Source organism: Drosophila albomicans, chromosome 2L, assembly GCF_009650485.2.
Source record: "Drosophila albomicans strain 15112-1751.03 chromosome 2L, ASM965048v2, whole genome shotgun sequence".
In the NCBI taxonomy this organism is placed as follows: Eukaryota; Metazoa; Arthropoda; class Insecta; order Diptera; family Drosophilidae; genus Drosophila; species Drosophila albomicans.
The window spans coordinates 25,822,698-26,961,996 of record NC_047628.2 but is presented as its reverse complement, the minus strand read 5'-3'; the positions used below and the strand labels follow the sequence as shown (position 1 = coordinate 26,961,996).

General features: G+C 35.8%; 57 protein-coding genes, 3 long non-coding RNA genes and 13 other non-coding genes across 120 annotated transcripts; 28 read left to right on the top strand and 45 right to left on the bottom strand.

The window, feature by feature from the left end:
• Positions 1-14,625: 14,625 nt before the first annotated feature.
• LOC127565046 (coiled-coil domain-containing protein 96) lies at positions 14,626-18,283 on the bottom strand. 2 transcript variants are annotated; one of them, XM_052002038.1, is made up of 3 exons: positions 16,199-18,283; positions 15,216-15,312; positions 14,626-15,161 (listed from the first exon to the last, which is right to left on the bottom strand). In XM_052002038.1, the coding sequence occupies exons 1-3, from the start codon at positions 18,194-18,196 to the stop codon at positions 14,680-14,682; spliced, it is 2,577 nt and encodes an 858-aa protein (XP_051857998.1). In that variant the 5' UTR covers positions 18,197-18,283; the 3' UTR covers positions 14,626-14,679. The 2 variants fall into 2 exon arrangements, with proteins under 2 accessions (XP_051857998.1, XP_051857999.1); XM_052002039.1 differs by having other exon boundaries at positions 17,933-18,283.
• LOC117565290 (uncharacterized) lies at positions 15,905-79,888 on the top strand. 5 transcript variants are annotated; one of them, XM_034244321.2, is made up of 7 exons: positions 26,779-26,954; positions 30,075-30,450; positions 62,470-62,678; positions 66,214-66,349; positions 78,064-78,326; positions 78,382-78,505; positions 78,578-79,888. In XM_034244321.2, the coding sequence occupies exons 2-7, from the start codon at positions 30,198-30,200 to the stop codon at positions 78,691-78,693; spliced, it is 1,101 nt and encodes a 366-aa protein (XP_034100212.2). In that variant the 5' UTR covers positions 26,779-26,954; positions 30,075-30,197; the 3' UTR covers positions 78,694-79,888. The 5 variants fall into 5 exon arrangements, with proteins under 5 accessions (XP_034100213.2, XP_034100212.2, XP_034100211.2 ...); XM_034244320.2 differs by having other exon boundaries at positions 26,779-26,963; XM_034244322.2 differs by lacking the exons at positions 26,779-26,954; positions 30,075-30,450 and adding an exon at positions 15,905-15,926.
• Positions 79,889-94,251: 14,363 nt separating this feature from the next.
• Positions 94,252-201,274, bottom strand: LOC117563956 (uncharacterized). Of its 3 annotated transcripts, XM_034242532.2 has the most exons (7): positions 201,058-201,271; positions 182,879-182,974; positions 108,556-108,764; positions 103,679-103,814; positions 95,964-96,229; positions 95,751-95,892; positions 94,252-95,684 (listed from the first exon to the last, which is right to left on the bottom strand). In XM_034242532.2, the coding sequence occupies exons 2-7, from the start codon at positions 182,946-182,948 to the stop codon at positions 95,311-95,313; spliced, it is 1,197 nt and encodes a 398-aa protein (XP_034098423.1). In that variant the 5' UTR covers positions 182,949-182,974; positions 201,058-201,271; the 3' UTR covers positions 94,252-95,310. The 3 variants fall into 3 exon arrangements, with proteins under 3 accessions (XP_034098423.1, XP_034098420.1, XP_034098421.1); XM_034242529.2 differs by having other exon boundaries at positions 94,252-95,892; positions 201,058-201,274; XM_034242530.2 differs by lacking the exon at positions 201,058-201,271 and adding an exon at positions 197,190-197,945 and having other exon boundaries at positions 94,252-95,892.
• Positions 201,275-237,548: 36,274 nt separating this feature from the next.
• On the bottom strand, positions 237,549-238,614 carry LOC117563957 (protein phosphatase inhibitor 2). Its single transcript, XM_034242534.2, has one exon. The coding sequence runs from the start codon at positions 238,475-238,477 to the stop codon at positions 237,707-237,709; it is 771 nt and encodes a 256-aa protein (XP_034098425.1). The 5' UTR covers positions 238,478-238,614; the 3' UTR covers positions 237,549-237,706.
• Positions 238,615-242,771: 4,157 nt separating this feature from the next.
• On the bottom strand, positions 242,772-243,315 carry LOC117563958 (uncharacterized). Its single transcript, XR_004571720.2, has 2 exons — positions 243,164-243,315; positions 242,772-243,109 (listed from the first exon to the last, which is right to left on the bottom strand). It is a non-coding gene; the product is annotated as an uncharacterized LOC117563958 (long non-coding RNA).
• Positions 243,316-265,446: 22,131 nt separating this feature from the next.
• LOC127565024 (uncharacterized) lies at positions 265,447-266,095 on the bottom strand. 2 transcript variants are annotated; one of them, XR_007954414.1, is made up of 2 exons: positions 265,758-266,095; positions 265,447-265,705 (listed from the first exon to the last, which is right to left on the bottom strand). It is a non-coding gene; the product is annotated as an uncharacterized LOC127565024 (long non-coding RNA). The 2 variants fall into 2 exon arrangements; XR_007954415.1 differs by having other exon boundaries at positions 265,447-265,662.
• Positions 266,096-283,881: 17,786 nt separating this feature from the next.
• LOC117564654 (uncharacterized) lies at positions 283,882-284,857 on the bottom strand. Of its 4 annotated transcripts, none has more exons than XR_007954417.1 (3): positions 284,772-284,857; positions 284,527-284,687; positions 283,882-284,466 (listed from the first exon to the last, which is right to left on the bottom strand). It is a non-coding gene; the product is annotated as an uncharacterized LOC117564654 (long non-coding RNA). The 4 variants fall into 4 exon arrangements; XR_007954418.1 differs by having other exon boundaries at positions 283,882-284,474; positions 284,527-284,654; positions 284,772-284,844; XR_007954416.1 differs by having other exon boundaries at positions 284,527-284,654; positions 284,772-284,844.
• A 49,589-nt stretch (positions 284,858-334,446) lies between these two features.
• Positions 334,447-334,936, bottom strand: LOC117565105 (uncharacterized). Its single transcript, XM_034244063.2, has 2 exons — positions 334,592-334,936; positions 334,447-334,491 (listed from the first exon to the last, which is right to left on the bottom strand). The coding sequence occupies exons 1-2, from the start codon at positions 334,934-334,936 to the stop codon at positions 334,447-334,449; spliced, it is 390 nt and encodes a 129-aa protein (XP_034099954.1).
• A 28,219-nt stretch (positions 334,937-363,155) lies between these two features.
• LOC117563904 (leucine-rich repeat and calponin homology domain-containing protein) lies at positions 363,156-398,072 on the bottom strand. Of its 3 annotated transcripts, XM_034242467.2 has the most exons (8): positions 397,418-398,072; positions 371,272-371,789; positions 369,273-369,919; positions 368,560-369,199; positions 368,363-368,500; positions 367,313-367,390; positions 365,951-367,024; positions 363,156-364,201 (listed from the first exon to the last, which is right to left on the bottom strand). In XM_034242467.2, exons 1-8 carry the CDS (start codon positions 397,683-397,685, stop codon positions 363,983-363,985), a joined length of 3,582 nt encoding a protein of 1,193 aa, XP_034098358.1. In that variant the 5' UTR covers positions 397,686-398,072; the 3' UTR covers positions 363,156-363,982. The 3 variants fall into 3 exon arrangements, with proteins under 3 accessions (XP_034098358.1, XP_034098357.1, XP_034098356.1); XM_034242466.2 differs by lacking the exon at positions 365,951-367,024 and having other exon boundaries at positions 363,159-364,201; positions 397,418-398,068; XM_034242465.2 differs by lacking the exon at positions 363,156-364,201 and having other exon boundaries at positions 364,354-367,024.
• Positions 398,073-399,463: 1,391 nt separating this feature from the next.
• LOC117566023 (restin homolog) lies at positions 399,464-434,062 on the top strand. 9 transcript variants are annotated; one of them, XM_034245451.2, is made up of 16 exons: positions 399,464-399,856; positions 413,936-413,998; positions 419,242-419,382; positions 419,500-419,541; positions 421,925-422,080; positions 422,149-422,361; positions 422,418-422,583; positions 424,243-424,420; positions 424,723-424,785; positions 425,465-425,575; positions 427,898-428,008; positions 429,588-429,654; positions 429,715-433,235; positions 433,294-433,424; positions 433,495-433,709; positions 433,767-434,062. In XM_034245451.2, exons 1-16 carry the CDS (start codon positions 399,568-399,570, stop codon positions 433,811-433,813), a joined length of 5,514 nt encoding a protein of 1,837 aa, XP_034101342.1. In that variant the 5' UTR covers positions 399,464-399,567; the 3' UTR covers positions 433,814-434,062. The 9 variants fall into 9 exon arrangements, with proteins under 9 accessions (XP_034101342.1, XP_034101343.1, XP_034101346.1 ...); XM_034245456.2 differs by lacking the exon at positions 399,464-399,856 and adding an exon at positions 404,847-405,043; XM_034245452.2 differs by lacking the exon at positions 424,723-424,785 and having other exon boundaries at positions 399,471-399,856.
• LOC117566031 (DNA-directed RNA polymerase II subunit RPB11) lies at positions 433,962-434,703 on the bottom strand. Its single transcript, XM_034245475.2, has 4 exons — positions 434,543-434,703; positions 434,388-434,477; positions 434,156-434,330; positions 433,962-434,094 (listed from the first exon to the last, which is right to left on the bottom strand). The coding sequence occupies exons 1-4, from the start codon at positions 434,593-434,595 to the stop codon at positions 434,059-434,061; spliced, it is 354 nt and encodes a 117-aa protein (XP_034101366.1). The 5' UTR covers positions 434,596-434,703; the 3' UTR covers positions 433,962-434,058.
• A 306-nt stretch (positions 434,704-435,009) lies between these two features.
• On the top strand, positions 435,010-437,947 carry LOC117566029 (putative E3 ubiquitin-protein ligase UBR7). The gene is made up of 2 exons (XM_034245473.2): positions 435,010-436,044; positions 437,415-437,947. Exons 1-2 carry the CDS (start codon positions 435,258-435,260, stop codon positions 437,801-437,803), a joined length of 1,176 nt encoding a protein of 391 aa, XP_034101364.1. The 5' UTR covers positions 435,010-435,257; the 3' UTR covers positions 437,804-437,947.
• LOC117566030 (radial spoke head protein 9 homolog) lies at positions 436,297-437,321 on the bottom strand. The gene is made up of 2 exons (XM_034245474.2): positions 436,877-437,321; positions 436,297-436,822 (listed from the first exon to the last, which is right to left on the bottom strand). Exons 1-2 carry the CDS (start codon positions 437,222-437,224, stop codon positions 436,325-436,327), a joined length of 846 nt encoding a protein of 281 aa, XP_034101365.1. The 5' UTR covers positions 437,225-437,321; the 3' UTR covers positions 436,297-436,324.
• On the bottom strand, positions 437,800-441,287 carry LOC117566027 (GATA zinc finger domain-containing protein 10-like). Of its 2 annotated transcripts, none has more exons than XM_034245470.2 (2): positions 439,980-440,120; positions 437,800-439,745 (listed from the first exon to the last, which is right to left on the bottom strand). In XM_034245470.2, exon 2 carries the CDS (start codon positions 439,723-439,725, stop codon positions 438,664-438,666), a length of 1,062 nt encoding a protein of 353 aa, XP_034101361.1. In that variant the 5' UTR covers positions 439,726-439,745; positions 439,980-440,120; the 3' UTR covers positions 437,800-438,663. The 2 variants fall into 2 exon arrangements, with proteins under 2 accessions (XP_034101361.1, XP_051857899.1); XM_052001939.1 differs by lacking the exon at positions 439,980-440,120 and adding an exon at positions 441,175-441,287 and having other exon boundaries at positions 437,922-439,745.
• Positions 441,288-441,521: 234 nt separating this feature from the next.
• LOC117566025 (embryonic polarity protein dorsal) lies at positions 441,522-463,823 on the bottom strand. 2 transcript variants are annotated; one of them, XM_034245463.2, is made up of 6 exons: positions 463,505-463,823; positions 455,052-455,281; positions 445,859-445,909; positions 444,641-445,114; positions 444,189-444,577; positions 441,522-443,528 (listed from the first exon to the last, which is right to left on the bottom strand). In XM_034245463.2, exons 2-6 carry the CDS (start codon positions 455,074-455,076, stop codon positions 441,522-441,524), a joined length of 2,946 nt encoding a protein of 981 aa, XP_034101354.1. In that variant the 5' UTR covers positions 455,077-455,281; positions 463,505-463,823. The 2 variants fall into 2 exon arrangements, with proteins under 2 accessions (XP_034101354.1, XP_034101352.1); XM_034245461.2 differs by lacking the exon at positions 463,505-463,823 and adding an exon at positions 457,091-457,134.
• A 3,233-nt stretch (positions 463,824-467,056) lies between these two features.
• Positions 467,057-469,029, top strand: LOC117565004 (uncharacterized). The gene is made up of 4 exons (XM_034243949.2): positions 467,057-467,333; positions 467,387-467,972; positions 468,025-468,524; positions 468,580-469,029. The coding sequence occupies exons 1-4, from the start codon at positions 467,179-467,181 to the stop codon at positions 468,902-468,904; spliced, it is 1,566 nt and encodes a 521-aa protein (XP_034099840.1). The 5' UTR covers positions 467,057-467,178; the 3' UTR covers positions 468,905-469,029.
• Positions 469,030-469,381: 352 nt separating this feature from the next.
• LOC117566026 (embryonic polarity protein dorsal) lies at positions 469,382-488,359 on the bottom strand. Of its 3 annotated transcripts, XM_034245466.2 has the most exons (10): positions 488,009-488,359; positions 486,801-486,923; positions 476,309-476,716; positions 476,066-476,244; positions 474,778-475,172; positions 474,637-474,715; positions 471,953-472,078; positions 470,454-470,516; positions 469,833-470,392; positions 469,382-469,771 (listed from the first exon to the last, which is right to left on the bottom strand). In XM_034245466.2, exons 3-10 carry the CDS (start codon positions 476,695-476,697, stop codon positions 469,502-469,504), a joined length of 2,061 nt encoding a protein of 686 aa, XP_034101357.1. In that variant the 5' UTR covers positions 476,698-476,716; positions 486,801-486,923; positions 488,009-488,359; the 3' UTR covers positions 469,382-469,501. The 3 variants fall into 3 exon arrangements, with proteins under 3 accessions (XP_034101357.1, XP_034101359.1, XP_034101358.1); XM_034245468.2 differs by lacking the exons at positions 486,801-486,923; positions 488,009-488,359 and adding an exon at positions 485,410-485,535; XM_034245467.2 differs by lacking the exons at positions 486,801-486,923; positions 488,009-488,359 and adding an exon at positions 479,705-480,027.
• A 3,679-nt stretch (positions 488,360-492,038) lies between these two features.
• On the top strand, positions 492,039-494,435 carry LOC127565023 (nuclear mitotic apparatus protein 1). Of its 2 annotated transcripts, XM_052001940.1 has the most exons (4): positions 492,039-492,539; positions 493,513-493,722; positions 493,778-494,058; positions 494,119-494,435. In XM_052001940.1, exons 1-4 carry the CDS (start codon positions 492,249-492,251, stop codon positions 494,366-494,368), a joined length of 1,032 nt encoding a protein of 343 aa, XP_051857900.1. In that variant the 5' UTR covers positions 492,039-492,248; the 3' UTR covers positions 494,369-494,435. The 2 variants fall into 2 exon arrangements, with proteins under 2 accessions (XP_051857900.1, XP_051857901.1); XM_052001941.1 differs by lacking the exon at positions 494,119-494,435 and having other exon boundaries at positions 493,769-493,847.
• A 2,594-nt stretch (positions 494,436-497,029) lies between these two features.
• On the top strand, positions 497,030-505,558 carry LOC117564847 (short-chain dehydrogenase/reductase family 16C member 6). Of its 3 annotated transcripts, none has more exons than XM_034243781.2 (4): positions 497,030-497,606; positions 503,761-503,878; positions 504,081-504,681; positions 505,369-505,558. In XM_034243781.2, the coding sequence occupies exons 1-4, from the start codon at positions 497,439-497,441 to the stop codon at positions 505,469-505,471; spliced, it is 990 nt and encodes a 329-aa protein (XP_034099672.1). In that variant the 5' UTR covers positions 497,030-497,438; the 3' UTR covers positions 505,472-505,558. The 3 variants fall into 3 exon arrangements, 2 of the variants coding, with proteins under 2 accessions (XP_034099672.1, XP_051857902.1); XM_052001942.1 differs by lacking the exon at positions 497,030-497,606 and adding an exon at positions 499,217-499,525; XR_007954413.1 differs by lacking the exons at positions 497,030-497,606; positions 503,761-503,878; positions 504,081-504,681 and adding an exon at positions 504,982-505,172.
• LOC117564846 (probable ATP-dependent RNA helicase DHX35) lies at positions 505,384-507,698 on the bottom strand. The gene is made up of 2 exons (XM_034243780.2): positions 505,576-507,698; positions 505,384-505,514 (listed from the first exon to the last, which is right to left on the bottom strand). The coding sequence occupies exon 1, from the start codon at positions 507,617-507,619 to the stop codon at positions 505,580-505,582; it is 2,040 nt and encodes a 679-aa protein (XP_034099671.1). The 5' UTR covers positions 507,620-507,698; the 3' UTR covers positions 505,384-505,514; positions 505,576-505,579.
• A 2,139-nt stretch (positions 507,699-509,837) lies between these two features.
• Positions 509,838-561,823, bottom strand: LOC117565565 (slowpoke-binding protein). 7 transcript variants are annotated; one of them, XM_034244733.2, is made up of 12 exons: positions 541,261-541,278; positions 539,941-540,017; positions 529,238-529,812; positions 527,887-528,006; positions 527,233-527,400; positions 522,034-522,244; positions 520,695-520,931; positions 520,450-520,631; positions 519,096-519,306; positions 518,905-519,030; positions 517,435-517,577; positions 509,838-512,808 (listed from the first exon to the last, which is right to left on the bottom strand). In XM_034244733.2, the coding sequence occupies exons 2-12, from the start codon at positions 539,944-539,946 to the stop codon at positions 510,201-510,203; spliced, it is 4,587 nt and encodes a 1,528-aa protein (XP_034100624.1). In that variant the 5' UTR covers positions 539,947-540,017; positions 541,261-541,278; the 3' UTR covers positions 509,838-510,200. The 7 variants fall into 7 exon arrangements, with proteins under 7 accessions (XP_034100624.1, XP_034100627.1, XP_051857897.1 ...); XM_034244739.2 differs by lacking the exon at positions 509,838-512,808 and adding an exon at positions 514,896-515,053 and having other exon boundaries at positions 541,261-541,275; XM_034244736.2 differs by lacking the exons at positions 527,233-527,400; positions 527,887-528,006; positions 529,238-529,812 and adding exons at positions 560,889-561,348; positions 561,718-561,823 and having other exon boundaries at positions 541,261-541,344.
• Positions 546,616-582,029, top strand: LOC117565567 (unconventional myosin-VIIa). Of its 2 annotated transcripts, XM_034244743.2 has the most exons (10): positions 566,908-567,149; positions 570,040-570,303; positions 571,125-572,246; positions 572,312-572,827; positions 573,899-574,927; positions 577,298-577,507; positions 577,561-577,847; positions 578,394-579,935; positions 580,605-580,728; positions 580,791-582,029. In XM_034244743.2, the coding sequence occupies exons 1-10, from the start codon at positions 567,126-567,128 to the stop codon at positions 582,027-582,029; spliced, it is 6,357 nt and encodes a 2,118-aa protein (XP_034100634.1). In that variant the 5' UTR covers positions 566,908-567,125. The 2 variants fall into 2 exon arrangements, with proteins under 2 accessions (XP_034100632.1, XP_034100634.1); XM_034244741.1 differs by lacking the exons at positions 566,908-567,149; positions 577,298-577,507; positions 577,561-577,847; ... (1 more) ...; positions 580,605-580,728; positions 580,791-582,029 and adding an exon at positions 546,616-546,672 and having other exon boundaries at positions 573,899-575,467.
• LOC117565003 (zinc carboxypeptidase-like) lies at positions 581,988-584,530 on the bottom strand. Its single transcript, XM_034243948.2, has 5 exons — positions 584,343-584,530; positions 584,145-584,281; positions 582,784-583,168; positions 582,327-582,714; positions 581,988-582,266 (listed from the first exon to the last, which is right to left on the bottom strand). The coding sequence occupies exons 1-5, from the start codon at positions 584,505-584,507 to the stop codon at positions 582,070-582,072; spliced, it is 1,272 nt and encodes a 423-aa protein (XP_034099839.1). The 5' UTR covers positions 584,508-584,530; the 3' UTR covers positions 581,988-582,069.
• A 45-nt stretch (positions 584,531-584,575) lies between these two features.
• LOC117565568 (zinc carboxypeptidase-like) lies at positions 584,576-588,068 on the bottom strand. The gene is made up of 5 exons (XM_034244744.2): positions 587,888-588,068; positions 587,690-587,826; positions 585,327-585,711; positions 584,888-585,272; positions 584,576-584,830 (listed from the first exon to the last, which is right to left on the bottom strand). The coding sequence occupies exons 1-5, from the start codon at positions 588,050-588,052 to the stop codon at positions 584,619-584,621; spliced, it is 1,284 nt and encodes a 427-aa protein (XP_034100635.1). The 5' UTR covers positions 588,053-588,068; the 3' UTR covers positions 584,576-584,618.
• Positions 588,069-588,116: 48 nt separating this feature from the next.
• Positions 588,117-589,821, bottom strand: LOC117565569 (zinc carboxypeptidase-like). Its single transcript, XM_034244745.2, has 4 exons — positions 589,724-589,821; positions 588,892-589,276; positions 588,446-588,833; positions 588,117-588,372 (listed from the first exon to the last, which is right to left on the bottom strand). The coding sequence occupies exons 1-4, from the start codon at positions 589,819-589,821 to the stop codon at positions 588,173-588,175; spliced, it is 1,071 nt and encodes a 356-aa protein (XP_034100636.2). The 3' UTR covers positions 588,117-588,172.
• Positions 589,822-590,129: 308 nt separating this feature from the next.
• LOC117565570 (zinc carboxypeptidase-like) lies at positions 590,130-591,799 on the bottom strand. The gene is made up of 5 exons (XM_034244746.2): positions 591,573-591,799; positions 591,384-591,511; positions 590,884-591,268; positions 590,443-590,830; positions 590,130-590,382 (listed from the first exon to the last, which is right to left on the bottom strand). Exons 1-5 carry the CDS (start codon positions 591,741-591,743, stop codon positions 590,183-590,185), a joined length of 1,272 nt encoding a protein of 423 aa, XP_034100637.1. The 5' UTR covers positions 591,744-591,799; the 3' UTR covers positions 590,130-590,182.
• A 3,568-nt stretch (positions 591,800-595,367) lies between these two features.
• LOC117564674 (zinc carboxypeptidase-like) lies at positions 595,368-596,921 on the bottom strand. The gene is made up of 5 exons (XM_034243541.2): positions 596,748-596,921; positions 596,558-596,685; positions 596,066-596,450; positions 595,625-596,012; positions 595,368-595,570 (listed from the first exon to the last, which is right to left on the bottom strand). The coding sequence occupies exons 1-5, from the start codon at positions 596,919-596,921 to the stop codon at positions 595,371-595,373; spliced, it is 1,275 nt and encodes a 424-aa protein (XP_034099432.1). The 3' UTR covers positions 595,368-595,370.
• A 967-nt stretch (positions 596,922-597,888) lies between these two features.
• On the bottom strand, positions 597,889-603,946 carry LOC117564675 (abhydrolase domain-containing protein 2). The gene is made up of 5 exons (XM_034243542.2): positions 603,258-603,946; positions 599,558-599,727; positions 599,144-599,498; positions 598,717-599,066; positions 597,889-598,248 (listed from the first exon to the last, which is right to left on the bottom strand). The coding sequence occupies exons 1-5, from the start codon at positions 603,410-603,412 to the stop codon at positions 598,079-598,081; spliced, it is 1,200 nt and encodes a 399-aa protein (XP_034099433.1). The 5' UTR covers positions 603,413-603,946; the 3' UTR covers positions 597,889-598,078.
• On the bottom strand, positions 598,362-598,443 carry Trnas-aga (transfer RNA serine (anticodon AGA)). Its single transcript has one exon. It is a non-coding gene; the product is annotated as a tRNA-Ser (tRNA).
• Positions 599,943-600,013, top strand: Trnag-gcc (transfer RNA glycine (anticodon GCC)). The gene has a single exon. It is a non-coding gene; the product is annotated as a tRNA-Gly (tRNA).
• A 390-nt stretch (positions 603,947-604,336) lies between the features above and the next one.
• Positions 604,337-607,533, top strand: LOC117564347 (dehydrodolichyl diphosphate synthase complex subunit nus1). 2 transcript variants are annotated; one of them, XM_034243062.2, is made up of 3 exons: positions 604,337-604,474; positions 604,527-605,173; positions 607,027-607,533. In XM_034243062.2, exons 2-3 carry the CDS (start codon positions 604,694-604,696, stop codon positions 607,369-607,371), a joined length of 825 nt encoding a protein of 274 aa, XP_034098953.2. In that variant the 5' UTR covers positions 604,337-604,474; positions 604,527-604,693; the 3' UTR covers positions 607,372-607,533. The 2 variants fall into 2 exon arrangements, with proteins under 2 accessions (XP_034098953.2, XP_034098954.1); XM_034243063.2 differs by having other exon boundaries at positions 604,346-604,474; positions 604,547-605,173.
• A 1-nt stretch (position 607,534) lies between these two features.
• LOC117564346 (uncharacterized) lies at positions 607,535-613,558 on the bottom strand. 2 transcript variants are annotated; one of them, XM_034243060.2, is made up of 5 exons: positions 613,385-613,558; positions 612,585-612,756; positions 609,185-609,404; positions 608,554-609,124; positions 607,535-608,494 (listed from the first exon to the last, which is right to left on the bottom strand). In XM_034243060.2, the coding sequence occupies exons 2-5, from the start codon at positions 612,668-612,670 to the stop codon at positions 607,734-607,736; spliced, it is 1,638 nt and encodes a 545-aa protein (XP_034098951.1). In that variant the 5' UTR covers positions 612,671-612,756; positions 613,385-613,558; the 3' UTR covers positions 607,535-607,733. The 2 variants fall into 2 exon arrangements, with proteins under 2 accessions (XP_034098951.1, XP_034098952.1); XM_034243061.2 differs by having other exon boundaries at positions 613,389-613,558.
• A 946-nt stretch (positions 613,559-614,504) lies between these two features.
• LOC117565033 (protein panoramix) lies at positions 614,505-616,204 on the bottom strand. The gene has a single exon (XM_034243982.2). The coding sequence runs from the start codon at positions 616,075-616,077 to the stop codon at positions 614,509-614,511; it is 1,569 nt and encodes a 522-aa protein (XP_034099873.1). The 5' UTR covers positions 616,078-616,204; the 3' UTR covers positions 614,505-614,508.
• Positions 616,205-616,289: 85 nt separating this feature from the next.
• Positions 616,290-618,265, top strand: LOC117565002 (integrator complex subunit 14). The gene has a single exon (XM_034243947.2). The coding sequence runs from the start codon at positions 616,410-616,412 to the stop codon at positions 618,204-618,206; it is 1,797 nt and encodes a 598-aa protein (XP_034099838.1). The 5' UTR covers positions 616,290-616,409; the 3' UTR covers positions 618,207-618,265.
• Positions 618,266-618,587: 322 nt separating this feature from the next.
• LOC117564100 (uncharacterized) lies at positions 618,588-619,356 on the top strand. Its single transcript, XM_034242746.2, has 2 exons — positions 618,588-619,027; positions 619,083-619,356. Exons 1-2 carry the CDS (start codon positions 618,671-618,673, stop codon positions 619,257-619,259), a joined length of 534 nt encoding a protein of 177 aa, XP_034098637.1. The 5' UTR covers positions 618,588-618,670; the 3' UTR covers positions 619,260-619,356.
• LOC117564098 (phospholipase A-2-activating protein) lies at positions 619,257-623,087 on the bottom strand. Its single transcript, XM_034242744.2, has 5 exons — positions 622,839-623,087; positions 621,758-622,624; positions 620,768-621,157; positions 620,143-620,382; positions 619,257-620,078 (listed from the first exon to the last, which is right to left on the bottom strand). Exons 1-5 carry the CDS (start codon positions 622,991-622,993, stop codon positions 619,367-619,369), a joined length of 2,364 nt encoding a protein of 787 aa, XP_034098635.1. The 5' UTR covers positions 622,994-623,087; the 3' UTR covers positions 619,257-619,366.
• Positions 623,088-623,372: 285 nt separating this feature from the next.
• LOC117564099 (reticulon-4-interacting protein 1 homolog, mitochondrial) lies at positions 623,373-624,928 on the top strand. Its single transcript, XM_034242745.2, has 3 exons — positions 623,373-623,987; positions 624,105-624,710; positions 624,772-624,928. The coding sequence occupies exons 1-3, from the start codon at positions 623,475-623,477 to the stop codon at positions 624,880-624,882; spliced, it is 1,230 nt and encodes a 409-aa protein (XP_034098636.1). The 5' UTR covers positions 623,373-623,474; the 3' UTR covers positions 624,883-624,928.
• A 1,100-nt stretch (positions 624,929-626,028) lies between these two features.
• Positions 626,029-843,567, top strand: LOC117563887 (semaphorin-1A). The gene is given in 23 exon segments (XM_034242445.2): positions 626,029-626,252; positions 627,274-628,072; positions 657,373-657,996; positions 762,111-762,207; positions 781,982-782,090; positions 793,521-793,716; positions 815,745-815,849; positions 816,858-816,946; positions 817,358-817,499; positions 817,574-817,695; positions 817,807-817,887; positions 820,277-820,422; positions 828,153-828,235; positions 829,127-829,270; positions 829,388-829,499; positions 829,749-829,891; positions 829,980-830,108; positions 831,066-831,273; positions 831,335-831,605; positions 831,682-831,735; positions 834,872-834,944; positions 835,592-836,564; positions 840,159-843,567. Coding segments are annotated over 20 exon segments (3,519 nt in total). The 5' UTR covers positions 626,029-626,252; positions 627,274-628,072; positions 657,373-657,749; the 3' UTR covers positions 836,560-836,564; positions 840,159-843,567.
• Positions 700,243-700,720, bottom strand: LOC117563893 (bomanin Short 3). The gene is made up of 2 exons (XM_034242453.2): positions 700,554-700,720; positions 700,243-700,473 (listed from the first exon to the last, which is right to left on the bottom strand). Exons 1-2 carry the CDS (start codon positions 700,603-700,605, stop codon positions 700,400-700,402), a joined length of 126 nt encoding a protein of 41 aa, XP_034098344.1. The 5' UTR covers positions 700,606-700,720; the 3' UTR covers positions 700,243-700,399.
• LOC117563889 (larval serum protein 1 gamma chain) lies at positions 735,798-738,425 on the bottom strand. The gene is made up of 2 exons (XM_034242450.2): positions 738,129-738,425; positions 735,798-738,053 (listed from the first exon to the last, which is right to left on the bottom strand). Exons 1-2 carry the CDS (start codon positions 738,336-738,338, stop codon positions 735,942-735,944), a joined length of 2,322 nt encoding a protein of 773 aa, XP_034098341.1. The 5' UTR covers positions 738,339-738,425; the 3' UTR covers positions 735,798-735,941.
• On the top strand, positions 743,712-743,794 carry Trnal-cag (transfer RNA leucine (anticodon CAG)). The gene has a single exon. It is a non-coding gene; the product is annotated as a tRNA-Leu (tRNA).
• Positions 768,321-768,392, bottom strand: Trnad-guc (transfer RNA aspartic acid (anticodon GUC)). Its single transcript has one exon. It is a non-coding gene; the product is annotated as a tRNA-Asp (tRNA).
• Positions 779,221-779,856, top strand: LOC117563890 (glutathione S-transferase 1-1-like). Its single transcript, XM_034242451.2, has one exon. It carries the CDS (start codon positions 779,221-779,223, stop codon positions 779,854-779,856), a length of 636 nt encoding a protein of 211 aa, XP_034098342.1.
• On the top strand, positions 800,510-800,581 carry Trnad-guc (transfer RNA aspartic acid (anticodon GUC)). Its single transcript has one exon. It is a non-coding gene; the product is annotated as a tRNA-Asp (tRNA).
• Positions 800,856-800,927, top strand: Trnad-guc (transfer RNA aspartic acid (anticodon GUC)). The gene has a single exon. It is a non-coding gene; the product is annotated as a tRNA-Asp (tRNA).
• On the bottom strand, positions 801,124-801,195 carry Trnad-guc (transfer RNA aspartic acid (anticodon GUC)). The gene has a single exon. It is a non-coding gene; the product is annotated as a tRNA-Asp (tRNA).
• Positions 812,826-812,897, top strand: Trnad-guc (transfer RNA aspartic acid (anticodon GUC)). Its single transcript has one exon. It is a non-coding gene; the product is annotated as a tRNA-Asp (tRNA).
• Trnad-guc (transfer RNA aspartic acid (anticodon GUC)) lies at positions 813,181-813,252 on the bottom strand. The gene has a single exon. It is a non-coding gene; the product is annotated as a tRNA-Asp (tRNA).
• A 705-nt stretch (positions 843,568-844,272) lies between the features above and the next one.
• On the top strand, positions 844,273-847,595 carry LOC117563888 (glutactin). The gene is made up of 2 exons (XM_034242446.2): positions 844,273-845,457; positions 845,519-847,595. Exons 1-2 carry the CDS (start codon positions 844,311-844,313, stop codon positions 847,483-847,485), a joined length of 3,114 nt encoding a protein of 1,037 aa, XP_034098337.1. The 5' UTR covers positions 844,273-844,310; the 3' UTR covers positions 847,486-847,595.
• A 4,146-nt stretch (positions 847,596-851,741) lies between these two features.
• LOC117564594 (glutactin) lies at positions 851,742-865,718 on the bottom strand. 8 transcript variants are annotated; one of them, XM_034243447.2, is made up of 6 exons: positions 856,918-857,029; positions 855,581-856,858; positions 854,219-854,549; positions 852,946-853,617; positions 852,504-852,869; positions 851,745-852,446 (listed from the first exon to the last, which is right to left on the bottom strand). In XM_034243447.2, the coding sequence occupies exons 3-6, from the start codon at positions 854,450-854,452 to the stop codon at positions 851,847-851,849; spliced, it is 1,872 nt and encodes a 623-aa protein (XP_034099338.1). In that variant the 5' UTR covers positions 854,453-854,549; positions 855,581-856,858; positions 856,918-857,029; the 3' UTR covers positions 851,745-851,846. The 8 variants fall into 8 exon arrangements, with proteins under 8 accessions (XP_051857963.1, XP_034099338.1, XP_051857964.1 ...); XM_052002003.1 differs by lacking the exons at positions 855,581-856,858; positions 856,918-857,029 and adding an exon at positions 865,600-865,718 and having other exon boundaries at positions 851,742-852,446; XM_052002004.1 differs by lacking the exon at positions 856,918-857,029 and adding an exon at positions 861,652-861,761 and having other exon boundaries at positions 854,219-856,858.
• LOC117564596 (accessory gland protein Acp29AB-like) lies at positions 859,629-860,505 on the bottom strand. Its single transcript, XM_034243450.2, has 2 exons — positions 860,367-860,505; positions 859,629-860,306 (listed from the first exon to the last, which is right to left on the bottom strand). The coding sequence occupies exons 1-2, from the start codon at positions 860,424-860,426 to the stop codon at positions 859,662-859,664; spliced, it is 705 nt and encodes a 234-aa protein (XP_034099341.2). The 5' UTR covers positions 860,427-860,505; the 3' UTR covers positions 859,629-859,661.
• Positions 862,157-863,052, bottom strand: LOC117564343 (C-type lectin 37Db-like). Its single transcript, XM_034243053.2, has 2 exons — positions 862,926-863,052; positions 862,157-862,864 (listed from the first exon to the last, which is right to left on the bottom strand). The coding sequence occupies exons 1-2, from the start codon at positions 862,974-862,976 to the stop codon at positions 862,214-862,216; spliced, it is 702 nt and encodes a 233-aa protein (XP_034098944.1). The 5' UTR covers positions 862,977-863,052; the 3' UTR covers positions 862,157-862,213.
• LOC117564332 (accessory gland protein Acp29AB-like) lies at positions 864,284-865,196 on the bottom strand. Its single transcript, XM_034243037.2, has 2 exons — positions 865,078-865,196; positions 864,284-865,018 (listed from the first exon to the last, which is right to left on the bottom strand). Exons 1-2 carry the CDS (start codon positions 865,135-865,137, stop codon positions 864,356-864,358), a joined length of 723 nt encoding a protein of 240 aa, XP_034098928.1. The 5' UTR covers positions 865,138-865,196; the 3' UTR covers positions 864,284-864,355.
• Position 865,719: 1 nt separating the features above from the next.
• LOC117564527 (glutactin) lies at positions 865,720-869,203 on the bottom strand. The gene is made up of 5 exons (XM_034243348.2): positions 868,339-869,203; positions 868,133-868,288; positions 867,380-868,073; positions 866,451-866,647; positions 865,720-866,382 (listed from the first exon to the last, which is right to left on the bottom strand). The coding sequence occupies exons 1-5, from the start codon at positions 868,711-868,713 to the stop codon at positions 865,720-865,722; spliced, it is 2,085 nt and encodes a 694-aa protein (XP_034099239.1). The 5' UTR covers positions 868,714-869,203.
• A 382-nt stretch (positions 869,204-869,585) lies between these two features.
• On the bottom strand, positions 869,586-870,768 carry LOC117565917 (probable cGMP 3',5'-cyclic phosphodiesterase subunit delta). Its single transcript, XM_034245285.2, has one exon. It carries the CDS (start codon positions 870,562-870,564, stop codon positions 870,109-870,111), a length of 456 nt encoding a protein of 151 aa, XP_034101176.1. The 5' UTR covers positions 870,565-870,768; the 3' UTR covers positions 869,586-870,108.
• Positions 870,769-870,869: 101 nt separating this feature from the next.
• On the top strand, positions 870,870-871,673 carry LOC117565915 (trafficking protein particle complex subunit 4). Its single transcript, XM_034245283.2, has 2 exons — positions 870,870-871,099; positions 871,166-871,673. Exons 1-2 carry the CDS (start codon positions 870,925-870,927, stop codon positions 871,648-871,650), a joined length of 660 nt encoding a protein of 219 aa, XP_034101174.1. The 5' UTR covers positions 870,870-870,924; the 3' UTR covers positions 871,651-871,673.
• A 3,096-nt stretch (positions 871,674-874,769) lies between these two features.
• Positions 874,770-876,445, bottom strand: LOC117565916 (C-type lectin 37Db-like). The gene is made up of 3 exons (XM_034245284.2): positions 876,323-876,445; positions 875,065-876,266; positions 874,770-875,013 (listed from the first exon to the last, which is right to left on the bottom strand). Exons 1-2 carry the CDS (start codon positions 876,390-876,392, stop codon positions 875,821-875,823), a joined length of 516 nt encoding a protein of 171 aa, XP_034101175.1. The 5' UTR covers positions 876,393-876,445; the 3' UTR covers positions 874,770-875,013; positions 875,065-875,820.
• Positions 876,446-877,295: 850 nt separating this feature from the next.
• On the bottom strand, positions 877,296-920,362 carry LOC117565913 (cytohesin-1). Of its 3 annotated transcripts, none has more exons than XM_034245281.2 (9): positions 920,112-920,362; positions 919,410-919,483; positions 885,817-885,946; positions 881,605-881,703; positions 881,395-881,494; positions 881,143-881,317; positions 879,506-879,711; positions 879,227-879,440; positions 877,296-879,159 (listed from the first exon to the last, which is right to left on the bottom strand). In XM_034245281.2, exons 1-9 carry the CDS (start codon positions 920,188-920,190, stop codon positions 879,007-879,009), a joined length of 1,230 nt encoding a protein of 409 aa, XP_034101172.1. In that variant the 5' UTR covers positions 920,191-920,362; the 3' UTR covers positions 877,296-879,006. The 3 variants fall into 3 exon arrangements, with proteins under 3 accessions (XP_034101172.1, XP_034101171.1, XP_034101173.1); XM_034245280.2 differs by lacking the exons at positions 919,410-919,483; positions 920,112-920,362 and adding exons at positions 889,687-891,023; positions 915,003-915,578; XM_034245282.2 differs by lacking the exons at positions 919,410-919,483; positions 920,112-920,362 and adding an exon at positions 918,083-918,374.
• LOC117565231 (protein teashirt) lies at positions 894,901-1,094,503 on the top strand. 2 transcript variants are annotated; one of them, XM_052002843.1, is made up of 4 exons: positions 894,901-894,910; positions 1,083,371-1,083,477; positions 1,090,162-1,093,445; positions 1,094,275-1,094,503. In XM_052002843.1, exons 2-3 carry the CDS (start codon positions 1,083,425-1,083,427, stop codon positions 1,093,043-1,093,045), a joined length of 2,937 nt encoding a protein of 978 aa, XP_051858803.1. In that variant the 5' UTR covers positions 894,901-894,910; positions 1,083,371-1,083,424; the 3' UTR covers positions 1,093,046-1,093,445; positions 1,094,275-1,094,503. The 2 variants fall into 2 exon arrangements, with proteins under 2 accessions (XP_051858803.1, XP_034100129.1); XM_034244238.2 differs by lacking the exon at positions 894,901-894,910 and having other exon boundaries at positions 1,081,376-1,083,477.
• On the top strand, positions 921,005-924,128 carry LOC117565075 (activator of 90 kDa heat shock protein ATPase homolog 1). The gene is made up of 4 exons (XM_034244023.2): positions 921,005-921,339; positions 921,418-922,063; positions 922,135-922,270; positions 923,566-924,128. The coding sequence occupies exons 1-4, from the start codon at positions 921,192-921,194 to the stop codon at positions 923,707-923,709; spliced, it is 1,074 nt and encodes a 357-aa protein (XP_034099914.1). The 5' UTR covers positions 921,005-921,191; the 3' UTR covers positions 923,710-924,128.
• Positions 929,505-932,654, bottom strand: LOC127565216 (uncharacterized). The gene is made up of 3 exons (XM_052002744.1): positions 932,595-932,654; positions 929,636-930,024; positions 929,505-929,574 (listed from the first exon to the last, which is right to left on the bottom strand). The coding sequence occupies exons 1-3, from the start codon at positions 932,652-932,654 to the stop codon at positions 929,505-929,507; spliced, it is 519 nt and encodes a 172-aa protein (XP_051858704.1).
• Positions 934,373-935,170, bottom strand: LOC117565200 (C-type lectin 37Da-like). Its single transcript, XM_034244204.2, has 2 exons — positions 935,098-935,170; positions 934,373-935,038 (listed from the first exon to the last, which is right to left on the bottom strand). The coding sequence occupies exons 1-2, from the start codon at positions 935,155-935,157 to the stop codon at positions 934,373-934,375; spliced, it is 726 nt and encodes a 241-aa protein (XP_034100095.1). The 5' UTR covers positions 935,158-935,170.
• Positions 935,858-946,411, bottom strand: LOC117565001 (uncharacterized). The gene is made up of 3 exons (XM_052002743.1): positions 946,314-946,411; positions 945,834-946,254; positions 935,858-935,862 (listed from the first exon to the last, which is right to left on the bottom strand). The coding sequence occupies exons 1-3, from the start codon at positions 946,371-946,373 to the stop codon at positions 935,858-935,860; spliced, it is 486 nt and encodes a 161-aa protein (XP_051858703.1). The 5' UTR covers positions 946,374-946,411.
• Positions 950,215-951,099, bottom strand: LOC117565199 (tetranectin-like protein). The gene is made up of 2 exons (XM_034244203.2): positions 950,987-951,099; positions 950,215-950,927 (listed from the first exon to the last, which is right to left on the bottom strand). Exons 1-2 carry the CDS (start codon positions 951,044-951,046, stop codon positions 950,250-950,252), a joined length of 738 nt encoding a protein of 245 aa, XP_034100094.1. The 5' UTR covers positions 951,047-951,099; the 3' UTR covers positions 950,215-950,249.
• Positions 952,795-952,865, top strand: Trnag-gcc (transfer RNA glycine (anticodon GCC)). The gene has a single exon. It is a non-coding gene; the product is annotated as a tRNA-Gly (tRNA).
• Trnag-gcc (transfer RNA glycine (anticodon GCC)) lies at positions 953,138-953,208 on the top strand. The gene has a single exon. It is a non-coding gene; the product is annotated as a tRNA-Gly (tRNA).
• Positions 953,464-953,534, top strand: Trnag-gcc (transfer RNA glycine (anticodon GCC)). The gene has a single exon. It is a non-coding gene; the product is annotated as a tRNA-Gly (tRNA).
• Positions 953,790-953,860, top strand: Trnag-gcc (transfer RNA glycine (anticodon GCC)). The gene has a single exon. It is a non-coding gene; the product is annotated as a tRNA-Gly (tRNA).
• LOC117564015 (zinc finger protein 423) lies at positions 953,914-1,133,007 on the bottom strand. Its single transcript, XM_052002842.1, has 5 exons — positions 1,132,595-1,133,007; positions 985,402-986,721; positions 974,927-976,134; positions 960,876-961,070; positions 953,914-954,289 (listed from the first exon to the last, which is right to left on the bottom strand). The coding sequence occupies exons 1-5, from the start codon at positions 1,132,640-1,132,642 to the stop codon at positions 953,971-953,973; spliced, it is 3,090 nt and encodes a 1,029-aa protein (XP_051858802.1). The 5' UTR covers positions 1,132,643-1,133,007; the 3' UTR covers positions 953,914-953,970.
• On the top strand, positions 958,064-959,023 carry LOC117564021 (accessory gland protein Acp29AB-like). The gene is made up of 2 exons (XM_034242621.2): positions 958,064-958,176; positions 958,238-959,023. Exons 1-2 carry the CDS (start codon positions 958,117-958,119, stop codon positions 958,898-958,900), a joined length of 723 nt encoding a protein of 240 aa, XP_034098512.2. The 5' UTR covers positions 958,064-958,116; the 3' UTR covers positions 958,901-959,023.
• LOC117564020 (C-type lectin 37Db-like) lies at positions 959,412-960,360 on the top strand. Its single transcript, XM_034242620.2, has 2 exons — positions 959,412-959,581; positions 959,649-960,360. Exons 1-2 carry the CDS (start codon positions 959,522-959,524, stop codon positions 960,228-960,230), a joined length of 642 nt encoding a protein of 213 aa, XP_034098511.1. The 5' UTR covers positions 959,412-959,521; the 3' UTR covers positions 960,231-960,360.
• On the bottom strand, positions 967,178-968,072 carry LOC117564019 (C-type lectin domain family 6 member A-like). Its single transcript, XM_034242619.2, has 2 exons — positions 967,958-968,072; positions 967,178-967,884 (listed from the first exon to the last, which is right to left on the bottom strand). The coding sequence occupies exons 1-2, from the start codon at positions 968,015-968,017 to the stop codon at positions 967,276-967,278; spliced, it is 669 nt and encodes a 222-aa protein (XP_034098510.1). The 5' UTR covers positions 968,018-968,072; the 3' UTR covers positions 967,178-967,275.
• Positions 991,792-995,084, bottom strand: LOC117564016 (nuclear cap-binding protein subunit 1-like). The gene is made up of 3 exons (XM_034242614.2): positions 993,570-995,084; positions 992,451-992,754; positions 991,792-992,399 (listed from the first exon to the last, which is right to left on the bottom strand). The coding sequence occupies exons 1-3, from the start codon at positions 994,979-994,981 to the stop codon at positions 991,884-991,886; spliced, it is 2,232 nt and encodes a 743-aa protein (XP_034098505.1). The 5' UTR covers positions 994,982-995,084; the 3' UTR covers positions 991,792-991,883.
• Positions 1,133,008-1,139,299: the final 6,292 nt, after the last annotated feature.

The following is a 1,139,299-nucleotide window of genomic DNA, read 5'->3' as shown; positions in this document are numbered from 1 at the left end:
AAATGTTCTTTTATGATGCACTCTCTTTTAATTCTTCGGTTTCTTAGCAAATATTATGCATGGTTTATGGTTTATTCTATGGTTTAATTTTGTAACTTACAAACTTATTGGTGCTTCTCCATCTAGTTTATCATGGTATGTATATTCTATCTCACTTGCAACGCTCGGTAGATTTTATGCACTTATTACTCGACTTAGTTGTAACTCGAAAAGGTCGATTTATTGTGGTCTGTATTCATAAACTAATTTCAGCTGTTCACTCGTTTTCGTCCATTAAAATATTTTACTCTCTTACAGTTTGTTCTTGACACTCGTGTCTTTTCCGCTACTCGTTCTATTCACATATTTGTCGTTGTTTACGATTATATTTATAATATTATCTATCTATTTTTATTAAGTTGTTAAATCCGTAAAGTCTTAGATTTTTTACATTCTTCCACTCCTTGCCTCTCGTTCCACTCGCTACTTTTCCTACTCTCTTTTTTTGTCGATTTTGTTTACTTTATCTCGCTCCCATTAATGTTGTTTAATATTTTAATCCACAAACTCATTGTAGTTGTTTTTTCTTCTCCTCGTTCGCTTTCATTGCTCTTGACCCTTTCCTCACACTCGTTACATTTCCTACACTCGTTCTTTAGTATGTTATTGCTCGCTTATGCGTTATCGTATTCTTCAACGAGTATTGCCCTGAAATGGCTTGCCAACGACAACATTGTCATCTTGGTTGTATTACGAGTATATTGTGTTCTAATTACATGACGAGCGTTTTCAAGCTACTTCTATGAGCATGACTCCATTACGAGGCTCGTGGATGGGGAGTTCTGCAGTGCATTATGCTTATTAAGGCTTGTCCCTCTGCCACGCAAAGAGGGGACTGTGGATGCTAGGATGCAAGGATGCAGTGCGCCTCCTTGGTAAGCCCTGCTGTGAACTAAGTTCCCCCCCTGACTCACTTCTTCCTCTCGCTCCCTCGTTGCGAGTTGAATTTTTCTGCTCTGCGTTCGCCTTTGCTCGCCAAATGTTTTGCTATGACGCTTGAGTCAACATTAATTTAAATGAGTTGCCACTTAACTTTTAATTAAAAATTCACTTTTTATTTATTTAGTTGGAAATGGAATGGACTGCACCATGAACCATTTCTCTTTCCCTTCTCCTCCTCCGCCTCCAAGTCCTCTGCATTTTCGCTCTATGCTATGCACTTATGGCTGCCATCCCAGGCTCGCACTTTGATTTAAAAGCAGCGCCAAACTAAAATACAAATAGGCAAAAAACAAGCGAAAGAAACTAAGAAAAATTCTACTGCCGACTGACGACGGCGCGTTCATACAAATTAAAGTTTTTGTGTTATTTTATTCTGCTTGAAATGAAGCCAAACGGTTTTATATTTAATTTTGTATGCTTTAATTGCCATCCAAATGAATAAATAAGTGCAAATAAGTGAGCTCGTGTGCTTATGCAGCGAGCTTTCCCTCTCTCTTTCTCTCTCTCTCTTACACTCTCTCGCTCTGGTTTATTTATCGAAGTGATTACCTTGCACCTTCCTCTAGAGACTTCTAGACGCAACGCGACGCGTTTCGGTTGCTTCAGCGATTTGCATAATTAATTTGCACTAATTAAAACGTTACGCGTTATTTTTCTAGCCATTTATTTATATTATTTTTAATTTAAACTTGCATACGCGTTTAGCTCTGCAGCTGCTATTTGAGTTCGCTTAGTGTGTGAAGGTTTGCTTGGCATGTGAACTAACATTTCTATGTAGAGTTTTGTCTTTAAAATGTATTGGTTCTACTATTTCAATAAAATGTTTGGAAATGTTCAAGAATTAGTCATCATAATATAGTATATTTTTCATAAAATAGTATATTTTTTCAACAAATATTATTTTTCATAGTTTAGTATATTTTTCAGAAAATTTAATATTTTTTATTGAACAGTATATTTTTTATCAAATGGTATATTTTTCACTAAATTGTATATTTTTCATCATATAGTATATTTTTTATTTAGTATTTGATGATCACAACATATATTTTTCATCAAACAGTATTTTTTTCAACAAATATTATTTTTTCATCTAAAAGTATTTTTTTCATTGAATAGTTTATTTTTTGAACAGTATATTTTTTATCAAATGGTATATTTTTCACAAATAGTATTTTTCATTGATTAGTATATTTTTCATAAAATTTAATATTTTTTATTGAACAGTATATTTTTCATCAAATGGTATATTTTTCATCAATTCTAAAAAAATATACGACGCTTTAAATCATTTCAATCGAAATACAATTTTAATATAAATGTCTTTGGCACTTTAAAATATTCCTTAAGTATAAATTATTAAATTATTAAATTACTCAAATATTTCTAATATAAATTTCGTTTTCCATTTATTATTTGATGCACTTTGTTTTTAGTTGCTTCTTTGCATATGCTTTATACTAATATCAATGAATATTCACATACATTTTATTTTATTTTATTCTTGCAAATCAATAACAGTTTTTCTTAAAGAAAAATATTCTTTAATTTGAGTTGCTCAATATGTTTAGTTATCAATAAGACAAAATCTTTAACATTTCCTTCAAATCAAACTTTGACTCAGCAATTATCATATATTTTTTTGTGGGAATTGTAAAATCTTTTCTCATATTTGATTTTAATTATATTTCATTTAAATCGTCATGTGGTTTTCATATGTTTAGCAATATTTAACTCAAACTAATGCGAAAAATGTCTCAAGCTTTAAATCAATTGAAAATTTGTTCTTGGGCAAATGCAGCATTACGCTTCGATTGATCTTCGACGGTCTCTCAGTTGGCTTTTACTTCTGTCGAACTTTCGTTTAGTCAATAAATTCATAATTCTTGCAGGCAACACAAGAAAAAAAGCAAAAAGAAGACCTTTTCAAATAGCCTTCGAGCATTTCTGGCAAGTTCTTGAGAGAAGCACTTGGCATGCAAATTGCCGGCACTTGGATTTCAGAGTTTTGCCAGAGTTGTCGAATTGCCAAGCTGGGCAGATAGAGTTGCCAAGTCGTAGTAAGTGGCGATTGGTTTCAATTTGTTTTACAACCTGCAATATCAAATAGCCAATTGAAGGTGAATGTGTTAATTTTGTCTGGCAGACATTTGCAATCAATTGCAATCGATGCTTGTCAGCATCATTTCACACAAGTAACAACTTTGATGTTAAATGTTCAAGGTTTGTCCACGCATATTAAATTGTTTGCCTGGGTTTATTGAACTATTTGATTTGGTTGCAAGTTTGTCATGCATTCAGCGCCCTCTGAATTGAGTGCCACGCCCACGTCGCACACGTCTCCCATCTCGCCCTTTTGATACTATTGAATGCACATGCTCTTCATTTGGAATTGATGTATTTACATCCGTTTGTAATTTCCTACGTGTGCCTGAATATATTTTGCCAAAATTTGCCAAATTCTGCAGTCAGTCAACCAGCCAATACACCACACACACACACACGCCTTTAGAAACACACACACATATAATACACACACTCCTGGGGCCAATGAAGCGTTTACCTTTGGCCCAATGTGCCGTCTCTCTCTCTGTATATGTATCTACAGCTATTTCGTATCTGTATCTGTATCTGTATCTGTATTTATATCTATGACTACACGTTGTATTGCTTTAATTTCGTCATCATTCTACCTGTCGCAGCTCAGCTGCATGCAAATTCTGTTTCCCTTTCTCTCTCTATCTCACCTCTTCCTCTTTGTTCGACATCTTCCTGCTGCTTCTGGTGTGGAGGGGGGGAACAAACTGTTTCTAGCAGCTCAGCCAATATTATTGATCAGGCGTCAAATTTTGGCAGCGTCGCTACCTGTATAAATTGTGGCACATTTCCATCGTCAGTTTTCCTGCTAAGCATTATCAAATGTGTGCGGCTGTGTGTTCGCTTCAGACATGCACAGGTTATCAATGAGCAGGAGCTAAAGGGGGAGAGGAAGAGGGAGAAAACTAGGCACGTGTTGAGGACTAAAATCGTTGTCGTTGTCTGTCTTTATGGCAATTAACATAAGCTAGTGTGAAGAAGCAAGCAACAACGTCAAATCAATAGCAGATTATACAGCAGACAAGATAACTAGCATTTACTAAAGATACGTATATACGAGAATAGTATTTTATTATATTTGATCCTTTTAGGGTTCTAGCTAAAGCTTATCTCTTTAGCTAGCAACTCCTGTTAATACTATTTGGGTAGATATCAAACACAAATATAGGTATATAGAAATCTTATTAATTGGAAAAAAAAAAATGACAACTCAAGTATTTACCAAAAAGAAAGAAATTCAGTATTTAATTATACTTTAATTTAAATTTAGCCTAGATGACAATCCATCCAACTTCAGATATCATTAACAATGGAGACAACAAAATACAAATTCAAACATTTAAGAACAAAATACTAAACGTTTTAAAATACTTACGAAAATTAAGCAAACACAGTATTTTAATATACTAAAAGTATAATCCAAATGACAATATCAAAAATCTGTTATTGCCAGAGACTTACAAAAAAGAAGCAAGCAAAGTATTTTAATATACTAAAAGTATAATCAAAATGACAACATTACAAATTATTCACAATTATTAATATTATTATTATTAACAGCAATCGCACTTACAAAAAATAACGAAAACAGTATTTAATTATACTAAATATCTCTTAAAATATTAATATCATGAACAAGAAATACAAAAAATGTAATATAATAGTAAATATGAATCTGTTATTCCCAGAGTCTTATAAAAAAGAAGCAAGCGCAGTATGTTAATAGACTAAAACTGTGATTTACCCTTGATTGCCCTTTATAATGTTTGAGTTAATATAAAATAGAAATGTTCAAATCATTATCAAAAGCTTCTCAAAATAATCACATTAAATTTGAGTGGAATAACAACGTCACAAAATGCTTTCAGTCCCTACTCATAGTTCACAATAAAATATCAAACATCAATCTGTAATTACAAATGACTTACAAAAAAATAAAAGAAACAAGTGGTCATCATAGTAAATAACAGCTGTAGAATAAAGTTCTAAAACTCTACGCACTCTGCAACAGTAATAGTTTTTTTTTTTAAAGCAAGAAAAAAAGGCAAACTCATTATCAATGGCTGGGTAGTAAAGTGAGTTTGCATTTTTTTGCTCTATTAATTTTTTGTTGTCCATTGTTTTGGGGCACAAGTTGCTTGGTATGGAGCACAAAGACTCCGGCGTCGCCTATAAAATTTAATTGAGAGTCAAGCGAAGCAAAAAACTGAATAGAAATAGAAATGGAAATAGAAATAAACTGCCACATACCAAACAACTTCCGCACGCACAACATAAAGAAAAAGAGAAAGAAGGAGCATAAAGAAAGAGAGACAGACATTTAAATAGATCGAGAGACAGTTTATTGTACAACGACGCAGCACTTGCTTGGCGCTTTTGCGCCTTATTAATAAAACAAATACAAAATAAGAAGAAAAAAAAAAGAAAACAGGAAAACAAGAAAAATGAAATAGAAAATGGCAAAGTGAAGCGCATGAAAGCAAAAAAGAACAGAACGCATTGGAACAGCAAAGAAACGAAAAGAAAAGAAAAGCGAAGCGAAGCAAAGCAGAGTGAAAGGAAAATATTTAGCCACGGCATTTCCATATAAGCCGCATTTTCAATAACAAACGCCGCCAGCGGCAACTTGTGCAAAGTTGTTGCTTTCCGCAAGTCTTTGGCTCTGCCACAAGTTTGTTTCAGCTGCCGCTTCTGCTTTCTACTTGCCACACACACAACTACACACAAAGTCAGGCCGCACCCCAATCTATCGTTCGCCACTTATTTCTTGCGCGTTTTATTTTCATTGAACATTTCATTGACACTTTGACAGCAACATTGACATTTGCGTGACTCGAGTGATTAGAATATGCGCCGCAAAGTAGGCAACACCGACAAAGTTCCCACTTGCCACCCGCCTAAGCTTCTCTGGCTTTTCATGCAACTGGCTTTGTTCTCAATATCTGCGCTGATAACAAATCGTTTTCGCCGCAAATTCGCCAAGTCGCAAACAAATTGCGACTATCTTTTGTATGAAAGAGCAACTAACCTTTATTTTATTTGTATTTAATATAATATTTTAATGTAATAATTGTAATTTTTACACCTTCGCTTGTATTTAATATGTCCACTGATCATAAAATCCCTTTCACAAGTTTGCCAAATTGTGAAAGAATTGCGACTACCTTTTTTATAACTGTAGAATTGTTATGCTATATTAAAATTATATATGCCTGTGTATTAAGGAGAAACAATTCGTTTAGTTTATAATTTCATTTTCGAAGATTTTAAATTTTAAATCGCTTGCTTAACAAATTCGCTAACAAAATTTCTCAATATTTGTTCAGATAACAAATCATTTTTATCCCAAATTCACCAAATAAATTTCGACAACTTTTATATGGAAGTAAAAACTATTTATTATATTTATTTATAATTGTATTTGAAATCTACTCTAATAGCAAATCACTTTCACCACAAATTCACTAAATATAGTTTACTATATTTGCTCTGATAACGAATTGTTTTGGAAAATTCGCCAAACGAATTTCTCAACATTTTCTTAGATCTCAAATCGCTTTCACCCCGAATTCGCTCTTAAATTTCCATTGTCTATATATAGAAGTAAAAACTTTCTCTTATATTTATTTATAATAACATTTTAAATTTGCTCTGATAGCATTTCATTTTCACAACAAATTCGCCAAAAAACGTCTACTATATTTGCTCGGATAACGAATCGCTTTCGTTGCAATTTCGCCAAACGAATTTGTACTGCCTTTAAATCAAAGTAAAAGTTTTTCTTATATTATAATTTCCTTGGCTAAATCATCGCTTTCACCACAAATTCGTTAAGTTGAGGAACTAGTAGAAACTATTTCTTCTATTATAATTATATTTTTGTAGAATTTCCGGCAAATAATTCTTATTGAAATGTCTCGCAAAACGCTGGCAAATTGTATACCTCTCAATTGATTTGAAATTGAACTCAAACTATTTGTTACCCAGCGGCACAAGGAGACAAACAAACTGAGGAAAGCCCCAAGAATGTCTCATTGTTTGTACAAGTATAGGAAAATTTATTTGCTATATATCTAACCGTAGCTGTGAGCTGTGAGCAGAAGATGAAGCTGAGGCGAAGCTCAAGCTATAGCTATTGGGGGAAGCTGTTGCTGAAGCTGAAGCTGATGGTGATGGTGATGGCGAAGCAGCTGCTCGTGAGGTTGCCGTGAAATTTATTTGGCTTGTAATGCGATTCAATTGCTTGTCGCTTGGATAATGCAGGCGTATCGTTTACCCCGTCCAAGATAAACGAGTTGCGCTTAAAACGCTTGATGTGCCAATTTTCATAGTTGACTCTTTCTCTCTTTCTCTATCTCTCTGTCTGTGGCAGACACAAATACTATATATATATAGAGAATACGCTTGATTTAGTGTTTTATTGTTTATTGCTTCAAGTTGGGGGGGAGTCCAATACTCAACTTAAGCTCAAGTAGCAATGACAGTTGTTAGTTCCCGTTGCTGCTGCTGCTGTTTGTCCAGCGAGTGGCAGAAGTTTTTGCATTTGCTGCACTTTATGCGACTGCTGCTCATTTTTATTATTTGGCTGCAGCCATGACAAAGTTTTGTTAAGCCAACTTTTGCACTTTACTCGGTTGAAGCTCCCAGCTCTGACGTCTGCCATTCCCCCCTCCCCTCTCTAAAGTTTCTCCCAGTAATTCCGCAACAATAAAAAAAAATAAATAAAAGTACAAAAAAAAAGTAAGGAAAACTGAATACAAGAAGCGGAACAGCGCAAATAATAAAGCAGATTTACCTTAAATGATTCAATTTGCCACACAACAAAGCCGAATTCAATTAGCGATAATTGAGTTCTACGTTGTGTCGCAAGCGATAAACATCACAAACATCGTCCGCAAGCCTCAAACAGAGCCGACATCACAAAACACTCAGTAGCCAACTCGAAATAATTCAATAAAATGCAATAAATTAAATAATCTGTTATAGGTAACCATCCGCAGGTGCATGAATGTGGCCAACAAACTTGTGTTCTGCACATTTTACAAAAAGTCGCCATAAATTATTTAATTTCATTAAAGAATTGTTTGTGTTTGAAATTCCCTTGCAATAATTGCTTTACAATCTTTTTTGTCTGTCTTCAAATATAGTAAAAGTTTTATCTATTTATTTAAACCATAAAATACTCAAGCTGTCTCTTATTTTTAATTGCTATTGATAAGTTTAATTGCGAAAATATAATAATTTAAATGTCACTCATTTCATTTTGCATAGCGATAAATAATTTCAATTATAAATACTTAAAGTATTAAAGATAAATTAATTACCATAAAGATGAAGACAATTTAGCTCAAAGTCAAACAATTTGATTTGTTTTTTTAATACAATTCAGTCAATTTGATTTTTGTTTGTTTAATTTAGAGAAATTCAATCCTAACTTTTATAATTTATAGATATGCAAAGAAAGCCAAATAGAGGAAGTAAGACCACAAATGTGTGTTTAATTAACTTTTTCATTGCATACTAAATTTAAGGAAGTGCAATTCATCTATAATTTATGTTATATAAAAGAAAAAAGACCACCAATGATTATTTAATTAAGTCTTGTATTCGATTTGAAAAATGGATTCGTTATCCAATAGTTATTTTAATATAATGTTTCAAGTGAGATTTACTTTGATGAAAAATGGAAAAAGGACCACAAGTGTTTATTTATGCAAGTAAGAACTTACATATATAAAGCTATGAATAAAAACACAAGAGTGCCGTATTATTAATAAACTACAAAATTAATATACCGCAAAAATACCAAAGTATACCAACAGCTATATTTGGTATATTGATATCCTACCCGAAATATACCAAATCATATAAAATGAATCTAAATTAATACACGGCAAAAATACTAAAATCTATATATGGTACACTATTATAGTATTATATTTCAAATATACAATAGATATATTAGGTATATTGCTATACTACTAGATTAGAAATATACCAAAGGATATAAAATGTATCCAAATCATTATACCACAAAAAATACTAAAATCTGTATTTGGTATATTAATATAGTACAACATTTAAAATATACCAGAGAGGGTGAAATATACAAGATTGACAACCAATACAACTAATACAGAAGAATTTCTTGAATGCCTTGATCAATTGTTATGTTTTCGCAATCAAATTTTTAGAAAATAATAATACTGTTGTTAATATTGTATATTCAAGAAATCTCGGGTATAAGAACTTTATTCGTAATGTTCAATAAGCTTAACGAAATTACTTTCAATGATAGTTTAAACATGGGAACAAAACTTCTGTTAAATTTTTCATTACATTTCATGAAATTTTTAAACAATAAATACTTATATAAAAACTTTTGTATAACTGAATTAATTTAAAGAATTCATCTGCAATGCTTTTTTCTATATTAAATATACTTTATTTGTAAAACATCAAAAACTTAAAGAAATTCAATTGAATGGTAATTTAAAAATATAGACACAAAAATTTACAACAAATTTAAAGAAATACAACTCCTATGCTAATTCATGAAAATATGCAAATAAAACTGCAGCTTAATTTGAAGACCCATAGAAGCTTATTTAACATATATGTAAGTTTGTCAAATTCTAAGCGCTCGACATCAAGTGATACTTTATTACATGCATCGTCTTTGTAGAGCTCTTGGCAACTGTCAATCGTTGAATGGCGAATAACATTCAAATGACGAAGAAGGGGGAAGATGTTTTTCCAGACAGACACAAAATAACTAACTAACTGAATGAATGAATGACTGACTGACTGACTGACTGGCTGAGTGAATGACTGACTAAATAACTAACTAGCTGAGCGACCGACTCACCGACTGACTGAATGACTGACTTACTGTCTGAATACTCGTATGTGTGTCTATTTTGCATTTTTATAAGGCAGCAGGCAATGCAGCTGGAGGGCATTTAATTGAACGAGTGAGCACTTTATTAAGATGTCACTCAACGTGTTTAGTTTAGTTGTCGGGGACAGGTGAAGAGAGTAAAGAGTAAAGAGGGGCGACGACGTGGCCTGTGCAAATTTCATTATCGTTGTGTCAGCCATTTTGACAGCTGGTTTCACCTACATTTAACGCTGCAAACATACAAATGTGCTCCGAATGCAACAACAACTCGGCATGCATACATATTTAATAATTCGTTGCTGTTGTTGCTGTTGGAATGAAAACCCGCAAGCCGGCCGGCAGAGAAACAAAACATAATACATAGAGTATGATACACCAAAAAAAAAGGGTTAACTAGAAACTACACTAGTGAGAGAAGAGAGAGAGAGAGCTGAACTCGTATATCATTTGGGGCCATTTCCCTGACTCGGGCTTCGGCTAACAAGAAGCACAACACAGCACAACACAGCCAAACACTGGCACAACACAAAAAGTTTGAAATGAAAAAGCAGTCAGCATATGAAATGAGTTTATTACTCAAAATGTGTGTATGTGTGTGTGTGTGTGTGTGAGTGAGGAAACTGCGACTCGCTTTAAGTGGCGTGCAGCGTCGCTAACGGGAACGGATGACGTCCTATTTGGTTGGTTGGCTTGCTTGGTTGCTGCTTGCTGCTTCGTTGGTTGGTTTGTCGGTTGGATGACTAGTTGGATGTTTGGTTACAGTTGGGTTAGTGAAGTGGGTAGTGGAATCGGAGGGAATGGGGAAAGGGGGGAATGCGTGCCTGTTGACGCCGCATGCAGCAGCAGTCAAAATAGTTGCATTTATTTATAAATATTTAAAACATAGACGAAATTGTGTGCTGTGCTTAATCAAATTGCATGTAAATCTGCGCTTGATATTTGCAAAATGGCGGAAACACTTATGCAACATCATCATCATCGTCATCGTCAAAATGGCGCATGAAAAGGAAATGCGCCAAAATGCCACTGTGTTAATTGAGCGCGACGAGACAACAACAACAACAACAACAACAAGAGCATAACAACGAATCGGATATGTTTTTGCTTTAGCTACGGAAATTGGTTTATAGATAGATCGCATAGATACGTATTTAGTCGCATCCAAATTGTAAATTGAAGATGCGAACTGAACAGAACGGAATTGTACGAAATGAAACGAACGTGCATTGCATATGCAAATTGTTTGTCGTCCTGAGTACCTGAAATTGCTTTTACTTGCGAATGACGCCCCAAGCCCAAATACCCGCTAGCTGGACGAGGGGCAAATCAACAGTTTGTCATGTTCCTTCAGTTTAATAAGTTTAGTAATTGAAATGAAAATGAATGAAATGAAGGAATATCGTCAAAAATTTAATCAGAGCTGCAACTTTGGAATCTGTCTAAAATAATTGTCTCAAATTAAAGTAATCAATGTGACAAAGAATTCTAATAAACTGTGTCGGGGAATATTCAATGCAGTAGAAGGTTTGGTATGCAAGTTCAAGGTGTGACCATGGAGACCATTTGGAGATTCTAGTTTTGGTAGAATGTGGCCTCAGTTTGAAAACTGAGGCTTTGTGTGCTTTGCTTGGTCTGGCCACACTTCTTTTCTCGCTCTCTCTCTTTCCTGATTTAAGTGTGAAGTGAGAAAAACAGGGATAATTATTAGAAGAAAGGCTGCACCAGAACCAAGAGCAAGCGACTGAAGGATTCGGCTTGCTTGAGGTTTTTCCCTGATTCTTTGTCATATGATTTATTGATTATTTGATATATATATTTGATTATATATACATAATATGTATTACATATATTTGATTCAAATCTTTACTTGTCTTTCTGTTTAATGAATTCTTTTTTATAATCTCTTATGTCCTAGTTGTTAATTCTATTTCATTTTTTCAATATCTAAATATATTTGATTATAATCTTGACTTGTTTTTCTGTTTAATAAATTCTTTTTTATATTCTCTTATGTCCAAGTTGTCAATTGTATTCCAACTTTTCAATCTTGCGGAAGAAATTGTCTGAATTTTCTGAGTGTGAATATGAATATGAAGAATTTTAAGAAAGTCTATAATCTCTTTGGTTATATAATAAAGTTTACTTTTCTTTTTCTTCTTTGTATTCTGAGATTATAATCAAAGGGAGACTTTTCTTTTGGGTCTGTCTTAAGTAATAGCTTGATCTTTGTTTGGTCAGCGTATATATTTAGTAAACATTTTAATAAACTCTTTTAGCACTCCTTTTCATCACTTTTTTTTTTTTTTTTTTTGTTAGTAATTTCTTTTTAAATTCTTTGATTAACTGAAATGTGTTTTAAATTTCTCTTTTAATGCGATTATTAAGATTTTTATGATCAATTGAATAACTTAAATAACGATTAATTGGATTTTATGTTCATTTGAATAATTTAAATATCGAAGTATAAGATACGATTTTCTATGATCATTTGAATATCTGGAATAATGAATTATAAATTTTGGCATTTTCCTGTCCCAACTTTAAAGCCTTTGACAACTCTTCTGGCTGCCCTCACTGTGGTGTGCAGAGCACATTAGCTTTAGCCTTTAGTTTTAGTTTTAGCTTAAGCATTTTTTGCAGCAAACCTCTTCCACTTGGCCAGCTAGCACATAGCACATACATGAAAATGTGCTGTCAGCTTGAGGGGTGAGGCAAGGCGAGGAGGAAGAGCTAAAGGGTATGAAGAGGCAGTGTGTTGCCTTTGGGGCGTGGTCGTGGCCATTTGGCTGATGTGGCAGGTCGTTGGCTGCATTAGCTGCTGCTTCTGCTTCTTCTTCTGCTGCTTCAGCTGCAAGCGGCTCAAGTGCAAAATCGAATTTACTCGTAGCTAACGGCATTTCGTCTTAGCAGCCAAACTGAAGTAAAACCAAAAACGTCTCTTCCCACTCCTTTTCCGCCTTCACCTGCAAGGTGAGTGGTTGCCCCATGCTGACGAAGGCGATAAGCGCTTGCAACATGCGTGCCAAACACACGTGAAAAACAACGAAAAAAAAAAATAAACGAGCTGAGCAAAAGGTAAAAAAAATGAAAAAGAAAGGAGTGCAGACGACGCTGGGTCAACGGCATGGTGAGGGGGGGTCAAAGGGGCAGCGGCAGCAGCAGCAGCATCAGCACCTTTGCCATTAACCCTGCTGTGGCTGCCACACACTGGCTGCCTGGCTGGTTGCATGCCACCGTTGGCGGCACAGCTTCTTTGCTATTAGTATTCGCCACTTCTTGTTCCAGCAGCTAAACTCACTTTTTGTTGTTGTTCTCATTGTTGTTGTTGTTGTTGCTGTTACTTCTCCTCTCTACGTTGTTGTTGCTCCCCTTCTCCTCGTTGTTGTTGCTGCTTAAGTGCAACATGAATTGTGCATACCAAGGAGACGTCCACGTCGTTGGTTTGCCTTCTTCCTGCCTGCCTCTCTCTCTCTCTCTCTCTCTCCTTCTCTTCCTCTTCCTCTGACTGCTGCTCATCTGCATGCAGCTGCCACTGAGGTGGCACCCAGCCTACCTCATGCCCCTCTCCTCTTTGTCCTCTTCAACTACTCCTTGTGCTCTTAACTCTGTTGTTTTTGTAGCTGTCGTTAGTGCTGGCCACAGACCTAATACACTGACAGTGTGCTGCCACCTGTGTAGGCTTGTGTGTGTGTGTGCGTGCAGTTGACTATGTATCCTATGTTTGTTAGTCTTGTTTGGGTTACCCTACCAAGATATATGGCAGCTGCCAAAAGATGCAAAACATGACTTTTCTATATGCGAGCAGGCAGAACATGTCCCGCTGTGCGGTTGCCAGAGCGAGAAAGGTAGAGAGGGAGTTAAAGAGAAAGAGATAGGTAGAGAACAAAAGAGAGAGAGAGAGAGAGAGAGAAGGAAGTGTACGAGCAATGGCCATGACAGCTTTTGCTATCGTTGTTATTATGTATTTAGTAGAGTGGCACTTATTATGATATTGGGCCAAGAATGGGCAGGAAATTGCAGTTCTCTTCAGCGACATTACAACCAAAGACGTTAAGGTAGATGGAACGGATTAAGGAAAAAGCGAAATCAAATAGAAAACGGGGGATAGAATTCGAATAGTATTGTTTTGCAAGAGAAAGCACAAAATTTAGGATGTATGATATAACAAGTTTATGAAGTAAGGCAGCAAAGAATAGAATATAACAAAACTATAAAAGATTGTTAAAGTGTTCTTATAAATTTGTGTATGTTAAAGGTTAGCACCAAAAAATTGTCCACAAAATAGCTTTCTCTGTATATAAGACTGAATAATATAATAGTACATTACAAAATAGAAGTAAACTTAAAAAAATTAACTTCCTGAGGTTCTTTATGGCAGCATTTAAAAAAATATTGACAATGGAAAGATATGAATAGGGATTTAATAGATTTTTAAATATAATATATGACTATGTCACAAAAGAATAGGAATGGAAAGAACGTTTTAAATGAAAATCCATAAAATTTCCTAATTTTTTTATTCTATTCAAACTAAAAATTTTGGCCTGAACCGTAGAAGAGAAGAAAATTATAATAGAATTAGATTTCGAATTGTCTACTTAAAATATATGTAATAATTACTTATCTTTACAAAAGAAAACGCGTAATTATAAAAAAGTGAATAAATAATAATATAATTAATATAACATTTATAATAATTATTATTTTGATAATGCGCTGATTCGCAATTGTTTGGCTAAATCGGCGGCTTCTAATAATGTTGATTTTCGGATACTCCCCGTTGATTTGATGCTCTTTCGCCTGGACACCGCGTCAGCAAGCTGCTCGGCCAAACGAATGCGATTAAGCAGACTCTTGTGCGTGTTTCGCAGCTTCTCGACCGATTTGCGTTTTGCATACAAATCGCTGACAGTCTGATCAAAGTCTTCAAGCAACGCCGGATACTGCATGAGACCGCCGTCGAATCTCAATTTGCTAATTTCTCGACTGATGGCATTATGCTCGAGTTTCCCCCGATAAATCTGCTCGCGAAATTTCGTATTCCTATCGATGCAGTCCTGCAGATGCCTCACATTTCGCTCATGTGTATGGCGCCACATGTGCTCCTTGTTCTTCAAATGGGCCAGAGCATGAACATCATCGTTGCATTTCGTATGCAGGCGATTGAGATCACTGTTGCGCTCTTTAAGCAAATATTATTAGTAATCTTTCATGAATTCATTTCCAAGAGACTAACCTTCAATTTTCAAAGTAAGCACTTGTGTGTCCGCTTGGCGAATGAGAAACTCTCGCATTTTCAGACCATCGCCCAGATCTTCCAGCTCCTCGGATTTCTAAAAAAAAAAAAAATATGAAAGCTACAGTCAAGTTCTGACTGTATTAGACCCTTTCATTCATAACTCCTAGAACTTAATCCCAATTTGTATGTGATGGTTTATATCATACTACATTAAATACCAAATGCTAAGCCTTGTGGACAATAACGAATAAGGACGTTGAAGTTTTGATAGTATTCGACCATTCACTTTTTAAGTTTATATATTAAATACTGCAAAGGTAATAAAACCGAAAAGGGAAAGATAAAGCCAAGTTTTAACTGTAATAGACCCTTTACTTTCCAGCTATATTCTTATTTTTTTTTTGCTATCATTAATACTAAACTGTTCTAGCAAAGACAAGTAAGAAAGCTAATATCAAGTTGTGACAGTAGAAGACCCTTCTTTTAATCATATTAAATATGAAGCTTTACTCTTTGTATGCCAAGTAAGAAAGCTACAGTTAAGTTTTGGTTGCTATAGACCCTTCACTATCGTCACTATTTAGTAAATCAATATGTATTACAAGTTTTTTTTTTAATAATTTTTGTTCCCTTACATTTATTATAGGTGTGCTGCAATCGAAATGAAATTTGAAGCATGAATATAAGACGTCACACTTTCAATGTCTGGTAAGTTTCAAGCTTTTATTTTTAATAGGAGAAGCTAAATTCTGAAAACAATCTGAAAATATGAAAAAATATTTCGTGTCTCGCATCGAGATCTTAATGTTAATGCAGATGGACGGGAAGATTGAAGGATAGGTCTAAATGGACTTGACACTTATTCAGAATATACTCTATACTTTATACATCGATAGACCCTTTTCCACATTTTCAAAAGTATAGAGTCTCTACTATACACATCAAATGAATCTTAAGTATTCAACTATTTAGACACTTACAATTATCATATCTGCAAATCGATGTTGAGCATAAAGCAGTTCCAGTCGCAGATCGGAGACTTCGTTGCGTACTTTGCTCATTGTCGTCAGCAGATTATCCACGGAGCTCGTCAGATGCGCAAAACTATCGTTGTGCAGCAAAGTTTCTCGCACGATGCTCTCAAATTCGCGCAGCCGACGATTGCAATACTCTTCCCTTTCTATGTGCTGTTGCTTCAATTTCGATATTTGAAATTCAGTCTTTTCACTCGTCTGCTGTTCGATTTCCAGCTGTCTATCCAACTCAACGAGGGCGCTGTGAAAACGCTGATAATTGATCTCATCGAATTTCTTTTTCGATTTGCGTATAAAGACGTAACGTTTTTTCCTCAGAAAATGCTCCGTAGTCCATTTCAAGAGTTTCTCTCGTACTGCGCTCTCATCGGTGATGTGAATGAAGAGTTTACGCAACTTTTTCCACATTTTGAGCTTATCAAGTCGTTGCAGCAATTTCCTGGAGGGGGCCTCGCACATGGCGACAGTGCGTGTGATGGCCTCCTCCATAAATTGCAGGCAAATACTTTTGATGAGATTGCGACTCTCCAGTTCGGAGGCTTCCACGAAATCCACCTGACTGCCTCGAACCTTAACTGCGTTCAGTTGTTGTGTAATAGTCGAGAACATCGATTCATTATCCTGCGGAGATGGCACCATGAAGAGCGTATGTTCAGATGAGCTCAGACTGGAAAGATTTAGGAAACTCAGCGAGTGATGACTGACTGGAGCAAAGCTGATCGACTCTTTGTCAGATTCCTCCTCTTCATCAGCTTCCTCAGCATCTTCAGTTTCTAAAGATTCTTCAATTTCTAGTTGTGGTTGAATTTGCTTCTCTTTCACTTCTTTTATTTGTTGTACTTCTTCTTCTTTGGGCGTTATCGGCAAACTCGTCTCGGACAACTCGTTGATATCGGGCATTGTTAGCATCTCCATCATTAGTCTGCGTATAGCAATATCCTCGGTTTCTTCAACGTACTCTATGGTATCGACTTGCGACGTTTCCGACGTATCATCAAAGTGCAAAATATCTTCCTCTTCTTCCTCGACAGGTTTTGGCTTTGCTTCTTCCACCACTTTTTCAGATTTCTTAGCTTTTCTCAGCGGTGTAACTTCAACGAGTGTCAATGATCGCGGACTCATCGGTGACATGCGACGATTGGTTTTCCTTGGTGTCGACATTTGACTGCTGTCTGTGGTAGCTCGGCTCTTTATTGCGTGTGCACTTGCGTAGGCTTTGATCTGTCTGGATACGGTCGAGGATCGACGAAACTGACTGCTTCTACTCTGTAATGTTGCGTAACTCTCTCTGCTCGATATACTTATTAAACTCGATCGACTTCCTCGGCTTTGCAATCGCTCCAAACTCGCTCTCGTCATTCGTGTGGCATGACTCGCCTGGCTGCCTAAACTCAACCTGCTCTCTCGGCTACTTTTATTTTTACTCTCCACGCTAACTCTGCTCTCCTTGCTTTCTTTACTCTCTTTACTTTTCTTACTTTCTTTGCTCTCTTTGCTGTTCTCACTCATTTTGCTCTTGGTGCTCGCTTTACTCGCTTTGCTATCCACTCTGCTCTCACGGCTATTTCGACTTCCTTCGCTCTGTCTACTCGCTGTACTTATTCTACTCGTTCGAGTCTCACTACTTGATTTATTTTCTTGACTCGCTGCATTCGCTTTGGGTTTCTTTTTCTTACTCACTTTATTCGTTTTATTTACTTTGATCTCTATCTCTGTCGTAGTTGGCACTCGCGCCTTTTGTTTTTTCTTGCCATCCTTTGGTACATCCCCAACTTTTTGCATCGATTTTGAGGATCGAAGCTGACTTAATGACTTCGCAGTGGTAAAATCCTCCAACTTCATCTCTGTAAAGTCGGTGTCTAAAGCAAGACTTGTGACTCTCAATGAGGATGAAGTACTAAGCTTTTGCTTCTTTTTTGTTCGTCTATGCTTCTGGGAACTCATGTTTAAGATGTCGTATTAATTCAGAAAATAAACGAAAGACAATTGAAATAAATGAATGTTTAATCAAACAAAAAGTGTAATGAATTAATCAAAGCATAGACTTTTTCTTTACTTAATGTCAACTAACAAAAAGATTGCTAAGATAAGATCGTTAATTTGAAATCATTGAAATTCAGTTGCAGTATTTTGTATTTAAATATCATCTTTTTATCTTTAAATTCTTTTTACTGTATTACCTTTTTCTTTTTGTGGTTATGAAAAAAGAGTAAAAGGTATTACTTTTGTATGGGAAAAAATCGCTTTCTTTCTAGGGGTCTTAGAAGCTGACAATTTGGTATATTTTGCACTCAATGGTATTTTTAATGTAGTACTATATCAATATATCAAATACAGGATTTTGCACTCAATGGTATTTTTAATGAAGTATAATATCAATATACCAATAGCATTGGTTATATTTCAGTATTTTTGCGGTATATTAATTCAGTATATTTTAAAATAAATACCGCACTGTTTTGTTTTTATTCAAGGGTAACTCTTTTACCTTTTTTGAAACTCTATAGCTTAAGCAAACTATTAATTCACATTAAAGAAATAAGTTTAAATATGTATATCGACTGAACTTAAAATATATGTTTCCACATATCCAACAATAATGAGAAGACAAATAAACCTTGCACTTAGGGTATTCTTTGGTATATCACTCTCTTGAACTAGTCTCGCTTTAGTTGCCCAACTTGGCTGTCTGACTTGTTCTGTCGGCAATACCTGCTCGGTTGGCAGCCAGTTGCGCCCTGTTTGCTTCATTGCTCTGGCCTGTTGTGTTGGTTAATATCATCACTCATGTATGCCGCATACTAAAGAGAATTTATCATGTCTGCTGCGGCAGCCAGCAGAAGGATAATAAAAGCGAAGCACAAGACGAGGGAAAAGAATGTGCGCTCAAAACGAGTTTCGGGGCTGCTATTGTCGCTCAAGTGTTTCGTTCTTCTTCCGCCCAGAGAAATCTATCTATGTGTGCACAATTTTCTTTTTTCTTCTTTTTTTTGGGACTCGTCTCACCTGGCGACGTTGTCGATGTCGATGTCGATGCTGCTGCTGTTGCTGCATATTCGCAAATTCGTTTAAGTTCAGTTTGTGTGTTTCCCAATGCAGTCAAGAGCTCGTTACAAGCTGCAGCAAATGCTTGGGGAATATTTTGCTCTCGTTTTCGTTTTTATTATATGTATATATTATGCTTGTGTGTGGATTTCTGTTCTGGCAAATTGCCTAAAACTTTCTTCGTTATATATTTTGTTTGTGTGCAGTTGATGTAATGAATTCGCTGAGAAATGTTTTCTCACTAATGCAGACAACGATTGATGCAACACCTGCAAAACGAAAGAAAAAAAAAAGAAAACAACTCAAAAGCAACAGCCACACATTGCGTATGCGTAATGTGTAACAGATATGCTTGCACTCTTCCTCTCTCTGTTTGTACATTCATGTGTGTGTGTGTGTGTGCTTGTGGGTGTGCGTGTGTGAGTTCCGTTTCCGCAATTAAAATGTTGATTACATGAAGTACGACTGCCGCTTGTTTGTTTGCCGCCGCTGTGGGCGCTACAAAGGAAAACGGAAATTATGTGTATGCGGGCGTTAGCGCTTAGCTCAACCAACACCAACAATACCGACGACAACTGGAACTGTAACTGGGACAGGAACAATCGCAACTGTAGCTGCCGCATAAATTTCGAAACAAGATAAGATTTGCAAGCGTTTGCTTTTGCGTTTGCATTCCCGGATCTCTTTGCTTTGCTCACAATTAACCGAGACAAATGCGATAAACAATTTTCTGGGAAAAACTCATGCTGATAATTTGCCAACAAACAAAGCACAATTTGCAGAACAACACAAATGCTATTAAATAGCATTATGATGCGTTTCAAATTTGCTTTATAAAAAGCTCATCACAACACACTCAATGACAAACAACTAAAGAGCTGAGCTGCTGCACTCAAATTAGGCAAACACTCGTTGATTGCAGAAGAAAGCTTAATCAATTTTTGTATTTATGCTGCAAGTTGCAATTTCAAATATGTCAATAATGCTATTTTAATGAAGCACACAATTCTGCATAGCAAAGTGCAATCTAAAAATAAACTAAAATGCAACTTGAATTTAGAACATTATTGAAGTTCGTATTAAGATCGGAAATTTCTCTAAAAAAAAGTTAACTTTTTAATGCAGACGTTTTTAATTCAGACAAATCGATTGCAAATTAATTGCAGTCATATTTAAATTGGTATTTTCACAGAACAAATTTCTAATTTATTAGTTCAAATATTATAGTTAACTTTGTTAGAGTAAAAGTTGGTTTAAATATATATTTTTCTCTTTTATATACCCGCTACCAATAGGGTAGAATGCTATTAATTTGTGCCGACCCCATAAAGTATATATATTTTTGATGAACACATAGAGTCTGGGAAAATTGTAGAAGTTATTTTAAAAATACTTTTGAGTGGTAAATTAATCCAAATGCAATCGTGTCTTAGCTGCATTGACTGACAATCTGGTATATTTTGTCCTCTATGGTATATTCTAAAAATAGTTTTTCGAAGATATACCAAATACGATATTTGGTATATTTTGTGGTATAATATTTGGTATGCTCCAATATTTTTGATTATTATAAATGTAGTATTTAGTCGATATACCAAATATGGTCTTTGGTATATTTTAGTAATTTGTAGTATATTATTTGGTACATTCATGTATTTTTTTAGTATATTTTATCCCATATATTTTATTTTTTTTTTGTGGTATAATATTTGGTATGTTCTGATGTTTTTGACCTCCTATATTATGTATATTATATATTACCTATATTATGAATGTAGTATTTTATCGATATACCAAATATGGTATTTGGTATATTTTTAGCAATTTGCAGTATATTATTTGGTATATTAAGGTATATTGCAGTATATTATGCTGTATATTTTATTATTTTTGTAATATTATTCAGTATATTTACAGACTATGTTTTGCTCTTACTCGAAATGGGTATCTCTCAGTCAAACACACTCGACTGCAGCTTTCTTACTTGGTTTACTTTTTTTTATGAAAATGAGAACTGAATATTAATGCATACATACAGAACCTTTTTTTTTATTTAATGAATTTAATTTATTGCTGTATGAAATCATTTAAATTTGGGTGTTTTAAATCTGTTTACGTTAAGAAATTGAAGCAGGTTTCAACACTTTATTTACTTCGAGAGAACTGCACTTCAAAATAAATAAATATAGATGAGAATAATAATATTTTTGTAGAGAGCAATGGTTACAAAAACTCTGATGGAAATAAAAATCACTTTAAGTTTAAGCATTGCATTTACTAGGAAAAATCAAATTTATTGGTCAAATTTGCTAGCCAACTTTGATAGACTTGAAGTTCACTGCGGTGTTATTTTTTCGCTATTTTCTCGGTGGAAAAATGACAGCTGAATATTAATACATGCGAAATGTGCGCAGTTCGTTTGCTTGACAGCAAACATTTCAATAATTTTCATCGCCAGACTATTTATATGCGCTGCTCAGCTGGCAAAAGCAAAAGGTTGCGTGGGCGACAAACAAAATGAAAAAAAGAAAAGAGAAAAGAGAAATAAATAATACAAAAAATTGTATATGAAAATTCGCTGTAAATTCAATGGCTGCCTTTGGGGGTCTGAGGTTGTTTGACAACTGGCACTGCGCGGTAATTAAATCAATCATACGCCCTGTGGTGGCAGCGCAAAGCGCACAACACGCAGCAAGAAACGGCAGCAGAAGAAACGCAACCTGAGATGGAGACAAGTTGAAGGAGAGGAGGCGGGGCGGGGTCCGACGCCCACACAGACACCTGCAAATGCTCACGCGTCGGCGCTTAGCATAAATGAATATTTATAATTCAGTGTCTTGGCACAGAGCACTTGTCCCTCTCTTTCTCTTCGCCTCCTCCCCCTTTGCTGCGGCGTGCAAAGATCCGCCCGCAAAGTGCTTTTGAGAGTGCAAAAATATATTTTTATGAATATTTATTTGCTGTTGAAATCGAAGTTATGCATTTGTTGCCCCTTTTTCTCTGCAGCAAAAAGTTTCTTACTCACCCGCTGCTCGGCTGCTGTCTGAAAGGTGCGTAAGACAATTTAATTTATTTGACGCATTAAAGCAAAAATATTAACGCTATAAATCAATAAAAATCAAGACGAAAACGCACTCCGAAGCACAACTTTTCTGCGCGAGAGAAATGTATTTTATTTTGATTTAAGTATGCGCCACAAAAACAAAAAAAGGAACAAAGTTTGCACCAAGCAACAGCTTCTATTAATTTATGTGCCATTTGGAGAGGCTGTGCCACGCCCCCAAACTGTCTGAATCCCAACAGACCGTGGCGCATTTTTATGACAGCTGCAAAGTTGCGACAAGTCAAAGTTGCTTTATGTTATGGGCCTTTTGGGCATTTGCCGAGTCTCACCTGATTGAGATGCCGCAACTGAAACTCAATTCGAAATTCTGTTCAACTTGTTGTGATCTATTGAGGGCAGACTTTAGAGTAAGTTCAAATAGGATCTGTTGTCTAATTAAATGCGATGCAAAGTTAAGCAAAGATGACTCTTATACTTTATTTTGGATATCCAATTATAATTCTTGTTGTTCTGCTAATATACAAAGTAGATGATATTGATCCTTAAATAGTGAGGTTCACTTGGTCGCTATTCCATATTTTCAATCTTGCAGTATATCAATATACTAAGCATAGCTTTCAGTATTCATTCAGTATTTTAACAAATTTGTCTATTTTGTATTCGCTAGTATTTTTAAGTGTATATTTATACAAAATTCAGCTTTTGGTATATTTTAGTATTTTTCGGTATATTCAAATATTTTGAATGTATTCTCTTCATTACTTTCTTTAACAATCTGCTTTATTTTGTACGCTATATATTTAGTATTATGTTAGTATATTTTAGTATTTTCGGTATATAAAAATATTTTTAATGTATTCTCTTCATTACTTTCTTTAACAATCTGCTTTATTTTGTACGATATATGTTTAGTATTATTTTAGTATTTTTGGTATATTCAAATATTTTGAATGTATTCTCTTCATTACTTTCTTTAACAATCTGCTTTATTTTGTACGCTATATATTTAGTATTATGTTAGTATATTTTAGTATTTTCGGTATATAAAAATATTTTTAATGTACTCTCTTCATTACTTTCTTTAACAATCTGCTTTATTTTGTACGCTATATATTTAGTACTATTTTAGTATTTTTCGGTATATTAAAATATTTTTAATGTATTTTCTTCATTACGTTCTTTAACAATCTGCTTTATTTTGTACGCTATATATTTAGTATTATTTTAGTATATGTTTGTATTTTTTCGGTATATTAAAATATTTTTAATGTATTCTCTTCATTATTTTCGTTAACAATCTGCTTTATTTTAAGTATATATTTAGTATTATTTTAGTATTGTAAGTATATATTGAATCTCGCAATATATTAGGTTGTTTGGTAATGGCATACCGGTTTTTACATTCAAATTTCGCGCTTCGCTTGTGAAGTCAAATATAATCATATCTGGCAATGCAGTATATCGTTTGAAAGGTATTGGCATCACCTTTAAAATGACATGTAGTTCGTTTAAATGAGCTTCCACGTTAAAAAAATACAATCGATTGAAATGGAGTTCAAAATCGCAGAAATTTGGGCAATTTTAAAATTTTATTTCGCACAGGGAAAAACTGCTGCGGAATCTCGCAGACAGATTATTGCTGTCTTAGGAGATACCAAACTTTCGATTAAAACCGCCGAACAGTGGTTTAGGCGATTCCAAAGTGGCAATTTTGATACCGAAACCCCCACGCCTTTCGGACGACCAGTGACCGTTGATACGGATAAAATCATGGAAATAGTGGATCGAGATCGTCATGTGACTATTAGAACCATCGCAGAGGAGCTGTAACTAAGCACGGAAACCGTCCATAGGCATTTAAAGTCAAAAAATTTAACAAAAAAGCTCGGTGTATGGGTGCCTCATGAGTTATCCCAAAAAAATCTTTTCGACCGTGTATCAATCTGTGAATCTTTGTTGCACCGTAATAAACTCGACTCATTTCTGGATCGGTTAGTCACTGGTGATGAAAAATGGATCACATATGACAACATAAAGCGTAAAAGATCCTGGTCGAAGCACGGTGAGTCGTCTCAAACGGTGGCAAAGCCAGCAACAGGTGTTGCTGAGTGTATGGTGGGATATCAGAGGAATTATCCATTATGAAGTGTTGCCCTATGGCCAAACCCTCAATTCTGACCTCTACTGTGAACAACTGGAGCGATTGAAGATTGCACTTGAACAGAAGCGGGCAGCCATGGTGAATCGTAAGGGCGTTGTGTTCCATCATCACAACGCCAGGCCCCATACATCTTTGGTGACGCATCACAAGCTACGGGAGCTTGGTTGGGAAGTTTTAATGCATCCACCTTATAGACCGGACATTGCTCCAAGCGATTACCATCTGTTTTTGGCCATGCAAAATTTTTTCGATGGACAAAAATTGAGTTCAAGGGAGGATTGTGAAAATCGAATCGCCGAGTTTTGTGCCAGTAGGGACAAGGACTTCTTTAGGAGAGGCATATACAAGTTACCATCAAAATGGCAGAAAATCATCGAAGAGAACGGTACATAAAGCACTTAAATCGGACAATGCTAACTATTTTAAAATTGTCGTCAAAAATCAATAAAAAACCGGTATGTCATTACCAAACAACCTAATATTAATATACAAAAAATATGGTGTAGTATTTTTTCTGAATATTCGAAGGTTTTCTATGCTGTATTCTCTAGTATTTTTGTATATATTACGTGTTGTAGCTTTTTGGTATATTTAAGTATATTTTTAGAATGTTAACTGGTATATTTGATGATATATTAAAAATCTAGTTGTATAGTTATGTACGAAATTCAGCTCTTGGTATATTTTAGTATTTTTCGGTATATTAATTTATTATGATATATTAACAAAAATACCGCACTGTTTTGGTTTCTTTAAGTAAAGATTTGTAGCGGATATTTCTCCCCTTTCTTTCTTTCTTATTTCTCTCAATATTCTAGCTAATATTTTATTCCAATTCGCTTTTGATGTGGCGCAAGTTAGCTTTATCCTCGTCTGTCTATTATACGAGCACACACAACTATTAGCCAAGTGTGCAGTGCAAGCACAAAATGAAGTTAAATGCCATTGACCCACAACTGTTGTTTGCCCAGGATGCTTTTCGGTCAGCGCAGGGTTTTCATTTTTTTTTCTGCATTCCCTTTTTTCTACACACAATTTGCATATGTATGGCTCGAAGTGGATTTTGCAGCATTGAATGGCGAGTTGAGACGACACTTTTCAGTTGGAGTGTTGTTGCATGCACCAATGTTGCATGCTTCAGTTGAACCGGCAATAAATTTATACTTATATATAAAATGGTTGGACTCTTAATTAAAGCCCACTATATTTATATTTTCAGTTCTTCAGTTTTTTATTGCATTTGGTATAATTCCACTTCATTTCGGCTTCTTGCTTTCAATTTAAAAAATATTAATTGCGTGCTGTAGAAAATTTAATTATGGCATTTTTAACCAGTTTTTGAACTTTTCACACTCTCTGACTGACATTTTTCCCTATGCAATTTTTCGCCGCCGTGTGCATTCAATAGATAAAGTCATATATCATGCATTATATTTAATGCGGGTTCCAGTTGCAGTCGCCATTGTTGTTGTTTTTATTGCTGTTACAGTTGGCTTTTCGGTTTGTTGGTTCATTAAATATTGTGATAATTTCTCATATGTATTTATTTTCAAGTGGTTTTCCCATTGACAGTAAAATTTACATATATTTAATTTCTTTTTTTTTTTATTCTGCGTTGTGTGCATTTGTGCAATGTGAGCTTAAAAGCAATTAATTGTGCGCTTAATAAGTAAGCACAAAGATCAACAAATGTGTGCATAGAAATTATGTGTCTGCTGTGTGACGAGGCGTATGATTAATTTGAAAACTTAGACAGTCGTTTAGACTAGTAATTGACATGCAAAAGAACCTTAATAAATATAAATTTCAGCAGTGTATTTCGCAGTTTTATTTAGTAAATTAGTAAACAAATTTATATTAATTTCGTATGCACTAAATAATTTAAAGATTTGCCTTAAGCTGCTTCGCTTCATGCAAATTGAGCGCCAACAAAATTCCCAGTATTTTAACAGCAGCAAAGAAAAGCTTTCTTGCCTGCACTGTTAACTAACAGCGCGGAACGCTGCAAACGAAACAACTGCAGCCCGAGTGGGCGGCTCTGAGAGCGAGAGCGAAAAGAGGCAGAGAGAGAGAGCGCGTTTGCTCGCTCTCAGCAGCCGAAGTGCGTAGTGCAGTTCTTTTTCGCTTGCTTGTGCAATTCTCACGCCTGCGCTTTGATGTCCACTGCAAGCGTAGTTCCATCTTTGGCCACTGGATGGCGTGCTAGGAAATCGCACAAGAAGTGGAAATTTTTTTTAGTTATGATTTGCACTCCGAAACGAACGCACGTCGTTTTTGTCGCGCGCGCGGTCCAAACTGAAACCCAGAACCAAAACCGAGAAACCGAAACCAAAAAACCAACGACTGACAGTCGCTCACACACATACACGCACACACACACACATACTTATGGCTGGACAAGTGTCGTGTGCGGGCACTAAAAGTTATTTCGTGTTAGTTTTGTACGTTCCTTAACAAAAGAAAGCAACAAAACAACAAAAAAGAGAGAGAGAGAAAAGAAAACGAAGCAAACGTAAAAAAAAACCAAGTGCAAGAGTTTTTAGTGCTTGAATAAATTGTAAAAAAAAAAAAATAAACCAAAAATGTAAAAATAAAATATGTGTTTTAGGCATAAAAATAGAAGCGCTTTGCGTGCTTCAAACATTTGTCAAGCATTTTGTATTATTGCTGTTGTTATTCTCGTCAATGTTGTTGTTTGTGTTTTGAGCTAGGAACTTCAGAGCTTTAGACGCGCTGCGGTTGCGGTTAATTAAAATAGAACCTTAAAAACAAAAAAATATGCCGAAAAATGTCAACAGCATCAGAAAGAGAAAGAGAAAGAGAAGAGAATGAATTGAAAGCGGGAGGCATAATTGTATTTTATATTCACATTTTACTTTCTTCTTCATTTTTGTATTTAGTTCATTTGGGCTTATTATAATTTTAATTATTTTTATGTCGCCGCCGCATAATTGCCGCGCATTTTTTCCATATTTTTTTTGTCTGCTCGCCTACTTTGTTTGGCTGTGTGTCTAATTTAACCTAATTAAGTTGCCTACTGTCCTCCTGTCGATTCTTGCTCTCTGTCTCTCTCTCACACTCCAGCCCCGCATTCAATCCCATTATTAAAGTTGGTTGTGGTTTGAGTCTTCGCTCGCTTGGTCGATCGTTCTGCTCTGTTCTGTCCACTTGCCTGGCTCGCGTACATAAATATTGTGCTGCATAATTTTAGGCGCGCTATGGAAACAATGATGCCGCGTTTTTTGTTGTTTTGCTTTTTTCCATTCCTCGTTGTTGTTGTTATTATGGTTTGTTATTATTGCGCCTGGTCTTGTTGTTGTTGTTTCTGCTGTTACTTTATTATCTCTGCTCGACTTGTTAGCTGGCATTGCCTTTTCCCATTGTTGTGCAAACAAATCGACAACAACAACCACAAAAAATCGCTTAAATTGCTTTTTTGTGTGTGCGCAAAATAGCGCGTAAAAAATTTGTCAAGATTTACATTTATTTATGTTTATGTCGCTTTCAATTGTTGTTTTGTGTGCTGTGTGTGCTGTCATTGTTGTTCAACAACATTCAACAATGGCAATTGACTAACATAAATATTTGAACAACCAACTAGATGCCAAAGAGCCCTGACCTAGCCTAATGTGAAAATCATAATTTGCACTCGCACGTCGAAAGTTGCAAAAACAAACACCGAACTGATTTCATTATTTACCAAACTGTTTTGCCAGCTGCTATTTAGTTAAGTTCTTGCCATAAATTAAGACAAACAACGAGTAGGCAACTGAAAATTGCAATGAAGAATTGTTGCGTAAAATATTGTTTATGATGTAATGTGACATTAATTACTAAATAGTTGCTTGTCAAGATGTTTGAAAATATTTCTTGAATAAATCAAATAAACCAGTATTTTGTTAGTGAATATTTAGTAAGTAGTTGCTCCTAAAAGCATGCTACAATTACTTTAATTGAAATTAATCTTTTTAATCTTTGCTTGAAAGTAATTATTAAATAGTTCCTTAGTAGAATGTATTTATACACTTTGGACACTTTGTTTATAGATGAATTTTATTTAAATTAACCATTATTTGTTTAGGTAATATTTATTTTATAGTTGCGCTCAAAAGTAGGCTCTGTTTTTTTATACTTCTATTTAGAGCCATGAATTGTAGTTTATTTTTGAGTAGTTCAATTCATTTGATATATTCAATATTTAAAAGTTTTTAAAATATATTTATATTTATTTATAACATAACTTATTTTATTTATTATTTCGAAATTAGTATTTAGTGGAATGAGTTGTAATATTTAAGATTTTTTAACAAATAATTATTTTGCAGTTGCGCTCGAAAGTAGGCTACACTTTTATACTGCTATTTAGAGCCATGAATTGTAGTTAAATTTTGAATAGTTCAATTAATTTGGTGAACTTAATATTTAACAGTTTTTAAAAATATATTTATTTTATTTAATTTTTTTATTTTAGTAATTACAAAATAATTTGTAAATATTAGTTAACTTCATGCTGATACATTTAAGTATTTTTAGCGAATATACATTTTGCAGCTGCGCTCGAAAGTATGCTACACTTTTTATACTGCTATTTGGAGCAATGAATTTTTGTTGAAGTTTGAGTAATTCAATTAATTTGTTAAATTAAATATTGAACCGCTTCTTGTTCGAATATATTCTAGTATTTTTAACAAATATTTATTATTTTGTCACCACCCCTAAAAGTATGCTACACTATTTTATACTGATATTTATTGGCATTTAATTGTGGTTTAATTTGAGCTATTTAAATGAAATACTCTTTAGCTAGTAGCATTAAAGCTAAACTATGCAGCAACACTTTATGTAGCGTTTGTGCGAATTTGTAAATGGGAATTGGCAGCTGTTTTGGCGCTGGCTCTAACGGCGTGCGGCGGGCCCCAAACCTAAAACTCAAACCCAAAATACATAGACAGATGGGGCTGTTGCCGCTAATCAAGTTTGATGGGCACTTGGGCAATGATGTTAGTGCTGCATTGTGGCTCATGTGGGTCAACAGAGCGTGTGGCATTATTATTCCAACGAAGCATTGACTGCGACAACGACAATGGCGACTGGCGACCGACGACCGGCGACGATGACGACGACAACAGCCTCAATTGCCTTGTTGTAAGCGTTGCCAGCGCGTGGCCGTAAATCAAATGCCTGGGACCAACACCAAGAAGTTTGAATTTATGTTGCATGCGCCTCAATAGACGCAGTCGGAGTCGCAGTCGCAGTCTGCGCTGCGTCGCTGTAATTAATCTTTGCCCAAAATGCTGCAAAATTTATGTCTTTAACTTTGGCTCGTGTCGGCGCTTTGGGACCGTTTAATAGTTTTCCTTTGCTTCCCCCAAAATTTTCCTTTTCTTTTCCTCGCTCTCTTTTTTTTTTTTGTTGCATTTCGCGAGCGGCGCGATTAAAAGTGATTAATTGCCAGCGCAGTAAAAGCGGCAACAAATAGAGGAGAAGGAGAACAACAACAGCAGCAACTTAATGTCTAAATTAAATAAGTGAATTTTCTCTTTAACACAAAGACAAAGAAATTAATAAAGACATCAGTGTATGAGGAGAGGAAGAAAAAGTCTCGTGGGCGAGTTGGACGCATAAATAAACAGGAAAATTGTACTACGAGTGAAAGTGTTTTAACTGCCAGCAGAATGTGTGCGCTGGAACCTTACACACACACAGACACTCACACACACACAGAGAGAAGAGGCACACAACAACAACACAATCAAAGCGAGCACCACCGACATTATCAGCAACAGCAGCGACTTCACTGCCACCAACAGCAGCAACCAAAGCAACAGGCAGCTCAATGTGTTGGCCTGGCCAAAAGGACAACAACAACAACAACAGCAACACATCTGCAGCTTTGGTATATTCTACATGTGATATTAGTGCTAATCGGTGAGTGGACCCGAAAAAAACTTGCTTTTTATAATCATTTTAAATGGCCCGCAATTAATTTCTTAACTGAACCCTCAAATTACACAAAACTTTGCCAAATATTTGCTGCAAATTCACATGAAAATGTTACCTCATTTAACTAAATTGAGAGTGTATGAGTGTGTGTATACATATGTATGTGTGTGTGCCTTGAAATATATAATTAATTCCAATTGCCAGCGGGAGCTGCAAATGAAGAGGATAAGCTGATAGCAAATGTCTGAAGCAGGCAACAAGATTTCAGCTTTGATTTAAGCAAATTCAAACCCAGGGGAAATTGCATTTTACGCTTGATAGGCACACAGTGCGTATACGTAATATGGCATCATCATTAATAAAATTCAAGAATTTTTAAATCTCATTTCAATTTTTTTTTATTTCATTCACTTTAGTTTTTTTCACACCTCTTGAAAATATCAACAGCTATTATTTGTGCAACAAAAGAGATAATCAATCAATCGGATTAAGTTGGGAGATTATAAAATAATGCAAGTTGCTTTTGACTAATGCGATAATGACACTTAATGCCAGCCAGCATTTAAAATGCACTTTGGAAGTATTTGAGACAATCGAAAGCGTAGTTTAAATGATATTTTGATGAAGTGAAGAGAATGCAAATAAAAAAAGGTATTTAGTAAAGAAAATAATAAACACTTAAGATCGAGAGAGCTTGATTGTTAGATACCTGGTACACATTTTTATTAAAAGCAAAATAGTGAGATATTAATTTAAAAATATACTGAATTAATATACTGCAAAATACTAACAATATACCAAATGGTATATTTGTTATATTGATAAATAACTACAAACCATAAATAAATATACCAAAATAATATACCGAAAAAACAGTAGCAATATACTAAAGGCTACATTTGGTATATTGATAAGCAAAATTTCACATTTTTATACCAAATTCATTGCATCTTCTTAAGAAGATTTTCCGTGGAAAACAAAATAGTGCGATATTAATTTAAAAATATACCGAATGAATATACCGTAAAATACTTTACTAACTACAAACCATAAATAAATATATCAAAATAATATACCCCAAAAACACTAGCAATATACTGAAGGCTACATTTAGTAAACTTTCACATTTTTATACCAAATTCATTGCATCGTCTTAAGAAGATTTTTTCTTGAAAATATTCACAAAATATTGAGAATGAATTTATGAAAATAAATAGTTCAAAACATATACAACTTTTTAATAAAATTTTACTTTAAGATACAAAATGCATTACTTTGGCAAAGGTAGATTTTTCCTGGAAAATAATTGCAAAATTAATAAAATAAATCAATGGAAATAAATAAGCAAATCTACTCATTTAAATAGCTTCGACTAAAGTAGATTTTTCCTGGAAAATATATAGAATGAATGCATGAAAATAAATAGTTCAAAACATATATTTCTTTTTAAACAAATCTTCACTTTTATAAACATAATTCATTCCCACGACTAAAGCAGATTTTTCCACGCAAATATTTACGAAAAATAAAAGAATGAAATATGCTTAAAAAAAAAAAAACATAAGATGCCAAGTTGCCGCTTAAACAAATACGCCTAATGAAAGCTCTGCCTCTGACGATACTTCAAAGCACTCTTCAGATAATTAAGGGCCATTTGAAATTTCTTTATCTCATTTTATGTGCCGCTTCTTTTTTTTTTGGCTGTTCGCGCAAATGAAATGAATTCCGTGAAATGTGTAATCCTCATTCGAGTCGCAAGTTTGTAAAAAGGAAGCCGTGATATGCTACTTAATATTAATTCATATTGCATTAGAAATTATTGGTTTTAATTTTGTTGAAAAAGAAAATAGCAAAATTGATTGGCTTTTAATGCGTAAACTAAAAAACACGCCCCGAAAAGCGATAAAAAACAATCAACAAATTGGAAAGCAAAGTTCAAACAATCGAACCGGCAACTGGTACTTAAGTAATTTTCTGGCTAAGAAAAAGCAAACAACGCAACAAATTACGCTACGCACGCTGCATAGAAATTAATAAATTGCCTGTTGCTGGACGGGAGAAAGGGAGAGAGGGGAGCAGAGAGGGGAAAAAGGGGGAAACGATTCTCTCGAGGGGTTTCGACAAAACAGACATTTTCCAAGCTTAACTTTGCTGTTGTTGATGTGTCGCAAGCGAACAGCAAAAAAAAAACACAACACAACAACAAAAGTTAAGTTGACATTTCCGCACACAGATAGGAAAAGGGAGAAGGGGAAAACGCAAGTCACGTTTTTGTGCGGGGGGGCGAAGTGCGAGAGGTGTAAAGAAGTCGGGGACAAACATTAAAGCCATTGGAGAGCGTTGGCTTTCATTATTTTTAAATCATATCACACAACAGCAGCGAAGCTCTGAGCGGAAACGGATATGAAACCAACTGATGTTTTGTTAGGGTGTGTGTGTGAGTGTGTTTCTCTGTGTGTGTGTGTGTGTGGGTATGTGAGCTTAATTCAACGTCTCATTTGCATACATTAAAATGTCACATTTTACATGCCGTTTGTGCGTCTCTCGCCCTAAGCCAAAGGCAGCCGCCCGTCAGTTAACGTTAAGAAGTCGTCCTCATTCTCCCTGCTCTCAGGCTCAGCCTCAGCCTGTTACACATAAACTACATTAGCAATTGCTGCCAGTCAGGAAAGCAGCAGGCAGCAGGACGAAGGACGAAGGACCAAAAACAGAGCCAAAGTCAAAGTCTCGACGGCATTGCGGCCATGTAAAAATGGCTTAACGCGCAAATCTTTCAACTAAACATTAATCCTAATGGTTTTCAATTTTTTTCGCTGCTTTTTTATTTTCTGTTCGGCGTCTCTGTGTCTGTGGCAAGTCAACTTAGAGTGGCACAGCATTTTGGAGGACGGGGGAGGTTTGGCGATTCCTGCTTTGCATGTAAATACGCTCTTTGATATTGCCACGCATTTCGCCTGCAGCCTGATTGCTTCTGACAAGCACACAACAGCAGCAGCATCAGCAGCCGCCTCTTTCATTCTTCTTCGCCCCTTTGCAGCAGCACATTCACAGATTGACTGACTTAAATATGAATTTCAGCGCAATGCAAAAAAGCCAACCCATAAAATTGTGGCCCATTCTCATTAGACTGGCCCATTAATCAGACCCTCTGCCCTTGACTTACTCTCTAAACTTGCCCCAACACACAGCCACTGAGCAGCTGCTCATCTATGTGTTTCACCACACTGGGCTAATTTCCATCCACAGGCCACAGCAGGCACAGCTCAAGTCTTTAATATGCATCATAAAACTTAATCATAGCGCGCAGATGCGACTAAGCAAATACCCTGTGAATGTGTGTAAAGGGAATTTCTAATTTGTCTATATTTATGTATACAATTTAATATATGATTGATATTCAAAATATACGGAATGTTATGTTTGGTATAAAAATATACTATTATATTCAAAATATACCGTATACCGATGGATATATATGGTTTAGAAATTTACCAAGATGTTAAAAATATACCATATACTAAAAGTTATATTTGGTATAATAATATAACAATACAATCAAAATATACCAAATATCAAAGGCTATATTTGGTATAAAAATATACTATCACATTCAAAAAATACCATTTCTATATAAAGTCGAATACATGTATGGTTGATATTCAAAATATACAGAATGTTATGTTTGGCATAAAAATATACTATTATATTAAAAATATACCGTATACCTTGGTATATATTTGGTATAGAAATTTAGCATTACGTTAAAAATATACCATATACTAAGGGTTATGTTTGGTATAGAAATATACTATTACAATCAAAATATACCGTACACCGAAGGCTATAATTGGTATGCAAATATACTATCACATTCAAAAAATACCATTTTCAGATACTATTCATTCAATCAATCATATATTTGATATTCAAAATATATCGCAGACCTTATTTGTTATAAAAATGTACAATTACATTCAATATATACCATAGAGTACGTAGACATAGTTTTATACCCTGCACTATCTGCGAATTAGTCGCAAATGGCAGCTTTATACCCCGTAACGAACGAAAACAGCACAAGCTCTAAAAGCTTTATTCGATTGCAAGTGCAGCGGATTAGTCTAAGCTCGTCAAATGCAAAAACATGTGTTCTGCATTCGCTGTGAAATTATGCAGAAAAAAGGGTATGCTGCACTTGTTTTAAAGGCACAACTTTTAGTATAAAAATATGTAAGCACTTATTATAAATTCCTAAGTATAGTTTGTGGTAAAGTGATAAGGCTGATAAGGAACACAGAAATACTTAACAATTTCTTATAAGAGAGCTTGCAATATAGTCCATAATTTATTCATTTATCTGTATGTAAAGTTAAGTAATAATATAAAACTACAAACTTAAATTTGAGGTAGATAATCATTGAATGTAAATGTGTCTGGCTAGGTACAACTTTGTGAAAATTTAAAAACAAGTCTATAACAAATTTACTACAAAATTCATTTGAAAACATTTTAGTTTCCAATGATTCACAGTATTTTCTAGTTTATCGAAAACCATATTAATATAATCAGTTGTTACTTTAAAAGTCAGCCGACCTTATTAGCTCCCCTCTGAATAATGCTGGGTATTTTGACGCTGTAAAGTATGCTACGCTTTTCTATGCAGCGCACACTATCGCATTAAATTGTTGCTGCAAACTGAGCAAAAAGCTCAAGTGGGCTTTTGTTTAAATAAAACTGTGTCGCTTCAATGACACAACGCAAGTGTTTTTGTTTTGATTATCCACACACACAGTAGATGATGATAGCTGTCTGATTGCGAGATATGTGCGCACTTACACACATACAAATACACACACATACACACTCGCAGTCGCTGCTTGTGTGACACATAAAAAACATTTGAGCCAACTAAGCTATTGTTGAAGTTTATCTTTTGCATTTGCCAAATGATGTTAACTTGCCTCTTGTCATTGTTCCCATTCCGCTTTTCGTTTTCGTCTTTTTTTTCGCTTCTCGCTTTTTATTGCATATGTTGTTGATGTTATTGTTGTTTGCTTTGCGTTTGCAATTGACTTTGATGTTGGCAGCAGGTAGCTTAAATACTCATAAATTTCGCTTGTCTCGCTAAGCGAATCCATCAAACTTCATCTAATGTTGCTTTAAATGACAGCAGAGCGTCCGTTGTGTATTTGATGCTGCTGCAATGATCTGTCAAATATGTTATCAAAATTGCTGAGGCTTCACCAAATAAATGTCATTAGATAAGCGCTGTCATGGCTTAAAGCTGCTGAAGATATGTGCTCCATAAATAATATACTAATTTAGTTTAGTTGAACATCTGCTCGAATTTAGGTCTCTAAAACTTTTAGTTTTCTATTGATTTCTCAACTAATTAGCAGCCACAATAAATTGAAACTTCACAAAACAATTGTTCGCTTTGAAGCCAAGGTCTTGGCACATATTTTTCAATTGTAGTCGAGCACCATAATTTATAAGTGCTTTCCTACAATAATTATTTGGAAAAACTGTGGGGAAAACAGTTTCAATACACCAGAGACACTTTAACACTATCATTAGAGACGCGACTGACCGCAATTTGTGCACATAAACGAGTGTGTGGGGCAGATTTTCAAAAAAAAAAATAAAAAGCAATTATGCATATACTATCGAGTATGCTCGACTTTGAGAAACCCATTACACATTTTGGATATAAGCAAAGCAGTGTGGTATTATTCTTAAAACATACGACATTTATATACAAAGAATACTTAAATATACCGAATGATGTATATGGTATAAAAATATACTTTTATATTATAATCATTCCATAGAGTACATAATGAGTGGTATTACTCGTAGAATATACCTAGTTAATATACTCAAAAAATAAAAAAAACAATTAGGAAAACTACTATCGAGTATGCTCGACTTTGAGAAACCCAAAACCCATTTTGGATATAAGCAAAACAGTGTGGTATTATTCTTAAAATATACGACATTTATATAAAAAGAATACTAAAATATACCGAATGATGTATATGGTATAAAAATATACTTTTATATTCGAAATATTCCACCTAGTACATAATTTTCGGTATTATTCGTAAAATATACCAAATTAATATACTCAAAAAATACTACATTACATCAAATAGTATATGTTTCTTTGATATTTTATTGCTTACAAAATATACCATAAAGATACAATATACGAAAACAATATACCAAAAAACTCTTTTCTTTGCGTCTAAACATACTATTACATTAAAAATATACCATGTACTGAAGGTCATGTTTGGTATATTAATATACTATTACATTCAAATTATACCATCGAGTTGAAAATATACCAGATTTTTAACTAAATTAGCTAAGGTTCGATAGATGGACAGACGATCATTATTATACCATCTCTATGGAGTCGGTTTATAATAACCTACCTTATAGAAAGTAGAGCAGTAAAGAAAAATGAAATTTTACCCCCATAACAGACACTTAATTTTCTTTTGGCGGGGTAAATTGATATGCGTCGTTCCCGAAATTGTAACATTTCAATTAAAAATGATAGCTGTAGCTAAAAGCCAAAAAAGAAAGATATGTAAAAAAGTGAAAGACAAACGGTTGAAAGGCGGAGAGGGTGGGCAAGAGAGGGGGTTAAGGTCCGACAGCTTGTCTGACCGGACAACGCCCCAAAAAGCAAGCTAAGCAAATTGAAACAAACTGAAACACGTGTGTGTTAGTGTGTATGTGTGTTGACTTCTCTATATTTTTTTTTCGATTTGTATTGAAATCATTAGAGCGCACAGGCCGAAAAATAAAACAGAAAAACGCAAAGTAGGAGACATCCGAAAAGCGGAGAGAGAGAGAGAGAGAGAAAGCATTAATGTCTGTGACGAGCAAACAAACGAGCGACGAGCGACTGACGCCTATTAATCATGCAGACTTTCCGTGCCATTAAGCACGAATATTTCAACAGGCCAAAAAGTGAAGGCATTCACCATTTGGACTTTTTGGTATATCATGATATGAGTGCCAAGATACCGAGAGAGACGGAGAGAGAGAGAGAGACACACACGCGGATATGCAACTAGCCACAGTGATTAATGAACTGCACGACTGTGGCTATACCCTGTAAAAGAGCAGACATTGAATGCCCTGTGGCGGGGGCGTTTAAAAAGGTTCAAAGTGTAAGCAAATGCCACAAAGTGAAAGGAAAAACGAAAAAAAAAGAGCAACACCTAGACCTAAAAGCGAACACAAACATTGCGAGGCACAAACAAAGTAACTGGCCGCATTTGCCCATTTGGCTGTCTAATGGCAAAAATATTGTATTACAACAATTTGTGCAGCTCGAACCCCCAAAAAGAAAAAAAAAAAGAGAAAAATAAAACGAACAAACATGTAGAAAAAGTGCTGAAAATGAACACACACAGACATGGAACGAAGTCGGAGTCGGAAGCAGACCTTTAAAGCGCACTGAACATCAGCCCAAGGGTCGCTAACGATATGGTAAATTTATCAAACAAAAAAAAAAGAGAAGGAAATACAAGGGCCAGCCGGCAGACGGCAGCAAGTGGCAGGCATAAAATAATCAGCCAGTCGCCACCAGAAATGGTCCGAGAAAGGCCAAATGTTATGGCTAAAAGGCTTTTCAGGTCATGCGACCCAACAGTCAAATTGATTTGATTCCCATTCCCACTCTCTCAACTTTGCTCTCTCTTCGCTTCCCTCTTCACGTCAAATGCCAAATGATTTTGGAAATTTGCACTTGAATATTTTAAATATTTTGTTAAGCAATCATTTTCGACATAATCAATCGCAACTAAGCAAATAGTTTTCACACAAGCTGCGACGCTTAGACCTTAAGACCCATGTTAGCAGCTCACAAAAGCGTAAAAGACAATTCAATCGAAAGTGTATGTATGTGTGTGTGTGTGTTACACATAGTTTGTGCTTGCTTGTGTGTGCGCAACTGCTTGAAATATTTTCACTTTTGTCATTTGCTCGAACACATTCCTGAAATTCAAACAAAAAAGCGACAGCCGACGCTCTCGCAAATATGTTAACACACAAGTCAAAGAAAATGAAGCATACTTTTCCGGGCAACTACAAACTCTACTGCGCTATGCGAGATGGCAGCGTGAAACTGCAAACTCGTGCAAGCAGAGCACTGAATTCACATAGTACAATATATTATAGCACTCACTGTGGCATAGTTGTTCATTAAAGTATTAAATTATGGGGAAAAGTTTACTATAAACGATGGCTATAACATAATAGAACAAGGTATATTAGGTAAAAAATAGAAACGATATATATTTAGCCGAGTATTAAATAAAGTCTTTAATAGACTTATACATTATGTATAATACAAAAACTAATCTCCGCGTATAACTTGCAAATACGCTTATTGGGTAGAGATTGATTGCATAGAAAAACGATTACATAATAAAAGTAAACATATCAGCAGCTCCACTTGTTAGAATTTGCAATAAAAATAGCATAGGAATTGTAAAATAGAAACTGTTTTATTCAGCATTTAAAAGCATATCAAAAAATATAGTTTGATTTAAAATTCAGCATTTAAGAACTTACAATACGAATTGAATTCTTAAGTATGTCTATAATATCAACAGACTGTCATTATACTCGTCTGTAATTCATTTGTTTAGAATTCAGTGAGCATAGGAATTGGAAAATAGAAACTATTCTATTCAGCATTTAAAAATATATCAAAATATAGTTTGATTTAAAATTCAGCATTTAAGAACTTACAATACGAATTGAATTCTTAAATATCAATTCTAAAATATCAATTCTAAAACTCGTCTGTAGTCATTTGTTTAAAATTCAGTGAGCAACTTTAGGTAGCTGACATTTCGTGCACGATTTGGGTTTGTCACGTGAGCAGCGCTGGGTGATAATGGCGAAAGGCGAACAAAAGTCAGAAGACTGTCGACAATGGACAGCAGATGAAAGAAGAAGTAAAGGAAGGCGATGGCGAAGGAATGCCGCGCCCAAACACTACTATCTCGTGTGTGTTCGAGAGACGCACTCAAGCGCGGCTGGCAAGTGCTGGCAAATGGCATCTCGATGTTAGTTTTAGGTGCTTGCAGTGAATTTGGCAATAGACGAGCGCAAATAGAGCAGAAAAATTGCGCCTCCGGCTGTCGCTAGCTTTGGGCCATGAAATGAGAGCAGTAGCAGCGTCAGCGTTGGAAACTGAAACTGAAAACTGTAAATGTAACTGTGGGACTGGGCCAGTGAAAGTTGCAGAGAAAGTTTGTTGCAACGGACACAGAGAGAGAGGGAAGAAGAGAGAAGGGGAGAGCACTCGCTGCCGTCCGTTTTGTCGAGTAATTTATTTGGTAAGTGGTAATCAATGGGCCGCTGTCCGGCGTTGCCAGCGTTGAATGGTGATATATAGTGAACGTATGGGTAAAGCCCACAAACTTTCCACCGAATTCTTATCGCGACACCGAAATGAAAATGAAAATGAAAAAAAAAAAGAAATGTAAAATCCCACGATGTGCTCTTAAAGCTGTAAAGTAGCCGGAGAGGCAGTTTTATGGCTGGCAGTTGAAAGGTCACTGCAGATGGGCGATTTGTGTGTGGCGTGGATTTATGACAACATGCTCAGCATTAGCATTCCAAACATGCTGTTAACATCAGCATTTGCATATGCATACATGTATACAAGTATGTGAGTATGTGTGTGTTATGTATGACTGCCACTCCACATACAAGTACTCAGAGTTGTATTCATTCGAGTGCTTGCATCATATGTGCGAATAATGTGCCACAGCCTGCGGCCATCCAAAAGTATCCATAACAATAAAGCAGCATTAGCAGCTGCCCCAGCAACAATAGCAACTGGCAACGGCAACAACAATAACAATAATAACAAACAAATTTTTAGCTAAATTATGACCATCATTTAAAGTGTTATATTCGCTCTTTTTTCTACATTATTTCCCCCTCTACTTCCACTTTCTGCTTGCCACTTTCTCGTTTTCCCACTCTTTGTTGTTGTGATCTGACAAAAAGCAAAGCTCAGCACTAAAATTGTGGCGCAAATTATGCAAAAAGCGAACAACTCTGAAATTATTATAATAAAATGCCAAGATACAATTTTATAGCAAATGGAAATGTGACGAACAGATGCTCTAAGCAGTGTGGTATTATTCTTCAAATATACTATATTTATATACTAAAAAGTAAAACTGAGTGTTATATTTGGTATATCTATATACTATTGCATAATAACAGCAAAATAGTTCGATGGTCTTAAAATATACCAAATTAATATACCAAAAAATACTACAAATATACCAAATGTTATATTTGGTATATCAATATACTATTGCATAATAACAGCAAAATTGTTCGTTGGTCTTAAAATATACCGAATTAATATACCAAAAATACTAAAATTATACCGAGTGTTATATTTGGTATATCGATATACTATTACATAATATCAGCAAAATAGTTCGGTGGTCTTAAAATATACCGAATTAATATACCAAAAAAATACTCAAAATATACCGAGAGTTATATTTGGTATATTGATATACTATTGCATAATAGCAGCAAAATAGTTCGGTGCTCTCAAAATATACCGAAGTAATATACCAAAAAATACTAAAAATATACCGAGTGTTAAATTTGGTATATCGATATACTATTGCATAATAACAGCAAAATAACTCGGTCTTAAAATATACCGAAGTAATATACCAAAAAATACTGAAAATATACTAATTGTTGTATTTGGTATATTGATACACTATTACATAACGGCAAAATTGTCCGGTGGTCTTGAAATATACCGAATTAATATACCAAAAATACTAAAAATATACCGAATGTTATATTTGGTATATCGATATACTATTGGATAATAACAGCAAAATAGCTCGGTGGTCTTAAAATATACCGAAGTAATATACCAAAAAACACTGAAAATATACCAAATGTTATATTTGGAACAAGAACAAGTTGATAGCCAAGCTAACAACCAGAAGTTCTGCAACCATAGCAAATTTCTTGAGATATTGTTTAGTACACTTCATTAGAAATATGTGTATTATTTTAAATTAATTTAATATTGTCGAGTATTTAAATTCTGCAAAGTTTTCAATTAGTTCACATTTAGTAATATTATTTTTGGGACTAACTTTTCAATACAACTTCTTGCACTAATGCTTAATGATAGTTACCTTCAATATATACTAAAGTTTGGTAGTTTGGTTTCTGATATATTAGTATTCACTAATGTAAACTAAATAATTGTAGCTATTACGATTCAATAGCTAACGAAATGCAAGACTTATCCGCACATTCCCCTTTTCAATTGCAGAGTATGCATTATTTTACTGGCAAATGCGCAGCACTTGTGTGCAGTTGGTGCCACCGCAGAACTGCCAATTGCCAGCAAACTACATGTGTATGTGTGTGAAGGAAGAGAATGCATTGCCAAGTACCCGCATGTGTGTGTGTTGGGTGTGTGTGTGTGTGTGTGCCTTGGCCTGCTATGCAGCTGCTTTCATTATATGGGAGTAATGCGAGTCGACAATTTCAGGCCGAACATTTGGACTATGCGCATTTGTCGCGACTTTTATGCGCTGCCTTCTGCCATTTTTATGAGTTGCTCTCTGTATGTGTGTATGTCGCTGTGTATGTGTGTGTGTGTGAGTGTGGTGTGACATGATTTTTGGTTTTGTTTGTAGCTTCGCCCACGCTGAACGGAGACAGTCGCTTTGTGAAATTTTAATTGAATTTTTGCATTTTATTATGCGTATTTGCCAGAAAGAGACAGCTAGAGTAAGAGAGAGAGACAGCGAGTGACAGCTCAAATGATGCAGAGACAAACTTTACAGTTGTCAATAGCTTTGACATCGTTCGCTTGTAATATGCAAAACCCTCAGCGCACTTTATGAGGCCAATGCAGCACTCATACGCCACGTTGGCCGCCTGTCAAAGAGCCAAACACACACACACACACACACAATTCGAGCTTATCCAGTGACAACTACTTTTCGGCTTTACATTATATGCGGCGACCCCATTGCAACTTATTCAGTTATTCACATATATTCGTATTCACATTCACATTCACATTCACCCACTCTGCAGAACATATTCAATTTTTGATGCTGTGCTGCGTAGGTTTTGCGGCTGCGCTTGCTCTTTTTTTCTTTATATATTTATTTTTAATTTTATGGATTATTCCGAAAGGAGGGAAAGTTGGCATTTTTAATGCAATTTTAATATGCGCGCGCAGCTTAATTAAATATTTAACATTGCATGCAATTGAAACAGCGAAACTCTTTTCTCTCCCTCTTTCGACTGTCTGTTGATTTATCATCGTCGACTGACTTTTTGCCCCGAATCGTCTGCGAAAAGTTAATTATCAATAATATTTGCGCGCATCATTTAATAAATTAAGTAAATTTCATTAACAGCGAGTTGCCTTTGACTTCTTTTGCCGATGCCGATGACGTGCAAAGTCGAAAGTGAAAATGAAAATGTTTACTATAATTATTGCATTAAAAGAAATGCGCATTTTAAGTGCAAATCCATCTGATATGCGTATACTTAATGCTGGGAATTGACAGCGGTGAAAATCATAATTAAAATCTCTTTTCAAAGCGAAAGAATGCTTTATATTTTTCCATCGTTAAGCGCTGTTTATTTTATAAAGAAATTAAGTAAGAATTCAGGAAACTTTTCAGGAAAATAATTTAAATAAAAGAGAAATACGTTTAATACTTTAGTTTAATGCTTGTGATTAAAATATAATTGAAGATATTTATTCAAATCCAAGCCAAAAGTTGCATCTACAATATTATGGTAAATTTAAAAGTTTGTCTAATAATTACCCGAAATAAATCGCATTGAAAACAAAACTCGTAAAGTGCTTAAAGCTGCAACTATCATATATTTTCGCAGCTGTGCTCTCAGTTTGCCTAAATGCCTTTTGCCATTGCACAACTTTTATCGAACACTTGAGAAAGTGTTTTACACATAAAGCGGCTTTCATTAGTCGACGAAAGTTGACATTGCTTGTGAGTTTTGCAGAAAGGTCAATGTTTAGTTAGTTATTCGAAAACTCGGTAAATCGGCGCTGTTAAGTGCCATTGGGTCTTAAATTTCACTTAAGCCTTTAAGTAAATTATGGGCTAATGGCTTGCAAACACAGCAGCAAGCACAGGAAGATCTTCCGACAGTCGAGATACTCGAGACAGTTGAGACAGACATAAAATCGAACGGAACGGAACGGTGCCAAGATGTGGCACTCCAGTAAAGTAATCACAACATTTGATTGATTGAAATCAATTTCCCGTCAAAGGCATTCGATGTGTGCGTGTGTGTGTGTGTGAGTGTTTGTCTATGCATATTTACTTAAACTTCATTTCATTCATGCTCGCTCTCTCTGTGTGTGGGTTTAGATTGTGCCGATAAACGACGATACGCTTGAAATCAAGCTAGAGTCTTGTTCTCCTCTTCCTCCTACGATGTGTGTCATCAAAAGCAAAAGCTGCCAAGAGCAGAGACAAGCGACAACTCAGAGAAAGAGAGAGAGAGAGCGTGAAGTCTTGTGTCCCGCTGCTTTATTCCGCGAAATTAATTTCAAATGAGTGACGCCAAAAAATAAAGAATCATATGAATAATAAATGAAATGCATTTGTGTGGAAAACTCAAAAGCAACAAACGACATTCCACTGCTATTTTTTTTTTTTTTTTTAGCTGCTCTTGTCTAGTCTTTAAGTTGCCCAATCCTAAATCGCATTCTTCACAGACAAAACAAAATATGTAGAAGGGGGGGAAAACAACACAAAATACGTGGTTGGGATTTTTATAACCAAATCAGGACTCTGGGGCTGCGCTCTAACCGAGTGGCTGTGGCCCCAATTTTTGGCGCATTGTTTTCTCTCCTTCTCTGTTGTTCTCTGTTCTGTTGCCAACAAACTCCAGATGCTTTTTGGCATTGCTTTTTATTGTTTTTTATGATCATTTGTATTCATCAATTTTGTATTGATTCAACGCTCTCCACTCTTGACTCCCCCCTACCAAGCAATCCCATTCTCAGTGAAAGGATAAATACATACATACATACGTATACGTATTTATATATATTACGTATACGTAGAATTTCTTGGCAAAAGGCAATGAATTCTGATGTCTTGACTCCACTCGCTGGCTGGCAGTGCCTTTTGCCAATTCGCAAACAGCATCTTACGAATTTATGAGCTATAAAAACAGCTGCTGAGCTGCTCTTCCCCTTCCCCTTTCCCATCTCCTTCTCCTCTTCGCATCTCGGGCAAATCATCAAAAGACGGGGAAAAAATAAAGCTAGGGGCAACATCGGGCAAACCAAACAACAACGGGCAAAACGTAAAGTGGGCCAGTTTTTTGATTACTTTTGTTATTGTTTTTATGCTTTTCGCATATTTGTTGATTTTATGCTTCTTTATATTTTAATTATGCGCCAAATGGATGATAAACATAAATAAAATGCTCATATCTTGCCATTATTGTCTATGGTTACATTTCGCAACGCCAAAGTGTCGGAATTGATTTTCAAATCCAACGATTTGAATAGAAATGAGTAGAAATATAGATTTTCTCTATGAATTCGTTATAGATATTTATAGATTTGTTATAATTCGACTTTATAGAAATATTTCATTTATTTATTTTTGTGCAGAAATTATATAATTATTTTGCATTTTGCCTTTGTTTTGGCATCAGCATAATTAGCTTTACATCAGCTGCGAAGAGTTTAATAACGATTGCTTTTTTCACATCGTTTCTGAATTTGGAGTTTTGACACTCATGTTGAATTTGATTCTTATAATTGTTCTATATTGATTAGTTTTTTTCAGTAGTTAATACATTTAGTATATCTCCTTAACTTTATTAACTTGCCTCTTCCTTTTGTCATCAGTTTACTTGTCTTAATTCATCTGTAACATTCTTAAATTTTTAAGAAGAATTCATACATTTTAAAGTAAAGAGTTTTGAATTATTTAACAAACATTTGTCTTCACAGAGTATTAAATATTTTTTTTTTTATTTTCAAAAGAAATTGTTTTCGTGTAATGGCATTTTTCTTATTAGTTATTTATTGTGGAATCTGTTTTTATTTCCTAATACATTTATATCAAATTTTTGTGTGCAAGGATATTGAAATGCATTTTTTTGTCCTCTTTTTGACATTAAATAGAGATATTAAAAATAATTCTTCGACATTTAAAGTGCAGAATTTTCTATTTTTCAACAACAAAAGTAATTGTGGTTCATACTTCTTCAAAGTTTAATATTTTTACTTACAATTTTTCTTGAAACTTGTTCGTTTTGCTGTCTTAAGTTTTAGGAAGAGATTATGTGTGAATTTCTTAAAATAATTATATCACTGACTATTTTATTAATACTGCATTTTCGTATGCGAACATTATATATTTATTTTCACTCCTGATATTCTACTTTCGTTAAATAAACTCTTCATCAGTGTAAATTCATTATGGATATTTCATATATAATATTTCTTAGAAATTTTAACATCTTTAACAACAATTTAACTCAACTCGTTCATCTTTTAGAGTTTCCATTTTGACTCCCATTTATTGTCATTACTATTTCACTATAACGCACTCTTGACGTTCTATTTACTTTCGTTAAATAAACTTTGCATAAGTGTAGATTCATTATTGATATTTCATTTATTTCTTAGAAATGTTAACAACAACAATTTTCCATTTTGACTCCCATTTATTGTCATTACTATTTCACTATAAATTTGAAGTTACGTGCTTTCTCTGCCTCTAGATTTAGCATACTCTATCTTTGTCACCTTTGCCGTCGCTGAACAGTCGGGCATTTGGCATTAGGCTAATAAGCTCGTTAGCCAGCTCAACTGTCAATTGCATTAGCATTAGCATTATCATTAGCTGCAACTCCAGCTGCTACGTCAACCTCTGCTGCAACTGTTGACTGAGTCAGCTTGCCACATTGCCAGACATTGGCTACTCGCCTTTGCTGACTAGTTATCGTCCTTTGGCTAGCTGCTTGTCACTTTCCGACCAAACTGGCTGCTTTCGTTCGGTTTATGATAAATTGATTGATATTTGAATTTAATGATAAGCGGCGACTGTTATCAGTGGACCGAACTCAATGCTACGTTTCCAATTCAATTTGCTCTGTCTTTGTGTGTGTGTGTGTGAGTTCCTCTTTCATTTTTCAACTTCAACTTCAGCGCCAACAGACGGCGTTATGTCTTGGTCCCTTTTGGTCCTTATTCTAGCTTCGTCTTTTGAAATATGCAAATTTTTTTTGTGTTACACTTGATGCTTGATAGCCCCGGAGTATAAGCAAAACTTTTGCACTGATAATGACATTTTTATAGTGCGTTGACGAGCTTACCACCAGCCATTAGGGGCACGACATTGCGGTGGGGAGTAAGGGAGGCATGAGTTATTATATTTGTGCCACAGCAGTTGCTGTTGCAGCTTCTTTGGGTGGTCGAACTAACAACAATTTGTGTGGCGATTGCCAATCGATTTATACAACAATTTGCATAATCATTAAGTTTACACACACACTTATACACCTCTACTTTGCATACACACACACATACACACAGAGAGTTCTGTAGACATCCATTCACACCGTGTCGCAGACATATTGGCAATAACTTTTGGCTTCAGCAAAAGGTTCGCATAAAATTTGCTTGAATTTTTATATGAAATTGATTTTCTCTCCTGCATTCTCTCTCGTTCCCAACACTTCCGCCAGACAAGTCAGCCAGTCAGGATATGCTTTTCCTTCCTCTGCTTCTGTCTCTCAGCACTTGCATGCTCTGCTTGTGTGTGTATTTACCTTTTCAGGAGGCAGCGCTAACGACTTCAAACTTCAACTCTTGCCAGCAAAATGAAAAAAGAACGAAGAAAACGAAAGCTCTGGGACTTGAAGTGATTTTCATGTCCATCTTGTCCTCTGTTTTCCATTCGCATTTGTCTGCTCGTCTCCTTCGAAATTTCTGTCCATTTGTCTGGCTTTGAGGGTGTTTTTTTTTTTTTTTTTTTTTTTTTTTTATTCGGAGGAACTAGATCTAATACTAAATATAATAAATATAACATAACATTAGGCACTAGAATATAGAAAAAAGGTTAGAAAGAAAACTGTCAAGGAAATTCTCGTGGTACTGCCGTGAGGTATTGCTTCACGAGACCTTGACGGGAGCTCACTCCCCTCCGTTACGCCTGCGGGTACGTTCCCTTTCGAGAGTTCGTAGTGCGGTGGTCACTTTTTCTGCATAGCTGCATACCGCTGACCAGTATTCCTCCTTCTCCAGCATACGGTTCACAATAGAGTCCGTCGTGACTCTACATCCTATCGCTTCTTCGAGCTCTCGTCTCTCACTAGCAAAGCGCCGACAGCACACTAGGATGTGTTCCGCCGTTTCTTCAGCTTCGGGATAGCAATATAGGCACATCGGGTCGCTGTCGTGTCCAAATCTACATAGGTAGCTGCGGAAGCAGCCGTGCCCACTCAGGATCTGCGTCAGATGATAGTTGACGAATCCGAAATTTCTGCTGACCCATTTGCCTATGTTTGGGATCAGAGCATGGGTCCAGCGGCCCTTACTAGATGTGTCCCACTTATCTTGCCATTTCCTTAGGCACTCTGTCTTAAAATTGGTCGACATGTAGTGAACATCCTCCATCTGGTTAGCCCTCTTGTGATTGTAGCTGTGAGTCCTCTCTAACGCCAGAGTATCCAACGGCATCATGCCAGCTATCACTAAAGCGGCTTCATCCGATATGGTCCTGAAGCCACTGCAGACTCGCAGCGCGCAGAGTCGATAGGTCGTCTGCATCTTCCGCCTATACGCCTTCACCTCCATTGCTTGCACCCATACTGGAGCGCCATAGAGCATTGTTGCTCTAACCACATTTTGTAGCAATAGTCTCCGACCTTGCTTAGGGCCGCGCGTATTTAGCATTATTCGACTCAATGCCTGCCCTACGACAGCAGCTCTCTTACCAGCATAGTCCAGGTGTTCGCGGAAGCTGAGCCGCGTGTCGATTAGGACGCCTAAGTATTTAATGGCTCGGCTCGACACTATTGAGGTCCGACCAAGGTTAATGTGAGCCACTTCGACGATCTTTCGGCTACTTATCAGGACCGCTTCAGTCTTGTGATCGGCCAATTGCAGCCCCACTGTCGCAAGCCAGTCTTTGACAGTGGCAACCGCTGCACTACAAAGTAGCTCAGCGTCGTCTAGTTGTTTCGCTGTCACCACTAAGGCCACATCGTCTGCAAAGCCGACAATGGTTGCAGACTCTGGAACGTCAAGCCGCAATATGTCATCGTACATGATGTTCCATAGTAGCGGGCCCAACACTGATCCTTGCGGTACTCCTCCAGTGATGTTGAACGATTTGGTTCCGTTATCCGTTCTATATCTCAGAATGCGTTTCCTGAAGTAGTCCTCAATTATTTCCATTAGGTAGCTCGGGGTGTTGAACCGCCTTAAGGCGCCTATAATGCAGCTCCAGTTTGCAGAATTGAAGGCGTTCTTGACGTCCAGAGTCATGACTATGCAGTACTCCTTTGCACCACCACGCCATCTTCTGCCTGCTATGGCTCTCCTTGCTATGTCCGTTACTTGTGAGATAGCGTCTACGGTTGAGTGATGCTTTCTGAAACCATATTGCATGGGTGACAGATCTCCTGCTTGTCGGACAGACTCCTCTAGCCTATGGCTCACCAGCCTCTCCAATATTTTGCCTGCTGTATCAAGCAGACAAATCGGTCGGTAAGACGACGGCGAATCAAGTGGCTTGTTCGGCTTTGGGATCAGCACCAGATTCTGCAGTTTCCATGGGCGGGGAAAGACACCTTGCCTCATACACTGTCCAAAAACTTCTGTAAAGCACTGCGGCTGGAGCCTGATCGCCATCTTCAGCGCGCGATTTGGGATCGCGTCCGGCCCAGGTGACTTGGAGTCCTTGATTCTTGCCGCTGCCAGCAGTACTTCCTCTACCGTAACCTCTGGGACCTCCGTATAGAGCCGGTGCTCTACGTGATCTTCCACTGTTGGAACAGTGAATGAGCCCGTGAACAGAGCATCCACTATGCCATTTAGGACGCCCTCCTCTCTAGGCACTGCACAGGTATTGGGCTTGAGTTTTTTAAGCACCACTTTGTATGCCATTCCCCAGATGTCTCGGTCGGCTTCGTCGCAAAGTTCTAGGAATTTCTCCTTCTTGCTGCTCAAGATGGACTTCTTCAGCAGCCTGCGATTAAGCGCGTACTCCAGCCTTCTTGCCTCAAAATCAGCTCTGCCTCGAGAACGTTGCAGGATCCTTCGCGATCTTATACATCGCCTTCTTACGTCTGCGATCTGCTGGTTCCACCAGTATACTGGTACGTGGTGTCTTTTGCACGATCTTCGCACCGCCATGCTAGCGTCGCAGGCATCCGTGATTGAACGCATGAGCAGCTCGGCGCTTACCTCTGCGTTGTCACTCCAATTGGGAACTGCAAAGGATCCAGCGAAAGCTTCCGGGTCCAGGGTGTCAACTTTGTAAGCCTTTCCGCTCTGTAATCCATTTGCTCGCGGAGACTCGGTATGGTCCAAATCTATCGTGATCGCCTTATGATCACTCGCTGTGTAGACATTGCTAATGGCCCATTTCGCTGATCTAGCAATTGGATAGCTAACGAATGCTAGATCTATAACCGATCCAGTGCCAGCTCTGGTGAAAGTGTGTTCGTTGCCATGGTTCATGAGGGCCAGGTCTAATGTGGCAAGGGCTTCCAGCACTGTTTGTCCTCGGGCGTTTGTCCGGTTGCTACCCCATTCCTCCGCCCAGGCATTGAAGTCACCAGCGATGATCACCTGTGGCTTTCCCCTTACATCGAGTGCTATCTCCTCCATGACGGATGCGAATTCTGATATGGTGAGACTGGGAGCCAGATAACAGCTGTATAGCCACTGGTTCCCCCATCTAGCCCGCACGAACCCACGCGATGAGCGCACATCATTAAGCTGGGGCTGTTCCAGGCCACATACCCATATTGACGCCTTTCCTTCCGTGTCTTCGACGTACTTTGGACTCTGAATTCTCTTATATGGTTCGCTCAGCAAAGCAGCATCCACCTTTAACTCTCTAACCGTCTGCTTCAGTAGCTCTTGGGCCGCCAAGCAGTGGTTTAAGTTGAGCTGCAGGAGCCTTTGAGTCATTTTGGCCCCTGCGTGACCCCGCTGACCCCTTTGAGAGGGCAGTGACTGCTTCCTGCGTGATGTCTGGTATCCTCTTTGCCCGCATCTGCACAGATGAAGCATTTAGCAGCATTTTTGCAAAGCGCCGCTTTATGGCCAGCTGCACCGCATCTTAGGCAGCACCCAGAGCGGTCGATCGTGCTCTTGCAAAACTTAGCAATGTGTCCAAACTCCAGACATTTGTAGCACCTCTTTTTTTCTGGCCTCTCAGACCTCTCTCTCACTCTACAGCTTGTCCAGCCTATCCGGATTTTTCCATTCTGTAGAATAGATGATGCAGCCTCCTTCGGCATACTAACAATTGCCAGCTGCATACCGTCAAAACCTGGCCTAAGTGCTTTGATGGCACTTAGCTCCAGGTTCGCTTGGCTGAGTTTTTCGCAGGCTACCAGCACGTCTTCTTTAGAAACCAGGCAGTCTATATCTCTGATCTCTAGGATGGTTTCCTGAGTTAGAGCTCTCACTTTGGCTTTCAAGCCGAGCGCTTCGCTTAATTCATCCTTCATTTTTAGCATAGAAGGCTTGGAGTTCATCCCCATTTCCAAAATCAGTCCGTCGCCGGCAGTTTTTCTTACCCGCCTTACTTGCTCACCGACGCTCTGTAGCTTGCTATCGTTGCTACGCGTCACCAATTTGAGCACTTCACTATAGGATATACCATCCGTGGGTTGGATAATAATGGCGTCCTGCCTTCTGCGTCTTCTCGGTGGCTTATTTGTGGTGTTGCGCCCTTCAGTATCCTGACGCACGCTTTCCTTCTCTGCTTTATTCTTAACCGTAGGATAAATACGCTGCTTGGATATGGGCTTCGTGGACGAAACAGTTTTGCGCTTGTCTTCAACCGTGATCACCGCATTACTCGGCGAGGTCTGCGTCGACGAGCTACGTACGCTATTGAAGACTTCATCCAGTGTCTTTGCGGTCACCTGCTCCACTGTCTCTACAGCCGACATCTTTAGACTAGCTGCCATCTCGATTTGCACGGTTTTGATTCGTGCGAACGTATTCTCTCTTTGGGCGTTGCCGCTTCTTCGCCTGCATCAAAGCTAAACACAAGCTCATCCACCTTTGGGGGCGCAGATGCAGGTCCTCCGCTCTGGGGCGATCTTGCGACTCTTGGAAGCTTGAGGAACTTTGCCAGCAGCTCAGCTTCCGCCTCACTCGTCTCAATATTGCTCATGACGAGCAATATCGGTCACTAACCAATCTGCTATACTCAATATAATATAATAACGCTCTACCAAGCAGTCCAACGTTGGCCGAGAATTTCCTACGACTTTTGTCGGAGGAGGTTATACCGCCCCGACTCGGTCACCAGGGCCTCTGTTTTTTGAGCGCCGTTACACGGCAGAGGTTGGTAATTGGTCAGTTCCACGACCTTTAGCTCACGATTCTGCTATGGCAGGCGCTAAAATTAAGTATGAACCTTCGGCTATGCAGCACTTTCTGTAGCTCCTGAAAGTATGCCGCGTTTCTTTACTCCTTTTGGTTCGTGTCACTGCTATGGGTCATATATGCAGTGGTTTGTCTCTTTGCTGTGCTCACCACTCAGCTGTTTGACTTGGCTTCACCGGTTGCAATCCGCAATCGCTAACCAACACTGCCACCAGCTGATCGTCTGACAGCTGACAGAGTGTGACGAGATTGCAAAAATGCAAAGTGCAGTGAAAGTGGAAGCAACAAAAAAGAGAGATTCGCCAGAAAAGGACAGTGAGTGACTTACTCACTGAGCGAGAGATGGTATATCTCTGCCCCTCTCCGACCCAAACCCACGGGCGACGCTTGGGCCGCCGAAATAAAAACACCAAAACTCCGGCCGCCTGGACTCGAGCGGCAGAAGTATGATGCAGAGTGAGTGACTCTACTTGTCGAGGAGCGTTTGATACAATTTCTTTTTTTTGCAGGCTGTGCTTACTGCTTAAACGACTCGGTGCACTATCGGCGAAACAAAAACGCGTCCGCGCACTTGCACACTTGACACACAGCTGGCTTTGAGGGTGTGTGTTTGTGTGTGTGTTAAATTTTCATAAATTTCAAATTGTTCAACTTATGAAAGTTACATAAATTGTTTAAACTTCAGATGGCCGGGCTGCCAATCTTCATTCATTTTGGCCTCATTAAAGCGCCCCGAGCAGACTTGGCCCACTGAATTATTTATATACAGAACACACACACTCAGCTCACACAGCAAACTCTGGGCCAAAGAAATGTACAAGTATAATACACGTTACGTATACGTAATATACATACTCTCTCTCTCTCTCTCTGACTCTGACTCGGACATGGACATGCACAGCGACTGGCCAGGGACACCACGGACACCGACATAGGCACGGGCATGAGCATGGTAATGTGTGCAGTCCGCCTCCTTTTCCTTTTTTTTTTTTTTTTTGGTTCCCAGCAAACTTGAATAGAAGGAAGTGCTGCAAATTATGCCGGTAGCACTTTTCGTTAGCAGCAGCCAAAAAAACGAGCATGTCAGCTCGCTTTGGCCTTTATTTTAACTGGTATATTTAGGAAAACTCTCTCTAACACACACACACACTCATACACGAGCTTAACCACACTGACACACATCTATTTATATTTAAAATAGGCTACACCTCAATTAGGCAACTTGGGCTATGGCCATTGAGAGAGTTCTTTTTGAATTTCAAAATACAAGGATTTGCTTTTGCTTTTGCCTTTGTTGTTGGCTCATCTAGCGCCCAGGCTAAGCAGATTTGCAATAAAATGCTTAATTTTAATACATCTATGAAATTTTAATTGAAATTCCGAGCTGACGTTGAGCAAATTGTATGCACGTGTGCTCGATTTTCACAATTACCACATGGGTTGTTTATGCCGCAAGAGCTGCTCTCTCAATGGTGTTCAATTGCGGATTATAATGAAGCTATTATACAGATTTTATGCGTGTTTAGAATGTGAAGAACTTTTGAGTAAACTATGAAGGCGAAACAAAGGCAGTTAAATAAGCGAGTTTGTCAAATTCATCTTTAATCTTTTATGCATTTATTACATATTTTAAGTATTTATTTGCTTATTAAATTTATCAGTTACTAGGCGTTTACTCACATATTTTAATGATAACTAATTTTTGATAAACATGTTAATTTATATATTAATAACTTTATATTGAAAAACTGGCTGTAGCTTTTGGGTCTTATTTGCTTTAGGTGTATTTGTTCCTCTATGGTATATTTTGATTGCAGACTTATGGAATTATACGTGCTACTCATTTTTTAATAAAATCAAAAATGTGCAAAAACGTTAAAAATATACCAAATAAATATACAGAAAAATTCTGAACTATTTTCTCGACAGTTAAATATACCGAATAAATATACAGAAAAATACTGAACTATTTTCTCGACAGTTAAATATACCGAATAAATATACAGAAAAATACTGAACCATTTTCTCGACAGTTAAATATACCGAATAAATATACAGAAAAATACTGAACTATTTTCTCGACAGTTAAATATACCGAATAAATATACAGAAAAATACTGAACTATTTTCTCGACAGTTAAATATACCGAATAAATATACAGAAAAATACTGAACTATTTTCAAGGCAGTAAAATATAGCGATAAATGTACAGAAAAATACTGAAGGTAGGTTTTCAGTATATTTTACTTCTTTCGTATTGTTTTGTTTATAGTAAAATGTACAGCATAATTATGCAGACAAATACTAAAAATACTATATTTTTCTGCATATTTAATTTATACAGAAAAATACTAAAAATACTGTAATATTTTTCTGCATATCTAAACAGTAAAATATAAAAATAATACTGTTATTTTTCAGTATATTTTTTGGTTAGTATAGTAAAGCACTACAGTATTTTCTGTATATTTATTCCTCTAGTATTTTTCTGTATACATATGTATATTTACTATATTTACCGCTTTCACACTGTTTTCCTTTATTAAAAAATATATATTATATCACAAGTGAGCACACTCGCCTGTATTTTTTAATACAAATTATTTACTAATACATTAGTTAAACATTTATTTATTAATTCTTTAAAATGTTGTTAAGTATTAACTATTTATAATTAGTTTGTTTTCAATTTTTACAGTCAATAATTTTTAATATATTTTACTTATTATTTATTCGGCTTTATCTATATTTCTTATAATTATTCATTTTACTTTCTCCATTATTCTTTTAATATATATATATATTTTATTTTTTATTTATTCGTCTTTATCAATATTTCTTTTAATAATTATTAATTTTACTTCATCTATTATTCTTGTAATATTTATTTATTGTCTGATCTACTAATGGATTAATTTACGCGTTTAATTATTTATAATTTTAAACCATTTTGAAAGTGCTTCCCTTGCCTCTAGTAAGTCGTTTAAGTTATCATTAGCTTTTTGCGTTGGCTGCGTTTCCCATTCATTAAATATTAACGCACTCGGGTTTTTTGTTTTTTAATAGCTGTAACTCAAAATCAACGCAGCAGCAGCGCAATATTTAAGCTGCTTTTAACATGACTATTCACTGTCAAATGAGAAACACGTATAAGTCCGTCTTAGTCTTGCTCCATCTCGAGTTTAATCCGCGCACTCAGTGCTAGGAATTGTTAACTGCTTGCTGGCAAAAAAAGGGCGCAGTAAAAGGCGAAAGAACTGCGACCAAGTCAAAGGCAACTCAGCTCTTTAGTGGGCGGTTGAGGTTCGCTTTGAGCCGCGCTTTTGAGCCACAAATTGCATTAAGCGTATTAATTTCGCCCACAAACTGGATTTGCCTTCTAAGTTTGCTTTAAACGAAAATCACACAGAAAAAAAAGGCAAATCCTTGACGCTGGCTTTTTAATTGTTAACTGCACTTTTTTTTAGCCCCGTCCACAGATTTGGCTTAAAGATGCCACACACACACACACACACACACACTCAGTGCTTGGCTTTTGTTTCTTTTCAATTTAGCGCCACTTGAAGCGCCACAATTGAAATATTACGTTTGATAACTGTCGCCCATTTAAACGACAAGGTAGCCAAGTTAACTCCTGGGCCCCCAGCAGTTCCCCTGCTGCCTTGCCGCCCCCTCCCCTTCTAGCTGCCACCTGCCCGCAGCTTTGCAGCACGACAGTCAGCGAGCCGTGTCGCAATGGCATTTGTTACTTTGCCTTTTGGCTTGTGACTCTGTGCGCGCTTTGATGTCGTCGTCGTTGGGGTTGGCAGGCAGGTTGCCAGGTTCAACCGGTGTGAGCACAGAAGTAGGAGGGGGCGTGGCTGCGAGAGAGGCGCGGAAATTGTGCGCCGCAATCTCTTAAGACCGGCGACAAATATACTTGAGCGCCGTGGCCCGACTCGGCTTTGGGCATTACCAAGATTTAACAACAACTTCCCAGGCTTTTCCTCTCTATCTTTGTCTCTGTGTATGTGTGTGTGTGACTACTGTATGTGTGTGTGGCTTCTGTCGAGTGTCGGTCTGCGGGTTAAACGACGCGACGTCGCACAGGTAGCGCAGGCTCGTAAATAATTAATCTGGCCGCAAAGTGCGATTATCAAAGTGTTGGAAAAATGTTAAATAGCTCCCTGGAGGCAGCGCGACATTAAAATGTGGCGACAGTTGGTTCAACTCCCTCCCCTATTCCCCTTCCCTTTTCCACCCCTCCATTGTTAAGGACAAATTGCGGGTGGGTGGAAGAGAAACTTGCCAGCGGCCATTTTGCTTGGCTAGCGAAGTTGCCATTTTGATATTTGTCTGCCAGCGTCACTTGATGTTTTTCAATTATGCAAATAAAGGGATTAATTTGTTGCCAGAGTAAAAGACATTCAACGGGTTTCAGAGCGAGGGAGGGGGAGGGGACTCACTAGAAGGCGACACTAAAAATTGTTTTTAAGAGTGCTCCAAGCGCTGATAAAAGTTTCGCCCCCGAGACGGCGACAACTATAAAAATTTCAATTACATGGCATCGCAGAAGCAGAAGAAGAAGCCAAGAGCAGGAGTGAAGAGGGGGGGTAGAGAAGCAAGCGGGGGCGTTGGAAGGCAGGCGCACTCAAATTGACTTCATTAAATTTCAAAAGAATTTAGAGAAAAGCAGCAGAAGACGTGTGAGAATGACAAGTATAAAATGCCAAACAAAGTGAGAAAACGCCAACGCTAATGCAGTGTTTCCACTGAGAAGCGAACAGCAAACAGAGTGCTTTCATTATGTCAAATTGCCAGAGATCTTAAGTGATAAGCGTTGCGAAAAGTTTTTCGAATTTCAGTTTTAAAAGCATTTCGCAAAATTTGATTTGCATTGCTAAACTATTCTGAGAATCCAGTTTCACAATATTTTAATTACAATCATTAGCGTTTAATGCGTAAAAATGTTAAATATAATTTTAGCAATATTAAATGTGATCAACAATAACTCGAAAGTTTTTAAAATTACGAGAGTGAAGAGAAAATATACAATTACATCTTTCAAGTTTAAAAATACGTATCTTAGTTTTTTTAGTAAAAAAAATATATAGTTTAACCTTTTCAGTCTTAAAAGTATGTTCATAATTTGTATTTTGATTTCGTCAATTTTTTTTTTTAAATAAATCTGAATGTCTTTAATATATTTTTATGATTCATTTTTGAATATACATAGTCCCTTTTATTATTTTAGAATTGCATTAAATTGAATAAATAAATAAATGAAGTTATTAATTAAAACCTTTTTTTGTAGCAAAAAATGCCTATTGCTTTGGTATATTTTGTGATCTATGGTATATTTTTGAATCTATCATTATACTAAATGTAGCATTCGGTAAATTCAAGTATATTTTCTCTGCTTAAGTTGGTATCTTTTTGTTATATGGTTTTATTGGTATATTTATCAATATACTGAATATAGCATTCGGCACATTCTAGTATATTTTCTCTGCTAAATTTGGTATCTTTTTGGAATATGGTTTTATTGAGAATGGAGTATTGGATTTCGCCATTTTCTTTATTAAATTATTCATAAGTTTATATTCACTATCATTAACATTTACTTCACTTACTAGGTACACTAAGATGATAGAATTATACTAAATTAATTATAATTTATATATTTATATTTATAGTTTTTTGTTTTGTTTTATTTTCTTTTCAATTATAAATAATAGTTTCATAACAAATATTATTAATAAGCAAACGCATGTATAAGTTTTTATAGCATTAAATGTTTACATGAATTTCACTCATCCTTTTAGATAGTTAGCTTAAATATGCACGTGTTAAATTCTCTTTCCACTCTTCGAACCTTTTAAAAGAGCATTTCTAAAATTTAGCCTACCTTTTTTTTGCTGTGGCAAATCACCTCAAATCATTCGCAGCTGATGCCGCTTCCGCATGCGGATGCTGGCAAGTGGAAACATTGCAAAAGGGTTGCCTGAAGTCAAAGTCAAAGGGATGAGCATTTTTCGGGTGCGCTTCATTTAATTTTATTTGTCTCAAAATTTTCGGCGTCAATTTCAACTCAGAATGTGTGTGTGTGTGTGAGAGTGTGTTTTGTTTAGTTGGCGTCTGTTGGCATTTATTTTATTTGCCGTTTCAATTGTGAGTTTGCCGCTGGAAGTGGCTGTTGGGTATTAAGTCTAAATGGGGTATTACAACATTGTAGGAACAACAACAGCCGAAGAGGAATAACACGACGAAGAACAACAATAAGCACAGCCATCATATGGATATGGAGTGTTGCTTGTTGTTTTTTTTTTCTTTTTCCTGCTGGGGTTGTCAATTGTGGCAGGCAGCAGACAGTGAGCGGGTGAAGGGCGGGGGGGCGGTGTCGTTGCACAAATTAAACCCGAATGAAAATTAAACGATGCATGAAATTACTTTGCTTCTTTTTTATGTTGCTGTTGCTGTTGCTTTTGCTGCTGCTGCTCGCAAACTTCTGATGCTTCAACTTTTTCGTTAGCTTTAGCTTTGCCACTTCCCCCTTCCTGCCTGCCTTTAGCTTTTTGCCTTTGCTGATTCTTCGAAGGCGAGTCAACGTCGTCGTTGGCTTTTTTAATTTTTAATGTGCAGTCAGTTGTTCTTGCCCTCGACTTTTTTCTGTATTTTCTTCATTTTTTCTTTGCCACATTCGAGGCTAGAAGACAGCGGCGGCTGCAGAAGGACACACGCCATTTACGCAGCCCGCATTGCACTCGAGAAGGCAGCAAAGAAAGCAGAAAAAGAGCCAAAGAAGGGGGCTGACAGCCCAGCCAATTTATAAAGTCAAATGTCAGTAACTGCAATTAAGGCGCATTTAGTAGAACGAGCAAAGTTTAGAGAGTGAACGAGAGAAAGCGGCTTAGCAGCCGATTGAAAATGTTGATCACATAACGAAGGCACAAATAAATAATTCATGCATTAAATGTGTCGCATATATATTAAAAATGCAAATGAGAGAAGCTACACAAATCTTGTGCTTATTAGCACATTTTATTGCCTACTTTAACCCGTTTGTTGTGCCATTCGTTTTTGACAGCTGAACAAAAGCCGAAATCAAAAAGCTAAATGCAAAACCTTTCTTCTTTGTGCAAAATACATAAACGGAAATGAATTTATAATGTATTCGCTGTCTTATCCTTTTTTTTTTTTTGTTGGTTGCTCAGCTGATGCCTGCCATAAATTTGTGGCCCAAAAACGCAAATGCACGACACACAGTGGCTGCAAAAAGACGCGCTCAAACTGGCAAACAACTAACTCATTTTGTGGTTGCCACCTTTTTTGTGTGTGTCCTTGCTGTCCTTGTCTCTCTCGCTCTCTCTTTCTTTCGCTATGCTATCTGATGAGTTTTGGCCTCTGCTCAGTCGATTTGTGTGCACATTGTTCAATACTAAAGCCATGTGTGTTTGTGTCCTGGGCTGGGCTGGAAGTTGGGCGTGTGACAGCTCAATATATTCGCCATTTGTCGCCGTCGTTCGCGCCCACAGCAGGCAAGGTGTACGCTCAGCTCTGCGTTCTGTGGTTTGCCCCCATGTTGCAAAACTGTTGAGCGCTGCCAACAGACAACACACATACACTCTTGGAGGCCATTGGCATTCACATGTGGGCGCAACTCCTTCGGTTCGTCGTCGCTGTCGTCGTCGTCTTGGGCTGTTGTTGTAGAAATGCAGGAAAATCAATTTCGTTCTCCATTTGCAGTTGGCAATTTGCATAATAAGGTCGTTTGGCGCAATTTGCATGTGAATGTGATAAATTCATGTGTGCCACACGCGGCGTATACGTAACGTAACGTTACCCCGTTCAGCCATCAGGCAACAAATGTGTGCGCTGCTCCACTGCGACACACACACATACACACAGTCTGCACGTTTGTTTTGTGCGCCTTTTCATTCGCTTTTTCACCTTTGAGCGAAGTTTGAAAAATGAAAAGTGTAACACTATATTAAATAAGTAGGTGTGTCCATGTCATGGCAATGCCAACTGGCAACTGGCAAACGGCAACTGCCAATTGTGCTATGCTAGCCGCATGCCACATGCCACAAACTGGCTGCTGCTGCAATTGCCGTGCAATCATAAAACGGTGAAAACGATGAAAACGGTCAACGCGCCAAAATGTCGTCAAAGCAAATATGAGAACCCCGCTTCTTCTTGTTTTTTTTGTTGTGTGTGATTTAAACGCTTTGCTATTGACGGTTTTTTTCTCTCTCTGCCCCTATCTGTGACTCTGTCTGTGAATTGTAGACTGCAGTCGCAATTGACTGTCGTCTATTGCCTAGGGCGCTGATATCGTCAACCGACGACAGTCAACGGGCTTTTGTCTCTAGGCAACTTTTTTTCGGTGGCTCAACCGATTTGTAATAATGGCTGCTTCAAGCCAGCAAAAAACTGCCGCAGGCAAGTGCAAACTGCAAACTGCAAACTACGAACTACAACTTCATATCCATATTGCATATATAGTATTGGTATAGGAATATGCAGCGGTGCGAGCATAATTCATGTGACAGCCGGCAGAGCTTTTTGCTCTCTCTCTTCGCTCCACTGCACTTTCTATTTTACATGCAAAATATGGTCAACTGGTCACACTGGTCACTCGGCATAAATTCAAACCACCAAAAAAGAAAAAAAAACCAATAACGTATTGTAGATAAATTCGCTGTTGTTGCTGTTTTTGGTTTCCATCGCGGATTGCAAATAACCATTGATATAATTTCTAGGGAATATTCTCTGCAACCCAAACTTCAGCTTATAGCTTCGTATATCGAATGTGTCTATGTTAATCCGATCAGTACGCTCTGCTTCCTGCAGCGAAATCTGTCTTTATTTCATGACATTCCTATCTCTATTAAAAGCGAATGTTATTGCATAACAATATTTTTAAATACTCAAAATTGTGATCAGTCGAATTTGACATTTTATATTTAGAAGATTATTAAAAGATTAATATCTTTTCCGAAACATAAATACATTTATGTTTAAATTGTATACAACATTAAAATCATTTATGAACAATAATTAAGTTTGTTTTTTTAATTCTAAAGATAATAGAAATTAAAGGTTTTCAAAATACATTAATATCGTTTATGAATTATAAATAAGTCTTTGTTTCATTTCTAAGGAGAATAGAAATACAATATTTTTTTATGAAAACATCTCACTTTTTTTAGAATGTCTCATGAATGCTCAATAATATTTTAAATTTTTCAACTTAATTATTGTACCTAAATATTAAGTATGCTTTTATGTCTAATAGAATCTTTATTTTGTTGATGACATTCATTAATCACTAGCCAACATCTCCAAATATGTTTAAAAGCCGCAGTTGCATCATGGTTGGAAGACAGGTTGTTATGGTTTGTGTCTTCGCTAATTTTACTATATCAAGTAATTTTACACTGCAAGCTTTGTATGTGGACTAATTAAGCTAAAACGACTGTTTATTAAATTATTTTATTAAATGTTAAACATGAACTATTCTGCAGAAATAAAAATTATTTATTTAAGTCTAAACTATCTAAATATGAAAACTTCAGATTCATCCTGTCTGCGAATAAGCACAGGTTGTAACACATGCTCCTTTGGTTTGTGTCTTAGCTATTTATTTACTATATCTCAGAAATAGACACTATTAACCTTTAATTTACAATACTAAATGGTTAGAGCTAGATCAAACAATGTAAACTTTATTGTTTTACCTTATAACTTTTAAAGTTTTGTCACGTGTATTGCCAGGGAATCAAAAAAAAAAAAAAAAACATTTTTCGATTTAATGAATTCAATTCAGTTCGATTATTTGTCAATTACGTTTATTTTTACTTACAACATACACTTATTTTGTAAGCATAAAGTTAATGTATAACATTAAACATTAGCCTATTTTGTGTAAGCTTACAACCAAAGCGTTCAATATCGATCGTCAGCTGTAGCTGTAATGCTAACTCTAGTCTGTGGCATTAGCATATTCACATTCCATCAAGAGAAACGCTCGCACACATGTTCCTAAATCCTTATGATTATGGCATATGATATATAGGGATATTTCAGCCATGTGGGGCATATCTAATCCATGCAGCGAACATGGTCAGCACTAAAAGTTAACGCTTGCCACAGACAAAAAAAAAAAAAAAGAAATGGGAAAGAATATAGAGCATAAATGTGAAACGTTACCTGAACTAAAGATAGCGAAGAAGAGAAGAAGAAAAAACTAAATGTGGCTGCATTAAAAATAACTTACGAGTATCGCCAACGTTTTTCTCACTGTGTATTTTCCTTTTCGCACTAATTGCAGACATTACCAGCGCGCTGACAATGACCGAGGTGAAGATACCCAATCACATAATGCGGCTGAAGAGCGCCCAGCTGGGCTGTCGCTATGCCCTCGATGGCGAGTCGCTGTACTCGGTGAAATGGTATAAGGATGGACACGAGATCTACCGTTATGTGCCGCGGGACAAGCCACCTGGACAGGCGTTCCCTCTGCCCGGCGTCAACATCGATGTGAGTATGCAACAGGTGTTTGGCACTTGGCAAAAATTTAATTTCGAATTTTATTGCAATTTACAATTGGAGTTGTCGAGTGGGGCAAAGGAACGGGATTAAATTTAGTGTTATGACCTTATCATAATGATTATTTTTAAAGCATGTAATTGCCAAAGCAGCTACAAACATGGCGTTGCATTGTTATTATTGTTGTTGTTGCTTTTGGTGTTTGTGTTTGCTGATTACGTCGTCGCAAAATGAAATTGCTGCCACGTAGTTTTGCCATTTAACTTTAATTTAATGTTGATGTAATTTTTTGTTGGCCATAAAAATGCTTGCTTGCTTCGAGGGGGTTAGCTTAGGTCACGTTGCGGTCTCATCCGCATTCCCCTTCCTCCGCTTCCTTCTCTCTATGTTTGTGTGTTCACGTCAGTCCGTTTGAATTGCGATTGAAAAGGTTGCCCCCATAACCGAAATCACTTAAAGCTGCCAATCCTCCACTCAAAGCTTTCCTTTCCCTCGCCGTATTATTTACTCTATAGTTGCTGTGCAGCTCAACGTTTGGGGATTGCTTTCGTTTTCGTTCGTCCGACTGAACTGAAGCCGAACTCTAATAATAATAATTTGCTAAAGCACTTAAGTGCGTCTACTTTGTGTGTGGCATTTTGTTGACAGGCGCGTCGCCAATAGCCACTTCGCATAGTCGTCCCTCACTTTCCAGACGAAGGCAAATAAAGCAAAGTCCGCAATTGACGTACGGCCAACGCGGCGTATGAGCAATGCGAACACAACGCGACTTTTATGAGCTGTGCGTGCCATACCGCATCTTTCTTCTTCTCTTTCTCCTTCTTCCTTCTGCTGGCTACACTTTGTTGTTGCCTGTAGGCGTAAATGTCTGCATTTAGACATGAAAGAGTTGTGGCCCCATTTTCTCACAGATAATTATGGACACACACACAAACACAGTTGTGTTCTCCATGCGTGATCGAAACAATGCAGACTCGGGTGCCAACGCACTCAAGTGGCATTGATTGTGCTTTTGTTGTCGAGATAATTGCTAGCACTTTATGGATATTTAAGCTCATACAGTATGCATTTCAATGGCAAACTACATGCCACACATACATATATGTTATATACCATATCTATTGGCTTTTTGGGGCATAAACAAGCCGCCAATCATTTGGATGAGGCAGACAAGGAGGCTTTAACTCGACGGAGTCTAGCTGCGATAAAAAGCTGCTAGACTAGCTAGCCATTAGCCAGACTAGACGAAAAAAGCGACATGTGCGTGATTTTTATTGACTTTAAGACAGACCAACTGCTGATTAAACTAATGGGAGTAGATTGAATGTCTGAAGTCTAATCTAAATTAGTGAACTTTAAGTGTGTAAAGTGCGTGTCTTTAATGATGGATAAAATGAAGTAAGGAAGCTACGGTCGAGTGTGCTCAAATATGAGAGACCTTGTAAAATCAAGAGTCTAAAAATATACCAAATTAAAATACCAACAAAATACAAAAATACACCGAAGTTATGTTTCGTATTTCGATATAGCTTAACATTCAAAATATATATGCCAAATTAATATACCGCAAAAATACTAAAAAAAATCCGATGACTATTTTTGATATTTCAATATAGTGTTACCTTCCAAATATATTTTCCTGAATGAATATACCAAAAAAATACTAAAATATACCAGATGCGGCTATATTTAGTATATCATTATAGTTTTACATGCAAAATACAGATAGCAAATTAATATACCGAAAAAATACTAAAAATATACCGAAGGGTATAATGGTATTTAAGCATAGTATTACATACAAAATATACCATAGAGTTCGAAATATACCCAGCAGCAGTATAAAATTATAGTAACTTTGGATATAGGAAAATAATTTCTCGTAAAAGTATTTACTCAAAATGAAATTTAATTTAATGAATTTTACCAAATCAATCCTCTTAATCTTCTTGACCAATTGTATTAGATTTTTCAAACTATTTCTCGACACCACTTTCTTAATTATACAGATCATAACGTTGTGATTTTTACACAGCTCAAAACAATTTCGCGCATTCATTTGATAACCGCAAGCAACTTTCGCAACTAATCATTGACTTTTTAACCGCGCAATCGTTAAAAGAGGCTATTTGGGTTACTAAATGTGTCTATAAAACAATAACTGCCCCGTGTTGCATTCAAATTGAGCTTTGTCTGTCTAGAAAGTGAACTAAATTTCAAGCTCATCATCGTGTTGTCGACTGTCGGAACGCATTGGGAATCACAATAAATTGTGTGAATTGCATTTTGTTGCAGCCATCATAAACAAAATGGCGCTCGCACGTAACAAGGGAATGCAATAAAAGTGGCCAAAGGCAGTGCTCCATTCTCCTTTCCCTTCTCCCGTCCTGTCTAAAAGACGTCTACAATTTGAATTGTGGTGAGGCGAGTTTTAGTTGTTCGCTCCCTCAACTTGCTGTTTGTATAGCGGACACGCTGACAACTTGAGCGTTCATAGAAATTGGCAAAGCGAGAAGAGAAGTCTTCTCCCCCTCCTCCTCTGCTGCTGCTGTTGCTGCTGCTTGTTGCAGAAAGAATCGGCTTAAGCACTAGAAAGACACAAACAAAAGCCAGTTCGCAGTCATTGTAACAGGGTAATGGCAGTAACCAGGCAGTGAAAGGGCTTCTGAAGAGGGAGCTGGAGAGGAGGCGGAGGAGGCTGAGGGATGCGGGCAACAAGCAACAAACCAAAAATAATGTTGAACGTGACTTTTGTGATTGTTTGCGCAGAGCAACAGTGAAAGAAGAGATGATGAGAGAGAGAAGGAGAGAAGGAGAGTGCAAGATAAAACTGAAGAAGGAGCAAAAGAATTTTCATAAAAAATTTGCTCGACAAGTTTTTCGGGGAAGCGCCGTCAAGTAGAATGGAAAGAAATGAAAACTTTTGCCAGCACTTACAACTGTGTGTGTGCGAGTGTGTGTGTGTGTATGGGAGTGTGTATGTGTGTGTGTGTGATAATAAAACTGCAACTTAAAGAACTTGACTGCAATTGTTTCTGGCAAAGATGTTGAGTGACTTTTACAACAGCCACGCCTCCCTAGCCTCCTCCTCCCTCTTCCACCAACCACATTCTCATGCGTTGTTCTTCAGCTACAGAGTTGCGTACGTATTTTATGCCACTTGGTGTGCGATTGTTTCTAGATATTTCATGACTCTCATGCTCTCACACTCGCATATGACTTGTGCTTTTGCTCTTGACCAAATTACATTTCAGTGCCACGCCCATTTTGGGCTGTAGCTTAAACTAATAATACAAAAATAAACTAAACAGCGAACAGAGAACGTCTCAAATCATCATCAATCTTCATTCTTCACACACTCACCACGCTAAATCTGAAAATCCAAAATGTGAAAATCTGTAAATCTAATTGCCCTCATTGTGTTGTCGAGTCATGGCATTGTAATTTATTTGAATTTCGACTTGCAAATATTGAAGTAAACATTTTGCTCGCTTTCTCTTTCTCGCTTTCTCCATTCTCCATGCAGCTACGCAACTCGTCGGACACTCAGGTGGTGCTGAAGCGCGTTACACTCCAGAGTTCGGGACTCTATCGATGCGAAGTGTCCGGGGAGGCGCCCGCCTTCAACACCGTCGCCGAGTCGGAGACAATGACCGTTGTGGGTAAGTCGAAGATTTTTCTTGTTAATGGAATTTTCACACTCTCACAAAAAGTGCAATACCAAAAAACAAAGAAAGAGAAAGAGTGGAAGAATGTGTGTACGAAATTTAATTAAAATGCTAATAGTTCGGAGCGAGAGCGAAGTCGACAATGTTGTTGTTGAATGACAGCGTCAAGTGGACTGCTGATGTGCAACATAATTGTGCGGGGCGAAAAAGAAAAGCTGACATAAGTTGAAAGCACAAATGACAGGCAGAGAGAAAGGCAGAAAGAACAGAAAAGATTTACAGGATATTACATGCAGCTTAAAAGTACCTTGAGATCAACTTTAACTGCCCCAGAGACACACACATACACATAGCTGGCAGCTGGCAGCGAGGAACAAAATATGCAGGTGGCAACTTGAGGCAAATATCTTAATTATTTCTGGGCCATGCTGCTGCTGTTGAGACCTTGTGTCGCACAATGGAATGCATTCTTTACTCCTGCTGCCTTGGCCTCAGCTTCAGCCTGAGTTTCTGCCTCCAGCTACCCAAATGGTCGCTTGGCTTTAAACATAGTTCTTTTCCACCATTTTTAATACCTGTTAAGCATAAAGTAAAGGGGTATAACATGTTTGTGACAACACGAAATGTGAAAGTGCAATGAGAAATTCCAAGAGCAGAAAGAGGCATTTATTATCTATTAAGCAACATAGTTTGCTCTCAATTAGAGTTCACAGCTTTAGAGTTGTCTTTTTATCTATCTGTCCATTGGCAATCAAAGTGATATCTCAGGGATAATAATAATTAGGCTCTTTAAATAAGCTGGCAGTATTTCTAAGTGTTGTATATTAAGATTGTCTACAAGTGCAAATAAACTTTAACACCAATTTATATCAAATTAGTAGAGATAATCTTTATACTCAAATTTTATAGTGGAAGCTTTCAAATAAGAATTCTTAAAAATTGGAATCTAGCTGAAATTAGAACAGAAGTTCTTAAAATTACTTTAGTGAATCCCATTATTATTCTTTGCATATATTTTGGCACCAAAATGTTTTATTTATTTATTATTGCTATTAAACAAAATGAAGTAAGAAATTCGATTTATTTCATTTCTTTTATCTATGTATCATAATAAGTAAATACTGCACTTTAAATTTTTTTTTCAATGAATATACTACACTTTAAAAATATATAGAAAAAAATTTCTAACAGAAATATGTAATGCATATTTACATATATATAAAAATATATATATAAAACATATAGAAAATATGTCATAAATAAAAATGTACTAAATTTTTATACACATGGACAATAAATCTTCTATATTTTCTTAAATTTGAATTATGATATTTGAATTTCTTGGCAATTTCTTTAGATCAAGAGTATAAATTTCAACTTACTTAAGAAAATATAGAAGATTTGTTATCCATGTGTATAAAAATACTTTCTTATTTATGGTTTTTTCTATATATTTTTATAATGTATATACTTTGACTAAAAATACTGTTAACAAGTTATTTTACAATGATTTGAATTTCTTTTGAATGAAATAGTTCTAATTTGTGAGCTTCTTTTTGAGCATTAAATGAACTTGCAAGTTACTTAAACAATATTTATTTATTATACTTCAATATTAATTAAATTAAGACAAACTTTAGGCTGAAACGCTGGCTACAAACTCCTTCAGCTTGACTTACAAAATATATTTTAAAAAACTTTGAAGCAGGTATTTTATAGTTGATCACATTCCCCTGTAGCGTTTTTTTACTGTTTGTAGTTGGCAATCCTCCTCGGCTAGCGTCTGTTCTGCTTTTTGCTTAATACAACTGCATAATCTGGGCAAACAATTGAAATGGAATTTTTGCCTTCGTTGCTCTAACAAAAGGCAGCAGCGCACTCACATATGAATGTGACTCCTTAAATGCAGCTGTGTGTGTGCGAGTGTGTGTGTGTGTGTGGATAAAAGCAAGTGTGTGGGCGTGGCTGCTGCAACTGTCATTGCAATTTGAAGTAAAATTATGTTTTCATGTCGTGCGATTTAGTTGAGTAAAAAAATGGGTTAAGACAAAGGCGCCAGCTGGCAAAAAAAAAATAAAATTCTCTTCCTTCCCTTTCCCCCTCCAACTCTTCCCCAGTGGGAGGTGTGTGTGTGTGTGTGTTTCTTTTGTCTGCTGCGGCAAAGAGCACTTGCCGCACTTTCATTTATATGCAGCCGTATGTAAAGAGCAAGCTTAGAATTTTATTTGAATTGCGCTCGTTGAGCAAAAAGTGGAAAAAGAAAACCACATCAGGCGGCTGCTTCGGGGCTTGGGGGGCAGCGAACGCAACTCAATCAAAAGTGGCGCGAGAGTTAATCACAAATTTATAAACTCATAAAAAATCAAACAGTTATCAATATGTGTGCAGCAGCAGTCTGAACCCCTCAACCTCACATCGCCTCCCTTGGGTGCTCGAGGCAAACAGCTCATCATGATGAGCGAGTATTGGCAGCATCATCATTATGATGATTACTTGGAGAATGATTAACATACTATACACAGAAAGAGAGAGAGAGAGATATATATAGAACGCCCACACTAAGCACATTTCATGCTGATTTGGCAGCCTTTGGCGATTCCTCATGCTACTGACACAGTTTCAACAGCAGCGACTCTCAACTCCATCTCCGACTCAGAACTAAGACTCTTCTGTCTGAGACTCTGAGACGCATTGCTTTGCTGCTGCGGAAATGGTTTTGCATATTAAACAATGTGCCCGGCTGCCAATTGGGCGACATGCTTCAAGCCAGCAAACAACAAGAGAGCGAGAAATGACAAAAAAAAGAAAAACTGAACTGAACTGAAACCAAACAACAAGCAGAACAAAAAAAAAAGGCTGCTTCTATTCCCACAGCCCCCGAAGAGCTGTGGGCGTTGCAAATCGAACCAAAAAGGGGCAACTGACTCATCATCAGCAACAAAACTGCGTCCCAGCATCATCATCATCATCATTCTTGTCCTCGTTGCCTCCCTCTCCTCCTCCTCCTTCTCGTGCTCTTAGCTCTTCTGCTGCTGCTGCTGCTGCTGCTGCAAGTGAGCCATAAAATATGCTTTAGTGCGTTTACTTCGAGTGTCCCACAGCCCCATTGCCATGACAGCAATATCCATAGCTACTGCTATATACAGCTACAGTGGGCATAAAACTTAATACCACAGCCAAATTGTGATCAAGAATTAGAGTGCAATTTATTGTTATAGTTGCTGCCAAGCTTCGCTCATCGTCATCGCTTTTATTAATCGTTTCATTCTAATCAAAAGTCATCTTTTGACATAGCATTTATTTTAGTTCGTTTTGTCTCTGAGCTATTATCATTTTTATGGCTATTTATTTTAGTGAATTTTTATGTAAATTCGGTTTTCTTATTTATGGAATTCTTGCAGGAATTGCAATAAATCTAGTTTATTTATTTCTTGTTTACAATTCACACCTGACTTCTCGTTTTTTATAGTTATGCCGAAAGTAAACTGAGTATTGGCTTTATATTATGATTACGTTGTCATTTAGAAATGATTTTTAAGCTCAGTAGTTGTAAAATATTATATTTATCTGATAGTAATAATACACAAATGATCTATGAATATATTTAGTGTTTATTGACTTTTAGTTTATGTGTTTAAATAACAAGATTTTGTATTTCTTTATATTTTACATTTATCTTTACATTAAAAAATACGTTTATAATATATATAGATCACAATATGTGATATGAAAACAGAATCAAATACATATACTTATAAGGCTAAGTAAACTCTTTCCATATTGTACTATATACTATATAAAGAATTAATTATATCTCCACAAAAATATACAATATATACTGTGAATATATATTAATAAACTCTATAAAGGAACTATTTTATTAATATAGTATTAATTTTTAGTATATATTCGCTATATATTGTATTTTTTAATGCTAAAAAATATATATTTTCAAGATCCTTTAAAATAAATCAGAACAAATATTTGCACAATGCATACAGAGAGTTAGGAGCTCGTACAAATAACTCTATATGAGTTTAAAATCATATTCTGCATCTTTACAAAAACTCAAAATATTAACTTAATGTATTCCTTCAATTATTAAATGTTAATTTAAATTTTCATATGCAAAAAGGTAATAATACAACTTTTTTCTTTATTATTTCTTTGAAACTACATTTACATTTTCTTTTATTATTTTGAAGTTTTGTAAATTACCTATTTTTTTTTTTTTTGTTTTTTGCAATTTAAATTTTCTTAACATTATTTTACTCATCTTTTGATTTTCACCTCTTGTCTAATTGCTTTTTCCTTGCCATGTGCATGCTGGCAGCTCTTTGGCATTTTCCCCCTTGCTGGTTAACCAAGTCCTGTCGGAATTCCTTTAGAGAGGCACCAGCCAATTGGAATTTACATTATGCTGGTCGCTTCATCTTCTGTTGCTGCTGCTGTCTCTGCTGTTGCGGTCAAAATATGTCGCGCTGCGTTCAGCTTTTTTGCTCTCTGTTGCGCTCTGTGGTGCGTTGTGGCGCATCCATTACTCATACGCCACGGTGGCCGGCTGAAGTTGCTGCCTCGCTGCGGGAGCATTGGCGACAACTTCAAGTAAAGGCAACACTGAACAGCGAGCAGAGTGCACAGCGAAAATCGCGACAGTTGTTCTTCAGCTCAGTGCTGGCATCCACTTTTCCTCTCCCCTCTCTTCTCCCTTGTTGCGCTGTTCGTCCGTTTGTTATCTTTGCTTTTACATATGGCAACGATTTTTAATGTGCGATACGCGTCGCGTTGTCGTCGTTGAGGGCATGTTTGAGTTAAGAAAACATTACTGTAACCAGTTACTGTTACAGTTACTGTTATTCCATAGCCCTCGCTTTCTCCTCCTTCGTCTTCGTCCTCGTCTCCATATCCGGGTCCTTGCCGTATCTGTATCTGACGCTGCGTTGCGCCAGAAATAAAAGTAACACGTGTTGTTTTATAATTAATGAGCACGCAAGGCTGCCGAAGCCGTAGAAGGGCATCCAGCTGCATACATATGTCCTGTCCCCCAAGCAGCGCAATGTATATGTGTATGTGTATGTGCATGCGTGTCTGTGTGTATGTGTGTGAATTTATGGTTAAGTGCACTTTAAAGGACAAACATACATATAACTCACTTGGCTGCTTCCTGCTGAGTTTCTTCTTTCGCGCACACGTTCCACATGCACACATAATGTGATCGCTTATCGATTTTACAATATAAAAAGCAATTGCCTCCCCTCCCCTCTCCTCTCCTCACCACTCCTCCCTTTAGCTAGGAAATAAAACATATATAAGAGAAAAGGAAAAGTAAATGTGATTTTTATGAGCTTTGAGTGGCCATGCAGCACTTACAGCCTCATATTTATAGTAGTTGTCTCTGCTTGCTCTCGTTTTCTCTCTTTGCTTACTTCTCCCCCCTCCCCCTCCGCTAATGAGCTGTAAACTTTTGAAATGTTACAAGGCAAAAGGTCAACTTATAGTTTAAATGCCCACTAAATGAGATTTTATGCGCCGCGGCACGTTAACTTTAAGGCACTGTTAAGTGTTTTGTTCGCCTAATTTATTGCCAGATTTTGGTGTTTTAATACCCGAAGGGTAGAGCACTCAGATGGAGGCAACTAAAACTCCATAAAGTATATAGCGTTGATAAGCGTCAACAGCCGATACGATACAACTATGTCTGTCTGTCTGTACTCGTATGAAGAGCTAAAGCTTAGAGAGATAAAGCTAGAATTTATTTGTAATAGCTCTTGTTATTGCAGATCAAGTCGATCTAGATCAAATCTTATATTGATATCCCAAAAATAAGTACATTTTAGTAATTTTTGGTATATCAATTCAGTATATTTTATATTTATATGGTATATTTTGAATGTAATGGTATGTCAAAATATTATGTTAGTTTTTTTGATATTTTTTTGTTTTTTATTTCGGTATATTGATTTAGTATATTTTGTATTTTATATGATGTGGTATATTTGTTTGTTATATTATATATTTTATGGTATATTTCGAATGTGATAGTATATCAAATCAATGTACATTGCCTTCGGTACATTTTAATTATTTCTTTAATTTGGTATATTTTACACTTATATGGTACATTTTAGTATTTTTGGTATATTGAGTCAGTATATTTTATATTTGTATGGTATATTTTAAATGTAATGATATGCCAAAATATCATATGTTAGTTTTTCGGATATTTTTTGTTTTTTGATTGATTTAGATTATTCTGCATTTTATATAATATGATATATTTGTTTGGTATATTATACATTTGTATGGTATATTTTGAATGCGATAGTACAAAGTACATTGCCTTCGGTACATTTTAACATTGTTCGGTAAAATAATTTGTCATATTTCATTTACATTTTAGTATTTTTGGTATATTAATTCAGTATATTTCATATTTCTATGATATATTTTGAATTTAATAGTATATCAAAATAACATTTACAGCCCTTGGTATATTTGAGTATCATTTACTATATTCATTTGATATATTTGCGTTTCTTAAAAATGAGTAGTGGAAATTTCACAGTCGAGCAAACTCGACTGCAGCTTTCTCACTTGTTTTCTTCAATGGCTATTCAGATGAGCACTCGGATTTTGCGGCACAGTCACATAATTCATGGCTGCAAATGTTTATTAAAATTTCGGTTTTTTTTTTTGTTTTTGTCGAGAAACACTTAACAACAAGTCGGAGAATTTGCGACTCAAGGTGCCCAACATGTGCATAATCCAAATGCACACATAGACAGGCTTTGCATATAGATCAAGTGGTGGAGTTCTCTTTCCGCTCTCTCCTCCTCTGGCCCAGCTTATCGTCAGCTCTACAGCAGCTGCAAAGTGCGCTTACCTGCCAAAAAAAAAGAGAGAAGGAATAGAAAAGGAAGCAAAAAAATAGAAATAATATGGGAAGGGAAAACATACCGCAGCATATTAAAAGGCACCCCCAGCTGTGTGTTGACTAGATGCGCAGCTTGAAAGCAGTTCCCCATCCTTTCCCCCTCTCCACATCACCCCCTTCCATCAGCTCTCAAGCTCGTTTTGCCACTTAAAATGCTCCCAGTTGTTGTGCTTGTCGCTGGCATTTGGCCGCCTGCAGGCAGCTGGGCTGCTTTTTCACCTTTTCGCCATGATTTTCCAACTCGATGTGTGTGTGTGTGTGTGTGTTTTTTGCTGCTCTTCGTTTACGTTTTCCTTTTGGCTGCACAAAAGGTAGCAAACGAGGCAGCCGCCCAAAATGCGATGCCGAAAACTGCTTAGTCATAGGAAAATGCTTGAGCCATGTTCCCATGTTCTCATGTTCTCGCCCCACTTCACCTCAGCCCCACTTTCAGTAGCAGCAAACAGCATTCGACTTATTGCAGCTGCCCTTTCCCCCTCTCCTTCCTCTTTCTCCCCTTCTTTCACCTTTCTCTGACACTCCTCTGTCTGCGGTCGCCGCAGGTCCGAATAATTTTGTTGGTGTTGTCGTTGCGTGCAAAGTTTTTGCCCGAATAAATTGTAAACACACTCGCAACGCACCAACACACACACACACACACATGGCCACATGTGTCTGTGTGTGTGTGTGTGTGGGGAGCACCTTTAGATTTATGCCACAAATAAAACTAAAGTGCGACAATATGGCGTTGGCTTAAAAAACCAGCCATATAATATGAAAACAATTATCAGAAGCTGCCTGGGAGGTAGGTGTGTGTGTCTGTGTGTTGGTGTATGTGTGTGTGAAAAGGCTTTTGATCTTAACTGTCTGACAGTTAAAGTGCCACCAACAATTGGCCAATAACTTTAAGTAATAGTTTTGCCGGAACGCAAAAGAATTGCCCAAAAAAAGTTGACATCATTTTTATATTTAATTGGTATGTTAAATCTTGCACACACGTTAAATTCATTTGCAAATTTATTCAACTTGATTATTTTTCAAGTACATACAATTTAATGACTTCCTTTAAATGATTATTCAATTTTTGCGATTTGAAATTTATTAAAATTAAGTTGCAAAGAAATAAATTATTGATTAAATAGAAAATTATTTAAATTGAAAGCAAATAAGATTCAAAAGATATTAAAGATATTTGTAATAGGAAATATAACACTACCAAAGTCAATCCAAATATGTTCTATATATTCAAATGAATAATATTGCAGGTAATGGTAATTCAACTTCTGATGGTAATAAAGACTTTCAATAGCCTAGTGATCGAAATTACTTTGTCTCCTAGTTGTTTTGTTGGCTACTGCTGAATTAAGTAGTAATTGTAAAATTTTTCAAAAGTTTCTTTAAACTATTTTCATTTTGTATTTTAAATTCAAGTTATACGTCTTAAAATTTGTATATGTTCTTCCATTACATTTTAACAAATTTCTAAAATATTGTAAGAAAAATAACATTTAATGAAATTGTAATTGTTTGAATGATTTTTTGATAAGAAAAAGTTTTCTTTGTGCTTCTATTTTAATTTAATTTGTGTATTGTATCTATGTTCCTTAAAATTACATATAAATTTCTAGTACAATAGTTAACAATTTTTGATACAATTTTCAATCCAAATTACATTAAATTTGATAAGTATTTCATGTCAAACAAGTTTTGTTGCAATTGAGAGAAATCTTTAAATTCAAAGCACATTTTTCTTACAAGAAAACATGTAATTTTATTAAAAATCAGACACATTAAATTGCTTCAACAAAAAAACATTTAAATTAACAACAATGTCAAACAAAATCTTATGAAAAATATGTTTTGCATATTAATCCAAGGCAATTTATTGCAAAACTGGCAAAACGCAATTGGCTGTGAGCTTTTGTTTAGTTGCAGATATTGAGAAAATTGGCTTTTCATTTTACATTTATGTTGTAATCTCATTGTGCTTAATATCGTAATAGAGTTTCTTTTTGCGAAATACTTTTGTATCGGAATATGTGGAGAAGAGAGGAGAGGAGGCTGCAATCAATTTGTCGGTGAATTTAATTTCGACATTTTTACAAATGCAAGCCTAATTCAACCGTAGTCAAACAGAAATGCAATTTACAAGCCAAATGCAATTGCCATTTTGCCATTTGGCATTTAATATGTACGCAGCTCGTACTGTGAGTGCCATTTTCAGTATATAGTATATACCATATATTGTATGCTACACACATGTATAGTCATATTTTATAAAGCTTCATATTATCCATATGGCCATGTGTCCACGCCCACTCCACTCACACATGAGAGGCGGCTGCACTAAATTGAAATTCTGGACAGAAAAAAAAGAGGAGAAAAAAAGTGAGCAAGCAAAGTAAAGTAAACTTCACTTTATAAATTACAAATAAGCAACGAGAACCTGGAACCTCTCTCTTTCGCTTTGACCTACAACTGGAGCTGGAGCTGGAGCTGTTAGCTTATATTTGTTGTACATACAATATAGTATAACCTCTATATGTGTATGTGGGGATATCTGCTTTGGGTTACTCTCGGCCTGAGCCTGTGCCTGTCATGCGGCCAGTGGCTGTCTCAACTGAGCCGAGAAGCCACAACAAAAACTCCGGCAACTTCTAAAGAAAATTAATTTTTTTTCAAAACCATTAAAAATTAATTTTATTTTATGGCAGAGTCAAGCAACACACACACACATACGTAAGGGGCAGCTGTGGAAATGTTATGAAAATGAAACAAGAAATCCAACGCCAGTTTTTATTGCAGTGTGAGTCTTTGGTTTTGGCATAGTACCATCCATATACAGATATATACATACATATATGGTATATATATTTATAATGCATACAAACACTCGACTGCGTCTCACAGTGGGCGTTAACTGGACGCCAGGGGGCGCCACACTTGACTTGATTCCTTTCTTTCCATTTCACGTTCTTGTCGTTGTTGTTGTATGCCCAAAAGCGCCAAGCAATGAGCGAGCAAGCGAAGAAGCGAACGAGCGTGTGGCCAAGTGGTCGTGGGCGTAAGTCCTAGCCATATCCAGATGCCTTAACACCAACAGCAACACGCCTACAGACCAAGGGAGACGGAGAAGGAGACTGAGATACACACGCTAAAATAAACTTTGAATAAGCATTTCGTATGCGTATAAAATGTGCGCTGTTGCTCTCCCCCTCTGTGGGTCTGTGTAGGTCTGTGTGCCGTGTTTTGTATTTTACTGGCACAAATCTCAACATAAATCTTAAGTATGCCCCAGCTCCAAAGTCCAAGTCTCAACCCCCCACAAGATACTCCACACATGGCTTTCATTATGGCAACGAAATGGGCACAAAAGTAAGCCAAATACTCGTATGCTGCATATAAAATAATAAAACAAACGGAACTCAAGTAAACTGCCATCTGGCCAAGGCAGCATGAGGAGCTTTACTACACCACTCACTATTGCAGGGCCAAACAAAATATTCAATCTTCTTGGCTCATTAAAATGAAATAACTACGTTTAGTAAGGAGCAAAGGCAAAAATACATTTCTTTGTTCTGTGTTTGCTTGCCCTGGAAATCGGGGTAAATATGCGAGCAAATTACAAATAAACTAATTACTAGGGTTTATTAAATAAAGCGATTGAAAATAGTTCAAGCAAACGCAACTCAAACCCATTTAAAGGCGCACATTTCTAGCACTATTTCTTGTTGGAACTTTTAACCTTAATGAACAGAAAATATCATTATTAATTTATAAAAACGTTTACTAAGTTTCGTGACCAACTTTTGGGTTTCAGGAAAGAATAGTTTAAGATTTTATGATTGACCTTTAAGAGTTGAAATAGTAAATCATTCATATGTAAATTGTTTTGCCAGGAAATTAATACGCCATGAGATACTTTTGTATCTACACTTTATAAACTTTGCCTTGGTATAATTCTTTAAAAATAAAAATAAAAAAATTTATTATTTAGTTGAAAATCAATTGAATCTTTTTAAATGCTAAAGAACACTTTAATTCCATTTTATTTCTTTGATTGACTTCTTAAGTTTACAGAAATAAAATAAATTAATTCTTTAGCAATTATTTTGATAAATATCACTTGAGTATTTGCAAAAGTGAAGCATAACATTAGTACAAATTAATTTACAATCTTTCTGTTTAATCCATGAATTTTGGTTTACAAAATAATACTGTATGTATGTATTTATAATTCCTAAGAATTTTCTTGTGATCTGAACAAAATTGTAGAAGTTATTTAAGAAAAAGTTGTATATGCCATATTACGTCTAATGTAATGGGGGTTTTGGTTGCTTTATTTGACAATCTGGAATATTTTGGCTTAAATACCAAATATGGCCTTTAGTATATTTTAGTATTTTTGCAGTGTGTCTTAAGAGAAAGAACTATCATTTATTTATGACAGCACTTTTTATTGCAGATAATCGTATATTGAAATTACATATATAGTATAACCATTGGTATATTTTAGTATTTTTGTGGTATATTAATTTGGTATATTATAAGAATAATGCTTATCATTATTTTAACCTATATATCAAATATGGTCATCTGTATATTTTAGTGTTTTGAACGGTATTTTTTTCGGAACAATACCGCACTGCTTTGCCTTTATTCAAAATGGGTAGCAGGTGTCTCACAGTCGACGACACTCGACTGTAACTTTCTTACTTGTTTAATACTGACAACAAGTTGTATTAAAATGTTGTTGCGCTCTATTTTAAACCTATGAATGCTCCTCTACTTACAGTGACTCCCAATCATGGACCCAGGATAACAGGCGGACAGCCACGCTATCAGATCGGGGACACTGTGCGCGTCAACTGCACCTCGTCACCGTCCAAGCCCGCTTGCCACCTGAGCTGGCTGATCAATGGGGAGCCAGCGCAGAAGCAGCATCTCAAGCAGTTTGACAAAGTTGTTGTTAATCGAGATGGCCTCGAGATGTCGCGTTTGGGCCTCGAGTTCCGTGTGCGTGGCTATCACTTTAAGCATGGCGACATGAAGCTCAAGGTGAGTAAATGAAGTAAACGAACTTTATAGTTAACTAATTCTATTCAACATTTAGTGTGTGGCAAAGATCAGTTCACTCTACTGGCAGAGCAATGAGGAGAGCGTCGAGAGCGATCGTCAACAGCGTGCGCCGGCCTTGGAATCACGTGAAACAGTGGCTGCCAAATCCAGCACAATTGGTAAAACATTGAGAGGGGGAATGCTATAAACTAACTGTGTTGAGCAAATTACTAAAGCGTAAATTCTTACAGGTGCAGCTGCTTCGAGACAACCATCGCATCTCATCTCGCTGCTGCCAACATTGCTGCTGCTCCTTGGCACCTTGGCTGGAGTCTGGCGTTGGCCCCCCGAAGGCGCTGGCAGTTAACTGACTTCATCGGCTCGTGCTTAAGCTAAGCTGAACGCCCTTTTCGTGTAGCAAGTGAAATGATAGTAAATGTGCAATCAAATGCATTAAAATGTTGCACAAAACTCTAGAAGGGAGCAGCTCTCTGTCATATCTCAAAGAATGAAATGAAAATTCAAGTGTAAAAGCAAACATATCCTATGCCAAATTTCATAGAAAAATCTACATACACTTAACGTAGAGTACGTTGCGCTAAAATTAAATATACATACCATATATTTAAATTCCATTGATGTGTGTGTATGAATATTAAATATATGCAGGCAAATGCAAAACAAAAACTCTTTCAAAATTACAAAACTAACAAAAAGAAATCGTAAAAAAAAACATAAAAATACTATAAAACTATGTAACTATTTAAATATTTACATGACGCAGAACTACTCAATTTGAGCATTTAAGAATATCATAAGAACTTGTAAATATTAAGTGTTAACAATAAGCCACAAGAAAGAAAACAAAAACCGATATGATATGATATATGATAAACATGTTAAAACTCAAAAGAAATTCAAAGAAATATTATGAAAATTTAATTTTCATTTAGTGTAAAAATAATCGATTAGTTAAAATCTGTAAAATATATTTTTTTAATGTTTAAATCAAATTTAATCAACTCAACATATGACAAAGATGAGTAAATTCTAGTAAATTGTTATCATTTTCTCATATCTCTAGGTAAATTCTTGCTCGTATTTGTATTATTTTTACTAAATTGTATTTTCGAACTCATCTCACTAGACATTTATCCGCATTTGGCGCATATCAAATTTAAACATTTCAATTGTATAAAACGCACACACACTTCGATCTACATATATTTGAAAACTAAACTTTAAATATAATTACAACCTAATAGGATTAAGAATGCACCCCAACAAAATAGTCATATGTTAAGGAGGCCATAAGCTAAGCCATAAGAAAATTGTAAAGCCAGCCCAATTAGTAAATCCCAAATGAAAACATCAAAGCAGCAAATCGATTAGGAAAAGCTAAACAATTTCTCCTCAAAGTAAAGCTGTAAATAGCCAATGAAAGAACAGTTGTCATTATAGTTAAAAATGTGTATTTATGTGTACATTTGTGTAAAATCCAAACAATGTCAAGTTGCAAGAGTCAGTCCAACCCACTATGAAAATAATATGTTAAAGCAAAATTATATTTTGAGTTTGCTTTAATTGATTTTGTTATTATTTGTTAATCAAATGTTTGCGTAAATTTATATTCAATCTATTAGTATTGCAAATTATGATTAGAAAATTTGTTCAATTCTTATTCCATTTTAAAAACTTCCTAAATTGCAAACGTTAGCAATATGTGAATCATTTCACTTTAACGCAAAACCTATAAATCACTTGACAGTTTGAGTCTTATACCCTAAGCTAAGATAACAATCATTTTGCTTATGTTAATTTTGTAAGCTTGAGTCACAAAGGCCGACAAAACCAACAACATCTCACACCCACTTTGAGCCTGCAAAACAATTTGTACCAGAAAATGAAACCGAAACCGAAAACGAAACGAAAGTCCAAAAATGGACATTGACAAAAGAAATAAGCGAAACACGAAAGTGTGCAGCAAACCGCATAATACATTCGAGCCAAGACAAACAAATAAGGCCAACGTGGTTTGGGCCAAAATGACTCATAAGGCTAAAAATCTTAGCATGCCACAGGCTCGACCCGCAAGCAGCCTGACAGCTGCGAGTGTGGCACGTGAGAAATGCAATGCATTGGGAAGGTGGCATGCAGAAGTTGTTATTGTTGTTGTTGTTGTTGCATTCGTAGCTCATTTGCATACAAAGGCGTTCGATTGTGGCCAAGTGGAACAGTTGCGAAGCACGCAAAACAGCTTAACTCCCTCCTCTTGCCGGGTTACCCGCTTCTTGGCCTTATCACACTCGTATTTTAGCATTAGCTGTCCAAATAGCCCCGGACGGACATATGCAGCTTGGCATTGCAACAATTGATATTGGATAATGATAATGATAACTTAACTGGCAGATTGAGGTGAATGGTGAATGGTGAACGGTGAACGAAGGGTAGACAAAACATGTTCTTGTAAATAAATGCAAAATGTAAACGAAATGCGTTAAGCGTTTCGATGATAGTCAATAAGCAACTACGCGTAAAGAAGGGTAAGCAGCGGCAGAAGCAGCTTCTCGAACATATTCTCCATTAAATCTAAGCTAAAAATTGTGCGTGTTGTAAATTAACAAAAGAAACTGTAAAAGAACATTAATTCACATCCTCCACGTATTCTTTGGGCTCATCAGAAGTTCTGTTCAGTCTTTAACTGTTATGTTTAATTGGTTTTGTATAAGAGACAGTAAAATGTTTAAGATTACTTTGTAAATTATAAATCAAATAAACCAAAAGAAGCAGACATTTATTTAATGAAATTAAACGATTCTATTCATTAAGCCCTTGTTGTACAATGTAATACTACAATCTAATACAGAAGGTTATGTTTTGTTTTGTCATAAATTTTCAAATTTGAAATTGGCGCCGACATTTTTTATTGGATATTTTGTAGCATACTTAGAGGGTGTAATAAGAATCTTTATTTGAAAATAAGCTATATCTCGACCATATCCTGCTGCATTTTCAAAGGACACATATTGCAAGGATCATCAGGACCAACTCTATCGATTGGCATCAAAAAACTATAGGGTCATCTAAGAATCCAACACTTGAAATTTTTTGGTCCGCGGATCATGAAGAAAGTGTAAAATCTGCAAGTTGCAGGATATCTCGAGAACTACAAGGACGATTGCGATGTGCTTTGGCAGGATGATAGGTCTCGTCAATATCACTTGTTTGAGACAGGACTTGCAAGGATCACGCAGGATACAGCTGAGATATACGCTATTTTCTATTTTCAAAAAAGTCCTTCTAACTTGGCTGTTTAAAGGACATTCGTCCTTTTTGGTACACCAATATTTTTTTATTGATTGGGAGTGTCCTTGTGCCAAAGGATTTCCCGATCGTCCTTCAAATGGTCGAGTTACGGCGGATTTTCCGAGTTTTTGCCAAATTTTCTATGCCTACCCCTTAAAAAAATTTGAGGTAATTTTTATGGCGCGATCCTTACAATCCTTGAATGCCAGATGAGAGTCCTGGTTACCCTGATGACAAAAAGGTATGTCTTTGTCAGATCCTTAAGCATTTGGTAGAGATATGTCAAAAAAGAATTTTAAATTTTAAACTACCGCTCTAAAAATAAAATTTTTTGTAGCATACTTTTAGGATGCGTCAGGGATTTTTATTTTCGAAAACAAGCTATATCTCGTCCATATCCTGACGGATTTGCTAAGGACACATATTGCTAGGATCCTCAGGACCAACTCTATCGATTGGCATCAAAAAACTATGTGGTCATCTAAGGATCCAACACTTGTAATTTTTTGGTCCGCGGCTCACGAAGTGTCAAACCTGCAAGTTTCAGGATATCTAGAGAACTACAAGGACGATTAGGATGTCCTTTGGCAGGATGATAAGTCTCTTCAATATCACTTATTTGAGACAGGACTCGCAAGGATCAGACAGGACACAACCGAGATATATGCTATTTTCTGTATTTAAAAAAGTCCTTATATCTTGGCTGCTTTCAGGACATTCGTCCTTTTTGTTGTGCCAAACAATTTGTATTGATAAGCACTTCTACGGTGCCAAAGGATATCCCGATCGTCCTTCGAATGGCCGAGATACGGCGGATTTTCCAAGTTTTTGCCAAATTTTCTGTGCCTACCCCTTGAAAAAAATTGAGGTAATTTTTTATGAAAGGTCCTTCGAATCCTTGAATGCCATTCGAATGTCCTTGTTACCCTGATTACAAAAAGGTATGTCCTTGTCAGATCCTTAAGGATTTGGCAGAGATATGACAAAATATAATTCAAATAAATGATTATTTCATTTTAACGGATTTTCTTATTGCGGGTTATTTTCGAATTTCAAATTTGAAGTTGGCGCTCATAAAATTCAATTTTTGTAGCATACTTTTAGGTTAGAATATAAATTTTTGAAATTTAACAGATTTTTCTTTTTTTGTCAGTTATTTTCGAATTTGAAATTTAACCTGCAAAATTTAATTTTTTATAGAATACTTTTAGGGGCTACATTATTAATTTAATTTCAACGAATTTTTTAGTTTAGCAGTCATTTTCAAATTTTAAATTTGCGCCTAATAATTTATAGAAAACTTTGAGGGTGCGCCAAGGATGTTTTTCGAAAATAGGATATCTCAGTTATGGAATGAAGCATTTTCAAAGGACATGTTTTGCTACGATAGCAAGGACGAACTATATCGATTAGCATCACAAAATCATCATCATAGCATCATTTGTATGTTTTAGTCCACAGCTTATTTGGGGAAGGTAATTCTTGCAAATTGCAGGATAACTCAGCAACTACACGGACTATTTGAATGTCCTTTGGCATGATGATAGGTCTTATTAATATGTCTTGCTTGGCACAGAGCACGCACGTGTCAAACATGAAAAGGCTGAGATATACGCTACTTACTGTATTTAAATAATTCCCACCAATTGAACAATTTTGAGGTCCTTTTATTAAACGATCATTAAAATCCTTGAATGCCAGATGATAGTCCTTGTTGCCCTGAAAACAAAAAGGTGTGTCCCTGGCAAATCCTTAAAAAATTTGGCAGAGCGATGACAAAAAAAAAATACATATATTCAAATATCAAAATTTTAATTTGGCACAATTTTTGTAGCATACTTTTAGGATGCGCCAGGGATTTTTTTTTCGAAATCAAGCTATATCTCGATCATATCCTGCCGCATTTTTAAAGGACACATATTGCAAGGATCCTCAGGACCAACTCTATCGATTGGCATCAAAAAACTATAGGGTTATCTAAGAATCCAACACTTGAAATTTTTTGGATCGCGGCGCATGAGGAAAGTGAAAAATTTGCCAATTGCAGGATATCTCGAGAACTACAAGGACGATTGGAGTGTCCTTTGGCACGATGATAGGTCGCATCAATATAACATGTATGACACAGGACTCGCAAGGATCAGACAGGATACAGCTGAGATATACGCTATTTTCTGTATTCAAAAAAGTCCTTGTAACTTGGCTATCTAAAGGACATTCGTCCTTTTTAGTACTCCAATATCTTTATATTAATTGGGAGTGTCCTTGTGCCAAAGGATTTCTCGGTCGTCCTTCAAATGGCCGAGATACAGCGGATTTTCTGAGTTTTTGCCAAATTTTCTTTGCCTACCCCTTGAAAAAATTTGAGGTAATTTTTATAGCGCGATCCTTAAAATCCTTGAATGCCAGATGAGAGTCCTGGTTACCCTGATTACAAAAAGGTATGTTTTTGTCAGATCCAAAAGACAAAAGAATAATATTTTCAAATGTTAAATTTGAAATTGGCGCTCCAAAAATTAAATTTTTTGTAGCATACTTTGAGGGTGCAAAAGGAACTACGGTTATTTCGAAAATACTTACTTCACTTACCACTTCTGAATGATTTCGTAAACAGGTTTATCAATTATATGGAATGCCAAGTCAAACATCATCGTAGAAAGAATTTTATTTAAATATAAACTTTATTTACATGAGTACTAATTTTACACAATTCGTTTTATATAAGATAGTTTGTTGCCACTTGCAACATAATTACATAGAATATAAATAAATAATTGTGAGAGAAGCAATATTTATGTCGTAATTGTTTTGAAATGGAAAGCAGAAGGGAACCAGCTGGATTTGGTTGTCATTGAACATTTCCTTTTTATGTATTCTTCTAAAGTTGTGAATAGCAGCAGTGGGAGTTCGATCACTTCAAATCAAGGAAAAATATATTTAGAAATTGTAAATTTTATTTGAAGTTGCTGTTGGGATAGAGAAAGGCATTTTTAGTTAGGCCTAAGACTGGTTTAGGCAACTGAACCGCATGACTAAACAACCGAAAGTGTTTAGGCACAAAAAAGCGAAATGATATCAACAGGAGAACTATTCCCCACGTGCACGATACGTCATTTAATTAACGTTTAGTCATAAATTAAAACGTCACCACAATTAAAGTGCACACCATCAGACACACACACTCACACACTCATTCTCTATCACAAACACACAATATGATTCATCAAGAGAGCTTTGGCATGGCGCAGACAGGAAACAGGACCGCAGCGGGTATTGCATTTCCGTTGGTTATTCATGGTCAATAAGCGTGGGCCGCGTTGCATGCGATGTGGTCATAAAGCAAAATGCAATGGAAATTAAATAACAACAACAGCAAGCACTCAACATAGGTATTATTGTTGTCGAAGTCAATGTGTTTATATTGCAAATTGTAAAAGGCAAGGAGCGAGGACATAGAATCCTGCTGAACTTAACTGATTGTGAGGCTCAATGGCTTGCAGACCAAATTACGTTTACGCCATTGAGGCCGAAAATTGTGCCATCAAATGCAGAAAATTGGACTGCAATAAATGTAAAAGTGCACGAGAAAAAAGTGTTGCCTACTTTTCAGCTGCTCACTGAATAATTTATGAATTAATTTCTGCAACGCATTATTACGCTTTATCTATTCGATTGTAATTTAGTTTATCAATTTCATTTAATTTGGCCACCCACACACACACACACACGCACAGTGCCTGCAAAAATTGCTGACACGCGAAGCAAAGTAAGCATGTGCGTGCCGGTTTTATCAAATTTACGCTTATTGCATTTTAATTAATTATAAACAGGTAATTATGGTAAACAGGCTAAGGCACCCACTCCCACTCTATACACTTGCCCACACATTATTGTGTATATACAAGTACTTATATATATATTTTGCCAACAGCCCATAAAGAGAGCTCGTAATTATCAGACGGTTTAAAAAACTCGAAACACATTTTCCACATACGAGCCGAAGTGCTTAATGTTAAAATGTTTTTCTGCTCGGTGAAGAGAGAGAAAGAGAGAGAGAGAGAAAGGAGGCGGCATAAAATTAACTAATTTAAGCCACGTCCGTTGCGTTTACTGCACTTTTAAGTACCGCAGCCATAAATGTTCATTGCCTAAATGCTTCCGCCATAAATTTTTGCATAATGCCTTCCCACATGTGTCAATAATGTGCGGAAAATCGTTTCCGAAATGCAATCGAAGTCTGCAGCAGCGGAAAACGTTTTATGGCAACGCCAACTGTGTCAATGTTACTGCAAATTTGCATTGTCGTAAAAAGGAATATTAAAGAATGAAACTATTTCCTTTAAGTTAATAATCAATATTTGTTTGTCTAAAAGATCTAACTAACTATAGTTAACCATAGACAAAGGAACTATTAACAAAAAATAAATGTTTGTACAACAGTCAAATAAGTTTTGATGCGTCTGCCACAAAGTTTGGTATATTTGGCAGCTGCTGAGTGTGAGAGAGATAGAGAGCTGGTTGCACATAAATTTCAATTAACATAAATTTTATGGCAGCACAAAAGTTTGGCTAACAAACGCAGCACAGCATTTTCAATTATTGTCTGTTGGGAAAAAGTTTGGAGCGCTGTCGTTTTTATTATGTTTTTAGCCGTTGTTTGCCCGTTGTTGAGTGCAGTGTGTGTAATGCACTTGACTGTCGGGCTTTAAGGGCAGGATTAAAGGCACATGTGTGTGTGTCCAGAGAGACAGAGAGCAAAGAAAATTGGTAAAAGGCGCTTATGCAAAACGATAAAACTCGAGTCGAGAGGAGTCAAGGAGGAGGCGACATATCCATATAAAAGCATGACAAGCCAGCACAAATCTAACCCCAAGGCAATAAAATCCATTTCAAATTGTTATTTTAAGCGAAAAGCGAAATCGCTGCAGCCAACAATGTGCCGAGGGGGAAAAGGTTAAGGTAGCAAAAGGAAAGGAAAGGAAAGCGCAAAAACCGAAGACCAAATAAAGAAAAGTAGCCGAGTCATAAAAAATCAAATATCGGTTGAGTTTCCATTGCGTAGGCACAACAAATGGACAACAGCCACTCAGGCTTTGGCCTACTCTAGGTTCGAGTTTGGGTTTGGGTTCGAAATCAAATGTAATGAACCATTCTGGTGCCTCAGATAAGAACAGCACAACAAAAAAAAAAAAAAAGATTTGCCAGAGAGTGTTTGACTTGTAACTGGCCCGACAAAAAACACAAATACTCCACCTCTGATAAGTGCGTGTGTGTGTGTTCGAAAAGTGGGGTCATAAAAAATCAAGGTAACGAAATGCGTTTTACTGCCGTTTACTGATGAAATCAGCAAAAGATATGTGTGGCCTGGCCAGCCTGAAAATCTTTAGAAGCTAATAAAACTGGCAAACAATAATGAGACACACGCGCAAACAGACAGACAGACGGTCCATGAAAAGGGATAACTGTGAAAAGGGATACACATATGCAAAAAACAAAAAAAAGAAAGTATCGAGATAATATGTAAATTGTGCGTTACACATTTGTTCTATGGAAAGAAATCTTTGCGAATATTTTATTAAGAAAGTTAAGCAAAAGAATATGTTCTCGCTACAACTTTGAAATATTCTTCTACGCGTTTCTCATTGAGACGCTTATCAGTTTCCAAAAAATTGTTCTCAAATTATGAATTTTGTGTACTCAATTGATACCGAGCAGAGAGGAGACAAAATAGAAATGTTTTACATTTTGTATTTAGTAATAATTTCAAAACCGACGTCAACAGTCATAAAGTGAAAGCTCCACAATGAAGTCACGCCTACTATTAATCATATTAATTCTGCTGCTGGATGCATTATTATTGAGTCCCGAGCTTTGCGCCCTACACCAGGTGTTAATGCGATTCACCAGACTGTAGGTCTGGAAAAGTGGGGTCATAAAAAATCAAGGTAACGAAATGCGTTTTACTGCCGATTACTGATGAAATCCGCAAAAGATATGTGTGGTCTAGCCAGCCTGAAAATCTTTAGAAGCTAATAAAACTGGAAAACAATAAAGACAGACAGACAGACAGCCCATGAAAAGGGATAACTGTGAAAAGGGATGCACATATGCAAAAAACAAAAAAACAAGAAAGTATCGAGATAATATGTAAATTGTGCATTACACATTTGTTCTATGGAAATAAATCTTTGCGAATATTTTATTAAGAAAGTTAAGCAGAAGAATATGTTCTCGCGAGAACTATGAAATATTCTGTGCTTAAATATTTTTTTACATTTTACATTTCTCAATGAGACGCTTATCAGTTTTCAAAAATTGTTCTCAAATTTTGAATCTTGTTTAATCAGTTTCACACCTAGCCAACAGTCTTAAAACGAACGCTGAAGCAAAATGAAGTTACGTCTAGTTGTAATCATATTTATTCTGATGCTACAGGCCTGCATTGCGCGTAGGCCGCAAAAAATTGTTCTTGGTCAAGATAAGCAAGCGGTAATAAACCATGTATTACAAAATAAATACAATGCAACAAAAAGTTGCAGAGCAACAAAAAGTTAAAACGGAACAAATTAAATAAAATACATATCGTATAACTTGTTTTCAATAAACTAAAATACAATAACTTCATAATTCGCAGATGAAAATTGTGTATTATTTTTAAATTTTTGACCAGAATTTAGCTACTGAGACATATTGTGAACTTGACAGAAGAAGAAGCCGAAAACAAAAAGTATATTCTTTTAATCAGCATCATCAACCGGTTCGATTTAGTCATGTCTGTTTATTAGACGCTTATCAGTTGATGACTTTACGTCATTATGTCATAAGATTTGCGTCTTACTTACGCAACTTGCCCTTCCTCGCATTTCAAAGTCGACAATCAATTTCGACACCGAACGACAGACTAAAATTTAAAGCAGAACGATTAAGTTATGTTCTATCTTGATCATATTTTAATTAAACTGCAATTAAAATCTAGAGGAAATTAAAAAAAGTAAAAAAACACCTACTCAGGCAAGTGGCAAGTACATTCGAGTGCAACTAATTGGCAAAATGCTGTAAAGTATCTTCAACTTATTGAAACTTGGTCTGAACTTATGGCATGCTCGTAGTGAAATGAAAGTGTTTCCCAAATAAAAAAAAAGAGTGTAGCTATTGCATTTTTGTTGTTTACTTTCACTTTGGCAACAATTTACTTCAGCTCGCTGCTGTTGCTACCTCTTCAAAGTTTGTCATCGATTAGCTGTCAGTGCAAAAGGTCTTAACAATTTTCAACAACTGCAAGTCGAGTAGTTTTTTGGCAATTTCTGGACTGCAGCTCATTGACTTTTCCGCTCGACTTCACTGCAAGATACAGAAGATACTTTAACAGCAGGCGAGCTGCTGGTTTAAGCTTGGACTTTAAGCTTGGAATGTGCCGTGACAGTTCACATCACGTAACTGCAATGACATGAAATCATTTCCATTTCCATTACCAGGCCTAAAATGCCTTTTAATGGCCAAACATGCGAGTTGCTCGCCTTGACATTGCGACAACAACTCGACAGAGTTCGCAGCTCTTTCAATTCAATCCAATCGAGAACAGAGTCCAGAGCAAAGCAGTCGACATTCTGCCCAAAAAAAATGCTGTGCAAAAATCTATATAATTTATGGCAACAGCCAATACCAAATTATGTGCCTGCAATTGCAGACGAGCTGTCTTTCTATCTGTCTGTCTCTCTGTCTGTCTGTCTGCGTTTCTGTCTCCCCAGACAGAAATTGGCAGCCAGCATTTTATGAGCATTTTTATTTTGGCCACGCATTTTTTATTGCATTACACAACAAAATTATGATTGTATCTGCGAGTATTCTATATTTTCTTGCATTGTTTTCCCACCCACTTTAGTGCGCTGTTTATTTATGCTTTGTTCGGAATATTTGCACAGGAGTGAAGCTGCTGAAGTCAAGCTTTGGGCGCTGAGCAAAATATGAAATTCTATATAAAAACAAATATGTAAACAAGTAAGAAAGATATGCTTGACTGTGAGATACCCGGTACCCATTTTTAATACAATACTGTGCTGTACTAATTATAAAATATACCAAATTAATATACCACAAAATACCAAAAATATACCGAATGTTATATTTGGTATATTATAATAATACTACGTTCAAAATATAGCATACGCCATTCCGGCATTGTTCTAAAAATATACCAAATTAATATACTGCAAAAATACTAAAATATACCGAGGGCTATAATTGGTAAATTGATATTCTACTACACTTCAAATATACCTTCGAGTGAAAAATATACCAGATTTTTAGCCAAAGCAACTTTTATCTGATTTTTATCTGATTGCAATCAAATCAGGAATCATAAAGACTTTAGTTATTATTGCATATACAAACAATCGAGACTTCAAAATTTCGCTTCTTCTTCAATTTATATCGACTAGCCGGGTGCGGAAGTGCATAAAGGCGCAAAGTTATAATACCCTATGGGTACCGGGTATATTAAAATAGATTTATAAAGATAACTTTCAGTCACAGCTCGATTAATTATTGACTGCATTCTTGGGCGCCTTTTAGCCCGCAATCCGTGTGCCAGAGAAATTAAGGCAAATAGATATAGACAAAAAATAAATAAACAAACACAATGAAATTACGTGACGCTGACAAGGACTATGACAATGGCAATGACAATGGTGTTGGCAATGGTGTTAGTGTTGTCGATGGTGTTGGCAATGGCAACCAACACAGATATTTACAAGCAAGAGGAGCACGTAATTTGCCAATGGGGTGTGGCCAATGGACAGCAACAGACACTTTTATTGCAAATCATTTCAAATGCTGCAAATGATAACAACAACAAGAAGACAAAACAAAAGAACGAAGCGAAACGAAACGAATTGAAACGACCTGCAAGCAAGCAGACATGACATTGTGTTGCATAGAAATTGAATGAAAGAAAGCCAAAGAAAGGGCTGAAAGGGAGAGAAAGGGGAGAGCTTATGACAATGTCTGAGAGTGCAAACAAAAGGCAACTGGTTGCAGAAAAACTGCGTGACAATCGAGAATTGAGCACAGAGCGTTAAACCAAATGAACCAAGTGCAAGAATACATGAGAATGTGCTCATCTTAAAGTGAAGTGAAGCACTCGATTTAATTGTACAACGAGTCGATATCAGAAATTGACAAGGGTCTGAAAGTTGATTGCCACTTGCCGCCTTAATGCGTAGTTCAACTTATCATTAAGGCAATCAAAACTTTACCTGTGCGAAATCAAACATGAAACTTTTAAGCTGCAGACAATTGAGCTTAATATGCAAAGGGCCAACTTACTATACGTATATATCTTCCATTTTTTTTCTTCTCTTACATGTGTAACGCTCTTACATATTCACTTCGACTGGGAGCTTAAGTGGAAAAGCGGAAATGAGGCAAACAATGTTGATAGTAGCAGAACGTCTGGCTAATAGCAGCTTAGGCTCAGGCTTAAGCTACATTTGTAGACAAGGTTTTTCCTTAACGAATTTACGCAAACACACACACACATTGTTGTTGTTGTTGTAATTAAATGACAAATCTGATTTATGTGACATTTGATAGCCCAGCAAAATGGCCAAGATGCTTGACCAACAACACGGCTTTTCTTTTGGGGGAGAGCTTTTCTTTTTTGTCATCCTCACCTGGCTGACTGGAAGTCAGCTCATTTGCGGCGATAAATGTGCTGGCATCTTCCCACTCCTCTCTCTTATAATTTGTTTGGCTTTGTCATCTATTTATCAAATGTGCTTATTTTTGGCAGCTTATTAGCCCCAAAAGAAAATGCGGATAAGACGAACATAAATGCGACTTAGAGAATATTAGAAGGAAACATTGTTGTGCTAGATACAAAGAGATTCAACTATTTACTTACCCAACTTCAAGTATGACTCGAACTTTTTATACCCGCTACCCATAGGGTAGAAGGGTATTATAACTTTGTGCCAGCAGGAAATGTATGTAAAAGGTAGAAGGAGGCATCTCCGACCCTATAAAGTATATATATTCTTGATCAGCGTCAACAGCCGAGACGATCTAGCCATGTCCGTCTGTCCGTCTGTCCGTCCGTCCGTATGAACACCTAGATCTCAGAGACTACAAGAGATAGAGCTATATTTTTTTTCGACAGCATTTATTATGTTTGCACGCAGATCAAGTTTGTTTCAAATTTTCGCCACGCCCACTTCCGCTCCCGCAAATCAAAAAAATCGAAAAGCAAAAACGCCTACATACTAGTCTTAGTTGCTTTGGCTGACAATCTGGTATATTGTGCCGTCTATGGTATATTTTGAATGGTGTACTATATCGATATACCAAATATACCATTTGGTATATTTTTAGTATTTTTATAGTATTTTCGGTATATTTTGAAAATGATACAAGCGTAATTTTAAAGCTAGAGTTACGAATTTTGGTATATATATTAACTACTATAGTAGTTATGATTCCTGAAAATTTGATTGCGATCAGATGAAAATTGTTGAAGGTATTAAAGAAATACTTTTGTATGGGCAAAAACGCCTACTTACTAGGGGTCTGAGTTGCTTTGCCTGACAATCTGGTATATTGTGCGGTTTATGGTATATTTTGAATGGTGTACTATATCGATATATCCAACATACCATATGGTATATTTTTAGTATTTTTTAAGTATTTTCGGTATATTTTGAAAAATACCGCAATATTTTACCTTTATTAAAAATGGGTAGCGGGTATCTCACAGTCGAGCACACTCGACTGTAACTTTCTTACTTGTTTTCTTACCTCCTTATCTTACTTTTTTGTGCCTTCTCTTTTTACTGCTAAACGTTTTGGGTTGTCCTTTTCTCATATTATTGCCGCTGGACAGTCGTTTTCCAAAAATTACCCAATTTTGTGCGTTGCCTCTTGAAGTAACAATTTTACTTGGTACATAAATTGGTCTTAAGAACATGCGAATGCGAAAAGCCGACAGTTGATTTTGAAACAAATATTATTTTTGTTTTTTATTAATTCGTTTTCAAGATGTTTTCATTCATAATTTCTGTTGTTGTTGTTGTTGTTTGATTTGTGTCTGTGTCAGATACTCGTATCGTACATAGAATTTATGCTTAAAGATATTTACAGAGTTTGTTTTGTTGTTGGCTTTAGCTGTTGTTAAATTCAAGTTAAATTACTTTATGGCATTTGTTTATTCTTTTTTTTTTTTTTTTTTTTGTTTGTTTTTATATATTTTTAGTATGCAGCTCATTATGTGTTTTCTTGTTTTTGTTATTTTTGTATTATCGTATATGCGAATGCATTTTTATCTTACGCTTTTTATACATCTAAAAATTGATTTTTAAATACACAAATAATTTACACTTACAATTAGCACACAGTTATTTCATTTACTTTTTTTTTCTCGATCGTTTAGCTCGACCTAAATTGGATTCTATTATTTTATGTGTGTTTCTGTATCGTTAATATTTTTTAATGTTAATTGTAGTTTATAGCGTTCGACATTAAGTGAGACTTAAAAACAGTTTTACAGTTGACAACAATGCACACGTATTTTTTGTTATTAAACTTTTTTGTATGTGTATTATATAAATCACTCACACTCACACTCACTCATTCATTTATTCTCTTATACCCTTGAAAACGTTGTGGAATTTACATTTACTTAGCTTAAATGGAAGTTGCATTTCATCAAATCAAAAAAGCAAGGGTGTTTGGTCTTCGGCTAGCCGAAGGAATCTATAGATTTCGCTTATCAATAAAATTGGCGCATTACTTTTTTTTGTTTTGACATCTTAATACTAATTTAGTTAGCATTAAATCGAAATATTTACACATAAAATGCATATGCATGATAAATATTATATTTATAATTAAAATGCGCTCAATCAGCAATCGGAAATCAAAATAGAAACATGCATCGAGAAAAAAATGAATCTGTAGTTTGTATGTACAATTGATATTGTGCATGGAAATTGCATTAATAATCGTTATTGTTATTGTAATTGTAATTGTAATGGACAAAGCATTTTATGTGGCGCTGCTTTCGGGCTATTTACATAATATGTTATATATATATAGATTTTCATTGTGTGTGTGTTTTTGAATTAATTTCAACTTTTCATTAAGGCTTAATCACAATCATTTCGCTATTGTTTTGGTTTTTCATTATCGATTTCCTTTTTTTTTGTTTGAGTTTTGCTATTGTTTCTCTAAAATTGGCTAACTAAACTGTTAACATTTCAACAATTTGTCAATTGATAGCGCTTTTTTCATTTTCTTATATTTTGTTAATGGATGACAGCGAAAATAACATGGAATGTTATTAGTAGTTAAACTCTTTCCACTCTTCCAACCTTCTTTGTTATTTGTATAGTTTTTAAATCTATAAGAACAAATAAACAAATACGGACAGAGAACGGATTGAACATCGGTATTACTTAATTAGTAAATAGTTCCATTAAAATGCTTCGTATATCGATTAGTATTCGTATTCGTATTCGCATTCATTATACGTAATTGAGTTCACACATACATGTACATAAAAACTTTGGCAATTTATAAATTTACGATATGTTTTTGTTAGTTTTAAGACTTTTCAACAGTCACCAGCTTTAAGATGCTACATTTGATTAGATTTCATTCGAGTTTCATCATCATCATTTTGTGTTTTTGTTTTTTTTTTAATATAAATCGTGTGCTTGCTTCTCTCCCATATTCATGATTATTATTTTTTGTTAAGTATTTTACTCTTAATATTATGGTAAATAAATCAAATATCGAGAGATTTTACAGTTTACATTTTCGAAAACGAATTTATAGTCTAAATAATTAATGCGAAATGTGCTTGAATCAATAATGAATATTACATTATACAATAAAATGTGTTTTTCTTTTTTCATTCACTCGTTACTCGTATTTAATATTCCATTGAAATGTCTATGCTTAATATTTAATATTATTATTTAGCTAGAGAATGCTTACAATTACTTTTCTAGATTTTAATAAATATATATATATTTTTACGTGTGTGTGTGTATTTCTTCAAACTCTTTTCTTTTTTTTGTTTGTTTAATTTGCAATGCACTACATTGAAATTGTTTGATTTTTGTGTTGAGCTTCATCTTTTGTTATTCAGTTATTCAGATTTAATTTCATATATTCATTGTTTTGCTTTTGTTTTTGTTTTACATTTTAGTTAGTGCAGCGCCGCTAAATACTTATAAATTAATAACATACAATACATACATTAAGTATTAACTATTTACAGTTTTCTTCATTTAATACGCTTAACAATTTTGTTTTCGTTTCTTTTTTTTGTTTTATTTTTGTATCAGCTAAAAACAGTTTTCTTTTTTTTGGTTGCGATTCGCTTTTGTTTAAATGTAAATAATTATATGCATATTATTACGTTTTTTGTTTATACAAATTAAATTCAAGAAAGCTTTTGTTAACGACATAAATAAATTATCGGTTTCTCTTCAATTTTCAATTTATATTTTTGTGTTTTTGATTTTTTTGTTGATTTGCCAATTCGTGTTTTTTTGCAATCTTTTTTCTGTTTTTTTTTTTGCGAAGCGAAGACGGAAAATTCAGTGGAAATTTGTGTGTGGGCGGGGCTGAGAAATGCATGGGCGGGCATGAGCAGAGAGTCGAGGCTGACTTAATGCAGCTACCGCGCAGACAACACGACTTGTTGCTGCCTCGCCACATTGAGCAACGAGCATCGAACGAATCGCTTCAACTTTTGCCGAGCTGCGCTGAGCAGTTCAACAACGGTAACGGTAACGATAACAACTGGCTTCCCTTTCTTATCTAGAGTTTGTTTCTGTTTCTCCTCAACCTTATCATGAACTTTAGATCGATCGCGTATCGATCTGGCCTTGCTGCTGTGCCGTGTCGCTGGTCGCTGCCAACTGCTTGAGGTGCTGCTCGAGGTGCAACAACAAGCTGAGGTGACTGAGGTGACGCCAGCCAAGGTGGCAGCGGTGGCCAGCGCTAGCAACAGCAGCGCACTCGGTGCACGGGCCATTTCCGTATTGCTGGCTGCATTTGAAGGTTGAAGGAAAAGCGATAAGAATTGTGTTACAAATAATTCCCGGTATGACATACCTTGCACCGGATCGGCGCGCGAATTGCTCGCAAAGGCGCTGTCACTTTCGCGCGACTCGAGGACCGGCGCTTTCTGAGGTCGATCGCCCTCGACGGACTCCTCGTTGCTCCGCCAGTAGAACGTCGACAACGAGGCCACACACTGCAAAGATTCGAGGGGAAATTTCATTAGTCATGAAATACATTTTAAATAATGCAGTCTCTCTCTCTCACCTTTAACTTCATGTCACCGTTGCGAAAATGCTGTTGCTCCACCCGAAATTGCAGTCCCAACACCGAGGTCTCGAGTCCCTCGCGTCCCGAGACGATGGTGTCGTATTTGCGTAGCTTTTGGGGCTCGGCCGGTTCGCTATTGATGAACCACGACAGATTGACAGCGGGCTTCGAGCGTCCGGCTGTGCAGTTGATGCGCACCCAGTCGCCAATCTGGTAACGCGGACGTCCTCCGCTTATTTTCGGTGGTCCCTGATCCGGTAGGGCTGAAAGAATGAAAATAAAAGGAAAATGCAGCAAGCATATACAGTTGGTTAGTGTTTGGCTAACGAATTCAAGCTGTGTGTGCGCAAAATGTAATTTACAGCCGACAGCTCAGCTCTCAGCTAAACGGATGGATGCCTGACTATCTGACTGTCTGACTGTCTCACTGTCTGACCAACGGATTCTAGTGCCAAGTCCTGGCGTATAAACTGGCCGTAATAAACCAAAAACCAAAAACCAACACCAACATCAACACCAACAAAAAGTCGCCGGCGCCCAGCCGGAAATTCAATAAAAGTTCCAGCCGCTGATGCACTGACAGACTGCTGATAAAATTGCACAAAAAATATACAAAAAAAGGAAACAAATAATGAAAAAAAAAAACATAACAAGAAAAATACAAATAAAATTGTAATGATGAGGAAATCGACTCTTGAGAAAGCAACGAGCATATTAATACACTCACAGAGAGAAAGATAAATGAAGAAGAGTAACTAAAATAACTTTAAATATGATAAATGTTAGCTGAGTATAAATGTTTACCGATATTTTGTAACTAATATTTTCCTGTTAAAGTTGAGAAGTGAGTTCGTTTTGTTTTATGTGTTTTATAGTATAAATTATTCAAGTTGTTTTTTTTTTTTAATTTAGACTACCTACATATACTATAGAGCGCAACAGTTGATAGAAAACTATGGTATGGGAGCTAATGTGTTATTATCAACAGCAAGTAATTTAAGTACAAGCAAGAGACTCTAACAGATTACGGAGGGAAATTTAAATGGAATCTCAAAAAGGTTGATTGAATAAACGAAAATGATAATCTGACGCATGTATTGTAATCACTATGACGACATAAACGAAAATGATAATCTAACGGATGTCTCGTGACCTAAGGTGAAGAAAGGCAAGCGAATGTTTTAGATTGTATTTTTTTTTTTTGTCACAGATGTACAAAGAATATAATTTCCACAAAATGTTGCACATTTGCATTACTTTGAAGAAGGAAAGTTTCTCTATAACTTATTTGTCGCTGATGATGGCTAACTTTCAAAGAGTTAAGTCTATAAGTTTAATAATTATCCCTCAAAGAAATATATCTTAGAAACGTATAAATAATTCTAAACGCTTTGAATTTTTGAAGTTTGCTTGAATATACAATTTTATTACTTAAAACCTTTAAATTTGAATATCAGTCACTTTTTAATTTCTTAATTTATCATTCTTATCACACGGTGATAAACTTTCACTAATAACACGAAGTGGTAGGTCACGATCCATTAAACTTTCACACCGTGATAAACTTGCACCACCACGTAAAGCGACACGAAGGTCTACTGCACGATCCATTAAACTTTCCAGGAAGATGCTTTTGTTGTCCGGATTTAATAAGCTTCGTTCTTCAGTGCCATTTCCTTCGAGTCGCTGATCGAAATTAATATTGCGCGCAATACAGATTTTCAGGATCAGAAGAAATATGATTGAAACTTGAAGTAACTTCATTGTCGAACGTTTGTTTTTAGACTGTCGGTTGGGCGACGAAATTGCTTCCAAATTATTTCTGAGTGCGATATTTCACAAAATTCGAAAAGTTTCTTAGCTCTGCTTTGAGTGCCATAAAGTTGAGTAAATTAAATTTCGAGAATTAAGACTGATAAGCGACAAATAGAGAGATGCAAGTAGGGGAATTTTTGAGAACAGAACATACTCATGAAGAACTCTCAGAGAAGTGTTTGTAATGACAAGGCTTGTCATAAAACAAATGTCTTACGAAACATTTGCATATAATTTCGATGTTTTTTTTTAATATCTGTCTCTTTCGCTTCAAAAGCATTCGGTTTCTTAGTCTGATCGTTCAGACACAACACAATGGAAAAATGTAATTAAAAAATCAAGATTTTGATTTTTAGTACTAAAAATTTTTGTCTAAAAAGTGCGTGAAGAACATGACAATTTTAATGTTAGAAAACACAACAAGAATTTAAGAATAAGTTATTGATAATAAGAAAAATAAATCTATTGTTTTAATACCAACAAATCTTATTAAAAGATGAAACTTTGATGCTTTTCCGAATTTTATAAGCTAAATCCAATATTTCAGGTACTATTTTGAGAATTTGGAATTTTTTAGACCTTTGTTCTCACCTTTAAGTTCTTGGTTTTAGAAATTGGACTTTTTTAATGTAGTTTTTGCAATATCATAAATTAAAATGTTAAATGCAAAACATATGTGTGAATAATTTCTCACATTATTTCAACTATCAGTGTTGACAAATTTATTTTACACTTTCAAAAGGGTGTCAGAAAAACGGAATCGATACATGGGATCAGAGCGCAACAGTTAATGGAAAATTATGGTATGGGAGCTATAGTATTATTATCAACAGCAAGTAAAAATGTGCTTAAGAGAGAGATCAATTTTACACTCCATAAGCAAGAGACTGATTACTGAGGGAAATTTAAATAGAATCCGAAAAAGGTTGATTGAATAAACGAAACTGATAATGTGACGCATCTCTTACAATCACTGTGGACGCATAAACGTAAACGATAATCTAACGGATGTCTCGTGATCTCAGGTCAAGGCAAGCGATTATTTTGAAGTGTGCCTTTTTGTTTTGTCACAGTTGTAAATAGAACAGAATTGCCACAAAATTTCAGACATTCGCATTACTTTGAAGTAGGAAAGTAACACTGTGATTTATGTACTTGTCTCTAATGATCCATAATTTTCAAAGAGTTAAACCTATAAGTTTACGAATTATTAAAACATAGAAACTTATAAATAATTCAAAGCGTTTGTGAAAATATGCATAAATCTTTAATTTTATTATTTAAGACCTTTTCATATTTGCATTTTCCATATTTGATTTATTCTTATCGTTATACTCGTTTGATTTAAATATTTTTCTCATTTTACATTTTCGATCACACGGTGGTATTGAATTACGTGGAAATCTGATTATGGAACTTTCCGGGATGCTTAGTTCAGGAATGCGTTCGTTGTCCTTTTTTAATAAGCTTCGTTCTTTAGTGCTATCTCCTTCGGGTCCTTGATCGAAATTAAGATTACGCGCAATGCAGATTTTCAGGATCAGAATAAATATGATTGAAACTTGAAGTAACTTCATTGTCGAGCGTTTGTTTTTGACTATCGGTTGAGTGATTATTAAATTGCTTTTAATAAATTTCTGAGTGTGATATTTCGCAAACTGCGAGAGACGTCATTGCTTTGCTTTGCTCTGAGTGCCGGTAAATAAAATTTCTAAAATAAAGTCTGATAAGCTACAAATAAAGAGAAACGCATAGTGAAATATTTGAGCACAGAATTCACTCAGAGAATGTTTGCTATAAACCAAATGTCTCACAAAACATTTGAGTATAATTTCTATATTTTTTAAACTAAAATAGAAATGCCAAAAAAAAATTCGCACATTTGCATTACTTTGAAGAATGAAAGTTACTTTGTTACTTTGTCGCTGATGATGCGTAATTTTCAATGAGTCGAACCTTTAAGTTTTCGAATTATCACTGAAAGAAATATGTCTTAAACATATACAAAATTCAAAATGTTTGCGAAAAGTTTGCATGAAGATACAATTTTATTACTTAAGGGTTTTTCATAATTGGGTTTTCCATATTTAACTTAATTCGCTTGGCTTAATTCGCTGTTACACGTAGTTAGAACATATGTGTTTCAGAATGTAATGTCAAATTCTTCAAGTTGTTTTTTTTTTTAAGTTTAGCCTACCTACATATATGTACATAAGGTTAGGGTTAAATTAATGTAACAGGCCAAAAACGCCAAATAGTGGTATTTCTATGATATATTTGAACGTAATATACCAAATATAGCCTGTAGTATATTAATTGGTATATTTTTAGGATATGATTTCATTTTCATACTTTTTGTAATATCAGTCACGTTAAATCGACAAATTTCTTTTATTGCTATTCTGAATAAGTATTCTATTACTAATTATTATTATAACTATGCTTTATGATTGAGAAAAAGTAAAAAATAGACCTCTTCATAAATAGAAACATTATTATGAATAATTTCAATTCTTTTTTTCCTAGCAATAGAACTAAAAATTTTTGTATCTTGCTTCTTTCTTTGAAAGCTTAATACAATTCATGCTCATAACTAAAAGTTCAAATATTTTAAGGCAAGTGCCAAAATGCCATAAATTCACAACAATTCTAACACATTTGCTAATGTGGAAATGCTCCAAAGTTTGTCCATCGATCATATCAAAGATAGAGAGAGAGAGAGAGAGATGGAAGAGAGAGAGAGAGAGCTGATCTTTATACTTCCTGTGTCGTGTTGAGTGTGTTTCATGACAAAGTTCTAATACCCGCCCGAAGACTATAAATCGTTGTTTGCTGAGCAGCAAAACTATGCGAACGGAAACGGAAATGGGATTTTTCTCTGCTCTGTTTTTGTTGTACGTTAGCTGCCTGTGGGCGCAGAGTGCTGAGCACTCAGAGAGACTGAGAGAGCACTGAGAATTGTGTGGCATATGCGACGAGCAGCAGCAGCAGCAGCAGCAGTTTGTTGTTGAAGCTTTTAAAAACTTTGATTGAAAGCCAAACAGGCAGCGTACACAATATGAGCAGCAAAAAGTCAAAAAACCAAAAAAACAAAGCACAACAAAAGCGCGTTAGAACAAAGCCAAAGACAAAGCACAACATGTGAGTGAGACAGCAAATGGCTGTAAGTGAGGGAGAGGGAGAGGGTGCTAAAGAGAGAGAGAGGGGGGAGCATGCCAACGCCCACGCAAAAGTTTATAATTGAACAAACGAAATGTCAACGCCAGCTCAAAGCGTTCCGGTTGCCTGGCCCACGTGTGAGACGTTGTCCGTGGCAATAAGCATCGCATCCTGTGCCGGATAGAAGATGAAGTCCTTCTCCTCCCTTAACCACCCTCGACGTCCCCCACTTAGCTGAGTTCCTTTCGTAGTAGTTCCATTCCTCTGTCCACTTAAAGCAGCTGCAAAATTTTGTTTTGTTTGCATTTCGAGTTTGTCGCAGCGTCTTCAAAATAATGTTGTTGTTGTTATTGCTGCTGTTGCTGTTGCTGTGCCCTTAGGAAATTGTTGAACAAGACAGACAGTTGCAAAATTGAGTTAGATGCTAAGCTTTGGCAGGTTAAGGATACACACAGAAACCAGCACCCACCATACATTTAGTTTAGTACAAAACGAGACGATGCCAGGACGAACGCTTAGGGGGACAGTTGTGAGTTGAGTCGAGTTCAGTTGAGTTTGCCTAAGCTTATTATAAACATGAAATCAAATGAAGCCTGTCAAATGCAGTTAAACAGTTGAGCAGCCAAATGAGCGATTCAATTGCCCAGATCAAATGGACTGAATTAACCTGAACGACACTCTCAAAACGTTGTGCTATCAAGACACAAATGAAAAACAAAGGCCACACGTTTTGTTCTATGCAAATAAAGCTATTTAAAAATCACTGACTCAAAAAGGTAGTTTCAATTATCACAAGCTGATGGCATGAAATTTATAGAATAAAACTGACGCACACAATTTGTTAATTCAAAGAGCTGTATATCAATATGTTCTTCAACTTAAAATGGGTTTTTAGACAGGCTTACTTTTTATCCAGCTTTCAACAACAATGTTTTTAATAGCGATTTACAGAAATACATGTTTCAATTATAATCTGAGCAAGTTTTTAAGCGAACTCGACACAAATTCAGTTGGTTGTTGGAATTTAATAATTCGAATTCCAATGTTACACTTTCAAAAGTGTGTCAGAAAAAGAGAATCGATACATGGATCAGAGCGCAACAGTTGATGGAAAAATTTGGTGTGGGAGCTAAGGTATTATTATCAACAGGAAGTAACTATAAAAGTGTGCTTAAGAGAGAGAACAAGAGAGAACGCTATAAGCAAGAGACTCTAACAGATTACGGAGAGAAATATAAATAGAATCTGCAAAAGGCATAGAGACAATTGGTGATTGAATAAACGAAAATGATAATGTGACGCATGTCTTGTAGTAATCACTGTCTAGCGACCTCAGGTCAAGGCAACCGAGTATTTTAAAATGTTTTTTTTTTCACAGATTTAAAATAGAATTGCCACAAAATTTTGCACATTTGAAGAAGGAAAGTTACTCTGCAACTTACTTGCCACTGATGATGATTCAAAGAGTTAAAGCTAAAGGCTTTCGAATTATCACTGAAAGAAATACGGCTCAGAAACATACTAATAATTCAAAGCGTTTGCGAGAGTTTTGCATGAAGATACAATTTTATTGTTTAAGACCTTCTCATAATTGCCTTTTTAATATTTGACTTATTATTATTTTAAGTCTTATTTTTTAATATATATTGATTCCTATAAAGCGGGTTACACGGTGATAGAGTCCAAAATCCAAGGGAAGTCCTGCTATGTTCACATCTGTAACCCGTCGAGTAGATTGCATAAATAAGTTTTTCTACCAGTTCTAGCTTGCGTCGTTCTTCAGTGCCATTTCCTTCGAGTCCCTGATCGAAATTAAGATTGCGTGCAATGCAGATTTTCAGGATCACAATAAATATTATTGAAACTTGGAGTAACTTCATTGTCAAGCGTTTGTTTATAGACTGTCGGCTGGGCGATGAAATTGCTTCTAATTTATTTCTTGCGATATTTCACAAGATGCGAGAAGTGGCTTTGCTCTGCTCTGAATGCCGTAAAATTGAGTGAATGAAATTTCGAGAATGAAGACTGATAAGCGGCAAACAGAGAGACGAGTCTAGGGGAATTTTAGAGCACAGAACTTTTTCATTTATTCATGAAGTACTCTCAGAGAATAAAACAAATGTCTCACGAAACATTTTGTTTCTTAGTACTAAAAATTCTTATCTAAAAAGTGTGTGAAGAGCATTAAAATTGTAATGTTAGAAAACACAACTAGAAAAAGAAATTTATTGTTTCAATACCAACAAATCATATTGAAAGATAAAATATTGATTGATTTCCGAATTTTGTAAACTAAATCAAATATTTATGGTGTTATTTTGAGAATTTCTCACCTTTAGGTTCTTTATTTTGGAAATTAAACTTTTTTTTGAATATAGTTTTTGCAATATCAAAAATTCAAATGGTAAATGCAAAAATGTGAAGAATTTCTCACATTATTTCAACTATCAATGATAAATTCCTACACTTGACTTCTTTGATATGAAAGTTGTTACAAACACTTCCACTATGAATTAAATTTCTAAACTAATATTAACAAATGCAACTTCACACTTTAGTGCAGCCAAAACGCAATTCAAAATTTGTGAAGTGAACTTTCTGTGGCCTGCAACGAGCGCAGCTTCAATTTGTTATTTCTAATTAGAATTACAAGTTTTCGCTTCACTTGGCGCACACAACTAGTACATAAGTATAAATAAAATATATTTAAGAAAGAAGCAAACATAAAGGATACTTACATACTACAACCATGTCGCCATGTTCTGTGACCGTTTGAAAGGATGGCGCCTCGCCGGATACTTCGCATCGGAAGCGGCCAGCCGACTGTAGATTGACGTTGTGGAGGTTAACAATCGCATCGCTCGAGTTGTGTAACTGCAATTAAAAATTGTTGAATGAGTTGAGTTCCAGAGCACGCGAAACGTGAATAACGCGAAGAAACAAAAACAACACAAAACACAGCAAAAGTGGCAAAAGTTGTAAGGCCAAAAAAAAAAAACAAGTAAGAAAGCTATATTCGAGTGTGCTCGACTGTGAGATACCCGCTACCCATTTTGAATAAAAACAAAATATTACGGTATTATTTTCAAAATATACCGAATATACTGCAAAAATACTAAAAATATACCAAATGGTATATGTGGTATATCAATATAGTACCGCATTCAAAATATACCATAGACGGCACAATATACCAGATTGTCAGCCAAAGCAACTAAGACCAGTAAAAAGGCGTTTTTGCTTTTCGATTTTATTGATTTGCGGGGGCGGAAGTGGGCGTGGCAAAAATTTGAAACAAATTTAATCTGCGTGCAAACATAACAAATGCTGTCTAAAAAAAATTATAGCTCTATCTCTTATAGTCTCTGAGATCTAGGTGTTCATATGGACAGACGGACAGACACACAGACGGACAGACGGACATGGCTAGATCATCTCGGCTGTTGACGCTGATCAAGAATATATATACTTTATAGGGTCGGAGATGCCTACTTCTACCTGTTACACACATTTCCTGCCGCCACAAAGTTATAATACCCTTCTACCCTATGGGTAACGGGTATAAAAAGTGCAGAAGAATGTTGTCGTCGATGTCCGTGTCGAAGGATCGTCCCAATACTTTGTTGTTGGTTGTTGGTTGTCGGTTGCTGTTGTTACTGGCTGCTGTTGACTGTTGGCTGTTGGCAGTTTCAATAGCCCCCTCGACGACAGGCAGCAGGCCACTTTGGACGTTAATGTAACGTAATTGTTTTTTGGCCAACGTTTTTCAAAATGCTTTTTCAATGTTTTCCTCTTACTTTTTCGTTTTATGTTTTTTTTTTTTGCAGCTCTTAAAGTGCTGCTTCGCTGACCACTTTAAGGGTCACAGTGTTGTTGTTGTTATTATTGTTGTGGCTCAAAAGCAAATGTTAGGCAAATATTTCACTTGAACTTTAAGCCATTAAGCTGGCAGCGAACTGTTTGGTTGTTGGTTGTTGGTTGTCCGTTTTGGCAGCGTCGAATGGGTTTTGTTTATCTGGCCAACGAAAAGTGCACTTTGTTATCTTTTATTGCGCATTTTTTATCCGTTTGTGCTCATTGTGTTGCTGCTTTAGCTGCTTCTTCAGCTGCTGCTGTTGTTGTTTTAACCTAATTTATAGTTTACCTAGCAGAAACACAGACTAACACATCTGACCCTTAGGTAAAGCTCACGTCTAAGCAACCAACCAACAATTTCCAACTGCAATAAAACAAAACGAAATCCAAACAGAACCAGCACAGAACCCGAAAAAGTTGTTTCACCCAACAACAGCAACAACAACAACAACAATAAAAACAACGATGTCAGTCACTTGAATCGATTATGCTAAAACAATATCCGATGCAATGCAGAGTTGAATGGATATAACCATTAGCATTGGCTGGCAGCCAAAGCGCAGCTACTCGTATCGCGCTCATTGTATCTCTTGCAACATGTTTCGCCTCTTATCTGCGGCCGAACATCAAAGTTGCCAAGACCGTCCGCCGCAGTGCGTAAGTATGTGTGTGTGTAGGTGTGTGTGTGTGTGTGCGGCTATAACGCGCATTATAGACACGTTCGGGATACGCCCAGCAAACGCCGCCAGCCAGTCACTAGTGAAAAGCGCAACTTGAACAATTTATTGCACTCCAACTCTGTCTCGCAAAACACATGTAGAGTTAAGGAACAGGAACTAAACAGGATGAGCAGCAATCGATGGATGGGGAAAGGGGGAAAGAGGGGGCGCGTGTAGCACATGCATGCCAAGCAGTTTTCACTTTTTCGGCACACGATTAGTGTGAGCTGCTAGTTTGTATATATATTCGAGTCTGATTCCTCTCTCTCTTCCGCACTTTTTCGACTCTCTGCTCACGTGCTTATCTTGAACTCAGCGAGGCGTTTACCAGCACTGGAAGTGCCACACTGCCACAGCCGTTGGCACTCTAAACGTGTTCGCCTCCTCTTCTCTTTGGAATAGGAAGATGGGGAACAACCGTAACCCAAACGGTAACGTGCAGCGCATTTTACGTGCAAAAGTTTTAGTGGCAAAAATAATGGAGCAATGCCATTTAAGTGCGCCACTTCCACTTCCCCATTCAGTTAGACTCCTTTTCACCTGCCAATTGCTATTGCTATTGCTATTGCTGTTGTTGCTGCTCCTCTCTATTGGAGTCTGGTGTCTTGTCAGTCTTGTCAGTCCATTCAGTTTGCTCAATGATCATTGTTCGATTTGGCTTGTGGACTTGTTTGTGTACTTCCTAACACGACACTAAACGTCAACTGATGGCTCTTTTTATTTCACATTTACCTCTGAGAGCAGACGCTGCTTGAAGTGTATTTAAACAAACAGAAATATCATCTATGTAAATTGCCTCTTCATTTCTAAAGATGTTCAATCACTACAAGCATTCAAATGTACCGCAACAAATCAATATTGGTAAAATATTCGAGTTGAATATCAACGCATGTGAAGTTATGGAATTCATTTTTAAAGCTTGTTTTTTTCTATTCACAAATTCAAATTTCTTACTCAATCAATGCTTAAAACAATATTGCTTTAAAGATGTATATTTTATATATATCATAAAATCATATTTCCTACTCAATGTTGCTTTAAAGATGTATATTTCTTATATTTTTTATTTGAATGACTTTATTTCTGCTGAAGTCTAAGTTAAATTGCAAGTAAATAAAGATTGTTATCTAATCAAAATCAGATTTCAATTTAGTTCATAGATTTAATATTTCGTAATTTCAAGTAAGTTTTAGTTGTGATTTCTAATCGTACTTAATTAATTGACTATTTAGCATTACTTTGTTCTATATTTTAAATCTAAGCTGTAATCTAAACAACTACAAAATGGGGTCAAAAACATTTCGTTAGTGCACCTCTTTTATTTAACGTATCAGCTTTGATAAAAACGCTTTAATTGTTTTATAGACAGTCATGTAAAGCAAAAAATACACAGAAATCGAATAGAAAACTTAATCTATCACAACTTTTTCTTTGTCTCTCTAACTTCACTTTTGTTACTAAAAGACGAGAAATTGGAATTCATTGTGTTTCGTTTGTATGTCTCTATAAGACTACCTCGTTAAACATATCATTTACTCTCCATAGTTAATATGCTGACTTCATTTTATCAAACCTAGCTTTATTTCATTTTGAATTTAGTTGAAATTCTCTGGGTTTGCCTGATAAGCGCATTGACATTGATCCGCATTTTGTTAGAAACTAAATTTGAGTGAAACTTGCCTTAAAACTTTTTCGAGTCAATCTGCTTAAAAACAAGAGCGAGAGCTTGAAGTGCTTGTGTTCTGTATCACAACAGTCTTTGTCTGACGTTACGGCATTAAGTACTCGCACTCACACTCGCACACACATGCTTTCACACACTCTCTATTCACAAGCAGAAGGGCAGAGGAAGAGAGAGAGAGAGGCCAGATGGTCGCGAGTTGGCCAAGGTGGCGCATTGTCTGCCAGGTTGAAGCACATTCGACGCAGTGATAAACATTTGTTGTGCTTGCAGTTCATTTTAAGTACAGCCACAGACCGCAGCAGAGAGCACAACGAGTGTGCGAGCGAGACAGCTATCTAGCTGTAGTTTGGCATTGTCTGGCAGCGCCGCAAAGTATGCAATGTTGTTTTAATGTTTAGTTGTAGAGCAAACACACAGGAAAACACAGACCATTCAACCCACTGTTACCTTTTATATCTCCCTTTGTTTTTATACCCGCTACCCGTAAGGGTAGAAGGGTATGATAACTTTGTGCCTGCAGGAAATTTATGTAACAGACAGAAGGAGGCATCACTTAGAACTAAGAGATAACACCTGGATCACAGAGACTTTAAAAGAGATATACTTTTTTTCGACAGCACTTTAAAGTTTTGTGCGCAGATCAATATATGGCATATTTCGAATATAGTACTTAAAGGATGTACCAATTATAACTTTTGGTATATTTTTTGTATTTTTGCGGTATATTATTTTTGTATATATTTTAAAATTAATACCACATAGTTTGATCTTTGTCGAAATGAGTATATTTTGTATACTCAAATATAGACTTCAGTATATTTTAGTATTGTTACGGTATATTTATTTGGTATATTTTAAAATTAATACCGCATTGTTTAATGTTATTCGAAATGGGTATATTTTTATGCCCAAAATATAGAGTTCAATATATTTTAGTATTTTTGCGGTATATTAATTTGGTATATTTTAAAATTAATACCGCACTGTTTGGTATTATTCGAAATCGGTATATTTTTTTAATGTATGTAGTACTATATCAATAGACAATATATAAACTTCAGTATATTTTAGTATTTTTGTGGTATATTAATTTGGTATATTTTAAGAAAAATACCAAACTGTTGTGCTTCTAGGAATGTAGTACTATGCCAATATACCTAACATAGTATATGGTATGTTTTCAGTATTTTTTCAGTATTTTAATTCAGTATATTTTTCAGAATAATACCATTGTGCTCTTATTCAAAATGAGTAGCGGATATCTTACAGTCTTGCTCACTCTACTCTACTTTGCTTACTTGTTTTTGTTTTTCGTAAAGTATTCACAAAAAAAGAGAGAAGGAAAAGGGATACTCACATCAACGGCAACACCTGGCAGACGAAAGGTTTGCGCCGGCGGATTATCCCTGGGCACATAGCGATAAAACTCATTGCCATCCTTGTACCATTTGACCGAATACAGAGCCTCGCCATCCAGATCGTAGAGGCATTCCAGCTGCGCCGAGGCGCCCTTAATCACATAATTTGGTATGCGCACCTCGACCAGACGCAGTCCGGTTGTGAAATCTGCAAAGAACGAAACGAAATAGTTGGTATGAGGCTTGCGTTTGTTTAAATTTTTAATGCTGTTAGTCATGATTGATTTATGCTTAAACAAATTGCCTGCGAGTGTGAGAGAGAGAGACCCGGGCCTTGTTATTTTAATGTTAATTAATTATAAAAGTTTGTGTTTGCTGTGTGCTGCATAAATGTCAACCCATCGGCCATCGGCCAAATGACTGATTGTGTGTGGCCCTTTTTCTGCTTTTGTAATTCAACACACAATTTATGTATATTTAATATAATTTATAATAACATTTTATCATCGAGTCGAGGCCATTTTATTTATATTCGCTGGCATTTTGTGTTTTCTTTGTTCGATTTTTAATTTTTTTTTAATTTGCAAAAGTGCACAGCTGCATAAAAGGACACAAAACTACTCGAAAATATATGATGATGATGATGATATATAATGTGTACAGTATAAAATATATAATCTATAAAGAGAGAGCGCAAACTCTCGATTAATAAGTCAACGTGATGACATGTGTGGACTGAGAGGGCTCGGATTGGGTTCAGTTTTTGGCCTTCAGCTTGATTGAGTGCCTGATTTATGTGCTGCTCTCTCTCTCTCTCACACTCTCGGTCTCTCTTCATTGGGGCACATTAAACTTGTTGTGCTGTGCGCCACTTGGAATCCCCTTGACTCCACTCGTCTCGTCTCATGTAACGTTTTATGGCAAACTTGTTTATTGTCAATATTGACAATGATACACACACTCTCACAAAGTCGCACACACATTTGCAGATAGAGAACTGCCACCTAGTGGCACATGTAGGTCATTGTGCGTGTATTATATTATTAGAGAGCCTTGGGCAAGCAAACACACACAGCACAGCACAACACAGCACAGCACAACAACTACAACTTTAACATCCTGAACTGACTGCTCACTCTCAGGATTGAAGAGGACCTTTTGCTGCTGCTGTTGTTGCTTCTCTCCCACTCATAAGAGCAACCAATCGTTGCACATTACAAGTGTAATAAAATGTGAAAGGATATTATTGTGCTAGAAGCTAGAGGAGACTCTTCAACTGCCAACAAATGGTGCCTCTGCAAAAGGGCTTTCGTGCAGCAGCCCGATGGAATTCATTGCATTTCTTGTTGTACAACAAAATGAGTGAAGTGAGAGGCGGAGTGCAATGTCATGTCCTTTAGGGGTTCGATGACAGCTTAAGAGCCTAGCAAATGTCAAGTAAAATATATGAACACAACTAACGCACAAACACACACCACAAAAACAAAAGTAATTAAATCAACTTCAAGGAAATTTGTGACAAAGAGAAAAATCTAAAAAAAAAAAGTGTATATAAATTTGCTACATTTAATTGAAAGTAGAAAGGAATTAAATTGGGATTTTAAAAGGACTGATTTAAGAGGCATTCAGTTTTATTAAAGATATGCTTAGAACGTTTGTAAACTTTTTTGAACTTGACAAGAAATTGTGGTGTGAAGAAAGATACTAGTAAGCAAATAGTTATCTACTACATATTACTTTTAAAATAGAAACAAGAATGTAATGTTAAGTCAAATTAAGATTTGGAAATACGAACAAGCAAAAAATCTACAAGAAGTTAATATATTTGTATCTATAACAAAAATTTAATCAGCAATTAAATTAACTTTTAAGTAAATTGCAATTCAAAGAATATGCGTAAAAATCAATCAAATCAAATTAATATTTGGCAATTGCAGCCGAATATCAAAAAAGTATTTGGTGCATTTAATTTTATTTAGCGTGGAATAGAAACAATTTGAATGCAATTTGTGAGCTGATTAGAAAAAGTTGCTTAGTGAGCAGTGAGCAATTTAATTGCAAATACAATTTATGAAATGATTGGCCAGGCAAATCATAAATTGCATTTTGGAAATTTCATTAAAATGTGTTCTCAGCATAAATATGAAAATAATTGTGCAAAGTTGAAAGTTGTAAACGCATGTTTGCGTAAATTCGAAAGAGAGAGAGAGATGTATCAAAGGCGTTGATCTGGCAGCAGATGTGGAAAGATAGATAGATAGATAGATATATATTAGATAGATAGATGGGTAGACAGAGTTAATAGAAGCGTGCAGCACAGAAAAACAACAACAAGCTGAGACCCGGAAAGTGCTTTTCAGTAACATCAACAATGACAGTAAAAACATCAGCAACAGCAAGGAGCATAAAAGCAACAACAACAACTGGCGTATCAAGTGCAACTGAAAGACATTCATGAGTCGATGCAACTTTAAAAAGAAACCGAGCCTCTGTGTGTGTGAGCAGGAAACTGCTGTCAGGATACACACACACACACACACACGCACACACAGACTTGAACACACACATTCGCATAGGAATAATAAAAAAAGTTTTGCAGCATGTGCAATGTGCATATATGGCAAACATATAGAAACTTTCACTCGAGTTTTTGGGTTTTTAAAGTGAATGCTGCTGGGAGTCGCAAAAAAAAACAAAAGAAAATGTGAGGCAAGGAAAGGAAAACCAAACTCTCCACTCATTAATTCTGCTTAAGAGTCAGAGTTGAAGTCGAAGCCGAAGCCGAAAGTAAGCGCAACTAAAGTTTTCTCTGGTAATTTAAGTAACTTTGTGTCATTTGGATGACACACACACACAAACATACACGAACTTGCCACACAAAGAGCAACCAACACATACAATGTGAAACTTGGAAACTGGGCGTGGCTGTATTAATATGCTCATGCCTTGGACCAAGTGAAAAATCAATTTCCTCCACCTCCCCTTATTCTTATTCAGTGACAACTTTTCGCCGCTTCGGCAAAAGTTTTTTTTCGCCATTCGCCGGCTTTTATACTTCATTGGGGTTAAGTGATTAAATTTGCACAACAAGAGCGAAAGAAAGGAAAGCCAGAAAACGAAAACGGAGAAAAGTTGAAGACACATGTGACGCATCGTCGTGGGCCGCATAATTGTTGCCAAAAAAAAGTTAGTTTTCTTTTTTTTTTTCTTCTTCGGTTGGTTCCGCGCACAATTTGATTATGCTGATTATGATGATAGGACGAAGAAGAAGCAGAAAGAAGTTCTGACAGTCGACAGACGACAAATCATTTGCCTCTCTCTGCCTGGCAACTTTTGTCGAATGGCAATTTACCCTTTTCGACAGCTCGCAGCCTTTTCTGTCGCATCAAACTGTTGCTACAACTAGTCTAGGTGAATGGAGGGGCACGGGAGAGGGGGAGAGGGAGAGGGATGAGCCCCCGGGTCGCTATCAGTTGATAAGCATGCAAAGAGCCTATTGGCATGGCGTCGTCCTTAATGTCGGTCACTTTTTGCTCTTTGGGCCAAGTTAGCATCGTCGTCCTCTCGACTTGACTTCATCTCAACTTTTTTTTTTGCATTTTTTTTTTTTTGGTGAGGAATCTGCTGTTGTCCTCGGGGCAGTTTCAGCTTAATATCCGTTGCCATTGTTGCTGCCGTTGCCGTTGCTGTTGCTGTTGGTTTATTAGTAGTTCGTGCACAGGACACACACATTGTGTGTGTGTGGACGGACAGACAGCAGGACTACAGGACAGCAGGACGTCAGGAGGATGCCGGAGCATCGTCGTCTGCTGGGACTGCTGCCACATAAAAGCAGAAGCTGTTTGCTTATGTAAATGTCTGCACATGAGCCTCGCACACCGCATCCTGTTGCCCCGCCCCCTTCTCACCAGCCAAACAATGCCTTTCATGTGTTCATGTTGTTGTGCGTATATGTGTGTGTGTGTGCCGTTGTGGCCATCGCCCGAGGTAGCAATATTTGTTTTCTTGCTTTCATCATTTGCATATAATGGAGACGTAAAAGTTCATAAGATGTCCTGGCTGGGCTTGGCTTGGCATAAACTATTGCAGGCTGCATCTTTGTGCGATCGAATTGATGAAATTTAATAAGCCAAACTATGCATACCAATGGCAAATTGAAAATATCCCCCAATGAAATTGATTCACCACGTTATCCTAAACTAACACAGAGCTTTGCTGTGTTTTGCTGTTGCCCATTTTCAAATCAGTAGCCTCAATAAAATTGCACAACTTTTATTGCCCCAACAACAGAACAGAACACGAAAAAAATGCAGAGAAAATGAAAAAATATTTGACTACTATTACGCGTCCGCGGCGTGCTCGAGAATTCTCTTCGCTCGCTCGCTCGCTTTCCAATGCAATGCGCCGCAACACAAAATGAGAAAATATGCCCGAGTTTTTCACGCTTTTCACTCGCATCGAAATGGCACTGGGAATGGGAATGCGAATGGCCAACGGAATGGGTCTGGGATTGGGATTGGGAATGGGATTGGGAACTGTGACTGGGACCCGGCGTGACTTTAATGTGCGCTGTGCCCAGTTCTCTGTCTCTCTCCTGCTTTCTATAGCTCGCTTGGCCGCAGGGCGTGGCAAGCGCAACAATTACTTCAGCGCTCCCCAGGGTAACATCAAAACGAAAAAAACAACAGACACACACATACAAAAAAAAAGATGGGAAATGGAAAATAAGCGCACAGAGCAACAGCAACAGCAGCAATGGCAGCAAAAAGACTGTATAGAAAATGAAAAGAAAACAGACAACATGGCGTATGAAGTATGCCAAAGAGAGAGGGGAACGACGCCTTTAAGTAGTGGCCGCTGGGCCAACTGTGAGTTCAACTGTAGGTTAAGCTAGGCATCTCGCGGTCCTTTAGTTTTCATATCCTGTTGTCTGTTGTCTCTGTTGTCTCTCCCTCTCACTCGAGAAGAAAAACTGCACTGCATTAATATTTAATTGCTTCGTTGCCGTTCGTTGGCCGAAGATAAGACAATTGTTGGCCTAATTAGATGGAGCTATCAAATAATTGTGATTGGGTCAGTAGACAAAGGGGAATTACTACAGCCGAGGCCGAGGCTGTTGACTTCTGCCCCGAACAGTTGTGCATTCTAAATGACAAATGACACTAGCTGATGTATACTAATATAATCATAAAGTCAAGAAAGGTTTGTGGTTAACTGAATTGGGAATAGCTTTCGAAAAGCTTCGAGCTTTTCTCACATAGTTTCAAATTTTAGCGGGGACATGTGAGAGCTTATTGTTAACTGCTTTTCAATTTGAATATGTGGTTTAGTTTATGAATATTCTCTGATAATTATGCATTAAAGTGTTCAGTATTTTAAATGTAAAAACAAGTCAGAAAGCTACTTTCGAGTGTGCCCTAAGAAACAAGGCGGTATTATTCCTAAAATATACCTTCAAATACTAAAAATATACTGAATACTATATTTGGTGTATTATTAAAAAAAATTATTATAGTTGTTTAAGTATAAAACAAAGTAAGAAAGCTATAATCGAGTGTGAAAAATGAAACAGACTGAACTATTATTCTCAAGTTATACCAAATTAATATACTAAGATTGTTATAAATTTGGTATATTAATTCGGTATATTGATACATAAAATAGTACATATTTTTGGTATTTTTGGTATATTGATATACCATTACATTCAAAATATACCATAAATTACACAGCATGACAGATTGTCAAGCAAAGCAGCTAAAACTGGACTACAGCATTATATCATTAAAATTTATTCAATAAGTTAATAAGTTAACTATTTGGAAAGAGAGAGAGAGATATATATAATATTATCTAATAATTAATTATATGATTGGAAATAACATTTTAGTATATACAAGTAGTTATTAAGTTATTGAACTACTCTTACAATTTATATTTCTTGCAGATAAAAAAAATAATCGTATTAAGTGTTAACTAATTCACACATTCCAAATAATATTTCAGTTACTCAAATTTAATATAAATAGCTATGAATATTCAAGCTCTTACACAAATCTATTAATTGAAGCGTTTATATTTTACATTTGAATCGCATATTCACATTTCGATAAATATTTTGTATTTCACATTTCATATGTCTTGTAAACCTTTCTCTTAGAATCAAACTACAAACATACATTCAACTACCTGCCCTCATCTATTAATTGAGCAAATCGAAGCGCTGCTTTAATTTGTAAGCAGCATTTTGGTATTTGGCATTTGATAAACTCTGGCATTTAATATTTAATTAGAGTTTCGAATTGTATTGTTGTGGTTCTGGCCCCCACTCAATGAAAAGGAAAACGAAAATGAAAATGAAGTGTGCTATTGCTATCTAATATTTGTTGCTGTCAAAACAGTTTTCGCAGCACCTTAATTAATTTTCACTCACTCCTTTTTTTTTTGTTGCTGGGAAGAGGAGAGAAATGAGTTGAGCTTGAATTTTGTGGAGCGCACTTCATGTGCGTTTTCTGTGCATGAATTTCAATGTGGCTGTTGAACCTTTTGCTGTCCATATATCGTATTTCCCCGTTGTACAAGTATTGTGTATTGTGTTTATCGTTAAACCATGATTTACGCTCATTATTTGCTATTCTCCCGCATACACAATTACAGCAACTTTCCCATACTTTTCTCTCTCTCTCTCTTTTGCTTTCTCTCTCTCTGTTCAGACTATTTGCAATTGCTGGTGTATATAAAATTTCCCACATATCAATGGCAGCAAGGAGCAGCAACTAGAATGGTTGCTAGAGCTCTCCAAAAACAGGGGCCAATGCCGCCATTTATGTAACGCCATTATATTCATTAGCGCCCACACACACACACACATACACGTGCACAATACACACACACATACACACACACATGGAACGCTCAAAACCAAATTGTTGCTATTGTTATGCAGTGCGCGACTTGCCCTTTGCCTCATCTCTCTCTCGCTTTCCTTCTCTGCCTATCTGCTTTGCTCTGTCGTTGTCTTTGTGTGTGTGTGCGTGTGATTATATTTATATGTATGCACGTGTACATAGTTGCATGTGTGTGTGTGTGTTTATTTTTTCGCTGGTTGGCGTCAGTAATTTGCTCCTTATTGAGATGTTGTTTATTTACCAAGCAATTTGTATTCATTGTGCGCCGCCCAGGCTCATGTTACCAACCTCCGCTTCCTCTCTCCTCTTCCTCCCCCCACCTTGCTGCCCCTTTCGAGTTGGCCAAATTTCTACGCCTGTGGCTGATCCTGCAGCTAGAGCGCTGAGTCGTAAGTTATAGTTTCCGCAACTCATTTGCTTGTTTGTCGAATTGATTTTGATGCCGCCACATGCCACAAAACCAAGCGCCTGCCACCGCCTGCCACATGCCACATGTTGGCCACACGGCTTCAACTTTTGCGTATTTAAGCACAAAATAATTATTTTCTTTTCTTTATTTCGCCGTTGACCGAGGCCAATAGCTGTTGCTTTTGCTGTTGCCGAGCCTAAGCCATTAAAAGCCAAGTTAATTTATTTGCAATTAGTTGAGCTCTGTTTTCGCTTTTGTGTTTTGCTTTCTTTTCTTTTTTCCTCTGTACTCAGCTTCATTAGAGCGCTCTACAGATTGAGAGAGCAAAGGAGGCAAGACAACATCTAAATAAATTACAAGTATTATAAACTAATGTTGACTGTAGTGAAAGCTAATTACGACACTATTAAAATATGTTCCACTACCAAGTAAATTGGCAATTTAAATATTTTCAAAAATAAGTTTGTTTTGTGTACTTTCAAAAATTTCTGTTGTTAATAATGAAAATATAGAGAGAGAGGAAACTATTTTTGTGTAGAACCTTGAATAAATTGTAAATGTATTTAAGTTAGAGTTTTGTGCAAGTTTGGTCTCTACTCGTAATCTTGATTGCATAAATTACCTTAAGGTAACACACACACACACACACACATATACACAGAGAAGGCCAACAGAGCATGTCTTCTAATTTATATAGAAATTAGCCAGGGTTCGCCTTAGGTAAGCAAAAAGTTTTCTTCAATGTCCAAAATTTGCCATGGCTGTAATATGCATTTCATATTATAATGGAGCAGACCGAGCACAATAACCAACTTTTGTTGCACTTGAACTTTGGACACACACATACACTCCCATACACACACACACGTTGCCTCGGGTGCGGTGGCTGTAACATTTTGCTAATGGAGCTTAAAATTTATGTAAGCCATTGTCAGGCATACAATGTGAATGTGCAAGAGGAAGAGAGAGGGAGACAGCTGGATGTCATGCATGCATAAGTGCAATTGCATCGTCTGTTACTCTGTGTGTGTGTGGGTGAGAAGAAGAAAAAACATATTGCATACTTTTGTGCATGCAAGCTGAAAATTAAAAGCGCTTACGTTGGCGAAAACGCAAACGCAAACGAAAAACGGCAAACGACAATGAAAACGAATGTAACGAATGAACGAAACGAACGAAACGAATGAAACGAATAAAACGAATGCACACCACACACCAGAGAACCAAGCCAAGCCAAGTAAATGAAGTTGTCTTTCAGCGCCACAAAAACACAAACACAAACACAAACAGTTGACAGTTTGTTATACCCTGTAATCACTGCTTAAATTGAGTCTGCTCAGCAGTCAGCAAACGATCTCAACTACAAGAATTTGCTGAGTATTCATTTCGCTGCACATTTCGATTGCAAAATTTTGTGATTTTCGTATCGTTGCTCGTTATAATTTTCGCATATTAATGAAAGGCGCCAAGTCGAGTGCAAGGATAAAGGCAGCTTCCGCTTGTATTTTTCTTGCTTTCGTTTCAGTTTTTTTTTATGACTTTTGGCACGAGTCGAAGTCAGAATGGCAACAGCAGCTGTTGATGCTGATGACGATGACGATGAGCATGACGATAATGTCGCCGATTTGCCACATGAATACAAACACACAATGAAAGAAGGAAAACAAGTAAGAAAGCTACAGTCGAGTGTGCTCGACTGTGAGATACCCGCTACCCATTATTAATAAAGGCAAAATATTACGGTATTATTTTCAAAATATACCGAAAATACTAAAAAATACTACAAAGTATACCAAATGGTATATTTGGTATATCGATATAGTGCACCATTCAAAATATATATTTATTTATTGTATATACCAAAATTCGCAACTTTAGCTTTAAAATTAGGCTTGTTATTTGATTTTTTTGATTTGCGCGGGCGGAAGTGGGCGTGGCAAAAATTTGAAACAAACTTGATCTGCGTGCAAACAACAAATTCTGTCTAAAAAAATTATAGCTCTATCTCTTATAGTCTCTGAGATCCAGTGTTTCATACGGACAGACGGACAGACGGACATGGCTAGATCGTCTCGGCTGTTGACGCTGATCAAGAATATATATACTTTATAGGAGATGCCTTCTTCTACCTGTTACATACATATCCTGCCGGCACAAAGTTATAATACCCTTTTACCCTATGGGTAGCGGGTATAAAAAAAGGGGGAACTAAGCTACAGCATCAGTTCACAATTGGTAAACGTTAACATAAAAGTATTCACAGTTGAACTAGGATTTTGTATCTCTTTATCTTACTGTTTTTTTCTCTCTCTCTCTCTCTCTCTCTCTCTGTTGGCAAGCCAACTGCAGTTTGGAATAATTTAGTGCTCGCTGTAGAATAAATGTTTCAGTTAAATTTGGCAATTCGTTGCCAGAGAACATACACAGAGAAAGCTTCACAGCCAGCGACAACTAGGAAATTGTTTAATTTTTCATTTGTCAGTAGACTCTGTATCTTTTGCCTTTCCTTCTCTTAGAGTATTTTAAGTCTTAGTTCATTCTTTATGTCTGTGCTCTCTCTTTTGGGACTGTAATTACTTCTTGGATCTCATCGTTGTAGCCATTTGTTTGACTTGAAATTTGTCAGGATATTGGCCAAAGCGAAACAAGCAAGCAGCAAGTCACGTATCTGCCACAAAGCAATTATTAATCAATCGCCCTCTCAGATCAATCAATTGCATAACTACAATAAATTGATTTAATTAAAGTCAAATACAAATCGCCTTAAATGCATACAAATTCTAATTTGTAATCAGATAGGCTGAAAGCAACAGTCTTTTTTCTTTTTCTGTCTTTTGGTTGAAATCGTGATAGCCATCAGTGACCTCCCACTCGAAAGCAAGAGCAGGAAGTGCGTCTTGTCGCTGCCTGCTTATTGAGGCTTAGATCCGATTTGGCAAAAGACAAGCCGCCCATGAAATTGTTTGTTTATTGAAAAATGATTGTGCCAAAGCGTCGACCAAACAGACAGCATCAAATTTATATATACTTGTATAAAAAACAGCAACCGAAAGACAAGAGAAACCGAAACCGATACCGAGATGAGGAAGTTCAAGTTGAGGCTGGTGAAAAGCAAGCGATGCGATTAGGCGATAACCCCAATGCGAACCTTAAGCCGCCAAATGGTCTGTGAATGTTGGCAACGTTGCTGTTGTTGTTGTTGTTGTTGTTGCTACTTGTTTCTGGGGGCTTTGCGGCTTTGGCAACGAGCTGGAGCTAAAGCACATTATCATTTTGCGAAATCAATCTGTTAACAACACTTTGGGGCATGCCAGAGGAGACAAACACACACACACAGTAAAATAACTAAGTAAATACTCAACCATGTACTTATATATACACTTCTTCTGGTTGGCTTAGTGTGAGTGTGAATGTATCTTACAGATACTTATTCAACAACAAAATTTCGACTGCAGTTTTTATTGTACTTTGATTGCTTGCTTTTCGTTATTCGTTTTTTGCTTTTCGCTTTTTGTTTGTGCAAAAATTGTTTGTTGATTTGACCATTTCCATTTTGGCGTTTCACTTTGCGCCACAAACTTATCTGCAGCACTATAAATTGTTCGTTGTTGTTGTTGTTGTTTTGTTTCTGCTTGTTTTTTTTTTTGTGTAGTGTCCAGAGTTTGTTTGTTTGTTGTTATTTTTTGATGAGAGCTTTTTGTGTTGAGTGTTTGGAACAAAAGGCGGCTGTTGCTGCTTTTGCTGCAGCGGTTTGTGTGCATTGATTGAGTGCATTGAGTTGTGGGCGAGTTGTTGCCAACATTGCAAACTCCCCTTCCTCCTCCACCCCTCTCTACAGCTGTTAGCTATCCATAAACAACAAGAGCGCGCATGCTGGGAGAACAAAGTTTGCTGGCTTTTTGCGGTTTGCGGGCAGCAAATAGAAAAACAGTTGACAACTGAATGCATTGGCCACTTTTTAATGGACAAGTTGAGCGGGTCACTTTTATGGCTCGGCTCAGATTGTGAATGAGTGAATGGGTGTATGTATGTGTGTGTGTACAAGTGGGTGTGACTATTAAACAATAGTCTGCAGGGACGAGAATATTTTTAAAACTCTCATCAAAATGGATGCAAGGCACTTAAGAGACTAAGCGTTTAATAAGAGATGAAACACAAAATTCTCTCCCAGAAGTTTGCTTTTATTTAAAATATTAAAAATATAGAATGAATGAATTTAGAATATACAGAAAATAGTTTAAATTCTTTTCTTTTCTCCAAAGGAATAAAATTTGGAAACTCTTTCACTTCAATAATATTTGATTAACATACAATAAATGATACATTCTGGAAATATATGAAATTCATTCAATGCTCAGACAACTCTAAAGAAATCATAAAAGTTTGCAAAATGAAATAAGAAAGGAAATTCGTTCTGTTTAAAAATATTAATATGGCTGACTATTTGGTATATTTTGGTACTCTATGATATATTTTTATATGAATTACTATATAAATATACCAAATGTAGCTTTTGACATTTTTCAGTATTTTTTGTAGATTAATTTCGTATATTAAAAACAATTTTTGTACTATATAGTATATTCTGAATGTAACAGTTTATTGATATGTCTTTGGTATACCAATATATTAGTATATATCAGTATATTAATTTGGTATATTTTAGAAAAATGAGTAGCGGGTTTAAAAATATTAATATGACTGAATATTTTGTATATTTTGGTATTCTATGTCATATTTTTATTTGTATTACTACATAAATATACCAAATATAGCTTTTGGTATATTTCAGTATTTTTAGTAGATTAATTTTGTATATCAATAACATATTTTGTAGTCTATTAGTATATTCTGTATGCAACAGTTAATTGATATACCAAATATTGCCTTTGGTATACCAATATTTTAGTACATTTCAGTATATTAATTTGGTTTATTTTAGAAAAATGAGTAGCAGGTATTTCATAGTCGAGCACACTCGACACTAGTTTCCTTACTTGTTTTTTCTTACTGTACATCATTCAGAATATTTTTCTTGTAAGCTCAAGTTCAGCAATTTACTCATTCATTGTTTGTGCTTTTTGTTGATTTTCTTCAGTTAATTCGCCACTTGTATTTTCAACTACATTCAAGTACTTTTTAAATGACCCAAGCACCTGTGGTGCACTCGACTGCCAATTTTTATTTGTGTTTATAGAAAGAAAAGCAAGGCAACAGCTGCTTCAAAGAGAAAGAGCGAATTCTACTCCAAAAATCGAGAATGCTTCACAAATGTTGCTCGAAAATGTTTTTCTATTTGCATTTTGCAGCTGCAACTTTTGTGTTTGCAAGTGTTCAAGTGCATTTTGAATGGAAGCGAAAGAGAGAGAAAGAGAGAGAGAAAGAGGGCGTTCCTTTTGCAACAGTCGATGAAAACTATTAATGGAATTACTCATGCTTGGGCTGAGTGGAATTTTGTGCAGCCCCAATTAGTAGTCGACAAATACGCCCAGGAATATGAGTTTAAGGCGAAGCCAAACTGCACATAAAACCAAATTACCAAATAGCTACCTTTGTTTTTTTCCCCCCCTTAAACTTTGTGGCTTTGTACGCCCAAAAAAAAAAGCAAAAAAGAAAGGAAGAGACGATGAGAAGCCGCCCTCGATTTGCATTCGGGCGTCAAAAGTTCAAAAGTCGTCGCACCTTTTGACAGTCGACAACGAAAAACACCTCCGACATTGTGAAGTGGCTGACATTAATGTAAGGTAAGTACGATTACACCAAGGCAAGCGTCTACGATTACCAACCAGAGCCAGATCCAAAAGGAGCGGCAGTCGAATCGAGTCGAGTCCAAGGGACTTCTTCACCTCTCTTGACTAATTGTATTAGATAAATTGTGAAACCTTAATCATGTGGGCGTCGTCGTCGTCGTTGTAGGTTGCCAGTCTAATAAAGAGCCCAGCCCGACTCGGGGCCAAAGTGCAGCTCTCAATGCCCAGTCTGAGTCCCCAAGGGCAAGAAATTGCCCAAGTGCACCACCAAGAGCACTAAGCATTGAGAGTGGCGTATATATAGCATAGTCTATACTATATATGAGGAATATGGACAGCAGGTGAGTGGAAAGGAGCGTAGTCATCCCTCTGCTTTGGCATTGTTTTACATTATTTTTTTTATTTTTTGCCTTTGTCTTGGTTTCACTTCCGTGGCGTCTGTCGTCGCCGGGCTTTGGGCTTTATTCAATTTCAAGTTTCACTTACTGTGCACGGTTTGTCTTTCCTGTTTCTTATTTAACTTCTTGGTTTACCTTTTTTCTTATTTAATTAATTTGTGTCTGCGTGTGAGTATCTGTGTGTCTCTCTTTCTCTTTCTCTTGCTTGTGTTTGTGTGTGGGTCGCCCGAATGCCCGAAGCCCTTTGCCTTTTGCCTATGTCAGAAAAATTGCCCGCTGCGGGTCATTTATTTTAAAGCTTTACCTTGCCGTCGAGCTTCCTTCAATTTACAATTTCACTGCACACGCAATTTTAATTAGAATATAAAAACAATTTGTCACACATTGTTTGACACACAATATGAGTACACAACGCAAAAGTAGTTTCCGCCACAAATATAATTTATCTAATATTACTCCAAATGCAATTAATTATGCAAATCTTTATGGACGTTTTAATGAGCACAGTCCAGTCCATAGGGAAAGCGGCGTCAATGTACAAAATTACAAAAATTGCTGTTTTATTGTAATGTATACGCTTTTTGCGTGTGCCTCTTTTCCCACTGTCAATTAGAGCTAGCATCTTGACTGGCCCAGCTGCGCCCAAGCGAACGCTTTAAACTGTGGCGCAATTAAAACATAAAAGTCACTCATACGTCATGTGGGCACAACCCACGCACACACACACACACACACACCGAGGAGCATTAATAGCATTTGCGCACAGCGTGAATTATGTTTTATGCGTTTGTGTTTGTTTGTGTGACGCATGTCTCGACAGTCGACTGTTGACAATCTGACGGGCAGGCAAAAGTGTAGCATACTTTTCAGGGCGTCTAGTGTTTGCGCTTTATTTATCGCAAATATATTTTAAAGTGCATTCTGTTGAAGAGCAAATTGGTAAGCACACAGGACAATACAGTGACAGTCAGAAAACTACTTCCAGCTAGACCCTAAAACAATTGAACACCATACTTTGCATTGACATTTGGTCTTTTTTTACGCCGGCAAGAAGTTATTTAAGAAATGCTTTTGTAGTAGTTGCATTGGCTGACAATCTGGTATATTTTACACTCAATGGTATATTTTGAATGTAGTCATTGGTATATTTTTAGCATATTTGCGGTATGTTAAATTGGTGTTTCTTGCTATTTTCACTCTTTGACATATTTTGAATGTAGCACATCAATATACCAAGTATAGCCAACGGTATATTTTTAATATTTTTGTGGTATGTTAATTTGGTATTTCTTCTTATTTTCACTCGGTGGTATATTTAGAATATAGGCTTATAACAATGTACCAAATATTTTCATTAGTATATTTTTAGTAGTTTCTTTGCAAAGCTTTGACTGACAATCTGGTATATTTTACACTCTTTGGTATATTTTGAATGTAGTCATTGATATAATATAGTAATTGATATATCTTTAGTATATTTGCGGTATATTAAATAGGTGTTTCTTCCTATTTTCACTCTATGACATATTTTGAATGTAGCGCTACATCAATATACCAAATATATATATAGTATATTTTTAGTGTTTTTGTGGTATGTTCATATGGTAGTGATCCTTATTTTCTCTCTATGGTTTATTTAGAATATAGTACTATATCAATATACCTAATATATATTTATACGGTATATTTTTAGTATTTTTGTGGTATAGTAATTGGGTAGTTATCCTTATTTTCACTATATGGTATTTTAGAAAATAGTTCAATAGCTATATACAAAATATGTTCTTTAGTATATATTTAGTATTTTGCGGTATATGCATTTGGCATATTTTCTGCTGTCTTTCTTGTTTATTTTATATTCCTGACTCTTGAGATCCTTTTTATATTGTATAGATTCTTCACTTAATAAATAAATACTACATATAAATCTATTTTAAATTGCTTGCAATATTTAGTGGCCATAAATATTAAAATTGCAATTGCTGAGCTTTAATCATTTGATGTGTGAATCTATTTCTGGCTTGTGTCCGTTTTATTATTTCATTTGTGCACGAGTTGCGTTCGTTCGTTCTTGCGTTTGTTTGTTTGTTTATTTGTAATAAAAACAACAAACATACACAACGCTCGATGTTGTTGTCATGTTGTTGTTGTTGTGTGTTTGCCTTCGCCTTACAACGGAATATAATTTGCGCCTTTTTTACGTCCCTGACAACGAGGGGGCGGAGGATTCGGAGCAACAACTTCTTTCACTTCCGCTATGCGACGACACTTTTGCTACTCCACACACACACACAGCAACCAAGAGTGGGCTTGTATGTGTGTGTGTGTGTTTAACTATGTAAATGTGTAAAATTGCTACGCGCCGTATGAAAATTCCCACACGTGGAGCAGTCTTTGGGGGAGGGAGGGAAGCGCGTTGCCTGTTTGCTTTTTGTTATTATTATTTCTTCGGCTCGACTCGCCTCGCCTCGCAGGCACTCAACGTCAACGTCATCGTCACTGTTGCTGTTGCTGCTTTTCCTCTGCCTCTGCCTCCGCCTCTGCCTGTCTGTTGTTTTATTCCCTTTTGTTTTTTTATTATTATTATTGTTGCCGCTGCCTTTACAAAGCAAATATGAGCGTCGCGCCGTGAGCTAAATATGTTGTTACTTCTTCTTCTACTTTCTTTCTTTACATACAGCATATACATATATATTTTTTTGTGTTTTTCTTTTTTGGTGGAAAAACGTGTCTAGCTGAAGGAAAAGCCCTGGCAGTGGCACTGCTGCTGCCTCAGCAGCCTCAGCTGTGTCTTTTGTTATTTGTGCTGCACATCAAATGTATTTAAGACACGCGCTCGCTCGCTGACTTGTCGACTGCGACGTTGATCCTGTTGCCAAAGGTAAGCCAAAGCGGCTTAGTTGTCTCAGGCAACTGCAACTGCAGCTGCCTCTTGCCGTTGCAGTTACAGTTGCACGCACTCGGCCCCCAGAGAGAGTCCTCGGTAAAAGTTCAACAGTCGTCACAGTTCTTAGTGCTAGACTTTTATTTGTTTGCTTGAGCGCTATTTTTGCTCTTACATTACAGAATGCAAACAAAGAGGGAGCACCAAGCAGAAGCTTGGGCAAAAGCAAAGACAAACAGCTGAACAGCAGAACAGCAGACGTGGCACAACTCAAAATCCCTCAAGGAAGTCGCTTGGCACAAAGGGCTACACAAACAACAACAGCAGCAAAACCAAAAAGCATTATAATGCTGCAAAATACCAAAAAGCGAAAAAAACGAACTCGAGAGAATGCACAAAAAAAAAGAAGAGAGTAAGCTGCCACGCCCACATGCTGACAACAAACAACGCGCCATGTTTCAAAATTCATTTATTACAATTGCGAGGCACATGTGTGTGTGTGTGCGTGTGTCTGTGTGTGTGGGAGTCACTGTCAGCTCATCAACTCCCTCGCTTTCACCCTATATAGCTCACTTTTGATGGCACCCCCCAAAAAAAGACAAAAAAAAAACCGAAAAAAAAGATATGGCAAAGCCTTAGCGTTCCCAAAGCGCTGCGGGGCGCCATCAAAAATGCTGGAGAAGCGTGTAGATTGTCTAAGTGTAGAAATTGCATAATATTTTTCAACAAACACACACATACACACGCACATAGATCTGAGTGTCGCATATCGGGTTAAGCAAGCAAAGACAATAGTTAGGCACAAACGATGAAAGGCAGCACTTGAAGATACTCTTTGTTTTAAGAATATGTTGTCGATAGTTCACTTTTCTATTGTTAATCCTTAATATGATAATTTTATAAATGGTTAGCCAACATAATATTTCGCATAATTTAAAGTGGAATTTATTGTATTTAGAAGCCACAAATTCGCACATTTCCAAATTAAAAAGGTCATTTCAATCGCACTACAAATATCCATTTGGAAATTAACCAATTCTGATTAGTGTTGCCTCTGGTTTTAATTGGCCACATTTTAAATTATATGCTGTGAATACACATATTTTAAACTAATTTAGAATAAACCAATTTTAGTTCAATATGACCTAATTTTTGGCACACATTCCGTATACTTAACACGCATACCTCATTCAATTATTGCATTGTATTATGTTTTAATGGTAGCAAAAATTAAAAACAGAGCTCGATAGAGTTATTAATCACTTCGTCGGACACTTTCAACATTTGAATTAAGTTGACTTTGGGAAGTAAATGTCAAAGCTAGATTTGCAGCTCACAGCAAAAATATCACCAAACAATTCTATTGTTTGTGTTTCATTTGAATATTAAGCAACTCAAGCTTTATAAAATCTGTTTTTTTCTATTTAATTATTTATAAATTTATATATATATATAATTATTATTATTATTATATATATATATATATAATTATTTAATTACCATTTTTTCTATTTGAATAGTTGATCATTTTGTTTATTTAAAAAGAACATCAATTAAAAATAAACTCACTTTTCTCGCTCAATATTACTTTGATAATTTTGGAATTCACTTATCCAAAAATTCCTCCAAAGCAACCCATTGTTAACCCCTATTACAGGGTATTAAAGAAGGCAGTGCCTTTGAGCTGTACGCCATAATCAGACGACAAGGCGAACGCCAACGACAGCGACAACGACAACGAGCGGGGCGTGTCAGGTTTGAGTTGAAGAGGGGGAGGAGGGGGCGGGGAGCAGCGCTTTGGGGAGCAGCGTAGAGTTCGCTGCTGAAGGACGAAATTGCAGTAAAAAAGGCAACTCAAGTGCGCGCTGCCTTAAATGAGGAAAGTTTAATGCTTTCATAAGCACAACAAATCCTAAGACAAACCTCCCGTCTCCCGCCCCCCGCCAACCCGTCCGACCAAGTGAAAAATAGACGCTGCGTGAAGCCTTGCGCATATCTTAGCGTTTTATGCCCCCGTTATCCTTTTCAACCCTGCCCTCAAGGAGCTGCAGCAGTCGTCGTCATCGTTCCGGTTGTAGCAGGTATTTCTCTGCTCTCTGCTCCTATAAAAATCAAGAGTTTGTTGTCTTTGCTGCGGGGCAATATTTTGCTTTGCCGTTCACCATTTTGCCGTTTGCATTTGCCTCTCTCTTCCTTCATTCTCTTTTATTTTTTTGCGCCTTTTGCGTTTGCCTTTTGCAATGAAAGTGCACAAGTTTTGCGTTTAATGGGTCATTTGTCTTTTTTTATAGGGACGCCAGCACTCGAGGGCAGCGCTTGGCTCACAGCTACAAATACAAATACAAATACAAATACAAATACTGAGCACTGACTGCATATAGGCAAAATTAAATACGATTATGGCAAATGTGCTCGATGCGCTAGAATGTGACGCACTTAAAGCGTAGCCACTGATTTACATCAAGCGAAATTGGCTGGCTTTAAGCCCACTTTAAATTCCTATTCTCTACCTCCTCGTTAGTTAACTTAATTGCATTAAGTTAAAATCTATTTTAAATCCTGCCAACTTCAACATTTTTTAATGCTCGCCACCCGTAAGGTAGAAGGGTATTTTAAATTTGCTTGGCAATCCGGTATATTTTGTAATCTTTAATATATTTATATACTAAATATACCATTCGGTATATTTTAGTATTTTTTCCTTAATTTAAGAATATGATACATTATTCTATAGTATATTTTGTGCCTTATAGTATATTAATATACCAAATGTAGCATTCGGTATATTTTAGTATTTTTCTTTAAACTAATTTGCTACGTTTTAAGCATATCAAAATTGTACTCTAAAGTATATTCTGGTATATTTTGTAATATAAAATATATGGATATACTAAATATATCCTTCGGTATATTTGAGTATTTTTTCAGTATTCTAAATTTCTTTAATGTAAGAATATGATACATTACTCTATAGTATATTCTGTGTGGCATAGTATATTAATATACCAAATGTAGCATTCGGTATATTTTAGTATTTTTCTATAAACTAATTTGCTACGTTTTAAGCATAACGACATTGTACTGTAAAGTATATTCAGTATGTAGTAGTATATTGATATACCAAATATAGCATTCGGTATATTTTCGTGTTTTTCAGTAAACTAATTTGTCATATTTTAAAAAGAATATATTTTAGTCTACAGTATATTCTGTATGTAATAGTATATTCATATACCAAACATAGCATTTGGTATATTTATTAATTTTTCAGTATATTAATTTACAAGACTACTACCGCATTATTTTCCTTTCATTCGAAATGCCTAGCAGGTATCTTACAGTCGATCACACTCGACTGCAGCTTTCTTACTTGTTTATTAATCGTTTAATAATATTATTCTTATGCTGAGTGCTTTTGATTAAGCGTCAGTGCGCAAATTGAAAAATTAAACAAATGCGCAACATTAATTAAGCAGTTTTTGCAATGTTAAAGCATTTTATGCACCTTTTGCGCTTGATTGAATTAAAGCATTTTTATTGACAGCTTTAGATTTGATTTGCCACGCAAATCAAGTTAAGCTGGCGGAGTGAAATCGCACACATTGAGGCTGAAGCAATTTCGTTGGCCAAAGTGAAACGTCAGTCAGGCATTTTTTGCCACAATTAAACTCACACAAATTATGTGGCACTTTGCCTTTTGCAGTCAGCAGCAGCAAGAGAAATTATGGTCTCAAGTAAAAATTAAAGCAAGCTTAACGAGCGCCACTCAGAGGAGGAGAAAAAAAAAGCGGAGCAACAAAGGGAGCCAACGGAATTGATGCAGCTGGCAAAAGACAGACGCAGTGGCCATTAAAATGCACAGAAGGAGCACACAGTGAAGAAAGAGAAAGAGAGAGAGAGAGAGAGAGAGAAAAATGCGAAATGGATATTAAAAATACACGCGGCAAAGAGCAACGAAATAATCATAATTTCTGCTAATAAATTTTATATATTGCTGCCCACTCTGACCGCTGTCCATTGAGAAGCAACTGTGGCAACTGTTTTTTTCTTGGCTAGAATTGAAGCTGCTGATGGGCTGATGGCGATGGTAATGCGGCCATAAAATTTGAAGAGCTCTCTTTCAGTCGCTCAAGCAGCATGTGCAAGGAAGGATAAATGCCAGGACACACAAGCATGCCGCATATAAATACACTGTTAGCCAGCCATTCAAAAGGAAAATAGACAGTGGAAAAGCAAAAAAAAAAAAGACACTGCAACAACAATTTCCCTTTTGAGCTCTTACACTGCACAACACAACACAGCAGAGTACAACAAAAAAGCGGTGCGCCAAATTAACTTGCGTACACACAAAGGGGGAGGCAACATGAAATGCACTTGCAACCAAATGAGCACAACACAGCAACAACAACAGCAACAACATCAGCTGCAGACGCAGAGCACCTAATTAGGTTTATGCAGTTGTCTTAATTGCGATAAGCTTGCTGCTCAGGATAAAGCACAAAGACCTTAAGATTGCAGAAAAGAAGAGTAGAATTTAAAGATTTTGAATTTTTACTCTAACTATCTACCTTCTATTCGTAAGTTTAATATTAAGCAAAAGACTTTAAAATGGCAGAAACTGTTAAGCAGATATTGAAGAAAGAGTGAAATTTAAAGATTTTGAATTAATACTCTAAATATCTATCTATGTTTAGTATTAGTTTAGTATTAAGACATGGCAAGTCATTGAAGAATGTCTTCAATTTACTAATTACAATATTATTGTAAGTTAAATATCTTAATAAACGACTTTTGAATAAGTCATCTTGATAATTAAGAAACCATTTTCTAACTGAAATAATCTAAGAGTAGTTTAAAGTAAGAAATAATAAAAATTAAGTAAACACTTCAAATTAAAAGCACTAAGTTAGACAGTATCTAAGTTTTATAGTAAAGAACACTTTAGAATCAACTCAAATTATAAATTTCTAAACATAGTCTCTGAATTCTAATAACATTAGAATCTGAAGTTGTAGAATAAGTTTGAATGATTGAGAAATTTTTAGTTAAAACAATTTACAATTATAAGTTATCGGAATTGAATACATATTGCGTAACTACTAAGAAGATTTTGATTATTGAAATCAACCAATAAATTCTGAATTATTCTGTACTGCTAAAAGGTTATAAAGTCTAACTCCAAGTCATATAATTTATATAGGTATTTTGCAAAGTATGTTTTGAATAATTCATAATCATAAGTTACATATATTCAATAAGAAGTTGCACAAATCTGTGATTCAGATTAGTAAAAGAATAAGAATATTTCAAATTGAATTAAGCCAAAATAACTTAATTTCTAAAGTGCTTTGCATATTAAAAGATTAAAGCAAACTTCCAAAATGCAAATATTGAAAAAGCGCATATCAATAAAGTTGATTGAAGAGATTTGAAATTAAGCAAAGATCACGTATTGGCAACGCATAAACTTAATGTGTGTGTGTGTGTGCTGGTGTGTGTTTACAAAATGTTACGTTTCATAAATTCCGTTGCTTTAATTACAAATTTGACTTGGCGAGCGGGCAAAGAGCCAACAGCCCGTCAGGAATAACAGCAAATGCCATGTCGTTATGCTGCCAAAAGGAGAGGGAGATAAAGAGAGGAAGATACTGGTTAAGCCACCCACATGAGGAGACAGAGAGAGAGAGTGAGAGAGAGAGAGAGAGAGAGAGAACTGACTTCTCAGGCGTTCACTCTAACGGCATGTAATTAGTGTGGCTCTATTAAAAGGCAACGCCTGCCACACAAAGCTGCACAGACGGCGGCAGCTTCATCGAGAGAAAGAGAAAGAGCAACTGCTGCTGCTTCTATTCGCTTACCGCTTTTTGCTACTTTCATGGAAATTAGTATTTTAATGTATGCTAAGCGAGCCATTATCCCGGCCATGTCCCTTGGCTGCTCTGCTCGTAACTCACTGCAATTGGCCCAAAAGCAAGGCAATGGCATCTGCCATTCGCTTAGTTGTAATAAAGACAACGTTTGGCTCATATTAAGTCACATTGAAGTCGCATTGTAAATAAGATTCAATTAGCAGGTGCTTGAAGCTACATTCGAGTCACTCAATTGCTCTGTAATTGTCCTCGAATTGCCAATTAACAGACGATTGTTGCAGCCAACAGATTAATACCAAGACAGAGAGAGAGAGCTAAAGGATATTACTATGATTATAGCTTGGCATTCTAATCAATTCAGAGTTAAAGCAACAGCTACGGATATGCACAAAAATGTCAAAAGATGAAAGAAAATAACTATGCGTCGAGCTCTTTTGTTGCCAATTTATGACAAGCTGCACAATGGCAAGGAAGCTGCTGCCAGTTGCAGCAGCGTTGCAACCAAGTAAAAGATGCTACACGAAAAGATAAGCTAAGCAAAAATGCTAGCAAGAGAAGAGCGAAAAGTTTTTCGGTAAGTGTATAAGTTACGCTAAATGAAATATTTATGAAAATTGTGCAGAGAGAGAGAGAGAGTGAGAGAAGACTGCTGTCGGACACTGTGCATCTCGATTTATATGCATACATGTGATAATAATGGCAGGACTCTCAGCTGTTGCAGCTGGCAGTGAAAACAATTTTATTTATGCTTCGAAAAAGAGTTAGCAGCAAGTGGCAAGGACAGCAAAACCCTTTGAGGTAGACGAGGCAATTGGCAAATAGCTGTCAATGTTTAAAATATATGTTAAGCAGAGACAGCCAAAGAGAGAGAGAGAGATACAGACTGTGGCAAGTCATGCTTGCAACTTGCGACGACCCTGACTTGCCATGCTTCGTTTGCCACGCACGCTGTCTCCGGCAGATAAGAAAAAGAAGACGATGCTGCAAGATGCGGCGGCAGATAGCGGCAAATGTTGAATGCAGCATGCTGCATGCCGCATAGCTAAATGGGGTAAGGCAACTTTCGACTCTTTCATATAAATCGCTCAAACGAAAAGAAGCAAGAAATGAAGAGTGGCAAAACTGTGTGGCATAAACCAGACAGACAAACAGACAGCAAAATAGATGCTAGATAATTTTCGAGCACTGCGATTCATTACTGGAAAATGCTTGAAAATCAACATAAAGAACAGAGAGAGCAAAAAGATGTATTTTATATAGAAATGAAACTCGTAATTCGCACTGCGTTTTGTCAGCTTCCAAGTGGAAAGCCAAGAAGAAGAAGGAGGAGAAAAAGTATGGAAAAGAAGAAGAAGAAGAAGCAGGGACAGCCGCAAATCAATTTTAATTGATTTATGACTAAAGTGTTTTTTCGGGCTGCAGCAATCCACTTGCGTGGCATGCCCCAAGTGCCCCCAAGGCGATTGATTGACAGGCGTCGTCTCTCACTCACTTCTGGTCGCTTCTCTTCCCCATCCCTCTTCCCCTCTCTCCACTGACGACCCCGATCGCGGTCGTGCTTTCTGCTTTGTGGTTTAGGGTCGCGGTCATATATAGCATAGCATAGTTGTTGCTTTTGTGCTGGAGTGCTAGATAGTGACTCATAAAGTTGCACTCCTAATTGCACTTGAAACGCAGTCGGGTGTTGATACTTAACAGCCCACGAGGTGAGGCCACTAATGCAACCAGCAGTTATAGCACCCTCTACTTTAAGTGCGGCTGATCGACTACAAACTTAACGGTACACCGAAGAGTGCAATGCGCTGATAAGAGAAGCGGCAAATAAATGGAACACACACAACTGACTGATGACTTATTCAGCGGGAGTAATTTACTTGTGGCACTAGCAACACCCACATTTCCCTATGAAGGAAATTAATTGATAAACATCAAGTGGACAAACATGAGAAACTGTTATGTTAAAATAGAACAAACTACTTTTAACATTCATAGTTAAGAAATTTATAAAACAAACTGCGGCGGAGATCTAAGAACTAATTTAGACTATTAACTTATTTGGCTAGCAACACCCAGTTTTTGAATAAATGGAAATTATTGATAAATACAAATTAGAACGGATTGATTAATATCAATAGAATAGAATTGATTAATATATTAAACTTAATACTTGATTAAGATAATTGAAATGGATTGATTAATATCAATTTTTTAAATAATTAGCTTCTTTATTTAAGTGTCGAACCAGTACAGCACGAAGAAAATAGTACTATAATATCAATAGAATAGAATTGATTAATATCAATTAGAAAACATATATAAAGAAATATTCTGATATAAGCTAAAGTTTTACTCCCAAAAATGTATGTAATAAGTTTGACAAAATAGTTAAGAATAACCACAAATAATATAGGTCTATATTTAACGCCTAACACTCGCATTTCTAATTAAAAAAACTAATTGATAAAAATGAAGTGGAAATGAATCAAAGAGAGATAAATGTATTCTTTTTCTTTTGTTATTATCCATATTTTTTTAATATATTGAGTTACTAACAATGAAAAAATTGTTTAATTATTTCGATATTAATGCTTTAAGCTATTGAAACTAACATAAATGTTGTCTGGAAGCTGCGTATAAACGCATCGAAAGTACTGCTATTTCAATGTTCATAGCTATATGTATTAGATAAAGCATAACAGCATATTAAAAGAACCGGAAAGAAATTGAGAAAATAAATTCTACACAAACTCTAAAATTACTACAAATGTGGATTTTCAACTCATACAAAATTTATACTTTAAAATTACATTTTGAAGTCCCCTTTAAATTCACTTTGCGTTGATCAAACAATGGAAAAAAAACCTTCACCGAAAGCCGCCTTCAACTGGTTTTCAAATTAATTTTAATCAATCTACTTTGTTTGTCAACTAAAAAATGCATAAATCTGCTAAATATTTTGCGCATAAAAAATGGCACAGCTTTAGGCAAATGTAAAAAATGCATAATTGTGCAATCCGATTGTTGACAGAGAGCAAAAAAAATGTATCAAGCTAATTCCAAAGTGCATCAATAAAATATTTTAAATTTCATGCACGCTTTTTGCATAAATAAATATGCACAAGATTTATGAATTGCACAAGAGACAAAACAAAACAAAACAAAGCAAAGCAATTTAAATAAATGATGCACTTTAAATTGTTGTATTGAAAATGTACGAAGTAAAGCACTTTAATGGCTATAAATAAATAGTAGATAAGCAAATGACGACTCAACTAAGCCAAGTTAGTTGAACATCATTGTTGACAAACACAAATTAACACTCATAAGAGTAAAGAAGAATTTATGTTTGTGGGTTGAGTTGGAAGGCAAAACCTTTTGCTTTGAGCAATTGCAATTTCGTCTAATTGACGCATTTCGTGGCTGACCTGCAACTTGATGTTAACGAGTGCGCCACATGGCTCAAAATGCCAAAAGCTGCAGCCAAAATCCTCGAAACTGAAACTGCAACGGGGACCGAGACTGAGAATCGAGACTGTGACTGGACATGGCATCGAGATTGGGGAACTGTAATTGAAAATGTCTTACGCTTGTCGAACCGCAAGTCACATATACACACAGATACTTAGCACACACACACTGACACACACACACGCCCACGCTGAATGCTGAATGTCATTCCCTGGGCCGTAACAATGCAATTCGAGCAGCACACATACACTCGAAAAAATGGCTGAAGGAGGAAACGAAATGCCGCCATTGCGAAAAGCGAAAATGAGCGTAAAGCTTGCAATGACAAGCGAGGAGGGAGAGGTGAGGTGAGTGTGGAGAGAGAGAGGAGACTTGTCCCGGAGATTCAGACGTTGTCGTAGTTGGGAGTCACTTGCCACTTGCCACTTGCAGCAGGGCTGCCAACTTGTTTATCTCGTGACTGCACACACTGAGCACATCGACTAAGAGAGAGCGCGCGTTGCACAGTTTCAATTCGAGCCACTGTAATTGCCCACAACAACAAGAACAACAACAAGAGGATAAACAACAACTCGTAGTACAACTAGAAGTGCGGCTGTCTGAGCCTGGGAGCAGCTTTAGCAACAACTTCATTTGCACTGCCTCGTTTCGCTTCTTTTTTTTTTGCTGTGCTGTGCTGTGCTGTGTGCATTGTCTTCTATTTTCTCGTTCGTGCAACATCATTTTGATGTCTCTTCCACTGACATTTTGTGCTCTTCTTCTGGCCACTTGATGCGCTGTGAGGTCAACTATAGTTGACACTTTTTTTCACCTCCCCCCTGCTGTTGTTTGCCTTGTTCGCTGTCAGGCAATTTCTGGAATTAGTCGCTGAAACGCTGAAACGCTGCAAATGATTTTTATCTTATTAAACACATATTTTTCCCATTGCCGCAGCGCCCGAGTGAGGGGGAGAGAGTTCAAAATGTTTGCGACAGATAAAAATCATTTACTAATTAAGCGACAGTCTTGCAAATTAAATCATTGAAATATTTGCTTTTGCTCCCCTTACAGTTTGTCTTTCGTTTCCCTCTTTTTTTGTAAGTCTTTGCAATTATTTTTTATATTGAATGCGATAACGTTGTGCAGACAAAGCAACTTGGAAGCTTATAAAATGCAGCTGCAGCTGGCAAAATCGATGATGATGAACATGAAGCAAGTAATGATTAAAGGAAATGGTATTAAAATATCAGGGGTAATCAGTTATATTTAATTCTTTAATACTGGCATTTTATAGTAGATTTTTATCTCAATAAATAGCAGCTTCTATAAACTATACACACAGTATATACCTACCTACACTATATTCCAAACAGTATATACCCACAAAATATACTAACAGTATATACAAAAAAGTTTATACCCACAGAATATACCACTCAGAATATACTAAACAGTATATACCAAACAGTAAATACCAAACAGTGTGTACCATAGAATATATACCAAACAGTATATACCAAATAGTATATACCAAACAGTATATACCAAAAAAGTTTATACCCACAGAATTTACCAAAAATTATATACCACACAGAATATACTAAACAGTACATATCAATCAGTATATACCAAACAGTATATACCAAACAGTGTATACCAAGCAATATATACCTAACAGTATATACTGTTTATACCCTCAGAATATACCAAACAGTACATACCATTCAGAAGATACTAAATAGTATATACCACACAGAATATACTCAACAGTATATACCAATCAGTATATACCACACAGTAAACACCAAACAGTATATACCAAGCAATATATACCTAACAGTTTTTTTTAAAAAAAGTAAATACCAAACAATGTATACCAAACAGTATATACCAACAGAATATCCCAAACAGTGTATACCAACCTGTATATTCTAATTAGTATATACCAAACTGTAAATAATAAACAGTAACAGTAAATACCAAACAATATATAGCAAACTAAGTGTACCAAACAGTATATACCAATCTGTTTATACCAAATAATATATACTATACAGTATATACCAAACAATATTTGCAGCTACATTTAATATTGAACTCAACTTTAACATTTAATACTGCAATAACTAAGCAAAACCTCAATATACTGATGAAAGCGAATAACCAGCTGAAAATAGTAAGTGAATTTGAAAATTCCTTTGATTCTCGTTTATTTGTGAGTTGAGTTTAATTAACTCACACATAAACTTAACTTGTGTGTGTGTGTGTGGTCTACACTTGAGTTGAGCTGAGCTAATTTGTTGCAAAGAATCTAATCATAGACACAACATCAGCAGCAGCAGCAACAACAATAACAACCACAACTATTGAAGCCGCCCACAACTGTTGTATAATATTCTCATTTCCAATGAAAATCATAATTTATTATTAATTGACTGGGGTTGAGTTTGGTGGGCTGTTGTACTATGTAGCTGCATAAGGGTTAAGAGCAATGTGTGTGTGGGGGACGGGAGGAGAGGAATTATGTGGCCAAACATGCGAGGCGACTTTCTGGCAATATTACGCTCGCTGAACATTTCAATTAAGGACGAACCTGAGGGGGCGGGGCTGCAGTAGCAAAACATATTGATAAAATCACAATCAAATACAAATAAAACAGAAATTGCACATAAAAATGAACGCAATTTAACAGCTGTGGATGGGATATACATAAGAGGGGGGAGAGAAGGAGGTTTGGCAACCCACAAGGGGAAGTGGCTGTGGGCCACGCTGCTGGCTACAGCTTCTGCAGTCAGTAGTTGGTAGTTGCGTGTGAAAATGAAACAATGACATGACCACAAAAGCCATGCCAGACAGACAGACAGACGGAAGGACAGACAGACAGCGAAAAACTAACAAAAGTTTAATGCCCAGGGAAGTCGAGAGGTGGAATTGACATTAGAGAGAGAGAGAGAGAGAGAGAGGGAAAACAGCGATGTTGCTTTTCGGCCAGATGCGTTGACCAGACAAAGTCAATAATTGCAGCTAGACGGCAATTGCGTGACACATGAGGGAAAGCAAACACAATCACAAAAACAGGGCAAAAACAATACAAATACACTGCATTATAGTTTGTAATCGTTTTTCGATTTAATAGACCGACCCAAAAGGGGTTCAAAACAGCGGGAGGTGGGAGGAAATTGCGGTAAATGGAAATGTCCGTTGCAGGAGAGAAAAAAGAGTGCGTGCCAGCGTCAGGAAGTGCCAGGACATGACACACAAATACACACGCAGTCTGAAAATGCTCCATGGGGACACCATTTTCGGGCCTTAAATGAGTTTTGGTGCCACTGACAGCCCAACAGCAACGCCCACCCCAATGGCAATAGAGAGAGAAGGCAAACTAGTTTCAGAGCGCATTATACGCTTCGCTGGCACTTCTCATTTCTTTTTGTGACAAAAACCTAATCCGCACGCGCCCAAATAAAAACTGCAATTAAAGCGTATTGACCATGAGAATTTTATAATTGAATTACGAGAGCAGAGCAACCATTGAGTGGGTGGTCAACGAAAAAGGGGTTGGACCAAACACAGAGACACACAGAGACACAAATTCACCCACCCGATTTAACTCTCGAGTCTCAGCAGTCTGAGACCCAAAAGCCGTAACGCACTCAAGCGGAACTCCTGGCCAAAGGTCAGGCTGGCTGACGGCAGAAGGTCAGCAATTAAAGCGGGGCGAGGCTGATGAATGTGGCATGTGCTGAAGGCTTAATAAATAGCCATAAGATTCTCCCCCAACTCTTCGCTGTTGGCTTCGCATTTTGATTGTTGACCAATGGCCCGCTCTCTGTCCGTCTGTCTCTCTAAATTGTGTCATCTTCAGCGCAAATAACCCTCTGACCCTCTGACCCTCCACTTTGACCAGCAGGACATTGACCGTTTTGTGACGAGAGCCTTTAATGCGCTTACAACAGATGTTTCTGTGGCAGCAGGTTTTAGGGATGTTCGAAGTCGAACGAGAACGACAGCAAAAAAAAAAAAGGCTAAATGAATTTTTGTTCAGCTGTGTAAGTCAAATACACAGCACTCTAATAATAGCATTAACGATACTGCAAATAGAAATAGGATCAATGAGAATTTCCTAGAAATAATTTAGATACTTTTAAAAAGCGCCCGACTTTGATTACAGCTCAAAATAACATTTAAATGATAAGTATATACGATTTAAGCTGGGAAATTTAAAAAGCAAAAATATTTTAACAAAATCTTTGCTTTGTCTATTAAAGTAAATGTCGGTTATAATAAATATATCCATTAAAGAGCTGACGTAGTTAAAAGTGATATTATTGTACTGGCATATTTTATATGAAAAATCAAACTAATTAAATTAAATATAGTATTTTTTCATATTTTTTGTATTTAAAAGCCAATTGATTAAATTAAATATAGTATTTTATTTAATAATAGCATAAAATACTACGTTGAAAAGAAAATGCCATATTTAATGTAAATAGTTGGGCATTTAATATACCAAATACTGAAAAATCATACAATTAAAAGAGAATACTATATTTAATTAAATTAGTTTCTTACAAGAACTAATTGCATTAAATATAGTATTTTCATTTAAATATAGTATTTTTTCATATTTTTTGTATTTAATAACAAACTGATAAATTTAAGTATAGTACTTTTGTTAAAAAAAAAAACCGAAAAATACTATGTTGAAAAGAAAAAACCATATTTAATGAAAATAGTTGGGCATTTAATATACCAAATACTGAAAAATCATACATTTAAAAGAAAATACTACATTTAATTATATTAGTTTCTTACAGACACAGAATTTTTCCTTATTTGGTATATTAAATGCCCAACTAATTGCATTAAATATGGTATTTTTATTTAAATATAGTATTTTTCGCTATTTTTATACTAAATATAGTATTTTCTTTTAAACATAGTACTTTTTCCATATTTTTATTTCTTATTTTTTTATCTATCTCCAACTAATTAAGATTAGTATATTAAGCTGACTTTTAAAATATACTATTTTGTCCATACTCGAACCTTTCGTGCACTCTTCAACTAATATCGATATTTTTATGTCTCATTTTATTATGAGTCCCGACGTTGGCCTTAATTTGGGTTTATTTGACATCAATTAGGAAATAAATAAACCGTCTATGCTATACATAGAAACATGTCTCTTCAGCCACATATTTTTAGCCCTGACAATGGGCCATCCAATTGAGCTCAGCTTGATATAAAAATAGTCGCATTTATTAGTCTTATATATTTTTGTAAGCAGCTGTGCCACAGAAAGCGAGGGAGGAGAAGAGAGGACAAGGTGCAGCTGCTCAAAAGGTAAGTGAAACAAACACACACACATTTTCAGGTAGCAGGAGGCTCAACTAATCAATACAAACATCAATATGGCTAAAGGATCTCCTGACTCCAGGGCTGCACGTGCTAATAAATTCATTAAGCATTCAAGAGAGATAGAGAGAAAGTGAAAGAGAGGGAAGTAAGGAAGCAGCAAGTGCAGCAGTCTGTGGCAATAAAACTATTAGCATAATGACAGCAAAAGACGAAGGATGGAAGAAGCAGCTGACTGAGCTACGAGCTAAGAGCTGCTGTCAAGAGCTGACATAAAAGGGCCGCGCGTTTGGGGGCCGAAATTTGTAATGCTCAGATAAATTGTTATTTTATGTGCCATCGTAATAAGCGCATTATGAGACAGCAGCTAATATGTGAGGCAGTCTCTATCTCTGTGTGAGTGCCAATTCATACAGAAAACTACGCACGTTTCTTAAGGAAAAGCAACGCACAGTACGTTATTGAGATGAGAACAACGATGACGCCTTGGGGACAGTGAACCCTACTATTTGTGGGGGGAGAAGGAATGTTCGCTTGGCGCGTGCCGAGGCCAAAAGGAGCCACGACCCAATGGCACAAAGGTGCAGACGTGGCGCAGACAACCAACTTGTGCTGCTGCTGTTTGCTGTCGTTGCCACTCAAAATTATAAACATTTTTAAAACACTTTTTTGACAGAGTGTTGAGAATTTATAGCCAAAAACTCGTACGTGCTGCGGTCACGCATCAATTTCGCATGTGTCCTGCCCAGTTGGAGTAACCCATGCTCTCCATACTCCACACCAATCACACACACAACACAACGAGATCAAGGAGCAAACGTGCGTGAAAAGGAGAGAGAATAAAACTGGCTTCAACTCTCTTTCGCACACTCACATAATAAAGTGTTTGCTGCTGCTCCTGTCACTTAAGCGTCTTTGACATTTCAATTTCAGTCTGGAGTTTGATATTTAAATACTTGAAAAAAAAACACTACAAAGCAAATACGATCTGTAATCAACATTCGTCTGTCATTTTACCTGCCAAATACTCTTCGATAGTTCTTAAAGTTTGAGTATTGAAAAGTGGTTGAAGACTTAGAAGTGAATTAAAGGAATGTTTTACCTTCGACAGTTCTTAAAGTTTAAGTATTGAAAACTGATTGAAGAAAGGTTAGTTCTACCTTCGACAGTTCTTAAAGTTTGAGTATTAAAAACTGTGTTGACAACTGATTGAAGACTTAAAACTGAGTGAAAATTATTTTCTATAGAACACTTACTTTGCATATCGATTTGTTTTACATCTATCAACAGCTTCCTGTGGATTTAATTTATAATAACACGATGCTAACCCTTGCCTATGGCTTAATGATAAACATTAAGTCAAATACAATTAAGACTTAATTCTTTTCATAAACCAATTAAAATTAAAGCAAACAATTAAAATTGAAGCACTTTTGAGAAGGGTTGACATAAACTCTAGAGCTTATTAAATTGAATCGAAATGTTTTCCTAGTTATGATCCATAATATTTGCTGCCTTTTTCTGAGCTAAGCTGAATTTCATAGCTGTGATCAAAGAAATTTTGTATTTTTATGATCTAATCTTCAGCTACATTTACAGTATCACTTTAAGTTATCTTTTCTTCACTCTCTTCTAAATAGACCAGGGCTGAGCTAAGCTCTAGAGAAATTGATTCTAAAAGTTTTCCTAGTTATGAACAGTAGTAATATTTACTAACTTTGTTTGGGCTACTCTTCAGTTTTCATAGCAGTCAACAAATATATTCTTTTCTCTTTTGATCTAATATTCAGCTAACTTTACAGGGTATATTTTAGTCGCCTCTTCTGTACTTTCTCCTAAATAGACTTGTCTTCAAGATGCATGTATACATTGATAAGCCTTATTTTGTAGTTTCGCACGTATATAAAGCACAGTGTACAACAAATTTAGCCGCAGACGATTACACATCATTACAGGATTGCGGTTTCGACATCCCAAAAACGAAACCCAGACTCCAGAGAGTGTGTGTGTGTGTGTGTGTGTGTGTGTGGATGTGTGTGTGCGGGCTCAATTCGTTGGGCTGACTGCTCTGCAGTTTTATTTACATTAAAACATCATCAACATGTTTATATCAACATCAAACTCATTTTACGCATCACCAAACTTTTCGTAATCCTTTGATCCGATGCAGAAAAAGGGTCGCCTCGGTGGCACAACAAAAAAAAAATGGAGAAAAAATGTAACGTAGAGAGAAAATCAAGGCAGAGCTCATAAAAAGCTTGGCGCTCCAATTCTTTTTCCTCCTTTTTTGGGTTGAGATAGAGCGAACGGAAGCGACATATTGAGAGTGAGAGAGAGCAAAAGCAAAAGGGTTTCATATGTCCTGATTGTTGCTCTTCTCGTTCTCCGCTCTCCTCGTTGTCAACTCATTCGTGTGCCGCAACCAAGTAATATAAATCCAAAATAAATCAGTAAACTTTCAGAGCCGAGTGCTTGTTAATTTGAAATTTATACGAAAAACAATTTAATCGGTTCAACCGAAACATTGTCCCTGAAAATGGAAACCCCAAAACGACGCGTCGTGTGTACGTGAGTGTATGTGTGTGTGTGTGTGAGTGTGTGTATTTATGACCTTGACAAGGCCAACGGATGTGAGCTCCTTGGAGCCCTTGGAGCGCATTGAGGTAGGTCCAACTCATGTGAGCTAAATTTATACATTTAAATAAATTCAGAGTAAATTCATAGGAAAATCCGTGGGTTTGGAATATTCCGAATCCTGAGAATTCCCTCGACATTTTCTAAGAAATTTCAGATCAGATATTTCTCATAACGTATGTATTACATTTTTTGTTAACACTTTTTGAGAACTATATTAGTGAGGGAATGCTGAAGGTAGGCTACGAAAATGAAGTCTTAGTAAACTAGGAAAGAATTTACTATAGTAATAATATTTGAGGCAGAAATGTTTTCTTATCTTAATATTCATATACATAAGATATTGAATTCCCTAAAATAGGAAAAACTGTTGAATTATTTAAAAAATATTTACCTTAAGCTCTTATATTTTATAGTATTATAGTATTTCTTGTATTTCTTGTATTTCTAATATTTCTAATATTTCTAGTATTTACGGTATTTATAGTATTTATGGTATTTATAGTATTTATAGTATTTATGGCATTTATGGTATTTATAGTATATAAAGTATATAAAGTATATATAGTATTTATAGTATTTATAGTATTTATAGTATTTATAGTATTTATAGTATTTATAGTATTTATAGTATTTATAGTATTTGTAGTATTTATAGTATTTAAAGTATTTATAATATTTATAGTCTTTATAGTATTTTTGGTATTTTTAGTATTTTTAGTATTTATGGTATTTTTAACATTTATAGTATTTGTAGTATTTATAGTATTTATAGTATTTATGATATTTATAGTATTTATAGTGTTTATAGTATTTATAATATATATACTATTTTTAGTATTTACAGTATTTATGGTATTTAATTATTATAGTATTTTTAGTATAATAAGATAATTATATAAAATAGATTTTCATTTTTAAAATCGTGAACGTGGGCACTGCTATTTTAAAGATCACAGCTGCGTATTATCCTACTACAAAGAAATCTAAGAAATTATCTCTTATTAACATTCCTCACAAAATTTAACTTATTTTAGGCTTTGTTCAAGAACAATTTCCTGTGCATAAGCCCCATTTTTGGCATTATCCAACACTGAGCCAAGCCACAACAGCTCCACTGTCAATTAGCCAGCCTACAAAACCTGTCTGTCTTCACAGTTTTCCTTACATCGCATAAACAGTCTGATGCTTTTGTTGTTGTCTGATGCTGTTGCCTTTCGGCACTGAAAGCTGACACGCGTTTTGGGTTTGTGCCCCAAACTAAGAAACAATGTCAACGTCATGAAACCGCAGCCTCATTACGAAATATTTAATCATATTTAGCGTGGAAAATGAAAAGCGTAAACGAGGCAAAGGATCAAGGAGCGCAAGCGAAAGGAGTTAAAACCACACGCCACAATTTGAACAATACAAGAAGTGAAAACCTCAGCAGCCGCATGCCACAGATATCACAGCTGTCTTCCATGGCTTGGCTCCTGTTTCAACTGCTGTTTCAACTGCTGCTGTAGCAGTTAAGTAAATGTGACAAAATGGCAATATTTTCCACACACAAGAGCACAGAGCAGAGGATGCTCACACACACAAATACAAATACTACGAGATACTCTAGATACTCAGGTTGTAGTATTTGAAAATCCCGACCGGTTACAGACAAAACTGTTTCATGTGGCGCTAACAGTATTTGCTATTTGGCAATAATATCAAATTGCACTTTTCTACACACACCCTCGCACACACACTCGCACACACACACACACACATGCTCAGTTACAGACAGACAATTGCCATGTGGAAAAAGATACACAAATATCTGACAAATACAAACAAATGTGCAAACACAAGTCGCAGGAGCACAAGCCAGACAGAGAGAGAAAGAGAGAGGGGAAGGAAGAGAAATGAAGTGGCAACTGGCAACTGCAACTCAACTCAACTGAACTAAACTGGCAACCAATGCAGTCGACGTCGACGTCAGCATCTCTGCGGCTTCGTAAACATCATTTAAGTCTATTTGTGCATAGAGCAAAGCCACAGACACAGCAGTTGAAGCAGCTACTGAACTCATCTCTTCTCTCTCTCCTCTCTCTTCTCTCTCAGGGTATCTCTTGCATTTTGTGCAATGCTTGCAAAAGTCTCGGTTCTGTTCTGTTATTTGATATGCGCGGTTATTTGATAATAACAGCTGCCTGACAGACAACACCAGCGAAAGAGAAGGTGAAGAGAGTGAGCGAGAGAAAGAGAGAGATATAGAGAGAGTGAGAGAGAGGTAAAGGTTTCCTTCTGTCACCATGGCATCAATCAAAAGTGCCACATTTGCTGTATAGTTGGCTGATGAGGCAACTCGATTGTTTGCCAACTGATTGGCAATGCAACTACAACTAAGTATCTAACAGATACATTAGCTCAACGCAAACAATAACTACTTAGTTGCTACACAGAGAGAATAGCAACTGAAGCAAGCTGCTTAAACAGGCTGAGTTTACCTTTTGCAGTACAGTTTGTTTAGTCTATCTAAGCGAAGCTCGAAGGCCTAAGGATTGAATGGAAATTTAAGATACAGGAATTTATGTTTCAAATAAAAGATAAAAGTTTCAATTTTGTTGCATTCTAAAATGAACTTGCCGAAAATTGAAATTTGCTTAGGATACCAAAAAGAGAAACTATCATAAACGATAAGTAAATAATAATCTATCAATTTGAACAATAATTGTCCTTAACTCCTTAGAGTTTCATGTTTCAGTTTTAAGTAAAATCAAGAAATCGAATTTCTTATTTTCTTGAAGTTGGAAAACGTCAAATTTGATTTTACAATTTTATTGAAATGTTGCTAGATTTATTTACTTAGTACTCCATTAAAGTATTTACGTTGCAATTATTAAACTCCTTAGGAAAATGTTAAACTATCAAAAACGATTTATAATTTGTAATAGTTGATTCAACTAATACAACAATTTTCCTTTTTTCCTTAGAAATTCATGTTTCACTTTTAAATAAAATCGAGAAATAGAATTTCAGATTTTCTTGGAATTGGAAAAGATCTAGTTTGACTTTACAATTTCATTGAAATATTTATAGATTTATTTACTTAGCATTCTATTAAAGTATTTCCAATACAATTATTAAACTCTACTTTCCTTATATGCAGTAAATTATACCATGTTTTTTCTAATCCAATTAAACAGCTACAAATATTGCTTTAACTTTTGTGCCCTTATTTCGCTGACCTTTCATTAACAATTATTTGTGACTTGAAATCTTTTGGGCAACTTTTTTGTTCTCTCCCTCCACATTAATATATTAATCCATTAAGTTTGACATTTTAAAAAGCAAAGTTATCTATTATTTGGTCCACTTTAATTCGGAGTAGCCAAAACTGAACAATTTAGTGGGTCAGTCGAGTCGGTTTGTTCGATTCATGTTTGTGTCTACTCGATGTATGTCAATTAAATTCAATTGAAATTAATTTAACGTTGTTATTGTGCGACTTGAGCCGAGACCGAAAGTGAGGAAGGAGCTAAGGCAAAGGCACTTAAGGTTTGTTGGCCAAACAAAAAGGGCAGTGGTAAATCACAACAACAACAACAACTACGGAAAAAAAAGTTGCACGTGCGTCACATGACTTTTTGGCCACCTGAAGCTGAGAGTGGAGTGAAGGGGAGGGGTGAAGTGGAGGGGAGGAGAGACTTGGAGTCCATTGGCAAACGGACACTTAATTAAATTGGGGTTGTCATGGCATGGGTGAATTCTAACTAAGTTAGAGCTGAAAAACCGAAAGCAAATTTCATTTGCACTTGGAGAAAGAGAGAGAGAGAGAGTAGAAGAGGGAGATGGACAAACATTAGAAATGCATTTGGGCGAGTGGAGCTGAAGCTGAAGCTGAAACTGAAGGCAGCTAAATAATTCATGCCTGCCACACGGGCCTCAAAAGCAGCATCGATAATGTATATGTAAAAGCATAAGAATATGTATATATGTATGTGTGTATTTGTGTATTTGGGTCTTTGCTTGCATTTTTATGCTCTTCTTTATGCGTTTGAAATTTTCGTGTGGTTTTGTGTGTTTGTTCTTCGTTCTTTTCCCCCTTTTTCACACATTCCGCATTTCGTTTGTTTCAATCGATTGACATAGTTTAGTTCTAATGGATTTTCACGCCAGCGTTGACACAATTGTGGCAAGCAACGCCACCTCAGACTCGTGTGCAAACTCGAGTGTGTGTGTGTGTTTTTGTTATTTCTTACTTGTTACTTCTTGGCCATGGCAGGCAACTTTTTTTCGTAAACTTACCTGCAAAGAGAGAGAACAGAGAGAGAAAATTGCATTAAAGTTTAAGTTTGAGTTTGAGTTTGAATTTTGTTTTCAATTTTCCCCCCTTTTTATTTTGGGTGCACTATCAGTCACATAAATTTTGTTGAAACCTAATTGCCAGAGATTATCAATAAGACGACAGCGACCCCTAATCAAGTCAGAGAGCTAGATTCTCTCATTCTATGATGTACCAAAATAAAAATAAAATTTGATATATTTATGAGCTCTCATCAGCAGAGCTGTCTTCATCTTCATCTCTTGCTTTGTGTGTTCGAGATTAAAGCATAAAGACGAAAACACACAAAAAGTTATCAGCGCTTGTGATGCATTCAACTCTTTGCTTTACTTTTAATTAAAAAAAATATATTCAAGTTAAATGCCCCCGAAAAAAAAAACTAAAAACAAAACACGAGAATGCATATGCTAGAGAGAACAGAGAGAGAAGACAAAAGTTGGAATATTATTATATTTTAGTTTCGACTCCACTCCAACCCTGGCGCTTTATCGCAGCTGTAATCTGTCAGCGGGACAGAGTAAGGGGCAAAGAAGTCGAGTGCGAGACGAGAAAGAGATGAAGAGGGAGAGGGAGAAGCAGAGAGACAGACAATGCAAGTGCTCTCTGCCGGGGCGGTCTTTGCTTCCCATTGATGAATGCTCCAGCAGCAAGTGAAGTGCACTTGTTGTTGTTGCCGTTGTTGCTGTGTTTAGTTATTAAAACTGACAGTTTTATTTGTCGCTTCTCTCTGTCTCGAACTTGCAGTTGCATTTGCCTTATGACACTTTTATTTTATTTTTCAGTTTTCCGTTTTCAAAACGGATTTCTTTGCTCGTACTTATTTTTGACATGTGTCAGAAGTGCGTGTGTTTGCCTCGCAGACAGTTTTTGGGGTGAATCGATTTTGTGTATACAAAAATAACTCGTATAGTTTTTGTGCTGTGTGTTGACAAATGCAATTGACATTGGCATTGCCAGCCACTGTTTGGCTCAATCAATGCAATTGATTATTCAAGTAGCCGAAGCGAATAAATGCATACAATAACACGAATACCTCTGCTTTAGAAGATGAATGTCCATGCGAGAGTTTTTTTTTCGGTTCCAGTCGTTACACTGAAAAAATAAATAATGCATTGCTGCTCGCAAAGAAAATGTTCTTTGAAGAAGAAATTCAGCGCTGCGAAGTTAAACACGAAAACAAGAAGTGATTTCTTGTAGTGACAAGTTTTCGGAATATGTCGGCTAATGGTGAATCCTATGCAAGTGTTGTTGCTTAGCTCACCAAGAGAGGCAGCGCCTTCGTTCTGTTGCGGCTCACGGTGAATCCTATGCAATTGTTGTTGCTTAGATCGTCGAGAGAGGCAGAAAATGAAGAGTATGAGCACGCAAAATTGTTCTTGTAATTGCACATACAATTGACTCTGCTCTACCCACATCAATGAGCAAAGGCAACAACAAAGGTGGAGTGAGAGCAATGGGGTTGGACATGCCAGCCAGACATGCCATCGGCAATCAAACAACGGCATTGCCTTCGGAATATTTCGGCTACAGGTGAATGCTATGTAAGTGTTGTTGCTTCGCCGAGAGAGGCTTAGCTTATCGAGAGAGGCAAGCGCCTTCGGTCTGGTGAGGCTAATAATGAATACTATGCAAGTGTCGTTGCTCAGATCGTCGAGAGAGGCAGCAAACAAAGAGAATAAGGAGAGCATGCAAAATTGTTATTGTAATTGTAATATGCTAAGAGCAACACATGTATTTGACTCTGTTCTTCCTACATCAATGAGCAAGGGCAACAACAAAGAAGGAGTGAGAGCAATGGGGTTTAACATGCCTGCTTTTTTAAATAAATATAAATTAATACAATAAAAAGCTATTAAATATGTGAAACTTTAACAACGTTGCTAATTTATGTTCTCCACACATCATTAAGATACCAAATGGAATTTGGAAAATGAGCACAAAATTAATTTCGAATTCATGCCAACGATAATTTAATAAATTAATTGACATGCCAACAAATTAGTGTCAGCTCTCTGTCCTTAACTAATGATGGCGACTATAAAAAGAAAACGTAAACGGAAAAGCTTTCGATATATTTTTTCGCACTTTGAAACAAATGAAACGTGTAATATTTGTTGTCATTTGTCTATTTTATGATAATTAAGGTTTGACATTTTTATGATATTAATTAATTTTGCTGCTCTTCTTTCAAAGAGGGGGGAAGAGAGTGTGTAAAAAGAAATTGCTAGCCATCACTCCACACTCCACACTATTCCTCTCACTCTTTCTCGAAACGCCAACGCTCGTTTCTAATTTTGTCAACACTCGACGGATGTCGCCGACCACAAAAAGTTAATAGGCCCTGGCCTGACCCCAATGGAAATCAGAGGAAGAGAGAGAAAGAATCGGGAATAGGTGAGAAAAGTGTGCGCTGTTAGTCTTTTGCTTTTATTATTGTTAGTGTTGTGCTCCACTTAATGAGGGGGGACGACTTTGCTGCTTCGTTCGAATGGCATTAACACTGATCGTCAAGCATTTAAAACTGCAGCGGGGGCGACTCGGGTCATAAAACTGACAATAAACTATGCAGATCGCCCCATAAAAAATGCTCTTCGAGATTATAACTAAGTAGGTGCTTTCTTTATGCTTCACTTTAGCATTTTTATTCAAGCGTTAAATTAAAGTAGTAAAACTAAAGTTTGTAATCATAATCTTCCAACAAACACTTGAAGTAATCGTAGTTTGTCCAATCAAAATTCACTTTAAAATCAAATTTGTGTCTGTTGCCTGTTCCCATATGTTTCACTGCAAAGAATTATGTGGCGCAAAACTAATGCAGTAAATTTATGCGTTGTGAAAAGTTCTTTCTTGTATTCTTTAGCTTCCTTCTTTTGGCTTTTCGGTGGGTGGCAGAAAAAACCGAAGAAAAAAAATAAAAAACAGCCAGTGGCCAGCCACTCAATGGCAGAGTTTTCTGGCCAGCTGTAAGACAGGCCCAACAATATTTTTGTGTCGGCTCGTCCCCCTTTTTTTTATTCTTTTGGTTTTTTGCAAAATGAGGCGCAACGAAGCGTATGACAAACAGATTTTTCTCAAACGCAAATCCGTGCGCTGAAAAGAAAAGGCAAGAAAAAGTGTAGGAATTTCCATAAAATTAGAATAACAGCAGTGATTCTTTACGAAGCCCCTCCACACTACCAAAAAAAAAAGAGAAAAAAAAACGAGACGACGGCTCAAAATTTATGAGCAGCACCAAAAATGTGTAAGGAGAAAAAATGAAAGAAACCAAAAAACAACAACAAACTGCAGACGACAATAGAGAGATGGAAGATCGTCGCAAGAAACACACAAAAACGAAAAGAAAAAAAAATGAGTGTCGCCTCGAAAGAGACAAGAAAATTGTGTAAAAAATAATTGAAGCCGAGGCTGCGACAGATTTTCCCTACGCACGAGACGTTTGTCAGCTGCTGGAGTCAAGAGAATGGGATTTCATCCCCCCTACCCCATAAGAAATGCGGCCAGCGCGAAACCCTTTTCCATGCTCTCTTACTCTTACTCTTGGCTGTCTGTTTAGTCATGGCGCCTCGACATTTTTTTTGGCACTCCTTGTACACTTTTGACTCCCTCTCTCTGTCTCTCTTAAGTCCCTACGTCTGCGAGATCATTCCATTTCGTTCCATTTTTTTCTTGAACTGCATTTTTCATGTTGTGCACCGGCAGCTTCGTCGCCAACTTACATTAAGTCATTTATCTTGATACTGTACTTGGTCTGCTTTTTTCTTGCTTGTGTTTGTTTCCATTTCTGCCTCTACTTTAATTCATTTTAAATTCATTTCTTTATTTTCAATATTTTTGCAGTGCTTTTTTCGTTGACATTCGCCGCACGACGCCAAGCATTGAAATCTATACACGATTTTCAATTTGCACAACAAATTTGCATTCGCAGCGGCAAAACCATTTAGCTGCAGTTATTAGATCCCTTTCATCCTGCGGTATTCGTTGTGAATTTCATGAATGCCTTGCAAATTTTAAAGGTATTTTTTTTTCGTTCTTGTTGCTGTTGACAAACTGCATTTAGCTATTGGCATTTTAAAAGAAAATATGTTTGGGAATTTTCATTTGAAAGAAACGTTTTTTTTACATAGCTGATGAAAACTATTAATTTATGGTATTTTTTCAATTTATGGTATTTCAGCAAAATTTTAACTTATTAGTATTTAGTATTTTAAAATTCTGTTGATACTTATTTGTTAATAAAAACTTCTAATTTGTGGCATTTTACTTTTTCAAAATTTTTAGTATATAAAAATACTAAAAAGATTTTTAAGTCTATAAAAACTTGTAAATTGTGTCTTTAGTATATTAAAAATACTAATAAGACTTTTATAATATTATAAATATTGCATTTATTGTACTTGTTCTCCTACATGTAAAATTTTCTATCATTTTTTTTGTCATAGAATTTACTTATTATCTTTAGACAGATAGATTGTAAATAAATATTTAATATAAAAAAAAATTATTGTATTTTATATTATTAATTCAATTTATTCCTATTCCCACATCACCAAAAACTGTCTTCTTTAACTACAGGGTATTACCAAGCCGTGTATTCTTCACTCTTCACTTTCAATTGGCATTTCAATCTCTTGCATTTTGGGCATTTATGTGCAACGGCTTTGCACTGATTTTTAAAGCACTTTTTTTGCCAGCATTTGCTGTGTGAACTTTAAACTTTGTTTTCTATTTTTTCCTATTTGTTTTTTTTTTTTTTTTTTTGCTGGCTGTTCTCATTGTGTTTGCACCATTTTTTGCACTCATACGTTTTCGGTTCGGTTTTTGTTATATTGTTACGCCGTTTGTGGTATTTTGGTGATATTTGGCGTTGAGCAACTTTTGTGTTCAGTTTTCGTTTCCATTTACTTTTTTTTTTTTGCTCGTTCTCTGCCCCTTTTATTTTTGGCTTTGGCGTTTACTGAATTGGAATTACAACAATTTTTTTTATTACTTTTGCGGGTTTTTTCAGTTTCTGGTTTTTGGCTTTGCTATGTGTGAGTGTGTGTGTTTTTTCATAAATCTCTAAATTGAGATTTATGTTAGTTTTGCATATTTTAGCCATGTCCAAAAAGCGGTTTGGCGGCAACAGACGAGATGAGGATAACCAAAAAGGATAAAGCACGCAAGAGGAGAAAGGCGGAAGGACAAGCGTGGTTACAACTTGGCTTGACTTTTAAAGTTTGGGTCAGTGTCTGTCTCTCTCTGTCTGTTTGTCTATCTGTCTCTCTTTGTGTGTGTGTGTGTGTGTGTTAGATGAGAAATGGGCAACGGGATTAATAAATTAGTTTGTGGTCGAATTGTCGTTTGGCTCTTAACTTTTTGATTGCTGCCGGAGCGCGGTTAGCTGACATATGGGACGTAATTAAGTGTTAAAGAGAAGAGAGAGAGCGAGACTCTTGCCCAACGTTTAATGAGATTTGCGAGCGTGGAATTAGCAAAGAACAAAAAGGATGACTTCCTTCTCCTGTCTCTAAAGTGCTGTCTGCTTTGATTAATTTAGAGCGCAGCACATGCCCTGAAGAGTGCTGACTCGCAGTGAAAATAAATTGCATTTGCATATAATTTAAAGCAAAGAAAAGTGCTTTAAAGATTTCCATTTTCGCTAGCTAATATTTATACATTCTTAACATGAGTTAAGTAAAATAGAAAAGAATATAATATTTTAATATGCATGAGGAGCTTTAATGAACTTTTAAAGATTCAAGTTGCAGAACTATTAAAGCTAGCGATTAAACTTGTTGAAGATAAATGGTTTGTATCTTTTGTAGCAGTGAACACAATATTTTAACATTTCAGATAAGCTTTAATGAGCTTTTAAAGTTTCGCGTTACAGAATTCTTAAGGCCAGCGCTGAAACTTGTTGAAGATAAACAGTTTGTATCTTTTGTAGCCAGGTACATTTAGTGTCACCTATTTAGCACAGAAAATAATATTTCCTTTTTTCACACCAGCTTTAATGAGCTTTAAAAGCTTGAAGTTGCGGAACTTAATGAATGCAAATATAATTATACTTGTCACAGAGCTTTACTGAGCTTAAAGTGACAAGCTTTAATGAGCTTTAGAGACAGAATTAAAATTGACTCAAGAAAGAAACAAATATCACCTATTTAGCACAGAAAATACTATTTTATTGTTGCAAACCAACTTTAATGAGCTTTAAAAGCTTCAAGTTGTATAACTTATTGAACGATACTTGTCACAGAGATTTAATGAGCTTAAAGTAGCAAGCTTTAACGAGCTTTATACGCTGAATTTATTCAAGAAAAAAATAAAAATATAACTTTAATGAGCTTTAAAAGCTACATTCCAATACGAATCCTAATTAAGCTAACTGAATACAAATTTGGTATTCACTTTTCGAAATGCATTCTCCAGTTGGTTCAGCTTGAAGAAACGTAATCTCATTGAATTATTTGCAGAATATGTCTTTGTTATTTGCATCTGCTGAGCTGACAATCAACTTATGCTTAAATGAATAACGTAAATTTTCGGCAAATATTCAGATCGACTTGAGTCCCACCAACGCCAAAGCCAATTCCTGCAGCTCGCCACTGAGTTGTGTGTGTGTATGTGTGTGTGAAATGCTGAGACGCCTTAGCCATAGCCAAGTGGAACAATAAGCCAATAACCAATATTGCAGTTGCAGATGGAATATGGAATGCATATGCAGCAAATACCTTTGGCATGTTCGCATAATGAGGCAAACGCTGCTTGGCCCAGGTAATGTATCCCTTGGTGTGTATCTACGTGTATCTACGTGTGTGTGAGAGTGTTTTCTCGGTATGAGTGTGTGAGTGATGGCAATACAGAACCGACCACAGCCACAACGACAGCAACAACAATAAGGAGCAACAACCGCAGGAGCAACAGCAGCAAACTTGAGACCACACTAGCCAAATGCTGCCTATCTACGGTCGAGCAAGGAGTCAGCCCTTAGAGGGAACAAGGGAAGGGAGGAGAGGAAAGGAGGGGAATTTCAGGGATGTGCCCAGGTTGCGGCTGAGCTCAGCCAAGCAATTTTAATCCCAGACTGGAGCTTAAACAAAATTTGTTTAGGCCAAGTCAACCCAAGCGTCCAGACATATGGCATAATTGAAGCAGAGGCGAGGCAAGCACCGAAACTACCCCAACAACAACAACACACACATGTACACACACACACAAACACACTGCTATTGTATTTGCATTAGTGTAATGCAAAGTGTTATAAGCTTTATTATGGTAACCAGTAGATCCAACGACCCCAACGACCTGCTTGCCTTGGCGTCTGAGCTTCGCCTCACTTTGGGGAATTTTATGTAATGATGTGCTTAAATCCCCCACACACACAAACACCAACACACACACACCCACACACACAACGCCACACACATACACACTCTCGATATGTATAATACATGTGCTCGCTCTGCGGGTAAAACCCAAAAATGGATTGATAATATCCCACAAATGATTAACTTGGCTGAAAGTTTTTGCATGCCTTGGGCTTGAGCTTCCTCTTTCTTCCTCCGTCTTCCTCCCTCCTCCTCTTCACATATGCTAATAGTTTTGTCGGTGCAGAGGGAAACTCAACTCGACTCGACAGATTTGTCAATCTGTCTAATGCCCTTTTGTTGGGTCCCGGGAAATTTATCGCACATTTAAATCAATTGGCATTAGAAGTTTCTAGGTCGACAAAAACCCTGGACTTAATGCTAACTGATCCCTCTCATTTCAGGGGGCATCGAATTACGTTTGATTGCCGTTTATTGACAGCTGTAATAGACTTGGATTTATATATTTTTTAGCCACATTAGTTGGGTAATTGTTAAAGGGTTTGCAGTAGCAGTAGCACACTTGGCTGATTTATGCAACTATGTCAATGTCAGATGGCTGCCATAACTCAGAGAAGCGCAGTAAATATTGTATCACATGCTGGCATCATAAGGGAATAATGATAAATAACCAAATCAGCGACCGAAATGACTTCATTTCATTGCAGTCTCCCCTCTCTTCCTCTCTCCATGTCACTCCAAACAACACGACATATTCCATATATCCATAAACATAGAAAACAACTGAGACCAAGTCGAGAATCGGATTGCAGATGAACATGAAGATGAAGATGAAGTTCACCCCGCTCTCGCCTCTTGATATGCGTAAATCTTTTATCCGCATAAAACGATAATAAATCTTTGCAGCAAAACGTACAGATTATTAGGCGCCCTCCTTTCGCCTGCTGCGACAAAACATCTGGCATCAAAAGCACCAACACAAGTAGCAATAGCAACACAAGTGGCAGCAACAGCAACATCAACAAGAACAACAACAATGCTAAACATAATCGCATGCTTACGAGTGTGTTGACATTTTTCCATAAGCTGGCGGCATAAAGAAAGAGCATTAGCATTAGCATTAACATTATCAGATTGCCAATGGAGCGTAGTGAGCAACTGAGTTCAGTGGGCGTATATTATACATATCGGAATTTAATTATACTCGTAAGCAGTTACTCGCCATTTGCCGCCTAAGTGGCCATACATCAATCTGACCACAACTTGAATAGCTTAGACTTGACATTTTATGTTGAAATTGAAATTTATTATGCTCAAGCAATAACACTGAAAAGTGTCGAATAAAAACAACCAACGAGTGAAAAGATTACATTACAAGATTACAAACATTACATTTTGTAGAATATTGAAAAATAAAATTGTATTACATAATTATGATGGAAATATATTGTAATTTTCAATATAGATTCATAGTTTTACTAGAATCTGCCAGGAGTGATCCAACAACTAACGAGTAAGTACTTGACGATAAAACTGTTTGAAATATCTCTTGAATCTGCAACGCGTAATCTTACAACTAACGAGTAAATAAGTAACGAGTAAATAAATAACGAGTAAATAAGTAACGAGTAAGTACTTGATGATAAAACTGAGTAAGATGGCAAGTTGTTGTATTAATATAAAATCTAACGAGTAAATAAGTAACGAGTATGCGGAAAAGTCTAATAAAATGATATACCGAGTAAATAAGTAACTAGTAGACTGGGCTTATTTAACAGTAACATTACAATTTTATTAAATGAAATGCAGAACGAGTAATTAAATATCTATCGAGTAAACATGTAACGAGTAGGAGTAAAAGTAGCTCATATAGGCAATTTATTTATTTGATTCTTTGTCTTCACTAAAACGAACAAAAAAGAGTGAAGAAATATCTAGCGAGTAAATAAGTAAAGCGTAAGCTAACGAGTAGTATCAATAACATTACAGTTTTATCTTACGAAATGCAAAAAGAGTGAAGAAATATCTAGCGAGTAAATAAGTAACGAGTAGGCTAACGAGTAGCTCATTAAATGAAGAGTAATTCAATTATCAGACGTGTAACTAAGTAACGAGTAAGCAGTTCATTCGTTAAATTGTCAAACCACTCAGCAACTTTACAATACCCTTAAAACTACCAAAGAACATTCAGCCAAATAAAGTAATAATGTAAGCAGGCTTCTCAAGTTTAGCTCGGTAATACTAATAATCGAGAAATTATGCGACATGCCCGTTTCGCTTGTCATGATGAGCTCTTGATAAGTCTGCGAAACCAAACTGTGCACGCCTGGTATAAAATATATTTCATTCTCGTTAGCATATAATGTGATTTGGGTGCTAGATGGGAAGGGGAGGCGACGGCTCGCACATTTGTGCAGTTTTATTGCCGTCTGTTGCCGTTTTGTGCTGAGTTAACACTTTAAGACTGCCACACTATGGCACTCACATATGATTTATGGCTGCCAACGAGAGCGCTCGCAAGTATGCAACACACAAAAACGTGGCACAAGCGAAGTGAGCAAAGACTGCAGAGCAGAGAATGGGTGATATTTTGAGGAGGAGAAGGAGGAGAACTACCGAGGGAAGGCTGTCGCGACGACGGTGGCAAATGTCGTCGGCAAGTCACTTAAAAATGGCTCAGCAAAAGGTGCACACACAAAAACACACACATACAGATGTTGCAACATCGAGTGAAATGTGTGTGCCGAAATGCACTTAAAATGCAAGGCAAGTCAGCGCGCTGAGAATAAAATAAACTGAAATAAAAATGTATACAAAAAAAAGAAAAGAAAGAAAAGGAAAATGTTGCTGAAACCGACAAACCGGTTAAAGGCGGGCAGCATGAAAAGAGCGAGAGCGCCCAACTAAAAGGCATGTCACACAGTCTCTGTATGTGTGTGTGTGTGTGTTGGTGGAGTGCTATAAGCAAACACTTTCGAGTGCATTTAAAGTGTGGCACAAACAGTGGCAGCTACTTCAGCTGCCTCATCCGGCCATGTCTCTCTCTTAACATCCACTCCAAGGGATGTTAAGCTCAGACACACACTCGAGGCAACTGCTGTGGCGACTCCAACTGCTGCCGCTGCTGCTGCTGTTGTTGATGCCATTGTCAGTGGCGTTGTTCGTGGAGGATCTTGGCAATTTTTGCGCCGTTGTTGCCAATAATATTTGCTAAAAAATTGCACACACAAAAAATGCGCAACGTTTGCACAAAGCCGCCAAAGTCGACAGGCCAACAAGCCAACAAGCCGCCAAGCGGCTGCCAAGTGCAACAAGTGGACACACTCGCTTTCTCTCTCTCTCTCTCTTTCTCACTCTTTCGCTCTTGCTACAATCTGTGGCAAACAGCCGCCAACTGGCAACAGCGTCCTGCCACTCAGCTGCTCACTTCCTTGCGAAATTCACACTTGAAAGTGGCAACATTCGGGGCACAACTTGCCTCACAGCTCGCATCTATCGCATATGCCTGCCAAGTTGTGCGCCTTCCTCCTTCTTCTCTCCTCCTCCTCCTCCTCTTCCCTCTTCCTCTTCCCTATCGCTTTGCGCTCTTTCCGGTCTGCCTTGGGCTTAAAGTGAGCCTGTGGGGCGTCCGGCGCAACAGTTTGAATTTGCCTAAATATTTTCGGCTAAAAGATTTCCGGCAACTGTCCCTGTGCCACACACACACATACACTAAAGTCGCTGCCACAATCGTTGCCACAATCCGTTGCCCTTGTTGTTGTTTCTATAGTCGACTCCGGCCGTGCGCATAACATGAGAATAGTTTGCTAATTTTGGGAACCTAATTTGAGTCATCCTGTTGCAAAGTTTCCAGTTGCGAGTTTCGAGTCAGTTATCAGTTGTACATTTGTGCCTCTGCAACAAGAGTCGTGCGGCAAGAGTTTCGTTATTGGGATTGGAATTGGGCTTGGGATTACGAACTTGAGTTGACTAGACTGGAGTTGACTCAGTTAGCAGAGCAGGCAGCTCTCGATGCGATTGTCACATATAAGTAATTGGACTACGGATAATTAGTTTGCTGCGGCAAGTGTCAACTGAACTGGGGCAAAGTATGTTTTTGGGGCATGCCGCACTTAATTCACATTTAATATCAAAGAGGACAAGGGGCAGGCAAAAAAGGCATTTATAAAGTTATGGAATGACTTTCAATAGAACACTTAAATGAAAGACGAGACAGCTAACGAGACAGAGAAATATCAATTGAGTTGTAGAGAAAATGATAGCTGTATTATTAAGAAGATAAATGCGACTTTAAATGAAGATCTCAATACTTTTACTTGATTTTATATTAAAGTGAACTCTTTAAGGAAAGAAACGGTTAACGATTAGGTAGAGAAATGTTGGTATTGTTGTGTATAAATACATATGTATAACACATTATGAAAGGAAGAGGCCACGGATAAGTCAAAGATATTAATAAAGTTGTAGTCTAAAGGGAATCTAAGCCATATTGTTAAAAAGAAGGATGAAGCTTTAAGTAGATGGCCAAATAATTGTATTAAGTTTTCTATTTAGGATAGAAGATAATAACCCCCAATAAATTTAAGAAAGAAGATACTAATAACAAATTAGAGAAATATTATATTAATATAAGCTTTAATAGCTTTTCGTAGTAATATGCGGCAATCTATATATATTTTTTTTTAATTTAATATTTAAGAGAAAGACTTTAAAGAAAGAAGAAACTAACGACAAGTGAATTCGGTAATATTCATAGGACTTCCCTTGAAGAGAACAAAATTCCCTTGATTTGTTAGATACATCTTATAAAATTTCCAAATTCTATTTCCATATTCCTTATACTATACATTTCTAGTAAATTTAATATTTTTAAGAGAAGATATTAATGAAAGAAATAGGTTAGAGAAAGGCCAAAGCAACATTAATGTAGACACAATAAGATTGTTCTCTATATACAAATTGAACTACTAGAAAAGATTCGTATATATTTTTATTTATCTTATCCATTTTATTGCCACAGTTTCAATATGTTTATTCGATTTTCGGGGGCAAGGCATTAAAGCAGCTGAGCCAATTTCTGGTACATCTGTAAATGACGCAAGTTATTTGCACACATTCACATTTATTGTGGTCCCAATACAATTTCTCTTCTCGCGCATCCTTTTCATTATATTATACTAGCTTAAGCTCAGGTCTCACACTCTTCTCTCTCTTCTCTCTGATGCCATGGAAAAAGTTCAGGCGAAAGAACAAATGTTTATTTTTTTCTACCTGTGCACCTTTGCGGAATTTGCTGAATCGTCGCAAAATCACTTTTACGATTTTGGTTTATATAGCAATAAAAAAGAATCTGCTCGTATTTGCAATAGTTGCCCTTGTTGTTGTTGCTGTTGTTATTGCTGTTGCTGCTGCTGCTGGCGGCTCATTGCTTGAAAACTAGCGCAATACAACTGAGAAATCTTTTCCGACTTGCAACTCACACCCTCCTTCCACTTCTCCCTCTCTATCTAGTTGCCGAGATTCGCGAGCTGTGTGAAAACTTTTGGCAGCGCGTGTGCGCTTCAAGCTCAATAAAATTGCATGAGGCAAACAAAGTAATTTTTATAGCAACTGCCACATACACGAGAGACGAGAGAGGAGAGCGGAGAGATGGGGATTCACATTGAAGCTATACATCGCATGTTTGCTTATATGGGAATACTTTCGCTCTGATTTCCTTTACTTTGCTTTTCACATTTGCCTGATCCTTTTTGGCAGCGTCACGGCAAGCTATGCCAATCTGTTGAGGCTGCTGTTGCTGCTTCCTTTGGAGTCCTGACCGAAAATCCAAACGCGAAAAAGGTGGAGCGTTGCTGTAGTTCAATTCGTTAACAAGCTGTGTGGCAACGAAGGCGACAACGAGGGGGCGTCAGGATATTCACACTGACTGCAAAATTTACGCGTCGCCTTACATAAACTTTGCCATTTCATTCTCGGTGATTCAGAGTCTGAGAAACTGAGACTGAGACAACTCGGCTGAAGGCATTGCTGACGACGCAGCGAGACAGTCAGCATGACTATTCAGTTGCCCCAGAAATATATATTCACATTTATAAAAGAATATATATACGGAATACGGCATCTTTCGCTGTGCTAATTTCGCGTCAAGTTATTGAAAACGAATGGCGTGTGAAAAATGTGAATTACGAGTACTCGTTCCTCATTCTCATTCTCATCCTCATCCTTATGTGAAACTTTGCCGCTTTCTCTTCCATAAGCAAAGGAGAAAAAGGGCTTCCTGCCTTGCATGACTGTCGACTGTCAATGGCGCTTGTTTTATATCGTTTCTTGTGTTTTGTGCTGTGAAAGCAGCACATTGATAAGACAGCCGGAAAACTGAATAAGTTTTTAGCATACGAGCGAGCACATCGATTTTCTCCTCTTGTTTTTGCTGCTGCTGCTGTTGAGAAATAACCAAAACATGATAGACATGTGTAAGGCTTTACGACCCAACAGCTCACATCCCCCTACCCCATGAAAGGGGGACAAAGAGAAATTTGTAATCAAACAACAGTGTAAGAAACTTTGATAGAAAGCCGACAGTTTAATACAAAGTGTGCCTATTTAGATGCTACAGAGTATAGCAGATTTTTTCATATTTGTAAAGCAACTACATTGTGAATATAGTACAATTATTTTGTGTAATGAAATATTACTTTAAGCAAATAAGAAAGAAACAGTCAAATGTGAATAAAAGCAGAACAGTGCGGTATTAATTAAAAAATATAACAAATACAGAAAAAAATACCAAAAATATAACAACGGTATTAAAATTTAAAATAATCCCAAAATAATATACCAGAAAATACAAAAAATACACAAACTATATTAATTTACCATATACTAAAAATATACCAACGGTATTAATTTGAAAATAATACCAAAACAATACGAAAAAATATATCGAACATATTAATTTAAAACAATGTCAAATTAATATACCACAAAAAGACTAATAATTTATCGAATGCTATCTTTGGTATATTAATATAGTACTTCATTCAAAATATACTACATTTTTTATTTGTTAAGAAATATACTAAAACACATAAAAGTGGCAATATTTACAAGCTAACTAACAATTATATCTTAAGATATACATATATTTTATAAAACTTGGCCTAAGCATTTTTTTAATACGAAATTCTGGTATAAATATATAAAAAATTAAATTTGAATTCCGAATTTCATTTTTAAATATTGATTTGAAAGTCAATAACATCTAGTTTATCTCAAACTTGAATATAAAGTATATAGTATTCATATATATTATATAAATATATAGTTTTTCAAATTCTGACAAAAACCAAGAGAATTTTTTATCATTCTTAAATTTTAAATCATTTTGTTGCTTATAAACTTTTTTTTAATAATTAAGTTCGGAATTTATTTTTCCACCTGTCTGGGATTTAAACCTTGACCAAGCTCAACTGTTGGTTTTCTAATATAACTTTATACTTTAAATATGTCTGAATAATAGTAGAATTTTTAATTGCAAATTTTCAAATTATTCGCTAAATTTTAAAACATGTTTCTGTTCCCCAAAAATGTTTGCCAATTATAAATTTGAGAACTCTTGTTTATTTTTGCAACTTGTCTGGGAATTCGACCTTGGCCATGCTGATGCACTCAATGTGCTGGCAATTGCAAACTTTTTTATTTTATACACTTCACAATGACAAAGCGTCAGAGTGGTGGAGAGAAGAGGAGATAGCAGGGAATTGCTGTCAGGACAGACGCCCCCAATATCGTTTGAAGCAGCAGCTGGCGTTTAACCCTTCAACACCCGTCTAATTAACCCATACTGGTTTTTAGTTGTCCTGACTGCTGACTCAGCTGCCATTGTTAGCTGAGCTCATTGGCTCGTTTTTGCTTTGGTTCCGGCACATATGTTTTTAATTATAACTACACACACATACTGGAGGAGCCCTTCGCACTTCGCAGTCTCAGATGCTGTCTGGGTTGGTTTTTAGAGGCTGCTCCACATTTACGCTGTGCTGTGCCATAATTTTGCGAATTTATGATGCGTTACATTTACAACAAACGAGACATTTTATAGCTGATCATCAATCAATTTGTCAGCCTTCCTAGAACCATCGACGGCTGCAAGCACATTGACAATTATGGAGTGGAAAGACCTTCCTTCCCATCGTTGTGTGTGCAAATAATTAAACATTTTGGAACGTAAACTTATTTATAACACTGTGTTGTGGCACACGCTATAAAATGCAAGTTTATGGCATAAACACAGAAAGAAAAAAGAACCGCAAACAAAATGTTGGAGGCGCCTTCTTGCAACCTCGAAAGCGGCGACAAAATGTCAAAAGCAGCAGCAGCAACGAGGAAGTTGCCGCCAGTTGAATGATGATTGGGAGCGCGAAAGTAAACTGGAAATTGGGAGGCTGCTCGAAAAAAGGGCCACATTAATTTCCGCAGCATTTTCTAGTTCAGTTTTTCTGTCGATGTTGCTGGCGTGTCGTGAATGTTGCTGGCGTGCCCGTCGAGATGTTGCTGCTGCTGCCTTTGCGTTGGCTGCTGCTGCAGTTTGACAAGCACAAACAAACTGTGAGAGAAGCTGCTGCTGCTGTTGTTGTAATGTGACAGAATGAAGACATATGCTTGCTTGCTGAAAGCTGTGCAAAGTAATTAGACAAACATTTGCCCGTGGTCGAGGCCAGCTGCAAGCTGCAACCCTCACACACCACACACACAACACACACTCACACACACACACTACGACAACTGCTAATTGCTTCAATCAACACGTCGCCGCAATTTTGTCGCCGCTTTTGTTGGTTTTAACAGCTGGACGGACGGACAGGCTATAAAGCAAGTGAAGCCAAGTGAAGCTCTCTCGCTCGATGGGGAGACACAGCAAATGTTTTCAATATGCCACGCCCACTTCACGGCCAGTTTGCCTGTCTGCGTTTATTGCAGCCAACATTTTGTGAACTTTTTCGAAAATTGCCACGAAAATTGCACCAAAATTACAAATTATGTTCAGCAACAGCAGCAGTGAGGCCAAGTATATATAGTAAATAGAGAGGGAGAGAGAAGAGGAGAGGGGAGTTCTGGCGTTAATGACAACCACGCCATGGACAACAGCAGCCACAGTCAGAGTATGGGACGAAACGCGGCTGTTTCTAATTGTTTTAGCACTCTTTCGATCAGAGAGGGGGAGTGATTGCAGAGGGGAGAAGGAAACTTCGCTATGGCAGTAGAGTAGAGGTGACTTGTTAGACCCTTTTAAGTTTTGGAAAACGGATTTATTAAGTTTAATAAATTTAATTCAATTTCTTAATACTGAACTACTTTTCGTTTCTTTCCAACTTCAATTTTGTAATAATTACAATGTATGATATTAAAATAATTTACGACCTACTAGCTTAAAACTTTGTGTGTTATTCAAATGTATCCTTAAAATACAATCTCCATTATGAACTGAATGTTCGAAAGTAGAATTAATGATGCAAACACATTATCGTAATTTAAAACAGTAATTTACTTGCCTCTTACTTTCTTAAAAGGTCTCTTAAAGTCAATACTTCTCCCTAACTTTCTTACTTGTTTTGCTGCCTGTTTTTGTATGCTGTTAATGGCATAAGTAAAGTAGTTTATTAATTAGAAATTAATTAAAGTTATTAAAGTAAAGGGTCAATTTCAGTTAACACTCCTCTCTAACTTTCCAATTTGATATTCTGCTTGTTTTTACATCGAAACGTAATTAAGAAAATGTTAGAAAAGGTTCTCTTGAAGTCAATACTCGTATCCAACTCCCTAGCTTGTTTGCCTGCCTGTTTTTTATTATTATATGTTGTTAATGGAATAAGTAGAGTAATTTAATAATCAGAAATTAATTAAAAGAATTGAACTAAAGGGTCTACTTGAGTCAATACTCCTCTCCAACTTTCTAATTTGTTATTCTGCCTGTTTTTTTTTATCAAAACGTAATTAAAGAAATGTTAGAAAAGGGTCTCTTAAAGTCAATACTCATCACCAACTTCCTAGCTTGTTTGCCTGCCTGTTTTTGTATGTTGTTAATAGGATTGAAGGGATACGCGACGCTTCAATTGCCAGCGTCAGCATTCAAGTTTTTGGCGGTAATTACGCAATCGGCGACAATTTGAAAGATTTTCCACTGCACACTGACAGAAATTATTACGAATCCTGCCAACAGCCGAACGGTGTGTGCAAATGGGCTTTGTGGCTTTGAGGCCTGTTCTGTATCGGTGTATGTGTGTGTCTGTGTGTGTGCGGTTTTAACTTTATTTAAACACACTCAGCTTTTGTTCGACACACAGAAACGCACACAATTCGAAAATTTCGATTATTCGTTAAATGAATCTCATTAGGGTTACATGAAAACGAAACGCTGTTTCAATCGTATACGTAATTTGCTATTTGGGGTTGCGTTATACGAGATTTGCTGGCAGCCGCAATTCACTTTAAATTGATTGGAAATTTGAAATCGCCGACTCACTCGGCCCCCCCTCAATTGGTAAACATTTGCAAAATTTTTGGACCTACGCATTTCAAATATTTGCACAAATATTGCCCGAGTTTCTGTACTAAAGTTTTGAAAATTAAAGCTTCAAATTTGTCAATATTTTTCAGAGAAATTTAATGTAAAATTGTGAATAGTAAAGCCTTAAATTTGTCAATATTTTGTAGAGAAATTGAATGTAAAATTGTGAATATTGAAGCTTCAAATTTGTCAATGTTTTTGAGAGAAATTTCATGTAAGAAAATTAATATGAAAACCTAGTTGTAAATGCTGAATAAATATAAAATTGGTAAGCAACGTAGAAACGATATAAAGCAAATAAATTCTAGCAACATGTACATTTTTCTCCCATTTATTCTAAAATTGAGTTTACCTCACAATGTATAATATTTCCTTATTAGTCAACATTTTTTAAATTCAATTATCTTTTGCCGAAAATCGATATATTTTCGCACCAATTAAATCCACTTGTCTCTTAAAAATATGATAATTGAAATTCTAGGAAAAACATTTACATTATTTCTCAGCAAAATTAACAAAAGGGGCATTCCAAAAATGTGATGACATAACAAACGAGAAAAAAAAGTTTGAGCAAATTTAACAAAACTTCTGAATCGTGGAATTCAAGGAAGAGGCTGAGAACTTTAGCAAGTCAAAAAAATGTTGCTTTTGCGACATAAAGTTGCTGCTAGGGCAACTGTCACGCTCCCCACACACACACTGAGAGAGAGAGAGAGACTGACACACTTGAGGCAGCAGCAACAATGGAGACGTGTAGCATCAGTATTAATTTGCACAATTCAATGTGCCACTTAATACCAAAGACGTGTCAATTTCATGGCTGACAAACCGTTTGAAATGCCGTTGTCGTAGCCATAGCTATGCCTTGTTGTTGCTGCTGCCACTTCTTGGCTTGTCCACAGAAATAGCAGCAACAACAACAATTGCCACACATGCATCAAGCGTCGCTGGCCAGCGCTTATGGGAATTAATTACAGCCATCAAAAGTTATTAGGCGCAATTATCACAATGTAGGCGACGTGCAACGACGCTGACCACGATCATCGTGACGATGGCGATGATGATGAAGGCAGCATGTCCATGTTGTCATTGCTGTTTGGCCCCTTGGTTTGAGGTGAAGGTGGCGGCTGTCAACAGCAATGCGACTGGCGCTTAACTCTTGTCTCGAGTCGATAATGGGCGCTGACTTAAGGGCAGCAGAATTTCCCATTCGCATTTCGCATCAATGGGCGGACTAAAGAAAAAGGCGAGAAGCAGAATGGAAGCTGCCAAATACCAAATGAGTTGTGCAGTTACCGCCACTTGAGACACTGACAAGCGGCCCTTTTGGCCGCTGGCTAAAGGCGAAAAAAAAGAATGCCAACAAAATGCGCCATAAATTAAAACTAAATGCCGCTGCCTGTCAGTGGCAGCAACTGGAGACAGCAGCGACCAAAGGCGATGGCAACTGCACTGAAGATTAACGCACAAATACACACACGCCCACAGCGTGCAAAAAGTGGGCGTTGACACCCGCACACACACACACACACACAGACAAACTGGCAGGCCGAAAACAAAAGTCAAGCATTGACCGCATGATTTACGGCCGAAAATGGAAAATTGCGCATACGCCGCGTTTGCTCATAAATTTTCACGCGAGGCGAGGAGAAAACCGTTTGATGCAAATAACTGGAAGTTGGCTGCCAAGCAGAAAGGATTGCTGGGTGGTCCACAATTTCTGACACTTGGCAGACATTTGGTCATTTGTTCACCACCCGCTTGTTGCAAGCAAATTGCAAACAGTGCTGAACAGTGCTGAAAAAAAAGAAATGAAACAAAAGCACTGAAAGGGACGCCAACGCAGCGACAACGACAACGTCACAGAGACATCATCTTGTTAGCATTTTGTCAGCCAAGTTGTCACATTCGCTTCTGCTTCTGCCGCCGCAACAAGTTGACTAGGGCAACGCAACAGAACGCAACTCAGAAGCGACACAACGCGACAGCTAGAACCCCACAACAGTCTCAACCCAGGCAACAGAAGTTGCCATCTTCCATCTTCCATCGCTTGCAGCAATGCCTACACATTGCTGCCTCCACGCACTTCATGCCTCACTTGACTTACATTTGGGTTGACGTCGACGGCGAGCAAAATCTTTAATTGTCGCGCAATTTTCCAGTTACTGCATTTCTCGCTCTCTCTCTCTCTCTCTGCCTCTCTTAACTACACACTTTGCTTTTGCTGCTGCCCAATTGCCATGGAATTCATGTATTCATTCAGTTGCCACCCGGCTGCACAGTGAGGCCAAATCAAGCAACATTATAACATATTTTCGTTTAACTATAACTTATCTTAGGTCTTTACTGATAGATCCACAAATATTTTAAATAATTTTCAAAAATAAATAGATTTTATAACTTCATTTCATTTAGTATTTACTTTAATTATAACTAACCTTTTAAATAATAATAATAATAAAATAAGCATATTCACTATATCTCATCACTTTTCTACTAAACCTATATTAAAAGCTTTTATTAGATTTAGTTCTCAAAGTCCAAAAGAAGCACAATTAAAAATAACTTTCGTTTAAAATATAAAAATAATATTCATAATAATTTCTTTGATCAATTGTTCAATTTTCTTTTTCAGATTCAACTAAATTCAAATCATTCTAATTGTATGTAATTTCCTTTGCTTTTGACACTTTTCTTTATAAGATTTTTTATTATTAATCGTTATGTGTAACAACTTTTCTTTGTTTCTAAATCCATATTAACGATTTTGAATTAAATATTATTAATGCCATATTTAGAACTATTATTTGTTGTTCAAATAAAATAAAAATGATATATGCATATATTTAAAGTTTGTTTCAAATTGAACTAAGTTTTAATCTAGCTTTCTAAAATACGAACTTATTTCTAAATACTCTTTTAATTTCTCATCGTATTCATTTCCTTATTAAAGGCAATTTTTAAGATACAAATTAATATTTTTCTAGCTTGCCAAATTCGAAAGCATACTTATGTTAACATCTTTAGAAGCATTTCCTCTGAATACATTCTATAAAATGCTTTCTGCTCTATATATTTCGAAAGCTTCCTTCAACTTTTGCCTCAAAAATTAATAATATTCAATCATAATTAATTTATAACAGAATTTTGATAAGTTTTCTCTCTATAAAACTTTGTTGCAATCAAAAATCTATATTTAATATGCTCCCAGAATAAATTAATTGACAAATTTCGAATATTCTATTGTTATGAATTCGAAATATTTTCACATTAAATAGAAATAAACTAGAATACTCGCTGCATATATCATCGGTTAATAGTTTATGGGTTAAAGTGTAATAAAAAGTTAGAAACAGTTCATAAAGCACACAAGCTTTCTTTCTCTTTCTGACTACCTCTCATATAATTATGTAAAATGTTGTCTCGTATCTGTGCGTAAAATAATTTTTATTGTCGTGCCCGGCAAACAAAATCATAAACTGGAATTTAATTTTTATGACTGTGGCTATTAAAAATAAATTCTAAAGTTTTTGGTATCAGTGTGCGAATGCCTTTGGAAATTCATTCATATATTTTTCCACTTTTTCACTCTGGAGTCGGAGCGTTGCATTCATTTGAACGCCACTTGCGCATGCAACTGATATGCCCGAGTCTCCAGCCTGCAGCCTGCAGCATTCAGTTGCAGCCCCCAAGACAACGAGAACGACAATGTTGAATGCACGCTTACAATGGAAGAAAGACTACTGAAGAGTAACTACCAATTAGGCGGGTAGCGGCAGCAATTTCAATTAAAGGAATTAATTGCGTGGCAGTTTGAAGTACTCCAAAGAGAGAGGAAGAGAGAGAGTTAAGAGACGTGGCAACACTTTTGGCAGCGATAAGCGCCACTTATCTAAATACATATTTACTTTTTGCACGCTGCGACAGCTTTATTGTTCGCCTCAAAGTATGCAAAAAGCAGAGAGAGAGAAAGCAAAGAACGAACCCGCATTGTCAACACGGAAATGTTGAGAATACTTTCCGTGCTGAAGGTGTGGCAAATGCAGCAGCTTGCGATTTTTATCGCATTTCACGCAGCTTGACAGGCGCCAGCAACACTGACAACACACACAACTTTTTTAAACGCCGATGCCACCGACACAAAGCCCTTTTCCGCTTCCGCTGTGCGTTTGTGTGTGTGTGGAAGCTGTCGAAAGCTGCTTTCGGCAGACGCAGCAAACAACTTTGAATTTTGTTTGAAACTGTTGAAACCGAAACAAATTGTACAATAGCTAAAAAAACGTAAAACCAAACGACGACAGGCTAATTAGTTTGCCACACAGAGATTTTTCAGATCAAAGAGCAGCCAATCTAAGATAAACATTAAGAACTGCAACTAAACAATAGATACAAAGAATATATATTGATTGTACAATTCTAGGTGGCAAGTGAGTTGGATCGCGCAGATCATAAAATTAGTCAATCGACTCGAAACGGTTTCTCATCAAGAAATGCCAACAAATCAATGGACAGACACAGAATGGGAGCACATAAAATGGAAATGTATTTTACGATCGAGTAAAACTTTTGTGTGGCTACTAAGCTGAAAGCATTTGCTGACTCATAAAGGTGTGAGTGTGTGTGTTTGTGTGTGGGAAAATGTAGGTGAATTTCCACGTGTAAATGCGCATGTAAAGTGTCACTTCAACTCGCTCAATATTTGATTGAGCCACCTACGAAAAATGCAAACGTTCTCCCAACAGACTGTCAGATGCAGATGCAGAGATGCAGATACCCAGTATGCAGATGCAGATGCAGCTACAATGTGGAGACGCGACATTGGCGCATTATAAAAATGTTTTACGATTGCCGGCACCAAAGACAACGTTGCGACCCAAGCAATATAAAAAACAAGTAAGAAAGTCGAGGGTGATCAACTGTGAGATACCCGCTACGTATTTTGAATAAAAGCAAAACAGTGCGGTATTAATTTTAAAATATGCCAAATGGCTATATTCGGTATATTTATATAGTATTTTATTCAAAGTATAGCATATAATACAAAATATACCGAATTAATATACTGAAAATATACCAACTATATACCAAAAAGTATATTTGGTCTATTGATATATCCTAGATTGAAAAATATACCGAATTAATATACTGTAAAATACTAAAAATATACCAAAAGTTATATTTGGTATATTGATATAATACTACATTAAATATATACCGTATAGTGCAAAATAAAACAAATTAATATGCACAAAAAATACTAAAAATTTGCAAAAGTCAATATTAGGTGAACTTATATAGTACTACCATTAAAATATACCATATAATGTAAAATATACCTATTCATTTGGTACTGCAAAATACTAAAATTATATATCATAGGTAATATTTGGTATATGGATACAGTACTACACACCAAATATATCACAGAAGCTAAATATACCAGATCAATATACTGTAAAATACTAAAAAGTATGTCATAGTTCATATTTGGTATACAGATACAGTACTATACACCAAATATACCATAGAAGGAAAAAAAACCAGATTGTAAGCCATAGTAAGTAGGCTTTTTTAACTATACAAAAGTATTTCTTAAAGAACTTCAACAATTTTTAACTGATCGAACAGCCAGATATGGCTATACTGTCTCAGCTGTTGACGCTGATCAACAATATATATACTTTATGGGGTCGGAAATGCAAGCACAAATTTATAATACCCTTCTACCCTTTGCTTAGTGGGTATAAAAACACAGAGAGAGTGAACAAAGAAGAACAGTGCAAAGCGGAGAACAACTTGGAAGTAAAGCGAGTTTTACGATGTTGTCGTGAGGCAGCGAGAGTGAGCGAGATAGCGATAGCGAGGGGTCACTTTGCATGCGAGTCAACTGGCGTTGCATTAAGCAAAACGACGGCGACGTCTGGACATGAGCGTGAACACATGAATAGCTGCCGGCAGCTTAATGGATATGGATATGGATATGCTACACCAACAAATAATAAATAACAACAAGAGCAACTACAACAACATCGTGGCACGCACAAATGGAGCGTCTATATCCACAATATGTATATTGCTTTGTTATACACTGCTTCCAAGTTATATTAACTTTGTGGATGCGTATGCAACAGCCAAGATTGATGGCATTTACTATTTGCATAGCGAGTTTTTATGCTCATCAGTTTCAATCAATTACTAAGACAGTTTTCTAGTATTTTAAAAGTTTTCAACAAATAAGTTATAGTTTGCTTTGGTAAAAAAAACTAAAGCCTTGGATTTTGAAGTGTTCTCGACTGTGAGATACTCGCTACCCATTTTCAGTGTGGTAATATTCTTAATATATACCAAATTAATATAATAAAAATATACTAAAATAAACCTAAATCTATGTTTATCGATATACTATTATTTAAAACGATACTCCTATTTAAAACATACCACACAAAAGTACTAACTTTTAAACAATGCTATATTTGATATATTGATATACTACTACATTAAAAATATACTATACAGAACCAAATATGCCAAAATACGCGACCGTAGCATTTCTCTTTATAACATTATTTGCAATTTTTAATACTCCCCAATTGAAATTCTCGCTGGCAGCGTATTGAAAGTTTCGTTTAAGTTCACTTCATTATATTCCCCTTTTGTTTTTTGGTTATTTTGCATGGCATTTTTTCAATTTCATTATCAAGTTTTATGCGATGCGCCGCAGATCGGTTTACTTAAGCAGAGGACGACATGCGCTATATAAACTGAGAGCGAGAGACAGAGAGAGAGGGAGAGAGAGAGCGAGAGAATAGGTCTTTTGTGTTGACCTTTGTGACTCGACTCGTCTGAGCATCGACGACTTCGAATCGAACGCTTGCAACTTATTCTGATTGTCCACTGAAGTGACAGAGAAGAGAGTAATTATCGTGCTATCGATGAGCTATCGAATATATATAGTGAATCCGAATCGGACTCACAAATGGACTGTTGTATAGAAGGTGACTCTCCAACATTGAGACCGAACTTGAGGGCAACGGTGAACTGGGCATCAATGATGAAATTCAGATTGTGTTTAAGCCACATCCCACAGAGATGTCAACGGATAATTAAGTGATACACTACATCAAAACAAATGCAAATGTGACCGATGTAGATCATTTCTCTCAGTCCTCACAATTGTTGGAGCTTTGTGAATTTTCGTATCATTTCAATAGCATTCGCATCTTTAAGCAAGGCATTTGACTTTCTTTTTATCAAGTAGATTAATTTTTACTAAGTTTTCTATTGACTGAATTAATATTTTCTTTATTTTCAGCTTACAAGTAAGTTTAAGATTTTCTTTAATTGTCGGTTGCAAACTAAGTCCAAAAATCTTTCCGATTACTTTCGAAGCTCATCACTTTTTAACACTGACTATACCTCGATGACGTCATACCGCCAGAGGAAAGTTTCATTGCTCGAATGTGAGATATCACAAATATATAGAATATATCACACTGTCCATTTGTCCCCTTCACTCTGTGTGTGAGAATGTGTGTGTGCCCGCATCTCTACTTTGTGCTTTTTTCTCCCCCCCATCCTTCAGCTTGAAGGCATTTAATTGAATATTGCGGCTGACCAACTGGCGGCTCAACGACAAAGTCGACTGAGTCCAACTTCGAGCTCTCTCTCTGTCGTGGCAACTCCGGCCTGTGGCCAGTCCGGCAACGATTCTTCTCCATGTCCGGCGGGATTCGTGTTCGAACCGAGTCCGTGGCTTTGTCATAACCACAGCGACAAGCAAGCGTAGTGAAGAGGCAAACGAATCGAAGGCAACTTTAACTTCACAGAACAGTAAAATTGAATTGTTGTAGCCACAACAGCTGTACAAAAACTCAGCAAACTCTTTGGCTGTTTAATTGGTCTTTGATTTCAATATACGGATTAATATTGCAAATGATGTCATGAGTTGACACATCAGCAACAACAGCAGCAGCGAACACGCCTTTTCGCTGTGCTATTCAAATTTCAGTAGGCAGAAATGATTGATGAAATTAAAAAGGAAATTGAACATGAACTACTTTGTAGCACTTCTTTTGAAATGGAAATAGAGCTAGTAAAAGTCAACTTAAGTATGAATAAGAATACGAATTATATTCAGATGAATTTTGTTTAGTCATACAATAAATCATATAAGCTATTTGGAAATGTATTATATGTTTCTTTTATTTCAATGAACTAGTGAAACAGAGGCAACCATTTTCTTTTGTTATTATCAGTATTTGCTAAAAAATATTGAATTACCCAAATTCAAGTAACTGTTGAATTATTTAAACATAAAATGCATTAAGCTGTTGTAACTAAATGTTGCCTTGAAGCTGTGTTCATAATAGTATTGTTTAATGGTTAAGTCGTAAACACTGCTATTTCAATGTACATAGCTATAGGTTCATATACTTAATTTGACATTCAAGTTTTCAGCGAATCAAATGGTTTCCACTTCATTTTTGTTCTTTATATTTAACACATGTTAAGGATTTGGACGTGAATAACATATCTAAATGCCAATTAATTGATAATTGAAGTTCTACATTATTTAATTAATATGACATTTAAATATAAATGTCTAAATCTTTAACACGTGTTTCAATTTCATTTTTGATTTATCATCACCATGTTTACCTCCTTAACATTAACTGCAATTTCACTTCTGTTGCATTTATCAATTGAATTTGTTGCATTTAAATGTTGACATCAAAATATTCTACTACTATTTCAGTTTAATTTTTGATTTACTAACACTCAAAAATCAGTTAACAATAACAAGAATTTCGCTGTTCTTGCATTTATCTATTAATTGGCATTCCAACGTTGTTGTCTAAAACTTCTTTCAATTTAATTGATCACCTAAATATCTGTTCACATTAACTAGAATTTTGCTGCTATTTCATTTATGCATTAATTTGTCAGTTATATAATAACATCTTAGTTTTCCACACTTGTTTCAAATTAATTTCTAATTTATGTTACTACATTCTAGGAATCAATTTACATTATCAATTAAAAAGTACCAGCTAAGAATAAGTTGAAATTAATAGAGAACATATCGATTGCTTGTTCAATTTGAAGCAAGAAATTTATCGTGTACTACAAGCAATACAAATAAATCTAATTCGAGTTCTTTCCTTCATTTAGAGAGCGTGTAATTTATGTGTATGGGAATCGAGTTGTTGTTTTCATTTCAATGAAATAAACTTCTCATAAAACTATTATTCATATGCTCAAGTACACAACGAGAATTTGCTTTGCAGAATAAATAACAACAGCAGCAACCACAGCAGCAGCAGCCACCGCAACAGCAACAGCAACTCGAATGTAGTTGCAACCTTAACTTTCCTCTTAATGGCAAGCCAAAAGTGCTCAGCACTTTTACAACAAGAGCGATTGTTGTTGTTGTTGCTGGTTGCACACAAAAGGAACGATAACAACGATAACATTTTAGCACATAAATTACAAATTCATGAAAAATTTTACGCTCGTGTTTTGCAGTTTTTGCGAGTATGTGTGTGTGTGTGTATTTTATTTTTCGTTGCTTTTGTTTGGTTTGCTGTTTTTGGCGGCAAACGCATTGCATGTTGCCGCTGGCATTTATGTTGCTCGCCCGGCAGCAACATGCATATAGACCGACAGATATCGCGCATGGTTGCTATTGAGTAGCGGGGGTAGAGGAAGGGGAAGCGAGAGGTTAGGCTTCGCCTTAGTTGTCCGCAAAAGGTGGCACCAAAGGTGCAGTGCGGTCAATGCGTTATTTGCAATTCATTGCTGCCAGCAAATGGGGTTTGCAACTGTGACACAACAACAGCAATAGCAAGCTGCAACATCGAGCTGCAACATGCAGCACGCTGGCGGCATCTGTTTAGTCAGCAGTCAGCCACATGTGAGTTTTCTTTCCATTCCATTTGTCCATTTCCCTATCTCTCTTTTTTTTTTTGTCAATATGGCTTCATTTCTATGCCACATTGCAAGCAATTTAAATGTTAATCAATTGCTGGGCGCACTAAAATATCCGGGTTGTGTCTGACAAATGAAATAATAACCATAGTCGGTAGCAAATAAACAGACAGCGCACTGTGTAAACGGCGCACGCGGAATTTAAATCAAAATAAATAGAGCTAGTCAGAGTGAAAGAGAGTGTGCTCGACTAGAAGATACTAGTTAAAGTTACAAATAATTTTAAAATAAATAGAATTTATCTATTCAACCATGAATTTGAATTAGTTCTAACTTAACTGACTTATTTGCCATCGTTTAACTAAGTAAAGAAAGAAAGAGAGTTTGCTTCACTAAAAGATACGCGACTGCAAATTATAAGGATTGGTATATTTTGCAATCTATGGTATATTTTAAATACGCTACTGCAAATTATAAGAATTGGTATATTTTGCAATATACGGTATATTTTAAATAGGCTACTATAACAATACATAAAATATTATATAATTATTTTGAGGTATATTAATTTGGAATATTTTAAAATTAATACCGCACTATTTGAATGGAAGAAACCTAACAATAAAAACTTTTCTGAAAAAAGAGAGTTTGCTCCACTAAAAGATACGCATCTGGAAATTGTAAGGATTGGTATATTTTAAATCCACTACTAAATCAATATACCAAAAATAGCAGTTTTAGCACTTTTGTGGTATATTAATTTGGAATATTTAAAAATTAATGCCAAACTCTTTTGCCTTAGGGAGCGGTTAAGAAGTTCAAACTGTATGAATGGAATGGAAGTAACCTAACAATACAATTCTTTAACATAGAAACTTTTAAACTATATTAAGAACTATTCTGCTTCAAATAAAATACTTCGTTTGAAAATATTTTACTTCATTTTTGAAATTGTATGGCAATATAGAATTTTACTAAGCAACTAAGTTAACACGACATTTTTCTTGTATTGTAATCAAAAAGAATATTTTCATTAATTTAATTTGTATTTAAAATAACCGCAACCTAACAACACAATTTTTCAGCAGTATGACTTTAAATTATATTCAGAATTCAGCATCTTTTTTTACTCTAATGAAATGAATTACCATATATATTTTGCATTTAATTGCCATGTACAATTTGAAAAAGTTTACTCTACTTTTTCTATTACAAATTTTCGGCATGAATTTATCAACTTTTTCTGTCATGAGTCACCGTAACATTTCCTCCCTTTTAACCGTTTTGACTACTAGGTATGGAAAACGCGATTGGACGATTTGTTTGCTTGTTTTGGGCAAACGAAAGTTTTCACAGTGAGCGAAGAATGAAAAGTTATGACGGCATCATTCTGTGCTTTGCTGTGCTGTGCTGTGTTTTGTCGCCACGAGACGCAAAAGCAACACGTTGCATTTTTTCACACTGTTGATTTTTGGGCCAACTCAACAACAACAACAACAACTGCGACATTTTGTGGCAAAGAGTTTTGATTTATGCCTGCCTGAGAATTTGCTTAGCTGCAAGCGGACAACGGCTGGCAACTTAATCTGCGCATCAAGCGAAAATATTTACGCACGAAAAAAATGCAACAAAATGGGGCAGCAGCTAAAATGAACAACGCAGCCTGCAAAAGTCTTGAAGTCCTGGAAATGGAAAAAGACAAACGACAAACGACGAAACGAGAAAAAGAGAAAGAGAGATAAAAAAGGGAGCCAAGACAAGCCAAGCAAGAAAATGATGAAAAAATTCCATAGCTAAAATTGCATTATGTCGATTTTGTGGATTTCTCATCATCTCATCGCTGCAACTTAATGCAAAAACAGACTGAAAGAATACATAGATAAAAAGATAGATATAGAGCAGAGTGGGAGGGAAATGGAGACTGCAAATAAATAGTCTGAAGCTGCTCGCCTGCAAGTGGCTTAAGCTAAGAAACCTCACCACTGCTTCTTAGTTCCCCCTGAAGCTATAAGAAATGCCAACATTGGTCGACAGTCCATAAAAACTTTGCTATTTTTTTTTTGCATACCATAGATGAACTCTAAGCTATTGTTGTTGTTGCTGCTGCTGTTGCGCCTGATGCTGCTGAGCTGCTTGGTAGAACAAACAAGAAGAATTTAAAAGACTTTTATTGGTTTAAGCTGCAGGCGGCTGCTGCCAGAAGCAGGTGCTACTGAAATCCCCATGAATATTGTGTTGAATGGAAAATGAGAGACTCGAATTTGTGTGCAGCTAAACACAAATTAGGCTTGTCAATATTTCGAGAAGGATTGGCAAGAAGTTGCACACCGAATTTTACGACAATTTCAAAAGAAATACTCTGATTGCATATATAAATTAAATAAATAAAGAAAGTGGAAAAATATTGTCTAACACAGATTATAGACAATAATCAAAACCTTTTCACTTAAGGGAGAAGAAATTAACTTATTTAAATTTACTTTATTAATTAACACAAAAAAATTGAACTCAGATTTAAATAAAATTCGTATTTTTAACAGTTCGAAGAACATTAAATGAAATCGATGACTATTTCAAATGATTTTAGTTCGAATTTTAATAAAAAATTTCAATTTGAAACAGTTTGAAGATCCTCGCAATATTTAAATAAAATCTTCAATATTTTAAGTTAATCAATTATCCAATAATAGCTACAGATTTTAATAAAATTTGTATTTTTAACAGTTCAAAAGTCCTCAATATTCAGATGATATCGATTACTAAATCAAATAAACTCATATCGAAGTTGAATAAAATTCGTTCAATAGTGATATAATGAAAATCGAATTATTATAAAAATCCTAGTTTGAAAATTCATTCTTTTTGACTAATTTACCAATAAAAACTTAATATTTGCGAGTAAGAATCGAAATTCAAATTAAATATAATTTGAATATTTATTCCTAAAAAACATTTAACAACACAATCTGGTTTATAAATGTTATTACAAAAAATCTATTTATCCTCAAAATAAACTAATTTGGTTATTAAATAGTGAGTAATTAACTCAACAACTAAAATTTATACAAAATTCGTATTTTTAACAGTTCAAAGATCCTTATTCGAATTATTAGAAAATTCCTATTTTTAAAATTCATTCATTTTGACTAATTTACCAATAAAAACTTAATTATCTGGTTTAACAATTTTATAACAATAAATCTATTTATCTTCTTCATCTTTAAATAGTGAGTAATTAACACAATTTCATTCAACTAAAATTGATACAAAATTTGTAAGTTGAAAGATCCTCTTTACACTCTCTGTATTCAAATGAACTCAAACACGTTTCATTTTCGCATTTTTCCCACCGTCTGTTTGGATGCTGTTCAAAGCACTCCCATTGGAGTCGTTATTTGTCAAAAGGTCAAAGAGCGATGGCATTTTTCTTTTACACCTTTTGCCATATTATTTTCTATTCAACTCCAATATCAGCGAGTATATCATTTTGCCAGCGTGTGCTAGAACCCTTTGGCTAATAAATTTGTGCCCCCTCAAAAAAAAAACTGAAATAAAAAAAACTTTGCACACTTTAATATTGTTGTTCCGGGCATTATTTCTCCTTTTGTTGTTGTTGTTTATCTGGGCATACGGCTGGGCCGGGCCGAGTCAAAGACAGAGCTGCTGGGCGTGTTTTTAATTGCCGGGACAATTAAAAACAATTTTGCAGGCACCCAGAGAGAGAGAGCGGCGCAATAAATTTAATTGGCCGCAGTTACGCCCCTAAAATGTGACGCCTACTTTAGCTGACTTTTGTTTGGCTTACGTTCTCGCCTCGCACTCCTTTGCTTTGTCCTTCAACTTTGCTCCCCATTCTCGTGCTTCTCTGCTGTTGTCTCCATGCCCATTTCCAGCTTCATCTCCGGCTATGAACTGAGTACTGAAACGTCGTCGTCTCCGGTTCTTTGGCAGCCATTTTCACACCTACTGACAAGGTGTCTGTGAAGCGGAGGGGGGGCGCGGAGCAATTTATGCGGCTGTCAAATGCAACCCTGCTTGATTTTTATTGGCAGCAAGCACGCAGCCCCTCACAGACTTCTTCGTTTTCCCCCTCCCCCTTGGCTTTTCGGGTAATTGCATTGAGCACATAAATCAATTGAATTGCATTTTCATGCGACAAGTTTTCGGCCAACCCTCATGGACCAAGGGCTGTGCAAGTGAAAGCCAAAAGTAGTTTTTCTTTAGAGCTGTCTTTCATCGTTTTTTTCCTTCTCGCTTCTCCTCCTTCCCGCCTCCCGCTGTGAAACCCTTTCGAGCGCAGCATAATCAATTGAAATTGCATGCAATGCGTCATCAGCACGCCAAAGTCAAAGCCAACACTAAAAGCAAAATGGATGAGAAAGTCCTTCTACTCCTTTCACAGTCACAATAATCCCCTCTCTCTCTCTCTCTCTCTTGCTCTCCCTTACTTTCTCTCTTTCTAGCACACTAGTTCCATTAGTTTTGGCTTGTGGTTTGGCCCCGTTTTTCGCAAAAATTTGAGCTTCTCTGCACGTAAAAAGATTATCAGAACTTCGTTTATTGGTTATCAAATTAAATGATTAATGTTTGCTGGTTTTTCCTTCCTTTTTCCTCCATTTCTGCTGACTCTACGAAAATGTCAGCAACAGTTTTTCACAGTTCAAATGTTTTGCTTCTTCTGCTTGTTATTTTTATTCATTTTTCCCTCCTCTTGTCGTTTGCTGTTTGTATTTGAATCAAATTGTTGAGCATTTTATTGAGAAAGTTTTGCGGGCGACTTTTGTGGCTCTTAACGCTCTGCTGATTTGCTGTTGCTGCTTCTGCTGCTGCTGCTGCTTCTATAGCACTCTGTTGCTGTCTGTGCTGGCAATTGGAGGCGGCAAACTCATATTTTACATATTTTGAATATGAAATTCGCAACGACAGTTTGTGCCAGAGGCAATTTTGCCATATTGAAGTCAACAAGTGCCACGAGCCGAGCATTAGATGCCACTTCTGTGTGGGACAGCGGAATAAATTAAGTTCCTGAGCGAATATAGTGTAATATATTTTATATAACTAAGTATTCCAGCTTGACATCCACAAGTTCCACAAGGAATCAACATATGCTTCACATGGAAACTTCAATAAAATCGATAAAGAAACAATTGTTGGCAACTTTTTTATTTAAAAACTTAACATCCACAAGTTTCACATGGAATCCACATATGTTCCACATAAATATTTTAACAAAATGTACAAGAAAAACAGTTTTTCGACAACTTTCTTATTTTTAAGCTTAACATCCACAAGTTCCACATGGAATCCACATATGTTCCACATGGACATTTGATTGAAACATCTACCCAAGAGCATATGTGGCGCTTTTTGTGCAAAGTTCTTTGATTTAAGCACAATCCATATACAATCCACTTGGGTTCCACAGCTATTTTAACACTAGTTTCATCAATTTATGGAATATTTGACTACGAAATGCTTCTCCCACATGCCTTGCTGCAACATTTCAGTGTTATATAGAAAAATCTCACTATGTTGCCAAGTACATGCATTCCACACTCAATCCACATGCTTTGCACAACAAAATTTAAAGTCATTTACTTGACTTTTGACTTTGCATCACAATGTTGCAATAGAAATCGTTGTATTTTAAAGCACATTTCGCCCAAGTGTGCCAAACAATTTGTGTTGACTTGTGTAACTAACGCAACCCGCATGCACAGCATATGATCCACAGCCCATTAATCAGTCGGGGCATCCAAACAAAAGTATAACTCATCAACGCACAAATTACAAAGACAAACGATGACTGACACGGCCAGCGGCAGAGGCGAAGTTGCAACGTCAGCCTCACACACTTTTTGCCACCACTTAGTATCCACAATCCACACACACGCACACTCACACACACTCCGAGTATGGACACCCAGTATGGCAGTCAGGGTTTTTGTTAATTAAACAAATGCCGCAGTGACATGTTCACATCAGGATGATGACTGGCGTTTGGCGTATTGCTGAGTGCAACGTCGTTTTGCGGTTATGCATCTGCATGGCCCCGAGATCACAATGGAGATGGATATAGCGAATGGTGAATGGCGAATGGAGATGAGAGAGCTTCGAGGTTGGCAGGCAATGCGACTCGGTTTTTGGCATTCCAGTTGACAAACAACGAACGTAAAACTGGTAGCGGAGGCGCCACCGATTCCATTCGGGCTCCGCATGCAATTTAATTTATTTCAATTGCAGCAGAATTATTACGACGGGCGACAAAGTGCCGTTATTCTGCGCCACCACAACAATTTGTGAGAGCACAAGAGTGTGTGCGAGTGTGTGTACTTTATTTGTTGCATGCAACATCTCTGCGTCGGGTCGACGCTTCATAAACAAATTCTCAGCGCGAAGAAACCAAACGCAGTAAGCGTCAATTTCAATTAAACAGACGCGTGGCTCGCTGCCAATGATCATCGTCATCATTATGATTGCTTATGATTATGATGACGATGATGATGATGATGATGTTAAGCCTCCCTCTGTGTATGTTTTGTTATCTTTGCCGCAGACGCCACTGCGTCAAAACTCGCGCCCAACTTGCAACTAAGCGGTTCAAACTCGGTGGCAGCGGTTACCCAAAAACTCACTCTGCAGTCCGAACGAACGTTGCATGAGATTTGCCATGGAACAGTAGCTTACTAACATGGCGGAAAATCGAAATTTTCACAATTTCCCAGTTACCCTGTTTACAGCCGAGGGTGCCACATTATGCCCTCGTGGAAAATGACGATAGTTGGCAAAGGGAACTAGGGAGAGAACTTGAAACAACGCAGTAAACAAAGGAGAAAACTCGTTGCCTTAAATTGATTTCATAAATTTGTATCAACATTTAAATTAGAATATAGATTGCCGAAATAGATTGGGAAATTGCATAAAAGCTGAACATGTGAAACATTTCTGAATTTTGGAAATATATAGAAATAAAATTTACTATTATTTGTGATAATCTGTTATGCTTCTAACCACAAAAAAATCTACCTTTCAACTGTTTAAGAAAATTTTAATGAAATGTACAAAACTATTAATATATTTCAACAACAAAATCTATTCAAAAACAACTTCAACTATTGAAGAAATTGTTTAATCAAATGACAATAAATGTTCACAAAATAATATACCTAAACACCTCGAAACTGTTCAACTGTTTAATAAATTATGTAATGATATTTTTAATTTATTAATTTTGTAATCAAGTTCAACAGAATAATCTGTCCAAAAACAACTTCAACTCTTTAATGAAATGCATAATAATTATTATTCTATTGCAACAATAAAATGTATCCAAAAACAACTTCAACTATTCAAGAAATTTTTTAAACAAAATGACAATCAATTTCCACAAAATAATCTACCTGAACAACTCGAAACCTTTCCACTGTTTAAGAAATTGTGTAATGAAATTATTAATCTATTAATTTTGTAATTAAGTTGAATTCAATTGCTTAAGAAATTGTTTAATGAAATGCAACAACTTTGTGCAGCTTAATGTACTAATAAGGATTAATCTATTTCAGCAAAAAAATCTATTCAAAAACAACTTCAACTATTCAAGAAATTATTTAATAAAAATTACAATTCATTTCCACAAAATAAGCTACCTAAACAAATCGAAACTGTTCAACTGTAATCTATTAATTTTGTAATCAAGTTCAACAATATAATCTGTCCAAAAACAACTTGAACTGTTTAAGAAATTGTTCAATGAAATGCATAATTGGCATTTCGAGATAAGCATCGAAATGCTTGCGAACTTCAATGAATAATAATTAATTCATTATGCCATAAACCGCTTAAAGCAGTTGACTTAAATAGCGCAATGAAGTGTCTGCTGATGAAGTTGTTTAAATTGAATTTATTTTTTTCTTTTTTCAATTACGCTTTCACTTTTGTGGAACACGGTGCAGCAGAATGTCAGGCAGCAACATCAGCAGCAACTGTAAATGGAGTTCAATCTTTAATGTGGCCATAACGAACTGCACTTGGCCCAAAAGACCGCAGCAGACTTTTGCAATGCCATTTTCGCCATGGGTGGCGACCAGATTCAGTTGCATTTGATTTTAAGCTTTTAAGCATTATTGTTGTGGTTACTGAACACGCGAATTCCGTTGTTGTTGTTGTTGCTGTTGCTGTTTCTGGTTGCACAGTGCCGCAGAGTTTCAAGTGTAAATTAATTTATGAGGCATGCGGCGTCAACGTTTGGCGCCGCACACTATGCGACTAGGGTCATGTTGTAGTCATCCGCATTGCACCCCCCACTTCACTACTCCCTCGCTATACACACACATTTTAGTGGTGCCCCCGTTGGATTTTGCCATTTTGGCCATTCGCCATTTGAAATGTCAACCAAAGTGTGAAATTTCATATTGAATGACGCCGTTTTGGCTGCGCGACAAATGAAGCTGACCAAAGCGCAATGCATAATTGACGAACAGACTCCGACCCGACCCCCGCACATAAAATATGAATGCATTTTGAATGTACTCTCTCCACTTACCTTTCAATGTGCCAACGATGAGCAGCACGGCAACGAAATGGAAGCAGGCAAACATTTTGTTCACTGGCATCAACGAACGAAAAAAACACGTGAAATCTGCAAAGAAACCGAAGAACAACAATGTCCAAATTAGAGAAGGAAATTCAAATGCGAGATAGTCGAATAATTGTTTTTGTGTCGCTGCCACGCCCAAAGACTACAGATGATGTCTTCCTGCCTGCCCCCTGCTGTTGCTGTTGTTGTTGTTGTGGCAGACACATGCAATTTGTCGCTTGTTTAGCACGCCATAATAGAGACATTACGCTTAGCCCCCGCAACGGAACTGTGACTCTTTCTCTTCCCCCCGCTCTCTCTCACTCTCTCTGGCATTGCCGAAAAACAAGTGTCAAGCGGAAGCGCCACCTGTGTCGATGTCGATGTCATCATTCAAATGTCATTCGCTCTTACAAATTGTTGTTTGACATGGCATGCCGCTAATCAAAACGGAAAACACACACACACAAACACACACTGTGTGTGCTCTTGCGACATGTGGCACATGTGGCCATCAACACCAAACACACACACACACACATAGAATACACTACACTCTACACTCCTCTCATCCTCATGTGCAATTAGGCGCTGCAAATGAAGCTCGTTTCCCATAAACAAAAAGAATTTTCATTAGTTTCGTTGCCCCATTGTCCAAGAATTGTGAATCACAATCCCAATCCTCACACACACATACACAGCCTAGAAAATTGGGTATCGACGACTACGCCCAGAGGCTTTTCATTTAATTTGAAAATCATTCCATTGATTGTCATCGTAGGTGTGACTAATTGTTGGTCATTTATCTTCTTGTCTACCTCTGTCTGCCTGCCTTTTTGATTTCAGCTTACACTTCTACGACTACGACTACCTTTTGCCTCACTCCGTGTCTTTGCTTTTGGTTTCCCTGGAAGCCATGAGTTATTTCCGTTTCAATTTGAAGAGCTGGAGCTGGCGTTGAGGCTTGGAGCTGCTTTAACTGCCCATTGAACTGTTTGTCTAAATTAGATACGTTCAGTCACTCTGTGTCTGCCCAACTTCAACTAATTGATGACCAATTGTTTGGCTTACGCACCACCGGAAGATGAGCAACCAATTTGCAAATTTATATATAATTATGTTCATATTAGAGTTGCAAAGTGGTGGTGATAAAGAACTACTTCTAAAATACCTTTGGTCTATTTATTTTAAGCTTCATTTTATGGTTATGGTTATTGCTTATGTTATTATTACTATTGTTATTTTTCATCTTCTTCATTTTCTTCTACATCTTGTACGTTTTCTTCTTATACTTATTCTTCTTCTTCTACTTCTGTTCAAATTATAGTTGTAAAGTGGTGGTGATAAAGAACTATTTTTTTTAGTTTCATATTCTTTTCATTATTGTTATTCTTCTTCTACTTCTTCTACTTTTTCTCCTTCGTCAACTTCTTTTTCTGCTTCTTCGCCTTCGTCTCATTCTTCTTCGTCATCTTTTCCATTTTCAATTGTACTTATTATTATTATTATTATTATTATTATTATTATTATTATTATTATTATTATTATTATTATTATTATTATTATTATTATTATTATTATTATTATTATTATTATTATTATTATTATTATTATTATTATTATTATTATTATTATTATTATTATTATTATTATTATTATTATTATTATTATTATTATTATTGTATTTATTATTTTCGAATTTTCTTACTATTATGAACCTTGCCACATTTGATAATATATTTATTTATATCACTGATTTATTTTCTAAATCAATACCCCTCATATACACTTACTTTCTCCCCTATTATAATTATTATTGTGTTCCTTATCATGTTTTTATTTATTTATAATATTACTAATATCTTGAATCAATCATTTCAATTTCAGAATAAACTGCTCTAAGTTAAAAATATATTTGGAACTTCCTATTTTCACATTTATCATTAGTTAATACTCTATTCTATGCAAATGAATTCATTTCAACTCATGCAATTGAAATTCATCTATATAAAATCTTTTATAAAAATGAATTTCACTTGCTTGAGTTAAAATATCAAATTATTCTTTTTATACACGCTTGAAATTGAGATCATCAAGGCACAGTCGAAATTCGAACATATGCGACATGTTTGCCTTGTTCTGCTGCTGATTGACAAATATGCCTTGAAACTCTGACAAATATTATGCCCAAATGATTGTCAAAGAAAAGAGAGAGAGAAATAAAAACGAATCGCATGCAATATTTGGGCAGCCTAACTAGCCCCTAAATGCTCCAATGACTTGCAATACATGTGTAGCTATCTATCTATCCATCGAGCTATCCATCGAGCTATCTATCTATCGGTCTGTGTATCGTTGTGTAGCTGACAGATACACAGATACTTGGATACAGCTACAGCTAAAGCTGATAGTTGTTGTCGTTGTTGTTAGCCACCCCCTTGGCCTAAGTTTGGTATTTACCATGGTTACTGCTCTGCCTCGAGGGTGTGTCGAATTTCCCTAGTTTATGGTTTGTATTTCTTTTTTTCGGGGGTTCTTTTTTCGGGCCGACAGGTGCACACACGTCTGGTTTCTCTTTACTTTTTTTCTCAAACTAATTTCAAAGCAAATGCCATGCAATTGACTGATAAGAGAGAAGAGTCAGAGGGAGGGGAGCGGGAGCGGGAAACTCGCGCTGTTTTCTAGTCGCGTGTCTTGGCTAATTTGCATAATATGGCCGTTAAGTGGCGGCAAAATGTAATCGAATGAGCTAGATAGGCACCTAAGGTGCCAGCTATTTTTATGGGCCCCCTCTCAACTGTAATTAGAATGTAACACAAACATTTTGGCACTCGCAACTTTAGACGTTCAACTGCTCATCAAAAATGAAAAAAAACAAAAGACAACACACAAAAATGGAAAATGAAAATGAAAACGTAACGAGTCTCAAACGTAATTTAAACCATGTCCAATTCGAAGCCAAGCAAGTGAGTGCAGCCCAAGGGGGAACTTGGACTCGTATTTTGTCACAACCTTTCTTGACCGTGTTAATAAAAATGGTGCTAGCATAACAATGTCAAGTTACTTGAGTACAAAATGTGTGCGTTTCTATGGCTATTCGAGAGTTTTGGCAACTGTAAAGCACAACACAAAAATGTTGCCAAAGACAATGGCCCAAAAGAATATATATTTTATATAATATATTTGTATCATTTCTATAGTTCAGTTCATTTGCTGTGAAAGCTTCGGCAGCTGCTTGCTCAGATGCTCTGGCTCAGATTACCATTTGTGGCTGTAATTGAATTTGGTTTTTCATTTCGAAATGTGCTCAACTTAAAGATAAATCACAGCTGTCACAAAATGTGCTTTAAATAATGAAATGATGCTGATTTCATATAAGTATAAAAAGAAGCAACTATAAAGTCATTTGATATAAATAAATTATCGACTAGTCGCTGATGACTAAGTCAAGCTCTTTATAACAAGCAAATGAATAGAGTACATTGCTCAGTTGCTATTCAACCATCAAGATGAAGGCATTACTTCTGCTCGCTTTGCTGCTTTGGATTACAAAATTCGGGAATTCATATCGTGATGAAGAAAATACTAATAATTTAATAGTAACATCGAAGAACTTTAAATGCATTTCTGCCAAAATTGAAAAGGAATTCTTACAACGCGCTGAACGCTTCGAAGAGTGCTGTCGATTTTTTAAACGAATCAATTCTTCAAAAAGTTGCAAAATATGTGAAGAATTCTATGCTGAGCAAATTCTAATCGAGAAAGCGCATAAACATTGCCATTCAAAACTTCGTCGCTTGCGACCATTTTGTAATAAAGATAAACTAACGGGCAAATGCAAGAGAATATTTTAAAATGTGTAAATAATATGAAAAATTATGTAAAATTATAAATATAAATATATGAAACGGAATACAAAATAATTAAAGTGAATTTTTTATGCAAGTTTTAGCCTAAGCACAAGTAATAGTTATTTTTTCAATGGAAGAAACTTAACAAAAACATTTAGGATAACTACTGTCGAGTGTGCTCGACTGTGACATACCCGATACACACTTAAGAAAATCACATTGCACAAATATACCAAAAATATACCGAAAAAATACTAACATGTATCGAAGGCTATGGTGCTTGACTGTGCGATACCCGCTACTCATTCTCAATAAGACCACATTCTACAAATATACCAAAAATATACCGAAAAAATACTAACATGTTCCTTATGAGATATTCGGTATATTGATATAGTACTACATTCTAAAGATACAATCAATAAGTCTATATTCTACAAAAATACCGAAAATATACCAAAAAAATACTATCGTGTTTCGAAGGAGATATTCGGTATATTGATATAGTACTACATTCTAAAGATACAATAAATTTTAGATCAATTTCGTATAAAAATTTTTGCATTATAACAAAAGACTCATTGTGAAAGTCAAGATCAAGAGTCACTTATTAAATGACTTTAAAAAACATTAAATATACAATTATATTAAAGTGTAATGTAAAGTTCATTCAGTGTATTTTTGTCAATGCTAATTTTGTGAGTCACTTAAGAAAACATTGTTAAACGTTAATAACAATGAATAAACAAAGTAATTCATATAAAGCATTACATATATTTCTTCTAAGCATGACAAATGATTCGATAAATTGTGCGGTTTATAAACCTCATTGACGCATTTAATGAACTCAACTGCAGCTTATGCATAATTCACCCATCTTTAATTAACTAGTAGCTCATACTTCAAGCTTCAGCTGTTGGGCAAAATCAATTGATAAATCAAATGCGCAATGTATTTTGTTTTAATTAAGCAAAAACAAAACTTGCTGCGTTGCCAAATCGATTTCAAAACTATACTCGCTACATAAACAAAACAAAATGCTATAAAAGAAAAAGGGCGATGACGATGATGAGGAAGAGAAGGCCATAAAAAGAAGGGGCACATAAAAAATCTCAGCTAATAAACTAACAAGAGGCAAAGCGAAAATTTATAAACAAACTGCTCGATTCTTTTTTTTTTCATTTTTTTTTTTATATACACTCTCTAATTTGTTTATTTTGTGCTAAATGCACAGCAAGAAATAACAGCAACAACAGCAAGTGTACAGTGAGTGCCATAAAAAATCAACAGCAACGTTTGCAAAGGGGGAAAATTCGAAAATTTATAAACTGGGGGAAAAGCTGTTGCAAGCGAGCGAGAGGCTTGAATATTTATGCAAACGTCAATGCAATTGAGTTTTTGGTGTTGCCAGCCAATAGTATTTTATTACAAATCATCCAACACATACGCCACACACACACTCGCTCACACTAGCTCACACTTTGGCGTGCCAAATTGATATGTAGTCAAGCAACGTGACGTATGAGTGATGATGCCTGCGCCTATGGGCACTATGTAAACATTCCCTAGCTGCCAGCGAGCAAGCGAGTGTGTGTGTGTGTGAGTACTCACAGCATATGATTGCCATGCTTGATGTAGCGCCACTTGCTGGATTCGAAATTAGGTTGCAGTTGCCAGTGTTGCCGCGGTGGCGCCTCATTCAAAGGCTCCACAAAACGTCAACAAATCAAACGAGAGACTTTGGCACTAGTCACACTTCTATCTCTCTCTCTCTCTCTTGGCCCTGTTTATGCACATTAGAGGCACTTGAGGCTGTGTCTATGATAGACAACTGACTGCCTGACTGCCTGACTGAATGACTGACTGCCTGAATGAATGTTTGCTGCACACATTTTGCCCATATTGATTTGCATTCGTATCTATTCGATTGATTCTCCTTCTCCGCTCCCCTCGACACACATCGCTTCATAATTTATTTGATTGATATGGCTTTTCAGCTGTGCCGCATTTGGCTTTGGCCTATCATACAATAATTTTATAAATTATCTGGCATATGAGGCAAAAGGCAGCGAGACCTCCATTTGATTGCCGCTAATTTGACTGTCAATCAATGGAAAATGTTGTTGTTGCATTTTTCTACCCATCGCTTTTTCATCATTTTGTCCCCATTTCATGAAACATTTGTTTATTGCCCTCTTTTAATATTTTTTTTCTTATTGTTATTTTCTCTATTATTTGATATTTTCGCCTGTTTGCCGTAGCGTGTTTAATTCTCATGTGTTATGCATGATAATTCGCAACATGCATTTTAATTCTGTTTATGCATAAAACCGACTTATTTGCCCAACATATGGATTTTTTTACAGTTGCTCGGATTAGTTACAATAGCTTTTCCATACGTATAAATATAAATGCATTGATTGTTTAACTGTGTCAGCTTTATAAATAGATGGATATACAACGTGTCTATGTAAATAGATTGAAACAACTGCCAGAGGAATTGCGGTTTTAAACAACTCAACTTTTTAATCTATGTCAGCTAAAAATTACAGAATTTTATTGTTGGCTTCAAATTATTGCAAAAAAATTTGAGACAAAAACTTTTGCACAAAATCTTCATCATTATTTGTTCTCATTTTCATTGTAGTTTTCTTTTATATTTTGTATTTGAAAGGAGAATTATTCAAACTCAATTGGAATAAAACATTATGTGGAGGTTTCAGCAACAGTTCAAAATATACAACTAGTATTTTCACAATATTAGTTTTAATTAGTATTTCATTTTTATATGAAATATAAATATGCAATATTTCTGTAAATTTGTGTTACTTTTATTTCTTAAGCTTACCACAAATTGAGCATAAAAATATATTAAAACAAAAGTTATTTTAAGACTTCAGAAACAATTAAAAGACTACAATTAATAAAACTACTTTTAAACCAAAATTAAAAATTTTAATGAGAAAAAATTTGAAGAAAAACTTAGTCCAAAATTTCTTTAACTATTTCTTCCAATATCCATGATATATTTTTGTAGGTATTCTATAATTGGAGAAGTAAAAGAAGTGAATTAAAACAATTAAAAGACTACAATTAATAAACCAACTTTTGTACCAAAATTAAAAATGTAAATGAGAAAAAATTTGAAGAAAAACTTTGTCCAAAATTTCGTTAACTATTTGTCCCTATTTCCATGATATATTTTCGTAAGTATTCCACATTGAAAGAAGTAAAAGAAGTGAATAAAAAAATGTAAAGCAATTATAAATATAACAATTAACTTTTCAACTACAAAGAGTTTACAATTTGAATTTCATACGACAATCTGTGTTTAAATAATTCAGAGTGTGTGTAAAATAGAGCTGCCTCTTTAGAACACTTTTAGAAACGAGCTCGCTCTTACAATTTTGAGGCACTTGATGTGAGTACTCGTGTTTACTGTGTTTATTGAATGTACCTAGAGGTTGCCCTTGAGTGCAAAGGGCCACTTGACTGTGAGTGGCAGAAGCGAGGGGAATGTATTAAAAATTGAACTGGGCAAATGAAAATGTTGTTTAATTAAAACTATGTTAATATTTTATCAATGGGAAAATGGGAAATGGGAAATGAGAAAATGTGAAGCAAACTAAAAACAAATCTCGACTAAAATTTTCATCATCAATGTATCTAACAAATGAATTTCGATTGAATGCAGCACTTAATGCATACATTTTTCAATATACTCATTTGCCACACATTTTTATGGCCCATCTGTGTATGTGTGGGTGTGTGTGTGCGTTGGAATTTGTGTGTGCATAGGGCAAGTTCAACTTAATTGCCTGCACGATATTTGTCTTTCATTTTATGATTTTCAGCATGCGAGTAAGTATTTTTAATGAATTGCCAGAGCAGAGTCAGAACCAAAAGCAAAGGGCCTAGACAATTGGGAATATGCCATAAATTTCGTCGAGATTTTTCTCTCTCTCTCTCTCTGTGTGTGTGTGTGTGTGTGTTTTAGTCATAGAAACAGGCATCAATTATGCATGACAACCCTGGCATCTCAGGAGTGCACAACCCATTGTTGTCGACGTGCTTTTAGGTTTTTCTCTCTCTCTCTGCCTCTCTCTTTCTGTGCTTTGTTTTTACCTCTATTATTATGAGCAGTACACGACGACGAGTCAACTATACTACACACACACACACACACTCGTACACACTCATATTTATGTTATACTTGAACATATCATCGTCGATGCCAGGCCATCAATAATGCAATTACAATTTTCGTGTACGCCAAAATTGTTGGAAAACGAAATAAGAGTGAAAACAATTTAAACCAGACAAATGCAGCAATGCATAATGCAGAATCTTTCTCTCATAACTAGACCTCAAAGTTAAATAAATATCAAATTAATAAAAAGAGGAGTAGTAAAAAAATACTGCGCATACAGTAGCTGAAAGTATCCAGCAAAATTATAACTGACACTAAACTAAGAAAAACGTTTGCCTTTAATTTACTACAAGAGGCTAAAGATTGATTTATGTTTCTTCTCATAAGACGAAGAGGTAAGAATGATTGTTTAAGGTCGCCATTAGAATTCACTGAATTTCGAATTAGAAATTAGAATTAAAGGAAAAAAATTGTCCAAAATTATGCGAAATACAAAATGACAATTAGATTATCACTATCAAGGCTCCACATATAGAAACAGCCCCTTTTAATTTCAAATTTTCCTCAGCAAGCTTCTTAAAATTTGCAGAAAGCTTCCCTTGATAATGACTAAGAAAGTTGTCAACTCCTGTGCTTATTTTCTAATCCAGTTAAAAATGAATCAGTGCTCATTTAATGAAAAATAAATCAGAGGACTTCTAGAGAATTTTGAAAGCACATGAAAGCTGCAGAAAGCTTATTACATTTTTCAGGAAACTTAATTTAATGAGAAAGTCGGCAAATCATGAGCTTATTTTCTAATCCAGTTTATAATGAATCAGTGTTAATTTTATGAATAGAAAATCAAAAAACTTTTATAAATTTTTCAAGGAATGTTAGAGAATCTTGCAAGCACATGAAATCTGCATAAAATTTATTACATTTTTTAGGAAACTTCATTTGATGAGAAAGACGTCATGAATCAGTATTAATTGAATGAATAGAAAATCATTCAATTAATCAAATCACTGGAATCGCTAGAAAACTTTGCAAGCACATTAAAGTTTGCTAAAAACTTCTTTTTTGGCTAATTTACTAAGAAAGTTTCTCAGTCTCGAAACTATCTGTTAATTTTGATAATATATCTTATCATCTAAGAAAAGAGTAAGTAATAAATTGCTATTAAATTAAGAAATAGAAATAAAATAAAATTAATAAATTTTATTGGAATCACTTCATAATTTTGCAAGCACATGAAAGCTGCAAAAAATTTATTACATTTTTCAGGAAACTTCCTTTGATGAGAAAGATGTCATGAATCAGTAATAATTGTATCAAAAGAATATAAATCAATCAAGTCAACTTTGCAAAAACTTCTCTTTTTGCTAATTTACTAAGAACGTTTCTCAGGCTCGAAACTATCTGTTGATTATAAGATTTGAAATTAACAGGAGATAATAATAAATTAGTATAAATTCAATGAATAGAACATGAAAATTGAGCTGGAATCACTTTAGAACTTTGCAAGCACATTAAAGCTTGCAGAAACAAACAATTTGATTAAATTCATTTGATAAGAAAGTCATCAGAGTTCGAACCGTGTGCTCGACATAATTCCCCATTGGCGCAGCGAAACTAATCGAATATTGAGCGGTTGCTGTCAGCCAGTGTCATTGCAGCATAACCGCCATGTCCATCAACAACAAATACAGTGGTAAACGGAGGGCAGAAAGAGAGAGAGAGAGAGAGAGAGAGGGCGAAAAGGGTAAAGACGATGTCGATGACGTTGCTTCAACTGAGTAAATGAGTTAACCGCAAAATGTCAGTGTTGAACTAGTGCACCTCAAGGCTCCCCTCCCACCTCCCGCCTAAAAGCCACAGACACGCACAGCAATTTGTGGGGATCTTGAAGGGGTAAACAAAGGGCGTGAGTGGAAGTCATATGTGTGTGACGGGGGAGGGAGGGGAGTGCAAATAAAATCAATCAATTTGTATGGCAAAGCAACAGCAGCAGCAGCAGCAGCGTCTAAGTGCATAGCGACACTGAAATCTATTTACCAGAGTGTTGAGAAAAGTTCAAAGAGTTGGAGAAAGTCAGCGAGAAAGAAAGAAAAAGGGAAAGGGAATATTCACACGCCCCCATCAGTTATGCTACTAAGGGGGACACACTTCAAGCGTGTATGTCTGTGTGTGTGTAATTAATAAACATGCCGAAAAAATGTAGCTCAAGTGACGATTGATTTAGCAGCTGAGCTGTAACTTCAAATTCAACTCCAACTCTAGCTAGGACTCATTGAGAAAACCGCATTGGAAATTCAGTCGAAATGAAGTCAAATAAAAATCCATCAACACGCGCGCTTAAGGAGGGAGAAGAGCGAAAGAGACAGGGAGAGTCAGCTCATCAAATGTATCTGGCAGATACATTTTCGTGTAGCGCATCTTCGACAGATGTATTGAACAATTGCCAAAGACAAATTGCCTGTGTCTCGCTCTAATTTTAAGACAACGATGCGCATCGTCGTCTGTCTTTTGTCTTTACTTTAATTTGTCTTTGCCGTGGGAGACGAAAAGTTTCACACGGCATTTTTTTTACCACGTCTGGCTTCGATTTTGGGCCAATTGATTGGCGCACGTTTTGCGCGTGGCGAGACAAGCCAAAGGAAAAAAATAAAAAGATAAAATATATATAAACCACGTATAAAAAATGTACTTGTATTTTCCTTTTGTTTTTATACCCGCTACCCAATAGGGTAGAAGGGTATTATAAGTTTGTGCCTAGATCTCAGAGACTATAGGGGATAGAGAAATATAAGAAATTACTGCAATCGGGTTTTTGGCTCGTTTGGCTGACAATCTGGAAAATAGAACTTCAGGGATATACCATAACATATATAACATATAGCCCCTAGTATAATTTGAATATTTATGCGGTACATTATTTGGTATATTTTAATATCACAATGTTCTGCTTATATACCAAATACGCTCTTCGGTATATTTTAGTATTTTTGTGGTATAATATTTGGTATATTTCAAGAATAATGTCACACTCTTTTGTCTACATACCAAATAAGCAACTTTGATATATTACAGTATTTTTGTGTTATATTAATTTGGTATATTTTAAGAACAATACCACAATGCTATGTTTTTATACCAAATATTATCTTTGGTATATTTTAGTATTATTGCGGTATATTATTTGGTATATTTCAAGAGTAATATCCCACTCTTTTACCTGCATACCAAATAAGGCTTTTGATATATTACACTATTTTTGTGGTATATTGATTTGGTATATTTTAAGAATAATACCACAATGTTATGCTTATATATAAAATATACTCTTCGGTATATTTTAGTATTGTTGCGGTATATTTAGTATATTTCAACAATAATACCACACTCTTTTGTCTGCATACCAAATAAGGCATTTGATTATAGTATTTTTGTGGTATATTAATTTGGCATATTTTAATAATAATACCACACTGGTTTTCTTATATACCAAATATACCCTTTGTTAAATTTTAGTATTTTTGTGGTATATTAATTTGACATATTTCAATAATAATATAGCACAGATTATATACCAAATATAACCTTCGGTAATTAACACCTCACTATTTGGCTTTTATTCACAATGGGTAGCAGGTATCTAACAGTCGAGCACACTCATCTGTACCTTTCTTACTTTTTTATGGGTCTGAATTGGCAAAACCTAATAGACGAAGCAGAGACAGGAATGCATTTGCCTGAGCATGAAACATTTTCCTTTTAACATTTACATTTTCAATTTTTCGCTACGAGTTTTTGTTGTTTTTTTTTTTTTTTTGTTGGTTGGTCTGTTTTCCCATTTTTGGTTTTTCTCATCTGCGCTTCAATTTTTATTGAAATGCGGTGACTGCGAGTGTGTTGTTGTTGTTGTTGTTGCTTCAACAGCACTTTGTGGGTGCTTAAAACAGCTGACAGGCCCCACTGACAGATTGATGAATGTTTATGCTGCCTTTTCGACCGTCTCGTCTCGTCGTCGTCGTCTCCCTGTTATTTCAGCCCTCTACTTCTACTATATCGAGTATATTTCTCTCAATTTTAATGAAAATATTTTGGAAATGCGCTATTTTCATTTGCACAGCGCAGCGGCTGTTGCCAAAGATTTATGGCACAAACACCCGCAGTAGATAGAAGATACAACGACTTGGTCTCTTCATCTTGGCCCCTTTCGGCCATCAGGTTAATTTGTTGTGAGCCTAATAGCCAAACGGCAGAGACGCTAGAGATCGTTCGAGTTGTGTTAAATCGTTGACAATTGGGATCAATTTGGCTCGAACTGAGGGAAAAGCGATCTCATCCACTTCGCTTTTATGAGTGTGTGAGGCAAGCGAAGAGTGTGCCACATGCATAAGTCAAGGGCTTTGTTTAATGCCCAACTCATGAGCATTAGCATTACATGGGTTATATGGGCGGGTCTTGAGAAGGTCAAGCTCACATATTGTGCTCACATATTGGGTCAAGTCAATTAGAGAGCGAGTAAGAGAAAGAGAGGGAGAACAAAAGAGTTGCAGCCACTTAAAAAACGTTGCACTTTGTGACGCAGGTAAAAGATCAAAGCGTTGGCCAATGAATAAGTTTCTAATTTTTAAATATATTCCAGCTTGTATATAAAGTAAAATGATTTTTTTTTTAAATATGTTTACACTGTAATATATTTATATTTTTGCTTGTATATGTGAAGAGATTTTTTAAATATATATTTCCACTGTAAAAATAAAATTTGTTTAAAGATCATCTCTGACAGAAGATTAGTTTTATTTCACTACACTCTATTGATAAAGAATTTAAGAACTGAGACAGATACACTCTTAATTCCTTGAAAAATGTGTATGACAGCTGATAAGCTTGGAATAAAAGAGTTTAATTATCCTTTTAGCCTTTGAAGTAGAAATAGATAAACAAAAATAACCAGAAAAAAAAAATATTACAAAATCATTGGCTGAAGAACATGAAAAATTCAAGTAGGAATGTTAGAATCGAGTGTACTCGACTCTTCGACAAATATTCTAAAAATATACCAGAAAACACAAATATATTTGGTATATCAATATAGTATTACATTTCAAATATACCGTAGAGTACAAAATATACAAAAAAAAAAAAATTGGAACCTTTTTTAATTTGAAATAATAGAAGCCACCTTTACTAATTATTCATCTTTCATTTCATTTTTTAATCTACTTAACCCAATTTCTTTTTAATTCTTTAATTATAATTTTCAGATTTACTTAACCCAATTTCTTTTAAATATTTTAATTATAATTTTCACGTTTACTAATTGTTGATTTATCTATAAAGTCAATGAGAGCATAATATATTTTTTCTCAATTTGTTTAACCCTTTCTCGCCCACATTTCCATTCAATCTTAACCTTATCGCTGAGCTATTCAAATTAGATCTTGTTTATGGATTAAAGCTATAGAAATTGTTTTCATTTTTAGAGCTAATTTTCCAGCTGTTCGTCACACATTCAACACCTTTTTAATGCCGAGCTAATCTAATTGAAATCTCAGCTTAGGATCGTTTATTTAATGGAGACATTTCTAAGCAAGAAATGTTTAATGAAATCAGATCAAACTTTTAATGGGCAATCTATTGTTATATTCCGTTTTTTTTGTTCTCATTTTAATGCTTGTTGTTTTACCAACATTGTGATGACTAGAGTTTTTTTCTCTGCACAGACAGCAAAGGGCAGTGAAAAAGGGTTTCAAAAAATCTTTCGCTAGAAAATTTCTTCCTTGCGAAATGTGTAAATAATCGAGAAAAACTTGTGGAAAGCCCACGCACACACACACAGAACACAGCGACAAAAACAAATAGCACCAGAAGCTGAAAAACAAATATACAACTGTTGAAAATCTCGCGCGGAAAAATTGGACGCATTTGCTGACCCAAAAAGACAAATGACCGAGCAAAAAAAAAAAAGCCCAGAAAAAAGAAAATATAGAAACAAAAGGGACAACAGCCGCATTGGGGATACAGGGATACAATATTTTTTTGTATTATTTTTTTGGAGCAGGGAACAGTGTTTATTTTAATGCAAATATTTGTTTATTTTTGAATGGCAGCGGCTTCTATTTTTTTTTGTTTGGTTGTTCTTTCACAAGAATGTAAATTTCTGGAGAATTTGCTTTATCCAACATTGTTGTAACGTCCACATGCTTTTTTTCGCGGATTTAACTACAAGATTTTTCTTGTATTTAATTTAATTTCCCTTAATAATTTACTTATGCAAATTTCTCACCTGGAACTTCTTTTTGTTCTGAATTTTCCTTGTAGTGGATTGAAGAAAATTTTGTTCTGTTTTCGGGTTTTTTCTGTTTGGCTTTTGATTGGGCCGAAACTGATAAATGAGCGATTTAAATGCTAATTAATTGTTAGGCACACAATCATATACAAAATACACAAGCTCATACACACTCACTCACACAGACACTAGCTCACACATACAAGCTGATAGAAGCACGCACAAAGCACGAAATGAAGCTCAAGCTCAGAAGCAGTGTGAGCGAGATGGGGCGATGCAAAACAAATTTGTGAACGATTTTTGTCTCGTTTTAATCTGAGTTCATTTATCAACAAATGCGTTTCATTTGGTTATTTCGGTTAGACGGTTATTCGATTATTCGGTTATTCGTTTGCCCTTTTGTTGCGCTTTTCCGATCGGCAGCATCTTTGATTAATATTTTTGTTGGATTTTTCGAAATTCAAATCACAAAACCGTCAAACGGCGGCACACAAAACGCACACACACACACGGCTGCAGCGGCTGCTGCTGCTCAGCATCACGATTACAACGAACACACGAAGCTGAGCCGAAGCCAACTGTAAATTTTTTGGGCTGTCGCAGCACCAGAAATAGTAGAACACACAGCGAAGTAATAGCGAGAACACTGATACTGGGGACTGATAATACACACAGTGCGTTTTTTTTTTATTTTGGTTTGGTTTTTTGGGGTACGGCGTCCGTGACTGACGTTGCGTTACGATGTACGCGTCGTGAAAGACTGAATCAGACTGAATCATACAAGTATAAGCATAGGCAAGCCAGACAGCAGCACCCGATGTGCATTCGGCCCAGCACACGAAGTGTTCGGCTGGATGAAACGAGGCGCAGACACGAGCGCATTGCAGCGGCTTTTATGCTGCGGCCCAACAACAACATGGAACTGACATTGCCGAATGTTGCGGGTGTTTGGCGTGCACTGTGGCGCCATCTAACGCATTTTGCCAAGTACTACACTCTTATACGCTGTTAGCGGCTGTTTAACAGTGCACAACTCTGTTGTGCGTGCAACACGCGCTAGTTTGAAGAGGGGAAACACAGCAGCCGGCAGCTGTTAAAGGGATAACAACACTTCCTGCTGGATTTGTTCGTTGTAATTAATTTCTGGTCTAGATGCAGCCCACAACAAGAAGTAGAGCACAGCCAGGCAACAGCGGGAGCAACAACAGCAACAACAACAACTACAACTACTGCACTAATACAAACATTCAACCAATGTGGAGATGCAATTATTTAAAAAGGGAATAAAAACAGTTGAGCCAACGGCTCAGGGGAATTCACAAGGATCTGGTTGAACAGTGTAATAAGTGTGTTCATGTGTGAGTGTAACATTGTGTGTGTTTCAAGTCGATGATAATCCATCTAATAGTCAAGAATGCGTTATCTGCAAAATTATCCTTTTAAACTGTCTAGTAAGAATGTCTGCTGAACATTTCAAAAATAAGAGTGGAGTATTGGAATTAACAGAAGCACAATAAACCTCTTATAAAATCTGATATTATTTAAAATTTAATTTAAGCAACTATAGGTTAAATTTCTAATGAGGAATCTGTTTGTTTATATATTTTCTTGATATTCTAAAAACTTCATAGCGATCAGTCATATATTAGACTTAAAGAAACTAGATGGAAACACAAGCAAAGTATAGCTGAAATTTAATAACGAAAATTTAAGCGCTTTTATGATATTTTCATATTTTCAGGGTAATCAAAAACAAATTGGGAATAATGTAAACAAGTGTATAACCAATATTGTAATTTTGGATTTGTTTTCATATTTTCTGAATATTCTGAAAATTTCTTAACGATCATTCAGATATTAGACTTGATAGAAACGTAAAAAATTTAATTCCATTTGTGAAATCCATTCATTTTTATATTTTTGCGATAATTTTAGGATAATCAGAAACAACTTTGAATTTTTAAAAACAAATGTAAAGTAAAATTTTCATTTTTAAATCTATTCTTTTTCATGTATTCTTAATATTCTGAAAATTTCAGAACGATCATCTAAGATTAAGCCTATAAAACCTAAAAATAACATACTAACTAAGACTCTAGATCGTTCTTAAACTGCCCAGAAAATATTCCTTAGAAAGAAATATTAGGAAACTTTTAATCAACTTGTTGGATTACAAAATACTTTCATTTTGAATGCATTCTAAAGGCTTTTCTTTAAATTATAAATATTTTTTTGATAAGTTTAGAATAAATAAACCTTTTTTGAGAAGCTTTGAGAGAAAAAGAGTACTAGTTTTATTTTTACAAGCTCAGTTAATGAAGTTACTAGATTTCTTTTTTAGAAGCTTTGAGAAACCTGTTTTTTCAAAGTATTCTGAATATTTTTAATAACTTTCCTACTCTTCTTATGTAATATGCTCTACTTAACTACTTTCCTACTTTTCTTACGTAATATCCTCTGCCATTTAGCATACATTATGTTGCCTAAAACACAAGCAACTACTGGGAAAAAGAACTCTTATCAGTCTCTTGTCGATAATATGCACAGCGGGCATCAATCAGAGTAGCTAACGTGTTTTTTTTTGTTACCTACATTGTTAGTTGCCACTAAGCTGACTGCATCTTCCTCTCTGCCTACTGCACTTCCTCTTTCTCTCTCTTGCTCTCTCTCTGTCGCTCTCTCGCTTTAGCTGTTTGTTGTGTTAGGCGGCACACGCCCATAAAGCAATTTGCTAGTCGCATAAAGACCCAAGACAACAAATATAACACTTAATTGTATTAGCAGGCACAGAACGAGGCTAAAGTCCGAGACGTAAGCAAAGGCGGAGGCGAAGGCGGAGGCACAACCCAATCTCAGGTCAAGAGCTACCGAAACGAAGGCGAAGGGAGGAACGTTATGTGTTTGCTTTAACAGTTAAGAGACGGGACGGACAAACAAATAACGCAAGACAAAAGGCGAGTTGATGTCCGAGGTTCGAGGTTCGAGCGTCGTCGTTGTCCTCGCACACACATTTGATTGATGATTTTATGACATTGTTTACTCAAGTGATGATGAGCAGAGCCAGCGGCTTGGACAGCACACAAAACTACCAGAGATAACAAGAGAGAAAGAGAGAGAGGTAGAAAGAGATGCGTGTGTCCTTTTGGTGTCCTGGTGTCGAGTGCGGCTGAGATTTCAAGAAGTCTGAGGCAACAATTTCAATAATTTTTCGGAGCCCGCACACACTTGGGCCCCGTTGATTGTTTTCCCTGGAATGCTATCAATCTTTTGCTTATTAGGGATAATATTACAATTATATGTAAGTGAGATAAACAAGGATAAGCACTCTCAAGTGGCAGCCGAGAGCAGCCTTTGATCTACTTAAGAGAAAGAGCAGCGGCTCAACTTTAGTGTAAATAGATATTCAAACTGAGACTGAGTGCACGATTGATTGACAAATTGACAGGACATTACAGGCATCTGACTTTCGCCTTTCGCTGGAAAAAAGTTGAAGAAAGAGATAGAGATAGCGAGTCCTGTCTCTTCCTGTTCGTTCATGCCTGCTTCAACCTGTTTCAATTTAGTCATAAACTATTAACACAGCCCGCAGTTAAACGCTTTGGAAGACGAAGCCGAAGCCGAAGCCAGGAAGCCAGCTGTTCCCTGACCACACTTTCGTCCAGTGTGTGTTGTTCCTTCTTTTGTGTCTGCTGTTTGATGATAAATTAGACCTGGCCAAATGCACCTAACGAAACTCTGAACACAGGACACAGCACGACGAAAAAAAGAAAAGAAAAAAGAAAATGCACACAAGCATGCTCTACCTCCCTCTCTTTCCCTCTCCCCTTTGTAGGCTGCCTTTGCGGCTCTTTAGTTTGGCATTTACCTGGCTCGTTTTTTATTGCTTTATTATGAGCTCGACTGCTGGCTTGGCTGCTTCAATGGCCCAGGTCAGTCTGTTGTTTATGCTGGCCCGAAAAGCATGCCCATCACATGGCTCTTCTCCTCACTCTTTGTGCTCTTGTTGTTGTTGTTGTTTTGTGTTGCCAATTGGCAACGCTCCAGCGTCAACACATCACATCACATTTTGGTCCTGCACCATTTAGTTTTTCTTTTTTCAAACTTTTGAAGCAGCTGGCGACAGTTGCTTGGCAATTCATTTGTATCTGAAAACAAATAATCACACAATTAGTTTCAATAATTAGTCGAAAACAACTATTGATTAAACTACTTTAAAAAATAATGCACAGTTTTTTGTTAACAACAATATTTGGTTATTTTTCTCTGATTTACTACGAAATTCAATATTGTCGAATTTAGCAAATAACATGCAGAAAAAGCAAAATATATTTTTTTAACTAAGACTTTCCAACACTTTTCAAACTTAATTCAACAAAATTAAACCTTCATCAGAGGACAATAATACGTAGTAGATAATAGACTTATTATATACTTATTAATTGTTTTATTATTCATTAGTTTTATATTTTATAATATTATTTAATTCAACAATATTTAGTTATTTTTCTGATTTAGTACGAAATTCAATATTGTTGAATTTAACAAATAACATAGCACATTAAATATACAAATATATATATATTTCAACAATATTTGATTGAAGCACTGAATTAACTAAGACTTTTCAATACATTTCAAACTTAATACAACAAAAGTAAACCTTCATCGGAGGACAATATTATAGCTAATCTAATCTAAATCTATAGAAGGCATTACTCTTTTTTCTCAAAGTCTAAATGTAGTATTAAACTCTAGATTTATTATATTAAATAAATAAATAATAAAAATAATTCATTGTTTTATTATTCACTATTATTTTTCAATATTATTTTATGTATTGGAAAGCTTAGAACAGAAATTAATTCTTTATTTTTCTGCACAATAACGAAGAACATATTTATCTTATTTTATCAATTGAGTCTCTAAGAAAAATTGCTATATAAAAAGCGACAAAGCATAGTTAAAACTATACTGAATAGTAAAGAAATTTAATCTACTTCTTTATTCTAGGAAGACGAAAGTTAGGAAGAGTATTTCTAATTGTACTTTACAATTACTTCCAAATTTTCCAATTTAATTTACGACTAATACTAAAATCCTTAAGTAGAAGAGTTAAAATGGAAAACATATTAAGACATCGATAGCTAAATATTTAGTTTTACTTTCAAGAATGCAACAGATTTTTTTAAGATCAGTTGAATAGATTATTATATTTATGTTTGCAAAATTTTTCTTAAAAGATGTCAAATGTAAATCCCAAAACTTGTAAATTTCTCTTCCACATATTGATACATTTTTTAAGGTTAATGTTAAGAAAGACAAATAAAATAAAGCAATAGTCATAATATTATTATTATTATTTTATTGAAATAGCGAATACAATTCTTTCTAGCAATAAAATGAAAAAGAACGACCTTCAGTCTAGTAATTATTATATGTTTCTCTCCACAGATTACGTTCATACATTGATTTTTTTTTATCTTATTATATTAAATATAGTATTTAAGAGTACTGGCTGCTACATTGAATTTATTATACTATATTGTACAGTCTTTAGTCCAGACTTAGTATATAAATCATATATAATATATATTGACACTTCACTCTTCCCTGTAGTTGTTCTTTAAATAACTTTGTTGTTTTTAAGTGCTCACTGGCAACCTTTGTGAAATATGTGCAAGTTTAAAGCAGCTCCACGCTTTGTCGGCACTGAACGCTTGAAGCGCAGCTTGCCACATGCGGCATGCCACAGGTAGCTAGCTGGTGGAGCCCAAAGCGCTGCCATTTCCCATAAACGGGCATTACGAAATCAATTTGCACGCTTGTCGGCTTCGCAGACTGCAACTTTATGAGCCGCTGAGCGAGTCACAGATGCAGATGCAGTTGCAGTTGCAGTTGCCAAATGACAGACTGCGATTCTTAGTGGGGGAGTAAGGGAGAGGGAAGTGCAGAAGGAGAAGGAGAAGCGAAGGGCTTGGGCGATAAGCGCAAATTAGTGGCAAATTAAGCCATCAATTGCGCTGCAGCTGCTTGTATTTTGTGGTACAGTCATCGGGTCAAAGCGAAAGCAAAAGCCTAGCTCCCCTCCCTACACAGTTTTCCCCCCTTTTCGAAACCTAGAAACCTCAACCGCATTTGACAGACGCGCACTCAACACTTTCGCCAGCTGACAGTTACACTAATAACGAGCAGAGTGAGAGAGAGGGGGAAGGAGGGGGAAAGGGAAAGGGAAAGGGAACATTGGCAGATGCCAAGAGTAACAACAACCTAAACAAACAGGGTCTCGGTCTCGGTATCCTGCGGCTCGAGTCCTTTGCCTCTGTCTCTGCCTCTGCCTGGCATACGCTTATCAGTTTTCAATCACATTTGAAACACATTGGTATTTGTGTGCCCATAAATCAACAGGAACACACGAGCACACACACAACACCGTAATCCTTGGCAGCCCAACACACAACGAGGCACCTTCAAAATAGATAAACATTGACAGCTCGACATATGTAGCATATACATTTTGGTTGCCCCGAGTTTGGTTCGTGTTTTAATTTTTATTCTGCGGTTGCCTCAGCTTCACTTTCCATCCTCAGCTTCAGCATCAGCTTCAGCTTCCATCCTCAACTTCAGCTGTGAGTGATAAGCGCGATCCTTGACTGGAACTGCCAAACAAATGGCATTGTCAGCATTGCCAAAAAACCAACTCTGATATCCCTTTTTTCTTTTCGCATTTTGCGCCCCCAATTGAGAGGCGTTGCACGTAGCTGCCACGCCCATGAAAACAATTAGGCTTCAAGGTCTCGTGAGTAATAAATATACGTGTATAACAAGCTAACTGCCACCTCGATAACTCGATGAATCACTTTGTGGGTCTAACCAACTACAAACGACATCCAACTAAGTGAAATGTAAGCACAAAGTTTTCTATTGTGCGCAGAAAAGTTAAGATTTTCGGGAATTAAATAAAGATTAGGTAATGGAAGATAAAATATTTAAGAGAACACCTCTCTAAAGACAACTTCTCATTATTATTATGTAAATTGTAATTTGATATATTTTTGTATTTATTTATTTGCGCATAGAACATTTGAAATAAGGTGATGAGAGGTGATGCAAATGTCAAATTTTATATTTAAAATTATTAGTGTAATATAAGAAAAACGATGTAAGGAATATAGAAAGATTTTTAGATAAAAAATATATATAAAAAACACCATAAACACCATGTCATTGAATCTTCGTTTTGAATCTTTTTGCAATTGAATCCTTTTTGCAATTTCCAATTATATTATATATAAATTTAAGTTCTTCATAAATTTGGAAATTGTAGATCTCAGGATACTAAAGCTGTTTCACAATGTGGCTGAAAAACTAACTCAAAACTAAATTTCTTATTTATTTATTACAATTTTTGACCTCTTCAATCATTCTTTCTTATTAAGTTCATAAAAATTAAAAAATTATTTGTATATTCTATTATATTTTTATTAGAAGTTATTAAGGAAATACTATTGGATGGCATAAAGCTGCTGCTGCAATCTAACAATTTGGTATATTTCGAAGTCTATGGTCTATAAAAATATACCGCAAAAATACAAAAAATATACCGAAGGCTATATTTGATATATTTATATTATTATAGTACCAATATACCAAATAAAGATTTCGGTAAATTTGAGTATTTTTTGGTATATTATTTTAGTATATTTATAAAAAATATTTTTTTTTTTTGAAAATGTGTATTGATATCGATATAGTACCAATATACCAAATATAGCCTTTGGTAAATTTCAGTACTTTTTGGTATATTATTTTGGTATATTTTTAAAATATCTTTGGTATATATTAAAGTATCTCACAGCACAACACATTAGACTGCCGCTTTCTTACTTCCTTAACTAAATTTGTATTCTCAATTCAATTAAAATGCTTTCCTTTTCATTTAATGATTTTTACTAACTATTTGAAGATTGTTTCGATAAAATGTTTAAGCATTATTCTCATTCTTTTTTCACCATTAATTCTATAATTTAACATTTCAATGCCGTCTTATCCTTTACTTTACTTTTCTTATTCTAGCAGCCGAATTTGATCTTGCTTACAAAATTAACGCGAGTTTTAAATAAACAAGTGTCGAGTGCGTCAACGTTTTGGTTTTATGCTGATTTTGTCGAATTTAAAAAAAAAACGAATAATGTTGCAATAATAAATACACTCAAAGGTTGCCCCCTTGTGGGGCACAAATGAGTTGCCAAGAATGTGCAGAGGAGAGACGTATTCGATGTTGTTGTTGTTGCTGTTGTCGAGGCAACAACGCGTCACAGCGTCAGAAATTAAGTGGAAATGAAGTGCGCACTTGAATTTCAATTGAAATGCCTACACTTTGACCCCCTCCTCCCACCTCCCCCCGAAACTGTAATCAAGCTGAGCCGTGAGTCAAATTCAAGCCAGAAATAGCTATAAATAAAAATACATTATTTCCGTTGTTGTAGATTTGGCGGTGTTTTTTTGCGGTTGCCGGCTTTCGGGGTTCTTGAGTTCTCAGTTCTCAAGGTAGAAAAACAGTCCCATGAGAGGACAAAAGGACTGCGGTTCAAAAGGGTTTTTTTTCTGTTGTTTGGGTTGAGTAGAGGCAACAAAAAAATGTTGACTAATGATTATTTAACTGAATTACCATTAAGTACTGTCGCAAAATCCCCCTCAGCAGTGTGTTTGTTGTATTTGCCCCTTGGGCCTTTTGCCAACAGTCGTAATTGTATAATTGTTGGGGCGGAGAATTATTATTGTCGATGTTGTCGCTGTTGTTGTTATTGTTTTTGTCCTCGGGCTTGTTGCCCCGACAGTTGTTATGCTTATTAATATTAATAAAGTTGATTAAAAGGCTTATGCAAAAACTAAGCACACTCAGAGCTACACTCGTTGACATTCATCCAACGAGTGTTTTTATATATTTTTTTCCTGTTTTTGTTCGAGTGCCTCAAGTAGCAAAAATGCGTATGTTATGGATTTGGGATTTTTGGATTTCGGTTTCATTTTCGTTTTATTTCATGTGTGTGTGTGCTGTTTATGTGGATTATTTATTTGATTATTGTGTTTTGTTTAAGGCTCTTATGACATTTAATGTGGCCAAGTGGCAAAACAAATAAAGACATCAAACAACAAATGTATTTGCTGGCTAAACAATCACTAAAAGCAATTGATGGCATTGTTATGCAAAAGTGCTTCAAACACCGAATACCGAATGCCGAATGCTTGTGCTCAGTTTGTTTAATTATTTATAAGCTCTTCAAGCAGCTGCGGCAATTAAATCCATCTAAGCGGTTTCACTTCAAGGAATTTGTCTTGAATAGCTTATTTTTCATCGTTTAATGCACGCTTAATAACATAATAATATAAAACGCTTTAGTGAGAACGTTTACGAAGAGAGTTTAAAGAAGATAGGAGAACTTGCAAGGGAAATATTAGTCAAAGAGGTAGCATAGATAAGTAAAACATTTATAAATATAACACAAAGAGGAGCTAAGATTGGTCTTCAATCAATTTCGTTAAAACTTTTACGAATGTAGCTAAACTAACTAAAAGAGCTGAATCTATACCCTAACTCACGATTGTCAAGAATAGTTAAAAAGTATGATCTGTTTCATAAAACGTTTACGAACGCGGCACAAAAAGGAATTGATATAAGAATTCAATTCTTTAGCAAATACTAAGTCATAGTAAATTGTAAATCAGAAATGACTTCTATATAAGAAAAAATGTAACGACTATTTCAATGAAACGTTCACGAATGCAGCACAAAGAGGAACTGACAAAATACTGAATTTTTACTTCTATGAGCAATTAATATTTAAGACAAGACTGTCGAGCACAAAATTCTTTTAAAAAGTAAGTGCTTTTTCATCAAAAGTTTACGAACGTAGCACGAAAAGAAATCAGCAATGATTATCTTACAGATGATTGTCAAGCACAAATGAATTATAAAAAGAAGTTAACGAAAAACGTTTATGAATGCAGCACAAAGAAGAACCAAAATAAATGTTCAGTCGATTGCTCAATCAGTTAAGATTAGGCCACGAAAGATGGTTAAACACAAAATACTTGTAAAGAGAAGAATTATGTCATTAAAACGTTTACGAATATAGCATAAAGAAGAACCAAACTAAGTCTTCAATCGATAGTTCAATTAGCTAAAAACAAAAGACATGTAAATAGAAGAATTATGCCATTTACGAATGCAGCACAAAGAAGAACTGACATAAATGCTCAATCAATAACTCAATCAGCAGAGATTAAGCACGACAACAAAACATTTGCGAATGCAGCACAAAGAAGAATCCAAATTAATCTTCAATCGATAGCTCAATCAGTTAAGATTAAGTATAGCAATATACTTAAACAAACGTCTTCTAAATACAAGAATTATGTTATTCAAACGTTTACGAATGCAGTACAAAGAAGATCTGACATACTATAAATGTTCAATCGATACCTCAATCATTGAAGATTAAGCACGACCAACAAAATGTTTACGAATACAGCATAAAGAAGAACCAAAATAAGTCTTCAATCTACAGCTCAATCAGCTAAACACAAAAGACATGTAAATAGAAGAATTATAACATTTACGAATGGGGCACAAAGAAGAACTGACATGAATGTTCAATCGATACCTCAATCATTGAAGATTAAGCACTATTACCAACAAAACGTTTGCGAATGTCGCACAAAGCAGAACAGCAGACAAGCAATTACTCTAGACGACGCGCTCAATCGCACATTGATAAGCACTTTATGGGAAAACTACTTCCTACACACACACACACAGAGAGAGGGAAAAAGGAAATCAAATAAAGTTTTCTTGTTGGCCCAACTCCACCTAAATACTTATGTCATATTTTTGGCAGAATCTGAAGAGTCATGGTCAGCAGCAGCCAGCAGGACAAAGGCCAGCAAAACGAGCTTCAGTCCAGTTCAGCCCACACATAATCATTGTGAATTGCATTATGGCTAGTCGCATTATACTCATAGGTAAGTACTTTGGCTCTTCTCTTCTCTTCTTCTTTTTTCCGCCCTCAAGGACACACGTGTGGTGACTCGACTAGCCCAAACAAAAAAAAGGAGAGGAGAAAAGGCAACCATACCACAGACACGCCCACAGGACAGCACAGAACCCGCACATGGACAGCACGCGACACAAATGACTCAGCAACACACGTGAGTTGCAAGAGTCGCTGTCAGTCTGATGTTGCGTCTGCATTTGAGGGGTTCAACAAACCAAATAGAGAAATAAATAAAATACGATCATAAAGTATAACATAGCATTCAAATAAATGCTTAAAACATGCATTCAAAAATTGAACTTTATAGCAAGAACGTTTCGTTGCGGGTTGTTGCAAGTTGTTGTTGCAAGGGTCGCTTTAACATGCGATTCGCAGTGAAAGTGTATAAAAGCAAATAAGGAAGTATAACTCAAAAATTTAAAGAGCGTTTCCACATCATAAAAAAAATAACAACAGCGAACGAACAACGAACAAAAAGTTGCAGCATATGACGTGCCGACAGGGGGCAGGAGGCAAGTGGCATGCGGCATGAGGCAGCGACCAACTGGGTGCAGTCTTAATTAATTTCGACACGCAAAAAATGAAAGAAATAAGCTGCAAATGTCATTCATAAATACATGCATAATAATAATAATAATGATTCATGGCAATGAAATGCATCAAATATTTAACTCGCGTTGACTTTTTGCAACAATTACAGAGAGAGACACGCAACAAAATGTGGCAAAGTGAAGGAGAGGAAGGGGAGTTCGATATTTTTTGTAGCCATTCGAAATCCTTTATTGTCACATTTGGCACGCGTCTTCGACTCCATCAGATCAGGTGCAAGACTCAAGCGGCACATGCTTCAAGGTCTCCTCTGTTGTTGTTGTTATACTTGATTGCTCTTATTGTTGTTGTTGTTGTCGCGTTTAAACACGAACGCCTTCTGCAGAGCGTGCTCAAACCCAAAGAGATGCCGACAGTCCTCGATGCAGGTAGACAACAAAGATAGGAAGGAGAGGGACTGGAAATGGATACTGCAAGAGAGTGAGAGAGAGAGAGAGAGACTCTTGACTCAGTCTCAGTTCGAAGTCTGTTGTCTGTCTCTGCAAGCTGCTTTGCATGACAACCGACAACCGGTTGCAGCAATGTGGATTTTTAAGCGTTCTCTTTCGGCGTGTTTTTAAATTGATTGGAGGATTTAATTTCAGTGGCAGCTGCTGACCAGCTGACCATCTGACCAGTTAAACGAAACACCTTTGGCACTGTCAGAGACCTTTGACTAACTATGTTAAATTGCTCTTTTTATATGCATTCATTTTTGCACATGTTGTGCAACATAAGCAGCTCAGTTTCAACACGTTTTCATAATGATTACTTCAAAAATTTTTAAAGTTCAAAGAAGGGGAAAGTAAAAGTGCAGGAAGTATTTAAAAAGCAAAGGCTTCTGGTCTTTTATCATAAGGGATCTTGTTGTAATCGGCTCTTTGACAATGCAAATTATAAAGAACTTAAATTCTTTCGTGTTGTGATTTCATCTTTAAACTTTATTATTGGCCTGTCTATGTATTATGAATATGGAATCTTCATTTAAATTTATTCTTTGATCCTTTAAAGAGTGATGCGTATTCTCTAAATGTTAAAATCTAGTGTCAATATCTATGTTTACAATATGTATTTATTATCACAAGATAAGTTGTATGCCAGATTGATTAAAATCAAGAAATCTTCTGTACATATCTTCCTCAATAAAATGTACTTAATATCTCGCTATATAAAGTAAACAGTACGTTTAAAGTAATATAATAATTACAAATTCCCACAAGTAAAAAAAGTCAAGTGTGCTCGGATGTGAGATACCCGCTACCCACTTTTAAAGAAATCAAAACAGTTCGGAATTAATCTTAAAATATACTGAAATAATATACTAAAACGACATATTTGGTATATTAATATACTAGTACACGTAAAATGTACCAGATGGTCATCCAAAGCAACTAAGTAGACGTTTTTGCTCATACAAAGTGTTTATTATATTACTTCTAAATTTCCTGGAGGCACGACCTTTTAATATCAGGTATAAAAATCTTTCATCAATGTCTATATTACTGAATATATGCAAGACAGATTGTAAGCAAAATATAATCATATTAAATAATACACAAATACATTTGCTGTCAAGTATTTTATCACATCAAAATACAATTTTAAGAAATATAATAAAAAATAAATGTGTAAATTTTGCAAACAAAATAAAAGAAACTCTATCTCTATAATTTGCAGCATTTTTTAAAGTTAATAAACTCCTCACAAAAAAATCCATAAAGTAACTTTTCCCTTTAGTAAGCATAAATTAACGATATACTATAATGTAACAAATACTATAAAAACATTTGCGACCTTAATGCAAATCATGGCAGTTCACACAAACCGATATTATGCAATCAATTTCAATGTGTGTCCTTACAGAAAAAAATTGTAAAAATAATAATATATTTTACAGTAAATTAGCCTGTGGAAATGCGATGCAATTGGCGCAAATAAAAAGTCAGTAAATTAATCAGAATGCATTTCGTTTAATTTTCGTGATTTATATTCATAACACCCAAATGCGAGTTAACAGATTATTAAGCGTAATAATATGAATTCGTATGTAATTATATACAATATGTATATAAACTTTATTGTATATGCTTATCATATTACAGAGATTGACATATCATTTGATAGGCAACTGTCCGGCATTATTATGCAAATTTTTTTACAATCATTCGATTGTTTTTTTGTTTCATATTTGATTTGTTTGTTGAAAAAATAATAATACAAATTATGGCAAAAATAACACATATTAATCCACAAACTAATTATGCAATTCTATGCATTGTTGCAACAGTTTTCAATTAATTAAAATGCATCAAATGCATGAGTAAAAAATGGGACCATTAACTGCATTATGATAAATGTAACGCAGTATGAAAGTAGTTTCTTTAGTTTCTTATCAATTGATGTCAAAAGTTTTTTCCCTTGACACCTGTTATCAATGGAATGTATTGTATTGCATTAAAAACTATTTTCATTTATTGATAAAACAGACAACTGCATTGTTATTAATAATTTGCTTATTAGGTAGAATCTTTCAATATTATTTATACTACTAAGTCTTAGTTTTATCTATATAACATTGTAGTATTTTGTAAGAAAAAATGTGATAAAATCAAAAATAAAATCTTATATCAAGATTGCTTGCATGTCAAAATTGAATCAAGAAGGTTTATTTTTAAAGACCAAGATCGAAAATCTACAAAAAATGTTGTTAAGATTCAAGATTATAGTCTTGTTTGAAGAATGAAAAAAGTTTAAAATTAAACCAAGAAAATCTTAAATCAAGATCAAACAATCTACATTTATGTCTCTCTGTGTACATTCTTTCTTTTGCATAGATGAAAAAATCTGAATAAATATAATATAATAAATAATAATTATAATATATATTCAGTTATTAAGATTTATCTTGAGTAGTCGTGAAAATATGTTGTGGATTATTTTATTTACTAGAACTGATTACTGCATCTTTGTTAAACTATTATTATTTAGAGCTTTGAGAATATTAGACTAATAACTTGACTTTTTTGTAGAACTTTGAGAATATTTCATGTAATTATTTGAGTAAGTTAATTTAATGGACTTTAAAATGTAATTATATTGGCAAATTAAATTATTTAAAAGACTTTTCCTTAAAATATGAATAAATGATGTTGTAGAGTATTCATCAAAAGATGCGAATATCATTCAACTGCGGCTTTTCTATTCGCTTTTTAATTAATTTAGCAACTTTACAGGACTAAAGCCTCTAGGCCTGATTGAGTCAGTCATTTGCAATGAAAAGGGAAAGAGCGATGAGGAAAGTTGAACATTTTTGAGGGCGCAAAAATCAGAGCAAAACTTAAAACATTAACGAGCCATTAACAAGTTGGGCCAATAAATTTGTATTATGGCCAATTAAAAGCGAATAAAAATAACAACAAAGACACGGCCCATTGCGAAAAATACATAAATAAATTCCATACAAAATTACAACAACAAGAAGAAGAAAAAAAAGAAAAAAGGCAGGCAACAAAAATGTATAGAATATATATATAAGAAATGAGCACAAATGGCCAACAAATTTCGATTAGGCAAGCGGGCGAGAAAATTTGTGTTTGTCATGCGGCACCCGCAAATGGAAGGGGGGAGTGGAGGAGGAGGAGGGAAGGGGAATGGAGGCTGGCCAGCGAAACACTCATCAAGTTCACTTACACACACACACACAAAATGTTGCTACTGGCGTTGCAGCACGTTGCATTGATTTATTGTGGCTGAATTAGAAGTCAGCAGATAACGAGCCACGAGGCAACCGCAGGGGGGAGTGTGGCAAGCGGGGAAAGGCAAAGCGGCAACCGGAGAGCTGCCACCAGGCATTGTTCTAGGCGGCATTGTTGACTCTGCTGCTGCGATGCTGAGAAAGAAACGCACAGAGAAAGAGGCGACAGAGGAAGGGAAAAGCAGTCTCGGTTGGGGCAACTTAATACGCACGCGTAATCGTATATTTATTTAAATTTATTGCCATCCGAGCTACCGTGCTGGATTCCAAATGGGGCCGACGAAGTGGCGGGTCCAAAGGGGTATGCTGAAGTGGCGGAAGAGTTTTCCAACAGCAGCAGCAGCACACAAAATTTGCCAACTGGCCAAAGTACTCTTCTGAGGGCAAACTCCTAAGTGAATAGGAGCATGACAGCACAAAGGGGAGTGTGGGGGAGTGATGGGAGAGAGGGGGGAGCGGCAAGTCTACGCTTTGCTGCTACGTGCAGCATAAGAAATATTCAATTAATCACACTTTATGGTTTAGTTCAACATTTGTTGCAATTTTTCTTGCTTTGCTCTTGACGCTTTATTACAATTGTTGCTTCAATTGTTGTAGTTGTTGCTGTTCTTTGCCATGTTTCCAACTTGTAAGCAATTAAATTTGTGTGTGCATCTCGCTCTCTCTCTCTTTGTGCGTGTGTGCGGGAGAGAGAAAGAGAGAGAGAGAGAGAGAGAGAGGATGCTCGTTGGTGTGCATGACTTTCAGCTTTGCTTAATTAATTGCACTCAGTGTAAAGCTTTCGAGTGCTTGTCCAGTCACTGTCCAGAGCGTATTTATTCTCCCCCACTCTATCCCTCTCTCTTTCTTACTTTATCTATCCATCTCTTGGACTCTACACTAATGTGCGAGCAGGAAAACCGTCTGGCGTCTGAAATGTCATTTGATTTTTACGTTGCTTTTTCGGGCAGCTACAAAATGAGCTGAGCTTGTGTCTCAACTTTAAGCAGGCACTGTAAATTAAATCCCTGAAATGTTCAGACTCAAATGTGGCACTCGAAATGTAACAGCAAAAATTTATATCTAATATATGTACACTGAGAGAAAAATTAGTTTATAAAAACAAGAATACATATATATAATTTGGAAATCATTCAATCTAAGAAATAACAATCTAAATTTAAGTTATTACTTGCGTTGAATTTGTGATAAAATTTTCCTTCTTTAAAGTAGATCTAGCAAAACGTTAAATTGAAAATGTTTTCCAATCAAATATCAATAAAAAATAATATTATAATAGGATAGAATATAATTGAATATAGAATAAAAATATTATATAATATACCTTTACACATTATTTCAGAATTATGCTCAATTCTTTCATTAATGAATTAAGAATATATTCATAAATTTTTATACTAAGCTTTTTTGAATTGGAAGACTTTATTTCTATCAGTGTATTTTACTTCTAGGCTCTATTCTTTCATTACAAAATTAACAATATATTGTTACATATATACACTAAACTTTTTCTCATTTGATGAGTTTATTTCTTTCAGTGTTTTTTTTTTTAAGAATTATAATCATTATAATGATTATGTTCTACAATAGCTTTCGGATTTAGAAGTCTATGCTCAATACTTTCATTCTTGAATTAAGAATTTAATTTTTGAGCATTTATTCAAACCTAATCGCTCTTTGAATACCTTTTTTCCCTCAGTGTACTTCTTTAGCACATCTTCTCACACAAAAATTAAACAAACAAACATTAATTCCTGATGATTTGACAATTACGCAATGATTAAAGCAAACTAATTATGTGGATTAATTTCAAATGATGGAATATCAATTTTAATATAAAACGACAATAAGCTATTATTATCGTTATTTGCTGCCCGCGTATTAATATTAATTAATATTTTTACATTATAATAACAAATTTTGGATCATTTACCTCACTAAGACCGATTCCTCGCGCATCAATCATTAATCCCCCTCACATTCCGCACTCCTCTCTCACCCATCATACAAAAACATTGATTCGATGACCTGCTTTTTAAATATGCATGGCAATTGCAATTACAAAATCATATTTGCATATGCGAATCCTTTCATTTGTCACTTTCATAAATAAGCGCCAATAATTTTTCATGTAATATTTTATATATTTTATGTATACACACATGTACAAATACTTTTTATATCACATGAAAGCAGTGATAAGGACAAGCTGAAAGGGTATGCTCACTATCAGAGAGAGTTAAATTAAAGTATAAATTGAAATAAAATAAATTAAACAAGTATGATGTTCTACTAATAATAGCAATAATATTCAACGACAAATAAAATAAAACAATATATACATAAATATAATTTTTCTTTCCCCAAACTTTGTTGTTAAATTTAATAGTAATCTTATATGTACCTAATCGAACATTGCAACAAAAAATCTTCTCTTCAAATACGATATAAAATATAATTAAACAGAAAAATTCCAAATCATAGGGTAAATTAATAATTCCTATTATTTAATTAAAATTGTTAAATTTAAGTCTAGGTAATCTCTCCAAAGCTATTTCTTGGATGAAAGGAGGAAATTTACTATATAAAATAATATTAGACAAATGTAATTCCTTCTAAAAATTGTATAAAAATTATCTATCAAAATTATGATCTTCTTCCATATCTTTTCTAGATATTATTTTGCTCTTTTAATGTGACAGAAGAGAATAAATTTATTACATAAAATATAAAATTAAACAAATGCGCTTCTTTGCAAAAATTGTATAAAAATTATGCATAAATATGATGACATTTTTCTGAATTAATTATTTACAGAGTATTTCCGAGTGAGTCCCTGAAAATCTTTTGGCCACGGTACTTATGTATATCGACTTATTTGCCGCTACATGCAATTGCAATGGCCGCATAATTTAAAATAATTGAAGGCTGCGATGAGTTTGACTGTGCGGAAGCAGCGACAAAGGCAGATAGCGACAACACATACAAGTACAAATAAAAAACAAGAGAAATGAAGAGGGAAAAAAAATTAATCATTATCAGTGCTGATAAGCGCATGAATTATTTCACATTTGGCAGGCATTAAAAGTGCATTAAGTGCATTAATTAATAAAAAGGCATATCAACTTGGACTTCATAGAAATGCAGTCGCATTTCATTTCCTCGGCATGCTCAACAATTGCTCAACAAAAGCCGCAAGTCGCAAATCAACTGCAGAATCACTTTATTATTATTCTACTACATTTGGTTTTTCCTTTGTTTGCTTAGTTTTTCATCGTTTTTCTTTGCTTTTTATACCCGCTAACCATAGGGTAGAAGGGTATTATTACTTTGTGTCGGCAGGAAATGAATGTACCAAACAGAAGGAGGCATCTCCGACCCTATAAAGTGTATATATTCTTCATCAGCGTCAACAGCCGAGACGATCTAGCCATGTCCGTCTGTCAGTCTGTCTGTCTGTCCGTCTGTCCGTATGAAACACTGGATCTCAAAGACTATAAGAGATAGGGCTATAATTTTTTTTGACAACATTTGTTATGTTTGCACGCAGATCAAGTTTGTTTCAAACTTTTGCCACGCCCACTCCCGCCCCCGCAAATAAACAAAACTCAAATAACAAGCGTAATTTTAAAGCTAGAGTCGCGAATTTTGGTATATACAATAATAATTGTAATCTTTGTAATTCCTGAAAATTGTTCGATGTTTTTTTCAGAAATACTTTTGTATGGACAAAAACGTCTGCTTACTTTAAGTCTTAGTTACCTTGGTTGGCACTCTGGTGTTTTTTGAATGTGGTACTATATCGATATACCAAATATACTATTTGGTATAATTTTAATATTTTTGCGGTATATTATTTTGGTATATTTTAAGAATAATACCGCGAAATAGTACTTTCCTTTTATTCAAAATGGGTAGCGGCTATTTTACAGTCGAGCACACTCGACTGTAGCTTTCTTACTTATGTTTTTGTTGCATTACTTTTGGTATCGCATTTCATGCAAATCTAACATTTGGCTCGCAATTATGAGCTTGGGGCCCCGCACAAAAAGCGGCACAAAATGCCAACTCAGGGCGGCTATAAGCGCTAAATAGCCATTTCGTGACTTGCAGCTGAGTCTGCGCGACGTTTGCCCCATTAGCTGCGGGTCTAATTAGACGCGGGTCAAAATCGAGAGAAAAAAAAAGAATCGCACAAACAGCAGCCAAAGTAGCGCAAAAAGGGAGCCACGAAAAAAAATTCATACAAATCGCATCAAAATTCGCAAATCATGCGAGGCGACCACCGATGTATGTATTGTCCGCCGTGGTGGGCGTGGCAGTGGGGCGTAAATTAGAGCAGGAAATTAGCACGTTAGCGTGATTCACGCGACACTTTTACGAGCCTTGCCCCGTCAGTCAGACTTGTTTCAACGCCCCCTCTCCTCGACTACCGACAATAACCGCCCCCCAATAATCCCAGCGACTGAGTAGCCAATCGACTAAATGTTTTTGTCTATGAAAATGCAATAAATTGTAGCCTACAGCGAGGTTTGTTAGCAAAGTTATAAAGTTTTTAATTGAATACTCCAGAAAGTATTTGAATTTCTCTGATTTGTTATCGTAGAGAACAGTTTGTCTACACGACTTTTTCTAGCTATTCGACGTAGGATTCAATTATTTAAAACCTATATATTTTGTTCAAAAGCTCATCATATCATAAATGTATTATGAGTTCATTACCTCAGAGACTGCAATCTTTTCGATTTCTAAAAAAGTAAGGTAATCATATTTTTGATAATCTAAAATGGATTCTGTATCTACCATATTCCAGCATATTAAAATTTCAAAATTAATTAAAAAATTATTCAGATGTCCATGGATGTTTTTTAATCCATTGGAGAATTTTATTATTTCAATACTTTCCGATATGCATAAATGCTCAATAGCTATGAGATTATATAAACCGAAAAATTTGGGCTTCAATTAGTTATAAGAATAAGCCATAAAAATTCTTGCTGTACAGAATTTCTTAAAGAAATATGATATTATAATGATTTTATTTCTGAATTTTGCATTTTTATTATAATTTACTCGAGTAATAGAAGCCCAAAAGAAAAGACAGTATTTGTTAAAAGAATATGTAAGGAAAAAATTTATAAATTTTGTATTATAATTATAATTTACGGCAGACAAGTCTCAAGTAATAGAAACTCAAAAGAAAAATTATATTATCTATAAATTTTGTATTATAATTATAATTTATTTCACAAGAGTCTGATGTAGTAGAAACCCAAAAAGATAATAAGTGCAGGAAAATAATTACTAAATTCACTTTATGAAATATTTCATGTCGGAATATGTATTGTCATAATACCTCCTCCAATATTGTTTTTAAATTTATTATATAAACTATTATTTATTTACCTTTATGAACATTTATTTTAAATAAGTTAGTTCAAGGAAATATTTATTAGCTTTCCATTGTAAAAAATTTATTTAAAAAAAATGTATAAAATTTGTTCGAACAAATTCTGAATTAACATATATGTTGGTAACTTATTTTTGATTTAAAAATATCCCAATATGTTTAAGTTGCATGTTATCATATACAGTAAAAATATTGTTAATTAAATTCTTCTCAAACAGCCCATTTGTTTGCCATGCTGCCACAAAAAACATGCAAATGCAAATTGATCAAAGTGTTTATGTACAAGTTGCTATTACACAATTTATTCACATTACCAGCTTAACAACAACACCTCCGCTTTGACAAACTCGTTCCCCTCCTCCCCTCGCCGTACACCTTTAACACTTGTCCAAGTGCCAGCGACTCTTGCGCTCTTTTATTGAATTTGTGTAAATATTTTACTGTTTTTCGTATCGTTTTTATTTTATTTTTGTTCAATATTCCTGATGGATGACTGTGGCCATGATAAGCCGACTGACTGACTGCACTGCTCTGCTCTGGTCTGGTCTCGTCTGGTCTGGTTCGGTTTGTTCGCCTGTCTGTCCGTCTGTCTGTCTGTCTGTTGATTGACATTAAACCAATTTCGTGTTGCATATTGATATGTTTATTGACAATTTGTGGCAAGACTGGAAGCTCGTTTGCCGTATCGTTGCGGGTGGGCGGGCAAAGTAAATCAAATCACGCAAAAATGACAAAAAGGCAAACGACGACGAGCGAGCGGCGAATGCCAACATTTGGCTGCCTTTTTAATTGCACAACAAACATTTACAATTGTTGCCTGTCTTAACTTACAACACGCAGCAGAGGCAAGCAGAAGAAGAGGCAAAAGAAGATATAGCAAACTTGGCCAGACGACAAAAAACCATGTCGCATGCCACGCATAAATTGCCAAGCAAAAGTGCAAAAGTTAAGGCTCATTAATCATAAATGTAAGGCGGCTCGTGGGTGGCAAGAAATGAAGAGAAGATAGCGATAGACACACACAGAAGAATGAAAGAAAGAATGGCACAACAACAACAATGGAAGAAAAAAAAGGGACAGATGGATGAGCAAGCAAAAGGCACGCAAATTATTTATAAAGTTGACTGCGGCGTAAAACTGTAAATTGCTTCGGCAATTTCTACAACATAGACAATCTACAATTCAGACCTCATCCAAAGTTTTCAATTTGACAGCCATAAAAAAGGATAGAGAAGCAGGAATATATATATATATATGGTACATATAGGTATATTTAGCAAGTTCATTCAATCATTTTCAGGCGAGTTAAAAAATTAAAAAGGAGTCGCATAGGTGGAAGCTTGAAGCTGCAAAGGTTCTTAAAATATAATTTTTGGTTCAAGGAATGAAAATGAAAACTTTTGTTAAACCAAAATCTTAGCTTAGGCGACAAAATGTTAAATCACAAATTTAATCAAATCTTCTTTAAATAAAATGTTTTATTCAGAAAATGAAAATAAAAGCTCATATTGAACATAGAGCTCAGAATAGAGAACGAAGTCTTTAATGACAACTTTAAGCAAATGTTCTTCAAATAAAAAGTTCCATTCAAAAGAATGGCAATGGAAAGTAATATTGAAGGAGCATAAGTTCAATATTAGTTTCCATTGCCATTCTTTTGAATGAAAGTTTTTATTTGAAGAACATTTGCTTAGTCTTAATCACAACTTAAATATGTAAACACAACTTTAAATAAAGGTTCTTCAAATAAAATGTTTCATTCAGAGAATGGACATCCTCTTGTAGACTCCAGAGACTAGCTTAGGCAACAATAAGTTTAATCACAATCCGTAAAAAGTCAACTGAAAATACTTTAATCCACATTAATGTGCTTTTTTGTAGGCGTCGCTGCGTTGGCGATACATTTTGGGAGATTGAAGTGAATTGCGTTTAAGCCTGACATTGTGAAGAAAAACTCTCACTATTCGCGGATTTTCACGGTATATTTCCTTGTATGACTTCTTTCACTTCTACTCGTTTCCTTTACTCATACAATTTCGATGCTAACTTTTCACAGTGGGTGCTCTTTATAAATAGGTATGTCAAAGTCGTGGGCGACAATTGAAAAGCAAAAAGTTTGCAAGTCAGTCACTTAGGCAAGCAAAAAGAAAAGTCGAATGTTAAATATTTAATTACTTTTCATGTTATTTAAAGTGTATTAATATGTTAATCATAGTCAATTAATTCTGCAACAAGTTATTACAAAACTTGTTTATGCTTTGAAATATAGAGATGTTTTTAGTAAATGAACTTCAAAGACAAGTTCGGTATAATTATTGATAATCATAAAAAAGTGAAGATTACCCGATTAATGCTAGAAAATCTGTGACATTATATAGTTAAATATGTGGTAATGCTTCTGGTAAACCATTATCAAGTGCAGAAGTTGGATTAGGAGATTCATGAGTATCGATCGTGATGAAAGACAAGATATACTATATTGGAAATATACCAAAATAATTAAAAATATACCAGATTAACAGCCTAAGCAGCTTAGACTCCATTGCAGTAGGCGTAATTTGCCATAGTAAAGTTTTTCTAAATAACTTATAATCTACTAATACACATATTTCATTTACGGATATCATCTTCCCTTTCCATATATATCCCTGTGTTAAAGACCTTTTCATGTTGAATGGTTCTTCTTATTTGCCATTATCCATTTGTGCTTTGAATCAAACATTATATTGTACTACATCGTCCCTCAATTTGTTCCTCCGGCAGCATGTAGTACATTCCCCTCCTTCTCTTAGGACACCAACTGCCTATTTAGCCGTTCTGCTTACTGTCTTTCCCTCTCACTCTCACTCTCACTCTTACTTTCTTTCTCTCTCTCTCTCTCTCTCCATATCTGTTTCTATCTTCAACTCTCTATCTCTATCTCTCTCTCACTTACTCTCTCTTTCTCCTACCACATATAGCGTGACACACACATCTTCATTTTCTCATGGCTTATTTAGCATAATTACAGTCCATTACCTGGTCACGCGCCCCTACGGCGCACTCTTGCCCCCTACTCCGAATCCCTCTGTCCCCCTCTCTATCTGCGTTCGTCTCTCCCTTTGACTAAGGTGCCATATGTTGTCAACTGGCCGCCGCTGCTGCATGTTGTCCAAATTGTCCTAAGCTTGGCGACTTTTTTAACTGCAAAATGTAAATTTAATGAAGGCGCCGCGAAACAACAACAACAACAACAACAGTAAAGTAACAAAAATATTTAGCAAAATTATTCACATCAAAGGCGGCACAGCTGCGGCTTCTTAAGGGTGCAAAAAGAAAAGGGAAAGTACAGCAAAAAAGCCAACGCTAATCACTGGGCCAATAAAAAAAGCCAATGTCTAACTGTTTCCCAACTACAAAAGCAAAAGCAACAACAACAACAAGAGAGCAAATAGACAAAGCTAACAGCAGGCTGGCAGCCACAACAATGGAACACACAAGTTTTTCTAATTTGTTTAAAGGTTGCTGCGGTCAGTTGGTCAATTTAAAGCAAATTTCCACATGACTGCCATTGTGTGTTATTACAGCCGCCGGCCATTGGCAGCAGCAGCCACAGAGCAGCAGAGGGTGGGTGGTCCTGAGGGTGCAGAGAGAGAGGGAGGAGGAGACGTAGGGGTAGGAGAAGTATTTGACATTGGCTTGGTTTTTAGTCAGTTTAATTAAAATGCAAGTAGGCAATTTATATACACTTCATGTCCTTTATATGGCTGTCGCCTGTTGGCCAACAGTTAAAAGGGAGAGCAAACAACAGAGAGAGAGAGCAAAAAAGAGAGAGAGCGAGATAGTGAGCTGTGTGACCAGACAGACTGGTTTGGTATTAGGCCATGCTTTTTGATTTATGTTTTTGCACGCTTAAATGAACTGTGGTTGTTGCCACTCGCTTGTTGTTGTTGCTATTTTTATACCCGGTACCATTAGAGTAGAAGGGTATTAAAAGTTTGTGCCTTAGGCAAATGTATTTAACAGGCAGAAGGAGTTATCTCCGAAAGTTGTAAAAGTTATTTAAGAAATGTATGTGCTGCATGGTATTTTTTAACGGAATAGTATATAAATATACTATAAAATATTTTGAAGGTAATATTTATTCGGTATATTTTTGGTTTTTAGATATACTAACACGGTAAATTAAAAAAAAAGCGAGTCCAGTAGTATATATGGTATATTTCAGTATTTTCGAGAATACTAACTTGGTGTATTTTTGAAATACTAGTACAGTAATAGCATATTTATATACCAAATATTCTTTTTGGTATATTTGGGTACTTTGTATATTTTTCCTTTACCAATACAGTAATAGTATATTGATATACCAAATATTGTATTCGGTATATTTTAGTATTTTTTATAAAAAAAATAACTTGGTATATTTTAAAAATATTGGTACAGTAATAGTATATCAATATATCAAATATAATTTTCGGTATATTTTAGTATTTTCTAGCACATTAAGATGTTATCTTTTTAGAATTTGTAAATATTGTAAATACTAGATTTAAATATAGCATAAGGTAACATTAAGAATTAATCGATTAAATAACTATCGATAGTTAGAAACCGATCGATAGGTGTATCGATCGGGCACGAGACGAAAGTGCGATCACTATGTAGAGAACGTTAGGCAGAGAAAGAACAAGTTGTGAAATAAACCGAAATTAAAAAATATAAAAACCTGACAATTACAAATTAAACCACCTTATTATGCTTTTATTAAAAATATATAGCGCGTATCTCTCAGTCGAGCACACTCGACTCTAATTTTCTTACTCATTGTTGTTGCAGTTGGGATTGGGGTTAGTTCGAGTTGCCATTGACAGAGTTTTGCACATGAATGGCTTAAACTCCGCCACACAGCAGCAGCAACAAAATATGTATATAAAAAGTAAAACTTACATACATACATATATTGCACACACAAAAAACTGGGGGAAAAGCGTATTAAAAAGGCGGAAAATGCTTTGCCACATGACTGCAATGCCAATATGCAAGAGCGTTGAGTGAATCGTCCAGTCCTGTCTCTATCCATTGCTGTACTTGGATATACAACTGTACATATATGTGCTATAAGTAGCTTAACTACTTGTTTCACAACAGACCAATCAACGTTGCTGTAAATGATCCCAAAACAGGCTAATAATTCCGTTGCAATCAAATTGCTTTAATTGAGTGGTTAGCAACGTGTTAATAGTTGTGGGAATTTCATGGTGGAGAAAGGGATGAAAAAATAGTATTCTATAGGAAATAATAAATCGTTATTTACTTGATGTTATAGGGAAAATTATATTGAAATGTAGTTGTAAATCTGACTTCAATTTTGTTCGTTTTGGAATTATTCTTTATTTTTTTATAATATAATACGTAATATATCTTTGAAAATTGATATGTAAAAAACTAAAAAACTTTTTATTATTAAGCAATAATGAAAATATATCCATTAATATTAAAAACAACTATTCAGCGTTTAATTTAAGATAGGGAATAATAGTTACAAATAATTTTTTTTTATGTTTGAATGCTTTATTTCCGAAGTTAGTGTTTAAAAATTACTTTAAAATTTTTGAAGAGAACACCAATTTTAATCGAAAAAAAAAACAATTATATAGCATTAAAGCTAACTTTGTAAAATAGTTAGTTCATATTCATATTTCGGAGAAGAAATTTTGAGTTTTCTTTTAAAAGACATATAAAAGCATAATTGTGGAAACTCTTTCTTAATTTTTTAGTGATGCTTTCAGGAGTTTTATGATAAAATAGTAATAAAATTATGATATTCTACAGCAAATATGATTACTGATTTGGGAGTTATTTAATATGAATAATTTCAGCATTTTAAAATTATAACAAGTAAGAAAGTTACAGTCGAGTGTGCTCGACTGTGAGATACCCGCTACCCATTTTAAATAAAGGCAAAATATTGCGGTATCATTTTCAAAATATACCGAAAATACTAAAAAAAATACTAAAAATATACCAAATGGTATATGTGGTATATCGATATAGTACCGCATTCAAAATATACCATAGACGGCACAATGTACCAGATTGTCGGCCAAAGCAACTCAGACCCCTAGTAAGTAGGAGTTTTTGCCCATACAAAAGTATTTCTTTAATAACTTCTACAATTTTTATCTGATCGCAACCAAATTTTCAGGAATCATAACTATTACAGTAATTATTGCATATACCAAAATTCGTAACTCTAGCTTTAAAATTACGCTTGTTATTTGATTTTTTTTATTTGCGGGGGCGGAAGTGGGCGTGGCAAAAATTTTAAACAAACTTGATCTGCGTGCAAACATAACAAATGCTGCCGAAAAAAAATTATAGCTCTATCTCTTATAGTCTCTGAGATCCAGTGTTTCATACGGACAGACGGACAGACGGACAGACATACAGACACACAGACACACAGACGGACAGACGGACATGGCTAGATCGTCTCGGCTATTGATGCTGATCAAGAATATATATACTTTATAGGGTCGGAGATGCCTCCTTCTACCTGTTACATACATTTCCTGCCGGCACAAAGTTATAATACCCTTCTACCCTATGGGTAGCGGGTATAAAAAATAACTTTAGAGGTTAAATTTTCCTTTACGTATAAATTAGATAGATAGAAAGATAGATAGATAGATAGATATATAGATAGATAGATAAATAGATTTAAGTCTTAATTCTCCGTTTTCTTATATTGATGTTCTCATTAATAATAAAAACAGTTTATATAATGAAATCTACATCAAAACGTAAATGTTTGTAGTCTGCTTTATAGTTTTTTTTTATTGTTTTATGATATTTAATGCATTTAAAATTGCAAGTCGAAGCATTTCGATGCTATTTGAAATTCCTTTGATGACGATTATTTATGCCGCATTTTAATGTTTGAACAGTTTGAACACAGAAGCATGGCGAGCATAGAATGTCAAGTATCGATATACGACCTCAACTGGGTTTCTGAGACGAAGAGTTGAAGATTCGGAGGCGGAGGCGGAAACGCAAAAGCATCATGTGAAGCGGGGCCAAAATGCATTGTCAAACTATCAAATTCTTAAATTGCAACTGACAATCAAGTCACGTGCTGCAGCGGGGACAATGCTGAACTGAACTGAAAGCAAAGGACACCCACAGCCAAAAGCAGAAATAGAAGCAGAAGGAATTGCAAAGAGAGAGAGAGAGAGAGAGAGAGAAAATATAGCAAACAGCTGGGGATGGATTGTGGCTGGAAGTTAAAGCGCAAAACAATGTCTGTACTATATAATAATGTTGTTCAGAGTTTTGCAGTGAAAGTGGATGAATTATTTAATAAACTGGGAGTGCATGCAATTAACTTCGGGGGCTTCATCAAAATTGATTTAGTTGGCAGCCATGGCGAAAAGCTAAAATAAACAACTTTCATTTTGTCGGTTCACTGAAGTTGTAATTTTCTGTTGCTGCTGTTGCTGTTGCTGTCGACGACCGCACTGAGATATTTAAGTTGTAATTAAAATGCAACGCCAACGTTCTCTCTGAAACCAAAGCTGCACTCTTTATTTTTTCCCTTCTGTATTTAGATAAACAGCTGTAACTCAATTTGCGCGCCGCTCCTTTTGCCCAAAATATTTGCACAGGTCTAATTGAATTTTCAATTAAGTCGCTGAAATGGCAACCCGACTGAGACCCCAAGGCTGAAGGCAACAGCAATGCAAAGCAAATGAGGCGCATGAGGGTAGCGGGTAAAACACATAAAATATAATTTTTGAAGCGGCTACTCAAATATTAAGCATACGCCGTCGTGTGCAACCGCAAAGTGCAAACCAACAAGAAAAAAATCCATTAGCCAAAGTGTGCAAATAAAAAGGAAGCTGCCTTTTTGAGCCTAGCCAAGCAAATGAAAGCAACGACAACAACATGCAAATAAACAACTTACACATTCACACACTCACCTACACACACACACACACACCAGGGGAAAAACATGTTGAAATAGCAATAGAAATAGCAAGAGTATAGTATAGTAAATAAAGAGAAGCAAGAAGAAAAAAAAAAACAGCTGTAGCAAATGTGCCATCAACAGTCAAACGCCGAGCAGATTTGCATGTTACTGATCAAAATTCGGGTGTCAGGAGTGGGAGGGGAGCGTAAGTGTGGTAAGTGCTGAGCACGAAGCACGAAGCACATAGCGTATACGACTCCGTGTACTTCAGTCTATGCAGTGAAGTGAAGTGGAGTTCTGTGCATGTGGCTGTTGCTCTTGCTCTAACTCTAACTCTTTCTGTTTGCTGTTTGCTGGCCGTTCCAGCTGTTCACATATTGTAGCTGCCCACTGGAGTCGTTCCCATTTGTCTGTGAACAGCTCAACACCAAGAGCCAAATCAGTGTTGGCCACGAAAGGTGCTCGAAAAAAGGTTTCTAGAGGTGAACACGGACTCAATTTCTACTTACTAAACTTTAATTTAGTGGATTAGTTAAAGAAAGTTATTAGATAAATACTAACTCAAGATAAGTTAAAGAAAGTTGTTAACTAATTTGAGTAACATTAAAATATGTAAATTTTAATAGATAATATCACTTCCAAAGCAAAGAATATTACTATTAATTTGGAATAGTTAAAGTAATTTAAAATTAAATGAAACTAAATTTAATCGACAAATTTGTCATGAGAATAGATGTAACTTAAAACTTAATATTACATTTTATTTGTAATCTACGATAACGAAAGTTATTTAAAGTCATTAACAAATCAATGAATCTGAATTTAATAGGCAAATTTGTAATGAGAATGACAATAAAGTAAAACTTCACTGCGTAACGTAATACGAATACTGTGATATAAATAGTATTAGCTACAAAGATTACATGAAATAACCTTAAGGAATTCGATTAATAGCAAAACATTGAAACATATTCAATTTATAAATAATTGAATATTTGAATTTAGTCGCTCTGTCTCATCTTTTTGCAATAGGAAATTGTATTCGATATTTCTATAAAATAATAATAAAAATAATTTAAATTTAAATGCTGTACAAAAGCCAACATATATCTCAACATTAACTTACTATTCATTAGTTAAAAATGTACGTAAAAGAATTTTATTTTTATTGGATCAACATTATTATAGACACTATTTAGTAAAAAAGCACAAATTATGTGCTACGAATTATATATATAATTTAAATTCTACTTGAAATAAATACATTATTCATTCTTCAAAATTGTAGAAGTCAAAATAGAAAACACAATTTCGTGAGGAAAATCTCTCTACGAAATGGAATACTAAATGCGATACACTTAATGAAAAATAGTATTGAGAATCTGAATAAATAAAATTGACTTTAACTTACAAAAAATGAAATCATTTAAAAGATTTAGAAACTTATTGAGAAAATGCATCTTAAAAGTGACATTATTCCATTCCAAAACCATATCAGTAGAAAAGTTAAATTAAAATTGAAAAAATAATCAATTCAGATGATGAAAACAAATAATATAAATTAAATTCAAAAGCATTTACTTTATGGCTAATAAAATTTCATACCATTTCAACTAAAATAATGGCATAATTAGCTTGGCTAGAACACAATAAACTGGTTAATAAACTATGCAAATAGAATTAAAACTGCATTATTGATTAGCCTGCTGCAGTAATGAAGTAATTTAAACAGCAACATAAATAATCAATTAATAGGCTATAATAATTAGCTGTAAAATGGCCAAGTGAGCAGCACTGCTGGCACATGCAGCCATAAAAGTTTACAAGTGCGAAATTGCATTTCATGAAAAGTGTCCTTGGCTTTACCATGAGCTGCTATTTTCCTGATTTTCCCCCCATTTTTCCAGCTTTTTTTTTTGGTGTAGCTTTTGGTTGCCGCCAACGCTTTTTAAATTCACTTATTCAAATTTCTTTTAGGTGCCCACACACACACACACATAGTACACAATGCAGACTCTTTGAAGTGTGTGTGTGTGTGTGGGAGAGTGTTGGTTGCTTTTTGGACATGTCACGTGCATAACGAATTTGTTGCCAAAATCTGTTTTTGATTTAGTGAACAGCTTGCACTTTTGCTGCTGTTGTTTTTTCTACGTTTTTTTCTTCGTTTTTTTTTTGTTCTGGCGGCGTAAACTTGAAATAAATTGAATTTGTCGGCCTATGCAAAAGTGCATGTCCAACACTGGCCACTTGACAACTCGAGTTAGCGGTAATCAAAGCCTCGCCAAAACTTTATCTTCAGCCTAATTTTGTTGGCTGGCTGAAGTTGAAGCAGCAGCAATCAGACAAGCGCAATGCTGATTAATGTGTTAGTGGCCCCGAGAAATCAATCAATTCTTCAAGTTTTTTGTTGCTACATATATCTACAATTTTATTGGATTCAACGAGACTTTTTCTGTTGTTGGCTCTGCGTAAATGTGCCAGAGAGTTAGACCTAATTAACACGTCCATACATCAATCATCTGGGCGAACAGCAGAAGCTGAAGCAGAGTTCAACGAAGCGCATTATTGTGCGTAAATTACTCAGCTGGTATGGCAATTTGTGTTCTCCTTCTACTACTCTGCTTTATCTTCATTGAATGGTGTAGTAGCGACATCTACGTCACGTATACACACAAAACTCTGCGCTTTAAGTGGCAAACACTTAAAGTTGCACATTATTCATGCTGTGGTCTGTCATGTTAAGGTTCATGCAAAAATGTCAGTTTGCATTTGCTGCACGCGGTTTATGGACAACGTCCACGTCTACAACACACAGCGTGGCACTTTTGTCGTCGTTTATAAATGGCATCGCATCAAAGCGTAACAAGCGGCACTAAATCTAAACGACACACACACACACACACACACACTCGCAGTATATTTGTATGTAGTCTATACACACGGCAAGCTGTAGAGCTGTTAAGTCGCCCTTGGACAGCGCAGTCACAATTCGCATTCTCCACACTTGATGCGTGTGGCCAAACGGCCATTTTGTGGACGCTTAGTTTGGCTTCTTTTCTCTTTTTTTTTTTTTTGGCTACTCCCGTGACATGCAGCAATAACATTTCCCACATAGACCCAACATCATTTTAATGTTAAGCACAAATTGTCAACGCTTTTGCATAGATTTATTATGTAGCTCATTAAATGCAGACAAAATTTAATATGCTTTAGTAAAATATTCATTTCATAATTGTTGTATTTAGCAAAAAAAAAAGAATAGAGTCATAAATGCAACTATTTGCATAATCAACAAAGTGCACATTACAATCGTAATATTTTCAAATTTAATAAAACCATTTAGAATCGTAAATATATACATACATTATGTGATATGTTGAAGCAGTCAAGCTGGAGACTGGGAGAATTGGCTCAAAGCATTATATTACTGAAATAGAAAAGCAAAATTGAAATGAATTAGTAATAAGCTGTATTAAAATAAACAATCTCAATTTTAGAGCTCTTAATCTTTATACAATTTTGAGATTCTTCCATTCTTGAATTTCAAGCTTGGCTAATCTATAATTTTATTAGAATTTTTATCCATATTTCAGAATAAACCTTGATTCAAGATTTTATTCTTGGCTTTAGCATTTTTTTCTTTCTGTGAAAGATAAATTATTTTATTTGAAAAACCTTTCTTGAGTTCAGTACTTCCTTCTTTATCTATACAAAAATATTTAATATAAGAATATAATTTTTCTATAAAATTTCAATAAAATTGTAATAAATTAACATTCCGTCACATCTCTTTTAATAAATAACAATAATTTAATACAAACTTTAAAATGAGATGTCAAATTTGAAAAGTTTCTAAAAGTTATTTTTCAAGGTTTTATTTGGTATATATATATACTGTTACATTCAAAATATACCATACGTAAAATAACTTTTATTGGCTTATAGATCTCATATTGTAAAATTGATTTTTTTAGAGCTTTATAATTTGAAAGTTACGAAAAATACTTTAATCAAATACAAAATAACTTGGACTGTGAGAGTGTGCTGTTATTAAAAAAATGTACTAAATTAATGTACAAAAATAATACTAAAATATACTATATGTTATATTCGGTATATCAACATTATAACTAATATACCTTCTCTTTTAACCAACTTTCTTTTATTAACTTTTACTAAAGTGGAAATATTCTTTTATATTTACAAAATATTCACTAAATTGCTTCACAAGTCATCATCTAGTTGCATTCACATTTTTAGCAACCATTTTTTCCCGAATTCACATCTAGCCTTAAAGCACTTTAAGGGGAAAAAGTGTGTCAACTGTTTTTGGGCTGTGCGCAATAAATTTAAAAACAAAATTTTGCACTCCGAACCGAACTTTTGGGCAAATATGAAAATCGTAGTCAACGTTTTTGGCACAGGTAAAAATTAAAATTCGTTTGCCATAAAATCAATGAAAATATTTATGGTGCAGCTAAAAACAAATAACAGCATATTTATTTTGCATTTCGCGCATAAATTTTAAAGTCAACCCTCCCAAAAACCAAAAAAATTAAAAAAAAATTGAATTTTGCCAACCAGCTAGCTAGTTGGCTTTTGTTGTGAGGTCAGTTGAGGCCTTTGTCATTGAGCCATTTAATATTATTATACTTTATAGAGTATAGTATAGATGGCACATGCATGTGTAATATATTTATTTTGCTTTTTCCCTTGAATTTTCATTAAAAACTAAACTAAACGGAGTGAGAGAGTGAGAGCTGTGTAAACAAATGCTATACGTGTGTGTTAGCTGGCTTTCACAACATTTACCAAATCCAATGTTGAGAAATCGGATGCACAATAAAGCAAAAAAACTAAAAAAAAAAAAGAGGTTGAACAACACACTATCTGTGTGTATCAGCAAAATGCTATAAAATAATGTGAAAATTGGAAAACGAAAGTATTTGTTGTTGCTGCAAACACTTTTGGCTAGAGGTTTTTTCGTTAGTCCTCTCGGCTTTCATTTCATGGGCTTTTCCCATTTTATGAAATATTCACGCAATCAAAACAAAAGCAGTTGAATGTAAAGCTTTGTCTAGCTTTTAAACGCTACACCAACAAAAAACACCAAAAAAAGAAAAATAAAAACGGAAACAACTTTATAACATAAGTATGCACATAGTAGATTCAATTTTTGATCAATGCTCTCGATGTCAAAGGCACAACACAGCGCTGTGCATAAAATCTCTTTTCGCTTTGGCGCCTTTTTCTTATTTAATTTTCAGTCCATCAAGCGAAAGTTTTTCGGGGCCTTAGTTGAAAATTATAACGCTATTGTACGACTAGTTACTTTGGCCCCCCAAAAGTTTGCCACAAAACTTTGCGCTCATCGTATGTGTGTGAAGCCAAGTTTAGCAATGGATTTTTTACACTTGTGCTTGCGTGGAGTCCAAGTCAAGCCGGAAGTGTTTACATATGCGCATAAAGATGCAAAGCAAGCGAGGCTTCCACACAAGCAACTTTACTTAAGGCAAAACTTTGTTTCATTTGTTATAAATCGTGACTGCATTCTGCGGAAATAATTTACGCCCCAGCTACAAGAGCGAGAGAATCAGATTTGCCAGACTACTCAGAGGCTTTTGAATGAAACAATCTGAAGTTTGCTCTATTCCTTAAGCCAGGGCAAAAGTTGTGCGCAAAAATAAATAGATAAGATATAGTTAAACAAATATAATTTAGTAACCAACTAAATTAATAGCAAACAAGTAAGAAAGCTACAGTCGAGTGTACTCGACTGTGAGATACCCGCTACCCATTTTGAATAAAAGAAATATATTTTGCGATATTTTTCTCAAAATATACCGAATATACTGCAAAAATACTAAAAATATACCAAATATAGTACCGCATTCAAAATATACCATAGGCGGATAGGCCAGATTGTCAGCCAAAGCAACTAAGACCCCTAGTAAGTAGGCGTGTTTGCCCAAAAGTATTTCTTTAATAACTTCGACAATTTTTATCTGATCGCAACCAAATTTTCAGGAATCATAACTACTATAGTTATTCTTATATATACCAAAATTCGCAACTCTAGCTTTAAAATTACGCTTGTTATTCGATTTTTTTGATTTGCGGGGGCGGAAGTGGGCGTGGCAAAAATTTGAAACAAACTTGATCTGCGTGCAAACATAACAAATGCTGTCGAAAAAAAATTATAGCTCTATCTCTTATAGTCTCTGAGATCCAGTGTTTCATACGGACGGACGGACAGACACACAGACACACAGACACACAGACGGACAGACGGACATGGCTATATCGTCTCGGCTGTTGACGCTGATCAAGAATATATATACTTTATAGGGTCGGAGATGCCTCCTTCTACCTGTTACATACATTTCCTGCCGGCACAAAGTTATAATACCCTTCTACCCTATGGGTAGCGGGTATAAATATTGATTACTTTGTTCATGAATTATATTACAATATGATACCCACATATAATAACAGTAAAAGAGTGAGGTCTTATACATAAAATATACTGAATTAAAACACCAAAAATATACCAAAGGTTAATATATTGATATATGAAAACATACCAAATGGTAAATTTATTATATTGATGTATGAAAATATACCAAATGTTATACTTAGTATATTGATATATGAAAATATACCAAAGGTTATTTTTAGTATATTGATATACGAAAATATACCAAAGGTTATATTTAGTATATTGATGTATGATAAGCAAATCAGTGCGGTATTATTCTTAAATTATACCAATTTATCGTATAAAAATATACTAAAATAGGCTCACTGTTATCACTATAATACTAAAGTATGATGTTGGCTACATTTGGTATGTTGCTATAGTACTACATTTAAAATATACCACAGATAACAAAATATACTAAATACTAAATAAAATATACTGCATATACAAATATACTACATACAACCAAAGAAACTAAGACCCGTCAGACGGACCGACAGAAAAATCGTCTCGGCTTGTTACATAAATTTCATTTAGATAAAGTTAACAAAGCATTCTAATCTATTGAGAGAAGGTATTAATACAATCATTAAATTATAATTTTGTTGTCATCTAATTTTCATAAAAATAACAATTCAATTAATAGCAAAATTGAAGTTTATATTGCACACTAATAATAATAATAATAATAATAATATACTTTGTTAATTATTGCTTAATTGCAGAATAATTAAAACTAGACGCTCTAAATAATATTGTTTTGTATGCAAATTATTTAGCATCGATTATGAAGTGTCTAGCCGTATATTAGATTTATGACTCTAGTGAATGCAAACATTTAAAAATTGCAAACAATTTGCATAAATTATGCAAACAATTGCGTGTTGTGTCATAATTATTTGCTCTGCTGTACTGAATATCATACAAATTTATGCTCTCTCGCTCTCTTCGTAGGCAGCTGTGAAGTTACCCAAACTTGTCACAGAGACCGAGACAGCTGTCGGTGTTTCCTAGCTGATAATTGATTACAAATAAACACAGCAAGCGTGCTGGCCACATATTTACTTAGGCAATAGAATAAAAAACGAAGGGAAAGTGTCAGAGTCATAAAGGAGTGACGACCCTCTTTGACCCTGACCCCTGGCCACGCGTGCATACGTTAAGAGGCTCAGAGTTAAGCCTGACCTACCCCCAAATGTGAGTACATTCAAGTAAATATATGCATTGTTTGACCAGGTGCAATAGTTTCGTAGTTGCACTTCAAAAAATCAACAAACTCACGTTCCTTACAAATCTTTATTAGCTTCATTTGTGTGCTGTGTGCACTGTGTGCTGTGACTCACTGTGGCGTAACGTCAATTAATTAGACAATGTCACTTGTTCTGCAATTTACATGATGCTCTCAGCTTCCACTAAGCTGCTAAGCAATGCACTCAACAAGCAACAAGAACTCAACCAAAGCAACAACAACAACAACGAGCAATGAGTCAAGTCCAGAGGAGTTTCAGCAGCAGCAACGACAAGTGCACAGCTTTCTAATGAGGCTTAAGCTGCAGACGACAATCACTTCCATCTCATTCTCTGCTCGCTCTGTCTCTCTCTTTCTCGACTGCAAAAGCTGCTCGCTATCTCTCTCATTTTATCTATCTTTATCTTTTATCTTTTATCTACTCTATTAAATCAACTAACTAGAGAATTAGTTCTGCTTCTCATGAGCAAAAGTCAAACTTAAAGGAACGCATCATTGACGCATTTAATTAACCCATTAAATATCTGCAACTTCAACTCATTTAGAGTTGAAAATCAGCTTTTGAATGTTGTTTATCAAAGGTAAATAAATTATATAATATATATAGTATACGGCTAACTTCTTTGAATTTATGAAGGAATTTAAATGTCAAAGGTTTGCCCTCTGTTCTAAAATAAACTTTCATTGAAAGTACCAATATTTGTATATTATATTATATTACTCAACTCTTTGTATAATTTTTGTATCTTAAAGAAATCAAAATAAAGTAATATCTCATTAAAATGAAATCTCAAATTTTGCTGGAGGCCAAAAATACTAGATAAATAAAATAAATAAATGTTTCTGACAAATTAACCCAATACTCAAAATAATCAATTCATATTGGCAAATTGACTTTAATTTGAGTCTATTTTATTTAAAGATGCTCAAATGTTTTCCATTCAGAAAATATTTTATCAAATAACTATAATATTATCATCTAAAATTCATAATAATGTATGTAAGCCTTAGAGAAATTTTCTTGAATAATATCTTAAAGAAAGCATAAAAAATTAATTTTAAATATGTGACTCTAGTTTTATTTATTGAATTGACCCTTGAGAAAACTATTCAAATTATTATCTTACAAACATTCTAATAAATTCATATTTGTCACAATTCTATCTTCTCATTCGATCTAACATTTGATGAGATCCTTAACCTATTTTTAAATGATTATCTCAACGAAATCATAATGAATTCTATAATTAATTTATTTAAAATTAAAAAATAAATATATCATTTAAAACGCATAACATATTGACCAAATAATTTAATGTAAAATATTCTAACATTCCACTATTTAATTTCATTCCCAACTCGCATTTTTCAAATCTATCGCAGAATATTTGCGATGCATTTTAATGTCACCTTTGGGTTAAGTTAGCGAACGAGGCAATCCATTAAGCTGCAACTGGCAGTCTTGGCCATTTTATAATTTATCAAAATGAAAATTGATGTGCCCGAGTGCGCGAAAGAGAGAGCGAGAGACGGAGAGAGCTGCGACTGTACAAGTATTTGTCGCTGTCTTCCATGTGCTTCGCATTCCACACGCTCCAATCGTGCAGCAAAGGCAAAAGAGGGGGAAAAGGGAGAACGCGGGGCAATAGAGTAGAAGCTGCTGCACCTTGGAGCTGCACAGAGAATCCCTTGTGACCAAGTGGCCGCATGCCTCACGAAATGCCGTCGTAAATACCGAAAAAAAAATGCTTTAGCAAATATTTAGCTGCACTTGTCATGGAGACGCGAGCGAACGGAGCGCGTGTGCTCCAAATCCCCAAACTATAGTTGGCCATCTTCTTGGCCTGGCCCACTTCTTTGGTGAGGAGCATTTGCTTTAAGTTTTATACCAAGTTGAACTGGGCGCAAGTTCGTGACTGTCGTTGTTCGTTGTTTTATTTACGCTTGCATTTTCATTTGTGCCTGTAAATAGTATTAAAAATAATTTGCCAGCTTAAAATGCAGCACACGCAACGCTGACAGGCGACGGCTTATGCACTTAATGAAATGTACACGGCAATTGTCGGCAGACCAAGAGAGAGAAAAAGAAGGATATGGCTAGAGCCGGATATAAAGATGGCAGTGTCTGCGGCTTTTGTTTGCCACTGCTACCTGCCATAGAGCAGAAGGGTGTTTTAAATTTGTGCCACCTGCAAATGTTGAAATTATTTAAGAAATTGATTTATATTGACCATCAAGTATATTCTAGACTTTATGGTATTTTTTAAATGTAATAGTATAACAATATACCATATAAGCCTACGGTAGATTTTAGTATAAAAAAGGCTTTTTCTGTGGAGACTTATTTGCTTTGGTTAAAAATTTGGTATATTCTGCACTCTATGGTATTTGTATAATAGTAGTATATTGATATATCGAATATAGTCTTCTGTATATTTTGTTATAATAAAGGCTGTTGCTGCCGAGTCTTAGTTGCTTTGATTAAGAACATGGTATATTTTAAATGTAATAGTATATTGATATAACAAATATAGATTTTGGTATATTTTAGTATTTTTATAATATAACAGTTCATTGATATACCAAATATATCCCTTGAAATATTTATGTATTTTTTCAGTATATTAAGTCGGTATATTTTAAGAGTCTTAGTTGCTTTGATTAAGAACATGGTGTATTTTAAATGTAACAGTATATCGATATAACACATATAACTTTCGGTATATTTTAGTATTTTTATAATATAACAGTACATCGATATACCAAATGTAGTTTTCGGTATATTTTAGTATTTTTATAATATAACAGTACATTGATATACCAAATATATCCCTTGAAATATTTATGCATTTTTTCAGTATATTAATTCGGTATATTTTAGGAGTCTTAGTTGCTTTGATTAAGAACCTGGTATATTTTAAATGTAACAGTATATCGGTATAACAAATATAGTTTTCGGTATATTTTAATATACACATTGATACACCAAATACACCCTTCAGTATATTTATGATATTTTTTTTCAGTATATTAATTCGGTATATATTAAGAAGAATAAACGAGAACGGGTATCTTACAGTCATCCACACTCGGCTGTTGCTTTCTTTCTTGTTCGTTTTCTGTTGCTGCTTCTGGCTCCTGGCCAGGCTATAAATTGGGCCAACTTAAATTTCATTTCGCACATGTTGCACATTAAACGCTTTTGTCTGCCGATTGTACAAGTGGGCAGAAAAAACAACAGAATCATTTTAAGCGACAGACTGTCTACACACACACACACTCACACATTTTAAGTGTTTTTCTGGGCTTAAATCAACTGAATAACATTAATATTAATTGCCGCTGCTTGAGCTAATTTATTTAGCTAATGAAATTTAATAATAATTTTCGCCCACACAGATTAGTGTTATCTTAATGCAATTCGTGCTGTTGCTCGAATTATGCGCAATGATTTTAAATCGCAAATGAAAGGCATTTTGCCATTTGCCGTTTAAGCCATTGATAAACTGAACAAACACGTTAACGATGCTACGAAATTAGTTGGCAAACTCAAAAGTCTAAGGTGCGGCTGCAATAATAAATCAAAATTAATTTATACTGCACATTTGGCTGCCCATAACACAGACACTGAGAGATAGGAAGTTAAACCAAAAAGGAATTTTCAATTACGTTGTAGCCAGAACAAAATGTTCAAATTAGTTATTAAACAAAAGTTTGTGCAGGATAGTCGCAAGCAAGCAAGAAATTCCTTAAGCAACAGGAAACTGGCCAAAGTGAAGTCTTAATTAAATATGCAATTGCCAAAATGAGCTTGGACAGGAAAATGTCAGAGCAAAGCACTAAAGATGGCTAATCATAAGCAGCAAGAGCAGCAGACACACAGTTCCGGATCTTGGCTTTTACTTGCAACGTACAAATTTTAATAGACATCAACATAAAGTACCGATTTGTATAGTTGTACAATGTTCTGTACAAATGCTAATTAAATCTTCATCTTTCTCTCTCTCTCTCTCTCTCTCTCTCTCTCTCAAGCTTGGGATGCCCTGTCCATTGTGGAACGTTTGCCCTGCGTATCAATGGTGGCAGTTGACTCGGCTTCCGATACCGAGTGATTTATCGATGTCATCGTATCACGTGGATCATACATTTGGGCCGTCAACTTCTGATAGCAACGATGTTCGGGCTGAAACCCGGGCTCAATCTCAACCGGAGGCGGTATATAATCCACACTCACTCTTTTCGTATGCTCCGATGTTGAAGTCAGCTCGGTGTGAGTGCTGCCACTAGCACTTGCCTCACTGGGCATCGAACACTCTTCGAGCGAACAGCTCTCGCCTTTTAGCTCAAAGGATTCATCGTTAATCGTTGGCTCAACGCTGCTCTTGTCCCCAAACTCCTCGGCAATCAGACGACGCGCCAACGGCACCGACAAATATTCCTTGTAGTGCAACTTGCGACGTCGCTCGAACTCCAAACGTCGCACCTTCTCATCGAGGGACTCGGGAAAATCTTCGTCATCGGAAGAATCATCCGAATCGTCATCAATGCCAAACGATGGCGTCTCCGACTGTGCAGCAAAGCGCAACTTCTCCATCAATGTTTCGGTATCCAAATCGTGTGGCAAATCACTTTCAAACACAAATGGTGTCTTGGGCTCATCGATGACCATGTGGCCGTAGTCCTTGTTGGCCGGATGAAAGGTGGCCAACACATTCAGCTCATCGAACTTGGCCGTCTTCAGCATATTGCTAGGCACTCCCTTTACCTTCATTATGCCCTTCACTTCGTTGGGATCCATTCTATATTCTTTGTGTTCTAACCACGCGAAAATCTAATGCAGAGTTAGCGAATTGTTTGACTTATTTTATTTTGTTCTGTGCGTTACAAATTTTAAAACACTTTCCGATCAGCAGCTGAATTGAGTCTATTTAAATTGCCTCGCTCTCCATAGCCATCCAATGACAGCTAAGTCGATGGTTCCTTGCCTTAAGAAATATTTATCAATTGATGTCAAAATGTTTTTAAAATTTTCAAAATACAATCGAGTGTGCTCTTCTGTGAAATTCATTTTTAAATATACCAAATTAATGTACTAAAATATACTGAAAATGCACAAAAGATTTTACTTATTCAAAATATACCAAATCAATATACCGAAAAATACTAAATGACATTGACTGTGTTTAGTATATTTATTTGATATATTCGAAATATTCTAAATCCATATTCCAAAAATATGCATAATACCGAAGGCTATATTTAGTATATTAATTTGACATGTTTGATGTATTCAAAATATACTAAATACCAATTTAATATTCCGAAAAATACTAAATGACTAAGGCTGTATTTAGTATATTGGTTTGATATATTCGAAATATACCAAATAAATATATCAAAAATATACTAAATGTCGAAGGCTATATTTAGTATATTTATTTGACATATTGGACGTATTCAAAACATACCATGGAGGATAAATACAAAGCAATGCACTTGGCTTTATCGTCTAGGATCTTGATTATGATTAAGAATATATATTTATATGGTCGGAGATGCCTTTTTCTGTCTTTTATAATAACCTTCTACCTTATAGGTAAATTAATTAATTAATTTAAGAAGCTAAATTGCCAGAAATATTGAAACTATTTTTTCTTAATTAAAGATTTTTAAGGCTGTAATCATCCAAATTAAAATACATTTGGAACTGACTTGCAATGCGTTTTCTCATTCAACATAAAAATTAACTTTGGCTAAGCAAATTTGAAATTTGCAAAATAAATATATCCATCAAAGCTGAATCGGCGTTTTATTGTAATTTTAGTACTCCAACTTGAGTGTCATTTAAATAATCTTTATCAATTTATTAGCTGCCTCATTGTGAAGCTAATCAAAGAGCGTGGCGAAAGCGAAACATTTTGAGAGCAGGAGGAGAAGGAGTAAAGCAGTTGAAGTAAGACAAGTAGCTAATTAAGATGCCACTTTATGACTGTGTAGATAAAAAGCCAAAACCAGATTTGTAGCACAATTGTAGCACTGCCACAAAGTGCTCTTCCGGGAGACCACTTCAGAAATTTCGAGGACTTTTATCGCTCTATTTGGTGAGCAGAGCGAGAAAAGGAGTGAGTCGAGAGGAGGAGGAGTGAGGAATAAGGAATGAGAAATAGGTAGCTAGACAAATCCTTGTAGTGCGCTGTGCTGTGCTTGACATCAACAGCGAGTCAATGGCTGCTATCAAACCACAAAGTAAACTCATTTTGACGTGTTCATCAGCGGCAGTTGGTGCAGGAAACGCAACACTGCAATATTGACCCGAGTTTTGTGTTATTGATGTAAACATATTCATCACAACATGCCACAGCAATGTGGCAGTTGCCGCTTTCAAAACACACTCGAGTGCTCACATATATATTTTGCGCTGCAGAACGCAGAATGTGTCTGGCACAGTTGAGGGAATCGAGTTGAGTTGAGTTGTATTGCGAATTGATTGCAGCACATTATTTCACAATTTTGCTAGCAAATAAACAAGACTGCGTTGCCGAGGCCGGAACTCACAGCACTCTCTCTGTGCATATTACGAGCTTTGCTTATCAGCTCAGCCAATGCGACAAGCTCAACAACGATGATGATGATGACGACGATGATGATGGGGATGAAGCTGTGCAGCACTTTGATTGCTTGCTTTATGCAGAGAGTACAGAAATGCAGCAGTAGAGAAAGCATCCCAAAATGCAGCTTTGCATCCTGCAGGCTAACAGTTTTGTTCGCTTTACGAAATTGCAGTTTGCCCGATTGCATTTCTTATGTACAGAAGGCTAGACGATCGACTAGCCTAGTCAAAAAAAGAGGGCGCAGCAGCAATTGCAACAATGTGCACTCCACGTGCATAAGTAACAGCTTTTCATCGTAGCCAAGCTCGATGTAGTTGCGCATCCGTTCAGGAACTGTTTGCCACACACACACACAGACACATATTCACGCAACTTTATGGCAATCATAAATTTCACTTGATTTTGGCTTTTCCGCAATTTTTACGCAACACAATGCTGCATCCGTTGCAAGTATCCGCAAGATGTTCGCTATCTTTTCAACCCTGTTTCCCTTCCTCCCGCCCACAACGAGTCGACGTTATTGATATTAGCTGTTGAGGCTTTAGGGCGTGTCCGGCTTTTGTGTGTTGCCCGGTTGCAATTTCATTGCAATCAACCTGCCACTATCCAACAATCTTCTCTCGCTATCGCTATCGCTATCGCTCTCTGTGTTCTCTGTGTGCTCACTGTGAGTCTTCGCTGTCTCTCGTTATGCATATTTATTAAAAACTGTCTGCTGCGATTAAAAGCCAATCAGGCCAATTGCAAATTCCTTTTATTGGGCGCCAGCTTTATAAATATTTAAAATTTAATTTCGCTACCACAGCGCGTCTCTCTTCCTGTGTGGGTGTTTCGAATACATTTTTCTGCAGCTAGATTAAAATATGTGACTGTGTGTGTGTGAGGATGTGTTGTGGATGCGCATTTCTGCAACAACATCTGTATCACATGTGTGTGAGTTGTGGCCAAGCTCAGAGCAGTTTCTCTCCTCCGCCTCCGTTTGTCTTTCAGGTGGCTCTCGTCCTCGGCTTTGGCTTCGCAGTGCAATCGAAGCGTAAAACGTTGCCTCGGCTAAAGGCAAACACACACACACGTTGAGCGCAAATGTAGCGCGTTTCCTTTTTGGCTTTTACACTCTGTACGCTCTCCTGCAAACCGGGACAAGGACCACTACAAGCCCAACAAAACTCCACCCGAAAAATTCCCATTCCCAACTTTCTCTCTTTCCTGTATGTGTGTGTGTGGGCGTGTGTGTGGCACTGTGGCAGTTAGCTAGCGCTTGACAGCTTGGCAAACAGTTAAATAGAGTTGGCAGCACTCCCGCTTTGTGGTTGGGTGACTGTTATCCCTTCATGACAGTCTGATGCACACACACACACACACACACACACACACACACATAGGACTTATAGTCAAAGTTGAGGATTTTAGCTTTATCGCAATGTTTGCAACTCGATGACAAAAACAAGCAACTTCATCGCACAGCACAAAACAGCAACATGACTTGCTTCATCTTCTCTCTATCTCTCCCACTTATACGATCTTGATAATAAGAGTATTTGCAAATCTGTTTGCGAGTGAAAAGCTAGCAGAAAAGCATCACTCGCTGCTTGACTCTATAAATATGCCAAAAAATAATTCTATTTTGTCAGTTTTAATAAGGTTGTTGTGGTTATTACTTGCGGCTAAATAGAAATTTAATTAAAAGCTTGTAAACATCAGTTTAGTTTAATGATTAAAATGTCATTAGAACAACAAAATAGTTTAAATCCGTCATCGTAAACAAACAGAAAATACTATTTAAGCTGACAAAGAAATTTGAATTATTGTTTTGGATTAAATTTTACATTAAAATAATTTCAGTTTTTAAATTGATCGGCAGCAATAATGATACTAATAATTAAGACTAAGCCTAACTTTAGAATTTTGTCAATTTTCATTGCAACTTTTTCGTACAATTTTTTACTCCAAGAAACAAAAGCCAGCATTATTGTTAAAATATACCAAATTAATATATCATATAATTCCAAAATCAATATTTTGTTTATAGATATACTAAAACATGCAAAATCTGTCACAGAATATAAAATCTACTCCATCAGATAGTTTAAGAACAAACAATTTGAAAATAAGTAAATATAACCTTTGGTATATTTTAGTATTTTTGTGGTATATTATCTCGCAGTCGTGAATGCGAGATACCCGCTAGCTATTCTTAATGAAAGCAAAAAAATCGGTATTTAAAATATACCAAAATAATATAACACAAAAATACTAATATATCAAAAGTTATATTTGGCATATAGTCATAGGACTACATTCAAAATATATTATGGAGTACTAAAATATACCAGATTGTCAGCCAATTCCTATTGGTAGCGGGTATATTTATTTTATTTTTCCCTAAAATTGTATCTAAATTGTAAATTGTACTCTAGAAACTTGGTTTACATAAATAAATATTCCTAGTTGAAAGCATTTGGCCTCTTCTGAATCAAATACTTTTTCTATTCTTACATGATGTTTATTTATTTTTTCTACCAATATTTAGAGTTGAATTTAAGTCTCAAATCGTCGTTTTACATTCAGTTCATTCATTCAATGCTAAACCAGTTTCATGCCTCTCACAGTAAGCCATTAGCAAGAAGGGCCACAGCTACTGCAACAGCCACCGCAGGGTCCACAACAAGGACCACCGCAGCAGCCGAAGCAAGGTCCCGTTGCACCACACGGTCCACAGACATTAGGACCGTAGCAGCCCCCGCCACCACAGCAAGGTCCACATGGTCCACAGCAGCCACCGCAAGGTCCACAGCACATGATTGATACACTAGAATGCTCTACACAAGGAACTATTTTATATTTTATGAAGAGATATTTTGCTATTTTCTTACCCGAAACTCAAACACAATTTAAGACTACAAAAATAAATTTAGATGTTACTAGTTGTGGTACAAAAGTAAGAATGAAATGTTTGGGAAGAGACGAAAGGCTAAGCTGACATGAGTTGAAGACTTTTTCTTGGCTGAGTTGATTTTCTACTTTTGAAAATCTCTTAAGTTTCCGATATTCACTTTTTCTAGACTGACTTGATATTTTATTTCCTGATATAATCTTTTAGAATTCATTTGAAAACATCTTAAGTTTGTATTCTAGACAGACTTTATATTTTACTTTTCAATATATTCTTTTAACATATATTTAAAAATTCCTTAAATTCTGAAGGTTGAGTTTTTAAGACTGATTTGATATTTAACTTTTAATATAATTTTGTAAAATATATTTAAAGTTCCTTAAGTTTGTAGCGTGATTTATTTTAGACTGAGATGATATTTTACATTTTAAAATATTCTTCCAAAATATATATGAGAATCCCCTAAAGATCGCCGATTATTCCCCACCAAAATATCTACCAACAATTTGATTTATTGGTCATCATTTGCTTTAGTCTTTCGATGGCACACAGCTGCACGTATTTCTGCATTTTGTATGCATTTAATTGGTGGCATAATTTGGAGTCCTATTGCAAATTCATGGCACACAATGGAGTGCTAATGAATATGAATAACAAGCCAAGTCATATGAGGCCAACACACACACACACACAGACAGACGACGAACATTCGCGACTGACAACAAACAAACAAATAAACAAAAACTTAAGACGGAGCTAGAAAGAGAGAGAGAGAGAGAGAGAGAGAGAGAGAGAGAGAGGTAGAGAGAGAAAGAGCAACCGGATGCGGACAAACTACTTACTTACTTACGAGTACTTACCCACTTATGTGGGGCAGCAGCAGCAGCATGAGAAAGAGGATGAGGAGGAGAGTATGAGACTGAGAATGGCAACAAACTTATGCGGCAAGTTGGGCCATTTGTTGTTGTTATTGTCTGCACTCTGCAACAGTCTTTTCACATAATGTCACTCGTTGTTAAAGTTGCCTCCTCTGTTCTCTATTGTCCCCTTCTCTCTTCTCTTTCTCTCTCTCTCTCTATGTAGTGCCCTCGAAGCCAAAGCAAACTTCACAGTGCAAAACTCACATAAATTACGCGCGCGGCAGCAAAAGTCACAAAATGTCAAATGCAGCAAACACAAAAACTAAAACTCAAATTGCAGCGAATGAAGACAACGCCAAAGCAACAAAAAAAATGTATATATACCAAAACAAAAAAAAAAATGGTATTTCAAGGAAAAAATTATGCCAGCCGGCGGCTGACTCATCGCTTGACGTCGCAGGCTTCAGCTTCCCAGGTTCACAATCACACACACATTCACATTCTCAGCGTGGCAAAATGCGACCTATTTGTAGTCATCGCTGCAATATAAATGCCACGCCCCCCGCGCCCATCAATTGTCTGTGTGGCCGTGGGAGTTCTCTTCTACCTTTTTTTTCTGGTCGCTTTGTGGCCAACTCTCTGTGGTCGATATGCGCGTGTTGGCCTTCAAAACTGACAGCCAAGCGACAGCAGCTCTAGGCTCACAAATAAACGCAAAAAGATAAAAAAAAAATAGTGCAGGCAATAGTAGTAAAGTTAACTATGATTTATGGCGACCCGCCGTCGCACAGAATGTGGCAATAGAAAGTTTCCACAAGGTGCTGCAAGAACGGCAATTAAATTATTGAATAACCGAATCGACACAAGAACTGAGTACAGAGTAAGAAAGTGAATGCAGGAAACAGAGTGAAGAGCTTCATAAAATCATTATTGCTGAATTGGTTTTAGAGATAACCAAATGTGTGACCGTATATTTAAATAATAAAGGAAGAAATTGGAATTATATAACAAGTGTGACCGTATATTTAAAAAATAATGGAATAATTAGGAATTCAATGAAAACTAGAGATTCAGATTCAAAACGAAACAAAATTTGTAAACCCGTTTCATACGTTAGAGGTTTAAATTTAAAGTTATTAAATTTTGTCTTTATATTATTGTTAGAATCATTGATTGATGAAACTATGTTAACGTGCATTTAAATAATAATAATGCAATAATTAGAAAATCCATGAACTCTCAGTGATTTGAAAACATACCTAAAATGGATTCGTTTTGAAAATAAAAGTTTAACGTTTAAGTTGGTTAACATTTTTGTAACTAAAACAAATAAAAAATCTACAGTCTAGTGTTTATTTTAAATAATAACACAACAATGTGGTATTATTCCTAAAATATACCGAATTAATATACCGCGAAATACTGAAATATTCAAAAGGCCAAGTTTTTGGTATATTTATATGTCATTCAAAAAATACTATAGATTGCAAAATATACCATAGAGTTTAAAATATACCATCAAGTGCAAAATATACCAAATAGTGTAAAATATACCAGATTGTCAGCCAGTGCAACTAAGACCTCTAGAATGCAGACGATTTTGCCCATACAAAAGTATTTCCTAAATAACTTTTACAATTTGTCGCAATCGCAATCAACTCGAGAATCATAAATACTTTAGTTGTTATTGTCTGTACCTATGAATAGATATAACTAATATTGATTGTAGAAAATATTATAAACTCATTTTGAAGGTCTATTTTTTTTTAAGTTAATTCCTTGATATAATATTTTTAGAAGAAGCATTTCATAATAATAAACATCGTATGTACCAAGTGTATAAAGTAAAATGTCAAAGGACTTTTCTAAAAGTACCATTAAAGTTTGCTGGTAGCAATAGCTTTGGGTCGATATTGTTAATAATTAGGAATTGGTTTTAGAAATGTTTAATGTTTTCATTTGCTCATATCCGGAATAATTGTATACAAAAATTGATAAAAATTTAACTTACGTTTCTACTTTATAAGAAGGGTTCAAATATTGACTGCCTAAATCTAAAATAAGTCTTCAATGCACGAGTTTTCAGCATGTTAGTATTTCTCATTTAAGACTTAGATTTAGGCATTTAAAACTTGTTTTAGTATCTCTCTTAGATCTATAAATCATAAATCAGCAAATTGTCAACATAGACTAGCAAAAAACCAAACAAAAGTTTCGATGATGATTTCCATTTGATTTTTGCATTCTACTTTGCTACATTTTGTAGGCCAGTGTAATGATAGAGTTTATAAAACAGATGAAGAAGCAAAAAAAAGAGGAAACACAGCCAAAAATCATGCAAATGAGTTTAGCAACAGAAATGCCGAAAAAGGCTTCCCAAGAATCCAACATTGACCATTGAGCATTGAGCATTGAGCATCGACCATGTCAGCGGCAGTTTGAATTCTCCGGGTCCTCTGTGTCTGTGGTGTATAGTCGAAATAATGGTCATGAAATGAAAACGAATCAGGGCAATTCACTGTCCCACCAAACCAGACGAACAGACGGCGAGTCAAAGAAGCACAGCAACAGAAAAAAAAAAAAAAAATGGCCAGTCAGTGCCAATGATAAAGATTATGATGATGATGCAGCACAACAACGATGATGATGATGATGATGATGCGAATGCTGACGAGTCGTTGCCAGAAACTGTAAATGTTGAATGCGTTGCGATATGAGAAGCTCTGAAGAGAGAGAGAGAGATAGAGAAGAAGCAGAGTGGGATGCGTTTTTGCGTCTGCCATGCAGCTGGGCGTGAAAATGCAATTTACTGGCCACGGCTGCCCAGACCGAGTGAGGATAAGGATCAAGAGGGAACTTGCTTGATGGGTTGTGTGGAGTTTTGTTTAAAGGGCAAGTGCACACAGAACAACAACACAAATATAGGGGGAAAAAGTAGAAGCTTTGGTTGCCACAACAATTGTAATTAAAAGCAACGCTAACCAAAATGATAAATATCTTGGCAAAAGTAAAACAAAAAACTTGTACTTTTACTTTTGGCCGTTCTTTTTGAGCTTTTTGTTACTTTTCACACACAATCTACCAAACAGTACTCGGTGGTTGCCCTCCCTTCTCTTTATCCTACTCCTTGAAATCCTTACACACACATAAAATGGCCGGCCTGGGAGCTGCCATAATACAATTTATACGACAACACTTTAGTGCAAAGTTTATGCGCAGTGTTTACAACGTGCCATAAAAGCTGGACAAGTCACCGGGAAGAGAGAGAGACGAGGAGGAAATAGAAGAGCTGAGCTTCGGACAGGATTAGGGCAACGGTTGGCTATAATGTAACCCGTAAATGTACTCGTTGTTGTCCTGTTGTCCTGTCGTCCTGACTCTGCTGCGGGTGCGTAACAAGTGCACCCAGCTCACAACTTACACACAGAACCCGCATAAGCAGGATGATCTGCAGACACGCAGACGACGGGAAGTCGAAGTTCGAGTTTGAGTTCGAGTTCTGGAGTTCATTGGCGTCTGGTCTGCACACACAAATTGTCGCCTGGAAATTGGCAGCCAGTAAAAATTAAGTAATAAACTATCTTTAACACAGGTTTCTCCGTGTTGTGTTGTTGTTGTTCTGGGAGGTGAGGAGGACAACAAATATGTTTTTAGAGCGTGCGCATAATCCCAGACAGTTTTAATGCAGAATCCCACCCAAAAAAAAAAGAAAAAGATGAACACTGTCTGGCTGCTTTGTAAACATTTGAACTCAAGTGATATTGAAGTTTGACCGCAACTTTAATTTGTTATCACCCAGAGAGCAGTGAGAGAGAGGGAGATAGAGAAGGTGAGAGAGAGAGTCGACAACAACTCAATTAATAATAGAGTTGCACTGAAGTTAAAGTGTCACAGTTGACATGGCTTAGAAGTTGATAATGCACTCAAAGTAACTCTACTATCGGAGCAATAATAAATGACTGAGTTGACTATGATCCTTTAGAAGGAAACCACTTCATGTTTGTCTTCAATTCAAACATATTAAATTGGATTTCCCATGGCATTCTGAGTTATCAAAATGGAATCTATAACACCTTCATTGATTGTGTTGAATATAAATTAACAAAAATAAATGAGAAGCACTTTTAACTCTTTAAATTGTGTTTGCTATTAATATAATGCGTATTACAAAATCAAATTTAAACAAACTCTTTGTTTGAAACAACTATTTAGTTGACTCCAACATATAAACTATTTAAAAATATTAAAGTTTAAAGAGTTAAACATTTAAATTTTAATCGAAATTGAATCAATAAATAAAAAATTTTAGACACTTGTTGCCATATCAAAACTTCAATCACATTCTAAGCAATCAAAAAAGTCTCTACGTTTAATAAACTTTAATTTACACAGACTTTAATTCAAATCTAAAAAATATTTCTGAAAACAATGTCTAGTTTTATTTCCTGGCTATTATTTCAGCTTACATTTAAAGGTAACATCAATCTTAAACTCTTTCAACACTCCACCCAAGAAACTTTCTCTGTTGACTATTATCTTTTGCCATGACTTTTACATAAATCAATTGATTGACTTTGATAAAACTAGAAAATCGAATTGCAGACACACACACACGCATTGGCATTCAATTAGTGTTATATAATTTGGAAGATAATTATATAATGTTAATGGAAAATGGAAAATTTAATTAAAACAAACAGCAAAACGCCAATGGGGCTGCGAGTCAGTTACACTCGTTCACAATGTCAGTCAGTTAATCAATTTACAACAAAATTCATTTGAGCCACTCAACGTGGGAGGCTGACTGTAAAGGTGACAATTGTTTGTTAGGCAAAAGAGCTGAACGAACGAACGAACAAGCGAACCATTCCCATCATTACCTGAGGTGGCAAATGCCGCAATCTAATTAAGTTTTTGCCGCCTCACAATTAGGCTGGCGGGAAATGAAATCAACGCTAAATAGGCAGGAAAACAAAAACAAATTATAGGCAAATGAAAAGAGAGAGATAGAAAGAGAGAGAGAGTCAAGTGACAGCTAAATGGAGACAGACTCAAACACAAGTAGCATCATCATCAAGTGAAAGTACTTTGCCAGAGTGATGCTCTCTAATGCTAATGATTATGTTCAACACTCAACATAAACAAAATGCTGCTTCGGCTGCTGTAGATACAATTTTGTAAACGGCCGAGCAAACAAATCAATAAATTTCAGCAGGCAATCAAAATTAATGTTATATTCGCAGGCAATATTCTTGGCTCAATGTGAAATGTGGAAAACAAACACTTGCTTCCCAAAACTAACACACGCTCCATCAATTTCAATAAGGCCCATGCGGCTAATCAAATCACCAACACACACACACACAAACACACACTCTGCCACGTGCCACACTTAATTGCTTTCAATTTAGACACTCAAAGTGCCACAAATTACACGGCCAGCAAGTCAGTGAGAGTGACCGCAAAGTGCTGCAGCAACCGCAGTACTGTTTATATACTTTCTCCTTCCTTTCTTTCCATTCATTACATCTTTTCTTTTTTTTCAGCTTATCATTTTCATAAATTTGCCTCAAATTGACTTTGTGACGCGCTGCAAGTACGAATTGAGACACTTGCGACTAATTTCCATTCAAAAAATTTGTCACAAAAAAAAGTATATTTAAATACCAAGAGATATGGTCAAAGACTATATTCATGGTATGCTGCTACTAAAATACCCTTTAAAATTAAAAAAAATACAAATATACTAAATAACATGAAGAAGAATACAAAAAATTTAAATATATATCGAATAATTAATTTAATTTGACGTAGATACCTAATAAAAAATTTATAAAATTTCTAAAAATACTAAATAATGCCCATTAGCATAATAATAAAATACCAAATGAAATAAATTAGATGTCAATAAATCAAAATTCAAATTAAGCAATTAATATACATTAACGAAAAGTTCAAATAAGAAATATAAATAATACTGGAAATACTAAAAAAACGTTTAACTTATAAAAAAATACTGAATGTAATAAATTTAATATAAATCAAATCGAAATTCAAAAATGGCAAAGAATTGATATAAATTCAATAAAATGTAACATAAAATAACTCAAATTGATTTTGTAGTTACTTATAAGAAACTAAAATAATATTAAAAATACTGAAAAATACCATTTCACATAAAAATAAAATACCAAATGTAAGAAATTATATATAAATAAATCAAAATTTAAATATATACTAAAGAACTAATATACATCAAGAAAAAAAAATCAAAAAAGAAATTTAAATAATACTGAAAATACTTAAAAACGCTTTTAACAAGTAAGTAAAATACTGAATGTAATAAATTTAATATAAATCAAATCAAAAACTTAATATAAAATTCATAAAATGTTACTTAATAAGAAACTTGAGTAATACTGAAAATACTGAAAAATATCATTTCAAATAAAAATTAAATACCGAAAATAATAAATTTATATAAATATTTTTTTAGAGAGTCATACTTAAAATTAGAAATATTGTTATCCATATTATATATACCTTTCTTACGTTAACTTTACAGGGTATCTTGGGCCAAAAAGGAAATGACGAAAATCACAAAAAATCAGTGCACACAACTTGTGTCAACGACAAAACAAAACCAAATCAAACAAAAAAAATAACGTTAGAAAGGAAAACGCAATGAAAATGGGAGAAAAACTCAGCAGCAGCGTTGAAAATTAAGTGGAAATGAATTGCACGCTTGAATTTCAATGGGGCGTCCGGCACGTTAATGTTTACTCAAGTGGAAATCGAGTCACTCGCGACTTGCGACTTGCGCTTGGACTTGGCAACTTGGACACGGATGCGAACTGAAACGCGGACCCCATCATCATCACAGATCCTGCAGCAACAGAAGAAGCATACGCTGCCCATTTCCGACCGAAGGACAACTTTCCGCACAACCACAACGGCTAAAAAAGTTGGCCGAAAAAAAAGGGGCAGAATAATGAAAAATATTTGTGCAAGGACAGACAAAGCCAAAAAAGAGAGAGAAGTGAAGGCAGCAAAAGTCAATTTCTAAATGGCAACTGAGCCTACATTTTAAGGACTCTTCCTCCTCACTCCAAAAAAAAAAAAGAGAAAAGTTATTTTTAGGCCCATATTTAAATGGACTGCCTGCCATTTGTGTGCTGAGTTAGTTTTAATCAAGTTGAAATTCTAATCAAAATGAAATTTATTTTTCAATTTGACCCAATTTGCCATTGAAGTGGCAAAAAAAAGGTGTTTGAATGTTTTCCCATTTAAATCGAATCCAAGAGGAGATGCTATTAGAATATTTATTAAAGCAATGCTACTGCAAATGATTGAGTTCAAGTATGGAATACTTCATCAGAGAAACTATTTTAGTTTTAGTTTTTAAAGTACGGAATTCTTTATTTAAGAAACTACTTTAGTTTAAGTGTAGTTTTTGAAACATTTTAAATGGAACTTTAGAGAATTAATAGACCATTTTTAGTCTAATAATTAACATGAATCGTAAGAGTTTTTTTTTTATTAATATATCTTCACTTCGTTGCACTTTTTCGTCAGCTAGGCAACAACTTTAGTTTAAATTTAGTTGTCGATAAATTTTAAATGTAATTTAACGGAATTTATAAACACTGTTTACTGTCACAATTACCATAATTCATTATTGTTTTTTTTTGCAAATATATCCTTTTTTTTGTACTATTTTGAAGCTATTTTGTAGATAAGAAACCACTTAAGTTTTCTGAAAGATTTAGCTAAGAAACTACCTTAGTTCTTTACAAGTTTTTTATATATTTTAAATAGAATTTTAAGCAATTAATAGACATTTTTTATTGTAATAGTTAACATGATTCATAAAGTTTTATTTGCTAACTATCTGACGGCTTCTTTGCACTATTTTATAGCTAAGAAACTACTTTAGTTCTTTTAAAAATTTCAATATATTATAAATGCCATTTTAGGGAATAAATTGACAATTTGTATTCCAATAATTAACATGATGAAGATATATTTTTTGACAAATTTATCTCCACTTTTTTTCCACTATTTTGCAGGATTTTTGTTGCTAACTAACTACTTTAGTTCTTTGCAAGTTTTTGATTAATTTTAAATCTTATTTTATGGAATTAATAGACCATTATTAGTACATGATTCGTTAGAGATTATTTTTATAAATATATCTTACTTTGTTGCACTATTTTGGAGCTATGACATTACATTAGTTCTTTACAAGTTTTTGATACATTTTAAATGAAATGTTGGGAAATTAATAGACACTTTGCATTGTAATAATTCGTTAGAGATTTTTTTTCTTAATATATCTTTACTTCATTGCACTAATTTGTAGCTTTTTTGTAGCTAAAAAACTACATTAGTTCTTTGCAAGTTTGTTGATTAATTTTGAGTACTATTTTGAAGCTAAGAAACTATTGTGGATTTTGCAAGTTTTTTATACATTTAAAATGGGAGTAAAAAGAATATTTTTATTCCAGTAATTAACATGTTTTAAGCTATTTTTCGCAGAAATATATCTCCACTTTCTTACACTTTTTGTAGCTACCATTTCCATTCATAAATTCCAGCTTAAGTTAATATACAGTTCTCGGCGAACCGGAAAAAGTTGTTAAGCTCAAGATATACTATTTGTAAATATTATTGTTGCTGCCACAGATGCCACACAGAGAAAGAGAAAGAGAGAGATAGAGCAGAGCAGAGGTCGAATGCAGGGTTGTTCTTCTTGTTGTTGTCTGTTTGTTATTATTGTTGTTATTTAGGAAAAAGTTTTTTGAGCAGCAAGTCGAGTTAATTTGTATCCACAACTCAATTGCAAAAGTTTAAGCGAGCAAAAGATTTATGAAGTTTATATGCAATAACATTGCCAACGAAGAGAGAGAGAGAGAACGAATGAAGAGGAATCCTACAGCTCAGAATCCAATCGAAAAAGGCAAAAGTCAGACATCGTGCAATAAGTATGCAGAGAGAGAGATTTTTACTGCAGAGTAAGAGCGAAGTGAAAGCGTAGCTGAAGAGGAGCAGCTTGGGGCATTGCAATCAGCTTTGATAAGCAGCAAATGGCCAGTCAAATGATAACGATAACTACCGTATCGATAACTGCTGCTGCTGCTGCAGAGAAATGGAAGAGAGGCACAGTCAAAGCCAAAGTCAATGCCGTTGCCAATTGACTTTTATGCCAGGCAGAGAAGAGAAGGGAGAGGAAGAATGCGCCACACAAAATTAGTTTAGCTTGCGGCTAAAAAGTCAATTTTCATAACAATTTTTGCTGGCTGCCATAATGAAGCTTCATTTTCTTGTTGATTTTACTGCCGTTGTCGATGGGATTGTGACTTTTGCTCCCACTGCCGTTGATGTTGATGCTGCTGCAATTCCAGTTACAGTTCAAGTTATTAAAATGCATGTTGATTTATCGTGCAGCTGGCAACGATTTGTGCTATCATAAAATATGTATTTGGCAGCATTATTAAAAAACCAGCAGCAGCAACAACTGAAAACTACGATGGTGACGAGTAGGTGCATTGTTAGCAAACGCGTTATGTGGCATTGAAAGCAACTCGACAACAACTTTTGCCGTATGTGGCGTATGCGTAATATCAACTTTGCATATGCATGCCAGAGACTTCGAGTTGTTGCGTTGCTGTTGCATAATTTCGCATAAATTCCGCTGACATTTTTTAATCTATGTTGAAAGTTTTGCACTGTTCAACTGCAGAGAGAGAGAAAGAGAAGGAAGATAGAGGGTCACATACAAAATATATATATATATATTTATAGTATATATCACCATTTGCATAAATCCCAATTGCAGTGCACTTTGCCATGCCCGTGTGTCTCAATGGCCAAATAAAATATCTGTACTCGGGAAATGGCAAAAGCAAAAGCAAACGACACGACAACGACGCAGCTTAGCTCAGCTGCACTTTATTCGCTGGCATCTTCAAGATTCATAAAATGTGTATGAGTGCAAAATGTTTTAAATTTATTACAATAAAACGAGCTCTGGCTCCAAAGTTGTGCGCTACGCAAATGCGACATAAAACGGCTAAAAGATAAACGCGTCCCCAAAATGGCGATGGCCATTTTTATGCGCCTTAAAGTGTGCTACATAAAAATTGGAGCGACAGGTAAAACACACACACATACAACCTGATGGAATGCATTGATGTGACTCTACACAACGGAAAACAAAAAAAAAAAATGAATGTGAAAATTCGAGCAACATTTTATGGGATCAAAATCGGGCTTCAGTTACAGTTCAAGTTTTTGGTTCGTGCTTCTTCTATCGGCTGCTGTTTCACTTTTTCGACGCTGTTCATCAGTTTGCCTGCCGCACACAAAGCAGACGCATTTATTACATTGCTTTTGCGCAAATTTCTTTTTTTTTTTGGTTTATTCTCCGGCCTTTTAACTGAAAAATTGGCACACTGCGCCGCTTGGCATGCAAAGCAACCATTTTAACATTTCGTACGTATGCTTTTTTTATTTTTGTTTTGCTTTTTGCGCGTATCTCTTTTCGTTTTCTTTTTCTGCTTTCCTTTTTCTGCTTTTCTGCCTTTTGCTTTTGTTGCTGCCATTGTCAGTTGGCCACGCGCCTGTCACGCTTCACTGGCCCTGGCCCAGGCCTGGTTTCGTCCTCCTTCTCCTACTTTTGCTCCTTCTAGGCTCTGCTTATGCGTCGCGCCGCAAATCAGCTTCATTTTTGCAAATACCCTGCAACATTTGTAAGTCGAAAAAGGCAGTGAAAGACTATCAGCAGTACAGAAGAAAATACTTATTCCCATACTTAAATTTGCACTCTTTTAATGAACACCTTTTCCCAAATTTAATCAATAATAAAATTCATTTCAAAATCGTCCTGATTTGTGATTTTCAATAGTGTGAAAGTGAAATACTTATTGTCCCAACTTATATCACTAATTTATATAATATAATTTTAATTTTTTTAATATAATATTATCTATTTATATATATAATTTATTATTTCATGCTTAAACTTAAGAAACTTAGTAACTAATTTATTTAATCTAAAGATGTAGTACACTTCTCTACATTTTAGAAACAGAATACTTATTCCATTTTTTTTAAATGAATCTTAATTAATCTGAATTGAATAACTTATTAATTTCATCTCAATATCTTGCACATTTCTCTACATTTTAAAAACAAATTACTTTTTCAATTATTGCTAATACTTAAAGATTTATATTTCTTCACAAAAATAAAAGGAATTGCAATCGTAAATTGTATTATAAACTTTGATATGCCAAGAACTAAGCAATTTTAATTAAACGCGACCGAATAAAGTACAATTTGTCTGCATTACAAAACACTTTCTCTATAAAATGCTCTAATCAAAAATTATCCAATTTAAATTTCCTTCAAAGTTTAGACCATTTTTTCTAGTAATGTTATGAACATATGAATTCTTTTTACAATATCCTATAATCCTCTTTTACTTAACAGTGAATTCAATCATAATTTCTATTCTTCCAGTTGAATAAGCTAATAAAATTTTTTGTTTATTTTTTAATGAATAATCTCACAAATTAAGCATAAAATCCACTAAGTTTTTCATTACTATCTGCATACTGTTTTCTTTATAATTGCCATTACAAATGTATTATTTCTAGGGCTTAAAGTATCGTTTAGAAAGTAATTTTTTGACAGCACCAACATTATACGAGTTGAATAAACTTGTAAAACTCTTTGTTCATTTTCATGAATACTTTTACAAACTAAGCGCAAAATCCAACAAATTTTTCCTTACTTTTTGCATTACAAATTTCTCTATATTTGGCATTACAAATTTGACTTTTCCACGGTATAAAGTATGGTTTGATATGTACTCTTTTGGCAACCAGAAAATTTAATGCTCAATATGAGCTTAATTAATTAAATAAGCCACCAAATCTTTCTAAATATTTACATTACTAATTTCTCTATATTTCATATTAAAACTTTTTCTTTTCAAAGGGCATCTTTTAGTCGTTCATCAGTTAATTTCCATCAGCTAGTTGTAGTTGTGTGTTTGTGCGAACTTGAATGTTCATTGAAGCGTGCTGGAAATCAATTAATGTGCTGTTTCCTTTTCAAGTTGTTTTAAAAGATTTACGCATGGCTTCCGCATGTGTCAAGTGCAACTCAAACAAACCTGTGACCCGAGAGAGCAAATCAATTTTGGCCAAGCAGAGAAACCATCCTTCATCTTCTCTTCTTCTCTCCTTAAAGAGGGAGTTGTGATGTGGCCACAGCACATAGTCTCTGTTGTGGTAATTTTTGTATAGTTCGCCTTTATAATGAGATCAAGAACACACACACTACTGAGAGCTTTAGCCAAGAAGGGAGGCGGGAGGCGGGGCAGAGGTTAGACCCTGGGGTATATATTGAGCTGGTTGAGCAAATATTTGGCTGCTTCGCTTTTTGTTGCTGACAACTGACCACAAAATTTGTTTAACATGCCAAGCAACTCAAATTTCATGCCGCATTGCCTGTGCAACTGACCCACTTTTCACCATCGAAAGGGGGGAAAGGGATAGGGGAAAGGGATAGAGGAAGGGTAAGGAGGCTGGGCAAAAGCTTGAGCAAACAAGCGAGTGCCAAAGATGATGATGATGACGTTGACGGCGCTGATGACTCTGTCGTTGACGATGACGATGACGACGACGTTGACGACTGCCCAACAACAACAATAAGAGGAGAAGAGTCGACTGGCGACTCATCCAAAGACCGCAGACTTTGCTCTGTTCCCTGGCAACTGGAAAAGCCGCAACAATTTCATTAAATTTACTTGATGGCATGCCGAAAATATGACAAAGGGACTATGCAATTGTACCCAAGTAATATGCCAGCTGCATATTTACACACGAGCGCATCGCTCGCATCTCTCTCTCTCTCTCTCTTTCTCTATCTCTATCTCTCGTTTTTGGAATGACGCAGGTGCTCACACACACACAGACACATTCACACTTGCATACCTACTCGAAAATGTTGGTAATTGGAAAAGCGTCAAACCACATTCGCAAGGCTTTATTCCAGTTTGTTGCCTCGACGAGAATTTAACATCTTGTCGAGGAACAAAATGCACTTCTTTTCTCTCTCTCTCTTTTGTACGTTTGCAATGCTTAATATAATAAAATTCTGCAATTAACCAAGTTGCTAGCTAATAACTGCAATAGTTGTGGTTCTCTTCTTCTCTGCAGCAACAACGAAAACAATTTAAGTTTTCGCCACTAAATAAAGGAATTTTAAATGCATAGAAATATTTTTTCTTATTGCATATTCATAAAAAAAAGAAATTGAGGGGAATTTATATTGTGTTTGTTTGCATTTTGTATAGATTAAGGGCTGAGTGATTATTAATTTATAAGCATTTTAATTTATACAGAATATAAATGAATTTTTAATATACATATATGATATTTTCATTTAAAAATGTATATCAAAGCAGAAATATTACCAAAATATTTACTTCATTTTTTATGGTAAACAAAGGAGTTCTAATATGAATAAATATAAGTTTTTTTTTCAATTTCTAACTAAGAAAAAACAGACATTTAAGTTGAATTCTAGTATGTACTTTTATTCATATTTAATAAACAGAAAACCTTTTCTATAATTTTATAAATAAGGCATATTAATTCACATATCAGATATTCACATATGTATCTAAGTTTCAGCCATCTATAATTTTTTTATAAAATTTTGAAAATAGTAAATAAAATGTTTTTTAATAAAAAAGAATTTGAAATAGCTTACTTTATTATTAACATATGCAATTTAAATGATATTATATTATATAGTTATAGTGTCCAAAGCAATGTTAAAGTTTTGAAATTTGATATGATTTCTACATATTTCACTATCTGAAAGTACATTCCACAATCTTACTATTGGGATATGAATCTGACAACATTACTAGTTTTGCTTTGGGAATAATCAAAACTTATTAGTTACTGACATACTTCGCTATAAACCTTTTTGAAGCCAGAGTCTTTGAATTTATACGACGCAACATCAATAAAACTCTCAATTAAACAAAACTACATAACTTGTAGAAAAAACAATTATAATTTCCTTTCATCAGTTGCCAAAATATTCCAAATTTAAGCACTTCTAATAAACTTATGTAGATCGATTTATGCGCTCATCTCCCTAAACTAATAGCGTTATTTAATAAGATCCCTACACTAATAACGTTATGCTCAGAACTAGCAAATGCAGTGTGCTAAAGTCGAGCTCACTCATTTGTCCAGTGCTCAACTGTTCATATTTCCCCAGCTCAGCATCAAGTTGAATCGAGTCAGACACGGAGGACTTGCACTAATTTATTTAATTCTAGCAATCCATTAGGTAAATCGCAACGCATTGCTTTCACATTAATTGCATGCAAGTCACTGGACGAAGCCATTAATCATGTGTAGAGCAAGGAAGCAAGATGAGATGTAGGTAAACTCTGTGCGTGTGTTAATGCGTACTAACTGTTGCTTATCGGCCAAGGCAAAGGCTGCTAACAACTGGCAACATGCTGAATGTTGAATGTTGGATGCGAGGATAACAACAACAAAGTTGAATGCTGGCTGCGATGAGAGCGCGACAAAGCGCCGGGCCAATTATACGGTTTGTTAACACACAAAACAGAAAATGTAATTACATTTGGAGTCGGTCGTTGGTGTGCCTTTGAAATCCGATTTAATATTGTTAACTGTGTGCAAAACTTTGGCATTTCATTTTGCAAATTACACTGCAAAGCGAGGCAGAGGGGAGAAGGGGTAACAACTGTGAATACAAGATACAATCGGAGCATGCAAATGTGCAAGACGCAAATGCAACACGACCGATTCAAAGGCGTTGTCAAATCCCAGCTCGTAATGTTGCCCCATAATACTGCTTTAATGCCCCAACTAATGAGCCTACATTAACGGGAATTCGGGCACGCAACGCCGCGAGAGCCACCTGATGCTGTGGCGCCTCCCCCTCTCCCCTTCCTTCCTTCCTTGCCAGTACAATTTGCTACTCTACTCTACCAATGTGTAAGCCACATGGGAAGGCTTAGAGCATTGCAGTTTGTCACGTAATTTATTAAAATGCTACACACATACACACACACACATACATGCACGTACATTTGCAGCACCCACACTCACACACATTCACAATTGGCGTAATCATCGTTATGGCATCGTCATAATCAGAGCGTCCATTGTATTGCAGCTCATTGATTTGCAATTATGACACGTGCCAGGCACAACGCTTTAAACTCACCTCTACAAATCAACACCTACATACATATATAGTATATATATATATAGATTTTGCCACGCTTTAAGTCGCGACATAAAACCGAAAATCGTTTTGTAGAATGCGCAATTTATGTCGGGCTCCGTGTCGCCCATCAAATTAAAAGCGATTTGGGATTTCTCAGCTCAAGCATCCATTTAACAAGCTCTTCAACTCGCCACAAAACTTGAAATGTTATGTTGAGGTTGAGGTATTTAAGTGGCATATGACTTTGAACATGCTGTTTGACTACACACAAATTAATTTCACATTTCAAGAGCGTCATTTGCAGCTCTTTGATGCAGTTCAATCATCTTTTTTTTGATAGCTCAATAATTCCTGATTGAGTTAATTGTTTCGAGTTTGCCAAAAAGTGCAAATTGATTTAAATCAAACGGCACTCAAATTGTCAAATATTTATTGCATACTTCGTTTGGGGAAAACGCATAAATTTATTGCAAATTTAAATGAGAAATAACTCACCGATTTTGTGGAATGCTTTTGAACGGGCAGCTTTAGTCGAGCTTCTGCAAAGATAGAGGAAAAGTATAAATATTATTTATGGTTTGCTTGCAGAAAGTAAGCTTTATATTTATTGCAGCATATACTATAATTTTTATTCTACAGATCAAAGAATATACTATAATTTTAAATCAAGGAATACAGTGTAAATTTGTACTAGAAATAAAAAAATATACTATAATTTTTAATCTACAAATCAAAGAATATACTACAAATTTATACTGTAAATCAAAGAATATACAAAAAATCAAGTTAAATACTATAATTTACCAAAAAATATACTATAATTTGTATACTGCAAACCAAAGAATATACTAACATTTGTATACTGCAAACCAAAGAATATACTAACATTTTATACTGCAATTATAAACATATACTATAAGTTTTATACTAAAAATCGAAGAATATATTTTATGTTTTTTTTTTTATTCTAGGCTTGTTTCCCTCTTATTTTATATTGAAAGGAGAATATATTCATTGAAAAATTAACTATTATTTTTATACTACAACTCAATAATTAACTTTTGGCTTTTCACATTCAAATTTCAAAAAAGATTATCGTATTTGTAATAAACTGGCTTTCATCTTATTCCATATTACAGTATTTAGAATCTTAACTTTCCTCTCAGTCCGTCTAAAAATAAAATAAGGATAAATTTTCATGCTAAACTTGCTTTTCATTTATTCTAGTTTAATATAGAAAACAATGAATATTTTTCAATTCATTTTTTATAATCTGAACTAAACTTTCTTCCCTCATCTTCCATTTTTGTCTGCTATTCATCATCATTTTCCGCTCAATTAAATAAATCTCTACATTCAGAGAGTATTTGTTATTCGTTTTGCTGGCAGATTGATTTGATTTGTGCCATTGTTCCACACAAAATTTTTGTGTCACCATATTACAATGCTTAATTTTATTGTTGTTTTTATTATTGTAATTTTGTAAATCTTTTTGTGCAAAACTTTTACAATTGTGTTTTCTTGCCGTTCTTTCGCTGTTATCTCTCTCTCGCAACAATTTGGCGCTGGCTGCCATTGTATTTGTTGTTGTTGTGTGTGTGTAAAAATTAGCATCATTTTGTGTGTGTGTGTGTGTGTGTGTGTGGTTGGCTTTTGTGTTGGGTTTGGAGTCCAGAGTTGGCCTCGTTGGCATCTTGAGCCGAACACACAGAGAAAGAGAGAAAGATGCTCAAAGTGCGCAGTAAATCAAAAGTTGAAAATTATAATAAAGTCACTTTTGCTGTAGCTATATCATGCACTCTAGCTCAGCATCTGCCGCTCTCTCCTGCTCTCCCCTCCACTTCTTCCATCGACTGTGGCTTAACTTTTATCAAGTTCAGTTGCAGTCGCAGCCGCAGAAACTTCTGCTGGCTAATAAAAACCAACATTTAGATTAACTGTAAATTGTGTTATTTTGTTTGCTTCGCTCTCTCTTTCTCTCTCTCTCTGCCTGCTGTTAATTTGCAATGGCGCGTGCTGCTCTGAAAAGTAGGCAACACTTTTGTGCGCACATTAAGTAAATTGTGCCAAAATATAAAGAACTAGAAGGAAGTCAATACTGAGCACACAGCTGCTGCCAGTTGACAGAGAGAGAGAGAAATTATGCTAGAATAATTCCAAAAAACATGCACAGTTGATTTTAATGCCCGAAAATTGTCGAACAACATCCAATGCCAAAAGGCGAAAAGCCTTGTAAGTTTTGCATTTCAAAAGAGCAACTTCCGCAAGTTTTTCAGCGTCGTTGTGACATTTGTGCAGGCAGGCTTTTAGTCTTTTGTGTGTCTATGTGTGTGTGTGTGTGTGTATGGGTTGCCCCATTCAATGCGCTCTGTTAATTTGCGTTGCTCTAGAAAAAGACTTAAGAGCAGTTATCAGCATGCGCTTGAATTATTTATAAAAGGCAGCCCCATATTCATGGGCGAATTGAGAACAGGCCACAAGCTTCCATTGCTATTGCTGCAGGTAAGTGCCAGCGGAAATGTTAACTACTTAGTTTTTGAGGCAGATCCAGCTGAAGCTTGACAATGGCATTAGAATGTCGAAAACTTTTAGCCAGCGAAATGCTTAGTCACTCAATTAGCACGGCCAACGCTACTTTCTATGCAAATCTGCAGACAGTTGTGGCCAAAAGCAAGAGAGAGAGAGAGAGAGCGAATGGCAAAGACAAAGACAACGAGAGTGACCAAGCCCATTAGAATGTACATCAACTGTACATTAACTTGTCTGTTTTTGTTTCATTAGTGAGGACAGCAGCTGTAGTAGAAGCAGCAGTAGAAGCAAAAGCAGCTGACATCCTGCGGCTGCTGTCTCAAGTTGGCTGCCTGCCTGCGACTCTGGTGACTCCCCAGCAAACTTGACACTCTGACAACCACCCTGACGCAGCATCCTCAATTTTGTGGCACACCGAGCGACGCTCGCTCTCTGTTCTATGTAGTTCCCAAAGACAAAAGGAAAAACGCACAAAAAAAGGAGAATAGGAGAAAAGAAATATAGATAAAGTTAGCTAGGAGGGGAAAATGAGAATGCTTGAGAGACCAGCTGTAAATTGACTTTTGCATATGCAAAAAAGCGAAATACGAATCGATGAATGTTGATAACACTTTTAGCAAATTGCCAAGCCCAAAGCAGAGCAAGATGAGCCAAGTGCTTGGAGCATCTGCAACTACGAAGCTGCTGCAGCTGACGTCCAACCAAACAGAACTAACAGCTAGGCAAATGCTTGCAACATCGTGTAAATATTGGATTGCATTAAAAAGCCCAACAAAAAAGCAAAATGATTGACTGCAAGATACGCTGGAGATTAAACAACTCTACTATACTTTAAAATGAGCTTCTCAATTATTTGTTCTGTATACCTTAAAAATCTATCAGCAAAAGAACCATTAAAGTATTCTTTATATTTATCGAGGATTTCATAAACGAAAGCTTCATTAAAGTATTCTTTATATTCATTTTAATGAAAGTTCTATTAAAGCATTCTTTATGTTAATAAAATATTCCAAACGTAAGTTCCATTAAAGGACTGTTAATCGAGTATTTCTATAATTTTTGATTGTTATTTTTAATATTCCAACAATGTTTCAATATAAAAATTACGCTCAAGTATGCAAGAATTATACACATATCATTCAAAATAATAATTACAGTTTTATAACTGGAATTTTATATTTCCTTCATCACCTGAAAAGTATTGCTTTCAATATTTAATGCAATTTTAGCTAGTTAATAGAATTTATCATCTGCATTTCAATTTAAGCAATGCTTGAAAAATTTGCGTCTCAATTTAAACCAAAAATGATGTTAAAATATCCAAAAACGCAAAAACTTTTTAATTAAATTGTGTTTATTTTGCAGGCAGCGTGCAAAAAAAATGTGTAAACCGTCATCATATGAAATATCCAACTATTTGTAAGCCATACAAAAAACTTGGTAAACACTTTGATATTGCCCGATACGACAAAGAAAAAGCAATGCAAAATAATTGCATATAACTGAGAGATACTCTATAAAGTGCAAGCTACAAATATCAAACAATTTAGTATATTTTGCACTCTGTGGTATATTTTGAATGTAGTACTTACAATATGGCAAATATAGTTGTTGGTATATTTTCAGTATTTTTATGGTATATAAATTTGGTATATTTTACACTTGACTGAATCTTTCGTACTTGTTGATTTTAGCTAGATTTTTTTGCTTAAATTACCGAGTTTAGAAAATCAATTATATTTTTTATTTACATTATTTATTTAGCTTGTTGAAATAAGTTTAATAAATAAGTTCAATCTCTATTTTAACATATAGTCTTTTTCAATATTCAATATACCCTTTTGCCTGTATACAAATATATTGTGGCGATGCAATAAAGTTATGTTTATTTATCAACAAACGATTCACCTTAATGCAATTTGCTTTACACTTTAAATGTGTATGCATATATATACGAGAGTTCTGACAGCAGCACACACATACACTCACACACACACATACCTACCACAATCGGGGCCCAAAAAAAGAAGAAGAAAAAGTGCGTTACACAAATTTTTTACACGCACAGTCGAATGCGTCGACAAAGGATCATGCTTCGCTGCCATATATATAATTTTTTAACTTTATTTGATTTATGCATCATTCACGCGCAATTTATCGAAAAGCGACTGAGCGAGAAAGAGATGGAGAGAGGGGAAAAGGAGAGGTGGGAGTGATGTAAGTAGAAGGCTTCATATTCATATTCATATTCATATAGTCGAATGAATGCTGGGAATATTCGTTTGACTTTTTGATACATAATGCAGCAAACATAACTGATTTTCAATGTTTACTCGACTTACAAGCATTTTGATTTATGCTGTGTGTGTGTGCGTCTGTGTTTGTATCAATAACAACATCAACATGCAGCTATAACAACAACAACAACAACTGACAGTCAGGCATGCGTAAGCCGCTGCGTGTTTATATATTTACTTAACTTTTATGGCATTGCCTCTTTGTTTCCATGTAAGTGTCTCTGTATGTGTATGTGTGTGTGTGTATTTGTTTTCTCACACAGACACCGCATTTGCATAATGTTATGCACAACTGTACACACACACACACACAGAGAGAGCACATCGGGGCATAAATATTTGCATATGTCACACGCACAAAGCGAGCGAAAAAAGGGCATGAGTGAGACATCGGCCATACGCGGCGTATGAGTGATGCCAGCAACGCCTCCTTTAACGCTTCGCTTTTCATTTTTTTGTTGTTGAGGGTGGCAACCAAAACCTCAACATTAAGATACAAAACTGTCGATTACACGATTGCAATGCGTATTATAATATTGACTTAATGCCAAATGCAAATGATTGATAAACAAGCTCAATTGATAACCCTGAAAAATTGACAATCGGCAGCGACCAGACCAGACAAATTGACCGATTGCTGTGCCCAAAGTGAAGAATCACTTGACAAATGTGCTGACAAAAATTGACAAGGTGTTTAAATGCACACACAAAGAGCACAGAAAAAATAGAATTTAATAGTTAAAACTATGATAGATTTGCAATAAAAGCATTGAATATTGAATTCATTCATTCTCGATTTATTTGTTGAACAAATAGTAGGAAAATTGAGTGTGTGTTGTGTTAGTCAATTGACTGCTCAGATTAAGTTTATTGAACAAATTGAGAGTTTTATTCAATTGCGAAATTGAAACATCAACAAGTAGAAAAGCCGAAAAGAATAGTCGAGAGTGCTCGACTGTGAGATACCCGGTACCCATTTTGAATAAAAGCTAAACTGTGAGATGTGAATTTTAAAATCGAAATATACCATATTACATTTTTCAATTGAAATACCAACAAGTAAGAAAACTAGTGTGCTCGACTTTAAGATATTGGGTACCCACTTAAAATAAAAGTAAACCAATACGGCATTATTCTTCAAATATACCAAATAATATACCACAAAAATACTGAAAAATACCAAAGGTAATTTTTGGTATATCGATATATATTTAAAATATACCATAGATGTATGATCAGTTTCAAAATATACCGAATTATTATACTGCAAAAATACTAATCTCTTAAAGCTGGTATAAAAATCTACGGCTTTTACATTTTACTTTTTAATAATTTGAATAACATTACAATATTATACAAAGATTTTGATAGTATTTTAAAATTGAAAAAAAATAAAATTTTTAAAATTTCATTCTATGATTTGGTGCTTGAGAAATAAATTAAGTTTCAATTGAAATGTTTAGCTTGAAGATGTCTTTTATAGTTCCATTCTTTGATTGCTGTTTAAAAGATAAATATTAAATCAACTTCCGTGATGTGTTTCTTAAAAGATAAATGTTAAATCAATTATCACTTAAAAATTTCATATGCTCACAATTCTTTTCCAAGGCAGAAACAAAAAAACCGGAAATAAGTTTAACCATCAGCATGGCGTAATATTCTTTAACGTAAGGTGTGAAAAAGCACAAAGGCTGTGAAGGCGAGTATTGTGCACCAAATCGAAAAGTATCCGGTATTATAGACATCGCGATAGACGTCCACATAATCATCGCGATTGATGTGCAGCATCGGTTGAGTATTGAGTACAGCGGCACAATGGCTCTTGCCCGCCATGCTGGAATATTATTTAATTTTCACACAAAAATTTCCCAAAAAAAATTTCATTTTGCTGTGAATTTGAAAACAAAGTCTACTGTCTGTGTTGGCTTTCATCTCCCCATCGGAAAATGCCTAACAATGATGAATCATCAGTTGGTGCGATGTCAAGCAGCAGTTGCTTGACTTTCCCCGCTGCTATTTCAGCGAGTTCGTTGCTTTGGCTGCCTACGAGCGAAGCGAGAGATAATTGAATTTAGTGCTAATGATGACATTGATGATAATACATAATATTCAACATTAATTCAAGCAGACATTAATTGATTGATTGTTTGATTGCATTATTGTCATATCGCAATTGCAATTTGGTGCCGTCAACATGTGTCCCTAGGCGCCCCGCCCCCTTCCTCACGCTTTGTATATATATTTCTATGTCTGTCCTCATGTTCATGTCTATCCTTGTGACATACTGTACAAATCCTCTACAGTTGTCGCTGGCAAAACAGTTTTGATAATAATTTAGCTAAATTTATACGATGACAGGCCTAATTAATCGAACACACACACATACACACGCACACAAGTTGTTGAGTTGAGATGAGTTTGGCGGTTTCAACGGATATCAATTAATTGGTATCAGCATCACAAAGTGAATGGGAGATATTGTTATTACGGTTTACAACAAATGTTTCAAATTTGTAACTGAAAATAATAGAAAATATCATTGGCAAAACACAACAACATGCCAATTATATATAACTTTTTAATTGTGAACTTTGCTAAATCGATACATGCTTTTAATTGTGTAGAAAAGTATCTTTGCTTAATATAGAAAATTGTAATATCAATTTTTTTGAAAATGCATAATAAAAAGCTGTGTTAATTAAATCAAATATAATAAAACTGTCAATATAATAGAATATAAATCAAATATAATAAAATATTAATATTAATAACTTAGTTTGACAATGCATAAAGAAAGCTGTGCCACTTAAATCAAGATATGTTTAAAATGGAATTCAAATTATAACAAGTAAGAAAGGTTTAGTCGAGTGTGCTAGGCTGTGAGATACCTGCTATCTATTGTGGATAAAAGCAAAAAAGGGCAGTATTAAAATATACCGAACTGATATACCGCAAAAATAATAAAATATACGAAGGGATATAGCCTTGATTTAGTACTACATTCAACATACATATGTCATACAATGCAAAATATACAATAAAAAGTATTTCTTTAATAACTTAAGTACCGGAAATTTTTTTTTGATCGCAACCAAATTGTCTGTAGTTGTTGTTTCTAGAAGGAGGCATCTCTCTTTCTCCAATTATAAAGCCTTCAAGTCAAAAATTTTAAGAAATCTAATACCTTAAAAGTATGTAAAATGAAAAATATAACTAAAATAGATATCAATCAAGATTATCCTTTAATGTACATAATTCAAAAAAATCAAATTTAAGTGCTACAAATAACAATTTGAATAAATTAAATACTTTCAAAATGTATTACAAATACATAACTTTGACTATATTTTTGTGCTATTTCAATACAAACATATCTAATTCAATGCATATTTTTTAACCATATCAAATACCACAGCTTAAAACAGTGACTTTTATAAATCGAATAGTTTTCATACATAAAACAAAAACTAAACCGAGCTAATCTCTGCCCTTTGTCTAAGACTCGAATGGCACATTACTCACAATCACTTCGCAAGAAGCTGAACAACTTAATTCCCCACTTGCTGAGATTGAGTTGATTGAGCCATTTGCTGTCAGTTTGTCAGACGAAGTGCCCACAGCGAGTTAGCTGCTGTTGAAGCCAGCTGTAATTAAGCGTTGATTTCTATATCAATAAGCTCGTCAACAACAACTCGCAACATTGAAAAATAACAAATAAGAATACTCAAATTTAATTTAGAAAACTGCTAGAAAACTTTATAAATTTTTTACTGTGATTGATGGCGTTTAATTTATAAATTTAGTTGACCCAAAACTTGTCGTATGCTTGTTTTAATTGTGAGTTATCTTTTTGCATCCCTTGGCACTAAATTGAGAGCTTAGAGTCTGCCAATTTATATGCGTTTTGTGATTCTAAATGCATTTTGCCGTATTTGTATTTGGAATGCATAATGCAGATACGTGTGTCCTAAGTGAGTGGACGGAAGCGACATTGAATGTCATGGCATGACATTCGTGTAACATTCATAGTTGGGGCCAGCCAGGCAGTCAGGCAGTCAGGCAGCCAACCGTGCGTATGCTTAATCTTATGCACACACGTTGCGCATACGTCAAAAGCCACAAAAGTTGAAGGAAACTAGAGTAAATGCCAAGGCAGGAAAATGTGCAAATACACACACACACACACACAAAACGAATGTAAAATGGCAACATGGCAAAAAGCAATATTTTCGCACAGGCGGCTGCGGCAACAACAACAAACAACAACAACAATTGGATGATGGGTCTAAGAAAAACATATTTGCTGCAAATTTAACACAATTATGTTTTTGAAGCCTGACATGTTTTCATTTTCTATTTCGTTTACCAACGTCAACAACAGCAGCAGCGTTAAAAGTGTTGCAAGACGAGCTGCTGCCACATGCCGCAAAACTACTTGCTGTATATGTGTATGTGTGTGTGTGTGTAACTTGCACATTAATTAAGCTCTGCTTCACTTTTGCCTCTTCGGGTTGCTTAGCTACCAAGCGTTTGCTTCCCCATGTTATGATGTTCTGTGTAATGTTATATGCAATTTCCTAGCCATAATGAGCTTTATGACTAGCAACTTAAGCAATAAAATAACACAAAACAACAACCACAATGGCAAACGACGTGAACGCACGAAACGAAAGAAAGAATGGGGCAAAACTCTGTCAGACTTAACTGCAACAAAAAGCAACAGCACTTGGTTGCATCTTGTGGTCGGTTCTGGTGTTGCATAAAAATCTCATTTACACTTCATTCGGCAGGACAAGCCAAGAGGCAAGAGGCAAGAGGCAAGGACACATGAGCCAAGCCGGCGGCAGCTCAAAAACTGCCGAGGCATGCGGCATACGCCACACTTTGCGGTTGCCTCGTTTCCCCTCCCCTTCACACTCTTTTTATCACTCTCTTTCAGTGACTTTAGCAGTTGCGGTTTCAAGTGCAAATTAGTTTTGTGCACGCTACAAAACTGTCGCTCTCCAGTTGCATGTGGCAGAGAGAAAGAGATAGCGAAAGCGTGTGAAATTTCATTGCACAATAAAAATGGCACATAAATTTGCATTTACTGTGAGTGTGTGTGTGTTTGTGTTTATGTTTGCTCTAATGACAACACATCGCCTAGAGGTCATAGACAAAAGAAAAGCTGACATTCGCTTGGATATTATGAATAATTAAATAGAACTAATTAGTCTGCATGTGATATGTGCAAAATTGTATATAAAATATAAATATTGTGTAAATATGCACAATTATTTTATAAAGTGGAAAGAGATAATAAAGCACAAATCATTTGCGTTGAGCTCTTTAAGTTGTTCAGCAATTTAAGCACAATTGATTCATAAATATTTATGAATAGATAAAACGACTTACTGATGTAAAGATTAAGGATTACTGATTGTGACTTAGAATTTTGATTTAAAATTAGCTTACTTGAGATAGAATTTAATGACTTTTTGGTCTGTTGATTATCCTTTTTCAAAGCAAGAAAATATGTCAGAAAAATGTGTCAAAACTTTGTCAATTTGCTTACAAAATAATTACACAAAATGAAATATAGTTTCAGCTTAAATTTGTTGATAACTATCGAATGTTAAAATCTACTTTTATTGCCTAAATTTTTATTTTCAAATTAAAGAAACAATTTTCTAGATTTTTATCTCCAAATTAAAGATTCTTTAATTGAAATTGATTCAATTTTGGCAATACAAACGGAGTTTCAAAATTAAACTTGATTTAAAGCAACAACAACAATTTCAGCAATAAAAACAGATTTTAGCATTCGAAAGAATGAATCAAATTCAAGTTTAAACTTGATTTAACACAAACTCTTAGCAAGAATTCACTCACTTTAGCAAAACTTAAGTCAATATTTATCAATCATTTTACTACCAATTTCTTATTAAAATAAGACTAAGAAAACTGCCCACAATTTAGTCAATTTACTGACCAAAATAATTGTATTAAATAAAATTGATAAGCAACTTAAATCAATGTCAAAATTGTTGTTGAAAATTGAATGCCAAAATGTAGTTTACGCCCAAGACAAAATATTTGAATGAATTTGCTCACTTTATGTCTTTTCATAGGCTATTAAATTGTAGCCAACATTTATCAATCGATTTTATCCATTTGAAGACAAAAAAGCAGCCACAAGTTTGTGACTTTGTCTTGAAAATAATTAATTTAAATTCAAGCCAATATCAGTTGAAATTCGATTAAGACTTTTCAATCTTAACGACCTTAAATAAATGTCACAACTCTTGCTCTGCTTAAAATGCAAAAATCTGGGTAATAAACTAGATTTATGTCCGGGCACAAACTGTTGCAAGTGTTTAACGAAAGCCATTTAAACACAAGATGGATACGAGCCCGGTTTGTGGTTTCGAATTTCAATTAAATATAATTAAAAGGCTGCAAACCAGGCGCCAAGTGCAACATGTGACGCCAAAAACAATTTCTGGGCAGAAGGCGGCGCCAACTTTTTGGCGACGACTTTTCAATGTCTTTGGCTTTGAATTCCCAGCTTTCCTTTCTCTCCCCTCGCTTCACAATTTCCCTCGAGTGTTTTGCCAGCGACAAATGTTGCCAATTTGTAGACAATTAAAAAACTTTACATGTTTTGGCATTAAACGAGCAAATTGTTTTAAAATTGCTGCACACACATACACACAACAGTGAGAGCAACAGATAGACAGAGATAGCAAGGGTGTGTAAAAGAGAGCGAAGCGGCTGCAAATTCAATTCGCTTGGCGCTGCCAAAACTGATTTCAATCGCGCACACATGTGCCGTGGCAAAAAACACACACGAAAATACCTAAAACATTCTCCTGCCTTTTTGGTATTCTGGGGGCTTTCCTGTAAGAAACTTTGTTTCCAAATTGTGTACATTAATTCAATTAGTAAGCAATGCCACAAAAGTAAAAGCATAACCAACACACACACATACTGACACACACACACACTCACTCGCTTGCCAGCCTAAATTTTGGGCCACGTAACGTGATGGCTTCTCTCAACCAAAAACCCATTTCTCATCCTAGTCCTCTTGCCACTTGCCTTGCTGCCAGTTGCTGTGGCAACAACTCGTCTCTTCTCACTTCCTCTCCCTCTCTCTCTCTCTCTCTCTGTACGAAGTGCCGCAAAAGCGTTTAAGCTTTGAAAGCGTATTTGATTGCACCTGACACATGTCATCGGTAACTAAGCCTCAGCACAAACTCCAAAGTGTTTGTATCTACTAAAACACATACGAACACGGAATTCAGAGCACAGCACATTGATTGAATATCCTCACATCAATATGTTAACATTTTAAATACTAGTTGAACAAGTGAAGAAAACAAGTATTATTTAACCAAATGAACATTGATACTAAAACAGAAAAACCAACGTTGAACAACATAATCTTAAAAATAAGATAGAATTTATGATTTATCAGAACGAAAACTAGCAAAAAGCAAAATTGAGTGTTTGAGTATTTGAGTGTGTTAGACTGTACCCAATTTCCCAAAAATAAAAAAAATTGATATAATTCTTAAATTATACCGAATTAATATACTACAAAAATACTAAAATATACCGTGGATCACAAAATATACCGGATTGCCAACCAAAGCATCCAAGACAAGAGTGCACACTTGGTATATTAATATACTATTATCTATAAAAATATACCAAAAGTACAACATATATCTGATTATCAAAAAAAATCTCTAAGACCACTCTGCATAAAGGTTGCATTTAATATATTAATATACTATTACATTTAAAATATACCATAGAGTACAAAATACCCCAGATTGTCAACCAAAGCAGCTAAGCCCAGATTGCCCAAAGGCTGCACTTGGTATATTAATATACTATTACATTAAAAATATACCAAAGAGTATAAAATGTACCAGATTGTCAAAAAATCGTCTAAGACCAGACTACACAAATACTGAATTGGGTATATTAATATACTAAAACATTTAAAATATACCGCAGAGTACAAAATATTCCAGATTGTCAACCAAAGCAGTTAAGACTTGACTACACAAAGGCTGTATTTGGAATTTCGATATACTATTAGTTTTAAAATATACTATACAGTACAGAATATACCAGATTGTCAACCATTGTCTTTCTACTATTTGTGTTTGATTAATATTAGTTATACAAAAAATGAGAAACATAACAGAATTCCAATAAAATAGAGAACCATTATGAAAGTTAAGCTGATTTTTTTGTTTTGAATTTTTTGGAATAAATATGTGAAATTGTAATATTTAGAAATAACAAAATAAAGAGAATTTCTCAATTTCAATACTAATCTAACAATGTACTAAAATTGTTTATTATACTTCTAACAAAACATAACTTAATTTATTAACTGTCAAATTGACCTAATTACAATTTTGGCTTTACACTTATGACCATAAAGCTGAAGGCCAGAAGGCAATTACTTGGCCCAAAAACACACACACACACACACAGACACAACACACACACATATATAGACACTCAACCTGTGTCAACTTTTCTGGCGTTGTTGGGAGAAAAATAACACAAGTATCTGTTGCAGAAAGCAATTGAGGCTTACAAGTTCACGGCGTGTAATACGAGTTGTTAACTAAATCACAGACACATGTAGATGTAATGTAAATGTAAAGCCTACAGGGAACGAAAGCGCAGAAGGTGGCAAAGAGACAAGGGAGAAGGGAGGGAGACAGGTTGCAACGAGGCAACTTTTATTATGTGGCACAGTGTCTGGCCGTAGGCACAAAATAACATGAAAACTATAAACACAGCATAAAAGCAACAGCAGCAGCAACAGCAATGACAATGGCCGCAAGGACAGCCAGGACAGGACAACAGGACAGCATAAGCACGAACAGGAGCAGGAGCAGGAGAAGAGTCTCAAAATGGCTTAGAGTATTTGCGTAGACAAGAAGTGGAAAAAGCTCGGAGAAGCAAGCAAACTGCCTGCAAAAATTTACTTTTTAGTGTCAACAATGAATTGAATTGCGTTGCTAGTTGCCACAAAATTGTTGATACAACTGGCCAGGCCAACTGGCAATGGGAAAATGGTAATGCAAAAAGAAAATTAATTAAGTGTCCTTCCAGAGGAAGCTGAGTTGAAAGCTGAGCTGCAACAATTTGGTTGCATTTTTAATTCGCATTGTGCTAGCTGCAATCATTTGGCATTTGCATAATTATCTGCCCTTTAATGTCCTTGCATCAGCAGCAGCAGTCATTTGTCTCAATAATGTGCGCGTTGCACGTCAACTTTCATTTGTCATTGTGTGTGTGGCAAGCACAAAAAAAATGTCGCCCCGAAAAAGCAAACAAAATGCATTAAAGCAAAGAACTCGACGAGTCGACGAGTCCTCAACTAGTGCTTGGCTTGTCTCACGCAGTTTTCTTGGCAGCTGACCCCACATACACACACACACACAACAAGTAAACCTGCCAGACAGACAAAAACACACACACAACACACACACACATGCGCACACCAGCTTCGTACAAAATCCATTAGCAACTAAAGTGAAATTCATTGTTTCAAAAGTACATGTTGAAATAAATTGAGTTGTGGCAGCAACAGCAAGCGAAACAACAGAAGACTGCACCTGTTACACAGCCAAAGGAAACAGTTCACAGATAGAGAAAGAAATAGACAAAGAGAAAGAGACGGAGACGAAGAAAAAGCAAGTTGAACTTCAAGCAAAAGGCAATGCATCTGTTGTCGACAAGCAGCCAACAACTGCTTGAAATGCATTGAAATGGCCAAAAATGCTTTTGCCAAATGCTTTGCAAATGTCTGCTGTTTATATTACACTGTCTGTTGCTATTGCGGCTAACGTTGCGTATGCGCAACAACATTTGCAATGCAATTTATTAGCTCAAAATGAAAAGCTAATATTTTGCCAACTAACGCTAAAAAAAATATATGTACGCAAATTAATTATACACATATTTTCGCTACATTTTATTTGAATATTTATGCAATAGCAAAGGCAGAAAAAAAGCTACAAAAGTGTAAATAAAAATATTTGGCAGCAAATTCAATTAAATTTAAGCTACACCAGCAAATTTGATTCACTCTTCAATGTAAGTGCAAAATGTGTTGTCGTATCACTGCTGTTGCCACGCCTAGAAAATTGCGTATACGACGCGCATACAAAAGTTCAATTGCGACAAGTTTTGTGCGAGTAGCTAAAAGGAAAAAATTTAATTTTAATTTGCGTCGACATGAGCCCGTGTTGTGTACGAGACCAGCTTACTTAATTGGCCAAATACAGTTAAACACAAACACCACACACACACACATACACATACACACAGAGAGAGTCATCCACTCAGCCGCAGAGACTAGGCGAATGCCCCAAATTGTGTCATCTTTGGTTTTGGATGAGCACATATTTGGATTTCGGCTGGTCAGCCGAACATCTGGCAGGCAGCGTGTGCAACTAGGCCTAAACAATTTGTGGCTAATTACACAGCATTGCCATCAATTGAAGCCACCACCAGTCAGCCAGCCTAGTGTTATGTTGTGTTCTTCTTGTTGTTGGCCCCATTTGGGGCGGCATACGTAATTCTTTTGCACTCGCATATGTGCTTTGGACTCCTACACACACACACACACACACACACACACTCGCTGCTGCCATGTGAAACTGGTCGAAAGTTATTTTATAATTAAAAACTTGTTGACCAACGGCTGCTGAGTACATTTTCCGCCTCACTTCGTATTTTACATTTAACTGCAACTATTTAAAGGAGTCAATAAAATGTCTACTTAAAGCACAATTTCAAGTAAAGAATAGAAGAATATGTCTGTATGAAATTAAAAGTTTCAAGTAGAGAATAGAAGAATAAGTCCGTATAAAGTAATATAATTGATTTAACTATATCAGTTATTCTTCTCAGAAAACGATCAGGAAGAAGGTAAAAAAAAAGCTTCCTTATATAAATCGTTTATAGAAATTTGTCTCAGATATCTTACAGAACAATCAAAAACTATCCAATAGTAATCTAAACACAATTTATTTACATTAAATTTAATATAACTCATATTACCATACTCATACATTAAGAATAACAGGCTAATTGAGAAGTAAGCGGTCTGACACAAAGATGGCGCCACTAGACTCTGTCAGCCACCTATTGCCCATATGCTGGCAACACCAAAGAGGTAGTTGGACAACCCGTGAATTGATCGCAGCCAACTTCATTGCGAAGCCACTTCAACTTGTGCTTTTGATTACGCTAGTTATACGTTTAAATTCTCAATAAACATCATTAATACATCAGCGTTTTAATTGATCTTCCACACCAATGAAGACGCTAAAAATCATAATGATTTTTAGTGAGCCATAGGCTTTAAAAGACGCATATTATATTCAGAGAGTCTTAAATTCCTTATTGATGCTCAATATAAATGAGATAAATTGAGTTTCTGCTTAAGCAAATATTATTATAATATAATATTAGGCTCAAAAGTCTTTAGGAAACTGTAAAAACTTTTTTATGAGTTAAAATAATTTGTATATTTTCAATAATTGAAAATTAACCGCGTAAAATCAAAATTTGTGTGCTCTACATCATTTTCTAATCTTACATTTATTTCAGAAAATATTTATCAACCAAAAGTCTCCTTCTTTTCAAGTTAATAAACTGTCAAGTGTACATTTTTAATGTATTCACTTGCTATTACTCGAAACTTCTGCATTTTACAAAAGCTTTGCAAAATACCTTTGAAAATAAAGCCACTTATCATAAGCACAGAAGGAAAAGAGTTGAATACCATAAAGCTATGTAAATCTGTCATCGTATTCCCAAAACGTGAGTGTCCACTTGACCAGCATAGCATAAAATGAAAGCAAAAATGTTTATGAATTTCCTGGCAGTGCATTTCCAGGAAGCAAAGCTAAGAAATGTTTAACTCCCTCTCTCCCCCTCTCTCGGGAGTTGCCAGGTAATTTGACAGTTGCTCAGTTGTGTGTGCCACGTGGCATGAAAGAAATTAAAGCTAAAAACTTCTTTGTTGCCCCCGCAGCAATTCACATGAAGTTAAGCACATTTATGTTGTCGAAAGTGCAGCTGGCAATGTTTAATCAGACGCTTGCCATAAAATGCATAACTTTTGCAGGCCAACACACAGAGAGAGAGAGAGAGAGAAAGAAAGAAGGCAAAAGTAAAGTGTAGGGAAAAAGTGTGGAAAATTAAAAGTAAAGTTTAGTGGAAACACTTGAGATTTTTCTTGTGGTTCAGCCCGTCACTTAATTAGCAATTTTTTCCAAAGTGCACAGCTTACTTTATATAGTACACAGCATTATGGTATGTATTTACTCTTGTTTAAGCCACGTGTGTTTTTTTGGGCCAAATTGTAATTCAGCCTTATCGGCGCTGTTGCCATGCAAAAGTTGCGTTTTTAATGTACCTTTGTGGCGTGTAATAAAATCAGCACAAAATTGCCAAATTATTTAGATTTACCGGCAACATCGCAACAACAACAACTCCCCGAGGGGGACCAAAACGCAAGGGGTGCAGCGACCATATTGTCAAATGAGCAATAAAAGCACTTTTATGGGCAACTCTGCTCTCTAGAGCTTTCACTCGCTGATGCACTGTCTCTTTTCCGCATGCGATGCTCAAATGTACTTGGCATGCACACAACAAACACACATAAAATACATGCATGCATAAAATACACATACACTCATACACTTACAGCAGGTGGTCATAGATAGGCAGAGAGAGAATGAGTGAGAAGGAGACTGGCGCTTCGCTCTTGCTTAATAGGCAGTCAAGGGTGCTGCTTTATCTCACAGTCAGAGTTATGCTTAGAAATTGCTTATTAAAATAAATAATAAAATGTATAAACGTATATAAATGTATGCAAATACCTTAAATAAATCAGATGACGGCCAGACAAGGGAACAAACACTTTCACATACACACACAATTGCATTTAAAACCGACGCGCTGTAAATTTTTTCACTCGCGCCAAACTACGAACACAAAAGGACGAAAAAAAAACGACTACGCACAATTGCTTAACACTTTTTCAGCTTGCTTTCATTTTAACAATATTTACTCAAAAAAAAAAAAAAAACACAATCGCACTTATTTTCACCACAAAAAAAAAATCAATTACACGACGCGCGCGCAGCTTAAACAACTGACGACGTATACAAAAAAGCGCGGCTTCGAACACTTGCACCAAAAACTGACGCACTGAAAATTTTTCGACGCGTGCAAAACTACAGCAAAAAACGACAACGCACATTTACTTAACATTTCTGCAAGTTTCTTGACTGCGCATTAACAATATAACACACGTTATGCACTAAACAAACAAACAAAAGAATTAATTGCACTTATTTACACCACAAAAAAAATTATTTCACTAACACGACGCGCACGCAGCTTAAGCAACTGAAAACTGACGAGCTGCAAAAAAAAGTACGGCTTCAAAAAATTGCTGCACTCTTCTCTCCCACGCAAAGCAAAGCGAGCTATTAAAAATGCGTTGCGCAAAAGGAGCAAAGAGAGAACGCAAAACCAAAGCGCGCGCCGCTTAGACAATTTATTAGCGAACTCAGCGAAGAGCAAATTCTCTTTAAGTGACACATGTAAGCAGGACACTTATGGTTCTGCAGGCGTTACATACTGCGCAACAAAGTAATAGTACTTTCGGTAGTGTGCAATTTTGTCAGTTGAATGGAGCAGGGACATCTCAAATAAAGTGAGTGAGAAGAATAGTTCTTGCGCAGTGTTTTTTGAAAAGTGAGTTTAAATGACAATTAAATAATAAATAAATATTAAAATAATATAAAATAAATAATAATATATTTGTATTAAAATGTGTAATGTGAGGTGAGTGAAGAAAGTGCACTAAACAAATGCGCAAATTGGCGCAAGTTTTTTTTCAGCCACAGTGTTAAAGTGCGAGCGGGATAAAAAAAAGTGCGTGACGTGAAGTGAGTGTGAAGGAGCAAGCAAATAAAAGGTGCAAGTTGAACGCTTGCTTTTTTTTGTTTTTTCTTTTTTGGTGAAATTGAAAAGTGCAGTGCTAAGTGAAGTGAAGTAATAATAATAAAAATGAGTTAAAATATTAATCACAAATCTAAATATAATTGCGAAGTGCAAATTGCAATTCAATAAATGCCAGCGAAGGCTCAGTCAGTGGAGCTCTGTTTAGTGCAGCCCTGCCAGACGCGGCCTACCAGAAGCAGCCTCAAAGAGTCTGGCGCAAGTTAGCCGTTTCTTTTTTTTTGTATGTGAAATTAAAAAGTGATGTGCAATGTGAAGTGAAATAATAATAAAATAAAAGGTGAATCATAAATCTAAATGTAATCGCGAAGAGTAAAGTGCAATTCAATAAATGCCAGCGAAGGATCTGTCAGTGGAGCTCTGTTTACTGCATCCCTGCCAGACGCGGCCTGCCAGAAGCAGCCTGCCAGAAGCAGCGTGCCAGATGCAGCCTTAGACAGCGTGGCGCTAGTTTTTGTTGTTGTTTTTTTTTTTGTGGTAAAATTAAAAAGTGATGTGCAAAGTGAAGTGAAGTGAAGTAATAATAATAAAATAAAGTAAAGTATTAAGTGAATCATAAATTTAAATGTAATCGCGAAGTGTAAAGTGCAATTCAATAATGGCTAACAGGCTCGGGCAAAAGATCGAAGCTGCATAGCAAAAGAGCAAGAGCGCGTAATACGGTAGATAAGAGAGAGCATTGCAGTAGTAAAGAGCGCGACGTATAATTGCGAATCAAAGAGAATTTTAACGTGAAGAGTCGCCAACTTTATCTCTTTGTCATTTGTCTAATGCAAAGGTAAAGCGTCATTTAAAGTGAAAACACAAAAACCTTGAATAATAATAGCAAGTGAACAACGAAATCAAATCTCACATAAATAATAATACCAATGCACACAAAAACAAAGTGAAGCAAAATAATGCATGAAATTTGTGCGACGCCAAAGAAGTTTTGTCGCATCGTTCGTTCGATAAAGAAAAACACGCGCGCGAGTGAGACAAAAAAATGCGAATACACAAGTGTGAAAATGAGACAAGACTGCAGCAGAATAAACTTGGCATATTTGCATAAGCATGAAAAAATGTTCCACTCTGACACCGAAACATAAACACAGGTAAGCAGCAAAAAATGTCTATATAAATATTGTCAACAGCAGCGGGCCATAAACAATGCAAGCGTGGGGCGTGTAAAGTGGGCGTGAAAAATTCACACACCCACACGCATTTATAGCGATTTTATTCAACAGATTTTACTGCATATAATTATGTATGTGCCTAAGCACGTGCAACAACAACAGCGACAACAACAACAACAATGGTAACGAGCTGCAACAGCTGCAATCAAAATGAAAAGCCGCACAACTTTTGCCAAGCACATCGAATGGAATATTTACATGCAATCGCTGCATTGTTGTAAATGTTTTACATGCCAAATTATGCAAAAAATTCCAAATACAATACATATTCAAATATTTGCACACAGACACACACAGATGTCCTTTCAATATGTATGAAGATAGTTGGTTGCAGTGCTGCCAAATTTCTTAAAACGAAAATGGGAGACAAATAGGCTAGATTTTGGCTGGATTTATATGAAAATATGTTTCTTACATTTCGTAGAACAATATATTCAACATAAATGAAAAAACAATCCTAAAATAACATTCTGTTTAAGAAAAAAATTTTAAACACATTTTTAATTTTTACTTAAAATTTTTGTTGGTTCGATTTTTGTTGCACATCAAAAATGTTGTTTATAAATATAAAGTCATAGAATTTGACTACAGCTTTCTAAACTCAGCAAAGTAGCCAGATCTAGCCGGAAAATGGCTAAACTAACATCACTGATTGCAGGCGACATGTTTATTCGTGTTGCTGTCGCGTCCTGCGGCCTTATCGAGGCAATCGATGCTGCATTTCGAATTCGCCTGTCATAACAATATAATGACATCTAACTACACACATACAGACATAGTTATTTATTTTTATTTTTGCACTGCATATATGTGCATGTTTTGATGTATATTTTATACAACAAATTTATGCATGTATTTGTTATTTTTGGTATTTTCGCAAGGTCATTGTTGCTGTTATGAATTCGGTTGATTTGAAAGGTTTACGTCTCTCTCTCTGTCTGCCGACTGAATGTGTTTTGTGTTTTAAATATTGTTACACTGATGTTTGAATGTGTAATTATGACATTGACAAATCGTTTTTGATGGCTGAGCAACAGCAAATAGATCGACCTCGAATTGACGGACGTTTTACTTATTTTCTAGCTGATGCAAAGAATTGAACATTGATAAACGTTGCAATCGCTTTTAAGTTTTGATGGAGCTCAAGAATTCTAGAAAGTTTTCTAAAGTGAGTGTAATTTCTTATTTTACAATACTCTATTCGATTAATCGCTTTCTTTTTTAAAATAGCTAAGCAAATTTATATAAAAGAATATTAAAAATGTATATTTATGTATTTCGCAGTCTTGTAGAAAGCAATCTATAATTCCATCGTTTCAATTTTAGCCAATTTCTGTATCCTTCACTTCACATTCAGTTGCTACTTTTGCATCTACTTTGAGCTGGAAATTCTTTTGCATTTTAATGCGCTCAGCTTGAACAGCATTTCGTTAACAGTATTAGGAGCAAAGTTGGTTCTTTTTATGCGACTTCAGTCAATTTGATATTGAACATTTTGTTGGTCATAAACGAACTTGAAAAAAGAAAAAAACACAAAGATAGCATACTTTCCGGTTGCAGCTAGACTTTAAATAGCCACACGATTTGTTGGCTTACTAAACCAAACGCATGACATTACTTTACATATGTAGAGCGTTTCCTCTCTCTTTCACGTGCTTTCCCTCTCCCTCTCTCTTTCATTCTTCCGCAAATTCAGACAACTGTCAACGGCTCTGCTGGTTTCGGGCTGCCCAAAGACCATTAAAAATATTTTTTCTGCCCATTCAGCATTCAATAGAAATTTACATCACGTCTGAGTTTTTACATATGTGTGTGCGTGTGCGTTTGCATGTGTGTGTGTGTGTGGTAAAAGGACATTTTTTGATAGCCGAGTGCCGCGTGGAGCATACTAACACTTTTTTGCATGTTTGCTTAGCTTACGTTATACCTGACGAACAAAAGCAGGGAAAGTAGGGGGAAAAAAGCCAGCAAATAAAACGAACGAACAGAAAAGAAAGCATAACACATACACAAGGTAACAACAATAAAAGCTGAATACAACATCAACAACAACCACATTTATGCTGAAAAAGAAGAAGAAACTATTGCCAACATAGGCAATTTCATTGTGCATTTTATATGGCCAAAAACGTATTTTCGACCAAAAAAGCAAACAAAATTGGTTACCCTTTTCACTTCATTTTATGTGGCCAACAAATTGTTGTTGACAATCGAGATGCTTTTCCCGGGCAGCTGAGACTCTCTCTCTCTCTTTCTCTCAACAAAATGGGGGCGTGGTCGACTCCGGCCCTCACAAAATTCTGCGGCCTGAGCAGGCGCCAATTTGCTAATTAACACAATCAAAGTTTTGGCCGCATATTCCCTAAACAATGCGCCCAACTTCAAAGCGCAATTCGCAGCTCTCAACTGATAAATTATAAATTAAAGTGAATTTTTGAAAGTGCAGCGCGGCTTTGCAAAGCTGTTAGTGCGGCCAGCTTTCTTTCAAATATACCCTGTAAAAACGGGATTTGATAAATGGGGTGTGCGGTGGCAGAAGACAACTCCTTCCATCTAAGATTAATTTTGAGTTAGAAGAAAACATGTAAATAATTATTCTTTTTTAAGAATCAATACTTATATTCATTATAAATTGTATATAGTTCAATCTATATAATAATAAATTAATTTAATTCATATTTATATTTATTATTATTTTTTATTTAACTCCGTGTTAATAATAATATATCAAATAAATTATGTATTTCTTAAGTAAAACTTTTTATTGAAAAATATCTTAATTGATTAAATTTCTTTATTTTGAATATTATATAACAGATAATTGAAATCTATATTTATTTTATTATATTGTAGTAAATTGTATTTCCTTAATATATAAAAAAAGAAAATAAATTATAAGTAATACCATTTTTTCTTCAATAGTGAATAAAGTAAAAAAGTTTTAAGTATATAAATATAAATAAATTTTTATTGAAATCAGTTAAAATGAATATTAACAAAAGTTCATTTATTTTAGTTATATGGGTATATACTCTTTTTTTATAATTATCAAGAGTAAATTAAACATACATATTTATTGATTTAAGTTAAAATAGTATTTGTCGTTTGATTTTTTTATTTTTTTGAGATTAATAAATATTAGCAATAGTTACTTTATTTAAGTTATATAATAATCTCTTTTTTTATCAATGGAAAATTAAACCAAGTATGGTTATTTCAATCAATTAAAATAATATTTACTGTATTTAATTTAATTTATTAAAAATAGTTCTTTAATCTGCCTTTTCTCCTTTTGAGATTAACAAATATTAATAAAAGCTACATAATAATCTCTTTATTATTGATATCTTTATTAAACATAACTATTTATTTAATTAAATAAAAATAATATTTACTGTATTTCATTTTGTGTAATTTACATTATTATTTAATCAGCTTTATCTTCTCTTAAACTTTACGCAGTATCTTCAGCTTGGTTGCTGCCTTCGCAGTTGTTTTTGCTTGAATAATTTACGTATTCAACTCGCTTCCAGCTGCCAATATTTCAATTACGCTCGCCATTTTTGTGTGCCCCGACTTCAATTGCGCGCGTGGCTCACTCGCTGTTATTTGGTTGTTGTTGTTGCTGCCCTCCAGCCGAGAGCCACCAACTCAACGCAAGTCAAGTGAAGTGAAGTCAAGTCAGGGCCAAGTGAAGTGAAGCGGGCCTAGGCCAAGTTAAGTCAAGTCAAGTTTTTGCTCGTACTCAGAAGTAGGCGGATTTGTCTCAAGGCGAAATTAGTGGCCAAAAATTGCGGCAGATTACAGAGCGCTTTCAAACAACACAAAAAAAAAAACGAAGAAGAAAATGTGTAGCTCAAATATTTATTTATGCTTTTAATTTGTAGTCAGCACTCTGCTATCTTCATGAATTATGCAGCGCAATGGCAAAAAGTGTTTTGGCTAATTGACTCGGCCAACCCACTAATAGACAGTTAGTGCTTAAAGTTCCAGCACAAAGTCCAAGCAATCGGACAGTTGTCAAACAGCAGCTTTGCTAATGTATGCCATGCAATTAGCAGCAGAAGCAGTTTGTCATTATCCTTAAAGTCCAAACTGATAGCTGAGGTCTTGGCCTTGATGTCTTGACTTGCAGCAAGCAGCTCTGGGGACGACGACGACGGCACTTAGCGGCCCAAGCCTCGAGACTTCAGTTGCTGTATGTCCTTCAGTGTGCATTCAGAGACAAGTGTGTGCATGTCGCTGCATGTCCTTGGCATGAACTTTTAATTTACAACTGCGGCAAGTTGCAAGCAGCAAGCAAGCTGCCTGTTTGTTGATTTCATTTATTATGCAAATGCGCATGTGTGTGTGCGTGTGCGTGTGTGTGCGAGAGTGAATTTGACTTTATTTGTTGCTCAACAAGAAGCGTCCATTATTCAAAAGGAACACGGCCTAGACTTCAGTGAACAAATGACAGGGCACATGGAAAAAACACTGCACAACTTTTTCACACCTCGATTTTTCATTCCATTTATGTTATTTAAGACATTCACATGTGTGAGTGTATGTGTGTGTGTGAATGTGTTTGTGCTCATTTTCTGGCGCTTATCAGTCACATAATGCCAGCATGCTGACATCATAACTTATAACATGATAAATAACTATGCGTTCTTACCCTTTTTTTCTTGCTTTTGCTTTTGGTTTGGGTTTTGAGTTTGTTTGTTACACATCTTCTTTTGCCTTCTTTATGTTGGCGCACTGATGAGACGGCTTCGCATTCAGGCAGACAAATGACTTGACTACAGTGCTCCGTAAAAAGGATATACTTGCCACAATGTGTGGCAGTCTTTCCCTCTCTTTCTTACTCACTCTTTCTTCACCCGTCTGTTTATCCAGCTGAGCTGCAGTATGTTGAGTTGCTCGTTGTCTGCGCAGTTTGTTTTGTCTGCTTCACTGCGTCTCAGTCACGCAGTGCGATAATTTTTTACCTTGCTTTTTTCCCTTCTCATAAGTTGTTGCTGCTTTTCTTAAAGCAATGTCATTGCTTCTCTTTGCGCCTCTGCATTTCCTTTCTTTGTTTTTTCCCTGGTTGCCTTGGCAAATTAATTAAATAAACTCGTCTTTTGCCTGCTATCATTAACATACCTTGTCTGCTCTATTTTGACTGCTTTGCTGCAATTATGCTGCGGGTAACTAAACGTCCACAACAACGACAGCAGAAACAGCTTCAACGCTTGGCCAACATGACGTATGAGCATTTTACTGCCATATGGCTGTAGGGCATAAAGTTTGTGAAATATTTTCCACTGCACACAAAAAGTAGATAAAAAAATGTAGTTGAACATGCTGTTAAAAGTCTCTCCTCACCTACGCTTTTATATTTTATTTACCTTTAGGAAAATGCAACTGGGTTGCAAAAATTTTATAAGAATTTCAATGACAAATCGAGCTGTAGGTTATGAATATTGAAAATCAGAAATATTTTTAGATTGTGTCAATAAGCAAGTTAAATAAGCAAGCTTTGTAAGGACGTCAAATTTCGACAATCTTCTTCAATTATTTTGTTTTCCCCTTAAGCATAATATTTGATTTATTTATATAAGCAAAAATGTTAGAAGAATAGTTCTTTCGCATTTAAATTTTCTTGAAGTGCTCTTATAATTTACAGCCAAAAAATTATTTATTGGATTTTTATGTAAAAATTGTGAATTTAAATTTGAATTAAATGAAAAAAGGTCTTTGAAAAAAATGATTTATTTCATTTTAATGTAAAAATTGTAAATTTATATTTGAATTAAATGAAAATAGTTATATAAAGGGCAAGCAAACATGTTTTATTTATTTTGCAATAGAAGATTTAGGTGTACAGAAATGAATCTTTACTAAAAAATAGAAAAGCTAAGACATCAAAGGCCTTCAAACTCATTATAGAAAGACTTAAGACTCTGCGTTCAAAGAGTATAATATTTGTAAAGATTCCAAAGGAATTAGTCAATGTTATTATATCTAAAATACTTAAAAGAAATTGGTCAATATGATATCTTATCTATAAAATTTATATTAATAAGGTTAAGGTTAAGGCTGACTTTATTGAAAGTATAGAGATTCAATTTTGAATAAATATGTTTTCCTTTATATGCACTCAACGCGGGCAATGCCTTCCATTATGTTTGGCTATGCATGAAATACATGTCCCACAACAAATTGTGCATAAACTGGGCATTGGTGTGTGTGTGTGTGTGTTGTCAGTCTGGGTCTTGTGGCCATGTGGCATGTGGCATGTGCCAACGCCAGCGGAGAATAAAAAAAGGAGAAGCAGAACGTAGTGGAGCAGGATGTGTGAGATGTAGTTAGCTTGGCTGGTGAAAGTGTCCGTTGGGCAGAAGGCGAGCAACACACGAAGGCAACGAAGTTTTAATGAGCTACGTTGACTGGAGAGTCGCTGGCTCGTAATAGGCTGCAGCAGAAGCAGAAGCTGCCTTCGAACTTGGCTAATATGCTACAGAGAGAGGGGAGCAGAATGAAGGGGGGAGGAGGGAGTTGAACCTGTGCAACATGGGGGAGTTATGAAATATTAAAAACATTAAAATGTTGTTTACTACTTTGGCAGCAAAGGAGGAGGAAGAGGAAGGCAAACGCAAAACGAAAACATTTATTTATGCGCTGCAGTTGCAGAACGTAAAAAGCGGAGGAACTAATGAAATGAGTCGACAGTATGCATAAACTATGAGTTAGTAATGCACTGGGAAATGCTTGAAAACTATCTGGCTCATAATTGCAATTGCACATTGCACAAGTCAAATGCAACAACAGCAACAACAACAACAACAACATTGAAAGTTTTGTTGTTTTGCGCTTGCACTTTAAATGCGATACTTTTCAAGGAAAGAGGGAAGAAGGGGGAGGGGCTTGGTCCGTAAAATAAACAGCATTAAAAGTTTCCCACACTAAAAAGGGTGTGCGTGTGTGTGCGTGAGAGTCTGGCAGAACAAAATCCACTTAAATGTGTTTTCCAATTAAAAAAGTTTTCTACACTTGAAAATTTTCGAGCATGTGCGAAAATCTTTTATGCGAATGCCATTCCGGCCAAAACGGGGCAACGCCAACCAACAGTCAGTAACAGCAGCAGCAACAACAACAGCAACAGAAGCAGAAAGAGAATAAGAGTATCAGAATCAAGGAATCAGACTCCAAGAACCGAAGGAAGACTCTAAAGCCACAAAAACCTAATGAAAAGTGATTACAAACATGATAGATAAATGCTGCTCGGCCACAGCCAAAACACATACACACACACACACATACACACACAACGGTTTTTCGGGGTTCTTAAGTAAAACATCTTCAGCTGCCACTAAATGGCCAAATAAACTTTTGCCCAGTCAGTTTCTCTATGCTTCAGCTATCGCTGTAATGAACTTCTTAAGAGCTTTCCATTCTCTCCAACTAGCATTGTTTTCTTCTTCTTTTTTTTTTGCATCTATATCATTTTACTTAATGAAAATCCATTAAAAACTACAACAATGTTGCTGCGCGTTTCGCTAAAGCTGAAACAGCTTTTGGGCGCGTGTGCAACCTGTCGTATGCGTAATGTGCTTCTGCTTCGCTTAAGACACACGATTTTTTTTTGTTGCTCGCAGGCCTTTCGCTTAGCTGGCCATTTGTTAGACCTTAAAATAGACTGAAAAATACATTAAAATATATTTTAAATATTTTATTCATTATTCAGAATTTTGAATATTAGCAGCATTTTTTTGTGGTTTACTTCTTTGTTAATTTGAGAAAATGGCTTAAAGTAATATCCCTGAAAATTTGCATAATTTATGCGATATACAACAAAAATTTGTTGTTTGCAGCTGCAATAAAATATTTGGAAGCCAGTTTTACGCACCATTTCGATGTTTTCCCACTTGCTTGAAGCGGCATTAAATTACAGCCACCCACCTAGCAGAGAGACCTTTGACCTCCCACAGCCAGTGGCTATACATACTTACACGTTTCCAGGTAGGATCAAATATATAAAACAAAAGGCGAATTTGTTGTTGTCACTTTGAAGCTGCTCGAACGCCTAAAGTGTCCTTTTCACTGCCCATTATGAAATGTTCAACGGGCAACCTTTTATTTTTTTTTGTTTTGTTTTTTGTTTTGTTTTGGTTCAAGATTAGAGTTTTGTGAAGCATTGAGTTTGACATATATGTAAGGAGCAAAGGGAGCAAACAAATCGAAAACACACTCGCACATAAAACCAATAAAAGTTTAAAGACGTTAAGATGTCAACTGCATTTGTTTTGTGTTTTGTGTGCTGCCCTTTGAAATATGAAATTGTCCATTCTCGATGAGAACTTGGGCTACCCGAAAATAACTCTTGAAAACAACAAAATGCGCAATCATAAACTACACTTTATTGAAAAGGACACACGCCAGAACGAAAAAAAAAAACCAAAACGAAAACTTTCGGTCAAAGGTTCAAAGATTCATTTCAACTTTGCTTTTTCCAGTTAATTTTGATATTATTTCCCAATTCTAGTCTAAAAATGGCAAGAGCATTTAGTTGGCAAAGTTGTATTGTATTTCACGCAAGTGTAAAACAAGCTAACGGCACAATTTATTAACATTTTTTGCTATATTTTCTCATTTGTTTTGCAAAAGTTGTGTGGAAACACCTTGCAAAGCAACGAACGCTAGATGGCGCCAGCTTTGCTTCGCTTTGAAGTGAAAGAGTTCTTTTTGCACTCATATTTTTCGAAGTAGTTCAGGAAAATAGAAAAGAAAATATAGTATTAAATAATGAAATAATCTATATATTAACTTATTTTAGTATTTTTATGTTACTAAGCTGATTATTTTGAAGTAGTTCGAGAGCAAGAAGTGGACTAAAAAAGTTTGCTGACATCTTGTGAAAACCGACAGCTGAAAAGGCAATAATGGAATTATATTTTGACTTGAAACTAATATTATTGAAAAGGATCAATTGTAATGTTAGTTGGATATATAAATATTTTGATATGTAAGTTGTCAAATACTATTAAAATATAAATAAAGAATATCATAGATAGCGTAAATAATAGCGAAAAATAATATATTTTATTAGATCTATTAGGCAAATTAGTAAGTTTGATCTTCGGGAAGACTTTTTTTGAGAGTTTGACTGAGAATGGAACTTTCCCAATTATTAAACAATTTAAATAATTTAGAAGAATAACAGCGAAAAATAATATATATTATATATTGCACGTGTTTTTAAGTTTGGCGGTAACAGAAGTTAATTCAATTTTTTAAAGTCTAGATTTTTGCAAAATTGAACACAGAAGGCAAAATCTTAAATCAACAACAAGCGTTTTACAACAACTTTCAACACCATTCGCACTGCTACTTTTTTAAATTCCCGATTCTATACGCTCCTAGTAATACATGACCTATACTGTGCACTAATAATAAAATAAACAATTCGCTATTTATTTTTTTAGACTAATCTTAAGAAGTTCAAATTCAATTTTAATTTAAAATTATTTTGAAACAAGAAACCTAACGTATATTTTTATTAGAAAGGACATATTTTACAAGTGCTACATATCATTTTAGATATATCAAATTACTACTTGATGTCCAAAAGCTTTTATTTTCTTACATAGTAACTAATTTTGAAAGTATTTGAGGCATTCTTCCAATTTTTCAATATTTTCCCTTACGGGTAAGTCTATCTACCTCTTAATCATATCCAGACAACGTCTATTTTTACTGCAAAAAAGAAAATATTCTATGAATTTAGTTGGCAATTGATAGTGGAAAAATTAATTCATTACTCTTTTGGCGCTTTGATAATTTTATAAAAACGTAGCATTATAACAGCATTCATTAAAATCAAATGTACAATTATGTTAGTCTCAGCATTCGTCCAGGTTACTTCTGTTTGGGCTTCAAAATGAAATTACCATCCTAAAAAAGGCCTTGCTGTTGTTGCTGTTCATCAAAGCTTCCAAAACCACCAAAACCACCAAAGCTTTCCTGCTGTTGTTGTTGTTGGCCTCCAAAGCCTCCAAAGCCACCTTCTTGTTGTTGCTGTTGCTGTTCTCCAAAGCCTCCACCAAATCCACCAAATCCAAACTGAGCCGACGCCACGGCGAACATGGCAATTGCGATTAAGATAACCAACTACAAAATCAAGAAATCAAGCAAGTGCAAAAATGTATAACATAATAATAGATCCTACAATTTTAACATACCAGGAATTTCATGTTTAGCTTTTAAGCTTTAAGTTGTGTCAAACACAGAATCGTTTTTCAGACTGCTGTTTCGCACAGAGAGCCGTCTATTTATATGATTTTTGGGATCGTTATAAATTTCTCGGCGTAAACTAGTTCGATTATGGCCTAGACACTTGACAGACATCCCCGAACCCAAACTCTGAATAATTATGAGGCCAGATAAGTGTGACCGGTTTTCCATGATTCTCTCTGATTTTCGATCAGTCGACTACTGCGTGATAGACAATACGTATTGACAAAAAAGAGTCAAATTTATTTACGCAGATAGTTCTGAAAAGTTTCAATTAAGATACGAATCCGAGGTTTGCTGTTGCTCTACCCGTGAAGCACATAAAATAATATTTGTGAAAGAGACACTGGGTGCTGTTCTACTTACATAGGTATGTATGGTATGTTATCTTACACGTAGTTTTATTCGATTTAAAACAATCTTGAAAATTAAGTACGGTAGTATAATGAGATTTAACTTCAGATTATTGATATCAGCAGCTGTGAGCTTAGCTGTTGTGGGCACTCGTTGTTTGGAGAATGTTTTCGAGATAGTATTAAACTCCTTGTCAAAGAGCAGTTAAGTATTTAAACTACTTCTCCGACAACATACCAAATGGTGCGCCTTCTGCAACACACGTGCATGCACCAATATAAACTCATCTTTGGACACAACGATACCAGAAGTGACGCCAATGTCTTTGGCCTCCGGGGCAAGTATCGACCTGCTAGCAGTTCCAGATCAAATGTGCGATGGAGACACGCATTACTTCGATCACATTAGGTGCGCTTACTCACAGACAAGTTCTGAGACTGCGGAACAATCATCGGTGGTTTTTTCCGCACAATTTGTTTGAGCTCGCGTATGAGATGATTCACATCGGTATTCATTTGAGAGAAGCGTACAACAGCTTAGATTCTTTGTCGATCCAAAGCTCTGCGCTATCTCTAGCAACCATTTAGCCGCAAGCAAGGCATTATCTTCCTTGCGAATCTCCCTTGCGGCCCTCTCAATATCCATAACCGACCATAACTGGTCATTAGCCAGTACTGGTCATCGTTACTCAGTATTACCTGCAACAATAAATCTATTAAGAACAAAACATATATAGCACACTCGACTGTATTTTTCTAACTTGTTTTAATTTTATTTTAGTGCGATTTTTTCCAAGTCGTTCACGTGGGCTATATTAATTTAAAATTTAAATTTAAAATTACTGCGTTGGGCGGAAACCCTTTAAAGACTCTATAATCTTCAATATAAGAAAGAGTCATTTTGTTTCAAAAATTTCCGGGTATGTTGTTTACAGACATTCGTACATACATACATAGCTATAGTTTTTCGAGACTACATACATAGGTATGTATGTATGTGCCTCACAGCATTTGATGACTTGACTTTAAAACTCTTAGAACTGAGCTAAACATGAACCGCTACTCGGCCGTATAAAAGATAATTAACGAAAACCGGTTTGCATATTCAATGATCGAAAAGCATCCATCGATTGTTTATCTAGAGAATCGATACTATTGACAGTTGTTTCAAATGCAAATGAAATAAGCACAAAACACAGCACAAAAACAAGCAAATAAGAAAGTTACAGTCAAGGGTGCTTGACTCTGAGATACCCGTTACCCATTTTGAATAATGCGTTTACAGACAGAAGAACATGGCTAGATCGTCTTGGCTGTTGACGCTGATCAAGAATATATATACTTTTTGGGGTCGGATACCTGTTACCTGTTAAATACATTTCCTACCGTCACAAAGTTATAATACCCTTTTACCCTATGGGTAGCGGGTATAAAAATATACAATAAGCACAGCTCTAATATTTCTGGATCAGGCAGAGAATCGGAGACGGCTCGTTTACGAGTGTTAAGGCCAAGTTGGATTTCGGGTTCGGTTAGTCGCAGGTGCGTTGTACAACGAATGAGATAATATGTATCAAGGTATCCCATGTTGGCCATTCGCTTCGCTTCAGAGCGTGCACCTTAGTCGGCAGCCATACCAAGTGGAAGAGCATGGCGCTACGTACATTGCCACTGCATTGGCGTTGCGCTGCCAACTATGTGTATTTCATATTAGATCTGTTAGGCAGATTAGTAAGTTTGATGTTCGGGAAGACTTCGTCTGAGATAAAGTTTACCTGTGAATGAAACTTTCCCAATCCTTAAACACTTTAAATAGATTAAAAGAAGTTGTTCTAGTTTGTATAATCAAACAGATCTATGAGCGAGATAAGTTACTCGGATTCTTCGAGAAGCCATCTTCTTAGTTACTCGGATTCTTCGAGAAGCCTTCTTTTGAGATAAAGTTTGTCTGAGAATGGAACTTTCCCAATCCTTAAGCACTTTCAATCGCTTCAGAAGTTGCTCTAGTTTGTATGTGTTTCAATCAGCAAGTTTGCGTTGGTTCAAACTCACCTTGAAGCCATCAGCATAGCTGCAATATTGTGGCCAACTCTTGGCAGCCCAAGCAAAATGTCAATTTATGCCACCGCTAAGTAACCGATATTAACAAACATACTTGGCAGCTGTTTACAGCAGACACACACACATACAAGCACACGTATACACATACACCAGCGAAGCAATATACATTTATTTATAGTCAAGCTCATATCGGGTTTTGGGAGCCTCTTGGCATAATCGAGTGACAGTTCAGTGCCAATATTGACGCTGATGCATTGCCAAGTGGCAAGTGGCAAGCAGCGTGAGGCAAGCTGCAAGTGTCGAAGGCAGACACTTAACTGTTGCATACTTTTGGGCGCGACAGGCGGAAATGACAAACAGCAACACTTACAACAACTCATACACACACACACACACAAGGACAGCAATGTAATTTAGTGCAAAGTTGAAAAGCGACCTCGTCAAGAGTGAGAGAGAGAGCGAGAGAGAGACAGAGAGAAAGCGACCCCGACCCCGACCTCCAATGACCGCAGCTCGCTTGCTTGTTTGCTTTGTTTGGCTAACCTGAGTCTTACAAACACACTTGTGAGTACACTCATAGTGCGATTGTGTGTGTGTGTGTGTGTGAGTGTTTTGCAGGTAAATTTACTTTAATCACTGCAAAGTGCAAAGCGGGGGAAAAACACTTAAAACTGGACTCGCGCTGCCTTTTGTCTTATGTTAATTACTGGTGTCAACTTGCTTGCCGCGCCGCGGCATGAAATGCAGAAAACGCAACTTTGAGTGCGCACTCGTATATCCTTTGAGCAGCGTAACTCCTGCCGCCCACTGATGGCATAAGCCAAGCCAACTGGCTTTTTTCTCTCTGTATTCGTATTCTTTTTGCTGTTTTTTTTTTTGCCAGTTTCCGCGTTTGAAATTAAAAACCAACAGTGGCCAAGGCTCGAGCCACGCTTAACCTACAATAACAACGCTGGCTTGTTGACATTTTCCATAATTACCGTGCGCAAAGTGAAGCAAAAATTGTTGATTTTATTTTGCATTATGTGCGGCAGTTTTTCCCCTTTTTTATTTTCATCCATTTTGCCTCATTTTATTTCTCTTTTGCAATTTACTTATTGCCAAGTGCGCTGTTAAGTCGCAGCATTAACAGCAGTAAGGGCAGCAGCGTTAACAGCAATCTGTTAAAGCACGGCAAGGGCCGCCATAACAGAGAACTGTTAAAGCATAGCATGGACCGCTATAACAGAGAACTGTTATTGCCCCAGTCTGGAAGCAAGGCAACCCTTAACAGCGTTCATTTCTGGAAACTGCGTAGCGAAGCTTAACATTAACAGAGCTGCTGTTAAGGGGCGTTACAGCGCTGCTGTTAAATGACGATGGAGCGCTCTGTTAACTGTGTGCGCTGCTGTTAACTGTGTGCGTTGCTGTTGCGTGCTGCTGTTAACTGTTGCTAACTTCCACTGCTGTTATGTTAACTGCTGCTATCACTCTTTACACAATCAGCTGTCTGTTATCTCCTTCACACGCACACACACTTGTATTCTAGCTAATAGAGCCAACTTTTTAAGCCAATTTCAGTTGTGGGCGTCACTTGACGCTTGCGGAAATGCATTTAAAAATTATGTGAAAAGTCGGCACACAAAATGAATACATGCGTGAGGGAGTGTGTGTGTGAGTGCTATATTCACTTATACTCTATACTCTCTACTATATTATGTACTTACTCTGAGATTGCTTACGAGCCAGAAGCTGCCACCCGCTGTGCCCCTCACGCCACCCGCAACAACTTGCCACACAGAGCAAACTCGCAGCAGCCGTATGCATATTTGCATAATGGTTCCAGTGTTTCAAAAACTTGCTAAACACTCTTGATAGACAAGATAAAACACTGGCGCTGGTATTTTTGCGCATAATTTATGTTGTTGCTATGCAGATTTGCTGCTCCCCCTCGTCTGCTCTCATTTGATTACCATGGAGCACACAGTTATTCACCTGCCAGCAGCCAACGTTAAATTCTTCAACGATTTTTTTTTTATGATGCGTTTGAATATTATTTTAATTAGTTGAGCACTCAACGCAGCACATATGTTAACTGGAATTAGCATAGAACGCTTAATAAATGACATTCTGTCTCTCTGATGCTCTGCTGTTCTCTGTTGCGTGTTGTTATCTCTATAAACAATCAATAACATGGATTTGCAAACGAAATCAACAAAATTTGATTCCCCAACACAACACACAAGCAAAATGCGAATATTTATTTTGATTGAAAAATAAATCGAATCTATGAATTTATTATGAAAACATAAGCGCCAAACGAACAATGCCAATGACAGTGTGTGTCGAACTCTCACCCAACTCCAGACATCCAGGCTTCAATCCCAACTTCTGCAACTTGAGTTTTCGAAATCTCCCCTATTCAAAAAAACACCGCCCACCCGCCTGGCAACATCAATACATATTTTTTTTGTCGAGCTGATGGAACAACAATTTCTACTTATTTGCCCCAAACCAAGCAACCTTGACACTTGCCACTTGCCACACGCCATTTGCCACTTGCCACTTGCCACACTTGGCAAAAGTGAAATTTGGCATGGCGAATGCTTTGGCTCTTTTGTTGTCCCTCTTAATGTGTTGTTGTTAGGCTTAAGTAATGCGAATGAATATTTACTTTAAGCGACACACACATACGATAATTTTTTTTGTCAGGTGCCACGCATATGGGCCACAATAAACTGTTTCGCTTGTATATGCCACTTGTAATTCCATTCAGTTTATTTGCCTAATCACAAATTCAATATGCCAAAGTGTGTACTTTTCGAATAAATTGCATTTTCAGCCGCACTTTTTGCACTTGAACTTTCTCGAGACTGCTTTTTTGTTGCTAACATGAACCTAATGCCACTTTTCGTAGAGAATGGCGGCTGCAAATTGTTGTAGATGGGCGAAAGGTAAATTGCTTGCTGCATTTTAAATGCCCAGCACACACACACACTTTGTGTTGCCTTTCTTATGCAACGAATATTTAAATTAAATACTTTTGCTTGCCGTAAAATATCATTTCGAATTGTTTGTGTCAGCCGAGTGGAAAATATTTAATTAATATATATTTTTATATTTCCTTTGTGCAATTTAGCAAAGCAGCTTAAGAGTTACTTGTATTAGAATGAAAGATATTTGCCAGCAGAGTAATAATTTCATTCTTTCTTTAAGTTTATTGACAAATTTCGCATTTTTGAGGTTATCATAAAATGCAATATAAAATTTTAATACTACGTTCTTGTTTTTTACTGTTTCTTGTGTAATTTAACAAAACACATTCTTCGAGTTTCTTTACCATAATGATAGATATTTGCCTGGAACATAATTATTTCATTATTTCTTCCCCTTCTTCAATTTTAGTGACAAATTTCCCACTTTTGAGGTTATTATAAAATTCAGTATTAATTTAATACAACGTTCTTTTTATTGTACTGCTTTTTGTGCAATTTAACAAAACAGATTCGAGAGTTACTTTACCATAATGAAAGATATTTGCCTGCAGCATAATTATTTCATTATTTCTTTAACTTCTTGCTTCAATTTTATTGACAAATTTCGCATTTTTGAGGTTAGCATAATATGCAGTATAAATATAATACTACGCTCTGTTTTTGGTTCTGCTTCAGGCAATGTGCTCGTAATATAAAATTAAAATTAAACCCAAATAGCCAAATAGCTCTTCACAGTTGTGGTTGAAGACTGCGAACATTGTGCAGTTGAAATAGTAAATAGACCAAGGGGCAAACACATGATCTGCCAAAAGATGAAAGTGCATTTTAATTGTGGAGAGCAAAAATAAAAATTGTATTTGCCAGTCTGGCTCTGTGTTTTTTTTTTTTTGGGTTTGAGGTTAAAGCTACTTTACCGAGTTTATTAGTTGTTGTTGCTGTTTGGCATTTGGTTTGTTGCCTTGCGGCCCTTTCATTTGTAAAATTGCTTGAGCACATTTTTGGCTTTTTTGAGTGGCCAAATAATTTTCTAGAGCAGTAAGTGAATTGAGTGCAAAATCCCTGCGTACGGTAATAGAAAATGTTCCAAGTGAATTGTTTGTGTGTGTGTGTGTGCGTTGGGAATTTGTCATGCATCGAATGCAAAATGAAAGAATTTAAGAACTGATGAAAATTTATGATGATATCTTTTCTCTCCATTTCGATTTCGTAGCTTTTCTTTTTTTTTGTGTTGGGTTTCATTTTCTCTGTCTGTGCATGCAGCTTTTATGTGATTGCTAGATTTGCTTTTCGGTTGTTGTTGCTTGGTTGCCATGAAAATTTTTAGAAAATGCGCTTAAAATCTTTACTTATGGTTTGCCGACCAAAGAAGAGAAGTGAAGAGAAGAGAAACTGAATCTCAGTGTGCTACCACAAGACAGGACAAACAAAGGAGACACAAACACACACACACACCCACAGAATGGCAGCATGAGAAGGCAGGAACAATGACCAAAAGCTTACAATGCATAGCCGGTATACAGATGTGCATAAGCAAACATATTGCGCATACGCCATGTTAACCATAAGCTTGCCTCGTTGTCAACAGCTGTTTCTGCCACTTGCTGCCGCCTTTGCTCTGCTCTGCTCAGCTCTGCTTGGCTGCTCCAAAGTGTTTAATGACAAATGACATGGGCCACTGCACTGTCGCTCTATAGTTTGCACATTCCCATTCTATATCTGTGCAATGCCACCGATTACTATAGCCATTGTAGTAACGTTTCTGCCTTAGCTCACAAGTGACCGGTGAGGAGCTGCAAAAATGTAATGAAACATGGTGGATAACAACAGACGAACAGACAGTAAGAGAGACAGTCAGTCAGAAGGACAACTGACAACATTGCCTGGCTGGCAGCCAAAGGACAATTGCGACCCGAAATGCTTTGCCAGCATGCATAAATTGTCTTGCTCTTTCTCTCACTCGGCTGGGCGACAGCTGAGATTGATTTGCATGCGACAGTTTTTGTAAATGTTTTTGTTTTTTGACTGCTGCTGTTGCAGCAACATCTTCGTCTAGTAATAACAATAACGTAAATTAGAAAATTTAAATTAAAACATATATACAAGAAGCACTTGCAGCTGTAAAATGCTTTCGGGTCAAGTAATATTTATCACAGAAATTGCATTCAAAAGCAATTTAAATGTGACAACACAAATGTTTTGTTTTCGTTTTTGTTTTTTTTTTTTTGTGCTGTGTTTTTGCATTAAATTCGCTTCAAGTCGAAATATTGAAAAACGATTTTGTGGGCAACATCAACGAAAGGCTTTTGCCACATCGTTGGGTTTTATGGTTTCGCGCACGCACCAAAAACTTTAGACAAAAACAGCAACAGAATCAACTACATCAACTATAACAAAAGCCAACTTCTGCTCTGTCTTAGGAGTTTATAGTGCCGAAAATGTTCATTTTATCCGCTATCCAAAAGGTATAGAAGGGTATGATAACTTTGTGCCTCTAATAAATGTACATATGTAACAGACAAAAGGAGGCAAGTGTCAACAGCCAAAACGATATTAACAACTAGATCTTAGAGACTATAACATAAAGAGATATAATGACTGACAATCTGGTATATTTTGTACTCTATGGTATATTTTGATTGAAGTACTATATCAACATACCAAATTTAGCCTATGGTATATGAAGATTGTGATAATCTGGTATATCAATATACAAAATTTAACATACGGTATATTTCTAGTATTTTTACTGTATATGAATTTGGTATATTATAACATTAATACCGGACTGGTTTGATTTTATCCACAATGAGTAGCTGACATCTCACAGTCGATATCAATATACCAAATTTAGCCATTGGTATATTTTTAGTATTTTTCTGGTATATTATTGCCGCACTGTTTTTCTTTTATTTACGATGGGTACCAATTAAAGCCTTTAATATACTTTAGTATTTTATTAGTATATTAATTTGGTATATTTTAACATTAATACCTCATTGTTTTGATTTTATCTACATTGAGTAGCTGACATCTCACAGTCGATATCAATATACCAAATATAGTCATTAGTATATTTTTAGTATTTTTGTGGTATATTAATTTGGTACATTTGAAGAATTATTCCGCTCTGTAGCGAGTATCTCACAGTCGTTATCAATATACGAATTATATCCTTTGGTATATTCTTAGTGCGGTATATTAATTTGGTGTATTTTAATACCTCACTGTTTTTCTTTTATTCACGATGTGCACCAATTAAAGCCTTTAATATATTTTAGTATTTTATTGGTATATTAATTTGGAATATTTTAAGAACTAACAGGTATTTCACAGTTGAGCACACTCGACTGTAGCTCTCCCTCTGGTTTTCATTTTCATTTTCCTTGGAAGTTGAGCGGCTGCTGCTGCACCTGGTTTTCTTGTGTTTTGCATTTAGCTGATGCAGCCAAAAACTTTTGCAGCGCACAGCAGCCAATCAAATTGCGGTTAAGCGTGCGTAACCGAGCACTTCATATAAAGCGGGAAGCTTTACCGGATGCTAAACGTCCGGCATCCGCGCAATAGTTTGGGCAATCAAAAATTTATGTTAAGGCGAAAAGTGTGTGGCGGCTGCTGCCTTAAAATAACCAGTTAGCCGCTGGCTGCTGTTGCTCCGACTGTGGCTGCTGCTGCTGCTGCTGTTGAGCCTGGTCCAGCATTAAGTGCCACATAATTGCTTAATCTCTGCGGCTTTTACACGACAGCGTAATAATTTATTTGACTGTCAGTTGAGTACAAAAGTACGGAGAGCATCGGAGAGCGAGAGCGACATGAAAATTAAAACGCAAAAATTGCCAGTGTCGAGTTGAGTTGAGTTGAGTTCAGTTGAGTTGCGGAAAAGGACAACGGCAAATTATGCAGTCACGTCCCTAGCACCGCACACCGAAGGGGTTCATATTTTTTGGGTCACTAAAGGATTTATGTCTATATGTATGCATGAGCATAAATACATACATATATAGAGATATATATATATAGAGGGAGAGAGTCAGTTGAAAAGCCTTCTTGCGGTTGGTCGAAACATGCTCTATGAGTAACTGTTGCTGTTTGCTGTGCAATTGAGCGTGGCCTGTACTCTTCTGTCCTGTGCTGTGCTGTGCTTAAAACCTCGCCGAAATCCAGCAACTTTTTGCCCAATTACATTTTACATGCAGCTGGGCATTTTTAAATGTTAAACACAATGGGTATTTCAATTTTGTGGGTAGGCTAAAAAGTTGCCGAATTTAAATATTGAAATCGAAAAACCTTGCTTTAATATTGTTAGAGATATTAATATAAATTTATGAAATGGATATACAATATTTAAGTTAGCTTATAATATTAGAGCATTTATGAGTATTTAGAGTGCTATTTTCTTCACTAAAATGTGACAATAATTGTAGCATCAGTATATCAAGAAAGTAATGAGTTTGTTACTGGGTATTTCACAATGACATGACTTCTTCCATTTGCTGTTTTATTTTGAGTATTTTAACAATAAGTTGACTACTATAATTTCAGACATATTTAAGCCATCTACAGGATATTTGGCTGTGTTATTACTAATTGAATTTATATATTATTCAGTATAATTTTACACAATAAGTAGACCACCTTAATTTAGGGCATTTTTAAGCAAGCTTCAAGGTAGTTGATTGTGCTTTTAATATTATATTTAACATTTTATTCTATTTAATAATAAATTTACTATATAACCGCTTAATACCCAAGAGTGCATTGAGGCACTCGTTATATAATTTGTATTACTTGAAAATAATCGAATATAAAATTTCAAAGGGCCAACTGTAAAATGTAATTAAATTAAAAAGCCTTTCATATTTTGACATAATACAAATTATATGCTGATTGTTAATTTAAAATAATTTAGAACATTTTTAAGGCTATTAATAATTACTAATATAATTTCAAAATAACTTGATTACCTTAGTTTAAGAAACTTTTTAGCTGCTTTTTGACAAGGTATTTAAAGTAGAAAATAGTAACTACTTACTTCCAAAATGATTTTTATGTTAATTTTAATTTAAAAAAAATTGTATTATGCATTTTACTAAAATCTCAATTATATTAAAATTAAATTGTTAACTTGCTACAGAGTATTTCGCTGTCCAATCTTTAATTTATCTTTTAATTCACGAATTTAATTCAAAACGTTAACACTTGATGTGCTTAAGATATTTAGCACTTATTATTGCAAATCATTAAGCAGGAAAATTGTTTTTAATGCATCAAAAAATATGTAATAGAAATATTTGCAATGCATTTTGTGCATCGATAGAGAGAGCTGCTAAACAATGTGGCAAGCATATTTAGCAATTTAGCAGATTTAACCTCAAGTTGAGAGACATTTTAAGTGGCAAGAAAAGCAACCAAAATCGCAAATCAAATACTTAACCGCAATTCCAAGTTTTGGCTTAAGGCACGTGCATAAATTATGCATAGATACTTACGCAAAATGCAAACAGCAAACAGCAGAGAACAGAGAGCAGAGAGCAACAATAACAATAAAGTTTGTGCATAAATTTACACCTAATCAATGCAATATTGAATGGAATTTGACAGAGCGCCAGGAAGTATGCTAGATAAATGCCAAACACACACAGAAGTGAAATATGCTGTATAATAATGTGCGTATTTTGAAGATTAATAGATTTTAATTAGAGAGCGAATAAATAGACAAGTGCGTTGGCCTTCGAGTCAATGGAGATTGATTGATCGCAACTGTGACTGTGAATTATATATATGTTATGCACAATATATATGGAATCCTTTGGGGAAAATGGGCGTGATTGCTAGGAGATGGGCAAGCCTTCCCATGTTTACTTATAACAGCATTTAATTACAAAATCATAAGCTGTCAGCAAACTCTCTCCCTCTTGCTTGCTCTTACTCTAGCTAGTGCTATCTCTATCTCTGCATTTGACAGGCGTCTGCCTAAGGCGTTTATCTGTGTAATATGATGATGATGTCTCCTGTGTGTAGCTCCCTCTCTCTCTCACACACTCCCGCTCTTGTTATCCCCGTCTCTTGACAGTGTCCTGTTTGCAGTGGGCTGAGGCACATAAAATATGCACGATACTGCACTTTGATATATAGTATAGCATCAAAGCATGTATGCGCCGCCATGTTGTCGCATTTATTTACCCAACCATTGGAACCACTTCATGAGTCCGCCTCCCCCTGTCCCTCTCTCTTTTCGACTTTTCCCATTTCCCACGTCAGCTCAGTTGCACTGTGAAAAGCGCAGAGCAACGAAAAAAAAAGAAGAAAAACTGCATATTTTCAATATGATGCCGTGTCAATAACAGTTATATTGCCCGTCTCTTCCTCCCCCTGCTTCCCGCCTCCAGCTTCGTGCTTGCACATGAGCTGCTTTCCTGTTCTGTTGTTCGCTGAGGTTGCTGCGGGGGCTGTGGTAAATATGGATTGGGTTCTCACTCTCTCTCTCTCTCTCTGTACGGAAGTGTCACAATGCGCTGCCATTTCACACGTAGAGAACATGCACTTTATCGCTAAGGATTTATGCATATAGTATGGTAAATATTATGGCCATTTCGAAGCTAACGTTCAGCTCCACAAATTTGCCATGCAATTAGCATTTTCTTCAACAAGACTTTTAAATTTTGAAGCGTAGAGTATATATTGAAATTAGGTATTGTTTGCTACTAATACTGGCAAAGAAATACTAAGCCAATTATGAAGGGATTAAACAAAGAACACAGCAGAAATATAGTTTCATATTAAGTGTGTTATATATAGAAAATGCTAGAGCGAATTCTTCACACTTTAATGCATTCTGTTCATCTTTTTATTATTATTATTTTATTGTTTTATCGACCTTAGACCTTCAGACAAAATTCAACTTTTTATTCTCTAATATAGTTACCATTAAAAATATAATTCTGCAAAGAAACATTTATACAGAATCTAAAAATATTTAATGCTAGATATTTTAAAGACAATTAAAAAAGACATTAATGGAGGAGTTGGTTCTTCTTATTATTTAAGTTAAACTTCTTTCTTTTCTTAGGTAAAAACATAGAGTTAAAAAAAAGTAAATACATTTTCATGAATTATAAACTTTACAACAAAGTAGATTATGAAATTATAGTTGTAGATTGAAGAGGATATATTTTAATGTTAACTAATATATAATTTCTATTTCATGACAAAGTAGATCATGAAATTAAATATTAATTTGTATTTTAAATAGTTCATGATTTATATTTTATTATTTTAATTTCTATTATTTCATGGCAAAGTAGATCATGAAATTATATATTAATTTCTATTAACACATATTTTAATTCAAGTTTAGCTTGTAAAATTTACAAGTTTACATAAGGTAACAATCTGACTAACGAAATACCTAAAACATATTTAAAGTGATAGAATTTTGTTTAAAGCTTATACAAAAAAATGTATACAAAGCCCAAAAAAAAAAATTAAGCTAAAAATTACATAAAACTGACTGCAAATAATTTTTTATTTTGATCTTTGCTAACATAAATTAAGGAGTGAACAGAATATTCTTTATTATTATTTAATTATTATAATATAAATTTTAAATTGAATACTTCTGCTCAAAACAAAATTATTTATGCATAAATTGATTTTTATTTTTATTGAATGATTTAACTATCTCGAATTCTATTTGCCATCCTATCAACGTTGTTGGCAATTTAATTAAAGTGACATTCAGCAAGTTGCTTAGCATATTAATCAGCACATCAACTGCAGCTGGCAGAGCATATTCAATGCACTGAAGAGAACGTTGCAGGCAGCATCCCAAAGCCAGATGCTTGGTTTCCTTGAGAACTTCCTTCTACGACTTCCGGTTGTGATGGCAAGCAAACGAACGCTTTTGCTCGCTTTCCCTTGATTTTCCCGCCACAAAGTGAAAAGCGCTACAAGCGCCAAATATTTCATGGCAACTGAACATCAACACACACACACGCTGTGGGGGCGGTAGGCGTGGCAGTGTATGTCTAGCGGCGTGTTTGTTTATTTACGACGCCTAAACATCGTTTGGCGGGGAGCAAAAGATTTTTCTTCTACTCTGTTTTCTTTTTTTTTTTGTTGTTGTTGTTGTTGCTGTTCTGTTCTGGATGGCAGCCAAAAAAGAAAAGCGCAACACAAATACGCATATCAAATTTTGCGCCAGCAGGAAAAACTAGTTGAGGGCAAGAGTTATGTACGGGGCATACTCAAAGAGACTTTTGACTTTGCGTGCAACTGAGCATATGAGCGTGATTTCTGCATTTGAGCCCAGAAATGAAAGTTTCGTCTGTCCAGTTGCTCCACTTTACTGTCTCCCTCACTCTCTCTCTCACTCTGTAGTCGTCTCTGTCTGGCTGTAAAGCCTGCTGAAATTTCAAGCACTTTTGACACTTTTACAAGCAGCGTTACGAAGGCCATATGTGTAACCAATACCACCCACCCGAAAAAAAAGAAAAGCACACACACGCAGGGCACTGTCCCTTGTGTCGTGACAGCCCCTTCTCCTACCCCTTTGCCCCCCTCCCCCCTCTCTGTGCTGAACTACTGCCCTCTGAACCCAAAAAGAGCCAAAGCGTTTGGCATAGTCTTACACAAAGATTTACGTACAACATGTTGACATAAAGTGCGCAAAAGTGGAATTGCATTTCGTATGAAACTTGAGTATGCTCTTTTGTTAACACGATGATGATGAGACTTTGCAACACACACACATTCCCCCACTCACACACACACACACACTCAGACAAACATATATATGTGCGACTTACCTGTACACAAGTTTATAACATTTCGCTTCAGTTTTTGTGGCGCTTTCACTCTTTGGGCATTTTTAACAAGGCATAATGTGGCATCTCCTTGTGCACTCACACACACACAGTGCCTCGGTGCAAGTTCACACTTTAAGTGTTGCGGCTTAAAATTGCTGACATTGTTTGCGCCTTAGCCAGCGTTGCAAAATTGAATGTCAAATTGCTCCAAAAAAAATGTAAGAGTTGAAAAATACTGCAGAAATGCAGAAAAAAATTTAAATTAATAAGATTTTAATTACCTTTTTGTAGCATTAATTTGAATTTAAAATAAAATAAAATATAAAAATAGTTAAAAAGTAAAATATATAAAATGTAAAATATATATAATTGTTCATTATTGATTCAGTTTAAGCTTTATTTTAACTGCAAGTTTCTTAAAGAAAAACAAACACGCCAAATATTTAAAAATCTTTTATTCCATTTTATAAAAAATAAATTATGAAGATGTAAATAGTTAATTAGCACAAATACAAACAGTAATAAAAATACTACTTTAGATCGCTACTTATTTTCAATAAAACCATAATTTAAAAATATACCAAATTAAAATACCACAAAAATACTGAAATATACTGAATGCCATTTGGAATATTGATATATTACTGCATTTAAAATATACCATAAGGTACAAAATATACCAAATTGCTAAATAAATAATCAATATACTAATACATTAAAAATATACCATAGAGTACAAAATATACTATATTGTCAAATAAATCATCAATATACTAATACATTCAAAATATACCACAGAGTCCAAAATATACCAAATTGTCAAATAAATAATCAATATACGAATACATTCAAAATATACCATAGAGTACAAAATATACCAAATTGCCAAATAAATAATCAATATACGAATACATTCAAAATATACCATAGAGTACAAAATATACCAAATTGTCAAATAAATAATCAATAAACCATAGATATACCACATATCCAGCCAAAGCAACTAAGACACAAAAGTATTTCTTTAAGAACTTCAAAAGTAAACATCTTTTATTAACTACGTTTAAAAGTAAAATTGTAAAATTGTTATACATCATAATATTCATCTTTTAGTTGAATTCCTAGAAATAAATACTAATGATATGGGTTGCTTAAATATTTAAGTTAATTTCCACAGAAATTGAAGTTATGCAGTGTGAATTGTAGCACAAGGAATTTGCATTGTTTAGCTGCTTGTTATTGTTGCCATAAATCTTTTATTGTATTAGACTACATAATTTACAGAGCTGTTTCCGTTGCTGCAGCTAATCAATTTAAGTTGGTTAGCTTCACATTAAGCGCAGTTCGCTGACTTTGGGCATTTAATAATAAACCTTGAAAATATTTTGCAATTTAATGGCAGCAGAATGTTGTTGCCTCCACTCTACTCAACTCCTGGTTGCTGCTGCCACTTGTTTGTGCATTAACCCAGACACCTTCTGCACACTTTGGTTACCTTTCGTGCTGCCCGCGATCGTGCTCCGGAGTGTGGAGTGTGTTGCAATAGGGAAAGGTAATTATGCCAGGTGAACTGCAGACTGCAAGCGCGTACTTAGGCTAAAGCTTCACCTGCTAGCTAACATTTTTCAGCACTTAAGTGGCCTTTAACACCCGCTGCTGCTGCTTCTGCTGCTGCTGTTGTGGCATCTGCATTGTTCTTGTTGCAGCCATTAAGAAAGGAATCTAAAGCAAAATATAAACGCTACGTGACCATAAATAAAATTGACAAATGTTCCATGGATTTTTCACACAGACTTTTCATGTCTTTGCTTTTGCTTTTGCTTTTCATGGCCACACAAAAAAAAAACAGAAAAAAGAAAATGGAAAAAAACCGAGCGCAAATTGAGTTTGCGGATTTGGAAGCTGAGCAAATTTGTTATGCAAAACTGTGCGTGATAGATATAAAAAAATATATATACATATATATGTTGAATACTCCAAAATTTAACTAATATTCAGTTATGGGTATCAGCCTAAAGCAAAGCTGTTAACTCAATTAGAAGCAGAAGAGCATACGAAAAATGCAAATTTCGCATAAAAGCAAAGATTTGGCCATAATGATTGCATAATCATAATCACAGCAAGCCTCTGGCGTAAAGGAAACGAGTTGCCCGACGGACACAAAAATTTGTGATTTCATTGAGCACTTGATTGGCATAAGTAAGCATTGCCAAATTACCAAATTGGCATTGTCGATGATCGGCCCCGGGAGTCGGCCATCAACGCATCGATGCGCCAATATGTATCAGCTTCCTCTCTCTCTCTCCCTCTCTCTTACAGTCTCTCTCCCTTTCTCCAATTCACTTCCCTTCCGTTCTCTTTAAAAGCGTACATAACATTTAATTTGATTGCTGCATACGTTCAGGCGCTCAAATGGCCATGAAAACATATTGAGCAGCGCCCCATAAAAGGCAGTTTTATTAACTTCAATACAAATAACGCTGGGCTCCAGCGGCATGCTGAAGCATGGAGCGCGGGGGAACTGTAGAGTGTTGTTGTAGTATTTACTGGCTGCAGCTACAGCCACAGCAGAGGCAACAACAACGACAACAAAGTGGCCTATAAGCACACACACAAACAGAACAATCGAGGCGACGCAACGCGAAGAACTCTCAGCTAACCGACAAAAATTTCAACATCGAAATGTTCAAATTTTTCTATTTCAACATCGAAATGTTCAAATTTTTCTATTTCAACATCGAAATGTTAAAATTTTTTAGTACAATTTTTGAGGTTCACATGAATACAAAGAAGCATTAATGCAATGGCGTCAATAAGAGCCCATTAAACTAATTGCTTGTTGTTATTATATTGTATGCATCTATTAAACCGAAATGTTGTGTTAAATTCCACGTTACTAATTGATAAATAATACACAGATTTTCTAAGAAGATAATATGAGATTTAGTTTTATTCAATTCTTTTATCCATAGTTTTTCCATTTAACATTTTCTTTACACGTTTGGCCACACCCGTTTAAAGAAGCTTTATAGTTAGGATTAACAGACAGGCTCTGTCACCACGAAGCTAGATTCCAGCAGTAGATTTAGCACAATTGAAGCCAAGTAAAACTTCATCGTTTCGTTGTTGATTTCACAATGAACGATCGCAGTTTGTTCTCTCAAAAAAGAAACGTAGCAATAAGTAAGCACTTGAAACAAAGTAAATGCTTAGCTTTATCGCAGAAATCGCAACATTAATGGACATTCTTTTTCTAATGCAACGCCATCAAAATCGCGGACTTCTGTTAACTTTCAAAAATTAGTTTTTCATCAAGCAAAGTGGTCGGCTGGACCATAGTGCACAGCAGAGCACATACACAAACAGAACAATCGAGGAGACGCAACGCGAAGAACTCTCAGCATTATTTGCATATATTCTCCCATTTACACAGTCTTCGTCACATGGCTCAATAACATCATGATGAAAGTTAACATCGTCATCATAATCATAATCTTCTTCTTCTTCTTCTTCTTCTTCTTCGTCGTCTTCTTCTTCTTCTTCTTCTTCGTCTTCTTCGTCTTCTTCGTCTTCTTCTTCTTCTTCTTCTTCGTCTTCGTCGTCTTCTTCTTCTTCTTCTTCTTCGTCTTCTTCGTCTTCTTCTTCTTCTTCTTCTTCTTCTTCTTCTTCTTCTTCGTCTTCTTCGTCTTCTTCGTCTTCTTCGTCTTCTTCTTCGTCTTCTTCGTCTTCTTCGTCTTCTTCTTCTTCTTCTTCTTCTTCTTCTTCTTCTTCTTCTTCTTCTTCTTCTTCTTCGTCTTCTTCTTCTTCTTCTTCGTCTTCTTCGTCTTCTTCTTCTTCTTCTTCTTCTTCTTCCGATTCACTTGCAGTTTCCTCTAGTTTGTCCATTGTCTTTTGAATGGCAGATTGAGTGCACTCTGCCACATTGCGATGCGTTTCAAAACATGCCACAAAGTATTCATCCTTCAGCTCGTAAAAGCGACGCACTTCCCTTCGACATGCATCTAGATTCTGATCGCATTCAGGCTCTGTCACTGCGAAGCTAGATTCCAGCAGTAAAATTAGTAGGATTGAAGCCAAGTAAAACTTCATCGCTTCGCTGTTGATTTCAGAATGAACGATGGCAGTTTGCTCTAGCCGTAAAAATCAACGTGCTGATAAGCCAGCGCTTGTTAAAAAGCAAATGATTATTTTAAGCTCGGGCATCGCTTATCTCAAGCGCGATTGAAATGTGTTATCGTCATTCTCAACGTATAAAATACAATTTGAATGAGTCAGCGAAGCACAATAACGAAGAAACCAAAAGAATTCAAAGCGTGCGACGCACATTTTATAAAATAATCATAATAATTGCAAAGCTCGCGACGTCAAAACAAAAAGAAGTAAGAAAGCTACAGTCGAGTGTACTCGACTGTGAGATATCCGCTACCCATTTTGAATAAAAGAAATATATTTTGCGGTATTTTTCTCGAAAATATACCGAATATACTGCAAAAATACTAAAAATATACCAAATGATATATATGGTATATCGATATAGTACCGCATTCAAAATATACCATAGACGGCACAATATACCAGGTTGTCAGCGAAAGCAACTAAGTCCCTAGTAAGCTTACAAAAGTATTTATTTAATAACTTCGACAATTTTTATCTGATCTTCCATATATCTTATCTTATCTTCCATATTTTTATTTATTTATCTTTATTCTTTATTTTTACCTAGTATTTTATCTATTTATTTATGTAGTTTAAATTTATTTTATTTACATTGAAATCAAAAGTTATTTATTATTTTTAAATTTTTTAAATCAAGTATCCTTTGTATTTATCTTGTTTAATTTATTGGTTTATTTATATTTTTATTTATTTAGTTAATTATTTATTTATATTTCTATTTATTATTTATAAAATTTCTACAGCAAAGTATTCAATTTGGTTCACTTTTGTCGCCTGCACGAGCCTCAGTCATATTTATACAAACCAACACTCAGCATGTAGGCTCGTGTATATGTTATATATGTGTGCGTGTGAGTGTGTGCACAAATATGTGTGTGTATACTTTGAAGATACACATATAAGCACATACAATTCAATTTCCTCAAATGTTGTATTTATTATTTCCTCATTGCATCGTCGTCGACGTTCGTTCGTTCGTTCGTCGTTGTTGAAGTCGACGTCCTGGTTGCCGTTTAGTCCGTAAATCGCAACAGTTAAACACACACACACACACATGCAGACTGACAAACATAAATACAGATAGTAATACACGAGTACACAGACAAAAGGAGCAACAACACAAACAACAAACAGACAGACAGACACATAAACAGAAACAGAATTGTGTATGAAATTTGACAATATTGTTGGAGCACAAACACACAAACACACGGGCAAAAAGACAACGTGAGGCAGGTAATCTGTCTGTCTGTCTGTCTGCCTGGTTGCCTGCCTGGAACACACAGACAGAGGGGGTAACTGGAGTGGAAAGGGAGGGGGAGAAGGCGAAGCTCACTGCTCGTATCCTGTGCAGCGCTTCATGCTTTAAACAATGCGATAAAATGGTATTAGTCACGTTAAATTGAATTTATTTAAGCGCGCTTTTAGGCGCATGCCGAGGCACAAGCTACACTCGGGGCATAAGCTTCAGCTCCATCGTTGCCTCGTGCCACATTGCAGTCGCTTTATGTATATGTGTGTGTATGAGAGTTAAGCCTCATTGTCAGCATATCCTTTGAGTGTTTTATGTTGGCGCTCAGTCGGGAAGCAGGCAACTGTAGCCAGATCCTGACGATTACCTGCCGCGAGACTGCGGCAGCTTCAATTGCTTTGGCTACCTGCCGTCGTCGTCGACGTTGTCGTCGTCGTTCCATGTCTATTAAATACGAGAATTATGCAAATTATGCGGGGCGTTATTAGATTTATTTGTGGCATTATTTGGCCGTCAAGTAGCTACGATATGTGTGTGTGTATGTGAAGGGGCGTGACAGTACAATTGCTCGTTTTAAGTAACTCGCAAAGGCAACTCACGCGTCTGGCATGATTTACACGCTTTACCTCCGCCACACACACACACACACACACAGAGAAAACACACTCTCTTATGAGACAGTGAATTATGGCCACTGTGACATTTGCCGGGAAACTCAAAGTCATAGCCAGAGCATAACTGTGCGACTGATAAGAAGTACACGAATAAGAACAACAACAGCAGATAGCTTGAGAGCAAGAAAGCAAGTGAGAAAATGCTCATAGATGTAAAAGACAGTTGGAGGTAATTGAAATCAATTTGTCTTGATTTGAGCTAACATTGCAATGCATAGCATACTAGGGTTACCTGGCGAACTTTTCAAAGGATAAACCAAGCGAAATTCTTTAGCAACTTCACTGCTAAAATGGCAAGCCGAGAGTTAATACTCCGTCTAAACTATTTACTATTCATTTGGTAACTTTGTCATATGCATTCTTTCAAAAGTTCGAGATTTTATTTTCATCCTAAACTGTCATCTTTTGATAAACTAATTTTGTATCTCCAACTATTTAAGTTCAAATTCAAAATCAACTTATTTCACTGCAAGCATGATGACTAGCTGATAGTTAATTCTCTGTATAAACTATTAACTATTTATTAAGTAACGTTATCATATACAATTTAAAGCGGCAACAGTTTATATTCTTTCTAATATGTAATACTGATAAACTAATTTTGTTAATGCAACTATTTCAGATCAAATTCAAATCCATTTACTTACATCTTTTACTGGAAACATTTCTGGCTGATAGTTAATACTCTCTTTCCACATTTTGAACTACTATTCTAATTAATTTCACGAACTATTTTGGCTATTTCCTTATTATATCTCTGCAAATAATGCAAGCCAAGAAAGAGTTAATACATGCTCTATATCTAGTTAATAACTTTATTATACAAATCTTTCATAAAATCGATCAAATTTCTTTCTGTTATAGTGATTAGAAAAGTTATATTTCCGCTCAAACAATTTATTAATTAATATTATTTCAACCATTAATATACTTTCAACAAGTAAGAAAGCTACAGGTGAGTGTACTCGACTGTGAGATACCCGCTACCCATTTTGAATAAAAGCAATATATTTTGCGGTATTATTCTCAAAATATACCAAATATACTGCAAAAAACTAAAAATATACCGAATGGTATATGTGGTATATCGATAAAGTACCGCATGCAAAATATACCATAGACGGCTCAATATACCAGATTGTCAGCCAAAGTAACTAAGACCCCTTGTAAGTAGGCGTTTTTGCCCATACAAAAGTATTTCTTTAATAACTTCGACAATTTTTATCTGATCGCAACCAAATTTTCAGGAATCATAACTACTATAGTTATTATTATATATACCAAAATTCGCAACTCTAGCTTTAAAATTACGCTTGTTATTCGATTTTTTTGATTTGCGGGGGCGGAAGTGGGCGTGGCAAAAATTTGAAACAAACTTGATCTGCGTGCAAACATAACAAATGCTGTCGAAAAAAAATTATAGCTCTATCTCTCGTAGTCTCTGAGATCTAGGTGTTCATACGGACAGACGGACGGACACACAGACGGACAGACACACAGACGGACAGACGGACATGGCTAGATCGTCTCGGCTGTTCGCGCTGATCAAGAATATATATACTTTATAGGGTCGGAGATGCCTCCTTTTACCTGTTACATACATTTCCTGTCGGCACAAAGTTATAATACCCTTCTACCCTATGGGTAGCGGGTATAAAAATGAGAACTGATATTATAAATATCATAATTAGCATAATAATAATATCCCTCACTTTGTCCACGTCACTAATTGATGAAATAATTCACAGATTTCCTTATAAGATTTGGTTTTATTCAATACTTTTATATTTTGTATCTCAATTTAGCATTTTTTTTACTCGCTTGGCCTCACCCTGTTAAGCCAGATTTATAGTTAGGATCACAGGAGTTTGGTTTTTTTGTTGTTTCAATTGAATTCCAGATTCCTCCATTGCCCTTTGAGTGGCAAGTTGATGGCATATTGGCACATTGTGACGCACTTCATAACATTGCATAAGGTATTCATCCTTCAGCTCATAAAAGAGACGACATGCATCTAGATTCACATCGCAATCAGGCTCTGTCACCACGAAGCTAGCTTCCAGCAGTAGAATTAGCACAATTGAGGACAAGTAAAACTTCATCGTTTCGTTGTTGATTTCACAATGAACGATCGCGGTTTGTTCTCTCAAAAAAGAAACGTAGCAATAATGAAGCATTTGAAACAAAGTATATGTTTAGCTTAAACACAGATGTCTGTTAATCTTAAGCATGAGTTAAATGTTAAATATTTTTGGAAATTATCAACATTTTAAACACAATTTTAATGAATCAGCGGGGCACAACATCGACAAAACAACAAGAATTTTGTGATAATTTCAATTCCCTTAAAATTTCTCTATCAACTTAAGTTTTGCATATTTGTCATGAAATACATTTTTTTATATTTTTTTCTTTACTTCTTTAAATTCTCTAAAATCGTTATGTTAATTTTCAACAATATGTAAATTGCCTAATGGATATTTAATTAAATCTTTTTCATTTGGAGAATTCTACATTTATTTTATTTACCTTAAACTCAAATTAATTCAATTTTTGTAGTCAAATTATTATTATTATTATTTATCATTTTTTTTTGTGTTGTTTTTTTTTTTATAAATTACATTTATTTCATTGACTTTAAAATCAAAAGTTGTTTATAGTTAAATAATCAACTATTTAGCGTACATCTTGTTCCATTTTTTTTATTTAGTAATTCGTATTTAAATTTTTTTATCTAGTATTTTATCTATTTATATATGTAATTTACTTTTGTTTTTTTTATATTGAACTCAAAAGTTATTTATAATTTAATTTTTTAAATCAAGTACTTTTTTTAGTCTGGCTGATAATTAATACTCTCTTTCCGCATTTTGAACTATTCTAATTAATTGACAATCAAATATTTTATAATAAATCGCTGCACAAATTCAAATTGACAATATTTATGTACTAACCATTTTATTCGCTGTCTCAAATACTGTTTAAAAAAAAAAACACTTTACGACTTTAGTTTTTTGTTACCATTTTAAATTTAAACTGAAATATTTTCTGTAGCTTACAACTATTATTGAAAATATTTATCATTATTACAAACATTCCTTTAATACTTTGCCTAAGTCTAAGAAGTCTTACATGCTTAGAAATAATATTTGAACTTAGGCAATGAGGCAATGACATTTTTTATGCAGTTCAACTCTTTTTGGTTTTGAATGTCCGACCAGAATATGCTAATCCATAGACTCGACTACAAAAAAGAAAGTGCGAGAGAAATGCTGCTGCAGCGGATTAAGTCATTTGGTTTTGCAATTGTTTTGTTTTGTTGCAAGTATTTTTAATTTTTTTTTGTGTGTGTTTGCTTGTTTTGTTGCAGCTGCATAAATATTTAAAATTTAATTGAAATTGCATTTGCTGCAAGTCCAAGGGGGAGGTTGGTGGACCCGAGGGGACAGCATGCAACGAGGTCACGGTAAGATCAAAAGACAAGCGTTTGGCAGTTGTGGAAATCAACGCCTGAAAGCATGCAACACGCACACAAGCTGCTCCACCGAAAAACGAGCGAGAGACAAACAGGACAGTAGAACATGAGTAGGAGAAGCGGGCGGAGGAGGGGGAGCGGGGTTGATGCACAAAAGCGCTGGACGGGCAGTGGGCAGCGTTGACAAGCGCCAAAGTTATACCCCCGACAGAGGAGAAGAAGAAGAGAAGAGTGAAGCCCATGTGGTAGTCTCTATCTCGCTGCGTGCTTGTTTACTGTTGTCCGGGCTTTGGCAAGCGATTGTGTCACCCATACAGAGACAGAGACAGAGAGAGAGACAAAGAGAAAGAGACAGAGACAGAGGAGACTTGTAGGGCAATGGCAATGGCCAAACACATGCGCTTCCTTTTTGCATAAGCAACGCACGCTTGCACTTTGGGCATACAGTGCGTATGCGTTATATGGCTTGTTATTTATCTTTAGCTCATTGCTCTCGGCCACTGTCGCTTGCCAATGCCACTGACATGCCAATAAACTCCCTTACACACACACAGAGAGGAGAGAGGGGATAGAGGCGTACGCCCAGAGGCGTGGCTGGCACTCAAGGGCGTTTAATTGAATGTACGTGCCCCGGAACGTAGCCGTAGACACATTAACAGTGCATCGCCGTCTGCTACATGTGTGTGGCACCTTGACATCGTTTCATTGCATTGCAGTTGCCATTGCAGTTGCAGTTGCACTTGCATTTACAGTTGCCACTGCAGGTTGCAGGTTGCCAGTTGCACAGGTTGCAAGCTACACAAGCTGCAGGTCACCTTACATAAATCAATGCAAATTACGCAGCTCTGACAATGCTTTAAACTTAACACATGGCCACTCGGAGAGTGCAACTCTGACTATGTGAGTGCTGTGTGAGTGCTGTGTGAATGTGTATGTGTATTGTGAGTGCATGGCTATGACAATAGTCGTTTTTCAAGCGTTCGTTGTACCGCAATTTTACATTTTTCATGCACGCATTTTAATCACTCACTCAAAGAATGCTTACAATGATAATCTTTGGTCGTTTTGCTTCCACATTCAGCTGCCAGGTTGCCATTTTTTATACACACACACACATACAAATGTCCTCGCTGTGCTATGCAAATGCAGCAGATTGCATATGTATACATACAAGTATATATACATCCCCACTCTTTCTGTCCCACTCACTCACTTCAGCCATCTCGCTCACTTTCTGTACGATATATGCAATTCCCATGCATGTTCAACATGATTAATTTCTGTAATAACTCGATTGGAATCACGCGCCAGCAGCAACTTTTCCATCACGCATTACATCCACAGTGGCAATGCAGTCCGAGGGCAGTCACTAAAGTTTGCCACTGTTTACTATTTTTCATTAATTGCCAACGTACATATTGTACATATAAACAGGTGTGAACTATGAAATAGCAGTGCGATATAGGGATAAGAAATAAACAAAAAAATCCCTTTAGGTTTGCTTTCGGATTGTGTCACACATTGAAATAGCAGCTGTTGATTTTCTTCATCGAAAAGTGCCGTAATTTTTTTGTAATTTTATAAAAATCTGATTATCAGACATTTAATCGATGCTTTCATAAATTAAACTAGATAGACTTGAACTTACCATTATTGCTTACAAATTATTATGAATTTATTCTCTCATTCACCTGTCACAGCTTATGACATTGTGACATAATTTTCTTCAATATATTTCAAATATATACTAAATAATGATAGGTCTATTAAATACGCAAAAGTGTAAATAAAAAAGGAGTAAATTAATTAAGATAATGAACTCCAATGGGGAATGAACTCCAGATCTCTTGTTTGTATAAAAACATAAAGCGAAAATAAAAAGTAAGACACCCGATACTCATTTCGAATAAAAGCGAAACAGTGTGGTATTATTCTTGAAATATGCCGCTAAAATACCAAAATATACCAAAATCTATGTTTTTTATATGGATATAGTACTACATTAAAAATATACAATAGTATAAGTATTATGTTCACTTCCTGAAAGGGTAAATTCTGCAAAAGCAAAAGTAAACAATTTTTAATCATTAATTTATGAATGTACAAAAGAAAAGTTTTAAAAAAATGTAAAAATAAATATATAAAATAAATAATTCATGATCATGAGTTTACTACATATCTAGCCGAGTCTAGTAGCTTACCTCATTGCAATAAAGAATTTTATTCGTTGTTTCAATAAACTAATAATAATAAAAATATATTGATTCGATGGCCTTAGTTGCTAGCACTTCCTTCTTTTAGTTATTATATTATTTTGTATAATAATTAACATATAAATAAATAAATAAATAATAAAAATGTAGTCAAATACTAAATCTTTGCTTAAAGTGTCGGCCTATCTCTTGCTCAATTGCCTAGCTAATTAATACAACTGCAGAGACGACCCTCGTTTTTATATGGGTCCGTTAGTGTATTTGTAGCTGTATCTGTTGGCTGTCCCTGGTGCTGGGGCACGTTCCTTTTCCTGTGCTGCCGCGTACGTGAGTGTGGATTTTATGTGTGTGCCAGAATTGTATATATGTACATGTGTTAGAGTGTATGCATGTGTGTGTGCAAGTGCATGTGTGTGTGTGTTGGCATCGCCTCTGTGGCGGCATTTAGCATTTGACTGCAGTCAACCAGGCGAACGACACAAATGCTCCGACGGGCACAGACGCAAAGCCCGTGTGCTAGTTAAATAATTTTCCATGCAACTGGAAAGTGCTGCTGCTGGTCCCTTGCACCATCCCATTTCCCATCCTCAGCCACATCCACATCCATCTCCTCTGCAACTTCTCTGTCTGTCGTCTGCTTGCCTCATCCCATATTCCACCACTTTCCGCTTTTCATACAGTTCAATAAGTTTTAATGCACTTAATTAATTCTCGAAGGGAAAAGGCATTTGCCATTTCAAATTCGATTTTGAAAATATGTTTGTTTTATTTTCATTTTCTGGGTGTGTGTTTTTGTTCCTATTTTTTTTTTTATTGTCAATAACATTAGCATGAGGCCTTCGCCCTCATTCGCATCCTTGTCGACATCTTCAATTCGTTGCACTGTGTTTACCTAATTTAAGTTATTCTAATTCAATTAGTTCAGCGTATAATTAATCGAGTTTGCTGTGCTGCAGCTGCAGCCCAATCACAAGTCAATTGGAAAATGCAATTTCGCTGGGCAAATATCAAATTTGTTGGCACAACTTTTCCATTTACTAGCTATATGTAAACAGCATAGATCTGGTAATCGGGCAGAGTATTTATATGGCAATCTATAATGTTCATTAATAAATTGATCTTTGAGCTATAAAAAATTGTTTCTTTTAGTTTTGCGTATTAATCAGCAAGCAACCTTTCTTATCAGGTTAAAAAACGTAAACAAAACATTATAAAATACTTTGACGTGAGACTATCGCCAGATGTGTCTTAATATATTAACCTATTCTCCTCTGCTGATAATAAAATTCTATGTAATCTCAAATGAAATTAATCCAATATTATATTGATAATAAAATTTCAAGTATTTACTAGTGCAATTAATTCATGGCTAATTGACAATTATATTTTATTCTAATTCTTGTTTTCCGCAACTGATAACAATATTCTAGAGAATCTCAATTAATTATTATAACTAATTAGAATAATTGTGATTGCGCTCCAAGGTCACACAATAAAAGCGAATAAACAAATGTAAACACTGTATTATCAATCGTAGACTCAAGAGTTGCTAGCTTGAATGACTAAAGATTAAAATAGCAAAGCATAGCGCAGACTTAGTATACTTTTATAATATTTATACATACGTTGTTATCAAAGCGTTTTGTTGTAGGTCATGGCAACGTTTGGTAAGAACTAAATTCACAATGCAAATGTTTTAATTTATTCCATATTCCATATACATGTATATTCGTACTATATCATTTTGAACTTATTTTTTAATTCTTGTTTTCTTATTACAATTATATTTAATAACAGATGTTTTTATTTTTATTTATTTGCAGTAATACATTATGGCAACAGCAACTCAGCGATCTGTGTTCGGTGGTCTGTAAGGTAAGAAATTATTTATATTGAAACACATTCAATGAAAACGACCATGAGAATGAAATATTTTTATTAGATTTCATGTGACATTTGCGCTTACCGCGTTGAGCCGAATATTTTAATCCATTTTTTGCTTCTGTGATCGCCAAATGTGATGAATATTATAAAGCAGAGTAGCCAAATGCAGAGCTTGAGATATGTTCGCATCGTTTCGCAGATAATTTGATACTGACGTTCGATACGAACATTATTTTGTATAAATATGGTATATATGATATAAATATTCAACACACACAAATTAGTCTTGTATTAGACCTGTTGTATTCGACGCGATTTCGATTATTATGCCATTTGTTTCGCGAGTGAATGTGTGAATTGAATGTGCCGCCGCCTTGCATTGGGTCAGCAAGACAATAAAAAGCAATGAAAAAAACGTTTAATACTCGCCGGGAGAAACACGAGTTTAACTGGGGAAAAATCATTGATTGTATCATGATAAAATTCTTGTCTTGTCTTGACATTGAATTGTGTAATAATTTCACTCTTTTAAGAGCAGATCATTTTAATGATATAATTTAACATATTTGTTTCTCCGAGTAGATCAAGTATAAGACACGTGAAACACTTCAGCGAAAATAAACTCAATAACATAGGGAAGACTCGAAAGTATTGAGAGTCATGACAGTCATGACAGTCGCATAAAATTAAGATCCAGATAAACCAGTTTAGAGTCCATTAAACTAAATGCTTGTTATTATAAATTTTGCGTGCGCCAGCGAAATTTTGAACAAAATTCTCAATGACTCAACGACTAAAGAGTTTAACCGAAATGTTTACGTCAAATTCCATGTCACTAATTGATAAATATTTCACAGATTTCCTTAGAAGATGATATGAGATTTAGTTTTATTCAATGCTTTTTATTGTTATTTGTTGCGAAAATTTGTTAACACTGCGTGATTTTTAAAGTTTTGGTCAAACCCTACAGTACGTTTAAAGTCACCATCCTCAGGAACTATTTTTTTTTGTTGTTGCGATTGACTTGCAGTTTCCTTTAGTTTTTCCATTGCCTTTTGAATGGCAGATTGAGTGCACTCTGCCACATTGCGATGCGTCTCAAAACATGCCACAAAGTATTCATCCTTCAGCTCGTAAAAGCGACGCACTTCTTTTCCACATGCTTCTAGGTTCAGATCGCAATCAGGCTCTGTCACCACGAAGCTAGCTTCCAGCAGTAGAATTAGCACAATTGAAGCCAAGTAAAACTTCATCGCTTCGCTGTTGATTTCTGAATGAACGATCGCAGTTTGCCCAAGCCGAAAAAAACAACGTGCTGATAAGCGAGCGCTTGAAAAAAACAAATGCTTATTTTAAGCTCGGGCATCGCTCATCTCAAGCCCGATTGAAATGTGTTATCGTCATTCTCAACATACAAAATACAATTTGAATGAGTCAGCGAAGCACAATACCGAAGAAACCACAAGAATTCAAAGCGTGCGACGCTCATTTTATAGTATAATCATAATAATTACAAAGCTCGCGACGTCAAAACAAAAACAAGTAATCTAATGCTTGAACTTGCGCTTCACACCTCTCGCTTAGCAGCTAGTAAAACAAGATTATACAGTTAAAATAATGTATTTTATTGATGATGAATATAAACCTGTTTCTCAATACAATATTTTCCACATTCCGTCACAAATTTTCATTGCACTTCACTTATAGTTAAATTTTAAAATAATGTATTTTATTGATGATGAATATAAACCTGTTTCTCAATACAATATTTTCCACTTCACGTTGAAATTCTTAAATTTAAATATGTTAGTTAATCGAGTTTCAAATTCTCTTAATGTCTGGTATTTCTAAAGACGTTGGTTCGGCGATTACCAAAGCCCAAGGCAATGCGATCGTCAATAGAAACTGGCACAATTGCATCCAGGTTTTCGGTTTTCAATTTTTCCGCATCTCTTGCAGCCTTCTTTTCGGCCTTAATTTTTGCGACTGCATCACGTTTGGCGGCTGCTTCACAGTTTGGACAGCCGGACACTTTACTCTCCTCACAGCACTTTTTAAAGTATTGATCTTTGAGCTCATACCACCGACGCACTAAAATCTGACAATCCTTCATCCGCTCCGGGTGAACACGATCGCAGGCCGGCAACGATGAACTGTAGTTGATCAGCATAAAGCCACAGATTGCGAGACAGAGCAAAGTGCTTGTATTCATGTTGACAGGCGTTGCGTTACTTTGCGACTAAAGTGAAATCGAAAATGAAATTATCAATTAAGTCACAGCACGAAGCTTACAACTCACGCTCGGACAGAAGCTTTTCCCAATCTACATTTACGCTCTCAATGAGTCGAGCTTTGCGTAGGCTCTTAAATTGATCTGAGCAAGAAAATGTTCTAGTTATCTGGAAGTTTTACATATGCAAATTTTGTGGGTAAATACGTTATTCAAAATGCATGAGATTAAGAGTAATATTGTGGAATACCCAACTGATAAATGAACTGTTTGAAGTATATAGCACATACTTGTTTTATTAATTTTGTAATCGTTCAATTATTTAAATGCTTGCTACAACTGTTTGCGCGAGCTGCATATAAATGAGTTGAGATTGTTTGCCTTGTGATAATAGTATATTTAAATACGAACAATTATTGTAAGAAATCTATTTAAATTGACAAGATTCCACAGATTTTTTAAGAGCCCACAAACTATTTGAGAATAAGTATTATAGAAATTGGAAAATTATTAGATTTGTTTTAGCGTTTCTTTTAAAGTATGATGGGATTACTTGAACAAACCCTTCTGAGTTCCCTTCTCGTTTTTTGAGTTTTGCAATTTTAGTATTAAATTGTAATATTCAGTTGGTTGATTATTTTAAAACTTAAAGTAATGATTCCGAGGTCATTCAAGAATTTCTTTAAAGAAATATATATTTAAAGCCCGCAGAACGCGATGAAGAAATCAAGTCTATAGAAAGCAAAAGCAGTTGAAGTTTAATACTCTTTCTCTGTTATTTTTCACTTCCATGCTTTGTATACACTTTTTCATAAGTTAATCAATCGCATTGTATGTTTTCGAAAGCCCGCTCTTTTAATTTATTGATATTAAATTGTAATTTTCAGTTTGATTAAGATTCTGAGGCTTAAAGTAATATTTCCGAGAACATTCAAAACTGTCCTCTGTACAATGATAAAAACTTTTACCATGAATGAGGTGATACAATGAATAACATGTAATATATATTTAACATATTATTCATTGTAAAAATCGCAGAACAAAATGAATCGAATCTCAAGAAACTTAAAGTTTTATACTTTCTCTGTATTCTCTGTATAAAGAATCGGCTTATTCACTCCCAAGTTTTTTTTTTATAAATTTTTCACAAATGATTCGATTTATACCATTAAGTACTTACCATAGTTTAGCTTAGCCATGACATTAGACATTATTTTTGAGACTAAGGAGTTTATTTCCTTTTTTAAATATGCGAAATTACTGTATAAATAAAAGTTTCCTCAAAGCCCTTAGCATACAAATAATACACAGTTATTTTCTCGTTTATTTTCTATGCAACGATATTATTTTGCATTGTTTATAAATGTAATTTTTACTTTTCCGCCAATTGAAATGTTAAGTTTAATTATTTTCAGATTTATTATGAGTTCTTTTAGATTTTTAAAAAACATTTTAAGTTTCGTTCGTATTTCATTTTAATTATTTTGTGATTTATTCTGAGTTCTTAGTTTTAGATACTTTTTAAAAACATTTGAAGTTTCGCTCGTATTTCATTCCGAATACGTTAACAGCAATTTGCTTCAGTTTGTAGCCCAGTTTTGTGATGTATCTCCCAGTGTATGAAATTGGTTGGCTCAATCTTGTATTGGCAGCAGGATTTTGCGAATCTCAATGACCGCCATGTCCAATCCCTTGGGCATGCGAGAGGCGCTTAAATTAAAAGCAAAGTTGCAGCAGCAACGCAGCAACGACAAATTGCAGGAGAAGCGTTTATTTGTCATAGGATTTGGCCACAGTAGCAACAGCAACATCAGCAACAGCAGCAGCAAAGCAACAGTACAAACAAATACAACGTACATTGACAGCCAGTAAAAGAACAGAAAAATAGCAGTAGCAGGGAAATGTGTGTGGGATAAAAAAAAAAGAAGAGCGAGGAGCAATGGCCACAGCGGTTAGCAGTGGCGATGACTTAACGGATTTTCAATCTCAGCCGCGTCCCGGGCAACGTTTGGTGTCCGGCAGCAGCAGCTGTGGGCTGCTGTGGTTGCTGCCACGCCTCCCTCCCTCCTCTTCCTGCGGCTGCCTTGGCCACTTTGCAGCCGATATTTATATTTATTTTTATTTTATTTTTATATTTACACTGTCGTACATGTTTGCTTGTCCCGTGCATCGTCCGTCTGTCCGTCTGTCTGTCTGTCTGTCTGTCTGTCTTTCGCTCTGTCGCTCTGTTTGTTTGCAGCGTCAACTTTTGCCAGCCCGAGCAAATGGCAATGGTCACGGCAAACTGCGAACTGTGCAAAGGGGGGGAGGGAAGAGGCAAGGGGAGGTTGGGAGTACGTTTGTGGAACGTCGGGGCGTTACATCCGCAATGCATTTCCTTGCGGAGTTGAAATAAATTGCGAATAGTAAAAACCGCCAATAAATTGTCATTTCCGTAAGAGGGATATTACATTTTTTAAATTTATGAGCATGTATATGTGTGTGTGTGTGTGTGTGTGTGTGTGTGTGTGTGTGTGTGGAGTTTTTAACAAAAAAGTAACAAGCTGTAGTTCGGTTTGCATTTACGAATTGTTTGCATTTTTTTTGCTGCGTTCTTTCTTTCCTTCTGTTGCATCACATCAAGCGAAAGTTAAATTGAAACGGATGTGCAAAATGTTGCTAACAATTTTTGGCCATTTCCGGGTAGACAGAGACAGCTTCACAGACTTTTGTAACTAGGCACAAATTCTAATTAACTGATAAATACAACAAAAATGTTGTGCGTTGTCGAAAATGAAATATTATGCCCGACAACATGGCGTATGCGTAATGCAGCAAGCAGCACAACGCCAATTATAATACCGTTTATCGATTAATCGCTGGCCAGAAGAGTGTGCAACCAGCCAACAGCCACGACATGTAATATGTTTCAATATGTATGTATGTTATGTTCTACCTCAACTAAATGTGCCCCAGGCGTACAGCCAAAGTTATGTGCTCTGCAAATGGTCAACAAACTTGCATAAAAAACATGGTTTGCTATTGTAATTTCGAAACTGTTTGCATTGTTTGCTGATTTCCGTTGTTCTCTTTTTTTAATTTTTTTTTTAATTAAAAGAGCATTTGGTGTTCGTATAGAGCTATGCACTTATTATTTTATTTATATGCATTATTTTTTTGCATGTTTGTGTGGCTTGCTGCAAATTTCGTTTTGACATTCCAATCCCAGGCAAACCTCTCTTTTGCCTGGCGCGTAGATTATTATTTGTAAATTTTCCAATCTGCCCCGTGTGTCTGTGTGTGTGTGTGTGTTGTGGGTTGGCAATTTGCATGTGGTTATGCGCAAATTTCATTGTTAAGCGCACTGTAAAGCTATGCAAAAGAGCCAAACAACAGTCCATTCCTCGCTGGGTACAGAGGTCGTCTCTTGTAGTAGGTCCAGGCACCCGAAAAACAAATAAACAACAAACAGACAACACAATATGAGGGAAAAACCTTTTGGAAAAAAAAAAATTCCAACTGCATGCAGATTTGTATTTTGAGGCACAACAACAACAACAAGAACAATGAGAATAGGAGCTACAAACAAGTTTTGCTGCAAATGCGAAATAATGAAAAACTATCCGGCTTTCATTTGCAATAAGCTGTGGCGACGATTACGGCATCATGCTCTGATGTTGATGCCACTCCAGCACAAATATGAATATTCATTTTGTAATTTCTGCATTAGGTGTGTGGCTCTCTCTCTCTCTCGTTGTACAACTACAGCTGCAGTAATTAGAGCAGGTAGCGCTTGTTGCGGATATTTTGGTAATTGCATGCGCCAACCAACCAGCTAATTATAGCCCCCAAAAATCCCCAAAAATACACTCCCACTCATCCACTTTCCATTCTCTTACTCTCGGCAAATAAAACAAATAGATCCTACAACAATTTGGACGCTTTTTTTTCTTATCCAAACTAATAGCTGCATATAAATCGCAGACAAGGAAGCGGAAGGAAATTGTCTCGCAATGGGGGAGGGGGAAGTGGGGAATGTGAAACGCCTTAAGCCAAAGAATACGCATAACATTTTCACGATAAATTTCACAAACAAACACCTGAGATACATCATTAGATTAAATAGAATGATACAACGCGAGCTCTAAAGACAAAGTCTGTAAAGCAACGTGTGCCGCGGCAGTTTACTGCACAGTGCAGCAAATGAGTAAGTTAATTAGTTAGTTAGTAAACTTATTTCAGAATTTCGAACAATTAGCATACATTTAATACTTATAAATTAAAATGTCAAATTTTAATTAAAAATGTTTGAAAATTTAGTTGCGTTCAGCTAAAATTTGTAAAAGTTATTTAAGAAATATGACAATCTGGTATATTTTGAACCCAATAGTATATTGATATACCAAATATTGTCGAGTCTAAGTTGTTTTCACTGAAATCTGATCTACTTTGTGTTCTATAATAATTAATTTGTATATTAAATGTAGTTTTCACTATGTTGAAGTATTTTTCGGTATATTGATTTGATATATTTTTAGAATAATACTCCACTCACAGTCGAGCCCACTTGACTGAAACTCTTTCTCCTTTATTGTTGGTAAGGTCTTGTAATATATATGTATAGTATAATTTTGTATAATAAAAGTTTAATTGAACTTATATTCAGCCGTTTATTTTTGTATTCTTAAAAGCAATCCTGTTTTTTCGCTACTTAATTTTTTTTTTTTATTGATCATTTCTTGTAATAAATGATTAATTATCACTCAGTAAAATACAAGGTAAAGTGAAAAGTTATTTTTAGCGGGTTTTTTTAACATTTTGTGTAAGTGAAGATAAAACAAATTCTTGTTTTTCTCGCTTGGTGAAAAATAAGAAAACAACTCGACGAAATTTATATAAAAATCGACTATGTCAAGAGTTCAGTGTTACGAAGAATTTCATCGAGATGAGAACTCTGTACTTGTGGAGCATTGTATTGGGCCTCCTGATTGGGAGTCTTGCATCGGTACCCAGATGTGAGGAAGGTGACAGTGCTTGCTTATCTCGCTCTTGGTACGAACGCAAGGATTTTCTGTATCAGCAATGTTTGGATCGGAATCCAAATGACACAAAACTCTGTAATTTACATGCCGAAAGACGAGCTACTAGAGAGTTACAAAAACGTGAAGGGATTGAACGCATGCAGTCTGAAAAGCGACACGAAGATGATAATGATGGTGATGGTGACGATGATAATAGTGTCTCTAAGGTAATTCTTGGTCCTGATCTAACAAGAATTGATGGCAATCCCACACGAAGGGATACATATTTTCCATTAAGATTTAAAGTTTGGAACTGAAATTAATTGAATGTAATAAATTTTCGCAGCGTTCAAGTAAAGTTAAATTCGTTTTGTTTTAATATATAACATTCTTAACTTGAGATTAAACTAACTCTTGTTTCTTTCACTCCGAGAAAAATTGTTTCGGGAGAGATAAAGCAGAGGCAATGGAATAATTTAATGCAAAATAATTTATGTATTTAGTAATACGACGACGTTCATCGAGATGAGAACTTGTTACTTGTGGAGCATTGTGTTGGGCCTCCTGATTGGGAGAATTGCATCGGTTCCCAGTTGTGAGGAAGGTGACAGTGCTTGCTTATCTCGCTCTTGGTACGAACGCAAGGATTTTCTGTATCAGCAATGTTTGGATCGGAATCCAAATGACACAAAACTCTGTAATTTACATGCCGAAAGACAAGCTACTGAAGAGTTACAAAAACGTGAAGGAATTGAACGAATGCAGTCTGAAGAGCGACACGAAGATGATAATTGTGATGATGATGATGCTGATAATGATAATAGTGTCTATAAAGTAGTTCTTGGTCCTAATATAAAAACATTTGGTAACCATCCCATACGAATGCATCAAAAAAAAAATAAATATTTTGAATTAAGATTTAAAGTTTTGAATTGAATTTAATATAATGTAATACATTTCCGCTTCGTTAAAGTAAAGTTAAATTTGTTTTGTTTTAATAAATCACATTCTTAACAAGAGATTAAACTAACTCTTGTTTTTTTCTCTCCGGGAAAAATTGTTTCGGGAGAGATAAAGCAGAGGCAATGGAATATTTTTATGACAAAATAATCTATGTGTTTAGTAATACGACGACGTTCATCGAGATGAGAACTCTGTACTTGTGGAGCATTGTGTTGTGCCTGCTGATTGGAGACGTTTCATCGGATCCCAGTTGTGAGACAGGCGATGACGAATATTTGGCTGCCTGCAATGAATTACTTCGCTCTTGGTACGAACGCAAGGACTACTTATTCCAGAAATGTTATGCACAGGAACGAGACAACAGCGTGAATTGTAATCTAAGGGCTGAAACGCAGGCCACTCAAGAGTTTCAGGATCGTGAGGAATCTGAAAGAATACAGGCTGAAAAGCAAGAGATCGTTTTTAAATCTACGTTTAGTGCTCCAGTGAGAACCATTGATAAGAAACTCATACGATTAAAATGGTAAAGAAACCAGAAATCGTATAAAAATGTGAGGCAATTAATAATTCAAGTGCGAATAAAGTTATTGTGTACAAATACCAGCGGTAAACGTCATTATTTTCTTAATTTCAATGAAGTTAAAGATCATAAGAATAATTAGAGCTGCAGATCTATAAAAACATTGTGCAATTTAATTTAGAAAGTTACTATCTTTTTGTTTAATGTAATAAAAATGTAATTGTGTTGTCATATATAATATAAATGTTTTTCTATCTGGTATATTTTGTAGTTTATGGTATATTTAGTACATGAATATACCAAATAATGCCACTATGTTTTGTTTTTATTGAACATGGTTATTGAATTTCTTCGCTATATTTATTTTACAGGTGAATTAGCCACTGTGACCCACTGTGCTGGAGTTTACCTAGCAAGGTTGACTGCGGCAAGCTCATTAGTGAAAAATTACTTTTGCGGTGACTTATGTCATTTCGCATGAATTTGTATTTGTGCTTTTCTTTGCGATGCGGCTGCTTTTGTGGCTTTGTCTTAGTCGGGTCTTAGTCTTGTTCTTGTTCTTGTTCTTGGCTAAGAAATCTCAGCTCGTGCATCATCTGCCAGCTTTTGGAAGGGATGGACAGGCGACAGTTTATTTGACTACAAAAATATGACATTTTGTTGTTGCTGTCGCTGTTGCTGTTGTTGGTAAAGACGACAACGTTCGCTTAGCGACTTTAAAAACGCAGAATGTTTGCTTTTTACCCTTTAAAATGTTCATTTGAGTATGTTTGTTAAAAACAGAGATTCAATTTCAATGAAAAATTGCTGAATTAAGTCAGAAAATAAGTTTGCGACTTTTTAAACCTCAACAGCAAACTTCTTCCGTTAAAAAGAAATACACTACACACAATTTAACATTTACTATATAACTAAATTATATATTAAAACTATGATTTCGGAATATTTTTGACAACAATCAAAAGTAATCATCAAAAGAACATATAAAATATATGCATTGGAATAAAATATAAATACAAATCGTATGAAAAGTGCGCTTTAAATAAAATAGTTGCTATTGTCCTCAGTTTTCGCTCAGAGTAAAGAGTATTTAGTGCAAGATAAGAAAATAAAACAACGCTTTTCAAATTTAAATCGACAGTTCAGCAGTCGCAAAGATCGAAAGCAAAGGCAACTTACTTCATGAATGTTAAACACAGAGAGGAAATCAGTGATATATCTGCTTTATCTTACAATCAGAGAATATTCTATTGTAATAAAACTATTCGATTACCATGTCTGAAAATCAATACCATGAGATAAAGATAGCCAGAAATTTCTAAATTCATAACGACATTGGTCAAATGCGAATCGTTAATCGTGTTTGCTTTACTACAATCACTAATGCATTAATAGATTACTATAAAAGCTAATATTAATAGGTCATTAAATGTAACTTACTTCAATAAAATTGTGTTAATATTATTGTTATTATTTAAATTGCCTCGATATAGTATTTGTTTTATTAGCAGAGTGCAAAGACTTGCTAATCAACAAGCAACAAGCAACAGAGTCCAAAGTCCCTTTCGAAACAAGCCGAAAATAAAGCAATGAAAATAAAATGTACAAGGAATGTTAGTTTCGCCTTTTAATCACACCAGGAAGTCGCAATACATATAATAGCTGATATATAATTTATTTGCTTAAATATTATACAATAAAGTTCCCGTTTGCAGTCTTTTGTATAATTCAAAACAACAATTTAAGGCTGTGTATCGAATGTTTAAAGCAGAGTGTTTGTTAGTTGAATGCAGCATTCTACAGTTTCTTACATCCGCTCGATTATTGTTGCTGTCATATTTTGTGCGTGCATGTGTGTGTGTGTGTTTCTCATTTTTTAGTTATTCGCTTTTGGCTGCTGTTTTCCGTTTTTCCGCTGAGCCACGCAATTTCCCGTGCCGTTACGTGCTGCAATTGCAGCCACGTCAAAAATGTCAAACTCCGACGAGGCTTTCGCTGCTTTGCTGTCTGTCGGCATCGTCATCGACATCGGCGAATCATTAAATAAATGCTATGCAGGTTGCCAAAGACTCGGGTTTTGCCGCCACCAAGCTTAATGAAGCCAACAAAAGGCAGCTCATCGTCATCAAAAAAAACAATGCGAAATTAACGCGTCGTACGGTGCGTATGGTTAATTAATAAATTGCGCATACGTCACAGAAATGTGTTTAATATTATTTTAAACGTGTCACACACACACGAATTTAAATTTAAAGTAAGCATGAAAAAAATTCGAATTTATTTCCATAAAAAACTGAAAGGATTGTGTTATTTATTTAAGGGCATGCACTTGACACTCGTTGCCTTGTTTTTGTGTGTTGATAATCGGCAGAGTAGAAAGAAAGCAAACAGATTGTGGCGCCTTATCAATGCCTCTGTGTGGGCGAATTAAATTAAAATGCCAACACGCAACACAAACTCAAACTCAAAAGGTTTGTTGCACAGCAGCAGCAGCTGCAAGGCTTCAACTTGCACTTGGCTGGTGGCACGCTTCATATTGCTTACATAGCATAGAAGCATTTTCATCAGACCACCGCGGTGTCATTTATCAAAAAAGCTAAAAGAATATATTTGCATTTTGAAATATGGCATTTTTATGCATTGCTGTGTTGCAACGCTGCTGAAATTACCCATGCCACAAGCAGCGTGGCAACTTCACGCCACACACACACACTCATACACACGCAGTTGCGGCGCCCAACAAGCAAATTTCATATAAACTACGAATTCATAAGGCGAAAAATATGCGCCAGAGTATGCGGTGTTGTTGCAAGTTGTGTGCGTCGCTCTACATTCCCCACGTTCCACGTTGTGTATACGCCACGTTGGCCGCAATTTATGCATATATGTCCGCTACGTATGCTCATTCACATTCACATTCGCCTCCTTTCCTATTTGTTACGTACACACTTTCTACTTTTTTTTTGCGCTTCGCTGTGGCTGCCGCGTATTAAGAGATACGTGTATGATAGCAGAAAAACACAAAATGGGCAAAAAAAAAAGAAAAAAAAAACTAGTTGGACATGAGTGCATTGGCCGTTCATCCTGCAGACAGATTGCTGTCTCATCTTCATGCCACGGCAGCTGAGCTGAGCTGAGTGTGTTGCTTGATTGAATGGCCAATGAAGTGGCAATGCTACAAGTTGCATTCGGTAATTCCATAACGTTTATAAATTGTGGAGCATTAATACGGAAATAGCAAGCAAACTGAATGTTATCAGTGAAAACAAAAATGTTTAACTGTATTATCATTTAGTTGTAAATTTATTTTCTATTAAACTGTATTTTGGCAAAACCAAATAATGATTGGATTTATGTTTTTTCTATGGTATGTTACAAGATTAATGAAGTCGAAAATTCAAACGCTTTGTTAAGAAAATAGAAAAGTAAATTTTTCAAACGTGAACGTGCTTTAAAGTATAAAAAAAGAGAACAGACTATTTTTTCTTGGTTTGTTTAAAGAGATGTATTTAAGAACAAAAAATCTTCAAATATAATAAAAGCCTTTTTAAACAGTTTAAAGAAGAATAGAATGGGGAATGCAATTTAAGCATTTATAGAGAAAAATTAAAAATTTAAAATTACGCTAAGCTATGAAGAAGTATAGAAGTATGTTATTAATAAGAACAACGATAATTAGTAAGAATATATTTTAGAAGAGTCATAAAATCTTAGAGTTTTTATGATGTATTAATTAAATTTCGTATTCTCATTCTTTATGTTATTAAATACTTATACTCTTGTAATAAAGAGTCGCAATATTTTAGCTATTTATAGTTTCAGATAGCTACTTAATTGAATGCTGCAAATGTTTAATTTGCCTCACTTCGCTGCTAGATTAAATAACGAAATTTGCGTTTGCAAGTACGAACGAAAAGTTAAACAGCTTAAAGGCTGGCTCTAAATGGCAAATGAGCCGGAAGCTAGCATAAAATACAATGCTTAATGCTTTAATAAAACTGCTGCAAATACGCTCACACACAGACTCGTTGGACATGTGTTATTCAAAGGCGGAGACAAAGGAATGGGCATGAAAGGTTTTTGGCAAGCAGCTATGCCAACAAATTAAGCATTGACTGCTTGATGCTGGACATGGCCAAAGGCAGAGAGACAAATACAATGGCACTTTAAGTAGCAGTTGAAGCTCCACACACACGATGTTGTTACCTTTAAATACCCTATATATAAAGAGAAGACTAGTTTTCTCTTTTCGCTGGCAGAGTATGTGAGTGTAACATAAAGACAGCTACACACACATATTTGCTGTTTGTTACTCCTTTTACTATTTGGTAGCTTGTTCATTTCTTTTAGTTTCGTTTTTCTTCTCGCTATTACTCCTATACCCGCTACGAATAGGGTAGAAGGGTATATTTTGTAGTCTATAGTAAATTTTAAGTGTAGTACTATAAATTTATATTGCTCTTGGTATATTTTAGTACTTTTTTTTGGTATACTAATTTGGTATATTTGGTGAATGTGGTTTTATTAAAAATGTGTACCAAGTAAAGCTGTAGTATTTTTTTGGTATATTAATTTGGTATATTTGTGGAATATGTTTTAATTAATTTATTTTTAGAGGGTATAGATATACCAAATATAGCTTCCGATATACTTTAGTATTTTTTGGTATATTAATTTGGTATATTTGTGGAATATGTTTGAATTAAAAATGTGTAGAGGGATAATTTAGTATTTTTGGTATATTAATTTGGTTTTTTTTTTTTAAATATGTTTTTATTAAAAATTGGCAGCGGGTATAAATATACCAAATACAGCTGTTGGTATATTTTAATACTTTTTTTGGTATATTAGTTTAGTATATTTGTAAAATATGCTTTTATTTAAAATGAGTAACGGATATCTTATAGTCGAGCACACTAGACTGAAACATTCTTGTTTTTTTTTTGTTTTCTAGTTTCGTTGTTGTTGTTACTAATTAACCGAAACACGCGCTCCTTGTAGTTACGCCTTCCTTTGCCACTTTCTTTGTTGTTGCTTCCTGTTTCTGTGTTTCTGTGTTTCTGTTCAGTGTGTGTGGCATTGATGAAAGACCCAAATGCTGTGCTATTCTCTCTTCCTAACTCCTCCCTTGGCTATGTGTATTATTTTGCAATTAGACTGCCGGCCATGCTTGTGGGCTGCCAGCCACGCCTTTTCAATTTTGTTATGCATAAAATTGTTTGGCTTTAAGGCTTTTCACATTGGCTGTTGAAGTTTTTCGCTTACGCGCATTATTAATTTGCTCTTTGCTGTCATGTCAGCAAATTTCGTATTTTTTTTTTTTTTTTTTGTTTGGTCTTTAATTGCGCTGCAGCACAATATTGCGCATACGCCCCATGAGTCCGCCGTTAATGAGCTGATAATGAATTTATTAAATTTACTACGCGTTGCATTCTTTACTCATCGTTGTTTTTCTTTTTTTTTTTGAGACTCGACAAACTGCACATAGATAAATTAACCGGCCATGTAATAATAATATTGTAATAAGCGGAATGTGCAAATGTTGGCAATGGCAATGGGTAATGGGCTTCTGCATGGATTGGCTTGGGCAGTGACATAATTTATTATTTACGCAGGCGTGTTGTATTTTTTATATTATTGTTAATTTATGCACTTTGTTGAATTACTTTAATGCTCTTGTTACAAATGAGTAATAAAAAAAAACACATATATATATAAACAAAGTGTGGCGTTAATATATCAGCATTAACAGCACCAGCTAGACCGCAATTTAAAAATCATATAATATTATTTGTGCATAAAACGAAGCACACAAAATTCACAAATTAGTTCAATAATAAATGGACTCTCGCACACAAACACACACAAAACGCGAATGTGCCCACAAAATGTGTAAACATTTAATGCTAATTTCATTTAAATGCAATTAAGTCGAGTGCTTGATTTGTGCGTAATTAGATACAGTTCTGTCTGTGCTAGAAAACTAGGAAGATACGCTACAGTTTTTGAATTCACTAACTACTTAAAAGAGCAACATTTAGTCGCATAAAATGTTTAATTTTTTTTCTGCCTATTATTTACAACTAATCGTTTGGTTTTTTTTTTCAAATCTACAAACAAAACATTGTAATTATGCATTTAAACCTAATGTGAGTTGCAGATGATTCAATTAGCTGAACGAAATTGTGGCAGAAATATGAAGCATTTCAACTCTCAATCGTAAAGTAGACCGTTAGAATGGACTTTTGGAATCGTAATTCAATAAGCTGAAAACGACACAAAAATACTTGGAAAATCTGACTGCGTACAGAACTATAAAATCTCTAGTCACGCACAGACGAAGAACAATTGAAAATCCAAGCACAATAGAATGTTTCCTCCCATTACGATGTGTGTGTGTGGTTCTATTGTTTTTGCTGGGCATACATATGAAACGACGTACTACTAGGCGTATACGCATTATCAGGCGCATAATAAGCAGCAGCGTTCCATTGCCACGTGCATTATTTATTTATTTAAAAACGCCGCCTGGCCGCAGCTCAATTATGCTGCAACCAGGAATGGGGATTGTTGTTCTTGCTGTTGTCGATGGATGGGGGTCCAACCTTTTTAGCCACTTTCGTTTTAATGTAATCAAATGAACGTGCCTGGCATTATTCCATTGCCAATAAATTCCACGCGCCAAATAGACGAAGCTTTTGCCTTGGCACACTCATCCTTCTCGACTGCCCGCGGGATCGCACACAAACATACAAACACACACAGAGAGTGAAAAAATAACAATGAACAGCCACTCGTCGATGGTTTTTCTTTCGTTCCTTTGTGGAAAACGTGTAAAATTGAAAAATGCTTGAGTAGCCCAAATACCGCAGCACTAAGACGCCTTTTGCCATGGTCTACGCTACGTTCAGCGCTGCTCTACACTGCTCTGCTCTGCCCTGGTCGAGCATAATTGAAAGGGACAACACGTCGAGGCGAGGCTATTAGGTTCGCCAGCTATCATTGCTCCTGGGACACGGCAGAAGCTCTCGAGTAGCAACAGCATCGAGAGCAGCCGGAGCAGTAACTAATGGATTTCGATCCATTCGCCTACTCTCACTCAATGCACTCGCCACGCCGCATATTTTTATTTATATGTATATTTATTTATTTATTTTTACTTAGCGCCCAAGTACTTTAAAATGTTGTCCATGCTCAAACACTGTTGTTTAACAACACGAGCCACGGTAAAAAACACACACACACATACACAACGTGGGTATAGAAAAAATATGCAAAATAGCTGTGAAAAAAATATTTCTATTATTTATTTAGTCGCACTTCTTTGTGCTCGCATGTTGAACTCAATGATGCGAAAGGAATGTGCTTAGAGAATATTTTGGAATTGTATATTTTTCATATTTTATCCATGTACTCCGACCAGGGGCAGGTGGCTGGACAAAAGGACCAAAAGGGATGTGTGTGTGCGTGTGTGTGACTGTGCCAGGGTCAGTCTTCTTTTGCTCGTGTCGAAATGGAATGCATATGAGGCGTGAGCTTTAAAGCATCGAGTGTGCATTGCATAGATACAGAATAATGCACGAATTCCAACTTGAATTTGTACAATTTGAATTTCTATACCAGCTAGCCATAGGATATATATATATAAAACATATGTAACAGACACATCTCCGACCCTATAAATATATATATATATATTCTTGATCAGCGTCAAGAGCCGAGACGATATAGCCATGTCTGTCCGTATGAGCACCTAGTATGTAGATCTCAGTTTTTAATGTATTACTACGTCAATAAAGCCTTTGGTATATTTTAGTATTTTTGCGATATATTAATTTGGTATATTTTAAACTTAATACCACACTTTGAAAATGGGTAGCGGGTATCTCGAGGTCGAGCACACTCTATTGGTATATTTTCAGTATTTTTAAGGTATATTTAGTTGGTATATTTTAAACTTAATACCACACTGCTTTCATTGAAAATGGTTAGCGAATATCTCGCAGTAGAGCACACTCGATTGGTCTATTATTAGTATTTTTGCGGTACATTAATGTTGTATATTTTAAAATTAATACCGCACTGTTTTACTTTCAGTAAAAATGGTTTTGCGGGTATCTCACGGTCGAGTAGCTTTCTTAATTGTTTCTAATTTTGAATATTTTAAATGTCGCTCAATTCGTTTGATAAGATCTAAAATTAGCGAAAGCTCACTTCCTTTCATTGTTCGCTTTTGTTGAGAATTTTAGTTGAAACTGAAAAATAATTAATAACACGATTTACTTTCACATTAGAAAAAATTGCAATTTATTACGAATTGGTGCAATTTTTTTTTCCACCAAAAAAGTTCAATACCTTATCAACTAATCCGCATTCATTCGGGTTATTTTTTCTCGGTATACATTTGCCATTTAACGTGTTGCATTTATTACCCAACGTTAACTCATTGTCTGCCACCATTTCATTTAGTGATTGTGTTGCATTGTTTTGTGCCTCCTCTTCGCATTTGTCGCACAAATCTCGTTGACCATTCACAGCTTCACAGCATTGCTCATAGTATGTCTTTTTGATGCTCCTCCAATCGCGAAGTCGTTGGCTGCATATCTCATATTCGTCAGGATCAGTGAACTCATTGCAACTTAGCTCCGCTTTGAGCAGGGTCAGCGATATTAGAACGCATAAAACCGTGTATGTCTTCATTGTAGCGTCGAGAAGAAACTAAACATATAATGACGGTCAGCTCTGAGCTTTATACACAAAATATGTTATGTTTGCGTTTGTGTTGATTCATTTCCGTTGTGGATTACATTGGAAACAATTCTAGCTTTGAGTTGCTAATGTTTCTTATCGTATAGAAATTATTTTTTATGTATGGCAAACAGGCGGATTTTAAGAAATATTTTTGATTTGGCTACTTTTTCTATGAAATTTTTTATTTAGGTAGTAAAATGGAAACACGTTAACTTGTACAAATTTATTATAATATTTTACTTATGTGCATTCTAAATTTGAAAATCAATTATCAAAATGGACATTATACAATTTTTATATATCGAATTTTTTTATTTTTAGTTTAGTTTAAGCTTGGCTTCGCTTTCATTTTTTCTCAATCTTTAAAACATCTTATTCTCTGGGAGAATCGTTTTTCTTCCCGGACTTCCCAAAAATGTCACTCCACCAACTTAAAACTGAATTGATAATTCCGCGACTTTTCTTGTCAAAATTCAGCTCTATACAATCATTATTTAAAGTGTTGCAGCAATTAACCAGCGCACTTCGATCGGCCACGTCATCTACTTCTAATCGCAATACTTCTACGTTTCGACGAGCAATTTCAGTGGATATTTATTACCTAATGTTTATTATAAAATATGTATATTTAAATCAATATTGTATTGAGCGGAAATGTTCATATTAATCAAACTACTCCTGTGAAGTTATAAAACTAGAAAAAAATTGTCATGCAAATTTCCATAAAAATTTAAATCAATTTATTCGCAATTTTATTCCTTTATACATGAGTTTCTTTTACAATTGTTTGTATTTTCTTAATAATATTAGATAAATTCCAAAGAGGCTTTTTACATGATTTGTTGTGTATGAAAATAACATACAGAAATTTTGTTATCTACTTTATTGTCTCAAAGTTTATTCCGAGATGTGATATTGCAACAGTATTTTTTTAATTCCACTATAAGGTCAAATTATAGTACACTTTCGCTTTGCCAATATTGTTATGTTATTAAAGAAGCTTTTCTTTCTTTGCATTAACCAAATAAACCTATAATCCAATCAATAATGCCATTGTTTTTTTTATATTTCAGTTGCACACAGTTGCCATTTATTTTGTAGCAGGGATTAGGCATTTCCATCGCATAGTATGCCACAATTCCCATTTGTGATTGTGTTGCATTGTTTTGTGCCTCCTCTTCGCATTTTTCGCACAAATCTCGTTGACCATTCACAGCTTCACAGCATTGCGAAAAGTATTTCTCCTTGATGATGAACCAATCGCGAACTCGTTGGCTGCATATTTCGTATTCGTCAGGATCAGTGATCTCATTGCAACTTGGCTCCGCTTTGAGCAGCGTCAGCGATATCAGAACGCACAAAAGCGTGTATGTCTTCATTGTAGCGTCGAGAAGAAACTAAATATATTATGACAGTCAGCGCTTAGCTTTATACGCAAAATATGTTTGATTTTGCATTGATTCATTAAAGGAAGCAGATAAAACATATGTTTTGCTGCGCTATCAACTTGCAGAAGTAGTCCTTTAAATCTTGTTGACTAAGCGTCTTTAAAATTAGAATTTCTGTTGTGAAATAAATTGTTTCTTATCGTATAAAAATAAGTATGGCAAGCAGGAGGATTTTTAGAAATATTTTTGATTTTATTTTGTTTTTTTTTTACTTTTCTATAAATTTATCTATTTAGGTAGTAAAGTGGAAACACGTTAACTTGTAAGAATTTATTATAATATTTTACTTATGTGTATTCTAAATTTGAATATCAATTATCAGAATGGTAACATATATTTTGAATTTTAATTTTTGTTTAGTTTAAACATGGCTTCGCTTTTATTTTTAGTTGATTTTTGAACATCTTATTCTCTGGGAAAAGCGTTTTTCTTCCCGGACTTCCCAAAAATGTCACTCCACCAACTTATAACAGTATTTATAATTTCGCGACTTTTCTTGTCAAAATTCAGCTCTATACAATCATTATTTAAAGTGTTGCAGCGATTACCCAGCGCACTTCGATCGTCCACGTCATCTACTTCTAATCGCAGTACTTCTATTGCTTCTCGACGAGCCTGTGACTCACAATTTCCGCAACGATTTTGTTGGCCAATGGCGATCAAAGCTTCGCAGCATTTCACAAAATGTTCATCCTTGAGCGTAAACCACTTTCGCAAGAGCTTATTGCATTCGTTATAGTCCTCGGAATCTGTGATCCCAATACAACTTGGCTCTGCTTTGAGCAACGCCAGCGTTATCAAAACGCATAAAATCGTGAATAGCTTCATTGTATGTTAGCAGTCAAGTAGAAACTAAAAATATAATGACGGCTGGCACTAAAATCCATTTGATTCATTTGCTAGAATTTGCGTTCTCAGTAAAATTTTGACATGAATCATGAATTAAAAATGTTTCTTATCAAAAAAATTTGTTCGTGAAATTTCTTGGGTTTTTTTTATTGTTTTTTTTTTCAAATGAATTTATTGAAGTAGTAAAGTTGAAATAGTAATGAACACTCTCTTTTCTATATTTAAGACGCGTGGACTTATAATTGGACTTAAAATTGCAGTTACTATTATACTAATAAAGTGTTACGATCTATAATTAAATGATTTAGTTTTCTAGCTACAATTTCGACTTGGCTTCGCTTTGATTTAAGAGTTTTTTTAGGTGTGCATAGATAGTTTTTTTAGTAGCTCTTTTTGGTAATTAGTTTCAAAATTCTTTACTTGGTTTAACTAGAAAGTGTGGCTTAATATTGGAGTTGCATAGCTGAATTTCTATTAAACTCTTACTTCAACTTACATTGTCGTCTCGTTACTTACACAGCGTAAGTGGAAATATTTTTCATTTTCCCTTTTGGTAGCTCTCAATTGAATCTTGATGCACGTGCCGAGCCAAGGCACAAAGCCCAACAGAATTGTGTTTCTGTGTGTGTCCATTCCATTGTCGAATCGCCGAGGAACAGTTCCCAAAGGGGTGCAAGCCACTCGACCAAGGGGCAGCAGCCAGGAGTCGTTAGTTGCCTTGCTTCCACTTTCATTTCCCCCCCTAAAAACACAAAAAAAAATAGAAATGCTGCCCAATTCATTCGCTCAAGGGCTTAGGCAATGGGGGCCAATGGGTTTTTCTTGTTCTTGTTCATTCATAATAATTTTTATTATGGGTCATCGGCCATTTGTTTAACGCAACACACACGCACTCGCACACACATACTAAGAAATGGGAGGCCTGAGGGTCTGAGGCCACGGCAAGGACCATTTCATTCAGCACATCTATTAGGCCAAATGTATTCTGGCCCTGGACCCTTTTTGCCTGTCTCATCGTTGTTGTTGTTGCTGTTGTTGTTGTGGATATTGTTGTGCCGGTTATATTTCAATGCTTTTTATACTTTTTATTTTGCATATTTTTGTATTATTTGTTTTATTTATGGGACTTGCGAGCTGATAAATGGCTCCGGCCCCTTTTGTGTCCGCGTGTCCAGGCTATCAACGTGTTGATGTGATTTCTTCTACGCAAATTATTTACATTGCTTTCGGGCTCTCTAGTTCGTTCGATTGATAGATGAATGTTCTCAGCAAGCTCTTAGCAGCTGTTTGTGACTAAGTACCAAGTACTAAATACTAAATGTAAACAAATTTCTGCTATTTCTGCTCAGCTGATTCAGCGTTTTGAAAAATTAAACGTAATTGCAAATTTTGTTCATGTTAAAGTTGCGCACACAACTTTTTTAGTTCATTTTTGTTGACTTGCGCCGAAAATGCAATTAAATCGAACTAGATGCAATTTCTGTTGCCAATGGCATTTGAGTTTTTTTTTTTTGATTATCTCTCTCAACTATTTCTCGCTTTTCGGCGTCATGCTCGGCTACATTTTCATTTTCACATTGAACGTTAGCAGATAACTTCTTCAGCATTTTATTTAATTGTCAGTCACTTTCAATTTCGAATTTGAATTTCATTTCGATTGATTATCCCAAAAACAGATAAAATATTTACTTTCTCCAAATGCAATTGACGTTGCAAACATTTTATCATCTATTGAAATCTATTGTGCATTTTTTTATAGTTTAATTTACACTTTAATTTTAAATGTGCATTCTTGAATGCTAAAATATGTAAAAACAAGTAAGAGAGCTAGAGTCGAGTGTGCTCGACTGTGGGATACCCGATACCCAAATTTAATAAATTCTAGACGGTGCAGTCCAAGCTACCAAGCTAATACATCGCAAAATACTATAGTATACATATTTGGTATATTTATATACTACAATATCCAGATTAAACCAGATTGTTAACAAAAACAATTTAGAATTCATATACATAAATGTTCGTTTAGATCTTTAGTGCTAAAATATGTAAGACAAGTAAGAAAGCTACATTCAAAGCTATACTTGACTATGATATACCCGCTACCCATTTTCAGAAAGTTCAAAATAATGCAGTATTATTATAAAAAAAAAATACCAAACTAATATACCGAACAAATATTATAATATACCAAAGGCTGAAATTGGTATATTTATATATTACTACATACAAAATATACCAGAATTTTAATCTTTAAATAAATGAAACAATTTTTGAATAACAAGAAAATTATTGACCCATCATTAAAACAAGTAAGAAAGCAACAGTCGAGTGTACTCGACTGTGAGATACCCGCTACCCATTTTAAGTAAAAGAAATATATTTTGCGGTATTTTTCACAAAATGTACCGAATATACTGCAAAATACTAAAAATATACCAAATGGAATATTTGGTATATCGATATAGTACCGCGTTCAAAATATACCATAGACGGCACAATATACCAGATTGTCAGCCAAAGCAACTCAGACCCTAGTAAGTAGCCGTTTTTGCCCATACAAAAGTATTTCTTTAATAACTTCGACAATTTTTATCTGATCGCAACCAAATTTTCAGGAATCATAACTACTATAGTAATTATTTTATATTAAAATTCGCAACTCTGGCTTTAAAATTACGCTTGTTATTCGATTTTTTGGATTTGCGGGGGCGAAAATGGGCGTGGCGAAAATTTGAAACAAACTTGATCTGTGTGCAAACATAACAAATGCTGTCGAAAAAAAATTATAGCTCTATCTCTTATAGTCTCTGATATCTAGGTGTTCATACGGACAGACACACAGACGGACATAGCTAGATCGTCTCTGTTGACGCTGATCAAGAATATATATACTTTATATGGTCGAAGATGCCTCGTTCTACCTGTTACATACATTTCCTTCCGGCACAAAGTTATAATACCCTTCTACCCTATGGGTAGCGGGTATAAATATACCAAATTAATATACCGAACAAATATGAAAATATACCAAAGTCTGAAATTGGTATATTTATATACTACTGCATACAAAATATACCAGAATTTTAATCTTTTTGAATTATAAAATTATTTCTTAAATATATTTAACAATTTTTGTATAAATTCTATTGAATAACAAGAAAATCATTGACCCATCATTAAGACTAGTAAGAAATAATAATAAATAAATAAGAATAAAAGAAATATATTTTGCGATATTTTTCTCAAAATATACCGAATATACTGCAAAAATACTAAAAATACACCAATTTGTATATTTGGTATATCGATATAGAATCCCATTCAAAATATACCATAGACGCCACAATGTACCAGATTGTCCGCCAAAGCAACTAAGACCCCTAGTAAGTAGGCGTTTTTGCCATACAAAAGTATTTCTTTAATAACTTCAACAATTTTTATCGCAACCAAATTTTCAAGAATCATAACAACTACTACTATAGTAATTATTCTATATACCAAAATATATACTTTAGCTTTAAAATTACGCTTGTCATTCGATTTTTTTGATTTGCGGGGGCGGAAGGGGGCGTGGCAAAAATTTGAAACAAACTTGATCTGCGTGCAAACATAACAAATGCTGTCGAAAAAAAATTATAGCTCTATCTCTCGTAGTCTCTGAGATCTAGGTCTTCATACGAACAGACGGACAGACGGACATGGCTAGATTGTCTCGGCTGTTGACGCTGATCAAGAATATATGTAAATACTTTATAGGGTCGAAGATGCCTCGTTCTACCTGTTACATACATTTCCTTCCGGCACAAAGTTATAATACCCTTCTACCCTATGGGTAGCGGGTATAAATATACCAAATTGATATACCGAACAAATATGAAAATATACCAAAGGCTGAAATTGGTATATTTATATACTACTATTTACAAAATACCAGAATCTTTATCTTTTTTGTCATATAAAATTATTTCTTAAATAAATTAAACAATTTTTGTATAAATTCTATTGAATAACAAGAAAATCATTGACCCATCATTAAAAAAATATTGATATTTTGCACTAAAAATTCATATTCTTTAAGTATTTAATTTGTAGCTTGCGCTTCAATCCACAACTCAGGTTTAATACCTGTAGTTAAAGAGTTGCGGCCATCTAATCAGCATTTGCATAAACAAATTGCAAATGTTGAGTGAAGTGATTGACCCAGTTGCTGGGCAACCAACATTCATCACTGTCTCCCACTTCTAGACCCAATAAACCAGAGTGTTTCCACACGCCACACTTGTCCGGCACTCAGCTCCTGGTTGGCTGGCTCAGCTCAGCTTAAATGCACGACACAGCAGGCACATCATTATGTAGCCACAACTTTTCAATAATTTTACTCTCTCGCAAGGTATAAACATTTTGTCAGCTTACAGTTGAAGTAGCTTGTAAAAGGGTATTCAGAATTTGGTATACTAAAAGTCTGGTTTAATTACTTGTACCTCACTGGAAAGTTGCTAGTTGTTTTTTTTTCACGCTCTTCTCTGTCATTAATTGCTTTAATGGAAGAGAGCGAGAAAGAGAGAGAGAGAAGGAGAGAGGCAGAGGCAGAGGCAGAGGCAGAGAGCGCATTAATAAAAAATATGTTATGAGCGCATAATAGAAATAAAAGCTAATGTAATTACGTCCAGTGCTTGTTACGCCAACTACAAATTAAATTCAACAGCTTGTTGCCAGCCAGTTTCAGGCGTTGCATTGCATTGCGCATACGAGGCGTTGCCTGCCAGCGGCTGCTGCTTAAAAGCTTTGCATTAACTATTAAACGCAACTTATATTGCATAATGGGCATCGTTACAGCAGCGAAGCGCGAGAGCATAAGCGAGCAAGCGAGCAAGCGGCATGCGGCATGCGGCATGCGGCATGCAACAAATGCGAAACAAATAAAACGAAAAGTGTGCTCGGCACAAAAATTGGTGTCAGCGCAACGCCCACGGACACAGAGCCAAAAACGAAAGCGAAATGCAAATAAAACTCGCGACTAATTTATGGCTATGAATTGCACTTGCCACGCCCACTTTCAACACCATTTGCTTTTATGATTTGTGCCAATAAATTGAAGGGAGACAGAACGACGGAGAGCTAAATAAATTTCTATTTATTTTTATTTCTCGCATTTAGCCAAAATAGAAAAAGAAGGCAATGCAAGAGCAACTGTGTTAGCTGTGTTGGGGGCCATTTTAAAAAATTCATTCAAAGCACAAAGCAAACAAGTGAGGAAAGGAAAACGAGGATAAGGGATTGGAGTGCACACAGTACAGCTGATGCTGTTAGCGTGGCAGTTGGCAGAGCGCAAATGCTATAAAATGCAATCAGCTGCAAAGAAAATGGGTTTTGCTTCACCTGCCACAAGCTACCAGTTGCAAGTTGCAAGTTGCCAGCCAACCCAGTCAACGAGCATGTAAAGACTGTTCGTGTCAGTAGCTGTACAAGAAGCAGCTCCTTGTGTCCTGGCACTTGCATGGCATAAATTAAAGCGCAACAACAGCAACAACGATGCGCACAATATGCCGTGGCTTTGGGGCAGAGACACACACGGTGGGGAGGGGGAATGAGGCGAGACGGACATATTGCGGCAGCTCAGCATGCCAAATGTCCTTAGCAATGCAGACAAGCGTGTTCGTTCGGACAAAAGCATAACTGACAACTTGTTGAAAACGATGATTATAAGTCACTTAACAGCAGCTTATTGCCCATTTAGATGACTTATCAATTAGCTGGGCCATGGACTCGTAACATCTCATTTGACATTAATTCGAAATTGGATACTTGAAAAGAAAGCATAAAGCAGATACAATTTAATATGTCATCAAAAGGGTATTAGTTTTTAATCTTTCACCCATTACGAAAAGAAATTTATACAAACTTAAAACTATAAGGAAGAGCTTAATATATGATTTTCTCATTTAATATTTATTTCTTATTTTTACAATTTTCGCCTACTGCTTTGGCTCTGCTTTGACAATCTAGTATATTTTCAATTTAGTACTATTTAAATATACCTAATATATTTTAGGTATATTTAGGTATTTTTGCGGTATTGATTAAGAATAACCGGGCGTCTCACAGTCGAAAAAAAGTTCACACACTTTTATATATAAAGCATATTATATAAAACATCTATTTGATAATTATATACTTTGAACTATAAAAAAAATTCAACCAAATTTAACTTACTCACCTAAAGTACTAATAATTACCTAATGAATAATATTCGAAGTTATTTTATTATTAGAGATTGTCGAGAGCTTGGTTTTCATCGTCTTGCAGTACCGCAGGAAATATATAATGATTTTTACCAAGCTGCGGTTAAACTTGCTCATTCTCTTTTATTTTTAAATATTATGTTTCAGTTCGCCGTGATTTCTCTTATTACTGCTCTCTCGGTCTCTGAGCTTATGCTTCGATAAGAGCTGATTCTGACTCTTAGGTTTGTCGAGTTGATTAGCACACTTTCTTAATCATTCACTCAAAGTTTCTCTCTACAACAATAGCTGCGATGCTGTCATAGAATCGTCATACACTTTGACTACGTTACTTTAACATTATTTTCATTTTTGCGCCAACTTTTGAGCAAATATTCAGAATTGCACACTTCGAACTTTAACTTTACTTTTTACATTTTGGTAAAATGTTTAACATACATATATGTAACATATAATGAATATGTGAATTGGACAGATCACTTTCTTATTATGGTTTTTTCAATGCTCTCCGTATGCTTTCGTTCTTCTTATCAACATTTTTACTACTTCTCTTCCAAAAATTAATTTAATTCAAAGCAATGCAAATTCAATTCACTTTTACTCTAAAAATATTACACTTTATTACAAAAGTTTCCATTTGTCACCATCTAAACCAACCGCTTAAAGCACTAATTACATTTTTGACTGTATCTATAACTCCGTGTTTTTTCTTGTTAAATGGTAGCTCTACACATTTGCCATCTTTCGTGTTGCATTTATTACCCAGCGTACCACTTCTATCCTCTACGTCAATATCGTCTAATTGTAGAGATGTCGATGCTTTCCATCGAGCCTGTGATTCGCAATGCTCGCAGAGATCTTTTTGCCCAATCGACATCAAAGCTTCGCAGCATTGCACAAAGTTGTCATCCTTAACTTTGAACCATTTTCGGAGGAGTTTACTACATTCCTTATAATCCTCAGGATCAGTGATCTCATTGCAACTTGGTTCCGCTTTGATCACTCTCAGCAGTATCAGAACACAAAGAACCGTGTATATTTTCATTGTGGCAACAAACAGAAACTAAAACATTAGTAACAACCTACCCTGATATTTATGCGCTTCCAATGTAACTCGCATTATATTGAACAAACATATAACTGATGGTAAATACTATGTGGTAATACAATAATTACCTAATGATTATAATGAAATGTACTTAAAGCAATATAGTATTGAGCGGAAAAGTTCATATAAATCAAACCACGCCTGTGAAGTTGTAAAAGTAAATAAAATTGTCACCGAAATTTCAATTAAAATTTGAATCAATTTGCCTCGATTCACAATTTCTTCCTTTTTACATGAGTGGGTTTTACAATTGTGTTTTTATTTTTATTAGTTAGTTAAGTTCCCAAGATGCTCTTCTACTTGTTTTTTTGTTCAGTAAATTAACATATCGAAATTTTTTTATCAATTTTATTCTCTCCAAGTTTCTCCGAGCTGTGACTATGCAATTGTATTTTTTTTAATTTAACAATAAAATCCAAAAACACACTTTCCCTTGAAAAGTTTGTTACGTTATTAAAGAAGCTTTTCTTTCCTTTTATTATCCAAAGAGACCTGCAACCCAGTTGATAAAGCCGCCGCTATCTTTATGCTCCAGAGGAATACATTTGCCATTTCGTGTATTGCATGGATTACCCAGCGTAACACTTCTATCATCTACGTCAATTTCGTCTAATTGTAGAGATTTCGTTGCATTCCTTCGAGCCTGTGATTCGCAATGCTCGCAGAGATCTTGTTGTCCAATCGAGATCAAAGCTTCGCAGCATTGCACAAAGTTTTCATCCTTGTCGATGAACCATTTCCGTAACAGCTTACTGCATTCCTTATTCTCCTCAGGATCAGTGATCTCATTGCAACTTGGTTCCGCATTGAGCACTCTCAACAATATCAGAGCACATAAAACCGTGTATATTTTCATTGTAGCACCAAACAGAAACTAACAAAATATAACCAACCTCCGCTGAAATTTATTTACTTCGTATGTATTTGCACAAGAAAGTAATGATCTTGATGCTATTTAAACTAGTATTTATAATTTATATTTAAAGCACACAGTAAATAGAAATCAAACCGCATTTATGCGGTTATAAAAATATATTAAATTTACCCTTTATTAGCTCACATTTGAAACATTGTGTCGGGATTCATAAATTTATTCTCACTGTGTATTTTTAAATATTACAGTTCTATTTATATTTGAGTGGATTATATGTTAGTTGGTTCACTCACTAAGAAATTCTTCTAATTGATTTGTTGTCTAAGAAATTAACATATATAATTTTTTATCACTTTTATTCTCTCAAAGTTGCGACTGTATAACTTTATTATTTCCATATCAAAATCGAGGAAGGGTTTTTCTTCCCGCTCTACCCAAAAATATCATCCCACCAACCTTTGACAGTATCGATAACTCCGCCACTTTTCTCTTTAAAATCCAATTTTTGGCATTTGTCATTTTTCGTGTTGCACGGATTACCCAGCGAACCACTTCTATCCTCTACGTCATTTTCGTCTAATTGTAGAGATTTCGTTGCATTCCATCGAGCCTGTGATTCGCAATGCTCGCAGAGATCTTGTTGTCCAATTGAGATCAAAGCTTCGCAGCATTGCACAAAGTTTTCATCCTTGACGATGAACCATTTCTGCAACAGTTTACTGCATTCCTTATACTCCTCAGGATCAGTGATCTCATTGCAACTTGGCTCCGCTTTGAGCAGCGTCAGCGATAACAGAGCACATAAAACCGTGAATATCTTCATTGTAATGTCAGGGAGAAACTAAAGCAATAATATCGATTCTCACTGATATTTATACTCCAAAAAAGTATTCGCTTTTTATTATTTCTATTTCTATTATTAAAATAAACATAATATAAGGGTGCACTTTATGTATAAAATATTACAACATGTTTAGAAGTAAATGAACTGGTCTATTTCTATTATGGGTTTGTCATTCTCACAGATCGCAATATTAATAGCTTTAATGGCTCGTCATTGTTCGAAACATTCCTGAAACATGTTGCGGTCGTTTTAATAACTAGTGTAAAGTCGAACAAACAGCGAAATGTTTGACCGATTCAATAAATTCTTTAACTGACTGACGGTGAGATACCCGCTACTCATTATGCCTAAAAGCAAAACAGTGTGGCATTTAATTGAAAATATACCGAATTAATATAACACATAAATACTAAAAAATACCAAATGATATATTTGGTATGTTGATATAGTACTACATTCAAAATATACTGTAAAATATACCACATTGTCAACCTCTATGGTATATTTAGAATTTATTAGTTCATCGACAAACTAAATATGGTGTATGGTATTCTTTAGAACTTTCGTGGTATAATATTTGGTCACATCACTATTTTACTTTTATTTGAAATGGGTAGCGGGTATCTCACAGTCGGGCACACTCGACTGAACGTTTCTTACTTGTCCAGTTATGGATTGCTATCGATTGCTATCATGAGCACTTATAATGTTGTCGCTGTCCGCTGAGAGCTGTGATTTTGAGAATAATAAAATAATATCAATATATAGTACAACAAGACTGTACATACTTTTATTTTTTATTAAAAAAGCTATTTTGGGTTATCAGTAAAACTCTTGAAAGAATTTTTTCTTGCGTCTAGAATTTATTGTCTCTGTTTATACATTTTATTTATTTCATCTTTCGTATTAATAATATTTGTTGAAAGAGAACTTTTAGTTACAAACTTTAAACTTTATTGCTTTTGGTCCACACCATAATTTTTATATATTTCCTTTGCCATCAATATGAGTGCACTAAGCAACTGGGCATATTTACAACTTGGCTGTTGTATATTGCTAGTTGCTGGTAAATTGATAATTGGATCACAGATCGCCGATTTGTCGTACCAATTTTGTCTACAACACTTCATAGTTAGGTTGTCCAAATTGGCATGCAAGTTGCGTAGATGATCCTTGAAGGCAGCCAAGTAGTACGAATCCGAATTGCGATGCGCATAACGAGCCAAGGACTGGGATGCAAAGCTCACAATCAGCAGGCACACAATAATGTGTCGCAAGTTAGAAGATCTCATCTTGACGAATGTTTTCGAATGATCTCTTCTCAAATCGAATGTTAAATGTTGGCTTGCTTGATGTCTTATCTCGCAAATACATCGCAGCAGAACGAAGCATCAGACTTTAGAGAGAAATAGAATATTCGAGAAATACTCTCAGCTCGATATCCCTCTCTCTTTTAATCGCAGCTGGAAAATATCACTTAGAGGCAATGTTTGTTTATTCAATTTTAATGATTTGGTTGCCAACTTTTAATCAGAATAAGGGATTTCAATTAAAAACAAATTAGACAAAACAAAACCAATTAGAAGTGAACTATGAGCAACTGCATTACTCAACCTCAACAAATAATTAAAATCAAAAAAACATGTAGAAGTTGAGAAATTGTGCACAACTTCCTTTGATTCCAGTCTTACCATTCCATTCTTACAAATCGCAACAAACAATTAAGTTTTAATATCTCGTCATTGGTCAAAACATTCCTGAAACAAGTTGCGTTTTAATAACGAGTGGAAATCCAACAAGCAGTGAAATTCTTTAAATTCAGAATTAAATGAAATTCAATCAACCTTCATAAAAATACCATTCTGTCATTGAATTGTCATTGTTATTTGGGCTCTCAGCAATGCTCTTACCCTACAATTTTGTACCTATGAATTATTCTCGATTCTCTTTAGTTTCATGAGCTCATCGCTTCCTTTGTTGTCGCTGTCTGCTGAGTGCTGTGATAATAATAATTATAATAATAATAATTAAATAATATAAACATACAACAAAAATATACATGCTTTTATTTTGTATTAAAAATGCTATTTTGGGTTATCAGCAAAGAATTGAAAGAATTTTTTCACGAGTCTAGAAATGATTCTTACTGTTAATTCTGAAATATAATATATGTACATATATGTATATGAGTAGAGCCTTTTATTTTTATTGATATAATTCCCGCTACTCATGGGTGTCCGGAGCAGCTTACTGTATTCCTTCAGGATCGGTGACCTCATTACAACTTGACTCCTCTTTGAGCAGCCTCAGGAATATAAGAACGTGAAGATTTTCATTGTAACACTAAACAAAAACTAAAAAATATTAACAACTTCCGCTGACATTTATTTACTTTGAATGTATTTGATTTATATTTATAAATTATACAAAAAGCAATATAATATTGAAAGGAAAAGTAAACAGAAATCAAACCACATTTATGCGGTTAAAAAAGAATATGAAATTTATGCGATATCAGTTTAAATTTGAAACACATCTCGATTCGCAATATTATTCACACTATGTCTGTTTAACTATTACAAAGGTATATTTTATAATTGCGTGGAAATTTTTTTCAATTTTTTATTTGCTAGTTGCGTTAGTTAAGAGAAGAGATTTTTCTATTTAATTTGTTATGGAAGGAATTAACATAAAGAAATTTTGCTATCAATCTCACTTTGTTAAAGTTACTCTAAGCTTTGAATATGTAACAGTAGTTTTTATTTCGACAATATAATCAAAATACACTTTCACTTTGCAAATGTTTTTACGTTATGGGTGAAGAGTTTCTTTAATCGCACTTAACCAAGTGTATTTTTATACCAATCAATGGGCCAATGTACATTATTGTGGAAATTTCTTCCACATTTAGGCTTTTTACAACGTCCGTCTATTCTATTGCAGGGATTACCCAGCGCAACACCACCACAATGTACGTCTAATCCGCCTGTTCCTTGTAGTCCAGTTTCTTCCCGACGATTCTTTGATTCATCCTTAATTTTGACCTCTTCACTGGGTTTAACGATCTTTGGATCACAGATCGCCGCTTTGTCGTTCCGATTTTCTCTACAACATTCCAGAGTTAGGTTGCCCAAATTGTCATGCAAGTAGCGTAGATGATCCTTGAAGGCTTCCAAGTAATCGGAATCTGAATTACGAGGAGCATAATGATTTTCACTCAAGTTGTGGGAATCCCAATTTAATTTTGCAATCGAGATAATAGGGTCAAAAGAATTTTTAGTTTTCCCGTAAATTAAATCCCGGGGGTCCGTATACCAGTTTGGAAGGGCGTTGGACCCGGATGCAAAACTGGCAATCAGCAGGCACACAGCAATGTATTGCAAGATAGAAGTTCTCATCTTGATGAATGTTTTCACACGACTGATCTTTTCTTAAATCGAATGTTTAATGTTGACTTGCTTTAGAATGAAATAGAATACATATTCGAGAAATTCTCTCAGCTCAAATTCGCACTGCCTTCCAGTAATCTCTTTTAGTCGCAGCTCAAAAATATCACGCAGAGACAATGTTTTGTTCTATTTTCTACTAGACATAAACAACTGATTATCACAGCAAATAATGAAAAACGAAACAAAACATATAAAATAGTGTAGAATTTGTGCAAAACTTCTTTCGATTAAGAATCGAAATGATTTATTCATTTGAAGAGTTGTCAATGTAAAAGTTCCTATCAATTGCCTTTGCAACACATTCGACCGCAAAGTGCATTCAATATGCCAAAAGGAAGTGGCATTGAATTTGATTGCATTCCATTTATTGTTCAATAAAAATGCTCGAGCTAAAACGCATAAAAGAATATGATGAACCTCAAAAAACTTTCAATTGCTCTGCTTGTGTTTCCCAACTACGAGTATTAAATATAAAAAAAAGTGTAAAGGAAATGCAATTTCAAATTTTTTTTTTTTTTTTGCGACGCATTGTTAACGAAAGATTTTGATGAAGTTGCCTTTGTGATGGCGAACTTTATTAAAAACTCGGAAAGTCGTCATCGTCGTGGTGATGTCAGAGCCAGCTAATATTTTATTCATTTTCGTTTGCAGGCAATGCAATAAAATCGCCATTGCCCAAAAACGCAATCAAAATACAGCAATTTTTGCAATTGTATGAAATTGTTGAAGTGTGAAAATGGCTCAAAGTTATGCCATTGGCTTTTATCTTTTTATCGCCACCAGCAATGATTCATAAAAATGAGAAATCGACAAGAGATTTTCTATTGCAATTTTTAGTAGAATCACTCTGTCACTTTGAAGAAAGTTTAATACAAAAAGTAATAGTGAAAATGAATAATTTAAATACATTGTTTTCGCTACGCAAATTCCACATATGATGTCAAAGGTCGCACGCTCGTAATTAAAGTGCCTTGAGTTGATGGCAAATAAATTTTGGCGAATTTGTTTTTGACTGAAACTGACAACTGTTGTTCCACAAGCAGCTGCCAGTCAAAAGTTTTCGGTCTCAGCATCGTCAATGCTATCATCTTCTCAATCAGTGCTCCACATGATTATTACTCACACATCTACATATACAAATAGGTAGACAGGCGAGCAGATAGACAGATAGACAGACATCAAAGTTTGCCATGGAAAAAGTTGGCAGGAAAACGCCAAAAAGTTTTTAAGTAAACGCGCAACATCAGGACGAGGCTGATGACAAGGCGAAGGCAGTGGGCGGAGGGGCAAGAGGTGCTCAAGGCTTAAATCCTGCTCAGATCGCAGACCGCAAAACTAAAAATCAAACTTTAACTTAATGAAAATGCAATATTTGCTTTAACAAACTTTTCGCCAGCCTGACGCAAATTTATGCATGTTGATTCTGTAATTGAAACGTAGCTGAGCTAAAATCAAAGCACATAATTTCATTTCAAATTCAGCATCAATTCTCAATTTGAATTCAAATAATACATTTTTTTTTTAAAGAGGAAATGGGCACTAAAAAAAATTTCCATTCTCATTATCTGCATTAATTATATTTTAGTTTTGATTTGTGTGAATTAGTTTACGCATTACATAACGAGTTAAAAATCAAGCAGACAGTCTTGAATCAAGGCTGACACGTTTAAAAACAAATAAGTTGAGTGTGCTCGACTGTGAAATACTACACACCCATTTTTAGCAAAGGCAAAAAACATATATATATATCTTATAGAGAAGAAAATGTATCCGATTGCTGCTCGAAACATTAAACAGCCCACTGAAAAAGCCGTTTTTTTGTCATATCAAATTATTTTTAAAAATAATAATAATTTAGAAAGGCTGTAGACGGGTTAACTATATCGTCTTGACTGCTGACACTGTTCAAGAATATATAAACTTTATAGGATAGGAGCCTGTTACAAACATTTCCAGTAAGCACAAAGTTATAACACCCTTCTAACCAACGAGTAGCGGGTATAAATATATTTTTAAATCATGACCAAATTTGTAGAAATAAGATTGTTTTCAGCTCCCATTATCAGCGTATGACGTGAAGACGTCTGAAGCGTTATACCTATATACCTATAATTATACCCGCTACACATAGGGTAGAAGGGTATTATTACTTTGTGCCCATGTGGTATATATATTTGTGATCAGCGTCAGTAGCCGTGACTATATAGCCATGTCCGTCCGTCTGTATGAATACCTAGATCTCAGGACTACAATAGATAGATAACACAACAATAACACCTGTCTTTAAGATTTCTTTAAATTTGGTGACGATCAAGTAAAAATTGTAAAAGTTATTAAGGAAATTCTGAATGTAATACTTTTTCAATATACCAAATATTGCCTTTGGAATATTTGTATAATGTTGAGGTATATTAATTAATTAAAATAAAAATGGGTTGCAGGTATCTCATAGTCGAGCACACTTCGACTTCTTACTTGTTTCATAACACTATTTGGTTGGCGAATAATAAAAGTAATAAAGTATCTCGAAATCGAACTTGTTTCTAGTACTACGCAAATATGTTCTTAATTTGCGAATACAAAAGGGTCAAATTTCATTCGTCACCAAAAATCTTTAATTTAGAACGAAATTTGTATGTGCGATAAGCTCACCAAACAGCGCACTTTTAAAATCGCAAATTCGAACAATTCAGTCGTGTGACAACATTCATCAAGATGAGAACTTTTTACTTGGCACTTATTATATTGTCCTTGGCGATTGTAAGCATTGCCTCGGATGGCAACTGTTGGTTGGTCGATCAGTCGGATTTGGAAAAATTCAAATGGCGCATTCGTTATTGGTATAAGCACATGAACAAACTAGCTCTGAAATGTTCTAAAGAGGGACCAGGCTCTAACGACAACAATGAATTCTGCGAGCTAACGAATCCATATCCTACGAGTTCAGTAGCCTATATCTGGGGTAGTTCACTTACACCTACCCCTACATTGATAAATGGTAAACCTCAAAAAATAAAATTCGATAATGAAACGAAAGTGTTTTCCATTGTTATCGATTGGTTTAAACAAACATTTGGATAATCTGAAAATGGAAAGGAGTCTCATTGAATAATAAAATGTGAATTTTGAAGTTTCATTAAAGGTTATTGCGTTTTTATTGCTGCCATCAATTTTTTTCAGCTGAGGAAGACAATAATATCCGTAATATCTATAGTACATAGATAATACATCTTATACCAACTATTGATATTAGCAAAAGAGGCTACTCACATATTTATTTTTGTCTGCCAATAAACAAGCGACAAGCGAGAGAGTCTGATTCTGTTCTATTCGAAACATAATTTCAGAGAGCGAGACCAAGCCCATAAATATATAAAAAATATAATCAATGTGATTATTGGGAGAGAAGAGAGTTCCCAAATATTTTGTTATTTTAAGATTACTTTAGTTGTTTTTCACTTTTTCTCTCAGAGCAAGCACTTAGCAATAAGTACAGCTTCTATACTATAAACCGCAAGATAAGAATAAAAGCCTCACTTAAAAATCAGAAAATGATCTACATTCAGTCACACGAAAATATTCATCAAGATGAGAACTTTTTACTTGACACTTACAATATTGTCCTTGGCGATTGTAAGCTTTACATCGGATGACAACTGTTGGTTGGTCGATCAGTCGGATTTGGAAGAGTTCAAAGGGCGAATTCGTTATTGGCATGAGCACATGAATGAACTAGTTCTGGAATGTTCTAAAGAGGGACCAGGCTCTAACGACAACTATGCATTCTGTGAGCTAATGAATCAACATCAGCGTCGAATGAAGAGGGGTTTTGTACTTTCGGCTGCTGCTTCCAAAAAAAATGGTGTTGAACAGGAATTGGTATTCAACAAAGACAAAAAATGGTTTTCCTATACTATCGATTGGTTTAAAAAAAACTTTGGATAATCTGAAAATGGAAAGGAGTCTCATTGAATAATAAAATGTAAATTTTCAAATTTCATTAAAAGTTATTGCGTTTTGATTGCTGCCATCAATTATTTTACAGCTGAGAAATATAATAATGTCTGTAATATCTATAGCACATAGATAATACATCGTATACCAACTATTAATATTAGCAAAAGAGGCTACTCACATATTTATGTTTGTCTGCCAGTAAACTCGACAAGCGAGAGAGTCTGATTCAGTTCTATTCGAAACATAATTTCAGAGAGCGATAGCAAGCCCATAAATATATTAAAAATATATTCAATGTGATTAATGAGAGAGTAGAAAGTTTTTAAATATTTTCTTGTTTTGAGTTTTTCACTTTTTCTCTCAGAGCAAGCACCTATCAATGAGTACAGCTTCTATTCTATAGACCGCAAGATAAGAATAGAAGACTCACTTAAAAATCAGAAAATGATCTACATTCAGTCACACGAAAATATTCATCAAGATGAGAACTTTTTACTTGACACTTACAATATTGTCCTTGGCGATTGTAAGCTTTGCATCGAATGACAACTGTTGGTTGGTCGATCAGTCGGATTTGGAAAACTTCAAAGGGCGCATTCGTTATTGGCATGAGCACATGAATGAACTAGTTCTGGAATGTTTAAAAGAGGAACCAGGCTCTTACGACAACTATGCATTCTGTGAGCTAATGAATCAACATCAGCGTCGAATGAAGAGAGGTATTGTACTTTCGGCTGCCGCTTCCAAAATAAATGGTGTTGAACAGGAATTGATATTCAACAAAGACAAAAAATGGTTTTCCTATACTATCGATTGGATTAGACAAACATTTGGATAATCTGAAAATGGAAAGGAGTCCTCATTGAGCAATAAAATGTAAATTTTCAAATTGCATTAAAATTTATTGCATTTTGATTGCTGCCATCAATTATTTTACAGCTGAGAAATATAATAATGTCTGTAATATCTATAGCACATAGATAATACATCGTATGCCAACTATTGATATTAGCAAAAGAGGCTACTCACATATTTAGGTTTGTCTGCTATAAACTCGACAAGCGAGAGAGTCTGATTCAGTTCTATTCAAAACATAATTTCAGAGAGCGAAAACAAGACCATATATATATATATTAAAAATATTGTCAATGTGATTATTTTGAGAGTAGAAAGTTCTCAAATATTTTGTTATTTTGAGATTACTTTAGTTTTTTCAATAGTCACCTTTTCTCTCAGAGCAAGCGCTTAGCAATAAGTACAGCTTCTATACTGTAGAATGAAAGATAAGAAAAGAAGTATTTCGTACAAATCTGTAAATGATCTACATTCAGTCATACAAAAAATATTCATCGAGATTTTTTATTTTGTTACTCAAACTGCATGATTTGAGATACAATGGAAATCGCAGATGCAAACGATGGCGATCGGGAAGGGTTTATATAAATAATGGACAGACAGAGACAGAGATTATGGTTTTCGAATTTCTTCATAATAAAAAATATGAAGCGAAAGTATACACAAAATCTAGGTTGCCCAATCTTTAATCTTTAAATGCATAGTCGTTGTTGAATAAAATTCAATTTTTGAAAAGTGAAACGCTTGAATTTATTTTTTTATTAAAGTTATCAATTCTCATTGTATGTAACCTATTTCGATTAGTTAAAGAGACAACTTATGCTAAACAACTCGACTAGCAGAAGAGAGACTCATTTAGTTTTAATAGGAGCATAATCACTGAGAGCTCGAAGCGCAAAATGATCTCAAATTATGTTTCGCAATTCTAATTTTTTGCAGCTTTTCGCTTTCTTAAAATTGAATTGAAAATAAAGCTAAAGTCCAGCATCAATAAAAACAATTGCAAGTCATATTAGTATTTCAACTGTAGCAACTGCATATGTAGTTAATATCTGCAGTATCTGTTAGGATAAGCTCACTTGTGGGGACAGACAGATATAAGGACATTGCTATATCGACTTATATTTTGTGTTGTCACCTTATAAATTCTACTTCATAGCGGGTATACAAGATATACTCTTAATTTGAGAATAATTTATTTCTCTCTGAGTAAGTACCTAATAATGAGAATGGAACGTAGATAAGAAAGCAAGACAACTCACATAAATGTAGCATTCCGATATATATAGTATCATTATTAGCATAGACATATCGATAGGTTTAGATTAACATAATCATTGAGATGTTAGCACTCTGTTAAACATCAGCATCATCTCGATTTTGAAACGAACCAAATAATTCGCAGTTGTCATTGAAAGCCAACGGTCGAGCAAAAATATAAAAGAAGCGAATACTTCAGTGAACAATTCAGTTTAACGAATACATTGATCAAGATGAGAACTTTCCACTTGTTGCTTATCATATTGTGCCTGCTGACTGTGACCATTGCTTGGCATCGAAACTTTGACGAGAATACTTCGCTGGAATACCATGGGAGATACAGACGCTCCGGGACGCTCTCCGGGACATTGAGTCCTCATATGGCATGTCGAGAGATTTCGATAACTGATCCTTGGTACACAGTTGCCTTTAGAGCAATAAAGACATGTCTCGGGTGGTGTGAATGATCCGTTAATAAAGTGCACCTTTTGAAAAGAGAAAACTGTTTGCATTTTTATTGCTGCCCTCAATTGTCTTTCAGCTGAAAAGTATTACATAATCACATCGTATTTAAAATACATATTTGTTTTTGTTTAGTGAGGGAGACAACTTTTGAGAGACTTGAACTCAGTTCTAATCGAAGCATAATCACTGAAAAAGCAAAAGCAAACTGCGCTGATATGAAGCTTCTGCTTATACCCGCTACCCATAGGGTAGAAGGGTATTATAACTTTGTGCCGACAGGAAATGTATGTAACAGGTCGAAGGAGGCATCTCCGACCATATAAAGTATATATATTCTTGATCAGCGTCAACAGCCGAGACGATTTAGCCATGTCCGTCTGTCTGTCTGTCCGTCTGTCCGTCTGTGTGTCTGTGTGTCTGTGTGTCCGTCCGTCTGTCCGTATGAACACCTAGATCTCAGAGACTATAAGAGATAGAGCTATAATTTTTTTTCGACAGCATTTGTTATGTTTGCACGCAGATCAAGTTTATTTAAAATTTTTGCCACGCCCCCTTTCGCGCCCGCAAATCAAAAAAATCGAATAAGAAGAGTAATTTTAAAGCTAGAGTTGCGAATTTTGGTATATACAATAGTAACTGTAGTAATTATGATTCCTGAGAATTTGGGTGCGATCAAATAAAGATTTTAGAAGTTATTAAAGAAATACTTTTGTATGGGCAAAAACGCCTACTTACTAGGGGCCTTTGTTGCTTTGGCTGACAATCTGGTATATTGTGCCGTCTAAGGTACATATATGCGGGAATGCACCGATATACCACATATACTAGTTGGTATATTTTTAGTATTTTTGTAGTATAATTGGTATGTTTTGAGAATAATACCGCAAAATATATTGCTTTTATTCAAAATGGGTAGCGGGTATCTCACAGTCGAGCACACTCGATTGTAGCTTTCTTACTTGTTTTAATTGTAGTTGCTAGGTGGAATTGTAGAGAATTAAAGTTGGAATGCTTTTTATTAAAGCTTTAGCCCCATTTTTGCAGTAGTCACATAATTTGGTAGACCAAAACTTTTTTAATGCATGTAAATTTCGACGACTTTGCATGCATGTACGAGTGTGTGTGTATGTCTGCGATTGTGGTGTGTGTGTGTGTTAGATGGGGGAAGGCTGTGAAGATAATCCAAATCTCATTACGCGAAAGTCGTACTTAAGATTAAAAATAATTATTGCAATTTTTGTGCCGCGTCGCGCCATCACGTAGCCGCCGTGTAAGCTCCCTGCAACAGCATGAACACAGTAGGTGGGTGGGGGCGGGGCGAAAGGGTTGTGCGAGAGGTAAAAAAAAAAAAGAGTGAAAATTCAATTAGAATGCGCCAACTTCATGTGAACAAGCTCGACTGGCAGCCGAGGCGGCTCTAACTGTCTGGTTCTGTTACCCGACGGCAACCAGTCAGCGCTCTACTTGCCTCTGTCTCCGTCACCGGCTTGTGGCACGGTTTTTGTGCCCCAACTGCAGTGGCGACAAGTTACAGGTAGCAGTAAACAGAGAACAGAGAACGTCGGCGCGTAATCCTTTTGCCAGCCAGCGCCCCGAACCAAGCCCAACCACAATAATTTGATTTTACTTTGCTTTAACTTCATGAAAAAGTTTCAAGTTTTTTCACACACACACACTCATACATATGCGCGGTCACACCCCCTGAACACACGTGCGAACGCCCCTTTTTTTATATATGTATGTGTAGGTATATTTGTGCCTTCACACTGATAAAGTTTTTAATTTTGCAGCTGAAACTCATTTAGCGCAATGAAAGTGCTTTGCGTCTCTGGTCGGATATCTGAAATCTGATACGTGTTTTAGAATGTCTGCTGAATATTAAATGTTTGTACTCTGTGCTTTAAAGATGACTAACTGACTCGACATACATCGCTTTAGGCTATAGATAGACAGAGAGAGAAAGAGAGAGAGAGTGAGAGAGTGAGGGAGTTGCGAGCCAAGTTAAAACACCAAACTGAAACTTTGGCCAAACAATTTTCCAAAAAATGTGCCGCGAACTGGAAAAATACACAATCTCCAAATTCATCTTCATTACGAAAATGCATTCAAATGAGTTTCAGCAAGCGGAAGAAACTTTTCAAAAGGGGTTTCACTGCGTACCCAAATGCACGACGAAGGGAATGAAAGAGTAAGCGGGTGGCATAACAACAAAATGAAGCCAATGGAAAAGAATTTGCTGTGAAATTTTGCACAACGTCTGTCTCTCGGGCTCTCTGGTTCCAAATGCTTGGCTAAATTAAATAAAATTTTCATAATTTTTGAATAAAATAATATTTGTATAGCATCGTCTAAAAGGCTCTCTATCTTAAGTATATTGTCTACATTTCTGAGAGGCTTTGCATCTGTGTTTGTAACTAAAATCGGAATATTTCGACAAAAGATTTAGAAATGCTTTTCTTAGTGTTTATTCTCCAGCAATATTCATTCAAAAATTACAGTGAAATGTCGATAATTGCATCTAAAACTTCATCATACATTCTCGATGAGATAATTGAGATATTTTTCAACTTAAATGCATTGCAGATAAATCGTTATATAATTATTTTCATTATTTTTAAGCAACTGACTTTTAGTTTTGTATGAAGAATGTTTTTAAATTCTTTTGTGGAGAAGGTATATTTTTTACTTTATATATAATATATTTCGAAAATATATCGACATACCAAATATATCATTGGATTTACTTTAGTATTCTGGAATCTTTTAAGCTTAATTCAGGATAATTAAGTATTTTAGTATATATACATTTCTAGGCATATTTTGTACTCTATGGTATATTTTTAATGTAAAAGTATATCGATATATCAAACCTAACACTTGATATATTTTGGTATTTTTCAGTATATTAATATGATATCCTTTTTTAAAAAATCAGTATATTCAGTATTTTTGTAGTATATTAACTTAGTATATTTTAAAGATAATTCGGAATATTTAAGTATTTTTCCGTTTGTTATCTTTTAAGGATAATTCAGTATAATTTGGTATTATTAGTATATCTTTTCGGTATATTTTAACAATAATATGGGTAGCGGGTATCTCCCAGTCGAGCATACTTAACTACAGCTTTCTTACTTGTTTTGTGTTAAAGTTGAGTGCGCCATTATCGACGTTATACTGTATCATATATTATATAACACATTCAATAAGCACACTCATCAACAGATTAAAACAAGAACTGCGTAGATGTTTGTCATAACACATAATCACAATAATAATAAACAAAATGCTTGGTAAACCCCAAAAAACAAACAAATTAATTATGAAAAATATTTTCAGACTGTTTTCGAAAACAAAGCTTGATAGATAAGCGAATGTTGCTTGAATATTCAAAAACACGCATTAAACAATAAATTGTACAATTTACCCTTTGAACTGTGTCGTATTTTAGTCTCCGGTACATTAGCATTAGTCACGAAAGACAAAAGTGTCTTGTTTGGACAATTTGCGCATCATAAACTAGACAATGGCAATACAACAAATAAACTAAGCACAATTAGTACTTACTTACTATTGTAGTAAGTCAGTCATCAATTAGAGAAGAAGCTTTGGCCTAAAGGTAATGCTATCGCTTATTAATAATGCAGGTCATGAAGTCACTTCTCAGTGGCAAAACAGCAGCGTAACCGACTCATTTGTCACGCTGAAATTTATTAAAATGATTATCTCGTATCTCGATGTACATTTCGCACGGAATGCGTAATTTCTGTCACTTGATGGGAGTCCCCTTCAATCTCTCTCTCGCTCTCTCTCCCTATCGTGTTTTTCTTTCTTTTTTGGCTTGCCACAAATTGCACTTGGTTACTTATTAGAGGCTGCTGTCACTTGCCTCCTGCCTCCTGCCTCCAGCGCCTTAGGAAAGACAACAGCTTTTGGCAATTCCTGCTGATAAGGCTTCTGCTGTGTATGTGTGTGTGTGTGGTTTTTCGTCCTTTGTGTCCTCCTTGCTTGGGCATAGTTTAATTGTAGCGCGTGTCGGACCTGCTTAACTTATGAGCGAAGCGGAGTGGAGTGTGGAGGCCAGAGGGCGGGATTAAGAGAAGGACAATTAGTTCAACAGCGCCCTGGGGAATTGTGATAATTAAAATGCTGCTGTATGCGGCAATATTTTTTAGCTGCCACATCTCTCAACTAATCAGATTGCTCCTATTTCAAATAAGAGCAACACCAACAACAAAAAAAAAGGAACCAAGTCCAACCTTTCTTTAAACATGTCCTTGAATCTCTTCCACCTGGAAAGTAAGCGCTCTCCTGGTAAATCAACATTTGCGTTTAATTTTATGGTAAAAAGCACTTTAATTTAGTTGCCAAAGCCATCGAGCTCTAATCCTATTAATTCAATTTCAATGCGAATGCCAGATTGGTTTCGATTTCTTTTTTTTTTTTCGTTTGTTTTTCCGGATGCTGTTCTTTTTGTTATCCAAAAATTGAATGCATTGTTTTCATTCGAAAATATTTTTCGCAACTATTTTATGACCATTTCTCTCTCTCTCTTACTCTCTCTCTCTGTTTCTTTTTCACTTGATTTGCTCTCTTTCACTCGATGGGATTTCCTTAAAGGCGACGCCCAAATTCTGCCACCTGAACGCAATCAAATCTGCCAGTCGACAGACGGATCAGTTTCGTTTGGACATTCAACGACTTTTATTTGAATGACTTTTGCGAGTGTTTGATTTCGATTATTACGGAATCACTTTCAATTGAAAGTTTTCTATAAGTGAAATTACTTTAAGGTTTCTTTTGCTGTTCGTTCTGATTTTTATTCTGAAATGTGGCCACTAAGACGTTAATTGAGATTTATTTTTTCGTGTTTCTGTGGGCTTCATTGAAAAAGTTTTGTCATTTGAGTAGAAATTCGATAACTCGTAAAGTATTCTCTACTGTAATAATGAATTATTTATCGAGTTAATTACAATGTTGTTATGGTTTTTAATTGCATTATGAGTAAGTCGAACACTTAACTAGCTTAACAGATAATTTTACTCTGTATCCATAGCGATGAAGAGTATTATATGTTAACTGTGTCTTCTATCCTCAGTTCTTAGCTGACCTTAACGGTATATTTCGAATGTGGTACTTTATCGTTATACGAAATATGGCCTTTGGTATATTTTAGTCTTTTTGCGGGTCTTAACTGTTTTGGCTGACAATTTGGTATAATTTTCGGTTACTTCATCGATGTACCAAATATGACCATCAGTATTTTTGCGGTATACTATTTGGCATATTTAAAAAGTAATTCAGCACTGTTTCCCTTTTATTCAAAATGGGTAGCGGGTATCTCACAGTCGATCACACTCGACTGTGGCTTTCTTGTTTGTTTTATTAGAATTCACTGGCGCCAGTTTTAATTTGCCCCCATTTAATACCTTATAAAATATAGTTTATACGCTTTGTTAGGTTCTTTATTAACCTTTAATAAAATTAATTTTTCAAATTTCTTTTTTTTAGAATCGCACACAGAAGAAGCCAAAAAAAAGGTGAGTTAATGATTCACATCAGGCTATAAATTGAAACTTATAATTAGTATGAATCTTAACTACAGAATCACACTGTATTTATTTATTCTTAACTTATAACTTAATCACATGTTTACTACTTTATAATAGATACATTAAATAGTAATGCCAGTCAATGAATTCATAATTCAAATAGCTGTAAACAGAAATGATTCACACTTAATGAATTCAATTTCAGTCCAACCACAAAATCGCTTTAATTCTTACATATTCATTAGATTTATAGATAATCGTTTGTCTGATGTGTTATGAATGTGACTAAGCAAAAGCTGTTTGAATTGGGTTGAGCGGTCGCTTTTAAATAGATAGGTGTCCAAATATTATTATAAAATAAATGTTGGGTATATTTTTTTAATTCTATATTAACAATGGATATCAACAAATTTGTAAGAGTTATTCTTCAATTAAAGTTGTTTTACTAATTTAAATTTTCGATATTGCCTAGAATTATAATCGAGAGATATACTTTATGCTATATCTCGATAATAGAAATAAATTTGAAAAATAAAACAGTTTCTACTCTTACAAATTTGTTACTATTCTTAGTTAATATATTTTTGTCGGTTAGTTATGAATTTGTGAGTCTTTTAAAGAAAAAATCTTTATCTCGATTATAAGTCTAAATAAGTAAAACGAAACGTACAATCGAAAATTGAAATAAATTAGAAAAAGAACTAGTTTCATTTAAAGGCTAACTCTTAATTTTTCCTTAGTTAATATATTTTTGTCGGTTAGTTATGAATTTGCAAATCCTTCAAACAGAACATCTTTATCTCGATTATAATTCTAAATAAATAAAAAGAAACTCACTTTCAAATATATAAACAGATTAGAAAAGAACTAGTTTCATTTAAAGGCTAACTCTTACAAATTTGTTGCCATCCTTAGTTAATATATTTTTGTCGGTTAGTTATGAATTTGCGAGTCCTTGCCAGCGGCAACAATAAATTTCATCAATTGCTTGCGTAGCGCATTATGCAAATTTCGAAACTATGTGAAGGCAAGAAACTTTTCTTTTCCTGTGGCTTTTCTTACAATTTTTTGCACAGCTGCTGCTGCCTGTCGAAGTAAAAAAACGGCGTAGGCAGCAAATGAAAATCCTTGGCAAAGTCGTCTAAAAAAACAGAGGAAAAATGAGAGACAAATTGCAAGAGGGCGCTAGTTTGTTTTTCTTAGCACATGTGCAACAATTTCTTTCTGAGGGGGTGACAAACTTTGAAAAGGAAACAAAAGTCGCATCATACGTTTGACAATTTCATTTTTATTTGATATAATCGAAGACTTACAATATTTAATGCATATATATTTCGCTTCGTATTCGGTATATAAATGTTTTGGCGCGTAGAAAAATGTGAAGTTTTTCCCACAGGCTAAATACTAGTTTAGGGACTAAGCTACATAATCAATTATAGTATAAATACTCGTATATGGTATATTATATGACAAAATGGTATATAATGTGTGTTGTACGTACTAAAAATATGTGTAGATTGATCGCTTCATACTTAAAACAGTATTTTCATATTCACTTTACGTTGATGTCTATCGAATTTTGGCCAAATTGTATGAGTGTATGGGTGTATGTATGGGATAGCTAAAAGTACAATTATAACAGAAACAAATGGCTGGATGTTAACATACAGTTTGAGATGCAGTGCTCGCACAACCCAGTCTATGTAATTAACTAATACATAATATGACAAATTTAATAAATACTTTTCTCTTTTTCCTTGTGACTCGTAACTCAAATTCGTTGGTATTGAATGTGTGTGTTTGTTTGTGTTGTTTTGGTTTCATTGTGTTTGTGTGTGTGTATGTGTATTTACATAAATAAATAAACTACATGCCTAAATGAAGTTTTAACAAAGCAAATGACATAGCTAAAAGTAACTTGTCTACAAATACAACAAAATAAATGTGTGGGCCAACTTGTTTAACTTGTTCACAACATTCTGTGCAGGAAACCCTCGATATAAGTAGTTTAGCAAGTATTATCCATTTGGTTCACGTTCCTTCTTCCTTGCTGCATTCCTCTCTCTCGCTCTCTCTCTCTCTCTCAATTCTAGACTAGAGGTGTGGGTGACAGTGTGGCACGTGTTGTTCTGGTCGGTGATTTGGTTGGTGTGGCTGCCCCGCTGCTGTTGCCACTGCCACTGCCGCTGCCATTGTTGCTGCTGGCCACCAAGCCACTGCCATGCAATCGAAAGAGTTCACCCACCGTGATGGACACCTGGACAGCTCCTTTGCCCTCTAGCACATCGGCAGCGCAGCAAATTAGATTCTGTGTATCAAATAGAATAGATGAAAGACATTATTAATAATGCAGAGTGAAGAAAATTCAACTAGTTTACAACTGTCAACAGTTTGACAGTCACTGTCACAAGTGCCTTCGATACGTGTCATGACTTAGCCCAGTACAGTGACTCTCAAACTGTACAGCAAAGAAAATTACGTTTTCAGCCAACTTTTTGTTTGATATATAGTATTTACGCATATATATTTCTTTGATTCTCATATATGTATATATATAGTGTTTGTTTGTTCTTTGTGCTTACAATAAATGCAACAGTTTTTTTTTTTCGTTTTGGTTTCAATGACTGGGCCGCATTTTTAGCATTATTATTTTGTGCTCTTCTCTTACAATAAATGCAACTTTGCTTGTTGTTTGGCTCATAATAAATATGTTATGTATGTAGATTCAATATTTTGATTGTTTTTCATTTCGGTTTACAGTGTCGAAAAGTTTTTAAGTATTATATTAGGGCATAAATATCTGGTCTTTCATGTTTAAATGTTGTTTATAAAAATTAATGATCTATGCGAACTAAGGTGTATTTTGTATATTTTTAATGCATTTCTTATAGGTCTGCCTGAATGTTGTTTTCTCAATTTTGTTAGACAAAATATAAATATGTGTGTGTATACATATATGATTATTCATTTTCGTATTTTTCGACTCGTTTCTCGTTTTAAGTACAATACATAAATGCGATGTTTCTTGTAGAAATTTGATTAGCTTTGTCGTCGAGAATTCATTAAGTACTTATGCAGCATATTAATATACATTTGAATATAGACTTAGGTAAATTAAATATGTATGTTATATTGTATGTTAGGAATGTAATTTCTCAGTTAATTTCATAATACATGGTTTTTTTGTTTTTATAGTCATTGCAAAAAAGAAGCACTCGGTTTCACACTCAGTTTTGTTTCAATTAGTATAAATTATATATAACCTTTTTGTTTTTTAGTCATGAAATATTGCTTTAGAGATGTGTGCGATGAATGTGTGTATATATATATATTATATAGCTGATTAGGACTGCCAACTATCGTCGCAAGTCAAAGGCACTATTTTTGTGAATTGGTTTTTCTTTTTAGTTGTGTGTTTGTGCGTTGAGAAGAACTTTGCTTAAAAATGTATTTTGTGCGCTATTGAAGAGAATGGATTTGTTATCTAGAATTGTTTATAGCTATAAACTATTTTGTTTGTGTCCCTGCCTCAGTTAAAACCGTACAACGCTCTTTTGCCTGTTCACCTTGCTTAACAACTAAACTCTTTCACTGGTAACTGGTTAACTTTCTCTCTCTCACTTTCCTTTCTTTCACTAGCACAAAATGGAACTCAAATCAAGTCAATATATGTATGTATATAGTATGTTATATAGTTCGTTGTAACTTAATAGTGAATAATGAATGATTTTTATGAATATATAGGGGAATATGTTTCTTAGTCTTTGGGTTGTTTTTTTTTTTTTTGTTGTTGTTGTATAAATGCCTCCAAAAATGTGTGTGCGAAAAGACTACAGCTAAAGCCTAGGGTATAATACAATTGTTGATAGCAGCCTCAAAAGAACTCACTACTAGAGTTAAATAATGTGTTTATCGATTAGTATAAGCGGCAATAAAAGCTGCAAATACAAAATAAAAACTATTGGCAATACATAAAGGCAGTAAAAGCTAATGGGAACTATGATTATTGTTGTTGTTGTTGTTGTCGCCATTGCTAGCCGGGCAATGGGAAGAAGACAAGCCACAAAAATGTGGCAATGAAGACGCAGGATAATATAATTGTCAGCGTGTGTGAATCGTGTTTAAGCAACAAAGTTCCAGCTTCATGTTGCTTTAGCTTCTCCAGTTTTGGCTGCTGCTGTTGATGATGTTGCGATTGCTCGTCCAGGCGACAAATGCTAAACACCTCCAGCTTCGGTTTCTGTTCGAAGAATTCAATTCGCTTCGCCAGCGGTTTAACCACATTCAAAGATGTTTCCAGTTGTTGTTGATGTTGCTGCTGCTGCAGTTGTTGTTGCTGCTGCTGCTGTTGTTGCTGCTGCTTCTCGTCTATCAGCTGATAGTGTCCTGCCGGTCCAGCGGCGGCCACATCGTGCTCATGCTCAATGATTGTCTGCAGCGTGCGATGCGTGTTGTTGTTCAATTGAAAACTATGCTGGCCATGCGGACTGATCAAATTCTGTTTGATCTTCTCGAATGTCTTTTGCTTCGCTGTGCGCAACAATTGCCCCACTGTGCCCAGTTGTTGACGTTGCTGTTGATGGTATTGCTGTGGCTCATAGAGCCAACTCTTGATAGTTGTTGCTGCTACTGTTGTTGCATCATCAGACATATGCGCTTCCTTGCCATTGATAAACTCACAATTCTCATACAATACATTTTCTACTTGCTGCTGCATCTGTTCTGGCTGTTTGGTGCAGGAGGAGTTTTGTGCATTTACTTTGTGTATTTGCTCTGGCTCAAAATGTTGCGCCACATGCAAATTTGGTTGCGGCTGCTGCTGTTGCTGCAATTGTTGCAACTTCAGCTGCAACTCTTCCTGCTGCTGCAGGTAGCGCATATGCTGATGATGTGGATTCGCATCGAGGGCAATCAGTGCGGCAACTGTGCGCAGCAAAGCCACCGCATTTGGCACTTGGCCATTGGCCAACGTGTTATCAACGTTGTTGTTGTTACTGTTGCTGTTACTACTGTTGCTGTCGCTGCCGTTGACATACACATCAGCATCATAGTCATCGTCAGCGCGTTGCTGCTCGCTGCTGCCGTTGCTGCTTTGTTGTGGCACAACATCTGCACAGGAGCAAATCAACTCCTGCAACCAACACCAATAACAGATTTTTATGCATCATTCATCAATGTAGTGTATGTATGGGGAAGGGGGGAAGGGAAGGGGTAAATGGCAAATGGGTTCATGGGTCACTTACAAACTAATTACTACGATAAAACAGTCTACGATAAGCAAAGGCGGGAAAGCTTAAGCATTTTCAAAATTGTTCCACAACCGTTTTGATATTGTTTAAAGTATTCTCAATTGACTCGACTCGACTCGTATTTAACTAGGATCAACTTAAACTTAGGGTAATATATCACGTATACGCACCTCATCCACGCCAATGCGACGACACGCCTCCAAGAAGTTATCCACATTGCGTCGACAGCGCGCCATCGAAAGTTTGTTCTAAAAGCAAAAGGGAATTAGATTAATTGAACTTTAGATATAATAATTTAGAGCGTAGCAAAGAGAACATTTGTGGTGCTTGGCAATATAAATTCATTTCTATAATCGTTTATATTTTTCTTGATGATTTCAAAAGTTGTTGTGAGTTAAAATAAACTAATTAAGTCAATAGAATATACTTTGTACTTCTTTAAGAAGCAATTCGTCTTCTCAAAACTAAATTTGATAAATTTAAATAGTATAAATGAGTTTCAATTTATAAACATTATGTGTGTGTATTAAAAATTATCAGTTAGTCAATTTACTATTTATTACTACATCTTGATGGTATAAGTTACTGATGCACAAGAGTTCAAAGAAATTTTATCCTGCTCTAGAATTCCAATTGTGGTTTAATAACACATGAAATCAAAATGAAATATTGCCTGAATTCAAATAGTATCAATCGGTTCTATAAACAAATTATTTTAAATATGAAACATTTAGAAAGAACTCTTCTGCTTTTCATAGTAACAAGTAAGATTAATGTTAGTTTAATCATAAAATTCATTAATGAATCAATAACTGATAATTCTATACTTTATTCGAGCGTTTATTTTATTATTATTTTATTGAAATAACGAAAAAATTCATTATTGCAATGAGTTGAGTCAGAGCGACTAAGGCCTACATACTATAAAGCGCTTATCAAAGCACCTAATCTATCTCAATTATATACTAAATTTAATAAGCATAGATGGGTTAGAAAGTTTGTAACAATTTTCATTAAACAAGGTTGAATTAATAATGCTGCCTTTATGGTTAAAAAGAACGAATAATTCATTTAAATCATGATTTGGTTACTCTTCTACAAATAAAGCGCTTATATATTAGACATATATTCCGACCTTGTCACATTTCTAATTCAAATCGTTCCATTTCTTTTTTAGACTGCCTTGAACCACAGTTTTCTTGCTTCGTCTTAGAACTCACCACACCCGGCGATGGCACATGGATGCTGGCCACAGAGCGCGGTCGCACATAGTTGGCCAAATGGCACAGAATGACGCCATCCGTCAGAGCCGATGCAATGTCCTCTGGGAGCGTCATCTTCAGACGCGTCTCAATGATCTGCAAGCAAAAAGATGTTAACAAATGACAAAACAGAATGTGATTTAAAATATATTTACGCTGCGCAGCTGTGACATGAGTTCGGTTTCTTCGCGCTGTCGATCGAATTCACGTCGCATGGTGAAGCTCAACTTCTCAGCAGGAATATCATGATTCCAGGTGACGGTGCGATGTGTTTTCACTGTGCCCATTTTACTTGTGGCACTCACAGGTGACTTGATGACACTGCTCGAGGCAGCCGACGAACCATTGGACGAATTAAATTTGCCATTGCTTCCATTACTATTATTGTTGGTGAGCACGGCACCGAGGCCATTCTTCATGGGACTGTGAGGCTTGACATAGCCCAAACAATTGGCAGCGTTGTTGGCTTCTGGCGAGGATGTGGGTGAGGATGCTGATGACTTCATCAGCTCGGTGTTGCGTGACGGTATCACTTTTTGTATGGGTTTCTTTGGTATGACAACATCATCGATGCCATTGCCGATGCTTTGGCCATTGCCATTGCTGTTGCTGTTGCTATTTCCATTGTGGCCATTGCTGCTCGGCTGTTTCATAATGGACTTGGGCAACGTGGTGACCGTTGAGCCGTTGGTCAAACGTGGCAGCTGCTCCTCGTCATTGGCATTGGCATGCTTCTGCTTGTAGACGCTGTTGATTTCCTGATTTCGCTGCTGTTTCAACGCTTCCTTGTACTCCCTGCAAGGCAAGAAAAGAAGGTAAATTAGAATTGAAAATGAAAAACAATTAAATTTTAATGAAATTCATTTACTTGTAGGTCTGTATGTTGTTCAGACTCTTGTTGAGCTTGCCATTGCTGCCGTGCACACTGCGCTCCTGATGATCCAGCATCAGATCCTCATCCTGATCCGGCGACGAGCTGTTGCTGTTGTTGCTCGAGCTATTCGAATGCGCATAGCTCAGATGCTCCGACGAGGCACGCTTGCAAGGGGAAGCAAGTGGGGAAATTCCCGCACTCAGCGTCAAACTCTCATCCACAATTGTGCTGGTGCTCGACGTCAACGATGCATCCATCAAATCCGCGCTCAGCGGCAACTGTTGCTGTTGTTGCTGCTGCTGTTGAGTGTTGCTGCTGCTGCTCCCACTTGAAGTCAATGCTCGTGGCAACGTGGCACAATGCAGTGGCGAATCAGTTTTCGATTTTCCGGGCGCATCGTGCGACCAACGTTTGTCCAATCCATCGCTTGTGCTGTAGCCTGAATCGATTTGATGTCGCGCGGCGTGACGTTGACTCGATGATGACGTCGTCTCGAGCATGTTGCCACTGGAATTGTGACGTGGTGCACGTCGCAGCGTCGTGTAGCCATCGTAATTGCCGCCAGCACGCGCCCCCTTCTCCTCCCGCGTCGCCTGCGTCTCCAGAAACTTGAACACGTGCACCAAACCACGCATGCAGAGCTACAACAAAAAGGCATCAATTGAGGATTAGTGACAGCTTCGAATTGTGCATCAAGGTAAGCACTAATGAATTATTATTTATAGTTATTTGTCTACATCTATTTTTAAAAGACGAAAGTAGAGTTTCCGAAATGCATCTATCAAATTTTTCGGGTTTTTGTGGCATTCTTCAAGGCATTTTATTACAATCTCCATTTTTCTGTTGTCTGATTTCTAATTTGGTATTTGAAATAACTTATATCATGGTTGGCTAAAGTTTATAGGAAACTTTTAATAGCACTCTTCTTTAAATATGCTTCAATGAAAATTTGTTATAAAAATCAATCATGATAGTAATATGAAAGTATTTAAATTTGTTTTTGATGTTGGGTACAATCGTTTAGTTAATTCTAGCAAGAAATAGGAAAACGTACATGCAATCATAACTATAGTCTTTATGATTCCTTTGAAAATTTGGTTGCGATCAGATAACAATTGAATAAGTTATTTAAATAATAGTTTTGTATGGAGAAAAACTTTAATCCAATGGCATCTTACTTGCTTTGGTTCACAATCTAGTAAATTTTGCACTCTGTGGTATATTTTGAATGGAGTACTATATCAATATACCAAATGTAGTCTTTTGTATATTTTGATCACTTTTGTGGTATATTGTTATGGTATATTTTAATTAACATTAACATTAATACTGTTTTTCTGTTATTCTCACAGCTTTTGTTACTTGTTATTCTTAGTTTTCGAATATTTATTTTCCTATATAATCAATTTGTACATTTAGAAGGATGGTAGAAGGAAACTATCTAAATCTGATAATGAGGCAAGGAAAAATAAACCCCAAACTATTTTTGCATTCGTAACAATTTAGTAATGAAACATTCCTAGTTCGTTACTGGGACTCATTTATATCAATTTTATTTGGCATTTGCTATCAGATATCAATCTAAATTTCAAGGTACAGCATTCTAAAATAATCCCAAATCTACTCTTGCAGTTGTAAGAATGTATTTTTACACACATAAACTGAATGTAATTGAAAACTTCTTGTCACAGCCAATAGACATTTGATCTGCAGCCAAACTAGATTGATTTCTTCACAAGTCACTGCATGCTGTAAAATGATCACATTACACTCAAACAAACAAGATGCTTGCTTGGTAAACTGAGCACCAATAACAATATATTACAATGTAATTGTAGAGAAAATAATAGGAAAGCAACGTTGAAATATGACGACATGAGTTGAGCTATTTTTGCTGCACTTCAAGTTGATAGCTTATCTTATCTAGTCTGGTTAGCCTGGTCAACGTTTTACTGTTTTTTTTATCACAACTATTGTCTGCCTTTGTACTTACGCTAGCGGGGGGCGCAGTTAATGGATTGTTCTCCAGCTGCAGTTCGACCAAAGTGCTCATGTGTCTGATCTCCAGTGGCAGACTGGCGATGCGATTGTTGCTCACATCCAGCGAAACCAGACTCAAGCAGGTGATCTCCCTGGGCAGATACAAAAGTTGATTGCTTCGCAACGAAAGCGATCGCAGTGTGCGAAGTTCCCCGAGACGCACAGGTAAAGCAGACAATTGATTGTATGAGGCATCGAGATCGGTTAAGGTTTGATCCAAGCGTCCCAGCTCATCGGGCAGTGTGGCCAAGCGATTGTTGGAGACAAGCAGCACTTGCAGTGGCAGGAAGCAGATTTCGCGTGGCAATGAGCTCAGCTGATTGCTACGAAGATCCAAATACGTCAGCGAGGACAGCTGCTTCACCGACTCCGGTATGCTGCGTATGGCATTGTGATAGAGCAGCAATGTTTCCAGAAACGCAAACGTTGTGATCTCCTCGGGCAGCTCACAGAATCTATTTCGGGACAGATCTGTAAAACAGAGAGAACAAACTGTGACATTAATTGGGGAACCAAAACGCACCCCTGCTTTGTATTCTTTCTTTCTTTTGGGGGAGAGAGTAAATACATTTGTGTACTATATATGTGGAGCGGCTTACTCCCGCCTTGGGGCGTTTCATTTGCCACGCACACTGGAGCGCATGACCTCAATCTGCTCGGCAATTGCCCGGTGGAGCAAGTGGGAACAAGCGCCGTGGAATGGGCAATTAATTTACTAAATGAATTTGCATGCAAAATGAGCGCAAACAACAAAACGAGGGAGCCACTAAAGAGTGTGCCCCAAAAGCAGACAATGTGGCCGGCAAGCGGTTAAGCGGCAACGCAAAAAAAACCGAGTGAGGAAGCTTCAGTCAAGTGTGATTGACTGTGAGATACCCGGTGCTTATTGAAAGCAAAACCAAATTTATACTGAAATGTGCGATAAAGTATACTTGGCATAACAATATACCACAACATTGAAAATATGCCATAGAGTAGAAAATATACCACCTATAAGATAAGGTATATTTGGTATTACAATATACCAAAACATTTAAAATATACTATAGAGTAGAAAATATACCGCATATACAATAAAGTATAGTTGGTTCAAGAATATACCGCAACATTCAAAATATGCCATATAATTGAAATATACTCAATTAATATACCGAATTTATATAGTGAAATATACGATAAAGTATATTCGGTATAACAATATACCACAACATTCAAAATATGTCATAGAGTAGAAAATATACCTCCAATAAGATAAGAAATATTTGGTATTACAATATACAATAATATTCAAAATATACTATATTGTAGAAAATATACCGCAAATACAGTAAAGTATATTTGGTATGAGAATATACCACAACATTCAAAATATACTAAAGAATAGAAAATATACCAGATATACGATAGGGTATATTCGGTATAACAATCTTCCGCAACATCCAAAACTTGCCATATTATTGAAATATACTCAATTAATATACCAAATTTATACTGAAATATACGATAAGGTATATTTGGTATAACAATATACCGCAACATTCAAAATATACCATAAAGTACAAAATATCACATATACGATAAGGTATATTTGGTATAACAATATACCATAGAGTAGCAAATATACCAGATTACTTAAATAATTTATAAGTTTTATATCTAACAAGTTTTGAGGCTGTAGTTATTTTTCCTATTTTATTTTTCTTCTGACTCTTTCGTACATTTCCTCCTTCCTGGCACAAACTTATAATACCCTTTTTTCCTATGATGGGCGGGTATAAAAATTATACTCTTGCTGCTACAATAGTGCAAACAATTGGAGTAAACTGAGAGTGGGAATGGGAATGCGAATGGGCAATGGGAAAAACAAGAGGAAAATGGGCAACTACGTGTTTAGGTGCAGCATCATAAAATTATGTAATTCAAGTGCCATAAACAGTCGAGTGGGAGCTGCAAGCCACTCTAATTTGAGCAAGTGGAGGAATGCTCAAGCAAACAATGAAGCAAACAAAATAAAGGTTTACTAGGATACATATTTATAGAATGCCAAGAAAGTTGGCTAAAGCTAAAACTAACAAACAATTCTTTAAAGGTCGTTGGAGTTGCAAATGATCAAGGTTGCAAAAGTAAACTAAATTAACACAGCATAATAATTTAACTACTATGTGAAATTAATTACAGTTCCCACCTTTGGGAGCAATTGTCCGAATTTGCTTAAACAAATAAAGCATGTGCTTAAACCTCAACCTAAACACATTGACTCTAGAGAATAGTTCGGAATATAATTGAAAAATTATGTGAGAAGTAACTATTTAAATGTTAGTTGAATGTAAAAAATGTAGTTTTCAGAATTATGGAATTAAATTTGATAACCAAAATAGTTAAATGAAATTTTATTGACAAAGTTTGCGTAAAGTTTGTAGTTTTGTAGAAATAAACTAGATCAACAAAAACAAAACGAAATATAGTAATAATCAAAATGATTGTCAAAAATAAATGATTGTTACTATTATTGAATTATGTTGTAGTCTATCTTCCTTACTTTTAAATCATTTCTATACACAGTTTTTATTTCTAGTTGGTGTGACCAAACCACATCAAATTTATCACAGAAAAAACACCTATTGAATAAAAGAAAGCCTAACTAAAACGTAGATTTAACTTTTTTACTATTAACATGTATTTCAATATTTTCAAAATAACTTAATATATTTTGATATTAAAATAATTTGTTTATAGTAAAAAAGATAAAACTACTTTTTAGTTAGTCTTTCTATTCTATTTCTTCAATAAATGCTCCAAAATCAAAAGCTATTCTCTTTACGAACTCTTTCAGAAAGAAACCTTGTTGAATTTTATTATATCAACCTTACAAATGTTTTTAGTTTAGTCAAGTAATTAAAAGTAGTTGAGAGCCTATAAAACAGGCGCTCATAAAAAGTTCTGCTGGCGATGCTATCAACAAAAGAGTTTTGGGCAACTAAATGGAGTTTGAATTTCGATAGAGTAGCCGAGTTAAGAGTGTTCGATTGAACTAGTTCGCGATTGGAACCACTTTGGAACCACTCGGTTCGGCAAATTGCAAATATTCATTAGACACTCGACTCGAGTCTTATGCAACACACACGCTGAAAACCAGAAGTAAAAGCGTGTATTTCAAAAAGCCCCAATCGCAATCCATCAGCGAGTCGCCACTTGAAGACTTCACTCGCGAGGCACTCACAACAGCAACAGCAACAACAACAGCAACTCGGAACATTAAAACTGGCTGACGACAGCCGTTGTTTGTTGTTGTTGTTGGGATTTACGCACACATTCAGTGACTCCTCAACCTACGTCAAGTGAAGATTGCTTTATGTTTTCTCGGTGCAACAAAAAAACGTTGTCGCATATGGGGTGCGGCTTGTGTAGATTCTCGCTATGGCTTCGCATTAGTTGGAAGTTCCGTCTTTCCCTCCTCCATCCCCTCCTAAATCCCCCCCTTTGATATACAAAAGGAACAAAGTCAGACAAAGGCAACGCTTAAGATGGCAATGGCTGCATTTGCCTGACTGCTTGTTGCTTTTTGTTTGCTGCTGTTGCATTTTATGTGTGTGTGCTGCACCCACAGGTTGAATAAACTTTTGCCTGGCAACAGGATGTGTCAAGGACTTCATTATCAACCCTCGAGGCAGGCAAGTTATCAGTTTCAATGCAGACAAACTCTTTTTTTTTCTATTGCGGAAATTGGATTCTCGCAGCAGCATCCGAGCACAGAGACATGGGCTAAAACAACTAACTGGGCCACAGACTTTGTTTTATGCCCCGGGCAAGGCACTTCTCTATCTCTTTCTCTCTCTCTCTCTATCTCTCTCTGGGGCTTTGATTTGGCTGCTGGCCAACAACGCAATGCGCCACAAAACAATTCGCAAAAAAATGAAACGTGTAAAATAAATCACAATTTTATGCACACACTTTTTTGTTGTTGAGTGTCTGACGCGACAAACAAAATTCGAAATTGGATCGCTAAGAAAGAGAGAGAGAGAGAGAGAGCGAGAGAGCAATATAGAGTAACCACACCTGCGCAGCCACAGAGCTCATAAATATTGCATAGTTGCCACAGAGTGAGGCAAACGGCAATTACCCCGAATTACTCATATACACACAAGACACAAGGGTGCAGCTCAGGATAAAGCCACACGCAAAGGACAGACTAGAAAGGGAGGGGAGAGACGGGGGAGACACTCTTTTAAGGGGCGTCAACGGAAGCAACAAAAAATTAAATTGATGGCGCCACATTCCGCACTCCACTCAATACACACACACACACACAGTTTATATGTCGCAAGGGGGTCTCTCAATTTGGAACTACTCCGTCACTACTCCCTGTCTGTCCCCTACCCCCAGGCAGTTTCTTGCTGTGGCTATTGATGGATTTATTGAAATTAATTCACTCAATTTTATTGCTTTCGCTGTTGACGCGACGCACGCTTCGCATTATGATTCATAATGCTACACAAAATATAAAAAAAAAAGAGAGAAACAATGAAGGGCCACATGCCAAGTTTCCCGTTGCTCAGTCGTAACCTTTTAAGGCGCATTCGCCAAGTGACTTGCCTAATAGATAAGGCCAAGAATTGCATATGGTCACATCCAGCAATTAGTCTAAATAAGGCGAGCTATCAGAGTATTGAACCGATGATGAATGTAGTTGAGGTAAACCTAACAAAGTGACTGAAATTCCAGCTAGTTCATTTAACTTCCTTTGTGGCTTAACTGTAGGAAACTTATTGAACACAGCTGTCTGCACAGCTCTCTACACAGAGAGAAATGACGAGCTAACAATTAGAATAGAAATCATTATATTAAAGATTATTCATCCCACAATAAATATGAAAATATATATTGTGTTCTGTAGTCAATTTAAACATAGTTTCATTCATTAATTAGAATTAAAAAAAAACATATATAATTTAAGTATGGAAAAACTAAAATTGTTCTCAAACTATTGACTTTGTTTAGAAATTTATTTGTTGTATTCCATTTCTAACTATACAGATAGAAAAATTAATTTAAGAATAGATTTTTTGGCAATTTCTTCTAACTACTCAGAGGGAAAAATTGCGTAGAATAACAATAATTAAATTTCAATCATTCAATTCGAATTTAAAAATTAATAGAGAATGTAGTTTTACCAATTATAAATTTTAAAAATATATTCTTGAACTAATACTTTTTTCTGATCCTAAAAATATATCATTTTAAGAATAGCAAATCTAGAACTATATTTTATTTAAGAATGTATTTGTTGACTTTAATTTTATATTTGTTTTGGGTTTGATTCAAGATTTGTAACTTAAATGTAAAAGGTTTTTATCTCTGAGAAAAGACAGCATAAATCTATAAATTATTCTCTGTTTATTAGTGAGAGGTTCGTTGCAGATTACAAAAGCAGTGCATCTCATTGGAGATTTTATAAAAACTAAATGAAAAAGACAAGAGTCAGCTGTCTATTTATAATATAAACACAATGATAATTAGGTTAATTTGTTTCAACGAAGCGTAAAGAGCTTGTAGCTTTTACATTTCGAACCGGTTCAGCAGTGGTTCAGAAACGTTTCGTATATAATCCGATTTGCTTTCAGAAGAAATTTCCGTTGAAGCTTGCAAATCGGTTTAGCAGCATATTAAGCACAACATCGCTGATGTCTGTTGTTTTCAACTATCCTTGAACCGGTTTAGCATAAATAGAAAAACGGTTCAGTGACCTAATTCAAGCCATAGTAATTTACTACATCCTTGAACCGGCTTAGAATGAATATGACTTAATTGAAGCTGCAATTTACTACAACTATCTATAAATGAATGTTTTATTTGCAAGTTTATAGTCAAGATTATGAATTGTATTTATTACATTTCAACATTCGACAAAGAAATCAACTGACAACAGTTTTCTTTAAGGCTCTTGTCAATGTTCTATACGAGAGCTTTGGACTCATTGCTTATCTCAGCGTTAAATTGAATTGCAAATACGCAGCTGAGAATACACACACACACACACACACACACACACACATATGCTCTTCAATCGCAACAACAACAACTTCATCATCAATAATTCCCGCTTCGATATTTCATGAAAGAAATCGCTGCAATTGAAGCCCAGCCCCTTTTTCTCTTTTTTCTTCCCCCGCTGTTTCCACTTAGCTGCCACTCAACACATTCTCTCTCTGTTTATTTAGTGCTCTGCAATTTCTCGCATATTTCCCATTTAATCAAAATGTAAACTTAAAAAGCAACTACAACAGCAACAACAACATTTTGTTTGCCTACATTAAACAACTAACAAAGTAAATATTTAAACAATTGAGGCATATCCGATAGCAATCGTTGCTTTGCGTTGTTTTGCTGTTGTGGATGATGAATTTTCCCCAGTTTCGTTGCGAGTGGCTTTTCCGCTTAGCCAGCAGCATTTTCCAGCCAACAAACTGGAACAGCTGTGCCAAGTTTACAATTTTCCATAGGCAAACAAACACACAAAAACACAACGGCTGGCAAATGTCTGGCGCGCTTTTAATTCGTTGTTGTTGTTGTTAGTTTTGTAGTTGCTATTATTATTCTTGTTATTGTTTTTGTTGTTATTTTTGTTGTTGTTGTTGTGGCTATTGCCCTTAATTTATTTGCAGTCGCTGTAAGCTGATACCAGCTGCTGTAGCTCAAGTCTCTCGTTGAGCAGTTCTAATGTTTATGCGATGAACACAAAAGTTCAAGATTAATGGCAAATGTTATCTTTCTATCAATAAATGCTGACATTACTATTTGTCATGATTGCGAGTAAACGTCTAAATGAAGCTATTCATAATTCATAATTCAAAATAAGTATTTTTATTATCAGTAATCTTTTGAATAATAAATTCAACTTTTCGTTTTACGACTTACATATTAATGAGCTTTCTTTACATGATTAGAATTATGATTAATAAATCTCTGATGCTATAAATGTTTTTCAATTAGCAAACTAAATACTTTTATTATCAGTATTGGTTTACTTAATGAATTTGAATGGCGCATGAATTACTACATTTAAAAGTTGCTTACACGATTATTTGTCATAATTAAAATCAAACATTCACATTTAATCTCTGTCAAGTACAAAAAGCTGGACAGAATTGTCTTTTGCTTATCAGTTTTATTAGTAAGAAGCTTAAATATTTATAATTCAGATTGAAAAGTTGAATTTATTAACTAAAAAAAAGATTGAAAAGCTGAATTCATTAACTTTTCAATCTGAATTATAAACAATTAAGCTTAATCTTAATTTTTTACTGCATTTCCAAGTAGTTTTCTTAAGCCTTTGGCTCATAAATGTTTAACGAGCAATATAAATTATTGTTGGCAGCTCCCATTTTATTTTCAGCTTTTATTGATTGCGAAATTCATCAATTTCATCGCATAAACGTAATTGTTTTGTGCCAAAGAGGCGAGTGTGTGTGTGTGTCAGAGAAGCTGGGTCCAGTGATTTGAGATATTCAAAAAAAAATTGGTGCCCATTGCTTTAAATCGTTTGCCCATGTTTGCCCAGGAAAAATTTTTTTTTGCCCACCCTTAGTTTCGAAATTATGAAAAATTTTTTTTTTTCGAAAATTCAAAAATTTTTTTTTTCAAAATTTTTTTGCGGAAATCGCTTTAAAATCGTTTGCCCATGTTTGCCCATCTTTTAGTTTTTCGAAAAAATTTTTCGTTTTCGAAATTTTGAATTTTGAAAAATTTTGACATTTTTTCGGAATGAATGACTCAAATTCGATCGCCCACACCTCGAAATTATGAATACTAAAGCTCTACAACGGTAGCCTCAAGTGTTTTCAAGTCTGCCCATATCTCAGAATTTCAAAATTTTGCCGAATTACAAAAATTTTCATACTTTTTTGATTTCAGCCTATGGCCCATACAAATTCATCGTTTACCCAATTTTCAAAGTCTCAAATTTTTGCCAAATTTCAAAATTTTTAAAATTTTTTTGACTTTTTCAGACTGCCCATTCGCTATTTTCGTTTGCCCACCCTTTAGAATTTCGAAATTTTGCCGAATTTCAAAAATTTTCATACTTTTTTGATTTCAGCCTATGGCCCATACAAATTCATCGTTTACCCAATTTTCAAAGTCTCAAATTTTTGCCAAATTTCAAAATTTTTCAAATTTTTTTGACTTTTTCAGACTGCCCATTCGCTATTTTCGTTTGCCCACCCTTTAGAATTTCGAAATTTTGCCGAATTTCAAAAATTTTCATACTTTTTTGATTTCAGCCTATGGCCCATACAAATTCATCGTTTACCCAATTTTCAAAGTCTCAAATTTTGCCAAATTTCAAAATTTTTCAAATTTTTTTGACTTTTTCAGACTGCCCATTCGCTATTTTTGTTTGCCCACCCTTTAGAATTTCAAAATTTTGCCTAATTTAAAAAATTTTCATACTTTTTTGATTTCAGCCTATGGCCCATACAAATTCATCGTTTGCCCAACTTTCAAAGTCTCAAATTTTTGCCAAATTTCAAAATTTTTCAAATTTTTTTGACTTTTTCAGACTGCCCATTCGCTATTTTCGTTTGCCCACCCTTTAGAATTTCGAAATTTTGCCGAATTCCAAAAATTTTCATACTTTTTTGATTTCAGCCTATGGCCCATACAAATTCATCGTTTACCCAATTTTCAAAGTCTCAAATTTTTGCCAAATTTCAAAATTTTTCAAATTTTTTTGACTTTTTCAGACTGCCCATTCGCTATTTTCGTTTGCCCACCCTTTAGAATTTCGAAATTTTGCCGAATTTCAAAAATTTTCATACTTTTTTGATTTCAGCCTATGGCCCATACAAATTCATCGTTTGCCCAATTTTCAAAGTCTCAAATTTTTGCCAAATTTCAAAATTTTTCAAATTTTTTTGACTTTTTCAGACTGCCCATTCGCTATTTTTGTTTGCCCACCCTTTAGAATTTCAAAATTTTGCTTAATTTAAAAAATTTTCATACTTTTTTGATTTCAGCCTATGGCCCATACAAATTCATCGTTTGCCCAACTTTCAAAGTCTCAAATTTTTGCCAAATTTCAAAATTTTTCAAATTTTTTTGACTTTTTCAGACTGCCCATTCGCTATTTTCGTTTGCCCACCCTTTAGAATTTCGAAATTTTGCCGAATTCCAAAAATTTTCATACTTTTTTGATTTCAGCCTATGGCCCATACAAATTCATCGTTTACCCCAATTTTCAAAGTCTCAAATTTTTGCCAAATTTCAAAATTTTTCAAATTTTTTTGACTTTTTCAGACTGCCCATTCGCTATTTTCGTTTGCCCACCCTTTAGAATTTCGAAATTTTGCCGAATTTCAAAAATTTTCATACTTTTTTGATTTCAGCCTATGGCCCATACAAATTCATCGTTTACCCAATTTTCAAAGTCTCAAATTTTTGCCAAATTTCAAAATTTTTCAAATTTTTTTGACTTTTTCAGACTGCCCATTCGCTATTTTGTTTGCCCACCCTTTAGAATTTCAAAATTTTGCTTAATTTAAAAAATTTTCATACTTTTTTGATTTCAGCCTATGGCCCATACAAATTCATCGTTTGCCCAACTTTCAAAGTCTCAAATTTTTGCCAAATTTCAAAATTTTTCAAATTTTTTTGACTTTTTCAGACTGCCCATTTGCTATTTTCGTTTGCCCACCCTTTAGAATTTCAAAATTTTGCTTAATTTAAAAAATTTTCATACTTTTTTGATTTCAGCCTATGGCCCATACAAATTCATCGTTTGCCCAACTTTCAAAGTCTCAAATTTTTGCCAAATTTCAAAATTTTTCAAATTTTTTTGACTTTTTCAGACTGCCCATTCGCTATTTTCGTTTGCCCACCCTTTAGAATTTCAAAATTTTGCTTAATTTAAAAAATTTTCATACTTTTTTGATTTCAGCCTATGGCCCATACAAATTCATCGTTTGCCCAATTTTCAAAGTCTCAAATTTTTGCCAAATTTCAAAATTTTTCAAATTTTTTTGACTTTTTCAGACTGCCCATTCGCTATTTTCGTTTGCCCACCCTTTAGAATTTCGAAATTTTGCCGAATTCCAAAAATTTTCATACTTTTTTGATTTCAGCCTATGGCCCATACAAATTCATCGTTTACCCAATTTTCAAAGTCTCAAATTTTTGCCAAATTTCAAAATTTTTCAAATTTTTTTGACTTTTTCAGACTGCCCATTCGCTATTTTTGTTTGCCCACCCTTTAGAATTTCAAAATTTTGCTTAATTTAAAAAATTTTCATACTTTTTTGATTTCAGCCTATGGCCCATACAAATTCATCGTTTGCCCAACTTTCAAAGTCTCAAATTTTTGCCAAATTTCAAAATTTTTCAAATTTTTTTGACTTTTTCAGACTGCCCATTCGCTATTTTCGTTTGCCCACCCTTTAGAATTTCGAAATTTTGCCGAATTCCAAAAATTTTCATACTTTTTTGATTTCAGCCTATGGCCCATACAAATTCATCGTTTACCCAATTTTCAAAGTCTCAAATTTTTGCCAAATTTCAAAATTTTTCAAATTTTTTTGACTTTTTCAGACTGCCCATTCGCTATTTTCGTTTGCCCACCCTTTAGAATTTCGAAATTTTGCCGAATTTCAAAAATTTTCATACTTTTTTGATTTCAGCCTATGGCCCATACAAATTCATCGTTTACCCAATTTTCAAAGTCTCAAATTTTTGCCAAATTTCAAAATTTTTCAAATTTTTTTGACTTTTTCAGACTGCCCATTCGCTATTTTTGTTTGCCCACCCTTTAGAATTTCAAAATTTTGCTTAATTTAAAAAATTTTCATACTTTTTTGATTTCAGCCTATGGCCCATACAAATTCATCGTTTGCCCAACTTTCAAAGTCTCAAATTTTTGCCAAATTTCAAAATTTTTCAAATTTTTTTGACTTTTTCAGACTGCCCATTCGCTATTTTCGTTTGCCCACCCTTTAGAATTTCAAAATTTTGCCGAATTTAAAAAATTTTCATACTTTTTTGATTTCAGCCTATGGCCCATACAAATTCATCGTTTGCCCAATTTTCAAAGTCTCAAATTTTTGCCAAATTTCAAAATTTTTCAAATTTTTTTGACTTTTTCAGACTGCCCATTCGCTATTTTTGTTTGCCCACCCTTTAGAATTTCAAAATTTTGCTTAATTTAAAAAATTTTCATACTTTTTTGATTTCAGCCTATGGCCCATACAAATTCATCGTTTGCCCAACTTTCAAAGTCTCAAATTTTTGCCAAATTTCAAAATTTTTCAAATTTTTTTGACTTTTTCAGACTGCCCATTCGCTATTTTCGTTTGCCCACCCTTTAGAATTTCGAAATTTTGCCGAATTCCAAAAATTTTCATACTTTTTTGATTTCAGCCTATGGCCCATACAAATTCATCGTTTACCCAATTTTCAAAGTCTCAAATTTTTGCCAAATTTCAAAATTTTTCAAATTTTTTTGACTTTTTCAGACTGCCCATTCGCTATTTTCGTTTGCCCACCCTTTAGAATTTCAAAATTTTGCCGAATTTAAAAAATTTTCATACTTTTTTGATTTCAGCCTATGGCCCATACAAATTCATCGTTTGCCCAATTTTCAAAGTCTCAAATTTTTGCCAAATTTCAAAATTTTTCAAATTTTTTTGACTTTTTCAGACTGCCCATTCGCTATTTTCGTTTGCCCACCCTTTAGAATTTCAAAATTTTGCCGAATTTAAAAAATTTTCATACTTTTTTGATTTCAGCCTATGGCCCATACAAATTCATCGTTTACCCAATTTTCAAAGTCTCAAATTTTTGCCAAATTTCAAAATTTTTCAAATTTTTTTGACTTTTTCAGACTGCCCATTCGCTATTTTTGTTTGCCCACCCTTTAGAATTTCAAAATTTTGCTTAATTTAAAAAATTTTCATACTTTTTTGATTTCAGCCTATGGCCCATACAAATTCATCGTTTGCCCAACTTTCAAAGTCTCAAATTTTTGCCAAATTTCAAAATTTTTCAAATTTTTTTGACTTTTTCAGACTGCCCATTCGCTATTTTCGTTTGCCCACCCTTTAGAATTTCAAAATTTTGCTTAATTTAAAAAATTTTCATACTTTTTTGATTTCAGCCTATGGCCCATACAAATTCATCGTTTGCCCAACTTTCAAAGTCTCAAATTTTTGCCAAATTTCAAAATTTTTAAAATTTTTTTGACTTTTTCAGACTGCCCATTCGCTATTTTTGTTTGCCCACCCTTTAGAATTTCAAAATTTTGCTTAATTTAAAAAATTTTCATACTTTTTTGATTTTCAGCCTATGGCCCATACAAATTCATCGTTTGCCCAACTTTCAAAGTCTCAAATTTTTGCCAAATTTCAAAATTTTTCAAATTTTTTTGACTTTTTCAGACTGCCCATTCGCTATTTTCGTTTGCCCACCCTTTAGAATTTCAAAATTTTGCCGAATTCCAAAAATTTTCATACTTTTTTGATTTCAGCCTATGGCCCATACAAATTCATCGTTTACCCAATTTTCAAAGTCTCAAATTTTTGCCAAATTTCAAAATTTTTCAAATTTTTTTGACTTTTTCAGACTGCCTATTCGCTATTTTCGTTTGCCCACCCTTTAGAATTTCAAAATTTTGCTTAATTTAAAAAATTTTCATACTTTTTTGATTTCAGCCTATGGCCCATACAAATTCATCGTTTGCCCAACTTTCAAAGTCTCAAATTTTTGACAAATTTCAAAATTTTTCAAATTTTTTTGACTTTTTCAGACTGCCCAATCATTATTTTCGATTGCCCACCCTTTAGTTTTTAAAATTTATGCATAATTCCAAAAATGCTCATACTTTTTCCGTTTGCCCATTTTGTATGTTATTTATTTTATGACTATTAGTATAATTTTTCTTGAAATTCTATAAACTACTAAAGCCTTCAAGCCCATAACAGAATATATAAATATTTTCTGTCTTTATAAGGTCATAAAACAGGTGTGTCCTTTTTTATTCTTAAAAGTTTTGGGTTTTTCTCATTCACTACCTTTTGGTGGAATTCATTCAAAAGGGGTGACGCAATATCACGATACATGTAGTAGGTATTGCTAAATTGTCCAAAAATAGTGGATTTTCCCTTACGAGATTTTCCCAAGAGAGTCAAAAATGCATAAAACAGGTAGATGTCATAAAAATGGGATTTTCATTTTTTGCCACTCGTAAATACCTTGGGTATTCTGCATATTGGTCAATAAAGTTATTACCAAGGGTCTTTGCGGTTTTTTGGCCCACGCCTACTTTACCTGCAGGTACATCCGCATATAATAAAACCATAAAAAATGTATGCACTTGTTGCTTAACAGAGGTATCATTTTATCTCATTGACAATCCTTTCGTTAGTTCGATTTGTGCGTTACGTGTGATCGGTTGTCTCGTCAGCAGAAATAATAATATTAAAAGTGTTAATCCGTAATTTTCATTACGAATATAATTAAAAAACCTTGCGTGTTGTGAATCCTTTCGTTACTTCGTGTAGTGCGTTACGTGTGATCGTTTGTCTCGTCAGCAGAAATAATTTTAAAAGTGTTAATCCGTAATTTTCATTACGAATATAATTTAAAATCCTTGAGTGTTGTGAATTAATTTTATAAAGTGTCTCAAGATATCTCTTAATTCTCTGAGTTAAAAGTGTTGTGTTAAGTGTTATTTTTAATCCAGCTGGTAAGATTTAAATTATTCATTTTAATTATCAATTCAATGCTAATCGCGGTTCTTAACGTATACGTGTCATAGAAAAATACTGAAAAGATGCCAACTATTCCTCAACTTAATACCTCAGAAGTGGTGGATGCCCTCTGCTTCTTCAATATTTTTGTTAATGAGGCCGGTAGTCTCAAGCCTAGGAGCGACAAAGTGTGGAAAGAAGTTAGTCAACGTTTGGGCGGTATGATAAGTCCAGCCACTTTAAATTTCAACGTCAGGGTAAATCGAAACAACATTTTGACTGCCGTAAAGGAACGATGTGGTATTGTGGATAACCCGGCCAATTTTACAATGAATACAATGAATACTACGATTCTCGAAGAGGATTCGGAGTACAATATTGTGGAATCTAAGAAAAATGGACCTTTGCCAATTTTGTATTTTTCCTTGGAATTGGACGATGACGTGTGGGGGTCGATTGCTCCCAGTAAAAAGAAGAGTGAATCGAAAAAAGGCTTGCGATCTGCAAATTATTTACAAGAAAACTGGACTGATGTCATAGCAAGATCGTTATACCAAAAGGTTCCCCTTCCGTGTGCATTTAATTTCAAAAGGCAAAAATTTCAAGCAAGGAAGAAAGTATCTGGCTGCGCATTGAGGGATACTGGAATGAGTGCCATTCGATTTTAAAAGGACATTGTCTCGTGGAACCTGAGCCCCATTGTGGCATTGGAATATCTGTTACCGTTCCAGATACACGTGGCATACCACATCACCAAAAACGACGATGCACGGGATCTAGACGAATCGAAATTGGCAACGAGTTGATGTACAAAAAAGCTGCATTATGGAGAAAGGAAGCCACAAAGGATATGAAGGAAAACGACCCGGAGCCTAGTTACATTCCAAAGTTGTCGACCTTGAGAAAGCTACGTGAAGAGGCAATGAACAGAGATCTTGGAATAAGTACTGACCATGACCCAATTTCATCCTTGTACCTTAAAAAGTATGATGGTGAATTGGCGGGATATATCTTGGATATTGGATTGGATGAATTTTACTGCATTTACTGTACGGGCGCTCAAATGAAGATCTATCTTTCCCAAGTTAAGAAGATCAGGAAAATTTCAGTGGACGCAACTGGATCTGTTGTCTTGCCAATCGTGAAACCGAATGGAGAAACAAGCTACGTATTTTTATACCAGATTGTGATGAAAGGTGATGATGGCATTCTTCCTATATTTCAGATGATTTCGGCGAAACATGATACGGCCAGCATTCAGTTCTGGCTCAGCCGATTTATAACCAAATCTGGATATTTTCCCCTGGAGATTGCTTGTGATTTTTCGCTAGCGCTGCTAAATGCCATAAGCTTGAGCTTTAATGAGTGCCGCCTCACCACATACCTTTCGATGTGCTTTAAATCCATAACGACGAAGGATTCTGTACTGCCACGATGCTTCATTCGTCTTGACATCGCTCACCTTATAAAAATGATGTGTCGGAAAAATGTTTTTAAAGGGAAACTAGCCAGCGTGAAGGATTTTTATATTAGATGCATTGGAGTTGCTACGACATGCGAAACTAAGGAAAGTTTCGCACAGATGCTTAAATCTATGATGATTGTCGCAATGAGCGAATCGTCGGGACAAATGGAAACTGGAGAATATTTGATAAGTCAGAAAGAGGAGAATTATTTGCTGAAAAAAATTGCAACGTTTACTGCCCCAGATTGTGAGGATCCTGTTGAAAGTCCTGAATGCCAGGAAAAAGAATCGGACGAAATCGAGGAGGACATACAGGATTTCATAAACGGAATTAGAAGATCTGCAGAAAACGAAGCTGAACTATGCAAATCAACGAACTATAGACCAAACCCTTATTTTCTTCCAGAATTTATAGATCCAGTTTTGAAGTTGGCGCGATATTTCATTTTGTGGACAAATGTACTAAAAAAACCATTCGGCTCGGCTTACGATGTTGGATCTTCGGCATTAGTGGAAGCCTATTTCAAAGACCTTAAAAAATCGGACATGAGTAAGTTTAATCGACCAGTACGAGCGGATAAATTTGTGGTGCAGCATATTCGATGCATCGAAGCGGTCTGCAAGCTGGAGCATGCAGCGATTAAACGAAAAACCAATAAAGTTCCTGGTTTTCTCAAGCGAGGAGAAAAAACAATTGTGGAACAGCAATCAGAAAATAGAGTGGAACATCTTATGGAAGAAGAAAACTGGAAAGTAAAAAACAAAATCGTTCAAAATTATCAATTGGATTTCGATGATAATTATGATGATAATGAGAAAATCCACCTGGCTGATCCACCACTGACATATCAGGACCACAAGACCGCTTGCATAGAAGTGCCGGATGATGAAAAACTTACCACAAAGGATGTAGACGTCTCACGTTTAAAGAAAAAGGCTAGAGGAAAATATTTAAAAAAATGTCCGAACATTCAGATGATTCACAATCGACCCCACAGAAGGAAAAAGGATGAAATATTGCAAAATGGCGGCGTCGTGGGACCATTGTTGATTGGTAAGCAATTAATCCAATTTAAGAACACGTGTCCTTTTGATTCATTTGCAGAAATTTTAAGCACGGCATACATCGACAACATGTATTACAAGGAACATTTGGACCAGTACTACTCAGACAACTTAACAGTGTCGCTTATAAAAAAATATGCAGTCGAAGGAATTTCCAAGAATCTTTACAATGAAAGAGGACTCATATTAATCAGTTTGTTTGAAGAGGAAGACTGCATTGTTCGTTGCCATGCCAATATTGGAACGTTTATTGGACAAATAATGAGCGGAATTCCGAGCTATGACAGACGAGGGAACCACAACCATTGCGCACAAAGAATATCTTCGCGGGAACGGATAGAACTTCTAGATGGAACAAAAGTCATCAATCTCGGAGTTTACGACGCATTGGTAAGTTCTATAAATGATTTTTTTGAAACCAAAAATTTTCTTTGTAGGCATTGCAATACACAAGGACAAATGGAAACGTCTCCAGGGCTCCATATCATTATCGATACGGAGTTTGTGTTGGATACCCAGTTCCATAAAAAATTCCCTTCAGGCCTCTTGGGGACGGCAACATTGCAACAGTTGCCGACCGAAATTATGATTGGGAACACTAAATACATTTTGAGCGGCGCAATAGAATACGTGGCATCGGTGTCTTCAACTGGAATCGGTCATTATATTGGCTACTGCCGTAGAATTACAGGCTGCTGGGAAATTCACAACGATTTATGTAAGCAATGGCACAAATTTTCGGCTTTGCATACAAAAATGAAAATCCATATTGTGATATATACACGGACTGCATAGATATAATTCGTAATTCTGTACTCTATCTTATGAATAAATTTTTTAATATTTTTAATCTACCTGTTTTATGATTTTATGGCCTCGTTAAGTATTTTAACATAATTTAAGGGTAAATCCACAATTTTTAAGAAAATTTGAAATACCTTTTACCTGTATCCTGATATTAAGGCACACATTTTTGAAACACCCTTTTGAATGAATTCCACCAAAAGGTAGTGAATGAGAAAAACCCAAAACTTTTAAGAATAAAAAAGGACACACCTGTTTTATGACCTCATAAAGACAGAAAATATTTATATATTCTGTTATGGGCTTGAAGGCTTTAGTAGTTTATGGAATTTCAAGAAAAATTATACTAATAGTCATAAAATAAATAACATACAAAATGGGCAAACGGAAAAAGTATGAACATTTTTGGAATTATGCATAAATTTTAAAAACCAAAGAGTGGGCAATCGAAAATAGTGATTGGGCAGTCTGAAAAAGTCAAAAAAATTTGAAAAATTTTGAAATTTGGCAAAAATTTGAGACTTTGAAAATTGGGTAAACGATGAATTTGTATGGGCCATAGGCTGAAATCAAAAAAGTATGAAAATTTTTGGAATTCGGCAAAATTTCGAAATTCTAAAGGGTGGGCAAACGAAAATAGCGAATGGGCAGTCTGAAAAAGTCAAAAAAAATTTTGAAATTTGGCAGTCTGAAAAAAAAAATTTGAAAAATTTTGAAATTTGGCAAAAATTTGAGACTTTGAAAATTGGGCAAACGATGAATTTGTATGGGCCATAGGCTGAAATCAAAAAAGTATGAAAATTTTTGGAATTCGGCAAAATTTCGAAATTCTAAAGGGTGGGCAAACGAAAATAGCGAATGGGCAGTCTGAAAAAGTCAAAAAAATTTGAAAAATTTTGAAATTTGGCAAAAATTTGAGACTTTGAAAGTTGGGCAAACGATGAATTTGTATGGGCCATAGGCTGAAATCAAAAAAGTATGAAAATTTTTTAAATTAAGCAAAATTTTGAAATTCTAAAGGGTGGGCAAACAAAAATAGCGAATGGGCAGTCTGAAAAAGTCAAAAAAATTTGAAAAATTTTGAAATTTGGCAAAAATTTGAGACTTTGAAAATTGGGCAAACGATGAATTTGTATGGGCCATAGGCTGAAATCAAAAAGTATGAAAATTTTTTTAAATTAAGCAAAATTTTGAAATTCTAAAGGGTGGGCAAACGAAAATAGCGAATGGGCAGTCTGAAAAAGTCAAAAAAATTTGAAAAATTTTGAAATTTGGCAAAAATTTGAGACTTTGAAAATTGGGCAAACGATGAATTTGTATGGGCCATAGGCTGAAATCAAAAAAGTATGAAAATTTTTTAAATTCGGCAAAATTTTGAAATTCTAAAGGGTGGGCAAACGAAAATAAAAAATGGGCAGTCTGAAAAAGTCAAACGAAAAAAAATTTGAAAAATTTTGAAATTTGGCAAAAATTTGAGACTTTGAAAGTTGGGCAAACGATGAATTTGTATGGGCCATAGGCTGAAATCAAAAAAGTATGAAAATTTTTTAAATTAAGCAAAATTTTGAAATTCTAAAGGGTGGGCAAACGAAAATAGCGAATGGGCAGTCTGAAAAAGTCAAAAAAATTTGAAAAATTTTGAAATTTGGCAAAAATTTGAGACTTTGAAAATTGGGTAAACGATGAATTTGTATGGGCCATAGGCTGAAATCAAAAAAGTATGAAAATTTTTGGAATTCGGCAAAATTTTGAAATTCTAAAGGGTGGGCAAACGAAAATAGCGAATGGGCAGTCTGAAAAAGTCAAAAAAATTTGAAAAATTTTGAAATTTGGCAAAAATTTGAGACTTTGAAAGTTGGGCAAACGATGAATTTGTATGGGCCATAGGCTGAAATCAAAAAAGTATGTATGAAAATTTTGAAATTTTTAAATTGAAAAAGTCAAAAAAATTTGAAAAATTTTGAAATTCAAAAATTTGAGACTTTGAAAATTGGGCAAACGATGAATTTGTATGGGCCATAGGGAAATCAAAAAAGTGAAAATTTTTTAAATTAAGCAAAATTTTGAAATTCAAAGGGTGGGCAAAAATAGCGAATGGGCAGACTGAAAAAGTCAAAAAAATTTGAAAAATTTTGAAATTTGGCAAAAATTTGAGACTTTGAAAATTGGGTAAACGATGAATTTGTATGGGCCATAGGCTGAAATCAAAAAAGTATGAAAATTTTTGAAATTCGGCAAAATTTCGAAATTCTAAAGGGTGGGCAAACGAAAATAGCGAATGGGCAGTCTGAAAAAGTCAAAAAAATTTGAAAAATTTTGAAATTTGGCAAAAATTTGAGACTTTGAAAATTGGGTAAACGATGAATTTGTATGGGCCATAGGCTGAAATCAAAAAAGTATGAAAATTTTTGGAATTCGGCAAAATTTCGAAATTCTAAAGGGTGGGCAAACGAAAATAGCGAATGGGCAGTCTGAAAAAGTCAAAAAAATTTGAAAAATTTTGAAATTTGGCAAAAATTTGAGACTTTGAAAGTTGGGCAAACGATGAATTTGTATGGGCCATAGGCTGAAATCAAAAAAGTATGAAAATTTTTTAAATTAAGCAAAATTTTGAAATTCTAAAGGGTGGGCAAACAAAAATAGCGAATGGGCAGTCTGAAAAAGTCAAAAAAATTTGAAAAATTTTGAAATTTGGCAAAAATTTGAGACTTTGAAAATTGGGTAAACGATGAATTTGTATGGGCCATAGGCTGAAATCAAAAAAGTATGAAAATTTTTGGAATTCGGCAAAATTTCGAAATTCTAAAGGGTGGGCAAACGAAAATAGCGAATGGGCAGTCTGAAAAAGTCAAAAAAATTTGAAAAATTTTGAAATTTGGCAAAAATTTGAGACTTTGAAAGTTGGGCAAACGATGAATTTGTATGGGCCATAGGCTGAAAATCAAAAAAGTATGAAAATTTTTTAAATTAAGCAAAATTTTGAAATTCTAAAGGGTGGGCAAACAAAAATAGCGAATGGGCAGTCTGAAAAAGTCAAAAAAATTTTAAAAATTTTGAAATTTGGCAAAAATTTGAGACTTTGAAAGTTGGGCAAACGATGAATTTGTATGGGCCATAGGCTGAAATCAAAAAAGTATGAAAATTTTTTAAATTAAGCAAAATTTTGAAATTCTAAAGGGTGGGCAAACGAAAATAGCAAATGGGCAGTCTGAAAAAGTCAAAAAAATTTGAAAAATTTTGAAATTTGGCAAAAATTTGAGACTTTGAAAGTTGGGCAAACGATGAATTTGTATGGGCCATAGGCTGAAATCAAAAAAGTATGAAAATTTTTTAAATTAAGCAAAATTTTGAAATTCTAAAGGGTGGGCAAACAAAAATAGCGAATGGGCAGACTGAAAAAGTCAAAAAAATTTGAAAAATTTTGAAATTTGGCAAAAATTTGAGACTTTGAAAATTGGGTAAACGATGAATTTGTATGGGCCATAGGCTGAAATCAAAAAAGTATGAAAATTTTTGAAATTCGGCAAAATTTCGAAATTCTAAAGGGTGGGCAAACGAAAATAGCGAATGGGCAGTCTGAAAAAGTCAAAAAAATTTGAAAAATTTTGAAATTTGGCAAAAATTTGAGACTTTGAAAATTGGGTAAACGATGAATTTGTATGGGCCATAGGCTGAAATCAAAAAAGTATGAAAATTTTTGGAATTCGGCAAAATTTCGAAATTCTAAAGGGTGGGCAAACGAAAATAGCGAATGGGCAGTCTGAAAAAGTCAAAAAAATTTGAAAAATTTTGAAATTTGGCAAAAATTTGAGACTTTGAAAGTTGGGCAAACGATGAATTTGTATGGGCCATAGGCTGAAATCAAAAAAGTATGAAAATTTTTTAAATTAAGCAAAATTTTGAAATTCTAAAGGGTGGGCAAACAAAAATAGCGAATGGGCAGTCTGAAAAAGTCAAAAAAATTTGAAAAATTTTGAAATTTGGCAAAAATTTGAGACTTTGAAAATTGGGCAAACGATGAATTTGTATGGGCCATAGGCTGAAATCAAAAAAGTATGAAAATTTTTGAAATTCGGCAAAATTTCGAAATTCTAAAGGGTGGGCAAACGAAAATAGCGAATGGGCAGTCTGAAAAAGTCAAAAAAATTTGAAAAATTTTGAAATTTGGCAAAAATTTGAGACTTTGAAAATTGGGTAAACGATGAATTTGTATGGGCCATAGGCTGAAATCAAAAAAGTATGAAAATTTTTGGAATTCGGCAAAATTTCGAAATTCTAAAGGGTGGGCAAACGAAAATAGCGAATGGGCAGTCTGAAAAAGTCAAAAAAATTTGAAAAATTTTGAAATTTGGCAAAAATTTGAGACTTTGAAAATTGGGCAAACGATGAATTTGTATGGGCCATAGGCTGAAATCAAAAAAGTATGAAAATTTTTTAAATTAGGCAAAATTTTGAAATTCTAAAGGGTGGGCAAACGAAAATAGCGAATGGGCAGTCTGAAAAAGTCAAAAAAATTTGAAAAATTTTGAAATTTGGCAAAAATTTGAGACTTTGAAAATTGGGTAAACGATGAATTTGTATGGGCCATAGGCTGAAATCAAAAAAGTATGAAAATTTTTGAAATTCGGCAAAATTTTGAAATTCTAAAGGGTGGGCAAACGAAAATAGCGAATGGGCAGTCTGAAAAAGTCAAAAAAATTTGAAAAATTTTGAAATTTGGCAAAAATTTGAGACTTTGAAAATTGGGTAAACGATGAATTTGTATGGGCCATAGGCTGAAATCAAAAAAGTATGAAAATTTTTTAAATTCGGCAAAATTTTGAAATTCTAAAGGGTGGGCAAACGAAAATAGCGAATGGGCAGTCTGAAAAAGTCAAAAAAATTTGAAAAATTTTGAAATTTGGCAAAAATTTGAGACTTTGAAAATTGGGCAAACGATGAATTTGTATGGGCCATAGGCTAAAATCAAAAAAGTATGAAAATTTTTAAATTCGGCAAAATTTTGAAATTCTAAAGGGTGGGCAAACGAAAATAGCAAATGGGCAGTCTGAAAAAGTCAAAAAAATTTGAAAAATTTTGAAATTTGGCAAAAATTTGAGACTTTGAAAATTGGGCAAACGATGAATTTGTATGGGCCATAGGCTGAAATCAAAAAAGTATGAAAATTTTTGGAATTCGGCAAAATTTTGAAATTCTAAAGGGTGGGCAAACGAAAATAGCAAATGGGCAGTCTGAAAAAGTCAAAAAAATTTGAAAAATTTTGAAATTTGGCAAAAATTTGAGACTTTGAAAATTGGGTAAACGATGAATTTGTATGGGCCATAGGCTGAAATCAAAAAAGTATGAAAATTTTTTAAATAAAGCAAAATTTTGAAATTCTAAAGGGTGGGCAAACGAAAATAGCGAATGGGCAGTCTGAAAAAGTCAAAAAAATTTGAAAAATTTTGAAATTTGGCAAAAATTTGAGACTTTGAAAATTGGGCAAACGATGAATTTGTATGGGCCATAGGCTGAAATCAAAAAAGTATGAAAATTTTTTAAATAAAGCAAAATTTTGAAATTCTAAAGGGTGGGCAAACGAAAATAGCGAATGGGCAGTCTGAAAAAGTCAAAAAAATTTGAAAAATTTTGAAATTTGGCAAAAATTTGAGACTTTGAAAATTGGGCAAACGATGAATTTGTATGGGCCATAGGCTGAAATCAAAAAAGTATGAAAATTTTTGGAATTCGGCAAAATTTTGAAATTCTAAAGGGTGGGCAAACGAAAATAGCGAATGGGCAGTCTGAAAAAGTCAAAAAAATTTGAAAAATTTTGAAATTTGGCAAAAATTTGAGACTTTGAAAATTGGGTAAACGATGAATTTGTATGGGCCATAGGCTGAAATCAAAAAAGTATGAAAATTTTTTAAATAAAGCAAAATTTTGAAATTCTAAAGGGTGGGCAAACGAAAATAGCGAATGGGCAGTCTGAAAAAGTCAAAAATTTGAAAAATTTTTTGAAATTTGGCAAAAATTTGAGACTTTGAAAATTGGGCAAACGATGAATTTGTATGGGCCATAGGCTGAAATCAAAAAAGTATGAAAATTTTTGGAATTCGGCAAAATTTCGAAATTCTAAAGGGTGGGCAAACGAAAATAGCGAATGGGCAGTCTGAAAAAGTCAAAAAAATTTGAAAAATTTTGAAATTTGGCAAAAATTTGAGACTTTGAAAATTGGGCAAACGATGAATTTGTATGGGCCATAGGCTGAAATCAAAAAAGTATGAAAATTTTTGGAATTCGGCAAAATTTTGAAATTCTAAAGGGTGGGCAAACGAAAATAGCGAATGGGCAGTCTGAAAAAGTAAAAAAAATTTGAAAAATTTTGAAATTTGGCAAAAATTTGAGACTTTGAAAATTGGGCAAACGATGAATTTGTATGGGCCATAGGCTGAAATCAAAAAAGTATGAAAATTTTTGAAATTCGGCAAAATTTTGAAATTCTAAAGGGTGGGCAAACGAAAATAGCGAATGGGCAGTCTGAAAAAGTCAAAAAAATTTGAAAAATTTTGAAATTTGGCAAAAATTTGAGACTTTGAAAATTGGGTAAACGATGAATTTGTATGGGCCATAGGCTGAAATCAAAAAAGTATGAAAATTTTTGAAATTCGGCAAAATTTCGAAATTCTAAAGGGTGGGCAAACGAAAATAGCGAATGGGCAGTCTGAAAAAGTCAAAAAAATTTGAAAAATTTTGAAATTTGGCAAAAATTTGAGACTTTGAAAATTGGGTAAACGATGAATTTGTATGGGCCATAGGCTGAAATCAAAAAAGTATGAAAATTTTTGTAATTCGGCAAAATTTTGAAATTCTAAAGGGTGGGCAAACGAAAATAGCAAATGGGCAGTCTGAAAAAGTAAAAAAAATTTGAAAAATTTTGAAATTTGGCAAAAATTTGAGACTTTGAAAATTGGGCAAACGATGAATTTGTATGGGCTTTCAAAAAAGTTGAAAACCTTCAAAATTTTCAAAATTTTGAAATTCTGAGATATGGGCAGACTTGAAAACACTTGAGGCTACCGTTGTGGCTTTAGTTTTCATAATTTCGAGGTGTGGGCGATCGAATTTGAGTCATTCATTCCGAAAAAATGTCAAAATTTTTCAAAATTCAAAATTTCGAAAACGAAAAATTTTTTCGAAAAACTAAAAGATGGGCAAACATGGGCAAACGATTTTAAAGCGATTTCCGCAAAAAAATTTTGAAAAAAAAAATTTTTGAATTTTCGAAAAAAAAAAAAAATTTTTCATAATTTCGAAACTAAGGGTGGGCAAAAAAAAATTTTTCCTGGGCAAACATGGGCAAACGATTTAAAGCAATGGGCACCAATTTTTTTTTGAATATCTCAAATCACTGGACCCAGCTTCTCTGAGCTCAGTCACGCCTAAATTCATACAAATATTTTAGTCATATCCAAATATGGCATCTTAATGATGTGCTGTGCTCTTCACACCAACAACCAAATCAAAAAGGGGGCAACTCGTTTAATTGCTAATTAGTCACGCCTTCACAAACAGCTCTTTGAGCTCTCTTCTTCAACGTTGATGACTCAATTGAAGTGCTGCTAAAACGCATTGAACCACAAACAAAACTTAATTGGGAAAATGCCGGAAGCAAACAGTAAACAAAAAAAAGCAACAACAAAAAAAAGAACGAAATGTGGGGGAGGCGCTAAAAAGAATCTCGAGAAAATAAGTCACGATTTCAGCTTCGCATAGCAAATTGATTTCGAGAGCCACTGTGGCTCAACTTTCTCACGAACTCTTTGTGAAACAGGACCAACAAAAAGCAATAATTCTATAATAGAAAACTAGCAAAGAAATAAAGCATAAAGAGAACTAGAAAAAGTAACGATAAAATACAAGTAATTTGCATTCCTTAGCTAAATAATCCTTATCAGTTTTTATTATACGCCACAAGTAAATTGTTTATAGAGAAAAAACCATTGAAGTTTCCGCATAAATATGATTAATTCTTGAATTTTAATATACATATTTTCAAGTTAAAGTTTTTATTTCAATTCCTTGAACAATTAATAGATTAGGAACGTAAAGAATTTTAATTTTATTGAAGAAACCAACAAAAAAAATTGATTTTCTGATTTCTTTTGTTTAGTTGAAATTCAATTCTTATTTATACATATTTTTATGATTTTCTTATTATTTTTTTTTAAATCATACATTTCGATAATTTGTAATATACATAAATACATTTTCATAATCCATAATCTGATTTCTAAAAAAAAGAATAACAGCTTAAAAAGGAAATGGGAGCAAAAGGTAGGCTGAACACACAGCTGAAAATCGATGCGGCACGTCTATTAAAACAGATGCTTCATTCAGCAGGGTGGTTAACTGTGGGGTGTGTGTGTGGGTGATAAATTATACGTGTGAGTCTGTCTGTGTGTGTGTCTCTCTTGCTGTGTGTGTGTGTAGAGTGCATTTTTCGGGCACAACAAAAACGAAAGTTGGCTGAACTTGAAACACGCCACACACACACACAGACACAGTGAAAACGCAGACCAAAAACCCACCCAAAAAAAAAGGAGCGAAGAAAGAAAAAAACAACAACAGCAGACGAAATAGTGCAAACTGCAAAAATGGCAAAAGCGAAACGGAAAACAGCTGCAATAATTATTGCTGTCCTTGGCATATGCCAAAGGGAGTCAAGCATAGAGCGAGCAAGATGCAGCTAGCCACACAGCAAGTGCGTGCGAACGCAATAAACGGTAATAACTCGACTCACACGCAGCCGGCTAAAAAGGGAGAGCCGCCTGTGCCTGCTGCTCAGTGAGAGTGAGTGAGAGAGAGCGCAGCAGTGAGCATGCACATGCGGCTGGGCTGCTGCAAATTATTGATTATTTTATTTTTTGGTACAAAGAAAGACAAAAGGAGAAATTCAAATTATGCTGGACGACAGCCGCGCCCACAGCTGTCCCAAGTGTGACCAGAGCAGGGGCAGCAGAAGAGTGGTAGATTAATTAGCATACACGCACCTGCAATGACGGTATCCGTTAAACTGAATTTGCTGCCCATTTTGGGAAAGTCCTTCAGCTTGCGATTGGTCAGTATAAGTTCGCCGCTGAAATGCGCTTCCTCCAGGATGCGCTCCAGCGAGCGCGTCAGCTGCGAATGCCCCAGCATGGGTGATGAGCCGGCCATCGAGGCGGGTGAGTTGGTGGAAACCGTCAGGCCACCGCCGCTGCCGGCGCCTCCGCCACCAATGCTGGCTATCTGTAGGCGTTTATACACCATGGCTGCCATGCTGGTGTATGTCCGTGTGTCTGCTTAAGTGTGTATGTGTGTAGGTGTGGGCGTGGTAGCAGCGACGCTGGCGGTAGCGCGTCACGCACACAAACAAACAAACAAACAGACCACAACAAAACAACAAGCCAACGGCTTTTTTGAGCTCTCACAGACGTGCGAGACGCGTTAAAGTTGTTGGCATTTTCCCAACTGAACAGAGCTCTAAAAACTCATTGATAACGATAGATTGATTTCCAAGAATTGGATTTTCCTGTGCGGCTTCTTTCTTCGCTGCTCACACACACACACACGCGAGCGCGCTCATACAGAAACACAAAACACCAAAAAGCGAGCGGAGTGTAGCACCAAAAACGCAAACGCACGGCACGAAATCAAAAAAAATACTAACTGCTCGTAGCAACTGAGTGACCAGCTAGACATTGTAGCAAAACGCCAAGCATTTTACTAGGTATTTTTCTATGGTATTTTGTATAACAGCTGTTTTCTTTATTTTAAAACTTATTTCGTTAATTTAAAATTTAAAAAATTACTAATACATTTTATTTTGCTTTTCTTTTCAGCATAAACAGGTAAGTTTTTGTTTGCATTTTTAATTAAGAACTTGGTAAAGAAATCATGAAGCTATTCATTGATTGACGAATATTTGTAGTTTACTCAACTAGCTCCCTTAGTAAACTTTCTGGTATTAAAAGCTAGCATTCGGGTTTTTTTTTTTAAATATATATAAGTAACATTTCATAAAAGTTGTCAAGTATCCTAAGAGTTTTCGTTTAACAAGATATTTGTTATTATTGTTACCAAAAAGTCTGCTATTCAAAGGTTGCGGCATTCTAATGTTTTTTTTTCGAAAATGTACCCATCCCTAACAATGTGTAACCAGCCCTTGAACAAGAACACAGTGGTATATTTGGTATATTTTTCGACCTTAGGCATTTTTAGCCAATGACGTTTGCGGTCTTCACCCTAACCAGTGCAACAACAACAAAAAATTCCAACGCAGGCAACAATAAAAAAATTTCATAGTAAATCGAAAATTGTTTAAATTAATTTAAACGCGTTTTTCAATTCGTTTTCGTAACACTCTCGGTACGCAGTAGTGCAGTATTTCGCACTCACGTCGCCTAAACAACGACAGCAGCAGTAGCGTTGTCGACGCGTTCGAAACTGTGTCAAGCAAACGGACTGCATACAACAACAACCACCAATAAAAAAAAAAACGAGAAACGTTCTGCTCCCAATACGCTCGGTGTGCATTCGTGTGATCTTACAACAACAATCATTAGATTCAATAAATGGCCATTTAGTGATTTAGTGCGCGTTTGTGTGTGTGTGCGAGTTTTGTGGCTGTGTAAAATATGCATAAATAATTAATTCAAGGCGTCCCAACGCTGCCAGCATCAGTTCCGCATTTTTCAAATTATATCTTTAAAGCGCGGTCACACCGAAAACCAATCAAAACCAAAATCGACAACAACAACAACAGCGGTGGCCAAGCAGCGGTTATTGTTTGTTTTTTTCAAGCTGCAGAAAATAAGAGAGAAGAAAAAGAGCTCGCAATCAGCTGTTTGTTGTGTGTGCGCAAGCCGTCGCGAGTGCGAATGAGATAGCCTGTGTACGCGCCAAAACGTCAATTGGCTGCACAGTGTGTCTATGTGCGACGAAAATTCAACGAAAAATTACCAAAAAATATAATTACTTTATTTAAATAGACGACGTTTTGAAAGGTAAGTGATCAGCATTCAAATTACTTATATTTGTCTTATTTATTTTGCCAGTTGCAAAAAAAAAATTCCAAAATTTTTCTATCGCTTTACGTTTTTAATACGCGTGTGTTATAAAAAGTGTTATACAAAATACAAAAAAAAGTTAAAGTGCAAAAATGAGTGAAACAGCAGCAAATGAAGCAGGCGGCGATGCTGCCACAGTTCCAGCAACTCCAGTTGCAGCTGGGAAAGCTGCAACGGAAGCGGATACGGAACCTGGAACAGCATCGAAAATACCCAAAGGACCAAATCGCTCCAATATTCCTACACCGGCAGCATCAGTGACGGGTATACCCGTCATCAAGCAAAGGCCGCCCTCCAATTTTGGATCCAGCAATTCAATATCGAAAATCGGGCGGCCTTGTTGTACACACACAACACCCAAGTCAGGCCCTCCACCCAGAGGTGAGTTCACACTTTCAATTATTTCAACTTACTTAAACACGTGATAAACGCAGATGGTGAAGGATAATATTTTAAGGTTAAGGGGTTGAAGTGTGTAATAATGTGGCGTGAGAAATTGAAAAAAAGGGATGAACTAGTTTTTGGTCCTGAAGTTGTAGAGAGACCGTATTCTGCATTTCGGTATACTATGTCGATCTTTTATACTATTAATACTAAAAGTCCCAAACTTATTAAATGTACTTAAGTTTTGTAAATCTTATTGTCAATCAGGTTTTGTACAATTAGATTACAATACTGAATTCTTTTTCTTATTGTCAACCTATTTAGTACTCTCATAACTATTTTAGACTGCTTTTATCTGCTATTAATACTAGATTATTATGATCGTCCCTTGTAAATCTTATTGTCGAATCACATTTTTCATAGTGGATTATTTTTCTTATTGACGAATTATTATATATCTATTTTAAACTATCTTTCATTTCATACTAAATATCTATTTTAAAATATCTAACCTTTAGTACTAAATTTCATATTTTGAAAACCATAAATACTGCTATTACTAAATTTGATAGCCTCACTTAAATATTATTATTATCCACTTCACGGAGTTAGAATTGGATTCCACTATTTATTTTCATTCGATCTTAAGGGTGCAAAGTTTGCCCATCTCTAAAAACTCATGCTCAGTCACTAGTTGCCCATAATTCCGGTTTCAGCTAGCCCAAGTGCTGTTAGTCTGGTTTTAGCTATAACACCCACTAGACGACAGCTGCAAATGCAACGATCTAATCCGAACGATGACGCACCCACACTTTTTTAGCGCCAATTGTTTTCTCCCCTTTCATAAAGCAAATGCCACTCACACAATTGCCAAGTAAATTGGACTTCAATGAACTTGCAGTTATAAAAAAAAGTGCAAACAAAAAGAGACTGTAATGCAAATTGCAATTATAAAGAAATAACAAAATGAAATCAGGAGGCACGTCAACTTCATTTCAATTGAAAAGTTGACCAACAGCAATTGGCACTTCAACTGTTTTATTTGTAAACAAATGAATCCGCTCATTTACCCATTAAATCTCACAGCAGACGATGATAAGCAAACAAATAAACACAAATTTCAATTGTTTACCTCTCTTGCCAGACGGCTTGTCTCTTCGTCTGTTTTCTGTTTGATTGTCTGACAGTTGAGAGCAATTATCGCCGCCCACGCAGCTTGCTTAACTCATCATGATTGCAGAGTAGAGTTCAATTCATTGCGGCCAATTAAATAATGCGGCTACCAATTTAATTAAGCCATGCTCCACATGGAGGCGTCTACAGACACATTTCATTCACGTAATTGTGCCAAACCGCAGCTCCATATACGATCGTCGTACGTACATTGATCGACCTAATAGCCCATATATATTCACGCGTAGTTTTTTATTTATGTTAGTCGATCAATCCCCTCTCGCGTCGTCTTCCATTACACCTCGTTCCATTCAATTGATATTTCATTGCAACCGCAAAGCGCAAAAGCGTTTCCAATTCCAAAAGCTCTCCCTCTCTAATCCCAAAAATGCAACGGAGATTTTGAGAGTGAATTTAAGATACTCTTTAAAGATAAAGATTTAGAATAGCATTACAATAATACAGAATATAGAATAAAAATACAAAATTAGAACTAAAAGGTTACTTAAGAATCGTTTTGTATTTCTAAAAATTAATTGACAATCAGTTGAGCAACAAATTAATATTTCATTTTTAAAATTAATTATTTTACTTTTAAGGAGATGCAATTTTTATTTATTTAAGATTCTCGTAAGCTTCGTTTATTCTGCGTATCTACAACGATCATGATTTATGATTATTTCTCAGAATTGATTGATGAATTCATTAGACAATTATAGCGAATGTAATTGAGAAAAAGTTGTAGAATATTCAATTGAGATGGCTGAAAATACTCTTTGATTGAGTATTTCAAATAATTGAAGTGATTGCATTGAAGAATTTATTCTAGGTGTGAAGAAAGTTCTTAACAAATTGCAGCGTGAACTTGATAAATAGTTATGTTAAAATTCTAAAGATTCTTCAAAGTTTCGTGATCCACATAGAAATGTGTGAAGTATCTTTTGGGGGGAAATATTTTGACACACATTCTCGTCGCATCTAGTCGCAATAAATCGTAGACTTTCTAATGAAGTGATCGCCGCGCACTGTGTTCAGCACACAAAAAAGGGCATATAAATGCCACTTTGAAGTGAAACACTTGCGTGTACCTGTCATTTATCTCTCATCGCACTCAATGTCAAACCCGAGCAGTCGAGCCAGACTATACGATCACCGATCTTCAATCACCGCACAGTGGCGCACATCATTTACCCGCGTTTGCTACAGCGGAGATGGGGAAACTGGGGACTAAGTCTGCTTATAAAATGTAGCACTCATAATTGAATTTGTGTTCTGTATTCTGTATTCTATATTATGGCTGTCAGGCGAGGCGATGATGACACACAAGTTGTTGTAGTTGTTGCTTTTATTTTTGTCAAGTTTTTGCACTGCGCATTTGACAACAGCGATAGAGATAGAGAGAGATAGAGAGAGCGAGGTGACATGTTCATGACTTCTCGCCGTTTCATCTCTCTCACTTACTTTCTAGCCTGAGCCGCTCGTGGATGAGCTTATGTCATTTTATTGATCTTGATCGGAAACGAGCGTGCTCTCAAACATTATAAATGTGCAAAATGTGTGTGCCACACAAACACACACATACACTAAAAACTGAAAGCTCATTTGTCTTGGGCTTAAGATGAGATCTCTGTAAGCCTCTAATGGGTGGATACATCCGTGATTCGCTTACAACTTCAGCTGATGTTGACCTTTAATGAGACTTTCATGATTCGCATTACTCATTGCAGCATTTATTTATAGTAGTAATTGTTTATAGCGAATAAATCGCTTACTATATGTTCCGTAGATCCCTTTCTTTAGAATCTGGCAAACGGCAACATTCACTTTTTGCCTTGCTGGCCGCGCTAAAGTGCTAAAAAGCCAAACGCAATTCAGTTTCTCAACTTCAGCCTCAGACGATGGCATTATATAGGCGCCATGATCGTCAATCAGTGCACGCACCCATTTGGAATGGTCAAAGAGTTGAGGGAGTGATAGACTCAGAGATACTCACAATTTCTTTCGATTATTAATAGAAACTATAATAAAGAGCCTTTCATATTTTTGCAAAGTTTAATGGAGAAAAAAGAACTTTTCATTTGTAATCCAAAATGAATTTTAATAAGCTCAAAATATACGATCGTCATATAAATTTATTTGGCATTTAAGTATTATTTTGTATATTAATAAACTATATTATTGTCCACCGAGATATTCTGTGATACACTTAGAGATACTTACAATATCTTTGCAATGTTTTCTTGGATAAATATACACTTTACACTTAGCTTTATTTATATTTAAGTCTTTAGAATATTTAATTTACTTTGGGTATTTTAAAAGTAATTTAAATTTTTCTTTCGCTTTAAGTTATTCTATGTGCATAGCAACATTTTCAAATGAGCTTCAATTGGTATTATCATCACTTTGAATCAGTGTCTATAATATATGTTTTTCTTTACTCAATTAGTTTGTTGATTGAAGCAAAGAAACCATAGGCAAACCATAGAACATAATAGTATAAGATTGTTTGAAGATATTATAGCTGAAAAACGAATGTTAATTAAAAAGCAATTGTTATGTTCTAAAGAAAGTGAAAGTTGAAGATACTTGACTTTGGCGATACGATTTGTACATCAATGCTGTATTATTCTTAAAATATAAAAAATAATATACTTTAAGAATAATACCACATTGATGTACAAATTTTTGAAAATATATTCCAGAGTATCACCAAAGTCAAGTATCTTGAAATTTCACTTTCTTTAGAACAAAACAATTGCTTTTTAATTAACTTTCGTTTTTCAGCTACAAAAATACTGAAATATACCGAGGGCCATATTTAGTATATCGTCCAATCGCTTTTATCTCTTAGTCTCTGAGATCTAGGTCATATGGATAGACGGACATGGCTATAAGGGTAGCGGGTATAAAAAGTATTTCCAATAATAGATGAACAAATTCTTAACAGTATTAGTATTTATTTATACTATATATTCAGCTTATTACACCGATCTTTGTTGCCCTTTTGCTGGGTATACAAAAAAAAACGTATTGTGTGGCAACCCTAGCAGAGCTTTGCCCTGCCATAAAGAGACGATCAGCGCTCCGCTTTTGTTTGCGAAAATTATTAAAGTACGCGTCCGTGTAACGAGCAAAATAAAAAAAAAATATATAAGTTTACGGTTTTTCGTGTCGACGTTTATTCAATAAAAACAACGTTGCTCCACACACACAGCGAGAGAGAGAGAGAGAGAGACGGATTACACTGTGCTACAAAGCTTGGTTCGAAAGCGCTCTCTCGCTTTTACGCTCTTTGTTTACTCTCTCTGGCCATGATACAATTATAGAAGGTAGTGCCGTCGGAAAAAGCTGTCCGACTTTAAACATAACAATGAGTGCGAGTGAAAGAGTCTCAGCACAGCAGTGTGAGCGAGACGAGAATGAAATGCGCATTAACCCTTAGACGATGATATTAATATTTACATATTTTGAAGCTAATATTAATGTCTTTTTGACATATTTCTAAAATGTATGTTGATTATGAATAATATTAACAATATATATGAGAATTCTCTAATTCTCGAAATGTTTTAATTCTATCCGTATCTACGGCATACATTGCAAAATGTCATTTTGCATAAGGGTTAATTGCGCTAAAAAATTCGTCCGCAGACCACCTCTTGCGTCGAAATACGAATGCGTACTGACGGTAGCTTTTTCCGACGGCACTACCTTCTATAATTGTATCATGTCTCTGGCTGCTTGCTCTCTCTCTCTCTCTCGCAAAGCTCGTCGAGCAATCGCTGCTCTTGGCAAGTTTTGCAAAACTTTGGCTTTTCAGTAACTTCAACGACTTTTCGCGAGACGGACGCGTTTCATTTGGCATCAGCTCGATAGATGCGGGCAACAGATCTGGCGAGCACTGGCTCCAACTGAACGATACGGCTATATACTTCCATATAGTGAATACGCAACAACTGCAAATTAACAACAAAAATTTAACAATTTCAATCGCAACAATTTCAAAAGGTGAATTTCTTGATAAGCGTGAAAGACAAGCGAAATACAAAATGCAAAAAACACAAAAAACAATAAATAACATAGACTCTGAAAGTAAAAGTTGTGGCCCTTTTGGACCAAGTTATTATCATTTGTTGTTGTCCCTCAATGTTGCCCTAAATGGGATATGCGAAACTCTGTGCTCTCTAACTTGTGCTGTGAATTTGTCTTGTTGACGTCGCCGCCGGTTTGCTCTAAAGATACTTTACAACTTCGAAAATCGATCGCTGTGTTTTGTATCTTGTATCTTGCATCTGTTTCGGTTGATTTGCCATAGCCTTCTGACCTTGACGTGTTAATTCTTTAACAGCAGCTGTCTTCATACTCCACTTTTATATTTTTAAACAATATGTTTAAATATTTTTGTGTATTTCACAAAGTTGTCTAAAGTTTTAAAATAGTACTCAACGTTTTAATTTTTTTTTTTTTATTGCATTAGTGATAAGATAATTGTGAATGGGCAACACTTAGTTACTGTTTCCGTTATCTATAATCAATTTTTGTGAGCAATATTTATGTTATCTGTTGGCAAGCACAGATTTAGGCTTGGCACAGTTCTCAAGGGAAAAAAGTTTCCATTTTAATTATCATTTATTTATTTCAAATTGAAGGTTATTCCCTGAAGCTATCGATAGTTTGTTTTCCCCGCTTCTAAAGTATGAGCTGGCATTCTGTGTTGATTAATTTTAACCCTGACTTTAACTATTTTTATCGTTAATTGCGAGTTGTTAGATTGCCAACACGTTTCTCTGACTTTTATGACCACTTCAGAATTGCTTTTGCTAATCGCAGTGATTACAATTAGTTAGTTATTTATGTCTTAAGTCTTTTCTATACATTGGCTAAATAGGCCAACTAAATGAATAGCAGCTGTCTCCAGTTTGTCTCGAGCATTGACAATCATCCAAGTTAATAATAATAATAATCGTCGTATTTGATTTTGGCCACAATATCTAACCTTAGTTAGCTCAGCGAATAAAATTCAAAACTACAACAAAGTTGTCGCCGCATCTCAAGTAAAAGCGCAACAACAATAACAATAACGTCAACACGAGCCGGATTTTTTTCCTCTCGCTGTATTGAAATTTGCGGTTTACCGCTAATTAGGTATAAAAATGTATTATTGTTTATTTATCTTTTGACTGCATCAAAATAGACACGAAATGCAAAAGGTTGAAAGCGCAAAATCAGTAAAAAACAGTAGTGAAAATCTGCTAACAATGACAGATACCCTATATCAAAATTGGAGTGCAATAAATATTAATAAATTTCGAAAAGGAATTTATTAATTTATTGACTTTTAATTGGTTTTAAATTTAGCAAATTTGCTGGCTAATTATTACGTGGCAAATTTAATCAAAAATAAGTATGAATAAAAGCAAAACAGTGCGGTATTAGTTTTAAAATATACCAAATTAATATACCGAAAAATACTAAAAATATACCAAGGTTTATATATGGTATATTGATACAGTAGCTATAATATGTATATAAAGTGAAAAATATACCAGATTATCAACCAAAGATATTTTAAAGTAATTGTTGAAAAATAAGTTTCAAAGTACTTATTGGAATTTGTTTATTTATACAGCATAATTTGGCAAATTCAATACAAAGAATAAGCTACAAAATAGTCTAAATAAGTGTGGGTTAAACAAGTTATTAATTACCGAGTGAAATTCGTTTATTTATTGAGCATAAATTGATTTGAAATTTAACAGATTTACTGGTTAATAATAATGGGCAAGTAATGTAAATAATTGTAAAAAAAGAAGTCGTTAATTACTGATTGGAATTTGTTTATTTCTTCAACATTAATTAGCAAATTCAATACAAAGAAATAACTTAGAATTAGTCTAAAAAATTGTAGAAAAAACAAGTTAATAATTATCGAATTGATTTCAAATTTAGCAGATTTACGGGCTAATAATTGCACTCACATTCAATGCAAGAAATAGCTTTAAAGTAATCGAAATAATTGTACAAAAAAATCAAGTAATTAATGACCACAAATATATGTTAGACAGCTGATAAGTTTATATAGTTTTTTAGTTGCAAATTTGCTTTGTAATTGCACAAAACTAGGTTAAACAAAAAAACATAAAAATTGTAGAAAAGTCATATTATTAATTACCAAGAAAATTAATGAAAGAATCAGCATGAAACTATTCCCTGGACAGCTGACATGCATATATGGTTTTTTAGCTGCAAAAAAGATCTCAATAATTGAAGAAAAATCAAGTTATTAATTGCCAAGAAATCAGCATGAAGACAGTTGATATGCATAAAAGGTTTTTTAATACTCGCAACAAAAGAATCAGTTTTGTGTGTGTTTTTTTGCAAAAAATATAATATCAAGAGTTTACTGGGAAAATGGCAAACACACATATTGAAGGTCACAATTGCACAATGAGGGCAAATGCGGGCGGTTCAAATGGCATGAAATAAATATGCGTCATACTGTGTTCTGTAGATTACATTCATCTAGTCAATTACAGGGTATTATAGGGTATGCATAAATTTTGTGTGCAAACTTTCAACTTGCAAAACTTTGCACTCTTTTTTCAAGGTATTAACATATTGCGCAAATGTTTTGCATTTGTTGTCAACCAAAAAGTCGTAAATTGTTAATTTGGTTATGTGTGTGTGTGAGTGTGACGTCTTATAGCCAAATCGTTTTACTTGCTAATACTTAATGCAAATTAGCCGGCCGCCGACAATCGACAACTTTCTACACACTGTGTGAGGCTTTCTTTTCGGCTGGCCGGACGTTAAAAAAAAAAACAGAGATAAAGAGAAGATCGCATAGCACAATACAAAACAAAATACAATACACAAAACTACAACACATCGCAATTTTTGGGCAATTTTTAGTTCGTGTACAAGTATAAACATTGAACGGAGACAATTGCTTTTGGCATTTTGTTGTTATTGCCAATGGTATTTTATCAGCATTTTTTTTGCTTTTTTTTTGGGTTCGTTACTATCGCACCGGCTGCGATAACGAGACCCGCATAAACAGTCGGAGAATCAGACGAGAGCATTGCCAGCTTCAAAAAGTTTACTAGTTATACATAAAGGTAAACATGGAAAGCCTTCAAGTAGCACAGACATTTTACCTTCAATTACAACTGTCAGAAGTTGTAAAATGTAAATGAGCAGAGTTAATTCTTAAGCCAAACAATGAATGATCAACATCAAATGGTTTTTGGGTAAACTTGTTTGGCTTTTGAAGGTTGTTATCAAGTTTTTTTTTTATCATGTGTGCATGTGAATTAGAATTTAGACTATTGTGTGCGTGATTCATGTCATCAAGATCTTGCATTCCGAATGTGAATTATTAGAAATGAAAACTTTGAATTGCTCCATTATCTAGAGCGTTGATTGGAGTAATTTGTTCAACTTTTGTTGTCAGTTGAAAAGCAAATTTTAATTGCAGTTTAGTTTGAAGTTTTTCATATGGCAAATTATGAATTTTTGTGCCAGGTTTTGTGGCTAGATCAGCGATCTCTGTTTAGATATAATAATATCATATAAGACGCAGAAGTTGTTTTAGCACTTCTTCAAAAATAAACAGAAAGAAAGAATAAAAGCAAATTAATGTGGTATTATTTCTATAATATACCCCTAAAATATTTTTTTAAAATTCCAAAGACTGTATTTGGTATATGGATATACCAAAGAGTGCAAAATATACCACATTGTCAGCCAAAACTATCTTAAAGTAATTGTTGAAAAAGAAGTTTCGAATTTCTGATTGGAATTTGTTTATTTATAATGCATAATTTGGCAAATTCAAATTTGAATTGCATTAAAGTTTTAAGTTTTGTATGTCGCAAATTATTATACCATGTTTTGTGGCTAGATCAGTGATCTCTGTTTTGATATAATAAAAACATATAAGACGTTTTACCACTTAATCAAAAATAAGTTAGAAAGAAAGAATAAAAGCAAATCAATGTGGTATTATTTTTAAAATAAACCGCAAAGATATTTTCAAAAAATACTAACACTACATTCAGTATATTGCTATACCATAGACTACAAAATGTATCAGATTGTCAGCCAAAGCTAGTTTAAAGTAATTGTTGAAATAGAAGTTTCGAATTACTGATTGGAAATTGATTTATTTATATAGAGCATAATTTAGCATATTCAACTTTTAATTGCATTAAATTTTAAGTTTAGCATATCCCAAATTATCAACTTTTATGCCAGATTTTGTGGCTAGATCAGCGATATAATAAAAACATATAACATAAGTCGCAGTTTTAGAACTTCATAAAAAATAAGTAAGAAAGTAAGAATAAAAGCAAATCAATGTGGTGTTATTTCTAAAATATACCGCAAACATATTTTTATAAAATACCAAAGTCTATATTTGGTATATTTGTATAGTATCGCATTCAAAATATACCATAGAGTACTAAATATACCAAATGGTCACCTAAAGCTAGCTTAAAGTTATTCTTGAAAAAGAAGTTTCGAATTACTGATTGAAATTTATTTATTTTTAGAGCATAATTTGGCACATTCAAATTTTAATTGCATTTAAGTTTGAAGTTTTTCATATCGTAAATTTCAACTTTTATACCAGATTTAGTGGCTAGATCAGCAATCTCTGTTTTGAAATAATAAAAACATATAAGACGCAAAAGTTGTTTTAGCAAAACACTTACAGAATATACTGAGAATACAGATTGGGATTCCCTTATGAAGAGACGACGTCGCCAACGCCTCCCGCGCTTACACAACTGAATCGAAACAATTTGAAATCTATATAAATTTCTATCAACCACATTTTGTTCTATCGTGGTGGCAGCTGCTGTGTTTAGTTTGTGGGCGCAAAATGTTACGACGCCAAGCCATATTTGCCTTAGTTGTTGTTGTGTGGCACCTCAAGCGAGCCGATTAAACTCATTCGCAGCGCGTGCTTGGGTCCATCTGCTAGCCAATGAGACACATTTTTTGGACTGTTTCCCAAAAGCATTAACAATAGATTCTGGCGTCATTTCGAGCTGTTTGTTTACACATTTGTTTATTATTATTTTGTATTTATTTTGTAGCCATTTTGTGTGGCGCGCAATGAGCTCAGCTCAACACAAAGTTGCTATTTGTTCTAGAACACGAGAACGCGCATCCGTGTAGGTGGCGTATGAGTAATATTTGTGTGCTGATGTGTTACGCATACGCACCATTAGCCGGCATGCATCTGAATTATTACGACTCTTTAATTGCTTCGACAACACATTATGACAATCAAATCGCTTGCTAATTGCATTTCCACACACACCTTTTTCTTTTGTTTTTCCGCCTGACTTTTACTTTTTTCTTTTTGTTTTTTGCCAGCTGTAATTCACTTGCAGTTTCTTTTAAGGTGTTGCCACATTTTGGTTAATTAATTTTTATGAACCACCATTTTTGTATTTTGTCATTTAATTTCACAACTTTGAACTGACATCTTCGGTCATCTTTTGCTCTTCGTTGGCCAACACACAAAAAATTGTTCTAAGCCGCTTCTTCCCGTCTTCCAATTTGAGCGTAAACAAACCCATTATATTTTGCTTCTTTTCTTGCGCTGATTTGACAAGAAAATAGTTGTCTGTCCAGTTTTTGTGGTTCTCTCAATGAATTATTAACCTTTTGAGCTTTTGTAATGTGCGCCTAATGACAGAGTTCATTATGTTTATGGGCTTCCCAGAGGATGTGGGCCACCCAACCATTAAGTGAGAACTCGTGGACTCAAAATACTCCAGACATTTCACTTCTTCTCTTCATGCTTCGCCGGCTGCTCAAGTTCAAAACTAACATTGCCAAAACTGCCTACGAAGCGTCAACAATTAAGCAACAATTTTAATCACTGGCAAATGCTTTTTGTTTGTTTTATGTGCGCTCACAGTTGAGTGCTTTTAATTATTTTGCATGCGATATTGTTCTAAAGCTAAAGGCAAATAAATTAACGTGTCACTTACCGGTACTAAACACAAAACAGACAAAATACTGACGAGAGACTCGCATTGCTTTGTAATTATTAAACGTGGCACTTCAAAGTTTCATTTAACATGTTTCCAAGTTGTTAAGTGTTCTTCTCTCTTCTCCCCCCCTCGAGGCAAACAAAGACTGTTGTCGAACTATTTGCTTTCGCAGAAAAGTACAGCAAAAAACGTTTTTAATAATCTCGCTTTTGTATCTACTTCTAATCATTAGTATTTGCCATCTAATTATTGCCCCGTTTTGTGTCTGCATTTTACTCCGAAAACAGTTAAACAATTTGTGTGGCGATCGCCCACAGTTTATTGATTGAATGCCACAGCCCAGCCCCCCAAAAATAGCAACTTTCAAACTGCGTGTGGGTTGCATAATTTTGTTACAGTAATATTTAGTAGATAAATGAAAACAACAACAACATCGCATATAAAAATAATAATAATATATTTGCGGCATTATTTATGGCTACCGGCGGCCACAAGCAACAAATTACTTCAGCTCTTAATTGTATTTGGCCAAATATGAAGGCTCTTTTCATATTTTTGGCATAAAGCGCAAAAAGTAATTAAGTTGTTTTTTTTTCTTCTGCGGTTTTTCGACTTCGAAAGACACGCGGCAAGTGTTTGCCTATCTTATTGAGTTGTACATAAATATATTATTAATGTTCAATCAGTTTAAGCAGACAACATTGACAACAACACAACGAAAAAAAAAGAATGCTAAATTCTAAATTCAGCTGTTGCTTTGCACGTTTGTTTACTCAGCGAACACTCTGTTGTCGTGCCTCATTTTGTAGTTAATTATTCAGCAAAACAAACGATAAAAACAATGCACTGATCGACTAAGGGATACTATAATTTATACCATTTTTAGAGGTGCTACCAAGTTGATAGATAAAAGATGAATGAACTTTTAGTATTGGCATTTTTTTGTTATCTAAAAACAAATAGTGTTATGGTCGAAGTTTTCAAAATGATGGATTAGTAGTAAAATATTTTGGATATTAATTAACAATACAAAAAAATGTATATACTTTTCTCTTAGTAGGAAACGTTATCAAACTTTTGACGCAACTTAAATTAGCGCATCAAAATGCGTCAGCAGAAACATATAATTAAACTATTAACCTTTCAAAGTGTGATTAGCAAAAAATATTTAAATAAATTCTGGTTTTAATTTAGTTGCTACTAAACTTTAAAAAACGTTGCAAGAAAACAATTCTCCTAAACAAATCCAGATAATATTTTTATAATTTCTAGAAAACGCAGAAAAGAATTTGTAAAATTCTGATTCCTTTTGATTGATATTAAAGTCTAAATGTGATGAAAAAGAATTCTTCCAAAAACATGAAAAGCACTGAAGACATTTTAATAAATTTTGGGTTAAAACCGCATAAAATATTTGAACTTTTTTTCAATGGTTAAATTTTAATCAATACTAAACTTCAACTAACAATGCTCGGAAATAATTCTTCAATAAGTAGGAAAAGCGTAGACAATAATTGATCAATTCTAATAATATTTCAATTGTTATTAAAGTTGAAATGCGATGGAAAAGAAAGTTCCCAAAAATAACGTAAAATAGCCATTAAATTTCATTCGTACGATGCGCTGAAAAATAATTCCCAAAAATTTGAAAAAAACGTAGGAAATATTTTAATAATTCTGATTATATTTTGATGAGTGTTAATAAAGAAGAAAAACGTAGATAAAATGAATGTAAATTCTTATTAAAAAGTATTCTTCAAAAACTAAGAAAAAGCGTTAAACTCTTTTCGCGTAGTAAAAGTGAGATACAAAATCCTTGAGTAACTTTTCTGAGAATCAACTTATTACAGCAGATCAGTGAATTCCCCCGTCAGTTATTTGCTCATTAAGTCGGGGCGTAATTGTGCCTGGGTATATTGTGAATTGTGTGGACGTAGACAATTTGCAATCGCGCGGCATTTTTTGAGTGCCATCACGAGTATATAAACTCGTATTCCAGACGAAATCTCGCTAAGATTGCCGGCAAAAAGTCAGAAGTCACAAAACAAACTGTTGCTTGAGATTTGAGTTAATTTTACAAAAAAATCGCGCATTGACGTCGTCGTCGTCGTCGTTGTTGGTAGTTTATAGGTCATTAAAATGGTGTCTAGTTTCGTTTGGGCGGTGTTTGCAAACGGGTTTTAAACTTTATCGGATAGTTAAAGGTCTCTTCGGTTGATGGATTATTACGGCTGAAAGATGAAGATGCTGCGCGTGTCGAATGTGTCTGTTTAGTATCTTCGGAAAGTATCTTTTGAGTGAGTGAATGAGTAACTCGCCAATACATTCACCTGTTAAACTGTTTGACTTGGCTCTTGTTATCTCAGCGCGTTGTTTATATAACTTACGCTTAACTGTGCAATTTGTTAACTGCGCTTGTCCCAGCCCACTCTATAGATATATATCTATACTCGAACTCGTATGCATATATTGTATATTGAAGTCGAGTCGGTAACTTTTTTGCCGGCCAACTAATTGCTATTTGCACATTTGTTGCTGCCGCTTTCTTGGCCAATTAGCTGCCCCGTTGTCTGCCCCCGTTTTGGCCTCAATATAATGAACCTTTGAGTGTGTTCTTCCCCCTCTCGTTGCCTCTTCTCTTGAATACTATTTGTATCGTTTGTATTGACGCCCTTTTGTTGTGCGTAAGTAGCTTTAATTTTAATTTAATTTCAGCTCATTTGGGCGCCTCTTGCATGCTCGTTATTTATGTTATTTGTTATTTTTGTGTAATGCCTGATTTGTTGTACTTTTTTCTTTTCTCATTCATATATATATTTTTATATTTTGTTTTTTTTTTTCTTTCATTTTTCTTTTGCTTCCGTTATACGCGTCGTTTTATATTTAGACACAAACAGCATGAGTCGTGAAAGCGATGACAATTTGAGTTCGATCAATTCAGCGTATACAGGTAAGTGTAATCCATTTAAATGTAATTTGCATTTTATCATTTCGATCATCATCTTTTGCACACACACACTTTTGTTGGAAATGCGTATTTTGTTTAATTCATGACACGCCATCAATTAACTGCTTATGATGGGTGAATTAACAACTCTCTACTGAAAACATCTTAAACTGGGGTACTGTCGTAAAACGCAGTTTTATATTTGTCACATTCAAAACGAATAAAACAACTCTTAACTCTGGCAAATTAATAAAAGTTTAACCAGCGCATCATTTGATCGATATCTGCAGTCATTTAATATAGTTCATTGATCTATCTAAAACACTTATTTGCTTATGCAGCTGACAAAGTTAACTTTAATCTACCAATGTTTTAAATGGTTATCTAGTTTGGCTTACGACATTAACCATAACAAGAAAGCTACAGTGATCGACTGTGAGATACCCGGTACGCATTTTAAATAGAAGTAAAACTGTGTGGTATTATTCTTAAAATATACCAAGTTAATATACCGATAAAATACTCATAAATATACCAATATATGGTATATTGATATAGTACTACATTAAAAATATACTATAGAGTACTACATTAAAAATATACTATAGAGTGCAAAATATACCAGATTGTCAGCCAATGTAACAGTGCGGTATTATTCTTAAAATATACCAAGTTACCTATAAAATACTCAAAAATATACCAATATGTGGTATATTGATATAGTACTACATTAAAAATATACCATAGAGCGTAAAATATACCAGATTGTCAGCCAATGTAACAGTGCGGTATTATTCTCAAAATATTCCAGATTAATATAGTGATAAAATACTCAAAAAATATACCAATATGTGGTATATTGATATAGGTCTACATTAAAAATATTCCATAGAGCGCAAAATATGTCAGAGTGTCCCTAGTTTTTTCCCATACAAAAGTATTTTTTAAATAAGATCTACAATTTTCAGAAATCATAAAAACTATACTTATTATTCTATATACCAAAATTCGCGACTCTAGTTTTTAGATTTGTATCGATTTGTAGTTGCCTAGTTTAGCGCTTCATTTGATTGATATCTGCAGTAGTTTAAACTAATTTGTGTGCAATATAGTTCATCGACTTCTGTACTTAAGTATGCAGCTAGCAAACGTAAAATCAATCTACAAATGTCTTTAATAGTTGCCTAGTTTGGTTTACGACATTAAAATAGCTATGCGTTTAGCTATAATTTTAATCGCTTATCGCCCTGAAAAGTGAGCGTTTGAATTGATTTTTCAATCAATTTAAAATTTATAAAACTATGCAACCTGGTTTGCCCTTCTCAGCTGAGGTCTTTCCAGTTGTGTGTTTGTTTCAAATGCTAAACACGTTCTAAGCATACGCAAAATTATACAATTTAAATTGTAATGTAAAATACGCGACAGCTTGAGACTTTGAGAGGGAAACGGAAAGAGAGAGAGGAAGAGAGGTAGAGGCGGGACTTTTCTATACCGGTATAGACAATATTTTTTGGGCTTTATTGTTCTGAAGCTGTCGCGAAGCTCAAACCTCAAACTCAAACTTATACTAGATATTATTCATAAGTAAAACGCCTTCTAAGCGGGTTTTTTTTGGTTTTTGTCCAACAACTACGCAGCACCCGCGTGTCACGTAAGCAGCCAAATTCCACATCAAGTATCCCACAACAAACAAAACAAAACAAATATATCGTAACTATAAATATTAGAAACCAGTTTTCCATTTGGCGAAATTCTCAAAACACTTCAGCGTTTGGGCGGGTGTTGAAAATATCAAAAGTTTATCAATGCAGCACATCAAGTGCAATTATAATTGTGTGCCCAATAAAGATAATTAAATCAATTGCTAAATAAAAAAGCAATTGGCATTTCAGATGAGAGCAGCGTGAAGATTGGCTAAAAGAGAAAATGTTTTGAGGAATTAAAACTGTGTAGATTAAGATTGTTGAAGTTTAGGTATAAAATTGTGAAGATTAAAGTTGTAGTTCAAGTTTAGCTCAAACTGTGCAGAGAAAATGTATAGAAATTAAAAGTTTATGTTGTACTCAAAAGTTTTGATGTGAAAAATAAGTAAAATACTAGATGATGATAAAGGTTTTAGTTGAAGTTTAGCTCATAATCGAAGGTTTTTATGGAACAAATATTTGAAATCAATGGTTTATTATATACTCAAAAGATAGGATGTATAATAAGAAATATGAAGAAAAGTCTAGTTAAAGTTTAGGTTATACTCTAAACTAATTTCTAATTCTGTAGATTAAAATTCTAGCTAAAATTTAGCTCGAATTCTGTAGAGAAAATTATAGTTTATTTTATACTCGAAAGTTTTGTTATGAAAAATAAGCAAAATACTTCTTAATGTGTAGCTTTAAATTCTAGTTAATGTTTAGCTCATGTTAAAATTTTTAATAGAAATATTTATTTTATACTCGATGAAAAAATTTGAAAAATACTTCAAATATTCAATACTTCAAATATTCAATGTTTTCAATAGCTTGAATATTAGGAAATAATAGTTTATTTTGTACTGTAAAGTTTTGACGTAAAAATATGTAAAATTCTTCTAAATTTGTAGTTTGAAATTCTTGATAAAATTTAACTTAAAGTCTGTAGAGGAAATGTATAGAAATGAATAGTATATTTTATATAACACAATTTTAAAGTGAACAAAAAATGTGTAGATTAGAAGTCTAGGTAAAAGTTCAGATAATTAGATAAATACTAAGTGGAAGTTTTGTACAGGACGAATATTAGAAATTTAATAGCTTACTTTGTACTCAAAAGTTCTTATGTGAAAAATATGAAAAATATTTCAAATTTAGTAGCTTCAAATTCTGGCTAAAGTTTGGACAAATATTCAATGATGTAAAACACTTATCTCTACTTAGCTAAGCTTCACTGTGCTTCATAAATTTCTGCCCACAGTCGGACAACAAAAGCTGCTGTCGGCAAAAGCAAAGCAACAAACAGCAAACAAAAAACAGAGATTTGCATTTACATGCGAAAAAGTCATGTAAGAGTCATGCACAGTGTGTCCAGCAAAACTGTGGGACGAAAGTCGTTGAACGTTGAGATACAAATGTATCTGTATCTGCAAGTGGTGCAACCAACACACTGTTTAGTTTAATTAAATGTTGTTTAATCATTTCAATAGATAATGAGCCACTGACGTGGCGCAATGATTTATCGGGCGACGTCGACGTCGATGCAATTCGATTTCGAGCTGAGACGGGAATCCATAAATGGATGCGTCCATCCATTTGGCCAGAAACAGAATCGTGCGCAAAGTGGGTCGGCTTTGGTGAGTGTTTTGTTTTGGCCAAAACAACATTAGGCTATAGGCCAGGCATAGACTTGGGGCGCCACACAACTTGGCTGCAACTGCAAACGCAGCGGCGCAAGCGCTTTGATGATTCATTGCGTATCTGTCAGATACATGAGTTCATTAGTGTAGACACTGAATGTCAACTGCAAGGAAATTGTCAACACACAAATGTGTATTTTTAGCCACTCGCATGACGTTTCACAGTTCACAACTGAAAAAAAACTGAAATTAACAATTCAGATAGTATTCCAACCGAAGGTTCTATGTGATCTATTAGCACGCATTCGTTTGTGACATTGAAGGTGTCTGCTTTTTATCGCAGTATTTACTACTACAATTCAATACAATAATAATAAACAGACGCTCAGCTATTTATTTGTTGGCTAAAAGCCAATTGAAGCACTTGAGAGTTTCGCCTGCCTGGGCACACAGTGAAAGTTTGAAAAAGTAAAATTGAAGGGAGCCAAATAGAGCTAGATACAGATACACAAGACAGCAAACAGACTGTTGCGATAATTAAAAAATTGCCAGCGTCACGAAATATAATAGCAAATAATAACAAATTGTCTTGACCGTACACGCAAAGTATTAAGCTAGACAGTAGACAGACAGACAGACACTCAGAGAGGAGGGAGATCAATGTATGTATCTGTTAAGCAACAATTGAACCTTGAAGTTTGCTGTTTACTGTTTGCTGTTCGGCCAAGTCATGCTTGGCTACCGTTTGAGCCCAGAAAAAAGACGGCTTGATTAGCAAACGTCAGTCTCAAGCATAGGCCTGAGGCATGCATCTTTCTTTCTTATACATAAAGTATATAAAAGAAAACTTAATTGAATAAAAAGCGGCAATTTGGAGCTGACAAAAAAACACACAATTAACTACACGGTGGCGTATACGTTATGTGGCCAGAGCTGTAAATTAAGCGGAAGACGTCAAAATCGTGCAATTTCAAATTGAAATTGAAACGAAAGAAAAATGCTTTTTGAATGTTTTATTTTTGGTGCAGCTGTAGCTCTTCGTCACTGACAAGCGTTACCAAACTGTCGACAGTTTAATTGATTTATGCTTTTCAAATTTTGGACTCTGGTAAAATTTACGACAATTGATTTTTGAAAGTTAACAGCAGAGCAAGAGAGAGAATGTCCACTAACGGAGTTAAGTTTATGACTTAAGCTATGAAATTTAATTGCAAAAAAATAAAGTTGCTTTTGTGTGCAACTTTTGCTTAATGATTTCCTGGCGATTCTTGATTGATTCGCGGTTTTTAATTACCAATGAAATTGCTATAAATAATAGAAGATTTTCATCTTCTGCCAAAGAAATGTTTAAGCATAACCGTAACTCATTCGCAACTTTTCGTTTAAAATTCTTTAGAGTTCTTCAGTTTCATTTTGCTGTCTCCTCTTTGAGCTGATTTGTTCAGCTTTTGAGATAGACACCTGTTCAGGTTCATTGAAGACTTTCAAGCACAGACTTTGCACAGCTGATGATTCTTTTGCTTTTGGCTTGCGGGCTAACTAACTGATTAAACAATAATAATCAAGCAGAGAACACCGACAGAGAGAGAGAAAGAGAGAGAGATGCAACTTTCACATAATAATAATGCCGTTGTATGAGATTAACACAAATTCGCTAATTATTAATGATTAACTAATAACCAGCTCGAGTGTAAACAGAGCTCCACCCTAAAATCAAAGACTAAAACCGAAATCCAAAAAGCTGAAAACAAAAAACTACTTGCCACAGCTTGGTTAACACACCCACAGCAAAAAAATAAAAAAAAGTAATAAAAAACCGATGCTAAAATCAATGAATATAACATTTATGTAAATTGCATGCAACTGCAAAAAAAACGTAACGTAACGAAACGAAACGTGTCCATACATGTCTATATACTCGTAGATCTCTATCAAGAGACTGTAAAGCGCTTTACGCGCTCCTCGCTCTCCCCCACATCCGATTGGGAACGCTTCTCGTCCGGCCGCGGATCGCTTAAATCTCGAACAACGCCAACGCTGTCCGACAATGGACGTCGCACATCTTGTAAGTTGTCTCTTCCCGCCCCTCTCACCTCTCTCTCGTTGCCTCCGAGTCTCGTGCATGTAACTGTAAAATGTGTTTTGTTTTTGTTTTTGTTTTTTTGCTGTTATTTTTCTATAGACGATTATTATCTAGAGGCCACAGGTCGACGTCGCAGCTCAGGTAAGCGTCAAAGAGCCAAACTAAACTCGAACTTTGAGTGTGTTATTTCTATCTTAAAACACACACACTCTTAACACACACACATACACACATTTGCACTAGATGTCAGTTAAGTATTTGCGCAGGTGGTTTTCGTATCTATGTCAGTTGCTCGCACCTTAAACGGACACGATTTATGATTACTCGTATGTAGATTTTGTTGTCAGTACTCTGAGCAGAAAGATCTGTTTGATGTTGTTGTTGTTGCTGTTACCTGTAACACAAGCAGCCCAAAATATTGTCAAATTAACAAAACCTAATGAGCCGTCATCTATAATATTGTGTTTTGTTTTATGTGGGTGCTGATCGCATAATGAGACAGCTAATCTGTGGATCTGTTTGTTCAATGATTGTCTCACTGTCGCTTTTATATAAAAGCTGTTGCAATGTGTGTACAAAAAATATAAATATTTGACATGCTTTTTTTATTTTTGAGGTGTGAAGTGTATTATTAAAGGGGCAACATGGTGTAAATAGTGAAGCTATTTATACACTTTAATGACCCTCAAGCTGCTGCAAATTATTCAATTTGTAAAGCGAGTAGAGCAACATAGTAATTAATACATTTTAAAAGTGAGTAGGCAATTGAGAAATACTGTTTAGTTCAGTTCAGGTTTTACAAAAAAACTTTATACAACGTACAGCAATATTTATTGAAACTTTTATACAAATAATAATAATTAAGTTACTTTAAAAGTGAATGAACATTTATCAAAAATAAAGCAGGTGTTAATAAATTTCAAAGAAAAAATAAAAAAATAAAAGTCAGAATTTGTGGAGAGCGTGAGTGAGTTTTCTATATGTAATATTTTAGAAAACTGAAGAAATAATTTAGAAAATCAGGAAACTGGTTTGAATATTAATACATTTTCTATTTATCATAGTACACAGACTAGCTTTGATAACCAATAATTAGAAAACGCGAAAATGAGAAAAGTTATTCACACTTTAGAAATGTTATAACTCTGACTGTATGTGAACTGTGTGAAATTCCTCAACTTATACTGTAATTGCTTAGAAATATAAAAATTAGATGAGTAATTGAAAAAATCAGTTCGGTGTGTAATAAATTTTGAAGATGTGTTGCAATAAATCAGTCAGTTTTTGTGAACTAATAATTAATTGATACAAAAAGTAAATGAGCTATTGAGAAACAAAATTCAGGCTTTAATTTAAAAATGTTCATTATAGTATACAACTCAGTTTCTATGTGGACTGTGTGATATTCGCATTCATTCATTCATTCCACGTTACAATTTCGAATGCTCAATATTCTGTATTTATTTGTTTTAATTATTTGTGATGCATAAAGGTCTAACATCGAGTGCAATTACAACATTAATCTCAATAGCGTATTTTTATTGACGTATTCTTTATTGTTCAATATTCGCAAACGTTCGCAAGAGCAACATCTTTTGCCAGTTCCGCTTTGCGTTCTATTCGTAAACAATATTTCAAGCCTTGCAGCTGCATTTACTCTCACGAGAGCGTATAAATTCTCAATGTCACACTCTCCCAAACCTTAACGTCTTCTATGCTTGTAGGTTCATTCCGGAAAAAATTATAATAAATTGGAATAAAGTCGAAATTTATTCTAGTTAGCAATCAGTTGGGATGACACTTAACATTTATCGCTGCCAGCAAACTTGTCAGCAGTTAAATTTAATTTATGCAAATGTATTTTAGAAATACATGTATATAATAGCTCATCCCGCGTCCCACATAAATATATAGACAAGCTAATGCTGCTCGTAATCGGCTAATGCATATGCATAAGATTGTTATTTTGGGCAACACCAACTTGACACCTTTGTTTTTTTTTTTTGATGCAAGAGGCCGAGTGAAACACGTCTTGCGTAGCTCGGCGGCAAAATCCATTAATACTTGTGCGAAAATGAAAATGTTTTCTATAGCCAATATTAGCATATAATACGTGGGCGTAAAGTTGAGCAAGAATACAAAAAACTGTGACTTCATGCCATGCAATTTTCCATTGGATGCATTTTGAAAACAATTTATCAAGCATCAACAAGTAATTTGTTTAATCAAATCTCTCTCCATTATTTTAAGGCGTTGCCAGAACCAGAAACAGACGATTTTCAAGATAATCTACTGTTTTCATATGGTATTTAATAGTCAATATCCGTTCTATGCGGGGGTTCGTGTTTGTTGTAGTCATTTTTATATATGACAGCTTTAAATGATTTTCATTGACTGAGCGAGACATATGCAAATTGCACTAGAACAATTACCGAGTCTATTGCATATGACATCATATATATCATATATATTATAGTAACCAAAACATAGCAAGATGTTCATTTGTAACCTTTATTTCTCTCAGATCACAACAGCGCCGTGCTGACAGCCAACACAGAGCAGTTTATAATTGGCCAACGTGTGTGGGTGGGCGGACTTCGTTCTGGCCAAATAGCCTACATTGGCGAAACACACTTTGCCCCCGGCGACTGGGCGGGCATTGTGCTCGATGAACCAAATGGTAAGTGACAGCCGATCAACTCAACACTTGACCTTCAATAACTGTTTTTTTTTCTTCTTCATTTCCAGGCAAAAACGATGGTTGCGTCTCGGGCAAACGTTACTTTCAGTGTGAGCCCAAGCGTGGCATCTTCTCGCGTCTCACACGTCTCACCATATATCCGATGTCGGGCGCCATCACACCCACCTCGCCCCTGGCCAAGAACTCCCCGGAACGTTCACGCACCGTCTCACCCACAGCGAGTGTGCGCAGCTCCATGTTGCGCAGCCCTGGCATTGGCAGTAAGTGCATCGATTGCTCAACTCTTTCTGCATCTTTCATCTTGTGATCTTTTCAGAAAACGGTTTGACAGTTGGTGATCGCGTTATTGTCTCCTCGGGCTTTGGCAGTCGACCTGGCATCTTGCGTTATCTGGGCGAAACACAGTTCGCACCTGGCAATTGGTGCGGCGTCGAATTGGACGAAGGCAGCGGCAAGAATGATGGTGCCGTTGATGGCATTAGGTGCGACATGGTTTCTATTTGAAATGCTCACATGCTTTGCTAGTCATTGAAAGTCGAAGATTGAAGATTCTTCTCTCTATTAGATGTCTTCCGAGTCATTGAATCTCTCTAATATATCGAAGATGCTTATTTCTATTCGAAGTTTTGATAGTCATTGAAAGTCCCATATATATTGCAGATTCTTCTCTCTATCAGATTCTTTTCAAATCTTTAAATCTCTCTAATATATCGAATATCCTTATTTCTATTAGATATTTTGCTTCTTATTGGAAGTCTCATATTGAAGAATCTTCTCTCTATTAGATGTTTTCATAGTCATTGAATCTCTTCAATATATTAAAGATTCATTCTTTCTATTTAGTTTTACAAACTATTTGAGAAACAATATTACTTTCAAAGATTCCCATTTGTGATTTTAAAAACTAATTGAATAAGACTTGAGAATACCTCATTCAAAGATTCTGACTGCTGTTTAGCTTTTAAAACAATTTAAGAAATAAGATTTCTTAGTTTAGAGTGTTTAGATTTGAAGAAGACTTGAGAATACCTCATTCAAAGATTCTTAATTGTTTTCAGTTTCAAAAAATATTTGAGGATGACTTGAGAACACACATATATATATATATATATAATATATGCTATAAAGATTCCTATTTTTGTTGAATTTTGAAGAATACTTGAGTATACTACATTCAAATTCAGTTAAATTAATATTGAAATAATTGATATTGTTTGCCATTTAATCCAATTTCCCTTTTATAGATAATATCTTATCAACATTCTTAAAAGTTTCTTCTTATTGATATATTCCAATTGTCTAATAGAAAGACAATTTATTTACAAATACTGTATAAAGTGTTTGAGTGATTCAAAACTTTATTGCATATCCTAAAAGTATCTTACTTTTGATATATTACTATTGCCTAATAGAAAGACAATTGATTTACAAATTCTGTGCAAATAATGTGCTTGAGTGATTCAATACTTAATTGTATACCACAATTCAGTGCTCAACCATTTTTAGAATGACTGCAGTTAAACCCATAATTAGTTCTTATTTAGAACAACGAGAAAGAAATATTTAACAACTGAGTTATATATTGAAATTCATGTACAAAAATTACATTTTAATTTCTATTCCAACTTTGAATTAGACAATTAATTGATCTGTTCATGCAATCAATATTATTTGGTACGAATACTGTAAATACTTTTCATACAATTTGCTAAATTTGAAATAGTACATAACATTTCAATCTTATCTTCTATTTAAAATTCATTGAACTATAAATTGATTGATTTGTTTATGCAATCATTATTGTTTTGTAGGAATGATGTGCATTTTTTATACAGTTCGCTATATTTGAAGTAGTAGCAAACATTTTTATCTTATCCTCTATTTAAATGTCATTCAACTTTGAACAAGTTTAATGTTTATGCAGCCAATATTGTTTTGAACAAAACATAGTTAGTTTTTCGTAGAATTTTCTACACGTGAAATGTCAGAAGTCAAGATATAATTCAATAATTAAGCAAACCAACATTTGAGCATCGTAAAAGCAAAAACCCATTCTAATTGCGATTAGCGTAATGCAACATTCGTGTAAATTTCATTTTTATCAACTGTTCTTCCCACGTGTGTGCGTATCTTTTTTGCAGATACTTTGAGTGCAAACCGAAGTTTGGGGTTTTTGTGCCGATTGCGAAGGTGTCGCTATCGCCATCCACTAAGAAGACGCGTCTGTCGCGCACCGGATCGCGCGAATCTCTAACCTCGATTGGCACCATGAACAGCATTGCCACCACAAACACGTCGCGCATGCGCATGAATGCTCAGGTATAAGAAGACGCCTTTATAGCGACAACGACAACGACAAAATATACGACAGAATATGTGCAGCACACACTGTATTTACACCTAGTTACGAGTTACGAGTTATCTTTTAACTGTTACACACAAAACTACTTAACTTACCTTATTACAAGAGCTGCTCTTAACTGTTAACTGTTAGCTGTTATCGTTCAGCGTTAATCGTTAATCGTTTTTGTTTTAGTCGTGCTCTGTTTATTGTTAATTGTACTAACGCGTTTTAATCTATTTTAATCTGCCCGCCTTCTCCCAACCAACCAAAAATGCAGCGCAAATCGAGCACGCCCCTAAGGCCAATTGTAACGACGCCAAAAAATCAATTTTCCATGCAGGTATGCAAAAATCAACATTGCAATGTTAACGCGCTGTTAATTAACAGCACGCTGTTAAAAGTCGCTTTAGCGTGTCTTTTTACCCTTCAGTACTTTTTTGACTAACACCCCAAAAACCCGACAAAAGCTAATCTTAGGCTTACACTAACACACATGCCACATTGCACACACACACACCACCTAACTGATGTACAAATAATCTATATATATATATCTATATCTATATATTCAAATATACGACAATACAGTTTATATTTTTTTTTGCACTGTCTTTTTTGGTTAACTTTCTGTGTATTATCTATATATCTCTTTTTATGTGTACATATCTCTGCCTCGTTTTTTAATGGTATTTTTTATTTTTACTTTATGTGTGCTTGTGCATAATAAAAACGTTGTTGCAAATTTCCTTTTTATTACTGATTTTGTTTGTATCGCACGCTTCTTCGTTGATTTGTGTTATTGTTTTTATTATTGTTTCTAGTTACGCATGCGCACCCGAAATTGTTTTGTATCTGGGTTTTGTTTCTTTAAATGTTATTATCTCCCCTCCCACACACATACACTGTACATACACACACACGCTATCTTTCTCGCTCTCTCTTTTTATTTTTGTGCAACTCTTCACTCATGCGAATGTTGTGCGCCTCACATCACATCTTATTTCTTTATGCATACGCAGGACTTGCTCCGTGAGAAGCAGAATCATGTGGAGCAGCTGATGGTGGAGCGTGATCTGGATCGCGAGGATGCCCAAAATCAGGCGCTGCAGCTGCAAAAGAACATCAATGAGGTAATTATCTTCACCGACACAATGTACATGCCGCTGCCCTATGCAGATCGCAGTCGCCCTTATCGATTGCGTGCCACAAATCACAGCAGCAGCCGCATCACGAGCAGCAGCAACAGCAGCAAACCCATCACAACAACAACGATCACAGCAACGCCAACAGCAACATTGAAGAAATCTACAACGACATCGACAACAACTAGACAACAGCAGCCAAAGAAAGTTTGGTTTTGCGATAAAAAGAAATTATTTCCAGTTGGCTAAAAAGAAAAAAAAAACAAAACAAAATTCGACATAGTTGGCTGCCAAAATGTTACATGCTGCTTTAGTTTTGGGTATTGATTTTTTTTTTATGTTTTTGTGCCAAACACACACAGCTGTTGTTGCAACTGCAAATTATGCAAAACACCCACTCACACACACATACACAGCTCCACACTTGGTTGGTTTTTTTTTTTACTTTGTTGTTGTGTTTTTTAACCATTTTATGTTTTTGCTGTTGCCTCACTCACTGTCTCCTCCTCTTTTTTGTTATTGTTGTTTACACACTTAATTTGCGCACGTTCATTTTTTTGTTTTCGTTTTTTTATATAATATTTTTGGGGCTCGAGTCACTTGCAAGTGATTCACACCAATTTACTCAATTGGCTACACCGAGAAACAAGTACAAATTTCATAAGTTTAACTAGGCATAAATAAATACTCTAACTACCATCGTTTTTTTTTTTTGCTTTTCTTAGTCGGCCAAGGTTCATGTGGGTTCAGCATCTTAACCCAAAAGCGATAATTGGCCAACAAAAAAGAAACTAGCACCAGAAATTCTTCATCTTATTAACGACTTGATCTGATTGACAACCAAAAAAGAAAAAGAAAAAAAGTATTATCATCTATTTCAATCTAATTCTCAATTGCATTTAAGATAACCTTAAAATTTTCAAGCTCATGGTCAAAGACATTTCTCTCTCTAGCTATGATATCATCTAATATACACACTCTTCTATTTACATACAAATTATACACTGGGTGCCAAAAATCTACAAATATTTGCAGCATATTTTTAGCACAATTGCACAGCTTGTTTATTTTTCGAAGGGGGGACTGAATCTGAAATATCTTTTGCTCTTCTGTACTGCTTTTTGTTTAGTTTTTGTTGTTCTTAAATAAATTTCAAGTTGTGCTATTCCATCTTATCTTATCTTCTTTATTATTTTTTGTGAATGTCGTGCGCACTTTGAGTTGTAAGTTTTTTCGTTTAAATACACATTTTTTTTAATTGGCAACATTTAATCACGAAACCCATCCAGAAAACCAACCAAATCAAAAACCCTCCATCCACCTCACTCACTCACAATTCTCTAATCCCTGGCTCAACTTTTTAACGCAAAATCAAACGAAAAAGAAAACAAAAATGATTAGTTTAGTTAGCGAGCAACGACTTTTACGCACCACTGTACCACTATTACCTGTCATTCTTATAGCAACTGCTGATCGAGGCCGATCGCTGGAGGCAGCTGATAGCCCGCCATAGCATTCGTCTGAGCGATCTGCGACGTGAGTTCCGTGGCTGGTCGGGCAAACATGAGAGGCACTGTATACTGCACAGTGTCCTGACACCGTTGCGCATCAAGTAGAAGTTTGGATCCCCCCTCTTTCTCTCTCTCCACACGTGCTCAAAGTTGTTTACAAAAGAAATGAAAAAACTTTGATTGATTTTTATTCGCCTGGCAACCAAGATGATGAAGATCGCGATGAAGTTAAAGTTGAAGATGAATTTGATGTTTGAAGCGGAAGTCTGCACAGCGTTTTATGCTGAAACAACCAAAAAATATTTACCATATCTTCTATCACAAAAAAAAAGATTTGATAACAAAAGAAAAGAATGAAAAAAAAGAGCCACAAAATTCAAATTGAATTTCAAATTTAAATGGTTGAATTTTTTATTTGGCCATTGATACGAAAGAATTTGGATTGAATGAATATATATTGATGAATATACATATATAATATATACTTAATATGGAAATTGGAAAACCTGTATAAATTTATTTTGTATGAAAGCGAATTTTCTTGCTGTTGGTTTAGTTGTACGATCCTACGATAAAAAAAAACAAATACAAATACTTAACTATTTACGATATAAAAAAAAAACAAAAATACATACATTAACGATATATCAAAAATATACGATATAAAAATATTATTTGCAAAGCAATTTGCGCTATAAATTTTGTTTTATTTCTTCACAACTGGAATATCTGTATCTAATCTCTACCTTTCCCCTGCTCTCTGTTCTTTTTCCCCCCACCAAACAATTCTGAATCTCAGCTGAAGGCACGCGTTTTACAATTGGAAGCGCAGTTGGGTGATGAGCGTAAGAAATCCGAAGAATTGCAATTCTCTATCGATGAGGCACAGTTCTGTGGCGATGAGATGAATGTAAGATAGATTTTTTGTATAACTAGGAGATGTGCATTGACTTGAAGAATGTCGGAAATAGATTTTAGGGATTAGAAGACTACTTTATTTACTGGATTGATCTAGAAAACTTGAAGAAGAAATAGATTTTTGATTTTGTTTGCCAAAATATATTATTTTAATTAGATCTAGCTTTGCATATATGTTTTATGTTTCTATTCAAGGCAGTAATCAAAATTTACGATCTCTTATCTTTAGCAATATTGTAAAAATAGATTTTACGACAGCACAAAAAATATATAATATATATATAAATATGTTTTCTATTGCAATAGAGAAATGCTACTAAAATATGTACATTTTTGTAGAGATTTGCATAAAAGAAATTGGAAAATATAAAGGATCATATGATATATGATCATGTATTTTAGATTTCTTTCATACTTATTATTTTCAAAGTAGAATTGTAGAAAGGCAACTTGGGCAATACATTATATAAAACTGTGAAGATTTCTTTCATACTTATTATTTTCATAGTATGATTATATGTAGAAAGACAACTATTATATATAATTTATTGTATTTTCATATATTATATACATATGTATGTATATGTATATTAATATATATGACCCCACAGGCAATACATTGTACATTGTTGCAAATATCTACAAAAATGTACATATTTTAGTAGCGTTTTATATATATTGTAATGCAGTAAACTACATTTAATATTTGTCTTTCTACTTTAAAAATAATAAGTGTGAAAGAAATCTGAAAAATCTGAAAATATTCTTTCGTGTCTGTCAGATAATTTTCAAGGTAATTAATATTGTAAAGGTGCCTAAATATGGACTATATATAGTAATTAAATAATAAATTCAGCCTGAATGCATCATTTGCTATGGCTCTGCACTTTGTAGCCTAGAATTCAATGCTTAACAATAAATTGTATGAGTTGTCTCTTAATTTATTCTTATCTACTACCAACACAGTTAAATGTTCTTTAATATATTATATATTGACAAAGTTTCGCAACACCACAAAGCAATGACAATATTTGATTAGCTGTCGTAAGTTCGTGTAGTTCTGGTAGAAATAACTCATTTATTTGATAAAGATTCTTTGCTAACTTGATGAAAATTCAATTAAAATCTTCTCACTTTCACTCCTTATGTTTCCTTATATTAGTTAGTTCTTCAATATTTGAATTTCTATATTTCCTCAACACTCCAAATTAATTTGAAAAGCCATTACTAGTAAATGGATTAATTTAATAAGTACGTCGAGTATTTTAATTGGAAATCAAACGAAACAATGTCAATCAACGACTTCAACACGTCAATTCTTTATGTTAGTCCTTAAATGTTTTAATTTCTAACTTTCCCTAATATTGAAAATATTACAAATTAATATGAAAAGGCATTTCTTTGAAAGGGGTTATCTAATATCATTTGCTATTAATCTAAGAAGTAACTAGAGTATTTTATTAATTAACTACCACAGCAAACAAGTCAATGCACAGTCTCTAAAATCAACCCAAATCCACTTGTCAACTTCCTACTAATTCCTGTGTTTATCCCACAACACAATTCAACAGGCTCAATCGCAGGTCTATAAGGAAAAGATACACGATCTGGAGAAGAAGATAACGCAGCTGGTCTCAGGTAAGCGCTTGCTTAAATAAATTCTGTAGAAAGTGAACTAAATTATCCCTCTTTGAATAGCCACGCCCAGTTTGCAGAGCGTGCCGCCTGTGGAGGAGAACGTCACGTTGACAGCGGCTCAATTGGAAATCACTCAACTGCAGGAGAAGTTGGGTGAGCAGGAGAAGCTAAGCGAGGCGCGTCTGGCCGATTCCCTGGAGGAGGAGAAACGTTTGCGCGAGAACATTGTGTATCTGCAGAGTCAGAATGCAACGTTGCAAACGGAGCTGGTGGCCAAGGACGAAAGTCTGGAGAAGTTCTCGCTGTCGCAGTGCGGCATTGAGAATCTGCGACGTGAACTCGCACTCCTCAAGGAGGAGAACGAGAAGCAGGCGCAGCAAACGAAGACAGATTTCGAACAGAAACTGGCAGCTAAAGAGGAGCAACTAAAGCTGGTGAACAACGAGTTGCAGCAGCTCAAATCCAGCTCAGATACTTTGGAAAGCGAACGCGCAAATGTCACCGATGAGTGCGAAATATTGCAGACGGAAATTCGAATGCGCGATGAGCAAATCAAGGAGTTAAGTCAGCAGCTGGATGAGCTGACAACGCAGCTGAATGTGCAGAAGGCAGACAGTTCAGCGCTGGACGAGATGCTCAAAGCGCAGCAGTCGAACAATGTGGAGAGCAAGTCGCAATTGGAGCAGCTGGAAAAGGAGTTGAAAGAAGTGCGAGCAGCTCATGAAAGTTTGGCACTGGCAAAGTTAGCATTGGAGCAGCAGCTGAGTGGCTTGCAGCAGACGGCGCAGGAGCAACTGTTGGCCAGTGGTGATCACAAGACGCAGCTGGAGCAGCAGAGGGAAGCAAATGCGCAGCTCAAGTTGGAGAAGGAAGCGCAGCAAGCGGAGTTGGAGAAGCTGCGCAAAGAACACGAGTTGCTACAGCAAACTCAACAAAAGCAGCTAGAGGAAAGCAAAGCAAAGAGCAGCGAAAAGGAAACACAGCTCAAAGCGGAACGCGAGCAGCTGCAGAAAGTGCAACAGCAGCTAGAGGTAGCGAACAAAGCCAAAGCAGAATTGGAAGCAAAACAAGTGGAGTTAAAGCAAGCTGAAGAGCAGCTGCGTTTGCAGCAAGCAGAGCAGCTCACTAAAGAGCAGGCAAAATCAACAGAGTTGGAAACAGCTTTAAAGGCAGCTCAACAGCAGCTGGAGCAGCTGCAGCAACAGGCGAACTTAAGCGGGGAGCAGAGCACACAACAACTAACCAAATTGCAGGCGGAGTTGAGTGCATTGCAGTCACAAGAGAAGCTCACACAAAGTGCTTTGGAAACAAGCAACAAAGAACTGAACGAAGCCAAGCAATTGACGCAAGCAACGCAGTCCAAATTGGAGCAGCAAGCAATTGAATTGGAGTCCAGAAAGCAGCAGCAGTTGCAATTGGAGTCGCAACTTAAAGGTAGCGTGGAACAGCGCGCTCAAGACAAGTTGCAGTTGGGCGATGTGCGTCGTCAGCTTGAGGCGCTGCAGCACAAAAGCGAATCACAGCAGCAGCATGAGGAAACGCTGCAAGCGGAGCTGCTTGCCACACGTGGCAACGTCACACAGCTCCAGGCAACGCTAAAGCAGTTGAACGAGGAGTTGCTGGCCAAGCAGCAGAGCTACGCAACGCTGGAGAGCAAGAGCAGCGGTCAACAACTCGAATTGGCCAGCGACAATGAATTGTTGCAACAGACGAATGCGCGCTTGCAACGTGAGTTGCAAGAGTTGCAGCAGCAGCACGAAAAACTCCAAGCGGAGGCGACTCTAAAGCAAACACAATTAGTTGAGCAGGAGCAGCTGGCCACAGAGCGTGAGTTGGCTTTGGGCGATGCAAGTCGTCAACAGGAGCAGCTGCAAGCGCGCAGCCAAGCGTTGCAGCAACAGAACGAAACGTTGCAACAGCAACTCACAAATCTACAAAGCAGCTCCACTGACTCCAATGCAGAGTTGGTGAAACTCTCGCAGCAACTTGTAGAACAACAGCAGGCCAACGAGCAGCTATCAAGCAAAGGCAACGAGGAGCGTGCGGCTCTGGAGCGTCAACTGCAGTCAGGACAACAGCGTCTGGATGCGTTGTGTGCTCAAGTGGAGCTGTTAACCCAAGAGCTGTCGAGCAGCACAACGCAAAGTCAGCAGCTGCAGAGCAAACTGAAAGCAGAGCAAGAACTGGCAGAGAAACAAACGTTGGAGTTGAGCGATGCCAACAGAAAGTTGGAGGCAGCTGGCAGCAAGAGTTCTCAGCTTGAGCAGCAACAAGAGAAGCTGCAGCAGGAGCTGAGCAGCGTGCGTGGCGAGCACAGCGAACTGACTGTCAAGTTGACGCAGCTGACGGAGCAATTGAGTCACGCTCAAAAGGAGCAGAGTGCACAGCAGGATGCCAGCAGCAAGGAACGCTTGCAACTGGAGCATGAGCTGCAGGAGATGCGTCAGCAGTTGCAGGCCAGTCAGGCAAACATGAGCGAGACGCAACTGAGTGAAGCAGCACAGCGCGAGAAGCTGCAAGCGGAGGCGCAACAGCGTGAGGAAAAGTTGAAGCAGGATTTGGCCAAATTGCAGCTGGAGCAGCAGCAACAGAGCAGCGGCAACGAGGTGGCAATGAAGGAGCTGCAAGAACGCCTCGAGATCACCAACACGGAGTTGCAGCACAAGGAACAGTTGGCACGTGAAGATGCACAAAAGATCGCTGACTTGAAGACACTAGTCGAGGCCATTCAGGTGGCCAATGCCAATATATCGACCACAAATGCGGAGCTCTCCACAGTGCTGGAAGTGTTGCAGGCAGAGAAGAGCGAAACGGCGCACATCTTTGAGTTGTTCGAGATGGAGGCGGACATGAATGCCGAAAGACTGATTGAGAAGCTGCAGGGCATGAAGCAGGAGTTGCAGCAAACGCACAGCGCCCTCGAGTTGCAGCAGAGCAGCAACAAACAGTTGGAGGAGCAACTGCAGAAGCAGCAGCAAACCGAGCAGACTTTGCAGGGCACAGCTGCCGAGGCTGCTGAGCAACTGCGTCAGCTGCAACAGGCGAATAGTGAGCTGCAGGAAACTGTGCAACAAAAGCAATCAAGGCTTGACGAAGTCGAGCAACAGTTGCAGCAGCAACAAAGCCAATTGACAGCCCAAGAAAGCAGCAGCTCAGAGTTACAGCAACAATTGCAGCTACTACAGCAAAGTGTGCAGCAGTTGAAGGAGAACAAGCAGCAATTAGAGCAGCAATTGCAAAAGTTGCAAACTGACCAAGGGCAGCTGCAACAAACGCTGCAGCAGCAGCAACAGCAGCTGGAGAAGGGCAACGAATTTGATGCTCAACTCGCCGAGTATCAAAAGGTCATCGATGAAATGGATGAAGCTTCCAGCGCCAAGTCCGCGCAACTGTTGCAGCTACAAAAACGCATCTCTGAACTGGAATTGGCAGTGCATCAAGCACAGCAATCGGAGCAAATGGTGCAGATCGAGTGCCAGCAATTGACTCGACAGTTACAGGCTCTGGAGCTAGAAGAAGCACGTGAGATTATGGCGCTGCGTGCCAATGGCTCTTCGTCGAGCAAACCACAGACACAAGAGGTGAAATTACAGCTTAACTCATTTGTAAACCTAGCTAATTACTTTTCTACTCTTGCAGCAACTGGATACGGAAACCAGTCTGGCCAAGATCAACTTCCTCAACTCCATCATAGCGGACATGCAGCAGAAGAACGATGCACTCAAGGCCAAGGTGCAGACGCTGGAAACGTTGCCCATGGACTTTACCAAGTGAGTAGTTCAACATACCCAAAATTCTACAATTATGATATACATATATCTTTATCTTTATCCCCTCTAGACCGCAAGCTTTTGATCTGCTCAGCAAACGGAAACCGGCGCCACGTTTATTCTGCGACATTTGCGATGAGTTTGACAAGCACGAGACGGAGGATTGTCCACTGCAAGCTAGCGAAGATCGCGACTATTCACCTCCGCCACCAGCCGAGGCCAACAATAATGAAAAGAAGGAGCGCAAGCTGCCAGCACCACGCAAATACTGCGATTCCTGTGAAGGTAATAAAAGATTATATCCATATATTCTTGATAATGAAATGGACATTTTCTTTTCAGTCTTTGGACACGATACCAGCGAATGCGCCGACGATGAGACCTACTAGATTTAATACGCAATAATTACTTGGTTGTTTTAGACACAAATTTGTAACGATATTTTAATTGCCAGTTGGATAATTTGATGTACATCATGCATCATGCCAAATACCTCAGCGGTGACCAAGGAAGTCTTAACTAATCTTGCGGATTGGCCTTTTTTTAAATTGTTTTTTATTTATTTATATGAATAGTGAAATTAATGCTATTGTTTTCGTAAATTTCATGTAAAAAGAAATATGAGTAACTAAATTTAATCACCACCCTCCTTTTTCTCCTTAATGGCATCCTGCAAAACAGGAGTGGGAAGTTAATCAAATGTATTCAACGGTTATAAATGCAAAACTCACTTTAAAGCGCTCCTCGAAGAGCGAGAGCTCGGCCAGCAGATCGGTAATGGCATTCATGAATGCCTCCTGAGGTGAATAATCTGCTGTCGTCTGGATGCGGATGACGAACTTGTGCTCCAGCGGATGTGGAACTTTGTAGCCGGCAAACAGCACATTGGGATCCTTCAACAATTGGCTATAACCTCTTAAATTAGTATTTAGCTAGCAAACAAAGCTATTGAACTTTACTTACTTGCGAATCATGTTGCCCAGCGTGTGATCTTCCTTGTTGATGGTGAATATTGCCGCATTTGTCACTTTTGTGTCCAGCTCTTTGATGATTCTGTGTGCAAACAAGTGGAAGCGTTATTTATATTAAACAACATTTTTTCCTATAATTCCACTTACTTCTTTTCGCCTTCATACAGCAGAAACGATTCGAATGTTGGTGGCGCATTCATTTTGAGGTTTTATTATTTATTTTTACAAAAACACAATATTGTGAAAAATGCCGCACACACAAAAATGCGATGATTGCGTGTTGTAAAATCTATTCGTAAAACAGCTGCGTTGATGAGCACTTCACAGCACTACATACTGTATCGATAGCATTCTCACTTTCTAATCGATAGCCATCATCGCGATGCACAGCGTGCGTGAGCAAGTTCAGTTCATTTGCAAATTTGCTAACTCAACACTAGTAGTGCGCGCAAGTTCTTCGAAAAAGTGAATTTTTATAGTTTATAATTATATAAAGTGTATCAAACAGTGCTGTGCAAAATGGCATAATGTGTGCATTACAGCAATCAGCAATTGCAATGTTGGATTAGCTCGATATAAAAAAAAACATTCATATGCAGCTGAGCCTCTGCTGATTGCGTGCTGTAAAACAGCTGAGCTGTGTGTTGCTGCCCAACACTTTTACCTAAGACGATAGCACGAACCAATGCGCATTCAATAGTACTCATCGTTATAATCGGCGTTCGCGAACAAGTTTAGTTCATTATCACGAACCAGCTGGCGTCAAATAAGCGAACGCTACATTGCAATTTTTTTTGCGCCAAACACACTAGCGTCTGCTATTTCGTCGTAATTAAAAAAAATATAAATTATTGCACACACAATGAGCGACACAAGCAGCGCTGCAAATGCAGCCGAAACTGGCGAAGTGAATCCATTGGAACAATCTACAATTACAATGCTCGACGTGCTGGAAGAGGAAAAAGAAATGGAGGAAGAATATGCGGCCGTACTTGGAGCCTCCGATGAAAAAGCTTGCACATATGGTAAGGGCGCAATACAACGACAGGCGCTATATTCCTGCTTAACCTGCTGCCCCGAGGCACGCAACGATGTTTCTAAGAGTGCTGGCATTTGTCTTGCTTGCTCCTATCGCTGTCATGAGCACCACGAATTAATTGAACTCTACACAAAGCGCAACTTTCGTTGCGATTGTCCAACGTTGAAAATGGGCAGCGAGAAGCGTTGTGCTCTCAACGCTCAGCTGGATGAAGTGCAGCCGACGAATGCGGACAATCAATACAATCAGAATTTCCAGGGCTTGTACTGCAAGTGCAAGCGTCCGTATCCCGATCCAGAACGCACTACAGAGGAGATAATGCTGCAGTGCGCCATTTGCGAGGATTGGTTCCATTTGGCTCACATGGAAGCGCCACCAGCTGCCAACGAAAAGTGGCTGGATGCCTGTAGTGAAATGATATGCGACGGCTGTATGAAAAGTCATGAGTTTCTTAAGGATTACACTGGACTTGCTTTGCAACCAGTTGCAGCAAAGGAGGAGCAGGAAAATGATGCCAAAGTGGAGGAAGCAAACGAGGAGCCAGTACAGAAACGCAGCAAACAAGAGGATGACGACTGCAAGCGTCCCAAACCGAAGAAGGAGCACAAGGGTAAGTGAAGCACAAAGTTATTCTCTTATTTGATATATTCATATATTGAAAAAGGTGTTGAAAAAAGACTTCGATGTATAAGGATTTGCCAGCCAGCATTTCGGAATAGGTTCGTGTCTCGGTTTGTGTCTTAGCTTAGCGAAGAATTAGTTGGAGTAGGAATTTTCAAATGTTTTAAATACGATTGATTTTTGTTGTGACAATAATGATAATGGGCCAGGTTGCATTTCTTATTGCAAAGCAAACTAAAACTTTTATTGTTGATAATTTAATTTCATTCTTAATACATAAAGAGCAAATCAAAGTTCTTGCGACCATCGCCCAGGTAAAGAAAACCATGTTTACGTGAGTTGAGCTTGTGGAAGAAAGTCATGCCCAGCCAGACGCAGGACTTGATCACTGCAATGCGTTCATTACTCTGCATATTCAAAGCAAACGCCTGATTCAGAGGAATAACACCATCGATGGTATCCAAAAAATCAATGGCATAATTGTAGTCGCTCCGCTTCGATAGATTGGTTTTGAGGTCGTTGCGAGGCAGACGATAGAGCTGATAGTAGGATAGATTATCGATCTGCAAATCATTGAGGCCGCGAAACATTTGATTTGGTATAACACGACCATCCACCATCTTATAAAGAGCACCGCGAGGACAAATTGCGCACTCCTCACTTATGATAAACACAATTGCTGCCAAACGCTCCTCTTCCTTCAACTTGACCACCTCTGGTCGACTGATGTTCACCACTTGATTGGCCACAATAGTAAATGTTGGATCCTACCACAATCATGAAATGTAACACTCAATTTAAAGCCCGCCATCACAACTTACCAACTTAACATAGGTCAGCAGACTGGGATCACCAACAAAGGGTTCGACTGCCAGCACCGTGGCCTGAAAAATTTTGGGACTCTGCACAAACGGCAGAAGTTGCCATTGATACTGATCCAGACTGTAGAAATACTTGCGATCCTTGAGACAATCATTCGTGTAGCCAAAGGCAATATAATAATCATTTTTAGTCGCCGTAATGCGACCCCAAAAATACATGCCCGAGAAGCGATTCTCCTGCATCAGCACAATCAATGAGTTCTCGATGAGAATGCGCTGCTCCGGGGACAACTTGCGACCCGAATACATCAGACATTCCAGCCCCTCCGAAAAGTATTCCACATTCATGTTTTTGCCGGCACACAAAATATAATGTATATTATTGAAATTCCCGAGAGTTGTAACTACAAAATGTGTCAAGCTGCTGACTGAAATCCTACTTCATCTATCAACACATACACCTCATCACACAACATCGTAAAACTTAAACTTTCAAATGGATTACTCAGCATACTAAATATCATACATATATTAACAGGCGCCGCTTTCTGGACCAACGATTGGCGTAAATCGCTCTGTCAGTGCGCCAAGTGCATGGAACTCTACAAGGAGCAGTCGGTGCAGTTTCTGCTGGATGCCGAGGATTCAGCCAAATCGTATGAGGAGCGCGGCATGAAACGTGCCGAGGAGAACTCCAGCTATGAGCAGGGCATACGTGCCTTGGCCTCCATGGGACACTCGCAGCAGATCGATGCCATCACCGAGTACAATCGTATGAAGGATAAGCTCAAGGATTATCTGCAGTCATTTGCTACCAGCAAGAAGGTTGTTACTGAGGATGATATTAAGCGTTTCTTTGCCGGCATGCGTGATGAGAACAATGCCAATAATAGCTCAACAGCCCAGCAGCCCTATTTTTGCCGTTAAACACAGTATTATTATTATTCGTATTCGTATTCTTATGTTTTACACACATTCCCAAAATTTATCACGAGAAGAAGAATTGGATTTCATTTATTGAATGTTAACAAAAAATCAAATACAGTTGAAGTGTACAATAATATTAGATGAGATTCCGAGTTACTTGCTACAAACCTAACAACTAATTAGCCAAAAGAAGCAAAGGCCTCATTAATTACATATAAAAACATATTTATATACATTCATCGTATCATCAAAATTTGGAAGGAAAGTTTCTCTTCGCAAACAGTACATAAAAACAATTCAACAATATTTACAGCAATGTTCTTTTTTGATCAAGTTTTTTGTTTATTATATTTCAAAAAAAAAGATTTGCAAATTTCACTTTATTTGATGGGATTCGAGCTATTTGCCACTCTCCACTAATTGGCCAAAAGAACAAAAAAATCGCCTCTTAAATTACATACAAAACATACTTTATATACATACATAGTCTATGATCTAAATTAAAAAACAAGTTACTCTGTTCGTACAACAAGAACTAAACGTGAAAATTATTTGTACAATCGCGTTTTTAAATCAAAGTCTGTTATCTTCGGAAATATCTAATATTTTTGGGTTTGTAAATGTTTCTCCATGTTAACTTTCAAGTTTATTGTTCGATCGTAGTTAAATTTTCATTGTTCTTTACAACAACTAAGCTGTAGCTTAAATATTAAGCAGCTAGCTTTCATAGTCTCTGAGATCGAGTTGTTCATAATAAGTAGATCGACAGTCTATATCGTCTCTGCTGTGAACGCTGATCATATGCTCATATACACACTTTATGGGCTTCTTCAATTCCTTCTGCCTTTAAAGTAATCACATTATGTTGGCGATTGGCTGTCGAGAGTAGCAATTGTTTTTTGTAAATCATTAATATAACGTATCTCTGCACTTTCTGTGATGTTGGTATTATCAAAGCCCAAGTCGCCAAGGAAATCCAAAGCCTCCTGCTGCACAAGTTGCTGTTGTTGTTGCTGTTGTTGATGCTGCTGTTGTTGCTGTGCAAGTTGCTGTTGATGTTGCTGCAGCTGTTGTTGCTGTAATTGCTGCTGTTGCTGGGATTGCTGCATCAGTTGCTGCTGTTGTTGTTGCTGATATTGAACTTGTTGGAACTGCGAAGGAGACTGCGATTGCTGTGGATTCAATTCATATGGCATACAATTCTGTGGTGAAAAAGACAAGTTTGTGGTGTTCATGTTGGGACTGAAGGCATTGTTGTTGTTATTCATTTGCACATCATGCGAATTCGTGGCTATGAAGCTGCCACCGTTGAAGCTGGTTTTGGAATGCACTTGATTGGACAACTGCATCATCTTGGATGGATACGAATTGTCCTGCATGGTCATGTGATTGAGAGCATTCGTCATCTCCAGCTCGTTGGGACAGTTTTGCAATGGCAGCTGTTGTTGTTGCTGTTGGAATTGCTGTTGTTGTTGTTGCACCGTCATCATGGGGGCAATGCCATCGGTTGTGCTGTAACTGGATCCGGGCGACATTGAAAAATCCGTGCAAATATTTTGGACGCACGTCGTGGGAATGCTATCGATTTGCATTTGCGGCACTTCATACTTCATCTCGGAGCCAAACGATGGACTTGGACTGCTCCCCAGATACATTTGCTGCTGCTGTTGTGGCAATTGCTGTTGCATTTGTGGTTGCTGCTGCTGCTGTTGCACCGGTGAAATGCTATCGGCAGTGCTGTAACTTGAAACGGGCGACAGCGGGAAATTCGTGAGGAATTCTTGGTTGCTCGTCGAGGGAATGTTGTCCACATCAAATTGCATTTCAAACTTGACGTCCGTTTCAAATGTGCTGCCCGTCGGACTTGGCTTCGTTTGGTATGAGTGCAAAAACGGTGTCGTCTGTCCAAAATAATTCGACATCTCCTGTGCGTTGGTTGTTGCTGCAAAAGTATTGGGAAAAGTTGATTAGCAAAACTGTCGATGTCATGAAACTTTTGTCGCTTACAAGCTAAGTTAATGAGCGCTATGGAAACGAAGCATGAGTACATAGTAGAAATAAAGCTTGCTAATCAACTCAACAGAAACAGAAAAGGTCACAAAACAACAACAAGTAAAAAGAAAAGGAACAACAACAATGGTTACAACATCATTATCATATATACTTAATAACTTACTGGTCAACAATTAGTTACCATACTTGGGCTGCTGTTGCGGTCACTTTGACTTAGCTAAACTCGAAGAAAAACTAAATTTGGAGGGAAAGGAGATGACAACAAATCCTCGGCGCACCGAAGCTCAATGGCATTTCTAAAGGGATTAGGTTAGCGAAGAGCTTATAGCTCGAGACTGTATTCGATTTGTGAATTGAACTGTACAACTAATTGAAGCAAGGTTGGAAATAACTTCATCTGATATTAGTAGTTGAATTTCTTGACAAAAATATATGAGATATTATTTGGAAAGGTTGCTCAAAAATTTGATTCGTTTAGTAACTTTCGTAATTCTACATTTTGTGTTTGTATAAGGAAGTATTAATTTAGTTACTGTTGTAATTGCACATTTTGTGATGGTATCAAACATTTTCTAATAGATTTGTAAATGGTAATTAAAATAGTTGATATAAAAGCTATCAACAGGTTTTGTTTATCAGATTGAAAGAAATAGAGAAACATTTGTGTTGAATATTTTTTTTGTTTTGAATGAGAACAAGGAAAATATTTTGGAAAATAAGTTTTAGTTTTAAATAAAATTTGACTTAACTTTGAGCAGAATATTTTCTTTGTTTTAAAAGACAATAAGGGAAAACTTAGAAAATTATCTTTGAGCAGACAAACGAACATTAAACTATTGCAATTGTCACATAAAAATTATAGCTTGTTCTACACTTTAGAATAACCATTTCGTAGAATAAGAGAAAGCAATTTTGTTTGCTTTGTTACCAAAAACTTTTATTCATCGATTAGAATTACACAGATTTGTTTGGTTTTTTGTTTATTCGAATTTGTTTCCAGTTGGTTTGTGTATAATACGAGGCAACAGCAAAAAAGATTAAGAGAATACCGATCGATCGATTTTGTGTGTGTGTGTAATTCTATGAATTTCAAATAACAATACTGGCCAAAATTGAACTGACCTATTTGGTCCACAAGGGGTTTATGTTTTACACTATAATATGCTAACAATACGAATAAGATTCTTCAACTAGAACACTGAGAGACAAATTTGTGACTGTGTGAATGTGTGTGTAAGGAATTGTCGCCTAAAAGTAGGCAACGATTTTTATATTTTGTTGGTTTATGGAAGTGATGTTATGAGAAGAGAGAGAGAGACCCAACACCAGAGAGAAATATCGAATTGAGGGGCACTTACGTTGCAATCGCCGCTGTTTGCTATTGGAAGCAAGACCAGCTAATTTACGCTTAACTAATTCGGTGGATTCGATCGCATTTTGATGGAACTGTTCGCTCATGGTTTCTACAAAGACAATTTGGTATTTTGGTTAGCAGGATCAAGCTGTGTGTATGTGTGTGTGCGTGTGTTGACTAGATTTATAGTATGCCATATAGATAATACTGAAAGAAAAGACGACTAGAAAAAACTTTGTGTCTAACTATTAAAAGCAGGGCTGCAAGTTCTTTACTGCTGAAAACAAAAAAAAAGTTGATGCGACTTTGCAGCCTTTTTTTTTGTTTCACTATGTGCTTGGTAGCTGCCTTCTATTCCAATCCATTTGCCTCTGCCAAGCGTCTGGCAATCTCATCGGCGCTCAAGAAATCACCCGCATCCACCGCCTCGCCACCGCCGTCGAGTTCACGCTCCGGTTCGGGAGATTTGCTCGTGTAGAGCGCAAAGTGTTCGGCCTCGGAGAGATCGACGCTGGGATCAAGCATCACTCCATAGGCGCCCTCGCACAAATTCTTAATGCTCTGCCGGTCGGCAATGGCCACCAGCTCCATGTTGCCATCACTTATCGGTATGTCGGCCAACTGCAGCGTGCTCAGCGTCTTGCGATCCAAGGGTCGACCATAGGACAAGGTGCTGGCCGTGGAGTAGCTCTCGGGACGCAGCAAACTGTTCTCGCTATCACCACCCTTGAGCGGTATGTGAATGACATCGGCATCTAAGTGAGCCGGTCGCTTCCCTGAGACGCTGCTGGAGCTGCGACCTACCGGACGACCTCCCCGGGAGACGCTGTTCTGCGGACTCAAGCCCGGTGGCTGCAGGGAACGCACCGAACTGCGATTGGGATCACCGACTGCAAAATGATTTACACTAGGCTCCCGGCTACCGGTGGGCGTGGTGGCGCGTGAGTTCACCGAATGCGTTTCGTCGGCATCTTCGGCACGACTGCGACGACGCGAAAAGAGACGTGAAAAGAAGCCCTGACGCTTCTTGGGCGAGGCAGCTGCCGAATTGGAGCCGGTCGAGCTGGGAGGCAGCATTTGCGGCAAACGTTTGGTGGGACTCTGATCGGGAGTTCGCATAATAATAATAGGCGAGGGCGTGGTCCGTGTGGAGCTAACGCTTCCATTGCGTGAGCGACTCAACGACACCGAATTCGAGACGCTGTGTTCGCTAACACTCAGATCCTGCGAGTGACGCGGCTTCGGCGGCAGCGGGGGCAAACGATGTTCGCAATCGACGGGCGAGGGAGTGCGCGGTGGCAAGGGAAGCGGTGGCGATGGCGGTGTTGCTGGCGTCTGAGCTGCATTCACTTTAATGCGTGGCGCAGGAGGATTTGTGAGCACCACCAACTCAGCTTCGTCCAGCTGACTAAAAGGATTCGTGGCATGATACGATGCTTGAGTTTCGGCTTTCGACTTTTGCGGCATTTCCACCGGGTGATTGTAGGCAATCTGCAGACTCGTATAGGTGGCTGTCTCATCGAAGTTCTCATCGATATCCACCGAAGCCTGAGCACTAGCGCTCACCAGCTCTGGCTCTGGCTCCGGTTCGGGTTCCTCTCCCGCAGGCAGCTCTTTGAGTGCTGCATTCTCAAGAGTGTCGCGTCGTGAGCCGCCGTTGGCTTCATCGTCCAACTGATTTGTGATGGTTGTATTCGCAGTCAGGCTGCTGACGTTAGTAAAAGCTGTTTGCGCCGTGCTGTGCGAGAGCGTTGGCGTATCGCCGTTCTCCACGGTCAAGCTGTCGGTGCGCTCGAATTCGCTGCTCTTCATCCACTCATTGATCTTGTCCACATTACTCAGCGGTCGCGATTGCAACTGCGGTTGCTGCAATATCTCCTCCATGGGCGTCGAGGTCTGTGTGCAATCGTCAGCCAGTTGGGGCAACAATTGTGGCACCTCCAACTCAATGCCCATGTCCTCCTCTTCCCCGTCCTGTTCGGCATCATTGTCATTGTCGAGTCCGTCGGTGTAATCGGTCACCGTGGCATCCGCTTCATTCGCCTCCGATTCGATGCGATGCCGCATCTGCAATTTCTTCACCGCAATCTCGAAATCATTCAATGTTCCCGAACTTTGCTGTTCGTCCGATGAAACCGTATTCTCATCCTCGTTGATGTCGAGCGGCGAACACGAGTATTTCGTGGCCGTCGTCTCGCTATCTATCGAAAGTATCTGCTGGAACACGTCCAGCTCCTGCTTACGCTTCAGCTTGTGCTGCAGACGTGCAAATGTTAGCATACCTGGGTTGGGTTTGTAGGTGAAGACACGCGGAGCACTCGTCGCACCATCCGAAGGACGCACCAGCTGCACTTCCACCTAGAAACGAGATGTGGAGAGATTAGCAAAAGAAATTCAAGTGTTTTCTATGCACTTTTCTTTATTTTGACTTGTGAACAACCAATGAACTATGAAAATATGCAGATAAGTGCAAAAATGCCTCACATAACGGCAACGAATTGAGCGTTTTCGTTTTCTTTAACATATCTTCGCTTAGCTGTCTCAAATTAATGAAGCATCTGAATTTTTTCTGTTTTCTATGCTTTATTTTGTTATATGATTTATTGACTTGGGCAATAATATATGCTGCTAAGTGCATATAAGCAAATCTCGCTTAATGGTCTCAATTAGAACTGTCAAAATTTGCAGTTAAATGAAGCATAAACTTGATTTGTTTTCGTTTTGTTTGCAAGGCATAAAATGTGACGTTAGGTGAAAAGGGGCTCAAACAAAATGTGGCCGCTAAGTGCAAATTATGTGAGGATTCTTTTGAGTGCTATTTGTGGAAATGAATGAGTTAGTAATTATTTGTAATGCCAACCAAAAGGCGTAAAAATAAAAGAGGGCTTTTAGGGCTTTGCGACTTTTCTAATAGGAACTACAATTCATTAAATATTGAAATTGAATTGAAAATCAATTCCGTTCCAACACATTGGATTATTTCCTTTAAAAAAGTTGTATAATGGTTTAGTAACTTACATCGACGCAGTTCTGAATGTTTTTGTTGTGGTAACTCGGTGTTTTGAACGCAATCGCCGTCTGTTTGTACACATTGTGATTGCCAAAGATGCCGTAGGCCTCCCACACGACAACATCGTCGGCATTTGTCTCAAAGAAACGGATCTTGATGTCATTCCTGTTGACCTTTTCGCAGAGCAGAATGATCTCATCCCCACCGCTGGACTTTGAGGAGCATTTGCACATCTTGGTGATGGTCAGATCGTTGCTCTTGCCGTAGATGGGCGATGAAACAACTGGCTCGAGGGCAATATTGGATTTGGTTTTCTCATCCATAATGACGACGTGATAGCAGAGACGCAATTGGCTCAAATTAATGCTGGACACATCCTTGGCGTGCTCAAAGCCAGCTAACAAGACATGAAATTAACAGTTTAGATTATACTGTAAGAATAAGAGAGAATTCGACTTACCACGAAATGGATCAATATTCTTCTCTTTGCGCTTCTTCAGCGCCTCGGCCACTTCCGTCTTTTTGGTGCACTGAATGCCAACTTTCTGCAGTTCCAACCGCTGCTCGCCAGGCTTCAATCGCTTGATATACGCACCAGCTTTGCACTTATCGGCCTCATCCTTGCTGACCAGCTCGTGAGGATGCTGACGATATGGCGGATCGGCGGTGACGCAAGAGACAAAGACATGAGCGGGTCCATTGTAGTTGACAATCTCGATGGTGGGATACGTCTTAGCTTCGGGCTTTGAATTGTTGCCGGGTATCGAGCCCGCTGTGCGACCCTCGCATTTATACCGAAATCGTATAATGTGATTCGTGGGCTCCACAACAATGCGTGTAAAGGCAGCCGAAGTTGGCACGTGCATCGGCAGCGGCATCATCGAAGACATGGCCGGCTCTGAGGCGGACGATCGCACAGGATTGAATATTTTCTCTACCAAGAGAACAAAGAAGAGAAATGTTTGTCAATATGCGAGAAAATCAATATGTTATGGGTGGGCAGCACAATTTGAGTTAAATGGCAAAAACAATTTGGCAAAAAGGCGACGGCACGAATTCTTGAGAGTACGTGGCTTGGCGTGTAAGAAACATGTCTACGTATTTATGAATTATGCATCTGTGTGGCATTAAATTGCGGTGTGCCATCTATCAAAGCTATTGTTATGCTCTAGAAGTAGCACGAAGTTGAGGGAGGGAGGTGGATGGTGATGGAAGGGGGGGGGGGAGGCAATTGTAGGCCGCCGCCGCCGCGTTGGCCAGATGTTAACGTCTGACGTCAAAAGCAGCGAGTAGCTGAGATAGAAGCACAAACAAGCACATATATTTTCTTTCATTGCTGCCTCAGAATATTCCTTGGTAGCAAGCACTACAACTACAACTACAATTGGCTTTTAGCCGACATATATTTAATGTGGCCACTAAAAATTCCAGACACTAAACTGACCAAACAAATTGCACATCTAATGAACCTCACTGACGATTGACTTATTGCTGGCTAATTATTCATCAGCAGCAACCAACTACACTGGGAACCACATGTTTTTCACTTGTTAATTGCCATCTATAGTCTCTGTGTTGGTGGCATAATCACAGCGTTTGCTTCAGCTTCAGCTCGGTTATTAATTAGTCGTATTTGTTAACAGTTGCCCCATTTCATTATTATTATTATTATACATACGCAAGTCATCCAGCGTCGACTCGTCCTCGTCCATTGAAGGAGATCGATTGCCTGCAAATTAAAATAATGATAGATTACACAGCGTTAAACATATCATTTGAATATTTTATCACAGCATGGGGATTAAAGCATTGCATTTCATGGGAAATTTCATAGTAAACTCTCTTCAGTTCTCTTATCAATTTGCCTACGTCAAGTAACATATTTAAGTGGCGATATTCCCTGATAAACATTTTGAATGGTCAATTCCGGCCCATTAGCAACAAACAATATTTATTAACTGATTCTTCGGGGTTTCCTCGGAGAATTCCCACAATAGTGAACCCAGTTTTAATCAATTTGGGGCTCGTTTTTCGGGTTTTTCACAACACATTTGACAACAATTAAAGACACTCAAGTTCTTAAGGAGATTAACTACCTGAAATAACTATTATAAATAACAGAAAATTACAATAGGAAACCCCACAATGTCTGCCTCTTCTGATTAGATTATTGAACTTGAAAATGTGGTTCGATTTCGCAATTGATAATCGTTTGGGGTAGAGCTTTTGTTTTTGTTTTCCAATAGGTATTTAAATATTGATTAAAGTCTATATTTTTATATGGAAATAATTCTAATGAACCGAATCAGTTTTCGCATTAAACTGATTACGCATACGCCGTGCTGTACAATTAATCAATTAAAGAACTTTGTACCGTAAATTCATTTACACATTCTCGCCTTTAGTAAACCGTCTTTAGTTAACCGTAAAAACTCAGCAAAATTCTCTTTCGCTGTCTTTGAGATAATCGCACTTATTTTTCATAAACTTCAGACAAACTCATAAAACGCTTGCATTAGTTTATTAGATGTAGTCCTTGGCACCTGAAGAAATATGCAAATATTATGCAAATGGCAATAACAACTTCCGTTTTTCTCTATTTTGTATTTTCGCTAGAAGTGCTCTGCACATGTGTTACATGCCGTATACGTAATATTGAGTAGAGTAGTGTAACCGGTTACTTATCAAGGTTATCATTCCTCTTTTTTTTTCGTTGTCGTTGTCGTATAATAATGCATATTTAATAGCATTAAAAGACAGTCGGGAAAGGGAGATAGAATGATGGGAAAACGCGTGGAAAAGTGCAGCTAGCATATGACACTCGCGCAATTTGCATTTTCCGCTGCATACTTGAATATTTTCAGCAGCAAATCAAATGAACAAAAGCAGCCTGTCCACCTTTCTCTCCTCCCTCTCTCCCCTCTTCTGTGTTCTGTAGTCAGCACGCGACGCAACTCTCAGACAGGCTATTTGTCTATAGAATGAGTGTGAGTGCGAGTCTGAGTAGTGAATGCGAATGTGAGTATGAATGTATGTATGTAAGTGTGTGTGTGCTTGGCTGTTGAAACTGAGTCAGATTCACATGGACACACGTGGGCACATGAAAAATTTGCATATGTTAATTTGCAAAAACAATTTGTACACAAGTGCAAAAACAATTTGTACACAAGTCTTTGCTGTCTTCTACTCGTTTTTCTTTTCATTTCTGCTCGCAATTCACACCATCCACATACATATATATATATATATACATATATAGTAAGAGGCGTGTGTTTACGGACAACACGTTTTACGGCTTTGCTTTTTTTTTTGGGCAACCAGCTGCCGGGTTTCGGCTTCTGCATTGCCGCATTGTGGCAAACATCTGAACAGTGTAATAAGTGAAATGTGGGTCGACGACAACATCGGGAACTTTTAAGTAGATCATCCTTGGCATTCGCCCGTCGGCCCTTTGTTCAGCTTACAGCTAATGACACTGCACAACACAACAACAAAAAAAGGGGTTAACTCCATTTTTGGTTATATCAACTGATTATCTGCATTGTAGTTCGCTTATGTAATTCAGCTGTGCGGCAACGTACTTTATTGTGGCAGGTGCAGGCAGCTAAATTGCCACGCATGTCAGTCAAGGAAAGCATTCACCTTTTGTTAGATCGATACTAAAGGTGCACACACAATTCAGACGAAGACACTGAATTATTCAGCTCACTATTGTTTAAAGGGAATTCAGTGCTATAGATAAGTTTATTACACTGTATATTTCAATCAATAAGCGACACAACTATTTATCTTTGACTCAACTTTGCCACGGTGTCTTTCACGTTTTAATGGCTTGTTTTCAGGGTTTTCCTTATATGAATATTAGCTTTGTCTGCAGTGTTTCAAAGAACCTTTCTTTGAATTCTTGTAGCTTCTATATGTGTTATCGATAGTTTATTATACAAAGTCTCTTCTGATGACTATTTATCTTTGCCACAACATTGAAATGGATTAGCCTGTTAAAGTGTAAACAAGTCTTAATGGTTCGATATTTGGATTTTCATAATATCAAGCTTTTCCCAAAGTGATTCAAAATATTTTTCTTAAATTTCTTCTGGCTTCTTTAAGAGCAAAAATGTTGGTGCAATAATCGATTATTTTCCCTATCTTTAAACTAATTAAAGAAGACGCTTATAAAGAACTTCCCTATAAGGCATTCCTTCCATCTTCGAAAGTAAGTTTAGTTTATTTTCTTGATATTTCAAATACTTTTCTTTAAAGTATAATCAATTATTCTTACGAAGAATCTTCCTTACTTTGAACTAGTTAAAGTAGTAACTTCTCTTATAAAGAACTTCTTCATTATTCGGCAGTCAAAATCCATTTGTTCCACCTCAGTTGCCCCGCTTCATTAAATGTGCTTTGAGCTGTCAGATATACGTCGAATAGTTGGACATAAGTTTTATGTGTAGCATTTCTCAATCAAGCTGTAAGCTTATCATATTTATGTCATTTATTGACAAGTCCATCTCGCTTACGTCTTCAAACTTCCACGTAATTATTCTGTTTGCCATGCTACATATTTCTTTCAACTATAAATAGAAACGCACAACGAAAGCGCCACAACAATATCAATTACTTCTACGAAGTCTTAGGTAAACGCTTTGATTTCATTTTAATTCCCATTTGGTTATAAATAGAGTTGTTTCAATTGGCCTATGCATAATTTAAGCGCATAAATCGCAAGGGATTCTCTTGTGTATTTTGTGCTGCATGATTAGTTGCTCATCGGATAGCTAATTGCTATTGAAGCTGTCGACAGCTGCAAGCTCGATTTTTAAATTTCAATTAAAAATGTGTCGTGTTAGTCAGTGTAAATTTTATATTTAATTAAACGCCCAACGGAAAAGCGCTTTAAAATTGCGCAATTGCTTCGGCTCATCCAGCCAGCCGCCTGGCAATACGCCGGCCAATGCCCTGCCCTTTAAATCATCCCCCAGCTGGAAAAAAAAACAGACGCCTCTTTTGCCTGTGAGCATTGACTGAGCTACTAATACTTTAAGACAGCCTCGGCATGGCACTCAGCAAGCAGCACAGAGTGAGGGAGACACAAATTTAATTCGCATTTAGGCAAAACAACAACTTCCACTTTTTTCTCGGTTTTTATTCCGTTTTGGGTTTTCTAAATACTCTCTCAGAAGGTCAGTGAAATGACACGAGTTCTGTTCTAGAGGCGAGAGATTTGTGGTACTTACTATAATAATAACTACAGTTTCTGTGATTCCTGAAAATTTGGTTGCAATCAGATAAAAATTGTAGAATTTATTTAAGAAATTATTTTTTGTATGGGAGTTTTTCCTGACAATCTAGTGCATTTGGGGACTTTATGGTATATTTTAAATATGCATCAATATACCAAATGTAGTCAGGATATATCTTTAGTATTTTTCAGTATATGATTATGGTATATTTTTGAAATAATATAGCACTGTTTTGCTTTCATTTAAAATGGGACGAGAGTATTTCTCAGTCGAACAAACTTTCTTGTTATTCTTGGTTTTTATTCCTTTTTGGGTTTTTTTAAATACTGTCTCAGAAGGTCAGTGAAATGACACGAGTTTTGCAGTTGGGAATTATTTTGATATCTGCACACAAAAACAAAGAGTCCAACCCAAAAAAAAAAGTGCTTATCAATCACTTCCTGCAAATCTTAGTTAGAGTATACAATGCTCGACTCAGTTAGTTAGTTGTTTTTGTGCGTGTGTTTTTTGTTCTTGGGGTTTTTGTCTATCGTTTCTTTTTTTTTGTCTTTTTTTTTTGGGCGCCGGCGACATAAATCAGCGCTACAAATTGATGCGTAAATAAATGGAGCTGGCTGGCAACAACAAAAAGGATGTCGAGCAAAGCCGACAACAAAAAGAAAGAAAAGCGAGCACTCACACACAAGAATATAAAATAAAACGAGAATAAAAGGAAAATAAAATGTTAATTAAATATGATCAAAAATAGAAAGATATGAACAGAAGGCAGACGACAGACAACAGACAGAGGACATTTCTAATGGCAACGGTGTGTGGAGCACGTTCAAGACGGTTTCCATTTACCGCAGAGTTTTGAATTACTTGGCGAAAATGTCATTCGGTCGGTCGAAGGCTACAAACAACAACAATACACACACACAGACGGTGCCATATGTGTGCCAGAGGACAAATACACAAAGGTATGCGAGCGAGTGTGCGAGTGTGTGTAGGTTGTCATGTGTTCAATCGATTGGAAAATCGCGTTCTGAAGCGAAAATAAACACAGCTAAATAGAGAAAATGAAAATGAAAGCAGTGTGGACACCACCCGAGGCAGACTCTTCTCCTCACTCTGGCAATGGACTCGAACAGCCGAAAAAAACAGTTTGTTACGAAAGCTACACTCGAGTGTGACTGTGAGATACCCGCTACGCATTTTGAATAAGAGCAAAAATACTAAAAAAATACCGAAGACGATATAGTACTACATTCAAAATATACCACAAATATACAGAAAGTAAGATTAATATAATATAACATACCTAATGCTATATTTGGTATATTGATATAATACTATATTCAAAATATACCATATGGTACTAAAATACTAAACAATACTGAATACTATTTTTGGTATATTGATATAGTAGTACATTGAATATATACTATAGAGTGTAAAATATACATCAACAAATATTTAAAAACTAAGATTAATATACCCCAAAATACTAGATCATACCAAATATTTGGTATATTGATATAATACTGCGTTCCAAATATACCAAATGGTACTGAAATATGCCAGATTTTTAGCTAAAGTAACTAAGATTAATAACCAGCAAAAATACTAAACAATACTGAATACTATTTTTGGTATATTGATATAGTAGTACATTGAAAATATACCATAAAGTGCGAAATATACCAAATTGTTAGCCAAAGCAACTAAGACCCGTTGTATAAGCCTGTATCGTCTCCGCTGTTGTCGCTGATTAGGAATACATATACTTTATAGGATCGGAGTTGCCTCCTTCTAGGTTTACATACATTTCCTTCCGGCACAAAGTTATAATACCCTTCTGCCCAATGGGTAAAGGGCATAAAAACAGAATGCGAACTCCACACGTCTCACCAGAGCTGGCAGCTGCCAACTCTCAGTTCTTAGCTCTACTCTATGATGATGGCCTAATCACACCCAACACACACACCGGTTGCGCTTTACATAAAACACAGACACACGACATGAGCATGAGCTAGAGCATGAACGGAAGCAGGAGCAGGAGAAGGAGAATGAGCTGGAGCTGGAGTTGAACACTTGCCATTCCCATTTGCACCTCAAGTACTTAAACGAAAGTTTGTCCTAAGCTCACATGTGCGTGTATGTGTGTGAGTGTGTGCATGCGAGCGTGTTAGCATGTGTGTGTGTGGGCCACTTTTCATCCATATATATATATTTATACATATACATTTTTCTATGTGGATCAAAAATTAAATTGAAGCACTCAAAAATCTGTGCGTGAAAAGTTCCAACAGGCTGTCACAAAAAAATTGCCGACGTTTTTTAAGTGCCCATCTAACATATGTACATATAGGGTATATTTGTTTGTCGGTGTGTGTTTGTGTGTATGAAAATCAATAGTTGTAGAATTGATGATATTGTTTGTCTGACTATCGATGACGTCGCTCCAGTTGATAGTTGGTTTCTTTCTTTGTTATGTTTGTGTTTGCTTTTAGCCTGTCGCTTACAGCAAATCCATTAGAAGACAAGTTGAAAGCCACTTCTTTCAAGTAATATTGTTATGACACAACTTTCAACAATTCACAAAAAATGACTTATCAGTTATTAGTTTACACAAAGTCACTTTGCCTTATTTAACATAGTTTGTGTTTCAAATTATGGCAGACCTTTAAAATTAATGCAAAAACTTTTCTTTCAAAATTCATCCTTCTCATATAAATCACATTCTGTTTAAATTCGTTAAGCCAGGCATATTAAAAGCTGAAGCTGAGCTTAAGGTCGCACATTGATTTCATTAGCATTTTGCATGTCGCAAATTGACATTTAATTAGCACAGACAGCAGCAGTCCAAACCAATTTATGACCCACTTGTTTGCCTCAAAATTCCCATAAACGCATTACCAAAATCATGCCTCGAGACATGATTACGTCGAGAATGCTGTAAAAGTACCGCTAAGTAGATATCATAAATTCTGCGAGTTTTCTAATGAGATTGACTACCAAAAAATTTCATGTGCTGGAATCTCCCACATAAATTAAACGGGCTTTACTGGCCTGTTAAAGGTTCTTTTTCTGTTTTTGGAATAGCCCAATTCAAAACGTGCTAATTTTGCGAGTGAATCTGTTGCTATAGAGGTGTTGAAATTTATAAATAAACTGCATAAAACTCTCGAATGTGTTTGTGCATTATCGAATGCCAAACATCGTGAAAAGTTTTTGCTCAATTATTTAGAACATTTCCCTCTCGTGTAAGAACGATGTGTTATTTTGCTTGTGTGTGGGCAACTAATTAAAAAGCAATTAATTCATCGGCTCGTATGAGACTCGAGTATACAATATGGAGTGAATTTTCGGAAGCATTAAACTTTGCTTTTTCGCTGTATTACAAAAGAGAACGAGACCGAGTCAGAGAATGAAAGGTGTCAGAAGAAAAGAAGAAATAACATTAAAGTGTACGAGTTCCACATCAAATACAATTAACGCAAAATCGATTTTCATGTCGCTGCCAGGCAATCAAAAAAAAAAATATAGAAGAAAATTGTGCCCAAGCAGAAAATACAAAACGCAAACACCTTACAAGTTTTCGAACATCAAAAATTAACGAAAAACCGAAAACCGAGAAAACCAAAAAGCATTTTCAATATGCCAGACGGCAGCTAACCAAAATTTGTTCGGCTAGAAAAATGTTCATTATTCGAAATGGCAGAAGCGCGGAGATAGCTGTGGAAAATTCACACGCGATGCCCGCAAAAGCCGCAGCATTTTGATTGTATTGCGATAAAACTTTTCACAATTCAATCAATTCAACTTGACAGCGCCCTCTGTGCGATATATTTTTCGTTTTCGTTTTTGGGGTATGCCGCACAACGTGGCGTATGCGTGCTATTCGCTTCGTGTTTGCCCAGCTTGGCCATAATGACGTCCGGCCTCTGGGTCGATCGTTCCCAAGGCTCTCCTAGGTTAACTTAAGGCAAAAAGGACAATGCCTCCCATAACAACAAAAAAGAAGAAAAAAGTTGCAAGCTTCAGGCGGAACCAAAAACAGTTTGCACCCTCAACAAGGGTCACTTTCGGGGGCACAGAAGTCAATTTGGAAATCCGTTTATGCCGGTAAATGTGCGTCTGCTTCTCTTTTTTTGTGGTGGCTCTTAATTGATCTAGTGCATAAAACTCAAGTAAAATGGCGAAATGTTTGCCTGTGGCAAGCGCGACTCAATTATTAAATAGGAAAAGCAGCTTTCAGAAACTTTGTTTTGTTACTTACCCCAAATCAACAATATGATAAACTTCAATTTGGGATTATAAAAAGGGACAGTTGAACTTTTTATATTTAAGATTTCAAAACGTAATTGAATTAGTTAACTGTTTTCTTTTAAAATTTGTGATTGATTTCTACTAATTGCCTAATAATTGAATATACTCTTAATAGATATGGAAAGTTTTATTTCATCAATGGAATTTTTTTCCCAATTTCTCCAGTTTTTTATAACCATCAAAGTGTTACACTTTAACTTGAATGACTGTTTCATTATATTTCAAAACTCTGCAAAACTTAAGTTATTTATTTCTTTGTTTTCTAAGAATAAAATGACTTATTTCCCTTCACTTCAACATCTTTCGAAAATTCAACTTTTCAGTTCTTAGTTTCATTAGAATAAAATGACTTATTTGAAATTCTGAAAATTTCACTTTCAATAGCTCATTAATGAAGACGTATAACAGGGTATTTAATAGCCTATTCTATTTGGCATTTTGCTACTGGATTTAACTGCTTTTTTCTTGTCGTTGTTTATTTTTGTAGAAGCTGTTGTTCTTTTGCCTTAGCATTTACTTAATTACCAAAAGGAAACTTTGTGCGTTAAATGCGTGAAATTTAAATCTACGCGCGTTCTTCTACACGTGCACCTCCTACATTCCTACATCTCTACATCTGTTATACACATATCGTATATAGTGTATATATATATATATATGCCATTGATCTGCCCGTTTTATACTATATGTATTCAAGCAGAGCACGTTGTGCGTGCGAAAGGTGTGAAATTTTGTGTTGTTTTTGTTTGTTTGCTTTCGTCAATTGCTGAAAACAATTCCATGCAGAAGAGTTCATGCTCCCATTGTACTATGTGGATGGGTAGGGGGAGGCGGAAGGTACAAGTTTGATCTGGCATACTGGCCAGATAAATCGATATTCAAGTTGCTTTGACCATGACTGTCCGCCAGAACACGAAACGTGCACTATTTTTGTGTATTAGCCATGGCCAACAGAGCAGCGCCTTAAAGTCTTTTATTGGCTTTGTTGGTTCCTTAGTTCTCTTATTTTATTTCATTTCATTTCACTTTTTTTCGAATTTCAATTGGCTTGAACACAGTTTGTGCGTGCACAAGTATTACGTGAATTGCTTTGATTGCAAATGAAATAAACGAAATGTTCCAGATGCCACAACCAATTTTTATAAACTTTTTGCTTTTTTCGTTTCTTTTTTTTTTTTGCATTTGTAAAAATATTTACAAACTGATTATCTAAATATTTGCTTCGATGAAGCCTTGAAATACAATTGTTTGTAGTAATCAAAAACCCACCTCCAAAAAAAAAGTAAAATTTAATATTTGCTATAATTTTGTTGAACTTACCATCATTGCCAGTATTTTCCGCCATTCCTTTTGCCTTTTGCCTCTTGATTTGATTAGCTGCTGCTTCCTTGTGAAATTCACTCTTCTCGCACACTCGATTTGCACATTCAACCGCACACACACAACACACACGCGACGATTGTGCTATTTTTCTTTCAAATATTATTATATTTCTTGTTGGTTATCAGCAATTAGGGTTGCTTTGTTGCTCTGCTTATCAGAGAAGTTGCCTGCAAGAATTGGAAAATGTAAATCACTCTTGTCACAAAATTAACCGATCAATAAACGAAACTCGCACACCCTTTCCAAGAAATGTAAAAATAAATTGCCATGCAATTTGTTGGCAATTTATGCCATAATTATATACGAAGTACAGAGCACACAACAACAATTCTGTCATTAAATCGCCAATAATAACGATTAAAGGTTTCTAAATTCTATTCTAACAACCTGCTTCTTTAGTTTTGAATTCAGTTGTTGCTTTGTATAACTTGTCTAGGCAACTGCAATCAAAATGCAGCTAATCTCGTTGTAATTAATTGAGGAGCAACTGTAGCTGGATTAGAAATGTTGAGAAAATGCAAAGTAGATAATGAAGAAGCTCAACTAAAAGCTAATTGAGGAAATTCACGATTGCAAATTTCGTTGTTTAGAAAAGATTAATATACCGAAAATATACCAAAGGTTATATGTATAAATCTATCTCTGAGTTAGTATAATTCTAAAAATATACCGAAAATATACTAAAATGAGCCAAAGGTTATATTTATAAATCTATCTCTGAGTTAGTATTATTCTAAAAGTATACCAAATTAATATACCAAAAATATACTAAAATATACCGAAGGTTATATTTAGAGTTTTATCTCTTATAGTCCCTGAGTCGATGTTATTCTAAAAATAAACCAAATTAGTAAACTGAACAAATACCAAAAAAAAATACCAAAGTCTATAATCACAGCCTAATCTGTCGATTAGTGCAAATGTCCCTAAATAAAAAAGCTGTTCAAAGTCACCGGAAAGCAACAATTCAACCACGACCTTATCAGAATCAACTTAAAGTTAGAGCCACAATACTTCCGACAATCAAATACAAGTAGCTATAAATTTGTGTTCGATTGACATAAATATGAATTTGCATTTTGTAATAGTTGTTTTCACAAATTCGCATTATTTACAAGCAGCGAAAGATTAACAAGCGAGTCGCGAGATACCAGTTGATGCTGATATATATACACAACATACATATATAGGAATACTATATATAGTAGAGGAGTAGTTAATAAAGCCGGCTTTTAGATAGTTGCGCAGCGTGTGGGACAAACTGCGCGATAGATTTGTTGAATTTGTTTATTTAATTTATTACTGTTAACCTTTATGGCGTTGTAGTTGTAGTTGTCGTTGTTATTGTTATTGTATATGCTTTAAAACTTGATTATAACCAGGCGCGAGACAATGCTTTCAATATACACACAACAAGTATTTGTATTTGTTGTTGATTTCGATTGGATTTGATTTCAATTTTCCGTTCGATTGCATTTTCTTTCTTTGCTGCGACGACGGCGATGACACGTGTGTTTATTCTGACATTGTTGTTTCTGTTTTTTAATTTATATATTTACACGCATTGCTTTCTGTTGAAAGTTTTTATAGATTGCGCGGCTTATCGCATGGCTGGGGACTGGGACTGTGACTGTGACACACTGAATCATGCCCACAAAAAAACAGCAACACAAAACTAACCGCCAAAAAATTAAAAGCGTTAGATTCCACGACAAGTTATGAGACAAGCTCAACTTGTTGATGTTCATTTTGATGTTATTGCTACGGCACTGCAGTTATTATTATTTATAAGAGTAACTTTGTTTTTATTGTATAAAAGTTTAACTGGCTGTCTCGTTGTCGTGTCGAGTATAATTAACAAATATACACAAAGCACAAACACACACACACACACTTCGATACACAAACTCACTCTCAGTCGACGCTCTTAGTGCGATCTTAGCTAAACAATTCAGCCGCTAAAAAATATACCATACCAATCACGTCCGTTACCGACAACGATTCGTTGCAAACTGAGCGCTGGAGCACCGAGTTACCCACTATTTGAACATTTTTTTGTTGTTGTTGCTCCGTTGTACCTATTAAAGCGTGGCCAGCGGGTATTTTCGATTCTTGTTGCAAAGTGTATTTGTGTATTTGACGTTTAAAGGAATATAAATGTTTGTATATGCGAATCTGTCTGTCTGTCTGTGCACATGAAACACTATATCTTATGGACTATAGGATTTAAAGCTGAAATTATAGCCCTCGGTTTATTTTAGTATTTTTGCGGTATATTCTTAAATTGATACCGCAATGCTTTAAATCTCAAAGACTATAAGAGATAGAGCCTTCGGTATATTTTAGTATTTTTTTGGTATATAGGTTTGCTATATTTTTATAATAATACCTCAATTTGTTGAGACTGTAATTTCAGAGACTATAAGAGATAGAGCTTTATTTATATATTTTAGTATTTTTCTGTATATTAGTTTGGTATATTTTTAGAATAATACCTCAATTTATTGAGACTATAATTTCAGAGACTATAGGAGATAGAGCTTTATTTGTAGCCTTTGGTATATTTTTAGTATTTTTTCGGTATTTGAATTTGGTATATTTTCATAGCGAATTTCTTACAGAGTGTGCTTATTACTTGTTATAGCACTAATTATAGCCAATCGAACCATTTATGTATATCAGTTATTTCATACACAGAGCGTCTCATAGTCTGGCTTCGTTTTCGTTGTGTGTGTTTGTTGTTGTCATTGGGGTTTTCAACTGATAGTGAACTTCTCTTCATCATCAGCCAAGCTATCAGCGTCTTTGCGATAGACGTTGCCTTTTGTGTGTTTGATTTCTATATGCGAATTGTGTTGCTGTAGCTTGAATATTTATTTTGGTTCCCGCTTCACTGATCGATGTACAATTACCCAAAAAACAACTTATTGATTTATTAGGAGCGATTAAATTGCATCTATCAATTGGAAACAGCTCTGAAAATATTTCGAATTTTGTTATTTAATATTGTAGAGAAACCTCTGGATTACTGCTTAGAAGTTTGACCTGAACTTTTAGATAAGAAATTTTAGATGTGAAGATGTGAATGTATAAGAACGAATGTACATACAATAATTGAGAACTTTTAACCCCAACAAATGAGTTCAATCTTTTTAAAAACGCCTGTCTTTACATCAACGCCATTTCTGGTTTGTTTGTAATGTAAATAAATTGAGACAGCGCTATTTGCACAAACAATTTCGAGATAAGCAGCTCATTTGATGCTCTGAGAACTGAGAGCAAAGAAAGAGAACAAATGTACGTTTATATTATTGTACGTTGCGTATACTTGATATAGTGTAATGTAATGACAACGTTATCGCCGATCGTTTGGCAGCCATTGAATTACACATTCTCTCATTTACAAGCATACTTTTGTTTTCATTAATAGTTTTTTTTTTCTTCTATTGTTGATCAAGATATAATTTTTGTTGGGTTATTTGTTTATTGATATATGCGGCGTGTGTTGTGCTTGTTTATTTCTTGTTTCTCTCTATTGTAATTTATGACGACACAAGTGCAACATTGAAATGTTGTTCTGGTTTTCCATTCCAAATACCAAAACCAGTGGCAAATCGTTAACTTAAATATAGTTCGAGGAATTTTACCCAAATTCAGGAGGGAATCGCTGCAGAAAATCCCGCAAAGAATATGTAAATCTTAAAATTTTTCTATGGTCTAGACAAAGGAACATTGTGCAAATCCCGTTCTCTTGGGAAAAGGAACAAAAGGTGATATGCATATGGCTGAGCCCGTATTTATAGTTGAGTTTTTGATTACTAATGCTTTAATATGTCAGTGAGGCACAAAGCAAGCATTCTAAAATCTACACAAAATACTTAAAGTTTCCACTCAACAAGAAGAACAAAACATTGAGAAATTAGTTTGATTTAATAGAAATACAAAATGGATCTTGAAATGTCCTTGCCATCTCTATATATATCATATATATATTTATTTTGCATCGAGCATGCGATTGTGGTTATCTTCAAAAATAATAAATCAGCAATTCAGTAGCTTTCTAAGAAGACTAGACATTTAGCGCCTTTTGGGCGACCTTGACCAGACCTTTTAAGTTTCTTCTTTATCAATTATCTAAACACAATATTCTGATTCATTCTCATATTTGGTCAACAAATTCATAACTAAAGACTGACTGAAAGTTGGGAGTTCACTTAGAAAGAAAACCTTGGAAAAATTCATTTATTTTCCTCGCTTTTTAACTAATCATCCCTAAATGTTAGCCATACTTAGCCTAGGACCTATTCGCTTAGTGAATTCATTCGAATGCTTTGTTTGCATTCACTGTGACTGTGACTGTGACCCTCGGTAAAAACGTAAATTAGAAAATCTATAAACTGACGCTAATTTAAACACAAAAATTCCATATTTATGTATCTGCTTATATAGTTTGGTCTTAGTATGTAGTATGTCTGTAAATACATTCGAAATGTATTTGGCCAGCCAGAAGCGGACACAACATCTAAGGTCAGGCGTCTGATCAGTTATTGACTTAATTTCTCGCCCGCCATTCCATCAACGCTGATTTGAAGTCATTTAAACAAACACCGAACAAAAATATCAAAAGCTGAACGCAACTGAACTGTACTAAACTAAATAATTTGGCTGGAGAACAAAATTGTTGTTCACAAACGATGCAGAAATATTTTGCAAATACATGTAGCAAATAGATATATGCATGCATTTTCTTATTTATTTACTGCTTGTATGTGTTGTAACTAAAAACAAAGTTTAAACAACAATCAAGTATACGCCGCGTGGGCAACGAATGCATTTGGCAACCAGAATGCATGTCAGCCAAAATGTTTGCACACACAAATTACACCACACAATCATGAGCAAAAATCTCACACCAAAAATAGCCACAAATCAATTTTCGACGGTCCAAGTTAAATCAATTAATTTGGATTGTGACGTCAGCAAAGAAATGAATCAAAATCTACGTCACTGAAAACCCGTACCATTTTTTACTGTAGGTATCTTATCGCATGAAACACAGAAAACCGAAAACAAAACAAAACCAATCACGAAACGCAACAGCAATACCTTAAAAAAATAATATCTGCAATTCTGTGTGGCACATGTGTTGGTCCAAGGTCGCACGCTTAAGAGTCGCAAACAAAGCCGAAGTCGAGTCAAGACGAGCCAAGCTCTGCGAGTGTAAAAAGTGGTAGCAATTGAGCGGCTAGTTGGGCAACCACTTGTTGTTGTTTATGTTTGTGTTTGTTGTCGCCATTGGCTTTTAAAGCATACCAAAGGCTAACAAATACACACAAGACTTCACTCCATATGCACTGGAAAAGAGTCAAGCAAAAGGTCGTTGTCGACGCCCTCAAGACAAAGACTTTAGCTTTTTCTCTCTCACTCTCGCTCTTTCTCTTTGTTGTTGGGCATGGCATTAAAATTCAAGACACTCACTATAGACCCCAAGAGCCACAGAGTCTGAGACCCCGAAGAGCGTATCGATAACCAAAAAAAAAAAAAAGGAAGAAAAAAAGAAGCTCACGATAAAACATGCCAGACGAGCAAATTACAAATGAAAATGAACTCAAATATTGGCCAGCTATTGGAATTGTAAATTCAAATGCCAAGTAGACGACTAACTAATGCTCTAACTTAAGGTAGAGTGACTTTAAAAACATCTCTTTGCTTGAAATTATTCTCTGCAATTTATATAGAATCTCTGATCAATAATTTTACATATTTACAACAAGTTTTTAGACTTGAATCAAATTACTTCGGTCTGGCTCAACATCTCATTTCAATAAGGAATTTGCATTTGTTATTTTAATAAAATAATAAGCATAATTTCTGCTCATATAATAAACATTTATACAAATACTTAATGTGATTGAACATTATCAAATATTAGCTTAAAGTTATGCCCTCATAAAGCGGCGTTTTGCAACCGGATTTACTTATCCGATACGATAAAGTGGCTGAAAATAAGTCTGTAGTACAAGTTTTTTAATGCAATATACAATTTATTATTAACTGCTCTCTAGGGTTGTTTTCAAAGCTCTATTCCCAAGACGCTGCATTGAAATATTACAACGTCATTAATTATTTTTAGACGTTTACTCAAGTACATAACTCTATATTTAATGCAAAGCATATCTCAACATCGAGCGACTTTGTTTTGTGCAAGGCATTTTTTGGTACAACACAAAGACCAACTTTTGGTTTCTGTATGAAAACAAAAAGAAGAAAAAAACCTGTCGACAACCTGATGTTGATGTTTGCCTCTGCTTGCAGCACTTTAGTGGATTCGGTTATGGTTTCGGATTCCCCGAATCGCGTATGAATCATCCGAGAGCCAATTGCGCTACTTGTGCTCAATTGTATCTCAGAGATACAACTAAGAGTGAGAGTGAGGCTGAAAGAGAGAGAGTGAAGCGTGAGTGCGTCGATGCGGAAACTAGACAGTCGATCGCTGTTGGCTTTCCAGTTGAGTTTCCAGCCAGTCAGGGCAGCATATACATAACTTTCCAATGCCAGTTACTTTTTTCAGTTACGTCACATTCGCGTTAACTGCAATCTGCAAGCCACTCTGCCACTCTTCAGAGGGAGCAACTTGTTTGCCTGATTGGGTTCCGCATGCAACGCTTTGACTGCGAACCGTTTGCTGTTCGTAGTTGGACTCAAGGTTGTCTGGATCTGGATCAATGTGTTTAATATACAATTTCACAATTTTCATGCTGTGTATTTGGTTAGAAACAATACATGCATAATCCAGCAGCAACAGACAAACACACATCAAAGTAAACTTTTATTTTATTTTCGCGCCACAACGACAACACTCGCATATGTATTCGTATTCGTACGAATGAGTGTACTCACACTCTGACTATTAATTAATTAATGCGACAGCGATTTGTGAGTGCCATCAACAGCAACTCACTAGAAAGGGAATGTGGGCGGGTCAGCTAGAATCCGAGAACTGGATTTAGAGCTGGACAGCTATTGCGATTGCATTTCGCTGGCATTACGTACATTAGCTTATTAAGTTGCAAACTTGCTTCAACTAAACTCGCAATATTCTCTTGAAATTCGCAACTATTCAAGTCATACGTATTAAGTTTATGTTTTATGCATAGTTTAGCTGTAACCAATCATATATGCAAAGGTTTTTACTATTTACGTTTGCCTTTTTTATTAATAGCAAACTATTTTTGTTGTCACCTTGATCTTAAGCAAAATTGATTCTTCTAAAGTACATAAATGTTTATTTTAAATGCATGAAACTTGTGCATTATTATCCACAAATCTTGTAAACCAATTTCATAACTAATTGCAGAATTTTCTTGACAGTCAATTAAAAAGCTATACAAATTCAGCTATTGTTACCTGACAATGTTTATTCGATGCTATCAACACTTAGTTAGATTGTTGTTATCTGTTAATAAGATTTGAATATTTACAAATAACTATTCACTATTGAAATGCTCTGCATAACGATCTATTCAGCGCCAGCTAACTATCAGCTAGACAATCCGATTAAACAGATGAATTTATAAACTGTGACACACGAACTTCAATGTAATACTCAATTCCAAGACAAGATGTTGTAATTATAATTATTAACCGGTATTGGAAAACGCAGTGAATCAGTCTTTAGGAATTTAGATAAACTTTAAAGTAACTTACTCCAATATTTTCAAGATTAAACCACTTTCAAACTATTGAAATTGCACTTTTCGGGTTTTATTTTGGAATCCTTTCAGGCACTTTAAACTTTCGTTTGATAAGTCTCGTTACGATTCCAAGAATTTGGCTACTCTCTTGATAAACACGGCGCGATTGCGAGCTTCTAAGAACTGTGAGCTCGCGCACGCCGTTTATCGTATTATATTATAAATCAAATCGTATCGTAAGCGTGAACGCGAAGGCGAACGTAAAACGTAAACTAAATTCAAATGGTCAATCGCATAAAACTGGTCGCTGGTCGATGACGTGTGCCGCTTGATCTCAACTGGGTTAAACAATCTATAGAGAGATGACGTCCCAATTATACGTTTTTTATTTAATTACTTTTTCCCCAACACTTTATAAGATAGCGAAAAGAGATGCGAAGACAATAGAGGAGGGAAGACGTCGCTGACTAAGACAGGTTAGAATTGAGTTTAGGAAAAACCCATTTCATTGAGATACGCCAGCTACTCGATTACCGATTACCAAAGGCAGCATTTTGCATAACTTGGTGTGTTCATTTATTTATAAACAATCGCTATGTTTTGATTGGAGAGGGGAGGGAGGCGAGGTGTTGCTGGGTGTAATACCAAAACAATATCAACAAATCACAAGACATTATTTATAGCTCCAGAACTCACCCAAAAGAATTTCTCGCGGGGTGTTCAATATTTATTTAAGGTGCGTTTTTCAAATATGTTCGTTTCGATTTTCGTAATGCTCACATAAACACACACACACACACACACAGAAACACACACACAGAAACACACACAACCGATACACAAATAAATAGAATAAATGCCCGTTGCGATCGATTTATTTAAAATTTAAATTTTAACTGCATTTTCGTTTTAAAAATTTGAAATTTTGAATTCGTTTCGTTTGTCGCACCTGATGATTTTTTTTTGCCGAATTGCGCCGACCAATCAACCGTTTACCAGCAGCGTCGCGACGTTAATGAAACCGCCAACAGTTGGCCAACTTTTGCTGGCCACCACAAAAGCGGCCCAAAAACATTTATTTTTTACCGAAACCGAATTCAAAACGAAAGCTTTTACACAGGGCGCAAACGCGAATTTCAACGTCGTGTGGTGAAATTTTCGTTGTGTGGAAAAGCTCTTTTTAGGTTTTTTGTTTTGGGGTTAAATACGTTTTTGAAGCGAGTTTAACCGTTAAACACACTCGCACATTTGGCATTCAATGTTGTGGAAATGTAAGCGGCAGCCGAAGCAGTCTTAAGGGAAAAAGGGAAAATGCCAAAGGACAACGACCAACGCTGCCCGCAATTGGCAAATGACCCACAATCAATGAACGGATACCATGTGAAATTGAGTTACTAATGGACAAGTGTGTGGGAGAGAGCAGTGGGAGGTGTCTGTGGGAATTTGTCGGATGTGTGAATTGATACAAAGAAAATACGAGCTGGCTAAACGGGCAGCGCAGGATGTGACATTTGATGTCCTGCAGACAGTGATGTTAAATGAAACAACATTTGATAAGTATTCTTTTTGAAAGAAAAAACTTACTCATTTTAATCGTCAAGGTATTAGTAATCATATTCAAAGCAACCACAAATACTTGGGAATTTATAGGATCGAAGCTTTTCTAAACAACTTAAATTATAAATCATTAGTTACATGATAAGATTCTTTTTAAACTTTCTCATTTTAATCGTCATATTCGAAGGAACCAACAGATCTTAGCTACATGATAAGATTCTTTTTAAATGAAGTATTGAAGAAATAAATGAGAATATTTTATTTTGTTTTCGAATCTTTGCAAAAATATTTTATTATTACAATTAAATTTTGTTTATTCATATTTATGTATTGCTGTTAATGTTTTTCAGTTCATGCTGTTCCATTTTTAATATATTTTACGAAATACAATAAACAATATAAAGTGTTACATTATTTATTTAAATACAATTTTTAATTTTATTAATTGTCTGACCAGATAATTGATCACCCTAACAGTCACTTAAAATCATACAATGGCTATTCGAAGAGGTAAGTAAAGTAAGTATCCTTCAATTACAAATCGGCCAAGTTATTATGGGTTCTAATAACACAACAACAAAACTGTAAACTGCTTTGATAAGTCGGGCTAAAAAGTGTCATATCATCAGGCGAAATACCAGGCGAACACAAATCAGCAGAAAGCAAGCGTTCTCACGCTTTAAGAAGATCTCAGTGCTCTGACATGCTGTGGATAAAACCACCTGCAACTCTTTCATGTTCGCCTGGTTTTTTTTAGCTGTTCCACGTCGTATTCTACTACGAATTCTTCCATTATTATTGTATTTTCTTATAATCTACCAGTCGAGCAAAAGTGACCAGAAAGTAGCTGCAGACAAAGTCACCTTGCAACGTTTTCAATTCTGACTAATCAGATGCAAGCTCTCATCAATATTTTACTGGTTTACTGATTGCCCGCATATTTGTATGCAAATCGATAGAACAGTTCCTTGCGATCCTAGCAATATGTGTCCTTTGAAAGTACGGCAGGATATGGCCAAATTATGACTGATTTCCGTTTAGTGTAAATACTTTGTATAGCAGCCCCTAAAAGTGTGCAATGCAAATCGAATAATGCTTATTCGATATTCGTTTTTTAGCCATAACTTGGCCAAATCCTGAAGGATCTGGCAAGGACAATCCTTTTTGTAATCGTAGCAGTCTGGATTACCGATTGGCATTCAAGGATTTTAAGGATTTCTTATGAAAAGAAATTTCAGATTTTTCCTAGGGGTAGGCATAGAAAATTTGGCAAAAACTTGGAAAATGCGCCGTATCTCAGCCGTTTGAAGAACGATCCGGATGTCCTTTGGAACAAAGATTGCTCTATTTAATAGAACCCGATTGGCATACTAAAAAGGACTAATGTCCTGCAAACAGCCAAGTTACAAGGACTTTTTTAAATTAAAAAAATAGCGTATATTTCGGCCGTATCCTGTCTGATCCTTGCGAGTCATATGTCAAACGTGAGATATTAGTTAGCCCTATCATCCTGCCAAAGGACATTCAAATCGTTCTTGTAGTTCTCGAGATATCCTGTAATTTGCCAATTTTACCATTTTCTCTTAAGCCGCGGACCAAAAACTTGCAAGTGTTGGATTCTTAGATGACCCTATATTTTTTTGATACCAATCGATAGAGTTGGTCCTTGTGAACCTAGCAATATGTGTCCTTTGAAAATGCGGCAGGATAGGGCCAAATTATGACTAATTTTCGTTTAGTGTAATTTGTATAGCAGCCCCTAAAAGTATGCAACGCAAAACGAATAATGCTTATACGATATTCGTTTTTTAGCCATAACTCGGCCAAATCCTGAAGGATCTGGCAAGGACTTACCATTTTGTAACCGTGGGAACCAGGACTACCGATTGGCATTCAAGGATTTTAAGAATATCATAAGAAAAAAAACTTCAATTTTTTCCAAGGGGTACCCATAGAAAATTTGGCAAAAACTTGAAAAATGCGCCGTATCTCAGCCGTTTGAAGGACGATCGGGATGTCCTTTGGCACAAAGGTAGCTCTAATCAATTCAAACTGATTGGCATATCAAAAAGGACGAATATCCTGCAAACGGCCAAATTATAGGGATCTTTTTGTTAACAGAAAATAGCGTATATCTCGGCTGTATCCTGTCCGATCCTTGCGAGTCCTGTGTCAAACGTGATATATTCATGAGGCCTATCATCCTGCCAAAGGACATCCAAATCGTCCTTGTAGTTCTCGAGATATCCTGCACTTGTCAAATTTTACCATTTCCTCTTAAGCCGCGGACCAAAAAATTACAAGTGTTGGATTCTTAGATAACCCCATATTTTTTTGATGCAGATTGATGGAGTTCGTCCTTGTGAACCTAGCAATACGTGTCCTTTGAAAATGCGGCAGGATATGGCCGAGATATAGCTAGTTTTCGAAAAAGTATCAGTGATGTACCCTAAAAGTATGCTACAAAAATTGAATTTTTGAAGCGCCAAATTCAAATTTGTAAGTAATCAACAAATAAAAGCAAATCCGTTAAAATTTAAATATATTTCGTTTTTATTATTTGTTTTCTTTTCATTGTATGTAAATAAATAATTGCCTATATAACTTACCCATTTTGCAATTATAAAATCCTAAACAAATCAAAGCAAACCACGCAGGCATTGACAGAGCTCTACATGTTGTAAATGTTGAAACATTGTGAATTTCCTGAACAGTCTGAACGCATTGCAATAACAGAGTAACAAAAATAATCAACAATAGAGAATAACAAATAAATTCTCCCTTAATAATTCGATCTTAATTTAAACTTTGACATGTGGCCAAAGAGTCCGCGTATTCGTAGCTATGAACAAAGCGACGATTCGCCGCGTTCCAAAGCCCCACGGACGCCGTATAACAAAAGTTCTATGGGTTCCCAGGCCAGAGGCAAAAACTATCCCGGCCAGCGTTTGCTGAAGAAGCGACAGAGGTGAGACATAGGACCACAATTCGAGCTCTTAATCTTCAAGCCAATCTTTTTAGCTTTGAGAATAGGCAGCAGCTAACAAGGCTGCCGAAACCAATGTTTCTGACACCATCATCCTCGGATCACTCGCTGAGCAACAGCGTCTCTAGCTCTAGCGATTCTGCGCGCACAGTTCAGCAGCCAAAGGGAAAGAAACAGGCAGCACCTGCGGCTGCTCCTCCTGATGCTGCTGCTGCTGTGTTGCCTCCATACTTAACACTAAAGCGTCAGCAGACGGCAGCCATTCTGAACTTCCGAGCACGCAAATCGGTGTCTCAGATGGACTTCAAGGAGGCTCGTCGTACCGGCAACTATCAACTGGTGGCGCATGTTCCCACTAACTCCAATGCGGTAGTGTCCACGTCCAAGCAAGAGAATCAGCTAACCATCAAGGATGACAACTTGGCGCAACTGTTGTTCCAGGATGCCTCACAACTGTGCAGTTCACCGCAGGCCAAAGTCCGTTTTGTGGTCAATGGGGATGATCAGGATGTGCGCCTCGCCAGCTTGCGTGTTTTCAACACCATCATGCTGCGCTCCTGGCGACGACGACGCGAAGAAGTGCAACATCTCAGCGAACAGGTGGAGGATTTCAAGCGGAATGTAAGTTATTCATCCTTTTATGGAATGTCGTAATCAGCTAGTTTCTTTGTAGTTTGTTAAAAATCGCAATCAACTGCATGTGTACAACACGCTCTTTGCCGTGGAGAAGCGTCGCAATGATACGCTCAACGATCAGCTGAAGCAATCGTACATTGACAGCGCGAAGACAAAGTTATCCTACAATGAGCTCAACTTGGTGTTGGATCAAGTCAACAAGGAGAAGGTCCGCTTAATCCAGGAGAACGTCAGCAAGCAGCAAGAAATTGATAATCTTCAAGAGCTGCTCTCTTCCACTAAAAAAGAGTTGTTCAAGGCCAACGCATTGCAGCGTGAGCAGTTGGAGCAGCTGACACGCGTTCAGCTGGAGTGCCAGGGTGCAAAGTTCGATATCGAGGAGCTCACTGGGCAGCTGTTGGCACTTAAATCGGAGCTATCCGAGAAGCAACAGTATGTGGATAAGTTGAGAGAGAATATTAAACTCGTTGTGGAGCAACTGCAGCAATCGGGCACGAATCTGGTGGAATACAAATGTGAGATGGAGATTCATATTAGGTGAGTGAAGAGTACTTACAATATTTGCAGGTGATTTAAAGCTTTTGTTCTGCAGTAAATTGATGAAACACGCCGAAGAACTGGAAGAGGAACTCAAAGCAAAGGAGGAGCGTGTAGTCACGCTGCAAAACTGTCTGGCTGCCACAGTGGGGCAGCGTATTCGCACGTGCCTCGCTCAGGGTCAAGCTTATCAACATGCCACGTTCCGGCTGATGCACTTCTTTGCTTATTACATGTTTCCGGGTACGCCGCCACCTGCTTTGCCACTCCTTCCGACTGCAGTGAAAAGTCTGCGAGGCATCTTCAACAGCAACGATGACGAACTCAAGGACATTATACATGGCAGCGAGAGTTCAGCTACAATCTCTAAATTTAAATAGTTACGTTTTTACAATGTTATATTACTTAGTTGTCTGTTAATTGTTTGCGATTACTTTTACAATGTTTGAAAATTCGTTTAAATTTAAATAGTTGTATTTAACGAAATAAAAGTTCTATGTTTGCGGAGAATTGTGAAAGATAATTGATGTACAAATGAGGGATAATAGAAGAGATAATTTTTCCAAGCTTAGTACAATTGAATTCATGCTAAGACTTTCTGTGAGCACTGAGGATAAAGAACAATTTTGATTTAAATAGATTACCATTTAAATCATTGCAAGTTCAGAATAAAAGAATTCTTTACAATTTCATCGCAAGGCAATTACAGAAGTTTTAACATGGTTTCTTAGAATAAAAAGAATAGTTTACAATTTAAATCATTGCAAGTTCAAAATAGAAAAATAGTATACAATTCAGTATTCATCGCAAGACAACTACAAGTTGTTTTAACATGGTTGGGAACAACATTTGTTAACTTATTGCTAAAACGATTAATTTATTCGTATTTAAAAAGAACATTAGGCTAAAAACACATTTTACATTTGTATCAAACACACGCAATTTATGACTAATAACTGCAGAATTTGTGTAAGCTATTACGTAGATATTGATAGATTTGATATTTGCAGATCTTCTGAATTGAGACGCAACATTTGCTGCTCCTCGGAATTAATGCGCACCAACTGCTCGCTGTCAAAGTTCAACAGATTGCTGATCGTTGGACCGTTCTCATTGTTATTGTTGTTGTTGCTGTTATCATTGTTGGTGTTGCTGACATTATTGTCGTATTGCTGATGCATTTGTACGCCATGCTGCTGCAACTGTTGCTGCTGCTGCTGATGTTGCTGAAGGGTGTGCTGGTTTTGCTGTAAGAATTTGAAGTTATTCAATTAGTTTCCAATTTATTTATAAATCAAATCCATTTACCAAATGATTTGTGGTCAAATTCCATTGCAGATTGCTAGGTGCGCCCGCGCCAGAAGTCAGCAGATTGTGCATGGTGAAGGGATTGTTGAGATTGCTTAGATTGTTGCTGTTGTTGCCAACAGCAGGCGCTGTCGACACCGCAGCAGCTGCCACAGCAGCGACTGAGAATTTGTTGTCCCAATGTGCCGCATTGCCACCCGTGACAAAAGGATTTGAATTGGCATTGGGATTGTATTGCATTTGATGTTGTTGCTGCTGCTGCTGCTGTTGATGTTGCTGCTGTTGTTGTGCCAGCAATTGCTGTGCAAAAGGATTGTAATTGTTGCCCAACTCAGCATATTGCTGCTGCTGTTGCTGCTGTTGTTGCTGGTGATGATTGGGCGACATCAGCTGCTGCTGCTGCTGTTGGCCATTGGCGGGCACAGTTGCTCCCGCCGCTGCCATGTTGTAGGGCGAGGGAGTGCTGTTCTGATTGTAGTTGCTCGACGGCGACAATGGCTGCGGCGAGGGTGTCAACTCTGGCGGCGCACGATACATGCCAAATGGCTGCGGTGAGGTATCTGCAATCAATATACAATTGAATAACATTTTTAAAATGTGAAGTTCTCTTTTAAGACTTACCTCTCGGTTCCGTTTTAATGGGCGGTATATTCTGGGCATTCCAACAGTTAAGGTTGTTTTGTCCTACAACAGAAGCGGTGCAGAAATATGTTAGCAATAGCTCAGCAAATAATAAATAGTTTAAAAAGCAAACAGCAAATCAAACAAACAAAAGTTTAGCCAAAGAAAAACATGAAAAATTATTAAGAGGATTTCTTTTAAATTAGTAACTAAACAAATAAGTTAGTAGTACAAAAAATATGCTTACAAAATCGAATTCAAAAATAAACAAACAACTTTTAATAGTTAGGATCAGTATGATAAAGAAAAGGCGTTACTAAACAAACATTCAATAAACCAATATTTTCATTGCTATCTTAAACATAATAAAGTTTTGAAAGTTCGGGAAATTTGTTAGCATCAGATAAAGCAAAACAAAACAAACAAAAAAACGTAATTAAATATTATAAACGTAGATAAACATATATTAAAGGAGTCAAATATTTCATTCGCATCTTAAATATAAACTTTTCAACGTCGGGAAATTTGTCAATATTAAAGAAAGCAAAAAAAAGTGTTAACTTAATTATGCGCAAAGAATGCTCAAGTTTTAATAAAATATTAATAAGCAATTAAATAAACGCTTGCAAAAATTGTCGTGCTTTAAAAGAAACTTACTCAGTTTTTGTTTAACTTTTTTCAATATCTTTAGCAATTTAAAAAACTTGTTTTTTTTTTCATTTCGTTTTTGTTTTTTATTAATCTACATATTTTATAAAATAGTTTGAAACATTACTTTTTAAATTTAGGTAATTTCTCTTTCTTTCGATTCAGTTTTTTTTGTTTGTGTTTTTTGTGTATAAAAATATCAAATGATTTTTCGGATTAGCGAAGCGACAATTTCAAATATTCAACAACAATATTGCTATATTTATTTATATATATATAATTTCTACTACGTATTTAATAACTTATCGTTTTCTTTTTTGTAAATATTTTGTAGTATTTGCATAGTTTTTAATGTTGCGCATCGTTTTGAAATAATTTCTTTAGTTGTTTGTTTAGATTGTTGCCATAACTTTAATATTTTCTAAGAGTCTATTCGATTAATACATCAGAGAACTTGTCAAGTCTTTGGTATACGAGAGAATAAAAAATATTTATGTACGAAAATAATTGTTTTATGTTTGGTACGAGCATTATACTATATACTACTGTATAGTACTTTTAATAGGTAGGATCAGTATGATTTGACGATTTTCTAGACTAGTTGACTAGTTTGTTGTCAAAGTTAAACTGCTGCCGAAAATCAAAGCAGAGTTTACACAAAAAATTTCTTCAAAAACAAATTCGCATTGCGACCACAAAATTTCGTTGGCCGAATGCAGTCAAGAGACTTTGATCCAAAGAGAATAGGACAACGAACTGGACAGAGACCAACACCACAAAGATAAAAGATGAGCAACACCCTCAAGAATAAAACCAACACCAATAGAATATAAAATGAGAAGGCAACTTACTGCCATCCTGATGATCATTCTGATGTTGCTGCTGTTGTTGTTGCTGTTGTTTCTGTTGTTGCTGGAGCAACAGGTGCATGGGATCACCGCCAGTCTTTTGACGTTTTCGCCTCAAATGTGCTGGATCTACAATAAAGAGTATGGGACAAATTCATTTTTTAGATTGCCAATTTTCTGTCAATCTGGGGGACAAAGTCTGAACTTTTTTCTTAGATTACTTAGACAGTTCTATTAAATACAAATTCGGATCGCGTTGCACACGCGCATTATAAAAGAGATAAAACAAATTTAGCCAGCCAGATTTTCCTTGGGAAAATCTATGCGGCACACAAAACAATTATTCGATTCGATAGTTTTCATTGAACCACAAACTATCGATTACAAAATGGCATACCAACAAAAGTTGGAGGTATGTTTTTTTCTTTCATTTCTTTGGTGGTTTCTCTAAAACAAATACAAATTTTTATGTCGGGGCACCCAAGTCCAAAAGGAGGCGGACTTGCTTTGGCGTCCACTGCCAAGTGTACAATTTGTGTATTTAAGTCGTTTCGATTGTTCGTAGGGCTAGAAAAAAAGGCGTTAACAAGCTGCAAAATCAGCTGCTGCAATTCAATTGTTGCTGTTCGCTAGCGCCAAACGTTTGGCCACCTGATCGGGCGTTAGGATTTCGCCAGCATCAACTGGAGCATAGTAGGCGGATGTCTCATCAAATTCACTCGCTGTCGCCGTGGGCGGAACACTTGTGTACAAGGCAAAATGCTCGACTTCTGTGAGATCCATATTGGGATCCATTTGCACATTGAAATGCGCCTCAATCGAGCTGACCAAATTGTGTAAACTCTGACGATCCGCAATCGCCACCAACTCCATGCCACCTTCGCTGATGGGAATCTCGGCCAGCTGCAGCGCTGAGGCAGTGCGTCTGTCCAGCTGTCCGCCCACTGTAATTGTGCTGGCATTCGAGTACGCCTCATGCGGCGCCGGCTGCAAACTGCTCGAGCTGTCGCCCTTCAGCGGTATGTGCACCACATCCGCATTCAAATACGAGGGTCGCTTTCCCGACACGCTGCTCACGCTGCGTCCCACCGGCTTGCCCGTCTTGCCCGCTTTGCGAGCCACCGCGGAGCCTCCGTTGCTGCCCGGTTGCTTCAGCGGCAGCTTGGTGGAACGTTGCGAGGCACGCAGAGGATCGCGTACCGCAAAGCGATCCAAGGCGGGTTCACTGCTGGCCGCTGCGCTGTTCTTCGACTCGAGACGCGAGCAATTCTCGTTGCTCTGCATCAACTCGGGTTTGCTCTTGCGGCGTGCGAATAGCTTGGAAAAGAAACCGGGTTTCTTTTGGCGCGGCAACGTATTAAAGTTCGGATTCGTTGGCGTCGGCGTTTTTGTTGTTGACTTTGTGCCTTTGTTCGCCTGCTGCGGTGGCTCAGGCAAACGTTTTGTGGGCGCCGCTGGCAGATCGGCCATTCGTGGATGTATGATGGGCGGAGGCAGACGCGCCTTCTCTCGCGTTGCGCCGCCGTTGTTGTTGTCGCCGTTGTTCGCCGCGATCGAACTATTCTCGGCATTGCTGTCCTGTTTGCGTAATCGCTTCGGAGGCAGCGGCGGCAATTTCTCCTCTTCGGCAGCGGCAGCTAGCATCATGGCTGCCGCATCGAGATCGATTTGCGCCTGTTCCAACTCATGTTCGCGCTGCAGCTGCAGTTGCAGTTGTTCGTGTTCGTGCTGGGCCAATTGCTGTTGCAGCTGCAACTGTTGCTGCTGTGAATTCACCTCGACAGCATCGTAATGCGGCGCATCTTCGGGCGCACACTGCGACATCGGCGGCGTGGGTGGCATCAAATCCTCCATGGGTATGATCACGGGATTCTTGAACGCAATCTGCAGACTCGTATAGGTGGCGGCATCATCGAAGCTCTCCTCCACCTGCATGGGCGGTCGCTCCATGCTCTGCAACTCGTTCTGTATGGTGTTGTTGTAGGTGTCGCGTTGCATCACGAAATCGGTGTAGATCTCATCCAACTCGGCCACCTGCTCGAGCAGCTCGTTGAGCGTTTTATCCTCATCCGTTGCAGGCGCAGCCGCCACTTGAGTTTCACCTGTGGCATCGCTGCCATCATCCTCCACCGAAACTGTGGCACGCAACTCATTCGACTTCATCCACTCGTTGATCTTATCGCTGGCCGTCAACGGACGCAACTCGGGCAACAGCTCAGATTCCTCCACTGTCTTCACTGCCTGCACTTCCTCTTCGAGGTCCGGTTCAGGCTCCGCTTGCGGTGGCGGCACTTGCGCTGGTCCAGCCAGCTGTTGCTCTAACTCTAGCTGCTCTAGCTCACGCACCTTCTCATCGATTATCGTATCGATTTCCTGCTCGGTGCGCAAACGTTCAGCCTCCTCAGCTTTCGCCTCAGCCTCGGCTGCTGCGACAGCTGCTTCCATATCCTGCGGCACTTGATCCGCCACATCCAAGACGGCCAAGTCGAGTTGGGGCAGCGGCAACTCGGGTTGCTCGCACTCCAACTGCGGCGTATTCAAATCAATCACCTCAATGGTGGGCGGTGGCTCGCGTTTAGCGGCCACACTTGTTGTTGTTGTTGTGTCCACTGAGAGTATTTGCTGAAAGATGTCTTCATCGGGCTTCCGCTTGAGATGCCGATGAAGATTCCAGAACGTATGCCTACCTGAATCCAATGGCACATATTCGAAGGGTAATGGCTCGCTTGTGACGCCGTCCGATGGTCGACGCAACTGTATGAAAACCTAGCAAGAAAGTGAAACGAATTTAAAATCATAGTTTAAGTTGGAGAAGCCGAAAACCTTACCTTGGCGGGCTCCGTGATCTCGAGGGAACGATAACGCGGCGTTTTAAATGTAATGGCAGTTTGCTTGTGCACATCGGTGTGCTGAAAATCACCTAAAGCCTCCCACACCATCTGGCCGTTCTTCTCCTCATAGAAGCGCACCGTGATATCCTCTTTGGCCACCTTCTCGCACAGCAATATGATCTGCGTGTTGCCCAGCACACTCGCCGAGCAGCTGCACAGACGACAAATCACCAAATCGGACATCGCTTTCTTATCGTAGATCGGCTCCGACACCACCGGGGGTAGCGGGGAGGTGAAGCGTCCCTTTTGCTCGCTCTCCATAAACACTTGAAAGCACAAACGCACCGAATTCAAATCAATGCTCGATGGCTGGAAACGATGCGAGAAACCCGCTGTAAGGAGGAAAAAAGGGATTAGAATGATGATAACTATTACCAAAAATGTAAATTAAATAAATCTATTGCAATCTCACTATAAACACTTTCCTCCTAATTAGACGCAAAATTTTGGAGGGGTTGCAAAAAGTTACCCAAAATTCTTCTACTTTAGTTATGATTTGTTAAGTGAAAACTAGGAAAAAAGGAGATTCGGGTTATGTTTACCTTTGGCTATTCATAACTAATTAAACTATTCTTTTTAACTATTACTAAAAATTTAAAATAAATAAAACTATTCAATATAATCTCACCATAAACAATTTCCTCTTAATTAGGCTGCAAAATTTGGGACGGGTTCCAACAAGTTACCCATAATTTTTCTACTTTGGTTTATGATTTGCTAAGAAATTAAAATGTCCCTCTCCGTTTTTTGATTACCCTAAAGAACTTAGCTTAAGAAGGAACTAAAGATCCTCTTTTTAATAACTAATTGACAATAGCTGCCTCTATAATATAATCTCTGTATAATTATCTGTATTTGTAAAATGAAATCCATTCTTAAATAATTAATTAATAATATCATCGTATGCACTACACAGAAAATTAACATGGCAACTTAGTTGTCGCAAAGAAGTCAGAGGATTTCAGACATATTTTCATTATATTTTATACCTCTATGCTTAACTGCAGTTGACTAAGAATTAGAGATCGGTCAACAGATACGCTACCGATAGTCGGGACAATGCTGTATTATATAGCGGCTTAGATTCTAGGCTGGACTTTGGATTCTTAAGCATCGGACACACGGAAGTGAACACAACTTTTCTGCTTCACAACAAATGTAAGCACTCTAACTACTCTATTTACTATGTGCTAATATTACTCTATAATCTGTCTTCATTACTTACTCTTAAAGGGATCCACGCGTATTTCCTCGCGTGCCTTGAGCGCTGCTTCGATGTCCTTCTTCTTGACACACTGAATGCCCAGATTGCTGAACACGGCGCGCATCGTTTCGCTGCTGATCTCCAGCGTGCAGACGCCCTTCTTGCAGCCCTCTTTGCCCACCAAATTGTGCGGATGTGGACTGCAAAAGAAGAGAGATCAAATATAAATATAGATTCTAGCTAAGATATATTTCAAGACTTTACCGATATGGCATATCCTTGGTCACACAGGACACCACGACAACGGCGCGTCCTTTGTAGCCCAAAATCTCGATGGTCGGATAGGTTTTGTTCTCGGCCGTCGAATTGACGCCGGGTATCGAACCCGCCGAGCGACCCTCGCACTCATAGCGGAAACGTAACGCTTTTCCAGCCGGTTGCTCCGTAATCTTCACACACGGTTTCTTCCTCACATTCTTGGCAGACTGTGACAATTGTTGGTTTTGTTGTTGCTGTTGCTGCTGTTGTTGTTGCTGCTGCTGTTGTTGTTGTTGCTGCTGTTGCTGCTGCAGTCCATTGTAGTTGAGGTTCTGTTGCTGTTGGGCATCGTTTGCTGCACCCGCAGCGACCAAATTATTTTGATTTGGAAACATTTCAAGGCCAAAATATTAACTGCAAAGATCAGAGCGTGAACAATTCAAGAGTTATTCGACAGTTGAACAAAGATCAAGAGACAATAGACAGCGAATTTCTTGGCAAAAGGCATGACGACGCTGCTACTAGCTTTTTTTTTGGCCAAGACGAGAGACAATGACGACGTCAAGAGCCAAAAATAATACGCCGAGACAAATTTGCTGTTGGGCTCAATTTCCGCAAACACTTTCGTGGTAAATTTACAAATAATATTATTTATTTATATGTTCAACTGAAAACAAGACTCATGCTCAATAAATTTTAAGTGGACTAAAAAAATAGTTTGCGCCCTGTTTTCTTTAGCAACTAAACGAGATTTGTTAAGGATGTAGGAAAGAGAATTAATATGGAATAAATAACTGAGTAATTCGTCTTGGTAAATATAGAAAAAAAATTTTCAATTAAAAGCTGGAATGTGGAAATTGAACCATCTTATGTCTTTAAAATGAAAAGAAGACTTACGCTCAATTTGGAGTGAATTAAAAGCAATATTTTACGCTTTGATATCTTTAGAAACGAAGCGGGATTAATATCGAAGTAATTATTTTTGGAAAATAAAGAAAAAATAGATATTCAATTGAAAGCTTAAGACATTTGCCTATCCATTTTGAATAAAAGCAAAACAGAGCGGTACCGTAAAATACTAAAATATATACTGTATTGATATACATTCTAAATATACCGCAAAGTGCAAAATATACTAGATTGTCAGCCTAAGCTACATACAAAACCATTTTTTAAACAACTTCTATAATTTTTATATGATCGCAACCAAATCTGATATCTTTGGAAATGAAAGAAGACTTCTAAGTAAGGCTAAAAATAATGAATATAAATCATGAATGAGTAATTACTAATGAATAATTTTACAGAATTACATTCTTATTTCAATGTTATAAATATTAAAGTCAAAAATGATCTTCCGCCTGTAAGTTTGACTCACTTTTGGGCTAATCTATAAAGTAAATATTTGACGTCATAAACTGTGAGATTTTCGGTCAATCTTTAGCATGTTCAAATTTAAATTCAATGCATCATATTGTCTGACTAATGAATACACATGTTCCATAAAGAAGAATTCAAAGGGACACAGTTTGTGATTTAGTTTGAGTCATAAAGTTGTTTAGTGTCTCGTTTTCTAGTTTGCAATTTGCAATCTTTGGTGTAGACAATTGCGTTTACCTTATAAAATGCGAAATGTGGGCGTTTGTGTACATTGGAATGTTATGAGTGCGCCCGTCTGTTGTGGCAAATGTGGCTACTTAAGATCACTTTGTGCAACTGCAACGGAAAATGCAGCTGACCACAGATCAGCGAGTGTGTGTATATACTATACTATATATTTTCTAAACGTGGAACCGGCTGCTGAGGCTGCTGCTGTTCTGGGCAAGTTAGCATCGGACTAACATTTAAAAATAACATTTTGCGTAATGCGTACGCGACAGAGAAATGCTCCTCCACTAGCTGCTGATCTATATACTGAGCATGTGCCAGCCAGCGGTATATAGCAACAGATATATAGTATATATAGCAAACTATAGATATATTCGACTGGCCACCTCAAAGATGCTGAACAGTCTCCAAACGAGACAATGTTGCGGTTTATCAATACAATACAAAACTGAGACAGATCCTCGCTAATGCTCTTGTGTCTGGTGTCTGCGGTATATTTATGTATATTTAGTATATACCTGTGTCTGGCAGTATACCATATACTTATGACTAGCTCTATGACCTCAGACTTGTGGTGTCTAGACATCGGTCTGCCATTAAAAGAATACGTCAATAGATTTGAAAAATTAATGCCATCCATTGGTCTGCAACCGCATGGGGTAAATTCGATAAAAACGAAACAGAAATAAAGCCAGACAGAGACAGAGAAAGAGATATACATATAAACAAATAAAATGGTTAACGTGTTGCCAATTTTGTAATCTCTGCTGAATAATTAATTCAAATTCAAATTCAAATTAAATATACAAAGACCATTTGCTACACATTGCGGGTAAGTTTTGCATGGGATTTTCTAAAGATTATTTTTTTTTTCGAAATTAATAATCACAGCTTGATGAGTTTCTAATGTGCCTTGCAATGTAATTATAATTAAATACTATAAATATATCTTAAAGACTATTTTTCAAATTTGATGACTAATCTTTAACACAATTTCTTAATATTACAACTATGCAAAACTATAAAAATAATGTTAGAGCACATTATCTTAAGAACTTTTATAATAGATTAAGAGTTTCTAATGAGACTTAAATATTATATATATATATATAATTACTTTGATTACTAATTACTCTCCACATATCTATAAAATTTCTTAAAATTACAACTTTGTCTCAACACAAACCTATAAAAATAATATTAGACTCAATACCTTTTATGACAGATTAATGCTTCAAATTGTATCACATAATATTTTCCCTGGAGACAAATTATCAGATGCTTGAAAGAAATATAGCTTTGTAGATCAAGAACATCAATTAGGAAATTATCAAAGCAACGAGCCTATGTGACAGATGTTTTATATTGTACGATATGTATTTTTGGAAAATCGAATTTCTAGACTCATAAATCTAATTGAAGGCAGCCAAAACATACGCATCGTATTTATGGAGGAGGAAATCAAAATAAACCTTAAAAACATAAACTCGAACACGGCCACAAAGAAAAAAAGTGAAAAAGCGAAGCCAATTCGCACGTCATACCAAATGTGCCTGTCATTTTCGATTTGGCTTTTAGCGAAACATATGTACAACTATATACAGTATATTATAGTATATGTGGTATATTAAACGATCGCAGAGAGTACATTAATTTCACACACACACACATACACAGAAATATTACAGCTATTACGTCATAAATATGAAAATTGGCCAAAAGCCAACCAATGTAATTTAATTTAAGCACTTGATTTTATTATTATTTATTTTTTATTATTATTTTTTCAATCACCTTTCACTTGACCCCGATACAAAGGTTTCCGCTTGGTTCGCCGAAAGTTCAATACAATAATTATGCGATACAGCAAATGAATGTTTTCTATGTTGCCAACAAAAATTGACAATAATTTATGAAAGGCCACAGCACAACACAGAACACCGAATTTGTCTTTTGTAGCCGGTTTCGAGCGGTTTGCACAGGTCCGGAAAATTGTACAGAATTATAGCACACAAAATTTGGCTATATATGTAGAAATATATATGTAATCTATATGTAGGAATATGTTCAACTATATGTTTGTATGCACACGAGTATTTTTCAAAATGTTCTTTTTTCGAAACGCACACGTCTTGAGTTGTTGCCCATCGGCTAAAGACTGAACTCTGAGCACTGCGATTGCTGAGGAAAAGCGAGCAAATATTTTCGAAAATATAAGTATATAAAATTTTTGTCGAAGCTTTTCTGCTATTTTCGTTTTCATTTTGTCTTTTAAATTCTTAATTTGTTAAAATTAAATGTTGCTCGTTTTCTCTGAGTATTTATTTTTGTTGTTTTCTGCGGGTTTTTGCTTATTTTGTAAATTTTGTTCCATTTTCAGCCAAGATATGACATCGAAAATATATATGTATATATAATAGCATTAATAATTATACATACTATAATAAGAGAGCTCAATAAACCTTGCTACACTTGTGTAAATAAAGCATTAGATTTGTTATTTAATTTTGATTTTACAGCTGTTTGATTACATTATTCAAACAAAAAAGAGACTAGCAAAAAATCTGTTCTTAATTCGAGAAATGTTTCCAGGAATCATTCAGCTTTTCTAGCAAGCCTCTTCAATAAACTGATTATATTATAAGCATAATAACGATAAGCAAAACTTATATTATACATTCATAATGTTCGCTTTTCGAGGTATGCTGGCTGTGTATATTTAAATTCCAATAAAACTGAGTCACAATGCCAAGCAACAAATAAATTCATTGAGAAAATTAAAAAAGAAATAAATGTAGTGCATATACAAATAAATAAAGCATGAAATTCATTCGAAACTTTGTTTATCACAAATAACAAGCAGCGCCTAGTTTTCACTGTTTATTTATGCGGGAAATGCAGCAGCTGACCATTAATGGTAACAACAAAAACGCGAATTTAATGCTCAATAAATTGTACAAAAGGCAACTTTTAAGTAACTCAGGTTAATTACATTTAAATTGACTTTATTTCAATTTTATTTTCTGCTCTTCTCATTAATTTTTAAAAACTTTTAAGTAACAGAAATTATTTGTATATAATTTCACTTATTTAAATTTCATTTTCTTGTTTACTCATTAATTTTTGGAAATTTTTAAGTTACTCAAATTGATTACTTATTTTATTTTTAATTTTCACTTTTTAGTAACTCAAATTTATTGTATTTAAATTGACTTATATATTTTCATTTTATTTTCTGCTTTACTCATTAATTTGTGTCAATCATTTTTCGCAACAAAAAAAGAAATGCAGATGTAGCTTTTTAGCATATCGCATGCTTCAAATTTTTCTGTATCTTTCATGTTCACAACAAATAATCTATTCAGGTATTTATGTATAAGAGATATGTATGTACATCTGGCAATGGGGTTTATTGGCATTTCCGTTCAGTAGCCACAGAAAAAGACACTTGTCAACAAATCGTCTTTGCCTTTTTTATATTTTGTTTTTATACTCGCTACTTGTAGTGTAAAGGGGTATTATAATGTACAGCTGTGAACTTTGAAATAGCAGTGCTAGTGACCTGCATGTTTAAAATATACTTTAGTATTTTTTAGCGTCAACAGCTGAGACGTTATATATGGTATTGTCAATGTAACAGTATATCGATATACCAAATATAGACATTTCGGTATACTTTAGTATTTTTTAGCATTAATACTTGAGGCGATGTATAGTGTATTTTGAAAGTAATATTATTGTTAAATCGTGTCAGTATTAATTGTAAAATATACCAAATTTATATACTGAAAAAATACTAATTGGTATATTGATGCCGAAAAATTTAGTATATCGGTATAATTACGTATTTTGTCGGTATATTAATTTGGTATATTTTCAAACTAATATCGCCATGTTTTGCTTTTATTAAAAATGGCTTTCGGGTATCTTCAAGTCGAGCACACTTGACGATATATAGTGTATGTTGAAAGTAATAGTATATCGATATACCAAATACACACATATATATACATTATTTAGTATTTGTTCAGTATATTAATTTGGTATATTTCAAGGAAAATACCATTTTATATTGCTTTTTTAAACATAAGCAGCAGGTATCTCACAGTCAAGCTCACTCGACTGCAACTTTCTCACTTGCCTTCTTTTTTTTTTTGGGTCACTTAGCGCCGCCCAATATAATATAAATGTTTTATGTAGTATCTATAGCACATGTGCATGTGAAGATGTATGTGATAATTATAAACAATATGCGACTTATTGCTACACAAATTTCGTGTGTGTTTCTGTTCTGGTCTTAACAGTGAAAATTCAGCGAATTTCCAAGAAACACGTTATGATTCATGCAGCAAAAGATAATCATTACGTTCCTTCGATATTGCAGATCTATAATATGTATAATTTCGAAAAATGCTAGGAATTTTTGGCTCGTGTGGCCGCAGCAAAAGCGAATCATTCAGAAAACGCGTGTTGTTTTCAGCACATTTCGGTTTGTGAATGACAATTAAAATGAAAAGAGAGGCAGGCAATATTTGGCAATATCATTTTGAACGTCGGATGTAAGGTCAGTTACCTAAATATGATGATGGAATACATTTAGTTCTCCAATAGTTTCACAAATTTCCCCAATTAATTAACGCAATGCAATGAATGAAGTGACTATAACTGACTATAGTAGGAATGTATTGTTTTGTTGTTATCAACTAACTAACTAACGCGCAACACTATTCCATATTAATTTGGTTCAAAGCTCGGAGAGTTCGGCACATGTGACGGATGATTATATGGCAATTTATTTGTAACGCCATCGCTCGACCCTCGACGCACAGCAGAGTCGAGAATATGCTCGAGATAAGCTACCGAATTGCCGACTTTGAGATATGGCCGGGTATCAGTTGCGAGCTGATACCGCCGCCCGACGTGTAGTATAAAAATAAAATAATCGATGATATAAAAACGAGTCTGGTATTAATGGCACACTGCGAAATCTATCGCTTCCCGATCCCGATCCCGTCTTCTCACTCTCTCACTCTGTGATCAAAAATAGCATGAAGCCAAACCAAAAATTGATTCACGAAAAAAAAAAACAATAATAAAGAAAGAAGTTTGCAAAACCATAAAATTGATTAATGATTGGCAAAACACAAAAGTAAAAAAATGAAGAAGAGACTTTCGAGCGAAAGAATTCGCTGAATTTGAACGGCGCCAATTCGGCAGTTAAAATTGTTGCTCTGCCAATGGCAAATATCAAACAAATTTGTTGATTATTTAATATTCAAATTTTATGCAACGCGAGAGAGCAGCTGAAAACTTTTGGCGCCAGGCACAACAAATTAAGATTAAGATCAACATCAAACTAGCAGCAGCCAGCGAATTCTTCAATCGGGTTCCAAACCCGATCAAAATAAAAACAAAACTAGAACCGAAAAACTAGTTGAGAGCGCCAGGCGAGACGGCGGCTGGAAATTTGTCGCCAAATCGTTTAATATTTTTTGTTTCTTCTTTTTTTTAGTTAAACTCTGGAGCACAACAACAGCGATTATACATTTAATGATCGCTGGCGTCAAGCGATTTACAGCTAAAATAAAAATACAAATAAATAACCGATAGGCTTTCAATGTTGACAAATCTTAGGGAACTAGTTCCGCTGCCAGAACAGAAGGAACTTGTTTTCAGTTGGGGGGAATTCCGTTAAAGTCGAACTTTAGAACAGCAAACAAATACTATAAATGATTGCTGGCGTCATTTTCAACTGGAATAAAAATGCAAATACTTAACTGAAAGAGTTTCTTATGGAAATAGTTCCGCTAGGGAATAAATTTTTAAAAATTGTTTAATTTCTAGGATATTATTTGAAAAGTATTATATGACATTAAATGATTGCTGGCGTCATTTTCAGCTTCAACAAAAATGCAAATACATAACTCAAAGAGTTTCTTATGGAAATAGTTCCGCTAGGGAATAAATTGTTATATATTCTTCTATTAAGGGTATCAGCTAATATGTACATCAACTGTCAGCTTCAAACTATAATTTGGCATTAAATGATTACTAGCGTCATTTACATCTCAAATAGGAACCCAACTAAATAAATGAACTTATGTAACTAGTTCCGCTAAGGAATAAATCTTTAAGTATGGTTTTATTTTCCATTTAGGGTATCATCTAGTCCAGTAATTATAAGCTTTAAACTATTATATGACATTAAAAAAGTGCTCTCTTCATTTACAGCTTAAATAAAAATGCAAATATGTAACTGAAAGGATTTTTTATGGAACTAGTTCCGCTAGGGAATACATTTTTAAAATAGGTTTTAATTTCTAGGATATTATTTGTAAAGAATTATATGGCATTAAATGATTGCTGGCGTCATTTTAAGCTTCAAAAAAAAAAAATGCAAACAAAAATGCTGGCGTCATTTTCAGCTCAAATAATAACACAACTAAATAAATGAACTTATTTAGTTCCGCTGAGGAAGAAATCTTTAAATATGGTTTTATTTTCCATTTAGGGTACCAGCTAGTCCATCAACTGTCAGCTTCAAACTATTAGTTCACATTAAATGATTGCCAACGTCAAGTAAGAAAGGAAATTTATGGAACTAGTTCCGATGAGTTACGAATGAAATGCATTCCCCACTTAGGGTGTCAGCTAGTCCATCAACTGTCAACTTGAAACTATTATTTGCCATTAAATTATTGCTGTATTCATTTACAACTTGAATAAAAATGCAAATATATAACTGAAAAGATTTCATCTTGATCTAGTTCCAAAGAGTCAGGAATGAAATGCATTTTCCACTTAGGGTATCAACTAGTCCATCAACTGTCAACTTGAAACTATTATTTTGCCATTAAATCATTAATTGTAGTCATTTACAACTTGAATAAAATTTCAAACATATAACTGAGAGGATTTCTTCTTGATCTAGTTCCGATAAGTTAGGAATGCGATGCATTTTCCACTTAGGGTATCAGCTAGTCCATCATCTGTCAACTTGAAACTATTATTTGGCATTTCTCTTATCAAAGTGCCCGCCTAAAGTCATGTCACACCTTTTGTCTTTACCCCACTTGATCAGCCATGATTGATGATAGAGCATTGAAAGTATAGTTCCTATATATAGTGGTATAGTTGTATATACATATTTGTTAGATGGCGGGTCTTACCCGCTCTGCGTGGGCATCAATCAAAACTTGGTTTAGCATATGCGAAAGTTCCGAGAAATGTCGCTGCTTATTGACTTTGCTTCGTGGCTGCGGCTTTGGCTTTAGCTTTAGCTTCAAGCTCGAGCTTTGGCTTGAAAATTGAGATAACTATACTCGTGATGACTTGCTATATTTGTGTAGTAGCTGTTTCCACTTATTTACCTCGCACACACACATACTCAAACACACACATACACACATCAATGAAGTTGGTGTGTGAGTCAGCAGCCGGTTTTTGTGCAATATAAAATTACGTCGAATTAGTTAAAAGCATCTCACACCCGTAATTACCTGCAGTGTGTGTTAGCCAAGGACGACTTAAGACATGATATATACGACTTCTTTTTTTATGTTTTTGTAACACTTTTTGCAATATTTTTGTAGGTTTATGTTTTCTCAGTAATTCACTTTCAGTTTTTAATTTTCTTGCTTCTCGAAACGTTCGCGCACAATTTGTTTACAAGTTTTTTATCAAGCGTCTTTTTTTTCTTTTGTATTTCCGTTTTGAATGAAAATGTTCCGTTCAACACAACCGCAAACGCATCGAGTCGATCTTAGAATGAAACACAATTGAAAATTCTCGGACCGTTTTCAACGTTGCCCCAAACAGCAGAAAATGCAGCTAACGTTATTCGACGCCAAAGTCAAAGCTTTGCAGCGACCGCGACTGCGACGCCGTCGGCGACGCCGTCGGCGACTGCGATGTCAACAGCGACTGCGCTGCCATGTACACAGGTGTTTTAGTTTTTGCTGTTTCAATTTATCGTTTATGCTAGACTATTTAATCCAAAATGCTAGAGAGACAGAGACAGCGAGCGACACAGAGCGAATGAGGCAGAAAGAGCGAGAAGCTTGCGTGAAAAGCTTTCGCGAAGGGTTGTAACTACACTGAAAAAATATTTGTGTATAGAACTAAACACATATTATTATCATGCATACGACAAATGTTCTATTTATCAAGAAAATTTTTTGAGCTCATTGACATTTAAATACTCAAAGGTGATAAGCTCTAAAACTCATTGAACATTTTTATTAAAAAATGCGTTAAGCGATTGATAAAGTTAAATAAATACTCAGATAACTCAGTTTTCTTTGAAAGCAAAATGTAAGCGGACTATAAAATATTCAAATTCCTGAACAGCAGTCAAGTAAATGGACCCGCATATACTTCTATTCCATACAAAGACGAACAAAATTATTCAAAACAATTCTATATGAATTCTTTGAAAAGAAACCTATCTATAGTTGAACAAACATTTCCGTTGCAAGTCTTATCAATATTTCAGTGAATCATCAGGATCATCAAAATTGACAGTTTTGCAATGCCAAAATCCGTAATAAATTTTGTCGAAACGAAAGACTTAAAATTAAGCTAATAAGATTTGAAATTTCCCATTTATATATCTATTTGTGAGCAGCTTATAAATAAGTGAGACGCACTTCTCGTTATATAAACCCGTATAATCGTTAGATTAAATAATTTCCAATAAATAACTAATTAATACTTGAGCAACTAATGAAACTGATTTAACTCAACGAATGAATGTAAGATACATTGTATTCATTGTATTCATACGAGTATATTCTACATATTCATTAACATCAAAGTAATTCCCCCACAAACCCAGTAGAAGAGGAGGAAGAAGAAGAGTGAGAGTTATAGATATGTGCTTTAAGCTCACCTTAATCGATGCGTGTTGCCGGATGAAGGAAACTTAAAATGCATTGAGCGTTGCTCTTTGGTTTCTATATTTGTTGTTGTTGTTGTACTCCAATAAAAACAAATTTTGAATGCAGGTTCAGCTCTGAAATTGGAGAAAACACGTAAGAAAAACACTTGCAAACGAGGCTAATTTTCACGACGACGTTATGTAAATTTGAACTGACTGTATGCAAAATAATCAACTTTTATTTAATTATATTTATAGTCGCGCCACAATTTCATTTTATCCGCACACAAACAAACACTCACAAAAACTATTACAGAAACCGGTTCGGTATTTTAATGATATTTTTTTTTTTTTTTCTCTCTCCATCTATCTTTTTCTTTCTCGATATATAAATAATTTTCAATGCTTATTAAATTCTTTTTGCGAACTTGTCGCACACTGACACAAGACGAGCCACACACACACACACACACATTGAAGAACTGTGCGATGCGATAATAAGTTGATGAAAGCAGGCAGAAAATGAATAATAACAACAATAAGAACAAGAGTCAGAGAGCAAAGAAAGAAATTTATCAGAAATTGAAAACTAATGAAAAGCTAAGAAATCAAAAAAGTGTCGTCGAAAGCGAGAGCGTGATATTGAAGCTAGGAAGAGAGCAGGTGACGGCGACACGATAAATGAAGAGAGGACGTCGAAGAAGAGATCTCACGAAAAGAGAGAGAGAGGGTTGAGCTTTTGTAATGACGTCGTTTTCTTTGGGGGGGAATTCCAGGCTTTATGCTTATGCGATCATCATCAGAGCAGCAGGCTGGGCGGGCTTGTTGTTGTTGTTTTGGCGGTGGCGGCGGATTTAATTTGAATTCACTGTATGTATATACACACACACACACACACACACTAATGAGAGCTTTGGTGACTTTGCGATCCAAACAAAATTTGGCAATGCGGGAGCGAAGAGTTTTTGTGTGGCGTAATCTAATCATTCGAATTCTAATACAAATTATCAAATTGTACGTGCACTGTGGCTCGTTGTAAAGTTGTAGGTATATTTTTGTGTTTTTGGTATAGGTAGGTATATTTTTGTGTTTTTGTTTAGCGCGTGGCTTTTTTTTTGTCATTTCATTTCTTCTTTTATTGTTGCGTACTTTTATTTATTTAAAAATGTGTGAAGCTTGCAAGTGAAACTTGGCGAAACAACAACAATTGGTATATGCACCTTTTTTTTACGTTTTCATTTTATTTTTATCTACAATTTGTCTACACTTGTCATGCACAGGTTTTCTTAACTTGACTGCGCCACAAGTGCGCAGACGACGAAGCGAACGCGCGAACAGCGAGCGAGCGAGCGAGAGACGATACGCAAACTAAAACAGAGTTAGATAGAGCGAGAAAGGGAGAGAGAGAGCGCGTGAAGAGCTTTTAAAGCACACACACGCGCGCGCAAAAGACGTTAAACAAAAAGAAACACAGTTAAACAACACAGCACAGAAAAGCTAACACAAGAAGAGAGACAACTAACAAGAGGGAATCGAAATCGAACCGATCGCGACGCCAGCGAATTGAAGACTAAACCGAAAGCCAAAGAAATAAAAACGTAACTTCGTTGTCGACGCCATTTAAAATGCCGCCTCGCAAGCGCAAGAGAGCTTTGCGCATTTTATTTTTCGAGTCGATAACAAAAACAAAGATCAAAGTTGAGCTGCTGAAAACTGAAAACAAGACATGACGCGACAACAAGTGCAAGCGCAGCTCAAACGAAGAGAGACAGAAAGAGAGAGAGCGTAAGAAACGTTTTAAGAGAGTCGAGTTGGTAAAGAGCGAACAAAGGCGACGTCACTACCTAGATACAGCTGAGATCAAAGCTAAGACCAAGCGTTGAGCTGAGCTGAGTCACGTTGCAAAAAATAACAAACAACAATCGACGGCTTTTATGTGCTTTGGCTAGGGCTAGACTCTGGAAAATTTCTCACAGTGTGTGAGAGTGAGTGAGTCACCGCAAGTGGAAAAGCTTTTTCACTTTTATGAATGAAAACGTGAATGTGTTGCGGCGACCTTGTGGGTGAGTTTTTTCGGGGGGAGCGTTTTGGCCTGCCGCTTGTTTGTCTGCCACAACGATTGAGCGCCAGCTGAATCAGCCTGCGATTCCTGGAAAAAGGATATCATCATCATGCGCCGGCATTTGTTGTGGCACTCAACACAACTCGTGTCCTGGCATTGTGACTCATTTCACTTGCTTCTGCAGCATGCCTATACACGCAGTACGGAGTGTGGATTACACTTTCGCTTTTCCGCTTGAACTCTGACATATCAGGATGCCAATTTCCATGGAATTTGAGGGAAACATGTTTCGAAATTTATTTGCCTGACTCAGCAGCAACATGATACCCTGCTTCTTCTTATTAATATCATACGCAAAAGAAAACTTGGGTTTTTTATGCATTTACTTGTATTTTATGATTACTGTAGTAAAGTTACAACTTCTGCAGTCTTTCAACCATTCATAAATCAAGCGGTTAAATTCCTAGAATTATTTGCATTATTCACAATTTCAGTAGGCAATTTCTCTGGGGACTACACAACACGATATTAAGCCGATATATTAAAGTAATAAAACCGGAAACTTTCTGGGCGCCGATCATGAAATACCCATTTTATTAAATATAACTTTTTTTTTTAATTATTCAAAAGTAATTATCCCATGTTTTTATCAAAACTGATCTCACATTATACTAAATTATTGTTTAATAATAGCGATTTTTAAAATTATGCAAAAATAAATTACTTTTTGATCTAACTGACAATTTGTGAGTATTTTATTTATAATTGGAATGAATGAATGAAAGAATGTTAAAATAATAAAATATAATAAATAAAAAAAACTTCAATCTCTTTGCATTTAATATGACATAAAATGAAAATTTAGAATTGAAAATTAAACTTTTTCCAATCTTTTTTATAAATATTTATCATAATATGAAAATTTAAATCCAGAATGGAAAATAAAAACTTTTTCATTCTTTTTATAAAAAAAGGAATAATTTTTAATTGGTATTTCTTAGTGTTAACTATTCAATATGTACTGAACTTTCATATCTAGTTGGTTTCATTACAACATATGAATTATTAAGTGCTTAAACAAGTAACTAAATTTCATATTCACACCATTAAAACTCAGGAAATAGGCTCAGACAGAGTGAGTGTTGTATACTTTACTTTATCTTAACTGATTGGCATAAAAAGTCGAGCTTTGTTTATATAATTTTCGTGATAAACACACGAGTTGCATGCAACAGTCGCAAAAGTGCCGAAATTTCCCAAACAAATATACGAAAAAAAATCTAACCTATGAGCTCAACCCAAATAAATAGAAATTATGTCAATGCTACTGCGTTCTTTATGTATTGAAATTTCACAACAAATCCTCACAGCAAACCCTTCAATGAATGCGAATATATAATATACTTTTGATACTCCCAACATGATAAGGACAACAACAATTATCCTGTGCAAGCCTCACATCGATCAAACACACGGAAAACATCCGACTCCCAAGTCGGTTTCAACAATGTGACCAATCAGAAAACGTTTGTCGGCAAAATCACGCGATACTCGTCCAATGTTTACTTAATGCCCAGGTTTTTCACAGCATGGTATGACTAAATATTCAATTGGGGTCGGAGAAGGGAAAGAAGGAGGAAGAGGAGGAGCAGCAGTCATAAAGCTGACACGTGCTAGAAGTCGCTTATATACACGACATATTGATTTTCCTTCTTCGGACATCGGGGGGCTTAAACTCTTTGAACTTCCTGCGACTCGCGGCCTTGAAGCACCTCGACTAAGCAAACGTACAACAAAGTTAAGGCTAAGACTTTGAGGCGTTCAATGTGAAGGTGAAAGTGCGGTGAAGGACCTTGTAAAAGTTCGCACAACCTTGCCGAGATTACAGACGCGATATCTGGACGACGCTAAGCTGAAATAAATTGACGGTGATTTCGGTCTAGAAGTTTCTAGAGAGAGTAAAAGAAGAGCTACATTATAAAGAAAGATCTAGAGAAGGTACTTACTTTTTCTACATTATAAAGAAAAGTCTAACCAACTTTTTCGAGAGATATTTTTCGGTATTTTTTGAAATTTTGTTGTTTAAAAATTCTTTTAAAATTTCCATATTTCTTAACTTGCATAGAAATTTTTCATTTATGTCCCAAACTAAGAACAAATCAAATTAATTTTTATAGTATTTTTCAAATTTTTCGCCATTCAAAATTTTAGAGATATTTCCCCTTTGAAAATATGTATACCATTAACTTGTGTAACACATCAAGTATTCGTTTAATCTCCAAACTAAGAAAAAATCATGAGGTTTGGTAGTATTTTTAAAATTTTTCCCCATTTAAAATTTCAAAGATATTTACCCCTTGAAAATATTCCATTCACATCGTTTATATCTCAATCTATAAGAAAATATCAAACAATTTGTTGTAGTATCTTTCAAATTTCTCCCCATTCAAAATTTCAGAGATATTTCCCCTCTTAAAAATATTCCTTTTCTTGTTTGCTCCAAACTAAGAAAAAATCAAAATTTCACCAATGAATATTTCAGATATTTCCCCTCTTAAAAAATGTCCCTAATTTGCGAAATACATTCAGTATTCGTTTAATCCTTAAACTAAGAACAATTCAAGAGATTTTTTATAGTATTTTTCAAATTTTTCGCCATTTAAAATTTTAGAAATATTTCCCACTTGAAAATATTCCATTGTATAATATTCGTTTTATCCTCAAACAAAGAAAAAATCAAAATTTCCTCAATCAAGATTTCAGAAATATTTCCCCCTTCAAAAAAAGTCCCTAATTTGCGTAGCACATTCAGTATTCATTAAGAAATCAATGCATTTTTTGTAGTATTTTTCAAGTTTTTCGCCATTCAAAATTTCAGAGATATCAATGAAAATACTCCCTTAATAAGTGTAGCACATTCAGTATTCGTTCTTACCCCAAAGCGAACTTATCGTCTACCCCGAGACTTTCCCTTCCTTTGCCATTGCCTTCGGCTGCGGAAGTGTGCGTGCAATTTGCTAGTTAACCTGGCCAGGACCTTGGCCAATTCGTAGAAATGTTCTTAGCGGCATATTGCGAACCTGCTCATAGCAATTATATGGCATAATAAACGATTTAATCAATGTTTAAGAGGCTTTTAAGAGTCACAAAGTATGCATTGATATTTAACTTGAAATCAAATACTGCGCCACATTTCTGTTCGATATGAAAATTTTTCACAGTTTTTTGGAACTTTTTTTTAAAACTTTTTACACAACATTTGATACAATTACCAAGTTGAATAGTGCACTTCGTTATATCTTTGGCCGTGATATTTTTATAAATTGTAGTTTGAAAAGTGAAAAGAATTTCGTGTGTTTTAGAATTTTACAAAAATAGTTTTAGTTTCTTTTTATAAAATGGATTTCGATTTGATGAAAAGACAACGCAAATCGGACTCTTCGTCGAGTCCCCGAAGAGCTGCAGTTTGTCCCACACAAATAAATTTAACCGAATCGTGGAGCACGGTTAGAACACAAATCATCCGCACTGCCAACAATGCCTTGGACACTCAGGATTGGAGTGCTAGCCAGGACTCGGAGACGAATGGCAACGTGAAGATCTTCACTTCGATGATGTTGAGAGCTTGGCGAAGACGACGCGCCGATGTGCAACGTTTGCAACTCGTTGTGGAGAACCTCAAGTCAAGTGTAAGTAGCGAAGGGGGTGAAGTTTAAGTTGTGTAAACTTTATAGGAGCAGCTCAATGTGGATAAATGCATATTTAAGATAATTGCATACCACTTTGTAAAACACAAAATGTTCTAAAGCATTTCATAAAATGCAATGCACATATTGGCATTTTAGGACAACACAATGTAGCTTAAGTACGTCGCATTTAAGTGCACTTTATGAAATGTCAGACTTTTAACTTAAATGCATTTCGTTCAACTGCACATTATGGAATATTACATTTTAAATTTAAATGCATTGCACATAACTGCAGTTTTGTAGCTTAAATTCATCCCATTTAAGTGCACATTATGGTATGTGAGACATTTAACTTAAATGGAATTTTAGAATTTTATCTTTAACGCATTTGCACATTATGGAATATCCGATATTTAACTTAAATGCATTTCATACAACTGCACATTATTGAATACCACATTTTTAACCTAAATGCATTGCGCATAACTGCACTTTAAGGCATTTTTTCAGCATCACATTTTTCTTTTGTATTAAAATTGCTGTTACATAACACAACTGCTTTAAGATTGTGGCACTTAACATAAATATTGTCGCATTTAAGTGCACTTTATGGAATATTAGACTTTTAACTTAAATCTATATAACTGCGCTTTTAGGAATTTTTAATAATATTGTTAGCATCAAATGTTTTTTAAGAAAATTTATCAGTTTAATGACACAACTGTTATTATTATTGACAAAAATATTAAATGAGTAATTTGGTTTTAATGAACGGAATGTGTTATGCGTTGTAACAGTATTTAAAAGATATACCATTTATCAGCAAACAATATGCCAAAATTTTTGTGAGTCACAAATGTTAGTGTGTCTCGCTTTAACATAAAAGTAAAGCCAAAAATTGTTTTTAAAATGCACATTGCAGATAAGTGCAAAAAATAAGACATAAGATTCCTAATTATTGCCTTCCCTTCAGTCCATGCAAACCCGCAACGAGTTGCACGTTTGCAATTCGCTGATGCGCGTGGAGCAGAAACGCTGTGAAGATCTGCAGCTGGAGCTGAAGAAGTCCACTCTGAGCATCAATCAAGTGCGTAACTCATGCGACATATTGAACACATCTGTGTTGAGCTTAACGGCAGACAAAAAGCAACTAGAAGACGCGCTCACTGAGTGCCAAAGAGAGGTGAGTGAGGAGTGCAAAAAGTGTTAAATAATAACTAACCTTTTAGCTTATTTAGTGCGAGAAATTGAAGCATAAGGCTGGCAAAAATAATGAAGAATTGCTTGCTGCTCTCTTAGAGCATCGCAATCTGCAGCATCAACTGGAAAACGAAAAGCGTTACACGCAACAATTAATAGGGGAAAAGTTGCAGTTGGAGGATGAACTAAAGCAACTGCAAGCTGATTCTCTCAGCAAGCAAAAAGCACAAACTCTGGACTTGACAGAGAAGCAAGAACAGCTTCAAGCCATGAACTCGATGATGAACCAACTCGAAAGGCAGTTAAACAGTTCGAGTTTGTAAGAGCAAAAAAAAAGATACAATATAATTTGATTATTAAACACTTTTTTGTATTGCAGTCACAATTTCAGACGCTTGTTTGCTGCACGTCATGGAAACCAGCCTCAACAAGTAGCTGACTGGACTCTAACGTCTAGAAACACTTTTCTACACATTTTCGAGTTGTATGGCATCGATCATTTCTTTACCAGAGCGCATTCTTATGCCAAGCATGTCGCTTTCCTGCTGTGGTTGACGTTGCTGCCACAATCATTGAGAAGTAGTTGCATACAGCCCAAAGAACATCAACGTCGCATAACGGAACAATAAATATGCATATCATAATTGTGTAATTTCATGTAATTGCTCTACGAAGTAGTAAAAATTTTAATTTCAACACCACTTTTTAAAAAATATGATGATATTTATAGATGAATGATTTTTCTAATGATCTTAAAAAGCTCATTCAGGTATTAAAAAGCTCATTAAGATCTTTAAAAGCTCATTGAGATCTTAAAAAGCTCATTAAGATCTTAAGATCATTAGCAGAATCTCTAAAATGCCACGATCGACACATCATCAAAGGAGTTCTGCAAGAATTATTCTTTCAAGTGCTGTCTTTAGAATTCTCGGTAATCTTAATTTATATTGATTCAATCTATACACAATTTTATACTAGTTGCGCACTTTGAATTATTGTCAGATTATCGTCAACAATCGCATAATAAATAACAAAGTTAGTTGCATAAATTAATAAATTGCGAACTAATTCTAAAAATGTGACAGCAATCGTCAAAAAACCAATAAGTTATCTTATCATTATCAAGAGACGGGAAAAACGTCTCAAAGTCATTTGGGTAAAGCAGTCCAAACACACACAAAAATGACTTTGCACTGCTTGCGTGTGTTTTTGTAAATTTTTTGCAAAAGAATGGGCAAATTGCTCGGCAATGCCACGTACATGGAAGTGTTCTGAACAGCAAATTTATTACGAAAATCCGAAGCTAAGCTACAAAGTTACTTAACCAAGAAATTTTGAAAATGGCTGACTTGGGCAACTGTTGTTGGCTTCAACACTAGCGCCCTCCAGCCCAAGCCGTTACCTTTTGTCCATTCCAACCAAATCGAGATGATTGAAATGCACGCGAGGCGAAGGATTGGGCGGCGGGGTATGCGAATGCATGACCGTGCGTCTGTTGCTAATCGACCCGTCGTCGGTAGCAAAGGCAGCGGAAAGCCAATCGAAACCTGTTGCCACAGCAATGCCAGGCAGAATTACTGGGAAACAAAGTGTGACGGAGGGTCGGCACTGAGCAGATCTGATAAACAGATGGTATCTATGTATCGATCAATGCACAGAGAACAATCACAGAAGACACTTCCGAAGTACGTCGCATATTCGTTCCTATTTATAAGCGGCACACGCTGAACGCGCACTTGGGAATTACAAGCAGTAAGCGATGTACAAAACAGCAAGCAAATCGGGGTGGTTTTCGTTAGTGTACATTGCGCATGCCTTGAATAGTGCATACGTTATTTTGAATGAAATGTGTGAGGTTTACAATAATAGAAATGTGTAGGTTTGGTATACAAAATAATTTTTAAAATTTAAAAAAGTGTAAAATATGTATTCCTTACAAAAATTTAATCATCACTTACCCCGAGACGCAATGGGATTTGAACCGGGCAACTGCGGCAGCATATGCAAAGCACTCGTTGATTTATTACTTTAAGACTGCAATGAAAAATATTTAAATACAAAACATATGGAATTAAATTTAAATAAATTGTAAAGAATAATTTAAAAAATTTTAAAAAAGTGGAAAAATTAAAAAAATTCCTAATTAAAACAATTGATTCAGTACTATGAGATACGTTTGCTGTCAAAAGCAAATGTAAGCACACTGCAACATATACTATTTGTAATCAAATCATATACGAATAAATGAAAATATATATAATAAAATCCGAATAAATTTATAGAATGCCTTAAAAAAATTTTAAAAAGTGAAATATAATTAAAAATAGTAAATTATAATAGCTTTAAATAGTTGGTAAACACCTGGTCTCCACTGGGATTTGAACCCACACTCCACTTGCTGCATAGCGAACGAAAGAGGTGACTAAGGAAATTTGTACTGTATTTGACAGCGCATTTTAATCAGATGAATGGCAAATAAACTTAGAAGAGATTCAAATATTATTAAAAATATGTTATACGAATATTATTAATGAAAAAATTCTTAATTAACCATTAATACTTTCATTTTACTCAAATGGAAATTGAAAATCCCTTTCCGTCTGCAGATAATTACCTTTTTTATTTGCATATAATAAACAAAATTAAATTTGTTTATAAATAATATAAAATATATTTTTGCACATGCCTAAAAGCATGCCATAACTTTGGCTAAATTAAATTAATAAGCGCATATCAAATTCACAAATAGGCAAAATGATCAACCAACCGAAAGATCTCGTGTGGTAAGCAAATCACTTTCTTTTGTTTGTCGCACAACTCATTTAGATTCAAATGTCTGCGGAAGTCTATAAAAAGTCCAAGTTTAGTCTTTTGATACGTCTTGCACGTGAGCTAATAAAATAGACTAGCAAACAGGTTCTGTCTAACTTCTCAAGCATACAATTTTAACCAAACAAAAAAAAAAACTAACGGCCGAGCAATCAAGCAGCCAAGTTAAGAAAGTGTTTGCTACAATGTTGTCGTTGTTGCTACTGTTGTTGTTGTTGTTGTTTATTCGCTGATATTTCTGCGGTCACGACACAACATTTCTGTGAATCTTGCAGCAGCCGCGGCGCCCACAAATGAAAAATACATACAACGAAATAGAAGAAAAGAAAGAAGAAAAAAAAAACACTGTAAACTGAGCGACGATTCCACCAAAAGTTGGCTTTAGGTTTTTCAGTCTGTATTGTGACTTCAACTTTAACGGACGGTGCACGGATGTGATCGTGGATCGTAGGCAAATATAAAAAAAGATTTGATACTCCAGCGAATTTTAATAACAATAATAAAAAAAAAAAACGAAACCTCGCAAACACCGAAAATAATAAGCAGCAAAAAACGCGGAGAAATTCAAGTGAATTTGAATTTCGATACAATCGACTGCACGTTCATTAGCATGCAAAAGTGATCAAAGCCACTAGGCTCAAGCTCGAAAACATAAAAGCAATAAAAGCCACAAATTTGTATTGTCTTGGCTAAGTGCGTTGAATCTGACTTCGATCGAACGCGTTTCGCATTCAATTTTTGCTTCATACACGTGCTTTTCTTCGAATATAATTATTACAAGGCCTCCAACTTCGAGTTCACCAAAGCAATAGATCATTAAGTTTTGTGCAAAATAAAAGAAAGGAAAGAGCTTCAAAAAAAAGCAAAACAATGACGACAACAACATCGACAACATCTGACTTGCTGCATATGGATAAACCATTGCGTGCTTTCTATCAATTTTTCTTGGATTTAATTGTCTTTACGCTGAAATCAATTTATTTCATATTGGAATCGCTCTATTATACAATATTGCCCGACCGCTTTCGAAAGCTAAAGGTAGGAAAAATCAAAATCAATTTGCATACCAACAAAGCCAACCAATTTTTTGACATAAAACTCTCAAAATTGATTTAATTAAATGCTAGTTTCATAGTATCAACTTGGATTGTGGTTTTTATGTAAACTGCTTTGGAATCTTGGCACTTAAATTAGTTGCTTGAATAAAACTGACTCAAACATCTTCCCCCGTTAAATTGCATAATCAATTCAGCTCAACGATCGTTCGTCTTAAGACTTAATTAAAATGCCACTCGACATTTTTTTGGCAAACCTTAATAAATTTCAGACTAATTAGGCGTGAGGTTTGCTTAAGATACACTGCGAAAAACTATACTTTAAATTAATAATAACTACAGTATATATTAATCCTGATAATTTGAATGTAAAATTATTCCCGAAACTCTTTCGTATATATAACTTATGTATATTGTTGTAATTATTCATTTTAAGCTACATTTTCGCAGTGAAAAATTCTTTGTCTGAGAATCTGGTATATTTTGCACACTATGTTATATATGAATATACTAAATATTGCCTTTGGTATATTTTACTCTCTATGTTATTTTTGAATGTAGTATATCAATATACCAAATATTACATCTGGTATATTTTTAGTATTTATTCGGTATCTTTTAAGATTATTACCGAACCGATGTGCTTTTATTTCAAATGGGTATTGGATATATCACAGTCGAATAAACTCGGCTTTTTTACTTGTTTATTATTATTTTTATTTTTGTCATAATAAAATAACATCATTGAAACTCATTAAGCAACATAATAGAAAACGTGCCAATTTCACGACGAAGGTTAAATAAGCTTGACCAACATATATTAAAATATTTAAAGTTGTACAATGGACTCAAAACTCTCTTTGTGGGCTAATTAACATAAGAATTACTAGGTGAAGTAGTTAAATAGGTTAACTATGAAAAAAACACACATATTTGAACATCAAGCAATAATTTTTAAATACGCTTGACCAACATATATTTATATATTTAAAGTTGTACAATGGACTCAACTTAAAATTGTCTGTCTGGGCTAATTAACATAAGAATTACTAGGTGAAGTAGTTAAATAGGTTAACTAGGTTAGGAAAAACACACATATTTGAACATCAAGCAATAATTTTTGATTGAAACCAGTCCGAAACTTTTGTGAAGAAAAATCAGAATATATATGTTGAAAAGAATAAATCAATTGGTTAAAAAATATTTATCAAACTTATTCGCTTCCCAAAGTTTCTTTAACTTCTCTAACAACTTTTTTATTTCATTAACTATTTATTTAGAATATGTTGAAAAAATAAATGCATTTCGTAACAAATTCTGATCAATCTATTTTGTTTTTAAACGTTTTTTCACTAACTTCTCTTTCAATTAATGAGCTATTTATTTAACAAATTATTGGCAAACTAGGTTCGCTTTTTTAAGCTTCCCAAAAGAAAACAATCAATCAATTTGTAATTAATTATCTAACAAACTTTTTGCAAACACTATTGCTTTTTTATGTTTCCCCTCTCAAGTCTAAACAAGCAAAATTTGTTGACTTTAAAACTTTCCATTTCATTTACAGTTGTAAAGTTTTTTTTATTTTGGCCAACAGACTTGAAGATATCTTTCAAACAACACAAAAATCAAATTTATTTCGGCAAAAAAAAACATACTTGAAGATCTCAAACAAAACGGTGGCGTTGTTTAGACAAGCCCCAATGGATTCCATTGGCATGTCCGTAAAAATAAAAGTAATCAAGCTTAGATCTCCGCTCGCAGCTTCACACGGCGATGCGATTTGTTAAATGGACTTAACATTTGCTATTTGTCCAAATGAATGAAATCGTCTTTTTTTCCATCTGTCCATCTCTCTTTGATTTTGGATTTCGTATTTGCTCGTGGACGTCACTTATAATACGAGTGAGTGCTCATTCAACGCCAGCTACCACAGCAAATATTTACGATTGTTTTCGGGGTTTTTGTTTCTGACATTGAAATTGAGATTTTTTTGTCAAAGAAAAACAAAGGAAGAAGCTACGCAGCAGTTGGTTTGTCTCGGTTTATTACCAATCTAAACATGGAAAGGAAAACGCTTTTCCAGCCAACGGGTTTTTCATTTCGCATGCAATTGCAATTGTGATTGTCATTGTTGATACTTTTCGTGAATTTCTGTTGGTGTTGTTGTTGCAGCTGCGTAATCAGCAAAGCATAAAGCACAAACCTGACATTATACACTACGCAAAAGGAAAATCATGTAAGTGAGATTCAGTCGAATGTGCCTGACTGTGAAATACCGGGTACCAATTTTAAATAAAACCAAAATGGAACGGTATTAGTTTTAAAATATACCAAATTAATATACCATAAAAATATAAAAAATATACCAGACTATATTTAGTATATTGATAAATATTTGGTGTAATGATATACCCGCTACCCATTTTGAATAAAAGAAAAGCAGTGTGGTATTAAATTTAAAGTATACCAAAATAATATACTGCAATGAAATATACTGAATATTATATTTGGTATATTATATACCCGCTACTCATTTTGAATAAACACAAAACGTACGGTATTATTCTTAAAATATACTAAACTAATATACCAAAAATATACAAAGGCAATATTTGGTATATTGATATACCCGCTACTATAAAAGCAAAACATTGCGGTGTAATTTTAATTTTTCACCAAACTAATATACCACAAAAATATTTAAAATATACCAAGTGCTATATTCTATTGAGTTAAAAATATACCAGATTGTCAGGCAAACCAGCTAATATAATAAATATACAATACTCATGTAAAATAATACAAAATGTTGCAAAAGTCTCTTCAACGGCTAAGCAAACAAGCAAAAGCCGCTTTTCATCTATTCAAGTGCTGTGCACTAACTAATATGCAGTACTGTAGTGACTGCCTCTAAACTTGATTGAACTTTTGGCTGCAGCTGTATAAACTTTGACTATGTCAAAGATGGCAACAAACTTGCAACAGCGAAGATATCGAAACTCTAAACGAATCTCGCAATTTGCACTCACTGAACATGAACTGAAATTATTCCGTATTCATTCATAACTTATTCAAAACGTTAAGCACATTAAATATTCGTGTCGCACCTTTTTTTCGGTCTTAAATATGCATAAATAAACGCAGTCTGGGCATGTGTATGTTAAACACGCATTTCCTTTTGTTGAAACAAAACTAATGAAATATTAATTGAATTGCCAAGCTGCGGTGAATTTTGCGTGACATTTAAAAATGCTTTAAAGTGATCGCGTTTGTATTTATTGGCAGATTAAGCTAATGCTTGTTTACGTCTAATAAACGCTATCCTAACTCTTTTGATTATGCGAAATAATGCGATTCGTATAAAATTGAAAATATAAGTAATTAAAACAAAACTAAATGCGATATTATTCTTAAAATATACTAAAGTAATGAGCTATATTTGGTATTTTAATATAGTACTCCATTCAAAATATACCAAAGAATAAGTATACCAGATTCTCAGCCAAAGCTATACAAAAATATTGAAAATGTGCAATTCCAAATTTCAGGAATCTTAAATATATTATATAATAAATTATTGTATGTTCCGAAATTCGACTCGATTTCACAAATACAGTCAGCGCCACAAAAAAAGCCGCACTTTTAAGGGTTACGAATTTTAAACTTTCAGGGGCTGTGGTTTCACTATATGATTGCGGATTCGCTCAATTTTTTTTTTAACAAGTTTACTGGTGGTATGTTAATAAAAGTGCATACCAATTTTTATTTTAAATTTGTTTTTAATATTAAAAAAAATGTTGTTTTTGGTTTCACCCTAGTTTTAGCGACTTTTCACTATTATGGCAAACTTAATGAAAAAAATCATAAAAGTTATAATAATGAAAAAATTCAACAAAAACTATTTTTTTCCAATTGAACACCTTACTAACTATAAAAAAAATTTAAATCTAGGCAATTTAACATTAGACATATTTTTTTAATTTAGCTTAATACTTAGAAATGCCGCCTTTGGCCTTAATTACAGACTTTACCCTATTGAGCATAAAATCGTAAATGGAACACAATTATTTCTTTGTTATATCGTGTATCCATATTTTTTCTATAATTTGTTTTAGCTCCTCCATAGTTTTGGGCTTTCGCTTTCTTTTTATGGCCCCCATATAGGCCCCAACATTCTCGATGGGACTAAGGTCTGGGCTGTTTTCTGGCCAATCTAAGGACTTAATGCCCAATTCTTTCTTCAAATTGGACTGATTCTGATTGGTCAAGAGTGCTATTTTCAGATGAGTCCAAATTTAATCTCATTGGATCTGATGGAATTCTCAAGGTGCGCCGTAGACGTGGGTAACGGTTTTCTGAAAATTGCTGCATAGCCACAGTAAAGCATTCACCGTATGTTATGGTATGGGGATGCATATCCAAATATAAAACGGAATCAATTTTAATGGTTCAGGGTATGATCAATGCAGAAAAATACAAAGAAATAATTTTAAGTGGAGTTGTGCCTAGCATTGAGTCCATAAGTGAAGAAGAAGAAGAACCCATTTGTCAGGATGATTCTGCACCTTGCAATCGAGCGCGATCTGTGAGTTACTCAGTGTCCGATTGCTACCAAAACAACTTATTCAGATAAATCGAACATTTTTCTATCTAAAAATAATAAATTTGAAGAAAGAATTGGGCATTAAGTCCTTAGATTGGCCAGAAAACAGCCCAGACCTTAGTCCCATCGAGAATGTTGGGGCCTATATGGGGGCCATAAAAAGAAAGCGAAAGCCCAAAACTATGGAGGAGCTAAAACAAATTATAGAAAAAATATGGATACACGATATAACAAAGAAATAATTGTGTTCCATTTACGATTTTATGCTCAATAGGGTAAAGTCTGTAATTAAGGCCAAAGGCGGCATTTCTAAGTATTAAGCTAAATTAAAAAAATATGTCTAATGTTAAATTGCCTAGATTTAAATTTTTTTTATAGTTAGTAAGGTGTTACATTGGAAAAAAATAGTTTTTGTTGAATTTTTTCATTATTATAACTTTTATGATTTTTTTCATTAAGTTTGCCATAATAGTGAAAAGTCGCTAAAACTAGGGTGAAACCAAAAACAACATTTTTTTTAATATTAAAAACAAATTTAAAATAAAAATTGGTATGCACTTTTATTAACATACCACCAGTAAACTTGTTAAAAAAAAATTGAGCGAATCCGCAATCATATAGTGAAACCACAGGCCCTGAAAGTTTAAAATTCGTAACCCTTAAAAGTGCGGCTTTTTTTGTGGCGCTGACTGTAATTTCATTCGAAGCAATTTAAAATAATATTTAAATTTGTAATTAAATAAGAGCATAAAACTTCATTCAAAAATATTTAAATTGTCTTATAAATAATCTTCATTTCATTATACTTACTGTATACTTACTTATGATAATATAATTACCATAGGATAATACCTAGTTCACGCTCAACTAAGTTGAATGAGACTTCAAATGTATAAAATTAAATACCTAGAGTATGCTTCAATAAAATATAATTGCATAAACGCATTTATTGTAATTTATTTTTATTTTATTAAGTGTCTAATAAAATTCAATATCGTGTGGATTTAGATATGTAAATAGCTTGACTGTAGAAAATAATATTTAGGCCACGTTTAACTAATTTATTTTTTAAATATTTATACCCAATACTTACAATCTTTGGATAGTTTGTAATTAAATAAATAACTTTAAATGACCTACAATACAAATTATGCATTATTATACATTAGACTTCAATTGTATAACATTGAAATACTTGAAGTGCGTTCAAAAATGTCAATGAATAACTTAATTAGTCTTTTTTAAAACTGCATTAAAATATAATTACATAATAAGATAACAAACTTTTACCTACACATAAATTAAATTAGCTCGCTTTAGAATTTTATTTGTAAATAAATTGACGGTAGCAAAATGTATTTACTGCACGTTCAACTTATTAAATAGTCTTATGCTTCACTTTCAATAAAATATTGAATCTAAATAGCAGACCTAATTTACGAGATAAACTAATTTCGTAATAAAAAAAGGTTGACAATACCTTTTGTGTCTGGCAACTGTTGTTAATTGAGTTTCACTTTCGTTTATGCCACAGAACATATCGGGACAAGTGGTGCTCATAACTGGCGGAGGCGGGGGCGTGGGACGTTTGATAGCGCTCAACTTTGCCAAGCTGGAGGCACGCATTGTCATCTGGGACATCAATCAAGAAGGTAAGGTTTGCTTTTACCATTCGTTGCGGGCAATTAACATCCACCAGCTAAGCACATGAAGCGCGTGAGCATTTCCAATTAGCAACTTAATGCTAGTATAGCAATCGCCGGGTTAAGGAACCCTCCGCTGAGTGTGGTGAAAGCTGAGCTGTTACATTTACAATTTGATGAGCTAACAAACACTTTGCTAACACTTTTGCAGCCATCAAGACAACCGTGGATCTGCTGGCCAAGCATGGCTATCACAATTGCAAGGGTTATGTGGTGGACATCTCCGATCGCGAACAGGTTTATCAACGAGCTGCACAGGTCACCGAAGAAGTGGGTCATGTCGATATCTTGATTAACAATGCGGGCATTGTGTGCTGCAAACCGTTCTGGGAACTTCACGATCGTGTCATTCAAAACACGTACAACATCAACATCATCTCGCACTATTGGACCGTTAAGGCTTTTCTGCCCTACATGATGCGTCACAATCGCGGTCACATTGTCACTGTCAGCTCCATCACTGGCATGTTGGGCACTTATGGCTGCAGCGATTATGCAGCCACCAAGTATGCCACGATTGGCTTCCACGAGAGCTTGTTGACCGACCTAAAGGCTCATGGTTATGATCAGATCAACATGAGCTTAATTTGTCCTTATTACATTAATACGGGCATGTTCTCCGGTGTCAAGCCTCGCATGCAACCCATGCTTGAGCCGCAATACGTTGCCGATCGCATCGAAGGCGCCGTGCGACGCAACGAGGTCTGGTGTGTGCTTCCCAATTCCATTCGCCTCCTCACGCCGCTAAAGTGGTAAGCAGAAATAGTTTATTATTTTATAGTTTTACTTAAAGAGTGTTAGAATAATATTTGCTTAGAGTGTATATCAATTAGGTGCTAATATTTGCCAAAAGACAATTGAATATCTACGCGAAATTAAGAAAAGCCTGTCTAAAACATAAGGGTTTTTATAATCGACCACTCATTATTTGCTATGAACTATAAATTGACTAAAAGTTTTTACTGCCTAAGAACAATACTTAAATAGATCTATCGTAGAGTAAGATGTCGTTTGAATTTATAAGAAAAGTTTTTACTGTCTAAGAACAAATCTAAAACAGTAAAAACTTTTCTTATAAATTCAAATAATTTTCCTAGAGCTCTTTAACGACTTCTTTTAGGCATCTTAAAAAGGAAATTAAGCTGTTGCAAAATGTTTAAAAAAGTAGTTGAACAGTTCAATGCAAATTTATCTACTTATTTTTAAGTAATGATATAAAAGTTTGTGCAAAATGTTTCAAAATGTAAAGTTAATCTACTTATTTAAAAGTAATTGTATACAATTTGAAATTCAAAGCACATAAATAGTACTTAATACATTATTAACAAATATTGCAGCTAAGCTCGATTCTTTTTGTATTTTCAATGCAGCATATAACTGTTATATTCTTTTATAAATTTATGCATTAACTTAATTAAATTTCCTTATCTCTCACGCAGTTTGTTACCTGCCAAGATGTGCTGGGAGCTGATGTCGCGTGTGATACGCGGTCCCGAGTCCATGATGATGTTCCAGGGACGCGGCCGTGTGGCCCATGGCTAACTCTCCACATGACTTTCCATTTACAATCCTTACGTGTTTAGTTCTAAGTGTTAAAAAAAGAGGCATTAAAATATGTTTAAATAAAAATGTTGCAATCTATTTACTGTGCTAATCTCGCACTGTGGTCTGGTGATAATAATGTGGCGCCAGCTCCGTTAGCCACTCCTTCTTGATGACCGTCACATGGTTCATGAACAGCTTCGTCGTCTGCAGCAATTCGCCATAGACAACATACTGCGCCTGTGGCAAAGTGTAGAGCGTGGAATTTGGATGTATTGCCAACTCTGTGCCGCTGCTGATTTGTCTATAAACTCCCGAATGATGAAGATACGCAACCTGGGTGAAGAATCCTGCTGTGATGCATTTGCAGAGCAACTCCACATCGCCCTTGCAGGAGAAGATGGGTAGGCCGTACTTCTTGCGTGCCAGATTGATGAGCTGCTCTCGCAATTCGCAAGCACGCTTCAGATTCCGATAGATCAAATAGTATTGTCCACAAAACTCCTTCGTCATGCCCTCCTCCACGAAGGCGGTATATATGTTGAGCAGTGTAATCAAGTCTCCCTCGGCTACCTCGAAATGTCGATGAGCAATACGTCCACTTTGCTGTGCTGCCGCAGAAACGGGACGTGAGAAAATCGATTGCACCTGCAACATGGCAATGATGGTGATGATTTCCTCAGCGCAACCAAGTTTCCCCGACACATGCAACATCTTGGAGAGCATGGCTGTAAAGGGCAGCTCAGCAAGAAGAAATCCCACCGGTTTCGTCAACTGACCCTGTTCATCCAGGGCATCCAAGGCGTAAAGTGTCTCGAGAGCCGAGAGAAGATTCTTTGCAGGTGGCGGTGAGGGAAAATCAAAGCGTAGAATGTTTCCAATGCCCAGTGCTTTCAACTGCAACACAGCGCCACTTAGTTCACTGCGACGCAGCTCTGGTGGCTGCCTGGGAGCCAATCCGTCATAATCCTGCTTCGTATACAGTCTATAAACCTTGCCAGGTCGCACACGACCAGCGCGTCCGGCACGTTGTATGGCCGAAGCTTTGCTCACGGGCACAATCATCAAGCTGTCGCTGCAGGTGGCCGGATTAAACCACTTCACTTTGACGTAGCCACAATCGATGACGTAGACAATGCCTGGTATGGTAATCGAGGTCTCTGCTATGTTGGTGGCCAACACCACTTTGCGCACACCTTTGGCTGGTGTAAAGAACACGGCGAGCTGATCCCGACTGCTCATGCTGCCGTACATGGGAAGTGCTTTGAGCGTCGTGCATTCCTCACTAGCTATGTACTCTTTGATCAAGTCTAAGGCCTCAAGCACCTCCTCCTGGCCGGTGAGAAAGGCCAAGATGTCACCAGGTGGCTCCTTGTTATGCAGTTTCCAGATGGTGGCCACCGTTTCGCGCACATAGTCGGCGCAGGGTTCATTCAGATAGAAATGCTGCACTGCATGCATGCGTCCCTCAATGGAGAGCTTCACACTCACTTCTCCAGCTCCCGGCCAGCTAAAGAACTCGCTGAAGAAGCTCGCATCAATGGTGGCTGAAGAGATGATCAGTTTAAGCTGGCTGCGCTTCCGCAAGATCTTCTTGAGCAGCCCCAGCAACATGTCCGTCAACATGTTACGTTCATGCGCTTCGTCCACAATTATGACGCTGTATTGGGTGAGCAACGGATCGGCGAGCAACTCACGCAACAATATACCCTCGGTGAGATACTTAATGCGCGTCTCTGGTGAGATGCGCTCCTGGAAACGCACCGCGTAACCCACAGTGTCACCAACAAGTTCTCCACGTTCTTGAGCCACGCGATTTGCCAGCGTCACGGTGGCCACGCGACGTGGTTCGGTGATGCCAATAGTCCCTTTGCTATGCCAGCCCCATTCGTAGAGATATTGTGGCACTTGGGTACTTTTGCCACTGCCTGTTTCACCTACCAATATGACCACTTGATGCTGCTCGAGGCAGTAAAGTATTTGATCGCGATACTTTCGTATGGGCAAACGTTCGCGTTGCTCGCTTAAACCCAGATTATGATGAGCATTGAATACAAACGTGGAACTTTGGGGTTCCTCGATACCTGCACTTTCATTGATAGCGTCGTCGGTGTCCGGTTTTATAAATTTTGGCTTAAAAGTTGCCATTTTCACTTGTAAATTGCAAAGTTATTTGCCGCCTCTACGTTTTCATACGTTTGCCGACGCGATTAATTTGCTATCGATGTCTCAGCATGTCAGCTGTTGGCTATCGCATAGAATTATTGCTTTGGCGATATATTGCACGATATAAGTACGTTTCTGCATGCACGATATATCGCAAGACACGAGCACGTTCATGTTTGCACGATATATCGCAGCACGAACAGTGTTGTTGAGCGCATAGAATTGGCGCGCAGTTGAAATATTCAAATTAATAAATAAAAATTAACATTTAATATAATAGAATCTACAAAAGGTGTAACCTAATATGTTATTAAATAAAAAACAGTTCGTTTTCCAGGCTCTTAAGTTAAAATTCATTGAATATTACTGATTCTAGTACGATTGCTCGTAGCATCTTTTAATTGAATTAAATAAAAGCCATGTTTTTTCTAGACTTAAGTTCTTTATTTCAAAACTTTAAAATAATAAAAATATTCACTTAATATCACTGATTCTATAAATAAATGTACATTGTTAGTTTTAAAATTGTTTGTTTTTGTATTTTGTTTTTATTTATTTGTTTTGGGCGACTTGTGCCGCATTCGCTTGTGAACAGCAAATGGGCAACACGTTTTATAGGGGCACACAAGAATAATGAAACGTTGTTATTTATTTGTTTGTTTCTGTTGGTAATACTTATTAAATTAACTTACATAAGCTCTGTAATGCAATTTTACTTACGAGTTGACGAAAACAATTTCCTACACATACTTAGAGTATCAATCAAAATACAACTAAAAGCGACTGCGTTTGCTATGTATATGTTATATGTGTTTTATGCTTGACGAATGTGGAACTCTGTGCTCTCTGTTCAACTTCAGTGTACAATTGTTGCAACGTCTTGAACTTTGGGTATGTTTTGTATTTGTATTGTTGGAGGGGGGAACTTTCCATGAAAGTGCTTTTCGCTAGGTGCGTGCATCTAAATGTATAGTTATATTTTTCCTTTTTATATCTGGTATATATTGTATATATATATATATTTGTATCATTTTTCGTTTTCTTTTTGTTTTGTGAGTTTTTGTGATATATGTAAATTTGATTGCATTTTATTGTATTATTCGTTATCGTTAGAGAGTAATTTTCCCGATTTGTATATCATTTTTAACGGCATTTTATTGACTTATCAGCTATGGGTTTTCTTTTTCTCGATCTTCAAGTGCATCCTTACATTTAATGCTAGAATGTTGCATTCATCTGTTGTACGATTCGAAAGAAATTAACATAAACAAAGATTAACTTTATTCATTCATTTTTATTTTTTGAACATTTGTGTTTTGATTACTATTTTTGTATATATAACATATTTTCGTATACTCTCTCTCAGATGTGCATGTGATCCTTGATTTATTCAAACTTTCCGCTGTCCATCGAAACTGAAAATAAAGCCCCTGCTAAAACATTAGAATTGGATTTTGCGGTATACATTTATACTAAATTGCATTTAGTTGTATTTGATTTTAATTAATATGTAATTTAAATTTCTTTTGGTTTTCTTCTTTTTCTTTTTCGGTTTTTTGGCTTGTTATTCCCTAAATATACATATAATTATGTTTGTATTTAAAACATGACCCACTTTATATTATTTTAATGAGTTAACACTCTATTGGTTTTTGTTTTTTTTTTTTTCATATATATATTTATTTATTGGGCCATAAAACGATTTTAGGCTACAGTAAAATATTTTCAATACTCGCTGCGAAGCTTAAGTCTTAACTGTGTGTAATTAGCTACAATTAATGTGTATAATTTCGAATTCGAAAACTTTTTGCATAAAGTTTTTCTTTTGCATTTGCTAAAAAAAACTCATTAGAAGAATGCTGGTGTTTTTTCAGAGATGCTCGTAAGTATAGTTTTGTGTTATTTATTTATTTATTCATAATTTTTTGGTTTCTTGCTTAGCAGTCTAAAGAGTTGAAAAGCATCAGTAGAGATTTTAATTGCTGTAAAAGCGTTATTTGGTTTTTTTGTTGTAAGCGTAAAATACAATACATACATATAAAGAAACTATTATTGTTACCAGAAGAAAGCTTTCAGTGTGGTTTTGCGAAGAAGGCGACAGCAGACCCCACGACCTTTTAGCCAATTTAAATATAGCTGGGACACCAACAATCAAAATATTTGAATTTCCATTGGAATAGCTATAAATTATCGGAAGTGTGTTGCTAAACAGCAAAAATGTATCTATCGATAACCATCAACTTGCAAAAAGCAATAATCGACTCTAGCAGCTTTTCGCAACTCGCGCGATCAGTGTTGTTAAGTGTGTGTGAAGTGAAAAAGTGAAAGTGTTTTGGTGTCCGCGCGCAATAAGCCTTTTTAATCCGTTTTGCAATTATTTAAAGCCTAAAATTCAATAATTTGATGGTTCCCGATCTCGCTTCGATTTGCTAATATTGGTAAGCATTACTTTTACATCTCCTATCGTATCACATGCTTTGCATTTTACCGGCTGCTTAATACGTGTCTATGTGTGTGAGTGTATGTGTGTGTTTTTTTGGCGCTCCTAAAAGTGAGTCTAGGTTTACAGCTTGTCAAGTTCCGTTGGTGGTTCAGTTGGACTTATAGGCGACATTTCAACGCTGTCGAGCAGCGGCGTTTTCTCCTCGCTGCAGCAGCTGCTGCCCCCCGGCGCATCGTCCATGTCCATGACAAAGATGCGTGACAATTCAGCGCCGCTTAGCGTGCGTCGCGATGGTGACTCATCCAAAGAACTGTTATCCTCGGCGGCAGCGCTGCCGCTGTTGCTGCTACTGGTGCTGCTGCTGGTGCTGCTCGTGTTGGCAGCGCTGCTGTTGCTGTTGCTGCTGCTAATGTTAAGCGCCTGATCGAGAGATTTGGAGGGTGTGCGATAGCTGGGCGTCTTATTGTTGTTGGCAGTTGCTGGAGCATTGTGGGAGCTTAAATTCGTTTGGCAGGTAAGCGTGGCCAAGGATGTTGTGGTCTTAATATTGGTCGTCTTCAGGTGATTTATGGAACAGCTGCTCCAGCTCAGTTTGCTGCTGCGCTTTGGCGGCTGCAGCTGCTGCTGCTGCTGCTGGTGATGTTGTTGTTGCTGCTGCAGCAGCTGCTGCTGATGATGATGATGATGTTGTTGTTGTTGCTGTTGTTGATTATTGTCATCATTGAAGCTCATTTCATCTTCACTGCCGCTATGCGTATTATTGATAGCCGTCTGCTTGAGTCGCACCAAATGGCGCTCAGAATACGATTTACGCGCATCCATGACACGCAAATAGTCGGATGATTCACCCAGATCTTCGCTCTTGGAGCTGCAATAGCGCCGTGAAGTGTGACCAGAGCCAACCGAGCCACAGAAGCTTGTGGTCACACTCAACATTTGCTGGCTGCCGCTAAGCGAACGTCGACTGCCCTGCGTCGAACAGCAGCCGCTGCTTTCGTAGTGATTGTCACGCAGCGAACTCGGCGAAAGCCGAGCCGACGAATGCGGCGAGTGCGAAGAGTGCGGCGAATGTGCCGAGTGCGTTGAGTGCGGCGAATGTGGCGAATGATTCGGCGAATGTTCGAGCAGCGAATCGTTGCTTTTGGCAATGCGATTCTTGCGATAGAATTTACTATCACGCCATAAAGTTTGACGTTGACTGGAACCGCTGCCAACTACCGCTGCTGCTGCGCTGCCCGTGCGCTGCAATTCCATGCTGCCGCCACTGGAATTGGGATAATTTGTGGGCGAAGTCTCTTGACAGCAGCCACTCGATGAAGTTTTGCTTATGCGAAACGAGGCATGCGTCAATTTCTTATACTTCTCGCTCTGCATATTGACGCGATTGTCGGAATGCGTGCGATCGGACATCGGTAGAAAGGCATTATCAATGCGTCGCTCCTCTTCGAGCGAGCGAAAGGCCAAACGATTCACGTGCTTCAGATGCTGTTTGTCCGCGTTGGAACTGCGCTTGGGTGACATGTCCTCAAAGGAGCTGACGCGATACTTTTGCGAGAAGACTTCAATCATGCTGGAGCGCTTAGAAGGCGATGTGGTATAGATGGAATTCTGATCATTCACAAGTATTTTGGGCGGATCAAATTGTTGCTGTTGCTGTTGCTGCAGTTGTTGCTGCTGTGGCTGTTGCTGTGATGTGGAGGCTATAGAGGAATTACTAGAATTACTCGTCGCAGTCACGAGTATTTTGGGCGAGAGGGAAACAGGAAAATGCTGTGGTCGCATATTGCCCAACGAACCGCAACCGGAACCCGATGAAGTCGAACCAGTTCCGGACATGGCATCATCAATATGCAGAAAATTGCTAGGCGAACTTTCGCGACAAGGCGACGAAATCGCCGAGTCCTGAGAGACCATGCTTCGGGGTATGGTGGCAAGTTCTAAGCAGGTCTCATTGCCATTACCGGACGTGGTGGCAATGATGATGTCCTCGACGCCTTCGTCGATGGGCGAGGAGATGGACTGAAAGCTGCTGAGACGTATACTCGACGAACCGATGGACAAATCATTGTCGGTCAGCGAGCCAAAGGCCGAGTCCTGCGATGGATTGCTACGGCCGTATTTCAAACACTTGAGCGAGTATTCCAGACGTCGACTCTTCGAGTTCTTGTAGTTGCACATGTCGGCTGTCAACTGATGATTGAAGGAGGCCGCCGCCGCAGCCGTTGATGTTGCCTGCAAACGTTGCCCGTTGCCACTTGAGCCACTGGCAACGACAGCAGCAGCAACAGCAGCAGCCGAGGCATCATCTGGCATCGCTGTCAACTGTAGCTCCTCCTCGACAGCCACCTCGACTTCCTCAACGTCCACCTCGTCCTCTTCGGTGTCTCGGCCCTCGGCGAGCAGCACATTCAAATTGCTTTGGCTGCTGGTGCTGCACCGTATCGTCGGCTGTGTGGTGGGCGGCAGCTCTTGGGCGACACTGTTGTCATCCGAGTAGAGTGTGGCGTGGTCACAGTAGTGTATGGGCGATTCACTTGCCTCATACTGCTGCCTGTGCTGGGTGCGTGTAAACGATGACGAGGCAGAGGCGGAATGCCAGTGCTGGTATCGTTGCAGCCGCTTCATGTGGCAACTGCTGCCGCTGCCGCTGCCACCTACGACAATCTCTTCGAGTAATCCCTCCTCCGAGTCGCTTGATATGTCAAATGAGTCCATTGTTCGGCTGATGCTGTGTGTGCAAGGCGAGAATAACAATCAAAAAGCCAAAACAAAAAAAAACAACAATAGTAGAGCTTATTGAGTAGTGCTTGAGAACTATACACAGAGAGAAATTTACGCGTTCTAAATTGAAGTATGCAATTGTTGAGTATATGTAATTTAAATTTTAAGTTCTCCCAAAAATATTTCTTAACCATAAAGGTTTTACAATTGAAGAACACCATTCTTGAATATAATTTTAAGTTTAATTTTTCTTTTTTGAATTTTATGTTCTTCAAAAAATAGTTCTTGTTATAAGAATTTCTTGTTTTAAGGTTTCAAAATTGAAGAACAGAATTCTTGAATATGATTTAAATTTTTAATTTTTTTCATTTCGAATTTTAAGTTCTTAAAAACATGTTTTTTATATAAGAAAATTTTGTTTTACGATTTCAAAACTAGAATTTGATAAACCGAGAGTTACAATCTTTGCTCTAATTAAAAACCCTAAAAAGTAATATTCAAAAAAAGAATAACTCAATTTTGCCAATTTCAAGTTAAAAAATAATAATTTTTTTGGCTTTTTAATGGATAATGATGCCAATTTATAAAAAACCAATTTTAATTTATAAAATAATAATTTATTTCTTTCTTAAGAAACAATTTCAAATCAATATATTTTCGATACTTTTGTATTTTTCAATTAAGCATATAAATCTTGCTTTTAGAACGCATTTTTCTCGCTGTGTAGCTTCCAGCATGACTTGACTTGGCTTCGATGCAGGTCACGATGCCGTTGTTCGATGTGGTTGTGGATCAGCATCGATATTGGATGCCTATGGCACCTGATTCTATTGTTCCCTCTCTTGCTCTCTGCGTGTGAGTGTTTTTGGGCCATTCAATAGTAAATATGCGCTGTGAATATGCATGTGAATGCGAGTGTGAGTGTTTGTGTGAATGTGTATGTTGGGTGTTTATGAATGCATGAAGTTGGGCGTGCTGCAGTTGAAGCATCAATTATAATACCATGTACCACGTGCAATTTGCTTTGTTCCTAAAATCTGATTAACCTTAGACTCTTGTTGAAATACCAGAGAGTTTTGTGGTGCTGACATTTCAAAGCAGAGCTGGTTAAATATGCAACTAGCTTGTGTACTGCATTCTCTATTTCACAATTAAATTACTTGCTCGAGTTTCTTTATCAATTCTTTATTTTCAAATTCAAGGAAAAGCTAGCAATAAATACTTTAAGTTTAAGTTCCAACTGCATTTGTTATATAATATTTCTTTTGCTCATTTCAGTTACTTGACAACGGGAATTCTGTTTTGTTCTTTACAAATCTAAAAAGGATTTTACACATAGATTTGAATCTTACAATGAAATGCGGTGAGTTAAGCTTTATAACAATTAAATACATAATTAAACGAAGAAGCACACTTCGAATAGTGTGACCAAAGAGTTAAAAGAAAACGTAAAAAGAACACTTAAAAAAGCCATCCATGCTCCTTTATTGACTAAGTAAAATAATATACTTATGCGTTAGACAAACGTGCATATTTACTAAAAACATTTAAGCAGCATAATGGAAAAAGTTACAAATTGATAATCGAAAAACTAAATTGAGAAAAAAGTGTGGCCTTGCTTGGAGTGTGAATCGGGGTCAGAAATGTCAGCAGGGATTATTCGATTTAAATGTATTTTGTGTGTTTTTTTTTTGTTTTTTTTGCTGGCTAAGTGTGGTGCATTTTGCTGAGGTGGGCGGTGGTGGTGGGCGGTGGTGTTGTGTGGAGGCCGCTGGTGGTTTTTAGCATACAAAAATTTGCCACTTACCACATTGTTTTTCATTTTTTTTATTGCAAAACACAACAACAACAAATTAGTTTGCTTTGTTTATGTGTTTTTTGCATTTCTCTTTCTATTTTTTTGACTGTTTTCCATTTTTTGGGTACAAAAATTGCATTTTGAGTACAAAAAGTTGTTGTGATTGATACGGCTTTTCGTATATATATATAAGGTAATTTCATGTTTTATTCATTTCATTTTGTCATTTTGTTTTGGTTGATCGAGAGAGTTTTACACTTTTGTAATTTGTAATTGTGAGTGATTTGTTGTAAGAGTTTTGTTTTTTTCGTTTCTCTATATTATTTGCATCTTTTGTTGGGTTGTTTTTTTAGTTTGTTTTTTGAGTTGGTTTTTTTTTTTTGGTTTTGGTTTGGTTGTTGAGGTTGTTAGAGTTTAGTACATACGAAAGACTTCATAGGGCGCAGGCGGAACACTGTAGTAGTTAGTTCGAACGGGTTATGTAAATAAACAAATGCAGAAATGCAACAATTTGTAAATCATAAATAAAACACACACGTATGTAAGATAAACAAAAATGAACGTTGATAGACATTCAAGAGCTGATCTGTATGTATCGATGATGTATAGATGAGGCTTGTGTAACTGCAACTGGTTCATTTTATTTATCATTTTTGTTGGGTTCGCAACACTAAGACATATATAAAGTATATAAACATATTTATAAGTAGTAGTAGTATGTAGAGTTGAGTTTTTTTTTTTTTTTTTGGTAGAGAGAAAGAGAGAGTAAACATTGCATACAAAATATACTTTAGTTGAAAAATTCCTCTACTACAAAGAAGTTATTATTTATATATGTATATATATAGTATATATGATATTTTATATAAAGACATGCGATTTGTTTTTTGATTTAGGCAGCAAAAAGATAAATTTACACTGAGAGAATAGAGATAGAGAGAGAAAGATGCTTAAAATATACATGAGCAACGACGATGTGAATTGGACATTTGATAGATACACTTATATATACATATATTATTTATATACATATGTATATATACTTGTATATATTGCATGGTAGTTTGCCTTTTCCTCCTCGCCTCCTGCTTATTACTTAATTACATTCTTGTCTTGTATGCATAATTTTCAAGCACTTAATACTGACAGCGCAGACACTCGCATATTGTCTCAGTCGAGAGCTGGCATCGCTCTTCTGTCCCTGTCTCTGTCCCTTTCACTCTCTCTCTTTCTGTTGGCCAGAGCATTACCATAATTACCGCAGGCACGCACAGCAAAGTACACAGACGTAACGGACAGACACACACACACACAGACGCACATTTAAACATATATATGCACAACACACACATACACTCACATTTATGTAGTTTATGACGCCATTTTTTTGTGCTCTCATTTTGTGTTAGTTGCCCGCTTGTGTTCACCTTTCAGTTGTCTTCTTTTTTTTCATTTTTTGCTCGTTTTATTCAACACATCATTCTAAGTTACACACTCATTTGGGCAGCATTTGTGTGTGCCACAGTACATGTGTGTGTGTGTGTGTGTCTGTGCGTCACAGTGTGCTTCTTTATTAACCTGAAAATGCACTAAGCAACCTGCAGGCGCGCTCTCAGCTAAACAAAGGTCTCCAACGTAGACCTCTTCAAAAAAAGGCATTATTCCGCATACAAATTTAACTCTGCAAAAGCGCAATTCTAAACATTTTCTAAAAGCAGGAATTTCCGTTGGATTCTCGCCCTTGCGGCTAAGCTACTCTAAAAAAAAAGGGCAGCCTCAACAAGGGCTCTTCTAAATTAATAAAATGAAACTATTATGGCTATAAGCAGGAGTTTAGATATGAAATGATATTTAACATTCTTTGTTAATCATTAGGTGCCTAAAAGTTGTCGCTAGATTTCAAAACAATTATTTGTGAAACTGTCTTTACGTTTTATTATAAGTTTGCCCCAAACATAAAAAGGTTCTATGCGTAGATATAACCTTCAATTTAAAGGAGAAACACAAGATTTTTTTCTATATTAATATTTCTTCAAATATGCATTTTATTCTAAATCCATGAGTCGTCTTTTGTAAATATGTGAACCTCCCTAAACAAACTTTGAAATTTGTCAAGATTTATATGAAATTGAATGATATTCTTAATACATCATGAAGTGCCTAAGAGTTGTCGATAGATTTTAAAATAATTATTTGTGAGACTTTCTTTACGTTTTATTTTAAATTTGCCCCAAAATAAAAAGGTTCTATGAGCATGTTAGATATGGTCTTTTTTTCTTTCTTTTTTTCAACAAGTTTTTTTCTATATAAATATTTCTTCAAATATGCATTTTATTCAGAATCCATGAGTTGTCTTTTGTAATTGTGTGAACCTCCCTAAACAAACTTTAAAATATGTCTACATTCCAGTCTTAATTTATCTAAACTAAAAACTGCAACTACATTTATGTTAACTCAAACATTTCTAACTATGGCATGCACATTTCTTAAACAGTCACTGCCAACATATCACTATAAACTGTATAATCCGTCTTTAAAGCGCCCTCACAGATTTGGTGAGTGGACAGACACATTACTTCTTTTTTTTATAGGCCAAACAAAAAATCCTGAGCAATGACATTTAACAGAGAGTACGACGATGACCATTTGCCGAGAACTGTTTTAATGCGTTGATGAAGAGATTTTGTGTAATACGAGTATGTAATTGCTTGTGTGCTAGTGTGTGTGTGTGTGTGAATGTGTCGAGTGTCTTGTTTTGTTGGTGAGCTGCATTTTGCTATGGCAGTGAGACGATAAAAAAAATACCAGAAAACAAGGTTTGTTGTCAACACTTACCCAGTGCGTCGATCATGCGGCGTCGAGGGTGGCGTACAGGGTGAACTTGCCTCACTGAACGAGTTGCCCAGGGAGGCGCATTGTCGCTTCTTAACAGCGTGCAGCAAATTCAGCGTAGAACGGCTGAGGCTCGGCTTGATTGTCTGCAAAGGAGAGAGATGAGAGAATAGTGAACATTTCACAGTGCAAAAAGTCGGGGTTTTAATGAATTCCCAGTCTAAGTATGATTTATGACTATTGTTTAAACTAATTTTCAGAGAAACTATTGAAAGCTTGAAAATTAAGAGAACTAATGTAGTTATGAGACTAATTGTCCGTCTAAGTATTATTATAGTATTATTTATTAAATCAATTTTCAGTCAAGTTATTGACAGTTTGCATATTCATAGAGCTAATGTAGTTGTTGAGACTAAAACATTTCACAGTGCCAAAAGGCTGAGTTTTTCATGAATTCCCAGTCTAAGTATGATTTATGATTATTTTTTAAAACAAATTTTCAGTCAAGTTATTGACAGCTTGCAAAACTATAAAGTTAATGTAGTTTTCTTGAGAATAAAACATTTCAAAGGCTGGGTTTTTATGATTTATGATTATTTTTTAAACAAATTTTCAGAGAAACTATTGAAAGCTTGAAAATTAAGAGAATTAATGTAGTTATGAGACTAATTTTCAATCTAATTATAATGATTTTATTATTATTTATTAAATCAATTTTCAGTCAAGTTATTGACAGCATGCAAATGTAGTTTATTGAGACTAAAACATTTCACAGCGCAAAAAGGCTGGGTTTTTTTTTTAATTCCCAGTCTAAGTATGATTTATGATTATTTTCTGAACAAACTTTCAGTCTTTATAGCTATTGAGAGCTTGGAAAATTATAGAGCTAATGTAGTTATTGAGACTAAGATATTTCACAGTGCAAAAAGGCTGGGTTTTTAGTGAATTCTCAGTCGAAGTATGATTTTTTAAACTAATTTTCTGCCACTTTATTGAAAGTTTGTAAAATTATAGATCTTATTACTAAATTTATAATTTACACCAAATAATGAAGTGAAAAAGAACTTAGAATTAACTTTTTAACTAATGAAGGAAAGGAAATTTCATTTACTTAGAACTTTGTAACAGGCAGAAGGAGGCATCTCCTACCCTATAAAGTATCTGGTATCTGGTATATTTATATACCAAATACTCGCATAGCATTTGTATGTGTGTATTTTAAGAATACACTCGACTGCAGCTTTCTTACTTGTTGGTTCATACAATCAAAGATTCCAGATAATAATTCTCGAAGTTCTTAATGAAATCATTTTATATTGCAAAAAACTGCTGATGCAGTCGGTCTTTAGTTTAGTACTATTTAGTACTAAATATACCATTTGGTATATTTCAATATTTTTTTTATATATTTAAAGAATAATACCGTGAGGTATAATACAGTGCTTACTTAATATACGGTAAAGAATTACTTACACTGAAACAGGGACCACGCAGCTCGCGCAAATCGATGCTGCGAAATAGATCGCATAGGACTAGGTCCTCAACGGAGGGACAAACGCCGCTTGGCGGCTCAAAGATAATACCTAATATGTCCAGAACCTGTAAAAGACAGAAATGTAAATCAAGTTGCTCTGTCGAAAGTGGTATTTAACGTGCTTGCTCACCTGGCCAATTTGTGGATAATGCTGCAGCTCCATTTCGAGCACCCGCATGGACGGTTTCGGTGTGGTCAGCTCCTGGCCGGTGCACATTTCGTAGAGCAGATGGCCAAAGCAAATGATGTCGACATTCTCGATTTCCGTTACGGAACGCGACCACGTCACGGCATTGTTGCGCGAACTGAGCCCCAGCAGGCCATTCTCAAGGCCCGATAACCTTTTTGAACGAGAACGAGAAACAAAAAGGCAAAAACCAACCATTAAGATAGTCCAAAAGGGATGTCGCACCGCAAAGAAGAAGAAATTGCATAATTAAATGTTGACCCCGCCCATAATGATAACGCTCATTACTATTCGCCACGTTCTACTCTTTTTTGTTTTTTTGGCCAACATGTGTGCCAGGTTTTATGAGCCGGCAAAATGTGTGTGTGTTCTGTGTGTGCCGTTGTCACATGGCTCAAACTTAATATGTTAATATATTACAATTCTCACGCCGTTGCGGATTAAGAGAGCCTTCGGGTCGACAATGACATAAAAAATAAAAGCAAAAGCGAGCAGTATGCGAAATGTTACTTAGTCAAGCCTAAAGAGCGAACATTACATGAGCATTAAATGAGCATTTTTATTCGGTTGTGTGTTTGTATTTTGCCTTTCCTTAGCCGTTGCCCAATTATCCTGAAACTATAATAGCTTTAGCTTGGCATTGTAATTCATAGGCAAATGATTATTTAAATGTCATTTCTAAATGCCAACTATGTAAATTGGGTCGCCTGAACTTTCAACTTTAATCGACTTCTATGAAATATCCTTTTTCTATTCGTGTCGAGTGTGTGTTGTCGTCCGGCCCCTAAAAACACACACACGCCCACGTCGTTGGAGGAATATTTTGCAGCATTTATGTAATAAAATGGCAAAACGCTGAGAGCGTTTTATATATTTTATTTTTTGCCACACACACTCGCACATCGAGTGGGTGTTTTGGGTTGTGCACGGATTGTCGCCTGCTTTGAATCGCCCTGAATATAGTAAAACTGTGCAAGGGACAGCAACAGCAACAAAAAGGTAATTTTAGATGCATTTATAATGCCTTGAAAATAGGCAACGATTTCGTTTGAATTGCTTTTAATTTGGCATTTATAGTATTTGATAGGCTGCTGTTAGTGAAATGATTATGCCGAAGAATATGCGATAGCAATACCTTGATTGCACTGCATTGTTTCCGATCAAACAAAAAAAAAAAAGAAGGAATTCAATGATGGAGAAATCGATTTTATTTTCTATACTCTTTTTTTGGGTCTCGCTGCGTAGCAACTGCCATTAGGCAAATTAATTTACAGTCTAGTGATTGCTGTGAACTCACCTGGCTGCACCATTCTGTAGTATGACATTGCCGCTGTGTAGATGGCCATGAAGTGGAAAGCCGCGCTCCTTCAGGAAGAGCAACGCCTCCAGTATCTGGCGGCCCAAACGCTGCACTTGGCTAACAGGCAGGCCATTCGGTTTGCGTGTATACTTGCGCGCCCAAGGCTCGTTCCATTGGGCCTGGTATTTGAGGAAAAGAAAGGTTATTAAAAGAGGAGACTTTATTAAATGATTAAATCCCACCTTGTAGATGAGATCCTTGAGACTGCCGCGCGAGTTGAAGGGCGTGACCAGGCAGGCATAGTTATGCGAGCTGTTGCGCAAGAAGCCCAAATCGAGCACGGGATAGATGTACGGATGATGCAATGAGCCGAGCAGCTCCATAAGTATATCACGTGCACTCTCATTCGGCGGCAGATCCTCAAAGGCCACGCAATCTGTGGGCAGCGGCAACAGCGTCAGCAGCCGATCCGTGCGTACCTAAAATGAAGATGGAAAGTAGCATTATAATAAGGGAATAATTGTATGAAGATTACATTTATAAGAACATTAGACTCTTTTCTTTAAAAGGGATCTTTAAAAAAAGATGGAAAGTTATTTAATGTGTGAGTTTTGTAGGAATTGATTAAAATATGGAAGTTAGGAGAGTATTAGATCCCTTGCTTATAGCTTAGTAAAATATAAACGAGAAGTAGCATTATAAAGAGGGAAGAATTCATTGGAAGATTGAATTTAGAAGAACATTAGACCCTTTACTTTTAGAAAATTAATCAGGGTTCTTAGACTTGGTCATATATAGGTGAGCTGTATATTTATAAAGAAAGAGTTTTGTAGAAATTAAACAGAAGATTGATTTTAGAAGAACATTAGACCCTTTACTTTTAGAATGTTAAAAAGGGTCTTTAGTCCTATTCACATAAAGATGGGTTGGTGCATTATAAAGAGGGAGTTTTGTAAGAATTGAATGGAAGATTGAATTTAGAAGAATTATAGATTTTATAGGCATTTTAAAAGGGCCTTTTAAATTTGTCAAAATTAAAATATACAAACTAAACAAAATGAGATATTTCCTAAGCTAGAAAGCTTACTATTCTTAGTCATCATTATTTAAGGCGATTTTTATCAAGCTTTCACTTTTTAACAAAAAATTTTAAAGGGTATATTGCAGTCAAAGCTAGATTGTAACTTTTTTAATAGTTTACATTTTGGATCATAAAGTTAACTTTTGTTAGTCATCAAACAATATTTTGTTCGATTTTTTTTAAACCTTCACATTTTAAATAATGTTGTAAAGGGTCTAATGCAGTCAAAGCTAGACTCTAACTTTCTTCATTGATTATAATAACAATGTAATTTTTATTGTATAGCTTGTAATGTTTATGCATGATTGAGATATCTATTCTTATTCAGCATTCATAGTTGAATCAATTTATTTTAATACTTCACTTTTTAAGAAATGTAGGAAATGGTCTATTCAAGTCAAAGCTAAACTGTAACTTTCCAAATTACTTCCAACAATTTAAGTATAAATTGGTATAGATTCTAATTATTGTGGATCAGGAATTGAGAGTCTATGACTTACCGATGCATCGTTGACCAGAAACCAGTTCTTGCCATGCCTTGAGCCAATCTCATCCAGATGTGCAATCACCTCGTAACGCCCATTGGCGCTCTGTATCCACTCCTGTGTGGCATTCAGGGCTCTTTCCCGTTGTGCTCGCTCTCGGGGACTGCGCTCCACAATGCCATTGCCGCTGTCCAGCGCCGAATATTGATACTTGATGTTGTTGGGTCTGCAATATTATGAAAGCTCAATTAGATTTTCCTCTCTTGTAAATTGATTTCATTTTCAGTTTTGTTGGAAAAGGAATTCAAACTATGAAAATTCAAAGAGGAACTAAGTTGTACTAATCATCATTTTCGACATTCATGATATTGTTATTATTATTATGATTTATGTACATTATTTAAGCGCTCATTAAATTCAATGAGTTTTTAATGAAAGCTCCACATAAATTTACCCCTTTTCATTTTGTTGTTTTGTTGTATTTAATGCGCATCGTGTTTTTTTGGAATTGGTCAACTAATTTACATAAAACGACCGCACTTAAAAATTCAACAAAATAAAGCGAAGATAAAGCATTTCAATTTGTAATGTCCCCACTTGACCCGTTCGCTTCGCTTCGGTTTGGTTGCTTACGCACAATCCTCGCTCCCCTTTTTGTTTAATTTATTTAGTAATGCATTATCTGATGCCTGCATAAATAATTGTAAAAAGCCTTTAAAGCCAGTCTCTCTGCGTGTGTTTGTTCGAATTTCCAATTTAATTTAATTGCACTTGTTTGGAAGTTTCGAATATGATTTTGACAGCATGGTTGACAAAGTGCGGTTAGCCTTGTACTGTGTTCATAGGTGGAGAAAATCAGGCGAGCTTGGCTGAATTTAGATTGATTTTATCAAATTATAGAATAGATTTAATTAACTACGATTTCTGGGAAAGAAAACTAAGCTTTGTATATATTGATTCCAAATTTTATAAATATTAAATAAAAGAAAGAATTTGTTCATTTTATTTTCTTCTTTGTCTTTTCATCTTCAAATTAAATATTGAATACAAACATTTTGAACTATTCTTTATCTTTTCATCTTCAAATCAAGTTTTATATACTGAAATTTTAAATTAAGCAAGCACAATATTAAATATAGTTTGCAAGTCCGATTATAATGCCACAAGGATAATAAATTTCCTATTTTAGCCATGAACAACTACTGTTTTTGAAAAAGAAAACCAAATTTTGTATAGATTGATTCCAAATTTATATAAAAATTAAACAAAAATAAATGGAAGTTCTAATTTTTATAATGTTCGTCATCTGTTCATCTTGAAATCAAGTATTCAATAAAGAAAGTTGTAACTATTCTTCTTTATCTTTTCATATTCAAATCAAGTTTCAGATACACAAATTTCAAATAACCTTGTCTACTAAAGCAAAGCATTAAAGATAGTTTGCAAGCCTGATTATAATTATGCCACAATGATAATAATTTTCCTGTTTTAACCACAATTCTCTAAAGAAATTTTCCAAATTTTACAACATAAATTTGTGCTTTACATTTTCTCAACTTCCTCCCAGTCAACTACAAGTTGTTTTCAATGAAAATTCGAGAATAACATGAAATTCCGAAAGCATTAATTTGGTGTGTAGTAGATTCGTCAGGGACAAACGTTTGACCAAAATATGGTAATAGCTGATGCTGATAAAGCATGCTGAACAACACATGTCTAAACCATTTTCACTTGACCACATACGAGTAGAACATTGTCAAAGGCCACACGACAATTGTTGCACAATTTGCAAAGTTTTTTTTGGCCATAAACAAGCTGGCAAGCAGGCAAGCAAGCGAGCATCTGGCATGCCATTGACATGCAAGCCGCATTCAAATTGAACACCGAAATATAATAAAAACTTGTTGAAAAAATAATTTTCACAGAGCAGCAGGTGAGAAAAGCCTCAAATTCAAACACGAAACAAACGAAAGGGGGGCGAATGAAGGTCGAGTGGATAAGAGTAGAAAAGTTGGCCAAATAGAGTTGCCAAAAATCCAAAGAGTGAAAGACTGAAGCTTGCCAAAAAACTAAGTTGAGCTGTCGACAGCGACAGCGACAGCGATAGGGAATTGGAGACGAAGATAGAGACAAAACCTGCCTGCACAATGGCGCAGCGGAAACGGAAGCAAGAGTTTAGCATGTTTTCTGTTCTTGTTGTGTTGTTGTGCACAATTTATTATTTGTTTATTTTTTGTTGCAGAAGAGCATAAAAACACGAAGAAAAAATTGTGAGGGTCTGTGGAGTGTTTTTTTTTTCTATTTTGCAAATGCAAATGCAAAGTGGATAAACTGAAACTGAAAAGGAAAAGGAAAGCGTGTCAAAACGAAAGCAACTGCAGTGTCTCGAGTTGCTGCGGCTTAATTGTGTAGTAAAGAGGCTAAAAAGAAGTGACAAATGAAAGAAGGAACGTTAACAAAAACACACCCACACACACAGACACAGACGAACTCAAGTGGCACATTCACTCACACACACATACATAGAGAAGAGGCAGGCTCATGAACAAACACTTACAGGCCACTCAATCAAAACAGAGCGAAGGTTAAGCACATCCTCGGGTTAAGTTTAGCATGTGTTTGAAAATTTAATAAGGCAACAACAGCAGCAAAAGCAGCAGCAGCAAGTTGCCTTTGTCTGTCTCTCTCTCTCTTTTACTCTCTGTTATAAAAGTTGTCCAAAGAGACAGAGCTACATGGCTTTCATAGCTGCGGCCAACGTGGCGTATGCGGCATGTGGTCGAAAGTTTATTGCGTCAAAGAGAGAGAGAGAGAGAGGGAAACTAAAATGTGTAAAGCCATTGCAAGGCTGACAAAACATAGCGCAGCACTTTCACCGACTTTTTTTTTTTGGTCATGTGCGCCTTTTAAATGCATCGCTTGCGCTTTGGCCAACGGTGCGTATGAGTAACACTTTTTTGTTGCACTCTACAGTTTATTGTGCTCCGCACTTTGTTGTTGTTGCTTGTTTTTGCTGTTGCCTGTTAAGTGCCTCAACCTTGACAACTACAGCATATAATATATAAATGTATGTGTGCAATATGTACGGTGTACAAACTTGTATATAAATGCAGTTTATACTCGTATTTATTTAAGCTAATTTTAGCAAACCTCTTTTTTGCTGCAGCTGCCGAAAGCCATTAAAGTATTTTTTTGTTGTTTTGCTCATCCCGTACGAAAAGGGAAGCGAAGGGCGCATTGCTCGACAAATATTTACACAACACTCGACACACTTACGTTAGGTTGTGTGTGTTTTGGCTGTGTGTGTGTGTGTGTAAGGGAGAAGACTTGGCTCGTTAGGCAAGCCAAAATATTGGCAGAACAATGAAATTGAGCTGCGCAACAAAGGCAAAAAAAGTGCGATTAAAATTACAACTTATTAAGTGAAAAAGAGAGTCAAGGCTTTTGGTAAAAAAGTAGTTGTAGAATATATTAAATGGCAAAATAATTGAAAGAAAATGAAATTTATTTTATTAAGTGGCCAATTAATTTCCATTGAAATCGATTTATGTCGGGGACAAGTGGCAAATTATAAGCGCAAATGTATGCCAAGGGAATACACACACACACACAGACACATACGAATATTATCTTTTGATATGTGAAACTCATAAATATCTTTTTCGAAACTGCAACTGAAGCCAGCAAAGTTCGGTTGCTTTGCGACCTTGTGTGGCGCGTGTGGCGGCAACAACCTTCTAAAACGGAACGAAAACAGAACTGAATCTATAAAAATATGTGTGTGTATGTATATATTGCTATGGCAATACGTGAACACGCAGCAGATGCTGTCACACTTTCGCTTTGCTCTCTTTCAGCTGCTGCTCTTGCAGCTCAGCTCCATAATTAACGTGCTCGAGTGTGAAATTTTTTATTGCATACTTAGCAGCGCCGCATTTTGGTATAGGGGTATTTTGAATGTGTGTGTTTTGTTAGTGTATGTGTGTGTATCGATGCTCGTTAGGCACCCGCACACACACACATACATATGTGAAACACATCACATCGCATCGCATCGAGTCGAGTTGAATTCGCGCACACAACACACAAATAGATGCCGTTCCAGCAGACGCACGCGAACAGAGACTTACGCTCGCTTGCACATTCATCACACGGCTCAGCACGCGGCAGTCGAGTGCCAAACACACACACACACTCACACATACACTGACAGACAGGTATTCAACAGCACACTCAACACACATACACACATACACAGGGCAGGGACTTTCATCAATGCGCGGCAACGTTTCCTCTTCGTTTTTTTTCGTTTTCCGCGAGAGAGCGAGTGAAATTTTCCAAGTTGATAATTTAATTTGCAATTTTTGTGCTTTGCGTCTAATTTGAGGAATTTCACCTTGGCAACTTTTCACTTTGCCACGCGGCAAATGCATTTTATCATCATATTTAATTTCTATACATAAAAAAAGAGTGACTTTGGTTTGGTTTTTATTTTGCGCCATGCGGTTTTTACCCCCTTTTTTAACACAATTTAGATGCTGGCCAAAGAGTTTTTCTCTTTGTTCATTATTCACCCACGATAACGTAAAAGCAAAATATATTAATATTATTATTATTGGTTGATTAAAGTTCTTTGTATCTGTTTTGGTTTTGTTCGTTGTTCGTTTTTCAAAGCAAAAGCATTCACAACGTGTTTGCTCTTCAAGTTCAAATTGTACAGTGTAATAATATATATTTCTAATATATTTTGTGGTGGTTTTTAATTGTTGGTTTTTGTGCGCTAGATCTAGATCTACGTGAAAAAGCATTGCGAACGCCATTAGCCGCTAGTTATTGAGCATGCAAGTGCTTTTTGGGCTAGAGAACGAAACGAAACGAATCAAAAGTAAAGCTAACAAATGTTAAATGAAACAGAAATCAAATCGAAAACTCAACACTTGAAACGCAGTCAAAGAAAAGATAAATGTGATAAATATGCCAATTGATTGTGTGGATATATGGTATTATTTATATACTAAGTATATGAGATATACAAATGCTTGAGATCTCTTTTTTTCGGTGTGTGCGTGTGTGTTGTGAACAAAAATACGAAAATTAGTTTTGAGTAGAGGGGAAGAAGGTTAGGAAATAAAATACAATATATATGCGAGAGAGAGAGAGAGATTATATATGTAAAGTTCAAAGTTGATACACATAAATAGTTGAATAGGCAACCTTGTTGTTAGTACTGAATCTATGGTATCTCTACTTCCGGTTTCCGCTGGCATCGATTTGCTAAAAAAGAGCCTAGCAAGATTGTCTAACCTCGCGCTAACCAATGGCGATTTCTCCGAGTGCTCGGATTGATCTGAGTTATCTTGGTCCGAGCTGGCCGATCGGTTGCTGCAAATAGAAGGACGTAACGTGGAAGTGTTTTTTGTTTTTTTGTTTTTGGAGTAGAAGTTAAACAAATTTGTTTGGGGGAAAAAAAGGAAAAAAAAACAATTGTTAAAGTATAATTTTGTGATTTCACATTTTCACGTTTTTGATGTTGATTTTTGCACAAATTTTGGAATGTAAGAAGAAAACAAAAGCATAACTAACAAATCATAATAATATCATATATGAGAAACCTGTGCATTTATTGTGTGTGGCATTATGAGATTTCTTTTCTTTTTTTGTGTTTATTTTATTTTTTTTTGGCGTACAGCTTGTGCACACGTCCCACATCGCAATCGATTGTGTGTTGTTCTGGACTCTGATCTATTTAGCAGTTTTGCATTTTACATTTTTGCACTTTGCATTGTTTTGCGTGTGTTTCAGTGTGTGAGTGAGTTTCTGGGTGTGTGTGTGTGTGTGTTTTGTCTGACAGTCAGTTGTTGTACTCACCTACTGTAGATTTGGCGTCGATTGGCAGCTGTCAGCGCTGAGACATCAAATTCTATCGCCGAATTGGATCGCTTCAGTCCATTCGCCTTGTGCAGCTTCTTCATAATGTGTTTCACTTTCCTAATGTGTTTGCATTTTGTAATAGATTTGATTTTCGATTTCGATTGTTGATGGTGGCAGTGTTGTTGGGAATATACGAGTGTGAGATGTGTGTAAGAATGTGTGTGGATTGATTTACAAGTAACAACAAGGAAAATGAAACATTTCTATTTACTTAAGTGTCGAAAAGGCGCTTCAAATATTCATTCAGTCGCTATTGGTTTTCTTTGAAAAGTTTACTAGTATATGAAGTTTAAAATTAAAGTTTGGGGTTCGAGTTAGGTTCTTAAAACTATACTTTAACTGCGAAAGCTTAATAGTTATTAAGCTGCCTTTTGAATAAAGTTCAATGACTTTAAAACTTGCATGTGAAAAGTTTTTCAATGAACTCGTACGTAAAAACTTTTAGCAAGTTCTATCTTAAAAATACTCTAAGTGAGTTTAAATACAATTTTTCATTTCAATTAACAACAAATACTTAAATAATCATATTTATGAAGTTTAAAGTCTGCTGTTTACATTACTGCTAATAAGAAGATAAATATTTTGTATACTATTCATATTTTTGGACTATTTTTTCTTTATACTCAAATCAAATTGTTGCCACTCTCTAAAACTATTTGCCATTAAATACTAAAATAAAATAAAATACTAAATATAAAAGGTTTTTTTTAAGTTCACTCTGAAATAGTACCAAATAAATACCGAAAAAATACTAACACGAAGAAATACTAACTCAAATTATTATTTTTAAAAGTTTTTTTTCTGAAAGAATACTAAATAAATACTGAAAAAATACTAATTCAAATTATTATTTTCAAAAGTTTTCTCTGAAAGAATACTAAATAAATACCGAAAAAATACTAACACGAAGAAATACTAATTCAAATTATTATTTTTAAAAGTTTTTCTCTGAAAGAATACTAAACAAATACTGAAAAAATACTAACACGAATAAATACTAATTCAAATTATTATGTTCAAAAGTTTTCTCTGAAAGAATACTAAATTAGTGTTAGTGTTATTTCTTAATTAGATTAAGAAATAGTAATAAAATTGAGTATTTTGAAAAGAATACTTCTAGCAATCTTTCGAATATTTTGTAGTTTAACTTTATTATTTAAATTCAAAATTGATTTTCTGCCTTTTCGACACTTGCAAATAGTTAAAGTCTTGCTTAAGAGAAGTTTCTTTGGTTTGCATTTGATGTTGTTTTGGTTCTGGGGAGGGAGATCGTTGGTTGAGAACTCACTTTTCCGGCACCGGCGGCCTGACGAAGGGATCGTGTCCGGTGACGGCGCTGGCGCGATTATCGAGTCGCTGCTGCTGGGCAGCTTTGTTGAACTTGAACATGGTGAATGACTTTTTGGCGCTGGCCACTTCACAGACCCGAACGATGATCTTGCGACTGCTCTTGAAGACCGTGTTCAATGTTTTATAGACGAGTATCGAGACGGATTTGGAGGCGTGCGGATTGTGGTTGTGATGATGGTGTGAATGCGAGTGCAGATGCGACTCTCCACTTGGTTGTTGGTGTTGCTGTTGTTGTTGTTGTTGTAGTTGGGGCAGTGGGGTGGGCAGGGATTGCTGTTGCTTCAGTTGATGCACTGCAGCATGCGTCGACGACGACGTCGATGATTGTGATCTGGTGATGACTTTCTGTACTGCGGGCTGTATTGGCTTCGACTGCTGCGGATGTTGTTGCTGCTGCTGCTGGATGAGTTGCTGCTGCTGTTGAAGCTGCTGTTGCTGCTGCCGGCGGCAGCTGATGATGAGCTCCGGCTCCGGGTTTTGGAGCGTTGGCGGGGCGACTTCGCTGCAAGTGTCCTGGTTATCGACAACAGCAAAAAGGCGCGAGTAACGATCAAACGATATCAAGTGTGTGAGCGTGTGTTATTTGTTTTTAGTTTTGGTAACAAAAGTTGAATTTGAAATGGAAAGAAATATGCAATAATAGTTTTAATAAAAGTTGTTTTTCGTTCATTGCACGCGGTATGAAACACAGCAACAAAAGGGGAATTACAATAAACGAGAACTGAGTAAAGCGATTCGTGAAAAGTAAAATCAAATATTTTGCTGCTGTTGCAAGTTGCAAGTTGCAAGTTTACGAGTAGCAGTTGCAGTTGCAGTTGCAATTTAAATTCAAGACAACGCCTTCTGTTGTATTTGTGTTTGTTTTTTGCTGACGTCACAATATGCACAGTTCAATTGCACTGCAATCGATAACGAGTGCGCTTGTGTCTCTCCGTGTAAGTGTGTGTGTGTGTGTGTGTGTGTAATTAATTTGCTGTAAATGAAACATTTGCTTGCGTTCAACTAGATATATGAAGGGGAAGAGAATGACAATCACAAAAGCATTTTGCGAAGGCTTTTCTTTTGCTTTTCCTCTTTTTTTTTTGGTTGTTCGTTCAATTTATGCCTTGTGCCGTGCTGTGCATCGACAGCCATTGATAAAAACCGAAAAACGAAATTGAAAAAATCGTAAATCAAAGTAAATCCAAAGTAATGGAAATTCGTTTCGAATAAAATTTGGTGAACAAAATGTTAAGCGATTGATATGTAAATAAAAACATGCGATTCAATTTCTTCAACTAAACTAATTGCAGCCAATACTTGTATATATTTATAAGAAAAGCGTTTCAAATTGATGCATTTTGCTAAGATTCAAAATTGCGTGTAAGCAAATTATAAATCAGACTTTCATCTGTGTGTCTTTTGTGTAGTTTTGTGATAAGCCAATTGCTTTTGGAATTGTGTTGAGAAAACTGAAAAATTGCTTTTGTCTTTGCTTTTTTTTGTTTTTTGGTGATTTGTTGTTTTTCATTTATAATTTGTTTCTTTTATTTGGTTTTTTGGGGTGATTTACTGAATAATTTGCTTCATTGACATTTGGCATTGGCATTTTGTTTGGCTTTAAGCAGAGATTGATTTTTTTTGTTTTTGGTTTTTGTTTTGCGAATTTACCTACCGATCGCTCAAGCAACAGTCCAATGCGCGACACCTAAATCTGAAGTTCGATTACAATGTTATCGAATTGGTTCACAATAGTTGGATAGTTCAATAATAGGAATAAAATATAGTGGGGGAAGATGAGCGTTCATTTCATTTACGTTTATAATGAAGTTCTCAATTTTCACTTTTTTCATGGCATTGAATTCTGTTGTATGCCATATTTATTATTTGTGGTATTCATATGTGAAGGATATATTATAATAATAATGAAATGTTGTATAATTTAAAACAGCTTTCTCATAACCCAATACCCATTCCTTATATTATAAATGTAGATTGCAAAAAGACTATCAGACAGCTAACAAATGTTTAATGCTGATACTCGCTATCCATTGTGAATAAAAGCAAAACAGTGCGGTATTAAATTTAAAATATACGGAATTCATATACCAAAAATAATGTGAATATACCGACGACTTTATTTAGTATATTCACATTTAGTACTACGTTCAAAATATACCATAGAGTGCTGAAATATACCAAATCGTCAGTAATATATTTCGAATGTAGTACTTCATTGATATACTTACTAAATACATATATCGCTCTCAGTATATTTTAGTATTTTTGTGGTATATTATTAGGTATATTTTAAGTATAATGCCGTATTATTTTGCTTTTACTCAATTCGTCTAAGTCTAACAGATAGCAAAAAAGTTATTCTAATACATTTTAAACACCGTAATATAAAAATATATTAAAAAAAGCAAAACAATTTTATGAATGTCGCATTAAATGATTAAATTTTCAAATAAATAATTCATGTATTTCTTTTTATAAATGATAACATTACAAATTTATTAGAAGCCATTTTCTCTTACTCATTGTAATTAGTTTTGTATATTAAACGGACGAACAACTTTAATTTCGTATTTGAATATAATCAATATCCAATTTTAAATAATTTATGAAACTAGTTGCTGGCAATTTTTGTTTGTATTCAATTTAAGCACATTTTACTGCTTTACGAGTATAAATCGCCATAATCCCATTGAATGTCCCGGCTTAAACACATGTTTAAACAAATATCTTTTAATTAATAATCGCTTAATGACCGACTCCAAAATATTATTTGATATTTCAAATGATTTCGCAATTAGTTTGAAAATAGATAAATTGAACCGAAAAGCACGCATCTGTAATTACAAAAGGGATTTGTGTGTGGAGAGCGAAACATCTGCCGCCTGGCTGTTTTATCAATTAAAGACTCGACATTGGGACTTCAAATTCAATATTTGTAATTAAAATTGGTATGCGATTTGTGTGTATAGGGAATTATTATATTTACTTTGTGTGTGTGTGTGTTGCACTGCGTGTTAATTGAAAAGTACGCGAGTCAAAACCAAAATACTGGCAAAACTTTTATACAAGCTAAACATTTCTCTCGCTCTTGCTTCAATGTTGTGGCAACAAAGTCAACGCGTGCAGTTCAACGAATGTCCTTCACACGAAACGAAACCACAGTAACAACAACAACAACAACTACTACAAAATGGCGGCAACAACACACAATGACAAGAACTTTAATGGACGCTTAAATAAATCATACGCCCCGTTTGCCGCACCGTGCCTCCAATTGTTGTTCTTCTTCTTGCTGTTGTTGTTGGTGTGCGTGTGCTGTGACATTGAGCACTATATGCCACACATATACTATGCCCCCCTTCCCCCTCCTCTTCCCCCTGGCCCTGCCCATCACGAGCTGTGGCACGGCCCTTCAACATGTGCCGCTTTGCACGTGTCTCAGCCCCGAGGCGTCTTCGCCATTTGTCTAATTGTCTAATTCTGATTCTAATTTTACATTTTTTTTTTTTTCTCCCACTTTTTACTTGCATATTCGCAACGTTCTTGTTCTTGATGTTGTTGTTGCTGTGGCTGTCTGTGGATTTAATCGTATTTGATTTTCTTCATTTTAGTTGCAAGCTCTGCCACCTGCGCCCAACAGCAACAACACCAACAACATTTATCTAATCAGGCGCGCGAAATGCTCGACATTCGCAATGCCGTTGCTACTATTATTCTTTTTATTTTTCCTTTTAATACCCGCTACCAATAGGGTAGAAGGGTATTATAACTTCGTGCATGCTGAAAATGTATAGACATCTCCTTTCCTTAACTTAATAAAGTATATTCTTGATCAGTGTCAACAGCCGGCTGTCTGTCTGTCTCTAAACAATAGAGATATAATTTTTGTCCAACAGCATTTTTAATGTTTGCATGCAGGTAAAGTTTATTTATTTACCACACCCACTTTCGTGAATTTTGGTACAGACAATAATAATAAATTTATTACATATTTACAATTCCTGAGAATTGGAATTTGTAGAAGTTATTTAATAAATTCTTCTGTTTGCCAAATTACACCTACTGCAATAAGTTCTTAGCTGCTTTGGCTAACAACCTGGTATATTTTACACTCTATGGTATATTTTCAATGCACTTTATTAATATACCAAATATATGGTATATTTTTATTATTTTTGTGGTCTATTAATCTGGTCTTATTTGCTTTGGTATATCTGGTATATTTTGAATGTAGTATTTTAGTATTTTTGCTATATATTAATACTAAATATTTAAAAATGAATAACGCTCTGTTTTGTTTTCATTATATAGGTAGCGGGTATTTCACAGTCAAGTACACTCTATTGTACCTTTCTTACTTGTTTTTATTTTGGCATTTCGCTTTTGAGGCTTATTGATTTTTCTTTTGTGCTGTCTTGTCTAGTGTGTGTTGTCTTTTCTTTTCTGTGCTTTGCTTTCTTTTTGCGCCAGGTGTGCGTCGTGAGTCGCTCGCATTCCAATTTGCTCAAGTTTGGTTGTCATGTTTGGCTTGGCTTGGCCTGGCATAAAAGCAAGCAAATTTTCGAATCAATTTCTACGTTTTTCCAGGCCGACTGCTGCACCCTTGATTTGGTTCCCCCCCCCCCCCCCTGTCCCCCGTTCCCCGCATTTGGGCTGCTATTTCTTTTGTAATTGCTCAGACGAGTATGTGAAATGGTAAAAGTCAAAGGCAATGTGTCAGTGATATATACGAGTTTATAGCCATTTCGATTATTGCATTATCCTGTCACTTTTATTGTACCATTGCAAATTAAATTGTCAATTTGTTTGTGGCACGAACGTTGCGCTCTCCACCAACACACACATACACACAACACACACACAGCTGAGTAGGCGACCAAAGAGCTATGAAATTAACGAGCTTTTCATATTTCATAATCCGTACGTGTTCGTTATATCATTGGAAGTATTCATATATAGTATTCTGATCAACTCTCTCACTGTGTGTGTGTGTGTGTGTTTTTATTGCTCTGCCACTTGTGTGTAGATTGCTATCGCCAATCGCAAATTATTCACAATTGTCTGTTGTATTCTTTTCTGCCCTTTCGCCATTGTGTTAGTCTACTCATCAAACACAAACACACACACACACACTCGACGCATTAATCGGGATTATTTGAAACGTACACAAACAACAAATTTGGTGTTTAACTTTTTGGTCTGACTTTGTGAGGCTTACGATAAATTAGCGACCTTAGTCATATATCAAGTTTATTAATAGCAATAGTTTTGCGATAAAATCGCGCCTACTTTAGTGATAAATATTTTTATGCGCTTCCGTGCTGTCTATAGTAAACTTTTTCGTTATGCTCTTCGCCTTAGACCTGACTCAATATTTTCTTAGAAATTTGTTAGATCGAAAGACGTATTTAAATTCCGTTAAATGGCAATGATAAGGGTTTTTACTTACTACTTAAACACACACACTATTTTATCATTCATTTAAGACTCGAGTCAATATTTTCTGAGACAATCGGCTCAAGATTATTCGACTTCTTTGAATTGCATTGATTTTCCTTAGTATCTAGCTCGCTAGTGTCCATTATTTTCAACTCTTCAAACTATTTTGCCTTTCGTTTATAAACTGACTCAATATCATCTAAGAAAATAGAGTTGAAATTTATTTCATTTCTTGACATAGCGTGTATATTTTTTGTTCATTTGCTTTTGCTTACCAGCTAAAAGTTTCTATTCTCCAAACTATTTTGTTTTACTCTTAAGACCTGATAATTTCTAAAAACAAATTAAATTAACGAAATTTTATTTATTGTTTCAATATATTTATTTATTTTGCTTTTGTTTGCAGGTTAAAAGTTTCTACTACATATAAAACTGTTAAACTCAATATTAAATAAATAAATTTCAAATGAAATACTATTTCTATATTTAATAATATTTCAATTTCTTTAAAAATTCCTTCTTTATTTAATTGGACTTTGAAATGAGTTTGCTGCTACATAAACTCTTTCTTAATGTATCCATAAATTCATCTGTTATTTGATTCTTAGTAACTCCCAAATATTTATTATGCAAAGTCGAATTTCTCTATTATCTGCGCCACTAAATTAGTCAACTTTAAACTTTAGTTCTTTCTCAGCTATAAATCTTGCCATTTTTCTGCTCGCTGTCCCATAAAACTTTCGTACTTTCTTCTTTATATTGTACGCTTTTTTTACGTTAACCGGAAACGCCCGTCAGGCACTTAAAGAACAACTTTCATTGCCGCCACAAGTCGCGCCACGCTTAATCAAGCCAGCGAGAGCGAAAATGCCAAAAGGCCAAAAATTCAATTGCACATAAAAAATAATGAAGTTTGCTGTTTTGTTTAACGTGTGAGGGGGAAGTGAAGGAGGAAAAGCCAAAAAAGCACGCTTGACACTTGGAAGAGAGAAATGCACCTGCGGACAGAGTTTACTTCGTGGTAATCATCTTTAAGGCGCGGCTGTTAACACGATGATGATGGTGATGGGCGCAGTTAACGATCGCTTCATTAGCATAGAAGTCATTTCATATGAAAATTACGCGAAAATCGAAATTAATTTTTAATTAACGCCAGAGTTTTGTTTTCAAAGGCTGTCTCAACGGATTAACACTTGCTTCGCAAAACTTTTTTCCACAACTTGAAACTTTTTTTTTGTGTGTTTTTGTCGCACGACACGCACGAGAATGTTAGCCCGTTTTTTTTCTTTTTTTTGCTGAGTTTGAAGGTAGAGCGACAAAATAAAAACGCGGCCACGCGGTTCGTCGAGTCGTCTGTTAATGAAGGTAAATTTCGAACATCGTTTCGGTTAAAGCGAAAACTATGAAATTTCTTTATTCCAGTCGTCCCGACGTCGTCCAACCAACGTCTCTTTGTGTGTGTGTGTCTAGCTCGTTCGTTGTGTGTGCGTGTTTATTGTGGGTGGTTTTCTACGATATGTTTGCGTGCCTCATATCAGCCAAGTCTCTAGCTCTCTCTGTCTCACTCTGTCTCTCTCTCTTGGTTGTTGTTGTTGCCCCCTTCTAACTGGATTATAAAAATTGATTTTTAATTTTTATGACAATTTCCAACTGACTCATATTGTTGTTCGCTCTCTGTCGCCATTCCATTTTATATTTGCTCGTCTTCATTTGACCCCCAACGTCTAGCACTTCTCCTTCCTCCCACTCTCTCGCTCCCTCTCTCTCTCTTTCGCTGGCGACAGCAAACACATGGCTTTCATGCTGAACTCGGCATGTCAGCTTGTTTCTCTTGACAATGGTTTAACAATGTACAATTTACCGTGGTTACACATCATTGGGGAAAGGGACATAACTGGCGGCTTAATCAGATTTAATTGTTTTGATCGATCGTTGCACGCTGCCTCATTGTATTCACTGGGAATTACATACTCTTTGAGTATAGTTTCTATGGATGCATGTTGCCATCAAATGTTAGTTTTGTTGAAGCGATTAAGGCACAATGAATATTAGTCAGACAATGTCTAGGGAAGAGGTGCTTAGCTGGTTGATCGATTAACTAAAAGAGTTGGGTTATCTTCGGGAAGAACTTCGATTTTTGTTATGTAAATATTTGGCAATTGATTTAAGGCGGAATTATTGTATGCATAATTTCTATTTATGTTTTTAGTAATGCAAATTCTAAAGGCATTAATAATTTATGCTTAATTTTTGCTTATGATTCAGTAATGTAAATTAAGGTATTACGAATTTAACTTTAATTTCTATTTATGTTTTAGTAGGGTAATTTTAAGTATTCTGACGATATTTCTATTTATGTTTCAGTATTGAAAATTCATTTATAAGAATTCTGAAGGCGTTAAAAATTTACAAGCAATTTGAATTTATGTTTAAATAAGGTTAATCTAAATATTCTGAATTTATGAGTAATTGTTTTTTACGATTTGGTAATGTAAGTTTAAGTATTCTGAATTTATGTGTAAACTCCATCCATGTTTAAGTAATGTAAATTCAAAAGTTTTCTTTTCTTTTTGTAAAATCAATGTGGATTTATTTAAATCATACTATATATTAAACAGTATATAGATTTCATTTATTATTTATGTATTTTAATATTATATTGTTCAATGTTACTATTTTTTACTTATTGATTTACTTAAATCATATATTGTTCAATATAAATATTTCATATTTATTTATTTCTTTTTTTTGAGTGAGAAAATAAATTCAACTATTTTGAAATTTTTTTTATTCTTTGCTAACCAAACATCAACTTATTTGCATTGCTTTCAAACAAATATTATGCAAACCTCAAGGCATATTGCAAAAACCTGAATTTATTTCAATTTTATTTAGGCAAACTATTTTTCTTTAAAATAATATTATACTGACTGTCCAAGCAGCCTTTGGCATCAGCTGCAAATTTCTGCAACATTGAACTCGTTAAAGCAGTCTTTTGATGTTTGCCAAAGTCTAGTCTACTCCTTTACCCATTAGTCGAGGCAATTAATAATCGTTTAGGGTACTTTTTGGTAAACCTTTTTGGACCACTGTGCCATGTCAGCCGCAAAGAATCGCGATGTCCACTTCGTGACACATTAATCATGACCCGCTCAACGACTGTTTACCTTTGCTGCTGCCGCCCTTCGTCGTGCGGCCAAAAAACTCCCTCCACTTGATGCTACCGACCTGAGCTTCACACAAACATACATACACACACATATATGTATGTGTTTGTGTGCGCACACTGGGCACACATTTTGGTCGCAGGACATTCGTTTGTATGCAAATATTTCAGTTTGTTTGTTCGCTTACTGTTTGCTGTTTCCTATTTGTGAGTTCCATATGGAAATTGGAAAAGTTTTTCATACACACACACACATTGTGTTTATATGTATATTACGTATACGAAGCGTTGGCCTTTAGGTTTCGCGTGAAAGACACGAAACGAAATAAAACGCAGCCGAAGGGAAACTAAACACAAACGCACAAACTACATTTCTTTCTCTGGGCCATGCCAGTTGTCCTTTTGTGCGTTTGTCCTTTAATAAATTGATGGGTGTGTGAGTGAGTGTGTGTGAGTGAGTGAGTGTTAGTGTAGGGACGAACTGGCGCCAACCATCGTAATAGGCCCCTCGGCGGTGCTCTTAGTGGTCACCACACCCATCCTCTCGGCGCCTCGGGCGCCTTGGAATGTCAACTGCGTCATTCTTTGGGTGGCAGCAGCAACAAAAAAAATAAAAACTATAGTCAAATGGGCTCGGCTGTGTAATACCCGCTAGGCATTTTCAATAAAAGCATATTCTAGAAAAAAATACCAAAAAATACCACAAAAATACTAAAATATACCAAAGCTTATATTTGGTATATCGATATTACACTACATTCAACGTATATCAGAGCATTTCATTCTACGAATATACCAAAAATATACCACAAAAATACTAAAATATACCAAGGCTTATATTTGGTATATCGATATTACACTACATTCAATGTATATCAGAGCATTTCATTCTACGAATATACCAAAAATATACCGCAACAAACTAAAATATACCGAAGTCTATATTTGGTATATTGTTATTACACTACATTCAAAATATATCAGAGTATTTCATTCTACAACTATACCAAAAATATACCGAAAATACTGAAATATACCGAAGTCTATGTTTGGTATATCAATATTGCTCTACATTCAGAATACATCAGAGAATAAAATATACCAGATTGTCAGTCTGACATCCCGTATTGCATTCTACAAATATACCGAAAATATACCACTAAAATACTAAAAAATTACCGAACACTATATTTTCAGTATACCAAAATTGATTCACATTCGAAAAATATACCATAGAGTATAAAATATACCAGCTTGTCAGTCTGAGATACAGAATTTCATACGGACAGACTTTATAGGGTCAGAGATGACTTCTTCTGCCTGTTACATACATTTCCTGAGGACACAAAGTCATAATACTCTTCTACCCTATGGATAGTGGGTATTAAAAGCAGCGAGTACACTAGCTTCGCCCCTTTCTCTTGGCAGTTCGTTTTGTTTTTTGTTTATTTTGTTTGGAATTGGGAAGAGGAGGAGGAGGAGAGAGCTGTGGCTACCACTTCCAGTGACCTTGCATCATTAACTTAATTGCTCGCAGCCAAGTCCAATTGCCGACTTGAATTATTCAGTTGGCTTTCTGTCCGTCGACCGAGAGTGGCAGCTTTTGTCTTTTGCTAATGCTACTCGCTCTCTCATTCTGTCTCTGTCTCTGTCTGGCGCCAGCTGTCTGTTGGCAGCCTTTGAATGCATTGGAATGCCTCAGACTGAGTCGCTCAGTTGCTTCACGTGGGGCTGTCTCATTGTCATACTAGTCATAGTCATAGTCATAGGCCTCTTTTAAACCCCGACCACAATCTTGTCTTGCTGCACGTTGTCTGCGCTTTGACAGTCACGTGCTGCGAGACTTAGTGCGTTGACAATTTCAACAAAAAAAAATCACAACCATAACACACAAAGTAAACTATGTTTAGTTTAGTTTAGTTCTCAAAAGTTTCCTGGAAAAAATGCGTAAGAATTCGCAGACGTGTCTGCCGCTAATTGGATAACATTGTTGCCAAATGATGTAACTGATGATTTTTATAGTACGCTTTACATACCTGCATCGTCGTATCCAGTAAGAAATGACAACGATTCCACCCAATATTAAACCTCCCAAGGCACACCAAAAAAGGGTCTGAAAAAAAGCAGAGAAAAAAAAAACATATTTTTATAAGTTGCACTTTTTTCACTTTCCATTAATTGTCATCCGCTTTAGTGGCTTCATCAATTTAATTGAATACGCTTGATTGATTGTCTTTAGAGTGAAATGTCATGTTGGAGGAGGAATCACTTAACAGATTTATGCCCAAAAGTTATGGGCTTCATTAAGTTTGCCAAAGTTTCTTTCATTTCTTTCTATTTAAAAGGGTTTCGCTATAGCTTTTTGACGCCAACACAAGTCACATTGTGTGTGAGTGTTTGAGAAACCTTTTGGATTATAAGCTAGCTGGCACATCATCAATTTTGCAAACCCAAATGTCAATTGCATTGGCATTTTTGGATCGAAGCCAGGCCAACTGTGTGACATGGCCATAGAAATCAGTTTTACGAATCTGTCGCATCACTGACCCCAACTCAAAGAGAAAAACACACACAGATGATTTATTAAATTGAGTCCAGAGCAAGATAAATGTGTCACTGGCGATGTTCGTCTAATAAATTGCAATAGGAATAGGAAAACGGAAACCGGAACAATCTTGAAGCAGTTAATTAAGTGCATTGGCCTCTGAAATAACCATTAGACAAGTTTCCATCTCTCTCTGTGTGTGTGTGTGTTTAGCACAGATTTTCGCCATTGTGAAAAGCCGCTAAATGAAACCATCAAAAGGCGGTCTTGCCTGGCACATGTCATCGAGGCGAGGTGAGGAGAGTTCGGGACACGGAGTTTTTGTGCTCGGCAATTTGTAATTTTCCAACAATTTCAGCACAATAAAATTCTATCGCCAGTTTTGTGTGCAGACATTTTGCTAGTCGGCTTTTGTCTTTTGATTCCTTCCCCTAACATCAGCTGCAGCTGCAACAGCAGCAGCTGCTGCTGTTAGAAGCGAAGTTCTGAGTGAAACTGGCAGGCTGCCAATCTGTTTTGGGCCCCCACACGAACAATGTGCAACGTTAGCCTTTTTCTACTATATGATCCTGGCTTGCATCCTGCCATTCTGCCATCTGCACTTTTGGCAACGATTCACTTTTCTCCTGCCTTTTCTTTTTTTCTCTCAAATATTAATGGCACCATAATTGCGGGGAATGTTGAGGGAGAGAGTCTTAAAGTTGGCCCAGCAATAAAGTTTACGATTCGTCGCGACGTTGTCGCGTGAATATTATAATAAAAACCGTAAGGAAATAAAATGTTGGTGAAAAGTTCAAGGCAATATACTCACAATCCAGTAGTGCGTTTCAGTATGTCTGCTTGGATTCAGTTGCATCGCACGTTCCTTTCATTTATGCACGTCACAGTGGGTCTGCTGGAAAAGTCGGAGAAACGGAAAATCGAGAAAATGAAACGAATGAAAATACAAACTTTGATTAATGGAAAAGTTTTGATGCCAAACATCAACAACAAAGTCCAAAGTTGAAGCCCAATAAATGCTTTATTAACTTTTTATTAAATACTCGCATACTGCATATGGCTTTTTATTTAATTTAAGTTTCCACAACTTTGCTTAAATCAACACAATAAATTCTGTGTGGTCTTTGGTGTTAGAGTTCGATTTGATATCATAAAATTTAATTGGACATTTGTTAGACTTGGTGTCATAAATAGAAGCTTGTATATTTTTAGTAACTAAGATTTCGATATTCTGGGTGATATTTAAGATATAATAAAATTTATTTGATTTTCAGTATTGTGACAGAATTTTATTTTATATTTATGTTATAATCAAGCATAATTGACTTTCAGTTCTTTGTGGATGCAGCAATAAGTTAGTCTTAGTATGCATGGGACTTTTAATATACAGAAAATACTAAAATTTTAGTATTTAAGTTCTAATAAAACTTAATAGACCAGCGTTTTGCTTTGTATTTAATTTCAGTTATTATCATAAATAAACAACACTAATTTCATATTGTGATTTAATATTTATATTATAATGAAGCATTGATGTCCTTTAGTTAAATGTTGTGAAATAGTTTAGTTACTATCATTATTTCAATTATCATAAATCGTCAACAATAATTTCCTGTTTGTTTAGCTATCAGATTTCGATTAGTTATTTAAATTATAATAAAGCGTTATTGACATTTAAATGTTGAATGTTGCAACCACTTAGTTTCTTCAATTGTTGTAAGCACGCTAACGGAATCAAGCAATCATTTACTATTAAGTTTGGGATATAAATGTTGATTACGTTGTGTGCTTTATCTTTATATTAGTTTCTAAACAATATTGTTAACATTTCTATAAATGAATATCTATATCTATAATGCAATCTCTTTGTTTATTTCAGTTAAAATATGTGACACGTTCTCATCTCTAAAATGTGGTAAGTGAAATGATTTCCTTTGTTACTAAATTTAGTTGTCTGCTTTAGACTTCTCTTATCTGACATCTTGTCAATTTGAGCTGGCCATTTAATCCCCTTCCAAGTGATTGAGATTTAATGTGCAGCACACATAATGTCTCAGTTAGTGCGTTAACTATTTATATATATATTATACTGTATTATAATGTGTACTATATTATAATGTGTACATCAATATCCGGCTCATTACATTTCATTGATTTGTTTTACTAAATATAATTGCCCGAATGCAAACAATGGCGTTAACATTTGATGCTCTCTCTCTCTCTGCTCTGCTCTACTCTCTGATTGAGTGAGCCGACAGATTAGCTTCCCTCATCGAATTTCAAGAGCACTTAATTTCGCTAGCAGAGTCAGAGAGGAGAAGACTCTCGTCTCTGCTCAGCTGGACGTCCCACTGGATGTGTTCTAGTGTGTTCTGGGTGGTTTTTGGAGTTTGAGGTTTTTAGGTGGGAGGAGAACGAATCATTGCGTTTGATTTACGAGAACTTGCTCAATGGAGTGTGTGTGTTTCGAAAAATGTTCCAGTGCGTTGCCTGCGCTGCGCAATTATCATTATGACCATGAAAGCAACGCAGTGCAAATATGACAGAATGTGAATGCTGTACAGAGAAAGAGAGATAGAGGAGGAAGGGATTTTTTTTTGGCTTTTGCACGCTTTTGGCATTTACACAACGTGGGCAGGAGATGAGATGAGATGAGCAAATGGCAAACTGTTGATTTAGTCTCGGAAATGCCAGTCATGTTCTCGGTTTCGTGTCGCCTCTCGTTTGGCACGCGCCTGAACTTTGAACTTTCGCCAGTTGGACACACGTTCCATCCGTTAAAGGAGCTGCTGTCATGCTGTCTTGAGAGTCGATTTTAGTCAACCCACAACCAAGTCTCGGATAATTCACTGAGGGTGTATGCAGATATGCCAAACTCTTGTCAAGTTTCTTAACTTATTTTGATTAATTTCACTGCAGCTTACGCATAATTTAAGCGATAGAAAGAGAGAGAGGAAAGGACAGTCTATACTTTTCACGCATATCAAATACGATTGTCTACCTTTTTGAAATTTCAACGGGAAAACTCAAAAAGATTGTATCACTCAATTGGCTGTTAAGCTTTTGGCATTAATTTAATTTCCACTAGACTAAGCCCAGGCCAGAAAAGAGTATTATCATTTAGCACGAAACTTGTTGCGACAACGCAGCGGAATTTTCCACTCTATGAACTACTATATATAGTTTGGGAATTAACATTTAACTTTTCGTGCAGAATCTGAGCACAGAATTAATTTAATTTCCAGCACACTAAGCGCGCGGCTTAAGAAGCCAAAAATAGTGGCGGCAAATTAGCATTTTTATACCTTCCAGAAAATCGAATAGAAAGCGTAATTTTAGTATATTTAGAGAGTATAACGTATACCAAATATATCTTTTGGCATATAATAGTATTTTTCAGTATATTTTGTGTGGTATATTTTAAGCCTTCCTTGAAAATGGGTAGCTGGTAAAGCTTTTAAGTGTTTAATAAATGTTAAGTAAATTCATAACTTAATATAGCGTGAACTATCTGATAGTTGACAATTGTTTTTCACTCTCCATAATTACATTTGTTTTATTAAAGTCTATAAAAGAAATGAAGTAATGCAATCTTGAAAGCATTTCGTTTAGACAGCTGCCTGACAGTTAGCTAGCAGATCGTATCGCACTTCAATTACTTTCAGTTAGCATAAAGTAATTAACGTTTTCCTTTGTGCGTTTTGCCGCGAAGCAATTAAGCAAATTTAACATGGAAATGGAATGCAAAGCAGCGAAGAAGCAATTGCAAATTGTCGTGCATAACACGAAAAATTACAAACGCCAAATTGTAATCAAATTGTGAACCACACCGACAGCAATATTAACAACAACAGCAGCAACAACAACAAATATAACAGGCTTCAAAACAATAACAAGAACAAGAACAAAACAATAATTCCCCAGTTGGCCATTTGCATCAAGTTATGTGCGCCGTTATTCACACCACACCACAAATGAGTGTAAATGAATGCGTGAGAGTGTGAGTGTGAATGTGACTTGAGTAGCCGCCGCATGAGTTCGACAATTGAATGGGGGGGGGGAGGTGAAAATGTGAAGCATATGCCGCGAATTAACAAGTTTGCTTTATGGGCGAAAAGTGGCCTAATAAAAATGTCAATAATGCGACATAACAAACACTCAACACACACACACCCACACACTCCACAAATGCGGGCGAAGCGAGTAAATTACTCATACGCAGCGTATGTGCTTGAAATTTTCGATTGTTGTTGGCAGCAAGTGCAACTGACCGAACAAACTGTGCAACGCGTGTGTGTGTGTTCATTTATCATCACTTGCTGCCTGTCATGTTGAGCCAGTCAGCGTGATTTGTCCCAACGCCAAAGTCGATTCAACTTTCCTCCCCGAGTCTATAACAACAACTACTTTTGATGGCTTCACTAGCTAGCGTTCAAAGTTTTCTTCTTTCTGCTTTTTTTGTGGCATACTTTTTAGCTTGTTCTTGTTGTCGTTGCGTGTAAGGTCATAATTTTGATGGCGAAAAACTTTTTGTCCCAACAAAGCGCTCAATTTCGTGTGCTCACGCTGCGGGGCGTTGCCATTTGCCGTTGGTTTGCCTGCCAGCCATTTACGACATAAATTAGAAGGACATTACACTTGAGTGATTAGTTAATAACATTAATTAACGCGCTCCCCAATCTTGCCCAATGCGCTGCTGATAAACGCCCATCAAAATTCTCTGACTCTGACTCTGACTTCGCACATCAAATTTCATGACACTTAGTGTAAGTGAATTGTAGCCAAGAGTGGAAATTTGATGCCAATTACGTATTCGAATTTGAATTGTACTCAAGAAATTGAGCAAGCATTTATACAAATTGTGCCTATTCAAGTATTTAAAGTGTGGCGTATCTTCAATTTTCATTTGGACCGTTCAATTTGATTTGTTTTAAAGTGAACAAACGATTTTTAAATTAAATCATGCAAATGTCTATAAATGAAATAAATTCTTAAGCGTAAGCCATTAAATTTTGTATACTAACAAATTAAAAGTGCTTAAGATAAAGGTAGACACTAAAAAAAAAATAATTGATATAAGAAATGATTTATTAGAAAACAGGAAAAAGACAAATAGATATTCGCTAGCCATGGGGTAAAAGGGTATTATAACTTCGCTGTCCACATCGAAGAAGGGTATTAAAACTTTGGTATATCTTAGTAACTTTTCAGTATATTAATTTGGTATATTGAAGAGTGTTTCCAGCATATTAATCTGGCACATTTTAATATTTTACCAGTATATTCATTCGGTATATTTTTACTATTTTCTAGTATATTAATTTGGTATATTCTAGTATTTTCAGTATTCATTTGTCATATTTTAGCATTTTCAGTATATTAATTTGGTTGATTTCAAGAACAAGACGGCACAGTTTTTTAGTAAGTTTTTTATTTGGTATATTTTAGTATTTTCAGTATATACATTTTGTATATTTTAGTATTTTCAGTATATTAATTTTTGCATATTTCAAGAACAAGACGGCACAGTTTTGGTATATTCGGTATATTTTAGTATTTTTCCAGTATATTATTTTGGTATATTTTAGGAATATTACCGAACAGTTCTGCATTAATTGAAAATGGAAATATTTGAAATATCTCCCGATCACACTCGTCTGTAACTTCCTTAATTGTTTTAAATTGTACTGTACACATTTCGCTGATTTATTCTAGTTCAAATAATATTAGGTTTGCAGAATAGTAAATCGAATTGTATAGAATTGAACTGTGATAATATTTGCTCTATTCTCAGCCTACAAAGCTGATGAAATTTGTGTTATGCAATCGTATTGTTGAACATTGTGATGATATCTTTGATAGCTTTGCTGCATTAGTTTCGCATCTAATCAAATGTTTGCAAAGCAAATGATAATATTATGCTGTAGACAATTAGTGCACTTTGTCTTATTGAGTGCAAATATTGAGTTTAGTTTGCCTCAGATATTCTACAACAACGAGCATTTCCGCCTGCTGCTAAATGGCAATGGTAATGGCCATGGCAAAAGCGAAATAGAGAAATGGCCAGAAGCATTTGGTTGCATTTGGGATTCTTTGCACGAGCAGAGAAAGAGAGAGAGAGAATAATGTGAAATGTAAATGAAATAAATAAACCTCGGCTAGTCGTTGCTCAGTTCCGCACAAGTCTGCACTGAAAATGGACGCCGGCAATTGCCATAGAAACGTATGTACGCTTTTTTTTATGCAATCGAGTTATTCACGCAACAAGAAGCATAATTAAATAGAGTGTTAAAAATAAGAGAGTATGTGTGTGAGTTTGTGGCAGGCTCTTCAATGTGATTGCGAATTGCAAATGGCAAAATCTGAGATTAATGAAATGCATTTCTGACATTCCTTAAACGCAGCAGCAACAGCAGCACTTGCAATTGCAATCGAAATTGAAATTGAAAATGAAAATGCAATCAATAAAATTGATTGCTCTGCTAGGAGTCAAAAGACCAAAAAAAAAATAAAAAAAAAACACAGAAAACAACACTCAAAACGCAGTGTGTGGCAGGTGCAAAATAAAAGAGAAATAAACAAACGCAGCTAGAACACAAAAGCAAAATGTTTCTACGCAGTGAGTGCTAGAGATGAGCTCGTGTCGTGAGTCGTGAGTGCGTCAAATAACAGCAAGCTTTGTGAAGAGTAGAAGACTTCTTTAACTGCTTCTACTTCTTTGGATAGGAACTGCGTTGATTTTAATTTTTATTATAGAAAAATAAATAAAACACTACCATACAATAAAATGCTAATCCATCGTGAGCTCTAGAGATGAGTGCGTGAGTCGTGAGTATGTCAGATAACAGCGAACATTGTTAAGAGTTTAAGAGTTTTTTAAGTGCTTCTACTTCTTGCGTTTATTTAAATGTTGTTATAGAGAAATTAATAGAAATAAATGCAACTAAATGATAGAGATTATCGCTTATCATGTATCGTGGTTGCGTCATATAAAAGAGAAAAGTGACGTCGTGAAGACTGGTTTAATTGGTGCTGCTTCTATTGTCATCAACTTTCTTTATTTGTATAGTATAAAGTATAGTATATTATACTTGTTATAAGCTATTACTTTGTTTGGCTAAGTTTTATACAAATTCTAGAGAAGTGAGTAGAGATTTTTATCATGCTGTCCACTCTTTCTTTTTCCACGTGTTCATGTTTACGATAAGCACTACTTCAATTACCATAACTTCTAGAGTTGCACACTTGTCGTGTTCGCCCTTCGTGACCCCATCTGTTACAGTTTTTCCTCTCTATTTCACTCTCACTTTCCTCAGGCTTGCTCCCCAACAACACGAACTCAAACCCATCTCCAATGACTTTCTCCATGAGAAAGCTTCCTGCGAGAACGGAATTGAAAAACGAAATCACTTCGAGTGTGGGGCAGGTCAAGAATGTTGTTATCGAGACCAAGGCAAGTGCTCTTCTCTCTGTGTGTGTGAGAGTGTGTTTGGGTGTTCTTTGGGGGCGTGTCAGCCAAGATGGCCACTCGTTGACCAAGGAAGCATGACTTGGCTTGCTTCCTCCACTCGATAAGAGCTGTGAGTACATCTCGTAAAATGCTCGCTTTCAAATACAATTTTTTATTGTCGAACGCGCTTTTGCCGTGTGCCGCGTGTAATGGCAAAGTGCTAATCACATATTCGTTTGTGTCTGAACTCGATTTCATTTGCCGTGACATCAACGGACTCCTCGCTCACAATGTTCGTGTCCGCAAACCGCAACAGCTGCCGGATGTAATAAAAGCACGAAGCGAGGAGAGAGAGTGGGAATCGCATGCAGCGGAAGTGCAGGCGGTAACCGTGTCCCCTGACTCATCAGGACGAAAAGGACGAAAACCTTATGGCAACCACGCGCTCCAACGAACCATTGACCATTGTCCGTCATGAACATGGAATGAACTACGCTTTCGCTGTTGAGTATTGTTTGTGTTTTCCTCGTTGCCGTCGTTGTCGTTGCCTTTGTGTCGATATACTTTATGTGGCACTCGTAAATTTTTTGGCTCCAGCTGCTGTCGCTCGTGACAAGCTGTCCGCGATGTTTCAGCTCTTTCTCTTTTTTGTTGATTATTTACGGTCTGTTTGATTGCACAACTATGTGTTTATATATAGCAGGTGGCATATATAATTGCCAGCATCGAGAGAGAGGAAGGTTGCATTGTGTGTGGGATGTGGTGCGCTTTTTGGCTTGTAGTTGCTTAACATATTTGCCCACAGCCAAAGCAAACACAAGCTACCAAGGCCAAATTGTTAAAGCTGCCTGCCTGCACCCAACTTAACTCGTAAGAACTTTAAGCAAGTTTCGAGTGCTGCCAACTCACTTTTCGGAGGTGTTGCCAACTTGTCAAGCTGGCGCTGCCACAGTTTTTATAGCAAAATTTAACTAGCTGTCAAGCACTTGACACTGTTGACTTTTGAAATGAGAGGGGGAATTTTTGAATAACCAAGTATATGTAAATATAAATTTAAGGCAACACTTTATAAAACAATTTAATAACTTAATTTCGGTGTTATGCCAGTAATTGAGTTTATAATTTAATAATGAAATTAATTAGGATGAAATCAATTTTATAAACACCAAATTATATAACTTTATGCAATTTAAAATCGTTTAATTCAAATCAATAAATCAGAGAAAAAGACTTAAACAAAAATAGTAAATAAATTTCAATTATGCTTCATTGTTTACTAACCAAAAAACAATAGCAACTAATAAATCAATATCAGAAAAAATAGCAGAAAAAAAGTTTAGAAGAATTGAGGCGCAAATCATATTAGTTGTTATTGTAAATTTGTTTCACAAATTGCATTCTCTAGGGCTCAATATTCACATTTTAATTGAAAAATATTTTTGTATAATATGCAATTGAATTTTCGGGGCTGCCAACTCATGCAGTATGCATTATTCGAGAGTATATCCTGTGTGTGTGTGTGTGTGTGTGTGTGTGTGTGTGGAAGTGGAATAAATCATATTTATATTCGATATCACATACGGAATTCATGCCACAAATAAGTAAATACGAATGGGCTTATAGATATCGGATAACAGCGCGAATTCACACAGAGAGCAAACAAAGTGTTGATCAAATTTATTTTTATTAAAATGTCAGCTTCGTGCTGTCAACCCTGCTTTCCCCCTCCCCCCTCATTCAGTCCCTTTGCTTGTTCTGTGTCTTGTGTCCTGGGCCTTGGCGCCTCATGTCCTTGTTGACGGTTTTCGACGGTACATGTGTGTGGGTTTCGTTTTTTTTTTTTTTTTGTGGTTGTTGTAGTTGACACACCAAATTGAATTCAGCAGAAATCTCTTTGAGTTGCCTCTCACACATTTTTATTATTTTATAGCCACGGTGAACAAAACCAAAAAACAGAAATCTCCTGGCAGCAAGCCTTCGGCAAACTTTAGTGTTATTTTGTTATTGTCAAAATTGAAAAGTTGCTTGTGGCATGTGAGCAGCAATAAGAACAAGTACGAAGCCAAAAGTCTGCTTCAGAGAATTCAAAACTTAGAAAAGCAAAAGCTGACCAACAAGAACTAAAGATTTCTGTGGAGAAATGGCAATTTATGTATACAAACTTTTAGGTTTATTGCAGCTTGTAAGAAATATGACATTTAATTCTTTCTACACAGAGAGAAAAATATCTAGACATCAAATCTAGATTAAAGAAATGTTTGAGCCTAAAAAAACAATCTTCAAATAATATTTTCACGATTTGTAAGCTAAATTTGCTTTTTAGGAAAACAACTTATTTTGAGATTGAAATCTGGCTTCAAGAATGTTTTATTGTAGATTGAAAAGAACACTTCAAATTTTGATTTAACAAATTTTCGATCTTAAAAATGTTTTCTAAAATGTTCCTTCCTTTAAAATTAGAACTTAATTTCTGCTGTTTTTTTTGGCGTTAGCTGTGAAATGTGAAAAAAATATGTACAAAAAAACACGCTGTCTATTTTTTGATCTTGATTGAAGATTTTGCCTTCGTGGTTCCTTTTTGAGATTCTTGTATTCTTGGAACAAGATTATAATTTTTATTTTCAAGATTGATCAATCCAGAGTTTTTGTAGATATTCGATCTTGATTTAAGAATAAACTATCTTTGTTAAATTTTGACATTATTCATTCTTGACCAAATATTTTATTTTAGATTGTAGCACGTCGTTTTTCTTTCTGTCTATCATTTTGCACTTGAAGCAAGTGTACAGGGTATATGCAAACTTAGTTTTCGCAGATGATATTCTGTTTTTTTTTGGATGCTTCCCACATGTTTACGCTCCTGTGCTCAGTGTTTGCTTGTTGTTATCCTCTCGTTTCGCATTTGAAATGTTGTGGCCCAGTTTTGCTTTGCATTTCGTATATAATATTTTTATATATTTTCGTGCCCGACGGCTTTTGATTTCCACTGAAAAATATTGTCCGACCGGCATTTGAATACTGTATGTACTGGATATATACTGTATATAGTATATATATTTTTTATTTAATTTGCGAGTGTTGCACTCCAAGGACAACGCTGGAGGAATGCTAACCGGCCCTGACACACATTTCGCATTTAAGACCGACAACAAAATTGAGGAAACCCGGCGAAATTTTCGCATCAAAACGCGCGCTCAACGCTCGACGCTCGTTCTCAGTTTTCTTGGGCATGGCCGGTAAAGAGATTAATTACCCGAATCCGGCTGACAGTTAGCACATTTCCTGTCAGAACCGCGCACAGTTAATTAGCTGGGAGCCGGGGCGCGACCCAAAGAAAAGAGAGAGGGAAGGGGGAGTGAGATAGCAGTCGAGTTTGGGAGAAAGAGAAAGCGAACTAAACAAAACTGCTGACGTCAATCGACGCACAGCATCCGCAGGACACTTGGAGCCTATAGAGGAGCACAATGGTCAATTACATGCGCCGCATTCGTTCGCTTTCGTTTCGCTATTATGGTCAACCGCAAACACACACAGCGAGGAAATGCAGAATGGGGAAAGGAAAGAGATTGTGACTGCGACTGTGATTATTTATGTGCAACTGTCAGATTAAAGCCGACGACAGTTGTCAGCGCTTTTGTTTCACATGTCAACAATTCAGGCTCAAGATTAGCAGGAATCAATCATCAAACATACGGCGAAAATTGCCACAGACTCTTTTTTTTCTCTCTCTCTCTCGGGCGCGCAAATGCAAAATGAGAATTTCACTTCGTCTTTTGTTTGTTTTTCGTTTGTGATTGGTTGCATCTGCTGTTTAGCTGACAGCTGTGTCCTTGGCGTAAGCGAATGATGCAAGCGATGTTTGTCAAATGAAAACGTACAAGTTTCCACTGTTTTTTAGAGGTGCATTAAACTGTGGAAAATTGGCGTCAAATGTAATAAAAGTTTATTGTTTTTTCTAGTTTTGGTCAGCTTTTAAAATATGTTTATGTTTATGTTTTGCTTAGTTGCTTAGTTGTCTATAACAGTTAGTGGTTTAAAAATGTGTTTTACTTGAGTAAACTTTTAATAACGACCAATTGACATTTGGCGTCAAATGTTAACAAAAGTAGATTTTTATTTATAGTTTTCATCACCCTTCTCCTACATCAAAAATATTTGCTTTTTGGAGGTGCATAAAACTATTCCAATTTGGTGTCAAATGTTAACAAAAGTTTCTTGCAATTTTCAGTTTTTATATACAGTTGAGTAAACTTTTAATAACACTAAAAAATTATTAAAATTTAAAGTAAAGTATTAATAAATGTTTATAGTAATTTCTAGTTTTCATCAGAGAAGCTTTTCTTTTTAATTATGGTGTCAAATGTTACCCAAAGGTTTGTCGATATTTCTAGTTTTTTTTTTTAATTTATAATCAAAAGGATTTACTTCTTTATTATTTGCATAGATCTCTGTTTCTTTAACAGTTAGTCGCTTGTGTTATATTTACTTTAACTATTCAACTATCTTTCGCCAACAAGCTGCATAAATTATATTGTGATTGTATTTCTAAAATCGTATTTCTATATATACTGCACTTAAGCCTGAAATTCATCAAAGTTCCCTCTCATTAATGTCGCAAATGAAGAGTGCTGCAAGTAATTTAACTTGCTTGCCAGCACAGCAAAGGCAACAAGCTTTACATATATGTATGTGTAGACTATTTTATATATGCAGAGATTACTCCTTTCGTCACAGGCTAGGAGAGGAATGCTTGAGAGCTTCACACTCGTCGTAAATTACAACGATTTACATATGATTAAAGAGCTGATTGTGTATGCATTCAATTTGTGCCTGGATAAGCGCTCAAAGCGTTGCACGTAAATCACTCGGCAGACACAACACACGCAACGCACACATATTTGAATACACACGTGAGCAACGTATCCAATTAATAAGGTCGCATATGTAAATGATTAATGATTGACCGTCTATTGGCCAAAGGGCAATGGATTGTTTAAGCTGTCCGTTCCACATGGCGTATGCATAATTAAAATACACACGCACACACAGAAAGAACTAACAATAGTTGGCCACAAAGGCATTTAATTTGCTAGGCTTGTTGTGTTTTGATTTCATCAAGACTCTAGCTGAATTTATTAGCAAAAAGGCGAACAACTCTATGAACATTTAAGCCTTTTACGATTTGGCCAAGTCAATTAAATACATTTAAATTGTTTATGCGAAGGACTTAAACTGTTTTAATGGCCGGCCATAAAAGTGGCAAGTGGCAAGTAAAAAGTCGTTGGCGCTCATAAAAGCGAAATAAAAATGCAAAATTAAATGCACAATTGCAAAATGCAACAGCACAAACGAAGTGGGAAGCACCTGCTAATCCTGCTGCACAGGACACACAACTCGATGTAGAAAGTCAGAGCGCCCCAAAGCTGTGAGCTGGAGGATTATGCAAATGCAAGAGACGTTGACTCTACTCTTTTTGCCTGTGCTCCAGTTTCTATTATCTTGCGTATAAGTAATTATGCTAGAAATTACAATAACCTAAAGCCATTTGCATATGCATGTCACAAGCATTTGCCATTTTCACTCTCTCTCTCTCTCTCTGTCTCTAGCTTTGAAACTGACCTCACTATAAACACATATCAATGCTCGACCCGTCGCTTTTAGTTCGGCCATGCATCGTTGACCAATTCAGACAGGCAGTTATGATGTTCCTCTCATCCTCCTTTTGCATCTTTTATCTCTCTGCATATATGGCCTAAATGCGCTTTTCGCCTGGCATCCGGTCGCCTTTGGCTTTCCAGTTTTGCCTTTGTGGCCAGCAGTGGAGCTCAGTTTGATGCTTTTGTTGGGCGAATGTGCTCTCAGATTACGCTCGTACTTAGTCAAGTAGGATGAGCACAGTTGCGGTTTGCGGTTCACTTGCCTCGCTTGCTTCGCTTCAACCTTGAAGCGCATATAGCGCAGTGCAAAATCTGATTTCCACCTGAGGCTTAGTTTATGACGAGTCTGTCAGTTGCAAGCAAGCAAGCAAAGTTCATAAATGCCGCTGCAGAAAGTTCTTTGCTAATTCCTTTCTAACTCTAACAAGCTAATGGTGCAATTTCTCATTTATGAGCTGACCAGATTAAGTATACGCAATGTGTTGACCTGAGAGATTCAACTGAGCAGTAGCTGCAAATATATTAAAATGCATATTGTACTACGTATACGCAATGTGTTGACAGCGGAGACAATAAGAAAGTTACGTATACGCAATGTAGTGCAATTTTAAACTCTGCGGAACTAAATTTAAAAAGAATTAAGTCAATGTCTAAACTAATCTTTATATTAAATGCCAATATGACGTATAGGCAATATGTTAACAGCAGTGACAAGAAGTTACGTATACGCAACGTAAATTTTTTTAGCGCTGTTGAACTTAACATTATAAATAAAGCGTCAAAATTCAACTGAATTTATCAACACGCTTAAAAACAAGATCAAATTTCTTTATTTCAAACCCCGATATTACGTATACGCAGTGTGTTGATAGTAGGGACAATTAAAAGTTGCGTATACGCAATGTGATCAATTTTCCAACACATATAGACTTCATTTAAAAATAAAGCTTGCCTTACTTCAAATCCTGATATTAAGTATACGCAACGTGTTGACTTCCATATTCACAGCTCAAACATATCTTACATTTTTAAATACAACTAAACTTAATTTACCCTAATGTAGTATATTTGAAACCCCAATATTACGTATACGCAATGTGTTCACCTCCAAAGTCCCAGCTCAAACATATTAAATTGCAACCAATATTAAGTATACGCAATGTGTTGACAGCTAGACATACGCAGCGTTGTACGTTTTGAACGTATTTAGGCTTTAAAAAAATCAATTGTAAAGCTAGGCTTTGCCTATTTAAAACCTCCAATGTTACGTATACGTAATGTGTTGACCTCCATATTCACAGCCCAAACATATTAAATTGCTTATAATGTTAAGTAAACACAATGTGCTGACAGCAGACGCAAGCTGACAGCATTTCAAACAAAGAAATCAAGTATACGCAGCGTATTGAGTTCTTAAATAAAGCTAAATTTGCTTTAAAGAATCTTTCTTTTGATATAAATATAAAAAGAAATCCAACTGCATTCATCAAAATGCCTATTAAAAGCTAATCTGGCAATATTTCATAACGAACAATGTGTTGACCTGTTGGACAGGAACCGAGCTGCCATTTTAATTATGTTTTGTTGTGAAAGCCAAAACAAAATCCCAAGAAAATCGCAAAACAAACGATAAACGTTGATTGACCCAGCACGCTAGAGAGAAAGCAGAGAGAGAGAGTGAGAGAGACTGAAAACAGAAACCAGCAGGTGATGAAAATGAGAAGCGAACGAGAGAAAGGAAAACAAAGAGGGCCGAATATGCAAAGCGGAAGCAACGAGGACAATTTGAGTCCATTAGCTGTTAAGCCAAAACGACAGGCCGAAAAACAACAACACGAACAACAAGAAGAAGCAGAGTAAGCGACACCACAGCAGCAGCAAAACCGCACAAGCTAATAATGTCGTCCACTGTGTGTGCACCTGCAAACTGAGCCATTTAATGGACTCCAACTACTGTGGCAAACCTCCATTTCAACGTCCAGCAACTGTTGATGGCGCAGAGAGCGAAAAAGTTTTTTGCTCCCAGCGGGTTGCTAAACAATATTACTCGCTGGTCATGCTGATTGCCCTCTGCTAGCCAATAAATAAATGAAAGGTTTACCCCCTTTCCTTCCTCCTCCGTCAGGTGCGTGCTTTGAAGCGGAAATTCTCAATTCGCATGTTTAATTTCGATAATCACAACTACTGCAAGTGTGTATTAGTTTTTAGTCCTCCTCTGGGTAATTGATGTGAATTTAGGCAAATCTGTTCGAGTTCCTGCCAAATTTGTGAAGCGGAAATGCAATTTGTATTTTGCAGCAGTTTTGAGCAGCGGAAACGGAAGTTGCTTGCCTGCTTGTCGATCAACGCAAGTCTGTCGAAAACAGTCTCTCTCATTAATATTGTATTGACACATGAGTTGTAAACAGTTTAAAACTCTCCCTTATACATAATTCAATCAATATTTAAGTGCTAAGCATTTTGTTTGTTTATTTGATATGCAAATGCAAGCAAATATTAATTAAATTTCCAATTGGTGGTGTAATGTCTAAACAGCACACAGTTGATTGGATTGACATTATTGTTGTGCTTGTCGGATAATCGTTGCTTGCAATTAAGACTGCAATAAAAGTATATTTGCTTTGTGGATTTCACTGCTCAAATATTAATACTGTTTATTGCAGCTTAAAATTCTTTGTGCGCAAAGTAGTTTAAATGCTTCCCTAAGACTCTTGAGCACTTGCCAAGTCAACTCCTTTGTCATTTGTTACTGTCACTGCTTGGCATTTAATCAACGCTGCACAAAAAGTGTTGTGTGCATTTTTTAACGCTTCGCTGCAAGCTGAAAACTTCGCACTATGACTTGGCGCAAAAAAAAAAAAAAATATATTTCGACTCCAGCAAGTCTGCAATATTTGGCAACATATTCGCCCCTCGTTGTCAGTTGTCTGTAAAATAAATAGTTTCCTCTGTAACGTGCTTAAACAAAATAATTGCTTCTCTTTCCTATGCTAAATAAATAGCGAAAAATATGGGAAATAAATCGTTATAAATTGCTTACCGCATTTATAACACTATTAAGTTTTATTACATTTTAGTCACAGCGTAACTCATAGTCTAGTCAACTTTTATTTGCCACATTCTAGCTCATTCCGAAGGGCAAACATAATAAAGCAGTCGATGAGTTCGTGTAACATTCACAGCACCGTGTATGTAAAGCACTTCCGTCAAAGCAAACACAACTTATTGGAAATTTTTCTCATTAACTTTTCTAACATGCAGCTAAGCTTAGTTAGTCCGAGGAATAGTTCCACAATTAGTTAGTTAGTTAGTTGAGGACATTTAGTTTTAAGGTTTGCATAAATTATAAAAGAAGTGAAGTGAGGGGAGGGGAGGAGAGAAATGTTCTCCCACTTCGCTTGTGACAACAAATATTCCGTCAATATGTTGACACATATATTAGCATATTCGTGTGCGAGGCTTTTACGTTGACAGCATTTCGACTTGGAGGTCATAATAAGCTTTAAACACACGCACTCAGATCCTGTCACATATCACAGCGATAAGTCATGGATCTTGATATGCACTTGAATCAAAATCCAATTAATTTGCGTACACATAAATCATGTATCAAATTGAATGAGGTTTGTTTTCGTTTTTCGTTTTCAATTTTGCTGTGTAACTCGATATGCGATAAACGTTATTTAAGCTCATATTTTATTGCCGACATTTGTACAATGTCAGCACAAAATATTGGCAAAGTCCTTTGATTAATGTGCCGCAAAAGCGTAATTATGAGTTCAACTTCAAGCAGGTGAAACTTTCGACGACCTTTTCAACCAAAAGCTAAAAGCTTTTCTGCTTGGTCTCATAAATATTTTTGCGATAATCTACTTTCGAAAGTTTTGTTTGCCAAACTAAAAGATATGCGCATCGTTATTAATTTCTAATTAATAACGTTTTTGGCTTTGTAACACTTCGAGTCCTCAACAAACTGTAGCCTTCAATTTTCATTTAGTTCATAAACAAAATTTAGAGCGAGTAACTAAAGCCACACAAAGAGTTTCGCCCACACACACAAAGCCCAAAGTGAATGCTAAAGCAAAAATGTGGCTGGCAAAACTTTGACCTTTGCGACTAGGCGAAAAAGTGAAATAAACAAACAAATTAAAGCAAACATAAAATAAAGCCGCCTCTAAAGCAAAACAAAATGCCTCACTGATCGGGGTCGTCTTTTGGTTAGCAGACGTCACAGTTGGGGAAAAGAGTAAGAGAAGTAAAGGCTTGTGTGTGTGTGTTTTTGTTTGTCTTGGCGCCTAAATGCTTGGGCGTGCCCTGAAAACCAAGACGAAGGCGGAGTCTGTAACACGAACTAATTCTCAAGCCAAGACTAAGATAACAAATTTTTGTGCGGAGGTCGAAATAAATCACACAACAAGTATGCTGTCAAGCAATTTGTTATTGAAGCTCAACTCGATGTAGTTTGAATAGCGGCGAGTAACTCTTCATTGTGTGTCGCACATATTTCATAATTAATTATGTGTAATTACGCTGTAATCTCTTGCAAGCAAAACGTATTGAATTCGCATAGCAAGAAAATCAATTACAAGATTTCTCAGCTAGATTTTCACGCCACAGCCAAAATCTCTGCGCTGACAGGAAATCTCTATTCAGCATGTATCTGTCAGCAGGACAACAATAACAACAACAAACAAGAACATTTGCTGTTTTATGTCTAAAAATAAAGTGAAATACCAAATATTACGCATACGCAGCGTCGCCAAGGAGCAAGACTCATACTACCCCAACTTTTATGTTGTTAAAACAATGCTCTCTATGGCATTGGGTGTTTTTTTTGAGGGTGCCGCCCACTTGGGATTGTTAGGCGTTCGCATAATTAGCATAAATGTCATAAATACTCTGGTGCCTTCTCTTCGCTTTGCTCCGTTCCGAAACCCGCAACAAAACGACGCTTTGAGTGTAGTCGTAATGGGTTTGGTTTTCGGCATCTTTTCATTTATTTTTTTCCGTTTTTTTTTTCTGTTTTTTTTGCGCCTCTTGAACAAGAAGAATATCGATCCAACTTTAGGCACAACTTTGCCATCCGAAATTAACATGGAAATCAAATCAACAAATGAAACAAAGTGAAATCAAATAAAAATGTTTGCGCAAACAAAAAGGCGAGAAACACAAAACAACAAAACAGAAAAAAGAAAGCAAATCGCAAAACGTTGTGCAAAAAGTTAAGCAAGGACCAAGCACACAGGACAACAGGAAACACAAAAGGCCAGGCCCCGCAAAAACAAATTTGTATTTCGTCATTGGCCGCGTGCCGTTTTCCCATTCGCAGTGCCGTAGCAAAGTGCGTAAAAACTAAAATGTATTTCGAAGCGCACATTTGGCTAAAGGGATTGCCTCCGATGCCTTTTGGCCAGCGGCTAAAACTAAAACGAGGCGTGTCTTCGTGCTGTGTGTGTGTCCTTGGGCATCGTCTCATGCATTGCTCCCATTAAAGTAACAGCCAGCAAATGGCATTCAAAGCATTTCAAGCACACACACACCAAACCAAACCAAAACTCAAGGGCTCTGAACTCCACTCGAGTCGATTCGAGTCGAAGCTGCCAGGCGCCTTCGACGATTGCGACAGACGATTTGACTGTCTCATTAGACGTAATTCAAGCAGTTTCACTACTGTTGTGCTTCGCTCTCTAAACTACATTGAACTCTTGCACACAAATGACATTTAGCAACTGCGTGTGCTGTGCTTTTGCTGTGTGCAGCGGGGCGTATACGTAATGTGCAGTCGTAATACTTTTGCAAGCAGACTTGAGCTACACATAAAATTCTCTGTGTGTGTGTGTGTGTTTGCTAAGAAATTGAGCTGGGTTACTGCAACTACTGCTACTACAACAATAATCTGGGGAATTTGATAAATATTATATTAAATACGCATTCTTCTCGATATTATTGTTATTAAAGTTCGCTTTGTAGCACTTTCGAAAGCACTTTCTATTGAGCGAATATCTGTGGAAAATTCAATTTGTCGTGAGATGAGATTTTATTGAATGTCATATACAAACGTATTTATTTTTGTGCTCTGCCAGAAATAAATACGCCGGGATTTGACCGATTTCCTAAAATATAACCAAAGGGAACTAAGAGAAGGAAAAGCATGAATACAACAGAAGTTTTTGACTTCACAAATAATTGATTATACAAGAAAATACGTAAAATGTTTAGCTAATAATATAAAGTTCCATTTAAAGTAATTCTCGTTAAATAATAAATATAGAAGCTACAGTCGAGTGCGGCTGTGGAATATATTTGACCCATTTTTAAATAAAGCAAAACTGTGCGGTATTATTCCTAAAATATACCAAATTGTTGTAACGAAAAATACTAAAATATACCAAAGGATATTTCTAGTATATTAACATATTAGTACGCTCAAAATATACCTTAAAATATACCAAACTAGTATATCAAAAATATATGTCAAATGATATTCTTGGTATATTGACATACTAATGCATTTTAAATATATCATAGAATACACAATATACCTTAAAGTATACCGCATACCATAAAATACTTAAATATACCAAAGGCTATTTCTGGTATATCAATATACTAGCGTATACAACATAGAGTACAAAATTTACCTTAAAGTATACAAAGTTATTATGCAAACTACGAACACTTTTTCTGCTATATCAGTATACTAGTACATTAAAAATATACCAGAGATTACAAAATATACCAGATTGTCAATTTAACTATTGAAAATATAGATAATATCCATTGTATAATCCGCTTAAAAATAATTTAAACGTGCTTTCGAATCGAATGTCTAAAACAAAATATTTCCCATTAGGTCAAACCAAGTTGAGAGTTCATTAAACCATAATTCATATTTCTGTGATTATCTATTACCCTAGGTTAAGAATATTTAAAATAGCTTTGCACAAATCCATAGGCCAAATGGTATTTTGTATTTTTTCCTGGAACCTCAATCCTAAACTGCAAAGCAATAACACGCATTCTATATTTAGGTCAAATAGTAAAGCGAGCAGCTGCTACGCACTCGAAGCTAATACAGTTTTATGGATTCATAGTTTTGTGTTATTTGTTTTTGTGCTTTTGCGATATACTCGTAATGCTATAGAAGTGCGCTTTAAATATTCATAGTTCGAGCTTAATAGGACTTAAGAACAAAGGTAGCCGCAACTGGCAACCTGAAAATTGATTTTGTGGCTTGAAGCACAATGCAATTGGGTCAGAGTTAGTCAAGAGTCAAGCACTCCCGATGCAATTCGGTAGAACAGTGACAGAAAGGAAAAAAAGAAAACTCACCTGTAACCAAACAGGAAAATGAAACTACAGCAGCTGCAGGCAACGCGTGTGGCGTGCGGCGTGAGGCAAGTGACAGGTGGCGTGTGTGGCAAGAGGCAGGAGTGATGAAAGGCGGCGTTTTCTTTGCTGTGTTTTTTTTGCGTTTACGTTACTCTGCGCTGATTGATTTCTCTCACTCGAGTTAATTGAATTGATATTAAATTGCAGTTGCAGAAACTCGCGAGTATCTCACACACACACACATGCACACTCACACAGTAAATGTTGTATTGTATATTTGTTTTTTTAGTTTATTTTTGTTGGTCCTGCGGCTGAAGGAGGAGCGCAATGCAATGCGACAGATGCGGTCAGTTGCTCTCGCGCGACTGACTGATGAATGAGTTGGCTGCTCGTTGAGGTCGGTCTTCTTTCTACTCGTGTGTGTTCCGTTACTCTCGGTATTCACTGAGTGTATTCGGTTCTATTCAGTGTATGCGTGAGAGGTTAATATTGTTGTTTTGCTTTTGCTTTAGCTGGAGGCACAGCCAAACAATTTCAATTCGGCTCGGCAACTACTGGGCCAATGGGCCAAGTGCGAGCGCAGCGAAAGCACAGTAACAACAACAAGAGGAAAGCGAAAACGAAACGAAACCAAAAATGCCTTAAATAATTTATTGCATTTTTCATCAACAACAAAAAAGTAATGAACACAATGTACAGAGAAAAGCGCCAGAAAGCTTCAGCTACAAGTCACTTGTAACACGGTCTTTTTTTTGTTTTTTGTTTTTAATCTTCAATTAAAGTACATATATTTTTGTTATTTTTTTTGTTGTTTGACTAACAAACTAACCGTTGAGGCGCCAGGACACACGTTGAGCCCGCGCGACTGTCAAAAGAGAGAGAGAGCGAAGAGTGAACGAGAGCGAGCGAGTAAAAAAATACGTCCACTCCGCTGCGTGACTCGAACTGAATTGAAAAGCGTTTTTGGCCAACCTCGAGTTGCAGATTCTCACAATTTTCTCAAGTGCCGCCAGCTTCGTCGACGTCCTCTTCGTGTCTCTGTGCGTGTGTGCATGCGTGTGTGTGTGTGTTCATGTTTCGTTTCGTATCTATAAAGTTTATATTTCCATTGACACCCTTTCCCCAAGTGTTCAGCATGTGGCTTTGGCCCAACGTGCGAGTTTCATTTCCATTTCGTCTCAACCTGTGAGCTTGCCAAAGCTTTCTCTCTCTCTCGCTCTCTCTTTTACTCTTTGCTCACCTGTTTCAGCTGTTTGCATTGCGCTTTCCAGATTGCACAATAATAATAACAACATGTGTAGCTTTCTCACATTGTGACTAAACTTTTGCATTGCTTTACGCACTCAGCTGTTTACGCTTCGGCATTTTACAGCTCAGCTGGCCATGCTTCAACTGAAGCTTTTTAAAAGCTATAGCATATAGATATGGACTAGATCAGAAGTAATTTTAATGGCTATGATCTTGACATTCATTTGAGTGCATCAAATTCGAGGCAATTATTCCAAAAATGCAGCAGCAAATTTATTAAAGCGAAATATAGTAGCAAATTAAATTTAACGAATATATAAACGAATATATAATTTTATATTTCATTTCTTGAACGTCATATAAATATTAATTTTTTAAACATTCAATCAATATTTTTCCATACTTCAAAAAGAAAATTAAATTTTTTATCATATGTAGCTTTTATATGCGAAAGAATTTATCGAATTATAAATCAACATATGTACATGAAATTTTAAGAAATTAAGCATAAAATAAAATATTTTATTTTGTATAAATTTTGAGAAATTTATAGGGGACTTATATTTTTTTCTAATACAAATTATTTCGCTTAAAATTTGATTTTATAGTAATAAAAGAAAAAAGAAGAATGATTTATTTTGTATTAATATAGGAAATTTAATTTCTTTTTTATACAAAATAATTGATATTTCTTAAATTTATAACACAAATTGAAATGATTTATATATAATAGATCTCTATCAAGTTATCTTTAAGTTCTAGACATTCTTACGGTATGCCTTCCTATCAAAAGAAAGAGAGAGAGAGAGGGAGTAAAACTCTGACGACATTCGACAATGTTGTGCACTTCCAGTTGACGAGCTTTTACTGTCTTTGTTGCGTGAGAGACTGCGATAGAGAGAGAGGAAGCAGGCGAAGCTTTTGCTCCAGTCGAGAAAGAAATAGGCGGCTATGCGAAGCTTTTACTCGGCAAGCAAACGCTTCGGCAGCGCAGCGCGTTTCATTGATGCCCAAATATAGGTCAACAACGTGCTGCGCTGCAGTCGCGAAGGAGAGAGAGAGAGAGGAGGGAGAGAGAGGGGAAGAAAGAGTCAAAGGGAAGGCAGTCGAAGACGAAGGCAGCGAAAAAGACGTCGTTTATGGGTTTATCAGTGCAATGGAAACGATGCTGATGCCACTTTGTGTACATGTCTACATCTCTGGCATGTGTGTGTGTGTGAGTGTGTGTGTGAGAATGTGTGTGCAAATATTGTGAATTGCTTAGATGGCCATAGTTGTCGTTGTCGTTGTCGTAGTTGTTGTTGCTGTTACCATTGTCGTTGTCGTTGTTCGATGCCGCTGACATTACCGCAGTTGCGGCCGCCATTTGAAGCAGTGAGTTCGCAAAAACAATTTGCACGACATCGCGACACAACGCATCGCATCGCGTATACGCCCCGTTATCATCAATGACTGAATTTATGACCGGCCTTGTGTCGGCATTCACAAATATTTGGTGCATTTGTCATGGACTCGTCGCTGCTGTCGACGGCGACGTCGACGTCTCCGTCACAGTTTTGTGTTGCAGTAATTGAATTTTATGCGCCGACAGCTGACAACACATTTTGCCTTTTGTGTGTGTTTGCTGCAATTTTTGCTTTTTGTTATTTCGCAACGCGCTTTGCTTCATTCTCGCTTTCTGCTTTTCTATTTTTGCGCCCTAAATTGGGTCAAAAGTTGAACTGCTGCTGGTCCCAACGATTGTTGCTCTAGCTAAGCACATTTTCAGGATAATCTTAATTGCGCTTTTAATACTTCGTCCTCCTTCACCTCCGTCTTTCATCATTCCGCCCGGAATCCGCAGCGAGTTCGTTGCATTACGCCAAGGACTTGCTTAAGGGATAAAGCAAAAGCTTGTTCATGTCGGCGTGTTTGACGCCTCGCTGAATGTGCAAGAAGGCAGCGCAAAGGACCTCAAGGATTTCAAAGCACGTTGCCCTTCTTCTCTGACTGTGGCTGCCTCAAGCTCAAGCTCTTTTACTTTTGCGCTGCTCACGTGCATTCGTTCCAATGGCCCCGCAGGCAGGCAGCAAAGAAACCCAACTGCCAACTGCCAACCCAACGCAACGTTTTCTATTTTAATCGCCCCCTCGAGACGCACTTACTCAAATCCATGCTACAGACAATTTTATTTCATCCACTTGAAAATCGAAAATCCCCTAGCCTATGCTTATCGCTAAACAATTTGCTGTGTGTTTGGCTGTTTGGCCAATGGCAAACACAGTACAGCACTCTTTTCAGCCAAATTATCTATGTGGAAACGATGAATGAAATTGTTGTCTAACGGTCACTTTAGCCCAAGCTCAATGGCCATAAAAACGGGCCAACAAAATGAATGCTGCTCGGTCTTATGGTCAGCTTCCTTCCGGCTCTCTGCCCTTTTCCACTCAGCTCTTTCTTGTAGCTATCTTGTTGCCAGGGCTGTTTTGGCATGAATACGTAATAATAAATCAATGAGAAAATAAAATAAAGCATTGTTCAAGACTGACAAAAGCGAAGCTTTCCGACAGCAAAATTAAAATCGAATTACGCGTTTAATTTTTGCAATAAATTAAGCAAGAGAAGGAAAATAATATAATATGAGTGCAGCTTGTGTCAATGGGTTAAGTGAAGTATAAATTATCGCAAGTAAAATAGGGAAGTAGTCGAAGCTATTGAGTATTGACTTCCTTGCGTATACGTAATTTCGTAGAAGGCAGTTCAATAAATTCAACAGTAAATTTTAAAGCAAAATACCGATTAGCTAGAAATCCGCCAGTCGTATACGTTATTTCTGGGAATCAATTGATAATGCTCTGATATTGTATTATTATTGCCACCAAGGAAGCATTTTTAATAATACGCAATGTTGACAAGTAATTACAATTAAATGTCAGCTTATCTGCAGTTGTCTAATTACTACTTCAAACAATTTGAGTTATTGTCGTGATGCACTTTACGGCCTTAAAAGATATAATAAACAAATAGTAAACATAATTGTTGCACCTGAATATTTGTTTACTTACGATTTATCATGTTTAAAGAGAGTGTAGAGAGCAAAAGTAAAGAGCAATGTAAACTGTTTAAATACGATTTTTATAGATTACAAGCTCATTATGATAATGTCGTTTGGGTTTTCGATAACAAAATCGAAGCAGCCGCTCGTATGACAAATCGAATGAAACCGAAACTCACCGCGTTGAACTTTGTGTACCTAATACTTTATCGTATTTCGAGCCGAACAAAAAACATTGCGTGTGAGCTAAGGAAATTCGCAATTAATACTCTATCGATCAATAACTATAAAGATATAATTCGCTCGAAGTGTTAGTGCGTTCATTTATGGACATTGATTAGTAATGACACAAAAAGAAAGCGCTTATCTTGAGTATCGAGTATTGTCGAAAATCACAAAATTTCACTGCGTAGTTAACAAACAATTTATTAATTAAGCGCCTGTCAAATTTTGGCTCCACTGATTAGTCTTGTTGTCAGTTCCACAATAAATCATTTGCCCAGCCCTCTTCGATTTTATTTTGTTAGGGGGTAATTGATGTTTATTTCACAGTTTCCTTTAGATATTTCAAAGAAGTATTGAGTATAGACTTTGGAATTTATGTTTGCCAATTTGTTATTAAATAAATGTTCATTAACATTCAATCTTTAAAATTTGCATAGCTAAAAACTGCATCGATTGTGTAGGTGAATTGTACATTTATTATAGTTCGGGGTAATTGATGATTGTTTCACATTTTTTATTAGATATTTCAATAAAATGAAGTGTATTAAATTTATTCCATTTTATGAAATTTATCTATGCCAATTTGTTATTAATTTAAAGTGCATTAATATTCTATCGCTTGAAGAATTTAAACCAATTAGAAACTCCTATCAATCTTCGAAATTTGCATAGATAAAGCTGCGTTAATTATATAAAATATCAACTATGATATTTGTATATCATTCTTTTATAAATTAGCGTTCATTTATCAACCTTTTTAAACCCTTTAGATAGTACTTTATTAATAAAATGTTGTTCTAATTAAGTGTTTCTTGTACTATCATTTTAATGAATAGAACTTTTCCATTCAACATTAGTAACAATAGACTTTGTTCTATTATGTATTAACAACACAAAAGTCGAACAAATCATTTCACATGTACTCGTACTTGATCATATGAGTAGCTGTTATAAGATACCATTAGTTATTGAGCCAGTTCATCATGATATGTATTTGTTATTATGCAAAGAGTGTTCAGCGATTGGCAGACACAATGCCTGGGGACTTATCGATAGTCAGAATGTTGTAGATTATTGCGAACAAATAGATGACAACGTCGATGACTCATGTGGGGTGGTCAGTTATACGAGACGATAATGCTTCAAAAAAAAAGTGTACTATATAATTTGGCAACAGCTCATCGTTAGATAAGAAAACGATCGATAAGCTTACAACTAAGACAGGCATATTAAACATGACGTATTGTCATTATAGACAACACAGACAACAGAGTCAATCAACGGGTCAAGTTCTCGGTCAGAAAAAGAGAGAGAGAGAGAGCGAATGAGAATGCGATTTTCAACACCTGATCGAAAACATATGGGAGGAAGGGGGGGGCGATAAGTGGGAAAGCGGCTGCCAAAAAGCATTCAATATTCATTATCAATATATGAACAGCGCCGTCGCAAGATAAGAAATGAAATGTCAACTATGCCTACAGACCACAATTCAGCTCATAAGTGAAAGAGTCGCCGTGCCGAGCGGAACTCTCAACGGTCGTTAGAATTACAACTAAGAAGAAAACAATTTCTGCAAAACGGCTGTGAAAATAAAACCCCAATTGTACAGCAAATATTTGCTAAGACAATCAATTAGAATTCACCGCGCGTGTGTCGCGACTGAAACTGAAAAAACGTAGAAAAAAACCGAATATAACCGAAACGCAATTAAGCAAAGCAATTTCATAGACATGTCCGAATTTCTGCGGGAACATGTAAGTTATCAAATGAGGGGATCTCATTTCAGCGGAGCTTATCACAACATTGCTCAAAGATAACACGAAAAACTAAATTACCGAGTGTGAAGAATTTTTTGTGTACTGTGTTCAAACTGTCGTCGCTCATCATTTGCCACGCGTGCCGCAAAATTCGTAAAGACTTCCGCATTTATAAAGACCTCAACGGGTCAGCGATCCCGATCATAATTCACCCTGAAAACTTAAGGAACTTTGTGGAAGTGGTGTCAGGTGTCTTTTCTAGACGAATTTTTAGCGTGCCAATTTTTTCTGTGCAGAGTTGTATTGATAGCTGTGATAGCACGTGATAAAGCTGGGCAATTTTCTTATCAATAGCAAAAGTAAGCAGACTTTAGTTGAAAATTGAGAGTCTAAAACATACCCTGGAAAGGAGACTTACGGAGCTTTATTTCATTACAAGGGTAAATAGAGCAAATGAGTCATTGACTAGCTGAACATGTTTCTAGAAGTCGTAGAAAGATTGTTTCTATTTTTTATCTATCAGAGTATTTCATACAAATAGTTTTAATTCAGTCTTCAATAATGTTGCTGTAATTGAATTAAAAAATATTTCTAAATGTTGTATAAACATATTTATCTATATGTCTATTAAAGCATTTCTGATAAATATTATTAATTCAGTAAAGAAATCTAAATCTATTCCATTAGTTCTATGTTTTTCAGTCAACTCATTTAATGCAGTCTAAAAAAAAGGCCTACAAGAGCTACAGGAAAAATTCCATTGAATCAATGCGATTAAGCCAACATCAAAAAGAAAACAAATTGAAATATCATTTCGACTGACTAAAATTGATAATTGATAATTACGTCATGTCAAGGGCATAAATAATAATTTCGATTTAATTTTTGACTAGCCAGCTAAAATTTGCTGTCCACTTGATTGGTGACTTGACTTGTCCGCCGCAATCTGATGATTAGATCATCGTAAAAATTATTTTTCAATTAAAAGTTAATTCAAGCATATTCGATTAAAGTTCAAATCGAAAGCAATGACTTCATCTCTGAGTCATTCGTTGAGAATTAAAACAAGTCTAATGCATTTCCAGGAATTGTATTTAAATTAAACAAATCATTTATTGGATTATGTGCATTATTTATTTACTTTAGGTGTTGTTTTTGAACAGTAGCCATTTGTCATAATCTTATCAATTAGGCACAGCTGGGTCTTCGCTTATCATAGATAAACAAGGTCGTTCAAAAAGGCCGAAAAATATATACTATATATTGGAAATGCACTTAAAGTTGTTTCCTGAATTTGGTAGCAGAGTCTACTATTTTAATTATAGTTTTCGGTATTGATCTTCTTCTTTTTTGGGGGGGTGCAATTATTGACTGTTTGTTGCTGTGTTCGATTTGGCGTCGTTGATTGTAAAATAGTGATAAGAGCTTTTCGTATATCGGCATTCCACTGATAAGATAAGCTCCAAAACATACTCTAGTAGTGAATGTTTGCCTAGCAGCTACTGTTTTGCTTTCCCTTATTCAAATAAGTTGCTGAGGAAGTGGCGAATATTTCTTTTAAAATCGTGCCACGCGTTTAATCTGCGGCTATTAAATGATTATGCCAGGAATTTCGATAATAAAACAATGCGGTTTTTGTTTATTGCAAGCAATTGGATTAATCTATGAATGGTTTTAACATCTCAGCTGATTTCTTATCGAGAACCCCAAGCTACAACTCACCTTCGTTATTATGGAAATAATCGCTCAATGAAATTGCATTTTACTTCAAAGAAAGACAGACAATTTTTGTATATAACTCATTATCTCTTTGTATGCATTAATCTTTAAATAATGAAATGGTTTTATTTTAAAGAAATGGCAAAAAGTATTGACAATTTCTGCATATAGTATAAGGCTCTATCTCTTTGTTTGGTTATCGAATGAACGGATGTTATATTTAAGAAGTTAGCACACTTTATCTCTGTCTATTATTATTTATTCACTATCAATGTCTGCGAAAGTCTCTACTTTTGTGCTTTAAGGGCTTTAACAACAGACAACAGCTGCTGATTAACTTGGAACTTGCCGTGGAATTATTGTCGCCACTTTTAATACCCGCTACCCATAGAGTAAAAGGGTATTATAACTTTGTGCTTCTAGGAAATGTATGCAACAGCCAGAAAAAGGCAACTCCGACACTATTAAGACAATATGTCCATCTCAGAGACTGTAAGAGATAGAGATGTAATTATTCAGATTTTCAAATTTGTTTCAAAAGTTATTAAAGAAATACTTTTGTATTGGCAAAAACACCTACCTATTAGATCCTTTAGCTGACAATCTGCACTTGCACTCTATGGTATATCTTGAATGTTGTAATATATCAATATACCAAAGGCTGTATTTGGTATATACCCGTTACCCTTTTTGAATGAATGCAAAATTGTGTGGTATTCTAAAAATATACCAAATGTATATTAATTTGGTATATTTTAAGATAAATACCGCACTAGTTTGCTTTCATTCAAAATGGATATCTGGAGTCTCTCAGTCGAGCACACTCTACTGTAACTTTTTTACTTGTTTATCAATAAATTTCTAAATTTATAGTGAGATCACTTATATAGAGTCCTTATCTATTTACAACTTTTTGGGGGAGTCTATAATTTAGGTAGCTTGTAGCCATAGCAATCGAAGTAACGATACCATTTACAACACTCATTACAACTGAAGTGAAAAATAATCAGTTTCCCTCGCATTGAGAAATACTCTATGCGTATTTCAAAACTACTTGTCTTCAAGTTATATATCTATATCTTATCGATTTGAAGTGTGAGGGCGCGTGTACATCAACCAGACTACTATAACATCGATAAGATCTCTAACGATTTATTTCAAATTGCAGGGCGAATATGTGTGGGTTAAACCACAGAACACAACATCGGAATTCGCAGTGCCATTTGGAGCACGCATCGTGCGCACGGAGAAGACACAAACTTTGGTCTGCGATGATGCGAACAAACAGTTCTGGGTGCCAGCTGGCGATGTGCTCAAGTCGATGCATCTCACCTCGCATGAGGATGTCGAGGATATGATCACACTCGGCGATCTGCAGGAATACACGATATTGCGCAACCTGCAGACACGCTATGCCAAGCAGTTGATTTATGTGAGTAGAAATGCGAACTTTTCATACCTATTAATATAAATATAACTTAAGTTTTGTAAAGCTTTGCTTTGCATTTTAGTTTAGTTCTTAAATTATGTTATTGCAGCACTTATTTGTATTTCAATTATGTTATTACTATAGACACTTCATTTTAATTTGTATACGTAAAACTGAGTACTCAAAATTGCGAATTTATAGATTATTTTAAGTTTAAGACAACTTATTTAACAGATTATTATTTTATATTATTATAATTATATCTTTAATCCAACAATAGTATATATTTCACGTTAAAGATACCTTTGACTATAGTGTAAAAGTGAAGTGAAAACTTGAATACACAATTATTATAAAGTACAAAACTAAAAAACATGTAGCTTAGCTTATATAAGATAGCTTAATGAGAAACCAAATTTAATTTAAATTCAACTTTATTCTATATTAAAATGTTCTTTTTATTGCCTATCTAAATTACAAAAAAAAAATTTGTAACTTCATTTTAATATTAATTTTCTTAAGTACTAAGTATAGTCAGCGAACGTCTTGTAGTATTTATTTTAATTTGCATATTAAGCCAAAATCTTATGTATTTCATTTTAGTTCTTACTACTTTTTACTTTATGAGCTAAAATACTAGTGAAATATAATTTAAATTTAATTTTTCAATCTTCAATTTAAATACTAATGATATTTTCCATACTAATTCGACTCCTATTTAATTTGAATATGTAATATATTTAAAGTATAAGTATTCTTTAAATACTAAAAAGTTCTCTATATTTAAACTCCTCTAACTAATGGAACGTCTTTACTGCTTGCAGACCTACACAGGCTCCATGCTGGTGGCCATCAACCCGTACCAGATACTGCCCATCTACACACACCGCGAGATCCAGCTGTATCGCAACAAGAAACTGAACGAGCTGCCGCCGCACATCTTCGCCATCAGCGACAATGCCTTCCAGCGATTGCAGCGACACAAGGAGAATCAATGCGTTGTCATCAGCGGCGAGTCGGGAGCTGGGAAAACAGAGAGCACCAAGTTGATACTGCAGTATTTGGCTGCCATCAGTGGGAAACACTCGTGGATCGAGCAGCAAATAATTGAATCGAATCCCATTATGGAGGCCTTTGGCAATGCCAAAACGGTGCGCAACGACAACTCGTCGCGCTTTGGCAAATACATTGACATACGCTTCACACCCGACGGCGCGATTCAAGGTGCTCGCATTCAGCAGTATTTGCTCGAGAAATCACGTATTGTGTTCCAGAGTCGCGACGAGCGCAACTATCACATCTTCTACGCAATGCTGGCGGGTTTAAGCGCCGCGGAACGTGCTCGCCTCCAGCTGGAGGAGCAATCGCCGAGTCAGTATCATTATTTGGCACAAGGCGGCTGCTTTACGCTGCCGGGCAAACAGGATGCCAAGGATTTTGCGGACATTCGTGCGGCACTCAAAGTGCTCTCCTTCAAACCGGATGAACTGTGGTCCATACTCAGTTTGTTGGCTGCCATTCTGCATTTGGGCAATTTGCGTTTCAAGGCCATCGAAGTGGCTAACTTGGACACCGCCGAGGTGGACGACAACCTCAATTTGCAGCGTGTAGCCCAGCTCTTGGGATTGCCAGAGGCATCTTTGAACACCGCTCTCACGCAGCGTACCATCTTTGTACATGGCGAGCATGTGGTGACCAGTCTGTCCAAGGAGGCGGCCATCGAGGGACGCGATGCGTTTGTGAAGTCTCTCTACGATGGCATCTTTGTGCGCATCGTGCGACGCATTAACGACACCATCGACAAGAAGCCAGAGGCGCCGGTGAACAGCATCGGAGTGCTGGATATCTTTGGCTTTGAGAACTTTGACAACAACAGCTTCGAGCAGCTGTGCATCAACTATGCCAACGAGAATCTGCAGCAGTTCTTTGTCGGTCACATATTCAAGGTAAGTTTGGACTATACATCTTCCTTTAGTCTTTAATCACAACTTATCATATTCTACCTTCACAGATGGAACAAGCCGAGTACCAACTGGAGCACATCAACTGGCAGCACATTGAGTTCCAGGACAATCAGGACATTCTCGATTTGATTGGCATGAAACCTGTGAATATTATGTCGCTCATCGATGAGGAATCCAAGTTTCCCAAGGGCACAGATCAAACGCTGCTGGAGAAACTCCATGTACAGCATGGCAATCGTTCGATGTATGTCAAAGGAAAAACCACACAGACTTCGCTCTTTGGCATTCGTCATTATGCTGGCATTGTCATGTATAATCCTCTTGGATTCCTGGAGAAGAATCGCGATTCGTTCAGCAGTGATTTGCGTAATCTGGTTCAGCGTGCCAGCAACAAGTATCTGGTGGATATTTTCCCGCATGAACTGCCCATGGACACAACCAAGAAGCAGCCAACGCTGAGCGTCAAGTTCCGCAATTCGCTGGACATGCTAATGCGCACTTTGTCGCAGGCTCATCCTTACTTCATACGCTGCATCAAGCCCAACGAGTTCAAGAAACCAAATGTGAGTAGACAACGTTTGCACTTTATTTTCACTTTACTTCATTTAACTTGAAATTTGGGTATCTTTTCTGCTCACAAGTTGTTGAATTCACATGAGCGCTTAAAAGTATGCTACACAATTTTTTTTAGTTTAATTCGCGTGATTTTGGCAGTTCAATGTCTTTGTTAGTTAGCACATAATATAGATGCCTCGTTCTAGAATCCATCTTTTTATATTATTTTTTATATACTATAAATATTTTCAAAGCACAAGAACCTAACTTTGTCGCTTAGCTGTTTGATTAGTCTCTTGTTGTACGTAGGAAGTCGATTATTTTACAGCCGGATTTCGTGAGAAATTTTCTTACTTCTTATCAACCAAATTAGGAAATAACTTTGACAATTTCTGGCATAGAAGTGCTATGTTTTTAAGCAATGCAGTGCAAGTGAAATATGTGTGAAAGTGTCAGCAAACGTTATTAAAATTGCAACTATTGATATACCTTAAAGAGACCTAAATCACTCATCATTAAATCAGAGTATATGCATGGACTGAACTTACTCATAATTTAATTAGAGGATACGCTTTTAAATGAATGTGAAATCTTTTAAGGCGTCAACGAAATTATAATCACATCATCTTGAACTATTCTATGGAAACCTGCATCGATTGAAATATGCAATTTTTAAAGATAATAATTTCTCAATTGCTCTTACTAAGAAAAAGGCAACAAATGTGTACAGGGATAATCAGAAAGTGCAATTTTTATTAAGATGATCTTCTTTTAACGCGCATAATCAACGCATTATATTATTAAGAAGACTTTTTGAGAATAGCATGAAATTCATCACCATTCTACGTTTAATTTCGCAACATCTATGTGAATATAAAAAAGAGCAGTTCATCAGCTCCATCTCTACATTCAACTTTAAATCTCTATCTTCAACATCTTCATCATTGAGCAAACCTCATCTCATCTTCATCTTCTTCACATCATCATCAATAAAACACTCTTCAGATGCTTCTATCATTCCATCATCATCGCTTCCCTAAGCTTTGCCTTACTAATCCGGTTTATCTCTGCCTCTGCAGAACTTTGACAAGGAGCTGTGCGTGCGCCAATTGCGCTACTCGGGCATGATGGAGACTGCCAGGATACGCCGTGCTGGTTATCCCATACGCCACGCCTACCGCGCCTTTGTGGAACGCTATCGATTGCTGGTGCCACGCACTGGACCGTTGGATGAATGCGATTGCCGGCTGCTGGCGCGACAGATTTGCGAGGCAGCATTGCCCGCTGACTCGGATCGTCAATTCGGACGCACGAAGCTGTTTCTGCGCGATGAGGACGATGCGCTGTTGGAAGCGGAACGCTCTCGCGTGATGCTCAAATTTATTGTGACCATACAGCGAGGTTTTCGTCGCGTGCTCTTCCGTCGCTACCTCAAGCGATATCGTCAGGCCATCATCACGGTGCAGCGCTATTGGCGAGGACGCATGCAGCGTCGTCGCTATCTGACCATGCGACGTGGCTTCCACAGACTGGGGGCATGCATTGCTGCCCAGCAGCTGACCACGAAGTTCACGATGGTGCGCAGTCGTACAATCAAATTGCAGGCACTGTGTCGCGGTTATTTGGCCCGAAAGCGTTTCGCTTTGGAGCTGACAACGCGACGCCAGCAGCACAAGGAAAGGAAACGCGTCAAGGAACAGGAGTTGTTGCGTCTGAAAGCGGAGCAAGAACTGCTTCAACAGCAGCGACTCAAGCAGCAGCAGGCTGAAGCGGAGCAGCTGCGTCTGAAGCAAGAACAAGAGCAACAGCAGCGACTCAAGGAACAAATCGCAGCGAGAAATGCGGCTGCCATGGCTGCAGTGCATCAGCCGAAGCGCACAAAGTCCATCAAGCGTAACGAGCAACCTGTGCTGCCTGCCCCCACGTTGCAAGCACGCATGTCGCTGCCCCCGCCGCCCCCGATGTCGCCCATCATCATCACACCGATGGCAGCACGGCCGAACAGCAGTGCAACAAAGACAAACGGTTTGGCTGTGGAGACACCTGGTTACGATGCCTCGAAGCAGATTGTGGACGATGTATTTGGCTTCTTGAACGATGAGCCCGATGTGAGTGGGCCACTGGGGCCGAATGTGAAGGAGAAGTCATTGCTCTTCGAGCGGGAGTTGCGATTGCGCAAAGACATTCCCACAAAGCTGTTGTCCCGACCCGTCAACTACTATGAGGCGACGCCACGCCCAATTGTCAATCAGACGCGTCTCTAGCAGTTGCGTGTGCTGGGACAGCCCTGAACAAAAAGAAACCATAACTAACATAGTTTTATTTTAGTGTATTTAAGTCTATATATATATGTTACGAATATTAGTAGCTGATATTACAAAAGAGCAGTTGAAAGTGGAGCTAACTTTTTGGCTTCCTCAATTGCTTGACTTGTGTTGTCAACTGGGAAAAAAAGAAACAAATGAAAAATATGGGACTTGTCTTTGTACAAAATGTTGTTATATAAATGTCGGCTTGTATATATATATGTATATAAAATAATAGAAAAACAAAGCTTTGTTCCTTGTGATTGTTTGATAATGTTACATATGTAATTTAATTTATTTTGTATTTGTAAATAAAACGCGCTTCGGTGATATCTTAAGAATTTTGAGATATCTCCACACATATATTTATCTATATGCAAATCTCATTTGTCTTTTCGTTGTGGTTTGTGGTGTAGTTATGGATTGATTGTGTGTTCTGTTCTTTGTTCTTGTTGCTTTGCTCTCATCGCGCTTATCTCACATTTGTTCTATATATATTATATATCTTTATATAAGTAGTAAATTATATAGTCATCCTAAGCAGGCGCTTTTCTAATCAATGTCAACTGAATATCATCTTCGATTACTATCTTATTGAGTCCATAGCTAAAATTAGTTGAGTGACGATTTTGGATCGCAATTTAATTTGAACTTGTTTTTATTATCTACGGAAATTTCGACCATATTTAATTTTGTTTTCTTATACTTCTATTCAAGTTATTGATAACGAAATTTCAATTGCGCCACACTTGGGCGTTATTTACATAAACAGTCCAACTGATTAGAGCTCTTTAATCTTTCAACATTTGATTGGCAATCCATAAAGTTATTGCTTCTTTTATTTGCTATTTTTATATTTTATTTAAACAAATATTTTTAAATGTTATTGCGTGGTTATCTTATCCTGCACTTACCTTCGGTTTGGCCTTCTGTTAATAGGGCGAGAAATATTACAAAATCTCTACATAAATATAGATATCAGAGTTAAATAACCTTTATTATCATGAATGCTGTAAAATTGTCAAAGAAAATCGTCAGAAAATTTTAATTTAAAAAATGTGAGTAATAGGAAAAAATTCATTCTGAAAAGACGACAAATAATACTAAAAACAAATCTTCTAAATACTCTAAAGAATTCTTACTTTTCGAGAAAAAAAAACTTTTAGCTAAATATTTAATGCTTTTAGTTTTAGAAACTACCATTTTCAATTTTATTTGAATGTTTTATAAATTCGTTAAATTATTTTATTCTTTTATTGTCCTCACTTAGAGGACTACTTGTACTTTAACTATTTGTAATGAATCACAGGCGACGAAAAGTTCAATTTTCCTTTTTTTAACTTCATATGTTTTCCACAACAAAACCACTAAAATTGTTAAGGCAATTATAATGAATCATTAGAGACAAAGTTCAACTTTGAATATCAATTTCAACTCAGTTTTAATTTGAAACAATATCTAAAAATATCCTTTTGAATTTCAAAGATTTTGTAGGTTTTCACGAAAAGTCACAACAAAATCTTCTGAATTTTAAGGGCAACTTTAGTAAATTGTGTTGAATAACTAGAAGCAAAGTTCAATTTTGAATTTAAGTTTAATTTTCTTAAACTAAATTCCTTTCATAATTTCAAACTTTTTCAAATTTTTCACAAAAATCCACCTCAAAACTTCCCTTGAAATGAAACAACAAACAACACAACACAAATTTTCAAATTTATTCAAAAACAATATTTTCAAATGATTCAGAGTCCGAATCGAAGTCCAAAGCGAAGTCCACGTCCAAGTCGAGTGATGCACACGGTTCGGTCGATTGTCAGCGACTAAGTTTGAAATAAGTTCTATGTTAGTCAAGGAGCTCAATCAGCTCAGTTATCGGCAACGGAAGGCGTTGAAAGAGTAAATACACAAATGCCTACCAAAATGATAAATGACATAAAAATGCGATCGTAAATAATCGGCCGAGTTTCCAGAGTCTTATCGCCATTGGCATATCTTAAAGAAAAAGCTTACTATAGATAACTGGCAGCTATACATAGATTACGGTTGACTAAGAACGGGGCTGGTACAATAAATACTATATTAAAAATAGTATCAATCGAAGCGTATAAGAGAAATGAAATGTAAAGTTGAAATGAAAATTGATATTGATAATTGTATACTCTTTTCTTTTAGATCACCCTGAAGAAGTCAAGCAGTATTACTTCTGTGGGCACAATTCGATTGCCTAAACCTGTTCCTAACAATGTGGACACATCGGACTTTAGCTTCCAGAAATATGCATCCACTTATTTTTGCAGCGGCAACACTTCTCAGCATGAAAGGAAACCTCTCAAGCAACCTTTGCTGAAGCATGATCTGCCCATTGAGCAAATGGCAGCCAAGGTAGGAAATGGTTTACTCTACATTTATTTATAATAAATTTCTGTATATTTTAGACCATTTGGTTGCTGATACTACGCTTTATGGAGGATCTTCCAGAGGCTGCTCCTACTCCGAAAGATCACTCGCTGCGCCATCCTCAACTTATGCAGGACATGGCTCGCATTCTGGGCTCCAAACCACGTCGCTTCATTCGCCAAACTCTCCGAAGGCAGCCTAAACTAATTGGCAATGGTCAACGCGAAGTTGAGGATTTCTATCAGCTCTGGCTGAATGCAGGCAGCAGTCATCTGGACAAGCTGCACTTTATTATAGGGCATGGAATTCTCAAAGAGAGCTTGAGGTAAGCGAGGCAGGAACTTTTACCTACTTAAATTACATTTTCATAAATTTGTATTATCAAAGGAATCAGAATGTGAAGTTGAGTATCTTATTCCTTTTCCTTCGAATTTACTACTTGATATTTTCATGCACATTTTCTATTACTGTAATAAGTATAGGTATATTTATTTATATTCTATATATGTTATATTCCCAATTCAAGTACATAATATTTAATTTGCCATTTATGTGCTTAATCACATTCCAAATTTTACTTGCACTGTATTAATATGTATATTTTTAATAGAAATAATAATAATAGAAATTTTCAATTAATAATAGTCCTAGTATACACTAAATACTAAATAATTTAATATATGTATTTAATTTACTTAATTTATCTTATTTAGGATTATCCTATTTAGGCTACATTAACATACTAAATAGTGTAATTAATTTAGTATATTAATTTATCCAATTTAAGTTGGTCCCTCACATTTTTAATTATAATATTTATTTTATTTATATTCACATTTTTAAACTTCCACCTTTTTCTTTCCCCTTTCAGAGATGAAATCCTCGCTCAGATTTGCAAGCAGCTCTATTTGAATCCCAATCGTATCTCCTACGCTCGTGGTTGGCTGCTGCTCTCCATTTGCCTGAGTTGCTTTCCGCCCAGCAGCAACTTTGAGCCATATCTGCGCAGCTACATGAAACTGGGCACCGCCAAGTTGCACTCGTCTTCTTCCTTACAACATCTGGAACGCACTTTAGCGAATGGAGCAAGATCGCAACCTCCATCGCTGTTAGAACTCCAGGCAATACGCAACAAAGAGCCGCTGAAGTTAGCCATTTATCTGATGGATGGCGAGGCGCGTAAGCTGCAAGTGGATGCCGCCAGCACAGCAAGGGAGGCAGTGCAGCAACTGTGCGATGGGCTCGGCTTAAGCGATAGCTTTGGCTTCGGTTTGGTATTGTCCTTCCAAGAGAAACTCATGCCTCTCGGAGCGGGACGTGAGCATGTGCTCGATGCCATTTCGAGCTGCGAGCAACGAGATTTGGATTCACCTTGGAAACTTTATTTGCGAAAGGAGCTTTTTGATGCCTGGTATGATCCTGCAGTGGATCCAAAGGCCACGCATTTGATCTACAAACAAGTTGTGCTTGGTCTGAAGTGTGGCGAATATCGTTGTCGCTCCGAGAAGGACATTGCCATGGTCTGTGCTCTGGCTTGTTACATTGAACATGGCGCAGGAGTTGCGAATGCTTTGAATGAGCAACAATTGACCGAGTTTGTGCCCAGAGATCTGTTGGCTCCCGGTGAGCGTGCGGTGCAGAATTGGAGTCGGCTTATTGCGGCGACTTACGAGCGCAGCGCCTACGTCAAGAAGGGTCAGGATGCGTTGTCCCAACAGCGTGCCAAGGAGGACATTTGCCTCTTTGCGCATCTCTCGTGGCCTATGCGACATTCGCGTCTCTATGAAGTTCAGCGTCTCTCTGGACCGAAGCTGCAGAGCGATGAACTCATGCTGGCCGTGAATGCATCGGGACTCTCGCTCATCGATGAGACGGAGCAAGTGCTCGCCTCCTGCACATATGCGGAGCTAGTCAAAGTGCAGTTCGAGGCGCAGGATCAACTTCATGTTCGCACCGTGCAACATGAGAACTTTGTGCTGCAGTGCAGCGAAGCCTTGGATGCTGCGGAGCTCATCAACTACATGCTGCTCAATCTGCAGCAACGTTCGAGTTATGCGGTGGCCATTGAAGGTTGTCAAGTGGAACAACAGCTAGAGGAGCAGTTGCTACTCTCGCCTGGTGACTTGGTGCAGTTTGAGGCGGGAGTCACGGGTGGTCAGCTGCTTGCGGATGATGTGCGACGTCCTTGGCGTGGGTCTGCTAATGGACAGACGGGTGAATTCGCCGCCGGCAATGTGCGTGTGTTGGCCACATTAACACGACCCAGTCTAGCATTGCAACAGGTGTTCAAGGAGCACACAGCGGGCGCTAAAGTGGCGTCGATTAAGCAGGAGTTGGAACAACCCGTGGCGCCTAAGCGACGTCAGCACAGCTTGGCACAGTTTGCGGAGCAACAGTTCAGAGAAAACTTGGAGTAAGTGATAATTTTGATACTCGATAGATTTAAGGGAGAGTGTGATAACTTTATATAGCAAGGGAAAGTAGTATTCGTATTCTTTATGAAGTATACAAATTATGTTTAGGAACAGCCGAATAGGTGACCCATATAGAGATACTTTTGTCGGTTGGTCTGCCTGTCAGCCTGTATAAGCAGCTTGACGCAGAGAAGAAGATACTCTAATAACGTAACTGATAAACTTCTTGACAATATCTCAACATAACAAACTTGACTGACTTTGGAAAGGTGAAAAACAGTCTATTAAACAATAGAATGAAACTTCTTCAACTTTAAAAAGTTATTTTTATTAAAGTTTGTTAATCAAAACTGAATTTAGAGCGGCAGAAACTAAGTTTTCATAAATTAATTTATTAAAGTTGTTAGTTAAATATGAATTAGAATCAGTTCACATTTTAAGCAGACCAATGAGAAGTAAAGGGTCTATTACAGTCAAAACATGGCTGTAGTTTACTTAGTTTTTTTTATATTCTTATATTATAATTGGTAATCAAAAAATGAATTTGTAGCTGCTTAGATTTTAAGTAGGCTACTAAAAAAATGAAGGGTCTTCCACAGTCAAGTTTTCGTACTTCTTGGTACTATTTCTCTAGCTGAGCTCATATTCATATTATCTTCTCTTTACAGCTCTGAATTGGCTCCACTTTGGCGATATTCCCCCGAGCCACTAAAGGCTCCTCTACTCAAATCCCTTCACTCCCAACCGCAGCTCTATCAGCAAGCGTTAGTTATCTACCATCACATACAAAAGGTAAGAAGATAAACAATACTTTCCTCACGATCCCTTTTTAATCTCTCCACTCTTTCCCTCAGTACATGGGCGACATTCCACGTGGTCAGCTGGCTGTAAACACGGATTTAATCTTCCAAGCAGCTTTGAATCAGCCGCTGCTCTGTGACGAACTCTTCTGCCAGCTGATGAAGCAACTCACCGGCAACACAAACGTCGAGAGCGAGCAACGTGGCTGGGATTTGCTGTATTTGGCCACAGGAATTATGGTGCCCTCGGTGTTGATCATGCGTGAACTGATTCTGCTGCTGCGTCTGCGTTCGGATGCCTTGGCAGATGCTTGTTTGAAGCGTCTGAAGCGCAGCTTGCAACACGGACAACGCAAGCAGCCGCCGCATTTGATTGAAGTAGAAGGCATTCAACAGCGTTGCATGCACATCTATCACAAGATCTATTTCCCCGACGACACTGTGGAAGCCTTTGAGATCGAGTCGCATACTCGAGGCGCTGCACTCATCTCGGATGTTGCGCAGCGCTTGGAATTGAAATCGCAGCTGGGCTACAGCATATTCCTGAAGATTGGCGAGAAGGTTTATGCCATGCCCGAGGAGGAATTCGTGTTCGATTACATCACAGAGCTGCTGCACTTTGTGCGTCAACAGAAAAGCATTCGCGCCAGCTGCGATGCGCATTATCAACTGCATTTCATGCGAAAACTCTGGCTGGACTCGCAGCCGGGCAACGACATCAATGCGGATCTGATCTTTAGCTATCCCCAAGAGTTGCACAAATATCTTAAAGGCTACTACGCGGTGGACTTGGAGCAGTCGCTGCAATTGGCGCAGCTCATCTACAGCGCCGATCAGCAGCGTGATGAGGCATTGCAACTGCAAGAGTTGGTCCCGGAGGATTTGTTGCCACAACGCACGCTGGCCGAGTGGCAGCAACAGTTGCTGCCGCTGTTGGAGCAAAGTGAGCAACTCGAAGAGGATCAGGCGAAGCTTTTGCTGCTCCAGCAGTTGGCCAAGCAGCCTTGCTATGGCTCCACATTCTTTGCCGTTAAGCAGCTGAATGATTCATCGCTGCCCGAGCAGCTGTTGATTGCCATCAATTGCGACGGGTTGCAGCTGCTTGATGCACAGACGAAGCAACTGCTGCATAGTTATAGCTATGCTGAGCTTGGCATCTGGAGTTCGGGCAAGAATCATTTTCATATACGTTTCGGCAACATGATAGGCGCCTCGAAGCTGCTGTGCAGCACGAATCAAGGCTACAAAATGGACGATCTGCTGGCCTCCTACATGAGGTACTTTAATCGTTAACGCAACAACAAGAAATATACAAAAGCAATGTCATCATCATCTACACTATGTAACCCAGTTCGTTGGTCTTCTTAATCAATGCAATCATGCCGGTCATCAGCTCCTCACAGTTTGGTTTAATCTGTGCCGGGGGCAGCACAAATCCATAACGTCCCGTGTCGCGGTACTCGATGGTGTAGGCCACCTTCTTGTCCAGCTCATTGAAGACCCAGTCCACGCTGCTGCCCGAGGCAACGTCTAAAAGGAGAACATAAGCATTAAATTCATTAGCTTAAGCAATCGAAATCTTCATCTTACAGAGCGTGGTTGCAGTGGAGCCGCGCACATAAGTTGTGCCATAGACCATGTTTTGTATGGCATCAACGAAGGCTGTGCCAATTTCCTGCAGGTCGTCATAGTTCTCTGGAAGTTCTTCCGCCGAATGACCGTAAGGTGACAACAACCACTGGCCATAAGAGTGGAACGAAAGATACACATCGAACTTGTCCTGAATGCTGATCAAATACTCAGACAGCGCTTTCGCTTCTGGTTCGGAAAAGGCAACATCACCAGCAAAAGTTTCGCTGCAAGGATTGCTAGAGGCACCATTGTTTTCCAACCAATGGGAATCAAAGTTGCGGTTGCCATCGACGCCAATGCACGAGTTGGTGGCATGTGGTTGACGCGTCTTGCGCCACATGCGATTCTACTCCACACACAAAAAATAGTTGTAAATCATCGAATCAAATCACAATTATTCATTCACATCACTCACCTTGGTATGCGAGTATTCGAAGCCATCCACATTGAACACGGGCACAATGTACCAATCGTAGCTCTCGGCCAGATTGCGCACCTCTGTATCCTGGGACGTCAACAGCTCGTTGATGAAGTACGTGGCACTCGCCGATGTGATCCACTCACGTGCATGAATGTTCGACTCAATGAAGATGCCTCGCTTGTTGGTGCCATGTGAGATCTTGATGCCACGAATGCGGCGTCCTTCGTAGGATTGCCCCACTGTGAACTCCTCGGTGACACTTGGATAGGCGGCAAAGATGCTATCGAGCCACGCCTCAATCTCGTCCAGCTCGTAGTAGCGTGTCCAGCCAAAGGTGCTGCTATCTCGGCCACTTGGCACTTGCTCGTCGTCGATAAGCCTAAAGCAACACAACACAACGCACAATACAATATCATTATCACGTTTACAATATCCATTTGGCATTTCCCACAATCTTATCGGGCATAGGAGAAGAAGAACTGCTCAACTGCAGATAAAGCTTACGATTTTAGCAAAAGATTATCCTTCAAAGGTCGTTGTTCAACAGGGGAAATATTTTGCAGAAGCTCTAAGGTAAGGTACAACTTATTTCTTAAATACTCTAGAAAACTGGCTCATACCTTAAATATCTTGAATCACTTGAAAAAGCAAGATAAGAATTTTCTCTTAACAGAAGTATAAACTATGATTAGGAACGACCTTTAATATATTTTTAAGGTATATTGTTCTTTAGTGTCCTCAATCCGTCTATCAACATGAGAAGTAGAAGCTGATGTGGTCAAGAACTGCCTTTAATATTTGCTGAGGTATACTTAAATATATTAGCAATATTCTCTAGTTATCTCAGTCAGTCTGTCTTTCAGTTCATCTAGCAATCAATCAAACTGTCTTTCTGTCTGTTCTCACGTCAAACCTTTTGTCCATCCGCCTCTTTGCTTACTGAGACTTTAATTTGTATAAGTATTCTCTTCCAATCCGTCATTCTTCAGCCATCAGTCCGTCTATTCAGCTGCCTCTGTTTTACATTTTATATGGCCTTTGCTTTGCCTGCTTTAAAACTTGGTATATGTTATCTATCTTTAATATTGCATCGCAATTACATAACTTATTGAATAAACTAAACGAAAAGCTTGAAAACAGCTTTAGCGCCATCTAGCGCTCGTGGCACACTTGGCTTAGCACAATTCGATACATTTGCTAACAAATTTAGCGCCATCTAGCGTTCGGGGTATGCTTGGCTTAGCCGGTGCTATGCGAAATATTTGCTTGCAACTTTAACTCAACTTTGCTCCCAAAATCAAATATTCACAAAAAATATTTTACACAAAAAAAATTCTCACTTTCTTCATACTCACTTTTGCACATTGGGTATAAGCACTTCATTGCTAATGCCGGCGAGTTTCAATAATATTTGAAAGCGATTCAGCTCAGCAGGATTCACCATGACGTGCACTTCCTTAGAGTACTCCTCGTAATCCTTCCAGATGTCATACTAAAGCAAGGCAAATTAAAGGGTATCCAAAACAGCAAACACACTTGAACTCAACACCCACCTTTTCGCTTAGTGAACACAGTTTATTGACGATAGCCAATTGTAGTTTATTACTAATTTTCAATTTATAGACACTGTGATTATCAAATCGCAATTTTCCGGTATCCTTAATTGTGGCGGCACTGGCCAGGACCACGAGCGAAGCGAACAACCAAATGAAACGCATGACGAACGACTACTAACTAGCTAAATTAGTTGGTCAAGCTAGATATAAAAAAAACACTAGTACTTGAGGCAATCTTAATTGCTTTATTGCTCAACACAACTTTCCAGGCATTTACAGCACGTATTTGGGTTTCAGATAGCCCAACTTGTCGCTCTCGGCCATCATGGCCAACAGACCCGTCATTGCCTCCTCGCAGTTGGGTAGAATAAACGCCGGAGGCAACATGAAACCGTAACGTCCCGTGTCCCTAAACTCGATGGTATACGACAGCTCAATGTCCATCTCATTGTAGGCCCATTCCTTGGCACCGCCCGAGGTGAAGTCTAAAAGATTTTGTATGAAAATTTAACTGCCTAAAGTTTAAGAGAGTTCTAACTCACAGAGTACAGTGGCTGAGGAGCCAATTTGATAGACACTGCCATAGGGCATGGCTTCAACGGCATCCGCATACGCCTTCGCCACTTGCATCATGTCGTCATAGTTGTCCGGGAATTCCAGATCAGTGTGTCCATAAGGTGAAAGCACCAACTGACTGTAGGAGTGGAAACCAAGGAAGATATTCAACTTGTCCTTGATGCTTATGATGTAGTCCGACATGGCTTTGATTTCGGGTTCGGAGAAAGCATAAGCTCCCGCATAGTTCGAGGCACAAGGATCACTTGAGCCTCCTTGTTCCATCCAGTGGGAATCGTAGTTGCGATTGGGATCAGCGCCAACGCAGCTCGAGGTGTTCGAGGGTTGGCGATTCTTGCGCCACAGCCGATCCTAGAAAGAAAATATATATTAAATAGGTATTCTATATTCGTTTAGGGTTCTTACCTTCTCATGACTGTAGACAAAACCATCCACATTCAACACCGGCACAATATACCAATCGTGATTCTCAGCCAGCGCTCTAACTTGTTCATCCTCCGAGGTCAGCAGTTGGTTGATGAAATAAGTAACCGTAGCTGAAGTAATCCACTCACAACCATGTATATTAGATTCAATGACAACTCCCGGATTGCCTTCTTTATAGGAGATCTTTATGGCACGTATATCGCGTCCTTCGTAGGATTGTCCTATGATAGATCCTTCAGTAACCTCAGGATATGCGGCTAGGATGCCATCCAGCCAAGTGTAAATCTCTGCCAAGCTGTTGTACCGTGACCAGCCAAAAGTTGTGCTATATCTTGCATTAGCCACACTTTCATTATCGATCAAACTAGGGGAATATAATAAATTAAGTGTTAATGAACGTGAAATCAAGGGCTATAAAGTGCACACCAAAAACCTTAACTTTGAAGGCTTTCTTATCACAGAGTTCTATAATATTTATCGAAATATTAAAGTTGCTCAAGATAAGAAAATCATAAAGATTGTATAACTTTTGGATATATAGAAATTAAAAGTTTAGTTTATGATTATTGATTGATTGTTATGAATCATTTGAAATTCTTTTTACAAAGGAATATTTAAAGATCTCAAAGAGCTCTAAGTTGTTAAACAAAACAAGTAAGAAAGCTACAGTCGTGTGTGCTCGACTGTGAGATACCCGCTACCCATTTTAAATAAAAGCAATATATTTTGCGGTATTATTCTCAAAATATACCAAATATACCGCAAAAATACTAAAAATATACCAAATGGTATATATGGTATATCGATATAGTACCGCATTCAAAATATACCATAGACGGCACAATATACCAGATTGTCAGCCAAAGCAACTCGGACCCCTAGTAAGTAGGCGTTTTTGCCCATACAAAAGTATTTCTTAAATAGCTTCCACAATTTTTTTCTGATCGCAACCAAATCTTCAGGGATCATAACTATTATAGTTATTACTGTATATACCAAAATTCGTAACTCTAGCTTTAAAATTACGCTTGTTATTCGATTTTTATACCCGCTACCCATAGGGTAGAAGGGTATTATAACTTTGTGCCGGCAGGAAATGTATGTAACAGGTAGAAGGAGGCATCTCCGACCCTATAAAGTATATATATTCTTGATCAGCGTCAACAGCCGAGACGATATAGCCATGTCCGTCTGTCCGTATGAACACCTAGATCTCAGAGACTATAAGAGATAGAGCTATAATTTTTTTTCGACAGCATTTGTTATGTTTGCACGCAGATCAAGTTTGTTTCAAATTTTGGCCACGCCCACTTCCGCCCCCACAAATCAAAAAAATCGAATAACAAGTGTAATTTTAAAGTTAGAGCTACGAATTTTGGTATATACAATAATTACTGTAGTAGTTATGATTCCTGAAAATTTGGTTGTGATCAGATAAAAATTGTGGAAGTTATTAAAGAAATACTTTTGTATGGGCAAAAACGCCTACTTACTAGGGGTCTGAGTTGCTTTGGGTGACAATCTGGTACATTGTGTCGTCTATGGTATATTTTGAATGGTGTGCTGTATCGATATACCAAACATACCATTTGGTATATTTTTAGTATTTCTTTAGTATTTTCGGTATATTTTGAAAATGATACCGCAATATTTTGCCTTTATTAAAAATGGGTAGCGGGTATCTCACAGTCGAGCACACTCGACTGTAACTTTCTTACTTGTTTTGATTTGCAGGGGCGGAAGTGGGCGTGGCAAAAATTTGAAACAAACTTGATCTGCGTGCAAACATAACAAATGCTGTCGAAAAAAAATTATAGCTCTATCTCTTATAGTCTCTGAGATCTAGGTGTTCATACGGACAGACGGACATGGCTATATCGTCTCGGCTGTTGACGCTGATCAAGAATATATATACTTTATAGGGTCGGAGATGCCTCCTTCTACCTGTTACATACATTTCCTGCCGGCACAAAGTTATAATACCCTTCTACCCTATGGGTAGCGGGTATAATTAGTGAACTGAAGCTTTTCTTAAAGGGAAGTTCTGAAGATCGCAAAGAGCTGTGAACTTCAAAACTTTTTCAATATTTGTTAAAGCATATCTAATCGTTACTTGTGAATCATTCGCACTTGATCACTTAAATTTTATTAAAAGAAATATCTGAATATTTTAAAGAAATATCTAAATATCTGAGTCGTTAAAGAATATAATTGCATTTAAAGTAAGATTTATTCCTTTTTGCAACAATTTCTTTAAGGAAAGTTCTCTCAGAGAGCTCTTCCTTAGATTTTTTCGAATTTTCTTTAATATTTTTTAAAGCATTTCTTTCTCTTCAACTCACCTTTGTAAATTTGGAATAAGCAGTTCATTGTTGATATTAAACAATCTCAAAAATAGCTGAAAACGTTTTTCTTCACTGGGATTCACCATGACATGCATTTGCTTTGTGTGCGCATTGTATTCCTTCCAGATGTCATACTAAAACAGAAATATTATTAATAAAAAGTTCCACAAAGTATGCTTTCTTAATGCCACCCACCTTCTGACTCAGTTCAGTGAGTTTATTGATGATTTTCAGTTGTACATTATTGCTGATGTTCAGCTCATATACCCTGTGATTATCGTAGCGCTTCTGCTCGGAATCCTGTGAAGTCCCAGCACTCGCCAGGACCACAAGCGAAGCAAACAACCAAATCAAATGCATAGCAAAAATCAACTGATTTATATCCAAATCAAAACGCCAACTCGATAACTAAATCATGTGGAAATAAACTCTAGTTTTTTATCGTGAAAGCAATCTTAATGAATTTATTGAGCAATTTATTTATTTAGCATCTAGATAGCCCAATTTTTGGCACTCGCCAAGCAACGCAATAATGCCAGTCAAAGTTTCCTCACAATTGGGTAAAATAAAAGCGGGCGGAAGCACAAAACCAAAATTACCAGAATCCCGAAACTCAATTGTGTAGGATATTAAAATACCCTGTTCATAAGCCCAATCATTTGTAGCGCCAGTTGCTTGATCTGATTGTAATATAAGAAATATACTAAATTAATATACTAAATATTAATTGTAGTATTAAAAGTGCAAACTCACAAAGAACGCTGGCTACGGAACCATATTGAAATACGCTGCCATAGGAAAGAGTTCCAACTGCATCGGCATATGCTTTGGCCACCTGCATTAGATCTTCGTAGTTCTCTGGGAATTCTTCAGCTGTGTGGCCATAGGGAGAGAGCAGCACTTGACCATATGAATGAAAAGCTAGCAAAACATTCACTTTATCCTTGATACTAAATATAAACTCAGACATGGCTTTTATTTCTGGCTCAGAGTAAGCATGAGGTCCTCCATAAACCTGAGAGCAGGGATCATCAGAGGCGCCATCATTCTGCATCCAATGCGAATCGTAGTTGCGATTGGGATCAACGCCAATGCAGCTTGAGAAATTCGAAGGTTGACGCGTTTTGCGCCACATGCGATTCTAAAGAATGTATATTAAATACATATTTTAAATATATTTTATTCTAATATTCACTTGCCTTTTCGTGACTGTAAACAAACCCGTCCACATTCAACACAGGCACAATATACCAATCGTGATTCTCAGCCAGTTCTCTGACTACTTGATTCTCCGAGCTCAACAGCTCATTGATGAACCAAGTTGCTGTGGCCGAAGTGATCCATTCATTGGCATGAATATTCGACTCAATAATGACTCCCGGATTGCCCTCTTTGTAGGAGATCTTTATGCCTCGTATAGTGCGTCCTTCGTAGGATGTTCCTACTACAAATTCTTCAGTCACATTCGAGTATTTCTCTAGTATGCCATCCAACCAAGTTTCAATCTCAGCCAAGGTATTGTAACGCTTCCAACCAAAAGTATTTGAGTATCTAGCATTCGCCTCTGTTTCAGTGTCAATTATGCTGAGAAATTTCAATCAAGAAATAGTTTAAATAAATTATTATTTCATTATAAATTGAATAGCAAAATTGTATACCACATTTTATCTGAACTCAAAAGTTTATATCTGCAAAATTATCAACTTCCGTCCAATATAAATGTGATTATCACAAATTTCATAATTATAAAACAATTCAAACAGTAATTCAAACAATCTTAATGACAATGTTTAAGGCTAACTGATTGTCCGTTCTTATCAAAATTGGTCTCTTTTTTATCGTTTACTTGATTGTAGAAAATTATCAAATAAAAACATAAAATACTTTGTAGAAATCAATATTTTAGTTAAACTTAATTAGTGCAAAAAAAGATAAGATAATCTAATTTTTTATACTTTTCTCTTAGCAGTTATATAACTTATTTCAAATATGGCAATCTAAATATTTAAATATTCTTTTGCAAACACTTACCTTTGCACATTAGCAATAAGAACTTCATGACTGATGCCGTAAAGTTTAAGAAATAGAAGAAAGCGTTTAACTTCAGATGGATCAACCATAACATGCATCTTCCTCGATTGATTATCATAATACTTCCAAATGTTGTACTTTAAAAAGTAAACACTTTAATTTCATAAAATTTCCTTTTCACTCTACACTTGCTCACCTTTTCACTCACTTCACAGAGTCGATTTATTAACTTTAATTGCATTTTATTGCTGATATTCAACTCATACACACTATAATTATCAAAGCGCATTTTCGCAGAGTCCTGCGATGTCCCAGCACTTGCCAGGACCACAAAACAAGCCAACAACCAAAAGCAACGCATATCTAAAGCCAACTGCTGAACAAATCGACAATGCTAGACGGGAAATGGGGAAAACGCTTTTTATCGTGAAATAATCTTAATTAATTTATTAGACAATTTTATTTGAGAGCCAGATAGCCCAATTTTTCACACTCCGACAGCAGAGCAATAATGCCAACCAATGTCTCCTCGGCATTGGGAATAATGAAAGCAGGCGGCAACACAAAGCCAAAGGCTCCACGATCCCGCATCTCCACAGTGTAAGCTATCTCGATGCCCTGCTGATAAGCATAATCGTTGGTGGCTCCCGAAGCGGTATCTAAAAGGAGAATAAAGAATTGAATTAGACTTTCAATGAGTAAATATTTCAAATACTTACAAAGCACACTCGCTGCTGAGCCATAGCGATAGACTGTGCCATAAGGCAAAGCTTCCACTGCATCGGCATAAGCTTTTGCCACTTGCAATAGATCATTGTAATTGTCTGGGAATTCATCAGGTGTGTGACCATAAGGCGAGAGCAGCAACTGGCTGTAAGAGTGAAAAGCGAGCAGCACATTCACTTTACTGCTGACACTGTTTAGATAATCGGACATGGCTTTGATTTCGGGTTCAGAGTATGGATTTGGGCCACCATAGTCTTCGGCACAAGGATTCGAAGAGGCGCCGCCATTCTCCATCCAATGCACATCAAAGTTGCGATTGGGATCGGTGCCAATGCAACTCGAAGTGCTGATGGGTTGACGAGTTTTGCGCCACAGGCGATCCTATAAAAGGGTTCATTAAATGAGTAATACTTAATAGAGATAATATTTCTAACCTTCTCATGCGTGTACGCAAATCCATCCACATTCAACACAGGCACAATATACCAATCATAATTTTCAGCAATTTCTCTTATCAATTCATCATCTGAACTGAGCAATTCATTAATGAACCAAGTCGCTGTGGCTGAAGTAATCCATTCTCTAGCATGAATATTGCTCTCAATAAACACTCCAGGATTGCCTTCCTTATAGGAGACCTTTATACCTCTTATAGTGCGTCCTTCGTAGGATTGTCCAATGATAATTTCCTCAGTTACAGCTGGGTAAATGATAAAAATTTCATCCAGCCAAGCTTCGATTTCAGCCAAAGTGTTGTAACGTGTCCAGCCAAATGATTCAGCAGCTCTCGTATTTTCCACAGTTTCAGTATCGATTAAACTGCGTAAATAATCGTAGATCGTAGATTAATTGAATAAATCGTGCTTATCGGAGAATTTCTGAATTTCCATTCTCTAGAGATTAAAAAGTGTATTGTAATGAAACTATGACTTACGCTTGCACATTGGGAATGAAGATTTCAGCAGTGGTATTTGCAATACTTAATTGTTTTTTAAACTCCTCAATTGCATTTGGACTAACCATTAAATCGAGTTCTGTTGCAGTTTCACTCCAAAGGCTGAACTGTTGAACCAGATATTTAAATTAGAATTTAATTTGTAATATTCATCATTAAAATACTCACACTTTGATGTCTCTCGACCAGCTTTAGAATTAATTGTCTTTGCAGTGCATTGCTGTACTTGATTTTATAGACAACATGATTATCGTAGCGCACTTTTTCATCCTTTGGCAAAGTTGCTGCTTGAGCAAAAACCAAACAAGTCAGAAAGGAAATTATCAAGTTCAGACGCATGTTGAATGCTCGACGAAATTAATAGCTCGACTAATTGTCGATGGCCAATTAATAAAGTAAGCAAGTTACCTAAACCAAATTGTTGGATTGTAAAGATAAAGGCCAACTAATCAATTGATATGGAACTACTTGTCAGCCAAACATTGACTTAATCATTGATAAACTTAATACCTTGGCGTCATTTCTTGCTGAGCAATATTGCCAGTTAAAGTTGTTAAACGCTTTGACAGTAGGCAATATAAAAAAATCATTGAGATATGAATGAATTTTAAATGAAGAGAAGTTGTAACTATAAATTATAATAATTTATTTATTATGCAGTTTATTTGGGAGCAAAATTTGCTACCTTTTCACAATCTGCACTATACAAAGTATTAATAAATGATTATTAATTAATAAACTATAGTAAATTTAGCACACTCCCAAGAGAATTCCTGATCTTCATCTCCCAAGTGCACTAATTATTTTAATCCTTAAATCTCAATGAGCTAAAAGTTCTACTTGCACATTACTTGACTCTAATTATGCTATTATCTGCAGTATGTAACACGTTTCAGATTCTTAACCGCACCTTACCCTCAACCTCAACATTTTACCAATTTACGAATTTAAATTAAAATTGCTACAAATTTCTGTAATTTCAGATTCATCATTGTCTGTCAACTAGAAGAAGAACACTTGACATGGATTCTTTTTGTAAATGATTTACTTTTTAATCTGCCAAATCAACAAACATTTAAAATACGGTATGGTTGCACACATCGAAGAAGGGCCACTCGAGAGGCAAGCAGGGAGATGCTAAGTGCTACTCAAATGGGGCAGAAGGTGCAGCACTCTGCTTCACTCTGTTACGTATAGATTACCCAAGACTGGTTACAAACACATGTTAACAAACTCATCACCTCAAAGTACCGAAATGTGAGAGACACTATTTTTAACAAAATCCCAACGAGAGCTACTAAATAGTTAAATAAAACCTTGTTTCTATGTAAAAAACAAGTAAGAAAGTTACAGTCGAGTGTGCTCGACTGTGAGATACCCGCTACCCATTTTTAATAAAGGCAAAATATTGCGGTATCATTTTGAAAATATACCGAAAATACTTTAAAAAAAATACTAAAAATATACCAAATGATATGTTTGGTATATCAATATAGTACCGCATTCAAAATATACCATAGACGGCTCAATATACCAGATTGTCAGCCAAAGTAACTAAGACCCTTATAAGTAGGCGTTTTTGCCCATACAAAAGTATTTCTTTTATAACTTCGAAATTTTCAGGAATCATAACTACTATAGTTATTATTATATATACCAAAATTTGCAACTCTAGCTTTAAAATTACGCTTGTTATTCAATTTTTTTGATTTGCGGGGGCGGAAGTGGGCGTGGCAAAAATTTGAAACAAACTTGATCTGCGTGCAAACATAACAAATGCTGTCGAAAAAAAATTATAGCTCTATCTCTCGTAGTCTCTGAGATCTAGGTGTTCATACGGACAGACGGACGGACACACAGACACACAGACACACAGACGGACAGACGGACATGGCTAGATCGTCTCGGCTGTTGACGCTGATCATGAATATATATACTTTATAGGGTCGGAGATGCCTCCTTTTACCTGTTACATACATTTCCTGTCGGCACAAAGTTATAATACCCTTCTACCCTATGGGTAGCGGGTATAAAAAGTTGTACTCATAAATTTAATATGTTTTTAAAATTATACATAACTCAACTCTGTAAAAGAAACATGGCATTGCTTTAAAAATTAACATAAAATTGTTCTTCACATATATGTATTATTATGAACTATTATCGAAAAACACGAAGGGATCTGTATCCTGTGCTTTAGAAAGTGTGAAATTTAATTATATCTAACACTTTTAAATAAATAAATTATCGAAAAGAGACATTTGTTTGTGTTGATCGATAGTGCGGATCCTTGCGATCCTAGCAATACGTGTCCTTTGAAAATGCGGCAAGATATGGTCAAGTTATGACTGATTTTCATTTGGTGAAAATACTTTGCAATGCAGCCCCTAAAAGTATGCAATGCGAAACGAATAATACATACTAATACAGTATTCGTTTTTTGGACATAAATCGGCGAAATCCTTAAGGATCTGGCAAGGACATACCTTTTTGTAATCAGAGTAACCAGGACTATCGATTGGCATTCAAGGATATTAATGATTTTTCAAAAAAAGGGACCTCAAATTTTTTCAAGGGGTAGGCATAGAAAATTTGGCAAAAAATCCAAAATTCCGCCGTATCTCTGCCATTTGAAGGACGATTGGAATGTCCTTTGGCACAAAGATAGCTCTTTTCAATAGAAGTCGATTGACTTACTAAAAAGGACGAATGTCCTGTAAGGAGCCAAGTTACAAGGACTTTTTTGTATATACAAAATAGCGTATATCTCGGCCGTATCCTTTCCGATCCTTGCGGGTCATGTGTCAAACACAATCGCTTAGTGAGGCCTATGATCCTGCCAAAGGACATTCAAATCGTCCTTGTAGTTTTCCAGATATCCTGTAATTTGCAAATTTTACCATTTCCTCTTAAGCCGCGGACCAAAAATTCCAAGTGTTGGATTCTTAGATAACCCCATGTTTTTTTGATGCCAATCGATAGAGTTGATCCTCGTGATCCTAGCAATATGTGTCCTTTTGAAATGCATAAGGATATGGCCAAGTTATGACTGATTTTCATTTGGTGAAAATACTTTAATTGGCTGCCCCTAAAAGTATGCAATACAAAACGAATAATGCTCATATAGTATTCGTTTTTGAGCCATAACTCGGCGAAGTCCTTAAGGATCTGGCAAGGCCATACCTTTTTGTAATCAGAGAAACCAGGACTATCGATTGGCTTTCCAGGATATTAAGAATATCTTAAGAAAAATAGACTTAAATTTTTTCAAGGGGTAGGCATAGAAAATTTGGCAAAAAATCCAAAATTCCGCCGTATCTCGGCCATTTGAAGGACGATTGGAATGTCCTTTGGCACAAGGATAGATACTTTCAATAGAAACCGATTGACATACAGAAAATAGCGTATATCTCGGTCGTATCCTGTTCGATCCTTGCGGGTCATGTGTCAAACGCAATCTTTTGGTAAGGCCTATTATGCTGCCAAAGGACATTCAAATCGTCCTTGTAGTTTTCCAGATATCCTGAAACTTGCAAATTTTACCTTTTCCTCTTAAGCCGCGGACCAAAAAATTACAAGTGTTGGATTCTTAGATGACCCCATGTTTTTTTGATGCAGATTGATAGAGTTGGTCCTTGTGATCCAAGCAATATGTGTCCTTTGAAAATGCGGCAGGATATGGAAAAGATATAGCTTGTTTTTGAAAATATATTCTTAGTGCACCCTAAAAGTATGCTATAAAAATTAAACTTTTCAGAGCCAGTTTCAAATTTGGCGCACCCTAAAAGTGTGCTATACAAATTTAATTTTGCAGCGCCAATTTTAAATTTTAATTTTTATAATAAACGAAATACTAAAATTGCAACATTTTGCTTAGTTGTAACTGCTCATGCATAATTTAAAACATTAAAATCACTTTTGAAATTAGTTGAGCTTGAACACAGCTTAATTAATTTAAAAAAACATTTATTTAAGAGCCAAATAGCCCAGCTTTTTGCACTCAGCCAGCAAAGCTATAATGCCAATCAATGTCTCCTCGGCATTGGGAATAATGAAAGCAGGCGGCAGGACAAAAGCAAAAGTTCCTCTATCCCGCATCTCCACAGTGTAAGCTATCTCGATGCCCTGCTGATAAGCATAATCGTTTGTGGCACCGGATGACATGTCTAAAAGTAACTTGTTAAACAATTGTGATATATTACAAATATCCAATTACTCACAAAGTAATTTGGCTGTAGAGCCATAGAGATAGTTGGTGCCATAAGGCAAAGCTTCCACTGCATCAGCATAAGCTTTGGCCACATGCAGGAGATCGTTGAAATTATCAGGAACCTCTTCATCTGTGTGGCCATAGGGAGAGAGCAGCACCTGGCTATAAGAGTGAAATGCGAGTAGAACATTTACTTTATCTTTAACAGTGCCAAGATATTCCGCCAAGCCTTTGACTTCTGGCTCTGAAAAAGGATGTGTTCCAGCATAATCAAATTGACAAGGATCATCGGATGCGCCGCCATTCTCCATCCAATGCACATCAAAGTTGCGATTGGCATCGGCGCCAATGCAAGTAGAGTGACTAACAGGTTGTCGCGTCTTGCGCCACATGCGATCCTAAAGAACATTTTTTAGTATTTATATTTAAACTGGCATTTATAAACACTTACCTTCTCATGCGTGTAAACAAATCCATCCACATTCAGCACAGGTACAAAATACCAATCATGATTCTCAGCGAGTTCTCTTATCAGTTCATCCTCTGAGCTCAACAATTCATTGATTAACCAAGTCGCTGTAGCTGAAGTAATCCATTCTCTGGCATGAATATTGCTCTCAATAAACACTCCAGGATTGCCTTCTTTATAGGAGATCTTTATGCCTCTTATAGTGCGTCCTTCGTAGGATGTTCCCACCACAAATCCTTCAGTAACATCCGAATATTTCTCGAGTATTTCATCCAACCAAGCCTCGATCTCAGCCAAGTTATTATAACGCTTCCATCCAAATGTGGAAGTTGCTCTTGAGTTTTCCATATGCTCATTATCGATTAAACTGCGAATATAAATTATTGTGGTAATAAAACATTTGCTAATCTTGATTATTCTATAATTGAATTGCCGCAATTTAAAATTCTATTAAATTACTGCAATTAAACTTACACTTGAACATTGGGAATAAATATTTCAGCTGTGGCATTTGCTCTGTTTAATGTTTTCTCAAATTCCGAAATAGCTTTTGGACTGACCATTAAATGAAGTTCCGAGGGGGATTCATTCCAGACGTTGTACTGAAGGATTAAAGGATTATATTAAGTATTTAAAATAATTGAATACTGAACAAAATACTCACACTTTGATGTCTCTTGGCCAGCTGCAGCAAGAGTTGTCTTTGAAGAACATTACTGAACTTGATTTTATAGACAACATGATTATCATAGCGCACTTTTTCATCCTTTATCACACTTCCTGTTTGTGTTAAGACTATGAAAGTCAAAAAAGGAATAATCCAACTCAGAAGCTGCATGATCAACACTCAAAATCAATAACTCGACTAATTTCCGTTGCTCTTTAGTGGATTACTTATAGTCTCCCACTTGAGAGTAAGGAACTTAATCGCTGGTTAATCGCTTGATAATTGAAATAAGTCATGAGCTAAAGCTGAAAGCGATTCAGATAATCCAAGTGCTTGGGTTTTTCGTTAATAGTTTTATTTAATTTACATATAAACACGCATATATGTACATACATAGTATATATATTTGTGTTACGACTGTGGACACTTAAGCACATGCTACACAAAACAGTTTTCATTTCATTGGTACAACAATTTCTCATTCATATTCATATTCATATTCATTTTGATATTCGATTACGATTAATAAAAACACATCGGAAAAAGTTTAATACGTACAAAAATTTGGCCATTGCTGGCAATATTGTTTCGTTTCTCAATTTGATATTTGGAAATGCTTTATCGTAAAATACACACATCTATACATATATAAATATTTCTTTAGTATACATTTATATATAAATATAAATATTTATATAAAAAAATCTCGGGAGTTACAAATCATATACACATATCAAAAAATCTACAATAAGGCAATTTTTGTTTTTTGTTTGTTCTTTCTTTTTGTTTTTGCTGTAATTTCATAAATTGTATTAACTTATTTAAATGAATGTGACTCGGCAATGTTGTCGGACTGTGTGTGTGTGTGTTTATCATCGTAATTATAAAGCTGTATTTGGTTTAAATTATAATCGGCTTCTTAGAAATAAGTACATGGTATGTGCGTTACTAACTAGAAAATACAAACTAAAGGTCTATGGTATCGTGAGGTCCAAAAGAAGTGTTGTTGTTCTTGTTAACGTAATGCAAAATACACACAATTCAATGCTCTGTTTTAAATGCACTTTTCAAAGTTTACATCAATTTGAATATATGGGGACTATTCGCGTCATACGTACACCAATTATTTATCTTTTAGTTATGATATATATCGAGTTTTATATGTATGTATTTTGTGTTCTAATTCGTATAAGATTCTTTTGTTTTGACAGCAACTTGGAATTTTGGCAAAAATAAAAAGCAATTTCATTTCTTTCAATTTTATATAGGTCTGCGGCATTAATAGTTCATATTCAGTGTGAGAGAGAGAGCATGTGAAAGTAGCCTCCTTATGTCGCCACTTTACTGCCACCGGCATGCATCATCACCAGCGATCCAACCATGGCAACAAGTGTGCGATCTAACCAGGTAACTGGGTTCGGGTAGAAAAATCCGCCCTCATAGAAGCCCAAATGTCCGCCGTGAGCCACCTCCACATAGGCGGACTTAACGCGGGTAGCTGTAATTGAAAAATTAAAAACATAATTATTAGAAAAATATTTAAATTTAAAAAAGTGAAAAAAAACTATTTGAATTAAATTTAAAAAAGTTAAAAAAAATTCTTGCAACTTTCGCAGCCGGTAGGATTCGAACCTACGCTCCCAGAGGGAATCTGATTTCTAGTCAGACGCCTTAACCGCTCGGCCACGGCTGCTTGTTGGGTAAGTTACGCCATGAGTCAACTTATACTGCTGCTAGCGTCTGTTAGTCTAACAGAACTGCAGAACTTAACAGAATAGCTATTTACGCTGTTATGTTAAGCAGCATTTGGCGCTGTTAAACTAAGCAGCAATTGGCGCTGTTATGTTAAGCAGCAATTGATGTTATGTTAAGCAGCAATTGACGCTGTAATATTAACATAACAGAATACAACTACAGGCAACTTCAATATTAGGCCGCTGTAAGCGAAACAGTTTGCTTTACTTACTTGCATACTCCTTGATGGGATGCAGCAAATCAACGGGCACCAATGGATCATCCTTGGCATTAATAAATATCATGGGTTTCTCAATAGTATCGAAATAAAAGAGCGACGAACTCCATTTGTACAGCTCTTGGGTTGATGAAAAGTTGTAAACACGCCGAGTGTAAGCCTCATCGAGTTCCGGCAATGTGGCGGCAGCAATAATCTCACGTTCGTTGAGGTTGTGACGTGCCTTCACCTCGTCGGAGAGCAACACATGACGATGTCGCAGTATAATGCTCTTCACATTCTCCGTCATGATGTACAAATAGAATCGGCGGAAGTTCTGCCAGTTGAGCAGCCATTTAGTGCCCCTGAAATATAGCATAAAATTCATATTCAATTAAGATCGCATTCATAGAGAGCTGAGATAAGGGTTGCGTATGCTCACTCGACAGCATTGTACCCCTGGCATATGGAGATGCCTCCAATGACGCTATTCGGCTTAGTCTTCTGTTCTTCACCCATGTATTTGGTAACCAGATTGCCACCCAAACTGAAGCCAACGGCAACCATACGACTCTGTTGATACTTCTGATGCAGATGCTCGACCATGGCAGCGAAATCATCAGTGTGTCCATAGGTAAAGATGCGTGTCGAGGTCACCTGAACGGTTCGCAGTGCTCCAATGTGATTCATGACGGCACAGCGATAACCATTGCACTGGGCCAGGTGCACAAAAGTGCGAATATAAACCGATTCCGAGCTATTCGCAATGCCCGGGCAAATGGCCACAGTAATGTCATCTAAAAGAGAGAAGAGTGTGAGTCAAGTGTAGTTAAACTAGTCTTTAAAGGCAACTTACCCTCCTGCTCCTTGAGGGGCTGATACAAATCGTAGGTTAACGTGGAGCCATCGCCCAACGAAAGATAGACACGTTCACCCAAAGGCCAGGGGCAACGGACACGACCCACAATGCTATGCAAGACGGTCTGCACATGGCCACTGAAACCCCACAGTCTCGGCGGAACATAGCTGCAAAAGAGAATTTGAAAAACAAAAAAAAAAAATGTAATTTAGTAATTTCCAATCGCGTGCTGTTAATTTGTCTGAGAGCCAGACAGCTGTGACAAAAAAGTAAAACTTCTATGCATAATTCAAACAGCTAAACAAATTAACTAAACACCATAAACTGTTGCTTCCAGCGAGTGTCGCATTGAAATACGCATATCGTTGTCCAACAGGCACAAGCATCGGTGGTTCAGTGGTAGAATGCTCGCCTGCCACGCGGGCGGCCCGGGTTCGATTCCCGGCCGATGCAAAAATAACTTTTTGCTTTTTTTTATTTAGCACTGAAAAATTCTGCAAGTTTTTTTTTTTTAATTGCAAATTAATTTATTTTTTATTTGTTTGTTTTAAATATAAAATACGCTTGTTGCTTCTTTTTGCTAGCAATAAGAATTCTCAGAAGTAATGAATAATTTTACGACCTTGAACTTGACTAGCAAAGCGTTAAAGCAGCAAAGATATACTAAATAATGTACAGTCTTGATACATACATATACTGCAATCAAGTTTTCTAACAAATTTAACTAAATTGTATGCGACAAAAGAGCTGAAAGCAATGCCAAAAGTTTTGCACAATGCCCACAAAAAACGAATGACGAATAAAGCAACTCTTAGAATTCAATTGAAATCAATTGAGCTGACAAAATCAGCGCCGCGACTAACAAATGTTCTGGTTGTTGTTGCTGTTGTTGTTGTCAGGCGTGCAAAAACGTGCACAAAAGCACTTTTACTATGCATTCGTCTCATTCTCTTTGCTCTCACTTTCCCCACTAGTTCAATTAGTATCAATCAAAAGCAGGATTGGGGACAAATTTGTACAAAAGGCAAATGATACGCATATCAATTGTTAATCGCCGAGTATTAATAATTAATTAATGTGAGAGTGTGTGGGTGAAAATATGTGTGTATGTAGATCAATGGCCATTAAATATTTAAGTAGTTCAACAGCTGCTACAATTCCCTTGTCGCGATAAAATACAATACAATTTTTGTACAATTTCAAGAGCAGTGCAAATTCACACATACATGTGCAAGCGTCTGTGTATGCAAATGCATGAGTGTGTGCAGCTGACTCATGCAGTGTAACCCATTGCGTAGGCAAAGCAAATGCGATAGAACTTTCTTAAGCTCGTTTTGTGTACCAAAGCAGAATGTGTGAGAAAGAGAGCAGAGCAGCAGCAGCAGCAACTGCATTGTTGTTGTTGTTGCTGTTTTTGATGAGCAGCGTTCGCGCTCTTTGCGCTTACGCAATCTTTGTTGTCAAACAAAAGCAGCGAAGCACGAGAGTGGGCAAAACGCCAAAAAACAAAAACAAAACACAACACAAACAGGTAGCCAGCCTGCCGGCTGCTTTGCCATTTGAATAAGAGAGATGGTGAATAACAAAGCAAAGGAACGTGGCAATTTGTTTTTGCCGGCTTTCTTACTTTTATCATTCTACACAAAGACAATCACACACATACGATACTATTATATTACTGCATGTGCTTATGGAATATAATTTTACAGTGCCTACTGCTTCGTCCCATTTGAAAATGGTTGGTTGCTAGGCGTTAGTCGCTTTTGCTTTTGCTTGCTGCGTAATTAATTATGTTTAGCACTTTGCACCGTTGACGCTTATCACCATTTGACCGGCGGACAGCAGACAGCAAAACAGCAGCAATGAGAAAGACAATAAAATAAACACAAAAATCGCCACCGAACCAAAAATTCAAAGATTATTCATTTCACAAATATTTTGCCAATAAGAAACCAAAAGAAATCTATCTATACATATACTTTTACACACACACACACAAAAGTATTTTATATGGATTTTGTAATAAAAATGAGTGAAAATTTTCCAGGCGCGTTTTATACGACCTCGAGAAAATGTTAGTACAGCGTGCTTGCAAAGTTTTTGGCAACGTCACAGAGCATTTTTTGATAACCTTTTGGTCACGCAATTATTGATGGAATTTTATGATCTCTCAAAAAGTATATAAAACACTTTCAGATTGTGCCGATTTTTATGAACAATATCCGTTGGGTCTATCTGCTCAATTCCAGTTTACACTTAGGTTTTTTTCTGTACATTAACATAATCTAATCTTTAGCATTAGTTTTTGTTTTTTTGCTTCTAAGAATTTTCCGAGCATTTAAGGTATGCCGATTAAATTTAAAATTGAATTTGAAGAGACCGAAAATAGTGTTTATTATAAAATCACTTAATTTCCTATTTAAATTTTGAAATATATACAGTTTGTTTATGTTTTAAATTAAAAGATTAAAGTACCCTGTACACACATGTTTGCACTTAATCTGCACCGAAATGAACGCTTGACTCAATAACCCACTATTTACTATATTTAGCGGTGTATTGACTTTTCTTCCTGCTGATAATGCCCATAGCTATAAAGTCAGCCAGTTCCGAACCGAAGATAGCAAAAAAAAATAGTCAGACGGCTTTGGCGGTTAGGCAACTGATAGGGTTCTTTTGCCATTAGATAACAAATTGTAAATATGAATTGCGCAAATTAAAAGTTTCCCATGACAAAAGTCATGGTCTTTGGAGCCTCGCAAATTCGACAATTCAATGCAAATCTCAGGTGCTGATCAAAATTGCTTAATGGATCAGCTGTCAATCCATCAGCGCTAATTATAATTATATATTCATTATTTTAAATATCGCCTAGTGCCGTTTGATTGGTTGCTATTACTAATTGCGGCTAATGATTCATCTGCTTCTGGTTGCCACAGCTGTGTTCGACGATTACTTGAACTTTGTGCATGTGAAAAAATAAGTGTGACGCCGATGGTTGAATGGAAAATGAATAGTGCAAGTGAGATTACGTTTTGCTTGTAAACTGATTAGCGATTTGTAATTATGGCAATTGAAAACTTTTTTGTTGGTAATTGCAAACATTTCATAACAAAGTAAGCGTGTAAGATGACACTGGCCACTTGCGGTATTTTTAAGTAAACAATGTAATGCAAGTAGTCAATGTTCAACAAGTCGAAAGTAATATTTTAAAGTAGTAAAAAAGAAAATGATCATAAATGTATTTATAATAATACAATTTGTTGTCAACAGATTGAAATTAACTAAAATTGGTTAAAGAAAATAATTATTTTCAATAGATTTTCAGCTCGTGTCATTGAATTGCGTTGCTCATTAGTTTAATGCATCGACTGTTAGCTAACATTTTGATTTGGCTGTAATGTGGATGCCACACGCCATCCATGAAACAGCTGAGCGTGTGGCGTGAGCCTCAACACACCCATACACATACATACATACAGATGCTGGATAACACTTACGTATGTATGTATGTATGTATGTTTGTGTGTAGGAGTAATGCGCGTGTGGGCAGCAAAACCAAAACACAACAAATGGCGATTGCATATCGATATCGATAATTCCCATATACACTAATGTACTAGGTATGTGGGGTTTCTGTATATGTGTGTGTACAATATGTATGCCTTAGCTTTGAATTTTTTTTTGCTCTACTTACGGCTCTCGCAGCACCGGCGCAATTTTATACAAGCAATCTAGAAACTGTTCATCCAGACACCAAACACTGGGCTTAAGCGGTTGACTGTGCACATTGAGAATGCGAAATAGAATGCACACAATGACGGCAATAAGTGTTAAAAACGCGGTGGACATCTTTCTCTTTCGCTCTGCAGTAGCTTCTCCTTTGGGGACCTGTAGATGACGTTTGGTTGACCTCGACAACAACTGATGATGCGTCCTTTAACCTTGTGGCGAGTTGCAACTTATTGTTGCGTTTCACGAATTTTCTTTTGGGCGGACGGGGCGTGGCAACCACTGCCAAATAAAACCAACGCACACACGCGAGCGCACTCAATCAAACACACAAACACACGCGCAATTTAGCGGCAATTGCCGCTGTGTAAAACAAGACCGCGATTCAGGAAAAAGCGTTTTACAAACTGATGTAAATAACAAAATAGATTTACACCACACTTTTTTCTTCGAATTGATTATGTTTTTTGTCAAACCGCGCTCCACTGTGTTTTTTTTTGGTTTAATTACTTTAACATTAATTTTTTATGACAAATGTCAAAGTTATTAGGTATTTAGAAATTACAATTATTATTGAATAATTATGTTTTCAATTGAGAGAGTTCGGCGGACCCGTTTTATTCGTTTGAAGCAGGCTGTCTGTAGCAAAATAAAATGAGCGAACGATTATTCTCGTTAACACCTGAAGCCGAGTGTGACCATCAAGCTAAATTGACAAATATACCCAAAGCAAATACGAGCCGGTTTCGGTGCAAAAGTATATTGGTATACTAGCTGCGCGGTAACATACAGGCGCGTGATTTAAACAAATGTTTAGTGCAGTGGTTTACAAAAAAGTTAAATGTCGTCAAGAATATTTATTTATCAACATGAAACTGTCCTCTATCTATATTTAAAAATAAATAGAAATTTCAAATGCATTCACTCAAAAAATAATTGAAAACGATAATTTTGCATTCGTCTTTTGAAAACTACATTTGAAGCGCTTAATGTTAGCTAACAGCGCAGCAGTGTGGCGGCCGGTCGATAATTGTAAGAATTGCCATTCACGCCCAACGTAGAACACGTATGTTAGTGTAAATGTGCGAATGTGTGCGGCAAAAAAGATGATGAAAAATTAAAAGTTGAAAACATGTTGCTTGTCAGCCGTAGTACAAATCAAACAATTGCCGCTTAACATACGTAAGTAGTTCAACACAACATAAACAATGCACTTTATCCATATTGCTTGCAGGTTATGGTTGGAAACGGCAGCAGCAGCACGAGAACAAAACAAGCAACAGGAGCAGCGACGTTCGCCGGCGGCCCAACGACGTTGCGGCTAAAAGACCAATTAGAAATAGACAACAGCAGCCACATTCCATTCAGAACGAAGACAACAAGAACAGTAACAACAGCAACATGATGATGCAGTTATTGTGCCTATGGATTGGCCAACTTCTCTTGCTGCTCGTTGCAACATACGAGCTGCTGCAGCTACTGTGGCATCGACTGCAAGCGTTCGCACACAGGTCATATGACTACTGGCAATGTGATCGACGGCAGCAGAATAATCGTTTGTTGTTTGAACGCACGATTCGCGAACTGGAAAAGCTGCCAAAACATTTGGTGCTTGTGATTGGTGCCGACGAACGTTATGTTGATGCGTCGCAGTTGCAACGCATTTTCGGGTATGCCCAACTAGTTGGCATACCCTATCTGAGTGTCTACGATGCGCGTAGTGTTAAAAATGGTTATGTGGACATCGGGCGATTCTGTCAGTGGTCCAAAGACAGATTGTATTACTGGCCATCACAAAAGCAAAACAAGCAACAAATACTAGAACAAAATGGCAATAATAAATGTGTTAATGCCAACGGAAGAACTATTGGCGAATTGCAGGTGAGTTCATTCAGCGGAAACAGTCTCGTCTTGATAAGCAGCGAACCCAAAAGCGTGAAACGTGTTATCAAAGTTCAAACTATAAACTGTTACAATTCATCATAATACCCGGCAAACAGTGTGGTAGAAGTTTATGTTCAGTTTGTGGCAAGCCAACATTTAAAATTGTTTGGTGTTCAAAAAGTTTCGTGGTTTAGTGTTTATTTTAGTAATTGTGACAATTCATTTTATCGAGAAACATTCTATTTAAATATTTAAAATATATTCAAATGATCTGAAGATTCATCATTTAAAATTTATTAAGGTTTAAATTGTTCTTAAATAATTATTTCGTTCTTTTTTTAACTTAGTTTTCTTTAATGACTGATTCTCTTCAAAGATTAAACAATTTAAACATAACCGTCTTTCTGTCTGATTAATTGAATAACAAGATCTAGAAGGAGATTAAAAGAGGTTGAGATCCCAATTTAGGTTCTGTGGGGTCAAGAGACGTCGTAGCTTGTTTTTGAATTTAATGACGACCTTTTGCATTCCCAAAATCCGACAAAATTTAATTGAAACCCGCATTGCTCTCGTAGTTTCTATGCGAGTGTTAAAACAACAAAAAAATGAACAATTATAAACTTTACACGTTCCAAAGAAATTTGTAGATTAGAAGATCATTAGCACATTTTTAAAAATGAAATGCTAAATACGTAGAACTTTTTTAGTGAGTAATGAGAATATTAATAAGTAATAATGAATGAGATTATATAGATCCTTTTTCAATTTTTTGTTTTTTTCTTATAAATTTATTACTTTTCATTGAAATTTATTAAACTCATTAATGTATATTATATTATAATTTATAATTTAATACATTCCATTGAAAACATTAAAACTTATTAAGCTCATTACTGTACTCATTAAATTATTGTTATAAAGCAAGCAATAATTTTTAAAGGTCACTTTCAGTTGCAGAGTTTTTAATTAGCTTTAGATGCTTAATCTTACATAGATGCTTAATCTTACATAATTTCACGTAATGAAAAAGTAACGCTTAACGATTGCGCTTAAGGCTAAGAGTTAAGTAGACTGTGCTAGACTCTTTACTTTAAAGAAGTGAAGAAGTGGTTTTCTACTTTTGTTGAGTTAAAAATATATAAGGAAAGAAGAAAGCTTAAAAAAAGAAAAGAAAGAAAATAAAAGAATACCATATGAGCACGTTGCTACAGTGCCGTTAAGTGTGATAGGGCAAACGTATTGTATCACTTAACCGTCTCACTTTAGTTAACAAAAAAGTGACGCTTAACGCTACAGTTAAGTTGACTTTAATAGACTCTTTGAAAAAGTGGAAGAAAGACTACTAAGTTTTTCGAAATATAAAAAGATAAGCATAGAAAACATTAAAGAATACCATGAGAGCACATTCATGCAGTGCCGTTAAGTGTGATAATAAAATAGTGAGTAAAATAAAGATAATTGAAACTTAACTTTAAAAAAGTGAAAAAGGGCAAACTAAGTTTGATAAAATGGAAATATAAGAAGAAAAGCACATTCGTTTAGTGCTGTTAAGCGTAATAATGAGAAAGTAACGCTTAACGCTGAAGTGAAGTAGAACCTTTACTTTGAAAAAGTGGAAAAGGGTTTACTAAGTTCGTTGAAATCGAAATAGAAAAACTGGAAGTATTCTATAAATATAAAAAATGTAATAATTGCTTAACAGCAATTTCTTTTAATGCCCTTAAGTGTGATAAGACAAACGGGTATCGCAAAGTCAGGCAAACTCTACCTAACATATTCCCTTGTTGTACTTGTGCTTATCTCACTTACGAGTTAATTATTTTTTATGTTTTTTGTGCGTTTGTTTCCAGGTCTTTCAAATCAACGCGTTGTTGGATGGCCATGCGCTGATTGCCAAAATGTGCCGCGAACTGTACGTGAATCGTGGCACAACCGAGGTGCAGCAGCTGCTGACGAAGCGTGAGCTGCTCAGCGATAAGCTAAACGAACGCCTCAACCAAGAGTTGGGAATCCCGGTGCCAGAACCCGAACTGGGAATTATCTTCTCGGGAGTGACGTGCACCTTTGGCCTGTTGCCGTGGCATGCACGATTCACCGAGTTCCACACGCATCCGAGTGGGCGGCACTTTGATGCCACATGCTTTGCCCAGCTGCTGTACAAATATGCGCGCTGTGAGCAGCGTTGGGGCAAATAATCCTTAATGCAACAGAAATTCAACAACAAAAGATCCTTTAAAGCGCAATGTTCTCCCAACTACGTTCTGTTTTGTAGTTGGTTAGGTTTATAAATATGTAATTTAATTTAAGTTAAGCAAGAGCGTTTAAGCTGAGAGTGAAACGAGAAACAAGATTAAAGAATTTGTTCATAAACGAAATATTTGCTGTATTTTGCCAAGGAGATTCACAAAAAAAATGGATTTGTAAGTTTGTTGTTGTTAAGCATAAATATTTGAGGGTAAGTTCGATTCGCTTAGACGCTAGTGTTAGCTATTTTTATTGTATTTATATTTATATTTAATGTATTTTTTGGGTGAAGTGAACGCTCTCTCTCTCTCTCTTATTGCTGCACATGGCGCTTGGACAGCAGATTCACATCGGTCAGATACTGATTCTTCTGCTGCGAACCCGAGTTGCTGGGCATGCGCTCGTGTATCATTTGGAAGGAGTTGCGCAGATCCATCAACGAGTCGGCCAAACCCTTCTTGATGTTGGCAAACTCGCTGGACATCAACGAAAGCTTGCCCAGCAAATAGTTGAGATTATCATCCATATCAATCATGTGCTTCTTTGTCTCCTCCACCTTGGCACTCAATCCCATCATCGTGGCAAACGTGCTGTTCACATAGCCATCATGGCCAGACTGCATCAGCATCAACAGCTCCCGACTCTTGCCCAGCTCTCCATTCATGATCTCAATGCGATGCCAGACCTGAGTGAGCGCCGTGTCCAGCTGTCCGCTGATGTTGCGATTCGCCTCCTGCTGTGTGTTCACCACACTGGCATCCAGTTCAGCGAAACGTGACTTCACCAGTGTTGTCAACTCCGCCAGCTGCTGCTCGACGAGCAGACTCACCTTCTGCACAATCTGAAGTGTGCCAAACTCAACTTTACGCTGTGTATCGAGCACCACTTCGGAATTTGTCATCATAATGCTGTTGAATTTGCCCAGCGCATCGAAGCCATCGTTGAGTTTATTATGACTGGCATTGATCTGTTTATTGAACTGCTGCAGTTGACCCACATCTGTGGTCAGCTGCTTGAGTTCACCCTGGATGTTGGCCTCTGTTTGCTGCAGCTGCTCGGTGGCCTGTCGCAAGGCTGTTAAAAGAAAATAAATATTAAGAATGAGATATAAAGGAACAGTTCTCTAATCCCACCTTGTTGCTGTGCGGACTGCGCTTCAGTTTTCAACGCTGCCAAAGCATTGAGTGTCTCATTGTTCAGCTCCTGGATGTACGCTTTGTCCTCCTCATTGAGTCCCTTGGCCACTTGAGGCGCTGGCGTCGTCACGGGAACACTTCGCAGTTGCGCCACATCGCTGCTCAAGGCACCGAGACGCTCCAACAATTGCTGCTCGAATTCATCGTTCTTCGGAGGCGACACCGTGGTCACAGCAACTGCTGTGTGTTGTTGCAACTTGGCTTCGATTTGCTGCAACAATTCGTCTGTGCGTGGCATGTGTTCAAAGTTGCTTGCTGTCTGCTTGGCTGCCTCTTTGCTGCTGCTCAGCAAATCTGTCACTGAGTTCGAGAGTTTCTTCAGCTCCTCCAGCAACTGTTTGTTGATCTGTTGCTGTTCGCTCACAAAAGCATTTGGCAACGCTGGAGCAGCTGCGACTGGAGCAACTGGCGGACGCTTGAAGCATTCGTCGTTCTCTCGCATCCATTTGAACATGTGATCGATGGCCTGATTGAACTTCTCCGACTGCGTATTGGATTTCTCCTCTTGCTGCGCATAAATTTAAATTATAATTCAAGTGTTTACTTCATTCACTTTTTGTGTACTCACTGTAATCAACATTGTTTCTATTTGACTAACACGTTCGTCCAGTCGCCCAAAGATGCCGTTGATCGGCTCCATGTTCTTCTGACCCTTTTGGAGCACCTGCATCGCCTTTTTCATGATCTCAGCTGCAGCACGTTCGCGATGCTCGTGACGTTCCAGTTTATTGTCCAGCTGGTGGTACATTCGGATCAGATACTTTATCGACTCGTCGAGCTGATCATTACTGCAAACAAGATAAAAGTTTATAAAGGGTGAGTTTGTTTTATAAAATATTTAATCCATATTAATGGATTAAAATGAATTCAAATAAATATGGAATGTTTATTTCGTCTTGGTTCGGCAGAAGAAATATTCTGCGTATTTCACAAATACCCATTTTTTCTATTTACATTTTTATTTTTTGTTTTTTTTTTTGATTATAATTTACACTCTGCAATCATAATATGAACTTAACCAAATTAAATGCTTCTCATTTTTTTAATGAATGTAATTCATATATATACTAAATGAATTTAATTTATATTTTTCATTAAAAAATAAATATAGTAGATGTTTATTAACAAAAATATATGATATCTCTTTTAAAATAAATAAATTAAATATGTACATATATATTTCAATAATTTGAATATTTAATTTGACAAGTTTTGATCTCAAAATTAAAAAAACTATATTTTATATATATTTTTCATTGTATTTTTATTTTATGTTTTAATGAATGATTTTATTTTAATTATTTGCCCAATCAAATGTTAAATTTCTATTTACTTTACAGTTTTTAAGCTGTTAATATTTATTTTTAAAATTTAAATATTTAATTTCACAAGTTTCAAAATTAAAAGCACTCATCAATAAATATTCTTTTATTTATTTTATCGTTGCAATTTTTAATTTTTTTTTTTAATAAAATATTTTTATTTTCAATGATTCAAATGAAATATAATAAATAAAAATTTAAAATAAAATCCACTTAAAAGTGCAGCAAAAGTTGAGAAATTTTTTTAAATTTTCAAACAACATTCGGGAAAATGCATCTCAATAGTTCATTAAGATATTTCTAAAGTATGTGAAATAAATTTGAATTTTCAATGATATGCTAAAAATGTATAATACTTAGACATCTGTATAATGTGCAAGAGCATCTCAATGAATTGAGGGAATTAGATTAATCTCCATTAAGCATCGGGGGGCAGGGAACTGGCACTGAGAGAGAGAGAGGGGGAGAAGGAGTGAGGGAGAGACCACCACTGGCCATTTATGGCTCAGTCTATCGACAGCTCGGATCGTAGAGATCGCAGACTGAGTTGAGGGGTTAAAGAGAGACGAGAAAGAGAGTGAAGAGGGGGGTGGACTATAAATGAGTTGTTGTTAAGATCGAGATCAATTCTCGTAAACTTTGCATGGCCCACCCTGACAGCTAATAATTTTCATCGCTCATCTCTCAGGGTCAGAAACCCTTTTAGTTTATGGGGCGAGTGTTCTGTTTGTGCTGTGTGTGTGGGAAATGCATTGATGTTGATAGATATGCAGATGGAGAAGGAGATGGAGAGTTGCGCATAAACAGCGTGGCAACATATGTATGCCTGCTGATCTCTTCCCTTCCCCATTCCATTACGTTTTCCCATGCATCCCATCTGCATTTGGCATGAAGTGTGTGCATCCAGCTCTGGGCCAAAAATAAACAAACAAACAAACGCAGGCGGAACAGATCTTACTCTCTGTTTCTTTTCCTTTCTTTTGAAGGCAACAGTCATTAGTTTTGGCAGTTCTGGGGAGTTTCGGTATCGGAACTGACAGAGCGCTTAGTGCCCCTCACAACAGCATATGGCGAAAGGAGGGGAGGGGAGAGAGACGTGTCTGTGTCTAGGAGTCGGGGACTAGTTGAGTGTTGCATGTCGAGATCGCTGACGTCCTGGCGCCGCTCTCTCTCTCTGATCTTTTCCACGTTTTGCGAACATATTTCTAGTGCATTATATTTCAAAATTCGACATGGCATCTTGAAGGGGTGGAGGGAAGGGAGAACGGGGGAGAGAAATCCGAAGCAAAGTGTGAACGCTTGTTTGACATGTGTCAAAATGTGAGACTAGTCTGGGAATAGAGTGGGGAATTATCTTTACTACATTTGCTTCACGAGTCTCGTTTTTTATAGATGCTCATAAAAAGACGCATCCAAATAGGTCTAAAAATGTAACAAAAATCTATGGGTTCTACAACATTGTTTTTAGAGTCTTTTGATGGTCTTCGAGTACTGAGTGATTTCACAGTGCATCATAAAAATAAGTACCAAAATAATCAAACAAAGATTTCAGTCAACAAATATTTAAAAAAAAATTATTCAAATGTTTTATATTTAAAATGGAGATTTTCTGCATTTTATGATCCAAGGAATTTATTAAACGATATTCTATTATTTATATTATCCTTTCTCATTAGTTTTCTATTAAAGTCATCAAAAAAATCTTCATTATTACTTAAAGAAATGTTGAACTACATAATTTATAAATTTCAATATATTGTTTTAAGAAAAAATCATAATCAATTAAAAACAAAAACCTATAAATTCTTTAACTAAACGATTTTAATAATTCCAATACAAAGTTATTAAAGCCATTCATTAATTTCGTTATACTTGAGATATCGCATATAATAAATTATAAAAAAGATTCAAAGACCTTTCTTATTAAAATATAGTATCAAATATATTCATGATCATTATTCTTCTGCTCTTTTTATAAATTTATTTTGCATGTTTATTATTTCAAGAAATCGTTTTTTTTTTTAACTTTAAATTGATTTATTTCATAATCATCCTTACAATGATCTTTATTCATCTGCGCTTTTTATAAATTAGTTTAAAATAATTCTACATTTTTTCAAGAATTAATATAATAATAATTAATCATCATAACGAAGATCTTTATTCTTCGTTTATAATATTTTTTTTTTTATTTAAATTGATTTATTAATGTACATTTTCCACAATTTCTATACTTTATAATCATCTTTGGGATGATCATTATTCTTCTGCTCTTTTTATAAATTCATTTAAAAACTTATTTTTATTTTATTCTTTTTATGAATTCGGTAATTTTTTTTTATAGTTTTCCAAATTGAAATCAATTTATTTTAAGTAAATTTGTTTCACAATTTCTTTACTTCATAATTATTTTTTCTTCACTTTTGTTTAATAAATAATCTTGTGAAGCAAGCTTTAAATTCGTTTGTTATAATAAAGCATCGAAATTGAAATCAATTTATTTAAATTAAATTTGTTTCATAATTTCTGTACTTCATAATTATATATTGTGTAATAAAAATGTCTCTTAAACTTCACTTATGTTTAGAAAATAATCTTGTTAAACAATATTTAAATTCTTTCTAGTTTTTATTGTAAAGTACTTACGTGACTGGCGAGGCTTCAATTTGCAGAACCAGACCAATTAGTGTTAGGAATAGCAAAGCTATAGATCGTTGGATTGTGTTTGCCATTTTGGTGCGTGCCGATCGACGTTTCCGCTGATCCTCAATTAGCGACTTCAATGCAGATTGCAATTAATTATTGAAGTGCGTGAGATCTGAGGGGGGAGGAAACTGAATCAATTTGAGATGTAAATTGCAATGGCGCCGTTTGGAAATTAGCTTGTTAAATGATTGAATAATTTGGGTTGTTTGGTTTTTGAGAAACTGCAGCGAAATAATGTTTACAACACGATGTTATAAACAAATGTGGAATGCAATTTATACTCGAAGTTGGAATGAATGATTGGAATTTATCAAACAATGTGCCAATTTTGTTCCTTGTTTGCAAAATGCCATTGTTTATAATTGTGTATATATGTATATAAAATATCTGTCTATATGCGGATATATAGCTGGGAGCTGTGCAACAAAGCTAAATAACATCGCCAAATGACGCAAATCTTTCTTTTATGCATGGTAGTAAAATGCATTTTGCATTAATTGGGTCAGAAATATGCAAAGGAAATGTCTTTATGGCAAAAAATAACTGGAAATTGTATAAGCAGAATTTGTATTTTAATTATTTGTTTTTGTTTTTCTTAATGGAAACAATGTCTCCTTATCGCACATTTTAATTGGGTTAAAGGTTGATAAATTGTGTGACTGTGCCTATGATAGAACATTCAATAATACTATATATTCAAACAAAATAAAAGCAAATATAATAAGAAATACTATACATACATACGCAGACTTAAAAGTTTATAGTTTCACTCGCGTTCAGATTAATGAGAATCACAACTCACGAGTACCGAGAACACTTTATGGAAATGTGAAGCACTAGACAACGGTTTTACTATTTGAAGAGCGAGCAGACGTCCTCACTGCACGAGCAGCGAATGATGAATGAGTACAAGATGCTGGCGCCAGCTACGAAGCATTCTTTTCCGATTCTGATAATCGTCTTTGGTTCTGCTCTGAAGCTGTTGCTGATGCTGGTTGCAGAGCGTCGATGATGAGAGCGCATCGGCAGAAAAATCATGCTCAGATGTTTCTAATTAAGTGTCATTCAAAAGAGCGCCGGCAAAACTGTGATGTGTGCAGTCCCGCATTCGAATAAGTCTGCGCAATTGAATTAAAATCCAATTTGTTTTAATACAAAACTATTCAATTCATATTTAATACTGAGGGCAATCAATCGAAGTGGCAGCTGTCGGCGTATATGAAGTCAATTAAATTGAAATTCAAATGCATTTCACTTTTATTAGAACTGCAGTTTGCCAATATATTAATTGAAAGGCCTGCGTCATACGCTAATTCAAAAATTACACTTGGCGCCATTGGCAAATTAGTGGTGAATGGCAATTTTAAAATATGTGTGAAATCAAGGAAAAATTATTGCTCTAAGCAGTTCCAATAGCTGACAGAGTAAATAACGAAAAGTTTACTATATTTACATTTAAATGTCTTTTTTATTTTTATTTTGAATGTACTTTTCAAATATATTCATTAAATTATTTTAATTTCCGCGTTGGCGCCATTTACAAATAAAATGAAATGACTTGTGGTGAATGGCCAATGCGTCTGGTGGCTACCGATAACACGCAAAAACGATCATTTGCATACAATCGTTAATCGATATTTCAAATTTGTAGCATGCAAATATATTATGTATTTGAAAAACTTTATTATAAGGCACGTACATTTATTTAAAAAATTAAATATTTTTGATAATATGAGTTTTGAAGGTAATTTAAAGGAATGAAGGAAATATGTAATATTATAATATTATTATAAATAATGATGAAATGAGAGCTCCTTTTCAAAGTGTGTAATAATGAAGTATTTTGGTAATAAGTATGTTACTACTAAACACGCGAATACAAATGGCGACTGCGCAGTTCCTTAGCTTCTGCACGTTTAGCATTCAAAGCGATTTGCAGTCCTTTAAATATCGAATCAGCCCAATATGTGGAACTAGGCATTGTGGCGCACAACTCTTTTAATGCAAACACCACATTGGCATGTTGCTGCGACAAGTTTGTCTCACAGAAATCCGAATCCAGCCAAAAGATACCCTGACTCGAAGACGATCCTGGTGCCATTGCCTGAATGCCAACATCTTGTGTTCGATTGCCAATATTTGGATCCGTTTGGGTTGCCAGGCTGCGAAAGAGGCCGGTGCCCATGTTCTCATCCTCTTCATTGCCCTTGGATGCCTTCTCCTGCTGACGCAGCTTTTGCAATGGCATCTTCGAATGTTGGAGCAATTGTGTTAAGCGGTTCACGCTAATGCCCGTGAGGCGGAGCAGAGCAACTGTTGGCCTTGGCAATGCCTCCAAGCCCCACTTGGCTATGCTGATGTTTGGCGTGGTTGAATTGAATTGATATGACACATTGAAGTTGTTGCACAATGGCGAGGGATTCTCAAAGTTGGCTCCACACAACACTGACGAGCGGCCAGGCAGTTTCTTAATGGTGTCCACTACCAGATATTCTGTTGGCGGTGTTCCCGATCTTTCGAGAGCCATCAATTTAAGTGTGGCTTTCACACGATCCACAGCCAGTTGGCGCTTCTCTTTGATGCTCAGTTTTGGACCCGCAGCAGCAGCAGTAGTTGCTGTGTCACCTGGCAATAGCTTCTTGATACTGATAATCTTAAGGGATCTTTCGGAATCACGCACTGGAACATAATCCAGTTCTATGTCATCATCTTTGCTGTTGCTAGTTTTATGCGTCCGTCGCAGTTTCTTACGAGAACTGCATTCCGGGCTTGAACTGCGACGTTTCTTGTGTTTCTTCTCCTTTTTGTGCTTTCTTTTCTTTGTGGTTTCCTGGTTCGTTGGATTCTGTTGTTTCTCAGCCTCTCTGCGCCGCAATATTTCAAGTATTTTATCATGCTCTTCGGTGAGCAACCTCATTTCTTCATCATCAGCACTAGCATCATCTACTTCCCCATCGGCAACAGTCTCAACAATTTCCTCTTCAGTTCTAAGCGGCTTCAAGTCCATGTTATCCATTTCGGCTCTGCGACTTCGAATCGCATTTATTACGCCCTCCAAATCCATATCGTCCAGTTCATCCAGTAATCCACCGAAATCCATTCCTCGTGGCGGCTCATATTTGATCTTCACATCCTCAACAGCTGCTTCCTCTACATTTTCGCCATTTTCGTTTATTGTGGTATTCGACGTTCTTGGTGGCGTTGCATCGTCTTCATTAGGGTCAAAACGTGGACTGAACTTTTTGATCACCACTCTCTGGGTTGGCATCGTATTTTCTCCATCATCGTCGCTATTCCATCCAACACCGCCGACACAATCAGTTGGTGGATCAGGTGTCAATGGATTTTCTCTGCGCAGAGGAGTATTCACTTGATCGTCGTCGTCAATAGCCGCAGAGAACTCGCTTTTGAGTTGCACATTCAAATCATCCATTTTTTAATTAAGAAATTCTACCACAAATCGTTGAAGAAACTGTAATTGCTGCGAATACGCAATTTGTTAAGTAATTTTAAAATGCTGCGCTAAACAAAAATGTAGCACACCAAAGAAAGAGAGCTGTCAACTTTTTTCGATAAGATATCGCGAGACTGAAAAAATATACCGAAAAATTTGAAAAAAAAAACCGAGTGAGTGTGGTGGCTACCGATAACACCCACCGTTAATTTGTATGCAATCGATAAACTTGCACCAAACAGCTGTTGCTGGCGTTTGTTTATGTTGCAAAGTCGTGCACTTAGTTTGTGTTATTGTTTTTCTTCGTTAAAATGCCGACAATTATTGCATTGGATGCATCGCTATCGATGCTGCGTCCTGTGCCCGGACGCAATGAGCACACCTATCAATCGCTCGCCCTAAAGGGCATACAACATCTGCTGGACAACTTGACGGCAGCCGGAAAATTGGAACACTTGGCTTTGGTCGCTTACAGCACAGTTTGCGAGCTAAAAGTGGATTTTACAAGGGATTACGATCAGATACGACAGGCCATTAAGAAAATCGAACCCATGGACAAGGCATGTTTGCTGACAATGCTCAAGACAAGCGTCAGCTTGATGGCCACTTGGGGCACCCAGAATCTGTTGCAACTTGTGGTTTTCACGGATTGTGGCGCCGGCTTTGGCAGCACCTCAATTGCTGGCTTCCTGGAGAATTATGCGAACAAGTCAGCGGCAGAAACGGAATTCGCTTGGCTCAAAACATTGGCGCACTATCAACTCAATTTTATTTGCTTGGGCGTGCATGGAGATTTGCATTTTACACGCGGCGTAGCATTGCATCAACAGCTGCTGGACAATGCCGGGCTGAAAGGACAACTCTTTATGCCTAAGCCACTGAAGACGGCCACAGAGAATGGAGACGCTAACAGCGGTGTTAGCCACAAAAGCGAATTGGGACGCACAGCGTTGTTTGAGCTGATCGAGAGGCTCTGCGAGAGCAGCTACAAGGCCACAGAGGTGACGCTGAAGTGTGGCCATTACTTTCGTCTGGAGAGTCAGGTGCTGCTCTGGCCACCGCCCAAGCCATACGAGCAGCCAGCGCTTTATGGTGGCGAAACGACGATGCGGCACATTGAACAACGCATCGATGTCTGCGGCTTCCTGGCATTGGGGGACATTGGCTCTCCGGCCACGTTCAGTCGACACTGGGTGCTGGCGAAGGTGGAGCGCGAAAAGCCGCCAGGCAGACGCTCGGGCAGCTTAACATCCGCTGCCAAGTCACCAAAACTCACTTTAGATACTGGCAATAATCCGAACTTTGAGCTTGAGAAGTTGGAGCAGGATATACGGGAGTTTTACACCAAGGAGCCATCGAAGGAGGCGGCCGAGGAGAGTGGCGACGATGCTGATGTGGTGGTTGTGAAGCCACAGCAGACGCCGGCACAGCAGGAGCAGCAAAAGGATACGCTGTGTGTGCTATTGCATGGCGCCTTAAAACTGGAGAGCATGGCTGCTTTGGTGTTGCTTGGTGAGAAGTGGTTTGGCTTCATGTATGCGTATAACGATGTCAAAAAGAAATCCAATTTCGTGCTGAACATTCTGCCACCTGGCTCGCATGTTATACCCTGGCTGGGGGATCTAGAGCTACTGGGATTCCCTGAGGACTTGGCGCCGGGCGAGACGGCGAGTTTTCCGGTGCGCGCCGAGCGTCGTTCGTATTCGCAGAGCAGTGTGGTGTGGATACGACAGGCGAGTCTGCAGTCGGATGTGCAGAAGGTGCTGCGACATGCCAAGAAGATGCCCGACAAGACGCAACATTTCTACAAGGAATTGAATCGCATTCGACGTGCGGCGCTGGCTTTGGGTTTTGTGGAGCTGCTGGAGGCGTTGGCGCTGCTGCTGGAGAAGGAGTGTGCGCAGTTGACGTTGAATGGCAGCGTGAGCAGCGAGTGCACGTTGCAGCTGCAACATGCAGCCACCGAGCTGCGCAAGACATCGAATCGTGACATCAAGTCAACGATTGTGCCGCTCCAGAAGGCAGCAACAGCAGCGGTAGCGGAGGGCAGCACAGCGACGGCGGCGACGCCAGCAGCAGCAGCTCCAGCGGGGTATCTTTACAACTGATTAATTATTATACATACATATTTTTAAAATGCATTAAATAAGTTTTCAAAGTAGAGCAACTGGTTTTACATTTAACGGCTAAAAAGCAATACAATTGCAATTTTGCAACACTAAAACGGCAGTTATCGATATCGAACGGTTAGAAGTGATTGCTGCAGACAACAGTAAATTATTAAATGCCAGTAAATTACATTAAATAATTTATTCAATATTTAATTGTACTATTTTATTTAATGAATACTCAATATATTTTAAAATAAATTAATTTTTTATAAGCAACTGCTCAATATTTTCAAAACGGTTGATAATTGGCAACACTGAAGTCATTATCGATTACAGTAACAGCTGCTTTTATCGCGTTGCAGTTCTTGTTATCGCACATTAACGGCTGTGTCAGCGATTAATCATCGAGCAATTGTTATTGTTATTGCTAAAGATTTATCAAGCGCAAAGAAAAATAAACAATGGGTGGCCCGGAATTACCGACAGATCCAGGAGATGAACAACAGTTTGTGGCACCTGCCATAGAGCATCCACATGTAGGCGAAGCGAGCGAAGACAGCGATGGCTCCGACGCCTACGATGGCTATCAGCCGCTGGCCACGGATCTGGAAGATGCGGGCGCAGCACCAGAAACACTTGCGGGAGACACAGAAGACGTTGCTGATGAGGATATTGATCTAATGACAGCGGAGGTGACACACGGTGATCCCAATATGCCGCCCATTGAAAGTGCGGATGCGGAAATTGAACGTCAGGTGTGGAACGAGCCAAGACCACAGGAACTGCAGCTGGAGCTAGACAAAACGCGCACGGAACAGGTAAGGAAGTTTGAAAAGAAGGTAGCAGCTAGTGTTTAATATGGGTTCCATACAGATACTGAAGGCCATGTCGAAGATAACGCTGCCCAACATCACAGTGCCCGATTGGGCCAAAGGCGTGCCCGAGGAGAGCTGGAAGCACGAGCTGCTGGAACGCATACAAACGCGACAGCAGACGACAGCAGCAGGGGCAACCACAAGCGAATCGAATAAGGCAAACACAAGCCAATAGACTAAGCAATGATATATTTATTTTTAAGATCCACAACGCGGTGCACTCCACAAAAAATACTTTCCCAAATAAACGTGTATGTTGTTTAAAGTTTAAACGTGGGCAACTCAAAAGGCAGCGAGCAGCGCCTGTCCCAGCACATTCACCTTGGCAAAGTTCTCGTCCTGCGGCGTATTTGTCAGCTCACGCAATTTATCCATCACACTGTCCACGGAGACCACTTGGGCGATGGTTTCTTGGCCACAAGCGGTTGTGGTGAGATTGCCAATGGCCTGCATGGCACGATACCACGCCTCCAGATCCTTGGCCCACTTGAGCAGCTCCAGGACACCGCTGGTGACCGAGTGACACACCTCCGAGCTGGCCACGCTCTGTGTCTGCGCAATGGTCACATTCAAATAGAACGTTGCAATGGCGATCTGCAGATTTGGGCTGCCAGCGCGTATCCCAGCCACAAGTTCCACCAGCTGTGGCAGCTGCGCCTGAATGTGCTGTCTGCCCGCCGCATGAGTCAAGGCATTGGCCAGACACCGACAGACCATCAACTGATTGGCTGCTGCACCATTCAACTGCGGCACAATGTGACTCAAAATGTTGTGACTGTTCTGCAGCAGACTAAAGACGGCCTCGTGACGCACGGCCAGGCGGAGTATATCGAGCACCGGGAAGAGCATGCCCGCTGGCCACTTGAGCAGCAGCATCAGTGCCTCCAAAGTGGTTGGATCCAGCGCAAGAGATTTATCAGTCAAGCGAATAACAGCTTGCAACAGCTCATCGCCCACTTTGCCCTCGGTGCTGGTTAGTTTGTTGTTGAATTCTCTGCAAGATTGCATTGGATGAGATTAGAAATACTTTTGTGAATATGCCAGTGTAATACTCTTACTTCATCTTGTCGAGCACTTTGCCGGCATCACAGGTGTCGAAAGTGCGATAGCTGCTGACAGGGAAATGTTTATCGCTGCCACGCACAAAGTTCACGTCAACATTCGAGGATTGCTTGCTTGCGGCCGTCGAGTAGCTGGAGCCGCCAGTGAAAGGATCCATGTTGCCACCGCCTTGAACATTGCTCTGGCTAGAGCCGGGCACATAGCGTGCGCCGCCAGTGAAGGGATCCTGATAGCCACTGCAAAAAGGGAAAAGCATTGTTAAAGGATAACTTACAAATTGTATATTAACTTCTCAAAAACAAAAGTTGAAATTTAATAACAGTTTTTAGAACATAATTTCGTTATTTGTTAGTCCATTATTATTTGCTATAAATTATAGTACGATCTCAAATATCAAATTAATTTCCTAGAATGAAGAGTTTACCATATGACATCTACATCTCAAAGAGTTTCTTCTTAGAGACGTTCTTAGAGACCCTTTCACTTTTGAGGAAAGTAAAAAGGGTCTCTAAGAATGTGACTAAGAACCGAATGAACTCTTTGAAATATAGTTCTCATATGGTAAAATCTGACTGTCCTTTTCACTTTCCTCAAAAGTGAACGGGTCTAAAACTATCTTACCTATTGGCTTGGCTCGTTACTGTCGCGCCTCCCTTTGAGTTTGTCACTATAAAGTTTGCCACCTGATCGAGATAGGCCTGCGGCAGATTGTGGCGATGTATGAACGACTGAGCTGCTTGCCAGGGATCCTCGCCGCGGTTGTAAGGCAATTTGATGGGCGGCTCCGTGTCGGAGATATCCACATTGAACACAAAATCATATTCCTTGCCATCGTGCAGCTTCTTTCCGGAGTTACTTTGAGTGCCGCCCGTGGCGCCAGTGACATCGCCCACCAGATTCCATTTGCCCAGTTCCCAGCTGTAGCATTTGACACTGCCATCCGTTTCACGCACCATTTTTGTTTGACCTTCGCGTGTGCCATTCGTGAGCAAAGCTTCAGGACCAGGTAAACTGCAAGAAAAATCAAAGATTAATAGAGATTTTCCATCAATTTAACGAAGAGAATCAATAGCAAAAATTTTTATTATTTTAAAGAAAGCTACAATCAAGTATTGACTGTAATGGACCCTTTTTTGATGCTGACAGATTATATACCATTTATGAAATCGGAGAATTTAAAGAAGAAGCAAAAGTGAATAAATTATCACTTAAAGGAAAGCTACATCCAGGTATTGACTACTATAGACCCTTTTCTTGATGCTGATTTAGAATATATTCAATTTATGGAATCGAAATTTAAAGCAGAGACACAATAAATTACTTAAGCACTTTAAAGAAAGCTACAATCAAGTATTGACTATAATATACACTTTTCTTGATGCTGATTTAGAGTATATACAATTTATAGAACCGGAAAATTCAAAGAGGTCAAATAGTGAATGATTTAAGTACAATATTTAAAAATAAATACAATCAAGTATTGACTATAATAGACCCTTTTCTTAACGCTGACTTAGAGTATATACAATTTATGGACTCGAAGATATCTTCTTGATAAAACTTAAAGAAACCTTTTCACATATTTGAAAGGGTCTAAAAAGTGTAGCTTACTCAGTCTTCTTGACGCCACCGATTTCCTCGTTGAGCTGCGACTTGTGCGTCGCCACCGCCATCTCAAAGGACTGCACCAGCTGCTGCTTTCCCTGTCGGGCAGGATCCTGACTAAAGACGCGCACAACGCCATCGCTGCAACCGGTAACAATGTCGCCATTGGCCAAGCAAGCCACCGACCATACCGAGATTGCTGGATGCAGCAGCGGAGCACCGAGTTCCTTTCCCGTTGACACATTCCACATGCGCAAGGTGCTGTCCTCGCCACAGGACAAAACGATTTGTTCGCCCAGCTGCTGGTTGCGTGCCATGGCATAAATATAGTTGGTGTGTCCGCTCAGCTCGCGCACACATTCACCATCCTCGTTCCAGTAGCGCAGCACAGCATCGTTGCCACAGGACAACAGGGAATTCGAAGGCAACGGGATCAGGCCGCGCACACAATCCGTGTGTCCTTTTAGCAGTCGCAACTTCTCGCCCTGTGCGTTCCAGTAGTAGATGCATTTGTCGGCTCCACCAGTGACGTATTTCTGTTGCTCCTGCAACGTGGCCACGGCCCAAACAGCTGCCTCGTGTCCTTGCAACGCAATGTGCGTCACGTCGCCAGTTTCACTGATCAACCAGACGCGTGCAGTTTTATCCCAGCTGCCGCTAATTAAGCTGCGCGGCTTCAATCCACCGGCCAAGGCGCAAACCGTCGACTCGTGTCCTTTGAGCGTCAGGAGAGGCACGAAGGCATCCTGTTGATAGATGCAAATGGTGGCATCGTTGCTCGAGGTGCAAATCCATTGCTCCTGTGGCAAGTAGCAGACGCTTGCTATGAAATTCTTGTGATCCTTGAGCGTGACGCTCTCAATGTATTCGTTGCTGTAACGAGCGAGTATTTATCAGTTACAAGTTGCAAGATTCTATGCAAAGGTTTTGTTTATGCAAATTGAGTAAATATCAATTTCGGAAATCTATATAATGAAAGAATATGTTAGTCACTTGTTCGTTAATCAGTCGCCAACATCTGTGTTTTTCTTTCTTTGTTACTATTTGTTGTGGTTGTTGTTGTTATTGTTGCTGTTGTTCTACGCACCCAATTGGCTTCCAGATTTTGGTGGTTTTGTCGCGCGAGCCGCTTAGCAACATTTGTCCCTCGTTTGTTTTACCGCCCACCGCCACAGCACGCACATCGAGACTGTGTCCAAGCAGCTCGCAACTTAATTTGTATTTATCTAGTGTTGGCTCCATTTTAAATTTACTTATTTCACTGACTTTGCACAAATTTTTCTGCACCGGCGTCGGCAAAAATTGAAATAGTGTTTGTGAGTGTGTGTGTGTGTGCAGTGTGACCGATATGTGCAACTGCCATTTGTTATCGGCGAATATACCGTAAATACGTTATATACCTTCGCCTGGTTACACTTCGCTAGCGAAACAATGTTTATTTTGCAAGTGAGCTAAGTAGATGAGCAAGATGTATGCACTAGTACAGACAATTATATTCGTATTTATTATTTCTGCACAAAGCAAGCTGGCAAAAACGTACTTTCTTTCGTTTTCAACATACCGTTTTGTATTACGTTGTTGCTGTTACGTTGCGCGCAACCTGACTATCGATAACGAACAGTGCTATCGAACCTTTACGTTGGGCAAGTTACTTTTGTAAACACGACAGCTGATTTTTATTTTCGGCACTGCAGTTTAAGTTATTTAATTAAATTAAGTGATAATGCTGTCGTCTGGCACTCCGCTGAGGGTAGCGGCAACGCGTCTGGCAGCTCAGCTCAGCCGCAGCTATGCCGCCGTAGCTGAAACGCAACAGGCGACGCCGCCTGCGCCCCCCTCGCCACCTAAACGTAACGTTAACAAAATGGGAGGATGGCAATTTCATAGCTATGGCGATATTGATGAACTGCAGTATTCCGATAAACTAAAGATGCCCCAGATACGCAGCTCCGACGAGTGCTTGGTGCGTGTTCGCAGCACAGCAGTCAATCCCATTGATTTGGCCATGTTGCGAGGTTACGGCGCCACTTTGTTAAACACAGTGCGTTGCAAACCCGGCGATGCCATCGAGTTTCCTTTGACACTGGGGCGCGAATTTTGCGGTGAACTGGTTCAGAAGGGAATGGGCGTGGCAGGCAATGAACAACTGCAGCTGGGCAGCCGAGTGTGGGGCGTTGTGCCCATCTCCAACACAGCCGGAGCTCATGCTCAATACGTCGTGGTGCCTCAATCCTGTGTGAGTAACAATTGTATTTGTGTGTACGGATTGAAATACTTGTTACGGGTTGTGTCTTGACTTAGTGACTATATATTATTAAATAGAATTAATTATTTCTTGTTTATTCCTCTCCAGCTTGCTCCTGCTCCCAAGGAACTCGATGATAATGAGGCTGCCAGCGTGCTTTATGCCGGCTTAACCGCTTGGTCAGGTCTCTACATAAGTGGCTTCCTTGGAGGGCCTTGTGGCGCCACGACTGCAGCTGGTGGAGGGGCAAACAAACGCGTGCTCGTCTTGGGCGGATCAGGAGGCGTTGGTTCGTTGGCTGTTCAAATGCTGCACGCTCAAGGCGTTCAGGTGCTGGCCACATGCAGTGAGAATGCCGTCGAAATGGTTCGTTGCCTGGGAGCTGATATTGTGGTGGATTACTCAAATCCCGCCCAGATGGAACAGCTTTCGACCTATGCCCCATATGATATTGTGCTGGATTGTGCGGGACAAGGTGGCCAGCAGGCGGCGGAACTTAAATTCGACTTCAGACAGTATATCACCTTCTCGTCACCCATGTTGGCCAACATTGATAAGCAGGGCATCTGCTTGGGAGCCTTGCAAAACATCTCCGATCTGCTGCAGACAAATGTGCGGACGGCAACGCAGCGAGGAGGATTGGTCAAGTGGGGTTATTTCTACCCAGCGGCACATGGCATTGAGTTCTTGCAACGCCTCGTTGAGCGGCGTAAGGTAAGTTAATTTTCAACAAGTTCTTTAATTCAGAAGTAACCCGAAAACATTTAAATTTTAGTTAATGCCACAAATCGACAGCAGCTTTAATTTTGCGGAGCTGCCTAAGGCATTCGAACGCATGAAGCAGGGTCACTTGCGTGGGAAGGTCGTGGTGCAGCTGAAAGACTGAATTACTTGTTGTTAATTAATAAAAATTTAATTGTTTAAAAGAAAAATCCAGTTTTAAATTTAACTTCTCAAAAGTGGCGCAACAGCTTTTCAAATAAGTGCGCCATTGCACAGTATGAGATGTTACCAGCTGCATGTGCAGTGCCTTGTATTTTGGTATATTGCGGTCTTTTTGAAAAATTTTACTCGCGGTCACACTTCAGCTCAGGTGTTTCCAATAAGAAGTGAGTTTTTTTTTAAAAGTGCGGTTCGTCGGGTTTTCAATCGCGTAAATTTGCATTAAAAAGTGTTTTTAATAAACGAAAAATGTACAAACGGAGTGCCCAAGATGTGTAAGTTGCAAAGTGTGCTAGAAATTTGTTGAAAAAAGATGCGAAAACATTTAAATAACTCTCTAGCAAAATTTGCAAACATTTGTGCATCGCATTTTTTTGTCTGCTTTGCGCTTTTTTTTTGCGTCTTCCAATGTGTGCAACACAGTGGAAAGTTACAATTAACGAATGACAAAAGCGCATTGATGTGAATTTTGCATGTTATTAAACAATATTGTAAATTATAAATAAACCAATACACATGCACCGCCGGCAAAAACAGAGAGCGGCGTCAATTGAGCAAGTGCGAACATGTCAAAAGAGCGCCAAAAAAGAGCAAAGAGCGCGAGTTCATGGTGCTAGAGTTGTCAGCTGTGTTTTTGCAAAAAGACTTATTGGACAGCCAATGCAATAGACTATATGTTTTCATTGAAATATTTTTTAATTAATCTATGCAATATGAGATACTGAGTAAATAATAAATAATTTGTTGAATTATTTGTCAATAACAAATTCGTGCTCTTTGCAAGTAGCTTTGGCGCACACTCGCCCGCCCCAAAAGAGCGGTTGAAACGGAACGGCAATGAAACGGTTCTTCCTTTAGAGAGAGAGCGCGAGAAACAATAACAAATGTGACTGCGCAAAGTGCAGCAACATGTGTCTAAACATGCGAGCTATCAGTTGAGGGGTTGATAGCAATTTTCAAGGCAAAAATGTTCTCTCTCTCGCTCTCTGGTCTGAATGTTTGGCAACATTGTGTCTAAACATGCAGACAAGCATTGAACGTTGTCCGTTTGGTGCTTCAGCAAATTGAACTCCAGCCTGAGAGTTGAGTTGTTGTTACGTCGTCGAGAGAGTCGCGTGTGTTCATGTTTTTTGGTCGTCGTCGCGTGTCGCGTTTCTGATGTTGCCACGGGCTTTTGTCTCTGGTTCGCCGCCGCCGCCGCAATGCAGCAGTTTAGCAACTGACTGACTGACTGACAGCAGAGATAAACAACAACAACAACAACGACTACAAGAAGAAGAATCAAGAATTTCTCGCCGCTTAAGTGTGTGAAAAGTGCGTGTTGTGCTCTTTAAATCGTTGTCATCAATTTGCCTTTAACTTGTAAATCTTATGTCGCTTTTGTGTGTGCGTGCATGTGTATGTGTGTGTGTGTGTGTGCGGGTGCGCTGCTAAACAATAATAATCATAATAAAGCAATCAATTGGCACGTAAATTGCCTTAAATTAGCATAAAAATAGAAATACTGCAGCGGCAATAAAACGGCAACAAAAATAATGCAAACATTTTTTGGGCAATTTTTCCAGATATTTTTCATTGATTTTTCTACTGGCGCGCCACACACACACACACACGCATACAAACACCCGTACATTCATTCACCTAACTCCCTCCAGCGTGTGAACGAGAGAGTAGAGCAAGTAGTGGGGAGGAGGTGGCAGAGCAAACAAGAGAGACAGAGAGAGCGAGCGTTGCCATGCCGCCTTGTGTTTTGTGCACATTTCGGCAATGGAACACTGTACGTGTATGTGAGTGTGTGTGTGTGTTGTGTGGCTTATCCTTTTTTATATCGCATTTTGTTTATTTTCAAGTGCCTGTTTCCATTTTGTTGCGCACATTTTGTGCTGTCCATTCGTTTCGCTGCATTTCATTCTCGCCGCGTTTCAACACAATAGAACAGTCAAATACGTGTGTGTTTGTGTGTGTGTGTTTGTGTCGGCAGCTGCCCTATGTAAATTTCTTGCGCTCTCAATCGCTCTCTCGCTGCTGCGCTGCTCTGTGTTCTCTCTTGGCTGGAGTTTTTTTTTGTTACCCCCCTCAGTGTGTGTATTTCGGGCTCTGCTTTGCTCGCCCATTCGCATCGTAGCTCTGGCGCCGCTGTTCAAACTGGCGCCGCTGCTTGCGCTCTCTCTGGCTCTCTTTTGCTCGCTGTGACTGCGCTGAGCTGCAGTCGTTGTCCTTTGGCCGTGCGTTGCGCGTTGCCAACTGAAATTTGCCGTGTGTGTGTTGTGAAAAAAGTAAATTTGCCACTGCTGTTGTTTTAATCAAATGTATGTTTTATATATTTCATTCACAGTGTTCTGCAGCAAAGCCAAGACGGCTAATTAATGCACAAAGCTGTTTAACAACAATAATAACAACAACTACAATTGCAAAGATCTAATAATAATCGCCGTCATGAATCGCCGCAATTTGCATTGAGAAAGTGTTGCATACTTTTCGCGTTTCGCGTTCGCGTGTGTCTCAGTTATATATTTTTGTGTGTTTCCGATTCCGTCTCCCACATAATTCGCGTTAATTATTCGCTCTCCAACCATCATAATATATAATAAATCTCCGTGTGTGTGTCGTCTGTGTCTGTGTATTTGTGTATATTTTATGCTGCTCTGCTGTACATATGTACAATATTAATCGTCATCGTCTTCATCGTCATCATCGTCATCGTTATTGTTGCTGTTGTTGTTGTTATTTGCTCGGCATTTCGTATCAAATATAAAAATATAAATCATTTGTGTTCTTCGGTGTTGTCTCGTGTCAGTGTCTATAATTTGTTCAAATACGACAAGCGATCAAGCGCTAAACCCAAGCGGAAGACCAAAAAAAAAGCAACAACAACCATCAGCAACAACAACAACAACAACACTTTTCCAAAGATATGGCAAATATTTTACAATTGTGCGCTCATCGATTTGCATCTCAAGCGTCAACAACACAAAAACAAGTTGCAGCTGGAAACGCCTAGCAGCCTGAAATTTGTGGCAAACATTGTGTGATTCCCCCCAAAACAAACAAAACAAAACAAAGCAAAAAAAAAAACACCCAGTGGGAATTGGTCAACACACAAGGCTATCAACGTTTGTTGGACTTTTAAAAAGGTGAGCGTGAAAAACTTTTTCCAAATTCATTTATTTATTTATAAATTGGGCGACAGCATTTAATTTTCTTTAGTGTTTAAAAATAATTAAAGGGCGATGGAAAGTTGTGAACTTATAGTACAGTGAATATGTGAAAACCTTTTAGTATTTCATTTATTTAAAAAGTGTAGATATAATTAAAATTAATACTAACACTATTAGTAAAGCAATAGCTACAAAGAGTTTCAGATTTTATTAGTATTTTATTCCTTATCAATAATAATGTTTTAGGAGTGTTAGAATAAAATCTTTTTTTAAAGTTTTTTATAAAGTTTTTTGAAAGACTCAAAATATAATGGATTACCTTTAAAAAGTTGTTAAGAAATGTGTTATGGATACTTCTAAAGAATTATTTAACATTTATTTTTAATATCTAAATTTATCTGAAGGTTTTCTCAGATTTGTTCAACATTTTCGAGTTTTTTTATTAATTAAGTTTCTCAATATCTAAATTTTCGTTAAGGTTTCCTCAGATTTATTCAACATCTTTCGAGTTTTTATATTAATGAAGTTTTTTGATATCTAAATTTTCTTGAAGGTTTCCTCATTTATTATTTTATTGTTTTCAAAAGATTCAATTGCTTTCGTTTAGAATATTAAGAGAGGTTCTTTCAAAATAGACATGATATTATAGATAAGAAAATTGGCTGTCCATCACTTCTCAGATCTTATCTGTTTCTTACACAAACTGCATAATCAATAACCACAATGGATTAACATAACAACACAAAGGGAATTTCGAAAAAGAAAAGACAGAGAACAGAAGAGAAAGAAAGAACGAAAGAGAAGCTAATCATTTACATCTCTTCAGTTAATGCTCACGAGCCGCTTAGGTCCATTAACAGATTAGGCACATCAGAAATGATGACAATAAGCGTTTGTCAAACTACAAGATACACATTTTGGTATCTAATGGAATGCATTTGCATATTGGACTGTGAAATCGGTTAACTTAATTTAGACATAAATGCAATCAAAAAGCAACTAAATAGATGTTGAATGAAACTAAAGCTAAAGATACACGTTGCTTGGGGTCGCTGTTGAAGTGCCTTGTGCACTGAACACACACACACACAACTCGAGATACAGATACAGATACATGGTTGCCTTCTAGTTTTATCTGCATCTTTTCTAAATGGCTTTGCGGGCGGCATTTGCTTTTGCTTTGCTTTTGTTTTTGTTGTTGTTGTTGGCCCCGAAATGTGCGGGCAGCATGTTGTTTGTTTACATTTCAAATGGAAATTGTTCTGCTATCTGGTATCTGTTCGCCTCTGAGGATGTATCTGCAAAATGCATTTCGTTCTCTCTCTTTCTCTCTCTAATGAGACAAAATGCCATCGTGCATATCGTGTGACAGTAGGCAAATATCGAAGACGACTTCTCAGTGCCATTATCCAGCTCGGTGTCTGTGTTTTTCGGCAAAAGGACACAACGTGCCGCAAATAAAGATTCTCTGTCTCTCTTTATCTCTCTGCTGTTGAACGCATTAGCGTTTGACACAAGACGCACAAGCAAAAAAACACACATGAGACAATCAGCAGGACGTCAGAGAGAAAGAGCCATTGAACACGTCACGTCCAACGCTTCACATTTGAAATTCCAATATCCTGAATATCCTCGGTCTGCTGCACAGTGGCCACACATGGGCGACGTTGTTAAATTAATGAGGCTTCGCTCTAAATGCATTTAAGTATGTTTGCACACGATTAAAAATATCCCTCGAAATAAATACAGCACAGGAATACAGGAATTTCATTTTCACTTTATTTTCATCTCGCATTTTCTTGGTGCTTTCAATTTCAAAGCCTGTCGCCTCATTAGGTTTTTTTTTATATTACGTTTGTGCGTTCTTCTTTTTCTTCTTCAACATAATGTGATATGAACTGCTCTTGTAAGATGTGTTTAATCAGCTTGAAATTTCTGAGAATATTGTTTTGTAAATACACACGTTCGCTTGGCTGATAAAATGATGGAGAAAGAAGTATTTTTATACACACAAATGGAAAAAACGCCTACTTGCTACTGGTCGCAGTTGCTTTGGTTGACAATCTGGTATATTTTGCACGCTATGGTATATTTTGAGTGTGGTGGTATATTAATATACCAAATGTAGCCATTGGTATATTTTGAGTACACTAATATATCAATATACCAAATGTAGCCTTTAGTATATTTGGTACGCTATAGTATATTTTGAGTGTAGTGCTATATCAATATACCAAATGTAGCTATTGCTATATTTGACACTCTTTGGTATATTTGGAGTATACTGATATATCGATATATCAAATTTCACACTATGGTATATTTGGAGTATACTATTATATCAATATACCAAATGTAGTCTTTAGTATATTTAGCACTCTATGGTATATTTTGAGCGTACTGATATATCAATATACCAAACGTATCCTTGGTATATTTTGCACTCTATGGTATATGTGGAGTATACTAATATATCAATATACCAAATACACCATTCGGTTTATTTTAAATATTTTTGCGGTATATTATTTCGGTATATTTTAAAATTAATACCGCACTGTTTTTGTCACTAGCTTTGGACCTTGGAAAAATGAAGCAAATTAAAGATGATTTAATTTTCAATTTTTTGAGAGTTATCAATAACAAATACAAACGTTTTTTGCATTCGTTTCCCATTGTTGTTTTGTTCTCTGCCCTTACTACAAGTATTTATTTAAAATAATTCGAACTTTTCTCACATTATTTGCAGTCATTAGTTTCGTTATTTTTACAAGTTATTTCGCTTTATGAAGAATTATATTTCTTGACTTTATTTTACTTCATTCTGAATCATAAACTTTACCAAATCAAGTAAAAATAAATATGTACTTCAGTTCATGCTTTATTCAATTTGCATTTATCTCTGACTTTAAATGATTCATTAAATTTATTTATCTTTTCAACTGCCAAATGGATTGAGAATTAAGATTTCCAGTTTAATTTCCTGTTTAGCATTATTTACATTTTCTTCCATTATCTTAAATGTGTGGTTGTCTCGTTTGTATTTTCGTTTCGTTTCGTTTTTTTGATAATTGGCCAATAAATGTTGAACGGTGGCAAAACCCAATGTGCAACATTGTGTGGCAGGAGGCACGAGTGTTTCGCAGTCTAAGTGGCAACATGGCAACAGTAAAAGCAACGACTGTTTTTCGTCTCTTGCTGTCTGTCTCCGTCTCCGTCTCCAGCTGTGGAAGAAAAGTCTGGCCAAGTGCAAGTATCTAAGCTATGTATCTAAGTATAACCAAAGAAGCCCGTATGTTTTGTATTATGTTACACAAATATTTAAGCTGCCTTAAGTAGATACAGCGAAACGCGTTTAAGATATACAAATAGAGAGAGAGCGGAAGAGAGGGGTGCCAGGGGGGAGGGGGAAAAGCAAGGAAAAGCGCTACAACAAATGTAAGAAAAGTTACATTAAACTTGCGCCTCGTGTGCGGGTGCCCAGTAGGAGGCAAAAGTCGTGAAAGAAGTTATCACTACTCAAGATATATATGTATATGTGTATTGTATGTATGTATGTGTGTGTGTGCTGGTATGTACACATGCCTCAACCCCGACTCTCAATTCTCGAGTCGAGTCTTAGTTTTTATGTGCTATTTGTATAAGTTGTCTGCTGATGCTCTGTTTTTCTATTGATACGCATATCGTTTGCCATTTGCCAAGCTACTTCTTGCCCCCTTTGCTGCCTGACCCCCACCCCACAATTCACTTCAATTCAATTTTGTACGATTTCATCTTGGCAAAAAGTCTTTTGGCCAAACGTTTGTTAGCCACTTGCAAGTAACACACACACACAGAAAAAAGCGACACAAAGAGTTGAAAAAGAAATGTAGAGGGAGCCTGAGAGAGAGAGAGGGAGGGAGAGAGAGAGGGAGAGTAAAAGCTGCAGCCATGAGATACATTCTCAATGCTTATAAATTTCAATAAATTCATGAATTATTTTGCATGCTATTTAGAAGCTAAAGCATTTTAGGCCCGCTTTCCCAACTCGTTGTTGTTGTCGTCGTTGTTGTTGTTGTTATTGTTGCTCTAATCCCCACTAATACGCAGCAGCACAGTTAGTATTATTTTCTTCTTTTTTTTGTGGACTTGTATCCCACAATTTATAGTCACAACAGAAGAAGGAATCGATTGCTTTTTAGCTCTTCCGACTCTGCTGCCTCGTGGGCGTTTTTAATCAAGATACACGACTTCTCCCCGTTCTGCTCTAAAATATTATTGTTATTTGTTTATGCACTGCCTGCAGTCAGCAACAACAACAGCAACAACAGCAGGCAAAAGGCCAAAACAGATAGCCAAAGAGTCGAGTTGAGTACGTGTATCTTTTTTTTCATTTTGTATTTCTATTTCACTCGTAGGTAGCATTCGATTTATGTGCCTAGCAACATTTTTATTTCAATTACCCAAATGGGTGTGTCCAAGAGCATTATTGCACCGACTGCGAAACACAAATTGAGCTAGAGCTAGAGATTGTGCCATCTCTAAAGTTGGCAATCATTTTTATTTTGCACAGATTTATGTGCGAGTTATTGCTTTGATTCCCTGCTGATATATGATATTTGTCATATATCTATAGAAATGTGTCTTTGCTTCTATATTTCTTCTATATTTTATATAATATATTAAAGCAAGTAAGCGAGAAAAGCTAAGAGCATTGAATAATATGCTGGTTGAAGAAAAGCTGATGGGAAAATTTTTTAGATAAATGTTGAACTGAAGCAAGAAACCAAAAGATATTGAATATGCAGGCTATTTAAGTGTAGTTATGAGTAATGAAATCTTTATGAAATGGTAATCGTTCTCTTAGAGTAATCTTTCTTCAACAGAAATCGTTTTTTTTTGTAGAAAACGTTCTTTTAGAGTAATCTTTCATTTATAGAAATCTTTCTTTAATAGAATTCTTTCTTCTACAGAAATTTTTTTTTATTGAAATCTTTCGTTTATAGAAATCTATCTTTTATAGAAATCTTTTATTTGTACAAATCTTCCTTAAGTTTTTAAGTTCACATTTCTAATGGAAGTTTTTGCTTAATTTATAAAGCTCAATGTACACATCTGTTTTTCAAGTTCACTTGAAGACTTTAATTGGATTAGGTTATTTTCTAAATGTTTCGACACACATATAAATCTATACTTAATCCAACTTAATGTTCTATTAGAGTCTTTTAATAGAATAGAATTCTTCAATAGAAATATTTCTTTTATTGCAAATTTTTCTTTAACGGAAATCTTTCTTTTATAGAAATCGTTCTTGTGTACAAATCTTTCTGAAGTTTGGTTTCAACTTCACATTTCCCCTTGAAGTTTTTGCTTAATTTATAAAATTTGTATCTTAATGTTTCTACACAAATCAATCTACACTTCTGCCAACTAAATGTTCTCTTAGAGCAATCGTTCTTTCATATATAGAAATCTTTGTTTTATAGAAATCTTTCTTTTACAAAAAAACTCCCTTTAATAGAAATCTTTCTGTAGTAAGTTTTCAAGTTTACCTGAAGTTGCTGCTGAATTTATAAAGTTCTTTCCCAAATGTTTCTACACACATAAATCTACACTTCAGCCAACTAAATGGTTTCTTGCCTATATAGGCACCAAACCCAAATCCAGACACAATTTATTGGCTAAACTTAGAGACCCAACACGATGATGTTGTTGTCGCTGTTGTTGTTGCTGTTGTTGTTGTTGTGTGTGAGAGTGACAGGCGGCACCTTCATTAGTTTAATTATAATCATTTTTACTTGTCAGCGCAGCGCAGAAATGGCAAAAGTAAACAACAAAGGAGAACAAGCAATAAAGCCAAAGAAAATAAAAGAAAATGGCCAACGAACAGGCAACAATATTCAATAGGCCAAATGCCAATATTCATTCGCCTCATGCGGTGGCGGTGTTTGACCAAATTAAGTTGCAAGTGGCTGACTGCCCAAAAATGATTGATTTAATGAGGCTATCATTGACACTTTGCACGTGGAGCGTGCCACACCCAAAGCTTCAGAGATTAGACAGCGATTTAAGACCTTGAGACACATTTTGGGAAGAGTTCAAAGCACCAAAAAGCAGCGACATGTGATCAAATAGCTGAAGTTCTTAAATATTAGTTACACAGTTTCATTAACTATTTATCAAAATGTACTAAAATGACCTTAAAACAATTTCTCGAATTGCATGTGGCAAACTTTACGCAGTTGCTAGTTTGTGCTGTTTGTTGTTGTTTCCTAGTTGTTTTTTCGGTGATCCAGTTTATTATGCCATAAACAATTAGGCGAAAAAGTTGACTATGTCCTTGCGTGGCCAGAAACCATTAAATAACACGCAAGTGACCCGCTTCGTGGCCCCAGCAGCAAAACTAGGCAGCCAACAAATACCCCGAAAATGAGCCCCGAACAATGCGGCAAATACAAATTGTGAATGTCTATTAAAATTGGACAATAAACACTTTGGTGTCATGTGTTGTGCGGGTGGAAAATATATGCGGACATGTAGAAAACTAATTACTACACTAACTTTCGCTTTTAGGGATTGGTTTTTCAAATTTTGAGCACTTGAAACGAAATTTCCACTGTATTATACTCAAATGACACTTTTATCGCACTTTAATTTCAATTGATGTGCAAAATACGGTTCTTATTTGAATTCAGTATTTATAAAATACTAATACTTGGGTTTGGTTTTTCAATTTTGAGCACTTGAAACGGAATTTCCACTAACTTATGCCCGAATGACACTTCTATTGCACTTTAATTTCAATAAATGTGCAAAATACGCTTCTTATTTGTTTTCAGTATTTATAAAATACTAATACTTATGTTTAGGTTTTTCAATTTTGGGCACTTGAAAAAGAATTCCCACACAATTATGCTCAAATGACACTTTTAACGCACTTTCATTTCAATGAATTAGCAAAATACTGTTTTTGTTTGTGTTCAGTATTTATAAAATACTAATAGTTAGGTTTGCTTTTTCAATTCTGAGCACCTGAAACGGAATTTCCACTGAATTATGCTCAAATTATACTTTTAAAACACTTAAATTTCAATTGCAATGCAAAGTACTGTTTTTATTTATATTCAGTATTTATGAAATACTAATACTTCGGTTTGGTTTTTTAATTTTTACCACTTGAAATGACTTTCAACTAATTTAAAGTGACTCCAAATGATAAAGTGCACTTTTATCACATAGCTCGCACACTTTAATCCCAATTGAATTGCCAAATACTGTTTTTATTTGCATTCAGTATTTATAAAATACTAATGCATGGGCTCTTATCGCTTTATTTGCACTGAAAACACATTTTACATGCTTGATGCGATTAAATTAAATACCAAAAAGTGTTGTTGTTAATATGCAAAAATGCAGCAACAAAATGGAAAAAATAGAAATATGTTCATAACTTGCAAAAACCATAATTTATAATATCAATAAATGGTAGAAATATTCGCTGGATAAAAATAATACCAGCATAAAACAAATGGCATGAAAATTTGTGTAGAGCGCAGTAAATCAAAATTTGAAGAACTAAAGTTGGAATTGAAAATACTCTGGAAGATTGCTAGAGAATAGATGATAAAGAGTTTGGCATTTTAAAAGATATTTCGGACAAAATATTCTTACTTATTTTACACAAATTTTTAGTATTTTTTCGGATTTTTCCTACTCTGACTTTAAGTGCAATTTGTCATACCCAATTGAATATATTTAAAATATGTGCAGGGTGTTGAAATTGCAAACATTGAATTTTTAATTGCTGGAAATTTGTGTTCTTTGGTTTTTACGGTTTCGCATTCTTCTATATGGTATATAATTGTTCATATGTATGTGAAAAGTATGTGCATATCTATGTAATTGTGGCACGTATTTATTGTATGCTTGTGTGTGGTTAGCGTTAAGCGTATTTGTGCATTTGCGTTTATTTATTTTCAAGCTTTTTATCGCACTTTTTTTCGACGTTCTGCCACAGCACAGGCATTCAAAATATTAACTGCTTTTCATCTCGGGCCTTGTTTTTCATCCTTCATAGTTTTTTCTATATATTTTATTTTTTGCACTTGTATTTTTCTACGTGAAATTGCAGCATGCACAATTTATACGTGCACGAAATATTGTATGAAATCTAAATTGTTCGTGCTGAAATCATTCAGCATAACTGTACAAATATATATATATTTTATTATTGTATTTTTTCTATACGAGGGGGAAATATGAATTTTTCGCGGCTCAATGGAAAACTGCATTTGAATGGCGTTAGTTTGCTTTTGTTGGCCAATTTGCTGCTGTGAATGCAGCGATGAAAATTGCATTAAATATAAATACGAACACATTTTTGGTTTGAGGTTTTTATGCCCAGCACATTTTCTAATAGATAAGATATTTTGCGTTGCAAATTTATGATTAGAAATATGCGAATTGCGAACGCGAATTTCAGGCTGATTTTGCAACAAATTTCTTGCATTTGAATATTGATAAATAATTGAAATTGATTTACATTTAAAATTTTGCACACTTTTTGCAATCAGCAAAAATATATATTTGCCAACAAATTGCTAATTTGTTGAGCTTAAATATTTGTACAATTTATGCAGCAAAAGAAAAATATTTTCCATGTATTTTTCGGGGGTGAATTGTTAATCATTTGAACCGTAAAATAAATAAAACAAACCATTTTAACAACAAAATCAAATTCCATTAGAGCATTCAAATAAAATTAAACAACATTACAAATGCATGGCAGAAATTTTTGTAATTTGAAACCAGCTTCGTGGTTGATTTTGTTTCCACCTCCTCTTTTATTTTGTTATCCCCTTTTTTTTGTTGGCTCTCACTTATTCAGTTAGTTTTACCTGTAGCCTGTGGCGAATTGGAATGATTTTTCGGACAGCACTTTGGGCGTAACTGCAGGGGGGGCGTGGCCAAATGGCTTGATTATGTTCAGGCCGCTTTTATGTAATTTGTCATTTTAATTTACCGCCCAGTTTGTGTTGTTCATGTTTAATTTAATACTCTTAATACTCTTTTTGGATTTTACAAATATATTTTACTTTATACTTCTTTTATGTTTTGATATCTGACTTTTTTTTAAAATGAGAAAATCAGCGCTAGACTTTACATATTTATATTTTACACATACATAACTAAATTTTGTCTGGAAGTTGTGTTTATAATAGTATTTTTCAATTGTTAGCACTGCTATTTCAAAGTTCACAGCTGTATTTATAATATTTAAAAGTAAGTTTGTATAATTGAACAAAGCAGAGCATCAAACAGTCGACTGTTTTTGTTTTTGCTTCAACATGTAAGCACTACATTATTTAATAAATTTGTTAAATAGGTTTTACACAAGTTCTTTTATTAATTCTCATTTTTTTGTTGCTTTTCAAAATCGATGATGATTCGCATTTATTCGCTCTTTTTCAAGTGTTGTTTGCTGTGCAATTAACTTCACACGCGGCTTTGTGGATAGCACAATATGCAGAACACTTCCTGTAGCTGTTTTTTAAAAACTTTAATTATAATTTAATTAATATTTTAATTACACAGTCATGTGCGCTCATGATTCCACCGATTTTAGTTTTAAGTGCAGCAATTTTAATTGGATTTTCAATATGCCACCAATTTTGTTTTTTCTCGTTGTTGTTGTTGAGTGATGGCATACATTTTACATTTTTTTCTGGATGATTAACAATTTCAGCTAGCATTGATTTATATTAATTTACGCATAATTACACAAAAAGTGTTCCACAAAAAAAGTAAATATTTTCTTAGTGAAAGTTTTGCGTAATTTAATGAGTTTTTATTGCCCTGTAAAAATGATAGTTTTATTGCTCACATGGATCATTGCCCAAATCGTGTTTCAAGTTCAGTCGTTAGGGAAAAACTTTAGCAATTTATCCCTCTCGAAATGATCAACGGGAAATGTTGAATGGATACGACGGTTTGTAGAGTGCTCTCGAGACGAATTTGGCATTTTGCATTTTGCAAGAAGCATCATTAACGAACCGAAAAAAAAGCATTAAAGGGTGCAACCCCAAAAAAACCCAACAAAAAAGTTTTTGTAATATCTGCATAGTGGTTTTTTGGTTGTTCAGCTCGTTGTAGTTGTTCCCGTTTTTTGTTGAACAACCCCCGAAAATGTGGAACGTCGACATTATTAATAAAGTGCACTCGTCGTCGTCGTTGATGAGGCAAGGAATGGAAATTGAGCACAGCGAACAGCGACAGCTGCCAAAATGGATCAGTAAAAGAATTGCTTAGCATTTTTCAAGCCTTCAGGCGAATCCATTTAACCCTCAGGCACCCAAAGTAAAGTTTGTAATTGGAGCGTAATTGAGTTCGACGAGCATAAGCACAAATGTCAACTTGCAGCACAAATCGAATTTCAATTCGAATTCTAATTGAAAATGCAAATTTCACATCTTTTTCTTCGTTGCCTTAGCTAAGCGATCTGTTGTTGTCCTTGCTAATGGAGCTGCACATTAACACACTTAAATGCTAACAGATGTTGTCTTATGCAGAGCTTTTCTCTCTGCTGCTAATAAAAATGAATTGCTTGGCCAATTTCTTAGACACACTTGTCAACTTATTTTGTGTGTGCTAATTTCATCCATAAGTCGCTTCAATTTGTCGATAGTGAAACTAGCAAAACTTTGCTATTTATTTATTGGAAACAAATAAATATGCCACATATATTTGTTACAAATATCATTCAATAAATTGTTTAGCTGTGCATTGTTTTCTTTACAGCTTGCAAACTTATTGATGTGCAATATTTTGCTCTGTTTACTTAAGCAGCTTATGCTTGTGTATACCCTGTATCAGTGCATATGGAGTGAGGGTGTGTTATTTCGAGTTGAGAGTCAAAGTTCACATGTTGCTTTAGCTCTGAGTAATGAGTTTTTCCATTTAATGATTACTCATTTCTTATTTTACATATGCTTAACAAATTTCTTTGTAAAGATTTATTTATCATAACTTTTATTTGTATGGTATCCAAAGTATCATTTGCCTTTCTTCTTGAAGATACTGTATATCTGCCTAATAGTTTTTCTGAAAGTTTACTCTTCCTGTTAAATAATATAATACAGGAATTTGCTTATTGTTATGGAGACAGTTTTGTAAACAAAATAAGAAAGAAAGCTGCAGTCGAGTGTGCTCGACACTGAGATACCTGCTACAGTGTGATATTATTCTTAAAATATATAAAATCCATATACCACTAGAATATACCGAAAGCTATATTTGTTATATTAATATAGAACTGTATTCTAAATTTACGTTCTCTGCTTTTACAATCTTAAAAGAATTCTTTGTAAAGTTTACTTTCTCATTATTGCCCGCTACATATTTTAAATATAAACCAGTGCAGTATTATTCTTAAAATATACCAAATGAATACCAATAGTATAAGAGACATCCTTAAAACTATATTTGGTATATTGACATATTATATGTAGAACTACATTCTTAATATTTGTAAAAATTACTTTATCGTTTTGGTCATATTTTGTTATTCATTTAATTTATCATATTCATATTTTCATTCATAATTCAACGCCTCATATTAGCTCTTGAATTCCTTGACATACTATTATAATAAAATCTTGTACTTAATGCATAAAATAATAATAAATGTAAAGTGTTGCTTAGGCAACTTTCTAGTTGAGCAAAAATTATGCAGATGTTGTCTGAAATCTTTGTGGCAACGTATGAACTCACTTCAACAACACAAGGCAACTTCCTGTTTCGCATCTGTCTCTCTCTCACTCTCCTTCTCTCTATCTCTGTCTCTCTCTTTCTTTGTCAGTCTGTCGCTTTCGCTCTTGTCAACTGCCAAGGCTTAAAGCCACTGCAGGCACTTGACACTCCCACGCAAACAGTTGGCTAAGAAGAGACATTGACTTTTTTTCTTGTTTGAAGCGGATGGAGTAGAGACAGAGGAGGTGAAAGGAAAAAGGGGAAACGAAGTGCATTTCGCCCGCATTAAATAACTCAAAATATATACAAAAGTCCGAGAAATTTTTGGACTTGCTTTTGCTTTTGCAGTGAGTGGAAGGAGTTTGAGTTTTTTAAGGGAAACTTTTCTTTTAAAAAGTTACGTACACTGGATGACACTTCTGTTTGCGGCCCTTTTCTTAGTATTTTGAGTTTTTTTCAGTTGTTTTTTTTTGTATGCCATGAATGAAGATGGTCGTCTTCGATGCTTTTGCATTTGTTGCAACGTCAAAAGTGCAATGCTGGCAGCTTCTGGAGGGTGGCAACAACTGTGCGAAAACTTATTTAGTCTTTTTCGCATTTTCCTCTTGGACTCTGGACGCATGTGTCTTCGTTTGTCTTATTTCAGTCCGACTTCGACTTCGACTCCGACTCCGAGTGGCAGCGGCTACTTGACAACTTTGAAATTTCAATTAAATTCATTTGAACTGCGGCCGGAGTTTGGTATCCCGTAATGAGCTCTGGATAGCAAACTGCTGTCAGCTGTGTGCTTTGTGTTGTGACTCTTGTGGTGGCAAACTGCAACTGCAACTGCAATTGCTACTGCTACTGCTACTTGCTACTTGCATTGACAACTCTGGCAGCGATATCAGAGAGATCGGAGAGACTCTAAAGTCTGGCCGCAAAGTGTCCACTGCAAAATTTGTAAAACGGAAAATGTCTTCATCAATCAACTAGAAGAACTCCCACTGCCGACAGTCGACTGCCGACTGACGCAGTCACTCAACTCAACTGAACTCAACTCAATTCAATTCCAGAGAGCACTCGTTTGATGACCCTTTCCTCTCCCCCCTCGCCCGCTTTCGGCAATGTTTTGTTGCTAAATTTCAATTACAACTGCAACTACTAAGTACATCAAGTCAACTTTTGCCCAGTCTCAAGTCACATTCACTGCATTTCTCCTACATCATCAGTCCTCAGTCAGTCATTCAGTCATTCAGTCAGCTCTCAGTTCTCAGTTCTCCGTCTGGTTCATTCATTTTGTGTGCTGTCAGTGAGAACTGCATGCCAAAAGTTGAACCCAAAAATTTTGCTCCATCAACATCAAGTTGGCTTCGGCGCCAGACAACATTTTGTTAAGCTTTAGTTACAAATTTCGCAACATTCACATTTTGTTGCTTAATTGCCCCTCTATATGCTATATGTTATATGTTATTCGAGTGTGTGTGGAAATAGTTCTTTTGGCATGAGATTTGAAATGAAAGCAGCTTAAGGGTTTGAGTTTGGGTATTTTAGAAGAAGACAAGGCAGCGATATGAAGATAAATGTTTGCTATACAGTAAAGTTGTAGTGGAAAATATATAGCATAAGAAGCAGTAAAAGAGATCTGTGAATTGGGAAAATAAATGTAGATGTCACTTTCTGTAAATCTCTTTTCATACTAACAAACTTTTATAGTTTGTTCATAATTCTTATTTTTCTGTAAAAAAATTAATCTGTTTACAACTTCGAATTCATTTACTTTTATATTGTATTACTTACACTTATTATTGTTTAAATAGAAAAGTTCAAAATAAATTCACTTTTATTTTTCTATTATTTTCCAGATAATAGAATATAGAATAATAAATGTAGAAAACTTAAGAATAGAGAAAATTATTCAGAAAGTTCAGAGAAAAAGAGATTTTTTGTATAAAAATTAGTATACTTTGTATAGAGTGAAAAAGTGGTATTCAATTTGAATAATATACATTGTAATATTATTATTTATTTGTTATTATTAATTATTATTTAGTATTATTTATTTTTTATAGTATTTTTTTTGGTATTTTTATTTTTTTGTATTTTTTTATTTTTTAGTATTATTTAGTGTTCGTAGTATTTTTGAGTATATATTTTTTATTATTATTTTTAAGTATTTATTTTTATTATTTTTTTTCATTAATTTTTTTTTATTATTTTTTTTTATTATTTTTTTTTTAAATAATTTTTTTTTTTACTATTATTATTTTAGTATTTATTTAGAATTATTATTTGTTTCTCTATATTTTTATTTATTGCGTTTTTCTCTAAAGTTGTAAAATTTTGAATACCATCATTAATAAAATATACTGAGTTTTGCAATAGCTTTACATTATTTTCAGTATTATAATAAACCAGACAAAAGTTTAACAAGCTAAATTTTAATTAGCTTTGGAAGCACTTTATAATGTAATAGCAAATTCTAATCTTAGTAAATTATGCAAAGCATATTTGACTTGCACAAATGACGGAACTTGAGCAATTATTTAATTTGCAATTCCATTTCGTGCATCGATTTCCAAATCGAAAACTGAACCAGAAATCAAGCTACTATATATATCTTCCAAGATAGTTTCAATGTGGTTCGATGTATCACTCCTCCCTTCTAATTTTCCTGCAGTCCACACTCTTTCCCCTTTTTCACTCCCTCCCCCCTCATTTATCTATACTCCAGCCTCCCCCACAGTTAGAGCTGCGCGCTCCTTACCAATTTTCAGTCGCAAACTGTCAAGCTGTGGTCAAGTGATGTGCCCCCAGTTGATGCTGCGTTGCACCGCATGGCGTCTCCCAGCCACTAAATTGTCATCTGTGTGTGTGTATGTTAGAGGGTGTGTGTGTGTGTGCGTGCGTCATGTGATATGTGTGCGTGCCTCCATCTGTCTGTCAGTCTGGCCACAATTTCCGTTCCCCAGCGACATTTGCCTGTCATTGTTGGCTGCCTGGCTTGGTTTGCCTCTCTTGGTCTTGGTCTTGGGTTGGTCTGCTGCTTTGCTGCTCTGCTGCTTAATTATTACAGCATAAATTATCTGAGCTCACTCAGCAGCAGCAGCAGCAGCGTCGTGGGGCTGCATCTTGAGATGCGTTGGCGGCTTGCCGCTCTGCATGATTCACATTGATTCACTTAACGACTGACTCTCGATTTGCATACTAAGAGGCTTTTGTTGTTGTCCACTGCACCAGCCGCAGTCTCCTCCCCCTTCCCTCAAACTCTCCTGATAAGCTGCCTCCTCCAGTTGAAAACCAGTTGGTTGCCCATTGTCATTGTTGACTGGATTTTGGGGATTGAGCTTCAAACCGAGTTCTGCACGACATTCAGATAACACACATAATACTTTGCTTTGTTACCCTGTAAAATTCGAGATAAGGGTTTCATAAATAACTGAAAGCGAGCTTTAATTATTTCCCATTACAAGTTTTTGATTCTTATTTTCAAAATGTGCTTTATTTTGGGATATTTTCAAGCCAAACTTCCTCGCATTTTATTTGATTTCTTTAGCTGCATTGCAGCAGCTATTACAACTCGGCAATTATTTGTGTTTTATACTTGGGTTTTTTATTTTACTTGCTGCTTGTTTTATTTTTTATGCCCAGCGGGCGGGTTTTTTTTCTTCTCGTTTTTTCCTCCTTTATTTTTATTGAACTCTTTGCAGTGGCACGTGATTTATTGATTTGCTCGCACTTTTGTTGCCTGCCAGAGAATCAATTTTTTATCGCTAATGGCAGCGGAGTTGAGTTAGGTTCGATTGGGGAAATGGATCAGACAGGGCGAAAGGTTCACGACGACGACGATGACGTTTAGAAGATGTTTCTCCTTCGTTCATTGACGAGTGTGTTAGCGACTCTGCTAGAAACATTTAGAATTGACACGGCCTCAACTCGACTTGAGACTTTTTTTTTTTGAGTTATCTGCTGATGGATTTGCCGTGGGAATTTGTAATTTCGTATGCACATTGTGTTTGGTGGTGGTGGTGTCTCTTCTTCTTCTTCTTGGGTTACCCTTGGTATCCTAAGTAAATATGATGGGTAATTTCTTTTTAAAGGTTTTGCGTGAGCCATTAGCTAAATTGCAATACGTTAAATCAAATTAAATAGCTGCAGCAAATCCATTTCTAAATAATGTCGAATAACATTTTATTTTTAATTTTCAAACATGCGAAATTGTTTTCAACATTTATGTGACACTTTTTATTTTCTCTTTACAGGTAAATATGCCGATGTGGCTATGATTATGGAAATAAGGAGTGCATATTTAATGTGGGAATTATGCGTTGAGTGAGTTTATAATATCAATTTGAAAATGAATGCCAATTGAAAACCAGACAAATTTATTTAGTGTGGTTAGATTTATATTTTATATTCAGTTCGACTTTGATTTTCAATATGCGTATCTGTTTTAGAATAGAATAGATTTAATATTCAGTAAAATTTTGATTTTCAATACGTGAAGTTTTTCTAGAAAATTTCCCTGAACATTAGGGATGAATGTCTGCAGACAGACAGATGTTATCCCTTTCTTCCCACATTGATTATCATATATATGTATATAACTAGACTGCTGATTGATTACACATGCGTACAATCTGTAAGTAGGTAAAAAACACATTCTAAAGAAATTCATGAAATTCACAACTGCGTGTGTGTTTGTGTATTGAAAATGATTTCGTGTGTGATTGGAGAGACTCAAGACTCAGGGACTCAGGACTCAGCATGAAATAAGCAGCAAACCGAAAAACCGAAAACCAAAACCCAAGCATTCAAGAAATGACAACAGAAATGTTCCCTTCCTTCGTCTCTCCATCGCTCAGATTTTGCCAAGAAGACGAACGAACCAACGAACGTAGGAAGAAAAAATAATCCCCTTGGCACGCGGCGGCGACACTTCCAAGAAGCAAAAATTTGCCAGGACAAGCTCAAAAGGGGAGGGAGGTGAAGTGGGGTTTGGGGCAAGGACACAAGACGCACGAATCTTGTGCATGTTATGGACATTTGCAGAGAGAGAGAGAGAGAGAGAGAGAGAGAGGAAAGAGGAAGGGTAGTAAAAGCGTACCGTTATACAAACATTACATAAAAATATTAAATTTATGATGCAATAAAAAAAGAGTGTTAAAAGGGAGACAGACTGAGACAGAGAGAGAGAGAGAGAGAAAGAGAGAGGGAGCGATGCCAGCATGCGTGTTGGAAGGGTACGTGACTTGAGCTTGGGTTTGAGTTTTCGGTTTTGGGTTTGAGTTTCCCGGGATCTGGTTTGGGATGTTCTTCTTTGGCTATGGGCCTGCTGGGAAAAGTGGAAACGAATTAAAGAAAACGCGCATAATGAAAATTGGACACAGAAAGCGTGCCGCAGTAAAGAGCAAACATTTCCATACATCAGACGGTACGAAAACGACCCTCAACGTATCGTATATACAAGGTGCGTTCCAAAGTAAACAGGACTTTTAACAAAAAGACAGAACAAATAGGTTTTTCGGCAAAATCAATTTATATTATTCAAAATAGTTTCCTTCTGCTTTAATACAGCTTTTTGCACGGTCCAAAAGCATGTCGAACGAGTGTTTTAGCTCGTTGCCCGGTATGGCCTCCAGTATGCCGGTGCAAGCCGTTTGAATGGCCTCGACGTCTGCATAACGCCTTCCTTTCATCGGCAAATGCATTATTCCGAAAAGGTAGAAGTCGCACGGTACCATATCAGGTGAATACGGGGAGTGGTTGATGGTTAAAATGTGATTTTTGGTCAAATAGTCGGTCCTTCGAATGTTGAATTCAGAACAATTTTTGGACGTCAGTCATTTTGTGCGGAACAAACCGTGCACACACCTTTTGAAAGCCCAAATGTTCGGTCAAAATGCGATAAATCGATGTTTCGGAGATGTTTCCATAAATTTCAATGATGATTTCGGCTGATTTTTTATGAATTCACGCACAGTTTCGATGGAATTTTCGGTTATCGCGGATTTTGGTTGGCCCACATGTTCATCGTCATTTATGTCCTCACGATCACTTTGAAAACGTTGAAACCCCTCGTCCACTCTGCTACGGGATAGGCAACCATCGCCATTAACTTGTTTCGTCAATTGAAACGTTTCGGTAAAAGTTTTAAAACAAAATTTAATGTTGGCTCTTTGTTCGAAGCTCATTTTCGCACCGATGACAAAAACATACTGACACTTAAAACGCAATAACTTCACTTCCAATAGATGAAATGTCATGAAATTTTTACTGGAAGTCGATAAAGGATAGCAGATTCTAACGCACTAGTTGATATATAGATGGCGCCACTAGATGGCGCTAGATTCAAAAAGTCCTGTTTACTTTGGAACGCACCATGTATAAAGAATGATCTCGACTGACCGGTTCAACACCCTGTGTGTAAACGATCTTTCTTTCATAACAATATCGATGTCAAATGTTTTTAGCTAAGCCCGGCACGTCAATGATAATAAAAGGGGATGGCTGACTATACTTTTTCTATATACGAGTAAGTAAGGGTTTTTGTGGGTAGCTTCTGGTCGGGGTTTTTCTCTAAGAGACACACGCGTTTCTCTCACTCACGTACAACTCGAATGTGTGTGTGTGTGTGTCTGATGTGTCTGCTTTTAGGCAAAAACTGTCACACGCCGTCGGCTTACTTTGACTTTTGACAGCCCCGAAAAGTTGTGCAAATTCATGTTCCACCATTTGCTTCTGTATCCGTCTCAGTCTGCTGCTCAGTCATATATATATATATATATATATATATATATATATATATATGGATATGAGAGCACGTGCCAGACACAACTGCAAAAGCGTCATCAATTTGATTGGTTTGCAAAAATTTTTCATTATTTTCTCTAATACCATATAATCAAATTCAGTGAGCTAAGAGCACACGAAAAAGGGGCGAAAAACAATTGACTTTTGGTTATTTCTTGTCATTTAGTCAAAGGGGAAAAACTGACATAAATACAATAGAAATTGCGATATCGAAATTAAAGATTGTTGCGAATATTACATATTGTGCTGAATCTATCAATATTATAGTGAGAAAGTAGAGTAGAGTTACAAATATAATTAATAACAGAAATAAATGGATTGATTAACAAGAAGAATGCTCTATTGTTTAGTTTTGATTAGATTGCCAAACTTTTACGCAAAGTGTGTGCGATATAGATTGGCAAAGTAATTTTAGAATAATTTTAATGGTTTTCTGTATTTAGAAGTGAAGAAACAGAATAATATAAAAATAAAACATGAAGTTTGACTTAAAACAAAGTAGTTTGACTAATCTGTAGTGAAAGAAATATAAATTTAAATCTGAGTTAGTAGAAAGAATTGTTTCGAATCTGTCAATGTTATAATACAAACAGAAGACCAGAATTACATATAGATTTAAGAGAAGAAATAAATATATTGATTTATAATGCAAAAGTAGAGCCTAACTACAAATAAAATTAAGAGAAGAAATGAATAGATTAATTCACTGCGAAACAAAAGGAACTAAATCTCTAGACTAGAGTATCAAACTTAGAGGTTAAAGTAGCAAATTATTTTTAGACTAATATAAAAAAACAAATTCGCTCTTCGTACAAAATAGTTTGTCTAATCTTTAAAGAACCAAAAGACATTTTTATTTTCTCTACAACTACTAGAAAAATTATGCTAAGCAAACTGATTAAATTGAATTCAGACTTTAGCGAACCAAAAATTTCTTTTATATTCTCTTACACTACTAAAAAGAAGCTGATTAAATTGAACTCAGACTTAATCTTTTCACAATTCGCCTCCGCTTCATTAAATTTAATTATTGAGTAAACTTTGCACTCTCTCTTCCTACAAAATGAACAACAACAGTTTGTGTGATTTCTATGTGTTTGTCTATCTTAAAGTCGCCTTTGTGACTTTAATAATAATGTCGATAGTGCGCCTCAGACCCCAAACACTAAAAGTTTTCGACACTCGAGAAAGATGCATAAATTTTTGGGGGCGTTGCCTCCCCACGAAAAATTTAATTTGCATGGATTATATAAAGCGCTATTATGCAATCACGGACATGTGTTATGGCTCGCTGTCCTGTAGTCCTGTGTTGTCCTGTGATGTCCTGCGTCCTGGTTGTTGCGACCCCTTCGTTATCGCGCTGTGGCGGTAAGTAAATAATCGTAAACACGCGACGTTGCAACAACAACATTCGCATTCAAAATCTCGTAAATCAATTTTTATACATTCTAATTATGTGATTAAGTGATTTATGACCTTTTTGTGTTGTTGACTGCGCGCCACCCGGTGGCAAGCGTAGAGCGAGACAGCGAACACCTTGCCTCCGACTCTCCTCGCTATGTATTTTGCGTGCCACACATTTTATGGTCAGCGTAGCGAATGTGTCTCGCCCCCTCCATCACATAGAGAGGGAGATTCTCTAGCTCTCATCTCCCCTCGTTCTCTCATCTCTCATCTTCTCAGTTTGGGATTGTTGACCCAGCTCAGAAGCGACAAAAAAACATTGATATTGCTCTACATTTTGCTTCGTATTTCATATTGTTGTTTGTTGTTTGCACTCGACGCAAACAAACAATTTTTATGGTCGCAGTAAAACGCACAGAAATGTGTCCCTGACATTTATGATGTGACAATGTTACCCAAAACTCTAACTCAAACTCAAACTCAAACTACCCTAAGCATATTCTAGTTTCTCAATTTCTGAAAGTCACACGTCGCCTTCGTCTTCTCTTTACTCACAGAAAATTGTTTGCTCTTTGGTTACTTTTATGCGGCTCGTTTAGTTTGTTTGTTCGAATTTTTGTGGCTCTTCTCCAGAGACGTTGCTACACTTTGAAATATGATTGGGTTCGATTTAATTGATGGCTTGATTGATGCATTATAGTACTATCTGAAGTATCCATTTCCCGCTGATTTATTGCCACAAAACGGAATTAGTACGCGTGTGGCATTTTTAAGTGCTACTTGAGAGAGAACTTGGGAGGTTAAGTGCTCACTAATTTGTGAATATGTTTGACTGTTGAGCAGCCAATTGACTGCCTAAACCTGTCCACTCTCAGGTTCTCTTTCTTCTCTTGAGACTCTCATTAATAACATCTCTGCTGTAAATTCATATCGCGTTTTCCCCGGAAAGGTTTCATTGATTGATCGTTTGCTGGCCAGCAGACGCTTTGTAAATGTCAACTTTGTTTAATGATACTCATAACATTTATGTGTATTGATAAATATACGATTAAAGCAGCCAGATAAAAGCTTGAATGAATTGCTCGAGTCGCTTACAACTATTTGAGATTCAACACAATTAAAAGTTTGTATTTTTAAGTGTTTTTTTCCGTTGTTTCGGGATCGGGGTTTTGCTCTGGCTTTAGATCCACATAATTTATGTGTTTTTTAATGCAAGCCAAACAAAGTCAAATGTCCGTCAGCATTGTGACACGCTTAGAGAGACAAAGAGAGAAAGAGAGTAAGTGAGAAAAAGAGACGACGACGAACATACGCAAATTTAAAGGATTATCAAATGCAAAAGAGCCCTCGAGGTCGCGTTTGCCGCTGAGAGGGTTTCTTGAATCCCATAAATCATGGAATCAAAATGCCACGTCGGACTAAGCGTTAAGCTCCTTGGATGAGGCATAACACGTAGTAAATATGCAGAAAAGGGCGACAAAATGAAATGCAGAGCGTGGAGCGGGGATGCGGGGAGCGGGGAGTGATGCAACAAAAATCTGATGATGCGCAGACGTGGCACAAACATATGCCCAGGCGACATTAGAATTACAAATTTCTAATATGGAAAATGCTCAAAGAAAACAAACAGTTATAATTGGCAAAAACTTCAGCTCAAGAATTTGATATTGTTTTATAAAAAGGTGAAGCTGCTTTTGTAGATGAATTTTATAATAAAATTCAATTTCAGTTTGAAATCAATATTTACTTTGGGTTAGGCAATTTTCAATTTTCTTCTTTAAAATAGACAATTTTTTTATATTTTTTTATTTGCTTGACATTTTTCAATAAAATTCAATGTAATTCAATTTAGCTTTAATTTTTTTTTGTTTAAATAGTAAAAATAATTAAATATAAAAATTATTTCAATATATTCAGTATATGAATGAAATATTTAGTATATGGATGAAATGTTTAGTATATTTAAATGAAATATTCTGTATACGAATGAAAAATTCAGTATCTAAATGAAATATTTAGTATATGAAGGAAATATTCAGTATATGAATGAAATATTTAGTATATAAATAAAATATTCGGTGTATTGAATCATTTGCATTTGTAGCAATCTTTAAAATATTATGATTAGATCATTATGGCGAATTCAATTTAATTTGGTTCCAACATCAATATTTAAAATTAATGAAATATTCACTACGAAAATATTCAGTGTACGAATGAGTTTCCAACAAATAAAAATGATTTTAAATTACTAGACATTATATTAAAATCATATTAAAATAAATTTTTTGCAAAATCTAAAACATTGATGGGGAATTCAATTTGATTTGGCTTGGCTCTAAAGTTAATATTTGCAATGAGCTAAACGAAATTTTCTAATTTTAGGTATTTAAATAGAAAATTAGATGCATATTGTTTAAGTAATATAAACAAATGAAATCTGCGTTTGTTGTTACTAAATATTTCATGTGATGCTGAATTAAATTCAATTTGGATTTAAAATCAATCTATTCTTTATTTTCAATAAATATTCTCACAGCCTGAAATTAATACTACAAATATATTATTTTGCGCCTGAGCTCACATATATTTTCTTTGCTAAACACAGGCAATTTTCTTTTATTTTTATGTTGGCATTTTCTTGTGGGTTCATTGGCCGCATTAATAAACTGCTGCTTGATGGCAAATTTCATGCTTTCCTTAGAGCCTTTTTTATGATATGAGAAAATGAATGTACTGTTGTGCAGCAAAAGAAAGCAGAAGAAGCATTTATCCACTTGGCTAATTTATCTTGAATACTTTTCAACTCTCAATTTGCTTGCTTTCAGCCAAGCGAAGGCTTAAGATTTAAACCTGACTAACGTTCGGGGATTTACATATTTCTTATGCCATGTCACGTTCACGCCGCAGCGCAGTCCTTGAGCAGTTCCCCTTTCCCCCCCTTTCGTCTCCATCCCTTTGATATCCTTTCTCTCAACTGCTTTTGCGCAGAAGTTGAGAGCAAAAGTTTGCCTCGATGTTGGTGTTCTTGTTGTTGTTGTGACTTATTTTTAGTAAATAATAGTTAGTTAGTTGGGGTTTTATTTATTTTTATTTGCCTAGCTCCGTTTTGCTGTTTTCCTTCATAATTATTATTCCTGCGGTGGCAAATGGCAGCTGCTGCCTGCCTCAGCTAATGCTTCCTGCAACAAGGAAGAATTCAGGAGCGAGAGAGAGATGGAGATTGGTCTTTTCTTTGCTTTCGCCATTTTGTTTGGCCTGGATTAGCATAATGCTATTTATTGTTGTGCTTTCGTTGTCATTGCCATTGCTGTTCGCTGTTGTTGTTGCTGGTTTTCAGTTAATGTTGTTCCCAGCTACTTGTATTTCTTTTCTTTTGTGGTTATGTAAATAAATTCTCAACTTCCGCATTGCAACTGCTGCCAACTGGCAACTGGCAACTGCTCTTTCTTCACTCTAGAATATGCATTTGCTTGTTAGGCTTTCTCTCAACTCTCTCTCAATGTTATGACAAAGTTTGTTGCTGATTCTCAATTCATTAATAATTCCGCCACAGCTCAAATTTCCAATTTACACTTTATGAACATGCAAATTGAAGACCAACCCACCAACTACAATTTTCCCTTCGCCGCAAAAATAAGTTCTTCTTCAAGTAGTTGCAGTTGCAGTTGCAGTTCAAACTCGAATCGAGCTGCATAAACAAAATTGGATTGAAGTACTTCAGTTAAGTGGGCGAGAATCTGCAGCAAATGGCTATAACCCCAGTTACCATGGCCAACAACAGCAGCAGCTAGAAAAGCAGCATTTGCAATTGGTTTACCAACACAATAGAAAACTGCTTACGCTTTTTTTTCGTCCTCTCTCTCTCTCCTCTCTCCTATACAACTTGAACTCCCACTCTTTGCTACATTGATGCCCTTAGTTTTTAGCTGGGAATGCGCAAAAAAACTGCAGAAATACGTAAAATGAACATGATTAGAAAGTTGTCTTTTGGGGAGTGGAAGAACAGAGAAACACTCTGTAAAGGAATACAACTTGAAAAATATGTTTTCTTATTGAAATATTATTTATTTGAGTATGCAAATTTTAAAATATATTTACCTACTGAAATATTGTTTATTTTATATTTATCTATTGCTTTTGCTTTTAAGGAATTAGTGATTTGAGATCGTGTAAAGAGGGGATAACATATATAATACAAATAAACTGAGAAAGAAGAGATGCATTGACCAATATAACATAAACATTTTGAAAGTTATTTAACAAGTCAAGATATGATACGTATTCTCTTACATTAATATTTAAAAATGATTACAAAATACTATAGATATTTAATATTAACTTTTTATTAAATCAATACAAATGTTTTCCTCAAAAAGGTTTAAAAATATGAGTTTAGATGATGAAAATCAACGCATATATTAAACTTTTAGAATATTCTCATGAATTAGACTGTTAATTATGAAACATTTGTCAATTGATTTGTTTTGCAGTTCACTTTAAATAAGGACAGATCTAAGTCATAAAAACTTTCAGCAAATATATTATAATAACAAGAGATTTTAATACTTCCTATACTTATAAAAGTAAAGCAACTAAATAGCTTCTTCCATTGGTATCTCAAAAAGAGCAGAGTATTTCAAGTATTTATTGTGAACTATAGCTTCAGTAGAATAAAATATCATAGAAGTACAATTTCCCCTTAGTTCTCTTCAGATAACTATCATAAACTGGCTTCTCTCGAATAGCTTTAAGCATTTAAGCATCATTGATGATAGTCATAACTTTCCGTAATTGCTCATAAATTGTGAATAATTTGCGTATCTTTGAGTGCAATGAAAACATATAGACTTATCACTTATTGTTTTCATTTTTATTTTTAATTGTAGCTTCAATCAGCGCAAGTTGTGTGAGTAACGTTCAGAGATAATTCGTTGAAATGTGCAGAAAACTTTGAAGATGTGAATGAATGAATGAATGAATGAATATATATGTGAGTGTTAGATACGAAATGTGCAGGCTGCAAGACATTTATTTCCATTTGGAAGCCGAGGAGTTCAGAGTTTACTTTATTTATGGCATAAATTCCAATTAAGTGGCTGCAGTTCATATGAAATGATGTTTTGATAAAACCACATAACTCATTGTTAACCCTTAGGCAGCCAAGCGTATCAAGGGGGCCCACCCACACACACTTCTAGAGAAATATATATACAGGTTACATGTTAAATTGTCATAAGCCTTAAAAATTCCATTATGATTATTTACTCAAGTACCAGCGGCCCCTTTTTCTCAGCCTTACCTAGCCGAAAAAGCAAGGAAAAAAAAAAATTTGTGGAGAGAGACATAAAACACAAACACAAAGAAAGATAAGGAAACAACGTTTTCTAAACGAATAAATCTGTTTGTCCTGGTGCCAGGATCTCACACAAACACACACACATATGAAGCTTACAAAAATTGTAAAATATTTTTACACACACACACACAGAGCGAGAAAGAGAAATAAAGCTAATAAATGAGAAGTTTACGCGACGGCCCAGGCAACAAATCCCATTTACAAGGATATACAGAGATAGAGGGAGACAGCGAGAGAGAGGCGCTCCTTGTCGTCGCTTGACTGCAGCCCCAAACTTGAGAACAAAGCGAGCGAAAGAGAGAGAGGGGCGAAAAAATCGCTGCAGGATATGCAGACAAGACAAACAAGTCACGAAACACTGAGAAACGACGACGACAAAACAAGACAACAAAAAATAAAACAAGAGACTGCGACAGAGAGGAAAAGAGAGAGAGAGAGAGAGAGAGATAGAGGGAGCAACAACAAGTTAAAGCCGCAAAGATTTGCAACATAAATATTTTTGTAGACAGACACAGAAGAGGGAGGGGGGCAAAATGCAAACGATATAAACATGCTTGTATTTATATATGGAAATGCGGCATTTATTTGTGTATTAAGAGTTGATTTCTGCACGTAGAAAGAGACAGAGAAACACCGAAACAAGGCAAAAGCGCCGCAGCGGCCATTTTGTAAACTGCAACAAAATGGCGGCCGCAAAACAAATGGCGCCGCTGATGATGAGTGTTAACAGTGGTGAAATCACAAAATTGCCATCAACCGAACTGAAGTTTTTCACAGTTTTCCACAGTTTTCAGCTGTTTTTCATTATTTTTGAGTAATATGCTGCAATGCATCAGGCTCAGACTGTGAGACACAGGCTCGAGCTATTGTTGTTGTTACTCCCCGCAATGAGCTGAGCCTCAGCAATGTGTAGGTGTGTGTGTGTGTGTGCTTGCCACACTTGACATATTCCTGCTGCATTTATTTTGGGTTACCATTTGCACAGCACCCGGGACTAAGTCCATAAACACACAAACAGAAATACACAAACAAACACAGATAGAAAATGCTGCTGACCAAAAAGAACCGCAGACTGCAACGAGTGCAATTGTTAACAGAGGGGGGTGAGGTAGAGGGGAGACTGCTGTCTGCTTGTTTGTTGTTGCTTTATTTGCAGGCAGCATTTTAAATGCCTGGATCGCCGTTTTAATGCCATCTCTGAAATGTTTGCTATGCTTTCGCAATTTCAACTGCATTTCTGCATTTCTCTGTCGCTTTTTTTTTTTGTTTTGTGCTGTGCACTCAATGCATAATCTTATAATACGAGCATGTAATAAAAATATGCACATACATATATATTTTAATTTTGCACAAAAAAACTTTAAGATTTGATGTTTAATTTTGTGCATTTTTTGATTGTACATTTATGCATTCATTTAAATACGAGTTGAAAGTTAAAGCTCCAGCTCTATATTAAAATATTTTTTGTAGATTTTTATACTCCTTATTCATAAAGCAGAAGATTGCGATGAGATAAAAATTTTAGAAGTTATTGAAGAAATAATTGTGTATGCAAAAAATCGGCTGCTGTAGTTGAATTGATAATCTGGTATATTCATTACTCTATGGTATATTCTAAATGAAATAGTGTATCGATATACCAATCTGGTATATTGGAATATTCTAAATTAAATAGTATATCGATATACCAATCTGGTATATTGTGTACTGTATGGTATATTCCAAATGCAGCAGTATATCGATATACCCATCTGGTATATTACGCACTCTTTGATATATTCCAAATTTAGTATATCGATATACCAATTTGGTAAATTTTGTGCCCTATGGTATATTCTAAATGTAAAAGTATATCGATATACCAAATGTAACATCCGATATATTTGTAGTATTTTTAGTATATTAATTTGGTATATTTTAAGAATTATACCGCATTGTTTTGCTTTTATTGAAAGTGTATTTCACAGTCGAGTAATCTTAACTGTAACTTTCTTGTTTAATTCTGAATTTTAGTATTTTGATTACAACATTTCAATCGAGAGTTTGCTTAATTCTTGTTTGTATTGATTTAAATGGAATGTGAAATTCAAAAAACATTAACATTCTTTGTAATTGTCAATTGTTGCATTTTATATTTGCATTGATTTAAATGCGTTGTAAAATGTAAAAACTTCAAGATTCTGTGTAATAATTTTGTGCATTTTTTATTTGCACATTTTTGCATTTGCATTTCGATTGTTTACTATTTATTGATTTAAATGCGCTGCATAATGTACGTACAGTTATTGGGATTTTGTGTGCCTGAAACTCTTTTTTAATTAACTTTATTGCAATGCGCATTATGCCAATGTGTCTGGCATAAATTTTGTGCTCGATTTAATGTGGCAACCAATCGGCTTATTGTGCAATCATGTGTGTGCACACACACACTACCACACACACAAACACACACTCGTTGGGGCATTTAGAATGCCTCACAAATGTCTGCCATGCAGATAAGTTGTCGACCTTAGCCCACAAATTGTGTGTGGGGGGAAATGAGATTGGGGAGGGGTTTGTGAAGTAGAGAGAAAATTGTTTAAAAAAATGTATAAAAAAAACAGAAGCAGAAGCAAAGCAGAGTAAAGAAAGCAAGCCAAGCAAAGCGAACAAAGCGAGCGAATGAGGCAAAGTGAGAACAAATTGTAAGGAAAAAAAGCAACTGGCAAAAAAAAAGCAGAAAAATAAAAAAAGGTGCCAAGTAGCGTGCACAGTTAATGAGTTTTTCAACATTCTCCCACCCCAAAGCGAATTAAAATGTGGCACGAAATGAAGAAATGTGGCACATACATTGCAAAAAGAAAGAGCGTGGGAGAGGAGGAGGGCGAGGGGAAAGGTGGTGCAACAGTTTGGGGTCTGTGGCATAGGAAAACGGGGTTATGCTGTGGCGGTGGCGGTGGCGGTGTCATAAATCTGTGCAGCAGGGCACAAAAGTGCACCGCAATTTGTTTTCAACTCAACTGTAAGTGTGTGCGTGTGTTTGTCTCTGTGTGTGTGTGTGTCTGAGGCAGGTGCGTTCTAATTATGATGTCAACAATGCGAGTAGGCGTAAGAAGAGAGATAGAGAGAGTGAGAGAGGGAGAGGCGAGGAGAAAGCCAAGTGGAACGGCAAGTGTTAAAGTAGAGTGTCCACTTGACTCACCACTTGCCGTGTGTTTGCCGCATTCATTTCTGGCTTGTTTTTGTTGCATTGTTAGTTTAGTGCAAAGTGCCTGAAAGTAGGCACGCTGAATTTAACATGCAACAACATCAACATCAGCCAAAGAATCCCATTTTTAACCAGCTTCAAGTGGAGAGACTTCAATTTAACGCACAGTCAAAAAACTAGTAATTCAACTTTATGTCTAAATAATTTTTAAGCGGAGTACTTCTCTCTTAAACTCTCTATTAAACAATCGATTTAATAAAGTATAGTACTGCTAGTGAATATGTTTCTATTAGAAGTACTCTTGAAAAAATCAATTCTTTATGTCTAAGGAAGATTTAAATTTAATTCCCATTAAAACATTTATCCAATACTTTCTAAATTTTATAGTCTTTTACCTGATATGAAGACTTTTTCTATCATAATTTATAATAAATAGTTTGGAAGGTTTATAAAAATATTAAACTATTTGTAAATGATAGCAACTAATTTAATTGAATTTAATTCACATTGAAAATCTAACAAAGCTACAATCGAGTATGCTCAACTTTGCTCTTAAAAAATATACTAAATTAATATACTACAAACACTAAATTATACCAAAAGCAATAGTTGTGTGGAGGGTATAAAATACTACTGTTAAATACTTCTTAACCACAACTTATTTTAGTATAAAAAAAACCGAAAAAACTTTTTATAAGTAAATATCAAATTTATTCATAAAAGTATTTTTTCTTGATCATAATTTATTGAATAATCATAAAAATATATATGTAACTAATTTCCTCTTCTTTCTTTCTCTCTTTTCAGTAATGACTTAAAACTCCCGCAGTCAGTTGTTTAAAAGTTATACACAATAATTCAAAAAAGTAAAGTAAACAAAAAAGTAAAAAAACGGCGCTCAGTTTTTATCAACTTTGTTAAAAGGATATAAATTGTTAAATAAGAAACGGATAACAACAAAATAATAAAAAAAGCAAAAATTAAAATAAATACTTAATTATATTTGACACAAATGAATAGCATTTAAATAGTAAGTAAATAAGAGGCAGTAAATAAATTAAATATAATCCTTACGTTACACAACACACAAGCAAACAAACAGAAACAGAAGCAAACAAAACAAAACCGCAACAACAAAATATTTATAGCAAGGAAATTAAGTAAAAATTTATGCAAAAATAGAAATGTTTCATTTCCACAACTCGGTAAATAAAAGCAAGCAAAATAACAACAGTAACCACAACAACATAAACATAAATAATAATAACAATAACAACAAATATATAAGCCACAAAATGCATCTGCAAAGTGCAAAAACACTGAGCCAAAGTTTCGGATGGATGCAAGTCTTCCTACTACTGACACTCTTCGTGATTGGTAATCAAAGTGCCTGGCAGGAGAATATACGACCAAAACTCTATGTGGAATTAGGTAAGTTACTTGCAAAATTATGATATGGTATGCAGTAATAAATTCCAAGCTCGACTAATGGAAATGCCAATCTAAATTATGACTAATCAAGCAGAGCCAAAAAAAAAAAGGAAAATAGCGAAATCAACTGCCAAAAACTTTAATAGTTTGCTGCAGAATGTAATTTGGCTGGGAGTGAATGAAATCGCAAGGATACGCAAGGATACATAGATGACTAACCTTGCTCTATGTATAAATAGATAGATAGATAGTTGCCAAAGTCAGCAAGGAGGCGAAGGTGAAGAACTTGCTGAATAAATGAAGCAATAACTTGTAAAGAAGATACACACACACACTCACACACACATACACATATGACACTACTACTAATGCACAGTTTCACAGATATCAGGCATCCACACGTTTGGTATCTTAACTATAAATAGCAAAAATTCCTGGAAGACATTATTTGCATAAAAGTGGCGAAGCTTTTTATATACACTAAGGGTGATGGCGAAAGGGATTGAGGGGAGCGGGGAAGGGGGACAGTTGAGAACTGGCTGGCAGCTATTTCTAGTGCCATCCACTCGGTAATTCCTGCTGCTTCAGGCTACGTCATCATCGTCGTCAGTTGCATATGCAAATTTGGCTAAAAAGTTGTGCGCATCCTCACGTCGAGTTGCAGCGACACTCACACACATAAATAAGTCTATATACATATATATATGACTTTGTTTGCAGTTTGGGTTGAAAGATGAAGCAGAAAAGTTGCCGGTAGAAAAAGACGAAGAAGAAAAGAACTAAATTCTAAAAATATCTTTTGCACGCTTCAGAAATTACGTTATTAAATGTGCATTTGGCACACACTAAAAATGTGCACAACATCCACCCACACCCAAGCCACGCCTACTTTTGGCAGGCGCTGCATTCTCTTGCAGCTCTCAGCCTGAGCCTTATTTTCTTTCTTTTCTCTGTTTTTTGGTTTGAGACAAGTCACATCAGGCGCACATGTGCTGCTTATAAATGAGCCAACGAAATGGAGTCAAGCGTCTTTTCCTTCGTTTTTTTGTTGGGTGGTCCCACTCATTGCCCGGGCAGGAAGTAATTCAAATGAATGTGTCACTGCTAAAGAAATGCATAAAGAAAATGCAAGAGATACCAATGAATGCATAACAAGATATTCACATACATACACACACAAACAACAAACTGCAGACTGCAAATGTCTTCGTGCTTCGGTCTTTCAGGCTCTGACACAATTGCTAATGTGGGCCAGTCAGTTTTTGGCAACAATAGATAAGCCAAAGAAGAAGAAAACGTGCGCCAAAGTAAGGAAACACTTAGGATATGGCCAAAGCGGAGAAAGCTTTTATGGTGAAAGCAATCGCACCACATTCAAATGATGGCCTCTCAAATATGCCGCACTCAACCGAGAAAACTAGGCTGTTCATAATGTTAGTCAAGAAATACAAGTATAATAATATTGTAGAAATAATGACAGCATTAAAATAGTTGGGAGAAAATCTTTTCTTACTACCTTCATAATAATGATGAGGAATTTTCTGATATTTTATTTGTGAAAAGTGGTTCATTAGGTGTTGCTAGAGAGGAAATTTTGTAGACTTTTATTAGACTGCAAAAGCTTATTATTTTTGGAACTTTAATGCCCAAATTTAACAATTAAAATATGAATATATTTTTAGAATTTTTATGTCCCATTCTTACAGCATAAAATGTGGAAATTATAACAAAAGATTTCGTCATTTTATCACAATTTAGACATGTTTATTATGAGTTTGAACTGTGACACTTGAATTCTTTTTTGTAGATGTTTTCTGGCAATCTTTCAAATCAAGTTTGATTATGTTCTCATGTTCTTTTCCGATTATTCTATATATAAATATTCAATATTTTCGATTGCGATATTTCTACAATTCGAAGCTCTTTATTGCTATTTATAAATTCTTTTGAGAATGTAAAAAAGGAAAAATATGAATTTTGAATGTAGTAATATTATAGGGAATATACCAAATATGGCTTTCGGTATATATTATTATTTTTGCCGTATATTATTTGTTATATTTTAAGAATAATACCGCACTCGACTGTAGCTTTCTTACTTGTTTTTGATTATGTTCTGTGATATTTCTACATATAAACTCTAATATTGAAAGAGAAGTCGTTTTATACATGTTTTGGTTATGTTCTTTGTGATATTTCTCTAGATAAACTCAAATTTTTGAGGAGTAGCTAAACAAATTTGTCATGTGTATACTTGGTCATTTGTTATGCAATATCTTTCGATATAAACTCTAATATTTAAAAAGAAGTTGTATTCATTTTGTATAATGATATTTAATACCTTTCTTTGCTATATTTCTCTTTATGAACCTTATTCACTTTCTTCTATATTATGTTACTCTTCTACTCTAAAGTTTAGCCATAAACGGTGCACTCCCTAAATCACTAAATAACTAGAGTTTAGTACTCATTCAGTATTTCATTTGGACGCGCTTCTAAGTAGGGAAAATACGCTTGTTGATTAGTTGCATTTGGTTGAGTGAAGGTTTCCTTGAGGTGCTTTATCAGAGCCAACTCAAGGTAATCTGTGAATGTGTGTGAGTGTGTGTGTGTGCGGACTGGCCCCTGAAAAACCAATTACTTAGCCAACGCCCATTTTGTTGAAAAAATAAAGAAGAATGTGGAGGAGGGAGGGAGAGGAAGAGGAAGAGGAAGTAGGGCGAGGACTTGAGCGCGTGGCATGTGTTAAAGTTCATTTAAAATCCATCAGAGGCGAGTCGTAAAAACCTTCGGGCTTGGTGACAATTTTTTCGCACTCATGCATAACAGGAAAATAAGGTTAATGTGCAAATTATGAATGCGCCGAGTGGCAACAGCAGAAGCAGGACGAACAACAGAAATGCTGCCAAATGAGCAGAAGAAGAAGCAGAAGAAGGAAAGAAGGAGCCAGGGACACAATACGCTGCTGCTGTTGCAACTGTGAAGACGACGACAAGGACATTTGTGACCAAGTAAAATGAAAGTGCAGCAAGGAGAGGAGAGTGTGGGAGGGAGGAGGGTATGTGTGTGTCCTGGTAATGCATTCATATGCCATTGTTGGCGGCCAGCGCGCAAAAACAAAAACAAAAGCAAGAGCAAAAAGGCTGCCACAGTTGCGACGTTGCTTGGCACTTTAAACCGCACACGCATAAAATATTACAACGCTGCGTGGCACGCCCCAGAGTTGCATTTGACAGCCGCAAGTGGTTGTCATTAGGCGAAGCAACAAAACGACCATTTAAATGCACAGCACTTGGCCAAAACAGTCAAGGGGAGCAGCAGTCGGGAAGAGGGAGAGAGACAGAAATACTCTTCCACATCTAGACTCCGAAATTACTTCTATCAAGTGGGCGGTTGAGCGTTGATCGTTTTGTGGCACTTTGGCGCTGCATTTTGCCACCCATCCACATCCACATCCCAACACACAAACTTGTTTGGGGGCTACTTCATTTTGGAGACATTGCTCTGCTGCTTATGCTGATTTTCTCCTTTCGCTACGTGCGAAAAATTCAGACAGTTTCGATTAGGGTAATGCCAAGTTTTCTTAGCGACGAAAACTTCGCTGTGCATTAGAGTGCTTGATTGAGTTAACGATGCGACATGCTTCACAAAAATATTGCTGGCCAAGAAAATTACTCGAATTTTGGCATAATGTAATGCCAACTTAATGCAGCTCAAGAAAAAAAGGACTTCCAATTGAATAAGAAATTTGAGGAGGTATAAAAGATAGATTTATGAATTTTGGAGCTTTATTTCTAGACTATAGTTGTATTAGTTTTTTTTTAAGACTAATGTTGAAAAAGACATCAGTTTTTATAGGTAAATGAATAAGGAGTCTTGTTAAATTTCTTAAGCCCAATACCGAAAAAGATCTTTCAGCTTAAATATATTATTCGAGCAGATTTTTCAAGTCTAATGCTGAACAAGATCTATCAGTTCTTATAGCTGAAATGGAGAAAAGGAATAGTTCTATTATTTGAGCAGTCTTTCTTAACTTTTTGAAGCCAAATGCCGAAAAAGAACTCCCAGTTTTAGTATATAAAATTCAGAAATAAAATACTAATATTGTTCGCGCAGGTTTCTAATATTTTTCGCAGTGTAATACAAGTCAAGATCTCTGTATTTGTATATCTAAGATTACTCAATATATAACAGTTATATTATTCAAACAAGTTTCTTAAGTCTAATGCTAAACAAGAAATATTACTTTTTATAGCTAAAATGAATAAACGGAATAGTTCTATTATTTGAACAGAATTGTCAAACTTTTGAGAGCGTTCTGAAAGTTTTTATATATCAAATTCAGAAACAAATTCGTACTCCTATTCGAAACCAAATACTGAACCAGATCTGTTATTTTTCATACTTAAAATGAATAAATTTCTAAGCTCTATTACTAGAATTAACTTCCATTGCATTCTTAAACATAAAGCTAAACAAGATTAGTCAATTTTGATGAGCTAAAGTTGAAATTTACTTTGTAGATCTTATGCAACTTAAATTGCTTTTTATTTTCGACAAGCAAAAGCGACTTACAAAATGTCATCACTATATATACATTAATATATCAAGTACACGTTGATATAGCACTGTAGTTGAGTGTGCGGCACACACTCGAGTTGTATTTTCATAAGTCCAACGAAATTCCGCTGCCGCCAAAGGAATTATGAATTCACAATTTTCTCAAGATGCCATTCCATAACTGTCTCAACTGTGCCTACTTAATATAATTTGAATAAAAGTAATATGCAAATGAGCAGAGCAAAAGAAAGAGAGGGAGAAAGAGGAGTGAGAAGAGGGAAGAAGAGGGTGGAGAAGAGGAAACAACAGAGCCAAGAAATCCAATGTCAGACGTAATATTTTTAGTTGTCGCATTTCCGTCGACTACCAAAAATGCATATGCAAATTCACGGAAGGAAGAAGGCATGATATACTATATGTAGAAAGAGAGGGAGAGAATGAGGGAAGGAAGCTACATATAAGTACAAGTATCTGAAACTGTGTGCCACACATAAGACGCATGTGAAGGGAAATTATGTGAGGCGCGTGTCAAGTGCCGTCGACAACGACAACGACGACGACAAAAGTTCCACAATCTTCAGTTCAGAGCTTCGGCAAACGCGCACAACTGCAATTACATTGTGAATTAAATTCTAATGAGGCGCATGCGGCGAAATATGAAAATGAGTAGCAGCAACACACACACACACGTAGCGGAGGAAAATGGGAACTTGGAATAGCTCCACAGAAAATGGCAATTAACAGTTATGTTTGCTGTTCCGACACGTTGCAGACAGTTTTAATGATGGCGTCGCCGCGTCGCAAAACTATTTTTAGACAACTCTTCGATGGAAACGTTGGGAAAAAATATTAAGTAAAGAACATTCAGCAGAAACAGCTTCAGAATCATTGGAACTATATTCTCTCTGTGGCCATGGCCAACTTAACTGGCAGGCAGGCAGGCAGGAAGCGATTGTCGCAATGAACTCGGGCAGTCCAAAGTCAAAGTACAGTGTGGCCTCCCTTTGGGGGTCTGACCAACGTTTTGCTCGCTTAATTGGCTGCAACGGAAGTTCACGTAATTTCAAGTCGCCCTCTTCTCCCTTCTCACTTCTCCCTCGCCACCTCCACCTTGCTCAATTTCAAGTTAAATTGCGCGGAAGATCATCGATACAGTTAGCTTCTCCTATTACCACCTCCATCGTCACCGCCAACAAGAGTCGCCCACTGCTTTGCGGCGCTTTGAAGTCGTCTACGTGTCGCGACGTGGCTAAAATGCACGCACACTGCCCATATTATATAGTCTAGTCAGTGTCATTGCCTGTTGAATTATGCGTGATAGTTTTTTTCTCTCTAGATATACTTAGATTAGAGCGAGGCAGGTGGGAGAAGGTGAAAGAAGTACCGAAGTGGAAAAGACAGCTGAACTGTGAGCAGTGGTAGAAAGAAGAACTTTAAGTGTGCAGTAGAGATGCGGAAACACCGATAAACAGTTGAGTTAGTTGCTGTTTTATTAAAAGTAAAATAAATAAAACAAGTCAAAAAGCTACAGATGAGTGTGCTTGCTATTCATCTTAAAAAATAAGCGAAATAAAGCGGTCATGTTTTTAAAATATACCAAATTAATATACTAAAATATGTCAAAGTGTACATTTCGTATATTAACATACTATTACATTTTAAATATACCATAAAGTACAGAATATGTCGCTACTCATTTTGAAAAACTAGCAAAAAAAAGTGCGATATTGTTTTAAAAATATACCGAATTAATATACTGAAATATTCAAAAGTATATTTGAAACATTAATAAACTACTTCATTTCAAATATACCGAAGACTATATTTGGTATATCGATATACTATTTCATTTCAAATATACTAAAGTGTATATATGGTATATCGGTATACTATTACATTTCAAACATACCAAAGTATATATTTGGTATAATGATTGGTATATCGATATACTATAACACTTCAAATATACCATAAAGTACAGAATATACCACATTTTCAATCAAAATGATTTCTTGAATAATTTCTATTTTCATCTGTGTGCAATCAAATTTTCATAAATTATGTAGTTATTATGTGGGTACACTTTCAATACCCTTTCCCACAAATAACATGCAGTTAAATAGCGTAAAAGCTCTCATAAATTCGCACTCACTTTGAAAGCACTTTTTCGTAGAGTATTTTGTGTTTAAAATACTTGTAGAATTTGAAGCATTTGGCATGTAATTTGAGCTGGGAATTCCAAATCGCTGCAATGTGCTTTAAATAAATCCAAAGGCGCACCCTATCAATTACCAGACACAGCAATTTTACAGACCAGTCGTCGTAGTTGTCGTTGGGCACAGCAGGGAAGGACATCAGAGTAAGGGATAAGGATAAGGGAAAGGGAAGAGTATACTTGGCTTGCTTGGGATTTCGCACTCGTGGTGCAATTGGAGCATTTCATGGATTAAACGGCTTTCTTAATTGAGTGCTCATTTTCCGGTTAGGAAGTTTTTATGCCGAGAAAATAAATTACACACATGAGTGCAATTTGGTAGACTCCCGTTCTCTCCTCGAGCAAAAGGACATTCCATGCAGCAGGCGGCAACATGATGTGTGTGTGTGTGTGTAAGTGAGGGAGAAAAAGGAGCAGCAGGCGCTGGAGCATTAACCTGGGTCAACTGAACAATCAGCTCATAATAGCGTTAATCAAAAAGTTGCAACTGCAATGTTGCTGATGCAGCAGCAACATCGGTTGCAGCGTCCTGGCAACCTGCCGCATTGCCTGCTAGATTGAACGTTTAACGATGACGCCAAAAGATGCACACTGACGTCGAGTTCAATGGCTCTGCCAGCAGTCAAGCAACGGGCAACAAGGCAACGGGCAACGGCTCGTGCCCCATGGTCACCAGGGAAATTAGTAATACGACAAGTGCAGCAGAGTTTCAACTTCCTCTCCTGCTCTTGCTCTTGCTCTGGACCCTTTTCGACAAATAAGTTGCATGTCGCCATCGTCCACACTCACACACACACACACACACTCTGCGCACATTTTACTTATTCTCTTTGTTCTGGTTCGACGACGACGTCTCCAGCTTTTTGTCTCTATAAATTTTGCCACTGATCGTCCTGGCTTGGCGCCTGGCCAGTAATTGAAATGGCGTAACGACAAAAATTGAAGCGAATTTCCTTCCATTTTTACACTTCTCTCTCTCTCTCTCTCTCTCTCTCTCTCTCTCTCTCTCTCTCTTTACGTCTCTGCTCTGCTCTAATGAAAAAGTTAAAGACCTTCATAGAACAAAACAAAAAATACGTTGTGTGCGCTGTGGCAAAGTTTTTGCGCTCACAAGTAAAAAGTTAATATTGATAAATTGATTAAAAGTTTAATAATTGTACATTTTGTTTTTGGCCTTTCACGTGCGCGCCTCAGCACTCTGTTGCTGATTAGTTTCCCTCCAAAGCAAGAGGAGTCTATCATCAAAACTTATTGTCTCGCCACGCAAAAGTTTGTTTTAGCTCGCCAAATTAAAAATTAATTGCCAGTGTGCAACTCATGCCTGGTGTTCCAATTTTTTCCTCACTTCCCTTACTTCCCTCTCCATTACTTTTTGACTTTGTAATTGTTACTATGGATCGATTGACAATATGTGCAGCTGGTTAGCAGCGTTGTTATCGATGACTGCAATTAAACAAAGTTGTTTGCATTTTAGTCTGGACTCCAAACGAGGTTGCCACTGACAAGTCAGTATTTAAGTTGAATCGATGGGGAATATTAAATATGCTATTGTTTGTAAAATATATATAACGGTGATCAAATATTCAATTGTTTGTAAAAGCTACAACAAATTGAAACATCTAGAGTCTTTAATTACACCTTTCAATGAATTTAAAAGTCCTTCTGATGAAACTATCACATCTATCTTTATCTATCTTTACATTTATGTACATTTATTTATCATAATGTATTCAACATTGGAATTCTCTTCATCTATTTCATATTCAACATTCTTATTCATTGCTTCATAAATTATTTGCATTTGCATTTACATTTGTTGAAGACTTCACAACTTTTCAATTTAATATCAATTTACAAATCTATTGAATATTTATATTCTATTCAATCATTTTTCTTTTCTTGCAATCATTTGTTTGCTTCTTGAATCGTTGTTTTTTTACTTTGGCAGTTATTTAAATATTTTCTCTCATATATTTAATATTTCTTTAAAATATTTATTTTTTTCTCATATATTTTAAAGGAAGATTATACTATTTAGAATTGGTTGCCAATTTATTCCACATCAATATTATATTCTATATTTATTATTACATATAAACTTTAAAGTGCTTAAAGCTAATATTAATTCTTATTAATATTTAGTGATATTTATTTTTTTCCTTAAATCGTTTATCTATTCAATTGAAGAATAATTTGACTTGATTGATCTTTTTTTGCAATCATTTTTTTTTTTTTTGCTTTTTGAGGGATTGAAGTTTGTCTTTGAAATTACTTCGGTATTTCTTTAATATATAGTAAAAATCGATATAATTTTCTATACTTTTTGTTATAAAACATTTACTTCTATCCACAATCGCATTATTCCTTCTTATTTATTTGCTTAGTTGTCGCTTAGTTACTTGCATTGACAGTTGTTTTCTCTTATTCCCATCGAAGTGATTGAGGAATTGTTTGAGGAATACTTAATTGATTGCACTTTAATATCATTTAATGTATCTCAGTGTGTGTGTGCGATTGAAATGCCTTTTGAATTGTAAACAGACTAGAGAGACAATTTTGAAGTGTTAAAGTGACTGTTGTTGCGATGTTTCTGGTGTGTTTTGAGGGAGATGCGCTTGAGTGCCATTAAGCATTGAAATGTAATTATGCATGTCATTCGTACATCAACTTCGACATTCCTTGGCTTCCACTCTCTGGGCACTCTTTTTATTACTTACACTTGCGCCTGGCATTGCTCATTAAAAATGAAGTCACGCCGAAGGAATATTTACTTGAGATGTGCCATGTGAAGACGACGACGACACTGCGAACAACTCGCATACAAATCACAATAGTGAAGAACTTTTGGCTCAAACTTTGCAAAACAAAAGTGCAAAAAAAAAAAGAGAGAGCGCGATGTGTTGGCAAATAGTTTTCGAGAGGGCAAAATCAGCATGACAATTATAATGATAATGAGGAGTGGTAAAGGAATGTTTTCGGGTGGCAATTTCTTCTTCTTCTTCTTCTTGTGTGAAGTTGATGAAAATGTCATTAAATGACAGCAAGGAATTCAACGCGAGACCTACAACACAATCCGCAGTTGTCCTTAGCCTCAACTTTGGCAATGTCATCATCTGTTTTCCTTCACTCTCTCGTTCAAAAGTTCCACTATTCATTCAGCGTTGGCAGCTACATTGAATGCAATTAAAAAAGTTTAACTCGACGCTGCTTTTTGGAGAGGTTGCAACTCCTCCTTTAGTAGTGGGTTAAGTGGTTACTTGCAACGTGGCATGTTTGCTCTCTTTTTTCAAAATATATTTATATAAAGGTTGGGGCAAATGTTCTAATTAAATTAATTAACAGGAAAATGAGTTGCTTAACAGTTGTCGTTGTTGTCGCCATCAATGCTGGTTTGATGTTGCTGCTGCAGGTGAAAGATTTGCATGTGTCTGTTGCACACACAAGCTGCATGCAACAAGCTCGTATTGCCAACAGGCAAATCCTGCTTCCATTATGCTAGCTTTCTCTTGCTCTAGCTCTTGCATTTCTGTCTCTTTTGATGTTGTCTATAAGGATGAGTGTATGCACAATTAATTGACAGTGTTGCAGTCTTATTATCGTGCAATTAGCTATAAGCCATGTACAATCCGATTAAAGTATATCATAGCAGACGCTTTTCATAACAGATGGACAAAAAAGGCTTGCCAATACTTTGGAAAACTAATTGATTGATTGACTTAGTAAAGCATTAAGAAATTAACTCTTACGATAAATAAGTATTAAGGTTAGTTTTTCTGTTGATTGATAATCTTTATTAAGAAATCTACATTTCTAGATAAATTATCTCAAACAATATAGAAAGTTTGTATTTAAATTTATAATTATTTCTTATATTCATAATTAATTATTTCAAGTATAAAACTGTATACTTGTGTAGCTATTAATTCTACTATTTCGAAGAGTCTAAAACTTTCATTTATAATGAAGTTCTCTAATTTAATTTAATTTGCTTTTGATATTTTAATTTAATTAATGGTTTATAGTATACATTTTTCGTATAAATTTTAATGCCAGCCTTTCTAGTGCATCCCAATCCATTCGAAAAATCAAAGTTTTTTCTATTAGAGAACTCGTAAAACAATTGGGGGATAAGATTGGAAGCTATATGTGGCATATATGCATATATATGTTTCATGTATAACAAACTAGACTGCTGCATTTTGGTGTCGTAAATTTTGTGGTATCGACATTGTGGCATCTGATACCGAGCTGAAATAGCAACGATGCCTTCGTCATTTGTAATGCGCCCTAACAAATTGAGCGATATAAATTCCATGAAGTAAAACACCACAACAACAACAACAGCAACAACGAAGAGGAACAGCATTATACACACATTTGGTCATCTATTTTATTGGTTGCTCAATTGAGCCCATTAATATGTCTGTGTGTGTATGTGTTTGTGTTGTGGTCAGCTTAAACTAAAGTTAATAACAGGCAACGCTTTCAATTGCCCTGGACTGAGGCCCACGCTTGCTGCTGCTTTTTATTGCTTTGCCGCGTATCGTTGACACCGACTCTTCTCACTTTGGCCCAGAGTTAGCCCAGTTAACAGTGACGCACAGTGAGGCAAAATTCTTGGAGGAGTAAAGTAGAGGAAACTTTTTTTATACCGACCCTATAAAGTATATATATTCTTGATCAGTGTCAACAGATGAGACGATATAGCCATGTCCGTCCGTAGATCTCAGAGACTATAATAGATTGAGCTAGCTTGTTTCTTTTATATACCAGAATTAGTATTTTTTGTACTATATGGTATATTTTGAATGTAGTAGTATACCAAATAAACCAAAAACAGACTTCGGTATATTTGTAGTATAATTGTGGTATATTAATTTGGTATATTTTTCGAATTTATGCGGTATATCAATTTGGTATGTATCATTATACCATTCATAGACTTTGGTATATTTTTAGTATTTCTGTGGTATATAAATTCGTTATATTTTAAGATTAATACCGCAATGTTTTATTTTTATTCACAATGAGTACCGGGTATCTCACAGTCGAGCTTGGGGCAGCTAGTTGAAGTTGTTTCGCTCTGCTGCCACTTCTCTCCTGCCACTCTCACCTCTTCGCCCACACAGTGGCACATTAAAATAATAAACACTTGGCGACAGCAATAACATTTTTAATGTTGACTGACCATAAAACATAAATCAAGCTTTGTCTTAGTCGCTGTTTTGGTTACTTTGCCTCCAGGCGCTGCTGTTGGTTTTGTGCCACACGCTGTTGTGGCAGCCACGCTAATGATCTGCACCATTGGCGCCCACGTCACACCAAGCCAAAGACATCGTCATCCACTTCCTTCAGTGTCTCTCTCTCTCTCTCTCTCTCTCTCTCTCTCTGTGACTCAGTCGCTGCGCCTCCTTGTGGCATCAATTGTTGTCGATGCCTTTTCAACGTTGGCCTAATCCAATGCTATTGTGTTGCCACTCTCTATGATTGTTGAGCTTCGGTTTATTGCCAGCATACCAATGATGGACATTAGGCGATACTTTTTTGTTGCTGCGGTTGTTGTTTTTGTTGTTGATGATCTGCAGCTCGTTTGCGATTCGCATTTTCAATTGTAGCGAACCAAGTGCTGATTGCAAACGGGGTGTGACTAAGAAATTGTTTAGGTTATAAAATTTAACAGTAATGTATGAAGTAAATTTTTACTAAAATAGATAATGGTAATAAAACAATATTGGGTTACATTCCCAATTAACGAAAATTACAGTTCCTTTAAGAAATTTTGAAAGGCTGACTTAGCAACTGATTTATTTCGTGGTTTCATAAGCAAGATATTGCTAAGAAGTACCTTAAATTTTGAAGGTTAATTAAACCATATTTAATCTCAATATAAATGAACAAATCAACAGATCGAGGGGAATTCTTTGAAAGATAGTTACGATTGTTTTAAGTGTCTCATTCAATCGTATTATCAGATTACTATTCAATTTTAACAAGATATGGACAAAAATGTCATATATAGAATGAAATGTAAAAAGTTTCTTGCACTCAAATTTAAACACATATTAACAGAACATAATCATAAACTATTAACTCTAATATTTTTATGTTTCTCTTAAGAAATATCAAATGAATTAATTCAGAAATTTACTTCTCCTAGTTATTTTTATATATTAAAATTTACTTGATCGATTTATAAGTTTGCTGAATTTTAATGTTTTCAAGTTTGTTTATTATCCAACAATTCTCTTGCCTATCTAAATATCTTAAAAGTCAAGCAGTTGCCTATCGTTAAAGCCTTTTATAGCAAATAACATCATTAGTGGGTCGCTTTGTATGAAGACATGTGCGTAATTGAAACGTCTTTTGGGGTCGCGATTCATTCATCATTGTTGTAACAGAAGCCACGACAAAGGAATTGTTGAGCCAACCCTCGCTGTCAAAGTCGTCATTGCTGTCATCAGCAACAGCAACAGCAACAGCAGGCAGGAAAAGCAGCAGCAGTGGCAGTGGCAACAACCCATGCATGCCGCGTTCACTTTGTACAAATCAGCGCACGTCATCAGGCGGCTCCACATTTCCCTTTCTCCGCTTTTCGCTTGCCCCCCTCATGTGGCATGTGGCCCAAAAACAAACACAGCTCATCGCATCGCATCTCGAAGTGAAGCGAAGTGAAGCCTAGTCTAGCGCGGCTTGAAACAAATGTCTTCCGTCTTGCCAACTTCCGTCGTGCAACGAACAGTGGCACGTTTCCTCTTCCCCCTCTGCCCCTGCCCCTTTGCCTTCATATCTTTCTTTCCGTTCCCGTTTTCGTACCTTCTGTTTTGGCTTGGCGCAAATCCGTCGCGCAGTTTCTTCTTCTAGTCAGCTGTTATTGTTGTTGGTTTATTTTTCTTGCGGTTGTTGTTGGTGTTCTTCTGGGCCAGATTTATCGCCTTTTATTCATCATTGTCAGTCAGGCGTTGTTTTTGCGGCGACGACGTGAAACCGCGCGTCGAACGAAGGGCGGCAACAAGAACGTTTCGCAACGCAATTTGCCGCCACGTCGAAGGCCTTCAAAAAAATATGCTCGAAAGCTAACGCGTCTCGAAATCTTGGGGAAGAAGTCTTACTCTCTCTCCCAACTGAAGCATTGATGTCCTCATGTCTGGGAGGCGCCTTCTGTTTTGATGAATTATTGGTACGCATGTCGCACTGACAATCGGCAAATCAGCAGAAGCTTTTCAATATGGCTGCCCTTCGAGTGTGTGCGTGTGTGTGTGACTGATGATTCCTGAAAGGACATCAAACTGAAGGGATGAGGAACTACCTTACCTAAAAGGAAGGAAGGAAGGAGCATCTCAGCATTCGTTTTAAAGTAGATTAGATTTGAAAGTCATTTACGAGTTTTGACCTAAGCCGCTTAGAATGTCCACAGTCCCATTCAAGTGTTTGTCCAAGTGTGTGTGAGTGAGTGTGAGTGTGTGTGTGTGGGTGGCTTGTGTCATTACATTAATTTGCGGGCTTATGTCCTGCTCCGCTGTTAATGAAAAGCTCTTAGCTCCTCCGTCTCTTCTTCCTTCGCCTTTACCCAAAGCACTTCATGAAAACGTTTTACAATTTGCTGTGTTCGTCGGGGAAATGAGAGGATGCCATTTGCACTGCTTAAAGCGCAAAAGCTTTTGTGGGTGGCATTATAAAAAGAATAGTTGTTCCAGTAATTGAGTTTGTTTGTTTGTGGCTACGAACTGGGTCGACAGAAGCAGCAGCATCAGCAACAGCATCAGCAACAGCAAAACAACACCACATAAACTCCACACAACACAACAGCCATTGAAACTGCGAAACATGGCTAATTCATTTGGCGTATTGCAATTTCATTTCATTTCAATTTACTTGAAAAACACGTTTCACGCAACGCGTGCTAAACTAAACTGCGTTTGGGCTCTACATGAAAGCCCAACTTAATTCAATTTCATTTAAGCTTTAATCGTATCTTGTAATGTAAATTGAATGTGGTGTCTTTGGCTTTTACTTCTCTCAAGCGTTGAAATTTGTGAGGCAGCAAAATGAGTTTGATAATTTAGCAATTTTAAAGTTTAGGAAATCATCTTTGAAATAATTATAAATTTAAATCAATGAGCTTACCCTATTTTCTGAGATATTTTAACCATTCAAATATTTTCATAAATTTTGTTAATTCAAATCTTTTTTCAATATGAATTTAATATTATATTTTTTTTAGCTTCCATTCCATTAATTCTTAAAGTAAACTATCTGCAATAATAATTAAAAATTATAACACATTTTTCTTTCACAAATTGCAGCTTTTGTTTCCAACTTTTTGTCTTTCAGCTCTTTCAATTACTTCTTTGCCCATGACATTTTGCAGTGCATTAAGAGCAGCTCTTTTTTTTCGCCTTAAACTATTTCATATTTATAGCAACCGCTAAAATCGAGAAATCACCTCGTTAGTTCACTTATATTCTTATGCGTTAACAGAACTAAAAAAAAAAGAGCTCAGAAATTGCTTAATTTCAACGGCCAAAGCAGAACTCGAAGCGTTTTCATAATTTACAGCTCGTTAGCTTTTATGGATGAATGCTTATAGAAATATATATATTTGACAGCGAGTCAGTTTTTTCTTGCAGCGATGCTGACAGCTTTTCACTTTTCACCTCGGTCAAGGATGCGTCGTTTATTTCCTTTTTTGTGTTGTTGTTGTTGTTGTGGTTGCGGTGCATCAAATACTGCTGATATTTTCACGACAGCCTCGAAAGACATTATCGTTGGAGAGCATCGTCGTTATGGTCTTTTGCTTTGAAGTCAAGTTTCAATGGGTCTTTCCAAAAAAGAAAAGAAGGGAATATAAAAAGCGCTGACATTTCTGTCTGTGGTTCGGTGTTCTGGCCATGATTCGACTGGCAGTGACCCGACCCGTTTATGGTGTGCTGCTGCCTCAACCTCAGCCTCATCCTCAGCCCCAAACTCAGTCTCCTCCATTCGGTAGGCAGGCAAAAACATTTTAGAATTTTAATGTGCCGCCTTCTGCCTTTTATGGCCAGCACAATTGACAACAACAGCAGCAGCAACAGAGCAGAGGCAGCTGCCAACTGTCCATGGACATTTTCAGAGTTGAGAACATTGCGAACCGCAACGTTCCGTATCCGAAAGATACTTTGCTGTGGCTATGGACCGTCCAAGCGCTACTGTTAACATGCACATGACGTTTGTCTTTGGACGTTAATCTCATTAAATAAGCAATGTGGTGCACAACGAGGCGCCTTTTCCCTGCGTGTCTCTGAATGTGTGTGTGTGTGTGTGTGTGTCTCTCTCTCTCTGTGTGTGCGTGTCTGTGCTAAATTGTCAGATTCTTTGAATTACAGTGGGCATAAGCTGGAAATTATGTCTTATTTTGACAACGTTGATACAAAACAGCTGCTGTAGTTTTTGGGTAGTTAAATGAGTCACATATTTTATATGTTTTATAATTAATGCTGTAGAATAAACTTCAATTCTTTACTTAACACTTTTTATGATAATTAATGCAAATGTCTTAACAGAAAAAGCAGTCATAACACATCTATTATTAGTATAATAATATCCGCCTTTTATTTAGTAAACATTATTCCATCTCTCAATAGCTTTCTTCATCACATCACATGTCATATTATTCTGCGTATATATGTAACTAAAATTTGTTTGATATCATTCAATCGCTTGGTATAATTTCCCTAATATATTTGCGTGGTCTACTTCTTATACTTCATCATTGCATTATAAACAACATTTTCTTTATTAAATATTTTCTTATTTCTCATTGACTTTTAATACAATAAAATTAGTATACAAAAAATATATACCAAAGGTTGTATTTAGTATATCGATATTAAAATTGAGAATGTCTATATAACCTTCAACACATTTTTGAAACTTGATTTCCACATTAATCAATCATGTTTTCAAACTGAAACGAAAATATTTATTGTCTTATTTATTCACTTTGTTAAAATGAACTTTAATAGTTGAACATTCTCCAAGTTTCAATTGCACTGTATTGTATCTTTCTTAGATATTCCACTTCTTGTTTGCTCTTGCCCCACTGTACATCATTTTAGGCCTGGTCCCGGCTTGTGGCTCTGCTTTTAATGCAAATGCAAATGCAAAAGCGCATTAAGAGCAGCACAAACGAACACCGGCCGCAAAGTAAGCCGTTTGGCCATGTGCAATAGTTGGACATGGTGCAGCAGCAGTCGAAGCAGCCAGTAGCAAGTGGAAGTGGCAAAGGGAAGTGGCAGTGGTCGAAGTCTAGGAGAGAGAGAGAGAGTAGAGAATGCTGGAGAAATGCATACTCTCAGATACAATGTGCATCATTTATGACATGCGTGCAGGTTTCTATGTATGTTGGATGTTCGATGGAGATGCAGTTTGTTCGCTTTGTGTCTGGTCAAATGTTGAGCCATCGATTAGTTTGTGCTGCCAAATTGCCAAAGCCGCACATTTGGCAGCAGTTACAGTTCATCGATGAGATGAGAGCAGAGAAGGCAGCATCAACAACAGCCGCAACATCAGCAACAGCTAAAAGCCTTACCTGACCTCGAAAACGTGGCAGCATTTGCATATTTTGTGTACTCCTGAGTGTCTGTGTGTGTGTGTGTGTGCAATATCGGTAATTTTATAAGGGCAGAGTTTAATTGATGAATTACTGTTGCATTTGCTTGCCACTCCAATATATAGAGTGTAGACTGTGTATCTGCAAGATACTTCCATCTGTATCTACTGCCGACATGCCAGCGAGCGAGCTTTGCGGTCTTGCTACAAAACCAAACCAAACACACACTCAACAGACGCTCCTCTCCTTCTCTCGACATAATCCTACTCTCTCTCTCTCTCTCGTCTTTAGTTATATTCAATCTAAGGTAGATGCAGCAGCAGCTGACGACGCACTCAATCGTGTGCACCTGAATCATCACATTTCAATTATACAACATAAGCTGTCAAATTGTTGCAAATAATTGTAGCTACATTCTGCATCCATATCCTGGCTGCGTCTGCCTCTCTGTCTGTCTATCCGTATCTCTATCTTCTCCTCCTTCTTCTTACTTGTTGTGTGTGCTGCACAGACGTCTGTCGATTGCTGCTTAAGCTGCTGGTTTCTCCCTCATTTCACTTGTCGCCTCATTTTACACAGCCTTTGCAAAAGGCAAATATCGGTTAAGCCCAAATGCAAAATCTCGGTAATTTGTATATTGAAATAACATTATGCACTTGCATTACTGATTGCATGCACTTGGCAGCTCTAAACGCACAACGAAGCTTTGTGAGATAAAGATTTTGTAAGATATTATAGAAGAACGAAAAATATATTTATAAATATTTATATTCAATTAAATGAAAAAATTCTTTATTTAATTATCAAAAATCAGGAAAATAGAAAAGGCAAGAATATACTAAATTAAAATACCAAGAAAACTAAAATATACCATATGTTATATTTGGTATATCGATATACGGAGAGATTGAGATTTTGTGAGACGTTAGAGAAGAACGAAAAATATATTTATAAATATTTATATTAAATTAAATAAAAAAATTCTTTATTTAATTATCGAAAATCCAGAAAATAGAAAAGGCAAGAATATACCAAATTAAAATGCCAAGAATACTAAAATATACCTAATGTTATATTTGGTATATCGATATACTATTCTGCTCTTTTCTACTTTTTTTTTTATAAAAAACTGATTTAAAACAACTTTATAAATTGGAAAATAATGTCATCAATATACCACATTATTATACCAAAAATACTAAAATATACCATATGTTATATTTTGTATATCGACATACTATTTACAATATACCTTTGTAATATACCAAAAATACTAAAATATACCAAAGGTTATATTCGATATACTTTATTCAACTGATTCAAAACAATTTTATAAATTAATGTCACAATTTGACCACAATTTGCTACAATTTAACAGATGTCTTGAGCTCTGCAACTTGTCAGCTGAACATGTAAATTTTTCACACACTTTTTCTGAGCAATGTGAAATGTAATTTGGCAGCTCCACAATTTTTTTGTGTTTGTCGCAGCAGCAGACCGTAACACGCTCATTTGCATTGTTTGCTTAACTTGGGCAACGTCTGAAAAATTAATTCACTCACTGTATTCTTGCTTTTTTTGTTGGTTTGTTCGTCGAGTAACATGTGTATGGAATTAGTCATTGTTAGCCATTTCGGCTCCAGTCTGTCTGCAATGCAATCAGACATTGAAAGCGAGTTGTGGAAGTGGGAGTTGAAGTTGAAGTTGGCTGGCGAGCGTAACTAAATCGCACATGTCAGCGCCAAAAGCGGACAACATTTTAGCCCAGTCCAGTCAGAGTTCAGTCGAGTCGAGTCTCGAGTCTCGAGTTGAGTTGAGTTTGTGGCAAGATGCCGCACATTTGGAATGATGACGATATTCACATGGCGTTGCATTCGCTATCCGTCTTCACTGTTGACTTATTTGCTTTGAGATAAACGCCAAGTTGATTTATACAACCCACCGACAATTCATTCAGCCATTTGCACCACCAAGCAGTCATTCACTCACTCGCTCACTCACTCGCCCAACCATTCATTCATTCATTCATGCAAACATGCAGTCAAGCGTACAAAATTCTTGTTTGTTTGTTTCTTTATTCATTGAGTGAGGAAGCACAGCCGGATTGTGGATGCCATTGCGCGATGCCCAATGCCCAAGGTCCAGACCTTCTCCCTTTGCCAGAGCCAGATACTTATCGTTCAGCCAACTAACAAACTAGCAAACAATTGAAGCCAAACCGGGCGAGAAACTGTCCGTCCGTCTGTCTGTCTGACTACTGTCTTGGCTGCCGTCTGTTCTGCTACGTCGTCATTCGACAATCAATTCGCATCGAGTGAGAGACGGAAATTATTCAGGCGTTGCCTTGCCTCCAACTTGCATTTGAATGTTGCCGTTTTTTCCTTCTTCGAGTTGCAGTTCAAAGCCAAAACAGCGAAAATGGCGCCGCCAGACAACTTGTCGACGTTTGCTGATGAGAGGTAGTCGTGTTTGTCAGACTTTGGTGCGTGCCACACACACTTGCAACACATTGTTACCACATAATAATAGCTGCCACTTGGGCATTCAATTAAAGCCAAACTATTTAATTTACTTCTTGATTAAATCAAGCAATGAGTTTCGTTCGGGAAATTGATTTGTCCATTTGACATTTCTTTTTTTGGTGTATTTTTTTGTACCCATCTCCAATAAACTAGATTTCTATTTGCAGCTGTTTGATTTGGTTTGATATTCTCATTTGTTATGTTTGTGTTAAGAGTTCAATGGTTCATTTGTGTAACCTTTTTGGATCGATTGATGATTGATCGAATTTGATTTGCACTCACGGCCAATCCATTACAGTCAACATTCGTGTGTCAACATGATTCATGCACCGAAAAAAGCAAAAGTTGTTTGCTTATAATATTGGTTGCTTTTCCTAATTTATTTTGCTCAGTTTTTTTTAGTTGATTTTCTTGACCACGTGTTTAACAAGTGTCTTTAATTATGGTTTCATTAGTTCTATTTTTAGTTCTATAATTTACTAATTAGCTACCACCAAACAACAACTGGGGAATACAATTAGTCCCTAGACGCAAATTAAGTGGCAAATGACTGACGCAGACACCATGGGAAATCGACTATGCGAGGGAATTAGAGCAGAAGAGAATATGATAATAAGAGTCTTAGCAATTGCTGAAACTATGACTGGAAAATTAAGAACTTAGCAGACTACAAATTTGAGAATATGAAATTAAGTAGTGAATTAAATTGGTGGATTATGACTACAAATTTAAGAAGTTTGCAAACTAGGGAAGACCATGAATTTTAGTTTAGAATTTAGAGAACTAAATTATTAGCAAACTGTGCCTATAAATTTAAGAAATTATCAGATTGTGAGTATGAAAGAAGAATTTGACAGTTAGAGAGGAGGAAACTGTGACTACAAATTTCTGAAAGACTGTAAATTAGAAAAGAATTTGAGAGTGAGATAGTGTTAGAATTTATTTTGAATTCAAGAAATTTGAGAAGAATATGCCACTAAAAATGTATGTCTTTGAATTTGATAGACTAGTTGTTTAAGAGATGTTCAGACTAAAAAATAAAGAAGACAAAACAATCAGAAGACTACAAATGTGAAATATAATGAGATTTGGAAAGAAATAAAGAAAAGAGAGGAATTCAAGTAGCAAACAAAAATATGCAAATTTCATACCAACACTTAAAAGATAGTTTATGGATCTTCTTACATCTCATAACTTGTTGCCTACGGGGTCTTTGGCTGTCGAGTTGACTCGCACTTGTTTATGCATTGCGGACGGTGTCTGAGCAGCACTTTGTGTGTGTTTAGCAGCAATTAATCAGCGGAACTGTCCGCGCCCGAACATGCGTAAACACCAACACACATGCACGCATATATCAACCGATATATACACCCTTAAAGTACATACCTATGTATGTACATATATGTATACACACATGCGTAAAGTGGCAGCTAGTGGACCCTTAAACAAGGCTGTTATTCAGCCTGCACACAGAGTGAGAGAAAAGTGGTGAGTAGAGAGAGAGGGCGACGCGACGATCCTAAAAATGTTTTGCTGTAATTAACTTAGATAAACACGAAGCAGCCGACGACAGAGCAACCGACCAAGGGACATTAGCCTTTTGTCGTGCCAAGCCCACTTGCTGTTGGCCCAAAAAGACATTCGAGTGTGTGTGTGTGTGTGTGTGTGAAGTGTGTGTGGCTGCCACATGCGTTTGTTTACTACTACGACTACTGCGTAAGAAAGCCGCTTCATTAACCACACCCACACTCTCAATGAACGAATGAATGAATGAGAGTGCAGAAAGCGAAGCGAAGCGGGATGCTGCTGACGGCTTTTGAAAGAAATGTTTTTCCGAATAAATCATAATTACCCAAGTAAACATTTGACTTACACACAACAAGCGCGCACACACACATCCATACATACAAATTAAACAAGTACAAGCCGAAGGGATGGGGAAGGGGGGCAGAGTGTGAGTGGATGAATAATTGTGGCATGTGTGAGACAAGACGATAACATTAATCGTCCATTGAGCTGCCTCTAGTTACACTACCAGCAACTCGCTTCTTGATGAGTCAGCTGAAAACGTCACTGTGGAGTAGACCAGTTTGTGCAAGTCGATAATTTATCGATAGTAAAAGGAAAGACAGAAGATAGAAAAGCTAATGATAAATAAAAATATATTTATTTCTTTTAAATTCTGGGAATTTTTAAGTTTACAATGTATGAAAATATGTAGTGTGTTACTGGAATATACTAGTGTATGCAAGTCGATAACTTATCGATAGTAAGCAAGAGAAACGCTGAGGTAACGATCAAATAAAATATATTTCATATTTTTGAAGTCTGGGAATTCATTAAATTTGCGTGTACGAAAATATGTTTACTACACTGGAATTTACTAGCTTATGCAAGTCGATAATTTATCGATAGTAAACAGGAGAAACGCTGAGTGAAAAGCTATTACATTCTTTTGAAACTTGCGAATTTTTGTAGAAAATTTTGAATGTAGAAAAAATGTAGTGCGAAGTTCTGCTGAAATTTGTTTGAAAACTGTTCCAATAAATTTACGTTTTTACTATCGATAGTTAAAAAGAAAAACTGCCAAACTATTGCTCAAAGAACCTACTAAAATAAAGACACAATAAGTATTCTCTTGCTGACCCCAAAGACCATTATTAATAATCAAATGTGCAACCTTGCCGAATAATAAAACTACCCAATCGTAAAGAGAAGGTATAAAAACTTATCGATAGTTAAATAGAGCTCACACAATGGAGTCAAACGCCATTGGCGTTTAATTGGACACGTGTCGGACATGGCAAAGTGTTGCTTTCACAGCATTGTCTGGACATCTCTCTTCCTCTCTCTCGTTCTTTGTGTGTGGAGCATTTTATTAGTCTGCTGACGTTGTACATTTTTGCTAACATTCTGTAATTTTCATAAGCCTAATTACAAAATTTTGCTACTGTTGTTGTTGCTTTGCTGTTGTGTTGTTATTATTGTTTTATTATTGGTCGTAATGGTGCATGGCATTTGTGTGTTCTCCTCTGTGCTCCTCTTTTAATTTCTCTTGCTTAATGATGCGTAAATTACTAGAGACAGCACTTTATTGACGCTAGCATTTAATGCGGAGGCGTATGCGAACGCTGTCTGGGGTCATTCTAGGGTCTAGCCACAAAAGGGTCGAGGTCAACGACGCGCCTCTCTCGGTAATTGTGCATGTCTTGTTGTTGTTGTGCCCCTTTACGATGTTCACTTCTTCTTTCTCCTCCTAACGCAGTGCGTAAACAGTCAATGTGCATAATTGATTTCTTACCTCTTTCTGAAGGCATACTTACTCGTAATTATAGCTCACAATTGTTGTTAGCATTCTACCTTGACTGCGGTCTCCGGTTGCTTGAGTTTGTTGTGGCTCTTTTTCTCTTTGTTTCGTTTTTCTGGTTTTTTTTTATTGTGCACCCCATTGTGTGGTAAATTATAGGGTTTAGTTCGAGTTGGAAATGGGGCGTTTGCCTGGGCAACGAATCTTTTAATTGGCCTAAGGCTGTGATTTTTCGAAAACGAGTTGAACAAATGAAGTAGCTGCGTCTTTTTTTTATAGACAGCTTAAATTACTTTAATTGTAATACTTTAATTGCTTATTGAGTGAAAAGACCTTAACTAATTATTTATTTACCTTTTCTTTATTTACAGGTATGTACAAACTTGACGTGAGAAGTGAGAAGATTATGTGTTGGTAAAGTAGAAAAATTTTTTGTAATCTTAAATTAAAGAAGGAATTGAGCAGTTGAAACGAATTGGTTATTCTAGAAAGTTTCACGCGAAGTATAGATAATTTGTGTAGTCTTTTATTCCCATGCTAAATTCAATTCGTTACAGAACTCTGAATTTCTTCATTAGAGATTACTTTAATTAATGTTTTAATTCCCATTAAAAATTTCATTGCAACCCTTGTGAAATTTTCAGCGCATTCAACTGGTCAATTGAGGAAGTAAACGATTTGATTTTTTGCCAACGATTAGTAAGCTGTTGAGTTTTAGCTGTCGTATCGCATTTCATGGGTGAAAAGTTAAGCCGTCCGCTTGAGATGTGTGTACTTTTCTTTTTATGTGTGGACCTAGGTGACCTTATAAAGAAAACTTCACCTTATGCTGCAATTTATTTCAAGAGCTTATCAAGTTAAAGTTTGACGGGATCTTTCATTGCTGCAACTGCAACCGTTGCACGTAGCGAACGCTTTTTGTGGCAGCTTAACCTTTTTGGACGTCATGAAAAGTTGACTCGCAACGCGGCAGGATTTCGTTTTTTTTGGGTGCACTCACTTTTTGTACTCACTGTTGTTGTTGTTGCCGCCATTTGCGTTGAATGCGGCAGCAACAAATAGCAAGCACACTGCGTAATAGAGTCGGTTAGTTGAACTAAGGGCGCTTTTCTACTATTTTCCATCATTTTTTTTTTGGCTAGGGGTTGGTCATTTGAGGATGACAATGGGGGAATGCAGGGAGGAGGTTGGTTGGCAATTGGCCCCTGTGTAAGCGAGCGCTGAATTAAGTCTTTCAAGCAGTCAGCGCAACAATGAAAAGCTGTGCTATCTCTGGTGCACAATGTTAGAGTTGCACTTAACTTCAGACACAGGAAAGTCGAGCTGCACCGAACACCGAGCACCACACTCTCAGCTCTCAGAGCTCTGAGCTGTGAGCTGTGTGTGCATGGTGGCACAATAAGCACAAGGACAACGACAATGACAACAACGACAACGACAACAGTTAAGCAATGGCAATGGTGTGTGTCTCTCTCTCTGTCTCTGTGTATCTGTGTGTGTGTTCGTTGCTGACAAAAACAAAAGTAGCATGAAAGTAGCATGAAATAGCTGCAGTTACCTCTCCATTTACTCCATCTGACTTCCTATTCTTCTGTAGCTGTAGTTGCTGGAAAAGTCAAGTACCAGGCGATTTTTCTTACACAATAATACACTTTTCCTATTTTGCTGACAGGTTTTTATACCCGGCTTTTGCAAGTGGCGAAAGCTGTATGCTAAATTATTATTAAAGTCGAGTTTGTGTTGCCGTCTGTTCAGCTTTAAATAAAGTAAAGATTTCCGTGGCTACAAAAACAAGTTATTAGACGTTTTGTGGCAATCCTTTTTCTATTTTGTGCATACTTCATTTCTAAATAAGCAACTCTTATTGTTTATATCTGTCTCTCTGTTTGAAAATTTGTTATTAAAGTCGTGTTTCTATTGCCGTCTGTTCAGCTTTAAAAAAAAGTGAAACTCTTCTTGACATGAGAAGACAAAAATCTTACATTTTGAGCGTACTTTATTTCAAATTAAGCCTCTCTGTCTGATATGTTGACATTCAAATCGTGTTTATGATGCTGTCTATTTTTAAAGCATGCTCAATTTGGGGACTGAAAGAGTAAGACTTTTCACATCTTAACATAAAAGATTGCTGATTTGATTTTGATTTAGTAATTTAGCAAATAATCAACTCTTGATGTGTGTATTTTTTGCACAGTCTGATAAGTTGTTGTTGAAGTAAGGTTTATCTGGCAATCTATTCAGTTTTATGCAGATTTCTTTAAAACAAAAAACATTGTTTTTGTTTTGTAAAAGAAGTCTTTTATTTTATATCTTTATCTTTAGCAAATAAGCTACTGTTTATATTTCCAGTTAAAGTTATGTTTATGAGCTTTATAAATATGAGTATTTCTTTAACTAAATGAGCAACACTTTCTAGTTTCTGTGAGACTAATCTTCCTTCTTTCTATTACAAAAATTTTTCAAAATAATCGTCACATCTAAATGCTTTCTGATATTAAGAGTCAGTTTTGATTCTAATATATTATATTCTGGAAGGGTTTTTATGAAACTATTTGTTACTTGTACTAATTAAGTCTCTTTATAGATATTCGAAAAAAAAGCATTCTTCTATTTTGTACCTATTTAATTTCTAAACATGCAACTCCTATTGTTCGTAGTTGTCTTATTGACTGTCTTTCATTACAAAAACCCACAAATCTCGCAAAACCCCATCACAGCTAGCTTAACCTAGTTCACAGACAGCGCTCCTAAGTTATATGCTTACATTATTAACAGGCATCTTACAGTCAAGTTCACTCGATTGCAGTTTTCTTGTCTGCATTTTTTTCCCCCCTGTCTTTCTTTTGCCTCTTGCTGCATGTGACGTCACTTAGCGCAGACAACTGTGATAATGATTAAATTAGATTATGGATGCTTTCCATTTTTCACACCAACTTCACATCAGATACCATTCTTTCCCCCCACTTTTGCCTCCCCCCCCGCTCACAGCTTCACAGCGTATTTCAATTTATGGCGCATCCCATGTGGGAATAGCATGCGGGTGCATGATGCTCTCTTCTGGTGCTGTATAAATAATTACCAGCAAAGTTTTATGTTACACACATTGTGTGTGCATATGTGTGTGTATGTGTGTTGCATTGTGTATCCATTTGTGGCACCATGTGCAACTGTCTGTTCGTCTCTCCGTCTGCTTTATCTTGCAGATACATTCATACATAACGCTCTCGCTGGCTGCCAAGTGCAATGAAGCGAATATGAAAAGTTTATTGACAGTTTTCTTAAGCGCATTTCTACGCTTTCAACTGCAAAATGCCCTTTGACTTTGCCACCGCTGCTGCCACTGATGCTGTTGTTGCTGCTGCTGCATTGTTCTACGCCTTTGTCTTTGTTTCAACTTTGCTGATAGAGAACATAAGAACAAAAAATTTATATCTATATTTGTTTTGTTCGAAATTTGACACACAAGTTGCGTTTAAGTAATTGAATTCAATTGCAATTGCCATTTGGAGAGTGTAAAAGTAAATTGTTTGCTGTTCTGTAAAAGATACAAAAATATCTCAAGATATTTATGCCTGCTTACACATAGGGTAGAAGAAGGTAGTACATACAATAATAACTGTACTCTTTATGATTCCTGAATATTTGATTACGAGTAGATAAATAGAAGAAGTTAGAAGTTAGAAATACTTTTGTATATGCAATCTAGTATATCTCTATGGCATATTTTGAATGCTGTCCAATATACCAAATATAGCTTTTGGTATATGCTTAGTATTTTTGTGGTACATTTTAAATATAGTACTGTATCAATATATCAAATATGACATTTGGTGTATTTTTAGTATTTTTCGGTATATTAATTTGGTGTAATGTTGGAATAATGCCGCACTTTATAGTGTATTCACTCCATCTATAGAGTAAATATACCTGTTTGTATATTTTTAGTAATTTTGTAGTATATTTTACAAATAATGTCGCACTTTATAGTATATTGTGAATATACTACTGTATAAATATACTAAATATACCTGTTGGTATATTTTTAGTAATTTTGTAGTATATTAATATGGTATATTTTAAAATTAATACCACACTGTTTGGCTTTTATTCACTATGGGTATCTCACAGTTGAGCAAACTCAGCTGTCTCATTTGTTTTGATGTGAGACATACACAAAAGTATGTTTTAAGTAAGCTCTGTAATTCGATAGGTCTCCAGTCGATCATTATCTCAGGCAGTCCATTAAAATATCTTTTACAAAAATGTGTTTTATTTGTTTTTAATTCCATTTCCATTTGAATTTTGAATCTCGTGTTGTTTTGTTTGGTGTATAAAAGACTAATTACACTTTTACTAGAAACTTTAACGACGACGAGTGCCTGAAAATCTTTTTGTGTAAAGGGGCGTGGACCGAAGCCGAAGACCGAAGGCGACCGCATGCATTTCTATAAAACGAACAATTTTTTGAGTGTAAACACGCTCACACTGTGACGTGGCGCCACAAAAGTGTTTTGGGGCGTTGTTGCATGCCACACACACAGACACACACAGAGTTTGAGGTAGAGGTAAAGGAATCTACCCGTAGCTACACAGACCGACAGCAGTTACAGATACATTTGTATCCGCCAGCTACAGCAGCTATCCGACTCTTCGCCTGTCTGTCTCGCTGTCTGTATGTCTGATGTAAATGGCATTGTGGCCCTGCCTACCGGTAGATCTTTTGCCGCTTCTGGCACATTTAAAAGAGATACAAAAGCGACTGAAGATGCAAACGCATCCGACGTGTCTGCCTGCTATCTTGTTTCGAGTTGCCGGCGACAAAATCGCGAGCTACGTGTGTCGAAAAAGCTTTTGTTGCAATTTTTGCTACATATGTTCGGGGAAGTTCGTCTGTGGCAACGTCCTGACAGTCAGCGAGGCATACAACGTGGCAGGAAAACTATTTGTCACGACATTCCTTCATCGCTGGGATTAAGTTCACGCTCGCTCCTGCGCAAAATGCTTCTGCGCTGTGCTGCATCCCAGATTTACGCAGCGCACAGGACACAGAAAATAAAGAATTTAATTTAAACAAAAATAAGCAAAGCGAAAGGGGAAAGAAACGTGGTCGTGGTAAGAGTAATAGTGTCAATTGAGTGGCAGTTGCCGCATGCGGCAGCAGCAGCAGTAGCTGAGTTGCAGAGTTGCATGTTTCACCTGCGAGTGTTCGGTTGCAATTACCGCACTCAGTTGCAAATCAGAGTTGAAGCAGCCAATCAAGTGGTGAAACTTTTCCCAAGTTAATTTACTTGCACGACATTTTGACTAAGCAACGTTAAGTACACGTAATTTAATGCGGCACAGATACAAAATAAAGGGGAGCAAATCTCCTCCCTAAGCTCGTTGCTTCTAATAAGCATGCAAGATATGCGATAGCTGTGTATAAATTAGGGACTAATTTAGCTAGAGATATGAAATGACAGACGGGAGTGTAATTTACATATTTTAATCAACAAAGTTTGCTCAGTTAAACAATTTTTATTTTGAGCATTTGTTAAAAAATTTTCTGCAAATTTATTTAAAGTTCGAAAATGACAAAATTTTAATAGTTGTCAATATATTTCAGATTTAATTAGCAAATCAGGTGAAATACAATGGAAAAGAAACTAAAATCAAAAATGTTTTGGAATACGTGTTTAAAAGTTTTCAGAATTACTTTTAAACTTTAAAGTATAAATACAAAATACGATGTTAAACTTTAAAAACTATCTTAAAATGAAATATTCTTTTACCAGCAAAAATTTTGCTTGTTAAAAATTAAAATTACATTATTTTCTATTATTTAAAATTTCACTCAAATTGCAAATAAATGAGATTCAATTTATTCACACAATAAATTGCATGTAGAAATATTCTCTAATTGAAAATTGATATTACATATTTTGAAATTTACAAATATTAATTTTATTCGCATTATCTTTAAAGTATAAATACAAAATTTAATGTTAAACTTTAAAAACTATCTAAAAATGATCTTTTAACTTGCTTTAATCTTGCTTGTTAGAATAATAAAATTGCATTATTTTCTATTATTTAAAATTTCACTCAAATTGCATAAGTAAATGAGCTCCAATTTATTCACACCATAACAGGTCGGCTGATAAGTCCCCGGTCTAACAAAGAAAAACACATTTTTTTGTCAAAATTCAATTTTATTATTCAACATAGTTCCCTTCAAGAGCGATACAACGATTATAACGACCTTCTAATTTTTTGATACCATTTTGGTAGTACTCCTTCTTTTTGCCTCAAAATAGGCCTCAGTTTCGGCGATCACCTCTTCATTGCAGCCAAATTTTTTCCCTGCGAGCATCCTTTTGAGGTCTGAGAACAAGAAAAAGTCGCTGGGGGCCAGATCTGGAGAATACGGTGGGTGGGGAAGCAATTCGAAGCCCAATTCATGAATTTTTGCCATCGTTCTCAATGACTTGTGGCACGGTGGTTTTTGGTCAAATGTGAGCTCGCGCGGCACCCATTTTGCACAGAGCTTCCGCATATCCAAATGTTGATGAATGATATGACCAACACGTTCCTTTGATATCTTTAAGGTCTCTGCTATCTCGATCAACTTTATTTTACGGTCATTCAAAATCATTTTGTGGATTTTTTTGATGTTTTCGACGGTAACCACCTCTTTCGCGCGTCCACTGCGTTCACCGTCCTCCGTGCTCATTTCACCACGCTTGAATTTTGCATACCAATCAATTATTGTTGATTTCCCTAAGGGAGACTACGGAAACTTATTATCAAGCCAAGTTTTCGCTTCCACTGTATTTTTTCCCTTCAGAAAACAGTATTTTATCAAAACACGAAATTCCTTTTTTTCCATTTTTTTCACAATAACAAAAGTTGCTTCACAAAAGACGCTCTATCTCACAAACTAATTGACTGACAAACGTCAAATTTTGACACGAATCATTTGAAAGTTAGTACTATATAAAAATAATATGAATTCAATACTAACGACGCCATCTATGTGTCAGACCGGGGACTTATCAGCCAACCTGTTAAATTGCATTTAGAAATATTCTCTAATTGAAAATTGATACTACATATTTTGAAATTTACAAATATTCATTTTATTCGCATTTGCTATTTCTTCGAAATACATTTTGTAGATTCACTGCATTTCATTCAATATTTGCCATATCGATTTCCACCATTACTTTTCCCAATATTGACTCGAGCATTTTGTTTACTTGCAACTTTAGAATGTTGCTTGTTGCGTTGTTTGTAGCAGTTTGTTTTAATTTAGAAGACAAGGGCTAAACAACAAAAAAAAAAAAAAAAAAAAAAGAAGTAGAAGTGCAGAAAGAAGAATTGCAATAAAACTCGTTTACATGAATACAACATGGCAGAGAGCTTCGTTGTAATGTTGACGTTTGATATGTGGAACACGCCCTCACTCTCTGCTCTGCCCTGTTCAGTTCTGTTCCTTGGGTGTGGCAAACTGCGATGCGATGCGAGAAACATGTGTCTAAATTCGCATTGGCGAAGCGAAACTCTCAAGCAGCAGCAGCAGTAGCAACCGTACATTAAAAATCCACGCTTCCGGCTTGGAAGCTTCCCCCACAATAGCTGGCTGGCTATACTTCTACTATTCGTATCCTCTCAGCCTCAACCTCATTCCGGAGCTGAAGCAGCTTCTGCTCCATGGAGGAATGGCAAATGCATTTGGAGTGTTTGCGGCAATGCCAAAATGAAATACATAATACTTAGCAACAAAAAAGTTGTAGTACGAGTATTTTGTTGCTGAGTTGCATATTTGTTGTAGAGAGATGGGAGACTCAATACACATACGTGGCGTATACGTAATATGAACGATTTATTTTTGTTTTTTATTCGGGGGTTGTTTTTCGTTGTATTTTTTTTTTTAATTCAATATCGCTGGGAGGCATTTTCATGTTGTTCGGAGCGACAGGCCCGAAGGGACACACATCTGTGAGTTGTTTTGTAATCCGCTTTTAAAATAATGAAAAAAACCAAAAAAAAAAAAAAAGTGAAGCTACTGCAGTTTGATTTATGTGGGTGAATACCGAAATGTACAAAAAATATGTTGGTCATTTTTGTGGATTCATTGCAAAAGCTTTTTTTCGTTTTCTTATTTTATTTTTATATATTTTATTCGTATGCAGAAATTATGCATGAATGCATCAGCTCTGATTAGATAATCAATTGAAGTGCACATCCGCATTCTGCAAGCTATTGAAAATATATTTTTTGGCTAATCGAAAACTTCTCCAAACACTTCTCTCTCTCGCGTGCAAAAGCTTTACAATTTGCTTTTCTCCTGCTGAAAGTTAAAACACAACTGCGTGTTTTTTCCGCCTGAAACAAATAAATCTTCTGCAGCGAATCAATAAAATTGCTAATTTCACGCTCCAATTAACAGATTATTCTTCTCTCTCTCCCCAACGTGGGGCGGAAAAGAAGCAACGAATAAACTTGAACAAAGGCGAAGGTCTTGAGCAAATCCAATTGTTGTTTTGCTTTTATTCCATTTGAGCAACTAACATGGAGAATAACATTAAATCAGGGGAGTGGAAAAAGTAGATTGCAGAAATAGTAAATAATATTTATTTTGCGCACATTAAATGACATTTATTGTGAGTGTTAATCATGAATGCGAAATTGAACATTTTCTAGTTGGATAATTGGGTTAATTGGCAATTAGGTGAATGAAATTTTGGGGGACGCAATTTTAAACAAAATTACGGTATTTTCGCTTCGAACGAAATCTATTATTTAAAGGTGCAAAATTTGTAGAAATATTTTACCATTTAATCGTAATTCGGTAATTTAACGTAATTGGTAATTAAAAGTGGAATTTTATGATCTACTAAATATTTTCAATATTTACAGTATATTTAAAGTGCTGAGTAAATTCATTTAAAGCCTGGTGAAGATTCTAGAAATTTTAAATTGTATTAGAAAATGGAATTTAACTTTCTGCAATATATTTTTAATATTTGCAGTATATTTAAAATACTGAGTAAGTTCATTTAAAGCAGTGTTTATTAAGTACTGAGTATTGAATTTACTTTAAGCTTTGCTATAATCTTGTAAATGGTAATTAAAAGTAAAAATTTAACTTTTTACTATATATTTCCAATATTTGCAGTATATTTAAAATACTGAGTAAATTCATTTAAAGCCTCGTGAAGATTCTAGAGATTATAAATTGCAATAGAAAATGGAATTTAATTTTCTGCAATATATTTTTAATATTTACAGTATATTTAAAATACTGAGTAAGTTCATTTAAAGCAGTGTTTATTAAGTACTGAGTATTGAATTTACTTTAAGCTTTGCTATAATCTTGTAAATGGTAATTAAAAGCAAAAATTTAACTTTTTACTATATATTTATAATATTTGCAGTATATTTAAAATACTGAGTAAATTCATTTAAAGCCTCGTCTATAATTAATAAAGTACTGAGTATTGAATTTATTTAAACCATTGTCTAGAATTTATATATTATAAATGATAATTAGAAGTTGAATTTCCTTTTGTACTCAATATTTAATACTTGCAGTATTTTTAAAGTACTGAGTAAATTCATTTAAAGCTTCATCTAGAATTTATGCTGTGTATTCAGCATTTTGTTTAAGCAGCGATTCGCACATTTGCTGCATTGCAACCGATTTTGGTCACCGGCGACGAATTGCAATAGCAAAGCTCTTTCTCTCTGTTGTTGCTGATTTGTAGCATGCAGCAGGCAATAATTCAATGCTCTATGAAGAGTCGCCGCAGCAGCCAGCCAGGCAGCGAGGGGAATGAGGCGTAAATGGCGTCTGTGTCTATGCAACACATTACTGAAAATCCAAACACCTTCGACGTTGTCGTTGTCGTTGTCAGCTTGCCACTGAATGCAGCACACTCACACACACATTGTGGTGTGGTGTGGCATGGTGGTGTTGCATGGTGGTGGTGCGACAGCAGCATGCCAGGCGCCTGCTGACTGCAACTGCAATCTGTCTGCTCTGCTGGCCGTCCGTCCGTCCTTCTGTCTGTCTTTCAGTCTTTCTGTCTGTCTGTCAGTCTGGGGGTTAGAGTTGGAGGCATTTGCGCCTGGGTGACGCCTTGAGTGCAATCGCTTGCACCTTTGAAGCGTGTCCGTGTCCGTGTCGCACCACCAACAGCGTCCCTTTGTTCTTCGTCAGCCAACCCGGCCCATATTGCATATGGATTATGGGCCCGAACTCGAAGCCACAATCTCTTTCTACTCTCTCTCTCTTTCTCTTTCTGCTTTCTCTCTGTATCTGCAGCTGTATCTATATCTGTGTCCTCTGTATTTATATTGCATAAACTGAAAGGCAAGCGATCAGCTCGCCCTTTCTTTGTCTGTGTTGAACTACTTGAAATATATTTTTTGTGGAGTTCTAACGGGTTTAATACCTTGGTAGATTCGGCTTGAATTTAACTGCATGACATATTAATTATAATATAGAACTGTTGAATGTTATAACTTTAAAAGTGATCTACAATTCTGCTTCTTCAGCTGGTCAGTAAAATTGAACTGTTTTTAACAGACTACTGTTAACATTATGTTACTTTTAGAGCTGCATATTTTGATATGCAACTATCATTCACTATAGTACAGAACTGTTAACTGTTTCTGCATATTTAGATTGAATGTGAAAAATCTGTAACTAACATACTTAACTGCATATTTTGGAGTGGAAATGTGAATAATTATATTCTTACACAACTAACATTTATCATGTGGTTAAAAAATAGATATTATTTACATTATTTTAGCATAATCCTAAAAACATATTCCTTAAACATTACCTTAAAATATTGTAAGCATTCTCATAACATAATATTGAAGTCGATATATTCAACATTCTCTTACCAAATTAATTAAAAAAGTTATTGAATATGAAATGTCATCTATTGTCTGCTTTCCATATCACAATTAATAAATTGCTCTATTAACATTCTTTTAAAATTAAACAGCTGTTAACATTCTCTTAACATAATGTTATACCCGTTTTACTGTTTTATAGGCGTTGCTTTCAAAACTGTTGCTCTGTTAATAATTCATTTATGGAAATCAGTTTCAATTATTTACTTAAATTAAAACCTAATTAAAAACCCTTTCATGTTTAGGTAAACATCTGCTTAGTTTACATATTCAATGCTAATTTTAAAGGGTAATTTGAAATTGAGCTTGCCGCATTGCACACGTGTTGCGATTTGCTGTTTTTGTAAACACATGCGCGCATTTTCAATGCAACATGCAATTTGTCAGAGTTGCAGCAGAGACAGCTTCAACTCCCCAGAGAGGGAGAGGGGAAGGAGGGCAGCAGGTGGGCGGTCGCTTCATTTGCAACTCTTCATCTTCACCTTGGTTGGTGGTTCGCAATGTGTTGCCTTTGCTGTTTGTCATTGCCATTATAATTGATAGCGTATAATTTCGTTGCTTTCCACCAAAATAACATTTTCCCTTTCTCCCCCCACAAATCTTCTCCTCTCGCATTGCTTTTTCACTCTTCGTTCATTCGTTGGTTCGTTCGTTCCCCTCTCGTTTATCGTTTACTTTTATGCAAATTTTCGTGCAAATTGCTTTTAATGCATTTTGAATGCAATTTGTGTTTTGTACGTTGGAATTGAAGTGGCACAAAAACTCGTAATTGAAACTGAAAGATTTTAATTTAATTTGAGTTTCTGTTTCTCTTATCTTCATCTGTATCTCTGTCTCTATCTCGTCTCGTTTCGTTTCGTTTCTGTCTGTCTGATTCTCTTTCTCCTCTGCATTGTCGATTCGAATGTTTTGTATGCTGTTTGCTTTCAGAGGGAGAGTTTTCTGTATTTTGTATTCTGTTGTTTTGGGTGGTATTTTTAGAGCTGTATGCGGGATGTGTTTGTGTCACCAGCATGATGCTGATGCTGATGCAGCATGTTGCATGCTACAGCATAGGCTTTGGCATTCATTAAATTGATTTAGATAAAATCGTGTTTTTGTTGACAATAATTACAAACGAAATGCCGTCCATTGTAGCATTCGAATGCAACTTAATTATGACAAAACGGTCACAATTTGTGCCTTCGACCTGTGTGAATGGAGGGAGAATGCCTTTAAATGCCTGATAAATTAATGGGGAACTGGGTATGAGAAAAGATTTATTTGACATTCAAAATAAAGCTGCGATTTCGGAGAAATATCAAGAAGTGTGAAAAGAATTAATTAAGGCATAACAGTTGATCAGATTGGGAAAAATTGTTTTTGATTTTTGGTAGCTTTGTCAGCTGAATTTCTTTGATCATTTATTATGACAAAAAGTAAATACTGAAAAAAGAAACTTTTAACAGTAATTACAATTAATTAATCAACCTTTTATTCTTAAAATACGATTTTTCTAATCTTAAAATGCACATTTAAAATAAATCTCTTGATTTAAGATTTTTTCAACCTGAAAATCTTATTTTAAGAAATCTTATTTCAATCTACTTTACAATATATATTTTTCTCTATCTGTGTGCGAATACAACTTATTCTCCTATTAATTATCCCCCTTTTTCAATGTCCATTCGAAATTCGAACTAAACTACTTTCATTGAATCATATGTATTGTAATTTATGCATTATTTGAAATTGTTGTTGAATATTTCCGACACGAAATAAAATTATTTGCAGCTACAGCTAATTCCCCACAGTTAATGCATAATCATAATGCACACAGCATATTGCTAGATTAAAAAGCGTTTCAATCAAATCTCCATATATATGAATAAGTATGTATGCATGCTGTATATATAATCCATATCAGCACTAAAATAAATTGTTGTATAAAACAGAGAGAGGGAGAAAGTCATGTTTGGGGCCCTCAAAACATGATCCCAACGGCAATGGGGAAAATTTGGCTAATTTTGATTATTTTACTGCCGCTTTTGGGGATTTTTGTTAATTACCAACAACATCGAAACACACACAGATACACACTAATACACACACACGTGCACAGTGTAAGCTTGTGTGTTGTTTTATGCACTCTATTAAAATGGTATGTGAGCGTTTTTGGGTCCCTCGGCTGAGCTCTGATAGAATTTGTTTTGAGGGGCGGTTTATGCTTTTTACGGGCTTTGCCATGAATGTGACATTAATGAGCTCTTAGCTTATCCCACAGGCACAGTCGATGGGCAGCATAAAGTTTATGCCATAATTTGTCCTTGAATTTAACTGGCGCATTGTCCTCGAGCTCGAGAGAGAGAATGTTCATAATTAAATTGTTATTTAGACAGAATGCTAAACTGCCTGCTCATTTGGAGGTTATGAAAGGTCATTTCTCATTCTTTTTTTCTCTCATTTACCCTTGTCATAAACAACTCGACTCGACTATGGATTAAAGTTTTACTTTATGCGCAAATGAAATGCCTTTCATTGCGTCTTTTAGTGGTCACTCCATTCATAATAAAAGCGAAAAGAAGAAAACTTCCCCCTCGACCCGACCGCTGTAAAAGTTTCGATTTTGCAACAAAAGTTAAACATAATCCGGCAGGTAAGTCAAGTTGACTCTAACTTGGCATTAATTTCATTAACATCATTTTTCTCCCCTCCTCCGTATAAAATGCGTGCACATTTAATTTGATTGTTTATTGTGCGAAATTTGTGCACAGCTTTCTTAGGTGTCATAACAATCTGCAGCTGGTCAAGGAAAGCAAGCAAACTTCAACTAAATTAAAAAGTTATTCAAATTACTTAAATCAAATCAACTGGAGTACACACTTCAACACTGAATAGAGGAGATGCACTGCAATGAGCTCTAATAGGATAAGCCAAAGTGGGAGAGAAGAGACTGTAAGCTATTGAAATTAAATAAACTAGGGCAGAGGATTATTTTTATTAGGTGCAAAGCTCGATAAGTAGATAATTCAATAGTGAGGGCAATATGCAATAATTTAAAACTGCAAGCAAGTTAATTCTGTCTGGTATATTATTCACTTTATGTAGTACTATATCAATATATCAAATACAGTCTTTGGTATATTTTAGTATTATTGCGGTAAAATTAATACTACTTTGTTTTGCTTTTTATGGTATATTTGAAATGTAGTACTATATCAATATACCAAATATAGCATTTGGTATTTTTTTAGTATTTGTGCGGTATATTAATTTGATATATTTATTTCATGTATGGAATATTTCGAATGTTACACTATATCAATATACCAAATATAACATTCGGTATATTTTTAGTATTTGTGCGGTATATTAATTCGGTATATTTGAATATTAATACCGCACAGTTATGCTTCCATTAATGGTATATTACGAATGAAGCACTATATCAATATACCAAATATAACATTTGGTATATTTTTAGTATTTTTGCGGTATATTAATTCGGTATATTTTAATATTAATACCGCACTGTTTTACTTTCATTTATAGTATATATCAATATACCAAATATAACCTTTGTGGTATACTTTAGTATTTTTGCAGTATACTAACTCTTCTAAATGTGTTGAGCATTTCTTTGCTTTCTGAATAATCTAATTTGTAATACAAAACCATAAGTTAATAGTGATTATAACTCTTTTTAATGTACTGAGCGCTTCTTTACGTTCTCACAATACTCTGCAGCTAATGAACCCTTCTTTCCACCAACAGGGTATATAAAGAATATATGCCTTAAATTTTTGAATAGTAACTCATAACTCGCAACCTAAAATAACCCATCTCAAGTCCAGTTGAACACTTCAGGGCGCCTCTTGAAGCCAAAAGGCAAATGCTTTGGCGCTTGGCTAAAAATTGCTTCTGGCAGCAAAAAGGTGAAATAGGAGCAGGAGCAGGAGCAAGAGCAGCAGCTGGAGTAGGACACAATCTGTTAGTTGTATAAAATGAAAAGGTGCCAGACTCTGCTGCTGCTGCTGCTGTAGCTCTTCTTATTCTTTGCTGTAGTTGCTGCTGCTTGTTCTCCTTTTGTTCGCTCTTGTTCTTCTTGCTGCTGCTGTTGCTGTTGTTGCATTTTGCCGGGCAATGAACGAAACGAACGTTGTACTTATTGTTGTTGTTGTTGCTGTACTCCAGTGGCTGAATTTATGTTTACCGTCGCTCTAATTAAATTTAATATGCATATTGCTGAGGCATTTGAAGTGGCCAGCTGTCCGTTCGTCCGTCTCTCTCCCTCTCTCTCTCTCTCTCTCTCTCTCTCTCTCTCTCTCTGTCCAGGTTTGCCCGCTGGCTGGAAAAGCGGCCAGAGCTTGTCAGTTGCCTTACCTGCTGTGAAATGAGCTTGTGGTTACCTTTCTCCCTTCCACTCTCTCTCTCCTTCTCTCTCTTCTTCTCTCATGTGTGTGTGTCTGGGTAATAAATTTGATTAGTAGGATTTACGGGCAGACGGCAAACGTAAACGTCAAATGTTCGTGGTGCAGTAAATTTTATGCTAAACAGGGACAAGAAATGAAAATGCGAGGCAAAAGGCCCGAAGGATTGAGGTTGAGGCTTAACAGTGGGCAAAAAAGTGTGAGTAACTTTATGCCTCTTTCTCTTTCTTCTTCGCTTGCCTTTCTTTCTTTTTTCTTGCTTTGTTTTGTTACGTTTAACGAGTTGTTACAATAAAATGTTATTGCATACTTTATGGCGCTGTGTGTGTGAATAACTTTGTCTGTCTCTGTGTATGTGTGTGTGTGTGTGTCTGCGCGACAGGCAAAAGCGGAAGTGCACAAAACAGACAACGAGGCAATGGGGAATACAAAAAGCAAAAGCAGAGAGAGAGAGTTGGGTAAAAGAGTCAAGCATATGCAGGCACTAAGCGATTCTCGAGCGTCAACGTCAAAGCTGCCGCAAAACGCAGAGACGCTTTCGCCGTGCGCCATTGTAATTCTAAACACAAAATGGCGACGCGCCGCCATTTAAAAGAGACAACAATAATGGACAGAGACAGCGGGAAAGAGAGAGAGAGAGAGAGAGAGAGAGAGAGAGAGAGTGCATAAATGCCTTTTGTCTGCAGCTGCCTTTGGCAGCATTTCCGGCGCGTGCAACAAAAAACAGTAAACAACAGTCAAGTAAACTCGACTGTGAGATACCCGCTTATTTTCAATCAAAATCTTATTCTTTAAATATACCAAGATTAAACCACAAAAATACTAAGATATGCCAAATACTATATTCGGTATATAGGTATTTTACTTTATACAAAATGTACCACAGATCACAAAATATACCGAATTGTCACCATGGGCAAATCGAATGTCTCAGCTATTGACAATGATGAAAAATATAGCAGAATAGTGCAGTACTAATTTTAAAATATACCAAAATAATATACCGCAAAATACCAAATGTATACCGAGGGCTTTTTTTTTTAGGAATATTCATACAGTACAACATTCAAAATATGCCATATGTTAAATACATTTCCTTCAAGCACAAAGTTATAATACCCTTCTCCTCTATGGGTAGTTGGTAACGGAACTAAAGAGGGAAGAGAGCTGGAAAGAAGGAGCATTAAAGCATTTTCGCATACGCTGTAATTAGTGCACCAAAAATTTGCTTACAAACTGCTTTTGGGACCTTTTTACAGCGTCCTTTGACCGACGTCGACCTCATCCTCATCGTCATCGTCATCGTCATCGTCACATAAACAATTGCAGCGTAAATTGCATGCACCATCAAAGCTGCCACAGCAACAGCATCAGCAGTAGCAACAGCAGTTCGCACAGTTCGCACATCTCTTGCAGCATCCGTTGCGTTGTACGTTCATCATTAACATCATCATCGGGCCATAAAAAATGGGCAAGCCAGAGTTGCCAACGCGCTGTCGAGATTACGCGATAAAGCACAACGTGAAATGCAGCAGAGAAATGGACAAGCGACGTGGCTAAAATGAAATTTATGCCATGCTCTCGCTATCCGTCTCTTTCTCTTACTTCTCTATCTCCCTCTCTCTTTCGCTCTCTCTCGTTCTTTGAACATTTTGGCAGCCAGCCTGCTGTGCCTGCCGCCATTTTGTTTGCAGCCATTTGCTTTGCATTTTTTTTTTTGCACTGCTTTCTTTGCACAACTAAAAATGAAATGCAATCGCAGTAGTAGGTAGCTTCCGCTCCTGCCCGCTAGAGGGGGCTGCAGCAACGACTGCGACGACAGCCGCAGCAAAATTATGCGCATTGGGCTTCTTTTGGTATTGAAATTTTCGGGATTTCCAACTTGGCATTTGCAATGGATGGCTGCTCATCCAACTTGCTTCGCTTCTCTTCTCTTCTCGTTTTTTTTTGGCACAAAACCCTTTTGCGGTTTCACGCTGTGGCTGGCACAAAGGCAAAAGGAAACTTAAGTTCAATGACAAATGATTTACTAGAAATATTATAAAACTAACAAAAATTCTACTCTTTTTCTCGTTGCAGGTAAATACAATTGTTCAATTACTATTGATTACAACTAAAAGGTATTTAAATTTTTGCAAATATGCACTCGAATTTTCAACATAATGCATTCATTTCATTTCACAAGTATTGGCGGCAGCCTTTTTGATTTCATTACGCATTTGTAAATAAATTTGTCGCCACCGCAAAAATAAATTAAGATTTATATGCACTTAAATAAGTTGGAATTCTGTGTGCACACATAATGAAATTAAATTTTTTGTGCCACACAATATGCAATACATATATAATTAATATTATATATATTTAAAACGGAATATTTAAAATGTGTCGCTGTTTGAAAAGGTGCAGAGGAAAGAGACAACATTAAGCCAGCCAAAAAAGGCTAATAAATCAACGCAAATGAAATGAATGGTAAAAATTGTCATAAATGACTCTCGCATGTTGCGTAGTTTTGTCTGTGACATAATAAGTGCACATTATGTATTATAATCCAGACAATAAAATTGCATTTTCGTGGCGGGGAACAATTCTATTTAAAGTGCCAGACAAATCAAGTAGCATTCATATTGCATTTTCATATCGATTATTGCAAACGTATTTCACTTGTCAGTTATGGCCGAAAATGACAGCGCATATTTTCAATTAAACTTGTTAATAATATCTGCGAGTTATGCACAAGAGCACAGAGCTTAATGCATTTATTAAGAGAACAAGTATTCACTTTTATGCCGAATATAGTTCCAAATGTCAATACTCATTTAGCAAACTACATTGAGAAATACAGAAAAGAGCAGCAGAGTGTGAATTTTGGTTTATAGAGAAGTTTAACTATTTGGCAGTCGAATTATTATATTCTGAGTTATTTTTCTCCTCAAATTTCATTCATTCTATTAAAATATTCTAGTTGCTTTTTATCTTAGTGAATGAATTTGCAAAGAAAGAAGAATATAATATATAAGCTGTCGAACTATTCTACTCTGAGTTATTATGATTCTAAAATGTCATTCCTTCTTTTAGAGGAAAGAATTGCACTATTTAGGAATCGAATTATTCTACTCTGAGTTATACTCTTACAAATTTCATTCTTTATTTATAATTTTCCATAATTGTACATTAGTATTTGAGTCAATTTCCAAAGCATTTAACATGTTACATGCAGCATCACTTTTTAATTATTATTAAAATTTTCTATGAAATAGTTGTCTGAGTCAATTAATTTGCAGGGCAACAATTCGCCCCTTTAATTTATATTATTTGCAGTTATAGCATCGCAGATTATCAATCAAATGTCAAGGCTGCCTTTGTCTGTTAAGCTATTCGTATAAGCTACAAAGTCTTCTCAAGTTCTCTCTGCTAACAATGCTTATTATAGAATTCCTCACTTGTTATTCAAATGCTCTCTTCTCAGCATTATCAGTAGACTCTAAGATCAGTCGCAGTACAATTTGTAGCTGGTTTGAAACTTGATCAATAGATTGTTTGTCTATTGATTGATTAGCTGCAAGTTAGTCATTTTCAACAGCAGCTTTGTTGCTATTTATAGATGAGCAGATGCGCTTTAAGTTGCCTGTATGAATACTAAATAAAATACTTTTACTTAGTAAGATCAGCTTCATCTTAAAGTGGGAATAAAAAGAAAGAGATATAGTTATAGAAGAATTCGATTTTTGGGCTGCAGTATAAATTACATGATGAGTTTTTATTGTTTAATCAATCAAATTGTTAGTCAAAATAGTATGTACATGTTATATATCGTTGATCTTGAACATATTGGTGTAGGTAGTATTCCTTTCTAGTTAGTTGTATAGTTGAATATAATATTTGCATCTTTTATTTGCCACCGTGGACGTTGCAGACTCGGCAATCACCGTTGATGATCACATTGCCAGGATTCAGAGGAGTGGCTGTCAAGGAAGAGAGAGAAATATGTAAAGTTTAGTGAGCTATTCCTTGAGTTAAAATCCAGAGCGTAGTTGAGACTCACCACTGGCCAGAGCCAAGAGACCGAGCAGGAAAGCAACCGATAGGAATTTCATTTTGCTTGGGTGTTTGGTTTGTTGGTTTTGATTATAGATTGATTTGTAGAACTGTTGCAGTTGAACTGATGCCTTTGAGTTGAGTGCTCGATGCTTTTATACGATAGACGACGTCGACTTACAAGCATCGCCTATCAAGTGCAACTATTATCATAGGGAATTACCCTCAGAGCGCACACTGAACGGATTACAGATTACAACTAGAATTTCCCATGCACTTCGGCAGGTTGGGAAAACACCGCGGCTAACGATAAGCTTCGCCGTTTAATGACGTTTTGCATTCAATTCAATAATATAACAACAAAATTACCTGAATTAAAACTGGCTTTCAATCAAGCCAAGCCAAGCCGGGGCAATCAACTTAGTCTGGCCGACGTTTTCTTCAGAATTCAAACTTGTTCTCTGCGCTATAAACATTTTCAATTAACAACTCGCCACACGTTGCGCTGCGTAAAATAAATTTGCATAAGTTCTTAGTTAGTCTTTGCACTTGTCAATGCAACGTGCTGGCTTTAAGCTGGAATTCAAAACATACTTTTTACATCATCGGTTCATAGTATTCTCTCTGCTTAACTTCTGTCATAAGTATTATTGCCAGCAGCCCGATAGCAATTCATTAGTTAAATGATTTCCTATGAGTTTGTTTGCTTTCTTGCTGAACCTTTTATGGAAGGTGTTATAGATTTTTAATCAGTCTTGTTATGAAGGAAATATTTATAGAACTTTTTAAAATATAAAAGTGCTAATAGTATTAATATAATTATGAGAAGTATTTAAAGCAGTTCAATCAACTTTGAAAGTTTGCTATTACTCAATTTTATGTATTCTATTCAAGGTTAATTTTATATTTTCAAATTGTTCAATTCACATAATTTTGACACCTATTTAGACAATATAAATATAATATTTCAATATTCTCTGTTCTTAGTCAATATTGTCTATTTGATTATTATTTGATTGTCAATATCCGTTTACAAATCAAATACTTAACAACGATTTTGTTTTACATATATCTATAACATTAAATTGAAGGTACAGAGATTTATTATGACAATTCTTATACAATTTTCAAAACTCTCACTCTCATTCAATATATTCTGTATGCCATTTAGTTAGGAAATATTTATATAATATTTTAAAACTCTGTTAATGCAACCCTTTGAAGCATTACAAAATTTTCTGATATAAAACTTGTAGAGTATTTAGCATTCATTACTGAAAATTTTACAATGTTTACGTATTAGATTTTTATATGTAACCGGCGTTGTTTGGGAAATAAAATATTTCGAGCTTTGACGTAAACAGCATTCCCCAGAATGGAATTAAAAAAAAAGTGAGGGATTTCTCGCTCTCTCTCTTTCTCTCTGGTCAGTTGTCGACTAATTGGTTGATGCAATTTGCACGTTTAGAAACTTTAGAACCAATTAGGGATTAATCAAATTTGATTCTTAAGCCAGAGCAAAGAAACTCGACTCGCAACCTTACAACTTTTTGCGTAGTTCAGCAGAAAGCTGAGCGTTCCGAGTTTTTGGCTTATTTAAGAGCGAATCAATTTCCAAATAATTCTCAGCGCGTTGAAATGCAGCATGCAATCAGGGGAGCTGCAGGTAAAATTGAATAAAGTAGAAAAAAGCGAAATAGAAAAATAGGTAGAAGAAATGAAAGTTTGCAATGCAAAAATGGAAATGAGAATGGGAATGAGAAGGAGAATGGAAGTGGTTGTGAAGAGAAGGTGTTGCAAAGTGTGACGAAGAGAATACGCAAACATAAATCAATTCATCATCAATTGGATGTTCTGCTCTGTTTTCGCAAACGTATCGACAATTCCTCTTGCTGCTGCTGCTGCTGTTCTGTTTGTTTGCCAAGTGAACTTGGAGCATTTTTCAATTTTCCGGCGTCGACGTCGCCTTCCCTTGCATTCGTTTCTTTTCTTATCCCAGACTTCTTTCGCTCTCAGTCTCTCTCTGTATGCAGCAATAAACATAATTCGTGAAAATCAAGCGGGAAGTGTACGACAGCAGAATGGAAACGAAAGAAAGAAACTGAAGGAAAAAACGTGGCGGATAGAGTAAATCAAATGGTAGAGATGCCTGAGAATGAGAGTGGGCAGATGGCCAAAATGATAAATGCACAAAAATTTACCAACATCAAAATCAGGACGAGTTAGCTTCAGGTGCTCTGGGGTAGTGCATTTTTTATTTAATTTTTGTTCGTGTACCTTTTGTTATTATTTGCTGCGACAGGAGCTGTGGCAAGGACACGCGTTGCTCAGCGAATTTTTTGTTCGCTTTGCACTCTCGCGCGTTTTTTAATTTATTTTATTTTGTGCGACATTTTCGTTTTATCCTTAGTTTTTTTTCTTGCGTTTTGCAAAAGCGTCAATTCGTAATGCAATTTATGTGCATACAAATGAGATAGCTGCACGAAGCTTTCGAAAATGCATTTCCATGCAGTCTATATACGTATTCAGTATATACAATATACTCTTTTGTCGTTTGTATACTAAGTATTTACATCCAATTAAGTGGGTGCGAAATCAGCATTAACTGCGATAATGAAAACCAGATAAACATTATCATCCATTCATTAATTTATATATACTCTTCGTGCATTAAAAACGGCTTAATAATACTGCAAATTGATAGACATTGCGTATACGCAATGTGTGTTCTGTTTTCTGTTGGTTGCATTTCTTAATTGAACTTAGTTATACACATTGATAGACAATCAGTTATTATTTTAAGCCAACTCCTCGAGCATCGTGCATCAGTCCATTAGCCAAAAGACTATTAAATTATGAATTGCAAAAGCATATGCAAGGAAAGTCTTTTTTGCTGTTCGAGTTCGCTCGAGGCGGAAGGAAGCTGAAGCTTGTGACAGCCGAAAAATGATAAATGCTCTTATCAAATTGATAATGAAATGTATAAAATGCTGTTAGCTCTTTAATCAAATTAAACTGTGAAGCGTCTCTGAATCATGCGGACAATAAAGTTAATTAATTTACTTGCCATGGCTTACACTTAACATGGCCGACAGCTGTCGGAATGTCTGTCTGACTGGCCAAAAGTGAGGTAAAAGGAAATGTGTGTCTGCTGCTGCTGCACACAGTAAATTAAATTTCAAAGAACATTGCCGAGTTTCATTCGCTCTCGCACTCTTGACAATATGCAGTTAATAATACAGCCGGAGATTGTGCCAAATGCTTCCATCAATTTCTGCTCAACTAAATATGCAAATCACGACTCGAAGTCGAAGTCGATGCAATGCGATTCGAATTGTAGCATCACACAACTTGATTATAAAATATTAATAAATTAATTTATATTCAAATTGTTATCACGACAACGACGATGGCATTCACGTGCTGTTGCTGTTAATGGCTTCATTTAAGATGGAAGCACAAAACTTCAAAATTCTCCTCCCCCCTCCATCTTCCCGCTCTCATTTGAAATTCATATCGAACGCGCTGTTGTCAATTTTCACGCCACAATTTATGTTAATTCTGTTGTAACCTTTTCGATGCCGAGTTCGAGTTGAGGTTGAGGTTGAGGTTAACTCATAAAGAGAGGCGAGAGAGGCGTTTCATCCCGAGTGATCCCAAAAGCATCCATTAAGTATACGTACAATGACTGGCAACAATCCATTAGTGGGTTACTAACGGTACCCCGTGCTGGCCCGTGACGCCATTTTGTGTAACAACTGCAAATCAATGCGCTGACATGTGAAAAATGGCAATGGCGCTTTTGTATGCCATGTCTATTATAATATTCCTATATTATTTTATGCATGCAACCAGCGAGTGAGCGAGAGAGTCTTATGTCCTATGTGTGTGTGTGTGTGTGTGTCTGCATTTTCGTAATCAACCTCATGATAAATCGTTTGCACAAAATTTATTGAGTTTTTGCATGACATCGGCAACAGCAGCTGCAACAATCCAACCAATTGTTTTTTTCGGGGGCAACAAACGCTGCCTCTTCATCTTTTTTTCTATTACATGTCACAATTGCAAATTCGGCTGTATCTTTTCTTATTTTATAATTTCATTTAAAAATATTATACTTAATTGCAAGCCACTTAATGTTAGTTGGCGCTTTACAAGTCTGCTTCAATTACACTTTGATATTGAGAGACTTAAGTTAACGCGCTGTCAATTAGGAAATTCGGCTTTCAATTGTGGCAAAGAAGAAATCTGAAGCAGCTTTAATTGTGCCTGAAGTGCTCACACACACTCACACACACACACGATGTGGCATGTGCTTCATTAATAATTAATGACCGCATTACTGGTAACGTGAGCAACTGAAACCAGTTGAATAATAGTGGTAGCAAAAGGTAGCGATTAAAGTGGAAGCTGGCAAAGAAAATGGCAGCAAAACAGCAGTTGAAGTGGCAATTGAAAATCAAAGCAATATGTGCACTGAAATAGTTGAGTTGTTTGTTAAATGGTTATTCATTAAAATAGCAGAGTTAACGCTATATAGTAAAACTTGGTAGTTAAAATTGAATTCTTTTAAATTTTATGTATGTTATTATTTATTAGTGTTTATAAAAGGGCTACCAATTGGTTAGGAAGGTATTATACATTTATGCCAAATATTAACTGCAGTATATGTTAGTATTTTTTCGGTTTATCAATTTGGTACATTTGTAAAATATAAATCAAATCTCCGAGTGTAGTACTATAGCTATATACCAAATATAGCCCTCAGTATATTTTTGTATTTTTGCGCTATATACATTTGGTATATTTTCGAAATATGTTTTTATTGAAAATGGAAAGCAGATATCTCAGAATCGAGCACATTCGCATACAGTGTATTTTAGTATTTTTTGGTATATTTTTAAAATATAGTTTGCATCTCCGACCTCGATTTTGAACATAGTGCTATATCGATATACCAAATATAACTGTCAGTGTATTTAGTATATTTGCGGTATATTAATTTGGTATGTTTTCGGAATATGGTTTTATTGAAAATGGAAAGCGGATATCTCAGAATCGAGCAAATTCGCATACAGTATATTTTAGTATTTTTTTGGTATATTTTTAAAATACAGTTTGCATATCCGACCTCGATTTTGAACATAGTACTATATTGATGTACAAAATATAGCCTTCAGTATTTTTATATTTTTGGGGTATATTAAATTGGTATATTTTCGGAATATTGGAAGCGAATTCTCACTCATTCATTCACATTCTCAGATCGGCAGTCTTTTGGCTTAAATATATTTATTTCTATAATCATTACATTTATTTGAAAGAGTTATGGGCTGTCATTGAAATCGATTAAGCTATAAAATGGTTAGAGTAATAGATGACACCTTAGAGTCTGGTTTCCTAAAAGTATGCAACAAAATTTATTTGAAATTCTCTGCTCAACAAAATTTATTACTTTCTTATCTTGCAGTTGTGTTGTTGGGCTTTCATTTCTTTTGTTTTGTTTTGTGTTGAATGTTGATTTTTGCTTGTAATTAACAGCTAATATTATCAGATTGTGCCAAAATAATACCTTGAATGAAATCTGAATTTCCATTTGGTTTCGTAACAAACATTTTATTTGATATTCCTTTTTTTTGTGAATTCCATGCAATGGCAATTGTTGCAGCAGTGAAACGAATTTAGATTTTATTTGGGAATTGCAAATGCAAATCAGAAAATTCAAGGGTCTACTAACTTTTAATTGCGATGACTGTGCAGCTAGAATTTATTTTTATTGTGTCAGAAATTCGTACACGAGTGTACGGCAAAATGTTTGCCAAATGTTTGCACAGCTGTTGCAAACTAGCAAACTAGAAAAAAATAATATTTGTCAAACTGTGCTTTAAATTCTTGAAAGAAATAAAAAGCAAAAGATACATTTGCTTGCATATAATTGATGGCTATGTTGGATATTGGAAATGCCTTTCGCCTTTTGTCTGCACACGGCAAAGCCACAGAAATGTTGCAGCATTGGAAATTTGTAACTCTTGTAAATGTTTTGCTGCTTTTTCATTTGGTATTTATTCTAGAGTGTTAAAGGTATGTGAGTTTCTTCTCTCTTGAGCATGATTGATAAACTATTCAATTTGCGTAAGAATGCAAAAGCTAGTCAATTTTTTAATTGAGCTCACAAAATAACTTGCATAGCAAAATATCTTTGAGTTGCATTTCAGCAGCTGCCTTTAATGTGTTTGCATTTTGATATTAAATAAATATTTGCATTTTCAACATAAAAAAAAACTTCATTGAAATGCATCAACACTTCGATGAGATAACAAAATTGAAATATTTACGTGCAGGCGAAAAATGTTGATTATGTGGCAATAGTTTTGTAAAGTGTCAGCTGTAAATTGGCTGACAATATTGCAAAGTTAATCAAATAGAAAAATGCAAAATGTAAATCATATTTTTAGTATTTTTTAATACTAAATTGTGTAGCCAAAATATTTGTGATGAAGTAAGTTAAAACAATCTTTCTTAATGAAAAGAAATTCAAGTTTCCAAGTTGTCTGACAATATAGAAAAATAGAAAACAAGTTTTCATATATTTAATTATATTTTTTAGTATTTTTGCATACTAAATTGTGTAACACAAATATGTATTTGGGTTCAAGTAAAGTATGACAAAGTATGAAAACAGTTTTTAAAGTGTCAGCTGTGAATTGGCTGTAAAGTTAATAAAAATAATAAATACATAACTAGTTTGCATATAGTACATAATAATTTTAGTATTTTTTAATACTAAATTGTTTAAAAAAACAATTTGCCATAAATAATCTTTTAATGAAAAGAATTTTATACTTTCTAAGCAAAGGATTTTAAAGTGAAACATTGAAAAGTTAATAAAATAGAATAATGGAATTAGTAACAACTATGTGTAGTACTTTTTAATACTAAATAGTGTCGAATTTCAAACTTTCCCTTCTAGTAAATGTAATTTGCACTTGCTGAATGCAGATTAACTTATGCTGAGCAATATCAAGCATTGCATACTGCAATTAAAGTGCCAGAAAAACAACTCGAAAATATATAGTACAGTAAACACACTCAGAAGGAGAACGAGAACGAAGAATGATAGCCTCAACAAGTCAGGCCACAATGGAGAGGCAAAGCCTCTGTGAATGGTCGTCAATAAAGTTTTTGGGGAATTATGAGTAGAGAGCCACAAAAAGAGGGAGATCGGGGTTATTACGGCTGATGTTCCAACTGCTTTATGTCCACTTCAGCCACTCGACTGACTGACTGACTGAATGTTCTGTTCTGTTCTGTTCTTCTTCTTCTGCTGCTGTTGTCATTGCGGCTGACTTTGTTCTGCTAGCATTTCCGTTTTGTGCAATTTATGGCACAGAAAGAGAGAGAGAGAGAAGGAGACACAGAGTTGGCTGGAAATTATTTTGAAATATTGCAGACAAAAGCTGATGACCCTGTGTATGCGAAATGCCAGAGAGAGAACTTTGTATAAATATGAATGAAAAACTATTAGTTGCATGTGGCTGGAGTTGGGTACTGGGCGCTTAATCTATGGCCTCTTTTTTTTTTTTGGGTAACATTGCTGACAACTTGCAAAATGCCTAAGAGAGAGAGAGAGAGAGAGAGGAGGGAAAAGAGTGAACTTAGTTGTGGTCAGTAAGCAAGGTGATTCACAGGTCAGAGGCAGAGATAGACGACAAACCAAGCTCATGACAGATATTCATGCGAGGCTTTTGTGTGTGTGTGTGTGGAGTGGCTTTTGTGGTGCCTGTTGAACAGAACAGAATCAGCTCTCTCTCTCTATCTTTCTCTACAGGCCGGAAATGTAACAAGCTCTGCCCTTTTGTATTGAGCCTAAATACGTGAAAATAACTGTAAAGAGAGACAGAGAAAGAGAGAGAGAAGGACAGAGGAAGAACCTATATGGTGGCGCCTGCATCAACATTTCGTTGTGTTTTGTGCCCTTGTCGCGTTCCGTTTTATGTTTTTGACCAAATTGCAAAACAACAAAAGGCAACGCCCTTAGAATTAGATGAGTGTGATGGACTTAGATATACTATCTACTGGTCGATTAAAGATTTAGCAAAAATTTTATGAAATCTCTATTTAACTATAAATATTAATAATGACATTAAAGGAATACAAATCGATTCGTTGTTTTAAAAGCAGTTATTATTAGTCTCAAAATTTGTTAACCCTTTAATAGTTAACTACTTAAAAATTGAATCAAATTTGTATAAGAGTCGTGAGTCAAGATGTCAGACTTAACAAATTAAAATATAATCTTTAAGATGTATAAATTAGAAAACTTAATTAAATATGACATTGAGTTAACGATCATTACGTTGTTCTAATAGTTGTTCTACAGCATCTTTTTAGTTGTCTTAATTCTAATCTCTTTGACTAAGTTCCAGAATGAACTTTTTACATATTGTATATTTATATAAGTATTTGGATACTTTAAAATTTATATGAAAAATGCATTCTAGAGCTTTATTAAAAATACAGATCTGATGATGAAAACAAGATTTTTTTTATTAAAGATTTAACAAATCAAAATATAATCTTTTAAACTTTTTTGTATTCTTCAGCAATTTATTTTTTTAATTTTCTATTAAACAGTTTTGGTCATAAAAATGCAAATCTTAATTGTAATCTTTTAGATTTTTGTCCTATACGAAATGTTTTCAATGACCTCAATTTTGACATAATCAATACCTATATAAAAATATTTAGCTCACTGTTTACTTACAATTGAAATCCCTTCTACTCTTTTTTTTTCATTGCATTGTAAATAGTCTTTAGCTGTCGTAGCTGTCTCTGACTGTCAGAGGACAACTTCATTGCGGTGCTTTCGGCATATTTACAAAGCCAGGGTATGGCTGGCCAAAAAACAATTGACATCTCTCTGACGTTGTTACCGAAAATATTTGCCAGCTGAAAAACCATTCGCCATTGGCCATTGTCAACACGTTTTTTTGCTGGTCCTCTCCCTACTCACTCCCTACCTCCCTCCCTCCCTTCGTAACCTGCTTCTTTTTGTACAATGACTGAATATTTGTTCAGTTGACGCTATTGTTGTTGTTGTTGTGCTTTCATTTGGTAATCAGGTTCAGTTCTGTTTTGTTTTTACGCTCTGCAAAAAAATTGTATGAAAAATTCTTTAAAGCCTTGAGCGTGACAATCTGTGAGTGAGTGTATGTGAGTGTATTCATGGGTGTGCAATAAATTAGCATCAAGTGTTATAGCGCTTGAATCGCTTTAAATATTGCTGATTTACTACTCGTATTGCTGCTTCTTGGTTTTTATGGCCTTTATCGGAGTTAGTTTCAGCTAAGCTGTATGTAGTTTCATTCTGTGAACATTATTGGCATTAAGTTTGCTTTTATTGGGCTGAACAGCAGCACATTAACTTTAATTTATGGCCAATTAATGGCTTTGTCTTGTTTTTAAATTGCTGACTTTAAGTTATAAAATGGGTATCGATATTTTTTGGCATTATTTTGCAATCTTATTTCCACTGAATAGCACTTGTCTTAGCATAGAATATCAAGTGTAATTTTAAAGATAGAACTAGATCATATTTTCTGAAAGTTTGGATAAAACTTGTGGAAGTTATTTAAGAAATACATTTATTATTCAAAAATTCTGTACTTCAATCAGATCTTTGTTTCTTCGACTGACAAATCTGGTATTTTTTGCAATCTGTGGTATATTGGAATATTGTATATATACCAAATATAGCCAGCGGTGTGTTTTAGTTCTGTTGTGGCATATTTGTAGAATTCGATTTTGAATTCAGTACAATATTGAAATACCAAATATAGCCAATGGTATTTTTGTGGTATATTCTCGGTATACATTCATATATGTAGAATATAATTTTGAATGTAGTACATTATCGATATACCTACTATTGTAATCGGTACGTTTTTTTTATTGTAATCGGTATTTTTTTTTAGAATATGGTTTATTGAAAATGGGTAGCAGAGTATCTCACAGTCGAGCACACTTGTGCAGAATTGAACACTTTAAGTTTTAAAATGGGAATCAATATTTTTCGGTATTATTTTACAATGTTCTTTCCGCTGTTGGCGTAAATCAGCGTTGCGCATTTTTAAAGCACTTATCTTTAAGCATGAATGGTTACATTTCTTTGATTGTCTGTCTATGATGATGGTCTGTCATCAGTATTCATATTTCACTTATTGTTGCCGCTCACACAGAAAGAAAGAAAGAAAGAAATAAACATGGCTGCCAAATAAAAAAGAAAGCGAAGAACATTTCATATAGTATATTTTTGTGTTGCCTTATTAAAATTCCATGCAAATGCGCTTATGTGGCCCTGCGGCCCAGCGCACCCAAAGTGGGCGTTCTTGTATGTCTGCACTGTCTCTCCACTCCACACATTCTCCACTCTCCACTCCACTCTCTCCTCTCGCTTGGCTGCGCTTAATGTTGGCCACTTGGAGCCGAGACACGCGCACGCCCTAAAAATCCTCAACATGCTCATCAGCCTGGCCATACAATTCAGCAAAACACTTTAGCTTTGTGTGTGTGCGGGTGTGTGTGTTGTGTTGGGGTTGAGTTTGCGGCAACAATTGTCTCGCTGGCTGAATTGCGCAAAAAGTGAAAACCTAACCAAAAGTTATTTCATATGCGAGCAGCAGCAACAGCAGCAGGAAGGAAGCTCACAGGACTCGTCCTACAACAATTGCAAGAGACAAGGGAACTGCTTCTGTGTGTGTGTATGTGTGGGTGTGCGCTGCGCGTGTTAAGCATATTTAGTTCATTTATTTCAAATTAGATTTTTAAGCGACAACAGACAAGGGCGAAAATATTATATATATTTCTGCTGCTGCTGCTTCTGCTGCGACGCTGATAAGCGAAGGACATTCACTCACCAGCAAAAGGAATTGTTAAATTTGATGGCTTGGGTTGCATACATTTTGTTTTTTTTCTCTTTCAACCGAAATTATGCAGCATTTATTTCTGTACTTTTGTGCCCCCTTTTCATGTATTTTTCCATTTGCTGATTAAAGCGCCCATGACAAGGGTGTTTTTTTTTTGTGTGTATTTTTTCGTTGCTCTGTTCACTGTCCAAAAAAAAGGGTTAACATAACACTAACTGTTTGATGTGGGCTTGTCTCTGGAGTTTGAGGGCCACTTTGCCTCTGTGTGTGTTTGGTTCATTAAGTTATTTGTTTGAGCACACACACACACACAAAGTATGAGATCCATGCGGACAAATGACTAATGAAATGTGTATTAAGTATGCACTGACCAATCCTCACAGATGTGTTCTCTTTCTTCTTCTTCTTTATATATCTTACTTCTCTCTCCTTTTGCTCTCAACCTTCGAAGTTGTTTTGCGGTTGTTATTATTGACATTTTTGCAATGCTTGTGGAAGTTTTAAGGTCACTTGTGTCAAATATTTATATCACATATATGCTTTATTAAACCAAACGACATGTTAGCTAAATTGAATGCTGCCAAAACGCTTTCCACATGAATAATACAAATTGTAAAGTTTGTTTTCGAGACGCAATCAAGTTCGTTAGGTCGTAATACAATTTTTATGAGGCTTTGAAAATGGCAATGTAGCATTCAATTAATAGCAAATGCTAAAGTTCAATTTGTCACATGCATTTTGTAGTCTAGAAATTGTCTCGAGCAGAAGAAATAATAGAAAGTAAATGATGGGAAAGTTTTTGGCAATATTTAATAAGAAGTTAGAGTACAAATTTTATTTAGATTTTACAGTATATTTTCTCATTTTTTGATAACGAAATAAAAGAAATAAAGAAACAAAATAGTGCGGTATTGATTTTAAAATATACCGAATTAATATACCGCTAAAATACCAAAGCTTACCAAAGTCTATATTTGATATATTGATAAAGTATAGCATAAAAGTTATTTCAAATAGTGTACTGAAATATACCAGATTGTCAGTCAAAGCAACTCTTATATACATATTTGGTATATTATTGTAGTAGTACATTTAAAATATACTGCTTCGTACCAAAATATTACAGATTGTTAGCCAAAACAATCTCTATGGATAGCGGGCGTAATTATTAAGTTGAAGGTATAAGCGAAATGGAATGACTAGAAGTAAACTATAAGAACTTATAATTTATGTACATTTTATAGACTAAAAATATACTTCATTTTACATACAAAAGTATTTACTAATTAGTTAAAAAACTAACTATTTTATAGGTATCATAATTTATTTAGAATCTTCATTGAATTTGCGTTTTCACTAATAGCAAAAAGGATTGTTGTTTGTTTACGAAAAAATCAAAACTTCTTATAGATAATATTCAAATTAGTTAATCTGAAGTTGACAAGATAATATAAAGACAAATTTTCCATTAAAAAAGACTTAGAAATTAAACTGTCTCGCGTTGCTTTGACTGTTTTGTTTGATAAGCTTAATTAAGTGGTGCAATCTAAAGGTCGACAATGTTGACTTAGTTCACATCTGAGTTCTAGTTGCATTATGCAAACAGAGCTTGGCGGAATATATGCTGCTTAAAGCTGTCCATGCAGCAGATGCAGATATAAACGCAGAGGGTTTCCAATGTGTGTGTGAATTGGCAGATTGGCCGATTGGCAGCTTGATGTCACCTCCGTTGCTCCAGCAGCGACATTGACAACGACATCTCGACATCGACATCGACAGCTCAGAATCGAGACAGGCTATCACAATGTGTCCAGCAGAAGCAGCAGCTAACTACAGCAAACATTCCACGTCTAGTAAAGTGAATGGCGATGAGTAGGGGAGTAGAAGGAAGGGGGGCGTGGCAGGGCAGCTGTGTTGTAAGTACCGCAAGCCAAATGCCAAAGATGTTGAGCCAAAAGAGCGACACAGCACAAACACTGTAGCACAGTGTAGAGTGTGTAGTGTAGTGTAGTGCACACTCTCCACTCTCCACTCTACTCTCCTCTCTTCTCTCCACTCTCCACTCTATAACATAGAAGGGAGCGTGGCATAATGTCGAGTAGACAGAAGAATGCTGCTGAACAAGCAAAAATTTTATGACATTGCGAACAAGTGATGAGTGCCCCAGAGTGTGTCCAGCCAAGGGAGGGGAAGAGGAAGGGCAGTCGACACGAGGCAAGCAAGAAACTGAAAAACGCAAACACAATTATAACAAGTGCGGGCAAAGAGAGGGAGAAAGAAGAGAGCGAACAGCAGAGAGCAGAAAAAATTTCAACAGAGCCGACTGCGGATATAACGGCATGAATGGACAAGGACAAGCTGGAAGAGGCGAGAGGGAGGGGCGGTGAACACACAGTGTGTTGACCAACAATGTTGGTCACAACACACACACACACACATACAGACACTGGCAGCAAGTGGCCCCAACACACACACACAACCACTAACAAGAACTAATATTTGACAGCTGCCTCTGCTGGTCTCGTCTCGTCTCTCTCTCTCTTTTCTCGTCCTGTGTCCTGGCTGGCACTGTGTTCTGTATTTTTTTGTTGTTGTTGTTGTTGTTGTTGGTTGGGACGTCGCATAAATGTCGGACGACGAGGCTTGCGCCATTTTTCGGGGCTGAACGTTCAACGACTTTTGGCTGATTTCGTAAAAGGCCAACAGAGCGAAAGCCAGCAGCAACAGCAACAGCAAAAATAAAAACAAAGCCAGCTTCAGCCAGCAACAAGAAAAGTTCAAACTTTACCGGCAACACAAAAGTCAAGTAGCCGAAAAAAAAAAAATAAATATAAAATTGTTTTTAAAATAAAAAACAGAGAGAGCAAAAAAAAAGAGATGCCAGGCACAACACATGCTGCTCATTTCGATGGAAAATTTTTTATGAAAACAAAGCAGCAGAGCAGGGGAATGGGGCGTGGCAAGCACAACACTTCAGCCTCAGTTGCTGCGTTGAGCAAAAACCAAACACATTTAAGTGCTGGCAAAAAAAGAAAGAAAGAAAACGCAGATAAGGCAAGAGACGAACCAAGCAAAGAAAGAAGCGTAGAGATATGAGAATGCGAGGCATCAGGTAAACGTTATACGAGGTTTGTGCAGCACAACACAAATATGTTGCAGACTTTTAGGCGCATGTGGCAGCAGCATAGATATTGAGCATGAGAACGAGAACGAGAAACGGATACATTCATTTGAATTCAGCTGGCAAAGACAAGCGAAGCATTTGAATTTGCTCAATATGAAAATTTAATTTAAAAAAGCGAAAAGCGTGAAAGTAAACTGAGCTGAGATGAGGAGAATCAGCTGAGAATTTTTAATAAACTGAAAGTTTTAAAGAGCAAATCGATAGCATTTAATAATAAAAGATTTCTGATGGTTAATATTTTAAAATGAGAAAAGAGTAAATCGATAGCATTTAATATTTAAAGGTTTCTACTCGTTAATATTCAACAACAAAAAAAAGACAGACAATCATGTATCTGTAAAGAGTAAATCGATGGCAGTTCATAGTTCAAGTTTTCTGATGGTTCATATTTTAAAAGAAGAAAGAGATAATACTACATCGTTATCATTTAATGATTAAAGGTTTCTACTCGTTAATATTCAACAACAAAAAAGATAGACAATCATATATTTGTAAAAATTCAATCAATGGCAGTTCAGAATTAAAAATTTGAGACAGTTAACAAAGAAGGAAAGAGATATTCAAACAAAGTTTAAGAATACTTCTTTTCTTCAATCAATAATATTATTATAATATTTATAAATGTATTTATTTGGTTGATAAAAAGAAAAGAAAACAGTCAAGCATGTTTAATAAGCTGAAAGTTTAAAGAGCAAATCGATAGCATTTATAAATTGAAGGTTATAATTAAAGCAAGGAAAATCTATAGATTAAAGCAAAAATTGAAAGACATATTTTGACAAATTTTGGTTATTTAAAGTGTAGTTAATTTCTTATTGAATTCTTCTTATTACTTTTAAAATACATAAGATTTCCAACGCTAATTACAAACTGGTGAAGTTCTGTTTTTTTTCATTCCTAAGAAAGGAGAGACAGCCAAATATTTGTAGTAATCAAATTTATTGGTTATTAAATTCGTTTATAAATATTCATATTTACTTAGTTAGTAATGAGTTATGGATTATGGTTGAGGTGTAGTTAAAGTCTTATTCAAATTCTCAGTAATGAGCTATAAAACAGCTCAAGTGTACTTAATTTCTTGCTCAATACATTATAGAATATACTAATAGCAATTATAATTAGCATTATCATTTCGTAAATTCGTTTTAAATTATTAATTTTGTCAAAATTTTGTCACACTTTGACAGCCATTTTGATTGATAGCTGAGCAGCTATTAAATTCCTGCTTAATTTTTACAAGTTTCTCAACAACTTTCTCTCACTCTTCCTCTCTTTTTATTAAGCTTGAAGTTCATACTTAATCAGGACTTATTGTTTGATACGCCTAATAAATGCCAGCCTTGAAATGAGCTGGCATAAAGTTTGCGGCGCATTTTGATACTTATTCCGATTTAGATGCTGATTCTGTTGCGCTGTGATTGCATTTGTAGAAACTTAATTAAGTCGCTGCTGCTGCGTTTGGGGGAAAAGTGCTGAGTAACTTTAATAGTTTTACACGCTAACCCAGTTTTTGTGGATGGCCTTTTGGGGTGAAGCAGAGAGAGAGAGAAAGGGCGCAAAGTCAAAATGCATTTTTGAAAAATTGCAAAACTTGATTAGCGATTTCAGTCTGCGTGTGTGTGTGTGTGTGTTTGCCACATGCCACTCAACTTTAGTATGACGTTGCAGCTGCAAATTTGCACACACAGCTGCAACGCAAAAAGTTCTCACTTGGTTTTTGTGATTTTTTTTTTTGGTTTTTGGGTTTTTTTTGGGGCAAAAGCAAAGCTAATCTGGCTCTAACTCGCAAAGCATCATGGGTGTGACTCTAACTCTGCTGAACCGAGGCCACCTGGGCAACAGCTGGCGCCAGAGAGAAGCTGAAGCTGAAGCTGACTCTGAATCTGAATCTGCAGCGAAGTTGAAGCTCTAGTTGCGAGTTGCCTTTTGCGCATTCATCACGAAATGCAATGGCAAAAGTGCGAAAGAGAGAAAGAGAGATAGAAAGCGAGCGAAGTTTTGTCCCAGAGTCCCAGTTCACTTATCCATTTTGCTGCAGCCCAACGAATAATGTTGCGCCTCCTGCAAAATCCAATTCCCAGCGAGAGAGAGAGAAAGAGAGAGCGCAGAAATGTATGTGGAAGGAAGGAAAAGTTGCCGAGGACTTTCATTGAAAATCCCCATACGTATTTGCGACAAATTGGCTGAAATGCTGGGGCGCGATAGCGTGATTGAATGGGTCGCCAGACTGGCCAACAACAACAACAGCAACACGAATCTGCGAGAGTGTGTGGCATAATGAGAGTTATTGCTAATGCATGCCCCAAGCAGGACTCCTTTCTGACTTTTGGTCAGCGACCCGAACCCGAACCCCGAACCCGAACTCAGCTTGATGGATGACCATGGACCTTGGTCACTCGCTGTCTGCATCGCGAGCGCTCTCTAATGAAATTCTAAAACGAAGCATAAAACTTTCTTTCCACTGCAGGTGCAGAAGACTATTTGCATAGCTATCGAGTGGCTGCTTGAATGAGATTTCTTTGCCCACTTTGTCTAGGCGAAACTTTAATCAATAGCAGTCTGTGCGAAGGCAATTCAATATTTTACTTTTATTTCCCTTCTCTGAAATCGATGTTGTTTGGCTTTTAATTTATTTAATGGTCGAAGGCAAGGGCTTAACTCCTTTATATTGCATGAGCACAAAAGGTTAGCCACTACATCATTGCCCAGACAAGGGTAGTTTTAATGTGTGACGAAGGTGCGTATACGTGATATGTGCGATAAACAGCTGTTGTGTCAATTCACTCGCTTTTACACTACTTTCCAAACATGGATTACACATTTCACTAATCAACTTTGACAGGCTGTAATGTCAATTGTGAATTACTCGCATAATCCATACAGATTAATATTACGTATACGCAGTGGTGGATAAAATCGGACTTTAAAGCGCCACATTTATTTATGTGTTTACGCAGTTTTTCTCGTTTATAGCAAATAATCTCACATTAACTTTTATTAGCAAAAGCCGCACACAGAATTGTCAACAAATAGTTGAAGCTGTTTCTTGCTCAGATTTTACTCTCTGCTCTGTGTTTTTTAGCATGTTATAAATGCTGTAGCGTTTGTGGGCATTATTTTTTATTGGTTCAAGTTGCCTAGCCCCATTTATATTGGATATTTTATATGCAGCAGCTTAGCTGGCACGCATACAAATAAATAACCCTATACACAAAGAAGGAGATAAAGATGGGAGATGGAGAAGGAGAAGGAGAAGGAAAGACAAGACAGCTCTTTTAGCTTTGGTGTTTATCAGAGCAGGTCCGGCATGTAGATGCCTCTTCTACTCAGAGTTTAGTTCACACAACATCATTTATATTCAACTTGTTTTCGAGGCGTCTGGAAAACTTTGAGGACGGCGACCGCACACACACACACACACTCGTAGATACACAATTTATATGTGGTGTTGTGGCAGCCATTTTTGCGTATTTGTTGCACGCTTCAGTTGAACGCACAAGCAAATGTTGTTGCTCAATCGAAAGTATCAAATTGCCCACAATAACACTTAAATCCGACATCTAAGCTGAAGTCAACTCAAGTAAGAGTTTCCACCTCGACTACAAATCAGTGATGGGCGGTAGAAATCGAGCAGAGCTGTAATAAAAATGTTCAATTCAAGCAAGAAAACTGGCATTAGAATAACGCTCTAATCTGCAGCACAGAATATGGTATAAATAAATACTGACTTTAAATTCATATTGATATTTAAAATTTCCTCTACATTTGAAATATTTTTTGAGAGTTCCAAGACAATTTTGTGCAGCAAATTTAAATAAAAATGAAATTTACATATTGCCAGCTTAATTAACAGCATACAATTTGGTACAAATAAATACTGAATGTCGTCTATATTTGACATATTTTTATTAGAATAGAAACACAATTTTATACAGAATATTTAATTAAGAAAACTAGCAAAAGAAAACTGAAATTAGATAAACGTTCGAATCACCAACCAAAATATGGTATAAACAAATACTGAATTTTAGTTTAAAATTGTAGAAAGTTTTGAAATATATTTTAAGAATGTGAACACAGTTTAGTACAGCATATTAAATTGGGAATAAAATGTGAATATTTAAGGAAAACTGCTTTTAGACAAATAAACTAATAAAATGTCGTATATTTAAAATATTTTTGAAGAATATAAACTCAATTTTCTGTAGCGTATTCAATTACGAAAACTAGCAATGTTTAAAAATAAAAACTGAAATTAGATAAAAGTTATAATCACCAACACAAAATATGGTATAAGTAAATACTGAGTTCATGGTTAAAAATGTAGTCTATATTTGGAATATATTCAAAAATTCTAAATTATATTATGTGCAGCAAATTTAATTAAGAAAAACGAGCCAAGAAAATCGAATGAGATAAACAGTAATGAACGACATAAAATAAACCACAAGAAAAAGTGTTAACATAAATAAATACTGAATTCAAGTTTAAATCGAACATAGGCACAGAATTTATATATTAAAATTGCATCTATACTTCAAATATTATTTAAACATTTAAATTCTCTTTTGACAGACTACGTGAACGATTCAGTATATGATTTTTTATTATTTTACTGCCAACAGTTGTATTTCAGTTCCTTCGTTAGCCATTTTATGTTTTGGCCATTAGAAGGCGAAGGGAAAAGAAAATAAGTTTACAGTTTTGCTGCTATGCTCATTTCTCACACTCTGCCGCATCGTTGCATCTCTTGCCATATTTTCTAACAGTCGTTTTCAGTGTTTTTTTTCTAGCTATGTTTTTTGTGCTGTTGCTTTTCTGATTCACAATGTTTTGCTGCTGCTGCTGCAACAGAAATAAAAAATATTGTAAATATTTTGCAACTTATTGTGCAACAAGAAAAAACTTGTTGTTGATTTCTTGTTCTTGTGCTCGGCAGTTTCTCAGTTTCTGTTGTTGTTTCTGTTTCTGTTTCTGACTCTGCAGCACGTTTAATATTTATTTCATGTTTTAATATTTGACACGATTGCACAACAGTTGCGCGTTCTGTGTTCTGTGTTTTGTGGCGGCATCTCGCATCCTGCAGCAAAGTTTTTTCAGTTTTTTGTTTTTTTGTTGCTGTTCGTCATTTTGCTATTGAGATTTGCACGATTGGCAGTTGCTCTGTTCTCCGTTCTGTTCTGCAAAAGCAATACGTTTTGTTATTGAATAAGTTGACAGCAGTTTGCGAAAAAGTTCCCGTCAAGTAAACGACACTTGTAGTTAAAAAAAAAAAGATTGAGCATTTAAAATGAGCTAGATGTAATTGCTTGAACTTCGAACTCAGGTAAGCAAGCATTCAATAAACAAGTAAGAAAGCTACAGTAGAATGTGCATGACTGTGAATAAAAGCAAAAGACTGTGGCATTAACACAAAAATATTAAAATGATTTTGAGGTCTATATTTCGTATATAGTACTACATTCAAAACATACCATATAGTGGAAAACAGAACAGATTGTGAACCTGATTCATATGTTTTCTTTTACTACTCTATTATACAAATTAAGAATAATATATTTTAGAGTGGGAGTATATCAACAAGAGTAAGAAAGATTTATTAGAATCCTGGATATACAGTTGGAATCAATTTATTTTCTTTCCTATTCTATTTAGAGCAACATATCCAAATGTATAAATTTCTTAACTAAAGTAAGCTAAAGATATAAGAAACTGTTTTACCAGGATATACATTTCGAATTTACTATTTAATATAAATTAAGAGTAAGCTAACTTAAACCAGAAATTATGGATATATATTTCTTTTTCATTAGTTTAGTCTAGCTTCCTTTACTTAACTACTTAATAAACTATGAAGCAGGGAAATATTTTTAAAAACAATTCATTTGCTTCCTCTATTATAAAAATTACGAGCAAGACATTCTAGAGTACAAAATATGATAGCTAAAGAAAGCAAAACATTTGAATCTGTGAAGCATGGAAATACATTTGGAACGAATTCGTTTGCTTTCCTATTATATTATATAAATTTAGTACAGCATGTCTTAAAGTAGGGATATATTAAAAAACTATCATATACATTATGTTCATATTCAACAGTATATATCTATCAACTAAAGTAAGCAAAATAAATTAAAAAATAATGAAACCTGAAAATACATTTAGAATCAATTCAATTGCTTTCGTATTCTATTATATAAATTAAGAACCACATTTTATGCAGTATAAATTTATTAACTAAAGTATGCCAAGCATACATGGTAATACATTTTAAAATTCACAATTTTATCTAAATTAAAAGCAAGCGTACTCAAACCATAAATCATTGAAATAGATTTCGTTTCCACTACTTTATGCTAGCTTTCTTTACTCTACTCTTTTCTTGATGATGATTCGATTTTGACTTGTCATCTTTGCACAATATTTATGTAGTCCCATGTTGTTTGTGTTGTTTTCCACCCTCTGCTCTGTTTGCCACATCTGGTTTGTTAGCTTCGTAGACTGTCTCATATCAATCAGTCGGGGAAATTTAATGCAACGGCACACGCTGGCCATCAAATCAGCGTGGCATGCCGCAAAGTATGCAATTTAAGCGAATGCTCTCGAAATATTTTTGGCTGCAGCTTCTCTTCGACACGAACTGATTTATAAAGTTTACAAATGCGTGGCAAAAAGCCCGTGACTTGACTTCGACTCACTGACAAACTGGCTGCTGAAGAAGAAGCCAATAGACAGACAGATGGATGGTGAGATGAAGTTGAAGTTGAAGCTGCGATGCTGCGATGCTGCGTTTTGCTGGGGCTGAAAAACGTTTGCCACTTAACACGTACGCCGCATATTTTGCCACGCCTTCTAGCCCTGATGCACAGCTGCGCCAATGTTTTTTGTTTTAGAGTACAACATTTTTTTGCTGATTTGGCAGCTTTCCAAAAATGCTTGAAGCCAAAGCGAGAGAAGACCCGCAGAGCAGAGCAGAGAGAGAGAGATAGAGAGAGAGAGAGATGGCATGCCATGTGCTTTGTTTGGCTGATCCTTGAATAATCAACAACAGCAGCAAGACAACCAAGCAGAGAGAGAAGGGCAAAAAAAAATGACTCGAGCGTAGCCAACGTACGTTGTTCAAATATTAATGTTGACCCTCGACTGCTCGTTAGCCTGGCCAAGACTGACTTGTGTGTGTGTGTGTGTGTGTGTGTGTGTGTGTGTGTGCAGCAAAGTGTACACACAGTTGCCCCAAACGCATCTGTGTTGTGGCAGCATCTGTGCTGTGTGTGTTGCAAGCTGCTGGCCACAGCAGTTAGTCATCAGGATCGCACTCAGCTTGGGCTTCTTTTGCGCTTCCAAATCAGGCTAAGCAGCCTAATCAAAGCCAACAAGCGCACCGACCACGCCCCGGACAGCAACTGCGAAAACGAGGCCAAGTCAGCAGGCTGTTGGCTGTTGGTAGTTGGCAAGTTCGTGACATGCTCATAAGTCTAAAAGGCTTTGGTGTTGAGGGGTTTGCATCAAAACTGCACTAATTGCGCTTTACAGCGCACAGCAAATGTCCAAGTGCCGAAAATATGCTGGCTACTAACATTTTGATATCAAATACATTTCAAGAAATACAATATTGAAGTTGTTTAAGAATAACTATTTGATAAAGAAGCACTTAAAAGTCGTAGAACTACTGAAAGTTTAACTTACAGCAGCTTAACATAATGTTGATTATTATATGTAACAGTTGTTCCACTGTAACAAAAAAAGTTATCAACATTTTTAAATAATAGTGAATTGATAAAGTAGCGCCTAGAAGTCGTAAAAGTACTCCAAGTTTAACTTACAGCAGCTTAACATCATTAGACAGTTTTAACATACAGTTTAACATAAGCTAACATAATGTTTATACAGTTATGCCACTGTAAAATAACAGACAGTGGAGATGTTGTTAACATTTTTAGACAATTGTGAAGAGAAATTCAACGCTTCAAGTAAAACCATTTGATGTAATAACGCTTAGTAGTCGTAAATGAATTGAGAGTTTAACCAGCAGCAGATTAACATAATGTATTATTTTACATTTTTGTAACAGTCTGTTGAATGCACTGTAAACTAACATAAAGCTCAGAAAAAGAAGTGAAAATGAAACAGTTGAGCCTGCATACTTTGTATTGTTTTAAACTAAATGATTGTACTTTAATTTCAAATCCTATTTTAATATAATTTGAAATGTAAGAGTTAACAATGTAACTAACAGCTTAATAGAAGTTTCGACTACATTTGAATTATTATTAAAATAATTAAATGGCATTTATTCTATTTAAAGTTTCCACTTATACATATTGAATTTATTTATTTTTATTTATACTTCAATTCAATTACAAATGTCTTGTGCAATTGACAGCATAAAAGGAACGGAAAATACCAAGAAAAGCAAAGTAAAAATTATAAATGCTGCTCACTCCAGCAAGGCAGAGAAACATTTGTGAAAGCCGCTTAATATGATTGCGAGTAATCAAAGTAATTCGTATTCGAAGTGCGCTCATTGAAATGCCAATTGAAAATTTATTACTTGTGTCATATTTGAGAGAGCAGAGCGAATTAGCCATTATACTATATACAAGTGTATTATGTTACACAAAAGCCACAAAGAACATATTGCGCTTCAATTAAATTGTATGTAAATATTTATGAAAAGCCGCTCAAATGAAATGAATTTTCTCGTTCTCGCTCTTCGATATACATATATTTTATGATAGAATTTAGGCTTTTCATTAATTCGTAATCGCTTGTGGCGAAATGCGACGGCATTTGCAAATTTATTAAACAATTGTAATTCTAATCAAATTTACTATGTGCTCTTATCGTTGCAGGTATGTACAAAGTGTTCCGTAAATATGTCAAAATGAAATCCGAAATGCACAATCGCCCCAGAAATTGAGTAAGAAATTAAATTAGAAACATGCCTGGCGCTCACACAATCGCACACAATGGGCTAATAAGAAATGCCATTGTTACAACTTTAATTAATGGCCATTAAGCAGCAAAATGCCATGCCATTTTATACGGCTGTAGACAGCCAGGCGACCAAAGGACAACGAACACGGACATGGAACTTGAACCGCAGCCGAGCAAATTATACGGCAGAAATAGACAGAGAGAGAGAGGGAGAGATGGGGAAAGGGAGAAAAAGGGGAAGTTTTCTGCTTTAATAAGCAATTTTTAATTTGCAATTACTCGAACAGTGCAGTGAGGAAAAGTGCAGTGAAATTATGTTTAATGAAAATGCGCATGCAAACATATTACGCATACGAGGCGTTGCACAAACAACGTCGATGCTGCTGCCAATGATGATTGCAGCGGCCACAAATGCCAATCAATGATGCCACAACACACATCCAGAGAGGGACATACACACACATACACACACACACACACACACACACACACACATAGGAACTCCCACACACACACACACTTCTGTCTGCTCATTCATATATAAGTTTAATAACTTTGCTTATTGCTCCGCCTCTGGCACACACACACAATAGCGGCCTGCCACGCCCCCTTTTTGGGGTCTGGCATTGCTGTTAAGTCGACAAGGTGGTCATTAGGGAGCTTTGGCTGCATGTTAATCACATTACCGCAAAACGTTATAATGTTTCAGAGTTTGCAGCGCTTCAAATGCGACGACGACGCTGCTCAAGTAACAATAACAATTATTTCGACCACACACATACACACGCAGACATCGATGATGATGACGATGTGTCCCATTGAAATAGTAAACCGCAATTTGGCTGCCTGCCTCTCGCCGAGCTTTAGTTGCAAATGCAAACACAGAAATAGAAACAGAAATCCAGCGAAAGGGGGGAAAAGGTGCTGCTTGGGGGCAGGCAAAATGCGTTCATTCAATGCGTACGCATAATGTTGCTGCGCACTGTAAGCCGCCTCTGCAGCTCTGCACCAATAACAACAATGACGCAGGCTACACAACACTAACAACAACAACAGCAACAAAATGGTAAAGCAACATAATCAAAGTCTCAGTCTAACCCTCGAAATTTTGGACAGCCTTTCCCCAAAGGCCACAAAACTTTTTCGTTCGCTCTCTTGTTTTCCAAGGGGGGGCCGCGCTTAGTTTGATCTGAAACACACACACACACGCACGTGACGCACACAAAGACAGACAAAGAGATAGAGAGGAAAAAGGGGAATTCCCATAATTGTCGGAAAGTTACATTTCCTGTGTGTTACAGCGCATACACTGCACGAAATTGTAAAAGAAGTTTCAGTTTAGTTAAGCACATTTTTATAGGCGTAGCTGCAATTTGTAGAAAATGAATACTCGAGAATAGAAAGTTATAGAAGTTATAATATAAATAAGTATAGATGTAGTTAGTATAGAAAAGGAAGTTTTAAAAGCTTTAATATAGATAAGTGTTGATAAAGTACACTATAAAAAAAACAAGTTTAAAGCGCTGCTACAATTTTTTAAAAACTAAATTAATGAATGAAATTACTCTATAAAAGAAAGCTATAGCAGTTATAATATAGATAAGTAGTCGTAGATAAGTAGTCGAGTCGTAAAGTAACAGTAATAGTATAGTATAGTATACCATAGTATAGTATAGTATAATACAGTATAGTATAGTATGGTATAATATAGCATAGTATAGTACATAAAAGCAAAACTTTAGACAGTCTATCTCTAAGATGGTTTTCCACATCTTTAGAAAATAAATCGAATTTTTTATAACACTGAATTTGTTTCGTTGCTTGCCTACGAATTTAGGTGGAATACCGACACATTTATGTGTTATTTTCTTTCAAATAGTTTTATTATTCGTTCAAATAAAACTTTTTCTTTCAATTAGTTTAATTATCCATTCCACCATATCTCTGAAATAGCAATGCTTTTATAAAAATTTCAAGCTTTATGTTTGTTAGAAAACACCATTTAGGTCTAACAATGTTTGTTACCAAACAGTAAGCGGAATATAAAACTTTTACTTCAGGTTGTTCAATTATTTTGTTTTATTTTATATGCAATCGCAATTCAGTAAATAAGTAAAACATATGTGAACATAAATAAGATGATCGTCAAACTCAGTTTCCTTTTTAATGGAGACTAATTTTTCTTAGAGATTCATAAAACTTTTCTCTTTAGTTTTATGTACAGAATATTCCCTGAGAACTACTTTGCAACATTGATGAAGTTCTTATTGAAAACTTGTTTATACAAAATATTCCCTAAATTCTTCTATATTTTCACAGCATTTATGTTGTTCTTATTGAAAACTTGTTTGTACTAAAATTACATTGAAAATTCCCCTTACTTGTAGCCCACAGTAGTAAATTACACTACAGTTTTTTAGCTTAGTTCCCCTTTTCACAAGTATGCAGAGCATCTCAAACATTGTAACATCATTCAAATGATTTCAAATTGCTGTTTTGCCAACACAAACAGCAGCTCAAATATTGCTCAAATAAAAAGCAAGTAACATATTCACAGCCCATAAGCAATCGATATTGTGTAATGATAGTTATTGATTGCACAATCCTCGAGTGCCAGACGAAGTCAATATCTCAAGTGATTCTTGTCAGAGATGTGATACACTGTGAATTAAGCATCTAATTCGTTATGCTAATCGATATGAAGTGCTAAGAACATTTCAGCTAGTAGCTAGCAAGTTTTTCTCAGCGTGTAAACACGTACGAATTGTTAACTGAACGCAGTTCAATTCAGCTTCAGCTCCAGCTGTCTGTCTCTTTTGTCTCATTGCTCAGACTCAATGAAGAAGCAAAACATCAAAATCGATCGATACAAATTACAAAAGCAACGTCAGCAGCTTTCAGCATTTCTTTTCAAGGGATGCTGCTACGGCGTGTGTCCTTTTAGAAGGTCCTGTCGATGTTGCTGCTGTTGGTGGTGGTGGTGAAGTGGTGAAGTGGTTATCCCACAATTTCAGTCACATGGGGCATGAACTCATCCCCTTTCTGCTGCTTCTGCTTCTGCTTCAGCATAGTTCCGCATTGATGACGACGCCTGCCACTTTGTTCCGACTTTTTCCTGCCTTCCTCTCTCTCTCTCTCTCTCCTTTGTGTGTGTGTGTGTTTTACTTCCACTTCAATCATAACTGTGTTCAATTGTTGTTTTTATTACCGCATTTCTTTCACCTTGTGTGCCTGGAAAATTGTTCGCTCTGCGGCTGGCAAAATTGGTTGGCTCTTTTGCTACGTCCTGCTGCTTATCTTCTTTGTTGTTGTTGTGTATTCGCCCACCTCTACACACACACGCATACTTCCCATTCATTTCCTTACCGATTTTCCGCATGAACAGCAGCAGACTTTTACACAGCAGAGTCTTGGCTCTTTCTCTCTGAACAATTGCGCATAATATAAATTAATAATGCAACAATTGCATTTTGTTATGCTCGTTTTCTGTGTCTCTTCTACGGTTGCTGATTTCATTAAATATTTGTAGCAGTTATCAGTTTTTGTTGTTGTTGTCTCTCAAATTGTTTTGCATTAGTATACACAAAAAGGATACTCGGCACATTTCATGCTTTTATTGCCCTTGTCCCTCTTTGGCTTTTATGACTGTGTGACCCAGAGAGACAATCCTTAGCCATCCGTAGCCATAGACATGGTCATCGACTTTGGGGCGTGTTGCCACAATCAAATGCATTCTGCCAGCACGCATCCTGCGGCACATTTGCTTCAACATTTTACGAGCGTGTTACACAAACAACTTCAGACGGAACGAGAATGAGAACGATTCGATTTTATTTCCCTCGCTCTCTTGTTTGCTTTAGCAACATGCTGCTGTGCTTGTTGTGGAACGTGTTGGGCTTTTTAATTTGCAACACACTTGCAACATAGAAACACACACACACACTCGCACACCCACACAGTCATAATGTAATTATGACCTCCTGACATGGGGAATTTCCTTTTGATCTGTCATTCGCTTTATGGCCAAATGCTCGAAACATAACTAATTAAAATGGAGCAACGTCGACTGGAGGAGAGAGGAGAGACAGACAGAAAGACAGACAAACTGACTGAAACTCAAACTAATTGCAAGAGCTGTCGAAACATTTTGCGTGATAAATCACAGCTATTTATGACTGCTGCACTCAAATGAAGAGCACACACAAAATGATTGGCAAATGTTGTCGAATTTTTCGTCAGCACGAAACATTGTTTGAAAACATTATTAGTCGATGGCCTACAAAATCGATGAAAATGTTTTGCTAGTTTTTATTCCAAAAAGTGTTGTATGTATTACAAATTTCTTTTGCCAAGAATCAATAATAGGTAGAAGGATATTGACTTGACTATTTACTGACTTGATATATTTACTCTTACGATATTAGTTGATGGCATATAAAACAGTTGAAAATATTACTATTTTTCGTTTTTATATTCTCGCATAAAATAAAGTTTTCTTGTGGCAAAAGATCAGAAGGAAATTACTTGAGATTTCAACCATCTATACTTAGAGCAATATATAAATTAATTAACACATTCTTTAGGGTATTATTTGTAGGTCTAGTAATTGCTTTTCTTTCCTTCTTCTTAGAAGGATTAAATCAACGACTTTTTAAAGCAATAAAAAGTCAATTGCAAATGTTTCCTACAGTGCATAAATGCATTAACTTTTTAGTAGAATGGAAATTGTGATGCAAATCTAATAATTTATTGTCCTTAATTAATAATAGGGAATTGAGAAATTACTCGGTAATTTAACAATATACTTATTTAGAATATTTTGTGATGGCCTGATTTGGATGGATGGATAAGTTCTTGCATCTCTTTTCTACCAAAGTTTTTGCGTGTAATTTAGCATTTTATTAAGCCAGAATTAAGCCTGGAAAATTTACTTGTAAAATCAATACATTACTTACAACAAAGTGTAAATGAAATTCCTAATTCGTCGTAAAATTTTAAGTGCCAAACTAATGTTGGAAATTGTAATACAAATCCATTAATTTGACAACGTTCAGAATATAATTCGATAGACCAATTATAGCTTTTGTTTTGCCTCAATTTAAATCGCCTGAAATGAAGATTTGTTATCCTTAAATCATTGATCAACATTTGAGCAGCAGGAATTAAATTGAAAATGTAATAACAATGTGTAAATGAATTTCATATTTCGCCAACAATTTTCATATGCTAAATTATAATGGAAATTGTGATACAAATCCGTAATGCGATGTGGAATCAATAATAATTGCGTTGGGCGTTGTATGTTGTATGTTGAGTTGTGCTCTACATTTGCAATCAATTAATCCTTTCAACTACTGCTGTCATTCAGCTCATTAAATCTTAATTTGCCTCCGCAACGAACTTTCAATTAACAGCGAGTTTATGCGCTCCAATTTCATAACTGGCATAAAGCATAGAGTAAAAGTTAACTCACTGACTCGACTCGACTTGCTGCGAATGCTATCAAAAAGTCATTACTAAGCACAAAACTAGAATATAATGAGAGCTGGGACGGGGGCGGTGGGCGGGGCTCATTACGCGGCAACTCTGCCGAGCCAAATATCAATATTAATTAGTATGTATTACGTGACAACTTGCGTTTTAGTTAGACTGAGACTGCGACTCCCAAGTTTGATTTGCTGCTGTAATTTGGCGATTCATCAACGGGGAGAAAGAAATCAGGAGAGAGTAAGAGAGAGAGTGGAAAGCTGTGCTTAATTGTTTTCGATTTTCTACCAAAACGGAAGGTGGAGAGAGAGTTTTTCGGGTGGCTAAATCAACTAAGCCACACTGGACGGATTAACAAAGTGATTGGCAACGACATTAACATTTTCATCAGGCGCACACAATGAATGAGTCAGAGCATTTGAGAAATGATGGCAAGAGAGAAGTCAAGCACAGGGTGAAGGGGGGGGGGGGGGGGGGGGGGGGGGGGGGGGGGGGGGGGGGGGGGGGGGGGGGGGGGGGGGGGGGGGGGGGGGGGGAGAGTGGGGAAAGGGGAAAGGGTGAGCGCCAGTTGACGGCTTGTAATCCATCATCATTGCCAGTTTGGAAGGCTTTGAATTTTTATTATTATTATGTTTATGTGCATTCTTTTTTCCCACTCTCTCACTCTTTTTCTTTTGTTGTATTTGTGCGTGGAGGCGGCAACAATGGCAGCTAAATGAAGAGAAGAGGAAGGGGGTAGAGGGGCGAGTGGATAACTGTAAACGAGTGCTACTATCAGCGATTTCGCTTGTGTACTCTTAGGCCATTTATCGCCAACTCATCGTGCACGTTTCTCATTAGTGTGCCTCTCTCTCTCACTCTCTGTTCTGCTCTTTCGCTCTCATCTGTCGCCCTCAATTCTCTCGCTTTCAAGCTGGCCGGATATAGAGATGACAGATGCTCTGACAGCTAACAAATTATCGATACATTTCTGTGTCAGCTGTGACAACACTCCACACTCCACTCGGGGGAGCACTTTAAATAGTTATGACTAACTGCAAGCTTAGGCAGCAAAACAAACCACAAAGTGTTTAAAGAAAGTAAAGTTGTGGGATTTATCAGCGAAAGTTGATGAGAGGAAAACTCTAGTATTTAAAAACCAGGAAAAACTTTTAGCAGTAGGAAATTAAAGGCATTTAAGTTATCGGATTTGTCTATGAAAGTAGATGAACTGAAGTAGAAGGCACACTATGAATACTGTTCTTAATAAACGAGAAGAATCGGGGAGATTACGTATTGTACTGGGTAGAAAGTTTGAACACTGTCTTTAAAATTCTAAGCCAAAGGGAAAAGATGACTACTCATTAAAAACAACATAGAGAACATTTGAAAGAACTTGTCGTAAACTTGCATATTTAATTTATTTAACTAAAGATGCACAATTTTAGGTGTTTATGTGTGTTCTACATTAGAAGAGATTATAACTTCGAAAAGTCTGATATTGAATTATCGATACTTATTGACAGATTACCTAGATAAACACTAGAATGGTTGCCAGATGCATATCCAACATATTAACTTTGCGATTAATTCAAACAAATTAATTAATTCAATACAAACACTTTCACATCAATGTTTAGATCGTCTCTTTTTCGAAATCTTTAATTCCGATTTTGTATATTATAATTTTATGTTTTTTCAGTTTTAAACTGATAAATTTGTAAAGCAAATTCAGTTTCATATATTAAAGTTCAGAACCTTTAAAATGTGAAATACATTTCCTAGGTAAAGATTATAGATATAGTAAATTGTATTAAGCGAAGACTATGATATAGTACAATAGATAGTATTATATTCTGATTATTAATATGCAGACATCTATCATAGAGCAGCAAATGCAATTCTCATACTCAACTTTTAATGAAATCAATCTCTAATATGTGGAGACATTTGAACGTATTAATCTGTATTTATTAAACCGCCAAGTTTAAAGTGAGCAAAAGCAAATATTTTCTTGCTCCCTCAATTTTATTATTTTGCCATAAACTTTACTCACCAGAATTAGTTTGTTGTCCATTGTAGTTATAGGGGAAATGGGAAGGGGAGGGAGGGAGGGGACACCGCTGAGTTCGCTTTTTGTGTCGGATGGCAAAGTGGCGATAATCATGACTGACTTTTACAATGCCCGCCTGCCAGCGACAAATACAAGTCTACTGCTTCTGCTCCTTCCTCCTCCTTCTGTTTGCTGTTTCCTCCTTCCAGCAGCAGCAGCTACTTCGCCCACTGTTGTGTATTGTTGTTGTTGCTCTGTTGTTGTTGTGTGTAGAGTGCCATTAGTCGGCAATGCCTCCTTTCGCTGACTGGCGAACACGTTTAATCTGCTTGCCACAGATTTCTATCACTGTCACTGGCTGTTGTCGCTGTCGCTGTCGCTGCCATTGTCAGCTAAGGTCTGGGTTTTCACTTTGCAGTTGGAGTTTGGGTTTGGGTTTGGGTTTGGCTCATCGATAGGGCGTCGTCGTCATCTCTCCCGACTGACGCTGTTTTTCCAATGGATTAACATCAGCAGCGAGGAGCGAGCAGCGAGCAGCGCAGCGTGCAACGAACAGCGAGAGCAGCGCCTTTTTTTTAATGATACACAATTAGTGCGATGATAAATGGTCTGTCAAATGCAGCATCAATGGCTGACACAACAAGGAGACTGCCATTTTTCTATAGTACATATATTTTTATCTCTCCCTTGACTTTGTTGTCGTATCGTAGTTTAGCTTTCTTTTTATACCTGCTACTCAGAGCGAAGAAGGGTATAACTTTGTGCCTCCAGGAAACGTAAGAAGCTGAAAAGTCTAAATTCGGTTTATGATATATTTAGTACTATATCAGTATACCTAAAATAGCATTTGGTATATGTTTAGTATTATTGTGATTTATTAATTTGATATATTTTAAAATTAATACCGCACTAAAATAACCTTTAATAAGTTTTTAGTATATTTGCTGTATACTTATTTGGTATACTTTAAAAATTAATACCTTACTATTTTGCTTCTATTCAAAATCAATACACCGAATATAACCTTTAGGATATTTTTAGTATATTTTTCGGTATATTAATTTGGTATATTTTCAATATTAATACCACACTACTTCACTTTTATTCAAAATAGGTTCCGGATATCTTGATATCGATATACCAAATATAGCCTTTAGTATATTTTTAGTAGTTCTGTGATATATTAATTTGGTAAATTTTAAAAATGAATACCTCACTATTTTTCTTTTATTTAAAATAATGAGCGGATATACTAAATAAAGCCTTTGGTATATTTTCAGTATTTTTGTGGTATATTAATTTGGTATATTTTCAAAATGAATACCGTACTATTTTTCTTTTATTCAAAATACGTACCGGATATACTAAATACAGCCTTAGAAATATTTTCAGTATTTTTGTGGTATATTAATTTAATACCGCACTATTTTTGTTTTATTCAAAATACGTAACGGATATACTAAATACAGCCTTAGGTATATTAATTTGGTATATTTTCGAAATGGGTAGCGGGTATCTTACAGTCGAGCACACTCGACTGCAGTTTTCTTTCTTATTTTTTTGCCTTCGCTTTAAGTGAAATATCCAGAGGAGCACAGCAGTCAGACAGTTGGGCGCTGGGTGCTGCTAAAAACTAATGATGGCAACGCACAGATATTGGATATTAATTGTTACAAATAACAAGCGACGAAGCTTGCAACTAGGCAGCCAACTCGAGTCTCTTTCTCTCTTCCATTTGCTCTGTCTGTGCTTCGACGATATCAATTAAAATGAAGCAAATAAATTGTAGACACAAAGTACATGTCCAACAACAGAGCGTGCATCGGCGAACTATTTCTGATTAGCGTCGTTGCCAGGCGGCTGCTGCTGCTGTTAATTTTCCTTCTCCTGGGGAAATGAAAATGAAACTGGGCCCATAAAATATGCCTTGCTCAGTAGTGTGTGGTCACATTATTTCCCATTTGAGGAAATTCAATGCCGTCTCTAACTTTAACAATGTGCGACAACTTGATGTTTCCATCTTCATAGTTAATTTGGTATTGATATTATTACGTTTCCATTAAATGCCAACTTTAGTGGCAATCAAACATTAAGCTAAACAGAGCAGAAGTTTTGAGTTACAATTGCTCGCTTACAGAAAAGCCATTATCTCTCTCTAGTTTTGTAATTAATGCGTGTATGGATAACCAGACAGTCAGAATTGATATGTAATTGTAATTCATTTTGATGCAACACATTTCCTCAATTTATATTAAATTTCAAATCTTGAGTTTGTGGGGTATGAAACTGGGTTGCTTCTTCGAAGTTTGAACTCAAAATTTCCATTAATTTTTAATCCTAATTTGTGCCATATTTAATCAGTTTTTAGACTGCAAAAGTGTCAAATAACTTTGATTTTTTAACAACTACTTTTTTATATTTTGAATTAGAATTATTATTATTATTACTTTTTCTTGAACCCATTGCAAGTCAAGTTTTGATCAATCTAAATTGTTCTTCAAGAATTTTTAAACATTTTGTATGAAGTCACTTCTTGGATGGTACAAGTTGTCATTTAATTTTCCTTTCTTCATCTAATATTTAGTGACAATTTCAATAGGAAATATTTCCACTTTTTCTTGTAATCATTTACATATAAATTGTTGACAAATTTATTTATTTAAGTATTGAAAAATTCGGCAAGTTTTTAACCAAATAACTCGATACTTTTATTACGAATATAAAAGAGAAATATTTACTTTATTTTCAACACATCTAATTACTTTTAATTCTTATATTATTTTACTCAAAAAAGTATCTTAAAAGATTATCAGCTTCTTCCTCTCTTAGCTTGTTTTTGTGTTGCTGTCACATTTGTGCCTCACATTTTGTTGCAAGTCTTCACATTTCAAATGAAATGTGTCCTGCAACGTATCTCAGCTCGACTTATAAAGCAAACTTATGCAGCCCTTCTTGCATTTTAATTGGGCGTCAGTTACAAAAGGACGACTACATTAGGGAATGGAGGGAGGGGGAGTGAAGTACCCAAATCACATAAACAAAGCTTCACACACAGCAAACAACATTAGGCTCATGAACTGAGGAAGATAGAAGGGAACGTTGGTGGGGGAGGGGACGCCCTAAAACCCAAAATAGAAGAGAAACCAAAACCCAAACTCATGGCATCGACCGACCAAATGTGCAATCTCTGTAATCAGCTGCTGGTTTTGCCAACTGCAACGAGAACTGCAAATGCAAATGCGTATACGAAATGCGATTGCACAGCATGGACCGAAGGGGGAGTAAGGGGGGAAATGATAGTGATGCGATAGGCATCAGTAAACGGGCTGGCAGCGCTGGCATAACTGTAAATTATCGTTACCAAATCAGGTTGCCACATCGACTCAGATAACGCTTTGGCGGCGGCCTCTGTCTTGTGTGATTTAATTGCGTTGTGTGGTGGAGAGAGAGAAGAGGGGAGGGAGTAAGGAGAGGAGGGTGCCACATCAAAGCCACAGAGCATAACTTCATTTGCATGGCAATCGCAATGGGCAATTGCCTATCGCTCCCCTCCCCCTCTCTTCCTCAACTGGGAGAGTATCGAGTATCGCGCCCGCATTGTTATCGAACTGCCAATGGGGGATGCTTCAATTTTCAAGCGGGGTTGTCTGCCAGTAGGGAGATGCAATCCATTTTGGCTGCGTAATAACTGTGTTTCTTCTCCCTCCACACCTCCCCGCTTGCTCCTTTCAAGCGGCCGCATTTAACATTTGAACTTTATTATTAGTTTTTGCGGTTGATTTCAATTCGAATGCAATCAGAGCAACGTTGCCACAGTTTGCGGTACGAATGACACATTAACCAACATCCACCCAACCAGCGAGACAGCTACAGTAGAGAGTGGAGGAGGGGAAGGGGGAGAGCAGGGAAGTTGGGGAGCAACGACAGCAGCAAGTGGCTGCCACCATGCGACTTGTCAATCCACAAGAGCTTTCTCAATTGGTTTTTGTGGCACGTTCTCACTGATTCCACAACAACAACTGCAGCTCTATTAAATGCAACGCAAGTTGAAGGAATATTTATAGATTACCAATATTATTATTAACAAACTTAAAGAGATTTGTTAAATAAGGAAATTAGTCTATTTTACTAATGGGTTCAAATTTAAGAGCCTAATTTGGAAAAAGAAGTATATTAGAAATTTTTAATTTGAGTACAATCTTCAAAATTCAATCATAAAAGGGGAAGCTTCTTACTTTTATTTTCTATATTTTCATTTCAATGAAAATCTTTTCAATTTTTTTCTTCTATTTTAAAATATTAATTTGGATTGGCAAAAAGTATATAATGACATATTTTATTTATTTTTGATCTTAAGTATCTTTTTTTCTCTTAGAACATTTGCATGAAGCATTCGCAAAACCTTTTTGATAGTTTTTTCTCCATAATTTAAAAAAAATGTAGAATACATTGATTCTTACCTTGGACTATTTTTGCTGAAATCTTGAGCTTCATCTTTTTTGCTTTGAAAAAGATTCTTGTGAAGTAATGAGAACATCTGTCTTATTTTTGACAGTTTTCTCCAAGTTTTTCCTCAACTGACAATTCGGCAATGTAAATGTAGGATTATTGGATTATTATACTGAAGCCCATTGTTGTAACTCCTTAGATGAAAATGCTTCTGGGATTATTAAAAACACTTGAAAATTTGTTTTTTTTTTATTTATTTTTAAGTTGTGGTCTTCATCATTTCGTTTTTAGGTCGTTTGATTTTTTTGGTTTGATTTTCTGAGTTTGCTTTGAAACATTTTAAAGAGAACTTAGGAGCTAAGACGCAGGCGGGGGCGACATTTAGTACTCAACCGAGTAGTCGAAGTAGCCGTAGTTGGCGTACTTCTGCTCAAAGTACTTGGCAAAGGTGTCGTGATAGTAGATCTTGACATCCTTGAAGTAACCGTTGGGCACAAAGAAGCTGTACTCATCCACAGAGCGATCGAAGGGATAGCCGAATGGTTTGCTGTCCACGAAGCGAGTGCCAGATCCGACACCAGAGGAGTAGGTGTAGTCGAAGTTGGAGAACTGCTCGTATTCCTCGGCATAGGGCGAGACAAAGAAGTAGAACTGCATGGGCATACCGGACTCCCAACCACGGGGCAGGACCAAACGGTCGGGGAAGGCGTTGTGGGGCTCGCTGATGTCCAGGGGGAATTCGTAGTGACCCTCGCTGGCCAACATGACGTACTTGTACAGTTCGGTGTAGGTGATGCGATCCTCGGCGGTCCAGGTGAACTCCTTGGAGCTGCGCTTGAAGCTGTTCTCGCCGGCAACGAAGGGATAGACGAAGCTGTCGATTTGCACAAAGTTCTGGCTGTTGTACTTCAGTGGAATGGTGCGGCCGAACTCGTCGAATTTGGGACCCAAGAAGATGCGGACAACACCCTTCTGCACCTTGTCGGACACGATGTTGAACTCGAAGTTGAAGGGCTTGTGGTTGAGGCGAGCCTGACGAGCGAGCAGAGCCTTGTCCCAGACGTATTTGCCCTCGACGAAGGTCATCTTGTCGTTCAGCAGATTGGTGGCATCAAAGTCCACGAAATCGAAGTAGGTGACCAGCTTGCTGACCTCAACGTTCTTGATGTTGATGCCCTCGTAGACGAGTTCCTGATGGGTGTAGGGAGCCAGGTAGTATTTGAACTTGTAGAAGACATCGGTGAACTTCTGGTAGAAGGTGTAGAAGAAGGGATCGCGCATCATGGTCTCGAAGTTGAGGAACACGTTGGGGAACACCTCGTAATCGTAGTAGTCGACATCGGCGAAGTACATGTGCGACAGCACGTAGTAGTAGTTGAAGAAGTACTTGTCGTAGGTATCAACATTGCCTTGCAGGTAGTTGCCAATGAATTTCACAGCCTCGGGTTTGTGCAGATCGAAGACAACACCGTCAGCGGTCTTGTAGTAGCCGGTCTCGAGCACATTGTAGATGCGGTCGAAGAAGTTCTGAATCTGGTAGAGCATGTCGAATTTGCCGTACGACTCGTATTCGAAGTAGTTCTTGCGGTAGCTGTAGCCAATGCCGTTGTAGTAGATCAGCTGAGGATCGTAGCCGTACTCGACCTGTTTGTACCAGAAGTATTCGGGAATATCGCCAAAGCCGTTAGCCAAACGCTCCTGGTAGTAACGGGCCAGAATCTGTTGCACATTGTAGATCCACCATTCGCCGCGACGATCCTTGTTCAGACCGAACTGTTTGCCATCAAGGAAGAAAGCGTAGTCCATGTTCAGGTAGTACCAGTAAGCGTTCCAGCCCAAATCCTCGGTGAAGTAGCTCAGTTTGCTCTCGGAGTTGAAGAAGTCAATGTCACGGGTGTAGTCGACGGGCATGTAGAAGGCCTGCACTCCCTTAAGGATTTCGGCGTACTTGGGATCCTTGTTGAACTGAGCGTAGTTTTCGCGCAGGAAGAACTTGTCGTTGACATAGAATTCCTCATCCAGACCCATCATCTTCCACCACTGCCAGGTCTTCCAGTCCTTGGTGTAGAAGTATGGCGAGTTGTGGTATTGGGTGAAGTCCTTGTAGAAGATGTCCTTGTATTCCTTCTCGTACATGACGTACTTGCTCCACACATCGTAGTCGAATTTCTCGGCGGCGTACACGAACTTGCTGTTGAAGAAGTACTGAGGGAAGATCTCGTAGATCATGGGCAGAGTGATGCCCTCGAATTCAGGCTTGTGGATGACGGCCAGAGTCAGAGCGTAGACAAACATGCCCTCGTTGACATTGATACGGGCCCATGCGACGTTGTGCTGGAAGGTCTCGAAGTCCTTGGCGTAGTAGAAGAAGTTGAACAGACCCCAGGCCTGCTTGTGATGGGTCTTGACCAGAGCACCGAAGAACTCTCCCTTAGGCAGCAGGGCGCCCACCTTGTAGGCCTCCCAGAATTTCTCCATGTAGTAGTCGAATTCCTAGTAGGAATGTGGAGAGAAGTCCTCACTTTAGAGGGGAAGGCAAGAAAGGATGTATTATTTGTGCGGACTCACGGTGTATGCAGACTTGTTGACAATCAGATTGCCGCCCAACTTGATGTACTCCTCGAACATCAGAGGATCCTCGATGCGGTGCACGATCTCAAAGAGGAACTTCTGCTTGGCCAGGAACGCAGCATCGGCCACCTTCACCTTCGACGAGGTCGGCACACTGAAGGCCGCCACGCAGCCCACGAGGGCTAGCAGGACAATTGTCAATTTCATTTTGAGTAATTTCGTTGACTGCTCCGGTTTTTTGCTTTGGCTCTGCTGCTACTGCTCAAGATCCAAACACCTAAAGACTGTTGATTTGATCAGGCTGCATCTCGGGTTTTTATACACAAAACTGTCGCTGGCTGCTCCAGTGCAATCTTCATATCAGCCGAGTGTCCAAAAATAGCCAACACCCAACAAAATGAAAAAAAAATCTAATTCGCAATGTGCAGTTGACACTGTCCGAACAGCTTATCAGTTGCTTTCTCCGCTTGCTCTCTCTTCTCTCACCTGGCCTTCAAAATTGAATTTGTGATAAGTGCAACAGTCCAGAAGCCAAAATTCATATTGTGTAATACTCGCTTGCAGCAGCAGCTGAAGCGTTGCTGTTTCTATGCTTCCCCGATAATACGTATACGTATTATAATGTTTTTGAACTGACAATGACATCGCGCGTTTGCCGACGACGTCGTTGACTTTCGGATGCCGGCTTCTGATATGATCATCATCATGGTCATGTTGCGCCTCATGTGCTGCCGAAAAGTGTATTTCATTAAGTTAATTTTAGCTATAGATTTGCTATTGCATATTTGACATTGAGCTTCAAGGTTTTATGTATCTTTATGGATGAAAAACTTTCTTAGATCATTTGGAACTTCCTTAGACCATTAGACAAATAGTTTGGAGATATTCCCCTTGACAAAAACTGATCGACATCAAGTTCCAAAAGATTTCCGCTGCATGCTAAATTCCATAGTTAAAAAGAGAAATTTGCTATGTTTCCTTTTATTGCTATTATTTTAAATTTCAAATTCTTTTTTCTTAACTTGAAAGTCGCTTTGCCATAATATATTTGATATTTATTAAGTATATAAATTTAAAAGTTGCTTTTAATTATATTTTCAGCTCTATATTTCTTCCTAAATTCCATAGTACGAAGCTTAGTCAAAACAATTCGACCTTCAGGCTGCAAAACAATAGTATTAGAATTAATTTTATAATATACGAAATTATTTCGCTGATTTGCTAAGCTCTTAAGCCAACGCGTTGTTTAGCTTTTACCTTAGTCAAATTATTGTCTTAAGAACAGCTAATTTTATAGAGAGTTTACGATCGGACATTCTCATGATCGTTAACAGCTTTTCACGTGTACGCAACACGCATAAAATAGAAAAGTCCAACGACAGCTGGAGGCACGTTTATTTACAGTTACACGTAACTATTGAGCACGCAATAACAGCGACAGGGGGTGATGGAAAAGGAAAAGCCAGGGGCCGAAAATAGACTAAGAGTAAGAAAAGAAAGGAAAAAAGAATAGCACAGGGAAAACGCATAACAAAGCGTAGAACAAAACTCAGCGAGTTGTAAAGAACTCGGCTGCTTGCCTTTGCAGCACTCTCACAATAAATGCGCAATTAATTTTCATGGCAAAACTCGGAAAAGGAATTTTCGTTTTCGGAAGCAAACGATGAAAATTGTTTCTACAACTTCAATGTGAAAAAATCAACAGCAAACAGCAAGTTGAACCACGACAACAAGCAAGCTGTCAAGGGGTCTACAGAGAGAGAGAGAGAGAGAGAGAGAGAGAGAGCTTAGAAAAAAAAACCAAATACAAAACCAAAGAAATTCGAGAGCTACGAGAAAAACTCTACAGGAACAACACATTTTGTTGTTGTTGTTGTTTTTGTTATTTAGGTTGTTTTTCAATACAAACAAGCGTGTGAAATATTTATGTATTTTTTACCAAAGAACATTGTAAAAATGTGTGCCAGATATCCTGTAAAAAATAGCTATGAAAAGTCTTATTGAATTTAGAAAATGAAGAAGCAAAGGTAGAAAAATTATAAGCTAAAATTAATCTTTTTCCATAATTTTGAGTACTTATAATAATTTTTCTTTTTAATCATATAAATAATCTCATTGTTATTCATTTATTGAAATACAAATTCTATACAATATATCTTTAAAACTTATTAAACTCATTAAACATTCTTTACTAAAAATAACACAAAGTTTAGTTTGGTAAAAGGTTCTTTGAAATTAGAAAACGAGGAAGCAATAGTATAGAAAAAATAAAGAATACTAATCTTCAAAAATCAATTTATTTGAAAACGTAATAGGAAATAGAAAAATATCCCTTAATCAGTTTATAAATACAAAGTTCTAAAAACAAAATTTCTAAAAAAAAGTGCTTACATTATAAATTAGAAATAGAGATAAAATATAAACTATATATAATTTTCCAAGAAAATCAAGAAAAGTCTTATAAAAAAAACATCATAAGATGTACATTATTCTATGAAAAGTGCTTATATTATAAATGAAATAGATAGTTTAAAATCTATATTTTTTCTACCTTTACTGGGTATTTTCTTAGTCTCGCATCATTAATTGCTTCAGCTTAGTTACTTTACATTATATGCGCGATGTTTTGCTAAAAAGTTTTTTATTAAAATATTGAATGTTTTTACTTGGGCGTTACTACTTCGCCCCTTCCCCTCTGTGCTTCTATTCCCTTCGTCTGCTGTTGCCTGCAGCAATGAAAAGTTTACTATACTTTTAATTTGTTGTTTTGTTGTATTGTGTGTGTGTGCAATTCTTAATTTATTTCATCTCTTTCTCTCTCTTGGGCGAGGAAAAAATCAAAATCGCGCAAATGAGCAAACTTTGCTGGGTGCAACTTTCGGTGCAAAGCAGCTGAATTTATTGCTTTTGAAATGCGGTTGCGCATAAATGTGCAACAACAAAACAGCTGCCCCAAAAAAAGAAGTAAACAAAATATGTCTGATGTAGTTGTTGTTCTTGTTGTTGTTGTTGGTCCTGTAACAAGCTGTGCTGTGTGGTCTCTGAATGGGTCGAAAGCCGCGAGGCCGCAACTTAAATGAAATGAAATGAAGAAATGAGCGAATGAAATGAAATGAAATGAAATGAAAAATCCGCACATAATTGCAAATGCGTGAGATATTTTCCAAATGGCAAAATTATGAAAATGAAATGAAAATGGAAAATGGAGAACCGTTTTTAAGTATTCCATTCAGGTTTCGGTCTCTTCTATTTCTCTCCTTCCCTTGCCTTCTGAGCAATTTTGACGCCTGGTCAAAGTTTTCTTGTGTGTATTTTGTTAGGGGGGCCGCACTAAGTTGGGACATTTGATTAAATTGCCAATTGGAAATTTTTGCGAGCACACACACAAAAGAAACGTCTGTTCAAACATGCCCTCTATAAATAAATAAGTTCTAATCTGACAGCTGACCTTCGTTGGTCCAAGCAGACAGCGTGTTTAGTCTTGAAGACGACATTATTCATGTTGTTGATAAGCGTTCGCATAGTTTGCGAAATTCAAAAAACTTGCAGAGTTTCTATAGCTGACTCATATAGTTTTTATAAATATTTTTGACAGCTGATTAATCAGCAGCATCAATAACTTTTGCGCTCATAAATACGTAAAAAGAAAGTGTTTAAATATTGTTAGTGCAGATAGTACACCCTGTAAAAGTAAAAAGCTATGATGGGGTTTATTATTTAAAGTGATTCAATCTTTCTTTTTTTTTTTTTTCTTCTAAATTGAAATAGTATAATTTCAAAACTCTTATAAACTAAGCAGTTCGTTAGTGCTGCTCGTAAGCAGTGCACTGCACGTGTCGATCGTGTCAAGCAGTGCACACACGTATGCAAGCAGTGCACTTGCCAATGTCATTAGACCTATGCACAAGTTTATTGCTTTCATTGCGAGATATTCCGCATTGTCATGCATCAAGCGAGATATGTCGCGACAGTTGATACTTATCATCATCAAGAATATATATAAATTCGTATACTAAATGGATTTATGCGATGAGGTCAGCACAGTCGCATTAATTCTGTTGTTTTTGCATGCGATGCCAATTTAAATTAAGAACTAAAACCAATTAAATATATATTTGCCTAATTAAATTGCATTTAGCGCATAAGCTGATTTCAAAATTTCCAAAACAACAACCAAAACAAAACAAAAAAATGTCCAATCTAATCGAATTGAGCAACAGCACCAAAAAAAAAGCGGCTTAAATCGATTTCCTTTTGTTTGGGGCGACGACAATATGAAATTGATGAATTTTTCGCACCAAATGAATGACCCACTTATAAAATCCAACTAATTGAGTTTGCTTTTTATATAGTAACACAATAAAACTATTAATCAAGAGAATGTAATTGAGACTGGGAACCAGGGACTGAACTCAAATTAATACAATAAGAACAAAGGAACTTTGTTAAGCACTTTATAAATTTAATGGGGTTTAACAAAAACGTAGAACGAAAAAAAAACAGAGAATCAACAACAGCAATTATATTTAAAAAGTTCTTTATGGCTTTTCATTTTTCATATACACACATTTTTGCTTGCTGCTTTTTTTTTTTTTTTTTTGAGGCCTTTTGTATTGTGGAGTGGCCATTGGAACTCTGGCTGCCTGTTCTGTTCTGTTCTGTTTCTGGCCAAGATTCACTGAGCCTGAAACACAAAAAACGTCTACACACTGAGCAGAGAGCAGAGAGTAATATATGTATATAGAAAAAATCGCAGTACATGACGCTTGGGGGCACAATAGCGCAAAAGTTTCAAGTGGACTCCCTTGTGGGTGGCATGTGTACATGTGTAGGTGTGGGTGTGTGTGTGTGGCACTCTCTCATATGTATGTTGGTCGTTGGCATCTGTTCAACGCTGTGGCACATATTCCCACTTTTGCCTTTTATTGCATGTTGTTGCTTAGCCTGCGCTATTGCGTCTCCAGGATACGGAAAAGTCTATGTGTTTGTGTGTGTGGGTGTGTATTTCATTGTTTTAGAACAATGTAACCCATTTGGCTGCGCAACTGACTTTGATTTGTCCTCTCACTCGCACATCCTCCCACCTCCCTCTTTATCATACTTTATATTGTAGTTTGTTTAGTTGACGGCACTTTAAAGCCTTCAAGAGTGCTAAATCTTTAATAAATTGCAGTAATATTTGATGATCAGCAAAGCCTTAAAAAGAAGCCAAATTCTTCTTTGAAATTTTCAACTACATATTTCACTCATATTTATAACTTCTCTTTTTCCCGTCTCATTCATTAATTGAAATACAAAATCCCCCACAAATTTTCTTTAAAACTTATTAATTACAATCCCAGCAGCTAATTTATATTGTGCTGTTGTTTTCATTAAAAATTCTTAACATCACCCCTGGTCTAAAAATAACTCTCAGCACTGCTTCTTTTCCCATGTCCCATGTCGCTTATGCTGCTTACGTCGTCTGACGTCACTGCCTGCGCATACGTAATTGGCTTAACGTACGTTGTGTTCTCTGCTGAGAATCGAAACGTTAGCGTTGTGCTGCTTTGTTGCTCATTTGACGCTCGAGTGACAACAGTCAGGATGGCCGAGTGGTCTAAGGCGCTGCGTTCAGGTCGCAGTCTACTCTGTAGGCGTGGGTTCGAATCCCACTTCTGACAAGAATTTTTTTTCATTCGTTTTTTAATTTATTTACACACCAATTATTTATAATATTTTTTGTGTTATTGCAATAAAGTTTGCTTGACTTTTGGCAAAGCATAACAACAACATAAATATATAAAGCAACTTTATTGCAATTGTTGTTGGCGCTGCGCCCTTCGGCACTTGAAAATGTCTGCGAGTTTGCTTTTTGGGGAGCACATGGCGAACATTAACAAAGTTTCACTTGAAAATTAAGTTGCTTTTGCTCTGGCTGCTGTGGCTGTTGCTGTGGCTGTGTGGTTCTGTGAGAATTCAATAAATTTGCCGTGGGTCATGTTTTGGAACAGTTGCGAGAGTTGCCCCGAAATGAGCAAAAGGTGGAAAAGAGTCAGCGACGGCAATAACAGAAAAACACAGGAAACGGCAACAGAAAAGTTTTGTGCAGGTTTTTCTGCTGTTGCTTGTTTTTGTTTTTCTCCGCTCTGTTTTCCTTTTTTTTTCTCCATTTTTGTTTTATAGATGGCAACAGCGAGTGCAACATGACGACCAGCAAACGGAACACAACACACACTCGCCAAAAGCTCATAAAATATTTAACTGCACACACACACACACATGTCCGAAAGGGTCGTTTGAAATCGTAGAATTGCAAAAAAGTGCGTCCGAAAAATGTTTCCTTTTCACAGTATTTTCTCTCGTTTGGCTCGCTAACAATGAAACTTCTCCGAGTCCTTTTTCTTTTGGTTGTTGTTGCTGTTGTTGTTGGTTGTGCGTTTCCTCTGGCTTCTCATTTTCCGCCATTTGCAGCTGTGTTGAAATGCAAACGACACACACACACACACTCACACACCTGCCGCTCGAAAATATCGAACACCAAAAACTGAGCTGCAAAATGTGTTGAAGAGCAGCATTTGGAATGTTCTCTTCCCCTTTTCACACACACAGAGAAAAAAATACCCGAATCTGGGTTACAAAGTTTTATTTTCAAATGTTGCTTTTGTGGGTGTAGCACACTGTGAGGGGGCGTGGTCCACAGGGAGGAGGCAGAAGAGCAGGAGGCGGACTATCATGCAGCCGGGGCCAAAGTGAATTTATGCCAAACGCGAATATTTCCATTGATTTTGGCTTCTTTATTGCCATTTTTCGTCCTCGTCGTTGGCATTCTCAAAATGTTGCAACAATTCGAGTTGTTGTTGCATGTTTGCTTTGCTGTTGCAACTAGCAAATAAATTGCCACAGTGATAAAAAAAAAGAGAAGAGAAGAGTAGAGAATCAACTGCATCAAAAGGAGGAACGTCGCATTTTCTTTTGCTTTTGCCTTTTTCGCCATTTAAAGCTGACAATTCGATTATTTTAAGCTGTGCAATAAAACAACGAATGATATATGCGTAAGCAATGAATACATTGCTGCAACACAAATTCAATTTGCGGCAAGTAAATAAATAAGAACAGAAATAGCAAATTGATAAAGGTTATCAAAGCAATTGTTGACAATTTCTTAATATGAAAATGTTGACAATTCATTAAACATTTTTTAATAGCATTATTTGAATTTATTTTATTGATGATTTATAAGAATGTTGACAATGTTTTAAACTTTGCTTAATAACAGTATTTAAAGTTTTTTCTATTAATAATTCATGATTACATTTTTAACTAATTTCACAATTTCTTTTTGCTATCTTTGCAGGTGCGTATACTTGATATTTACATGAAATATTTCCCTTTTGCTTGACTGGCGATAAGTATAACTTAAAATTTGTTTTCTTAGTTTATTTAGTAGCTCTTTTAAGAGTGAAAAAAAGAAAGGAAAGTAGAGTTCTGTATGCAAATAATGAATGTACTTGAACTTCCGCTGCTTGTCAGCGATGATAAATAACCACAGCAGTGAATTCTTTTTGCTTTTTCGCGTATTGCGTTTCTTGTATGATTTTCCATTTTCCATTTGGTAGGAAATGTTGCTTTGGTCACAGCATCAGCATCTTCATCATTGTCTTTGTTCCGTTTCATTGCCGCGAGCGCTTTTATCTTTACATTCAGTTTACTTTATTTCTTTTTTTTCTCCTCCCTCCAAGTCAAGTCTTTTGTGTGTGTGTAAAGGCCTTCAACCTTGTGAAAACCTGCCACAAGTCCTTGCCCCTCGCTCCGCTCGTTCAGCATTAAAATGTCGACGACGGTGGCGGCATCACACAGAAAATTATGAAAGGATCCGCTGAATAGCGTTACACATAGAAAGAAAGAGAGAGAGAGAGAGAGAGAGAGAACTCAAAGCGAACGCTTTTTCAGCACTTAAGACTTTGGGCTTCATCGGGTTTTCAGTCGCCCCCTTTTCTTTTCGTTTGTGCCTTTAAATAAATAAAACCCAGCATCAAAACCAAAGTCGTTCAGGCAAAGCCAAACAGATTGAGAGTACGAGTATGAGAGAAAAAGGAAGTTTTGTTTGACTATGAATCTGCAGATTGAGTGGAGAAAAGTCAAAAGTAGCTGCGCAAAATAATGATAATAATGATGACATTGACGATTTCAATTGTGGCCACAAAGCGATGAAACCTTTTCCTCATTCTTTTATTCTCTTGTCACTAAACAAGTTAAGAGCCGAGGCTTTTCAATGTTGTGATGTTTAGACAAATCGAGGATTTGTGTTGTGTTTGAAAAGCACAAAACTAAACATGATTTAAATTGAAATGTGTTTGTTGTGTTTGGTCAACTTAAAGTGCAACTACTATTTGAGAATGTAATCCTTTGGGTTATAATCCCGTTCCACGCTCAATTTCATTAGGGTCAACTCAATCGACTAAGCTTGCAACCAGGTAAAGAGAGAAAAAGAGAGAAGCATCGCTCGATTTGACATGACCTGCTTTATTTTTCGAGCGCGTGCCACGTGAACCACAAAAGCAGAGCGAGTGTTGTTCACGTCCGGACTCAGGACACGGAATGGGAATGGGGGTTCGTTTTATGGGTCATTGGAGCAGCAGTAGCATCAGTAGCAGTTGCAACGACAACAGCAAAGTGACGTGCTTCGGGCTGCTGTTGAGGCAATCATTGGGTTCGAGTTGATGAAAAGCCAGAGAGCGTGCTGCGACATAACCTACATGATAATGTTCATGTCAGTGGGAAGACACGAGTTAAGGCGCTGCTGGAAGCTCTCTTCTTGTTGTTGCTGCTGTTGCTGCGGGTTGACAGGCAAACGGCATCATTAAACACGAACAAAGTATCATCGTCATACTCATCATCTGCAGCAGCAGCAGTAGCGACATAAACTTTAGCACGTGCCACAGCCACGACCACACTGAGAGAAACTCGTAAAGCTGCATATATGGCTGCTTTCAATAATTGTTAATCAAGTGCAGACTTCAATTTAGTTGCATTTTAATTGATTAGTTGCAAAAGTGACAAACAACTAGCTACACTCATAGCAAGCAGCTTTGTATAGAGTACAAACTGCTTGACAGCTTTGCTTGATCTGCTTGCGCTGTCACTTGAGTTGATCAGCATTGAAGCAGTTGAACTGCTTAACATGGGACATTTACATATGTCATAAGTGGTACATTTATTTTGTTGATAATATAGAGGGTTTGAATATTCATGTAGTTATTAATATTACTGCTTTAAGTTATTGTGAGTGATTTTTACTTTTTGTTAGAAAATTATTGCTAACAATTTACAAATTTCGGTTTTCATTAAAAATTCTACGCTCTCACTTGAGTTGAAGGTGTTGAACTGCTTGATAAATGTGGTACATTTGTGTCACAAGTGGTACATTTTGAAGAGCAATGGACCAGCAGCGTGTTCTTTTTTATACAATAAATAATTAAAAAGTAATAGAAAATTATACATTTATTTATTGCATATGATTTTCCAGCTGTTATTATTGCTTTTAAATATAGCAAGTACTGTTATAAGAAATGCTTCCTTTTTTTTCCTTTATGTTTGATTCATTTTATAAACTTTGTTTTAGTTAAACATTCTACATTTCTTTGTGCTTTGCTTCGAAAAATCTTTGCTTTTAATTTCTCGCAGTGCAGTGCAACTCATTATGAGCATATGTTGTATATCGTGCTGTGCATCTCTTGCTCATAAAACGGCACACATGCCTCCTGGTCCTTTGGCTACACCCAACTCCTCCGCCTTCTCTAAAGTTGCGCCAATTTATAAGGCAATGCAAGTCATTGTCTGATTGCGTGTGTGTCGGTGTGTGTGTGTGTGTGAGGTACGGCTCAAGTGCCTGAGCTTGATCAATTACACCCACTGACACTGTTAACCCGAACCCGAACCCGGGACGGGACTCGAACCCGAGCTCTTTTGCTACTCATATTTGCCTCGACTGGGGCCGCATATCATTGTCAGTGTAATAAGTGACGCGTGTGCTTAATGCACACACACCTGCGTCCATTCTGGCATATCCTCGCTCTCATTCGCAGTCTCAGTCTCTCAGTTTCTCAGTCGTATCTCGTCTGCTTGTGCTGCTGCCATCTATCTCGTCTGCCTGTTTGCGATTCATTCATGCATGCCTCACTGGCCCAGTTGTGACTACACACACACTGGCTGCCTGCGTGCACCTGACAGAGCAGACAGCAGCAGCAGCAGCAGAGGCTCCTCTACCTTCTCCTGTGTGATGTGTTTGTTTAGGCACATGTAAAGCATCTTATCTGCGTCGTGTAAATGCTGCTGCTACTGCTCTGGATTATGCACAGACAGCAGACAAACGCAGGCACAACTCAGAGGACATTCGCTACCTCCCTCCCTTTTTCCCTCCCTTCCTCGCTTGTCCCTACCGAAAAAATACCTTTCGCCATAGATATTTTGGAAGCAGACTTTTCAGCCAGCTCATGCCGAAAATATCATTTAGTTTCTCTCCCTCTCTCTCTGTCTTCGTCAGTCCCTCTCTCCCTCTCTTGTGTTTGAAAAGCAAGTCACACAGGCGTGAGCTCCTAATGAAGCACACACAGCTTGAATAAAAGAAATACGTATATATTATATATGCATTTTGCCAGTGAGGCGCAAAAGTGTTGTGTAACAGCACTTATCAAAAGAGGCTTCTAACAACTGAATAACTGAAGGTCAGTCCGAGTAAAGCTAAGAACGAAAATGTCAAAAGTGAGGAACGTGCTGAGAAATTATTCAAATTTAAAGGCAGCTATTAGCAGAAGGTGTTTTAAGCATTTTGTCGGAATATTTTTGTAAAAGAGAAACAACGAAACGAGAATGATACTATGCATTAAAAGACAAAATACAAAATACAAAAAAAGGTAATTATAGCAGTTTTTATATAAGCACTCAGCAATTTGCAGCGCTAACAAATTTAATATAATATTAACTTCAGTGATTGCTTTAACATACTGAATGTTGTAAAATTATAGAAAATTATTATGAAGTTATAACATTAGTATCAGATTGTCAGTGCTTCAAAGGTAGCAAGTTGGCAGTAACCAAAAAACATTCAATTCTATTCTTAATAATTGCTTACTTACTTGAGTTGTAAAACATATTAAGATTATTGGGAAATTTAGCTCTATTTAAAGATTTAAAAAGAGCATTTAGCAAGTTGTCAGCTTCTAATAAGCAGCAAGTTGGCAGCTCCAACGAATTAAATATTGTATTAACCTTTGTGATTGCGTTAACATACTTGATGTTGTAAAATTAATGAAAATTATTATGAATTCATAACCTTAATATCAGATTTTCATCTCCTCATAAGCAGCAAGTTGACAGCTCCAAAAATATTAAATTATATAATAATTTACATATTTGGGTTTTGAGATTTAATTAAATAGATTTAAAAACAGCACTCAGCAAGTTGTCAGCCCCTTAAGAGCAGCAAGTTGGCAGCTCCAAAAAAAACCTTGAGTTAAAAGAAACTTTTCTCTAGTTGTCAGTGTCGCAAAATGCAAAAGCAATTAACGAGTTGGCAGCACCCAGCATGCGAATGAAGTATTACAATCAATTATCCTACAATAAAAGTTGTTCGCCCGCTGCTGCTGGTTGACCTTTGCAGCGTCATGCAATCGGATGAGGATAATGTTGGGGCACAAAAAGGAAAGCGATTGAGAGAGTTGACAGGGATGAGCACAAAGAAAACAGCATTAAGCATACTTAACAGCATATTGACACTCTTGTGAAACTTACTCGCATTTGATCGAAATGTAATTAAATTTACTTTTTAACATCAATATAATATCGTTTATTTTTTCGTCTTTGGCCTTTGGCAACCGTGTTTCGCATTGCGCATTGCGCTTGAGAAATTCCAGCAACTTAACTTGGCTCTTAAATAAAACACCTGGCAATTGGTTACGACAATTTGTTGTCATTACGAGTGCGAGAGCAAGAGCTCTTTTTCACTTCTTTTTCTCGCTCTTTGCCATTGCCACAGCTGACAGAAGTTGTTCATCATTAACTGGGTTGCGAGTGAAGGCGGATCGCCTTTACAAAGGGTTGTAGATGATTGCACTGAGCGTAAATAAATGCAAAATAATACAATAATAATTAAAAGTGCATAAAATACGAAGCAGCAGGACACCAACGACAACGAGAGGACTCTCTGACTTCGTTACGCTCCTTGCGCCTGTTTCCACTTGACGTAAGTTGCGTTAATTGCTGCATAAATGGCGTGTAGTCCATATCCTGTCACATTTCGTGTGGCAACCGCAGTACATGCGGCAGACCCGAATACTCGCTGTCGCGTTTTCTCCCTCTCTCTCTCTCTCTCTCACTCTTCCCTCTCGCTCCCTTATCACTTTCAGCCTAAATGAATTTAAAGGCTTTTATGGCTTTTCCTTAACGTATGCCGATTAATTTCATTTTACACAAGGCACGTTCGCAATAAGGTTATGCTGCAGCAAATGACCGCCAGATGGCGTGTTGTGCGCCACTGAAAATGCATCATCAACGAGTCGAGTTAAGTTTGGAATTACCTTATAGAGTATGCTGTATACTTGTATATTTACTTTACTTTTTGAACTGAAACCCTTGTAAACTATATTTTAATATTGTCATTAATCTTTGAATTTAATTTATCTTTAAAATTATGGAGCAACATATATAATTTCTTTAAAAATTTAATGTAACTTGCAGATAAATCCTTGAAATGATTTATCTTAGATTTTTCATTTAACTTAACGATAAAATAGTTAAAGACTACATTCAATATATAATATATTTGCTTTACATTTGTAATTTTACTTGTCAATATCAAAAAACTAATAGCAATTGCTTAAATTTTGTTACTTAACTTACAGATGAAAGACTTTTTAAAGTAAACTATATATTTTGCTATACATTTCCAATTAAATGTATACATCAAAAAAGAGCAAAATATTTATTTGATTTACATTTTATGATTAACTTGCAGATAAAAATCATATTGAGTACATTTTATATATGTTTATTTTACAGTTTCAAATTAGCTTCACGATAAAATCCCTAGAGTGGATTTTTAACTTGTCAATAAAAACTTTATAGAGCACATACAGTCAACAAACATTTGCTTTGAATTTATAATTGAACATGCAAATAAAAGCCCTAAAAAGTATACTATATATTTTGCTTCAACTATTTTCCTTAACTGATATATAAAAACCTATTTTCACTTTACATTTTTAATTAAATTTATCGATAAAAAGACATTAAATAAATAAATAAAATATACTTCTGTACTCTCTAAAAATTCTCGCTCTTCTGTGCAAATTTTTATAAATGCGCATTCTTAATTATTGCAATCATGTATTTTTATGTGCGACAAGCACCGGAAACCGCAAATTCAATGCAATTACATAAATAATTCGATTTGATTCTCATTTAAGTTATATCACTTTTTTATGCCTAGTTTCACAGTAGTTTCTCTATAAAATTATCTTTTTTTTGCATTTTCAATTACATTGCAATTGTAATGCAAAAAGTGCATTTAATTGGCAACTATTTGAAATATTAACGAATCTTGCAAACATTTCATCGCTCTGGGCATAAATTCGATTTGCTTCAATTGTTTGTATGCTCTGGCGAATAAAATAAAATATCGTTTTGATATTGATGATTTGTGATTGAGTTAACTTTCATGCTTGTGTGCTGCATTTCCTGCCACTGAAGTGACTGACGGGGCTAATTTCACTAAATTTATGGCACTTGTTATGGAAAATTGTGATTTGTGAAAAGAAACAGATATTTATTTATGGAGGGAGGCAGAAGGAAGTTGACTTTTATGTATTACAACATTAATATAATCTTGATTTATTAGCAAATATTGTACTCTATGATATATTTTGAATGCAGTATTTTAATATACTAAATGTATGGATTCGGCCTATTTGTAGTATTTTTTTGGTATATTAACGTGGTATATTTTATAATATATATATTTATATTTATATATTTATATTTATTTTGGTATTTAAATATATTAAATATAGCTTTCGGTGTAATTTGGTATATTATATTGGTATTTTAATTTGGTAGAAGATACAGTTTTCGATATATTTCCAGTTTTTGTTTGGTATTTTAATTTGGTATATTCCAAAAATAAATCAATATCAATATACCACTTATAGCTTTCTGTTTATCTTTAGTATTTTTGATACACTAGTTTGGTATATTATAAATATAATTGTATATATTCTCCATGTAATAGTATATTAATATACCAAATATAGCTTTTAGTATATTTTAGTATTTTTTGATATATTAATTTGGTATATTATAAAAATAATTCAACACTGCACACTCGACTGAAGCCTTTTTATTTGATTTAAAACTGTATTTAATTTTGTATTCTACATTCATATTGAATACTGAACTGATAAGTTTAGTATTCATTGAAAAATTTCAGCTTTTCGTAATATTTTTCTCTGAAGAATAATTTTACGATAAGTTCAATATTGAACTAGAAAACTTTCCCCTTCTCCCAACTTCAATATCCCAGACATATCTGGACTTGCTAGCCTGCTCTTCCTCTTGCTTTGTGATCCCAATTAGTTCTTCCAATAACTCTCTTCATTAGCCGCTGTCATATTGCGGCTTATCCTTGAGCATTCCATTAGTTAGCACAAATGTAAGCAGACAATTACCAAGTGGAGAGTGAAGAGCCACCGAGAGCCATAAAGGTGTTGCAAGTAAATCCTGAAGCTGTGTGCTATCAAGATGCAAATGGAAGCAGCCAAAAGTGGAGGATTCTCAGAGATGATGAGAATGAGTCTGGCAATTGGAAAGGGAAATAACAACAACAGCAGGAGAATAAAAGAAAAAGCAAAACACGCACACAAAACAAATGAAAAGCTAAAGCCAAAAAACCAAAACCAAATCAAACAAACAGTGCAACAAACTGCCAATGGAAAAGAGAAGGAGAAAGAGATGTAAAGAGAGAGAGAGAGAGTGCTGTGATAAGCCTGCGGCCAATACCGCTTCCAGAGATAAGGACGAGTGGAACGGCGTCGATTTCTGATTTCATTTCGTCTCTAAATGATGCCGTTTTGCCCTTCTCCCTTCCACTTTGCTGTTTGGCTTTCGTTTTGCCTTTTGATGGCAGCCGCCGCCGTCGCTGACGTTCGGCGTTCATTTCAATTAAATGCAAATCTCGGCTGGGGATTTTTCCCATTGAACGCGGTCCCAAAAAGAGGCAGAAGAGAGGGATGGTGTCCAAGGATATGGACATGGACACAACACGGACAGTGAATACACAGAGAAAAAGACAGAGAGAGAGAGAGAGAGAGAGACAGAGACAGGAAGTTACTCCTCTGATGTTCCCTGGATGGCGTTGCAAAAGTCGTGGAATGTTTTTCACGCATCGCTGCGTTTTGTTTTCCGGCATGCGAAGTCCTCTTCTTGATTTTCTTTTTTTCCCTGTGTGTGTGTCAGTGTTTTTCTTTTTTTTTTCCTCTCTGCTTTTCGACTATATAATTTCCATGTCATGCATTTCTCCCTATCTCTCGCTGGGCATAACCGCACTTCAAGAGCGGCTTACCAAATTGCTTTTCCTCAAGTCCAAATAAATGGATTTACTCGCAAGAATCTTTAATCGGATAAGAAAGTAGAAAAAATATTAAAGGCAGCTATTATGATTTTGAAAAAGAAATATCAACAGCTGCAGCTTAAGTTTCGATTAAGTCAATCACAAATATTAATCGCAATTGAAGCTCTTAGTATTACAGAAAATTTTGGGTTTTGAGGAGGACTTATTTCTGAAAAAAAATAATACTCCAAGATGTAAACAGTTGAATGAATTTAATCACAATAATAATAATATTGTAATTGTTTGTAAAGTCAACTTTTTCTCATAACAAAAATGATTCTTCAAAATCAAAACACTTCACAACATATTTTTCTTAAGATGAACGTACTTATTAATAATTTAAAATAGTTTTAAAAATATATATTACCTTTTTATTACTTTAGATATTATTAGGCTGTTTAGTTAGCAAAAAGCTGCATTATTTATACCATCAAAAAGCTGATGAAAACTAATAATATTACTGTAAACTCAATCAAAGGTTAATGCTTTTTTAGCTTTGTTATTTTGATAGATTCCTTTCGTCACCAGTTATTAATAAATAATGAAATCTTCTAAAAGTTAGTTAAATTTCGCCAATTCAACAAAACTTAAACCCTTTATTTAACTTTGTCAAAAAAAGAGTAAAATCTTTACATTTTTTATGGATTCCTTTCGTCACCGGTTGTTAATAACTAAAAAAAAGTTTCTAAAAATAAGTTAAATATCTCCGAATTCAATGCTTTATTACTTTTGCCTTAAGAAAAAGCAAATCATTTCCACATTTACTACCTCAAAGAATCCTAAAAATTAGTTAAATTTCTGTCAATTCAATTCAAGCTAAATGCTTTTTTAGCTTTGTCAAAAGAAAGAGTAAAATCTTTTGTTCTTTTTATTATATTAATAACTAGCAAAAGTTGCTAAAAATTAGTTAAATTTCTCCGAATTCAATCCAGTTTGAATACTTTATTACTTTTGCCTTAATAAAAAGCAAATCTTTCCGACATTTAACATATTACTATCAAAATATGCTAAAATTTAGTTAAATTTCTCCGAATTCAATTCAAGTTAAATGCTTTATTAACTTTGTCAAAAGAAAGAGTAAAATCTTTACACATTTACTGGATTCCTTTCTTCACCAGTTGTTTATTTAATAACTAACGAGTTGCTAAAAATTAGTTAAATTTCTCCGATTTCAATCCAGCTTAAATACTTTATTACTTTTGCCTTAAGAAAATCTTTTCGAAATTTGTTACTATCAAAAGTTGCTAAAATTTAGTTAAATTTCTCCGAATTCAATTCAAGTTAAATGCTTTATTAACTTTGTCAGAAGAAAGAGTAAAATCTTTTGCACATTTTGATGCATTCAGTTCGTCACCAGTTGTGTCGTATACGTAATATTTGGATTATGGCATTAAATGCGCTACTCTTGAAGTATGCAAAAAAGAAATATTACAATCTCTCTCTCTCTGGCGAAAACATGAGCAGCTCTCATGGAACTTGAGGAGCAGTTGCCTTGGGAGAAATGATGTCGCATCCTGTTTGGCTTTTGCAGCAAGTTGTTGTAGTTTATTTTCAAGTTGCCTTTTGCTTCCATTAGTGCGACTTTCATTATTTAGTATACATTTTTTTTTCGTCCATACTGCTTTCACTGTCTCTCCGGAGGAGTGCAGCATTTTGCTTGCATTTATAAAGTATTTGCATTTTTAATAAACACTGTCTGTTTTCTCCTGCTTCCATCCTCCCTCTCTCGCTTATCAGCCTCTTAAAGGTGTGGCAGACAGGTTGCAAACTCCTTCGAGTGTCCACCTTATTTATGTTGTGCTTGGTCACTCATTCCTTTTGTTGGGTAAATATTTCCTCTTCCGCTTGCAAATGTTGCGGTTGCGAGTGCAAAAAATATGTCGAGAATATTTGTGAAATTCATTAAGAAATATTTAATAATCAGCTTTCATATAAAGAGAGAGAGAGAGTCGGTAATTTGTGCTTAAGCAGGACAACAGCTATGGAAATTCCTCTGGTCCATCATAAGTCGCTCGATGCTTGCGTTGTCACGTTCCTTGAACTGCGAACAAAGTCAAACATGGACACGTTGTCACCGCAGTGTAAAATCCTTGAGAGGAAGAAGAGGAGGAGAGGAAGCGAGGAAGAGCGAACGCTGTCCGGCATTTGTAGATTTCGAATGCCAGAATTTACGTTATTTTCGTTGAATTTGCATAATTTGGAGAAGCAGACAGAGAGAAAGAGGTCCGACAGTCAGTTGATTAAAGTGATAGACTCTCTCTCGTCGGGTTATATTCTTTACAACGGTTCTTTTTTTGTCCTCCTTTCTGTTCCCTTTTTTTCCTTTTTTTGCGTTTCGGAATCCGCTCCGCTGCTTTTGTGAATCGTCTGGCGGATTCAGTACGGTCTGCTGCGCCTTTGTTCAAATACATATAGCATACTATATACATATATACATAGTGCTTGCTTTATGAAAGCGAGGTTGGGGGCATACAACATGGGGCGAGTTGGGGAACAACTCCTGCTCCCAATGCTGCTGCCTCGGGATGGGAACGTGTCGAGTTGCAGTTTACTTTGCCGTCTCGCATACATTTTGAAAGTCAAGGTAAATATTAGATTTTGGGTTGTGGAAATTTTTGGCTGTTTGCTACTGCCCAGCAGAGTCCTTCTCTATGTGTGTGTGCATTGTCGTGTTGTAGATGTAGGTAAAACAAATATTAGCTTACAATTTGTGGGCTTACATAGTTTGCCGGGGTCGGTCAAAAGGCCCGCGGTGGCATTAAACATAAGTTAGCTGCAGCGTGGCCTACACACAAAGTTTTGAGAGAGAGAATATAGTCAGAGCAAAAGAGATAGCTAGAGAGAGAGAGAGACAGAGAGTGGTCACAAAAAGTGTGTGTTTACTTAAATAGTTATCAAATGATTGAATTTTAATAGCAAACCAACTGAAACTTGTTCAGCAACAGTGCTCTAGAAAAATAAACTTTACATGGCATAAAATACCACACAGCATTTTATTTGCCTAACAAATTACTGAATATTTATTTCAAGTTTTCTATTTCATAGAAATATTTTTCTAAAATAAAAATCATTTTTCAGTATTTTACTTAAAATGAAATTTAGAAACTAGAATTGAGTATTTTATGAAAGTAAACTATAAATTAAAATTGGAAAAAATAAATTTATTTTTAAAGTATGTATTTTTCACTTAATTTATAAAACAAGTAAGAAAGCAACAGTCGAGGTTGTTCAACAGTGCGGTATTAATTTAGAAATATACCAAATTAATAAACCATAAAAATACTAAAAAATATACCGAGTTCTACATTTGGTATATTGATCTAGTGCATTCATTTCAAAATCTTATCAAAATCTGAATTTAGTATATTGATATAGTAAGTACTACATTCAAAATATACCATAGAGTACAAAATATACCAGATTGTCAGCCAAAGCAATTAAAATCTGATTAAATTAGACGTTTTTTGCCATGCTGAGTATTTTATGAGAAGAAATTATAAATTAAAATTGAAAAGAATTAAAGTATTTATTTTTTAGTTCATTTATAAAACAAGTAAGAAAGCTACAGTCGTGTGTGCTCGACTGTGAGATACCCGCTACCCATTTTGAATAAGACCAGAACAGTGCGGTATTAATTTAAAAATATACCAAATTAATAAACCGCTAGAATACTAAAAATATACCGAGTTCTATATTTGGTATATTGATCTAGTGCATTCAAAACATACCATCGAGTAAAAATATACCACATTGCTTATCAAAACCTGAATTTAGTATATTTTATATACTACATTCAAAATATACCATAAAGTGCAAAATATACCAGATTGCCAGCCAGAGCAATTAAGATCCGATTAAATTAGACGTTTTTGCCATGGCTACAGAAATATGCCACAAGTTTATTCTTTTATTAAATTTTGTAGTAAAGTAATTACTTCAGTATCTTTTTAAGATATTTCTTGGAGTATTTCTTTTAAACTGAAGTATTATATACAATCTGTAATGCATTTTTCAGTATTTTTTCTACATTTTTACAATTTCACTTTCATTATTAACATTTTAACCATATTTTGCGTTACATTTTACATTAAAAAATTACATTATTATATTTTACATTGTATTGTTACATTTAACGTTATACATATACATTATTAAATTTTATATTTTTTTTTATTAAACATTATTATAATTTTGTTCTTCGAACTTCTTTACTATTCTGTGCCTAGCTTTTATTTCTTATTTATTAAACATTACAATGTTTTTCTTCTAACGTCTTCACAATTCTGTGCCCAGTTTTTACTTTCAAACTTTCTAATTTCTCTTCCATTAGCTAAAGAGCTTTCCTTTAGTCTGGGTCAATTCCAAGCACATTTTCACATTCCCCCATTAATTTTTCTTGCTCCTTTTGCTCTCCCAAAAAAATATCAATTCCATATGTAAACACTCGAGTGCTGCTCATATTTGTGGCTGCAATTCCACAAGCTGATTTCGTTAGTAATCCCAGCATTATCTAGATTTCCTCTTACTTCCCATCTCCCAATTTGTATTCCCACCTGTGTGTGTGTCGGTGTTTTTTGCATGTTTCATTACGATTGCAGCTGTCTCGTTTTTGTTGTTGTCGCAACTTCCCGTTGCTCGCTTTTTGTTACAAAGCTTTTTTGCTTTTAATTAAAGCACCAAATTAAAAATGTCGCTTTATCTCCACTGCATGTGTGTGTGTGTGTGTGTGTGTTGAAAGTTTCGCTGTACTTTTGAGCAACTCTCTGACCCTCTCTTTCATTCCCTCCCTCTCTCTCTCTCCCTCTGCTTATCGGGCAGACAGTTGTGCACACGTCGTCCCACGTGTCACGTTAAACGTCATGCAAACAAAAGGCCTGTCCTATTTGAAAAGCTCGCTGAATAAAAGCTTTTTTTCCGCCCATTAATTTCAAGTTTGTTTTTCTGTTTTTCGTTTGTTGTTCTCTTTTTCGTTTTCGGCGCATTCATTGAAATGAAAAGTGTGAAAAGGGAACGAGCTCCATCTCTCTTTTTCTTTAACCAGGTTGCATCTAGCTGACCATGTAACCCTTTCCCCCTCTCTCCTTAATCCTCACCAAAAAAAAGCGCATATATCGCTGTGAAAGGTTCAGGCATTAACACACACACACACTGGCAAAAAAGGAACGCTAAAAACTTTTTCGCTCTTTGTGGTTGACCGCTTGCAGTCAAAGTTAAAAGCTGGGTTAAAAAAGTTCGCTGCGACATCATTGATCAAATGAGGGGACTGACAAAGGGCGTGTTACTTTATCCGTAATGATTCCACAACACTGCGATGCGGGTTTCTCTCTCTCTCTCTCTCTCTAAGGGTTATTGTCTGAGAAACAGGATGAAAGCAAAGAATAAGAGAATAAAAGCAGCAGCTAAAGACTTTTCGAGTTGATAAAATAAACCAAGCAAATGGTTAAGAAAGAAATCTTTGTGTATATCCAAGAAATTCACTTGCACTAATGCTAAAACTTTTCGCGATGTTGTCAAGCAAATGTTGAAAAAAGAAAGGGGGAAGAAGAAAATTAAAAGAAAGAAGCAGAAATAATATTTCAAAGTAATGTAAGCAAAGAAAAACTATAAATTTGTAGTGTTTAACAAGTCAAGTAAATGAAATACTAAAAATATACTTATTTGGCAAAGAAACAAATATATGTAGTATTTAACATATCAAGGGAATTTAATAACAAAAAATATTTATTTAGCAAAGAAACATATTTTAAGCAAATTAAATACCAAAATTATAGTTATTTAGCAAAGAATCAAAAAGATGTAGTATTTTATGTATCAAGGAATTCAAATACCAAAAATATACTTATTTAGCACAAAAAAATATGTCAAGTATTTAACATATCAAGGAAAATAATAATAATAATATAATTATTTCGCAAAGAAACAAATGGATGTAGTATGAATTCAGATACAAAAAATATACTTATTTAGCAAAGGAAAATAAAATTTGTTGCTTTAAACATATAAAGGAATTTAAATACCAACATTATTCTTATTTCAATTGTGATATATTGAATAATATTATTTAAAGAACAGCTAGAAAAGTTTAAGATTACTTTATTGGAAAAATATCTCAGAAATTTTAGAATCAAATATTTTCAGAAAAAAAGGAGCAAGTTTCCCTGAAATGTTTGTAGCACAATATTTAAGAATGAATATTTAATATGAATTCCAAATATATCTTCTTTGTAATACATTTATATATCTAATTTAAAGACAAAATACAACAAAAAATATCAATTAATATAATATTTTCAATTTGGTATATTTATTTATTTTATTTCACGAACAGAAAACCAAAAAATCCATTAATATTTCCACTTTAGTTTATACATTTATTTGATTTAAAAACTTCATACCAAAAAATTCATGGAGAGTTAAAAATATATTTCCAATGCATTATATTTATCTTTTTAATTTAAAGAACCTTCCCGGAAAACTCAATATTGGTTTACCTGTAAGAAAACATTCTTTGAAATGCAAAAATTAATTAAGATATCCTTAGAATAGAAGAGGGAAAAAAGTTCCCCAAGAAATTTCAATAATTAAGAGAAAAGGCTTCCATAAGAAATTTTAATAATTAAAAGAATTTACTTGAACAAAGGTTTCCTCAGAAATTTTCATAATTAAAAGTATTTACTTGGTCAACCGAAAGAAAGGCAGAACTAATTTAGATTAACTAAAAAAAGGGAAAACAGTTTCAGTTTGGGGAAAAAGGTTAAAGATATCTGTAGGAAAGATGTTGTGGCAAGAAAAGCACAAATAGAACCTTAAAAGTAGAACCTGGAAGGGAAAGCGAAAACCTTGGTTAGACTAAAAGCATTCGTTGTGGTTGTCGCAGAATGCAAAATGCCATTATTTTAGTAATGAGTATCCCTTGGACAAACAAACACCTTGGCATAAGTATAATTACCGACAACTCCCAGGGAGATTTAAGCAGAGCAGCACTTGTTGTTAAGTCGCTTTCCCCTTGCTTCGGGTCTTCCCCCTCGCTTTCACCCTTTGTGAGTTAGTTTATCAGAGAGTGGCTCAGCTTGTGACAGCTTGACAACTATCAGCGGTTGGTTGCGTTTTCCCAGACGCTAAAAAACTCAAATGCGATTCTCTCTTGGCTAAAGTAAACAAATGATAAAAACTTTGCGAGTTCTTCTTCTCGTTGCTGCTGATGTTGTTCTTGTTGTTGTGGTTTTTCCTCGCTGCTAAACGGGCAATCCTTTGTGCAACTCGCCCGCATTTGCATATCAGGAACAGGACTCTGGGAGGCAAACTCTCAACTCTCAACCCTCGACTTCAACTCGTCAGGAAACTGCCAGGCAGCTGCATTGTTTTCCTGCTCTGCGCCATTTTCAGCTCTTTAGCATTTCGTTTTTCATTTTGTGTTCTGTTTTTTTGCAGCTGCTTTTTTTGTCGCCTTTAACGCCGCCTAATTGCCTAATTAGGCATTTACTTGTCGTCGCCCCCCCCTTTCGAAATGTTCCCCTTCCAACTCTCAGTACTTTTTATACCCGCTACCCATAGGGTAGAAGGGTATTATAACTTTGTGCCGACAGGAAATGTATGCAACAGGTAGAAGGAGGCATCTCCGACCCTATGAAGTATATATATTCTTGATCAACGTCAACAGCCGAGACGATCTAGCCATGTCCGTCTGTCCGTCTGTGTGTCTGTCCGTCTGTGTGTCTGTCCGTCCGTCCGTATGAAACACTGGATCTCAGAGACTATAAGAGATAGAGCTATAATTTTTTTTCGACAGCATTTGTTATGTTTGCACGCAGATCAAGTTTCTTTCAAATTTTTGCCACGCCCACTTCCGCCCACGCAAATCAAAATACATCGAATAACAAGCGTAATTTTAAAGCTAGAGTTAGTATATACAATAATAACTATAGTAGTTATGATTCCTGAAAATTTGGTTGCGATCAGAAAAAAATTGTCGGAGTTATTAAAAAAATACTTTTGTATGGCCAAAAACGCCTTTTTACTGGGGATCTGAGTTGCTTTGGCTAACAATCTGGTAAATTGGGTCATCTATGGTATATTTTGAATGCGGTACTATATCGATATACCAAATATACCATTTGGTATATTTTGAATGCGGTACTATTTCGATATACTAAATATACCATTTGGTATATTTTAAATATTTTTGCAGTATATTCGGTATATTTTGAGAATAATACCGCAAAACATATTCATTTTATTCAAAATGGGTAGCGGGTATCTCACAGTCGAGCACACTCGACTGTACATTTCTTACTTGTTACAAGCTTTTAATAATTTGCACTTTCGTCTCTTTGCAGGTCCCGATGATATACTGAAATTTCTGGGCAACGAGAGTGTCGTGGATCACTTCAAGCTCGTCACCAAGGATGGCAACAGCCTGCTCATCGGTGCCAGGTGAGTTTACTTTTTGTCTTTTGCAACTGGAAACGCCTTGCAACCAGGGGTGTGTCTTCCCCTTCCCCCCTCTCTCTCCCTCTTTGGCTGCTCCACTCAACCCAAATCGCAAGCGCTGCGTCTGAGCTGCGGACTCTCAAGAAGCCTTTTGGCCTGCAAAACTGGCCGCCTACTTTTTCACTTTTAATTCCGCTTTGTTGTTGCTTCCTGCGACGCCTTTGTTTCATGTCGAGAGGGCGTCGGCAAAGGACCCAAAAGGAAAGTTCTCTGTTTTCCGCTGCCCCATTTTTTTTGTGTTGTTCTTCACAGAAGGCGCCGCGAATATGAGTCAAAGTTTACTCTGGCGCTGCACTTTATGAGTTTTATGCCTTTATAGAAAGTGGTTTAGACTCTGATTAAAGTTTTGTTTTTATAATTGCATTGCTCATACGCCATGGTGGCTGTCTTAAAACTTGAATTTTTTTCTATGCTACGGGCAGTTTGTTTGTAAATTGTTGAACAAATAAAACGGTTTAAGGTTTAGAAGTGGAACAATTAGTATTAAATTTGAAGGGAGCAATTGGAAGGCGGCAATGTGAAGATTATAGTTTTAGGAGATCAATAAAAGGTATGGAAAATTTGGTCACTTTTCATAGAAAGAGAAATATTTATTGCTCAAAGATAAAACAAACTTGTTTCGTATTGTAAAAGTTATAGTTGAGGAAGCAAACTTGTTGATTAATCTAAAAGGTAAAGTTGAAAAAGTTGAGCAAACTTGGTGATTAATCTTAAAATAATAGTTGAAAAAGTTGAGGATATTGGAAGGAAATATGGGAATTTATATAGCTAAAAAATATTCCACTTTAGATATTTGCTGAAAAATTAATCAAAATATTTTATGAATGTTAAGCTGAATGCCTTCGCTGCCATTGCTTTACCAATAGTGTTAGTATTAATTTTAATTATAACTAACCTTTTAATAAATAAATAATAGATTTTATGAATGTAGAAGTTTCTGGTGATAAAGGCGATATCATAGTTTACATTATTATTATATTGTAATAGTTTATAGACGAAACAATTGCCTCAAAATGTGTGTTAAAAAACTAAGAAAATTTATTGATCCCTCATCCCTCATACTATGGGTTTTGCTTTTTGTCTCCAGACCACAAGAACCCGTAAAACAAGGAACAAAACCCCCAAAAAGGATCGTCAGTATCCGAGATATGTTGTCCTACTCAGCCATCCCACTCACAAAGGGTTCAGTAGAGCATTTTTGCCAGTCATCCCTTCAAATAATCTTTAGCAAATATCCTATGAAGATCTCTTAACTCTTAAAAAATATTTTAAACAAATTTTCATTTGTTTTTTTTTTTTAACTCGTTTTAAGAAGATCTCTTGAACTCTTGAAGAAAATATTAAGGAATGTCCTTAGTTTTTTACACTCGTTTTACTTAAGATTAATTTGAGAGAATCATTAGTAAATATTCTAAGAGGATCTTTTCAACTCATAAAAGAATATTTCTCAATCTCCATAGAATCAAAATTTTTATGCTGAATTACTTCCCTTTCTCACATGAAGTTGTCCAATGATTCTCTTTCAATTCATTTGAATACTTAGTAAGCAATTAATATGAATACTTAAAGAAGTTGAAAGAAGAATTTTAATAGGTGAGGAATCAACCTCGCCTCACTTCAAAACGAACTCTAAGTAACAAAGAACCTTTTGATAACCACAAATGGATACGCTTACTTAGCAGGTGCCTTAGTTTATTCTAATGAAATTAAGGGCTGCTTAACATATTTTCCTATGTGACAAACCACATAAGCAAAAGGCGTCTTCAGTTTTTTGAGCAACTGCGATTTGCTTGGAGAAACATTGTAGAGAAAGAGAGGGAGGGAAAGAAGTCATTACGTAGACTTAATAGGTAACCAGGAAACCTTGAACACCATTCCGAAAAAGTTTTGCGTTCCCATATAAGGATTTTATGCGTAAGAATTTTCTGAATTTGGCATTAAGCTGCGCGTTGCAATCACACCGAAGGAGTGAATGGAAAGCAGAAAGCAGAAAGTCTTGACAGGCAGGCAACAGTTGAAAGTTCAAAGTTGAAGCCTTTAACAAGTTAACCTGCCTCTCGCTCTCTCTCTCTCTCTCTCTTTCTACATCTCAGGTAACTTCGTAATGTCAACTTTTTTGGGCGTATATATGTAGGTAATGTGTTTGTGTGTGTGTGTGTAAGCTTCGTCGTCAGCATTTGTTTAACATGTTTTAAATGAAACTCCGAAAATGCAGCGAAGACGAAGGCGTAGAAGAGTGCAAAATCCACATAAAGCAAACTTCAATTTACTTTTCGCACACATTGTATTTAATTTAAGTATATGAAAAGTTCGCAAGGCCAGACAGCAACTCAACATGGAGTAAGGGGGTGAAGGGGGGAGTAAGGGGTCTCCTCGTAGTCAGAGCCAGAAGCTAACGTGTGCGTGTGGTAACTTTGATTTTGCAGTGCTGGCAAAAGAAAAACAAGAAAAACGTTGAACGAAAACTTTGCAGCAGGTGCCCCCAAGATATGAAAGGTTGACAGAGTGAGAGAGAGAGGGAGAGAGGCAGTGAGTGAAAGGGGGGATGAAAGCGAGAAGAAAATGGGGCTGCTAAAGTTTGAAGCCGGGCTGAGCCTCAAGTGGTAAACTTAAAGGGTTGCCACAAGAAGCAGCAGCAACAAGACAAAAGTAAAGAACAGGGAGGAGGGGGAGGTTAAAAGAGGGAAGAGGGGGAAAGGGATAGCTGACAAAGTGTAGGAGCGTATTGTAAATTCTGTCGTTGGGCACAAAAAACCGCAAAAGATGCTTGCTGCGAATGTTGTTGCCAGGTTTATTATATGCAGACATAGACAATGGAAAACCCGACTGACTAGGGGAGTAGACTTTTCAGTCTCCACTCTCTCCCCACTCTCTCCACTCTCCACACACACACACACACATGCAAATGTGCGCCAGCTGACACACATATTAAAATGTTGCATACTTTCCGGCTCGCTTGCCCAGCACCAGACATAATAAACTTGTGTGTGTCTCGCTTTTCTACTCTGCCTCTTCTCTTCTTCTTCTATCTTTCGTCTTGTTCTTGTGTCTGTGCTTGGCAAAAGAACCCTAGGAATTTGTGCCAAAGGAATGCGTGCAGCTTGTAAGACAAGACGTCGCCACACACTTCTTCTCTCTCTCTCTCTCTCTTTCTCTCCTCTCTCCCCTCCATCACAGACCCAGCAGACAGTGCAAAACTTTCAAAAATTGCAAATAGTTTTTGGTAATTTAATATTAACACGAGTTGGCAGTCCACTTCGACTATGTACAACTCTGCCTCTCTCACTCTCTCGCTCTCTTCTCTTGCTCTCTCTCTTTGCTTTGTGTTTGTTGCGGCTTTCGCTCAGGCCACACACACTTACATACACTCACGCACGTATGTACACGCACACTCGTTGCATTTTTGGAAATGTAGCACAAAATGAATTTTCAAAGGCGCTGAGGGAAAATGTTTGGTTTGGTTTTCGCAATTAGTGCGGTTTTGTGCCATCGTTGCATTTAATATTTCCCATTGCCCCTTTTCCCCCCTTTACCCCTTTCTCCTTCTCAACTCTCGACTCGCCTCACAAACTAAAAAGTATCACACCAAACATAACTAAGCCACAGCTTGTGGCGAGCTGCTCTTAATACAAATAATAATTCCATTTTCGCAAATTAAGAGCACAAAATACTGCAAACACAATTAATAATTTGAGTGAGAAAAAATATATATTTTAAAATTCAACTTGATTTCTTGCCAATGAAATTTAATTTGCCACAGTTTTTGCTTGATTTTTCAAATTATTTTGTTTGCTCAAAAAGTTACTTGAGTATAGCAATGTTTGCTTTGAATGATATTATAGATTATGGATTAGAATAGATTATTAAAAACACGTTTAAAAAAATTTTATATAAAAGAGATGGCGATTATTCTATTCTATAAATTTAAATTTTGTTGCAATTATGTTAAACTATTATAAAAGGATTTAAATGAAATTGATGATAAATACTGAAGCATTAATATATAAAGACAGTTCTTAGATTTTACAAAGGGAAAAGTTTTAATCCAATCAATACCCAAGAACGACAGAACAATTATTTCAAAGCTAGTTGAATGTAAGGTGAAAATAATAATAATAAAAAAATATATAAACATTTTTAAGAATCTTTTCTTTATTATAATCTTCAATTTACATTTAATTTACTTTGAAATAATCGTTCAGTTGCCACTTTTCTCATCTATTATTTTCCTTCTACTCGATTGTTTTTTGCTGTTTAATGAATTAGGCAGAAAAGGAAAAGCGCGAGAAAAGCGCATTTGACATTTAAAATGCAGCCACTGTCTAACGGGATTTGCTTTTGCAGTGTTTGCTACGCTTTTTGTTCACACATAATTCATTTACGACATTTCTCTTCTTTTTTTGTGTGTCTCTCGAATGTTTAATGTTTACTCCTTGAACGCTTGTCGAGCAACAGCAAAAGCAAAAAAAAAACAACGAGAATGCAATTTACGACAGCCAACTAAAACATTTATGATTTTCTTTTTGCCATTTCCCTCGCATTTACTTGTTGTTGTAAATTTAATTACATGCATAATTTCCGGCTTGCTTATTTCGTTGGATAAACGTAATGAACGAAGTGTGTAGCGAGGCAGTGTAATGTGTGAGTGATGCCATAAAGAGAGAGAGAGAGAGAGCGGGAGAGAGCAAGAGTGTGGGTGAGGGGGGGAGGAGCATAATGAGCCAGCAAAATGCAAACACAACAGAAACGCAAGCAAACCAGAAAAAATTAAGTGAGCGCCAAACACACGCATACAAATTAGTGTTGTACTAGTATTGGTGAGCAAAGCAGCAGCAGCAGCAGCGAGTGTGTGTGTGAAGAGAGGGAGTGAGGGTGAGCAAGAGAGGAAGAGTGTGTGGGGGGAGAGCTTGTCGGCTTTTTGCTAGCTGAGTTTTTGCACGCATGAACGCATTTGTATGCTGGCTTTGTCGTTTGCCAGAGTTGCCACTTACGTGATTAATGGATTTTTAACAAGTTACACATTCCGAAAGGAGACCCAACTATACGCAAACACACACACACACAGGCACGCATACGTGCACGCACACAGGTCCACTTAGGCGAACTCTGAGAGAAAGAGCGTCAAAGTAACCAAAGAGGCAGGCAGGCAACACAAGAGCGGGGGGGCAAAGCCAAAAAGCGAGGGTTGCACACTCACCTACTCACATACGTATGCGTATGGGTGGGAGCAGGACAGCACACCCTACTAAACTAGCATGACAGGGCGGAAATGCGAATGTGACACGCGTTTTGCATGTGAAACGTCATGAACAATGTTGGCAACAGAGAGAGCAGCGGGGAAAAGAGAGTGTAGAGGCAAAAGCAAAAGCAACAGCAACAAAAAAACAGAGCAACAGCAACAGTAGAAATGAAATGATGGGAAAACGGAAAGTAAAAGAAAAGCAAAATAAGCAAACGAACGAATAAGTTGCCCTACCTTTAACATATTCACATTCACACACACACACACACTCGAGTCTGTCAGGTAACCCAGGCAGCAGCAGCATTCACTCTTTCTCTGCTCTCGCTATGCAAAGTCAAAGTGAATTTGTTAAGTTGCCAAAAACAGCAGCTAACGCGATAGGGAGCAATGTTCTCAAAAGCAGAATGGCTGAGAAAACAGGCCACAAATTTGTGCAGGTAATCAGGTTTTTGCCATCTCCCACACATTTCTATTTGTACATTGAGTCCAATTTAATCATGCCCAAATTGATTGAATACGCAGCACAAGTGGAAAGAGTTAAGTAAGAAATCTTTAGATGTTCAAAATGCAAATTTAAAAGGAGAAACTTTGGCAAATTCACAAATTTTAGTAAAGTTAATACAAAGAAATTTAAATGTAAATTTAAAGTAACTAAAAAGCAATGCTAAGTATGAAGTAATATATTTTGCTATCTACAAATTTGAAATTGAGTTTATATTGAATAAAACTATTTCATAAATTAAAAAAAAGTATTTAGTATTAGTATTAGTATTTACAAATTTTAAAAAAGTGTGAAAAAAAGATTTGAACATCTCTCCCCGACGGGGAATTGAACCCCGGTCTCCCGCGTGACAGGCGGGGATACTAACCACTATACTATCGAGGATGTTGATCATCGCCTCGACTAAAAGCAAACTTCTAAATATAGCTCGCATATCACGCAAAGAATATTTCTAAGCTGAAATTAGAATGAATTCATTTATTTTTAACTTTTTTCGATGGTTCACATTATGGTGCTAATCCAAAATGTAAATTCATTTTGCTTAGTTCTAATTCTTCGAATGTGCTACGGATAACTTTTTATTTTTGTTAAATATTTTTATGCATTATTAATTTTTCATCACTATAGAACAAGCAATGAATTCTTTTATTAATTTTTTTTATCACATTAGAACAAACATTCCATTAATTTCTACCATTTCCACTGCATTTGTAGCTATTGATGCTGCACTAGCGCCATCTAGCGTCTATATTCAGTTAGCATTGTGTGTGGATAGATTCTAACTAGAATATTTTCGGCTACTCACATTGCACAATGCATTGTGCTGCTAATTAATAATTTCGCTTAGCATCTCATAAAATTCGTCACAATATGCAATTCTTATTTTTTCAATATTATCACTAAAGAAAAAACATTGCATTATTTGTCACTATTTCCACTATTTTTATACATAGTTATTGATGCCGAGCTCGCGCCACCTAGCGTTCATGGTCATCTGGAATTGTATGTGAATTAAATTCTAATTGGAATGTATTGCGATTCAGAATTGATATCAACATTACTTTCAATTGCTTAGCAATATTTTCTCTTACAAACCACACGGAGAGTAATTGAGTCGTCGCAAACTGTTGAAATATCAAATATAAATTGAGTGACAAACATAACGAGCTCATTTTGATATTATAGCTAGAACTGCACTTTTTAATTATGGGCAAAACTTCTGCTGCGCAATGTCAAACTCCAGTTGGAATGGCAAAAGTTTTTCGGGCAAGGAAATGCAATCTAATTGTCGACGTCAACGTAAACGTCTCAGTGCTAAGTATCATCGTTGTCCTTGTCGTTGTCATCAGCATTTGCAGTAGTCGCTTTAATCCTTCATTTCCCGTCTCACTCATTTATGCAAATCAGTTGAAGAAGGCTTTTTCCTGTCCAAAAATAGAAAAAGGAAAAAGATTTTCTCATTTTCCTGCCACTTGACTTCGACCTGGAAGCCACTCGACTAACTCGACTGGCTGGCAAATAATCGCTATCGAGTCGTAATCGTAATCGTAATCGTAATTCAGCGTTAAATTTGTTATTCACGGATTTCGTCGTTTGTCTTTATCTGATCTATTTTCGAGGGCTTTGCCACATGGAAATTGGGTTAACACATTAAGTCGACATATTCTATGTGTGTGTGTTGTGTGTGTCTGCCGCAATGTGCCGCCAGCTGTTGTCGTTCCCCCTTTCCCCTCTCTCCCTCTCTCAGTTAGCAATCGAATGAATGGCGACAAAGGCGGAAATAAAATGGCTAAACGAAAAAAACCATTTCAACGTTAGTCACTCTCTCTCTCTGTCTCCCTCTTCTCCCTCTCTCTTTCACTCTCTGGCATATGTCGGCCTATCTTTTTGGCTTTTAACGTCTTTTTCAGTGTGCAACGAGCCTGCTGCACAGTGGCACCAAATTGATCAATATTGATTCATTTACAGTCTCTAGATAACTCACCTACACTGAAAGAAAAAACGTGCTAAAATCAAGAATGCAATTTTGAATGAAAATTGTTTGAATATTTAGCCTTTAATCAAGATCTACATTCTAAAAAATCTCTAGATTGCCCTACATTGAAATTCAATATTATAATCTTTTTGCAAAAATGGAAAAAGCCTTAAAAATTTAACCAAGAAAGTAAATCTTAAAACAAATTCAAACAATCTTAAGTTTAGATTGCTTAAAACAAAACATTCAAAAAAGTAGATTCTAATTTCAAAGGAAGGGAATTCCAAAACATGAAGAGACCAAAAAAAATTCTTTTTTTTCACGATTAAACATTTTTATTATCTAGATTTGCAATCTTCGTTTTAATTTAGAGTAAAACATTCCTAAAGCAACGTTTTAATCTTCAAATAATATCTTTTTAATCTTAAAATTGAAATTTAGCATAAAAATCTTTATTGAAGATTTTTGCAACCTAAAAATCTTATTTCAAAATTCTTTTTTTGTTTTTAAGATCGACAAAATCTTAAATTAGGATTTGCAATTTACTTTCCAATTTAGAATAAAACATTCTTGAATAAGTTTTTAATCTTAAAATGCAAATTTGTCATATACATTTTGATTGAAGATTGCTTTTTTTGTTAAGATCGAAAAAGTTTAAAATCAAAATTCGCAAATTACTTTTCGTTCCACATTTTTTCTCTCTGTATAAAACAGATGCACTCAAAATTCACCACGATAAAATTCACTTCAAATTGGAAATATCACTTTGTATGCAATATATTTTTAATTTCCTCTTGCGATCCACTGTGCAGTGTTTTGGGCAATTCAATTTGCTGCATGCAATTTTCCTTTGGCGTGGCGCAAATTCGTTTACACACACACACACAGAGACACAGGGAAAGTGGCACACACGTCGTATGCTCGATTTTGTTGCGTCCATCTTTTATTTCATTTTCATTTCATTTCATTCGTTCGCTCTTTCGCTTGCCTTTGTGCAACTGTGCAACAATCATTTTTGCGCCACAAATTCATTTCCGTTCGCCTTTATGTGTGTGTGTGTGTCTGTGTGTGCACAACAATCGCCAGCTAATTTGCAGCGATTTATACGCGCTTTTATGTGACTCTCTCTCTCACACTCTCTTTCTCGCTCTCTCTTTCTCTCTGTGTGTTGCATACCTCATGGAACTCGCGGCTAGCCAAAATGAATTTTTAGTGGAATTTTATCAAGGCGCCTCACTCGCTGAGTTTTCTCCTCGGGCCTTGGCTGATTTTAATCTGCAACGCAATGCACACTCTCTGCTTCCCTCTCTTTCCCTCTCTCTTTCCCTCTTTCTCTTTCTTTTTCGCTTTTTTGCTCGCTCTCGTCTTGATTGCAGATTGTAGATTGAATTGTGAAACAAATGTCCTTCCACACGCTACCGCTTCTCTTCCTCTTTCCCCTCTTCTCCTCTTCCTCCTTCTTCTCCATCTAGACTAACAATAGCAGGCGTTGCAAGAAGAGGCTTCCATTGTTGCCACACTATGCGCTATTGCCTACTGGGCATTGTTTAGCTTTATTCATTCTCTGATACCTTGCCACTCGACAGCTGAAAGCGAAAGACAGAAAGAGAGAGAGAGAGAGAGGACGATGGCAATTTTTAGACGAAAGTGTCAGCACAATGGAGCATCAATGATGTCAGTGGGGCCTCTTAAAGCATTCTGGATAATGCCAGTTCATGTATATAGTAATATATAATATATATATATTGTATATAAAAGCAGCACAATGTGTGCAATACAATTTTCTATGGCTGCCTTGGCAACTCTGTGTCATGCGATAACTTTGCCATCTCTAGCTAACAATTACTGTCATCTCTAGCAGCTCATATAGCTGTCTTCTTTTCACAACAGCAAATTTGTGTAGATGGCTTTGATCCTATTATATTGCAAATTGCAGCGGAGAAATTAGTGTTGAATTGAAATTACTTTGTCAAAGGATTTTTAAGTTACGATTTTATGAAATTTAGCTGATATTTTCAAACACTAATAACAAAGAAGTAATCTTCTTTCTTTTTCTTGAACTCCAATAATATCTTTTGTTAATTATAATAGGCTGATGTATAATGAAAGATTACAACTTCTACCGAAAGGGTAGTTTTACTTTAGATAAATTATAACTAATTATAGTTCAATTTTCTTAACTGCTGTTATCTTTTTCTTTAGAAAAATTTTTAACTTATTAAAGTTACATTTTTCTTATTCTAATATGATATATCTTTAGTGAAGAAGCGAGCCAATAACATTTATTATAATGCTGATTTGTGATTCACTTGTTATTATTGATTTAGGTATATAATTTCTATCCATAATCAACCATTTCCTAACAAAGGTTCTCATTTTCTTTAGCTTTCTTTCTGTGCTATAATAGTTGTTTCGCTCTCTCCTGTGCACTATGTCATAAATTAATCTCTCAAGATAGTCATACTTTTTATATGATATATCATTAGTGAAGACTTAAAGAAATGGAATTTATGATAATGTGTGTGTAATGATTTGTGATTTTGTAGATAACTTCATATTTGATTTAGATAAAAAATTACTATCCAAGGTTCTCATTTTCTTTAGATATCGTTGTCTTCTTTTTTACTGATACTATAGCTGTCCCTCTCTTTCCAATGCACTTCCTCTTAAATTACTCTCTCAAGAGCGTAAAATGTCAGAGAGAATTTTGAATCACTTTAATGGGGATGCAGCTTTCTTCAACTTGTCAATCGATATATGAAATGCACATTGTTTGTTTGGCCAAAGAAAACTCGTTATGTTCTTGGTGAAAAAGTCGATTGAACATGTTAAACTAATTAGTGTGGCTTGCAGTCACATCCGAGACATGAGATGATGAATTATTCGCATGCTGGGCTCAAAATTTCCTTTGTCGTTTTATGCAAATGCCAGCAAAACTTTTTGGTAATAATAATAATAATAATAATAGCAGCTTGAGGCATTACTTAGCATAGCACAAAAGGGGAGAAAAGAGCATCATCAGAGCTTCATTGTTATAAGTAATTAATATTGCATTCATTAGGCAAATTGAATTTGCGACGAAGACGACGACGAGCAAAAGGGACAAGTTTTTGGTCTCTCTCTCTTAACTGGTGCCGAATTTTGATGCTTAAAATATGCAAACGTTTTGCAAATGATACGAGAAATCAGAAATCTAGCAGAGGTGAAGCTGGAAAGCAGCCTTTGATGCGACTAAAAGCTCTCTTTTTGGGGGGGAAATGCGACCAAAGCCTGACAAATTGGAAATGAGTGACCTGTAGCTAATATTTTATGTAGCCAAAAGAGAGGAGGAGGAAAAGAGGTGAGTTTAGAGAAGAGTTTGGGGTAATTGACTCACTGAGTGCGCTGTACTTGGACTTTTAATCATGCTTATGAATCGGAATAGGAATAGGAATAGGAATAGGAAAGGGAATGGGAATGGGAATGGGAATAGGACTAGGAAGAGGACTAGGAATAGGAATGGGAATAGGAATGGGATTGGGAGGAGGAATAGGAGTAGGAATGGGAATAGGAGAGTAACAGGCAACTGAATGCTGGACTGGACTCCAGGCAAAAGCAATTCGCTTTGTCATGTTGCCGGCGGTCAGTCGAGAGGGAGAGAGAGAGAGAGAGAGAGAGATGGTGACACATATGGCCAGAGGTGAGCTTGGAGCATGCTGGCGATGCCCGATGCCCGATGCCGAATGCCAAATGTTCACATCTCAACCTCCAGCTCAGAGCTGCATTCTCTGTCCAGACTCTAGCTGAAGCTGAAGCTGAAGCTGGAAACTCCTCGCATTCACATTTTGCTTTTTGGCATTTGACAGTTTGGACATTTTCTGCTTGCATTGAGTGCTGACGAGGGAATCACAAATGGAATGAGAAAGCAAAGGCAAAATACGTGAGAGGAGAGAGCAGAGGTAGAGCAGAGGAAGGCTCAAAAGAAAAACGTCGGTCAATAACATGAAATTCAAACCGTCAATTCGATGCATGCCAAAACAGAAGCATTCCAACTCGGTGGGGGAGACGGGTTCAGAGGGTGACCAATGGCACTGACAGCTAGGCGAATGAATGCATCAGTTGGAAGCAAGTGGCAACGCTGCTCTAGAACGAGAGTGATGTGACTGACTGGGAGATACCCTGGAGTTAATTGGTATATGAAATGCATAAACTTTCAGTTAATGAATAATTTATATTATTATAGAAAGCAAATGAAATGCAATTTAGAATGACAAAGTAGTAAATTTAGTGGCAACGCTGTGTTAGAAAGGGACAGAGATTAAGTGGTAACACTGCCCTAGAATGCGACAGACAGACATGACAAGCAGATACCCTGCAATTTGTTGCTCGAAATGAAATGCATAAGTTTTTAGATGAGGAATAATTTGTATTATTATGCAAAAGTCGTAGAAGTGTAACTTAGAATGACACTGGACTAAATTAAGTGGCAACACTTTACCTAAAACTGGTTGGCCAATATATTTAGAGTAAATGTAATAATTACTACTGATGAATTAGATATTTAGAATTTAAAATTTAATAGAAAATAAAAAAAAAATATACAGTTGGAACAATAAAAAGGTGGCAACATTAATAACAAAATTGCTCTTTCTAACAAATACTTAAAAGTCATAGTACAAAAACTATATAAATTAAAAAAACATTCTTTAAGATTCTACTAAATAGGGAACAAGATTGAAAAGAAAGGACATTAAGTGAAACTGCATTGGGGTAATAGAATAGGTGACAACTCTGTTAACTAATCGCTGCTAATAAGAACGGGAAATGTATATGTTATAAAGCTGGAATAATAAAAAGGTGGCAAGGCTAATAGTACAATTAATTTTTTTTAATAATATCCAAAAGTCAATTTACAAAGAGTGTATTTATTGATCACATTCCTAGAGATTTTACTAGATAGGACTCAAGATTAAAAAGAAAAGTTAAGTAAAATAGCTTTGGGATAATAAAAAAGGTGGCAACACTGTTGACTAATCGCTGCTAATAAGAACGGGAAATGGATATGTCAGCTAGGCAAGACAGAAATGCCTTGATAATGTTTGTGCATTGACTGCAACGGCACGAAGGAGAAACAGAATGATGGGAGAAGAGTTAGGGAAACAAAAGGAGTCAATGCCAAGTCACATTTTACTTTGTCCAGCTGCCGAGCAACACATGAGGCAAAGCACATGAGGCGTTGCCATATGGAGGCAAAAATTATGCTTGATTTGCATAGCTTTTGGCCATGCAGAAAAGCCATTTACCGTTATGTCAGCCCGAGGCAAGCGCCTCGAGCTCGAGTTGGAGTTGGAGTTGGTCGTCAAACGTGTGGAAAGAGCAAGCAGTGCAGGAAAAGGGAAGCAGTGGGGAAGGGAACAATTCAGTAGGGAACAAATCGAACAAAGGCTGTCAAATCGCATGTGCCCGACCAAAGTCAATTTCTTTTCAAGTCGAAGAAGGAAGAAGAAGAGGAGAAAGCGAGGTGTTTGGGATGCTGAGGCTGAAATGCTTTCAGCCTGTGTGTGCAACTGCTGCCAAAGTAGCGCAAAGTTTGATGACGTGTGACATTGAAAGTTGACTGGCAATGGCAGAGTTGAGTTTCAGACCGGGATTGGGATTGGCATTGACTGCCAGCTTTCAGCTTTCAGCTTGCTTCTCACAGTTTGCCATGAATCACATTCGCAAAGTGCCGCAATTTGCCATCTCAATTGCAAGCGAATCGATTGCAACACGTGCACCAAACGAAAAAAAAATAGGTGAGAAATTCATGGCAGGCAAACACAACTTGCAACTTGGCTTTTGTGGCAAGTGGCAAGCAACTCGGAGAGCGAGATTTGTCACTGAGTTTGTCAACTGCATTCGGAGTTATTTTGTTTGCAAAAAAAAAAACTTTTGCTAATCGAATTGCGAGCAAGATTTCAACTTTCAAATTTTGGTCAACAAAACTTTAGTTTGCGAAGCGAAGCTAATCTGTGTGGCTTTTATAATTGGCCAAAAGAAAAGTAAGCTCAAAATGCGGGAAATATTTTAAAGAACAATGTGAATTATTAATGAAATAAAAAGCAGAAAGATTTGCTTCACAAATTTAAAATATTATATATTGAAGGAGGCATAGGATTGAATAAGAGTGTTTTAAATGTCTTTTCGTAACTCGAGCGTCCGTTTTATTTCGCTTATCGATCAAGACTAGAGGTGGAGTACAATATAGACGATACTATCGACCCACAATCGATAGATGCAGGCACTTTCGATAGTGGCCCGAGTACTGGTAGTATTTCAAAAGGTCAAACGATAAAAAACTTTTAATATTATATAAGCAGCAAATCAAAATATGTATGTCGAGCGTCAATTGATGACACTATTGACACTATCGATAGCTCAAAATGGACTATCGTCGAATATCGATGGCAGCCACTATCGATAGTTTTCCATTTCTAATCAAGATTGACCACTTCGCTCAAATTTTGTTTTAGGAAGTACAGAGAATAACAAAGAGAGCAAAACTAACATCCCGAAAGAGAGAGATGAGAGAGTTGTTAGAATAACCGAGAGAGCTTAAAGTGAATATGTGTGTGTGTGTGTTACACATACAACACTTGTTCTTCTACAATATTACTGAGATTTTCTTTACTGAATTTGAAATACATTTTCCCAATGAAACTTTCACTCGAATTACAGTAAAATATGGCAAAGAAAATTGTAATTGACATGCCATTTTTTCTGTAACTCGAATATGCAATTATTTGTTAAGTTTAGATTACAAACAAATTGCTGAACATGCTGTTAAAAAATGTATTTTATATAGTACATAATGCAGTGCTTATTTTTTGTATTGGCCTGTGGCTAATAAATAATCTATAAGTGGCATAACAAATAAATTATCAACATTATTCAAATGGCGCTAATGATGCTTAAATTTCTCTGCCAAGAAAGAAAAAACACACACACACACATACACACATAATGTGCCATTTTTTTTGCTCTCGTCAAGATGTGACAATGGCAGAAGCAAAAGCGAAAGCAACAACAGAGAAAAAAAATGAAAAAATATGAAAATTAATCAGATTTGGAGGGCGAAGAAAAAATGCATAATTTATATTCATCGTATTTGGATGCCATGCACAGACACAGACGCAGAGTGTAATAAATATGGCAGTGCATAATAAATTTCGCATTTTATTGGCCACACGCGAAGCAAAAGCAAAAGCAGAAGCAGATAACTCTGTGTTGGGATAATGATGAGCAAAACGCGTTGGATACATTTCCAAGGTCATTCTATATGCGAGGGTGCTTCTTCTTCTTCTTACTCTTCTCCTTCTTCTTCTTTCGATTTCGCTTCATTCGCCTTGAGGGAGGCTGTGACTAGATTTGCGACGTCAACGCGTCGTAAGAGCAATTTGCATGTTTCGCTATGACTGTTGCTTCTCTCTTCTATCTCCTCTCTTCACTTTTCACTCTCTTTGTTGTTCAATGCTGTGTTTTGTCTACTTGATACTTTTATTTTTTTTGTTTGTGGGTCAAACCACAAAATGGCGGCGTATTTTATTTGTTTTTGGGATGCCGCAAGGTTGCCTCAATCTATTTTATGGCATCTTTCATTGCCTTTACTTCGCTTGCTCACTCTTCCTCTCTCTCCTTTGCCCTTCGCCCTTTGTCGTGCAGTTTTAACGTCTTTGAAAGCCCGTCAACCACAATGCCGTTATTTATGTGCATGTGGCTTTTGTTTTGCTGCTCTTTGCAAACATTTCAAACATGAAAAGGGTCCAAGAAATGTTTCGAGACGCGAAAACAAAGTAATGAAAACGATGACTTGCTTCACATTATTTGAAAATTATGGCAAAATCATGTGAATGGGTCACAAAATGTGTCGGAATAAAATATATATTTATGTATATTCATTTCTTCATTTTTATAAAAATTGTTAAAGTTGGCTTTTGAAATGCCATTCCAATTTAAATATTTAAAAATTTGAATTACGCCCATTTCCCCATAATAGATCCATAAATACTTGAATTCACAGGATTGCAAAAATGTGTTCGTATGTGTGTGTGTGTGCGATAACTAGGCAAATCAGGCAAATACTGTGAGCACTTCGACCATCGAAATGCAACGAGGCATTTGATGTTGCAAATATCTGCGGTCTGTCGATGATTCGTGGTTTTCTGTGGACCATGGATAAATCGCCCGATATTTTGCACATTTTATTCGAATGCATAAAGTGCATTTGCATAACACTCGCCAGCTAAACGGATTAATTGCATCGCCAAATAAAATATGGAAAAGAGCGGATGAAATTCAATTAAATGCAGTCTATAAACTCTAATGCTATTGCAGCTATCGACAACTCTGCTTTAGTTGGCTTACGTGTGTAGTCACTAACGTAAACTTCTTTACGTATACGTGAATTGCGTTTAAGTTACAAAAGTTGAACAACTGCAATGCAGCTAAATGCGCATCACTAACAGCATCATCAACAACAACAACAACACAACATGTGCAAAGCAGTGAAAATCCTACATAATCGTTGCCTCGTTGCACTGCTTGCAGGCACAACAACAACAACAACTACAGCCACTACAATGCACCGCTGCCTGCCGTGTGTAAAATATTTATGAGCGCGGTTTTTACGCCAAATGCGTTCTATATATGAACCATGCACTCCACACCTCCCTCTCACTCTTTTTCACCTCTCTGGCGCTCGTTCACCCGTTCATTCGCTGTAGGGTTTATTCCACACACTCTCTTTGCCTGCCTGCATTTATCTTTATCGCTGCACTGCTCTGCCCTTGGGCTGCTGTTTAGCTGTGCTCTTCTGGCAAAGTGCGTAAATATCATTGCATTAGTATGTTTGTGTGCGTTAAGCAGTCTTCCCAACTGGGGCACAATGTGCACTTCTAGTTGTGTTTGTTCTGCTGGTCCGTTTTAAAGAGTAATGTCGATAATAGCATATATTTAGTTATGTTATACAAATTAGGAGAGTAGAATTATTATTATTACTACATTCACTATTTATTATGAACTTGGTTGTGATGTTTAATTCTGTTATCGCTCTGGCGTAGTTTTGTCTTCACACATGTTAAGAGTATGAATTTCACAACATGCGAAGAGAGTTGCAACTAATGATGACCAGCAAAAATGCTTGACAAGCCCCTGCTATAAAAAGACGCTAGGGTTATCTCTTAAACTTAGTCGACGCTCTTAACTTCCAAGTGAAACATTATGGATTTGTACTACGCACATGCTTCGCCGCCTTGCCGAGCTGTTCTTATGGCAGCCAAAGCTCTGGGCATTGAGTTTAACTTAAAGCGCATAAGTCTCACAGCTGGTGACACTCTTAAACCAGAGTTCTTAGCGATCAATCCACAACACACCATTCCTACTTTGGTGGACAATGGTTTTGTTCTATGGGAATCGCGTGCTATTCTCGTTTATCTGGTGCAGAAGTACGGCAAAGACGATTCCCTGTACCCCAAAGAAATTCAGCAGCAGGCGTTGGTCAATCAGCGATTGCATTTCGATTGTAGTGTCTTGATGAAATCCTTCACCGACTATTATGTGCCTCAATTTCGCTTTAAGCAGCCAGCTGATCCCGAGCAATACAAGAAAGTGGAGGCGGCTTTTGATTTCCTCAACACTTTCTTGGAAAATGAGCTTTATGCCGCTGGTGACCTTCTAACTATTGCTGATATATCATTGCTGGCTACTGTCTCCACATTCGAGACTATGAAGTTTAAGATCAGCGAATATCCTAATGTAGATAAATGGTATACAAATGCAAAGAGAGTTGTGCCTGGTTGGGCGGAGAACTGGGAAAGTCTGCTGCAAGCAATTGCCATTATGAAACCACAGCAATAATCTCTTAAAATTACAGCTTAATATTTATTTTAGTCTTAATTTTCACCATACAATAAAAAATGTGCCAACAACTATCTCTTAGCTTGATCTTATCATTTATATTCTATTGATTAAACTTGTCAAACATTGTCGCTGCTATATAAAAATCTTATTACAAATTCAAGAGAGTTGTTGAGTCATGTTGTTATCTACAAGTATTCTCTTTAAGTTGAAAAGCAGTAAAACCACTTTAAGCTCTACTATGTGTGTGTGTTTGTCGTTGCTTCCCTTTCGCTCCCACTTTTTTTTTCCGTTTAATGCTTTTTTGGCACTCAACGTTAAAGCGCCACCTGCAGCGTGCTTTTGTTACCACTCCACTTGTATGCTAATTTCGCTCAGCACATTTTATATTTATACGCAGCTGACAACAACAAAAGTGTAAACTGCAGCGAACAAACTTAACTGTAAAACCACAGGGTTGCATTCGAGCTCGCATCGTTTGAAGCTGGGTTTTGCTGTCGCCAGTCGTTGCTGTCGTTTGCATCGTAGTTGTTGTTCTTGTTTCGCTGTTGTCATAATTAAAACGCGCTGCATAATTGCCAAACAATGGCAAGTGAAAAGAGTGAGTGCGAGAAGGAGAGTTTGTGTTGTGCTATGTTGTGCTGTGCTGTGCTGTGCTGTGCTGTGCTGTGATGTGCAGTGTGTGCTTTTTCCCCTGCGGCCGGGTTGGTACATTGGGCGCATTGCAATCACATGCATTTATTCGACTGCCTAACAAAGTGGACAATGTGCAATTTTTTCTCCACGCGCTGTTTGCCTTGGTCACGCCACCACATATTCACGCAAACACGCATACACACACACACACATGGAGTGTCACATTTTGGTAACGTCAGTGGATAACATTGCAATGGCAGAGCGCCAACAAAGCTCTTAAACATTGTTGCACTGCTTGTCACACATAGAGGGCGCTTCAATAAACATGTGCACAGTACTAAATTGCCAAAGGTAAGCACGAAAAGAGCGAGATGGAGAAAGAGAGACAGAAAGAGTGCAAAGTGCAATCAGAAGCTGCTTGAGAGACTTTTAAATGCGGCGAGCAAGCCACTCTAATTACTTTCACTTCATCTCGCTCTAGCACACACGCTATCATCCATTCCCTTTTTTCCCTATCTTTTGCTGTACTTCGCTTTGCTGTTTTCAAATTGAAACTTGAAGAGCGAAAAGGGTCTCTTAATATTATCACAACTGCTTGGCATAACGGAACTTTGTTACCGATAGAAGCAGAATGGAGAGAGAGATTCACATTTAACCGCATCATTTGGCCATACCCCCTCTCTTCTACGCTTGTGCCAATTTGCCTTTGCTTCTATGCAAAGTTAACTACATATTTTTTTTAAATTTTCCGCACTCTTTGCTGCATTCAACCCAAAAAGCGCCGGAAGTTTCGATAAGGTTGCTGTCGTTGCCTCTCCTCCCACTCTTCTCTCCCCTCTCTCTATCTCTCTGTTACCCAGTTCGTAGGTGGCCTGACTTCGATTGCCTCTCAGTCTCATTTTGCCGCATGACACGGCAGCCATAAAATATTCGACCAAAGTGCACTCACACTTGCACACACATACATGCAGAGTCTCTTCTGTCCACACATACACACACACACACTCACGTAGTTGTGGTTTCAATAATCAATGAGTTGATTTTATGAAATTTCTGTTTACCTCACATGTCTCGCCTTGCCGCCCCTTGTGCCACAATATTTTGGTTTAAAACTCACACACACATACACACACACGTACACTCGTTAAGCTCTCTTGCCTGTGTGTGTGGGGCAAAATTGTATTAACGAGAGTTTTGGAATTTTTTGCATGCATTTTCGCATTACTGGCTCACAGGGTTCAGGTTGAGTTTCTAGCACAAGAAGCACAAGCTGACCCAGCATGAGGCGTGTTTGATTGTGGCTCAAAGGTCAAATGAATTTTAATTAATATTTTAATTAACAAAACCGCAAGCTGAACCAAGCGTTCGCTCAACCACTCAAAACGTTTCACATGCATTTTTGCTAAAATTAATTTCACAATAATGCTGTATAAATAGCTATATCTATTACTTATATACCTATCTCTCTCTTTCTCTCTCTATGTTTCAGAAATACCGTATTTAATTTAAGCATACACGATCTCGCGGAACAGCAACGTCTGATATGGACGTCGCCGGAGGATGATACCAAAATGTGTCTCGTCAAGGGCAAAGATGAGGTGAGTAAATTGAAAACATATCTATAAATAAAATATAATAAAAGAGATTAGTTAAATCTATTTAGTAATGAATGGTTAAGAAAGTCATAAAAGTGTAAAGATGAGTTTAATAGATATGAAAATGGTATTTTTATTGATTTGTTCAGAAAAATTAGACTGTATTAAAAGAAGGTAAATGAATAGTATTTCAATTGATTTAGTGTAGTGGAACTCGCTATTTGGTATATTTGGTATTAAAAAATATAAGGATGTGGTAATTCTATAAAATTGTTTAGTGAAGTGAAGTTCGACATTTGGTATATTTGGTAATAAAAAAAAGAAATAGTAGTGGAAATAGTATTTCTATTGATTTGTTGAGAAAAGTGAAACTGCAATTTGGTATATTTGGTATTAAAAATGTAATCATTAAAGTGAAATTCGCAATTTGGTATATTTGGTATTAAACTTAAATGGAAATAGTATTTCAATTGATGTGTTTAGTAAAGTGATTTGGTACTTTTGGTATTAAAAAAAAAGATTTCTATTGTTTTGTAAAGTGAAATGTGGGATTTGGTATATTGGGTACTAGAAAAAGAAAAGCAAAAAAGAAAGAAAATCGCGATTTGGTATTTTTGGTATTAAAAAAAGGATATAGTAATTGATTTAGTGAAGTGAAATTCGCAATTCAAATATTTCGTAGAACTTATTTTTAAATATTAATTAGATTTCGCTTAATTTCTCAATTTATATTTTTTAAAGATTATGGCTAATGGTGTAAAGGCATTTTTTGTGGTATTTTTAATACCAGAAATACACCAATAACCTTGGTCAAAGGTTTAAGATACAAGTTATCAATATTTCTCTTTTAGTAAAGTAAAAAAAAAACCTATTTAAGTGATTGATTTCATAGATTATTTTAAAAGTTGAATGCTTAGCATTTGGTCAAATCTATCAAAAATCAATTGCACTTAACCAAATACCAATTATTTTTTCCATCAATCAGATTTAAATAGAGCAGAAATCGATTGCGATTTAAAATTTTGCGAAACTAAAACGTGGCTATAAATCAGAGCTCATCATTCAATTTGGCAGCTGCAATAAAAAAGTGTTGTATTTGCAAATATCGATAAAGTTTTCAGCTTCGGCATTTGGCTTTATGGTAATTTCAATTTTCGTTTCAATTTCCAATGCAATTTGTATTTTGCGTGTCTCTTCTCTTTTTTGTTGTTGTAGTTTTTGTTGCTTTTGTTTTTGTTTTTCTTGTTGAAAGTTGTTTTGGGGGCAAAATGCTTCCGTTGCGAGCCAAGAAAGCGAACTAAAAGAAAAACAAAGCAATAAAATGTTTTCCGTTGCATTTCTCTACTTCTTCTCTCTCTCTCTCTGTGGGAAATTGATTTATGCAAGTTCTTTTTGTGAGAAATCGAAATAAATTTATTGTTTGCATTGTTAGCCCAGTTTTTTGACCCATTAAGAAAAGTGCTAAAAGCGACACAAAAAGAAGTTGGCTTAGAAGAGTTTTTTTCGTTTTTTCTTTTTCTTTTCTGTTTTGTTGACTATCTTGGTTAATGGAAATGCCAAACGATTTCGGATTTAATTTGGCAGCAGCTGCTTTCTATTGTTGTTGTTGTTGTTGTTGTTGTTGGCTTGCGCCTTTCGTTTCCGGTCAACTAAACAAAATGACAAGGAGAAATGAAGGACATGCTGGCATTTCTTGTGCCCCGCCTCTTCTCCTTTTCGCGTTGCATGCTCAAGTGCACTTCTGGCTGCCGCTGACGTAATTAAGCAACACTTGTTGTTGCCACACACACAACACAACACAGCGCAACACTCTCGCTGCAACATTTGCTGCAAACACTTTTCGTAGCAGGTGTAATTTGTTGAACTCAATTTGCTTCACTTGACTTGGTTCCTTTCTCCCCCCTTCTTTGCCTTGTTATTTATAGCATCCAAAAAGGAAAGAATTAGCCTTAGAGAGAAAGAGGGTGCCACCTTGCCACCTTCTTGTGTGTGGCATGACGTGCACGCTAGTCATTTGGCATTTGCCTTTCTGCTTCCACTAATGAAAAGTTTAAAATTTACAATTTTAATTAGCTGGCATTTGGCTAATTCCAGCTGCAACTTGGCCTCTAATAGAGATACGAAGCTAATCGCAAAGCGATTTTTGGGCGACTGCCTAAAAGCATTCCACAAACACACACACACACACACACACACACACACACACTATGCAATTACGATTCCTCCATAAATACTATAACAACAACTCACGCGATGCGTTATCCAACACTGGCCGCAAAAAAAAAACTTTGATTTATGCCTCCAACTGCAGCTTAGTTGAATGCTTTTCCAAATTACAGACTGCGTTGCAAGTTGCAAGTCTAATTTAAGACTCTCTCTGGCAATTTATTAAACAATCTGTTGGCCGCCATCATTTCATTTCATTTCATTTAAATGCGTCGCGTTACGCAACACTGCAAATAATTTCGACCGTAACACGAAAACATGCAAACAAACAAAACGCCCCGAAAAAAAACTTTTCTCATTTACGCTGAATATTTTAAGGCCCAATTGTTTGACCGGTGTTGCTACAGCAAAAACAAAAAAATTCATGGTTGTAAAATTTGTTGAGCGTGGCAAGCGAATGAACGAACAAAAAAAAAAGAAATATCCACATAGCAAAAAGAAGAAGAAACTGTTCATTTAATAACGCGCTTTCAAAATGAGCGAACTCTCGTGTTGTTTTCCTTTCAATACCCTGCAAACTTTGTTTGAGCACAAAGGAGATACTGAACTGAGAAGATAAAGATATAATAGATAAGTTTGTAAAGTTTTTGGTCACTTTAATAAATTAATAGTAAAGCATTTTGTTAAAGAAAAAATACTTAATGAGTTCATATAAACTAATGATGCTAGCTTAAATAAGCGGTTTAAAAATATAAAAACTAGGAATATCTACATATTAGGTAGAAAATAATTTAATATCTCCATTAAAAGCGAACACAGAAATATATCCTATCGGATCTGAAACTGCTAAAGATTTTTGCTCAACATTTTTTGTTATTTCCTTTCTCATTAGAAAAAATACTTCAGCCTATTATTAAAAAACACTTTATCTATTTAAACTTTCATCAGAAATTAATGTTAAAATCAAGTAACTATGAAATACATAAAAATACTATACTAATACCAAATTTCTATACTATTCTGTTATATTTTTCGAACTTAAAGAGAAATCTATGTGAGTTCTTAGTCAAAAGTAAATTTGAAACATTTTTATAATGAACTCTTACTCAAATTTAAATCTTAGTGGGTCTCTAACCATTAGAGATAGTTATAATTTTAAAGTCTAAAGATGTTCAAATACCATATAATTTTATTTAAGGAAAAGTTAACTTTAAATCAGCTCTTAAAGTTCGGTCTTTATTTACTTATTGTACTTTGTTCAGTTATGAAGGCTTTCTTTAGGGTATTGCATAGTTTATAATATCAAGTAGACTTTCCTTATTTATTTTAAACCCATAATGGCAGTCATTTCACACAAAAAAAGAAGGAAAAAAGTGTGCGCCGGATGCTGCAAAGTTGTGCTATCAAAGCGCTTTATACATTGGCCGTATCACGGTTACGGTTATGGATTTTCCACTCACAGAATCGAATATATGTATGTAAGTGTGATTATAGCTGCACCACTGAGCACTCACACTCACACACACACACACATATTTGCATTGTCGTTGTCGCTGTCGCCACTGAAAGCTTGTTTTAAATTTTTAATTGATTTATTATTTGCCGCAATGTTTTATTAAACTTGCGTAAACAGCGGTAAAAAGCAACCGCTTGACACTCTCTCAATCCACAGCAGCCTCGGGCCACGCCCCCAGCCCCCTTCACTCCTCGAAATGAGCAATCGATGAGGGGAGCGGAGAGAAGAGAGCTTCGAGTCAAACCGAGGCAACTTCCACCTCCACAACCAAAAATCCTGAAATGGTCAAATAAAATGAACATTAAATGCGGTCAGCCATTTATCCAGAACAATCTACTGTGTGAATTCTGTGTGTGTGGGTGTGTGTGTGCACATGGTGCGAATTAATTAATGAAACCAAGTTAAAATATTTGATCAAATTATTTAAGCCAAGCGACACGCTGAACCAACAACAAAATATTTGCACGCAAACTTTGCATGCTGCAAAATATTTGCGTAGAATTTTAATTGTGTTTCGACAAAAATCGAAATGCGACAAAAAAAACTGATGACAATTATCTGCTGCTGGTTGGTAAAATATTATATAATCACTACATTTTCGTGTGGGCAACTTTAAAGTGTATGTGGCGTATACTTAATGTGCTTCATTCATTCGTTTATTGCGTATACGTTGCGTATGCCACATTTTTAGACCCCCAAAAGGAAAAAGAGTTTTATATTTATAATTCTTTAGTTGCTTTGGCTGAAAATCTGTTATATTTTTATCTTTATAGTAAAACTATGTATATCGATATACCAAATATAGCCTTTGGAATAATTTAGTATTTTTTGGTACATAATTATTGTTAGTAGCTTTGGTTGAGAATCTAGTATATTTTGATGATAAAACTATATTGATATACCATAAATAAATTTCCATATAGTTTAGTATTTTTGCAGTATATTTTCGGTATATTTGTGTAATGACAACTAGGGAATTTATAATTCCTTAATTGGTTTGGCTGACAATCTGATATATTTTCTCTTCTACGGTATAGAAGACACAAATATATCGATATACCAAATATATCCTGCGGTATATTTGAGTATTTTTTGTATATTATTATTCTTAGTTGTTTTTGCCGACTATCTGATTATAAGATGGAATATCAATATACTATCGATATATAATGCAGTATATTTTGGTATTTTCCGGTATTTTAGTATATTAGTATTTTTGGTATATTTTATTTATTATTTGCAGAACATGTTTTATTGAAAATGGGTATCTTACAGTCGACCCCACTCATTTTTGTAGCATTTTTTCGGTATATTATTTTGGTATATTTTATAGAATAAGGTTTTATTGAAAATGTGTAGCGAGTATTTCACAGGCTAGCACACTCAGCTCTAGCTTTCATGCTTGTCTTTATTTACCGCCTCTTTTCTAGTATTTTATTTACTCTGCATTCTTTGCATATTAAGAGCTCAATTAATATAGTTGAACTAGTTTTGCTAGCCAGTCAGTATATTTACTTGTGGGGCATCGCAATCCCACAGGAAACTAAAATCAATCATTCGAAATGTCAATCGGCGGCGGGCGAGAAGAGTAAAAATAAAATACCTTTTAGGCCAAACAATATTCTCGATGTTGTTGTTGTTTTGTGTTTTGGCCAAGCATTTTTCCCCCGATGCACAAATAAAAGACAAACAGACGATTAATTTTGAATGGCAGGCGAAATTTTTGGTCAAGCCTTCGGGCAAAAGAAACGAAAAAGGAGAAAAAAAAGTAAATAAACAAAGTGTGTGTGGATAGGAAAAATGGAATCGTTGCCGAGGTCAACAGATTACGCACAAGCAAAGAGAGAAGGGGGGAAACGGGAAAACGGCTTTAGCAGAATTAATGAAATTCCAAATGCCAGAGCAGAATGTCAAAACGAAATGAGTGATTTGAATGGCGTCCATGCCACGCCCCCTTTAACTGTAGTACAGATAGTTGAATGGTTGGTTAGATGGATGAATGGATGGATGAATGGAAGTCGAAGCACTTTTGTGGTCGATTCTCCGACTCGGATGTCGATCTGAATGCGAAAGCGAGTCGAAAGTGTTGTTGGCCAGTCACCTGTGCATAAATTAAAAGCACTTCCGCACTCGCAAATGAAATGAACAATGCCTCGAATGAGAAATTGTATTTCTGGCCAGCTTAATGATGAAGGCAGAAAGGAAGAACAATTCAACATTTGGTCAACCACTGAATTGACTGCAAGGCATTCTAATTATTTTGGTTCAATAAATGAGCCACAAAATGTGCTTGGCTTTTGCTCATTTGCTAGAGACTTTACACAAGTTTGATTTTGCAAAAACGAATGAAAAACTTGCCTGTCATTCATTCTTCATGTTGCTCGTCAAATTATTAAATGCAAATGCTTTACAATTTTGCGCAACTCATTTGCCAAAAAAGAAGGGCCCCAAAGTTCTGCTCCAACTTGTCTCTCTGTTTGCGTATCATTAACAAAATTTGTTGCCCACCTGCAAAGAGAAAGACAGAGCAGAGACTGCTGTCAAAAGTTACATAAGTCGCATTTCAAGTCGGCTAACCGTAGGCGTATGCCTTCAAATTGATGTGTCCTGTTTCGTCCTGTTCTGTCCTGTCCTGTCCTTTTGCTCTCTGACAACACACTCGAAACATTTTCCGAACATTTTCCAAAACGTTTGCCTGCCAAATTGGACAACATTTGCCAACCTTCTTGCCATATCTGCTTGCCACATTTTCCACTTGCCTCTAGCCTATTGCCTTTGCCTCTTACCTCTTACCTTTTGCCACTTCTCCCTTACCTCTTACCTCTCATTTCTTGCCACACTTTAAGCTGACAAACAAATTTCCATTGTCGACGTGATTAATGCCAAATTTACTTTATTTGCTTGCTACAACTGAGATTATGTCATGTTGAAAACTTTTCTTGTCTTTTTGCTGCTTTCAAATTTTATTTTAAATGAAATAGTTCCCTGCAGGGCAGTATTTTCATATACGAAATATTTATGAAACATTTAAAATTTGTATAAAATAGTTTCACTCAAATATTGTTCGGTATTTATATTAAATAATACAAATTGTAGAAAATATATAAAAAATATTTTTGTATGCCAATTAGTTGCATTGGTTGACAATCTGGTATATTTTTTGCTCTATATGGTATATTTTGAATGTAGTATTATATCAATATACCAATTATTGTTTTGGTATATTTTCAGTATTTTTACGGTATATTGATTTGGTATATTTTAAAATAAATACCAGACTCTTTAGTGCAATTAGTTGCATTGGTTGACAATCTGGTATATTTTGAATATAGTATTATATCAATATATCAATTATTGCCTTTGGTATATTTTCAGTATTTATACGGTATATTAATTTGGTATATTTTAAAATGAATACCGCACTCTTTAGAAATCATTTCAAAGCTGGTATTTCATATATCCATATCTCGAGCTCATTTAAAAAATTTTAATTTTTTTCATTACAATTTATTCAAATATTCGACAGTATTTATATGTAATAAAATGTACATAATTTGCAGTTTATTGCAGTATATGAAATTAAATAAAATGCGCATAAATTTGCATAGAACAATGCATTAAAAAAAAAGGTGCAACTAACAGTAAAATGAATTATGAGGTAAAGCAAAAAACAAAAGAGAGCTGCTAAAACAATAAACAGCAGCAGCAGCTACCAAAAGAGAGCAAATTAATAAATTGTACACTTAATTGCAATCTCCTCTCGCAGGAATGCTAAAAGCGCCTCCTCCTCTTCCCCTCTCTTGCTCCTCTCTGCTTCTGTGTTAATTACAACAGCAGCAATAATGAAAAGTACAACAAACAAAAGCACAAGTGACATTCCCCAGTCCTCAGTCCCGAGTTCCTAGTTTGCTTTTCACACACAAACAGAGACAGAGACAATCGACCCCATTCCAAATTGCCGCATGCCTGTGTAATTGTTGTAAAATGTGTTTTGTTAATTTATTTAAATTTATGCGCAAACGCTGCACAAGCCAAGCAGCAACAACAACTAGGACAACAATGACAACAACTCTATAACTAACAGCCTGGCAACAGCAAAACCGCAAACTAAGTAACGACAACAACAACGAGAACTCGACAAAGCAGCAACGCAAACAGTTTAAATATTTAAAACAATAAACAAAATGAAATGGAATATGTTGTCTGTCTGACTCAGCTGAGTTCCCAGAGGCAGCAGCCCAGAGCTGAAATTATGAAATCATTTGAGAGTAAATTTCCAAATTACCAAATAAAATGCAAAAGCTTAGAAGAGAAATAGTGAAAGAGTGAAACTACTTTCCAACTAACTGCATAAATATATTATTTCTAGGTAACAATTGTAATACAATTTTGTGCGAGAGAAATTTGAAATTAGAAATTACAAATGTTGCACATGATTTGTTTTTATTAAGTTGCAATTTGCTGTTTGCCACTTGTAACTTAATAGCTGATTATTATTGCACATAAATTGCTTTGCTTTTGATTGGGGCTTTTTCTTAAAATGATTCTACATTGCTTTAAAAAATTGAGCAAATTGATATGGTTGTTCTTAGGTAACTTCTAAAATTCTTAAATTCTTAATTGAATAATATGTCAATATTGCCATAATTAGCTAAGTTTTTGATAGGGTATAAATAGGAGCTAATTCTGAAAATGATTCTACATTAAATAATTTGTTAAGATTTAATTTGAATAGCTCTGTTTTTGATTTCAAAATGTGTCTTTTTCTTAAAATGTTTCTACATTAAGTAATTAGTTAATATTGACGATGAGTAGCTTTGTTTTGATTTTGTAATGTAAGCCAAATGATTAAGGTTTAAACAAGTTTTTTTTTTAATAACTCTTAATTGAATAGCATATTAAACTAATAACTTAATGAATTTCTTAAACAATATTTATTTGCTCTAATTTTAAAATACAACCCACGCAACATTTTTGTATCAATAAACTTTTCAAAATCATTACTTTAGGGACAAGTAAAGTAAAATATATTTGGTTGCGCTGATCTGATTCTATTTTTATTCAAAAAGTGAGCTAGTTATTTGCAATTAATATGCTTACTAAAAACAATATTTATTTACTCGTAATTTCACATCAAAAAGTGAACTATGTTAATTATGTGCAACATTAATATATTATTCAATCAAGAATTACTTTAACAAAAACCTTATATATTTGGTTTATTTTTTAAATGAATGAATAACTGAAATTTAAAATCAATTAAGTTATGTTATGTGCAATTTTAATGTTTTATTCAATTAACAATTCAATAGAAAAAAGTAGCAAAAAGTTATTCATTTGCTTTTATTGCAAAATCAACCTCATAAATGTAGATTTGCAATTTCTTTATTTATTGAAGTATGTTTTTCACATTTCTTTTCTCACTTTTTGTGCTTTCAATTCAAGTTAAAGACTTGTGTTAAATTTGCGAATTGTAGTTACAAAAACAAAGGGAAAACTAATGTGGTACATGGTGAAAAGGGAATGTGGCATAGAGTTTGGGGTTGGGATGGGAGTTGGGGCTTTGTGCAACAGCAAATAAATGGCAAGAACTGAAACCGAACGTCACTAAATATGCACATGAATTGTATTCAGTTTTCTATTTCTATTTCTATTTCTGTGTTGTGCCTAGGGTAAATTGTGCAAAATTAGTAGGCAAACAAACGAAATATTTAAATATTTTAGCACAGACAGAGAGAGCAACAGGAACTCAGACAAAGAGAGAGAGAAGTTAAATGGAAAATGCTTCTGTGCCGGGGAATATTTCAAATCATTTGTCATGACACAGTGCACTGCACTTCCGTTGTGTACGAAGAGAGAAAGAGATAGAGAAAGAGAGAGAGGGAGTAAAGAGGAAAAGAGAGGTGCACTTTCAGTTGGCAAAAGTTTTGCCAACGAGAGGCGCACGCTGCGTATGCGTATTTTATGGCAAAGTGCAAAAGGTGAACTGCAACTGGGAGCATTGCCTTTTAATATTTATTGAGTTGCAAGTTGGTTAGCTGCATGCCTCTTTCCTCTTTCCTCCTTACTCTACTGTCTACTCTGCTGTTTCCTGCTTTTTAAGTGTATTTGTTACGCATTAAATATTTCAATTTGCAAAACATTTATGCTAAACACACACACATAAACACACACATGCTGAGATTGTTGCCAGCTAGTTCTGGCGGATGCTTTCCGGCCTCGTTAGCAGGCCAAACTACAGCAGCAGTTGCAATATTTAGGCCAAATGGCAAATGGCAAATGGCAAACGGAAGTGGAAGTGCGCGTTTTTGATGAACACATGCATATGCTAGCTCTCTCTCTCCCACTTCTCTATCTCTCACTTTCTTCTCATTTGCAGTAGCATTTTTCATTGCACATTTCCCATTTCCTTGCGAAATTACATCGCCGTTTTACTCAACCACAACACAAATTATTATTATTGTGCAACAAAACAGTTTTGCACATCTTTATTAGCTATCAAAGTGCTGCAACTTTGGTTTCCCATCTCTGAACATGAGATTTGGTGTAAGAAAAAGAATAAGGGAAATTCAATTTATATTAACATAACGATATAAGCAGCTGGAAACAATTTCATTTATTTCTTACATTTTAAAGATGTAATATTAAAAGACAAAGAAGTCTACTTTCTATTCGAAGTTATTGTGATTGGGCATATATTTGAAACATATATTTTAATTCTATTTGATGAAATTCAATACAACTAAGTTGCAAAATATTTTAGGTAAAAATAAAAGGGTATTTTGGTAGATTCAAGTACTTTTCGGTATATTTTAGTATGTGTTAGGTATATTGGTTCTGTATAGTTTAGAATCTGTTTATTATATTGATTTGGTATATTTTAGTATTTTTAGTACATCGATATTGTATATTTTAGTATTTATTTGGTACATGTATTTGGAATATTTCAGTATATTTCGGTATATTGATCTGGTATATTTCAGAATATATTGACTATATTGGATTTGGTATATAGTATGTTGTTTTGTGTGGTATATAGTTTTGATATATTTCAGTACTTGTTTGGTATATTGATTTGGTATATTTTAGTATCGTATTGGTATGTTGATTCTGTATATTTTAGTACTTATTTAGCATATGGATTTGGTATATTTCAGTATTTGGTTGGTATATAGATTCGGTATATTTCAGTATATGTTCGGTATATTGATTTAGCACATTTTAGTATTTGTTTGGTATATATATTCGATATATTTTAGTATTTGTTTGATATATATATATTTGTTATAATTTAGTATTTGTTTGGTATATTTACGTAGTATATTTTAGTATTTGTTTGTTATATATTTGGTATATTTTAGCATTTGTTTGGTATATTTTGGGAACAACGTCGCACTGTTATTGCTTCTGTTGAACATGAGTAGCGGGCATTCCACAGTCGAGCATACTAGACTGTGGTTTTCTTCCTTGTTGTTTAGTTGAAATACAGTTTATAAAAAATTATTTGTTAACTACAAATAATTGAGTATTTTCATTACAAGTGTATTAATTAGCAGGCAGAAAACACAATTTAAAGTATTGATTGTTGATTGATTCTCTTCGGAATATAATAGTTGTAAATAATTTAAGTTATACAGCATTTAATTCTAAGATAATATTAAGATATTTCTTTAAATTAGCTGTCTATCTCTCACTCCTCTTTTCTCTACCAATACTAATGCAATTTCTTTGATTTTCTCGTACCTTTGCAGGAGGCCTGCCAGAACTACATTCGGATCATGGTGGTGCCGTCGCCTGGTCGTCTGTTTGTGTGTGGCACGAACTCGTTTCGGCCGATGTGCAACACGTATGTGATCAACGACAGCAACTACACGCTGGAGGCCACCAAGAATGGTCAGGCTGTGTGTCCCTACGATCCACGACACAATTCCACCTCGGTGCTGGCGGGTGAGTGATAATTTCTCCTTCTCTTTTTACCTTCTATTGTTTATATATACTCTGACTATGCAAAAATGCAATTAGCAACCGCAAAAGTGCTGAATATGTGGAATATTTTGAATATGAATGCGAGTATTTGTTTGCTGCATTCAATTTGCTTTTATTCTCGAATACCAATCGCATTTATAAATTGTCATGCGTGGGGGAGGGAGGAAGTTGCACCCTTCGCTTCTCCCGTCCACTCTAGTTAGCTGTTGTCCTTGCTCCTTCTTCCTTTGTTTACGCTGAGGGGTGCCATAGATTTTGTAGTGCTATTGTTTGACAGCAACGCGCTGAATAATGTGTTGTATGCAAAATATATGCCACAATAAAATCATATTTTATATTCAATTCACACTGACTGCATACCCTGTACGTGCAGTAAAGCAACGAAGGGAATGTTAAACCTGAATAATGAATTACATATTTGAAATTCATAAGTTAACTTAGATAAACAGCTTTGCAACGAATTTATATAATTTATCGTAAAACAGAAAAAGTTAGCTACTGATAATTAAGAGCTATCAGAACAAATTTTATTTATTTTTAAACCCACTTTTCATAGGGTAAAAGGATATCTAGAAATGCGAAAACTAGAGCTTAAAATATAAGGATTTTAGTTTGTATTACCTTGTTAATAAAATTGTAAAGCTAACTTAGAAAAACAGTTTTGATATCAAGAACTTTGAAAACTGAAAATAGATTTTTTTTGATGTGCTCATCAGTTCGTTCGTTCATTTAAATATTATTCGAAAAATTTGGACTTTTATTGTCAGATCTTTTGCAGAGCTATAAATCAGTTTGAACATCTTTTATTTTCACTACTGTAAAGTACTTAAAATACTAAAGTATTTTATGTATCTCTCAGTACTAAAATTGTATTACTAAGCTTCAACAGCATCTTTGCTGCTTTTGGAAATACCTTCTTAAAATTTTACTTGGCTTCACTTCAGTTCCCTCTTTTCTTTAAGCAGCGTATCTTCATGTCGAGCACACTCAATTCTACCCTATTCTTTGTGTTTTTCTATTGTAACAATTTTGAATATTTGTTTGAGGCGCTGCTTGGCAACGCTTTAAACTCGAAGTAGACTCTAGATCGAGAGGGGAAATCGAAGGAGGGAAAGCGTTGTGGCTTTTGAATTCGTTTTGCATACTGTTCGAGGCGTCGCTGTTGACGTTGATTTTGTTGTGTTTATATAGCGTTTTATTGAAATTTATGACAGTATTTGCCAGCAATAACATTTTGTGTGGGGGAAGAGGGCGTGAGAAGTGGGCGTGGCATTTGCATTATTTGTTTGCGAAGATGACAGCCAAACAAACCGCGACATTTTTTCTTGCCACTAAATTTTCAATTGTTTGCATAAGTCAACAAATGAAATTGAGGGCAAATTGGGCAGGTGATGAAAGTAGGTGAAGAAGGGGAAGATATAGAGGGGAAAGAGGTGTGAGAAGAAGGGAAGATATAGAAGAAGAATTGGAAGAAAAAAAGTTATATATGGCTAATAATAATTTTGGTATATTTTGCTCGTTTTAGTATATTTTGAATATAGTACTGTATACATATACTAATATAGTATATTTTTAGTATTTAGTGGTATATTATTCGGTATAATTTCAAAATAATACCACACTGACTACTGACTTAGTTATTTTTATTGACAATGTGGTATATTTTTCACTCTAGGGGATATTTTGAATAAAATGCCACATTTTTTGGTATATTTTAGTATATTAGAGGTATATTAATTTGGTATATTAGGAAATAAATACCAATATGTCAAATATAGCCTTTGGCATATTTCTAGTATTTTTGTGGTATTTCAGTTTGGTATATTTTTAAATTAATACTGCACTATTTTGCTTTTACCCAAGCATATTTGACTGTAGATTTCTTACTTACTTTTTTCATGGTAAAAAGTGTTGTACGCGACATTTTTTGCCAGAGAATTTCCCGATATATTCGCAACTTAGTTTAGTTTCATGCACTTTTGGCTTGGCAGTTTTTTTAGTATTTATTGCTTAAAAATAACGCTAAATAACTGTGTGAGTGTATTCCCTCTCTATCTTTCTCTATCTCTCTCTCTCTCTCTTTCTTTCCACACTTCCCTATGTATTTCTCACTCTCTCTCTTTACTACTCTGCAAAATTTGATGCAGAATTATGCAAGTTTTTGAAGCTGGCGAAATCAAGCAGTAAACATGCAATTTTGGCAACTGCCAACTGACGGCAAACATGGTTAACTCTACAGTGTGTGTGTGCTTGGCTTCTTGCCACTCAGTTCTTCCCCTCCCCATCTCTCTCCCCCCTCCGTTGCTATCTCTTGCGTTAGCTGCAGCTGACGCTGCTTTTGGTTGTGATAATATTTCCACTTGGCGCCCATAAATCGACGCTCTTCGCGGCTTGTTGAAGTTTCGCCAACGTGATTTGTTTGCATTTCATTGTCTGCACACAAGTTTAGCTTAGAGTGTGGTGGTGGGGGAGGGAAGTACAAGAGGGGAAGGGGCTGCCAGCGAAAAGTTTTGCGCCAGGGCCAAATACAAGCTGGCGCCTCTTGTGCCATAATATCGATAAACGTTTGTAACTAACTTCAAAGTGTTTGTGGTCATATGTTTACAGCAGCGAGTGGGAGTGTGTGTGTGTGTGGGAGTGTGTGTATCTGTATGTGTGTGGGGCCAAGTGTTGCGGCAAACTTCCGGCGGATGCAACCGACATGTGTGCCACGTCCATTGAGGCAGTTGCTCTCGTTGCTGTTGTTGTTTTTCATCTGCTGTTTTCTGCTCGTTCGGTTCAATGTGGGTCATAAGAGTTTATCATCAACAAGCTGCCACATCCGGCGTCCTGTGCAACCTGAAGCTGAAGCTGCCAGCGAACGAGAACGAAACGAAACGAGTCGCAGGCTCTCTCTTTTGTTTTGATTTCACTTTGATTGCGTTTTATGGCGTTAATATTAAATCGACATTTTTTGCTTTTTCGCCTGTCGATTTATCGCCCAGGATTTGGTTATTTAGCAGTGGCGAAGAGTGGAGAGGGAGGAGTGGAGATTGTGGCAACCGCCATCTTGTTTAGATTACAAATTGGCCCAAGCGGAGCAGCCATAAAAAAAATGCTGAAGCGAGCGAGCGAAACAAAGTGAAAAGAAAGCAGCAGCTAAACTGAATGAAAATGTTATCAATTCGGTTTTTTCGGTTTACTTTTTTCATTTCGTTCGTTCGTGACATTTGTGGGCGTGGCACTTGATGGGTACTTTCTATCATTCAACATCTTTTTCACTCTTTTGTGCACAGGTTGTTGTTGTTGAGGAGCAGGGAGAGGGGGAGGTTTGAGGGCGTTGCGACAGTTTTTCTAACGCTAGCGCAAAAGTTCGTGGACAACATTTTTGTGCCAATTTCGCTGTGAAAATATTGTTGTAACCATGATGAAGTTTTCAATTGCTTTTCCCCAGCAATACAGCTGTCCAGCCTCAGTCTCTTTTCCCCTTCACATTCCCATTCTCAGTCTCAGTCCCAATTCTCTATTCACATTCACATTCACATTCACACAATTGTATTCAGAGGCGCATTCAATCGGCCATCGTTACAATATTGGCGGAAGGCACTTATTTTTGTTCGATTTAAAAACTGCATGCGAAATAAATTTCAATTGCACCCGCCAGAAAGAGAAAAAGTAGAGGAAAGAGGAAAGAGATAGACATTGAGAATAATACAAAAACTTTGCCAATAAAGAATTAAGCTAAACTTTCTTTTCGTTTTTTTGTCCTTTCGACTGTCAGTCAACTGCAACGAAAATAGAAATAGAGATTGAAATTGCCGATTGCCGATTGTCCATTTGGTGATGGGAGAAAAAGGACAATTTGTTCGCTTTTGTCGCCTAATTGGCTTAATGTTTTCATTGAGGGACGCGACTCGTATTCTCTCGTTGTTGCATTATGAATGAGCTGACTAAATGGCCGACAAATTAGCTAAAAGAACACTGTTAGTGTTGACAACAAGTGTTATCGAAGTTCTCGATGTTTATCGCTTAGAAAGTTATCATTTAGGAACAATGGATTCGACTCGCTTTCTCTCGACATTTAATTATGAATGAGCTGACTAAATGTGCGACCATTTGCAGGTACAATAATTAGCTGAAAGAACTCACCTAGTGATGACATCCCATGTTATCGAGGTTATCGAAATTTATCTAAATTTATTGTTGATACAGTTTTCAATGAGGGAAACGGACTCAACTCGAATCTCTTGATATTGGTTTATAAAAGAGCTGACTAAATGTTATCGAAGTTATCGAAATGAATCGATTATACAGTATTCATTGAAATTACACTCATTGATATTCATTAATTATACACTTTTCATCGATATATAATTATGAAGGAGCTGACTAAATGTGCAACGATATGCAGCTATAACTAAGTGATGATAGCTTTTAGTGTTATCGAAACTATCGAAGTGTAACGCTGGGAGAGACAACGCATTGGACTCTCTCTCTCTCTCTTTCTTGATCTCTCTCTCTTTCTCTTGATATTTAATTATGAATGAGCTGACTAAATGTTTGACCATTTGCGTCTGTAACAATTAGCTAGTTAGTGATGACAGTTTGTGATGTTATCGAAGTTATCGAAGTTTTTTCAAAATACGAATCTCTCTTTCTCGCTCTCTCTCTCCCTCTCTCGGTTAGAACTCAGTTAGTGATGACATCTTGTTGTGTTATCGAAGTTATAGAAATTTATCGTTGACACAGTTTTCGCTGCGTTTCATATGCAAATGTGGTTTACGTGTCTTGCATATTAAGTATACGCCTCGTTTATTAAAACATCAAACATCACTTGGCAGCAGCTTTTGTCGAGTATCTCTTCTTTCTGCTTTCTGTTTTGTACTTTTCTGGGTTCACTTCAAAAATATTTGGCTTAAATGTCTTACCGATTCGTGCACGCCCCACAGAACAATGCGAACAATAGTAATAAATAATTTATAAGTGCGCATTTGCCACATTAATCACGAGCCGACGCTGCCGCCTGGAAAAGCGAAAGCTGCGAAAAGAGCTAACGGGAAAATCCCTTGGCAAAAAGTTTTCCACCCATTCCTCGGTGTCCCCCTCCTCCCCCTCTCTGGTCGAGAGGCGACGCATATTAATTTCGGCACAAGCCCCCGGAGGGTATACTCAAACCCCTCCCCTCCCCCCTACCCTAACTTCTCGCCCCTTTTCGTTGGGGAGGCGCTGGCGAAGCGTACAAATTGCCATCACTTGCGTTCAATTTTAGACTTTTCCAAGCAAATGCACAGACGCGATTAAAACGCTGACGAATGGCGACGTTGTCGTAGGCGACAGGCGGTGTGGTGAGGGGAGGGCAGGGAAGCAGAGGGGGAAGGCTGTCCGAAAATGTCAAGGGCCAGAAGGACATTGAAACTGAACGTACGTCTGGACAAGGACAAGTTCCCAAAAAAAGAAAGAAAAAAAATGTGCTGGGCCAACAAACCATTTTGCCATTTGGCTATTTGCATATACAGCAACAACAATAAGAGTGACAGGGACAACAACAACAAACCAGAATTGGTCCAATTTTGGACGCGTCGCCGTTGTTTGGCATTTTAAAGCCCGACAACTCGGAGGCTGAAGCCCGTGAGGGAATATGGCGCATTATCGCATTTGCATATGACCGGAAAGGTTATATGTATGTGTGTATGTGTGTGTATTTGTGGCAGCAACTTGACCTTTTTCGTCATGTGCCTAGAGGCACAACTTATTCAGCACACACATGCCAACCAAATCCCTCAGCACATGCAACATTTTAATAGGAAATTGAAATTAAAAGCAGCATGAATTATGTAAAGATTTCACATATAAATACTTGTTGAATATTTGCAATAACTATTTTCGACTTAACTATCCACCCCAAAAGTATGCAACACTTTAAATAAATTTTGCAGGCAACTGTTCTCAGTTCTCACCTCATTTTAATAGCTAGGTTCACCACCAAAAATTGTTCCCACTCAATTATTATATACTCCGCTTAAAAGTATGCAACACATTTTAACAAAGCGCGCTTGCTATTTGCTGTTTTATTTGTATAGCCCCAAAAGTATGCAGCACATTTGCGTTCTATTATTTTGTAAATTGCTGAACAAACATTGAAACGCAAATCGCATTAACTGTTATTTTTGTTGGCAATTAATTGCACTGCAAATGCGTTCAAGTGCACAAACAAACAACAAACAACGCCCCAAGTTTAAAGTAAAGCGAGTGCGACGACTCGTAGCATGCAAATGCTTTGCAACAGATAACATATGGGCGTGGCACAAACGGCATACAAAATGAATATCAATGAACTGCAAGAGCGAAAGAAAACAATAAAATGCAAAAAAAAAGAACTTAACGTAACGAAACGAAAAAACGACGTAGCAACATACAAAGAATATGCACTGACGCGATACACGAAGAGGGGTTGGGGGGAGGGAGTGAAAGAGAGGCATTTGTGAAAACTGGGACAACGCTCGCAGCAGTTAAATAAATGATATCCCAGCGCTTGTCTGTTGTACCATGTGTATCCGTATCTGTATATCTGTGTTTTCGTATGTGTGTGCTTGTATTTGTATTTGTGCTGCTGCAGAAACTCATTAACTTTTGCTAAATGAGCACGGAAATAACAACAGCCCCGGAAGAACAAAAGCTGCAATGTTGTTGTTGCTGCTGTTAAATCTGATATGATCAGCATTAGAACCAGAACGGGATGAGTATGAGAACGCAATTTGACACACAGCGTTCAACATCCTCGATAGTATAGTGGTTAGTATCCCCGCCTGTCACGCGGGAGACCGGGGTTCAATTCCCCGTCGGGGAGAATGTTAGATTCACTTTTTTTAATTTTTCTAAATATCTACTAGATCGCTTTAGGCACTTTTCACATTATATTCCACTTTCTTGATTCTAATTTATATTTTGGGTAAATTCATTAGAGTAATCGGAATGTTTGCCTAGTTTCATATGTTGGGAAATTCTTTTGCTCTGAGTCATATTTGTAAAGCAGTTCAGTTGAATGTTGAATTCTGTTTGTGCGGGGGGGGAATTCGAACTGCTTTGTTATAAGAAGGCAGTTTGACCAACCTAATTCAACATCCTCGATAGTATAGTGGTTAGTATCCCCGCCTGTCACGCGGGAGACCGGGGTTCAATTCCCCGTCGGGGAGAGATGTTCAAATCTTTTTTTTTTTACTTTTTTACAATTTTTAAATTTGTATATAGTTTGAAATTACCTAAATATGTAATTGCATTTTATAAATATTATATAAATATAAAATTTTATTTAACACTTGAATAACAATTTAAAAAAAAAATAAATTATTTACATTCATTTAAAAATTTAAAAAAAGTGATTGAACATCTCTCCCCGACGGGGAATTGAACCCCGGTCTCCCGCGTGACAGGCGGGGATACTAACCACTATACTATCGAGGATGTTGTTCGCTTGCCAGCCAAATAGCCAATTTGTTACCGGGCACTGAGATCATTATGAGGCGCATTAGTAGCTGACATAGAAGAGTCCCAAAGTCATATTTAGATAATAATTAAGCGTAATTTTTCCTCAACATTTGCTTTAAAGTTTTCCGCTTTTTTCTTGCTTTAGACATTTCTGCGGGTGTTGTTGTTTTTGAGCTCGTTAAGAGTAAAATACAGCTAATTTATTTGAGCCAACTTAAATTGGCTTAAGCGAATGACCAGAGGAAAACAAATGGCGCGTTATCTGCTAAACCAAAGAAAAAGAGAGAGATACGATGCAAAGCGAGTGCTAAAAACAAACAACAGTATGTGAGGGCGTGGATGAGGGAAGGAGAAGGAGAAGGGGAAGGGGAAAGTACTGTCAGTTTCATTAAAAACAATGAAATCAGCTAAGAGCCGAGAGTTTAAACGAGCGTCTAACTGCGCCGAGTAAAAGCATAAAAAGAATACAGAAACACACACACACACACAGACACACATAAAGAGTGACCGCTGTTTGCTGGTGGAAAAAAGCCAAATGCGGCTGCTGTAAAATATCAACTGGAAAACAAAGTCTAAACACAATAAACAAAATGGCGGAAAAAACACACAAACAAAAGCATCGAAACGAAAATGCGGCACAAAGTGCAAAGGACAAAAATAAGCACAGCTTGTGACCCTTTTTACGGACAATGCACGAATGTACCTCCCCCTCCCTCTCTCTTTCTCTCTTCTGTCCTTTTTTTAATTTGAAGCAAAAACATTAACAAGAACAATTAGCTCTTGAAATGAGCACAGCTAAGGACAATAGAATAAGAACAGCACACAAACAATTGCATAAGACAAGTTGAACTTGGGTAGAAAGCTTATGAAATACTAAATAAAACAATAGCAAACGGGACCTTGACTATAAGAAAACACACAAAAGATCAGTAAGAAGTCGAGTAATTATTATTAGAAATTGTTCATTTTATAATTGCTGCATTTAATAATCAAATCGATGGCGAGAAATCAGGCCAAGAAGGTCATAAAGTGTTTGGTTCGCTCTAATTATGATCTGGAGCATATTAACTATTATTTTGATGCTATCTATAGTTGTAGTTCAGCTATTATGTTCGAGTATCCTTTGTAACTTTGGGGCTAATTACATTCGGTTCGTAAACTTTCATGGCAAACATTTGTTACAGTAACCAGAGGCAACAGTGGAGAAGGAGAGGAGTTTGGGTCTTCATGATTCATAGACGCATTCTCCACAAACAAAACACAGATGAGCATTCAAAAAGGACGTTCAAGAGTGAAGAGTTGGGAGAAGCCTGAAGTCTGAAGTCTGTGAGAAAGGAACGCTTTGAGCAATGGCTCTGGTCGCTTTACATATGTCGAAGAAATGGGTATTAAAAGCGTAAGCTGTAAAGCAAACAGTAGCCAAGGGAAATGTGGTAAAGGGGGGGAAGTAGGAGATGGATTAACAAGCTCGCCTCTGTCTGGTTGTGTGTGTCCTGCGTGTGTGCAGGAAGGAAGGACGCACGGAAGGAAGCAACACGCAGCAGCAGCCAGGCTCAAGAAACGTGTCTTCTCTCTCTCTCTCTCTCTCTCTTTCTCTGTGTGTTGCCGTGGCAGCTCCTTGCCCCGCATTGTTTCAACAGGATGTGCGTTCAAGTGTGTGTCAAAGTGTGTGTACTCCCGTGTGTATGTGTGCGGGTGTGTGTCAAACTATGTGTGAGTGTGTTTATGGCAACCCGCTTGTAATTTATAGTATGTTTAGGCAGGCGACACAGCAGGCAACTCAGCTTTGCTCAGCTCTGCTCTGCTCTGCTTTATGTTTCTCTTGCCTCATATTTTTATACCCTGCAAACACGTAAATTAAAGCACAACTTAAGTTGGGGTGTATTAGCTGTTCAATAAGGTGAAGTATAAAACTTCTTCTTTAAAGTATTTCAAGCTAAACGTGCAATATTGTTGAATTCTTTGGGCAAACTTTTAGTAACGACTTTCTATGCTTTTTCTTAAGTAAAGTCTCTTGACTTTATTCTCTCACTTTTTTTGTACCTTTTCATTCATTTCTTCTTTCGAATTTGGCCTCTATCCTGAACGATCTTTCTTTAGTACTCTTCTAGACACTCGAACCACTTTCTTCATCTTTAGAAATTTGTCTTCACTTGGCTCTTGTTATATGGTAGAGTATTTCCTATATATATTTCTATAATAATTGTCTATATCTAGACTTAACTCTCTGTTTTTCAGTGATATGTGTTAAAGTGTTTCTTATACATTTCTATATCTCTTCTCTAATATTTAGTCTTTGACTTAGAGGACCTTTTGGTACACTTTTATTAAGGCAAACTGTTCATATTCGAGAAGCAGTTCAATAGAAAACTATAATAACAATTTGGAAACTCGTTAATGGTCTATTATTGAAATTCTTATTTATAATTTGGCTTCTATATTGAAGATCCTTTCAATACACGTCTATACAAAGCTCTATTTAAACATCTTTGTTTAAAGCAATTTGTTACATTCGAAAGTCATTTTTAAACTCCCTCTTTTAAGACTCATTCGACAGACATTTTTAAGGAAAGTAGTGCTATATAATACATAACATAGATACCTCATTTCTTGAAGCAAAGTGAGTTCACATTCAACAGCATTATTTCAACCTCAGAACCTCTTCCTTCCATTCATTCGTTCATTTAAGTCTAGGGTATCTTCGAGTGTTTCACACTTGAATCCTGTATTGTCCGCTTGCTAACACTAAACTTTAGTACACAGCAACAATGCGGCAAGAACTCTCTGAAACCAATTCAGGCAGCTGAGACAGCAGCTGCACCTGCTTCGCTTCCTCTGTGTGTTATCCTGCTTGTGGCATATGAATTATGTTAGATCTCCCCCCTCCCAAAAAAAATAGAGAGAGAAAAAAGCGAAAAAAGAAACAACACATCAGAAACTCAAAGTTGAAATAGCAATAACAAAGGATAAATGGACTGATGTTCGAGCTAAAAGGATTTCGAATGTCTCACGATTCATGTGCTTGCTCAGCTAATTGGCAGTGGCAATGAGTGCTAGATAAACAGAATACAAAGCAGCAGTAAAGAAGAGCCGACGACTAACGACTCTTCTCTCAACTGATGATTGACGCATCAATTTGGGTCAATTTCGAAATGTCTAAAGAGAGAAGAGAGAGCGAAGTGAATGCCAAGAATTTTGCAATTGAATCAGGTCAGTTTAGCGAAAAAGTTTCGCTCAGTCTCATTATGCGACAGCTTAAAAGTATACAAAATTGAATAGATAAACATAAACGATATGAAATATGTTTTAGCACAACTTTTGTTGTGGCATCTTGTGCTTATCGCATTAATCTAAGCGTTTTGTAAGCTGCTCCTTGAAATCATCTAACACAATAACCTTCAGCATGTCAACTGATTGAGATGACAGACACAGCAAAGTTTTCGGGTCAGTCAACCCAAGCTTGAGGGCAAGAATAACAAAAGAGAGGTTAACTTAATATCGAAAAGGCTCAAGGAAAACATCAATATCGATGAGGATGAAGAGAAGAAGGGAAGGCGAAACTATGTTATGAAAGAAACTAATTCATAATTTATGAAATGCGCAACAAAATGGTGAAAATGCTGGAAAACACAAAAACACGAGTCAGACAGGCGCCGCAGTCAAAGTCAAAGTCGAAGTCGAAGTCGGGGTATTCACTTTGCAGCGCCGCAATGTATGCTACAAATTTCGTGTGTGGTATCGTGTCTATGTGTGCGTGTGTGTGTATTGCCGAAATTGAACTAGAGAAGGGTGGCTTTTAAAAGGGAACAGCAGAGAAATGAAACACAGCCGCAACTGTCGCGTAAACAAGTTGCTCAACTTTTAATGTTGCACATTATTCGTTGCCTCTCAAGAGGCAAGCCAAAAGAGTGTGTAGAAGAGAGAGGAGGAGGAGGAGGGGAGTCAAGTGGATGCTGCTGCCGTTGAGTGTGGCACAACATTCTGAGGGTTGTTGCGCTGCGACTTAACCTTAATGAGCATCAAACTGTGCGCCATAAACCAGTTGATGCTCCCATAGAGAAAGGTACAACAACAGCGCAAAAGTGTTGCCTTTTTCTTCTTCTTTTTTCTCCACTTTTTTTTGGGGGATAAGAGAGAAAAGAAGAAGAAGAAGACCGTACAGGGTTGAGCTCCACAATTTAGCGAGCCTAATGATAAACAAACACAATGATTTCAAAATAAATGAGTGGCATAAGCTCTGTTCGGTGTAAGTGGAGTCATTTGTTTATGGGACCGCAGACAGGGATGCTACGGGACAGGGTTGCACGGTTGCACAACTGTGGCAGGGTTGCCTCACCATATCATTTGTCTATGCGGGATTTGCGGTCGTTGTCGCTGTCTATGGCCATAACTTTAGCTACTTAGCGTATTAGACGAACGCTTTAAACGCGCTTAAATAGTTAGGATTCGGTGTTTTAAAACAGTTTAAGCATAAAGTATAAAAAACCATTTAAAGTAAAACTTTGTTAAGGAAAAGAAGAAATGAAATATATAAGAATTACTTAAACTAAAACTTTGTTAAACAAAATACAAAACGAAATAGTGTTTGCATCAATGAAAGTATAAAACCAATTGAAAATAATATTTCGACTAAATGAATCCCCAAGTTTGAGAAGCTCTTTAGCAGTTTAAAGCAATGAAGTGTTTTAATTTATATTTCAATATTTTAAAGCATCATGAAATGGAAAAATATAAAAATGAGAAAAAACAATAAAATATTATTCAATATTTTTTTGGTCTTATAATAAGATTTTTGGTCCTAAAACTATAAGATTTTTTCTTATAATTAATAAGTTCTTATATAAAATTGTCTTTAAATCAAGTTGATTTTTCTAACATTAGGATTTTCATGTTTTTGACGCACTTTTTAGACCAAAATTCTTAGCACTCAATCTTGATTTTAGAAATTTTGTTTTGCTCTGCGTATAAAATAAATGAATCCAAAAAACTAATGCACAAAATACTTAAATTATGCATTATCCATAACTTCGGATTTATTCTATAACTGAAAAACTGCAAAAATATTAAGAGGAGGGCAATAAATAAATGCAATATCTTAATTGCTTGACTCTGGCTTAACTCTGAATGTCTGTCTGCCATCCATCAAATCGATAAAAACAACGCAGTTATTATTGTTTTGTTGTTGGCCAATTGAAGCAAATAGCATCCGAAAATAAAGTGAATCCAGAAAATCCATTTTCATTGCTTAAGCTAGAAAACATTGGGCATTAGCTTGAAAATCTGAAACGATTTGTTTTATGCTCGACAACGGCAAGAAGCCAAGACATTAACTTTTAATTTGATCATTTCTAAGCAACGAACGTCGAAGAAATAGCTCTAGAGGGAGATGCAGATACAGATAGCAAGAGAGAGATAGCAAGAGAGACAGCTGCAGTTGAGACGCAATTTTGTCCGTTTTTGGTTTGGGAAATTGTCGCAAAAAGTGGAACAGATTTTCGCACACACATACACAGAGAAAAAGCCAACAGCTGATAATTGTGGTGCGCCAATAAAAAGCAAATTAAGCTAATTGCAAAATTTGCAAAATCCCCCCATAAACGAGCCAACGAAGAAGTGGAACGAACAATAAGCCAAAAGAAAGTTCTGTTCAAATGGGGGAAGGCCAAGGCATAAGTCGGTAATTATGCGGCAACCGAAGACATGTTGCCAAAAGTTGCGACCACGCCACAAAATTCCCTCTCCACTCTCTCCCAACTTAGTTGGCAGCTGCTGCAGCGCTTTGATAATTCCATTTTGGCTGCACATTTTTATCGCTGCCAAAGTGAAATGTAATTAGAGCCAAAAAAACTGAAAAAATGATTACACCCAATACCGAAATTGGCCTTGCGACCCAGAAACAAGCCAACGAACTGGACTCAAGCCAATCTCCGACTCTTCAAATATATTTTTGTGTATACTTAAGGCATGCAAAATGAAAATTTAGGCAATCGTAATTAATATCGAAGCACACGAGTTTATTTGCGATTAATTAGAGAAGGCCTTAGCCTCAATTCGTAGTCGAAGCAAAAAACAAACTGGATCAAGGCTAGACATGATGCAATCATTAAATCCTTAAACAAATTGTGCCAGACTGAAAGGAAAAGAGTCTCCGACTGCGGCTTAGATTCTGACATATGATGAAGGATGCAGGCCTAAATTTTGACAAGGATTCATAGCCACAAGGACAATAAAACTCTGGCAGAGCAAAAACTTGCATCAACTGAAAGAAAAGCAAACAAAGCTCGAAGAAGCATGCAAAAACAGTCTGGGAAGTTAAATTGAAAAGCGACGCTTGATAGTTCAATAGCAAGTAGACTTGGCAAATATTTAAATAAATAGAAATAGAAATAGTTAGATGAGAAAAAGTGCTATAGAGCGTTTAGAAACGGAAATAGTTATATGAAAAAAAAGTACTTTGGCATTTTACTTTAGAGAGATTTTGGAAAAGTTCTTCAGTGAAAAAGAGATGAATTCAAATGACGGAATATTAGATACTTTTTATTTAAGGAAAGTCCGAAGAGCTGCAGTATATTAGATACTTTTTATATATTTTTAAGAAATTTAAATTGTATTTAATTTCCAGTCTGACCTTTTGAATTTCGTATTAATTCACAGACCGTTTTCAAATGTCGTTTTTTAATTCACTTTAATTGCTTCGCAATAAATTTGCTGTTGAGTTTTAAATAAGTCGATCTTAATATGGAGGGAAAACCCAACTCAAGTGAATAATATTCGCGAGTTTATTTAGATGTAATTTTAAAGCCATAATATGCTGGTGTCTCTTCAGCTTAATGTTGTCGCTGAGCAGCCCATCAATTAGTCACTGCCTCGCCCCCGCCCCGCCTTGCCCCTTAAGTGTGCCGACTGCGAATGAAGTAATTTGCAGTACATTGAGCTGCCTTCGCTTCCTCTCTTTGCACCTCAATGTTGCCTCTTGGTATCTGCCACCTGCTTTGCCATTTAAAATGGATATTGTGCTAAAGTGTGTGTGAGGGGAGGAGGAGGGAAGGAAGGACTAAGGTTGCACTTGTGCCAGACGAATGTGTGTGTGTGTGTGTGTGTGTGTGTACATAATTATTCCTAAACGAGCTATTTAACTAACGGCTTTACACTCGACACACACGCAGGTCCCGTAATTAAAGTGGCATAAAGCAACCCCTCGACTCCTCCACCTCCTCCCCTCTCTCCCTCTGACTTGCACAACGACAAAAACCTGTCCGAAAAATATGTTTACATAAAATATTTAAAACGCAAGCGCGGCGAGTTACAAGCCCCAAAAACACGGCCAAAGCATATCCTGGGCCTAACCTTTTGGCGTTGCTTGCTCCGGTTCTCAGTTCTCCATTCTCCGTTCCATGTTCAGGTTTTAGTTTTTGGTTCGTGGTTCGGGATTTTTATACCCGTTAAGCAAAGGTAGTAAAGAGGTATTATGACGTACTGACGACAGAAAATGCTTAAATGAAGGAGAAAACATAAATATGTATATAGTATATTTTTCACTCTATGGTATAATTTGAATGATTTGGTATATTGTTATAATACGTAGTATATTTTGTACTCTATGGTATAATTTGAATGCTATAGTATATTGTTATACCACTTATTTTGAACTATGGTATAATTTGAATGTTTTGGTGTATTGTTATACCATATATTTTGAACTCTATGGTATAATTTGAATGATGTGGTATACTTTTAGACCAAATTTGCATCTCTTTATATTTTAGTATTTTGCCGATATATTAATTCAGTATATGTTCATGACAATGCTGTACAGTTGTACTAAATATGCCTCGTGGTATATTCTAGTATTATCTCTTTATATACATACGTTTTCTATATTTTATCGATAATACCATTGTTTGACTGTTCTGCGTTTATTAAGAATGCTTTGTCGGGTGTCTCACAGTCGAGCACACTCAACTGCACCTTTCTCACATATTTTTTGGTCGGTTGGTGGCGCGAACGTTGCGGCATGTGGCATGTAATAAAGTTACGCGTGCTTAAACACTCGCCTGACTGTCATTGAAAATGAGTGTAATTTATGTATTAGTTTGCCTTGTGTATGTGAGTGTGTGTGTGTGTGTCTGTGCTGCATGTTAGAACATGCAAAAATATGCAAATTGCCGCAGTCAACGCGATGAGCCTTCGTTTCGTGTTGCGCCTTCGACGATGCCAGTCGACAGTTTAAAGAGCCTTTTCCGCTCTTGCTATCCATCCTCGTTATCGATTAACATGCTTTAAGGGTTTATCGAACTTGCAGCAGACTCAAACACAGACACAAAGTCGGTCAAATATTTGCACAAAACCTAGTCAAAGTGACTTTCATGTATAGAGAAGAATGAAGAAGGGTGAAAAGGGGGAAGGGAAGTGTGCATAATTTTTGCACGCTAGATTGTCATTTAAAATGAGTTAAGCGCTGCAATTGCTGCAATGCGGACAAGGTGGCAACGCCGCCAGCCTGCAGCTGCTCCTCCTCTTGATTGTGCTCCTCCTCTTGCTTGTGCTCCTCCTCCTGCTCCTCGTACTGCTTCTTCTTCTGCTGCTGCTGGTCGCCCAGGTAATGAGCAAACAATAAAAGCAAACGGCGCTGCACGAAACAATGGCGACAAGTAAAAGAGAAAAGCAACAACAACAACGTCAACGAGGACACGCCAACGACAACAAGAAGAAAAACCAATTAGATCCAAACTGAAAAGCTGCACGTGGGCAGCAGACAGAGATAGCGCAGCAAAGAGAGCGATAGAGAGAGGGAGACAGCAAGAGAGGGAGTTGCACAACTTTTCGTGTTCTGTCGATGTTGTGACAAGCGACAGCGACAAGCGCCCCAACTATGACATTGCCAGCGAAACTTTGGCAGCACAGTGCAAAGAGAGAAACAGAGTGGGAGCGAGAGAGAGAGAGAGAGAGAGGGATAGGGAGAGCTGAAGAGTGGGGTAGTTGTGTTTATTGTGCGCCTCGTTAGCTGGCAACAACAACAGCAACAACAACGACAGCAACAATGGCAACTTGGGCCGCGATGTAAATTGCATTTCCATTGTTAATTACCTGCGATTCATAAATTTTGCATTGCCCTTTGACCTCAACGAGCTCAACGAGTTGGCCCCAGCGGCAAGGGTTGCCATTGGCCTTTGACACGCACGTCAGCCAGGGTTGTCAGGGTTGTCGCCTGCCGCAAGACAGCAATTGAGCATGCACAACATTGCAATTATTGCATAAATCTACTAGCTGGAATGTTAAATCACATTTCTGATTCGGCCTCACATTAAGTGATTGCAACATATTTCTATCTTGATTTTGATCAAATTTTATCACAATATAGTAAATAATAACGTGAATGTTCAAGACATATTACGGCACTAAATTTTAAGAAAATAGATACATAAATAATAGTTAAATCCTCAGCAAAAAATCTTGATGCTCACTAAATATAATCCCGATATATTAGATATCAACATTCATTTTTATATTTCTTTTTTAACTTTCCACAATTTTACTTCTGTAATTAGCTAAATACTTTGAAAAAGTTTTTAAGTTTCCAACATACATGATTGCGACATATTTCTATCTTGATTTTGATCAAATTTTATGACATTATAGTAAACAATAACGTGAATATTTACGACATATTACGACACTCAATTTTTGAGAAAATAGATACATAAATAATAGTTAAATCCTCAGCCAAAAATCTTGATGCTTACTAAATATAATACCAATATATTAGATATCAACATTAATTTTTTTATATTTCTTTTTCAACTTCCCACAATTTTACTTTTATAATTAGCTAAATATTTTCAAAAAGTTCTTAAGTTTCCAACATACATGATTGCGACATATTTCTTTCTTGATGTTGATGAACTTTTATCACAATATATTAAATAATTACATGAATATTTACGACATATTTCTATATTGATTTTAAAATAAATTTAATACATAAAGAATAGTTAAATCTCTAGAAAAAGTTCTTGCATATTCAACATTAATGATTCTATTTCAAACCTGATGTTTACGAAATATTATCCCAATATATTGAAATCAACAAAAATTTTATTGTATTTCTTCTTCACTTCCCAAAATTTCACTTCAGATAATATTTTGAAAAAGTTCTTACAATTTCAACATAAATATTAACGACATATTTCTTTTCTATTCTTTAGAAAACTTCTTCTACTACATATTTCATTCCTGAATTTCCTTATGTATTCCCACAATTGTAATTAGTCAAATCTCTATAAAAAATTCTTACATTTTCAAGATGATTTCCATTTCGAAATGAATTCATGAGATTTGAGTTGGGGCATTGTTATGGCTCGTTTCATAATTTCATTTGTGAAATTTGCATATTCTGACCATTTTCAAGAACGACGAAAAAAAGTTTAATGACTAAACTTAAAGTTCTAAGCATAGCTTAAAGCAGTGACGTCTCTCCCTCTCTCTCTCTCTCTCTCTCTCTTTGTGAGCCGCCTTTCCCTTTGCGCATATTTAGCAAATGTTTTTATTGGCCGTTAGCTTCACCTGGCCCATGTTAGACGCCCCCTCCCTCACGCACAGATTGCGCCATGATAGAAAATTAGCATTCGTTATTTATCACCACCACACGAATGGGAAAATTCTATAGAAAATGCCGCGGGCGGCAAAGTTGGGGCCGCTTTTACTTTTACTTTTCACTCACCGCGTGACTTTTACAGCCTCTTAATTTAAACAGTCGCTGTTGCATTAAGAAGGGGCCGGATCTCGGGTGCGTTATGGCCACCTTGGGGGGCGGAGCGGGAGTGGCAAAATTAATTTGTAGCAGACGACATTTTTAATGTGCCTCGCTGTCGCTTTGCATTTTGGATTTGAGAGTTGGCGTTTTTAGTTTCCTCTTTCTGTTGCGTTCTTGTCACGTAATTCAAATTTTATATTCACTTTCGAGTACGTCTCATTCCTCTCTTGCCACTCCCTCCGCCCCCCGCTGTGTACACGTGGCAAAGCTGCGTGCGTGAGAATTGCGCTGTTGTAAATTTTATCGATTGCCGCACACAGATTTCACGCCCACAATCACCACAATCCAGCCCTGCTTCCACCTGTGTGTGTGTGTGTTTGAGTGTGGAATGTGTGTACACGCGAAAATTAACATGAAATTATAATGCACGCATCAAATTCAAATTCATGTAAGCTTTTCATAATTATGCAATTTTCACAGTTTTGCATAAATTGTCGGACAGTTTGCGGCATTTATGTGTCCAAAATCCACGCTCTGATCCATGTGGCTTAACGCTCTTCTCTATCGCCTGTCAGTATTTCACATTTGTGGGGTCTTTTTAACAATTTCTGATATGTTTATCCTAATGGAAAATTGTTTGATTATCCGATAGTAGTCGGGAGAATAGAAAAGTTAGTGACTATTATTGTTGCGATACTTCAGCAACAGCTTGTCTGAAAGTTTGATAAGATTAAATTTAGATTTGATAATGCAAATCTATTATTTGTAGTTCTTGCTTTATTCTTCGCTTTTAGAATTCTTCTTTTTCACAGTCTTATCGTAAATTATCTATTACGCCACCTAACGTACAACATCCTCGATAGTATAGTGGTTAGTATCCCCGCCTGTCACGCGGGAGACCGGGGTTCAATTCCCCGTCGGGGAGAGATGTTCAAATCTTTTTTTTTACTTTTTTAAAATTCATATTAACTATTTTAATTGGATTTTGAATAGATTATTGAAATTTTTAAATACTTGGCATGCATTGTGGCACAAATTATACTTAATTATGCAGAAAAGTGTGCTTTGCCGAACTGTAAAACCAATATTAGCATAGCCAATTAGAATACTAGATTATATGCAATTAATAAATATTCATAAAAACTAAATACTAAAATGCAAATTTAAAAATTAAAAAAAAGTGAATAAAAAAAAATGTCTACACATCTCTCCCCGACGGGGAATTGAACCCCGGTCTCCCGCGTGACAGGCGGGGATACTAACCACTATACTATCGAGGATGTTGATCATCGGGGTGAAAAATACCAAACTTCTAGACGCTTCTAATACGTTTTCCACATTCGAGAGAGAATGTTTCTAGTGATGATAATAAGCAACGTTTTGTTTTGTATTTAACAACGTTGATAAATTAAAAAGATAATTTATTGTCAAAGTTTTCTTTATTTTTCTCTCTTCTCTGTTGCTTTCGCCTCTCTGAGTGTGAGTAATTACACAAATTTTATAAAATAGGGAGGGGATTTGAAATTACTTTTGATGGTTAGCAATGACAGCAAATGTCTAACGACTGACTGCGCACGAAAAACCAAAACGAACGATATGCAAAAATGAGTGTGTGTATAGAATGCTGCAAGATTTGTTTATTGTACATCTGCTTGCTTACATCTGTCGTTGTCGCTGTCTCTGTCTCTGTCACTCTCCCTCTCTCTTCGAGTTTTAGATGCAGCGATAATGCTGTGTACTTGGCTTGCTCTCGAACTTTTGCCCAAAAACGTCCTGAAGGCACACAGAGCGCACAAAGCCAACAACAGAAATCGATTCTGTCATTGAGCCGCTGGGCTCGCAATGAGCTCCATTGGACACTGACTGTGACTCGACGATGTACATAGTAGGTGAGGAGGGCGGGGGCGTGGTTGCTGTTGTTTCGGGCCAAAGGCAAAGCCATTTCCGGCCAGACAATAAGCGGGCAACGTTGCCAGCTTGCTTGGCATTTCCTGCCTCGCGATCTACTTGCTACTGCCTGCTGACTGCTGTTGCTGTGTTTCGTTTTTTTCCTTCCTTCTTTTTTTTTTTGATATTTCTTTGGCTCGTGGAATTGAAGTTTGACAATGCCAAAGCCAAAGCCAACAGCAGTTGAGACAGGCAAGTAAAAAAGTTGAGGCTGAAAAAAACTCATTTATCTTATGTCTGGGCTGAGGGCGGCAACCAAAAGGAGGCGGGAGAAGTCTTCACTGTTCCCTGTTGGCCGCAGGGCAATTCAATGTCGCCGGAGACATGTCAAAAGTTTCGCTGTTGTTATTATTGTTGCTGCTGTTGTTGCTCTGGCTGTTGTGTTTGTCGTTTAACTTAATTAAATTTGCGCACAAATTTCTCATTTTCTCATCTTTCGTAGGCCGCACAACGGTGCGTATGTGCAACAAATTGATTAAAATTTTATTGTTTCAGCAAATGTGCCCAGCAATAAGTAATTTCAGTCTTTTGCATATTTTAGTTACACACAAATTGCCCTTAAAAAACAAGTTTCTTGACACGCAAAAAAGCAAAAAAGCGTACGAAAAACGAAAATTGTTTATTGCATTGCAAATGTGATACAAAAAGTGCGCATAAAAAAACATCATTTACAGTTAATAAAATGCGATGCATAATTGACATTTATTAGCCAATATAACGATGGCGTTTAGATTATGCATAAATAATTTAAGCAGCAATTTGTTTGTACCATAAAATGGAAATGGAAACGTAGCTTTATTGATTGCGTTTTCAATTAAGCGAAACAAATTTGCTGTTAAGATGAGATTAAATGGAGATGAGTAAAGATGAATCTTATGAATCTTGATAAGCACTTAAAGTAAAGCTAGCAATGATTTTGGAATCATTTTTCTGTTTTAAGATAATTGAACGAACGCAAACCAAATGTTAAATCGTAAAACATAATTTTGGATTTTGATTACAATAATAACCATAGTCTTTATGATTTCTGAATGATTTAGAATTTATTTAAGAAATTCCTTTTGTATGGAGTAAAACTACTTCTTACCTTTGGTTAACAATCTGGTATATTTCGTACCATATGGTATATTTTCAATGTCCTATATCAATGTCAAATATAGATTTTGGTATTAATTTGATATATTTAAATAATAATACCACAATATATGGTATATTTAGAACGTAGTAATATACCAATATACAAAATATAGCCTTTACTATATTTTGGTATATTTGTGGTATATTATTTTGACAATCTTAAAGAATAATACTGCATACTATGGTATGTTTTGAACGTAGTACTATATCCATATACCAAATATAGATTTTGGCATTTTTTGTGAAATTTTGATTTGGTATATTCAAAGAATTTTATCACTCTCTAGGAAATATTTTGATTGTAGTACTATATAAATATACCAAATATAGATTTTGGTATTTTTTGCGGATTTTTGATTTGGTATATTCAAAGAATATTACCACACTCTAGGATATATTTTGATTGTAGTACTATATCAATATACCAAATATAGATTTTTCTATGTTTTGGCATTTTTGCGGTATAATAATTCGGTATATTCAAAGTATAATACAACACTGTAGCGGGTATTTCACAGTCGAGCACACTCGACTGCAGCTTTCCTACTTTTTTAGTGTCGCACGTCACAATCTATATTTAATATATTTATATTTGACGTGTTGCTTGTTTACATTTAAGCTTAAGTTGTTTAACTATTCACAGTACTTATTAAAAACTTCTCTTTTTCGTTTCTTCTTCTGCTTACAGACAACGAACTATACTCAGGCACTGTAGCCGATTTCAGTGGCAGTGATCCGATTATCTATCGTGAGCCTCTCCAGACGGAACAATATGATAGCCTCAGTCTCAATGGTAAGTTGTTGCTGAAGAAGTTCTCTCCATCCATTATTCCTTCCTTTTACAGCTTGTAGTGAAGCACTTCTGGTAATTGAAAATGTCAGAGCTCTGTTATGATTATTGTTGTGCTGTTCGTAGAGAGTATTGTCTGTTCTCTCTCTCTCTCTGTGTGTGTGTGTGTGGTTTCTATATATTAGTTGGAAATGCCTTGACTGCGAATTGAATTAAGTCTGATTGTGAGTCCGTGTGTCCTGCAATCAGGACGTGGACGATGATGCCGTATTGCGTGTGAGAGGTGAGGTGAGGTGAGAGGCAAAGTGCGGTTGCCTTTTGCATATTTCGAGTGCTCGCCGCGTTGCCTCGATTTTCATATGGCAGACGTCCATTAACTGAATAGACATGACAGCTTCGACTGCTTGTCCGATCCGATGCCAGCCAGTCCTTTGCTATTCCCCCATCCCGTCCCAATCCCCTTCCCCTTCCCCGTCTGTCGCTTCGTTACGCGCTTCCTGAATACTTTATGAAGAAGCCTTGCGACGTGTTGCGTGTACCGGGAAATTAAGAACTTTAAAGCCAGCAAAATCAAAGAAAATGTCTCTGGAGTCTTTCGTGATTAAACTTCACACTTTCATTTAAATTCATTTAAATTTCAAATGCGCGATGCGTGCGTAAATTTGTTTATCGAATCTCGCATATCGTTCGCTGATTAGATTACCGAAAGTTGCCGTAACTTTATAGTTACGATGGCGCATAATATGTTAATCCTGAAATCTATAACTCAACTTTATGGCTCATGTTTGAATCGTAAACTGGCATTCGATATGCTTGGCTTGTTATCGATTGTCTTGTCATCGGCACGAGTTGCTCATAAATCTATCCCAATTCCCGAAAAAATAACAAACAAAAACCGAAGCGTGTCTATAAAATGTTTACAGCCAACGAGAACTATAAATGCGATTTATGACTAAACTTTTTTAACAATTTACACATTTGTCTTTTTTCGTTTCTCTCTCGTTTCTCTAGCGCCAAATTTTGTGAGCTCATTTACGCAGGGAGATTTCGTGTATTTCTTCTTTCGGGAAACGGCGGTGGAATTCATCAACTGCGGCAAGGTGAGTGTTGGAATCAATCGATATCACATCGAACTCTCTCTCTCTCTCGCTCGCTCGCTCTTTTGAATATGTAAAATATGAAACCAAAACCAATTTCTACACACAACAAATGCATGTGGTTATAATTGGACAAGAGTGAGAGAGGGAGGGAGGAAAGCCGCTCTAATGCCGCCATATTGGGCAGCCATTTTGCCTGTGTTTGCGTTGCGTTCGTGCGCACACTTCCGGCTTTGGCTTTGGCTTTGGTCCGTCGCCAAATACAGTTATCGGTTTTGGATTTTGGCCGGCTATTTGTTTATGGGCCGAAAAGGGAAAACCCGGCCAACAACGACCAACGACCAACGACCACATCAATGGATATTCCACCCACCTCCTGCTGCGCATTAATATTTATCTTTTATGCTATTTCAGGCGATTTATTCGCGCGTCGCACGCGTCTGCAAATGGGATAAAGGCGGCCCGCATCGTTTCCGCAATCGCTGGACCTCGTTCCTCAAGTCTCGCCTGAATTGCTCCATACCGGGCGACTATCCGTTCTACTTTAATGAGATACGTAAGTGGCCTTGATTTGCTGTGTATATACCTTACCTTTTATATATACTACATTTTATTCTCTCTCTCTTATAGAATCGGCAAGCAATCTCGTCGAGGGACAGTACGGCTCCATGAGCTCCAAATTGATTTACGGCGTTTTTAATACGCCAACAAATTCAATTCCCGGCTCAGCGGTTTGTGCTTTCGCCTTGCAGGTGAGTGCACAATTACGATTTACCTTCCTTCTCCTTCTTCGTCTTCGTCTTCCACTCAGCGGGTCATCATCTTAAACTCTACTTTCTGTCTTCCCATTTTGTAATCTACAGGACATTGCCGACACATTCGAGGGACAGTTCAAGGAGCAAAGCGGCATCAATTCCAACTGGCTGCCAGTGAATAACGCCAAGGTGAGTAACGACTACGTTTCTACTTCAAACTCATATGTGGTTACGGTTAATGCTCAACACTTGAGCGAGGAAGAGGGGGAAGAACAACACTTGAACGCAGCTGTGCCACAATTTATGGCCACACGAATTTGTTCCGGCCTTGGCCGGAATGAAAGAACTTTTCTTTTGCCAAAAATTTGCATTTGAATTACGAATGCCAACACATCCAAAAACCGAACCGAATACTGAATGCTCTCAATGGCAGTTAGCGACGTCTGTGAGTTGATTGCTGTCTGGATGAGTGTTGCACATGTTGCCAGCGATTTGCTTTCTGCTTTTCCGTTTTGTGGCCAACTACACTTGACGGGGCAGAAGCCAAATTAGAAATTGAATATCATTCTGGCCAAAAACAAAAAAAAATACAATTGTTCTTATACACACAACACAAGACGAACACGAAAAAGAATGCATAAAACTTTTAATATCACACTTAAACTGCACTCGAGCCAAGCTGTTTGAATGCTATTTGAATGAAACTTCAACTCAAAAGGAAAGAGATTTTAAAGCAACGAGTACATTTAAAAATACATTTGAGCTTTTTAAAGAGTTGAGATTCAAGTTGAGGAAACTTTAAAAGAATTGCTTTTCAAGTGAAATGTTAAAGAGGGATTGATTTAAGAGAAGTGTTGTAAGAAAGGGGAATGGAATAGACTACAAATTAATATGAAAATCTTGTTAGGTTAATGCAAATTATGTATACACTCAACAGGATTTAAAATATATAGGTAAAGCTGAGTTTGTAACGCTTAGTTTTGAATTTAATTTATCAAAGAAAGAATTTATTTATTGAGGTACTTTGACCGTTAAGCAAAGACTTTCAATATGTTGAATATCTTCAAGCTATAAAGCGTAATTTTTAAGCTATAATTAGTACACGCAATACTAAACTATAGTATATAAATTTGGTATATTTAAGAAATAACATTTTATTAGAAATAGGTAACGGGTATCTTACAGTTGAGCACACTTTTACTACTTTTAACTATACCAAACAATGACTGATTTGATAATGTAATAATACTCAATTTGACATTTTGTTAAATGTACAAATTGCTTATTATTTTGGGTTCATTGTGTACCTAAGTCAGTCTTCATAATTTTCAGTTCTATAGCAATATAAATAGCAAATTTTGCTTAGGCAAATAATAAAACATTGTAGGTATAATGAAATTCTCAATGAAATGAAATAAAGGTAAAGCTAAAAGGAGACCAAAGTAAATTTGTAATATAGAAGTAATTTCATTGACACATTAAATTCAACAATTTAATAGACTAGCACACAAAATTAGTAGCATATTCAAATGACATTTTTTCAGCTGAATACTTTAAGTCTGTAAAGTTTTTCAGACGCTTCTTGGTAGCTCAGTTATGTGTATGAGAGCGAAAAGCGTCGAGTCCAATTACTGTCAAAATGTGTAGAGTCAAATTACAGTGCAGAAATCAGAACCTTTTTGCCCTTTTTGCTGGCCATTTGAAGCCACAGACAGCGGTAGAAAGGAAGAGGGGAGGAGGAAAGGAGCGTGGATATCCTTGCGCGAGTTGCACGTATGAATGCTGACTTTATATTTTACACACACACACACATACACAGAGAGAGAGACAGCTGGCAAGTCAACAGTTGAGCGCGCACTTTCCGCTGGCGATTCATAAACCAAATCATTGCCAAAACAGCAAGCTCACACAGACGGAGACCGAGACGGACAACACACACACGTACACACACATACCAACACACACAAAGGACACTCGCTGCTTTTGTCCGGCTGCACTTGGCCGTGCTGTGCAATTTCCGGAACGTTGTGTACGGGTATTTGTTACGGGTCTAGTGAGCAAGCAGTAAATGCAATTTATACACACTCTTTGCAGCTCGCATTACAAGGCCAGAGAAGGGAAGGGAAAGGGAAAGGAAGGGAAAGATAGTGAGAGAAAGGGAAGGATAGGGAGGGAAAGGAAAGGATAGGGAAGGGAATTGAAGGGAAGGGAATTGAAGGATAGGGAGGGAACTGTAGGGAAGGGAAGGAAAGGGAAGGATGGGAAGGATAGGGAAGGAAACTGAAGGATATGGAGGGAAAGGGAAGGATAGGGAACGGAGTTGAAGGGAAGGTAACTGAAGGATAGGGAGGGAAAGGGAAGGATAGGGAACTAAAGGAAAGGATAGGGAAGGCCACGAAAAGAAGGAATGGAAAGGCAAGGGAAAGGAATGGATAGGAAGCAGGGGAAGGCAGGGAAGAGCATATAACCATAACTATAACCATACTGCAGTCACGATATCTCTGTGTATAGCCAAAACACTAATATATGTCTTCTCTCTCTCTTTCTATTTGTCTCTCTGTCTGTTGTCTTTTTGCAGGTTCCTGAACCGCGACCCGGATCCTGTCACAATGATTCACGAACACTTCCGGATCCCACATTAAATTTCATCAAAACACATTCACTAATGGACGAGAATGTTCCGGCATTTTTCGGTCAGCCGATTCTCGTGCGGACGAGCACAATGTAAGTACTTACTTTACTACTCTCCCACCACCTACTTCCCTCTCTACTCTGTGGTCCTTGGGTGTGACTTGTTTTGTTGCTTTGCTGCACGGTCACGTCGCAAAAGTAGCCCAAAACTGTTGCCCCGAATAATGTTGCGGCAATGTAAATATTATTGCACAAAGCCAAAGCCACAGTCTGTAGTCTATCTGCAGTCTATAGTCGGGGCCAAGTGTGGGCGTGGCAAAAGAGGGGGGCGCAAATTTTGTGAGTGTGCGCTACAAAAAGTTGAGACTGCAACTGCGGCTCATATTGCACAGTATTTTGCCGAGTGAGTACGTGACGAACCAATCTAACTAATTTCATTTAAATAACAAATTCGTTGCCATGCGATAGCTGGCGGGTCTTGTAGAATACCCTGTACAAAATAGAGTTATTACCCTAATATTTTAGGGTATCAAAAGGAGTAAGAACAACAAAATTAAGGCAGTGAATAGCAGGATTTTGATAGCTACTTAAATCAACTACAAATCATATGAATTATCGTAATTTAAAAAGAAGATACGTAGTTAAATCAACATGAACATATAACGTTTTTGGAAATTAAAAAAAGAAGTAAGAACAACAATTAAGAATATTAATAACAGTATTTTGATAGCAATACTAAATCAATAACAACTATTTTGAATCTTTTGAAAATTTAAAGAGAACCAAGAGCAACAAAATAAAGACAACAACAGAAAGCATATGAATTAATAGGATATTTAAAAAGAAGTGACTGCAAAAAAAATTAATAGAATGGCGAAGATTGTGTATACACCTATTTAAATAATAATAATAGTGATAGGTGAAAGGAACACTTTATTAAATAATTGGAATATAAATCTAACAAGTGAATATATTTTATATTACAAAAGAAAGTATAGACTAATTTTGACTTAAGGAAAAAAATATTGTGAAGAACATAATACAATATTTTGTAGAGGAAAAGTATTTACAAAGAACTCTTAAATCTTATTTTAACCAATAACAAGAAAGCATAACTATTGCCTAAGTTAAAGTTAAAGTTTTTTCAAGCCAAAATATTTTATGGTAGAAAATTGTATGGTTGAGGAAACTAACCACATTTCGTTTGAAGTTAAAGTTTTCCTGTTATTGATGTTATTAAGTGATAAATTGCTGCGCATATTATATTTTGTGAAATTTCGTTGTTGCTGTAGAAAGTAATGCAATCAAAGGCTGTTTAGTCTTTGTGCTTTTTGTGTGGTTCACCGCATTTGGCATTAACAAATCAATTAGCAATCAATATGCAAAGTGAAAAAGCATTTGCATTAATTTTTCAACAACAATTCTCTTTGTGCAATGCCAGACTTTGGGTCCATGTCCGTGTCCGTCTGTCTGTTCGTCTGTCTGCGAGTCTATCAAATTGCCTTGGCCAGACAATCGAGTCTGATGCTGAAGAGCTTAAAGCAAGGGCAACCTGCTGATAGCCATCAGAAATTGCCCAGCTGCTCCACAGTCGAGGCTTTTTCTGCATGCTCATAAATTATTTTCAAGGCAGACATGTGGAAATTTAAAAATTCAATTTGGCAACTTTTCCATGTAATTGAGCCACAATTACGGGGAGTTGAGGGCGATGACTTGAGAGGGCATCTTTAAAGAGTAAATCATACTAGAAAGAGGATGATGGTAGAGAAGGGGAGAGGGGAGAGGGGAACAGCCACCTGCTACAGTTGCTGCAGTCAAGCGATAGTTTGAACCAAACGAACCGAGCCAGCTAGAAGGAATCGCATGGATGCGCCAAGCGAGAGAGAGAAAGAGAGAGAGAGAGACGCAACCCGTAACGAAAATATGTATGCACAACTGAATAAATTAGAATGAAATATGGAACACGTAGGGAGAGCATCCCTCCCCCTCCCCTCTCTCCACATGAGCACACACATTCAGCCACAACAAAATGCAAGTACGGACGAGAGCAACATTAGCGAAGTGGTTGCGGGTAGAAAAAGAGAGATAGAGAGGGAAGTTTCACAGCTTCGGGGTTTTCATTGTGTATATGACCACTTATTCATGCTGCAGCTGACTCATTGCGTGCTTTTTCCTTTTTTTGTGGCTTTTTGGCAAGCGGGAAACGCACATCACGCATCCGAATTTAATCATGCCAAACACAATTGAAGAGCACCAAAAATTGTGCACAAAAGTTACGACAGACTTGACTTTTTTGTTGAAATTTATATGTCAACCCACTTGCTGCATTTGGCAAGCCAGAATCGTAAGTCGGTCATGCACAGCAGCAACAACAACAACAAGAAGAACTAAATTGTGACTACAGTAACTACCAGACTGCGCACTGTTAACTGTTAACTGTGACAGTAGCAGTTACTGCAACGAGCACAAGTTGTAGTTACAACTGCAAAACAGTTGTTCCAAGCATTTGCGCATGAGACGAATTGGTGAGGCTTTTAAAGAGGGAATATGAGAAATGAGTGTCGAAGTATTTAGAGCAATTTTTAACAACTGTTTTTCATTTTTATAAAGTAAGGTATTCCTCATTCAATAGATACTAAATTAAAATGTAATTTGTAGTACAGCAGACAAATTTTTGTGGATATATGTATGAAGGAATTTATGAAGGGAGTGTGAAAGTATTTGAATGCAATTCTTAACAACTGTTCTTCATATTTATAAAGAAAAATCTTCCATGTTCAATAGTTACTAAATTAAAATTTAATTTGTGGTACAGCAGATAAATTTGTGTGGATGTATAAATGAATTTATGAAGGGAGTACTTTCACACTCCCTTTAGTGTGATTCTTAACAACTGTTCTTAATTATTATAAAGTAAGGTATTCCTTATTCAATAGATACAATAGATAGACGAATTTGTGTGGATATATGAATGATGATGAATTTATGAAGGGAGTGTGAAAGTATTTGAATGCAATTCTTAACAATTGTTCTTCATTTTTATAAATTAGTGTATTCCTCATTCAATAGATACTAAATAAAAATTTAATTTGACGAATTTGAGAGGCTTAATAGGGAATTTAAAACAGGAATGTTGCAGTACAATTATTATCAACTGATTATTAATAGCACAAAGCAACGCTTTTAATAGTCTGTAAAGTATTTCTTATACAGAGATTAAATTTAGATTTAATTTGTAGTATAACAGACCAATTTGTTATAGTCTAATGGGAGATATAACAAGAAAAAGTTAAAGTATTTAGTACAAATCAAACAACAAAGTTTTATTAACAGCTTTCTAAGAATTCTACGAATTAAGAATATTAACGAACAAAATTTGTATTTCAGCAGCTGAATTTGAGGTTAAAGTTCCTCAAGGAATTTTGCTGTCAGCAAAGGATAATAAAATACTTAACAGCTGCTTAACATTTTAGTATGTTTTTATTAACAGTCAACTGTTATCAGTCAACTCTTTGCAGTAACTGTTAACTGTTAACCATTAATTTAAATATACTAAAATATTCTTAGCTAAATTTGGCAGAAAAGAATGATTATGATTACTAAAAAGTATTCTTTAGCATTGCTTCTTCAGTTCTTTTAAAATTTTCCAAGTACAAACTTTCAGTTCTCAGAGGTGTCAATAAACTATTGAGCTTAAAATCATTTGTAATTATGTTTGATTAGTGGCTTTATTTCATTCAATGCAACAAATACCTTTCTTATTAACAATTTCACCCTCAATTTGCGATATTGTCGCTAATCTTTTGTAAAGTAAGCTTTTAAACATTGTTGCTCTCTCTCTGTTTTAAGGCTTTGTTCATAATTCAAATGTAGTTTGACGAGCCGAAAGCCTTTAAGCTCGTCATTGAACAATTGCAAATTCATTTATCAAATATTATATTGCAATTGAAATAATGTGCATAAATTAATCAAGGTTAAAGTCCGCCCCCCAAAAGCACAGAAGAAGACCACAAAGCGACCAACATTGTTGGCAACTGATTCGAGGTTGAGAAGCTGTCGTTGCCATAGTTGTTGTAGTTGTTCTTGTTGTTGTTGTTGTTTCAGTTTGTATTTCCAATTCGACTTCGATTTGGAGTCGAATTTCAGGTTGAGTTTGGGTTTGGTCGCCTGTTTCTGGCATTATTGAGCGCAAATGCCAAAATCAAATCAAAAATGCACAAAATTTATGGCATTTTGCTGAAGCATAAATTTATTATAATTTTATTTGAGCAAAAGCTTGGCAGTAACAGTAAGGAAGAAGAAGAATCAGCAGCCACTTCCGGCAGCCATTTTGTATGAATGTGTGTTTGAGGGAATAAATAAATCACAGAAACGAGCTGCGAAGAGAGAAAGAGAGAGAGAGAGGGACAGCAGAAGTAGCTGCTGGCAGTCGCTCACACTCTCACACACACACACACACACACCGCAGGATACTCATTTGCATATGGCAGACCAAGCGAGATGGCGAGACTAAAGCTGGGTTGGCTGGCCTAGAGTTGCCACCGCTAACAAAGTTTTCCAAGGGAAACTTGAAAGTTTCAGCATCTCGACAAAAGTTAAATGCTTCAAGTTGCAAGTCGCCGGGGTCACAAGAAGCTCCTACTTCCAGACTCCAGTCTCCAGACTCGACTCCGGGTTTCGGCTCTGTAACAAATTGTTTCCTGGTCGACCCGGAAGTATCCATACTCAGCAGATTTCTGCCAGCTGGTTGACCAAGGTGCCAGCCACAATTGTGTTGTTCGCTGCGCTTATCTTATCGGTCAACTTTTTCTACCTCTCTGCCTCACTTTTACTGTCATGGCCTTTATCATGCATGTCCTTGCGCTCCAGCTGCAGCCACAGCTTTAGCTTTAGCTTCAGTTCCAACTTCCACTTCAGCTTCAGCTCTTTCTCTCTGACTGCCTTACTAATTTCATTCCATAGCGAATAGAGTTGACTTCCACTTCTGACCCATGTCCCTAGACTATTTTATTGTTGTTGCTGTTGTCGCTGGCCAAACTCATCGGAGCGACACACAAAACTTGGCAACAATTGTGCAAGTTTCAATTGCCAGCTGCTAGAAAGCTGAACCCAAGAACCGAGAACCGAGAACTGCGAACTGGCCAACTTCACTCTCCCTCAAAAAGTGTCCCTTTCTGTACTGTATGCTTATTTTTATTTCCCTTTTCTTTAGTTTTGTTTGTTTTTTGTATCTTTCATGTGTCTCGACTCCATCCAATTCCATTTTGTGTGCTGGCCTTTAGCATTTTGCAATTTTCGGCCAGCAAACTTTTTGGCAGCACTCTTCTCTCTGTCTCCGAGAATTAATTTATAAGCCGACTCAACTTTGCTTTCAGAGCTCTCTTTCTCTCTCTCTCTTTCTCATTGTATTAAATATTTTATTTATCATCGTCATTGCCAGACATAATTGCTGCATTTCTCTCTCTCTCTGTCATTGTCTCTGTCGCATCAACATCAGCGATTCACATAAGACATAAGCAATTAGAAAAGTGTCTGTCTTTTTGTTGCCAGCTTAGCTTCTTCTTTTATTATTTTTTCTTTACTCAATTGCATTGTTTTAAATGCTACTGAAGCTCACATGAACTCGGTTATTATTTACCACAAACATAATTGCAAATCAAATTAAACTTTTACAATATTCAAAAAAATAAGCTGCTCAAGCTAAATTTTCACATTTCATAAAACCTGACACATATTTCTTAAGCTTAGCACTTGGAAATGTTATTTGCCAGATTTTATTTGTTCATTCAAGCGCATTGAATTATTTCAAGTCAGCAAGATGTGAAAGATTTTTAAACATGATTTTGGGAGAAACTTTTGTGGGGTTAATATTTATTATACCCGGTACTCATGGAGTTGAAGGGTATTATTCATCTGTCCGTAAATAAATTGTTGGTACATACAAAACTAATTACTATAGAAAATTTGGTTAAGATTGCATACAAATTGTTGAAGTTACTTAAGAAATACATTTGTTGCATTGTCTCTTAATTTAGTATTTTTAGTACTTTATGCATAGAATATCTTGAATGTAGTATTACATCGATATACCAAATATAGCCTTTGACATATTTCAGTAATTTTTGGGGATCATTTTGTCTGTTAATCTGGTATTTTTGGTACACTTTGGTATTTTTTGAATATATTAGTAAGTCGATATACCAAATACAGCCTCGGTATATTTCAATATTTTTCGGTATTTTAATTGGATAATTTTTTAGAATGTGTTTTTATTGAAAATGGGTAGCGGATAACAGTATTTTTTGGGTATTCAGTATTTTCCTTAATTCAGTATATTTTCGGTATTTTGATTTAGTATATTTTTATAATATGGTTTTAGGAAAAATGGATATTGGCTATCAGTATTTTTTCGGTATTCAGTATTTTTCGGTATTTTAAGTTGGTATATTTGTAGTATAAGGTATTATTCAAAATGAATACCGGGTATCTTACAGTCGAGTCTAGTGTACCTTTCTTTCATGCTAAATTTGATTTTGGAAATAACTTTTTCACGTTTAAAGTTTATTTTTAAATGGTGTTTAAAACGTTTTCAAATACATTAAAATGACATTTATTTGTGTGAAATTGTTTAGGCTGCCACCGATTAAAAATTTAATAATCTAAAACTAAATGTGAAAACTAATCAAAGATGTTTGTGATGTGAGCTCATTGTTAGCTAAAACAAATGCAACTTTCGTGCTGCGCTCAATCCCTTATCTGCTTTTGTTTGACATTTCACATATTGTTCATATAGTTATTGTACATATATTTTGTTGTTGTTGATGTTGTTGCTGTCGAGGGCAACCGCAAAGAGTCATCACAAAGCGGAGGCCATTTAAACTGAGTCTCCGACCCGGGAGGGACAAAAGCAAAAAGCGATGCGATTCTTTTGCCATTTAGAAAATTGAGCAACATAACTAAAACTCAAAAAACGAGATTTGTTAATTAACAATAAAACAACGAGCAAGAGAACGAGGGAGTTGCAGCTGCTGTTGGAGTTGGAGTTGCTGCTGCTGCGTCCATTGCGGGCATTTGCATTTAAATCGAGGCAGCAACTTACACACCCAGAGAGTCAGAGACGGAGACGAACGGAGACGGACACAAAACAGTTGCACAAAAACCAACATGGAAGCAACAATAGACAGGGCAGCCAAGCGCACAGCCACAAATGTTGCCTGCAACAAGGACAACAGCAACAGCAACGAGGCAAACGTCCAACATTTTTGTGGTGAAATCAGAGAGAAATTTCCGTTTTTATTTCACATGTTTTTGCTGTTGTTTCTGTTGTTGCTGTTGCTGTTGCTGCTGCTGTTCGTTCAAATATGTTTTTACATATAAATGCGATTGTTGTTGCAGCTCTCTCTCTCTTTCTCTGGTTGTTGCTGCTGTCGCAGTTGTTGCTACCGCTGTTGTGGTTTGCTGCCATTCGCCTCGCTTTGCTGCCATTCTCGGTATCTGTCCATTATTAATAGTGTCTAACCAAAAAACCAGCCGCCCATCGAGAATGTCCTGTTATGTCGTTCAGCTGGCAGCAGCATTGACATGTTGTTTGTGGTTCCACTTCCACTTCCACTTCCACATCCAATTCCCATTCCCTCTTCCATTCCACTTCGAGTTGCAGCTGGCGATGAGTTCTTTTGATAGCTAATCCGCAGCTTCAGCTCTTATAAGCCAATCTCTTCTCTCAAGATGATTTATTTTACTAATCACTCCGCTGAGTCTTCTTTTTCTTTTACTGACTTTAACTCTTAAACATTTTTAACCTGTTTTATTTCTTTTTGCAGCTATCGCTTCACACAAATCGCTGTCGATGCCCAGATCAAAACGCCCGGCGGCAAGACATATGATGTGATTTTCGTTGGCACAGGTGAGTTGCATTCCATGCTATCAAACTCAGACAGACAGACAGCTTTATGGGCCCAAAGGGCTGCACGAGGCAATCTGCTCTGACAGCGCAGAGCGCACGATATCAATTGTTGTGGATGCGTTCGTTATCCGCCAGGCATCATAAACCTGGCATACTCTGTGAAATCAGCAGTGTATGCTAAAAAGAGTTTAAGTTGCGGTTAACTGACGTATACATAATATTTTTAGTATTGATAAGTCTATGTTAGATTCTTTTAGATTCCGAAAAGTGCTTGAATTACATTCAATTTAGGTATACTTAATATTTTTATACTCTCATTTGCAAAGAATTGAAATTTACATGACGTATACTTAATATTTGTATACTTATGTCTAATTGAATGTTAAATTCTATTAACTTCCATTTTATTATTGTAGTGAAGACTATACTGACGTATACTTAATATTTGTAAACTAACGAATACTTAATAATTCAATGTTAATTTAAAGATTTGTATTCTCACGCATACTTGATAATTGAATGTTAAATTCTAATCGGTTTCAAAAAGATTTTAGGCTGCATTTAACTGGCGTATACTTGATATTTGTATACTAATACTTTATTGAATGTTAAATTCTACCCATTTCCGAAAAAGCGTTACAATGAAATTTACATGACGATATATTTATAGACTAAAGTATACTTGATTAGCCAATGTTAGTTTCTAGTATCTAGTTTGCGAATACTTAATAAGTGAAATTCTAATTTACTTAATATTTATGTTCTAAAGTACACATTATATGATAATTCAATGTTGATTCCATTCCATCATTGTAACGAAAATCAAAAGAGTTTAAACAGCACTTACTCTGCGTATACTTGATAATTGAATTGTGCACTTCACATTTACAGATCATGGCAAAATCATCAAGTCAGTGAATGCCGAGTCAGCAGACTCGGCGGAAAAAGTGACCTCAGTGGTCATCGAGGAGATCGATGTGCTGCCCAAGAGCGAACCGATTCGCAATTTGGAAATTGTGCGCACCATGCAATACGGTAAGTGAAGAAGGGAGTTAACAAAGCCAGTTGCAGTTGCTGTTGGTGAATGCAACTCAATTAAAAAGAAAAACGTGTAACGAGCTGGCATTGTAAAATGAATTCGCAATTTTGCAGATCAACCGAAAGATGGCAGCTACGACGATGGCAAATTAATCATTGTGACAGATAGTCAAGTGATAGCCATACAACTGCATCGATGTCACAACGACAAAATCACCAGCTGCAGGTAAGTAACGTAAATAAGAGGAACCCCGAGTGAGAGGAGAGTGAAGAGGCACAGATTGCAGCAGACAATGCCATTTTTATTTCATGTAACAATTTGCGTGACTTTCATGCGTCGACTGAAGAGCTTTCCGTCTGCCTCCCGCTCTCTTCCGCTCTCCCCACTTGATGTGCATTTATGGCGTTTTACATTTCACAATTTGCAATATGTTTACACCTCCTCACACACTCTCCCCCCCTCTCCATTCGACAGTGAATGCGTCGCATTGCAGGATCCGTATTGTGCCTGGGATAAAATTGCTGGCAAGTGTCGCTCGCATGGCGCGCCACGTTGGCTCGAGGAGAACTATTTCTATCAGAATGTGGCAACGGGTCAGCATGCCGCATGCCCCTCAGGTGAGTTAAATGGCCAATTCAACTGCCAGCCATCGAAATTAAAGCACTAACTCATGACGTTCTCTCTCTCTCTTCTCTCGCCGCTCAGGTAAAATCAACTCGAAGGATGCTAATGTGGGGGAACAAAAAGGTTTCCGCAATGACATGGACTTGCTGGATTCGAGGCGTCAGAGCAAGGATCAGGAAATCATTGACAACATCGATAAGAACTTTGAAGGTAAGTTCGAAACAATTTCGTTTGCATGTCTCTCTCTCTCTCTCTCTCTCTCTGTTTTGCATGAGCTTCATTTTGTCTCCTTGTTGTAAATACTCGTATTTTTATCATGCTCACCAAGTCTGTTGTCATTTTGCAAATCACATTTTCATTTAACTCGCTGCAGACAGAAACACAACACCAGGTGCTACCTCGAGTGTCCTCTCTCTCTCTCTCTTTCTCTCTCTCTCTCTGTCTCTTTGCATATTGCCACTTTATGCTTTGCAATTTCAATCAACATTTACCCTGCACTTTAGTCCGTCTGCTCTGTTATCATCTTGAATGCAGCAGCTACACAGTAAACATATTTACATTTTATACAGCTTACTTTTTTTTATTGCAGTCACTCTCCTTACTTCGACCATAACTTTATTTATCTTGAACTTTGTTTTTATTTGCTGATTGTATTTTAAATGTGGCTTTGAATTATGCAATTTCAATTTGAACTTAATTCACATATTTGTGTCATTTGAATTCGCTTTCATAATCATTTATTCTTTAAACTATATATTTTCAATCTATTCTACACATTTCTAATTAGCTTTTTCACTCACTCTTCTACACTTTAATAACTTTCTGTACATACTAAACTCTATATTTAATATATAAACAAAGCAAACATTGTTGTTGTTCCTCGTATTAATTCGTTGATGTTGTTTCTCTTCTTCTTGTTTCATTTCATTTAAAAAAAAAACCAATACAAAAACCATTCTAAATATTTTCGATGTTTGGATGTTTATTGATGTCGTTACAAAATGGATCTTATATGTACACACACATAACTACACACACACCTATACACACACATATGGACACACCTTATCCAACATTTGTGGTTCGCTGTTCAATCCCTGAAACCAACTTTATCTCGCTGTGTTTGATCAATTCGATCTCTGGTTTCGGGGCATTTACTAATCGAAGGTCCACAAATCTCTGCAGATATTATCAATGCACAGTACACGGTGGAAACTCTCGTCATGGCCGTCTTGGCTGGTTCGATATTCTCGCTGCTTGTGGGCTTCTTTACAGGCTACTTCTGTGGCCGTCGTTGCCACAAGGACGAAGACGACAATCTGCCTTATCCCGACACTGAATACGAATACTTTGAGCAGCGTCAGAATGTGAACAGGTAAACACTTTGAGAACAAGTTTCAAGAGAACTCAATACTAATGATTGCCATCTCTTTCAGTTTCCCATCTTCGTGCCGCATTCAACAGGAGCCAAAGCTGCTGCCCCAAGTGGAGGAGGTGACGTATGCGGAGCCGGTGTTGCTGCCACAGCCGCCGCCGCAGAACAAGATGCACTCGCCAAAGAACACGCTAAGGAAGCCACCGATGCACCAGATGCATCAGGGACCCAACTCGGAGACGCTCTTCCAGTTCCAACCCGATGGCTACAACACACAGCAAACATATCGCGGACGCGACAACTTTGGCACGTTGCGCTCGCACCAGGTGATGGTGAGTCCAACAACAACAACAAGTTGCCACAAAATCCACTTTCGAGAACTGTTTATTAATCAACTTTCATTTGCAGGGCGACAACTATAGACGCGGCGATGGCTTTTCGACCACTCGCAGCGTCAAGAAGGTGAGTCGTGAATTTTCCATTGTTGCCTGTTCCTCAATTCTCAACTATTCTCATTTATCATTTCCTTTGTTTATCGTACTACTTATGTATACTAATCTCTAATCAAATCTATCAACTAAACTAATCTAATCTTAACGTATCCATTGAGCTCTTTTCGATGTTGTTGACATTTTGACATTTAGTATAAAACAAAAAAACAAAAACGAATCCTTGTGGTGCGCTTGTATTTGATTGAAATCTCTCACTACATCGTCGATTGGTGTATTTCTTAGACTCACATTTCAACTGTGTTTGTTGTGCTCTACGTGTGTGTGTGTGTGTGTGTCTCTCTATCTGTATGTTGGAGTGTCTGTCTACTAAAGTATCTGATCTATTAGTATATCTGTCTAACTAACTGTCTATCTTAGTATTAAGTCGCACTCATCACCAGTCGCTAAAATCGTGTCATTCATTCGTATTTTAGTTGCATGCTTCATAAAGTAAATTCTCATTTTTCATCTTTTCCATTTCCAACTAAGCTAAGTTTCTTTATTGTTAACATTTGTGTAAAGTTTTTCATTTTTGAAACAGTTTAAACATATTAGAAAAGATAAATTATCATGTAAGCTTGCTAAATTTCGAATTCTTTTCACTTTAAAAATTCAAACCGCTTCCAGTTCTTATTTTGATTTTTAAAGAAACTTTATTGAATTTTGAAAGAGAAATTTGTAAATTCATCTTAAATTTTTAATACAATCCTATTTAGTTCTCTCTTATTTTTAAAAATTTTAAACTATTTTAAATTGTTTTAAAATCTTTAATTTTAAAATAAATTCATTGAATTTAGAGAGGGAATTTTAAAGATTCTGAAATCCATCAAACATTTTTCTACAATCTTATTTATTTTTTTCGTATGAGAGGGAATTTTTCTCTTTTTGATAAGGTAATTTTTAAAACTTTTAAATTCATCTTAAATTTTTCTATAATCTTATATATTTTTTTCTTGTTTGCTTACTTTAATTTTTAAGGAAACCCTATTGAATTTTTTGGAAGGAATTTTTGAAATTTTTAAATTCATATAAAATTTAGTTTACAATCTTATTTATTTCTTTTTTATTTCCTTTTTTGGAGATTTATAGAAACTTTATTGAATATTGGAAGTCAATTTTCAAAAATCTTTTAATTCATCTTAAACTTTTATACAATCTTCCAATCCTAAATGTTAAACGTAAACGTAAGCAAAACTTCACTTAGTTAAAATTTGTGTCTAAATGTAACTCTGTGTGTATTTCTCCATTAACCAAACATTCTCCATTCGCATGCCCATGAAATTAAACCTAATACTCGTCAACCATTTTGTATATACAAATCATATTCCATATATAAATGATTCGCTGATTGATAACTCGTAATTGAATTTTGTCTGGGGTTTTATTCCATTTACTTGTTGTACTCGTTATATTAATTCTCGTACGTTGTTCGGCTGAAGGTCTAGAAATACACCAATTCTTCGATACGATTCGGTCGATTGATTTGTAAATCTCTGCAGGCGTTTCTCTAAGCATTTTGTATAGTTTCGAATAAATCTGTGCTGTATAAAGATACACCTCAACTTTTTGCTCACTCACTCAACTTTTGTTACTAACCTCTCAACTATTGCTGAACTCTCATTACACAAGAAACAAACAAACCATAAGAAAAACCAACTGTCAACTGTTGCGTGGACAACAAATACCGAAAAACTCTATCTATCTTTTCTTCTTCTTCCCTTTTTCCATTAGGTTTACCTTTGAGACGGGAGTGGGGCGGCTGAAACCAGTCAGGGACTAATTACCCAAAATATGGTAAATACTTACGCATAACTAAAGCAAATTTAGTTAATTTTCTTTTCCTTTTCTCCTTCTACTACAATTTTTATTTATTCTATTTTGATTTATTCCATTTTTTTTATTCATTTAACGAAAAAATACGGCTAAAAAAAAAAACAACAATTTGCTCGATAGCTGCAATGTGGATACCCTCGATTTCGAGATCAACTGAAATTCGAAACTCAAAAGTAATTTTGCAAAACAAAAAAAAAAACCATTTTGCTTCAAAAATTGTTAACTATTATGATAATCTGCAAATTGAGTTTGATCACCCACGAATCTAGCTAATTTATTCAACTTCTAATCGACACCCAGCACAGTTAACGAATTGATTTGATTTCTCTCTCTCTCTCTCTGCCTCTCACGAGTTTCTTGTAAATTACGTTTTTTGGAATGCCTTCTTATGATTTGCGTTTTACTTAGCGAGCGCGTTTAACAAACAGTTCGATTTGAATTGTTATCGAAAGCAATGTTATCGATCAGTCAGCCCAGTCCGTCAGCCATCCCGCGCCCAACTCGACGCTGCGTTGCTGCCTCACGATGTGTGCGAATGTATCTCTCTCTCTCTCTGTCTCTCCTTTCTCCTCTCTCTTTCTCTGTGTCTCACTTTTCGCGTGTGTGAGCTGTGCGTGTCTGGGACTCTTTTAGGTTGCCTCTTCTTCTGCATGGGCGCCCACTCTCGATACACTCGATACATTCGATAATTGTTGCGATAACTCATCACCTTCTTCCTCCCACCACTAGCCAGAGTATAAGCGAATGTGTGTGTGTGCATTTGAACTTAGATATGATATGATTAAAATGATAATTGTACTCCCACAACAATGATACATAGATCAACTACTAAACTACTTACTACCTACTTACTTACTACTACTAAATACTATTCGTAATACTCGTATTCATTTGTAATGCTATTCAGTTATCAGTTTATTGCTTGCTACTCACCTTAAGAGAGAAACGTTTCGAACTACACACACACGAAATCCAATCCACACACACACCTTAATAATTCGATAAAATCAAACTCACAATTTAAAGATCAGAATATCAAAAATTACTCTTCAAGTCCGTCCGATAAACTGGGCTGACTTAACCTTAAAAAAATTGGATTCCAATTCCGATTCCGATCTTTAAAGCTGGTTTCTTAGAGTGCAACCGAAATTAGAGCAAAATTGCAAAAAAAAAAACAAGTTTTATTTTATATTTAAACTTTGCCTCGTTTTAAGTTTAGTGCGTAAAATACATATTAAAAGCGTATAAACGATTGTATCACAAATTACTCCTAGGCTGTAAACAACACAAACACACGTAACAGAAGTCTTGGTCGCGCAAGAAGACAGCCGCCCCGTCATGGTATCGGTAAGTTTTTCTGTTCTCTCTTCAATTTGATTATAATTTCTTCAATTTATTTATTGTAAAGTGGTGTAACACACGCATACACACACAAAGACACACGGCTGTAATTGAGAACCCGATCAATCACGATCCTTTTGCTCTGTTCTACAATTCGGCATCTCTTTCTCTCTCTCTCTCACACTCTCTCTCTGTCTTTTTCTCTGCCTCTCTCTCTCTGTCTTTGACTGTTGCTCTTTATATTTGTATTTGATCAACGAAAGAAACGAAATTTGAATACTCTTTCATTTTGCATTCAATTTCAAAGTCAAAATTCTAAACCATTCCAATTAAAGTTAATTTATATTATTAAATTTATATTTTTTAACGAGTATTGCAGTGTATGCGTGCGTGTGTGTGTGCGTGTGTGTTGTGCATGTTGCAACAAGCTCAATGTTTGAAATAGATTACACATTAAATGTATCTGTGTATCTTATCTGTCTTAGCATTATGTATCTGTATCTGTATAGACTTTGTGTATTTGCATATGCTACAAAATATTGTATTTGTGTTTTGTTGCAACATGCCTGTGTATGTGTGTGTGTGCGTGTGTGTGTGTGTGTGGCAAGCGAACTCAATTGACCGTTTCACGTTCTCGTTTCTCGATATTGCAGTAACTCAGCACCGTTCAAATAGCCCACAGCAGCAGCAACAGCAACAGCAGCAGCAGCCGCATTCCAGCTCCGGCTCATCGCCCGTAATGTCGAACAGCAGCTCCAGTCCAGCTCCGCCATCCAGCAGTCCCAGTCCGCAGGAGAGCCCCAAGAATTGCAGCTACATTTACCGTGATTGATTGATATGTAACACCAAATCGATGCCACTCATCCAGGCGCCCACTCCTCCACCTCCCATTGGTTCACCTCCCCAACAGCAACAACATCAGCAACACTTCCAGCTACAGCAACAACAGCAACACGCAAAGGCTTCTTCTACCAGCAAACAGCTAGCCAAGTCCATGCCTGTTACACCCATTCAGCCGCAGTCGCCCACAGATTCAACAACCGCTGTCCAGCATCATTTCATGGCCATGCCACGTTCTCCCTCCTACGAGTTGTACGACGCTGCAACATCGCGTCCTCCTCATCCTCCGCTCTTTCGTCACGCTCACTCGCAGTCCGATGCCGCTGCCTTCCGCCTGCAGCAACAACACTACGAGGACTACGACGATGATGACGACGGTGAAGAGGATGAGGATGTGGATGAAGGTGAATTGGATGACGATGTCGAGGACACTTCATCGTTGGCCATGATTACCCCGCCGCCACCGTATGACACTCCTCTGGGTGCTGCCTCCACTTCTGCGGCACCACCGCCGTTGCCACCGCCACGCAAATTTCGCTTTGGCAATCGCGAGCTGTTCAGCATGAGTCCGGGCACACCCAAATCCAATGCCATAACGCCCACAAAGCTCAGTGCTGCAGCTGCGGCTATGTTTGCCACGCCCCAAATGGCACAGCTCAATCGCAAGTGGGCGCATCTGCAGCGGAAGCGGAGGCGAAGGAACAGCAGCAACGGCGACTCCAAGGAACTCGATAAGCTCGTCCTGCAATCCGTCGACTGGGATGAGAATGAGATGTATTAAAATCGGTAAATAAGCGCATTTCATTTTACTCACTCCTAAATAGTAACTACTACTACTACTACAGCAACTAACTCCAATCGTAGCAAAAACAGCAAAACCTATAGAATAACTATGCATAACAAACAAATGTATCGATAGTAAATATCGATAGTAACAATCGTCTGTGAAGATTGTACTTTCTGTAAATTAACATTAGCCTGCGATACACACTCTTAGCCCCCCTCTTCCCCCACACACATTGAAACACGATTTTTGATAGCCATCCAAATTTGCAGTTAATACGAGAGCATTGTTCATTTTTTGCCAATTTTAGATGCGACTTTACAAAATACGGCAATTATTAGGCAGGAGCAAACTTAGCACGCAAGCCAAACAACATTTAGAATTGTACAGGAACAAGCAAACTTATATATAGTACTATATAACATTCTTAGTTATAGCTGGGGGTTGTCTCAAATGGATCGATATATTTTCATCTTTTCAATTATTTTGTAATATTTTGGTATTTCATGAATACTTGTCCGATAATCATAAAATCTGGTCACATTTTTTGGTTGAATTTGAAGGAACTCCAAAAAGAAAGATATAAATCAAATTCATAAACAGTTGTCCGATAATCCTGAAGTCTGGTCACACTTTTTGGTTCAATTTTAGTACCAATCCTTTGGGGATGAATCCAAAATGAAAAGTTTAAATGGAATTCATAAATTCTTGTCCGATAATCATGAAATCTGGTCACACTTTTTGGTTAGATTTGCTGGAAACTCAAAAAGGAAAAGAATAAATCAAATTCATAAATAATTGTCCGATAATCATGAAATCTGGTCACACTTTTTGGTTCAATTTGAGTAGCAATCCTTTAGGATGAAAAGTATAAATGGAATTCATAAATACTTGTCCGATAATCATTAAATACGGTCACACTTTTTGGTTAGATTGAGTATCAAACCTTTGAAATTCTAAAAATGGAGAAGTATAAATCAAATTCATAAATACCTATCCGATAATCATGAAATCTGGTCACACTTTTTGGTTCGATTCGAGGTAGCAATCTTTTGGGGGAAATTCAAGAAACGGGAAAGTATAAAATCAAATTGCTGGAATGGCTCGCTGACAACAACATGAGATCTAGGTGCATATACAAGTGCAAGTTACAGTTACAAATTGCGATACGTTTTTATTCATTTTGTTGGCTAATAGACAACTCACACAAATATACACACACACTTGCACACTTACATGCATTTGTAGCTGTTTATCGCTGTGTGTATGTGTTTCCCAATACTTATACAATACTTGATAATATAATATCGCGCATACGCCCCATATGGCAGGTAAAACTAAACATTTAGTCGCAATCGAAAGGGAATAGTTTGCAAATTTTTGAAATTATTACAGATTTATGATATATCTACACAACCAGCAGAAGAAGAAAACAATAAGAAAACCAAAAAAAAACTGCAAAAACAATTAATAACAATGAGAATTATACACAGGATTTATAAAATAGTTATATTATATATATATAGCCTATACAACAGCATACATAACATATACTTATATATACCGAGAGAGCTGCTAATTATATTTGCGAAAACTACGAAGCGAAGAGATCAACTCGAGACAGCTAAGTAGGAACGCAAAAAAGGGCATTATATTGTTAAAGGACATTATAGGAATGGTCTGATCGGAGATGGCATGCATATTTTACACGATATTACTCTATATACATACAACTAGAACACATACACTTACACTTATTGTACAGTTTTTGAACGAGAAACATTAGGGATTTCGAAAAATGCAATTTGTAAATAGAAAAGATATTAAAAAGAAAGAAAGAAATAAGAAGAAAAACACAACATACTCGTAATACAAAATATTATACAAGACATACATACAATTTTTTGCATTTAACAAAACGACGACAAACAAAAAAAAAAAAATAGTAAAAATATACAAAAAAGCAAAAGTTAAGAAAATACAAAAACAAAGAAAAGAACAAAAAAAAACGAAACGCTTATTACTGATTTACAAATAAGTAAAATACCAAAATAGTAAGAACAAAAAAAAAATGAAAGCAAACAAATTAGTTGTAAAATTACTAAGATATGAAATTACAATACAATCCATTTATAGTTGAGAGACAGTGAAATATTGCTCCTGTTTTGCTTTGATTTCGATTTCACGTTCGATTTCGATATCGATTTACGATTACCGATTAACGATTTACGATATTATGCCTAAGCTTATATGGAACTGCCAACAGCTTACTCATCATCATTATTAACTACAACACATTGCTTGACTTTATTAGAAACTGAAACCCAAAACCCAAAAGAGAAGTAGATGATCCACACATGATACCTATATAGCGTATATAGCAGACCGAATAGGAATAATCCCACTCTCCCTCTCTATCTATCTATCTCTTTAACTGTGTTGGTAGTGGCCAGGCTTTGTTTTGTTTGAAAGTTCTCAAGGAACAAGAATATATATTATAGGAATATTTGTCAATTTGATTTGCAGCCTTCGATTTGATAATGCTTAACACTTAATCCCCTTATTAATCACTCTACTTATATACATAGATAAACATTTGAACTAGCTAAGTATACAACTTGTAAAAAAAAGAAAAAGATAAACTTGTACAGCAGAGTGTTTATAGCAGCAACTGTACAGATCAATGTGTATGTGCGAAATGTGCCATAAAAACGAGAAGGTTAACCGAAGATTATATACCCAGTCTATATAGCATCCGATATATTACTCTGACCTATCTCTTTTTCATTTCCCTCACTCTTATTTGAGATGAAAGCAATTGGCTTTTTTAACTTTTTGAGTGTACATAAAGAGAGGGAGATTTGCAAAAGAAAACAAAAAACAAACACGTTTTGTTCACGATTTTGTTGTTTGAAGAAAAGCGAGAAATTTCTTATAAAGTGATCGATCAAAACGTAGTGAAAATCATAACGTAACATTAGCTATAGAGACTTTACAAGTAATCGATATATATATATACAAATATAGTAATCGTTAGCATTTAGGGCGTTAATATTACGTTTCTCTTTCGAAGTGTGAGAGGGGTGAACGAAGGTCCTTTTGTATAAAGCTTGAGGAGGAGAAGGAGAAGCAGGAGGAGGAGGAACACCCGGTAAACAGAATACAGAATAGAGCAGCAATAAGCTAAAGAGACAAGATTTTGCATTGCACATATTAAGGCAAAATGAAAACGAAAACGAAAGCGTAGTAATATCTAAATCAAAGCAAATGTATAAAGAAATGAAAACAAAAATCAACTAATACTAGAATAAAAAAAAAATAAATGCAGTAAACTCGAAACAAAAATATTAAGCAAACATTTCCCAAAACATTTCTTCTGCCAAAAAAACAAAAAAAAAACATACGAGTAAATATATAATTCAAAATGATTTGCATTTATGAGAGCCAAAGACACATTTTAAGTTGAATAAATTAATTACTTTATTATTACTGTAAATAGAGAATATTTACATTTAAGTTGAATATTATTTAATTATATATTGCAATAAATAAATTGACGTCGACAAATTCCGAGTTTTTTTTTTTTGATTTTCCAGATTTCATCTTTTTATTTCACATTCTTTGAATCAAATCATGTGTCGAATACTTCAAAAGCAATACAAACACGTAAATCTAATATGAAATAAGCAAACAAAAACAGTCAAAAAAGAAGAATTAGAAGAGAGAACAACACTTAGAATATTAACTAGCGACTCTACTGAATTCTAGAACTACATTTACATTACAAAACATTTACATTTACGACTACGATTACGATTACGATTACGATATAACGGCATACTAAGTACATATATACGAACTAAAAATCAGATCATTAACTTTTATACACTTTACATTTTCATACCATATACACACACACGCACACACACACACACACACACACACATATGTTTGCTGTGTGTGGTGTAATTTAGACTCAAGCTACAATTAAACAAAACAAAAAAGGTTTTACAGAGTATGCCTGCAGCCGAGAGAAGCAAATGGAAAAAGAGTAATTAACTATATATACAAACAACATATACATACATAGATGATGCATATACTAAGTACATAATTAATTAAACTAATTAGATACTTTAGTAGTCAACAAAACAAAGTCTCGCAATGCTTTTTAAACAACAACAAAATGAAAACGAAAGTGAGAAGAAACGCAGCTTGAGACAGCAGCCATAAAGAACTATAACAAAAGAAAAAAAAACAAATATAATAATAGTAATAATAATAATACTACAAATCATAAAATCAACTCAGCAACTTTTAGAAGCGCAGCAGCAAATGATTATGATAATGATGATGAATGAAATACTTTAAAGATTACAATCTAAGCTAAAGGACAAGATTTTTAACTCTCTGATAAACACACAAAAAAATGGAAAATGAAAATGAAAAAGATTATTAATTAATTATGTATGTATTGAAATCAATTGTAGCGAGCGCATATTGCAAATTTAGCAAACAAAAGAAATACTAAAGAAAAAAAGGCATTAACAAATTAGAGTTACAACAAAATGTCAAACAAAATGAACATTATTATTATTATTATTATTATGATCACACTCAAGTTTTCATTTATCATTAAAAACGATATATATTCAAGTGCTTCTTACATAAAATAAATAAAAAAACAAAACAAAAATATATATATACATACATAATATATATATATATATTTAATTACATATAGTATATAGTATTATTAACAGGCATTACATACGGATAAACATAATTATAAAAGGAAGAGAAATACCTACTAATTAGGGTTTAAGCATTAAATTTACTATATATTATTTATTGACACATGACAAGCGAAACTATTGTAGAGATTGTGTGAAATGCCTAATCGAATCGTTTTTTAAATTAGACTACGATTATAATTTCCACTCGGTTAATCGAGTGGAATGCGACAGCGTTTGGTTTTTTAATTTGTAAGTAGCCTGCTAATTAAAACTTGCAATCGTAATCAATGCATTTTACTTCGTCGAAACACACTTGCGAGAAATCAATTTCTATAATTATGTTAAGATTTTATAACGCAACAGAAAAGCAAAAAACGATATTCGAACTCATACAGAAACAAACATAACTACTCTATAAATGAGACTTTGTAAATACTCGACATGCAATGATCAAATAAATAACCTTTCATTCCAAGCAAAACACAACACAAAATCGATTTTCTCTATCAATCAATATATATATTTTGGCCATAACACAGACACAAACACAACTGCAAGGATAAATACGTAGAAGAAGCGACAAGTTATGAATTATAACACAAAACTATTTAAGGTACATTTAAATTTGACACATTGAGATTGAAATTAAATTGAGAATTTAAATTCAAATTGTTGAATATGTAGCGCAAAAACAAAATGCAAAAAAAACGAGTAATAGAATAACCTGCATATAAATATTGTATTTAACCAAACCAAACCAAACCAAAATAAGTTACGATATTTACGAGTAGACAACAGACGACACATGAACGGTACTTCCAAGCAACTATAGAGCTACAACACACACACACTCACACACACTCAACTTACTCGGAATCCCTCTCTTGAGTTGTACTTTGTATGATACATAAAGATATTTAACTACCATTATATATATATAAACGATACGATTTAGTGGATCTCGGGTTGCAGTTCGATATCATAGCCCAAAAACCAAACCAACTTGAAACCACTTGAATGAGTCGGTTCTCGCACTCTATAAAAAGACAGACACTCTTTAGTTCGTCAAACGCTTACAAATTATATATATTATTATACTCTACACACACACACACACTTTCCAAACAAATTAATTAAACAAAAGCAAAACAAAAATGTTAGTAAAAAGACTGAGCTACAAAAACATAAAACATAAAAAGAAGAAAAACAAAAACATATGAAAATGAGAAATTATATTAAATGAGGTATTTACTTTTTGTCGAAACGAGTTTTTTCTCCGATTTAGTTGAGCTCACTTTATAATGATTTTCTACAAAACTTGTATATTTATTGTAAGAAGCTAAATAATTAATAATTTGTTGAAATGCAATTGTTTGTTAAGAAGTTCCTAAAACCGAAAAATGCATTTAAGTGTTGCATTCGAAAATGAATATGAATCACTCTTTGTAGATTTGTCCAATTAACCCAAATCCCCCAAAAAATGGAACTTCGGCATTTCTTTATTTATTTCGAATACTTATAATATATGAATGTACTTACGCACAAGTTTCGTCAGATGAAAGACAGAAAATGCATTTAAAAGGTTTTCATCACGTGACGGAAGTGAAGAGAATATTACGAGATAAGTTTGTACCCTTAAATACGTAAAACTTTGTTTCTGAGATTATGTTTTGACGACAACGATGATCATCATGGGCTAAGACATAATCATGATTTATATAAAGCAAATACTTCAGACACTCACAAACACAATTGCTTTTAACTTTCCTAGAGTTTTGTTTTTTATTTACTTACGGACAACACATAAATACATCAATAATTAACATACATACATTCTTATATATGAAGACGATGATGAAAATGAATAACGATAGTGAAGAGGAAGCTGAGCGAGTCTTAAATAATAATCTCAAACAAAATACAATCTGACCCAGGCTTAAGAAAAGTCAAAACAAATGGCAAACAAGTAAAATAAAAAAAAGCAAAAACAATTTGTTGAAAAAAACCTAATCAAATGAGAATTACGAACGAGTCACGAATTGAAATGATTTAAGTATAATTCATAATTACCATTTACTGACATCATCATTGATGTTCGACGACGACGACGACGAAGAAAAGAGATAACAAAAAAACATAAAAAAACAAAAAAAACCGAATAGAGCAGAAAGAAAAAACAAAGTGTAGAACAGAAAGAACAGCGCATTCAAGTGTTAAATTCAAGAACATCCGAATGAATGAGAACAATTTAACAATATATTATTAACAATTATTATATTGTACTATTATAACTGAAATATTTAGATGAAATGAAGATTCTTAATTATAACATATTATTATAGAAACATACTGAAACAACAACAAGCAAAACATGAAAAACGAAAAACGATTAATAAATGACAAAATATAGAGAATATTATATTATGAAATCGAATTCTTCTTAATAACAATTTCTAGGTCTGAATGAAGAGTAAGTCTACTAAGTATATAAGTTATTTATTTATTATTTAATTGTAGTTAATTTTAATTGCTTAATTTTGAAGTAGTTGTGTAATTGAGTTCTATGTTGATGATTTTCAAATTTCATTTCATCAAGTACGTTTTTAAATAGACTAAAAACAGAACAGAAGCGGCGATAACCCAGAGTGCTAATGTGACACTTGCACCATCTCATTTCATTGATAGACCGATAGAGACAATTGCGACAGTGTGTGTGTGTGTGCGGGCAAAAACAACAAAACTGCCGCCGAGTTGAGATTAAAACTAGAGCGAGCACGAGAACTAGAACTACTTAGAAGCTACTCCCAAGTCTTGTTGTCTATTGTCCCCACTAGATTTGTTCATCTCAATCTTTATCTCTCTGTCGTTGTCTCTGTCGCCGTCTCTGTCTCTGTCTCTGTCTGTGTCCCTGTCTCGAGCGATTAAGTTTGAACTTTTGATTTCCTTTAGTTGTACTTGCCACATTTTCGAATCGAAAATCAGTTTTACTTTGACCACTTTCGAGAGCACAACATGCAGCTGGATCCAAGGATTCTGCTGCTGCTTCTGCCACTTGTAGGCGTCTGCCACGCCCAGCCCACCAACAGCTTCCATGACTGGGAAGTCTTCACTCCTCAACCTCTGCGACCTGCGCCTTGGCAGGAGGAACCCACAACTCAGCCACCATCAAGTGGTGGAGTGCAGATTCCCGGTGTGGGAGAGGTAAATGGATTGCGTGGCTTTAAGACGATCAAGAACCGACCCATCGATGCCTTTTTGGGTGTGCGTTATGCCAAAGTGGGCACACGTCTTGAACGCTTCCAGGAAGCGAAACGTTTGCCGTATCAGGGTCGCATCGATGCCACGCGTTCGTCACCGAATTGCGCCCAATTCCCGGAGGTTCAGCGTCTACAGGAGGCCGAGGCACGTGGCGAGAATGTCGATGATTGCCTCACGTTGAACATCTATGCTCCGGCTGGAGCCAAGCAGCTGCCTGTGCTCGTCTTTGTCCACGGTGAGATGCTGTTCGATGGCGGTGCCGAAGAGGCACAGCCTGACTATGTCCTGGAGCACGATGTCGTCCTGGTGTCGGTCAACTATCGTCTGGCGCCATTTGGATTCCTTAGCGCACTGGAGAAAGCGTTGCCAGGCAACGTTGCGCTATCCGATCTGCAGTTGGCCTTGGAGTGGGTTAAAGCTAACATTCGTTACTTCGGCGGTGATGCGGAAAAGGTCACTTTGATTGGTCAGGCTGGTGGTGCGACCTTGGCGCATGCACTTAGCATCAGTCCACGTACACAGGATCTTTTCCAGCAGCTGATTCTGCAGTCGGGAACCGCGCTGAATCCTTATCTGTTGGATGAGCAGCCTTTGGAAACTTTGACCACATTCGCTCGTCTTGCCAACTGTCCTCCAGTCAATGCCCGCAATCTAGGTCCTGTGTACTTGTGCCTAAGTAATCTGCGCACCTCGCAGCTGGTGAGTGCCTTCCAGCAGCTACATGAACAGAACGAGCCACGTGGCCTCAGCTCGTTGGGTGGCTTCAAACTGGTAGTAGGCGATTCCCTTGGCCTCCTGCCCGAACATCCTGCTGCGCTGATTGCCAACAGCAACAAGCTGAACAAGACGAAGCCCCTGATTGTGGGTGCTGCCAAGGATGCCAGCGCCTTCATACTCTCACGTAAGTTCGGCATTCTTATGTTCTCTAGTGATAAACTTTAATGACTTTTTGTGTCTGGCAGGTTTCTACGATCAGATTCAGAGTTTGCAATCGACGAACATCAGCGACTACATCAACGTTGTGCTACGTCACACAGCTCCCCCACAGCAGCACAAGATCTGGCATGATTGGGCGATCCGTGAAATCTTCACGCCAGAGCAGACGCGCTACGTCAACGCTCGCAGTGTGTCGCAGGGTTTGCTCGAGCTGACCAATCTGATTTTGTATCGTGGACCGGTGATTGACTCCATCAGACTGTCGCATAAAAAGAACCCCACCTATCTGTACACCTTTGACTACCGCGGCGAACACCATCGCTTTGGACACCTCGACAATCCGCTGCCCTTCGGCGTGGATGCCTCGCTGAGTGACGACTCCGTCTATCTCTTCCCCTATCCCGAGGAGGTGAGCAATCTGAATCCCGAGGACAAGTCGCTGGCCCGCGCTTTGGTTGCCATGTGGGTGAACTTTGCCCAGAGCGGTATTCCCAATCCCAATGCGAACGTTTGGCCCAAGACTACCTCGGAGTACGGTCCGTTCCTGCGATTCACCAATTCGCGGCAAAACATTTTGGAACAGGATCAGCACTTTGGCGAGGGCATCAATGTGCCCAGTCTATACCCACAGCTGAGTGCAGTCGCTGCTCCAGCAACAACTACGACAAGGCGTCCGTACTACAGACCACAGCAGCCACCAACCTATCAACCACAGCCGCCACAGCAGCCAAATTACGAGCAACAGCAGCCAACTTATGAGCAACAGCAGCCAACTTATCAGGAACAGCCACAGCAACCAGCTTATCAACCACAGCAACCAACTTACGAACAACAGCCGCCCCAGCAGCCAACTTACCAACCTCAGCAACCAACTTATCAGCAACAGCCACAGCAGCCAGCTTATCAACCACAGCAACCAACTTACGAACAACAGCCGCCACAGCAGCCAACCTACGAGCAACAGCAACCAACTTATCAGGAACAGCCACAGCAACCAGCTTATCAACCACAGCAACCAACTTACCAACAACAGCCGCCACAGCAGCCAACTTACCAACCTCAGCAACCAACTTATCAGCGTCAGCAGCCAACTTATCAGCCTCTGCAACCAACTTACGAACAACAGCCACAGCAACCACAGCCCGCTGAGCCCCAAGATCCCACCGCACCACAGCAACCAACCTACTATACTCCCTACTATTATGATTCCCAAGAACAAAGAAGACAACAACTGCTGCGTGAATTGGCACTGAAGCAACGAGAGCAACAGGAGGCTGAACAACAACAACGCGAAGAACTGCAACGTCAAGAGGAGGAGCGTCGACTTGAGCAAAGACAGCGCGAGGAGCAAATCCAACGGGAACAGTTGAAGCTAGAACAATTGGAGCGTGAGCTACGTCAACGCGAACAGCAAGAGCGCGATCAATTGGCAATACGTCAGCAAGAGGAGCGCGAGCAAACTGAGCACGACCAAGAGCAGCGAGAGAATGAGGCAAGACAACAGCAAGAACACGAACAGCGACAACGCGAGCAGCAAGCGCGTGAGCAACAGCAGCGACAATACCCAGCGCCAAGCGAAACCGAGCAACAGCAGCAAGAGCGACAATATCAACGCCACTGGGAGCAAGAGCAGAGGTCTCAAGAAGAACGGGATCAAGAGGCAAGACAGCAGCAAGAACGCGAGCAGGAAGAACGGGAGCAGCAGCAACGCGAGCAGGTGGCACGAGAGCAACAAGAGCGTGAGTCACAACCTGCTCAGCCCGAAGGTCCTAGTCTTGATGATTTCCCCACGTATGAGGACTATGTTAAAGCTTACGAACAATGGATAGCTGAGCAGATGAGCCGCTCCGTCCCACAGGCAAATGTCAGCGCAGAACAGGATGCTGAAGCAGAAGAATCCCCAGTAAACAATCAATATGAACCACAATATAAAAATTCCTTAGGTCCGCGTCGTGCTAAGCAAATGCGCAGATATCATCTTCGCTTGTTTTAAATATCCAATTCATTTTAATATTTCACTAATAATGTAAATTCTAATATATACAATGTATAAAAAATTGGTTAATAAATATAAATCAGCCTTGCTCAATTTATCAAAGCAAATTTGGAAATATTATTATTATTGCAATAAATGTCATATCTCTGCCAAATTTTTAAGGATCTTGAACGGCTAAAAGTTCCCAACTTAGCGAGTGCAATACCAGGCGAACAGAAATCAGCAGAAAGCAAACGCCATCTATTGACTGAAGCTGGAATTAATTTTGCGCTGGCGCCATCTATCGTCATATAGTTCAATTAAAATTTCGGTCAGCGCCAACACTTTCAACACTCTGTGTCTCGGTCATTTGAAGACCGATCATGATGTCCTTTGGCACAAGGATTGGTCTAAGCGATAGTTTTAGTCCTTTTGATCCTGGCAATATGTGTCCTTTGAAAATATGGCAGGATATGGCAAAGATATAGCATGTTTTTAAAAAAATACCATTATCACACCCTTAAAGTATGCTACAAATATTGGTTGATCTATGTGAATGGAGATTGTTGTTGTTGTTGGCCACTTGAAGTTACCGTGAACAGCTAGAAATTGCCAACTTAGCTAGTGAAATACCAGGCGAACAGAAATCAGTAGCAAGCAAAAACCTGCTTATTTTTGTGGCGCCATCTATTGCTCAACGATGGAATTACATTTTGAACAGGCGCCATCTATCGCCATATAGTTCAACTAAAAATTTTCCAAGGCTACAAATTTCAATAACTCACTGTATCTCAGTCATTTGAAGAACGATGGTGATGTCCTTTGGCACAAGGATTGCTTACAGAAAAATAAATTTATTGGTGTACTCTAAAGGACGAATGTCCTTACAGGACTCGAGATAAAGTGACCTTTTTGTACACAGAAAATTGTATATATCTTGGTCAAAACCCAGCGTATCCTTACGAGTCATGTGTGAAACGAAGTTCTTTGATGGGAGCTATCCTCGTGCCAAAGGACATTAAAATCGTCCTTGTAGTTCAAGAGTTATTCTGCAATTTATTATCTTGGTATATTTAATTTTTTCAACGGAACGGAAAAATTACAAGTGCTGTATGTCAAGCGATAGTTTTAGTCCTTGTGATCCTGGTAATATGTGTCCTTTGTAAATATGGCAGGATATGACCGAAATATAGCATGTTATCTAAAAAATACCATGATCGCACCCTCAAAGTATGCTACAAAAAATGGAATTTTGTCTAGCGCCAAATTTAAATTTGAAACAAATCCGTTAAAATTCAAAACAATTTTTCTGTTTTTTTATTTCGTTTTTTCGCCATATTTCTGTCAAATAATTAAGGATCTTAACAGGACTTACCTTTTTGTTATCAGGATAACCAGGACTATTGATTGCCATTCAAGGATTTTAAAGAACTTTAAAAAAAATTAACTTCAACTTTTTCTAGGGGTAACCATAGAAAAATGGCCAAAAATTTCAAAAATTCACTGTATCTCGGTCATTTTAAGGACGATCGCGATGTCCTTTGGCACAACGATTGCTTACACAACAAAAAATTTATTGCTGTACTCTAATGGACGAATGTCCTTACAGGACCTGAGATAAAGTGACCTTTTTGTATACAGAAAATTGCGTATATCTTAGTCATATCCTGTCTGATCCTTACGAGTCCTGTGTCAAACGAACTTCTTTGATGAGAGCTATCATGGTGCCAAAGGACATTCCGATCGTCCTTGTAGTTCACGAGTTATCCTGCAATTTATGGTTTTCGCCTGTTTTCTTTGAGTTCCGGACTGAAAAATTTCAAGAATTGGATCCTTAGATGACCCCATATTTCGTTGATGCCAATCGTTAGAGTTGATCCTTGCGATCCTGGCAATATGTGTCTTTTGAAAATGTGGCAGGATATGGCCGAGATATAGCTTGTTTATGAACAACTAACATTATCACACCCTTAAAGTATGCTACAAAAATTGGTTGATTTACGTGAATGCAGATTGTTGTTGTTGTTGGCCACATGAAGCTACCTCGAACAGCTAGAAATTGCCAACTAAGCTAGTGAAATACCAGGCGAACAGAAATCAGTAGCAAGCAAAAACCTGCTTATTTTGTGGCGCCATCTATTACTCGACGATGGAATTAAATTTTGCACAGGCGCCATCTATCGCCATATAGTTCAACTAAAAATTGTTTAAGGCTACAAATTTCAAAAACTCACTGTATCTCAGTCATTTGAAGGACTATGATGATGTCCTTTGGCACAAGGATTGCTTACAGAAAAACAAACCTATTGGTGTAGTCTAAAGGACGAATGTCCTTACAGGACTCGAGATGAACTGACCTTTTTGTACACAGCAAATTGCATATATCTTGGACATAACCCAGCGTATCCTTACGAATCCAGTGTCAAACAAAGTTCTTTGATGGGAGCTATCCTCCTGCCAAAGGACATTCCAATCGTCCTTGTAATTCACTAGTTATCCTGCAATTAATTATCTTGGTATATTTCATTTTTTCAACAGAACGGAAAAATTACATGTGCTATATGTCAAGCGATAGTTTTAGTCCTTGTGATCCTGTCAATATGTGTCCTTTGAAAATGTGGCAGGATATGACCGAAATATAGCATGTTTTCTAAAATATGCCAATATCGCAACCTTAAAGTATGCAACAAAAATTGGTTGATCTTCGTGAATGGAGATTGTTGTTGTTGTTGGCCACTTGAAGCTACCGCGAAGAGCTAGAAATTGCCAACTTAGCTAGTGAAATACCAGGCGAACAGAAATCAGTAGCAAGCGAAAACCTGCTTATTTTGTGGCGCCATCTATTGCTCGACGATGGAATTACATTTTGAACAGGCGCCATCTATCGTCATATAGTTAAATTACAAATTTTGTCAAGGCTCAAAATTTCAAAAATTTACTGTATCTCCGTCATTTGAAGGACTATGGTGATGTCCTTTGGTACAAGGATTGCTTACAGAAAAATAAATTTATTGGTGTACTCTAAAGGACGAATGTCCTTACAGGACTCGAGATAAAGTGACCTTTCTGTAGACAGAAAATTGCATATATCTTGGTCATATCCATGCGAATCCTTACGTGTCCAGTGTCAAACAAAGTTCTTTGATGGGAGCTATCCTCCTGCCAAAGGACATTCCAATCGTCCTTGTAGTTCACTAGTTATCCTGCAATTTATTATCTTGGTATATTTCATTTTTCAAACGAAACGGAAAAATTACATGTGCTGTATGTCCAGCGATAGTTTTAGTCCTTGTGATCCTGGCAATATGTGTCCTTTGAAAATATGGCAGGATATGACCGGAGTATAGCATGTTTTCTAAAAAATACCAATATCGCACCCTCAAAGTATGCAACAAAAAATGGTATTTTGTCTAGCGCCAAATTTAAATTTGAAACAAATCCGTTAAATTTCAAAACAATTTTTTTTGATTTTTTATTTCGTTTTTTTGCTATATCTCTGTCAAATCGTAAAGGATCCTAACAGGACTTACTTTTTTGTAATCAGGATAACCAGGACTATTGATTGCCATTCAAGGATTTTAAGGATCTTTCAAAAAATTTACCTTCAACTTTTTCAAGGGGTAACCATAGAAAAATGGCCAAAAATTTCAAAAAGTCACTGTATCTTGGTCATTTGAAGGACGATCGCAATGTCCTTTGGAACAAGGATTGCTTGTGCTAAAACAAACTGATCGGTATACTCAAAAGGACGAATGTCCTTACAGGACCTGAGATAATGTGACCAATTTGTATACAGAAAATTGCGTATATCTTAGTCATATCCTGTCTGATCCTTACGAGTCCTGTGTCAAACGAACTTCTTTGATGAGAGCTATCATGGTGCCAAAGGACATTGCGATCGTCCTTGTAGTTCACGAGTTATCCTGCAATTTATGAATTTCGCCTGTTTTCTTGGAGTTCCGGACTGAAAAATTTCAAGAATTGGATCCTTAGATGACCCCATATTTTGTTGATGCCAATCGTTAGAGGTGGTCCTTGCGATCCTGGGAATATGAGTCCTTTGACTAGGCGGCAGGATATGGCCGAGATATAGCTTGTTTTTGAAAAACTAACATTCTCACACCCTCAAAGTATGCAACAAAAATTACATTTCTTTAGCGCCAATTTATAATTCGTTTTTTGACTATATCTCGGCCAAATCTTTAAGGATCTGACAAGTTTATACATTTTTGTAATTGACATTTTAAATTAAGTTAAATCTTGTGGACAATTATTTACTCTATATTAAAGAATGTACAAAATTATGTTTCATATAAATACAATATTGTAATTTAAATTAATATAAATTTTCATCATTTTAATTATGCTAATTAAACAGTTTAGAAGCGTATCTTGTTGCGATTGGGACGCTTTACAAGACTCTTCCTAACGTGCACTTTTTTAAGTTTACTGGCAACAGCCGTCGCCTGTTTTTTGCGCTGAGCCTGAGATTTCTGATGAGCACGTTTGCGAAGATAGTAAATCTCGCGAATGAGACTGTGACCCTGATCCTCATCACGCAGAGTGGCGGAGAACTCATTGAAGTAATTGCCAGCAATGGTGAGAGTCTCGTCGATCTTCATGTAGGGGCCATAGAGTGTGGTCATGGGTGGCCAGTAGCCTGCTTTGTAGGAGCCCAGCGGATTGCCAGTGATGACAAAGTTGGTCCACAGATCCACCATGCGGCGAGCCATTGCCTCATCGGGCGGACTGAGACGCTGCACATGCTCCGGATAGGGGAAAAGATAAAGCGCCTCGTCTGTGAGTGAAACGCCTGCCTTGAAAGGACTTTGCATATTCGTTTCCTCGTCCATTTCGCGATAGCGATTGAACTCGCCCGCATAGTCGAAAGAGTAGAGGAATGTGTTGTCCGGATTGTGCTTGTTGTTCATGTTCAGTGCCAACAACACAGGAAGCTTGTGGTTCAGTGTGCCCGCTACCTGTGAAATCAGAAAAGATTGTTACTCTGTCCGACTCTTCGCAATCGCAGTACTCACATCAATTAGCCTGGGTATCAGCATATCGAAAGTGCCATTCTCGAGCAGCTGGCGATTGAAGAAGTCATGTGTGATGAAGCTGGTGAGGAGCATGGTCTTGTCAGTGCCCACAACCTGGCGTATGATGTGATCAATGTAGTTGTAGGTGTTGTACTCGTCATCCGGTATCTTTCCCTCGAAATCGTTCTCCACAATCTCGTTAAGCACACGCGTGCCTGCGTTCTTGGGACAGCCGCCCATGGCCGGATAAGAGAAGTTGGACTCCAGCATCAGATCATAGGGATGCTTGGGCAACACGCCACTCGGTCCACCGATGGTAAACTGTATGCCTCCAGTGTGTCCAATGCCCAGATCAGACTTCTCCAACTGTCAACAAGAAGAGAGTACAGTATTGAGTGTTTAAAGTTCGAGATGTGAGTGGAGTGGAGTGACATTCACTTACCGCATGGTCCATAAAGGCATTCAGCAGCTCCATGGCGCTGAGCTCCATCAGACAATTGTTGAGATCACGCACAGTGACCATTTGGCACTCGGCCTTTTGGGCAATCTCCTGGGCATGCTTGCGAGGATTGTCCTCCAGAAAGATGGGCATGATGGCGGAGCCAGAGTGATAGATCACCTGACTGAACAGACCACGTTGCACCATCGGCGAAAGTGTCAGCAGATGCGCTATGGCTGCTCCACCCACCTGACCCGCAACGGTAACTCGACTTGGATCGCCGCCAAAGTATGTGATGAAGTGCTTGACGAACTGCAGCGCCAGAAAGATATCGAGGAAGCCCGCATTGCCGGGAATCTCATCGGTCTTGGTGGACAGAAAGCCAAAGGGGCCAAGGCGATACTGCGGCGTCACCAGCACTACATCCTTCTCCAGCAGATAGTCTGGCGGTGCCTCAGAGTTGCTGCCCTCGTAGAGATATTCCCCGTGGATGTAGACAAGCACCGGCAATGCGCCAGTGACATTTGGTGTCGTGATTGTCATGGTGAGGCAATCCTCCACGTCAAGCACATCGTCCAGCTTGGTCAGCGAATCCATGGACACCACCGAGGGGCAGCCAATCTTCTCGGCTGTCGCATCCATCACATCCTCCCAGGGCTCTATGGGACGCGGTGGCTGCACAGAGGAGGGAATTGAATTAATGATGCGTCATAAATCAAAAGACTGCAAAGTGATTCGTTTAATGATTTTTAACCTTTTAAAGACTTGTGTTTAAAATGTGTTAACTCAACTATAAACATTGGCCAAAATTGGAAAGAGAAACTCAAGAAATAGAGCAAAACTAAAAGTTAATTTAGTGAACTTCTTGAAATATGAATTCTTTAAAGTGCTTTAAAATGGAAATAAAAATAATAAATCAATCTGAAGACAATGATTAATTTATTATTTTTATTTCCATTTTAAACGAATTGGATCTTATAAATTGGCATTGTTTAGAACTACGATTATTAGGTTATTATTTTTAAATGTGCACTCTTGTTTTAGTTTTAACAGCTATGATATTCACTGATGAAGTTTATAATAAAAAAAAGCTGAGAAAGCTGTTTAACATAATATGAGATTATTTTGAATTTTGCTCTCGTTTCAAAATTCTTGATTATATAATGTATTCTCGATATGTTTTTCTCTATGTTCTTCTAATTTGCTCTGGCTCATTTCATTGCAATAAAGAATTGGTTTTGTTATTTCAATAAAATAATAATAACTTAAAGCTTACCTTGAATCGATATTGTCCCGTTGGCGGCTCGGCGTATCTCATATCCACAAACTGTAGAACTTCTCGATTAGTCCAAGCTGTCTCGATGACTTTGCCCTGAATGGCGCCCAGTTTGGGCAGCTCGACAATTGTGTCCTTCTCCTCATCGTATTGTTTGCCACGCACTCGTGCCTCAACAGCTAAGAGCAAAGCGATAACGATGACGATGACGAAGACTACAGATCCAGATGACATAGATGAGCAGGAGAATGAAGACGACAGCACTCGAATACGCACGAAACTCAACTGAACCTTGGAAGATAATCCGGTTGAGCTTTTTGCCCAGGTCGAACTTGTCCGCGAATGAAAAGAAAGAAAAATAAATAGAAAAAGTTTCACCCCGGTGCGCATAGATCATGAACAGAGACTTGGAGACTCGGAGCCGGGCCTTTAGCATCCATATGTATATGCTAAGAAGAACGCCGAAAAAAAGAATGCCGAAAATGGAATGGCATCACAGACTCGAAGACTCGAAGACTACATAGTGATCCATGCATATAAGAGATGTGAAAAACGGTGTCCCATTGCTTTTAATGGTGTGCAAATAATTAATTATGGAATTCGTTTGCTCCGGTTTTGTTTTTGTTTACGTTGTTTCGGTTTCGGTTGTTGTTGTGGTTGTTGCGGTCTTCTTAAAAGTAAAAGCATCACAAAGTTCCAGCAATTTGCTAATTGTCCGGCAAGAGGTCAATTCCAGCTGAGCCAATCACGAGCTGAACTAATTTGGTCAGCTGATCGTCACATTTGGTAACACACAGCATTAATAGTTGTCGACGTATTCTCGTAAATAGTTTTGTCGGTCTTCTGACGTTTGTCTTTCTCACGACGAAAGTCCAAGCTTCAATTATGCTTTTAAAGCTGCGGGTCAAATGAATTTAAATTTTTAATTAATATTCATCTCGATGGCGGCGGCGGCGGACGGAGATTTGCGGCTACTGGTTTTCGGACTTAGTCTCAATTCGCGCACATCAAAATTAATCACTGCGAGCAGCGGGTGAAAGCATTTACCATTAAATACAAAACCTTAAAACAGGCAGCCGCTATAAACTTTGACAGGTCAACAACCTTTTTGAGCTGAACTCTTAACTCTTCTTGCTATTTATGTATATATGCTTGTATTATCACATACATTATCAATAATTTAACATAAATTTAACCCGTTGATGATAACATAATACTTGGAGAATTCTTTAGAATGCCACCTCCGAATGAATTATTCAAACAATATATTTATACTCGACCCGCAAGAAAGTGTTAAATCACATTTACAAATCAAATCATTAATATGCTCGTATTATTTTGCTGCTCAAATGCCTCACATACGATTTAATTCTCAGTGGCGCATTTGAAATTTTTCACTTCAAACTTTGGTCCTTCAATATTCACGCATCCCGTATTTGTTCCTCCCTTTGGTTCTCCTTATCTCCACATCTTGTGTCGACTTGAACGCGGTTCTCGGTCAACTACAATCGAATCTCAATCGAAATATTAGAGGTTAACTACGCTCGCTAACTTTAGAACACAAACTGTAGCCAATTAATACTTTACACTATTTAACAAATGTGTATTATTCGCTTTAAAGCAATAATTACATAATAGATGTAGATAACATCCTACAATTAGTCACATAGATTCAAAGTTTTCTACAACTTATGGTTGGTTATCTATAAAACAGTTTTATAAATCTCACAGATTCGTATTGAGCTTTGGAGCTATGTATAATCGAACTACTTCAAACGTTACACTTTTGTTACTCAGATGGATGTATATAATTCTATTATCACATCCAAATTAAGATCGTCAATGTTACTATAATAAACTGTTTGAAAGATTGCGATATAAATATTTGGGAAATTTTTAAGATCGCCATCAATAATAAATTATTCAAGAGTCCGCAAGAAAATGTTGACATTTACTATCTACATTTCCATATTGAAACAATTTTCAATAAATTTATTCCTCAAATGCCTCACATATGAAATAATTTTTCGACCGGCAATTCAGATCAATCATTTCAAACCTTGGTCCTTGGATGCCTGCGCATTCCTCACTTGCACTTACCTTTGGTTCTCCTCTTCTCCAATTAAAAAATTCAGCTCTCGATCCAGTGGTGATCGATACGTATTCATCAATTGACAGCTCATTGACGTCAGTCCAGTAGGTGCCCTTTGCATACAATTTCGGAATGATTGCATCCAGTTCCTCTTGATTATTTAGCGTGATCAAATGGCCACCGTGTCGATGGCATGCAAAGACGGATGCAAACCAAGTGAGTTGCAACGCACTCTCAATGTAATAATATCCAGATCCGATCTGAACAAAGGGTTTTCGCAATTCCCTCTTACGCTTTTCAATTGATTTCATTTGATCGCTCAAATTCTTTCTATTTCTTGAAATGCGTTGCGTATTAGCCGACACCCTGAATTTCTGTGTCTTTAACTCTTTATCAATTTTATCCAGTCTGGCACTCGCATTGACAAATTGCATCGTTTCGTATTCGGTCAAACGGTTATACAGTGTGGCAATTGTGTTATGCAAGGGTTTCAGCTCTTTGAAGCAATAGGCATCGCAAGGAGCAGGTGCTCCGACCACAATTCCTTGCTACCGATGGGGGAAAACACGTTTAACCGCTTCTTTAATTTCTGATTACTTATACGTACCGCATAACCGAAGGAAAGCCACAGAGCAAGAATAAGGATGCCTTCCAAATGGAATATCATCTTGTGTCGACTTGAACGCGATTCTTGGTCAACTACAATCGAGTCTCATTCGAGTTATCAAAAGAGAGCTACGCTCGCTAACTTCAGAACACTAACTGTAGACAATTAATATTTTACGCTATTAAACTAAATGTGTATTATTCGCTTTAAAATACTAATAGATGTATATTATTGTATAATCACATACAAAATAAGATCGTCAATGTTATTATAATAAACTGTTTGAAAGATTGCGATATAAATATTTGGGAAATTCTTGTGATCGGCATCATTAATAAATTATTCAAGAGTCCGCAAGAAAATGTTGACAATTACTATCTACATTTTCATATTGAAACAATTTTCAACACAATTATTCCTCAAATGCTTCACATATGAAATAGTTCTTCGTGTAGCAATTGAAATCATTCATTTCAAACGTTGGTCCTCTAATGCCCATGCAATCTTCTTGGTCTCCTCCGTTTGGTTGTCCTTTTTCCCACTTAAGAAATTCAGCTCTCGATCCAGTGGTCATTGATACGTATTGACTAAAATTCAGATCATTGACGTCAGTCCAGTAGGTGCCCTTTGCATACAATTTCGGAATAATTGCATCCAGTTCCTCTTGATTATTAAGCGTGATCAAATGACCACCGTGTCGAACGCATGCGTGGACGGCTGAAAACCAACTGAGTTTGAGCTCACCCTCAATGTAATAATATCCAGATCCGATCTGAACAAAGGGTTTTCGCAATTCCCTCTTAGGCTTTTCAATTGATTTCATTTGATCGCTCAAATTCTTTCTATTTCTCGAAATGCCTTGCGTATTAGCAGACACCCTGAATTTCTGTGTCTTTAACTCTTTATCAATTTTTTCCAGTCTGGCACTCACATTGACCGATTGCATTGTCTCGCATTTGCTCAAACGATGATTAAGTGTGGCAATGTTGTTGTGCAGGGGTTTCAGATCTTTGAAGCAGTAGGCATCGCAAGGAGCAGGTGCTCCGACCACAATTCCTTGCTGCCGAAGGAGGAAAACACGATTAATCAGCTTCTTTAATTTCTGATTACTTATACGCACCACATTATCAAAGGAATGCCACAGAGCAAGAATAAGGATGCCTTCGAAAGTCAATATCATCCTATATCGACTTAAACCGGTTCTCGGTCAACTACAATCGAATGTCAATCGAAATATTAGAAGTTAACTTCGCTCGCTAACTTCAGAACACAAACTGTAGCCAATTAAACTAAATGTGCATTATATTCGCTTTAAAATAATAATTACATAATAAATTTACATAAGATCCAACAATTAGTCACATTGACTCAAAGTTTTCTATAATTTATGGTTGCATGCTTATAAGACATTTTTATAAATCTCACAGATTCGTATTGAGCTTTGGCATAACTCCATATATAATCGAACTACTTCAAACTTTTGTTACTCAGATAAATCTATACTTGTATAATTGTATTATCACATACAAATTAAAAACGTCGATGTTACTATAATAAACTGTTTGAAAGATTGCGATATAAATATATTACTATTTACATTTCCAAAATGAAACAATTTTCAAGACTTTTATTCCTCAAATGCCTCACATATGAAATAGTTCTCTGTCCTGCACGTGTAATCATGCATTTCATATTTTGGTGAAACGATGCACACGCATTCCTCTTTTACTCCTCCGTCTGGTTGTCCTTTTGCCCACTTAAGAAATTCAGCTCTCGATCCAGTAATGATCGATACGAAGTCATTAACTGCCAGATCATTGACGTCAATCCAGTAGCGGTCCCTTGTCAGTTTCGGAATGATTGCATCCAGTTCCTCTTGATTATTTAGCGTGATCAAATGGCCACCGAATCGAAAGCATGTGCGGACGGCTTCGAACCAACTCATTATGGTCCCATCTTCAATGTAATAATATCCAGATCCGATCTGAACAAAGGGTTTTCGCAATTCCCTCTTACGCTTTTCAATTGATTTCATTTGATCACTCAAATTCTTTCTATTTCTCGAAATGCGTTGCGTATTAGCCGACAACCTTAGTTTGTGTGTCTTTAACTCTTTATCAATTTTATCCAGTCTGGCACTCGCATTGACCGATTGCTTTGTCCCGCATTCGCTCAAACGGTTATTCAGTATCGCAATAGTGTTGTGCAATGGTTTCAGCTCGTTGAAGCAATAGGCATCGCAAGGAGCAGGTGCTCCGACCACAATTCCTTGCTGCCGAAGGAGGAAAACACGTTTAATCAGCTTCTTTAATTTCTGATTACTTATACGCACCGCATTACCGAAGGAAAGCCACAGAGCAAGAATAAGGATGCCTTCCAAATGGAATATCATCTTGTGTCGACTTGAACGCGATTCTTGGTCAACTACAATCGAGTCTCATTCGAGTTATCAAAAGAGAGCTACGCTCGCTAACTTCAGAACACTAACTGTAGACAATTAATATTTTACGCTATTTAACTAAATGTGTATTATTCGCTTTAAAATAATAATATATGTATTATATTGTATAATCACATACAAAATAAGATCGTCAATGTTATTATAATAAACTGTTTGAAAGATTGCGATATAAATATTTGGGAAATTCTTAAGATCGCCATCAATAATAAATTATTCAAGAGTCCGCAAGAAAATGTTGACAATTACTATCTACATTTCCATATTGAAACAATTTTCAACATATTTATTCCTCATATGCCTCACATATGAAAAAATTTTTCGTCCTGCATGGGTAATCATGCATTTCATATTTTGGTGAAACGATGCTCACGCATTCCTCTTTTGATCCTCCGTTTGGTTCTCCTTTTGCCCACTTAAGAAATTCAGCTTTCAATCCAGTGGTGATCGATACGAGTTCATCTACTGACAGATTATTGACGTCAGTCCAGTACATGTTCTTTGTCAGTCTCGGAATGATTGCATCTAGTTCCTCTTGATTATTTAGCGTGATCAAGTGGCTACCGTATCGAAGGCATGCGCGGACGGCTCCAAACCAAGTCATTGTGGTCTCATCTTCAATGTAATAATATCCAGATCCGATCTGAACAAAGGGTTTTCGCAATTTCCTCTTATACTTTTCAATTAATTTCCCTTGATCACTCAAATTCTTTCTATTTCTCGAAATGCCTTGCGTATTAGCCAACAACCTTACTTTGTGTGTCTTTAACTCTTTATCAATTTTATCCAGTCTGGCACTCGCATTGACCGATTGCATTGTCTCGCATTCGCTCAAACGATGATTAAGTGTGGCAATGGTGTTGTGCAGGGGTATCAGCTCGTTGAAACAGTAGGCATCGCAAGGAGCAGGTGCTCCGACCACAATTCTATGCTGCCGAAGGAGGAAAACACGTTTAATCAGCTTCTTAAATTTCTGATTACTTATACGCACTGCATTATCAATGGAATGCCACAGAGCAAGAATAAGGATGCCTTCGAAAATCAATATCATCTTGTGTCGACTTGAACGCGGTTCTCGGTCAACTACAGTCGAATCTCATTCAAGTTATCAAAAGAGAACTACGCTCGCTAACTTCACAACACTAACTGTAGACAATTAATATTTAACACTATTTAACTAAATGTTTTTTATACGCTTTAAAACAATAATTACATAATAGATATAGATAACATTCAACAATTAGTCACATAGACTTAAAGTTTTCTACAACTTATGGTTGCTTATCTATAAAACAGTTTTATAAATCTCACAGATTCGTATTGAGCTTTGGAGCTATGTATAATCGAACTACTTCAAACGTTACACTTTTGTTACTCAGATGGATGTATATAATTCTATTATCACATCCAAATTAAGATCGTCAATGTTACTATAATAAACTGTTTGAAAGATTGCGATATAAATATTTGGGAAATTCTTAAGATCGCCATCAATAATAAATTATTCAAAAGTCCGCAAGAAAATGTTGACAATTACTATCTACATTTCTAAATTGAAACCATTTTCAATAAATTTATTCCTCAAATGCCTCACATATGAAATAGTTCTTCGCGTCGCAATTGAGATCATTCATTGCAAACGTTGGTCCTTCGATGTCTGCGCATTCCTCTTTTGCTCCTCCGTTTGGTTCTCCTTTTGCCCACTTAAGAAATTCAGCTCTCGATCCAGTGGTGATCGATACGAATTCATCAACTGTCAGATCATTGACGTCAATCCAGTATTTGCCCTTTGCATACAGTTTCGGAATGATTGCATCCAGTTCCTCTTGATTATTTAGCGTGATCAAATGGCCACCGTGTCGATGGCATGCGTGGACGGCTGAAAACCAAGTGAGTTTCATCGCACTCTCAATGTAATAATATCCAGATCCGATCTGAACAAAGGGTTTTCGCAATTCTCTCTTACGCTTTTCAAATGATTTCACTTGATCGCTCAAATTCTTTATATTTCTCGAAATGCGTTGCGTATTAGCCGACATCCTTAATTTCTTTAACTCTTTATCAATTTTATCCAGTCTGGCACTCGCATTGACAGATTGCATTGTCTGGCATTCGCTCAAACGATGATTAAGTGTGGCAATGTTGTTGTGCAGGGGTTTCAACTCGTTGAAGCAGTAGGCATCGCATGGTGCAGGTGCTCCGACCACAATTCCTTGCTGCCGAAGGAGGAAAACACGTTTAATCAGCTTCTTTAATTTCTGATTACTTATACGCACCACATAATCAAAGGAATGCCACAGAGCAAGAATAAGAATGCCTTCCAAATGGAATATCATCTTGTGTCGACTTGAACGCGATTCTTGGTCAACTACAATCGAATCTCAAGCGAGTTATCAAAAGAGAGCTACGCTCGCTAACTTCAGAACACAAACTGTAGACAATTAAAATTTTACACTTATTAACTACATAGATGTGCATTATATCCGCTTTAAAGTAATAATTATATAATAGATTTACATAACATCCTACAATTAGTAACATTGAATCATTAATTCAAACTTTTTTATAACTTATGATTGAATGTATATTAAAAATTTTTATAAATCTCACAAATTCATTTTTAACTTTGGAGCTATGTATAATCAAAGAAAGTATTTCAAACGTAACATTTTTGATATTCAGATATAACGATATAATTGTAATATCACATACAATAAACTGTTCGAAAGATTCCTATTTATGTAAATATTTAGGAAACTTTTAATCACGAACTCCAAGAAATTATTACTATTAACACATTTATTTCGTATTTATTTTGTACACTCGCACATATTTGTATTATTCCTCAAAAGCCTCACAAATGAAATTCATCTTCGTAGAGCATTTAAAATCATTCATTCTAAAATTGTATCCACCGATGCTCACACAATTCTCAATTCCTCCTCCGTTATTTGGCTCCCACATTCCCCAGTTAAGAAATTCAGCTCCGAAACCAGTGGTGATCGATAGGAATTCATTCTCTTTGTTGAGATCATTGATGTCAGTCCAATATGTACCATATTTTTGTAGTCTCGGAATGAGTGCATCCAGCTCCTCTTTATTATTCAGCCTGAGCAAATGTCCACCGTATCGAAGGCATGCGTGGACGGCTCCAAACCAATTAAGTTTCGTTGTATGTTCAATATAATAATATCCGGATCCGATTTGAATAAAGGGTTGTCGCAATTCCCTCTTACGCTTTTCAATTAATTTGCCTTGGTCCCTCAAATTCTCTCTATTTTTGAAAATCTCATGCGAATTAGACAATATCGTGAATTTCTGTTGCTTTAACTCTTCATCAATTCTATTCACTCTGGCGCTGGCATTGATGGAGTGCTTTGACTCGCATACTCTCAAATGATTATTCAGTGTGGCTATGGTGGAGGTCAAGGGCTTTAACTGTCTCAAGCAGAAGGCTTCGCATGTCATAGGTTGGACCATAATAGCTTGCTGCCAAAGGACGAAAAAAGTACGTTTAAGCAGCTGCATTAATTTCTTATTATATACGCACCGCATAGCCAAAGGAATGCAACAGAACAGGAAAAAGGAAAAGTAATATCATCTTGTACCAACTTTTGCGGAGTTATTGCTTATAACGAAGCTTGTCAATAGTTGAGCTCAACTGGAGGCGGATCTCAGTCGAAATATCTTAAGTTAGCTACGCTCACTAAGCACAACTAAATTAAATCTGTATTCTATCCGTTTTTACACAGTGATAAAAGCTAAGAATTCTGCATTTCATTATAATTTCACACAGGAAAAGAACGGAGTGTAACAAATTTAGTTTACCCTATAACAAATTGTAAATATAAACCAATGAATATATACAATATGTACATATATTGATTTAAAGTATTGAAGAAGTTTTTCTAAGTTGTTCCTTTTTTATACCCGCTACCCAAAGGGTAGAAGGGTATTATAACTTTGTACTTTATTCTTGATCAGCGTCAACAGGCGATCGTCTCTAGCCATGTCCGTCTGTGTGTCTGTCCGTCTGTCCGTATGAAACACTGGATCTCAGAGACTATAAGAGATAGAGCTATAATTTTTTTTCGGCAGCATTTGTTATGTTTGCACGCAGATGAAGTTTGTTTCAAATTTTTGCCACGCCCACTTCCGCCCCCGAAAATCTAAAAAAATAATAACAAGCGCAATTTTATAGCTAGAGTTGCGAATTTTAGTATATACAATAACTATAGTAGTTATGATTCCTGAAAATTTGGTTGCGATCAGATAAAAATTGTCGAAGTTATTAAAGAAATACTTTTGTATGGGCAAAAACGCCAACTTACTAGGGGTTTTAGTTGCCTTGGACGACAATCTGGTATATTATGCCGTATAATTGGTATATTTTTAGTATTTTTGGTATATTTTGAAAATAATACCGCAATATTTTGCCTTTATTAAAAATGCGTAGCGGGTATCTCACAGTCGAGCACACTCGACTGTAACTTTCTTACTTGTTTAGTTTTGTTATGATTCATATTAAATTATAAACATTTGCTTCGTAATACCATAAAAAATTTGTTTGTTCACATATAATTCGATATCAATACGATAACGCAAAAAATGAATTTATTACTAATCTGTAAGATGTGTTGTTTTATAACATCACATTGAATCAATATCTGAAGTTTATTTACTTGAATGTAATCTGAACATTTTAATAAATTATTTATAATTGCACACCAATTGAAATATTTCATACACATTACGTTGGCCCACTTTTGATAATACAATAAACTGCTCGAAAGACTACGATATAAATACTTGAGAAATTTTTAAAAACTTGACTTTCAATTAATAATTCAAGAGTCCGCAAGAAAGTGTTAAGTCCTGATAAGAAATCAATTCATAACTATTATGCTATTTCCATATTGTAATAATTCATAAGACATTTATTTATTTTTTATTTTGTACACTCGCATATTATGTATTGTTTTATTCCTCAAATGACTCACAGATGAAATACGTCTCTGCGCCGCATTTAAAGTCATTCATTTGAAAACCTGCTCCAAACATATTCACGCAATGCTCCAATTGCTGTGCATTATTCGGTTCCCCAGTTCTCCAGTTGAGAAACTCTGCCCCCAGGCCCGTTGTCATCGAAAGGAATTCATTCTCATGGCTGAGGTCATTGATGTCAATCCAATAAGAGTAATCTTTATGCAGTTTCGGAATGAGTGCATCCAGTTCCTCGCGATTGTTCAGCTCAAGCAAATGTCCACCGTATCGATGGCATGTGTGGACGGCTGCAAACCAACTGAGTTTCATCGTATTCTCGATGTAATAATATCCAGATCCGATCTTCTCAAAGGGTTTTCGCAATTCCCGCTTATACTTTTCAATTGACTTCATTTGGTCCGTCAAATTCTGTTTATTTTCCTGAATAGCTGCTGCATTTGTCGCTTGAATTGCTTGCTGTGCCAGCAACTGTTGCTCAATTTTATCCAGTCTGTCGCTGGCATTGACCGATTTCATTGCTCCGCATTCTTCCCACCGATTTTGCATTATGGATATGTGCTCCAACATGGGCTTCAACACATTGAAGCAATAGCTATCGCATGGGTTTACCTTGATCACCAGCTGATCGTCTGCATTTTGCTGAACGAATGAAGTGTTCGTTTAAGCAGCTGCACGAATAACTAATTACGTATACGCACCGTGTGTCCAAAGGAGTGCAAAAGAGCGAGCACAACGATGGCTCTCAAAAGGAATAACATTTTTGAACCGACTTAAGTCAAAGCTTCTCAATAACTGAGCTCGACTCTCAGCGAATTCAAGTCGAAACATGATTAATTCACTACAGCGAAAACTCAAAAACACAAACCGTTTGTAACTTGCGACGATAGTAAGCTAATTCACAATAATATTTAGACTGTATACTTATGCATACTCTATGCAAATTTGGGTATATAAGAATTTATATATATATTATACATTTACTGCAATGTATATAAAAATAAATACATTTTTGTCTATTAGATCTGCAAAAAATGCACATATACTTTTAGTATATACGAATTCCGTAAATTGCCAACTTTATTGTAAAGTTCTGCATTGATTAAAATAGTTTAGACGTTACAAATCTCTTTGTAAAATAAAAGTACCCACGAAATAAAATAATTTAGTATTTATCAGAAATAAACTGCACAGCACACATATTAAAAGAAACTCGTACTTACTTCCGTTCTCTGGCGCTGATAAAAAATGCTACATTTATTACGAGTGATGTGGCTTTGCGAACAGTCCAGATTTTAATTGGGAATCCACAAAAAGCGCTCTCCATATTTTCATTTCTCACTTCACTGTTGGACACTTAATACCTTGGCAGGTTTGTAGTTGCGTCGTTTGGCAATGAATACCAAATTCTGACCACGCGCCTCGTTATCAGCTGCCTCCTCCTCCTCATCTTCTTGCTCGTCATCCTCCTCTTCCTCTTCTACGTTCAGTTTAGAGGGATTCTTCTCTCGCCTATCGAAAGCATCGCGCAGCACAGCCTCTAGTTCGTAGTAATCATCATTGATGAGGCTGTAACCCTGCTTCACCTCCTGCACAGCAATGCTGTACTCATCAAGATAGTTCTCCCCGAAGGTGACAGTGCGTCCGATGTGCATGTAGGGACCAGTCTCGTCACTCAACGATGGCCAAGCGGGCACTCCCTCGGCCCTAGGGATGCCATCGGCTGCAAAGGAGGTCCAGAGGGCGACCAATCGCTTGGCAATCTTCACATCGCGATTGGCATTGATCATGTGAACGCGTGGCCAGGGGAAGAGATAGAGATTCTCATCGGTGAGACTGACGCCCATGTCGAAGGGCACATCGACAGCCTCATCATCGCTGGTGGCATACCGATTCAACTCTCCTTCGTAGTCGAAAGTGTAGAGGAAGGTGTTGTTCGGCAGCTTCTTGGCATTCGCTTGCAGCACAAGCAACACGGGATTCTTTAGAGCAATCGTGCTACAGAGCTGAGAAATAATGAAGAACATATTATATTAATATTGATATATCTAATTCAATTTCAAAGCACACTCACATCGATCAGTCCAGGTGTCAGGCGCTTGAAGCTGCCGTTCTTGATGTCCGCCTCGCTGAAGATGTATTCCTCGGCAAACTCCCGCCAAGAGCCGGTGGGATCGTCTCCGTTGATCTGCTCGATGATTGTATCAATGTATTTGGCTCCCGTCATTTTGGCATTCGAGGTGCTCTCGTTCAAGTTTTCCACAAATATGTCTGCAATGAGAAGTTAGAATATGATAATGAGTATAATAGGAAATACATCAGTTAATCCCGCACATCTTTTAGTTGATGCTCTCAAAGATTGATGCATAAACTATAATGAGAAACCTAGATATTAAATAATTAGAAACTCTTTCCCAAGTTAAGCTTAATTTATAATTGAGTTTAACTTCCCAATAATTAAAATAATAAGTTATATTTTCTAGCTATCTGCGCATGACATGCATATTAGTTTGACCCACTTTTGACCCGCCGAAGACTTAATTGATTTAAAACTGGTTTAAGCTCTGTTCTGAATACAATGGAAACCTGTTTCAATAATTCTTTTCCAGCTTATTTTGCAACGTCCATAGATGGTGTATATGATTATAAATTCGTAGATATTTCGGTTCATTTCGGCATCTCATTTCTTTCTTGTTTTAAGTCTTTCATTGCTACGTCCCTAGATAGTTAAAGTGGTTAATTCCGAAATATTTCTTTTGATTTTAGCTTTTAATCGCTGTCGTCTGTTTTCTTCCGCTTCTTTTCGTATTTTTGCTAGCTTAAATATTCCTTCTTTTCTTTTCCCTATACGGAGACTATAATTATGTATTCCTAGTAATCGTTCCCTTCTTTTTGCATTCTTCCATTCTTTTTCGCATTCCCAACTGGTCTGTTCTACTCTACTCTCAACGATAGTTTTCCCTTGACGTCTCTAAAATTTTCTTCCCCCCTTCCCAGTCTTACCTCTCATCATGAAGGTGCCGCCGTGCTTGACGCTGCCGCCCAATGTGGGATATGCCTTGAAGTTCTCCGCAGCAAGCAAACGTCCCGGATGCTCGGGTAGAATTCCTGAGGGTCCGCCAATGACCAATTGAATGCCACCGTAGGCGCCAGCACTGAGAGATGGCTTATTCTCGCCATGCACACTGAAGGCAGCCAGCAACATGGTGGCATTCATGCGATTGAAGCATCTGTGCAGAGAATCTGTTTTAGTCAGACTCTTGCAACCAGCTATGCGAGCAATTTCCTTGGTGGATGCCAAAGGAGAGTCCGTAATAAAAGCGGGCGACAGCGCTGTGCCCGACTGATAGATGACGCGATGGAAGAGATCCATGGGCACAGCCGGACTCAAGGTGAGTACATTAATGAGAGCAGCACCGCCCACTTGGCCAAAGAGTGTTACACGCTCCGGATCACCGCCAAAGGCAGAAATGTGCTCCTGAATCCATTTGAGGGCGAGTATCAGATCAGTAACTGCGGCATTGCCGGGCATTTCCTCGCTGAGCGTGGAGAGGAAGCCAAAGGGACCCAGACGATAACGAACCGAAACCAGGACCACATCGTGCTCCAGAAGATAGCCAGGAGCGGCCTCCACGCTGTCGCCGTCATAGAAGAAGTCACCGTGCACATAGACCATCACAGGAGCATTGCCCTCCAGCTAAGGGATGAGTAATTAGTTAAAGCAAGTTTATAGGAGAATAAGAGCAAAGCACATACCGATTTGGTGTTGACTGTGAGACGCAGACAATCCTCGATATCGACACCATTCTCCTCAAGGCTGGCGAACTTCACCAGGTTCTGAATGGAGGGGCAACCAATGTGATGTTTGTGCGCCTGCAGAATGCCCTTCCAAGGAGCAATAGCCTCAGCTGCCTGTAGGAAATTGAATTAGTTACAGTTTAAATTAACTGCTCTTTACTCACCTTGAAACGCTCGGCTTTGCCGTAGGGAATATCGAAGAACTGCATGATGCTTTTGCCAGTCCAGTCTGTTAACGCAGTGCGTCCTCGAATCTTGCCCAAAGTTGGCAACGTAGTTGTGAACACCTTGCTGTTGGCATTAGCATTTAAATTGGGTTTATTCTGCTGCGTCTGTGGTTTGGGTCTCTGCTGCTTCTGTGGTCGATTTCCCTGTTGTTGAATGGGACGTCTGTTGGGATTGAAACCCGGCTTGGGTCTCTGTGGTTTATTGTTCTTATTCTTGTTGTTGTTGTTGTTCTGGGCAGATGCACTGCTAATGAAAGCGAGTGCTAGAAATGCTACCAAGAGCAGCAGCAGGACACTGCGAAGTTTTGCCATTTCGTGTGTATGTTTTTCACCCGTTCCAGACGCCTGTCCAAGCTCAACTGTTCATCAACATCGGCATCTGGTCACCACGAAAACTTTCTTCTCGATATCTTTTGGCATAATTAAGTGTCTCTCGATCAATGGCAACAACTGCCGTCGGTTCTACTTTAGACGAGTGCTCTTCTCCTCCTAGGAAATGGGGTCAAGTTGCCTCAAGTTCTTCGTCTCAATCGAACACAATCCAATTCGCCAACCAATATTTTGATTATGAATATTAATAGCAACAGCATCAAAAGATCTCGCCCTAAGGGGCGTAACTTGAGAGAAGCTGCTTGCATGAATTATGCTTGATTTCGAAAGTAAAACACAGTCGCCAACCTACTTCTTGACCCCTTTCTGGGTAATATGTCAATATATGCAAAATCTGCATATCTACTATCGGCTAATAGGCGACTAATATTGCTTATTAATCAAACGACTTAGGTCTATTGGATTTACAGACTACTATAAAAGAGATATCTATCTTTTAATGAATCGAATCGGTGTTTAAACTGCTATTAATCAAACAGAATGTAAATTTGGGCACTGTCACAGACTGCCGCATACTCTTACATTCATTGTAACTATGTGGTTTAAGTTGGGTTTGAAGAAACATGGAAAAGAATTCAGAATATATTCTTTGATTACCTACACTAGTAGTAATCTAAAAAGGCTTAAATCAAAGATCATTAAGATGATATTTTTAGACTATGTACTTTTACACTTCTATTAGATAGGCAATTAAATAAAGACACTCTCGAAGAACAGAAATATAACATTCCGCACAATATAGGAAAATTGACAACAAAAGATCTTATAATATAAAATAAGTTCACAATTTGAAGTTGTATTACATTCGTTAATACTTTAATCATAAGTTAAACAATCAATTAAATTATAAGTATTCATTAAAATGCATTAGTCTAGATCCATATATGTATTTGTGAGTGGTTGTATGTGTGTGTTTACGATGATTTTCACTAGCTTAAAAACGCACAATTAACAATTGCATAGAAATGCGCAGAATTATTTCTGTTGCTTGAGCTGAGTCCAACAACAACAATTCAAGTCTCATTGCCAAGTTAATTTGAGAACATTTCACTGAATTCTTTTTCTAGTCATTTGTTGTTGGCAATGCAGATGAGCAGCAGCAGCGGCAACGGCGACGGCGGCAGAGACAACGGCAGCGGCTGAGGCAGAAGATCAATATGTATGCGATATTTTGTATATGAAAAAGTACACCTGACACTGTGTGTGCGTGCAGAAGAGTGTGTCTGTGTGTGTGGTGATGCGAGCGTGCTTATGCGTGTGTGGGCGTCGCGCCCCCTTCTCGCCATCTCCATCTCCCCCTCGCTCCATCTCTTCCATTTATATGTAATACAAGCGCACAACCGATTTTGTGATGAGTGTTTCGTTGTCATAGAAACTGGTTTGAATTGTCACATTGCCATTTAAGACTTTTGCTGGCATCATTTGCGATTCGGGCGCCGCCTCAATGGTGCTCTGCCAGGTGTTTGTCGTATTCGGGCCCACAAAGCCCATCTCGAAGAACCATTCCTCCATGATGCGGCCCTTGAAAAGAACTTTCTGATCCAGTCGAAAGTTGTCCATGGCCTCAATGGTGCTGAAATTGATTTCTCGTGACACGGCTCGCATATCGAGAATTTTGACTGGCACTCGTGCCTCGTGCTCCACATCGGGGGCGGAGAAGTCCTTGTTCTCCTGCCAGATCACTTTGCCGGTGTCCGCATCGCGCAATATCATGTAGTTGATTTGGAAACCCTTTTGGATTTTCTCGCCGGCGCTGAGGTCATCGGAGCCCATATTAACTAAGCCACTAATTGTGTCACAACCAAAGGGAGATGCTTCTCCTATGCGTATTTAGTTCTTTCGCCTTGCACTTTGCTTTTCGACAGCTCCAGATTATATTTTTGGAAATAAATCAATGTTTATTTTTAATACAAAAATATGTATGTGAACTGTGTCAGCCAAGCAGCTGTGCCAGCCAGCGTGACCGTGTGTAGAATGAGTGTGCACGTTTTGGTATTTCCGTAAATGGTCAGTCTATTTGGCTGAAAAAAAAACAGTGTTGGAAAGCGTACATTATCACTGTCATTATCAAACTCTGCTGCTGTCTGAATCAGCTGTTCAGCTGTTTGATTTTGTCACGAAAACATTCCAAAAATGATTATTTTTGGCGTTTATATAGTCAGTAAATCGGGTGGCCTGATATTCAATCTGGACAATAATGTACCTCGCATAGAGCACGAAAAGACCTTCACATACCCGCTCGACTTGGTCCTCGACTACGATCCAAAGAAAGTTTCTGTGGTATTCAATCGCAAAGACGGCATCAATAGTAGGCGTTTCCTTTTCTTATTGAATCCTCTTCCAATTTGGATTTATACCAATTTTATATTTCCAGTTGGTCATGTGCTAGTCGCTGTCAATGGCATGCCCGTTAACGGTGGCACATTGGAGGACGGCCGGGATGTGAAAACAACGCTTGAGTCCGCCGAGAATTTCCCCATAAACCTCAAGTTCAGTCGCCCCAAAATGACGACAAATGAGAAAATCTTTCTCGCCAGTATGTTCTATCCGCTCTTCGCCATTGCCAGCCAACTCAGCCCGGAGCCCAAGAGTTCAGGCATCGAGATACTTGAGGCGGACACCTTCACACTGCATTGCTTTCAAACGCTGACGGGCGTCAAGTTTATTGTGATCTCCGAGACGGGACTCAACGGCATGGATCTCTTGCTGAGGAAAGTCTACGAGTTATACTCGGATTACGTACTCAAGAATCCCTTCTATTCCCTCGAGATGCCCATTCGCTGCGAACTGTTCGATAATAAGCTGCAGGAGCTGCTGTCGCAGGTCGAGAAGACGGGGATTAACAATATTGATAAATAAAACTAATTGTACTTTGTTAAATATTTAATTTATTCGCTAATTGTAGTACATCAATAGAGTATGTGTGCTTGGCACACATAATACATCAGGGTCTCGCAGTTTTCCGTATTTAAGTATCCCTTGGACATTTTCACACACTTGTCCGTGTCGATGTCCGAATGACATTCATTCCATCTATTGTAGGGCATCGGCTCTCCAGTCGTGATGGATAGAAAAGGTTTTGACAGACTGTTTGAGGATGTCCAGAGGCTGTCCGATGGATATAAAACAGCTAACAAATCCATTTCCGTTTTGCTCTCAATGTTCAACAAGTATCCGCCCATCTTACGGCAGTTGTTGACTGCTTTATACCAATTGACCTTCTCCTTGGACTCAACGTAATAGAGTTTCTTGCCAATTTGGAGATTGAACTTGCCTCATGAAGCAACACATTTTGAAGAATCGCTCAATTAAGTAAAAGTTTGAGCTGTAAACATTTCTAGTTTATTCGACAAGACTTTGAATCTTCTTTGGCTTACTCACGTATTTCCATCGACATGGACAGATGACACAATTGAAGGCAGAAGAAAAGGAAAACTAGTTTCGGACTCATTTAACAATATAGATAAATAAACAGAACTGACGACTTTTTCGGAAAGTCTTCAGCATTTATTCTAAAATTTTGCACTCGATTGAAATTATCGGAGAATTCTGTTGTATTAGAAATGTCTATATTTCTATCATAAATCAATTTTAGTGTTCTAATACCGACAAGGTATGTTCTTATCGGTAGCAACTTATTAACGTATTTTTTCCACTGTTTGATGTTATGTCATGTGTCAAAAGCTCTAAAAATTATTCGAATTTGTTAATGACTTCTAAAGGTGTTTCTAAAGGTAAAACTAAAATTAATGAATGACATAGACGACCATTTTAGTCTAATCAATTATATTATTGTCTTAAATACTGTATTTTTTAGTACAGTAAAAAAAAAACATATTGAGAGTTGATAATAATTTCAATTTCAATATTTGTGAAGAAAGAAAACCTATAGCATATAATTATATTTCACATATGATATAATTATCCAACTTTCTACATAAATCACAAAACGTTTTAAATATTTCAAGTTCATTTGTTAAAGATTAATATAAATAATATAAGAAGAAAAAGAATCACGCAAAGGAACGATTTTATAATATATTATATATACCATAGTACAACAATGTTTGGTCTAGACTCTAAGTTCTATACTAAACTAAATAGTTGAATCGTGATATTAACTTCAAAGAATCAATATAATTACTCTAACACAACAAGTGTAAGTGAAATAATATATTAAGTATAATTTCATTCATTGATTTAACTCATGAAAAGCTGCGGATTATTTAGAGTCGACCAATAAATAAATTCGCAAGTTTTATTATAGGAATCTTCTTTTTATGAAAAAGCTAATTAACTTTGCAGTTATTCTAGAGTATCTGGCAATGGAATTTTTGTAGAACAAAAAAATTCACGATAATGTCAATGATTTGGTGAAGCTTTTTGCTAAGTGACTTCCAATCAAATGGGAAGAGAAAATATCGAGAAACTGTAAATGAAAAGGTGAAAGTAAAATCATCACAAAAATACCCAAGCAAATTATGTATTATTCTGAAAACTTTATTAACCCTTTGTAAATCAATACATTATTTTGGCTTCACATATGAATTTCTGTATAGCTTTACAATTAGAATCGTTAAGTTTGGAATATTTGAGTTCAATACAAAATTCACCTCCACTAAAATTATTGGGCTCTCCTGCGTTCCATCTTTCATAAGGTAGAGGTTCTCCTGTGGCAATTGAAATAAATTCCCGATTCCCCGCCAAACAGTATCCAGACAGCCAAATATAATTATCTGTAATAACTGTTAAGAGCGCATCCATCTCTTCGCTGCTTTCGATGTTCCACAAATTACCTCCTAGCTGTCGACAAATGTGACTCGCTTGAAACCAGGTTACTTTCTCCTCACTGATTCGGTACAATTTGTTGCCAATTTGAAGCGGGAAATTACCTCGCAATTCATCAATTGAAGCTGCTGGGGTAATTATTTCAGACTGAGCTAAAACTTCAATTTCTAAATTAGATCAAGGCTTTTGAATCCTTCGTATTCTTCACTTACTCGTCTTATTTGCCATGGAAGAGTGCAAAAGTTGCAGGAAAAATAATAGAAGACCAAGTTTTCCGATCATGTTGCTGACTTTCGTTGAACTTATTCTTCTGGCCAAATGCTTTCCGAATTTATACTAATCCCAGACTGTGCACTTATCGTACGTGAAGTGGCGAAAATTAATAATGTTGTATTCGATCCGCATATAGATTTATGATCATTGTTTATAGGTCCATTGTAAAACTTTTGAGTATTTGATCAGGAGAAATTATAATCTTGCAATCTTTACGGTCGGTATAATAAGCAATTCCTGTTTCATTTCCGTCTTTTTGAAGATTTGATAACGTTCGAATGTAGGTAAACTAATTGTGCTTATGAAGCAAGTTAACAAAGATAACAAATCGAATCATTCTGTTAAACTTTCTTTTCATGATTGCTTTGCATTTCAATCAACATAGTTTGAACAATTCAAATGGTTGAGTTAAACCGTCTTCATAATGTAAAGCACAAAACCAAATATGAATTGAATATTTGGAATGTCGAAATGTCCTAAATTTTCGGGTACTTATATAAAATGAATTTAAGAATTCCTTGTCTGTGTGAGGGCTTTTCGTATGTTAAATAGGAATTAGATATCAGGATGTTCTTAGATAAATGCATTCTAATAAAAGTCATTCATAATATCGGCTTCTCAGTCTTGATAAATAGAAGAGCTCTTGGCGACAATTTAAAACTATCCTGGGCGATTCAATAGAAATTATTTATATTTAACATTATAAAGAAACAGTGCGACCAATTAAATGTTCTTTAGTGAAATATTGATTTTATTTATAATAATTTGTTTTAATAATACAATATTTTAGCTTCGCATATAAATTTGCGCAATATAATACACGAATTGTCATTTAACGCTGTTCGATCAAATTTACCACAAATCTCAATACCATTACGATTATTGGGCTCTCCAGTGTCCCATCTAAAATATGGCATGATCTCTCCTGTGGCGATAGAAATGAACTCGCGGTCCTCTGCTAGACAGTATGCGGATATCCAATAACGACCAATGGGTATATATTGAGTAAGTTTCCTCCCAACTGTCGGCAAATGTGCGCCGCTGTGTACCAGTTTACACGCTGATCTTCGATTCGGTAAAATTTCTTGCCAATTTGGAGTGGGAAATTGCTTTCCAATTCATCAACCGAAGATGCTTGGGTAATTATTTCAGGAGCTGAAACTTTAATTAATAAATTAGATCAAGGCTTTTGAATCCTTTGTATTCTCTTACTCGTCTTATTTGACATTGCAAAGTGTCAAATTTGCAGGAAAAATAGGAGAAGACCAAGTTCTCCGATCATGTTGCTGACTTTCGTTCAACTAATGATTCTTTGTAAATGCATTTCGAATTTATACTATTCCAATTGTAAACACTTATCGTAAGTAAAGTGATCATTTATAGTTACAAGGACGAAATTGTGTATTGGTTATCTTTATGAGTGTTGTGTGTTAACGCTATTGATCAGGATTCCTGTTTGATTTTGCGATAACGATCAGATGTTGACTTAATGAAGAAAGTTAACAAAAAAAAGAAATCGAGTCAATCTGTTAAACATTCTATTCTTGCTTGTTTTGTTTCTAATTTAACTGGGTTAAGTTAAACGGACTTCAGAATATTCAGCATGTCGAACCGTTTTGAATTTTGTGGTACATATTTTGTAAAATGAATTTAATAATTCCAAATTCGTTTGAATGATATCTTTGTGTTAAATAGGTACTAGATGTTATGAACTTCATAGAAAAATGGTAGCTTTTGGGTTATCCAAGTATCCATCACACAAAATCTCTTTGAAGACTTTATCAATCCATTTGACATATATTGTATGCTCTTGTTTATAGATCGACCTCGTCGTTGAGATTGAAGAAGATTTAATTGTGTTACATACTCAAGAATTCATTAAAAATATTGATAATAATGTAAATTGTATATTGTTTTTCGTTCGATATATTTGACAGAAAAGTATGTGAATTAACTAATTATAATTCATCAATAAAGTATGTGAGCTTGGCACACATAGTACCTCAAATTTACACAAGTTATCGAATCCAGGAATCCCTTGGTCATTTCCACACACAATTCAGTACGGTTCAAATATCCCTCCTTCCATCTATTGTAGGGCATCGGCTCTCCAGTCGCGATGGATAGAAAAGTTCCTGGCTCCAGAATGGTTGAGGCTTGATAAGTATTTAACAGACTGTTTAAGGATGTCCAGAGGCTGTCCGATGGATATAAAGCAGCAAACAAATCCATTTCTGTACTGCTCTCAATGTTCAACAAGTATCCGCCCATCTTACGGCAGTTGTTGACTGCTTTATACCAATTGACCTTCTCCTTGGATTCAACGTAATAGAGTTTCTTGCCAATTTGGAGATTGAACTTGCCACATGAGGCAACACATTTTGAAGAATCGCTCAATTGAGTAAAAGTTTGTGCTGTAAACATTTCTAGTTTATTTGACAGGACTTTGAATCTTCTTTGGGCTACTCACGAATTTCCATCGACATGGACAGATGGCACAATTGAAGGCAGAAGAAAAGGAAAACTAGTTTCGGACTCATTTTGAATGTTTAAACAGAACTGACGACTCTTTTGGAAAGTCTCTAGCATTTATACTAAAATGTACACTCGTCGATTGGTGAAATTATCAGAGATTTTGCAAATACGATAAGAGTTTGCATTGCGACCGTAATAAATTATACAACCACTTATAAGCTAATTGGAGAAATAACCTCTTCAGACAGGGAAACGGAAGTACATTCTCCGCTATAAATATTCTTAAGTACGTGTATTGATAGTACGTATACAAATACAATTTTCATGATTACGGTTGATAATAATGAAAACCGAATTTTAATTGGACTAATCGTCAGTAAATGACTAAATTACCGACCGCATTTTTTCCTAATTCCTGAAAATTTGGTTGCGATCAGATAAAAATTGTGGAAGTTATTAAAGAAATACTTTTGTATGGGCAAAAACGCCTACTTACTAGGGCTTTTAGTTGCTTTGGCCGACAATCTGGCACATTGTGCTGTCTATGGTATATTTTGAATGGTGTGCTGTATCGATATACCAAACATACCACTTGGTATATTTTGAGTATTTTCGGTATGTTTTGAAAATAATACCAATATTTTGCCCTTATTAAAAATGGGTAGCGGGTATCTCACAGTCGAGCACACTCGACTGTAACTTTCTTACTTGTTTCATTTGATTTTGAAAGCTCCATCGGAGGCAGAAAGAGTATTATTCGGAAGTTTTCTCCAGTTGCCTTAACTCCACACAAATTTGCCATACGTTGTGCTCAAAAATAATCTTTTTACTGTTTCAAAGCCGCATTGATCTCTCCGTTTGATCAAGATTTACATTGTAGAACTTTTTTTAGTCACAAAAAGCAAAAAAAAAACGACACTGAGCTTCGCGATTTCACTTGCTCAGAGAATGAGAAACACGTGCTGCCTTTGAATACGTATATATTTTGATAGTTTATATATTTTATAGTTTCTTTTTTGTTTTTAGTTTACTGCTAAAGCAATACAAAATTGTTGTTTAAGCTACGAGTTATATGTATATAACAGCTACTGGCGCACTTATAGAATTGTAATTGTAATTGTGTAATGTATTTCTATATATATATATATATATATTCGCACTAAATATGTATGTACAAAATGTAAATGTATGCATACAATATTCTTAATTAATTTCCACACTCACACACGCACGCAAATACTCTATATAATAATGCTAAAACGCACATTTCTTCATATAGACAATTCGAACTGGTGCTTATCTAATCATAATGTAATTTATTTATTGCGTACAAGTCTATAAGTCTAGAGAAATACAATATATATATATAGTATGAGAGTAGGGCATTCATTTATCCTTTCAGTTGAATGAATGTATGATTCCAATTATAATTCCACACTCTGTTGATATAGTACATATGTATAATTGTATAGTTCGATACAGTTTATAATAGTATTGCAATAAGTTTTGGGACTCTTCTTTCATTCTTTATCCTTCTTCATTTTCGGTTACAATTGTATAATAATATTGGAAAAAATTAAAGTGTTGGGATGAACAGAAAAGATGAGGAAACATTGGCTTTGGGAATGCGTATCACAGATACACAAAGTATCCAAAGTCGCCTGTGCTACAAATGGATTATTTAATAAACATTTGTCTACGATTTCGTAGGAACACTTTACGGTCTTCTAGTTGCACAATACAAAAGGTTGCATCAATCGAAACATTTCCAAAATATCTTCTTATTTATATATTTCTAGTATAGTCAGTCAGTCAGTCGTTGGCCTCTCTTGGCACCTTTTTTACTATTCAGATATTTGGTACATATGCGTAATCTAGGGAAATGTTTCAATCTTCAAATGCATCTTCATCGTATTGTCTTGGCTAATTTCTTAGTTTCGTTGTGTGCGAAAAAGGCCTTTTGTGTTAAGTTTTGACTTTCTTTTCTACTCGTAACAAATATTCTTCAGCAGGCGGCTGGGATATGTTTCAAAGCACTAAACACAAATGAAAGTGAGAAAGAGAGTGAGTGGGTGGGAGGAAAGAGGGATAGATAACTAATGCTAAATGGTTTTGAAGACATATTAAGGAGGACTAATCATAACATATATAATTTGCACTAATTGAAAATTGTATTTCTTTCGGTTTAACATAATAGTATAATATATATTTTTGCTGTTGCTTTTGCTGCCACCTTCTTTGTTCTCTCTCCGGGTTTTGTTTCGAATTTTCTGGTATGCTTAATGTAAATAAATTATATCACAACAATAGAGACAAAGTTTGTGGTCAGTGTGAGTGTGAGCTGAAGTGTGTGTTCTCAGGTGTGTGTAGTGTTGCTTTCGAGTCAAGAAAACGAAACGAACGAGGGCTGCACGCAGACTACAAAATACATACGAGATATACTTATATACAAAACGTTGGGCTTATTACAACAATGAATTTGGAGCACTCACACACACACGTTATACATAAATCCATATATATACACACTACACACACACACACATACTACTCTGCACCCACACAGACACAGACAAGCGGGCGCGTTTGCGCACAGCAAATGTTCCACTGAGATCCAAGATACACAAGAGTGACGCCCCCTCAAGTTGGAGGCGTGTCCCGTCCAGCGCTCACTTAATACTAACTCTTGCTGAGCGCCTTCTTTTTCCTTTGTACCAGAATATCGTAGAACGGATTGTGGCTGATGGACTGCGTCAGTCGCTTGATCCATTCCTGTTGATCCTCCTCCGTTGCGGCCGACATGCGATACACCGTGTGCTTGCCCTCCACCACCTGATAGATAAATCGAAATGTGAATAGAATTCAGCTTGAGAAGTTTACTTCCTTCTTCGTCTTTTACCTTGCCCTCGGAGTCAGTCTTGCATGCCTTGATAATATCAGCGCCGCCGGTGGCAAAGAGCTCAAAGCAATGCGGTTTACTGCGATCCTGAATCTCGCGCACCGATATATTCTCCAGCGGTATAATGCCACGCGGCTCCTTATCCGTTGTATACTCGAAATAATACAGGCAATTGTCGTTCAGTATGAACCAGCGTCGCTTCCACGATTTGTATCTGCATACAGTATAAATATTTAGCATTTCCAACATGAAGTTTAAACTCAATTCTCAGACTCCTACCTGCCGCCTTGTTTCCATAGCCAGCCCTCCTTGTCGGGATTGAAGAAGGTGTGCATCAGATCGTTGCCATCATCCTGGGGTATCTTAAAGGGTTCCGTTCGAATCGATTCGTACAGCGATTCGAGTAAACCGCGTGGCAAGTCGCCTCCGTTGTTGATGCCACGATTCATCGAGATGAATTGCTCAACGGTGGGTTTGTCTTTGACCTTTTTTTATGGGGATTTAACATTGAGAACAGTGAATATTAGAGAAACTTTCAACACCATTTCCAAACGCACTTTGCAGAGAGAGATAAATACACTTTACGATATTGACACTAATTGGGGTTAGATGCTGATGATGCTTTTGGCTAGCCAATTAGTTGGCACTCGTGTGAAATGCTTTAGACTTGACCTATTTATAGCACAATTTTATAATTGCTGCTGCTGCTTCTGCTGTTACTGCTGCTGAGGGAGGCGGCTGGCAAGTGGCATGTGGCATGCGGAAGTGGCGTCGTGTGGGCTCTCGATAATTGCCAGCTGACAGGCGACACAAGTTAGAGAAACAGAATGTGTTTTCAATTCCGCACAACATTTTTGGGCCACGCGTCTCACGCGTTTCGCGATTTCTTTTTCGCCAAAAAAAAAAGAAAACAATTCAAAAGAAACACACACTGAACTTCCTTCCGGTTGGCGAACATCATGACAGTGAATTGCAATTTGTTGGCAATAAAAACACACAACACAGAATGAATTTAACAAACGTTAAATTGAAGTACGCCGATTAAAAGCTTAAGCATCGTTTTGCTAGTTTCTTTTTTTAGATACAAAATAAATTTGTAACTTTTGAATGGTAATTTTGTACTGTCTAATTTGTTTTCGTTTAGAGAACTTGCTGTTCGACAACAGATTTTATCACTGAAATTTTCTCTTTTAAATGGGAATTGTTTATAGGACGTTTTCGTCCTAATTTGTCTCCCTTTTCAGCGTCATATTTATAAAATTGACTGCATATTCTAGAACTTTGTTGTATATCAGCATAGATACAAAATAAATTTGTAACTAATGAAAGGGAATTTTGTTTTATAGAACTTTTTCGTCCTAATTTGTTTTTATTTTCAGTAACATTTAAATCACTTGTGGCCTTTATATCATATTTCTATTTTGATTGGAATAAATTTGGAACTATTAAAAACTAATATTTTTTTTACAGAACTTTTTCGTTCCAATTTGTTTTCCTTTTTAGTGCCATATTTATGAAACTTTTATATTGTGAATTCTTCTTCCTAATTTGCTTTCATATCTAGAACTTGTTGCTTCTACACTATATTAATTTGCTTGGATTTTTCATGTTAGCAGCATAGATACAAAATAAATTTGTAACTATTAAATATGAGTTTTGTTTTATAGAACTTTTTCGTTCTAAATTGTTTCGCTTTTTGGTGTTTGTGGCTTCTTTTTGCTGTTCTACACTATATTCATATTTTTATTGGATTTTTCTTTTTAGCAGCATTGATACAAAATAAATTTGTAACTTTTTTGCGTCCTAATCTGTTTCCCTTTCTCAGTGTCAATCACATCAACATATTTATCTTTTTGGGTGCCATTTGTTTGGATAATACTATCCAATATTTTGGAAATATCGTAAACTTGACTCACCGATGGATTGTGTAGAGATGTATTGAGCATAATGATGGCAAAGCTGAGCACATAGCAGGTATCTGTGTTGGTAAAAATATCCAGATTGAGTTGACAATATCGCTGGGCAAAGCATTCCATCATGCGATCGATCTTTTGCGCCTCGCCAGGCAATCGAAATGACCACAGAAATTGCCTAGAATAGGATAGGAAATATAATCAACATTATTATCAATTCAATTAGCTGAAACGAGAGAGAGATGGAAGACATACCTCAGAGCTTGCACCAGTATCAGATTGGTGAAATCATGCAGGGCAACGAATGCCTTTAGCACATCCTCGTTGAAATCGTTTTTCTCGCCGAGGTAATCGCCTGGAAGAGAACGCGCAGTGAAATTTATGTTATGCGTTATGAACTTTTAATTGAATTTATTCGCCCAACTACCCTCCCCCAAAGTAAAGTCGTTGAACTCTGACTCTTACCTATTGCCGTTTTGTTGAGTCCCTCGCCCTTGTAGAGGAAATGCGCCACATCCTGTGGATCATGGCGCAGCAGTCGATTCTCCACAAGATATTCGATGCCTGCATAGAAGATAGACAGAGAAGAATATTTGTTAAAATTGCAATTAGTTGTGGTTCTATTGTACTTGGAAAAGATAAGAAAACACCCGGAAACAGCTACCAACCAAGGCAGAGGCAAATGCAGGCCACAGCGAGCACAATCTACCCATATATGTAAATATTTATATATGTATGAAGACTGCGTTCGTATCGTCGTCAGTGAGCCGCAACATAAACCACACAGTAATCTCAATATAATAATAAATAAAGCAAAACACTAAGGAGCGGCCGTCGAAGTCGATGTCATTATTTGCCAATCAAAACGCGGAGGGTTCCAGAGACTCGAGTCTCTGAATCCGACTGCAGCAATTTGCGATAAAAGCCGGAAAGCAACAGAGCTCGAGGCAACATATAAAGTAAACACATTTAGAGCAAAGCAACACCCAACAACAACAACAACAACAACAACAGCGGCAACGACAGCAACAGAAAATGCGACAATCGACAGCCAAATTTGGCAATCGCGTGTGTTGGTACACACAACAGACGCTAGGTGGCGCCGTAAAAAACAATGCGCCTCAGGGACGTTCGTTGAGAAGATATCATCATAAATACACATAGATGAAATGAGGAAGCGACAACCAAAATGGAGTAATAAAAGGGTTGCCATATTCAAGCAAATTACATTTATATACTAAAAAGCAAAGAGGGGTCAACATATTAAACCAATAAAAATGTAATGCAGTACTTTAATATACTGAACTTTATGCTGTCAATAATTAAGTTATTTAAATACATATTAAATAAATTGGAAGTTACCATATTAATTTAAAAAATTTCATCTAAATTACATTGTCAATAATTCAGCTAATAAATGCTCATAAAAAATTGTTGATTGCCATTTTAAGCTAATAAAGTTATAAATTGTAATATAGCACTTTAATTGCCTGTAATCATAATCACATAATTATGACAATAATAAAGTTGTTTCCGTTTACAATTATAACTGACAATTGCAAATCATGTAATTTAAGATAAAAAGTTATAATTGAGGAAATCAGTTTTTGAAAAAAAAAAAAATTGTTATTTTAGGACATATATTCATTCAATGATATGATATTTAATAATTTCATCACTTTTGTTAATTTTTTGAACAGTTAATCTTCGAACTTAATAGTTTTATTATTATTGTTATGTAGGGAAAGTCTAATAAGACTCATCATGAGTTGTCATCATTGTACTCCATAATTTAATTAAATTAATGATGAATATATTGAAAATGATAATAAGATTGTAAAAATTATAACAAATTTATCAAATTATAATAAAATTTTAAACATTATAGTAAAAAACAAGAACAAACATTGAATGGCAAGCAATAAATTTGTACTTTTCTTTCCTAAGGAAATTTGATTCATTATCATTTAAAATAATGAGCTTTTAATTGATGTATAGAAATAACATTATCCCTAAGAACAACACACAAAACACTTTGGAAGCAACCCTCGCCTCGGCCAAACAACAAGTTGAGCGCTTTTCATTCTTTTTGTCGCTGTTTTTCTCGATAGCCAGACAGATTGGCTTTTCAGATTGAGGCTTTTGTAGTTTTGTTGCTGTCAATGGGAATCCATATACACCACAATGACAACAATAATAATAATGACAACAACAACAACAACAGCAGCAAGAACAGAAATGACAATGACAACAATAATAATGGAGAAATGGCAACGATAATGACAAAGGAGTCGCCGCCTCGAGGAGTCGCAAAAGTTTTTGCGTGTCGCTGAGCGAGAGGGAGAGGAAGTGAAGAACCGAGAAGGGGGCTCGTCACACGCGATTAGCATCAGCAAGTTGGCAGCTCCACACTACCAAGCGGCAGCACCTCCCACCCAGACAATGTATCGCTGCTGTGCGTTATGGATGGCACATTTGTGAGCTATTAATTTAAGTGTGTGTGCGTGTTTTCTTTTTTTTTGTGTTTGTTGTGTGTGGTATGGTGTGGGGGCTGATGTGGATAATCGGCCGATAAAGCGACAAATGACGACCCGACTGTCACCTCCCCACACTCCTCCCCTCTAGGGACTTTTGCTCATGTGCAAGTTTTTAATGGCGTCTCCTTCGTTTTAGAATTCGAACCCGATTCCCTCTTTGTTATCACTCGTGTCGCTTCGGTCGCTGACTTCAATGTGGATTAGCATTTTTATTGCCGCCCCCTCTGACAATTGGTATTTTATGCAGGATATATTTTCATGCCTTGTTCAATGACAGGCGGAAGATGCGTGCTGTGGCCTAATTTCAACTTGTCAACGTGAATTTATGGCCTAGAGAGGACGATGAAAATATTTGATTGGCTCTCGAAAGTGACACTCAAGAGTGGAGGAAACCAGGTCGAGATCTTAATCGGGAACAGTCAGCGGTTCATGCTAAGAATGTTTGTTATATTGAAGCACAAGTCGTCCACTTCTTGAAGTGAAGACTCACTTTTTATGCCCACTTAAAAGAATTGAAATAAACTTTAACAAGTACTTCTCTTCTCTTTTTCTAAGACAGTTTTCCCTGTAGATCTTTTGCTTGATATTCACTCACATCTGTTTGAAATCATCTACTCTTCATAGAAGATCTTGGCCTTGTTCGATCTGTCTGTCTGTCTCTTTATTTGTCCGTCTGCCCTTCACGCAGTTGTATATTGCGACATTGACATTTCCATTAAAACTGAAACGAGCTGCGGAGCACTCTGCCTCATGTCTCTTGGGGCACACGCTCTTGCGGTGATTCCTGCAGCACGTACTACAAAATGTCAACGAACTGTCAAATTTGTCAGCGTTTTAAGCTAGTGAATCCCACTCTCTGTTTCTCTCTCCAACTCTCTTTCACTGACTGCACCTCATTTCAGGCTCATTACGTTATTAAATTAACGTCGAAATTATCTTGAACCCTCTCGACAGCAAGCATTGCATCACATTGAAGCCACCCAATTATGAATGTGATGAGTGGAAATTTGCATGACAATTTTCACTCTCTGGCGCCATGTCACGCTTGCAGTTTTCTCTTTCTCTTTTCTTTTTGGCATTTTACTTCCTTGTCTCCAACATTTCAATTTGTCGTCATTGAAATTTCATTTAAATTACTTTTCATGCGCATTTCCTCACGTATAAAGGACACTTTGCTCTGATTAAAATCAGTCACAAAATGATTCTTATTTAATACTTTTACAATGACTCAATCTGTTTGGCTTTTATTTTCATAAGAACTGCAGCTACTTTTAGCACATTTCTTGGAATGTCAATCAGTAGCGGGATTCACATTAAACAAAGTGTTTCAAGATATTTGAGGTTTATATCTGAATAACCCATTTAATTTATGAATAAACTTGAGATTCTGTACTTTCCCAGAACCTGCCAAATGTGAACTTCTGTTTTACAGCTAATAAAATAGCACTAAATCTGAGAGTGTATTTACAGACAAATAAAGTGAAGAACAAGATGTTTGAGAAGTCAAATAAAATACTTATTTTAAATGAAGAATAAGCAATAAAATCCCTACTTTGATATATTGAAAAGCAACCAATAGAATCTTTGATTTGATATATTGAATGTTTTTCAGCCAATAAACATTTCGGTAATAAAATATTACTAAATTTTAGTTGGTAGACGTCTATTGAATGTGAAAAGCAGTAAAGATACAATAGTTTAGTTACTTAAATCGGCATCTATCTTTCAATAGGTTAGCTGAATAATAAAATGTCTGCTTGAATATAAATGTTTTGACCAGTACTAAAACGTAAACAGATATTAACAGACAAATAAAGTTGAGTAAATGATAAATTATTGAAATTTTTGATGTCATTTAATTTAAGGTAAATTCTCAAACCTCGAATTTCTAGTATCAATTGTTGTATTCTTATTATTAACAAGTAAGAATGAAAGCAAAACAGTGCGGTCTTAATTTTAAAATATACCAAATTAATATACCGTAAAATATACCAACGGCTGCATATACCAAGTTGTCAGCCAAAGCAACTACCAAGTGGAAAATAATTATATCTCTATGTCTTTTAGTCATTGAAGAATCTATTTTGTCAGTCCTCAGTATATATATAATTTATCATATTATCAAAGCTGCTAAACTCACCTTTCTTGGGATCCATGTTGAACTTTTTGCGTCCAATCGACATCTGTTTATCCTTGTTGGAATGCTTGTCCTCGGGCACATCGAGCGCCTCCATTTCGGAGACAACTTCGCACAGTTCATCTTTGATTTGCTGCAAGTGAACGAAAACGAAAGCGGAAAGGAAATTGAATTTAAAGAGTTTACAACTTTCACAAAAACATATTTGCATGCACAGCTGCAGGAACTCAATTCGCACTCGAGTGTCGAGTGTCGAGTATGCTATTCACATATTCGAATTGAGTGGTATTGAGCAAATGAGCAAACGAGCGAATGCAGCTGGAATAGAGTCGTATAATTTGCGGAAATGTGGCGACACAACAATTGTTGCTAAAAATATCGAAAATAAAAAAAAAAAAACAAACTGTTGACGAAAAGTTCAACAAGAAGTTGTCGTTGTCAGTCAGAGTTGTGAGTACATTCAAAGTAAGTGAGTGTAATGTGCGAATCATTTACATTGGCGACTGGCGCCAAACGGGACGAGCAAACGAAATTGTTTCACTTGAAACAATTTTCGTGATTCGTTGCAAGTGCTAAAAATAGAGAAGAGAGAGAAAGAGAGAGAGAGAGAGAGAACAATGAAAGCGCAGCACTGAGATTCATGGCGAATTTGATTTAATGGAATTATGCGGCAACAACAAGTACCTGTCACGGTGCGGTTCGCGTCCATTCATGGGGGTCAATTGCGCCTTAGAGGCAGATACAGATACGTCTAACAGTATCCATGAGATACTTGAAGCGTGTCACGCTCACATCGCTGTCGTTGTCGCTGTCTTGCGAGTATTCATCACATACATATTATGCTCACAATACGTATGAGCAAAGAGGCGTGACAAATTTGTCAAACATCTAATTGAGAAGCAGCAGCAAGGCTGTAAATGTATCTGTGAAGTCTACAAGTATCTGAGTATCTGTAGCAGCACATTCGAGATACAGTTTACTGCACTCAAGTGTCTCTCAGTTATTTGTCAAACAGTTGACGCTTGACTTGGCGAATGGCCACGAGACCGGAACATATCAATTGCCCCCCAAGACACAGCATTGCCCCTCCACCTCCTCCTCCTCTTTTTCCCTCTTTCTCTCTCTTCTCTGAAGTCTACTGCATGACCTTCTGACTCATTTGCTCAGCCTCTATATGCAAATCGAGTGCGGAATGCCAATTAAAACCGTTGTGGAAAAACAATTGACAACAGCTAAAGTTTTTTTTGTCGTCAGCGTCTTGGCAAGTTTGGAAGTTATGCGATGAGCTCATTCCTTGCGATGACCCCAGAGAATTTGCTAATTTTAGAGATTTCCGAAACAGAATCTCAATTCGTCTTTTTCGAGAATTCGATGGGTCGTTGACGTGACGAATGCTTTTTTTGTTTTTCTTTTTGCTCCATTTTGAAATTCCGAAATGTCTGAAAAGCTGATCAATAATTCCGATCAGCAAACTCGAATTCCGTCTACAATAAAAGTAGTCATCGATATAAAAAAAACAACTTGATTAGACACAGTTTGGGAATTGAATCTCTGAGATGTTTTATGCATATGGAACGCGATGCGCTTCCGCTGGGCATTAATAAGCCATAAAAAACAAAAAAACACAACGAAACCTTTCAATTAGTGAGGAGTTTGAATTATGTAAATTACCGCGTAGGGTTAAATGATCAGACAGAAGCCAAAGCGAGGCCCTTGGCTATGAGAAAAAACATTTACCAAATGATCGAAAATTACATAAAACCCTAACCAAAAGGGGACGACGGCGAAGGCTGATCAAAGAGCAACAGGTGGACAACTTCCAGGGGTTATTGATAGAGCGAGCAAAGACAGAAAGCAAAAGCCAACGAGCGAGTGGCAGACGCAAAGCTAATGAACGTCAAGCTTTAAAAATAACTCGATAACAATGTGAACGATGACGCTGAGAACGACAGGTAAACGACGACGACGACGACGTCGAAGGTGTGGGAACGAGAAAGAGACAGAGAGAGAATCAGAGAATCAATCAAGAAACCTGTTTCAATGCAATGCAAATTCAATCACACTTCACAACACAATCGAGAGTTGCACAGTGTGGTTATCGCACATCAAGAAATACTTTTAAATAGCATTTGTTTCACTTAAATGACAAGCCAACAATTAGGTAATGTCATTAAGCAACTTATAGAGAACCGATTGCAGATTGTACGCAATCGACAGTTATGAATTGTTTGACGCTGCCAAGTGAACATTCTGAGTAATTAGATCGAGAATTCTTTACGAGGTAGTTGGCATATAGGAAGTTATGAAACTAATGAGAAAAGTAGTTGAAAAAACATTTGAATTATAGAGTAAAATCAATTAAGAAATAAAAATAAATATAGGTTATTTGTTGCTTAATAAATAAGTTAGATAAAATGTCTAAGAAAAGGTATATTTAACTTTGAAATACAAAATTAAAATAAAAACTAAGAATAATTTTATTTGTAGGAATGAGTAAAAAAGGATGTAGAAAAATCATAATGAATGAAAGTCAACAAGACATTTGTCATTCAGGAAGTTATAAAATCAATGACAAATGTAGTTATGAACAAATTTAATTATAGAGTAAAATCAATTAAGAAATATGAACCAATATAGGTAACTTGTTGCTTAATAAATTAGTTAAATTAAATGCCTAGGAAAATACATTTTATTTTGAAATACAAATATAAGATACACACCCCACACAAATAACTTTCTGTTTGTCGGTATGAATAAAGAAGTATTAAAGTCAACTATGATAAGCATGTGCCATTAAGGAAGTCATAAAACTAATGTGAAAAGTTGATATGCAAAATATGAATTATTAAGGTAATACAATCCAATTGAAATTCCAAATAAAGTAATGACAATTCGTAAGATACATTCTTTAGTTTGCCAATATTTTGATACTAAAGATTTTATACTCTGCCAAGTTTTAGTTTAATGATGTAATGAACCTTTTGCTTCAAAGAGTGGTCAAAAAAAGTTCTTGTAAAGAAAGAAATTCGCTAATCAAATATATTTGAAAAGAAACAGACGCAAAATAGTTTTGAGAAAATTAGATCTATACAGAAAATAAAATGCAGAATTCACATGAAGAAGATATTCCTTTATATAGTAACTTTTTGCATTAAAAAAGTGTTGTATGATAAGCACATGCCAAACAATATTGAATTTCCACTTAAGACAAATATAATTTATCTTAGTGGCGATCACCAAAATAAATGTAGAGAATCAAATTGTTGCTTAAATATTGTGAAGTTTGAGAGAAGTGCGTATTAAGTTAAAGAAACATTAAATTTAAAATTTGCTAAAGTTGCGATAAGTAGATTAGTAGATTGTAAAGTCAGTGTTCCAAAAAGAAAAGTACTCATTTAGTTACAGAAAATAAGACAGCAATATTATAATGAAATATAAATTCAAAATTTGCTAAATAAGACAGCAACATTATAATGAAATAACTCATTAAATTTAAAAATAACCCGGGCAAAAGAATAGTTGTTATCCATTTCCATAGCAAGATAATAACTTGATGTCGCCTTGGGAACTCGGTACATAATCCGAGACAATTGAGGACGCCTTTCGCAATGACAAAACCCCAAGCAACACTATAAAATATCTTTTTTTTCGCTGTAGTTGTATTTGTTGCTGTGGTATTTCACAAGCGGCGAGGGAATTGCAGACGGCAAGAGATTAGGTTAATTCGCAGAAAGATCACAAAGTAATTCCCAAAGCCCATATCAGATAACACAGACACACACATGACTGTCTTCGTTCCCCTCGATCAGTCTCCCCTTCCTCCGTCCACCCCTCCTCTATCTTCTCTCCCCGTGTGGCGACTCAATCTCATACCTGTGGTCGCCGCAGTATGACGACATTGCTCTGCTCGGCATTGTTGCGATTTCGCTCGATGAGCGTTCGACAACTCTCGCAGAGATTCGCCAGCTGTTGATTGTTGTAATCACTGCTGCTGCTATTGTTGTTGTTGTTGTTATTGAGCTGCTTGCTGCTGTTGTTGTTGTCGGCAATGCTGTTGCTGTTGTTATTCTGCTGCTGCTGCTGCTGACTGATTGAATTGCGCTCCGATTCGCTCTGCGAATTCGAGCTGTCATCAATGAACCGCAATTCACCCGCCTCAGGTGTCAACGGCGAGCTCAACACCGAGCTGCCCGCCTCCCTCTCTGTGTCCAGCTGCAGCGCCTCATTGTCAATGCCCCCCTCAAGTTCATCCTGCACATCGAGCATGCAACCCAGCGAATTGGAGCGCGTTTTGCGAGGCGCTTGAGGCGGTCTCTTGGCCACAATTTCGCCTCGCTCGTTGAGCAAAAGTTCGACGGGTCGCGACACAATCAAAGTGCTCGTCGTTGTCGTCTTGTGTGTGTGCGTCAACTCTGAACGCATGTTGTAGAGCAGCGTTCGAGCATCTTCACTTTGCAATCTGTGGAGCTGCGTCTTGTGGCTAACATCGCTGCAGTTGACCGTTGTCGAGCTCAGAGTGGGACTCGCTGGCGGAGGCGACTCTGCTCGCAGTTCTGTGATCTTGTAGGTGGCCACGCTGGTGAACGGTGACAGCGAGGGCGAACGTGGTGAACGGGGCGTGGCAGTCAGGGGAGTCGTCGCTGGCGTTGTTATGAGTGGTGGCAGCTTCTCCGGCAGCGGCTTCTCCTTCTTGCAACTGCTGCTGCCGCCCAAATTGCAAAAGCAACGCGCACAAACGCCGCTGCTCAAAGTGCTGCTGCTACTGTTGCTGCCACTTCCATTCCCGCTGCCACTTCCACTGCCCAGCAGTCGACGTCGATCCTCCTCAGTCTGTGGCGCACTTATGTAGAAGGTGCTGCTGCTGCGACTTCCAGCCACAACTCCGCTTTGAGGTGTTGTTGCCACCGCCGTGGAGCTGAGATCGAAGCAGCTGCGTTGCAACTGCTGCTTGCTGCCAAAGCTGCCACCGCTGCGTGCCCCAAGAGAGCCTGCCGCACCCTTCTTGGCCTTTGGCTGGCGACGCAGCGAACTGAACCAGTTGCTGATGCTGGGACGCTTCTGATGCAGCGTCTGTGTTGTTGTTGTCGTCATCTTTTCTTTATCCAATTGCTCACTTCCTTTCTCTGTTTGACTCTTGTTGTTGAACGAGTTCTCTCTTTGCACGTTTACGACTTGGATTTCTGGCTAATTATTTTGGCTTCTTCATGGCGCTGAAAAGTGTAGAACGCGATTGTAGCAACCAGCAACACAAAGGGTTGCCAGCAATTTACAAGTACAAAAGGTGCGACGCAGCGGCAAGAAAAGCATAAATTCATTAGCTAATTATGCTGCCGATGACAACAGGATGAACACAACAGGAAACGGCGTCAGGCGACCTCAAAAATTTTCCAAATTTTTGTGAGACACAAAACAAATTACGCTAATGGCGTACAGGTTAAGAAAGTTGCCTGGCTTTAATCCCCGACAAACAGGACGACAGGACATCAGCACACAAGTGTGTGGCAAAGCGAGAGAGAGGGAGACAAAGACAGAGAGAGAGAGAGGGAGAGGAGTTAAGGGCAACAGCTACAAATTGAAACGCACATTCAACTTGTGGCCTGGCGTTGATTTATTGCGCTGCCTTTCCTTTCACTTCGCTCTGTTTCAATGTTTGCTCTTTGCATTTTTGGTTTTGCTTGTTCGTAGCGGAAGGAAGTCAGCACGATAAAGCAACTCTGCCCCTGGCTGTGACAACTCTGGCTAACTCTAATTGCAGGCACGATGTTGTTGGCCATGTGGCACAAACCGAAATAATGAATGTCCCCCTTTAAAAAAAAACTCAGTGATCCATATGCAAAAATAAGTAAGAAACCAACTGTCAAGTATGCTCGACTATGAAATACCCGCTACCCATTTGCAATAGGACCAGATTCTACAAGTATACCGCAAAAATACAATCAAAATATACCAGATTCTAAAACTATACCTAAAAAATATTAATATATACCGAAGATTATTCTTGGTGTAAAACTAGACTCTAAAAATATACCAAAAATATACCACAAAAATACGAATATATACCGAAGCCTATACTTGGTATATCGATATTGTACTAAATTCAAAATATACCAAATTGTAAAGCAATTAAGACCCAATTGCAGGAGGCTTTTTTGCTATACAAAAGTGTTTCTAAAATAACTTCAACATTTTCTGTAAACACAAAGTTATAATACCCTTCTACGCTATGGGCAGACGAAAAATGTTGCAGACATTCTTTGTTTCGCACAGCTTATTGTTATTTATGACATGTTCGGCAACACTGCGCAGCAGAGTTGTCGCCCATCTCAATTATGTTTATGCGTGCGGCGTTTGCACGTATTTCAAATCATAATTTGCGGCAAATGAGCGTGAAATGTGACAACAAAATAAATGCGACAAAATGTGCAGCAAACACGAAACAGAAATGATTGAAATGTGACTATTAAATAAGCCAAATAATAATTACGCTACATAAATGAGGAAAACACAAAGTTGTTTATTAAAGACAACTTGAATGAACTGCTAAAGTTGCTAAACAATCGAAAGTCTCTTGACTTTAGTCATTTATTTAAACTATTTACCTTTTTTGAGGGACTAAAAACTCTTTCAATTCTCTGGCGTGCCATTCTAAGAGCGAGTCCCAAGGGATGGAAGGCGAAGGGCAATTGAGTTGGTGCCACACCCACACGCATAACATTAGCAACTTTAAATTACGAGTAACGAGAGAAAGAGAAAGAGAGAGAGAGAGGGAGAGAGATCCTTTTGGTTGCAGAACGTGATTCGATTGCTTAAGTAAGAACAATCAAACCGCAGCGTCAAGAATCTTTATACATACACAATGTATATGCATTAAAAAGGCGCGACCAAGAGTAGAGTAGAAGAAAAAAAACAGAAGAACGTCGACGTTCAGGTGAATGCTGCAAAGACATTAACAAGAGAGTCAAATGAAATTTGTAAACAAACTATCAATCAAACAAATGTGTAGAATAAACACAGACACAAGACGAAGCGATATGGAAGCAGGTATAATAGAATTTTATATATACTATGAGATGGTCGCATAGAGAAGCTTCAGATACAAGATACTAGATACGAGATACAACAACGACAGCCTCAAGTGCTGCTAAACAAAAGGCCAAAGCCGCATTCTCAGCTACCTGAGAAAATGTCTACGAGTGTGTGCGTGAGAGTGTACTCATAAGTGTAAGTGAATCTGTGTCTGTGAGTGAGTGTGGGCAGGAAATGCGCTTTGGCTATGCCAAACTAATGCGGCATGTAAAACGCTTCTCGCTTTGGTTTCTGTGTGTTCAAACTTTTGTTCCAACCATGATGAATGGCCAACAAAAAAAGAGCAGAGAAAGAAAAGCATTTCGTCTGTCAGACAGTAGCTGAGAGCGAAAGAAAGGCGGGGAAGCGGGCGGGCGTGGCTCTTGTTAGGTGCAATTTATCTTGACATTTTAATCTGTAAACTGCAAGTGTGGCAACAACGACAACAACAACGACAACGAGTGTGTTTCGAGTGTGCTCTCGGCCAACGCCCATGGGTTAACACTCTACTGCTTAACCCCTCACTGCCCCCGCTTGGAATCCAATTAGGCAATCAGACACATAAACAAAGATACTGTCTGGAAGCTTACAAGTTCTGGGATTTCGTATCCTTGTAAAGAGACGACTTTCACTTTCGTCAGCGCGGAATGCAATTAAACGCAAGCTTTGTTTTGTTCCTTCATCTTTTGTCTCTGCCAACTAACAACAAAAGTATCTCAATGCGAGCTCGGTCAATGCTCGCTAGAAGTCGCTGCGGGAAAGTGTGAAAAATGCTTTTTCTTGTCGCTCATTTTCCTCTATTGATTGCGTGGAAATATGCCAAACACACTTTAACTGAGCTAAGCGCATCTTTTCACTTTTATTTCTCAACATAAATTGTAAGCGCCTTAAAAAGAACTCGCAGTCTCTTCTTTGCTTTTAAGCACTTTCAACTGAATGAAGAGAGGTCGCTATGCGAGTGATTGAAGCGGAAATAGCAGCAGCTCATTGATGCACACAATGCAATTAGATTCATTACACTTGCAAAGTGATTCAATTACAATCTCATTGAAGAAAAGAGAATGTGTTTATAGCTTTATAACTTTGTATCGAGAAGATACAAATTGTAAAAGTTATTTAAGAAATACTTTACTAAGGGCCTTAGTTGCTTTATCAGAGAATCTGGTATATTTTGCACTCTGGTAAATATACCAGAAAGAATATCATTTTTGGTATATTTTTAGTATTTCATGGTGTATTCCTTTGGTATCTTTTGAAATGAATACCAGTACTATATCAATATACTAAATATAGCTTTTGGTATATTGTTAGTATTTTATGGTGTATTCCTTTGGTATCTTTTGAAATGAATGCAAGTACTGTATTAATATACCGAATATAGCTTTTGGTATATTCTTTTAGTATTTTAAGGTATATTAATTCAGTATATTAATATACTAAATGCAGTTGTTGGTATATTTTTAGTATGTGAACAGTATATTAATTTGATATATTTTGAAATTAATACTACCACACGCAACTGTAGCTTTTTTGTTTTTACTTTGCCTTTAAAACATTTCCCTTGCATTATTTCCCTCCTAGTCATCATCATTTTCTACGCTCATGTCATAAATCAAGCTAGAAAACGGCTTTCGCAATTTCTGCTCTAATGCATATATAAAAACGTTGACCAAATATCATATTTTTACATGGTAAACAAATGGCTTAGCGAAGGACCAGCTGCTGTCAGTCAGGGAGGTCGCCACACATTGCGTCATCTACAAACATATTTGTATCTGTATCTATAGCTCTGGCTGCCGTTGTATCTCAACCATATATACTCGCACGCTTATGGATATTGCTCATTAGACGGCCAGCATCCCCAACAACAAAACTGGGCTGCTATTTATTTATTTATCCAACTTTGCCAGACAGTCAGCTAATTTCCAACCCAAATAACCGCATGCCATTTTCTTCCTCAGCATTCTTTTCTTTTTTTTGTATTATAATTTTGTTTGTATTTGCTATTTTCCATAAAATGCCCAAAAATTTACATTTTCCAAACTAAAACAAAAGACACGATAAATTTGCATCTTTCTTGTTTTTAGAAAAATGACGCAACTAAAAGTGGCAACAAATTCCACATATGGCCGAAAAGTTTATGCTTAAAGCGTCACATGCTTATTTTGTTTTGCTTTCAATTTGTTGCAGGGCAAAAAAGTAAATAAACTCAAACAAGTTTCGGCCATTAGCAAAAACAACATAAAACAAAAATTCATCACTGCTATATTAAGTAAATAGTTAAAACGAAATGAGCAGAAGCTATTTTAATGTTCGATTTGAAATTGGCATTGCCAAAAAAACAAAAAACTAAAAACAAGAAATGCCCAAAAACATATTTCATGTTTTCTTAGTGGAAAAACTTTCTCCTTGACTAAAGAAATCTTTAATATTTATGTCAAAAGCTGTCAATCATTTGTTAGCTACTTTCGTTAGACATTCGATTCTAGTTAAAGTCAGCTTCCAATTTCTGCATTAATATACAAAATTTGTCGCTGCTTCACAAATGAAAGTTTTAATAGAATTTTGCGGGGTATAAAAATAGAACCAAAAACTGTGCAAATTGTATTAATTATGGGCTAGAACATGTGTTGTTCTGTGTTGACTACGCGTTTTGCTTACTGAACCATTAAAATACACAAGTTCGTTGGCCCACTTTGGTAGAAAAAAGGCGACAACAAACAAAACAATGGCAACATTAACGAGAAAAGCAGAGAGTCGCCGCCAGAATGTCTATTTAAATGTGTTTTTAATTAAATGCCTTTTGTTCTGGGCTCCAGAAAGACAAAAGCGACGAGTACCTGTCGCCTCTATCTCTATCTCTGTGTCTCTCTCTGTGTATCTTTTAGCTATTCTTCGGCTGACCAATTTCCGTCGAAATAATTGTGAATATCTTTGCTGCTCTACTCAACTTTTTTTGGCGGGCATTTCCCACAGCTCATTAGAAATGCCGCTTAGCAAACAATTTTGTTGCTCCAGCACGAATATTTTCCCAATGTAATTACACTGAGCAAGCGAGTGAAAGAGAAAAACACACAAAACAAGTAAGAAAGCTACAGTAGAGGTCGACTATGAGATACCTATTACCCATTTCAAATTAAAGCAAAGCAATGCGGTTGAAAATTTGAAAATATACCTAAAAAAATACTACAAATATACCAACTAGTGTATTTGGTATATTAATATAATATTGATTGAGTTAAAAATATACCGAATTGACATACCATAAAATACTAAAAATATACAGAAATCACACATTCAGTATATTTATATGGTATTAGTATTAATTTCAAAATATTGCGAATTAATTAATATACCTTAAAAATACTACAAATCTATCAACGGATATATATGGTATATTAATATAATACTGATATTGATTTAAAAATATACCAAATTAACATACCACAAAATACTAAAAATCTACCGAAATCACATATTCAGTATATGTATATGGTATTGGTATTAATTTCAAAATATATCAAGGTTTTTAATACAAATATACCAAATTCTATATTTGGTATATTAATATAGTACTACAAAATATACCATAAACTGCAAAATATACCAGATAGTCAGTCTAAGCAACTAAAATATGAGGCAATAAGCCGTTTTTGCCTATATAAAAGAATTTCTTAAATAACTTTTCCAATTTCTATTTAATCGCAATCAAGAAATCATAAAACCTATAGTTAATATAGTATTTACATTTCATAGAGGCACAAAGTTATAATACCCTTCTACCCTAAGAGTAATGGGTATAACAAGGCACACACACATTTTATCTGTAGCTTAGAACAAAAAGCGGCTATTGAGTATAAATTGTATACACATTTTGCTGTGGAATTTCCTATTGTATACTAATAAAATGCTAGTTTGACGCGTTTTGCATATTAAACAGCAAAATACACAAACACAACTATCTATCAGATACTCACAACTTGCCTCATGCGTAAGTTTTTATGGCGCCGCTGTTCGTCATTGAGGGAGCAACAGGTGCACTGGACTCTCGAGTTATAAATGTATCTAGATACATTTGTAGCTTCTGCCATCAATTGTAACTGACTGCCTTTGAGATCAATGCCATTTCTTTATACTTTCAACATTTGACTTTGATGCTGTCTTGATGTGTGTTGGGTCAAGGTAACACACATCAGCTGGGAGAACACATTTCGAATTCAATTTGCTAAATTGATAGACTGAAATTGACTGATTGATTGACTGGATACGAGTTGAGTCGTTTTTTTCTGCATAGTTGAATATGAATCAATGCTTTTCAATTCACTGCAGATGAACTGAAATTAATTACATATGTAATTTTCAACCAGCATTCGAAACTTTTCTGACATTCTAATTAGCAACTAGTCAAAGTGAGTGCAACATTTTAGCAAAAGTTGAACTCTGGTAAAATGTGTTTTCTTCGATTTTTGTTGTCACATCAAATTTGCAATTCGAAATGAAAAAAACTTTTGAATGGAATGCCATTCGGGGACGGGGAAAACTAATTAAGAAATTGAAAAACTAATTTGTAAAACGAGCTCTTGACCTTTGTCATCCATCGTGTGTGTCGTGTTTTTTTGTGGCCTCTGCAATTGGAGCGTCAAAAATGAACAAATTGGTGTATTATAATCAATAAAAACTCAGCGCAAACAGGTTGAGGCCAAAAAGGGTGACGAATAATGTTTAACATAATCAAAATAACCAAAACAATGCCGAATGCTGCAAAAGGTTGTGAAACCAGTTTTAATAAAGCGAAACTGCCAAAAGCACGTTGTATTATGATTGCTTCTAAGAAGCTGCGGGTATATTTTATTCTTTTGGGTTTTTTAAAGAGCTCGTAGTTTCCTTTCTTTTCAGAATTTCAGCTGATTAGCTCAAAGCCGAGTTGCTTTGAATTTTGGTTTCGCTGATAAAATGCGACGAACGGACGCGACGCGCATTGCGAAAGGCAAGCGGATGTTTTTCTCAGATATGTAAGTACATATATTATTTATTTAGTATATATGTTATGTATATCGCACGTCGCTTTAGAGAGGACGCAGCTGGCAGCAAAGCAAGTGTGCAACATTAACAAGTCGTTGACACTCGCACAGAAGTACAATGAATACCAAAATCCATAAGATAAACACACACACACACAGAATCCGGCACATAAAGTCAGCTCTGAGGTTTGAAGCAAACGGCAGCGAGGGTAGCTTACAATATAAGTTAAACTGCATTAGAAGACTATATTTTATAACTACTTGAAACTTAGAAATAAAAGGTTGAATTTAGTTCCAAGTCAGACTAACCAAAAGATTCGGTACAAAAGTGTATTAAAAATACAACTTGAATTAAAAGATTCACCCAAGGTTCGTTAATAAGAAAATATACCAAGTCACATATTTAGTATTTTTTAGTATTCATAAAAAATGTTCAGTAGACCCAACTAAGATTGTTAGTAGCGATTATTCGACGATATTAGCTAAAAATAACTTCCAAAGTTTAATTCAAAAATAAATACAAAAAAATACTAAATTTGTGCCAAGCTATGAAGATTTTGTAGCAGAGCAAACACAGATTCATATTAGCGATTGTTCGAAGACATTAGTTAGAAATAACTTAAAAAAATAAGTCAAATATTTGCCAAAGAATCATTGCTTGAAAAATAAATACTAAAAAAATACTAAATTGATGCCAAGCTATAAACATTTTTTAGTATAGCAAGCAAATATATAGTATTATGGTAAAGATATAGTATATACTGCGACTTCAAGCCACATTCGTTAAAAGTAACCTTGCCAATAGTGATTGTAAAAGTTTCTAGACTCCAGTCAATAGATATTCATTAACGTTATTCTCCACACATTTTTAACATAGCTTAAGCAATAAATTCTCAACATCGTGAGGAATGCAAGCTACACACCTCCTTTATCTTTATGCCACATAGCTAGTAGAACACTTTCCATTTTGAATTCGAAAGACAAAGAAAGCAAAAAAAAAAGAGGGCAAAGGCAAAGGACAAATGCCAAATGCGTCTGCAACACATACAACAAACAATAAATGAATATGTGGCGAGTGCATTTAAATGTCTTCTCCAGAGTCTGGATGTGAATTTGGTATTTTGCCACTTGCCCCGCCTGGTTGCAAGTTGCCCAGTTGCCCGGATAGCCCGGGTTGCCAGACGTGCCTTGTCTGCGACGTGATTTGAACACGCAAAAGATATCCGCACTGGCTTTTTTGTGGCTCCCTGACTATTTTGCACTTTTTCTTTCAGTTGAGTTCTCTTTCTCTATCTGTGTACAATTTTTTTTGGCGTTCTTTTGTCTGACTGATTGTCTGTCGTCGGCGTCGTGGTTGTCTGTTGCTTCCTAAATGTGTTTTTGGCTGGGTCGTCAGACACGCGCATCTTTTGCTTATGTTTTTTTTTTTATCGTTGTCGTCTTCTTGTTTATAAATTTGAGCATTTTATGGTTGCTTTGGCAAAATACACACACACACACAAAAACTGAACCCAAACTGTTTCACTGTCTCTGTCTTTGTCTTGTGTCTCTATTTTCTGGTCGCATATGGAAAGTGAATTGTGTGTAGTCCTTGAAAATAGCTGTCAGCGAGCGCAGTCGGATCTCAACTTCTTGGGCGCGGTGTTAATAACTGCAATGCACTTTTAAGTTGTTTCCAATTGCGTCGCAGATACAATTTTTGTATCTATGCCTTGCCTTTGTCTCTCTACTTTTCTAGTTTTTCCTGCTGCATTTTCCCCTCCTCGCTACACGACGTGTGAATTGCTTTGCCTGGTTTTTATTTTTGGTTACACGCTTCCGACATGTGTTTCGGATTGAAAAACTCATTTAGTGTGTCAAACGACACATTTTCCAATTTTCCACCAGTTTCTACGAATTATTTCCATATTTATACATGATGTTGTTGGGCATTTCTCTGGCTTCGAATTGTCTACCAAAAAAAAAAACACAACCATATCTATAAATATACGTATCTTATCATCCATCGACTGATAGATAATGATGATATTGATTGATAATGTTGACGTACGTAAATGTGAAAGTTCAATTAAGTTTGCTGCGATTACAAGTGATAACAACAACAAAATTTGGTTGTGGAAAATCCAAAAAACTTTCAGTGTTCGATTGTTAATCGATTCTATTCACAATTAAAAGCTATTTGAATGCAATTCTCGCCTTCATTCTGTTTTCGAGTGTATTCAATGTTGTTGCCAAAATACTCAAGGCCATTGAACGACGAATCTTTCTCTCTTCTGTCTTCTCTGCTTTTCTCTCTGTATTCACTTGGGATGAGTCACAACACATTCCAATGTCGACGCTAACTCAATTAATAATAATAATCACATTATTAACCACAGACACAGACCAAAAACAAATACCAGAAGAACTTAACTTGAATAGCATTTAGCATTTAGAAATTGTCATTTGATTTTGGTCCAAGAACACGACAAGTTCACAAACCAAATTTCACTCTTTTGAGTTAATTAATAAACATAAATCTTTTCTATTTTCTTTCTTTTGATTTTTCCACACAATGTTTGTGCTTTTTGTGTTTTGCTTTTGCTTTTGGCGCATTTAATTATTTATTTTCATTTTATTGACAGCCAAAAAGGCAGCCAAAAAAAGAGAAACGGCTAAACGGCGGAGAAATTCAGCGAGCCAAAAAGAAATATAAAAAAGAAAAAAATAAACAAAATATGTAACGAACTGCCGGCAACCAAAAAATAAAATAAAAACACTTTCGTAATACAATGTGCCAAAAATGTATAATTAAGTTGGCAAATGAAACGACGACACTGAGATACTCATTGAATAACGAAAATGTTACTGCGAATAGTTAAAAGTTGTTTACGATTGTTGAAGATATAGCAAAGATTTACTCACATTGTATTTTAAGATAGAAGATATAGCAAAGATTTACTAAAATTTTATTTGAAGAGTATTTTCTTTACTTCTTACATTTTAGATTAAAGTAAATTAAATATATTTCTCATAAAAGAAAAGTTCTGCCATCACATTTCAGTGAAAAAGATTTTGTTAATTTTAAACAATAACTAAAATTATATAGAGAAAAGTTTGGCAGTTTTTTAGGATTTGTTGAAGATATAGCAAAGATTTACTTAAATTGTATTTCAAGAATATTTTCTTTACTTCACACATTTTACATTTAAGTAAAAGTTAAAGTTCTGCTTTTTCATTTCAATGGAAAACTTTTGCACTTTTAAAAAATAACTAAAATATTACAGAGAACAGTTTAGCAGTTTTTTAAGATTGTTAAAGGTTTAGCAAAGAATTACTTAAATTGTATTTGAAGAGTATTGTCTTTGCTTCTCATATTATACATACATTTAAGTGATCTAAATATTGTTCTCATAAAAGAAATAAAAGATCTTCCATCACATTTCAATGAAATAGCTTTTGCAATTTTCAATAATAAATCTAGGGTACAAACTGCGCAACAAAAGATGCATTGTGGTTGGTATAATTATTGCTTAAATCATTGCTGAATGTCTGTTTCATATTTGAATACATATTATTGAATTGAATTGAGCACAATTTGCGCTATTCATTCGCAGCTGGAATGAGACGAGGCGGCAATTGATCTATTTATTTAGTTAAGTGCTAAGTATATCGATAAAGTGGTTGCAGATACATGATATATTGCTATATAGCCAGAGAGCAGTCAGACCGCAGTGTGTGGGAAATTGAACTCGTGCAAGTAAAACAAATAAAAGTGGCACACAAATTGTTTCCCACGTGCATTTAAACAGTTTCACCTAATTACGTTTTTGCATTGATCAAAAGAGAGTGAGAAAGAGAGAGAGAGAGGGAGTGAGGAGAGCAACCCCAACCGCAACCCGAACCACACAATTTCAATTTCCCCCCACAAACAGAAACCCAACCCTACGAACAGCCTTAGCCCCCTCAGATATTTGGACAGGCTATAAACATCAGATGCTCACGTTAATTTATGACCTTTACATGACTAAATCGCACCGGTGTAACTCGCTATAAAAGTATCTGTATCTGTATCTACAGCTGTGTGTGTTTGTGTGGATTATAAAAAGCGTCACAGCTTTAATATAAAAATACCGAAATTGTTTGTGGAAGAAGTAGAAGTAGAAAAAGCGCCACAAGTTGCATCTCAAAAAGGGAAAACAAGAATTAATGACCGCTAAAGGGAAACCTCAGCACTAAATCTTAGTTTAGCACTTGAATTTGAATTTGTTGTGCGATGAAAGTATCTTTTACACTATCGAAACACACACAATTCAATGCAAGCGATACTATCGCTAGGTTGTTTGTACTTTGGCGTAATGGCAAAAGCCCATTTGCAGCACTTGCACATGAAAGTGAGTGAGGAAATCCTGCAGAAGGAGCAGCTCCTTCCCAGAGGCCACTTGACACAGAAAAATGCGACAGCTAAAAGCCTGCCAAAGTAATGGCATTGTGAAAGTGATTGTGAGTGAGTATATTCACACACACTACAACTACAACTAGAATGACTCAAAATGTAAAAATGAGTCACAGTCACAAACGAAACGAAAAATGCGTTTCAAATGCAAATGCAAATTCGCAAATAGAAGGAAGGCGAGGTCAAGAGAGGGACGGCAACAGTTTAATTACGCGTATCAAGTATCTGAAAGATACATTCTTGCATAATTAACATACGCATGCGAAATGCGAAACAATCAGCAACAAAACTATAAACAGTTAGTTCAACAACTTGTTGCTTGTGGCATGCCACATTCACTAAGTGCACAGCCATTGTATTTGCATAGAAAGGGGCAGCAAACTCGACGCATTGCAGCTTAGATCAACTGGCCCAAGATAGGCCTCAGTTTCCAAGTCCCCAGCCATGGGACGCACCCATCAAATTGTGTGACTCATTCTCGATATTTGCACACATGCAACACGACAGTAGCTGCTGCTGTTGCTGTGTCAAGTAAAAGGCAAAAGTAGCTATGCGACGCATAAATCAGACGTAGATAAAGAAAATCGCAACGAAACATTATGTTAGATAACTGACAAGCACATAAAGATAAAAAAGAAATAAGCAAAAGACTTGTATTAGCGCTCTTGTTAAGTACCACAAACTGGGCAACAATTGCCACAAGCAACAACGGATGTTGACACACAATGATGCACAACAAGAGGAGAGTGAGGTGAGTTGTCAAAGAGGGGGAAAAAGGTGAACAGTGAGCGCTTGTTGTGATCGAAGTCAATAACAAGACAACACAAACAGCAGACAGCAGCTAAAAGCTATAGCTTATAAGTGCGCAAACAATTAAAGCTAGCTTACACAACGATAACAAGCAGTTATCGATAAAGTATCGTTGTAAGACAAGGTTGTAAACAAAGACTATGGAAAAGGGAATTCTTTAGAGTTAGAGTGAGAAATTTAATAACGATTTAATAAAAATAATTAGTTAAAAACATTTAAATTAAAACTTGAATTAAATATCAAGAATAGAACTCATTAGAAATGATTAAGAAGTATATTAGACATGAAAATTTGAATTGAAAATGTAAAAAAATGCATTTAAGAGAATAAACACATTTAAAGACTTACTTATTAAATGGAAATTAGTAAATATTGTATTTAAATTTAAGTTTTCTGCTACTGAAGTTTCACTTAAATTTTTCACCTTCCCAGTCATTTTCTTTTAGCTACGATAACAAGCAGTTATCGATAACAGTGGCATAAGAAAATTTTAGTGCGTGATATTAATTTCAAAATATGCCAAAAATATATCACAAAAATACTAAAAAAATTACAGTACCTCATTCAAAATATTGCAGATTGTTAGCCAAAGCAACTAAGACTAAAACTATTGCAACAAAATTTTCAGGAATCATAAAGACTATCGAAAATCTTATAGCTTCAAAATTACCAATCAAATTTTAATTAATTGAAAGTTATTTGCTATTTAATTTCCACTCAACTTTATCATTTTATCAGTCAACTTTTCTTTAGCTACTTGCACAAATTTAATCACTTATTGCCATTTAATTGCTTTATTCACTTTGGGCAAAATCTGTTGCGAATGCGTCGCAAAAGACTTTGAACACAAACAACAACTAAGAGTGGTGTAGAAAAACAATAGCACGTTGTCGTGTTGATCAAATGAAAACAATTACAATAAATTAATTTAATGGCAACAATAACAATTCGCACTGCCCGCAGCAATGCAAAAAACATAACAAAGAAACGACACAAGTGAGAAGGAAAATGTATTTTAATTGCGCACAATGGGAGAAGTGACTTTGCCTGGCTTTGGACCTGCTACTGGAATTTGTATTCGCAGCCTAGACTGACAGATAGATGGAGAAGGGAGAAGGGAGACGGGGAGAGAGAGTCCGCGTCCATTTCAAGTCATTGATCTTCGTTTGGCTCTGACAAAAGCCAACAGCAGAAATGGACACGCCCCAGACGACAGCAGCAACAGTCGCAACAGCAACATCGACAACGACAACAACATTAGCATCAATTTCCAACTGAGACTGAAAGAGAGAGATACATCAATGTCGCCCTTAACGTCAACGTCAAAGTCAGACAGAAAGGTCGAGCATTTCCTCTTCATGTTGCTGCTGCCCGAGGGTTAAGGTCGCCCAACGCCCTTTTTTTCCCTCGGTTTAGTTGGCTAAAGTGCAAACAACATTTCAGTGTTCGATTTAATAGTTTTAGAGTTCACAATTTCCCATACACGCAACGCACACTTCAAAACTTGGCGCCATCTGTATGCAAATTTCACACACACACACAACTGGTTCTAAGCTAAACAAAAAAAAAAGGGGCAACAACTTTTGCATAGGGTTCGAGTTTGGGTTTTTGGACTTGGGTTTGGTCGGCTGCCTGGCACGCGAGAGGAAGTTCAAAATGTAATAAAAACTGAACTGTGTGCTTGGCTCTGGGCTCTATCGTCGTTTTGTTATAATTAGCATTTGCCGCATGTGGCAGCAGCTGGTGTGGCAACAACCAGATAGTCAGACAGACATGCAGCAGAAAGTATGTAGTTCCGTTTGCTAGTTCAAAGTCATAAAAGTCCAGGTTAGACGCCATTTGGTGGTCGCGACTTCTTCTTAATGCATTTCCTATTGACTGTCGAAGATGCTCTTTTCCCCTGCTGAGTACACAACTTAAGGCGAAGAGTCAGCGCAACAAGTTCTTCATGTTTATTGCCACCGAAACGTGAAATTAATGAACCAGAGTTGATAATGAAGAAGACGTCGAGTTGCTTATTATTTGAAACAACATAGAATTATTCTTGTTTACTTTAATGGTAGAGAAAAGTAAGCAAAGAACCAGTATTCAAGTTCATATTTCATTCGTTATTCTCCTTTAATACTTTCATTAAAATATATTCATGCTTGCTTTAATCAATGGTTCATAAAAAGCAAAGAACCAGTTCAGTTCTCGAGATAGAAATGGCTGCAAGTGCATATTTCATTCATTTTCCACTTCAATATTTTCATTAATATATATAGGGGTTTATTCCTGTTTCTTCTTATCAATAGTTCATAAAAAGCAGTAAGCAATGAACCAGTTCAGTTCACAATCTACAAACTTTTAGAATTTCAGCAATATAAATCACCACTTTTTATAGGCACAAGTGCATTTAGTAGTTGAATTTGTTGTCTGACTTCCTCTTTAATATTTTCAATCCAAATTATTGTTTACATGAATTGATAGTTCATAAAGAGCAGTAAGTAAGGAACTAGTTCAGATCACAATCTACAAACTCAGGTAATATTAGCAACCTAAATCCTAACTTTTAATTTACTAAAAGTGTATTTGGTAATGGAATTTTTTATCTACTTTCCTCTTTAATATTTTCAATCAAAATTATTTTGATTCTCTACAATAAATAGTTCATAAAAAGCAAAGAAGTGTAAACAAAGAACCAGCTCAGTTCAGTATTGAATCTGCAGTCTCTTATAAATAAGTAACCACAAATAATGATTAAATTTATATTTATAAACGACAAAAAAATCATTAATAGCTATAAGTGTGGTGTGTTTTTTTTTTTTCTTAAATATACATCATATATAAAATATACATCATATATGAAAATAAATAATTTGCGGTCATTTGAAAATAAAGAAGATGTAGATCATATAAAATAAAACTAAACAAACAATGATTCAGTGTTTGCTTCAAAGGAAATCCCAACTCAACTAAAAAGTGCATTTAGTATTCGATCTGCTGGCTCTTTAATAATTTCGTTGCATTTGAATAACTTAATAATTTTGTAAAGTTTTCTCCCCATTGTCAGTTGCATTTTCGTTTCATTTTCCATAGTGCACCCTCTCTCTGATTCTTTGTCCCCTTCTTCATCCGCTGTCTGCATTCAATAAGTGCCATATAAGCCATTATTTTGTGAGTTGCCAAGGGCTACTCCCCGTTTTCCCTCCCTCTCTTCACCGACATGGCACATGCAATTAGCTGTAGACTATGAGGCATGAGGGTGTCTCGGGGCCTCGAGTCGTGGGTCTTGGGTCTCGAGTCTCGGGTTGCCTTGCCCTTGGAAAATGGAAAATATTATTATGAGTGCGGATAGTTTTTATTGTCTTTATAGCCAAAGTCTGGCAGGCAGGCAGTCAACTAGCCAAGGCACATAGGGCCGTAAGCAAACACACACATACACACAGATACTATATGCATTTCTATTGTAACTAGTCCGTAAGTAGACGGAAAGGGGTGAGTCGCTTTTGCTGCTGCTGCTTCGGCTTCTATTACGAAGCGAATGAGCGTCTTGTTTACCTACGTGCCGTGTCGGAGAACTATTAAATTAATTATGCCCGCTTTAATGGCGCTGACTCGCTGTTATTTTATAGATTTATGAAAAAAAGCGACCCAACAATTTAGAACACACACACACTGACTTCTATTACTATTTATTCATGCCACACATTGTTTTTCTTCTCGTTATCTTTAAATTGTGTTTTTTGTTTTTCGCATGAAAAACTTTGCAATTTTAATAGTTGTGGTTCTTATAGTTTATATTTTTTTGGTTAAACATTAATTTATCTACACACTTGATAAACAACCATGAACGTAATCTTGAAAATAGCTTTTTACTATTATTATTATTATGTTATAAATTCAGTTGAAAATGATTTACTAGCACATAAACAAATCAGCTTGACTTGGAGATACTCGGTAATAATTGAAGGGCGACAATTCTGGGAAATATTATGAAATCATTCATTAGAGATCAACCCACACTCACAGTTATTAATTAACTGCTTCAGCGTTTTGTTGTGCAATTTTTTAATTAGTGCAAAATTGCAATTGCATCGAGAATATATACTTTGTTTTCTATGCATTTAATCGGAAACAAATCAAATTGCGATCTAATTGCTGAACAGCGTGCACAGCATCTGCTCTGAGCACGTGATTGAAGTTTGGCTCTGAGATTGACATTGATTTTTTTTGTTTGTTCCTGTCTAAATAAATACGTTTATAGTATATACTATATAATCGCTGCTACTTCACGCCTTTTGCTCTCAGCTCTCAGCTGTCTGCAAATTGTTTGTTGTTTTGCTGTCAGTTTTAGCAGAGCTCTAATGAGAGCATATACAAAGCCGAAAGCCAAGAAACAAAAACAAACTTGCCAAGTTCAGTATTGCATTACAACATGAGCACACACACTCTGTGAGTAGACTTTTGCTGTTGACTTTGGCCTAAAGAAGTATTTTTTTCGGCATTTGTGTTCGTTCGTGCTCGAAATTCGAAATCTGAAATCTCAATTCATGAAATCCTCACATTACAACGATCCACACCAGATACGACAATAAACAATTACACTTGCACGCGCCTTGTCCAAGCATTGTTGCGTCTCTTTTACTTTTTGGGGTCTCGGCAACAGTTTGTTAAGTAATTCAACAAAATATTGAATTTCATCAAACGTAAACAAAACGAACAAAAGAAAAACTTTGGTTGTCCGTGCGAAAATTGTGAGTTTGCCCCACAGCAAAATTGGCCAAAATGTTCGATGGTAAATCGCAGTTGGCATAAACAAATTTGTTGCAGTGAAAGCACATGTGGAACATATGGAATGGAACATGTAAAAGCATGTACATAAAGTAATTTCTACACAGTATGAAGTTAATAGGGCAATTACACCTTGGAACGAATGAAATGGAACACTACTGAAGGCTCAAATACTGTTGACACTAAAAAAAACTAACTATCGAATAATTAGAGTTGAAATACTAATAAATTCTCGTAAAGAAACTTGGAACAGCTGGAATGGAACACAAATTGCACATCTAAAGTGTAAACAATAAACAAAATTCCCATCGAGCACGTATAAAGAGAAATTTATATACAGTATAAAGTTAGTTGTGCAATTACATATGTGGAACGAATGGAATGGAACACTACTGAAGTCTCAAATGCAGTTTGCACTAAAAGAGTAGCTTGCTATCGATTACTTACACCCGAAATACTAATAAATTCTAGTAAATAAATTTGGAACAGCTGGAATGGAACATGAATTGCACACACTTATAGTGTACACAATAAACAAAATGTCTATAGAGCTTTTATAAAGAGTAATTTCTATACACTATGAAAGTAACTGTGAAATTACACATGTGGAACGAATGGAATGGAACACTACTGATGTCTCAAATACAGTTTACACTAAAATTGCAGCTTGCTATCGATTAGTTACACCCGAAATACTAATAAATTCTAGTAAATAAACTTGGAACAGCTGGAATGGAACACGAATTGCACACACTTATAGTGTACACAATAAACACATAATGTCTATCGAGCTTGTATAAAGAGTAATTGTGCAATTACACATTGGAACGAATGGAATGGAACACTACTAAAGTCTCAAATACAGTTTATACTAAAAATGTAACTAGCTATCGAATAGTTACTCCCAAAATACTAATAAATTCTCGAATATAAACTTGGAACAGCTGGAATGAAACACTTTCTGCACCCACTTAAAGTGTAAACAATCAACAAAATGTCCAACGAATTGAATGCTAGTAAACTGTATTTTCAAAGCATGTTTAAGTTGTAGATAAATAAAGTTTTCCAACTAATTTCCAGAGGAAAAGCAAAAAGGGAAAACAGGTAAACTTTCTACAAAAAAAATAAAAAGAAAAAATGTTGTTAACAACAAACAAATTGCAAACAGTTGCAAAAAGTTATAAACAGATATGTAACTAAATATAGATAGATAGCAGTGGGGAGAAATGCTTGAAAAAATATGCTTTAATTGCAAGTGTGCAGATACTTTTTGCAGCACTGTGTTTACCCCTTCAACTGTTTACATGTTGCTGTTGCTGTTGCAACCGTCTGCGGTTACCTGGCGACAGTGTCTACTTTTCGCACCTGCAACCGATTAAAATCGCGCCCCTCTCGACCAACTTTAAATAGAGTTGACCACACGTGGCCTGGGACAAGCAAAAGTATTTTTTTGTTGTGCTCTGCTCTGGGGTCGCTTAGCTAATGCACAATTTCAACGAACAGACATAACATACAATATAATGCGAAGGGGCCAAATGTGAATGCAAAAATTGTAAATGGCAAAATGCAATTATTTTTAGCGCATGCAACGCGACGTTGCACGGCACACGAAGCTGCTTTTGTGGCACACGCGTTGCGCATGTTTGTTGACAATTAATGTGTGTGGCTGTTGTTGTTGTCAGTTTGATTGTTGTTGGTTGCTGACTGTCGGTTGTTGGGCGCACCCAAAATGCAAGTTAGCAACCGGAGTGCGGCGCCGCAGCAACTGCAACTGAAAAACTGCAATTGCACTTTATGCATTAATTTCCGCATAACTTGAACACATTCGGAGCGATTCAGTGTATGCAACGCTGTCAACCTCAACTAGCAACAACAGCAACAACAACTACAACAGTTGAATGCATTAATAGGCTGACCAATTGCACAAAATTCTTGCACGGCAACTGAAAATTTAATGAACGCATCCGCTGCAGGGTCAATCGTTGGCACTTGGGTGACACAATGTGCAGCCATTCAATCGAGCATGGCGAGCGAACCACACACACACACACACATACATATAATCCCCCCTCTCCCTCATCATTCATTCACTCTTTCAGTCACTCAAACTCAACTTGATTATGATGAAGCTGGACGCATCGCACTTTGATGTTGTTTTAGTGGCTTTTCTGCTGCTTCTGCTGTCAACGTCCAGAGGTTAATATACCCTGATAAACCGCAAATTGTGGCTTCTTTTGCTGCTTCTTCTTCCACTTCTTGCAATTGTCGCCGCCCTTTGACTTTTTTATAAAACCCCGCCCGCTCTTCCGCATTAATGTCGCATCATTGTCACGCATTTGTTGACTTCTCTTATACAAGATTGTGGATATATTGGCTAATCATCATTAGCTCAGTTGCAAAACGAATTGGAAAAGAAACAAAAACTGGCAATCGCCTAATGAATGTTTTGCATTCCATTCCAAATCGTTGCGCCTAACACGACTTTTGCGTTTTGTGTTCCATTCCAAGTGGAAGAAGAGCGGAATGGAACGAAACAAAGTAAGGAGGAAATCAAGCGGGGACTAATCTATGCAAGAAATATAATATAAGAAGTTGGAGCTATTCAAAATTCGATGTTTCATTTCAAGTATTCCTCTTGGCGTGTTCCATTCCCAATTATACCAACAATCAGTCTCCAAAATGTTTACTAAACTAGCCAACCATTTATTCATTGTCGCAAAACTGCGCTTAACACGCTTTTTATACCCGCTACCCATAGGGTAGAAGGGTATTATAACTTTGTGCCGGCAGGAAATGTATGTAACAGGTAGAAGGAGGCATCTCCGACCCTATAAAGTATATATATTCTTGATCAGCGTCAACAGCCGAGACGATATAGCCATGTCCGTCTGTCCGTCTGTGTGTCTGTCCGTCTGTCCGTATGAACACCTAGATCTCAAAGACTATAAGAGATAGAGCTATAAATTTTTTTTTGACAGCATTTGTTATGTTTGCACGCAGATCAAGTTTGTTTCAAAATTTGGCCACGCCCACTTCCGCCCCCGCAAATCAAAAAAATCGAATAACAAGCGTAATTTTAAAGCTAGAGTTGCGAATTTTGGTATATGCAATAATTACTGTAATAGTTATGATTCCTGAAAATTTGGTTGCGATCAGATAAAAATTGTGGAAGTTATTAAAGAAATACTTTTGTATGGGAAAAACGCCTACTTACTAGGGGTCTGAGTTGCTTTGGCCGACAATCTGGTACATTGTGCCGTGTATGGTATATTTTGAATGCGGTACTATATCGATATACCACATATACCATTTGGTGTATTTTTAGTATTTTTTTAGTATTTTCGGTATATTTTGAAAATGATACCGCAATATTTTGCCTTTATTTAAAATGGGTAGCGGGTATCTCACAGTCGAGCACACTCGACTGTAACTTTCTTACTTGTTTGTTTTGTGTTCCATTCCAAGTGGCAGAGAAGCGACAGAATGGAACGAAATAAAGTAAGGGGAGAGTAAGCATGAATTGATATATGCAAGAAAAATAAGAGTTCCAATCCAATCGGATTTAAGTAGGGAACTATGCAAAATTCGATTTTTCATTTAAAATATTCCATTTAGACATACTTGCGAAAAGCATGTTCCCAAAATTCGATGTTTCATTTCAATTATTCCATTTAGCATATTCCTTTCCCAATTATTCAAACAATCACTATCCAAAATGTTTACAACCATTTCTCATAATCAAAATAACTTTGTTTACTGTTGTGAAATTGTTATGCGCATATTTTATGTTTGAAGCTAAGAGATTAGATACGTTTTTTTTTTTCTGGGCATCATAAAAAGTAACTACGAGTTTATAGCATACAATTGGGAGGCACTTTTAATCAAATGAAAGGTGAAAGGAGCACACAAAAAAAAAGAAAAGAGAAAAGTGCAATCGACATCTTCGATTGCAATTCACAGACAAAGGAACAACGCATAATTCCAGTGTTGGCTATTGATTTTCTTTTTTGTGTGAACTTTTCGGTGACTGAAAAGATACTTGCCACTTGCCACTTGCGGCAAAGTGGCCCAGAGAGAAGCCGGCGGAATGTCGACAAACACAGCGCGCGCCATTTGCATTCTTGGCACTACACAAAAAAACGTTGGCAACACTTCAATTCCCCCCGTTCCGCTCTCCTCTTGTAGTTTGCTGTGTTTTTGGCATGTTTCATTGGCAGGCGCGCTTAAAATATGCAGAAAAAGTCGGCGGCAAAGACGCGCAGCAGGTGGATGAAGCCAATGAGGAACCAGGACGCAGAGCAGAGGGGAGGAGGGTGCAATAGGAGCCTGCTCCGCACCCAGTTTATAGTTTGCAGTTTACAATTGCTTGCGCAGCGTGTTTTGTGACGCGGTGTTTATTACGCGACGCTTGATAAAAAATGCCACCGCTAGAGGTCGCCACCCGAGTGGCAATTGTTGTGGCTTGTTCCCATTGCAGCAGACAGACCCAAAACTATGGCAAACCGTGTTCTCAAATGCAAAAGCGCCAAAAATAAAAGTGACAGCTGCAACGATGTTTCAATTTCATGCGTTTCTTATGAGAAAAGCGAATATATTAAAATGAAATTGAGAACGAAATTAAATATTTTACTCATGTAGATACAAAAGTTTGGCAAAGAGTGTTCCGAAATGCAAAAAACGACAAAAATAAAAGTGAACAGCTGCAATGATGTTTCAATTCCATGCGTTTCTCTTAAGAGAAGCAAATATTTGGAATTAAAATTGAGACTGAATTTAAATACGATGTTCCAGATTGCGAAAACGACAACTGTTATTTAGCTTCAATTTCATGCGTTTCGCTTTATAGAATCGACTCTTTTGGCATTGAAAAAACGGAAAATGTGTCGAATTGAGTTCAAATTTAAATGCCTAATTTATTTGCTAGAAGAAAGCAGACATCGTAAATCTCCAAAACACATTAGTTGTTCCAAATTGAGTGCGAAATTAAATATTTAATTTATATAGCGAAGAAAGTGTGAATCGGAAATCTTTCTAAACACCTGAGTTCCTCATTGCAAGATTAATGAAGCGGGAAGCGAATGCAAATGACAGCGATAAATACAAGTGTGTGTGTTTTTGTTGTTGTTCATGTTGCTTTCGCAAAATTCTTGCGAATTGAAAAACGCGTTTGGGGATATTGGAACAGGAAGTGTTAAGTTGGCAAACGCCATCGACACTTCGACATCCAAAAGGGGTTTGCCACCCACTTCAGACACAACTACAACTACACCAAACTGAATGTGGGGGGAATATTTATTTATCTATACAAGTCTGGTTAGCAAGTTCTACAATTGCTGCAGCGTCATTTTCGCTGCTTCTCTACTCTTCTTCTTCTTTTTTTGGCGCAGTAAATTTGTTGTGAATTTATTTGGGGGCCAAAAGTTTTGGCCTATTGGGAAAATGAGTCTCGAGTGCTCGTAACAGCAAAACGGGTTAGTGCGAAAAGTGTGTGTGTGTGTGTGTGAGTGTGCGTAACTTGTGCCAGGGGCGTCATGCGGTCTCCCAAAAAACTAACCTTCGTCTGCTTTGGCTGCTCGCTGAACTGTATCCAGCTAGCCTGACCTTTTCCATAATGATTTGTTGTGTCCTGTCCTTTTTTTTCCATTTCATTTTGCCAAATAATTTTCATCATGGAGCGATGCTCTACTGCATTATTATCTTGTGTTTATTTAAGTACATCATGCACAATATATATATATATATATATATAAGAAAAAAGAGACTAAATAAAGGAAAAGCTGATTGTTTTCCATACGATAAAGTGGATTTGGCTTAACTTGCCATGAGTCATCAATTGTTTCAGTTGAAATAGCTCAAGATTAAACAGGAAATGCTCTGTGTATCTTTGCTAAAGTTGCTGTGACGTCTGTTCCATTCCATTTCGTTCCCCTCTCATACATTTAATCCTATTCGCCATACAAATTAATGTCGATTGAAGATGGAATTCCTAAAAAAAACAGTTGTTCTACTTAATTCTATTCCTCTTTTACGATTTCAAACTTCTAAAATGTCCCTTGCTTCTCTAGTTGTTATCGATAAACCATGTCAAAGCTTAGCAAACAATCGATAGCTAAGAGAACTTATTCTACTTGATTCTATTTCTCTTTTACCACTTCAAACCTCTAGAATATTTATTGCCACTTATCTTCAATGTTGTCTCTAGTTGTTATCGATAAACCATGTCTAAGCTTAGTAAATAATCGATAATTAAAAGAAGTTATTCTATTTGATTCTATTTTTCTTTTACCACTTCAAACCTCTAGAATGTTTCGTGCTACTTGCAATGTTGTCTCTAGTTGTTATCGATAAACCATGTCAAATCTTAGCAAATAATCGATAGCATTTCATTCCCAGTGTCTCCTGCTTATCAGCGATGTTGCCCAACAATTATTATCGAAAGTATTTCATTCCACACCTTTCAATTTCTTATTCCTTGCAGTGGAAAATTCTGCAGCTCATCAATCCAAAAAATCACGTGCTCTCACACAGACACAAAGACAAATACACACCCACACACACACCTATTTGAGGTGTTAATGATTTAGTTAAGCAACAAAATATATAAATTCGCTTGATCAAAAACGATTCTTTTTCGGCTGCCACCGCAAAAATCGCAAAGCGTGTCGAAAAACAATGTTTATTACTCATGTGTGTGGCCAAAGTTAAACAAATAAAATGAGAGAATGGGGGAGAATAAAATTCCATAGTTGATAAAAAAAAAATAACTATACTATATCGATATGTGAACAGTAAGCGTCAATAAAGCGGAAACACGAAACTGACGTCACAACGACGCCTATTTGTTTATCATGTCTCAAAGTATGATTAACCAAAAGGTGAGGCCGGCTAAACGCTATAGGTGGAGAGGGGTCAAGAAGAGGGGAACAGGGGGAGGGGCAAAACCTAGGCAAATGGAGCAAGAGAAACGTCGCGTCTTTCGGCCTTGTCAATTATTTATTAGCTGACGCGATTCGCTGATTTTTTTTTGTACTTGTAAATTGCTGACAATAAAAAAATACAATATTTATTTTGTTTGCAATATTTACATGGAAGATTCAGGGAAAACGGCTCCAAAGTTGATTGCAATATTTTCGTGTTTGATTCACTCGACAAACACAACACTTAAAACACTTTTTCGCACAAAATTCTCACTTGTTTCGCTTTCAAATTTGTTGATAACTTTATTTTCTTTTTATTTTTTGGATTGCGATTAAATGCGATAAGACGTCTTCTTATCATAAACACTTTGTTAGGCACAATGTGATGTTTGCACAATAAATAAAACGAGTTTATTTATTTCTAAATCCACTTTAATTCTTTTCTTTTTTTTTGCACTAATTCCTTTGAGATTTTATTTGCTGAATTGTGTTGTTGTTGTTGTGGCTATAAATAAACAGATCCATGCGCCGGGCTCACTAAAATATTTTTTGTTTTGGCACTTCGACAAAATACGGGATTTTCTCTTGCGTACGAAAATAACACATAAATTCGAATATTTTTGTTTTGCTTTTGTTTTTTTTGTTGGTGGTTTTCCGCTTTCCGTTTTCGAGTGCCGCACGACGCCGACGAGTTTCGTCCGTTACGTTGACATTTTGTTTGGATTCTCGACTGTTAATGGTGCGAGGCCAACAACAACAAGTGTCTCAGAGCGAAAAAAACGCTTAACAGCGTCTGTTGCTGTTAATGCTCTCCGGCTGTTAAGCTCAAATGGCGCTGTATGACTCAAAACTGCACTGCTAACTTGCTGTTAATCACTAATGAGCAGCATGTTAACATTGTCTGTTAGGCCTAACAGTTGCTAAGAGAAAAACATTGCTCTTACATGCCAAACTCACAACAAGTGTCTTTCGAATTGAAGAGAACGGTGATTTGTAGTTGTAGAGCAATGGCTAAGGATACATTGTGTTTTAAAGACTAGGCTACATTTTACAACTTGCCGGAACGTGCGGAATCGAAACACACAACACAACACAAGTGAAGTGAAGTGAAGCCATTTGCATGCAGACGTCATAAACTGCAATGCTCTCTGGCCACATTTGTGCTGCTTGGCCACTTCGATTAGACTGCTATTGTGTGGAGCAGCAGGAGAGAGGGGGAGGGGGGGAAATGGATGTTGTAGTTGAAACGGTCATTGTTGCCACTCGTCGTCGACGTCGTTTTTGTCGTTTATAACCTCAAAGCAGACGCCATAAATCAAAGCACAAATTTGCACTTTAAGTGCGCTTTCAATAAGTTTAGCACTCGACTTCATTGTTGTTGTTGCCGTCGTTCAAAGTTTTGTTTGTTCTTGCTGTTCACATAAATCATAATTTAAAAGCTTTGCAAATGCAGCGTTGTAAAATATATATAACAACTTAATGAAGCAAAGCAAACAAAACAAAGTAAAAACTTTGCAATTTGCATTTCGTTGCCATATTAACGAAGCAAAGAGAGCGGGAGAAGATGGCAAATTAAGAGAAGACAAGATCCCAATCAGACGAAGAGTAATAATGACTAACAACAACAACAACAACATGGCGCAAGTTTAAATATAACATTTACATACATATGTATTTATCTACAAACGCTGTTAGCGACGTCAACGTCAACTGAGTCCATCAACATCAGCAGAGGAGATAAGAAAATGTAGAATGGCGGAAGAAAGAGAGAGGGCAAAAAAGAAGAAACGTTACTCTCTTTATCTTATCAGCTGCGGCAAAAAAAATTGTAAAAGAAAACAATTTAGTTGAAATGAATACATAGCACCGACGTCAAACACACACACGCATACAAATGCAGTTGCGATTCCTTAAGCAAAACTCACTCACACATATTCACACACACGTGCAGTTGTCTGACAATGAGTTTATTTTGATAAGCGGGGGCACTTGAGAATGATTCATAGCCAAGCATCTGCGCAAATCGAAAGGCAAATAATGAATTAATTCCGAGGAAATTCCTGGAAATTATGATGCAATCGCCGGGGGTCAATAAAGCAACAAAACTAGCTGAATAATTTACGAATAAACGCTAATTTATTTTCTAAGAAACAATATTTCTAAGTAAAAAGTTTGCATATTCAATCAAAACGCATTTCAAGTTCAAAGTTAGCTTCATCAAATTAAACATCTCAATCGCAATTCGAGTTGTGCGCTCTAAAATTTTAGAGCATACTTTTAGGCTGGATATTTAAATTGCTCGCATGCGATATTTTCACTGCGATAAAAATATCGCGTCTTGCATTTAAAATTTAAATGTAGAACGTCTGCTAATGATTAATGTTTATTAGCACAAGTTTTTGGCAAAGTTTGGCAACAGTTTTATGCTGTCTGCGTTAACAAAAACCATTAGCAAAGAAAGTTGAGCGGATAATAAAACTTTAAATGCTATTCTAAAAGTAAATGATGATGATTGGAGTGTGAATATGAATATGATCCATAAGTAAATAAGATATACAATAACAAAAAAAAGGGGTTGAGACGAGCACAAGCCAAAAACTTAACCTAACTTAACCCGAAATCTGAACTCGACTAATTGCCGAAAAATTGAAATGAAATCCCAAAGAAACCCTTCGCACAATAACGAGGGGAGGGAGGGAGGAGAGAGAGAGAGCCAAGAAAGGAAGTCAGGTAAGCGAGGGGAACACTCGAAAGAACACAGGAGAGGATCAGAGAGAGCGCAATTGAGGTGTCGATTGCTCGCGCCAGGTAGTCAAGGAATTATTTTACGAAATGGAAACCGAAATTATGCGAAAGAAACTGTTGTTGTGGAAATTGAAAGGAAAACTCACGAAATATTTATAATATGCTGAGCATATGAAGAGGATTAGCGGACTAGACTGATACTCTACCTGCTTTAGGTTTACGAAGTTTCAAGATTAAACGAGAATTATTTGAAAACAAGAATGCTAAACGAATACTTTCAGTTGATCGAGGCATTGAAATAACTGTTTAGATTAAGTGCTGGATAGATGAAAATTCCTCAAGATTATTTATTTCATTCATTCGCTTATCGAACATTGATTAAATACAGTATTTCTTAACCTGCACAACAAACGCATAGTAAATAATTTCAATTCATTCATTCAATTATAGATAACAACATTTTACAACTGCGGTCTTTTTTTTGTTGTTTGTGAATCACTCACCTTGGATTTGGTTTTGTTTATAATCTTGCGATATAGAAACTTGTACATAGCACAACAACAAGCACAACAACGATAACGGCACCACAATAACATTCAAGAAATCACGTTTCTTTGCTCGCGAATCTATTTCTCCAAATTTGACACGCACGACACAAAAAGTTTACAATAATTTATGTTTATCGCCTGCGATTCGAACGCACTGCGATTCGATAGTCGATAGCCTGTCTGTCTGTCCGTCCGTCGGTCTATCGGTCGATCTGTCTGTCGGTCTGAATTTTAATGTCTGCGGCGCGAGACGTCATCGATGACTAAGCGACGATATCAGCGACTTGTGAGAGACGAGGGCAAATTTTTGCATGCGACCGCACAGAAGCGGATCGCAGGTAGATCTCATTGTTTGGGCCCACATGTTGTCACAGCTGTTGTCTAGACTATGCAAATACTGCTTCTTTAAGAACAAAAAAAAGAAGCGAACTTAATTCATGATTGAGAAACAATGTCTAGTCGAATGATAGGTGAAAATGTGACTTAATTGGAATTATTTAGTAAGCATCAAAAAGTTGAAATAATAATCAGAAAAAAATCAATTTCAATCACTGCACAAATTGATTAAACATTTGCAGTACAAAAATGAATCAATTTATATTCGTAAAAGAAAGATAAAGGAAATCCTTAATCAAACAATGATTATATGAATTATTTAAAAAAAATTTAATTTTTCTATTAATAATTTCAATAAATTCGCCCCACATTGGGCCCTTTAAGCAAACCCTTGAATGCGCTACTGTTGCCGAGCAATGTTTACCGTTGCTTTTGCGATGCCGCCACTTCACTTGCTCCCACGTTGTTAAGCCAAGAAAAAGCAACAACAACAACAAGAAAGATCAACACACAGAAATGTCACAAAGCAAAAGTTCAAAAACTGGGCACACTTCGCTCTTTATTACTGCTCATTAGGCGCGCATTGTTGTGCGAGAGCGAGACAGAGAGAGAATATTCACGACGAATATCAAAAAGAAGCAGAAGCAGAAGCGAAGTGGTCATTAAAAACAATCAAATCGATTTGACAACAAAATCAAAACTGAACGTGGCAAAATGTGAACAAACTAATTAGCCATAACGAACGAACAAAATAAGAACGAAAACGTGCGAGGCGAACGAAGAGGAGGAAGTGACAATGCGCAAGGTGTTTGAAAGGGAGAAAAAGAGACAGCAAGATATGGGAGCTTTGACATTTGCAGAGTTAAAGTTGTTGGTGTTGGGCACAAAGGTGAAGGCAATAACAAAAAAATAAAAAAGATGAAGAGATAAAGTTTTGCGAACTTACCTGAATCTCGAGCAGAAGCTCCTGTCTCTTTCTGCGCAGCTCAATGAGCATCTTCTGTTGCTCTGGCGTCAATTCTGCAAGAGAGACAAGAACACACACATAATTCTCGCTTTTGCTTTGCTTTTGTTTTTTTTTTCTTTTTATTTGGTTAATTGGAACAGCGACATTCCACTCACACACAAACACAGGCGACGCACGCAGCACGTAAACAGTGGAGTGCACACACCCACACATTCATACAAGCACACACGCGCAAGCTGCATTGCAGTGCTGCCAAATCAATACAAACATAATTTAACAATTGCTCTCACTGTTTTTATTTTATTGTTTCACAACAGGCCATCATCGAATTTGGCATTAATTGGTTTATTAGTTTAATGCCGCCTCGCCGGATTACGCATTAATTCAATTGAAGGCCAGTTTAATAGACATAGTACACATACACATATTCACACACGCACACACTCACACACGCCCACAAAAGCAGCAGCGTCGCGTCGCTTGTTGCTTCCAGTTCTCGATTTGCGTCTGGAATTATTTGAATTGCTTTCATCGATTTGCATTTCGACTTTCGCACAATTGCACTTCAATTGCAGCTTAAACTAATCTTTATTGAGCCTTCTTTGTTTTCTTGTTTACTCATTTCTGTGCTTTGCTGCATTTGTAGTTGTACTTGTATTTGTAGTCGTGTTGTGTGTTTACCTGGCATCGAGAATTCACTGCGCCCCTTGGAAATCGCACCGTACGATCTGTTGTCGAAATTGTCCATAGCGCTAATCATTGTGGCGCGGCACAGCTAACACACACACACGCACGCACTCACGATCCGTTAGTTTAACATAATTCACAACTTTTCACGATTTGTTGGCGTTTTTTCATTTATTATTACAAATTTATTTTGAAAAAACAAAATCAACAACACAAAATTCTTTCGCCTTTTTTCCCACTAGGGATGGACTATTTGTGCTGGCCAAAGAGATGTGCCAACAGAAATATCGCAAGCGTATATCGATAGGCGTGCGATGTTAAGCTCTGTTAATAACAGAGTGGTAGTTTACAGCACTCACGCTGCGAGTTATTTAAAATTAAATACAAATGTACAATTAATTTTTGTAACATGTAATAATATTTATATATATATATATATGTATGTTTTGCCTAATCTTTTGCATCTTATTAACGGCAGTAGTGTAACAAAAGTCGCTTAATAGCAAGTGTATAACAGAATTGCTCCTCACAGGCAAAAGAAGCGCAGTAACTGCGACTCGTGACAAGTGAATGGCAATAATACAGTGTGACCCATGAGCAAGCTTAATTGTAATTGTAAAAGTAAAAGAATGGGAAAATATTAATTTCTTACTAATGACTTGTTAATTTAATATTCCCATTCCCAATTTTTAAGTTATTTAAAAATATGTGCTCTATCAACACAATATACTATCTGTAATCAGCTGACAATTAACAGTGTTTCTGCTAGTCACGCTACTTTCATCGTTCTTGATGCTTAAACGATATTTCGAAATACCAAAGCACGCAATACTTATTGCTAGTATCGTCTAATGTGCAATTGCGGTATCGATATATCGATAACAACATCCCTAGTTCCAAGATTGACTGCCAAGGCAGCGAGCGAGTAACTTGAATTTCTAGAAAATTCCAAATATTTAACAATAAACAGCACCAAACGCCAACTGCCAGGCAACACAAACATAGGCGGAGGACACGCGAATGCGATTATCACAGCGAGTTTAATACAGCAAAGAGCAGACAAAAGCAAAAGCCATGGCCAAATGGGGAGAAGGAGATCCACGCTGGATTGTCGAGGAGCGACCCGATGCAACGAATGTGAACAATTGGCATTGGACGGAAAAGAATGCGACACCCTGGTCCAAGGAGAGATTGCAACAGTTGTTCGATGACTTTAAAATCGGTACATATTCAATTACATTACAAAGTTTCTGTTTGTTGTACAATTCCTAACCTTAATCTTTGTTCCAACCAACGCAAGTGCAAAGTGATATCGAGTGCGCTGTGGATGCGGTGGACAAGTGCACCGGGGAGGCAACTGTGAACAATCGCAAGGGCAAACTGATATTCTTCTATGAATGGGAATTGGTCTTGAAGTGGTCCGGCCGTCTGCTCAAAAATAGCAAACTGAGCCACAAGGGTAAACTGACAATCCCCAATCTATCCGAGGAGAATAGTCTGGAGGATGTGGAGCTAACGGTGACCATTGATGAGAGCAACGATGAGTCCGAGACGCTTAAACAATTCATGTACAATGTGGGACGTGAGCGTGTGCGCCAACAGCTGGGCGTCTACATCAAGGAGCTGAAGGAGGAGTATTCCAAGAACTTGATACTACCAAAGAAAAATGACGATGGCAGCGGCGGCGCCCTGAAGGATGCCAACAATGCGAAGAATGCCGCCCAACAGAAGGCAGCGTCTGGTGTCACATCATCATCGTCATCGATCAACAGCAGCAGCAACAGCAAGAGCAGCAGCGTTGGCTGCAAGCTGGACGTGCGCACGTTGTCCATGTGCGAGGAGTTCCACTGTAATGCCAACGATTTGTACAACGCACTAACAAAGCCCGACATGGTCACAGCATTCACACGTGCCCCGGCCAAAGTCGATGCTGTGCGTGGTGGCGAGTGAGCATCGAAATCTTTTTTTATTACACTTTAACAAAGAATCTCTCAATTGAATTATATTTCTTTTTTAGATTCGTTCTCTATGGCGGCAATGTGCTGGGCAAGTTTGAGGAACTGGTGCCCGAGAAGAAGATCCAGCAGAGCTGGCGTCTGAAAAACTGGTCATCTGGTCACTACTCGCATGTCGTCATCGAGCTCGAGGAAACTGTAAGTGTCGGCGATCAAGTGATCATTTTGTCTCAACTTAGTTGTTAGTCTTGGTCACATTTCTTTTCAAGTTCACAAAACAATTCTCTCTTAGTAGTCTTCGAGGATTATCATGTCTGATCTTTGATTAGTTTAATAGTTTACTTCTTTGTAAAAGACTTGTTAATTACCCTTTTTACCATTGCAAAAGATCCTCATATCTGATCTTCGTTTAGTTTAGCAGTTTACTGCATTGTAAAAGACTTGTTTAACTACCATTTTTAATTTAGCGACTTTAATCTTCATTATTATCAAAGGTTGATTTATATTTTTAAAGTTTATAGAACAATTTTCTATAAGAATTAACTTGTCTGATCTTCAAATTAATTGTATTAATAGTTCACTTCTTTGTAAATGATTTATTTTCGGAATCTTATTGATTATCAAAGGTTGTTTTTTATTTTTAATATTTATGCAACCATTTTATTGCTACCTAAGGATATTCTTGTCTGATCTTCAAATTGTATTAATAGTTTACTTTATAGTAAAAGAATCCCTTTTAATTAACTCAATTTACCTCTAATTAATATCCAAGTTTGTTCACTTAAAGCTTCTAGAACAAGTCTCTAATATACTCTTAAGCTCTTTGTAATCTATTATATCCTTGATCTGCTTTCCTTTAAAAATTGAGCAACTTTGTTTATAGCATCAGCTTAACTCACTTTAATCTATAAAGGAAATCAATTCACTTTAAGAAAATGCCATTAAATCCACGCTTGAAATAACTCTAAGCAAATAATGAGTATAGCTTAACTCAAGATTTACTTCAATTTATATGCTAATGTTAATATTTCACATCAAGTTACTTTTTCGAATACATATAGAACTTATTTTCTATTATCTGACAAAATATCATTCTTAGAGATTTGTAAGTTGCTAAAGCACTTCAATGTTTGCCTAATGTGTGATGAGTAAGATAAAGAATCTATTAAATTTATCTTTGCAATGAAGTTATGATAAAATTAGCAAGTAGGGAGAGTCATATATGAAGGTGAATAGAGGATTTAATCAATAGTAATCATAGAAACATATCAGCTTCTAACTCCCAATAAAATTTAGTCAGTTTTTTACTTTCAAATTGATTCGACTTTAACATAATTTCAGCATTTAAAATATTACTATGATAGAATTGTAATATCTATCAACACTTTTTCAATGTTAAATGTTGAAGATGAAAGCGAACCTTACGACTAACTTTGCCTACTGAAAGTTTCAATATTTATTGTACTATATTATTGTATCGTTCTCTGTTGCAGTCATCGAGCACAATGATGACGCTAAAGCAGACCGGCATTCCCGCCTCAGAGTACGATGCGATGAGGACAAACTGGCATCGATACTATTGGCACAGCATTAAGCAGACCTTTGGCTTTGGCAGCTCCATTTCCGACGCCTTATAAGGAGCGCCTTTTCCGTCTCCCTCATTCGGTTAAATTGGACACACATACACAAACACACACATAGACACAGATACTACACTACACTAGCTTCTCTGGTTGGCTTTGCTTATCACTCGGATTTGGATTCGGATTCGATTTTGGATTCCATTACAGAACAGAACAGCGGCTGCAACTTGATTATCCATCATCCACCATAATAAGAACAACAATCTCTAGCTATAATTTCTATCCAGCTGCGCGCCTTTGCACTCTGTTAACAATTTCATTATGATAATGGTATTAAAGTACATACATAACGCATACATATGTAATGTAGATGGATTCACTGTACGACAACAGCAACACGTACAAACAAACACACATACACTCACATATATAAAACAACCATTCTAAGTGGCGAAATAAATGCGAAATCGAAATGCTTCTCTCGTTTCTTTCTTCCAATCGGTAACTGATATTACAGCAATTGGATTGGAGAAATATCGGTAAAACAGTAAGCTCTATAATATAGGCTTTATCTTGATTCTAAACAAGGAAAAAAACAAATTTAACTCAAATGCGGCAAGATTGAGATTATTTTTATACCAGAAGCGTTTTATAATGTGACAACCGGAAGGAGGCATCTCCGATCCTATAAGGTATATCTATTCTTGATGTGGCCATGTCCGACTGTCTGTCTGTCCGTCCGTTTGTATAAACACCTATATCTCAGAGGCTATAAGATATGGAGATATAATTTTGTTTCAACAGCACGCAGTTAAAGATTTTCAATGTGAATACATCCTTTGGTATATTTATGTATTTTTGTGGTATATCAATTTGGTATATTTCAATAGCGCACTAAAAATTGGTAGTCGAGCTCATTCGACTTCAACTTCTTTGTTTAAATAATCTTTTAAGAAACAACTTTCGTTTTACATTTGCTCTATTTATTTCAACAATTGAATGACTGATAAGATTGTTATGGATTTAAAACTTTGACAAATTTCTCATATTTATTCATGCAACGTGTTCGCTGTGAAGCTATTAAGTTTTTAGCTTCTTTTATCCTCTATTTTTTAATTTCTCAATTTCCTCATTTATTCTTTGCTTGGCTCTTTCAAATTCAATATGCGAGTCTTTCATTCTTTGATCGGAGCGAGCGAAATCTTCCTCATTCCTCTTAAGCAAATCCTGGACATGTTTTATGTCATCAAGATCTTTTTGGTATTGTTCCCAAAAACGTTTCACCGATTCATCGTGTTTATCCTTGTTATCCTATGAATGGAATCACACTCTTAAAACTATTATAAATTTGGTTCGTAAAAGACACTCACTTCCGCATAGCCGTAGACAATAAGAACTGCGACGAGAAGCCCGAATAATATTATTTTCATTTTGATACGCACTCAAAAACTTTTTGTGAAACACTAAAGCTCTTAGTTTAATAAGTGGAGCTTAAATAGCCAAAAAAGACAATAAAAACTATGTGACAAGTGGCGTGATGTACCTAATACTTTTTATATATGTATTATATGAATTATTTCTTGGCGTTATCATTAAAAAAAGAGCGCGATCATTGCGTACTTAGATTTCAGTAATCTGCATAGCGACAGCGCTTTTGTTTTTCAATCTATTTCCGTGTTTTGTCAAGCGTGTTTGAAACTTTCCAAGACACATTTTAAATACGAATATTTGTTACTAGATTTTTGTAGTTAATTCCCAACAACAACTTTTTTTTACTCATCTGAACAATAACACATCATCATGCTCTGATATAGAATATACATTTATTAAATTAAGGTTTCAACTATCGCAGAGAATTCGCCCACTTAAGTATATTTATACCCGCTACCCATAGGGTAGAAGGGTATTATAACTTTGTGCCGGCAGGAAATGTATGTAACAGATAGAAGGAGGCATCTCCGACCCTATAAAGTATATATATTCTTGATCAGCGTCAACAGCCGAGACGATATAGCCATGTCCGTCTGTCCGTCTGTCCGTCCGTCCGTCCGTCCGTATGAACACCTAGATCTCAGAGACTATAAGAGATAGAGCTATAATTTTTTTTCGACAGCATTTGTTATGTTTGCACGCAGATCAAGTTTGTTTCAAATTTTTGTCACGCCCACTTCCGCCCCCGCAAATCAAAAAAATCGAATAACAAGTGTAATTTTAAAGCTAGAGCTACGAGCTATATACAATAATTACTGTAGTAGTTATGATTCCTGAAAATTTGGTTGTGATCAAATAAAAATTGTGGAAGTTATTAAAGAAATACTTTTGTATGGGCAAAAACGCCTACTTACTAGGGCTTTTAGTTGTTTTGGCCGACAATCTGGCACATTGTGCCGTTTATGGTATATTTTGAATGGTGTACTATATCGATATACCAAACATACCATTTGGTATATTTTTAGTATTTTTTTAGTATTTTTTAGTATTTTCGGTATATTTTGAAAATGATACCGCAATATTTTGCCTTTATTAAAAATGGGTAGCGGGTATCTCACAGTCGAGCACACTCGAGTGTAACTTTCTTACTTGTTTAATATTGCAATGATCGAAATGAGTTTTATTTATTTTGAATTCTTTAAAGTCGCGATGATTCTTCTTATTAACATTACATATGACATATCTATTACATATTTATTACAAATATAACTCGTTAGAGAACTATGCAAGCTAGTTTCTATGTTTGCAAATAAATAATTGTTTTCTTTCACATTTATCATCATTCATTTTTTTAGATGTTCCATGTAGTTCGATACAATTCTCAATTTTTGAATTGCTTTGGTAACTAATTAAAATAGGTTCCTTTCCGACCCGTCGCAATTGAAAAGTATTCTCCTTCATTTTCCAAGTCGTTAATGTCAATCCAATAATCTTTTTCAGCTTGCAGTTCCTCCTCGAGATTCATCGAGATATTTAATACTAATCAAACGTCCACCTATTGCCTGGCATCTGTTAACTGCTTCATACCAATTGACATTTTTTCGCATATGGCGAACTTTGATAATTGCGATGTATTTGATCTTGAGGTCATTAAAATTGGGTCAAGAGCAGAGATAAGTCATTGACTTTTACTTTCATTAATCTAAGCATATAATATATTGAATTCTGAATACGTTATCAGAGCAGCGTCTGGCAAACTTTGCTTTCGGGCTTTAACTATCACAATTTCTAATGATAGAATACTGAATTCAATTTTGAAATTTTCCGAAAAGAATCACTTTATTATATATACAATTTAAAACAAAATTTGTCTGAAAAAAAAAACTGTTGCTACAATCGAATAAGCAATTCTTAAACATTCAATTATACAGATGTGTAGTAATATTTATTTGGCTGGCTGGGAAAATAATATATTTAATAAAATTAATTTCCAAATTCGCAAATAAACAATTGTTCAGAACTACAATCAAAAAGAAACATTTGGTGTTCGAATAATGAATGCAATTCGACGCAATTTTGATCACCATTGAGTTCGTCAGGTTCATTTGGCGCCCACTTAAAATAGTTTACTCTGCGGCCTGTAGAAATCGAAGTATATTCATTCTTTTTAGCTAAACCGTTAATGTCAATCCAGTAATCTTTACGATTTTGCAGTTTCTGCTTGATTGCGTTGAATTCATCTACATTTTGGATACTAACCAAATGTCCATTTATTGCTAGACATTTGTTGTCTGCCCTAAACCAATTGACTTTTTCAGATTCTTCCATATAATAATATTTTGAACCAATCTGCTGATAAGGCGGTCCAGGTATTGGCTTCTTAACTTCCTCCGCTTTTTGAAGATGTTCCAATTGTTGCTCGACTTGTTTAACCTGTAATTTTATTTAACAGCTCAATGAATGGAAACCGAAACTAAGGATCATCTAAAGGGAGATTTATTAGGAATACTTACTTCCTCACTGCCATACACAACGAGGACTGAGAGAAGGAGTCCAAATATTATTATATTCATTTTGATTCACACAATATTAAACAGTGATGTGCTTCAACCATTCAATTAAACATATGTGTATTTATTTGAATAATAATATATTCTTTTATCTTCATTTCGTAATTCGCAAATAAACAAAAACCAGCGCAGTGCATTATCAGCATCATTATTACAATATTGTTTGGTTCGCTGTTTTATCAGCACAAATTTATGTTTCTCGGTCAATAAGAAGCAAAAGTGATTTATTTATTTCGAATATGTTAAGACGACAATAGTTAAACTGATAGTTTATTAAAAATTCATAAGTGTTGATGTCAATTTAGTTCTCTGTACGTTCACAAATAAACAAGTTCTTCTTTTCACACATAGCATCATTCATTAGATAAGTTTCATTTTTAAACCATAATTCACCGCAATGCTCGTTAGAAGACTGACCGTTATTTGGCTCATTAATATGCCAATTCAAAAACTTCGGCTTTTGACGAGTTGCTACGGAAATAAATTCACCCTCTTTAGCTAAATCGTTAATGTCAATCCAATAATTTTTTGTAGCTTGTAGTTTCCCCTTGATTTCATTGAATTCATTCTGATTTTCGATACTAATTAAATGTCCACCTATGATAAAACATTTGTTGACTGCAACAAACCAATTGAGCTCTTCAGATTTTTCAATATAATAATACTTTGATCCAATCTGCTGATAAGCTGGTCCAGGTATTGGCTTCTTATCTTCCTCCGCTTTATGAAGATGTTCCAACTGTTGCTCGACTTGTTTAACCTGTGATTTGATTTGTTGCAAAATTTGTTCACTTGCAGTGCTCAAGTCTCTAAATTTATGTTGGATCGTATTATCCTGCAAATCGAGTTTGGCCTCTAATATTTTCTTCGTGTTTGCCAGCTCCAACAAAAATTGCTTTTCATGAGCAAAATCAGTCATTTGTCGCTCTAAAGTCTTCGTATAATCTAACATAGGCTTCATGGCTCTAAAGCAATAATTTCCACAGATTGACTCAAGTTGCCTCGATTCCTGACAGCTCTATGAATGGAAACCGAAACTTAGGATCATCTAAAGAGAGATTTGTTAGGTGTACTTACTTCCTCACTGCCATACACAACGACGACTGAGAGAAGGAGTCCAAATATTATTATATTCATTTTGATTCACACTATATTAAACAGTGATGTGTTTCAAACTAAATCTCTGTTGCCCAAATCAGAGTTTATATAACCAAAATATATTACATAACTGAAAGCATATGACGAACTTTGATAATTGCGATGTATTTGATCTTGAGGTCATTCAAATTGGGACAAGGACAGAGATAAGTTGTTGACTTTTACTTTCACTAATCTAAGCATATAATATATTGAATTCTGAATGCGTTATCAGAGCAGCGTCTGGCAGACTTTGCGTTCAGGCTTTTACTATCACAATTTCTAATGATAGAGTACTGAGTTCAATTTTGAAATTTTTCCTAAAAGAATCACTTTATTACGATTTCATTAAGTACGCTCACAAAAGCACTGCCATAAGAAGCGCAAATAAAATAAAATACATTTTAGTAAAACAAATTTGTCTGAAAAAACTGTTGCTAACATATAATCGAATAAGCAATTCGTAAATGACCCTCACTCAATTATACAAATGTGTAGTAGAATAATACTATATTGAATAATATTAATTTCTGAATTCACAAATAAACAATTGATTTGTTGAACATGGGGTATCATTCATTAGGTGCCCTAACTCCGAATACAATTCAACGCAATGCTCGTCACCACCGTTATTGTTTGGTTCCGGTGACTTAAAATTAGAATACGTCGGCTTTTTGCCTGTTGCTACTGAAATAAATGTTCCCTCCTCATCTAAATCATAAATGCCAATCCAATAATCTTTTCCAGCTTGTAGTTTCTGCTTGATTGCGTTAAACTCATCCTGATTTTCGAAACTAATTAAATGTCCATCCATTGCCAGACATTTGTTAACTGCTTCAAACCAATTAAGTTCTTCAGATTCTTCAATATAATAATACTTCGATCCAATCTGCTGATAAGGTGCTCCAGGTATTTGCTTCTTAACTTCCACCACTTTATAAAGATGTTGCAACTGTTGCTCGACTTGTTTAACCTGTGATTTGATTTGTTGCATATTTTGTTCACTTCCAGTGCTCAAATCTCTCAATTTCTGTTCAATCTCTTTATCCAGCGAAGCAAATTTCTCCTCCATCAGCTTATTCGTGCTCTCGAGCTGCGACAAACATTTCGTTTGATGTTTAAAATCATTCACTTGGTTCTGTAGATTTCTCGTAACGTTTAGCACAGGGTTTATAATATTCGAGCAGTAATTGACACAGTTCGTATCTTGCTGCTTCGACTCCTGAAGATTCTATAGATGGAAATTGACTTTGAGATCATATTAACGATCATTAATCGAATTAGACTTACATCTTCACTGCCGTATACCACAAGGACTAAGGCAAGAAGACAAACAAATAATGTGTTCATTTTGATTCGCACAAAGTTAAATATCGAACTGAAGTTATTGAACCCGTAAGTAGAGCTTATATATCCAAAAAATATGTACTATATATATACATATGTACTATATATCAACACATTTCTTAGAATGCTGTTTGATATCAAATTTCTGGGTACACAATTTTTTGTTATTCAGATGAAATTTGTAAGCTTTTTCCCAATTCAATTAAAAAATAATAAAATTTCTTTTCAGATGATTTATAACAATGCTGAAATTTCCAATTGCGTCAAATATAAGTACATTTCCAAAATATAGCCTCAATAAACTGGGAAATTTTTTGCATACTCTTTCGCATTTTTATCAGAATAAAACATTAGAGAAAGCTACAGTCGAGTGTGCTCGACGTTGAGATACCCGCTACCGATTGTTAGTAAAAGCAAAACTGTGTTGTATTTATCACCAAAAATACTAGAAAAAAATGCTCAACATACCAGATTATCGATAGTGATTGATAGTTTCCATAAACTATCGACTATCGACGATAGCAAGGAAAATCTATCGTCGATAGTTGTCGATAGTGCAGTAAAAGAAAATAATTTAATTAGTTATTAAAAAAATTCCATATTCGTTTAAAGTATGAGAGTATGAAATTGGTTGTCCAATCCATATCTAAAAATAATAAATTATTATTATTCAAACAATTTGATTTTTTATTTTTTAGGTCTACCATAACTGCTATTTATATATTTATTTCAACCAATAAATTTGTACGCCAATTTGAAATGATTTGTCCTGTTTTGTTGAAGACCCTCTCCGATTCTACGGAGGATACGGGCTTCCATGAAATTTGAAAAAATATTGACCACTATCGACAATGCGCGCCGCTATCGAGAGCGTGTCGATAGTGGCCAATCATCGATAGTGTCGATATTGCCATCGATAGGTTTCCACCTCTACTATGAATATGTTGTTGTTCTAATCCCAAAATAATAGTCTCTGAGACTTAGATGTTCATACAGACGGACATGGCTAGATTGTCTTGGCTGTTGACGCTGATCAAGAATATTTATACTTTATAGGGTCGGATACCTTCTTCTATCTGTTGCATACATTTCCTGCCGGCACAAAGTTATAATACCCTAAAACCAGAATTCATATACCCAAAATATATTACACTGAAGAAAAGAACAGTTTCTAAAATGAAGAACATTCGACTTAAAATTTGAGTTCTTAAAATTAGACCACTTTAACAACAAATTCTTAGCACTAAGAACATTAATATACAACATTTTTTTGTGGGTTGTATCAAATGTTCTTGAAATCAAGATGTATTTTCTAACTTTATGATTTTCATTTTCTTAATGCACTTTTTGGATCAAAATTCGTAGTACTAAGATCAAAATCTTAATTTTCGAACTTTTTTTCAGTGTATAGGTACATAATTGAAAGTGTATAGCAAACTGTGATGAGTGTGATGTATTTGATCTTGAGGACAGAAATGAGTCGTTGCCCTCTACTTAAGAAGAAGCATATAATGTATTGAATTCAGAATGTGTTATCAGAACAACGACGACAGTCTTTATTTTCGGATTTTTACTATAAGAATTTCAAATAATAAATCAATTTTGAAATTTTTGCGAAAATATAATAATATACATTTTAGTAAACAACATTTGTCTAAAAAAAAAACTGTTGCTAGAATCAAATAAGCAATTCTTTATTTCTAAATTCGCAAATAAACAATTGTTTTTTGGTACATGTATCATCATTCATTTTGTATTCATGAATCGAATTCAATTCACCGCAATCTTCATTATTATTGAGATCGCTTGGTTCACCTGATTTCCAATTGAAATATGTCGGTTTTTTGCCAGTTGCTACTGAAATAAATTCTCTCTCGTTAGCTAAGTCGTTAATGTCAATCCAATAATCTTTTCTAGCCTGCAATTTGGCTTTGATAGCGTTGAATTCATCCAGATTTTTGATACTAACCAAATGTCCATTTATTGCCAGACATTTGTTGACTGCACCAAACCAATTGACTTCTTCTGATTCTTCAATATAGTAATATTTTGAACCAATCTTCTGATAAGACGCTATTGATTTTTTAGCTTCCTCGATTTTAGTAAGATGTTCCATTTGATACTCGATTTGTTTAACCTGTGATTCGATTTGTTGCATAATTTGTTCACTTCCAGTGCTCAAGTCGCTTATTTTCTGTTCAATCTTTTTATCCAGCGAAGCAAATTTCTCCTCCATCAGCTTATTCGTGTTCTCGAACTGCGACAAACATTTCGTTTGATGTTTAAAATCATTCACTTCCTTCTGTAGATTCCTCGTAACATTCAGCACGGGTTTTACAATATTCGAGCAGTAATTTACACAGCTCGTATTTTGTTGCTTCGACTCCTGAAGATTCTACAGATGGAAATTGACTTTGAGATCATCCTAACGATAATTAATCGAATTAGACTTACATCTTCACTGCCGTATACCACAAAGACTGAGGCAAGGAGAAAAACAAATAATGGGTTCATTTTGACTCGAATAAATTTAAATATCGAACTGAAGTTATTGGACCCATAACCAGAGTTTATATACCCAGAAAATATGTACTATATACATATATCAACGCATTTCTTAGAAGGCTATTTGAAAGCTTTTTCCCAATTCAATTAAAAAATATTAAAATTTCTTTTCAGATGATTTATAACAATGCTGAAATTTCCAATTGCGTCAAATATAAGTACATTTCCAAAATATAGCCTCATTAAACTGGGGAATTTTTTACATACTTTTTCGCATTTTTATCAGAATAAAACATTAGAGAAAGCTACAGTCGAGTGTGCTCGACTTTGAGATACCCACAACCGATTGTTAGTAAAAGCAAAACAGTGTGGTATTTATCGGTAAAAATACTAAAAATATGCCAAAGTCTATATTTCGTATATTGATATAGTATCATGCTCAAAATATACCATTGAGTGCATAATATACCAGATTATCAGTTAAAGCAGGTCAAATTTTATAGTCTCTGAGATATAGTGCTTCAGACGGACAGAAAGACACAGACAGACGGACTATATATAGAATATATATGTACTTTACGTGGACGGAGATGCCTCCTTCTACCTGTTACATACATTTCCTGCCGGCACAAAGTTATAATACCCTTCTACCCTATGGGTAGCGGGTATAAAAAGAGCGCCATCATTGCGTACTTAGATTTCAGTAATCTGCATAGCGACAGCGCTTTTGTTTTCCAATCTATTTCCGTGTTTTGTTAAGCGTGTTTGAAACTTTCCAAGACATATTTTAAATACGAATATTTGTTAGTAGATTACTCATTTGAACAATAACACATCATCATGCTCTTATATAGAATATATGTACATTTATTAAATTAAGGTTTCCACTATCGCAGAGAATTCGCCCACTTAAGTATATTTTAATATTGCAATGATCGAAATGAGTTTTATTTATTTGGAATTCTTTAAAGTCGCGATGATTCTTCTTATTAACATTACATATGACATATCTATTACATATATATTACAAATATAACTCGTTAGAGAACTATGCAAGCTAGTTTCTATGTTCCCAAATAAATATTTGTTTTTTATCACATTTATCATCATTCATTTTTTTAGATGTTCCATGTAGTTCGATGCAATTCTCAATTGTTGAATTGATTGGTTGATTTGGTAACCAATTAAAATAGGTTCCTTTCCGACCCGTGGCAATTGAAAAGTATTCTCCTTTATTTTCCAAGTTGTTAATGTCAATCCAAAAATCTTTTTCAGCTTGCAGTTCCTCCTTGAGATTCATCGAGATTTTTGATACTAACCAAATGTCGCCCTATAGCCTGACATCTGTTAACTGCTTCATACCAATTGACATTCGCATATGGCGAAACTTTGATAATTGCGATGTATTTGATTTTGAGGTCATTAAAATTGGGTCAAGAGCAGAGATAAGTCATTGACTTTTACTTTCATTAATCTAAGCATATAAAATATTGAATTCTAAATGCGTTATTAGAGCAGCGTCTGTCAGACATTGCATTTTAATAATAGAGTACAGAATTTCAAAAAGAATCACTTTATTACAATTATTATTATTATTATTATTACAATTTAGTAAACAAAATTTGTCTGAAAAAAAACTTTTGCTAACATATAATCGAATAAGCAATTCTTAAATGATCGATTCAATTATACATATGTGTAGTAGAATAATAATATATTTAATAATATTAATTTCTAAATTCGCAAATAAACATTTGTTTTTTGGTACAAGTATCATCTATCATTTTGAATCTATCATTGAAGTGCAATTCACCGCAATGTTCATTACCATCGACATTGTTTGGGTCACCTGACTGCCACATTAAATAGTTTGCTCTGCGACCTGTAGAAATGGAAGTAAATTCATCCTGTTTAGCTAAATCGTTAATGCCAATCCAATAATCTTTATTAGTCTGCAATTTATCCGTGATTTCATAGAATTCATCCGAATTTTCGAAACTAACTAAATGTCCACCTATTGCCCGACATTTGTTGACTGCCCCAAACCAATTGACTTCTTCAGATTCTTCAATATAATAATACTTCGATCCAATCTGCTGATAAGGTGGTCCAGGTATTTGCTTCTTAACTTCATCTGTTTTATGAAGATGTTCCATTTGCTGCTCTATTTGTTTACCCTGTAATTTAATTTGCTGCATAATTTCTTCAGTTGCAGTGCTCAAGTCTCTCAATTTCTGTTCAATCTTTTTGTCCTGCGAAGCAAATTTATCCTCCATCAGCTTATTCGTGTTCTCGAACTGCGACAAACATTTCGTTTCATTTAGCACGGGTTTTACAATATTCGAGCAGTAATTGACACAGCTCGTATTTTGTTGCTTCGACTCCTGAAGATTCTACAGATGGAAATTGACTTTGAGATCATCCTAACGATAATTAATCGAATTAGACTTACATCTTCACTGCCGTATACCACAAAGACTGAGGCAAGGAGACAAACAAATAATGTGTTCATTTTGACACGAATAAATTTAAATATCGAACTGAAGTTATTGGACCCGTAAGCAGAGTTTATATACCCAGACAATATGTACTATATACAGAAGGCTGTATGATGTGAAATTCCTGGTGAAATAATTTTTTGTTGTTCAGAAGAAATTTGAAAGCTTTTTCCCAATTCAATTAAAAAATATTAAAATTTCTTTTCAGATGAATTATAACAATGCTCGAATTTCCAATTGCGTCAAATAAAAGTACATTTCTAAAATATAGTCTTAATAAACTGGGAAATTTTTTACAGAGCAAAACAAAACGACCTTATCAGAACAAACCATATAAGAAAGCTACATCGAGTGTGCTTGATTGTGAAATACCGGCTACCCAACAAAAAAACAAAACAATACGGTACTTATTTTAAATATACTGCAAAAATACAAAAAATACCAAAATGTTTATTTGGTACATTGGAATAGTACTTCATTCAAAATATACCAGTGCAAAATATACCAGATAGTCAGCCAAAGCAACTAAGACCTCTAGTAAATGCTATCGAAAACAATTATATCTCTATCTCTTAAAGTCTTTAAGATCTAGGTATTCATACGGTCAGACAGACGAGCATGGCTATATGAAGAATATATATACTGTATAGGATCGGAGGTAGCTCCTTCTGCGTGTTATATACATTTCCTGCAGGCACAAAGTTACATACCCTTCTACCCTATAGGCAGAGGGTATAATTATTAAAATACACCTCTGATTTCTTATCCGATGAGTTATAACAAAAGAATTTAATGCTGAAATCTAAAATTGGGTCAATTGCTAGGCTTTTGTGCATCTTGTTAATTCACATTTGAGACTAATATTTGAAAGGCTTAAAGTAAAAGTCAAAGTAAAAGTAAAAGTAAAAGTAAAAGTAAAAGTAAAAGTAAAAGTAAAAGTAAAAGTAAAAGTAAAAGTAAAAGTAAAAGTAAAAGTAAAAGTAAAAGTAAAAGTAAAAGTAAAAGTAAAAGTAAAAGTAAAAGTAAAAGTAAAAGTAAAAGTAAAAGTAAAAGTAAAAGTAAAAGTAAAAGTAAAAGTAAAAGTAAAAGTAAAAGTAAAAGTAAAAGTAAAAGTAAAAGTAAAAGTAAAAGTAAAAGTAAAAGTAAAAGTAAAAGTAAAAGTAAAAGTAAAAGTAAAAGTAAAAGTAAAAGTAAAAGTAAAAGTAAAAGTAAAAGTAAAAGTAAAAGTAAAAGTAAAAGTAAAAGTAAAAGTAAAAGTAAAAGTAAAAGTAAAAGTAAAAGTAAAAGTAAAAGTAAAAGTAAAAGTAAAAGTAAAAGTAAAAGTAAAAGTAAAAGTAAAAGTAAAAGTAAAAGTAAAAGTAAAAGTAAAAGTAAAAAAGTAAAAGTAAAAGTAAAAGTAAAAGTAAAATATTATGATTCGCACAGATGTGTTGTAAAAATCATTTAACTCAAGTTGCGACAATTAAACATTCATTCTTCTAATCATCATATATTTTGAGATAAATACTATTTTACACCTTTTCATTTAAGAAAGTTCATCTGAGTGCCAATAATTAGTTTTTATAAATACTACAATATAGCCTCAATCTAATATGTCAATTTGTTAATACATATGTCGCGTTTAAATAGACTGTGTTTGCATAGTTTAAAACAATAAAAGTATATAGTATATTGGTATAACAGGTGCTCTCAAATAAATTACCTACCCTATATTATATCCATTTTGATTCGTACTAAATCTTTGATTAATAATAATCCAAAAATTATAATCAAACATAATTTAGTCTTCACATCATTTTCAGAAGTAATAACATTTGGCAAATTGCATTATGGAATAATATTTATTTCTAATTATATATTTTTTTCTGACGCTATCGTAAAAAATAAACAATCTTTACTACAGATTTTGACTTCATTGTCTTATCAGCACATATTTATAGTTTTGGTCAATAAGAAGCAAAAGTGATTTATTTATTTCGAATAAGACGACAACAGCTAAACTGATAGTTTATTAAAAATTCATAAGTGTTGATATCAATTTAGTTTAATGTTCACAAATAAACAACTTCTTCTTTTCACATATAGCATCATTAATTAGGTGATTTCCATCATAGAACCATAATTCACCGCAATGCTCTAAAACTCCGTTAGGTTTACCGTTGTTTGGTTCATCAAAATACCAATTCACATACGTCGGCTTTTGGCCAGTTGCTACTGAAATAAATTTTCCCTCCTCAGCTAAATCGTTAATGTCAATCCAATAATGGTTGTCTGACTACAGTTTCTGCTTGATTGCGTTAAATTCATCTAGGTTTTCGAAATTAACTATATGTCCATTCATTGCCAGACATTTGTTGAGTGCAGCAAACGAATTGACTTCTTCTGATTCTTCAATATAATAATATTTTCAACCTATCTTATATGGCCATCCAGGTATTGTCTTTTTTATGAATATATTCCAACTGTTGCTCGACTTGTTTACCCTGAAATTTCATTTGTTGCAAAATTGTTTCAAATGCAATATCCAAGTCTTTAAATTTCTGTTCGGAATTCTTTTCTTGGGAATCGAATTTTTTCTCCGACAAGCATTTCTCTTCAGGTTTACAATCAGTCAATTGTCTCTATAACGCCTTAGTAAGATCTAATACAGTCTTCAAAACTTTATGGCAATATGTCCTACAGTTTGACTCAAGTTGCCTCGATTCCTGACAAATCTATGAATGGAAACCGAAACTAAAGATCATCTAAAGATGGATTTATTAAGAGTACATACTTCCTCACTGCCATACACAACGAGGATTTAGAGAAGAAGTCCAAATATTATTATATTCATTTTGATTCACATTATATTAAACAGTAATGTGCTTCGAACTAAATCTCTGTTGCCCAAATCAGAGTTTATATAGCCAAAATATATTACATAACTGAAAGCATTTTTCCAACTTTGATTGTATTTTGTGTTGTATTTGATCTTGAGGTCATTAAAATTGGGACAAGGACAGAGATAAGTAGTTGACTTTTATTTTCATGAATCTAAGCATAAGTCGAAGAATTACTGATCTAGATATGTTTAGTTTAAAAGTTAACGGAATGTATGTTAGGTAACATTCTGTTAAATGGACAGAGCATCATTTGATACAAGCTCAACTGAGCATGGCATGATGATGAAATACTTAGTTGTGGTGAAATAGAAGAATTGGCGAAGAGAGACAGATGGCTTGCGAGTCAGTCTGCTTCGAGTTACGAGACGGAGAACATTGCAAGCGACTTGCTGTACGAAGTGCCATAAAAAAAGAGATCATGAAAAGCCAATCACTCCAGTGCCTAATTCTTATTCTCCGACACATTATTATTCTTGAATTCTGAATGCGTTATCAGAGCAGCGTCTGACAGCCTTTTTTTACTATCAGAATTTCTAATAATAGAGTACTGCATTCAATGTTGAAATTTTCCTAAAACAATTACTTTATTACGATTTCATTAACTACGCTCACAAAAGCACTGTCATAAGAAGCAAAAAGAAAAGAAAATACATTTTAGGAAACAAAATTTGTCTGAAAAAAAAACTGTTGCTACAATTGAATAAGCAGTTCTTTAATATCCCTTTCAATTATACAGATGTGTAGAAGAATAAAAATATATTTAATAATATTCATTTCCAAATTCGCAAATAAACAATTGTTTTTTGGTACATGTATCATCATTCATTGTGTATTCATGAATCGAATTCAATTCACCGCAATCTTCATCACCACCGTTATTGTTTGGTTCCTCTAGTTTCCAATTGAAATACGTCGGCTCTTTGCCAGTTGCAACTGAAATAAAATTTCTCTCCTCAGCTAAATCATAAATGTCAATCCAATAATCTTTTCCAGCTTGTAGTTTCTGCTTGATTGCATTGAATTCATCCAGATTTTCGATACTAATTAAATGTCCACCTAGGATAAGACATTTGTTGACTGCCCCAAACCAATTGACTTCTTCAGATTCTTCAATATAATAATACTTCGATCCAATCTGCTGATAAGGTGGTCCAGGTATTTGCTTCTTAGCTTCCTCCGTTTTACGAAGATGTTCCATTTGCTGCTCTATTTGTTTACCCTGTAATTTTATTTGCTGCATAATTTGTTCACTTGCAGTGCTCAAGTCTCTCAATTTCTGTTCAATCTTTTTGTCCTGCAAAGCAAATTTATCCTCCATCAGCTTATTCGTGTTCTCGAACTGCGACAAATATTTCGTTTCATTTAGCACGGGTTTTACAATATTTGAGCAGTAATTGACACAGCTCGTATTTTGTTGCTTCGGCTCCTGAAGATTCTATATATGGAAATTGACTTTGAGATCATCCTAACGATAATTAATCGAATTAACATAGACTTACATCTTCACTGCCGTATACCACAAAGACTGAGGCAAGGAGAAAAACAAATAATGTGTTCATTTCGATTCCAATAAATTTAAATATCGAACTGAAGTTATTGGACCTATAACCAGAGTTTATATACCCAGAAAATATGTACTATATACATATATCAACGCATTTCTTAGAAGGCTGTTTGTAAGCTTTTTCCCAATTCAATAAAAAAATATTAAAATTTCTTTTCAGATGATATATAACAATGCTGGAATTTCCAATTGCGTTAAATAGAAGTACATTTCTAAAATATAGTCTCAATAAACTGGGAAATTTTGTACAGAACAAAACAAAACGACCTTATCAGAACAAACCATATAAGAAAGCTACATCGAGTGTGCTTGATTGTGAAATACCGGCTACCCAACAAAAAAACAAAACAATACGGTACTTATTTTAAATATACTGCAAAAATACAAAAAATACCAAAATGTTTATTTGGTACATTGGAATAGTACTTCATTCAAAATATACCAGTGCAAAATATACCAGATAGTCAGCCAAAGCAACTAAGACCTCTAGTAAATGCTATCGAAAACAATTATATCTCTATCTCTTAAAGTCTTTAAGATCTAGGTATTCATACGGTCAGACAGACGAGCATGGCTATATGAAGAATATATATACTGTATAGGATCGGAGGTAGCTCCTTCTGCGTGTTATATACATTTCCTGCAGGCACAAAGTTACATACCCTTCTACCCTATAGGCAGAGGGTATAATTATTAAAATACACCTCTGATTTCTTATCCGATGAGTTATAACAAAAGAATTTAATGCTGAAATCTAAAATTGGGTCAATTGCTAGGCTTTTGTGCATCTTGTTAATTCACATTTGAGACTAATATTTGAAAGGCTTAAAGTAAAAGTCAAAGTAAAAGTAAAAGTAAAAGTAAAAGTAAAAGTAAAAGTAAAAGTAAAAGTAAAAGTAAAAGTAAAAGTAAAAGTAAAAGTAAAAGTAAAAGTAAAAGTAAAAGTAAAAGTAAAAGTAAAAGTAAAAGTAAAAGTAAAAGTAAAAGTAAAAGTAAAAGTAAAAGTAAAAGTAAAAGTAAAAGTAAAAGTAAAAGTAAAAGTAAAAGTAAAAGTAAAAGTAAAAGTAAAAGTAAAAGTAAAAGTAAAAGTAAAAGTAAAAGTAAAAGTAAAAGTAAAAGTAAAAGTAAAAGTAAAAGTAAAAGTAAAAGTAAAAGTAAAAGTAAAAGTAAAAGTAAAAGTAAAAGTAAAAGTAAAAGTAAAAGTAAAAGTAAAAGTAAAAGTAAAAGTAAAAGTAAAAGTAAAAGTAAAAGTAAAAGTAAAAGTAAAAGTAAAAGTAAAAGTAAAAGTAAAATATTATGATTCGCACAGATGTGTTGTAAAAATCATTTAACTCAAGTTGCGACAATTAAACATTCATTCTTCTAATCATCATATATTTTGAGATAAATACTATTTTACACCTTTTCATTTAAGAAAGTTCATCTGAGTGCCAATAATTAGTTTTTATAAATACTACAATATAGCCTCAATCTAATATGTCAATTTGTTAATACATATGTCGCGTTTAAATAGACTGTGTTTGCATAGTTTAAAACAATAAAAGTATATAGTATATTGGTATAACAGGTGCTCTCAAATAAATTACCTACCCTATATTATATCCATTTTGATTCGTACTAAATCTTTGATTAATAATAATCCAAAAATTATAATCAAACATAATTTAGTCTTCACATCATTTTCAGAAGTAATAACATTTGGCAAATTGCATTATGGAATAATATTTATTTCTAATTATATATTTTTTTCTGACGCTATCGTAAAAAATAAACAATCTTTACTACAGATTTTGACTTCATTGTCTTATCAGCACATATTTATAGTTTTGGTCAATAAGAAGCAAAAGTGATTTATTTATTTCGAATAAGACGACAACAGCTAAACTGATAGTTTATTAAAAATTCATAAGTGTTGATATCAATTTAGTTTAATGTTCACAAATAAACAACTTCTTCTTTTCACATATAGCATCATTAATTAGGTGATTTCCATCATAGAACCATAATTCACCGCAATGCTCTAAAACTCCGTTAGGTTTACCGTTGTTTGGTTCATCAAAATACCAATTCACATACGTCGGCTTTTGGCCAGTTGCTACTGAAATAAATTTTCCCTCCTCAGCTAAATCGTTAATGTCAATCCAATAATGGTTGTCTGACTACAGTTTCTGCTTGATTGCGTTAAATTCATCTAGGTTTTCGAAATTAACTATATGTCCATTCATTGCCAGACATTTGTTGAGTGCAGCAAACGAATTGACTTCTTCTGATTCTTCAATATAATAATATTTTCAACCTATCTTATATGGCCATCCAGGTATTGTCTTTTTTATGAATATATTCCAACTGTTGCTCGACTTGTTTACCCTGAAATTTCATTTGTTGCAAAATTGTTTCAAATGCAATATCCAAGTCTTTAAATTTCTGTTCGGAATTCTTTTCTTGGGAATCGAATTTTTTCTCCGACAAGCATTTCTCTTCAGGTTTACAATCAGTCAATTGTCTCTATAACGCCTTAGTAAGATCTAATACAGTCTTCAAAACTTTATGGCAATATGTCCTACAGTTTGACTCAAGTTGCCTCGATTCCTGACAAATCTATGAATGGAAACCGAAACTAAAGATCATCTAAAGATGGATTTATTAAGAGTACATACTTCCTCACTGCCATACACAACGAGGATTTAGAGAAGAAGTCCAAATATTATTATATTCATTTTGATTCACATTATATTAAACAGTAATGTGCTTCGAACTAAATCTCTGTTGCCCAAATCAGAGTTTATATAGCCAAAATATATTACATAACTGAAAGCATTTTTCCAACTTTGATTGAATTGTGTTGTATTTGATCTTGAGGTCATTAAAATTGGGACAAGGACAGAGATAAGTAGTTGACTTTTATTTTCATGAATCTAAGCATAAGTCGAAGAATTACTGATCTAGATATGTTTAGTTTAAAAGTTAACGGAATGTATGTTAGGTAACATTCTGTTAAATGGACAGAGCATCATTTGATACAAGCTCAACTGAGCATGGCATGATGATGAAATACTTAGTTGTGGTGAAATAGAAGAATTGGCGAAGAGAGACAGATGGCTTGCGAGTCAGTCTGCTTCGAGTTACGAGACGGAGAACATTGCAAGCGACTTGCTGTACGAAGTGCCATAAAAAAAGAGATCATGAAAAGCCAATCACTCCAGTGCCTAATTCTTATTCTCCGACACATTATTATTCTTGAATTCTGAATGCGTTATCAGAGCAGCGTCTGACAGCCTTTTTTTACTATCAGAATTTCTAATAATAGAGTACTGCATTCAATGTTGAAATTTTCCTAAAACAATTACTTTATTACGATTTCATTAACTACGCTCACAAAAGCACTGTCATAAGAAGCAAAAAGAAAAGAAAATACATTTTAGGAAACAAAATTTGTCTGAAAAAAAAACTGTTGCTACAATTGAATAAGCAGTTCTTTAATATCCCTTTCAATTATACAGATGTGTAGAAGAATAAAAATATATTTAATAATATTCATTTCCAAATTCGCAAATAAACAATTGTTTTTTGGTACATGTATCATCATTCATTGTGTATTCATGAATCGAATTCAATTCACCGCAATCTTCATCACCACCGTTATTGTTTGGTTCCTCTAGTTTCCAATTGAAATACGTCGGCTCTTTGCCAGTTGCAACTGAAATAAAATTTCTCTCCTCAGCTAAATCATAAATGTCAATCCAATAATCTTTTCCAGCTTGTAGTTTCTGCTTGATTGCATTGAATTCATCCAGATTTTCGATACTAATTAAATGTCCACCTAGGATAAGACATTTGTTGACTGCCCCAAACCAATTGACTTCTTCAGATTCTTCAATATAATAATACTTCGATCCAATCTGCTGATAAGGTGGTCCAGGTATTTGCTTCTTAGCTTCCTCCGTTTTACGAAGATGTTCCATTTGCTGCTCTATTTGTTTACCCTGTAATTTTATTTGCTGCATAATTTGTTCACTTGCAGTGCTCAAGTCTCTCAATTTCTGTTCAATCTTTTTGTCCTGCAAAGCAAATTTATCCTCCATCAGCTTATTCGTGTTCTCGAACTGCGACAAATATTTCGTTTCATTTAGCACGGGTTTTACAATATTTGAGCAGTAATTGACACAGCTCGTATTTTGTTGCTTCGGCTCCTGAAGATTCTATATATGGAAATTGACTTTGAGATCATCCTAACGATAATTAATCGAATTAACATAGACTTACATCTTCACTGCCGTATACCACAAAGACTGAGGCAAGGAGAAAAACAAATAATGTGTTCATTTCGATTCCAATAAATTTAAATATCGAACTGAAGTTATTGGACCTATAACCAGAGTTTATATACCCAGAAAATATGTACTATATACATATATCAACGCATTTCTTAGAAGGCTGTTTGTAAGCTTTTTCCCAATTCAATAAAAAAATATTAAAATTTCTTTTCAGATGATTTATAACAATGCTGGAATTTCCAATTGCGTTAAATAGAAGTACATTTCTAAAATATAGTCTCAATAAACTGGGAAATTTTGTACAGAACAAAACAAAACGACCTTATCAGAACAAACCATATAAGAAAGCTACATCGAGTGTGCTTGATTGTGAAATACCGGCTACCCAACAAAAAAAAACAAAACAATGCGGTACTTATTTTAAATATACTGCAAAAATACAAAAAATACCGAATTGTTTATTTGGTATGTTGATATAGTACCACATTCAAAATATACCAATGAGTACAAAATATACCAGATTGTCAGCCAAACCAACTAAGACATCTAGTAAATGCTATCGAAAAACAATTATATCTCTATCTCTTATGGTCTCTAAGATACAGGTATTCATATCGTCAGACAGACGAGCATGGCTATATGAAGAATATATATACTGTATAGGATCGGAGGTAGCTCCTTCTGCGTGTTACATACATTTCCTGCAGGCACAAAGTTATAATAACCTTCCACCCTATGGGCAGAAGGTATAAATATTAAAATACACCTCTGATTTCTTATCCGATGAGTTGTAATAAAAGAATTTAATGCTGAAATTTAAAATTGGGTCAATTGCCAGGATTTTGTGCATCGATTTTCTTGTTAATTCACTTTTGAGACTAACATTTGTAAGACTTAAAGTAAGAGTATAAGTAAAATATTATGATTCGCACATATGTGTTGTAAAAATCATTTAACTCAAGTTGCGACAATTAAACATTCTAATTTCATTCTTCTAATCATCATATATTTTGAGATAAATACTATTTTACACTTTTCCTTTTAAGAAAGTTTATCTCAGTGCCAATAATTAGTTTTTATAAATACTACAATATAGCCTCAATCTAATATGTCTATTGGTTAATACATATGTCGCTTTTAAATATACTGTGTTTGCATAGTTTAAAACAATAAAAGTATATAGCCATATGTGTTTAAAGTGGCGTTATCAGAATAAACAAACAAGAAATCTACAGTCGAGTGAACCCGACTGAGAAAAAATACTAAAATATATATATTATATATATATATATATATATATATATTTCGTATAACAGATGCTCTCAAATAAATTATACCCTATGTTATATCCATTTCGATTCGTACTAAATCATTGATTAATAATAATCGAAAAATAATATAATCAAACATAATTTAGTCTTCACATCATTTTCAGAAGTAATAACATTTGGCAAATTGCATTATGTTAAAATATTTAATTCTAACTATATATTTGTTTCTGAAGCAATCGTAAAAAATAAACAATCTGTGCTACAGATTTTTGCATCTCTGTCTTATCAGCACATATTTATATTTTTCGGTCAATAAGAAGCAAAATGATTTATTTATTTCGAATAAGACGACAAGAGTTAAACTGATAGTTTATTAAAAATACATAATTAGTCATGTCATTTTAGTTCTATGCTCGCAAATAAACAACTTCGTGTTTTCACATATAGCATCGTTCATTAGGTGATTTCCATTAGAGAACCATAATTCACCGCAATGCTCTAAAATTCCGTTAGGTTTACCGTTGTTTGGTTCATTAATATGCCAATTCACATATGTCGGCTTTTTGCCTGTTGCAACTGAAATAAATTCTCCCTCCTTAGCCAAGTCGTTAATGTCAATCCAATAATTTTTTCCAGCTTGCAGTTTCTGCTTAATTGCATTGAATTCATCCTGATTTTCGATACTAATTAAATGTCCACCTATGATAAAACATTTGTTGACTGCAACAAACCAATTGAGCTCTTCAGATTTTTCAATATAATAATACTTTGATCCAATCTGCTGATAAGCTGGTCCAGGTATTGGCTTCTTAACTTCCTCCGCTTTATGAAGATGTTCCAACTGTTGCTCGATTTGTTTACCCTGTGATTTGATTTGTTGCAAAATTTGTTCACTTGCAGTGCTCAAGTCTCTAAATTTATGTTGGATCGTATTATCCTGCAAATCGAGTTTGGCCTCTAATAGTTTCTTCGTATTCTCCATCTCCAACAAAAATTTTTTTTCATGAGCAAAATCAGTTATTTGTCGCTCTAAAGTCTTCGTATGATCTAACATAGGCTTCATGGCTCTAAAGCAATAATTTCCACAGATTGACTCAAGTTGCCTCGATTCCTGACAGCTCTATGAATGGAAACCGAAACTTAGGATCATCTAAAGAGAGATTTATTAGGAGTACTTACTTCCTCACTGCCATACACAACGAGGACTGAGAGAAGGAGTCCAAATATTATTATATTCATTTTGATTCACACTATATTACACAGTGATGTGTTTCAAACTAAATCTCTGTTGCACAAATCAGAGTTTATATAGCCAAAATATATTACATAACTGAAAGCATATGACGAACTTTGATAATTGGGTTGTATTTGATCATGAGGTCATTAAAATTGGGTCAAGAGCAGAGATAAGTCATTGACTTTTACTTTCATTAATCTAAGCATATAATATATTGAATTTTAAATGCGTTATCAAGGCAGCGTCTTGCAGACTTTGCTTTCGGGCTTTTACTATCAGAATTTCTAATAATAGAGTACTGAATTAAATTTTGAAATTTTTCTAAAACAATCACTTTATTACGATTTCATTAAGTACGCTCACTAAAGCATTGAAGAAAGAAAGCATAAGAAGAAAAAGTAAATAAAATACATTTTAGTAAAACAAACAAATATATAAATATATATATTTAAAAATATGAATTTCTTAATTCGCAAATAAACAATTGTTTTTTTGTACTCGAATTCATAAATCGAATTCCATTCACCGCAATCTTCATCACCACCGTTATTGTTTGGTTCACTTAATTTCCAATTGAAATACTTCGGTTTTTTGCCAGTTGCTACTGAAATAAATTCTTCATCCTTAGCTAAGTCGTTATTGTCAATGCAATAATCTTTTATAGCCTGCAATTTGGCTTTGATTGCGTTGTATTCATCCAGATTTTTGATACTAACCAAATATCTATCCATTACTACGCATCTGTTAACTGCCCCAAACCAATTGGATTCTTCTGATTCTTCAATATAATAATATTTAGATCTTCTGATAAGACGCTATTGATCCATTTGCTGATCTATTTGTTTACCTGGTAATTTTATTTGTTCCATAATTTCTTCAGTTGCAGTGCTCAAGTCTCCCAATTTCTGTTCAATCTTTTTGTCCTGCGAAGCAAATTTCTTCCATCTTCCATCAGCTTATTCCTGTTCTCGAACTGCGACAAACATTTCGTTTGATGTTTAAAATCGTTCACTTGGTTCTGTAGAATGTTCGTAAGATTTAGCACTGGGTTTATAATATTCGAGCAGAAATTTACACAGCTCGTCTTTTGCTAAAGATTCTTTAGATAGTTCTAATCCCAAATCAGTATCAGTATCAGCGTATTAAATTTATTCGTATGGATGATACTCGAAGAAGTTTGCAAATAAGTAATAATAACTTACAGCCTTTGAGACAAATTCAATCTTCGTAAACAGCTCAAGAGATTTTCACTATCGCTCTATTCTTATTTTTTTAAACAAAACAGAAAATGTAAAGTCAACGCCCAAAAATATTGCAATGATCTAACCGATTCTCCAATCTTTCTTCTACATACAAGTATATTTATATTTGTATGTAAATAAAAAGTAAGTGTGTTTAACATATTTTGAATGTTCTTATACAACGTACATTAAATGACATTTCACATTCCAATAATTCGTGAGAAGTTCAACTAATATTTGAATAATAATATATAATTGTTTATATACCTAATTCAACTTAGTTCTATGCTCGCAAATAAAGAACTCCTTGAGGTGACATCTAGAATCATTCATTAAGTGTTTTTCATTGTTGAACCACAATTCACCGCAATGCTCTGAAGAAGACCAACCGTTGCTTGGTTCACCATAATGCCAATTCACATACGTCGGCTTTTTGCCAGTTGCTACTGAAATAAATTCTCCCTCGTTAGCTAAATCGTTAATGTCAATCCAATAATGTTTTCCAGCTTGCAGTTTCCCCTTGATTGCATTGAATTCATCCTGATTTTTAAAACTAACTAAATGTCCACCTAGGATAAGACATTTGTTGACTGCCCTAAACCAATTGACTTGTTCAGATTCTTCAATATAATAATACTTCGATCCAATCTTCTGATAAGGTGGTCCAGGTATTTGCTTCTTAACTTCCTTCGCTTTTTGAAGATGTTCCAACTGTTGCTTGACTTTTTGACCCTGTGATATTAATTGTTGCAAAATTTGTTCACTTCCAGTGCTCAAGTCTCCCAATTTCTGTTCAATCTTTTTGTCCTGCGATGCAAATCTCTTCTCCATCAGTTTATTCGTGTTCTCGAACTGCGACAAACATTTCGTTTGATGTTTAAAATCATTCACTTGGTTCTGTAGATTCCTCGTAACGTTTAGCATAGGGTTTATAATATTCGAGCAGTAATTGACACAGTTCGTATCTTGCTGCTTCGACTCTTGAAGTTTCTATAGATGGAAATTGACTTTGAGATCATCTTAACGATCATTAATCGAATTAGACTTACATCTTCACAGCCGTATACCACAAGGACTGAGGCAAGGAGACAAACAAATAATGTGTTCATTTTGACTCGATCAAAGTTAAATATCGAACTAAAGCTATTGGACCCATAACCAGAGTTTATATACCCAGAAAATATGTACTATATACATACATTAATTAGCAAATTTCTTAGAAGGGTGTTTGATATAAAATTTCTGGTGAAATAATTTATTGTTGTTCAGTTGAAATTCGTAAGCTTTTTCTCAATTCAATTAAAAAATATTAAAATGTCCTATCAGATGATTTTTAACAATGATGGAATTTGAAATTGCGTCAAATAAAAGTATATTTCTAAAATATAGCCGCAATAAACTGTGCAATTTTTTACAGAACAAAACAAAACGACCTTATCAGAACAAAACATATAATAAAGGTACATCGAGTGACTGTGAAATACCAGCTACCCAATCAAAACAAAACAATGCGGTACTTATTTTAAATATACAGAATAATATACCGCAAAAATACAAAAAATACCGAATTGTTTATTTGGTAAATTAGTATAGTACTTCATTCAAAATATACCAACGAGTGCAAAATAGACCAAATTGACAGCCAAACCAACTAAGACCTCTAGTAAATGCTATCGAAAAACAATTATATCTCTATCCTAATAGTCTCTCAGACGGACAGACAAACATGGCTATATGTAGAATATATATACTGTATAGGATCGGAGGTAGCTCCTTCTGCGTGCTAGATACATTTCCTGCAGGCACAAAGTTATAATAACCTTCCACCCTATGGGCAGAGGGTATAAATATTAAAATACATCTCTGATTTCTTATCCGATGAGTTATAACAAAAGAATTTAATGCTGAAACTTAAAATTGGGTCAATTGCTAGACTTTTGTGCATCGATTTTCTTGTCAATTCTCATTTGAGACTAACATTTGTAAGACTTAAAGTAAAAGTAAAATATTATGATTCATACAAATTTGTTGCAACAAACATTTAACTCAAGTTGCGCCAATTAAACATTTCTTCTTCTAATCATCATATATTTTGATATAAATACTATTATACACTTTTCCTTTTAAGAAAGTTCATCTGAGTGCCCATAATTAGTTTTTATATATAGCCTTATTATGTATATCTGTTAATACATATGTCGCGTTTAAATACATATACTTTGTTTGCATAGTTTAAAACAATAAAAGTATATAGCCACATGTGTTTAAAATGGCGTTATCAGAAACAATCTACAGTCGACTCAACCCGACTGAGAAAAAATACTAAAATATACTACAATGTATATTTGGTATAACAGCTGTTCTCAAATAAATTATACCCTATTTTATATCCATTTCGATTCGTACTAAATCTTTGATTAATAATAATCGAAAAATAATAATAAAAACATTTGGCAAATTGCATTATGGAATAGTATTCAATTCTAATTATATATATTTGTTTGCTACAAATTTTGACTTCGCTGTCTTATCAGCACATATTTCTATTTTTCGGTCAATAAGAAAAAAAAGTGATTTATTTATTTCGAATAAGACGACAATATTTAAACTGATATTTTATTAAAAATTCATAATTGTTCATGTCAATTTTGTTCTATGCTCGCAAATAAACAACTGCTTGTCTTGACATATAGCATCATTCATTAGGTGATTTCCATTACAGAACCATAAATCACCGCAATGTTCTGTAAAATTCCAACCGTTGTTTGGTTCACCATAATGCCAATTCACATACGTCGGCTTTTTGCCAGTTGCTACTGAAATAAATTCTCCCTCGTTAGCTAAATCGTTAATGTCAATCCAATAATCTTTATCAGCTTGCAATTTTTTCTTGATTGCATTGAACTCATCCTGATTTTCGAAACTAACTAAATGTCCATCCATTGCCAGACATTTGTTAACTGCCTCAAACCAATTGACTTCTTCAGATTCTTCAATATAATAATATTTTGAACCAATCTGCTGATAAGGCGGTCCAGGTATAATCTTTTTGACTACCTCCATTTGTTGCTCGACTTGTTTACCCTGCAATTTGATTTGCTGCATAATTTGTTCACTTGCAGTGCTCAAGTCTCTCAATTTCTGTTGGATCGTATTATCCTGTGAATCGAATTTGTTCTCCGACAAGCATTTCTCTTCAGGTTTACAATCAGTCAATTGTCTCTCTAACGCCTTCGTATGTTCTAATACAGGCTTCAGAGCTTTATGGCAATATGTTACACAGGTTGACTCAAGTTGTCTCGATTCCTGACAGCTCTATGAATGGAAACCGAAACTTAGGATCATCTAAAGATGGATTTATTAGGAGTACTTACTTCCTCACTGCCATAAACAACGATGACTGAGAGAAGGAGTCCAAATATTATTATATTCATGTTGATTCACACAATATTAAACAGTGATGTTTTTTGAACTGAAGCTCTTCTGGCAAAAACAGAACTTATATACCCAAAATATACTATATTTAGTTCATGTGTAACTGATTGAAATGCACGCAATGCATAATATGTGTTATGCAATTGAACTTAAGGTTATCAAAATTGAAACAAAGAAAGAGATGAGTCTATCACTTTCATTAATCTAAATATATAGTATTAAAGGTTGAATGTGTTCGATAGATTCTGCTTCTAGATTTATACGAATAGAATTAAATGAATGTTATAAAATAATTGAGTACTAAGTGCAATTTTTAGATTTGTTGTTGAAATAATTAATTTATTACTATTTAGTGTTTTTATAAAATGCACAAAGGCATTGCCATAAGAAGCAAAAAGAAAAGAAAATATATTTTAGTAAACACAACTTGTATGAAAAACTGTTGCTATAATCGTGAAGACAATTCTTAGATAACCTATTCAATTAAGCAGATGTGTATTTATTTGGCTGCCTGGAATAATAATATATTTATTTATGTTCATTTCCGAGTTCACAAATAAACAATTGCTTTTTACTACATGTATCATCATTCATTTGATGCCCAACAGCGCAATGCAATTCGCCGCAATGTTCATTATTACCAATATTGTTTGGTTCACCAGACTTCCATATAAAATAGTTTGCTCTACGACCTGTAGAAATCGAAGTAAATTCTCCCTCTTTAGATATATCGTTAATGTCAATCCAATAATCTTTATCAGTCCGCAATTTCTTTTTGATTGCATTGAACTCATCTAGATTTTCGATACTAATCAAATGTCCACCCAAGGTTAGACATTTGTTGACTGCCCCCATCCAATTGATCTCTTCAGATTCTTCAATATAATAATATTTCGAACCAATTTTCTGAAAAGGCGGCCCAACTTTTTGTTTACGTTCTTCTATCAGTTTGTGTAGATTTTGCAGTTTTTGATCGACCTTTTCATCTTGCAATTTGAAGTGTTTAAGCAAATCTGCTTCAGCAGCTGCTCTCAAATTATCTAATCTCTGTTCGATCCATGTGTCTACAAGTTTCTTTAAATTGTCTGGCTCAGTCAAGTGCTGCGTTTGACTTTGTAGGTACTTTGTATGATCTAACACAGGTTTGATGGCTTTAAAGCAATAATTTCCACAGGTTGATTCCAGTTCTTTAGATTCTTGGCAGCTCTATAAATAGAAAGCGAATCTTTGGGCAATCTCGAATATAAGTTAATAGTTGAACTCACTATTTCAACGCTATTCCCTGCAACCGCCGAGATAAGTGACGCGAATAATATTATTGTATTCATTTCGATTCGCACAAAAGTAAACAGTAAATATAATTGCCTAGAAGCCGAGCTTAAATACCAAAAATATACTAGATTTCACGGAATTTGCGTCACATAATTTATATTATTTTTTTTAGAGGTTATCACTTGACCCTCTTTATATTAAAGACGTTTCCTTTATAATCTTATAAAGTGTCATGAATGGAAATTTATGAGGGGAATTACACACGCATTTTATAAATAATAAATATGATCAGCATTAAATGAGTGATTTATTTTTATTGGGGTTATTAGTGTCACATGCGCGTGAATCACATTTCAAACTCATCAAGACAGCAATCTATGAAAATTTCTTAAATTATACAAACGATGAACCTTTTTGAGTTAAGACAACGATTTGACATTTTAAATTTGGTATATTTTAAGACTGAATCACACAAGCATCGGTGGTTCAGTGGTAGAATGCTCGCCTGCCACGCGGGCGGCCCGGGTTCGATTCCCGGCCGATGCAGAATTACTTTTTTTTTTAATTATTTATCAATAAGAGTAGCAATTTTATTTATATTTAACAGCAAACGAATAAATTAAAGAAATTAAAATCTGTTTTGAATCTTAAATAGTATTTATAAACGAACAGAAATTTGCTGGCATGCGAGATTAGGCTGTGCCTAGTAGGCACTGCCTACTATAAGTTTAAAAAAAAGAGATAAGCAAATATGCGAAATTAGTTCATATATGAAAAGTAACTTAAAGCTTTCATATTTTGACAATCGATTTATAGAAGCATCGGTGGTTCAGTGGTAGAATGCTCGCCTGCCACGCGGGCGGCCCGGGTTCGATTCCCGGCCGATGCAGAATTACTTTTTTTTAATTATTTATCAATAAGAGTAGCAATTTTACAGCAAACGAATAAATTAAAGAAATTAAAATCTGTTTTGAATCTTAAATAGTATTTATAAACGAACAGAAATTTGCTGGCATGCGAGATTAGGCTGTGCCTAGTAGGCACTGCCTACTATAAGTTTAAAAAAAAGAGATAAGCAAATATGCGAAATTCATATATGAAAAGTAACTTAAAGCTTTCATATTTTGACAATCGATTTATAGAAGCATCGGTGGTTCAGTGGTAGAATGCTCGCCTGCCACGCGGGCGGCCCGGGTTCGATTCCCGGCCGATGCAGAATTACTTTTTTTTAATTATTTATCAATAAGAGTAGCAATTTTACAGCAAACGAATAAATTAAAGAAATTAAAATCTGTTTTGAATCTTAAATAGTATTTATAAACGAACAGAAATTTGCTGGCATGCGAGATTAGGCTGTGCCTAGTAGGCACTGCCTACTATAAGTTTAAAAAAAAGAGATAAGCAAATATGCGAAATTCATATATGAAAAGTAACTTAAAGCTTTCATATTTTGACAATCGATTTATAGAAGCATCGGTGGTTCAGTGGTAGAATGCTCGCCTGCCACGCGGGCGGCCCGGGTTCGATTCCCGGCCGATGCAGCAAGAACTTTTTTCTATTTTGTGTAGCATAAAAATTTTAAGTTTCACTTACCTTCAAATTACTTAAAATTTTATATGTGGTTTATACTTTTAGGCGCTTTTCAAATGATTTATGCCAATGGCGAATTGTGTGTGCGTAAATGCAGTTGATACTCCTTGAAACTGTTGCTCTTGAAGATGCTGGTTGAGTGCGGATCTTCAGCCATGCAGGAGGCACACTCGTAGATGAATTTGCCGGGATGTTTGCCCGTCTTGATGATGTGATTCCGCAGGTTATCCAACGTGCTGCATTGGTAGTCACAGTGCGGACATTTGTGCGATTTGCTGCCCGTGTGACGAAGCATGTGTCGCTTCAGTTGACCCTTGAGACGCGCCTTGAAATCACACTGATCGCAGCCAAAGCGTTCGCTCTCATGCGAATTGAGGTGCCTGAAGAAAACAAAAACTGTTAAATATTCGCACTGCTAGTCGAAGCCATATTTAAAATCTTGAACTTGATTAGGCGGTAAATTCCAGTGGCGGCGGCTGTCGCAGAGCAACGCAGCCAGCAACAACTAATTGCTAATTTCGCATTCGAATCGCACGCCCGAAATCAAAATACGAATAAGTTGGCAACTCGCGCCGCTTCAAAAGGACAACAGGCAATCGACAACGTTTGCGGTTCTCAGTTGCGGTGTGAGGGTGTGGATAAGGGACAAGAGACAAGGGAAAGAGAGGTAGGACTGAAAACCGTCTACTCAGATGTAGATCTGTTTTGGTAAACTGCATCAAAGCATTCGCTTTGCTTGGGTATTTCAGACTAAAATGTACGCTATTTGCAAGTTATTCAAAGACTGTTAAGCTATTAATATAATGCTTTGATTCAAAGACAATTGGTACGCAAAGTAATCGCTATTAAATAGAAATAAAATATTTAAAAAAATATATAAGCTCTTCAAAGCAAAAATAAACAAGCGCTGATCTTCATTTGAAAAAATGACTTCAGTTTAACGTTTCAAAATTTTAAGCTAATCTTTAATGTCTAGAAAAAATGGATTTCTATTCAAAGCAAAAACAAACAATATTTATATTCTCAATTTGCCTATTCTTAATTTTCGAATCTCTGATCTTGATTTTAAAAAAATTTACTTCAGTTAAAAACCTTAAACTGATCTTCAATGTCTAGAAATAGATTATTTCTATTCAAAATGTATTAATCTTAATATTAGCTGATTAATGCTTACAAAAAGGTTTTAAGATGAGCTGATCCTCGATTGGGTACAGTTTGAAAAGTCACAAAGCAGATATCTCTGCCCATATGCCCAACTTTCGATGATGCCATACACGACTGTAGGGTGCACACAGTTACGCGGCTTCAATTACGACGACGACCCAATGCCAATGCACGGCCTTTGGAGATGCTTCTGGCAGAGTCTGGCAAAAAAAAAAAACTAAGCAAAAAAAATACCCAGAAGCAAATTCGGGGCCTGCGGCTGACGCTCATTTGTTGCTGTTGCTGTGGCTGTTGTGTCCACTCCAGTTATCAGCTACTGTCCAAACCGAGGACTCACAATTAATTGCCAATGTTCTGCGTGGCCGCGTCGAATTGGAATCTGTGTGAAATCTCAAGCAGAGCTTAAGTTGCAGCCTCGATAGAGAGAGCGGAAAAACAGACTCTGTGACTCTGAGATGAAAACCGAGACGAAGACGAAGACGGAGAACAAGACTGAAACTGAGAGGTGGAGACAGAGACGTTTGTCGTGCGGTTCATGCGCACTCGGTAGGCTTAATTAGCGGCAAGTAATGGAGCCGCTCATTGCTGTTGCTGTTGCTGTGGCAGTTGCATATTCGTGCCACGCTGCAAGTTGTAGGAGTTGTAGGACTTGCGTCTCCTTTGAGCGGCCGACAACTCGTCGATCGTACCAAATACTGAACGCATTTCAAAGACCCGGCTTTGAATTCCACAACAAGCCGCACTTTTTCTCTTCTTTGTTGTATTTTGATAGCTAATTGAAGATCTTGACTGCGAGTTAAGCATATCACAGTTAGCGCTTCTTGCCACTTCTGTGCGGGATTTATGCATCCCATTTTAATGAGAGTCTCGCAATTATTTGAAATTGTTGAGCGTAAACAAAACTCGAAATTGTAATAGGAGCGTAATTTACAACTTTTCATTCAAGTTTTATTGAAGATTGATTCATTTTTCCAAACTTCTTTTTAAATTTTGTTTTCATTCTCGACATATTCACTTGTAAGTACTTAAAGTAGCTCAAGTAGATCGCATTAACATTAGCTGAAAGATTTTTCCGCCCTATGAATTGATCGTAAGTATTATGGCAATGGGAATAGAGCTCTACATATATATTAGTTGCGGCAATACAATAAATAGTGCAGCATTGAATTGCTTGCCACATGCAACTTTGCAATATTCAAATTCTGTGCAAACAACTGCAAAAAGAAAAGAGTACAAAAGACAACGCCAAATGTTGTCCCCATCAAAGCGATCGCAACGAGGCGACGCTGCACGTTCACAACTACACAAAAAAAAAGAGAACAAGTAAGAAAGCTACAGTAGAGTGTGCTCGACTGTGAGAGTCCCGATATATCCAGCAAAACTGTGCGTTATTCATTTTAAAATATAGCAAACAATATACCGCAAAAATACTAAAATGTACTGAAGGTCATACTTGGTATATTATTGAAGTACTCGATTATAAATATACCTATTTGGTATATTTACCGCTGTGCGGTATTAATTTTAAAATATACCAAATAATATACTAAAATATACTGAATGTCATATTTGGTATATTGTTGAAATACTCGTTTATAAATACACCTACACCTATTTGGTACAAAGCTTTGCGGTATTAATTTTAAAATATACCAAATAATATACCGCAAAAATACTAAAATGTACTGAAGGTCATATTTGATATATCGTTGAAGTGCTAGATCTGAAATATACCTTTATGGTATATTAATTATACCAGATTGTATATCATACAGAAGTATTTTTGAACTAATTTGTTATTAATTTTATGCGATCGCAATCAAATTTTCAGGAATCAGAAATACTAAATCTATTATTGTTTTTACCAAAATTAGAAACTCTAGCTTCAAAATTATACACGTTATTTGATATTTTCAGTTTTTGAGGGGCGGAAGTGGGCGTGGTAAACATTTGAAACAAACTTGATCTGCGGGCAAACATAACAAGTGCTGTCGAAAACAAATTCTATCTCTATCTCTAATACTCACTGAGATCTAGGTGTTCATACGGACGGACAGACAGACAGACGGACATATCTACATGTATCGCCTCGACTTTTGACGCTGATTAAGAATATATAAACTCCCTCCCTCCTTCTGCATGTTATATACAATTCCTGCTGGCACAAACTTATAATACCCTTCAACTCTTTAGCTAGAGAGTATAAGAAAAAGACCACTCGCATCTGCTCTCTGTGTGTGTGTTGCAGATAGGACTTGGGGCGGACAGCTGCACAGTGGCAGTGGCAGACAACGGTGGCACTGCCATTGCCAGCAATTGGCCCTGAACGAGCCGAAACGTCGTCGCACAGATCGAACGCTGTCGCTAAAGCTGCTGCTGCTGTGGCTGCTGCTTGTGGAGGAGGAGCTGCAACTTGCAACTTGCAACTGGTAACTGGCAACTTGCAACAGGAGGCAGCTGCAGCAGCATTGAGACGGGCAGCGCATTGGAAATATTACAAGAATTCAATGCGCATATCAAAGGCGATCGATAAGTCACGATTTTGTGGTTCGACTCTCGGGCAACTTGCTTATTTCCCCTTTTTCCCCCACTTGGCTCCACACTTTGATGTGGCAAGCAGCTTCTTGTTGTTGTTGTTGTTATTGTTGCTTTCATCAATTTATGCAATTGCCGTTCAAAGTCTGCAATTATGGATGACATTTTTGCTCTTGTTGCTACTTTTTTTTTTATTTGTATTTAGATTCCCATTTCCATTTTGCTTCTACAACTTTTATACCCTAGAAAAAGAAATGTGGGAAGCGGGCTGTTTGGATTTGATTTGAGTAATCTGAGAATAAATACTGCGAATAATCAAGGAAAAAGCTAGACAATATTCTCGAGTCGATTTTGAGATTATTAATTGTGCTTTCGCTACCTTCGATAATAAATAAATACATTATACAAGTATAATATGAAATGTGCTTATTTAATGCTCGTAACTCATTCGGGTGTTTTAGTCATCTGCCAGCTCTCATTTCTTTAACTCACACTCAAGTGCGTCGCAATGAAAAACAATTTATTTTCAATTTTAATCGCATTGCTTGCCGTCCAAAAAAGCAACGCGGTAAGTCATTAACCTCGTCATCATCGTCGTAGTGATAACAAAATTTGATTCTCTTTTTTAGAACTGTGAAGAATCTAGAGAACTTGAGTCAACTTGCGGCAAATATTGCTTTAAAGTCGTTAAGCCTTTCTTGGACCATATGAAGATGTGCCAAAGCAGAGCCGATGACATCGAAGATAAGCGACAATCGAATACCCTGGAAAATCTCACCGACAGCATTAATGAACTACGCAAAACGGTCAACGAAGAATTCAAATCTATTAATCGAGAGATGAGTTCGCGACACGTTGAAACTATTCCAGAAAAGCTTTTACTATTAGAAAAAAAGTCACAGGCACCGACGGAACAACTATTTCAGAAAATCGGTGCAAAATATTACTATATTGAAAACTCAAAGAAATTGAATTGGTTCACTGCTTGGCATGAGTGCCTCAAAATGGATGCACACTTAGTGAGTCTACAAAGTGAAGATGAACGCAATGCAATTATTTCGCAATTAACTGCAAGTACGTATTGGATTGATGTCAACGATATGGAGACTGAAGGTGAATATATATCCCTTAAAACTGGAGAGCAGGCGCCATTCCTCAAATGGCATTCAGGCGAACCGAATAATATGCAAGATGAAGATTGCGTTCTACTAATTCGTACCCAAACTTCATATTATCTGATGATCGATGGTCGTTGTGTCTCTGAATGTAACTTTATTTGCGAAAGGGAATAAAGACTTTAGAATATTTGAATATTCACTCTTAATAAATCTATAAAACATGCACGAAAGTGTATACTAAAATTGTTTTTTAAATAAATCAACAAATAATTTTCCAACACTTGTTTTTAAACTGCTGATAAGGAATATATAAGTCTATATATTGTATATATACAAACAATTTTCCAACACTTGTTTTAAAATTGCTGATAAAGAATATATATAATAAAATGTATATAATATATAAAAATATTATTTATATATAACGATTACAAGTTATTGACACTCAGGTTATTTGATAAGGAATATTTTCATAACACAATACAGTGAAAACTCTCTTGGCAGAACACTGCAATTCGAACAACGTTCATCAGCTCATTAAAAAAATGTTAATTTAAAAGAGAAAAAATAATAAATTTGAAAATTGAACTATAGAGAAAGTGTTCATTAAATGTGGTGGCTTACATAACGAGTTTTCACTGTATTCAAAGATCTCAAATTGGCGAATTGCATGACAACTTTTTGCATGTGCTTCATTCGTCTGGCAGCTTTCAATTACAAAATACAAACGCGGAAAGTCTTAATCTATTGTTATAAAAGTTAATATTGCAAATAAACAAATATAAAATAAATACAATGAAAATCGTTTTATTTTCGATATTGATCGCAGTACTTGCCGTGCAAAAGTGCCAAGCAGTGAGTTTTCTTTATGTAGTGCATCATCAATAAATTGATAACAACAAATCTTGATTCTCTTTTGTAGAACTGCCAAGAATTGCGAGAGCTTGAATCAACTTGTGGTCGTTATTGTTTTAAGTCGTTGCATCCGATCTTGGAGCACACTCGTATCTTGCAGAGCAGAATCAGTTACTTGGAAGCTATTGAGGACTCCAAGACTCAAGAGAAATTGGAAAATATTGAGCGTCTATTACATAAAACTATCGATCCAATTCAAGCATTGCCATTTGAGAGAATTGGTTCGAAGTATTACTATATTGAGCATGACGACGAGGTGAATTGGTTCAAGGCTGCACACAAATGCGCCGAGTTAGGTGGACATTTGGCGCATCTTCAAAATGAGCATGATCTTGAGGTATTAAGTGGGAAGTTAAAGCACAAATATTACTGGATCGATATTAATGATTTGGCCAACGAAAGTGAATATATTTCACTGACGTCTGGATTAAAGGCGCCATTCTTAAAATGGTTTTCTCCTGGTGAACCCAACGATGCAAACTCCAACGAAGATTGCGTGCAGTTGCGTGAGGTGGATAATATCTATACGATGAATGATATTTCTTGCTATGATAAGTGTCACTTCATATGCGAGAAGAACAAGCCGTAAACTCTAGTACCGAAACATACTTCATTGTTACAAGAAAAATTTAAGTATCTGAATTGAAACTTGATTGAAATAATTTACTTTGTTATTTGCCATGCTAAATAATTTTAAATAAAGAGTTCATTTTCAAGAAGTTTTAATTTTCATTAAAACCTTAACAATGCGATATTTATCTACAAATATAGCAAATTTATACTGCGATAAATACTAAAAATATATTGAAGTATATATTTGGTATATCGATATACTATCACGACTTCAAAATATACCGCATTATCAATTCAAAATATAAGAGACACCAAATTTATATTCCGATGAAATACTAAAAATATACCAAAAGTATATTTGGTATATCGATATATTTTCACGTCAAAAATATACTATAGTCTTCAAAATATACCACAATATCAACTCAAAATATAAGAGATACCAAATTTATATTCCGAAAAAATACTAAAAATATACCGAAAGAGTATATTTGGTATATCGATATACTATCACATCAAAAATATACTATAGTCTTCAAAATATACCACATTATCAACTCAATAAAATTATTTCTTAAATAAATTCTAAATTTTTTTCTAACTAACCAAATAAATACTGTGAATTGTAGCTGAAACAGTTTTAAAGTCAATGGCAACTCACCTCTTTAAGTGCTGAGCACTTTTGCCCACATAACTGCAATTGTTGTGGGAACACTTGTGACTGCCCTCGGCATGGGAGAGCAGGTGCGTTTTCAGGGCTGCACTGCGAAAGGTTGAATAGTGGCAGCCCTCAAAATGACAGCGAAGACTGCGCTCGAGGTCAGTGTGAAGCATTTCGTGGTCCTTCAAAGAGGATCTGTAAGAGAAAAGTTGTGGAGATGGTTAGATGTTACATCACATTTATTTATTCCTTTTGTTTTGTTGTATTTCGCATTTTATTTGAACATTTTTTAATTACATTAAATCAAAGCAAAAGTAATTCGCACCAAAGTCACGTCGCATGCAAAGGCACGTTCAATGGGCACAGAGACACGAACCTGAACCGACCTACCGACCATGTCCATGTCCATGTCCCAGTCTGTGTCTATGTCCATGTCCATGTCCAAGTCCGTGTCCACTCAAAAAGGTCCGTTCGAGTTGTCGGCCCACAATCCAAATGGAAACTCGTAGGCAAAACTTTTCTGCACATCAATTACAGATGCTAATTAATCGAAACAGCTGAGAGTCGTCGTCGTTATCATCGTCATTGTTGTTGTTGTCGTTATTGTCTAAGGCCAATGCTCACTTTAAATTAGTCGGACATTTAGGGTTTCTAGCATATATAGCTTCAATTGAAATTGAATCTACAGTATAGTTGAAATGATTTAAAATAACAATCACCATAGCCAAGTGCACTTAAAGTCATGTATCTGGTATATTTTGTATATAGTACTGTATCGATATACCAAAGATAATTTATTTTAGTATTTTTGGTATATTAGCTTGGTATATTAAAAACTATATGTTTTATTTTATTTTATGATATACTTTAGTATTTTTGGTATATTAGTTTGGTATATTGTGAATATTACATGGTTTATTTGGTATTTAGTGCTGTCACGAAATACCAAATATAGCTTTTGTCGCATTTTAGTATTTTTTGGTATATTGTGAGAATACTGTTTAGTATATTTGATATGAATTACTATATCTAATGACATATTTTAGTATTTTTGGTATATTGTGAAAGTATAGCCTGGTATATTTGGTATGTAAGAAAATCTGTATTTATTTGTTCAACACATCAAAACAAATAAAACACTTTAGACGGAATATCTATTTATTAGAAATACTTCTGCGTAATAAAGTAAATTATTATTAAATAGAAAGCCAAAACATTTGTCTTTAATTTAATACAGATTGCAATGTTGTGCTTAGTTTTCTGGCACATTTGTGCGCATAAATATTGAAAGTGTTAATTTCCGTTGCTCATTTGGAATTTATGTGACGTTGGTTGGGCATATAGAAAAAGATTCTTCTTAATAATGCGCGACATTAACAAAGTTTCAATCTTTAATCTAAATTCCTCTTAACGGCAACAATGCTAGCGACGATATCAGGTAGTTGTTGTTGTTGTTGCTAGCGTGGAAGGGGGAAACATTGTGCTTGGAGGCGTGGCCAGGCTGGTGTTGGAGACATTGTCATGCATTTCTAATGATGCCGTCGCGTGGGCGTCGGCAGCAACAACAACTAAAAAGAGAACAACAACGACAACGACAACGTTGGCGTTGATATGTGAAATGTCACTTTGTATGGAGTTTGAATAGCAACGACAATGACAACGACAACGACAACAGGATGATGATGGGCGTGGCAGGCGGGTGGGCGGTGGACAACAGCAAGTCGATGCTGGCGTTTGAGACTTGACAAAAGGATGCCATTTCACCTGCAGGAGTTTTCCCGTAAATTGTTGTTGTTGTTGCTCATGTTGCTGCTGTTGATGTTGCTGGCGTGCACACTGGGATAATGGCGCCGACGGCAACAACAAATGAAAGCAAAGCGAATTAGATGCAACAACGACAACAACAAAATTATCTTTCGCTTCGCTCTTTCGTTCGTTCCTGTATTTTCAGTTATAACATTAACTTTTATTTCCTCAACTGCATTTTACGCTTCCTCTTCTTTTGCTTCTTCTTCTCCTTCTTGCCTGCTTTTCAGTTCAGTTCGTTCTCAAACTTCTGCAGCTTTAACTGTCTGTCTCACTAATTCGCATCTCTTAGATACTTATTTCCATCCACGAATTCCAACTGTCATTAACGTAAATTGAATGTTTCCAACATTTTCGGGAAAATATAAAAACTAAACTATTTACATAGTACAGCAAAACGCTTTCTAATATGAAATTGATTTGAGTATAAATGAATTAATTATATACATATATTAAATTAAAACGCAGAATCAATAGACTTTAATGTACACTTCAGATACTATGTATCTTTAGTTTTATTTCTAAACAAGTAAGAAAGCTAAAGTCGAGTGTGCTCGACTGTGAGATACTCGCTACACATTGTTTAACACAGTGCGGTATTAACTTTAAAGTATACCAAATTAATATTCAGTAAAATACTAAAAAAATACCAAATACTATATTTGGTACCAAATACAATATTTGGTATATTTATATAGTACTTCATTCAAAATAAACCACAAAAGCAAAACAGTGCGGTATTAACGTTAAAGTACACCAAAATAATATACCACAAAAATACTAAAAAGTAAGAAAGCTAAAGTCGAGTGTGTTCGACTGTGAGATACTCGCTACACATTGTGAAACGGTGCGGTATTAACTTTAAAGTATACTAAATTAATATACAGCAAAATACTAAAAATATACTAAATACTATATTTGGTATATGTATATAGTACTTCATTTAAAACATATCATAAAAGCAAAACAGTGCGGTATTAACGTTAAAGTACACCAAAATAATATACCACAAAAATACTAAAAATAAACCAAAGAATATATTTGGTATATATATGAAGTACTATAAAGGGCAAAATATACCAGATTCACAGCCAAAGCAATTTTGACGCGATTCTTCCATATAAATAAAATAAATAACCTCTACGTAACTTCATGACATTTCGATAGTCAGTTCAAAAATGATCGCAATATATCATAAGTGAATAACTTTTGAGGTTGAAAAGAAAGAACAAAGCATTTTTTCGCTATTATACGTAGAAATTAGAGAAAGTCTAATTTTTTTTTGCACAATTTCTTAAGTCTGTCAAAATACAAATGTTTAAAATGTCATTCATTCCATAAAACATTTAAAATCGAAACACGCCCTTTAGCAAGCGCCGCCTTTCAATGTGAATATGCATAAGGATAAGAATAAGAATGCGACTGAGGATGAGGATGTGGATGAGCTGGTAGCGAGGCAACTTCGTTGCGATTAGTTGACGAAACGTTTCACGCCTGGCGACGAAAACTTTGCCCTTTTGTTCTGCAGCCAATGGCTGGGTGTGGAAGTCAAAAGGGGAGCTGAAGAAGGGGAGCCTTCAAAGTCGAACTCAAGTCTACAGAAATCAGCCGAGAGCAACACAAGAGAAGCAGCAGCTGCACGCTGCAAAGAAGCTGTTTGGCTTTGGGCTGGCGGTGTTGTGTCAACTTTTGCACGCCATCCATTAGCAGAGGAGGCAGCAGGAGCTGAAGCTAAGGACATGGCTGGCTGGATGGTTGGCGGAAGCCCAAGACGCTGAGCAAACATGTCGCGGGTGCGGCAGCTGCAGGTGCAAATGTATCCTGCTGCTGCTGCCGACGCTGCCTGCTCATTGTCAGCTGCAATTCCTTGTGTCTTGCCTCCTTTTAACTCCCAACTCCATCTCGCATCTGAACTGCTTCTTAGACAATCGCATGTGTAGTCGTCGTCGTCGTCGCAGTCAATGGTGTTGTGCTCTGTCTTTGGCATTGTTGTTCCCAAAACTCGCATAAATATTTATGACAGCCTTTTGCTTGTCTTCCTTGTCGTGTCTTCTGTGTTAGAGTGTGTGTGTGTGTTGGTTTGGCACAAGTTTTGTGCCGCGGGTGTTAGTCACCAGTGCAGCGACAGCTTCCGGTGTCACTCACAAGGATGTGCTCAAGTTTTCGCCAGTCAAGCTTTCACTCCCCCTCCACATCCACATCCACTGGCATCCAATCCTTGTCCAACTTTCATGTAATTGGTACGTAAGTCTTGTGCCACATCGTCTTTTGCAGTTCTCCAAAGTTGTTGTTCGCTTGTGCGACATTAGCTGGATTTTGATGGTTCGTCCTGTGCTGCATGTGAAATTAGTTTTTATCAAGCTACAGTGGGCGTGGCTGCACACACATTTATGCCCCATGTGTAATTAGGGAAGTGCCACCCAAACACCTTTTATTCATTTTCGTTGGCTTATCTGCGAGGCGGCAGCACAACTTGAAGAGTCGTCGGAAATTATCGTTAAATGTCTTACGTCTCACCTCTAAACCCTTGCAATCTTTTTTATTACGAACGCATCTGATATCCACATCACTTCTATGCTTATTATTCCTATCTTTTATACAGTCTCCAAAATAACTTCTTCACGTACAGATTTTTAATAATAATGCATAGGAATTATAAACTGGAAAAAATGCTCGACGAAATAAAGCATTTTAAACTAGATTTTAGAGGGATATTTCTGGTATGCATTCAGTATAAAGTCATTAAATTGATTAAAGTTATTTAGGAAACAATTTTATATTGCAAGAAAAGCTTTTACAGTCAGGTTTTAGTTAATTTGGTTAAAATTATTTAGTATATCTTATACTCAATGGTATATTTTTTGTCTTTAGTTTATTTAAATATTTTTCAGTAAATTGCTATAGTTGGTATATTTTATACTCAATGGCATATTTTCAATGCACTATCTCATCTATATACCGAATATTGTCTTTGGTATATTTAAATATGTTTCGGTATATGGCTATAGTTGGTATATTTTATGCTCAATGGTATACTGTTATTGCGATAGTTCATCTATATACCGAATATTGTTTTTGGTATATTTAATTTTTATTTTTAACACAGTTTTGGTATATTTAAGTATTCTTTTGTATTGATATTGTTTATGTTGGTATTGTTTATGTTTTACCTTTATTGAAAATGGTTAGCGGGTATATCAAAGTCGAGCACACTCGATATTCTTACTGTTTTTCACACGTGTTATTCCTCTTTGGCGTATTTATTTCATTCTGTGTAATTTATATTAATTTTTTAAAAGCACTAAGCACAAGCATTACTTATATGATTCCAGGAATCAATATGCTTACAGACATTTTATGACGTACTAATTTCAACCTTTTAAACTTTTGATTACGAGCTGTTTACGCTTTGTCACACGATTGAGTGTGTGCTCTACTGGTGATAAGAAAAGGAAAATACATACATAAAATACATATTCAAAATTGAATGAATAGGAAATATACTTAGTACGGCCTGACTTTATACACACATAAAGTAAAGATTATGTAAATTAAACAAATTCTGTTTATACATAAATATAAAATCAAAAATCAAACGGATGCGAAATAATATTTGACAAAAAAAATCATCATACATGTTTGATGTCCTGATAATTGGTTGAATTTAGTAGTTGTTCCGCTAATAAAAAAATGATATCTTCCAAATTATACAAAAATTCCTATATAAAGTATTAACAATTCAATGGCATTAAAAATCGGTGCGCTTATCGACATTATACTGTATTTCTTATATATACATATATTATTTATATAATATATATATAAATCATATTGATGAAATACGAAATATAGTACAGCTTGCTATATATGCTGTGCATTATCGGCATTTAGTTTTAGTTTTGCTGCCTTGTGCGAATCGAAATGAATATATGTATATTAAGTATGATTCTGATTATGTATGTCGACTTTATTGTTAGTTTAATATCCTCTTCAAATTTACTTTACTTTTACTTATGAGAGACAACGGATCTTTTATCACAATTTGCATTGTATTGCTTCAATGTCATTCAACCTGTGCTAGCGATTACGAACAACTTTTAAGGTTTAATTAGCCAAGCTAATATGCCAAAAATATACTAAAATATACCGAAGGCTATATTTAGTATATTGATATACTATTATATGACTATTTCTTTTGTTGTTATTGAAAATGGGTAGAGGGTAACTCACACTCAGTGTGTGGCTTTCCAGAGTCAAGGAAATTCAAACAACATGTGAAGGGCATACAAATAACATTATAATATCCATTGCTTTAGTTACAATGGGTTTTCATCTTCAACTTCATTTGCTTTGGTGTGATGTAACAGAGTTTAAATGAGCCTTAAGCACTCCTTAAATAGTATTTCGACTGATTCGCCAATCAAACTATTGCCCTGTAAAAAAAACATAGGAGTGAACATTTCTTAAATGTTGCTAGGTTAAAATCATATTCAATATTCAATACTCCACTTGAGTGAGGTCTTTTTTATTGATAACGCATGCCACACAAAATCAGCAATGATTAAGAAAAGAGTATTACATTTTCAACACTGAACTAATCTTTAAATTCCTTCTCACAGATAATATTGAAATAACTAGAATCGCACTTGGCATCGCTCATTGCATACACTGAAAACTTATTGTGCAGCTCAACACAGCGCTCTTGACCCTTGTTTGGCTCATTTGGAAACCAAGCGAAGAAAGGCGGTGCTTTGCCCGATGTTTTCGATACATAATCGTCCTCTTTCAGGATATTGTTGATATCCAGCCAATAATCGTTGTTGCTCAGTCGCGGGATGATGGCATTCAGCTCGCTTCGATTCTGAAGGTGCACCAAATGTCCGCCCGTTAGGAGACACAGACGATTCGCTTGAGACCAGTTGAGATAAAGTCCCTCTTCAATCAAGTAGAACTTTGAACCGATTTGCTCATAGGGATATATATCAGCTGGCAATTTAATCGGCAAATCCTTAAGCCTTTTCTCCACCTTGGCCTCCAGTGTTTTAAACCTTTGTTCAATCAGGGCATCGATGTTTGATTCAGAGTTTGGATTGCAATATCTGAGTTCACTTTGCATTGCTTTTGAGTGATCTAACAGCGATTTGACGACATTGAAGCAATAGCCACCGCAAGTCGACTCAAGCGCTTTGGATTCCTCACAAGTCTGTCGTATTTATTAAAAAAGGAAAAACGAATTTGTATTTTTAATCGCAGACTGTTTTGTTGCGTAATCTCACCGGAACATTCCCTTGAACTGCGAGTACTGCGATTAAAAGCACCAGACTAATCACTCTCATTGTGACTCACTGTTGGCAGACGGCAGCAGACAACTAAAGCATCCGAGTGAATTTTCAAACTATTTAATAGAATCTATTAAATAGATTTAAATAATACACGCTTCTTCATACCCGGCACACATTACGAGCGAGTGTGAATTAGGTTTTGGAACAATATATACTATATCGATATACCACATATATACCAAATATAGCTTTTTGTATATTTTTGTATTTTCCGATATTTATTTTGGTATATTTTAATAATAATTACGCTTTTCCCGTGGGTGTAAAACATTGTTTTAAAATATTGTTTATTAAAACAATTTATATTGCAGTTTAAATATTTTAAATTTAAAGCCGGGTATCGCACAGTCGACTAAGAACTACTTTAGTGTTCCTACACGATTATAAACAAAATTTAAAATATATGTTATCACTTTGTATTCTCTGCTATCAGCGCTTATTACGTGTGAAACAATCAGTTCTAGTTCAAGTTTGCGACATTTGACTTATACCCTAGACATTTGTGATGTGTTAAAGGGGACTTGACTTAGATACTCTTGAATAAAATGCTCGACAGAAGCATATTCTGTATTCAGCATTAAGATTACCTCACACTAATTTTCCATCAATTCCCAATCTATTGTTCAGCTGCTAAAATTCGAAAAATTGAATTGAAAGCCTGAGATTATTGAACTGTTTTCATGGGAAATAATTGAAAAAAGTAATGACAAAATGCATATAAAATATAGGGTTTCACAAGTGTTATTGATTGCAAATGGAATGATGCACAATGAGGTAACATATATATATAAATTTGATATATAATAATTTAAAAAAAGTTAATAAATGGATAGATAGATACTTGAAATTTTAACAGATGATTATTCTGCCTCAAATTAAACTGCAGCTAGAACACTATCTTTTTCTTAATTCTCTTTTATGGAGAGCTGTGTAAGCTCAATCGAAAAGGTCTCCATTTGATAAACATTTATGCATGCTGACGTGATGCTCACGAGTTGATGCCACAGACAGCAGGATAGAAAGATACGACATGGCTTGGCTGCGAGTTGCCAATGAGCATCAACAACAACAGCGATTGAAACTCAGTACAAATACAAAACAAGAGCAGAACACACACACACACACATACATGTTCTGCTGACGGGGGCCGGACCACAAAAACCGAACAATGTCCGACTCAATTTCGCAGATTCATAAAAGTGAATGAATGCGCTGGCTGGCTGGCGAGAGTTGAGCATGCCAATCCCTTAAATCGATGGATGGAGCGAGTGTGTTGGCATTGGAAATGGGAAATCAAGTTTTGTGAAATTGACTCTCAAGTGACGACTGGACCTAGGACTAGGGAAATGGGACGTGGGACGTGGAAGTGGTGTGATGGAGAGAGACCATTAAAATGAATTGCACTGCACTTTGTGCCATCAACAGAATCAACTCCGGGAGAACGAATGATGCAGCATAGAAATGACTTAAAATACAAAATAAAATAAACTAGAAACGCAGACATAGAAAGCTACAGAAAAAGAAGAGAGTAGAGAGAAAAGCAGTCGAAGCAGCGGCAGCAACAACTACGAATTGGAAATGCGAAATGCCAAAAGAATCCGATTCCTATTCCGAAACAGCACAGAACAAAACAGAACATTGCACGCCATTTCAATAAAAGTGAATTGCCCAACGACGACGATGGATGAAAATGAGCAAGAGAAAAAGAGGTTGAGGATGGAGATGAGAAAGAGGACGTGAGCGCCTCAAACTTTAGACTGATGCTGATGCTGGCAAAGTATCCGCACAGGACCCATCTAAACAGCCAGCGAGCAGACTCTAGTCAAGCTAGTGATGCGCTCGTGACACGAATTAATGAGAAGCGAATTAGCTATACGATATATACGAGTAAATTTATTTGATATGGTAATCTGACCAGCTATATTACAACTTTTAATATTGAGGTTCAATTATAAATTATCGTCTTTAGGAAGTCAAAAATTATTATTAAGTTTAATTTGATCATATACTAATTGTTTGTTTGTCATTTAAAACAACTTTTAATATTGAACTTTAAGAAATAAAAAATAACTCAGGATTGTTAATGAGATTATCTTGCTAAAAGAAATATAATTTTTCTGCAGGCTGTAAATTTTCTACCCAATTTCACTATTCTTATATGTAATATTCATTACTATTCACGAAAACGTTCATATCAACGTGTTCTTGGTAATGCTTGTGTTCCATTTCCTAAAATGAGTTATATAAATACATATTATATATTTAAAATATTAACAAAATACAAAACAAAAGAATTACATAAAAATTTCATTAGAGAAAAATACAAAATATTTCGCTATTTAAAAAATAATTCATTCATAATTTTTCCCTAAGAAAAAATGTAAACTGAATCTATAAAATATATATCAAATTTATATACTTCAATATTTTGGTATGAATACTCAATCTACATAAATATCTAGCAACTTGATATAGTTGAATATTTTGGTATTATTCTACTCGTGTCACGCTGCCATCTCTAGCGTCGCTGGTAGCAGCAACCCGCCGTCAGCAGCCGTAAAAGTTGAGTTAGTTCAAGTCTGGAATTCCGGAAGTGAGCTGCGCTGCGCTGCGTTGCGTTGCGTTGTTGACATGACTGACGACGTCGCGTCGTCCTTTTCTCAACGGCGAACTGCGACTGCGACTGCGGCATACTGGAAACTTTTGCTGGCACTGGCAACCCACTTCTCTTCCCCATCCCTATCCCCTTCCTCTTTTCCCAGTTCAGTGTAATCTTGCAGCCAGTTGATCTGCGAGTCTCGGGCTCCTTGGCTGGCCACTTGGTCTCGTTAGTCGTAAAAGCAAAGTATCTACATCAAAGCGCGCACGACAATAACTTCAAATGAGCATTTTAATAAATTTTTCAAATAATCACTTGAAAAGTGGAAAATGCTCTCTCTCTCTGCCTTTTCTCCTCACAAGACCCTTTGCTTTATGCATTCAGTTATTCCCAGTCAAACTTCAGACTCAGACTCAGATTCAGACTCAGAGTCTCAGTCTCAGCCGTCGACTAGCTGCAATTCAACTTAATGTTTGCTTAAGGAATTAGTTGCAACTTGGCAGCGAGCATCAACTATAGGATATGGATATGAATGTGAATGTGAATGCAGGACGTGAACGAGGAGCAGCAGACGTCATCACATCGCACAGACTAAAAGAAAACTTATGATTAGTTACGACTGAGACGTAATTGGATGCCTAGATTTGGATCTGTCCACGCAAGAATAGCATTCTCAATCCCCTCATCCTCTCGAATCTAACTTGAGTCACAATGAAAGCAGCGAGTCTTTGGGATTATTTAATATGAATACGAGATTAAAATTCAACTACAATATGTATAATAAATTAAGTAATCGAAGTAAACAAATCGGGGAATTTCTCTTGAACTGTCGTGATTAATTTATTGCGACCTTTTGAAATACAGCATGACCATAATTAATTAATAATAAGTATACTAATAATAAATTAATAAGTATACTAATTGGATGATTTGTGTCAACATTTGACATCGAATTTGGTTTTATTTTGAACACAGATAAGATTGCTCTCTACGAAATTTGTTATTTATTATGTGTCAAAAAAATACCGGCTTCTGTCGGGTCTTGATTGATTTGTGGCAATCTGGTATATTTTGAATTAACACACCTCAAAATACTAATAATATACCGAATTCTTTTTTTTTTGTATATTGATATACTACTCAATACTCCAAATAAAAAATTTAAGGAGAACATTGCCGCATTATTGTCAGAAAATACCAAATGAATAACGCAAAAATACTGAAAATATACCAAAGGCTATATTTGGTATATTGATGTTCTACTTAAAAATGAATATATCTAAAAATATATATATATATATATATTTGGTATACTGACATACTACTGAAAAATACTATAAATATACCGAAGGCTATATTTGGTATACTACTAATTCTTAATGAGGAATATTTTGAGAATAATACAGCAATGATTTGTTCTTATGGACTTGTTTTGTCGACTTTCTTAATTGTATTTAATGTATGTTAAGAGTATCTGCGAATCGATGTGTTTAACAACATTGATAGAATATCTGCGTTGAGTATTGAATTGCATAAGGAAATTATTTTGCAACGCAATCAAATATAGTAATAGTAAACAAAAACATAGCAGTGTAAACAAAACTGAATGTGCTGACTAATCCGAAAATGATGTATTTAAGACTCCCCCATTCAATGGGATGCTTCAGTCGTGATCTACATTTCAATAGCAGCAAGCATAGCTAACAATAGTACAATGCAAATTGGAATTATTTGGAGTATTATTTCGCTATGCACATTGCAAATCATACAAGCCAACAATTACATAGACGTTGAAGACTATCGGTTTCTCGAATTTCCTAAATTGGCGAGTAGATCGGAAGCACACTCCCTTTGTGAACTAAGTAATGGATTGCTCTTACAATTGCGAGACCACGAAGACCTGGATGCCATTCAGCATCAGTTAAGGCAACCGAGATATTGGCTCGGAAGTCGCAAGAGCTATCGACGGATCGGACGTGGATGTCCAGTAATTGAGCGAAATGATGATTCTACAAGTTATCGAATAAACAAAAGTTCGAGTTGCTCAGCATTGAATAACGTCATCTGCCAGTTAAATTAAGTCTAAATAAGTTGAAATAAATACAATTTTGTTATTAATTGCATATTTATAATGTTGATCAACTCTTGTGATATTTCGCTTTGAATATTCATTAAAATATGCGTCTAGTTTCAGTTGTGTTTTAGTTGTCAATAACAATATCAAAAGACTAGATTTACATTGATGTTATGTCATGTGTTTTGAAAGATTCGCGCATTTAGAGCAGTTCGTATAATGAAATGCTTTTTAAATAAATAACGAAAAAACAAGTAAGAAAGCTTCAGTCGAGCACACTCGACTGTAAGATATTTGCTACGTGTTTTGAATAAAAGCAAAACAGTGCGGTATTATTCCTAAAACAGACGATAAAATACTAAAAATATACCAAATTAATAAAGTACTAGATTCAAAATATACCATTGAGTGCAAAATATACCAAGCAAAAGTATTTTTGAAGCAACTCCCTCAAACATATCATAAAATACTAAAAATATACCAAATTAATATGGTACTAGATTCAAAATATACCATTGAGTGCAAAATATACCAAACAAAAGTAACTAAAAGTAACTAACTTAAGTAACTTCTACAATATTTATTTGATTGCGACTAATTATTGTTTTATATAATAATAAAAATAAAATGTGTTCTGCATTGAATTATATTATAGTATATATTTTAATGAATTAAGGTATTCAAATATTCGAATAACAATTTAACAACATATATTTTCAGATTACACAGAAAGTGTATTCTCGCTTGGGCTTGGCATGAAGACAGCAATTGTTTTGTGCTCACTTGGTTTATATTCTTTGGTGCACTTTTTGGTGGCAGAGCCGCAGGCAGGCTTGATTTGCGAGTGCATTGCATACTTTGTGGCAAGTTGCAGTCCTGCCACATGCCACATGCCGCATGCTACATGTGTGTGTTTTCCAACACTCCCACTCACACTCTCGTTCTCTTCGTTCTTTTTTTTCTTTGCGTAATTTAGCTGGAATGTCCAGCACTTAATGAGTTATTTTTTGGTTACTTATTTGGCAATCGCAGCAAACGCTTTTCGCCCCGGAATTTTTAATTAATGCAAAATGCAAAATTGCACGGATTTCATTTGCAGCGCCTTTTTCATTTGCTGCATCTCATGCTGTTGTGTTCTTTGCATAATGGTCAACTATTTGCCTGAAAGGCGACTACACAATAAATTGCATGACATTTTCTCATATGTGCAAAACATTTCACATTGCATCTCCTGAGGCTGTTTTGCTATTTACGACTGCTTGTATTATTTTCTGCATTTCTAATTAGCGCACATTTTTGCTGGGTTTGGGTTGAAAGAAACATTTGTAGCACAGTGTATTGCAGTTTTCTGCTGTCTGAAGTAATGTAATAATTTTTAAATTACTAAAGAAACCAAATAGAAATAGCTTGTTAAAAAACACGTCTTCATCAAGTAACTCAACTTAAATTTCATAAAAATAGATGATCAGAGTTTGACTAGTAAGTAAAAGTGAATTTCCCTTTTCATTTCAATACAAAACTAATACAGAATTTATTTTAATCGCAATAATCTTTCCTATATTTAAGCAAACAAAAAATTGAATTTTAAAAAATTAACAAACGCTTTTAAAAGACTTTCAAATCAAAACCTTTGAAATTATTTCTCATAAGTATTGAAGTTAGTTCTTCTTTTCATTTCAATATTACGAAGTCTTTTAAAAGACGTAAGAAGAAAATCAAGCGTATGGAGTTAACAAAAGTTAAATTAAGTTGTTCTTTTTATTCCAATGCAGTTTTTTTTTTAATAACAATTTAATGTCAGTGTAGGAAATAAGAACAGTAAAGAAAGTTAAATCAGTATTGAAACTCAATGACAATAATCTAACAGAATTGTCAATTGAATGTGCAAAATGTTGGTACATCAATATAATTTTTTTTAAAGAAATATGGTCTAGCTGAGAATACGATTATTAAGAAATAACTGCTCAAGATCGTTATTAGAGACTAGAATAAGAAGCGAACTTCAGTAAAATTTCAGCAAATAATTTTGAAGCTCAGAAAATAAATTATTATCCAAGAGACTACCATAAAATGTGAACTTAAATGCAATTTAATTAAAGCTTTTGCTTTCAAAACTGAGAATAAAGGCTCTATTGAGAAATAGTTCGCTATTTTGCCACAAGATGCAGTTCAAATGACTTTTTTGCGTTCAAAACAGAGAATAAAAAGTCTATTGATAAGTCGTACTTACTTTTTGTTCAATATTTTGCCACAGGTGCCACACTGAAAAGTCTTTCGTGGCTTCTCCGCATTTGTCTTGGTCAATTGCTTACGCTTAACATTGCTCGGTGTTGCTGTTGTCGCTTGTTCCTGGCGACCATGACCGTGCATGGTGGCCATGTGATTCTTGAGATTGCTGCGCCTCGCAAACTTGGTCGAGCACTCGGCGCACTCAAAGATGCGTTCATCGGTGTGATTCCGCAGATGGGCGCGCAACGAGTGTTTGCGAAACTGCTTCGGACACAGCGGACATGGCAGCAGCTCGTTCTTGCCAATCGCCGAGTCGCGCGTGTGAAAGAAACGATGATAGAGCAGATCCGATTTGTATTGCGCACTAAAGCCGCATTCATCACAGTGATAAGAGTTCGACGGTGGATTGCAGTGGCTGGAACTGGAGGCCAAAGGCGGTTGGCAACTGCGTGTGTGTCGACCCAACGCCTGAGCGGACTGAAAGCTGCTGCCACAGCTGAGACAGGCGTGATTGTCCATGGGATGGCACAGACGACGATGCTCGACCAGCGCTTGAGGAGTCTCAAAGCTGAGCGCACAACTGCTGCAGCATTGCTTCTTGGCATCTAGGTTGTCTTTTTCCGTTTCTGGCTGCTGTTCCTCGAGCACTTCGCACAACATTTGCTCCAGTTCACGCTCTGGCTGCCCTGCCCTCATCTTTGCCCGTTTGGGCATCAGTCGCTTGGCATGCCGCTTGTGCTGCATCAGATTGCGATGACGTCGCGCCTCCATCGGCGTCTCGAACTGCAGTTGACACAGCGCACAATAGTAGCGCGCAAGGCGATGCTTGTGCTTCTCGTGACGCTGCAGCGCAACACGGGATCTCTGTGCCACGCCGCAGATGTCGCAGCGAAAGCGACACTGATACTCATCCGATGCGCTGCCCTGCTGTGTGGCCAACACCTCAACGTGCTCGTTGGCCAGATGCTGACGCAGTTGCGCATTGTAGAGAAACCGTTCGCTGCACACTCCGCAACTCAGCAGTCGACGCTGGGCAATGCAAACCGGCACGGATCGATTGAGGGCCAAGAGCACCTCCTTGTGTGTGGCGTCGAGCAGATGCTGCCACATCTCCTCGTTGCTGCCACACTCGAATTGACAGTAGCTGCACCAGAAGTCGCCACCTAACCGCTCGGTCAGCTCCACATGCGAAGCGGAGCGCCAATGAGACTGCAATCAAAAGAGAAGAGTGTTTATTAACAATAGCAAGGAAATGTTTAAAAATGGTTTCAGAACGAGCTTTGAATATTGACGGCATGAAGAAATCTATAACAAAAAATCTACTGACGAGTGTTCTCGACTATGAGATTGAGGTTTTATTCATAAAACATACGAAATTAATAGACCGCAAAAATACAAAAAAATGAATACTGACTTTAGTATGTGATATACCAAATAGCTATCTTTAGTATATTAATATAGTACCACCTTCAAAATATACTATAGAGTGCAAAATGTACCAGATTTCCGATACAAATCATACGTACAATAATATCTACAGCTTTATAACTCCTGAAAACTTGGTTGCAATCAGATAAGAATTGTTGAAGTTATTTAAGAAATATTTGTAGTCGAGTCTTCGTTGCTTTCGTTGATAATTTGGTATATTTTGTAGCCTATGGTATATTTGTAGCTCAATAGTATACCTACATGCATACTTAATATAACCTTTGGTATATTTTGGTATTTTAATAATATTTAAAAATAATATAATTTAGTATATTTTGGTAGTCTATGGAATATTTTTAACTCAATAGTATATCGATATATTAAATATACAGCCTTTTGGTATATTTTAATATTATTTTTGTATATCAATTTGATATGTTTTAAGAATAATATCGCATTGTGTTGCGCTTGTTGAAAAAGTGTGGCAGATATTAAACAGTCGAGCACTCCCGACAAAATATTTAGTTATGAATATTTGCATTTACTTTTTGTCTGTGTCTTCGTCTGTCTTTAACAATACAGTTTGTCTGCTTTCCGTTAAACTAATCAACAATTTCTTGGAATATTATCAAGAAGCTTTATGAATGGAAGTTGCACATAAAACAAGTAATTAACTTAAATGCAAATTTAGTGATAAGACATCATTTCCGTTATGTACAATAAGATTTTATTTAATGCAATGAGATCTGTTTTATCTGTCTTATCTCTAAGCGAAATACAGTATATTCTGGGTATTTAAGCACAAGCAAATCATTTAAGAGCAACAGTTTCTTAGAGTTCACAATTCTGCAATTTTCTTCAAACTAAAATGAATATACGGAGCGTATTTTTTGTACTTCTAGTCTCAATGTTTATTCTGTTGGGCAATGGAGAAGTGAGTAGACCTATTTATCATAAAATAGTTATGTGAAGTGAATGTTGAGTTTAAAAAATTTACAGAACAACTGCAGCGAGTTGATCAATCTGCAATCACTGTGTGGAAAGTATTGCCTTCAAGCTATAAAACCTGCGTTAAATAAAATGCAAGACTTACAGAGCAAACTGGATGACTTGAAGAATGAGTCAATGAACAGTTTCACGAAATTCGGAAAACTAATAGATTTACAGAATGAAAAGTTTTTAGAAAATTTCGCAAATTTACGTAATGAAACTGAAACAAATAAATACGTCGAACAAAAGCTACAAATTGCAACCGAAAGCATACAACAACAATTACAACAGCAAGATGTAAAGTTCCAGCAAAAGCTTAACAATCTTGAAGTACGAAAAACATTAGTTGGTCCACCTTATCAAAAAATTGGTTCAAAATATTATTATATTGAAGAAAGTACTGAAGTTAATTGGTTTGAGGCAGTTAACAAATGTCTGGCACTTGGTGGACATTTGGCTAGTTTCAAGAATCAGATGGAAATTAATGCAATCAATCACAAATTGCAGAATGACAGACATTATTGGATTGACATTAACGATCTAGCTAAGGTGGGAGAGTATGTTTCCATTGCCACAGGTCGCCGGGCAACCTATTTTGACTGGAAATCAGGTGAACCTAACAACTGGAAAGATATCGAGAATTGCGTTGAATTGAATCGTAATGGTAACTTTCAAATGAATGATGATACATGTATGTTAGTAAAAACCAATTGTTTATTTGCGAACATAGAAACGAGCTCTGATAAGTACTATGTAATTTAAGTATGACGACTTTTTCCTTTTTTATTTCAACCAATTGATGCATAATTATCGCATATTTTATTCGGGAATATGCGAAATAAATAAATCAACTTTAACTTGAAATGTTTGAAGTTTAATATGGTCGAATAAACATTCTACGCGCGTCCGTCTAGTAGAGATTACACTGTGTTAAAAAGTACAATCTACTTTCAGCAATATACTATAAGAAAATACTATTTTTGTAAACAATCGCTTGATGATAACCTCAAGATCAAATACATATCTCAAATCTGGATCGCTATATACAATGTACTTTCAAGGCCATCAGTTACGTAAGCTAGTTCAGTTCTACGAAAACTTCAGTACTTAAAAGTGTTTGAATTAAAATGAATTTAAAAATATTTGGTCTCCTTTTCTTAGTCCTAGCTGTTTATGGCAGTGAGGAAGTAAGGACACCTAATACATTGTCTATTAGATGATTCTTAGTTGCGGTTTCCATTCATAGAGCTGTCAGGAATCGAGGCAACTTGATTTATACCTCGGCCCCTTATTAGCAGATTGGTTCAAAATATTATTATATTGATGAATCTGAAAAAGTCAATTGGTTTGAAGCAGTTAACAAATGTCTCTCAATTTAGTTAGTATCCAAGATATGGATGAATTCAACGCAATTAAGCAGAAACTGCAAGATGATGAAAATTATTGGATTGTCATTAACGATTTAGATAAAAATGATAACTTGACTTCGATTTCTACAAGTCGTAGACCAAACTTCAAAGTTGAAAACTATTTTTTTTGGAGACTTAATTATTTTTCGATAGTATTTACTAGAGGACTTAGTTGCTTTAGCTGACAATCTGGTATATTTTGCACTCATTGGTATATCTATGTTGAGTGTAGTACTATATCAATGTACCAAATAAACAATTCGGTATATTTTGTATTTTTCGCTATATTATTCGGTATATTTAAAATAAGTACCGCATTGTTTTGATTTTTATTGGGTAGTTGTGTATTTTACAATCAAGCACACTCGATGTAGCTTTCTTATATGTTTTGTTCCGATAAGGTTGCGAAAAAAGTATGTAAAAAATTGCACAGTTTATTAAGGCTATATTTTAGAAATGTATTTTTATTTGACGCAATTTCAAATTCCATCATGTTATAAATCATCTGATAAGAAATTTTAATATTTTTTAATTGACATTTAATCTGAACAACAATAAATTATTTCACCAGAAATTTGATATCAAACACCCTTCTAAAAAATGTGTTAATATATGTATGTATATAGTACATGTTTTCTGGGTATATAAACTCTGGTTATGGGTCCAATAGCTTAAGTTCGATATTTAATTTTGTGCGAGTCAAAATGAACACATTATTTGTTTTTCTTCTTGCCTCAGTCCTTGTGGTATACGGCAGTGAATATGTAAGTCTAATTCGATTAATGATCGTTAAGATGATCTCAAAGTCAATTTCCATCTATAGAATCTTCAGGAGTCGAAGCAGCAAGATACGAACTGTGTCAATTACTGCTCGAATATTATAAACCCTGTGCTAAACGTTACGAGGAATCTACAGAACCAAGTGAATGATTTTAAACATCAAACGAAATGTTTGTCGCAGTTCGAGAACACGAATAAGCTGATGGAGGAGAAATTTGATTCGCAGGACAAAAAGATTGAACAGAAATTGAAAGACTTGAGCACTGCAATTGAAAACATTGTGCAACAAATCGAATTACAGGGTAAACAAGTCAAGGAACAGTTGGAACATCTTCAAAAAGCGGAGGAAGTTAAGAAGCCAATACCTGGACCACCTTATCAGCAGATTGGATCGAAGTATTATTATATTGAAAAATCTGAAGAAGTCAATTGGTTTGGGGCAGTCAACAAATGTCGGGCAATAGGTGGACATTTAGTTAGTTTCGAAAATTGGGGTGAATTCAATGCAATCAAAGCCGAATTGCAGGCTAGAGAAGATTATTGGATTGACATTAACGATTTAGCTAAAGAGGGTGAATTTACTTCCATTTCTACAGGTCGCAGAGCAAAATATTTTATGTGGGATTCAGGTGAACCAAACAATCTCGGTGGTGATGAACATTGCGGCGAATTGTATTGGGAGGTTAAGCACCAAATGAATGATGACACATGTTCAAAAGAAAAATTGTTTATTTGCGAATTTAGAAATTAATATTATTAAATATATTATTATTCTACTACACATCTGTATAATTGAGTGGGTCATTTAAAAATTGCTTGCTTGATTCTAGCAACAGCTTTTTTTTGGACGAATTTTGTTTACTGAAATGTATTTTATTTTATTTCCGCTTCTTATGAAATTGTAATAAAGTGATTCTTTTAGGAAAAATTTTAAAATTGAATTAAGTACTCTACTATTAGAAATTCTGCCAGACGCTGCTCTGATAACGTACTCAGAATTCTATATATTATATGCTTAGATTAGTGAAAGTAAAAGTCAACAACTTATCTCTGTCCTTGTCCCAATTTTAATGACCTCAAGATCAAATACAACCCAATTATTAAAGTTCGTCATATGCTTTCAGTTATGTAATATATTTTGGCTATATAAACTCTGATTTGGGCAACAGAGATTTAGTTTGAAACACATCACTGTTTAATATAGTGTGAATCAAAATGAATATAATAATATTTGGACTCCTTCTCTCAGTCGTCGTTGTGTATGGCAGTGAGGAAGTAAGTACACCTAATAAATCTCTCTTTAGATGATCCTAAGTTTCGGTTTCCATTCATAGAGCTGTCAGGAATCGAGGCAACTTGAGTCAATCTGTGGAAATTATTGCTTTAGAGCCATGAAGCCTATGTTAGATTATACGAAGGCTTTAGAGCGACAAATAACTGATTTTGCTCATGAAAAAAAATTTTTGTTGGAGATGGAGAATACGAAGAAACTATTAGAGGCCAAACTCGATTTGCAGGATAATACGATCCAACATAAATTTAAAGACTTGAGCACTGCAAGTGAACAAATTATGCAACAAATCAAATCACAGGGTAAACAAGTCGAGCAACAGTTGGAACATCTTAAAAAAGCGGAGGAAGTTAAGAAGCAAATACCTGGACCAGCTTATCAGCAGATTGGATCAAAGTATTATTATATTGAAAAATCTGAAGAGCTCAATTGGTTTAGGGCAGTCAACAAATGTTTTATCACAGGTGGACATTTAATTAGTATCGAAAATCAGGATGAATTCAATGCAATCAAGGGGAAACTGCAAGCTACAAAAAATTATTGGATTGACATTAACGATTTAGCTAAAGAGGGTGATTTTATTTCCGTAGCAACTCGTCAAAAGCCGAAGTTTTTGAATTGGCATATTAATGAGCCAAATAACGGTGCGTCTTCTAACGAGCATTGCGGTGAATTGTGGTTCAATAATGAAAATCACCTAATGAATGATGCTATGTGTGAAAAGAAGAACTTGTTTATTTGTGAACGTACAGAGAACTAAATTGACATCAACACTTATGAATTTTTAATAAACTATCAGTTTAACTATTGTCGTCTTAACATATTCGAAATAAATAAATCACTTTTGCTTCTTATTGACCGAGAAACATAAATTTGTGCTGATAAAACAGCGAACCAAACAATATTGTAATAAAGATGCTGATAATGCACTGGGCTGGTTTTTGTTTATTTGCGAATTAGGAAATTAAGATAAATGAATATATTATTATTCAAATAAATACACATCTGTTTAATTGAATGGGCTATTTAAGAATTGTCTTCACGATTATAGCAACAGTTTTTCATACAATTTTTGTTTATTAAAGTGTATTTTCTTTTATTTTTTGCTTCTTATGGCAATGTCTTTCTGCACTTAATAAAAACACTAAATTGTAATAAAGTTATTATTTCAACAACAAATCTAAAAGTTGCCCTTAATGCTCAATATTTTAACCTTCATAAAATTCTATTCGTATAAATCTAGAAGCAGAGTCTATCGAACACGTTCAACCATTAATACTATATGTTTAGATTAATGAAAGTGATAGACAACGACTCGTCTCTTTCTTTGTCTCAATTTTGGTAACCTTAAGTTCAATTACAAATCACATATTGCGCATTACGTGCATTCCAATCAGTTACATATATGAACTACATATAGTATATTTTTGGTATATAAGTTCTGTTTTTGCCAGAAGAGCTTCAGTTCAAAAACACATCACTGTTTAATATTGTGTGAATCAAAATGCATATAATAATATTTGGACTCCTTCTCTCAGTCGTCGTTGTGTATGGCAGTGAGGAAGTAAGTACACCTAATAAATCTCTCTTTAGATGATCCTAAGTTTCGGTTTCCATTCATAGAGCTGTCAGGAATCGAGGCATCTTGAGTCAACCTGTGGAAATTATTGCTTTAGAGCCATGAAGCCTATGTTAGATTATACGAAGACTTTAGAGCGACAAATGACTGATTTTGCTCATGAAAAACAATTTTTGTTGGAGCTGGCAAACACGAAGAAAATATTAGAGGCAAAATTCGATTTGCAGGATAATACGATCCAACAGAAATTTAGAGACTTGAGCACTGCAAGTGAACAAATTTTGCAACAAATCAAATCACAGGGTAAACAAGTCGAGCAACAGTTGGAACATCTTCATAAAGCGGAGGAAGATAAGAAGCCAATACCTGGACCAGCTTATCAGCAGATTGGATCAAATTATTATTATATTGAAAAATCTGAAGAGCTCAATTGGTTTGTTGCAGTCAACAAATGTTTTATCCTAGGTGGAAGTTTAATTAGTATCGAAAATCAGGATGAATTCAATGCAATTATGGAGAAATTGCAGACTGATAAAGATTATTGGATTGGAATTAGCGATTTAGCTAAAGAGGGGAAATACGTTTCGGTTGTCAAGGGTGACGAAGAGGGTTATTTAAATTGGCATGATGGCGAACCTTATAATTATGAATCGAGCGAGCACTGCGTTGAATTAAGATTTAACGATAATAAGCATCTAATGAATGTTGAGAATTGTGATACAAAACAATTGTTTATTTGCGAGAAGACGCTAATGTTGTAAGATTTAAAAATATATAAACTTTATTCTTTTCTATGCCAAATAAATAAAGAAGTAAATGCTCATTAATTCATTATTTTTATATATTTATGTACAATTTCAATTTCGTTCTTTTTTTGACTGAAAAATACTGTATATTTCTGTCTAGTGATTTGCACTTTCGGCAATACTGATAATAAGTTTATAATAATTATTCAGTGCAAACATTGACAACATTGTACGGTTTTAATTCATTCCATTTATGGAGAATCTCGAAGCTGTCTTGCCACACATTATAAATATTTCCATATACGGATGTATATAATACGTATTGTAATTTTCTTGTTCTTTTTCAATCACTTAATCGCTGTTGACTATATAAGGCAAATCAAGATGACCTTATATGTATAACGACGTTATCAATTTTTATTTGCCTCGTATTAATCAAATCAGTTTAAGGCAGACGCGGCAATTTAAAAAATAATCAAAAGAAGCGTATTTATACCAGGTCAATCGAGTGAAATTCTACAGTCGTATTTTGGCTTTCAAACGTAAAAGTAACAAGTAAAGAGTTCGCAATGGGAATCCGATTTGCTTTAAGTATAATTCTAATTCTCGTTTTGCAAAATTCCATGGAAGTGAGCTGCCGCAATCTCTCAGTTTCTGATGATCGCTACAAGCAGTACGGAAAAAAATATTATTATATTGAAAGCACTCAGAAGGTGGATTGGAAAACGGCAAGCGAGATGTGTTCGTCTTCGGGTGGCCGTGTGGCAGGTCCCCATATTGAGCCTCAATTTGAAAGCCATATTAACAGCCTGATGAATAAGCCAACTTTTTGGCAATACCACGAAATTACATTTGGACAATTGAAGTTTTGGTTTACAGCACCAGTAAGCGAATTGCTTTCACGTGATTGGAGTCCGAAATCTTGTCTTACGCTATTTGATAACAATGGATTTTACTCTCGAAGAAACGTGGATTGCGCACTGTTGAATTACTTCATTTGTGAACATTTAGAAAATGAATATAACAATTACTTAAACCATTCAATATAATATGCATTCAATAGAAATAAATGTATTTTACACAAGGCGTCATTCAACGATGAATAAATTGCTATGCTAAATTTCCATAATGTGTTATTGTTGAAGAGCAAATTTTTAAGTAAATTATATGAATTTAGCAAAACAACTAATTGCGATAAAAAGTGCTAAAAATTGATTGTTTAACTTTACAATAAATATAAAAAAAAATCATTTTTAAATTCGAATAATAATTGAGCAGCGAACACCGAGCTTGATGCCTAACTACTACTAATATGGTATATACTATATACCATATATACTATAATGCTTAAAATATACTATAGAGTACAAAATATACTAGATGGTCAACCAATAAAATCAGGACCCGACTGCATCTTTATTTTTTGAATGCCGATATTTGATATATCGATATACTATAACGTTCAAAATATACTATAGAGTACAAAATATACTTATTGTCAATGGAAGCAGCCAAGACCCGATTACAGGCCTTGTATACCTATATTTGGTATATCTATATACTATAACGTTCAAAATATACTATAGAGTACAAAAATGTACCAGACTTTTAACCAAACCAACCAGGAATTCAGCTCTATCCTTTGTATCCCGATATTTGGTATATTGAAATACTATAATGCTTAAAATATACTATAGAGTACAAAATAAACTAGATTGTCAAACAATAAATTCAGAACCCGACTACATCTTTATTTATTGTATGCCGATATTTGGCAAAAATGTACTAGATTTTCAATCAAAGCAACCAGGTCCCGATTACAGCTCTATCCTTTGTATATCTATTTTTCGTATATCGATATACTATAACATTCAAGATACGCCATAGTGTATCAAATATACTAGATTTTCAACCAAAGCAACCAGGATCCAGATATATCTCTTGTATTCCGATATTTGGTATATCGTAATACTATAACGTTTAAAATATACTATAGAGTACCAAAGCAAACAGGGATCGAATCCAGCTCTATTTCTTGTAGTGCTTTAGATCTAGGTGTTCAGACGGACATACTGACTTGTTATAAATGTTGACAATCTTATTTTCTCTGTATAAAACTTAGTTACTCATTAATGTAATAAAAGCCAAATTGGGATATGGTGTTTGGTAGTTTTTTGGTACATTTTTTTAACGAAAGATTTTTCAAAGTGGTGTAAATTTCACAGCTTATCGATATGTTGAAGCTTTGCCTACCTGAAAGGCCTGCTCGGTGTTGGCATAGAATTGACAGGGCAGACACTGGAAGGGCGCCTGTCGCACAATGCTGCCCATGTGCTCGAGTATGGCGTGCAACGAGTTCTGTCGCTGTGGCTGCGTCTGTTGCTGCAGGCGTCGATAATGATAATGCGAGATGAGATGCTTGCCCATCAGATGGCGGGCCATGCTGTGCCGACAGAGTTCACAGCGCAGCAGCTGCGTGCGACGCTGACGACGACAACGACGCTGGCGACGAAGTGGTTCAAGTTCAATGGGTTGAAAGGCTTTGGTGAGCGTCAGATTGCCGCCCTCGAGATTCGCCTGCTCCAGCTGTCGTTCGGCCTCGGCGCGTCGCTGATGATAGGCGCTGCGCAAGTGTTGCTCATAGTTGAGACGCGTCTTGAGGCGGCGACAGCAAATGTTGCACCAATAGCTTGCGTTCGGTTGTTGCAACTTGGTCAGATCGATATTCTCGCGATACTCCAGCTGCTTGCTGCCCGGCACCCATTTGCCATGCGTATGCTCCGCTGGCGGATGATCGTGATGCTGCTCCTCGGCTGGTTCATCCCAACTGGGCGAGATGCGTTCGAGATGTGTGTGTTGCAGCTGCGCCGGACGATGTTCGGGTTTCCATTTGCCACCTGTGTGTGTGGCGGGCACAGCTGGTGGCGAGTGACGACGTGGCGTCACATCGTAATCCTCGTCAGCATCGTGATCTGGATCATCGTCATCGGCCTCAAAGTCATCTGGATCATCGTCATCATCCTCTTCGTCGCTTGCCTCGGGCGAATGCACAAATTTCAACGGCTTGAAATCGCTTTCCTCCTGATCGCGCATCGCCTTCAACAGCGGATCTCCATGCCAGCCTTGCTCCTCCTTTCCTCCACGTTCGTTGTTCATTGCTCGTGTGGCACTCGATTTGCCGCCCGTGGAGACGCTCTGCAGCTGCAGCGATGAGAAGAACACATCGGCACCCATCGGCTCGTAGCTGGCATCGTAGGCTTCGGTCAGCGTTTTGGATGTCTTGCCCCCATGACTGGCATTTGCTTTACGCAAATAACTGCTGGGTGCTTCGGGCTCGGCGAAATGCGAAAAGCTGTGATCGTAGCTGTGATCCGTTGTTGGAGTCGTCTCCGTTGTTGTTGTTGTTGTCGCTGCCACTTGCTTTGTATCTGCATTTCTGGCATTGTTGCTGAGGCAGTTGCCTTTGCGATGCTCTATGTACTTGCTGAGTCCCACAATCGTTGCATTGCACTTGATGCACAGATGCGTGTCTTCCAGCTCATCTGATTCCTGCTGGTTGTGCATAATGGTTAACTGCAAGGAAGAGTGCATCACATTGGAATCAGAATAAGTTAAAAAATTGCTTGCTTAAGTTAGTAAATAACTGGCATTTAAGTAATGGTTGGGATATAGAGACTAATCTTTCATTATTTAATATAATTAATTGATAATTGATAATAGGTGTAAAGGTACAGTTTGATTAACTTAAACACTACTGCTTGCTGTTGACGACCGCTGTCCAACGTCCTACGATTGAAGATCTACTACATCCAACAACTGATGATCAACTGACGACTGATGAAACCGATAGCTTAGCTTGCTAATACCAACCGATATCTATAAGATCAATCGCCTCTGTTAGATTTATTTAGAGATTCAATATAATTTGAATGAGAATGAAAAGTACTTGTTTTCTTAACTTTAATTTTGTAATTTCAATTTACTAATATAATTTCACGTAAAATTTTCGTATAAACCATTCAAATAATGGATATTAGAAACTATAAATTACAGAAAAAAGCTTTAATTAATAAATTTTTTTATATTATTGTTTATTCATTGAATTTTTATTCTAAAGCCATGTATTTTCTTTAAAAATACGTTTAAAAATTTAAGATCTAGCATAAAATGCTTATGGACAAAGTAAAGAAGAAGCTGCCGATTTATGCTTTATTGCTTTATTGAAATTTAATGCAGTCTTTTCTCAAGTGAAGCATTAAAAACTCAGATTTTGAGAGACGTCATATAAACTCAGCATTTATTTTGCTGGATATGCATTTGAAGAACATTGTCAGCAAGTTTCGCATCGCTATCTCTTCTAATTTCTGAGATCTGTCAGTTCATACAAACGGACGGACGGGCAGACGGATGCCGAAAATCCCATTTTCTGCCCGTTACATTACCATTAAGCCATTACACCCTTCAACTGCTGCACATTTTATGCGAGTCTATATTCTCCAGACGAAGCGTTTGCATGATTTATCGGCGCTTTGAGGCTCTTCATTGAGCGCTCGGCGCAAGAGAATTGCAGGGAATGTGGTGGGTCATATATTTCAAGCGCAGTTTATTCATTAAGCATGTTGGCAACTGCGTGAACAGCGGCCAATGTCGCTGTTGCTCTCATTCCCTCAGTGCTCACCACAGCGTTGACATGCCATCGGGTTGACTGTGCGTATACGCGATATGTGTGCTGAGTGTGTGTCTCTCTACTCTGTCGTTTATCCCTTGCGCCTGTTTTGTGTTCCTGTTTATGTCCGTGTCCGCCTGTTGGCATTGCGGCCTGTCACAAATGAAGTTTATTGCGTCTGTGTTGCGTACGTGTCGCGCTCTCTAGCCGTCTCACTCGCACTCTCTCTCTCTCTCTCTCTCTCTCTGTTTTGCGCGCGATGGCTAAATGTAAAAGTGTCATTTCCGCCATATGTGAGCGCGATGAACGATGCGTCGACGCCAACGCGAGCATCTCTTGTTGTTGTTGTTGTTACTGCTGCTGCTGCTGCTGTTGTTAATAATTTCCACAGTACAATTGCAGCAGCAGTTGGCAGTGGCTGCTGGAATTTATACAAACGAGGCCCATGTCTGAGGTTAAATACGAAAAACATAACAATTCTCACTGCCTCCGCCTCGTGGAGGCGGATGTCAAAGCATTTGGCGCTGTTGCTGTTGATGATATGCTTTGCTCTCGTTGGAATGAGAAGCACAACACACAGCCGTTGCTGTTGCTCTTGCTGTTGCTCTTGCTGCTGCGTTCATCCGTCTAAACGAGCGGCAAAACGACAAGGACAATATTGGCCCAGACTGTGCTAACGGTGCCAGGGATGCGACCATTGTTGTTGTTGCTCTGAGTGATAAACGCGCGTTTGTTTAACAATTAACGTGCCATGCAACACATGCACAATTATTTATACAACTACTCAGCCCAGTCTTTCAGCTCTCTCTCTCTCTCTCTCTCTCTATCTCTCTGTTGCTCTCCTTCAACTATTGCAAGTATTTTGGCTGAGCTGTTACCAATTTTTATATGGCTAATTAGTAGGCTGCCTGATTTTCAAACTTGACTGTGTGTGTGTGTGTGGGTGTGCTTGTGTGTGATTCATGTTAATTGCTTATTACACATACACAAATATGTACATGCTTGTGCGTAAGAGGCGTTTAAACATCTAATTGCCATCTAATTGCACATATCCTCGAATTTATGTGCTGAGATCCAAAGTCAAAGTCAAGACAAGACAAGCGACTCGAAATTAATGACACCTGTGCTGCAAGTGAGTTAAGCGAGGCGAAGCGAAGCGAATTAACAAACGCCATTCAAAGCAACACCAAATTCATTACACATAAATCTCGACTAAACAGAGAAGAAGTAATTTTAAAAAATCATGAAAAAGGAAAAATCAATTTCAAATGTAAACTTTCAACATACTTAAAACTTACTAAGATTATATGTAATTTAATATACTTTTGAAGGAAATTATAGTTCGTTAATATTTATTTTATTTTACAACAACATATCGTTGATACCGAAATGGTTGCATTACAACTGCCAAAATGCAAAATAGATCATTTAGGAATTTAACGTATATTGAAATAGAATTTATTTGTATACCCGTTTTGTCTGACGATATGGTATATTCCAGTACTCTATAGTATATGTTATTTATGTGCAGTATTATATTAATATACTTAAAATTGTTAAATTGATATATTTTAAGAATACTACTACACTATTTTCTCTTTTTTAAATGCGACTATGTGATATATTTTAGTGCCCTATGGTATATTTTGAATATCAATATACCAAATATATATATCAATATACCAAATATAGTTTTTAGTATTTTTGCGGTATATTTTAAGACTTATACTGCACTGTTTTACTTTTATTCAAAATTGGTAAAGGATAGCTTTCTTACTTTCTCTAACAATCTGGTATATTTCAGTACTCGATGGTATATCTTGAATATAAAAAATACCTACAAAATCCTTTGGTAAATTTGTAGTACTTTATCGGTATATTTATGTGGTATATTTTAAACGAATAGCTTTTAAATATCTATTTTTCATTAAAAAAAACTTTTCTGGTAACCTTATGATACCCAAATATTCAAAATGTGTTTCTTACTAGAAAAAAAGAGATTTCATAGTGACCCCTAAAAGTATGCTATACTTTTTGCTCACCTCAAAGAAATTGAGAGACAGAAATTGATAAGATTAAACATCAAATAAAACAATTTATTGGAAGTGTCTATAATATTTATGAATAATTTAGTTGTTGGGTAACTTATTTATATTATTTAATTATTTAATCTATTGCTTTTGTAAGTTTTTTTTGTCTTTGTCTCTCTTGTTAATGTATTTCTAAAAATGAGTAGAAATTTACATAAACAATCATCATCTATAAATGATTCAATTAATATATTTAATGTTATAGACATTTGAAATAATTGAATTTATTATTTTTTAGATTTCATTCTATTTGCATTCAATTGTAAATGCCTTAACGAATATTTGCTCACATGTGTTGTTATATTGGAGTAGTCGATGTGTTGTAAATGCGGATATGGCAGTGATTAGATTGGTATGTGCCACCGTTTGTGGTACGTACTCATGCAGCGCCACTAATATTGAGGAATTAAATAATAAAAGCAGTTAAAAGCTGCACAAACACAATTGTGCCATTATTTGCATTTGTGACAACGGCAGCAGCGACAGCGACAGCAACAGCAACAGCCATGGCAATGGCAACAGCCGCCCATCAACAACAATAAAAGCAAAATGGCAATACCAAAAGCAACGACAACAACAACGACAGCAATGAGAGCAACAACTAACAAAACACGACGACATTGTTGAGGACATCATCAGCAAACAGAACAACAAACCGACAGAAAACCAGGCGAACGATGTGGACGAGAGAGAGAGAGAGAAATCCTCGTGGTTGTTTGATTCGAAAATTGAGTTTTAGCGGCGCAAATAAAAATAAAACTTAGAAACAACAAAAACAACAACAACAAGCAGGGGCAATAGCAACAGCAGCCAGTGTTCAACCATTAAAAAGGAGTTATCACCCAATTTAGCACCACAAGCGCGAAATAACGCACACAAACACTTGGATGAGCATACAACCCATACAATATACATACATATACAAAGTAGGGGTAAAGAGGCTTGGGGTTTTGCCTCGACATGCTTGTGCAAGCCATCGACGTCGTCGTCGTCAGCGTCAGTTGAACACCAAATAGACATACTGTACAACATGGCATTTATGTCAAACCCAAACGGTCCCATATGAATGGCTTTTCAGACGGGGGCGACGGCAAGGGAACTGGGGGACATGATTTGGCTGTGGACAGAGGCAAGTCAAAGCTTCTAATATGGAGTTACGATACTGATATATTGATAGAGTGAACCAATAAGCAAACAGAAAGTATTGGAAAGAAAATGGAATACTACAAATAAGTATAGCATACTTTTTAGGGCTACAAATTTTCTGGTACAATAATATGAAAAATTGTCTAAGTAAATATAAATAAATATACAACTAAAAAGGCGTCTTTGTTGCCAATTTTTTGTATTCAAAAAGAAAATAAAATATGTGCTAATTAATGTCAAAATAGATGGGGAAATAATATCGATGTCTTCTTAACATTTAGAACATGATTATTTTGCAAACATAACAAATCCTAAAATATAAAAAAATACTAAAATATGCCAACGTCTTTATTTGGTATATTATTAAATTTACGATTATTATTTGATATACTGTTGCATTCAAAATATACCAAGTGTACAGTATATACCAAATTGTCAACAAAAGCAACTCAGATCCAACCGCATTAATTTTAAGAATCATAATTGGCGGCTAGCATGTATTCAAAATATACCAAGTGAACAGTATAGACCAAATCACATTAAAAATATACAGTATATACTATATACCAGACTGTCAATCAATGCAACTAATATCCGACTGCTGAAATTGCAGGCATTATAAAGATTGCAGATAATATTGTATGTATCAAAGAGTATAAAAAAGTAGCTATATTTAATTAATATACTATTTAGTTCAAAATATACAAAATGTACAGAAAAAACCAGATTGTCAGTCAAGTAGATATGCGGCAGTTTAATATATTTTCAAAGTAAAAAGCTCACAAAATATTTATATATTTTTCATTGATTTATATTTCTCAAGTATCGAATGCTCATTGAATGTAGGCTAAATAGCTTTCAATGAGCTTTGGCAGTCGCTTGCAGTGCTCCCATTGAGCTGCAACTTGAGCTAGTTGCTGGCTAATTCCACGCACATCTTCCATGTGATTGAAGAGCAGACTCTGGAGGCGTCCCAAGACCCAATGTGTCCAGTAATCTGTCTCCTTTTGCTCATAGGACATTTCGTGCTCTGTCAAAACCTTGGCGCACCACTGAACAACATAGATGAAAAGTTCATTGAATCCTTGCTGTTGTAGCGAGGGTTCATTGGTGTCTTGAGTGCTTTGATTTTTGGTGAATTTGATGATCGATTCAATCACTTCCCACAAATACATGTGACACAATTGTTCTGGCTGTCCAAAGATCCAGTCGACAATAACATTTGCCTTGACCAGTTGAGTTTTCAACATTTTCTCGACAAGCACCAATTGCAGATGATCGTTGGTGGCCCAAACTTCCGAGATGGCCGACAATATGGCCAGTTGATTATCTTCATTGTGCACCAACATCTAAGCACAATATAAGTAACTAAACAGAGCGAACCTGATATCGAAACTCACCTGCAACACAGGCTGAAATTTGGCGAGTATGGCAAAGACGTGTGTGAAAGATTTGCAGCCAAGATGCAGGCAGCACTGCATGAATACGTTAATCTTGAGATCGACTTCCAAATCGGCCTCCTCGACCAGACCGCCAACAGACAGAACGCTGCTCTTGCCGCGTATCGCTTGCAACACATGATTGGCCAAACTTGCGCCAGGCAACAGCTGATCAATGTACTTGAAGACGTGGTCTGGCGGCGGAGGCAACAATGCGGCATAGGAATCAGGCACCAACTGCACAATGTACTCGCGATAACTCAGACTGTGGAACAGCAGTAAAAGCTTAAGAAAATTAAAGTGATATATACCACGGAGAAAAAATATCGCGTTCTAAAATAAGGAAATTTTCCTTCCAAAAGAAATTCCTAATTACCTGATTACAACTTTTCTATCTCAAAGTCAAAATTTATTGAATATTGAGAATTTCAAGAATTAAAAAAAATATTTAAGTTAATTCTACGAAATATTATTAAAATCTGCAATTGGTTTTGTGAATTATAAAAAATTGCATTACTAAAAAATTCATGAAATAAAGTCAACGGAAACTTTATAAAATTCGGCATTAATTTGAAGAATTTTACTAATTTTGTTTGCTTTAACAAATTAAAATTTGAATATTGAAGATAATGTTGTAGAATGGCTAACCTAAAAAATTATAATTCAAATGGAATGTAGCAAAAAAAACTAGAAAATAGCAGAGCGCAAACTATGTGGAAATTAAAACTTACAATCTTTCAATTTTTCTTACAATTCGATCTGTTAAGATTCGAAATATTGATAAAATTTAAAATCGAACAATATTTACAATATCAACATAAAAACAGAAACAAATTGTACTACAAAAATGGTATCGAAAATCGCTATAAAGAAAAGAAAACTTAAAGAAAACTTTGTTGAATAAAGCAATGGAATTCTGCCAACAAAAAAATGTGATTGACTACAGTATATCAGAGACTTTTTAGAATTACCTAATTATATCCTAATTCCACAATTTATGTTCCCGACTCATTTTTTAATAATTCAAGAAAATTTCTGACCTTAGAACACGTTCTTTTCTCAATTTATATATCTACCTACCGCATGCACCTCTTGAACAGCTCGCGCACAAACATTGGACTCGGATGCAGCGGTGGCAATCTGGTGCAACACTCCCAATCCTGCCAGTTCCATTGATAGCGAAAGTTGCTCAAATGATGCGAGAACCACATGACAAACCGATCGAGGCTCGAGACGCTCATAAACTCCAGCTGAGTGAACAATACATCGACAGCTTGGGCAACAATCTGTGAGAATTGGCTTGGCTGCTGCTTGCACAGCTCAATGATGATGGAGCCATAGTTGATGATCAAGTACGGAGCTTGTGGCAGCTGCAACATTTGACCGAGCAGCACCTCAACAATGCAGTGTTCGACGGCAAGCTGCGGCTTCGAGGCGGCATAGATAAGCATTTGATTGGCGCACAACTTGCGCTCCAAGTGATGCAACTGCAACAGTTCTAAAATGTGTGATTCCAAGACGTAACGCTCAATGTCCAGCTCCTCGGGCAGACGCAAATTCGATGGGGCATCGCTCGGCTCGAAGAGACGAAAGCCAAGTCGAGTCTTTGGATAGCGTATAGTCGATGTTGCAACTGCTCCCAGCTGGGGTGGCAATTCTTGAGTGGGCAACACGTGTTGCAATGCTGTGCTCAGGCGATCATCGAATGCCAAATGGGGACGCAGCAACTGCTGTTCGATCCAATTGCTGCGCTCGAGACGCAACAATTGCTGCCACAACAGCTCCAGGTACTCCTGCTGCGGCATCTCGCGGTGACTCCAGATGTGCAACATTGCAACGCTACGCTCCGGTGCACAACGCTCCTTGCTCATGTAGAGCTGCAGCCGCTTGATCAGCACCTGCAACGCCATCTCCTTCTTCTCGTAGAACTCGCGACCCACCAGCGGCAAAGCGCTCATCACCAAGTAGGCAAAAAAGTCGCGTCGCGCTTGCGGCGACTCCTCTTCGTCGCAGACATCCAACAGCTTGGAGAGCAACTGCATCATGGAGCCAACAGTCACCAGATTGGCATTCACCAGATCGGCGAGTAGCAACAACAAACTGCGTGCCTCGCTCCACTCGCCGAGTTTCAAGTGCTTGACAAACTGCCGCTGCAGATAGTTGACAGTCTCGCAACCAAACTCATAGTCACGCACATTAACGAGGCTCAGGAATGTGGCATAGACACCGGTCTGCATCGGATGTGTGGCCACACAGCTGCACACAATGCGAAGTATTTGGATCTTTCGCAACTGTTTGGTGTCGCACACAAGACTGCTGAGATCCTCGATGGCATCGTGCCTCATATCGCCGTGCTGATCACTCAACATCACCAGCAGCTTCTCAATTCTCAGCATCAACTCGAGCGAATCACATTCGCGACGATGCCTCTTGGCAGGACGCTCTGACATTTCGACATCCTCTTCCATTGTGCATTGACGTCTGCGATTCATTTTTGCACTTAACACTTGACACAATGAAACCGAATTAAATATAATATTTTGCAGTTAAGTAATTTACTCTGTCGACACAGTTGACAGAATGACTTTCGACAATTGTCTTTCATCAAACAATTTCTCTTGATGGTTTAAAAACTTCTAAGCCTACTACAACTTCAATTGAATTCCCAAATTTGCGAAGCCTACTTGAACTTCCATTGAATAGCTGAACGTTGATTAGGTTTATTTCTGTGTTGGTGTAGACAATAATAACTATAGTCTCTATGATTCTTAAAAATTTGATTGCGATCGGATAAAAATTGTAGAAGTTATTTAAGAAATACTTCATTATGGGAAAAAATGCCTACTTACTGCTTTTGGCTGACAATCTGGTATATTTTGCACTATATGGTATATTTTGAATGTATTACTATATTAAAACACCAAGTAAATACACCAAAGAATAATTTTAGTATTTTTGTGAGGTATTTATTTGGTATATTACTTACTGTTTTTCAATGGCATATTTTGAAGGGCTCAATATAAATATAACAAGTACAGTATTTGTATATATTTGTGGTATTTTATGGTATATTAATTTGGCATATTTTAAAATTAATATCTCAAAAATTAATACCTCTCATTAAAAATGAGTAGCGGGTATCTCACAGTCGAGTATGGTATATTTTGAATGTAGTACTATATTAAAACACCAAGGTATATTTAAGTATTTTTGTGAGGTATTAATTTGGTATATTATGTACGTACTGTTTTCCAAAGGTATATTTTGAAAGACACTATATAAATAGAACAAGTACAGTATTTTTATATATTTTTGGTATTTTTACGGTATATTAATTTGGTATATTTTAAAATTAATATCTCTCATTAAACATGAGTAGCGGGTATCTCACAGTACACTCAACTATAACTTTCTTAATTGTTTTAATATGAAATGCTTAATTTAAGCATTATTTTTATCAAACACGAATGCACTTTCACTCCAATTAAATATGTGTGTAATTTATATATAATGTCATTTATTAGGTTTATTGTATTTATTCAATATTTAGAACTTGAAATAAAAAATTATAAAATATTCTTATTCTGTAAGGATTTTAATTTTGTCAAAAGTTATTTATTTTTCTGCGCCTCTTCGTTTGTTATATTTGCAGCAAATTAAATTTGAATCACATTTACGCTTAATTATTTTTTTGAAAGTGTGTGCTAAATATAAATGCTGAATGAGGGCAATTCCTTAAAATATCGCTTATCGAAATGGATATCATAAATATGTAGTTTTATGAGCCGTAAGTAAATGAAATACAGTTTGTGGCGCTGCGGGAACTGCAAAAGATGCAACAACCCATCAACAACAAGCAACAAGCAGAGACAACAAGCAGCGACATCGACAACTGCAATTTGACGAACGTCATCAAAAATTTTACGATGCTCTTATGAACGAACCAAATAAAAATTATATGCCACATAAAGCTGATGACTGATCCCGGCACAGATACAGTCGACAGCAGAACAGGTAAGCAAAAGTCAAGCAGAAGTCATTATCGCCACAACTTGAGTCCCCCCTCGGTGTATGTAAATGACATGCCATCAATGAGGATGACCACGATGATGACGATGATGATGATGATGGCAATGGCATTGCAGGTCCAGAGACAGAAGTTGCGACAATAAAACAGACACAAAAGCCAACAGCGACTGCAACTGCAGCGCTGATGGAGAGAAATCAAGAAATGAAATAATAATAAATTCTGCATGGTAAATTACGGCGAGTCGTAAAAGAAAATATGCAAATCGATTGCATTAATTTAATAATGATGTGAATAATTTTTGTTGTCGCAAAACGATCGAAGAGGAACGTTCATAACCGATGATCACAGCTGCTTAAATCCTGTTCGCAAAAAGAAGTTGTTAAAAAACCTTTAGGTCAGTAAAAAAAAACGAGAATGCAGCTTTAAACTCCAGTATACTGAATTTCAAGTAATGTTTACTTCAAACTCAAAAAGTAATAATCATTTTATGCTTTTCGGAAGCTGATTACAACGCTTCAAGAAGCTTTGCATATTTTGCTTGCGATTGTGACTGAGCTTTAATGAGCTTTGGTGTGCAACGGAAGCTTCCAGTATATACAAAGCTTTATTATGTCTGTTGTATGTATAGTTAAAATAATAATATAGTAATGCTAATATTTGAACTATTTCTTCAAAGCTTGGATGTACTTTTAAATCGCTCATTCCGTAAAACAATTGATGCTGATAATTTGTTTACTATTTCTTCAAAGCTTTAATGAGCTTTTAAGGTAAACATTGCCTTCATTTAATAGATTATTGTAAGTAAAACGAATATAATTTTATGGATATAATTTTATGATTCTTTTAACCCCACATTTCCTTAGAAAAAATTATTAAAGAAAAAAGTTGTTGTTGTGCTTTAAAATCACGCATTTCTTAGAGCAATTGCTAATGGTATTTAGTTTACTATTTCTTCAAAGCTTTTACGAGCTTTTCATTTGCACATTCCGTAGAACAACAGATGCTTTTTATAAGTTTATTATTTATTTAAACCTTTAATAAGGTTAATAAATATTCATTTCATGTAATGTTGTTAATATGATTCATTTTATAATTTATTTAACCACACATTTCCTTAGATGTTCTAGTAATGACAATACTTTGACTATTTTACAAAGCTTTCATGTGCTTTTAAATTACACATTTCATACTTTTTCTTTAAAGCTTTAATTCGTTTTTAAGTTATTCATTGTCTCAATTTAATCATTTTATGATTTCTTTTACCACACATTTCCTGGGAAAAGTTCTTCAAACATAAAAATAATTTTACCACACATTTCCTCAGAAAAGTTCCTTAAATGGAAAATGTCGCTTTCAAATCTGTGCTAAACAGATCAATTTTCAAAAACTGCCAATGATGAACTGATCGAGCCATTAGCATTCAAAATAAAGTCAATAAGAGGCGAACCATGAAATCGAACTGAAAAGTTATGGACTGAAATTAACTGCAAATCGTTAACAATAATTCAAAAGGAGCGGAGAACACCGAGGAGGAGGAGAAGGAGAAGGAGGAGCGGAGTTTGAAGCGATTCTAGTTTGCATAGTGCGAGTCGAAGAAACGAGGCGAAGATGCGATTTTATGGGCATATTTCACGCCAAGCGCGCCATCTCCGCCTGTGTCCCACTGACGGTTGTTGTTGTTGTGTTGTGCGGCCCACGACGAATTCATAAAGTATCTCGCACTTTTAATGATTTCTGAGTTACAAGCTAGACGAGTTGGCTTTGGCTATAGCAACTACAACTACGATTCGACTATGACTATCGAGAGAGGTTGGGCACACGCAGCAGGTACAATGCAACAATTTGGCGGCAACTTATGACAGACACAACGATCGCAAATAAAGTCAAATGGCGCGGCAACTGGACTGCGACTGAAGAGAACTGAAGCGAACTGATCCTGATCGCCAAGTTGTATTGCAGTGTGGGGCGCGAGAATTTATGCAGCTCTTTCGACGCGACGCGACGACGTCGTTGTCGTTGCCGCTGTTCCTGTTGCTGTTCCTGTTGCTGTTTCTGTTGCTGTTGCCGCGGCGGCTTTCGTGCGCACTTAAATTATGAATATTACCAAATGGGTCAATTCGAAATAAATAAGCAAGTTCCAGTTCCATTGGCCATAGCCATTCTCATTGCCATTCCCATTCCCATCTGCGTACCACCGCCAAATAGAGTTGTCTCTGTCGCAATTTCTCATTGAGCTGTCGCTGCTCGGATGGAACGTTTCCTGGCAGCAGGGATTGCAAAACCTTCGATTGGCATTGGGCGGCGTTTAATATCGCTCATGCATCTTGTAATCTATGCGCAATTAGCTGCGTACATCAGATTTAGTGTTCTGATTGCATTTGTTCTCTCTCTCTATTCTGGCCATAAATATGATATGAGTTGTCTTGTTGTTGTTTTCCGTTCACTCCCAAAAGCCAATCGATGACTTCTCATCCATTAAAAATATATTTAGTAGACAAGCGGAAATCTATTTAATTTCGCCACAAATGCAAAATTTGTGTCGGCAATCGCATAAACGAGAAATGTTTGTGCATAAATACAAGTTGATTGCTTACAGAAATGTCTGAAGAACTGATCAAGAACTGAGCTTAAACAAGTTTTCTTAAATATTTCGCGACTGAAAAGCAACATTATTGAAGCTAATGAAGATGTTGAAGTAAGACTTCAAATCAGTTAAAAAATTACATAAATTAATATAGAATAATATTTTCATCTAAATTTATTAAATGGTAAATGATTTAGAGAACTTTAACTTTGACTCTTCTGATTTTCTAATTTTATGCTCCATTACTAATACAAAAAGTCAGTAGCAAAAGACAAATTACTAAGCTAAGTCTGTTGAACTATTTCATAAATTTCTTTAAATTAATATTTCTAACTAAATTTATTAAATATCGCTAAAGCCTTTGATTAATTAAAGAACCTGAACATTCGACTCTCCTGTATATAATTACCTAATTTTATGCTCCATTACTAATACAAAAAGTCAGTATACAAAATACAAATTACTAAGCCAAGTCTGTTGAACTATTTCATAAATTTGTTTACAACAATATTTCCAGCTAAATTTATTAAATGTCTTTAAAACCTTTGATTAATTAGAGAACCTGAACATTTGACTCTCCTGTGCATAATTACCTAATTTTATGCTCAATTACCAATGCATAAAGTCCGTACTAAAATCCATTTAGTTCATTATTTTTATGTCTAAATAATCAATTTAAAAGCAGACACAACCCACAGACTGATCTGTGATCTTTATGGCATGTGGGTGGAGGTGATAAATCCGCGTTAAGTGCACACTTAATGACACACTCTTGATGTCCCTCTCCTGTGACTGAGAAGAAGGCGCTTCCGTATCGCGTGGGATCGTCAAACGATCGTTGATCGTAAATTTCACAATTTGTTGGAAGTTGCGCTTTGTTTCAAGTCAAGTGAAGTGAAGCACACACATAAACGTAAATTGCCAAGTCTCATAAATTTTTATTAGCCTCAAGAGAGAGAGAGAGAGGAAGAACTGTATAAGAGAGTATCGAAGAGTGGGCGCAATTGCAAATGCAAATGCAGTTTCGATTTATGTGATAAAGCGTTGTCATTTCACGCCTCGAACTAGATGCGTTTTGTTTTTGCCAAGGGTCACATCAAAATGTTCTAATTAAATAAACATCACATTGTCTACTTTTTGGGGTTTGTCTTCGTTTTTACGATCCTCTTTTAGGGCTCATAAAATGACAAATTTAACGAGTTTGCCGCGTCCATTATTTGACAGTAAACAGCAATCAGAATACAACCAAGTCCAGGTGACCGGGCGTGACAGATTGCAGTTGCACCTTTGGCCCAACTTCGAATCGAAACAAAAAACATGTCACATGTCAAAACTGTTGATGGTCATAAAAAGTAAAATGGGGAGGCGACAAAAGACAAAACAGCAAATCGCTAGAAGTTGCTTTTGGTCCAACAACTCCAAGTGGCTTTTATTGTTCTTTAATTGTTGAACTGTGTTCCTTCGTCCGCGCACATAAAACTTAATTTTATGTGAGAGCATAAACCGAGCGAGAGAGAATGACAGAGAGTGCGAAAGAGAGAGAGCGAGAGCCAGTCCAAGCGACCCGCTGTTTTTAGTGAGAAAATCACTTAAGCGCGTTTACTGAATTTACGACTCTAACGACTCTATGACCGTAGAATTGTTTCCATTTTACAATCTGATGCTATATAAGTAGTGCCGTTAAAATGATTTAGGACTATTTGATTTAACATTCATTGCATCCGAGATATGGGCAAAATAAGTATAAAAAATAAGGAGTGCATTCAATTATTATTAACAAACAATTGCAATAAATGCATTAAACTTCATTAGTTTTAATTGACATTTGTCAAACACCTCAAAGAAAGTTTCAAGTTGTGGAAAATTTAATAAAGAAGTATGAAGACTAAAGTCGAGTGAGCTCTTAAAATATACTTAATTAATATACCCGCAAAATACTGTATATACGGTATATTTATACCGATATCTATAATTAGTATATTGATATAGTACCGTTGAAAATATACCAAAATATACCAGATTGTCAGCGTTTGTAGGTATTTTTTCAATACAAAAGAATTTCTTAAATAACTTCTATAGTTTTCTTTATCTGATCGCAAACCAATTTTCGGGAAGCTCAAAGTTATAATACCCTCTATTAGTAGCGGGTATAAAAATTGTAAAATATGCAAACTCGAAAATTAAACGAACTTCATTCATTTTTAAACAGAATTTTCTATTGACTTTGCCGAAATTGAAATTTTCTTTAACTTTTCAGAATATTCTTTTTATTCAATATCAGAAATCTATATTTTTAGTATTGTTTCGGTACAATAATTTAGTGTTTTTAGATCTATACCGCAAAGTTTTGATACTCAGCTGTAGCTTTTTTACTTGTTTAGCTTTAAATTTACTTAAACATTTTTCAAACAAATTTGCTTCTTTATTCAGCAGCGTTTATTTTTCTCTATGCTTTGATCTAACTATTCTTTTTATCCGAAAACGGAAATCTCATTAAATAGCGATCTGAAATATTTTTATTTCCCGCTGGCTGTTTCTCTATTGTATCCTGACCAACAGTTGTCAATCTCGCCTCACATTTAAGGGCTGCAACATCATGACCAATAAATCAGTCAAGAGCGCATTTTGAGGCCGCCATAAATATTTGTGATTGACGCCGCAATAAAAAGGGAATTAAAAATGCGTTAAACTTGGCGCATTTGTGGAACACACACCCCGTGTGTGTGTGTGTGTGTGTGTGTTTTTTTGTTTTGTGAATGGCTGTGAATGAATGTGAGTGATAAGGTCTGATGCAGCTGCTCTGAGAGTGCTGAGTTTGCTCTCTTTCAACCTGGCTGAGTCTTTCTAATTTTCATTAATATATAGAATTTGTTTTTATTTTCATTAATATATTTAAAAACAAAACGAAATGAAACTACTAGTTTGAAATATTAATTGGCTTCGAGTTACAACATATTCATCGCCTTCGTGTTATCAGTGAAAGTAATGCAATGAATTATTTTGCTTATTCAGCAAATATATATAATATTTGAGAGAGATTATTTTGCAAGCGTAGGAAGATTTATTTGTTTTCAATTTATTTTCAAATTTAAATTGAAATTATTAACAGTTATTGTTATATTTATTATTCAAATATTCTTTTACTACAGTTTTGTTTTCATTAATATATTTAAAAACAAAACGAAATGAAACTACTAGTTTGAAATATTAATTGGCTTCGAGTTACAACATATTCATCGCCTTCGTGTTATCAGTGAAAGTAATGCAATGAATTATTTTGCTTATTCAGCAAATATATATAATATTTGAGAGAGATTATTTTGCAAGCGTAGGAAGATTTATTTGTTTTCAATTTATTTTCAAATTTAAATTGAAATTATTAACAGTTATTGTTATATTTATTATTCAAATATTCTTTTACTACAGTTTTTAGTGTTGGTTTCTAAATTCGCAAATAAACAATTGTTTTTCACTACAAACAGAATCATTCATTTCGTAATTCAAATTCGAACCTAATTCGCCGCAATCTTCATTCGATCCGTAATCGTTTGGTTCACCTGGATTCCAATTTAAATAAGTTGCCCTGCTACCCGTGGCTACCGAAACAAATTCTCCTTCATTAGCTAAATCGTTAATGTCAATCCAATAATACGAAAAAGGTGGCAATATACTTTTGATGGCATTGATTTCATCCTGGTTGTTGAAACTAATCAAATGTCCACCAATGGCAGTACATCTGTTTGCAGCTTCGAACCAATTGAGTTTTTCATCTTTTTCAATATAACAATATTTTGAACCAATTTTCAGAAAAGGAGGCCCAACTTCTACTTTGTTTACTTCCATTGGTTTCTGTAGATTTTGTAACTTTTCTTCGACTTTCTCATTTTGCGATTTAATGTGTTGCAATATTTCTTTAAATTGCTCTTCAATCCTCTCACGCTGAAGATCTAGCTTTGCTTCGAAATGATCAATTGATTTCTTGAATTCAGACAGATTCTCCGCCTCATGTTTCAAGTTGTTCACTTCGCTCTGTAAGCTTTCCGAGCGGTCTAGGATAGGCTTTAAAGCAGTAAAGCAATATCCTCCACATATGGAATGACGTTCCTTTTCCTCTCTGCAGTTCTATAGAAAGAAATTCTGACTCAATATCATCCTCAATAATAATTAAACACTAGCACTTACTTCAGCGTTGCCGCACAGAACGGAGACTAAAAGAAGAAGCGCGAATAATAGATTCATTTTAATTCAAGCGAAGTGCACGATGTGTGTATTTTGAAAAACTGAGTCGCTTTAGCGAGCAATGAGTGCTTATAAAGCCAGATTTTACATACTATAATTTATATTATATTCAAACTAGGTTTTCCTCAGTCGTTGATAACCCACAGACGTACTGATTCTTGTTTGTTTTTAAATTTAATCACGTTTTTCTCATGATTCTATAAAAACAAGAAAGGTACTGTCGAGTGTGCTCGATTGCGTTATACACTATAAATTTGAATAAAAACATATTCTAAAACTATAACGAAAAATATAATACAAAAATACTAAAATATACAGTATACATTCAAAACATATATTACAAAATATAACAGATTGTCAGTCAAGGCAACTAATAAAATTTTCTATTGTTGAAAACAATCTCACATTAGATGTTTGTTATCTATTCACTATGTTAGCAAGCTTAACTTTTCTTCGAAATTTCGCATATAAACTTAAAGTCATAATAATTCCTAGTGTATTTGGACTTTTATAAATAAGAATTTCGAATACTGAAGATGAAAGTAAAATATCAAAGCGTCTAATACCGACTTTATGTATGGCTAGTGCAACTGTTTATTGGTCCAAGAGTAGAAAGGTTTACTTCTATCACTTCTTGCAAATCGAACCTCGTCTCAAATAGTTTTGACAGGTTCTCCGGCTCATGCCTTTTTTAAGATCGAAAAAATCTTAAGTCAAGATTCGCAATCTATTTTTTAATCTAGATTTTTTTCTTTGTATCAGTGTAAAGAAAGCGCTGTAATTATGAATGTAGTATTTAGCTAAAATATGCTTATTCAAATATAAGTTTTGCTTTATTAAAATTAGTTTAATTAGAATTGCAACTGTGACTCATCTCTAGCTGTAAAATTAGTTCAGCCCTTAGAAACTGAAACAGAAACTGAATGTGACACTGACACTGACTGGCTGCCATCGTAAAAAACATAATTATGGCATTTGTGTTAATGTGATTTTGTTGCCGCAGGCGGAACAATCAGTTTGTTATCAAGTCGCAGGATGTAGGATGTGAGATATGATTGTGTGTGTGTGTGTGTGTGTGTGTCTCCAGCAATGGGACACAGAGAACTCAACTGAACTGAGCTGAGTTGAGCTGAACCCCGTAATTGTAGACGTAGCTGTAGCCATGCCCAGAACCGAAAACCAGAACCAGAGCTCAGCTCACATAAATCACTTATTATGAGGCGTAATTAATGCGACTATATGGCGACCCAAAATTTCTATAAATCATCAGATTAGGCAAACTCTGGCTGCAAAACTCACAACCTCATCCACGTTCTCGTTCGAGTACGAACTCGCTGTAGCATATGATGATGTCGAGACACACAGTGCAGAAATTGTGAGCTTAGTCTATTGGCAACATGACTGAAGATTGTCTAATAATGCCACAGGAAATACTTAATGGTTACCAAGATGATTAAGCTCAAGAAGCTGCCTCGTTACGAGCACATTTAAGCCGCCGTTAAGGAAACACATCCATAAATATCGTCAATAGACCTCAACACATTGCACTAAGAATAGCTAAATTTGTGCAGCATATTTACAAAATTATCGAAATTCAAGTTTGCAGTGAATGAGATTAATTTTTACCTATAATTTACAGCTTTGAATAGTGATTTTGAATAAATGTTTTAAGTGTACAATGAGTTTTAATCACTTACCTCAAATTATGCTACAAATTAATTCTTCTTTTTAGCAGACAGAACCTATAAATAAATAATAAAGAAAAGAAAAATAAATACTTCTGTATGGCAAAGAGATATACCAAACAAAATATACCTAATTAATATACCACAAAAATACTAAAATACTAAAAAATACTAAATATTCAGTATATTCCGGTATATTTTGAATGTACTACTTAATCGATACACAAAATATGGCCGCAAATACTAAAATATTCCGTATACTCAGTACATTTTAGTATTTTTGCGACCATATTTTGTATATCGATGAAGTACTACATTCAAAATGTGTATAGGTATAGAAATATACCAGAATAATTAGGTATATTTTACGAATAATACCGCACTGTTTTGCTTTTATGCAAAATGAGTACCGGGTATCATACAGTCAAACACACTCGACTGTAACTTTTTTACTTGTTTTGTCTAAGACTTTAGTATTATGATTATTAATCACATAACAGAAATATTTGAATTTAATATTCAACATTTCCATCAATATCTATTATCAGACTCGTTCTTTTTTTTTTGTATGTCTAAGAAATAGCAGCTTAAACAAGTATTATAATTATTAATCAAATATCAGAAGTATTCGAGTTTAACACTTAATATTTCCATCAATATCTTTTAGCTGAAACTCTACAAGATTATTCTATTTTCTCATCATAGAAATAGCAGCTTGAAAGCTTGTAAAGTTTACTCAAAAGAGAAAGGTTCAACACCATTGGCCAAGAAAGCAGAACCCATCAAATGCTATAGGCAAAGCTGTTCACTTTTCTTAATTATTCTGATGCCGTCGCTGTGCTTCTTTAAAATAACAATAAACTAAAAGGTCCACTCGTGCATAAAGCATTCACATTTCGTTCCCTCCCAAAAAGCGCAGACTCCAAGCGCAGACTCAGAGTCCGAGCTGAGGCCCAATTCCAATTCGGGGCCAAAAGCGGGCAGCGGCGTTAATTTATCACTTAACCTTCTTTAGCAGCCAAGTTTATAATTTCGATGGAAAATGGCAAATGGCAAGCTAACAACAACAACATCGGTTAGGTTGATGGAGCAGCAAGAGAGGACGATGGCTGAACGACTTGTGCCCATCAGCAGTGACCAGGACAAGCGCAAGGACGAGCGAGTGTCGCGCAGCTTACAAATAAAATGAAATAACTAACGGGTCTGCTTTTCCTTTTACCCCTCTCTCTCTCTCTCTCGCTTACTCTCTCTCTACTCTACTCAACGCTTCAGCCATTTGCCAAAGTTCCATTGTAGTACTTAGCCATACGACGACGACATCGAGGACTAGAGCTCTGCCTGCCTCCATGACGCCGTCGTATTTCTTTAGCTTACGTTTTAGCATCCCGAGCTCTCTCTCTCCTTCTCTCTGTCACTCTTCTCAGCTCAGTCTCTGTGTTGTCCTTTTTGTTGATGCTTTACGCTGGCCTGGCGCTCTTTGCAAAATGAAAATGTAAAAGGAATATTCATGAGGAGATTAGAATTATTTTTCGTGCTGTCATTTTCATTTTCACTCCACCTTCTGCTTTCTCAGCTTTTCGTCTCCGTACATTGCGCTACTTTCGATGGTGCAAGCAGAGTCCTAACGGCATTTAAGTCTCTTTTGAAAATACTTGAGAATCTGAAGATCAGTTTAAGATCAAAAATTCATACCCGCTACCGTTTTTGTATGGGCAAAAACTCATACTTTCGATTGGTCTTAGTTGTTTTGTCTGATAATCTAGTATATTTTGCACTTTGTGGTATATTTTGAATGTAGTACTGTATTAATATACCCAAAATAGCTTTTGGTATATTTTTGTAGTATATTAACATGGTATATCTGGAATATAGTACTGTATTAATATAGTAAAAAAAAAGTTCTTGGAATATTTTCAGTATTTTCGTGGTATATTATATTTGGTATATCTTGCATGCAGTACTGTATCAACACACTAAAATAGCCTTTGATATATGTTTTTAGTATTTTGCGGTATATCAATTTGGTATATTTTAAAATTAATACTGCACTAATTTGATTTTATTCAAAATTCGAGCACACTCGACTATAGCTTTCATACTTGTTTTTTGTTGTTCTTTTTTAAATTCTTAACTGATCTTAAAATATATAACTTTCCACCTTTTTATTTTGTACAATAATTGTTCAGCTAATAAAAGTTAAAAAAGTTTACTTTTATAAATTTCAGAGATCTAACCTATTTTCCTATTTAATACGATTTCTTGACTTTACAGGACATTTTCTAGTCTTCATAACCGGCACAAAAGTTGATTTCAATTTGTTTCTCAATTTCGAGTACTATTTTGTTATTGTTTTTGTTTCAGTTTGTTTTTGTTTCGTCTTTTTCTTGTTGTTGGTTTTTTTTCTCGACGAGAAAATTATGATTTTTTTTGTTTGTGCCAAAAGGGATTCAATTCACGCTCGTTTGTCCTGTTTATGATGAGTGCTGTGCGTTGTTTGTTGTTCTTGCTTCTGCATAAATGTTTAATCATACACAAACACACACACACAGAAGCACAGGGAGACAGACAGACGGTTAAGGGGAAACTGACATGAATCACCCGATGGCAGGCGTCGTTGGCGTTACTCTTCGTCCTCGTCCTCGTCGTCGTCCTTGCCTCGCCTCTCTTGGCAGCTCCTTTTGCAGCTCGCATTTAAAATATTTTGTGAAATTATTATGAAAATGCGTAAAGGGATTTAATAAATAACTGTAACTGCTTTCCCCAACCTCCACTCTAGCTTCGCTCATTTTTTCCTTTCGCTCCTTTTTCTTCTGTGTGCATCTGTGTGTCCTCTGTGCTCCTTCCTCGTCCTTCGTCCTGCTGCTGCTGCTGTGGAATTATGTTTTATCCTGAATTATGGATTTTGTTTTGTTGTTTTCTGTCAAAATCATATTTTCTGCCGCCCTCCCACCGTTCCACACTCTCTCTCGGTTCTCTCCACTCCGAACCGAATTGGAGTCATAACCCAAAACGCCGCCGACTCATTTACATGCTCATGGAAAAGCGAGCTTGGCGCTTTCCTTTTTTTGAGGGGGGGAGCGGGGGCATCGCTTTGGGTACCATTTTGTGTAACTCCCGTTTCCGACTTTTGTGTGTGTGTGGCCCATTAATGAGAATTTGTTTGTATCGACGTCAGTCTGCACTGTCGTATTTCTGAGGGGGTATTTCCTCCTCCCCCTCTACCCCGGACACCCTCAAGTGGTTCAGGCATTTTGCCTGTTAGTTGTAAATTTTTCGGTAAAACTTTTCCATATAATTTCTACTTAATGTTTAGAATTATTTTTAGCCGGAATTAGAAATTATTAAGAATATATCACACACTCAGGACCTTGGGGCAGGCTCCACAAAACAGAACTCAACAGTATGAATCATTTCTCACTTTCCCCTTCTCCCTCTCTCGCTCACTTGTGCACTTTCTTTCTCTCTCTCTCTTTGAGCTTGTAATTGGCAAGAAGAACTCGTAAATTGTGCACTTAACAAATGAAATTGTGTACGATATTATTTGCTCCTTTTTCTTCGAATGTGACCAAGAAGATGTTTTTATTGAAACATGAAATATATTTTTGCATGAATTTGTTTGCTTAATGAAATACAAATCAATTCGATTCAAAGTATAAAATTTAAAACATTTTTGTATAAAGAATGTTTTTATATATAGTTTAGTACTAACAATCTTTACTGCTGAGAAAGAAAAGATTTTTTATCTTGATTTAAGGTTATGCCTTTTTAGTGCAATTTTGAAATTTTTCCTTTGTTGAACGAAGATTTTAATCTTGAATTTCAAGATTGCGCAATATAGATTTTTTGTAGATTATCGATCTTGATTTTAGATTAAACTTTCTTTGTTAATTTTTGGCATCAAAAAAACTTGATTCAAGATTTTATTCTTGATTTTAGCACTTTTTTTTCCTCGCTGTGTGCATTTGAAAAAAGTATAACCAAGAATAACTTATATTTATTGTACTATTATGAATACCCTTTATAAGTCAAACAAAGAAAGATTCTTGTTTCTTTTCGATAAAAATCATTAGTATAACATAATAATTATTGTCAGGTGGTTAATAATCAATTTATAAAAAAAAAAAACTAAGTCTCAAAACAAAATTTTAAATTCGTGCTAACATTTTCTTAAAATGAATTATAAAATTTCTTTCCAACCACTTTCTTAATACTCATAATTTTTTTAATTAAAGGAAAAAGCAATTTATAAATGTGGAAAACATATTTGAATATACAAGAGAGTTGAATATTTTTTATAATTTTACTAAAATTGAAGAAAATCCTCAAATGGAGTAAAAACTTCAGACTATTAACGATGTCTTCTCGAAAAAAATTAATCCAGATTTCACAATGATGTTTAAAAGAAGTCGAGTAAAGCTTAAATTAAGCTCGGTTTGGCAAATCATTTCAAGGACCTTCAACGAATGTCAGGACGAAGAACAACAACAAAACTGGGAGGATGCCAGGTGCGTTGCCATTTTAGGTGACAAATTAATGTGAAGCTCATTAACGCACTGAATAAGGATTACAGCGTTTGATTGAAGGTCCTCTGGGCATAAGCGCAGACACACACCCACACACACGCATTACAAATACATACATAAGCAGATAACAAATACACACACTCCCTGTGTATGTGTGTGTGTGTGTGCCCGCATATCTCGCCCCCATTTGCTGGCAGCGAAAAGTGTCATTATATTGTACACACAGCGCAGCGCGTATCCGAGTCGCATCGAGTCGAGTCGCCTTGTCCTGAGTCCTGGCTCCCGACTCGGCACCGACAACACACACACACACACACACAATGAGAACGACGTCGTGGAGCGTGGCGAAACAACGAGCAAAATGTGTACATAAAACAATCTCGTTATGTCGGCATTATCCTGAAGAATTCTGGTTCGTCCTCGTCACTCGCCGAGCCATAAATCACTCACACGCTTGGCATGTTTCCTCTCTCGCGCTCTCACTCTCACTCTCTCGTTTTCGCTCTCACACTTGCCGCTTTGTTTGTTTGTAACGCGTGTAAATGTTCTGCTAGCCTACTCTTCTTCTCCCGCTCTCTTGCTCATCTATGTCGTTGTCCTGCTCTCACTCACACTGCGCATCGTCAGTGTCGTCAGCGTCCCTCGCACGCGCTTTTGTTTCACGTTTTGTTTAGGGATTGTTTTTATTTTTCGTATTTTTTTTCATTGTTTCTGTGTCGCTTCTCTTTGTTTTTGAATTTGTGCTCTGTTTTGTGTGGTTGCTGGCATATACCCTGGAATTCTAGGAATTAGGTCAGTTTTCTAAGACTTAAATACGAAATTATTCATATTCGATTGATTATATTAATCGATATTCGATTTGATTATATGTTGATAAAGTGACTTAGATGGTTGCAATTAAATTGACAATATTTAATCATCAGAATAAGATTTGAATATTTATCAAATAAGTTTGTTCACGATAACCGAATAATTAAAGACAGCTCCTCTGCTCATTAAAAAATAAATTTATTAAAATATTTTTCTGTCGAAGTTTCCCAAATGCTTTTAAATTTATTTTTTTTATCTTATAATCAAGAATTATTAGTATATAGAAAGATGAACGTGAAGAAAATGTGAAGAATAAAACATTTAATAAAGAGAGTTTGATGTGAAAATTGAACTAAAAATGTATATAATCCTTATATAGAAGATTAAATTGTTAACAGTTTACTGCAATCTCTTTTAACTGAAGTTTAGAATAAGTTAAATTAAAAAAGTTGAATGAAAAGCCTAAAATTTAGATAATAAACTATGATTTGTTGTTATAAAAGAATTTATTAATATTTCAGACTAGAACTTCAGTTCTGTATTTCTAACTTTCTTAAATGAAATCCGATTTTTTAATCTCATGTTGAAGTTTAAAAATAATTATTGAGTTTATATTTCAAACATTTTGAAATGGAATCTGATTCTTTAATCTCATGTTTAATTTTAAAAGAAATATTTTAAGTTTTGTTTAAGGCAATCAGATATTTGAAATTTCATATAATTTCAATTTCAAATAATTATTGAGTTTATATTTCAAACATTTTGAAATGGAATCCGATTCTTTAATCTCATGTTTAATTTTAAATGAAATATTGTAAATTTTGTTTAAGGCAATCAGATATTTCAAATTTCAATATTTCAAAATTGCGAAAATTAAATCTGTTTCTTTAATCTCATGTCTAAAATACCTATTAACACTTGCGCAATTATATTTAGGAGTGAAATTTAAGTTTAAATTTCAAACACTCTATCTAATTCTTTAATCTCATGTTTAAGTCGAAAAAGAATTATTGTAAATTTTGTTTAAGGAGAGATACTTTTTTTCTTAATTACAGGGTATATTTTATAGTCGTGCTACTTTTGGAAACTCTGTGTTTGTGTTTTTGGGCTGTTGTAGTTGTTGTTCTTGTTGCTGTTGTTGTTGTTTGCATTTTTGTCTTGCCAGTATTTCACCCCGCGGTGACATTTTGGTGTGACAGACAAGACGTGTCCTTCGTCCTTTTGCATTTTTTTTGCTTGCTGGTCTCTCGCTCAGTGTGCTCTCTCTCTCTCTCTCTCTCTCTCACTCTATCGCTCTGTCGCTCTGTGTGTGGCAAGTTTATCGTTTTAATGTTGATACAACAAGCGAGGGTCGCTCGTCCGCGTCACATTGCGTTGCAGGGATAATAGGATGTTAAGTAAATATTTTAAAAAGCTTCTCACAAGCCCCTCCCCACTCCCTGCGCCCCCGCTGTAAGCTTCGTCCACTCTCGCGAGCTGAGGTCGTAGGCGAAAGTCCCGAAAGTTTGCAGGCAATGGCCGCTCATTTGGCAGGGCGGGAAAAACGTCGCTGTTGATGTTGATGTTGTTGGCGATGTGAGAAGAGAGGGTGGGGGAAGGAGGAAGGGTGTGGAGGAGATGGTGGTTTGTGGTTCATTCGGGATTGGGGTTTTTAGGGAATGACTCGGCGCTGGCACAATCTAATCCAGTTTTGTTGGCTGCCAAGCACTTTTTGGCATAAATCATTTGCATACAAAATGAGCATGGCCTGCAAATGAGAGCCCAAGATGAATGCTCCAACAACAACAACAACAACCGTATAATAACAACAACAACAACGAGAGCGAGAAGTGTGGATCATGGCGAGGTGAGGTCGCCATTCAGCATCCAGCTAAAATCCTTTCAATTTTCGCACACATTCAATTTATTAATTAAAACATTTTTTTCCTGTTTGTGATTTCCATTTCCAATGTTTCGCCCGCTTCCCTCCCTCCCTCTATCCACGGCTGGAGGCTCTGCAATTAATTCCAAACATTCACGACGCTTTTTCTTTGTTAAGTTGGGTGCGCCTGGGCGCAAATTATCCTCGCTATCCTTGCGCGAAATAAAATATCACAAACAGTTACTGCCCCATAAATAATGGGAATTTATGCCTGGCATAAACTGGTTCACCACCCCAAACAAAAAAAAAAAACAGAATCAGAAGCAAAAGCAAAACAAAAGGCGGCAGCAACTTTTCTACTGAAATTACCATTCAATCATTTAGTAATTGCCTCAACTAACCCGAACTCCTACTTCTCCTCCTCCCTCCTCCTCCTACTTCTCCTGCCTATTCTTACTCAACCACTTGCTTACCTCATTTCGCTTTGTTCATTTACTTTGCGCTCGCTTAATTTCCACAATCTATTTTAATAAGCCTTCATTCTATTTGGCTTACAAATTGCCTGCGATGCCCCAATGTCCTTGTGCTGTTCTCCTCCTTGTTGCTAGGGACATCACCTGCTTCAGCTCAACCTCGTTTCAGGCCTCAAAACTATTGATTTTCTGCTCAAGTTGGTCTTAACCAATTTTATGTCTATCTATTAAGACAACCTTTTTCAGCCATTTTCCAAATATGAAAATCTTTCAATCAAACGAAAGAGCAAGAAAATTGCTCGTTATAGACAGCACTTGTCTTTATTCGCAGATAACTTGGGTGCAAAATCATTAAAAACATAAAGTTATATACATAGTAAATAAATAATGCGTATGGAACAGATTTTAACGATGTCTGATAGATTAAATTCTGTTCTATATGTATAAAGATTTAGGAGAAACAGATATTCTTGATGCCTAAACAATTCTGATTATAGTGTCTGATCAATTTTATTGAATAATACCAAATAAGAAACAAATTTTGAGATCAATCAAGATCTCGATAGTTCTTATGGGAGATCTGGGAATTCATAAAAGGTTTCTAAAATAAATACCGATTGTGAACAAAAGCAAAATACTGCTGTATTCATTTTAAAATACACCAATTGAATACCGCAAAAATACTAAAAAATATACCAAAGAATATATTAGGAATTAAATTGGTAATATATTTAAAATATACCAAAATTATCTACTGCACAAATACTAAAAGAATATAAACGAATATATTTGGTATATGGTATTTATAGAGTATTGCATTTAAAATATACCATAGAGTGCAAAATATACCAGATTATCAACCAAAGCAACTAAGATTTATTTTGATATGGTATATTATTTATAAAATTTCATTTGTTACGCAATTATTCAGTTAAATTTAGTTCTACAATTTTCTAAAATTATTTTCCCCATATTTCGGAATATCAATAAAGTAAATAATAACAAGTAAGTGAGATACGTGCTACCCATTTCGAATAGAATTAAAACAGTGCGGTATTATTCTTAAAATATACCGAATTCATATTCAAAATTAATACAAATATAATTGGTATATTAATATAGTTCTACATCTAAAATATACCATAGAGTACAAAATATACAAGATTGTCACCTGAGATATATACATATATACTTAATGAAGTATCTGGTATAAAAAGAATCAAACAATTTTTGGGTATTTCTCTAACTTATCGAATGAATTGTAGGCCTTCAATTCCAACTCATTTGATTTCAACACCCCTTTCTCATACTTCACTTTTATTTTAGCTCTCCACTTGTTTTCTATTTCTTCTTCAATCTCATGCCGTTCTATTTGCTTTGTTTCTATTTCAACGCTTTTGTCTAACTGTTCCTTGGGCGTCTTTTCGAAAATTTATTGAAAACCCTCAGCGAGGCGTCGTTTTGGGCCTGAAGACCAAAAGCAAAAAAAAGGCAATGAAACAGAAGCGAAACACAAATAAATAAGGATAATAACAGAAAACAAAACAGAAAACTCTACTCACTGAAGGGGTGTTTGGACTCAAGAGGGGGGAAGGCGGGTTCATTCACTGGGCTAATGGCCGAGTTTTGCTGCCTTCTCGTCTTGAGGGCGAAATGCCACGAAAGGCAATTAAAAAATATTTAAACTGCCAAATGGCAGGATCCGTATCCTGGAACTTTTCGACTGTCCTGACTGACTGACTGACTGAATGTTTCCACAATGGAATGGAATGGAAGGAGACATCAGGTGGGTGGTTGGGGGTTGGCTTTTGGGTTTGGGTCAACAAAATTTATGCATACTTTCGTCTTTTGTTTCAGACCTCGTCCCCCCGTCTGTGAAGTCAGTTGAATTGTGTGATTGTGTACGTGAGCATAACGCTCAAATGGGCAAAAACTAGACCAAAGCAGGGAAGAAGAAAAACCCTCCACAAAGCAACCAAGAGAAAGAGAGAAACCCGGTGGTTGGCTGTCAGAATTGATTGATTGAATTGCCACTTTATGAAATTTGTGAGTCTTCTGAGATGTGCGTGAAATTCGTGCGCTACGTCTCAGTCTCAGTCGCAGTCTCTCTGTCTGGGGGGTGGCAATGAGGGTGGACGGGAGTGGGGGGAGTGGCTCTGTTGCTGCTGTTGCTGCTGCCACATCGAGGGTTGCTGCTGCTGATTTGTGTTTGTGTGCGTTTTGGCTACCATTTGCAGCATAAAATACATAAAATTATGTGCAGCGCTGAGGCGGCCATTAAACTTGATAGATTTATGACAGCCCAGCAAACGGCTGTGGCATCAACAGCCAGCAGTCCACCAACAACAACAACAACAGTAGAGGACAGCAGTGCACAGCAGCAGGTCTCTCATACCATCGAGCTCAACTGTGGGGCCATCACATAAAGATAAAGCTGATTAAAATTGCAAAATTGTTCAAATGAGATTTGGGAAAACAGCAAATGTCCTCAATATATTGTGTATTTACTTGTGCATACAACAACAAGTGCGTTTCCATTTACACTTTTTATTATCGTTTGTTACGTGTCAATACGATAAAAGTAAATAAACATTATGATTTTTTTGCATTTTGGTTTGTTATCAATGCTCGTTAAATTAGTCAGTATTTTATGCGAAGTTTTGACAGCGAAAGTCATTAAGCAAACACTAAATATGGTGGTATCGATAGTAATGATAGCTATATCTATCGTTATTTAAGAATATTATATATTTATTTATTATGCAAACGCTCGTAAAATTAGTCAACATTTTATGCGGAGTTTTGACAGTGAAAGTCTTTTGAGGAACACCACTGAAATTGTGCTGTAACTGTCACTAAATATGGTGATATCGATAGTAATATTTACTATCGATACATTTAATAAACTATTACTTATTTATTTTTTTTTAAATTCTCGTAAAATTAATCAATGTTTCGACGGCGAAAGTTATTCAGCAAACACTAAATATGGTGATATCGATAGTAATTACTATCGATATTTAGGAATTATATTTAAATTAGTATTCATTATGAAAACACTCGTAAGATAAGTCGATATTTTGTGCGGAGTTTTAACAGCGAAATTCATTAAGCAAACCCACTAAAAATGTGCAGTAACAAGCATTAAATATGGTGATATCGATAATGATGTCTGTATTTGCTATCGATATATTAGTATTCCATTTAAGTTGACCAAAATTATGATCATTATAAAACAACATCGTCATCAATTGATATATACACAGATAACAATCATATTGGGTTAGTTTCTTAACTCTATTGATTAATTTTTAACAGCGATTTAAGTTATTATCATTATATTTAAACAATGTCGTTCTCTTTTCCAATTAAGTGTTCAACTAATTAAAATAAGGAATTATATGAGCCAATGTCAAATATTATTAAGCATTCATTCAACATTATAAATAAAAGCTTCAATATTTTATAATTTCCGACATAAATCAGAGCTCTTTGCAATCTATACAAAAACACTCAATTGGTCCAATTACGAAGAGAACAAGACGAACAGCAAATCCAATTCGAATGAGATAATCAGCGATGGTTGCCAACAGATTCGAACTGCCATTGCTCTGTTCTGTTCTCTGTTCGAATTCTGCTCACAGTTGTATGTGTGTAACTGTTGCGTCTGTGTGTGTGTGTGTGAGTGCGCAGCGTCTTTGTATTGGACCAGTGAGCGTGGTTAAGCTGACAGGTGATTGATTGACAGGCGGATGAATGGATGTTCGCCACAGCTGTGCAAGCGAGACGGCGAGTGTTCCACACTGAGCAAGCGTTGGAAGAGTCAAGCGTTTCTAAGCACACACAAAACGCTGCTCCGCCCTTTGGCAGCAACGGGGAAGCTGATATAAAACAACAGCAGCGGCAACAGCAGAACGGGTTTTTGTTTTGTTTTTTTATATGTGTTTGGAAATGGGGAATATTAATGTCATGTTTGAGAAGAACACATTTTGCAGACGGCAACAAAATGTTTGAAATTATTTGATGATTGTAATGAAATCATATAGAGAATCAGTTGCAACTATAATTAAAAAGTTTACTTTATCAAAAGAATATTTATAAATGATAAAAATATAATATAAATGAAGAATAGTTATTTCTATTATTTAATTAATTTCTTTAAAATTAAATTACTTAAAGTAATTATACAATTTCATTCCTATAGCACATTTTAAACTCAACATTTCATTCAAATTCCACTCAACATGCGCTGCAAAGCAAACAAAACGTTTCGATGTTCGAATTTCGCATAACAATAAATGCGCTCACATTCCAATTCGAAAAACTGGTTGCGCTCTCAGAGCAAATTTCGCTCTCGCGCGCTCTCATTTCGAAACACGCAAAACAGCTGATTTTCAGTGGCATCTTTTCGACAAGACGCCGCCACAATTGCAACAAAACGTTTGCAGACTTATTAAATAAATAAGAATAATTTAAATTAAAATGTTAAGTAGACAAGTTGAGTAGAAGAGTTATTCAGATGAGCTATAAAATTTCATTGATAGCAACATTTTAAACAGTTTGCATTTAAAATAGTAAATGTTAGTGAACTAGCAGCTTACCACAATGTGTGCTCAGCTTATGTTGTAGAAAACAAAGTTCGTTTTAATACAATTTGTGCTTTTCATTCACTTATCACTTGAGTTTAGTTGGCGCACTAATTTAGTTGTTATACTTTGTGTTTACTTGAATTATTTTTATTTTAAATTCACACTGCACAGCACACTTTTCGCCAACGCGCGTTATTTCGTTCAACAGCTGTGCGTTTACTGCACTCTTCGAAATTCGAAAAACAAAAGGGGAGAGTGAGCGCAAAAGAGAGAGAGAGTGAGCGAACAGCGCTGAGAGCCAGGGTTGCCAATTTAGCTATTTCCCCGCTAGATCTGACGGTTTTCAAAAGCAAAATGCGGGATAAATTGAAAACTAGCGGCTAGCGGGAATTAAAGCTATTTTCAAAACAAAACTGTCGGAACTTTAGTTTTTTAAAAACATTTGGTAACTTTGTGTATTTTTATGTTTTACGATGCCACACTTTAAAACCTTACAGTATTTTTGCATTGCAATGGTAAAAACATCGATATGCCAAAAGATCTTTACATTATTATCGATTTTTACTAGTGTTTTACTATCACCATCTGGGTATTTCACAATTTTCAAAACGATCGTGTGACAGTTTAAATGCCGAAAGTTTATAAGCAAAATCCGAGTCATGCTTGGTTGCAAGACCCAGCATTTAAGGATTGGCTAATGATCAAAAATGCTTTTACAAATATTGCAAATCCAGCATTAATGCGAAACTGTCTGATTTGCACGCGCATGCCAAGACAAAAAAGCACAAGTCTTCGTCATCTGTGTTTTCACAGACGAACACAATAACGTTAATTCCATCTGTCTCTTCAAAAACCTGCCGGCAAAAGGCGGCATTGTCTTTGTATGTCGCGGCGTATTCGTCGGTGAGCCCCATTGACCATTTGGGATTGTTGGGCGTGACAAATTTTTAGGATGGCGGCTCTAAAGCTACATAGAACAAAGTGCACCAGTATTATAACAAATATTTTGGCTCCAAGCTTTAAATCGTTATTAAAGGAGGGTATCGGTGATGCCAAGTGCAGCTTGTTGCCTGATGAGAGTGTTGATATAATTAAGTGTCAGCAAGACACTTGGTGAGTTAAAATGCTAATCATCCTAAAACACAATAAGATATATATTCTATATGCATAGGTGTTGCCATAAACTATTTTAATTCAACACGTAGCTTTATATTTTGGCTATCATCCTAATTTTCTGGCGGTTTCTAGCGTTTTTCATATCTTACTTTAGCTATTTTATAACCAGAAGAGTTGGCAACACTCTCAGTGAGAGCGCACTAGAGATTGTCGAATTCGAATTTGAGTTGAGTGTAAAATGCGAGCAAGCAAATTGAGTGAAGCGCTTTGCGAACGTTCGAAATCAATTTAGCCGTTAATTTTGAAATAAAAAAGGTTATTACAATTTTATTTTAAGTAACGTTTCTTTTCATATCTATCAACTGTTCCAACTGTATTTATTTTTTTAAACAATGTTTTTTTGTTTGACTCTTCTTAACTTAGAAATAACTGAATCTTGTAGGTTTTGTATTTATCAATTAACTGCCATCATCATAATCATAGAGAATGTATTGTTATCGATTGTCATAAACATTTCCTGTGTCATTAGCAACACTTATGAGGTACAAGCTTGCCACATGCCACACAATCTGGCCACTTTGCATACATTTGTTGAGGCTGGAAATCAAAGCGATTTCTCAAAATGTTCAAGCTGCAATTTTATGTTCAATTTTCTGCAACTTGTTGTTGTTGTTGTTAACATGTTTCATATGGAGACTAGAACTAATTGCGTGTTCACTGCGAAATCGTTTCAATTTATCGCCTCGGGTTGATTTTATGCTTCACATTCACCATATATACATATTAATGAATGCCCCATGAGTGAAGCGAGGATTGGACTTCATCTTCTACTTCTTCTGCTGCTGCTGCAGCAGCTCTACGGAGCGTTGATTTATACGCTTCAATCCCACATTTTTATTTCTTTGGCTGCCATTTAGCTAAAATATTTCATATCTGCGCCATCGCGCAACATTCGCCCAGGGACAACAGCTATCGTAGTTGGACCTGGACTTGGAACTTGAAGTTGGACTTGCACTTCGCTCAGAGTCGGACTTGGAGCTGAAGTTGGAGCTGGACAGCCGCTGCCCCGTAATTATGCGATTTGTTATTCGAGATTTGAGGCGATTGTGACTGTGAATCATGTGCGCCCGGGCAGACGGGAGAAAAAAAAAACCAACGCGCAGATGATTTAAAATGCGATTTCAATTCTGGCATTTCTGATTCGCAATTCGCTCGATGCGAGGCGAGAAGAGGAGCAAGAGAGAGGAGCTGGAAAACACAGGTGAAGCGACGGCACAGGTATCTGCTGAGCATCGCATGCTGATCCTGGACACAGCCAGGAGGCGAGACCAAGCCATTGCATGTGCAAAAGACAGACGGACAGACAGACAGACAGATGGACAGACGGACGGACACACATTCATTCGCATTTCGAGACTGACTGAGTGACGTACTGGGGCCTGACTGATATGGGAGGGAACCTCTAGCTGTGCCCCCAAGATCTGCAGCAGCTTCAACAACAACAACAACAACAGTTTACCATGGACAATCTTAAGCTACAGCCAGAGGCACTGAAAGAAATTAAGTGGTGAGTATGGACACAATTAGGCATAAAGTGAAGTTTTATATACGAAAAATATCTTTGCTAAAAATATGTGTTATAAATAATTTTCACAAAATTAAAAGTGAATTCTTGGCAACATATTTTTTCGTCTTTATAAATTCCTTTTACGGAGTAGAGTGAAAACTATCGCTATCAATATTCTATATTAAATAACATTGTTGAGTAAGTATTTCAAGCTTGAAGGTTGCTCTGGCTCATCTCATTACAATAAGGAATTGTATACGTTATTTGAATAACATTATAATAAGGTTTCAAAAGAATTGAAAAATCAAAAAAATACATACCAGCATTTTATCATCAGCTCTTTCGACCTAAAAAAATGAGAAAAGTAATGTTTAGCAAGCAAAAGTATTTTGAATAAACAAAAAAATAAAAATTGGTGTTTTTTTAAAAAAAAAAAAATAATTTTTTGTTTCTTGCAATGTTTCTCAATAATTACATATATTTTTTTATTCGAAAGGTCCAATTAGTCTTTTCGCTTATTTGGTAATATTAATTCACTTTCACTTTTTAAATGATACAACTTAAAATTTTTGCGAAATAACAAATTATTTAAATTAACAAATTGTTAAGAAAATCTTTACATTCTTAACCCTCTAGTTACTAGAGTCTAGTACAATACAATTATTTTGCGTTTTTTATCTTTTTAGCGATTGTTCTAAAAAAAATTGGTTCTTGCTCGGATAGAGATTTATAGGACAGAAGCCATAGACCGCGTTAAACAAAAAATAACTATTTCGACCTCATTTCACACTTTTTCAACTTCAAACGACTGCAAGAGCTGAAGAAAGCATCTATTGACATCTATTGCAAAAGTAATGAACATAGTTCTTTAACTTAGAATTATAAAAACCATTAGACAAAAAAACCCAGGGTCTTAAACTTTGCTCGTCTTGGGTTAAGAATATACTGAATAATATTGTTTTCTATATAAGAAGAGAAGAAGTGCTTGATAAAATAGGTCTACATTTTCGTGCAGTGTAGCTGGTTTGCTGCTGCGCTGCTGAGTGTTGAGCAAGCTTGATTGCGTTGCATGAGGCCTTCGTCATCGGCAGCATCGTCGTCCATCTTGGCACAACGTCAGAATGTGCGATTCGTTAGCTTTGGCGGTCGCTGGGGCATAAATCACTCCTCGCCCCGGCTTGATCGCTGGCCGATCCTCCTCCTTCTCCTCCCCCCTGCTGTTACTTCCCTCTCTCTCCTTAGTCAAGTTCTTCTGGCTGCGTTTCGTTGATTAATAATTAATTTGCGTCTTCTGGCCCGCGGTCTTCTTCGTTGCTGTTGCCGTTGCTCACCTGACGACCTGACTCCTTTATAATGAACGGTTTGTGTGTGTGCCAGGACATTCGTCGTACATCATCGAAATGCACTGCCTCTGCTTTCCCTCTGCCCAACTTCTTCATCTCTCTGCGGCCATCGTGTCCATCTCTGATTGCTTTGGCTCACAGGTTGCTGATGCTGATGCTGTTGCTGTGTTGTTGAAGCTCCTCCTTAGCTTAATGCATAAATTCTTTTGGCCAGGCCTACTCCTCTCTAACCGGTATTTAAACCAACAACAACAACATCAACCACATCGCTTGCTGTGGCGGCATAAATTAAGCAAAAGGTGTTTATACATTCGACAATAAATCAATTAGCAAATTTGTAATTATTATGTTCATAAATCTCAACTGGAAGGCCGCATCAATGGCCACCAAATCCACGCTTCAAATATTTCGATTCTCATTCCACCACACCAACAAAAAGAAAAAAAGATGAAAAAATTTATCAAAAATTCTACATCAGTTGGCCTAAAAGATCTATAGCTTGTTGAGGGCGTGGTCTGACCTCTGACCACATCGATGTCTATCTTCAGTTTGGAATTACATGGTTCTTCCTAGTTTGCTTACGTTTATTAACATGCTGCGATTGCTTTATAAATAATGGATTACAATTTGCATGGGGTAAACATTCGAGGCATTTTAAATCGAAATATGTAAAGTAGGTTAAATTATGCTTTAAAATTATTCCTATTGGATAGTGCAAATCGATTAAGTGCAGGAGCTTTAAAAAATATCAGAATAGTATTAATAAAGACCGGAAATTTTAAAAATTACTTTGGGATAATTATCGATAAAGTACGGAAGCCTTAAGAAATACTGTCGGAAAAGTATTGATAAGGTACGGAAACTTTGGAAACAACTATCGAATTAATACTTAAAAAAAAAAATCAATTTTTCGAGAAGTTTGAATGCAAATTGTAAAGCTTTGAGGAACTTTAAATCGAAATATCTAAAAAAAAAGGTTAAAGTATGCTTTCAAAATTATTCTTTTTTGATAATGCACATCGATAAGTATAGAAACTTTAAGAAATACTGTCGTATCAGTACCGATAAAGTTTGGAAACGTTTTGAAATACTATCGGACTAGTAGCGATAAATTATCGATAAAGAAAATACTATCGGATCAACATGGGGTAAACTTTGAAAAACAATTTATCAAGTAGTTTGAATAAAATAATTACTTTCTTTGGAACACATTAAACTATACATTTCTTAAGAGCTTTCGATGAGTGTTTTGAACATTGTCCAATCATTTAAATTCCCTACAAACCTTATCGTAATTGTTTGCCTAACTGTTAATTGGTTAATACTCCTCTTAAATTTGCCAAATGATTTAATATATTTACTAATCAAGCTCAATAAAGCTGACCGCAATTTGTTGCTTTCTTAAATTCTCTTTAATCCGCAATAAATAATTGTGCATTAATATGTAATAAACAAATTAATATCAATTAATAGCAAAATAGCTTCATATCCACAATAATTTTATATATGCCGTAAACTTTCATCTAAAATTAATAAACTGCTTTTGGCCGGCAACTTTTTCTTGACTCTTTTGAGTGCATTTTTTTCTGCGTTTTACGGCTCGCCATTTTAATAGCCTTGGTGTTAACACTTGGCCGGGTCAGATCATCATTTCATGGCCGTGGATGGCGCCAGGCGTCAAGCGTCGACGACGTCGTCGTCATCATCAACAACAACATCGTCAAATTTGAAGGCCTCCTCCGTTTGGGCCCCATTTAAAATCACTTTGCGGCTTCGTTCTCTCTCTGTCTCTCTTACTCTCCTTCCCAACTGTCTGCCAGCGTCGACGTCGTGTTATGCATAAATAAACGCCTGACCTCTCCCCCGCTTCTCATCACCCCCGCTTAATGCAGCACCTATTCCCTTTGGCTGTGGCAGCTTCATCGTCATTTGCTTATCCTTTACTTATTTTTGTTGCACACTCAACGTGATTGATGGCAACTTTTGGCGTTCGTTGGACCTGCTCCACTGACTCTGACTTCTGACTTCGCTCATTCTGTTGCATGTAATATGGCAAGTTTCGGCAACTTTTCGTGGCAGTTGGCCCTAAGTTATGACGTGTTAATAATGGCGCATAAACACAACACACAACACAGGCCAAATTGTGGGCGTCACCTGCTCAGCTCAGCTCTGTGCCATAATGACGGATGTGCCACACGACAACGACGATGACGATGAATGTGTTTGTGTGTGTGTGGAAGCGCAGCCATTAGCAAAAACTGCCAGCGGCCATGCGAAGATTACCTCATTAAACGCCGCAGATTGAGACATTGAGAAGCCATTTCACGAAAAATATGCTAATTTATTTGACAAGCAAATTGATATGATGAAAGCAAGGTAACGAAAGACTTTTTTGATTAGCTAAATTGAAATTTGAGTTAATAGTGTAATACTAAATACTAAATACTAAATACTAAATACTAAATACTAAATACTAAATACTAAATACTAAATACTAAATACTAAATACTAAATACTAAATACTAAATACTAAACACTAAATACTAAATACTAAATACTACAAGATAATACTATACTACTATATAACATACTGTACTATCTGACATAACTGCATAAAAAAATATATTTACAATTTCTATCTTGCCCCCACTCAAAAATACATTCTCAATTCACAAACAGTTCTTTGATTACTATAAAGAAAATGTTTTGTAGCATATTGTCGCATTAATCGCACATTCCCCAGGGAAGTTTATCAGAGGCAAATCGTTTGCTTGCGCCAAAAGTGGAAAATTGCCAATGCTATCAAAGTGATGCCCAAGGATAATTCCAACTAATGCAATTTACTGTGAACAATTACCTTAAAGGATATGCTATATATGTAAGTGTGTGTGTGTGTGTGTGCTTGTGGGAAAACAAAGAACAAATCAGACCAAAGTCGTTTTGGCTGGCAAAATTAAACTGAGCAGCCAGAGCAAACGAGAGAGAGAGGCGAATCAGCGACGATGTCTGCGTTTTTCAATTCAAATTCAATTTCGATGCGCTCGGCAAATTCCCATGGCAAAAATGGCAAAAGGATCTACATGCTGAAGTCCTGCCACCCTCTTTCTCTGCTCTGCTCTCAAATGGCAAGGATTCAATTCGCAAATATTGCAACTACACATTGAGCACGAGGATGAAATTATGGCAAATGCTGAATGCAGTTGTTCCAGCTGCTACCTCCTACCTTCTAGATAAGGGAGAGAAGGGGAGAAGTGAGTAGGAGGTCAACTACGGCCTGGTTGAACCGTAAAATGCTACGTGGAGTAAATCTAATTTCGCTGGACAAGTGACTGTCATTGATTGCCGATATTTAGAGTTCTGCAGCACAGCTTGCTATCTCCCTCTTTCTTTTTCTCTCTCTGCTGCTTTCTAGCCATCTCCCTCTCTAGTTTGCTCTCCCTTTCTCACTCTCTCTGGTTGAGCGACAGGATTGTTGCAATCGTCAATCGTGTTGCGTGGCCAGCACAAATTTTTCGTATGGTCTGCACACAATTGGTATCTGTGCTGCACAGTGGTTCAAACGCTGATTATTTTGCATCAATTTCAAAATTTTATTGAGGAGCAGTATTAATAAAGAATGGATCTTAAAAATATAATAATCATAATATAATGATCAATAATATGCTTTAAGCCAACGAATTTTCTTTTAATATTATGACATTTAAGGATTTTTAGTTAAACCAAACATTATTTGGTGCAAATGAATTTCACATTAATTTTAAGTATAATTTCAATTTAATTTTCATGTATCCAAATAAGAATTTCACATTATTGAGAATGGTTTTCCATGAAATTAGTAAATATTTGAAGAGAATGAAATTTGATAGTAATATAGAAATTTAAAGTATTCCTAATTAGAAAACCTAAAGGCAAAGAATTAAATTCTTTCTAGTGATGAAATTTCTTCTCAATTCGCCGAGTATGTTTCTCTCTTTAATCTCAAATAGAAATAACAAAATGCATACATCTTTGGCTATCAAATTTAGAGAGTTGACTTAAAGATTATTATTAATTATGAAATTACATTAAACTCTTTGTTAAATTCGTTTACTGATGTCCGAGTATATTTCTTATTTTTCTCAAATAACATTAACAAAGAGTTGATTTGAAGATTATTTCTTCAAAAGTTGTTATGATTAATATTAAGTAAAATAAGAGGTAAACTTCTTCATCCATTTTAATGATTGAAGAGTTAAATGTCTATTAAAATTCAAACATTCTTTAACACCTGCTAACCAGTGTGCCATCAAATTGCCTGATTAGTCGTCCTGCACTGGAAGGCATCATTTCATAGCCGATTGGACAACGGTCTCGCTGGTCAACCCAACTGAATGCGGATTGGATCTGTTCTATTCTGCTGCTTGTGTTGCGTGTGGTGGAATGTGCGTCTGTGTTTTTAGAAAATAAAATTGCATTTTCATGAACCTTTGGCCAGGAATTTATCTGCCACACAGATTTCACAGATGCCACACAGCCCCCCGTTCCCCGTTCCTCGTTCCATAGGCATAGGCTGCTCCAAATGGGCACGCACGATGCATAAAACGCATAAATAGCTGCACAGTCAACCCCCCTCCCCTCCTTTCTCTACCCTTTTGTGGGGTGGCAGGGCCATCAGCAATTGTCCTAGCTATGGGGCAGGACATGCGTGCATATTTACGAGTCGGCTGTGGCGGCATCAGCTGCACCAAAAACTCGATTGCCTCGTCCTGTGCCTGCGCCTCCTCATGTGGTTGTTGCATGCCACATGTGTATATGCCTCTCTCTCACTCTTGCTCTCTATCTCTGTGGCGTCACAAAATAATTACCAGAGCCTGGGTCTCGCTTCACTCGCTCGCTCGCATTTTGCTCGGTGATTGAGTTGGCAAAACGTTGCACTCGATTTGATTTTTTTTCTGTTTGCTGTTTGTGCTCTGCTCTGCTCTGCTGTGAGGGGCAAAGGCAAAAGGGGTGCAGGCAATGCTGCCACAAAGTCGACCAAGGGTTGGGGCAATTTATGCGTATGCCATTGGGCCCAAAGTTTGTCGGTTTTTAAGCTAATTTGGCGAGCATCCTGCTGCCTGCTGCCTGCTGGCCTGCTGGCTGCTGGTCGCTCGTCTGTTGAGTGAGTGAGCAAGATTTAGTGGCACACATAAATGCCAAAACCGAAATGCTCCAACAGCAAATCACGGACAGCATGACACGCCCACCTCGATTGCGGTGCTCGGATTTTTGGCACAAAAGTGCAGACAGAGTACCCAGCAACAGTAGATAGAGAGAGAATGGAGTTTGTGGAGTGGAGTTTAGACGAGAAACTAGCCTGAGCGACTGGGACTGGTCAGTGCAGCAGGGAACCTCATGATTTGCCCATAAATGCAGCAGCCAGTGCAACTCTCAACAGCAAACGGCAACAACAATAGTAACAACGAGAAGGAGGAGAACTATATATATAGTATGACCATGACATGTTTGTGCACCAGACAACGCACAACGAACAATTTGATGCAAAGTTGAGAACGAAAATGAAATTCAGAAGGGCAACGACAATGAAAGACTGCAACTCTGATCCAAATTGGATGAGGCCCATTTACCTAAGTGAAATGACGTAACGGCTTGTTGAAGTATTTCGAAATGAAATGAAGTAGGGAAGAAATTATTCTATTTTAATCACCATTTAGCTAATTCTAAATTATTTAAATTATATTTAAAAATGCTAGCTAACATTTTTAAGATTCGTCATTTAAAAAATGTATATTTGAAGATATATTGAAGATATATCTCTACATTCATTATTATTTAGTAAATACTAGATTCTTTAAATTACATCTAATAATTATTTATTAATTATTCTGATACAATAATTAAGACTAAAAAACAAGTAAGAAAGCTACTGCGCTGAGATTCCCTCCTACCTATTTTGAATAAAACCATATTCTGAAAATATACCATATTAATATACTAAAAATATACTTGAATAAACCGAAGGCTTTAATTGGTACATCGATTTCAACAAATAAGAAATCTACTGCGCTGAGATTCCGTCCTACCTCTTTTCAATAAAACCATATTCTGAAAATATATCAGATTAATATACCAAAAATATACCAAATAAACCGATTGCAACAAATAAGAAATCTACTGTGCTGAGATTCCTGCTGCCCATTTTCAATAAAACCATATTCTGAAAATATATCGAATTAATATACCAAAAAATACTAAAATATACCAAAGGCTTTAATTGGTACAGATAACAAAATATACCAGATACCAAAATATACAAAGGTATTTAATAATTCAATTTAAAAATTATGTTTCAATACTTTCAACGTATATGTTTGAAATATTGATTTCATTATTCAAACGAAGAAAGTTTCTTAGCAGTCCGCTTTGTGATAAAGACACCTAAAAATATCTTTAACGCAATTTCGCGCCATCATTTAACATAGTAGAAAGCGATTAATTGTTCTTTGACTCTGCAATATTTATGTATAAGCTCTTTAGATCCGCCTTGGAGCTGATCTCATAGCAGCGCCATCAATTGAATGTTTAGACTGCAGTCTGTATCGCTAATTGATCTTCAGACTGCTGCACGATCAGTTCGACTTTGAAACTTTTGTGTGGTGTCGGAGCGAACACCTCAAAACTGCAAATGCTTGGCTTATTATTGTTGTCATCATCGTTAGCCAATCGCTTTAGCCTGACTTGAGACGCAGCAAGTGGGCATGCCTTGCAGCTGTTTGCTGCATGTGTCAGATGTGTCTCCTTTGCCTTGCCTTTGCCTCTGCCTTCTCTCCATGCACCAACAGCATTGTCTTGGCTGTTGGCTGCTTCCTATGGCTCGTCGTCGTCGTCGTTGTCGTCGACGCCAATAAATCAGTTTGATTTATTCAGCTTGGTTTGGTTTTTGGTTTTTCGATTGTTGTCGTCGTTGTCGCTCGCTGTTGTCGCATTCAGTTGTTGTTGTTGCTGTTGTTGTCTCTTCACGCGCGTGCTTGCATCTTGCAGAGTCTCTCTTCTATGCCTAGTCTTCCAACAAAAGATCACCTGAGGCTCAGCGAATGTCTAATCCAATTTCACATGCGACAACAACAAATAAATATCCATATCGTGACATTTGATTTCATATTAAGATTATTTGCCATTCCGTATAGTTTCTCACAGTGTGCTCTCAAGCTCATTGTTGCACTTTATGCAAATTTATCGATAATTTGTCTGGCAGCTTGAACTCTCAGTTCGTGCAGAACTTTGACCATTCTAATTACAATTTAATCAGCATAAATAAAATAAACATAACTGAGAGTATTGTAAATCAAAGGTTCATCTATTGAACGATTATGCAAAAATCTTTGACAATCTCCCAATTCTTGACTGAACAATGGATTCAATCTTAAAAGAGATGTCGTTCATTGTGACGCGTTTGTTGTCTCTTCTCTTGCCTCATGTGAATGTGTTTTCTCTCTCTGGCGCACTTGTGTAACGTTCTCGCGTTCTTTTGCGAGCATTTGGGTTTGACAAGAAATTTATATTAATTTATTACAGTTCAACTGACAGAGAATTAAGCGACAGACAATTTATGGCTTTGTTTTCAGCGCATTAAACAGAGGAAAGAAATCATTTATGTAAATGTGAGCAGTTTGTCGCGAGCTCCAAAGACAACTTTTGAGGGTCTCGAGCTCATCAATCGCATCTCTCAGCTGAGCACGCGACCAAATCCGCGCACACACTCACGTTGCCAACTCGTTTGGGTTCTGAATTTAAGTGATGATTTTAAAGGGTATAAGAGAGATAAGTTCAAGAATCTAAGAATCAACTTTTCTGTGTATATTTGTTAAGAAAATATACCAAATTCAAAACACAATTCGCTTTGCGAAAGTGCAGTAATGAATAAACGGATCATAGAATATAAGTTACATATAGAAAACAATCGATGTTACTATCGTATCACTATCGGTAACAATTAGTTTATTTAAGCCAACTCTTGATAATATAAAAAACAGCAATAATAACTTTTTTTTGTCGTCCTTCTTTTCAATACTTTCGATATACATAATATCGATATTTCTCTCATACTATCGATAAAACACATAAATAGCTTAGCTTACGCACACTACTTAGTATCTGGTAATCTATGACGATCTCTGAGTTAGGTTCCCTTTACAACAGCTGTCTTATTTATCGATTGTTTTGCCAGCATGTATTTGTCACATTTCACATACATATCGATAAATCACAAATATAGCTTAGCTTACACGTACTACTTAGTATCTGCTCACCTATGACAATATCTGAGTTATGTTCCCCTTGGAATCTCTGTCTTATTTTTTGATACTCTTATAGATAGTTTTGTTAGCATGAATTTCTCACTTTTATCATACTATCGATAAATCACAAATAAAGCTTAGCTGTTTCTGACTACTTAGTATTTTTAAATTTTTAACAATCTCTGAGTTATGGTTCCTTTGCAGCCGCTGTCTTATTTTTCGATACTCTTATCGATAGTTTTGCCAGTTTGTATTTCTCACATTTCACATACTATCGATAAATCACAAATACTTAGTATCTGCTAATCTATGACAATCTGTGAGTTATGTTTCCCTCGGAATCTCTTTCTTATTTTTCTATACTCTTATCGATAGTTTTGCCAGCAGGAAGTCAGGGCCAATGACATATTGGTCGCGACCCATATTCCCAGTGGAATCCTCAGTGCGCACTCATCATTCAGCTGCCAGTTGGCGACAAGCGACAAACAGCCGCAGCAGAAGCAAAAGCGACAAGCGGCAGCGACAGTTAGCGACAGCAACATTTTTGTCGCGACAGCAACATTTCGGCAGCGGCAGCAACTGTCGCCAACTGTTTTTGGAGTTGCCTCGCCTCGACTCCTCAGTTGCGACATGGCTCGATTCGCCTCTTTTGATTTGGGTGCCACTCTTTCACACACATACATATAAAGACACACACACACATACACAGAGACACACACATTGGCAGCAGCATCATTAGCAAAGAGCTGCGGCGACGTTGATGCTGCTGTTGGCAGCCTTGTCGCAGCCTCCGCTGTCAAAAGTTGATTTACCGTTTTAATTTTAAGTTAAAAACCTGTCAAAAATAAATCATTCAATCGCTCGCTCGCTCGTTCACTCGCTCAGTTCATTCGCTCATTCATTCATTCGTTGCGTTGCGTTGAGTTTCATTTCGTTCGCCAGACTCTCGCTTCACTCTTTTTCCAGCCTTTTTGGCTTTGCCTCATCATCCCCCTTTCCTCTTTCCGCTTTCCCCTTTCCAATTGCACCCCTTCTGCTTTCACAACCCCGCCGCGACTTCATTTCGCATATTTACGCATTTTGTAGCGCCACAGCTAGACAGTGACCCAGTTGCCAAACGAGACTCTTCTTCCCCCTCACTACACACCATCACGCCCCTTCCTCTTCGTGCAGTTGACATATGAGCAACTTGCAACAAGCTGTGCGCATCTTTTTTTTTTGCTGTTCGCCGGCATTCATTCATTCATTAAAGCGTGAAGTTACAGAGGTCTTCATTCATGAATACAACTCGTAATTGAAGTACTAGACGATCCACATACTTTTTAATTGACAAATTAATTTCAGTTATTTTCTTCTACTTCTCTATCTCTCATTCTCTTTACTTGTTGCTTGGATTGAAAGAAGGTTAGAGAGAAAGACATATTGTTAAAGTTATAGAAAGAGTTGCTAACTTTTCAACTCAGTACTCTTAATCATGCAATATCATCCAAAATATTATAATTAAAAAAAAGTAGCCAATTATTCTTACTTAATATAATTGTAGCACATCAAATAAAATAATTCATACAAAATATTTTATATAAAACATCAGTATACTTTGTAATTGAGAAATTAATTCTGTTATTTTCTCTATTTCTCTTCTTTCTTCTTTACTAGGATTATGAGAAGGTCAATGAGAAAGAAATATTGTTGTTATAGAAAGAGTTGCAAACTTTTTTATGTTATGATTTACATAAAGAAGCTTGCAATCCTTTCTACAACTTCAATATTTTTTCTGCCTTTTTATAACTCATTCAAAATTGTTAGAATTGATTAAACAGACATATAAATGAATCTTGAAAATATTCATATAAAATATTTAGTTTAATATTAGCAGAAATATAGTCACAGAAAGAGTTGAAAATGTTTTTAAATTTTCAAATCTAATCTTAGAATAAATATAAAAATTACCTTCTGTAAGTCTTAGAGCTTTCCATTGAGATAACACTTGCTGAAAGTTGAAAAGAAAGAGAATATAATTAATGTTTGACATTTAATCAGTTTATGAGTAGATATAAGTATTTATCTCAGACACAGCTATTTATAAATTTATATTTAACAATTGAACGTGAGTTTTAATCCTAAAAAAGATTCCAATCCCATTTCAACTTATCTGCTTACACCATTAAAAAAATTAGAGAAAACTACGTTGAAATCAGAACACAATATAATTGTAACAAGTAAGAAAGTTACAGTCGAGTGTGCTCGACTGTGAGATACCCGCTACCCATTTTTAATAAAGCCAAAATATTGCGGTATCATTTTGAAAATATACCGAAAATACTTAAAAAATACTAAAAATATACCAAATGGTATGTTTGGTATATCAATATAGTACCACATTCAAAATATACCATAGACGGCTCAATATACCAGATTGTCAGCCAAAGTAACTAAGACCCTTATAAGTAGGCGTTTTTGCCCATACAAAAGTATTTCTTTTATAACTTCCACAATTTTTATCTGATCATAACTACTATAGTTATTATTATATATACCAAAATTCGCAACTCTAGCTAAAAAATTACGCTTGTTATTCGATTTTTTTGATTTGCGGGGGCGGAAGTGGGCGTGGCAAAAATTTGAAACAAACTTGATCTGCGTGCAAACATAACAAATGCTGTCGAAAAAAAATTATAGCTCTATCTCTCGTAGTCTCTGAGATCTAGGTGTTCATACGGACAGACGGACGGACACAAAGACACACAGACGGACAGACGGACATGGCTATATCGTCTCGGCTGTTGACGCTGATCAAGAATATATATACTTTATAGGGTCGGAGATGCCTCCTTCTACCTGTTACATACATTTCCTGCCGGCACAAAGTTATAATACCCTTCTACCCTATGGGTAGCGGGTATAATAAATTTGTAATTGATAAAAAAATATCAACTTTAGGAGAAGCATCTTAAGTTCAGCTCTAGCTAAACGATCTTATTGAAATACTTCACTTAATATACAACATCTCGGGATTTGCCCGAGCTTATCAATCATCTGCTTTTAATCATAATTAAACAGCGCAACAAGTTTGACAATTATTTCCAGCATTCGATTGCAAGTTGAATCTATTTGATGGCGACTTTTAAATGCAAGGCCGCAGCTTTAGCTTTAGCCGGATATGCAGTATCGATATCAATCCGGTCTCAGACAGACTGAAGTCAATGTGAGTGCTCCACACATAGAGATCAGTCAAGTCTGAGGCTGGGTGAATTGAAAAGGGGGGAGTGTGGAATGGGGAAAGGGGGAATGGTCAGTAGCTGGCGTTGTGTTCACACGCGGCCAGGTTGGGTCCGATAATTGATGCATTATAATCGCATCGAGATGTGATTGATTATGACAGGTGTGCGCAGTCATGCGGAAAGCCAGGCGAATTCCAATGCCGCCAAAATGATTTGCTTGATTGACAAGCAGGTCAGTCAGTCAGTCAGTTAGTCAGTCAGACAGTCGATGGAGCCAGTTGCAGTTGCAAGTTTCAACTTCCAGCAAGATCTGGCCAGCTGCAGGGCAGCTGCTTCGCCTCCAGTGCTCCGCTGGCGACAAATTTACGCTTGGTGCGACAGGTTCATTAATTGATGTGCACACTGTCGCCGCACGAGCTGCGGCTGCTTGCTGCTGCATGTTGCTTGTTGCAAGTCGATGAGGTTGCCGCATTGCAGTGGCAGCTGCGCAGGCGCCAATGTCGATGTGGCATTGCGTGCGGTGGATATTTCTTAATCGATATCGAAATGATTTACGTTTGCTGCCTAATGAGTTCGCATACACAAACAGCAAACAGAAACAGAGACAGCGACAGACATTGATGTCTCTGAAATTTTCCTTTCACGCAAACTCTTGCGGCGGCTTTCAATTTTTTTACTCACTGGCTATCAATCTCTGACATGATGCAGCAGCTTCCCTTTTGCTGTTTTGCTGTCTGTTTTCGTCTCTCTTCGTTTTCTTCTTCTCTCATTTTATTCATTTATTTATTGCTGTTGCTTTTTTCATTAGTTGATTGGCATTTCAATTAACGAATTAGTCATTTGCATGCGGTCGCTTTAAGTTTTGTTATTTCTCTTATTGATTTAATACTTCCTGTCTTCATTCGCTGCCATCTTATTTCTTCTCCCGTTTATTTTCATTATTGCCTTCCACTCTGCGCTGTTTCATCATTGGCCAGCCTCTTCTGCTCTTTTATTTCCATATGCCTAGCATCTGTCCTGCTGCTAATGACAGCTATCCATCAACTCGACTGGGGTTGCTTCACTTCACAGACAGAACAGACACTGTTTACAACGTTTGTCGGGGTGTAAAATCAACCCTTAAATTTGATTGATTTGTCTCATGGCTACAAAAAGTGCGAGAAAATGTCTACGCTCTGATTAACACCATTTCTGCATGGCTGATGGAATCTTGAGTTTAATGATGTATTATATAAAGTACAGACCCATTGACAATTTCATAAGAAAAGAGACAACATGGCAAAGGAAGAATTTCTTAATATATATACATATATATAGTATATACAGTATATACTGAGTATATACAGTATATACTGAGTATATACTATATTTTATATACTGTTCAATAGAATATACTGAGGAATGTTTCCTGTTCCATAATATTTTTTTTTTAATTTTATTATATTAAATCTAGTATTTAATATTACATTTAATAGAATAGAGAGACAGAGAGAGAATAGAAAAGAGAGGAAAATCTTATTCAACGCACCTATATCTATTTTTCATTTTCTAGTTTCAACTTTAATAGATTTTTATTTAAAACTTAAAAAGTAACCCCATAAAATTGTTGCGAAGGACTTGTTATTTCTAAGGTTTAGAAAACCGTTTAAAAGTATAGTTTGTTACATCGTAATTATTTAGTAAAATTTTATAGTTAGTTGCTTTGGTTGGCAATCTGGTATATTTTGCACTCTATCGTATATTTTGAATATAAAACCACATTAATAATAGCCTTTGGTATATTTTTAGTATTTTTGCGGTATATTAATTCAGTATATTTTAAAATGAATATAGTTAGTTATTTATTCCTATTTCACATAATTTAATTTCTAATTTGCTTTATTCAATATTATTGTTTTGTAAAAGAAATTTCCACCAAAATACCTATTTTAAAATCGTAGCCTTTGGTATATTTTTAGTATATAATTCGGTATATTAATTCATTATATTTTAAAATGAATATTTTTTAGTTATTTATTCCTATTTCACAAAATTGAATTTCTATTTTGCTTTATTCAATATTATTGTTTTGTAGAAGAAATTTACACCAAAATACCTTTTTCAAAATCGTGTATTCATTCTCATTTTTACACCAGTTTATATCCTTTTTATTCCTTTTGCCATATGTTCGTTTCTATAATAATTATCACCGCCATGATCTTAGTATTTAGTAGTTCTTCAAAATCACCCTTGGCTAGGTTTTCCATCAAGCTGATTTACTTAATTATTGCAGCTCTACTCTACTGCTCGCATACTTATCTGCCCCACATATCCTGGCATGTCCTTCTATCTGCCATATATATCGCCGTAATTATTAGCTGTCTCGTTGTGGCATTAACATGTCCCTCACAGTTTTGCTTTGCCCTCTGTCCTCAGTTGTTGCTGTTGCTCTTGCTGTTGCTCCTAGAGCAGCAGTGTCACATTTACACGACCAACACGAGCTGTATGTGTTTTCTACCCATACGATATACAACCCCTATCAAGAGAGAAAGAGCTACTACACCCTTCCCCATCCCCTTTGCTCTTTCGTCGACTTCGTCGTTGCCTTCAACGCGCAGCATTTCAACGCATTTTATGCTGAGGCGCGTTTCATGTGCGGGTGCTGTGGACATATTTATGTCGCTTTTGGGAACATTTCATCCTCATAAATATTATTCATGCTCTCGTTCACTCTTTAGTGCTGCCCCGGCTCCCAAGTGCAGCCCCTCCCCCCACTCCGCTCCTCACTCTCTGCTTTGCCATTCTGCTGAGCTTTCAAATTGCACAACACGAAAAGTTCGTTACTGTGGCTCTGAACGCCCCGAAGAAACGTTTGCGAGACGATGAAGGAGGACGACAAGCATGTGAAGAAAAATAGCAAGGAATCCATCAGATAAGTGCGAGCCAACAATGTCTATCGTTGTCTCTGTCTCTCTCTCTCGCTCGTTCGCTCGCTCTCGCATTTCGCGCTTGGCTTTCAGCGTTTTTGCCAGTAAATTGTCAAAGTGACAGCTCATGTGAGTCGCAGTTGCCAAGCAAAAGCAAAAAGGAAGCAGAACCAAAAAAAAGAAGAAGGAAAAAAAACCGAATCCCGGCCATCATTTACTTGCTGCTCACCTCCCCTCTGCGCCCGTCTCCACACCTTCCGCATCTTGGGCCTGGCAATTCCTTGGGTTTGATTTAATGTTGCGTGTGATATATCACAGTCCAGACAACAACAACAACCACCAGGCAATGTCCCTTTATTTTACGCTTATCGAACTCTTCTTCCTCTGTTTCAGTTTCTCAACCCTCAGTCTGCTTCGTTTCCCCCACTCTCTTCTTCTTTTTGTGGCAACTGCCAACCACTTTGCTACATTTAATTTTTGGAACGTTCTACACTCTGTCAATGGCTCAGATGGTGGGGCGAACGCAATGGCGTCGTCACGTCAGTTCGCCAGTCTGTCAGCGCTTGCACATCTTATTCAGTCGTCTTTCTCAGCATGTCTCCTTCATTTGTTGCCAAGCTATTGCTCTCTCTTTCTCTCTTACTAATTCGGTCTCTCTCTCTCTATCACTCTCTTTCTGTGCTTCTTGCCATCAACTTCAATTCGATTCCCTAACTATAAATCACTCATTTCGCAGTAGTTTTGTACTCTCCTACGCTCATTGACCGAACACAGGCTACTGTCTCAGGCACAGTGGGGCAAGAGCTTCAATATGTAAAGTCTTAACATAATTTGCAGTGGTAATGTAATAGTGCTAAAGAGAAGAGTATATAGTATAGTATATGACATAGTATATAGTATTGCATATAGTATATTATATAGTATAGCATATAGTAAGAATTGACTATTAAATAAAATAGATATAACAATTACTATTATAATTGCGAATAAAAATGTTTCATATTGAAAATAAATTATTAGCGAATTTTTAATTGAAATCTTATTAAAAAAAATAATCAAAAAATTAAGTTTACAATAAGAAGGAGCTATAGATCAACTTGGGAACTAGTTTTGTATTAAGACAATGCAATTTTAAATCTCTTTTATGTAAAGAAATATGTTTTCAACTTTGGTATTACATTTTTGTCAATAGTATAAAAGTTTTCAGAAATTCAACAGTATATAAAGACATAGAATGTCATACACAATTGTGAATAATGATAATATGAAATACTAAAACGTGCAAGCTGCTTACTATTACTATAACTTTCGTATAAATGAATCTACAATTAAACAAAAAAAAAAATATTTATATATCGGGAATTTCATTATATTACATACACAAACTATTTTTGAGATATTTATAGAATGATAGTGACTGAAATAATTTGAATAATTTTAATAATTTGAATAATTTGTTTTTAAAATAATTCATAATACTCTGACATACATATAGGAAATCTATAAGTGGGCAAAAATCTATTATTCTAATAGATCAATTTCATCCTCTTTAAAGTAATCCCTTCCCGATTAAAATCACTTAAGTCAAAATTTTTCAAAATCTCAGAGGAGGCAAAATAGTATGCACATAAATTTCGACTGCCCAACCACAACTACTGTCCCACTGTGCCTTGTCAAAGTCAGAGCACGCACTGACGACGTCAGTATGTCATTGGTCTCTTCTTCTGAAGTTTGTCTGGCCGTGGCATAAGCAGACACTTGCTTGGAGCTTGAAGCTGATACAGTGATACTTTGTTGGGTGGCTCCTTTGGCTCGTCTGTGTGCCTCCTTTGATTTGTCACTGTGGGGGCTGTGGAAATGCGATGGGGACTGTGTGAGCAGAGAGAGACTGAAGCTATGTTTGCTGTCTGTGTATCGAATGTGGCCTAGCTTTAAATTGCAATGACGTCAAGTTGGCATGCTTCATGATTATGTCGCTTGTCCCAAAACCCAAACTCAAACCCGAGTTGAGAATCCAATCCCAATGTCCCCCGGCGAGGAGACGCACGCTCTCTTTCTCGCTGTGTGTGGCAGGCAAAAGCAAAGAAAAAAAAAAACAAAATGTGGCAGTCAGAACAGTGACAGAGAAATGGCTGTGGTGTTGTGTTTGCAACTTCTGCGCGGTGTCTTCGACGTGCCCGAGTTGATTGTGTAAAAGTGCGAAAACGAGACGAAACGCTCTTATCTGTCGGGCCCCATCGATAGATGTCATCTTGAGTGATTTACCGTCAATTGGGGATGTTGTCTTCAATGAGTTTTAGCTTTTTTTTTTTTTTTGCTTTGCGCTGCTCTCTCATTTCGTCTCTCATCTCCTCGCTGCTCGCCGCCTTGTCACAGATTTATGTTTATATTTATTTACGGGACGAGTCGACTCGATTCGCTTTGGGGTCTTAGTCTCTGCTGTCTTGTCTTTTAAGCACATGTATCTTTGTATCTTTGTATCTGTAGCTGTGTATCTCTATCTCTATCGGTTGTATCATTGTTCGAGTGTAGATGCGATGCTATTAAAACCGCTTGCCACAATGCGAGCCAAAAAATTAATCAATATTAAATGTCCGGACTTGAAATTAAACTTTTTTTTTTCAATTTATGTGTTCTCTTCAAGCTTAGCAAAAACCCAACAAAAAAAATCAATAGCTATTACTTAAGCGAGATTTTTGAATGGATACAAAGGTGGCAATTATTAACAGCGAATCAAAGATTAATTTCGCAGCATTTATAATTCGATCAGAGACCATGTTATTGCAGTTGTAGCTCTTTAATCTAAGTCGATATTAATATATATTTATATCACTTTTTTTAAAAATGATTCAGACAAAAGATTTGGCAAAACTTTCATATGAAGTTAATGAAAGAATTGAAACAAAAGTCATGATAAATCAATAATAAAATGTTGGTTGAAGATTCTTTGTATGTCAATATTGAACCAAGAAGGTTTATTTATAAATCAAGATCGAAAATATACAAAAAATCCAGATTGCCCAATCTTGAAATTCAAAATAATAATCTTGATTCAAGAATGGAAAAATCTTAAAATTAAACCAAAAAGGCAAAATCTCAAATCAAGATCAAAGATTAATTCTATATTGGATATAAAATTGATTATGACTCGAATAGGAAGATGAAACTATCATTCAAGATTATGTTATTGATTCAAGAATGAAAAAGTCTTAAAATTGAACCAAGAAGGCAAAATCTCAAATCAAGATCATACAAACTTTAATTTCGATTGTTTAAAGTATGAATTCAATCTCTTGGCAATAAGATCCAATCAAAAGTCTACATCTTTTACAGCCAAGACTCTAAATAAGACGTAAATTTGAGGCATGCGATTTGTAGGTATTTGCCAATTGAATGCACCTCGCTGAGACAGAGACACAGACAGAGAGCGAGAGAGAGATCAAGTAATCAAGCAATTATTAGCTCAGCTGTCAGTTGGCATTGACAGGCATCATTATTTAGCTGAAAACCAGTCTGAAAATAATTTAGGACTTTGGCACCATGAGAAAAAAATGCAAGCCTGTCTGTGGCCAAGTCAAGTCAATGGCTGGTTGACAAGTCAGAGATGAGGGGGGGAGCTGAGGAGGAGGGAGCTGAGGACCCACGCAAGAAATTGATTGGCAACTCACAACTCGAGTCAGTTTCTAGCTCCAGGTGAATTTCAACTGCGGTCAAGGCCAGTTTCTTAAACAATCCATAAATGTCGCTTAGATGCTGCCAATTAAATGATGGATTTTAATGCGAGGTATCACTAAAGTGCATCAATCAAGCTCAGTTCTCGAGACACGAGCCAAAAGCACTTTTCGCAGACTATTTGATATTCATAGGCAATTTACATGGCGATTATTAGCATTGACATTCCTCCCAGTCGGTGCCCCAGACAATTGTTGCAAGCACAATCAATTAGGCGTTGAATTGATACACACACACTCTAGGGAGAGGGAAGGGGCGAGACGGATTGTTGTACTGCCATTGCCACCCACATGAATATGCAATTATTTCGTATTTGTGCAAGCCAAATTGATGCACAACACTCGGAGATCTGAGACAAAGGAAGGCACGAGTGTGTTGAGTACTCATGTGATTGTCTCTCTTTAAATAATTCAATGGATACTTGTTAAGATGACAGCATGCACTCATTAAATTAACGTGAATAGGTAGCTTATTCATTGCGAGTCGAGACATTTAATGATAATGTTAATTAAAAATGGATTAAACGCAAGGATTACAAACAATAACCAAATGTTGTAGAAATTCTAGATAATGTTGAGGCAATAAAAAATAAAAAGCTCTAAAGAAATTACTTGAGTCTTCATATACGAATTTATATATATTTAATCTATTAAAGAATACTAAGGTATAAAAAAGAAAATTAAATGGAATTGCAAACTGTTGAATATATAAATTTTGTACAAACAATATTGAAAAATATGTGTATAAAGAATTATTTGGAAACTCTTTTTTCATAATCGTCATATTCGTATCGATATACTTAATCGACTAATGAATAGTTTCACACTACAATCCAACTATTTGTGGCCTAAAAGGAAACATTACAGGAGCTTTAAATGGCATGTCTGAAGAAATATAATATGAAGATATTTATTTATCATTATCTTTATTGATGATCTAGTATGCTGGAGAAAAATACTTAGTTGCTTTGCCTGACAATTTGGTATATGTACCTTGTACTCTAAGGTACATTTTAAATGTGGTATTATATCTGAAAATTTCACTACCTGTTATATTTTAAACATAACAGTAACCCAAGTATACAATGAGACTATTTTAGTTCATTCATATTCATATATTCATTTGGTAAATTTTCAAAATTATACCGTCCTATTTTACTATTAAGCTCGACTATACATCTTATTTAGACTATGAGAAATAATTAATGATGATAATAATTATAGATATATTCATAAAATGTTATTTCTTTACTCCTTAATTCAGCGCTTGATATTAAATTATTTTCAAACTGCCCACAAGTCATATTAAAAGCAGCAATTAGCTGTTAAAACTCTGCTGTCCGATTAGATGAGCTCAACACAAATTTTTATGACTTGAAGACACGAGCAAAGCCGACTGAAAAAGAATGAAAAAAAAAAACCAGTTGCCATGCAACAAACACAAGTTTCGCTAGATTATCAGACTCCCATGGCGAAATTCTCGGGACGTCAGAGCTTCTACATTTTAGATACTTTAGATACTTCTATATTAACACCAGAAAAAGAAGTACAACAACAACAACGAAAAAAAGCTGGATCGCTGAGCAGTGATCGGTGATCGTTGATCGGTGATCGGTGGCCGCTGTGATTATCGCAATGCCCTTCCACCAAATGGCCACATGTGGTGCAGTTGCCACAAACGCGAGTTGCAAGGCGGGATGAAGCTAAAGAGAGAGAGAGAGAAAGAGAGTGAAGAGCAAGCTCGATCATTGCATGGGGATGCTGATGGCGGCATCGATTGCGTGCACATGATGTGGGCAGTTGTTGCTGCTGCTGCTGTTGCTGCAACCATCTTTAACTGCAACAGTTGCTGATGTGCAGTTTGATGATGCCTAGTTTTGTTGGGATGCGCGTGGTTGCTAAAACGCTTCTGGGTTGAGGCAACAACAACTGCAACAACAACTTCCAGACTCGTTGTAAATTTACAAGCAGACAAACTAGAAAACAACGCGTTCAACATACTAAAACGATGCGATGCAATAATTTAAGCGCTTTTTGAATAATTGCCGGGCTGCAACTGCAACATGCAGCGCTTTTGACTTTTGTGGCTGGCGGCTAATCAGCAACACACACACACACACACACACGAATACCATCAAATACTCAGCAACATGCGCTGCACGAACATGCAACATTTCGGAGGCACAATGAAAGTAAAAGCCAAAACCAATCGCCATAAATTGTCAAGTTTAATGCAGTCTCAAACGGAGCAAACAAACAAAACAACTGCAGCGTGTTGCATGTTCATCATAAAAATCAAGCGAATCATTCGCAACACCAACCAGACAAATGCCAAACAAACAACTCGCCACTCGCTGATGGCAATACTTATTGTGACTGCCACACGGCAACAATTTGCGGCAGCTTAACATAAGCAATAACGAAGACAAATATTTGAATATAAGGAAATTTCCGTAAAGAAGAAATTTAAGTACAACTTATTTCAAAACATATATATTAACATAAAAAGTAAAATATATAATTTAAAAAATCTTATTAAATAAATACTTTTATAAGAGAAAAAAGCCTACAACAATCTAGTATACTTTGCACTCTATGGTATATAGTATGTCAATATACTAAATATAGTATTTGGAATTTTTTTAGTATAGATATATTTTGAATATATCAATATACCAAATATAACATTTGATACATATATACCAGAGAACTGCCAAAGTCACTATTTTCTTGATTTAAGCATACGCGAACTTTTTCAATTAACTCAACTCACTGAACATAACACAGTGATGAGTAAAAATCAACTCATTTTGCGTACACAGCATTCCGATCAAAAAAATGAGCATGTGTTTACGAAAGCATCATTCGGATCAATTCGAGTTGATCGTGTATGAGTAAACGATTAGCGACAAGACGACACGAAGTGAGCATAACGAATGCATGTAAAATAACAATTTCTATGCGAGCTTCTTGAAGCTTGTTGTTGTTGCTTGTTTTTTTTTGTCTGCGCACATTTCATCTGTGCAGAAAAAATACCGTTTGCTGCGCGCATGAGTAAAATCATACGAGTTGATTTTTGTGAGTTGAGTGCTATTCTTGTTAAAAAAAATATCGTTGAACCAAATGAGTAGCGCCCGAAATCATTATGCTGAACACGAGCCGAATAATTTGGAGTGAAACAAAAAATCGCTATATATTATAAACCAATATACCAGTCAATATACCAATAGAGTCTTTGCTATATTTTGATTGAATACCGCACTGCATTGTTTTTTATACCCACTACCCATAGGGCAGAAGAGTATTATAACCTTGCGCCGGGAAATGTATATAACAGGTAGAACGAGGCATCTCCGACCCTATAAAGTATATATTATATATTCTTGATCAGCATCAATAGCTGAGACGATCTAGGCATGCCCGTCTGTCCGTCCAATAATAATACCGCAATATTTTGGGGTAGTGGGTAACTCACAGCACACGCGACTGTAGCTTTCTTTCTTGTTTTTGTAGAATCATGCGACAAAAACGTGATTAATTTGGACAACAAACAACAATCAAAATTCTAAGATTAATAAATGTCAATGTCAACGGTCCGGATGTTGATGACCTATTTAATTTCTGGAATGTGACCTCTAATACTCTGTGGGTTATCGACGATTGGGGAAAACCTATTTAATCTCTAAAGTATAATATTCTGTGGGTTATCGACGATTTTTAGTTCTGGGGAAACCAAATTTGAAACTCATTGCGATTAAGACATAAATAATTTAATTACTTGTCTCTATGCAAATTATAGTATAATCGGGCTTTATAAGCACTCGCATCTCGCAGAGGAACCACAGTTATTCAAAATACACACATCGTGCACTTCGCTTGAATTAAAATGAATCTATTATTCGCGCTTCTTCTCTTGGTCTTCGTTCTGCGCAGCAACGCTGAAGTAAGTGCTACTGTTTAATTAATTTTGAGGATGATATTGAGTTAGAGTTTCTTTTTATAGAACTGCAGAGAGCAAAACGAATTTCATTCCATGTGCCTTAGAGCCCTAAAGCCTATCCTTGACCGCTCGAAAAGCTTACAGAGCGAAGTGAACAACTTGAAGCATGAGGCGGAGAATCTATCTGAATTCAAGAAATCAATTGAACATTTGGAAGCAAAGCAAGATTTTCAGCATGAAAGGGTTGAAGAGCAATTAAAATCTATATTGCAACACATTGAATCGCAAAATGAGAAGGTCGAGCAAAAGTTGAAAAATCTACAGAAACAGATAGAAGTAAAAAATGCTGAAGTTAGGTCACCTTATCAGAAAATTGGTTCCAAATACTATTATATAGAAAAAAATGAAAAAGTCAATTGGTTTGAAGCTGCAAACAGATGTACTGCCATTGGTGGACATTTGATTAGTTTCCAGAATCAGGATGAAATCGATGCCATCAAAAAAATATTGCCATCTTCAACAGATTATTGGATTGACATTAACGACTTAGCTAAGGAAGGAGAATTTGTTTCGGTAGCCACGGGTAGCAGGGCTACTTATTTAATTTGGAAGTCAGGTGAACCAAACAATTACAACAATAAAGAACATTGCGGCGAATTAAATTCGCGTAGCGGTTACCGAATGAATGATTATTTTTGCACTTCTGAACAATTGTTTATTTGCGAATTTAGAAACCAACACTAAAAACTGTAGTGAAAAAATATTCAAATGTCCTTTATACTTGTTAATATTTCTGGCGTAAATTTGAAAATAAATTCAAAACAAATAAAACTTCCTATGCTTGCAAAATAATCTTTATCAAATAATAATAATGTTATATATATTTGCTGAATAAAAAAAATGATTCATTGCATTACTTTTACTGATATCAAGAAACGATTTCGTTTTGTTTTTAAATATATTTATGAAAATTCTATGATTCCAGGTTGAAAGTCAGCACTCTCAGAGCAGCTGCATCACACCTTATCACTCACATTCATTCGCACCCATTCACAAAACAAAACACTGGGTGTGTGTTCCACAAATGTGCCAAGTTTAACGCATTTTTAATTCCCTTTTTATTTGCGGCGTCAATCACAAATATTTATGGCGGCGCTCTTGACTGATTTATTGATCATGTTGCAGCCCTTACAATGCCCCGCCTGTGGTCCGCTAAGATGTGAGGCGAGAGTGACAACTGTTGGTTAGGATGCAATATATTTTAAGAGTAATACTGAACTGTTTTGCTTTTATTCAAATTTGATAGCGGGTATCTCAGAGTCGAGCACACTCGATTGTAGCTTTCTTACTTGTTTTTTATCAATATAGGTAGCGGGTATCTCAGAGTAGAGCACTCTCGTCTATAGCTTTCTTTCTATATTTATAAATATTTCTTGAAGAGACACCACAATATATGAACTATGAATTTAATAAGCTACAAATCTTTGAAAATAATGTCAATATTATTCCTTTCATTTCCAATTCTTTGCGCTTAAAATTGACAACTTTTATTTAATATCTTTTTAATTACCTTCATAAAATTTCTACGCCTTTTAAGAATTCGAATTTTACAATTCTAATTTTAAAAAATTCTTCAAAATCTCTTCGACCAATTATATAAAAACTGTTTAAGGTTAGCAAATGTCTTGACTGCGTCACAAGATAAACTATGTTTAGGCATTTGCCCGAAAAGATTTAAACCTAAAACTGTCGATTAATATTCATAATTGCTGAGCGCGAGGGGTAAAAGAAACAATGGATCCAATTTGGCAGATGATTATAATAAAATATTTGAGTTTTTGAAATGAGATTTGCAATGCAAATCAAATCAAATTAAATCAAAATATATTTAGTTAGTCGGCAGTTGGCAGAAGCATCAAAGAAATCAATTCGAACGCACTTCGAATGGCCTTAATGACAAACGAAATTGGCATTTGGCAATTTTAGCCAATTTTGGGCAAAAAGCAAATGTCAAAATCAGCAACGACAACATTGATTAGAATTATGCATAAAGCAAATATATGTTTAGACAGGACACAGACACGAAACCGAAAAGCAGACATCGAGTTGGGAGGAACAAGGAAGAGAGTTTTTGAAAGCATTTTGCCAGTTGGACAAGCTCGTAATTTCAAACGCTGTCAATTTCAAAGTCAATTTAATGCAATAACGATATATTTTTAGCATCTCTCTTTACTCTTTTCTCTATTTTTTTCGTTGTGTTGTGTTGTGTGTTGTGTTTGATTAACAATAAACTAATCTCTCAAATGCTCCTGCACGAGTTCAACGAGTTCTATTGTTGGCTCCGTCACGAGCTTATACAACTGCTGCTGTAGCAAGCTCATCAGTGTGTACAACAACTAAAGCATTGACCATCAAACGGTGGGTGGTCTGACTTTGCCTCAGCCCCAACCTCAGACTCAGTCTCTCAGACTCTGGACTGTGTCTCGTTCTCTGGGCTGGCTTGTAAAATATGTTTATTTAGAATATCAAAACCGAAAGTAATCGATTTAATAAACTGTCACCGACATGTGGCCAACTCAGGGCTGCCCAGACTGTGGACCAAAGCTCGTAGCTACTGCAAGCTCAAGTCACGATAATTGCAAATGTATCTCAAAGATACACACACACGTTCTGCAAGAGCAAGAGCAAGAGCAGCAACATCATCAGCAGCAGCAGCATTTCATAAAGGGTTTCGTACTTTGGTTTTTGCTTTTTTTTTCCGTCTTCCTTCTGCTCTTGCACTGTGGGTGGGTTTTTTTCTGGGGGAGGCGGTAGTGCAACGTCAATGATATCTACGTGTATCTACGTATCTCGTTAGGCGTTCCAATGCGCAGCACAAAAATTTCATATATGTAAGTTTGTATGTATGCTTGTGTATCTGTGATGTCTGTGCTGTGTGAAATCCTTTATGTTGATTACATTTCTGGGTTTATTTTATTAAAAATACTCTCGCATTGCATTGCAAGGATACATAAAAAAAAAAACGCAGAGAAAGGAAAAAGCAGCAACTCGTTCGTTCGTTGGCTCAGTCAATATTGGCAGCGTCTGTGGCTTTTAAACTCGGCAACTCGTTCTCCATCTCCATCTGGATTATTGTGCGGACTGCCAAATGCACGTTGCATGTTCAGCTGCAAATTTGCAATGCAACCAGCAGTTGCAACAACAGCAACAACAACAACAAAAGAGGTAGCCATGTCCATATTCACATGCTGTCCGCCTTCTCTCATATCTGAGAATGCGAGAGCAAAAGTATGATGAGTGCACTCGACAGCACGAAATGTTACCTTGCGCTACCTTGCCACCGTGCCACAGTGTTGCACAATTGAAAGCGCACTTGATAAGTTCAGAAAAATTAATTTTCTTTCCACACACACATGCGAAACATTTCAATTTTTATCAGACATTTGACCTAATGTGGCACACTCGACTTTTGCCTTTTTCTCTATCCACAACTTGAGTAGCAGGCACAACCTGTCTGTGGCACAATCTTTTTGGCAGTTCAACCAAATGCCTAGCTCAATTGAATCAATTCATATATTCGATAGCTCAGTGAACAAGAAATTATTTTATTTTCATTTCGCATTTTTAATCCAATTTTTATATTTTTCTACCAATGATTTTTTTGGCATTTGTTTTCGACATATAGAGATATGAAATACTGCATATTTTTCATTTCATATTTCAACTATACCATCGCTCAACCAATTAAGCAAAGCATTAGACAGGTTCTCTACTATTATTTTATATTACGTATACGACTCGTAAAATTCAAATTATAAACAACATAATTTAATGTTGAGCTAAACTGTTTTTTATGTTAGCTAACTATAAATCTAAATGATTTAGTCTAAAAATGTATTACATTTTTAAAACCACATTATTTTACATGATTTATAATTTTATATACTCAAACTTTCGAGCTCCGCTTTATTGATTTCAGCGATAATAAAATAAATGAAAACATTACTCATTCTAGCATTTAGAGAGTTATTTTTTCCTGAGCATAAATAGTATATTTTGGTACAATTTTTGGTACATACAATAATAACTAAAGTATTTAAGATTTCTGAAAATTTGGTTGCGATCAAATAAAAATTGTAGAAGTTATTTAAGAAATACTTTTAGTATATTCTGGTATATTTTGCTCTCTATGGTATCTTTAAAATGTAATACTATATCGATATACCTAATATGCATTTAGAATTTAGTATTTTAGTAGCACTTTAGTATTTTATCGGTATATTTTTAGTATATGTATTTGTTTTTTATTAAAATGGGTTTCGGGTATCTCACAGTCGATCAAATTCAACTGTATCTTTATCATTTCAAAGTATTCTTCATGGTTTTCTAATATTAATAACTATAAATTTCTGGAAATGTATTTATGTTCGGTTACTTTGAAAAATATTCCAAATTTCATTATTTATTTAATTTAATTAAAAAAAAACTTCTAAGGTGCTTTCAAGTGTATTCTGAATTTCATAATTATTTCTGAGTTTAATTTAATTTTATAATTTTGTTTTAAAAATAGTAAACATTTCAGTTAAATTTAATTCTGTAAGGCTTCAGTGCTAAGTTAAAATATTCTAAAAATCATAATTCATTATTAATTTAATTTAATTTGTTAAAACTTCATTCAAGTCGCAAATCAATTTTGATAAAAGTTCTCAGTGCTCAACGGCGACAATTTGATGGGGCAGCAGCAGTAGCAGAGCGAAAGGGGGGAGAGGAAGAGAGCTGTGGTGGCAGCTGCCACACACTCAACACTTTCCGCATCAATTACGTCATGTTAATCCGAGTGTCCACTGCATGTCCGCAAACTGACCGACCATACATCACACACTGACACGTTGGTGAAGGGAGGGGGAGGCAAAGTGTGTGTAATCTGGCCCCCCCAAAGAGGGGAGGAAAGGGACGCTGCAGCATTGTTGCAATGTGTGCAGTGTGGCAGCCGTAAAAACAAAACGAGCCAACACACATTTCAAATGCTTTGATGTGGCCAACGACCAACGTTGCTTCCCCCCTCCGCTCTCCTCTCCTTCTGTCCAGGCTGTCGGGCAGTTGCAACGCCAGCAAACATTTCAATCAAACGGGCTGTAAAAAGAGCCAACCGAAAGGACGCACAGGACGTTGCAAAAACGGTTGAAAGCAGCGCCAGCTGCATGGCAACACAATGGGGCAAGCAATTGGGGCACGAGGCAGATGGGGCAGCTCAATGACGCATATAAACTCCCAACGTCAGCGTTAAATGCGTTCGTGTCCATGTCCATGGCATGCCATGAGTTGCGATTCATTCACTCACTCACACTCGCACTCACACCCGCTCATTCACTCACTCACTCACTCAGTTATTCACTTTGCCTCATTCGCATGCAAAGGCGACGTGCAAAAAAGTGAAACAGTAGCCGAGGCAGGGAAATGACGGAAAAAGAAGAAAAACAAGCGATGAGATGTTGCAAAAAACAAAATGGAAAACTCAATTCGATTTAATTAAAACCAATTTTCGAGCTTTGAGTTTACTTTTTATGTGAATGACCGAATACCCTATAAAAATTGAGGAGCAAGCTATTAAATATTCATTTAAGCAGTTTATTCACTTTATTTTTGAGTAAAGATTCCACTTATTTATTTAAAATATTATTCTTTAAATCGAATTATGAAGAATTTAAATTGTATTTCATTTTCTAATTATTTAAAATTGTATTCCTTAAATCGAATTATAAAGAATTGAAAATATATTCTCCTTTTCTATACTTTTCCCCTTCTCAAAGAGCATTCAAATATTCGCTCTGTTTGCTCGATAAACTAACAAAGAGCAGGAAAAACAATAATAGCAATGTTATAGAATGGATTTTCGAGAATTCCCGCTATAAAGGGTGGAAGATATTTGTTTGGCATTGAGGGCGCAACTGAGTTGCAATGCTGCCAGCGTCTGTTGCAACTTGCCGCATTTACATTTTTATGCAAAGTTTCCTTTTGGCACCACAAATAAAAATTTCGACGTGCAGTTGATTTTTCCCCGTTTATTCGAATGTTGTTCAACATTTTTCCACAGACTAACCCAAAAAATGCAAAAAAAAAAACAATCGTATCAAGCTGATTAAGTCGATGAAACGTGTTTGGAAGTTTAATAAATGGAAACATTTGCTTCGCAATGTCTATTAAGAGTTTTTCTCCATTTCAGATGCAAAACTTCTTTTGTTGCACATATTCAAAGTTAATCAAAGTGAACAAAGAAATTAATCAGACTTCGTAGATATGAAAAAAAATTACAATATTATCTAAGACATTTTGAATAATATTATAGACAAGGGATCCAAATTCACTAAATATTGTAACACACTCAAACAAGTAAGAAAGAAGGACAAAGCAGTTGAGTGTGATCGACTGTGAGATACCCACTAAAATATACCAAATGAATATACCATAAAAACATTAAAATATATCAAAGGCTATATTTGGTATATTGATATATAGAGTACAAAATATACTACACTTTTAACCAAAGTTATTAAGCTTTTTTCCAGACAAAAGAATTTTTAAAAAAACTTGTACATTTGTTTATCTGATCCTAACCAAATTTTGAGGTATCATAAATACTATAGTCGCAAAAATTTGAAACAAACTTGATCCCCATGCAAACACAAGGATTGTCGAAAAAAAAGATCTATAGATCTATCACTTATAATCTTTAAGATCAGAAAATATAAAATAGTGAGGATAAATTTTGAAATAATGCTGATATAAAAGTTAAAAATGTTGTGGCACAAAAATAAATAGAAAGAAGGTCAATAAAGAGACACAAATAAAATATGAAAGTGCAAAGTCTAATAAATACGTATACATGATATTTCAACATGATAAATTTTATAAATTTAATAGATTTCAACTATTCTTTCTCTTTAAAATGTTCAAGGAAATTAGCCCCAAGAATTTTGAGAGTGACAAATAAATTTTATTTGTGTCTAAGATGTTAAATTGATTCATCAAAAATATGTAACTATATCTAACTCTCAAACATATTTCCGCTTTGGAAAATCTCTAAGCTAATCTTCATGCTGATTTATGAGCTATCAATCTGTCGCCTGCTGAGCGCAGTTGCAACTGTTGTGTGTGGCATGCAAATGAGCCGCGTTGCGAATGCGAATGGGTTAATCAAGGCAGAGACAACTTTGGTTTTGTGTTGAGGCCTCTCTTATCGTATACTATTTTCGCACAATTCGCATAATATTTTCACGCGCGTTTTCCGAGCTTTTCATTTGCCAGTTGCCAGTCCGGCAGTTGTTGTGTTCGCTGTGTGTGTGTGTTTGGCAGTGGACAGACGCTATCTCATTCAGTTGGATTCGCTGCGCTGACGTGGCTGCGAGAGTGCATTGAAATCCACTTCATTTTCCCCAAAAACGGGAGGCAACGAAGGCCGATGTCGATGTGGATATCGATATGCGTGAATGTATGCGAAAGTGTGTGTGTGTGGAGCACATTGAAGGGTATTAACAGTCATTATTCAATGATATCTGGCTGCGGACATTGCAGGACAGGGACATCATCATTCGTGCGGAATATTGGGGCTCTGTAAATGGATCGATTTCGTTTTTGCCAGCGACACCCCCTGGTTACCCGGTCACCACCCACGCACCACCCACTCAACAACCTTTCTGACCGGTTTTTGCTGTTGTTGTTTGTGTATTGCTTTTTTTTGGACTCGACACTGCGAAAGAGGATCAGGCCATGGCCAATGCATATGCATATCCTTAATTATGATTATTGTTATTTTGCGACTCGGAATGGCGCATTTAATGCGCAGCACATCCACAACCCTCCTCCTCCATCCCTTTCCCTTGTCTGGCTCGTTATGTTGTCATAAATTTTGCGCTTTGCTGGCGGCAGCTTCGAATGGCGGCACGAAAATGACGTCTGGCCCATTAAAATATCGAGCCGAGTCGTCAGTGGACGACTCTCTCAGCTCTCAACTCTCAACTGTCGACTGTCGCCCATCGTCTGTCCGACTCTTCCCCTCTTTCTCTCCCTCAGTCTTTGCTCCTGTTGCATTATGACGCCATTCCAAAACAACATTTTTTCCGTTCAGCTCTTTTCCTATATCCCACTAGCCGCCATTTATGCGCTTTCGCCGTTATTGATGGGCGCCATTTTGTTTGATTATTATGCAACTTTACAACTGTAGATCTCAGCTATATTATGTTTATTTTTTTCGTAAGTTTGTATAAAGAAATTCCTTCTTTAAAGTTAAGAGAAATAAAGCATTCATAAGCAAACAAATTGTGTTTTGATACCTTTTTTTTATACTACAAATTTGATTGCGAATAGATAAAAATTGCAGAAGTTATTTAAGAAATACTTTTTGGCTGACAATGTAGTATATTTTGTACTCTATGGTATATCTTAAATGTAATTATATGTTAATATACCAAATGTAGCAATCCGTATATTTATCACTATATGTTATATTTAAAATGTAGTTCTATTTCAATATACCAAATTTAATCTTTGGTATAATTTTAAGATTGTTGCGGTATATTAATTTGGTATATTTTAAAGTTAACACCGCACTGTTTTCAAATATAGTGTTTGGTATATGTAAAATGTAGTTTTATTTCAATATACCAAATATATTCTTTGGTATAATATTAATATTGTGGTGGTATATTAATTTGGTATATTTTAAAGTTAACAACGCACTGTTTTCAAATATAGTATTTGGTATATTTAAAATGTAGTTCCATTTCAATATACTAAATATAATCTTTGGTATAATTTTAATATTGTTGCGGTATATTAAATATAGTGTTTGGTATATGTAAAATGTAGTTTTATTTCAATATACCAAATATATTCTTTGGTATAAAATTAATATTGTGGTGGTATATTAATTTGGTATATTTTAAAGTTAACAACGCCATGTTTCAAATATAGTATTTGGTATATTTTTAGTATTTTGCAGTATATTAATTTGGTATATTTTAAGAAGAATACCGCACTGTTTCGCTTTTATTTAATGGGTATCTCATCGTAGCTTTTTACTGTAGCTGTAGCTTTTTTAATTACTTAGAATAAATATTTGATTTTTTCAATATTTCAGAATTAAAATTTAACAAAGAATTGAACAAAATTGTGAAGTATTTTAAACACTTAACGTCGGTTAAGCGCTTAAGTTAATGTTCTGTAACAAAAAATATAAAATACTCTGGACGCTTTTATTGTAATTTATTTTTCTCAATTCAGATTGAAGAAACAAATAATTTTATTTGAACATTAGAAGGATATTTATGTGAAGAGAAATAACTTTAGAAGCAAAGGTATCTGAAGAAACCAAAAACACCTGATGTACATAAGTCAAAATTTCATTATATATTATTATATGACTTCAATATTGATCCTACTCGAAATTGCAGACTATTCTTTTTTTTAAGTAAACGAACATCTGCCCCCATTATAATAATAGCTGATAATTAAAATAAACGAAGCTAAACCAATGAATTCAGCATTTTCAGCTGGGGTTAGTCAAACACAATTCACATAAAGAAACAAATCGAACATTTTCGGACATTTCCAAAACGCATTTGGCTCCCAACAATAATCTGAGTACTAAGTAAAAAGGTTTCGTACAAACATTCACGTTATTCTTTTTGTGTGTAGTTTCCCCTTTAGTTTTTGCTGCTTTTCTCTCAATTTATATGAAGCTGTATTTGTGTGCTGTGTTTGTGTATTTGAAACTTCCGTACGATCCATTGAGCAAACATATGAAAAATCATTAGTTTTTAGTGCGGCGGGCAAACAATCAGAAAATTGGCACTTGAAAACCCTTGCAAACAATTGATGTCGATGCTCGATGGGGTTGAGGGAGGCTTTTGTGGGCTGTTCGCTGCTGTTGTTTTTTTACGGCTTTCCGGATTTTTTCACACTCTCTTTTTGCGCCTCATAACGTATTCAAAATCAAATTGGTTTGCCATTCGTTCGGTCGGCTGTGCAAAAACTTTTACTTTCCTCTAACGGCGTCGACCCCCAAAAAACAGCAGCCCAGCAAATTGAAAATAAAAAATCATTTTTCGCACAATAAAATATTCGCAATGAAACCAAAAACCCGTTCCGAGGAATCCTCCGAACCACATCGAACACCCCCCAAAAAAAATGATCCGAAATAGTTTCACAGGCGATGGCTTGTGGAATTAGTTGCGCCTGAATTGTCCAGCATTTGCCACGCCCCCCAATACGCCTCATCAACACCTCTTCCCCCCTCCGCCCCGTTCAGAACCCATTTGCAAAACGGGGCAAATCCTAAAGCGCTTTTTACCGCTGGTCAATTTGAAACAATGTTTTCTCGCTTGTTTTGCGTTTGATTTTATTTGATGTGTTTTGTTTTATTTTCTTGGCATTCTTTTCATTCGCTTTTTCCCCCATTTTTTTGCAAGTTGACCCTTTACCTTCTCAGTCCCCTACCCTCCGCTTTTCACTTTTCCAATTGCATTTGCGCTTGAAATGTTTCCCTTCAAATGCCAAAAGCGAACTCTGCGCATTGAAACGCAAACAATTTCCACTGTGAAATAACCCATAATTCGATGTTTACTTCAGACTCTTTCTAGGGGTATTTATTACAATTGCAATGTATGTAAGAATCTTTATTATTGATAAATTAAATTCAATTATGATTCAAACAAGTAAGAAAACTACATACGAGTGTGAATAAGAGCAAAAAAGTGCGGTATTAATTTAAAAATATTTCAAAATCATATACCGCAAATATACCAAAGTCTATTTCAGGTATATTTAAACAAGTAAGAAAGCTACAGTCGAGTGTGAATAAGACCAAAAAAGTGTGGTATTAATTTTAAAATATATCACATTAGCATACCGCTAAATACTAAAAATATACCAAAGTCTATTTCTATATTTAAGCAAGTAAGAAAGCTACAGTTGAGTGAGAATAAAAGCAAAATAGTGCGGCATTAATTTTAAAGTATGCCCAATTAATATACCGCAAAAATACTACAAATATACCAAGAGTTATATTTGGTATGTTGATATAATACTAGTATTGGTTTACAAACATACCTAATTAATACCTACCTAGCGGAAAAATACTAAAAATAAATCAAAAGTACTACATTAAAAATATACCAGATGCTTAGACAAAGCTATGTATTAAGACCTGTAGTTAGTATGGCAAAAAATACGGACAGACGATCATGGAATTTATATATTTTATTGGGTCGGAGAATAAGGTAAATAATATTAGATAATGACTTCTTTTAAGTTCTGCTGACTTTCATAAAAAAAACTTCAAATTCACAAGCTCAAAACTCAACATTTTGCAAAGTATGAGGGACATGCAAGAAAAATCTTAAAAGAATGATATATTGTTATTCCAAAATAGTAAAAGTAATCATTGTTCATCACCTTTGATATAATTTCAATAATTTTAATTAAATTTATGTTAATTGGGATTCAAGAAATATCCAATTTCAGATCGTTTTCATAAATTTACTCATTCTTCTGTATCAATTTAGTATGTATAGAGCTCAGGGATATTCATCTTCAGGCTGATAAGCTGATCAATGTTTTCTTTGAGTAGTTTTATAACATCGATATACACTCATGTCGAATTCAACTTATGTATTGAAGGTTATTTCTCTTTCTAAAGGTAATTGCACTAATGTTCATGCTGTGAAATTGACAAAATAATAATAATCTAAAAGATATTGATACAAAAGAAAAAGTCTGGGACGGTAGATCACTTGATGTACAAAGTAGGTATTAAATTTGTATATAATTATCAGTAAAAATTGCAACACATATTCTGGGAACATTCTAACAAATTTTGCTTATTTAATTTAAATTAAATTTTATGTTTATTTATATATAAACAAATTTTGCTTATTTAATTTAGATTTGTATCAAAGTGAATAGCTATAGAATAGATTTTGTGGGAATAATCCAAGACACTACACGGCGTATACTTTATTTGCGCTGCATAATTATTTTGCCTAGTCAGCAGATGCTAGTTTAGTGCGTCTTACTAAATATAGTACACAAGCACACATGTGATTCACCTACACACACACATACACACACACGCACACACACATATGTTCACGTTGTTCATTTGAAGCTGCTCTGTTCGCATTTTCTCGTTCATCGTCATCTAAATTTTCATTGGCGTTTTGTGTGTTGTGCTCGGCTCTGTGTGTATGTGTGTGTGTGTATGTTGTGCGTGTGTGTGTTCGTTTTTGGCCATTTGGCTGTGTTATTTGACTAACTGCCTGACGTGTTTTCCTCACACTGGTGATAACATAAAATTTTACTATTATGCGTTTTAGCTGCTTTCCAGCATTTTAATACAATATTTGTTTTTTTCCGTGCCACAGCAGCAGCCAAGGGAAAAAGTGCAAAGAACGCACAACAACAAAGGGCAAATAACGTTCTTCTTCTTCTACTTCTTCTACTCTCTTTCCTCTCTCCATATTGGCTGAGAATTCATGGACATGCAACGCGTCGAAGAAATTTACATTCAAATGTGTTTCGCTTAGATGCGAATCCCCGCCCCCTCTCCACCCCTCTCCCCCTCTAAGAAAAGCACCTCAGTGCAGCCAATTCCCCCGAGCAGCATATGTTCCAAGTTGGGTTCAGTTATTTTTTTTTTTCTTTTTTTTTTGAAGGGAGGTTTGTTCTTTTCTTTTGGTCTGTGTACGCAACGGATTTTTGATGAAATTTCAAAAATTTCCCACTTAGCGGCAAAATGACTGACATTAAATTGATTTGCAAGCGAGCGACATGACGAACGGAATCAAAAGAGACAGAGAGGGAGAGAACGAAACCATTTTTACCCTCCCAAAGTGGAGGGGAGGATTTCTTCTTCTAGATTGGCGGCGAAAATCAAAATTCTGTGCACACTTGAGCATTTCATTTAGAGTCTAAACTGCATGGCAAAGTGTTGAGTTTGTGGAGTTGGTGGCGGGGGGAGAGGAGAGAGGGGAAAGGTGGCACACTCAGAATGGGTCTCTGGGAGTTGGCACAAAATGGAATTCAGGTTTTCTGTTTGCCTTCTACGTTTTTCATTTCTTTCTTTCGTTCTGTTAACAATGCCTTTGCGATACATATTCGTGTCGGTGTATGTGTGTGTGAGTTTGCCTCATTGGGCTCTGGGTAGTAATACAAATTTAAAGTTATGTTTGGCGCCCGCACAAAACATTCTCTCATTTATTCATCTCGTCCGTCAGCCAACGTTTTTCTTGCTGCTGCTTTTCTTTTGGCTTTTCATAAATTCTCTGTGTGTGTGTGTTTTGCATTTCATGAAAATGAGAAATGAATAAAATAAAATTTTATTTTATGCGTGCAACATGTGAAATTTTTTCTAACTTGGGAGTATCGTTCATTTCTGTATCATGAAATTTTACGATTCATACTTATACTGTATTTTATATATGGTTTGGCAGTTCAAAGCTTGTCTGTTGATTTGCCACTCATTTAATTATACTTAATCGCAGCAGCTGCCATTATCATTTTGTCACGTTTCTTGCGGCAAAAGATTTCTTCAACAAAAAAACCAAAAAACAATTAGATACAAATCAATGTGGGAGGAAAATATGTGTCGGCAGCTGATAAAATTAATTGCCACTCTTAACATGCTAACAACATGCTGTTAAGGCCGCAGCACTGTTAAAGAATTAGTGTTGGAGCAAAGAAATTGTCTGTTAACTTAGCGTACTATTAATTCTTGGAGCAAGCACATCGTCTGTTAACTTAACATACTGTTAACGAGCAATGCACCAAGAACTCCAAGTTCCCTGTTTAAGCAGCTGTTAAATGGCATTATAATAACAGGCGAAGCGTATGTTATGAGATGTACACTGTTAAAGCTAACAGTGGAATCTATTAGACGCCGCATAATTATTAAGCAATTGAACAGTGCGAAGCAAAGAGACATACATACAACAAGAAAAAATTTCTCTTCCAGAAGGAGACACACTAATAAGCAAAGTGTTTGCCTACAAGCGCATTACGCACTGACAAAAACTTCCTTGCTTGCAAGCGAGAGCGAGATTGATGCATAATTGAACACTGCGAATATTAAGCAAAGAGAGTGTTCATACTATACACAATACGCCTAGACAAATAATAAGCAAAGAGAATTTTGCCTACGGAATGTCTAAAAACTTCCTTGCATGCAAGCGAGAGAGCGAGTCATAATTATCCAAAGAGAATTTACTTGCCTAATCTTCATTGCATACAAGCGAGAGCGAGACAAGATATTAAGCAAGGAGTTTTGACTACAAGCGCATTGCGCACTGACGAAAACTTCCTTGTAAGCGAGAACGAGTGCGCAAATGCAAAAGGTAAAGCAAAAGGCGAAAACATAAAGCAAAGACAAAATTGCGCCGAAAATGCAGCAAAGCGCGCGCACACACGCACACACTTACATAAAATGCTTGCAAATCGGCGTAAGAAAATCAAATTTTGTGGCAGAAAAATAGCTAAATTACTTAAAACTATTGACTTTTCGCTTATTCATTAGATTAAAAATGATATAAAGCATGTAATTAAATGCGTGCAGCACTTACCGACACGTATTTTCGTGTATATATTAGTATAAATCACTTTTTTCACTAATCACACACACACACATTCACATTTTCACTACTTTTTCAATTTTCACTTATTAAATACTCACTTTGCACACTTTAAACACTTCACTCAACAAAAAGACAAAAAAATATGCACTAATATTCACTTTTTGCTGTTATTACAGCATTTTTCACTTAAAAAAAAACACACAAAACAAAAAGAACGCGCGGAGCTAATTGCAACGATTTAATGAGGACGCGTGTCACTTAAAGACTGATGAGCGTAGGTGAAAAAATGAGGAGCTTCTACTCTTGTGAGGAGCAAAAACTGGTGAGGAGCAGCTTTTGCAGGATAACCAAAAGAAGGAAGAAAATCAAAGCAGCTTGCGATCAGCAAATGTAGCTGTTGCATTTCTATGCATTGAACTTTCGTTTTTGTTGAGGTCGGTTGCATGTTGCTAAGAAAGTGCGTGTATATTGCTAAGGCTTAGGTTGCAAGCAACATGCATAGAAATATTGCAGCAACATATTTATAATTGTATTTCATTTAGAAGACTGAGATTTTAATGAATGAACATTATTGAATTAAGTACTTAGCTTAAATTAAATTTATCAATCTTCATTTAATGCCTAGAAGCTATTAAAATAAAGCTAATCAATTCTATGTACAAATTTTCAAATAAAAAAAAAAACAATTTCAATTTGTAATTGATTGGGGAAGTTTATTCATTGAATAAAATTTGAAGGCCTCAAGCTAATGACTTTTCTGAATTCAAATTGATCATAATTATCAAACAATATAAAAGACAATTAAAAAGTGATAAGCAAAAAAAAGTAAAAGTAAGAAAAGCTATATGAATACATACATATGTAGATTATTAAAAATCATTTTATAAAATCATAAATATAAATTAAGTTTAATAAAAAAGAACAAAGTTTTGTAACTTGAGATCCTTTCGATCTTAAAAGCAGATTACTTAATCTGAAAATGATAATTGAAGAACAAAAAGGGGGAACGTAAATCAAAAAAAGAAGTTAAAAATATAAAAACTTATTGATTATTAAAAATCATTTAAAAAAATCGATATTTATAGATTTTAATTAATTTTAATTAGGTATTAGAAACAAGACCAACATTTTTTATCTTGAGTTTTTTTTTAATTTTAATTGAAGATTTCTTAATCTCATAGCGATGATTAAAGAACAAAATCTTGACTTAAGATTTTTTCAACCTAAAAGTCTCACTTTAAGGTTTTTTTTTTTTTAATGGAAATACTTTGAAATCAGAATTTGGAATATACTCAAAATTTTGATTTAAAATTTGTTCAATGCAAAAATCTTATTTCAAGTTTTTTTGTTTAAGATCGAAAAAACTTGGAGATTTGCAATCTACATTTTATTTCTCTATGTTGCTAACAAACTTTTGCTTTATAATGTTAATTTTACTTATAATTTATGGTATGTAAAGTCTGTTCATATGTCTTGATTAATGTCCGATTAATTTGCTTATTAGTTGGCTTAGTTTTCAAAATTTGCGATTAAGTGCACACTTAATCAGCTAGATTACCAATATCAATTGAATTGATGACGTTCGACTTCCGAGCTTCGTTATCAAAATAATTGAAGCGCCACAAACAAAAAATGAAATCGAACAAAAAAAGAGAAAATCGAAAATGCGGTTAAGTAAATTTGCGTTAGCTTCTGCTTTTGTTATGATTATGATTGTTATTGTGTGTTATTTTTTGTTGTTATTGTTTAGCATTCAGCTATCAATCAAACAGCTACCAACTGTTGCATGTGTGTATAAGTGTGTGAGTGTGTGTGTGTGTATTCTGATGGATGGCTGGCTGCTTGGCTGATTGATCGATCGATCGCCACGTTTGACGTTGGCCAAATGTCAGAGAGCTGTGCGTAGTTTCATCTACAAAACTGATTAACTTCCACACAACAAAAAAAAGGGTTTGCAGGGCAGGTTATGGAAGAGAGGGGGGCAGGTGGGGAGCGAGTTGCGGGGGCAGGCAACAACAAGTGCTCGCTGCGTCATTCAACAACACACACGCAACATTCACAAAGTTCCAAGTTCCAAAAGTCAGGCAACCAGTTAGTCATTTTGGACATCCGCCAGTTTTATTTTGATTGATGGATGACTGAGGCCCAAGCCAGTCAGCCAGTCGGTCATTCAGTCATTCAGTCAGTGTGGCAGGCGCACAGATTAAGATACGAAAGTGCCACTCTAAGTGGGTCGCTTAACCCACCAACAACCAACAACAACAACAACTGGCAACAACAATTTGGAGCTTCGTGTTGTGCAATTGATCAGACTCCAAGGCAACAACGGAAGTGCCACTACAAAAGATAGTTTCATTAACCAGAAATAGTTGTATTTTTTTTTTAAAGATTAAGTTTTAATCAAAAACAAATATAGCAGAACATAATCTAATAGCTACACGTGATTTGTGCTCTATAAAACTATTTTCGGACAACATTTGATATAGAAAAAATGAAATCTATAAAAATATGAGAATGAGTAATATTTCCTAATAATTATTAGATGAAAGTTCCTTTAGTAAATCTACTATTATTTAATTCTAAAAATATTTCGCGACTAATCATTGAGTAATTTATGTATCCAAAGGCTCTTCTAATAATTACATTTTTTTTAAATATACCGAAAGTATATTTGGTAGTAATAGATTAAAAAGCTACCATAGAGTATTTAACATTCCAGATTGTCAGCAAAAGCAACTAAGACCCTATTGATCGCAACAAAATTTCATCAAATCATAGCTCTATCTTATATCTATCTTATAGTATCTGAGAGACTTGGCTATATCTTGGCTTAACATAATATCAAAACATAGTTTGTATTACATTTATAAATACATAAATTATGTATAAAACCATTAGTTATATCATCAACAAAAAAAAAAGGAATAAGAATTGGTGATACTATCTTTTCAGTCTTCCTACTCTTGAATTATTGTTGTGGAGTCTATCGATGTATTTCTTATTAAATTAAATTACATATAAATACCCAGTTACCCAGTTATATAAATACTTAGTTTTATGGATATTTGATAATATGTACAATAGGACAGTTTAATTAAAATTCAATAATGTTGCTTTCCGCTGATAAAAGACTTCGTTACGGACTGACTGTTGCTGCTTCTGTTCTATCTTTGATGATCTACGAGTACTTCATACGACTCAATATCTATTTTTATGACGAATGATATACTACGGACGACTTCTGATACCGATAGCTTGTTCCTATCGATTTGCTAATGCCAACCGATACCGATAGCGTGTTTCGACTAATATTTAGCTCTGTTACATATAATAATATGATTGATTTTTTTGATTTGCGGAGGCGGAAGTGGGCGTGGCAAAAATTTGAAAAAAAAACTTCATCTGCGTGCAAACATAACAAATGCTGTCGAAAAGAAATTATAGCTCTATCTCTTATAGTCTCTGAGATCCAGTGTTTCATACGGACAGACGGACAGACGGACAGACAGACAGACGGACATGGCTAGATCGTCTCGGCTGTTGATGCTGATCAAGAATATAAATACATTATAGGGTCGGAGATGCCTCCTTCTACCTGTTATATATATGTCCTGTCGGCACAAAGTTATAATACCCTTCTACCCTATGGGTAGCGGGTATAAAAATGACGTATTATGGAAATTTCTAACTTTAGTATAGTATTAGAGACTATTTTTCATTCTTCTATTGATTCTCCACATATAGTCTTCATGGGCTTTTCGGGTAGTGAAGTAATTAGGAACTGTAGTACTCACTATATGGTGGATCAAACTAACATAAATTATTCAGCTCTTCAGTTCAGTCGCTGTTAATTCAATCAGCGAGGTGTCGTTCGCTCTCTTTCTCTCCCTCTCTCTTTCTCGATGGGTGGTTCCCCATTTGAGTGGCGTTAATTGGTTTAAAAATTATATATTGCGTGTGTGTAGAAGTGTGCACACACACACACATACACATATATACATTGGCAGGTGTTTGTCTAGGTATTTTAGTGTATTTATTTACTTACAAACTGCTGCGCAGCAGTTGCGAAAAACAATAAACAAAAAAAAGCTGAAGATGATCGCTTAGCATGCGTTTTTTTTTCTCCCCTGTTTTTTATGCACTTTTAATGGGCGCATTGCTGAGCGATGAGCGTGGCTGCAAAATAATTTAAGAGCGAGCCGTAAAATACCGAAGAAACATTCATAAATCTTTCACTGGTTGCGCTTCAATTGGCTGCGTTAAGCGTTTTATGCTGAGCAATATTTGTTTTGATTTGAGATGTGCCACTTAAGCGAGAAAGACAGAGAGAGAGAAAGTATCTTGCAGATACAATTTACACCCCCCACAAGTCAAAACATCTGTCAGTCAACGTTCGAATCCTGACAACAATGTTGAGATACAAATTATCTAAGCACAAATGCATCTTCTGTTTGTTTGTTTTCATTTCTTCCTCACTCTCTCTTCCTTTCTCTCTCACTCTTTCTCACTCTATCTCTTGTTCTTTCTGAGTGCTTCTCGCTTGTCGACGCTGTGCTGAGAGATTTCAATTTAAACATTCAACTGACAGATTTATCAGGTATTAGACGATGCATGCCTCCTCGACAAAACGTTTGCGACCTCGACCGAGGCCAAAATTCACTGAAAGCGAGCATTTCAATGAAATTATAATTAATGTCGAGAAATCAATCCGTCCGTCTGTCCGTCTGACTGTTTATATCGAAACTATTCGCTCAGTTTTGCAGCTATCTTCATGAAATTTGGCACACATGCTGCTTTTTGTTAGAGTAAAACAATATATAAATTTCAGCAAAATCGCCTCACTATATTATAAAGTTGTAGTGGAAATGGTAATTGCATAAAAAGAAAGGTGTGCTAAGATAAGTAAAGTATTATTATACTTACAACTATTTACTAATGGAAATAAATTGTATTGTTACTTTCTTGATGTTTTAATTGTAATATTATATTTTTTTAAATACTCGTCCGTCCGTCTGTCCGTCTGAATGTTTATATCGAAACTATTCGCTCAGTTTTGCAGCTATCTTCATGAAATTTGGCACACATGCTGCTTTTTGTTAGAGTAAAAACATATATAAATTTCAGCAAAATCGGCTAATTATATTAACGGAAATTAACTGCATAAAGAGAAAGATATGCTAAGATAAGTAAAGTATTATTATACTTACAAATATTTACTAATGGAAATAAATTTGATTGTTACTTTCTTGAATTTTAAATACTCAATTACAAATTGTATTGGTATTATTTGTAATACATATATTAAATTTGTTTAATATAAGAAATTTATTTCAAAACACTTAATTTTTAAATATTTTAATTGATAGTTTGCAATTGAAGCTAATTTAGGTAATTGCATATTTTTTTTATTATTATTTTAGCTTTTAAATTAACTGAATTATTAAATGTTGACCTATATTTTAAATAAATAGAATATAATAGTTGAAGAAGTATGCACAAATAATCATAAATTCATTCATTTTTAAACAACATTTTTCGTCTCAAAAAAAAATTGTCATAAATCTATTAAAAATCTTAAGAGCTTCAATGAAATTTATTGCCTCTAATAACCCATTTATTTATTTTATAACAAATCTATGAAAATTTCAATGTTAATAATTTATAATTTAATAATAATATTAATTCTTAATAATAATTTGATGTCTTCAACTAAATTCTGATTAAAATGTGATAAACTGCTAAACAAAGTAAAAGTTAAGCTTTTAAATTTCAATGTCAAATGGACCTCTATATTTTATAAATAAATAAATATTGTGACATTCTTTCAATACATCCTTTATTTTCACTTTTTAAGCTGAAGGGCTTTGTAGCCAATGCTTTCCCAATAGTGTTAGTATTAATTTTAATTATAGCTAACCTTTTTAAATAAATAAAATGTCACTTACATTTATTCGTATTCTATACATCAACATAATAATATAATATTTGCAAACAATTATTCTTTACAACTCTTTAGTTAACATAAACTTTTGTATAATATTGCCATAACTAATAAACAATGTTATATTTGTCTTTTTTCTTTCCTCACTTTAATTTGATAATACAATATTTATTATTAAGAAAAGTAGACAACTACAATTCTTACCAATCAATTAAAAATCGTCAAGTTTACACTAACTTTTGTTCTGGCCTTGTTTTGATACATCAAAATGTGTCTACAACTTTTGTAGTAGACCTAGTTAACAGTCTTTGAGTATGAAATCAAAATTGATCGTTCAATTGATCAAATTTTCGCCCCTGCCCAAGTTTTTAAGTCAGACAAAAGTTGGGGAAGTGCAGAACGAGTAAAAAAAAAAAAATGTGATATTCAGTTGGAAGAAGAATACGCACTTCATCCATTCCATAAATCAGCGTCAGAGACATTGAGACAGTTTATTTGTTTAATTTTTGTTTTCAATTCGTATCGGAATCCGAATATCATTCGCACTTGGCACTTTTCTGTGTTTATTTGTGGAGCTTTGTGCTTATGTGACATCAATCAAGTGTGAAAATGTATTGAAAGGCAGGCAGATTTGTAAAGTAACAGAAAAACAAAACAAAATATGAATTATTGGCGGCTCCACACAAAAATTATTAATCAAAAAAAAAAAAAGTAGTATGAACTGCTTAAGACACAAGTTGCTCAATCAATTTTTTTTCGGGCGAAAACTTGAGCTCTTGAATGGAAGTTGTAGGAAAGAAAATCTCTTGCATGATGGAAGAGCGATCGCAGGTGATCCATCTATCATCTATCATAATGCCCGAATCGAGAATTAATCCGTCAAACGACCAAAAATACAGATTGCCAAATTCACAATCGATCAAAGAATATAAAACAAAAAAACTTTAGTTCACTTTTTTCTTTTTCTCTGCAACTGTTGGTCAAGCAAAATTAAGTGATTTAACGCTAAGGCCTTTGATGGATGTGCGACCAAGCAAGCTAAACACTTCTAGCTTTTTTTTTTTGGTTCGTTTTCAGGCCAAATGCGGAATGTGGCCATGTTATCAATTACAAAAGGCAGCGCCTGGGCCAATTAGCTAGTCAGCGGAGTCAAAACGGAGGCGGCATCACATCAAACACAAACTTTGCCGCCTCCGCTTTGTGATCCACCGACATTTGGCGCCCTCCTCCTCCACCTCTTTCTCCCCTCTCTCTCTCTCACACTCTCTCTCACTCTCCCTCTCAACCCATTTAGAGACACCTTTCCATCCTACTTATTAGACGCAGTTACAATTACGCCGCGTTTAATCCGTTTCGCCAGTTTTGCATCTGGCAATTTGCAGCAGCTACAAAAACCACAACAGCAACAACAAACTGTTGACGTCATAATTATGCTGGATATACCCTGTAATTTGAAGTGTAGAAGAGTTTGATTAGTTTGTGTGAAAGTTTGTAACATTTGAAAGATACAATTTTTGCTTAGCTCTTACAACGATTAAGTGAAATATGCAATATATAATATATGCCAATATTTGCTTGCTCGGTTCATGCATCCGTCTGTCTGTCTGTCCGCCGCTTCAAGCAACTATAACTCAGCAACCTGACCAGCTAGTGATCTAAAAATTGGTAGCTACACTCTCACTTCATAATAATATTTCGTAGATCGATTCACAACATATTATTATTGCTTGTTCTGTTCATTCGTCCGTCTGTCTGTCTGTCCGTCGCTTCAAACACTTATAACTCAGCAACCTGAACAGCTAGTGATATAAAATTTGGTAGCTAGACTTTCAGTTCTTAATATTATTTCGTAGTTTGATTCACAACATATAATTTTTGCTTCCTCTGCTCATCCGTCCGTCTGTCTGTCCGTCCGCAACTACAAACACTCATATCTAAGAAGCTTGAACAGCTAAAGATTTCAAATTTGGTAGTCAGACTCTGACTTCTTATAAATATTTCGTTGGTCGATGCAATGCATGTAATTATAGCTAGTGCTGCTCATTCGTCTGTCTGTCTGTCCGCCAATTCAATCACTCATATCTCAGTAACCTGATCAGCTGGAGCTATCAAGTTTGATGGTTACAATGTCACTGCGTAAATCAATTTTTTCGTTACGGCAGTATTTCATTACAAGCACTTGGAAACCAATGCAATAACGTTTTATAGCTCAAGGAAAAGAATAAATAATTGATTTATACAAATAACTTGTATATATACATTTTTTCCTTTAAGTTAAATATTATATATAGAGAATATTTCACTGAGTGACATCTTAAAAAAGGAAAAGATTATACTTATACATTACATTTAAAGTGTAGATTGATTTCAGGCACTTTCTATAAATTTTTTATTTATTTTTTTTTGCAATAAATCAATAAAATAATCCAAGATCATTCTTAGCTTTAATTAAAGTGATAATCAAGTGCTTTAAGCTTAATCCTTACTCAAAATAAAAAAGGTTTGGTATGTGTTATTTTTCACTTTAGAAAAAGTCATCGCTAATTCAAATTTTTCTATCTTTGAAATTCAAATGTTTTAGATTAACATTTAAATATATATTTTTATTTTCTTTTATTACCAATTGCATACATTTATTTATTTATATACATACATTTGTATATCAACTCAATTTAGGTATATCTATTTACAGCGTAACCATTAGTGAGTAGCTCCAAGTCGAGTAAATCCAGCCAAAGCATTTCAACCTATTGTTCTTGTTGTTATTGTTGTAGTTGATGTTGTTGTTGTTGCCGTGTGTCGTGCACTACTTCATATTTTTTATCGCCTACCGATAATTGGCGGCGCTACGCGTTGATTCAAAATAAACAATGACCCACAAGCCATGGCACAAAATCCCACCCAACCCAAATCAAAGCCCGCAACATTCTCTTCTACTATTGTTGTTGTTTTTATTGTTGTTATTTTTATTGTTATTGTTGTTGTTGTTGCTGTTGTTGTTGCTGTCTGTTGACTGCGGCTGTTGGCGGGACTCACGTCGCTGTCAAAAATTAACAACCACAAAATCTGAGTTATTATTACTGCAAAATATGTATTTGCGTTTGCCTTTCAGCCAAAAACAACAACAACAACAGTAACAACAAAAACAAGCCATAAAGTAATTGTTTAATAAATTTAACTATTTTTATGGCCGACCAAATTACGCTGGAAAAACAACACAGAACATTCAACTTTGACAATTGGGAATACAATTTAATTTATTTGCGTTGTTCCTACAAAATTTAAAAATGAATATTTTACACAAATTTAAAATAATTATTGAGTTTGAATTTATAATTTTATACAATAAATAAATGAAATTAAAATTTTGCATAAATTTAAAAATATAATAAAATATAACATTCCTTTTATCAAGTTGGTATTTTATTTTATATTTAAAGAATCGATACAATTTGAAAAAGAAAAATATAAACAAATAAATATACAAATTAAAAATTAAAAATATAGAAAACATCATTATATAATTTTAAATTTTTTATATAATTATTATTCTTACTTGTTTAGGTAAGGAATTTAAAAAGAGAAATGTAATAATAATATTACTTTAATAATAATATTACTTTTATTACTGTAATAATAATATTACTTTTCTCTTTTTAAATTCCTTACCTAAACAAGTAAGAAAGGTATAGTCGAGTGTGCTCGACTAAGATATACCTGGTACCCATTTTGAATAAAATTAAAACAGTGCGGTATTACCAAATTTAGTTATCGAAAAAATACTAAAAAATATACCAACGCTTATTTTTTGGTATATTGATATAGATTAACATTTAAAATATATCATAAAGTGCAAGATATACTGTATTCATTTTAAAATATACCAAATCATTATACCACAAAAATAATAATAATATACTATAGACTATATTTGGTACTATATACAGTACTATGTTCAAAATATACCATCGAGTGCAGATTATCAGCCAAAGCTGTTAAGACTCGTAATAAGAAGACGCTTCTTCGGACAAACAAACAGACGGACAGACGGACATGCCTATATCGCCTCGGTTGTTGCCGCTTATCAGGGATATATAATACTACCATACTACCATACTATAGGATCGATTTTGCCTCTTTCTGCCTGTTATATACATTTCATGTCGGCACACAGCTTCTATAATAAGCTTCTACTCTATGGGTAGCGAATATAAAAAAGCGAAAGTTGCTTTTAGAAAATAAATTTTAATTAATTTGAAAAATATACAAAATCTCTTTGCTTATCACTAGCTGAACTTTTGCACTTTCAAATCACAAGTTAAAAGTTGACATTGCAGATAATGTATATAGTAACAATTCAGTGATAACGAAATCAATATTATGTTTAAAGGAATTCTCCAAGAATTAGCTTGATTCATCTTTAAAGCGCTTAAGATTAAGGAAATAGATAAGAGTGATTTCATGACACTAAAGCATCAAATCATTTGCTTATCTCAACCTCAACTTTTGCACTGTATAATATTTAAAGTATCAACGAAATACAAACATATATTATATTTACTTAAGTATGTAATGTAATGTAAGTTATTTAAATATTTATTGGAATATATTTATTAAAATTGTAGAATCATTAGGAAAATGTTCTAAAACTATCTATTAAATAAAACTAAATTGAGTTCAAAGTTTTTTTTTGGGTTTTCATTGGGGAAAGATAGTTTTTTTTTCTCTTTATGCCGGCTGCTAACCAATTGATATTGACACGATTCCGTCATCATCAAGTGCCAGCTGCTGGACTGAAGTCAAGTGGCAAGCAGAGTGCAGGAGGAGGAGGAGAAGAGGAGGGAATGAGTGGATTTCATGTGTGTTTCAAGTCAATGTGTAGAAGCAGCTTTCTATCAGTTATTTGCCAAAATGTTGCGCCTAAAATGAAACTGTGATTTGCTCTCTTTGCATTTCACACCTCTTAAGTGCCAGTTGTATTCTCTACTCAATGAAAAAGCAGCTTCCAAAATAGTGCACTGCAATTTATATTAGTTAATTCTTTTCAACATAAGACTGATAACATAGACATTTGCATGACTCATGTGCGAGACGCTTTAAGTTATAGCAAACGATTCAAATTAGCTTAATTTAATGACACTAAGCAGCAAAGTATCACATCAAAAGTTCATCTGTAATGTAATCAAATCACGAGTTTAAAGTTCCCATTGTTGATAATGTATAATATTTTAGTGATAATAAATTCATATAAAAATGATTATAGAAAGAGATTATTGTGACTCGATTAAACTCAGCAGCAAAGTATCAAATGAAACGCAAGTTCATCTTCAATGAAATCAATTCACAAGCTCAAAGTTGACATTGCTGATTATATGTATATAACACTTTAGTGATAACGAAATCAACATTATGTATTAGGAGAATCCCTAAGGAACTTGCTTGATTCTTATTCAAAAATCTAGAGATTTTAGACAGAGATTATTGTAAGTTGATAACACTGAACAGCAAAGTTACACATCAAATAAAGTTCATCTTTAATGACACATTGCTGATTAAATGTATATAACATTTTAATGATAACAACTTAAAGGAATTCCCAAGGAAAATGAGCTTGATTCAACGCTTAAGATTGAGATAAGAGTGACTTAATTACTCAAAAAGTCAAAATATAAAATGAAACGCAAATCTCAAATCATTTGCTTATCACTAGCTGAACTTTTGCACTCTCAAGCTCAAAGTTGACATTGCTTATTATATATGTATAACATTTTAGTGATAAGGAAATAAGAAGAATCCTAAACAAACTTTCTTGATTCATATTAAAAATTCTAGAGGTTATAGACAGAGATTATTGTTATCAAATCAAGTTCATCTTCAATGCTGATTATATATAAGAAAGAAATTAGCTTGACTCGTCATCAAAGTGCTTAGGATTGACAAAGCGCTTGAGATAAGAGTTACTTTATTACTCAAAAAGTCAAAATATAAAATGAATCGCAAATCTCATATTATTTGCTTATCACTAGCTGAACTTTTGCACTCTCAAATTACAAGCTCAAAGTTGAGATTGCTGATTATAATAATATATAATATATGATTTTATTATATTATATTAAATTAAACTAAATTGAGAAGGTAGTTTTTTTTTATGGCTTTCATTGTGTTCACGAAATGTATAAAAATATTAAGTTCTTATGTAGAAAGAATTCAAGAAGAAATTTCGAAAATAGAAATAGTTATTTTCTTCGATTTTATGTGCTTTGATTTTATGTGTGGAAAAACATGTCGAATGTGTCATGTGGAGTTGAAGAGAGTGACAGAGAAATAAAGTAGAGATGATAATCGCACATCTAAGCCTAATTGAGGGAGACAGATCGTAATCTAACACGTTGATAATATTGTTAATAAAATCATTTAGAATTTTCTTGTTGGGTTGTTAATCCCAATTCAAATAAACAAGATCATAAAGATGAGAATCAGATGGCGATTCGATTGGGTTAACAAGTGGAAAAACATATTAAACACGACTTTGCGACATCAAGGGAAATACTTTCTCAAGACTTTCACATAAATAATGTGACGAGCGATTGCCGCCTGCAAGTGTCAATATAAAGTAACAACTTTATTGAGCCTTATTTATTCGAGGGCGAACCAATAAAATGGGCAACTTTATAATGATGCACATAAATAACCAAGATCCCAGGGCAACAGGCAAACAAAGCGCAGGCGCAAACGGATCAGAAAGAGAGGGAGAGAGAGAGTGAGAGAGAGAGAGAGAGAGAAGAGGAAAGAAGCAGCAACAAAGTCAAAGACAAAATGTCAACGACGAATGGCATTGAGGATTTCTCTCTCTGAATCTCTGATGCGACTTGGCTTGATTTGTTGCCAGCCAAATCAACATCCACAAACAACAGCAACAAAAATATCACCGATAAAGACAACAACAAGAAGAAAAAGAGCTCAAGTGATCGAGAGTCAAGCAATGCGATGAGTAACACACACAAGATGAAACGAAACAAGACGAGGAGAGGCGGATGTCTTTCTTCTTCAAGCGAATCGAGTCCCGGAAATCAAAAGGGAAAAGGATTACTCACAGCTTAGCTAAGCCATGGAATTGACTGCTAAAGAAATTATGTTAAGTAAAAATATATTTTTAAAACTTTTTCCAAAAATATTATAATAAAGTATTTTTAATAAAAATTTAATTTGAATTATCTAAGCCATTGAAAAGTTTGTTAAATCAAATGAAACTAATTATGCACACTCCAAAAATATTCAATGGAAAATCCTATTCAATTATTTAATATTTGAATATTGAAATTTTAATAAAAAAGTTTTCTAAAATCAAATTAAAAACTTACCTAATAAAGTCTGTTAACATTATATTATAAACTGAATGTGTATTTCTGGTAGTTTTTTTTTTAGTATTTTTTACCGTATATTAGATAACCATAGTATTATACCTCACGGTATTATTCTATAAATATATATAAAAAAAATATTAAAATATACCAAATGGTATATTTAGTACTAAATAGTACTAAACTAAAGACCGACTGCATCAGCAGTTTTTTGCAATATAAAATGATTTCATTAATAACTTCGACAATTATTATCTGGAATCTTTGATTGTATAAACCAACAAGTAAGAAAGCTACTGTCGAGTGTATTCTTAAAATACACCAAGCAAATATACCGCAACAATACTAAAAACTACCAAATGTTATATTTGGTATATAAATATACCAGATACCAGATACTGTATAGGGTAATAGATGCATCCTTTTGCCTGTTACATTGCATTACATTGTTATTGGTGCACAAAGTATATTCTTGATCAGGGTCAACAGCCGAGTCGATCTAGCCATGTCTGTCCGTCTGTCTGTCTGTCCGTATGAAACACTGGATCTCAAATACTATAAGAGATAGAGCTATAATTTTTTTTCGACAGCATTTGTTATGTTTGCACGCAGATCAAGTTTGTTTCAAATTTGTGCCACGCCCACTTCCGCCCCCGCAAATCAAGAGAAATCGAGTAACAAGAGTTATTTTAGAGCTGCGAATTTTGGTATATACAATAACAACTATAGTAATTGTGATTCCTGAAAATTTGGTTGCGATCAGATAAAAATTATAATATTTTGCTTTTATTCAAAATGGGTAGCGGGTATCTCACAGTCGAACACACTCGACTGTAACTTTCTTACTTGTTTTTACCTTGAACTTATGAACATGAAAAATGTTATTAAAAGCATTGCACAACAATTATTTCTTATTAATATTTTATTTATGTGAACTTAGCTTTTACTTAGACTAAAAATGAAATAATGTGATAAATTTATCTACATGCAAATTAGAGTGATAAAAAGTATTTATATTTATAATATAATTGCAATGTCAAAAGAAATATGGTATATATCATTTAATAATATTTATTATTAAAATTTTCAATATTTCAGCATTAAAAAAATTTACATTCATCTAATAATAAAGTTTCGTTGTGATATGCGTGGAGTAAAGCGACGGCAATTATTTGGTGATAAATTTACAGTGTGTGCTAAATGTTATGGCCAACTGACGAGGGGCAGAAATTATCGGGCCATATAGCTATCACTAATTACGATGTTAAGCCATGTGGTTGGAGGGCAAAACTGCGATAACAACTAAAAATGAGAGAGAAAAGTGTGAAAAATAATCGCAAACAATTTATAAATTTATGCAAAAACTCGAATTTATGACGTTGCTCTCCATGAATATCGCGAGTTTTTTTCTTCACTGTTGTTTGTTTGTTTGTTTGTTGTTGCAAATAACAATAACAAATTAATGGTTAGTAGTTTATAACTTTGGCTGGGCTTAATCGTGTTACAGCTTGTAAAATGGACGAAGCGTGAATTCGACTCGCGAAAAATAGCAAAAAAAAAAGTGGAAGTGGAAACCTTGTCGTAAAATTATGAGAGACACTGTTAAGCTCTGCGGGATCAGTTAAAGCGACCAAACGGTAAATAACAGAGGAAAAAGACAGCAAAGGGATTTAGGATATTTCGATTTTTATAGTTTTGGCTTAAAACACATGGACCGCAAATTTATTTATGAGCATTGCATTTCTTGATTATGAACCGAAAAAGCGAAAAGCGAATCGAACTCAACTGAAAGCGAACACAAAATACAATAAACAATTTTAATTTAATGCAAACGATTTCGCAGCCGAATGTAAAGCCGGTTCCATATAAAGATACACATACAGATACAAATGCAGATACAGATACAAATGCGATATATTATTTCTGTTCGTCAGATGCTTCACACAACAAAATGAAAGATCTCAATAATGAGAAAAGACAGCAGAAGAGGGAAGTGACTCAATTTTTTGGCAGCTGGAAAGGATATGATAAAAAAATCAAAATATATTGTAATGATAATGACAGAATATCTTAATCAAAATTGATTGAAGTGCGGCAAAGATATTTATAAAACTTTTACTTTTAAGTGCCGATTATAATTTTTTTTTTTGCAAATATTTTGTTTAACATTTTGGTTAGCAACAATTCGGTCTGTTATCAAATTTTTAGATGAAGGTTAAAGAATAACTTTATGTCAAATTAATTACATTGTACTTGGCATGTGAGAAAAAAAACTTTTTTAAAATTAATTGTATTTCAATTAATTTATTTTGGATAATATCATCATAAATCGTTCACTAAGTTTGAGATACTTCAGGTATTTATTAAAAGTTTTTTTTTTTCAAAAGGATTGATGTATGCAATTTTATATTAAACAATATTTTATTTTATTTTCTTCACAAATCCAAGTAGCATGAGCAAATATTTTATTAAAATTTAATATATTACAAATAATTTAATGTTACATCCTTCTTTGAATCTAAAAATTGTCATCTGAAAATTGTTTAATTGCTTTTTAAGCTTTTATAGAAGTATCTTCAACCAAACTTATTTTAAAATAAGTCTTATTTCAATACATTTAAGTTTACAATTATTTTTTAATAAAAATACTGTCTGGAAAATATCTCAGTTGCTTAATTTTGGGTACATTCGAGAAATATGATATATTGTTATTAAATAGATAAAATTTCAATTAGAATTATAAAAATTTGTATTGCATATCAAAAACACATTTTATGGAGTGAAATATATAAATTAATTTAATTTTCCATGACACCTACAAATAAATTTATAGTTTATAAAAGTTAAGGAAATTTCAGAAAGGAATAATAACACTTTTTTAATTAGGGTTGTTTAAGTAAATTAAACACATCTTTTTAAGAAATTTATTTATTTTATTTATTTATTTTTCAGTTAAAATTTTTTTTAAAATGAACATTTATTTTACACTCTAAACTCAGAATATTACTTTCTAAAAGCATTTATTTTAAAAGAAAATGAAAACGATGTCAAGTCATATCATAAAATGCCAAACTTCTCTGAAATAGTTTAAAGATTATTGTGTTGGGACAATCAATAAAAACAATTTTGTGAAACTATTTTCATTAGCAACAAATTTCACATACTAAAATGAAACGAAAACTAAAACAAGATCTCAAAACTAGAAACGTTTAGGAGAATCCAAAACTATATTTATCTAGAAATCGCATCTATAAGCAAACAGAATTGCAGTTCTATAAATTAAGTCTACTCTGCTTAACTTTATTACTATTTATAGAAACAATTCAAAGCGTATTATCGGTTAGAATGTTGAACTATTTTATGCTGCTTTTATGCTAATAATTAAGTATACGTAACTGAGCAAAAAAGATTTCCAATTGGAATTTATGTTGAATTCAAATAAGCTAAACAAATTATTCATCACAATTATTTTTTCCCTAACTATAAAATTGTTTATCAATTTTATGAAATTTCTTCAATATTTTAAAACCTTTTTTATATTATTAAGTTGCTTTTTTATTCTTTATTATTTTATACATATTATTAAATGAATTTCAAAAGACTTTAAAAATGAAAAGTGTTATAAAATTTCGTGAACATTTTGATAAACATTTTATATTATCAAATTTTCTATTTTTTATTTATTATTTTATCATAATTTTTTGAAGAAACTTTTGCGAATTAATCAAGTTTCTTAGAAGAGTTTTCATTTGTTTAAATAGTTGTTTAATCTAGAACTTAAGAAAAACATTTTACAATCTAAGTAGAATGCTGAATCTATAAACTTTAAAGATATTTAAATATTACGTTTATAATCCTCAAATCTATGTTGATATTTTACAGACTTTATTTGTTGCTATAAAAAGTCTTAAAAGGTAAAAATCTTGATCTTATCAGCTACCAAACAAAATGTGAATACATTTATATCTTTTGTCTGTTTTATTGTCTTTCAAAAAGTCATATGCATAGCTGATATCTCTAGTCGTCTATAAAGACGATAAACAATCGTCAGATAGCTGAGTTACTACCCAAAAAATCTGAAATTCAAGCCTTAGTTTATTTCTCTTTCAACCTAAAAATTTCACTCATTCGGTTTTTATCTTGTTTTTTTAAATAAATTGCGATATGGATCTGGGGCATATCGAAATGGTTTGCTGTACTAATTACTATTTAATTATGCCTATTTAGGAAACTTAAAATTTTTAACTGTCAGCGAACGCAAAACGAGAAAAGAGAGAGAGAGACTTTGAGACTGAGACTTGTCGAAGGCATTCATTTAAATTAATGTCTGACCATTTAAACCGAAACACATTCTATCAAATGGGCTTAGTAACTTGTCTACACCATTGTTGTTGTTGTCTCTTTAATGAATGCGAATATCAAAAACTTCATCATCATCTTTGGTTGTTGAATAAATGTTTTACGATCTGAACTGTTTTGCTGCCTGATTATTTGGTATTGCCATTAAAAATTTGATTAAGACGAACTTGGACAGCAAAACAGAAACGAAACCAGATTTTTAATATTTTTTTTTTTTTTGAGAATTCAGTTTGCTGCTTTGCTTGATGATCAATTGGACGTATTTGCGTAGATACATTTGTATCTTTTCTGTTTTTTTTTTGTCAACAACTTTTTGGCGCCATAAATTTCTAATTTATAATTATCAAGTTTGATTTTTCTGTGTTTTTTTTTTTTTGTCGGTCGGTCGGTGTTTATTGCTTTTGTTAATTGTAATTTATTTGATTGATTTATCGAACAAATAAATATTTATCAGACGAGTTTTGCAATCAGCCTCCATCTTATTTGGTTTGTTCAACACACGTGGATTATGATGATTATTTTATGTATTTATTTATACAAAAAAAAAAAAAAATGATTTTACGTCAAAGTCATATTTCAGCTTTAGTTGACAGTTCTTCTTCTCAATTTTTTTTTGTGTGTGTTGCGGAATTCTTTTGGCAAAAGATTTACGCAGCGATCGTAATTCAAAAATGGATGCGTGTTAATCCCGGGGCCACATGAAATTCCCATTAAAAATAAACCCAAGGCAATGCGGCCATCAAAATAACTCGTAGATCTCGCTTTCGTTTTTCTTCTGCCACAAATCCCGTGGGTGTTTTTTTTTTCGGTTCCCGATCCCCATTTCAGATCATTCCATAAATTGGCATATATATCCACCTCATCTGTTCAACATTTCTTTTTTCTTCTTTCTTTTTGAGTTGAGACAATGACGAATGTCGTTGACAACATTTAAATTTGTTTTTAATCTTTATTCTTTTCATAATTTCATTTGTATTAAAATGAGTTTTTAATTCCATTTATCGCCACTCGCCAAGATGCGCCATTCACCTCAAATTTATGCATTCAGCTACCAGAGAAATACACCCAAAAAAAACACACACAAAATGTATTACAATGTAAACGCCTTTGGGCAAGAGTCTAGTAAAAATTTGCATAAGAAAGGCAAAGTCGATTCCATTTAAGTTCTAATATTATTAAATTAACTTTTGTGTGCTAAGCTTACGAATTAATTGGCGATTAACATATATTTTGAAATGCCTAAAGCGAATAGAACAACATTTTAAAAAGTATTAAAAATTTATAAAAAAAATTTCCCAAGCGCTTTGTTACATTTTTTTATTATTCAGTAATTTTTTTATATATTTATTATTTATTACATATTATGAAATCAATTTTGAAATACTTTCACAGTCAATGTTCCTTAACATTTTAATACATATTTTATATATTTTTAAATTGTTTATTTTTTTTTATTATTTGTTTTAATACTTTAACAATGATAATTATTTTAATACAATTTTTATATAAATAAATCTTTTAAAATTTAATTATTATATATTTATTTAATTATTAGCCAATTTTTAAAGAGTATTCAAAATTTATATGAATTTTTCTAAACGCTTTATTTTATTTTTTATATTATTAAGTGCTTTTTTGTTTATTTAATATTTATTACATATTATGAAATTAATTTTAAAATACTTTTGCAATAAAAATGTCTTAACATTTTAATACATATTTTATATATTATTATATTGTTTTTCTTTATTATTTGTTTAAATACTTTTACAATGAAAGTTATTTTGAAATTTACTATGCATTTTAGTACAATTTTTATATTAATAAATGTTTTAAAATTTAATTATTATATATTTATTGTTTTATATACTTTTTTATACACTTATGATATTTTTAATTAAATAGAACAACATTTTGGAGAGTATTCGAAATTCACATTTACTTTTTACTCTGTAATTCATTCTGAAAATAATTAATAACAAAATAATAAAACGAAGTTAAATACCTTTTCTTTTAATTTTTATTAAAATTAGAACATTAATTTAGTCCGATATCTAGAATATGTATTTCTTTGTATATGCTTTGCACTCTATGGTATATTTTCCATGTAGAACTTTATCAGTATATCAAATAAAGCACTTGGTATACTGTTAGTAATTTTGCGGTATCGCCTACTTATGTATAAGGGGTCTTAGTTGCTTTGGCTGACAATCTGGTATATTGTTCCGTCTACGGTATATTTTGAATGCGGTACTATATCGATATACCAAATACACCACTTAGTATATTTTTAGTATTTTTGTAGTATTTCGGTATATTTTGAAAATAATACCGCAATATTTTTCTTTCATTCAAAATGGGTAGCGGGTATCTCACAGTCGAGCACACTTGACTGTAAAATTATCCTTGCTTTTTTAAGTTTCTCTTTTCCATATTTTTCTTTTTCCCTTTTTTTTGTGTTATTTTAGAAATTTAAATTTCTTTTACTTTTGCCACTTACATTAAAAAACATTTTTGGAAAATTAATTTTAAAATTAAATAATTATTTTTAAAAAATCAATATCAATTAGTTTTTTATTGTTTTTAAGTGTATAAATTTATGCATTTTTACATTTTTGTCTTTCTTCTCTGCATTTCGTTGACTTTGTCTGCCATTTTTATTGTCTGTTGCTTCCTCTCTTCTGCTTCTCCTGCTCTCTCTTCCCTCTTCCCTCCTCCCTTCTTCCATCTTTTCCCCCTTTCAAGCTCCTCCTCCTTCTCTCAGTGCACAATTGTCACCTGGCATTATTATTATTATGACTTTGCCTTCACTCAAGCAATTGTTGTTGTTGTTGTCGTTTCTTCTTCTTCTTCTTCTTGTGGTTATTGTCCATTAAGAGTTGTGGCTAATTCCGCAATTTCGTAGCGCAGTGTCAGTCAGTCAGTCAGTCACTCTTTGGGGCTGCATTAAGAGCGCATTATCAGAGTTTTAAGCCGTTAATTGTTGACGAATGCCGGCAATAAAATTGCGACGACAGTTGAGTGAAGAAGAAAACAACAAAATAACAAAACAAAAATGGTGGACGCGCCTTAATTGATGGCCAATCGCTGAGCTTACTGAAGGTTCCCCCCTCTCCACCATCTCCACTCACCCCTTCCCCCTTCACGCATCTTCCACACCTTTTGGTTAGTTGTTGCACTTGTTGCTCCGCACTTAAAATGCCCCAAAGTCGAAGCCCGTGGATCGTAAAACTTTTTACGAGTCACCAATTAACCGATGATAATCAAATCATTTGAGTACACTTGCCCCCTCTTCTCTTCTCCCCTCCCCCATTCATCATTCTTCTCTCATCCCTTTGCTCCTCTAGCCGCATAATTCTTTGGCTGCGGTTTCTCTCTCTATCTCCCTCTCTCTCTCTCTTTGAGGGTAATAAATACTTTTACGATTCTATAATTTGATTTGGGCATTTTTATTTAATATTTCTTATGTGGCCGCTGCTGATGCTGCTTCTGCTTCTTCTTCATCAGCATCGCCTATAAATTGACCTATGCTGCAGTGATGCCAAATCAGCTATTTTCTTAACGGGTCTAGAAGAAAATTTTAAAAGCGCTAAATCTAGCTTTATTTTTGATTTGACTGTTTTTTGTTTGTTTTGTAAAACCAAGCAAGACAATTATCTCCTTTTATCTTTGAAATTTATTTTATTTGCTTATTTTTAATTATGAATAATTTATATTTATACATTTTAGATATTAAAGTTTTATAAATAAATCTGTCTTTAATTTTTATTTCATTGATTTTTATATCAAACAAAATAAATTATATTAAATTAGATTCTTTTATATTTAAATTTTATTGTATTTGCTTATTTTAATTAATGAATTTTTTATATTTTATACCAGATCTTATATATTAAAGTTTTATAAATAAATCTGTCTTTATTTTGTGTTTGACCGATTTTTAAAGTAAAACATATATATTACGTTCTTTAATATTTTAATTATATTTTATTTTCTTATTTTTAATTAACACTTTATATTTTATACTATATTTTCGACACTAAAGTTGAGCAAAAATTAAATATGTATAAACATACAAAAGTAATTGTCTATAACGATGTCAGTTTTAAAATTTGTTTTGATTTTAGATATTTAAAGTTAACAAAAATTAATAATAAATATAAAAATGTATGTATAGCGATTTAATTCAGAAAAATTTGTGTTTCTTTGTCACACAACGTTAAAATTTAAAATTTGATTTTACTTCTTATAAATGTTTCATTTTAAATAAAAGTTTAGAGCATAACGACATTTCAATTTTTTATTTTCTTTTTTTTTATCTGTTAAAGTAAATCATCATTAATATGATGTATTTTTTCATCTGAAAAATAGTGTTGATTTTATGTTATTAAAATTTTGTAATTGGGCTGATTTCTTATTGAAAAATATTTAATAAGATAGTATGAAAATTTTCATAATTTTCAAAATAATATATCAATAAATAAAAAAAAATTATTTTTCCATTAAAAATGAAGATAGTTTTAAGTTTCTTGGACTTTCTTTATTAAATCCCCGTTTTAGCTTTATTTGGCTTTTTTCGCAACTAATTAAGCCTTTTTTTAATTAAAATGTTGACAACACTGCTATGCTTCCTGTTGTGTTGCTGTCTCTTTCGGCCGCACATTAATATTTTTATGCCCGTCGATCGTAAAATTCGTTTGATAAATTATTATTTGGAATTTTTTCGCTTTTTCTGCTATTCCAATATGCCAATTGGAATGTGCGCGTAGAGATCAAAACAAAATTCCAGTTTCCCTACGCGGGGAATGTAAAAAAAGAAAAAAAAATTAAAAAAGAATTAACAAATTAATGTCGCTGAAATGCAAATAAGAACTCATGCATATGTATGGGTGTGTGTGTGTGTGTTTTACGAAAACTGAACGAAGTCCTTTCGTCAAGTGCTGATGGTTGGTCCAGGCATCAAATTGACGAACAGCGAACAGCAGACGAAGCAAACAACACAACTACAACTACAACTACATTTACATTGACACACACACGCGTACTCACACCCGCGCACACAGAGTGCAAAAAATGTCAGACAGAGAGACAAAATGTCGAAAGCGCGACAGCTGCAGCAGCAGCAGCAAAAGCAGCAACAGCAGCAGCGTCAGCCAAAGCAACAGCAACAACAGCAACAAATTAGAACGAGCCACCTTCAAACACACACACACACACACACAAACGCACAGCGTGAGAGGGAGTGAGAGTGAGCGAGCCAGCGCATGCGAGTGAGAAAATTTGTTTTGAACTGTCATAAATCTTAATTGTAGCGGAGTGATGGAATCGGAATGCGCCCAAAGCCGACCTACCAAAGGGTGACGCGCGCTGACGAAACGCTGCAGCTAATTTGGAGAGCACGCACACACACACAGACGCACCACGCTGAGAGCAAGAGAGAGTATCGTGCGAGAGCGTAATTTTCCCCTGCGCTCTCTGTGTTTCGTTTCCATATTGTTCGCTGGCAGCAAAAACATAAACAAGATTTATTGCATTCCCAATTGGTGTGTGCAAAGGGGAAATAACAGCCATGCGCACGCTCTCTCTCTCTCTCTCTCTCTGTCTCTTTGCCTCGCGCTCTCTCCCTCATGCTCTTTCGCTCTCGCTCTCTCACACTGTCAGCTCTCGTCGGCCGGCAGCAGCGCGCCACATTTTCAGTCAACAACAGACCTTTGCAGCGAACGATCATGTTCGAAAAGCTCTGCAGCAAACACACGTAGTACGTAAAAAACAAAAGAAACAATAAGAAAAGGGTAACACGAAAAAGCGCGTGGACAGAATCGCGGGTGTTGCCGTCGCCGTCGTCGTCGTTTGTAATTAATTAGCACAGACGCCAGCTGCGCTGTCAGCTTGCGTGAGCGAGACAGCAGCACATTTAATCACAGTCGTCACACACTCAGTTTGGGGGAGGAGGAGAAACAAAACATACGCACAGTACAACAATACACACAAACAAAAAAAAAAGAAGGAAAGAAAGCAAGCAAGCAGCAAAGTAATCAACACGCTGCGCTGTCGACGTCGCGTTATTTTGGTGGGGGGCGCCAAACACAAACACTACAACAACAACTGCGCATTGCGTTGCGCCGTCGCTTAACGCAATCGAATCAGAAATTGCCGTCGCCAAACGCGCGCTTCGTGTTAACGAACGTCGTCGTCGTCGCCGTCGTTGTTGTCGTTGTCGTCATCGTGTTCGTCACATCGTCGTTGTCAGCGTCGTGTTTCAAGTCCAACTCTCGTCAAAAAGCAACAGCAAAGCGACAACAACAACAGCAAGAAGAACAAGAAGAAGAAGAACAGCAGCCGCCAACGCAGCTTCCAGGCTCCCCAAAACGAAACGAAACGTAACGAAACGAAACGTGCGCGTCGCTGCCACCGCGCTTTGAACTTCATTTTTTTGGTATCAATCAGCAAAGCAAGGCAAAAGCAGCGCAGCAGCAGCAACAGCAGCAGAACAAACGCAACGCACAACGCAACGGCGCATTGTTGTTGTTTGTGTCTGATTCTTGACTGAATCAGTTTGACAGCCGACGCGACGCGACGCAGCAGAGACAGAAGAAGAAGAAGAAGCGCACACACACATACAGTGTTGAAGAGGAAGAAGCAGCAGCAGCGACGCAGCCAGTGACGACACGGCAACGCCGACACATTCATTCGCTGTTCGACTCTCAAACGAGTAACGACGGAATCCGGATGAACCGCAACCAAAACACACACACAACAACAAAACAAAAAGAAACAGAAAAAAGAGCAGCAGCAGCAACAACAACAACACTCACTCGTACACACACACATACATGCAAAGGCAAAAGCGAGCGACGCGTGTTCTGAATATACAAAAAGAAAAACAACAGCGGCAAAGAAATTCAATTAAGTGTGATACAAAAAACAAAAAAAAAAATTAAAACAAATAAAATGCATAAAATTATGCAAAAATTAAGAAATTAATTTATTATGTTTTATGCAGCATATCTAGTCAAAGAAAAAACACAAAAAGAAGCTGAGAAATTAACAATGAAAATTGCACGTGAAATGTTTAATTAAGACTGAAAACAACAACAACAAAATAAACAAGCAAAACTTGAAACTACAAAACAACAAACAACAACAAATGGTTCAACAAAAGTATACGTAAAACAAACAACAAATAAATATATTTATTAAAAATACAAAATACGAAAAATACAAATATTTATATTTAACAATATTTTGCTCACCAAATACAAAATACAACAAAAAAAACAAAAACTTAAATAAAGTTACTTAAAACAAAACAAACACAAAAAATTCAAACGAAGTATACGATTCAAATGCAATTATTAAATTAAACATAAATACAAATTACACTTAAATTACCTACAAAAATATTTAACATAAAAAATTTTCTGTCTGCCATATGAATAAAATAAAAACCATATTATACAAAATATATACGAAACTATAAATATTAAATAATATAATTAACAAAGTAAAAATTACACTATTTAACACACAAGTTATACGCAGCTCAAACGCTAAAAATTCAACGTACCAAGTGCAAAAAAAAAAAACAGAAGAAAAAAAAAGAAATCATTATTACAAATTATATGAATTGTGTCAAATTAAAATTAAGTTCAATTTACACAGTGTGAAAACTCCACCCACAATTTACACAAATTTAAAAACCAAAACCAATTTTCATCTTTAAAATAAACCCGACAAAATTCAGCAAAATCTGAAAATGTTGCACGAGGCGCTGATGCTCGAGATCTACAGACAGGCGCTAAATGCCGGGTAAGTTTTTAATAATTATGATATAAATAAATAAATAAATAAATGATATTTGAGGAATAAAGTGTAGTTAAGGTATTTAAGAAAGAAATTGAGATATTTAAAAAAGAAAGAATATAGTAAAGATATTTAAGAAAGAAATTTATGGATTGAGAAAAAGTTATATTCATATCTTATTATTATGATATAATATATTATAATTATGATATTCTAAAAAAAAAGAACATAGTTGACATATTTAAGAAAGAAATTTATGATATAGCAAAAAGTTATATTCAAATTTTGTGGGAGTCTTCCAATAGTTCAACAATGACTTAAGCTGCTTTAACTTGCTTTTTTCACCTTATAAAGTTTTATAATAATAGATTATTTAGCATAACAAAGTAAGAGAATATTTAGAGTTCATTAAAAGTGACCGAAACGTATTAGTTCTAGTATTTATTTAATAAATTTGTATACAGTTTATAAAAAGCGAAAAAAATGTATTTGTTAAAGTTTATTTTATCTATAAATAAGAAAAATCAAAATATATCAACGAAATTTTAGTTTTTAGAGACATTAAAGTTAATAGAAAAAGGTTTTACAGCAAATAATATAACAAAAATTATATAAAAGTTGCTTAAACATTTAAATGTAAGCCATTCAGTATATTTTGGCATACATAGTAGAAATTAGTATTATGGGTATATGGGTTTAAAGATACAATCTCAAAATATACTGTATATAACAGATTTATATATTAACAGACTAAAGATATCAAAAATATCAACGGAAAAAAGTCTTTAATACATTAAAGATATACCATAAAGTATATTTTGACATACACAGTAGAACAGAGCATTATTAGTATGTTGCGGTATTTTATATGTTTTGTAATAGACCAAAATATATTTTTTACAAATTGAAGATATGAGAAAATCATAAATATAAATATAGTCAAATGCACAATACAAAAAAAATGATAAGCTGTGACATTGAAATATTAAAAAGGGTCTTTAATATAGTAAAGATATACCATAAAGTATTTTTTGTATGCCAATATACAGTACAAAATAGTATTATTAGTATATTATGGTGTTTTATATATTTTGTAAAAGCCCACAGATACCATCTCAAAAAGTATATTTAACAGATTAAAGATATGAAAAATATGAACATACACTGATAATCTGCTAAGTATAGATAACAGATAGAAAATATCAGAAAAAACATAAATATAAAATTGAATTTAATATACCAAAAAAACAAAGTGATAATCTGTTTAACAATTTAGTAATCTAGCACGTAAAAAGTTCTTAGCTCACGGCGTTAATAATTTAATTATATCACTGACTCGCTTGGCTGCCACTTAAAGCTATAATGAAGCTGTTAGAACTCAATTTAATCGATTGCTATTTATGTGTGTGTGTGTGTGTGTTAGTTTTTTTTCTTTCCCTTTCAAAGATATGTTGGCATAATTGAATCGATTGTGGCCTTTAGTTATCATTTGATTTGCGACTTGTTGATTTCAGTTTACAGTCTAGACACACATATTTTTTTTATACGAATTTAATTGTGATATACACAATGCTCAGTCAGCTTGTAATCAATAAATAAATATTGCTTGCAATATTATCAATTAATGACAGAAAGACAAAAAAAAATGCAAACATAGAAGATTCTAATCTAATACTTGTTGCGACTAAATTGTGGCAATTGTACTTGCTTTAAAAATGCTAAACTGGTTTTTGGGGGCAGATATATAAACATATATATACATATATAGATATCCGTCAAATCAAACTGGTTAATCAGAGAACGTATTTTTTTGGTAATCCATAAAATTATTGCTCTTGATTTTGGTTTTCGTTTCATTTTGCATAATCGATATCAAAATAAATCTGACGAAATTTTGAGCACCTGTCGTTATAAATTTTCGTTTTCAGATATATATGAAGAGAGCGGGAGAGCATGAGAGAGAGAGAGAGAGAGACACCCACAGCAAATTGACATTGATTTATCTCAAGTCTTATCATAAAGTTTCGTTCTATTAAGTTGATCAAACTCGTTCATAATTATTGCTTTGCGATTCAAACTCGTTGCAAAAAAAAAAAAACGTGTTTTTTTTAAATGCTTGGCGACAAATTTTTTCATAGTTTTCTTAAATCTCAATCTTGCATCGATTTTCCAATGATGAATAAATCATCAGCGAGAGCAAAGAAGAAGAAGAGAAAAAGATTTCTTCGAGCACCCAAAAATCAAAATTTTCGTGGGCGAGTATCTTTGTATCTTTCGCTTGAGTATCTGTGTATCTTTATGTGTGTGTGCCTATTACTAAAAGATTTATGCGCGCAATTTGCAGTCGAGGGAAGGTCGAAAATCTTTTTTGGGGTGGTGTAGTAACATTTAGTTTTATGCCTCTTTGGGATTAGTCATGCAATGTGCAAGTCGCATTTATCTGGCATATATATATATGTATATATATCTAGATATCTCGTTCAACTATTTTGTTTATTAATGAGACAATTGCAAACGTGTAATTAACCTGCGTATAAATCATTCATTTGATTTAAGCTTCATCAAATAACAAGATTGCATATTATGATTGCCGCCTAGCTCAAAACTCGTTGCTTGAATCGCAAAAAAAAAAAAACAGAAATGTTTATATGCGGGGTCTTAATCGCAATTTGCAATCTGTAAATCCAATTAGCCCCAACTGCGCACAGTTAAACTCAAGTTAGCATTTTGCGTGTGAGCGAAAGGTGTTTAGATTAAATATGATTCACATTTTCACCATATCACCAAAAGTCATCAATATTTGCGGGACTATCCATCAAATGGTTTTACTGGGAACAAGTTAATGCCAGGGGAAGCAAAAGATTGATGTGATCGCTTTGAAGTTAAACTTGATGCATGAAAATGCCGGGAATTTAATTTCATTAGTTTTAAATTCATTATTCATCATTTTACTTTAATATTCACATCATTAAGATGTTTTTATGTATTTTAATTGTAACATATTTCATGACAAATGCTTCCGTTTATTATTTTACTTTATTCTTCTTATCACTAACTTGTTCCCTCTTTTATTCAATTCAAATACAATTTTAAAGAGTGATTGCTTAGCCAGATATCTAATTTCATTAGTTTTATATTTCATAGTTTTATTTAAAAGCGAAAAACATGCAAATATTTTACATTTATTATTGCACTTAAATCTTTGCATCGAATTTAAAACTTTTAATAAAAATCTGTCTTCAATTATTCTTTTTTACTTTAATCTTCTTATCATTAACTTGTTCTACGTTTTTATTAAATTTTGTTCAAATTTTGTCCACTTACCGCCGAATCTAATTTAGAAGCCAAATAACAAAGCATTTCTAATCCAGTTTATTTAAAAATATTCCAAATTATTTTTAAAAACAAGATGTCTTGCAGTGTTATATTTAGATTTGGCTGCGGTAATTTCTTAATTGATATATACTTAAGTCCAAATAAAATGTTTACATTCTTTTAAATATTTTTTCCGTTTAAAAATTGTTTTTTATGTTCCTTACTTTGCTTTTTTCATAAACTAAACTTCCAACATATTTTTCTATTTATAATTCGTTCGTTAGATTTTTCTTGTAACTATTATTTAACATTATACATTCAACTAATTAAGTTTTGCTATTAAATTATATTCTATATGTTAACTTTTTTACTATTTGTTCGCTTTGTAATAAGTTTAATGTCTTGAGCGACTTTTTTGATCTACAATTCATTAAAAATGAGCCATATAAATTTATAAATTATTTCAGTATTCATTCAGTTTTTAATACATTAGAAGAATTTTATATCTGTGAATTTATAAATTCACATACAATTTGATTACATTTAATGCACATGTTTAAATAAGAAGTTGTGCTTTTAATTTGTGTGAGTTTCAACATTTCTTTACTATATTTAGTACTGATTATAATTTAAAGACTTTGTTTTAACTAATTTGTAATACTACTTTAATGTATTATTACTCCAAATCTTTTTGTTAAATTCCATTCCATTTTTTATATTAATCATTAGCTTTAAATTTGTTACCTTATAAACAGTTTAAACTTTCCCCTTAGTTAAACATTATTGATAGTTCATTCTGCTGACTAGTTTGTAATATTACTTAAATGAATATTACTCATAAATCTCGTTGGTTAATTTAGTATATATATATTTGAGTTGTATTAATCTTCAGCTTTAAATTTGCTGCCTTATAAACAGTTTACAATTTCCCCTTAGTAGAAACTATTTTGCTGACTAATTGCATTACTCACATATCATTAAAAATACTTATATAGCAAAGCAGCCATAATTCTTGTCAACTTTGATGCTGTTGATTTCCAATGAATCAAGTCATAATCCGTCAGTTTATTATTGATTGAGGCTTTGATTCGTTTTTTTTTTTTTGCCATTTCCGGGCAAACTTAACAACTTGTCATCACTCTTAAAAAAAAACCCAAAATGACACCCACGACAAAAAAAAATTAATACATATAAGCAAAAAATTGAAATTGTTACATTTCGAAAGTCAACAGCAAAAAGTGATAAAAGAGAAGAAATATTTAAGGAAATAAAAACTATGGAATAGTTTATAAATTATGAGAGACGCTGCAATAATAATGTTTGGAATGGAAAAAATATGTAATTTATGCAAAAATTGATGTCGCATGGCTTCAGTTTTATGAGCAAAGATACACAGACAAAAAGATAGATAGATAAATGAGATGAGAGAGAGATCTTTGATAATCACGTTGATGATGATGATGAGCTTCGATCATAATTCACGCTCGCAGTTTGCGCAGTTTTTTCGAATTAAACGCCATTGTTCCAAAAATATGCATACTCTAGTCCGATTTTAACGATTTTTACGAGCAAAACTTGTCAGCCTTAATAATGAACAAGCGAGAGGGGAGTATAAAGAGGGGGCGGGGCGGTATTTCAAACAGCTGGCCACAGTTTCGTTTTGGTTTATGGCGCCGTCGTTTGTTAGATTTGAATAACAAATGAAATGTTGACATATGTTTCATATTGTTGCCATTGTTGTGCCACTTGTGCTCTTGTTGCACACACACTTATACACACACACACATATATATTCAATATATATATATTTGTGGAGGCAATAAAGTCTTCAGATTTCACGATTAACTATCAGCTTATCTGCGTGAAAGTCTCTTCAAAAGCTTTCACTAATGATCTACGACATTTTATGTTTTTTATCACAGCGTGTAAGCGAGACAACAAGCTATGCAAAAAAAAGTACTACTGCCATCTCGCTCTAACTGCTTTTCCTTTGCATTCCTTCTGATTAAGCGCTTAATCACATGATTAATTCTATATTTAGATGCACGTATAATTAGCGCTATTTATGATTCTCGTGGGGCGTTATAAACGGTCATGAAATTAACTTAATCTGCAGATAAAGTAACCATGTAGGTCACACATGCGGGTCTGTCGTGTATAACTCATTAACGGTTCAATAATTTCATAAAAATAAATATTATTCATGGAAGCAGGAATTCGCAGGAAATTTTAGAAGCAGCTTACTTTTTAAAAATGAAACTTTGTTCATAAAAAATTTCAGAAAATGGAAAAAGTAGCTGAAGTTATCAAATAAATTACAAGGTTTAAGAAATTATGATAAAGGTTTGAATTTATTACAAACTATTCTTAGAAACCAATGAATTAATCAAAAGATTATAAACTATATTCACAAACCATTTTATGAATCAAAGTAAATACCAAATATACTTATTATAGAGTTGAGTTATTTGATTGATTGAAATTTTTTCTTTAACCTAGAAAGTTGTTAGCTTTGGATTAATCCTCCATTTGGTATGAAAAATTGAAAAACTTTTTTGTTTAATGTTTATTAATGCACTTTAAACTAAAAAGTTGTTAACTTTGGATTGATCCTGTATACTGTATGACTTTATGAACTTAAGTTAAAATTTAGTTAAATATAATTTATTGCAATCATATAAAAATCTTAAAAGTTATTAAAAAAAATAATTAGATTTGGCAAAAAAGGCTATATGGTATATTTTTAATGTATTAGTAAAACAATATATTAAACATACATTTCAGGTGTATTCAATAAAACATATATTCATTTCAGTATATTCAATATACCAAATATACGTTTCAGTACATATTGAATAAATATATCAAATCTACATTTCAGTATATTCAATATATCAAAAATACATATCAACATATTCAATATATCAAATATATATTTCGGTGTATTCAATATACCAAATATACATTTCAGTATATTCAATATACCAAATATACATTTCAGTATATTCAATATACCAAATTTACATGCCAATATATTAAATATATGAAAAATACGTTTCAGTATATTCAATATACCAAATATACATATCAACATATTCAATTTATCAAATATATATTTCAGTATATTCAATATATTAAATACATATTTGCATTTATTATTATTATTAAATTATTAAATATACCAAATATCCATATCAGTATATTTAATATACCGAACTGAGATGTACTCCGTATATTTAAGTGCTTTTCGGTATATAAATTATTATATTATCATATTAAATAGATAATACTTATTCTTACTAGTTAGTTTAGTAATTTCCTTAATCTCGTAACCAAACTAACCCGTTCTCTTCCCCTCTCTTTCATTCTATCTAGCGCCCTGCCCACAGCACGTCCCCGCTCCACGGAATCGGCCAACTCGAGCGAGCGTTGCCCCTCCCACGACTCCAATTCCTCGGACAATGGCGCCCAACGTGAGGCGTCAAATCTGTCCGGCGCCAACGTTGGCGGCGTCGGCGGCGGCGTTGCGCTGCCCTCCACCTCAGCCCTGCATCAACACTCCAGCACATTCCCGGCTGTGCCGCAAACGCTGCCCGCCCAACCCTCCTCCATGGAGGCTTACCTGCACATGGTCGCCGCCGCAGCACAACAATATGGCTTCCCATTGGCAGCGGCAGCTGCTGCCGGACCCCGCCTACCGTTGCCGCTGCCCAGCGAAGCGGCGGCGCCGTTCAAGTTGCCGCCTCAAGCATCGCCCACCGCCTCGTCGAGCAGCCACTCGGAGGCACTTGATTTTCGCACTAATCTCTATGCGCGAGCGGAATCTGCGGAACCTGTGGCTTCCGAAGAAGAGGAAGAGTTCGATGATGGGGCCAACAATCCGCTTGATTTGTCGGTGGGTACAAGGAAGCGCAGTCACGACAGCAGCGAGTCGAACTCGAATTCGAACATTGGCCAAATACAAGTGAAGAAAATGTTCAAGTCCGACAGTCCGCCGGCAAATCCAGCGGCCACAAATCCCTTGCTGCCTGGTGTGAATCCTTATTTAGCCGCAGTGGCAGCGGCGAATATTTTCCGTGCTGGGCAATTTCCCGATTGGAATGGAAAGAATGATTTGGTTGTCGATCCGTTGGAGAAGATGTCGGATATAGTCAAGGGCAAGGAGAAGTCCGGAGGTCAAAAGACAACTCAACAAGCAGCTGCTGCGCCGCCAGCGAAAAGTCCAGCGAGCCAAAGTCAAAATAATAGTAATAATAACAATAGTAGTAATAATAATAACGAATCGGGAGCGACGGCAACGACGCCAACATCGGGTGGCAGTGTGACCAAAGCACGTCACAACATTTGGCAATCGCATTGGCAGAACAAAGGTGTGGCCAGCTCCGTGTTTCGTTGCGTGTGGTGCAAGCAGAGCTTCCCCACCCTCGAGGCCCTCACCACGCACATGAAGGACAGCAAACATTGTGGCGTCAATGTGCCGCCCTTTGGCAACTTGCCGAGCAATCAACAGCAGCAACAACATCACCAGCAGCAACAACAGCAGCAACATCATCAGCAGCAACATCAATCACATCAGCAGCCATCGCATCATCATCAACAGCAGCAACAACAGCGCAAGTCGCAGGGAAATTCCCCCTCGGCGAATGTGAAAAACGCTTTTCAATACCGCGGCGATCCTCCGACGCCGTTGCCCCGAAAATTGGTGCGCGGACAAAATGTTTGGTTGGGCAAAGGCGTTGAGCAAGCGATGCAGATCTTGAAGTGCATGAGGTGTGGGGAAAGTTTCCGATCGCTGGGCGAAATGACCAAACACATGCAGGAGACACAGCATTACACAAACATTCTGTCCCAGGAGCAAAGCATCAACATCAAGTCCGGAGGAGCTTCGAGTGCCAACGAACACGGCAAGGACAGCACACAGAACAGTCTGAGTTCCGAGGAGAGTCGCACTTTATCTGCGGTGCTCACGTGCAAAGTGTGCGACAAGGCTTTCAGTTCCCTCGGTGATCTCAGTAATCACATGGCCAAAAATAATCATTATGCCGAGCCCCTGTTGCAATCAGCAGGCGCTAGAAAGCGACCAGCGCCCAAGAAGCGGGAGAAATCTCTTCCGGTTAGGAAGTTGTTGGAGTTGAAAGCCAACCCCGAGGAACCTTTGTTGGAAAAAGCTGCCGCAGTGGGTAAATCAGAAAAGTCCGAGGCAGCTTTATTCGCCGAGCGCATGAGGCAATACATAACGGGTGTGAAATCCCCCGAGGAAATTGCCAAAGCAGCTCAGTTGTTGGCGAAGAATAAAAGTCCCGAACTGGAGAAGAATGGAGCTACGACCGTGGCGGGAAAAGCAAATGCAGCGGGTGGAAGCAGCTCGGTGTTGAGTGCCATTGAGCAAATGTTTACCACCAGCTTTGACACGCCCCCGCGTCATGCGAGTCTCCCCGCAAGCAGTCCCTCGAATTCCAGCACAAAGAACACTTCCCCCGTGGCCAGCAGCATTCTGAAGCGTCTCGGCATCGATGAGACCGTGGACTACAATAAACCCCTGATTGACACAAATGATCCGTATTATCAGCATTATCGCTACACGAGCAGCGAACGCAGCGGCAGCGAATGCAGCGCCGAAGCGCGTCCTCGCTTAGAGGCGCCCACTCCCGAGAAGCAGCAACCAGCTGTGGCAGCAGCAACCAGTTCAACAACAGCAGCAGCCACAACTGAAACACCCATCAAACAGGAGTTAAACGAAGTGGAAATCAAATCGGAGTTGAGTGATGAACCGCAGGATAACAACATGGATGCAACGCCGGCGAAAACGGAACCTGAGCAACCGCTGCTCAATGGCAGCTATAACAATAACAACAACAACAACACGAATAACAACAATAACGCTTCGGCCAAATCGTCGCCAGCGCCTCGAAGTCCAGCGGACAGCCAACGCTCGGCCACGCCCAAAAGTCCAGCTTCCAGTCACGGCAGCAGCCAAGAGTTGCAGCTAAAGAAATCGGGATCAGGATCGGGATCGGGAGCAGGAACTTATCCCAGCGACTCGTTGAATGCTTTGTCTTCCATGTTTGATTCCCTGGGCAGCAGCAGCGGCAACTCAGGTGCAAATACCCGAGCTAAACTTGCCGCTGCTGCTGCAGCTGCCGCAGTTGGTGGCGCCACAACAGCAGCGGACGCTGCGGCACCGGAAAATCTAAGCGCCAGCAGCAATTCGTTGGCGGCGTTGCGTCAGTTTTGCGTCAAGAAAGAGAAGACGGCCTAAGGAGAGAAAGAGACGCTGCCGCTGCGCTTAAAATGCAAAATGTGGGGCGCAAATGCCACAGAATTTGCCACCGAATCTAATTTTTCGTTCGTTCGTCGAAACACACAAAAAAATACGATTTTTTGTCAACCTTTTTGTTTGCCACACACGCCGCCGCCGTCGTCGTCGTCGCCGTCGCCTTTCTCTTCACAAACAAAAGGCGCCAACTCAGCTCAGCTCATCATCAAGTCAGAGCGTTAATGTTTTGATAGACGAGACGCTGAGACAGACAGACAGACAGACAGACATCCGCTGCAGCTCCATCTTCAGCTCAGTTTCGGATTGATCGTCGCCAATCCGTTCGGCATTATTGTGCGCCACGCCCACCTTCAGCCAGAGCAAATGGGCCGACTTTTTCAAGGTAAATATCAAATTTAATTCAGAATTATAGAGACCACACGAATTGATTTAAGAATTCATAAATAAAAATTATAGACATCACAAATAGGAATTATAGGTAGCAAATAGGAGTAATAAATTTTAAAAAACATTTAAGAAAAATAATAAATTAAGTAGGAAATTATACTAACTCACAATTGGGAATGCTAAGAATTATGTATATGTTATATAAAGTCATAGATCCCAAGAAATAAAATAATGGAGATAAATCATAAAATTCTAGAATGCAAAAATTTGGATTACCAATTGGTAGAAATCCCGCTTTAAACTAAATTAAATTTAATTATAATTTTTTCTTTTAAATAAACAAAATTTAAGAACATTAATTAACAATTGGGTGAAAAGAAAATTTAAAAAAAATGGTAATATTTGAGGAAGTATACTAAGAAATTATATATTGCATAGAGCAATCTAATGATCTTTCATTTAACATGAAAATGGAAAGCAATATTATAGATACCAAGGATATCAAAAGTTAAAGATTTAAAAAATATATTTAAAAAATTAATAAAATAATAGGTAGTTTTTTAAAAGCTTAATTATGAATGTGAGGCATTAAGAAATAATATAGTATGGCTTAAACTATGAGGAGACTATTCTGGAAAAGAAAAATTTAACGATCATACAAAGTTGAAGAATCTTAGCCTTACAATAAATATATATTTTTTTTAACAAAATAAGTAAAATTTTTCTTTAAAATGTTGGAGCTTATAGCTTCAAGTACCTTACTTTACTAAATAATATATTTTAATAACTTAACTAACTCTATAAATTTCCTATCTTCTTTGCAGGATTCTCAGCTGCGCCGCAATAGACATCCTTGAAAGACTTTGGCTACGCTGCGCTGAATATTTGGCTTTGCAATCTGTAACGTTTTCTTTTTGGGGTCCTTTGCCCAAGTAACCAAAATGAACATATTAAAAAAAAAACATTGTAAACTAAAGACAAATTGAAAATAGCTAAAAAAAAAAAATAAACAAAAAAAGTTAAAACAAAGTATGAAAAAAATACAATTGGAAGCAAAAGCCCTTCTCAGGGCTGCCAAATGCCTGGGCAAATAGAATGAAATTTGGAAGAAAAAAAAAAAATAATGAATCATTGTGATCAAAATAAACCGACTTTTATTGAATTTATAAAATGCGATTACTACTTTTCGACTTTGGGTGGAAGGGGAATTTTTTATTACAGCAGGGGAAATTTTATTGCAGGTTTCAAAAGGGATTTATTTCATATGCGGCACACAACAACAATTTACAAGTCAAGACAACTGACATGAAAGTCTTTATGATGACGTGACGTTTGCCTATGCATGAAAAATACTGGCTCTCTTTGCTATCCTTAGCCACATCTCTAAGAGAATATCACCTAATTACTCTTTGTAGCTACTCTACTTTTCGAAGCTGCCAAGAGAGCTTTTTTCACTGGCGCTTAGCATTCAAGGACGCTTCATTTAGTCATCAAGGAACGCGTCGCCTTTTTAGACCGCCGAAAAAATTGAGTGTGCATTTAGTTTTTAGTTTATGTGTGATTAAATATGTTTAAATAAAAGAAATGTTTTATTTTTATTTTTTGTTCAGTGAAGTGTATAATAGAAGTGTGCAAGGCATGTGAATTAGGTTACAAGTGTGTGAAAAGTGCAAGTGTGAAAATTTGTGTGTGTGTTAGAAACAAGCGCCAATCGAAGCACTTTTGGTGGTAAAACAACAACTGCGTTCATAGGTATTGAAAATTAATTTACTGAGGATAATAATTAGACTAATAACCTAGTCTGATCATAGGTAAGCTACTTTCTTTCTTTATTGCATTATTTTATTGAATTTGCACATAAGTTCAGTGCGCAATTTCTTTTGCATGCGCTCCTATGCTCGATGCTCCTATCTCGCTCTGTTTTCTTGCACAGCACCTGCGGCCATGTGTGTGTGTGCGTAATTCTATGTTTGATTCTCTTACATTTCGTTTCGCTTCTTTTGTCGTTCACTTCGTTTGTCGTTCGCTTTGCACTAATTGCTTGCGTGTCAAAATCGCGCTCTCATTTGCTCTTAATATGCGAGGATATTTTGTCTAATTCGTAATAGAAGACTCTCTTTGCTTTGTTTGCGTGTGTTCTCTTGCAATTATGAAACCTATTCAAAGTCTACAGGATTAACAGACAATGTCAGCATTATTTGCAGTCTGTTAAGTTGAAAGAAAATGTTAGCCAAGTGGGACGAACTGCGGAAAGAATTTTTCTTATAATTTAGGTCCAACCCTTAATTTTGTAATTCTAAAATAGCTCGCAGATCTCTGAAGAACCTCCTCCATAAGCGGGTAATAAATCACTCAAATTCAGAAACTATTTCAACCCTCGATAAACAGCCGACAAAAATAGCTACAAATCATCAGCTGGGAAAGACGCCATCAAGGAGAAAAACAAGATGGTAGTGTTCTATGAAGGTTGGAAAGATCTTTGTTCTGAAAGATCTTTGTTCTTTGCTCTGAAAATGTATAAAGGAACAAATATGAGAAGTTTTACTCAATATTTTAAAATTCCTTAAACTCTTTGGATACTTTACTATTCTAATAATGAATCTATTATTATATATAGACAATATCGAGATGAGTTCTAATTTTAATAATAAGTTTAAAATTTAAGCTACGATCAACTTGAATATTTATTATTATTTACTTTCCACCAACAAATGAAACTACGTTACGTTACGTTACGTTACTACTCAGTTACGTTTTTTGTTAGCGCTTCTTGGGCTTGTTTTTTGTTGCAGTTCAGCTTGTTTTTTGCCCGCCAGAAAAGAGGTCAGCATATCGCTTAGATCGGGAACTCCAGTCGGTATCTTTGGAATTTGAATATTCTCAATTTCTCGCTTCGTTTCGGGATCGCTAATTAAACGAGGCAGTATCAACATCAACAGCAAGGGAACAACCATAAGAAGAACCATCGGATTAAGGACATAATCCATAATATTCCATGCTTCCCTCAATCGAAAGTACTTGCGGCGCTTTAAGGGTTTCAGATATAGTGGATAAGGCAATTTAATAACTTGCTTGGGTCGAATGTGACTCAATTTGCGTGCTCGGAATTTGCCTCTGCTTGAGATGTCCAAACGCAATGGCGGAATATAAATATCCGGATGATAGGCCTCTACTATGTGAGATCCTGGAGGAACTCCACTCACAACGAAACTGCCATTTGGACGCACAAACCCAAAATATTCGCCGCCATTCACAGCAATTTGAACATCCGTGGGCCATTTTTCATCCACTAGTAATTCCGCTTCAGCTGGCAAAACAATTCCTTCGATATTGAAGAATTCTTTGGTTGGTTTCCCTGGAAACTCGGGGAAAAGTTCGTTGGCGATTTTGTCATCTGCAGTCAGCAGATCATCGTTGTTACAGTTTTCTTTCTGCTCTTGGTATATATCTTTTTCTGACTCGTCGAAAAACTGTTTAAAGGGCGAACTCACTTCCTCAGACAGAGAGAATTGCTGTAGATAGCTTAGCATCAAAATAATTAGTAAATTTTTCCACATTTTTCAAGGAAAGGAAAATTGTTTTCCTCGATTGTTTTTGTCTCGATGTGTACTACAATTTTTAAAGAGTTTTACGGCAAGGTTTACTCTCTGATAGATCTACAATTTCAATTAATGTGAATAATGTGTTCAATTATATTTCTAATTCTTTTTCTAATGAATAAGCCAAGTCCAGTGTCACTTTATTAGATAACTACTTTAATTTGATTTATTTTTCTAATGGTTTTCTAGATTTTTATACCCGCTACCCATAGGGTAGAAGGGTATTATAACTTTGTGCCGACAGGAAATGTATGTAACAGGTAGAAGGAGGCATCTCCGACCCTATAAAGTATATATATTCTTGATCAGCGTCAACAGCCGAGACGATATAGCCATGTCCGTCTGTGTGTCTGTGTGTCTGTGTGTCTGTCCGTCTGTCCGTATGAAACACTGGATCTCAGAGACTATAAGAGATAGAGCTATAATTTTTTTTCGACAGCATTTGTTATGTTTGCACGCAGATCAAGTTTGTTTCAAATTTTTGCCACGCCCACTTCCGCCCCCGCAAATCAAAAAAATCGAATAACAAGCGTAATTTTCAAGCTAGAGTTACGAATTTTGGTATATACAATAATAACTATAGTATTTATGATTTCTGAAAATTTGGTTGCGATCAGATAAAAATTGTCAAAGTTATTAAAGAAATACTTTTGTATGGCAAAAACGCCTACTTACTAGGGGTCTTAGTTGCTTTGGCTGACAATCTGGTATATTGTGCCGTCTATGGTATATTTTGAATACGGTACTATGTCGATATACCAAATATACCATTCGGTATATTTTTAGTATTTTTGCAGTATATTTGGTATATTTTGAGAAAATACCGCAAAATATATTTCTTTTATTCAAAATGGGTAGCGGGTATCTCACAGTCGAGTACACTCGACTGTAGCTTTCTTACTTGTTTAACTTACTTATAAATTTATTGAAATCTAAATCATGTAACATTGGTTGTTATACGTACAAAAGAATAATTTTCTATTAATGTTCCCTAATATTTCCCGTTTTTTATATATTCTCTAATTTTGAAGAGTTTTCTCATTAATTCGCAAGCTACAAGACTCTAAAAATGATATTCTTTTAAAAGAAAATACTTAATGAAAGATATTAATCTATCCATTCTTTATTTATTAAAGTATTTAGCATAATAATAAATTGTAATAAATTTGGCATAATTTTATATGCTTTTAAAAGAAAATACTTGATAAATCCGTTCTTTATTTAATAAACTGCTTAGCATAATAATAAATTGTAATAAATTTGGCATAATTCCGACTCCTCCTTTTGGGGCAATTAGCCGCATAATAAATGCTAATTTGAGTGGCATGAAGAAGCCACCCACATGCCACACCCACCGCAGCCACAATTTGGCGTCCTTTGCCCCACGATTCGTTTCTCTTTCGTTCGCTGATCGTGATCGTTGTGACTGTTTTTTTTTGCAACAGTCGCGATCGTTTGGCACATGTGAAGCAGCTTGCCGCAAAAAGTAGCTGCCACAAATTTGCACTTAGTGTGCAACGTTCTGGGGGCATGCAACACGTTGTCGCTTCTGTGCTGCTGCTGCTGAGACTTTGGAAATTGCCACAAAATGCGGCAAACACGATTATGCGATAATTTCCGCTTCGACGTCGACGTCGAAGCATGTGCAATAATTTTTCGTAGCTTCAAGTAGCACTGAAAGATTTCAACAAGTGCCCAACGAACATTTTTCCATAATAATTTCAGCAGTGCACCACTTTGCTGCATGCCCCAGCATCATCATCATTATGATTAACATTATCATCATCGTCGTCATTATGGCAATTTCGTGGCCATCGTTTGATTTAGCGCCATTTGCTTGTTGTTTGTATTTAAATTTCTGACTGTGGTTGCTATTGTTGTTGTTGCTTAGGTTGCTTGGGTTGCTGTTGTTGTTGTTGTTGTTGTTGTTGTTGCTGTGGTGGCTGCTCCTCTTGGTCTCTTGGCTGCTGTTGCCATTAAACTGAGTTGTTGGCTGCACTCAATTGACAGCCAAGGCGCATGAAAATTTAAATTATGGTTGCTTCTTTTGGCTGCCTAGCCTCACTTTGCTTGCCTTCTTCATTTCGAATGTGCTACCAACTTTTTTTCTCTCTTTCTCTCTCTCTCTCTCTGTCTTTCTAAATGCAACTTGGTGCCTCAAGACGCTCTGAGGCGTCTTTTTGGCCTTTTTGGTTGTCGATTAAGTTGCTGCGATTTCAGCACAAATCATCAACTGCTGATAGCTCGCAATGTTCGCGACGTGATTTGCCATTTACCAAAGCGTTTGTCTATGAATCTTACAGTTGGTACACACTTTAATGAACAGAGAGTAGATTGAGAGGGAAATGAAGACTGTAAAGAGTGGAAAAATGTTTAAAAATAATAAAAATATAAAGGAATATATATCAAATACCACATAAATGTACCGCAAAGGTACTAAAAATATACCACAGGCTGTATTTGGTTTAGTGATGTAGTATTAAAATATACCATAGAGTGCAAAATATACCAGATTGTCAGTCAAAGCAACTGAGATCCATTTGTAGTTGGCGATTTTGCACATACAAAAGTATTTCTTAAATAACTTATACAATTTTTTATATACCACAGGCTGTATTTAATATATTGATGTAGTATTACATTAAAAATATACCATAGAATGCAAAGGAATAATAAAAATAATGGTTATTATTGTCAGTGCCAAAATGCAAGCCTCTAGATTTAAAATTACGCTTGTTATTAGATTTTTATCGATTTGCGGCCAACATTTACATTTAAAAAATGGTATATTTTGCACTGTATATTATATTTTTTTGAAAGTGGTACTTTTTAAATATTCCAAGTACAGTCTTTAATATATTTTTGGTATTTTTGTGATATATTAATTCGGTATATTTTACAATTAATACTTATAAATATACCAAGTACATTATTTAATATATGTTTGGTATTTTTGTGATATATTAATTCGCTATATTTTAAAATTAATACCGAATGTATATTATATTAAATGTGCTCTTCAGATTTGCTGCTTGAAATTGTTCTTTAAATAAAGATAGTGAAAATTTTTTTTTCTTTGGTATTAAGATTTGTATCTACACTAGAAGATACTATATTAATACCGAGAAGATTCTTTGTTTGGTATAATACCAAAACAAAATATCTTCCACTTCCTTTATTTTGAAATGCAAATCATCAAAATCTCAACTTGACTCAACTGAAAAGATCTAAATCAGTTTTTGCATTTCCGACATATTTTTGTTGAGTCCAAAATTTAGGTGGAAGTTATGTTGAGGGCGTTCTATGAACCGAGTATTCTGGGGAATACCGAAATGTGTTAAGTTATGCAGGAGACGTCAGCACGACGACAAAAAACTTGATGGCAAACAAAATGGAATTGGCTGAGATCGAACTTTGTTATTTTGTTTTGTGGTTTTTTTTTGTCATTTTCGGGGCCAATAATTTCAGGAATTGACACAAACTAAATAAATCACTCAGGGAACCCAAGGAAAATAAGAAACCAAACGAACAAGGACAAGAAGCCTGGAAGAAGACTTTTTGAGACTGGAGACTGAAGTCGTGCCATACTTGTTGGCTGTCAGGATGGGTAACGTTTTTTTTTTTTTGTGGTTTGTTTTTTGTGCTTTTGGAGTCCCAAATGACCCATTGTTATTGGTATTTGGGTCTAAACAATCGACATTGGCATTGATTTTGTGAAAACAAAGGATCTGCGCCTACAAGTCATGGGGACAATCGATCGTCGCACAAATGCGACATCGACATGCGACAACACACACAACTCGCCAGATCTGTCGCTTCGACAAATATCGTCCATGAATATTTAAAAGTAAACTTCAACCCTTTTCCCTTATATTTATTGCAGTCGCGTATTTTCATTGGAATCGCCATGCAAATCATGCAAAAGTATGACTCGCAGTTTGAAGTATATTCATTAGGTTTTTCGTGATATATATGAGAGTGAGCGAGTGATAAGCAAAAGCGTAGCATCGTGATGTTATAAATCCGCAAGAGAGTGTGTCTTATCTTACTATAAGCATTGCTATTAAACGATTTTCGTACAATCGTTCAATTGTGTTTATTTCGCACAGCTCAAGTTAAATACATATTTATGATTGTCTTGGGTATTAACGATTCGATTGAGTCACGTCAACTTCTCGATTTACAATCGTTCGATCGAAATACATAGAAATGTTAAAGCCCCTACGAAATTGTAAATCCGTCAAGTGGCTATCAATATATTTTGATTGATTTAGAAGCTTTTAATCGTCGCTGATCATATTTCTTTGCAGGCCAGCGGGAATTATTGATTATTCATTGCATTTCGATTAGATTAAAAAAAGCCAACTGTTGTTTATTACGATTCGAATATTCTGCTGATATCGTGCCATACAATACTATACTATTATATATAGCGAGCATATTGGAACAGGTTAGTTCCCTCTCACGTGCTGTTTATTTACGACTTAATCTTCAGATTAATGCGCCGCGTTTATTTTCCCTGATTGACAGTAGGGAAATAATCATACTCGTTAGGGGAATACCCTTTGCTTGACTGTAAATTGTACCTCAGATTGTTATTTAAATTAATTGGGAAAAAGGAATTTATGAAGCTTGAAAGCTTTAAAAGCTCATTAAAGTTAATGTATATTCTGTGTTTAATTGTACAATTTATAATAGTTTATTATGTGAAAGAAAGCGTTACAACAATAAGATTTACGTCACACTTCTAATTAGCTTTTTAATTAAATGATTTTATGTAGCTTTAAAAGCACATTAAAGCTAATTGAATCCATTAAATCTATAAGGAAAAGCGTTATGTTTTAATAATTTAAACAATTTAATATTTATCTATTAGTTGTTTATTAATCGGAAAAGTCAATGCTCAAAGCTTTAAAACTTTAAAAGCACATTAAAGCAAAAATATATGAATATATTGACGGATATAATAAAAGCCGATTGAGCTTTGTTAAAAATGAAAGAGAAGATTCAACATTACTAGGAATTTTATTTTAAACATTTTGTTTAATTTTGTATAACAATTTTTTTAATTTCATCAGTATTTTAAAAGAAATTGTTAATTACAAAATAATGTTGAGCATTGTCATTCAAAATTAATTAAGTAATTATAAATAACATGTCTAAGGCTTAATAAGACATTGTCTATAAATGCTTATACAAATTTAATTAAATTAAAATAAGTTTATGCAGAAGATTTTTTAAGCGTACATAAAATGGAAATGGCTCTACAAATAGCACATAATTTTTTTGAGTATATTCTATATCCGAATTTGCACTTTAATTTCTGAATGTATATATTTTGAGATTTTTCCATTCTTGAAACAAGATCATAATAATGAATTTCGAAATTGGGCAATCTAGACTTTTTGAAGAATTTCGATTTTGATTTAAGAATAAGCCTTCTTGGTTCAATTATGACATAAAACAATCTTGAGTCAAGATTTTATTCTTGATTTTCGCACTAATTCTTATAAATTCTGAAGTTAATTAAAATAATTCTATAAGCAGCTTTCGTTGCCAGCTATTCTACAGGGTATTTAGCAGTCGCTCAATACAAGTTTTTCTTAGAGATTCTTGAGGTTTTCAAGACATTCAGCTGGTTGCAAGGTGGCCCTGTCCTGCTCCGGAATGCAGTTGAAGCCGCTGACCAAATGACGGAACATATTCTAATAGGCGCAAAAATATCTTCTAATTAAAAGAAATTGTTGAACATGTCTGCCGGATAGCTCAGTTCAGCTCAGCTCAGCTCAGCAATTTTGCGGCTTCGTTCTCGATGTTGTCTGCTGTTTTTTTTTACTTCGCTGCTGCTGTTGCATCCAATGAATCAGCCAAGAGTCCAGATATGGCTGCAGCATTGACGACCACGACACGAGGCGAACGACGACGACGACGACGACGATGGAGATGATGATGATGACGATGAGGAGGAGGTTGCAACAAGATGGAGTAAAGGGAGGAAAGGAGCCAAGAGAGAGGGAGAGAGATGTGTGTGAGTGCGCGCGCATTTAAAACAAGTTCAAGATGCAAACAATGGATCATTATCCAAGATACAAAGAGGCAGAAGAAGAGCACAGCGCAACAGATACAATCGAGCGAAATCGCCAGCTTTAGCTTCAGCTTTAGCTCCGGCATTCCCATAGGTTACACGAGCTGCCTGTCCAGAGACTTCACTTCAAAAAAGGGGGAAGGGCAAGAGGCATGTCTCTCTGTGTGTGTGTGTGTGTGTGTTGAAGAGGCCATCGGATCGTAGCTTCGATGGCTCTTGTTGTTTATTGATTACACGCTTTTTGGGGAATGCGCTATGCATTGGAGACTGGAAGAGTCTCTATCTCTTTCTCTCTCTGCTTGGTTTGCCAAGTTGCCATAATGGTGCGGATGCCAGCGGCTGCAACATGCGCCTGTCATGCGATCGCCGCCAGAACATAACATCCATTACAGCAACGACGACGACGACGACGACGATCGAAACGTTGGCGACGCGACGTTGCAACAGCAGCAGCAGCAGCCACATCTTGAGACGAGTTGCCCAAGTGCGATGCGATGCGATGCGACTTCGATGCGACGCTTACGATTGTGAATGCGATTGGGTTTTTGGCAGGGAATAGGGGAGAAGAGATTGCAGGGATTCTTAGCTGCAGAGCTGCGCAATATGAAATTCAATGCCACATTTGCAGCATGAACTAGAAAATAAGCAAAATCGAATTGAGTCACAAACGAAAAAAGACAGCGAGGCAAATGCTCTATAAATATATAGTATGTGGATAAATATTTGATATACAAAAATGTATAAAGATGTCATGGAATACAAAAAATAGAAATAATATGAAATAAAAACCGAAGACGTCCTTAATTTAATGCAAATAGATAAAGAAATAATATTCATATAAAATAAATACAATTAAAACGAAGAAGTTAAAGTTATCGAAAGCTGAACTTAAAAATGATATAATAGTAGTAATATATTATCATATTTTGAAACAAAAAATAAAAATTAAAAGATTTTTTAAAGTGATATGAAAAAGTTACATGAAAGATATAAATTTTGTACCGTACAGTTTGCGAAACCTAAAAAAAAATTTAAAAGCGAAAATACACAACATCAATTTAGAGAGTTAAGATTAAGTGTGACTATACAACAAAGTGAGGGACATTGAAAATATCAAAAAGTGTTCATAACATTCTGAATTCATGCTGACAATTAAGCAAAATGACTTTCATTTGAACAAGAAAGAAAATAATGTTGCTGGCGCCATTAAATTTATGACAACTTTACCTTATTAAAGTGTCAAGATTAAGTGTTAATCTAAAAAAGATCTTAAAAGATTAACCCAAATCACTTTCATTTAAACAACAAATTAGCAATTGTTGGCACCAAATTTCGATTTATCATTTAATTTATGCCCACTTTACCTTATTAAGTTGTCAAGATTTGATTTAATTTATATAATCAGTGTTAATCTATGGGATTATAGATTAATATGAAAGCTAAGTGAACGTTTAGTATGAGTTTTCAATTTAATTGTTAAGTCCTTAGAACAAAATTATAAAAAGTTACATTTAATTTGGAAATTTAGCAAAATTTTAATAATAATTTGGAATAGTTTTAATGTAAGTAATAATTAAAATAGATATCAAGGTAAAAAATGTAGTAAATAAAATCAAATATATTAATTTAAAGTAAGAAAAGCAAAAAATGTAAGAAAATGTAGTCCAAAAATAAATAAATTTCCATTCAAATAAATACATTTAGATACAAATAATGTTTTGAAATTTAAAAATATACCAAATTAATATACCATAAAAATACTAAAAATATACCGAAGTGTGCATGTGGTATATTGATACAGTACTACATTTAAAATATTCCACAGTGTGCAAAATATGTAGTATTCATTTTAAAATATACCAAATAAATATACCGCAAAAATACTAAAAATTGAGCGTATGGTATATTGAAAAAGTATTGCATTAAAAATATACCACAGCGTGCAAAATATGTAGTATTAATTTTAAAATATACCAACGAAATATACCACAAAAATACTACAAATATATTTGGCATATTGACACAAAACTACATTCAAAATATACCATAAAATGCAACATATACCAGATTGTTGGCCAAAGTTACGAAGATAGTAAGAAGACGTTTTTCCGGACTGACAAACAGACGGACTTGGCTCTATTGTTTTGGCTATTGATTTTGATCAAAAATACATTTCCTGGATACACAAAATTATAATACTCTTTTACACTATTCCAAAATTAGAAAATTTATCTTAATGATTGAATAAATTGCTTTCGAATATTTACTTTTCAATAAACCTCTTTCACTTAGCTCTTTCCAACTGTCATTAAATAGCTAATATACCCTATGTTATTGTGGTTACTCAGCACATGCATAAAGGGTAAGTGCACCATAAAGTTCTATGCGCCTTGTGCATTGGCTGCCTTCTTTTTCTGCTGATGCTGCTGCTGTTGTCGTTGCCGTTGCATTTAAATACAAAATATCAAAATTAGCATTTGTAACAATGGCGAATTGGCGAGCAAAAATAATGGAACTGACCTGGCATAACCGTAGCGACCGACGACGATCTTGGCCACGGCATCAGAGTCAAGAGTCGAGAGTCGTCGAGTGTTTTGGGAAGTCGAAGTCGAAGTCGCGAATCGAGCAATCGGAATCGGTTGCATCGTAAATCAGACATGCAGCAGAGAGCAAAAGGAGTTGAGGAGGAGCTAGAAGCTAGCAGCTAGAAGTTGGAAGCTGAATTTGCTGCTGTGGTTAACAGAAAGCGGGTGGAGCAGCAGCTTGTGGAAGAGAGGAGAGCAGAAAGAGAGGAAGAGGAAGAGGCGAAGCTGCCACGACAATTGCACCAAATTCTACACGGGCAATGGTCAATGTGTGATGTCGTCTGTGACGACGACGACGATGCCAACGATGGCGACAACATTTACAACGGGAGCAGGCTGCAGGTCAAACAACAACAACAACCACAACAACAACAACAAGAGACCAAAAAGATAGCTGAGTTCGATTCAACTTTTTTGCTATTGGCAAAGGCCAATCGGCCGTGACAAACACACAACCACAGCATCCCCAACAGCACTAACAAGAGCAACATCCAGAGAACAACAACAACTTCACCTCATCCTTGACAACAACAAGATACGCGTAAAGCATTCGCATTCGCATATCGCATTGCATTGACTTTAATTTGAACTATTTGCATGCCATATTTGTGGCAAGCATTTCAAATTACTTCTTTTTTATATATTTTTGGGAGGCGACCTTTGTCAACTTTGCTTTTGATGCACAAAAGCGTAGGTTCACGCCAAGCTAGCAACTAACTAAATTTGAAAGATTTACAAACTTCAGTTAAAATGATCATCATAAAATTTCTTACTGCGATTTACGTTTTCATTTCTTATAAAAGCAATTTGAGATAATCTAAAAATTTTTGGCTGATATTGTATAATATAAAAGTTGAATTGACGATTCACAAAATTTCCTTTTTTGATGCTTTTATTTTTTAGAAAATATATTAAACCTTTTGAATGTAAAAATATGAAATATTAGTTTTTATTTTTATTTATATTTATAGCACAGTTTATGCTTTTTTTTACACAAATGGAGTAGAGATCCGTCGAGTTCTTTACATTAGTTTTTGACTATGAATTTCAATCAACTAACTTCTCATTTCCATTTATTTCAAAAAGCTATAAATTTGTTGATTATCGGCAAAAAGAGGATTGAAGAAAATTTATAAAAAAAAAGTAATATAAAGAACTCAGCTGATATAAATTCCATTTGCTGAAAAAAGGAGAAATATGTTATATTATTTTGAAATGTTGCTAATAATTTATTAGCAATACTTTAAATCATTATATTTCTCCTTACACTTTGCCAAAATGTTAACCTTTTAAACTATAGCTTTAATATTTAATTTCATCAGCTATAATTAATCATTTTCAATACTTTTCCGACATATTTTCATAATTATTAAAAGAACGCAAACAGTTGTCAAACATTTCGATTACATTGCTTTAATTTTTGTTGTGCTCGGGATTAGAATTTGAATTTCTTTGTTGAAAGTCTAGCGACAACTTCCAGCTTAATTTTATAGATCGGCGACATTGTTGCAAACAATTTGTAAATGTTTTCGCAATTACAATTGTTGTGTTTTCCGCTCCCAAAAAACAAAAAAAAAATGGTAAAAACATTTGTTTTAGTTAGTTCGTGAGGTTGGAACAAGTTGTGAATGGCTTTAACACGATATTCAATCGGTTGCAACGACGAGATCAGCGAATAGTTTTTAAGCAACTAAAGCAACAACAACAGCGGCAACAAATCTAATCGAAATGGGATTGATAAGACGACAGGAATTTGCGGGAAATTAGCGAGTGGGAAATGGAGAAAAAAAAAGAGTAAGAGAAAAAAGTTTAAGTAGCGCTAAAGAAATTAACCCGCAGGTCCTTTTGGTTGCTCAGCGATAAAAGCGATCTCATAAACAAAGGCAATTTGGGTAGCATGGGGCATGCGGCATGCGGCATGCAGCACACACACACACACACAACACACAGCACAGAAGCAGCTACTTTAAATGAACAATTTTATTTTTATCCCGCAAACAAATCTTGCCAAACAGAAATGTTTTACAATTGGCCATCGAGGCCATCGAGTCGCGCTGCCAGTGCAGGTCCAGTCTGCCTCCTCCTCCCCTCTTTTTGCCCCTCCCCTTCTTCTTTTGGCTGTGCCACAAGTCGAGTGCTGTTGCATCTGCAGCTCCATCTTGCCGCGTATTTAAGCAACATTATTGCCAAATCGTGACCATAGTTCCATGAAACTGATATGGAACACCAGTTGTCCTCCGTCTCGGCTCTCCTCCGTCGCCCCCTTTTGTGCCACGCCTCCCTGCGGCCAAATTCGCTTGATGTGGCGCTGCCTGCTGCTCCCGCTCATATTTATACCCGCTCTCCATGGGGTAGAAGGGTATTCAAACTTTTTGCCTTCAGAAGGAGGCAGCTCCGACCCTATAAAGTATATATATTCTTGATCCGAGACAATATAGTCATATCTGTCTGCCTGTCTGTTCGGAAAAAAGTTTACTTACTACGGATCTTAGTAGCTTTGGCTGGCAATCTGGTATATTTTGCACTCTATCAATCAATATACATATCAATAAACCAAATATAGCCTTTGGTATATTTTTATAATTTTATGGTATATTAATTTGGTATATTTTAAAATGAATACCATATATTTTGCATTGCATGGTATATTTTGAGTGCAGTACTGTATCAATATACCAAATATATACTTTGGTATATTTAAAAAAATTTGTGGTATATTAATTTGGTATATTTTAAAATGAATACCCTATATTTTGCATTGCATGGTATATTTTGAGGTCAGTACTGTATCAATATACTGATTATATATTTCAATGTATATTTAGTATATTGCGGCATTTTAATTTGGTATATTTTAAAAAGTAATATTGTATATTTTTCACTCTATAGTATATTTGTAATGTATTACGGCATCATTATACTAATATATATCCTTTTTTGTATTTATGTGGCATAATAATTTGGTATATTTCAAACTGAACACCGTATATTTTGTACTCGGTGGTATATTTTGAGTGCAGTGCTGTATCAATATACCAAATATATACTTTGGCATATTTAAAGTTTTTTGTGGTATATTAATTTGGTATATTTAAAAAATACCATATTGTCTGCAGTTTGCGGTATATTTTGAATATACCAAATACCACTTTTGATATATTTTTTATATTTTTGCTGTATACTTTATTATTATTACCTCACAGTTTTGATTTTATTCAAAATGGGTAGCGAGTATCTCACAGTCGAGCACACTCGACTGTAGCTTTCTTATTTGTTTCTTCGTAATTTTTTTTTTTGTTTGCCATACAAATTAAATTAAGTGCAAAATGTTGCAGCGCCGCCGCCGTTGGGCATCAAGCGCACATCATAACGGTGTCTTGGCTGCCATAGCTGACATATGCAACACACACACACACACATATACTTACAACTCCTTGTGGCATCTTTTCTTAGCTACCAAACAGTTGCAGTTGCACAGTTGCACAGTTGCAAAGTTGCAGTGGCAATCGTTGTGGCAGTCGCATATGCTTAACTTGAAATCGATCGATCGTAAATTGCATGCTTACAATCCCATCGATTTTTGCTGCGCTTTCGGCCAAACTCTCTGCCTTTTCCTCTTTTCCCATTTTCCTTTTAACTGTTTTTTTTTCAGCAGTTTTCTTTGGTTTTAGTTTTTTCTATGGCCTTTTGTTTGCTTTCCGCGCAGCTGGCAGTTGAAGTTGCAGTTGCAGTTGCATTTGTTGGTGGCCAGCGCTGAGCTGAGCTGGCGAAATGCGAAACATTTGAAAGGAAAGTCGCCGCAAGGCAACAAACATTTCAAATCTCAACTCAGCTCAGCGCAGCGAGAAAATTGTAAAGAAAAAACCCACGGAAGGCAGTGCAGATTTTAAATGATTTTGAAATGTATTATTAAACGACTATTATTACTTTTCTTTGGCAAAAAAAAGCGACGGTTTAGTTAATTATTTTATTGCAAGAAAAACTTAACACGAAAACAAATAACTTGAAGGAGATACAAGAATTTTTAAAGAAATATCAGAAATACGATTTAAATGATTTTGAAATGTATTATTAAATGACTATTATTACTTTTCTTCGGTAACAATTTTCCTACGGTTTAGTTAATTATTTTATTGAAAGAAAAACTTGTGCTTAAAACGATCTTGAGGAGACTGAAGAAGCGGAAAAAAGAAGGAACATTTAAAGAATTATCAGAAGTCCGATTTGAAATGATTTGAAAAGTTAGTAAGTAAAGCAGAAGAAGATACAAGAATTATTAAAGAAAAATAATAAACAATAATTATAAAGCTCTAATATTAAAAGTCAAATCTTAAATAATTCTAAAATGTAATATTAAATGAAAATTATCCAATAGTTATTTATTATTTTTCTAAAAGGAACTTGTGTCTAAACCTTTGACCGAGAGGCTGAAGTGTTTTGAAGCAAGTATTATATTCAAAAATACTAAATATAACAATTATACCTAGCTTTTAGAATTTTTGCAGTATTATAATTTGGTATATAATAAGAATAATACCGCAATGGATTGTTATGACATATTTTGAATGGAGAACTATATCGATTTAACAATTACAGCCTTTAGTATATTTTCGGTATATTATTTTGGTATATTTAAGTAATAAAACCGCATTGTTTTGCTTTTATTCAAAACGAGTATCGGGTATCTCACAGTCGAGTACACTTGAATGTAGCTATCTTATTTATTTAAATGTATTTTCATTAATAATCCAAACTTTGAGTAAGCAAATCAAACTAAAAGTAAATGCTGACAATCTGGTATATTTTGTACTATATAGTATAATATATTTTAAATTAATTATTATATCTCTCTTTATTTAAATGTACTTTTAAATACTAGATTTAATATAATAAAATAAAAAAATTATTATATCAATATACCATATATTTTAGTATTTTAGCGGTATATTTATTATTATATTGTAGGAATAGTACCTAACAAAAACTGTATGATCTAAGTGAAGAATTACATTGTTTAAAATGTAATTTTTGTTTACTATAATCATGAAATTATTATATGTTGAATTTTAGTGAAGATTTTTTATTAGAAAATTTTCTTGTGTTTGCCACCATTTCAGCTAATTTCGTATAACATTTTCAATCGCTTCAAGTGAATGCGTATTTCTTAAGAAGCATACTTGATAAAAATGCAATAAATCATAAATAAATCAGTTAGTTTTCCCCCTAAATGATTGAGAGTAGCTGAAGTGAACCCCACAGTGACTCTTGACCGTATCAAAAAAAAAAAACAGAAAAGTAAAGCAACAAGAAACTCATCCGTTTGTGCTTCCGATAGAACGTATGCTCAGAAAAGTTAGTTGAGGTGAAATCGAGGGTTGTGCCGATGAAGGAATGAGGACAAATTGAAAAGAAAGCCACAAGACTTCCTTTTCCTGTTGCAAGCGAGATATAGTAAAAAAAACGAAACGAAATCATTGAGGCTGCCAATGCCAAGTCGAAAATCCAAAATCCAATCGAAATCCATGTGTTGCGGGTTGTGATGAAAAGAAGAGAGAGGCAAAAAAAAAACTGAAACGACGGGAGGCGATTTAGAAACGGAACCGAAAAGCAAGAACTCAACTCAACTGCAGCTGAAACTGAAACAGTGAAATGCCAGCAACAACAACGAGAACAACAACAACAACGAGAGCAACAACAACAACAATTTTCGTCTATTTCGATGGCAATAATTCAAAAAATGAAGACGGCTCGATAGTCATAAATCTGTCAAAAATCCATTTCTTCCATTTACCCAACAGCTTGCCATGGCGTTTCCTTTCTTCACACACAGCATGCTCTCTCTCTATGTGTGTGTGTGTGTGACTGTGTGTGGCAATGTGTGTGTGTGTGCTTGCTAAGCGTATCTTTCAGATACATAAACTGGCACTTCAGAAACCAAGTAAGAACATCAAGACTCGAGAATCTGCTCGACTCTAAGACACTCGAATAAGGGAAAGGAATGTTTAAAGTATCTTTTGTATAATCTTTGAGGGTGGAAAAGGGGCGTGGCACGATTGTAGAAACATTGGAGTATATAATTGAAATAATTGATAAACTCTTTCTGTATAATGATTAAATAAAAGCTGTTGGAAAGCGCGACAAACTTTGAAATAAATTTTTCAGAAAATCAGGATGGATTATAGTAGTTTATATCTTTAATTTTTTTATGTTTTATATTTATTTGTTAAGTACTTATTTGTACTTTTTATCTATTTAATATTCTCTTCATAATTTGTATTTATTCCTTTAATGTTAAAACAAATAATCAGTCATAGAAGTAACAGAAATTTATAAAATTTATACTTGTAGAAAGAAAGGATCAAAAGTAAGAATAACAAATACAGAATAATACAGCTAAAAATTTATCAAATGTGGTATATACTTGTAGAAAGAGACGATCAAATGTAGGAATAACAGATACAGATTAATGAAAATTCACTTATACGTAAATAGGATTAATAGTAGAAATCTGTAAATAAGAGAAACTATAAAGTTGATTATATCATCTTATTTATTTTATTAGATTTATGTTTTATGTATCTTATAAATTTATAATTTTTGAATGAATTTTTGTTATTATTTATATTATTACTTAAGTAGCTCAGTAATTGTATTTATTTAATTTAAATTGAACGAATTTTGAAAGTGTTTTTTAGTATTTCATATTTATATAGAATTGTTTTTTGATTTATGTATTAATTTGATATACTATCTTTAGCAATTAAGAAGTTTCTTTTCTCTGTTACAAACGCTTCCACTGACTTGGCATACTTTCTTCCCCTCTGACTAAGCAGTGATAATATGAAATACTGTTTCAGGAGTCACTGCGACGCGTTTTGAGGCAGGCGTCGCCCATTTTCGTTTGCTGTCTTTGCCGTCTTTAGACACATTTCACTGGCTTTTGGGTTTGCTGCTGTTCAGTTGTTCACTGTTCACTGTTTGTGGCACTGCTCAAGAGAGATGCAACACTCAGAAGTCAGAAGAAGAAAAACCCGGGGACAGTCTCATTGTTGTTGTTGTTGTCGAGAGCGTTTGTTCTCAATGCCCATTCAATGCAGGCAGCGTAGCTGAAACGAAAGTGAAGCAAAAGTATCTGCAAGATACTTCAACATACTGTCTCTCTCTTTCTTTGTGGCAGCCACCCTCGCTCGCAACCCGCACAAAAGTCAAAAATATATATATATCTATAGAGTTGATGGAAAGCAGCCATCGCACCATATTTCAGTCAATTAGAACTGTCATAATTCATTCTTCGGAGTTATTTAGCTGCCTTTCTCTCTCTCTCTCTCTCTCTCTCTCTCTCTTTCGCTCTTTCTCTTTCTCTTTCTCTGACTCATTTTTCAGCCTTTTCTACCCCACTCACACATTTTACAGTCGCTCTCAGACCCCAATCGCTTGCCTCTTTTTTTTTCTATATCTCATAATTTATGGTTTCGCTTATGACGAGTTCCAGAAAATTAAACAATTTTCTTCTTTTTCCAGTTTTGTAAATATCCATGTGTGTGTGTGTGTTTGAGTGTGTGCATCTGCGTGGCATCGTTAAAATTTTGAATCATCTAATCAGTTTGCCTCAAGCATGGCATTAGTATTTGTTATAATATAATTACAACACGATATTAAACAAATAGTGTTGAGTTTGCATTTAAAAATGTGAGGAAAACACGAGAAATTTAAACGGTCTATAATTATAAAGAATTACATTTTAAGAGTTTTATTAATTAACTATATTAATCTTGGGTTTCCCTAATATTAAGAAATCTATATTTAAGATTTTTGTTATATTCATAATATTTCAAAATTATAGCTTGTTTTCTCTTTTTAACGTAATCTTCTGATTGACTTGATATTTCAAAATTATACTTAATTGTAAATTTTTATACTTATTCCTGCTGTCTTCTCATAATTTTGAAAGTTTTGATAAACACAAATTTAGTATTATTTATGTAAGGAACAGAAAATATATTGTCCAAGAATCTTTAAATATAATATATATGTATGTATAATTGCTATTTTTGACATAGTATTAATAAAGATAACCTTCGTTTTATAATATTAAAATGTAATATTTCTTGTGATCTTTTTTGATGTTCACATTCGTATTCCTGTAGAAATCTATTATGAAGCCGAAAGGTTTTTCTTGTTATCTTCTGTTTTTTTTTTTTTTTTTTTTTAAAGATATAAGCTTTTCTATTGTAGTTTTGTGTACTTCTCTTTTCATCATAAATGGTATTTAATTTCAATTTTTCTATCTTTTCATCATTTATTTTTTTTAAAATTTCAAATATTCCATCTTTATATGTAATATAAATTATTTAATCTTTCTTTTTATATGTATTATTCATTTCTTCTTTATATTACAATCTTGAATGTTTTTATTAAAGACAAAAGATATTTATTTCAGTTTTTAAATTAACGAAGATATATTATGATCTTAAAGTTTTCGTTTTATACTTTTCTTTCCATTATCAATTTTTCGTCAATGAATACTTGTTGTAATCTTGTAAGTTTCCCATTTCTGTTAAATATATTCAATTTAACTTACAATCTAAGAAACTTTCAGAACATTTGTCGAATGGAAAACATTTGTAAATTGTGTTATTCCCTCATTTTGTTGGCAGATCCTTTGGCTGCTAATTTGGCCAAATTGATGATGCCATTTTGGGTTAAGCGCAAATGCAGCGGGCCATCAAAGTGCAACTAATTGTGTAGTGTAATAATAAACCACGCCTCCTCGCCCACAGCTTTTGGCTAATTTTCGCAAACGCACAATTTTCAGTTAAGTACACTTAACATAAATTAACTGGAAATCATTAAATTTCTTTAAAAATAATTTCGCATTGCATTACGAAAGTGAGAAAGAGAGAGGAGGAGAGGGAGCCAGGACATACACAAGTGGTAATTGCCATTAACGCGAAATAATTTTTCGAAAAGGCAATAAGAACGACAATTTCCAACACGCACGCACACGTCCACGACACAAATTGCAGGACAATCATCAGTAGCCGACGTCGACATCGACATCGACGTCGCCGTCGCCGTCAGCATCGATGGCGGCAGCGGCGTCTACAAGTTTACAGAGCTCCATTCACCCACTGTCATAAAATGCACTGCAAAAAGGGACTAAAAGCAGCACTAAATGCAGCGCATAAAATCAGAGTGAGAGCGGAGAAGGAGAAGGAGGAGGAGAGAGCGAGCAAAGCGCAACTGAAATCCACTCAAATGAATTTGTATTTGTATGTGCATGTGTAAGCTGGCGCAGTGTTTGTTTTTAGGAATAATTTTCGCGCGTCGAGGCAATCAAAACAGTTATGCGGGCAGCAGTGGAGACTGCTCTGTGTGTGTGTGTGGAGAGTGAGTAAGAAGAGATTGTGTGTGAAGAGTGAGCGAGTGTGTATGTGTGTGTGTGTGAGTTTAGAGTGTCGGTTGCTGGTCAGCGCTTTGGCAATGGATTTTTATGTGGTAATCAACATTGGATTGTGTCGCATGTGTTTTGAGTGGTGATGCGTGTGGTTTGCACTCTCGCCCCTCCCCCTCTTCCACAACACTCCTCTTATGGTACAGTGCTTTGACAATTTTAGCAAAAATTTTACGAAATGTTTTTGCAACGCCTCTTAATTGGCGGCATCAATTTCGAGTTGGCAGCCAAAGAGAGTATGGGAGAGGAAGGGGAGCAGAGAGAGAGAGAGAGAGAGCAGCGTATGCTTTTTTGGAGATTATGACAAAGTTGTAATGCGCTCTCAAATTGGCTTAATATGGCCATAATGCAGCTGACATGGCTAAATAAATGACTAAATCAACTTCCAACGCCATTTAGTGCTGTTATTTTAATGGCTTTTAGTTATATTTTGTATCAAGCGCAGTGGCATAAATTCTAAATGCGAATATTTTAAGAGAAGATTTGCGTAGGCAGCAAATTAATTAAGCAAAAGAGAGTTAAAGTCGACTTCAGTTAGCTGTCGATCATTTTAAGAGCAGTTTTTATGTAAAGAGAAATGAGACAGCGCTCTTCGAATGAATTATGTGCTTTAATAAATGCAAATTTGGTTTTAGTTAAGTTTTTTGTAGTTGCAATTTCTTTATCTAGCGACGTTAAATGGCAAAAGGAAGTCAGTGAAAGCAAAGAAGGGAAGTGTCAAAAGAAAAAGGTGAGGAGAAAAGGGGGAGAATGCATACGGTGTTTGAATGAAGCGTTGCGGGATTTTGGGAGATTGAACAAAACGCTGAAATGAAGTTTGAAGCTGCAAGTCAACAACAACAATAACAAAAAAAAAAGGGGCGGGGTGGTAACATTTTGGCAGACATTTGGAGAGGCAGCAACAATGGCAAACGACTGCGACGACGACGACGAGAAAATATCGAAACAGCAAACGATAACAACGAGCGACAGCGGCAACAACAGCAATTGAAAAGAAGGCAGCGACCAGCAAAAGCTCAAGTGCAGAAGTAGAAGATGAAGAAGAAGAAGCAGAAGCAGCAGCCAACGACGACGACGAATCAACAGCAACGGCAGCGCAGGAACAATGAGAGACAACAAGCGACGATGACGTTGAGCAGCAGCCACAGCACAGCAGCAGCGCAGCAGGAGGAGCAGCACAAGACGAAAAAGTCAACGAAACGAGACAACGACAACAACTTCATGTGTATGGATTATTTTTTTTTTTGCTGCGTTTGCTGCTGCTTCTTGTTCTTGTTCTTCTGCTGCTGCTGCTTTGTTCATGCTCATTGCTCTGTTGTGCACATTTTTTGATGGACAGAACAATGAGAAAAGGGGTGGAATCGGCACAACAACTCACCATACACTCATACTCCTGCATTCGCTGTCTATGTGTATGTGTGTGATGATATGAATTTCGATTTGCATTTTACGAGGCAAAACGACGACAAAACAGAATCGACGAAAATGTCGACCGTGGGGCAAACATAAAAATTGATGGATTCTTCTTCAACGCGTCCACCACAATGACAACTACAACAACCACACACACAACTACAACTACATAGCGACTGCAAGCAGCGCAAGCAAAATAAGGATGGGCCACAAAAGCACCAACGAGAGGTAAAGTGCAGCTTTTTTTTTGTTGCTTTTGCAATACGCTTGGCTGCTTGTACAGTGAGGTGCACAAAAGTAGAAACACTTTCACGGGAATTAACTATTTTACTATTTACATTAATGAATTTAATTGCAGTTTGAATCTCTTTATGTTTTTAATATTTGATATGTAGTAATAGTAATTAGTTTGCAGTATTTATTTCTTTCTTACAAGTGCTTCTATTGCATTGCCTTTAATTGTTTGTGCAAAAACTTCTTCCCGTTTTGTTTGCTGCTGTTTCTTTTGCTTTTGCAGTTTTACTTTGTGCTCGCTTGCTGAGTATGTGTTTGTGTGTGTGTGTTTGTCTCTCTCACCAACTGCGCGTCTGTTTGTATGTGTGTGTGCGTCAGTTTTGTTCGAGCGCATTGAGCTGTCAACTTCATGTCTCAGCAACATTTCGTTTTCGTTTGTTTTGTTGTTGTTGTAGCTGCTTGGCTTTGTTGTTGCTGATGGAATCTGGCAACACGAAAGAGCGAATGCTGATGCTGGGCTGGCAGTCAACTACCAATCAGGTCGGTTGCTCTTGCTGCTTGCTGTTTGTGCTGCTTTGCTGTGCTGCCCCTTTGCCAAAGGATTTCACGTGCATTTCACACACTCACACACACATACACACATGCACATGCACACACAAAATGGCAGACGTCTTGCTCAAGTGCTCGTGCTGTATAAGCAACCTGTATAGCTGTCTCACACACACCAACACACACACACACTCGCTCTCATATCGCGCCGCTTAATTGAGTCACTTGAATATGCAACTTTTCCGAAATGCACTTTGCCACCAGGCTGCTAATGAAAAATCGAGCACATCACAACATCGTTAGGAGCAGCAGCAGCAGCAGAAACCGTGGCAACTCTATAACGAGGGTTACAGCGCCCTACTTTGAACCGAACCCAACCCAACCCAAGACAACTCTTGATATGATTTAATTAGGAGTTTCCACGCGCAATTAATCTTCAGGCAATCGGTGCGCTCCACTTGAGCAACATCTTGTGGCATGCAACGTGCAACGTGTGTGCACACGAGACGACAGTCTCAAGAAAAATCAATATGCTTCAAACTATGAAATTTCTTCTTACTTACTTAGTATATACAAAATATGTGAGGCTTATAATCTAATGATATGAGGGAGATTTTATAGAAGTTTTTTTTTCGCTATTTCATATGTGAAATTACATTTTAAACTAATAACATTGAATCTCTCGTGCTTCTACCAGTTACATAAATCTATTCTCATTTTAAATTTAAAGTTTTACTACTAACAAATAAAATTTGCTAAATATTTGTTTATAATAGTTCAAATCATATAAAAAATATAGTATCCCAGTCTTAACTTAAATTTTAATAGTGATAAATTCATTTTTTTTAAAGAAGTAACTCACACTAAGCATCATCATATCTTATAGAATTCCTTTAAAAATAATAATAAAATATAGTATCAGAGGTTGAACATAATCACGAACATATAATAATATTTTATCCTGATAAACTTATTTTTTATTTAAATACCTTCAACTAAACATCATCATATCTTTGAAAATTCCTTTAAAAATAGTTTTGAGTAATAACCATTTATTTAAATACAACTCAAATCTTTTAGAACTCCTTTGAAAATAATAAAAAAAAATAAAGTATTAAAGGTTCAAAATAATCATGAACATCTAATAATTTTTAATCCTGATAAATTAATTTTTTATATTCATGAAAATACCTCAAACTAAATATTATCATATATTTTAAAATTCCTTTAAAAATACTTTTATGTACTAACCATTGACTTAAATATAAAGCTGATATTTGTTTATAGCTTAGTCTTAAAGATTTAAGTGTTAAAACAAAAGATATTTCTCAAAATTCTGTCAGGAAGTTTATTAAAATCTAAGATTGAACTACAGAGAAATAAACTAAGGAATAATTCAAATATATAATCATTTTGTATTGTATGAACCTAATTGTATTTGATTGTGTTTAATTCTTAAAGAATATTCAATTCCCAATTCCGTCATTATACAACTAAAGAAATCTCATGGTACACTCCTTTAGTTGATCACGTTATTGCCACGCATAAACATCGCTGTCTCTTTAGCTACCTCCACTTGGCAGTTGCGACGCCTACGCCGCTTTGGCTGATGGTTACCCTTGACATTATACGGGTACCTGTTTCGGCTTCATTGAGTGTGCCACTCAACCGAGCTGTCAGACTGTCGCTCTCTTTCACTCTTGTACATTTAATACTCCTACTCTCTCTTTCGCACTGACATTTCAATTATGTTTTTGGGAAAAAGAACAACACACACACATGTTGTAGAGAGAAACAAGAGATTAATGCGCCAATTGTTGCCTTCATCATTTCCCATTTTCATTTCCATTTCCATCTCCATCTCCATTTTTACTTGAGAGCAGCCCGATAATAATGCAATTACTATTTGAAAAATGATGTCTGACAGTTTTGAATTTGTCATGGTATTTATCAAAGTCGCCTCCACCGATCCCATCGGATCCCATCCGATCCCATCCGATTCGATCCAATGCGAGGCTCCTTCCTGTGCCATGTGCTGCATCTTCTCTCCATCTGTTGCAATGTGGCAATGTCTTCTACGCTCGTCGTTGGGTAGAAATAAAAAATTAACATGTCACTTTCATCGCAGGTAAATCAGTTGTTCTTTTATGGCTGAAGGATTTACGTTTAACGTATCCCCACAACTTCATCTTCAACTTTGTTTCCATCTTCCAGCATCTTCAAGGTTGCTTCTTCGGTCGGAGAGCTAACTTTTGATATCAACGCGTACAAAAGACTTATTAATAGCTCTATTAATTCACCGATAAGACCAACATCTTTTTCAGCTTTAATTCAGTTGTACAAGCCTAAAGAGCATAAAGGATTGCTCCGCGACGGGCCAAGCGGGCCATTTATTAAACCATCTCCCAACGACAAAAGTTGAAGACGATGATACTCGTAATGATAATGTTTCGATTGCTTGCCGCAGATCTTTGCAGAAATTTAACTTGTTTTGGGTTTTAGAAAACAGAAAGAGATGTGCTCAAATGTGAACGTACTGAGTGTAGTTTTGCAACATAATTTCAATATTTTTCTTCATTTTATAAAATTAATTTTCTATTTTAAAAAATTTGTCTTATAATAAAACAAGCAGGAAAGCTACTACTCAGAGTTCTCAACTGTAAGATAATTGCTGCCTATTTTTAATAAAAGCTATACAGTGGGGTATACATTTTAAAATATGCAAAATTAATATACCACAAAAATACTGATAATAAATCTGTGAAATTTGTAGTCGGACTCAGTGCTGAGGAGTGAGTTTATTTTTCAGGAAAAAAAATGTTTAGAGAAGTCATTTTAATTTTGGATTTTGTGCGAACTGAAAAGAGCATTGCAAAAGTTAGTTCAAGCTCAGTAGTAATATGTGTGATTATTAATGGAAATTTCTAGCAATATTTAAATTTATTTGGAATACATTTGTTAACTATACATGATTTTTGTTTACAATCGGTTTTTAATAAATTCATTTAAATATTAAATGATTGTGCTTAAAATTTTCCTAAGATAATATTACTTTTGTCTAATTTACGATTGCTAGATAATATAATACTTTTTAGATTTACTAAGCTTTGGATATTAGATATACTGAATATATGTATAGAATATTAAATATACTATTAATAGAATTATTATTATACTATTAATAGAATTACTATAATATAGAATTACTATATTAATATATTAATTAGTATTCTATTCTGAATACATATTTTCAGTATATTTAGGAATCTATTATAAATACGCATTTTCAGTATATTTAATATTCTATTCTGAATACAAATTTTCAGTATATCTAATATTTTATTCTAAATACATATATAGTATATTTCAGTATATTTGACATTATATTTTGAATATTTTTTTTTCAACATATTCGGTATTCTATTCTGAATACATATATTAAGTATATTTAGTATACTATTCGGATTACATATTTTCAGTATATTTGGTATTCTATTCTAAGTAAACCTCTTTACTCTTACTCAATCTTTTTATGGGTCTCTTTTCTCAGAAATTAATTTGAAATATTCGAAAATTCTTTATGTATTTCGTTACTTTGTTGTATACTCTTTTCACAACCATATAGTTTTTTAGTATTGTAATATATAAAAGTACTGAAACCTGTTCAAATACTTTATTAGCCGAAATAAATCAACAGTTTTTTTTAGTAACATTTCTGTAACCCTTAGTTATGAAGTATGTAACTCAGTTCGTCATAATTCTAACCCTAACTCCGAAATTGAGCTCTGGCGTAAAAAGCAAAAAAACAACGTGAAAGCCTTAAATTTATTTACACAATTTGAATGACGTGAAATATGAATATTTATACAAATGTGGAAGAGGCAGATGAAGAAGCAGAATGAGTGTTGCAAAGTCCCACAGACATAAACACACACACACACATACAGAGAGGGAGGGAGTGAACATGAACGTGCAACATCATCTAAAAACCTGTGACGCAATAAAATAGAATTAATGGAACCGGAATTATGCGACTGATGTGCAGCAGAGAAGAGTAGAGGAGAGAAGGGAAGGGAAACAGATCCTGACTAGATATCATACTATGTGTATGTGTGTGTGTGTGTGAGTGTCTGTCGCATCTAATATTAATAAATATCTTCAATCTGCTGTCAGAGAGTGCAAAATAGTTATTGCGCGATATGCAATTAAAATATAGCTAAAAACGCAATGAGGAAAAAAGCACGAGGAAAGATGGAAGCGGTGGGTGAAGGGGGAAGGGGGAAGGGGGGCGGTAAGTGCGCAAATACCCCTGACAGGTAATAAAAGTAATTTATGCGCGCTAAGGGTTGTAAATGCCAGGACGAACGGGACAGACAGACGGACGGACAGACAGACAGACAGACTAAAGCGACTGGCAGCTCGTTTATGCTGAATGACGTTGACACCGGACTGTGGCAGCAACGAACAGCGAGCAACCAGCGTGGTTGGTGGCAGTGGCAGCAACCATTGCTCTTCCTCTTCTTCCTACCAATACATATGCACATTCTATAATTCATATTCGCAATCAAAGATCACAAATCAAATTATTATGCCATGTGATGGCCGCACACTCTCACACACACACTTACAAATACATTTATACTCACACTCACAAATACATTCACTTTTACACTCACTCACACACTCACAGAGAAGTCAGCTTAATGGCAACGGCGACAGCCAAGAGACACATTTGAGGCACAACAACCACCGAAAAAAAGTGCTGCTCAAATCGAAAAATTAATATAATGGCCACGAATTTGTAGATGCTCTAATAAATGCGATATTAATGAATGAAATTACATTATGAAAATATTGCTTGATATGAAAATATTTGCTTAAATAGAGGGTAGAGAAAGTTAAGAGTAAAACATGTTTTATTGAGCTCACAACTTTGAAAAAAGTAACAGGGAATGGTTGCTTAATTTAAGTATACATTAAAACAAAAGACCAATTTTTTAAATCAAGAACACTTGTCTTGAAAATTGTGTTCTGAATTTTAAAAACATTTTAAGAACAATGCAAATTTCTCAAAATATGACAAAAATACTAAATTTAGGTTAGAAAATTCTGTAATTCAGCAAAATACCTATTACTAAAACTAGAACTATAAAATTTTAGAACTATTTTAGAGGATAAAAAATATTTATTTCGAAATATTTAAATTTAACGAATGAAGGAATATAATACGGAACTTTTTTTTTAGTTTCACGAAATCAGAAGATATTGAAAAATACATGTCAAAGAAATACAAAAATTGTTTTTAGTTCTAAGAACATTAGGAAATCATTCAATAAATATTGCAATATTTTAAGAATGATACCCAAATCAAGTAAGAGAGCTACAATCGAGAATGCGCGACTGTGAGATACCCGTCACCCATTTGATATAACACTGGATTCAAAAAATATTCAGCAAAAATTCTAATGTGTACTATGGATAGATGGTATAAATAGCAATGAATAGCTGTGACAATATTGTCACAAAAATTTAATTAATTTTTAAACCAAAGTTTACCAAACAAAGAAATAGTTTACTTCACTTTAAATAATATAATATTAATATAATACAATTATGTGCTAAAATACTATTTTAAAAAGAAAATCATTAATTTTTTACCAGCGTTTGTCATTCATTATTCAAACAATGAGCGGGTTTATTAGTTTAGTATTATTTGATAATTTGTTTATTAGATAAATTGAGCTGAGCTGTCATATTTTATACTAATTTTACTAATTTTCATAAATATGGAAAAAAAGTATTTTATTATAAATAGTTTAAAATACGTTTAAGTTATAAATTAAATATTCAGATATATTCTATTTAATATTCTGTTAGTAATATTCTAGTCTATTTAGTATTCTATTCTGAATACATATTTTCAGTATATTCATTATTCTATTCTAAATGAATATTTATTTTAGTATATTTAATATTCCATTTAAAGTAAACCTCTTTACTTTTTCTCAATTTTATGATAGATCTCTTCTTTTTTATATATTCAAAAAATATTTATGAGGTGATAATTTTACTAAATGAAATAAATATGGCTTAAGAAACATTTTAGAATATATACATAACTCCTTATTTCATTATACATATTTGAAAATATGTTTAACTTCTAAATGAATATTCAATAAAAATACCAAATATATTTGCACCTTATTTCGGTTTTATATATAATATTTAACTTTTAAATTAAATTAAAGTTAGCAACGAATTAATTTAATTTTAAGTTAACAAAATTTTTGAATATGCGTATATTTAATCATACTTTATTCTTTTCCCCATAGTCAAGTATCTATCTGACAAAGCAAACTTGACAACTGCTTAAATACCCTTCACTTTTTGATGCTTGGCATGTGCGTGTCTGTGTGTGTTTGTTTGTTCGTGTGTGTGTGTCAAAATGCCGTATGCTCATTAAAGCGCTAGAAAAGTAGCAAACACGACAGAGAAAGGGAGGGAAAGAGGGAAGCACAGACAGAGTGAAAGAGAGACAGAGAACTGTGGATTGGGGGCCAAAGACCCGTCAAGTAGTGAGCGCTGTCGTCTGCCAAAAGCGATGCGAAGGATACAAAACAGAAGCGAAGCAGAGACGCCGAGTCAAAGGATATTATTTTTATGATATCTGTGTCCAATCTCTTGATTTATTCGGGCTCACGAATCCTCCTCTCGCATACAAATACAAATCCAAATCCTCAAATACGAATTATTTTATTCGGCTGCCATTTTGTTTTTCTCTCTCTCTGGATGAGGCGTCCTTTTATTTCTTTTCTCCCATTTAATTTTATACAATTGAGTGATTTATTCGTGTCACAAAATAAAAAAGAATTATGACTCGCAGTTCAGTTCAGTTCAGTTCAGAAATAAGGGTCGCTGTCAAGAAAATGCTTCTCTGATGGTGGTTGGAAAATGACGCGTTTTTTTTCAGTTCGCTTTTCTTTTCGCAGCCCGCACATCCTCTCTCTCTCTCTCTCTTCGATTCGGCCATTGCCCTGCCCCCAATTTGAGAGTTGAGGGTTCGCATCGTGTCTTGACTGACAGACTGACAAACTGACTGCTTGACTGACTGACAGACTGTCAGCTTGTGTTTACTCTCTTCTTGTCGTCGGCCATGATGGAATGAAATTGTTCTCTGCTCTGGGGTTGTTCCAGTCAAACTCACAGTTTCCATTTCCCATTTTCCCAACAGCCACTTCTCTTTCCCTCTTACAAAAGAAAACTCCCAAGCTGTGTGGGGATAATTTTCCAACAACTTGATGCGGGTTTTTCATTAAAAAGTTTCAGCGTTAATTTTGACGAAAGCAAAACGATTCTTCTGAAAACTGGTCAACGTGGGATTCTCTGTCTCTCTTTCTCTTTCGATTATCTGCTTGATGGGAATTGCCAAAGACTCTTTTCATTTTTTTATATAGAGTATAGTTAACACAAATATGCAAAGTTTTTGCATATATTTTTCGCCAATTCAAACTTTAACTTATTGTGTCTGGCGCAGCACAAAATTTGAGTTGATTTGATGATGTTTTAGATAAGCTTTTCCTTTCTTAAAGTTACTTTATTAGCATAATAATATTTAATCGTGGTTCAGATAATATTTTTCTATTTTTTTACTATTAAATTAGAAAAACAATACAGACTTTATATAATGAAATTAGAACAAGACGTAAGCCAAATTTTGTTGGTATATTTTCATTAGTAAATTCGAAATAATAAAAAGAATACCGATTTTATATAAATAGATTTTAAATAAATTGAACAAATTTCATAAAACTCAACTAAAGTAATATATTTCTAACAGAAACTCAGATAATATATTAAAAAAAATTTGATTTTGTATGTAATATTGTTGGTCTTATATATAATATCATAGTTACAAGTTTTAAAATGTAAATAAAAAAATAAAATTCTTCGAAATAATGAAAAAATATTTTGCACTGCTTTTGAAATAATTTTAGAGATATTTTCTTTAATTTGCTGAAGAATATCTTATCATTTCTGATTGCTTATAATGTAATACAATGTATTTATTAGATCAAAGGAATGGATATGAAATGAGAATTAGCGTGGATTTTTTGAGAATGATATTTACTAAAAATAACATAAAATAAGAATTTTATGTGAATATTTAAATTTGTTGAAATTATTTTAATATCCGTTATCCATAGGACAGAAGGGTATTATAATTTACTCCGACCCTATAAAGTATATACTTTATATACTAACCATCTGGTATATTTTTCACTCTATGGTACATTTTCAATGCAATACTATATTAATATACCAAATATAATATTATATATAGTTTTAGTATTTTTTGTGGTATATTAATTTGGTATACTTTAAAATTAATATCACATTATTTTAATAAAACTTTAAAATTTGTTATTGTCAAACAGTTTTTAAAAACAGAGTGTCATAAGTTAAGCAAACCTTAATTGAACATTAATCGATTTATTGAATAGATTATTTTATGATTATTTAAGTTGTGATAAACAACAAATAGAAATTCTTTTATCTCATTCCCAAACTGTTCTTAAAAAAAAAAACAACAGCGTGCAATAAGTTAACGCAACATTAATGCCGATAATCTTTATCTTTACGACCTTCTCAATTTCCATAGCCGAAAACAGAATCTTCTACGATTTTAGTGCTTAAGTTTGAAAGAGCGTTGGACTAGACTGATTAAAGACAGACTACAACTATAATTAAGGTGACCTGTGTTCGAACTGTCAGCGGCTTTTGTGGCAGAAAGACCAAAAATTATGACTAATAAGTTATAAAATTGAAACAAATTAAAGAGCAGATGGAGTTTGGAGGATGGAGGAGAGAAATGCTCTTATAATATTGAATTCACAATGTGGGAATGAGAGCCATTAAAAATGCCGCCAAGGCAAGGAAAACCATAAATTTGATAATTGACTTTCCACCAAAAAGAAGTAGAGAAGAGAAAAGAAAAGAGAATGGAAAGGGACTGAAGGAAAAACCAAGGCTTACATAATCGAAGAAACACATAAATCTCACCCGGGGGGAGACATGAAAAACGCAGTCACTCAACAGAAAGAGATGGAAAGAGAGTGAGAGCGAGAGAGTGGACGGAAATGTGCGTCATAAAAATATTAAAAATTTTAGAAGATCAAAATGGGTTTCTAGAGTGGTTTCGAAACCAGATAAAAGAGCTCGGACCGCTGTCCAAAAAAATAAAAAAAAACAAAATGTTCGTTGCTCGTTCCAGTGCATTAGAGCTCGATGGCATTTCAATAGGCCATAAATCTGAGCCTCACACTCTCTCTCTCTCTGCAGCTAGCTCATCATCATCATATTTTTTCATATTTTCCAAGCATGTTGCATGCTACATGCTGTATGCTGCATGCTGTGGCAGCTGCGCGTGCGCAAATGTTGCGCGGATCGTTTTCGTTCTGCCAAATTAGACGACGACGACGACGAGTGTTTTTGCCTCTGATTTATGTCCTGATGTGTGTCCTTGCGTGGCGTGTCCTTTTACCTAAATTTGCCTAATTTTCTCTCTGTGTTGAGCTGCGGGGCATCGCAACCACCCGGAGACAGCGCCTTTTCTTCTTCTTCCACTTTCTTTCTTATCTGTTGCCTCACGCACCGTTCGAAAATAAAATGAAAATAAAAATTATGAACTCCTTTTTCATTGGAACTTCAATTCGTCGCCTGTTTGTTGCCTTGTAAATCACTCAATTTTTGACATTTGTTCTTTCTCTAAATTACGTGACATTGTTTTATTGCATAGAGAGGGAGACAAGGAGTGAAAGAGAGGGAGAAAGAGTGTGTGAGAGAGATAGAGAGAGAGAGAGTGGGATGCTTGTATTTTGTTATGGAAGCCATATTTTCACCCATTCTTTATCATCAAGAGCACATCATGGCCTTCTCTCGATTCTCGATCTGCTCATATAAATAGCAGTCATTTTGCTGCTGGCATTTTTGAGGTGGATTTCTACTGTCAAAAGTTGATTAGTTGCTTTTTTGTCTTTGTTTTTGTTACGTTTCGTTTCATTCGTTTTCCGCCCATCATAAATCTAACACAAAATAAAGGGGTTGCTTTTGTTCTGACGTCAAAAGTATGCCCCTATGTGCATTCTCTGACATCTCCACGTACATAACATTCTATACATATTTCATATCCGTTGTCACTTCAGAGCACTCCCAGAACTTGCTTCGAGAGACTTAACAAAAAGCTCAAGGATAACATTTTATTTATTTGCATACATTTTGATATTTAACACTTCTTTTCCTTCTTTCAATATTATTAGGTGTGGAGCATAATAACACTCTATCTTTTATGTTAGATAACAACAATTGACAGATTATAAAAATTTAATATTTTACACACTTTATAAAGCATTTTGAATTTGCTATTTGAATGTTTAGGGAAATTGCTAAATGCAGAGAGATTTTATTTAGAACAATGTTGATTTTGTAATATTATTCGAAACTAATAGTGCTATAAAATGAATTAAATCATTATTAATTAATTGCAATATGTAAAAAAATGATAGTAATATGAATTTTACTTAGCTGCCTGTGTAACGCTGTGGCTTACTTTATAAAAGCTTTATCTTAATCTCTTAAGTGGAAAAGCTTTTGTATTGGAGGAGGGAATTTATAGGAATTTAGATTAAGATAATTTTAATATAAAATGAACGCTGTTAAATAGAGTCAATATACAATTCAAAATCTAAAAATATTATATCAAATGTCAAGTAATTTACAGTGCAGGCTGTCAAACGTTTCGGTTCACATTTCAAAAGCTCTCTCTTACTCTCTTCAGAGAGAAAGCTTAAGTAAGTAGAGTCGAAATTTGGGTTTATATTACTTTGCCATTAAGAAAACACCAAATTTCCTATATTTATTTCATTTTATAATTTTAAATAAAGTTATTAAATTCAATTTTTAAGTATATTGATCCAAATATCAAGCAATTTGCAATGCAGGCTGTGAAACGTTTCAGCTCTAGTTTAAAAAGCTCTCTCTTGCTTTCTATAGAGAGAGTTTCTTCCTTCATTGTAGTAAATACATATGTAAACTTCTGTTAACTTTCATTTAAAATTTTGTACTAAAACAGCACTAAAATAAATTTTAAAAAACTTTAAAAAAATATCAAATATTCTTATTCTTATAAAGAATTTCTACAATGTTAACATTGAATATATGTATATCATCAATAACTTTGGTATCTCTTTATATCTTTACAGATGATCAGGCTAAGAACAATTGCATGTAAGTAAACCCATAAAAAAGTTTATCTACTTTAACTGCAGATTGTATTTTGGAATATTTAATTAAAGTTCGAAAATTTGTTGAAATCAACGTTATTAGTTGATATGCATAGAAATACTATGATAATAGAGCGTAACAAAAGAAGAGTTGCTTCTGTTCTCAAAGCCAATTGATATGCAAATTTTGTCGGCTTGGTTTTCTATAGATAGTTCGAAATGAACGAAGCTCATAAAGTTGTATACATTTTTATCGAGAAACGCTAATCAGGAAGAGCAAAAAAAAAATACAAATAAAAGAAGCAAAGGCAATTAACTAAATCCAAGAAGGAAATAAAAGAGAAGAAGAAAGTCGAGGGGAAAGCAAAGAAAATCCACCCTGAAAATGGGGCTTTGTACTGGTCTCGGCATTAAAATATAATTGCGACTATTTAATGCCATTAAAGTCACTGCGGCGATTAATGACTAATGGAGGTGGTTTATATATATCTATATATATGTATGTATAGTGAGGGGGATGGAAAAGTGAAAGTGGACAACGCAGAGAGAGAGCTCGTGACTGGGATTGATAGAATGATTTAATGTCGCCAATATAAATGGACGACTAAACGAAACGTGCGACTCATTCGAAATGCACACGAAACCCGCATAGATACACAGATACAGAGATACATTTGCTGAAGCTACAGATACAGATACAGTAAACATTTGTGGGCCCAAGATGGCCGCCCACATTTTGGCTCGTTCATCGCATGCTCAAATGACATTTAATGTGTCAAATAAGGGTTACTCCCACCCCTCAAAGAGTCTGAGACTCGACTTGGACTCTTTGCCTGTCATCATCATCCACTTTCTCGGCTGAGCAGGCAGACGGAGAGAAGAGAGAGAGAGAGTTTTATGTGAAATTGATATCCGTTCGAAAGGCAGACATCATGAAAAGGGAGTCCTAGCTAACATGTGTGTGTGTGCGTGTGTGTATCTTTTGGTATGCGTGTGCGTGTGCGTACATAAATCTGTCAGTTTGCTTTCTTTTTGTCACTGCGCCCTGTCAATTCACACAAAAATTATGATCCTGAAAAGTAGATTATCCTTGATTTATCGCCGCATCATTCGAAAGTTGAAAGCGACGCAATGAAATTGCGTTCCACACACACACACACTTTGAGATACAGTCTAAATGTATCTTTGTATCTTTTGTGTGCCAGCATGTGTCGTCATTTGGCCAGGCCAACAACACGCACTTTATTTGTTGACATTTCTCTCTATTTTCTCCCTCTTTTCTCTCGGCTTTCTTCAAATTCGTTTTATTTATGCTCGTCTCTCTTGTCCTGCTTTTAGAGGCCCGCAGATAACAACACGTCAAATCATTGTCCAAACCATTTGAGTGAAAGTATCTGACGGATACGTTTTTTTTTCATCTGCTCATCAGCGTCCTTTCATTCCCGTCTCTCTCTCTCGACAATAAATAAAATTAAATGCGCTTTTGTTTGAGCCAATTGAATTATGTGCGTGTGAATGCCTTTTTTTTCTTCCAGTTTTTCCACACAACTTTTTTATTATTGCCTTACAAATTTTTCTGTGAGCTGAAATTAAATGGCGACTGCGTCTCATCTAGAAGAGTTATGACTTCCATGGCAATTTTGATGAAATTGTTCTTTATTTCTTTTTTTTTTTTGTGGTGAAAGAACATATCATAAGATTCTTTTCTTCCCTGCTGCAAAGGGTTGCATAAATTTGTAAATGATTTGTTATTATAGGCAAATCCCCTATGGCAAAGACATAAGGAAGGGTTTTTTTCTTGCCTTCCTATTTGCATTCCCTTTTGTCTTCGGTTCAACTCCCATTGCAACTCAACAGTTGAGGAGCACAAAATTACTCTAGCTCCTCTTAAAGCACACACGCATATTAATAAGGTGCGCTCATTGCTGTACCCAACGAACGCCATGATGCTCCCGCGCTCTCATTTGACACTCTTCAAAATCCAGCTGGAGAGTAATTACTTGCATTTGTTTTTGTAGTCCTGTCTTCTTTTCGCCTACGCAGGCTGTACATCAGAAAGCGCGCCTTTTCAAAGTTCAACTAATGCTTTCGACATTGCTGGCTCTCTCACACTCACTTTCAAAGCTCTTTCGATCATTTAGTTTTCGTTTGCGACGCCGCGCGGTGTGAAAAATTTGTAAGTGTGTAAAGTGTTTTCCTTTTTGTTTTTTATGTGATTGTTAAATAGTTAATCACAGCTTCAAGTGTTTTAATTACTAAATGAAGAGTGCTATTGTGCGTGGTTGTTATTTTAAGGCAGTGAAATGTCAATAAATGAAATAAAAATGCAGCATAAAAGTGACGCCTGCAAGCAAGCCTGCTGAAAAAAATTCTTCGCGTGTGTTTGTGTGAGTGTAAGAGGAGCAAGGAGAATAGAAATACAAATGCAATAACCGCAGCATAAGAAAATACTAGGTGAGTGCCAATATGTATATTTGTATGTGTAGCATTTTTGTAGGGTTGTTTTTGAGTGCAGTTATAAAATAGCGCGCAGTTGTTGTTGTTTTGCAAGGCGGGCGCATACATAGATCTCTGTTCAGCGGTTAGCAACAGCGCTTTTGCAAAAGCAATGCTGAAAGCAAAAGCAATTGTAAAGACTTCACTTGGTTTGCTTTGCATTTGAGCTCTGCTTTTACGGCAACAGCGACGCTTTTGCAAATGTAAATTATCTAATTAGTTTCTGTTAAGAGGAGCCCCCATTATGTGCTCCACTTGATCGCTGCGCTGTTAAAGTTCTGCAAAGGCGTGCTTCATTTTAACAGCTGCGCTTTTGAAAATACAAAAAAGTTCTGTTAACAGCAGACAATGTTAGATGCTGCATTTAATAGCTGCGTTCATATTGTTCTGTATAATAAGGCGCATTTTAACAGCAGTGTGTTTTTATGTTATGATAACATTTGCAAGCCTGTTAAGCTTCAAATGTTAATCGCTTGCTCATTAATCCTTGTGGCATATTTATTTAACATTTTATAGGTAATTTTCTTTACTTCAATTTTATTTAATTTTAAGCAACTGTTTATTGTTTCTCTGTATAGTAATTTCTTTTTAATACTGCCCTTTAATATGTCTGCTACTTTACCTTACTCAATAACCCTTTTTTTGGTGGACCAAGCAACCATTAAATTATAGCATTTAATGGCTTCCGGTTTTGAGACATTCGCAATTTCAATCATCGAGCTTGCTTCAGAGTTCGTTGTGGTTCGTTTGCCAGTAAAATGTTTAAAGCAAAAAAAATGGGCAAAAAAAAGAACGAAGAGAAAAATATTCGCATTTTGTTGTTGTTGTTGTTGTTGTTGCTGTTTGTAATAAATACGCTGTCAAGCCCGCATCGATTATGGACACTCACGGATGCACTCATACTCACACTCGCACACTCACTTGGCAGTTGCATGCAGCACAGTCAACTGTGGCAGTGGCAGCAACATCGGCAGCTCCAATAATGTGAGTCAATAAATCGCCAATCAAGCAATCATACACAATTTATTTCCCGTCATAATTATCGAGCTCTCGCTGTAGGTGTGTGTGTGCGAGTGTATGTGTGTGTGTGTGAGTCTCTGTCTGTGTATGCAGCGTGTGATTATGACGCTGCTGTTGGACGCCCTGCAGCGGAGCTGACTGAAGTCGTCGCAACTTGAAGTCCCAGTCTCCATGTTTCATTTGCAGCTCAAGCGAATGCACGAGGTAAAGGGATAGCGGACAAGGGGCAGGGGCAAGGGGCAGGGGGTGTGGCAGCAGCAGCAGCAGAGACAGTCGCCGTCTGCAGTCGGCATCTTGCTGGCGTTTGATTTGTGGCATAGACAGGCGACGCAGTCGCCGAGAACTTTTCGAGAATTATTTGATTCTGTTTTGGTTTTTATCATTTTTATTGCCCAAGAAGAGTTTTTGCCTTTGGGTTAGCTCAACTCACCTCAGTGTATATCTTTCTCTTTCTCACTCCCTCTTCTGTCTCGCTCATTTGACATTCCTGCGCGCCAATCGCAGCTTCGCCGCCGCCTCGGCATTATTTTTTAATCGATTTTCAGTCACCGAGCTTCACTCTTCTCAGATTTGGGATTATTCTTCATGTTGTTGTTGTTGTTGTTGTAGTCATTTAATTTGAATTTCTGGCTTGAAATCTCTTTGGCATTGTTTGCTTTTGATTTTCGCCTAGTGCCCGGTTTCTTCCTCTTCTTCTTCATCATCATCATCATCATCTTTGGGGGCATTTGTCATTGGTCAATAAATTCGATTGATTTATGCAGTCAGCGGCAATTTCAATCCCAGCTGCCTTCTTCTTGCTCCTCTCCACTTCTTAACTGAAATTGAATTCCTACATTTTTATTTTTTTGATTTTGTTTGTTGTTATTTATTCGTTTTGAAACTTGAAATTCTCGAGACTGAGTTGAGTTGATGTCTGATTCCTCTTCTTCTTGTTGTTGTTGTTCCATTCATTTGCTTCTCATCTTTGCTGCTTTTTGTTGTTGTTGTTGTTTTTGTTCTTGTGGCAGTTCACGGCTGGACGTCGCAAGTTCAAGAGTTCAACGTCTTTATGGGAAACGCATTTTCCATGTTTATGGACTTGTTTTTCATTTGTAGCAACTTTCAACTCAACTTGCTTATTATTTGATATAATGCTGCAAGTGCTTGCATAAATTTAATTAAGTTCTCCATCGTCAAAAGTTGAAGAATTGGGCTGCAAAATTCTTTTGTTAAAATACTTTCGAATTGTCAAGTAAAATGAACATTTAATAACCAAACTTATATAAGAGTACATAATTAATTATTAATGCTAACCTATTTAATCTCAATTTGCACCAAAATCATATAAAAGTATAATTAATTATTAATGCTAACCTATTTAATCTTAATTTGCAATCATTCAGTTCATTAAAATGTTTAAACTTAATTAAGAAAATAAATGTCTAAATATATCAACTTATAGGAAGTTCTTTCTTAATTTGTATATTATATTTTAAGTATAATTTATTGCTCATTTTGCATTTTGCACTCTATACAGATTATCCACTTATGTGCATAAATAATATCTAAAAAAAAGTAACTTCGTAAAATTATGAAAATGTTTATTATGATGCTATTCCAAAGAACGTAAAAAAGCAATCCTGTTTCTTTAATAATTTTAATATTTCAATTGAATTAAAGATTTATTAGTAGGTTTTTTGTTTTATATTCAGGCTTCTACATTGTTTAAGGATTCTCCACATAAATAATATCTCTGTCAAAATATTGAAAATTATTTCTGCAGTTTTTCGCTATCTTTCGTTTAGCCTTAAGAAAATAAAATACATTTTTTTGGACTTCATTTGTTGCTGTAATTCTTTCAATAATATTGCATTATTCCTTGTTGAATTTTACATATAGTTAGCTACAGTATTTTGTATATATTTTTCACTTACATACTTATATACATGTAAAAATCTAAAAACATGTAACTCCATAAAAAATTTACTACTTTTATTTCTTTTGCTGTAATTTTTCGTCATCTTTCAGTAGCCAATTGAGTTGCTGTCTCAAAAAATATGTAAAATAGATTCTGCTTCAATATTTATTTTAATAAATTGTTAATGAAGTTTAAAACTTTAGCATAGTTTTTAGTTGAGTTTCTACATTGTGTAAATTTATTCCACTTAAAACAATATTTAAAAAGATATTCTCAATTCAAGCATAGGAAATTTTACCCAAAAAAAAATTTTTCTGTCGCATTTGCTATTTTTAATTTAGTCCATTGATTTGCTCCATCAAAAAAAATGAGAAATAGATTTTACTTCTTTGATTATTTTAATACAATTTTCATAAAGTTAAAAACTTTACCATAAAACTTTATTATTTGGGTTACTACACTGTGTAAACATTTTCCTCTATAATATAATATTAAAAGAAATATACAAAATTTCGAATCTTGTAGCTCGAAGCAAATTCTCAGCTACATTTTTTTTGCCATCTTTCATTTAGCCAATTGAGTTGCTGACTCAAAAAATAAGAAATAAAGAATTTGCAACTTTATTAATTGCTGTAATTTTTCACTGCGAAAAAAAGTGAGAGAGCAACAAAATAAGAACGCTTCCAAACATTTTCTCCATTAAGAAGCGCACAATAAAAATAAATCCATCAATAACAAGAAATTAAACATAAAAAAAAGAAATATATGAACCATATATGTGTAAGAAGAAGAAGTAGAAGAAGAAGAAGAAGAAGCAGAAGCAGAGGAACGTTGAACGCGGGAAATAAACAAGTTCGCTGTTGAAGCCGCTGGCCACATGTTGTGGCAACTTATTGGTCGAAATCGAGAAAGAGAAAGAGAGAGGGAGAGGGACATATATAAAGAGTGAGAAAGAGAGAGAGACAGACTGTGGCGAATGATGAGGCAGAGAAACAGCGGGGATTGGCAGCAGCAACTCAACTCAACTCAACTCAACTCATTGGATCCTAATTCCGAATAACGAATAACGAATTTAACCAATTTACTCAAATGCTAATTTATGGCCGATTGATGCGCAGGTAGTCGAAAGAATCACAATCACAAACCGAATGCAGTTCGAAACTCTGCTGGACACGCAATCAAAATGTGGCAGCGAATGGTGGCATGCAGCAGCAGCCGAGGCAACACATCATTATCAACTGCGTCTTCGTCTTGTTTTTGTTTTTTCTTCTTCGTCGTCGTCGTCAACGTCAGTGGCAGCCATAAACATGGAAGCTGCACGCACAGAGAGAGAGAGAGAGGGAAAGAGAAGCAGATGCACCACTTGTTGTGCTGCATGCTACGTGACGTGGTTTGCCTCGCATGAATTACGACGAATCAACGCGCAGCAGCAGCAACAAAAACAACTTCAACTGCAACTGCAACTGCAACTGCAACAATTTGACAGTTGAGCAACTGCTGCCATCATTGCCACCTTCGCTGCTTGCTCAAGAAGCGCCAAAGGTGCACAGTGGGGAGTGCACTGCATCATCATCATCATCTCCATCATCATCGTCGTCGTCTCTTGGGTTGCATTTCTCCCATGCGGCGATTCGCGTTCCACTTGCAAGTTGCACATAAATTTAACAAAACTCTCTTCTATACTCTCTTCTCTCTCTGATTGCCCACTTCAATGATGATTATGAAGACTCTGATCATAATGATGACCGTATCAGCAGGATGACGATGTTGCACTCCCGCTTGGTGTGCCACTTGACAGATACAATCCAATCAGTTGCATTCCACGGGGATCTATTGAGTGCACCTTAAATGCCACACGAGACATTGAACCAAGAAGAACTATAGCAAAGAAATTTAGAAACATTCCTAATTATTTAAATAAGTATATTTTGTTTTAGTTAAATAGTAAACAGCACCAGAAATTAGGTTCTAATTTTAAAGTAAGGAAATTTCAGCATTTTAAGAAACAAGAATAAAATTATTTTTTTTTATATTCGAAAAGACTTTCAATCTTCTCTTCAATTTGGAATAAAACATTCTTCAATCAAGATTTTAATCTTAAGATAAGATGTTTTCAATCTTAAAACGAGTTTAGCATCAAAATCTTGATATTTTCAACCTAAAAATTTTATTTTATGATTACTCTTATAGTTATTTAATTTTATTGCACAAATCATATGAAGAAACCATCATTCAAGATTTTAAAATTAGTCATTTCTGCAGCTGATTTAAAATAATTATGCACATATATACAAAACTGTAGCGATTTCCATTAAGTAATCATTGTAGCAAATATTTTGAGATATCTTATTATTATTATTTTTCATTGCATTGATTATGAAAAAAGTATTGTAATAGTAATTATTCGTAATTGCTGGATATCTTTTGCGCTGAATATTGTGAATTTCATTAGGTTGTATCAATGGCTGCAATCTCGCTCTTAATCTCACTTAAAGTTGTATGTTAAAGTAAAGCTAATGTCAATCTTTTGACAGTCTTTTGCATTTTCATTCCTCTCTAAGGCATTTTATACTACTGTGACTTACTTGATTTAAGTTTAATTTGGGAAATATTAGTGTTATATTGTTTAATTCAAAAAGAAGTGCATAGAAATATTTTTGCTTTATTTTAATGGACATTTATCTTTAATTTCTTAGCGGCAGTTATTTTTAAACACAAATCAATTTTAAAAAGTTTTTACCTCTATTGGGGTAAAACCATATTTGTATTTCTTCAGCTTCTTTTAATTCTTTTTTTCAAATTAATTTCAAAAGATATCTTTAAATATTTTCGACGATGATTACTTATAAATAATTGCACAATTTTTTGATATAACATATGCATCGCTTATCTGCAAATAACGTTGCCTCTAAATTAAAAAACAAACTATAATACTAAATTATAACGACAAAAAATAATAAAAGAATATAATGTGTTACTAAAATAAATAAATAAAGTAATAGACAAAGCTGTACTAAAATAATTTATGATAATTTCGCTACAATAATATCCGTCTTATTATGTAGCTTGCAACCATATTTATTATATCTCTATCTAATTATGCACTTTGCAATTGACTGGCTTGATTTGTCTTTCAATAGTTAATTAATATGATTGAATAATGTTTGAGCGGTAGCCGGAGCTAAGCAGTTGGTCAGTCATATTAAAGCCTAATTAATCTTGGCTAAAAGTGAAAGACACTTGCTGCACAGAGCACAAGCGAGTTTTTGTAGATACAAAATGTATCTCAATCTGTTTGTGTATCGGCAAGTGCGCACTTTGCATTTGCATCTTGGCAAGTGAGTTGGGAGTGAAGTATTCATTCATTCATTCATTCATTTAAGCACTCAACGCGCACTGCAAACTGTCAATTTATTATGCGAGTGGCAAAAGCGATAGTTAGTTAGCAGCAGCAGTAAAAAAAAGAAGGCCAGAAAACAGACAATGACTATCGCCTGGCTGTCGAGCTGAACCCCTGATCCATGGGGAAGGTGCACATGTGGCAACAGAGAGAGGGAGACGGGGGCAAGGATTGGCAGCTTGACAATGACAGGGACAGGAACAGATACAGATACTGAGAATGAGAATGAGACTGTGGCTAAAAAGGCAGCGGCGAGTGTCAAAAACGCCACGACGACGAAATGTGGCACAGCCAAAGGGGCAACTGCAATGTGCAACGTTCAGTGTGCAACGTGCAACGTTCAGTGTGCAACTTGCAATGTGCAACAAGTTCCAGTTCCAGTTCCTGCGGTCGCTGCGCTTTAATTGACAGCAACAAACATCGCGCGGGGGCAATGCCACCCACCCACACATACACACTTGTACACCACACACACACACACACAGATACTTACTCACTCACACAATCTCGAGATTATTTCTGTGCGTTTCCCACAATTGATTCGGACAATGCGACCACAGCTTCAGCTTCAGCTCAGGGAATGCAACTGAAATTCTGACTACGATTTTGGTTTTTGGCTTTGGCTTCTCTTCAGCTTGGGTTTGAGTTCTCAGTTCTCAGTTCTCTGTACAACACCGCAGACAGTGTCGATGTGAAGAAGGCCTCCGCCAAAGTCTCTGCTTCAGACTCGAGTTGAATCTGTTGCCAAGCTTTGGCAAGGCTAAAGTGCAAATGGTTCTTCGGCTGCTTAATGTGAGCTGCGTGTGACTTTCCTTATATAGATGTTTGTGTGTGTAAGTTAGAGTAGACCACCAACAAAAATGTCAAAAACGAAGCTATTAAGCAAAGCTATTTTGCATGACTTTGAGAGTTGCAGTAAGAAAGAATAAATACGAGAAATATAAATATTATGAAAATAATAAATGAGATAATTTATTGATAGATTAGAGATAAATCGAAAAAAGTTCAAAAATAATAAAAAATCCTGTAAAAGGTGAACTACATATTGAAGGCTGTTCCTTAAAATATAGAAATGAAATAATTTAGATAGTAAAGCGATAAATGCAGCCAACCAATAAATAATATATTTATTTGTTAAAGAAATATAAATTAGAGAAATATAAATTCAATATATAGAAGTGTATTTAAAAAATGAACAGAAAGTAAGACAATCCTCTTCCTTTAAACTATAACGTGAAATTAGAAAAAATAAACCAAAATGCCCAAAAATGTTAGGAATATTTTAGAAAATAGTAAAATATTTATAAGGAAACCAACTTAAGTAGAAAAAATTATTCAATGAGGCTTCAAAAAGGCTTCTCCTTATATTGGTCTCCTTATAAATATTTTACTATGTTCAACAACAATGTTAGGGATATTTTGAAAGGGAGTAAAATAATTGAAAAACTGAATAAGCTTCGAACATTGACAGACGATTAAAATACAGTCAGAAAATATAAGTTTAAGATAGAATTGGATGCAAATTTCGATAAAGATTTTTGTTGCTTATAAAAAAAATATATTTATGAAACCATAAGAAAGATCATTTGTTCCTTCTATAAAAAACTATCCTTTATTTAATAGATATATAAAATATATCAATATATTATTCATATAAAAATAATAACAAATTTGGATTTAATAACTTCTGATAACTTTTTGATATGAGTATAGAATAATAAGAATTGGAAAATAGAATAATTAGAATAGAATTATAGAATATAATTTTAGAATAATAAGATATAGAATAATTATTAATAATAAAGAAATTTAAGTTTTAGTAAAAGGATAATCAT

Coding starts and splice junctions, on each gene's coding strand:
- LOC127565046 (XM_052002038.1), bottom strand. CDS start 18,196: ATGAGTTCCCAGAAGCATAGACGAACAAAAAAGAAGCAAAAGCTTAGT. Junction 15,313..16,198: donor GATTTGCAGATATGATAATT/GTAAGTGTCTAA, acceptor TTTTTTTTTTAG/AAATCCGAGGAGCTGGAAGA. Junction 15,162..15,215: donor GCTTACTTTGAAAATTGAAG/GTTAGTCTCTTG, acceptor ATTTGCTTAAAG/AGCGCAACAGTGATCTCAAT.
- LOC117565290 (XM_034244321.2), top strand. CDS start 30,198: ATGTGTGCGCTGGAACCTTACACACACACAGACACTCACACACACACA. Junction 62,679..66,213: donor TGCCCGGCGTCAACATCGAT/GTGAGTATGCAA, acceptor TTCTCCATGCAG/CTACGCAACTCGTCGGACAC. Junction 78,506..78,577: donor TGCCAAATCCAGCACAATTG/GTAAAACATTGA, acceptor AAATTCTTACAG/GTGCAGCTGCTTCGAGACAA.
- LOC117563956 (XM_034242529.2), bottom strand. CDS start 182,948: ATGCCAGTGAACAAAATGTTTGCCTGCTTCCATTTCGTTGCCGTGCTG. Junction 103,815..108,555: donor TGCCAGGTGTTGCCGTTGAT/GTGAGTATCCCT, acceptor TTTTAATTGCAG/TTACACAACTCGAGCGATGC. Junction 96,230..103,678: donor TGGCGACATGGTTGTAGTAT/GTAAGTATCCTT, acceptor TCATTCTTTCAG/CCCTACCGGATCAGGGACCA.
- LOC117563957 (XM_034242534.2), bottom strand. CDS start 238,477: ATGGATCCCAACGAAGTGAAGGGCATAATGAAGGTAAAGGGAGTGCCT.
- LOC117565105 (XM_034244063.2), bottom strand. CDS start 334,936: ATGAAGACATACACGGTTTTATGCGTTCTAATATCGCTGACCCTGCTC. Junction 334,492..334,591: donor AATGCGGATTAGTTGATAAG/GTATTGAACTTT, acceptor ATTATTTTTCAG/TTTCAACTAAAATTCTCAAC.
- LOC117563904 (XM_034242467.2), bottom strand. CDS start 397,685: ATGGCAGCCATGGTGTATAAACGCCTACAGATAGCCAGCATTGGTGGC. Junction 371,790..397,417: donor AACGGATACCGTCATTGCAG/GTGCGTGTATGC, acceptor TCTGTTTTACAG/ATCTGTCCCGAAATAGATTC. Junction 367,391..368,362: donor ATGTGCCATCGCCGGGTGTG/GTGAGTTCTAAG, acceptor TTTTGCTTTTAG/AACAAACTTTCGATGGCGCG.
- LOC117566023 (XM_034245451.2), top strand. CDS start 399,568: ATGAGTGAAACAGCAGCAAATGAAGCAGGCGGCGATGCTGCCACAGTT. Junction 422,362..422,417: donor GCGCAGCCCTGGCATTGGCA/GTAAGTGCATCG, acceptor TGATCTTTTCAG/AAAACGGTTTGACAGTTGGT. Junction 428,009..429,587: donor TCTGTGGCGATGAGATGAAT/GTAAGATAGATT, acceptor ACAATTCAACAG/GCTCAATCGCAGGTCTATAA.
- LOC117566031 (XM_034245475.2), bottom strand. CDS start 434,595: ATGAATGCGCCACCAACATTCGAATCGTTTCTGCTGTATGAAGGCGAA. Junction 434,478..434,542: donor CTGTATGAAGGCGAAAAGAA/GTAAGTGGAATT, acceptor GTTTGCACACAG/AATCATCAAAGAGCTGGACA. Junction 434,095..434,155: donor TCTTCGAGGAGCGCTTTAAA/GTGAGTTTTGCA, acceptor CCTGTTTTGCAG/GATGCCATTAAGGAGAAAAA.
- LOC117566029 (XM_034245473.2), top strand. CDS start 435,258: ATGAGCGACACAAGCAGCGCTGCAAATGCAGCCGAAACTGGCGAAGTG. Junction 436,045..437,414: donor ACCGAAGAAGGAGCACAAGG/GTAAGTGAAGCA, acceptor ATATATTAACAG/GCGCCGCTTTCTGGACCAAC.
- LOC117566030 (XM_034245474.2), bottom strand. CDS start 437,224: ATGAATGTGGAATACTTTTCGGAGGGGCTGGAATGTCTGATGTATTCG. Junction 436,823..436,876: donor TGCTGACCTATGTTAAGTTG/GTAAGTTGTGAT, acceptor TGATTGTGGTAG/GATCCAACATTTACTATTGT.
- LOC117566027 (XM_052001939.1), bottom strand. CDS start 441,274: ATGAGCGAACAGTTCCATCAAAATGCGATCGAATCCACCGAATTAGTT. Junction 439,746..441,174: donor CAAACAGCGGCGATTGCAAC/GTAAGTGCCCCT, acceptor ATACTTTTGCAG/CAACAACCAACGCACAGGAG.
- LOC117566025 (XM_034245463.2), bottom strand. CDS start 455,076: ATGGCGGAAAATACTGGCAATGATG. Junction 445,115..445,858: donor GTCGACGCTGGATGACTTGC/GTATGTATAATA, acceptor TTCTCTTGGTAG/AGAAAATATTCAATCCTGTG. Junction 444,578..444,640: donor GAATATTGATCCATTTCGTG/GTAAGTCGAATT, acceptor ATGTCTTGTTAG/CTGGCTTTGAGCACGCCAAG.
- LOC117565004 (XM_034243949.2), top strand. CDS start 467,179: ATGTGGCCAAAGAGTCCGCGTATTCGTAGCTATGAACAAAGCGACGAT. Junction 467,973..468,024: donor TGGAGGATTTCAAGCGGAAT/GTAAGTTATTCA, acceptor GTTTCTTTGTAG/TTTGTTAAAAATCGCAATCA. Junction 468,525..468,579: donor GAGATGGAGATTCATATTAG/GTGAGTGAAGAG, acceptor TTTGTTCTGCAG/TAAATTGATGAAACACGCCG.
- LOC117566026 (XM_034245466.2), bottom strand. CDS start 476,697: ATGTTTCCAAATCAAAATAATTTGGTCGCTGCGGGTGCAGCAAACGAT. Junction 470,517..471,952: donor GAATGATCATCAGGATGGCA/GTAAGTTGCCTT, acceptor CTTCTGTTGTAG/GACAAAACAACCTTAACTGT. Junction 469,772..469,832: donor ATTTGACCACAAATCATTTG/GTAAATGGATTT, acceptor AAATTCTTACAG/CAAAACCAGCACACCCTTCA.
- LOC127565023 (XM_052001940.1), top strand. CDS start 492,249: ATGGATTTCGATTTGATGAAAAGACAACGCAAATCGGACTCTTCGTCG. Junction 492,540..493,512: donor TGGAGAACCTCAAGTCAAGT/GTAAGTAGCGAA, acceptor CCTTCCCTTCAG/TCCATGCAAACCCGCAACGA. Junction 493,723..493,777: donor TCACTGAGTGCCAAAGAGAG/GTGAGTGAGGAG, acceptor TAGCTTATTTAG/TGCGAGAAATTGAAGCATAA.
- LOC117564847 (XM_034243781.2), top strand. CDS start 497,439: ATGACGACAACAACATCGACAACATCTGACTTGCTGCATATGGATAAA. Junction 497,607..503,760: donor ACCGCTTTCGAAAGCTAAAG/GTAGGAAAAATC, acceptor TTTATGCCACAG/AACATATCGGGACAAGTGGT. Junction 504,682..505,368: donor CTCCTCACGCCGCTAAAGTG/GTAAGCAGAAAT, acceptor TCTCTCACGCAG/TTTGTTACCTGCCAAGATGT.
- LOC117564846 (XM_034243780.2), bottom strand. CDS start 507,619: ATGGCAACTTTTAAGCCAAAATTTATAAAACCGGACACCGACGACGCT.
- LOC117565565 (XM_034244733.2), bottom strand. Junction 520,632..520,694: donor TCAAGGATCTCATCTACAAG/GTGGGATTTAAT, acceptor CTCAAATACCAG/GCCCAATGGAACGAGCCTTG. Junction 519,307..520,449: donor CTACAGAATGGTGCAGCCAG/GTGAGTTCACAG, acceptor TCGTTCAAAAAG/GTTATCGGGCCTTGAGAATG.
- LOC117565567 (XM_034244743.2), top strand. CDS start 567,126: ATGTCCGAATTTCTGCGGGAACAT. Junction 567,150..570,039: donor CCGAATTTCTGCGGGAACAT/GTAAGTTATCAA, acceptor TTCAAATTGCAG/GGCGAATATGTGTGGGTTAA. Junction 579,936..580,604: donor CAGTTCAGAGAAAACTTGGA/GTAAGTGATAAT, acceptor TTCTCTTTACAG/CTCTGAATTGGCTCCACTTT.
- LOC117565003 (XM_034243948.2), bottom strand. CDS start 584,507: ATGCGTTTCATTTGGTTGTTCGCTTCGCTCGTGGTCCTGGCCAGTGCC. Junction 584,282..584,342: donor TGTGTTCACTAAGCGAAAAG/GTGGGTGTTGAG, acceptor GCCTTGCTTTAG/TATGACATCTGGAAGGATTA. Junction 582,715..582,783: donor TCGAATACTCGCATACCAAG/GTGAGTGATGTG, acceptor TGTGTGGAGTAG/AATCGCATGTGGCGCAAGAC.
- LOC117565568 (XM_034244744.2), bottom strand. CDS start 588,052: ATGCATTTGATTTGGTTGTTTGCTTCGCTTGTGGTCCTGGCGAGTGCT. Junction 587,827..587,887: donor TCACTGAACTGAGTCAGAAG/GTGGGTGGCATT, acceptor TTTCTGTTTTAG/TATGACATCTGGAAGGAATA. Junction 584,831..584,887: donor CTCCTCAGCCACTGTACTCT/GTGAGTTAGAAC, acceptor AAAATCTTTTAG/ACTTCACCTCGGGCGGTGCC.
- LOC117565569 (XM_034244745.2), bottom strand. CDS start 589,821: ATGCATGTTATGGTTGATCCATCTGAAGTTAAACGCTTTCTTCTATTT. Junction 589,277..589,723: donor CTTATTGCTAATGTGCAAAG/GTAAGTGTTTGC, acceptor GAAATTTCTCAG/CATAATTGACACTGAAACAG. Junction 588,834..588,891: donor TTGTTTACAGTCACGAAAAG/GCAAGTGAATAT, acceptor TACATTCTTTAG/AATCGCATGTGGCGCAAAAC.
- LOC117565570 (XM_034244746.2), bottom strand. CDS start 591,743: ATGCGTCTGAACTTGATAATTTCCTTTCTGACTTGTTTGGTTTTTGCT. Junction 590,831..590,883: donor TTGCGTACACGCATGAGAAG/GTTAGAAATATT, acceptor ACCCTTTTATAG/GATCGCCTGTGGCGCAAAAC. Junction 590,383..590,442: donor CTCAGCAGCGAGTGTGCTTT/GTAAGTATTTGA, acceptor TTCTCCTTTTAG/ATACCGCTTCGGGAGCCACC.
- LOC117564674 (XM_034243541.2), bottom strand. CDS start 596,921: ATGCAGCTTCTGAGTTGGATTATTCCTTTTTTGACTTTCATAGTCTTA. Junction 596,686..596,747: donor TGGCCAAGAGACATCAAAGT/GTGAGTATTTTG, acceptor TTAATCCTTCAG/TACAACGTCTGGAATGAATC. Junction 595,571..595,624: donor CTCTACAGCCAAATTACTTT/GTGAGTAATTGG, acceptor AGTTACTTTTAG/ACATGTCATCCGGTGCCACA.
- LOC117564675 (XM_034243542.2), bottom strand. CDS start 603,412: ATGTCCACCGCGTTTTTAACACTTATTGCCGTCATTGTGTGCATTCTA. Junction 599,499..599,557: donor GCCCCTCAAGGAGCAGGAGG/GTAAGTTGCCTT, acceptor TCTCTCTTTTAG/ATGACATTACTGTGGCCATT. Junction 599,067..599,143: donor CAGGGGTACAATGCTGTCGA/GTGAGCATACGC, acceptor GCTATATTTCAG/GGGCACTAAATGGCTGCTCA.
- LOC117564347 (XM_034243062.2), top strand. CDS start 604,694: ATGATGATGCAGTTATTGTGCCTATGGATTGGCCAACTTCTCTTGCTG. Junction 605,174..607,026: donor GAACTATTGGCGAATTGCAG/GTGAGTTCATTC, acceptor GTTTGTTTCCAG/GTCTTTCAAATCAACGCGTT.
- LOC117564346 (XM_034243060.2), bottom strand. CDS start 612,670: ATGGCAAACACAATCCAACGATCTATAGCTTTGCTATTCCTAACACTA. Junction 609,405..612,584: donor ATTGAAGCCTCGCCAGTCAC/GTAAGTACTTTA, acceptor TCTTGTTTGCAG/TAATGATCAGCTCGACGAGT. Junction 608,495..608,553: donor GCAGTCCGCACAGCAACAAG/GTGGGATTAGAG, acceptor TTCTTTTAACAG/CCTTGCGACAGGCCACCGAG.
- LOC117565033 (XM_034243982.2), bottom strand. CDS start 616,077: ATGGATGATTTGAATGTGCAACTCAAAAGCGAGTTCTCTGCGGCTATT.
- LOC117565002 (XM_034243947.2), top strand. CDS start 616,410: ATGCCGACAATTATTGCATTGGATGCATCGCTATCGATGCTGCGTCCT.
- LOC117564100 (XM_034242746.2), top strand. CDS start 618,671: ATGGGTGGCCCGGAATTACCGACAGATCCAGGAGATGAACAACAGTTT. Junction 619,028..619,082: donor ACAAAACGCGCACGGAACAG/GTAAGGAAGTTT, acceptor GGTTCCATACAG/ATACTGAAGGCCATGTCGAA.
- LOC117564098 (XM_034242744.2), bottom strand. CDS start 622,993: ATGGAGCCAACACTAGATAAATACAAATTAAGTTGCGAGCTGCTTGGA. Junction 622,625..622,838: donor AAAATCTGGAAGCCAATTGG/GTGCGTAGAACA, acceptor CGCTCGTTACAG/CAACGAATACATTGAGAGCG. Junction 621,158..621,757: donor GGTGGCGTCAAGAAGACTGA/GTAAGCTACACT, acceptor TTTTTCTTGCAG/TTTACCTGGTCCTGAAGCTT.
- LOC117564099 (XM_034242745.2), top strand. CDS start 623,475: ATGCTGTCGTCTGGCACTCCGCTGAGGGTAGCGGCAACGCGTCTGGCA. Junction 623,988..624,104: donor TCGTGGTGCCTCAATCCTGT/GTGAGTAACAAT, acceptor ATTCCTCTCCAG/CTTGCTCCTGCTCCCAAGGA. Junction 624,711..624,771: donor GCCTCGTTGAGCGGCGTAAG/GTAAGTTAATTT, acceptor TTTAAATTTTAG/TTAATGCCACAAATCGACAG.
- LOC117563893 (XM_034242453.2), bottom strand. CDS start 700,605: ATGAAATTCCTATCGGTTGCTTTCCTGCTCGGTCTCTTGGCTCTGGCC. Junction 700,474..700,553: donor TCTCTTGGCTCTGGCCAGTG/GTGAGTCTCAAC, acceptor CTTCCTTGACAG/CCACTCCTCTGAATCCTGGC.
- LOC117563889 (XM_034242450.2), bottom strand. CDS start 738,338: ATGAAATTGACAATTGTCCTGCTAGCCCTCGTGGGCTGCGTGGCGGCC. Junction 738,054..738,128: donor TCAACAAGTCTGCATACACC/GTGAGTCCGCAC, acceptor CATTCCTACTAG/GAATTCGACTACTACATGGA.
- LOC117563890 (XM_034242451.2), top strand. CDS start 779,221: ATGGATTTGTACTACGCACATGCTTCGCCGCCTTGCCGAGCTGTTCTT.
- LOC117563888 (XM_034242446.2), top strand. CDS start 844,311: ATGCAGCTGGATCCAAGGATTCTGCTGCTGCTTCTGCCACTTGTAGGC. Junction 845,458..845,518: donor CAGCGCCTTCATACTCTCAC/GTAAGTTCGGCA, acceptor TGTGTCTGGCAG/GTTTCTACGATCAGATTCAG.
- LOC117564596 (XM_034243450.2), bottom strand. CDS start 860,426: ATGATATTGATTTTCGAAGGCATCCTTATTCTTGCTCTGTGGCATTCC. Junction 860,307..860,366: donor GGCATTCCATTGATAATGCA/GTGCGTATAAGT, acceptor CTCCTTCGGCAG/CATAGAATTGTGGTCGGAGC.
- LOC117564343 (XM_034243053.2), bottom strand. CDS start 862,976: ATGATATTACTTTTCCTTTTTCCTGTTCTGTTGCATTCCTTTGGCTAT. Junction 862,865..862,925: donor TGCATTCCTTTGGCTATGCG/GTGCGTATATAA, acceptor GTCCTTTGGCAG/CAAGCTATTATGGTCCAACC.
- LOC117564332 (XM_034243037.2), bottom strand. CDS start 865,137: ATGTTATTCCTTTTGAGAGCCATCGTTGTGCTCGCTCTTTTGCACTCC. Junction 865,019..865,077: donor TGCACTCCTTTGGACACACG/GTGCGTATACGT, acceptor TCATTCGTTCAG/CAAAATGCAGACGATCAGCT.
- LOC117564594 (XM_052002003.1), bottom strand. CDS start 865,703: ATGGAGAGCGCTTTTTGTGGATTCCCAATTAAAATCTGGACTGTTCGC. Junction 853,618..854,218: donor CGGGACAATATCGATTCAAG/GTAAGCTTTAAG, acceptor TCCTCTGTGCAG/CCACCGCGTCCCATAGAGCC. Junction 852,870..852,945: donor ATGCCTTTATGGACCATGCG/GTAAGTGAATGT, acceptor TCTTGTTGACAG/TTGGAGAAGTCTGATCTGGG.
- LOC117564527 (XM_034243348.2), bottom strand. CDS start 868,713: ATGGCAAAACTTCGCAGTGTCCTGCTGCTGCTCTTGGTAGCATTTCTA. Junction 868,074..868,132: donor TCACAGTCAACACCAAATCG/GTATGTGCTTTG, acceptor CTCATCCCTTAG/CTGGAGGGCAATGCTCCTGT. Junction 866,383..866,450: donor TGACACCTGGACTGATCGAT/GTGAGTGTGCTT, acceptor ATTATTTCTCAG/CTCTGTAGCACGATTGCTCT.
- LOC117565917 (XM_034245285.2), bottom strand. CDS start 870,564: ATGGGCTCCGATGACCTCAGCGCCGGCGAGAAAATCCAAAAGGGTTTC.
- LOC117565915 (XM_034245283.2), top strand. CDS start 870,925: ATGATTATTTTTGGCGTTTATATAGTCAGTAAATCGGGTGGCCTGATA. Junction 871,100..871,165: donor TCGCAAAGACGGCATCAATA/GTAGGCGTTTCC, acceptor TTATATTTCCAG/TTGGTCATGTGCTAGTCGCT.
- LOC117565916 (XM_034245284.2), bottom strand. CDS start 876,392: ATGAGTCCGAAACTAGTTTTCCTTTTCTTCTGCCTTCAATTGTGCCAT. Junction 876,267..876,322: donor GTCCATGTCGATGGAAATTC/GTGAGTAGCCCA, acceptor AAATGTTTACAG/CACAAACTTTTACTCAATTG.
- LOC117565913 (XM_034245280.2), bottom strand. CDS start 890,904: ATGACGACAACAACAACACAGACGCTGCATCAGAAGCGTCCCAGCATC. Junction 885,947..889,686: donor TCATACTGCGGCGACCACAG/GTATGAGATTGA, acceptor GTTCACTTGCAG/CAAATCAAAGATGAACTGTG. Junction 881,318..881,394: donor ATACTGGTGCAAGCTCTGAG/GTATGTCTTCCA, acceptor ATCCTATTCTAG/GCAATTTCTGTGGTCATTTC.
- LOC117565075 (XM_034244023.2), top strand. CDS start 921,192: ATGGCCAAATGGGGAGAAGGAGATCCACGCTGGATTGTCGAGGAGCGA. Junction 922,064..922,134: donor GATGCTGTGCGTGGTGGCGA/GTGAGCATCGAA, acceptor TTTCTTTTTTAG/ATTCGTTCTCTATGGCGGCA. Junction 922,271..923,565: donor TCATCGAGCTCGAGGAAACT/GTAAGTGTCGGC, acceptor TCTCTGTTGCAG/TCATCGAGCACAATGATGAC.
- LOC127565216 (XM_052002744.1), bottom strand. CDS start 932,654: ATGAACCCATTATTTGTTTTTCTCCTTGCCTCAGTCTTTGTGGTATAC. Junction 930,025..932,594: donor TGGTATACGGCAGTGAAGAT/GTAAGTCTAATT, acceptor TTCCATCTATAG/AATCTTCAGGAGTCGAAGCA. Junction 929,575..929,635: donor GAATCTGAAGAACTTAATTG/GTTTGAAGCAGT, acceptor TTCGAAAATCAG/GATGAGTTTAACGCAATCAA.
- LOC117565200 (XM_034244204.2), bottom strand. CDS start 935,157: ATGAACACATTATTTGTTTGTCTCCTTGCCTCAGTCTTTGTGGTATAC. Junction 935,039..935,097: donor TGGTATACGGCAGTGAAGAT/GTAAGTCTAATT, acceptor TTCCATCTGTAG/AATCTTCAGGAGTCGAAGCA.
- LOC117565001 (XM_052002743.1), bottom strand. CDS start 946,373: ATGAATATAATAATATTTGGACTCCTTCTCTCAGTCCTCGTTGTGTAT. Junction 946,255..946,313: donor TTGTGTATGGCAGTGAGGAA/GTAAGTACTCCT, acceptor TTCCATTCATAG/AGCTGTCAGGAATCGAGGCA.
- LOC117565199 (XM_034244203.2), bottom strand. CDS start 951,046: ATGAATATAATAATATTTGGACTCCTTCTCTCAGTCATCGTTGTTTAT. Junction 950,928..950,986: donor TTGTTTATGGCAGTGAGGAA/GTAAGTACTCCT, acceptor TTCCATTCATAG/AGCTGTCAGGAATCGAGACA.
- LOC117564021 (XM_034242621.2), top strand. CDS start 958,117: ATGAAAAACAATTTATTTTCAATTTTAATCGCATTGCTTGCCGTCCAA. Junction 958,177..958,237: donor CCGTCCAAAAAAGCAACGCG/GTAAGTCATTAA, acceptor TCTCTTTTTTAG/AACTGTGAAGAATCTAGAGA.
- LOC117564020 (XM_034242620.2), top strand. CDS start 959,522: ATGAAAATCGTTTTATTTTCGATATTGATCGCAGTACTTGCCGTGCAA. Junction 959,582..959,648: donor CCGTGCAAAAGTGCCAAGCA/GTGAGTTTTCTT, acceptor TCTCTTTTGTAG/AACTGCCAAGAATTGCGAGA.
- LOC117564019 (XM_034242619.2), bottom strand. CDS start 968,017: ATGAGAGTGATTAGTCTGGTGCTTTTAATCGCAGTACTCGCAGTTCAA. Junction 967,885..967,957: donor CAGTTCAAGGGAATGTTCCG/GTGAGATTACGC, acceptor TAAATACGACAG/ACTTGTGAGGAATCCAAAGC.
- LOC117564016 (XM_034242614.2), bottom strand. CDS start 994,981: ATGAATCGCAGACGTCAATGCACAATGGAAGAGGATGTCGAAATGTCA. Junction 992,755..993,569: donor CTGTTCAAGAGGTGCATGCG/GTAGGTAGATAT, acceptor GCTGTTCCACAG/TCTGAGTTATCGCGAGTACA. Junction 992,400..992,450: donor AATTTCAGCCTGTGTTGCAG/GTGAGTTTCGAT, acceptor TATTGTGCTTAG/ATGTTGGTGCACAATGAAGA.
- LOC117565231 (XM_052002843.1), top strand. CDS start 1,083,425: ATGTTGCACGAGGCGCTGATGCTCGAGATCTACAGACAGGCGCTAAAT. Junction 1,083,478..1,090,161: donor AGACAGGCGCTAAATGCCGG/GTAAGTTTTTAA, acceptor CATTCTATCTAG/CGCCCTGCCCACAGCACGTC.
- LOC117564015 (XM_052002842.1), bottom strand. CDS start 1,132,642: ATGAGCGAGACAGAAGAGGGAGTGAGAAAGAGAAAGATATACACTGAG. Junction 976,135..985,401: donor ACACCGAGCAGGCCTTTCAG/GTAGGCAAAGCT, acceptor TTTTGATTGCAG/TCTCATTGGCGCTCCGCTTC. Junction 961,071..974,926: donor GGCAAAATATTGAACAAAAA/GTAAGTACGACT, acceptor TTTCTCTTACAG/ATCCTCTTTGAAGGACCACG.